Source organism: Aotus nancymaae, unplaced genomic scaffold, assembly GCF_030222135.1.
Source record: "Aotus nancymaae isolate 86718 unplaced genomic scaffold, 86718_ANA_hifiasm-v0.15.2.pri h1tg000064l_1, whole genome shotgun sequence".
NCBI classification, from domain to species: Eukaryota; Metazoa; Chordata; class Mammalia; order Primates; family Aotidae; genus Aotus; species Aotus nancymaae.
This window is the reverse complement of record NW_026988479.1, coordinates 896,773-1,969,167: the sequence shown is the minus strand read 5'-3', so window position 1 is coordinate 1,969,167 and position 1,072,395 is coordinate 896,773. Positions and strand designations below refer to the sequence as shown.

At 37.6% G+C, this 1,072,395-nt stretch overlaps 1 protein-coding gene, 4 long non-coding RNA genes and 2 other non-coding genes across 12 annotated transcripts; 5 read left to right on the top strand and 2 right to left on the bottom strand.

Annotated features, from left to right (window-relative positions):
- Window positions 1–27,717: 27,717 nt before the first annotated feature.
- LOC135270699 (U6 spliceosomal RNA) lies at window positions 27,718–27,824 on the top strand. The gene has a single exon (XR_010338828.1). It is a non-coding gene; the product is annotated as a U6 spliceosomal RNA (small nuclear RNA).
- Window positions 27,825–28,909: 1,085 nt separating this feature from the next.
- On the top strand, window positions 28,910–44,063 carry LOC105716245 (uncharacterized). Its single transcript, XR_010338754.1, has 4 exons — window positions 28,910–35,648; window positions 37,496–37,656; window positions 38,103–38,211; window positions 41,041–44,063. It is a non-coding gene; the product is annotated as an uncharacterized LOC105716245 (long non-coding RNA).
- Window positions 44,064–55,745: 11,682 nt separating this feature from the next.
- Window positions 55,746–173,096, bottom strand: GRAMD2B (GRAM domain containing 2B). Of its 6 annotated transcripts, none has more exons than XM_064366275.1 (15): window positions 172,851–173,096; window positions 82,341–82,460; window positions 81,596–81,638; window positions 78,151–78,262; window positions 75,325–75,391; window positions 74,260–74,363; window positions 70,242–70,337; window positions 67,489–67,560; window positions 67,309–67,389; window positions 64,801–64,912; window positions 64,117–64,239; window positions 62,861–62,948; window positions 61,696–61,800; window positions 60,682–60,775; window positions 55,746–56,985 (listed from the first exon to the last, which is right to left on the bottom strand). In XM_064366275.1, exons 1-15 carry the CDS (start codon window positions 172,900–172,902, stop codon window positions 56,944–56,946), a joined length of 1,311 nt encoding a protein of 436 aa, XP_064222345.1. In that variant the 5' UTR covers window positions 172,903–173,096; the 3' UTR covers window positions 55,746–56,943. The 6 variants fall into 6 exon arrangements, with proteins under 6 accessions (XP_064222345.1, XP_021533177.2, XP_021533175.2 ...); XM_021677502.2 differs by lacking the exon at window positions 172,851–173,096 and adding an exon at window positions 124,324–124,605; XM_021677500.2 differs by lacking the exon at window positions 81,596–81,638.
- Window positions 173,097–261,768: 88,672 nt separating this feature from the next.
- LOC105716249 (uncharacterized) lies at window positions 261,769–274,072 on the top strand. The gene is made up of 3 exons (XR_001107239.3): window positions 261,769–261,954; window positions 266,784–266,948; window positions 273,762–274,072. It is a non-coding gene; the product is annotated as an uncharacterized LOC105716249 (long non-coding RNA).
- Window positions 274,073–319,543: 45,471 nt separating this feature from the next.
- Window positions 319,544–716,564, top strand: LOC105714274 (uncharacterized). The gene is made up of 3 exons (XR_001106781.2): window positions 319,544–319,692; window positions 711,991–712,066; window positions 716,416–716,564. It is a non-coding gene; the product is annotated as an uncharacterized LOC105714274 (long non-coding RNA).
- Window positions 706,359–993,861, bottom strand: LOC105714267 (uncharacterized). Its single transcript, XR_002477502.2, has 4 exons — window positions 993,810–993,861; window positions 773,653–773,720; window positions 709,017–709,159; window positions 706,359–706,696 (listed from the first exon to the last, which is right to left on the bottom strand). It is a non-coding gene; the product is annotated as an uncharacterized LOC105714267 (long non-coding RNA).
- LOC135270703 (U6 spliceosomal RNA) lies at window positions 895,006–895,112 on the top strand. Its single transcript, XR_010338832.1, has one exon. It is a non-coding gene; the product is annotated as a U6 spliceosomal RNA (small nuclear RNA).
- Window positions 993,862–1,072,395: the final 78,534 nt, after the last annotated feature.

Genomic DNA, 1,072,395 nt, shown 5'->3' with positions numbered 1-1,072,395 from the left:
TTTCGGATTGCACCACTGCCTTCTAGCCTGGGCGATATCGAGATCCTGTCTAAAAAAAAAAAACAAAAAAAAAAACAGTGCATCTGGATTTTTTTTTTATACAACCCTAGACCATTTTCTTTAGCTACTAGGCTTCTGCAGTTGCCCTTGGATCCATTCTCAATCCACAGTCCTCAGTGTGTGTGGAAGCATGTGGTCATAGAGAGCTGGGCAAGTTCACTTTCTCCTTGCTGACAGTCTCACTTCTTCACATTGGGAAGCTGCACAGGAGCCTTTGGGCTGGTTCAGTCCAGAGGCCCCTTTTCTCCTGTCTTCCTGGCACTCTCTGCTCCCCCTCTGCATGGCATCCTTCTACCCCTGCCAGGTTGGACTGGAGCAGAGGCCTTTGAAGAAGACATTTGTAGACAACCTGATCCATCAGGATGTGGAGAGTTTTGGACAAATGGCAAATAATTTGGGGTTGAATTATGGCCCAGAGAAGTAACCAAATGAAAAACTAAACAATTATAAATGTATCAGGGAAGCAAAGGCATCCATAATATGTCCCACGGCCAGCTGTGAGCAGCGTTTAACTAGACATGCTGTTGTCAATCTTGAACATGAATCAAGCCAAATACTAATGATATAGCTATTGAGAGAAGGTTGGCAATAAGAAATCATGAGGGAGGGTAGGTGGGAGTGCTAATCTTAGCTAGAGATTTCAGGTAAAACTGATTCTGAAAGCTTTCTTTGAAACAAATTTATAATTTTTCTCCTAAATGTTGCCCAAGGACTCGATATTTTTGGTTCATTAAAACATACACCTTCAATTTGTTCCTCTTTGTTGATATAAATATCTTGTTAGTATTTTTAACCATACGAGTTAAAATGTACATTTGTAACTGTTATCGCTGGTCTTATATGAGGGTAGGAGGGGTCTTGTGTTGCTCATTACTGGTTATATTGAGCATTTCATAACTGCTGCCTCCTCCTAAATCCTGTGTTCCAGCCACTACTGCTGACAATGCCCAGCCTCCATTGTGGACATGGGGAATTGTGGTTAGAATGCTTGCTTGTGCCATGGCACTAAAGCTTAACTTGCTTCAGATCTTGCTGTGCTTGGAGAGAGCATCCAGTCTGTTGAGCCTAGCAGCCAGGCTCTTGGGACTCCCTGGGAAGTGGGTAAAGACCTGGCTCCTGGCTGCAGCAGTGTGGAGGCAGGCCCTCCAGAGGAAGACTTCTTACAATGCAGGGGAGGCAGTTTTCTCAAAGGAAATTGAGTGCTATTACGTACTCCGCTTTCTGCTTTCTCTTTCAGGGTGGGAATGTGTTAAGCCCCCTCTCTCTCCTGCTCTGCACCACAGAACACTTTTTTTTTTTTTTGGTGTCTCAGTTTTGCCCACACGGGAGTGCAGTGGTGCAATAGTGGCTCACTGCAGCCTGCAACTCCTGGGCTCAATCTGTTCTCACACTTCATGCCCCCCAGTAGCTGGGACTACAGGTACATGCCACTGTGCCCAGCTAATTATTTGTTTTTTGTAGAGATTGGGTCTTACTACATTGCTCGTGCTGATCTTGAACTCTTGGCCTCAAGCAATCCTCCTGTCTCAGCCTCTTGAATTGTTGGGATTACAGGAGTGCACCACCATGCCCAGCTCTGGAAAATTCTCTGTGGCATTTTGTCTCCGGAACATAATAAAGGGACCAAGAGGCCTCAGTGTCCTTCCTCTTCCTCTCTTCCTTGGGACTTTCAGACAATTTTCCTGTTGTCTTCATTCTAACAAAGGTTGCAAATTGGAAATCTGGTTTGAAATGTTTTTTAAGTGTTTTCAGTTTCAGAATTTTAATGAAATTCCTATGGTCTCCAACACATTTTTTTTTTATACTCGGCATGATTCACTTGCTTACCCTGATTCCCTTATTTAGATATCTGGAGACATATGCAGTAGTGACCATTTTCGAAGTATCTACCCTCTACACACTTACCTCCCCTTCTACGTAACCACTCATATTTAATTTTATTTGTGCTATTTGTTGGTCTTAAAGTCTTAAAAGAGGAGATGTGAAGAGATTAGATTCAGGTGGGTGCCATTAATCTTCAGTCCCATAAATGGTACATTTTGATGTACCAGAGTTTTAGGTTTTTCATGTAATAAAATATATTGATCTTTTATAATTTTCATTTTGAAAGTTAGGTTAAAAATATATCTCTTTTTGCTTTTTCTTTATTGTGACATGTATTTTTAAACATCAAAGTAATACTTGCATACAGTTAAAAATTCAAACGGGGCCAAATACAGTGGCTTCACACCTGTAATCCCAGCACTTTGAGAGGCTGAAGTGGGTGGATTGCTTGAGCCCAGGAGTCTGAGACCAGCTTGGGCAACATGGCAAAACCCCGTCTACAAAAAATACAAAAATTAGCTGAGCGCAGTGGTGATCACCCATAGTCTCAGCTATTGGAGAGGCTGAGGTGGGAAGATTGCTCGAGCCCAGGAGGTCAAGGCTGCAGTGACCCATGATCATGCCATTATACTCCAGCCTGGGCAAGAGAATAAGACCCTGTCTCGGGGCGGGGTGGTGGGGGGAATCAAATTCAGCTAGAACGCTTATAATAAAAACTAGCAGCTCACATTCTCACTCTACCCAACTCTTGATTCTGTTACCAGAACAACCACTTTTTCTACTGTTGACTTTTTAAATATTCTCTTATTTACCTCCATATTTCTAGTGTGCAACTATCACCACTGTCTAGTTCCAAAACATTGTCATCCCCCAAAAAATCTTGTACCTGTTAAGCAGTCATTTCCCACTCCCACCCCCGTCCAGGCCCCAGGCCACCATTGATCTGCTTTCTGTCTTTACGGATTTCCCTCTTCTGGTTATTTTATATAAATAGAGTCTCTAGTACTAATTTCCAAACAGTTGGATTATCTGTGTCACATGCCTATCATTAATATTTTCCAGTTACTTGGTGTCAGTTTCATTTTTTGTTTTGCTTGCTGTTTTTCCTGGCATTGACACTCCAAGGGCCTTTTGTCCCCCTGCTCCCATGTGGCTGCTCTCTAGGGCAGCTGCACAGGTGTCTTCCTTGGACTTCCCATTGCTGCTCTTCTATGTTTTATAGCCTTTTGTTCTCTAGATACTGTTTTTCCTCTTTATTGCTTTATGCTCTTCTTTTGCTGGAGCCTGTCCTGCAGAAGCTTCCTGCCAATGATTGTTTTGGAGGAAATGAAAAGAAAACAAAGCCAAACCTCCCCTATCCAAGGGCAAGAACTTTATCCCCATATTGATTGAATTTAGGATTCTAGATTTAAAATGTTGGAGGCAGTTAGAGTTTCCTTTTTTCCTATTGGAAAGATCCACATATGTTTTATTGACATTTTTGTCTTTAATCCATTTGGATTTGGGGTATGATTTGTCTACATTAATTTCCCTTTTAAAAATCGAAATAATTCTTCAACCCCAGTTAGACAACCGAGTTGTCCTTTCCACACAGATGCCTCTTTTATAATACCTGCATTCTTATGTATAACAGGATCTGTTTTTAGCTGTATATCCTGATTCAGTAATTGGCATATGTACATGTGTATATAGATCAATAGAATGCCATTTCCACATGCAGACTGAGGGCAAGCTTATTACTTTTTCTATGACTACATCTGTCAGGTGTCCCCTCTTCTGTGGCTCTATGGGATTCTGTTAGATAGTGGTCACTGCACAACTCTATAAATTAACTAAATGCTACTGGATTGCACATTTTAAAATGGTTAAAATTGTGAGTTTTATGTTGTATTTTGCAATAAGAGAAAAAACATAAAGCAAATTAAGCAATAAAAAGGACAATTACTAACTCTAGGGAAAACAACATTTAATTCTTGTGATCTTTTAAATATCTTCTATTTAAATTGTTTTAAAGTCCAACATTTAGTATCTATGTGACCTGCAGGAAGTAACCTAATCTCTTTGAACTTCATTTTTTGTCTGTAATGTGGATTATATCAGTTTGGTTTCTTTGTTGCAAGCTGTGGAAACCAATTATGTCTTTAGCAGACATAGGATGTTTTGGAAATCCCAGATCCAATTTGCCCCTCCAGATCCACTCTCCCACATTCGCCTGCAGGGTGTCCTTAGGGGCTGATCTCTATAGTCTGTGTCATCTGGGCTTGCTTTATCCTCTGGCTTCTGATTGCGTTTGGCCAGTGGTGGAAAATCAGAGCAGAGAAAAAAAAAGTCAGAGTATTAATTTTTCCACTCCTTCCCTGCCAGCCCATGGTAGTTACTGTCTTTTTTTTTTTTTTTTGAAAATGTATCCAAAATGTGTTTATTGGAATGGTTTCCTATTCGTCCTGATTCAGGGTACTTTTAGTGCGGCTTCCTCTAAGGAATATTCTTCTGTAAGCTTTGCTTGTCCTGTAGGCTGGGCTGACAGGGAACAGTAGAGCAGCCAACACACACAACTTTAGGCATGGCGAAAGAGCATGGTGACTTTATAGCATCCTGGTCATTACACATCCATGAAGAGGAAATTGGCTTGTCACCAGGAGCTTCTCATGTTTTCTCTTCTGGAGAGGCATGAAGGAGACCCTTTGCTAGAGGCATCTTGCCGGAAAGTTTATTCTTTTTTCTGTGTCTACATCTCCTGTTAGATGGCGCCTCTGCTGTGGCTCTGTGGATTCTGCTAACATCACTTCCTTTTTTTATCCTTTAGTCTGCAAGTGGAGATGGAATTCTGCTGACATTTCCTGGGTTTATCTCCTTACCTTCAGGGACCTAGCTAGATAGCATGTAAAAATCAACGTCTTGTAGAAATGCCGCTGCTAGAATGAGTGAACTTCAATAGTTTTTAGGCTTTTTGTTTCTCAAAATTAAAACTACAGGAAAGGACCAGGCAATTTGCTTAGCATGGATCATTTACTTTTAAGGTAATTTACTTGCCCCTTGGCAAGGGGAGAGCAAAACACCTGTATTAATAGTCCTAATGCTGAAATCAAGGACAGATAATTCCCCTAAAAGAAATTAGAGTTGTTATCGTAGGTAAGAAACATAGATGCTGCTAAGCTTAAACAGTATATTTCCACTGTATGAGGATGCTAATAACATCTGTCTCACACAATTATTAGGATTAAAGAGCAAAATTTTAAAAGTTAACAGTGCCTGGTAGGTACATGGTAAGGGCTCAATAAACGTTGACTACTATTATTAAGATGTTTTCCACATTTGTTTTCAGCTTTTAATATTTTAATTATTTTCCTAAATAAAATTTAGAAACATTTTCCAAGTTTTTTTTTTTTTTTTTTTTTTTTTTTTGAGACAGTTTCACTCTTGTTACCCAGGCTGGAGTGCAATGGCGCGATCTCGGCTCACCGCAACCTCCGCCTCCTGGGTTCAGGCAATTCTCCTGCCTCAGCCTCTTGAGTAGCTAGGACTACAGGCACGCGCCACCCTGCCCAGCTAATTTTTTGTATTTTTAGTAGAGACGGGGTTTCACCATGTTGACCAGGATGGTCTCGATCTCTTGACCTCGTGATCCACCTGCCTTGACCTCCCAAAGTGCTGGGATTACAGGCGTGAGCCACGGCGCCTGGCTCCAGGTTTTTAAAAAGGAAATTTCTTTGGAATTTTTTTACTGGACTCAAATTTATAAGTTAGGAAGAACTAATATATAATACTCAGGTCTTAAAAGCATCAATGATATGTATTTTGATCAAATTTTTATGGTTCCTAGCAAAATTCTGTAGCGTATTTCAAGCAATGTCTTAACAAATTTTCTGTGTGTGTGTGTGTATTTTAAGAGTCTCTGTCACCCAGGCTGGAGTGCAGTGGTGCTGTCTTGGCTCACTGCAACCTCTGCCTCCTGGGTTCAAGTGATTCTCGTGCCTCAGCTTCCCAAGTAGCTGGGATTACAGGTGCACACCACCATGCCTGGCTAATTATTGTATTTTTAGTAAAGACAAGGTTTTGCCATGTTGGCCAGGCTGGTTTTGAACTCAGCCTCAAGTGATCTACCTGCCTTGGCTTCCCAAAGCTCTGGGATTACAGGTGTGAGCCACCATGCCCGGCCCAATTGTTACGGTGAATGGGGTTCCCCACCTTATGCATAAATTATTGCAGAGACCATTTACTCCCCAAGGTAGATTAGTTTTGAAAATAGAAACATAGAGCTGGATGCGGTGGCTCACACCTGTAATCCCAGCACTTTGGGAGGCCGAGGTGGGTGGATCACGAGGTCAAGAGATCAATGCCATCCTGGCCAACATGGTGAAACCCCATATCTACTAAAAATACAAAAATTAGTGGGGCATGCTGGTGGGCATCTGTAGTCCCAGCTACTTGGGAGGCTGAGGTAGGAGAATCCCTTGAATCAGGGGGGTGGAGGTTGCAGTGAACCTAGATCATGCCACTGCACTCCAGCCTGGGGACAGAGTGAGGCTCTGTCTCAAAAAAAGAGAAAAGAAAAGAAATATAGATCCAACAACTATTCAATGTTTGCTGTTTGCTTGTTGAGAATCCTTACAGCCTGGCAATTCCAGGGTTCTGGAAATCTGGCCCACAATCAGATATAATCAAATTGTCTTTACAGTGTTGGCCTGTAGGTGTCACTGTTGGTCAAAGCAAACGTCTCAGTTTAGTAGGGAAGTGAGTTGTGTTGCCTTTACCCAGGAGGTCACCATGGAAAAGTTTTTGCAGTCAACAGACCATGTCCCACATTTATGAGCTGTTTTACTTTTCCAGCACCTTTGGTAACTTGCCTTTCCTGCTGCCTATAATTGCAGGTTTGTATCTTTCAAGTTAAAAATGTGGCCAGGGGTGATGACTCATCTCTGTAATCCCAACATCTGGGGAGGCTGAGGGAGGGTTGCTTGAGCCTAGAAATTTAAGACCAGCCTAGGCAACATAGTGAGACCCTGTCCTAAAGAAAATTTTTTTTTTTTTTTAGTTTCCATCCATTCTTCTTTCCCTGCAGTGAGCATATGTGTGAGGTTATTCCATTTTGAACAACTCCATGGGTAATTCGTTTTATTTACACTAAACTGATGCTTATTCTGTTCCAGGCACTTTTCAAAGCACTTGGCAAATATAAACCCACAGAATTCTCATAACCCTAGAAAATAAATTTATGATCTTCAGTTTATTGATTTGGAAACTGAGGCACAGAGAGGTTAAGTAACTTCCCCAAATCACACAGCTGATAAATGATGGGACTGAGATTTGAATCCAAGTAGCCTGGCCTCAGAGTTAGTATTCTTATGAATGTGAATAGTGTCCCTGAAATAGCAGTACTCTTATTTGCCTGCCTTCCCTGCCTGACTCTTAATTGTTGACTTTTCTTTTCTTTTCTTACAGTGTCTTTTATTGTGACATAATCACTAACTTGAAGAAAAGTTGCAAGTATATAGACCTTTTTCTTCAAATTATTTGAGAATGTTGATCTGATGCCCTGTTATTCCCAAATGCTTTAGTGTATATTTCCCACAGACAAGGACATTTTCCTGCATAACTACAACACGACCATAAAAATCAGGAAATTAGGACTGATGTGTGTATTAGTCTGTTCTCACACTGCTGTAAAGAACTACCTGTGACTGGGTAATTTATGAGGTTTAATTGACTCACAATGTCACAGGCCATACAGGAGGCCTGGCTAGGGAGACCTCAGGAAACTTACAATCATGGTGGAAGGTGAAGAGAAGCAGGCATGGTCTTCTTATGGCTGGAGCAGGAGGAAGAGAGTCGGGGGGAAAAGCTATACACTTTTAAACAACCAGATCTTGAAGAGAATCTCTGTATGTGTGAAGATAGAGAGCCAAATTATATCAATGTGTTACTAACATCTGATCCTCTGATCTCGTTCAGCTTTTGCCCCTTGTCCCAGTACTGTCCTGTATATGGCAAAAGGATCCATGTTGTCCTATCGCTTTAGTCTCTTTTAGTCTTCTCTTGACTTTCATGACCTTCATGCTTTTGAAATTACAGGCCACTTATTTCATAGGTCGTCCCTCAACTCGACGTTTCCTCATAATTTGATTCAGATTGTGCATCTTAAGCAGTACAATCACAGAAGCAACAACACACGGTGTTCTCACCTGCATCCTATCAGGTGGTGCGTGATGTGATTTCCATTTGTCCACATCAGTGATGTTAGCTTTCATTTCTTGATTAAGGTGGTGTCTGCCAGTGTTCTCCACTCTGAAGTATCTCTTTTATCCTTTGTAAAGTAATAGGTCTTTGCGAAGGGAAATACTTTGAAACTATGTACATGTCCTACTCTCCATCAAACTTTCCATTTGTTTACTTATTTATATTTGTATATACTTAAATTTTGCTGTTTTATCCAATGAGTTATAATCCATTTGTTACATTACTTACTTTGATGCTCAAAATAAATTTTTATATCCCTGATTTGGCCAGCAGGACTCTCTTCAAGCTGGCTTCACTGTCCTTTTGACATGTTCCTGTCCTTCTCTGAGCACTTTCTTCCTTTTTGGCACAATATATTCCAGGCTGTTTGTGCCTTTCCTGCCCCAGCCCTGGAATCAGCCATTTCTTCAAGGAGGCCAGGTCGTTTTTGGTAAAGCGTTGTGTTTAAAAGCCAGAATCTGGTGTAGGTATGCCTGTTGATCTGGGAATGTCACCTCTTCCAGGCCCTTGCAGCAGGCAGACATGTACATCTCCATTTGTTTCTAAATCTGTTTATATGGGCAACCATGAATTCACATAAAAAATTCTGAATCCTTTACAACACCACAGCATTCCTTTATAGTTTTTTCCCTTTCAGTATCTGCAACTCTTGTCTCTGATGAGAAACCTGCCTCACTACCCTTGATGCATTTGTTTGTAGATCACTCCCTATGTTTCACTTATCCCCCATCCCCTGAGGATGCCCTCTTCATCTCTTTCCAGCGCGTGCTGGACTTGACCTCACGTGAGTGCCCTCACCACCTAGTTCAGGCTCTGACACCCATGCACAGCTCCTCCAGGTGGGGGCACCCTTCTTACCCATCTAATGGCTTCAGGGCTGAATTGTTTGGGAAGAGAAGAGGTAGAGAAAGAAGAACTGATCTTTCCTTAACTGCAGAAATCTGAGTCAGAATCAAAATAGTACTTGACTGCCCCATGTGTGCTTGTTCAGGGGCAGGAAGGAGAGATACCTGGACTTAAGTTGGAAGAGTGGAATAGGTGGGGTGGGCACAGGTCCCAGAGGTGGAGCACCTGCATACCAGGCACAGCTCTGTTTCTAAGGGGCCAAATCATCTTAGAGAAGGAATTTGATCTCTTTGTGCCCCAGCTCTTCCAATAATGAATTGGACCAAATCGAAATCAAAGACTGATGCCGCATGGCCAAAATTGGCCTAAGTGCTTATTTTGTTTGGGAGTCAACTTCCTTTCTTTTTTTTTTTGAGACAGGGTTTCCCACTGTTGCCCAGGCTGGAGTGCAGTGGTGTGATCATAGCTCACTGCAGCCTGACCTGGGCTCAAGCAGTCCTCCCACTTCAACCTCCCAAGTAGCTGATACCACAGGTACATGCCACCATGCCTGGCCAATTTTTATATATTTTTTTTGTAAAGATAGGGTTTTGTCATGTTCCCTCAAAATCCTGAGCTCAAGCAATCCCCCCACCTCAGCCTCCCAAGTGCTGGGAGAGATACAGACAGGAGACAGGGCAGTACTTCATAGAAGAGGGCAGTTTCCTGGCAAAGGCCCCACCCTCAAGCTTGAAAGCCCACAGCCCTAAATGGGAACAAGTGTTCCTGTTTTTGTGCCCAAATGTTGCCTCTTGGCCCACCATGCCCCCTATCCTATACTCATATAAACCACAAACCTCAGGTTCTATGAGCAGAAGAGCAGAGGAGCGTAAGAACAGTGCAGCAGAGAAGGAGAGAAGGGAAGGAGCACCTTAACTTTGAGAGGAGTTTGGTTGGGGATGGTCGCAGGAGATCGGCTGTGGGACTGCCTAACTCCAGGGGAAGATCATCTTCCCACTCCATCCCCTCACCAGCTCCCCATCTACCCTGCTGAGAGCTACCTCCATCTGGCAATAAAATCCCCCTCATTGATCATCCTTCAGTTTTTCCATGTGACCTGATTCTTCCTGGATGCGGGACAAGGACCCAGATACCAAGAGGGCACTGAACTAGTTAACACTTAAGCCACCTGCAACGGCAGAGCTAAAAGAGCACTGCAATATGCCCAATGGGGCTTCAGGAGTTGCAGGCACCCACCCCTAGATGCTACTGTGGGGGTCGGAGCCCAAAAGCGCTTGCCCCAGCTCCTGCATGCTCGCCCTGTAAGGGATTTGAGTGCACAGTGGCTGAACTGACGAGCCACACTCTGTCACACATCCACAAGGGGTTCAGGGAACTCTCCCGTTTCAGGATTACAAGCGTTAGTCACTGCACCAGGCCAGGAGACAACTTTCAAAAAAATCAAATTTAAATTTCTTTAGTTGGAGGCTGTGCACTCCAATTAGCCCCAAGTGGGCGACAGCTCAGACCATCTTTCCCAACTTTATACATTTCTCTCTCCAGGCTAAGTTACATTTCAAGCCTCTCCCAGCTCAAGCATTCAATGGCTTTATCCTTTAGGCACTGATGAATTAGGCACACTTCCAACTGTCCCTTCTTGGTTAAGGACAGTCTGTCTACCTAGAAGAACAAAACAGTCTCAGACTTGCAGGCAGGGCCCTGGTATTGTTTAGGACACTATTTTAGCTGCCCTAACAGAGACCCCCAACAAATAAAAAATAAACAAGATAGTTTATCACTGAGCCCAGGTAACAAACGTGAGTCCAGCGTAACTCCATGGTGTCTAGGCGTTCAGCTCCTTCTATGTTACTGTTCTGAGTCAAAGATAGCTCATTGCCCTGTCCATGTGTCAGCTGGTCATTAGGGGTGGGACACCCCTTCCATTTCAGGGTGTGACCCAGAGGTGCGTCACTTCCACTCACTTCACATTGACAACACTTATCCACACAGCAAATACAGTCAAAAGAGAAGTTGAGAAGCAAGCATTTATTCTTGGGAGACACATACTCAGTCAAGAATTGGGTGTTCTATGATGTTGAGCGAGGACAGAATGGATACTGGGAGAAACTAGCAGCCTCTGCCACAGTATTTGTGAAAACGTTCCTTTCCACCCACTGTCTGGAATATCCTCTGCTGCATTCATTTTCATCTTCTTATGCTATCAATCAGAGAGTTGCCAGTTAAGAATTCATTTAGGGGGCTGGGCGCGGTGGCTCACACCTGTAATCCCAACACTTTGGGAGGCCGAGGTGGGCGGATCATGAGGTCAAGAGATCGAGACCATCCTGGTCAACATGGTGAAACCCCATCTCTACTAAAAATACAAAAATTAGCTGGGTGTGATGGCGTGCGCCTATAGTCCCAGCAATTCGGGAGGCTGAGGCAGGAGAATTGCTTGAGCCGGGAGGCGGAGGTTGCAGTGAGCCGAGATCGCGCCGCTGTATTCCAGCCTGACGCCTGGTGACAGAGTAAGACTCTGCCTCAAAAAAAAAAAAAAGCATTTAGGTTCCACCACCATTCCTGGGAGCTCATACCTATCCATCCCTGATCCCTTAGTAAAAAATAGAAGTCATCAGTGCCCAAAGGCAACCAGTCAGGGAAAATTTCAAAATCGTTAGGAAAAGAGTAGGAGGTGGAAGAGGTAAATTTGGACAAACGAGATAGTTAGAGATAGGATTGGTAAAGATAGGAAACACTGTGGGGAGCCAACAGGCAGGATGGAAAGAGTGGATGGAAAATATAGTGCTGAGAAAGGAGAAGTGGAACGGGTAGGGGAGGCTGGTGCCGAGGACATGAGCTTCCTTCAGCATGGCCTCTTCTCCATTTGCTATGCTCTGGCTCAGCGGATTCTCAGTCTATGGCACCAGGGCTGTCAGGAGACCTGTATTTGATTCCCAACTCTCAGCCGGGAAACACTGGGAAAGCCACATCTCTTCTTTTTCTTGTTTTTGAGACGGAGTCTCACTCTGTTGCCCACGCTGGAGTGCAGTGGTGTGGTCTTGCCTCACTGCAGCCTCTGCCTCCTGGGTTCGAGTGATTCTCCTGCCTCAACCTTCTGAGTAGCTGGGATTACAGGCACGTGCCACCATGTCCAGCTAATTTTTGTATTTTTAGTAGAGACGGGGTTTCACCATGTTGGCCAGGCTGGTCTCAAACTCCTGACCTCAAGTGACCAAGCCTGCCTTGGCCTCCCAAAGTGCTGGGATTACAGGCATGAGCCACTGCACCTGGTCAGCCACATCTGTTCTAAGGCCTAGCATCCTCCTCTGTAAAATGGCCATACTCTTACCTACCACATTTCTCTCCCTAAACAATTATGAAGTAAGTACAAATGCAATATCAAACGTGGAAACTTTCTGTGTATAATATAATAGATGGTGTTGCTAGAAGCTCTTAGAGCTCCCTGCTTTCTCTGTGGAGCTGGTCTAGGCCTGGACCATCCTTGGGGCACTCTAATTAAGAGAGGCTCAGCGATCTGGACTGATGGGTCACCCTGATTCAAAGATTACTTCTTCAGTAAACAGGATCTAGAGGAAACCACATAGTCTGGGTGTTAGGCCCCCATTTGGCAGGCCAGGGATTGAGCAAGCAGACACTTGGCCTGGATTAGCAGAGAAAGGAGATGGGGCTGTAACTTGAGTCTATAGGCTGAGCCACTGGAGCTATTGTAGGATCTCTAGAGCTGCCTCTAATGACGGCAGAGCTCCTCAAGAAAGTCCTATTCCAGAACTTTTGAAAGGGACCAAATTATTTTTTCTGACTACCTTTCTAGTTCTCTGGCTGGGCCCCTATGCACTGGACTGACATAGACAGATTAATGAAAGAAAAACAAACAGAATTGTATTAGCATGTGCTCTGCAGTTACATGGGGGAACATTCAGAGATGAATAAACTCAAAGGTTTGGTTGGAACATGGGCTTATCGCATTTTAGCAAAGGACCAATACATTTTTTTTTTTTTTTGAGACAGTTTCACTCTTGTTGCCCAGGCTGGAGTTCAATGGCGTGATCTTCGCTCACTGCAACCTCCATCTCCCAGGTTTAAGCAATTCTCCTGCCTCAGCCTCCTGAGTAGCTGGCATTACAGGTGCATGCCATCATGCTCAGCTAATTTTTGTATTTTTAGTAGGCACGAGGTTTCATCATGTTGGCCAGGCTGGTCTCTAACTCCTGACCTCAGGTGGTCCGCTTGCCTCGGCCTCCCAGAGTGCTGGGACTACAGGCCTGAGCCACCGTACCCGGCCCCAATACATATTTTAGAGAAGTGACAATACAAAGGAAAAGGACCTGAGTCTCTAGAGGCAACAAACTGTGGGAAGACAAATATGTGGGAACTCAATGGCAGATAAAGGGCTGTTAGTAGTTTGCTTCATAGGTTCCTCTGGTGCCGTCTCCAGGCAGGTAAGGGTCTAAAGTTGTCTCCAGTAATTGACTTTTTTCTTCCTGATAGAGAGGGGAGGAAGGAAATATTTGTAAATTTATGTCTATGATGGGGAGGGCAGAGAGCTTTTCTTGTATCTGTTTATTTCAATTGCCTCAGTTCAAAATAATCCTTAAGTCAATGTGTCCTATTTTGAGGTGGCATATTTTGCCAGCCTACAAACCCAAGAACCTTCGCTAGAACGGATTGGTCTTGGATTGCAGTGAGTTCGACCACTGTACAAGGACACCTCTTCTAGTTGAGTTTGAACTTCTGTTTTGAACTGGTGAACTCAAATTGTTCACTGAATATTTAAATTCCTTGACTTTTCACCTGTGAAAATCTCCTGAATGAAATGAGCTATTTGATCCTATTTAGTGGGTCATTGAGCGTGCTTCTAACATGAAAACATTCAGCTGTGAGCTAGGAAGGCGAGCTGTGCTCACAATCTCAAAGAGGGCTGGAGAGAGAAGATTTACATGGTCTGTGCCCTGTGCCCTTTTTTGGGGCCTAGAGGACACATTGCCTTAACTTTTCTGAGGACAGTATAAAGGAACATCAACTTGCTCCTATTTTGTACTGGAGAAGCTTAGAGAATCAGATGTTAGTTTTATACTACATCCTTCAGTATCACAGCGTTAATTAAAAAAAAGAAAAAATAACAGCTGGCACGGTGGCTCATACCTATAATCCCAACGCTTTGGGAGGATCGCTTGAGGTCAGGAGTTGGAGACTAGCTTGGGCAACATAGCAAGACCCTGTATCTACAAAAAGTAAACAAATTAGCCAGATGTGGTGGTGCGTGCCTATAGTGTCAGCTACGTGGGAGACTGAGGAGAGAGGATCACTTGAGCTCAGGAATTCAAGGTTGCAGTGAGCTATGCCCAGGCTGGAGTCTAGTGGCACGATCTTGGCTCACTGCAACCTTCGCCTCCTGGGTTCAAGCGATTCTCCTGCCTCAGCCTCCCAAGTAGCTGGGATTACAGGTGCATGCCACTATGCCTGGCTAATTTTTGTATTTTTAGTAGAGACAGGTTTCATCATGTTGGCTAGGCTGTTCTCGAATTCCTGACCTCAGGTGATCCAGATGTGGTGCACTCCAGCCTGGGTAACAGAGTGAGATGCTATCTCTGAAAATAAGTGAATAAATAAATAAAAAGAAAAAAGAAAAATGTTTATATTTGGCCACGTGTCAAAAAAGAAAAAAAGAGAAAAAAATTAACAAGATTCATTGAAGATTTTTTTCCTTCCTTGAAGAAACAATTTGTTTCAACCTAAAACATTATGTGAAATCATTGTAGTTTCCCTGGTATTTTAAATCCAGATTTCAGATGTCTCAAAGAGAGTGATCAAGTGATTTTAACATCCTGAAATGAAAAAAAAAAAATAGAGAGAGAGAGGGAGAGGCTGGGTGCAGTCTATAATCCCAGCACTTTGGGAGGCTGAGGCAGGTGGATCAACTGAGATCAGGAGTTCGAGACCAGCCTGGCCAACATGGTGAAACTCTGTCTCTACTAAAAATGCAAAATGAAAATGAGCTGGTTGTGCTGGTACGCACCTGGAGGGCTGAGGTCCGAGAATCACTTGAACCCGGAACACGGCAGTGAGCTGAGATCACACCACTGCACTCCAGCCTAGGTGACAGAGTAAGACTCCATCTCAAAGAAAAAATAAAGACTTTGAAATAAAAAGCATCAGACAATTTTCTATAGCTTCTAGACCATAGAATCTGCAGCAACAACTCAGTGAGTTTTTATTCTCATGTTTGCCCTGTGTAAGGAGCAGACCAAGAGAAGGGGTTTGCTTGCCCTTGACTTCCTCTGCCATCCACCCCAGCTGCCAAGTAAATCACAAATCATGTAGTATTTTCTGTGAATGCAGGTAAGCTTAGCGCCCCTGGCCTTATTCCCTTCCATTTATTGTTTGACCTCTACATTTAACTATGACTTTTCTGATGAATACATTGCCTCCTTTTTTCCTCAAGGGATTTCATTTTATTCTTGCTAACCAGAAGCACAGAACCAACCCAGATGTGGCTAGTTTAGCCTTCCCAGGGTTCTCTCCACTGTGGCCTCCCAGAACTTCTAATCCACACAAGAAGCCTGCCCTGCTGATGACATTTCATAACCTATGTGCCTCTGTGACTAAATGGCTGGAGTTATCACATCCGCTCAGTCCTGCATCTTTATAAATAACCTGGTTAAGGTGCCATTCTCCCTGTCCACCAGCAAGATTTTTCTCTGTAAAATGCTTTCTTTAAAGTCTGTGCACGAAAGCATAATTGTTCCCTCAGAGTTGCAAAAATGACTTGAAGGGCTTGGGTTTTTAGTAGCTTTCAGAGACAAAAGGAGCTTTCTAACTGGACAAGCTATTCCCTCCAGCAAAAGATCCTTGGCTGAACTTTGCTTACCACATTAAGCAGCATAGTGCGAGCTGCATTGTGGCTTATGGTTAGTCACTACAGAAAATTCACTTCAGTGTTATTACAGCAGTGACAAAATCTATTTCTGGTTTGTTATTACATGAATTTGTTTCTTCTTGTGTGTATCGCTTAATAACAATAAGGAAGGTTACAGAAAGCTTTTTATAACCGTCCCCACCTCAAAGTCAAATTAACTTCTCCCTCTTTTTGTCCCCAACAGATGTGATGTACCCTGATTTTTTCACATCTGTTTCACTCAGTGGATGCTCTGTGAGGGCAGGACCTTGTCTAGTTTGTTCAAGCTCTCTTGCTTTCCTGTGTTCATTGAGCAAGATGCCTGCATATGGTGTGAAATTAGTTAACATTTGTGAATAAGCAAATAAATGGAAGATTTGTGGAGGTATTGGCTTCTTTTAATGTGTTTGGTAGAATTTGGTTACGGTAGAGACATCTATTTCCTACCCGACATCCACCCCCTCTGTTCTAGGGTGGGCACATAGCTGCCTGGAATAAAGTCAGCCTCTTCTGCCTCCTGACTGGAGGTATGGCCATGAGAAAAAGTAGACAGGGTTCCTGAGGACTTCTAGGCACTGCCAGACCAGCTCCGAATTGCCTGCTATAGGCTCTTAAGCTTCTATTTTGTTCGTGTGTGTGTGTGTGTGTGTGTATGTGTGTTTTAAATCACTTGCAGTCCAATCTACTCATAACAGGTGTTGATTTAATATTTGTGTCTGTGAAGACCAGGGAGAGGAGATTGGGATGAAAAATCTAAACCCAAGGCTAGGTACAATGGCCCATGCCTGTAATCATAGCATTTTGGGAGGCTGAGGTGGGAGGATGGCTTGAGCCCAGGAGTTCAAGCCCAGCCTGGGTAACAGTGAGATCCTGTTTCTATGAAAAATTAAAAAAAAAAAAAATTAGCTGGGCATGGCGGTGTGTGTCTGTAGTCCCAGCTACTTGGGAGGCTGAGGCAGGAGGATCGCTTGAACCCAGGTTGCCTAGGCTGCAGTGAGCCATAGTCTTGTCACTGTGCTCCACCCTGGGTGACAGATAGAGACCCTGTCTCAATCAATCAATCAATCAATCAATCAACATAAATAAAAATAAATAAAATGAAAATAAAAATCTAGATCTAGCTAGGATGACCATAGAAAACCATGCTGCTTTAGTGGTGTTTAGAATTAACTAAGGTTATTTTCTTTGTTAATTTATTTCATATGTATTCACTTACAAATGTGGAGCGTTTCCCCTTTTTTATCTTCTTACTCCTTGGTTTAGGAATAGTAATAATATTATTACTACATTAAAATGTTGATATATTCTAATGTGTCATGCTACGCTCAAAGTATCTATATAAGTGCAACTGGCAAAGCAGGAAGTTTGATACGCCCACCTTGGTATTTTTTTTCACTCTCAGACATAGGGGGAAGGCAGCCAATTATGATTTTTTAAAAAGTTTTTCTTCTATTATTTTTATGTCACAGAGGTCAGTTTCTGTTTTCTCTTAAATAATTTAGTTTCTTCCTGTCTTTCTTTCTTTTTTTTTTTTTTTAAAAAAACAAATGTCTTGTTCTGTCATCTAGGCTGCAGTGCAGTGGCACAATCTGGGCCCACTACAACCTCCGCCTCCTGGATTCAAGCAATTCTCCTGCCTCAGTCTCCCCAGTAGCTGGGATTACAGGTGCTAGCCACCATGCCCAGTGAAATTTTGTATTTTTAGTAGAGACAGGGTTTCGCCATGTTGGCTAGGCTGGTCTTGAACTCCTGACCTCAAGTGATCCACCTGCCTTGGCCTCCCGAAGTGCTGGGATTATAGGTGTGAGCCATTGCACTTCGCCAAATTTTTATTATTACCTCGCTTAACTTAGCTCATATAAATATGAGCTTCCTTATTTGGAAGATATAACATTGGAATGTTCCTTTATTTCTTTAACTGGTGCTTTCCCATATACACTCATTGTCTAGACTATGCTTTACTTACCTTCTTAGTCATAAAGGAACAAGGAAATTCTATCTTTTTAAAAGGGGTGATAACTGTGGGTGGCTGGGGTGATGTGAGCAGAGAGTGGGGAGTTGGTGATCTATGAGCTAAGATAAACAAATTTGTGTGCCATGGCTTTATGGAAAATTCTTTTTATTTAATATTAAGTGAGTCATATATATATATATTTTTTCCTTATAGGAATTCTAATGAAGTACAGACAATCACAAAGTTGGGAACTTATCAATCTAGTTGGAGTCATGGGACATTAAAATAATGTTTTCTCCTCAATGCCCCTGGACCTTGAACTAGTAGGAAGCAAAAAGCAGAGGTTGCTATTGGGTTAGGCTACTTGGGGAACCTCCATTGACTTGGATAATGGAGGTTCAGCTGTCCATCAGCTATTTGCAGAGTTCAAATTTTTATTCTTCCCACTGAACCCTCAAGTCAAAAGAACCATAAATTATGTTGTACCATATCAAATTGTCATTTTTAAAAAGTTTAAAAATGGTCAAATATTGGCAGTTTTTTATTTGGTTCAAGCTATATATGAGTTTTCAATTTTCATGATATTTTGAAGAGTTAACATCTTAAAATAGCAAGCATGAATATTACCAGTAACAAAATGTTAAGTATAGAGCAATAGTTGAAAATTGATGTTTTAAAAATAATTTATATATAAGAACAGGAAGGCTTGGAGAGTTTAGACTGTTTCCCCACATACACACAGCTGGGAGCTAGAGGGTCATAATGAGAACCTGGATCTGGCTGAACCTGAAACCTAGGCTGGAATGCAGTTGTATGATCATGGCTCACTGCAGCCTCGACCTTTTGGGCTCAAGTGATTCTCCTGCCTCAACCTCCAGAGTAGCTGAGATGACTACAGCCTTCTGCCAACACATCCAGATAATGTGTTTTTATTTTTTGTAGAGATGAGGTCTCATTATGTTGCCTAGGCTGATCTTAAACTCCTGGGCTCAAGTGATCCTCCTGCCTTGGCCACTCAAAGTGTTAGGATTATATATGTGAGCCACTGTGCCCAGCCTCAGAATGCTGTTAACATTAACAATCATCTTTTAAAAACATACAAATATTTGTTTTCTTATTATGAAACAGGGCATTTAAAAAAAACCTAGAAATATAGGTAGGCAAAAGAAAAGAAATTTGGAGAATAAACAGGTGTCGTTTTTGTCCTCAGTCTAGAGAAGGAAAAAGTCAATAAACAAGTAAATTAGCAAATATATTGACCACAAATTGAGATATTTGAAACAAAATGTCATTAAAAAGAGAGAAGGATTTTGGAATATAGAATAATGGAGTGAGGGGGGTGTGGGGGAATATCCTAACTTAGGGAGGTCAGCAAAGTCCTTGTTGAGGAGGTGACCTTTCTGCTGAAATGAGAATGGAAGTAGTGATACAAGGAGCTGAGTGTCCAGGCAAGGGTCAGTCAGGGCAGTGTAAAGGATTAGAATGTGTCGTCTCAAAATATGCTGCTTTGGCATATTGATTATTTTGAGATGAAGACAGTTGAGAAACAGCTTATGATCTCTGCCCTTCCCCTTTCTACCTAAAAGGAGAGCATACAGTTCCCATAAGAAAAGTACCTTCCCTGTACTAGGAAGAAGAGTAAAACATTCTTATCACTGGAGATGGAGAGTTGACACTGAGATGAATCTATACAAACAAATCTTACTAAAATAACTTATCTTCCATTAATTTCCTTATATAGTCACTGTCCCACAATTCACTGCCTCTAGCCCAAGCCTCTTTTTCCTTTGTCTTGCCACATCTCTACAATTTATTGTCCTTTGTTAAAACGGTATATAAGCCCTACGTAACAGTCCTTTGGATTTTCACTTTTTTCTATGAAGCCTCCCATGTTATATAAAATTATTAATTAATGTCAAATAAAATGTGTATGCTTTTCCTCCTGATAGTCTTGATTTTTGTCAGTTTGAGCTATAGGTTCCATACTCAGAATCTAAGTGAGGAGGGGAAAAGTCTTTCCTCTTCTATACCAGGAAGGAAGTCGGCATATTTGATATTCTTTCCAGGAGGAGGAAAAAGAGAAGGAAGCCAAAGGGGCAACTTGGAGTAAAACGGGGGATGTGGGTGTGTGCAGGACCCCTGCTGTTGTAGGACTTTCTCCTTAGTTCAGCTAAAAATGGGGTTCTTGTCACATGACCATGAGAGATTAGGCTCACAGACATTTTGAAGGGTGAGAAAAATGGAATTTACTGGGCAAAAAGGAAAAAAAAAGGGAAACAGGGACTCTCAGCAAAGCAAAAGTCCTGCTAGCTGGCTCTCTGTCTCACAGACTGAATCCAGGTTCCACCCTGGAACAGGAGAGGCCAGGCTTCTCCCACCTGTAAATAGTGTGAAATTCCTGAGGTTCCACCCCATCCTCTCAGTGTGCAGGCTGGTTCAGGGTTCTGCCAGGGGACCCTTTTTACTTGACTGTCTCACTGCCACCCACTTTTGTAGGATTTGGAAGAGAATTGAAACTCTGTCTTATGGGAACATTAATTACTAATGTAATTTAAAAAATGGAGGCCAGGCATGATGGCTCATGCCTGTAATCCTAGCACTTTGGGATGCTGAGGTGGGAGGATTGCTTGAGCTTACGAGTTTAAGAACAGCCTGGAAAACATAGTGAAACCTTGTCTCTATTGTTATTTTAAAGAAAAAATTTTTTTAATGTAATAATTCTAGGTAAATGGTGATTTGTAACTTTTCTTAATTGCCGATATATGCATATTGGGTACTTAGTCTTTTTGATAGGTCAAGTGTCCTTACCAGCTAATCCTATTATAAATAAGACTGTTAAATAAACAATAACTTTTTTTTTTTTTTTTCCGAGAGAGTCTCTCTCTGTCACCCAGGCTGGACTGCAGTGGTGTGATCTTGGCTCACTGCAACCTTTGCCTACTCATTTCAAATGATTCTCCTGCCTCAACCTCCAGAGTGGCTGGGGTTACAGGTGTGCACCACCACGCCTGGCTGATTTTTTTTTTTTTTTTTTTGTATTTTTAGTAGAGGCAGGGTTTCACCATGTTGGTCAAGCTGGTCTTGAACTCCTGACCTCAGGTGATCTGCTGGGCTTGGCTTCCCAAAGTGCTGGGATTACAGGCATGAGCCACTGCACTGGTCCAACAATAACTGTTTATTGCTAACTAGTGTCTTACTGCCTTTGCAAGACAGAACTAGACTTTCTATTTCTACTAACATGATGTAAATTAGAAAACAGAAAAACTGCTACTTCCCTCTATGTGCATCTTTGAAAGTAGTCCCCCTGGGACTGAGTAAAAAAATGCCAGAAATGGGCATTTCTGTGTCAGGAAAAGATTCTTTCTTGTTACTGGCTTGTCTGCTGTTCTTTCTGAAGCCCTGGCAGAGGATAAAATCTAATTTGTACACAATGTTAATGTTATTAATTTAACTGTGACACCTTAAAAATCACATTATGTACTTACTCTTATTTTCTTCAGAATCTGACGTAACATAGCTCAGTGTTTAGCCAGAATGGTACTCTGGTTTCTTCAAGCACTGATGTTAATGTGCCTCTCTGCCCTGCAGCTGGTGGATCGGGGGATTTGGGGAGATACTTTGTTCTCTGCCTCACTGTATGTTCTTTTTGGTCACTGTCACTGGTTTTAGTTGACAGTTTCTGAATGACTACAGGGAGTGTAGCTTGTTCCAGTGCTGAGACATGAGTTGCTTTTAGAGTTTTAACGTTGAGAATCACAATATCCAGTCCTGCCAAGTCAAACTTCATAGGCTCAAGTGAAAAAATAATGGTTTGAGAATCAAGTACAGCAAGAATGCTTTGGCATATTTTCAGTGGTGCTTGATGATGGCCTTATCCAAGACAGAGCAAACAAACAGAACAAGCCAGGGACCACTTTAGACATGATGGGTAATTTTTCATGGTTTATAGAGGTCTCAGAAAAATTCTTTTCAGATTTGTGTTTTGAAAAGCTTTGCTTGATTAAGCGTAAGCAAAGACAACTCCAGATTCTCACACACCCAATCTGAGAGAAATACCACCTCAATGCCCACCCAGCTTGAATTCCCTGCTTGATGCACTTACAGTAAAACCTAAGATCTGGGATGTGACAACTGGCTCTAGCTGCAGTCCCATGAGCCAAGAACATTCTATGATTGTGGGGTGGGTGTGTGTGTGTGTGTGTGTGTGTGTGTGTGTTTTCATTGGTGGTGGTGGCCTTGCTATCCACTGCAAAATTACGCCAGTCTGAGATTTAGAAGATTTAAGACTGTTACACTGGGCAGTGGATTTTCTGAAATATAAAACAAGGAATCAAAGGAATGCAAATAGGCCAGGTGCAGCGGCTCATGCCTGTAATCCCAGCACTTTGGGAGGCCGAGGCAGGTGGATCACTTGAGGTCAGAAGTTCGAGACCAGTCTGGCCAACATGGTGAAACCCCATCTGTACAAAAAATACAAAAATTAGCCAGGTGTGGTGGCACATGCCTGTAACCCCAGCTACTCGGGAGGCTGAGGCGGGAGAATTGCTTGAACCCAGGAGGCAGAGGTTGCAGTGAGCCAGGTTCACTCCACTGCCCTCTAGCCCTCCAGCCTGGGTGGCAGTGAGAGATTCCATCTAAAAAAAAAAAAAAAGAAAAAAGAAAGGAATACAAATAGATACTGCTTATAATAGATTTTCTTAAAAAAACATGGTTGTCTGTCTCATGTAGAGGGAGAAAGACACATGAAATGTATTTTACTTAAGCAAGTCTGATGCACAGAGAGAGGATGGAAAAACTGCCATATGTGATTCAGGATCTATGAAGACTGAAAGTAAAAATAGGTGTTCTTGGGTGCAGCATTCGAATAAATGGATGAAAGTCAGGGCTTACATTTTCTCCACAGAATGGCTTCTAAAAGGATGGGAGACTTTATTAATTACACTAACTTAGAAACAATGCTCACTAGCACAAGAGTAAAGTTGTCACTTAAAAAAAATCCTTTTTTTGTCATTAAAAAAGAATTGTTTTTAAAAAAATGACAATTGTTTTTAATTGTCATTAAAAAAAAATACAAGAATTCCTTTTTCTTCATATCTTTAACAACAGTTTTGATCTTTTGACTTTTTGATAAAAGTAATTCTCACCAGTGTGAGGTGGCTTTTCATTGTGGTTTTCACTAGCATTTGATTTATGATGTTGACCACCTTTTCATATATATGTTAGCCTTTTGTATGTCTTAAAACTTTTCTATTCAGGTTCTTTGTCCATTATTTTTTTACTCTGGTTATCTACTTTCTTTTTTTTTTTTTTTGGGGGGGACGGAGTTTCACTCTCGTTACCCAGGATGGAGTGCAATGGTGCAATCTCGGCTCACTGCAACCTCCGCCTCCTGGGTTCAGGCAATTCTGCTGCCTCAGCCTCCCAAGTAGCTGGGACTACAGGCGTGCGCCACCATGCTCAGCTAATTTTTGTATTTTTTAGTAGAGACAGCATTTCACCATGTTGACCAGGATGGTCTCGATCTCTTGACCTCGTGATCCACCCGCCTCGGCCTCCCAAAGTGCTGGGATTATAGGCGTGAGCCACCGTGCCCGGCCCTTCTACTTTCTTAATATTGAGTTGTTTTAGCTCCTTATATATTTAGGATATTAATCCATTAACAGGTGTATAGTTTGCAAATATTTTATCACATTTTATAGGTTTTCTGTTTTTGCTTTTTGTTTTCTGTTGGTTGTTTCCCTTACTGTAAAAGTTTATTAGTTTAATACAATCCCGTTTGTCTGTGGAAAAAAAAAAAAAAACAATCCTTGGGGCTGGACATGATGGTACACGCCTGTAATCCCAGCACTTTGGGAGGCCGAGGCAGGCAGATCACCTGAGGTCAGGAGTTTGATACCAGCCTGACCAACAAGGAGAAACCCCGTCTCTACTAAAAATACAAAATTAGCCGGGCATGGTGGCACATGCCTGTAATCCCAGCTACTTGGGAGACTGAGGCAGGAGAATCGCTTGAACCCAGGAGGTGGAGGTTGCAGTGAGCCGAGATCTTGCCATTGCACTTCAGCCTGGGCAACAAGAGCAAAACTCTGTCTAAAAAAAAAAAATAATACTTGAGGTTTTTACTGGCCTTTGGAATATTAAACACCTTAACACATTTACTCTCAGGAGATTAAGCAATTGAAAGTTTGGGCTCAAATGGTAACTGATTTGTAATGGTCCCTGATATCTTTGGTTTCAGGGCAGTGGGTGCTAGCTGGGCAGGTCCTGGCTTGAGAGAGAATTAGATGAAGGTCACTGTGCTACTGGGGCCAACAGTGCCTGTGCTGCCCTCAAGAGCTGGGGCCAGAGGCAAGTGGTAGAAGGACTTGGTCCAGGCTCTGAGGCCTACTGAAAGGTCTTGGGCAGCCTGTGCAGAGCTTTTGTTCCTAGGAATTTCAATTTTCTGGTCCCTTCTCTGAAAAGGAAACTTCTTCCGTGAATGTTTATCTTTTGGAAGCAAATTCATGGTGTTGGGACATGTTTCCCAGCCTAGTAAGAAGTGCTCCCCACCCCGGCCCAGTATTATTATATTATTTACCTGGTTTCTCATTTCAATTTTGGCCTCCCTTGGTTCCAGATGGCGAAAATGCATTTCAGGTATTGTAAGATTTGAGGGGCCTGACGAAATAGTAGAGTTTACTGATGTTGTGCTATTAAAAAGAAATAATAATAATCTCAATTATCCCACGTTCTGAGCTCAGAAGTCAGTCTAGGCTGGGTGTGGCTCATGGCTGTAATCCCAGCACTTTAGGAGGCTGCAGTGGGAGGATCACCTGAGGCCAAGAGTTCAAGACCAGCTTGGGCAACATAGAGAAACTCCCATCTCTAAAAAAAATTGAAAAAAATAATTAGCCGGGCCTGGTGGCATGCACTTGTAGTCCCCGATACTTGAGAGGCTGAGGTGGGAGGATTTTGCTTGAGCTGAGAAGTTTGAGGCTGCAGTGAGCTATGATTGCGCCACTGCATTCCTGCCTGGGTGACAGAGAAAGACCCCGTCTCTAAGTAAATAAATAAATAACTATAAGTCAGCCGGGTTATGTAATTTTTTCAGAGTGCATTGTAGTTACTAGATTTGTAAATTGATGTAATTTTGGTCATGTGTAAACATATTCACTGTTTTGATGGACACCTATCCAAACTATTATAGACTCTTTTCTTACACCCTGTATACCAAGTGTAGCACTTTCTGAAGGATGCTTCTGTGAACTTCAGTTTCTGAAGGTGTAGAAGATGTGGGTTTATACAGGACACAGCCTAGCAGTGGTCAGAAGCAAGGCTTCTGGAACCAAAGCGCCAAATTCTAGTTCTGCTATTGACTTTCCTTGACTTTTGATATGTTACTTTATTTCTCTGTGACTCAGTTTTACCACCTACAAAATGGGAATGTGTGGTGGTGATTAGGATTTGCTTTGCAAACCTTCAACTACAGGGAGTGTAACTGACTAAGGGCCCCAGCTGGTGTGCTCTAAATCTATCGCTGTGTGGACAGGCCTGCCTGGCTGCTTCTGGCAACTGAGTGCCTCAGGGATACCAAGGCACACCAACTCCTGGGCCACACAGAGCTCCTCTGATTGCCACTTTGGCTTGTGGACTCTCTGGTGGCTTTCCTAATGAAACCTTTATCTTGTTTCCACCCCATCTTCTCCCCTTGTCTCCTCACTGGGATCAGACTTGCATCATGGCTGTGGTGCTGTCTCGGCCTAACCAGCTCTTTCTCTGTTTTCTCTCACTCAGGGGTTTCTCCGCAGACAGAGTCGTCAGTTTAGAAACAAGCATCAGGATGGCCAGTTACATTTGAATTTCAGATAAACAACAAAGAGTTTTTTTATTACAAATATATTTATACTTTTGGTTTACTTATTTTCCATCTGGAAAAAAAATCAGACCTCTTTATTTCCATTAGGGTGCTTGCTTCTTGGAGGACCTCATCTAAAAGTAGGTGCTAATAATTGAACCTACCCCATAGGTAGAATTAAATGAGTAAAAGACATAAAGTAACTAGAGCTGGACTTGGCACTTAGTAAGTGCTCAACAAATTTTAGTTATTATCAAAGGCAGAGGATGTGATCAGTACTGAACAGGCTCTCCTTGGGTTGCTGTGCCTTTGCCCCAGAGGGGAAGGAAAAAAATCTCTTTCTTCTACTCTCCTAGATTTAGTGTCTGGGCTCTTGCAAATTGAACCAACAAAAGAGAGATTAACAGGAGAAAAAGATTTATTTAATATGCATATGGGGGCCTCACAGAAATTAAATGAAAACCCCAAAGAGGTGATTGAAGACTTATATAGCATTTTAACAAAGGATGATACATTTGTGGAGAAGTGGAAAAGGGCTTAGAGCTTCTAGGCACAGCACCTTGTGGAAAGGTAAAGATATGGGGTAAGTAATGAGAGATAAGGGTTATTTCAGTCAGGTTTGTTTATGCAGATTTAAGCCAGTGCGTATTTAGTGATAAGAATTGTTTCTTTTTCCTGGTATGGGAGAGGAAAGTGCCTTCAGAGAGAGAAATTTTTGCCCTGCTTTTAGGAAGATAGGGGAGGGTAAACAGCTTTTTCAGCAGTCTGCTATTTCTCAATTGCCTTCAGCTCAACGTAATCCTTTGCCAAAGTGGCATACTTTGGGGTGGTATATTCTGATCCTGATCATTCCCAAAGGTGTCAGTGGGATTCATTGGCCTCCAGGCCTTGTGCCAGCTGCAGGGAATCCCCCACACTGAGTGGTCTTGTGTTGGTGCTTGCGGGGTGGGTAGAAGTGTGAGTGACCTCTCAGGTAAGCAGCTCTGTTCTCTTTTGCTGTCTGAATGAACACTGTTGGGCTCCCTGCCTGTTACTGTTTTTCCTCTGCATGGCAGCAGCTGTTTCTTATCTCTTTTTCTCTTATGATCTTGTTTCTCCTTTGCTTTAGTAGCCTTCATACAAAGAATCAGGCTTAGTCATCAGAAAACCAGAATGCTTTTTTTTTTTGGCAAACCTCCAAAAGCTGCGTTTGTAGTTAGTCTTTCTGGCACTTCTCTTTGTAGTTGTTTGATTTCCTTTTGCCTTACAAGTTTCTTTATCACCAATGATGTTTTCTTCTTTTTCCTTTGACTATCAGGTTCTGCAGGAGTCTGGTTGCTTGAGAATTCTCGAGGGTTGAAATCTCTATATTTGAGGTGATGTGAATAAATTGTATAGAAGTGTAACCCGTATCGTAGGATGTAGGGGAGGCTTGGCTGCCTCCCTTGATGGGATGTGCCCGAGGTTCTTGGGCTCTCAGTCATCCAAGAATGGGGAGAGGGCCCTGGCGCAGTGAGCTTACCCTTGATTAAATATCACGGACCCAAAGAGTTTAGGTAATAGAGAGCGATTTATTTGGCAGAGAGAGAGAATGGAGAGAGAGTGAGAGCTCCCATGCTGCCGTGGAACGGGAATCTGGAGGGGATATCCCTACAGGGAGAGAGGGAGAGACAGCTGCCACATTGCTGTGGGAGGGGATCCAGAGGTGGAGTTGTATAGGTAAGGGAGTAGGGGGATTTTAACCCGGCAGTTACTCCCGCCCCATTCAAGTTCTCCTCCAGTGAAAGGAGCTTTTCCAAACTTCCTCTGGAGTGATTGATCTTCGACTCTGATATTGGATTGGTTGCCTGGCCCGAAATCAAAGCCTTCTCCCTTGCAGCTTTCGGCAGGCTTTCTAAACAAAGGAAGCTCACCTGGGCTTTCTCCCCAGCCCACGAGTGAGCGGGAAAGTTAGACAAAGAACTCTTAAGTTCCCAGATGGGACGTGGATGGAGGCATGGCACTGGGAAGTTCTTGCCTTTGAAACCACACCCCTTGTAGACCCGGGAAGAGAAGTTAACATAGTCCCTCAGAAATGGGTGGACACTAGTGCTCGCTTCGGCAGCACATATACTAAAATTGGAACGATACAGGGAAGATTAGCATGGCCCCTGTGCAAGGATGACACGCAAATTCGTGAAGCGTTCCATATTTTTATGCAGAAAGCAGAAACTCAACCCCTTCCTGACACCTTACACTAAAATTGACTCCAGATAGATTAAAGACTTAAACATAAGGCCTAACACCATAAAAACCCTAGAAGGAAACCTAGGCAAAACCATTCAGGACATAGGCGTAGGCAAGGACTTTATGACTAAAACACCAAAAGCATTGGCAACAACAGCCAAAAGAGACAAATAGGACCTAATCAAACTCCACAGCTTCTGCACGGTGAAAGAAATAGTCAATAGAGTGAATTGGCAACCAACAGAATGGGAAAAAATTTTTGCAGCCTACCCATCTGACAAAGGGCTGATATCCAGAATTTACAACGAACTAAAACAGATTTACAAGAAAAAAACAAACAAGCCCATTCAAAAATGGGCGAAGGATATGAACAGATACTTTACAAAAGAAGACATACATGAGGCCAACAAGCATATGAAAAAATGCTCATCATCACTGGTCATTAGAGAAATGCAAATCAAAACTACATTGAGATACCATCTCACGCCAGTTAGAATAGCGATCATTAAAAAATCTGGAGACAACAGATGCTGGAGAGGTTGTGGAGAAATAGGAACACTTTTACACTGTTGGTGGGATTGTAAATTAGTTCAACCATTGTGGAAGACAGTGTGGTGATTCCTCAAGGACCTATAAATAGAAATTCCATTTGACCCAGCAATCCCATTACTGGGTATATATCCAAAGGATTATAAATCGTTCTACTATAAGGACACATGCACACGAATGTTCATTGCAGCACAGTTTACAATAGCAAAGACCTGGAACCAACCCAAATGCCCATCGATGATAGACTGGACAGGAAAAATGTGGCACATATACACCATGGAATATTATGCAGCCATCAAAAACGAGGAGTTCACGTCCTTTGTAGGGACATGGATGAACCTGGAAACCATCATTCTCAGCAAACTGACACAAGAACACAAAATCAAACATCGCATGTTCTCACTTATAGACGGGTATTGAACAATGGGAACACATGGACACAGGGAGGGGAGCACTATACACTGGGGTCTGTTGGGGGGGAGTGGGGGGGACAGCGTGGGGGGAGTTGGGGAGAGATAGCATGGGGAGAAATGCCAGATATAGGTGAAGGGGAGGAAGGCAGCAAATCACACTGCCACGTATGCACCTATGCAACAACCTTGCATGTTTTTCACATGTACCCCAAAACCTAAAATGCAATAAAAAAAAATAGAAAACATGCAGAAAATAATCTTATTTTATAAGTGAAATTTTAAAAATTATATGAGGCATAATTATATGAATTATATAAATGAAAAAATTATATGAAGTCACTGTTGAAAAATATGCAACCATCCTGCAAGATCTGCACATGTACCCCAGAACTTTACATACAATTTAAAAATATAACATAAATAAAAGTTAAAATATAAAAAATAAAAATGAAAAAATAAAAAAATAAGAAATGGGTGGACACTAATGGAACAAAGGAGGACTTTCATGGTTACTTGGGAGAATTAAAAATTTAAAGCTCAAAACAAAATGCCTTGGGTGTTTGAAATAGATTCTGGAAGTTTGACTCTTATGTGTTAGGACCAGAGGCATATGAAAAATTCAATAGCAGTGATGCATTATTGATTTACATTTTCCTAAAATCCAGAAAAGGGTTATTTCAAAATACCGTGTGGACATCAATTTTTGTCAGTTAACTTTGCAATGAATTTGTTCCCCCTTAATAGCAGCCTTACCTGTCAACAAAGAGGTAAACACTGCAAAGTATTTGAAGAGATTTATTCTGTGCCAAATATGAGTGACCAACGGTCTGTGACACAGTCCCAGGAGACCCTGAGAACATATGCCCAAGGTGGCTGGGCTACATCTTGTTTTTCTTTGTTTGTTTTTTGAGATGGAGTCTCACTCTGCTGCCCAGGCTAGAGTGCAGTGGCACAATCTCGCCTCACTGCAACCTCCACCTCCTGGGTTCAAATTCTCCTGCCTCAGCCACCCGAGCAGCTGGGACTACAGGCAGATACCACAATGCCTGGCTAATTTTTGTATTTTTAGTAGGGATGGGCTTTCGTCATGTTGGTCAGCCTGGTCTTGAACTCCTGAGCTCAGGTGATCAGCCCGCCTTGGCTTCCCAAAGTGTTGGGATTACAGGCGTGAGCCACTGTCCCTGGCCTACAGCTTGGTTTTTTACATTTTAGGGAGACATAAGACATCAATCAATACATGTAGGCTGTACATTGGTTCAGTCTGGAAAGGTGGGGCAACTTGTTGTGGGGGCTTCTAGGTCATAGGTGGATTTAAAGATTTTCTGATTTAAGACCTGGAATCAATAGAAGGGAGTGTCTGGGTTAAGATAAGGAGCTGCGAAGACCAAGGTTCTTATGTAGATGAATCTTCCAGGTAGCAACAGGCTTCAGAGAGAATAGATTGTAGCTGTTTCTTTTCAGGCTTAAAAAGGTACCAGACTCTTAGTTAATTTTCACCTTGATCAGGAAAAAGATCTGGAAAGGGAAAAGGATTCTCTTCAGAAAGTAGATTTTCCCCACAAAAGACAGCTTTACAGGACCATTTCAAAATATGTCAAAGAAATATATTTTGGGGTAAAATACTTTGATTTCTTTCAGAGCCTGCTATCTGTCATGTTGATATTTTAATGCTACAAAGACTCTGTTTTGTCAGTGTTAAGGTCTATTTTAATGTTAATATTGGTCAGCTGTGCCTGAATTCCAATGGGAGGCGGGCATAATGAAGCATGTCTGACAACTTGCTCCCATCATGGCCTGAACTGTGTTTTCGGTTTACTTTTTACTTTTATTTTTGAGATGAGTTTTGCTCTTGTTGCCCAGGGTGGAGTGCAGTGGTGCAATCTTGGCTCACTTCAATCTCCACCTCCCAGTTTCAAGTGATTTTCCTGCCTCAGCCTTCCAAATAGCTGGGATTACAGGTGTTCACCATCACACCTAGCTAATTTTTGTATTTTTAGTAGAGACAGGGTTTCATCACGTTGACCAGGCTAGTCTTGAACTCCTGACCTGGTGATCCATTCTCCTCGGCCTCCCAAAGTGCTGGTATTACAGGCGGGAGCCACCCCGCCCAGCCTGGGTTTACTTTATAATGCCCTTGGCTGAGAGGAGGGGTCTATTCAGTTGGTTAGGGGTCTCAGAATTTTATTTTTGGTTTACAACATGGTGATTAAACTTCTTCAAACTGATGCAAGTTATTAGTGGCAAAATTGTAATCATAAAGGCTGGTCTTACAACTAATTTAAATATTAGGTGTCATTAAAAGTCATAGGATCATAGAACGAAAACTGATTTTGAAAGGCTATTGAGCCCAAAGCTTTGTCCTTAAGCAAAGGCAAGTCATTCCAAACAAGATAAAAATCAATCTTATTTCAAAGTTCCCAGAGAGAGGTTTGCATAACCTAAGGCAAAATTTAAATTTTTGAGCTATGATATATTTAACAACAAAGAAAGCAAACTGAGTTATTTAAAGAGTTGTGTCAATCATGTCTACATATAGCTTGTTTGTGATGTTTGCTGGTTAATGGAATATGATATAGCATGTCATCTACAATTATTTTAATTTTGGGAGTCTTTGGAATTAATATCTTCTACTAATTATAAGGTTCCTCAAAGGATTACACTGTATTTAGGACATTCATGAGGTATGTAATAGGAAGGTGCTGAAATTTTGAATCAGAACATCTGGTTTCAAGTGTGTTCCCCTACAATTTAGTCCTTTGGGAAAGTCATTTGGCTTTTCGGAGTTTAGCTTCTTCATCTGTAAAATGTTAATACAAATTTGTTCTTGAACTTTTTTTTTTTGACCAGATTTTTCTGTGCCTTGAAGGTGGGATTGTATAAAAAAGGCTTTGTAACAAGTTCTTGTTACCATTTGTATGAATAACATAATGTTCAGATAATTTGTCAATCATTAGAAGAAACTGCAGGTTTGTTGTTAATTCCATTCAATTATGAGATGCTTGTCTCTAACACAAGTGATCCTTAACCAAGTAAGAAATCCCCCTAAAGAGGGAATGTGTATGTGTATAATATTCCTTGTAAGTGAGGTTCAGGCTCTCTTCCAGTGATGCTAGCAGCAGCAGCTGCCCTGGGCGCGTAACAACACTGTTACTGCATCTCTGTGCTCATTATCTCAGTCAGTTCTCCCAACAAACCTGCAGAATTGTGAGTTATTATTCTCATTGCAGGTGATGTGACTAATGCTTAAAAACTTAGGAAACTTTGTAAAACCTCACCATTAGTAAGTCACAGAAAAAAAAAAAATTGAATCCAGAGACTTGGGCTCCAGAATCCATGCTCTCAAACTTGAAAAATTTGCCTTCCGGCTCACAAGATAGAATTTGGGAGCATTGTCTTCATTGGCGTATTTCCTCTTTAAGGACTCCTGGAAATATCAAGAATATCAAGGTCCTCTGACTTGGCCAGATCTGACCTAAAAATGCAACAATCTTTTTTATTTCTTATTTTTTTGGAAATTTTAATAAAATGTATGAGTCAAAAAAATGCAAAATCCTTCTTGTTCTAAAAGGTGAATGGCACAAATGGTTCACATTTCCACGAACTTTACTTAGTATTGTAAAATGGAAGAAACTGTTTCTCTGTTCTCTCAAATTTAGTGGCTGGGGCCTGTGAGTGAAACTGACAAAAGACAGATTAGCAGGAGAAAATGTGCATTGATTTTGTTCATGTTAATTTTACGTGCATAGAGGGTTTTATAGAAAAAAGGTAATAAAAACTCAAATAAGTGGTTAGATGTGGGGGCTTATATATACCTATCTTAGTAGAGAAAAGGGAAAGGGAGAAAGGGCACTTGGGGAAAAACAAATGACTTTTTAGAAAGATAAGTGGGCCCCTGGGAGAATAGATGGGAGATACAATAGTTTTGTGAGAATGTCCCAACCCTCTAATCATGCCTTTGTCTGGACTTCTTATCTCAGAAAATATTAAAGTTGCTCCCGGAGGAGGAGATTTGAGATTGAGTTCCTTTGAGATGCTTTTAGGGAGATCAGGGATTTCAGCAGCTCAAATGCTTTTAGCTCAAAATAGTTTTTATGCCAAAGTAGGATATTTTGGGATGGTATATCATGATCCCTGAGATATGAAATAGATGGATAGGTTTTGTCCATGGTACCTGGCTCCCAGCACCCATAATCCTTGTAATTTCTTTCTTTCTTTTTTTTTTCTAGAACTATCTGGACAGCAAATCCTTGTAATTTCTTAAATGATTAGAGAAATAGGAGTATCTTTAATTAAAATATTTGGCCTTTTGTTCTTGGTTCTTGAAGCAGCTCCAGAACACCTCCAGAGTGGCAAAGGTCAAAGATGCTGTAGTGAATGCTTGTAATTCTATGTTGCCTCTGCATCCATTTTGAATGCAGTCTAGCTTTCTTGTGCCCAGGGCAGGGCTCAGTTACCTGTGACGCAGTTTCCAGTTGTATATCATGTCCAAATGGCTCAAGCTGGTGGCCAGAGATAAGAACTTAGAGGCATCTCTCCTGCCTGGCAGACTGGGCTCCCCATTATCCCTCCTCTTCCTTTAAAGGGACCATTCAGACATTTGTCTGTCAAGTTAAAGTGACCCAGACCCTGTGCCTTTATATACGTTGCTGGGTGCCACCACTTTGTTTTCTCTTGTCTCTTCCTGTCTGTGCTCCCTAAGGCTTTCTTCCGTGTGGCCTTCAGGAGTGCCACCCTAGAAACCCTGATTTATAGCTGGTCAGTCAGAAGCACAGGTCACAACCTGGGATTTGTCTTTGGTATCTGAAGTGGGGGCAGTCTTGTGGAACCCTCAACTTGTGGGTTCTAATGTTATCTCCAGGTAGACAAGAGTTGGAATTGAATTGAATCGAATTGAATAAGAGGACATCAAGCTGGTGTCCGCTGGAGACTGGTGTCAGAAGTTCTGTGTTGAGTGACTGTGTGAGAATAGTACAATACAGCTTGGTTTTTACACTTTACTTTTTTCTTTTTTTTAATATATATATATATTTATCGCATTTTAGGTTTTGGGGTACATGTGATACTTTTTTCTTATATATCTCTACCAATCCCCTTCAGCATGTTTGCGAACTACCTACAAGTTACCTAGTAAGTGTAATATTTAGTTACTATCATTTAATACGATCTATGAAGACGATCTTACTCCCTTTGCAGCTGGTAAGCAAATTCCTTGAGGGGAGGGCCTCTTTCAGGGAGGCTATGCATGGACAAGCCCCATCAGGGATGAAGGTAGCCTTCAAGCTACATGGCACTGACTGCCTGGAAGGGCTGCTACCTGTGGTGCATGCTCAGGAAAGCTCACATGGTATGGGTAAGGACCTTGGCAAAGGGCAGACTCTGAGAGATCAGGGTGAGGAGGAGGAAGAGCAGTGTAATAGGTATGATAGCCCAAGGCTAGATGGAGCATGGTGAGTGCTCTCCCCAGGACCCCTCATATCACTAGTCAATGTATACATTCAGGAACCTGCACTGCATCTTTTGAAAACTGATGAAGATGGTGGTCTTCAGGTTACCAGCACCTACAGACACAGAAGTGGCCACATGGGCACCAGGAGGATGTAAAAAGTGGGGGCAATGAATCCTTTTTTTCTCTTTTTGAGACAGGGTCTCACTCTGTCACCCAGCCTGGAGTGCAGTGGTACGATCTCAGCTCACTGCAATCTCTGCCTCCCTGGTTCAAGCAATTCTCCTGCATCAGCCTTCCAAGTAGCTGAGATTACAGACATGCACCACCACACCCAGCTAAGTTTTGTATTTTTAGCAGAGACAGGGTTTCACAACGTTGGCCAGGCTGGTCGTGAACTCCGGGCCTTAAGTGATCTGCTTGCCTTGGCCTCCCAAAGTGCTGATGTTCACAGTGTGAACCACTGTGTCCAGCTGATACTTTCTTTTTGAGCAAAAACTAAATTCTAATATATATATGTGTGTGTGTGTGTGTGTGTGTGTGTGTATATACACACTAGGCCACATGGAATTCCTCAATAAATTCCAAAAGGAGCAATATCATTATATCATCTATACTAGGTTTTCTGATCATAATTTTCAACAAAATTAGAAATCAATAACAGAAAACAGTCATTACCTATGGAATATGAAAAAAATTAAAAATAAAATTACCATATTACCTATGAATCTCACTTCTGGGTATATATTCAAAATAAATAAAAGTATGTTAAAGAGACATATGTGCCCTCATGTTTATTGCAGCACAATGGTCAAGATATGGGATCAACCTGTGTCCATCAATGGATGAATGGATGAAGAAAATGTGGTATATATACATAATGGAGTATTATTCAGCCTTCAAAAATCCTGTCATTTGGAACAACATGAATGAACTTAGAGGATTTATAAGTGAAATAAGCCAGACACAGAAAGACAAATATCACATTATTTCACTTATATATGGAGCCTAAAAAATGTCAGACTCATAGAAATAGAATAGAATGGTGGTGACCAGAGGCTGGGGATATCGGGGATTGGGGAGATGATATGATTTGGTTCTTCATCCCCACACAAATCTCATGCTGAATGCTCATCCCCAGTGTTGGAAGAGGGGCCTGGCGGGAGGTGATTAAATCATGGGGGTGGAGCTTCCCCCTTGCTGTTCTCATGACAGTGAATGAGTTCTCCTGAGATCTGGTTGTTTAAAAGTGTGTAGCATGTCACCTTTCTCTCTTTCTCTCTGGCTCCACCATGTGAAGGTGTGCCTGCTTCCCCTTTGCTGTTCTGAAATGACTGTAAATTTCCTGAGACTTTCCCAGCCATGCTTTCTGTACAGCCTGTGGAATGGTGAGTCAATTAAATCTCCTTTCTCCAAAAATTATGCCAGTCTCAGGTAGTTCTTTATAGCAATGTGAGAGTGAACTAATACAGGAGATATTGGCCAAAGGGCACAAAATTTTAATTATACAAAAGGAGTAAATTTAAGTGATCTATTGTACATCATGGTGACTATAGTTAATAACAATATATTGTATATTTGAAAATCTCTAAGATAGTAGATTTGAAGTGTTCTCACAAAGAAATAAGTCAGTGAGGTGATGCATATGTTAATTTTGCTTGATTTAGCTGTTCCACAATGTATACGTATTTCAAAACATATTGTTATATATCCTAAATACATATAATTTGTAGTTGTCAATTAAAAAATAAAGAATGAAGGAAATCTATAACAGAAGAATAGCTTAAACATCTTATATGCTGGAAATCAAATAATGTTACTAAAGAAATCTTGGGCAGAGTGAAATGGTTCACGCCCGTAATCCCAGCACTTTGAGAGACTGAGATGGGTGGATTTCACGCCTGTAATCCCAGCACTTTGGGAGACTGAGGTGGGTGGATTGCTTGAAACCAGGAGTTTGAGACCAGCCTGGGTTACATGAAGAAACCTCATCTCTACAAAAAACAAAAAACAAAATAACCCCAAAACACAAAAATTAGCCAGGTGTGGTGGTGCATTCCTGTAGTCTCAGCTACTTGAGAGGCTGAGGTGGAGGATCCATTGAGTTTGGGAGGTTGAGGCTGCTGTGAGCCATATTGCGCCACTACACTCCAGCCTGGGCAACAGAATGAGACTCTGTCTCAAAACAACAAGAGAAATCTTGGAGTTAAAAAGAACTCATAAAAGAAATTTTAAAATATTTTGAACTGAATTAGAGGTGAGGCAGTCCCAGAGGTGGATCCTAATGGACTGAAGTCAGCTTGACCTAAATCTCTGAGATACAGAAAGGCTACAGCTGTCAGGAGTGTCTGTGTACTAGAATTAGCGGGCTGCTAGATAATCCAGAGGCTACGCTCTCAGAATTTTACTGCCAATAATGTTGCAAAGTTCTTATTGAGCAAGTGCGTATCTCGATGCTTGGAATTCACACGCTTTTCTTGAAAGTTGTGTTGCTTGTGAATTATCACTTGGCTGACCATATGTACTAGATTGCCCGGGACAGTTCCAGTTCACGTCGGCTGTCCTGACAAAATTATTACAGGCACCACCTTTTACTCTCAGAAGTGTCCTGGTATGAGTGATACATTATGCCATCACCCTAGTTACCAGTTTTTTTGTTTGTTTGTTTGTTTTTGTTTTCTTACAATTGAAGTTTATTTTTTCTTGTAATCAAAATTTTAATTGACACATAATAAATTGTACATATTTATGAGGTACAATGTCATGTTTCAGTACATTTATACATTGTATCATGATCAATTCATAGTAATTAGCATACCCATTGCCTTAAACATTTACCATTTCTTTGCTCTAAGAACATTCAAAATCCTCTCTCCTAGGTAGAATATGAGTGTATTTTAAATGTACAACTGTTTGTTTTCTTTTTCTCACCATCTTATAAAATGATAGCTTGAGTAAATGAAGTTTCCCCCCAAGTCCTATCAACTTTGCCTATTTTAGTGAAATTTAGTTTTGTCTAGAAAACACTGAGCCCTCTAGTTATTCTCTCTAACCCACAAAGGAAGCCGAACACTTGATGTAAACTTCTTCATCAGAGTAAATAAGAATCCCCTTCTTTACATACAAAAGAAAAAATAACTGGAGAGACAGTCTCTGCTCTGAGGTTATTATTTTGGGGTCTTTGGTTTTGGCACATTCTCCCCCACCTCATGCCTTCTCCCTCATCTTTATTCAGTATCTGCATGTGTGGCAGAACGTCTGTTTTTAAGTCTGCAGTCTTGGACCAAGCTTATTCTATTCCCCACTCTTCGAGAATCCCAAGAGCACCAGGATTCTGTTTGGGGTTGCCATGGACACAGAGTTCTTACCCCAGTACTCACTTGTTCTCAATATGAGGTAAGGTAAAGACCTAGAGGTGAGGGTCTCTGAGCAAGGGAGTCCCATCCCATCCTCTGCCCTCTCTGTTGGCTAATGTTGTCCTCTCATCATCAGGAGGATTAAAATCATGTAAAGTTTTGGTGGGGGAACTAGATGGAGGTCTCTGGGGCCCATAGACAGGAAAGTTCGCTTATACCAGAGCTGTGGAGATCACTAATTGACATTCCTTTCCCCTCCCAGGGACCTCACAGAGTCTCCTTATCCTCATGGTGCAGGAGGACCATGGGTGTAGGGCCAAATAGCAGTAACCTTGTTACTTGCTAGAAATGGTGTAAAGATTTGATTTAACAAGCTTGGTTTTGGGAAATTAAAAAGAAAAAAGAAAAAAAGGAAAAGCCATAATACTGAAAGGCAGCAGGAGATGAAACTGCTAACAGGATCTTGAATAAATTTCTCCCTCTTAGAGAAAACTGTATGGAAGACTCGAGACCTGAGACTTATGTCATTTTCACGGCTGAACTGACCCCAGGCTCTTCTGAATGGCAGTGGCCCCTGAAGCAGTCTGGCCTACAGGTAAGCAGGTCCAGGGCTTATAGGGAAAAACTCCCAGAAATCCACCTCTGTCTTGGATTGCCCTAGTTCATGTCCAAAGATGTGCTAGGGTCACATCCCTGGAGCACAAGGTGGTAGACTGAGAGCTTTGATTTTTATACTCCTACTGCAGGTAAGTTGGTGTAACCCAGAAGGTATGGAATTTGCTGCTGTCTGTGACCCAGCATATAGAAACAGAAAAATAATTAGATAGGAAAATAATAGAAATAGAAAAAAAAATTAAAAAAAGCCTCACTCAATGCCTGTTAATGTTTTTAAAAATAGGACATTTGCCGGGCACGGTGGCTCACGCCTGTAATCCCAGCACTTTGGGAGGCTGAGGCGGGTGGATCACAAGGTCAAGAGATCGAGACCATCCTGGTCAACATGGTGACACCCCATCTCTACTAAAAATACAAAAAATCAGCTGGGCATGGTGGTGCGTGCCAGTAATCCCAGCTACTCAGGAGGCTGAGGCAGGAGAATTGCCTGAAACCAGGAGGCGGAGGTTGCGGTGAGCCAAGATCAAACCATTGCACTACAGCCTGGGTAACAAGAGTGAAACTCCTTCTAAAAAAAAAAAAAAAAAAAAAAAAAAGGATATTTTAGCAGCGTGATAATATGCATCTACTGGTTGCTTTAATCTTTCCCACAGGGGAGTCTGGTTGCCCTAATGGTGGATGCTGTGTTCAAAGACGGTGAGCTAGTGTTCAGCTCAGGAAGCCACTCCACAGAGATGGCCACCAAAAGGGCTTCAGTGGTTCCATCTCAATTAACACCTGAAACATTATTAATTATTACAGTGAAGGTCACCAATGGGTTTTTATTAGAGAGATTGGTGGCTTACAAAGCAGCGTGATGGATGTTACAATTATATGACATTTTAAGATCTGTGAATAGCTCAAGTATTTTGGAGACAGCCCACCCTTGCATAAACAGGATAAATGAATATGAGTGTGGCCTGTAGTGTATCCTTAAAGATGACACCCAAGGCTTGATCCTCATATGGTCCTATCTCCAGGAAGGTTTAGGAAGATTTTGGCCTCTGGAATATTAGGAATCTGTTGAGAATGAACCTTTCATGCTTGGAGCACCTAAAGTTCAGAAAGCTTACGGAAGCTTACACACTGTGCCTGCTTGCTACTGAATGTTTTGTTAAATGAATATCTGTATGTGTGGCAGATATGGAGACCTACTTTTCATTATAACCTGGTAGCATGATTATAAAGGTGTAGCTAACCTTCACCTAACTCAAACTTCTGTTGTTGCTACTATCTACCAAAAAGCATTTAAGAATTCTGCATGACCACATTAGTTTAGGAGAGTTTGCAATTCTCACCTTCCTTAGAAGGCAATTTAGCTATCTACTTATTCATATCCCATGGGGGAAGTCATTCTGTGCCCCCAAGCAGCTTATCAAAGTATTATTTCAGACTTCATGCAATACTCTCCCTGAAAGGAGTTCAGGTAACTCTATGAATGTCTTGTGCCCTTTTTGGAGATTAGTGTTCCGAGGAGCTTGCTCAGTGGTCCTGGCTTGTCATCTGGATCTGAAGAGTAATTTGAGTGTCTTCCAGTTCTCTTCCTCAGTCAGTAGAAGATATCTGTAATCTGAGCACTTTTGAGAGACTGAGAGGGGCAGATACCCTGAGGTCAGGAGTTTGAGACCAGCCTGGCATACATGATGAAATCTTGTCTCTACTAAAAATACAACAATCCTAGCTACTCAAGAGGCTGAGGCAGGAGAATTCCTTGAACCTGTGAGGTGAAACTTAAAGTTAGCCAAGACAGCGCCACTGTACTCCAGCCTGGGCAGAAAGAGCAAAACACCATCTGCAGCCCCCGCCATGAGGTCAATAGCAGCCTGGATAGCAGGACTGGACTTCGTGTTTACTCACTCTTCTGTTGGTCTCCGTGGAAGGCAGCTCTCTGGACCTTATGACAGGCACCACATATTCCGCTGCGCCGGTGTGGCCGCGTTCTGCTCAGGCTCTGCCTGCCGAGGCAGGCGTCTGGCACGATGTTCCTCACCCCCACCCTCCCGTGCAGGCGCCCAGGCGGCGCAAGTTACCAGTTTTAACTTAAGTTGGCCATGATCTTAAAGGATTGATATTTTTGCATCAAATAATGTATTTGTAAATTATCATCACAGTATTCTTTGGTCATTGTTTTGTTCTTGTATAATTACTGCATTACTGCCATTTTGATTGATTTGTTCCTCCCCTCTAATTCTTTGTTAGCAAGCTTTTTTGTCCCATGGGAAAGTTAGTATGGATGAGATGGGCAAGCTGTGGGGGACTTGTGTCTCTAAGTGGAGCACATTCAGAGTTTGTGAGTCACATTTCTTTGAAGTCTACTTCCTGTTGTGAAGCTGACTTCCTATTTCAGTACATTCTCATTTCTTTTTTTTTTTTTGAGACAGAGTCTCTCTCCGTTGACAGGCTCCAGGCTGGAGTGCAGTGGCGTTATCTCGGCTCACTGCAACCTCTACCTCCTGGGTAGCTGGGAGTACAGCTCAGCCTCCCGAGTAGCTGGGACTACAGGCGCCCGCCACCACGTCCAGCTAATTTTTGTTTTTTTAGTAGAGACGGGGTTTCACCATGTTGGCCAGGATGGTCTCGATCTCTTGACCTCGTGATCTGCCTGCCTCGGCCTCCCAAAGTGCTGGGATTACAGGCATGAGCCACCACGCCCGGCACATTCTCATTTCTGATCCAGAAGAAAACACATTTCAGGACACTTAACATTTAAATTCTATCAAGAAATTTATTTTCTTTGATGTGGATATAGCTAATTTAAATTTCATCACAGGTGTAGAAGAACCACAAGCAATACAAAGAGGAGCAAATCGATCATCATCTAGTGCCCATGAGCTGGATTTGGGTCACCTGGGTGCCTCCCCGTTTCAGGAGCTAACAATATGGTGGTTTCAAGGACCTCTGCCTTTGCTTTGGGACCACAAATATTTCCTAATCTCCAGAGATGCTCTCAGTTTATGATCTGCTTTAGACACACACTACTAAGTTTATACCAAAGGACACTCTGGTTCGAAATGTGCTCTGGTATCCATCAATGAACATTTTTCTTCATGCTCGGTAGCAATGATGGTTTAAAACTCTTCTTGCCATTAACAAACCCAGAATAGGGATCAGGTGTGGTGGCTCACGCTTGTAATCCCAGCAATTTGGGAGGCCGAGATGGGCGGATTCCTTAAGGCAAGGCGTTCCAGACCAGTCTGGCCAACATGGCGAAACCCTGTCTCTGCTAAAAATACAAAAATTAGCCAAGTGTGTTGGCTGGTGCCTGTAATCCCAGCTGCTCAGGAGACTAAGGAAGGAGAATTGTTTGAACCCAGGAGGCGGAGGTGGCAGTGAGCCAAGAACACACAATTGCACTCCAGCCTGGGCGACAGAGCAAGACTCCATCTCAAAAAATAAATAAGTAAGTACATAAATAAATGAATCTTGAATAGGCATAACCAGCATATTGTGCAACCATAAAGACAGTCCTAGGCCATGTCCTCAGGGCTAAAAAGACATCTGGGGTGGCGTAAAGGTATTCAAAACGAGCAGAAAATAATGTGAGTTGCTTCTTTCTATTTCCTTTTCTGCTTGGGTCTCACAAAATTCGCTGCATGTCTGCTGTATGGCTCTTTGTTATTTAACGTTGCTGCAGGGGAAAGGACAATCTATGGGCAAGATGCATGGGGGCCGGGCGTGGTGGCTCATGCCTGTAATCCCAACACTTTGGGAGGCTGAGGCAGGCAAATCACATGAGACTAGGAGTTCTAGATCAGCCTGGCCAACATGACAAAACCTCATTTCTACTAAAAATACAAAAATTAGCCCGGCATGGTGGTGCATGTCTGTCATCCCAGCTCCTTGGGAGGCTGAGGCAGGAGAATTGCTTGAACCTGGGAGGTGGAGGTTGCAGTGAGCCGAGATTGTGTCATTGTACTCCAGCCTGGGAGACAGAATGAGACTCCCATCTCAAAATATAAATAAAAAAAAGACGTATGGACTATGTATGATGTTTTAGGGTATGTATGTAGATACACTACTTTGCTAGAGGGTAGAATTACGGCAGTCTGGAATATTTAGAAACATGGTTAGAAACTGAAGGTTATCAGAAAAGATCTTTGAACTCTGGAAATTAGTGCTATGAAGCCCAGTACTCAAAAGCCACCAACTCTTCTCGTAAAAAAGACCCTTCGGTCATTTTCTCGTAACACTTCGATATGGTTTGGATGTGTGTCCCCTCCAAATCTCATGTTGAAGTGTGATCCCAGGTGCTGGATGTGGGGCCTCATGGGAGGTGTTTGGTTATGGGGGCGGATCCTCATGAATGGCTTGGTGCTATCCTGTTGGTATTGAGTGAGTTCTGGCTCTGAGTTCATGTGAGATATGGTTGTTTAAAAGTGTGTGGTACTTCCCTCACCTCCTCTTGCTCCGTCTCTCCCCATGTACTTCTTCTCTCTTCACCTTCAGCCATGATTCTAAGCTCCCTGAGGCCCTCACAAGAAGCAGATGCTGGCATCGCACTTCCTGTACAGCCTGCAGAACCGTGAATCCACTAAACCCCTTTTCTTTATAAATTACCTAGAATCAGGTATTAATTTATACCAACACAAAAAATGGACTAATACACACCTAGACTTGGATTTTGCTCATAATAATGTTCCGTTACTCTTAAAAGGCCTGATAGTTTACAACCAGGGGCTACTGAACCAGTTTGAATTCAACCATTTTACTTTCTTCTGTTGTACACGCTCCTACGTGAGTGGCACTACAATCCCAAACCCACCACTAGAGATTTTAATTCAGGAAATTTGATGGGGTGAGGGGGTCTAAGGATCAGTTTCAACAAACATCCACCTCCCTTGGATTCTGTGGTGTGCGTTCCTTGGGCCACACCATTGTGGCGGGAAGGCCATGTCCTGTAAGACGGCTGGGGAAGCATGGGGTAGTTACTGGAAGAGCCCAAGCTGCAATCCTCCTCAGGCTGAGTCCACTCTGAATCTTCGTGAGGTTCAGAGTGAGGGGCAGATCTGTTGAAGCAGGCCTGTGTTTTCTCCACGGCCAGAGCAAGTCAGGAGAGCAGTGCACCTGTGATAGCTAGAAAGGCAGGTGAAACTTGCATACCTAGGAAAATGAGCACTTACACCTTCACGTGTTTCAACCTTGGAAAGGGTTATATGGTGGCTGATTAAATTAGGATCTCTTTGGATTATTACAATGTCCAGTTATTGTTTGGTGCTGTATTCATTATGGGTGCCAAATACCAAAAAATAAATAATATTCTCAAACATGAAATACAAATGTTTATGTGATTCTAAATATTTAATAAAAAACAAATTCATGGGAGGAAAAAACTAAGTTCCATGCTTTTTAATTTCCTCAAACCGGAGTCTAAACAGTATGGGAGGATAAACATCTATGTGACACACTTCCAGGCTGAAAGGAAGCAGAATGGCCTAATGTCGGTCCCCATTGCTCCATCCTGGCTGTTTGGTCTCCAGAAAATTACTGAATCTTGCTGTCTCAGGTATATTTGTGAAGTTGGAAGCAGGGGATGGGAGTGACATATTTTGTCCTTTATAAATGTCACTAGCTGATTTATTAAAATTTACCCAAATGTCAGGATGTCTTTCAAATGTAAAAAGCGTGAAGATATTGGAACAAAGGCTATAAAAATATTGATTTAGAAATGGTCGAACTTCCTACGTTTCCAGGAAGACCATGTGCCGGTTCTACACATTCACTTGAGTAGCAGGTGTGGTCGTGTGGAAATATTTACCTGGAGGAGAACCAAGTAGAAAACTGGCACCTTTCACACAGATCTACCTAAGCCATTGTGCTTACTTGTGTTGGAGAAAATGCAGCTCCAGCTTTCTTGGTGCCATCATCAGAATATAATTTTATGCTCTAAGTGGTTTATGGTTGTCCTAATTTCATATTAATCACTACTTCCCCAGACAAAATTTAGCAAACTTCAATCTTTATTAAGGTTTCATTTAAAAATGGAGGCCAGGTACAGTGGCTCGTGCCTATAATCCCAACACTTTGGGAGGCTGAGGCAGGAGGACTGCTTGAGCCCGGGAGTTCAAGAACGGCCTGGACAAAATTGTGAGGCCTTGTCTCTACCAAAAAAAAAAAAAAAACCACAAAAGCCGGGCACGGTGGCTCACGCCTGTAATCCCAGAACTTTGGGAGGCCGAGGTGGGTGGATCACGAGGTTAAGAGATCGAGACCATCCTGGTCAACATGGTGAAACCCCGTTTCTACTAAAAATACAAAAAATTAGCTGGGCATGGTGGCGCACGCCTGTAGTCCCAGCTATTCGGGAGGCTGAGAGGGGAGGATCTCTTGAGCCTGGGAGGGAGAGGCTGAAGTGAGCTAAGGTTGAGCCACTGCACTCCAGCCTGGGTGACAGAGTGAGACTCTGTCTCAAATAAATACATTAAAAAAAAAAAAAAAAAATGTGGCCAGGTGTTGTGGCTCACGCCTGTAATCCCAGGACTTTGGGAGGCTATGGAGGGCGGATTACCTGAGGTTGGGAGCTCAATATCATCCTGGCCAACATGATGAAATCCCATCTCTACTAAAAATACAAAATTAGCCAGGCATAGTGGTGCATGCCTGTAGCCCTAGCTACTTGGGTGGCTGAGGCAGGGGAATTGCTTGAACCAGGGAGGTGGAGGTTGCAGTGAGCTGAGATCGCGCCACTGCACTCCAGCCTGGGCGACAAGAGCAAAACTCCATCTTAAAAAAAAAAAAATAAAAGATTCTAGTTCTGATTGGACCCAGCCATTTTCTTTCCTTCCCTGGCTACATCATGGGAGGACACATTTTCCAAGATCCTTCTTCTTGAGACCACAAATTGATGTAGAGTTTGAATTCTCATCTAATTTAATACTTTGCCCCTCAAAAGGAGAAATGACCCAATTATTCAAGGCTTTATAATTGCTCCAAATGATCACCAAATTCATCTCATTTTGGAGACCCGCTTTCATGTCATTTGTTCTTTGAAATGAAGATTATTCCAGACATTGAAAATACAATGAAAAGGATAAGTAACCTTAGGGAGCTTAAGTCCCTCCAAAAGTCCATACATAGTCATTTTCTTATAATTCTTAATTCTAAAATCTCTTTGGGCAGTAGGATCAATGCAGTCACAAGCTTGGAAGATGGACCTGCCTTGGGCTTAATTTGTTGCAGTGTTAGAGAACATAGTGTTAGGGGAAAGCATCAATATCCTGTACTACATACTGATTATACTAAAGGGTGTAAAACACAATTGATAACATCTTTTAAGGTTTCCCAGGAGTTAAAAAACAATGACAGCAAAAGGATATGTATGCTGACGCAGAGCTTATTCACCTCTCTTACCAAGACTGCCAATAGGATTCTACTCCTGAAGAGTCATTAGAGCCGGGGTGGAGACCGATTTATTGGGCTTAGCATGCTAGGTCACTGGTGGACCAGGAGAGGCAGGTAGGAAGGTAGGAATCACCTTGTGTTTCATTGCTGAGTGAATCCCTTTTCCTCCCTGTTATTTCTTTTTTTCTCTAGGGTGACTTTAGGATTTATATAACATTTTATTCGGTTCAGCAGCCACTTGGCTTTGATTGTGCAATCAGTACTCTGCCTTCAATTTTCTTCTGTCAGTAAACGACTTCTCTGGAACAACTGCCTGGCAAACAAATTGGGTCACAATATGCTTGTCTGTAAAGCTGACAGCACCTCACATCCTCCACGCAACGTCACCCAGATCAGCTGTGTCAGAGCCCCAGCAGTTTCAGGTGACTGTTGTTTTCTCAGTTTAGCAAGAAATGACTTAATTTTTTATAGATGAGCTTAACCCTTGACTGGGAGTTTGCCACAGTCTTAAAAATGAAAGAATGTGCAGTGGAGGAAATGCATATTTCTCATTCACCACCATCCTCTCCTGAAGCAGTCAGCATAACCATTTAACACCAAGCAGTCCAGGAAATATTTTCACACCCTCCTGACTGCTGACTGGCTCTGATGACTGAACAAGTCCAATGTTGACAGAGAGACAGACTGAATATCTCCACTTTTTTTGGAAATGTGGGTATAAGTGATAGAGTCTTTGCTTTGTCTTCAATCTAAAATAACTCATTCAAATGTTAATCTTTCTGTTTTTTTTTTTTTTTTTTTTTTTGAGATGGAGTCTCATTCTGTCACCCAGGCTGGAGTGCAGAGGCAATCTCAGCTCACTGCAACCTCCACTTCCAGGTTCAAGTGATCCTCCCATCTCAGCCTCCCTAGTAGCTAGACGACAGGTATGCACCACCACATACGATAATTTTTGTATTTTTAGTAGAGACGGGGTTTCACCATGTTGACCAGGCTAGCCTCAAACCCCTGACATTAGGTGATCTGCCCACCTTGGCTTCCTAAAGTGCTGGGATTATAGGCATGAGCCACTGCACCCGGATTTTTTTTTTTTTTTTTTTTTTTTAGTGACAGGGTCTCACTCTGTCGCCCAGGCTGGAGTGTAGTGGTATGATCATGGCTCACTGCAGCCTCAATATCATTGGCTCAAGCAATCTTCCTACCTCAGCCTCCTGAGTAGCTGGGACTACAGGCATGTGTCACCATGCCTGGCTAATATTTGTGTTTTTTGTAGCAATGGGTTTTTTCCATTTTGTCCAGGCTGACCTCTAACTCCTAGGCTCAAGTGATCCTCATGTCTCAGCCTCCCAAAGTGCTGGGATTACAGGTGTGAGTCACTGAACTCCGCCCAAATGTTAATCTTTAAATAGAGAATAAATATGATTATTACCAAGTTTTGTTCTGGATTCGCCCACGCAGATTACCCCTAAGGAAGGCTGACTTGACTGAGTGCCTAATGTGGCGACAGCAGGCACTGTCACTGAGCCCAGATATGGTGCCACTTGCCTGCAAATCAACAAGCCCTGTGGTGGCAGGATGATTACATTGGACCTTTCCCCACTGGGGAAATAAGTGTGTCTTTTTTGGGATAGACCTGTGTTCTTGGTATTGATCTGGCTTCCTTGTCTGTAATGTTTCTGCTTTACTCGCTATCAGTAGTGACTTCATATGCCACATCATATTGGTCCTAATCAAGAAAGTCATTTCACAGCAAAAGAAGTGGAGCAGTGGGCTTGTGCCTACTTGAATCCAGCGTTTTTACCACATTCTCCATTACCCCTAAGTACCGGCTTAGGGCAGTGGCATGACTTCCTGAAGACTCTGTTAGGCCATCAGTTAGGAGACACACCCCAGAGGCATGGATGCCCTATCTTAGAGGAAGCAGTAGGTGCTATGAAGCAGAAACCCATATTTGTGTGCCTCTTATTTAGCCAGAATATATGGATCCAGGAGTCAAGATTAGAGGCACGAATGGCTTCTCTCACTATTGATAGGGACAGGAGGCAGAGAAATTCGGGGCAGAAAAGTGTGGGGTACCTAGCGAGGGTAGGTACCTACCCTTCATGCCTGGAACTGCGATCCAAAGTGAGAACTTTACATCCTTGTTTTCCTGCTAAAATATTGCCTTTTCCAAAACCACCCCTGCCCTGCCCCCCATTCTGTACCCATGAAAACCCCAGGCTCCACTGGCAGAGAACAGAGAAGGGGAGAAGAGAAGAAACCTCTGAACATCAGAGAAAAGCAGCCTGACTTCAGAGGGATGGCTTGGTGGCGGGGCAGGACTTTGGAGAAGAGTGGTCTGGAGATGGCTGGACTTCAGGGGAGGAATTCCTTCCTGCTCCATCCTCTTTCCTAGCTGAGAGCCACTGCCATCAGCAATCAAATCCTCTGCATTCACCTCCCTTCAATTTGTTTGTGTGACCTGATTTTTCCTGGACACCAAACAAGAGCTAGGGTGCCACAGGTGCTGATGCTAAAGGCTGTCACACTGACTTTCTGTCCTCGCTGGTGGAAAGCAACCACCTCATGTGAAAAGGCAGAGGGCCCACTGAGCTGTTTAATGCTGAGGCCTCCCATGGATGGCAAAGCTAAAAGAGTGCACTATAATGCATGGCCTCTGGGGCTTTGGGGGTCATGAGTAGTCCCCCACTAGTCATTGCCCTGGGCCTTGCATGGAGTTTTTCTCCTGTTGACACTCAGAAGCACTCCCCCTGGCTTTTGCACCCATTCACCTGCGTGCTCCCCATCCCACGAGGGATTGAGAGTTGTGGGCTGAGTAAGCGAGGCACACCTGTCATGAGGCCTGCAAAGGGGTCAGGGAAGATTCCCTGTTTCACTATTACAACTAAAAACCCATTTGCAGAATTCGTGCTTCCCATCTGTACGATTTTGAGCTTTGCTGGTTTGGAGGTTTTTGTTTCAAGGGAAGAATGCTTCTATGCGGGGACTGAATTGGAAGCTGAGACTTCCAAATATCCTTTCGGTTTATTCATGCTATTGAACTAACAGACAACCGAATACTAGAAGAAGAAAAGAAAAGAAGAAAAAGAAGAAAAGTAAGAAAGAAGGAGAGAAAGAAAAGACAGGAGGGAAGGAAAGTAAAAGACAGCACCACTAAGAATCCATACTTTTCAGGAGTAAAGATTTGGGTCATCCTTTATCAGGTAAAGAATCGTGACAAGCTGAGCTTCTGTCTGAGGGCAAAGAAGAGATGAAATGAGTAATGGAAGAATAAAGATGGAAGAAGAAACTTACATTTTGTGATGAGTTACAGAAATGAGAATTATAGTGGCTATGCATATTTTCTTCTCTGTGTGTGTGTGTGTTTGCGCACATGTGTGCACAGTCATGTGTATGTATGGTATCTAGATTCTCAATAAATGTATGTTAGCTATTTTCTTCTTTTCTCTTTTCCTTCCCTTTAGTATTTTATACAAGTTTTGTTGATGGCTAATTTTACAATTTAGTCATTAGACTACAGCATATTCAGATGGCATTATATCAAATTTGAAGAACAACTAATATAGCTGAGAGATGAATGGCGTGACTTCCTTCCAGAGATGTATACAATGAATGTTGGGACTTTGTGTCTCTTCTTGAGAAAAAGGTGAGAATGTCTTTCTTTGTATGAAGGATAATAACATCTTGTTAGACAGAAATACAGAATTGTTTTTCTTTCTTTTCTCTTCTTCATTCATTCATTCATTCTTTCTTTTTCTCTCTCTCTTTCTCCCTCCTTCCCTTCCTCCCTCCGTTCCTCCCTCCTTTCTTTTCCTTTTTTCTTCCTTTCCTTTTCTTTTCTTTTTTTCCTCGCTCTGTTGCCCAGGCTGGAGTGCACTGGCGTGATCTCAGCTCACTGCAAACTCTGTCTTCTGGGTTCAAGCGATTCTCCTGCATCAGCCTCTTGAGTAGCTGGGATTACAGGCACCGACCACCACACCAAGCTAATTTTTTTGTATTTTTGTAGAGACAGGGTTTCACCATGTTGGCCAGGCTGCTCTCAAACTCCTGACTTCAGGTGACTTGCCCATCTCAGCCTCCCAAAGTGTTGGGATTACAGGCATGAACCACTTCATCCAGCCATCAGTTGTGTTTCTTGTTGCATGACAGCTCAAATATTTGCAGAAGGGTGTGTATGGATACTGAATAGCCAAAAGGGTGGGTAATAGCCAGTTAACTAAGCTGTTATTATCTCTGCTTGAAGCCTGCCCTTCTACATTCTGTTTTGTGATGCTAATGCTGAATCTTCAAACTATATTCATTTTGAATGGTAGCTCTGTTAGATTCTGCCAAAAAGAGACATGAGAGAGAGAGAGAGAGAGAGAGAGAGAGAGAGAGAGAGAGAAAGAGAGAGAAGCGTGCACGAGAGAGCAAACACCCCTGTGAGGCTGGAGGGGAAGAACGGGTTGCTTTTTCTTGTTCTCTCCCTAAGAACTTTTCGACTTCTTCCTGTTCTGGTGGGTTTGTCACCCTGACAATGGCAACTTATTTCTGAAAGCTGAATTTGCGACCCAGCCTTTTTATGCCTCCTCTGCGACTTTAGCACCACCTGGCTGTGCCCCTTGAGATGTCTGAGCTTCAGCTCCAGGAAGCCCCTCCACTGAGCTTCTAAACTTGTCATTTCAACCACTTCTCTCTTGTTCCCCCAAACCCAGATTTGCCACTTCCATGCTTTCTTAGTGTTCTATCCCCCTTTTCTGTTAGCAAGTTAACACTTTTTTCTACTTGATTCACAATACTGGATGTTGAGTTTTCTGTGATGTGGGACTTCCATCTCCACTCAAGATGAAGTAACAGGTGCTGAATTTGACTTCTTATCTGAAACAACCAAAAAATCCAGACAAAATGTATGAAACGAATGGTGTTCAGGACACTGGAAATCAGCTAGTGAAGGGCAGTGATGCCTGAGAGAAGGGAAATAGTGGAGATGATTGCCCAGCTTACCGTCTTGAGGGTGTTCAGGCTGCAGTGTAGGGAGGGGAACCCACACACAGCCCAGGGATCTCCTTGAGCTCCAGAAATGGAGCGGGGAGTTGGCCACGTGGTGGAGTTTGCGCAATAGAACATCAGAAAGAACTTCTCTTTGAAAGACATAAAGAGAATAAAAATACAAGCCAAGGTCTGGAAGAAAATATTTGCAAATTGAATATCTGATAAAGGACTTTAGTTCAAAATATATAAAGAACTTTCAAAGCTCAATAATTAGGGTACAGTACAGTAAAAAATGGGCAAAAGATTTGAACAGACCCTTTACCAAAGAAGATATACAGGTAGCAAATAAGCCCATGAGGAGATGTTCAACATCAACAGTCTTTAGAAAAATGCAAATTAAAACTACAATGAGATACCAGAACACATATCATTATGTCTACAATTTAAAAGACTGATCATAGCACGTGTTGGTGAGGATGTAGAGGAACTGGTGTTCTCACCCTGCTTGTGGAAATGTTAAATGGTATACTTTGGAAAAAACAGTTTGGCAGTTTTTTCTGAAGTTAAACATATACTTTTTTTTTTTTTTTTTTTGAGACAGAGAGTCTCCCTCTGTGCCTAGGCTGGAGTGCAGTGGCACGATTTCTTTGCATACTGCAACCTCCGGCATCTGGGTTCAAGTGATTCTCGTGCCTCAGCTTCTCAAGTGGCTGGGACTACAGGTGCGTGCCACCATGTCCTGCTAATTTTTGTATTTTTAGTAGAACTGGGGTTTTGCTGTGCTGGCCAGTCTGGTCTCAAACTCCTGGCTTCAAGCAATCTGCTCACCTCCGGCCTCCCAAAGTGCTGGGATTACAAGTGTGAACTACTGTGCCCAGCCTTGAAGTTAAACATATACTTATCATATGACCCAGCAACTCCACTCCCAGGAGAAATGAAAGTGCATATCCTTACAAAGACTTATGCCAAAAGTTCACAGCAGCTTTATTGGTAACAACAACAACAATAAAACTAGAAACAACTCAAATATCCATCTACAGGCAAATGGATAAACGGTCTGTGGTACATGCATACGGTGGAATACTGTTGAGAATAAAAAGGAATAAACTATTGAAACATGCAAAACATGGATAAATCTCAGAATAATTATGCTAACTGAAAGAATCCAGACCAAAAAAGAGTACATATTATATGGCTCCATTTATTATACAATTCTAGGAAATGCAAACTAATCTACAGAGACAGAAAGCAGATCAGCAGTTGCTTAGAATGGAGAGTGTAGGTGGGGCACCAGAGGAATTGCAATGTGATTTCTTTAAAGGATATTTATTATCTTGATTGTGGTGATGGTTTCTCGAGTACGCATGTACATCAAAACTTATAAAGTTGTATACATTAAATGTATGGTTTACTGTATGTAAATTAAACATCAACAAAGGTGTTAAAAATGGAAAATAAATCAGAATGCTGTTAGGATGGTGCTGCTAGACAAAATTGTACAGATATTCCTCTCAGAAGCCAAGAAATCTACTTCTCTCCTGCATCTATGGCCTTGAACTGCACTTTCACTAGAGTGCTTTCAGCTTGGGGCAAAAAATTTGTAGCTGAGTGTGGGGAAAGATTTTTGTTACTTCCTCCTGTGGCCTATATATGTGCAGAGAGGAAGAAATAGAGTTCACAGTCATAGTCCTCAAATGAAGAAGGAGCAAAGGAGTAATAGGGTCACAGCCGGGACAGGTCCCAAGAATAAACAGGCAAGAGCTTACATAGGCAGACAGGCATCCTTCTGTCTATAACATGCTTAGAATAGGTGCAGTGGTGGCAGGGCAGAGGGGTGTGTGCGTCTCTGTATAACATGCTCTTTCACTTCTGTGTATCAGAAGACTTTTTACAATCAAGGTCTTTTTCAGAGAGAACAAAATGAAACTTTCTGGTAGCATTCATAAAGACATAAAAGGAATGGGTTGCATGGCTCATCAAGATCCATTGAGGCTGGGCGTGGTGGCTAATGCCTGTAATCTCAGCACTTTGGGAGGTCGAGGTGGGCAGATCACTTGAGGTCAGGAGTTTGAGACCAGCCTGGCCAACATGGTGAAACCCTGTCTCTACTGAAAAAACAAAAATTAGCAGGGCGTGGTGGCAGGTGCCTGTAATCCCAGCTACTCGGGAGGCTGAGGCAGGAGAATCACTTGCACCTGGGTGGTTGGAGGTTGCAGTGAGTCAAGATGGCGCCACTGCACTCCAGCCTGTAAAACAGAGCGAGACTCCGTCTAAAACAAAACCAAAACCAAAACAACAACAACAACAACAGATGATCCATTGAGATAGTGGGTTTGTCTGTGAGAAGCAAGGGCCATCTTCCCTTCCACTTTTCATTACCACATACTGTGATTGTTGGTATGGTGGATGCTCAGTGTGTGTAGACAGAAAAAAAGAGAGAGGCACTACACAGAGTGGTTAGAAACAGATAAGAGAAACTACAAGAGATAAACAGAATCAGGTCTCCAGTTTTTGTTTTTGTTTTTTTTCTAGTTAGAAAAGGGCATAGCATCTGGACACAACGAAGTATTGGAAATTCAGTGGTCAAAGATGCTTTATGTAATGACTCTGATTTTTTTTTTTTTTCAGGCAAGAATCTGGTAACATAATAATTAGCAGGGAGAGGTGTAAAATAAACATATGAAAATAATATTATATCACTGGGCTCTTTCGTCAGTGGGTCAGGTTATTACCTCAAATGGCAGTATAACTATTACTGATGTGTAGAATTTTGCCTTTAAAAAATGCTTGAGAGCAAAATCACCTGAGCTATTCATAACACATTAGCGTCCATGTCCTTTAGATCACCGGAAACACACAAAAAATAAGAAAGCATCACCTGAATTTTGTTACTGTTAGGATACACAAATCAAAATAGCATATAAGACAATTCATATTTAAGTCAAAAATTTTTTTTGGCCTGACTCTATTAATTTATGAAATTGTGTAAAGGCAAGGAAAAGGCATTTTAAAAATGTCTCTGGGCTGGGTGAGGTGGCTCGCACTTGTAGGTGGATTGCTTGAGCCCAGGAGTTTCAGACCAGCCTGGGCAACATGGGTAAAAACTGTCTCTATTAAAAATACAAAAATATTTAGCTGGGTGTGGTGGTGTGCACCTGTAGTCCCAGCTACTTGGGAGGCTGAGGTGACAGGATGGCTTGGGAGGTAGATGTTGCAGTGAGCTGAGATTGCGCCACTGTACTCCAGCCTGGGTGACGATAAAGTGAGACCCTGTCTGGAAAAAAAACACATGTCTCTGAGTTGGTTTCAAGGAATTGCATAAATGAATACCTGGGAAATGCTTTGGAGTATTGTGGAGTATATATAGGAAGGTATCTTAAATGTTTACAAAGTTTGAGAGGTCAACAATAATAATAGCATTTTCAGGTCATGGAAGATTGGTAATTTCTATTCACCAAAATAGTATGTATTTAAGTATATTATAGATTAAAATATCAGAGTGCATGGAAATAGTATTAAAACTGGTAATCTTTTTAAGATTACACAAGTTTTGAAGGGCAAAATATATGGTGGATTACTTTGGCCATTCAGCATTTGAAACCCCTACTTTAGGAGAATTCCCTACATTTATAACCTAGGTGACAGAGGCATAAAAATCCCAGATGCCTGCTTTCCCTTGCTTGGTAGTTAGTATGCAGGCATATAACCTGATTTCATCATTCAGATCTAGCTGCACCAGATTTTCACCTGGAAGCTAGTAGAGAAAAACAAAACAAATGACAGTATCTGCAAAGCAAAAACAATAACTAAATCTAGGAATGATGGCGCTCTCTCTCACTTTGGATGAGCCAACTGTAGTGGTTGTTGGGAAATAAAGTTCCAGGTAAAGAACTTGTAGCCATGCTGTCGGGATGGCAGTTGTGAGTTCTGATTCCCTGTGGAGAGCCACTCAATCTTTTAAATTAACTTATCTAATTAAAAAAAAGCTAATGACTATTCACTATACAAAATCTGTAGAATCTGTATGTATGTGTGTATATACACACACATAGGTTTTCTTTTTAAAATTGGGATCATACCCTAGTTTTATGTCTTTTAATCCAGTTTTTGATATTTTCTATGCTTTTCTTTGACCATGAATTCTAAATAACTACATCATTTAACTGTTCTATTGAATATTTAGACTCTTGAATATTTTGCTGTCAGAAGTTTCAAAGAATACTCTTATCAATAAACTTTACTATACCTCTAATTGTTTCTTTAGGATAAATTCTTAGATGGGAGATTACTAAAACTCAGTGACATCTGAGTCTTTTTAAGTCTCTTCATATGGTTATAAAATTTTTCTCCAGAGATAGCTGACCCACTCTTGAACCACTAATGGGTTTTGAATATAAAGCATTGGCACTGAACTTTAATAAAACTGCAATGTCAGACATGAAAATATTTTTAAAACTAATGACTATAGTAGCTGTTATGAGAGCATACTACTTGCCTGACATGGCTATGTGCTTTAAAGATGTCATCACATTGACTGATTGAGTGAGTCAAGGTCTCGCTCTGTCACCAGGCTAGAGTGTAATGGTGTGATCATGGCAGCCTCAATCTCCCAGGCTTAAGCAAGTCTCCTGAATAGATGGGACTATAGGCATGCATCACCACACCTGGCTAATTTATTTTTATTTTTAGTGGAAATGGGATCTGGCTACATCGTCCAGGCTGATCTCAAACTCCTGAGCTCAAGCAATCCTCCCGCCTTGGCCTCCCAGAGTGCTGGGATTACAAGTATGAGCCACTGCACCTGGCCGACATTACCACACTGAATCCTCACACTGATACTTTTTACTGGTACTTTCAACCTCATCAATAAAATGGGGTGATATGGCCAAATATTTTGCTGAAGGTCACGTAACTCATGAAATGTGGACCGAGGAATCAAGCATTGTCTTTTTTTTTTTTTTTTTGACTTCAAGGTTCATTTTCTTTCCTCTAAACCGTTGTAACCTAAGAACTTAAATCCTTTTATCGGTTTTGAAGTGAGTACTTGGGAGGAAGGAAGTATAAGTGAGTTGGAAGTAGTAGAGGGCAGATGGAGAAAGAGTTAAAAAGCATAGTAAGTCTTGGTTAAAAGAATTTACGAACGGACAAAACACAGTGTTAGCAGGGTGTTTCAACCAATGAGTATTTATTCAAAGCCAGAGGTGCACCGGGCACAGCTGTCCACTAGGCTAACAGATACAAACGATGTAACCAATTCACTTATTAGCTTATCTGATAAAATACATTTCATAGAAATGATTATCAAATGCAATGCAGATAGAAACAGAATATTCTTTATACTTATGGATCTTATAATACCCTAAACAATTATTAATAAAAACCAGCCAACCCATACAGTAAATAGTTATCAAACCACCAGTTATTTTATTTTAGTCAGCAAAGGAGAAAAACATACAAATTACATGCTGAAATGGATTTTAGCATTACTGAATGCTGAATACAGACATCCTGTTTCAAAACTACTAACATAGTCCATTTGCGATCTTAAAAATTCAGTGTTTTTCATCCTGCATTAAATCACTATGATACCTTTTGGCTTAAAAATTAGGTTTGGTTTCAAAAATAAGTTTAATTTAGTACTTCAGTCACATGCCTCACAGATTATTGAACAGGACTGGGTAAGAATCAGTCCAATTAACTATTAGTTACAGCAAGAAAGCAAAACAGAAACGGAATGTTTAATCCACCTTGCTTGATATTCTTGCCAAAATTGAATTGAGAAATTAAGATACACAGGTGATTTAAACCAGAACATAACAACAGAACTGAAAAAAAAAAAAAGACAAAATGTAGATGTTACTTGTTTGAAGCAAAGCTGTGCATTTAGGGCCATTTATTGCCTTTTTGAGACTCATGACTAATTCCTGAAAAGACCACATTGAGTTCGTGGGTATATGATGTATCCTTTAGTTTGAAGGTCGTTAAGAGGGGTGTAAGGGTGAGGCAGGAGGGTGGGAAGGACTAAAAAGGCACAGGGTGGAGTGTTTGCTGATGCCATCACAGTAATTATCCAAGAGAGTGTCCGCTGGGGGCCCTTCCTGAGACCTCCAGAGATGGGTCTGTTTTCTTCAGGCAGCAGCAGCAGCAAAAACTTCCTCAGAGAGGCAAGGTCAACTTTTATTGCACAAGAACCAAAATTATTTCCCTCCCGTGTTTTCTGAGCTGGAGACCTCCACGTGCAACGTCTGGATTCTCATCCATATGCGCCTCTGACCGGCAGAGCGCGCTCAAACAAAACGCCTCGGGATGCACCTTCTTCAAAGGGAAACATGAGGTATTCCGATGGCTCTAGCAATCTGGTCAATCAGTCACCATTCTCAAGCAGCTTCTGTAAGTTATTCTGTATCTTGAAATAAAAGAAAAGAAGCTCCTATTATTAAATAGAATGGAGTATATTAAGGGCATATTTGCTATAGTCTGTATAGTGTTCTAGATTATTTCACCTACACAAGGGTTAAATTTAGATGAGGCAAATAGATGCTTTTTCATAAACTAGAACTCTGTTTGACAATCCACTTTTTCTTTGAGACAGGGTCTCCCTCTGTCACCCAGGCTGGAGTGCAGTGACATGATCATGGCTCACTTCAGCCCTGACTTCCTGAGCTCAAATAATCCTCCTACCTCAGCCTCCCACGTAGCTGGGACTTCAGGTGTACACCATCATGCCTAGTTAATTTTTGTACTTTTTGCACAGACAAAGTTTCATCATGTTTCTCTGGCTGATCTAGAACTCCTGGGCTTAAGTGATTCTCCTGCCTCAGCCTCCCCAAAGTGCTGGGATTACAGGTGTGAGCCACCATATATGGCTGACAATCCAATTTAAAATGAGAAAACAGAGGGCTTAAAAGAATGGTGGAAAGATGAAAACGTCTGTAGAGACTGAGATAAATGAGACAGAAGAAAAAGAACAGGGAACTGGCAACACCAGTGTGACCCAAATGCATTCGAAGACAATGGGAAATTGGTCTTTACAGAGCCCATTTGATGGTTTTAATCAGACAAATGCACATAATCATGTTGAACACTCCTGTTATTCCAAATACATATTATTCTTTAACACTTCCAAAAGGTTGTGGATTTCACAGGGACAGAGACCAATCATGTCAGATGTTTGGATCTTAAGATGGGTCCAATGCTAGACGTCAAAAATGTTCTCAGTAAATGACTATTGAATAAAGGCACTTTTAAGAATTCAGAACAAGGAATTCTCAGCAACCAGCTCTGTGATGGGATCAAAAGAAAGAACATATTGTTTTGTAGGGGAACAGTCTGTGATGTCCTATGGGTGTTCTCAGGTGAGTGAGGAGGAAGGGGATCTGATATGTAAGTGCCAGGAACAGCATGCCTGCTCCTGAGCCACACAACACCACACAGAGACAGACTTTGCACCCGAAACTGAGGGTCAGAGAGCCGAAGTAGCAGATGAATTATGTGGGTAGTAAGCGGTAGAACACGGATAAGAACAATGGTCTGACTCCAAAATTTACGCTCTCTCTGCTCTACTGTTCCACCATTAATTCCACTTCCAGAACTAAGAAAAATAAGTGTTTATTTCAGTTCCCATAAAAGGCATTGCCTTCTTCCCCCACTTTCCTGCTTTGCTTCTTCCGCACCTATCCCTCAAGACCAAGGATAAATGGACAAACAGGAGTGGGAGGTAGAAAAAGGAATAAAAAAGAACCGACATCCAAAATGACACACATACAGAAAACCCAAAAGTCAAACAAAGGAGGGAAATCAGCAATGTATAGAGGAAAACCCAAATGGCCAATAAATACATGAGATGTTCCGCCTCAGTCATAATTAGGAAAATACAAGTAAAAACCATAATGAGATCCAACTTTACACTATCTGACTGGTAGTGGGAGGCCTGAGTGGATTAGGATGGTGCCCGTGGGAAGAAACTTTGAGGAGACATTTGAGGAACAGTTCACTGCATTTGCCAACTAGTCAGTCAGTGGCAGGTGAAAAGAAGGAGTTAAAAGTTCTTCTTAGATTTCCAGCGAGGATGACTGAAAGAGCAGTGATGCCATGAACAGAAATAGGGAAGTTATAAGCAGAGAAAGATCATGAGGCTTAGACATCACCAGCCCCTGAAGACGAGAAGCAATTGCTGGTATGGAATATAAAGGGCTGAGCCATGTCTCAGACCTCCACAGCCTGGAGCTGCTATTTCACGGGCAGGCTGTGCTGTGCTAGTGCCCAACTGCCTCGGAGGAACAGTGCAGGCAAATCACGAAGAGCACGGGTGTGGCCTGGTACCTCTTTTTTAATACTTAGATTCTTTTGAGCAATGTGTGCAACTTATAACTTTTTAGAACATCAACATGGGCATTTTGATCCCAAATCCACTTTTTACCGAATCAGTTTCTCCTTTGAGACAAAGGTGGTTTTCGCTGGTGCTCCCGTAAGCCTCCCTGGCCTCCCTGCTATGTTGTCTGAACCCTGCACAAGACCTGCAGCTGTTGGCCTGCTGTGAACAAGCCCTTCTGTTTTCAGTTTCCTGATTACAGAATGTGGTGTCCTGGCCAGGCCTGGCGGGAGAGTGGGAAGAAACACAAAAGAAGGCGGCAGGATCCCGTGTGTTTCTGATCCAAAGAATATCATTGGTATGTCAGAGTGAACAAAATTGAAAATACCATTCCATTCTCTGGGTTGCATGAAAGTCAAACATTTGTAAGCATTTCATTACAAAAAAAATTGTTTATCTTCAATTCTCAGAACCTAATGTTTTAGAAAGGAAAAAAAGCTAACCCAGAGCTTCTCTAGGTTGATTTTAGATGTAAAGAACTTTCCACGTAGAATGATTCAATATGAATTCTCTGACCTGACTTGGCTCAAAACATGTTTGGAAACTCCTTTGCTCTCAATACTTTAGCTGTTAAATACTAGATAACATTTAATGTAGAAAAACAAAGATAATTTTATTCATTTTATTTAATAGGAAATTTTACTAATTTGTATTTAATATGAAGAAATATGTCTTCCCAAGTAAGCATAACTACTATTATGTAAAGCTACCAAGTACTGGGGGTGAGAGCAGTTCTAACTGAACACTGGATTCTTCATTCTAAACCTTTCCTGAAGGATTAGGGTAAGAACAAAGTAGTTAATCAGATAAAGGAGACGAAAATAAGACATGTAAATCAGGCTGAACTTCTGGGAGACTTCTGGCATGACTATTTTCTTCTCCAGCTCACTCTCCTGCTCCCTTGTAAGATCGCCACAAGCTAAGGACAGATTTGCCCTAGTTGTTTGGACTGTAGATGCTTTGAGGACAAGGTACATCTGTGGCCTTATCAACAAGGCCTAAGGCTGAATTCTGAGGAACAGTAAAGCAGAGAGCTTCTAAGCACAATTTTGCAGCCAGACAGCCCTGGTTTAGGTTCTAGATCTGCTGACTTTATTTATAATTATATATTTTTATAAATATATTTAAAAAGTTATATAATTTATTTATATTTATATATTTTTCTTTTAATGCTCTCTCAGCAGAATCATATCTGCTGCTTTTCTAGGTGTGTTGCCTTGAGCAAGCCAATTTGAAACTTTGATTCTTCCCCTATTAGATAGAGAACAATGCCGCCTATCTTCCATGGTTCTGATAGGGCTTACATGCAATATTTTATGTATGCGAACGATCAGCCTGGGTGGAGTTGGGGGCTGCACTTTCTGGCCAAGTCAGTGGTTGGTCTCCAGTTCGCTCCCTACAGTGTCCCTGCACTGAGCCCCGATGTCAGTGGTCACTTACCATTGGGCCCTGTGCTATAAAGTTAATAGCTATAAAGCTAATCAAGGAGGAAAACCAAAAAACCCACAGGATGATGTACTTCAAGGAAAATGAGATTAAAACCTATTTATTTGTGGAAATAAAAAATATTCTTCCACATTTACTATGAAAACCCCTTGGCCAGGTTTGATCCTGTAGGTTTACTGCGGCACACTAACGGCATTTGAGTGTGTAATCCTTGACCTGACAAGGTCAAGGCAGTCAATGGGCACTATCGTGACTGCCCCCATACACAGGAAAGAAATAGGTCACCTTTTCTAATTTCACTATGTTAGCTGTAAGCTCTTGACAGAGAACCTCCACATTGAATTGTACTTGTGACCTCAGGCCAGATGGTGCTGTCTGTCTGTAAGAAAAAAGAGAACAATTATTATGGGCAGGGATGACAAGGAAAGAAGTGGAATGAACACATTTAAAATTTATTTGAACAGAAAATTGGCTTATAATAGAAGAGAGTGAACATTTCATTTGTTAATATTAGACAAAGCCCTGCAGTAATCTGCAACTCCAGGCTAGATGTTTAGGGAACTAATTCTTAAAAGCTCATTTAGAAATCTCTTAAGCTATTTTTGTTTAAGTGGATATGGTGTGTTTCGGCTTCCAAACAAAAATCAGGCAATTATTTTCAAACACGTGGTTTCTTAGAACCCTTTTATTAACCCCTGTTATCCTCTCTATCTCCACCAGAGCATAAACTTACAAGAATCATTGTACTTTTCAGCTATTTATACTAGAACTTTACAAGTTTAGGAATGTCTTTAGTTAATCAAATGTCCATTGAAATGTGAGACTTCTGTAGTTCCTTCTTTGAGACTTATCATACAACTATAATTGCCCTTGTCTTATAATCTGACAGATGTAATCAATGTTTACTATCTGAATATTTATGGCATAGGCTCTTACTCTGGGGTCCACTGAAATCCTAAACCAGCTAACACTGGAAAATCTGGAGCTGTACATACATTTTCTGGAAAGATGGTCTAAAGCTATTTTTTAGATTTTTGTGTTAAGGTTAAGAACCATGGTCTGTATTGTTTCTATATTTCTTGGTTGTGATTTGGTTATATATATACACGTGTGTATATTTTTACATATACATATGTAAAGTTACAGTATCATTCTGTTGCCTAGGCTGGAGGAGTGCAATGGCACAATCATGGTTCACTGCAGCCTCACACTCCTGGGCAAAAGGGATACTCCCACCTCAGCCTCCCAAGTAGCTAGGGCTACACAGGTATGCGTCACTATGGCTGGCAATCATCTTACTCAGTATTATGGGTGTCCACAATGGAGGTTAGCAGCCCCAACCGCTCCTCCAGAGTATTAATTCTATATCTCATGTAGAAGGTCGAGATGATGAGTGCACAGACACTGGAAAGGGATGAAAGAGAAAAATTTTCATTAGGTTAATGGCCAGGATCTGATGTTCATAAAACAACTCAGGGCCAATGTGGTACACTCGAGGCAAGGCATTTTCCAAAATAACTTGGTATAGAGACTTTAAAAACGTCCTTTTAAAACCGGCTGATGCTTGTCATAAAACTTACAGCTACAAGAGACTTAAAATCCTCTAGCCCAAGTCCCTCAATTTGCAAATAATGGCCATTCTAATAGCATTGGTCAGAGCCAGATCTAAGTTGGAGTACCAAGCCAGTGTACCGCTGACCTCTGCTAGAAGAGCCTGGGCAGACAGTCCCCAGCTGTGTTCTCTGGTGACTCCCTGCTTTATCTGGAAACTAGACTGGGCATGTCTTCCTTGGTTGTGAGGAACAGCCTAGAACTGGGTCAGGGCTATTTGCAGAAGAACAATTGGTTACAAACGAGAAGTTAAAAAAGTCAATGCCTACATTTTTGGTAACGAGGATGAGGATAACGTTTTCAAGTTGTGTTGGCCCCTATTTAGGGGACATGGGACAGATGGCAAAACAAAATTATAGCTACATAGAAGGAATAGGTTCTAGTGTTGAATACCACTGTGGAATGACTAAGTTAACAATGATAGAGTTTCAAATAGCTAGAAGGATACTGAATGTTCTCAACATGAAGAAATAATAAGGGTGATGGATATGCTAATTACCTGGATCTGATCGGTATACATTATGTGTATCAAAACATCACTATGTACTCCATAAATACGTACAATGATTATATGTCAACTAAAAAAATAAAAAAATCACAAGGGTAAAGATGCTTCATAATTCACAGAGAAATTTCCCAACTCAGAACTTAGTCCTCTGCTGGGTTTGGCACAACCATGAAAATGTGACCTAAGGCTAAGGAAAAAAAGCTGAAGTAGGAGACAGAAATTGTCAAAAGATGTGGGTTACATTTCAGACAACTGAGATTTACAGTGGCTCTATGCAATGTGAAGAGATTATTCCTTTAAAGAATGGAATCATTTTCTTAAGTCACAGTAAATTCATGTACTTACACAATTGCGTAGAATATAAGAATATGGTGAAGCATCAGACATTTCTGAGATTTGACTTTATGTAAGATTCCAACAGTTTCTGACTGACCTGTTGGGTGGAAAACAAAAAGCAACTGTTTAAAACCATAACACTTCTCTTATCCAGCAATATCCCTATGGGGTACTTGAGAGAGGTAATTATTCCCAGGTAACAGAAATCAGAGAAAGTATCAACTGAAGCCTCCCAGCTGTGATTTTAACCAGTAGTTACAACTCCTTCCAACACATTTCACTGAATACATACCTATCCATAGCCTTCTTTGTGTCAAGCATTGTGTTGGAGTCAATGGTAAACAATATAACAATATCCTTGCTCTCTTACCAGTAGAGCTGGTTACTAGAATAAGTAGTAAGTAAGAAATTTGAGTTTTACCGGAAAATTTTTTGTTTTTTTGAGACAATCACTTTGTTTCCCAGGTGATAGGGGCATGATCACAGTTCACTGCAGCCTTGAACTCCTGGACTCAAGCAATCCTCCTGCATCCTCCCAAGTAGCTGGAACTACAAGTGTGTACTACACCCAGCTGATTTTTAAATTTTTTGTAGAGATGGAGTCTTACTATGTTGCCCAGGTTGGTCTTGAACTCCTTGGACTCAAGCAATTCTCCCACCTCGGCCTCCCAAAGTGTTGGGATTACAGTTCCAGAAATTTTTGAAACATAATCTCATGTATTCAGAATCATGAAGTGACCTCCATGAAAGCTGTTCACTTTTGTATACCTTACTGTAAGCATGGAATTGGGTACTGTTTGCTAAATGAATAAGTGAATTAATATGCAAAGACCTATAATACAAATGGAGGAAAGGGAATAGGAAAAGCAGTCATAAGGTGAAACACAGGGGCCCTTTAAAAGTTACAGATAGGCCAGGCGTGGTGGCTTATGCCTGTAATCCCTGCACTTTGGGAGGCCAGGCGGGTGGTTCACTAGAGGTCAAGAGTTAGAGACCAGCCTGACCAACATGGTGAAACCCTGTCTCTACTAAAAATACAAAAATTAGCCAGGTGTGGTGGCATGCACCTGTAATTCCAGCTACTGAGGAGACTGAGGCATGAGAATAGCTTGAACCCAAGAGGCAGAAGTTGCAGTGAGCCAAGATCGGGTCGTTGTACTACAGCCTGGGTGACAGAGCAAGACTCTGTCTATTAAAAAAAAAAAGTTACAAATAGACATCTCCAACCCTTCTCAAAAAAACCCCCTAAAAGCTCCATTCCTTACCGTGTGCAGGGAGACTCTTGGCTTTTCCTTCAGGTACTCTGTTCGCATGGGCATCTGCCCGAGTTGGCTTTGCTTCTCCCTTGGAGACATTCAGAACTGTTTGGGATTCTGTCACATGGAAATCTAAGCCAAAATGGAGCTGGGTAAGTTTTCTCTCCAATGTATTTAAAAACAGGATTAACTACCAAGTAAATCAATCCCTTAATATGCATAATGGTCAAGAATATGAATGGATCTTCTCACAAGTTAGTTGTGGTGGCTGGGGGTTGAAATTGAATGCTTAAGCAAATAAGTAATAAAGTGGTTTAAGGATAGTCTTTCATTTTCCAACCAACTCACATGGATGATTCAGCTGTAACAATTGAAAATATTATTGAAGAGGGAAGAAAATATTATGTTTCTCTCTCACCACCCCAATATTAAGTCTATTTAAGAAACCTCTGTTAAATGTGCATAAAAATGTGCATTTTTCCTCCATTTGTATTATAGGTCTTTGCATATTAAAGAAATGAATTTTTAACACACAGGCAATTCTTTTCCCTTGAACGCTCAAGGCACCCTTTCTACAGACACCATTTCTGATCTTTAACTAGGGAAGACTTTTTTTTTTTTTTTTTAAGGGGTCAGGGTGAGGATGTTTTGTGGGGAATTAAATTTTAGTCAAAATAAAACAATTTCCCAAACCTCGAGAGTTCTCAGATTCAGGAGTTTGAGAACCAGAACTGCTGTATCCTTCCATGTCTTGCCTTCTTTGTTGAACCACTCCATCCAGATCTGAGAATTCATCATTGAAATCCTGAAAGGAAATAGTGAAATGAAGACAGGCCGATTTTCCCTTAGTAAACAGGCCTTTGTAACTCCCAGCCCTTTCACCTAGGCCTGACCTATAAAACACAGAATAGATGGAGGGATTACCCCGTCCGACTGGGATTTTCCCAACAGATCACTGAGTCTCTGGTTACTGAAACAGATTTTTTTGGTGGTTAAAATTCTGTCAACAAATAGTGGCCAAGTTGTTTGAAACAACAAATCTCTAGAAAAAAAGCCAGGATGCAGATGATTGAGAAGCTTCCAGTGTGAAGCTAAAGAGGTTTCGTTAGCACTTTGTAATGGGAAAAACTGATTACTATAGACATATACAAGAGAAAAAAGTAGAGAGAAAGCTCTAAATCCAAGTTCAAATATGTAGATAGAAAGATATTTCTAAATTATAATTTTTTAAAAAGTATTGGAAACAAAAAAGGAAAAATGGCTTTAGCAAATTAGACCCTAAAAGTAAAATTTAAGCTCTTTTTCTTCCCTCAAATCAAAATAGGGTGAGTAATAGTACATTTAAATTTTAGGCTGATGATGGAGGAGTAAGGGAAAAAGCACAGACGTTCTACTTTGTATTCTATTGGTTCCCCAAAGTGCTTAAGAACTGAAGAGACAAATGGTGTCATTAAAATATCCTGGCGAAGGTACAATTAGGCTGAGCTTTTAACAATTTAGTCAGCTGCCAAATGAAGAAGAGACTCATCTTGTAAGCAAATTACCAACCTTTCACCTTGAACTAGCTGTTTTTTTTCATCTCAACACTCATTTCAATTTCATACAAGGATTTATAGGAGAAGGAAAATTGAAAATTCTTCAATTTAATGATTTCTTGAATGCCTATCTTGTATCAGGCAGTATGCAAAGCTCCTTACATACATGATTGCATTTAATCTTCACAGCTACATCATGAAGCTGGCATTTTAATGGATGAAGAAACTTAGTCAAAGCAGTTAAAGAGCTTGCCTGATGATATAACAGGGCTGGGTGGAGCCCAGATTTTACATCAGGTTTGTTGGATTCCAAATCATATATGTTACATTATATTTTGTACTGCTTCCCACTACTGTTTTTCAGGGTAGATTTTTAAGAAATTGAGATAAAATTCACATAACACAAAATCCACCATTTAAAATTATACAATTCAGTGGTGTTTAGAATATTCACAATGTTGTGCAACCATGACCACAATCTTATACTGGAATATTTCCATCACCCCCAAAGAAAGCTCATACCCATTAGCAGTCACTCTCAATTTCTCCCCCTCACCCCATTCCCTGGCAACCAATAGTTTACTTTCTGTCCCTATGGTTTGCCTGTTCTGGACATTTCATATAAAGGGAATCATACAGTATGTGGCCTTTTGAGTCTGGCTTCTTTCACTTAGCATACTGCTTTCAAGGTCCATCTATATTGTAGCATGTATCAGTACTTCATTTCCTTTTTATGGCTGAATAATATCCCATTGTATGGGTATACCACATTAAAAAAAATCCATTAATCAGTTGATGGACATTAGGGTTTTCCCCACCTTTTGGCTATTATGAGTAACAATATTAACATTCTTGTACAAGTATTTGTGTGAACACGCTTTCAATCCCATTACTTATAAACTGCTCTCAAAAAAAGATTTGTTGGAGATGTTCAAACCATGAGTTCATATTATTTCATTAAAGTTGAATATTTATAATCATTTGACATGGTTGGAACTCTCTTGGGAAAACCTTATAACCATTATGGGTACAAATCTTATACAAACAGAGGGAGCTACTTCCCACTGGAGATTTACTCTACAGTTTACAAAGTCTAAAGGAATCAATCAAACAATCTCTACCTGTCATTTGGGCGTTACAGCTTTCTTTTCTTTTCTTTCTTTCTTTCTTTCTTTCTTTCTTTTTTTTTTTTTACAGTTAATTCTGAGCCTGTCTCGTCTTCTCTTCTAAGTTGTGAAGTCTCTGAAGGCAAGAAATGGTTTTAATTTTTCCTGGTATCCTATAGCGCGCTAGCATGGTGCCGTGAACACAGAAAACATTTAAGGATTTGTAGGATGACTCAGTCCTACCTCAAACAGAATTCTGAATCCCTCTAAGCCAATATTGACAAGCAAACAGAGCAAGACTTTGTGCATGCCTTCACTCACCAAGATAGCCTAGTATGCGTTTCTTTCCTTTTGTAGGACAACTCTTCAATTACTTGCAAAAAGTTTATGGCTACTATGGTTTCCTCTTCTTCAAGACAGGTATATACTGTTTCTTCAATTGTGCCTCAAATATTTTGTTCCTAAGCTCTTCCCTCATCTCAGTCATGGTGTAAGCATAAGTGTAATTGTGGGATATATTCTCTTTCTTTTACATTTAGATAGTTTTGTAGGCAGCTTACCAGAGGCAGAGATGAAGGGCGGTCTGCTCGGAAACTGTTTTCAGCAGAAGATGGATTGGGACTGTTACCAACACTTGTATTCTGAAATCATTGGAACAAAATGAAAAACCAGATCAACTATGAAACCATAAGAAATACAGAAGAGAGACAGTAATTGAGGCTCAGGGACATCATACTTACTTCTAAGTGTCCACACACAGATCTTAGTAGTTTGTAAGTTGAATCTCTGGAGAGTAAAGAGACAAATATGTACTGAAAAACAAAACAGAATAATTATGAAGAGATATTCCTGATGAGAAGTGAGAGTTCAGAGTTCCGAAAATTATCTGTATACAGCTTTTCATTTTCAAACAACGTGGACCTCTCTTTGGTCTATATTCTCATTTCTTTCACCCAAACATTCCATTTTTATTCCATTCCAGGAATAAAGTAAACGTATTCTCCCACAGAAGCAACAAAACCCTCAAACCCAGTTTAAGAGTAATAAATAAATGCAGGGCAAAATGAAGTCTCCAAAACCCTGACATTGGTGCCTCAAACAAGCCCAGAGAAGAAAAGGCCTGGACGTTAAGAAAAGGCTGGTGACATTCACCAGATCCCCTTTAAAATCTCTCTCCCTCTGTTTTTGTTTTTAAGGGTATTTAACAATTCCCAAGGGTCTGCTTTCTCTGCTCTGACCTAGATTTCCACTGAAAACTTCCCAGCGTCTCTAACAGGCTAGCTCTCTTTCATGCTACTTCCAGATTCTTCCTTGTACAAATGTGGAAATTTTCTAGTGGAGACTTATAAGTGAGCTATGGGAAAGGAGTAAAATCAAAGCTAGACAAATCACGAGAAGACAACATCAGGAAAAATGATTTTACCATAAACAATATGTTCAGAAAATATAAAAACCTACTTTTTTCTCCATCTATTTATGCCATAGAGTGTTTTCAGACCTCCTTTCCATGAGTTTGTGATTATCCTTCTCATTCACCAATGAGGGAACTTGAATTATTTCCAAGCAAGAACTGTATTCCAAAGTAATTAATATTGTGGGTTCTGGCGTCAGTCAGATCCAGTTGCAAATGCTGGCTCTGACACGTACTAAGTGGGTGACACTGGGAAAATTGCTTAACCCTTCTAACTTTCAGTTTTCTTAACAAGTCATCCATTACAGGGTGTTAGCATTGAACAAATGAGAAAATAAAAGAAAAGCATTAGTGTATGCCTGACAAGGAGGAAATACTGATGCCTGTTGACTATTAGTATTAAAAAAAATCACCAAATAGATATTAACGTATTTTCTAGCTTATCAGAATGGTCTCTTTTATCTTTCCTTTTTTCTTCTTCTCTCTATAGTTTTCTAGTATGGTTAGAAAGGAAATCTATCGCCAGTCATGGTGGTTCATGCCTGTAATCCCAGCACTTTGAGAGGCTGGGGAGGGAGGATCACTTGAGCCCAGGAGTTTGAGACCAGCCCTGGCAACATAGCAAGATCCCATCTCTATTAAAAAAAGAAAAAAAGAAAAAAACAGAAATGAAATCTATAGAATGTAGATTTTATGTTTCACAGAAATAATAGGTAAAAGATTTTTTAAAATTTCATGTGAAAAGTAACCAGACCACTCTCTCTTTCTTGCCAAGCTGAAATACACACCACTTTAATGCAAATTTTTCTGATTGTATATGTCTTAGGTAGCCCAATAGTCAATTCAGCTCTAGAATTTCTGTATAGGAGGTAGTTCAGGCAACCTGGTAGTAAAGAAGGTCTAAAAATGGATCCCACACCTGCAGTTGCAGAGCAGGTACAAGTTGTATTTATCTGGAAGGGCTCTGGGGAGGTATTGATTGAGGTTATGGAAAGGCTGGCTACCGCCACACCAGGGACTCCTCACTATCAACCTGCCTGCCTGCCCCTGTCAGTAAAATGGTGGTTGTTGTTGCTCTTGTTCTTTATATATATTTATTCCTTTTTTGAGACAGGGTCTTACTCTGTCACCCAGGCTGGGGTGCAGTGGTGCTCGATCTCAGCTCACTGCAACCTCTGCCTCCCAGGCTCAAGCAACCCTCCCACCTCAGCCTCCTGAGTAGCTGAGACCACAGGTGTGTGCCACCACACCTAGTTAATTTTTGTATTTTTTGAAGAGACAGTTTTTGCCATGTTGCCCAGGCTGATACTAAACTCCTGAACTCAAGCCATCTGCCTGCCTGGGCCTCCCAAAGTGCTGGGATTACAGGTGTGAGCTACCATGTCTGGATTTGTTTTTTTTTTTTCTTTTTCTTTGAGGCAGGGTCTTGCTCTGTTGCCCAGGCTGGAGTGCGGTGGCACAATCATGGCTCACTGCAGCCTTTACCTCCTGGGCCCAAGTGGTTCTCCTACCTCAGCCTCCCAAGAAGCTGGGATCACAGGCATACCCCACCATGTCCAGCTAATTTTTGTATTTTTTGTAGCAACGGGGTTTCACCATGTTGCCCAGGATAGTCCCCAACTCCTGGGGTCAAGCAATCCGCCCACCTCAGCCCTCAGCCTCCCAAAGTGCTTGGGATTATAGGCATGAGCCACCATGCCTGGCCTCCTTTTTTTTTTTTTAAGGCTATTAAAGACCTGAGTATGTCAGTTTAGCCTGACCTAGCAGATGTTAGGGAAAAAGAAGTTGAGAAAGAATTTTATTTTTTTGACCTTGGTGAGGCAAGTATAATTAAGTCAGCAGGAAATTCAAAATTGGCAACACTTCTGTGAGAATAAATCACCTTGTGAAGGCAAACAGCACTCCATGAATGCCTACAGGCTATGGTTTTAAAAATTAGTCTCATAGAATTTTCCTGATTCACCACAGGAGATGAAGATATTTATGGTTTGGAGTCTTGGTCCTTGGCAAGAGGCCCCTCAGGCAGCAAAGCCCAGAGCGGGAGGACAAAGCGAAGGTGCCCTCACTCTGCTGCGTACTCACCCTGTCTGTGACCGTTGCTATGATCAGGGCATTTGGCACTAAAAGAGCAGTTTTGGTTTTCTTTATTAGGGTTACCGAGAAAGCTGGAATAGAGATCTGAAACAGAATCACCAAGTTAATGCCGGTTCAGACTTAACAGAACAGCACTTCAAATCTTCACGTTAAAGGAAAAAAAAAAAAGGTAATCAGAAATCAAAATCAGCAGCAAGCTTTCACAGCCTCCATGAAGAAAAGTCAGTCTTAGAGTGGCAGGGACGTGTCACTGAAGCTCTCCGAGTGGTGCTTACTAAGCCAGAGGATACATCTGAATCATCGATTCAGCTGAAGATCTTGGTGGGAAACCTTTATCTTCAGACATGGAAATGGAATGCAAAATGTATATTCACTTTAAAGATAAGCCCAAGGCTCTAACGAAATTTCAAGCTTGTGGTCATCTACTTTGGGCTAACTTCCACATGCCCCACTCTCCTCTGTCTTTAGGTCATGTTGGGGAGAAAAGGTTAAAAAGCAGTAATAATAATAGGAACATCACTGGACAGAAAATCTGGGACCTGAATTCTTGGCTCAGTTATGTTACTACAGGTTGAGCATCCTTAATCTGAAAATCAGCTATCCAAACGATTCCAGATTTGCATGCTGATATTGGCGGTCAAAGGCAGTGCTCAATGGAGCATTTCAGATTTTGGATTTTTGGATTAGGGATGCTTAGCCAGTTGTATGTCGGCAGACATTGCAAAATCTGAAATCCAGAACACTTCTGGTCCCCAGTATTTTGGATAGGGGATACTCAACCTGTATCTAAATGACCTACTCCAGCTTGTAAGCTATCTGTTCTAGGCCTCAGTTTCTTGATTTATAAATTGAAGATAGCCTCATCTGCTTCTCAGGATTTTCTGTGGATTAAGTGAGATAAAATATGGAAAATACCCAGTGGTGAATAAAAATTTCATTTACCTCCTTACTTGTTTCATGAAATCAGGGTGTGTGAAATAAAAGATTTAAATATTTTTTCTGGTTCAACAAAGAATAACGATGATAACTATTAAAGCTATCATTATTGATACCTATTTACCAGATGAGAATTTAATTTAATTATAAAAATCCTAGTCAATATTATAAGAAATAAATGCATTTATTTAGAGAGGTGCATGTCATACATATAAGAAGTTACAAAGGTGGAATTCAAACCAATCTGTTTCAAATGTAGGTTATTTTCAATACAATGTGCTATAAGAATGTATCAAATGGCAAAAAGCACAGAAGTTCATGATAATTTTATGTTGTATCTCTCCAACCAAGTTTGATCTCTAAGGAAAATGGATCGCATCACTTTAGTCCCTGAAAATAGAGTCACACATAGCCATGATAAAAATGATCTAGGCCAGGCATGGTGGTTCATGCCTGTAATCCCAGCACTTTGGGAGGCGAAGGTGGGTGGATCACCTGAGGCCAGGAGTTTGAGACCAACCTGGCCAACGTGGTGAAACCCCATCTCTACAAAAAAAAGAAAAATAAAAGAAATAAAAACGATCCGACTCCCTCCTTCCCTAGGAACTCACACTCACTTGAACATCTACTTGAAAATGCCTCACATATTCTCAAAGAGTGGAGAAGAGATGAGCTTTATATAAGTACTGCCAGCTTGAAGGAAGCAAAATGAGCTTTTAATTTTGAATATTTGCATTCACATCTGGGTTTATGAGATGGGATTATTTACTGCCCTCAACGATCTAGGCAGGAAGACTATGGAAGAATAAGGGCTAACCCAATTGAGACATTTTCTAAAAACTGTTTGTCAAAGAACTCCACTCACATTTTTCAAAGGCAGGAGGCAATTCAGAACTTACAATGTGGGATAAATTTGGAAAAAAAGAATTTGAGGTCTACTTAGATGATGTTAATAAAAAATGGGTCTAATTTTGTTTCTGAGCAGCATGCAGTAACAAAGGGCTATAAATTTAGATTTTTCATCATCTAAGGCATGGAACACCCTTAAGGAGTTTTCAATCAATTGCTTCATGAGTATAAAAGTACAACTAGGTAACATTTGTAAAATAAAGCTTAAATCACTTTTCAGTTTGAGCCTAGACAGAATGTGGTACATGCATGTTAATTTTGCTAACATCTGAAAATACCAACAGGCTGACTAAAAAGATCCTGATTAAATTAAGGCTACACTTTATTAATATTTTTCCAGAGTGAATGATAATATTTTTCCAGGGCAATGGTAACATTTTTCCAGGGCAAATTGCTTTAGAAGGGGAACTTGATTAGAAAGTTCCCATTGTAGAGCAATTGTTTGGGTGTCTTGAGCTCATATTGGACCACATTGGACTGAAGTCCACTGGCAGTGAGGAAATTCTGCAACATCTCTGAAGCCCAAGTCTCCTTTGACACCATTCTTAGAAGGGATGGAAGATACAAGTCACTATCATGGTTCTTATTCCCACGCTCTGCTAATTTTCAATCTCCTGCCTCTGTAGGTCACATGTTGTAAAAGCAATCTCAGTGGATCCATGTCTTCAAAAAACCAGGGTCACTCCTTCTAACTTCTTTTTATCAATTCTCTCTTAGGTAGAAGTAGAACTTTAAAACCATTGCGAGAATCGTATTAGCTTGAAACTGCACTGACTGCCTTTGTGAATTCCCCAGTCCCTTAACAAAGACTAACACTTTGTTCGTCAGTGTCTTCAGTCCCTGCTGCTCTGCTCAGAGATGTTGGCTCTCTGTGAATTTCTGAGAAGTGTATCACATTGATTAGTACTACCCAATCCCCTTCCCCATTCCATGAAAAAGCCCTTTAATTCAGAAATATAGAAATATGTAGAATACTGCTTCATATTGCTTTGTATTATACTGATTCAGATAATACTGTGAATCAAATAATGCTTATCTAAATATAACTTTATATGATAAAAAATCAATATAAAAAGATGTTTTACCTAAAGAATAGTATGCTAGTCTCTAGCTCCAACACCAACAAAATGGTCTTTATGCAATTGCCAGTGGTTTTAGAGGGAATATTTAAATAAAGCACATCTACCACTCAAAACAAAAAGAAGTTTTAGTCAGTTTCTTCATGAGTATGAAAGTTGCTTCTTCATAACCATGAATCAGAATGATTGACAACTCATTGAGGTCATGCAAACCCAAGAGGGCGTTTCTCTGACTCCTTATTCTGGAGGCCTGAATGAACTGTCATGTGACATCATAGCTCAAAGGTAAAAAACAAAGTCAGTGGGATAGAATTACCTTTCCTTCATAGGCCACAGTCCCACGGTCCCCAGTTTAGAGGGCAGTACCATTCCTTTAGGCTGTTCTCCTTAATGACTCAGGGTGTCATGTGTCTGTTCTCCCAAACTGTGTTTAATAATAATGAAAAGCTGTGATATCAGAGTCCACTTGGAACTGAGGGTATCTGACTTCCCAGGCTAGGCCTTAACTACTCTACTTCCTGCTCATTTTGTGCTGGGGAGGGTACAGTGGGAATGCTAATAAGTAGCTTATTTATAGGCCTTCTGTCCTAGACATCGCTGGTGGTAACTGGTATAAATGTGGTACAAAAATGGATGTTTCTTAAAAGAAATCATTTTAGTTTAAATGTATGCCTTTGAAAATCATGGCACACCCTCCATATAAACAACTTTGAGTGTTCCCTGGTGACATCTTAGTAAAAAGGATTTAGGGTATCATTATGGGTGAGATATGAACTTTCTCCCTCCTTTATTTATACACATATGCCTCATATATGGGTATATATGTATATATGAGGTATATGTGTATAAAGAAAGGAGGGAGAAAGTTTAGGGAAAAATGGAAAATTAGTGTCATCTGGAAGCATTTAGAACCTATAGTATTTGGAACTAAAACAAAGGAAACTTGGCATAAAAAAAGAATAACCATGATATAAATATCTATAAACATAGCTAAATTTAAGACAATCAATATTTACTATATCTAATAAAATATAGGGTTAATATTCTTCTTCTTTTTTTTTTTTTTTTCAAATTATACCAACCTTTGTGTCTTTTCCAAAGACCTTGGAATGAAAACAAATCCAGTTTTCTGATACAAAGAGCTTTCCTTGGTATAGTATTTCTTTCTGTAGTGCACAGGTAAAGCCTAGGAGAATATACACAGATACAGCATCATTTAGAATTTCCATTTAAAATAAAAACCGTGTATATATTTTAGTGACTCAAGGATGGGCAGAGATAATATATTCATACTCAAAAGTTCTATTGCCTCTTCTTCAGTCTTCTTTATGGGAAGAAAGCTGTGGTGAGCAGTTTGTTTTTAAATTCAAAGTCTTACCAACTTCAGTATAAATATCAGAATGAAAAGGCAAATCTACCATTGTACCTGATAGACCAAGAATGGGGTTTTACAAGTCTCCTCTATTTAGGCTGGTGTGTCACCCATGCGCTGATATTAGTATGCCTGTTTCTCTTTTCCCCAGTATTCTCACTAATGACTGTTTTTGAAATAGATTGCTTCACTAGGAGAAGAGCACGTGACCCACACCTTCTGTTTGAAGGTCATGGCAGGAACCCAGCATCTTGCCTTAACTTTTGCACATCAAAAGAGACTAGAATGGAACGTTGGGCTCCTTGATGAACCACTGCAGAGCCCAGTAGGTGTGTTTAACTTGCATACTGGGCAGGATATTTAGGTGACCATCACACCCTTCACAGTGGCATCAGCACACGTCTGTCCATGTCTAAGGATGTGAGTTTTCTTTTAGCCTTCTTCTAGTGGCCTCTCTTGCCCCAGGCTTGTTATTCTAAATCTTAAAGCAATCTAACCACGTGTATTTCAGCAATAAAGAAGGGAAGTACCGGTATTGTGGAACCATCTTGGGTGACTCCATATCCCATGGAGAACTGTTTCTCTTTCTCCTCTCTGATCTTTTCACGCTGCCCGGTGAAAGCTGACTGAAGCTGGTGTTATTGTTATGTCATGACTTTTAGAAACCTGGTCCCCTTGGTGACTCAGTCCATAGATGATGCTCTCTTTCTTCCCCCAAACTAATTATCAACTTTTCAAATGCGTAGCTAAAAGAGTCAAACAGGTCAGAACTTACTTTGCCTCAGTGGTTCCTCCGTTGGAACATTAAGAAACAACTTGTGAAAGTGCATATTGGCCTTGTACTACAATGAGAACAAAATACAAGCATCACTACTCCCATTTTCTTGTGAAACATCACAAATTTTAGCTTCAATAACAAATTTCCCCTCCCTTAATAGTAACTTTAGGAATTCCTTCTCACTGATCTTACAGTCTCTGACACAAGCCTTCAGGAAAACGCAGTGAAAATTAGGGCATACAAGTTTCATTTTCTAACAAGTTTAACGCTTTGCTGGTTGGATATAATGATGCAGCTGCTGGTCAGCCTACTGCCAAGGTAACAGGGCTGGACAAGGATGTCCCTGATGAGAAATGGGATGAAATTCTAAGAAGTCTCATTAGGGAAGGTACTGAATCCCAGGTCCTAAAGGTACCAGTAGGTACTCTCAGAAGAGTACAGTGGTTAAAAGCTTTGCAATCAGGTAAAGCTGAGTTGAAGTCTTGGCTGTAGTGGCTCTACTTCTTGGTGTGTGACCATGGCTTAGTCACTTCACCTCCCTGGGTCTTGGTTTCCTCTTCTGTACCAGACAGCAGAGGCAGTACCTGCCTCAAGGGATGCCTTAGGCTTAAATGGGATAATATGCCTAAAGGACCTATAGTCTAAGGCAACATATGGCCACTCTTTCTACTGTATTATTTTGTAAAGGCATTTCCTTAGCCAGTGACAGGAGTAGGATGCAGTAGGCTACTGTCAAGACAAGTAGGATTTCATACAAAGACTTCACTCTCCAGGACAGCAGGAGGCCCAAGACTGTGAAATGTTGCAAATCACTTCATCTTCAAGGGATCTGTTTTCACAACTGTGACAATAACAATGGACAGCCAGCAATTCGCAGCTTGTAAAACACTTTCACCTGCACCATACAGCTATTAAGAGGTAGAACTGTTAGCTGAACATGATGGCTTGTGCCTACAGTCCTAGCTACTCAGGAGGCTGAGGCAGGATCTCTTGAGCCCCAGAGTTCAAGGCTACAGTGAGCTATGGGGGGTAGAACTGGGTATTCCCTCCACAGACTCAATCTGTCTCATAGGATGCTTCTGAAGGAAAATTCTTTTTTTTTTTTTTGAGAGAGAGTTTTGCTCTTGTAGTCCAGGCTGGAATGCAATGGTGCGATCTCACTGCAACCTCTGCCTCCCAAGTACAAGCAATTCTCTTGCCTCAGCCTCCTGAGCAGCTGGAATTACAGCTGGTATGCGCCACCACACCTGGCTAATTTTGTATTTTTAGTAGAGACAGGGTTTCTCCATGTTGGTCAGGCTGGTCTCAAACTCCCGACCTCAGGTGATTTGCCTGTCTTGGCCTCCCAAAGTGCAGGGATTATAGGCATGAGCCACTGCGCCAGGCCTCAAGAAAAAAAAAATTCTTATAAGGAGAATGGGTAGGAGGTCCTGGATGGCTTATTATTCAAACCAAGAGTGGTCTCAATGGCAAAACTGGCACTGTTTTGCCATAAAGAACTATAGACCAGGTCATCAAGATGATAGACGGTCCCTGCAAGTCAGCTATTTTATAGATAAACACCTTATAGAAAGATACCTTGATTAAAGCTAGGTGTTCTGTGGGCTTCACTGAGCTTTTGTTTTTAATGGCTACAGTGAGCAATGGCTGCACACTTGATTTAAAATATGCTAGCCCATAAACTCTTCAAAAATGTCAATGTAATAAAGGGCCAAAAAGGTAGTAGGGCTGATCTGAATTAAAAGGGACATAGCAGGGCTGAGTGTGGTGGCTCATGCTTGTAATCCCAGCACTTTGGGACACCGAGGTGAGCAGATTGCCTGAGGTCAGGGGTTTGAGACAGGCCTGGCCAACATGGCGACACCCTATCTGTACTAAAAATACAAAAATTAGTTGGGTGTGCTGGTTCACCTCTATAATCCCAGCTACTCGGGTGGGTGAGGCATATGAGAATCACTTGAACATGGGAGGTGGAGGTTGCAGTGAGCCGAGATTGTGGGCAACAGAGCAAGACTGTCTGAAAAAAAAAAAAAGAAAAAAGAAAAAGAAAAGACATAACAAATACATGCAGTATGTGACTCTTGATTGGATCCTGGAGAGGAAAAAAAAAGCCTTTATAAAGGACATTTATTACTGGGACTATGGAAATTCAAAAGTAGATTTTATATTAATAATATTTTAATACATTTCATATTTAAATTTCTTGGGTGTGCTGATGGTTTTTGGTTTAGCTCTTAGGAGACACATGTTCAAGTATTTAGAGAAGTGAATAATAATAAAAAAACAACAACCCAAACTCCTGGCCCCAGTACATGTATCACACTCTCTGATGACATACAACTGGGCTTTGTTTCCTATCTGGGTATATTTTAGAGCAGAACCAAAATTAGTTCTGGAGGAGAATCCTTACCCTGTTCAAAGCTCTGACTCCTCCATGTGCAGTTGGCTGGCCTACTATTCAGGCAGGTGCCTTATCATATTCTTCAATTTCAGTACAAGGATGTCACAACTCCCCTTGTCCTGCTAATTACTGGATAAGCACATGACTCTGTGTTGGTCCCTGATCTCTGGGTATCTGTCAGAGTTCGGGGTCACAGCATGGAACTCACTATCATGCAGTGTGCTGAAAGATGAGTTGTGGAATATAACACTGATGAAAAATGGACTGGAGGAACTGCTGCCTGTTTGTTCTACTAAATTCTCTAAACTCTATGACTATATTAGTCTTGACCAGCAGGAAGGTGCATACTTGGATTCCTTCTTGTCACTGGCTTCAATAGTCCTGTTACCTCTAAGACAATACAAATTCCACTCTCAAATTACCTGGCTGGAAGAGGAAGACTTTTTCCTTTCAGTCTTAGGGTCATTTTTGCTTTCTGTTTTACAGTCGTTCTTATCACCTGCTAAAGAGGCACCATCAAAACTGGATTTTGACCTAAAGAAAGAAAGTCCAGGGTATCTGTAAGATAATTTGTTCTTTTTTTCCCAAGACAGAGTCTTGCTGTGTTGCCCAGGCTGAAGTGCAGCAGCACAATCACGGCTCACTGCAACCTCCCCATCCTGGACTCAAGTGATCCTCCCACCTCAGCCTCCCAAGTAGCTGGGACTACAGGTGCATGCCACCATGCCCAGCTAATTTTTTGTAAAGATGGGGTTTCACCATGTTGCCCAGGCTGGTCTTGAACTCCTGAACTTAAGCAATCCATCTGGCTTCATTTCCCAAAGTGCTGGGATTACAGGTTTGAGTCACTGCACCCGGCCTATGAGATACATTTTTTATGCTACTCATTAATTTATTGTCATAAATCTTGATTATAATACTATCTTCCAAGAAAACCTGACATTTGTTTTTCTTTTCTGGATATCAAACATCATTCATGATACTGTGAGGGCATTTACACAGCACATACTTTAGGACACTGGAATGATCTCAGCAGGCTGTAATCAAAAACTGTAGAAACAGTAACTTATAGAGGGTGAAATAACAAGTTGTGAAAACAATTATGTCATTTTAAAAGTATTTTAATCAGTATTTAAAAAGGAGTACTTGAGGCAAATTACTAAACAGTATTGCAACTATAGTTCAATCAAAGAATATTTTTGTTTCAGAATTCCATTAATATTTAACAAGTATCAATTGAGTGGGGCATTGTGTTAAATGTCTTAGGGCCTATAACACAGTCTTTATCCTTTTTTTCCTTTTTGAGACGGAGTTTTGTTTCCCCCGCTGGAGTGCAGTGGTGTGATCTCAGCTCACTGCCACCTCCACCTCCCGGGTTCAAGCAATTCTCTTGGCTTAGCCTCCCAAGTAGTTGGGATTACAGGCACCCGCAATGCCTGGCTAATTTCTGTATTTTTAGTAGAGATGGGGTTTCTCCATGTTGGTCAGGCTGGTCTCGAACTCCTAACCTCAGGTGATCCGCCTGCCTCATCCTCCCAAAGTGCTAGGATTACAGGCGTGGGCCACTGAGCCCAGCCTCACAGTCTTTATCCTTAAGGCGCCTGTGTACACATGCATCAAACACTTTTTAAAATAGGTAGTACGTAATTTAGTACCAAAACAATACATATTATAGGAGTTAAAAGAAGATATGGAGCCAGTAAGTCTAACAGGAGGTAAGAGAAGAGGAAAACAATAGAATAATGAGTACTTAAAATGCTGGGCCCAACAGGTTAAGCAAGAATTGGGTATGAGGAAAAAAAAGACAAAACATCTCAGATTGGGAATACAATAAAAGTGAAATCAGAAATAAAAACAAAACCAAAAAACATGTTTGAAGTCAAGTCTTTCTTCTTCCTCTCAAGGACAGAGGTCAGAGCTCCCGAGTTTCTTTGCAAGGCGATTCTAGTCCTGGTTGTCCGTTTTAGTAGATGTGTACATTTGTACATGTCTTCAACCCTATGGCTAAAAGCAGTCATTTCAAAGTGAAATGCATGGATGATTTTTAGTTATATATGAGAATAAGTTTTATGATTATGAAGTTGCTTTATTGTTTACTGGGAAAAAACGGCACATAAAATCCATGATTTCACATGTTATCCCTTAAAATGAGGTTCAGTTAAAAAAAATTGGTTCAAAGTGGATTTAAGAACAATCTGAAGTAATTCAGGTGGTATATGGGTGTCACACAGAAACAGAAATGACTGAAGTTAGAGAATTAGGCTCTGGTTTTCTCAGCTGTGAAAAGATGGACAATATGATGTCCTAAGCCACTTCTAGCCACAACAGTGTATGATTCCACAATGCTCAAATCACAGGTCAAATACCCCTCAGCAGCTCAAGGTAAATGAATTTAATTTCAGCTACAGGCCATTGAAACTATACATTCACAGATGTGAATTCCCTGGGAATTCTAGGGATTACTTTTTTTTTGGAAGCTATGAAGAAACATTTGTTCTCTATTTGAAAATGAAATTATTTGTACAAATGTCAATTTACCTTTTATTTATACTATTCACAGGTCTGAATATATCACCTCTACTGATTCAAATTAACAAATGTTAATGGAATTGCCAAGGAAATGATCAGACTAAAGATCCATGGACTGCAAGCAAATGTGAAAAGCAGGGTGGCTCTACCCTTGAAAATTTCAAAAGACACCAACAGTAAGTAGGCTCATCTGTATGACACTGACCCCTGTGGACAGGGTACACATGTATAGAATATTGATTTCTTTGGATCTTTTCAACCGTATTAGTCTCACTTTCTACAGGTGACAAGAAGCCCAGTGTAAAATGAAAATGTGGGGTCCCTTATATAAAAATTGTTATTATTAATTAATTAATTTTTTGAGGCACAGTCTTGCTCTGTTGCCAAGGTTGGAGTGCAGTGGCACCATCTTGGCTCACTGAATCCTCCATTTCCTGGGTTCAAATGATTCTCCCGCCTCAGCCTCCCAAGTAGCTGGTATTACAGGCACACACCACCACGCCCAGCTAATTTTTGTATTTTTAGTAGAGGCAGGGTTTCACCATGTTGAACAGGTTGGTCTCTAACTCCTGACCTCAAGTTATCTGCCCACCTAGGCCTCCCAAAGTGCTGGGATTACAGATGTGAGCCACCACACCTGGCCCCCTTACATAAAAGTTATTAAGTATTTCTAGATAGCAAGAGGGAACTATTAAACCAAGTGTGGGTCCCTTCCAAATGCACAGACCACATGCCCATGAAGTTTAGCAAGCATGCCCTGTGAGAGTGTATTATTTTTACTGAGACCTGGGGAAGTTGGAATAAAACCAAGAGTGTTTTCAAGATGCCTGCTATAGTCAGCCAACAGTGGTAAAAGACACAAGAAATAACATGCCTTGTGCCTTTGTGAAGAGAAGTATTAGGTGAGGCTTTGAGGGGAAACAACTAGCGGAAAAAAAATGGTTAAAGTTAGATGCCAGCCAGGTGCGGTGGCTCACGCCTGTAATCCCAGCACTTTGGGAGGCCCAGGCAGGCAGATCACCTAAGGTCAGGAGTTCAAGACCAGCCTGGCCAACATGGTAAAACCCTGTCTCTACTAAAAATACAAAAATTAGCTGGGTGTGGTGGTGCACGCCTGTAGTCCCAGCTACTGGGGAGGCTGAGGCAGGAGAATCGCTTGAACCTGGGAGGTGGAGATTGCAGTGAGCCGAGAATGTGTTACTACACTCCAGTCTGGATGACAGAGTAAGACTGTCTCAAAAAAAAAAAAATGCCACAAAACAGGCATGCAGAAAAGATAGAGAGATAATTGGGAATTAGAGTTGGAAGAGGACAATTTGGGGAGGAGTTAAGACTTACTCTTGGTCCTGAATGAAGCATATATTTGGAGAGAAGATATGGGCTGGGAAGCCAGGAAGGAAGCAAAAAGCGGAGTTAATAATCTTTTAGCAGAGACCAAAAGAAGTAGAAGGTAGCAGTTCTAAAAGTTCTAATAATGGGGAAGGACAGCAATGATTTCTCTACTCAGGTAAGATAACTGCACTTTCCCATCATACACTATTGGTTTAACCACTGTCTTTTAAGGACCCCAAAGCAACTTTAGTCTCTGATTAGTAGTTGGTGCCTCCGAGAATGATGGGGCTACAGCTACATATCTCAAAACTACCTCTCCCCTCCAGCCCCACGACCAAACCAGCCCTCCCTCTTAGCCTATCACAGGAAACTGGTGGCCTGGTGAGTCCCAGAGATGGTGGTTCTTTTCCTCAGCTTTTTTCACGGCTCCCAAGAAAGTGAGACACCAGGTGTGTACATCCGAGGCTAGGCAGACACTCCAACCTGGCCTGTTTTCCCAGCTGCTTTATAAACCTATGTCTGAGAGTGGGTCACCCTGGCTTCAGCACTCAGCAAAATTAGGGCTTTCAGAAAGGTGCAGATGCTCTACTAAAGGCCAGAAGCTCAAGGAAAAATGCTCATTCTTTCTCATGGGTATGTACTATTTGTCTATAGTATTAATACGTCCTCACTCTTAACAAAAAACACCTGCTCCTCCCATAAAGCTCTCCCAAAAAGACAAAAGAGAACAAAGAGTCAATGAAGAACTTACCGTAGGCTAATGATTTTCTTCTGGTCTGGGGAGTCGGCCTCCACAGATGGGGTAGGGGATTGGGCTGTCGGCGACTTGCAGGCTTTCTTTTTGTCTTCCACACCATTCTCAGCCTCTGAGCTGGAGAAGAAAGGAAAACGCTTCATCTTAGACTTTCAGAGAGAGGTAGCTGGAAGGAAAACAAGTAACCTGGCTTTCTAGAGAGTGGAATGATTTTCATTCCCCACTGATAGGCTAGTTAACTTTGACAGCTAGGCCCTTTCCCAATCTCCATTCTAACCCCTTGCCTGGTGCCCCATGGGCAGTAGCTGCAGGTCACACCTGTTTCAACTGTAAATGCCAGACAGTGTGGACTTGCTAGCTCCCAGGTCTGTGTTGCCTAGCTCTGCTCTGCATAGGCTGTGCTGGGGCAGCAGATCACCTGGAGGCTGGGAGGGCCCTGCACACACACGCACACGCACACGTGCACATGCACATGCACACGCTCATGTGTGGCCTCCTGCAGGTGTGAGCCTTCCTGCTGGGAACCCCCACCCCTTTTGTTTGCACTTCTCTTATGTCACTTACATGTTGTTTAACCAAGCAGTTCCCTAAGCAACGTACAGTCTCTAATCTTTACAACCATCCAGACTAGGTAGCAGTTACTACCCTCATTTAATAGATGAGGAATCTGAGGCTCTTGCTATCTTGCCCAAGTTCACAGAGCTAGCATCTTTTTTTGTTGTTGTTTCAAAATCTCTTTTATTTAGTGTGTTTATCGCAGTCCTGCATCCAAATGTTACAGGAATTTTTTTTTAAATATACATTTTATTGCGTTTTAGGTTTTGGGGTACATGTGAAGAACATGCAAAATTGTTGCATAGGTACACACATGGCAGTGTGGTTTGCTGCTTCCATCCCCATCACCTATATCTGGCATTTCTCCCTGTGTTATCCCTCCTCAACTCCCCACACCCCATTGTCCCTCCCCTATTTCCCGCCAACAGACCCCAGTGTATAGTGCTCCCCTCCCTGTGTCCATGTGTTCTAATTGTTCAACACCCACCTATGAGTGAGAACACGTGGTGTTTGATTTTCTGTCCTAGTGTCAGTTTGCTGAGTATGATGGTTTCCAGGTTCATCCATGTCCCTACAAAGGACACGAACTCGTTTTTGATGGCTGCATAATATTCCATGGTGTATATGTGCCACATTTTCCCTGTCCAGTCTGTCATCGATGAGCATTTGGGTTGGTGCCAAGTCTTGCTAGCATCTATCTTACTTGAGATTCAAACTCAGTATGTCTGTCTGCAAAGCCTTTGTGTTCTCTCTCTCCATCCATTCCCCCAATCACCTACCCATCCATTTATCCCCATAATTAACTCTTCAGTGTGAGAGCTCCGGGATGGGGTGGGAATCTTATTCATCTTTGTCCTAACCACAGGGTCTAGGATAGTGTTGACCTACAGTCATGATCAATAAGCTTTGGAAAAACTGGGTCTGACCTTGGTAAAAGAGAGGGTGGAAGGGAGGAGAGGGGAGGTGAGTCAAGAGGTTTTGCGCATAGAACCAACAAATGGGCTCCCTCAGTCGGCTGGTGAAGCTCTCCTGGGAAGCAGGGGAAACCATTTCCAATGGGAAAGTGGGAAAGGAAGGGATGTTGAAGGAAGAATACAAAATGTTATTTACGGAGAACTTCTTTGGTGTGCCAGCTCAGTGAAATACAAACCATACTTATTAGGATGTGAAGACTCCATGGAGACTGAACATAAAGACTGACATATTAAGATGGCATTGCAAAGAGAGATTAGCTAATTTTTATTCTCATTTACCACCTATTTGGTATTCTCACCTGCATATGACTGTGCAGGCAGGAAACGGCACTGGTTAATTTAAGCTGTGTGGCTGCTTTGCTGACCACTTTTCATAGCGTATGAATGTTGCAGAATATGCAAGGAGTCCTATTGTAGTGTCAGAATTAAGGTCAGTATATCTGATAAGGATCTCTAACTAATAACCCCTACAAATGGTTCATACTCTTTTTTCTTGAGATGGAGTTTCGCTCTTGTTGCCCAGGCTGGAGTGCAGTGGCACCATCTCAGCTCACTACAACCACTGCCTCCTGGGTTCAAGCGATTCTCCTCCCTCAGCCTCCCAAGTAGCTGGGATTACTGGTGCCCACTACCACATTTGGCTAATTTTTGTATTTTTAGTAGAGACGGGGTTTTACCATGTTGACCAGGCTGGTCTCAAGCTCCTGACCTCAGGTAGATCTGCCCACCTCAGCCTCCCAAAGTGCTGGGATTACAGACGTGAGTCACCATGCCTGGCCAAATGGTTGATGCTCTTAATTTTGTGGTAAGCATTTCTCTTTTCCTAGTAGACACATATCTAAGGACAGAGGTCCAACCTTCTATTTCTTCAGTTCTTCTCAAAGCACTTAACACAGCTGCATACATTAAAAGGGCTCAGTCCATAACAGAATTGCATTACATGACAAAGGTACATGGAAGGCCAAGGCCTTGAAATATTATTAGGGAAACTCTGTTTTGGTTTAAAATAACAATTGGACTTTATTAAACTTAGCACCAAGTTTAGTTTGTGGACTCAAAGAATTTTAGAACAGTAAAAGGGGCCTTAGAGCATATCTCTACCTTTTTTCTCTACCCCCAAGACACATACACACATTATCTCTTCTCTTCAAAAGATTCAGGCAGAAATGTACTTGAGAAGCCCTCTTTAATTAGAGATTGCATATAGAACTTCGATAATCCATCTCAACATTCATTCAGATGTTTACTGAATTTTATGCAAGATCGGATTAAGACTTGGAGGGAGAGCCAGAGCTGTCCTGTGCAGTATCTTTGTGTGCATAGAGCCACTCCAGAAAAGGTGCTACTGGCAGAGATAAGGTGTTCCTTGCTCTGGGCAGAAATGGCCCAGCACTAAGGTCAGAAGGCAGCAAAACTGAGGCTAGATTTCAGCCTTTTTTTGACCCTGACCCATGTTGGTCAGGCATTTTTGTGCAGTGCAGGTGACCAACTGCTGAACCACATGAGGTGGTCCCGTTTCAGGACCCCTAGCTGAGCTCTGGAAAGATTACAGTGTATGCCTCTATATTGCCTACTCAAACAATGTCTTTCAAGGACTGAACATACAGTTGTACTCAAAGTAGCCTCTTTCTAGATAGTCTCCATTTCACTTCTTAAACTTGTGTCTTGTCTTCAGCACCGGTTCTCTCCTTGAAGGCCCTAGCCAGGGGGCACATCCTCCACATCACTTCAAAGTCTCCATGCTGGCTGCTGATTTTAAACTCACTAGGCATCTAATCAATTATTGCCTTGTACTGGTACCTTTTCTCCCAAAAATCGGAGTTATCCAGCACTAGACTAAGTTCCTTAAAGGCAGGGAACGTCTGTTTTTTTCCACAGCGTTCAGCTTAGCATTTGCTCATAGTGGTGATTTATACATTGAATGATGTGGATTAACTATGTAGTAGCTCAAAGAGGAAGTGAAATTCATCTATGGGTCAATTCGATTTTAGGTTTTACTTAAAGATGCTACAGGCTCAAGCAAGTTAACTCCTCACACAGGCGAGATTATTCCTGCAAGCGTTCCTTACCTTGGAGGTCTTGTCAGCAGGAAACTGAAACTATGTAGAATTCAAGCATCAGAGACTAGCCTGTGTTTGAGTGAGCAGTGTGGGAGGGGAAATGGAATGCTTCCTCAAGGCCTTTTGGAAACTCTGACCTTACTGTCAATGAAGCTGAACCAGGCCTCTCAGTAACTTTAAAGTTACGGTCAACGAAGCTGAACAGGTTTCATTTAAATCATGAAAATAAGGATATCAACTTTATTTATTTTTTAACCAGAAGACAAAGCCCTGTTAGGGACTTTGACTAAAAGAGTCAACTGAAACAAACAAACAAACCAAAAAACCAATCCTCCTTTTCAACAAATATTTACTGGATTGGTCCCTGCTGTCAGAGTGCTCAGAGCTTTGTAGGTGAGACAGGTAAGTAAGCTGGCAGTTGCAAATATCCACAGAAGCAGCAGAGAATGCTGGAGACACAGGACCAACCTTCACTTGGCCTTGGCAGGTTTTATCTCCTCCCATCTCCAACCCAATTTAAGCATCAGTTATGGTCCCCGCCTGAAAGCTTTTTAGTAGAAATTTCAGAGCAGTGAGACAGTCATGCTTATACCAACTAAACCTGACTTCACCTATTAGGGGACAGCATTTTATTTTTATTAATTTATCTTTTTTGAGACAGAGTTTCACTCTTGTTTTCCCAGGCTGGAGTGCAATGGCGTGATCTCCACTCACTGCAACCTCTGCCTCCCGGGTTCAAGTGATTCTCCTGCCTCAGCCTTCTGAGTAGCTGGGATTACAGGCGCCTACCACCATGCCTGGCTAATTTTTTGTATTTTTAGTAGAGACAGGGTTTTGCCATCTTGGCCAGGCTGGTCTTGAACTCCTGGCCTCAAGTGATCCACTTGCCTCAGCCTCCCAAAGTGCTGGGATGACAAGCATGAGCCACCGTGCCTGGCCAGGGTACAGCATTTTTATTACCAGCTAGGAAAAACTTGTTACAATAAAATACGGCCACACACTGTTACACAATTTATAAATAAAAAAACAAGTTGCACAATCCCTATCAACTATCTAATATTTGTCACTGCCCAGACCTCATTCGTTTGATGATGACTTAAGTTCGGCTTTCACAATTTTTCAGAATTAGAACACTGATGTAGAGTCAACTATCATTCCTCCTGGAGATAGTCTCTGTGAGTTTCAGGTAAACTCAATGCACCTTTCTCTTGTCACATCACTGGCCCTTTGCCCCTCCTGCTGATAATGTATCATATTCAGGCACCATCACGTGCAAGTTCAAGTAAATAGGTAGCTGAGGGCAGAAGCTATGATTAAGCTGTGTCTCAGGTGAAGAAAAACAAGTGTTTCACTGTGGTTCAGTCCAAGAAGGTGTGTTCCCTTCTAATTATAGTGACGAGTCCCTGTGTTTGTGTCTACCTACATGTTAATCTAAGCTAAAGGCATAAAAACATGTCACTAAGCTTCCTTATGGTAGTAGAAGTAGAGGTAGTTTTACATCCACTATTATTCAGGAAAAAAAAATCTTGGATCATTTTAAAGCCACAGTCTAGACCAACAAAGGTTTAGAAGTGTCTTGAAGATAGGATATGTTTCGTCAGAGGGTCTTCATAGGATAAATTCTGGGACATGGGATTGTGTGGTCATAGGTGGAGCTGTGAAAGTAGAGTGTTGCTGAAACCTTGTTCTGAAAACCAGGTTGGCACCTGGATTCACCAAGACCTGGGGCCTCATAGACCCTTGTTTTCAGAGTGCTGCCTGCTCAGTGGCTCCGTGGCTGGCAGATACATGCCACAATACTTGGGAAGCAAAGAGGTGGGCTATAGAGATGAGAGAGGGCTGGACAGCAACCACAGTACAAATAAAAAGAGGCCTCACAGTGACCAAAAGAAGGAAGTAGAATGGAATGTGGAAGTGCAAGAGTGGGCAATGGAGACAGGATGGCTGGGAAACACTTTAGCTTCTCCAATTTCATAAACTCAGAATCTCCCCAATTAGATTTCTAAGTCACGAAGAATGACCTTTCATTTACAATTCTGATACATATATTTTTGTTTGGATAACTATAAATCTCATTTATCTGTCTACATGTTTATTTCTGAATAGGCACTATAAGCGTAAGTATAAAATTTAAAAGTTACAAATGGAGAAACAAATTTTCCTTCTACTGCTGTTTCATGGTGACCCAATTTCTCCCCACAAAGGCACCTCCTCTCCCCAGCAACTTGTGTGTCCTTCCTGGGAGAGTCTGTGCACATATGAGCATGTGCATTTTTGAAGCATGAATGACAGATAGCATGCTATTCTATACCTTGCTTTTTTTTTTTTTTAAACTTATGGTATCATGGCGCTCTTTCCCTATCAGTACCCGTAGATCTTCCTTATACGTTTTAATGACTGCATAAAGTTCCGCTGTAAGGATGAACTGTTATTTAACCAGTTCCTTATTGCTGGGGTATGTAGGTGGATTTCAGCCTTTCTCAAATACTAACAACACTGCAACAAATTTCCTTATATGTTTATTACATGTGTGGATAATTTTCTGGAAATGAAACTGCTGTGTCAAAAGGTACATGATTGAAAAAACGTTATAGCTATTGCCAGATTGCCCTTAGTAGACATTTTGTGATCCACACCCAAATATACAACAGTGTTTATATATTCTCACTAACAAAGTGTTAGCCTTAAAAATATATATATATTTTGAAGTACCTAGCATAATACCTGGCACACAGAATAGCAATAATCATTTTAATCATGACTAGTGTTAAACTTTTTGATCTTTGCAAATGTAAAAGGTTGAAAAATATTCCGCTACAGTTTTAATTTGCATATTCTTCTTAGGAATAAAGCTGAGTGTATTTCCATATATTATAAATAAAAATTATTAAAATTTTTCTTGTTTTGTGAATTAGCTGTTCGCATGTACACTGTGCCAACTTATCTAATTGGTTGTTGATTGAAACATTTAGTAAAAATAATTCTTATGATAATTGCCTCACAGATTCTTAGTAACATCCTACAGTTGACTTTTAAAATAAACAATCTTAAACATTTAGAGAAGGTAAGTGGAAGCCAGGTATAGTGGAGTGTGCCTATTGTTCTAGCTACTCTGGAGGCTAATGTGGGAGGATGGACTGAGGCCAGGAGTTTCAGACCAGCTTGGGCAACATAGAGAGACCCCATCTCAAAACAAAGTTAAGTAGATATTAGGGGTCAGCATGACATTAAAATAAAACATTAATGACAAACTAGTTTTGTTGTTGATAGATTTACTAGCAGATAGATAAAAGGAGTGACAAAAATAAATGTGACAAGCTTTCAGTTTAGGGTGGAGAATGGGAGCACAGGTGTTTGCTTCTCCCTTCTCTCTAAGGCCTTTAAAATGAATATCTACAAAAGAAGTGATAATCCTGCTATAATAATGGAGGGAAACCGTCAACAGAAGAGTGATTTCCGAAACTTTCTGAAATATGGACAAACAGAAAGCAGAAAGTAAAGTACAATATTCACTCATGCAGCAAAGCAAGGGAAGCCATAGTCTTGAATATGGCCATCAACGGGAGATAAGAAAACAGAAGTCCAGCGAGGTGCTACAGGAGGAGTGAATGAGAAGTTGCTGAAAACACTCAATTTCATTAAAAGCGTGGCTGCGAGAAATCTTTGACGCTTCCTCCTCACCCTCCCTGGCTCAGACCCAAATTGCAGGCATTTAAGAGGGAAAAGCAGCAGAGAGCAGAGAGCAGCAGAGCAGTTGAGTTGTATCGCTAAAACAACTCAACAACTTAGGTGCAGAAAACCGTGGCAGCTCGTTATAGGGGATGGAGCCCCAGAGGAAATCGTCATCCTTCCGGTTTGAATATGGTAGTCCCAGGAAAAGTGCCAACTCCCTATCCATGAATGTACAAAGATGCAGGGCAGCTACTCTAGTCCCTTATTTTTTCTCTAGTCCCTCATTCTTTTTTTTCTTTCTTTTTTTTTTTTTTGAGATGGAGCCTTACTCTGTCGCTTAGGCTGGAGTGCAGTAGCCCGATCTCGGCTCACTGCAACCTCCGCCTCTCAGATTCAAGTGATTCTCCTGTCTAAGCCTCCTGAGTAGCTGGGATGACAGGTGTACAACACCATGCCTGGCTAATTTTTATATTTTTCTTAGAGATGGGGCTTTATCATATTGGCCAGGCTGGTCTTGAACTCCTGCCTCTACCTCCCAAAAGTGCTGAGATTACAGGCACAAGCCATTGTGCTCAGCCCAGTCCCTCATTCTCAAATATGAAATGACAACCAAGGATTGCCATTTCTTTGAAGACAACTTGAAGTCCGAAAGAAAAGACCAAGATGAACCAAGAAGAAAGTAAAATCCCAGGGAAACTGGCTTTGGTGAACAGATGAAAACAAAAGACAAATACACAAACAAGAAAAACAAAACCTATATCCTACTAATTAATATTTTCAGAGTAAGAAGGTAGCACCATGAAAGAGAATCACAGTGTTATGGAGAAGGAAACTCTATTTATCCCCCAATTTTTCCAGAGTCCAAATCCTTGCAATAGCCTATCAGGCACTTCAGGACCTGACCCGCACACCTCTCCGGATCCTCTCTTCTCCTTCCCTCACCCCAGTCCAACCCCACTCCACGCCCCCATGAGAAACCTGTGCACTGGTGTTCCCTCTGCCTGGGATGCTGTACCCCAGAGAGCCAAGTGACTCTCTCCCTTCAAGCTTTAACTCAAATGTCACCTTCTCAATGAAATATATATATTTTTCCCCCTCAGAGGGAGTCTTGCTCTGTTGCCCAAGCTGGAGTGCAGTGGTGCAATCTCAGCTCACGCAACTTCCGCCTCCCAGCTTCAAGCAATTCTCCCTCAGTCTCCCGAGTAGTTGGGATTACAGGCACACACCACCACACCTGGCTAATTTTTGTATTTTTAGCAGAGATGGGGTTTTGCTATGTTGGCCAGGCTGGTCTCGAACTCCTGACGTCAGGTGATCTGCCCACCTAGGCTTCCTAAAGTGCTGGGATTACAGGTGTGAGCCACAGTGCCTGGCCAAGACCTATTTAATCAAAGGAGATAAAGCATTAAGGGAGCAAAGGAAGATAGCAACAAGATACCAAAATTCAAAAACAGAATAGGCGTGAGAGGGAAAAACAAGACGTGTCAGCCAGGTACCTCTGTATCAAATGGGTAGGCATTCTAAACTGAGAGAGAAGACATTATTAAAGAAAAAACAAAGGGGGAGGTAAAATGGCAGAGGTTACTAATTTTTTATCCTAAAAAGTGGGGAGTCCAAGCGACAATCAGTAATTTAGATTGCTGTATTATTTAAAAGAGGCAATAAACAAATGCATGAAAATAGAAACTAGAAAGATATGCCTGTTTAAACCTAGGAAGAGAGGGAGGCAGGGAGTTAGTATAAGGGAGTTGATTCTTTTCCATCAAAACAGAAAGTTGAGAGAGAAGGTTTAATACTGATAAACAAAAAGAAAGATATACACATTTTTATAGATAATGAAGTCACCCCTACAACTAAAACTGGTACAGTTAGAAGTGGTAGGCTAGGTGTGGTGGCTCACACCTATATTCCCAGCACGTTGGGAGGCTGAGGTGGGTGGATCACCTGAGGTCAGGAGTTCGAGACGACCCTGACCAATATGGTGAAACCCCATCTCTACTAAAAATACAAAACTTAGCCGGGCATGGTGGTATGCACCTGTTGTCCCAGACTTGGGAGGCTGAGGTAGGAGAACTACTTGAACCCCGGAGGTGGAGGTTGCAGTGAGCTGAGATTGCACAACTGCACTCCAGCCTGGGTGACAGAGTGACACTCCGTCTCAAAAATAAAAAAAAAAAAAAAAGAACAATATATGTTGTAAAAGGTATTGTGTCATAAAGAAGGTGTCTATGGAATTCAGAAACCTCATCTAATTGTAAAGAGGAGACTCAGAGAAGTTGTGTGGGAGAAAAAAGCATGATGCCCTTGTATGGGGAGGGTACTATTTCTTTCCTGATTAAGTAGAAAAATAATATAATTGTCAGAAATACATTTCAGTATAAGAAACCAGAAATGTAAATTATATTTCTATTTGTTATATATAACAGCAAAAATAAAATAGGCCCTTGGATTGGAGAAATCAAAACTTTCATTACTGCATCACAGCTGTTGTGCCACCTCTCTGCCCAAAGAAATGCTGTAGTTACACAATGATTATTGTGGAAGGACTGAGATTTGAGCTGGATACTTACAATTTGGACTCGAAGAGATGCCATAAGGGCATGAGAAACACAAGGAAAGGCAGACACAAAATATGCAGACAAGGAAAAGTCACTCTCATAAGGAAATCCAGCAGGGTTTTCTTTTTTTCTTTTTTTTTCTGAAGTACAGGCAGCAGGAAGAAGCAGAAATTAAGTTGTGAAGTTTGACGCCTAATGAGGGAAGGCTACTTTTAGACTTCATTTGACTGGTGGTAGGGACTAATTGAAGATTTTTAAATGGAAGGAATGAAACGACAAAATATTAAATGCCCCCCTTTTATACATGATGGAGTTGACGAGCTATGGGCTCCTAGAGGACTATATTCCTATCTATACAAGAACAAGGGAGGGCGGAAGCTGAGATGAGAGATAACAGAAAGGCATGTAGGGAGGTGACTCTGAAGGCAAGAAGTGGATGCTGCATTGGACGGCTAATCCAGAGATAACATTAGAATGATAGGGAAAGCACTCAATGGAGAGGAACGTCCAAGATATCACCAAGGTTATCTGGGGGATGGAGAGGATGGCACTGCCACTAAAAGTTACAGGGAACACAAGAGAAATTGTAGTTCGGTTGAGAAGGATTTTGTAAATTTAATTTTAGACATAATAGATGTATATTGATAGCAGGTAGAAAACTGTATCTAAAAAAACCAAAAGAGCCCCCAAATAAGTCAACAATTGAAAGAGTATCAGACTTTGCAGAAGAGGGGTTCTGGCAGTTTGGAAACTAATTCCATCGAGTCTCAAGCACACTGCTGTAGTGAATACAAATATATAAACACCAGCAGCAATAGCAGGGCTAGAGAAATGGTTTAGCAGAGGCCACCATCTGGCCCCAATAACCTCCTTAATATAGTCTCAATGAAGACCCCTCTGTTCTCATGAAAGTGGACAAGACATTGTCCCATGAACAATCATGTGATTCATTCCCACCTTTATCTACTCCTGATTCTGTTTTCCTAAAATAGTATGTCTTTCAAAGCCTAAGACAACTCATATAACTCCAAAAAGCAATTAATTGTTAATATTCTGATTCTGAAGAGACAGAAACCCAACTTAAACTAGCTTATGTTTTTTTAAAAAAGCAAGTAAACAGCCCCGGAGGGCTTTTGTCACTGGTTTAAGATGACGTCAACAGTAGACAGTGGCTGCAGCTGCAGCGATTTCCCTTTCACCCTTGGAACACAGAGCAATGATCTCTGGGATCTTCCTCTCCAAGTCTTCTGGGACATCAACGTGCAATTCATCCTCCTGAGACGCCGCCTCCTTTACGTCATGCCACTCCTCCAGAGCCAACAATAGCTTTCTGTTGAGTACCAGATCGAGGCATCTGGACATGAGCCAAGACTGTCCAATTTTGTAATCTCTCTTTGCTTTTCAAAAGAAATTCTCTGTTCTGGCCATGTTGGTCTTCTTACCTTGGCCGCTCTTATATCATGTTCCATTCTTCCTTTACGCATTGATTCTCATTTCTCTGCTCTCTCCTTTCTACATGCAGCAATCCATCATACCAGACCCCTAACAAATCCAATTACATCTCTGCTTTGATACTGGCCTCCGTCTCTTTATTTTCAACAATATAAGACATTATGAAATGAATACTTATTGTTTGGATATCTATTTGCAATACAGGAAAACAATTAGCATTTTAAAAAGGGCTTGGGCTTAAATTTTATCTCAAAACCTACCTCGTGCACTCCTTCCCAAGTGTGCTTGATAAGTTTTTGAAAAGGGGGTGGGGCAAGAGATAAAGGCTAGTCTTTTCATTTTCCCCACTGCTGAACTGGCATTGTGTGTAAACTTATTTTTCAAACTGATTATTGGTTAGATGAGCAATAATTTGAAACCATATGAAAGCTTGAGAAGACTGTCTTCATCAAACTAACTTCACAGCAGTGGCATTTTGAGGCCAAGCACAGTTGGAAAATAACAAAGTAAATTAGAAAATGCAGCAAGGAGGCAGCAATGGACTTTTCTAGATTCCAGCCAAAGAAGACTGATGCTGCTGATGGTGAATTCTCTTTTGTTATTTACATCCTCAGTACATGAATACTATTTTGCATTTTATATAATACTAACAGAGTTCCTAAAAACATATACTGAATATATGTCCTCCAAACTATACTATAACCTTTTTAGGAGCAGGGATTTTAAACATTTTTTTTTGAAGTTTTATCTTCGTTCCTTCTTTTTTGTTTTTTTAGATGGAGTCTCGCTCTGTTGCCCAGGGTAGAGTGCAGTGGTGTGATCTTGGCTTACTGCAACCTCCACCTCCTGGGTTCAAGTAATTCTCCTGCCTCAGCCTCCTGAGTAGCTGGGATTATAGGCGCATGCCACCATGACCAGTTAATTTTTTCTATTTTTAATACAGAAAGAATTTCACCATGTTGGCCAGGCTGGTCTCGAACTCCTGACCTCAGGTGATCTGCCCACCTCGGCCTCATATCTTTATTCCTTTTTGAAGCTCTTTTCCACCAGCAGTTGGATGTCACAATGAGCCACTTTTCATATACCTAAGATATATTAGAGGACATCTATTTGATTAAGGTTTTTGTCCTGAAGACTGTTTAGGGAAGAACTAGTTTTTAAATAGAATAAAAAGCTTACTCAATCTCTAGAGAAGAAAGACATTGTCGCTTTCAAAACAAAAATATAGAAATGCAAAAGAATAGGGCATAAAGTCCAGAAAAACGTATTTAGAGATAATGGAATTTTTCATTATTAGCTGAGGTCTATCATAAAAGAGACCAATATGAAACCTCATCTTAAAGGAACAGAAGATCAAAGAGAGAACAAAATTGTGAGGATGAGAACTTCAGGCAAAATCATAAAAGGTTATATTACTAGTATACAAAGGAGAAGAAAGGAAAGAACTGACTTATATATCAGGAATGCCAAAGAGAGGTGGTGTCTGTAGTACAGGACCTGACAGGAGAACAGAAAGACAAGGAATACAGTGGCTGAGGGGCTGGACTTACTGATGGAGGGTAAGCGTTGCTTCTGAATTTAAGGGGGAATAACAAGCCCTTCCATGGTTTCCTGAGATGTGGCAGTTTATGAAACTGATACTCATGAGAAAATTATTGTCTATCTTCTGATAGATGGGTATTGCAAGAGAGTAATGTCAGGGAAACCAGGTGCTATGGTCTGAATGTTTGTGCTCACCAACTATTTATATGTTGAAATTCTTACCCTTAAGGTAAAGGCATTAGGATGTGAGGCCTTTGGGAGGTGATTAGATTACAAGGGTTGAGCCCACATGAATGGGATTAATGCCCTAGTAAGGAGCTTATTAGTCCCTTCCACCACATGAGGATCCAGCAAAATTCAGCTGTCCATGAAACAGCAAATGTGCCCTTACCAGATACTGAATTTGTTGATGACTTGATCTTGAACTTCCAGCCTCCAAAACCATGAGAAATAAACTTCTGTGTTTACAAGAATGTCAGTCCATTTGCATTGCTATAGAGGAATATGTAAGACTGGGAATTTATAAAGAAAAGAGGCTTAATTGGTTCACAGTTCGACAGGCTGTCCAGGAAGCATAGCGCCGGCATCTGCTTCTGGTCAGGGCCTCAGAGAGCCTGCAATTGTGGTGGAAGGCGAAGGGGGAGCAGGCGCATCACATGGTGAGAATGGAAGCGAGAGAGAGAAGGGGAAGTCCCAGACTCTTTCAAAAAAACAGATCACATATGAACTAACTGAGCGGGCACTCACTCATCATCAAGGGGATGGTGCCAACCCATTTGTGAGGGATCCCCTCCCATGATCCAATCATCTTCCACCAGGCCCCGCCTCTGACATTGGGAATCACATTGGAACATGAGATTTGGAGGGGACAAACATCCAAACCATATCATTCTACCGCTGGTCCCCCAAATCTTGTCCTCACACTGCAAAATACAATCATACTTTCCCTAAAGTCCCCAAAAGTCTTAACTTGTTCCAGCATCAAGTGTAAAGTCCTAAGTCTCTTATGAGACTCATCTCCTAACACCTTGAGCCTGTAAAATAAAAAAAGTTATTTACTTCCAAGAAACCATGGTGGTACAAGCACTGGAAAAACATTCCTATTCCAGAAAGGAGAAGTTGGACAAAAGAAAGGGGAAGTAGGCCCTACACAGGTCTGAAACACTGCAAGGCAGTCATTTAGTCTTAAAGCTCCAAAACAATCTTTTTTGAGATTGTTTACACTATGCTTCCTGGACAGCCTGCAGAACTGTGAACCAAGTAAACCTCTTTTCTTTATACCCAGTTTCAGGTATTCTTTTATAGCAATGCAAACGGAGTAACATACTTGTAAACAACAGAAATTTATTTCTCACCGTTTTGGAGGCTGGAAGTTAAAGATCAAGTCATCGGGCTCACTGGTGCAAGCAGTGAGCTTCCAAGGTCTTGGACAGTTCTGCCTCTGTGGCTTTGCAGGGTGCAGCCTCACTGACTCTCATAGGTTGGAGTTGAGCAACTGTGGGTTTTCCAGATGTAAGGTGCAAGCCCCCAAAGGCTCTACCATTCTGGAGTCAGGAGGACAGTGGCCCTCTTCTTACAGTTCCACTAGGCAGTGCCCCGGTGGGCACTCTGTGTGTGGCACAACCTCACATTTCCCTCAGCACTGCCCTAGTACAGTTTTTGTGGTGGCTATGCCACTGCGACAGGCTTCTGCCTGGGCACCTGGGCTTTCTGACATATCCTCTGAAACCTAGGTGGAAGTCGTCAAGTCTTCTTCACTCTTGCATTCTGTGTGTCTGCAGGATTAACACCACATGGAAGCCGCCAAGGCTTACAGGATTAACACCACAACCTAGCAGTGGCAGCCTGAGCTATACCTGGGCCCCTTTGAGCTGAGGCTAGAGCCAGACTGGCTGGGATTCAGGGAGCAATGTTGTTTTTTTTTTTTGTTGTTTTTTTTTTACAGCAGTCTGAATGGACTGACACCGGTTTTAGAGGTTCTCTTCCAGGACAGAGAAGGAATGAGGACCAGGTGATAGGTAAGAAAGGAAATGGGAGGAGTCAGAAATGATAACCCAGAGTGAGGCATTGCTAGTAAACTTCACTGCAGAATGTTTCATTATGTTAATACAAATTCCCCTTGAATTATACTTCAAATCTCTTGTCTGACCTTAGAAAAATTGTATTTATGCTAATATGCTAATAAATTTTATCCAGGGAGAGAGAGAGAATATATTATGCTAGAAACACATGTATTTGGTCAGAAGAGAATGTTTTTTACCTATTAATAGTGCAATAACCTTTTAGATTAAAACAGACAAACACCAACCAGGGCCATTAGAAGCCGACTTAGAAGACAGAAATGTTTGCTTTTGTTTTGACGCACCCCTCCACTCCCCTGGAGACAAGCTGTGCTACTCTGGCCCTCAGCTAAGCCCCTGAAAGATGAGCTGCCTCTTGCCGCCCGGGCATCTGTGATGACTATCGCTCCTTCTTCCCTCTTATCCCCTTCATTTCCTGTAACTCTGTCTTCTGTTTCATGTAGGAGGAAAAAAAAAAGATCAAAAGCCAGAGAGAGCTTAAAAGACCAAGTACATGGGCATTGTAGCAGAGTTAAAAGTTACAATGGGAGTCCAAAATAGAGCCAGAAACCTGTCTCTTTGTTTCTCCCTCACTCAAACTCCGCATTGCTGCTTCCTCAGTCTCCTGTGTTCTGATCTTACAGTGCAGAGCCGCACACGTGTGAGGACAGAGTAGGGTGTTCACAGGACATGCCATACAGCACTTTCACAGAGGCCAGGCTCAGGTCTCATGCCATATCCCATCAAGGGGTCAACACGGGCATCAGCAGCACACGTGAAAATTCTCTTTGCTTAAATGCCAAGTACTATTAAAGCTCAGGTTTCTTTTTCTAATAGAAAATTAATGGAACTCAATCTCTAGAGAAGAAAGTTATTGTCACTTTCAAAAAGTGGAATATATCCATATATTAGTGAAAGCAGGTTTCCGTAAAAGGCTTTAGTTTAACCAAAACACCCTCAAACTAGACACATGTAAGGAAAAAGAAGTTCATGTTATCCCATGGCAAAAAATAAAAGAGTATAGTTTTAGTTATTTCAAATTGTGAGGTTTCAAAGGTATTAATCTACCTGAGAATGCAAGTGTCTCTTACCTGTATTTGGCTTTTCCTAGAATTTATCCCTGTTGTTTTTGTCATGTTTAGTGTTGGCAATATAGAATTTTTCCATACTGTTATCATTTAAAAATATACTATACCTGATTTTAATTATTATAAGTATCAAGATATCAAATAATTGTGAAACTAGTGATAACTCCTCACTGCTGTTAAAATGTTTACCCCAATATTTTAAATATAACTAACTTTTATGGGATAGAAGAATTAGATAGAATATAATTTGTATATGACAGTTATAAAAGATTTTAATTTTATATTTGACATCTTTATGTACTGTCCTTAATTTCTCTCAACACAAATATGCATTTTCTCTATCTGCACTTTAAATGAGTTGCTTTGAAAAACACATCTCTGCTTCTTCCCTCTTCCTTGTCACTCCTTTCTACTGGATTTCCTGGATGACTTTATATTTGCATGGTGCTTTGCTGTTCAAAGAGCATTCATACCCATGACACCACGACACCACACTAACCCTCACGCGGGCCTGTAAGACAGGTGTTATCCACATTTCACAAATAAGAAACAAAGATATGTATGTCGAAGGCCCATACATCTCCAATCTTGGTGACCGAAGCCTCTACTACTCTCATACTTTGAATAGCCTTCTCTTTCCAAGCCCGGTCAGACACCAAGAACTATAGACTTTAACTCCTTAATATTTTCCAGCTAAGTTCCCTCCTTTTCTTTCCCTCATCTGGTTGGCTTAGCTAGTGTCCTCAATGCCTCCTGCCTGGACCACTATACCTCCCTACCTTATTTGAGTCATATGTGACACCTCCTCCTTCCATCTATGTGGAAGATCACTTCACTCTGTGATCTTTGAAAAGCCTAAATATGATCATATCATTCCTTGTCCTCCTTTAAAACCCCTTTGGTTCTCCATTGCCTATAGGATAAAGCTGAAGATCAGTACAGCAAACAGGTCCTCTGCAATTTGAAGCCTCCCTTTCTGGCTTTGAATCTCTTGTCATGATTCTCCCAAGCTTGGGATCAACCACTACCCGGTGACTTCCCTAACTCCCCTCTGGGTCTTAAGGACTGACCTCTTCTGTTTTGTGCTCCTTTTCAGTACCTATGACTGTCGTAGCAACTGTATCAGTTTAGTATGTGGTCTGTTTAAAAATTATAAATGGGGTTGGGTGCTGTAGCTCACATCTGTAATCCCAGCACTTTGGGAGGCTGAGACGGGTGGGCTACTTGAGGTCAGGAGTTTGAGACCAGCGTGGTCAACATGGTGAAACCCTTTCTCTCTACTAAAAATACAAAAATTAGCTGGGTGTGGTGGTGCATGACTGTAATTCCACCTACTCAGGAGGCTGAGACAGAAGAATTGCTTGAACCTGGGAGGGAGAGGTTGCAGTAAGCCGAGATCATGCCATACTCCAGCCTGTGCAACAGAGTGAGACTCTGTCTCAAAAAAAAAAAAAAAAAAAATTATAAATGAGCTACTGTTTACTTGTCTTTGCCCTGCTTTGACCATATGCCCCTGGAGGGCAGGATCCTGGCCTTTTCACATCTCTGTATCCCCACAAAGGGGTTCAATTCATTTACCTTAAGGACTTCATGTTCCTCAAACCAGCTCTAAAGTCCAGGCTTTCTGATTTCTAGCCCAGAGCTCATTTTGGCTATATCAGACAGTATACATAGCAATAGGAATAGATGTATTTCAGTTGGAATTCCTGGGCTTGAGAAAACTGGCATGGGAAAGGCCAGGAGTTTTCTGCTGGGGTTTGGATCTTGTTCTGGATCAATACCGTGTAGTTTGGTAGACTGAACTACTGAGAGTCCTTTTGGTGAGGCAATGGTCTGCCCTTTCAATTCCTTCAGACAAAGATCAGACGGATCCTGTGAAGGTTACGGGTAAAGACGGAACATTTCCTTTGAGGGAGCTTTACCATTTCTTCCCACGAAACTAGGTGAAAGGTAGTGGAGTCTGCCCAGTTACTGAGGCCAGATGATCTCATAATTACTGCTGGGAGGGGCTACCATGCCTTAGTTTGCTTTACTTTGCTATAGTTTAAAGGGCAATGCTTAGATATTAGATTCCAAGAAATAGTTAGATTCCAAGAAACGGAAAGAAAACAGGATTGCTTTCCTTCATTTTATGCCTTCTTGGGAATGGAGACGGTTCTAGGAGAAGACTCTGTATTCCATAGTCTGTGGCTTCTTAAGAGTAGCTAAAGGCCCAGTTTCTGGGAGTGGCATCTTCATAAGGATGTTTATCATATTTCAGTGTCTTAGTAAGGGCTCCGGCTCTCCTCGCCTCCACACCAGATCCTCCCTCCCACAGCCTGTGTGACAGAGCTGCTCTTCACCAGACCTTACTCACATTGAGAACACACAGATTTTTTTTTTTTTTTTCATTTTTAAAAGCTTGGGGAATGTAGACATTTTCTACATGACCAATGAAGCTAGGCACTGTTGACAAGAGAAGCAGTGAATGTTTTAAAATCGGTCATGGTTACTGCTGGATTTATTGGAAACACTCAGACTGGTCTAGTTTTGGGGGGTTAATATGAAATTTACAGCACAGCTGAGTAAATAAGGGTACCCACTTATTTTCATAAATGATTTTTAAAGTTTTAAACCACTTCCTATGAATATTTTATAACATATAAAACATGTACAAAAGTAGACAGAATAGTAAACAAGGCAATCTTCTTTCATCTCTGTACCTGCAGCCCACCACTGCTACCTCCTATTTATATTTGCAGTAGTTACTGCAGTGTATAGCTCTAGAAGATAGAGTCTTAAAAAAATAAACACAATACCAATATCAAACCTTAAGACTAAAAATTATAATTGATTTTTTAAAAATGAGTGAAATATGGCTGTTTTTCAGGGACACTATTAGCACAATATAGTAGTATTTAGGATTGGAGTGGACTAAAGCATCTCTAGGCATACTTTGGGTGTCTGGTTGCCCAGTATAGGACTTGGGAGAGTTCATGTTCTCACACTAGTCCACGGGCTTTTGTTAGCATAGAAGTAGGAGCTATCTACTTTGACATTACCGGGTATCAGGGCCCCTTTTCTCTTGGGGAACTTCCTGCTCTGGCTCTACTGGAGAAAGGAAGAATCAGAAATGCCATTCCCCAATCTCAACAACTGAGTCAGATTCGGCTTTCTTGAAGCTGAAGAAGACAGTTTCCCAATGACATGAATCAGCATAAAAGGAATTATAGTTGTGAACAGAATGTATCAAAGTGGGTGTAGGTCCACAACTCTAGGTGGGATGATGGAGCCACCCTGCATCCTGTCTGTGTCTCAGGCTGCAGCTGCTCCTCTTTAATCTGCTCTCCTGTGCCCTCCTAACCCCCTCAGCCCCCACTACATACCCCAACCTGAGCAGCAGCAGATACAGGTGGTGATGTGATAACCAGGCTGCCCCCTTCCTCTGGCCCATCAATAGTATGTGTCAGCAAGTCTTCAGACTGTGCTGGCCCTCAAGATTGTCTGGGTTTTCCATATGAAAAAAAGCTCAATATCACTGATCATTAGAGAATACAAATCAAAACCACAATGAGATACCATCTCACATCAGTCAGAATGGCAATTATTAAAAAGTGAAGAAAAAACAGATGCTAGCAAGGTTGCAGAGAAAAAGGAACACTTTTACACTGTTGGTGGGAGTGTAAATTAGTTCAACCATTGTGAAAGACAGTGTGGTGATTCCTCAAAGACCTAGAAGCAGAAATATCATTTGACCCAATAATCCCATTACTGGGTATATACCCAAAGGGATATAAATCATTCTATTATAAAGATACATGTATGAGCACGTTCATTGCAGTACTATTCACAATAGCAAAGGCATGGAATCAACACAAATGCCCATCAGTGATAGACTGGATAAAGAAAATGTACATATACACCATGGAATAATATGCAGCCATAAAAAGACCAAGATCATGTCTTGGCAGGGACAGGGATGGAGTTGGAAGCCATTATCCTCAGCAAACTAATGCAGGAACAGACAACCAAACACTGCATGTTTTCACTTATAAGTGGGAGCTGAACAATGAGAACACATGGACACAGGGAGGGGAACATCACACACTGGGGCCTGTTGGAGGAGGGAGACACTAGTAAGAATAGCTAATGGATGCAGGGCTTAATACCGAGGCGATGGGATGATCGGTGCAGCAAACCACCATGGCACCCGTTTACCTATGTAACAAATCTGTACATCCTGCACATGTACCCTGTAACTAAAAATAAAAGTTGCAGAGGGAAAAAAAAAAGATTGTCTGGTTTTCATATGAACATGCTCATTTATCTTGGAGAATTTACAAGGTTTGTAACAATTCTGTATAGATATAAATGAGCAGTATGTTTGAAACAAAATATGGAATTCTAGGTGTAAAAATCAGCTCTCAAAACTATTAGATTCTCTGAATTTATCAATCACAAACATATACTTCAAAGCGTACCTGTCCCCTTATCCTTGCAAAAGGTTCTTGCCAATTCTTAGAACAAAAATCTATGGAATTTGCTTCATAAAAAACAGCTTTTACGTAACAGTAATTCCTAACATCTCCTCAAATGGCTTCAGATACCAAATAGTCAGGTTACCTTAGAGAGGGCACTGAAGAAATGTCTTCTCTAAGCCAGAAGGCCAGCTTGTTCTAAAGGCAGACAGACATCTGTATAGTATGGTTTGCTCAGTAGTGGGGGATAATGGGAAGGGCTCCTGTCTGTAGTGTCCATAAATTCCCTTACCACTACCCTGGCCCCCTAACCCAATATGCTCCACCTATTTTTTTCTTGGAACAATCTTCACTGGAAAAGGTAGGCCAGGATTGGTGATGGTGGTGGTAGTAGTGTGTAGAGTGCTGGAAGTCCTCTCTATCTTTTTCTTTTTTTTTTCTTGAGACGGAATTTCGTTCTTGTTGTCCAGGCTAGAGTGCAATGGCGCATTCTTGGCTCACTACAACCTCCGCCTCCTAGCTTCAAGCGAGTCTCCTGCCTCAGCCTCCCTAGTAGCTGGGATTATAGGTGCCCGCCACCACACCCAGCTAATTTTTTTTATTTTTAGTAGAGACAGGGTTTCAGTATGTTGACCAGGCTGGTCTTGAACTCCTGACCTCAGGTGATCCACCCGCCTTGGCATCCCAAAGTGCTGGGATTACAGTGAGCCACAGCACCTGGCCGACCTTTCTATCTTTTATACTTACTGTTCTCTGTTATAGATATAACAACATGCATGCATGAAGTCACTGATGGAGTCTTTCCATCACAGCTGAGAGAAGGCCAGTTTTAGTGAGTAAAGACAGAAGACTATTGTGCAGGAAAGTTCAATGTCAACATCTACATGGGGAGAGCAGAAGGTGACTGGGCAAAGGATGTTTTTGAAGACACAAGGGAAGGGAGAAAATGAAAGAGGATGTGGGAGGACTCTGAAGCCTCAGGGTTTTGCCTGTAGCGGCCCTGTTTTCTTTCAACTAATTAATCAGACCCTGGCTCTGCAGAGAAATACACAGACTGAAACAACACTTCCTAAAACTAGGAATGAGAATATAAATAAAGCTGAAGAATTTTCTTGTCTTCTATTAAAAGTCATTTCAGGTGCACTTGAGCCATACAGTTTCTGAAAGATCAGTCTGTGAACTCTGTAAACTAGAAGTTCTCAAACTGTGGCCTAAGAACTTTCTGTGTCAGAACCATTTAAGTATGGGGCTTGTAAAAATGCACTTCTTAGCTCTACTTCAGACATTTTAAAGACTTAAAAAGTCTTATACCCACTAAAATCTTGGACTACTGAGCTGAGTGTCAACCAAGCCAAGATTACTGGGCCAAGTGGGAAGCGAGTCAATTACTTTTGTTACTTTCATTCAGCAAACTTCTAAGGAGGGCTGGGAGAGAAAATTGATCAGTACTACCGGAAAAACGGTCCTCATTAACGATCAATCTGTAATGCTACTTCAGGAAAGAAGTTTCCAATTACTTAGTAATTTTGGATAATTTTGGATTTTGGATGATTAGTTAGATACAATATCCAAAATCAAAGTATGGGACACATCTGAGTTTCCTTTGGGAGATACAATTACTGGTAGTTTTAATTTTATTTTTTGCTATGATCTGTGTTTGTCAAGGTTTCTATAATAAGCTTTGTAGAATCATAGATTTTAATTAAAAAAAATCTTTAAAGAAGAGAAATAATAGAGACCACATTTAATTTTGAGACACCAGTTGTACATGGTATTTTAAACTAGACCAGATTTCAAGGAAATATTTAGAGAGGGATTTTAAGCAGGAGGATCACAGAAAAATCTAGAAGTTTTATAATGCGTACATGTAAATATACATTAGAAAAAGCATTTTAGGCTGGGCTCGGTGGCTCAGGCCTGTAATCCCAGCACTTTGGGATGCTGAGGGGGGAACGATCATCTGAGGTCAGGAGTTTGAGACCAGCTTGGCCAACATGGTGAAACCCCATCTCTACTAAAAATGCAAAATTTAGCTGGGCGTGGTGGTGGGTACCTGTAACCCCAGCTACTCGGGAGGCTGAGGCAGGAGAATCGCTTGAACCCAAGAGGTGGAGATTGCAGAGAGCCGAGATCTCACAATTACACTCTAGCCTGGGTGACGGAGTAAGATTCCATTTCAAAGAAAAAAGAAAAAGCATTTTAGGGAGGGTTTTGAATAAGTTTGCTTCAAAATTATGACTGATATAAATATTCAGGTAAAGAAGGTAAAGATGAGATTAGGAGTTAGTGGGTTAATGTGCTGAATTCAAATCCTATCTGTTTTTGCTTTTGTCTGGTATTCAGCAGGATAGTTAGCCTTCTTGTTGAAGTCTCTTCATAGGCATATTAGGAATAATAATTCCTTCTTAGGATGTTGTGAGACTTTAGTAACATTTATAGATGTTTTACATAAAAAGATATGCACAAATACACTAAAACAAGGCTCAAAAATTTGTTTTAGCCAGAAAAAATTTTACTTGAAAATTTTTAATGTGAGGTAACAGAGATCTGAGCAGATATAATTGTGACCATCTAAGGTTGTCACAATTATTGGGTAGACTCTCTCTCCTGTTTAGCATTGAAATGCCTGCAATTCAGAAGCCTATTTTATTAAGAACCTCTAACAAGCTGGTTTCTATATTCCTAAGAAAACCCTCACTGGGGAAGCTCTGCTTATTAGAATTAAAACTATAGTATCTGTTTTAGCAAAACAATTTTATAACAGGACTATCTACAATGGTAATTGTGAGATGTTGCTGTGTGCCAGCATTATTATTTATAGTTCTCCCTTGTATGCCATGATCAAGTGGCCTAAATCAAGAGAAGGAGTATGGGAAGAAGAGGAGAAAGGCTGGGAGCCTACTGACTGTCCTTTGAGCACCTGCATACAGTTTTTAGGCTATAAAAGACTAGGAAGATAATCAGTGAAACAGTGTGAGAATGACAAAGTAGAGGAGTGGGGGCCCTGAGTCAATCCTGGAAGCGATTGCAAACAGCCTGCTTTCCTCTGCAGCCCCAATGAAGGCCCGGTCTGTAGTTTGGAGCAATCTGTAGCCCATAGCCTACATGCATTTGTGTACCTAATTTCACAGTATGATGTGAGACTTAATTTCAGGGACAATGATTACAACATTACAAAGTTGTCTTCATGCTGTTACATTTTAGATAAGCCCAGCTAACAGTATTTTAATGTCTAAAAGGCATCTATCTCCTCTACAAAGTAGGGGATCTAAGTTTAAGAAAAAATATACATATGTTTTAAATATTTTTTCCTCTGCCATGAAAATACATGCTCATTCTAGAAAATTCAGACATTACTAACACCATGAAAAAAACAAAATAAGAAAACATAATTTAGAGAATATCTTTTTTTTTTTTTTTAACATTTTGGTGAACATTTTTCCAGGATTATTTCAATAAATAGAAATGTCAATATAGAATTTTGTATAATAGGATCATGTTATACACGTTTTATGCAATTAAAACAAAGTCAAAGATATTCCTGAGACTATTCTACCCCAATGATTAGAGATAAATGTCACCTTTTGTGAATGCTACAAAATATACTGTTGTATTAATGTGTAGTTTATTAGTCCAGAATTGACGGTCCTTGGTAATTCCTTATTTTATTATCTCACACAATTTTTTCATTTTGGTCAAATTTATCAATCTTCCCTTTATAACTTCTGAATTTAATTCTATGCATTGTAAGACTTTTCCTATTTACATATTATATAGTAGTTCTTGTTTTCTTCTAGGACTTTCATGGTTTCTTTTTTTCTGTGTTTAAATTACTTGATCAGGAGCTTATTTTAATTATGGAATGGAGTAGATTTCCAGCTCTAGTTTTTCCCAAATGGTTAACCAGTTGTTCCATCTTTTCCCCATGGATTTGAAAATATCTCCACATATATTCGGATTTCCTTCTGAACCTTCATTAGTACAGCTTCATTGTGATAAGCTATGGGTCTATCTTTTTATTATTCAGATTTGACCTGGATATTTCTTAATGCTTCAATCTTTCAGAATAATTTTAGAATTATTCTGAAATGTTTTCTCAGAGTCACTGAATTTTGTTTGGAGTTGCAGTGAACTTACACATTTAAGAAATACTTTATAAGTTTTCCTTTTGAGGAAGGTAAACTCCATTTATTCAAGTTGTCTCCTGTAGTAGGTGTGTTGTTTTACTTGAAGTCCTATTAAATCTATTTCTGGGTATTTTATATTTTTGGTTGCTAGTCTGTAACTCTTTTTCCAATTTATTTTATTAACTTTTTATTGTTAGTTAAGAAAGGTAATTGACTGTTTTCGTCCATTTTCATACTGCTATGAAGATATACCCAAGACTGGGTAATTTATATTAAAAAAAAGAGTTTTAATGGAATCACAGTTCCACATGGCTGGGGAGGCCTCACAATCATGGTGGAAGGTGAAGGAGGAGCAAAGGCAGGTCTTACATGGTGGCAGTCAAGAGAGCATGTGCAGGAACTGCCCTTTATAAAACCATCAGTTCTCATGAGCCTTATTCACTATCATGAGAATGGCATGGGAAAAAACCTGCACCTGTGATTCAATTACCTGCCACTGGCTCCCTCCCATGACACATGGGAATTATGAGAGCTACAATCAAGATGAGATTTGGGTGGGGACTCAGTCAAACCATATCATTGACTTTTATAATTTTTCTGATAATCAGTCAACTTACTATTATTTCTAATTGTTTTCGTGTTTGTCCACTTGAGTTTTAAAAATTCAATCAATTTTGGCCAGGTGCGGTGTCTGTAATCCCAGCACTTTGGGAGGCCGTGGGAGAATCACTTTAGGCCAGGACTTCAAGATCAGCCCGGTGAACATGATAAAACCCTGTCTGTACAGCAATATAAAAATTAGCTGGACGTGGTGGCATGTGCCTGTAACCCCAGCTACTCGGGTGGCTGATACATGAGAATCACTCCAGTCCAGAAGGTGGAGGTTGTAATAAGCCGATATTGTGCCACTGTACTTCAGCCTAGGCAACAGAGTGAGACTCTGTTTCAAAAAAAAAAAAAAAAAAAAAGCTAAACCAAAAAACAAAGAAACAATTGTATCTATATTCAACATATAGACATATAAGAATCTCTATATTTGAACATACAGAAAGTCCAACCTCTTGCTGGTTACTCTTGTCATGCTGTCTTTAGTGTTCCTTATTGCATTCATCCTCTGACACACTTCTTTCTTGACGACTTTGGCACACGGAATCTTCAGTGTCCATGTGGATGGCATCCAGTAATAATGGCTTTGTCACCAGCAACCTTTACTGCCATTTCACATAATCCCTCACTGTCAATGCCGGGCTTGCATCATGGCTCAGATTGCCGTGTACAGGAATGTTATTTGTCAATGTGTCATCTCTAATATCCCTGTATCTGCCTGTAATCTCCTATCCTCCCAATTCTCATCCCTTGCCTTTCTCACCACCTGTGTGTTTCAGTCTCAGAGAAAAGCATCAGCTACTGATGTTTCCATATTCCCCTTGTCTATCAATCTCTGGATGAGGCAGCTCAGGCCATATATGTGATTGTTCACCGTCAATTTCCAATCATGCTAATCGTTCTGCCATGCCCACTCAGATAAAATCCCCAAAGCAGCCTTTTAAACGTCTAATACCAAGATTCTGAGCACACTGTAGGAAAAAAAATGCCAGTCTTTATTGTGGATCAGTCCCTTTGCTGGGCCCTCAATGGTGCCCGGATATCCTGTGCTCCTATTCCGTCAGCTTGTATTTCAAACACTCTCATGTTCCTCAAGCCCCTAATGAAACACAACTCATCCTTCTTGGTGAAAGGGGCCTTGTCTTCACTTCACTAAGAAAACTGAAATTTGAAGTCATTATACGAGAGCAGCCACATTTCTTCCTCAGACCTCTAATTACCTGTATCTGCATCGACTGCATCTATTAATTCCTCCACTTTCAGAAAGCAAGGCCTTTCTCTTACTCATGTTCAAGACCATTTTTGACACCTTTGGGCTTGTTCTATCACTTATCGGGTGTGCTATTCCATGGTTTCCCTCTCTGCAGGCTCTTTCTCCCAGGTTATATACAGGCTCACAAGGCTCTCTCACCTAAAAAACAAAACCTTTCATTGACTCACTCCTCTCGTTACCTTTCTCTCTTTTCTTCACTTCTCAGACAAGCTTCTGGAAGCCTACACAGCTTCCTGAGCCACCTAAAAAATTAGTCCAGAAGGGGTTGATGGACTAGGAGAACATGGAGACATCAAGAGCTAATGCTTCTCTCTGAGGCTGAAAAGCACAGGTGGTGAGAATGGCAAGGGATGAGAACTGGAAGGACAGAAGATTACAGGCAGACATGGGGACATTAGAGACACCATATTGTCAAAGAAGATTCCAGGATGCACCAGTCTGAGCCATGATGCAAGCCAGGCATTGACAGTGAGGGATTATGTGAAATGGCAGTAAAGTCTACACAGGCTATGTCTGCTTCCTCATTTCCCATTTGCCCAGTCCGTAGAGTCTGGCCCTCATGTCCATCGTGCCACTAAAATTTATTTGGAAATGTTCTCTGGTGATTTCTCTATTTCCAAATGCTAAGGGCAGTTTAGTAGCTGCTCTCGGTTGTACCTGCCATTAGTGACTATCTTTTGGGATTCTCCTTTCCTTGTTTGTTTCTTCGTGATTCTATTCATGTGTTTTGTTTGGTTTGGTTGTTTTTGTTTTGTTTTATTCTCTGCCTTGCTGTTTATTCCCCATCACCTTTGTGGCCTCTTCCTTTTTTGACCTTCATCCTAACACAGAATCATTCCCAGGTTCTCTTTGGTTTCCTACTCTTTTTCTTATTGGGAAGTTGGATTCACTCTCATGATTTTAACTCTCACCTACAGGCCAACAATTGCCAAATCTATCTTCCAGCTCTAAACTCTATCCCTCCACTTTTAAAAAAGGGAGCTCATTTTTTAATACCCCAAATCTCCTTCCATGGCATAATGCAATGGCATCAGAATCCACACAGTCTTTCTGAAGAGACAAACTATGTCATTTTGGCTTCCTTGCTTTATGAATCCATTTCATCACCTGGTCCTTCCAATTTTATTTCCTCAAAATTTCTCAAACTTATTCTCCCCTCTCCCCTACCAGAATAATCTCACCTGGATTGTTTTACAGCCAGCTCATTCCTGCTTCCTTCTTTGTTATCCAACAAATCTGTCTTCAACTGTCACCAGCATTATCTCTAAAAAACTGAAACCTGGTTATATCATATCCCTGGGTAAACCCTGTTAGTGGCCCCTGCGCTTTACAGATAAACCGAAGCTCCTTCTCATCATAGAAACACGGCCTCTAGGACCTTCCTCCATCCTCCTGCTCCTGCCTTATGTGCTGCCCTTCAAGTTTATACATTTTACCTTCTAGTAATATTAATTCTTGACAGTAACCTGGCTGTTTCACATCACTGTGTCTTGCTTTAGGCTAATTTTTCCAGTTAGAATGATTTCTGTCTTTTTATTTTTTGGTAGAGTAGAGAACTAACTCCTACTCTTCCTTCAGAACTTCTCTCAGATATCATCATTTCTTCTAAGAGGCCTTCATTCCATTCCCATGCTGGGCTAGTTTCTTCCCCACTGTTTTCTTAAAAATACTTTTACATAGCACAGTAGATTGAAATTCACAGTTAATGTCATAGTAAGACATTGCTCAAATTATAGTGAACCTGACCTAACAATTCTTTTTTTAAAATAAGAGAGAGGGTCCTCAGGCTGAAGTGAGGTGGCATGATCAGAGCTCACTGCAGCTTTGAACTCCTTTGAACTCCTGGGCTCAAGTGATCCTCACACCTCAGCCTTCCAGGTAGCTGGGACTATAGGCTTGTACCACTGCACCCATCTAATTTCTATGTTGTTTGTGGTAGAGGCAGGGTCTTGCTATGTTGCCCAGGCTGGCCTCAAATGATCCTCCCATCTTGGCCTCCCAAAGTGCTGAGATTACAGGTGTGAGTCACTGTACTGCACCTAATGTTTGAGGGGCACAGTCCATGCCTAATACATCCTAATATCCTATAACACAGTATAATGTGTAAAAATAGTAGGTCCTCAAAAAGTGTGCATTAAAATCATTTATTGTGTAAATATAAGTACTTAAATGAATATAAATTAAAATGCTAGTATAATTATTAAGTTGAAGTGGGAAACTAGTGTCTCTTAGATATTCCCCAGTTTCATTTCTGAGGAAAAGAGCTTTTTAACCTAAAATTGTATACTCTATTTAAGAACAAGCTGTGATTATTTTCAGACATTAAGTATATCAGAGAAGCTTGCACCTATACTGATAATAAATCTGGTCCCCATTTGTGTTATGGTTTAAATTATGTTACCCCATTAGGCATCTCTGCTATGACCAGTCCAGAAGGCACTGGGGCAAAGCGGGTTGTCTGATGTAATGTGAATGCTGATATGTATCTATAAACGTGCAAGAGGATAGTTTAGGTATGTTCCAGTGGCAATCTTGCCTTAAACAGGTATATGCTTACCTAGGAAAAGAAATAAAAGGAAATAAATAAAAAAATAAAGAGGGCAAACCACATAAGAAGCAAGGATTCTATTCATATTAAAAAGGCTTTCCTTGGCTTGTTCAGTCTGGTAGAATTCTTTATACAAAAACTACAGAAGTGTGCAGAGAAGTAGGGCAGTTTCTTCAAAGACACTTCAGGTTGGAAGGGATCTAACAAATCAGGTCATTCAGCCCTCTCTCTTTGCAGAGGAGGAAACTGAAGCCCAAAGAGGAGAGTGACTTCCCTAAAGTTACAAAGAGTCGGTAGTAGAGCCAAAACCGGGAAAGAAGGGAAGAGGGCAAAGCAAGAGGGGGCTCCAAGTCCTTCCCACTTCTGCTGTCCCTGCAAGTCCTCCCAGCCCAGCCTGTCACGCTACAGGAGATCCCTAAGTACCCATCAAAAACATGCATTTGAACTTTCAGGTATCCTATCCTTGTTCTTCCCTCTGCCTGAAGTCATTTTCTCCCTTCAGTTAAAGGCACATTCTTCCTTGTCCATCAACTTCACTTCAAACAGCACCTCTTATCTCACCCCATGAAACACAAATTGCCTAATCAAATGTCCCCACAGCATTTGATTACTATGGAATTCTTATTACATGATATTAATTATGTGGGTATGGATCCTGCTCCCCTCTCCCCAGACTGGGAGCTCATAAAGGGCATCACACACACCTCATTTAGCCTTGTATTCCCTGCACAGAGTAAGCATTAGGTAAGTGCCTGCTGAATTACTTTGGATTAGAGAAGAGTGAAGATATAGCACATAAAGTTACTGAACAATACAGTGTTAAAATCAGATCTTAGATACAATGGTTGTGTAACAGTGCTGTGCTAATGAGTCCATTCTGACCGAAAGGCAAGAACAGGAAAACATGCTTGTCCTTATTTCAGGTATGTTTAGGAACTTCTCAGGGAGCAGACCAATCAGCTATCAGAGGTTAACTATCAGGTGCCAGACAAAAATGGAAAGTTTAATGCTAATAATCGATAATTATCATGTGGGAAAGTCAAGAGCAGTGTCTTGTAGACAGTGAAAGAAAGGCCATTGGAATATGGGGAGAGGGTCTGAAAAGGTATGATTTCTATACAAATTACCATAATGTGCAATAGAGTAGAAGCTAGTATACGAAGATTGTGATAGCTGAACTTTTACTGCCTAAGCTTGTGGACATTTTAATAAAATTATGTTTTCTATATAACATAGGTTATACTTTCTCTATTTTTTGAGAAAGGGTCTCACTTTGTTGCCCAGGCTGGAGTGCAGAGGTGTGATCATGTCTCACTGCAGCCTCAACCTCCCAGGCTCAAGCAATTCTCCCACCTCAGCCTCCTGAGTAGCTGGGACTACAGGCGTATGCCACCATGCCTGGCTAATTTCTTGATCTTTTGTAGAGATAGGATCTTGCTATGTTGTCTAGGCTGCATAGGCTGTACTATTTATGAAGGAGACTTACTGTATGTTACATTTGTATCCTCAAAGTAATTTTTAATTCTTATGATATGCCAACATCTACCTGAGTATATTATAAACACTGAAAAATGAATTTAGGACAGAATAATAACAATAAAATTTTACTATTTCATAATAAGTTTACAAAGTAATAAATGTACGTTTGGAAGTATAGAAATTGATTTATCAAGTACTGCCAGAAACTCAGTCTTATTATTTTATAGTCACATCTTGTTTTTGATTAAAAAAATGATCTTATCCACAGAGTGATTTAAAGATATTTAAACTATTATTATTAACCAAATTTGGCTTCAAGTAACTTCAGGTTGTTTTTTAAAACCTGAATTCACTCTCAAAAGAAGAAGGTTTGCCAACCTTATGACTATTCAAAGAATTGGCTCCAAGCTTTGAAAGTAACACTGCAAGAAGAATTTGAAAAAGATTTTGTGCAATTGCAGCATTGTTGGAAAAGTTCTTGGGTTCCTTTGGAGACTACTTTTAAAGACACAACATTCACATGCTTTTAAAACACATCAGTCGCATCACTTTATAGAAACACTCTGTACTTGTGCAAAGAAGAACCCATCTATGGTTTTTAAAAACTGGAATCCATGAAGGACTGCTGTGCCAATTACGATGTAGAGCTTCAATAAAAAATAATAATAATAATAATAAAAAGAACTTCTCTACTGCTAGGTTGGAGCACAGCCTTTATTTTATGATTAGAAAACACACATACAAAAGTTAAGAGAACTCTGTGGGACGCACAGACTTTAATAGGAGGTACTTTGTCTTCTGCATCTTTACCCTTCCTAAATCTAGTGAGGTTGTATAATTAATGACTTTAGGAGGCTGGTTCAGTTTATACTGCCTGCCTTTCTATTTTGGCTTCAACATTTTAACAGCTGTTATGACTTGGGCAAGTCACTGTGTCTCTCCTATATATAAAATATGATGAAAATAGTACCTACCTTATTCTATGCATATCTGTAAAAGCATTTTGAATAGTGTCTAATACATAGCCATGATATTACTTCATCTTGCCTTAGCTTTGATATATTTTCTGGAGCTACCTAGTTTCTTCTTTGAAAGAACATGGAATCTCAAAACAAAATATTCCTTTCCTCTCTATTCCATTTTCCTTATGCAAAGGCTTTACGTGTTTCATCCTGGTGATATTCAAGACACTTAGCATGGTACCTATGGCATAAAAGGACTTAGTAAATGTCAGTTGAATATTCAATCAAATCTCTCTGGTCATCATTAACTGTCAAATATTGCTTCTTTCTTAGCTCATATGCCATTTATTCTGATATTTTGTGATTTTAGAATTTGAGAAAAGGTGCTGTGATTCTTTGTAAAATTTTCTGAAAAGATCCTGATCAAATCAAGAACACATGTAAGAAATCTACCAACTTCACATCAAAACAAGTCCACCTTTGTATACTATGGAACTTTGTTATTAAGGGAGGAAGGGAGAGTGAGAGGAAAAAAAATATATTCTTAACAATAAATGTAGGCTCTTCAAGGACCACACTGTATATTACACAGATCATCCTGCATAATATTTAAGGATTAAATAAATCAATTGAGGTGTTGTTTTCTAATGAATTATAGAAACAATGCAGTGATAATAAAAGTTGTCATGATGAATTTGTAGTTTTTCATCGCTATCAATATATAGCAATTCAACTCTCAATACACATTTTACAGCAATACACACTAAGGGTTTCAGAATCATTTGTAGGAACAAAAATAACTGTTTTCAGATAATCCTTAATTATGATAAAGGACACAAAAATGAAGCATACTGTATTTCCAAAGTTCTTCCTAGTTTTTAACTCACCGCACAAGCTAGGCATAATGTGAAAGACAACAACTATGGATATAAACATACACCTGAGGTATATGGACTTTAGGAAAACACCAACATGTATACACAGGTCAACATCTCCACTAGGACTGGGCATGGTGGCTTATGCCTGTAATTCCAGCACTTTGGGAGGCTGAGGTGGGCAAATCTCTTGAATCCAGGAGTTCAACACCAGTCTGGGTAACATGGTGATACCCTGTCTCTACAAAAAATAAGAAAAATAGGCCAGGCATGGTGGTGCATGGCTGTAGTCCCAGCTACTCCAGAGGCTGAGGTGGGAGGACCACCTGGAGAGATTTAGAAAATAAATCTCTTGATTTGAGCCCAGAGAGGTTGAGACTGCAGTGAGTTTGCGATCATGCCACTGCATTTCGGCCTGGGTGACAGAATGAGACCCTGTCTCGAAAGACAAAACAGAACAAAAATCTCCATTAGGGAAGAAGAGGCATGTTAACACCCCATCTCATTGCCCGAGACAAGACATGAATAGCAGAGAGAGAAGAGAAGGAATATCTTCCAGGGCAGAAGAGGAAGATTATGCAGGTTAATGGTAAATTAGCCAATTTTTTTCTTTTCAACATAACTATTATTTCCCCCTCCCTTTTTCTAACTCTTTTCTATTTTTCCTCATTTCTTTACTCATTTTCTCCAACTTCACACTTCCATTTCTCTCACCTTGGTCTCTTCCCTTTTAAAACAGGTCTCATTGTCATTGTACCCTGTATTTAATTGTTCAGAGGGTGGCCCAGATAGCACTACTTCATCTAATTAGGGGGTCTGTCTAGGATCATCTAGACTAGAAGAGAGGAACAGAAGAGATTAAGAAAATAAATTGATAGGATGGCTCAGTCACAATTCCTCTGTTTAACACTGGGGGTCTACCTTGCCAAGGTCATCACCGTAAGATTGTATTCTAATGGATTTGTTTACTACTGCTAAAACTATGAATTCATTTTATGAGTAGATAACTATTCTGCAAAGAAACTTGTAAAAAATAGTATTTGAGAGTAATGTCTGCCATTTATTGAGCTCTCCTATGGTGTGCAGATATTCTGTGATCACACTTAATCATAACAATCTCACGAGGTACTTCATGTCACCAAGTTCGACACATTTATAGGTATACTTGAACTTGGTAGTCTAAAGAAAAGAAAACGAATCAACAAAAAACCTGATTCTGGCCTTAAAATGACAATAGCATAAGAAAAAAGACCAAAACCTTGGGAAGTGTTATCTTTGAGACAAGGAACTATAAGGTGGGAGACAGGACAAAGGCCTCCAGTTTTCATTTTGTGTGTATCTATATTGTTTTAATTTTTGACATTATACATGTACTGTTTTAAAAATGTCATCACATATGGGAAGATTATGTTCCAACTGTCACTTAAAAAAACAATAAATATTATATGCAAAATTTTAAGAGATTGTAAGAAAAAACGGTACCCAAGTGTCACAGCCTGAGTTATCTTTGATGTTGTAGTTTGGGAAGTTTTCAAAATCTTAAGTATGAATGCTACTTAGTCAACATTCAGCAGATGTTTATTGTTACAAAGTATAAGGCACTGACCTATCTTTAAGATGCTTACAGTCTTGTTTCTCTTGCTGAAGTCTACCACATGGGCCCTCCTACATTGCTGGTAGGAATATAAAATGCTGTAGCTACTTTGGAAAACAGTTTGCCAGTCCCTCAAAAAGTTAAATATAGAATTATCATGTGATCCATCAATTTCACTTCTAGGTATATATTCAAGAGAAATGAAAGCGTATGTTCACACAAAGACTTGCATGCAAATATTCATAGCAATGTTATTCGAAATAGTCAAAAGCGGAGACAATCTAAATGTTCAGCAGAGAATAGACAACATGTGGTATATCCATGCAATAGAATATTATTCAGCAATGAAAAGGAATGAATTACTGGCACATGCTACTTCACGAATGAACCTCAAAACATGATGTGAAATAAAAGAAGGCAGATATAAGAGATTACATATCATATGATTCCATTTCTATGAAATGCCCAGAAAAGGCAGATTTATAGAGATAAGTAGTAGATAGTGAGTGCCTAGAGCTGGGGTTGGGAGCTGGAACAAGGATTAAGAATAAATGTACCTGAGGGATCCCACTGGAGGGATGAAAATGTTCTTAAACTGGATTATGGTGATGGTGCATCACTTGGTAATATTACTAAGAGTCATGGAATTATATCTGGAAATGGGTAAATTTTATGAGGTAAAATCTCAATAAAGTTGTTACAAATAATACGCATCTTGGGACACCATGTCCATTATAAATACAGAAATTTTTGACACACATGGAGTGACCAATGAGGGCTACATAGGTGTATCTTAGGGAATGTAAGTTAGTCTACTTTAGGAAATGTAGTTTAAGTTGGTTCTAATTCTCTTCTCCGGGTAACTAATCAAACTTGGGATAAAACACTTCTCTTTAAGCGTAAAGAAACAGTCATTAAAATGGCTGAGGAGGAATCTCTCTCAAGGATCTTTGCCTTATTACATTTGAAAATGTGCAAAGTACCTAAAGCTGAGCATTTAAAAAATTAGAAAGGTGCTAAAGGACAGTTCTGTTGAAGTTTAGCAAATGGAAAAAAACTCTGCAGTTTAAAGCTGAGGGTCCACGAGAGAAAAGCTCAGTGCCAGGAAGCAGAATGCGGAATCAATGGACCATGGATAGAAGTACTGGACAACAGATGCACAACACCAGATCAGTAAGCAATATTTAAATTAGCTGGGAGGTCACAAAATACTCATAGCATGAGATGCTGTTAGCGTTAAGTAAAAACCAGCACAGCTAGTTAGATTCAAGGAAATGCTCAGGTGCTGTCACAAGAGTCCTCAGGGTCACTTTATAGAACATTGTTGCAGGCTACTATAAGCATGTGACCCCTCTGAAGTTTAACTATTTAGTTTAATTACATTTTAGGTCATCCTCCCAACTCCACCCATAGCACGTCCCAGATGTTCAGCAGTGAGGACTGATACAGCTACAGTTTATGGAGAGCTGATAGTATGCAGGCACTAGGTGAAGTACATGTCTTTATTTTTTTCTTAAACATTGATTTTTAAGTTCAGGGATACATGTGCAGGTATGTCATATAGGTAAACTTGTGTCATGGGAGTTTGTTATACAGATTATTTTGTCACTCAGCTGTTAAACCTAGTACCCATTGATTATTTTTCCTGATCCTCTCCCTCCTCCCACCTTCCATCCTCTAATAGGTCCCAGTGTGTGGGGTTCCCTTCTGTGTCCATGAGTTCTCATCATTTAGCTCCCACTTAAGTGAGAACATGCAGTATTTGGTTTTCTGTTCCTGTGTTAGTTTGCTAAAGATAATGGCCTCCTGCTCCATTCATGTCCCTGCAAAGGACATGATCTTGTTTTTATGGTTGCATAGTATTCCATGGTGTATATGTACCACATTTTCATATATATATATATATATATTTGTTTTTTTGTTTTTGTTTTTGTTTTGTTTTGTTTTTTTTGAGACGGAGTTTCACTCTTGTTACCCAAGCTGGAGTGCAATGGCACGATCTCGGCTCACCGCAACCTCCGCCTCCGGGGTTCAGGCAATTCTCCTGCCTCAGCCTCCTGAGTAGCTGGGATTACAGGCACACGCCACCATGCCCAGATAATTTTTTGTATTTTTAGTAGAGACAGGGTTTCACCACGTTGACCAGGATGGTCTCGATCTCTTGACCTCGTGATCCACCTGCCTCAGCCTCCCAAAGTGCTGGGATTACAGATTTTGTTTTTTTTTTTAAGAGATGGAGTTTCACTCTGTGGCCCAGGCTGGAGTGCAGTGGCGCGATCTCAGCTCACTGCAACCTCCGTCTCCCAGGTTCAAGCAATTCCCCTGCCTCAGCCTCCTGAGTAGCTGAGACTACCGGTGCCTGCCACCACGCCTGGCTAACTTTGGTATTTTTAGTAGAGACAAGGTTTCACCATATTGGCCAGGCTGGTCTCAAATTCCTGACCTTGTGATCTGCCTGATTCCACCTCCCAAAGTGCTGGGATTATAGGCATGAACCACCGCGCCTGGCCATGTACCACATTTTCTTTATCCAGTCTACCATTGATGGGCATTTGGGTTGATTCCATGTCTTTGCTATTGTAAACAGTGCTGCAATGAACATACATGTGCATGTGTCTTTATAAAAGAAAAATTTATATTCTTCTGGGTATATACCCAGTAAGGGGATTGCTGGGTTGACTGGTATTTCTATCTTTAGGTCTTTGAGCAATTGCCACACTGTCTTCCACAATGGTTGAACTAATTTACATCCCCACCAACAGGGTATAAGCATTCCTTTTTCTCTGCAACCTTGCCAGCATCTGTTATTTTTTTGACTTTTTAGTAATTGCCATCTGATTGGTGTGAGATGGAATCTCATTGTAGTTTGATTTGCATTTCTCTAATGATTAGTGATGTTCAGCTATTTTTTCATGATTGTTGGCTCTATGTATATCTTCTTTTGAAAAGTGTCTGTTCTTATGTCTCCTATTTAAACTTCAAAGCAAGCCTGTATCAAACAGCAGACTTAAGTACTCCCCATTACAGATGATGAAACAGAGACTTAGAGGTGCTGAGTAACTTGCCAGTCACACCTGTAGGAGACGGGAAAGCCAGAATTCAAATACTGGTTTCCTAGAGCCTGCATTTTTAACCACTTCATTTGCTGCCTAGATAAATCAGCAATTTTCTAAGATATTAACCTTCAGTCATAGAGCTAATTTGGTTCACTATATATTTTTTCAAAACCTTTCAAACCAGAACACACTGTTTATTTTCTCCAATTTTTAAACTCCTCCATTGGGTGTTACACTTTAATATAATTTATAAATACAATGTTTTGTATAATATATTTTAAAATATGAGTCTTCATACACTGAAGGCCCATAGTTAGTGGATTAGCAGGTGAATTAATATATGTTAAAATATGTTATATGCCATTCTTTCCTACCCCAAAGTTTATAATGAAAAGTGAACTGGATCTTGCTATGTTGCCCAGGCTGGAGTGCAGTGACATGATCGATTATCTTGGCACACTGCAACAACCTCTGCCTCCCAGGTTCAAGCTATTCTCTCACCTCAGCCTCCCTGGTAGTTGGGATTACAGGTGTGAGCCACCACACCTGGCTCATTTTTGTATTTTTAGTAGAGATGGGGTTTCACTATGTTGGCCAGGCTGGTCTCAAACTTTGGCCTCAAGTAATCCACCTGCCTCAGCCTCCCAAAGTGCTGGGATTTATAGGTGTAACCTACCACGCCCAGCCTGTCAGATCTGATGACCTGAAAATTAAAAAAAAAATAAAAAAATTATATGCACATACGCAGAGACAGAGAGATAATCTTCTTTTGCTAAATGGAGACTTTCAAAGTTTGGAATTAAGTTAAGTGCTAAGAAACTGAGTTAGGTCCAACAATTCTTTGCCTTTATTTCTCTTGCTTCTAATTCAAGATCAGTTCCCAACTTGAACTTTTATTCTGTTTGTCAAATACTCCAACATGCCATGCACAAAGACAGAGAGTTTGGATGAGAGATGTTGTCACTGCAGGTCATTTATTTTTACTTGAATTCACTATTTTAAGTAAAAATATATACTAAAAATAACTAACATTTATTGATAATACCAGAGAGCTTCCTTTTAAGGTAAATGTTCTTGTTGCCCACATCTATCCTTTTTCTGCATACATATGGAGTTGAACAAATTTCTAAAATTCTTACATTCAAGTTATTAAAATGTTAAAAATTCAAATTGCAATTGGAATGACATTACATGTAATTTAATTCATTATTTGCAATAGGAATCAAGGTAACTTTTGCTTAGAATATATCAGCATTCATTTTGGATACTTGTTGAAATTCATTAAAAGTAACCTGGACATAACTAAATGAGATCCAGAAGAAACTTTAAGAAATAAAGGTGTGTTTTATGAAATGTGTGTCAAAAAAAGTAAGGTTATTCTACAACCGTCCAACTACTGGGAACATAAAATTCAGAATGAAAAAGATAATAAAAGTAGAGAAAATTAGGATCTCAAAAGGAAATATACAGCTAAAGTACTTATTCTTGGTCAGAAAGGGGTACATTGTGTTTTTAAATCAAATACGCACTTTGGTGATGAGTGTGTCATCAGCTTCACCTTCTAGCACAAAGATGAACAAATTAGCCACAGCTCTTGGGCAAGTAAATGCACCTAGAAATTCTAACTGCTACTGATAGGCAATTTGATTAAGAAAAAATTTAAAGGTAGAGTTTTCCCTGACATAGTCAAGCTGAATGTCAGCTACAAGCATATTACAGTATATATCTTAATAGGTAGGTCTTGAGTCTTAGCCTCCCCAGCCCACCAACAGATGGTTATTGAAAGTGACTGTTTGTTGGGCCCTCTGAGAAATTCAATAAGGAAAAATGTAATCTGAGTCTGCAACCTATTTAGAGGAAAGATAACTAATACAACTGGATTACTAAGTGAATTAATATATGTTAACAACTTAAGACAGTACTTTGTACAAACTAAACTGTCAATAAACATTAATTGTTAATTAATCAACACAATAACAGCAGCTGAATTCTATGAGGCAGAAGTCACATGGGTACAAGGTGAGCACTGGTAAAGAAGAGAAGAGTATGGTTAGTAATGAGGGAAGGCTTCACATGAAGGAAAACTTGAGTTGATTTCTAGAGGTATATGAACAGAGAGGAGAGAGGGGTAAGGAATAGCAGTAAGGAAAAGTAAGACACAGGGGATTCATTTGGTCCTATGTTTGGCATACCAGTTCCTTGTTCCTTCTGCATATCACTTTTTTTTGAGATTTATAAGAAAAATATTTTTAAATTATTTAAAAATTAATATTATTTTTAATTGACAAATCACAATTGTATACATTTATGGGGTACAAGGTAATGCTTTAGTATATGTATACCATGTGGCATGATTAAATTAAGCAACATACCTACCGTCTTGCTTACCTATCATTTTTTATGGTGAGACATTTGAAATTTACTCTCAGTTATTTTGAAATATACAGTACATTAGTATTCACTAATCACCTTGTTGTGCAATAGATCTCAAAACTTATTCCTCCTAATTGAAACTTTGTATCCTCTGATCAACTCCCTATTCCCTCTTCCTCCCCAACCCTTTCCACTCTCCAGTGCCTGGCAACCACCATTCTACTCTGTGTTTCTATGACTCCAATTTTTAAATTTACTTTTAAGTTAAATTCAATTATAGTTTTGAGACAGGGTCTCATTCTGTGTCCAGGCTGGAGTGCACTGGCACAAACATGGATCATTGCAGCCTCAATTGCCGGGGTTCAAGCAATTCTTCCACCTCAGCCTCCTGAGTAGCTGGGACTACAGGTGTGTGCCATCAGTCTTAACTTTATTTTCTGTACAGACAAGGTCTCACTTTGTTGCCCAGGCTGGTCTTGAACTCCTGGGCTCAAGTGATCCTCCAGCCTTGGCTTACCAAAGTGTCAGGATTACAGGCATAAGCCACGGTGCCTGGCCTGAGTCAACTTTTTTAGATGTCACACTTAAGTGAGATCATGCAGTCTTTGCTTTTCTATTCCTGGCTTATTTTGCTTAACATGTATCCTCTATGTTCGTCCATGTCACAAATGACAGAATCTTTCTTTTTAAAGGCTGAATAGTATCGTGTATATATACCACATTGTTTTTATCCATTGAGAGACACTTAGATTGATTTTGTATCTTGTGTATATATAGCACATTTTCTTATCCATTCATCTGTTGATGGACACTTAGGTTGATTTCATATCTTGGCTATTGTGAGTAACCTGCAATGAATATGGGACTGCTGCATATCACCCCTTTAAGTATAGAGCTGCTAGTATGATTGGCTATAAAAGATGTGCATGCTGACTGGTATTAGGAAGGTTGCAATGGTCTGTGTGGGTCCAGATCATAAAGGACCTTAAAGTCTTGGCAGAGGAGCTAATTTTTAAGAGTAGGCCATGGGAGGCCATCATACATTCTGGAACAGAGGACCTGGGGTACAGAATAGTGGTTATAAGTTGATGCTGTAAATTTAGGCGACCTGGGCGTGAATCCTGGCTGCTCTTTTATTAACTGTGTGACTGCCTAGCTGCTTAGCTTCTCAGAGCTTCAGTGCTTTTATCTGTAACATGAAAATAGTAGCTCCTACCTCATTCTTTGTGTGAATTCATTTAAAGTGTTGAGCACACTCCCTGGCACATAGTAAGCACTCTCGGTAAGTGCTAGCTGCTATGACTTAAGAGGCTAAGGCTGTAAGTGATGAGGCCTACGTGGGTGCAGTTACAGATGCAGGGAAATTGTGAGGAGCAAGTCATTCTAATCCTCTTAGAAGAAACGTCCATTGGGACACCCGGACTTCCACAAGTCTCTGAGCTTAGTGATAATTAATCTAAGTTATGAAGTTCAAAGCAGAAGTTAGGCCGAGTTTCTAAGCACAAAAATGTGGCAAGCTGAAATGATTTCAAAGTGAAATGATCACATCAGTATATCCTTATGATAATATATATCCCTCCTTTCTAAATTACTCGCACTAAAACAGGAGTTTTAGAGTTCAGAAGGGTTAGTGTCTAAAATCATAGACTGAATTAGAAGTGACTTCAGTAGGCTTAGAAAATACCACTTTGTAGGAAAAAAACAACCCCTACCTCCAAACAAATTTTACCAAAGGCTACAAAATAGATAACTATCTTAACAGTAGAGAACACTCAGTTATAGGCTAAACTCTTTATCTACCTTGTCTGGGTGTTTAATGTGGCAATGGTCACCAATGTCTCTTGAAGTACAGTAATATTCATTTGCGCCTCCCCAACCCCTGCTCTGCCCTTGAAGTTCCAGAAGGGCAGATGCAAAATAACATTTATCCTTGTACTGTCCATCGTTATTGAACAATTATTTGCTGAACTAGAATGAATTTGTGAAAATGATCATTCTAAATGAAGGGCTGTGTCACACACCCACACACCGGGCCTGTTGGGGGTAGGTGGGCTGGCGGAGGGATAGCCGGGGGTCGGGGGACTGGGGAGGGATACCATTAGGAGAAACACCTAATGTAGGTGGGCAAGGGGGATGGATGCAGCAAACCACGGTGGCATGTGTATACCTATGTAACAATTCTGCACGATCTGCACATGTACCCCAAACTTAAAGTATATTTAAAAAAAAACTTACACACATACTCTTGTATCTAAAACAAAAGAGTAATCTCATGTCCTGGGATGTCAAAAAAAAAAAAAAAAAAAAAGGGACTGTGAGCTTCAATGTGGTTAGGTAGGCTTATTTTCTACAAAATTACTTTCCCAACATCCAGTGAGTTTTGAATTAAGAGAATTTGTTTAAATCCTCAGTAGACTTTTCAATCAATTTAAACCGTCTCCTTAACTGAACATCTAGACGGCAGAGAGAGAGAGAGAGAGAAAGAGAGAGACAGAGACAGAAAGAGAGACAGAGAGTGAGATCGGGCGCCACAGACAGAGTTCGAGCCACAAGACTGTCCGTGTAGAAGTTCCAGAAATCCGCATCCACCCGAAACTCGTCCCGAGGCAGAGAAGTTTGGGCTGCGCGCCTCCCACCGCCTTGGATGGGTCCCAGCTGAGCATACTCACTGGGCTGAGCCAACTTTGCTCTCCCTCTTCCCGAGCACTTTCGCAGGCTTTGTGTCTTCCACATCTTGCTGTAGTTCGGTCATCGGGGCCGCGTCTGGAGGGCACCTTCAGACCTCCGCGCGCCCGGCTGTTACCCGGCTCGTCCCGGCTTCTAGGTCCCGGGGTGCAGGCCAAGCGAGCCGCGCCGTGCCCTCCTGCCCTGCAGCCTCCGCCCCGCGCATCCAGGCCGGGCCGCACAAGCTCCCGGGCCGCGGACCTGGACACGTCGGAGCGGGCGCGATTGGTCCGACCCAGTGTGGAAGAGCCGGGAGGGAGGGAAGGGGAGGGTCGAAGCGAAGTGACAGCCTCTTTCCCCAACCCAGGAGGCAGAGAAGAGAAAAAGGAAACCTGTTGAACGAGTCTTTCGGGAGAGGAAGCTAATTGGCCAAGCAGGTGGAACATTTGCCTAAGAAGGAACAATCTATTTAGCCTCCTGGTAAACTGGGCCTTTTCTTTTCTAGCCCGACTGCAACAAGGGGGTTTCTAAAAAGGGCAGCCGGCTCTAGATACCGGAAATGCAGACGTCTGAGTGGGACGTTCTCTCACACAAAAGCCCTGTGTGGGCTGGGCTATGCCCCATCCTGAATTATTCAAACAACATATTGCTTCGTTGAGGGACTGCCTCTTCTGCCTCAACAATAGGTCTGCTCAATTTTTTATGTGGGAATAACAAAGGTAATAGGTAGTTGCCTTTGGTGCTTTTTGGTTAACCCTTCATCTTCTCTGGGTGGTTAGACGGTAAGAAGAAGCAATCATTAAAAATCTTCCAATATTGGGTTATGACTGTCCTTATCAAAATCAAAATTGGTGTTTGATAATTCCCAAGCTGTCTCTTTGGTGTCCATAGTTGTACAAGTACCCTATTTACTGCGCACTCAACCAATACTGTGAATGCCTATTTCCACCTTTTGGTGAGATTTTGACTTGCCAGTTTTAAGGTTTTGCATTAGACGCATCCGTTTACTCATGCATTGAATGGACTTTTGAGAGCCACCATGTTCCAAGCATTGTTCTCAACCAAGGATGGCCAGTCTTTTGGCTTTCATGGACCACATTGGAAGAAGACAAATTGTCTTGAGCCACACATGAAATACACTAACACTGAGGATAGGTGATGAGCTTTAAAAAAGGTCCGTTAAGGGGCCACACATGAAATACACTAACACTGAGGATAGGTGATGAGCTTTAAAAAAGGTCCGTTAAGGGGCCCTGTGCAGTGGCTCATGCTTGTAATCCCAACACTTTGGGAGGCGAATCATTTAAAGTCAGGAGTTCAAGACTAACCTGTTCAACATAGTGAAACCCCGTCTCTACTAAAAATACATAAATTAGCCGACTGTGGTGGTGGGCGCCTGTAATCCCAGCTATTTGGCAGGCTGAGTCAGGAGAGTCACTTGAGCCTGGGAGGCGGAGGTTGTGGTGAGCCAAGATGCGCCACTGCACTCCAGTCTGGGTGATGAAGTGAGACCCGATCACAAAAACAAAACAAAACAAAAACAAAATCCGTGCATAAATGTCATAATATTTTAAGAAAGTTTACAAATTTGTATTGGGCTGTATTCAAAGCTGTCCTGGGCTGCAGGTTGGGCAACCTTGTTTAAACATTGACTTGTTATAGCAAATAACATTTGTGTTGGTGGTTTTCTAATTTGCTATGGAGTAGTTAACATTAAAAATAACTAATATAAAACGTTATTATTGGAAGCCTGACTTGACTTTAAAACAATTACAAGTGGCAACAGTAGAGCTTGACATGCCTGGGGAAGAACTACTATGTTCTGGGGCTGCAAGTCCTTCATTTTTCTTTTAAAATAAAATTTTGATTTAAGCGTATTACAAAGACTATGCAACCATAGTACATAAATGTATGTATGTATATTTGAAGGGTATATGTGTGTGTATAAAACACCTAACCTTCTAAATAACTTCAAACATTTTGGAGACGCAAATTCTTTCCAAAATTTTCTTTTCTCCTTTTACGTGTAAATCATTGGGCTGAGAGAACAAAGCCATCTTTTTGTAGCCTGCTTGCTCCAAAATTGATTTTCGTGACATTTGAAAAATAAGTAAAAGAAAAAAGCTGATATAAATTCCAGAAGAGTTAGCTTGGTCAGGCCTCTCTCTCTCTTTTCTTCCTGACCACTGATCTCTTTGCTATAGGAGCTGTGCTAGGTGGGACGGGGGAAAGCTCTGGGTGACCTGAAAGCTTGAAGGTTGTCTCCTTGGTGCCCATAGTTGCCTCTTCCTGGCAACATTCCTGATGCCTTCACCTCTAGGTCTTTGCTTGAGATCCCCATGCTCCTCAGGATAGGGATAGGTTTGGAATAGAGATGAGGTTGTCAATTTCCCAAATGCTGGATGGGGACTCTCTCAAATCTCAAGTGCCCTCCAAGTTCTGACTACAGAGCTGAGATCAGACTGACTTTTCCCCCCAAGTAAATTTTTTATTGTGGTAAAATATATATAACATTACCGTTTATCATTTTAATAAGTATATAATTCAGTGGCATTCAACACATTCACAATGTTTTTAACTATCACCACTATCTGTACACTAAAATTTTTTTTTTTATAATCCTCAGCATGCACTCCCACTAAACCCATTAAACAATAACTCTCTCTTCTCCACCTCCTCCCAGCCTCTGGTAACCTCTGTTTTACTTTCTGTCTCTATAAATTTATCTGTTTTGGGTACTTCATATATTGGAATTAGGTACATATATTAGGTACCTCATATATTGGAATCACACAATATTTTTCCTTTTGTGTCTGGCTTATTTCATTCAGTGTAATGTTTTCAAGATCAATCCATGTCATAGCATATATCAAAATTTCATTTTTTGGCTGAATGATATTCCATTGCATGTATATACCACATTTTGGTTGTCCATTTATCTGTTGATGGACACTTGGGTTGTTGCCAGCTTTTGTCTATTGTGAATGATGCTGCTATGAACATGGGTGTGCAAATGTTTGTCTAAGTCCCTGATTTCATTTCTTTTGAATATATACCTAGGAGTAGACTTGCTGGGTCATATGGCAGTCTGTGTTTAACCTTTTGAGAAATCATGGTCAGGCCTCTTTTAATGCATGAGTAAGGGCAAGTATTCAAAGTGGTCCTAGCATGGGCTTATGGCTCAATTAAAGAGCACTCAGATACCCTGAAATAGTTTGAAGTTCTTTAGCGCATGGTATAAGGACTTCCAGTGGTGTGGTTTTAAGTGAGAAGGAGCAGGTGAGGTTGAAGTGGAAGTTGGGGGAGTTAGGGACAATATCAGTCTTTTCCTAGAGTGGAAGAATTAGGAGCAAGTAAGCTACATTATTTTACATACTGATGTTTGCTTATGTTTAAAAAACATTGTTAAACAACCACCTAATTTGTTTATTCTTGGGGCTATTATATAGTAATATGGAATATAGTATTCAAAAGGCACAGCAGACAAACAATAAAGGAAATGTCATTGCCATGTGACAAAATAGAGATAAAGATTATGCCTATGATATGTGAGAGAAGAGACAAGAAAAAAAAGATTATGCCTAAACTGTTTTAGGATGCTGTTTGATATTGCACCAATAAGAGACATTTTTCTTCCACTAAGTCTCTGGGAATCTAAATTCTCCTTTTTTTTTTGAGACGGAGTTTCACTCTTGTTACCCAGGCTGGAGTGCAGTGGCGCGATCTCGGCTCACCGCCACCTCCACCTCCTGGGTTCAGGCAATTCTCCTGCCTCAGCCTCCTGAGTAGCTGGGATTACAGGCACGCACCACCATGCCCAGCTAATTTTTTGTATTTTTAGTAGAGACAGGGTTTCACCATGTTGACCAGGATGGTCTCGATCTCTTGACCTCGTGATCCACCTGTCTCTGCCTCCCAAAGTGCTGGGATTACAGGCGTGAGCCACCACACCCAGCCCCCTAAATTCTCCTTTTTAAAGAAAAGAAGATTTCTAGCTGATACTTTTTCTAGTTTTTGAAACCACTTTGGTAGAAGATGCCAGACATATCACCTTTAGGGAGTGTTGGAGCTTCTATTCAAACAACTTTGACGTTTGATATTGGTCAGATATTGGCCTTCCTTAACAATGAGCACGTACACTGTGTGTCTGTTCATTGTCTTGGGGGCAGAAGACAAACAATGTGTTTGGATACTTGAGTGGAGATTTGGTTGCAAGGTGATATGATTTGGCTCTGTGTCCCCACCCAAATCTCATGTTGACTTGGGATCCCTAGTGTTGAATTGGGGAAGTGATTTCATGGTGGTGGTTTCTAATGGTTTAGCATCACCCCCCTAGTGCTGTCTTGTGATAGAGTTCTCATGAGATCTGGTTGTTTGGAAGTCTGTAGCACCTCCTCCTTTGCTCTCTCTCTCTCTCTCTCTCTCTCTCTCTCTCTCACTCTACCATGTGAGGACAGTGCTTGCTTCCCCTTTGCCTTCTACTATGATTGTAAGTTTCCTGAGGCCTCCCCAGAAGCAGAAGCCTGCACTGCCCATAGAACTGTGGGCTGATTAAATCTCTTTTCTTTATAAATTACCCAATCTCAGGTAATTCCTTATAGCAATGTGAGAATGGACTAATACATACTGTATGTCAAATATTATAGTTACCTAATGTAAAACATGTGGTGGGGTGAGTATTTATTAACCAATAAATGTATAGGTAAGTATCTTCACATGCCTGTAATTTTATGCATATTGTCTGATGATAGGTTTTAGAAGATGTTGATGACCTTATCAAGCTGAAACCTGGAAGTTGTGTAATAACTTAACTATGCATGATATTTTATAAGTAAAAAAATTCCAGGAACAATTGTCAGACCATTCCTGTTTTTAATTAAGATCAGTATCCAAAGAAGAAAACGGGGGGAAAAATGGAAAGAGTTCAGAAGAGAAACACACAGTGACAATGAAGAACTAATTCTAAGACTTTCCAAAAAATTGTAAGAATGAAAGTTGAGAGGCATTATCTGAAGGGGTACCTTTATTGAATGATTTATGTCAATATGAAGAAAAGGTTCCCCATGAATATAACCATGAAATATTGGAATGGAAGTCTGTAGTCTAGACTATGGAATCTTCTATGTTGGAGGGCTTTGAAGGTAAGATTAAAAAAATTAATAGAGTAGTTTTAAGCTAGTATTTCCCAAGCCAAGTGATACTGCAGATTGGGACATTTGAAATCTATTTCTTCTTAGAGATGAAACAACTACTATGCTTAGCACTCATGTTGAGAGGAATAGGCAAGACGGCAAGGGCTTACGGGTCCAGGGGCCAGAGGGTAGTTGTGAAACACTAATATAAATCTGGTTCATTGAGAAAGCAGAAGCAGTAAAAAAAACTCTACCAGTTCATATTATTTTTTTTTAAGAATTAAAATAAATGATGCCACAGAACCAAGAAATTAAAATCTATCTCAAAGCTTTAAAATATATGCCTATTTTTTATATGGCAAATGCTACAGATTACAATGTAATCTGTAGGGTCCCTGTGATCATCCAGCACAGTTGTTTTCATGCTGGGTTCTGTGGGAGGCCAGGGCTCTTTGTTTTAGTGAGAGGAGGGCCCAGCACTTGAACTTAGGTATTCCGATTCCTGGGTCTATTTCCTGCTACTATTACAGTGCAGTCTCTCCTGCTTCAGTTAGCACTCATCTACTTGTATCTGTTTCATATATTTGTGTTCTCTCTTAATTTCTACTTGGCCTGCCACACACTAAACACAATTTAAAATAAAATTCCACCATCATTTTTCAGAGAAGAGCCCAAGCCTTCAGGGAGTTCAGTGAGTTGGCCAAAATTACAGTGGCCTCATGAGAACTAAGACCCAGTTTTCCTGACTTCCAGGGGGGTGCTTTTAGGGTTGTAGGACAGTGAGCAGTGCAAAACAAATTTTGTTAGTGGCAAAGACATACATCTTGTAGGAGAGTGTTTTGGAGAGAAAGTCCAAGGACCTTCAGGTGTGAATACAATGTTTGTGAGGAAAGAAATGTTTGAATCTGGAGCTGTCTTTGGTGGCACATTTTGTAATTATCTGTTGCTGTATAACTATTTTAAAACCTGGTAGCTTAAAACAAGAATTTATTACCTCTCATGGTTCTGTGAATTGGCTGGGCTCGGCTGAATGGTTGCCACTTGTGGTCACTCATGCATTTGCACTCAGATAAAGGCTGGGTTGAAAGTCATTTGAAGACTCAGCTAAGCTGGATGTGCAAGATGGAATTTTCATTCCCAGGTCTGGTGCTTCAGCTGGGATGGCAGGAAGAGCCGAGGGCTAGCTGAGCATTTCAGTGTCTGTGCAGCACTCCACGTGGCTAGCTTTGGCTGCCTTACAGCATGGCGGTCTCGGTACAGTTGGATTTTTTAACTTGCTCTCTGGCATCCTCCAGACCATGTGTTCTATAACACTAATGTAGAATACAAGGCTTCCTATGAGACAGTGCAGGAGGTCATGTAGCTTCACCTATACTGCATTCTCTTGGTCAAAGATGAGCCGTAGGGCTAGCCCAGATTCAAGGTGAGAGAGCTACACAAGATTTGAATACTAGCTCACTAGGGGCCATCTAGGGAGACAGATACCACAGTGTGGATAGTAGATTAGGCCCTCTGACTATAGATACATTGTCATTAGCCATGTGGGTAAGTGGACATTTCTAATAGCACTGTTGCAAATGCATGAGACATAGAAGTGAACAAAACAGGCAAAACCCATGCTGTTGTGGCTCTTACATTCTAGTGGGAAAGACTGAAAATTTAACAAGTCAGTACATAAATAACACAGTTTCAGTGGGATGATCAGGGAGGCTTCTTTGAGATGTAACACCTCGGCTGAGCCTTCAGTGGGGAGGAGGAAGCAATGTGAAGGTCTGGTTGCAGATCTTGCCAGCCAGAGGGAAGAGCGAAGGTAAAGACCCTGAGGCAGGACTGGGCGAGGCATATTTTAAGAATGGAAAGAAGGCCAGTGTACTCCACTGTGCCTGGAGTATAAGGAAGGAGGAGAAGGTTGGTGGGAGAAGGATAGCATCTCACAGAGAATACCTTTTCTGTCCATTGGTTTATTATCTGTCCTCTCCCGTAAGAATGTAATCTTCTCAAAGACAAGAACATTGTCGATCATGTTCACCCTGTGTTCACAGTGCGTAGTTCATGTTAGATGCTCAATAAGTACTCATTGAGGGAATGGATCCTTGACTGGTTGTTTCTAACCACTGAGTTTCAACCATACTCCTGTGAAACTTGTACTGACCTGAGATGTTCTAATGTTGTATAATACTCTTTTCTGTTTTTTAGTTTGCAGGAAGAAAAGAAGTGAGTGAAAAAGAAATATAACAATAATTTCCTCCCCATAACAAAAAGGAAAATCTTTGGTTCATGCTACTTATCATATGACTGCTAGTGGAGTGCAAGTGCCTCTACCAGATTAGAAAGGTCCCATGACTGCCAGATGGTTTAGACTAGGAGCAAGTCCAAGAATCACAATTTATAATCCACAGGCAACAATTTAGAATTGTGGAATCTCTCACATTTTCTCAGAGAAACATTCATACAGCTACTTCCTTTCCTTGTTTTGGGAACTAGTGATCACACCATCAATATTAGGCCTGGTCTTGCTCTTTCCTTCTGCCATGATTGGCATGTTCTTTTTCTCCATGTGAAATGTTTTGACAATGCAATCCATGCATTGCAACTGACAGATTGTTTTGAAGCAGTTAATATTTCATTGTGGTTAGTTTCTGCATATTACATATTTTCTTTCTATCACTTATATTGTATACTTTTTTGTTGCTTTTTGACTTTTCATCTTTTAAAATCTTTTTCTTTTCTGACAATTTCTATTATTATAGAATTTTATCTTTTCTCCAATCTTTTCTCTATATAGCACTATTTAAAAAAATCATTTGAAACAATAAATAGAAACAAGGAAGAAAAGGGGGAACGTGAGAGAAGGAAATGCAGAAGACTTTTACTCCTCAGGCAAATAAGAAAGTTTTTCGACTTTTCTCAAGGAGCCACAGATTTACTTTGCTTTCACTTTTTGGTTGAAACTCATAAATAGAACCTTCATTGGAGGCAAATTGTGTAACCCTCCCTCTTTTCCTCCCTCCTACTCTTCCTTCCTTCCTGGCTTCCTTCCTTCCAAAAAACATTTTTTTGCATGCCTTTTACGTGTCAGGTCATATCCTGGGTGATGAAGATATAAAAATAAATAAACACCATATTTGCTATAAGTGAGTTTGCAGTCCAGTCGGAGAAACATATCAGTAAACAGATTTTTACAAACCATATATACACACACAGAACCTTAGTCAGAAACTATCATGTTCTTATATCACAACAAGACGCTTAGTGCCAGGTAACATCATGGTGTCAAATGGAGAGAAGGGGAAAGGGCTGACCATTTGATGCTTTGTGTTCTTTTGTTTTGGGTTACACACAAACCACTCATTCCCATTCGCTCACCCCCTGCAGTCCCCCATGCAACTGAACGACTTTTAGAACAGGCTCTAGGCTGGAAGTCAGGAGAACTGGGCTCTAGTCCAAGCACTGCTTTGTACTGGAATGTGATTCTATTAATGGAATACAGCACTGAAGTAACAAAACTACTGGCCCTAAGGAAAGGGCCCTAGAGTGCATAGTTATAGCAGTATCTCTTCTTTCTCTCTTTATTTAGACAAACTACAGGAATGGGGTAGGGGAGACTTTTTACATAGAAATGTTGTCTAAACCAATTGCAAAACCTTAAAAAAATTTTAATGAGGAAAGGGTAGTTATTGAAGTCTATTCACCTGAGAAGACACGTGCATTTACCATCTTCCTATAGAGCTTTGTAATTTGCATTAGTTTCCACATTTAAAAGCATACCAGGTGGGGCATGGTGGCTCATGCCTGTAAAGCCAGCATTTTGGGAGGCTGAGGTGGGAAGATCGCTTGAGGCCAGGAGTTTGAGCTCAGCCTGGGCAGCATAGTGGGACACTGTCTCTACAGAAAAAGAAATTTTAAAAAATAGCCAGGCATGGTGGCATGTGCCTGTAGTCCCAGCTACTTGGGAGGCTGAGGCAGGAGGATCACTTGAGTCTAGGAGATCAAGGCTTCAGTGAGCCATGACTGAGCCATTGCACTGCAACCTGAGTAACAGAGTGAGACCCTGTCTCAACAACAACATAAAAGAATACCAGACGAAACCAGAACATTTTCCTGTGTGTTAAGATCCCAGACTAATTAAAATCAGAATTTAGTTTTTATTTTTAGTAGTAGTTAAGGAAAGCAAATTAAACATTTATCTTTATTCCATATCAACAAATATATGATAAGTTCTCTAATAAGATACCTATCAGAGGGTGATTCAGACATTGGAAATAGACATACATTGGTCTTATAGAATCTGAAGTCCTCAGAGTTTGAAAAAATATTGTATAAATTTGCAGTTGACACTACAAAGAAGCAGGTGATTAGAGCTGATGAGAATAGCCTTGGTTCCTGGCTTCTTAGTTGTATTCCCCGGGTGGTCCTACAGTGTTTACTTTTCTGTACTGGATGTCTAAGGGATTGTCCATGGTATTTTTTTTAGTAAACAGCTCTCCTTGTTTGAGTTAGTTGAGGGAGCTGTCCTAGAGATAAGAGAGTCCTCATAGTGGGTAGAATAAGGGAAAGGTTAAGAGTCAGATTAATCTGAGAATCCTAATATGTATCTTACTATTTTGGACAAGTGACTTGCCTTCTCTAAGCCATGATTTTTCTCATTTATGAGGAAAAACTGGAATAGCCCTAGCATCTATTTTATAGAATCATTAGGGATAAAAGATTCAATTCATGGAGAAGTTTTACCTATCCTAAATATATATCCACACAGCGCCGGAGCACCCAATTTATAAAACATGTACTTCTATGCCTACAAAAAGACTTAGTCACACAATAATCGTGGGGGACTTTAATACTTCACTGACAGCCTTAGACAGATCATCAAGGCAGAAAACTAAAAAAGACATTTCTGGACTTAAATTTGACACTTGACTAATTGGACCTAAGAGACATCTATGAAACACTCCACCCATCTACCACAGAATATATATTCTCATCTGCACATGGAACATACTCCAGGATGGACCACATGCTCAACCTCATACCCAGTCTCAATAAATTAAAAAAAAATTGAAATCATACCAGCCATACTCAGAATGCAGTGGAATAAAAATGAAAATTGATTCCCAAAGGATCTCTCAAAACTACACAATCACATGGAAATTAAAAAACTTGCTTCCGAATTACTTTTGGATAAACAACAAAATTAAGGCAGCAGTCAAAAAATTATTTGAAATAAATGAAAACAGTGAGACAACATACTAAAATCTGTGGGATGCAGCAAAAGCAATGTTAAGAGGAAAGTTTATAGTGCTAAATGCCCACCTCAAACAGTTAGAAAGATCTCAAATTCATGATCAAACATCACCCCCCAGGGAAACTAGAAAAACAAGAACATACCCCTAAATTAGCAGAAGAAAATAAATAACTAAAATCAGATCACAACTGAACAAAATAGAGACTCCGAATTCCATTCAAAAAATCAATGATACCAAAAGTTGGTTTTTGAAAGGATAAACAAGATCAACAAACTGCAAGCTACATTAACAAAGAAAAAGAGAAGATAGAAATAAGCACAATCAGAAATGACAAAGGTGACATTACAGTCGATCCCACAGAAATGTAAAAGATCCTCAGAGACTATTATAAACACCTCCTGCATATAAACTAAAAAATCTAGAGGATATGGATAAATTCCTGGAAGTACATAGTCTCCCAAGATTGAATCAAGAAGAAATTGAAACCCTGAATAGACCAATATCAAGTTCTGAAATTGAAATCAGTAATAAAAAAACCTACCAACCAGAAAAAGCTCTGGATCAGATGGATTTATAACCAAATTCTACCAGAAGTACAACAAAGAGCTGGTACCAATCCTACTGAAACTATTCCAAAAAATTGAGAAGGGATTCATCTCTAACTTGTTCTATGAAGCCATCATCACCCTGATACCAAAATCTGGCAAAGACACAAAATGGAAAACTATAGACCAATATCCCTGATGAACATAGAGGCAAAAATTTTTAAGACAATACTAGCAAACTTAATCCAGCAGCATATCCGTAAGTTAATTCTTCATAAAACAAGTAGGCTTCATTCCTGAGATGCAAGGTTGCTTCATTATATGCAAAACAATAAATGTGATTCATCACATAAACAGAATTTAAAACCAAAACCATACGATTATCTGAATAGATGCAGCAAAAACTTTTTGATAAAATCTAACATTCTTTTGTCATAAAAACTCTTACGAAACTAGGCATCAAAGGAACATAACTCAAAATAATAAGAGGCATCTATGACAAAGCCACAGCCAACATCAGATTGAACAGAAAAAACTGGAAGCATTTTCCTTGAGAACTGGACAAGATAAAGATTCTCAGTGTCACCAGTCCTATTCAACATAATACTGGAAGTCCTCAGCAGAGCAATCAGGCAAGAGAAAGAAATAAAAGGCACTGAAATGGGAAAAGATGAAGTCAAATTATCTCTCTTTACTAATAATATAATTCTATACTTAGAAAACCCTAAAGACTGTGCCTAAAGCCTTCTACAACTGATAAATGACTCAGTAAAATTTCAGGATACAAAATGAATGTACAAAAATTATAGCATTTTTATACACAAATAATGTTCAAGCTGAGAGCCAAATCAAGAATGCAATCCCATTTAAAACGCACACACACACACACCCTAAAAATACATCTAACCAATGAGGTGAATGATCTCTACAAGGAGAACTATAAAACACTGCAGAAAGAAATCATAAATGACACAAACAAATGGAAAAACATTCCATGTTCATGGGTTGGAAGAATCAATATTGTTAAAATGGCCATACTACACAAAGCAATCTACAGATTCAATGCTATTCCTATCAAGCTATCAACATCATTTTTAACAGAATAAGAAAAAATACTCTAAAATTCATACGGAACTAAAAAAGAGCCTAAATAGCCAAGGCAATCCTAAGCAAAGAGGACAAAGCTGGAGACATCAAGTCACCTAATTTCAAACTATACTGTAATGCTACAGTAACTGAAACAGCATGGCACTGGTACAGAAAAAGACATATAGACCACTAGAATAGAATAGAGAACCCACAAACCAAGACACATGCCTACAGTCATCTGATCTTTGACAAAGTTACCAAAAATAAGCAATGGGGAGAGAACTGTTTATTCAATAAATGGTGCTGGGATAGCTGGCTAGCCATATGTGGAAGAATGAAACTGGACCCCTACCTTTCACCATATACACAAATTAACTCAAGATGGATAAAACATTTTAATGTAAGACCTCAAACTGTAAGAATCCTAGAAGAAAACCTAGGAAACACCATTTTGGACATTGGGAAAGAATTTATGACTATCCTCAAAAGCAACTGCAACACAAACAAAAATTGACAAGTGGGACCTAATTAAAGAACTCTGCACAGCAAAAAAAGCTATTAACAGAGTACACAGACAATCTACAGAATGGGAGAAAATGTTCATAAACTATGCATCTGACAAATATTTGACATGCAGAATCTAGAATGACTTAAACAATTGAACAAGCAAAAAACAAATGACCCTATTTAAAAATGAGCAAAAGATAGTTCTCAAAGGAAGACGTACGAACAGTCAACAAACAAATGAAAAAACATTCCACATCACTAATGTTGCGGAATTCCATTTCACGTCAGAGAAATGCAAATCAAAACCACAAGGAGATACCATCACATGCCAGTAAGAATGGTTACTATGAAAAAGCCGAAAAACAACAGATGCTGATGACAGTGTGGAGAAATGGGAATGTTGTTGTGCATAACAGCAACAGTTGTTATACTGTTGGTAGGAATGTAAATTAGTTCAACCACTATGGAAAGAAGTTTGAAGACTTCTCAAAGAACTTAAAACAGAACTACCGTTTGACCCAGCAATCCCATTACTGAATCCAAAATAAAATTCTACCAAAAAGACACATGCACTTGTATGTTCCTCGCAGCACTATTCACAATAGCAAAGACATGGAAGCAAAGACATGGAATCAACCTAGGTGCCCATCAATGGTGGATTAGATAAAGAAAATGTGGCATATATATACCATGGAATACTATGTAGCCATAAAAATATGAAATCATGTCCTTTGCAGCAACATGAATGCAGCTTGAAGCCATTAACCTAAGTGAATTAACACAGGAACAGAAAACCAAATATCACGTTTTCACTTATACATGGGAGCTTAACATCAGTTACTTATGGACGTAAAGATGGCAACAGTGGACACTGGGGACTACTAGAGCAGGGAAGAAGGGGAGCAAGGGTTGAAAAACAAGCCACTGGGTACTATGCTCAAGACCTAGGTGATGAGATCAATCACACCCCAAACCTCTGCATCAGGAAATATGCAGGTAAAAAGCCTGCATATGAACCCCAAATCTAAAATAAAAGTTGAAATTATAAAAAATAAAAAGATACTGGTTAAAAAAATATAGAATCATTAAGGAATATAAAGAGATAATATATGCAAAGGACTTAGAACCGGGTACCAGGGATATAGCATTCAATTCATATGCACTGTTGATTATCACCACCATCACATTATTATTAACCAGAGTAGTAGTTTTACAAATTGAGAATATTGCCCTCCCTTTGTTCATCAGCTCTCTTAATGGCAACCCACAGTGTGTGGAATATTAGGCCACATGATAGGGGAAATTACTAAAGATATACAAGATGTGACCTCTGTCCCCATCTGAATCCTCAACCCTATTTATGCTGAATCCTTGTCAGAATTTAAGCCTGTATATTTAGATCAGAGTCATTTTTATGTTTAACTTGTTAGATCTCAGCCATAATCTCTCTTGTCTCTTTGTTTTTTCTTCCTCTCACAGATGCCTTTGCCACCCCAAAAGCTTTAGCTCAAGTAATAAAAGAGTCATTGGAATGAAGAGTTAATCAATATGAACTGTAATGGAATAGAGGCTTACGATAGCTAGGGTGACTGTATGTCCTGGTTTGCTTAGGACAGTCTTGATTTAGTCCTGCTGTTCTGGCATGTTTATAACAGATACTCTTTTCAATCTTAACATGCGTCCCTGGCTGTAACATTTATTGATAGTCAATCTATAGTAGGAACATAACTAAAATATCATACTAGCTCAGTTGTTTAGACTAGGCACCTAATGAACCAAAATCTTGGATCTGATTGATTTGCTGTCCAAGTAGACTACTTACCTCTGTCACTCATTGTACTCCCTACTTCTATTAAATGGCTTGGAGTTTATCAGAAAGGTGGGGTGAAAGCAAATGTAGCAAGAATGTCAAATTATCACAATTACTTGAAAAACAACTCAAGCTCATGCTCCACTGATGTCAAATCAGAAGCATTTCTTTATGCACAGAGCAGATAGTTTTATGACCCAATAAAGAATTTGTTACTGTTATTACTTATCTTGGCTTAACCACAAAACAGAATTTGTATTCGAATTTCATTGAAAATCATACTTCTGTTGACAGTGAGGTTGTAAACAATCTGGCTTACTTCTCCAGATGCTTTCTTTACCCATTTTTCTGTAGAAGAAAGAAATCGTCAGTAATCTGACTCTTCTACAGTAAAAACCTAAAGGCCACTTCTTGGAAGTTCCCAGCTATGATTTTTCAGTTTCTCACCCGGTGAGCTAATTCCTTAGAGCCTTGGGTATCCAATGATTACTAAACTTCCAATAAGTAAGTGCTGCAAATAGTACACAGCAGAAAACATAATAAAATCAGATATAGGATTTCTGTATTTTTTCATTTTCTATTTTTGTTATCTTTTCTATTTAAACATTTAGATAGTGATTACCTTGGGGCTGTGGACTGAGAAGAGGGTAGAGGACTTTCAGGGGCACTGGAAGTGTTCTACATATTGATCTAGGTGGTGGTTAGTTACATGGGTATATGCATATATAAAAATTGAGTGGATGCTTGAGATTTGTGCATTTTATATATATATAAGTTAAACCTCAATTTTAAAAAAGTAAAAAGAAAAGAAAAGCCTCAAATTTATCTAGCCAGAGCTGGTAAAAAATGTATTCTGAGTTAGTGAAAGAATAGAAAGGAGGAGAAAACAATAACATAAATATCTCTTTTTTCTTTTAGACACAAATATGATCTTTGTCTCTGTATTTACTTTTTTCTGTGGATAAATGCCTCCTTTTCTCTGCCTTTACTTAATCTTTGACAATAAAACTTCAAATTATAACAAATGAATTTTTAGATAGAACTTTTTCTGCCTACTTTTATTCAAATGTTTATTTCAGTATGTAACACTAGAACATTTTAAACTCTTTTTTTTTTTTTTTTTTTGACGGAGTTTCGCTCATGTTACCCAGGCTGGAGTGCAATGGCACGATCTCGGCTCAGCGCAACCTCTGCCTCCTGGGTTCAGGCAATTCTCCTGTCTCAGCCTCCTGAGTAGCTGGGATTACAAGCACGTGCCACCATGCCCAGCTAATTTTTTGTATTTTTAGTAGAGGCGGGGTTTCACCATGTTGACCAGGATGGTCTTGATCTCTTGACCTCGTGATCCACCCGCCTCAGCCTCCCAAAGTGCTGGGATTACAGGCGTGAGCCACCGCGCCTGGCCCACATTTTAAACTCTTAACTACACTTTTCTTTGGCTTTCTGTATTTTATGTAATATCTATTGAAAACTTCCTAGGCCATGTTGGTCATGGTTTATGAATATATGTATTCATAGCTTACGTGTACATGGTTCCTAGCTTATCGTGTGGCTGTTTACTAAGTTTGTTGAGTTGTATAATCAAAAGAGCCAAGAGAAGCAGACAGTATTTTAATATAAAATAGCTGGATGGCAACTTAGAACTTTCTAGATTAAAAAAAAAAGATATCCTCAAAGAGACTATCTTTTGCTATCTACTGCCAAAGGATATTCTAATAATGTGTAGCTAATCATATAATGATCTGGTTCACTAGACTTGGGTGAATTCAAGGCTGACATTATATGCAATTAAAGAAAAAGAAAGGGAGTGGGGAGAGTAAAGTTAATTGAGTGCTTTCTCTATGCCAGGCACTGTGCCTCCACAGATTATTTAATCTTCACAACTCCATGAAGATTGCCTCATTGTACCATTGAAGAGGCTTAGGTTCAGAAAAGGCAAATAACTCACCCAAATCACACAACTAATAATTTAGTTGTATTGGTTTTCAAAGGTTGCTCTTTTCCCACAATGTACTACCTCTGGTGATGTCACAGGCAAATTAAGAAGTAATTGAAAGAGCCAAAGGGATTTTAGAGATAATGTCATCAATCCCATTTGTTTGGAGATAAACAGCATCCAGGGAGGTTATATTGGGTCCAATGGGCAACATGGAACTCAGCTACCAGTTCTCCTCATAAGCTTCCTCTACTCCTCTTCCTACCTCCTCACCTTATTATGCATCCCCCATCATAGTCAGAATTAAAATCTTTAGCATGTTCCATTATGGGTGGTTAAGAGTGAGCAGCCTCTGGAACTTGGGTGTAAATCCATGATCTACTACTTATGATTTGTGTGACCTTGAGTAAGTAAGTTAACCTCTCCGAGCTTTGGTTTTCTCAGTGTAAAAAAGGAAGGAGTGCTTGTGATAATTAAAATATGGAGAGTCTTTAGAATGGGACATTACATGTAGAAAGTGTCCTATCTACTAGAAAGTAGTCTAGTGAACCAGATCGTTATATGATTAGCTACACATTATTAGAATACCTTTTGGCAGTAGTATTCGTGATTAATTTTTGTTATTCTGTTGTATGATACTTCTGTGATTTATGGTTACATGTGTACAGGGTTGTCTACTTGTTGACATGATGGTGTCTTATACACCTTTGCAATGACTCCTCTTCCTCTCCTCCTCTTAGTGCCAATGCTTAATCATTCTAGACATGGAATAAAGCCCTATTGGATGAATTTGGTTTTCCCAGTTAATGACTTTCCAAATTTTCCCAGTTAACTATTTTATGAAGCACAGAATTCAAGACTCCCCTGTCATAATCTGCTACTCTTGAGGATCCTGATTGTTGATTTCAAGACTGGCATTTTCTACCTATATTCTTTATTTCTTTTAGGAATCTGAAAATATAGGAGTAGTTGCATATGCCCATGATTCCACTTAGGAAGTTGGTTATTTCTTTGTTGTTCCTTTAGAGGGTTAACATCAAGCATGCACTAACTTTCCATTCTTGGCATCGCATACTTGATGCAAGCTGGTCTAAGGTAACAAGTAATCCTAATATGTGCTTTTTACCCACAGCTTCCCATTTCTGTTGACACTGGTACTTTTAACTCCCTCTACTAGCTACCACAAAGAAAAATAAGGGGCTTAATTTTTTTTGCTTTCCTTGACATTTTCCCTGTCTGCCAGATATTACAATTACAAAAAGGGCTTCATTTCCTTGGGTCATGTTGAGACTGTACAATCCTGGGATTTCCTGATTTCAGGGGAGGTAGCTATTGTCTTTTGATTTCCACCCAGAATTTAACATTAGCATTTCAATAGCACCACTATTGTTTTCAAAAGTATGGTATGTGGAACTTTGTGACAAACTTTCTAAAAATGTGGACTACTGCTATCAGACTTCAGCATTCCATCCTCTTTTTTTTTTTTTTTTTTTTTTTTTGAGACGGAGTTTCGCTCTTGTTACCCAGGCTGGAGCGCAATGGCGCGATCTCGGCTCACCGCAATCTCCGCCTCCTGGGTTCAGGCAATTCTCCTGCCTCAGCCTCCTGAGTAGCTGGGATTACAGGCACGCGCCACCGTGCCCAGCTCATTTTTTGTATTAGTAGAGACGGGGTTTCACCATGTTGACCAGGATGGTCTCGATCTCTTGACCTCGTGATCCACCCGCCTCGGCCTCCCAAAGTGCTGGGATTACAGGCTTGAGCCACCGCGCCCGGCCATTCCATCCTCTTTTGGCAAAGTGGTGAATTTTTTTTAAACAACAAATTTCATCTCTTATTTTAAGATTTAAATACTGTTCAACATCTAATGCTTGAAAAAATGATGCTGTTATTCCACTGTGAACTTTACAAATTGTTTTTGTTCCAAATAGCTTCTTTCTCATTAGCAGAACTTGGGGGATAATTATATGTATTTAGAAAATCTTTGTGAAAATTTACAGACTTTTGTGTTCCTCTGTGTAAGTCTTTTAGTATGTCAAACTCTATTTCTGGAGATATAAGTTGCCTTTAAGTAAGATAAAACTCAGTATAGGAAGATTTTTGAATAAAATTACAACAAAATATGTAACTTTATTAAATATTTAATTTTACATTAAGATGAGTTTATTTTATACTATTTAAAATTTTTTCCCTGCTATTTCTTCCCCTATAGCCTAAAGTTCATGAAGGATGGTTTATTTTCTCTTCTGTTGAGCGCTTTATTCCTAGTACCTATTGTAAGTACTTAATAAATATTTCTTGAGTAATAAGTAATGACTTAATCAGAAAAACACTCTACATAGTACAGGCAACAGCCAACTTAGAAGTGCATTGTGTTCCACGTGGCATTTTGTAATTCATTAGTAGGATGCCAAATATATTTTCCCACATAAAGAGTAATGTGAAAAGAACTCAGATTCCTAGGTTTGCTCATAAAATGAATTTGCATATTGCAAATTCTACTGTTTTAATTACTCCAGTAGCAAACTTTTCTGGGTTAGCTTGGGAATCAAATAATTTTTTCTAAACTTGTTTAAATGCAGAAAGTACTTCTTATCCCAAGGTGATCTCTACACTGATTTAAGAAATATATTTCTTTCTGTGTGAATATTAGTCAGATGGTATTCAGAGAGATGGAAAACTGGCTGCTAAGGGGGAAACAGTGTCTTCTTCATTGCTTTGGAAAGATTCGATCCTAACTCCTGGCTCTATAAAAATATTTGCCTCCCACTAAATTCTCAATTACATTATGAAAATTTCTAATTCCTTATGTGACCTTCTCCTTTTAGCCACACATCCTGCATAATTACCTCAGCCCCTGCAGAAAATAGAAGGAATACTCTAGAACAAATTCTGAATTTACTACAGATTCCTAGGCCTTTATCCAAAACTCATGGGTCCAGATGTGTTTTGGAGTTCAGAGATATTTTTGGATCTTAGAAAGGTAATATGACACATATACTGCATATTACATAATATCCTTGGCCTGTAATTCAACACAATAATATTTCTTTGGCTAAATGTAAGACTATTCTCACAAAGTGAGATAAATATATACTTCTCATAGCCTTACATTACATCAATTCAGGTTCTGCTTGTAAAATTATAAAAGTTGTTTTGTGTTCAGTACCCCTTCTATCTCAGAATTGAGGGTAAGGGATTGTGGACCTCCCAAAGAGATAATGTATCAAAGAAGAAAATTATAAATGTGGTTCCAGTCCCCAGACTGGGTTCTGAGCTGCAGGGACCCTGCTCAGAGACAGAACAGAATTACATTCTTTAAGGAGGCTGGTGCTGTACCTGGAATGAAGGCTAAGTATATAATTCAAGGTGGTATTTACCAGGGTGGTATTTGCCTCCTAGGTTAGGCAACCCTTGGGCTCATTAGACTTAAGTGTTATTGTTAGTGGACTTATTTCTTAGTAAGCCAGGCTTTCTGCATTGGTTAAAAGAATGGTCACACTTGGAGAGAAAACTTTTCCACTTTTCCTCTTTCCACTTAAGGTGGGGGTGACAGGAAAGCACAGTGATGGCCTGGAGTCCCAGCAGGGATGCTGGTAGAACCCCTGCAGATACATAAAAAGGAGGGATGCTATTGAAGGTACTGGATGGGAGTGCTGATACTAGAACAGGATGGAGGCTGAAAACCAATTCAGCTGGGCCTCCCCACCTAGGCTTTTGATTTTCCCTGTGGCGAATTCAGCAGTCACAAAATAGTGACTCTCAGCTAAATATGACCAGTAAGTTTGTTTTGTTAGAATTTGAAAGCCTACCAGTGAATCAGACACTTTCCAATTTGCTGTGTTACTTGCTGGGATTAGAATGACCCCTATATATGACCTGGGATGACAGGTTCCCTTAATATTTAATTGTCTGAGTCAATCAGCAGCAATATCTTGACTAAACTGAGTAGGTATGGTCTACTCAAGATGCAGAATTTATATCTACTCAAAACACCATATAATAACTTAAGCTATTATTTTTCTATGTGGTAGTAAACTTTTCAAACTGCAATGTAAAGCAGATCTATATTCAGATGTTTCCATAAAACACTCCTTGTTGGAACAAGGGAGATGGAGCAGGTGTATCCATAGAAAAGATTTAAGAGGCCCCCCAGATTTCTAGCTTGGATGACTGGTAAAGGTCTTTCTCTCTTAAAGCCAGTCAGTAAAGACCATAGGCACTACCTGCTTCTTCAAATGTGAGGATAGCAATGAAAGACTTCAAAGAACATGAAAAAAATCAAAGAAACATGATTCCACCAAAGGAACACAATAATTTTCCAGTAACTGAACCCAAAGAAATGGAGACCTGTGAACTTCCTAACAAAGAATTAAAAATAATTATTTTAAGACAGCTCAGTGAGTTATAAAACAGCACAGATAGACAACTTACTGACTCAGGAAAACAATACATGAACAAAATCAGAAATTTAACAACAAGATAGAAATAATAAAAGAGAACCAAACAAATTCTGGAGCTGAACACAATTACTGAACTGAAAAATTTAATAGTGAGCTTAAGCAACAAATTTGATCAAACAGGAGAAAGGATCTGTGAACTCAAAGACAGATCATATGTTATTACTCAATCCAAGGAGATTGAAAGAAGAAAGCAAAAAGAATTTTAAAAAAATGAAGAAAGCTTAAGAGATTTATAAAACCCCATCAACCAAACCTATATAGGCATTATGAGAGCCTCAGAAAGGAAAGAGAAATGGGAAAAAAGCTTATTTTTAAAAAATTGGCTGAAAACTTCCCAAATCTTGGGGAGGGATATGGACATGGGTTAATGAAGCTCAAAAGTTTCCAAACAGGCTCAACCCAAAGAAGATTATCTGGAGACAAATTATAATCAAAAGTCAGTGACAGAGTGTTTTCAAAACAGCAAGAGAAAAGTTACCTGTCACATTCAAGGGAATCTATATAAGACTATCAGAAGATTTATCACCAGAAACCAGTAGGCCAGGAGAGAGTAGGATAATATTTTCAAAGTGCTGAAAGAAGAAACTGCCAACCAGAATACCATACTTGACAAAGCTGTCCTTCAGAAATAAGGGAGACAAAGACTTTCCCAGATAAACGAAAGTGGGAGTTCATCACTATTAGATCTGCCTTATAAGAAAAGAAAAGGGCATTCTTCAAGTTGAAATGAGAAATACTAATTAATAACATGAAAACATATGAAAATATGTAACTCACTGGTAAAGATAAGCATATAGTAAAATTCAGAATACTCTAATCTTGTAAATGGTAGTGTGAAAACCACTTCTAATTCTAGTATAAAAAGATAATATACAAAAGTATTAAAAATAACTATAGCTATAATTTAATGATACATATTAAAAGATATAAATTGTGACATAAATAACATAAACTGTATGTATGTGAGAAAAGTGTAGGGTTTTTGTATGAAATTGAAGTTATTTTCAGCTTACAATAAGCTAACTATTATAATTTAAGATATTCCTTGTGATTACCATAAAGTTTATATTTATTTTTTCTTCTGTAGTCACTCCTGCTCTCTTTGGGTTACCATTTGCATGAAGTATCTTTTTTTTATCTTTTCACTTTTATGTGTGTCTTTAAATCTAAGAAAAACCTCTAGTAGACATACACAAGATAAAGAGAGAAGAATCAAAGCATATCACTATAAAAAAAATCAAATCACAAAGAAACAAAGGAACCATAAATCAGAAAATAATTAACAAAATGGCAATAATAAGTCCTGTATTATTCATAATTACCTGAATGTAAATGGATTAAACTCACCAATAAAAAGATATAGAGTGTCTAAATGGATTAAGAAAATGGGATCCAGCAATATTCTGTCTACAAGAGACTCATTTTAGATTTAAAGACACACATGAAAGTGAAAGGTTAAAAAAGATATTTCACGCAAATGGTAACCAAAAGGAAGCAGGAATGACTATAGAAGAAAAAATAGATTTTAAATATAAAACTGTCTCTAGAGTGAAAAGTCACTGTATACTGTTAAAATGGTCAATTCAACAGAAAGATATAGCAATATAAATATATTGTATTAGTCCATTTTCACACTGCTATAAAGAACTGCCCGAGACTAGGTAATTAATAAACAAAAGATGTTTAATTAACTCACAGTTCTCCATGACTGGGGAAGCCTTAGGAAACTTACAATCATGATGGAAGGTGAGGAGAAGGAAGGCATGTCTTACATGGCAGAGGGAGAGAGAGAAAGGGAGAAACTGCCAAGCACTTTTAAACCATCAGACCTTGTGAGAATTCACACACTATTACAAGAATAGCAGGGGGAAAACTGTCTCTATGATCCAATTACTTCCCACTAGATTCCTCCCTTGACATGTGGGGATTAAAATTTGAGATGAGATTTGGGTGGGGACATAGAGCCAAACCATATCATATATACACAACCAACATCAGATCACTTAAATATATTATATAAAGCAAATATTGACAGATCTGAAGATAGAAATTAACAGCAATACCATAATAATAGGATACTTCAGTACCCCATTTACACTAATGGATAGAACATCCAAACAGAAAATCAATAGTGAAACATCTGACTTGAAAAACACTGTAGACCAAATGCACCTAACAGACTTATATAGAACTTTCCTCTCAACAGCACCAGAATACTCATTTTTCACACATGAATGCACATGAAACATTCTCCAGGATAGATCATATATTAGGTCACAAAATAAGTCTTAACAAATTTAATAAAGTTGAAATCATTCCAAGAATCTTTTCCAACCATAATGGAATGAAATTAGAGATAACAGCAAGAAAACTGTAAAATTCACAAATATGTGGAAATTAAATTATGCACTCCTAAATAATCACTGGGTGTAAAAGAAGCTCAAAAGATAACTTAAGAAGTATCTCCAGACTAAGGAAAATAAAACACAAAATACTAAAACCTATGGGATGCAGAAAAAGCAGTTATAAAAGGAAAGTTTATAGTGACGAATGCCTACATTAAAGAAGAAGAAAGATATTTTGCATTAAAAACCTAACTTTATAACTTAAGAAACTAGAAAAAAACCCAATAAATTAAGCCCAAAGTTAGTAGAAGGAGGGAAATCATAAAGATTAGAGTATACATAAATCAAATAGAGAATAAAAAAAAAAACTCAATGAAGCTAAGAGTTGGTTTTTTAAAAAGTTAAATAAAATTAACACTTAAAGTAGAGTAACCAAGAAAAGATAGAAGACTCAAATAACTAAAATTAATTCTGGGAGAGAAGACATTACAACAAATGCCTAAGAAATAAGAAGGATCATAAAAGATTATTATGAACAATTATATGCCAAAAAAAAAACCAAACCAACAATTGGGTAAATTAGAAGAAATTCCTAGAAACATACAACCTACCAAAACTGAATTGTGAAGATACAGAAAACCTGAGCAGACAACTAGCAAATAAGGAGATTGAATCAGTATTAAGAAATCTTCCATTGAGATGGGAGGATTGCTTGAGCTCAGGAGTCCAGGACCAGCCTGGGCAACATAGTGAGACCTGTCTCTACAATAACAAAAAATGTTACTTGGGCATGGTGGTGCATTCCTGTGGTCCCTGATACTTGGAAGGCTGAGGTAAGAGGATCACTTGAGCCTGGCAGGTTGAAGCTGCAGTGAGCTGTGGTCACACCACCGAACTCCAACCTGGGTGACAGTGCAAGACCCCATTTCAAAAAGAAGAAGAAGGAGAAGGAGAAGAAGGAGAAGAAGGGGAAGAAATAATAATAATCTCACAACAACAACAACAAAAATCTGAGGACCAATAACCTCACAGGTAATTCTACTTAACATTCAAAGAAGAGTTAACAGCAGTCCATTTTAAATTCTTCCAAAAAAAAAGAAGAGAGAACACTTCCAAATGTTTTCTATGAGGCCATCATCATCTTGATACCAAATCCAGACAATGACACTATATGAAAATAATCCTACAGGTCAATATTCCTGATGAACACAGATAAAAAAATCTTCAACAAAATACTAGCAAACCAAATTTTATAGTATATTAAAAGGATTATGTATAATGATTAAGTGGGATTTATCCCTGGGATGCCAGGATAGTTCAACATATGCAAATCAATAAATGTGATACAACACATTAACAAAATGAAAGAAGAAAATCACATGATCATCTCAATAGGCATAGAAAAAGCATTTGATACATTTTAACGTCCTTTCATGATTAAAACTGTCAACAAAATACATATAGATGGAACTTTAATAAACGTCAATATCAGGTGTGGTGGCTCACACCTACAATCCCAGCACTTTGAGAGGCTTAGGCAAGTGGATTGCTTGTGCTCAGGAGTTGAAGACCAGCCTGGGCAACATGGAATAACTCCATTTCTACAAAAAATACAAAAGTTAGCCAGGCGTGGTGGTGCATGCATGTAGTCCTCACTACTCAAGAGGCTGAGATGGGAGCATGGCTTGAGCCTGAGAGGTGAAGGTTGCAGTGAGCCAAGATCACACCACTGCATTTCAGCCTGGATGACAGAGCCAGACTCTGTCTCAAAAATGAATGAATGAATGAGTTAATTAATTTAAAGACAATATGAAACTTGCATAGCTAACATCATAACCAATGGGGAAAAACTGAAAGCTTTCCCTTTAAGAAACTGTCAACAGAATAAACAGACAACCTACAGAATGGGAGAAAATTTTTTCAAACTATGCATCTGACAAAGGTCTAATATCCAGTACTTGTAAGGAGGTTAAATTTACAAGAAACAAGCAAACAACCTCATTGAAAAGTGGGCAAAGGACATGAACTGACACTTTTCAAAAGAAGGCATAGATTTGGCCAAGAATCATGTGAAGAAAAGGTCAACATCACTGATAATTAGAGAAATGCAAATCAGAACCACAATGAGATACCATCTCATGCCAGTAAGAATGGCTATAATAAAAAGTCAAAAAATAACAGATGCTGGTGAGGTTGCAGAGAAAAAGGAATGCTTATACACTGTTGGTGGTAGTGTAAATTAGTTTGACCATTGTGGAAGGCAGTGTGGTAATCCCTCAGAGACCTAAAGACAGAAATACCATTCGACCCAGCAATCCCATTACTGGGTATATATCCAAAGGATTATAAATTATTCTATTACAAAAATACATGGACATGTTTCTTCATTTCAGAGCTATTCACAATAGCAAATACATGGAATCAACATAAATGCCCATCAATGATAGACTGGATAAAGAAAATGGTACATATACTCCATAGAATACTATGCAACAATAAAAAGGGAAGATCATTTTCTTTGCAGGAACACTTTTGGAGCTGGGAGCCATTATCCTTAGCAAACTAAAGCAGGAACAGAAAACCAAGTACTGCATGTTCTCACTTATGAGTGGGAACTAAATAATGAGAACGCATGGACACATAGAGGGGAACAACACACATTAGGGCTTATTGGTGGGTAGAAGGTGGGAGGAGAGACAGAATCAGGAAAAATAACTAATTAGTGCTAGGCTCAATACCTGGGTGACAAAATAATCTGTACAACAAATCCCCATGACATAAGTTTACCTATTTAACAAGTCTGCACATGTACCCCTGAACTTAAAATAAAACTTAAATTAAAAACAAGAAAGAAAATTTGCTCAACATCATTAATCATCAAGGAAACGCAAATAAAACCATAATGAGGTATTACCTAACACCTATTAGGATGGCTTTTATAAAAATGACAAAATGTAAGTCTTGGTGAGGATGTGGAGAAAAGGGAATCCTTGTACACCGTTGGTATATTGTATATTTCAAATTTGCTAAGAGTGGATATAAGTGTTCTTATCACACACACAAATCAAAGGTAACTATGTGAGGTGATGGATAGGTTAGCTCAATTGTGGTAATCATTTAGCAATATATATGTATATCGAAACATCACATTGTACACCTTACATATATATACAATTTAAATTGTCAACTATACCTCATAATACTTAGTTCACTAATAGAATTTTTTGGATTAGTCTTAGCAGTTTTAAAAAACATAAAGAAAATAAAATGGGTGTTTGTGAATGCAAGTTAATTTCCCATGAAGACATGTTTGTGAATTCTGTGTTGCCTGGAGCCATGCTGGGAGGTTCAGTGAGACTCACCTCTGCAATTTCCCCATTGCTTCTCTCCCCAACCTTGTGTCAAACCAGGCAAACTAAGAGGACTTTCATCCACAAGAGGCCATAATTCCAAACCAGCCTGGGAGTTCAGCCTCAGACCATAGTTGTTTAATTCGGATTAAATTAAAGTGATCATATCTTGAAATATGCTGATTAAGAGAAGATTAAAAAATGAACTTCACTGATTATAACTAACAGGCAAGAATAAATTGTACTTAAGCAGTTTTGTGTATTAGATAATTTAATTCTGTGACTAAATGTTAACTATATTTTAAAAATCCCTTTTAGTATGTTTTTAACCAGTCAGATGTTTCTTTCCTAATTATAAAACATTATTCTATTTTTCTGAAGGAAAAGTAACTTCTAATCAAAAAACATGTGTAACTCTAAGTTATAAGAACTGCAACCAAATGCAAAAGGCTGGTACTAACTGGCTCATTTTAAGAAAATGGTTTTGAGTCTTTTTCATTAATATACTTTGGAGACCCACAGTTATAACTTTAATGCCTGAATTTCAATAGTATCCTAAATATTCTCTGAGCTAGCCTTAGGGTGTTTCATAGGTAAGCGTTATTAGTTTGGCTGCCTCACTCTTGGAAAGAAAAAAAAAAACATGCTTGTGGTACTCTAAATGTAGAAAAAACCCATGGCTTTTATTTCATAGATTTACAGTTTCTTGCGATTACAAAATATTTCGCAGGTCCTATCTGTATGTATATTTAAATTTCCTCTAAACATATGAAATCACATTGTCAGAATCTAAGTTAGATGAGAACAGGAACCATAACTATTTCACTCACATGTGTATAGCCAATGTCCAGCCTCCAGAGTAAAAATGGATGAAATGCAGACTATTGAATGAATCAATCAAAGACTTTAACACTTCAAGCTACAGACAGCTCATTATGGCTCAAAGCAGCCAGGCCCTCAGTGGGCATTTCTGGTTGCTCACAGTTCCTTTTTATAATGATTGGACTGTCATCTCTTTGTTTGTTCCAGTTTTAGCTCGTCAGGCCATGTAGACTTGCCCTACCACATAACAAACCTTTAAATACCTGAACTGATCCTCATGCTCTACTTTCTCCACCTGACCTCTGATATTTGCCTCTTCAGACTAACATCCCTAGTTTTTTAATCAACTGACATAAGTATGAGTGTCTTGTGATACTCTCAGATGTTTCCTTCTGAGCACATACCAGATTGTCTCCTTGATACGGTACTCAGGATGGTTCAGGGAAGTCCTGGCCTGCCTAGAATTATGATCTTAGGCTTTCTAGAGTCTGTTCATGCTCTTTGCTATCAAATTAATTTTTTCTTTTTTTTTGAGGAAATGTCGTTTTTCTAGCGCTTTAGGAAAAACCATTTTATTCTTAACAAGACCCTGCCTCAATGGAAGGCAAATGAAGTGGGAGATAATTACTATCTTGGAGCCTGATACAGTCTGCAAATGGTTCCGTATGTTGGGTCTTGCTTCCAAGTTGACCTATTTGGAGATTCAAGATGATTAACCACCAAGCCTGGTTCTGGGGAAGTTGGTTTTCCCCATGTGTAATAGGTAAGGTGGAACTTTGAAGATTTTGAAATGTAATATTTCAATGATGCTGCTAAATAAAATTTTACTATATATTTTTTCAAAGGACTGAAGTTGTATTTTGGCAGAAAAAATTTATTTTCATGAATGATATTTTCTGAAGATAATTTTTAAAACAAGCTATTAATTTGGAAGATGCAGGTACATGTATATGCAAACAGGTAAAAATTTTTATGAGAATTCATCTATTAGTGAGATAATATTTTACACTTGGATAACCTGTGAAATAAAATTGTAAAAGAAAACACTTTTTACAGTGATTCAGTTGTTTTGAAATTACAGTTAGTTTATAACTGGGGAGATGGTCATGATGGAAAAGGGAAAAAGGAAGAGGGTGAAAGCAGAAAAGGGAAACAGAGGAAGGGGAGAAAAAAGGAAAAAGGTAGTGCAGGTAGATTGTCTAAGAAATTCCAAGTAGCCACTCAGTCCTTAAACTATTTTCTTGCATGAACTTTGAGTCCTGTCCTGTAATTATGTATTTTGTAACAAACTGCTCAGAAGTTAAATAATTCCTATAAAACAGAAATTTGTTGTCCTTGGAAGAAAGATAACCTTCAACTTTCTTTGTCTTTTCTTTTCTTTTTTTAAAAATTTTACTTTAAGTTCTGGGGTACATGTACCGATCTTGCAGGATTGTTACATAGGTATACACATGCCATGGTGGTTTGCTGCCTCCATCCCCTCCGTCACCTACATTAGGTATTTCTCCTAATGTTATCTCTCTCCTGTCTCCCCACCCCCTGTTATCCCTCCCCTAGAACCCCAACCCCCAACAGACCCCAGTGTGTGATGTTCCCCACCCTATGTCCATGTGTTCTCATTGTTCAACACACACTTATGAGTGAGAACATGTGGTGTTTGGTTTTCTGTTCTTGTGTCAGTTTGCTGAGAATGATGGTTTCCAGATTTATCCATGTCCCTGCAAAGGACATGAACTCATCCTTTTTTATGGCTGCATAGTATTCTATGATGTATATGTGCCACATTTTCTTTATCCAGTCTATCATTGATGGGCATTTGGGTTGGTTCCAAGTCTTTGCTATTGTAAACAGTGCCACAATGAACATACGTGGGCATGTGTCTTTATAATCCTTTGGGTATATACCCAGTAATGGGATTGCTGGGTCAAATAGTATTTCTATTTCTAGGTCCTTGAGGAATCACCACACTATCTTCCATAACAGTTGAACTAATTTACCCTCTCTCCAACAGTGAAAAAGCGTTCCTATTTCTTCACATCCTCTCCAGTATCTGTTGTCACCAGATTTTTTAATGATCACCATTTTAACAGGTGTGAGATGATATCTCAATGTGGCTTTGATTTGCATTTCTCTAATGACCAGTAATGATGAGCATTTTTTCATATGTTTGTTGGCCACATAAATGTCTTCTTTTGAAAAGTGTCTGTTCATATCTTCTGCCCACTTTTTGATGGGGTTGTTTGTTTTTTTCTTGTATATTTGTTTTAGTTCTTTGTGGATTCTGGATATTAGTCCTTTGTCAGATGGGTAGATTGCAAAAAATTTTTCCCATTCTGTTGGTTGCTGGTTCACTCTAATGATTGTTTCTTTGGCTGTGCAGAAGTCTTAAGTTTAATGAGATCCCATTTGTCTATTTTGGCTTTTCTTGCCTTTGCTTTTGGTGTTTTAGTCATGAAGTCCTTGCCTATGCCTATGTGCTGAATGGTATTGCCTAGGTTTTCTTCTAGGGTTTTTATGGTGGTAGGTCTTATGTTTAAGTCTTTAATCCATCTGGAGTTAATTTTTGTATAAGGTGTCAGGAAGGGGTCCAGTTTCAGCTTTCTGCATATGGCTAGCCAGTTTTCCCATCACCATTTATTAAACAGGGAATCCTTTCACCATTGCTTGTTTTTGTCTGGTTTGTCAAAGATCAGATGGTTGTAGATGTGTGGTGTTACTTCCGAGCCCTGTGTTCTGTTCCATTCTATTGGTCTATATCTCTGTTTTGGTAGCAGTACCATGCTGTTTTGATTACTGTAGCCTTGTAGTATAGTTTGAAGTCAGGTATTTTTCAAATAGATTCTAATTCAGGGGTCCTCAACCTCCAGGTCACAGACTGGTATCTGTCTGTGGCCTGTTAGGAACCTGGCTACACAGCAGGAGGTGAGTGGCAGGTGAGTGCACATTACTGCCTGAGCTTGGCTTCCTGTCAGATCAGTGGTGGCCTTAGATTCTCATAGACGCACCAACCCTATTGTGAACTACACATGCGAGAGATCTAGGGTGAGTACTCCTTATGATAATCTGACTAATGCTTGATGATCTAAGTTGGAACAGTTTTATCCTGAAACCGTTTCTCATCCCATATCCCCCACCCCCACCTCACCCTCCCATGAAAGAAAAAGAAGTTTTCTTTTCTGGAAGAAAAATAGTCTTTCACGAAACCAATCCCTGGTGCTAAAAAGGTTGGGGACCACTTGCCTAGACTATGCAAATAATATGATTTATGCTGAACTCCTGCTTTCCTTCTGGGAGTTCAAATTTGAGGTATGTATTGGTTAGAGAGTGCCTATGTGACCAGCCTCCAATAAAAATCTTGGGTTCTGAGTCACTAGTGGGCATCTCTGGATGGAAATATTGTTCACATGTTGCCACGTTTTTGTTGCTGGTGCAAAATAAAGTGTGCTCTCTGTGCCCCATCATGGGAGAGAAAGAGCCAAAAGAAGCCTGTACATGGATTCCTGCAGCCTCCACCTTTTCCCCTGTGATCCACCTTACTATGTCACTGATAGAAATTTTAGCTGTGAGTCCAATGATGCTGAGTTCTATGAGTCCTTCTAGTGAATCTCTGACTGTGGGGTGGTCTTAGAGAACACAACCCCTTTTTGCTTTGCAATACTCATCCTGATACATCCCTTTTTGTAGCATTACACAATTTTAGTAAAAGAGAAAAGAGAAATGTTTTTGAAAAGTTAAATGTTGAATGAAATACTGATCCAGAAGATATAGTTTAGCAAAAGCATGTCAATCTTTTTGAAAATCGTCAAGCCAATTTAGTCTTGGAAAAATTATTTACTTACTTTGTACTTACAGAATATGAACTGCCAAGAAATAAATGGCTTTTAGGGATCTTTCTTACCTTTAAAAAAAAAATAGCTTTATTGACATATAATTCACTATACTAAAAAATTCACCCTTTTGAAAGGTAAAATTCAGGTGATTTAAGTACCACAAACAGAATTGTGCAACTTTCCCCACCAATTCTAGAACATTTTCATCACCCTCCTGCAAAAACCCTGTACCCATTAGTCATCAATCCCTATCATTCCTTCCCTGCAGCCCCTGGGAACTACTAATTGACCTGTCATCTCTATAGATTGGCCTATTCTTCATATAAATGGAATCATGTGTCCTTTTGTGACTAGCTTCTTTCATTCGTGTTGTGGCATATAATAGTTCTTCATTCCTTTTTATTGCCAAATAATATTCCATTGTATGGATATACCACATTTTATTTTATCTATTCATTAGTACATGACATTTGAGTTGTTTCCATTTTTCGGCTATTATGAATAATACTGCTATGAATATACATGTACAAGTGTTATTGTTATTTGGACAGGTTTTATTTATGATTTCTTGAGCTATAACTGACAAATAACCACATACAAGTTTTTTTTTTTTTTTTTTTTTTTTTTGGAGTCTCCGTCTCTTGTCCAGGCTGGAGTGCAGTGCTGCGATCCTCCTGGATTCAAGTGATTCTCCTGCCTCAGCCTCCCAATTTGCTGGGACTACAGGTGTGTGCCATTATGCCTGGATAATCTTTGTATTTTTAGTAGAAATGGGGTTTCACCATATTGGCCAGGCTGGTCTCAAGCTCCTGCTTCAACTGATTCATTTTTTTGTCATTCATGCTTTTGGTGCCACATCTAACTCCCATACCAGATTTTAATCATTCCATTAATGTTAGGAGGTCTACATCTATAAGCCCAATCTGTTATTATATCATGGAAGGAAATTAAAGGTGGGAGGAGTTGGAGTATAGTAAAGTGGATAGAGTGGGATTTAGAGTTTTCATGTAGAGTCCAACTCTTTTATTATGGAAACTAGGCACAATATTTTTAAGCCTCAGTTTCCTACATGGAAAATGGGGTAATTATAGTTCCTGTTTCATAAGGTTCTTGTGAAGTTCAAATTAGCCAATTTGTGAAGAGGATTTAGGAGGAGACATCTGACACACAGAAGACATCTAATAAATGTTAGGATTTTATCAAGAGATTATGAAACTGCAGCTGCACCTACTCAAGAATTGCCTAGCAGAATTAAAGTTATCACTCTTCTAACTGCATTTATGAAAGGCTGCTGGAATTATTTATGGTTATGGCTTTCTGGCACCATAAAGAAACCTGATAGATACACAGCAGAATGATTTTATTTCTTCTGGTTTCATCAATAAACAATGATATTCCTCTTTGGGGTCTAAAGAAGAGTCCTAGATAAAAAAAACTGTAGTGTCAGCCTAACTGAGCATTTCCTCACAATGTGTGCTTATTATTATTTATCATTAATTAATGGCCATTTATATAACTACGAAAAAAGTGAGAAACAAAACTTCTCTCCTGTCAGTTGGATGTAAGACCTTAGGAAAGGTGGCTTAATATTTCAGTTAAATATTTACCATGCTTTATAGCATGACCTCAGAACTTTCACATACGTGTCTCAATCATTTGGTGTTCATGGGTGCAGAAGCAGGTTAGGGTCACAATAAACACATTCTGTTTTATTATTATAAACCTAGATATCAGTGAAAGTTCAAAGTCAAGTCATCTCAGTTCAGCCTATTCCTGTGTGGCATGTAGACTAATAAATGAGGAGGCACCTTCCAGTACAGATAGGACTATTTATAAGTACTATAAAGACATCTTCAGTAATTTTTATTTAAACAACTCAACTTAGAATTTTATTACTTTATTCATCATCAAAAGTAAAACCCTTGGTTAGCAATTAGCATAGCTATATTTTCCACTGTGGATAATTTAACAATTTTGTGTGTGTGTGTGTGTGTGTGTGTGTGTGTGTGTGTGTGACGGAGTCTTACTCTGTTGCCTAGGCTGGAGTGCAATGGCACAATCTCATCTCACTGCAACCTCTGCCTGTAGGGTTTAAGCAATTTTCTTGCCTCAGCTTCCCGAGTAGCTGAGACTACAGGTATGCACCACCATGTCCAGCTAATTTTTGTATTTTTACTAGAAACGGTGTTTCGCTATGTTGGCCAGGCTGGTCTTGAACTCCTAACCTCAGGCGATCCACCTGCCTCGGCCTCCCAAAGTGCTGGGATTACAGGTGTGAGCCACTGAGCCTGGCACAATTTAACAAATATTAAAACATCTTTTGAAAAACACATAATAATCTTATGCTGTGAAACATTTATTTTAAGCGCATGATTTTCTATTTTAGTTATTCCTACATTAATTTGCAATTTAAAAAAATTTAGGGACTCTTACTTAGAAGAGAAGACTATAAAAACAATACCTTAGAAAACAAGGATGAGTAATATAATTTCTTCCAGTAAAAATGTGGGAATTTAGGAGGTGATCTAGAAGGAAAATGTCCTTGCTCATGGAAGAATGACAGTGGGACAGAAGATCTAAATCATTACCCAGGTTAATAAAGCAATATGTGAGATGCCTTCCCAAGTTAGAAACCAGCTGAAGGGATTTCAGGTAACACTTATATCGTGCTTGTATATGCTAGGTAGTTTTCTAAGCACTTCACAGATGAGGTGAGTAATTTAATCCTTGCAATAATTACCCTGTGAGGGGTAACCTTTCACCCCTACTAAAGTGCAACATGCTAAGGAACATAGAACACATTAGAATGCAGGCAGTCTGGCTAAGAAGTTGGGGCTCTTAACTACTATCCTACGCCACTTCTCCATGCAAAAAAGAATTACTGTTAGTAAAGTAACTTTGTTTTTTTTATTTTATTTTATTTTATTTTTTTAAATTTTTATCAATTTAGGAGGTACCAGTCAGGTTTCTTACATGGGTATGTTGTCCAGTGGGGGCGTCTGGGCTTCTGGTGTGCCCATCATCCTAATACTAAATATTGTACCTAATGGATAATTTTTCAATTCTTACTCCTACTCCATCCTGTATAGTAACTTTTGGATTTTTGGAAGCTTTAGTACTTCAAAACCCCCTGAAATGTGGGATATAATAATGTAGCTAAATGAAAGATTCAATAGGTTTTTTTTCTCTCTTAAGAAGGAAAATAAAGATAATACTACATTTATCCATAACGTACTCTAAAATAAAATTCTACATTACAAATACGTTGTATAATCTAGTGTGCTGAATTACATGGCTTATATAATGTGATCATCTTATGTTATATTAAGATGAGTATTCCCAAATAATTATGTCTGTGTAGGGAATAGATTTCATGTTCATATTTTCCAGGAATCATTCCAAAATGATTGATTCCAAAATGGAATAAAGTTTTCATAGCATAATGATAGCTTCTTGTATTGGTTTGTTAAACTACGTGTTAGTAAATAATATCTCACTTACTGGTAAAAAGTCTTCATTATAATATTTAGAAAACTTGTCTTGTTGAAAATAGTATCTTTAGTTAATTAATTAGTTTGTTTATTTTTGAGACAAGATCTCACTTGTTCACCCAGGCTGGAGTGCAATGGCATGAATATAGCTCACTGCAGCCTCAATCTTTTGGGCTCAAGAGATACTCCTGCCTCAACTGTCTAAGCAGCTGGGACCACAGGCACCAGCTACCACACCTGGCTAATTTTTGTGTTTTTTGTAGAGCTGGGGTTTTGTCATGTTGGTCAGGCTGGTCTCGAACTCCTGGGCTCAAGTGATTCACCTACCTTGGCCTCCTAAAATGCTGAGATTATAGGCGTGAGCCACTGCTCCTGGCCTGAAAATTGCATCTTCAAATTAACAGGAGCAACTGGGATTCAGTTTTGTAGGACCTAAAGCTGATATAGTATCAGGGTGTTTTTTTTTTTTAAGTAAAAAAGACACAAAATTATGTGCAAACAGTGAATATTGAATTAGAAGTTCATTCAAGTGACAAACGGAAGTTTCAGCTCCATTAGTTTCATGGTAAATGTACCACTTCAGATAGTAACTATATAATTTTTTAAAACACATCAAAAGAATGACATAGTACCTGAAGACAATTCTTCATTTTTTTCCCCAGAAGGAGCTTATAAATTTATGTGTATATATAATCCCAGTTGATTTTTTTTCTCTCTTTTTTCTGTTTCTTCATTGTGTGGCAAAATTCTGTTTACAATTTGCTCTCCATTTGTGAGGTGAGGAAAAAGAGAGACTTAGTGATTTGCTACAGGAAATAGAAGCCTGCCAGGGTCAGGTGTGGACCCTTTCTTCTTATACTCTCAGCATATGAATTTGGAGAAATTATATACACATATATATAAAATTATAAATATATATATTTTCTTGTTTTAGCAGCAATAAGAGAGAAATAATATTTTGAGCATACAGATGGAGTACTCTCATCTCTTAGTGTCTTTATTCTTATATTTCCAGGAAAGAAACTAAGCCCAGAGACATTTAAAACCAAGCCAAGGCTGGGAGCCATGGCTCACGCCTGTAATCCCAGCCCTTTGGGGGGCCAAGGCGGGTGGATCACAAGGTCAGGAAATCGAGACCATCTTGGCCAACATGGTGAAACCCCTTTTCTACTAAAAAATACAAATATTAGCTGGGCGTGGTGGTGCGTGCCTGTGGTCCCAGCTACTCGGGAGGCTGAGGCAGGAGAATTGCTTGAATCTGGGAGGCAGAGATTGCAGTGAGCCGAGATCACACCACTGCACTCCAGCCTGGCGCCTGACGACAGAGGGAGACTCTGTCTCCAAACAAAAACAAAAAACCAAGTCAAAGCATAGTTCTCAAATTTCCGAGTACAAAACATTAGTTTAGCCTGGTAAACCAGTAGCAATGTTGGAAAAAAAGTTTTATTTTGACTTGAGACAGAACTTGTAGTTTTTTTAAAAAAGAAATAATCCATTTTTTTTTCAGAAGAGTTAAAATTTTGAGAAACCCACATAGCTAAGTATTTATGGTTTTTCTTTCCCTTCCTATTTTCTTTATTATTATTTATTTTCATGTTTACTTAAGGTCAACAAAATATGAACTTCGGTCATATGGGAGACTGAAATAGCTTGACAGTTGTTTGATTTTTCAGGTTTGGCTCTTAAAGTTCTTATGGCTTTCACTTGTATTCAAATATATAAAAGTAAATGCTTTTTTAAAGCTTCATGTAGCTTTTCCTCCCTGTTTGGCTCTCACTAGGTTATAAAAGAATGTATGGTGATAATAAAACAAATAGGAAAAACAAAACTTAAAATTTGACATAGGGTTGTGTGGATAACTTACAACTGTGTTTCTGTAGTAACAACTCACCTATATTGTAGCTATAATGATAAAAATTCTTCAGTACCTCCAACTTGCCAGTCACCATAATAATCCATACCTAATCCTCATAATAGTCGAACAAGCTAGATGCTGTTAGCCTCATCTGACAAATGAGAAAACTGGAATTTAGGAAGATTAGTTAATGGGGCTAAGGTGGCACAGTAAGTGGCAGAGTTGTGATTCAAACACAGATTCAAGTAACGCTAAGGCTAATACGCTTTCACCAAATACTGCCTCTCAGATGAGAAACATTCAGAGTTTTTGTGGTGGCCAGCATCCAGGATGGTTCTCAGTGATCGCCCTTATTGGTGTTCTCAGCCTTTTTTTTTTTTTTTTCCAAAAGATGATATATTTCAAGAGTGACTACTAACTCAGCATCTACGTCAACTGAATACAATCTCTGACAGGAAAATAAGTAGGATGATATTAATCCTGGAGAGCTTTATTTTGTTTATAATTTGGGATAAGTAAGCTTGGAGTTTCATGTTTACTTTTTGAAGAAAGTGTGTCTGGGCTTTACACTTTGTTTCCTCCAACCCTATCTCTCCCTCTCTCTGCTCCAGAGACCCAGAGTTTTTTTAGCAACTTGAAATGCGTTTTCTCTTCCACAGAGAATAGCAAATGCTATTTCCTCAACATGGGATTCTACCTCTCCCTCTTCCTCTCTTCCAGTCTCATCTTCTGTTTCACTTCCTCAGGGACTGCTGGTTTATAACTTCATGGACCGGGTTATGACTTCATGGACTGGTTGCCTCTCCATTGCTCCCTCTGCCTTCTACTCTGTCCTCCCAGTATACAAGACACTCTGAATACTCTTTAATGCCTGTCTTCCTCTGACGACAAGCAACATAAGAACCCACCACACCGATTTTATTCACCAATGGATCTCTAGTGCCTTATTACATGACAAATATTTTTTGACTGAGTATCATTTGAGGAAAATGTTATTTCTGGCACAGAGAAAATAAGAGCAGAGGCATGAAGATATCAAAGTGTGTGGCATGTGTGAGGGACTATTGAATTAAAAATAGATTTTTTTTTTAAGTAAAGGCTTATCTCTTTCATATGTAACTTAATTTAACTTTATAGTAATTAATTTTTAAACTTAAATGACTTCAACATGAAATTAAGCTAAGATTAATTTACATTTACATTTATGGAGGTAAAAATTTCAGCCTATATTGCTTATGGTATCCTTTTTTGTTGTGATTGTGAAATTTTCCCCTCTCTTTTCCCAGTTGCAAGGATAAAATATTTGGGATTGCTGAGAGTCAAATCTCAATTCAGATCTATTAATAAATCTCTGTGGAGCAGTAGAAAAGTTCTGGACTATGAATCAGAAGGTCTGTGGTATCACTTGATTTGCCACTAGCTGTTCTCCCTACATTGAGCGTATTTGTGACTTGTCTGCCCTGAATGTTCTGCTGAGCTCCAGCCCTCCTGGGGTGAAGTCAGTAGCACTCCCAACAAGGGTCAGCCTTGCTTGTCAACTCAGGGGAGGTCTTCATTCATCCATAACCTGAAATTTATTTATCCCCCTAACATTTATTGTTGTCTACTTTGTGCCAAGAACTGTGCTCAGTGATCGGTTAGAAACAAAAGGCAGCACTGTGAGGAAGAAAGACAAATATAACAAGTATAACAATGTGCAATGAATACTATACTGAAGGTAAATAAAAGGCACAATGTGAGCACAGAGAAAGGGAGATAGGTGCCGGGGTAGGCTTTCTAAAGGCAGTGACACCTGGCCCAGTTTTGAAGAACAGCTCAGAATTTACCCTGCCAGAGTATTGTAGGCAAAGAAGAAGGGGCAAAGTTCCTGAACCAGAGTATGTGCATGGAGTGTGGACTTCTTAGGCACAGGGAAGGGCAACAGATATTACTGGGGAAGCTGATCAGGGTCACAGATCATTCTCCTTAAGAGGTCAAAGGACAACTCTGTGAGATCACTGAAGGCACCTGTTCTACTTCCCAATTCCTGCTTCCAGATTTCTTTTCCCTCCACATAGGCACGTGCTTGAAGTGATACTTGTTCATGGAATATTACCCTGCCCTCATGGGGCTATTTGAAGGAATAAACAGAAACTCCTTTTTTCCGGGATCATACTGGCGGCTGTTAGTTTTTTACATTAGGCAAAGTTTATTTTGTTGCACTAAGCATTAGAAATACGCAGTTTATTTCTAGATCTAAGTATTGCAATATGAGGATGAGTAAGAAACATGTTGTGGAAAATGATAGTTTGAAGAGTTAGGCTCAAAATTTAATTTTCGAAGTGCATGTACATTGTCTGCCTTCTATAGTATCCTGGATCTGTGTCAGTCTCCAACAGAGATTTCAGCCCCTGGAAGCAGGATCTGAGCCTCATTTACTCAAGAAGAATCTGTTCTTCTTGAAGAATAGATTTCAAGATCTATTGAAGAATAGACTCAAGATTCTGCTTGAGTAAAGTAGAATTTTTTCTGTGTGCTCATTGCCAGGGCTAGAGAGGAAAGAATGTATTGCTAGCCTCTAGGGGCTCTAGGTGATGAGTAAATGTACCATTATTTCTCTGTGGATCTCCCTCATTGTCCTGTAACAGTCACAACTAGCATTAGAACATTTAAGCCCACAGAATAATATGAGTCAGTGTAGAATTGGGAATCTCACGTAGTTCTCCCTAACCTTCTCTTTCAAACAGTATCGTGTCTATTTCTGAAATCTTTGTACACTTTGGGGCTCTAAAAATCACCCTGGGTGAGATAAACTGAATTAAATGACCCTTGAAAGTGGGTTTGATTTTTGAAAATAGCCCAAATAATTGGAAGCCAAGCCAAGTGAATAAATTAGTCTATGAACTTGGATAATGCCATTTTGGTCATGTATCTGGCTGTACACTTACTACCTGGACTAATTTTGTTGGCATAGTTTTACCATACAGCAACAACAGAAAGCTCTTTTTCTGTGTGTGTGTGTTACCTGCTTACTTCATCTAAGCAATTCAGAGAATAACTGTAATCCATCTACCACAGTGAAAGGCCAGCAAGGTTTATAAAGTAATGCCTATAAAAAGTTCCCATGAGTAAGCTGAGAGTCCACTGTGCAAACAGAAGAGATGATTATTGTTACTGCTGGTCTACATATATAAGCACTCACTCATCACTTATGTGCTTCTTGGCAGGGTTTCCCAATTTGCCCCATGTAGCTCCATGCTAGGTCTTCTACATAATTACACAAGGAGGCCACTCCTAGAAACTTCAATTCAATTACATTTGCCTGGATTGGTTTTTATGAAACGTGAAGCCTAAATAAATAATAAACATCTCTAGAGGTGAAAGCATATAAATGGACCTGATAGATTTTTTTTATCTGTTCAAAAATCAAAAGCTTTTAATGAAAGTAAGGACTTTAAGCTGAATTCAACATGAAGCCTAAATAAATAATAAACATATTTGGAGGTGAAAGCATATGAACGAACCTGATAGATTTTTTTATCTGTTCAAAAATCAAAAGCTTTTTAATGAAAGTAAGGACTTTATGCCGAATTAATCCAATATAAATTTCCATGAAATTTAAAACTTCATTTAAAAAGTAAGTCACAGAGTTTACTTCACTACCCTGCTACCTCCACTGGAGCAGGTACTGGTATCCATGCCTGAGACACCTGAAGACGGATTACAACACAGGACACTTTGCAGACACTCCTCAGTATCAGCCCAGAGTCTGATAGCTCTGCTGAGTGGCTACAGCCAGAAGAGAAATAATAATCACTGCAGTTTGGCTTTCAGGAAGCCCCAGCCCTAGGGGAATGAGGAGAGCACCACATCAAGAAATCACCCCATGGGACAAAAGAATCTGAACAGCAGCCCTTGAGCCCCATATCTTCCCTCTGACATTGTTTTCCCAAATGAGAAGGAACCAGAGAAGCAATTCTGGTAATATGACAAAATGAGTTTTTTTTAACACCCCGAAAAGATCACGTTAGTTCACGAGCAATGGATTCAAATCAGGAAGAAATCTCTGAATTGCCAGAAAAAGAATTCAGAAGGTCGATTATTAAGTTAATCAAGGAGCCTCCAGAGAAAGGTAAATACTAACTTAAAGAAGGTTTTAAAATGTTACAGGATACGGCCTGAAAAATCTCCAGAGAAACAGATAGCATAAATAAAAAACAATCACAACTTCTGGAAATGAAGGACACATTTAAGAAATGCAAAATATACTGCAAAGTTTCAACAATAGAATCAGACACGTAGAAGAAAGAATTTCAGAGCTTGAAGACAGGTTTTTTAATTAACCCAATCCAACAAAGACAAAGAATTTAAAAAATGAACAAAGCCTCCAAGAAGTTTGGGATTATGTTAAACAACCAAACCTAATAATAATTGGGTTCCTGAGACAGAAGAGAAATCTAAAAGTTTGGAAAACATATTTGAGGGAATGACTGAGGAAAACTTCCCTGGCCTTGCTAGAGGTCTAGACATCCAAATACAGGAAGCTCAAAGAACATGTGGGAAATTCATTACAAAAAGATCATTGACTAGGCACATAGTCATCAGGTTATCTAAAGTCAAGATGAAGGAAAGAATCTTAAGAGCTATGAGTCAAACGCGTCAGGTAACCGATAAAGGAAAACCTTTCAGATTAACAGCAGATTTCTCAGCATAAACCCTAAAGCTAGAGGGGAGTCTTATCTTTAGCCTCCTTAAGACAATTATTATTATGAGCCAAGAATTTTGTACCCAGTGGAATTAAGCTTCATAAATGAAGGAAAGATAAAGTCTTTTTCAGACAAACAAGTGCAGAATTTACCAGTACCAAGCCAACACTACAAGAACTGCTAAAGGACCTCTAAATCTTGAAACAAATCCTCAAAATACACCAAAATAGAACTTCCTTAAAGCATAAATCTCACAGGACCTATACAACAATAACACAATACACAATGAAAAAACCCCAAGGTATTCAGTCAACAAATATCACAATGAATAGAATAAATCCCAATACTAATGTTGAATGTAAATGGCCTAAATGCTCCAGTTAAAAGATACAGAATGGCAGAATGGATAAGATGTCACCAATCAAGTCTCTGCTGTCTTTAAGAGACTCACCTAACACATAAGGACTCACATAAACCCAAGGTAAAGGGGTGGAAAAAGATTCCGTGCAAATGAACACCAAAAGTGGGCAGGAGTAGCTATTTTTGTATCAGACAAAACAAACTTTAAAGCAACAGCAGTTAAAATAGACAAAAAGGGACATTATATAATGATACAAGGACTAGTCGAACAGAAAAATGTCACCCTAATACCAAAACTAGGAAAGGACATAACAAAAAAAAGAAAATTACAGACGAATTTCCCTGATGAACATAGATGCAAAAATCCTCAACGAAATACTAGCTGACTGAATCCAACAGTATATCAAAAAGGTAATTCACCATGATCAAATGGGTTTCATACAAGGGATGCAGGGGTGATTTAACATTCACAAGTCAATAAATGTGATTCACCACACAAACATAATTAAAAACAAAAATCCTATGATCATCTCAATAGATGCAGAAAAAGCATTTGACAAAATACAATATCCCTTTATGATTAAAACCCTCAGCCAAACTGGCACGCAAGGGACATAGTTTAAGGTAATAAAAGCCATCTATGACAAACCCACAGCCAACATTATACTGAACAGGGAAAAGCTGAAAGCATTCCCCCTGAGAACTGGAACAAGACAAGGATGCCCACTCTCACCACTTCTATTTAACATAGTACTGAAAGTCCTAGCCAGAGCAATCAGAAAATAGAAAGAAAGAAAGAGCATCCAAATTGGTAAAGAGGAAGTCAAACTGTCACTCTTTGCCTGTGATATGATTGTATACGTAGAAAACCCTAAAGACTCATCCAAAAGGCTCCTAACACAGATCAGTGAATTCAGCAAAGTTTCCAGATACAAAATTAATGTGCACAAATCAGTAGCTTTGCTATACACCAAAAGTGACCAAGCTGAGAATCAATAGCTGCAAAAACAAAACAAAACAAAACAAAAAAACCCCCACAAACACACACACACACACACACACACACACACACACACACCCCACTACCCAGGAGTGGGTAATACAGTGCTCTTACGAATTAACTGTCCGATATACTCTATGATATTTTCTTATAATTTTTAGCTTATACTCATTGATCTCTTCATGTGGCAACAGCTTCATAATATTTTCAGTAAAGAGAAAAGAAGGTGGTTTAGTTTTTTTCTCTTGAAAAAAACTTACCTTTTTATTGATAGGTTAAAGATTCTTGGCTGGGCATGGTGGCTTATGCCTTTAATCCCAGTACTTTGGGAGACTGAGGCAGTCAGATCACTTAAGGTCAGGAGTTTGAAACCATCCTGGATAACATGGCAAAACCCCATCTCTACTAAATACAAAAATCAGCTGGGCATGGTGGTGGGTGCCTGTAATCCCAGCTACTTGGGAGGCTGAGGCAGGAGAATCAGTTGAGCCCGGGAAGTAGTGGTTGCAGTGAGCTGAGATGGCACCACTGCACTCCAGCCTGGGTGACAGAATGAGACTCCTTCTCAAAAAAAAAAAAAAAAAAAAAAAAAAATTCTTTCAAATTCAAACTCAGTTTTGATAATGTCATGATAATCTACTATGTGACACATACACAAATGCAATGGCTGTTTTTAGTATTACTTTGGGGTTGTGCCTTATAAACACAAGAATTCTGATAAAGTCTACTATGCACAATTATCATCAAAAAAGAAAAAGAATAAGGCTGGTGTAATTATATCAGCTGCACTATCGAGTATATCGTCCTAATAGGAGAGAACTGTCTTGACTAGACAATAAAAAAATAGAATCTACCACTTTATATAGTGATATATCTGATGATTTCTATACCTGACGATTGGAAAAATTTGTCAGAATCTACTTTCTGGCTCTGCACATTTCAAATTCATGTTCTTTTCCACCACCCACACACTTCTGATGCATGGCGCCCTGTTCATATCATGATCCAATCTCTGGGTCTGCACCATGCCCCAGAGCAGTGTATATGGGCTTGGTGGGTGGCAGAGTATTCCTGGAAGCCATTCCTATACCATACAGCCAGTGATAACTTATGGGCACATAGAAATGAAGGCAAATCCCATTAATAGATTCTATGAATACCAAACTAAATGTATCTCTGAACAACTTCCCCTTAGTTGAGAATGCCAAAAATGCCTTTGGCTACATACCTGACTGGAGGAAAAGTGTGACAGAGGGAAAATTGGAGTGGAGAGAGACGGAAATTATAATTGCAGTTAAAACACTATCTGCAAATTTTTCAAGAATGTAGGACTATCTGAGGACCTTACTAGTGGCCCTCCCAGGGCTTTGGACTGTAGAAGCTGTTTTGCAAGTGAGGGTAGACGCTGCATTGGCTTTGTAATAAATACATCCTGATGGCAATACATAATGATAAGTGGTTCATATAGAATGTTGTACCTGCCAACAATTAAGAAAAGGCTGCTAGTTCTGAGGGACAGGGAGGGGCAGCGCACAGGGAAGTTTCCAGAGCTGAAACTAGACCTTCACCAGATACTTCAAGATACACAAAGGTGCATCTTGAAAGGGCTTAGCAATGTTTGAGGCTGTCAAAAGGAACTTCCAGCATATTCAATAGCCTGGCAACTAGTTAGAGCATGTGTATTGAGAAAATATTGAATGTTTTGTATAGGTATGTGGTGGGGAAGTATCTGGTGAAGTTTTGGAAAGAGACTAGAGGTCCTCTCACTCCTGGCAATGACAGCTGCTGGAGAAATTATGCTGGGAAAATTCTAACTCTCCTAAGAAAGCCTAGTCCTCTGACTTAGCCTCCTCATTTTAACTTCCATAGCCATGTCTCACTACATCCTGGTGCAATTTGTTCTTTCTGTGCCTTCTGTCTTAGCCTGCCCCTCGTTCTCCTCTGTGAAGCCCTGCAGAGTTGACAGATCCTGCTGCCCTGAACGTACCCATTTGCTGAAATACCTGGTCCACTCTCAGAAAACTAATGGCATTATATAGCCCCTTAAAACAGTGCTGCTTCCTTTGAATGCTTCCATCTCATCCCTGCTCTTGGAGAAGAAACCACATTTCCCAGACTTGGTCCCACTCCAGCCTCTATATACCACTCTTGTGAACAGGCGCTGAACCCATGGGCTTGATTAGTGTAAATGGGTCATGACACCGTGTCTGCTGTGTTCCTGTTCATCTGGTGCCTTAGAGTGCTACTGTCCTTTTTCTAACAGCAGAAGTGTGGTTGGCTAAGAAAAGACAAAGCTCTTGAGAGAAGAGGGCAGAAGGAAAGAAGGGTAAACGTTTTCTCTCCTACTTACTGGTGGCAGCTAGAAGAATAGAGGAGAAGACACAGATGCATTGGAGCCACTACATAATGAGTGTGACTGTGGGGTGCCTTGGACACCAAGGTTACCCTTGAGTGCAGCCTAGAGTGGTCCCCATCCCAGAACACAGAAGGACTTATGTTGAATTTTCTTGAATTGAGCAATAGGCTCAATGTAATTTCAGTTAAAAAAAGTTTTACTTGATAAGCTAATTCTGAAATTTAAGTAGAAGAACAAAGGGTCAATGTAGCAAAACACTTCTGAACTCGGTAAGGAGTCTCGCCTTAGCAGATTTTTTCTTTTCTTTTTTTTTTTTTTTTTTAAGACGGGGCTTCACCATGTTGGTCAGGCTGGTGTTGAACTCCCAACCTCAGGTGATCCACCCAGCTTGGCCTCCAAAGTGCTTGGATTACAGGAGTGAGCCACCATGCCCGGCCAGCAGATATTTTAAATTATAAAGTGATAGTAATTAAGACAGCAATGTACGACAGAGCTGGGATTACAGATTAGTGATGAAAGGACAGTCTATTCAATAAATAATGTGGGACAATTTATTATCTATACAAATGATTTAGAATGATGCCCTAATATACACCAGAAAGGGAAATATGTTCCAAACACAGAAAGAACTCTAGTTTGAAAGGAAAACATACTTTTAGTAGAAAATATATAAGAACATTCTTATGACTTCAGGGTATGGAAGGACTTCTTAAATAAGTCATAAACAAATCAAAAAGAAAATAATAAATTGACAAAATAAGAACTCAGACATAATAGAGAGTGTAAACAGATAAGTCACATGTTGGAATAAAATATTTGCAACACACGTACCTAACAAAAGATTAGTGTCTGAAGTATTTTAAAAAACTATCTCAAAAGAAGAAAAAGATAGTGACCTCTTTCACCCAAAAGGGTTATAAATTCATAAGCAGGCATTTTATAGAAGAGAAAATGAAAATGACCACTAAACATTTTGAGAAGACGCTCCTCCTCTTAGTTAAACATATATTAAAAGCACATGGAGTTACCATTTCACACCTTCCAGACTGAAAAAATTAAAAAGTCAGACAATTCCAGTGTTGTTGAGGCAGCAGAATAACTGCTGTGGTAGCATAAATGACACAGAGCCTTGGAACACAGAATGACATTATCATGGGAACTTAATCATGTTCATAATCTATGATGAGCAATTCCTCTCTTAGGTGTGTGCCTTAGAGACGCTGTTCCACCGTGTACCAGCAGAAACAGGCAAGATGTAGCGTTGCTTGAATGCTCAGACAACGAGAAATAACCCACAAGTGGGCCAGAGTGCTTTTTTAAAACGAATGTCACATTATGACACTCTCCTATTCTAAATCCTCAGTGGCTTCCTGTCACAATTAGAATAGAATGCTAACCCCCATCATCATCTGTTGATCTCTCTGACTTCATGGGTGCCACCACTCTCCCCAGGTTCCTCCAAGACTTCTTCCCTATCTTCCCTGCTGCAGGACAACCATATTTCTTCTCAGTCTTATGATGATTGGTTCTAAGTCAGTCTAAATACCACTTCCTTGGAGAGTCCTTTACTTACCACCCCATCTAAATGAGTTTTCTCTATCTTATTCTCTGTCTCAGCTTTGACTTGTTTCCTATAACACATATTAATTTTTCAATTATGTATTTATGTATGTACATACACATTCATTCATTGTTTTTTGCCTGTCTTCAACATTAAACTGATAATCTTTATGGGAGCAGGGACTAAGTCTATCTCACTCATGATTGTAACCTCTGTGTCTTCTACATAGCCTGGCATGTAATAGTTACTCAATACATTTTGTTGAATTGAGTGACTGAATAAAAACACTGTGTAAATTGTATCTGTGCCTATTTGAAGTGGTGTGTGGATTTGCAAGTACATTTTATTATCTCTAGTTCATGGAAAGGATAATGTGATACTAAAACAGCCACATAAATTCTCAATATTTATTTAGAAGGTAAAGGGAAGTGTTTACTTGGTCTTATTTTTGACTCAAAGATTTAACCAATGTGTGCCTGAATGCTTCCACAAATTATTTTCAATGATTTTCTACACAATACATTAAATAGATCTTTCAACTAGACTAAAAGTCATTCAATGCCTGAACTATTTAGAGATACCTCAAGTGTTTTTAGGATGGTTCCAACACACATTTTTAAAAACCACTTATAGATGCTAACATAGAAATTTGATACTGAATACTCAAATATGCAGGTGACATAGGCTGGGGCTTTTTTTGCAAGAGGCTTGAATTCAGGTTGATGCAGGTTTTATTTTACTTTTATTCTATTTGTCTATAATTATGAAAGTCATATTTATTTTATTTCAATTATACTTTATATATTTTGTATTTAATACTCATTTGTTTGTTGATATATTTTAATTTAATTTTTCCTGGTTAGAGCTTGAGCTCCAAAGAAGAATTTGCCTGACAGTCTACTTAAGAAATGAATTCCACAGACAAAGCAATTCGAGAGTCACTAGAAGCTCAGCAAAATAGAAAAATAATGCGTGAGTTTTACATTTTATTTTTTCTCTTTGTCTTTGTTTGCCTAAGTTTTACATTTTAAGTCACAGAATTATACTCTTGCTCAGCTACTAATGCAAGTAAGATAGACTCATTTTAATAATATATAGAAAAATTAAGTAACTTGAAAATAGATATATTAAGAAACAATTTGCACACATTCACTTTTTTCATTTCTAAAACTTCTTTTAAAAATATTTATTTTCATAACCTGACATTCTGATATGTGAATGCCATTAAATACAATGGAATTTCTTTTTTCTCTATTAAATTTTTAAAAGCTATAATTTAAAGTACTTCTTGTATAAATGATTTAAAACAATTAAAAAAATAATGATTATGTTTAACTTGAATTTTTGGATATGGTGCTGTAAAAAATTAAAGTTTGAGTGTGGGGGTTATTCTGAGAAGTTTACATGAATACTACATTAAAGCTTACATGAAAATTGGATGAAAAAACTTTCTTTTGAATATGTGATTTCCACTTATTCTTAATTTCTACATTCTAAAATTTTCTAGATAATTATAATGAGACAAAATGAATAAAGCATTGAAAAATAAATGTTCATTAAAAAATTAATTATTAGAGTGGTGTTGATATGGATATGAATGTGTTGATTTGGATATTGGTGTTTACAGCTAAAATGAATATGTTCTGAATTGGCCGAAACTGCTATAAATCACTATGCAGTAAATACTTGAACCAGAGCACAGTTGGTGCTATTTTAAATTTAACTTGGAAAGGCAAAAAGAAGGCAATTGTCTTAATATTTTAATAATAATTATTTAATAATAGTTCATGTAATTTTGATACCAAAGTAGATTTGGGGTTCAATGATTTGTTTTCACGTCCTATGAACCTGAGAGTAAGTCAAGAATTGAGGAATTGCATAGCGGCCAGTTATCCAGCATTAAGAAAGTACTAAAGAAGGCACTAAAAATTATTTTCCCTTAATAGTAGTAATAGTTCTATTTGCTCAGAAGATCACATCCCTTATTACATACCCCCTTCAGATCCACTGGTCGGGATGCCTAAGTTACACCTCCTCCCATGGCGGATCCCTCCCTCTGGGAATGAGAAAGGAGCTCTCCAAGGATCACCAGTTGGGTAGCTGAGGTCACCAGGGGGACAGATGGGGATGGCCAGGCCCAGGCTGTACCCACCTGAGGAACACCGAGCTGGGGCTGTCTGTGGAGCTGCGTGAGGCCTCCACATTGGCCTTCGATGGGCTGTCCGGAGTCTCAAACCGGAACACCGTGTCACTGGAAGGCAGCCTTTTCTTCACCATTGTGTGCTTATCAATCCCCAAGTCAAGGAATAACCTTAAAAGCTCATTTCTGAGTCTCCCAAATAATACAAAAATCTCTGCGTTTCAGTTTTGCACAGTCCTTGCATTGCAGGAAGCTCTTTCTTCACATGACTCCTAATCTAGCTGAGGCTATTTTTTTTTAAAGTCAGTTAATGAGTAACCCATCAGTGTGACACAGGGTGCTTTTCATCCTACCTATATTTGCTCTAAAGAAGAAATAAACATGTTTGGGAAATTCAACTTTGAGTTCAGTCAGATGAACACCACTAAATCTGAATTTAGTCAGAAAAGCATGGAAAAGTAAACACCTAAACAAAACAAAGCAATGAGGTGGAGAGGCTGGCAGCATCTAAACATTAAAAGCAGGATGCTCTTTCTAACCACCGGAGCCTGACCAGCAGGCTGAGAAATGTGGATGTGCTTTATGCCTGTACCCACACAGGAAATAACCAGCCCACTGTGCGTGTCGCAGTCAATGTTTTACAGGATGCACAGGAGTTGTAAGGACGCATTCCCTGGCCCTTGGGACACGAAGTGTTCTGGAGTTCTTATGGAAGTGATATGCACAAAGTGAAGGGAATCTCAACATTCAGGTTGCATATTTTGCTGGGTTACAGGAGGCTGTGACTTGTCCATAAACAACTATAACAAATACAAACAAACTAACAAATAGTAGAAGGTAAGAGTTTGAGTTTGTCTCTGTTGCTTGCTAGTTGGGCAACCAGAGGTGATCCCAACTCTGCTCTGTTTGATATCTGTTATGCTGATTTCACAGGATTAGGATGAAATACATAGGAGGATATGTAATAGAGATTTGCAAGTGTGTGTCATTATTGTTACCTAGATTTGCATTTTGCTAACAAATAAGTTCAGAAAATGAGCTTCTTCATGTGACAAATGTTCATGCACAAAGAAAACATCAGTGTCCCTCCACCCTCGTTACTGGCACCAGTGAAGGATTTGTTCCACAGGAGCTATGCTCCTTCTCCTTGTTCCCCTTGTCATTAGTCAGCAACATTGCAGAATGGCTGGCTTAAGAAAAGTACACAGTTTCTGATTGTGGAAGAGAGCAAAGTTTCCTGGGAAATCAAACCAAACCTTTAGCCTCGGGCTCATTAGCATTTTACTCCAACCAACTGATAACCTGGCAGGGGCAGGTCTGTGCTGCTCTGTGTGCTGTTACTAACCCTAAGAACACTTTTGAAATTAGACAAAGTGAGCCTTTCAGTGATATTATTTTATTTTGGACAATATTTTCCTGGTGCCTAATAGGGTGACCAACTTATCCTGGTTTGTGTGTTGTTGGTTTAGGCACTGCCTTAAATTCCTGGAAGTTTTTAGTGCTGGGCAAACTGAGGCAGGTGGTCACCCTAGTACTGCTGAGCACCCTCATGCTAAAGTTCTGATGGTGCGCTGCCCACAGCTTTCCTCCCTCTCCTTCCTTGACAGAGCATGATCTATATTTCTCTTTCCTCTCTTATCTCTGTGCTGAAATTGTGTTGAAATCCTGTTGGAGACATTAAATAAGCTGTTATACTAAAATGCTGAATTAAACCAGTCACCATACCTCATATAATAGCAACAACCTGCATGGGAGTTTCTCTTCCTTGTACACAACAAGCTGATGTCCCATTGAGAAAAGCAAATCATATCTTTCACTTATATAACTCCACTCAACATTAGTGAAAGTTATGACCAGCTCACAACTTTGTGCCCTAAGGTCTTTAAAATACACTGTTGTTTTGGTTTACAAAACAAATGTATACTCATTGCAAACATTTTGAAAATAAACAAAATATAAAGAAGAAAAAAAATCATCTGTAATCCTCAGCCCCCAGAAATAATCACAATGAATGCTTTATCATCATCAAAATAATGTTTTACTCTAAAGGATTATGAAAATCATTTGGTAATTCTGAAAGTAGATCCAATATTCACTAAATATGGTCATTATTTTCAAGAGGCCTTACCCTTCAAAGTGAGCAACAGATACCTCTTCTCTGTTCCCCTCCCACAGCTGGAGCACCAGGGGCCAGAGTAGTGGAAACAGAATCAAAGGCATGTTTGGAGAATTTTATGAAACAGATCTCAGAAAGATTTGTTTGGGAATAAACATACCACCGGTCAAGATGCTTTTGAGATTAGTCCAGAAACTGGGTGATAGAAGATAGAGAAGATGAGGTTTTAGAACCAATGGAACCCTTAGATTGCATGTACTTACAATACTTCCTGTTATAGATCTGTCACTAGAGGGGGTAGGTTACCTGAATAGTTACTGGCAGAGCTAGGGTTGCCTCCTGATTCACGTTTCACTCCTGACCTAATAATCTAGATCCTCTTTACACCATGCTGCTTTGTAGAATTCCTCCCTGTTGTGACTCCTGAGAGAATGAAAACATACCAGCAACAGCCCACCTGTGTTGAATATTGTCTTTGTACGGGACAAGAGAGGGAAGCGATCCTACAACCTACACTTTCATTTCCTACTGCTATTGTGTGAAGTAATTACATAAAGTTTACTCTGAGGCATTAGCTGTGTTAGGTTCCCTCATTAATTCAATTATAATATTTCAAAATTTCCACAATTCTCTGAATTTCAGGAATTTCTTCCCCATGGTTTGCAATTAGATCCAGACTCAGTACATACTTTATTTAAAAAATGCAGACTCTTTCTGTTTGTATTCTTACTGTGCTGCTTAATAGCTGGGAGATTTGAAAATCTCTCTGTTTTAGTTTTCTAATCTGTAAAATGGGAATAACAGTACCTACCAAATAGATTTGTTAAGAAAGTACATTAACTGATATTTGTAAAGACTTTAAATATTGCCCAGAACATAATGAGCATTTAGCAAATTTTATATTTATTTTCACCGAATTTATAATAAATCCATAAGGTCTTATTTAAAGTAACTATCTTTTTGGAGTTTTAAAAAAAGTTTTATTAAAATATAATTTACATAACACAAAGTTCACTTGTTCAGTGTATAATTCAGTGGTTTCAGTACATTTACAGAATTGTGCAACCATCACCACCATCTAACTTTAGAAGTTTCATCACTCAAAAGAAACCTTGTACCCGAGAGCAGTCCCTCCCCATCCTCCCTATTTTCTTTCCATTCTGCCCTAGGCAACCACCAACCTACTAATTTACTTTCTCTTTTTAGAGATGAGACACTTCTCATCTTATCTATATATATATAGAGAAAGCACCTATTCTGGACATTTCATATATAAATGGAATCATACTGCCTGTGATCTTTTGTGACTGTCTTCTTTCACCTACAATGTTTTCAAAGTTCATCTCATTTTGTGACCAAAAATATTCTGTTGTATGGATATACCACATTGTATTTATCCATTATTTATTTGATGGAGATTTGGATTTTTTCCACTTTTTGGCTATTAAAAATAATGCTGTTATAGACATTTGTATACAAGTTTTGGTGCAAACGCATGTTTTCAATTCTCTTGATTATATATGTAGGAGTGAAATTGCTATATTTAACTTTTTGAGAAACTGCCAAACTGTTTTCTAAAATGGTCATAACATTTTACATTTCTGACCAGCAATGGATGAGAGTTCCAGTTTCTCCACATACTTGCCAATTCTTCTTTTTGTTTTTGTTTTTGATATGGCCATTCGAGTGGTGTAAGTGGTGTTGTATTGTGGTGTTGACTTGCATTTTCCTAATGACTAATGATGCCGAGCATCTTTGGATGTCCTTATTGGCCATTTGTATATTCTCTTTGGAGAAAAATCCATTCAAATCCTTTGCCCCATTTTAAAATTGGGTTGTCTTTTTATTACTGACTTGTATGCTTTATGTATTGTGGCTACAAGTTCCTTAAAATATATGATTTGCAAATATAGTCTCTCATTTCATAGGATGTCACTTCACTTTCTTCATGGTGTTCTTTGAAGCACCAGAGAAAGTTTTTCATTTTGGTAGAGTCCAATTTATCAATCTTCTCTTTTATCACTTGTGATTTGGTGTTGTGCCTAAGAAATAATTGCTCAACCCAATGATTATTTACTCATATGTTTATTAAGATTTTTATAGTTTTAGCTGTTATGTAAGTATAAAATCTATGATCTAATTTGAATTAATATTTGTGTATGTTGTAAGGTAGGGGTCCAACTTCATTCTTTGAATATTGTCCTGGCACTATTGTTGAAAATACTATTCTTTTCCCATTGGATTATCTTGCACACTTTGTTGGAAATTAATTAACCATAAATGTTAGTGTTTATTTCTTGATAACTATTTTAAACAATATAAATAGAAACATATTCAGAATTAATTCATTTGATTATCTCTGTTCCTTTTGAAGATCTTGTGTTTTTATCCTTTTTTACGTATGTCTACGTAAGTCCAAGGCCAGGACTTTTGATACTTTTCCTTAATTCTTCTTGATAATCCTGAAATCATGATTTTCTAGGTAGTTGTTTACTTCACCTGTTTGTAATTATGGCAACAACAAAGAACACTAATGATGATGATTGTCAACAAAATCTTAAGGCATTTAGCAGGCAGGTACCTGAACTTAAAGAGAGGTACAGTGAAAGTCTCATATACTATTATATAATACTTTGTCTGTGTTGCTGTTGATTATACATATTTCTTCAATTTAGCATTCATTCTGCAAATTTTTAAAACAATGACGTGTAGCAAGGCCAGGCCAAATTCAGGATTTTCAGGAATGGAAGATGAGGAGCAGAGGGAATTTATTTGTTGTGCAATTTCTATATATCTGGCATTTTACATATAGAAACTTATTCAATCCTCCTATTAATACTAGGAAATAGATTTGTTTTTTACCATTTTGGAAATAAGAAAACTGAAACTCAAGAGAAACCGTTTCTTTTCCTAGTTGACACATTCAGTTAAATGGTAGCAGAGCTGGGATTCCAATACAGGTTTGCAGAATCCAAAGCCCAGGCTCTTTCCCTGAAAGGAAAAGAGATCCTAATCTCACCCATTTATAGTTTATGTTGTTTTCAGTTCCCATCATGCCTCATACACAATGTTTGTCTTCACAGTGTTTATGTGTACCCTCCACATGTCTTTCTGAAGACATTCTATTTATTGCCCCAGCTCTGGGCTAAGCCTAGTAACCCTCCAATACAATTATTTATTCTTTGAAGATAGGATTACTTGAGGAATTTTAAAGCACGTATAGTCAGAATGATAGAGGAATTTTTAAACAAATTAAATAGCTCTACATATACTTGTTACTCTGCTAGCAGTTGTACAAAATTTAAAGTAAAAAAGCAAACCTCAAAATACCAAAAACCTAACCCGTAGTGCCTGCTTACAAGGAACTCATAAAACCTAACCCAAACCCAAACCTACCTTTCTAGATTAAAAGGAACTTAAAACCGAGATGTAGAGAGTTGACACGGCAAGTGTGACTTGATCTAAGTATCTTACAATCCTACTTTTCCTGAGTTGAAAGGGGAAATACTGAGTTCTCCTGAACACATTGAGTCTTAGATTACAACTGTACCTTTCAAGCCACTCCTAGCATTGCTCATTGTCCTCTCAATTTCCCTTTTCAGCTTGAGTGACATGACAAACCTCAAACTTCCAGTTTTATGCAATACATCTATAAGCAAAATGTACTTGTTTCTGAGGTTTCTGAGGACATTGCAGTACGTGGGATTATTCTTGCTTTTGCTCAACCCCTTGCTTTGGCTCAAATAAGAAAAATGCCCCCAGCGGGCAACCAAAGACATTCTCCATGTGGATTCACTCTGTTCTTAAGATACCAAAAGGTCTTTTCCACCACAGAAGCCAGGCTCTACTCCCAAGTGGTCTTTCCAGGTCTGAGACCTGTCACTTACAATTCCAGGTCTGGATCCACGGGCTTCACTTCTCTCCCCTGGAAAATACTCTTCCAGGGCATGAGCTGTGCTTGGAATGTTTGCTGAATGCTCCTCTTTGCTTTTAGGGCTTGCTTTCTTCTTGTCATCTTCCAGAGGCCAGCTGATCTTCAAGAAACTGGGGAGTACCAGGAAGGAAGTTTGTATTTACACCAGATCTGCCCAACAGCAGCTCTTTGAGCCAATTGGCCCGCTCTTCCCTCTCAAGTGCTATCTCGAAAGCTTTCTCTTTCAAATTTTGCTTGGAGAGACGGGACCAGCCACATTTGAAACCCACAGGTGTGAGACAGCAAATAACCACAGAAACATTCCATGTGACTTTTAAGATAACGTTACATCTAATGTAAAAGCTTCATCTTATCTTGATGTTGACTTGGAGTCACATCACTGACCCTTTGCTCATGATGACTTATGTCTTTTCCCAATCCTGATGTCTTTCTTCACTTTAGAAGACAGTGATTGTGTGTTACCTCAAAGGCTCCACCATAATTCACCCTAAATGGTCCTCAGTTGTCCTACAAGCTCATGACTATTCATTACATAAATTAAACAAACCCAACATAACTTTGGTATTCACTATTGAATGGTATGATCAGTGTCCTATCACCCGTGTCTCATATGTGCTTTCTGTAATCAGAATATGTATTTCTCTTTAGAATATGTTTTGTGTCATACTCATCATGATTCTTTTCTCACTGTGTGGACTCAATGAATATTTAATGATGATAAACCTGTCATGCTGGAAAGCACATTCACAGAGAAGTTGATCTTTTTCAAACTTCCTTCTTTTTAGCTGTTCTACCTCATCACTAATGCAGACAGTAACGTTGCTCATTAATTAGAAGAATAATGAAATGACATTAAAGTTTTTCTTTCTTTTTTTAACTCTGTATCAAACAAAAATCTGATTGGCTGAACTCAAAGAATTAGTTTTAGGTACTTAATTCACTTTAAGACTACTGTAAAACAAAATGTACATTCAGAGATGATTTACTTGCATAGGAAATACTAAGGTAAAGATTTACAAATGAGAAGGAAGAGTACAATTTGCTTGAGTTCAAGACTAGGTAATAGAACAAGAGATACTCATACAAAAGACTTTTAGAATGCAAACAACTTATAGTCTCTATTTTTCCTTTCCTATCTTCCTTCCTATCCCTTCCTTCCTTCCTTCCTTTCTCTTTTTCTTTTTCTTTTTTCTTTCCTTCCTTCCTTTCTTCCTTCCTTTCTTTCTTTCTTCTTTCTTTTTCTTTCCCTCCCCCTCTCTCCCTCCCTCCCTTCCTTCCTTTCTTTTTCTTTCCTTCCTTCCTTCCTTCTTTCCTTCCTTCCTTCCTTTCTTTCTTTTTCTTTCCCTCCCCCTCTCTCCCTCTCTCCCTCCCTCCCTCCCTCCCTTCCTTCCCTTCCTTCCTTTCTTCCTTGCTTACTTGCTTGTTTTTTGAGACAGAGTCTTGCTTTGTTGCCCAGCTGGAGTGCAGTGGCACAATCTTGGCTCACTGTAACCTCCACCTCCCAGGTTCAAGCAATTCTCCTGCCTCAGTCTCCTGAGTAGTTAGGATTACAGGCATGCACCACCACGCCTGGCTAATTTTTGTATTTTTAGTAGAGACGGGGTTTTGTCATGTTGGCCAGGCTGGTCTCGAACTCCTGACCTCAAGTGGTCTGCCCACCTAAGCCTCCCAAAATGTTGAGATTACAGGTGTGAACCACTGCACCTGGCCCCTTTCCTATCCCTTCAACCAAAATTTGCCCTCAGGTTGTGATAGATTGAATGCATTGATAATCCCAGCTAATTAATGGCCTCTATATATCCATAGCCTTTGCTTTATAGTTTTGTAGTTTTGCCCACTCTAAGTTGGGTTGGTCTTGTTACTTGCTTTGGCAAACAAAATGTGGCAGAAGTGATACTGTGACAGTTCTGAGTCTAGACCTCAAGAAGCCTCGTGGGTTTCTACTCCTCTGGCTTCTCTGTGGTCACCATGACTACATGACTGAATTAGAGGCAACCTCCACATGAGTCCACATGGCACAGAGCTGAGTCATTCCGGCTGCCAAGACCACCTAGCTCCCCAGTGACCTGGCAAGTCACCACAGACACAGGAGTGAGCTCAGCCAAAATCTAACTGATCTAGATCAGCAGAACTACCTGACAACCTGTAGACTTGTGAAAAATAATAAATAGTTGTTTCAAACTGAGGTTTTGAGATGGATTTCTACACAGCAATAGCTAACTGCTTCAGATCCTATATCCAAGTCACTAATATAGTAAGATGATAATGGCTCCAGGGGCAATTACATTTTAACTGTTGCCAACTGCTTGAGCTAAATGAGGATAATTTTGAGAGGGTCTTCAGGTTCAGTCGGTCAGCGGGAGGAACTTAGGCAATCCAGTGGATCTTCCTGATCAAAGCTTGATAAGCTTTAGAGGCCGCTATCATGAGAAATAGGAAAGGCAGCTTTAGGGTAGGGTAGATGTAGATGATATCTATTAAAGATCTAAAGATTGTATTTGTTAATGCTACAAACTGCTGCCACCACAATCCCACTTCACCTCCCATTTCTCCTTCCACACTTCCACTTCCCTCTGTGGTCACCAGGCAAAGCTTGGAGAAGTATTCACCACCCAGCTCCTCTCAGGTCTACTGGAAGCCCTTCTTCTCACCCGTCTAATGACTGCACTCCAGGCTTTTTCATTGAAGGGGTAAAACACCTTTCGTGTGAGACACACCTGGCTTCCAATCTTGCCTTTTGCCTAACATGTTAAGGGCCCTTGGATGTGCTAAGGGATTAGCGCGTGTGTAGTCCAGTTGTCTTCTCTGCGAAATGGTGATGAGAAAAGGCACTTGGCAAAGCTCTTTTTTTCTCTTTCCTGCTTAACTCTTCAAAGATACTTTCTGCTGATTTAGAAACTTTGCATTACAGGTCAAAGGTTTAACAAGTATTAACTTGCATTTTACTGCCTTTCTTAATAACAGCCAGATAAATGAAAGTTCAGAAATTTTACATCAGGTGGATGTATCCAAGGTCACACATATTATTGGAGATGAGGCCATAAATACAGTAACGGTTTGATTATTCAATTTGTGCCTTCTTTTTTTTTTTTAAAGAAAAAAATCTACCTCCTACTCCATATTATGAATATGTAACAAAGTCATTCTTATAGGCAACTCTTTATAAACCACAGGGGTTCTATATCAGACAGAGGCACTTGACTGCTTTCTCTAGGCATCTTATCTACCTGAAAGCCCTGTATAGATGCCTAATAAACTCAGCTTTTAGGAAAAGAGCAGAAGTAGGCTACTCAGAAGGAAAGGCTGATGGGAAAGTTGGGGTAATGTTAGTAATAATAACATAATAGTGATGGAACAGTCTAGAAAAAAGAGATCCATAGTTGGTGTCAGAACACTTTACTAGTTGTGGAACTTTACATTTATCTCCTTTGGCCTCAGTTTTCTTATATGTAAAGTGGGGGCTTGGGGTAAATGAATGCTTTCCTAAATTGTGGTCTGTGGACAATTTCTCTAGCCTGTGTGGAAGTTGGGAAATATTGCACAAATTTCTGTCCATTAGAGGTCTCTGTGAAGGTCTGCATTCAAGAAATCGATTCAACTTTATCAACCTAATAGAGATCTTGGAAAACTGTTAACCTCCTATAGGAAGAATCTCCTTTTGGAAATGCAGAGGCAGATAATTCTTAAAACTTTCTCTGGATAGAAAGACATCTGAGCCAATAGAGACATTTTAGTTTTATTGCAATTTACTACAGAGTCCACTTTTACCAAGGAAGGAAATAGGGGAAGAAAAGGTAATATTTTATTGATTGCCTACTCTGCCAGGCAATGTCTTAGATATTTTATACGTATCTCTTATTTACTCCTTGCAATAACTGTATGAAGTATTATTATTCTCACCTTACCAATATTGATTTTAACCACATCACTTAAACAAAAATAACCATTGACCCAGCTACTTGGGAGGCTGAGGTGGAAGGATCACTTGAGTCCAGGAGTTCAAGGCTGCCAGAGCTATGATCACACCGTTGCACTCCAGGCTGGGCAACAGAGTGAGCCCTTTCTTAAATAAATAAATAAGAAAAATCATTGAAGCCTTACTGAGAGAGTAACAATGCAACATCAATGTAGAGTAAGTGGGATCAGTTCTAGATACTCCTCTATCTCCATATTCTCTCAGTGATATATTCATCCTATAGCTTTAAATGTTTTTTATATGCTAATGATGCCGAAGTCTTATAATTCCCCATTTACTTCTCCCTAGTAAATAAACATCTCAAACTTATGTGACCAAAGTAGAATGTTATTCACAGCTCTCCTCCAGAATTGTTCTTGTCCCATTTTACCCTTCTGATATGGTTTGGCTGTGTCTCCATCCAATTCTCCCATTGAATTGTAATAATCCCCACGTGTCAAAAGCAGGGCCAGGTGGAGATAATTGAATCCTAAAGGCAGATTCCCTCATGCTGTTCTCGTGGTAGCGAATAAGTCTCAGGAGAGCTGATGGTTTTATAAATGGGAGTTCCCATGCACACGCTGTCTTGCCTGCCACCATGTAAGACTTTACTTTGTTCCTCATTTGCCTTCCACCATGATTGTGAGCCTCCCCAGCCATGTGGAACCGTGAGTCAATTAAAACTCTTTCCTTTATAAATTGCCCACTCTCGGGTATGTCTTTATTAGCAGTGTAAGAACAGACTAGTATACCTTCTCAGTAAAGGACTTCCTCATCCACCTGGTTGATCAAACAACAATTTAGGTGTTGTTGATTTCTCTCATGCTTTGTTCCCCACATGCAGTTCATCAAGAAATCTTATCAGCTATGCCTTCAGAACACATCCAGAATTTTACTGCTTCTCAGCACTGGTATTCATATTACTAGTCCAAGCTGCCATCTGTTACCTAGACCATTGCAGCACTATTCCAATTGCTCTCTCTTTCCACTTGTGTCACCTCTACACTCAGGAGCCAGGATGATCTTAAAAAAATTAAAAAAGCAAAAATAAGAAAAAGAAAAAAAACTATGTTACTCTTCCCTTTAAAACCTAATTTTCTATTTCACTAAATTGCAACCTCTGGCCCTGCTCAGGTCTTTGCCTACATCGCCAACCTCATTTAGCTCCTTACATTGGCTTTCTTCCTACTATGCAACATACCAGGCTTGTTTCTACCCCTGGATCTTTGCACCTGCTCTGCCCTCTGACTATATAGCTTGAGTTCTGGCTTTTCTTGTCATCATTCAATTTCAACTCAAATGTCACCTTCTCAGGGAGCCTCCGCTGACTACAATGTCAAAAATAATCCCAGCTTGTGCAGAAACTATTACATCTCTCTGCCTTCTTAAGTAAGAGTTATCACTTTATCATTTTTTTCCTGTACATTTCTCACAGCTAGAATGCAAATTCATGAGAGTTCATTTTTTTTTTTGCTTTGTTCAACCCAGTATCCCTACACCAGTGTGTGTCACAGTGCCTGGTACATATAGTTTCTCAATAGATATTTGTAGCATCAGTATGGTTTGAATGTTTTTCCTTTAAAATTCAGGAGTTGCCAGTGTGATAATAACAGGTGAAGCCTTTAAGAGTTGATGAGGCCATGAGGGCTTCTCCCTCATTAGTGTGATTAAGGTCCTTATAAAAGAGGCTTCATGAGCCATTTAGTTAGCTTGCCTCTCTTCCTTCTTCCGTGTGAGGATTTGGCCAAAAAGCCCACACCAGATGCCAGCACCCTGATCTTTCCCAGCCTCCGGAATGGTGAGAAAATTAATTTTTGTTTTTTCATGAATTGCCCAGTCTCAGGTACTTTGTTATAGCAGCACAAAGAGGCTAAGACAAGGATTAATCAAATGTCATTTGTCTTGTTTGGCTTTTTAGCCATTTCTATTCAATACACATTTAAAAATAAACATACGTGAGGATAAACACAATGCCTTGGAGCAGATTTCAAACACAAACTCTTCATAAAAACTTTGACATGAGATTATCATCTGCACAGGATTTTTTAATATGCAAAAATCTTAACAGAGGATGAAGAAAGGATAAAACAGTTAAAGACATTGTCAAATACCATGAGGCAGTGTAGTTTAAGAGTAAACTGATACTATCTAATAATGTGATTTATTAATTTACTGATACAACATACCAACTAGTTTTGGTACATTCTTGAAGTCATGGTTTCTGGGAAAGGACAGGAATCAAAACCTCAAATGGCTAAATACGGCTTTTTGGAACTGGTCACCCCATTCTTTCTTATCCAATCACTCATTGCCAATGAGTCCACCACTTACTGGATTTTTCTCTTCTAAATATCTGCATGGAGAAAGTAAAAGGCTGAGGGAGAGTACTGACACAACCTCCTAATATCCCTTCAGAACAAGCCTGTCTGCTATAACCAAAATTCGAGGAGAAGCTGCTAAACTGACACCAAAAAAATATCTATTTTGCTATGATGTAACCCTTTCCTAGAAGCTGGGGAGAGGTGGAAGGGAAAGTGAGTAAGAAGGAAAATGAACACTCTGTATACTCAAAGGAAAATAGATATTGTACCAGAATGTTCCATCTTTACATTGCTGGCACCATCTAGTGGATAATGAATCCGAATTTAGAGATCAGTCACTTTCTTAAATGGTGGTTCTCAAACATTCTTAGTATGCTTCAGAATTGCACAGAACTTGTAAAAATACCCCACACCTATACATTCTGATTCTATAGGCTTGATGTGAGACTTGGGCATCAGAGTGGTTTTTTTTCTTTAAAGCTTCCCAGGTGATTCTGTTTTAGCTGATTTTGAAACTCAAAACTCTTTGTAAGTTAGCCTTTTATTGTTTGTATGATATTCCCTCTTTTTTCCCCCTGGTAAAAATATTTATACAGTATATTTATATTGTAAAATCAAAGTGAACTGTGAGTAACACTTTAGAAGTTTCTCTAAGAATTAAGTGACTTATTCAAGTCAAAATGATGTGCGTGGGTGTGAACTGGGGGGTGGAGTGGTATAGCCCCAAACTCATGATGCAAATCAATGCTCAAATCAGCCAATATCCAACTAAACATGACGAACGTCATTTGTAATCTGCCTCATTTCAGGTGTCGTCTTCCAATTGCTCATTATCTTCTATCAATTGACTTTAACAACTTAAACTTTTTAACTTCTCATTTTGAACTCATATAGGAGTTACTTCATGATTTAAAAGTTGCAAACAAAGAATTCTTGTTTGTCATTCATCCAGATCCAACTATAGTATAATTATCAAAATTAGAAAACTAACATGATACAATGCTACGACTTCATCCATATACCTTGTTCAACATTTTCAGCTGTCTCTTTCTAGGCTGCAATTCAACCCAGGGGCCATGTTGTATTTTATACTGTGATTGTAACATTTCCTTAGTCTCTCCAATCAAACAGTTCCTTGGTCTTTTTTTTTTTTTTCCTGTCAGTAAATTTGAGGAGTACTGGACATTTAGTTTTTTAGAATATTCCTCAATTTGGGTTTTCTAATGTTTCTTCCTGATTAAATTCAGGTTTTGTGTATTTGGTAAGATCACCACAATGATAATGCTTGTGTTCTTCTCGGTGCATCAAATTAAGAAGCACATGTCAATTTCTTATTGATTTAAATTTTGATCACTTGGGGTTATAGAGGCTCCTTGGGTTGTTCTCTTACAAAACAATCCTATATCACATGGTTTTAGAGGAGATGTTTGATTGTCTTGTGTTAAGTTTGTCCTGGGAAGACACAGTCCACAGATAAATTTAACCGAGATAACATTGTCTGAAAAGATGATTTATGGAGATCCAGGGTTTGCATAAACACCCTAGGAGCTCCAGGATACCTGGGCACTTCCTAGAAGACCTTTTATATCAGACTTTCTGTGGCTTCCTAAGGAAATGGATCTTGATGTATGACCTTAGACAGGGAGCAGCAGGTACAGCTGGCACATGGATTCGCAAATGCTTGACTGGCCCTCTGATTTCAGCTGTGATTATACTGGACAATTTTCTGCAGGCTTCCACTTATTTCTAGCTGACACTGTCTCACTTCCAGTGCTTCATCTAATATCTCAGGTGTTTCTTTGGTGCTGTAAGGGACTTTCTAGGCCATGGCACATGCCCAGAGGTATGAATGCCTGGGAACAACCGTTGATCAGTGGGGGACGGGGGCCAACGGTTAAATACTCCTCCTAAGTCAGGCAGAGCCTAATTATGTAGGTTATGAATACTAGGCTCAGGGTTTTATCCCGTGGACAGAAGTGTGCTTGAGCGGAAGAGTGGTGGCAGGAAGAATGTTAATTGGGATCCGAGCCGCTTGAGTAACATGGAAGTTAGGTTGATTTGCGAAGCAAATAGGGGCAGAAACAGATAACCAGGAGTCAACTACAGTTGTTTTGATTAGAAATAAATTGGGCCCAAACCTGGTAGAAAGGAGCTATAGAAATTTAAAGATGGAGACCTGATAGTATAACCAGGTGACAGGAGCAGGGCTATGGGGGTGTCTCAAAGATGCTTACTGTTCCCCGATTGCATGTGTTTTCCCAGGTCCTTGGACCTCATTCACCCAAGAATGGGGAGGAGGCCTTGGTGGTGAGGTGAGCTCATTCAAATAAATATCGGACCCAAAGAGCTTTGCAGGAAAGTGATTTATTAGGCAAAGAGAGAGAAAGAAATAGAGCAAGAGCTCCCGTGCTGTCATGGGAGGGAATCCAGAGATGAAGTCGGCACAGGTAAAGAGAGAGAGAGAGAGAAGGCTCCCACCCTGCTGTGGGAGGGGATCCCAGAGAGGGAAATCCCTATAGGTAAGGGAGTTGGGGGAATTTAACCCTGGAGTTACTCCTGCCCCATTCAAGTTCTTGTCCAGTGAGAGGAGCTTTTCCAATCTTCCTCTGGAGTGATTAATCTTCAACGCAGATAGAGGATTGGTTGCTTGGCCAGCAATCAAAGTCTCCTCCCTTGGAGCTTTTGGAGGGCCTTCTAAACAAAGGACTCTCACCTGGGCTGTCTACCTAGCCCGCGTGGGAAAGTTAGACGAAGAACTCTTAAGTTCCGGATGGGGAGGTAGATGGAGGCATGGCACTGGGAAGTTCTTGCCTTTGAAACCACTCCCCTTGTGGACCCGGGAAGAGAAGTTAACATAGTCCCTCAATAGTAAAACCCCCAGCTATACTAGTACAATTCCCTTACTGAGTTAGTGTGTTTGGTAGCCAATGAAATGGACCCTGCCTCAGTTATTTCTTGCTGTATAACAAACCTCTCCCAAATTTAGTGGCTTAAATTGACAATTTGTTCACAAAGTTGGGCAGGGCTCAGTCAGGCAATGATGTTGCTGCTCTTAATGGTATATTCAAATAATAACTGTTACTGGAAGGTTGTACTATGGTCTGAATATGTCCCCCAAAATTCATGTGCTAGAAACTTCATCCCCAGTGCAACAGTGCTGGGAAGGGGGGCCTTTTGGGATGTGTTTGGCAGACCCCTGATGACTTAATGCTGTTATAGGAAGAGCTTGTGGGAGTAGATTTGTTCTTTGTCCTCCTGCTAAGGGAGGACACAGCATTTCTCCCCTCTGGGGATGCATTCAAAGCACCATCTTGGAAGCAGTGAGCAGCCCTCATCAGATGCTGGCCCCTTGATCTTGGTCTTCCCAGCCTCCAGAATTGAGACACTTCTGTTCTTGATACTCTGTCTGTAATGTGTGATAGCAGCACAAATGGACTAAGACAGGTTGGTTGGGGCCTTCAGAGTGTGTTCCACCTGGTCTCTTCCTGCCATGGCCTCAGGTCCAGAGGGCAGGAGCAAAGTTGCAAGCTTCTTGAAGCCCCAGCTCAGAAGTCACACGACATCACTTCTGACTTATTCTATAGGTCCAAACAATCATGAGGCCAGCTCATATTCATATGGTGGGGAAATACTCTATCTCTTGATGGGAGGAGCTAATACAATTTATGACCACTTTAAATTTACTACGGTGTATCTTGGTAGCTGATGAAATGAACTTTTGTAATCCTCTTATCTGGGTTTGGATTTATAGCTAGAATTCAAAAAGCTAGGTGCTGACAAACCACTCCTTCCTCTTACTAATACCCTGGTAAATATTCCAACAACCCTACTCTTGTTGCTGTTAAATATTTAAAGCCAGGACATTTGAACTCCATCATAGGCTTTAATCTCCAGTAAGTAGAAGAATGTAGGAGGAATGCTTGGATTCTTAGAATGTTTTACAGAGCCACTGAAACTAAAATCTTTAAAAAAAAAAAAAACAACAAACTACTGAATGTACTTCAAATGAGTTGTTTTATAAAACTAAAGTTTTTTTTTTTTTGTGAATCTGGGCTTTATTTTTTTTCCAGGAATTAAAAAAGAATAAAGGCGATTATATTTTAAGAATATGGCATCAATGTTCATGGGACAGTTTTGATAATTGCTTTAATAAACATCTTCATAACAGAATAAAAACTTAAGTGCTAGTATTATGAAATATTGGTAAAAATGTTAGTGCCTTAAATATCAGCTAGTAACAATAGTTTAGTAACTTAGAAAGTTCCATAAAGTGGCAGCTCTCTGAAGTATCAAACTTACAAAGCATCAAACTTAAAATGATACTATCCTTAAGATATTCCCTGCATATTTGGGATGTTACCCTCAATCTGGAGGGCTTTTGATAGTATTAATACAAGAAATCATGTTTTAAAGAGGTAGCAACAGAATGTTAATGTCCTTTCCTATGAGGAATGGTTTGGTCGTGTATATACAATGTGTGGAAAGCTGTGGCAAAACCTGATACCTAAGCAGGGCACTGCCTTCAGAACACTTAGGGCTCTAAAGTCTGAATTACAGAGGCAAAAAAAAAAAAAGTTTTACTGAAGAGATGAGAACAAAGACTGCCTAAATCAAAACCTTTTTGGAAGGCTGTCTTAGTTCCCTTTGAGCCAAGATCCCTGATCAGTTCTGGTTATTTCTAAGACAGCCTTTCTGATTTATCCCAGAGTTCTTTTTAATTTTATTTGTGATAATTATACATATTTATGGGGGACAATGTGATGTTTCGATATGCTTATGCATTGTAGAATGATCAAATCAGGCAAATTAACATATCCATAGAGCTTTTTACCATTCTACTTCTCTCCTGAAACAGCTGCTTCTTAGCAGTCGACTTCAGGCTGTGTCCAGAGGTGGTCTTATTTACTTTTCGCTCTTTTGATTAAAGCTTTTATATTCTAACACTGAGATCCATGTATCTCAAAGCATTTTCCTCAGAACCCTTGTTTGCTTAGATGCTCTTGAAACAAACATTCTATGTAGCCGTGACAATGCACAAATCATCGACACATGCAAAAACAAAGGCGGATCTCACACATATGATGTATGGAAAAGAAATCAGATACAAAAGAGTACACAGTTTATGTGAAGCTCAAAGCGGGCAAAACTAATCTATAGTTAAAGCAGGATAGAGGTTGTTTTGGGTGAGGGGTAAGCTGGGGAGCGAGCACAAATGCGGCTTTTGTGTGCTGTGTACGGTCTGAGTACTGGTTGCTTTGGTAGGCTTGCTTTGTGAAAGTTTATTGAGCTGTACACGGATTTGTGCACTTCTCTACTTCTTTGTTACAGCTCATTAAGGAGTAGGACAATACAGAACAAATGGTTCTTCTTATTGACTTTCAAGTGAAATCTGAGATTGGGTATCTCTAGAGGTTTGTTAAGGAAAAAACTGTTAGGCTGGCAACATTTGGTTTTTTTCCACATTCACTTTATTGCAGCGTTGATTTGGGTTTCAGTCTCCATATAAACCAATAAGGGGTCAAACATCCAACAGATGAGTGGCAATCAGCAACAGAACAAAAACAGCAAAGCAAAACAAAACACCATCGACATTGCAGTGCTGTAGGATTGCATTTGCTTGAAAAAAGAATCATGCTCCACTAAGCCAGAACAAGCTGCCAGTATAAGGCGTTGTTCTCAAGACTTATGAGGAAAGTGAAAGCTAAACATTAGTATCACTGAAGCCAATGTTATCTAGACATGTTCTTTATTTTCCCTGGAAATACCATCTAGGATTATGTCGCAAGGTATCTCTTGAAGAAAAGTTTTCAGCAGAAAAGTTGAATATTTCTTAGAAGAGGGTGGGAAAATGGAAGTCGTATAGTATGGAAGTAAAAAAATATTTCATATTTGCCAAAATGCACATTTGAATGTTATATGTTCTTGGCCTTGAAATTGCCAGTAGATTTGTCTTTGCCCAGGAGACTGCATTGGGTAGACTTTATGACCTTCCATACAGCACTGACTGCTCTCACAGTTGGTCTCTGCCAAGAGGTTTGTAGCCTGTAATAGAAGGTAGGACATGATTCCTGAAATCCTCATTCCCTTCTATCGGTAGAAACGGTTGAAATGGTGTCAGTGATGCTATCCTTAAGATATTCCCTGCATATTTGATGTTACCCTCAATCTGGAAGTTAGAGGAGGAAAGATTAGTATTTTCAATTTCTGCTGACTTATCAGAGACACAGTTGTGACGGGTGAAAATAGAGCTCTTCTTTGGGACACAAAATTTAAGCTGACCTAAATACCTTATCTTGTTAATTTGGTCCATGGGCTGACAGAGTGAACTCACGTCAGCATTTATTGAGTGCCAGTCACCATGTAAAACACTAGGGATGAAAAGCTGGGGGTCTCACACAATTGTGGGAGGGACAAATAGGCATTCAAAATTATAATAAATGGTGTATTGCATAGAAATTTAGAAAGGGCTTTACACACAGAGAAAGCAACTCGACTGGCAGGGAAGCCTACAGAGAAGAAAATCTTAAAAGCTGAGTGAGAATGTGACAGACAATGCAGGGACGGACATTACAGGACATATGAAAAGCGAGAGGAGAGGCATGAAGCTGAGATTTCCATGGAGGGGACAGAAAGTGGTGAGGAGTCTGGGATGTTAGAGTCAGAGAAGATGGGGAGGCTGGGCCGGAGCACTGGTGGTTCACTCCTGTAATCCCAGCACTTTGGGAGGCTGAGGCTGGCAGATGGCTTGAGGCCAGGAGTTGGAGATCAGTCTGGATAACATGGAAAACCCCATCTCTACCAAAAACACAAAAATTAGTTGGGCATGGTGACCTGTGCCTGTAGTTCTAGCTACTTGGGAGGCTGAGGCAGGAAAATCGCTTGAGTCTGGGAGGTCGAGGCTGCAGTGAGCTGAGATTGTATTACTATAGTTCAGCCTAACTGACAGAATGATACCTCGTCATAATCCAGGCTAGAGCCAGATTTTGGAGGATGTTGAATGCCCTGGGAAGGATTTTGGATTTTAACCTAAAGAGCAGTGGAAGAATTGTGAAAGGGAGAAGGGTGATCCTCCCTGTGTTCTAGAAAGGTAGGATCAACTGTTTGGAGAATGGCTCATAGAGGGAAAAGCAAACAAGGAGACCGGTTAGGGAATCTCTGGAACAATCAAGAACACCCCGAATGAGACTAAAGATGAACAAGTTGAAAGGCAGAATCTATCTTGGATCTAAATGCTATTGCAGCCATATAATGGGTTAGTATAAAAGAATGAAAACAATGTTGACCTATTTTAATGATGCAAAAGATTTCCAAATGTTGTTGAATAAGTTTACAAAAACATGATCAATAATCTAAATCTGTATCTACACAGAAAAAACTAAGAATATAGTATACTAAAATGTTAAAAGTAATATTTATTTGCTAATAGATTTTTGGGTAATTTTTGGAGAAAAGCAACTCGCATGTCCAGTTAAGAATATAGGGCTGGGCGCAGTGGCTCATGCCTGTAATCCCAGCACTTTGGGAAGCTAAGGTGGGTGGATCGTTTGAGACCAGCCTGGCCAACGTGGCAAAAACCCCATCTTTACTAGGAATGCAAAAACTAGGTGCAGTGGCACATATCTATAGTCCAAGCTACTTGGGAGGCTGAGGCACAAGCATCGGTTGAGCCTGGGAGGCAGAGGTTGCAGTGAGCAGAGATCATGCCACTGCACTCCAGCCTGGTCACACAGTAGACTGTGTCTCAAAAAAAAAAAAAAAAAAAAAATGTAGTAAGGGCTTAGGAAAGAGTCTTTTATATTCAGCAAATAGTCTGGCACTTCAAGGTAAGTGGGATATGCAGAATCAAGAGGAGTACGAGAAGAATCAAAAGATCAATGGAAAATTAAAATAAAATGTAGAAATGGGATTATTAAACTGAGAAGAGATGGCTAGGGAAAAATTTTAAGGGTATTTTAAAACTTAAGGGTGTTTTAAAACTTATCTTTAGATGCCTTTCAAGTTGATCCCATTGTTGGAGTCTAAGAATGTGCTCCATGAAGGTGGCAGAGGCTTACATGATCTATTAAGGACCCACCCAGCTATACGGTTCCTTGTATGATCTAGTTTCATTGAATCAGCTTATGAAGGGAACCAAGTCTTATATTATCTCTTGTAGCATTTCAAGTATTTTTAAAAAATAGACACTTAAACATTTTCTTAATATATACTTAAGTATTTCGTTCCAATTTCATAAAACAACACTGGCCAGAGATGTAAGATCGAACCGATACTGCTGGGTAATGCAATTTACATGTAACTGTGTGGGACCAAACTGACCTTACCAATTCAGAATAAAGCACTATAGAAGGGTTGGGGGTTGAAGAGATAGCCAAGGAAAGGAAGAGTTTGGGATTGAAAGAGAAGAGAAAGAATGACTAAGGCTAATTGGTAGGAAGATAAATGTATTTACGATGAAAGATCAGTAGTTGTGCTGGTATCTATTTCATTATTATGAGAAAATGAGTTTCATTTCAAAGAGGGAATCAATATTAACAAAGTTCATCTTAGAGTGTTTGTAATATGTGCTTTTGAGGAACCACCTCTTGTAAGCACCCATCCTTCTGGGTCCTAGGTAAACAAGTATTGTCCTTTTCCTCCTTAGACCCTAGGCTCTGGCTGCCTGCTTTATATGTTGATTTCCGTCACTCATTCTGTCATCTGTACTTTTCTTTGGTTACTTCTCTTTGCTTCTGTTTCTTCATTTTTAAAGGGTTAGGATTAGCCTAGGTCATTTAAAAATGTCTATGTATTAAAGTCATGGTCCCCTTTAAGAAGATACATTTCTTCTGGGGAAGTTGGGATAGAAGGGGAGGGTTCCCTCAGGCTCTTCTCACTCCCTTGGCTTGAAAACGACTCAACTTGAACCTGTGCTTCCCAGAGTTAAGAGATTAGTGTGGCCTGCAGTATCCTGAGGACAATGAGGACCCTTGTGAAGACATTTTGCTTTCTCACATTGTTTCCTTAAAAAAAAATTGTGTTACTGTGGTCATCTAGTCCTGGCACCCAGGATCAATTCCTATGATGGAGAAAATGAAATATAGCTATTATAAGCAAGAAAACTTTTTTTCTTATCTGCCACCTGGTCTAATAAGAAGTGGTCTTCTGAAAATCTCTCAGGAGTGGCAAACCTCATTTCCTCCTCACTGTTCCGTAAAGATGCAGTGAAGACCTCTGACTGAGGTGTCCACGACTTTGAGGCTCCGGGAGGAAAGAGGGAACTAGTGTCTGTCCTCTAACATGGTGTCTTCCCTTGTACTTGACTTAGCAGACATTCAGGCTCTTCTGGATCTTGATATTTGAGTATCTCCTTGTCCAGCAGAATACTTTTAGCCATTGCCATCCAAGGGCTTGAGTAAATAAGAGTTATTACATCTTTTTTTGAAACTATTTCCTGCTGCCATTTTGGTCTTCCCATCTAAACACCTTGTACGAAAGAATTGTAGAACGATCTCATCTTTTAAGGGAAGAAAAATCATTTGACTGTTCTGTTGCTGTCCTAATGCAAGTCATTTCCAGTGGATAACCCCTCCTCGACCTGGCAAAGATGGCCATCACAGACTGCGGAGAGCTTGGAGGAACGCGCTGAAAATTGATTCAAGGCAGCAGGAACCTCTTATCTATGACCTTACTGACCTTTCTCGGGATTCACTCAAAAGCTGTATCTGGGACCTCTACTCTGTGGCTTTTGAACTGATATATCTTCATTAGGACTTAGAAGTAAACAGTTTTTTCAAAGCTCTAAGAAGAAAGCACTTTGTTTTGAGCACAGTGGATTTGATCTTTTTAGAGAGAGGTGAACAGATTAAATGTTTTTTTCAGCAAACGCTGAAGATGATGAATGAAATGCCCACGGCTGAGAAGGCCTCTTTACAACAGGGAGAGTTATCTCTGGAAGGATTTTAAATCATTCACACATAGTTACCAGGCTAGGATCACTTAGTTAGCTCTGATTGGTGACTTTTTCATAGGAGGTTTCACAAAAACCAAAACAACATTAAACCTGAGTCAATATCCAGAATATCAAGGGAGCATATCTTGCAAATTATAATTGTTTAGGGCCTTTGTCAAAAGGGTAAGCTCCCTGATGTGCCTAAGAGACCTTTTTTTTTTTTTTTTTTTTTTTGAGACAGAGTCTTGCTCTGTCACCCAGGCTGGAGTGCAGCAGGACGATCTCAGCTCACTACAACCTCCACCTCAAGGGTTCAAGCGATTCTCCTACTTCGGCCTCCTGAGTAGCTGGGACTACGGGCGCGTACCACCATGCTTGGATGCTTTTTGGGTATTTTTAGTGGAGATGGGGTTTCACCACGTTGGCCAGGCTGGTCTGGAACTCCTGACCTCAGGTGATCTGCCCACTTCAGCCTCCTAAAGTGCTGGGATTACAGGCACGAGTCACCATGCCTGACCCTGACAAACTCTTTATAAAATATGAGGCTTGCCCTCTGGAAATACGCTATCAAGTAAGACATGCACAATTACTTGATATTTTTCCCTCTACGTGAGTCTTTAGATTTAGACACTCTTGAGGGAAAGCATATATCGGCATTCCCATCTAATGAGGATGTATATTTGTGTTAAATCTTCTTAAATGAAGTCTTACTTACCTACAGAAATAGATTTGCCTGGGGTAGTTATATAGAATTTGAGGCATATTACTGTTTTGATTAATTACAAAGGTTTACATCTGCCTCACTTTTGTTTCTGTAGCATCTTGCTATTCTAGCCATGAGTGACCCCATCCTTACTAAAAATACCAAAATATTAGCCAGGCATGGTGGTGCACACCTGTATTCTTAGCTACTCATGAGGCTGAGGTAGGAGAATCGCTTGAACCTGCAAGGTGGAGGTTGTAGTGAGCATAGGTCATGCCTCTGCACTCCAGCCTGGGCGACAGGTCTCTGGTCAAACATAAAACACTCATGTGGTTATGAACAAAACTACATGAGCATATGATATTCTTATAGAGTAGGATGAGAAAACATGACTCGCTTTAGAATGGTCTGCTTTATGACTTGAGATGATGGATTCCTAACAAATGGGCTATATTCGTGTCACACGCTTCTCCATGTGCTTCATATACATTGACATTTATTCCTTTAAACAACCCTTGTATGATAGGCATTATTATGACTCCCTCCTACAGATGAGGAAACTAAGGCACAGAGAACGCAAATAATTTGTGGAAGATCACCCTGTTAGTAAGGAGCAGAGCTGGCATTCAAACCCAGCCCCCAGAGTGCAGAGCCCATGTTCCTGATGGCATGTTCTGCTGCCAGCATCACAAGGAAAAGATAGGGTGGCTGTTTTTATCGTTCATCTATTACATTGTGGTTGGAAGGAGAAAAGAGGTACAAAAGTGTCCTATATAGAGCACAGTGTTAGCCCTGGGATATAATGCATGTGGGAAAATGCCATACATACCAGTGCAACTCAAAGACAAACACGTGCTGAGTAAACATTAATTACACTCCAGGGTAATTTAGAATCATTGAAAATTAAAGATTTGAGAGTTGAATAAAAGTGAGCTAAAAGGTACAAAAAGATCTGGGAGAAAAGGGTAAGGGAAATAATAACTAGTTACAGACTGTATGAAATCATTTTTCCCTTCTTAGGCAGAGACTTTCACTTACTGAATTTATTAGACTTGGATAGAACACTCAGTGTTTGGTTTGGGGAAAGTGTTTGGATTGGCCTAAACTTGAAGTTACAACTTCCCAGATTTGACTCACTTTATTAGGGTTCTCTTGGTGTGCCTCAATACATGGAAGTGTAGAATACTCTTAGTCCTTGGGGCAGCTGTGTGCAGCCTGGGGGACACCTGTATGCTGACACAAGAACCAGGGGGACCCCCTCATAAGGTCTTGGCTTTATATAAACTTCCCAAACTGAGATACAACCAATGAAAAAGAAGAAAATGCAAATTTATGAAAAGTACCTTAGCAAAATGGGGGCTCAAAAAATAGGTCAGATTACTGTACCCTTATCTTTGACACTGAGTTTTTGGTCACAGCTATTGTTACAAGTGATAGACTTTAAGTCATGCAAATGGGGATTATTAATTGTTTTTAAAGCGTTTCATTGATGGGGTTTGTGGGTCATCCCTGCAGAGTTCTGCTTTGGGAGTCTTGGATCCCTTGAGCTTATTGTGGAAAGGCAGACAGCCTGGAAACACAGCTTATAGAAGAAAAATCAACTGAGGCTGCAAATCCAAGAAACCTATTCTGATTTTTAACTTGTGTCTGAGTTAAATGTGCTCAGACTTACAAAAGGAGTTCAAATATTCTTACATGAAACAAAGTCTCTTTGTAAAAAGCACAATTGACAGAAAAGCTGGCACCTGCTATTAATCTTTTCCAGGAAGGGGCCTAGTTTTCTCTTCCACACGTGGCAGTTTTTTTTTTCTAGACTATGCAGGGATATGCATTTGAAATAAAAATCTTTCCTATAGCCTATAGACTTCTGGAGCCACTATTCATGAAGCTACAGAGACTCGGATTTATTTCGTTATCTACTTTATATAAAGGTTTCATATATAAATCACTTCAGTAGGAGAAAATGGACTGCACAGGTGTCAGTATCAGTCACCACCTCATCTGTGTGTCTGTAGCTTTTCTAGTCCTGTCATGGCTTAGTTACTCCCCTGAAGGCTCTGATTTCTCCTTCCTGGAATTGGTCTTTTTCTTGAAACTCATTGCCAGAATAGGTGTTGTTTGATTTCTTGATTTTTTTTTTTTTTTTTTTTTTTGTTGTTGTTGATGATGCTCTATTTCAACCTCTCTGGCTTTCCAAATTTCCTGTGGCTTCTTGCCATCAACCTTAGTGAGCGAGGGTTCTCGGAATGCACCTAAGCCTCAAGCTGCCATTAATTTTTTTTATTACACAGAAATATATACTTAGAGAAAAATACATGAGAAAAAGAATCAAAGGAAGAATTGGAGCACATAGAAAATCAACCCTAATTCTATGACATAGAGGCATCACTCTTAGCCATTTGGTATATATCATTCCAGGATTTATAATCAACATAGATACTCTTCCAGGATATGTAATCAAGATAGTAGTCTGTGTACAGCACAGAGTATTGTAGAGTCTGATTTTTCCATGTAATGGAAACACAACTTCAGAACAATAACCTTTACCAAGCCGTTATAAAAGGCTGTATTGTGTTTAATGGCTGTACCACAGTTGATTTAGCATCGCCAGCATTGTTAGACTCCTTATTTCTAATTTGCCAGTATTTTCAACAATACTGTAGTGAATGTCCTTTGAGACATCCCTGGCACAGTCACAATGAGTTCCTTAGAATCCGTTTCTAGAGGAAGCTTGCCAGATTGGTCAAGGCATGTGCAGAACCTGAAGCCTCTAGGTAGATTACCAAGCTGCCAGCAGAATGTCTGCCCCCTTTTCGCCAACCACCACCACCCGTGAGCCTGGCACCTTGCTTTGGCTGTTCATGGTTTTTTGCTCATCTCTCATACTCTGGTCTGGGCAAAACAAAATGATAAAAAAAACTGACAAATGAACAAACAACCTACTGGGAAGTAGATCCTTAGGTTGGGGAGATTGTAGGTCACAGTCTGCTTGACTTCATGTGCTGTTACACTATGTGCACAGCACAGCTCTCGCAGGAAGCAGGTTGACGGGGTCAAAGGTTTTCCTCTCGGAAGCTAAGTGTGGGTCCCCAATTCCCAAGTCCTCTGAAAATGTATATTTTACAGTGCAGGTGACTTTTTCTTTTCTTTTTGGTGGAGAGAGTGTCTTTAACTTCTTTTAGAATTTCTAAGGGTCCGTGGGGCAGGTAGGTATCCCTAAGAAGCTGAATGAGCCACTATATCAGCTTCTTGTCTCATTAAATGAAAAGAGAATAAAAGAAATATATATATATTTACAATTATTTTGCTAAGCTTATATTAGATTCTCTGAGAACTGGCTTTATTTCTGAACTCGTGTTTGCTGGAATCGGATAAAAATGGCTATTCTGATGATATTGCCAGAAATTTGCTTCTGTGCCACCTCTAAGAATGGAGGTGGGGCAGATTTGCCCTTCATTTTGAAGGGGTTATTGTTAGGATGAGCCATAAGGGTCAGCTGAAGTCAAAATCCCCAGCTCCTGGGCTTCAGCTCTGCTTCTCTCGATGATGGATTCCCAAGTCCAAATGTGGACTTGTGCCAAATGTAATTATCTAAGCAGGGAGGGGCCAGAAAGAGTAAAAGGTGTGGAAGGTTTAGTTTTCTTAAATGAGGGCATTTTCTATGATCAGTGTGTCTCCTCAAGATTCATATGTTGAAATTTAATCACCAGTGTGATAGTATTAATATTAAAAGGTAATTAAGCAATGAGATTGGCCCCATGGTGAATGGGCCTAGCATCCTTATGTAAGAGGGATGAGGATGCTGTTTGCTCATCATTCATGTGACGACCCACTAAGAGGTGCCGTCTTGGAGAGTGGTACTCACCAGACCCCAGACCTGCTAGTGCCTTCATCCTCTAGAACTGTGAGACACAATTTTTTTTTTTTAAATTACCCAGCCTAAGGTATTTTGTTATAGCAATAGACTAAGAACAAATTTGTTTTAAGGCAGCAGGCTTGGACTAAGACAACATTTGAGACAATTGAAAATTAGAACCCTTTCTGAATATATGATGATACTAAGAAATTATTTCTTTTTAGGTAGAAAGTGATATTATGAATATGTGTGTGTATACATATATATTCAGTGGTAAAATACGTTTTGCTTTGTCTTAAATTGTGAGGAGATGGCAGTTAACCCATGGCTGACTAAAGACAAAGTTGACGTATGAGTGAATGAAAGTGAGGATGAGAGAAGGAACTGGTTCTTAGTTGGCTGGGGACCGGTTGTTAGGCATTCTTGTTGAGATCTGAATTTGGGTTTTATTTCCAGAGTACACAGTAGTGCACTTCCTGTATTCCAAAAGATTCTTTGCTTATTATCTAGGTTGCCTCCTGAGCTAGTATACAGTACTCCTGGGATTCCAGAACACAAATATTATCATCTAGGATTTCTCTTACAAAATGCAGCATCCATTATCCCCAGGAGCCTATAAGATAAGCAGGTTAATAATCAGCAAGGTATTGATAACTCTGAACATCTAAAAAATTTAAAGTTGATTTCAGGGTGAATGGCTTAAGCCACAGTAATTTAAAATAATATTAATAACTGAAAATGAGAAATCTAGAAGACATGTAGTTTGATTAGACTATGCCAAAACAATTTTTATAAATATACCTCAAGATCTGAGCTTCTTCAGTGATATAATGCTGCCACCTGGTGGTTATGTCCTTTTACTGCAGTAAGATTGTGTAGTTGACGAGTAATGCTTCAGTGAAGTTAGACTTTTCTGAGCAGTAACTATTTGGAATTTTATCTGAGACTAAGTTGAATGTAACTTGTTCAAAACACAAAATTCAATAAATCACTGAAGCCTTGAATTCCCTTTATGCTGGAATTTCCTTTGTAGCATCATGAATGATAAAAGGAGAGATGGGGCATCTGTTGATGTTGGTTACGTTCTGATAATTTTTGTCTCTTATTAGAAACAAAGCCACCTTCACAATCGTGGTGTGGGTTGATCTAACAGCCAACATTTTAATGTAAATCATGTTTGGAGCCCAGGAAGGAAACTTTAGAAATAATAATTTAAACTGAGGACAATATGAGAGTGTGGGAGAGGTCAGACAATTCTGAATGTGGTGGGTGGTGGTTGGGAGGGGGCCACCTGGAGGACAGAGTTGGAGGCTCCAGAGCTATAATCTATCTGAAGCAATCCGTGTCATACCTGGGGTGAGTTTTGCGTAGCTCACAAATTTTCTTAAATTGCTTCCAATGCCAACAATAAAAATGCCTGGTCAGGCGCAGTGGCTCACGCCTGTAATCTCAGCACTTTGGGAGGCAGAGGTGGGCAGATCATGAGGTCAGAAGATTGAGACCATCCTGGCCAATATGGTGAAATTTTGTCTCTACTAAAAATACAAAAATTAGCTGGGCATGGTGAGGTGTGCCTGTAATTCCAGCTACTGGTGGGGGAAGGCCAGGGGCTGAGACAGGATAATCATTTGAACCCGGGAGGCAGAGGTTGCAATGGGCTGAGATTGTGCCACTGCACTCCAGCCTGGCAACAGAGCAAGACTGTCTCAAAAAAAAGAAGGAAATTTCTGAGGTCTCACTGAAAATCAGAATATTGAAATGAACTGATATTCCCAGCTGTATGATTGCCTAGGACATGTGTTTTCCAGCTTGCTCCAGTCCTCACCTGGCAAGTTTTACTCATTTGCCAGACTGGTCTCTGTAGCCATTTATATCTGCAACCCCTGTCTCACAGCTTTTAGATTTTGATGGGAGAAAAATGAAAATTGTGGCTGTTAGAGTTGGAAGAGAATACCATGGCGTGCAGTCTAGCCCCCTTTTCAGGAAGTAGAAAACTGGATTTGCCCAAGGTCACACACGTGTGGAGAGCAGAGCTAAAGCTCAGGACTTCCTGGAGCTTTGTTTGCTTGGGCATGGCTTAGATTTTGGGTAACCTGATGCAAGTCAACTAGCTACAAGGTTTCTCATTAGCCACATTTGTACAATTGGTACAGTGTGCTAATAATCTCAGAAAAATATTTGTTAGTTTAGCTTTTAACACTCCATGTTGATGGAATACATGAGTGTAGTAGTATATAAAAGCCATACAGATTCCCCCAAAAGAATCTAGGATATTATATCTCTTCTGCGCTGCCCAAGATGGTAGCTACTGCCAACATTTGGCTATTCAAAATTGTACTCTGATTAGTTGAAGTTAAATAAATCCAGTTGCACTAGCCAAATGTAGCTAGTGGCTACCATATTAGACAGCACAGACATAGAACATTTCTACTATTGCAGGAAATTCTACTGTGCAGCCCTTACATGATTTGAAAATGCCTTTTTATTTGGAGATACTTTTTATAGCTATATCTTGGTCTTTATGATAAACAAAATCAGAATTATTGAATGGGCAAGACTGGAGATTTGTCTTAGTTTATTTGGGCTATAAAGTACTATAAACGGGAGCTTCAACAATAGAAACCTATTTGTCAGTTCTGGACACTGGGAAGTCTAACATTAGGGTCGCTGCATGGTTGGGTTCTGGTGAGGCCCCCTTGGGGGATGCAGACTGCTGACTTGTCACTGTGTCCTCACATGGTGGAAGGGTTCCCTGGGGCCTCTTTTATAAGGGCACTAGTCTCATTCATGAAGGTTCTGCCCTGATGATCTCATCACTTCCCAAAGGCCCTACCTCTGAATACCATGACATTGGGGATTTGTTTAACATACGAAGTTTGGAGGGACACAGATGTTCAGACCATGGCAGGAATTAAAACCTGGTGACAGTTCACTGTGAAAGCTGAAACTGAAATGAGAAATTTCTGTGTTAAAGGAAAGAATGAAATGTATCAAATGCAGTGGTAGAAAAGGATGTACTTAGCCATAAAGTGAAGAGCAGTAGGATAAACTTGTATTTCAGGAGCTGTGCCTGACACGTAGTTTCTGAGCTTCATCCCGTTGCTTCATGGACATGTTGGGTGTGGTTGTGGCGGATGGTCACTGGCAGTGCCTGCCCACCCAGCCTACCTTTTGCCACCAGCACCGGTGACCTTCCCCTCACCGACTCCACACAGCCTTCATGGGAATCTGAATCTGAGGACCCAGCCCTCGTCTGCCCAAGGGTAGGCACATAATCCTACCTAGAAATTTGAATCCTGAGCAGAATGACATCAACAAGACTCCAAATGGTTGAATTTGACTCATCCTTTTGGTGAATTCTGAAGAGACTGTCCATGAGTTCTCTAGTGTTACCCTGGTTTTCATCTTCCTTATACCTGGCTACTGATCTTGACTTTCCGGTTGATATAGTTCCCCATTACCTGCCTTTTTTTTTTTCTGAAGTTAGTCAGAACTCATTTATGTTGCGTTCAACCAAATAATCGAAACCAATATGATGTTACTTGAATGCCATGAGGGATAGAAATGAGAACATAAGGTGAAGGAGAGAGGAGGGATTCTTCCAGGAGCAAAGCAAAAAGAATGAAAAGCTATAATAACACAGTGACTTTGAGTAGGTCATACACAATTGATTTGCGCTCAGTGAGCTGTTGGGAGTAATGAAAAGGCATCATCGCAAAATCCACGAAGTTTGTTTTTTTCCAAGGAACCTGAAGCAAATGACTGCCCCGCACTTAGAACTGTTTTTGTTTTCAACACAGTCTCCCACCCCTGGAAACATTCTTTCAATTTTTATGGACCTTTATTTGGCTTGGGACCTTTTCCCCTTGTGCCTGTGGAGGTCCTGCAGTGAATGTCTGATTGCCTGCCTTTCAGTCTGGCCCTTCTCTAAATTTGTCTATTCACATCGCCAGCTTAACTTAGAATTGTAAACCACACCCTCTCTCATGCACCCTGGGAAACTATTTACAAGGCTACTTTGGATTGTGAGGTGAACCAGGTAGTATAAAAGTGGATTACTCCTCTTTTTTTTTTTTTTTTTTTTTTTGGAGACGGAGTTCCGCTCTTGTTACCCAGGCTGGAGTGCAATGGCGCGATCTCGGCTCACCGCAACCTCCGCCTCCTGGGTTCAGGCAATTCTCCTGCCTCAGCCTCCTGAGTAGCTGGGATTACAGGCACACGCCACCGTGCCCAGCTAATTTTTTGTATTTTTAGTAGACGGGGTTTCACCATGTTGACCGGGATGGTGTCGGTCTCTTGACCTCGTGATCCACCCGCCTCGGCCTCCCAAAGTGCTGGGATTACAGGCGTGAGCCACCGCGCCTGGCCGGATTACTCCTCTTGAGGTTGAGGTAGTTAGGTGATGAGGGTAGAGTCTGAACCTGTAAGGTTGGGGGAAACAAGCGGTGATAGAAAACTGAATCCTCTTAATGAAAGCTCTGCAGCCACTAATGGCCAGTCCTACAATGTGGCTGAGAGGGTTTCATTTATTCTCCCAAAGCCCTGCACTGTCTTTTCCTGCTGCTGAAGCTCTCCAAGTCTCATTGTGTTTCTGTTGACTGCCAGCATATTTTCTAAAGGGGGCGGAGAGGATCTGCTGCAGGACTGGCTAGACATTTTCAATAAGCTGTTAGTGGCTGCAGCAGATGTTTCTGCATCTGCACAATAGTGCAATAGCGTTGCTTATTGGGAGTCAGCACACAGAGGGGAGACTTTCAAATTCATAGCACATCAGGGCTAGAGAAGGACATTTCTGGAGTTTCTTTGAAAGGCCACTCAATCAACTGCAGGGAGCTTTATAGGGCATTGACAAGTACGAATGCATTCACGTGGGATTTTCATGGGCTAAAACTATTAGGTTGTATACTAGAATCTCATGGTTTGTGACTTTCCGGTTTTATAATTAGTCACCCTTCTCCATTATAACTCCCACTGATCACTAGCAAAAACAACCACAAACAAGAGCAAACCCCAAACAGATCTGATAAAGAGCCTTACCTATTTGAGCATTAGTTTCTAAGCCCAAACCACACCGTTAGACTTCTGCTGCTATATTCCTACTAAATTGTTACTCCTTTGCTTTACTAATTTGAGGAAAAAAACCAGGCAAACGTGTTTTAACTTGTGCCATATGAATGAACAGTCAAATCGAGGTCAAGAACACCAGTAAATATACAAGTCAATAAAAACTGAAGGATTACTTGTAAAGGGTCGCTTTATGAAGAGGTACTCATTTGATATTTCAAAAATGAGAGTGTACCCAGATACATATAAAATACCCTCAGATAACATGTACATGGTAATATATCACTTTGAAGTCTCAGTATTAATATATATGATTCAGCTCTAATCACTATTGAATTCACTCGGAAAAAAAAGAAAATGAGAAACAGTGTTGGGTAGAAAACTTGATTCTATTACAGAGAACCATCCCTTAGGACAGAATTGTTCGTGTCATCAGGCTATGGCCTTCTAAAACCCAGTCCTCACCTCTAGTGGGTTGTATTTCTTAGATGTCAAATCTGTGACTAGAAGACAGCTGATCATAGGCTGTAGTTATATTAGTTCTTAGTGCTGAGAATGTCTAATGGCATTGGACAAGGACAGCTGCAATATAATGTAATGTTCCTGCCCTCCATTTCATGCTGTACCTGATTTTTTTTTCTCCCCGCTCCCTGAAACATTGATTGATTTGGTAACGTGGAATGTTTGCTTTCCAGCTGGCAGATCTAATTGTAAATAAACAGCTGCTAGCTGCATTTAGACAGTGGACGATGTTGGCAGGTACAAGAGCAGGGTGTGTAGGGATGATTTAAGGCCTGTGCAGTGGAGTGTGTGGGCGGCTGGGGAGAGACGCGGGCAGAGGATGTTGAGGTACAAAGTCCATTATGATTTGGTATAATCTCGGGGCTGAATTTTAAACATTTTAATGTAAAATAAAGACCCGTACATGGATTGTAAAGGCCTATGATGGCCAAGGCTATGGACTGAATATGAGAGTAATACAAGTTCTCTATTATGCGGGAGTCTCTTTTGGTTTTTGAAAAATAGAATCAGATATTGGACTAATTCTTGAGGATTGTTTCCCTAAACAAGGTAGATTCGAGAATTCTGAACGAGAGCTAGAAGATGAATGTGTGGAGGGGAATTCTTCCGAGTCTAGAGATGATGTAAGGGCAGTGACAGCAGTAGCAGCAATGCCAGGACCTCGGTACATGTCACTGCCCTAGTTATGTAAGGAAGGGGTGATTCAATCCTGACATCCTCAGCTATGGGACACTTAATACAGAACAGAATATTTCTGGAGTTGCTTGTGTTTTAGAATCTGGACGACCACGTTGGTAAGCCGAGGAAAGAACACTGCAAGTATCAGCCATTGTCATTGGTGTCAGCTAAAGTTGTGGCATCACACGTGACCTGAGCCGAAGATCTACAGAGATTGTTCTTCCCTTTGCTCTCGGGCAAGGCCCTCATGTGGACAGCAGCCTGTCCACCAGTACTGACATCAATCTGTGCACCCAGCTGATCTTCCTGGAGTGGAGATGCCCCTTTCCATGGCTCAGAATAATCACAAGCACCCCTCATTCTATCTCCCTTTATACCTGGGTGGGAAATAGGATCCTGGACAGCTCAAAGATAGATGTTGGCATGGCAGAAAATCTCCATGGCTAGCTAAGGTGGGGGATGAAAGAGGGACTGGATTGAGCCAGGTCAAAATGTGTCTCTGACCAGGCACGGTGGTGAGACCATTCCTCATCCCTTACCTTCCCCATTACAGACTAAGGATGAGAATTTTGCTTTAAAGCAAGAAAAATCTCAGCCATGTGACTGGACCAGCAGTGTAAATGAGTGACGAGACAGGCGCAAGGCATCTGGTGGGATCAGAAATGTTTACAGCATCTCCCAGTACCTTCGTGGGCTCCCCGCCCTCCTGGTGTGAAGCCAGGCTCTAGGCTGAACAGCACCAAAGCCATGGATAAAAGTGGAGACAGGCCCTGGAGGCTAGAAGGTGACCTGGGAGCACTTCCGTTTTCTCTGAGTTCTCGTTTTCTGTCATAGACTCTCCTAGAAGCTGTGGCTCGTTCTTGCTTTATATCAACATGTCCTGGATGCTTTGTATTCTTTCTCTTCCATCTTTTCTCCATGGCCTTTTCTATTTTCTCTTAAAACAACATTTTTTACAACCTTTTCTCTTTATTTCATTCTTACCTGTCTCAGCAGAAGGTCCCTTCCTCCTTTGTCTGTTTCCTGCTCACGTGCCCTCTCAGCCATTCACAAAGCACACTGGCATGTTGAAAGCCAAGCAACACTTTTCCCTGGAAATAAGCATTGTCTTTCTTAAAACATTTTATATTAGGAAAGGGAAAGGCAAGGGAGGTGACCAGTTATCTTCCTCAATCATCACAATGCCTCAATGGAGCATGGATTGATTTCCATCTGCAGGGCTCCAAAGGCCACATTCACTCCACACTACCAGGGGGAAGAGATTCAGACGCTTTCTAGAGGCAGGTTATCTTGCTGCATCTGGTCTTCTTAGAGTAGCTGTATTCATAAATATGGAAAAGGAAGACTATTTAAACTGCAAACTGTATGTCATATTCTAGCATATGAGAGGCTGTTGTCCTGGGCCGAATTCATATCCCTTAAGCAGCCCGATCTGTAATGACAGGGACTTGAATCTATAATCTAAGTTTACTTAACAAGATAATAAAATATTTAAAGTCAGTTCATTTAGAGGCTAGCAGGAATTATAGACAGCACACTCACAGTATTTCTGACCCTATATTAGTATGCACAGCAGCACATTCTTAATTTTGGTTATAGCTGTTTTTCAGTTCTCCTATCTCTGCATTTGCTGTGGCAATTAGGACTGGAGGGAGCTTGTGGTGTCCTTGGAACTGAGGGAGAAGAGAAATTATGACACTAAATAATACAAAATGGGCCTAGTCCTCATTGCAGTAGAAACCACTCAGAAAAGTTAATTAAACTCAGGAAATAGGCTGCAAGATAATTAAGTTTAGGCCTAATTTTACACTGCAGGCTTTCTATATTGTTTTTGAAAGGGTCCAAAGGAACACGAGATAGAAAATCTCCAGGTTGTGGGCCTGATCCATAAAGGATCATTACCTGTAGTTAAATGGCAGATAAAATGGTAATGTGTGGGTGACAAATTATATATTGTAAAGTAAGTGATTATTATGCTATACATATAAGACAATCATTTCTTTTAATTATCAGTAGGGCTGAAAGTTATCAGTATATCTGGTATAGGAAATAATAAATGTACATACTTCAAGATATAAGACATTTTCTAAATTAATAGTTGATAATTTCTTATTGAGCTTGACTGTATGTTTTACTCTGGTCTCTCAAATTATCTTTAATTGACAAATCATAATTATATACAATTAAGGGGTACAGTGTGATGTTATATACACAATACAGAATGATTAAGGCTGGTGCGGTGGCTCATGCCTGTAATCCCAGCACTTCGGGAGGCTGAGGTGGGCAGATCATTTGAGGTCAGTTTTAAGAGTAGTCTGACTAACATGGTGAAACGCTCTCTCTACTAAAAATGCAGAAATTAGCCTGGTGTGGTGGGCACCTGTAAACTCAACTACTTGGGAGGCTGAAGCAGGAGAATTGCTTGAACCTGGGAGGCGGTGGTTGCAGTGAGCTGAGATTGCGCCACTGCACTCCAGCCAGGGTGACGGTGTGAGACTTGGTCTCAAAAAAAAAAAAAAAAAAAAAAATATATATATATATATATATATATATATATATAAAAATATAAAATAATTAAATCAAGCTAGTTAACATATGTATCACCTTGCTAATCTATCATTTTTATGGTAAGACATTTGAAACTCTTATCTGGAAGTAAACATTTTATTTCTCACTTTTATAGACTTAGGGGCATATAGCACAGTTGTTACATGGACATATTGCATAGTGGTGAAGTCTGGGCTTTGAGTGTACCCATCACCTGAACAGAGTACAGTGAACCCTACCCAACAGATAGTATTTCATCCCTAACCACTCCCCAACCTACTGGAGTTGCCAATGTCTACTATCTATTCTGTTGAAATACACATTTTAAATGTTTCCCATGCATGAAGACATTTAATCCTCACAACTCTATGCAATAGGATTATTAACCCATATATATATATTTTTTAGAGGCTTAGAGAGTTTTAAGTAACTTGTGCAAGGATATTGACCCGGCAAGAAAGAAACCGTTCCAAAAAACCCAATGTCTAGCTTGAAAGTTCATGTGTGCAAGCAAGTTCTTTACTACGACTTGACAATAGTCATCCTGCAGTGGAACAAATCTCAGAACTACTGCTCCTGTCTAAAACTTTGTACCCTTTGACCAACATCCCATTCCTTCCCTTAATTTCCCCCCACCCTGTCACCTCTTGGGCTTGGGTATATTTAAAAATCCTAAGGGAGGAGGCAGACTTGATCACCATCTTATTACCTTGTGTGTGGTAGAATAAAAAGAGTATCCCAAGTCAAAAGCAAATCCCCTATCTTTCCTCCCTCTCTCTCAATTAGAGGAGGGGCGGTGCCTGCATTCTGACTGGATTTGCTTTTCACAAAACTCGTACGGCTGCTGCTCAGTGCCATGTTGCTTTCAAGGGCGGGGACAATCACACTTTCAATTTTCTAGTGTTTACTCCGGTTTTCTTGTGCCTGTTGTGAACTTGGCACTGCTTTTGGACAAAACAATTTTTTAAAAATTGACCTAGGATTAGACCTATTCTTTTCACCTATTTTTTTTTTTTTTTTGCTTAAAAAATATTCTGTAGCATAGGAAAAAAAAGTAAACCAAAGTCTTTTTGCTACCAAAATGAATTAAGTTGATTTTGTTTCTCTTTCCGGAAAGTTCTGAGTCAAGAGAACTTGCCTTTGGTTAAGTTTGATCAATGGCCATTCTTAAGACTCCGTGCTATATGATTTCCCTTGCTGTCCGACACCAAAGTGGACTCTTCAAGATTCTCTGTGTATAGTTTTACTGACCTTTTGCCAGTGACTTGAAGTTTTCAAATGCATTCCCAGGCAAGGAAGTTGCCAGGCCAAAACAGGCATGAATGTAAGCAGGGATGTTAAATGGACATTTCCCGTTGTCTTACAATTTTGGTCTAAAACCACAAAGTGGAGGACACTTGGCACTGAGTGCCCCATGTTCTACAGAGAATGACAAGAAATAACCAGATTCCAGCCTCTCCAGTACCTATTAATAAGGGGCTTTGACCCTGTTGCACAGCCAGGCTTCAGAAGTGAACACTGAAGTTCACTGAAGGAGGGAATCTACTTGCATCATGAGCTGACTTAATGAAGAGTGCATGGCATTTTTTATCCCATCCATCCAAGCTGCTTACCTAGATAATGAGGGCAAAGAGAGCAGCAACCGCACTTAGAAAAGTGGTAAATCTCCTCATTCTTAGAAAACCATCTAGGATGGAATTAGAGAAGTTACTAAGGAGGAAATCCATGTTGTATTCTATCTGACCTGTTGGGTTGGATACTTTCACTCCCCTGCTGTATACCTGCTGCCTCTTTCGGTGAGATCCCCAAGCTAGGGACCATGCCATCTTATCCAAGAGACCTCTTGGCACTTGTCCCTTAGAATGTCAATGTGAGCCAGGAAATGACTCCTGTGGTGTAGCCCTGGTCATCTAAGGAACCAGGAGTAATGTAATGATAGCTAATTACACTTAACACATCTATTGAGTAGTTGCTTTATGTGAGGCACTGTCCTAAGTACTTAAATGTATGAGCTCATTTCGTGTTCAAAAACTTAGGAGTTAGGTATTCTCCTTTAACTGAGAAAACAGTGAGCCTCAAGACTGCACGGCTGGCAGGCAACTGACTGAAGCAGTCTGTTGCTGTAGTGTCTAAACCTGACACTGTTCTACCTTTTGTTCTTCCAAAAGCATCCTTATTGCCTCTGTTACATACTCTGCGGCCAGAGAGGCCAGCCCCTGCCTGCTCAATCACGGCATCCTGACCCTCAACTTACAGCTTACTGGCTGTCTCCTATTGCTGATGAAGCAATGGCTTTATCTTAACCCCACACTTGATTCCAAGTGACCTTGTCCTTGCCCGTCTTTGCTAGGACATTGAACTTTGTACCCATGTTTGGATTAAAACCATCTGAAAGCCATCAGGGAAAGCCCCATGGATTCTGAGAACTATCACTGAGAACTTTTATTTGGTGGGTGGGTGCGGTGGTGAGCCCAGGAGGATAGGTACTTTGAATCCCTGAAGTAGGAAAAACAGAGCCGGCAGTTTTCTGCACATAACTATCTTTTCATCTGTTCGAGTCATGGAGAATGCCAGCTTCCAAAGAATAGTGGGTACAAATGCTAACAGGGCAGTACTAGAATTTAGGTACTTGCCATTAGAGTTATCCGGAGAGGTAACACAGAAGAGTACAGAGTATTGGAGGTAATCCCAGGGACTGCTAATATCAGAAAAGATCATGTAGGCAACTATTTTGGCCTTTAACTTCCCCTGTGGTCTTTTAAAATGATTTTGAGAGAGAAACTATGGATTGTCCCGATACAATGAAATTGTCCCTACCATTGTTAACACGGGAATTGAGACAGTTTTAATTCTGGAAAAGATGCCCACAATGACCTGTTAACATTTAGGCACTGATTTGGCCAATTTCAGATTTATTTCTAAATCGGTTCTTAAAGAAAAATCACCAGCAGCGATTTGCAGCTATGTACACAGGTCAGCACTGTAACGTATTTTCACTGTCTTGTTCCTGGGATGTATAAATTTTCTTGTTCCTTGTCACATTGTTGATAAAAGAATTTTAAATCATAGGGAAACTTGAAGGCTTTGCTTTCAGCTATTACAAAGATGTTTCAATTAGGAAAAACAGAAGCCGTTTTCTTCTTTATTGAGCTTACGACTTTTAGCATTGATGATTGAATAAAAGAAGGCTCATGAACCCTCCCAGACAGTCAACTTCTTGAACATTCAACTCTTTAGAGCGTATAGAGAAATACCCACTGGGACTGAACCAAAACTAATACGGCTTAAACCTCTCCCATAACTACAAATTTCTATACCTTTTACTAAGGGACTTTGATCGTTAGCAGTGGATTTAGAAAAGGGGGAACAAGCAGAGTTTTGCCTCCTGTTAGAGGGATTGTCCCCACCCCACAGTGTGGAAAAGCAAGATTCAAATACTGTACAGAAAATAAGGCCTATCCTCACTGACTTTGAAGTCCTGGATGTCTTGCTTTATACATTTTTGACAGTACCTGAAATGGTCTGTTACGGTGAGTGAGACCCTTTATAATTTGAGGTGGATACGCAAACAATTTGACTTGGTTTTAAAGAAAAGGGTGACCCCCAAATGCTGAAGGACTTGTGATAATCCAGGCAACTTAAGTTACATGATAGGTTTGGATTTTAAAAGAAAATATAGAGCTGGTTAGAATCTATATCTCCTGATTACTGCTCTAATGCATTCCTGGTGGTTGCATTTGAATGCCATCTGTAAAGTCTTATAAGATAATGTGGCTGGAAAAATTATTTTTGTTATTGATAATTATTTTGACTGTCAATGAAGAGTGAATAATCACAACCGTGTTTCCTAACATATGTGGCATTATTAATGTTTGTTGCCAGGTGGCAATGCACCTGGCCTGGACCACCTGGGGTAATATTTCAGTTCCACCCTGACTTCTGGGAGGACTTCAGCTGGTTCTTAGCCTTCCTGGGCCTCAGTGTCCTCATCTGTAAAATGTATGAATTAAATAAAACAATATATAAAGCAGTAGAGTGTCTCGCACAGGGCAAGTTGCTCTTAAGTGTTAGCCAGTATCATTATTTTATACTATCTAATTTAAGTAATTCATTAACACAGGTCGAGCATGGAAAGTTATGGAAGTATATATAGTGAAACATCCCCCATCCAGTCTGTCCCAGGCATCTGGTTTTGTCTTCCACTGGCAGTTACAGTTTTCTCTTTCCTTTTAGTAACTTGACGTATATACAAGCCAATATGAATATATCCTCCTCCTTTTTAATCCAGTGGTAGCCTACTATACAGTGTTCTGCTTGCTTTTCAAAGTTTAATAATATGTCTTTGAACTTATAAACATGCATGTAAAGAGGCTCTTATTTACTTTAATAGCTGCAACATACTAAATGGACTGGATTTACCATAATTTATTTTACTTGACCCTTATTAAAGGACATTTAGGTTGACATCAATTTCTGCTATTTACTATACTGCAATAAATAACCCTGACCATATGTTATTTGCATATATCTGCAGGATAAATTTCTAGAAGTAGAATTGCTGGGTCAAAGAGTATATACATTTTTAATTTGGTAGATATTACCAAATGGCCTTCCGTAAAGGTTATATCCACTTACAATCTTAGCAGCAGCAAATGAAAGTGACATTTCCTCCCGCTGAGACAGAGTGCTATCAAACTAGGGTATTTGCCAATTTGATAAGTTAAAAATGGTATCACTGTCTAGTTTTAATTTATGTCACTCTTGTAAGTGAGGTTGAATGTTTTACAAAATGTTTACGAAGCATTTTTACTCACTTATTCTGAGAACTGTCTTTCCATATTCTTTGTTCATTTTTTATTGGTTTTTATTTTTATATTGTTGCATTTATTTTCTTTGGACAAAATAAAATATGTGATTATAAAAATGAAAACACGTGCTTATGAAATTCAAAAGTTATAAAAGGGAATAAAAAGATAGATAAAATTTTGCTTTTCTCATCACCAGCTTGACCCTTTCCCTAAGATAACTATTCCTAAGAGTTTCTTTTATAGTAGAGTATAAATTTTATGGGTGTGTAGAAGCATATATGTGTGTTTTCTTTACAAAGATGAGATATGCTTACACATTGTTCCGCATTTTGCTTTTTTTGTGACTGTATATTTCAGTAATCTCTTAACTGAGTACACTCCTCTCAGAGGTGGTTAGATGATTCACAAGGGTGTGAGAAGAAAGTACAGATCTTTCACTTATCTTTATTTTTTATCTTATTTAAGACTTTAAAAATTTGTATGTTTTATAACATTAGTCAAGTGCATGGGCATATAATTAAAAATATTTATATTTTCATATTAGGTTTCTGTTTAATTTTTTTTAGCTATTAAAAATGCTTGGAGACAATTGCTAAACTTTAACCAGTCCTTTATTAATGAATACTTAAGCTTTTCCTATAGTGACTCAAAAATATGTCCGCAAATTTTTTGACATTTCTTTTCAAAAGATGGAGACTAATTTATTTTCCTTTGAATATGGGCTAGACTTAGTGATTTGTCTCTGGTAGAATTGTCAGTGTGTGACTTCTGAAAATAAGATAGTATATTATGGCATCTACCTTGGTACTTCTGTTTTTTGAGAACATCTCAAGTGTGTGATCTATTTGGAATTATCTTAAAGTAAATAGTGAGATAGCTGTCTAGCTTAAAAATTGTTTTCCCTTTCAAATAACAAGTTATCTTAACACTACTTGTGATATAGCATTTTCTAAAGAAAACATATCTTTTATGAGATAATAAATGAACAGTCATACCAGGGTCTTTTTAAAATTCAGTTTCATGGCTCCATCTTTCTCTTTTTGTGCAATGTCATATTTTATTTACAGTAGTTTTGTATATTTAAGTTTGACAAGGCTAATTTGTTGTCATAATGCATAGTCTTTTTCCTGGTCATTTTTAAACCTTTAGTCTTTCAAGTAAACTTTAGGAAGATCTTCTTATGAAGTTGAAAAATGAAATAAAAAGTAGAAAGGCAGGTAGAAAACAATTTCTTCAGTTTTGGTTCTATTACATGGAATCTTAAATTAATTTCAGATTTCCTAATCCCTTAATTCCTCCTAAAAATAGGTCTTTCTAAGTAAGACTTCTTTCAAGTGCCCTCACTCCCAGTTAAACGTTTTTTAAAAAAATATAGTTCTTACCCATTTAATTTATACCTGTTTTTTCTTTCTGAAAGTCCTTTTCCATTATGTCATATTTTTTCTATATAGGAAACATGCTTTTTGTGCAATTGATTTTGTAATCAGTTTAGTTTCATATTTTAATATGTAGTTTTGAAAAGAATATCTGCATTTTCTCATATACAATCATACCTTCTGCAAACAAATATTGCCTTTTTTTTCCTGATAAGAGACTTACTTGGTCATGGCATAATCTTTTAATAAAACTCCTTGGGTCTATAGGCTAATATTTTATTTAGCCTCTGTGCATATAAAGTTATAAAATGATTATAGTTTATGTTGTATTAAGTTTTATATCATTCTTATGTTCATTTGAGAAATTTTTTTTGACCTGGAAATATATAAATAGATTAAAATATTAAAGGTTTGAAAAAAATTTAACATGAAACAAACTACTGTTGGCTATCTCTTTAATAACTTTTTCCAGTTTTCCAGTGTTTAAATTTCTGTCTATTTGTGTAATAAAATATATGCTTTAATAAAGTTTATGCCATTCCAAACTTATGTGATGAAACATCTTATTTTTAATTTGATTATATAATAGAATTAAATTGCCAGTAACTGCTGTATATCAAATCTTGCAGTTTATTGAGGGAACCAGAAAAAATAAGGAGTTTGGGGATGGTGGTAGCAAGAGAGCTTTCTGACAGGTGCTATTTCTATTGATTGAAAATTAGAAACGGTTAATAAATGGAAATGTTTTCTGTGCTTCTGAGAATGTAGAACAATGTTTATATTGAATAAAATAAAAAGGAATTGGCCTTTCTTGATTTATAACTCTAAGGTAAAATAGGTTTTGGAATGAGATATTCCAAGGGGAAATTACATTATTTTAAAAAAATAACTGAAGAATTTTATTTAAATTATAAATATGATTATGTTCTTAATGTATGATGAAAGCATGTTATTTTATTGCAAGTGTTAACATTTTATAATGCAAACTCTACAAATTCTTTGAAGTCCTTGCTTGAATATTCAACTGGTTTCTAATGTTTTTACTTCTAATGTGAATACAATACTAAAACATGGTGCCTTTACTGTATTATTTGGGGGAAACTTTATTTCTATACTTAATGGACACAACAGTCTCAAATGGGCTGGTACTCTGACACATGGCCAGATACCAATGAAAAATGCGGCTTGATCTTTGTAAGTGGTTTATGTTATACCTGGTGTCCCCTCTCCCTGCCCAAATCATATATAAGTGTATACTCACGAACCAAGATTTTCCTCCTTTAATTTTCTTAAGAATATCATTTCTGTGGAAAACAGCCTAATTTCTAAGTTGTTAAATGGATTTCATACCGTCAGACAACTAGAAAAACTAGAATCCTATTACAAAGCACAGAAGCAAAATGGAAAACACCTTTCGTACTTTGTTCTGTTGTTTTGTTCGTTGTGTTTTGGATAGCTGTATTAACCCTAGGAAACCTTCATGATCTTTTTGCAATCTGTGATATATAATAAACCATTTATATCTTCCTCTGTTTCAGAACCCTAAAGCCAATACTTTGAAATTTTGAGTAGGCAATTTCTGCAACAGGAATGTACTTTTTCTTTTTCTGGACTAGTTATATTGAAAACTGGCTTTTCTCTGTCCTCAGAAGTATTGCTACTAAACTTTATGAATTAAATTTAATACTACAAGCCAAAATATGTTTTTCCACTTTCTGAAACCACAAAAACACTACTGGTGGAGTTAGTTTGTGAATCAAGCCTTAGGCTCTGGATGTCACTGTGTTTCTTCACGTTGGAGAATTTTCATTTTCAATTAGACTGAAGCACAGACGCAATACAGGCAGAAGAGCATATTCAGAAGTAAAAATGTAATTGCAACCTTTCTCTTCATGATATGGAAAATTGTTTTTGCTGGGCTCTTCTACTGATGTTGTTTTACATAAGAAATTGGAAAGCCTCTTCATTTTTTTTCTTTTTCGGATTTTTTTTTTGTTTAGCTTAAAATACATCCTTTATATTCCATAGGACATGGAAATCTCTGTACTAATATTGTGTCCAACTTATCCAGACAGTTGTGCAAAAGTCTTGAGCTTTTTTTTCTATTTGCTCCACTCACTGCCACCTCATTGCACAATTATAGGAAGTTCATTTTATTCTCTCTGTATCCAAATCTGTTTTATAGAAAAGAAAAATTCATCCCAGGAAAAATTTTTCACAAAGAATAATATTCATGACTTAAAACAGTTTTGAATTCTTACATATGACGGTTCGTATGTGGAAATAATAGTTATACATTAATGCTGTTCATCTTTAGGTACTCTGGCCTTGAAATTAAGAACTTTAGTAATTAGGAGGGATAGGATGTGAGAATAGTAGTTTTACATTTTAAGAGTAGGACAATAATAATCTTGACAGAATGCTGGCATTGCTAATTGAAGTTTGAACTTTATCAGGTAAGATTTTCTTTGTTTTCTGTGGCTGCAATCTAACATACAAATTTATGTATTTTATAAAATATAACTAGTCCAAAAATTAGTCTTGACTCATGATATTAAATAAGAAAACAATTTCAATGGACAATTTAAAGAGACTTGTGTTTTTCTCTGCATCTTAGCAGAGATAATAAGTGGATGAAAGCAATCAAGAGGAATAAAATTGTCAGCCGGGGATATACTTGGTGCCTAGGGTACCCTAGTATTCTTTATTATGAATATCAACAAATTACAATTTATTAAACGTTGTATAATTTTTTCCATATATTCAAACAGCAGATTTGGTATGTGGGCTAAACATAATATTTTAACTTATTTTAGAGCTGCCTTCCAATCATGACTGAAATTACACATAACTGGGTAGCATAGTATTATATCTATTTGCTTCCCACAGGGAAAATGTATGGGAAGGATTGAGAGGCTTCAATCCTTTAAAGTTTGATCAAAGATCTTCTGAAATAATTTACTTCTTAATATGTTATTTTGCTCAGCAAATGGGAGAGATTTGAGGCAAAAAATACTTACTAAGGTAAAATAGAGATAGTAGTTGGTATGGACTGTAAATAACTTTAAAATAAGTATGTTCAAGGTCCTCAAATGTTCAAAAGCTACTAGCATCCCTATACACCAACAATAGCCATGCTGAGCACCAAATCAGGAAGGCAATCCCATTCACAATTGCCACAAATAATAAAATACCTAGGAATACAGCTAACCAGGCAGGTGAAAGATCTCTACAATGAGAATTACAAAACACTGCTCAAAGAAATCAGATGACATAAACAAATGGCAAAACACCCCATGCTTATGGATAGGAAGAATCAATATCATTAAAATGGCCATACTTCCAAAAATAATTTACAAATTCAATGCTATTCCTATCAAACCACCAACATTCCTCACAGAACTAGAAAAAAACTATTTTAAAATTCATACTGAACCAAAAAAGAGCCTAAATAGCCAAGGCAATCCTAAGCAAAAAGAACAAAGCTGGAGGCATCATGTTACCCAACTCCAAACTATACAACAGGGCTGTAGCAACCAAAACAGTATGGCACTTGGACAAAAGTAGGCACATAGACCATTGGAATAGAATAGAGGCCCAGAAACAGGCCACACATCTATGACCGACTGATCTTCGACAAAGCTGACAAAAACAAGCAGTGGGGAAGAAACTCCTATTCCATAAGTTGTGCTGGAATAACTGGCTAGCCATGTGCAGAAGATTGAAGCTGTTCCTCTTCCTTATACCATATCCAAAAATCAACTCAAGATGATTAAAAACCTTAAATGTAAAACCCAAAATTACAAAAACCCTTGAAGATAACCTAGGCAATATCATCTTGGACATAGGAGTGGGCAAAAATTTCATGACAAAGACACCAAAAGCAAGCAAAACAAAAGCAAAAATTGACAAATGGGATCTAATTAAACTTAAAAGCTTCTGTACATCAAAAGAAACTATCGACAGGTTAAAGAGATAACCTACAGAGTGGGAGAAAATATTTGCAAACTGTGCATGTGACAAAGGTCTAATATCCACCATCTATAAGGAATATAAATTTATAAGAGAAAACTCCATTAAAAAGTGGGCAAAGGACACGAACAGACACTTCTCCAAAGAAGACATACATGCATCCAACAAGCATATGAAAACTCGGTATCATTGATCATTAGAGAAATGCAAATCAAAACCATAAGAAACCATGTCACGCCTGTCAAAATGACTATTATCAAAAAGTCAAAAAATAACAGATGCTGGCAAGGTTACAGAGAAAAAGGAACAGTTATACATTGTTGAGAGTGCAAATTAGTTCAACCATTGTGGAAAGCAGTGTGGTGATTCCTCAAAGAGCTAATAGCAGAGCTGTCATTCAATCCAGCAATCCCATTACTGGTTATATATTAGGAGGAATAGAAATCATTCTACCATAAAGACACATGAATATGAATCTTCATTGCAGCACTATTCATAATAGCAAAGACATGGAATCAACCTAAATGCCCATCAGTGACAGACTGGATAAAGAAAATGTGGTACATACACACCATGGAATACTATGCAGCCATAAAGAATGAGATCATGTCTTTTGTGGGAACATGGATGGAGCTGGAGACCATTATCCTCAGCAAACTAACACAGGAACAGAAAACAAAACACCACATGTTCATATAAGTGGGGGCTAAATGATGAACTCATGAACACAAGGAATGAAACAACAGACACTGGGGTCTATTTGATGGTGGAAGAGGGAGAGGAGCAGAAAAAATAATTATTGGGTACTTGGCTTATTACTTGTGATGAAATAATCTGTACAACAGACCCTTGTGACTAGAGTTTACTTATATAACAAACCTTCACATGTACTCCCAAACTTAAAAAGAGAATAAAGGACAACCAAATTATTTTTACATGAATCTTTTGGTTTTCTCATGTTCTGAAACTTTTGTCTCATTCTTTAACTTTTTTCAGTTGTATTGTTTGTTTAAAAAAAATCAACGAGTTCTAGTTCAATGAACAGAACCACCTTGGATGGAAGTAACTAAACCCCTTTCATCCCAGTCACATGGGATGGCTCTTCCGTTGGTTGCTTATTGTGGGATCTTGCTTTGTGCTGCTGATGTGAACATGGGCTCTGTACTTTACATGGGATAGACCTGAATTCTGTGTCCTGTGGGAGATTCTGTTTCTTTTTCAGCTATAACTGCAGACAGTTAGGCAGAATTATTTTTGGACAAGCAGCTCGTGTCTGGCTTCTAGCTTTAATTGCAGAACCTGGTTTTGAGTCATGTGACTTGTATCAGGTAGGTTTGATAGCAATCCTATCAGACCATTAAGGCCCTGGCCTCAACATCCCATAGCTAGACCCTAATTCCTTTGAGCTATGAGACTTAAGTATTCATATTACTGAGTTCCTTTCTATTTCTAATCCGTGGAGATTTTTTTCCTTGTCTTCAACTACACCCGTATGTTTATACATTTAAACCTATGCATACATTCTACAGCTATACCTATATCCATTGTATTTAATGTGTCATTTTAAGTGCCAGCTGCTGGAAGAGGGAGATTTTCACATGTTCTCAATATGCCCTCTTGATCTGGATACTCTCTTAATGCTGGCAAAATGTATTCTTTTTCCCTTAGTGCAGTTTACTTGTTAACGGTTTTAAAAAGGCTTCCTCCTTGTGCCCTGTATAATCAACTTCTTAGGAGGCATAGAATTTAAAATTTAGATAATAAAATAAATCCATTTTTCTCTGTAGACAGATGTGTACCATATGCTCTTTTAGTGTTGAAATTTTACTTGGCCATAACTGCTAACCTCAGGTGACAATCAGCTGGCTGTTTTCAGGTTTGGTGCAAGAAATTGTAATGGCCCCAAGCTCCCTGACTGTGCATATGTATATCACAAAATATTCAATGGAAAGAGGTGAGCACTAGGACAAAGTATTTATATTTTTCATTAGAACCGTCTAATTCACTGGGAGTGGAACCGATTTACATTTTACCCATTATGTAAAGAGTTTCATGTGGAAACATGAATTAATTGGCACCATATTTCTGATGTCTTCCAGCCGTGTTTAAGGGCCCTTTATAGATTATATCTCTAGCAGCTGCCCTGTGACCCATCTTTTAAATCTGGCTCTACTTTCTTCTTCTGGTTTTAAGTCATTTTGCTATGAAGTCTACAGTTTAATGAAAGGAAAATATCATCAGTAACTTTTGCCAAAATGGATGTGAAGAGTCTTTGAACTGTTGGACTGTCCTTGTAGTTTTTTTTTCTGGGTATCAGTTGGTGTAATGCAGTCTTTTCATTCTATTAATAATACGTTATGCATGGTCACGTCCCTGGTTAATTAGACTTACAGTTTTCAATTAACAGCATTTTTTGATGATACATTATTATCCTTATTAGTGAGGTCGTAGACTATATTATAACAAAGACTGAAGGTTCTATTGTCAGCATAATCTTGAAAGAACCATTTAACTTTATGAAATGTATCTGGTGAAGAAACTTCATACTTTGATGTATAATTTGACCCCCATAAAGAACCAAAATGATTCTCTTTTCCCTCCCCTTCTTAGAATAAAATGTCCAGGACTTTAGATAGTGTGACTATCTCTCATTTAAAATGAATAACATTGTCAGAATCTGAAATCTGAATTTTAAAAAGTTGAGTAGATGAGAAGTTAGATATTCAACAGTTTATCATGTCTTTGGATTTGAAATTTACAGTTTTATGTAAAACAGATTAACTCCATTAGATTTTAATTATTGTTCCAAAATCAATACTCTGATGTGCATCAGGTAATTTCATTCACTTTTCTGAATATGAAGGTGGAGTTGGGGTGGACACATTCTTTTAGTTGACAATGTTTTAGTTTATTTTTTCTCCTCCTGTTTAAACACAAAAATTATAGCAATTGGAAGATTTCTGATAGGTTTTTGTCTGAATTGTCCAAAGCTATTGGACAGTTGATTTTATCTGCTTTTTTCTTCCTAACTTGGGAGGCTGTGGAGTGGTCTGATGCTCTGAGACATTTGCCAATGGCCTACATGGTGTGATGGGGAGGTAGGGTCATGTGTGGGTACTTCTCTATAGTTCCACTTGCTGCTTCCCTATGCTGAATGCTGTGGTCAACTTTACAGTGAATAATCCGGTGAGCCATTGGTTTTTCTAGTTGTTACATCCCCCAAATTGTAACCACCATTCTGACTTCTATGACCTCTATCTTTTTAAGTCCCGTGAAGTAGGTTGTATTATCTCTAGTTACAGTTGAGAAAACTCAGACTGAGATAGGTTAAGGGTTTTGCTCCAAGTCATATTGTCTGCAGGTGACAGATTATAGGTGCTACAATCTCTGCTTTCTACAGCATGCTTTCTATTCTTATTCTAATAATTCCCAGATAATAGGCTAGATAACAAAGCTACAAATATAATGAAAACAGCCCTTACTCTCAAGGTGTTCCAAGTTTGGTATATTGTATCCCATTGTTTTCTAGAAAATTTTAGTTTTCAAAAACACCAAATCCAAAATATTCTCAAAGTTTAGCAAAATCTGTAAAATTAATAATATAAAAAAATATGAACAGAATAGGAAGAAATATTCATCAAACTTAAAGTCTGGGGAAGGTAGATCCAGGGTTTGTTCTAATTATATTTTTATTGAATGATGATTCCTAGATTGGCTTTGGAAGAAATGGGACCAATAATACATATTTTACATGAGAATTATTTTCTGTACAATGTTTTGCAATTTAGAGAAACCTGTTATTCTAACATTTTTCGGCTTTTTAAAGACTAACACGTCTTTTCCTGTTAATTTATTGCCTTGGGAAATAATTGTTTTTAACTGAGAATTAGTCTCATTGCCTTTATTAGGTGAGATGCATCTCAGAAAAGCATAAACTAGGCTAGAAGAGACCCAGCCTTTGGCCACACAGACCTGCTCATGTGCATTGCTACCGAGTGACATAGGGCTTGTCTGCATCTGCCAGGGGACATAGTTTCCCTAGGTGTTTTTGGAAATATGGAAGCATGCTTTCAGTTGTCACAATGATCCAGAAGGGGATTATTATTGGCATTTAGTTCCTCAGGACCTGGAAGTGGGGTCCTTGAGTGCCATATTAAAGAGTTTTGTATTTCGCTCTGCCGTCAGTGCTGAGTAGTGGGAGGCTGAAATTATTTTAGGGAGATGCTTAATCTGGTGGTGACAGAGGGCAACTTTCAGAGGCAAAGGCCAGGGACTAGGCACCAGGTTAAAGGTGTATATAACTGACACAAGCAGAAACAAGGTGTGTTTAGAATTTGGGAATGAGGAAGGACAGTGGCTACATCTGCCTCAAACCCATCCCAAGTATTGCTGAGAGGAAAAAAAGGGATATGTTTCACATTTTGGGGCATCAAAGTAGAGTGAGGTGCTGAGGCAAAGGAGAAGCTTACCTAACACCAGGCATAGAACAGAGTGAAGTCTTTCTCCAGTCCCACCCAGCCTAAACTCATTAAGCTCTTGTTCTGACAGTCATGGAAACATTCTGTTCTTTAATCAGTGCCTAAAAGTGATCTGAACATTATTCAAATGCTTCCCTTCCTCAGGCCAAAGGAGATCAAATGTTGGTCCCCAATACAAGAGTGAAATGTATTAATGACTTCTCTTCAGGCAGAAGTGTTAACAGAGCTACAGAGAAGAGACAAAAAGATGCTTCAAATGTCTTGGGAACTAATTTGGAGTTTAGCTATTTCAGGATGAAATATAAGAACACTACATTTTTTTTTTTAAACAGAACTTCCCTATGAATTTTGGCAATGTAGTGAACAACACATGTGATAGAAAAATCTGAAAATATTCCAAATTATTTATTCTCTCAGGGATTTAGATGGATTAGTGAATAATTCAGCTGAGTTTAAGTCCAGTGATATTTTCTATATGAGATGTCTTCTAGATAGTAACTTCCCTCAGAATAGGGGAGAAGTCTTAATCATTTTGCATTTCTTAGTGTCTATCCTTGTACCTTGCTAATAGTAGGTGCTCAATAAATATTTATTGATTGAATTGGTGAAGCTTGATAAATATATCCAGAAGCAATAGTTTTAACTGTGGAATACATTATTTATGAACTGACATGTTTCTTATTCAGCCACACAAATCTCTTAATTACATAATGATCTCTTGTTTTAATCTGTATTTTTTTGTTATTTTAACAGGTGTACTTCAGCAGGGCACAGAATTTAGCAATTTAAATTACTACCATATTCAGTATTTGTGGCAAAGGAAGTCTCATCATTCTGACAAGGGCTGAAGCTGACAATGTTTTGAGTTTAAAATCCTTCATAGAGAAGGATAGTGTACACAAATGCCTTGCTTATATTCCAAAAGAGTTTGGGTAGAACTAGGACCATAGCCATGTGCAACAGAGGCCCTGTATGTGCACAGTGGTTGATTTCTAATTGTGAAGTTCTTTATTAGCTTAGTGATAATACACACAAGTGTATCTGCATGTATGGTAAGATGTGTTTAGCACTACCTGTATAATTGCACAGGTGGTCAATATGACTTAATAATTTGGGGGCATCTTTAGTTTCATCATTACTAGATTACAGTATTGCCATCAATTCCTAACCATAATTTCAGTGTTCACAACAGAAATTTGGAACACAAAATGAGCTTAACAACCAGCATGTAGTTGTTGGGGGAGGCACTCAGGTAGTATTTTGAGCTTAGTGTCATGAGAGCTCATTGCATTTTGATGACACCTCTGAATGATTTTTGTCCCAGTGAGGTGGACTTGCTTCTGAGGTTTCCATGTGACAGAGGGACATGTGACTGATCACCCTTTTCAGCTGAGAACTGGAGGGAACAAAGCATGTGACAGAGGGTTCTGATTATACCTTGTTCGGATCTGCATAATTTTAGAATATTGATTATTCAGATTCTGAGAAATGAATGTCTAAGAGTATGCACTTCAAAGTTTCACTCTAGTTCCCACCAACGAGGAGCCTATGATACTGGGAAAGTTAAATAACTTCATTAAGGCTTGGCTTCCTCACTTAGAAAAAGGAGAGTAATTAATAATGGTAGCTGCCTCATCAGGCTGCCTGAAGGTTAAAGGATAGATTAAATTCTTGAGCAGCATTTAGTTTAGGATCTGACAGTTCATAATTGCTCAATAAATGTTAGCTATTATTATTTACTTCTAGTAAGTCTACTGGTTCTTATGCCATTTATCTCCAATGGCAGAGATGTCAGATACTTTCATAGATAACATTTTCAAGAGATAAGCTATGTAGGATTGGCTCAACCTTATAAATTCTGCATAAGACTTGACTGATGACCCTTTTCAGCTGAGAACTGGAGGGAACAAAGCATGTGACAGAGGGACAGGCTGGGTGTGTGCAGTACTGTATTTCTCAATTAGAAGTTGAGCCCATTTTAATGTGAGCAGAAAAGATAACCTGTGTGTTGATGAAGTGACATTGATTTAGCATAGATATGTGAACAGCTACTAACTGTAATCAGATCTTATGCAAATCAAATCCCTGGAGCAGCATTTTAATGACAAATCTCCTACAAGTAACATTTCAGGATCCAACTTATGTTCCTTAAATGAGCCCAAGTTTTTTTGCTGAAACTTAAAAAGAGAAAACTGTTAATAGGAACTCTAAGCCATGTTTCATACATCTATACCTCTCTCTCTGATTTATATTTGAATAGCAAATACATAAATATCTTGTAAACCAAAAATAAAATTCTAAGGCTCTCAAATCATCTGAATGAACCCCCTCCTCTCAGTCAAGGGCATTCCAAAGTTAACCTGAAAAAGTAGTTCAGGCCATGATGGGAAGGCAGGGGTTAAACACACTTCATTATACACTCCTCCTTTTTGGAATTCAGGAATGCTGACCAGCATTAACATCAACACAAACAATCAGTCTGATAGGAAACATTTATAATCTATTCCCTCTGAAGCATGCTACCTGGAGGCTTCATCTGCAGGATAAAATCTTGGTCTCCACAACCTTTTCTTATAACCCAGACATTCCTTTCTGTTGTGAATAACTTTCAACCAATTGCCAGTCAGAAAATTTTAAAATCTACCTATAATCTGGAAGCCCCCGCTTCCTACCCACCCTTCCACATGGAACCAATGTAAATCTCACATTCATTTACTGATGTATTACATCTTCCTAAAATGTATACAAGCAAGCTATACCCTGACCACCCTGGGCATATGCCATCAGGACCTCCTGAGGCTTTGTCACATGCACATCCTTAACCTTGACAAACTTTCTAAATTGACTGAAACCTGTCTCAGATGCTTCTGGGTTCGCAATATACATACTCACATATGTGTTAAAGAACCAGAGAGATACTGAGTTTTAAATGAGTGCTCCTCCAGTTACGTTGAAATCACAGTTCAAACTTATTTGTGAAGAGCAGTTTAGATGAGGTCAAGAAGTTAGTGCTAATTTCTGTACTAGACCCAGAATTTGGTGACATTTTGTAGTAGAGGAAAAATACTGTGATAGAGTTTAAACCAAAAGGATTTTGATTTTGCTTTGGACATGTAGTAATATTTTTCTTAGGTTTTTAGTGACCTTTAAATATTTAAGTTTGAATCTTCCCGTTTTATTTAGTTACCAGAAACTAGTGTATACATGGATATGTCTACATTTGAAGCAGGAAGTTTAGTTATTCACACTATGTCTCTTTTGTCCTCAACTCAGGCAAATTACTATTTACTAAAGGGAATTTGTTTGAGTTGGACTTTACATAAAGAGAAATCGGGTATTGTCTGCCTAGAATGCCTCTTTGTGCAAATACACTTTTCCTGAGTTTGGAAAATCTGTGTCCTCTTCAGCCACTTGAAATAAAACTGGTTATTTTGATCCAGATTTCTGCAATCTAAAGGTTGATTCTTTGAGCTCCTTTTAAATAAACTTGCAAACTACCTTGAAAAATGTGAATTTTTCAGTAGGAATAGGTGAGTACTCTGATTCAGAAACCATTATTCCTGCTGCAGAAATAATACATTTTAATATGGGGAAAAATGAGTGACACTTCCTATTTCTCATGTGAGCTTAATCAAGAGTCAGTGTGAAAAATGGCATCTGAGGAGTAGTTTCATGGGAAGCAGAACAACTTAGTTTCTGAATATTCAAGGTGATATGCTGCAAAGGAAAGAAAATTCTACCCTTTCAGAAGGAATGTGTGTGAGGTCACTCTCTTAACCTTGGTGAACTCTAGCATATCACGGGCAATGTAATAATTAAAAACTCATTTCACAGCAGCTGATTAAGCTTTGATTCATAATTATACTGTCTTTCAAAAGTCTCCTCTATCTGAGCATTTTGAAAATATGATGGCTTCATTATTTGTTATATTTCCAAAGTTAGAGCTTCAAAGGAGCTGCAAAAACTTTCTCAATCATGTAGAAAATCATGAATAAAACATGCATATCCAGAATTTTAAATTAAAGTAATTAGACCACATTAGAATCTTAAAAAAAAAAAGATTTAACATCCATGTCAATGTGGAGAAAGATGTCTTTCATTAAATTACATCTCCTTCCTGTCCAACATTTTAAACTGTCACTTTTAATGTAACATTAGAAAAATAATTACTGTGATCAAGATAATTTTAAAAAGTAAATGTTAGAAAACTCAGACCACAACATTTTCAGAGCATTTCATTTCAATTTTTTTTTCCTATATATTATTTGGAATCAGCTAAGCAATATCCTGAAATTTATAGCAGCTTTCTGGGTCCAAGTTATGTAAGCAGAAGGCTGATGCATAACCGAAGACCCAGATGGTTCTGGGATGGCCAGCAGATATGTACAATCTGCAGATTCTCACTTGTCTGCGAGATAAAAACATCTAAAGATTGGGTGTTGACATGCAGTACAGCTCAGAGGCAGCTCTCCATATGAAAGTGCAAAGCTAAATTAGAGACCTCATTCAAAAGACTCCCAAATTTAGAGAAAGTGCTAGCAAACCAAGGAAGATCGAGGTGTGTCCAATGCAGAACCATGACGATGGGTAGAGCGGTGGTCCTCTGGCACAAGTACCACACAGTCATATGTTTATTTTAACTAAGCATGTTATATAAACATACCATGTTAAATTTTTCTTTTCCAAAGCCCACTTCTTCTGGGAGGCTGGTAAACTCTCCAATGTCCTGGTGAGTTTCCTTGATGTTTTCTTATAGTAGTTTCATAAGTCAAGATCAGAGATTTAAGTCTTTAATCCATTTTGATTTGACTTTTGTAAATGACAAGAGATAATGGTCTAGTTTCATTCTTCTTCCAGTTTTCCCAGCACCACTTATCATAGAAAATGTCTATGTCATTTTCTCATGGACAGACACTTCTGTTACTGTGGAAGTCAAGGGAAACACAGTTAATTTTATCCACTAACATAATTTTGTCTGGTAGCATGAAACAAACTGCCAGTGATGCTGCTCCAGGAACAGTACCTTGAGGCTCCCTATGTCAGAGTAATGTTTTTTAATCCTGGTTGCACATTAGATTCACCTGGGCCTTACTTTGGACACTCTGATATAATTGCTGTGGGGCAGGGTCAGGTCATCTGCAGATTTAAAATTTTCACTGATAATTCAGTGATCAGAGAGTGTTAAGAACTGAGCCTCAGTAATTGCATCATAATCCCATAAACCCAATGCTGAAATTGAGGAAACATACTCATTAGACTAGGGGCTCCAGGTCAACTTGCTTCTGCATGAGTTGAGTATCCAGGATGTTTTCGGGGGAATTATCTGTTTCTCCAGAATACCAAATGACTGATGTTTGAACTTGTCTGGGTGTATAGAATTTCTGGCATCGGGTTTATCAGTTTGTCTGGAGTAGTCAGGGTTTCTGGAGAAGTCGGACTTCCCCTTGATGTGTCTGAAGGGATTGGGTGACCTGGCCAATCAGGGGATTGGGTAAAATGTTGTATCTCTCCAGCTTCTCACAACCCTGCAAAGACCTAGATAATGTTCTGCTTTGCCTTTTGGGAGTGAGAATAGAGATATCTAGCTGGTACTCACTTTCCCATTAAAGTTCTCAAAACTTGGCTATTAGGCTTCTGAGGGATGATAACCTAAGTTCAGGGAGAAGATGCCTCCAGTTAGAGGTTGAGAATAGGGTTAGATGCAGGAGAGACTTCATCCAGCTCATACCCCAGTCTGGACTTCCTACCCTTCTTCTCAGCAGCTCACTCTCACATGGCTCTCCCAGGACTGGGTCATGTTAGGCTGTGTGGGTAGAGAAAAAACACCTGACTGCTGGACCATTGCTCCCACCTCTGAACTTTTGGTTATGAGGAATGGACTCAGAATGTTCACGAGGAAGGATGGGGTCTTTGAATAGAGTGACAGAGAAATTCCTGATTTGCTCAGACTCTCCCAGTTTTAGCATTGAAAGTCCTGCATCCAGGAGACCCCTCATCCTGGGCAAATCAGGTCTGTGAGTCACCTCATGTGAGCCTAACTCTAGGTCCCTGCCCTAAACTTAGCACTTCTTTTTCTGTAAAGTGGGGATAGTAACATGGGTTACTATAATGACTAAATGACAATATGCAAAGACTTAACAGTTCCTGACACAGTCATCCCTTAATAAATGGCATTTCTTTTCAATTTTTGTGGGCACATAGAAGGTGTATATGTTTATGGGATATATGTGATACTTTGACATAGGCATGCAATGAATAATAATCACATCATGGAAAATGGGGTATCCAATCCCTCAAACATTTATCCTTTGTGTTACAAACAATCCAATTATGCTCTTTTAGTCATTTTAAAATGTGTAATTAAATCACTGACTACAGTCACCCTGTTGTGCTATCAAATACTAGGTCTTATTCTTTCTGCCTATTTTTTGGTACCTATTAACCATCCCTATCTCTCCCTGCAATGCTCCTATTACCCTTCCCAGCCTCCAATAACCATTCCTCTGCTCTTTAGTTCCATGAGTTCAATTGTTTTGATTTGTAGCTCCCACGAATAAGTGAAAACATGCAAAGTTTGTCTTTCTGTGTCTGACTTTTTCACTTAACATGATGACCTCCAGTTCCATCCATGTTGTTGCAAATCACTGGAACGCATTCTTTCTTATGGCTGAATAGTACTCCATTGTGGATATGTACCACATTTTCTTTATCCGTTTACCTGCTGATGGACTCTAAGGTTGCTTACAAATTTTGGATATTGTGAACAGTGCTGCAACAAACATGGGAGTGCAGATATTTTTTGATATACTGAGTTCCTTTCTTTTGGGTATATTCCCAGCAGTGGGATTGTTGGATCATATGGTAGCTATATTTTTAGTTTTTCTGAGGAACCTCTAAACTGTTCTTTATAATGGTTTTACTAATTTACATTCCCACCAACAGTGTATAAATGTTCCCTTTTCTCCACATCCTTGCCAGCATTTGCTATTGCCTGTCTTTTGCATAAAAGCCAATTAGCTGGGGGTGAGATGATATCTCATTGCAGTTTTGAATTTGCATTTCTGTGATAATCAGTGATTTTAAGCACATTTTTATATGCCTGTTTGCCATTTGTATGCCTTCTTTTGAGAAATGTCTTTTCAAATCTTTTCCGGTTTTTAAATTGGATTATTAGATATTTTTTCCCCAAAGAATTATTTGAGCTCCTAATGTATTCTGTTTAATCAGATGGGTAGTTGCAAATATTTTCTCTCATTCTGTGGGTTGTCTCTTCACTTTGTTGATTATTGCCTTTGCTGTTCAGAAGCTTTTTAACTTGATGTGATCTCATTTGTCCATTTCAGCTTTGGTCGTCTGTGCTTGTAGGGCGTTATTCAAGAAATTTTTTGCCCAGACCAATGTCCTGGAGAGCTTCCTTGATGTTTTCCTATAGACGTTTCATAGGTTGAGATCATAGATTTAAGTATTTAATCCATTTTGATTTGACTTTTGTATATGACAAGACATAATGTCTAGTTTCATTATTTTTTTGAGATGGAGTCTTGCACTGTCACCTGGGCTGGTGTGCAATGGAGCAATTTCAGCTCACTGCAACCTCCACCCCCCAGGTTCACGTGATTCTTCTGCCTTAGCCTCCAGAGTAGCTGGGATTACAGGCACATGCCACCACACCTGGCTAATTTTTTTTGTAATTTTAGTCGAGACAGGGTTTCACTATGTTGGCCAGACTGGTCTCAAACTCCTGACCTTGTGATCTGCCTGCCTTGGCCCTGGCCTCCCAAAGCGCTGGGATTATAGGTGAGAGCCACCGCACCTGGCTAGTGGTCTAGTATCATTCTTCTTCCAGTTTTCCCAGCACCATTTATTATACTAATCTTTTTCCCAGTTGATGTTCTTGACACGGTTGTCAAAAGTGAGTTTACTCTAAGTGTATGGATTTGTTTTTGGGTTCTCTGTCCTGTTCCATTGGTCTTTGTGTCTGTTTTTATGTCAGTATCATGCTGCTTTTGTTCCCATAGCTCTATAGTATAATTTGAAGTCAAGTAATGTGATTCTTTCAGTTTTGTTCTTTTTGCTCAGGAAAATTTAGGCTCTTTTGGGTCTTTGCGGTTCCATATAAATTTTAAGATTGGTTTTTCTGTGACTGCAAAGAATGTCATTGTTATTTTGATAGAGATTGCATGAATCTGTAGATTGCTTTGGGTAATATGGACATTTTACAATATTGGTTCCTTCCATCCATGAACATGGAATATTTTTTCATTTTTTGTGCATTAATTACATCAGTGTTTTATAGCTTTTATTGTAGATATATTCTCCTTTGGTTAAGTTAATTTCTAGGTATTTGATTTTATTTGTGGCTATTGTAAATGGGATTACTTTTTAATTTTTTTCACATGTTCACTGTTGACATACAGAAATGCTACTGATTTTTGCATGTTGATTTTTTGTCCCACAATCTTACTGAATTTATCAGTTCTGTTTTTTTTTGGTGGAATCTTTGAGTTTTTCTAAATGTAAGATCATATCATCTGCAAACTCTTACTTTCTAATTTGGATGCCCTTTACTTCTTTCTCTTGTCTGATTCTTCTAGCTAGGAATTCCAGTATTATATTGAATAACACTGGTGAAAGTGGGTACCTTGTGTTGTTCTAGATCTTAAAGGCTTTCAGTTTTTCCCTATTCAATATGATACCAGCTGTGGGTCTGTTGTATATGGCTTTTATTATGTTATGGTATGTTCCTTGTATACCTAGTTTTTTGAAGGTTATAATGAAGGGATGTTAAATTTTATCAAATGCTTTTGGCGTCAATTAAAATGATCATATGGTTTTTGTCCTTCATTCTGTTGATACGATGTGTTACATTGATTGATTTTTCATATGTTGAACAATTCTTGCATCCCTGAGGTAAATGCCACTTAGTCATGATGAATGACTTTTCAATGTATCATTGAATTTGGTTTGCTCTATTATGTTGAAGATTTTCATATCAATATTCATCAGAGATATTCACCCATAATTTTCTTTTTTGGATGTGTCTTTGTCTCTTTTTGGTGTCCCAGTAAAACTAGCCTCATAGAATGACTTTGGGACTGGCGTGGTGGCTCATGCCTGTAATCTTAGCACTTTGAAAGGCTGAGGTGGGCAGATCACCTGAGGTCAGGAGTTCGAGACCAGCCTGACCAACATGGAGAAATCTCATCTCTACTAGACTTACAAAGTTAGTGGGATGTGGTGGTGCATGTCTGTAATCCCAGCTACTTGCGAGGCTTGAGGCAGTAGAATCACTTGAACCTGGGAGGCTGAAATTGTGGTGAGTTGAGATTGCATCATTGCACTCCAGCCTGGGCAACAAGAGCAAAACTCCATCTCAAAAAAAAAAAAAAACAACAACAACAAAAAAACAAAACAAAACAAAAAACTTTAGAATTATTCCCTCCTCTTCCCCTTCTATCTTTCAAAAAATAGTTTGAGTGGGATTGACATTAGTTCTTCTTTAAATGTTTGGTAGAATTTAGCAGTGAAGTCATTGGGTCCCAGGCTTTTCTTTACTGAAGTACTTCTTATTTACAGCTTTGATCTTGTTTTTATGGATTGGTTCAGGTTTTGGATTTCTTCATGGTTCAATCTTGGTAGATTTTATGTGTCTAGGAATTTGTTGATTTCTTCTATACATTTCAATGTATTGGCATATAGTTTCTCATAGTAGCCACTAATGATCCTTTAAATTTCTATGGTATCAATTGTAATGTCATTGTTTTCACCAATGATTTTGAGTTTTCTTTTTATTCTTTGGCTAAAAGTTTAATTGTGTTTTCAAAAAACATTTTTGTTGATCTTTTCTGCTGTTTTCTTTTCACTTGAATTTATTTCTGCTCTGGTCTTCATTTCCTTCTAATTTTGGGTTTGGTTTGCTCTTGCTTCTCTAGTTCTTTAAGATGCACCATTAGGTTATATATTTGAGGCTTTTCTTTTTGATATAGGCACCTATAGCTATAAATTTCCTTCTTAGTACTGCTTTCACTGTATCCCACAGGTTTTGATATGTTGTGTTTCCATTATTTAAGAAAATTTTCAATTTCTTTCTTAATTTCTTCATTGACCCACTGATCATTTAGAAATATTTTACTTAATTTTCTTATGCTTGTATAATTTCCAAAATTCCTCTTGTTTTGATTTATGGTTTTGGTGTGTGCTTTTCCATATAGTAGGCAGCTGAAACTACTTCAAGAATAACTCAACATTTCCTATAGTAAACCAAATAAGAACCCTAGGAAGCCTTGCTAAACATCAGAAGTTTAAGGTGGAAGAGCTCATATGAAGAATTTGGGAGTGTCCTCAAAGAATGAGTAGAATCATGACAAGCAAAGAATGTAGGGAGATGTTCCAGGTATAGAAAACAGCAAGACAGAATAAAGGTAAGGAAACATTAATTGTGTGTAAGGATTACAGAACGCAGGTGATCTGACTGGAGCAAATAATTGTAGCAGCAGATAAAGTAAAAAGGGTAAATTGGGAGACTTTAAAGTAAACGTGAAAGGCTGATTAATTTAGCACACAGTTTAGAAATGTCGAAGTATGAGTGTTCTAAAAAAATTATTTTTAGCAATAAGAGAATACAATAAGCAGAAAAAACAGAACATGAAATAAGTTTGAAATAAGTTAAAAACACTCCTTCAAGTAAATACTGATTCTAAGAACAGGTTCCAAGTGACTTTTCAAATGCTTTCCAAGTAATTTTCTTTTGTTTTTTTAAGTTCTGGGGTACATGTACAGGATGTGCAGGTTAGTTAGATGGGTAAACAGGTGCCACGGTGGTTTGCTGCACCTATCTACCCATCACCTAGGTGTTAACCCCAGCATGCATTAGCTATTTATCCTGATGCTCTCTCTTCCCAACCCCCCAACAGGCCCAAGTATATGTTATTTCCCTCCCTGTGTCCATATGTTCTTATTATTCACCTCCCACTTATGAGTGAGAACATGCGGTGTTTGGTTTTCTGTTCTTGTGTTAGTTAGCTGAGGATAACGGCTTCCAGATCCATCCATGTCCCTGCAAAGGGCATGATCTTGTTCCTTTTTATGGCTGCATAGTATTCCATGGTGTACATGTACTACATTTTCTCTAGTTGATGAGCATTTGGGTTGATTCCATGTCTTTGCTATTGTGAATAGTGCTGCAGTGAACATATATGTGCATGTATCTTTGTGATAGAATGATTTATATTTTCTTGGGTATGTACCCAGTAATGAGATTGCTGGGTTGAATGATATTTCTAGTTATCAACTTTTGAGGAATTGCCACACTTGTCTTCCACAATGGTTGAACTAATTTATATTCCTACCAGCTGTGTAAAAGCATTCCTATTTCTCCACAGCCTCATCAGCATCTATTGGTTTTTGACTTTTTAGTAATAGCCATTCTGAGTGGCATGAGATGGTGTCTCATCGTGGTTTTGATCTATCTTTCTCTAATCAGTGATGTTGAGCTTTTTTCATGTTTGTTGGCCAAACGTATGTTGTCTTTGGCGAAGTGTCTGTTCATGTCCTTTGCCAATTAAAAATTTTTTTTTTCTTGTAGATTTATGTTCCTTGTTGACTCTGGATGTTAGACCTTTGCCAGATGGCTAGATTGCAAAAACGTTTTCTCATTCTGTAAGTTGTCTGTTCACTCTGATAGTTTCTTTTGCTGTGCAGAAGTTCTTAGCTTAATTAGATTCCATTTGTCAGTTTTTGCCTTTGTTGCAATCACTTTTGATGTTTTCATTATGAAATCTTTGCCCATACCTATGTCTGGAATGGTATTGCCTAGATTTTCTTCCATAATTCTTATAGTTTTGGGTTTTACATTCAGTGTTTAATCCATCTCGAGTTAATTTTTGTATAAGGTATAAGGAAGGGGTCAAGTTGCAAATTTCTGCATATGGCTAGCCAGTTCTCCCAGCACCATTTATTAAATAGAAAATCCTTTCCCCATTGCTTGTTTTTGTCAAGATTGTCAAAGATCAGATGGTTACAGGTGTGTGGGTTTGTTTATGAGTTCTCTATTCTTTTACATTGGTCTATGTACCTGTTTCTGTACCAGTGCCATGCTATTTTGATTATTGTAGCCTTGCAGTATAGTTTGAAGTCGAGTAGCATGATGCCTTTGGCTTTGTTGTTTTTGCTTAGGGTTGTCTTGGCTCTATACGGCCTTTTTTGGTTCCATATGAATTTTAAAATTATGTTTTCTAATTCTGTGAAGAATATCAGTGGTAATTTAATGGGAATAACATTGAATCTATAAATTACTTTGGTCAGTATGGCCATTTTCACAATATTGATTTTTCCTATCCATGAGCATGGAATGTTTCTCCATTTGTTTGTATTCTCTCTTATTTCCTTGAGCAGTGGTTTGTAGTTCTCCTTGAAGAGACCCTTCACTTTGCTTGTTAGCTGTATTCCTAGGTATTTTATTTGTAGCAATTGTGAATGGGAGTTCACTTATGATTTGGCTCTCTGTCTGTTGTTGGTGTATAGGAATGCTTGTGATTTTTGCACGTTGATTTTTTTTTTTTTTTTTTTGTATCCTGAGGCTTTGTTGAAGTTGCTTATCAGCTTAAGAAACTTTTGGGCTGAGATGATGGGGTTTTCTAGATACAGGATCATATTATCCACAAACAAAGACAATTTGACTTTCTCTCTTCTTATTTGAATACCCTTTCTTTCTTTCTCTGGCCTGATTTCCCTGACCAGAACTTACAATATACTATGTTGAATAGGAGTGGTGAGAGAGGGCAATCCTTGTCTTTGTGCTGGTTTTCAAGGGGAATGCTTCCAGCTTTTGCCCATTCTGTGTGATATTGGGTGTGGGTTTGACATAAATGGCTTTTATTTTGAAATATATTCCTTCAATATCCAGTTTATTGAGAGGTTTTAACATGAAGGGATGTTGAATATTATTGAAGGCCTTTTCTGCATTTATTGAAGTAACATGTGGTTTTTGTCTTTAGTTCCGTTTATGTGATGAGTTACATTTATTGATTTGCATACGTTAAACCAGACTTGCATCCGAGGGATGAAGCTGACTTGATCGTGGTGGTTCCAGGTGATGTTCAAAGTGGAAAGAAATGCTCTTGAAAGGCTGTCTTATTAAATGTGGGCTTATAAATACTGGGAATCAAGGACACTCTACCATTATCTCTTTAATAACCCCTGGAAGGGCTCACTCTTGTAAAATAGCTATCAACTTATGAGGTATCCCTCAGTCATTCTAATTGTAGTCACTGTATTCCAACAATGAGCTCGGGAGCACGTCATGCACTGAAGATAGAAAATAATGCCTGAAAGGTCTATTTCCTGCCCTTAAGCAGCCCAGTTTAGTTGAAAAGGAAAAACTGCTCACATGGAAATTATCAAGTGGATCCCAGTAGAACAATATGTGGCCAAGCAAACGATTCTTTTTAGATCCTACAAAACCACGTAAATTCTAGTCCTAAGACCTACTATTACTGTTTTCTTTATTGCTCTACCTTAGTTGTAAACCTAACATTTGAATAGCACATAAAATGGAATGCAAATTGCTCCCACAGCAAATGCATCAGGCTGTCTTTATTTTGATCACAAATACATAAATCACAAGATGCCTCTTATAGTTCATCTTAGGGAACAATATAACTCAGTGTATGAGCAATTTAGAGTGATTTACAATCATCTTCTCATTTGAAAGCAGCCCTACTCTAAAGGAAGTAAAAAAAAAAAAATTTTTTTTTTTTTTTTTTTTTTTTGGAGATTGAAGTAAGTTACTTGCTTTTTTTTTTTTTCTTTAAATAACTAACTCAGTAGTTAATTTGCAGTTTTGAAAGCTGGCTCCTTGCCAATCAACTTAAACAGGGATATGAAATTCAGTTTATTTAAAACTAACCTAAGAAAGGAGGAAAATCTGCTTTTTGACGTAATTGTTACAATAACTTGGAATCAAAGTTTTTAGAGCTTTTAAAAACACTTAATTTTTAAAAAAGCTTTGTTTTAACTGTTTCTGATAGAAAAGTAAAAGTATTTATAAAATGCTTTCAATTGAGTATTTGATACATTCCATAAGGTCTATGAATATCATATACCAAAGTATATGATCCCGTCTCTGCCCTCTAGGACTTTCCAGTAAAGTTGTGAAGATTTATATGAATGAAAATTATATATCAGGCAGCCTATAGAAAATGCTCACTAAATTGAATAGAAAGTAAATATATTAATGTGAGTCGGGCACTGTAGCTTATGCCTAAAATTCCAGCACTTTTGGAGGCCAAAGTGGGAAGATTGCTTGAGTCCTGAAGTTTGATACCAGCCTGGGCAACATAGTGAGACCCCATCTCTACAAAAAAATAAAAAAATAAAAAGTAGATTGGTGTGGTGGTGCATGCCTCTAGTTATATCTACTCTGGAGTCTGAGATGGGAAGATGGCTTGAACCTAGGAGGTCAAGGCTGCAGTGAATTATGATCTCACCACTGCACTCAGCCTCGGCAACAGACAGAGACCCTGTCTTAAAAAAAAAATGCTTGTTAGTATGTGTTTTCACTTATTGAATTCAAATGAACACTTTAGATCTAATATATACCAGATATAAGTTATCAAAGTTCCAATTGAGGCAGCGTTGATGGCAACTAGCAGAGATAAGTCTTATAGATATAATGAAAGTTTTTTTTTTTTAATTTTTATTTTCTTGTAGAGATGGGATCTTGCTACATTGCCTGGGCTGGTCTTGAACTCCTGGCTTTAAACAATCTTCCTGTCTTGACCGCCTAAAGTGCTGGGATTACAGGTGTGAGTCACCCTCCCGTCCACTAAAATGTATTTTTATTGAAACAACTTAGATACATTTCAATTAGAAAAGTATTTTACTGCAACAGAAGTAAACTCTACTTGAGTCACATAAACAGAAGGGGCTTGTTTCTGTTTCTGTTTTTGTTTGTATTTAATCAGAGGTCCAGAGAGAAGCAGGCCAAGATTACTGCAGCTGCTTCGTGATGTCAACTGTGCATCAGAGATTCAGGCATCTCTATTGCCACGCTTCCTCATATTTCATAGTTGGAAGTCAGCTACTGTGCCTCTAGTTGTCATATTTGAATACAAAAAAGAAGGGGGAAAAATGAATGGCCCAGGGCCAAAGCGACGTGCCAGTCTGCCTCTTTCTCGATTCTTCCACAGTCTTGTCCAGTAGTGTGTGAGACCTATGGGCAGTGGGTTGGCAATGTATTGGCAATGTAACAAATATTTGCCTTTCAAGACCAGCATGCAGGGTGCTGAATGATAAAAATGAAGTGTCCTTGTTACTAGCAACTAGGGACAGCGAACTCTTTTCAGTTTTAGGTAATGATGGGAGAAATATTTGGTGGTGGTATTCCTTTAGGACACTCATGCATGGCCAGTGCTTCAGCCTGAAACACAGAAAGTCACTAGTGTGTCTATCAGTGGAAAATTGTGAGTCAGATGTATGTGAAACAGGTACTAGAAATAGAAGTACATGCAGAGAATAGGCTGAATGCGCTTGATAATGATTTTTGTTCATCGTATAGTGTAAATCCAAAAACGTTAAGTTGATAATGTTTTAAGAAATTTGGTTGCAAACCTTTTAGTTATCAGTGAGCTCAAAGGAATGGAAATACAGGCATAATAAACTTTAAATACTAAAAATTTTCTTGAGAAACTTGATAATGAGGCTGGGCGCGGTGGCTCACACCTGTAATCCCAGCACTCTGGGAGGCCGAGACAGGTGGATCACGGGGTCAGGAGTTTTCGAGACCAGCCTGGCCAAGATGGTGAAACGCTGCCTCTACAAAAAACACAAAAATTACAGGCGTGGTGGCGGGCACCTGTAATCCCAGCTACTTGGAAGGCTGAGGCAGGAGACCTGCTTGAACCCAGGGGGCAGAGGTTGCAGTGAGATGAGATCGTGCCACTGCACTCTAGCCTGGGTGACAGAGCAAGACTCCGTCTCAAAAACAAACAAACCAAAACACTTGATAATGAATGGGTAACATTTGCTACCCACTGCAGGGCCCATAGTGGTACCACTGACCATATGGAAACCGGTAGACACTTATTTGCTGAAGCATCATCAATAGCTACTTCAAAAGTTAGTAGTTTTAAAAAACTGTGCCCAAAGGCAGTGATTTAATATGTGTAGCTGCAGAAGGTACATTTACTCTATGAAGTACGATTTTTGTTTAGATCAAATGAGTCTTCTAAATTAATTGTGCTTATTTTCAATTCGAAGTTTTCTGGTGCACATGCTAAAGTAAAGTAATAGCTATTACACTGCTGGCTCCATTAGTAGAAGAACTTTGTGAACAGTTACGGCAGTATTCTGGAAGTGTCTTTAGATGCTGCAAATAGAAATCAGTTAATTCCAGTAGTGGTTCGACTTTTTTCTTTCAATCCACGAAATCAAAGTGAGGTTTCTGAGACTTCATTTTGTTGAAATTGAAATAAGCCGACCTTGTTCAGGATGATACGATAAGATTCAGTAACAAAGTTCAACATTGAAGAAAAAATTGGTTTTTGTTCTGATAAGCGGAATGTAAATGTTAGTGGTACACAGATTTGAAGTAAAATAATCTTACCAAATTAGAAAACCTATGAAGCTGGAGTATACTTGGAATTGGTTGAGATATGCATATTCATAATGGTATCCAATGCAACTAGGCACTTACATATACACAACAGAAATGTGTAGTTATGTACAACATCAGGCTTGTGCATTCTTGTTCAGAGCAGCAAAGATTGCAATAGATGAAGAGTGGAAACTACCCAAATACTCATCAATGGTAGAATAAACAAATTTGAGGTATATTCATCCAATGGAATCACATACAGCAATGTGAATGAGCAAACGACGACATGCAGCAGTGTGAGGAATCTTACAGACAAGCTGACACAGAGTCAGTTTGATTCCACTTATACAAAGTTTAAAAACAGACAAAGCTGGTCTAAGATGTTGAAACAAACTGGTCCAACCCATGGGCCATGGGTCACATGCGGACCAGGATGGCTTTGAATGCAGCCCAACACAAATTCATAAACTTTCTTAAACTTAAGATTTTTTTTGCGTTTTTTAAAGCTCATCAGCTATCATTAGTGTTAGCATATTTTATGTGTGGTCGAAGATACATTCTTCTTCCAATGTGCCAAAGGGAAGCCAAAAGATTGGACACCCCTGTAAAAGTTAGGACAGTGGTTACTCTGGTTGCAGAGGGGAGGGGAGAAAAGAATGTAATTACTGTAAAAAGGATAAGGGATAGTTTCCAGGGTGCTGGTAGTATTCTGTTTCTAGATCTGGTGCTGGCTACAAGTGTGTTTAGTTTGTGACAATTAATCAAACTGTATGTTTATGGTATGTGCACTTTGCACATTTCTGTATTTCAACAGTGGTTTACTTTTTTAAAAAACATAGTGATTTGAAAACAGTCTGCAAGCAAAGACCAATAAGGAAAGATCTTAATGAGCAGATGCACGAAGAGGGCAACCTCCAGTTTGTAAAGTTTGTGAAATATCACCTTCCAGATTAGGGCAACGCTCTGGTGGAGTAGTATGCTTTATATTTGTGTGGCAATATTATCTTTTTTTAATTGCAGGAAAACCCAATGTTGAATTTCCTGAATAATTTCCTAAACAAAATAATGAACTTAAGAAAATCTGTAGTTATCACACAGAGTAAGAAGAACAATTTTTATGTGTGTGAGAAGGTTGAGCTACACAAAACAAAACAAAATAAAATATTAGACTATTAATAAGCACTTTCTTTACTGCCCATGATCAACCAGCTTGTGAAAATGTTTGAGATTTTGAACATCTGCTTTTAAATCAATGTGTCTTAAAATGGCATTAAACATTTAAAAAACAAATACTCCAAGTCTTGTTGCATGTTCCTAATTAAGAATATTTAAGCGCAAAATTCAAGAAAACCCACTACAACTTCAGCTTTTTAGCAAATTTCAGTAACTGAAAACAACATGTACCAACAGAAACACATTGAAAGTTCTCCCTAAAAAGCAAGAGAATAAACAACTTAGTCAAAGCTAAATGGTTTCAAATTTTAATTAAAAACATTTATAACAGTGATTGGCAATATCTCAATTTCTTGAGTCTTTTGATGGAGTTCCATTTTCAATAACATAAACTTAAATATTGAGTGGAATGAAACTGAGAAGCCCCAAGGTTTTACAACATTAAAATTTAGTGTAACATTTAAAATATCAGAGACAGAGATATTTGACAAGTTGTGCTTGTACCCGGTAGGGAGGTAAAAAGATAGTGCCAGTGAATATATTTGGGCTAAAATGTTTATGCAATGAATTTCGATAAAAAATTTGGAGTTTATACTCTATCTAGCAGTTTGCATTCAGTTTACCTTAACCTCTTTAGAAACAGTATAGTCTCAATTAAAAACATGGTGTGTATATGAGTTATTTGAAGATGTCAGTGAGTTCCAATTTATTAGCTATAAATGCAAATTTACAAAGATTATAGATAATTTAATGAAAATCCGAAATAACTCAATTACAAGAAATACATTTTCTGGAAAAAAAGTAACACAGTATTATAGACAGATGTGGCCAATAAATTGAATAACTTTATTTTTAAAAAAGTTTTAATAATATTCTGTAGGACCATTAACATAATAAAACCAATTTGTTTTAGTCATGAAGTCCTTGCCTATGGCTATGTCCTGAATGGTATTGCCTAGGTTTTCTTCTGGGGTTTTTATGGTGTTAGGTCTTATGTTCAAATCTTTGATCCATCTGAAGTTAATTTTTGTGTAAGGTGTCAGGAAGGGGTCCAGTTTCTGCTTTCTGCACATTGCTAACCAGTTTTCCCTATATAATTAAACAGGGAATCCTTTCCCCTTTGCTTGTTCTTGTGAGGTTTGTCAAAGATAAAATGGTTGCAGATGTGTGGTGTTGCTTCCGAGGCCTCTGTTATGTTCCATTGGTCTATGTCTCTCTTTTAGTATCAGTACCATGCTGTTTTGATTACTGTAGTCTTGTAGTATAGTTTGAAGTCAGGCAGTGTGATACCTCCAGCTTTGTTCTTTTTGCTTTGAATTGTCTTGACTATGCCAAGACATATGGTTCCATGTGAAGTTTAAAGTGGTTTTATCCAGTTCTCTGAAGAAGGTCATTGGTAGCTTGATGGGGATAGCATTGAATCTATAAATTACTTTGGGTAGGCTGGCCATTTTCATGATACTGATTCTTCCTAACCATAAACATGGAATGTTTTTTTCATCTGTTTGTGTCCTCTTTTATTTCCTTGAGCAGTGGTTTGCAGTTCTCCTTGAAGAGGTCCTTTACATCTTTTGTTAGTTGTATTCCTAGGTATTTTATTCTCTTTGTAGCAATTGTGAATGGGAGTTCACTTTTGATTTGGCTCTCTGTTGGTCTGTTATTGGTGTAAAGGCATGCTTGTGATTTCTGCACATTGATTTTTGTATCCTGAGACTTTGCTGAAGTTGCTTATCAGCTTAAGGAGGTTTTGGGCTGAGACAATGGGGTCTTGTAAATAGACAATCATGTAGTCTGCAAATAGAGACAATTTGACTTCCTCCTTTCCTAATTGAATACCCTTTATTTATTTTTCTTGCCTGATTGCTCCAGCTAGAAATTCCAATACTATATTGTTTAGGAGTGATGAGAGAGGGCATCCTTGTCTAGTGCCTGGTTACAAAGGGAATGCTTCCAGTTTTTGCCTATTCAGTATGATATTGGCTGTGGGTTTGTCATAAACAGCTTTTATTATTTTGTGAAACATTCCATCAATACCTAGTTTATTGAGGGTTTTTAGCATAAAGGGATGTTGAATTTTGTTGAAGGCCTTCTCCGCATCTATTGAGATAATCACATGGTTTTTGTCTTTGGTTCTGTTTATGTGATGGATTACATTTATAGACTTGTGGATGTTGAACAAGCCTTGCATCCCTGGGATGAGGCTACTTGATCGTGATAAATATGCTTTTTGATGTGCTGTTGCAATCGGTTTGCCAGTATTTTATTGAAAAATTTTGCATTGATGTTCATCATGGATATTGGTCTGAAGTCTTCTTTTTTAGTTGAGTCTTTGTCAGGTTTTGGTATCAGGATGATGTTGGTCTCTAAAATGAGTTGGAGAGGATTCCCTCTTTTTGCATTGTTTAGAATAGTTTCAGAAGGAATGGTACCAGCTCCTCTTTGTATGTCTGGTAGAATTTGGCTGTAAACCCATCTAGACCTGGACTTTTTTTGATTGGTAGGCTATTAATTGCTGCCTCAACTTCAGCCCTTGTTATTGGTCTATTCAGGGTTTCAATTTCTTCATGGTTTAGGCTTGGGAGGGTGCAAGTGTCCAGGAATTTATCAATTTCTTCCAGATTTACTGGTTTGTGTGCATAGAGTTGTTTATAGTAATTTCTGATGGTAGTTTGTCTGTGGAATCGGTGGTGATATATCCTTTATCTTTTTTTATTGCAACTATTTGATCTTTTCTTTCTTATTAGTCTGGCTAGCAGTCTGTCTATTTTGTTGATCTTTTAAAAAAACCAGCTCCTGGATTTATTGATTTTTTTTTTTGAAGGGTTTTTTGTGTGTCTGTCTCCTTCAGTTCTGCTCTGATCTTAGTTATTTCTTGTCTTCTGCTAGCTTTTGAGTTTTTTTGATCTCGCTTCTCTAGCTCTTTCACTTTTGATGATAGGGTATCAATTTTAGATCTTTCCTTGCTTCTCATGTGGGCATTTATTGCTATAAATTTTCCTCTCAACACTGCTTTAAATGTGTCCCAGAGATTTTAGTACATTGTGTTTTTGTTCTCGTTGGTTTCAAAGAACATCTTTGTGTCTGCCTTCATTTCATTGTTTATCTAGTCAACATTCAGGAGCCAGTTGTTCATTTTCCATGAAGTTGTGTGGTTTCGAATTAGTTTCTTAATCCTGAGCTCTAATTTGATTGCACTGTGGTCTTAGAGATTGTTATGGTTTCTGTTCTTTGGCATTTGCTGAGGAGTGATTCACTTCCAAGTATGTGGTCAATTTTAGAGTAGGTGCGATGTGGTGCTGAGAAGAATGTATGTTTTATGGATTTGGGATGGAGAGTTCTGTAGATGTCTATTAGGTTTGCTTGGTCTAGATCTGCATTCAAGTCCTGGATATCCTTGTTGATTTTCTGTCTTACTCATCAAATATTGACAATGGAGTGTTAAAGTCTCTCACTATTATTGTGTGGGAGTCTAAGTCTATTTGTAGGTTGTTAACAACTTACGTTATGTATCTGGGTGCTCCTGTATTGGGTGCATATATATTGAGGATAGTTAGCTCTTCTTGTTGTATTGATCCTTTTGCCATTATGTAATGCCATTCTTTGTCTCTTTTGATCTTTGTTAGTTTAAAGTCCATTTTATCAGAGACTAGGATTGTAACCCCTGCTTTTATTTTTGCTCTCAGTTTTCTTGGTAAATCATCCTCCACCCCTTTGAGTCTATGTGTGCCTTTGCACTTGAGGGTCTCCTGAATACAGCACACCAATGGGTCTTGACTTTTTATCCAATTTGCCAGTCTGTGTCTTTTGATTGGGGCATTTATCCCATTTACATTTAACATTAATATTGTTATGTGTGTATTTGATCCTGCCATTTTTTTACTGGTTAGATATTTTGCCCTTTGGTTGGTGCAGTTTCTTCATTGCATTGTTGGTCTTTACCATTGATTCTTTTTTGCAATGGCTGGTACTGGTTGTTCCTTTCCATGTTTAGTGCTTACTTCAGGAGCTCTTGTTAAGGCAGGTGTGGTGGTGACAAAATTCCTCAGCAATTGCTTGTCCATAAACGATTTTCTTTCTCCTTCACTAATGAAGCTTAGTTTGGCTGGATATGAAATTCTGGGTTGAAAGTTCTTTTTTTTTTTTAAGAATGTTGAATATTGGCCCCCACTCTTTTCTGGCTTGTAGGGTTTCTGCTGAGAGATCTTCTGTGAGTCTGATGGGCTTCCCTTTGTGGGTGACCTGACCTTTCTCTCTGGCTGCCGTTAGCATTTTTTTTCTTCATTTCAACCCTGGTGAATCTGATGATTATGTGTCTTGGGGTTGCTCTTCTTGAGGAGTGTCTTTGTGATGTTCTCTGTATTTCTGGATTTGACTGTTGGCTTTTCTTGCTAGGTTGGGGAAGTTCTCCTGGCTAATATCTTGAAGAGTGTTTTCCAGCTTGGATTCATTCTCCCTGTCATCTTCTGGTACACCTATCAAATGACATAGATAAGGTCTTTTCACATAATCCTATATATCTTAGAGGCTTTGTTCATTTCTTTTCACTCTTTTTTCTCTTTTCTTGCCTTCTCGTTTTATTTCATTGAGTTGATCTTCGGTCTCTGATATTCTTTCTTCTGCTTAATTGATTCAGCTATTGAAAGATGTGTATGCTTCATGAAGTTCTTGTGGTGTGTTTTTCATCTCCATTAAGTTGTTTGTATTATTCTGCAAGCCTGTTATTCTAGTTAGCATTTCATCTAACCTTTTGTCAAGGTTTTTAGTTTCTTTGCATTGGGTTGGAACATATTCCTTTAGCTCAGAGAAGTTCGTTATTACCCACCTTCTGAAGCCTGCTTCTGTCAATTCATCAAAATCGTTCTCCATCCTGCTTTGTTCCGTTGCTGGTGAGGATTTATGTTCCCTTGGTAGGGGCGAGGCATTCTGGTCTTTGATGGTTTCATCCTTTTTGTGCTGGTTTCTTCCCATCTTCTTGGCTTTATCTAACTCTGATTTCAGGTAGCTGCTTGGGGAGGTGGACTTTTCTTTTCTCTTTTTTTCCTGCCTGCAGAGGCACTGCTGGGCTGCCACAGATTCAGTGGAGATGCTGTGTAGATTTGCTGTGTAGATTTCCTGTGTCTTTTGTTTACTCAGGAAGATTAGGCTTACCTCTGCAGTGGCAGCTGCCCTTCCCCACAACGGAGCTCAATCGTTCCTGGTCCTGCTCTAATTGATGGGTTGGTTGCTATACTCTCAAGGGAAAGGGCTTCAGTCTGCTGGGCTTCGTGGGTGAGGGATCCTCCCAGCGGTATTGCCTGATTCCCTGCTTTCAGTTCCCTTTCTTTCTGGGGGTCAGGTAGCTCCTTCCCATAGGCTTTCTCGGTATCAGCCAGTGCTTCTGCCTAGATGTGTGCAGATAACCCTTGCACTGCCGGAGTTGCTGCTCAGCCCTGTTGAGGCAGTTCTTGGGGGCTTTTCAGTCTGGTGAAAATCTCATGTTCTATGGGTTGTGGGGGGGCTTGGGTGAAGTGAAGTATCTGAACCAAAGTCTCAGAGTGGGAGAACCCCTGATCCTCTGGTCAACTGCATGCACCTTCAGGGTGGGGCAGTACCCTGCCCTGCTTCAACTGGCCCTTTTTGTTTTAATACCCATTGTCCAACCAGACCCACAAAATGAACCTTGTACCTCATTTGGAACTGTGGAGACCACTGGACTTCTGTGTTTCTCTCACTGGGAACTGCATTCCAGATCTGCTTGTATTCGGCCGTCATCAGCAGGAATAACTTCTGATCCATGAACATGAGATATCTCTTCATTTTTTTAGGTGTTTAATTTTTTCAATGTTTTTGTTGTTTTCAATGTACAAGACCTGTGACTTTTGTTAAATTTATTCCAAAGTATTCTTTTTGATGCTTTTATAAATGGAGTTGTTTTCTTAATTCTGTTTTTGAATTGCTTTACAGTGCTTAGAAATATAATTTTGCACATTAATCTTATATCCTTCAATTTTTTGAACTTGTTTATTAGTTCTAATACTTTTTTTGAATGTGTATCTTAGAATTTTCTATATACAGTATCACATCAGTTGTGAATGATAACTACTTCTTCCTTTCCAGTATATATGTGGGGATGTCTTTTATATCTTTCCTGTCAAATTTCTTGAGCACTTTTATTATGAAAGGGTTTTGGATTGTATTAAATAATTTTTTACCTTTATTGAGATAATTATGTAATCTTCTTTTGAAAATATTATTTTGTGAGGAGAGAGATCCAAGATGGCCAATTACTAACAGCTCAGGATTGTAGCTCCCAGTGAAAGTGCAGAGAACGAGAGGAAGCCACACTTTCAGATGAATTTTTGTTGCACACAGACCAGGATATTCCCAGTGGAGGGGCCCCACGGGTCGCCAGTGTGACTCTTGTGGCTGGCGCGGTGGTTTTGCTGGCGCCTCGGTGCAGTGGTTCTTGGTGCAGAGTAAATGGGACTGGCTCCCCTTCTGGTCAACATTTGGAGCTCTGGGAAGGCAGAGTCCCCCATTCAGCTGATTGAAAAAGACACTCAAGAGGGAAGCCAGACCCGAGATTCCTGGGCAGAAAAGCACATGAATCTTAATGCCACTGTTTTAGCTGGTGCAGTGGGTTGCTTAGATTCTGGCACTGGGAATCAACAAGTTTGATGTCCACTCAGAGACCTAATTTGAAAGTCGGTAATTACAAAGATGACAGGTGGATAAATTTACAATGATGGGAAGAAACCAGCATAAAAAGGCTGAGGATACCCAAAATCAGAATGCCTCTCCCTGTACAGGGGATCACAGTTCCTCATCAACAGGGGAACAAGGCCTGATCGAGAATGAGTGCATTCCATTAACAGAATTAGCTTCAGAAAGTGGATAATAAGAAACTTCTGTGAGTTAAAAGAACATGTTCTAGCCCAATGTAAAGAAACTAAGAACCTTGAGAAAAGGTTTGATGAAATCCTAACGAGAATAGAGAATTTAGAGAGGAATATAAATGAATTAATGGAACTGAAGAATATAATACGAGAACTTCATGAAGTATGCACAGGTTTTAACAGTCGAATTGATCAAGCAGAAGAAAGGATATCAGAGGTCGAAGATCAACTTAATGAAATGAAATGAGAAGATAAGATTAGAGAAGAAAGAGTAAAAAGGAATGAGCAAAGTCTTCAAGAAATAAGGGACTATGTGAAAAGACCTAATTTATGTTTGACAGGTATACCTGAATGTCATGAAGAGAATGAATCCAAGTTGGAAAATATTCTTCAGGATATTATTCAGGAAAACTTTTCTAACCTGGTAAGGCAGGACAATACTCAACTCCAGGTAATACAGAGAACACCACAAAGATATTCCTCAAGTAGAGCAACCCCAAGACACATAATCATTAGATTTACCAGGGTTGAAATAAAGGAGAAAATTCTAAGGGCAGCTAGAGAGAAAGGTCAGGTTACCCATAAAGGGAAGCCTATCAGACTCACAGCAGATCTCTCAGCAGAAACCCTACAAACTAGAAGAGGTGGGGGTCAATATCCAATATCCTCAAAGAAAAGAATTTTCAACCCAGAATCTCATATCTAGCCAAACTAAGCTTCATAAATGAAGGAAAAATAAAATTTTTCATGAACAAGCAAGCACTCAGAGATTTCATCACCACCAGGCCTGCTTTACAAGAGCTTCTGAAAGAAGCATTACACACAGAAAGAAACAACCAGTATCAGTCATCCCAAAAACTTACCAAAAGGTAAAGAGTATCTCCATAATGAAGAATCTATATCAACTAATGGGTAAAATAGCCAGATAGCATTAAATGACAGTACTAAACTCACGATATCAATATTAATCCTAAGTTTAAATGGATTAAATGCCCCAATCAAAGACACAGGCAGGCAAATTGAATAAAAAGGTCAAAACCCATTGGTACACTGTGTCCAGATCCATCTCATAAGCAAGGACACACAAAGACTCAAAGGATTGGAGGAAGACTCACCAATCAAATGAAGAACAAAAAAAAAAAAAAAAAGGAGTTGTAACTTTCGTCTCTGACAAAATAGACTTTAACAGTAACAAAGACTAAAATAAAGAAGGACATTACATAATGGTAAAAGGATCAATGCAACAACAGGAGTCAATGATCATAAATATATATGGACCCAATATAGGAGCACCTAGATACATAAGACAAGTTCTTAATGACTTATAAAGAGACTTGGACTCCCGCACAATAATAGCGGGAGACTTTGACACCACATTGTTAATATTCGATGGATCAATGAGATAGAAAATTAACAGGGACATCTATGATTAGAACAGACCTGGAATAAGTAAACTCAGTGAATAGTTATAGAATTCTTCACCCCAGGTCCACAGAACATACATTTTTCTCAGTGTTACATTACACCTATTTTGAAAGTGACCACATAATTGGAAGTAAATCACTCTTGAGCATTTGCATAGCATTTCACAGACTTAAATGAAATATTGGTTGGCTGTTTGTTTGTTATTTTCTTCCCTTATTCCTTCCTGTCTCTGCAGTTAAGCACAATTATTGGCATAAAAGAGGTTTTAATACCTATTTTTAGATTGCATTCCAGCCTCAGCAATAGAGTAAGACTCCTGTTCTCTCTCCCCCTTTCTCTTTCTCTTTCTTTCTTTCTTTAAAAAAAAAAAAGGCATTGACTATGCCCCCCACAACCCCCATCCAAAGAGCAGGTTTCCCAGAGATAGGTCCCTCCTAGGTCTATAGAGAAGCTTTAATTGGAAATTTTTGTCTGAAAGTGACCAAAGGGCTTTTATTATCTGGGAGACTGGAGAATCTATGAGCCTAGGGCTGGGATGGAGAGCACACAGTTAGTTGTGCAGGAGTAGTCATGCTTTTTGTTTATTTAATTCTGGCTCCATGCAGTGGGAATAGGACAAAACTAAAAATCATTTTAAAGAGTTTATATGTGTTTACATTTTATAACAGGTGTTTACACTGCTTCCTAAGAAATTAATTACACACTAATTCTAATGTCAAAGACTGTAGACACTTATAATACGTACACAATAAACAACCAATTAATATGCATTCAATCAATGAACACTTATTAAGCACAACAGCTGAGTATTGGGGCCTATGAGGATAGCAAAAAAAGAAAAAAAAAATATTATTTTGTATTTATTGATTTTCATATGTTATGCCTACCTTGAATTCTTGGGAAAAATCCCAATTAGTCATGTTGTATAATCCTCCCTATATGTTGCTGGATTCTGTATGTTAATATTTTGTTAAAGATTTTTGTGTCTATATGAACAATATCATTTTATAGTATCCTTGTGATATCTTTGTCTGGTTTTGGTATAAGAGAAATACTGGCTTCATAGAACAAGTTGGGAAGTATTCCTTCCTTTACTAATTTTTGGAAGAGTTTATGAAGAGTTGGTGTTTCTGCCTTTATTTTTCTCTACTTCGTTTCTTTCTGCTCTGATCTTTCCTTCTATTTGCTTGTTCTGGTTTTAGTTGGCTCTCCTTTTTTCTAGTACTTTTTTTCACTTTTTATAATTTTGAAGTTATATTTTCCATAATTAAGGATAAGGTGTGTACAGATTTTTTTTAAACAATTCTCTTTGAAATTCTATGTAGCTTAAAAGCACATATAGTATTTATAAGTCTTTTGTAGTCAGTGACTAGTCTAATTCCTATCTAGCTTTCAAGCGGCTGCCAAATTTAGGGGAAAGGTTATATCCCAAAAGTCTCTCATCAAGGAATCTTGCTCTTGATAGCATTGGATGGGACTGACCAGTGATCCTGAAGATGCTTTCAATTTAAAGAATCATGTCGTGTAGTGTTATGCCACGAAAAGAATAGCTTAGTCTTCCAGAGAAAGAATATTCAAAATAGTTAAAAAATGCTCTCCTTGTGACTAAATCCAGGGTTATTAATTTGGTTTTTAATCCAAAATTTTATGGTTTAAAAATTGTAGTTTTTTTGTTTGTTTGTACTCATTTCTATTTCCAAAATATGGATAAAATACCTTTAAAATGAAAAAATTTATTATTAGCCATTTCAGACTCATAAGTAATCAATTCTGAGACTTACAAATGGATGACATGGAAATCTCAGCCTACTTCAAAGAGAACCTGAGAAGGGGTATTTTGACAATTTATAATAGAAACTGATGGAATCATGTATTTTGTTCCCCTTTCTGTGTCCATGTGTTCTTATTGTTCAACTCCCAGTTATGAGTGAGAACATGTGGTGTTTGGTTTTCTGTTCTTGTGTCAGTTTGCTGAAAATGATGGTTTTCTGCTTCATTCATTTCCCTGCAAAGGACATGAACTCATGCTTTTTTTATGACTGCATAGTATTCCATGGTGTTTATGTGCCACATTTTTCTTTATGCAGTCTATTGCTGATTGACATTTAGGTTGGGTCCAAGTCTTTGCTATTGTGAACAGTGCTGCAGTAAACATGTACATGCATGTGTCTTTATAGTAGAATGATTTATAATCCTTTGGGTATATACCCAGTAATGGGATTGCTGAGTCAAATGGTATTTCTGGTTCTAGATCCTCAAGGAATCACCCACACTGTCCTCCACATAGGTTAAACTAATTTACACTCCCAGTGTAAAAGCTTTCCTATTCTCCACATCCTCTCTAGCATCTGTTGTTTCCTGACTTTTTAATGATCACCATTCTAACTGGCATGAGATGGTATCTTATTATAGTTTTGATTTTCATTTCTCTAATGACCAGTGATGAACTTTTTTTCATGTCTGTTGGTTATATAAATGTCTCCTTTTAGAAGTATCTCTTCATATCCTTCACCCACTTTTTGATGGGGTTGTTTGTTTTTTTCTTGTAAATTTATGTTCTTGTTAGATTCTGGCCATTAGTGCTTTGTCAGATGGATGAATTGCAAAAGTTTTCTCTCATTCTGTAGGTTGCCTGTTAACCCTGATGATAGTTTCTTTTGCTGTGCAGAAGCTCTTCAGTTTAGTTAGATCCCATTTGTCAATTTTGACTTCTGTTGCCATTGCTGTTGGTGTTTTAGTCATGAAGTCTTTGCCCATGGCTATGTCCTGAATGGTATTGCCTAGGTTTTCTTCTACTATTTTTATGGTGTTAGGTCTGACATTTAAATCTTTAATCCATCTTGAGTTAATTTTTACATAAGGTGTAAGGGACCCAGTTTCAGTTTTCTGCATATGGCTAGCCAGTTTTCCAATCAACTTGCATTAAACAGGAAATCCTTTCCCCATTGCTTGTTTTTGTCAAGTTTGTCAAAGATCAGGTGGTTGTAGATGCATGGTGTTATTTCTGAGGTCTCTGTTCTGTTCCATTGTTCTATATATTTGTTTTGGTTACCAGTACCATGCTGTTTTTGTTACTGTAGCCTTGTAATATAGTTTCAAGTCAGGTAGCATGATGCCTCCAGCTTTGTTGTTACTTTCTTAGGATTGTCTTGGCTATATGGGTTATTTTTTGGTTCCATATGAAATTTACAGTAGTTTTTCTAATTCTGTGAAGAAAGTTAATCTAGCTTGATTGGGATAGCAGTAAATCTATAGATTACTTTGGGAAGTATGGCCATTTTCATGATATTCTTCCCATCCATGAGCATAGAATGTTTTTTCATTTGTTTCTTTACTCTTATTTCCTTGATTAGTGGTTTGTAGTTCTCCTCGAAGAGGTCCTTCACATCCCTTGTAAATTGTATTCCTAGATATTTTATTCTCTTTGTAGCAATTGTGAATGGGTGTTCACTCATGATTTGGCTCTCTATTATTGGTGTATGGAAATGTTTGATTTTTGCACATTGATTTTGTATCCTGAGACTTTGCTGAAGTTGCTTATTGGCTTAAGGAGATTTTGGGCTGAGATGATGGGGTTTTCTAAATGTATAATCATGTGATCTGCAAACAGACAATTTGATTCCTCTCTTTCTGTTTGAACACCCTTTATTTTTTTCTTTTGCCTGATTGCTTTGGCCAGAACTTCCAATACTATGTTGAATAGGAGTGGTGAGAGAGGGCATCCTTGTATTGTGCCTGTTTTCAAAGGGAATGCTTTCAGCTTTTGCCCATTCAGTATGATACTGGCTGTGGGTTTGGGTTTGTCATAAATAGATCTTATTGTTTTGATATACGTTCCACCAATACCTAGTTTATTGAGTTTTTTCTTTTTGCATAAAGAGGTATTGTGTTTTATTGAAGACCTTTTCACCATCTATTGAGATAATCATGTGGTTTTTGTCATTGGTTCTGTTTATATGATGGATTACATTTATTGATTTACGTATGTTGAACCAGCCTTGCATCTCAGGAATGGAGCCAACTTGGTCTTGGTGGATAAACATTTTGATGTGTTGCTGGATTTTTTTTGACAGTATTTTATTGAGGATTTTTGCATAGATGTTCATCAGGGATATTGGCCTGAAATTTTCTTTTTTAGTTGTGTCTCTGCCAGGTTTTGGTATCAGGATGATGCTGGCCTTATAAAATGAGTTAGGGAGGAGTCCTTCTTTTTCTTTTGTTTGAAATAGTTTCAGAAAGAATGGTACCAGATGCTCTTTATACCTCTGGTATAATTCGGCTTTGAAACTGTCTTCTTTTTTTTGGTTGGTAGGCTATTACTGCCTCAATTTGAGAACTTGCTGTTGGTCTATTCAGGGATTTGACTTCTTTCTGGTTTAGTCTTGGGAAGACATATGTGTTCAGGAATTTTTCCATTTTTTCTAGATTTTCTAGTTTATTTGTGTAGAGGTATTTATTTTGTAGTATTCTCTGATGGTAGTTTGTTTTCCGTGGGATTGGTGGTGATATCCCTTTTATTATTTTTTATTGTGTCTATTTGATTCTTCTCTTTTTTGTCTTTATTAGTCTGGCACTAGTCTAGACTATCTATTTTGTTGATCTTTTCAAAAAACCAGCTCCTGGATTCACTGATTTTTTTTTTTTTTTTTTTTTGAAGAGTTTTTCGTGTCTCTATCTCCTTCAGTTCTGCTCTAATCTTAGTTGTTTTTTGTATTCTGCTGGGTTTTGACTTTTTAAACTCTTGCTTCTCTAGTTCTTTTAGTTGTGGTGTTAGGGTGTTGATTTTAGCTCTTTCCTGCTTTCTCCTGTGAGCATTTAGTGCTGTAAATTTCCCTCTAAACACTGCTTTAGCTGTTTCCCAGAGATTCTGGTTTGTGTATCTATGTTCTCATTGGTTTCAAAGAACTTATTTATTGCTGCCTTAATTTCATTATTTACCCAGTAGTCACTCAGGAGCAGGTTGTTCAGTTTCCATGTAGTTGTGCAGTTTTGAGTGAGTTTCATAATCCTGAGTTCTAATTTGATTGCACTGTGGTCTGAGAGACTGTTACGATTTTCATTCTTTTGCATTTGCTGAGGAGTGTTTTACTTCCAATCATATGATCAATTTTAGAACAAGTGTGATGTGGTGCTGAGAAGAATGTATAGTGAATTGATTTGGGATGGAGAGTTCTGTAGATGTCTATTAGGTTTGCTTGGTCCTGAACTGAGTTCCAGTCCTCGATATCTTTGTTAATTTTCTGTCTTGTTAATCTAATATTGACATTGGAGTGTTAAAGTCTCCCACTACTATTGTGTGGGAGTCTAAGTCTTTTTGTAGGTCTCTAAGAATTTGTTTTATGAATCTGGGTGCTCCTGTATTGGGTGCATGTACATTTAGGATAGTTAGCTCTTCTTGTTGCATTGATCCATTTTCCATTATGTAATGCCCTTCTTTGTCTTTTTTTTTTTTTTTTTTTAAGACAGAGTCTCACTCTGTGGTTGAAGTGCAGTGGCACAGTCTTGGCTCACTACCACCTCTGCCTCCTGGGTTCAAGTGATTCTTCTGCTTCAGCCTCCCGAGTAGCTAGGACTACAGGCACATGCCACCATGCCCGGCTAATTTTTGTATTTTTAGTAGAAATGGGGTTTTATCATGTTAGCCAGGATTTTCTTGACCTCCTGACCTTGTGATCTGCCCACCTCAGCCTCCCAAAGTGCTGGCATTACAGGCATAAGCTACTGTGCCTGGCCATCTTTTTTGATCTTTGCTGTTTTAAAGTCTGTTATAAGAGACTAGGATTGCAATCTCTGCTCTTTCTTGCTTTCCATTTGCTTGATAAATATTTCTCCATCATTTTATTTTTAACCTATGTGTGGCTTTGCACATGAGATGGGTCTCCTGAATACAGCATACTGATAGGTCTTGACTCTATCCAATTTCCTGTCTGTGTCTTTTAATTGGGGGCATTTAGTCCATTTACATTTAAGGTTAATATTGTTATGTGTGTATTTGATCCTGTCAGTATGATGCTAGCTGGTTATTTTGCCCATTAGTTGATTGTTTTTTCATAGTGTTGATGGTCTTTACAATTTGGTATGCTTTTGCAGTGGCTGGTACTGTTTTTTCCATGTTTAGTGCTTTTCCATGTTTAGTGCTTCCTTCAGGAGCTCCTCGAAGGCAGGCCTGGTGGTGACAAAATCTTTCCGCGTTTGCTTGTCTGTAAGGATTTTATTTCTCCTTCACTTATGAAGCTTAGTTTGGCTGGATATGAAATTCTGGGTTGAAAATACTTTAATAAATTTGAATATTGGCCTCCACTCTCTTCTGGCTTGTAGGATGTTTTGCAGAGAGATCCACTGTTAGTCTGATGGGCTTCTCTTTGTAACCCAACCTTTCTCTTTGGCTGCCCTTAACATTTTTTCCTTTATTTCAACCTTGGTGAATCTGACAATTATGTGTCTTGGGGTTGCTTTTCTTAAGGAGTATCTTTGTGGTGTTCTCTTTATATGATATTCCTGAATTTGAATGTTGGCTTGTCTTGCTAAGTTGGGGAAGTTCTCCTGGATAATATCCTGAAAAGTGTGTTCCAATATGGTTCCATTCTCCTCGTCACTTTTGGGTACACCAATCAAACATAGATTTAGTCTTTTCACATAGTCCTATATTTATTGGAGGCTTTATTTGTTCCTTTTCATTCTTTTTTTTCTTTAATCTTGTCTTCACGCTTTATTTCATTCAGTTGATCTTTAATCTCTGATATTTTTTCTTCCACTTTATCACTTCAGCTATCAATACTTGTGTATGCTTCATGAAGTTCTTGTGCTGTGTTTTTCAGCTCTATCAGGTCATTTATGTTCTTTTCTAAACTGGTTATTTTAGTTAGCAATTCCTCTAACCTTTTTTCAAGGTTCATAGCATCCTTGCATTGGGTTAGAACATACTCTTTTAAGCTTGGAAGAGTTTGTTACTATTCACCTTCTGAAGCTTACTTTTGCCAACTCATCAAACTCATTCTCCATCCAGTTTTGTTCCCTTGCTGGTGAAGAGTTGTGATCCTTTGGAGGAGAAGAGGCATTCTGGTTTTTGGAATTTTCAGCCTTTTGCACTGGTTTTTCCTCATCTTTGTAGATTTATCTACCTCTGGTCTTTGATGCTGGTGACCTTTGGATGAGGTTTGGACATCATTTTTGTTGCTGTGGATGCTATTCCTTTTTGTTTGTTAGTTTTCCTTCTAACAGTCAGGCCCCTCTGCTGCAGGTTGGCTACAGTTTGCTGGAAGTCCACTCCAGACCCTGTTTACTTAGTTACCACCAGCAGAGACTGCAGAACAGCAAAGATTTCTGTCTGTTTTTTCCTCTTGAAGCTTCATCCAGAGGGGCACCTGTCAGGTGCTATCTGGAGCTTTTCTGTATGAGATGTCTGTCGACCCCTGGTGGGAGGTGTCTCCCAGTCAGGAGGCACAGGGTCAGGGACCTACTTGAGGAGGCATCTGTCCCTTAGCAGAGCTGGAAACACTGTGCTGGGAGTGCTGTTGCTGTCTTCATAGCTGGCAGGGAAAAGCATTTAAGTCTGCTTAAGCTGCACACACAGATGCCTCTTCCCCCAGGTGCTCTGTCTCAGGGAGGTGGGAGTTTTATCTGTAAGTCCCTGACTGGGGCTGCTGCCTTTCTTTCAGAGATGCCCTGCTTAGAGAGACGGAATCTACAGAGGCAGCCTGGCTACAGTGACTTTGAAGAGATGCGGTGGGCCCTGCCCAGTTCAAACTTCCAGCGGCTTTGTTTACACTGTGAGTAGAAAACCGCCTACTCAAACTGCAGTAATGGTGGACACCCCTTTCCCCACCAAGCTCAAAAGTCCCAGATCAACTTCAGACTGCTATGCTGGAAGCAAGAATTTCAAGCCAGTGGATCTTGGCTTACTGGGCTCTGTGGGATTGGGATCCACTGAGCCTAGACCACTTGACTCCCTAGCTTCAGCCCCCATTCGAGAGGAGTGACTGGTTCTGTCTCGCTGGCATTCAAGGCACCATTGGGGTATGAAAAAAAACTCCTGCAGCTAGCTCAGTGTCTGCCCAAATGGCTGCCAAGTTTTATACTTGAAACCCAGAGCCCTTGTGGTGAAGGCACCTGAGGGAATCTCCTGGTCTGTGGATTGCGAAGATCATGGGAAAAACATAGTACCTGGGGCCAGAGTGTACTGTCCCTCACAGCACAGTCCCTCATGGCTTCCCTTGGCTAGGGGAAGGAGTTCACCAACCCCTTATGCTTCCTGGATGGGTGACACCCCACCCTGATTCTGCTCACCTTCCATGGGCTGCACCCACTGTCTAACCAGTTCCAGTGAGATGAACTGGGTACTTCAGTTGGAAATGCAGAAATCACCCACCATCTGCGTTGATCTCATTGGGAGCTGCAGACTGGAGATCCTAATCAGCCATCTTGCCAGCCCCTCCTTTCTTCTAGTTTCTTAAGGTGGGTAACAAAGTTAATTGATTTGCAAATGTTTTTTCTTATTTAATATAGGCATTTACAGTTATAAACTTGTCTTTAATATTGTTTTAGCTGTATGCTATACATTTTGATGTTATGCTTTTGTTTTAATTCCTTTCAAAGTATTAACTTCTCTTGTGGTCTTAACTTACTGGTTATGAGTGTGTTAATTTCCACTTATTTGTGAGTTTCCCAAATTTCTCTGTTACTGAATTCAAACTTTATTTCACTGTGGTTGGAGAGTACATTTTGTATGATTTCAATCCTTTTAAATTTACTGAGGTTTGTTTTCTGATTTAAATATGGTTTATCCTAGAGAATGTTCCATGTGCACTAGAGAAGAATGTGTATTCAGCTGTTGTTTGGTGGAATGTTTTACAGATGTCTGTTAGGTTTAGTTGTTTTATGGTTTTGTTCAAGACTTCTATCCTTGAACTTCTGTCTAGTTCCCTATCCGTTGTTGAAAGGAGGTCTTGAAGTCTCCAACTATTGTTAAATTACTGATTTCTCCTTTCAATTCTGTCAGCTTTTGCTTTATGTATTTTGAACCTCTATTGTTAGGTGTGCATATGTTTACAATTGTTATATCTTTTTGGTGCATTGACCTCTTTATTATCATAAAAATGTTTACTTACCTCTTAAATTTTTTCTTAAAGTATATTTTGCTTAATATTAGTATATCAACTCCAGCCCTATTTTGGTTAATGTTTGCATGGTGTATTTTTTTCCTATTATTCTACTTTCAAGTTATTCCAGTTTTTGAATCTAGAGTATATTTCCTGTAGGTAGCAAAAAATGGATCTTTTATATCATTCCATTCTTCCAATTTCTAGCCTTTTAATTCACATGTTTGATACATTTGTATTTAGTGTAATTACTAAAAAGGAATAATTTATAGCTACCATTTTTCTGTTTGTTGTCTGCATGTCCTTTGCCTTTTTCCTCTACTACTTGTTCTCTACTAATAACGTTTGTCTTAAAGAGATATTTTCTAATGTGCCATTTACATTCCCTTGCTGTTTCTTTTGCTATAGTTTTAAAGTTATTTTCTTACTGGTTTTTCTGGGGATTGAAATTATCTTAAAAAATCTAGTTTGGATTAACAACTTCATAGTACACAAACTTTTTTTCCCCAATATAGCATTTTCTATTTAAAGCTTAAAAACAAGCAATATATTGTTTAGACATACTATATATGTGGTAAGGCAGTTAAAAGCAATGGATGATAAACACAAAAGCTCATTGTAAAGTTTCACCTCCATGGGTGGCAGCAGAGTTGGATAAGACCAAAGATATTCATAGTATTTTATTTCTTGAAAAAGATGATAAGCATATAGGTGTTTTAGTATTTTATTTCTTAAACAAGATGATAAGCATGTATTATATATAACTTCTAAAATTTATTAAATTTTATTTAATAAATTTAAATTAAAACATCTAAAAATTTACTTGTAGTAAAATTAAGGTTTTCTTTTTGTCATACAGTTCAGACAAATGCCTAGAGTTGGGTAACAGCCGTTGCAGTCAGGATGCACAACTGTTCTTTCCCCGAAATTTCTTTGTACTGCCCCCTTTTACCCAAACCGTCATCCTATTCTCAACCCTTTCCTAGAATTCTGCATTTTCCAGAATGTACAAATAAAATTATAGAGTATGTATTTTTTTGAGCCAGGCTTCTTTCTATTACTTAGCACAGTGGTTCTTAAACAGTAGTTATTTTTCTCCCTAGGAAACATTTGGCCATATCTAGAGACATTCTTTGTTGATTAAATTGGTCTAGTGAGGGAGATGGCAACTGGCGTCCAGTGGGGAGAGGCCAGTGATGCCTGCAAAAATACCTTATAATGTACAAGACAGCTCTCCACAATACAAATTTATCTGGCCTGCAGTGTAGGAGTGCCGAGGTTTAGAATCCCTGTTAGCACAATGCATCTAAGATTTGTCTATGTGGCTGAATGTTGTTCCTTAGGATGTACCACAGTTTGTGTATTCATTCTTGTGTTGAAAGACTTCAGCTTATTTCCAGTTTTTCTATAAAGAGTTATATAAGTTTTTTGTGTCAACATAGGGTTTCATTTCTCTGGGTGCCTATCTAGGAGTGAGAATCCTAGATCATATGCGTTCACTTTATAAGAAACTACCAAACTATTTTCCGGTACTCCTGCACCATTTGACATTCCCACCAGCAATGCATGAGTTTTCAGTTGTCTGGACAACCTTGCTAACATTTGTTGTCACCTTTTTCAAATGTTGATTCAGTCTTGCATCCCTACAGTAAACTTCAGTTGCTCATGATGTATTATTCCTTTTATGTATAGTTGGATTAGATTTACTAATATTTTGTTGAGGACTTTAAAAATCTATATTCATGAGGTATATGTGTCTGTGGTTTTATTGTAATATCTTTGGGTTAAATATCAAGGTAATGCTGGCTCCACAATGAGTTGGAAAATGGTCCCTTTTCTTTTATTTTCTTGTAGAAGTTGTGTAGCGTTGTTATTCCTTCCTTGCACATGTGGTAGATTTTGCTAGTGAAACCGTTTGGATCTAAAGTTTTCTTTATCTGAAGGTTTTAAATAAAGAATGCAATTTGTTTATAGATACAAGATAATTGATATAATTTCTTCTTTAGTGAGCTTTTGTGGTTTGTATCTTTCAAAGAATTGGACCATTTCACCTAAGCTGTCAAATTTATGAGCTTAGAGTTATTCAGTGTTTCCTTAAAGCACTATCCATGTCTGTGGAGTCTCTGATGATATCCCCTAACACCCTTTATATTGGTGGTCTGCATTTCTGCTGCTGCTTTTTTTTTTTTTGATCAGTGTGGCTAGAGGTTTGTTTAGAAGCATGTACATCTGTGATAAAACTTGGAAGATGGGCCGGGCGTGGTGGCTCACGCCTGTAATCCCAGCACTTTGGGAGGCCGAGGCGGGTGGATCACGAGGTCAAGAGATTGAGACCATCTTGGTCAACAAGGTGAAACCCCGTCTCTACTGAAAAAAAAATACAAAAATTAGCTGGGCATGGTGGCATGTGCCTGTAATCCCAGCTACTCGGGAGGCTGAGGCAGGAGAATTGCCTGAACCCAGGAGGCGGAGGCTGCGCTGAGCCGAGATCGCGCCATTGCACTCCAGCCTGGGTAACAAGAGCAAAACTCCGTCTCGGGAAAAAAAAAAAAAACAAAAAACAAACAAACTTGGAAGATAAGCAACAATAAACACTAGAGTTCAGAGTGAAGGTCACCTCAATAGGTGGCAGGAGAGTGGAATAAAACCAGGAGATTCTAGGGCTTCAAAGATATTTATAATCTAGTTCTTAGAGTATGACAAACACATGGGTAAACAATTATTAATCTTTCATTCACTATAATATACATATTTATATGTATGGCATATGATGTATTCATCCTAAAAATAACATAATCTAATTTCTCAAGAAACTTGCAAATAACCTGGACTGTATAGTTTTGTGGGAATATTGGATTTAGATTGACGAGTAAAGAATCATGGCCCTAGGAGACATGATCATTAAGATGAAAGACCAATTTTCTACTTCCTTTATCTAACTCCAGGATGAGTATAAAATAAACATTCTTTTTGGTTTCTTGAAACCCATGCTGGACGTGAGAATTCATTCTCACACTTTAAACATTATCTCTCATTTATTAAGAATAATAGTCTACAATTATTCTTAAATTCAGAGAATATTTTGACCATGTGAAGAGACTGAAAAGTAGGATGTGCCTAGAAGTTTGTATATGGAGTGCCCCAGGCAGAGGGACTTCCCACGAGCTAAGCTGTTGCTTGCCTATCCTTGAGCCACATGCAACTTCTGTTTGAGTTCCAGCATTAGCTGGAGAGCCTAACATATTGCCAGCCCTTTCCCTGCCCAGAAATCTTGTGGCTGGCCCTGAGGCAGATCAGGTGTTTGTTCTATATCCTTGATGACAAAGAAACTCTGATCTTGTTCTGGGGAATGTCCCTTTTCCCCTTCAAGTGTATGATCATATTTTCAAACAATCGCTTTTACATTCAGCCTGGAAACTTTCTGCCCAATTCTCAAGTTCTACTGCCAGCAGCAGGGATACTGCAGAATGCTGATTTAGCTCATAGGATGCATTGAGCCACATTGCCATGGTAACCAGCAGACAGACCTGAGAGAAGCAAGGCTGCAGAGAGACTGTAGCCATCACCAAACAACAAATCAAAAGGAAGTGTCTCGGGAGAGATTTCTAATTATCACACATTTGTCCTTGCAGCCAAACCAGGATGCAACGGAAATCGTGCCTTTGGCACTAGCATCTTAGGTCACAAAATCAGGTAAACTCTCCTGGGCTCCTTTGGGAATTCCATAGAGTCTCCTGCTGCCTTAGGTGTATTGAAATAGATTCTTAGATTGACCTTTTCCTTGGAGTTATCACCAAGTCCTTGGTAGTGATAACTAAAATGCTGTACAGCTTAAAGTGTTTTATGAACAGCAAGACAATTTAAAAAGTCTCATGTCTGTGAGCTGGATATAATAGCTAATAGCATCTGAGATAATTCTGACATCTTAAAGAGATTGCCTCTGTTTATTCCTTATTTATTTTATTCTTTTTTTTGCATTCCCTTTAATATAAGCAAACTTATTTCAATAATCTTTAATATAAGTGGAGTACTAACTGGTATGTTTATATGCAAATATATGCAAATCATATTTTAGTAAGATAGGGCTCCTAGAATAACAACTGGTAACATCCATGTTTACTCATGAAGAAAGTGCTCAAGGTTACAAAGCTATCACTAAAGATTTACTAATAATTTGCTGGGGAAATAGTTGTAGAAATCTTTTTTTTCTGCTTTTAAATGTGCTGAGATCAAGGCTGTCTGATTCTTGAGACAGGGAGAATATGATAAATGAAGACACAACATCACATGAATAAAATTTGAATTGCCTGTGCTACGAGTGTGGCTTTGAACTTCTCCTTGCAGTCAGACCAAGCTGCAAAGTCATCTACATTAGTAGAGGTCTTTAACGTATCTGTTCTTCATTAATTCATATTTCTGAATGGCATATGCTGGAGGCTGGCCTGAATCACCTTTGTTTTATTAAAGGTGCATTTAAGGTCAACTACCACTGACTGCATTGTTAAATATTGATTTAGCCATTTGAATTAATGTAATTTTCAGTCCTTTTTCTACTTAATATACACCAGCACTCCCATGACTCAGTCAGACAGAAGATCAATACATGGGCACTCAGCTTGTATGGAAGCTGGGGTTGACTGCTTGCTTGTTTTCTTGTGAAAGCCAAAATGTTCAAGATAATGGGCTATTGGCTTATTTACTTACCTTCTGCAAAACTTCTGAATGCTTTCATCTTTTGCAGGATGTTTTTGATGTATTTAGTGATCAGTGTTTCTCAGAGTTCTGAGTGATAGGTTTCTCTTGTTGAGGAACAAATGCTATCAAGAAAGCAAAAACCCGAACCTTCAACATTAGAACAGCCAAGTCAGCGCTACATGGATTCACATTTCCGGACTTGAAACAAGTCTTAGGTTACTTCACTCAGCACAGTGGTTTTCAAACTGCTAGAGTAAGAACTAGAATCCTGGACTTCCAAAAATTCTCTTTTCATTGTCCTTATTGACCTGTAGTATATATTATTTATTTTTCTGCAAACTGAGGCAAGCAAAAGAATTTTGTGACCATATTCATTAAAAATATCATTGTATCAGGCCAAAGAGGAAGTTAGTATTAAAATGAAAGTTTATTTTGATAGACACTAAATGGAGACTCCATCCCTGTGAGCTGCCATGAGAATATTGCCTTCTTCCTAAACTTTCATCTTAGCTCTCTAATCTCTAGATAATACCAACTGGCTTCACTTACTCTGGTTTATTGAGATTAATTAATCTGTAGCTGGTGTATGTTCTTTTCCTGCCTACCCTCCAGTTAAGCCTAGAGGTCCCAGAGGGGCTGTGTTTACCACTATACAAAAAACCTGCCTAAGAATGCAGCAGTCATTTGAGGAAACAGTCAAGGATCAGATAGAGATCAAGCCCTGGCAATGTGAAGTGTCTGGATTTAGGCAGGCCTAAAGCTAGTGATAGCCCTGAAAATTTAGATTATATAAATGAGTAAATCCCCTTATTTGCTTAAACTTTTATTTTTAAACTATAACCAAACCAAGAGTCTCAACTTCCTGGTGAATATATAAGCTGAGTTGGGTATTTAAGAAATACTTAGATCTTGATGGTATAGTATCAAGTTTCAAAGTCATAGGGTAGTTTCACAAAAATTTCTTAAAGCATTGCTAAATGTGTTACAACAGGCTAGGTAATAGGTCTCCGGTGAACATCTATGTCCAAGATTCCTCCTTTCAGTTTGTATCTAGACAAACACAGATCAGCAGTACGACCACTGTAAATTGTCACTTTATGTTCAAAGCTATTACATAATGTCGATGCTTCCAGTGTTTAATAATATCTTCATGATGGTAGGGTATCTTCTTCATGTAAAAGCCAAAGTTAACACAATTGTTTTTTTTGGTCAAAACTTTCACTTTAGAAAAAGCTTTCTGTTCCAAAACCGAAATTGATTATTAAGAAAGGAAAGCACAGAGATTGAAATTATAGACTTTTAGCACTGGAAGAGTAACCTTAGGAATGGTCCAAGACTCTCAATTTACAGGTAACACTGAGGCCCTGAGGGTTTAGGTGACTTGGCTTCAGCGGTTCAGCTCCTTTAGCTGTGGAGCTGGTGCTAATACCCCCATCTCCAACTGGGGCACTTCCCTCTGCTCTGACATTCACAGCCTGATGGACTTGCTTGTCTCCTTTCTCTTATTTGGTAGCATGCTGGGAGTTACTTTCTATCACTGCGCTGCCTGGGGTCAAAAACTTCTAATGTTTAGATGATATAGGACAGTAGCACAATTTACTGACAGCTGTGGAAGTAATTTAGTTTATGTCCACATTTTCTAAGTGCAAGCCAGGGTGTTGTAGCTCTAGTCCCTGTAGAGCTTACCAATGTAATTAGAAAATAGAAGTTTAAACCAGGCAAAAAGAATTAAATTAACTGGAACAAACACAATACACAGAATCAAATCTTTTGTCTCAGCACCTGGTTACAAAATGAGGCCCAGGGATCAATGACGAGAACCACACAGCTTTTCAGTAACATCTCTACCTGCAAAAGATGGTAGTGGGTGCAGATTTTATAATTTCATTTCTTTGGGCGGTTTTTATTTACATCACATAAACCTCCTCACAAACACTCTGCAGTTATGTGCAATTAAATGAACTTGTTGACGTAAAGGAGACTTGATATATAAACATATTAAATATTAGTGATTTTTGTCTCTTTATGTATTGGATGTAGTGTTCATGGGGCAAAAGTCTATAAGAACTATAACATCAAAATTATAAAATGTCTGGATGTGAAGTTCATAAAGCTGAAACTGTGTTTTTCTTAAATAAAGGCAGATGCTTTGTGTAGATGGATATCTCTTTTTCTGTGTTCTAGGCATTTGCTTTCATTTTTGAAACCCTTTTAAGTGCTACATGAGGCACCTGGCCCTGGAGTGAAAAGAGATTAAAAACACCTTGGGAAAACTTAATTCGCTCTAAATCACTTTTTTCTCCCTTAAAAAAAAAGGAGTTGTTCTTGAATGAAATATGGAACCTTATCTACCTTGCGAATAATCTGCTCTCTTCTCTTGCCCCAGAGTTCCAGGGCTTGCTGACAGATAGGTGGCAATTAAAAATTCTCATCGTGCCCGTGTGCCTTGTGCCCTCTCCTTTGTCATTCTGCAGTTGGGTATCAAAGCTGTAGCATCTATGCTCTTTGAAGACTAAGCAGGTTGGACATGCAATTTAGATGAAAAACAATTACTCTGTGTTAGCTTGCTTTTGGCAAGAGTGTATTAAGGCTCATCTCACTGATGGGAAACAAAAGCTGCACTTCATCTTCATGAATTTCAAATGAGGGAGAGAGAGAGAAGGAAACAGTGAGTTTTCTGGCAGGAGCTTTTCTGCATAACCTTTCTCTGATGGGGGGTTCCTTTCTTGATAGAATACCCTCAGTATTGGCTTAGATAATAATGTGTTTCTCTCCCATGCACAGATGGTGCAAATGATCATGTGGTTCTACTGGTGGGGAGCCTTTGAAACACAAAAAGAGAACTAAGCAGCTGAAGTACATGCTGTGGCATTTTTTTTGAACTTATGAAGGGAAGAGAATTAATAGCCATATTGTACTGGTATCTTTTGTTATAAATGTGTTTGGTTTTGAGAAAACAAGCAAACAAAAGGCCTATTTGCATATTTGTGAATCATCTATGCTTTAAGTGAAATTGAACCTTAAGAAACAGCACTTTATCTCCATGAGGTCAGTCTGAAAAATCTGTTGAGATAGTCACATTAGATCACCAACTTGTGAATAACATGTCACACATTTTTTTGCGATGTCAGAATGAGTTCTTGGCCTTGACTGTTGAAGACAGAGCATCCTGAGTCAGGTGGGACAGTTGCTGAGGGAGGACACCAAACCACTTCTTAGGAGGCACGTACTGCCAACAATATTTCCAGCTAAAATACACAAACGAAACATCAAAGGCAGTACTGAAAGGGAATAAAGGTCACCCCAGGCTAGCAGGTATTGCATGTGTCTGCAGGAATTGCATATGGTAAGGGAAATAAGGACAAATGATGGATATGAGACCTGTGCGGTCACTTGGGGCCCTGTCCTTAGAAGGCCTCATGCTTGGTTTAAGATATGGTTGGCCTCTGTGTTCCCACCCAAATTTCATCTTGAATTGTAATCCCCATAATCCCCCCATGTTGAGGAAGGGGGCATGGTGAGAGGTGACTGGACCATGGGGGCAGTTGCCTCATGCTGTTCTCATGATAGTGAGAGAGTTCACACTAGATCTGATGGTTTTATAAGTGTTAGATGGTTCCTCCTCCACATGCTCTCTCTCTCACCTGCCACCATGTAAGATGTGCCTGCTTCCCTTTCCCACGTTATTGTAAATTTCCTGAGGCCTCCTCAGCCATGCGGAACTGAGTCAGTTAAACCTCTTTTCTTTATAAAGTACCCAGTCTTGGGTATTTCTTTATAGCAGTGTGAAAATGAACTAATATACTTGACTTGATGCTCTATTCTAGCTGTCTTGAAATTCTTACTAACTTTTGAACATGGAACCCTACATCTTCATTTTGTATTGGTCCCCACATATTTTATAGTTGATCTGAAAGAGGAGAGAGAGATGATGATGGGGGATGAAGGGTATGGGATGCATGCTATGGCTGCCTGATGTCAAAGTTCTCCAGGTATGACATTAGAGTACAACTTCCTGTTATAACCAGTGGAGCCAATTGCTCCTTGAAGGCAGGCAGAGTGAATGGTCATCTTCTGGAGACAGTTTTGAATGAAAGGTAGCTTCTCTGCTGTGAGCTATGTATTCACCTCAGCATGTCATATTCTTAGAGCCAAAACCTGTACCATACCTGAGGTTAATACTACGTGACTCACTTCAAATATGAGATATGTTTTATTGACTCATGGCTAACATGTAGAAAATTTATAATCTTTTTTTCCTAGAAAGCAAGGCCTAGATTTCAGTTTAGGCTATGAACAGATTTATATTTCTGTATGATATTTGTGGTTTTAAGTTAAATTGCAATTTTTCCTTATAGACTATGATAAAATTCGAATCCCCAAGCTAGTTAATGTTGGAGGTCTGGAAAAATTCTACTGAATTCTTCAACTTTATGTATATCCTATAATTAAAAAGTAGCTCTAGACTTGATGAGATATATCTTAAGACATTTATGAGAAACAATAGAGCATAGAGAAAAGGTTTTTATTGAGAGAAAATTGGGTCCAAGTTCTGGCTCTGCCACTTAAGAGCTCCATGCTGTTAGAGAAGTCATTTCATTGCATTAAGATAGTTTCCTCAACAGTAAAATCAGGATAAGAATATTACTTTTCATGGGTTATGTCAGTACTAAAATAAATAGAAAATATAAAGTGATTAGAATAGTTCATGGCATGTGGCGCAGGTGTTTTTAGAACTATATGAATTTAAACTGGGCATGGTGGTGTGCACATATAAATCCAGCTCCTTGGGAGGCTGAGGAGGGAGGATCACCTGAGCCCAGTCATTCAAGGATGCGGTGAGCTATGATTGTGCCATTCTCCTTAGGTCCAGCCTGGGTGACAGAGTGAGACCCTGTCTCTAAAATACAACAAATGGCTGGACACAGTGGGTCACACCTGTAATCCTAGCCCTTTGGGAGGCCGAGGCCAAGTCTGGCCAAGATGGTGAAACCCCGTCTCTACTAAAAATACAAAAATTCACCAGATGAAGTGGCAGGTGCCTGTAAATCCCAGCTACTCGGTAGGCTGAGGCAGGAGAACTGCTTGAACCCAGGTGGCAGAGCTTGCAGTGAGCTGAGATCGTGCTACTGCACTCCAGCATGGGTGATAGAGATTCTGTCTCACAAAAATATATATGTATTTAGTTATTTGTAGTTACCTGGCTATTATTCACTCTTCTTAATCTTAACCCTGTTGTATGGACTAACCTCACTATTCAAAGCCCATGTTCAAATGAGATTTCATCCTAAATGCATTTAGAAAAGAAAGGAAAACAATCAGGAAAGTACAAACTTAGTTTTTAAGGATATTTATTTATATAATGTTTATAAGTTTCTATATAAACTATGACTTTTTATGCAATGGGCTTAGAATTAGATCTATATAGGGTGTACATAAAATTTTTCCTACTCTGAATCTGAATGTTTCCTTTTGTCTTTTATAGCCTCCCAAATGTCTACATAGATAGTATTAACCCTCAATACAAAGTACAAGAATGTTATTTTATAGTTGATACGAAGGAGGAGAGAGATATTATGATGGGGGTGAAGGGTGTGGGAGTGCATGCTATGGCTGTCTGATGTCAAAGTTCTCCAAGTACGACATTAGAGTACAACTTTCCTACTATAACCAGTGGAGCCAATTAACCCTCAATACAAATTTACAGGAATGTTATTTTAGAAGGTAACAAAGAGTGACCAAGCTGATCTAAACCCCACATCAGCAGAATAATTTCGATTTATCTAGCATTTAGTTCATTCCTAAATGGTAAGCATATCAGTTGTAAGTGCATTGCCATGTGACCTTGGAGAAGGCCCTACATGGTTAACATCATTGCTGTGAAATTGATACCTCTGATTTCCATCCTGTGAGAGAGGCCCTCTGTGTTGGGGGTCAGAATGGGGTTATAAACATACAGGATATTTATAAATTCCTGATGAAACTTTAAAACATAAATACAATATATGAAAGAAACTGTAAACATCTCTTGCAAACCTATTTTGTAGAGTTTTTAACACTATGCAATTCAAAAATCTAGACCAGCACAACTACCATCTTTGGTGATGCATTGTTCATTCTGATTTTCCAAGCCATTGAGAACATTCTGCACTTGGTGCTGAGTGATTTCATGAACTGCCATCTGTGAACACAATCCTAAATTTATTCAGTGTGTGGTTTTGATGAGGAGGCAGGTTTATATAGGTCCTGGTTTTTTTTGTTTTTGTTTTTTTTAAAGTCTGAGTGGGTTTTCAGAATGCAGCCAAGTAATTCATCCCGGCCTACTCATGTTTTCTTGAAAAGACATCATGGATGAACCATTAACCCTTTGAAATAAAATCACCCAGGAAGAAAGCATGGTTAAAAAAAAAAGAAATTATTATAATTTAGGGGAAAATTTAATAACATCTCAAAGTAATAGCACATAAACCATGTATATATTTTACAAAAAGGATCAGTTACCTTCCTGAGAGGAGACACTGAGTAAAGTCAACATTAACATTAAAAACTTTCTATTAAAATTTAACATTGTGTACTTCTATAAAATCACCTTATATATACATCCATATACCCTCATCTCTAAACTTACACATTTCACACTACTGCATAGATGTATTTAAATGTATTTTCTGCCTTCCAAGGGACACACATTTTTAAATGAATAAATCACTTAAGTGAGTCAAAGGATTGGTGTGCTGTGTTAACAGAGGGAAACTTCTATCACTTTTAGAAAAATATCTAAGTTCTCTTTCATAGAGTCCTCCTTTTCCTGGAAATTTCTGGTTAAACTAAGAACAGAATCTAAAGTCAATGAAATTTTTACTAGAATGGTTCTAATTTTAATATGGTATTTGGTTGTAGTGGTAAAAGGGAGCAGTTTAGGAAAATACTGTTTTCTTTTCCATATTCTTTGAAGTTACGTATTTCTTTAACTTTTTTACACCAGGAATTTTTGATTAGCTGTAGTATACTTTCATCACACCATTTTATGGCTTTTAAAAATGAAGTTATAATAAGCAATACTGAATGATTTGCATTAGGGGGCCACTGCGGATGGACCCTTGTGGGGGAATATGATTCAGAAAAACAAAAACAGGTGAGCATCACACTCAAAAAAATGTAGGTTTGGTGTCTGCTGACTTTCTTCAGCATCATGTAGCTCTAGGGCAAGTTTATAAAATTCTTTGTCAGACTTCATGACTAAAACACCAAAAACAATGGCAACAAAAGCCAAAATTGACAAATGGAATCTAATTAAATTAAAGAGCTTCTCCACAGCAAAATAAACTATCATCAAAGAGAATGGGCAACCTACAGAATGGGAGAAAATTTTTACAATCTGTCCATCTGACAAAGAATGAAATCCAGAATCTACAAAGAACTTAAGTTTAGAAGAAACAAACAACCTGATTGAAAAGTGGGCAAAGGATATGAACAGACATTTCTCAAAAAAAACATTTATGTGGCCAACAAACATATGAAAAGCTCATCATCACTGGTCATTAGAGAAATGCAAATCAAAACTACAATAAGATCTCACACCAGTCAGAATGGGGACCATTAAAAAGTCAGGAAATAACAGATGCTGGAGAGGATGTGGAGAAATAGAAACACTTTTACACTGTTGGTGGGAGTATAAATTAGGTTGACCATTGTGGAAAATGATATGGCAATTCCTCAAGGACCTAGAACCAGAAATACCATTTAATTTGGCAATCTCATTACTGGATATATACCCTAAAAGATTATAAGTCATTCTGCTATAAAGACACATGCACACATATGTTTATTGCAGCACTATCAACAACAGCAAAGACTTGGAACCAACCCAAACACCCATCAATGATAGACTGGTTAAAGAAAATGTGGTACATATACACCATGGAATATTATGCGGCCATAAAAAATGAGTTCATGTCCTTTACAGGGATGTGGATGAAGCTGGAAACCATCATTCTCAGCAAAGTCACACAGGAACAGAAAACCAAACACCACATGTTCTCACACATAAGTGGGAGTTGAACAATGAGAACACATGGACACAGGGAGGGGAACATTGCATAATGGGGCCTGTTGGGGGCTGGGGGGTAGGGGAGGGACAGCATTGGGAGAAATACCTAATGTAGAATGATGGCTTCATGGGTGCAGCAAACCACCATGGCACATGCATACCTATGTAACCTGCACATTCTGTACATGGATCCCAAAACTTAAGGTATAATTAAAAAAATAAAAATTCTTTGTCTTAGTTTCTTAATCTGAAAAGGTGGTGGTTTAGATTGGAAGTAATGTGCAAAGCACCCAGTACACTGGATAGAGTAACTTAGTTGATGGCTAACAACACTAATTGCAAGTGTGTGCTGAACCGTCCAGACTTCCTCTTCTGCACAGTTTGCATAAAGCCTGAGTCCCAAAAAACTTATGAAATGCCCTTCAACTTCTTTCTGCAGAGTGGGCTTTGAAAATCTAGAGTAACATAAATCCTTATGCCACAGAAGAGAGTTGTGCTTAACAATAACCTTTTGACCTTTCTTTGATTTTGCTTATAACAGAAAATAATAAAACATTTTTTCTTTAGGTGTTGGAATATAGCATCATGCTAAAATGAAGTAGTTATCTTTACCAATAAACATGAATATTGTCTTTTTTTAGAAGACTGTTTTCTACTTATATTCCTTACATTATAAATACGTAAAATCTAGTCATTTATTGCTTGAAATCAATAGCTTAAATGATTGAGTAGAACTTCCATTGCTGCAGTTCTCAAATGCTGTGTTTTCTTTTTGATAGTGAATTCAGAGAATTTCCCTGTACTTAAAAATTAAAACACGTGTCATTTTTCTTTCTTAAAAGCAGTTCAGAGGTCTATTTTTATTTTAGAGTATTCTGAATTTCTACTTAAAAACTATGAATTTTAATAATCAGCGATCAGATCTTTCTATGCATCAGGCTGTTGGCTGTAATTAAACAAAATGCCTGGAGTTTTCCAGTTGGATGGATATGACAATGAATCAATGATCAAAAATTGTTGTCGAATGAAACAATACCAATAGGGGACATCTGCGTTTGCTCAGAACTCATATGGTTCTGGCATGTATCTACTTTTCTATAAATCTTGAGCTTCAAAGAGGCTGAAAATTCTTTTTGTAATGATTTTTCCTGGTTAATTTTGTTTAATAAAACTAATGTACAGTTTTTGAGAATGAACACAGAAAAGGGCATTGGGAACATGTGGCTTTTGTCTAATTTCCAGGACAAAAGGCTAAATACCTTTGAAAACAAAATCAATTCAGAAAATGATATGCAATATATGCTAGACTGATTTGGAGTCTGCATTCATCTTGAGCATGAAATCTTAGAACCTTTCAGAGTATTCACTGGAAATCCAGAAATCCTTTCTGGTTCTGACACATTTCTTCTTCTTTCAATAAAAGCCAGACCTGGGCTGGTGCCAGCATTAAGCCCCGGGGCAGCTGGAATGAAGCTGACACCCGGTGAAATTCCACGATCTCATACCAGCTACACAGGGAGCTTAAATACTTCACCCCCAACATTTTGACACAATGCAATTATTTTATTTTTGACAGACGGCATTTGTTTGTTTGAAAAGGTTATTGCTAAAAGTACCATCTTCAAATAAATTACTTAGATTTGTGTTTTAGATGTATTTCACAGCCATACTTTTATAAATAGGTCAAAAAATAGCTAGATACTGATTTATGTTTGACAGCTCATTTTAGTGGTATTCAGAATTTCTGTAAGGATACTTTGGCTTGTTCCCTTGAGACTTCACAGCTCATGAAAACTCCAAACAGCATTAAAGGCAAAAAAAATAAAAACTTAATATGATATGTTCAAACCTCAATGGATTATCTTGCTCCAGATTTTCCAAGCTAGCTTCAGTTTGGAACCATTTCCTTCAATTCTTTGTTTGAACAAGTATTGCAGTTGGCCAAATATATTCTAATGAATAATGAAAGGCTTGCTCAGTGTTAATTTAGACAAGAAAATGGGCCAGGTGTAGTGGCTCATGCCTGTAATCTTAGCACTGTGGGAGGCCAAAGTGGGAGGACCCCTTGAACCCAGGGGTTTGAGACCAATCTGGGCAATATAGGAAAACTCTGTCTCTAAAATAATAATAAGCCAGGTATGGTGACATGCCTGTAATCTCAGCTACTTGGGAAGCTGAGATGAGAGGATTGCTTGAGCCAGGGAGGTCAAGGCTGTAGTGAGCTGTGCTTGTACCATTGCACTCCAGCCTGAGTGATCGAGCAAGACTGTCTCAAAAAAAAAAAGCTTCTGAAACCTGACTACTTGTCTTCCAAATGGGTTCTGCAAGGAGTGTTACATATGTCCAAACTTTTCTTTTTTCAGTTTCCTCATCTGTACAATTTGGACACTATTAGTACCTACCTCATGGTGAGCTATGAGGATTAAACAAGTTAGTACACATAAAGAATTTAGAAATGCTTGGCTTATAGAAGATCTGCAATTATGTAGGTAAATATATATGTATATGTATATGTGTATATATGCCTATATGTATTATACAAACAGTATGTAGTATAAATAGTAACTGATAATATTCTTTTTTATCTTATTCCTCTTTTCATTATTGATTATATGAAAGTTGTACTACCAAACATGTGTTGAGTAGGTTATGAAATACTGAACTAGACTCTATCAAAGATATAAAGAAAATATATGTAGCTGTTCTGAAAAAAATTATCCTAATTTTTCTCATTTGATCTTCAAATATTTTCAAGGTCCAGAGAGGATTTAAGTTGCTGGAATAATCCACCCAGTCTTCCAGATATAATTACATAATTGATGGTATATGGATATCAGTGTGATCACAAAACACAAAAAGGACCTAAGGCAACAGCTTTTTTCTTTCTGCATATGGAGAAAGTGTTTTTGTTCTACTTGGTAGCAGGCCTCTCCAGTGTTTCTTGGGGACATCAATAAATGATTATTTTCCAGCATTCCATCACATGCCAAGTGTTTTACTCCCATTTCCCTGAGGTTCTCGTCTGTCAGCACTTGTCTTGAAGCTCAATACAGACATGGTATAGGTGAAGTACACGGTGAAGATTGGTACAGGCAAGTCTGGAGCCCTTTCCTCCTGAAGATGAAAAATCTGGACTTCCCCCCACCCCCTGCAAATCTTAAAATGGACTCTTGTTTGAGAATGTGTGTTTTGCTTTACTTTCCTCTGTAAGTGCTCAGCACAGAGCAGTATCTACTTTTCCTGTTTTCCATTTTCCATTTTGAAGATCCATTGCATCAAGTCCTTTTCTTGAATACTGCAGTGGGCCTGCTCACCTAATAATTATCTCATCTCTAATTTCCATCATTATCTTGACTTGAAATTGCATCACACATACACACACCTAAATGTGTGAGAAGGACAGAGACAATTCCCCCTGTAGGAAGAAATGACTCATATCGTTTGAGAGCCAAGTCTCAAGGGCATCATCAATGTTATCTCCTCATGTTCAGTGGCATTTTCTGGCATGTCTGTTAGATTTAGTTATGGTATCCCCAACTGTAGCAGTGCCATTGCTCTGCTCTTCAGAAATGCTGAAACAGGCACAGCCTGGAGGTGCTAGGAAAGTCCACTGCTCAGTGAGTCGAAAGGTCCAATAATACAGAAACTTTTCCCTCTAGTTGCATTCCTTTTTCATTCTCTGTGGCTGCCAGAGTCAGCTGGTGGTTGGTTATATGTTTGTTTTTATTTACTATTGTCAAATGTCTGATAAATTTACAATTTCCTCTTCTTGGAGTTTCAGCAATGAGAAGGTGTTTCCTTTTTCTTGAAGAGGTTTGAAAGGGTAACTCTTTGAACTCCATTTCTAGAAAATATAATGCTATGAAATAAAGATAATATGAAAATAATGACAGCTACCGTTGTTGAGGGTCTGCTCTGCACCGGACACCATTACAAGTGTTTAATGTATCGTACATACATTGTTTTTTTTTTTTTTAGCTACACAAGAGCACAGTAGTCCTGGAATGTGGGTACTTCCACTTTACCATAGGTAAGCTAAGCTTAGAGAAAAGAAAGTTCTTGCTTAAGATTACATAGTACGAAAGAGAGGAAAGCTTCCTTGTGACGCATTCTCTTTTCTCTGCAGAAGAGCTTAGCTTCTGTGATGCTCCAACTTCCAATACTATGTTGTCTAGGAGTGTATCTTGAGAGTCTGGTGCATTTTGTTTTCTGGAGGAATTGCCTACTGGTGGGGATTCAAAACAAAGTGTCGACACAGTGAGAAATAATGTGAGACCTTCTGCTTCTCGGCTGCTTTGGGTCTTCTGTAGTGTTGCTGTCCTTAGGGGAGGATGTGTGGCGGATTGCCAGGCAAACAGGGCTTTTTGCCTTCTCCACAGTCTACTCATCACAGGGCCTGGCTGACATTCATTCATTCATTTACTTATTTTACCTTTGGGTATATGTGTATATATGTATATTATGTATATATACATATGTAATATACATATATATAATATTTATAATTTTAGTCATTTGTGTAAGGTTTAAATGAAGCAAGCGAGGTTCAGATGAGGCAACTGAAGCCAGTTATTGGAATGAAGAAATTTAACCGGCTCCTGGGTGAGGTTCTGTGGACCGACAGGAGGGGCCGGAGAAGTCACACTCAACTCTTCTTGGGTGTGGGGTTTTATATGGAGTGGAGGCGTTCTGATTGGTTGTGGGGAAGCAGGACGTGGGTGGGGGCAAGCTGCCATTGGCAGGTAGGTGGGATTTCCGGTGAGTGGGCCGCCCAGGGGGAGTGGAACCTGGACAGGGCAAAATGCTATTGGGCAGGTTTTGGCGGGGCTTCTTTTAAATTTTGGTGGGGTTCTTCAACGGTCGGCTAGGTGCTGAGTTCAGAGGCTAGTGTCCAGTGCAGATTTGCGTGCTGAGTGCAGAAGTGGACGTGGAGTGGCGATGTGGTTTCTAGGTGGGGAGGGGGGTGGGCGTGTCCGAGCTCCCGGCACAGCGACCGACTGTGATTCCTCCAGAAAACAAAATGCACCAGACTCTCAAGATAGTAAATATTTGTAAATATACTTTCAGTGGCAATAAATGCATTTACAATGTTGCATAACCATGACTACTGTCAATACCCAAAACTTTTTCAATATTCCCAACCAAACCTACATGCTTGTTAAACAGCTTTTCCTTTCCCCTACTCTCCAGCCCCTGGTAACCTCTAGTTTATTTTCTTCCTCTAAACTTGCCTCTTTCTGGTATCTTGTAGAAATGGAATAACACGATATTTGCCCTTTGGTATCTGGCTTATTCACTAAGCATAATTTAAAAAAAAAATTTATGTGCAGAACGTGCAAGTTTGTAACACAGGTATACACGTGCTGTGATGGTTTGCTGTACCCATCAACCCATCATCTACGTTAGATATTTCTCCTAATGCTATCCCTTCCATAGCCCCCCACTCTTCCACAGGCCCGGCTGTGTGATGTTCCCCTCCCTGTGTCCATGTCTTCTCATTGTTCAACTCCCACTTGTGAGTGACAACATGCTGTGTTTGGTTTTCTGTTCTTGTGTTAGTTTGCTGAGAATGATTGTTTCCAGCTTCATCCATGTCTCTGCAAAGGACATGAACTCATCCTTTTTTATGGCTGCCTAGTATTCCATGGTGTATATGTGCCACATTTTCTTTATCCAGTCTATCATCGATGGGCATTTGGGTTGGTTTCAAGACTTTGCTATTGTGAACAGTGCCACAATAAACATATGTGTGCATGTGTCTTTATAATAGAATGATTTATACCCCTTTGGGTACATATTCAGTAATGGGATTGCTGGGTCAATTGGTATTTTTAGTTCTAGATACTTGAGGAATAGTCACACTGTTTTCCACAATGGTTGAACTAATTTACACCCCCACCAACAGTGTAAAAGTGTTCCTATTTCTCCACATCCTCTCCAGCATCTGTTGTCTCCGGACTTTTTAATGATCGCCATTCTAACTTGTGTAAGATGGGATCTCATTGTGGTTTTGATTTGCATTTCTCTAATGACCAGTGGTAATGAGCTTTTTTTCATGTTTGACTGCATAAATGTCTCCTTTTGAGAAGGGTCTGTTCTATCCTTTGCCCCCTTTTTGAAGGTTTTTTTTTTTCTTGTAAATTTAAGTTCCTTGTTGAGTCTGGATATTAGCCCTTTGTCAGGTGGGTAGATTGCAAAATTTTTCTCCCATTCTGTAGGTTGCCTGTTAATGCTGATGAAAGTTTCTTTTGCTGTGCAGAAGCTCTTTAGTTTAATTAGATTCCACCTGTCTATTTTGACTTTTTTTTTGTCATTGCTTTTGGTGTTTTAGTCATGAAGACTTTGCCCATACCTGTGTTCGGAATGCTATTGCCTTCATTTTCTTCTAGGGTTTTTACAGTGTTAGGTCTTATGTTTAAATCTTTAATCCATCTTGAGTTAATTTTTGTATAAGGTGTAAGGAAGGGATCAGTTTCAGCTTTCTGCATATGGCTAGTCAATTTTCCCAACACCATTTATTAAATAGAAAATCCTTTCCCCATTGCTTGTTTTGTCAAAGTTTGTCAAAGATCAGATGATTGTAGGTGTGTGACATTATTTCCAAGGCTTCTGTTCTGTTCCATTGGTCTGTATATCTGTTTTGTACCATGCTCTTGATTACTGTAGCCTTGTAGTATAGTTTTAAGTCGGGTAGTGTGATGCCTCCAGGTTTGTTCTTTTTGCTTAGGATTGTCTTGGCTATGTGGGCTCTTTTTTGGTTCCATCTGATATTTAAAATATTTTTTTTCCAATTCTGTGAAGAAAGTCAATGGTAGCTTGATGGGGATAGCATTGAATCTATAGATTACTTTGGGCAGTATGGCCATTTTCATGATATTGATTCTTCCTATCCATGAGCATGGAATGTTTTTCCACTTGTTTGTGTCCTCTTTTATTTCCTTGAGCATTTGTAGTTCTTTTTGAAGAGGTTCTTCACATCCCTTGTAAGTTGTATTCCAAGGGATTTAATTTAATTCTCTTTGTAGCAATTGTGAATAGTTCACTCATGATTTGGCTCTCTGTTTGTTGGTTATTGGTGTATAGGAATGTTTGTGATTTTTGTACATTGATTTTGTATCCTGAGACTTTGCTGAAGTTGCTTACCAGCTTAAGGATATTTTGGGCTGAGATGATGAGGTCTCCTAAATATACAATCATGTCATCTGCAAATAGAGATAATTTGACTTCTTTTCCTAATTGAATACCATTTATTTCTTTTTCTTGCCTGATTGATCTGACCAGAACTTCCAATACTATGTTGACTAGGAGTGGTGAGAGAGGACATCCTTGTCTTGTGCTGATTTTCAGAGGGAATGCTTGTAGTTTTGGCCCATTTAGTATAATATTGGCTGTGGGTTTGTCATAAATAGCTCTTATTATTTTGAGATATGTTCCATCAATACCTAGTTTATTGAGAGTTTGTAGCATGAAAGGCTGTTGAATTTTGTTGAAGGCCTTCTCTGCATCTATTGAGATAATCATGTGATTTTTGCCTCTGGTTATGTGATGGATTATGTTTATAGATTTGTGTATGTTGAACCAACCTTGCATCCCAGGGGTGAAGCCAACTTTATCATGGTGAAAAAGCTTTTTGATGAGCTGGTGGATTCAGTTTGCCAGTATTTTATTGAGGATTTTGGCATCTATGTTCATCATGGATATTGTCCTGAAATTTCCTTTTTTTGTTGTGTCTCTACCATGTTTTGGTATCAGGATGATGTTGGTCTCATATAATGAGTTAAGGAGGATTCCCTCTTTTTCTGTTGTTTGCAATAGTTTCAGAAGAAATGGTACCAGCTCCTCTTTGTACCTCTGGTAGAATTCAGCTTTGAAACTGTCTGGTCCTGGACTTTTTTTTAGTTGTTAGGCTATTAATGGCTGCATCAACTTCAGACCTTGTTATTTGTCTATTCATAAATTCAACTTCTTCCTAGTTTAGTCTTGGGAGGGTGTATGTGTCCAGGAATTTATCCATTTCTTCTAGATTTTCTTTTTTTTTTTTTTTTTTTTTTTTTTTTTGGTGTAGAGGTATTTCTAGTATTCTCTGATGATAGTTTGTATTTCTGTGGCAATCATTGGTGATATCCCCTTTATCATTTTTTATTGCATCTATTTGATTATTCTCTATTCTTTATTAGTCTGGCTAGTGGTCTATCTAATTTGTTAATCTTTTCAAAAAACCAACTCCTGGATTCATTGATTTTTTTTTTTTTTTTGAAGGAATTTTCGTGTTTCTCTCTCCTTCAGTTCTGCTCTGATCTTAGTTATTTCTTGCCTTCTGCTGGCTTTTGAATTTGTTTGCTTTTGCTTCTCTAGTTCTTTTAATTGTGATGTTAGGGTGTCAATCTTAGATCTCTCCTGCTTTCTCCTGTGGGCATTTAGTGCTACAAATTTCCCTCTATACACTGCTTTAAATGGGTCCCAGAGATTCTGGTACATTGTGTCTTCATTCTCATTGGTTTCAAAGAACATCTTTATTTCTGCCTTCATTTCATTATTTCTCCAGTAGTCATTCAGGAGCACATTGCTAAGTTTCTATGTAGTTGTGTGGTTTTGAGTGAGTTTCTTAATCATGAGTTCTAATTTGATTGCACTGTGGTCTGAGAGACTGTTTTGATTTCCATTCTTTTGCATTTGCTGAGGAGTGACTTACTTCCAATTATGTGGTCAATTTTAGAATAAGTGTGATGTGCTGAGAAGAATGTATATTCTGTGACTTTGTGGTAGAGAGTTGTGTAGATGTCTATTAGGTTTGCTTGATGCAGAGCTGAGTTAAAGTCCTGGATATCCTTGTTAATTGTCTATCTCATTGATCTGTCTAATATTGACAGTGGGGTGTTGTTATTGTGTAGGAGTCTAAGTCTCTTTGTAGGTCTCTAAGAACTTACTTTATGAATCTGTGTTCTCCTGTATTGGGTGCACATATATTTAGGATAGTCAGCTCTTCTTGTTGCATTGATCGCTTTACCATTATGTAATGCCCTTCTTTGTCTCTTTTGATTTTTGTTATTTTAAAGTCTCGTTTATCAGAGACTAGCATCGCAACCCCTGCTTTTTTTTTTGCTTTCCATTTGCTTGGTAAATCTTCCTCCATCCCTTTATTTTGAGCCAATTTGTGTCTTTGCACATGAGATGAGTCTCCTGAATACAGCACACCGATAGGTCTTGACTTTATCTCTAATTTGCCAGTCTGTGTCTTTTAATTGGGGCATTTAGCCCATGTACAAGAAATTGATCCTGCCATTATGATGCTAGCTGGCTATTTTGCCCGTTAGTTGATGCAGTTTCTTCATAGTGCCAATGGTCTTTACAACTTGGTATGTTTTTGCAGTGGCTGGTACTGGTTCTTTTACATAGTTAGTGCTTTTTAGGGGCTCTTGTAATGCAGGCATGGTCATGACAAAATCTCTCAGCATTTGCTTATCCATAAAGAATTTTATTTCTCCTTCACTTGTGAAGCTTAGTTTGGCTGGATATGAAATTCTGGGCTGAAAATTATTTTCTTTAAGAATGTTGAATATTGGCCCCCACTCTCTTCTGGCTTGGCAGAGTTTCAGCTGAGAGATCCACTGTTAGTCTGATTGGTTTCCCTTTGTGGGTAAACCAACCCTTCTATCTGACTGCCCTTGGCATTTTTTCCTTCATTTCAACCTTGGTGAATCTGACAATTAAATATCTTGGGGTTGCTTCCTTGAGGAGTATCTTTGTGGTGTTCTCTTTATGATGTTCCTGAATCTGAATGTTGGCCTTCCTTGCTAGGTTGGGAAGTTCTCCTGGATAATAACCTAAAGAGTGTTTTCCAACTTGGTTTCATTCTCCTCATCACTTTTGGGTACACCAATCAAACGTAGGTTTAGTCTTTTCACATAGTCTTATATTTCTTGGAGGCTTTATTTTTATTTTTTCTTTAATCTTGTCTTCATGCTTTATTTCATTCAGTTGATCTTCAATCTGATATTTTTTCTTCAACTTGATCAATTCATCTATCAATACTTGGGTATGCTTCATGAAGTTTTCGTGCTGTGTTTTTCAGTTCCATCAGGTTATTTATATTCTTCTCTAAACTGGTTATTCTAGTTAGTAATTCCTCTAACCAGTTTTCAATGTTCTTAGTCCTTGCATTGGGTTAGAACATACTCCTTTAGCTTGGAGGAGTTTGTTGCTACCCACCTTCTGAAGCCTGCTTCTGTCAATTTGTCAAACTCATTCTCTATCCAGTTTTGTTCCCTTGCTGGTGAGGAGTTGTCATCCCTTGGAGGAGAAGAGGCATTCTAGTTTTTGGAAATTTTAGTCTTCTTTCACTGGCTTCTCCCCATCTTTGTGGATTTATCTACGTTTGGTCTCTGAAGTTGGTGACCTTTGGATGGGGTCTCTGACTAGAAGTCTTTTATGTTGATGCTGAAACTATTCTTTTTTATTTGTTAGTTTTCCTTACAGTCAGTCTCCTTTGCTGCAGGTCTGCTGGAGTTTGCTGTAGGTCTATTCCAGACCCTGCTTTCCTGGGTATCACCAGTGGAGGCTGCAGAACAGCAAATATTGCTGTCTATTCCTTTCTCTGATAGCTTTGTCCTGGAGGTGTACCTGCCAGATGCCAGCCAGAGCTCTTCTCCATGAGGTGTCTGTCAGCCCCTACTGGGAAGTGTCTCCCAGTCTGGATACACAGGGGTCAGGGATCCACTTGAGGAGGCAGTCTGTCCCTTATCAGAGTTCAAATGCTGTGCTGGGAGATGCACTGTCATGCAGGAACTTTTAAGTCTGCTGAACTTGTACCTACAACCTCCCCTTTTCTTAGGTGCTCTCTCAGGAAAGTAGGGGCTTTATTTCTAAGTCCCTGATGGGCTGCTCTTTCTTTCCAGAGATGCCTTGCCCAGTGAGGAGGGAATATAGTGAGACAATCTGCCTGCAGCAGCCTTGCTGAGCTGTGGTGGGCTCTGCCCAGTTCGAACTTCCCTGCGACTTTGTTTACACTGTGATGTCGAAACTGCCTACTGGAGCCACAGCAATGGCGGATGCCCTTCAACCAAGCTCAGGTGCCCCAGGTCAAGCTCAGACTGCTGTGTTGGCTGTGAGAATTTCAAGCCAGTGGATCTTAGCTTGCTGGTCTCCGTGGGGGTGAGACCTGAGCCAGATCACTTGGCTCCCTGGCTTCAGCCCCCTTTCAGGGGAGTGAATTTTCTGTCTCGCTGCCATTCCAGGCACGACTGTGGCATGAAAAAGAAGACTGCTGCAGCTAGCTCGATGTCTGCCCAAATGTATGCCCAGTTTTGTGCTGGAAACCCAGGGCCCTGCTGGTGGTGTAGGTACCAGAGGGAATCTCCTGGTCTGTGGGTTGCGAAGACTGTGGGAAAAGTGCAGTATCTGGGCCAGAGTGCAGGGTATAGACCCTAATGGCTTCCTTTGGCTAGGAGAGGGAGGTCCCCGACCCCTCGCAGTTCTTGAGTGAGGTGACGCCCCACCCTCCTTTGGCTCACCCTCCTTGGGCTGCACCCACTGTACAACCAGTCTCAATGTGGTAAACCAGGTACCTCAGGTGGAAATGCAGAAATCACCTGTGAATTCTGTGTCAATCTCTCTGGGAGCTGCGCATTGGAGCTGTTCCTATTCAGCCATCTTGCCAGCAAATCTGTTTTGTTTCTTTCATTCCTCCTCCTCCTCCTTCTTCTTTTTTTTGAGACAGAATCTCACTCTGTTGCCTAGGCTGGAGTGCAGTGGCATGATCTCAGCTCACTGCAACCTCTGCCTCCAGGGTTCAAGTGATTCTTGTGCCTCAGTCACCCACATAGTTGAGACTACAGGCATGAACAACTGGGTTCAGCTAATTTTTGTATTTTTGGTAGAGATGGGTTTTCACCATGTTGGCCAGACTGTTCTTGAACTCCTGGTCTTGAGTGATTTGCCTGCCTTGGCCTCCCAAAGTACTGGAATTACAGGCGTGAGCCACTGCGCCAGCCTACTAAGGCTAATGTTTTCAAGGTTCATTCATACTGTAGCATGTAGTATCAACTTAATTCTTTTTTATAACTGAAAACAATATAATTGCATGTATATGTCATATTACGTTTATTCATTCATCTGTTGGTGGGTTAGTTTTTGAGAGAAAGTCATTGGATGACTTGATTCCTCAGGGGACCTCATGCCACACAGGACACACCCAAAGGTTTGTTTTGGGGCATAGGTGGTGATTTGTGGGAGTTCTAATGCCTTCTGGATGAAGCACACAGAGTAAAGATTGACAGCTTACAATTTGTTTCTACTATTCATTGAGCTGCAGGTTGACATCTGCTGCTGTATTTGACAATAGATATCCATAAGCAGTTAAGGAGTTGTCTGCCCTTACAGAAGCTCAACACAGGCCCATGTGCATGCACACACTTGCACTCCTTCACACCCCCAAACACTGTCCCACTCCACACATCTTCCCTTCCTCAGACCCCTCCCCAAACAGTTAAGTTACCATGGAGGTGTGCATCTAAATGAGTTATAGAAAAGATGGGAAGTCTCAAGGGGGAAAAATGGCTATTATTTTGAATGGTCAGGTTTGCCTTTGAAAGAAAGAATTTGAACCATTGTAGAGGATGGAGATGATTTGTGTCATAATGAAGGTGGAAGTGGGGGAGAGGGTATATCTAGAAGAAACTACTTGATCTAAGTCTGAGCCCAGAGATGGGGAGGTATAACAAGGTGGGAGGAACAGATGGTAGAAGGCTTTTTATTCTAGGCAGAGGAAGTTGAGATTTTATCCTGCAAGCAACAGAGAACTTTGGTACAGACAAATGACAAAATTGCAAAAAAATTGTAAAATTTGTGTTAAAAATTCTGTAAATCTGTGTGCTTCATCTGGAAGGTATTAGAACTCCCACAAATCTACATTTATTGAGAGGCTCCTACGAGCAAGGAACAGTATAGGGTTGGGAACTGGGAAAGATAACAGTAACACCAAAGATGGAACTTGATAAACCCTGAAGTTTGAGTAGTAGGAGAAGGGAAATCAGAAAAGAAGGCAGAAAGTAAAAATTTAAGAGGAGAGAGGAGTCAAGAGTAGTGTAACCTCAGAGTTAGCAGGAGGGAGTTTACAGGAAAGCATGGTTATGTGTTAAAAGCTGCACTAAGATCCCAAAAAGGAAGAATGAAATCTCTGCTATTGGTTTTGACAAGTAGAAGGAGACAGATGGTCGCAATAGGCAGAGCCTCTGGAGATCAGGGTAGTGGTGTTAGAGGCATTGGAACCAGAGCAAGTCTATCTTGAACAGGGGCTGGGTAAAATGAGGCTGTGACCTGCTGGGTTGCATTCCCAGATGGTTAGGCATTCTAAGACCAGGATGAGATAGGAAGTTGGCACAAAATACAGATCATAAGGACCTTGCTGATAAAACAGTTTGCAGCAAAGAAGCCAGCCAAAACCCACCAAAACCAAGGTGGTGATGAGAGTGACCTCTGGTTGTCCTCACTGCTACACTCCCACCAGTGCCATGGAAGTTTACAAATGCCATGGTTCAACATCAGGAAGGTAATATATATAGTCTAAAAAGGAGAGGCATGAATAATCCACCTCTTTGTTGAGCATATAATCAAGAAATAACCGTAAAAATGGGCAACCAGCAGCCTTTGAGGCTGCTCTGCTTAGGGAGTAGCCATTCTGTAATCCGCTTTCTTTCTTTCTTTCTTTAAAATATTTTTTTTTATTGTACTTTAGGTTCTGGGGTACATGTGCAGATCATGCAGGATTGTTGCATAGGTACACACATGGCAATATGGTTTGCTGTCTCCATACCCCCATCACCTACATCTGGCATTTCTCCCCATGTTATCCCTCCCCAACCTCCATAACCCCCCCTGTCCCCCTCCTAGTCTCCCCACAACAGACTCCAGTGTGTGATGCTCCCCTCCCTGTGTCCATGTGTTATCATTGTTCAACACCCGCCTATGAGTGAGAACACGTGGTGTTTGATTTTCTCTTCTTGTGTCAGTTTGCTGAAAATGATGTTTTCCAGATTCATCCATGTCCCCCACAAAGGACACAAACGCATCATTTTTTGTGGCTGCGTAGTATTCCGTGGTGTGTATGTGCCACGTTTTCCTTGTCCAGTCTATCATCGATGGGCATTTGGGTTGGTTCCAGGTCTCTGCTATTGTAAACAATGCTGCAGTGAACATATGTATGCATGTGTCTTTATATCTTTATAATAGAACAATTTATAATCATTTGGATATATGCCCTTTAATGGGATTGCTGGGTTAAATGGAATTTCTATTTCTAGGTCCTTGAGGAATTGACACACTGTTTTCCACAATGGTTGAACTAATTTACACTCCCACCAACAGTGTAAAAGTTTTTCTATTTCTTCACATCCTCTCCAGCATCTGTTGTCTTCAGATTTTTTAATGATCACCATTTGAACTGGCATGAGATGGTATCTCAATGTGGTTTTGATTTGCATTTCTCTAATGACCAGTGATAATTAGCATTTTTTCATATGTTTGTTGGTCTCATATATGTCTTCCTTTGAAAAGTATCTATTCATATCCTTCACCCACTTTTGAATGGGTTTGTTGTTTTTTTCTTGTAAATCTGTTCTAGTTCTTTGTGGGTTCTGGATATTAGCCAATTGTCAGATGGGTAAATTGCAAAATTTTTTTCCCATTTTGTTGGTTGCTAGCTCACTCTAATGATTGTTTCTTTTGCTGTGCAGAAGCTCTGGAGTTCAATTAGGTCCAGTTTGTCTATTTTGGCTTTTGTTGCCAATGCTTTTGGTGTTTTAGTCATGAAGTCTTAGCCTATGCCTATGTCCTGAATGGTTTTGCCTAGGTTGTTTCTAGGGCTTTTATGGTGTTAGGTCTTATGTTTAAGTCTTTAATTCATCTGAAGTTAATTTTAATTTAAGGTGTCAGGAAGTGGTCCAGTTTCTGCTTTCTAAACAAGGCTAGCCAGTTTTCCCAACACCATTTATTAAACAGGGAATCCCTTCTCCGTTGCTTGTTTTTGTGAGATTTGTCAAAGATTAGGTGGTTGTAGATGTGTGGCATTGCCTCCTAGGCCTCTGTTCTGTTCCATTGTTCTATATCTCTGTTTTGGTAGCAATACCATGCTGTTTTGATTACTGTAGTATAGTAGTATAGTTTGAAGTCAGCTAGCATGATGCCTCCAGCTTTGTTCTTTTTGCTTAGGACTGTCTTGGCTATGCAGGCTCTATTTTGGTTCCATATGAAGTTTAAGGTGGTTTTTTCCAGTTCCGTGAAGAGGGTCATAGGTAGCTTGAAGGGGATAGCATTGAATCTATAGATTACTTTGGGCAATATGGCCATTTTCACAGTATTGATTCTTTCTAACCATGAGCATGGAATGTTTTTCCATCTGTTTGTGTCCTCTCTTATTTCCTTGAGCAGTAGTTTGTAGTTTTACTTGAAGAGGTCCTTTATATCCTTTGTTAGTTGTATTCCTAGGTATTTTATTCCCTTCATAGCATTTGGGAGTGGGAGTTCGCTGTTGATTGTCTGTTATTGGTGTATAGGAATGCTTGTGATTTATGCACATTGATTTTGTATCCTGTGACCTTGCTGAAGTTGCTTATCTGTTTAAGGAGATTTTGGGCTGATGATGGGGTCTTCTAAATATACGATCGTGTCATCTGCAAATAGAGACAATTTGACTTCCTCCTTTCCTAACTGAATACCCTTTATTTCTTTTTCTTGCCTAATAGCTCTGGCTATAACTTTCAATACTATATTGAATAGGAGTGGTGAGAGAGGGCATCCTTGTCTGATGCCAGATTTGAAAGGGAATGCTTACTGTTTTTGCCCATTCAATATGATATTGGCTGTGGGTTTGTCATAAATGGCTTTTATTATTTTGAGATACATTCCATTGATACCTAGTTTATTGAGAGTTTTTAGCATAAAGCGCTGTTGAATTTTGTCTAAGGCCTTCTCTGCATCTATTAAGATGATCATGTGTTTTTTTTCCTTTGGTTCTGTTTATGTGGTGGATTATGTTTATAGACTTGTGTATGTTGAACCAGCCTTGCATCCCCGGGATGAAGCCTACTTGATCACGTTGGATAAGCTTTTTGATGTGCTGTTGCAATCAGTTTGCCAGTATTTTATTGAAGATTTTTGCATCTATGTTCATCATGGATATTGGCCTGAAATTTTCTTTTTTCGTTGAGTCTCTGCCAGGTTTTGGTATCAGGATGATGTTGGTCTCATAAAATGATTTGAGAAGGATTCCCTCTTTTTGGATTGTTTAGAATAGTTTCAGAAGGAGTGGTACCAGCTCCTCTTTGTATGTCTGGTAGAATTCGGTTGTGAACCCATGTGGGCCTGGGATTTTTATGGTTGGTAGGCTCTTAATTGCTGCCTCAACTTCAGCCCTTGTTATTGGTCTATTCAGGGTTTCAACTTCTTCCTGGTTTAGTCTTGGGAGGATGCAAGTGTCCAGGAATTTATCCATTTCTTCCAAGTTTACTGGTTTATGTGCATAGAATTGTTTGTAGTAATCTTGGATGGTAGTTTGTATTTCTGTGGAATCTGTGGTGATATCCCCTTTATCATTTTTTATTGCATCTATTTGAATATTCTCCTTTCTTATTAGTCTGGCTAGTGGTCTATTTTGTTGATCTTTTCACAAAACCACCTCCTGGATTTATTGATTTTTTTTTTGAAGGATTTTTTTTTTTGTGTTTCTATCTACTTCAGTTTTGCTCTGATCTTAGCTATTTCTTGTCTTCTGCTAGCTTTTGATTTTTTTTCATCTTGCTTCTCTAGCTTTTTGAATTTTGATGATAGGGTGTCAATTTTAGATCTTTCCTTGCTCCTCATGTGGACATTTATTGCTGTAAATTTCCCTCTAGACACTGCTTTAAACGTTTCCCAGAGATTTGGGTATGTTGTGTCTTCGTTCTTGTTGCTTTCAAAGAGCATCTTTATTTCTGCCTTCATTTCTTTGTTTATCTAGTCAACATTCAAGAGCCAGTTGTTCAGTTTCCATGGAGTTGTGGGGTTCTGAGTTAGTTTCTGAATTCTGAGTTCCAATTTGATTGCACTGTGGTCTGAGAGACTGTTTGTTATGATTTATGTTCTTTTGCATTTGCTGAGGAGTGATTTACTTCCAATTATGTGGTCAGTATTAGAGTAAGTGTGACGTGGCACTGAGAAGGATGTATATTCTGTGGATTTAGGGTGGAGAGTTCTGTAAATGTCTATTATGTTTGCTTGGTCCAGATGAGTTCAAGTCTTGGATATCCTTGTTGATTTTCTGTCTTGTTGATATGTTTAATAATGACAGTGGAGTGTTATAGTCTCCCACTATTATTTGTGGGACTCTAAGTCTCTTTTTAGGTCATTAACAATGTGCTTTATGTATCTGGGTGCTCCTGTATTGGGTGCTTATATATTTAGGATCATTAGCTCTTCTTGTTGCATTGATCTTTTTACCATTAGGTAATGCCCTTCTTTGGCTGTTTTGATCTTTGCTGGTTTAAAGTCAATTTTATCAGAGACTAGGATTGCAACTCTTGCTTCTTTTTACTGTCCACTTGCATCGTAAATCTTCTTTCATCCCTTTATTTTGAGCCTATATGTGTCCTTGCACGTGTAATTGGTTTCCTGAATACAGCACACTGATAGGTTTTGACTTTTTATCCAATATGCCAGTCTGTGTCTTTTGATTGGGGCATTTAGCCATTTACATTTAAGGTTAATATTGTCATGTGTGAATTTGATCCTGCCATTTTGATGCTAGTTGGTTGTTTTCCCTGTTAATTGATGCAGTTTCTTCATTGTATCAATGGTCTTTACCATTTGGTACATTTTCGAGTGGCTGGTACTGGTTGTTCCTTTCTATGTTTAGTGCTTCTTTCAGGAGCTCTTGTGAGGCAGGCCTGGTGGTGATGAAATCTCTCAGCAATTGTTTGTTCATAAAGGATTTTATTTCTCCTTTGTTTATGTAACTTAGTTTGACTGGATATGAAATTCTAGGTTGAAAGTTCTTTTCTTTAAGGATGTCGAATATTGGCCCCCATTCTCTTCTGGCTTGTAGGTTTTCTGCCAAGAGATCTGCTGTGAGTCTGATGGTCTTCCCTTTGTTGGTAACCCGGCTTTTCTCTCTAGCTGCACTTAGCTTTTTTTCCCTTCATTTCAACCCTGGTAAATCTGATGATTATGTGCCTTGGGCTTGCTCTTCTTGAGGAATATCTTTGTGGTGTTCTTTGTATTTCCTGGACTTGAAATTTGGCCTTCCTTACTAGGTTGGGGAAACTCTCCTGGATAATATCCTGAATAGTGTTTTCCAGCTTGGATTCATTCTCTCCATCACATTCAGGTACATCTATCAAACATAGATTAGGCTTTTTACATAATCCCATATTTCTTGGAGGCTTTATTCATTTCTTTTCTCTCTTTTTTCTCTAATCTTGCCTTCCCATTTTATCTCATTGAGTTGATCCTCAATCTCTGATATTTTTTCTGCTTGGTCAATTTGGCTTTTGAAACTTGTATATGTTTTGCAACATTCTCGTGTTGTGTTTTGAGCTCCATCAAGTCATTTGTATGATTCTCGAAGCTGTTTATTCTTGTTAACATTTTGCCTAACCTTTTTTCAAGGTGCTTAGTTTCTTTGCATTGGGTTAGAACATGTTCTTTTAGTTCAGAGAAGTTGGTTATTACCCAGCTTCTGAAGCCTCTTTCTGTCACTTCATCAGACTCATTCTCCATCCAGCTTTTTTATCTTGCTGGTAAGGAGTTGTGATCTCTTGCAGGAAGAGAGGTGTTCTGTTTTTGTGTCTTTTCAGCCTTTTTGCACTGGTTTCCTCCCATCTTTGTGGATTTATCTACCTGTGATCACTGTAGTTGGTGACTTTCAGATGGGGTCTCTTAGCGGATGACCTTTTTGTTGATGTTGAAGTTTTTTTTTTTTTTTTTTTTTTTTTTTTTTTTTTTTAGTTTTCCTTCTAATAGTCAGGCCTCTTTGCTGCAGGACTGCTGGAGATTCACTCCAGACTCTGGGGATCACCTGTGGTGGCTTCAGAACAGTAAGGGTTGCTGCCAATTTCTTCTGTTATCTTCGTTCCAGAAGGATACCCACCAGATGTCAGCCTGAGGTCTCCTTTATTAGGTGTCTTTTTGGATATACAGAGGTCGGGGAGCTGTTTCAGGAGACAGTCTGTCCCTTATAGGAGCTCAGGTGCTGAACTGGGAGCTCTGTTGTTCCATCAGAGCTTCTGGGCAGGTACGATTAAGTCTGCTGCAGTGGAACTTATAAAAGCCTTTTTTTCCAGGTGCTCTGTGCTGGGAAGGTGGGGCTTTATTTATAAATTCCTGACATACTGCTGCCTTTTTTCAGAGATGCCCTGCCCAGCGAGGAGGTAGCCTAGTTACAGTCTGCCAGCAGAGGTGTTGCTGAGCTGCTGTGGACTCTGTTCAGCTGCTGTGGACTCTGTTCAGCTGCTGCATGAACTTCCTTGCAGTTTTGTTTACAGAGGTACAGTTAGAACTGCCTCAGTAGTGGTGGACTGCCCTGGTGGTGGTGGACTGCCCTGGTAGTGTTGGACTGTCTTCGTGATGGCTGATGCCCTTTGCCCCACTGAGCTGGACCGTCCCAGGTTCAGCTGTGCTTGCTGTGAAACTCTCAGTCCAGAGCATTTTAGATTGCTGGTCTTTGTCGGGGGTGGGACCCACTAAGCCAGATCACCTGGCTCCCTGTTTCAGCCCCCTTTTCTTCAGTTGAATGGGCAGCTCTGTATCCCAGGCCTTCCAGGCACCTGTTGAAATGGCTGCCCGGATTTGTGTGAGCTTTTATGTGGAGACCCGCTGTGCCAGCTGAAACAGCCATGCTGGAAACTCGTGGTGATTTTCTGCCTGGGAATCTCCTGGTCCATGGGCAGTAAAAACTCATTTGGAAATGCAGTGATCAGTTACCCTCTGCATTGTTCTCACTGGGAACTGCACTTCAGAGCTGTTGCTATTTGGCAATCTTGGATCTCATATCCCTTTACTTTCATAATAAACTTGCTTTCACTTTGCACTGTGGACTTGCCTGGAATTCTTTCTTGTGCAAGATTCAAGAACCCTCTCTTGGGGTCTGGATGGGTTCTTCTTTCTGGTAATAGTGGGGCTAGGGAAGAGGAAAGTATAGAAGTAGCTGGAGGAGCCAATATGCTCAAGAGAACAGATCATTACTATGCTAAATTACAAAGAGAAATCAAAGCATATTTTTGTATTAGTGTGAATGAATTAATGGAGAGGCACAGTTTGATTAAACAGTGAGAAGAGTAATCAATGGAACAAGTTTTTTAAATGAATGGTGGTTTAGAAAGATGGATCTGGCAATGGTATGCAGGCTGGACTGAAGTTTGGAGATTACCAGAGATCAGAAGTCTATTTGTAATGTTGTGGCAAACGGCAGTGCAGATGTCACTGAACTGCATCCTGGACAGAAATAGTATAAAGGGGTAGAAACAGTTATCAGTGAAGCTTCAGGAAAAGAAAGAATAGGGTTTGGTGTTGGAATAAAGACTGAGAATTAAATAGATCAAAGAAACCTCAAATTTGACTTGGGTATCTGAGGCATTTAATATGTGGGGGTCATTTCTGCTTCATTCTCTAAAACACTCCAGGTTCACTATGACACTGCTTGTCCGGGGCCTCTGACAGTGACCCTGAAGAAACTCCAGACTCTGTTTTTCTTTGAACTGTGTCCTTTTGTATTAGGATTTGTATTATATGGTCTTCCAAAACTAATTTCTCTGATTACTGTGTATGTCCTATGTTATCTTTAATCCCATGAGGGAGCAGCCATTGAAAATAGGGTGAGTCATTAGGGGAAGAAAGAGGCTGAAAGGCCATATCCTCAGGGACTAAATGACCAATGTGGCAGGGTAAGAGCTGTGAGCAACTGCAAAATGTACCTACCTGTTCACATAATCATTTTGTTGTCAAAGCTGCTTTTTTGCTTCCTTCCCTTTAGCTCCTGCTTCAGACTTATTTTTGGAGCATTTTCGTGACCTTCAACATGAAATGAAATGGTGATGCCACTTCTCAAGGGAGCTGTGTTTAAGATGTGCTGGTTCATGAAAGAGAATCATCAGTCAGAGTTCCCCAAGGGTTTAACCTTCATCCACTTTTCAAAGAGAACCACTGCCTCCTTCCACTCACACAGAAACCTCTCCCCAGGTTCCTTTCCCTCTCCTCTTCCCACCACTTTCCAGCACAACAGTCAATTTTTTAAATCTTTTGAGTCTTATGGTGTGGATGTACCATCTGTAGTTCAATAACGTGGTAACTTTCTTTTTCACTTTTCTCTCTATTCTTCCCTACCACTTTGCCAGTTTCCATGATTGTGTTTCTGTAATGAAGAACAAAATGTTGAAATTGTGTGCATGAAATGCTAACAAGTTGGGTGCATGTTTGGGAAATCTTAGTTTCTACAGCAAAATGTGGATGAATATTGGATGTAGTTTGATGGCAATAGAAAATTTTTAATTTTCTGTAGGATTTCTCCTGTAAGGAAGAGTCAAAGAAGTGGTTTACACCATAAATGTATACAATTATAATTCATCCCTTAAAAATGTTAATTTTAAAAAGACAAACTCAAAGAGGGGATTATGTGTTTTCAAGACAGCCATGTAAATTTCCCTGTTCCTTCAACCTCCAACCATCCATGGATGGGAAACCACTTTTTCGTTGCTTATGATTTGAATATGTTATGGATAAGCAAAGCTCTTCTTGAAGTCTTTTAGGCTACCATGAAAGAAGATAAGGAAACAGGACTTTGGTGGGACTGGATAAAGAGAATGTAGATGAGAAGCTTGCGATGCTGCAGAAGGAGGAGGAGGCTGAATGCCTGAGGCCCAGAGCTGAAATTAGCAAAATGGTTCCAAGAGGGTTGAAGAAGAAACCACAGGGAAGGATGGGCTTGGCTTCAGTGCCTAGAAGCTGACCAGGGTCTAAGACCAGTTTGGTTAGCAGTCGGTCTTCATATCGCTGGGAACTTTGTTCCACTTGCTCTAGGTACTCTCAGTTGCAAAGTGTCCATGAGTAACTTAGAGGCCTGACTTGAGATTCTAAGTTTAGGTTACTCATTTTCTGAATACCCAATAAAAGTGCTTCCAAGAGCAATTGTTGGACCCCAGGTGAACCCTGGATCCCTTGTATTGGGGGAAGAGATGACGCAGGATTCTTTCAGTGCTGCTTCACCAGCCAGAAATCTCCATGGCCAGCAGTGCTTCTTCCTGGACTTCACTTGGGCCTGCTGGGCTCACCCAGCCCACTAGCCTGGCAGGCTGCAGTTGGCTTGTGCTACTGGCCTGGATCTCATGTGTGCCATGGCTCTTCACTCAGTCTATGGCTGCAACCAGCTTCTGCTTTGGGTGCCAGCATTTAGATGAAGGGAATGTGGCAGCACCAATTGCAGAGCCCAAGGGATGCTATGGCTTTTGCTCAGGGAGTCCTGCGGTCTGAGCCCCCAGGAAGTGTTACAGCTCTCATTTGTTCTTGCCACCTGCTGCTTTGGCAAACAGGGCATGTCATAGCTTGTTTGTTCTCACCACCAGAATTTCAGCAAATTGAGGGGTGTGGTGCCCAGCAGCTTTTTCTCCTCTCTTGCTTTCCTTGAGTGGGAGGGAGGGTACAGTGTTAAAGCTCTTTCCACATCTACTGTTTGGTGGCTTCCAGGTTCTTGTCCCCTGACCAAGAGGAATGAGGTACATGGACAACACAGTAAGCAAGACAGAGAAGAGTTTTATTGTGTTACAGAAAGCTCTCAACACAAGAGGGGACCCAAAGTGGGGAGGGGACCCAAAGTGGGTAGGGGACCCTTTTTGTGAGACGAGTTCAGAAAGCAGGTAGCTGTGAGGCTGAATCAGGGGTTTTTATGGGCCCAGAATGGAGGAGTGCATGCTAATTGGTCTATGGACAGGCCTGGAAAAGGTGCCATTTGATTGGCTAAAAGGACTTGAAGTTCTTATTCTGGTAGTAGACACCACCTGGAAATGGCAGCTCGGTTTTCAGGCTTCGGGCTGGCTTTGGCTTGAATGGCTTTCACTGGGGACCCATCCCTGTCTGCCTTGGAAGTTTTCTGTCTCTTGCTGCTATCAAAAGTGACTTTGGTGTTTGCAGTTGGAGGCCTGATGATCTCAGTGTATTTCTGTGGAAAGTGGATACCCACAGTTACATTCTGTATAAATAAATATAAAATACACAAAGCATGAGTCTTTACCACTTTGGACCTACTCCTACGATGTCTTTTTCTTTTGTTCTGGGGGGCGGTCTTTCTGGCAGAATTACTTTTCTTTCCTCTGTATGTTTACCTTTGCTTGTTCTTCCTTTAAATTTCCTTTTTGATAAATTTTAAAGAAAACAGTGGGCCACCTTCAAATAATCCAAGCTACTCATCTAACTTGAACACATTTATGATGAGTTTTCAGGCATAAATCTTTGAAGTGTGTGTGTGCGTGTGTGTGTATTTGTGTGTGTGTATATATATATGCGGATGTATATATTTAATTCAATTATTTTCTCACTATGAAGGTAGCCACATAGGAAAAGCTGAGACACATCAGATGAAGGCCCCTGACTTAGGTTTCATAGTTCAGCTATACTAATGTGAAAATGTACTAACTGTCAAAAATAATTGATTTCATGAAATTTATTCTTCCACATATTAAGACAAAGATACGAAATTGTTCTCTATTAATATCTAATACAAGTCTCTGATCTATGAGACTTAGGCATTTGAAGAACTGTTATAAGAACAAAAGAAATAGTTCTATAGAGAGGATGGAGTTCAAGCATTTAAAAATATTTGAAAGAAGTTTGAAAATACATAGTTTTTGATGTTGACTTTGAAACTTGATTTTTTTAAAAAAGTTTTTTGAGTGGAGGGAATTAGAAAAGAACAGAAGCATCTTTTAAAAACAGTTCTTCAGCAAATTCCTTCTTCCCTTCAAAATTCTAAGAAATTGCTTTCCAAAGCATTAAGAAATAGCTTCTTTTAGATTCTTTTCTAACAGCTAGCTCCAAATAATCTAGCAATAATTTCTTTTCAAGAATAAAATCATAGGTAGATTCCTTCATGAAAGAAGTTGAAACTGCTTATTCTCTCTCTCCCCACATATACATCTCAAGGATAACCATGATAAAAATAATACAAACTATCCAAAGAACACTAATGATAAGAACGCTGTTAATTTATTTTATGTAGCCAGTATGAGGGCAGTGGAGCAGCTATGACTGACAGTTATTGCATGGTATCAGTAAAATTCATTCTCTGTGAGATGTTTCCTATATTGCTAATAGATTTACTATGAGCTGATCCTGTATACAGTGTACAGGCAGGCATGTAGGGAGAAATGTAGCAGCGATTTAGAGAGGGAAATGGCCTGGGATGATAGCCCAGCTGGTAGTAAGGATGTTCCTGTGTTGAAAATCAGTGCAGTTAAAAGGATTTAGCAGCCAGATTATCAAGTTAATAGCTGGAGGCCTTAATCATTGGCCTCAAGATTGCTGCTGCTGCTCTGATATAAATGGGAGGGATGATGCAACAGTCATAGTCCCTTGAACTAGATAGGTTTGAGTTCTACAGCTTCACATTAACCAAAGTTCAAGACCCAATGTTGGGGGTTGTGTGGAGGGTAGTGGGGGGTGCTGTTAGGTGGTAAGAGACTTGAGGAGTCAGGGGCTATGAATACAGAGCAGATTATAGGGACTTTTTGCTTTGGTCATCTGCGGGCTTGATGTTTCAGGGTCTTTCTCTGGAGTGCTGAAGTCTTACTGCAGATTTCTAATCAACTTGAAATCTAGGATCTCAGTATTAAAGGTGGTATATCTGCTGGACAATTCTAAAAGTATATTGTTAGTCACACCTATATTATACATTAAAATTATTTCTGTAACCTGTAGGTGGCATGGAAGAAAAGAGTGAGATTTGGGCTTCTAGACAGATGATGTAATTTTCAGACCTAGACCTGCCACTTCAAACTCTCTGGACTAGAGCAATCATCTATCCCCTATATGCCTCAGTTATTTTGTCTATAAGATGGCAATACTGCTATGGCTCCTACCTTCTCCAGGGGAGGGGAGGCTGTGAGAATCAAACGAGATGCTCTGCTCAATAGAATTTTATAGTGAAACCGCCTTTGCAAAATTACGGTAAGCGAAATCTGACACGGCTGACTCCATCTTCTAGCTTTATAGGCTGCCTGTCTTCGCTCACTCCTCAGTGTGGGCCAACCTATTATAACTTTGGGAGAAATTTAGTCTATAGTTTAAGTAATAGTCCTTAAAAATTAAACTGCCCTTGTAAAACTACTGGAAGGCTACCAAATTAGGAGGATGAGAGGGGCCTGTATTTAATAATTACCAGCCATTATTCTGGAGGTCATAAGATTTACAACTTCTCCAATTAATCTTGTAGGTGATATCACTGTTGTAGAACCTAGGATTGGCCTTTTAAAATGTCTTTTTGGGTTTTTGCATTTCTGACTAAGAGATGGCCCCACCAACCAGCCCCGTGGGGTTGGGACTCCCAACCCAGAAACTGACTCATTACAAGAGGACAGATTTGATTCCCTACGATTTCATCTCCAACCCAAATAATCAGCAATCAGCATGCCTTCTACTGTAGCCCTCTGCTCACCAAACTATCTTTGAAAGACTCCTAACCTCTGAGCTTTCAGGGAGATTGAATTAAATAATAGCTTTGTCTCCCATGTGGCATGGCTGGCCTCATATCAATCAAACTGTTTTACTGTGATATCATGGTCACTAATAAGTTGATTTTGTTTGTGCAGTGGGCAGGAAGAACCCATTGGGCAGTTACAATAATGACAATAAAATTCCTTCTCCCATTTTCCTTTTCTATTTCATATCTTTTCATTTTTGTCTTATTTTTAATGATTCTGATGATTTATGATGGTTTGTGTTATTTGATAAAGATGTCATTGGTCTAACTCATTTAACATTATGGAAACATACATAATACTGTTTTCAAATGAACTAGTATTAGAAAATGTTTCTCTCATTGGTGACTTAATAACATTGTTAAATTTATATATATGATAATAACTTGTATTTTGCCTCTAAAGTGTAAAAGTACTTAGTTTAATTTATTTACACTCTATATGCTAATATAGAAAAAGGAAAAAAATGCCACGATATTTGCTCAGGAATGGGGAAGGCGTATATTTTACTATACTATTGCTTCTTTCCTTTTTTGAGACAGGGTCTCACCTTATTGCTCAGGCTAGAGTGCAGAGACATGATCATAGCTCACTGCAGCCTCAACCTCCCAGGCTCAGACAATCCTCTGGCCCCAGCCTCCTAAGTAGCTGGGACTACAGGCATAAAACAACACACCTGGCTAATTTTTAATTTTTTTTTTTTTGGTAGAAGTGGGGGTCTCACTATGTTGTCCAGGCTGGTCTCAAATTCCTGGGCTCAACTTTCTTTTTTTCTATACTTCTGTAGTGGTTGAAGTACTAGGAATTTGATCCAGAGTACATTAAGAAAAATTATCATTTCAAAGCTCTGGCTGGTTTTTCTTCAAGTAAAAATGGACATTTAAGTGAGATGGCTGAGTTATGTAGAAAAACATATCAATGGCTTTATTTAGGTTGTGAAAGTCAACTCTTCTGACCACTACCAACTTGACCCTCAATGGAAGAGTCTTGATAAAACAGGGCAAAAGAGCTCTGACAAAATTTAGCTTTCTTTTGGGGTGTATTATTTTTGGATTGAATTGTTCAGTTTACTAGTATTTTGTCAAGAATTTTTGTGTCTATGTTTATGAGGGATATTGGTCCATAGTTTTCATTTTTTTTTTTGTTGAGTTCTTGTCAGTTTTGGTCTCAGGGTAATACACAGAATGAGTTATGAAGAATTCCCTTCTCTTCAAATTTTTGAAACAATTTTGAGAAGAATTGGTGATCTTTTTAAGTTTGGTAGAATTCAGCCATGAAGCCATTTGGTCCTGGGCTTTTCTTTATTGGGAAACTTTATTACTGATTTAATGTCATCACTCATTATTGGTCTGTTCAGCTTTTCTATTCCTTCGTGGTTGAATCTAGGTAGGTTTTTTTCCCCCCTAAGCTGATAGTCCAGCAGGAAAAATCTAGGTAGGTTTTATGTGTACAGGTTTTGGTATCAGGGTTTTGTTATTGGTGTATAGAAATGCAAACTTTTATTTATCCATTTCCTCTAGGTTTTCTAGTTCGTTAGTGTATAGTTGTTTACAATAGTCTCTAATGGTCCTTTATATTTTTGTGGCATAAGTTGCAATTTCTCCCTTTTTGTTTCTGAGTTTGTGTCTTCTCTCTTTTATTCTTGGTTATTCTAGCTAATGGTTTATTGATTTTGTTTACCTTATCAAAAACTCAACTTTTCATTTTTGTTGATTCTTTGTAGTTTTTTCCAGTCTCTATTTTGTTTAGTGCTGCTTTCATCTCTGTTTTTTTCTTTCTACTAATTTTGGGTTTGGTTTGTTATTGCTTTTCTACATTGTTTATTTAAAATCTTATTTCATAATGTGGGCATTTATTCTATAGCCTTCCCTCTTAGCACTGGTTTTGCTGTATTCTGCAGGTTTTGGTATATTGTGTTTACATTTTTATGTGTTTCAAGCAATTTTTTGATATTTTTCTTCTGAATTTCTTCACTGATCCAATAGTTATTCTGGATCATGTTGTTTGATTTCCTTGTATTTATACAGTTTCCCAAGTTTATCTTGTGATTGATTTCTAGTTTTAGTTCATTGCGGTCTGAGAAGATACTTGAAATTATTTTAATTTTTGAAAATTTTCTGAGGACGATTATTTGAAATCTGTAAATATCTGTTAGGTCCATTTGGTCTAAAGTGTAGTTTAAATTTATTTATTTTTTTAGTTGATTTTCTGTCTAGATGATCTGTCCAATACTGAAAGTGGGGTACTGAAGTCTCCAACTGTTAAATGTATTGGAGTCTATTCTCCCCATGAATCTAATAATATTTGCTTTATACATCTGAGTACTCTGGTGTTGAGTGTATATATATATATAGAATTGTTATATCTTCTTGCCAGATTGGTCCCTTTATTATATAATTTTCTCTTAAATATTCACCTGGGGTGTGTTTTGTACTATTATAATGAGCAAAGGGTCAGTTTGAGGATGGGCAAAATAAAATGTGCATGTTCTCTAGAAGGGAACGTCTACTGAAGATAGCTTTGCTTGAATGAGCGCAATTATGGTGCGAATGCTGAGGCTTATTGTGGTGACTCTACGGTCACCATGGTAGATGCATCCTGAGAACATGGTCACTTCCTTGACTACCTATCCTGACTGATAACTGCAAGATTTTTAGATAGTATAACCTTTGTTAATTCACACTTATTTCACATCTTTAAAATTTTCATAAAGGCTTTCTATTTTTCTTTTCTTTTAAATTCATTAAAATATATCTATTCGATTTCCACATCTGATAATGTAAACTTTGGTTTGTTATTCTTATTACCAAAATAACTTTGTTCTTTCTATTATCAAAACTATATCAAAAACAATATAAATCCTTGTAGAAAAGGTAAAAATACTGACGAAAAAGAATTCATTTTCATCCATACACCATCCTTGAGAAATAAACACTATTAATTTTTCTGAGTAATTCATTTCAGATCTTTTTCTATGAATAATTGTGGATATATTTTATACACATTTAAAATTATCTTTCCATATTCATAATACATATTTAGAGCATATGTTAACCCTGGACTCTTGTGTCAGAGTGAGTCAAACCCCAGTTCTGGTTGTGTGACCTTGGGAAGTTTAACTTTACTAAGCCAAAGTTATTTTATCTATAAAATAGATTTAATATTAAGTACCTATTTTATAGATTTGTTGTGATGAAATAAAATAGTATATGTAACATACCCAACACATAAGAGAATTAAGTAAATATTAACTATTATAGTTTCTCTGTCATTAAATATGACTCTATCTGACTAGTTTTTCTGGTTGAATTTAAAGTTGAGTTGGGGTTGAGGGAAAGGGAATTGTGGAGATTTGTTTTTCTTTCATTGCCATTGGAGATAATCTTAAATGTGTTTGTTAATCTGCTGACATAACAGAATTTATTAGTAATTTCCTTCATGTCATTATCTTGGTTGGTGGTTTGTGACCCACTTAATTGCAGGGTTAAGGGTTATACTCTCTGTGTGATTGTTAATCCTGAGGGTGAGCTCCAATGTTCATTATTAGATTAGACTGTAGTGCTGGCATGCAGGAGACAACTGGACTTTTGTGGTTGGCAGCTGCGGAAATTAAATTTCGGCTGAATGTGGCCATTAATGATTAACAAAAGAACTCTATGCTTGAGTTCATCTTAACAGCTAAGCTCCTACTGGTTTCTGGGGATGCAGAAGTCATGACAAACTAAATCGCATCTAATTCAAAGCAATATTTATTGCAAACTGGTCATACATACAATTGATGCTAAATCCCACGCCGTTTCTCTATTTCAGCAAGGAGATGTTTAAGCATGGCAGATAGTGCATTTATGGAATTTAATCAGTTTTTGGTAGTGAAACCAGTCTAGTTCGTTGATCATGATGCCACAATGACTGAATAAACAGTCCTTTTAAAACCAAAATTATTTGATTTTATCAGCATAGAGAAATATGCTGATATTTTGTTTCCTCTTTTTCTCTTCATTTATGGTAAGCATGTAGTAATTTGAAAGTGAAATTTAACACACCAGGAATGATATTTTCTGTCTTAATCAAATCTGCCAACTCACTGTGTTTTGATTAAAGACAGGTACTTGCTTTTTAAAATATATAATTTTTGACCATGCTCTTGCATACCCCATTTACTTTTTTTAAAGACCTATTAAATTTTAAAAAATTATTTTAAAAACCTATTAAATTTTAAAAAATTATTTTAAAATAGTAAAAATATTCTGAACAACATAAAACACTAGAGATTGGAGACAAACACAAATCAAAAAGATAAAGTTCAGAGAACTAAATGACTGGTCAAGCTCACACATCTGTCAATGGTAGGCCTTTCAAGGTCTGTTCATGCCTGGGCTAATAATGCCCCTTCTATGGTACCACATAGTTTTCTTCCATGAATGTCCTATAAAATGAACTTATAGCCATGACTGTGTATGCACATTGCAGATAAAACACATTGTTCTTTTTGCCCTGTTTGAAATGAATATACTTGCTATATTCAACATTAATTAGAAATACTTATTCTTCATACAAATTAGAAATAAGCCTGATATCATTTGGGTGAGTGGTATCTCTTGAGGGGCCCAGTAGACTTGAACTAACCCTATCTTTCCTTCGTGATTTGCCCAGGGCAGATCTGCATGTTTGGAGGTTCAGGCTGGAGTTTTAGTTGTGAGGGAGTGAAGACCTGCAGTCCCCTGTGTTTCCCCCCTTCCCATCACCATTTACTTCCTTGCTCATGCCCCACCTTCCACCTTTACTTCCTACTCCACGCAGATTGACACCCTTTCCACTGTTCCACATAGCTTCTTTTATGAATTGGGGAGGATCAGCTTGGGTACATTTTGAAATGAGATAATATTATGCATAAACTGTAATAAAGTAAAATGATTTCTTATTAACATCCTTCAATTTTAGCATTTTTATGGACCCCATTGATGATTTCACTTTCACTTCTTCTGTACCTTGTGTAGAAAATGAGAAGCTCATGTCTTTGTGACTTCTAATGCGAGATGCTTTCAGAAAACAATCAAATTGCTTTTTTCAAGAGTGCGTATGTAAGAATTTTGCAATGCTTCTGGAGTTTTGAAAAGCTTAGTAACATTTTCTTTGTTGTGTTATAAGTAAAGTTGACTGCATTTAAGAGTCTTAAGTACTTTTCATTTTCATGTCTGTGGCATATTTCATGATATGTATGTTTGTATATATTTTTTTTTCCAGGGAAAAATTGTGGCTAGTGTCACCTTATATCTTTAGAATCAAATTTTCTCATATAAAATACTGTAATCACCAAAAAGCAGAAGACATAACTTGCAAAAATGCTATCTCATAGATTCTGAATAAAATATAAATAAGTATATTAGTTTTAGGACCTTTCAAGTCAAGTTTTAAGGTTAGCCTTTTTACTTCAGTGTTGCTCTGCTTCTGATTCTCTCTCATCCAGATGATAAATTAAGTGCTTAATTTGTTGATGTTTCAGTTGCCTAGAGATTATATTTTACCCTGAGATTTGTCCTGGTATGTTGCCTTAGTATTGTCAAAAACTACATGTGAATGTCACTGTGGTGTCACAGAAACTCATGTTCAAACTTGGCATGTTATTAGTTCTCATCACCAAACAAGTTACGTGATTTATTTAAGTCCCAATTTTCTTTGGTGACCATGGGGTTTGTGAGGATTAAAGCATCAGCACAGATGGAGGCATAGAGAAAAATCTCAATATGTGCTGATTGTCTGTTTCTTCTTTTTCTAAGCAAAACAAATGGAAGAATAGAGCCCATTAATGGAATGAATTGTGTCCCCTGCCACACTGCAAAATACAACCTAGCTTCTAGTAGCTCAGAATATGACTTTATTTGAAAGTCCAGTTGTTGCAGGTGCAATTAGTTAAGGTAAGGTTACACTGGAGTAGGGTGGGCCCTGTTAAAGAGTTAGGCGCATTACAATTTTAAAGAGTTTATTTGAGCAGACAGTGATTCATGAATTGTTCAGTGATAAACCACAGGTTTTTTTGGCTACACCAAAGGGAAGTGATGAGGTAACTTTTATAAGGTGCAGGTAAAAGAGACAAAAGATTTGATTGGTTAAATTGGAACAGTAGCCTTGAAGTCCCTAGTAGAGGTTAGCTGGCAGTTTCTGATTGGTTAGGCTTAAGTTTCATTTTACTGTTTATATTGAGTTATGTTTCTATTTGCTTAGATAGGAACCCAAGGTGCTGCGACCGTCTCTGCCTAATGGCCTCCCAATGAATTTTAACAGCCTCTAATCCAATATGATTGGTATCCTTAAAAGAAGAATAAAATTTGGACACAGAGACACAGGAAGGTGGCCATGTGAAGACCAAGGCAGAGATTGGTTTTTCTTTCACAAAACGAATGAATGCCAGAGGCTACCATAACTTGGAAGAGCCAAAAAGTATCCTTCCCAAAAATGTTTCAGAGGGAGCTTGGCTCTGCTGACACATTGATTTCAGACTTCTGGCCTCTATGACTATGACTCTGAGAACCAAATTTCTGTTTTAAGCCATCCAGTTTGAGATACTTTGTTACAGCAGCTTCGGGAAATAATGCAGAGACCAAGTAGACCTAGAGGTGCCAAGCTGCCTTGGGATCACCTCCTGGCTTGTCCCTCATCATCAAGTACTTTGGGATTCTAGGACTTTGATGCTGCATTGTATGTGCAGCTTGGGGAGAGAGTTCGTGTTTCCCAATACTCTGCATTTAGAATCTTAAATTTTCTGGGTTATGACTATTTGAAAATATTATAGATGCTTTTGATACCTTCCTAAAGAAAGGAAATACACACAGGCATACAACATTTTGCATCAAATTTTATAGCCTTCACCATCTCTCTATGGGATTCATATTACAAGGTTAAGAATTCCTGCCCTAGAATTTCACTCTTGGAGTGCTGCTTATAAAAACAAAGAATGAAACATAATGACATTGAACAAGTGATGTAATCAAATTCATATTTAACAAAATAATGGTTATTAGAAGTTGGTGAATAAAGAGATCACCTTGGAAATTTTATGTATAAACACACAAGTTTTGACTGTGTGCTTAATTTGCATATTTGTCTCATAGCATTGTGGGAAGTTAGTAGAAACTAATAATTAGAGCCAGCATTTCTTGTGTTCTGGGTGTTGTAATAGGTGCTTTATGCTCATTATCTCCACATGCAGGCCTATGTTAGGGGTGGGGTGACAGGAGGGGCATTTAGCCTTATTCTTACTCTCATACACGAAGGACCTCAGTTTTAGACTTTAGATGTTATCTTCAAATTAGGTTATACTCACAGGCACAGGAGCACACCAAGAGAATCCAGGAACTTATTTACCATGCAATTTTAGGTTTTTGGCCCCTTAATAGACTATATAGCCTGTAGCACATTTTCAATGAATATTTTAAAATCTGAACTTTCTATAAGAGTAGCACAATGATATAAATACATATTTTCAGATGTTCATCAAATATAAATTTTAAGATAGCTTATCAGTTTTGAAACATTTTTTACATTTTTCTCTTTTCTAGTGTTCTTAGAATCTCAGAAACTAGCTGTGGCCCTGAGCCTTTCTTGACCCTTGCAAGGTTCTCCACACCATAGCCCATCAAGATTTCCCAGTGCTTGTGATGCACACTGAAGTTTGAGAACCACCAGGCCAAGGAGAAGAAAGCCAGGGCTTAAACGCTCCATAGGGAAGGTTTTTGGATTTCCCAGGTTGTTAAACTTCTAGAGTTTACTGTGCCTCTGAGAGAGGGTGGTAAATATAATCATGAGTCCCTACAAGATTTCACATTTAGAGAATATCAGAGTAGTGAAAGGCAGTTGACCTCAGTGAGCATCTACAATACTAGACTTAATTTGTGGAGCAGAGAAGTAATGAGTATCTTTACAGTGGAAAATAGAACTCATGTCTGAATTCTGTAGCACAGTGACTAAACCACATGCTACTTGGCTCATGGCTCATTTAACGCCTATGAAGAGGGGAGACCACTGCAACCATTCTTTCATTGCTCTGAGATTTAAAAAAAAAATACAAATTATTAAAGTAATAGAAAAACTGAATTCAGTAACTGAATTCAAGCAGCAACAATGCCCCACATAATGGGGCAATTGAAACTAGAAGGAGAACCGAAGGTCTGTGTCAGGCCACCCAGGCCATCTTAGAAAGGCAGGTGGCTTTAAATACTGTGCTCGTGGCCTCTGCCATTATTCCAGTATTGTTATTCTTAAACAGCAGCTATGGAATCTTGACTACCCATCTAGAGAATGTGCAGATTGAAGAAGATTCTTAGGGCAATGTCCTTGTCCCTGCCTTAAAGTTTAATGTTAATTGTTGCGGTTTGGCTGTGTAAACACCCAAATCTTATCTTGAATTGTAGTTTCCATAGTCCCCAAATGTTGTGGAAGGGACCAGGTGGAGATAGAGAATCATGGGGGCAGTTTCCCCCATCCTATTCTTGTAATAGTGAGTTCTCTCAAGATCTGATGGTTTTTTAAGGGGCTTCCCCTTCACTGGGCACTCATTCTCTCTTCCGCTGCCCTGTGAAGAGGTGCCTTCTGCTATGATTGTAAGCTTCCTGAGGTCTCCCAGTCATGCTAAACTGAGTCAGTTAAACCTCTTTTCTTTATAAATTACTCAGTCTTGGGCAGTTCCTCATAGCAAGGTGAGAAGGGATTAATACATTAATAATTTAAAGGCAACAGTCAGTACTACAAGAAACTAAGGCACAACAAAAGCTAATGTTTATTAAGTCTGACAGCCTAAATTATAGAGTCTAATAATCAGCAATTAAAAACCTTAAATTATCTTTAAGAAATTTTTTTTTTGTTTTTTGTTTTTAATTTTTAGGAATGTTCTAGTTGCATTGGGCATCTTAGGTATACTACAGCCTCTTCTCATCAAGAGAAGACTTCACAAAGCAGTCATAATACAGAGAATGTGTTCTTTGAAAATGTTTAGTTGGGAACTGTACTAATTTATTAACTTGAACTGTTCTTTGTTCTTTCTAGAGGTAACACTTCTTAGTTTTCTCTTTTATTCTTTCATAACTATTTGACTCTTTGCATTTTGATTTCTCATTTGAAATACCTTACCGAAAATTCTGGTGTGTGGGAGTTAACAAAAAATTATTTACATAATAATAAGGCTAATTTTTTTTGAAATAAGATTCCCTTTTCTACTCCACAGAAAGTCTTGCAGCTGTATTTTAGTCTTTGTTTTACAAATGTCTATTTGTCTTTTTCTCATTTCTTATCTTCATTTAAAGAATACTGGTTTTATTTCCTTTTAATATAGACAACATTGAAAAACATGTTCACTACAAAAAAATATATTGACAATTTATATAAGCCAGAAGGAAGATAAAATATAGAATTTATGCCACCAGTGACAATTGGTTTTACATTTTTAGCACATTCTTACAGAATATTAATATTATGTATACCTCATATAAGATACATGATTGATTACACTAATCTTTTACTTCTATTTTTATACAATTTTCTTGGCTAAGAAATATACCTCAAGGCTGGGCATGGTGGCTTATGCCTGTAATCCCAGCACTTTGGGAGGTCAAGGCGGGTGGATCACAAGGTCAAGAGATCGAGACCATCCTGGCCAACATAGTGAAACCCCATCTCTACTAAAAATACAAATACTAGCTGGGCTGGGTGGCACATGCCTGTAGTCCCAGCTACTCCGGAGGCTGAGGCAGGAGAATCGCTTGAACCTGGGAGGCAGAGGTTGTAGTAAGCTGAGATTGTGCCACTGCACTCCAGCCTGGTGGCAGAGCAAGACTCTGTCTTAAAAAAAAAAAAATCCACACACAAAGGAACCAGAAGAAGTCTAGGCTTAGAGGGAGGTTGTCTTTTTTTTTTAATTCTAGGGTAGATTAAAAAGGCAGATTATGGGTGTTCATAGCAGGGAGGAGGCAGTGCTCAGAGAAGGAAAATTAAAGATTTCAGGAGCCATCTTGTTTTATGCCAGATTAATAAATACAAGCCACTGTTTATTAACACTAAATGCTGTTTTATTTTATTGAAGAGCTTGAAATATGCTTCCTGCACACTAATTTTTAGACCTGTAGTTTTTAGTAGGTGTGACTTGTTTTAGGCAGCAGATGTATTTCTGGAGAATTGTGGCTAATTCACATTTTTGTAAATGGACTCATTTTAGCACAGCAGGGAGTCTGCTTTTTAAAGGAAACCTATGGTGCATCCTTTTTAGAAAGTGTAGGATTCTTTGGAAAACAAATGTTTTGTAAATCTCCTTCAGTGGAAAGGAATGAGGGTGCAACTATGCTGAGAAACATGTATATTCATATATACAGAACTTAGGATTCAATAACTGACAAAAAAGGTCTTTTGAAAACAGGAGCAGCTTCCCTTCCAAGTCTTTGGGTAAATATTGTAGTAGAAAAGCCAAATCTGGGCTTCATATTTATTTTTAGAAAGCTGTTAAATGTAAACCATCTCTGATTTATTTTAATTGGAGATCACAATTTTTTGAGAATTGTAAGGCAGTTTCAGAAGAATGGTGCAGGTATCTATAATCATTTTTTTTTTCCTCTTTTTTGAGACGTAGTCTTGCTCTACTACCCAGGCTAGAGTGCAGTGGCACAATCTCCTCTCACTGCAACCTCTGCCTCCTGGGCTCAAGTGGTTCTGCCTCAGTCTTCTGAGTAGCAGGCATACACCACCGCACCCAGCTAATTTTTGTAATTTTAGTAGAGATGAGGTTTCACCATGTTACCCAAGCTGGTCTTGAAGTCCTGACCTCAGATGATCCACCCATCTCAGCCTCCCAGAGTTCTGGGATTACAGGCGTGAGCCACTGTGTCTGCCCAATCCTTTAAGATCTGTAATCTTAAAGATACACACTTCTCTTTCTTCACATTCTTATGTGAGTAGTTGCTCAGAAAAAATGATGTATTTGTGGAAAGAGGTAGCATCCATCTCCTTGATAACTTATGGAGCTGATGTAATATTGCTTCTGCAATGAAATTTTGATGTTGTAGAATTGTGTTGCTGGGGCTTCCAGGGTGACACTTTGCAGACATTTTCCTGAGGAATGATTGTGATGTGTTTTTCTTCTTTAGTGTTGACTTCTAGGACTACCGGATATGAAATTTATTTAGAGAAGAGGAACTTTTTCCAATTGCTCATCTTTTTCTAAGAATCAGAGATTTCTAAGAGTTCCTATGCCTAGTCTAGGGTTTGGCATGACAGATATTTATGTTTGATGCAGAATAAACCCCAAAGTACATGCAACCTTTATTCAGCCACATTATAAATGTATTCTATGTGCTTCCAGCTATGGTGAACTATATTAATAACCTGTTATTGTAAAAATGTCAAGAGATTTTCCTGTCTCTTGGAATGATTATCTGTTAAAAGTATAGGGTTCATTTTAACACTTGACAAGAAGAAGAAAATTTAGCTTTCAGTAAAATGTTTTCAGGGATTTTGTTTTTCAGATTAGTCAAAAAATAGCTATTGAGATGACACAGAAAATGTCTAAATAGTACATAGGATCCAAAAGAGCCCCTTTCTCCATGTATACTTAGGACATGTAACGCTTTATTATCTTTCTTTACTGTTGCACTCCCACATCAATTTCATTTTCTGTAAGCAGGTTTTTAATTTATAAACAACAAATCCACATGTGTGGAAGAAGGAAAAAAAACCCAAATTTTCCCTCTCCGTATCCATCTTAGAGTAGTTTGTTCTTGGGCACAACATAGTAACACACTAGATTAGAGACTCTGGGATATCTTAATTGATTCTTAGTCTATGTATGAATGCTACAAAAAATGAATGTGAAAAACTGCATTTATTTCTCAGTTTAGGTGAGATATCTTTATGAACCTGTACTCGATGATGCCAGTGCTGTGGGTAATACTGGTCAGTCATTCAGGCTTCTAGGCTTAAGTCATCAGAACAATCTTGGATTGGTTTTTATGGATAACTGAACATTGTACAGTTATCTATAATATTTTAAAAATCACACCTGCCATCAAGGTATCAAATCTGGCTGATTGCAGCAACTCTTTGAGTCCACCTTCTAGTTTGGGCTGTCCCCCTTTCAGCCTTCCCTGGGTATTGGTGCCAGATTCCTGTCATATTTTAGCATTTTGTTAGTTCTTAAGAGCTCACAATTGTGTTTTATTACCTGTGATGATGAAGTATACATTTCAGTCTAGCTTTCAGAGCTTCCATGACCACAGTTTGCCCTAGTAATCCAATATGATCTCCATGTATTCAAAAATAAATTCTTTTAACCAGTTGGGAAGTCTCACTTGTCTTCCTTCTGCCCGTATATCTTACACACATTTTTAATTTCTTATCTTTGCTCATTCTGTTCTTGTACTTTTCCCCTAATACTGATGCCTCCTCTGCCATCCAACCTTTTCCTGCCACTGAAGACACACCTCCCTCTGGGTGTGTGTGGAAGACTTCCCCAAGGATGAGGTCAAGGTTGTTGGCTTTGTATAATCTTATATTAAATAGCTATTGGATTGTATCAGAGCTACATTTATATTTAAAAACTAGGGCAATTGTCACTAAACCCAAGTAGAAAAAGGAATGAAAGGGAAATCAAGGATAAGAGCTTAAACAAGACTGGAGAAAGACAAATGGGAATTTTATGGAATAGTTGCTCAGGAAAAAGGGATATACCTCTTCATAAACATTTGGATAGATCAAGGTCTGTGGTTCCTTGTGACAAACCCTTGCTCACCTGAGGGTTGCAGCAGAGAGATATAAGACATCCATGAGTATTTATAATGGCCGTTAGTCACTCACCATCCCATGATTCTTCCTTCCATCTTTCAACATCAGGGGCCCAGTGCTATCTGCTGCAATTAGAGACAACTGAGATGTAAAGACCTGTCTAGAGCTGCTGGCTACATTATATAACAGAGGAAGCAGAGGGAAGTGGTATGTTGGTGGGTCATTAACTCTAAGCTCTGATTCTGGCTTTGTTGATCTAGAAACTTCATCCATCAGATGTCCAGAAGCAGATAGTCTTCTAGATATTAACCCACAGTTTCTAACCTCTCAAGAGGCAGGTGTGTAAATCCAAATGTCAGCTTATTAGTTGACAGTGGTATTTCTATCCAGAGACCAGAATGTATCCATGGACCACTTGGGTACCTGAGAAACCAGGGAATCTGAAGGAAGGACTGGGGGTGTCCTGGTGAGCATGCATTCAGGACAAAGAGCAGAAGGCCGTCTGAAGGAGTACTTCCCTCAGTCCAGGGAAAAGTCTAGTGAGTGATTCCTGTTCTACAGAAGAGAAATTAATAATGTTAATGTGAAGAGGTAAACTGAAGTGTGCTCCCTCCCAGACAAGAATTGGGGAGAAGCAATTTGGACTGTAGAATGTTTCACACTTAGGGAAGGGTTCAAGAGGGAAAATATAAGGCCATAAAGTATTTCTTTTCAAAGAACTCAATATAACTTATATTAATGGGAATAATATAAATTTCCAATAGAAACAGGTGGGTTTATGTTTAAAATTTTTTTTTGTGTGTGTGTAATTGAAATATTTTTGATTTTAGAACATTTGGGAGGAGCAACTGTAGCTTCTCTTCTCAGTGTATACTGAGCTAAATCTTTTTTTCTGCAGTTTCACTAACTCAACAAAGCACCAGAAGTCACTAATATTCAAAGCTTAACGTAGTAAAATTGCAAGACTGAAGAAGGGAGAGAACACTTACCCAAAGAGGAGGGGCTGATCCTGAGAAAAAGGACAGTGGGGTAGATTCTCTAGGTGATAGCATTGGGAGGTGGGAGTGTGAACGGTTGTGGGAAGTCAAGAAAGAGGAGAGGTAGAAAACAAGGAGTGAAAGTAGAGTGTCTTTGGAGGATCTGGAGAACATCCAAATGTTAGATGGTTAACCCTAGCCCTTGATGCCTTGCTCTGGTTGGTGGTGAGAAAAATAAACTAGCTGACCAGAGGAAAATACCGAGTTTCCCCCTTCCTTTACCTTAGCTATCCACCCACTGAACTCTCTATGACTTTGGAATAGTCACTGAAAGGCTTTCCTTTAAGAACCATTTAAGCTTTCACCCAAGTCCAGATTATGTTAGTTGTAGGGAAAATCTGATCAGACTGTAACTAAACAGAAGAAATCCTTCAGCCTTAAATGCCTTAAAAACTTCAATTCAAAGGGACTTAAACAAAAAGGGAATTTATTGATTTGTATAATAAAAATATCCACTGTCTTCAGGTGTGGCTTTGTGGGGTTCAGATCTCTTGCCAGGACCCAGATGTCTCCTGCCCTCCTTTGGCTTTCTGTGTTTTCTGAACAAGCAGCATCTCACAGTTCCGGGTTCACATTTGCCCTATTTCAAATCCAGTAGAAAAAACTTACCACTTCCTGGTAGTTGCACTGCAGGTTCTGGGTTCCTGTTTGTGTGGCCATGCCTGGTCCATTCTTACTGCTGTACATGGGATTCAGGGAGCTTTGGCTCTGGGATCAGACTTGCTTCATTGCTAATGAATGGGCTGGGCATGAAAAAGGGTGGTTTCCCAAAAGTCAGTTACTTGAAGAGTGAGGAGTGGATGCAGGGTAGGAACAAACATCAATAATCATTGCACTACTCTCCAGAGGTATGGAAGGCTAGCTTCACTTTTATTGTGGATTACCTGGCAGGAGACCTGTGTAACTGCAGAATAGATGGCAAATTGGAGCGTCAGTACAGTATAGCTCCCCAACTTGCCCCTCCTTACAGAATTGCTGGGAACAACCTCTGTGGGGCAGGAAAAAAGCCAAAAGCAAAGTGTACAATAATGATCTATGTCTTCATTGAGCAAGTACTTTGTGCCAGGTACTATACTATCATTTTATGTTATTCAAATAACATTATATTTTAGAGACTGTTAAAATATTTCTAGAGATAAGAAAACAGGATAAAAGACACTAAAGAGATACAAGGTAATACAGCTGGGAAATGACTTTATTATCTTTTATTTATTTTGGTTTTCTGCCTTATAATTTTTGTTTTTTATTGTGCTTTAGGTTCTGGGGTACATGTGCAGATCATGCAGGATTGTTGCATAGGTACATACATGGCAATGTGGTTTGCTACCTCCATCCTCCCATCACCTATATCTGGCATTTCTCCCCATGTTATCCCTCCCCATCCTCCCCACCTGCTACTGTCCCTCCCCTAGTACCCCCCAACAGACCCTAGTTTGTGATGCTCCCTTCCCTGTGTCCATGTGTTCTCATTGTTGAACACCCACCTATGAGTGAGAACATGTGGTGTTTGATTTTCTGTTCGTGCCACTTTGCTGAGAATGATGGTTTCCAGATTCATCCATGTCCCTACAAAGGACACGAACTCATCCTTTTAATGGCTGCATAGTATTCCATGGTGTATATGTACCACATTTTCCTTGTCCAGTCTATCATTGATGGGCATTTGGGTTGGTTGCAGGTCTTTGCTGTTGTAAACAGTGCTGTTATTAACGTATGTGTGCATGTGTCTTTATAATAGAACAATTTATAATCCTTTGGGTATATACCCTGTAATGGGATTGCTGGGTTAAATGGAATTTCTATTTCTAGATCTTTGAGGAATGGCCACACTGTCTTCCATAATGGTTGAACTAATTTACACTCCTACCAGCAGTGTAAAAGTGTTCCTATTTCTCCACATCCTCTCCAGCATCTGTTGTTTCCAGATTTGTTAATGATCATCATTCTAACTGGCATGAGATGGTATCTCAATGTGGTTTTGATTTGCATTTCTCTAATGACCAGTGATGATGAGCATTTTTTCATATATTTTTTGGCTGCATAAATGTCTTCCTTTGAAAACTATCTGTTCATATCCTGCTCCCACTTTGAATGGGTTTGTTTGTTTTTTTCTTGTAACTCTGTTTTAGTTCTTTGTAGATTCTGGATATTAGCCCTTTGTGAGATGGGTTAGATTGCAAAAATTTTTTCCCATTCTGTTGGTTGCCAGTTTCACTCTAATGATTGTTTCTTTTGGTGTGCATAAGCTCTGGAGTTTAGTTAGATCTCAGATCTCATTTGTCTATTTTGGCTTTTGTTGCCAATGCTTTTGGTGTTTTGGTCATGGTCTTTGCCTATGCCTATGTCCTGAATGGTTTTGCCTAGGTTGTCTTCTAGGGTTTTTATGATGTTAGGTCTTACGTTTAAGTCTTTAATCCATCTGGAGTTAATTTTAGTGTAAGGTGTCAGGAAGGGATCCAGTTGCTGCTTTCTGCACATGGGTAGCCAGTTTTCCCAATACCATTTATTAAACATGGAATCCTTTCCCCATTGCTTGTTTTTGTCAGGTTGGTCAAAGATCAGGTGGTTGTAAATGTGTGGTATTGCCTCTGAAGCCTCTGTTCTGTTCCATTGGTCTATATCTTGGTTTTGGTAGCAGTACCATGCTGTTTTGATTACTGTAGCCTTGTAGTATAGTTTGAAGTCAGGTAACTTGATGCCTCCAGATTTGTTCTTTTTGCTTAGGAATGTCTTGGCTATGCAGGCTCTCTTTTGATTCCATGTGAAGTTTAAGGTGGTTTCTTTTTCTAGTTTGGTGAACAAGGTCATTGGTAGCTTGATGGGTATAATACTGAATCTATAAATTACTTTGGGCAGTATGGCCATTTTCATGATATTGAATCTTCTGAACCATGAGCCTGGAATGTCTTTCCTTCTGTTTGTGTCCTCTCTTATTTCTTTGACCAGTGGTTTGTAGTTCTCCTTGAAGAGGTCCTTTACATCCTTTGTTAGTTGTATTCCTAGGTATTTTATTCTCTTTGTAGCAATTGTGAATGGGATTTCATTACTGATTTGGCTCTCTGTTTGTCTGTTAATGGTGTACAGGAATGCTTGTGATTTCTGCACATTGATTTTGTATCCTGAGACTTTGACGCTTATCATCTTAAGGATATTTTGGGCTGAGATGATGGGGTCTTCTAAATATACAATCATGTCATCTACAAATAGAGACAATTTGACTTCTCCTTTCCTATTTGAATACCCTTTATTTATCTTTCTTTCCTGATTGCTCTGGCTAGAACTTCCAATACTACATTGTATAGGAGTGGTGAAAGAGGGCATCCTTGTCTAGTGCCAGATTTCAAAGGGAATGCTTCCAGTTTTTGCCCATTCAATATGACACTGGCTGTGGGTTTGTTGTAAATAGCTTTTATTTTGAGATACATTCCATAGATATCTAGTTTATTGAGAATTTTTAGCATAAAGGGCTGTTGAATTCTGTCAAAGGCCTTCTCTGCATCTATTGAAATAATCATGTAGTTTTTGTTTTTGGTTCTGTTTTTGTGATGGATTACATTTATAGGCTTTAATACGTTGAGCCAGCCTTGCAACCCTGGGATGAAGCCTATTGCATCCCATCTGGACCTGGACTTTTTTTGGTTGGTAGGCTATTAATTGCTGCCTCAACTTCAGCCCTTGTTATTAGTCTATTCAGGGTTTCAGCTTCTACCTGGTTTAGTCTTGGGAGGGTGCAAGTGTCCAAAAATTTATCAATATCTTTCAGGTTTACTGGTTGAAGTGCATAGAGTTGTTTGTAGTAATCTCTGACGGTAGTTTGTATTTCTGTGGAATCAGTTGTCATAGCCTCCTTACCTTTTTTATTACATCTATTTTATTTTTCTCTGTTTTCTTTTTTCTTAATCTGGCTAGCAGTCTATTTTGTTGATCTTTTCAAAAAACCAGCTCCTGGTTTTATTGATTTTTTTTTTTGAAGGGTTTTTTGTGTGTCTGTCTCCTTCAGTTCTGCTCTGATCTTAGTTATTTCTTGTCTTCTGCTAGGTTTTGAGGTTTTTTTGATCTTATTCCTCTAGCTCTTTCAATTTTGATGATAGGATGTCAATTTTAGATCTTTCCTTCTCATAAGGGCATTTATTGCTATAAATTTTCCTCTAGACATTGCTTTAAATGTGTCCCAGAGATTCTGGTACATTTTGTCTTCATTCTTGTTGGTTTCGAAGAATATCTTTATTTCTGCTTTCATTTCATTTGTTTATCCAGTCAACATTCAAGAGCCAGTTGTTCAGTTTCCATGAAGTTGTGCAGTTTTGAGTTAGTTTCTTAATCCTGAGTTCTAATTTGATTGCACCATGGTCTGAGAGACTGTTATGATTTCTGTTCTTTTGCATTTGCCGAGTGATTTACTTCCAATTATGTGGTCAGTTTTAGAGTAGGTGCAATGTGGTGCTGAGAAGAATATATATTCTGTGGATTTGGGGTGGAGAGGTCTGTATATATCTATTTGGTTTGCTTGGTCCAGATCTGAGTTCAAGTCCTGGATAGCCTTGTTAATTTTCTGTCTTGATGAATGTCTAATATTGACAGTGGAGTGTTGAAGTCTCCCACTATTACTGTGTGGGAGTCTAAGTCTCTTTGTAGGTCATTAAGAACTTGCTTTATGTATCTGGGTGCTCCTGTTTTGGGTGCATATATATTTAGGATCATTAGCTCTTCTTGTTGCATTAATCCTTTTACCATTATGTAATGCCCTTCTTCGTCTCTTTTGATCTTTGTTGATTTATAGTCCATTTTATCAGAGACTAGGATTGCAACTCCTGCTTTTTTTTCCTCCCTATTTAAATGGTAAATCTTCCTCCATGCTTTTATTTTGAGCCTATGTATGTCATTGCAGGTGAGATGGGTTTCCTGGATACAGCACACCAATGGGTCTTGACTTTTATCCATTTGCCAGTCTGTGTCTTTTGATTGGGGCATTTAGCCCATTTGTATTTAAGGTTAATATTGTTATGTGTGAATTTGATCCTGCCATTTTGAAGCTAGCTGGTTGTTTTGCCCATTAGTTTATGCAGTTTCTTCATTGTGTCGGTGGTGTTTACCATTTGGTACATTTTTGGAGTGGTTAGTACTGGTTGTTCCTTTCTATGTTTAGTGCTTCTTTCAGGAGCTCTTGTAAGGCAGGTCTGGTGGTCATGAAATCTCTCAGCAATTACTTGTCTGTAGAGCAATTTATTTCTCCCTCACTTATGAAGCTTAGTTTGGCTGGATATGAAATTCTAGGTTGAAAGTGCTTTTCTTTAAGGATGTTGAATATTGGCCCCCACTCCCTTCTGGCTTGTAGTGTTTCTTTGGAGAGATCTGCTGTCTGATGGGCTTCCCTTTGTGGGTGACCTGACCTTTCTCTCTGGCTGCCCTTAGCACTTTTTCCTTCATTTCAACCCTGGTGAATTTGATGATTATGTGCCTTGGGATTGCTCTTCTTGAGGAATATCTTTATGGTGTTGTCTGTATTTCCTAGACCTGAATGTTGGCCTTCCTTGCTAAGTTGGGGAAGTTCTTCTGGATAATATCCTGAAGAGTGTTTTCCAGCTTGGATTCATTCTCTCTGTCATGTTCAGGTACACTTATCAAATGTAGATTAGGTCTTTTCACATAATCCCATATTTCTTGGAGGCTTTGTTCATTTCTTTTCACTCTTTTTTCTCTAATCTTGCCTTCTTGTTTTATTTCATTGAGTTGATCTTTAATCTCTGATATCCTTTTTCTGCTTGGTTGATTTGGCTATTGAAACTTGTGTATGCTTCGCAAAGTTCTTGTGATGTGTTTTTCAGCTCCATTAAATCATTTATGTTCTTCTCTAAGTTGATTATTCTGGTTACCATTTTGTCTAACCTTTTTCAAGTTTCCTAGTTTCTTTGCATTGAGTTAGAACACATTCTTTTAGCTGAGAGAAGTTTGTTATTACCCACCTTCTGAAGCCTGCTTCTTTCAATTCATCAGATTCATTCTCCATCCAGGTTTGTTCCCTTGCTGGTGAGGAGTTGTGATCCCTTGGAGGAGGGACAGGCATTATGGTTTTGGGTGTTTTTCATAGTTTTTGTGCTGGTTTCTTCCCATCTTTGTGGATTTATCTACCTGTAGCCTTTGTAGTTGGTGACTTTTGGATGGGGTCTCTGTGTGGATGTCCTTTTTGTTGACGTTGAAGGTATTTCTTGTGTTTTTTAGTTTTCCTTCTAACACTGAGGCCTCTTTGCTGCAGAACTGCTGGAGGTCCACCTTCAGACCCTGATTGCCTAGGACTCACCCATGGGGGCTGCAGAACATTAAGGGTTGCTGCCAGTTTCTTCTTCTGTTATCTTTGTTCCAGAAGGTTACCTGTCAGATGTCAGCTAGAGCTCTCCTTTATGAGGTGCCTCTTTGAATGTATGAGGGTCAGGGAGCCCCTTTAGTAGATAGTCTGTTCCTTATCAGAGTTCAGGTACTGTGCTGGGACCTCGTTGTTCTGTTCAGAGCTGCTTGGCAGGTACATTTAAGTTTGAAGAACTCATAACTGCCTCTTTTCCCAGGTGCTCTGTCCTGGGAGGTGGGGCTTTATAAGTTTTTGATGTGCAGCTGCCTTTTTTCAGAGATGCCCTGCCCAGCATGGAGGTAGTCTAATGACAGTCTGCCAGAAGAGGTGTTGCTGAGCTGCTGCAGGCTCTGCCGGGCTGCTATGTAAACTTCCTTGCAGTTTTGTTTACAGAGGTACAGTTAGAACTGCCTCAGTAGTGGCGGACTGCCTTGGTAGTGGCGGACGCCCTTTGCCACATGGGGCTGGACCATCCTGGGTCTGGTTGCGCTTCATGTGATACTCTGAATCCAGAGCATTTTAGATTTCTGGGTTTTGTGAGGGTGGGACCCGGCAACTCTGATCACCTGGCTCCCTGCTTTCAGTCCCCTCTTTTTCAGTTGAATGGGTGGCTCTGTCTCCCAGGCATTGCTAGTGCCAGTTGAATTGGCCACCCAGATTTGTGTGAGTTTTTGTGTCGAAACCTGCAATGTTGGCTGAAACAGCTGTGCTGGCAACTTGTGGAGGTTTTTGGCCTGGGAATCTTCTGGTCTGTGGGCAGTAAAAACTGTGGGAAGAGCAGCAGTATCTGAACTGTAGGGCTGGAGTGGATGGAAAAGTCCCTGATGGCCTGTTGGGTAGGGAGGGGGATCCTCTGAGAATTGTACTTCCTGGGTGAGGCAGCACCCTAGCCTGCCTTGGCTCATCCTTCTTGGGCTACACCCACTGTACAAACAGTCCCATTGAGATGTACCTGGTACCTCGTTTGTAAATGCAGTGATAACTCACCCTCTGGGTTGCTCTCGCTGGGAGCTGCACTCCAGAGCTCTTCCTGTTTGGCCATCTTGGATTGACTCCTGACTTTATTTTCTATAGAACACCATCACTACCTCTAATATTTATTTGTGCAGTGTCTGTGCCCTTCACTAGAATGTAAGCTCCTTGAAAGCTATTGGGAGGCAGATTTAAGTTCAATATAAAAATAACTTTCAAATAATTAAAATGTCATAAATGCAACAGGCTGCTCTTATCATCATTAGAGGCAATTGAGCATGTTATGAAAGAGATTCAACATCTGGTGAGAGATTGAACTAAATGGTCACATATTCAAAATCTATAGGTTTACAGCTCTTCACTGTGCCAGACCATTTCTGGATTGTTGACTTTGGAAAGGGCTGAAATGTGTTATATGATACATAAATGTGAGCTTAACTTTCATAGTAAAATCTAGAAGCTAGGGTTAAGAATAAGTGCACATGAAAGCATAAAAAAGCAAGAATAAGAGAGGGGGAAAAGGAAAGAGGGGATGGAGGGTGTTGAGAGAGAGAGAGAGAAGCAATCTCTAAGAAAGAACAATCAGCCTAATATTGAACTTTTGTTCTTCATTCATAAAGGATATACACTCTATTTTTCTTTTTCTTTCTTTCTTTTTTTTTTTGAGACAGAGTTTTGCTCTTGTTGCCCATGCTGGAGTGCCATGGTGCGATCTCAGCTTACTGCCTCCTCAGTTTAAGCGATTCTCCTGCCTCAACCTCCTGAGTAGCTGGGATTACAGGCACGTGCCACCACTCCTGGCTAAGTTTTTGTATTTTTTAGTAGAAATGGGGCTTCACCATATTAGCCAAGCTGGTCTTGAACTCCTGACCTCAGGTGATCCACCTGCCTTGGCCTCCCAAAGTGCTGGGATTACAGATGTGAACCGCTGCACCCGGCCAGGATGTATATTCTTTACAGCCACTTTGGCACTATCATCACAGCTATTGTAGGAAGATAGAATTCTCCCTAAAGATGGGAAACACAGTCTGAATTCTAGAGTTTTTCTCACAGAATCAAGAAATCCTGGAGAGTGACATGGTGCATGTGGTATGAGTAGCGTGAAACCCGTGTGTGCTGCATAGGCCGATTCTCACTTGTGTTGTACCTTATATTTAATAGTTTTGGAACACTCTGTAATCATTACCTGATCTTCATGGCATCCCTTACAGGTGAGTGGCACCATTCCCAATTTTAAGATGAAACAATGGAAGTGATTTAATACTCTGAGAGTGAGCTTCAGGGATACAAACAGAAGCTTACCTACTTTGGCTGTCAGTTTCATGCTTAAGTTCCTTGATGAGCACTTTTGTTTTTTTTTGAGCAAAAATTTCTGGGAAAAATCTGTCACCCAGCCTGGAATATGGTTGTCTGATCATAACTCACTGAATCTCTAACTCCTGGGCTCACCCAGTCCTCCTGTCTCAATCTCCCCAAGCCCATCTAATTTTTAAATTTTATTTATTTTTTTGGTAGAGACAGGGTCTCACTATGTTGCCAGGGCTGGTCTTGAACTCCTGGCCTCAGGTTATCCTCTCCCATTGACCTTCTAAAGTATTGGGATTACGAGTGTGAGCCAACATACTCAGCTGATGAGAACACTTTTTAACCAGAGGCTCTTGAACTGGTGCTTTCTGCCAGCCTGGGTCTGCCTGGCATTCTGTGGGAACTGCTGACGTTGTCTTGGCAGCTGCGGTCCTGCAGGATATCTCTGAAAGTCATGAGGCTGCCATATATCACTTGATCCAAATGTTGATTGCTCGTTCCGAATGTTAATCCCTGGTCTCTGATCCCTAATTCTTTTTCTTGGACTTCTAGTCTCTAAGCGTGAGTATGTTTGTGTCTGTTTGTTGGTGTGGATGTATGCGTTATCCTACTATCCTTGCTTGACGTCTGCTTGTGCTTCCTTGCTTACTATTTTCAAAGACTTTCTTTGTATCGTTCTGCTAGCAACCTCCTGAATACTAATACAAGAAAATTATTTTTTCTGGGAAAAATGTTGCTGTGCATCCAGACGTTTTTGGCAAGTCGTTTTCTACTCACAATGGGAAGTTGTGATAAAGTGAATTATCTTTTGTGCAGTGTTGTTTTCCTTTGTGTTTCTCTGTGCCTACCATTCTCTTTTTTCTGTTAAATTATTATTTTCTCCATATTACTTTACAAGTTGTAATTGCTTTGTTATCAGAAAGAGAAAGGTAGGTTCATTTTATCATTTTATCACCGGGCATCTTGGTGAATGAATTGTAGCACTCTTCATTACCATAGCTTTGTTCTGCTCAGTTTTTAATGATAATTGCCCTTGCCATTCCTTGTAATATAAGCTATAGAAATATTCTTTCAAAGAAGAGAGAGATTAACAAATCAGAATATAGTTTCAAAGTGAATTGATAAGGAAATTTCATGTTTCATTTCAAAGCATTAATTAAATGACAAGGAGCTCATGAAGTGAAATAAACAAAGAATGGACAAGTGACATTGACATAGCAAGTCCAAGAAAGAAGCACATGAGTTCGTGTTAATTGAAACAGAACATTGAAGGGACTTCTCGCTCCTGCTGCTGCCCCTAAATTTATAATCCTTTCAAATGTTTTAATTTTTTTTTTTTCATACGGATGCTGGTCTCTATCTTTTTCTTTTTGAAATGCCAACCTTACTTCTTCTTTTGTACCTCTTTTTTTATTGGAAGGCCAGCTAGTTTATTCAAATGGAATCTAAACCTTAGATCTCTGGCTTAAAAATAACAGGAGAAACCTTTATAGACACAGTAAATCTTGCATTAAATCAGAGGTGGTTTACATCAGTCTTGTAACTTCTAATGTTCTGGGCTGGCAACTACAGCATGACAAATGTTTAGTGCAGTTACAAAATCACATTTTACTTTCCTTGGCTACCAAACCTTAAACAAATCTGAAAAATGCACCGTTTCACAAAGGCTTTCACATATACCCACTGCTGCCAGTCTCAAGTAATTTTGTACCTCTTAATGGTACATTTATGTGTTTACGTTCAGAATTTTTACACTAAAAGGGACCCAAATGTGCACAAGCCGAAAGCTCCACACTGCTGTCTTCTGTTAATCAGAGGTATTGTCTGTCAAACCGATCTCAAATGAGGTGAAAACTGTGGCAGTGAGTACTTTGTAAAGTAGAAAACAATTACATTTCTGTGTGATGGAGTTATTCTGGGGAATGCACCCAGAGGTGGAAGAGCAGAGAGAGTGAATTTCTTGCCCAAGTTAATTACAAGGTGAGTTTCTTAAGGAAATTGTATTCTTTGGAAGCAGAGTCCCATTTTATCCCTTTCCGTTTTACATTTTCTGTCTATCTAAACTCTGCTACCTCCCCTTTTTTTTTCTGTAAGAAAGAACAGTTGGCTCAATCTTGAACTTTTTTCTTCATTCATGAGGATGTACATTCCTTTTTTTTTGAGACAGACTTTTGCTCTTGTTGCCCAGGCTGGAGTGCAGTGGCAGCGATCTCAGCTCACTGCAACCTCTGCCTCCCGGGTTCAAGCAATTCTCCTGCCTCAGCCTCCTGAGTAGCTGGGACTGCAGGCATGTGCCACCATGCCTGGCTAATAAACTCTACTACTCTTACAGATTCTGAACTAGTCCAATTCCAGAGCTCTACTTTGGAGAAGATGTAGGGACCCTCATCATCTATTGCTTTTGCTGTTTGAACAGAGAGAACAGTTTGTACTCCCAGTTTGGCCAAAATAAAGTTGTAGTTTTCAAAAAACATATTTTCCCCCAAAGCCAGGAGAAACATCCTAAAATTTCCAAGAGCATAGAATTGAGTACACTTGTATTTTTCAGATCCATACTTCACTCTCTCTAGTTGCAGATGAGATTTGGCAATCCTACTTTTGGCCTGAAGTAGATTTGTGTTTTAACTACATCTAGAGTCTAAATCCTATTAAGGGTTTTTGCCAGAGGCAGTGGAAGTTGTTTTCTACTCATAATGGGATCTTTTTGCGCAGAGTAGTTTTCCTTTGTATTTCTCTTTGCCCTTCATTTTCTGTTTTCTATTAAATTATTTTCTCCGTTAGTACTTTACAAGTTGTAATTGTGTTGTATGTTATTGCTTTCTACTGGTAAACTGCTTCGTGGTTTTCTCCCAATGTGTGGGTAAATAGATCATCTGCTTCTGAGTTAGAAAGACATTTTTATGTTGACTTATAAAGATTCTTCTCCTGAACCCTATGTGGTCCTCCTCACCTGAGAAGCAAAGCCCCCTTCCATTCAAAAGTGTTATTTATGCTGTTTGGAGTATTAGTAAATAACATTTGCTCTTTCATTTCTAACACCTAGCATGGAGTCCAACACATCTTAGGGTCCCAATAAATATTTATGAATAAATGCACTGAAGATATACTTTCTATTCTCAAGGTATTTGGAGTCAGATGGAAGAACTTGCAGTATAGAGTTGATCCCAGAAATTCCTGTCCTCACCTTGACCTTTTCCCTTAAACTTGCTGCAAGCTTATTCACTGGATGTTTCAGGATTATTTAACTTGTTGATGACGCTCAGCAATTCTGGCTAACATCTGGAGACAGTTCACAATAGGAGACATGTGGACCAAGTCAATGCCAATGTTTCTTGTAGCTCCACTCTAATAAATGACATCCTGGCAGTAACCAGAGGCAGTCTCACACCCTAGTCTGTGATTGGTTACATGTTTCTGTTTCTGGTCTGAGAGATCCCTTCAGTCCTCTGCTCATGTACAAAGTAAAGATGATTGGCATGTCCAGAGTCCAGTGGTTAAACAAGACTTTGCGTTACATTCTCTCAGCTCTTCTTTCTCACACATCCTCTTCACTTTTTACGTACCTTAGGGGAAGGATGATCCGAAGTCATATTTAAAGAGTTTTGCATCTCTAAAACCACCTCTTTTTTTTCACCAAGGGAAGAAAATAGATATGTTCTAATTTCAAACACAGGTAATGTTTGAAATTAGAATTCAGATGTTCAGATTCCTACACTAGTGCTATTTCTATGATATTATAATACTTCTGAATATTTAGTGACTTTAAGAAATATTTGATTGACTTGGTGATACTGACTATTGTACTTAATAATTATGACACTTGTGTTCTAAATCAGGTTTCTCTCTTTTCCATGATAGCCAAAGCCTTCTAAGAATCTATCATGGTGCCAATTCATCTTTGATAGTTTCTTTTGGACTTTTACAGCCTGGCTTTTGTATCTATTGCTTTTACTCAAATTGTAATTATCATTTAAACTGATATGCCCAATACTTTTATTCACTTGGCTTCCTGAATTTTTCTGCAGTATTGTCCCATAGATATTTACATATTTTTTTTAACTTGTGTTTTAGGCTCAAGGGTACATGTGGAGATATGTTATATAGGTAAATTGCATGTCATGGGAGTTTGATGTACAAATTATTTCAATAATTCAATAAGCACAGTATCTGATAATAGTTTTTCAATTCTCTCACTCCTCCCACCGCCGCCCTCAAGGAGGCCCTGGTATCTGCTGTTCTTTTCTTTGCATCCATGTGTACTCAGTGTTTAGCTCCCACTTATAAGCTAGCATGTGTGGTATTTGGTTTCTATTCCTGTATTAGTTTGCTCAGGATAATGGCCTCCAGCTCCATCCATGTTGCTGCAAAGGACATGATTTTATTCCTTTTTTATGGCTATGTAGTATTCCACAGTGTATATGGACTACATTTACTTTATCCAGTCTACCATTGATGGGCATTTAGGTTGATTCCACATCTTTGTTATTGTGACCAGTAAACATATGCACCTATGTGTCTTTATGGTAGAACACTGGATTCCATTGGATGTAGACCCAGTAATGGAATTGCTGGGTTGAATGGTACTTCTGTTTTAAGTTCTTTGAGAAATCACCAAACTGCTTTCCTTAGAAGCTAAACTAATGTACATTCCCATCAGCAGTGTATAAACATTTTCTTTTCTCTGTAACCTTGCCAGCAACTGTTGTTGTTTGACTTTCTAATAACAGTCATTCTGACTGGTGTGACATGGTATCTCATTGCTGTTCTGGTTTACATTTCTCTAGTGATGTTGAGCTTTTTTTCAAATGCTTGTTGGTTGTGTGTATGTCTTCTTTTGAACAATGTCTGTTCATGTCTTTTGCCCACTTCGTATTTTTATATATTTTTAACTTTTATTTTAGGTTTGGCAGTACATGGGAAGGTTTGTTACATAAGTAAACACGTGTCATGGGGGTTTGTTGTACATATTATTTTATCACCCAAGTATTGAGCCCAATACTCAATAGTTACCTTTTCTGTTTTTCTCCCTTCTACCCTCCCTTCTCAAGTATATCTAACTGTCTGTTATTTTCTTCTTTGTGTTATAAGTTCTTATTTAGCTCCCATATATAAATGAGAACATGAGTATCTGGTTTTCTGTTCCTGGATTAGTTTGCTAAGGATAGTAGCCTCCAACTCCATCCGTGTTCTTGCAAAGTACATGACTTGTTCTTTATGGCTGCATCGTATTCCACGGTGTATATATACCACATTTTCTTCAACCAGTCTGTCGTTGAAGGGTACTTAGGTTCACTCCATGTCTTTGCTCTTGTGAATAGTGCTGCAAAGAACATTGACTTGCATGTGTCTTTTTGGTAGAATGATTTATATTCATTTGGATATATATCCAGTAATGAGATTGCTGGGTCAAATGGTAGCTCTGATTTTGGCCCTTTGAGGAATTACCATATTGATTTCCACAATGGTTGAAGTAATTTACACTCCCACCAACAGTGTGCTCTAATGATCAGTGATACTGAGCTTTTTTTATATGCTCTTTGGCCACATGTATGTTGTCTTTTGAGCAGTGTGCATTCATGTTGTTTACCCACTTTTTAATGGGTTATTTTTCTTTTGTAAATTTAAGTTCCTTATAGATGTGGAATATTAGATCTTTGTCAGGTACATAGTTTGCAAATATTTTCTCCCATTCTGTAGGTTATTTACCATCTTGATAGTTTATTTTCCTGTGCAGAAGCTCTTAAGTTTAATTAGATCCCACTTGTCGATTTTTGCTTTTGTTGCAATTGCTTTTAGTGTCTGTCATAAAATCTGCCTGTTTCTATGTCCAGGAGGGTATTGCCTAGATTGTCTTTTAGAGTTTTTATAGTTTTGTGTTCTAAATGTAAGTCTTTAATCCATCTCCAGTTGATTTTTGTAGAAGGTATAAGGAAGGGGGTCTAGCTTCAGTCTTCTGCGTACAGTTATCCCAGCACTATTTATTAAATAGGGAGTCTTCCCCACTGCTTGTTTTTGTCCTCTTTGTCAAAGATTTGATGGTTGTATTATCAGACGTGAGGATTAGATGGTTGTTAAAGATCAGATGGTTATAGATCTGCAGTCTTATTTCTGGGTTCTCTTTCTGTTCTATTGGTCTATGTGCCTTAGCAGTACTATGCTGTTTTGATTATTGCAGTCTTGTAGTATAAATTGAAGTCAGGTAATGTGATGCCTCCAGCTTTGTTCTTTTTGCTTAGGGCTGTTTTGGCTATTCAAGCTCTTTTGTGGTTTCATAGAAATATTTTTTGTCTTTTTTTTTTTTTTTTGAGACAGTCTCTCGCTCTGTTGCCCAGGCTAGAATACAGTGGTGCACCCTGGGTTCATTGCAACCTCTGCCACCATCTGGGTTCAAGTGAGTCTCCTGCCTCAACCTCCCAAGTATCTGGGATTACAGAGTGCACAACCACACCTGGCTAATTTTTGTATTTTTAGTAGAAATGGGGTTTCACCATGTTGGCCAGGCTAGTCTCAAACTCCTGTCCTCAGGTGATCTGCCTGCCTCAGCCTCCCAAAGTGCTGGGATAATAAGCATGAGACACTGTGCCTGCCCATACTTTTTTTTTTTTTTTTTTTTGAAATGGAATCTGGCTCTGTCACCAGGCTGGAGTACAGTGGCACGATCTCGGCTCACTGCAACCTCCGCCTCCTGGGTTCAAGTGATTCTCCTGCTTCAGCCTCCTGAGTAGCTGGGACTACAGGTCCGTGCCACCATGCCCTGCTAATTGTGTGTGTGTGTGTGTGTGTGTGTGTGTATTCTCTTTTAGTAGAGATGAGGTTTCACCATGTTAGCCAGGATGGTCTCGATCTCCTGATCTCATGATCTATCTGCTTTGGCTTCCCAAAGTTCTGGGATTACAGGTGTGAGCCACTATGCCCAGCCACAAATTTTAAAATAGTTTTTTTTTTTTTTTAAGCTCTGTGAAAAATGTTGTAGATAGATTGATAGGAATAGCATCGAATCTGTAAATTGCCTTGGTCAGGATAGCCATTTTAGTGACATTGATTCTTCCTATCTATGAGCATGGAATGTTTCTCCATTTGTTTGTGTCTTCTCTGATTTTTTTGAGCAATGTTTTATCATTCTTATTGTAGAGATCATTCATCTCCCTGGTCAGCTGTATTCCTAGGTACTTTATTTATTTTTGTGTGTCTGTCAATTGTGAATGAAATTGCCTTTCTAATTTGGCTCTCAGTTTGGCTCTTGTTGGGATATAGATATGCTAGTGATTTTTGTACACTGCTTTTGTATCCTGAAACTTTGCTGAAGTTGTTATCAGCTGGAGGAGCTTTTGGGCTGAGACAGTGGGGTTTTCTAGATACAGGATCATGCTGTCTGCAAACAGAGATAGTTTGACTTCCTCTCTTCTTATTCGGTTGCTCTTTTATTTATTTCTGTTGCCTGATTGCTCTGGCTAGGACTTCTAATACTATGTTGAATAGAAGTGGTGAGAAAGACGAGTGGTGATCCTTGTCTTCTGCCAGTTTTCAAATGGAATGCTTCCAGCTTTTGCCAATTCGGTATAATGTTGGCTGTGAGTTTGTCATAGATGGCTTATTATTTTGAGGTATGTTCCCTTAGTACCTAGTTTATTCAGAGTTTTTAACATGAAGCGGTGCTGAATTTTAGTGAAAGCATTTCCTGCATCTGTTAATATAATCATGTAGTTTTTGTCTTTAGTTCTGTTTACGTGATGAATCACATTTATTGATTTGCATATGTTGAACAAACCATGCATCCTGGGGATGAAGCCTGCTTGATCATGCTGGATTAGCTTTTTGATGTACTGCTAGATTCAGTTTGCAAGTATTTTGTTGAGGATTTTTGCATTCATTTCATCAAGGATATTGGTCTGAAGTTTTGTGTTGTCATTGTGTCTGCCAGGTTTTGGTATCAAGATGATGCTGGCCTCATAGAGTGTGTTAGGGAGGAGTCCCTCTTCAGGTTTTTAGTGGCACCATGCCTGGTTAATGATTTTGGTATAAATTGCAAATATTTTTTCACAGACTCTTTTTACCTTTTCATCTGGCATTATTTTCTTCTTCTCCATCTCATCTGTAGTAGTGCTCCGTGTTTCTGCTCTTAACACCTCTTAACATTGCTCCTTACACCCGATTCCTCATGAGCTCTCCGTGTCAGGAACTCAACACACTGATAGCCAAACTGGGTGCTACGAGGATGGGACTCATATTAATTGTTGTATGGCTAGCACCTGATGCAGTGGCTAACTCAGGTGAGACATTCTAGAGATTGATTGTGTTTCTGTGCTGTGATACACAGATATTATACCTTTAACCCCTACTTGTGTATCTTTATGTCATTCTTACTACCTAGAATTTCCTTCCGCTCTTCTGGGTCTGAACTTACTGAAATCTGATCCATCTTTTAAGGCTCATCTCTTGTGCTCTTTCCTCTATGAAGGGTTTTCTGACTTCTCCAACTGCATGTGATCCTGTCTTTGAAATATTTTCCATATTGTATCCTCTTTTGATATTTACCATGGGACCTCTTCCTATATGTACATCTTGTGTAGAGATTAGCACACAGGCTGCAATGAAAACATATTTATTGGATTAAAACTAAATCTGAATGATGTTGTTCTTTATCCATTTTAGGTATTTAAGTCTTATCTTCCCATCTAGGTTCTCATAATAAGTTTCTTGAAGACACATCAAATTAGACTCAAAGACTGGAAATATTTAAAGAACTCAACCTTATTAAATCAAAATTAACTTGGTTTAAAAATAGACTGTAATAACTTCAGTATAAGTTGCAGAACTAATGGGTATTATTTTAGAGATGAGAATCTATATGATATTGCTGGAAAATAAATGCTGTCTAGCCCAAGCTAAGCCATGATTAGCAGATAAGTCACTTAACCTAAGAAACTTATCCCTGGGTAAGTTACTTTGACAGTCTGAAGACATATATGTGTGTGTGTGTGTGTATGTGTGTGTGTGTGTGTGTATATATATATATATATAAAATTTTAGTTTTTAGAGAAGGGATATCACTATGTTGCTCAGTCTGGTCTCGAACTCCTGGGTTTAAGTGATCCACTTGGCTAGGCCTCCCAAAGTGCTGGGATTACAGGCGTAAGCTACTGTGCCTGGCCTTTTTTTTTACTTTTTAAAGAGTGGCTACCAAATTCTTTTCAAAATATTGCATTACTCATACCACTCAGTTTAAAGAATATTATTTTTATTAGGCTATGGAAGTCTCCTTATTTTAATTACTTAATTACTTTTTATCTAGAACCCTACCTCCATTCCTGCCTATCCTGTCAACATTTACTTCAATGTGTTTGGTATATGTCTTCAGGTATTCCTGTATCCTTATAAAATAGAAAGTGTTTTGCATGACTTTGGGTTTTGTTGCATGACTGTTTTCACCAGTAGAATGAGGGAGAAGTTACAGAATACCAGATTTGAGTGCAGCTCTTAAAAGACCTTGCGTGTTTTTATTTACTATCTTGTGCTGTTGCTGTCATCAAGAAAAGTACATGCCAATGCTATCCTGCTGGTCCTAGGAAGACTATGACCACTGCGTGCACACTGTTGATTATAAAACTCTAATCTTATTTCTGAAGGTATTTTGCTTGTTTGCCATGATCTTAGATATCAATAAATATGACCTGTAAATAATATAATGGGATTCTGTGGAAATACCATCATTAAAATGGATTAGGGATTTATTAAAAGTGCAGATCCTTTGTCTCGTGAGTGATTCTGAGTCAGAAATTCTATCGTGGGGGCCAGGAGTAAGCATTTTCAAAGGTATAGCCCGTGACTCAGATGGAGATGGTCTTGGACAACACTGAGAAATAGTTTTGTTCTCTTCTCTATAATATAATATAGTAAATATACAGATATAGGAAATGTATTTCTCCTGTCTATCACCAAACTATCTTGCTCATTTTTCTCTAACATACTAACATTTAAACATTCAGTGAATATGTTTTAGGAACATATAAATGAATAAACTGACAATAAGAGATGTTTGCTTCAAGATGACAGTTCACCAATGATCTCTCAATTACTGTTTCTACAGATTGAGTTTATCTGTTTCAAATTCTTCTGTAACAAAGAAATCTGTTCTTCTGGCCTCTTCATTATCAGCTTTTAAGTCACTAAACAAAGTTTACTTTGATTAGCCCATTGAAATGAACATTGCTAGTCTATGTGTAGATAAGAGAAAACTGATTAGATAATGTAACTCTACAGTTATTTAAAGACTCTTTGCTCTGAATTATGTACTTGTCTCATCTACTTGGTCTTAGGACCCAAGAGTCCACAGCATTGACGTTTCCTGATAAAATGCTTTTGTTATTTGGGAAGGGGTAACACATTTTCTTTTAAGGGTCATTGATACCTTTGGTTAAAATGGTTTTTCAGATTTTTAGCCAGTTACCTAACAATGAATTAGAGAATGAAGAGTTTTGAACACCAGATAGGGTACAAGAAATATCAGGCGTATTGATCATTTTACAGGATGAGCCTAAAATTGTGTTTACCTATACAAACTAGACAAAGGCAGAGCATATAGGAAAGGGGCCTGGATTGTCCTCTGGACATACTTTTACTCTGCATTATTTTCCTCAGAAAAGGAAAAGAAGGCTTCATTTATACTGGTTGTCCTTCCTATTTTTTTTTAATAATGAATGTTTATGTCCAGTAGTGCTACATACACTTTTTAAAAGTTTAAGGCTTTAAGTCGAGAAATAGTCTTTAGGTGCTAATTGTTGGTTTAATGCTAAAATTAAGGACCTGATAATTGTAAGGTTTGTTCTTGCCGAGTTTAAAGTGAAGAAACTGAGGACAGCACAAGCAGATCCAATGTGAAGGATTTATTCAGGCTCCCAGGTCAGGTTCTGCGGTCTGACAGGAGGGGCCGGAGAAGTCGCACGGACTCCTCTCAGACATGGGGTTTTATAGGGAGTGGAGGTGTTTGATTGGTTGTGCCCAAGGTGAGTGGGGCCCGGATGGGACAAAATGGTAGGCGGGGAGTGGGGCCCGGATGGGACAAAATGGTAGGCGGGGAGTGGGGCCCGGATGGGACAAAATGGCAGGCGGAAAGTGGGGCCTGGATGGGACAAAATGGTATCAGGTAGGTCCTGGCGGGGCTTTTTTCCGGGCTCCTGGTGAGGGGGGTGTGTGTCCAAGCTCCCGGCGAGGGGGGGTGTGCATCCGTGCTCCCAGTGAGGCAACCAGCCTTACAATAATTTTGCAGGGAAGCATGCCTCATTTGCATGTTGATTAAAAAGTATCTGAAGATTGTGGCTAGAGTTTCTTGATCAAATAAGCTTTGCATATAGATCACATACATTTTTTTCTGATTAGAGTTAAGAAATACTCTTTGCCTGGGAAGGATTTAGAGTGGCTGGAGGGAGAATTGATAATTTATAAAGATCTCCTTAGTGAATTTCAAAGAGCCTTCTTAGCCATGTTGTATGCACACTAGCTTGTACCCAGGTGTATGTATAATGGATGGATGTTTACACTTATAGTTTTCTGTAAAGCTAAAAGCAAAACAAAAGTTTTTCCCAAACCTGCTTTTAAATGTTGGGAAACATTGATTTTTTTTTTTGTTAGAATTAAACTCTTCGTATGTGTCCAGGGGTTGTTATTGTCATTACCTTCAATCTTGAACATCTGTAAGGTTTGCTTATGTTTTTTTTTCTTTCTGTTTTTCCCTGTGCATCTGAGCTTTGGAATTATAATCATATGGTATCTGATAAGACCTGCCTAGGACAATCTGAAGGATTTCTTTGTGAGATTGGAGGATTACCTTTGTGGTCATTCTTTTTTCTTGGTCACATATCAAATGTTTTTCCTTGTCACTTGTTATTTTTTATCTTTTTTGATCATATGATTAATGCTCTCTAACATTTTAGGACCATATTTTGCTCACAGCTGTCAGAAATGTAATTAGAATTTTGAGGTAGAAGCTGATTTGGTTTTTTGAATCTTGCTTTCTCTCCACACTGCCTGTTCATTTAAAAAAAAAAACAAAAAACAGTGGAGTGTTCAGCTGGGCCCCAAGAGCACCAAGTTGCTTAATAAATATGATTTGATGGTGATTAAGGTGAAGTTTTCAGCAAGCAATCAACGTCATTGCCAAGTGCTAATCTTTATGCAATGTCACTTGTTTGAAGCACTAAACATCCTTTATGAGCCATTTCTTAAAGTTAGGTGTCAGTGTCAACTGCTTTTGAGAGATCGCTACAAGTTTGTCCCTTGACATTATTTTCAAAATGGTACAATAGAATATGTAGTTGAAGCTATATGGGGATCTCATTATTTTGATGGAAAAATAGGAGATCAGATATGTGAGCTATCTAAGAGGGTCCTTCCCCAGCGATAGCTGGCTTTATAATACTGTTTTTATTTCATTGTTGTTTGTGTGATGGGAGTGAAAGAAGAATGAACGGGGATGTTTTAGCTCTTATTTGACCAGATCTTATTCAAAAAGCATTTGGACATCAAGAACTACATATACTAATCATTGATAGTATATTGTTTTATATTATTAGCACAAGTGATTTAAGTTATAAAGTATGTGATATATTAAATAAAATTAAATATTTAATATAAATATATTAAAATATACATATTTAATAAAAATACATCACTTACTTTGTAACTTTAATATCTTAATTTCCTTGATCCTTTGGTCTAGGAGTAGGCAAACTACAGCCTATGGGCTAAATACTACTTACAGCCTGTTTTGTAAATGAGGTTTTTGTGGAGCACAGCCTTAACCTGTATTTGTGTAATGTCTATTACAGCTTCATACCACAATAGCAGAGTTGAGTATGATGAGCAAAACCTAAAATATTTACTCTCTGGCCGTTTGCAGAAAAAGTTGGCCTACCCTCACTTTGCTTGAATCAAGTATCCTAGTAGTGTAGTCTTGTTGGAGTATTTGCTCATTTTGATCATTATATTTGGAAAAATGGATTACAAATGTTTACCATTTATACCACACTTTGTGTCCTTGAACACAGACTTTATTTCTAGAGTGAATTAATTTTAGTCCTAGGATTTATTGAGTCTGTGAAGAGGAAGTCAAGACTCTATGTTGTATGTCAGTATCTGATAATCCTACATAGACAGCAGAAGGACAATCATGTGTAAATTCTGGGGTGTATGTGACAGAGGGAGAGGATAAGCATGTTTCTTTTGAGTTTCTGTAAATTTCCTTTTAGTGATTTATGTTGGCTGTTTTACCCTTCAGTTTCTTCCTAGATTAAAATCAGCTTTCCATGCCTGGTTGTAATGTTGACTTCAGTCAACATTTAGAAAATAGAGACAGTTGGCATTTTCTAAATACTAAAACTTGTTTGTTTTTACCCATGTAATACATGTCCAAGGTAACAAATCAGGACAGCAGAAGAGCTTATGATGAAAAAGGGAAAGTCTCCTACTGTAGCCACCCCCCAACTCCCAGGCTCATTTCCACTAGCACCTCTTTTAACCATTAAAACATTTTTTTCCAAATAAAATTTAGGTTTGTAGTTATCCAAATAAAATTTGTCAACCACTGTTTTTTGATTTAATGACCTTGGACAATTTCTACTTGCTTTGTATTGCAGAAGATAAGGATTTGATTTACTTACCCTCTATGTACATCTCCTGCTCCTAAACTTTAATAATCATTTTTAGCTCCATTATTGGTTCTTTTCATATCTTTAGGAAATATATCAATACTTCTATTTCTTTTTTGCCTTACTTTAGTTAATTAACTCAATTTTGCTCTAAGGTGGAAAATTAGTGTCCCTACCCTTTCCACTGCTGCTTGTTGTTTTTCTCTTCCCATTTTCCTTCAATTTAGTTTTCGCTTCTGTATTGTCAAGGTTGGTAACATTTACATTCTATTCTGCAATTACAACCATACTTTCTGTGCTTTCTGCCTATGTTTCTTGCCTTTGAGGCAAATAAAAATCAATCTTTATATTACTATGAGTATATAATTATTTTTTACTGCCAAGATATGTAGTGTGCTATGAGTCTATTTCTTTTTCTTTTGAATTTCCTTACATCCCCACCCCCCAGGCCATTCATCAGGGAAAAATGAAATCCTTTATTTTCTATCTGTTTTTCTTTTACAGTAGTTCTCTTAATCAGATGCTGGCCAACCTGGTTTGATTTTATAGGCCTCTTTTCTTTTTGCACATACTTTCAATTTCTTTGTTCTTTCTGTTCTATATTTTAAAAGGTTCTCCAGCTTTATTTTTGATTCATTTTATTGCATTTAAAACTTTTGGCAGTTGATCTTCCTGCCCCTTTTACTTGCTCTTTTTGGAGAATTCCATGATTAACAGCACTTTCACTTCAGTCCTCTGGTCCCATGATGGCTTGAGTGACAGCTCCCTCCACTTTCCTGTAGATTTTGTACTATCCTATTTTTCTACTCACCTATCCAGAAACCTTTAACAGTACCTGGCCCATTGATGACCCATATGTTCTCAGTGGTTCTATGAATTTACTTCCTTGTGTCCTTTTTAACTGCAGTGTTTTACAGGAGAAGAGGCAAGGGCATATGCTAAACCTACCATCTTGAACTTTATTACTTTGACTTCATATTTCACTGTGTTTGTTTCTTTCTTTGAGAAGCCCAGTTCACAGCACAGTTTAAAATAAATAGCAACATGTTTACCCCATACACTAAAATTAATTTTCCTTTATTCTTTCAAGAAAGCTAACCACTATTTCTGAAATATTTGGCCATAACTCAAGTTCTTATAAATCTAATAAACGCACATTTTAATTTTACTTTTTATTTTTTTCAAGACAGTTTTATTTTCAACTTTTTTATGGGCTTATGTATTATTTGAATTCAAAGTTTTAAAATTTGGGATCCTACATTATTTTTAACAACTACACTTAAATTATAACCATAAGTCTATAGATTTCACGTGCATTCAATTAATTATACAGTTTCTATGAAGACAGTAAGCTCAAGCTCACTTTTCTCCCCTCTTTTCCTCATTGTGATTTGCTTTTCTAATGAATTTCTCTTTTGACATGTTTTTTTATTTACATATAATTCAGCAGTTCTTTTTCTCAAGAAGCTTCAAGCATAAAATCATATACTTTTCCCCCTTATTTTCTTATTTTTAGGTGAGATGATATTTTGTGTGTGGGTAGAGATTGCCTATTTTTCTTATTAGATGTCTTCTGAAATTCTTTTTGAAATGATACTGCTGTGGACTGAACTGTGTGTTCCCCACCACCCTGTCTCCCTAATATATTAAAGCCTTAACCCTCATTGTTACTGTTTTGGAGATAGGACCTTTATGGAAGTAGTTAAGATTAAGTGAGGTCATAAGTGTTGGGCCATGAGATGATAGAATTAGTGGCTTTATGGGAAGAGAAACCAGGGTACATGCCCACTCCTCTCGCCCCCTCCTCTCACCCCCTCCTCTCGCCCCCTCCTCTCGCCTCCTCCTCTCGCCCCCTCCCGCTTGCTCTCCTTCCCTTCCCATGTGAGAACACAGAGAAAAAGCAGCCTTCTGGAAGTCTGGAAGAAAGCCTTCACCAGGAGCTGAATTTGCCACTACCTTGGTCTTGGACTTTCCCAGTCTTGAGAGCTGTGAGGAAATACGTTTATGTTGTTTAAGCCACTCAGTCTGTGGTATTTTGTTATGTTAGCCCAAGCTGGCTCAACAGGTACCTACCAAAGTAATGAGTTGTTTTCCACTTTTTCTCTATACCTTCCTATTGCATAGGTTCTGATGTAACTAGCATGACTGGTTTGTTAAATGAGCTGAACTGGCTCAATCAGGAATGACTCTTTTCTCTCATCATGCTGTCTTGGAGAAAGTTCCTTTGGATCTCTCCTTCTTCACTATCTGGGAAGAATCTACAGATTTCTAGTCTACTTCAGCTACAAAATAGTCTAGTTTTAAAGTGCCAGTCTAGTTCAATCTCAAACCTCAGTTTTCCATCCAGTTTGAAGAGTCCAACTACCTCTCCTGCTACAGGACTGAGAAAGAGAATAGAGTATGGTCTGTTTCTTTGCATTCTGTGCTCTCCAGTCCTTCCCTATGTGCTCTGTCTGTGGCTTTCACAGGGTCAGTGGTATGGGGAGGGCAGGTTTAGAGGAAAGTTGTCAAAGATTGATATTACTGATGCTGCTATCTGGCCCGTGATGCCTACTGTCATGACGAACAGTGGCTCCCTCTCCCCTGTTCCACCCTGTGCCTTCCCTCATACGAGTTAGTGCACATGTTCCAGCTAATCCCTTTTGACTTGTCCTCACATATACCTGCCCCTAGAAGTATACATAAAGGTTCTTCCTGCTGGGGAGTGCTTTTTCAGCAGGCAACTTTCCTAGATGGGGCCTTTCTATTTATTCACTTCTTTATTTTTTATTTCTATAGGCTTTTGGCGAACAAGAGGTATTTGGTTACATGAGTAAGTTCTTTAGTGGCGATTTGTGAGATTTTGGTGCCCATCACCCAAGCAGTATATGTTGAATCCAATTTTTAGTCTTTTACCCCTCACCCCTCCCACCATTTCCCCTGCATCCCCAAAGTCCATTGTATCATTTTTATGCTTTTGCATCCTCATAGCTTAGCTCCCACTTATGAGTGAGAACGTACGAAGTTTGATTTTCTATTCTTGAATAATAGTCTCCAGTCCCATCCAGGTTGTTGTGAATGCCATTAATTTCTTCCTTTTTATGGCTGAGTAGTGTTCCATTGTATGTATACACACCATAATTTCTTTATCCACTCGTTGATTGATGGGAATTTGAGCTGGTTCCATGTTTTTGCAATTGTGAATTGTGGTGCTATAAACCGTGTGTCCAAGCATCTTTTTCATTTAATGATTTATTTTCCTCTTGGTAGATACCCATTAGTGGGATTGCTGGATAAAATGATAGTTCTGCTTTTAGTTCTTTAAGATCTCGCCATACTGTTTTCCATAGTGGTTGTTCTAGTTTACATTCCCACCAGCACTGTAGAAGTGTTCCCTTTTCAGCACATCCACACAAACATCTATTGTTTTTAGATTTTTTGATTATGGCCTTTCTTGCAGGAGTAAGGTGGTATTGCATTGTGGTTTTGATTTGCATTTCCCTGTTCATTAGTGATGTTGAAAATTTTTTCATATGCTTGTTGACCATTTGTATATTTTGTTTTGAGAATTGTCTGTTCATGTCCTTAGCCCACTTGTTGATGGGATTGTTTGTTTCTCTTCTTGCTAATTGTTGGAGTTCCTTGTAGATTTTGGATATCAGTCCTTTGTCAGATGTGTTGTTGCCATGGTAATCCTGCTCAGTATGAGAGGAACCGCAGGTTCAGACATTTGGTGTATGTGCTTGGCTGAAGAGCCAATGGAGTGAAGCTACCATCTGTGGGATTATGACTGAACGCCTCTAAGTCAGAATCCCGCCCAGGCGGAATGATACAGCAGCGGTGCGGGGCGTCGGTTGGCCTCTGTTGGCCTTGGTTGGCCTCAGTTGGCCTCGGATAGCCGGTCCTCCACTGTCCCCGCTGGCGGGCTGCTCCGCCCTGCATGGGGCGTGTCCTGCCACGCGCCGGGACCCGTCCTGGGAAATGGGGTGCGGATTGTGAAGATTTTCTCCCACACTGTGGGTTGTCTGTTTACTTTGCTGACTGTTCCTTTTGCTGTGCAGAAGCTCGTTAGTTTAAGTGCTACCTATTTATCTTTGTTTCTGTTGCATTTGCTTTTGGGTTCTTGGTCATGAAGTCTTTGTCTAAGCAATGTCTAGAAGGGTTTTTCCAATGTTCTAGAATTCACATAGTTTCAGTTTTTAGATTTAAGTCTTCATCCATCTTGAGTTGATTTTGTGTAAGGTTAGAGATGAGGATCCAGTTTCATTCTTCCACATGTGGCTTGCCAATTATCTCAGTACCATTTATTGAATAGGGCTTCCTTTCCCCACTTTGTATTTTTGTTGCTTTGTTGAAGATCAGTTGGCTGTAAGTATGTGGGTTTATTTCTAGGTTTTCAATTGTGTTCCACTGCTCTATGTGCCTATTTTTTATACCAGTACCATGCTGTTTTGGTGACTATGGCCTTATAGTATAATTTGAAGTCAGGTAATATGATGCCTCCAGAATTGTACTTTTTGCCTAGTCTTGCTTTGGCTATGTGGTCTGGTTCCATATGAATTTTAGGATTTTTATTTTTTAGTTCTGTGAAGAAAGACGGTGGTATTTTGATGGGAATTGGATTGAATTTGTAGATTGCTTTTGGCAGTAAGGTCATTTTCGCAATATTGATTCTACCCATCCATGAGCATGGAATGTGTTTCCATTTGCTTATGTTGCCTACAGTTTCTTTTAGCAGTATTTTGTAGTTTTCTCTGTAGAGGTCCTTCACCTCCTTTGTTAGGAATATTCCTAAGTATTTTATTTTTACAGCTATTGTAAAAGAGGTTGAGTTCTTGATTTGATTCTCAGCTTGGTTGCTCTTAGAGTATAGCAGAGCTACTGATTTGTGTACATTAATTTTGTATCCTAAAACTTTGCTGAATTCGTTTATTAGTTCTAGGAGCTTGTTGGAATAGTCTTCAGTGTTTTCTCGGTATACAATTATATCATCAGCAAACAGACAGTTTGATTTCGTCTTTACCAATTTGGATGCCCTTTATTTCTTTCTCTTGTCTGATTGCTCTGGCTAGGACTTCCAGTACTATGTTGAAGTGGTGAGAATGGGCATCCTTGTCTTGTTCTAGTTCTCAGAGAAAATGCTTTCAACTTTTCTCAGTTCATTATTATGTTGGCTGTGAGTTTGACATAGATGGTTTTTATTACATTGAGGTATGTCCCTTGTATGCCAATTTTGCTGAGGGTTTTAATCATAAAAAGATACTGGATTTTGTCAAATGCTTTTTCTGCATTTATCGTGATGATCATGTGATTTTTGTTTTTAATTCTGTTTATATGATGTATCACATTTATTGACTTGCATATGTTAAACCATATCTGCATCCCTGATATGAAGTGCACTTGATCATCTGGATTATCATTTTGATACGCTGTTAAACTTGGTTAACTAGTATTTTGTTGAGGATTTTTGCATCTATGTTCATCAGGGATATTGGTCTGTAGTTTTCTTTTTTTGTTATGTCATTTCCTGGTTTTGGGATTAGGGTGATAATGGCTTCATAGAATGATTTAGGAAGGATTCTGTCTTTGTCTATCTTGTGGAATAGTGTCAATAGGATTGACACTGATTCTTTTTTGAATGTCTGATAGAATTCATCTGTGAATCCATCTGGTTCTGGCCTTTTTTTGTTGTTAATTTTTTTTTTTTTTTTTTTTTTACCATTTTGATCTCGCTGCTTGTTATTGGTCTGTTCGGGGTTTCTGATTCTTCCTGATTTAAGCTAGGAGAGTTGTATATTTCTAGGAATTTATCCATCTCCTGTAGTTTTTCTTGTGGGTGCATGTAAAGGTGTTCATAGTAGCTTTGAATAAATGGTCTTTTGTATTTCTGTGGTATAGCTTGTAATATCCCCTATTTTGTTCCTAATTGAGCTAATTCGGATCTTCTCTTTTCTTGGCTAGTCTTGCTGATGGTCTATCAATTTTATTTATCTTTTCAAAGAACCAGCTGTTTGTTTATCTTTTGTATTTTTTTTGTTTGTTTCTTTCAATTTCATTTAGTTCTGCTGTGATCTGTTACTTCTTTTCTCCTACTAGGGTTGAGTTTGGTTTATTCTTGTTTCTCTATTTCTGCTCTTTCAGACTTTTTTGATGTAGTCATTTAAGGCTATGAACTTTCCTCTTAGTACCATCTTTGCGGTATCTCAGAGGTTTTGATAGGTTGTGCCACTGTTGTTCAGTTCAAAGAAGTTTTAAATTTCCATCTTGATTTCATTGTTGACCCAATGATCATTCAGGACAAGTTATTTCATTTCCATGGTTTTAAAGATTCCTTTTGGAGTTGATTTCTGATTTTACTCCACTGTGGTCTGAGAGAGTACTTGACATAATTTCAATTTTCTTAAATTTACTGAGACTTGTTTTATGATGTATCATATGGTCTTTTTTGGAGAAAGTTTCATGTGCTGTTGAATAGAAATTATATTCTGCAGTTGTTGGGTAGAATGTTCTGTAAATATCTAAGTCCATTTTTTTTCTGGGTTATAGTTTAAATCTATTGTTTCTTGGTTGACTTTCTGTCTTGATGACCTGTGTAGGCTGTCAGTGGAATATTGAAGTCCCCCACTATTATTGTGTTGCTACCTATCTCATTTCTTAGGTCTAAACGTTTAGTAGTAAATGTTTTGTCAATTTGGGAGGTCCACTGTCAGGTGCATATATATTTAGGATTGTGATATTTTCCTGTTGGACAAAGCCTTTACCATCATATAATATCCCTCTTTGTCTTTGGCTGCTGTCGCCTTAAAGTTTGTTTTGTCCGATATAAGAATAGCTACCATTGCTTGCTTTTTGTGTCCATTTGCATGGAATGCCTTTTGCCACACCTTTACCTTAAGTTTTCATGAGTCCTTATGTGTTAGGTGAGTCTTCTAAAGGCAGCAGATAGCTGGTTGCTCAATTCTTATCCATTTTGCAATTCTGTGTCTTTTAAATGGAGCATTTAGGCCATTTACCTTTAATGTTAGTATTGAGATATGAGGTACTATTCCATTCATTGTGCTATTTGTTTCCTAAATACCTTGTTTTTTATAAATTGTATTTTTGTTTTATCGACCTTGTGAAATTTATGCTTTAAAGAGATTCTGCTTTGATGTGTTTCCAGGATTTGTTTCAAGATTTAGAGCTCCTTTTAGCAGTTCTTGTAGTGCTGGCTTCATAGTGGCATTGTCTAAAAAAGACTATCTTTGCTTCATTTATGAAGCTTAGTTTCACTGGATACAAAATTCTTGGTTGATAATTGTTTTGTTTAAGGAGGCTGAAGTTAGGGCTCCAGTTCTTCCTAGCTTGCAGAGTTTCTGCTGAGAAATCTGAGGTTAATCTGATAGATTTTCTTTTATACGTTACCTGATGCTTTTGCCTCATAGTTATTTTTTTTTTCTTTTTATATATATTTTATTGCACTTTAGGTTCTGGGGTACATGTAAAGAACATGCAGGATTGTTGTATAGGTACATACATGGCAATGTGGTTTGCTGCCTCCATCCCTGTCACCTACATCTGGCATTTATCCCGTGTTATCCCTCCCCTAACCCCCTACCCCCCTAACAGACCCCAGTGTGTGATGCTCCCCTCCTCGTGTCCATGTGTTCTCATTGTTCAACACCCACTTATGAGTAAGAACATGTGGTGTTTGTTTTTCTGTTCTTGTGTCAGTTTGCTGAGAATTATGGTTTCCAGATTCATCCATGTCCCTACAAAGGACATGAACTCATCGTTTTTTATGGCTGCATAGTATTCCATGGTGTATATGTGCCACATTTTCCTTGTCCAGTCTATCACCAATGAGCATTTGGGTTGGTTCCAGTCTTTGCTATTGTAAACAATGCCTCAGTGAACATACCTGTACATGTGTCCTTATAAGAGAAAGATTTATAATCCTTTGGATATATACCTAGAAATGGGATTGCTGGGTCAAATGGAATTTCTATTTCTAGGTCTTTGAGGAATTGCCACACTGTCTTCCACACTGGTTGAAATAATTTATACTCCCACCTGTAATCCCATCAACAGTGTAAAAGTGTTCCTGTTTCTCCACATCCTCTCCAGCATCTGTTGTCTCCAGATTTTTTAATGATTGCCATTCTAACTGACGTGAGATGGTATCTCAATGTAGTTTTGATTTGCATTTCTCTAATGACCAGTGATGATAAGCATTTTTTCATGTGTTTGTTGACCGCATAAATGTCTGCTTTTGAAAAGTGTCTGTTCATATCCTTTGCCTACTTTTGAATGGACTTGTTTGTTTTTTTCTTTTTTTTGTAAATCTGTTTTAGTTCTTTGTAGATTCTGGATATTAGCCCTTTGTCAGATGGGTAGATTGCAAAAATTTTTTTCCCATTCTGTTGGTTGCCAATTCACTCTAATGACTGTTTCTTTTGCTGTGCAGAAGCTCTGGAGTTTAATTAGATCCCATTTGTCTATTTTGGCTTTTGTTGCCAATGCTTTTGTTGTTTTGGTCATGAAGTCCTTGCCTATGCCTATGTCCTGAATGGTTTTGCCTTGGTTTTCTTCTAGGGTAGTTATGGTGTTAGGTCTTATGTTTAAGTCTTTAATTCATCTGGAGTTAATTTTAGTGTAAGGTATCAGGAAGGGGTCCAGTTTCTGCTTTCTGCACATGGCTATCCAGTTTTCCCAACATCATTTATTAAACAGGGAATCCTTTTCCTATTGCTTGTTTTTGTCAGGTTTGTCAAAGATCAGATGGTTGTAGATGTGTGGCATTGCCTCTGAGGCCTCTGTTCTGTTCCATTGGTCTATATCTCTGTTTGGTATGAGTACCATGCTGTTTTGATTACTGTAGCCTTGTAGTATAGTTTGAAGTCAGGTAGCATGATGCCTCCTGCTTTGTTCTTTTTGCTTAGAATTGACTTGGCTATGCAGGCTCTCTTTTGGTTCCATATGAAGTTTAAGGTGGTTTTTTCTAGTTCTGTGAAGAGGTTCATAGGTAGCTTGATGGGGGTAGCATTGAATCTATAAATTACTTTGGGCAATATGGCCATTTTCATGACATTGATTCCTCCTAACCATGAGCATGGAATGTTTTTCCATCTGTTTATATCCTCTCTTGTTTACTTGAGCAGTGGTTTGTAGTTTTCCTTGAAGAGGTCCTTTACATCCTTTGTAGTTTTATTCCTAGTCATTTTATTCTCTTTGTAGCAATGTGAATGGGAGTTCATTCTTGATTTGGCTGTCTGTTAGTCTATTATTGGTGTACAGGAATATTTGTGATTTCTGCACATTGATTTTGTATCCTGAGACTTTGCTGAAGTTGCTTATCAGATTCAGGAGATTTTGGGCTGAGACGATGGGGTCTTCTAGATGTATATCGTGTCATCTGCAAATAGAGACAATTTGACTTCCTCCTTTCCTATTTGAATACCCTTTATTTCTTTTTCTTGCCTGATTGCTCTGGCTAGAACTTCCAGTACTGTATTGAATAGGAGTGGTGAGAGAGGGCATCCTTGTCTAGTGCCAGATTTGAAAGGCAATGCTTCCAGTTTTAGCCCATTCAGTATGATATTGGCTGTGCGTTTGTTGTAAATTGCTTTTATTATTTTGAGATATGTTCCGTGGATACCTAGTTTATTGAGAGTTTTTAGCATAATGCCTCACAGTTCTTAAGATTCTTTCCTTTATCTTGACTTTAGATAGCCTGTTGTCTATGTTCCTAGGCAATGATCTTTTTATGATGAATTTACCAGGTGTTCTTTGAGCATTTTGTATTGGGGTATCTAGATCACTAGCAAGGCTGGGATGTTTTCCTCGGTTATTACCCCAAAGATGTTTTCCAAACTTAGATTTCTCTTCTTCCTGGGGTATGCTAATTATTCTTAGGTGTGGTCATTTAACATAATCCCAACCTTCTTGGAGGGTTTGTTCATTTTATACATTCTTTTTCTTTATCCTTGTTACATTGGGTTGTTTCAAAAACCTTGTCTTCGAGCTCTGAAGTTCGTTCTTCTGCTTGTTTGGTTATATTGCTGATACTTTCCAGTACATCTTGTATTTCTCTAAGTGTGTCCTTTATTTCCTGAAGTTGTTATTGTTTTTTACTTATGCTATCTATTTCATTGAAGATTTCTCCCCTTATTATCACTGGTTTGATTTCCTTAAGGTGGACTTCACCTTTCTCTGGTGCCTCCTTGATTAGCTTAATAATTGACTGTCTGAATTTTTTTTTCTGGCAATTCAGCTATTTCTTGTTGGTTTGGATCTGTTGCTGGTGGGGGTTAGGTGTGTCTGAGCTTACACTCTCTCTAGTGGGGCTTGCTATGGCTGCTGTGGGGGATGACAGTATAGTTCCCAGGTCAATGGAGTTATGCTCCCAGGAAGATTATTGCTGCCTCTGCTGTGCCATTCAGTTGTCAGGAAAGTGGGAGAAAGCCAGCAGTTACAGGCCTCACCCAGCTCCCACACAACCCAAAAGGCTGGTCTCACTCCCATTTTGCCTCCCCCAACAGCACTGAGTTTGCTTCTAGGCAGTAGGTGAGCAGGGCTGAGAACTTGCCCCTGGCTACCAACCTCCTGGCTGAGAAAGTAAGCAGGGCTTTCACACCTCCCTACCTGTTGAGTTGGTGTACTGGATTCACACCCTCCCCCAAGTTCTAGCCAAGAAACTTTGTGTTCAGTTGGAATTGTTAAATAGTTCAGCTCAAGGTTTTCTTCTCCCTGTAGTCTTTTTCCAGTTCCTCTGGTAGCCTTCCTCAAGGACCCCTGTGACACAAGTCAGAAATGGCTTCCCTGGGGACCCAGAGAGCCCACAGGGCTTTTCCTGCTGCTTCTTCCACCCCTGTATTTTGCTTGGCTTTCTAAACTGTCTCAGCTCCAGGTAAGGTAAAATCCTTCTCCCATGATCTGGACCTTCAGGTTCCCCAGTGAGGGTGTGTGTTCAGGGATAGATGATCCCCCTTTCCCCCTTTCGTAGTTTGGACACTCAAAGTATTTGGGCTGTCTCCTGGGTCCTGTGGGAGCAATGTTCTTCCTTCAAAGGGTCTGTGGATTTTCTTGGATTTTCTGGTATATCCCTGCAATAGTTCTTGGGGCAGAAATTCACAAGGCGAGTCTCTATACGCTGCGCTATCTGTCTAAGTAGGAGCTGCAATTTAGTCTTGCCTCCTATCTGCCATTTTGTTTCCAGATGAGGCCTTTAAAATCATTTCATGCCTTGCTACCCTCCGAGGTGTCCCTTTGTCACAGGAAACTTGAATAATATTTGTTCACTGGAGTTTGAAGAAGTCTCTCCTCCCTTTTTTGCTTGTAATTGTCATTGTTATCACTGTCATTTGCTTAAACAACATCCTGTTTGATGTTTCTATAGGTAAGAGGCTAACACTAGTCTTTTCTTGCTGAATTTCTCCCAAATTAGGGATTTATCTTAATTTCTCCAAAGAGTTTTCTTGTACTCCATTGTGGTAGTGACATAGGGCTGGCCTCTTCTAGACTCAACAAGGAATTGTCTGCTAGAGAGAAGCCATTTACTTTCCCACAGAAACTCCCAGTGTCTCTGTTCTCTTAGCTTGGATGTGGAGCATGTATGGAAGGCAGAAGGGGAGCACTGTGCCTCACCATCTCTACTCTGATATACAAAGGGCACCTCCCTTCAAATTAACTCCTTAATGAATCTCTAGCATTCTGTTAAGTGGGATGGAGGTGAGAAATGGACGCTGATAGGCTAATTTTGTAAACTTTTTGTTTTGTTTTTGTTTTTAAGACAGAGTCTTGCTCTGCCATCCAGGCTGGAGCGTAGTGGCATCATCTCGTCTAACTGCAATTTCCTCCTCTAGGGTTCAGGTGATTTTCCTGCCTCAGCCTCCTGAGTAGCTAGGATTACAGGTGCCTGCCATCATGCCCATCTAAGTTTTGTGGCTTTAGGAAAGATGGGGTTTCACTATGTTGGCCAAGTTGGTCTTGAACTCCTGACCTCAGGTGATCCGCCCTACTCAACCTCCCAAAGTGTTGGGATTACAGGCATGAGCCAGCTTTAATAAGTTATGAGAATAACATTCCTCCTTAGAAAGAGGATTTCTTATCTATCATCCTGAGTTTTGATACTTTAGCTGAAATTCCACAATTGCAGGAAAAATTCCATTTAACGTCCTGTTACACCACTTTGGTGCTAAAAATTTGTTTTCACAAATGCTAGCCTTTCTTTCTCAGTCAGGCAGAGGAGTATTGAAATGAATATAGGAGGAAAGGAGACCTTCCTTTCTAAAGGAATTCAAGGTGACTTTATCCATTTGTCTCCAGAGAAAATGAATACCTTTCTAGCTCCCTTGGTTTGCTCCTCTGACAAAACTTTCCGTTGAACAATCAGTTTATATTTTCTTCCCTGCCAAAAAGTCTTTAAGTTTTACCCACACCAATGCCCCTAGCACGTAGCAGAGTACATACATTATGACTGGTACTCTATAAATGTTGCCTGAATGATTGACTTTGAACTTACTGATTCATTATAAAATGGAGATTGATATGATATGGCCATTTGAAAAACAATTTCTAAAGATTTGAATTAATGATGAAGCTGTGGAAGGAACAAAGTTGTGCTGAATGTGGTACCTAAAGAGGAAGGTCATGTGAGCAGAGAGGAGTCAGAAAGGATCATCAGTCTCTTTCTACCTTTAGTTACTGTCTCCAAATACTCTAAATTTAGAATCATTCTAAAGTTATTTGTGCTTATCCTGACAGCAGTTTATAAACTGGTAGGGAGTAAAGGTCACAAAAACACATTTTACTTACTAATATACATTGGAGAATCTCTAACATTTCATTAAAGCACAAAAACATCTATATTCCATGCTTAAAAGATCAAAAACTCATGTTCTTTAAGGTAGAAAAACTTTGGTTCAGAGCTATGTGCATTCTGCTGATGCTAAATGACAAGATTGGCAGTCTCTTTTGATGAATGTGTGGCAGAATATTATTTTCCATGGTAACAGACTTTTGTAGCACCAATAATGGATTGACTCTGCAGTAGCTTCAAGCAGAAGTACATGTCGACTCTCAGGAAATAAGCTGTTATCTAAATTCAACTATTTGGAGCAGGTACAAACCCAACAGAGAAAATTGCATTCTATATAGAACGTTGGTGTATTCAGCTTGCTCTAGCTTAAAAAGTCTTGGCATGGAAGAACCAAGTTCAAACAATTTGATGGGAGAAGGATCAGAGAAAGGAAAAGTGATGGAGGGAGGAAGACTGCAAGGATCTTGGTAGTGGTGCTTGAGAGGAAGGGAATAGACAAAGCACCTTTGCTTAAGAATATCCAGGAAAACTGACACTGGCGATTTTACCCACTAACCCCACAGTATCAAAAGAACAGCAGAATAGCAATTTGCTGTTTATGTAAATAAAAAAGTGTCAGTTGAGGAAAGACTATACTCAGCATGCTCTTAAAACATCTGCTCTCATAAAACACTTGAAAATAATCACACACTAACAGGAGAAAAACAGCTGTGCATGAATCAATAGACTCCAGCATACGTGTGCCTGGGATATATGTACAATAAAATCTTCAGAAATAGGCCCCTGGGGTATTTGGATCAGTGGACAGACTATTGATTATGTGTAATTTTACTGTGAGCTGTTGTTATTTAGCTGTATGGAATATACTGTGCCTGGAGTCCAAGGGAAAGTGTCTACTCATGGACGTGTTACTTAAAGCCTGTTATACTAACTCTTTCAAGGCAATATATAAGCAGAAATTACCCTCAGGGGAAGTTTCTGAAGCATGAAGGGCTGATGTGTCTGCAACTAAGCATAGTCATGGAGGCAAGGTTGTAACCAAGTGCTTCCCTCCTCCCAGCTAGTACTAAATTGTATCCCAGGGTTAGATCCTGTTCTTTATCAGTTTTGTCAACTCTCTCCAATATGATCAGTTTATTTGTAAAGGAAGAGAAGTTCCCAAAGTTCCAAAGGCATGACCTGTAAGGATCTTAATACTCCTTTTTTCATCCACCCATTTCTTTCTCTAGGAGTAGAAAAATGTGATCTAAGGAAAGATAAGACTCTGTTTTTTCCTCACTGCACCTTTTAAAATTTTATTTCTGGAAATGCTCACTCTTAAAATCCATTTTTTTTCTTAATAACTTGTTTGCTTACATAATTATAGTTAACCCTCCAAAAAATGTGAGTCAGCTCTCATCTTTCAGATATCGGTGATTACTGGGAAAGTATGGGAAATCCTGTTAGCTTTCGCTCTTCATGTCCAAAGGTGAACTGTACTGATTTCTAGGGTTTTCTTGTAAGGTACAAGGCACTACAGAGAATTCCATCTAGATGCTATTTCTCTTGTGTTGAAAGAGCATTCCAAAATTTATCAGCCTTTACCGGATTCAATCAGGTAACCACTCAGAGCTGCTCAAGGGAGAGTTGTGCTTTTCACCACTGACATGTGGAAAAGCAATCAGACACTGAATTATATGGCTGGCTTTCTTTGTCTTCATCTGTGTAAAGAACTCACCGAGCCCCAGTGAAATAACAGTGCTGTGTGTAAAAGCCCTTGGAAAACCTCATTCATCATGAAGTTGGTAGGGAAACCTGAACAAATAGCTGAAGGGCTGCCTTCACAAAAGGCAAGAACAGACAATGTTTTGATGTTTGCAGGGATCATGCTGTGAACATGATTTTGCTTTCCCCTGCCCCCACTCCCATCATCCAGGCTTTAAACATTTGGGCCCTAAGACTTCAGTCAAAAGCAGACAGAAAGTGAACTGCTCGTGGAGGGTAAGTGTTGGCAGCTGTTAAAATAATAGCATTTCCAGGTCTTAAATATATTGTTAAAAACAGAATCTTAAATATATTTTGAAAAACAGCTTATGCACCTCTGTGTATTAAGGACTATGCCAACAGCAAGGCCAGCTAAGATCATCTAAGTTGAGGTAGAAGGGACTAGACACACAGGGCTATTTAGAGGTTGGAACGAATGGCTTGAGCTGATCACCCCCATGGGGATTAACTACTCGGTAGGTTATTGTTAGTGGCTTAAACTTTAAATTTGGCTTGTTTCTGGGGCTCAGTTGGATTCTGGCTTACATTCAAGTCTCTTCATTTCATGTCTGGGCTTAGGGGATCTAAAGAAATGTTAATATTTGCTGAAGTCAAATATAATTAATACTGCAATTTGGTCTCAGAAAGGTAATACATTATAAAATCAAGGGTGTATTATTTTTAGATTATTTACAGTTTGGATCACCCATGCAGTGCATCTTCTATAGTATAGATAATTTGAGGTAATTTTAAAGTATATTAGGAATGAACCATCAGTTCCATTTCATTTTAAGAGAGAAGTCATCACAATTGGATTTCTTAAGGAGATATGACTAAATCTCTTCTGACTAAGGAAAAGATAGAGTTCCAAGAGAACCTGGGGATAAGATATGTGGGAACCCAGTAAGCTCCTTGTTTTGGCCTTACAAGCCACTTGATACAGGATGTGAGCTGAGTTGTGCATGTGTGCACACCATGGGGGAGCTGTGGGGGGAGCACTTTCATGGAATCCACAGTGGTGAATTTAGTTCAGCTCGAAGGCTAAGAATATAGTAGACTTCTTGTCAAAAAACGATCACTATGACAGAATTTCCACTGCTGCACCATGTCATGAGATGAAGACTAGAAAATTTAAGATATGTATTAATTAGAGCACAAAGTGCTCAGGTTAGTGAAGTCATTCTAGAGAAGACAGGTGGTATATTAATGTCAAACGTTTTGCAGAGTGTATTGGAGAGAAGCAAATCTGAGGAGTCTTGTTGAAATACCAGAATTTTACAGATAGTTTCAGCAATTATTGGGTGTAGAGAGGAGTAGTTTATTTTCCAAAGGAAAAAAAAAGCTATGGCTCTGATATATTTGAATAACATGAAGCTAAGGTAGGGAAAAAAATGTATTCACATGTAGATCAGCATCAGCAGCACTTGGAAAATCCAAAATGAGAATTCAAACTGATGCAAAACACAGCCTGAATGATAGGCATGCAAAACATGAAAGAGTCCGGAGTTAAAACTTTGATGTTTGCTCTGTATCATTCTGTTTAATTGTGAAACATGTAGATCTTATTCCATACTGTAAGTTCCACTCTTTCAACAAATCCTTTCATTTTCTTCATAGAAATAAGTCCAGGGTTAAAACTACTAATATTCTAACTATTGTAGATACATATCTGTGAAGTGGGTTTTAATAGTTCTGGGGCCCAAAGCAGCAAAACCAGCTAAGCAGTACCACTTAAACGTATGCTCCTTTAATGAAGTGTACTTTCCTGAAGAGATTGGTGTAGCATCAACTGGTCATATCCTCACTCGCTAGGCTTTTGAACTTTCTCTTTGTTAACTCCACTTTTTCCTGAATTCCTTATCATAGAATCTATCTCAGTACTAATAAAGTATTGGGCTCCTAAATAATCAAATACAATCCTAGAATAATCTTTCTTATAAAACAAAACAAAAAATATAGTAATCTAGCAAAAATATCTCAAACAATCAAGGTACCATGGGCATGGTATGATAGGGTGGAAAACTGAGTCATTCTAGTCCCTTCTCTACTCTGTTAGACAGTCAACCCTTGGTGAGCCTCGGAGTCCTTGTGGGCATAGGTTTCCTTATCTACAAAAGAATGGAGTCAAATAAGATTACTACTCCCTTCTATCTGGTTTGTAATCTCATAGAAAATTGACAGAAGTTTGTTACATTAGAGTAGGGAATTTCATATGTGTGTGTGTGTGTGTGTGTGTGTGTGTGTATGTGTGTGTGTGTATATATATATATATATACACCACTCCATTCATCTGGCCAGTTTAGAAAGAAAAGAAATTTACTAAAAAAAAATACTGGGTGCCACAGAATCAATAGGAGGAATTGAAAGCTTGAAAATCAGGTTGGGTCCATACAGCCAGAAAAAAATGCTCAAGCTGATGCCACAGAACAAGCTCGGTGAGGAAACTGCTGAAGAAAACGGAGGCTGCTACCTCTGATTGGTCCTGCAGTTTATCCACTGCCATGTTGGCCCCTGAAATCTCTTCTCCTTTGCTCCACCCCTCCACCCATGGGAATTCACCCAGTTCCTACGTCTTAGTACACTGCCTTCCAGTGTGAAGGCTGGGGCTGAAATGCCTGGTAGCTGGGGCCCAAGGCATGAACCTGAATTTTGCCGACTGGAGGAACACCAGCAGTGAGTTTCTGCCATTTTCAGCAACTCTCTGGAATTTGATCCTGTCTCCCACCAGGACCATTAATGTGGGGAATTACCCAAATGTAAACAAGGTTTCTGGAAATGACAAATGCTAGCTACATCATCGCTATCCAGTATAGTTGACAAATATTGTATTCTGTGATGAAGAATTTCTCTATTGAAGGGCTTGAATTCAGCCTGTTTTGGGTTAAAGCTCTCAGAAATCTGTGTGTCTTCTCTTTAAGAATAGCTTTCCTATTTCCAAGTGACTAAAGCCATTTCTCCTCATTCTCTTCCAGTTTCTACCAAAATAATCTTTCTTTTCCTTCCCTCTGTCCTTCCCTGCCTGCCTGCCTCCTTTCTTTCTCCTCTCTTCCTCATTATTCTCTGGAATGAACAAGTCAGAAAGTTATTTCTCTTTTGCCAACTATCCATTGACATGTAGTATTTAGGCCTTAATTTAAAAAAATGTTATTTATAAGTTATTTGTATAAGAATGTACTCAGGCATCTGCCAGGATTTAGAAAAATTTTATTGCTTCTTATATTACAAGGAGAAGTTAGAGAAGATTTTGAGGGAAAATAGAGTTCTCTGGTTTTTTTTTTGAGACAGGTCTTACTCTGTCACCCCCAACTGGAGTGCAGTGGCATGATCTCTGCTCATTGCAACCTCCACCTTCCAGGCTCAAGTGATTCTCCTGCCTCAGACTCTGGAGCAGCGGGGATTACAGGCGCATGCCACTACCACCTGGCTAATTTTTCTATTTTTACTAGAGATGGGGTTTCACTATGTTGGCCAGGCTGGTCTCGAACTGATGACCTCAAATGATCCGCCCACCTTGACCTCCCAAAGTGCTGGGATTACAGGCCTGAGCCACCATTCCCGGCTGGAAATAGTTCTTAAACAGGGAATATTAATGTACACTAAGTGGGAACAGTATGAAGATCAGGAAGTATGTTAGGGTAGCCCCTTGAGGGGAAGCTCTTTGAAAAAGAGGATGAAGAATCACTCCTCTTCTGTAATACTGAGGATAGTGCTGTATTGTCCAGTGGTTGGTTGGGAAGATCACACTCTGGTGTGATGTTGAGTAACTTAATGTACCGAATCCATGAGAGGCTAGACTTACTTTGTGTGAAAAAGTACAAGGCTTATATAAAAAATGCAGCTCTCTAGCTCAAATTGGGAAAATGCTACAAAGAGGCAGTAAAACCAAACAAGCCACCCCACTCTAAGACTGGAGAACAGTAATAAGTGAAAATGACTGCTAATAGCATATTGTCAGTGATAGAATATTGCTGCCCTTTGGATGTCAGAACTGGACCTTTTCAGAATTTATTAGAATATTCACAGGGGGAAAATGCATGTTCATTACTAGTGCTTAGAGCATCTGCTAAAGTAACCTCTAATTCTGCCTAAATGGAAGTCGACAAAGCAGGTACATGTTATCCTGGCTCTTGTGAATTAGTCCTCAGGGATGGCTCTTATTATTCAGCGTGCTTGAATTGTGCACCATTCTCAGAACAAGACTTAAACATCCAATGACACTCAGTGGTTTAATCTGTGTAAATAAATCTCAGCCATATGAATCTGACACAAATTACCTCATTCAATGAATCGAGTGATTGCAAGGACTGCAATGGTCTGAACGCTGCTTTATATATTGACTTTGTAGATCTAAACCCCCTGCCTATCCAAGGAGATAAAAGTTAGTGGTCATCAGAGGTCCCGGTTACATTTGAATAGATAATACCATCTGGTTGGATACAGACCTTGGATTGAACGTGAAGGTCAAAGTAGGAAGGAATATCTTCCTTTAGGTCAATTATTATATAAGTATAAGGTCTTATATTAAGCATCCCAGGAAAGAAGGGTTATTTTTATAGGGAATATTTCAGATGTACAAGAAATAGACTCTGTTATGAACATTTTTTCTCCATCAGTCAAGATAGCAGGGAGTCAAGATAGTGTAAAAATACACTAGATTATTCTACTACTTTGCTTCATAGTTCATCTACAGTATTTTCTGTATGATATTGAAGGAGTAACCTTGAGGTGGTTCCAATATTGTTAAAACTTATTCAAATTACTGACAGCAATCCGGCTGTGTTCAGGAGCTGAATTTTAAAATCATTTAGATGGAGGTGAGTCCCAGAACAGGCTTCCCAACCTCTGCTTGGCCTCAGGTGCTTGTGAGACTCTCAATTTGTCATTGTAGAAGCTCTGGAGGAATATCCCAGTTGCCACTGACAAAAGTTGTCAGGTGGATTGGGAGGAGGTCAAGTGAAGAGAAGGAAGGAATGTGAATGGTTTTATGCAAATGACATGAAAATGAACAAAGGGACAAATGAGGAAAAGGCACGTGGCAGTGGCTAAGTGGAGTTACTGAGGGCTCAGATGCAATGTCACCAGCAATCTCACATACAAAAAGCACAGGGAAATGCTGCTGTTAGCATTTGTTTAGAAAATGAAGCTGAGGTGGAGTTGGAGCTGTTGATCAGAACATTTGTGATACTGGCTTTTTGTGTAGTTGAGAGCTCAGATGCTGGCTGGATCTACTTTTGCTGCTTCTGCTCCCACTATTGACACTACAACTAACTCTTCTTTGTGGTACATTGAGTCTTCGTAGGTATCATGCTAAGGCATTAGTGAATATTATCTCACTTAGGAATTCCAAAGAGTCTTCAAAATGTGTGAAATGTTAAAAGTCCCATACCTCCTACCTTAGTGTTGCAATCATCCAGTGCCAAGGGGAATGCATATAACTTTCCAACTGTACAACGGCAATAACAAGACTTAGTTTAGGGGGGTTGTTTTGAATCAATGAAATAACTCCAGTACAGTGACTAGCACTGTGTCAGGCATCTAGCACACACTAATAGCAACTTTCTTTCTCCCCCTTTCTAGATTAACTAGTTTCTTTATCTATAAACATTACATTTAATAAAATGTATAAACTAAAAGGAATTTTTAATCTAATGTTTAATGTAATCTTTGCCCTTATTCTGTATTATATAATTTTGGAATTCAGTATACAAGTTGTGTGTGATTTATTGTTATATCCTTGTTACTTATTATAGTGCCTACTGAAATACCTTGCACGTAGTGGGTATTCAAAATATTTATTGAATTATGTTGAGAATACCAAGACACAGTCTCATTGGAGATGAATCTTTTCAGATTGGAAACCTTTTAATAAAGCAAATATCATAGGCAAGCAAAACATTACAAATGGGATATTTTGAAGCCATAGTTGTCCAGGAATAATACTGAGTCAAGGAAATATAGCAAAAGACCACATTGCCTAGTGTATTCTCAAGTTTGATAAAAATGTTTCTTTTTTTGGAGCACAAAGGATTAATTTGTCTTTTTTGCTCAGAACATCAAGATGATCTCCAGTGAGGGTCTGTGCACAATACTTACTCAGAAAGAATTCAGCTTGTCCAGAGCGAATAAGTGTTCAACTTGTGTGTCATCTTTCTAAGGTGGACTGAAACACAGATGGTCTGAAGGGAGCAAGCTCTTTTTTAAATCCCTAAAGCAATACTTTCTCAGAAATAATGTTTTCTAATAATTCACAGCAGAATTTTTTATCTTCATCTTTTATATCTGGGTTCGGTAGGTGAGTAAATTTTTCCAAGGCTAGGATCAAATCTACTGAGTGGACAAAAACGTAATGGAGACAGAGTTTTCTGTTTTCTTGCCTTTAACACCATTTACAGTTTGGGGAGCAAGTCTTAATTCTGTCAATATTCCATTCCAGTATGTAGTGCTATAATTGCAAGTTAAATTGGAGGTACACAAAATTTAGAATATTATAGGCCACTAGATTAAACTAGTTAATTATTGTAAAAGTTGGCTGCAATCACCACATCTAGAGTATATTAATTCTAATGAGCGAGAAAAGAAAATTATGGAAGCAACAAAAAACATTGAACTCTGGAGCTGGACTCGTTTGCGTTTGGATTTGGTGTCTGTACTTACCACGTAGACAGTTTTGGGCAAGTTACTTCATCTCTCCATGTTTCTGTTTCCTAATCAATAAAATAGGAAAAATAATAGGAACTATCTCATTGGATTCTGTGAGGATTAAACGAATTCATATATGTAAAGTATCTGGCAGAGTGTCAGGATGATGGTTACTATATATGTTGTATTATTCCTGCATGTTGCTACTAAGTTTAGCTTTTAATTTTTTTTTTTCCTAAGATGGAGTCTTGCTCTGTCGCCCTGGCTGGAGTGCAGTGGCACATTCTTGGCTCACCACAACTTCCACCTCCCGGGTTCAAGTGATTCTCCCGCCTCAGTCTCCCGAGTAGCTGGGATTACAGGTGTGCGCCAACATGCCCAACTGATTTTTGTATTTTTAGTAGAGACGGGGTTTCACCATGTTGGCCAGGCTGGTCTCAAACTCCTGACCTCAGGTAATCCGCCAGCCTCGGCCTCCCAAAGTGCTGGGATTACAGGCATGAACCACCGTGCCTGGCCTAGCTTTTAAATTTCTAATCTTCTAGCTTTTTTCTTTCATCATAATATCAGGATACATACTCCAAAATTGGGGAATTTTTTGGTGTATGTGCATGTGTATGCAGGTATGATGTTTTTTCTTTTAGATAAGTGGGTTTTACTTCAGAAAGTTAGTCATTACCTTTGAAATATCCTCCAACTAATCCAACTTGAAGAAGAGCCAAACCATAGAGAATCCTGTCTTCATCACATGGGAAAATGCACAGGCATGTGTAATAAATGAACATATTATGGAGTGAGGATATAAAATTCAATGTGTGTAGGTGGATAAGAAAGTTCACCCAAAAAGATGACTTGGGAGTTCCAGAACTTTATAGAAGATGTTTTATATATTATTAGAGTGTTACAGCATTTTTTTTTTCTGCTGAGGTCTTCTTAGTGGTACATATACTCCTGTTCAGAATGTTAGCATTCCAAGTGTTGTTTTCACAGCCACGAGGAAACACTGGACAGAGGGGTGAGGAAAGCAACAAGCAGGCTTCTCAGCAGCAGTTTTGGCAACGTAGAAAAGGAGAATCTAGCTGATTGTGTTAAAGCAAACTGACTATGGCCTGAGAAAGACTCCATACTTCTATATTTGAGTCCTGTGGACAAGCTGTAACCTAGCTTAACCGGCAGACAAAATTGAAAACTTAACTTAGGAGTAATATATGGTAACAATAGCTTCAGTACCTGTAACAATGGCTGAGTTTGGGCAATCCCAGTGGCCATACTTCAACCCACTCATAGACTACTGAGCGTTCTGTGTTCAAATAAGGCAAATGCAAACCTGTAACCAATCCAGCTGTTTCTATACCTCACTTTCAACTTCTGTACATCATTCCCCTTTTTTTGTCTATAAGTTGTCTTCCACCATGTGGCTGCTTTGGAGTCTCTCTGAATCTGCTGTTACCCTGGGAGCTGCTTGATTTGCAAATCATTCATTGCTCAGTTATACTCCTTTAAATTTAATTTAGCTGAAGTTTTTAACAATTGGTAGAACTTAGAGGCAATTGGAGGACAAAAATATTCTTTAAAGAGGCATGGTTTTTAAAAGTTGATCTCACAAGGATAAATCAAGTGTATTTCCTATATTATAAGTGAAAATGTAGAGGATGCTTCCATTCAATATTCTGCAATTTATTTTTTTCTCACTTATAAAAGAGCATGTACTTTTCTTGCAAAGACCTGGCTGTGGTTCATAATTCTGTCACTTATGGGTAGTAAGGATATGAGCAGGTAGCTTGACCTTGCCAAACCCCAGCTTTGGCATCTGTCAGCGGTAAGAACAAAACACCAATTGCCTGCATTTGAGGAGGTATATTCAATGGGATCACTGCCTGCGGAGTAGAGGCATCTAACAAAGGCTGGTCATTGTTATTGTTGCTCTGACCATGCCTCCCCACAGGCTTTCGTTCTTCTCTTGTTCCTGCCTTTTTTTTCTAAAGCCTATAAAAATAAGGTCATCAAAAAATTAAAAGTTGAAGATTAAGCAAATGCAACTTAACTTCTGATTATCCATATCGCTTTAAGGGAGTGTGAGAGTGTAAAGGGAGAAGGAATACATTACCTCTTGAGATTTACATAATCTCTATCCCTTTATATATTTGTGAATGTTTCTGATAACAGTAATCACCCAAAGGATAAATAGAAAAGTGAGGTGAGGGAAGCACTTCTTGGTACATAGTAGATGAATGGTTAGCAGCGGATGTTTGTTTATCCTTACATAAATTCATATTTTACATCAGTTTTTTGAAAACTCCACGAATTTTTTAAAAAGGAACATTTTAATTTGGTACAGCTGTTTCATGAAAACCATTAGCGTGAAGAGAAAATGCTATTGGAAGCAATTGTACAAAGGTTTAATTTTTATTTCTAAGGGAAAATGTGTACGTGCAGTAAAAGTAATAAAGGAAAGCTCAGTTTCCCTTGAGGTATGTGAGGCTGAATGAAATCTGCTATATTGTCCTTCAATCAACCACTTAAAATTTTTAATTGTGAAGGCTCTTAATCACAAGCAAAGTAACCTTTGCATGAGCTTTCCTTTGTTGAGGGGAGTGGAGGAGGGCTACATTCTTTAATCAGCTCCTTACAAAGACTTCTTATTTCAGCATTTTTGGGCAGCTCTCATTCTCCTACAGGCTTCAAGTCCTGACTTCCAGGCTGGTTAAGCTGTATTGCACAGAAAAAAAGCAGACCAGTAATGAACGGGCCTTAAATAAGGAATACATTGTACTGTAAAATGTCTCTAAACTAAGCATGCTCCTAATCCTGCAGTGTGTACAGGCAGGGCCCAGAACACTTGTGATTCAAAAGCCCCTGACTCAGCTAACCTACAGCTGTGCAAGCCCCTCTCTGTGACTCATTCAGCATCACAGTGATGCAGCATGTGTCATTTTGGAAATACACTACAAACTGGTATGCAATGTAGATTTCTTGATTGTTTTTCTTTTCTTTTTTTTGCATTCAGTGGCAATCAAGGGAGCTATATAGTGTGGTGACGTTAGAAGATGATGATTTTATGAGTCTAAAATTTTAACTTTCCACATATCTTGTGAAGACACTTACACGTCATTGAGGCTCATGTGGTTTCTTGGGTTTGGGATGAATTTGGGAACCCAGAGGATGATGAGAATCAATGAAGCCAGACTCCTACAGTCCAAAGGAAGAAGAGAACAAAGCAGATTAACCAGACAGTTCCATCAAAGCATCTCTGAACAAATCAGGTTAACATCAGTACTCTTGCTCATGCCATCAGTTTCTTCCTCCACCTCTGCAGGGTGAAGTTGGTATGAAGTTGCTGTGCCTTCAGTGTTTCTGCCAGTATCTCTTGGTGAGTCTATAGGTACCAGCCACATTAGAACAGGAGTATGCCTTTTGAGTCCTCCAGAATCAAAGGGAAGCGGAATAGCGTAGCATGGAAAAACATTTAATGGCAGATTGCTTATGTTTTAAAAACAGGTTTATTGAAGTATAGTAGACATACTATACATTGCACATTTTAAGTGCACAATTTGGTGTTTCGATATATGATTATGTTGTAGAAAAAAAACGGGTTCTTGTCACAGGACCAGAAAAGATTAGGCTTACAGACACTTTGAAGGGTGAGGGGGAACAGAATTTATTGAGCAGAAAGGAAAAAGGAAAAACAGCAAAGTGAGACGGAGTCCTGCTAACCTTGCAGATTGAATTCTAGATCACCACCCAGGAACTGGAGAGGCCACGCTCCTCCATGCTGCAAACGGTGCAAACTTCCCAAGGCTACACCCCATCCTCCCAGTGCCCACACTGGTGGGGGATTCTCTGGGGACCACTTTTTACTTGGCCATCTCAATTATACTTGTGAAATCACCACTACAACCAAGATAATAAACAGATTCATTTTTCGAAATTTCATCATGCCCTTTGCAACCTTTCTTACATTCACAGGCAACCCCGGTCTGCTTTCTGTTACTATACGTTTCCTAGAATTGTATATAAATGAAATCATGCAGTTATGCACTTTTTTTTTTGGCTCCTTTTATGCAGCATATTTATTTTGAGATTTATACATGTGGTTCATAACATCAGTTGTTTATAAAGTTTTATCGCTGAGTAGTATTCCATTGTGTATGTATACCACAGTATGATAATCTTTGTCTGGTTGATGGACATTTGGATTACTGTTTTTCACAGTTGCAAATACAGCTGCTATAAACATTGGTATATATGTTTTTGTATGGACTTATGTTTTCGTCTCTGGGTAAATACCTAGTAGTGGAATGGTTGGACAATATGGGATATGTTTATTTTTTTTTTTATTGAGACATTCATATGCCATAAGTCTTCCTTTTAAAGTGTATAATTCAGGTTTCTTTTTTTAATATTCACAAGGTTGTACAACAATCACCACTAATTCTAGAATATTTTTATAACTCTCCTCCACAAAAAATTTCTGTACCCATTACAGTCACTTCCCAATTTCCCCTCCCTCCAGCCTCCAGGAGCCACTAATCTTTTTAGCCCTACAGAACTGCCTATTCAAGACAGTTTAGATAAATGGAATAATGTACTATTCAGTCTTCTGTGTCTTTTTCACTTAGCATAGTGTTTTCAAGGTTTATCCATGTTGTAGCATGTATCAGTATTTCCTTTTAAGGGTAAAAATACTCCATTATAAGGATACACCATATTTTTATCCATTCATTAGTTAGCGGACATTTATGTTTCTACTTTTTAGTTATTATGAATAATGCTGCTATGGAAACTCATGTCAAAGTTTTTATGTGATTGTTTTCAATTCTTAGATGTGGACAGCAGTAGAATTGTGAGGTCATATGGTGCCGTGGTTTGCGTATGATTTGTCTGTCTCCACCAGAACTCATGTTGAAATGTGCTCCCTCCTATGTGGTGTTGGGAAGTGGGGCCTAGTGGGAGGTGGTTTGATATCGTTACTAGTAGTGTGTGGGAGTTTCCTTTTGTCCACATTCTCACCAGGACTTGTTATTATCTGTGTCTCTTTATTACAGCCATTCTTGCCAATGTGAAATAGCAACATTGCAGTTTTGGTTTGCATTTCCCTAATGACTCATGATGTTGATTATCTTTTCATGTGATTATTGGCCATTTGTATATCTTCTTTGAAGAAATGGCTATTCAAATTCTTTGCCCATTTTTAAATTTTAAATTGGGCTATTTGTCTTTTTATTGTTGAATTTGAAGGTCTATTAAGTAAGGGTCTATTCTGTACACTGGACTCTTATCAGATATGTGGTTTTCAAAAATTTCCTCCCATTCTGTAAGTGATCTTTTCACTGTCTTGATTATATCCTTTGAAACATGAAGGTGGTTCATTTTGATGAAAATCTAATTTATTTTTCTTTGTACGTTAGGTGTTATATTTAATGTTTAACTTTTTAAGAAACTGCCATTTTCCAAAATGTTAGTACTATTTTACATTCCTATCAGTGTATGAGTGTTTCAGTTTCTCTACATCCTCGCCAACACTTGGCATGGTCAATCCTTAATCTTAGACATTCTAATAGATTTATAGTAGTATCTCAAAGTGCTTTTATTTGGCTTTTTCTTAGTTATCGATAAAGTTGAACATCTTTTCACATACTTTTTTTTGCCATCCATCTGTTACCTTTACTAAAGTGTCCATTCAAATATTTTGCCATTTAAAAAATGGACTGTTTGTTTACTTGCTGAGTTTTGAGTATTGTTTATATATTCTAAAATCAAGTCCTTCTTCAGGCATATTCTTTGCAAATTTTTTTCTCAGTTGTGGCTTGTTTTTAGTTCTCTTAACAGTGTCTTTTGAAGAGCAGAAATTTTTAATTTTGATAAAGTCAATTTATTTTATAAATTTTGGTGTTGTATCTAAGAATATATAGGAAAAGATGCTTTAATATGTGTGTATGTATATTTTTTCTTTGATCAGTTTGTAGTAGACTAAGCTTTAAGGACAAGGAGCATGTTGTACTTGTATCCCCAACCTAGCACATTGTAGATTATGAACAAACTTCTGCATAAAATAGAATGAGTCAAAATTAAGGAGTGATAATTGGGCAAAAGTGTGAAGTTGAAATTATGCTTCAAGCTTTCTATGAGGAAAAATAAAGCCAAAATAAGTGTTAGTGAATATATTTGCCCTCTTCCAGTATGACAAAAAGATCAAAGGCCATATTCTTCCTGATTTTGGTGAAGACATTTGTGCAGCTACAACGAAACTTTCTCTATCTCTTATTGGATGCAGAAGACAGGGACTTAATGCAGGCTGAAAGACAACATTTGATGTGGACTCTGGACTTGTGAGACTAACTGAAATTACATGTACCTAAAGCTTTTGCTAAGAAAATTTGAAAATAAAAATAATGGTCCAGATTTTTGTGTGTTCTCATCAATCCAGGACTTTCTGATGCAGCTGAATTAGGTTGATTTTAATGAGAGAAGGCACCTAAGTGCATTTGTGTTTGTAATTTTTACAACATTAGAGCAAATGTTAAAAAAGAATTATAATACTTGTATATGTGACAATTTTAATTGTCCATATTATGGAGAAATCACTGATTAAATCATATACTATGACTTCTTTTAGTTATCTGGAATGATCTGAACAGAGCTTCAGTGACATGATGTATAAGTTGCTGTGTCTTTCTTTGTTTCTAAACACTTGAAAGATATTAATAAACATGTCAAAGGCTCTTTTCTATACAAAGACCTGATGCAGTGTCAAAATCCTACTCAGCACAGCAGTATAAGCAGCCACTACCTTTCTCTTGGTGTTGGCTGATAAGATGAAATCTATTTGCCATTCTGCCCCAATTGTAGGGTTTGTACTCTTAATAAGTACACACCCTCTTTTATTTATGGGAGCTAATGGAATTGTGGACTTGTTCACTCAAAAATCATTTAGCAATTGCTTTCTATGTGTCAGGCTCATGTAAAGTATTGGGGATAGAAAACTGAGTAGAATACATTCCCAGCATCTGATAGTCTCATAGATATGCTGGGGCAATGCACAGTTTCTGTGGAGATTGGCTTGTCAATATATTCCTGAGTAACTTCTGATGAGCGTTGCAGTGATGATGAAATAATTGACCCTTATAAATGTTTATATGGAGTAACAAGAAGTGCTGGTTATGAGGCACAGCAAAGCATTTTCCATGATTTCTTAAAGGGAATGACTATTCTTTTCATTTATGGTCAATTTGAACCCCACACTGGTAAAATGCATTGAATAAAACATAAGTAATTAATTTGGTGTTTGCTATCCTGCTATACTTTTTTCCCTGCCCACCGCTTTGCTTTTCTGCCTCTTCCAAAACAATGGGTACACACTTCAGATATCTGTTTTCTCTTTGCCTATTTCCTGTTTTTGTAAAAGAGAGAAACTAATTGTACCTATTTAACAGTCCAGTGGGACTGAGGAAAATAATGCATAATAAAATGCTTAGAAAAGTACCTATTTCAGTAAATATTAGTCTTTAAAACATTGTTACTATTGTTGTTGTTTACTTGAAACATTTGTTTAGACTTCCCTTCACTACATTTGGCTTCTGCTCACTATGCCAAGTAGACTCTCAAGGCATGAAACACACTGAGGCTGAAATGCTTGACTCAAAGACCTCACCAGAGCTTGTGAACACAGTCACAGTGAAAATGAATATCATCTCAAATCCAGGCAAGAAATTATTGGCAAAATAACCCCCAGGGTCTAAATTTGGCAATTAATTTCATCAGCTATAAAAAATGCTACAATTATTTGGTACTTGGTATCAACAACAATGAAGGAATTGTTACTAAATGGAGAGAGAACATCAACCACTTTGCCAAGGGAGGCCCAGCTGTGTATGCACAGGCAGCCTTGGCAAGGAGCTCGGGTGGTGATTTGGGATGGCATGCCATTTGTCCTTCGTGTTTCCACAACTGGCAACCAGTCCTACGTAAGCTTGGCTGACAGTCAGTAATCTAATCTGGTATCCCATTTATTCCATTTTTCTCTTCTCAGTACAACTCCAGCTTCCTTTTGGTTCAGCATTTTGGCATTTGTGATCAGTACATTATATTCTATCTTGTTGACTTTTTTTGGCCTTGGTGTAATCAAGATTGTGAATCTTCACAGTTTGACTGTTGTATATTTGTCTGTCTGATCATTATCTCAGCCAACAAGCATTTAGCCCCCAGTGGTCTAAATAGACAATATTAGCCTCTTGTATAGATGTCAGGATAACTGACACTTCACTCAGTTGCCCAGGATGCATGATGGCATTCGCAAGCTCCAAGGGCTCATTTGGAAGGGATGGTATGTGCCAAACCCTCTAGTACTGTCTCAGCATTCAGACTTTGTCTAAGTCCAAAGAAAGAGAAAATAGTTCGAATAAATGTCTAGAGGGCTCTTTTTATTAAAAAAAGCTGCTGCTTCTGACATACCACTTATTTGTTTAATCTCTGTCTTTCTTCCTAGAGGGAAAATCTGTAAAAGCAGTAGTCTGGCTCTTTAATTCACTGCTGCATCCCTAGTGCCTGGAACAGTTCCTTCTAAGACCTTAATAAATACTTGTTGAATGAATGAACACATTCATTCAGTAAACTTTCTGCACTTTGATTAAGTGCTAGCATTGTGTTAGGACTCAGCCATATCAACTAACTTCAAAGACTAGTTTCTTGTCTTGGTGGAGTACATATTGTAGTTGGGAAGTGAGACAATGGTAAATGAAAAATAATTACAAATTTGGAGTGATAGATTATGAGTAACTGCTATGAAGGGCCATATAGTTAAATGATGAATGGGCAAAACCAGTCAGAAGAGATCTAAATAATAAGAATAATCCAGCCACATGAAAAAGCTAGAGTAGAAAAAAAAAAGCTGATGTGGCTGAAATGCAGTAAGCAAGAAGGAGAATGAAATGAGGTTGGAGAGAGAAAGAGAGGAACCACTTTATGCAACCCTGTAGCTCATGGTAAAATAAAATGCAATGGTAAGCCATTGAAAAATGTTGATCAGGAAAGTGTCGTCTGATTAATAGGAAATTACGTTGGAAGGGACTAAAAGAAGCAGTGGAATCTGTTGGAAGACATTTCAGGAGTCTATATGGAGAATGGTGAGTTCATCAAGGTAGTGGCATTGGAGTTGGAGAGAAATGAATTTAAAATATATTGGAAGGAAGCACTGGCTCAATGTGGTGATAAATTCAATGCACGGGAAGGGGTGAATAACAGTTGAATGAATTATTACTAGGTTTCTATAGGTACACTTGGGTAAATCGTAGGGCCATTCAATGGCTAAGCGGTGGTGGTATTTACTGAGTTGGGAATGACTTCAGGAAGGTATATTAGGGTTCTCTAGAAAAACAGGACCAATAGGTTCTCCAGAGAAATGGAAAACTATATATATATTTATTTACTGAGTATTATTTACTGAGTTGGGAATGACTTCAGGAAGGTATATTAGGGTTCTCTAGAAAAACAAGACCAATAGGTTCTCCAGAGAAATGGAAAACTATATATATATTTCAACTCAACAGTTTAGGTACATAAAATCAGAAACTGATTCACATAACTAGAAAGCTGAGAAGTTTAAGATACTCACATTTTAAGCTGGAGAGCTAGGAGAGCCAATGGTATATGTTCTAATCTGAGAGCAGGAGATGACTGAGATCCCAGTTCAACAGTTAGGCAGGAAAAATTCCCTCTTAATAAGCCCTTTTATTTTTTTTTAAATCTTCAGTTGGTGAACCCCACTCACATTATGAAGGGAAACTTGCTTTACTCAGTCTACAAATTCAAAAGTTACTCTTATCCAAAAACACTTTCACCAGACACATCCAGAATAATGTTGGACCAGATATCTGGGTATACTGTGGCCCAGTCAAATTTGCACAAAAATTTACTATTACAGAGGGGCAGATTGCATAGATTGCACTTGGAGATCAGTAGCTTTATTTTATGATATTTAGTTTGAGATGTTTATAATCCACAAGCATGGAGAGTTTAAATGATAAGTTTGATATATAAGTCAAGATCAAAGTGGAGATCTGAGCTGGAAACATAAATTTGGAGGTATGGCAGAGATGGCTAGTTTGCCTAGCTAGTTTCATTCTTTCCTTCTACCTTATGAATATTCTGATTGTTTCAGTAGTATAAATAGGTCCAGCTATAAAATCTGTATTTTCCCAGCACATTGGATGGTCACATGACACAGTTCTGTCAATAAAATGTATATAGCAATTTTGAGGTAATTCTGAGAAAACCAGAAAAGGAGAAGTCTCAATGATTTTTTTGTTCTTTCTTCTGAAATTACGGATGTATCTAACTTGTATTAATGTAAAAACACATGCTAAAGAAGGATGAACAAAATGACAGAGGAAGCCTGGAATATAGTCAATGTGTCATCTCTGGACTATGCACCTCCAAATGTCATCTTTCTGGAGAAAAGCCAAACCCCTAATGTGTTTAAGCAACTCTTAGTCCGATTTCTGTTTCTTGCAGCTGACTTGAATTTCCAACTGATATAGGGTGCTATTAGCATATGGATAGCCTATCAGTCAGGATGTTTTTGACTGCAAGTAAGAGAAAACCTGATTTTAAAAATAACATTTAAAAATTTGTGTTCAGCCTGAGCAACATAAGATCCTGTCTCTAAAAAGAATAAACATAGTAACATTTTAAATCTTACATAACTGATAGTCTAGAGGAAGCACGGACTCCCAAGATAGTTGTTCCAGGTACTCATCAAGGACTGACGTACTTTGTTAATTTCTGCTCAGCCATCTTCTGTGTTGGCTTCATCCCATTGACTTCCTGTTCATGTCTAGTGATAGAGAAAGCACACTGCATCAAATATCAAATATAAATGCTTATCTTCATTGTAATACAGATAATTTAGGGTGCACCCTTATCCCTGAATGAATCATTGGCTTGATCCTCAGTTTTGAACTAATTACCAGCTGGAGAGAAGAGACTATCCTTATTGAGTAGGGCAATTCAGGAACTCTTCTCCAAATGAAAGTCAATGTTCAAACTCTAGTGCTATTATATAACAGAGAAAGTTTGGGATCGGTGTTCAGGATTTAATGAAATATTAAATATAGTTTACCTCTTTAATGACTTCACATCCAAACTTAGTTTCTCCCCAAATAAATACACACCCTTAGAAGGCTCACACCAGCACGAAATACATTCAATTTTCTACAAATGAGATGGTTCAAAGTCTTCACTGTTATAATTCCAGATTTTTGGTTGAGTTGCTCTTCCTGTTCTGTAGTTTTAGCTTCTAATTGTATTGGGGATAAGACACTGTTATCTTCCTTCAACATACTTAATATAAAGTAGTGGAGAAATAACCGGATAAGCACAATGAATATTGTTGAAAAGGGCAGTGGCACACATGGTTCACTGGAACATAGCATAAACCATGTCCAGCTGGTTGGAAATAATGAGACCTTTCTGACCTGGCAGTGCAGTGACTGCTTATGTTATATTATAGCAGCATTCAGTTCTACTCTTTGGAATACATTCACTTATCAATCTTCTTCTATTATCCCATGTCCTGTCTCCTGGGAGATTCCTCATATCCATCAATTTTCATATGAGATGGACATGAGATAGGATGCCTTTTCTGGGGCTACATAGATTTAGTAGCTTACTCCCTGTAAACTGTGTGTCCAAGGGATTTAAGGTTTAAATTATAGCTATTTATGATCAAGCTTGGCATTTCTTTAATTTATTATTATTTTCTTCAAGTTTTAGTAGGCTGTTGGTCCATAGGTATTTGTAGTTTTTATTGCATAATAGCAACACCAGTGATTAGTTTGGTCATAGTCTTTGAGTTTGGGACTTTGGTCTCCTAAGCAACAAGTCACTGTTCTAGAATTTTAGTATAATGGCTTTTATCTACATTTGGTCTGCCCCTGGAAGAGATCTGAAGCAATAACCTTGGGTTGGAGAATATCAATATGTTGAATCCTTTCTCAGGTAAAGAATACTTAGTTGGAACTGTCTAAGTCTCATGTCTTTCTTGTGGCTGAATATTACATTGTTCCAAACTACCTACTTTCCAATCTGCACCAGAATTAGTATTTATTAAAGTAGATAATTCATTTCTATAACCTACAAAATTTCATAATTTTGGATTACAGAAAAGAATCCACTTAAGCTACTTTTTCTTCTTTAAGTGCTTATAGTAGGCCACATTCAACCTGTTTGTTTCTTATAAAATTTTATTGATAGCCTCAAGAAGTATTAAAAACACTCTAAACATGTTTCTTACCAGGTCTCTAATTGCTCTAGCCTTGGTAGGCATATTGACAGAGTTTCACCTTAAAGAAGGCCATAGTTTAACTGATACAGTCAATACAGTATAAAAAGATTACCAATTTACTAGAGAGAAATAATAGGGTCTTCTCTGTTCTATATTGTCATCTTTTAATTAAACCAGTCTGTTTTCTACACTGCTTTATTTCCTGGTACCAAAATCTGTGTTTGTTAAAATGCACTCAGCTGAAAATAACAGAAATTTTATGCTGGGGGTGAAAGCTACAATTCAGTTAGGGCTAAGAATGAGCCTCAGGCCTGGCTAATCAGAGTAGAGTCTATCTCCTTGGCCACAGTGATTCAGGGTTATATGTGGCAGCCAAGATAGTCCAGTTGGAGCTAATCATGAGAGATTATGATCCTGGAGCTGTCAGGGGCCATGATATGAAGCCAGAGAAAGAAGCCAACTCAGTGGAAAATAGAGCCAAGAGCTGGAGAGAAACCAATTTCTGATGACATCATTGGGCCTCTGAATCCAATCCAGTATGGAGCTAGCATTCTTTCTGGCCTTCTCAATTAAGTGAATCAATATATTTTTTTCCTAAGCTTGTTCGAACCAGGATTTTTCTCATATTCAACAGTTTAGGCTTCTGGGTTGGTTTGAGTAATTGGATTATAAAAAGTCACTCAAACTCATCGGAATAATTTGGGGGAAAAAAGGGATGTTTAAATTTTCTTCTAATTCCTTCGTTTCTATTAAGTGAGCTCACATAGCTATTTTTCTTCAGAGTCAAATTAGATACTCTTCCCTACTGATTTCCAGTAGCCTGTACTATTTGATTCTATTTAGAAATGTGTAAACACAATACTGGCCACTAAATGTTAGAAATGTTGAATCTCTTATAAGTGCCATATCAACAGTGATGCTGGTAAGATTTACTTGTGTTCAGCAATATATTTCACTTTGGCTACTTGCACTGGCCTCTTTTCACACCACATGTATACAAGAGAAAAGTATATGTTTGATAAGAGAGGGTTCTCTTTTCTGACTTTTTGTCTTGAAAAAATTTTAGACTTATAGAAGTGTTGCAAAGACAGTACAGAGAGTTCTTACATACCCCTTACCTAACTTGCCTTCGTGTTTTATTTTTATTTTACTCTAAGTTCCAGGATATATGTGTAAAATGCGCAGGTTTGTTACATAGGTATACATGTGCAATGGTGGTTTGCTGTACCTATCAACCTGTCATATAGGTTTTAAGCCCCACATGCATTAGGTATTTGTCCTGATGCTCTCTCTCTCCTTGTTCCCCAATCCCCTGGCAGGCCCCGGTGTGTGTTATTCCCCTTCCTGTGTCCATGTGTTTTCATTGTTCAACTCCCACTTATGAGTGAGAACATGCAGTGTTTGGTTTTCTGTCCCTGTTGTTTGCTGAGGATGATGGCTCCCAGCTTTATCCATGTCCCTGCAAAGGACATGATCTCATTCCTTTTTATGGCTGCATAGTATTCCTTGGTACCACATTTTCTTTATTGAGCCTATCATTGATGGGCATTTGGGTTGGTTATAAGTCTTTGCTATTGTAAATAGTGCTGCAATAAACATATGTGTGCATGTGTCTTTATATTAGACTGATTTATATTCCTTAGGGTATATATGCAGTAAAGGAATTGTTGGGGCAAATGGCATTTCTGGTTCTAGATCCTTGAGGAATTGCCACACTGTCTTTCACAATGGTTGAACTAATTTACATTCCCACCAACCACGTAAAAGTATTCCTATTTCTTCACAGTCTCACTAGCATCTATTGTTTCTTGACTTTTTAATAATCATCATTCTGACTGGCATGAGGTGGTATCTCATTGTGGTTTTGATTTGCATTTCTCTAATGATCAGTGATGAGTTTTATTCTCATATGCCACATAAATGTCTTGAGAAGTGTCTGTTTATATACTTTACCCACTTTTTGATGAGGTTGTTTGTTTTTTTCATGTAAATTTGCTTAAGTTCCTTGTAGATTCTGGATATTAGATCTTTGTCAGATGGGTAGATTGTAAAAATTTTCTTCCATTCTGTAGGTTGCCTGTTCATTCTGATGATAGTTTCTTTTGCTGTGCAGAAGCTCTTTAGTTTAAGTAGGTCTAATTTGTCAATTTTAGCTTTTGTCGAAATTGCTTTCAGTGTTTTCATCATTAAGTATTTGCTCCTGCCTATGTCCTGAATGGTACTGCTTAAGTTTTCTTCTAGGGTTTTTATGGTTTTGGGTTTTATATTTAAGTCTGTAATCTGTCTTGAGTTAATTTTTGTGTAAGGTGTAAGGAAGGGGTCCAGTTTTAGTTTTCTGAGTATGTTTTCCCAGCACCATTTATTAAACAGGGAATCCTTTCCCCATTGCTTGTTTTTGTCAGATTTGTTAAAGATCAGATGGTTGTAGATGTGTGGTGTAATTTCTGAGATCTCTGTTCTGTTCCATTGGTCTATATGTCTGTTTTGGACCAGCACTATGCTGTTTTGATTTCTGTAGCCTTGTAGTAGTTTGAAGTCAGGTAGCATGATGCCTCCAGCTTTGTTCTTTTTGCTTAGGTTTGTCTTGGCTATACAGGTTCTTTCTTCGTTCCATATGAAGTTTAAAGTAGTTTTTTTCTAACTCTGTGAGGAATGTTGATGGTAGTTTAATGGGAAATAGCATTGAATCTATAAATTACTTTGTGCATTATGGCCATTTTCATGATATTGATTCTTCCTATGCATGAAGATGGAATGTTTTTCCTTTTTGTGCTCTCTTATTTCCTTGAGTAGTTGTTTGTATGTTTCCTTGAAGAGGTTCCTCACATCTCTTGTTAGCTGTATTCCTAGGTATTTTATTTTCTTGTAGTAATTGTGAATGGAAGTTCACTTATGATTTGGCTCTTTGCTTGTCTATTGTTGGTGTATAGGAATGCTTGTGATTTTTGCCCATTGATTTTGTTTCCTGAGACTTTGCTGAATTGCTTATCAGCTTAAGGATTTTTTGAGCTGAGGTGATGGGGTTTTCTAAATACAGAATCATGTCATCTGCAAACAGAGACAACTAGACGTCCTCTCTTCTTATTTGGATACTCTTTATTTCTTTCTCTTGCCTGATTGCCCTGAGCAGAACTTTCAATACTATGTTGAATAGGAGTGGTGAGAGAGGGCATCCTTGTCTTGTGCCGGTTTTCAAAGGGAATGCTTCCACTTTTTGTCCGTTCAGTATGATATTGGCTGTGGGTTTGTCATAAATATTTCCTATTACTTTGAGATATGTTTCATCAATACCTAGTTTATTGAGAGTTTTTAACATGAAGGATGTTTAATTGTATTGAAAGCCTTTTCTGCATCTATTGAGATGATTATGTGGTTTTTTCATTGGTTCTGTTTATGTGATGGACTATGTTTATTGATTTGTGTATGTTAAACCAGCCTTGTATCCCATAGATAAAGCTGACTTGATCTTGGTGGATACGTTTTTTGATGTGCTGCTGGATTCAGGTTGCTGGTATTGTATTGAGGGTTTTCGCATTGATATTCATCAGAGACACTGACCTGAAATTTTCTTTTTTTGTTGTGTCTGCCAGGTTTTGGTATTGGTATGATGCTGGCCTCATAAAACAAGTTATGGAAGAGTCCCTTTTTTTCAGTTGTTTGGAAAAGTTTCAGAAGGAATGGTACCAGTCCTCTTTGTAACTTTGATTGAATTTGACTGTAAATCTATCTGGTCCTGGACTTTTTCAGTTGGTAGGCTATTAATTATTGCCTCAATTTCAGAACCCGTTACTGGTCTATTCAGGGATTTGTCTTCTTCCTCATTTAGTTTTGGCAGGGTTTGTGTCCAGGAATTTGTCCATTTTTTTTAGATTTTCTACTTATTGCGTAGAGGTGTTTATTGTATTCTCTGATGGTAGTTTGTGTTTCTGTGGAGTTAGTGGTGATATTTCCTTTATCATTTTTATTGTTTCTATTTGATTTTCCTTCCTTTTCTTCTTTATTAGTCTAGCTAATGATCTATCTAATTTGTTAATTTTTTTTTTAACCAACTCCTGGATTCACTGATAAGTGTTTTTCACGTTTCTATCTCCTTCAGTTCTGCTTTGATCTTTGTTATTTCTTCTAGCTTTTGGATTTGTTTGTTCTTGCTTCTCTCATTCTTTCAATTGTGATGTTAGGGTGTTGATTTGAGATCTTTCTAGCTTTCTGATGTGGGCATTTAGTGCTATAAATTTCCCTCTTAACACTGCTTTAGCTGTGTCCTAGAGATTCTGATACACAGTCTCTTTGTTCTCATTGGTTTCAAAGAACTTGATTTCTGCCTTAATTTTGTTACTTACCCCAGAATCATTCAGGAGCTGGTTGTTCAACCTCGATGTAGTTTTCTGGTTTTGAGTGAGTTTCTTAATCCTGAGTTCTAATTTGATTGCACTCTGGTATGAGATATTGTTAGTTATGATTTCAGTTCTTTTCCATTTACTGAGAAGTGTTTCACTTCCAATTGAGTGGTCAATTTTAGAATAAGATTTTGGAATTTGTCATGTGACACTTAGAAAAATGTATATTCTGTTGATTTGGAGTGGAGAGTTCTCAGATGTCTATTTGATCCACTTGATCCAGAGCTGAGTTTAAGTCCTGAATATCCTTGTTAATTTTCTGTCTCATTGATCTAATATTGACAGTGAAGTGTTAAAGTCTTCTACTATTATTGTTTGGAAGTCTAAGTCTCTTTGTAGGTCTCTAAGAACTTGTTTTATGAATTTGGGTGCTGCTCCTGTATTGGGTGTATATATATTTAGGATAGTTAGCTCTTCTTGTTGAATTGATCCCTTTACCATTATGTAATGCGTTTCTTTGTCTTTTTTGATCTTTGTTGGTTTAAAGTCTGTTTTGTCAGAAACTATGATTACAACTCCTGCTTTTTTGTTCTTTCCATTTGTTGATAAATTTTCCTCCATGCCTTCATTTTTAAGCCTATGTCTGTCTTTGCATTTGAGATGGGTCTGAATACAGCATACTGATGGGTCTTGACTCTTTATTCAATTTGCCAGTCTTTGTCTTTTAATTTGGGCATTTAGCCCATTTACATACAAGGTTAATATTGTTATGTGTGAATGTGATCCTGTCATCATGATGCTAGCTGGTTATTTTGCCTACTAGTTGATGCAGTTTCTTCATAGTGTCATTGGTCTTTATATTTTGGTGTGTTTGTTTTTGCAGTGGCTGGTAATGGTTTTTCCTTTCTGTATTTAGTGCTTCCTTAAGGAGCTCTTGCAAGGCAGGCTTAGTGGTGATGAAATCCCTCAGCATTTGCTTGTCTGGAAAGGATTTTATTTCTCCTTTGCTTATAAGTTCAGTTTGGCTGGATATGAAATTCTAGGCTGAAAATTCCTTTCTTTAAGAATGTTGACTATTGGTCCCCACTCTCTTCTGGCTTGTATAGGGTTTCTGCTGAGAGATGCACTATCAGTTTGATTGGCTTCCCTTTGTAGGTGACCTGGCCTTTCTCTCTGGCTGCCCTTAATATTTTTTCCTTCATTTCGATCTTGGAGAATCTGTTAATCACGTGTGTTGGGGTTGATCTTCTCATGGAGTATCTTAATGATGTTCTTTGTATTTCCTGAATTTGAGTGTTGGCCTCTCTTGCTAGGTTGGGAACGTTCTCCTGGAGTCAGTAACCTGAAGTGTGTTTTCCAACTTGGTTCCATTCTCTCTTTCTCTTTCAGGTACTCCAATCAATAGGAGGTTCAGTCTTTTTACATAGTCCCATATTTGTCAGAGGTTTTTTTGTTCCTTTTCATTTGTTTTTTCCTAATCTTGTCTGCTTGCCTTATATCAGCAAGATGGTATTCAAACTCTGATATTCTTTCTTCTGCTTGATCAAGTCAGCTATTGATAACTTGTGTATGCTTCACCAAGTTCTTGTGCTGTGTTTTTCAGCATTATCAGGTCATTTTGGTTCCTCTCTAAGCTGGTTATTCCAATTAGCAGCTCCTGTAACCTTTTATCTAGGTTCTTAACTTCTTTGCATTGGGTTAGAACATGCTTTTTAGCTCAGTGGAGTTTGTTATTACTCACCTCTTGAAGCCTACTTCTGTCAATTCATCTATCTCATCCTCTGTCCAGGGTTCTGTGCCCTTGCTGGAGAAGCATTACAATCATTTGGCAGAGAAGGTGCACTCTGGCCTTTTGAGTTTCCAGGATTTTTTTGTTGATTATTTATCATTTTCATGAGTTTGTCTGGTTTTGACCTTTGAGGCTACTGACCCTTGCATGAGTTTTTTGTGGGTACTTTTTCTGCTGATGCTGTTGTCGTTGCTTTCTATTTGTTTTTCAGTAGTCAGATGCCTCTTCTGCAGGGCTGCTGTTTGCTGGGGTTCACTTCAGGCCCTACTCATGGGGTCACTCACACACCTGGAGATGTAACCTGAGGAGGCTGGAGAACAGCAAAGATAGGTGTCTGCTCCTTTCTCTAGGATCTTTGATCTCAATGGTCACCAACCTGTTACTAGTAGGGATACTCCTTTATAGTGTTAGCAAAAGGAAAGATTAAGTCTGCTGGTCCACAGAGACTATGGCCAACCCTCCCCCTCGGGGCTCAGTTCCAGGGAGATCAGAGTTCTGTCCTTGAGCCCCTGGCTGGAGTTGTGATCCATCCCTCAGTGAGGAGGGATGGGTCATGGTCAGTCCTGAAGTGGCATCTGGCCACAGTCTGTTAGAGCTGGTGTGTTGGGCTGTGGGGAATACCTCTAGGGACCCAGCCGTCCAGCCTCCCTGGCTCTAGCAGGGGAAAAGCATAGCCTGGAGCTATAGAGATGACTGCAGCCCTTCTCCTGCCCTGGGAGCTTAGTGTGTTAGGCAGCTAGCAGTCCCAGTGTTGGCTGCCACCCCTCCCCTAAGGAACTCAGATGGCTTAGCAGGCAGCCACAGCTGTGGTGATAGTCATCCCTCTTCCCAGGAACTGGGCAGGCTTAAGAGAATTCTAGCTGAGTGGCTATGGAGAACTGCATGTCTCTGTCATTAGAACCCTTGGCCCCAATGGTATGGGCTCATGAGTGGGCTCTTCCAGTCTGAAGGTTGCACAGTTCCATAGAAAAAGCATGGTTTCCCAGGCTAGGTATCACACTCATTCACTGCATCCTTCTCTTTGTGGCTCTCAGGTGGGCCATAGGACCACACTGCTCTTCCTTCCTCTCCATGGGTCACACCAACCACCTAGTTAGTCTTGAGGACAGAACCTGGATACTTCAGCTGCTGGTACAGGATTTGCCTGCTATTTTGGCTCTTTTGGTTGGGAGCCTCCGATTACCATTGCATGTAGTTGGCCATCTTGACCCCACCCTACCTTAGTGTTAATATCTTTTATAATCATGGTATAGTGAGCAAAACTAAGAAAATTAACATTAGTGCAATATACTAAACTATAGAATTTATTCCGAATTTACCAGCTTGTTGTCTAATTTCCTTTTTCTGAGCTATTAAAAATGAAAATTACCTTTTGTTTATTTGGTTTTTCTATCAAGAATTTCAAATAAACATAGCTGATTTTACTTAATAGTTTAAAACTACATGTAACGGTTGGGCTATTGTTTATAACTCACTATGCTACTTGGAGTGTGACATTTAAACAGTAGTGGGGGTACATCTTGTTTTGTCATATAATAGAGAAGTTGCTGAAAATCTATAAGTAAACTTTGTATACATTACAAAGACATTTTGCTTTTTATTTATAGGTGCAAGATTTACTTGTAACTTCTGATTAAAAGATTTAATATATTATTATACTATAATTAAAAAGAAAAGAGTCACTTTTTTTTTTCAAAAGTGACCCCGCATGTGTTCCCTTGGCAATTTAGTGCTTCTCTTTCCAATCTGCTTAAATTAACACCACTTTATTTGAGAGTGATGGAAAGTAATTTTCTACAGTTATGAGATTCAGGAGGTGTAACGTCTCACCAGGAAAGGTGAATTATGTGAGTATTCAAATACTACATTTGCTTAGAAAATCCACATATTAGGGCAGAAAACTGTTAACAAATACTGTGAGACAGAGAATAATATTTTATAAGAAGAATCATCAACAGAATATATTCCTTAGACTAAACTGAAGTTCATTAAAATAAGTAAATTTGTAGTGATGATATCATCTGGCTATTTAGAGACAGGACCTTACTCTGTCACCCAGGCTAGAGTGCAGTGGTGCAATTATGGCTTACTGCAGCCCTGACTTTCCAGGGCCAAGTGATCTTCCTACCTCAGCCTCCCAAGTAGCTGGGACTACAGGTGTGTGCCACTGCACTTGGATAACTTTTTCTATTTTTGTAGAGACAGGTTCTCTCTATGCTGCCTAGGCTGGCCTTGAACTCTTTAGCTCAAGCGATTCTCCCTCCTTGGCCTCCCAAAGTGTTGGGATTATAGGCATGAGCCATCACTTCTGGATTATTGTATGTTTATTTTAAAGGGGGCAGGAACCAAGGTATTTCAGTATATTTTGTACATGTAGACACACTATACTTAATGAAAACTAGTTTTGATATCTAACTTGCCAGACATTTCACATCAACTTCTTAGACAGTAATATAAAAATCTTAACTTCTGTGGAAAGTTCACTCTATCACTGTAGCAAAGCCATGCTTTCAGAGGCCTAAAACATTGCTGGTAGTTTTAAAGAGCTTTTTTTTTTCTTTTCTGACTTTGTTCTTTTTATATAACTGACAAATTTAACTTTTTACTGAAGCTTTTATTGATGCCAAGAACTAACTAGAGTTCAGGAAATTTGAGGTAAGTTCATAGTCATGTTCTTTTTGTAGTTACATAGACTTTGCTCTCCAATTTCATAGTTACGTGATTGCGCAAAAGTTACTAAACCTCTTAAAAGCTCAGTTTTACTGTTTAAGTGGCAATAAAACTACTAATTTACAGTTTTTATGTGAATACTGAAAATGAATAGTGTAGGTAAACTGCCTCTCTTGCATATATTCTACTTCTTTAGTTTTATGTATTTAATGTGAGATCTTACAGGTTGTTTAGGAGTTTTTTCTCAAGTCAATTATATAAACTATGTTGAATCCTTATATTTAGAGTATGAGAGATGGATATTTTATGAAGGGACTTCAAACAGTTTATGGAAAAATAAAATTAAAAGATAAAAATAAAAAATTAAACTTTATTTTTCAACACAATCTCCATCAAGTTGAAGACACTTTTGTAAGTGATGATACTAGCCATTTTAGTTCATCCCTAAAGAACTGATGATCCTAGGAATTTAACCATGTCAATGCAGCCTTTTAAAAATATTATTAACTGAAGAAATACAAGTGCTCTTTAAATATTTTAAAATTAGAAAACAAAAAGAAGTCAGAAGAAGCCAAATTAGAACTGTAAGCTGAATGCCTAATGATTTTTCATTGAAATTGTTGCAAAATTGCCCTTGCTCTGTGAGAGGAATGAACAGGAATGTTGTCGTAATTGAGAAGGACTGTCTGGTAAAGATTTTCTGGGTGTCTTTCTGCTAAGCCTTTAGCTAACTTTTCTAAAACATTTTTATAAAAAGCAGATGTTAGTATTATTTGGCTCTCTACAAAGTCAACAAGCGAAATACCCTGAGCATCCCCAAAATCTGTTGCCGTGACCTTTGCTCTTGACTAACCCACTTTTGCTTTTAGTGGACCATTTCCACCTCTTGGTAGCCATTGCTTTGATTGTGCTTTGTCTTCAGGATAATACTGTGAAAAGCCATGTTCTATCTTCTGTTATGATTCTTTGAAGAAACACTTTATTGGTCCTCCTTGTTTAAAGTTTCCATTGAAAGCTCTGCTGTTGTCTGCAGGTGGTCTAGGGTATAAAGATTTTGCCGCATATTGAGTGGAAACTTTGTTCAACGTTAATTTTTTCATCAGAATTATGTAAGCTAGACAAATTGAGATATCTGTGGTGTTGGCTGTTGTTTTTACTGTTAATCATCAGTCCTCTTCAGTTAGGGATGAGTAGGATTAATTTTTTCAGCAAAGAAGGTTGAAAAACATCGCTGAATAGTGTCATTTTGTACTAATTTACTCCACTAAGAAGAACCAAAATGGTGAGTATTTAATCACACTTTGGATAGATTATCCAAGAGAGAGCACTGGAATTCAAAAGAAAAGTGACAGGAAATACCTAAAGCAAGGAAGAAGATGGAAGTGAGGCATCCTACTTGACTGGGATCAACTGGGAGCTGAGATAGACTCCCCAGTATGGGGAAAGGGTAAGTAAGAGACCCTTAGCCAGTCTACTTTCCCCACTGTGGACTCCTGCAATACTAGCCATGGGAGAAACCCTTTACTCTTGTGGGCCCTGAAACTAACACAGGGAGCTGCAGGAGATTGTGCAATGGCACTGATTCAAGGAGGGAGCTCACACTGGGTCATAAAGCAAGGTAACATTTTAGAGCCCCACCCCCGACAGACTGTGCAGTGTCCTGCATCTGGGCAGTGTTGGGGCTGAGGTGCAAGAGAAGTGTAGCTGCAATACAAGAGAAGCATGGTTGCTGCTCCAGGTCTTGTGAGGGAACAAGGGGATGAGGTATGACTGAGGTTTGGCTATCACTGCAGAGACTGGGGTGCAAGTGGCATGTTCCTTACCTGCCAGTCCAGATTGCCTGCAACTGAAGGCAACACTACCTTTCCCAGTGGCAGGAAAGCAGCATGGCTGCTATCTCAACCTGAGGATTCCATTGTGGCCTAGGGATTGCCTGATCCCTACCTACCATGGCTGGTGCCTGTACCTATTTACAGGGAGCCTGAGGACAAGCCCATCTGGCCTGGTTTCACCTCTACCCCTTGCAATGACACACAGTCAGAGGCCAGGGGATTGCCCAGCCTAATCCAATGCCATTGCCACATGAATACTTTTCCTAGGTACCTGAGGTTGGGCCTACCTACCTAGCTCCTACCATAGCACATGCTACCTGTAGGCCTGGAGACTGGTTTACCTAGCTCATTGCAACCCACTGCCAATACCAAAACAGACTGCTTGGGACCCAGAGGGTCATTCCACCACTGCTACTGTCATTACTCATGCTATGCTGGCTACCCAGGACCCTGAGAACCCAGTCAACCCACTGCTGAAACTACTAGCGTCTGAGTAAGCTACTTGGAGACCCAAAAATTAGCTACTGGCACCAGCATATGCTGCCCTGGGGCCCAAGGACAGACATGATTACCTCAGGGCTACCACCACTGGGGCCCAAAGACTGACCTGCCTGCTGTCCCAATCCCCAGCAAAACTTCACCACAGCCTCCACTAATAACTGCATCATAAGCCACTGAGGAAATCACAGATACCCCTGATATTGATTTACAGCTGAAGAAATCATACAAAGAATATATCACTATATGTACTCAGAATCAAAGCCAAAGTGTCTTATACAACAAGCAACATAGATACATGTTCAGGAAAAAAATAAACCTCTTCTATGAAAGTAAATTTAAAAATTGAAAGAAGCAACTTTTACATCAAGATACATAAAAATGAATGTAAGGACACAAGAAACATTAAAAAGCAAGAAAACATGACACTTTGAAAGGAGTGCAGAAATGCAATAATTATCCAGCAGCAGATCCCAATCAAAAAGAAATTCACAAAATATTAGAAAAATAATTCAGATTATTGATTTTAAAGAAGCTCAATGAGATAGAAGAGAATTTTCCAAAGCAATGCACATTAGAAAAACAATTCAGGATATGAATGAGACATTTAAAAGAAAGCTATATATAAAAAAGAACAAACTGAAATTCTGCACTGAAGAATCCATTGAATGAACTACAAAACACATTTGAAGGATTACAAAACAGACTAGCTCAGGCAGAAGAAAGAATCTCAGAACTTAAAGACAGGTCTTTTGAAGAAACCCATTCAGACAAAAATAATGTGCAAAAACTTCATGGCATATGGGGCACCCTAAAGCAATCAAATTTCAAATTATTGCAGTCACAAAGGTAAATAATGAAACTGTTAGAAAATCTAAGAAAATAGTAGATGAAAACTTTCCAAGTCTAGCAAGAGATTTAGATACCCAGATACAGGAGGCTCTGAGATCCCCAAATGGATACAATACAAAAAGGTCTTCTCCACAGCACATTATAGTCAAACTGTCTAACGACCAAAAAAAGAAAAAAAAAAAAATCTAAAAACAGCAAGGTGAAAGCATCTAGTTACCTATTAAGAAACCCTCATTAGACTAAAAGCTGATTTTTCAGCAGAAATGTTATAGGCCAAGAGAGAATGGGTTGATATAGTCAAAGTACTGAAATAAAAAACTTCTTGCCAAGAATATTATAGTCAGAAAAATTATTATTCATAAATAAGGAAGTAGTCTTTCAGAGAAGTAAAAGCTGAGGGAGTTCATCACTAGACGGTCCTAGAAGAAATGCTCAAGGCAGTCCTAAACCTGGCAGTGAGGGACAACATCAATCATGAAAACACATGAAAATATAAAACTCATTGGTAAAGCAAACACATAAATGAGGAAGAGAAGGAATTCAAAAGGTATCACTACAGATAATTGTCAATCCACAATGAGAGAAAAAGGAAAGAATAGATAAAATAACAATATAACAGAAATAAAACCCTACTTATCCATAATAACTTTGAATGTAAATGGATTAAATTCTCCACTTAAAACATAAAGACTGGCTGGATTAAAAATATTGTAAATCATTTTCTTCTGTAGAACAACATTTAAAAAAATTTAAAATTTTAGTACATTAAAAGTTTTATACAAATCTCACGTCAGAAAGGCCTAAGTAACTGAAGGGTTATATATAAAATTTTTAATGTAAGATTATTTTGAAAATATTTTATAGCATAAAAAGTTCTCTAATAAAGATTCTGAATTAGAGCCTTTAGAGATTTAAAAGACAAATGCCCTTTATGATGTGATAAAACCCTCACATATTGAAGAAAACAGTAAATTTGTCAGGCAATCATGAAATTAGGATCATTCTTCTCATGTCATGTATTGATAGCAAACTTGAAAAGATCTATTTTTTTCTAGCATTTATTTTTATTTATTTATTTTTTTGAGATGAAGTCTCATTCTGTCACCCAGGCTAGAGTGCAGTGGCAAGATCTTGGCTCACTGCAACCTCCGCCTCCCAGGTTCAGGCAATTCTGCCTCAGCCTCCTGAGTAGCTGGGATTACAGGCATGTGCCACCACGCCCAGCTAATTTTTGTAATTTTAGTAGACACGAGGTTTCACCGTGTTGGTCAGGCTGGTCTTGAACTCCTGACCTCGTGATCCACCTGCCTCGGCCTCCCAAAGTGCTGGGATTACAGGTGTGAGCCACCGCACCCAGGCTTATTTCTATGTACATATCTATCCATCCATTTGTCTATTTATCTATGAATGACAGGGTCTTGCTCTGTTACCCAGGCTAGGGTGCAGTGATGTGATTATAGATCACTGTAGCCTTGAACTCCAGGGCCCAAGCAATCTCCCTGCCTCAGCCTTCCAAGTTCTGGCTTTAAATTAAATATACGATGTACAGGACAAATATTATAGACAGGATCTCTATACAGTCTTCATAGTGCTTGGCTGGGGAGAAAAGGGAATGATACCTCTGCTTATGTTAATGCAGGGTAGAGATGGTCTATTTGATGGGGAAGGTGGAGGAAGAAAGGGCTCAGCCTCTGCCGAAGTTATTGTAGAGTGGGACTGGTCAACAGGGTTCTACCCCATAGTATCCATAGTACCCAGAGGAGAGGCAGGATGAGGGATGCTACAGCCTCTGTGTGATGAGTGCATTTTTACATGGAGCAGTTCCACGGTCTTTGCAATGCCTAGTGAAAAGGGGAGAGGCACAGTTTCTTTTGTGGTGTTTGCCTAGAGTAGGGAAGATACAGTCAAAATATCTGTTCTGTTCTGTCCTGCCCTGCAGTTTCTGTGTCATAGGGCTGCCTTTTCCCTGTTCTGTGGCTATCAAGAACAATATTGGGAGTGGGAGAGGGTGCTTTTGTTTTTGGTGTGCATCTCTTTGTTTCTGGGTTCCAAGCTGCTTTTGTGCCAAAGCCAAGAGACAAAACCAAACCAAGGGAACTCACTACCACATTCTTCCTTTAGTCTAGAGGTCCCTAGCCAGTCTATAGATTTAGCTTTATATATTTTGTCCAGGGTATTTAATTGTAATTAGTGGGATAAGTAGGGTAGAATGTGCTTACTTCATTATGTATTAGAAGCTTTAGCTACTTTTTAGTGGTAATATTATATCAAACCTAAAGAGTAAGTAAGGATATGAGTTTCTAACCTAACCATCTTCATATTCATAATGGATTTTTAATTGCCATAAATGGGAATGACATATAATCACAAACTCTTAGTAGAATAAGTAAAATGTAAAAATGATGTTAAAACTTTTGTTAATTTAGGTTTGTAATTTAAATATACTTTATTCCACTAAGTTACGCTCTTCAAATTCTTAATATAGTTGGACACAGAAAGATATAGAAAATAGCTTTTTCTTCATTTGGAATTAGGATTCCATTTTTTTTTTGAGGAATTACCTCTTTTCTCTTTGAGGAACTATCTATCAAAGGGCCTTATGCCCACCCCTTGTATAGTGGAAGATAGGATCCAAGCTAGGCCAATTGTGTGTTCTCCCCCAGGATTTGAATCACGAGCAAAGTGACAAAAATGACTGAATAGATTTGGAATTCATCCATCCTGGCAGCTAGAGCCCTGTAGATAACATTTGTTTGTTTCCCCAAAAGAGTAGAGCTTGGCACATGGGCTTGTGGGCAGAAAGTTTGTTTTAGAAAGTTGTTCCAACCAAGAATAGTATAGGACCAGGAAGAATAAACAGGGAAGGAAGGAAAGTCCATCCAGAGTTGCATTATCAAGGGAATCCCTGCTCTGAGCAATTGGGTTTAATTTTGCTGGGAGCCATGTAAGTAACTGCGTGAAAGCCACTTAATATTATCCATCAAGGAAATGGAAGAGGGTAATATTTTTCTAGCAGCTTACGTCCCTTTGCTTGCCACATGCATCATGACCCGTTCTACATCTTCAGGTTTATATGCATGTGCTAGAATGACTGAGTGGGTGCCCACAGACATCCTATTGGCAGGGAAGCTCCTGTTCAGAAGATCCGGTCACATTACACCTGTGTAGTTTCTTTCTGATGCAATGGCTGGAATTAAAAGTTGATCTAAGAAGATGTGAGGTGAGGTCAAGCAGTCTCTAATACACACTTCTATCAGTTTACCTTTTCAAAGACCTAAAGATGCCTTGGTGTCCTTCCTCACCTTTATCCAATGAGAAATCCCCAAGTCAACTTACTATATATATATATATATATTTGGTCAACTTACTATATATGTGTGTGTGTATACACACACACACACACACACACACACACACACACATATAGCTTATGTTAAAGTGAGTTTCTGTAGATTGCAACCAAAGAACCCTAACTGACACTTATGTTATGCTTCAAGGACCATATAGCTATTGTTAAAATATAATCTCCTGGCCTCAGATGCTGAAGATTCCAAGTTAGCTTCTTATTCTTCACTGTTAGGCCTAACTTATTTACCTGGTATTTAATGATATTTAATGCTTCAGGTTTGAATAGATATAAACAGGCAGCAAATTGAAAATACAGGTTAAAGAGATACAGGTAGATGCTATCACATAAATAGTATTTGGTTTTCTGAAATTATAATTATGACACTCCTGAATGATCTCTGATCCCACTGTATTATAATGTGACAGATATATATTGCTGCAATTTCTCTAGTGATACTCACTGTTGCTTCCTTGTCATCTTTAATAACAAAGCAACCGGACAGATTAAATTGAAATGATTTATTCTCTCTGAATGCCATAGTCAAAGCATGCTATCATAGTAACAGGTTAAACCTTTTCTACTAGGAGCTTATTATGCACAATAGGATGTCACAGCTAGCAACCCTCTTACTTCCCATTGTGTCAATGACACAGTATGTATATTTATATCTAGGAATAGATAGAACATCCTTTTGTGTTACTCACATCAAAATTTAAAAATGCTAATTACACTGAAGTGCAATATATTTTAAAAGCACACACATCATAAGTGTAATTGAACTTTCACAAAGTAAACACACCGATACCACTAGCACCCAGATTAAGACAAAGGACATTATGAGTACTACCGAAGCTGCCTCATACATCTGTCAAGTCACAATCTCACGCCTTAGGTAACCACTATCCTGACTTTTACCACCATAAATTAGCTTTGCCTGACACATTTTTGTGTGTCTTCCATTTATTTTTAGTGAGGTATAATTTTCATTTAGGGAAATAAATCTTAAATGGTATAGTTTAATGGGTTTTGAGAAATGCACACACCCATAAACAAAACAGTCCCATCATCCCAGATTTTTCTATGGCTTTCTCCAGTTATCTCCCCTTTTCCTGAAAGCAACCATTTTGATATCTTGCACTACTGATTAGTTTTGCTTGTTTTTGAAATTCACTTAAATGGAATCAAAAGTATATAGTCTTGTATCTGGCTTCTCTGTTCAGCATAAAGTTTTTGGAACTTACCCATGCTGTTGTATGTATACTTAATTTGGTTTTTCTATTGATGAATACTATTTCATAATATACGCTACAATTTATGTATCAAATCTTCTGTTGAATGACATTGGTATAGTTTTCAGTTTTGCCTATAAGTAAATATGTATCTATGAACATTCTTGAATATTGCTTTTTTCTAGAAATAACTTTTTATTTATCTTGGGTGGAATTTTTGGGCCATGGGTAGGCGTATGTTTAATTGAACAGAAAATTCCAGAACTATTTTCTAATGTGGTTGTAGCATTTTGCACTGCCACCAGTATGCTATCAGAGTTTCTTTACTTTAAATTTTTGTCAATATTTGGTGGTGGTAATCTTTCAAACTTTTGCCATTTCTGTTGGTGTGTCATTTTAGCTCATGGTTTTAATTTATAATTATCTAATGATTTTTCATTGTTGATGAACTTCAGTTTATCAACATTTTCTTTTAAGGTTCATGATATGTATGTTCTAAGAAATCTCTGTCTAAGTTGGCTCACAAAGATATGTACTCTTATTTTTTTAATATGATTTGTATTTTGGTTTCTGTGATTAAGTCTTTAATTCATATTGGATTAATGTTTGTGTATGATTTAAAGAGAAGTATATAATATACAACTTCAAGTTGTTCCAACACTGTATTTTGAATAGACTCTCTTACCCACTGATCTATGTTTTCATTATTAAGCCAATAGTACTATTTCCTGATTACTGTAGTCCAGGTCTTGATGTTTTACCCAAGTATTCAACCCAATATCTTAGAAAGATATAATTATGATTCTGTACAGATTCTTTCAGAAAATAGCAGCAAAGGGAAGGCTTTATAATTCTTTACGTTGTTTTGTTTTGTTGAGGCCAGCATAGCCCTGATATTAAAATCTTTCAAAGATATAATAAAATAATAAAATTTCTGAATAGTATTTCTCATGAATGCACAGACAAAATTTCCTAGCAAATTTTAGTGAATGGTTTAGATTTGTGACCCACCCCACACAAATCTCATGTCATATTATACTCTCCAATGTTGGAGGTGGAGCCTGAAGGGAGGTGATTGGATCATGGGGGTGAATTTTCCCTGTGGTACCATGTTGCAATAGTGAGTGAGTTCTTGTGAGATGTGGTGGTTTAAGAGTGCATGGTACCTGCTCCCCCTTTCTCTTCCTCCTGCTCCAGCCATGTAAGATGTGCCTGCTTCTCTTTCACTTTGCACCATGGTTATAAATTTCCTGAGGCCTCCCTGGAAGCAGAAGCTGCTATGCTTCCTGCACGGCCTGTGGAGCTATGATCCAATTAAACCTGTTTTCATTATAAATTACCCAGTCAGCAGCATTTCTTTATAGGAATGCAAGAACAAACTAATACAGTGAATCAAGTCTAGTAATGTGTGTGAAAAGGATAATACAACATGACCAATGAGTTTATCCAGGAATGTGAGCTTGATTTGTCATTTGAATAGCAATCAATGTAATTCATTTTACTAACAGAATAAAATGGAAAATCAACCTAATTTCATTAGGTGTAAAAAAAAAAAAAAGTCAATTGGCAAAATTCAATACCCCTTCATGACAATACTGTGTTAGGCCATTCTTGTATTTTTATAGAGAAATATCTTAGTCTGAGTAGTTTATGATGAAAGGAGGTTTAATTGGTCCCTGGTTCTGCAGGCAGTACAAGAAGCATGGAGCCAGCATCTGCTTCTGGTGAGGGCCTCAGGCAGCTTACAGTCATGGCAGAAGACAAAGGCAGAGCAGGCATTTCACATGGCAAGAGTGGGAGAAAGAGAGAGTGAAGGGAGTTGCCATGTACTTTTAAACAACCAAATCTCACCAGAACTCACTACTGTGAGAACAGCACCCAGGGATGGTGGATCTAGCATTCTGGAGTCTGGAGGATGGTGGCCTCCTTCTCACAGCTCCACTAGGCGGTGCCCCAGTGGGGACTCTGTGTGCCGCCTTAAACACCACATTTATCCTTCACATTGCTCTAGCATAGATTCTCTGTGAGGGCTTTGCCTCTGCAGCAGGCTTCTGCCTTGCTACCCAGACTTTCCAGTACATCCTCAGAAATCTAGGTGGAGGATGCCAAACCTCCTTCACTCTTGCATCATGTGCACCTGTAGGCCTGATGCCATTTGGAAGTCCCCAAGGCTTGTGGCTTGTGCTCTCTGGGGAAGCAACCCAGGCTATAACTGGGGCCCTTTGAGCTGAGGCTGAAGGCAGAGTAGCCTGTATGTGGGATCAGTGTCTCGAGGATGCACACAACAGTGGGGACTTGAACCTGGCTATGAAACCATTCTTTCCTCCTAGGCCTCTGGGCCTATGATGGGAGGGGCTGCCACAAACATCTCTGAATTGCCTTTGAGACCTTTTCCCCATTGTTTTGGGTATTAGCACTTAGCTCCCTTTGAGTCATGCAAATCTGTCTATCTAGTGGTTGCTCCCCAGCTTGCTTGAATTCCTCTCCTGATAATGCTTTTTCTTTACCACATGGCTAGGCTGCAGATTTTCCAAATTTTTACATTCTGTTTTTCCTTTAAATATAACTTCCAATTTTAAGTCATTTCTTTGCTACTGTATTTGAACATAGACTGTTAGAAGCAGCCAGGCCACATTTTGAACACTTTGCTGCTTGAAAATTTCCTCCACCAAATATACCCTAAGTCATCATTCTAAAGTTAAAACTTCTACAGATACCTAGGGCATGAACACAAGCCTTTTTTTGTTTTGCTTTTTTTTTGTTGTTTTTTTGGCTAAGGCGTAACAACAGTGACCTTTGCTCTAGTTGCCAATAAGTTACTCATTTCCATCTGAGACCTTGTCAACCTGAACTTCACTGTCCATATCACTATCAGCATCTTGGTCACAACAATTTAACCAGTCTCTAAGAAGTTCCAAACTTGCCCTTATCTTACTGTCTCCTTCTGAACCCTCCAAACTCATCTAACCTCTGCCTGTTACCCATTTTCAATGCTGCTTCCACATTTTCAGTCATCTTTATAGCAATGCCCCACTCTTTGGTATCAATTTTCTGTATTAGACCATTCTTGCATTGCTATAAAGAAATACTGGAGTTTGCATAATTTATAATGGAAATAATTTTAATTGGCTCATGGTTCTGAAGACAGCATAAGAAACATGGCACCAGCATCTACTTCTGGTGAGGGCCTGAGGAAGCTTACAATTATGGCAGAAGGCAAAGGAGGAGCAGGCATTTCACATGACAAGAGTGGGAGCAAGAGTGAGGGAGGTGCCACCCACTTTAAAAAAAAGCAAATCTCATCAGAACTAACTCACTGTTACAAGGACAGCACCAAGGAGATGGTGCTAAACCATTCACGAGAAATCCATCCCTGTGATCCAATTACCACCCACCAGGCCTCACCTCCAACATTGGGGATTACGTTTCAACATGAGACTTAGGGGGACAAATACCCAAATTCTGTCAAACACCTCTCAACAAGTAAGAATAGAAGAAGTTTTCTTTAATCTGATAAAAGGCATCTATAAAAATCTATGGCTAATATCATGTTTAATATTGAAACATTAACCAATATTCTTTAAATTTTGAAAAAAGTGTTCTGCAGGTTTCTTTTCAACTTTTACTAGAACTCCATCCCAATAAGATAATTAAACATTAAAGGAATAAAGACTGGAAAAGAAGAAGTAAAACTTCTTAAATTATTCAGTAAAACTGCATAATTTGCAGATGAAATGATTGTGGTAATAAAAAAATTCTGTGATATTTACAAGAAAAATAATTAAAACTAAAAAAGTGCATTTAGCAAGGTTGGGGATACAGTATTATATAAATTCTATTTCTATATACTTTCAACAAAGAATTTGAAAATTAGGTTAAAAATTAATACTATTTATAATAGTATTTTAAAACAAATACTTAAGGAGTAGACCTAATGAAACATATTTAGGAACTCTATATGGAAAACTACAAAACTCAGTTGAGAGAAGTTACATAAATCCTGATAAATGTATACATACCATGTTAAAGGATTGGACATCATGTTATCAAGTTGTTCATTATACCCAAACCGATCTATAGATCAAATTAATTCCTATTAAATTCCAAATGTTATTTTGAAGAAACAAATAAGATGATTCAAAAATATATATAAAATACAAACAACAGAGAACAGCCCAAACCAAAACCAAATCAAAGTGAAACAAAAAAATCAAAGTTGGAGGACTTACAGTACTTGGTTTCAAGACTTACTATAAATCTATAAGAGAGAACAGTGTGGCATCAGTGTGTGTAAAGACTAATAGAAAATAAGAGTCCAGAAATCATGTATGTGTATACACATATTCCTATATGTTTGTATATATATGTACACACATATTCATATATATATAAGGATAGATTAATAGATCAATGAAACAGGAAAGAAAGTCTAGAAACAACTGTGTGTGTGTGTAGCCAATTGGTTTTTGACCAAGTGCAAGTTAATTTGAGAGTTCTTTCTTGAAAATATTACTGAACCATCCGGTTATCAATGGTGGAAAGAGACCTTGACCCTGTCTCAATCTTTATACAACAATTCATTTGTGATGACTAATTTACTCAAAACCAAAAACAGAATTATCAACCTTGTCAGAGATAATATCTTTGCCACTTTGGGGATGTCAAAGATTTCTTGGATGATGTGTAAAAAACACAGACTTTCCATGAAATAATTGAAAAAATAGATTTTGCCAAAAGATACCATTATGGAAATAAATATAAAATATAAAACAAACATACAAGCCACAAACTAGAAAAATAGTCATAACACATGAATTCATGAATTTTACAAAAGACTTGTATAAATACGCAAGGAGCACTTTAAACTCAATAATAACATGAAAAATCCCAAATTTTAAAAATAAGAAAAATTACTTGAATAATTGCTTTACAACTGGTAATATATGAATGGCCATCAAACACATAATAAAGTATTATTTTTCACCAAGAAAATGAAAATAATGAGATATAACTTTACATTTATTAGAATACAAGTATTTGGTCTATCTCTATCTCTATCTCAATACCAACGTTCATGAAGATACAAGCTCCTGAAATTCTCATACATTTTTTATGGAAGATTAATAAGACCACTTTGGAGAAATATTTGGCAGTGCTTTATAAAGTTAAAAATAGATCATCTGTGACCCAGCAATTCCATTATTAGGTATTTTTTCAAGAGACCTGAAAACATTTTCACAGAAAGACTTGTGAAAGACTGTTTATAGCAGACTTGTTTAAAATAGGCAAAAACTGGATACAACCCAAATGTGTATTAAAAGGAGAACAGGTAAACAAATTATGATATATTCATACATGGAAAACTATAAAGCAATAAAAAGGAATGACAGGTACAAAAACATTTAAATCTTAAAAACAGTATGTTATGCAAAAAAGAGTACATATTGTATGATTCTATTTACATGAAGTCCAATAAGATATAAAAATGATCTGTAGTAAAGAAATCAGAAAGTGGTTGCCTGAGTTTGGAGTAGTTATTTGATTGGAAAAGGATATTAAGATATTTTGAGGGTGACAGATATGGTCCATATTTCTGATCTGTGTGTGTGTGTGTGGCAGTCACATGGGTGGGTAATATCAAAGCTCATTCAACTGAATACCTAAATTTTGTGTACTTTATGATATGTTAATAATTTGAAACAATTGTACCTATGTTTTGGATTTGTTTATTTGTCTGTTTTGTTCCGTCTGTTTTCTCTTTTCATATTTCCAGTCTTGGTTGGTTGGTATATACCCATTTAGGGTTTCTCCTCCTCCAGATTATTCTATTTTCCTTTAAAGGGTGTTATATATTTTTTCTTTTTTTCTTTGGCAGGCAGTTATTACTAAATCCTCTTGGCCTTTTGAGGCTTGATTTTACGGCTTTTTTCGGTTTTGTCTTGTATCCTTGGTCATAGCTTTTGATGTAGGAGGTAGTCCTACATTGGAAGCTGTGTACTTTTGGATCTCTGCTGAGTGGCAAATGTTCACAGTGATGTTTCTTCACCCTCGCTGGTAGGAACGTTAACATCTGTTTGCACTGTCTCACACTGGGGCTCTCCATTCTTCCCTTTGATCCACAGCAGTTGTCTCTCTTAGGCATGGTAGAGCCTTGCTCTCCAAACACATGGCCCTGCTCTCAGCCAAAAACCTGATGTGAACCCAAACACAGACTTCTGGGCCATTGGAATTGTGCTTTCACTACACTGTTTTACAAGCAGTGTTTACAAGTCTGTTACCAAGCAATCAATGATCTTACTGGCTTATGCATGTAGAAGCCAATATCATGGCACAAGCTTTTGAGAAAAGAAAAGCTTTATTGTAAGTCAACTAGTAAGGTAACAGAAGTGTTCCAATCTGTCTCCCCAAGCTGGAGTTCAGGTCAGGTCTTATAAGCATAGGGTGATGAGGTGTGACCTGACTGAACCATGCAATGAGGTGATGCTGGGAGGTGATAATCCACCTGGATCTTGCCATGGGGTTGCACTAGAGCTCCGTCTGATCTGATCCTGGACCTTGCCATGCAGTGTCTGCTGCTTAATTCGGTCCCCACTCCTCAGTCTGAACACTTAGCTTCCTCCCTGTGGTCTCACACTTGGTTCAACTGGGCATGTTGAAGTTACTTGAACTTCAACCTAGGAGTCCATGGCAACTGAAACACAACTCACAACTTCTTTGCACAAAAGTTGATCCAGATTGATCTGGTATGGTTATACCTCTGCAGATACAAACTCCAATCTCCAAACTCCAGTTCTTCTAAAGCTCAGCTTGTCCACATCTGTGCCTGGATTCTACCTTTCTATGAAAGGTGAAGAGTGTGCTCTCAGGCATAAAGATAGGACAAAGGTGGAGCCAATTTTGTGTTTCCCTTCTCTCAACAGGCTGCCAGTTCAGTTCTTAAATGGTTGCTTAATATATTATTGGCAAGTTTTAGAGCTGTTTTCTCAGGAGAGTAAATTGGTATGAGTTTGTCGTGGTTGTTAGCAAGTCTCACTATCATTGAAATTTAACTTCTTTATTATTATTATTATTTATTTATTTATTTATTTTACATTAGGTGCATACTATGTCTGGCATTTCTCCCCATGTTATCCCTCCCAACCCCCTCCCTCCCCACCCCCCATTGTCTCTCCCCTACGCCCCTCAACTATCCCCTGTGTGTGATGCTCCTCTCCCTGAGTTCACGTGTTCTCGTTGTTCAACACCCACCTATGAGTGAGAACATACGGTGCTTGGCTTTCTGTTCTTGGATCAGTTTGCTGAGAGTGATGGTTTCCAGATTCATCCAAGTCCTTACAAAGGACATGAACTCATCGTTTTTTATGGCTGCGTAGTATTCTGTGGTGTATATGTGCTACATTTTCTTTGTCCAGTCTATCATTGATGGGCATTTGGGTTGGTTCCAGGTCTTTGCTATTGTACACAGGGCTGCAATGAACATACATGTGCATGTGTCTTTATAGTAGAACGATTTATAGTTCTTTGGGTATATACTCAATAGTGGGATTGCTGGGTCAAATGGAATTTCTATTTCTAGATCCTTGAGAAATCGCTACACTGTCTTCCACAATGGTTGAACTAATTTACACTGCCACCAACTGTGTAAGAGTGTTCCTATTTCTCCACATCCTCTCCAGCATCTGTTGTCTCCCGATTTTTCAATGATCGCCATTCTAACTAGCATGAGATGATATCTCAGTGTGGTTTTGATTTGCATTTCTCTAATGACCAGTGATGATGAGCATTTTTTCATATGTTTTTTTGGCCTCATATATGTACTCTTTTGAAAGGTGTCTGTTCATATTCTTCGCCCACTTTTGAATGGGGTTGTTTGTTTTTTTCTTGTATATCTGTTTTAGTTCTTTGTAGATGCTGGATATTAGCCCTTTGTCAGATGGGTAGATTGCGAAATTTTTTTCCCATTCTGTTAGTTGCTGATTCACTCTAATGATGGTTTCTTTTGCTGTACAGAAGCTCTGGAGTTTAATTAGATCCCATTTGTCTATCCTGGTTTTTATTGCCATTGCTTTTGGTGTTTTAATCATGAAGTCCTTGCCTATGCCTATATCCTGGATTGTTTTGTCTAAGTTTTCTTCTAGTGTTTTTATGGTGTTCGGTTTTATGTTGAAATCTTTGATCTAACTGGAGTTAATTTTAGTGTAAGGTGACAGGTGGGGTCTAGTTTCTGCTTTGCACATTGCTAGCCAGTATTCCCAACACCATTTATTAAACATGGAATCCTTTCCCCATTGCTTATTTTTGCTGGGTTTGTCAAAGATCAGATGGTTGTAGATGTGTGGTGTTTCTTCTGGGGTCTCTGTTCTGTTCCATTGGTTTCTGTCTCTGTTTTGGTACCAGTACCATGCTGTTTTGATTATTGTAGCCTTGTAGTATAGTTTGAAGTCTGGCAGTGTGATGCCTCTGGCTTTGTTCTTTTTTCTTAGGATTGTCTTGGCTATGTGTGATCTCTTGTGATTCCATATGAAGTTTAAAGTGTTTTTTTCCATTTCTGTGAAGAAGGTCCTTGGTAGCTTGATGGGGAATAGCATTGAATCTATAGATTACTTTGGGCAGTATGGCCATTTTCACGATATTGATTCTTCCTAACCATGAGCATGGAATGTTTCTCCATCTGTTTGTGTCCTCTCTTATTTCAATGAGCAGTGGTTTATAGTTCTCCTTGAAGAGGTCCTTTACATCCTTTGTTAGTTATATTTCTAGGTATTTTATTCTCTTTGTGGTAATTGTGAATGGGTGTTCACTCTTGATTTGGCTCTCTGTTTGTCTGTTATTGGTATGTAGGAATGCTTGTGATTTCTGCACATTGATTTTGTATCCTGACACTTTGCTGAAGTTGCTTATCAGTTTGAGAAGATTTTGGGCTGAGACGATGGAGTCTTCTAGATATACAATCATGTCATCTGCAAATAGAGACAGTTTGACTTCCTCTTTCCTAATCGAATACCCTTTATTTCTTTTTCTTGCCTGATTGCTCTGGCTAGCACTTCCAATACTATGTTGAATAGGAGTGGTGAGAGAGGGCATCCTTATCTAGTGCCTGATTTCAAAGGGAATTCTTCCAGCTTTTGCCATTTCAGTATGATATTGGCTGTAGGTTTGTCATACGTACCTTTTATCATTTTATGATACGTTCCATCAATACCTAGTTTATTGAGAGTTTTTAGCATGAAGGACTGTTGAATTATATTGAAGGCTTTCTCTGCATCTATTGAGATAATCATGTGGTTTTTGTCTTTGGTTCCATTTATGTAATGGATTACATTTATGGATTTGCATATGTTGAACCAGCCTTGCATCCCTGGGATGAAGCCTACTTGGTCATGATGGATAAGCTTCTTGATGCGCTGTTGCAATCTGTTTGGCAGTATTTTATTGAAGATTTTTGCATCAATGTTCATCATGGATATTGGCCTGAAGTTATCTTTTTTAGTTGAGTATCTGCCGGGTTTTGGTATCAGGATGATGTTGGCCTCATAAAATGAGTTAAGGAGGATTCCCTCCTTTTATATTGTTTGATACAGTTTCAGAAGGAATGGAAACAGCTCCTCTTCGTATGTCTGGTAGAATTCGGCTGTGAACCTGTCTGGACCTGGACTTTTTTTGGTTGTAGGCTATTGATTGCTGCCTCTACTTCAGCCCTTGTTATTGGTCTATTCAGGGTTTCAGCTTCCTTCTGGTTTAGCTTTGGTAGAGTACAAACGTCTAGGAATTTATCCATTTCTTCCTGGTTTACTGGTTTATGTGAATAGAGCTGTTTGTAGTAATCTCTGATGGTAGTTTGTATTTCTGTGGGATCAGTGGTGATATCCCCTTTATAGTTTTTTATTGCATCTATTTGATTCTTCTCCCTTTTCTTTTTTATTAATCTGGCTAGTGGTCTCCTATTTTGTTGATCTTTTCAGAAAACCAGCTCCTGGACTTAGTGAGTTTTTGAAAGGTTTTTTGTGTCTCTATCTCCTTCAGTTCTGCTCTGATCTTAGTTATCTCTTGTCTACTGCTAGCTTTTAAATTTTTTGTATCTTGATTCTCTAGTTCTTTCAATTTTGATGATAGGGTGTCAATTTTAGATCTTTCCTCTCTTCTTTGGTGAGCATTTATTGCTATGTTTCCCTCTCAATACTGCTTTAAATGTGTCCCAGAGATTCTGGTAAGTTGTGTCTTCATTCTCGTTGGTTTCAAAGAACATCTTTATTTCTGCCTTATTTCATTGTTTATCCAGTCAACATTCAGAAGCAAGTTGTTCAGTTTCCAAGTGGTTGTGCGGGTTTGAGTGTGTTTCTTTATCTTGAGTTCTAGTCTGATTGAGCTGTGGTCTGATAGACTGTTTGTTATGATTTATGTTCTTTTGCATTTGCTGAGTTGTAATTTGCTTCCAATGATGTGGTCAATTTTAGAGTAAGTGGTGCTGAGAAAAATATATATTCTGTGAATTTGGGGTGGAGCATTCTGTATATGTCTATTAGATCCGCTTGGTCCAGCTCTGCATTCAAGTCCTGGATATCCTTGTTAATTTTCTGTCTCATTGATCTGTCTGATATTGACAGTGGAGTATTGAAGTCTCCCACTATTATTATGTGGGAGTCTAAATCTCATTTTAGGTCATTAAGAACTTGCTTTATGTATCTGGGTGCTCCTGTGTTGGCAGTGTATATATTTAGGATAGTTAGCTCTTTTCGTTGGATTGATCCTTTTACCATTATGTAATGTCCTTCTTTGTCTCTTTTGATCTTTGTTGGTTTGAAGTCCGTTTTATCTGAGACTAGGATTGCAACCTCTGCTTTTTTTTGTTCTCCATTTGCTTGGTAAATCTTCTTCCATCCCTTTATTTTGAGTCTATGTGTGTCTCTTTATGTGAGATGGGTTTCTTGAATACAGCACACCGATGGGTTCTGACCTTTTATCCAGTTTGCCAGTCTGTGTCTTTTGATTGGGGCGTTTAAGCCATTTACATTCAATGTTAATATTGTTATGTGTGAATTTGACCCTGCCATTTTGTTACTGGCTGGTTTTCTTTCCCATTAGTTGACTCATTTTCTTCATTGCATTTTTGATCTTTGCCAAGTAGTTTGCTTTTGCAGTGACTGGTACTTGTTCCTTTCCATGCTTAGTGTTTCTTTCATGAGCTCTTGTAGGGCAGTGGTGACAAAATCTCTCAATAATTGCTTGTCCTTAAAGGATTTTATTTCTCCTTCACTTATGAAGCTTAGTTTGACTGGTTATGAGATTCTGGGTTGAAAGTTATTTTCTTTAAGGATGTTGAATATTGGCTCCCACTGTCTTCTGGCTTGTAGAGTTTCTGCTGAGAGATCTGCTGTAAGTCTGATGGACTTCCCTCTGTGGGTGACCTGACCTTTCTCTCTGGCTGCCCTTAGCATTTTTTCCTTCATTTCGACCCTGGTGAATCTGACAATTATGTGCCTTGGGGTTGCTCTTCTTGAGGAATATCTTTGTGGAATTCTCTGTATTTCTTGAATTTGAAATTTGGACTGCCTTGCTAGGCTTGGAAAGTTCTCCTGGATAATATCCTGGAGTGTGTTTTCCAGCGTGGATTCATTCTCCCCGTCATATTCAGGTACGCTAATTAAGCGTAGATTAGGTTTTTTCACATGATCCCATATTTCTTGGAGGCTTTGTTCATTTCTTTTCACTTTTTTTCTTTTGTATTGCTTCTCTTTTTATTTCACTGAGTTGATCTTCAATCTCTGATATCCTTTCTTCTGCTTGATTGATTCGGCTATTAAACTCATGTTTGCTTCGCATAGTTCTTGTGCTGTATTCTTCAACTCCATCAAGTTGTTTATGTTCTTCTCTAAGCTGGTTATTCTAGTTAGCAATTCGTCTAACCTTTTTTCAAAGCTTTTGTTTTCTTTGCATTGAGTTAGAACGTGTTCCTTTAGCTCTGAAAAGTTTGTTATTATCCACCTTCTGAATCCTGTTTCTGTCAATTCTTCGCACTCCTTCTCAGTCAAGGTGAGATCCTGTGTTGTTGAGGAGTTGTGATCTCTTGAAGGAGAAGAGGTGTTCTGGTCTTTGGTGGTTTCACCTTTTTTGCGCTGTTTTTTTCCCCATCTTTGTGGATTTACCTGGCTGTGGTGTCAGAGAGCTGCTTGATGAGGTCACTTGTCTGCCTGTGGAGGCGCTACTGGGTTTCTAGGGACTCCTTCAGGTTACTAGGGAAGCTTCCTGTGTCTTTTTTGTTTATGCTGGGAGATTAGGTCCGTCTCTTCCGCTGACCTGTAGGTGCTGCTGAGTTGTCAAGAACGCCATCCCGTTGCTACGTAGGCTTCCTGTGTTGTTTGTTAAAATGTGTAACCCAGTCCCACCCCTCTAGTGGTGGTTTGTGCCCTTCCTCCACTGGGCTGGATCATTCAGGGTTCATCTCAGACTGTGGCACTGGCTATGCAACCCACTAGAGTCAGAGCTTCAGCCTTCTGGGTTTTGTAGGGGAGGTTAGGGACCCGCCCAGTGGCACCCGGCAGTCTCCCCGTTTCAGCTTTCTCTCTCTCCGGTTATGGATAGGGGCCACCCAGCTGCTCCCGCTTGCAGCTCCCTCTCTCTCCGGGCAGGGGGAGGGGGCAATAGCTCAGTCTGCAGGCTCTTATTCAACTCTGCACTTGTAATTCCCGGAGCTTGACTGGCAAAGATCCCCTGTTCTGTGTATTGCTGAGGCTTCTGGGGAAGCACTGTATCTGGACCGGAGTGCCAGAGGTGGAGCCTCCGACTCACTGGTCAGATGCACTTTCTGGGTGAAGCAGCACCCTCCCCGCCTCAGTCTGCCCTGAGTGGGCTTTGCTCACCCTTGGACCAGACCTGTTGAAATGAACCTGGTACCTCGGTTGGAGCTAGGAGATCTCTGGGTTTCTGTGTCTCCCTCACTGGGTGTTGTGTGCTGAAGTTGTGTCTAATCTGCCATCTTGGGTCCTCCCTGAAATTTAACTTCTAAAATTCATTTACTCTAGAAAAATGTGTTATCAATCTTGGTGTTGTGGATACAGAAGATGTTTATGTACAAGTTGTTTCATTGAATAGGAAAATGATTTTTTTTAAGGAATTAAAAAGCTGGTGATTACTGTTAGCAGGTAAATTTACTTCTGATAGAGAGGAATAGCAATATGGTATAAAAGTAAATGAGTATACAGCCCTATCCATCTTTATAATGGAAGTAAAATTTGAAACCACGAGTGTCAAAGCCAAAAACAAAATGAAAAGCAAAAAATAACTGTAATTCTATAAGTGAGAAACAAATGTTAAGTTTTTAAAAAGATGCAGCAATTATTATTCAGAGGTCCAAAATGTCATTTCAATAAATTCTCATCTTATAAAACTCATTTGAAATTTTGACCCTATGATTTTCAATAAAAGGGATAAAATAATGTATGTCTTTAAAAAACATAATTGGCAATTTCAGTTCTTTTTATTCAGTTATGTTGTCCCTGGGATTAGAATTGACATGTGACCCAATGTATAAAGACATAAGAGCTCAAGAAGCAACATCCTTGACTCTTAGTTCAGGGCTAAACCTCACTTCAAAAAGTGACATAGAGATAAACAAAGATCTCGTTTCTTATATGTAACTCAGAGATTTCATTATTGTAAACTATCCAAGTGCCTTGAAGATACATACCTTGTAAATGAAAACCACTGTATTTAGATCTTTCTCCATTTTTTCCTTGAAGTTTTATAAAATTGAAGGAATTCCAAACAATGACCAAGAAAATCAGTTTTTCAATAATTTTAGGACCTTCCCTTGTGAAGTTTAGTTTACCTGTAAAGATATCATAAGTTAAGGCAGAGGTTTATTTGGTTAAGTTACCATATGAATGTACAACTATTTTCTACAGTTTTAGTAAATACTAGAATGGGTTAAATTTGAATGCTTGACTCATGATTTCCCCTTCATAGTGGAAGTAAATTGTAGAGAATAAAGAAGTTGGGCATTGAATTCTAGTGGTTTTCAGTGAAGATGGAGAGTAGGGGTGGAGGAATTGGTGTTTCAAGTTAGGTCAGGTGAGGGATAGGAGGATGAGGAGGGGGTTGTGTCCCCATGGGGATATTGCACAATATCTGGAGACATTTTTGTTTGTCACACTGAGAGGAGGGTGCAACTGATACTTAGTGGATAGAGGCACAGGACAGCTTTGCAAAACATATTTGGCCCCAAGTGTCATAGTGCTGAGGCTGAAAAATCTTGTATTCTTATGAACTTGGGTTCAAATACTAGATATCCCTCCTTGATATTTATATGATCTTGATAACATTATTCAAATGAGACTTACATTTATTTTCAGTGTTATGAGGATAAGCTACAAAGAATAGAAAGTTATAACAATGCTAGGAACATAATAGACCTTTAATAATTGTTAGCTCTTGTTACTGCTACTATTGCTTTGTATTGTATTAATTTTACATTTATATAAGAGATTCCTTAATGTTTATTTTGTAATTGTCTCACTTTGAGAGGGGAGAGGAAAATATATAAAAAAAGGTACTAGCTTGTGTTGGGGAGTTTCTTATGGTGTTTTCCCTGGGGGCATAAAAAGAGGCCCAAAGGTTATACTGACAATGTGCAGGGTTATATATCAAATATATTTTGGCTTAATATGGACCACAAATCAAAGACAACTTTATGCTGAATAGTGAGGTATCTAACCAGATACTTGTTTTGATTTCTAATATTACTAGTTCTGTCTCTGAGAGTAACAGAGAGCGGTTGAAGCAATAATTGGAGCCAATTTTCTCTGGTGAGAAATAGGGCATTTAAAATTGTGCAACTTGTAATGGTGTTTATTTTAGAGTTTATAAAATATTATCTATTTTGAAGTGTCCTGTTGGGGGATACAAATGCAGCTCTGCACATAGTGCCTATGCTCAGAAAGGGAGATGAAACTATTTCTAAAGATCTTCCTTGTATAAAGGACAACTGAAAATCCTGGGGATTATGTCAGTATAGTAGATAGTCAATAAATATTATCAAATACATTTGCTTTCTTATTGCAGAATTTTCTATTGTAGAAAATAGAGCATAGAGTCTGAAAGTAGAGCTTTGATGTCTACTGATTAATTGAGCTACCCCAACAGGAGGCATTTCTTCCTTCATCAGTATTTACTGAGTGCTTATGGGTGCCAGGTCCTGTCTTAGGAGTTGGGAGTATCGTTGTAAGCAAGACAGGCTAGCTGGGGAGGCAGGCATCAGTCAATCAGATAATCATATAAACACATCATTTCAAACTATAGGAAGTACTATGAAGAAAAATTAAGGGAACTCAGCAGAAGTTAAAAAAAAAAAAAAGAGCTCTGAACAACTTTATTAATTCCTAAAGACAATTTTGCATTATTTATTTGTTCATTTATTCTTTCATTTGTTCAATTGAGAAGCTATTAAATTACTGTACTAGCTGCCAGGGAAAAATGCAAACAAGATACGCCTTGTGTCTTCATGGAATTTGATTTAGCTGTTTGAGTAACCAAATATTTTTAAGAAACAGAGAAAACACTGCCACTTCCCTTGCAAAATCACAAATAAGGGAAAAAAGAAAACCAGATGAGTTACCTGCAGATCAAATTAAATCAACCAGATATCATTAGTGCTGCCAATTACACACTGACCTTTGTGACAACACATGAACATATCTGCCATTTACTGTCAGCATTTGCTAGGAGAAGGGGGAGACTTCATTGACATCATTAAATAATGATTTTGCTTGTTGAAAAAGCAGGATAAGATACAGAGAAAATTGTCAGCAGAATTTCCTGATTGCATTATAGTTTCTCAGCAGGCAGGAGACTGTCTCTGACTTTCAGAAGACTTATCGTTTGTTATCCACTTCTAAAATGAATTCTATTTGTTTTAATGTTCAGAAAACATACACTTCCTTTATCTCCAGTAAATAGAAATTATAGATTAATTTTAAAATAGCATGACTCAAATTTAATAATATATTTTATAAGTGATCATTTACAATTTCAATTATTAAGGCTTAATTACTATCTTTTTTATATGAGTCCATTTTGTACCTTGTAAACATTTCCAATAATCACATGAAATTCCAATGAATACAAAATAATTGTCTTACTAATTTTAAATTAAGTGTACTTGTCCACTTTGGAAAATAAATTTTAAGTGCTACTGTAAATAACTCAGGAAAATGAATTTATTTTTACATGAGCGAGACTGTTACTTTGGATGTTTATAACTATAAATACTTTTTCTTCTTGAAGAATAAAAATAACTGATGAAATTTAAATGTTTCTTTTGTGCCATGCCCATATAGTGACTATTAGATGTACTTTATATGGATTAATCTTTATGCAGTAGTAAGAAGCAGGCCTCATATTACGTTTAATTTAAAACTGTAGAAAAAAGGTCCAGAGAGGTTAAGTGATGAGCTCAAAATGATATGTCTTCTAAGACTTGATAGCCAGATTTCAATCTGAATGTCTGAAATCCCAGAGTTTTAACCACGATTTTAGCTTCATTCACTTTTTGTATTCCTCCTTCTACCTTTTCTTTTTCCTCTCCAACTTCTCTTCCTTTTTTCTTCATAAAACAATCTAACACAGTGAACTGTTTAAAAGGGGGCCAAAGCAAGACTCCTATTTTGTATGGTCAACTGTCTTAGGTTACCGGTATACCTGGCAGATATTGTGGATTTGGTTCTAGACAACCACAGTACAATTGATATCACAACAAAGTGAGTCACATGCATTTTTTGGTTTCCCAGTGCATATAAAAGTTATGTTTACACAATACTATAGTCTATTATGTGTGCAATAGCATGTCTGAAAAAACAATGTACATACCTTAATTAAAAAAGACTTTATTGCTAAAACATGCTAACAATCATTGGAGCCTTCAGCAAGTCACAATCTTCTTGCTAGTGGAGGGTCTTGCCTTGATATTGATGGCTGCTGACTGATTAGGGTAGTGGTTGCTGAAGGCTGACGTGGCTGTGGCGATATCTTAAAATAAGACAATTAAGTTTGCCACATAAATTGATTCTTTAACAAAAGATTTATCTGTAGCATGCAATTCTGTTTGGTAGTATTTTACCCACAGTAGTACTTCTTTCAAAATTGGGGTCAATCCTCACAAACCCTGCTGCTGCTTTAACAACTCAGTCTACGTAATATCTTAAATCCTTTGTTGTTAATTCAATAATACAGTATCTTCAGGAGTGGTTTTTAATCTCAAAGCACTTTCTATGCTCATTTATAAGAAAAAACTCATCCATTCAAGTTTTATCATGAGATTGCAACAATTCAAGTTTTATCATGAGATTGCAACAATTCAGTCACATCTTCAAGCCTGCTTCTAATTCTAGTTCTCTTGTTATTTGCATCACATCTATAGTTACTTCCTCCACTGAATTCTTGAACTCCTCAAAGTCATCCATGAGGGTGGGAATCAAATTTTTATAAACTCCTGTTAATGTTGATACTTTGAATGCCTCCCATGAATCATGGATGTTCTTAATGGCATCTAGAATGGTTAATTCTTTCCAGAAGTTTCTCAATTTACTTTCTCCAGATCCATCAGAGCAATTACTATCTATGTCAGGTATAGCCTTACAAAATGTATTTCTTTAATAATTAGACTTGAAAGTCAAAATTACTCTTTGATGCATGGGCTCCAGAATGTGAGCAGAATGTTGTGAGAGCTAGTATGAAAATGATATTAATCTCCTTGTACATCTCCATCAAAGCTCTTGGTAACCAAGTGCCTTATCAATGAGCAACAAAGTTTTGAAAGGAATTTCTTCTTCTGAGCAATAGGTCTCAACAGTTGGTTAAAAATATTCAGTAAACCATGCTGTAAACAAAATGTACTGTCATCTAAGCTTTGTTGGTGAATTTATAGAGCACAGGCAAAATAGATTTAGCATAATTTTTAAGTGTCATAGGATTGTCAGAATGGAAATGAGCACTGGCTTCAACTTAGGGTCAGCAGCTGCAATAGCTCCTGACAAGAGAGTCAGCCTGTCCTTTGAAGCTGTGAAGCCAGGCATGGACTTATTTCTAGCTTTGAGAGTCTTAGATGACATCTTCTTCCAGTTAAAGGCTGTTTCATTTACACTGAAAATTTGATGATTGATGTATTCATTTTCATCAATTCTTTTAGCTAGATCTTCTGGACAACTTGTTGCAGCTTCTATATCAGCACTTGTGGCCTCACCTTGCATTTTTATGTTCTGGATATGGCTTCCTTCTTTAAACCCCATGAACCAAGCTGTGCCAGCTTCCAACATTTCTTTCTTTCTTTTTTTTTTAATTGTACTTTAGGTTCTGAGGTACATGTGCAGATCATGCAAGATTGTTGCATAGGTACACACATGGCAATGTGGTTTGCTGCCTCCATTCCCCCATCACCTACATCTGACATTTCTCCCCATGTTATCCCTCCCCGACCTCCCCACCGCTGTCCCTCCCTTGGTTCCCCGCCTCCCCACAGACCCCAGTGTATGTTGCTCCCCTCCCTACGTCATGTGTTCTCATGGTTCATCAACAGCCTGTGAGTGAGAACATGTGGTGTTTGTTTTTCTGTTTTTGTGTCAGTTTGCTGAGAATGATGGTTTCCAGATTCATCCATGTCCCTACAAAGGACATGAACTCATCGTTTTTTATGGCTGCATAGTATTCCATGGTGTATATGTGCCACATTTTCCTTGTCCAGTCTATCATCAATGGGCATTTGGGTTGGTTCTAGGTCTTTGCTATTGTAAACAGTGTCACTATGAACATACATGTGCATGTGTCTTTATAATAGAATGATTAATAATCCTTTGGGTACCCAGTATTGGGATTGCTGGGTCAAATGGAATTACTATTTCTAGGTCCTTGAGGAAACACCACACTGTCTTCCACAATGGTTGAACTAATTTACACTCCCACCAACAGTGTAAAAATGTTCCTATTTCTCCACATCCTCTCCAGCATCTGTTGTCTCATTTCTTAATGATTGCCATTCTAACTGGTGTGAGATGGTATCTCAATGTGATTTTGATTTACATTCTCTAATAATCAGTGATGATGATCATTTTTTCATATGTTTGTTGGCCTCATATATGTCTTCTTTTGAAAAATGTCTGTTCATATCCTTCTCCCAGTTTTGGATGGGTTTTTTTTTTCTTGTAAATCTGTTTTAGTTCTTTGTAGTTTCTGGATATTAGACCTTTGTGAGATTAGTAGATCGCAAAATTTTTTTCCCATTCTGTTGATTGCCAGTTCACTCTAATGATTGTTTCTTTTGCTGTACAGAAGCTCTGGAGTTTAATTAGGTACCATTTGTCTATTTTGGCTTTTGTTGCCATTGCTTTTGGTGTTTTAGTCATGAAGTCCTTGCCTATGCCTATGTCCTGAATGGTTTTGCCTAGGTTTTCTTCTAGGGTTTTTATGGTGTTAGGTCTTATGTTTAAGTCTTTAATCCATCTGGAGTTAAGTTTAGTGTAAGGTGTCAGGAAGGGGTCCAGTTTCTGCTTTGTGCACACTGCTAGCCAGTTTTCCCAACAGAATTTATTAAACAGAGAATCCTTTCCTCATTGCTTGTTTTTGTGAGGTTTGTCAAATATCAGATAGTTGTAGATGTGTGGTGTTGTCTCCAAGGCATCTGTTCTGTTCCATTTGTCTGTATCTCTATTTTGGTACCAGTACCATGCTGTTTTGATTACTGTACCTTATAGTATAGTTTGAAATCAGGTAGCGTGATCCCTCCGGCTTTGTTCTTTTTCCTTAGGACTGTCTTGGCTATGCAGGCTCTTTTGGTTCCATATGAAGTTTAAGGTGGTTTTTTCCATTTCTATGAAGAAGGTCATTGGTAGCTTGATGGGGATAGCATTGAATCTATAAATTACTTTGGGCAGTATGGCCATTTTCATGATATTAATTCTTCCTAACCATGAACATGGACTGTTTCTCCATCTGTTTGTGTCCTCTCTTATTTCCTTGAACAGTGGTTTGTAGTTCTCTTGAAAGGTCCTTTACATCCTTTGTTACTTGTATTCCTAGGTATTTTACTGTTTGTAGCAATTGCGAATGGGAGTTTGCTCATGATTTGGCTCTTTGTTAGTCTGTTATTGGTGTATAAAAATGCTTGTGATTTCTGTGCATTGATTTTTGTATCCTGAGACTTTGCTGAAGTTACCTATCAATTTGAGGAGATTTTGGGCTGAGATGATAGGGTGTTCTAAATATACAATCATGTCATCTGCAAATAGACAATTTGACTTCCTCTTTTCCTAATCGAATACCCTTTTTTTTTCTTGCCTGATTGCTCTGGCTAGAACTTCCAATACTATGTTGAATAGGAGTAGTGAGAGAGGACGTCCTTGTCAAGTGACAGATTTCAAAGGGAATGCTTCCAGTTTTTGCCCATTCAGTGTGATACTGGCTGTAGGTTTGTCATAGTGTTTATTGTTTTGAGATATGTTCCTTCGATACCTAATTTATTGAGAGTTTTTAGCATAAAGGCTGTTGAATTTTGTCGAAGGCCTTCTCTGCATCTATTGAGATAATCATGTGTTTTTTTCCTTTGGTTCTATTTATGTGGTGGATTATGTTTATAGACTTGCATATGTTGAACCAGCCTTGCATCCCTGGAATGAAGCCTACTTGATCTTGATGGATAAGCTTTTTGATACGCTGTTGCAATCGGTTTGCCAGTATTTTATTGAAGATTTTTGCATCTATGTTAATCATGGATATTGGCCTGAAGTTTTCTTTTCTTGTTGAGTCTCTGCACTCCAACATGGGCAATAAGAGTGAGACTCCATCTCCAAAACAAAACAAAACAAAATGTACCAATGATTTTCACATTTAAAATCTTGTATTATGTGGTGGTTTTCTTTTTTCTTTTTTGAGATGGAATCTGTCCCTGTCACCCAGGATGATGTTGGTCTCATAAAATGATTTGGGAAGGACTCCTTCATTTTGGATTGTTTGGAATAGTTTCAGAAGGAGTGGTACCAGCTCCTCTTTGTATGTCTGGTAGAATTCAGCTGTGAACCTATCTGGACCTGGGCTTTTTTTGTTGGTAGGCTATTAATTGCTGCCTCAACTTCAGCCCTTGTTATTGGTCTATTCAGGTTTTCAACTTCTTCCTGGTTTAGGCTTGGGAGGGTACAAGTGTCCAGGAATTAATCCATTTCTTCCAAGTTTACTGTTTTATGTACATAGAGTTGTTTGTAGTAATCTCTGATTGTAGTTCGTATTTTTGTAGAATCAGTAGTGATATCCCCTTTATCATTTTTTTATTGCATCTGTTTGATTCTTCTCCCTTTTCTTTTTTGTTAATCTGGCTAGCGGTCTTTCCATTTGTTGATCTTTTCAAAAAACCAGCTCTTGGATTTATTGATTTTTTGAAGGGTTTCTGTGTCTCTATCTCCTTCAGTTCTGCTCTGATCTTAGTGATTTCTTGTCTTCTGTTAGCTTTTTTTTTTTTTTAGTCTTCCTTCTCTAGCTCTTTCAATTTTGATGGTAGAGTGTTGATTTTAGATCTTTGCTCTCTTCTCATGTGGGCCTTTATTGCTATAAATTTCCCTCTAAACACTGCTTTACATGTGTCCCAGAGATTCTGTTTGTTATGATTTCCATTTTTTTGCATTTGCTGAGGAGTGATTTACTTCCAATTATGTGGTCAGTTTTAGAGTAGGTGCAATGCGGTGCTGAGAAGAATGTATATTCTGTGGATTTGGGGTAGAGAGTTCTGTAGAGGTCTATTAGGTCCACTCAGTCCAGATCTGAGTTCCAGTCCTGAATATCTTTTTTAATTTTCTTTCTCAATCTATCTAATATTGACAGTGGAGTGTTAAAGTCTCCCACTATTATTGTGTGGGAGTCTAAGTCTCTTTGTAGGTTATTAACAACTTGCTTTATGTACCTGGGTGCTTCTGTATTGGGCGTGTATATACATAGGATCATTAGTTCTTCCTGATGCATTCATCCTTTTACCATTATGTAATGCCCTTCTTTGTCTCTTTTGATCTTTGTTGGTTTAAAGTCAATTTTATCAGAGACTAGGATTGCAACTCCTGCTTTTTTTTTGCTCTCCATTTGCTTGATAAATCTTTCTCCATCCCTTTATTTTGAGTCTATGTGTGTCCTTGCATATGAAATGGGTTTCCTGAAAACAGCACACAGATGGGTTTTGACTTTTTATCCAATTTGCCAGTCTGTGTCTTTTGATTGGGGCATTTAGCCCATTTACATTTAAGGTTAATATTGTTATATGTGAATTTGATCCGCCATTTTGATGCTAGCTGGATGTTTTGCATGTTGACGCATTTTCTTCATTGTATCGATGGTCTTTACCATTTGACATGTTTTTGGAGTGGCTGATACTGGTTGTTCCTTTCCTTGTTTAGTGCTTATTTCAGGAGCTCTTGTAAGGCAGGCCTGGTGGTGATGAAGTCTCTCAGCAATTTCTTGTCCAGAAAGGATTTTCTTTCTCCTTCAGTTAAGAAGCTTAGTCTGGCTGGATATGAAATTCTACATTGAATGTTCTTTTCTTTAAGGATGTTGAATATTGGCCCCCACTCTCTTCTGGCTTGTAGTGTTTCTGCTGAAAGATCTGCTATGAGTCTGATGGGCTTCCCTTTGTGGGTAACCTGACCTTTCTCTCTGGCTGCCCTTAGCATTTTTTCCTTCATTTTAACCTGGTGAATCTGACGATTCTATGCCTTGGGGTTGTTCTTCTTAAGGAATATCTCTGTGGGGTTATCTGTATTTCCTGGACTTGAATGGTGGCCTGGCTTGGTAGGTTGGGGACGTTCTCCTGGAAAATATCCTGAAGAGTGTTTTCCAGCTTCGATTTATTCTCCCTGTCATATTCAGGTACACCTATCAAACGTAGATTAAGTCTTTTCATATAATCCCATATTTCTTGGAGACTTTGTTCATTTCTTTTCACTCTTTTTTCTCTAATCTTTCCTTCTTGTTTTATTTCATTGAATTGATCTTCAATCTCTGATAATCTTTCTTCTGCTTGGTTGATTCGGCCATTGAAACTTGTGTATGTTTCATGAATTTCTGGTGCTGTGTTTTTCAGCTCCATCAAGTCATTTATATTCTCTAAGCTATTTATTCTAGTTAGTATCTCATCTAACCTTTTTTCTAGGTTCTTCTTTCTTTACATTGCATTAGCACATGTTCTTTTAGCTCTGAGAAGTTTGTTATTATCCACCTTCTGAAGCCTGTTTTTGTCAATTCATCAGATTCATTCTCCATCCATCTTTGATCCCTAGCTGGTTGAGGAGTTGTGATCCTTTGGAGGAGGAGAGGCATTCTGGTTTTTGATGTTTTCACCCTTTTTTGACTGGTTTCTTCCCATATTGGTGACTTTATCTGCCTGTGGTCTTTATAGTTGGTGACTTTCGGATGTGGTCTCTGAGTGGACGTCCTTGCTGATGATGAAGGTATTTCTTTCTGTTTCTTAGTTTTCCTTCTAACGGTCAGGCCCCTCTGCTGCAGGACTGCTGGAGGTCCACTCCAGACCCTGCTTGCCTGGGGATCACCTGCAGTGGCTGCAGAACAGTAAGGGTTGCTGCCAGTTTCTTCTTCTGTTATCTTCGTCCCAGAAGGGTACCTGCCAGATGTCGGTCTGAGCTCTCCTTTATCAAGTATCTGTTTGGGTATACAGGGGTTGGGGAACTGATTAAGGAGACAGTCTCTCCCTTACTGGAGCTCAAGTGTTGTACTTGGAGCTCCATTGTTCCCTGCAGAGCTGATGATCAGGTACTTTTAAGTCTGCTGCAGTGGAACTCATAACTGCCTCTTTTCCCAGGTGCTCTGTCCTAGGAAGGTCGACTTTATTTATAAGTACCTCTCATGCTGCTGCCTTTTTTCATAGATTCCCTGCCCTGCACAGAGTAGTCTAGTCACAGTCTGCCAGCAGAGGTGTTGCTGAGCTACCACAGGCTCTGCCCAGCTGCTGTGTGAACTGCCTCAGTAGTGGTGGTCACCCTTCTCCCAATGATCTGGAGTGTCCTGGGTCCAGTTGTGCTTGCTGCGAAACTCTCAATCCATAGCATTTCAGATTGCTTGTCTTGTGGGGGTAGTGCCCACCAAGCCAGATTGCCTGGATCCCTGTCTTGCCCCCTCCCTTTCAGTTGAATGGGTGGCTCTGTCTCCCAGGCGTTTTAGGCACCAGTTGAAATGGCTGCCCAGATTTGTGTGAGTTTCTGTTCACCAACCCAGCACTGGCTGAAACTGCCATGCTGAAAACTCGTGGCACTTTTTGGCCCAGGAATCTTCTGGTCTGTGGGCAATGAAAATTTGTTTGAAAATGTGAGTACTCACCCTCTGCATTGTTCTTGCTGGGAACTGCAATCTGGAGCTGTTCCTATTTGACCATCTTGGATCTTCCCCCCAGCTTCCAACTTTTTTTGGGCAGCTTCCCCATACTCTTCATGGAATGGAAAAGAGTTAGGGCCTTGCTCTGGGTTAGTCTTTGGCTTAAGGAAACGTGATGGCTGGTTTCATCTATCCACCACCACTAAAACTTTTCATATCAGCAATAAGCCTGTGTCAGTTTCTCGTCATGTGTTCACTGAAATAACACTTTGAATTTCCCCCAGGAACTTTTCTTTTGCATTTATAAGTTTGGCCTAAGAGGCCTCACTTTTCACTTTTGATATGTCTTCTTCTCTTTACTTAATCATTTCTAGCTTTTGATCTAATGTGAGAGATGTGTGACTCTTCTTTTCACTTGAACAGTTAGAGTCCATTGTAGGTTCATTAACTGGCCTCACTATGGTAATGTTGCATCTCAGGGAATAGAGAGGCCCTGAAAGGGTAGAGAGAAGTGGAAATGGCAGGTCACTGGAATAGTCAAAACACAGACAGTATTTTTTGATTAAGTTTGTTGTCTGATATGGTTTGGCTCTGTGTCCCTACCCAAATCTCATCTCAAATTGTAATCCCCATAATCCCTGCATATGGGAGCAGTTTCCCCCATGCTGTTCTTGTGAGAGTGAGTGAGTTCTCATGAGATCTGATGGTGCCATAATTATAAGTTTCACTGAGGCCTCCCAGCCATGTGTAACTGTGAGTCAATTAAATCTCTTTTCTATATAAATTACCCAATCTCACACAGTTCTTTATAGCAGTGTGAAAGCGAACTAACACACTGTTTTATATGGGTATGGTTTGTGGCACCCCCAAATAATTAAAATAGTAACATCGATTATTATAACAGATATAATAATGAAGTTTGAAATATTACAAGAATAATCAAAATGTTACACAAAGACATAAAGTGAGCACAAGATATTGGGAAATGTGCCTGTAGAGTTGTTTGATGCACATAAAGCTTCAATTTATAAACGCAGTATCTGCAAAGCACAGTAAGGTAAAGTGCAATAAAAGAGGTATGCCTGTACTGACTCACAGTGCCTCTAAGTGCAATATCTAGTTTTCAAATTAATGATTGGCACCATTTTGATAAATGTATTTAGAAAAAAGAATAGTTGATAGAGTTATAGTATATAGTTTCTATGGAAAAATGACTTTTTTTGTTTACATGCTCAAGTTGCTTTGGTTAAAATGTACAATGCTGAAGAGCAGACTTTATTTTATTAAACTACATTTTCTTAGTGTTCTGTTCTTTGCTTGATTAAAGACATATCTAGGAGATAAGATTTGGTAAGATTCTTTTCTTCAATCTGCCTCATGAAGAAACGAAGAGATATTGCAGTTGTGTTAATGTTGCTATTATGTAGAACACTGGCCAAAACTGACCAGCCAAAACACATTGCCAGAATGAGGACCATTTTATAAACAGACTGCTTTTCAATTGACAAATACATCTCTGAACTTTGGCCTAGGAAAGTTGAGTGTTATGACAGCTCATCTCTTAATAAAATGTAGTTTTGGGGGCCTAGAATCAAAGTCTGTGGGTCCTTGGTATTTAATTCTTAAGAGCAGATTGCTTTTTCCTTTACAAGCTATCATTTTTGTCTCTACAGCATCTTCAAACTTCATTCTTATTATTTTATGACTTGGGAGCCAAAAGAGAATCTTCCAGCATTAAGAGTTCCTTTAGTAATGCTGTTACATATATTCTGTACTAGGGATTGATGGTCAATTCTACTTAAAATAATTTTCATGGAGGAGATTTGTCTTCCCTCTTGAAAGTCTGCTTCACTGTTTGAAATTATTCTTGAAGTAAAATATTTCTTATGCCACCAAAACCCCCCTTATCTTTTTAAACAATATCTTATTTCCTATCATCTTTTTTTTTTCTATGAAGATATAAAACAGCTGGCCACTCGTTTACTTGTAATGGAATCTTCCATAGTTACACATAGTTGAGTTGCATATTATTTACTTCTAATACTTATATAAACCTAACTTTAGAAGAATAATTGTCCTAACTGCTTTACAGAATGGCTGTTTTTCTTGTGTTGCTGATGCTACCTCACACTGAGAATTATCAAAATGCCTTGCTATATCCTACTGTGTTTCATCTTAAGAGACATTAGAGAAGCTCCTTATAGTTGTCTTTTCTTTTACTCTAAGTTCTGGGGTACATGTGCAGGTTGTGCAGGATAGTTACATAGGTATACACATGCCATGGTGGTTTGCTGCATCCATCCCCCTGTCACCTATATTAGGTATTTCTCCCAATGTTGTCCCTTTGAAATCCCCCCACCCCCTGCTATCCCTTCCCTAACCCTCCCCCAACCCCCAACAGGCTCCAGTGTGGGATGTTCCCCTCCCTGTGCCCATGTGTTCTCATTGTTCAACACCCACTTATGAGTGAGAACATGTGGTGTTTGGTTTTCTGTTCTTGTGTCAGTTTGCTGAGAATGTTGGTTTCCAGCTTCATCCATGTCCCTGCAAAAGACATGAACTCATCCTTTTTTATGGCTGCATAGTATTCCATTGTGTATATGTGCCACATTTTCTTTATCTATTCTATCATTAATGGGCATTTGGGTTGGTTCCAAGTCTTTGCTATTGTAAACAGTGCCACAATGAACATATGTGTGCAGGTGTCTTTATAATAGGATGATTTATAATCCTTTGGATATATACTAATGATATTGCTGAGTCAAATGGTATTTCTATTTCTAGATCCTTGAAGAATTGTCACACTGTCTTCCACAATGGTTGAACTAATTTACACTCCTACCAACAGTGTAAAAGCATTCCTATTTCTCCACCTCCTCTCCAACACCTGCTGTCTCCATATTTTTTAATGATTGCCATTCTAACTGGCATGAGATTATATCTCAGTGTGGTTTTGATTTGCATTACTCTGATGACCAGTGATGATGAGCGTTTTTTCATATGTTTGTTGGCCATATAAATGTCTTTTTTTGAAAAGTGTCTGTTCATATCCTTTTGAAACAGAGTCTCACTCTGTCACTAGGCTGGAGTGCAGTGGCTCAATCTTGGCTCAGTGGAACCTCTGCCTCCCAGGCTCAAGTGATTCTCCTACCTTAGCTTCCCTAGTAGCTGGGACTACAGGCATGTGCCACCATGCCCAGCTAATTTTTGCATTTTTAGTAGAGATGGGGTTTCACCATATTGGCCAGGGTTGTCTTGATCTCTTGACCTTGTGATCCACCCACCTTGGCTTCTCAAAGTGCTGGGATTACAGGAGTGAACCGCCACACGCGGCCCTATAGTTGTCTTTTTTATTTGCATGGAAACGAAATCCTTATCCCAAAACACAGGTGGTGAGACTCAAGCTAGATGTGAAGCCTGTTGTCTTCTACTTGTTATTTTAATTAATCTCTCAGATTTCCTTGTAGTGTATATGCATTGAGTCTCAAAGTGTATTTTTTTACATTCAATATGCAGAATTCAAAAATTCAGCTGATTTCAACATACATTTGCTAAGCACTGAGTAAGCAGTGAATATTGACCAGGTGTTCTGTGTTAAAAATATAAATAAAGCCTCGAAATGCTTATGGCAGTAAAAGGGAAGACCCAGAATGACAAAGAGTAAGGAGCTGTCTTGGGAGAGGTATTGATTGTGGGGTGTTTTAGTTACAATATTGACCACCTCAGTGATTAGCAAGGTTTGTTTAGTTGACTTGGCTCGGTACGTAATTATATATTTTTTTCTTTCTTTTTCTGTCCATGTGTCTTAAGAACTTAACACATAGGACATACTTTCCAAGTTAGAAAGTGTTGTTTATTAACAAAAACTATGATGTAATTGTAAATCATTATTGGGGAAGTTACAGGGAGATGGTGTTATTTGAACAAATCCTTGAAGGACAGTACTACTTTGGCAGTGAAGGATATAGGTAGGTGTAAGAATGCCTTTTCATGCTCATGAAACAGCAAAGCTTGATGGTAAAATACAAAGAATATTGCTCAGGTAAACCCATTAAAGATGACAGGAGATAATTGTGGTAATGAGACTCAGAAGTGTAGGATCACCATTTTCTTAATAAGTGAACTCAGAATGTGTCATTTTGAAAGAATTTCAGAATAATGCAGAGTTGGGAATTCAACTTGAGAAATTATCAATCACAAAGAGCTTATGGGGAGCACAAGGAAGTGTGAAAATTTTAAGAAAAACAAAAGAACTTGGAAGAAGAAAATAAGAAAGATGTTGAAGACAAAAAGGTGCTCAGAAAAATAAGTAGGGAACATCTAGATGAAATATGTAGTGTAGGTTTTCACAATTGCCTGTGGTAATCCTATGTCAAAGCATTATCTTATTCAGTCCTTCAAGAACCTAGACTATACTACAAATCTTATGTTCTCTAATAGGCAGTGAATTTCAGAGTCTTCAACAGCACTTTTATTTTTGCAGAGTGGAGAACATCAGTTCCAAGGTAGAACTCATTCTGTCTGTTAGCACCTTTGACTGAGAGTCCACAAAGAAAAATAGTTTCATTTTTTATAGCTGTGTATAACACTAATTGAAAGTGATCAGAAGATGAGGTATTCAAGTGGACTCCGAAAACAGTTCCCTTTTAGATAAATGCTTGTGAAAATGAATGTGCATTTGGTATCTGAACAGTGCATGCTCTTAAATCTGTGTTTCTCAAGAAATGATTTCAATTAGGAAAAAAAAATCCATTTAAATCTGGATCTACTAATAACCACTGTATTAAAACATAGCTACATAATCTTATAATTCTCTTGGGCTTAAGCTTTACTTGTGGTTAGTCATGTGCAAAATAAAATGAGAACCTCTACTGTCAATTTAAGTTGATTCCCATCTGCCATGAATGGTAACCCATGATCTCTTCTCCATCGGGTATTTTTTCGTTGTGTTCTTGTTGCTGTTTTAGAGAGAATCTGCAATCACTCACTCTGTATGTCTCATCCAGTGCTTGAAAAGAGACAACACTTGAAAACATAATGGCCAGATGATCTCAGGATGCAAGAATCCTTCAGATGTTTGCCGAGAACTATTGAAAGATGCTTCAGTTTCACAAAAGCAGGAAATGTTAATTTCAGCTCTTTTATAAATAGAGGAATGATCTGTAAAGGGAAAATTGTTGTCACAGCAAATGTACACTTGAGTGATTCAAACCTAATTAGTGGTTATATGATTCATTTTGAATATATTTACTGTAACAACTCGTAAACCACTTTCAAATTCAGCTGTTGAATAGACTCTATTTTTTTTAAACTAAATAGCTCTGAAGATTTATTTATTTATTCTTTCTAAAATCAAACTTCTTTATACCTTTGTCCTTGATAATATGCTCTATATGTAACCAGCAACTTGTCCTTTCTGTTCTTCGTGTCCTCTGATACCCATGCAAAATTCCCAACATATTTACATCGGAAGCATATTAGCATTATTCAGTTGGTCTTAGCATCAGAAAGAAGATACATTATATGGTGTAAGTATATATTAACTAGAGAGTTACTTAATTATGCAAAATAAGGTCACATTTCTCAGAAAACTCTATTAAATCAAGATGTTCAAAGCAATTGAGGTATGGTAATTCTTTACCATGCATTCTTGCTTTGTTAACTACTTGACCAGATGTGACAAAGAAAAGAGAAATTCAAGTAGATTGATGATTTGGTGACTAACTGCAAGTAATTTGCAACATAGTTAATTAAAACAAATCCTTATATGGAGCAGACAGAATTTGTCTCTTGGGTACACCACAAGTTTATTTAGGATGAATCATTCTGAAAATGAAGTATTCTAAAATTCAGATAATGCATACTTTGAATCAGCAGAAATGGGAGAAAATTTCTTCCCCTCTACATGCTTTCAGAAAATCTGATTATAAAAATAGCAAGTTTGTGGTGCTATTTTGGAAATATAAGGGGAAAAAATCCTGTCATTCTGTTACTCATAATGTTTAAAAGTATTTTGTTTCCCAAATGTCCAGTGTCTGCATATGAAATTTTTTAAAATGGAGTTATATATACACAATTTTGTAGGCTGCTTTGGGAACATTTCTTTTCCAAGTGCTTGCTTGGGTTTCTACATGCCTTACTGGGTTCTTTGAAAATCTAATTCCTCATTCCAGAGACAGACATGGATCCACAAGGAATGCAGCTGTGTCATAGCTAAGCCAACATGCATTTTCCTAGAAATGCAGGATATTTCAAAATGTTAACTTTGCCTACTAATTTATGAAAGTTTAGATATTAGTTATTAACAACAGTTAAAAATAAACTTTAAGGCATATTTTAGTAGGGATAGCTGAGGAAGAAAACTCCTAGAAGGCCCATTAAATAGCAAGGACAGAGTTTTGAGAGATGGCTCAAAACCAGAATTATGAAATGTATCAGGGAGACAAAGTCGTTACTTAGCTGAATGATCATATGTAGGAATCACAAAAGTTAGTTGGCTGTCTCAGTTGGGTTTAAACTACAGTGTAAATAGGGTAAACTGTTGATTTTTGGCATCTATAAAGCCAGTTGTATTCAGACAGCAAGTAAAGCAAAGAAAATAAGCTCTACTCTGGCTGGGAATAATTCTGCCCTGATGAGGTCAGTAATATCACTTTGTATTCTTTTTGAACTGTAGCTAAAGAACTAAAGAAAAATGATCACACTGACAGCAAAGAGAAAATTATTTGCATAGTGGGTGGATAATGTGTTATGAGGTCAGATTCTTAAATACTGTGCTTGGAATCTTTTTCAAAAAATTTTTTATAAGGCTGGGTGATTTTATTACTACTAATAACCCTTGTGGCTCTGAAAGCTTAAATAACCTGGGCAATCAGAATTTATGCTTTAGGATGGAAGATGATTATCTGCAGATGAGAGGAAGGAAATTCCTTTTTTCCCAATCCTCTGTGCTAACTACACTGTGGGCGAATAATCGCACGGAACATTTGGCTAAGGATTCTGTGGTGGAGGCGGACAGTCCCTCTTTTGAAAGATCACATTTTGGTGGCTTTAGGCAATGAACTGGGAAAGTGACTGAGTAATCTAAAACTCTACTCAGAGAACAAGAACCCCAAGGAGATACTGCAGAAGAGAGGAAGAAATAGCGTGAGATGTTTGTCCTCCTCTTCGAGGAGTTCATTCCTCAGACAGTTGAGGCTTATTTTTTCCTTAAGGTTATTATAAACTAAAACAGCTGTTTATTTTTATTTATTTATTTTTATTGCATTTTAGTTTTGGGGGTACATGTGGAGAACATGCAAGATTGTTGCATAGGTACACACATGGCAGTGTGATTTGCTGCCTTCCTCCCCATCACATATATCTGGCATTTCTCCCCATGCTATCTCTCCCCAACTCCCCACCCCACTGGCTGTCCCTCCCCTATTTCCCCCTGACCGACCCCGGTGTGTGATGCTCCCCTCCCTGTGTCCATGTGTTCTCATAATTTTTTTTTGACTTTGTCTTTTTTTTTTTTAAATATATATATTTTATTGCATTTTAGGTTCTGGGGTACATGTGAAGAACATGCAGGATTGTTGCATAGGTACATACGTGGCACTGTGGTTTGCTGCCTCCATCCCCATCACCTATATCTGGCATTTCTCCCCATGTTATCTCTCCCCAACTCCCTACCCCCCACTGTCCCTCCCCTAGTCCACCTCCACAGAACTCAGTGTGTGATGTTCCCCTCCCTGTGTCCATGTGTTCTCAATGTTCAACACCCGCCTATGAGTGAGCACATGTGGTGTTTGATTTTTTGTTCTTGTGTCAGTTTGCTAAGAATGATGGTTTCCAGGTTCATCCATGTCCCTATAAAGGACACCAACTCATTGTTTTTTATGGATGCATAGTATTCCTTGTGCCACATTTTCCCTGTCCAGTCTATCATTGATGGGCATTTGGGTTGGTTCCAAGTCTTTGCCATTGTGAACAGTGCTGCAATGAACATTTGTGTGCATGTGTCCTTATAATAGAACAATTTATAATCCTTTGGATATATACCCAGTAATGGGATTGCTAGGTCAAATGGAATTTCTATTTCTAGGTCCTTGAGGAAGTGCCACACTGCCTTCCACAATGGTTGAACTAATTGGCATTCCCACCAACAGTGTAAAAGTGTTCCTGTTTCTCCACATCTTCTTCGGCATCTGTTGTCTCCAGATTTTTTAATGATCGCCATTCTAACTGGCGTGAAGTGGTATCTCAATGTAGTTTTGATTTGAATTTCTCTAATGACCAGTGATGATGAGCATTTTTTCATGTTTGTCGGCCTCATATATGTCTTCTTTTGCAAAGTGTCTGTTCATGTCCTTTGTCCACTTTTGAATGCGTTTGTTAGTTTTTCTTCTTGTAAATCTGTTTTAGTTCTTTGTAGATTTTGGATATAAGTCCTTTGTCAGATGCGTAGATTGCAAAAAATTTTTCTCATTCTATTGGTTGCTAGTTCAATCTAATGATTGTTTCTTTGGCTGTGCAGAAACTTTGAAGCTTAATGAGATCCCATTTGTCTATTTTGGCTTTCTTTGATAATGCTTTTGATGTTTTAGTCATGAAGTTCTTGCCTATGCCTGTGTCCTGAATGTTTTTGCTTAGGTTTTCTTTTAGGGTTTTTATGGGGTTATGTCTTATGTTTAAGTCTTTAATCCATCTGGAGTTAATTTTAGTGTAAGGTATCAGGAAGGGGCCCAGTTTCTGCTTTCTGCACATGGCTAGCCAGTTTTCCCAACACCATTTATAAAACAGGGAATCCTTTCCCCATTGCTTGTATTTGTCAGGTTTGTCAAAGATCAGATGGTTGTAGATGTGTGCCTCTGAGGCCTCTGTTCTGTTCCATTGGTCTATATCTCTGTTTTGGTACCAGTACCATGCTGTTTTGATTACTATAGCCTTGTAGTTTGAAGTCAGGTAATGTGATACCTCCAGTTTTGTTCTTTTTGCATAGAATTGACATGACTATGCAGGCTCTCTTTTGCATCCATATGAAGTTTACGGTGGTGTTTTCCAGTTCTGTGAAGAAGGTCATTGGTAGCTTGATGGGGATAGCATTGAACCTGTAAATTACTTTGGGCAGTCTGGCCATTTTCACAATATTGATTCTTCCTAACCATGAGCATGGAATGTTTCTCCATCTGTTTGTGTCCTCTCTTATTTCCTTGAGCAGTGGTTTGTAGTTCTCCTTGAAGAGGTCCTTTACATCCTTTGTTAGTTGTATTCCTAGATATTTTATTCTCTTTGTAGTAATTGTGAATGGCAGTTTGTTCTTAATTTGGCTCTCTTTAAGTCTGTTATTGGTGTATAGGAATGCTTGTGATTTCTGCACATTGATTTTGTATCCTGACACTTTGCTGAAGTTGCTTATCAGTTTGAGGAGATTTTGGGCTGAGACGATGGGGTCTTCTAAATATACAATCATGTTGTCTGCAAACAGAGACAATTTGAATTCCTCCTTTCCTAATTGAATGCCTTTATTTCTTTTTCTTGCCTGATTGCTCTGGCTAGAACTTCCAATACTATATTTATAGGAGTGGCGAGAGAGGGCATCCTTGTCTAGTGCCAGATTTCAAAGGGAATGCTTCCAGTTTTTGTCCATTCAGTATGATATTGGCTGTGGGTTTGTTGTAAATAGCTTTTATTACTTTGAGATACATTCCATCAATACCTAGTTTATTCAGATTTTTTAGCATAAAGGGCTGTTGAATTTTGTCAAAGGCCTTCTCTGCATCAATTGAGATAATCGTGGTTTTTGTCTTTGGTTATGTTTATGCGGTGAATTACTATTATAGACTTGCATATGTTGAAACAGCCTTGCATCTCTGGGATGAAGCCTATTTGATCATGATGGATAAGCTTTTTGATGTGTTGTTGCAATCGGTTTGCCAGTATTTGATTGAAGATTTTTGCATGTATGGTCATTATGGATTTTGGCCAGAAGTTTTCTTTTCTTGTTGAGTCTCTGCCAGGTTTTGGTATCAGGATGATGTTGGTCTCATAAAATGATTTGGGGAGGATTCCCTCTTTTTGGATTGATAGTTTCAGAAGGAGTAGTACCAGCTCCTCTTTGTATGTCTGGTAGAATTAGGCTGTAAACCCATCTGGACCTGGGCTTTTTTTGTTGGTAGGCTATTAATTGCTGCCTCCACTTCAATCCTTGTTATTGGTCTATTCAGCGTTTCAACTTCTTCCTGGTTTAGGCTTTGGAGGGTGCAAGTGTCCAGGAATTTATCCATTTCTTTCAGGTTTACCAGTTTATGTGCATAGAGTTCTTTGTAGTAATCTCTGATGGTGGTTTGTATTTCTGTGGAATCTGTGGTGATGTCCCTTTTATCATTTTTTATTTCATCTATTTGATTCTTCTGTCTTTTCTTTTTTATTAATCTGGTTAGTGGTCCATTTTGTTGATATTTTCAAAAAACCAGCTCCTGGATTTATTGATTTTTTTGAAGGATTTTTTTGTATCTCTATCTCCTTCAGTTCTGCTCTGATCTTAGTCATTTCTTGTTTTCTGCTAGCTTTTGAGGTTTTTTTGATCTTGCTCCTCTAGCTCTTTCAATTTTGATGATAGGGTGTTGATTTTAGATCCTGCCTCTCTTCTCATGTGGGCATTTATTGCTCTAAATTTCCCTCTAGACACTACTTTAAATGTGTCCCAGAGATTCTGATACGTTGTGTCTTTGTTCGCATTGGTTTCAAAGAACATCTTTATTTCTGCCTTCATTTAATTGTTAATTCAGTCAACATTCAAGAGCCAGTTGTTCAGTTTCCATGAAGTTGTGTGGTTCTGAATGAGTTTCTTAATCCTGAGTTCTAATTTGATTGTACTGTGGTCTGAGTGACTGTTTGTTATGATTTCCATTCTGTTGCATTTGCTGAGGAGTAATTTACTTCCGGTTATGTGGTCAGTATTAGAGTAAGTGTGATGTGGTGCTGAGAAGAATGCATATTTTGTGGATTTGGGGTGGAGAGCTCTGTAGATGTCTATTAAGTCCTCTTGGTCCAGATCTGAGTTCAAAGTCCTTGATAGCCTTGTTAATTTTCTGTCTCTTTGATCTATCTATTATTGACAGTGGAGTGTTAACCCACTATTATTTTGTGGGAGTCTAAATCTCTTTGTAGGTCATTAACTTGCTTTATGTATCTGGGTGCTCCTGTATTTGGCGCATATATATTTAGGAAAGTTACCTCTTCTTGTTGCATTGATCCTTTTACCATTATGTAATGCCCTTCTTTGTCTCTTTCAATTTTGTTGGTTTAAAGTCTATTTTATCAGAGACTAGGATTGCAACTCCTGCTTTTTTTTTGCTCTCCATGTGCTTGGTAGATTTTCCTCCATCTCTTTATTTTGAGCCTGTGTGTATCCTTGCATGTGAGATGGGTTTCCTGGATAGAGCACACTGATGGGTCTTGACTTTTTATCCAATTTGCCAGTCTGTGTCTCTTGATTTGGGCATTTAGCCCATTTACTTTTAAGGTTAATATTGTTATGTGTGAATTTGATCATGCCATTTTGATGCTAGTTGGTTGTTTTGCCTGTTAGTTGGTGCAGTTTCTTCATTGTGTTGATGCTTTTTACCATTTGGTATGTTTTTTGAGTGGCTGGTACTGGTTGTTCCTTTCTATGTTTACTGCTTCATTCAGGAGCTCTTGTAAAGCAGGTCTGGTGGTGATGAAATCCCTGAGCAATAGCTTGTTCATAAAGCATTTTATTTCTCCTTCGCTTAGGAAGCTTAGTTTGGCTGGATATGAAATTTTGGGTTGAAAGTTCTTTTCTTTAAGAATGTTGAATATTTGCCCACACTCTCTTCTGGCCTGTAGGGTTTCTGCCGAGAGATCCACTGTGAGTCTGATGGGCTTCCCTTTGTGGGTAACCCGAACTTTCTCTCTGGCTGCTCTTAGCATTTTTTCCTTCATTTCAACCCTGGTGACTCTGATGATTCTATGCCTTGGGGTTGCTCTTCTTGAGGAATATCTTTGTGGTGTTCTCTGTATTTCCTGGACTTGAATGTTGGCCTGCCTTGCTAGGTTGGGGAAGTTCTCCAGGGTAATATCCTGAAGAGTGTTTTCCAGCTTGGATTCATTCTCTCCATCACATTCCGGTACACCTATCAAACGTCGATTACGTCTTTTCACATAATCCCATATTTCTTGGAGGCTTTGTTAATTTCTTTTTACTCTTTTTTTCTCTAATCTTGCCTTATCATTTTATTTTATTGAGTTGATCTTCAGTCTCTGATGCCCTTTCTTCTGCTTGGTTTATTTGACTATTGAAACTTGTGTATGCCTTGCAAAGTTCTCGTGTTGTGTTTTTCGGCTCCATCAATTCATTTATATTTTTCTCCAAGCTATTTATTCTCATTAGCATTTCGTCAAACCGGTTTTCAAGGTTCTTAGTTTCTTTGCATTGGGTTAAAACATTATCTTTTATCTCTGAGAAGTTTGTTATTACCCACCTTCTGTAGCTTGTTTCTGTCAATTCATCAGACTCATTCTCCATCCAGCATTGTTCCCTTGCTGGTGTGGAGTTGTGATCCCTTGGTGGATGAGAGGCATTCTGGTGTTGAGTATTTTCATCCTTTTTGTGCTGGTTTCTTCCCATTTTGTGGATTTATCTACCTGTGGTCTTTGTGGTTGGTGACTTTCCAATTAAGTCTCTGAGTGGACGTCCTTTTTGTTGCTGATGAAGTTATTTCTTTCTGTTTCTTAGTTTTCCTTCCATCAGGCTCCCTTGCTATAGGACTGCTGGAGGTCCACTTCATACTCTGCTTGCCTGGGGATCACCTGCAGCAGCTGCAGTAAGGGTTGCTGCCAGTTTCTTCTTCTGTTATCTTTGTCTCAGAAGGATACCCACCAGATGTTAGCCTGATCTCTCCTTTACGAGGTGTCTCTTTGGTTATACAGGGGTCGGGGAGCTGCTTGAGGAGACAGTCTGTCCCTTATAGGAGCTCAAGTGCTGAGCTGTGAGCTCTGTTGTTCTATTCAGAGCTTCTGGGCAGGTACATTTAAGTCTGCTGCAGTGGAACTCATAACCGCCTTTTTTTCCCAGGTGCTCTGTCTTGGGAAGGTGTGGCTTTATTTATAAGTTCCTGTCATTCTGCTGCCTTTTTTCAGAGATGACCTCCTCAGAGAGGAGGTAGCCCTCATCAGTCTGCCAGCAGAGGCATTGCTGAGCTACCATGGGCCCTGCCCCATTGCTATGTGAGCTTCCTTGCAGTTTTGTTTATAGGGGTATAGTTAGAACTGCCTCAGTAATGGCAGTCTGCCTCAGCAATGGCGGACTGTCTCTGTAATTGCAGACTGCCTTGGTAATTGTGGATTGCCTTGGTAGTGGTGGACTGCCTCAGTAATGACAGACTGCCTTGGTAATGGCAGATGCCCTTCCCCCCACAGAGTTGGACAGTCCCGGGTCCAGCCGTGCTTTCTATGAAACTCTCAATTCAGAGCATTTCAGATTGCTGGTCTTTGTGGGGGTGGAACCCTCCAAGCCATATCACCAGGTTCCCTGTTTCAGCCCCCCGTTTTTCAGTTGAATGGGTGATTCTGTCTTCCAGGTGTTCCAGTCACCAGTTGAAACAGTGCCTGGACTTGTGTGAGTTTTTGTGCGGAGACCCACTGTGCCTCCTGAAACAGCCATGCTAGAGACTCATTGTGCTTTTCCACCTGGGAATCTCCTGGTCTGTGGGCAGTAAAAATTCATTTGGAAATGTGGTGGTCACTCACCCTCTGCATTTTTCTTGGGAACTGCAATCCTGATCTGTTCCTATTTGGCCATCTTGGAACCCTCCCCCTAGTTTGGGCATTTTAAATGAGTAGTTGGGAAGAAGAGGATTACAGATTTGCCAGGCCTAATCTGGATTCATGGCACATAGGACTTTTTGTCATCATACAAATGTACATGATTCTATTTGTGGATTTCTTTTGAAATAGTTAAAGGAAAACTACACAGAGAAGAGCTAACCAATTAAAGAATGTGAATTTCCCCTACAATTTTTGGCAAAAGAAACATGTTACTTTAAATTTTTCTAAATCTGATTAAATATGACCAAAAGCCTCACACAGGAGCATGGTAAGAAATCTAAGCTTACTTATAATGCATCCTTCCAAAAGTGAACTTGTGTCCCCATTGTCTTACACAGTTTAAAAATGTAACCTCTAAAAAATCTGAGCATGTAGTGTTCTACTAATATGTTTGTTATGAAACAAAGAAAAAAACCACAAAGAAATATATATAATCTTTTTATAAGAATTTTAACTTTCATATTAATGGGATAAAACTTTATCATTATTTATAAAGGTATTAGCAAACAAATCTTGATTGAGGATGCTTTATTAGTTTCAAAAATATTGATTGTATCATATCAGTGACTTAAATGTTGAGTCCTAAGTCCAGTTTGTTTAGACATTTGGTTTTAATGGAATCAAAGCTGAGAAGAGATATCTAGTAAAGATAAGTAGATTCAGATGGATGATGTGCACATGACTCTATTTGTGAAATGATAAGATTTTTTTGTATCCAGTAATAGAAATGTTTTGTTAAAATTCATCTGTACATTCCCTGTTCCATGATGTCAGTGAGTTTGTGGTTCTTACACGTCAACACTAAGGTATTCCTTTGTTACATTTTTAACTAAAGGGTTCAAAACCCATTGAAATTCTGTGTAGATGATTTTGCAAAAGGCTAGAAAATTGCATTCTAAGATTTTTAAATGCATAGATATAAATTTTTAATAGATAATGTGCTCACTTAATTTTGGCAGCAAAGTCACATTTCCATCTCCAAACATTTGTTTTCAAAATGCTCTCTTCATAGTTCAAAATTCTTTCAGGATGTAGCTTTTTTAAAAAAATTAAAAAATATCTTTACCTTTACCTTGATGGAGAAAATTAAGGTGTTTATTATTTTCTAGGGAACATAAACAAATTTGAAACATGTCTTTTTGTAAAATCATACATGTAACTTGTCTTATTCTGTCTGGGCTGCTTTAACAAAATGCTGTAGACTCAGTGGCTTATAAGCAATAGAAATTTTACTACTCAGAGGTCCAGAAGCTGGGAAGTCCCAGATAAAGGAAACAACAGATTAAGTGTCTAGTGAGGGCCCAGTTTCTCACAGCCAGTCATCTTCTCACACTGACCTCACATGGCAGCAGACATTTTTTATAAGGGCAATAATCCCATACCTATTACCTAATCACCTCCCCAAAGCCTCAGATCCAAATACTGTCACGTTGGACATGAAGATTTCAACATATGAATTTAGCCAAGGAATGTATACATTCACACAATAGCATAACATATCTTTAAATTTGATGGCTCTTTTAAGTACTTTGCCATTAGATAACATAGAATAAAAAATGTCATACCCCGTCTCATTCCACAGTACTCAAAGAGTCTCTATTTGAGATTATATAAATCTACAAACAAATGCATGAAAGCTGAAATACATAGCAATAAATGTAAAGTCAGTGAAAGAATCAGCAAACTTTGTTGCCTCTCTTCATTACAGAGCTAACATTTTCCCCTGGTCAGCTGAATACTGTGGCCACAGCAGGAAAGTCTGACAAATGAACTATAGTGTTAATAACTAAAGTGTGATTTTTCTTTGGATAAAATTTTACCTAAACACTTATCTAAACTTTAGAGATATTTAATAATTATATTGCATATGTTTCTACCTGGCAAATGACTGCAGTACATCCTTCAGGGTGTGCCATCCAGCCCTTGACCCACACTGATATCAAGGCACCATGTTCAAGACCTCATGGTTCTGTTGCTTCTGTGCCTGTCTTCAGCCTGGGAATGTTTGTTGAGCCTCGGGCTTGGCCACCTAGCATCAAGCCTCATTACAGAGAGCTGCTCTGTTTGAGATCCAGCCACCTCTCTGTGGTCATACCAGAAAATGGATTAACCATTCTCTGGATCCATCAAATATCGTATTAGGGAATTGTCTGTGTGTGCCCCTCACATTGATATGAACAGGAGGCAGGGAAATACTGGGTAGAAAAGGGTGGTTCCCTGGCAAAGTCCCCACTCTCAAGCCTGGAAACTAATGGCCATAAATGGGAAGAGGAATTTCTATTTTTGCCCCCCCAAGGTTGCCTTTTCCAAGATCACTCTGGCCTGCCACACCTCTATCCTAAACCAAACCACAGGCTCCACTAGCAGAAGAGTGGCAGAGCAGCAGGACAGTATGGCAGAGAAGAGAGGAGTTCAGCTTGGGATGGTTGGAGATGAGATCAGCTGCAGGATGGCTGAACTCTAGGGAAAGATCATCTTCCCACTTGATACCCTCTCCAGTTCCCTGTCCATCCCACTGAGAAACACCTCCAGCACTCAGTAAAATTCCCACATTTACCATCCTTCAGGTCCATGTGACCTGATTGTTCCTGGATGCTGGATAAGGACCTAGGTACCAAGGGGGTAGGATGTAAAGGCTGTCGCCCTGACTCTCTGCTGAGCCAGTTGAACACTTAGCTGTCTGTGGATGGCAACTACTAAAAGAGCATTAATCATGACACACTTTGAGATGCTACTGTGGGTCTGGAGCCCAAAAGCACTTGCCCTGCCTCCTGCACCTGCCCATCTGTGTGCTCCCCCTTCCATAAGGGATTTGAGCATGCTGCAAATGAGCCACACCCCTGTTGCAAGTCCTGAGAGGGGGTCAGAGAACTCTCCTATCTCAACAGGAAGTTTCATATGCAACTTTTGACAATTTATCATGAGGTTCTAGATTCCTGACTTCCCCCTGACTATGACTTTCTAATATCTTGAGAATGTTGAAGTCTGGATTTGGTGTGTTGGCCTGGGGTGGCAGAAAGCTAGAGGAACAAGCCCATGTGGTAGATTTAAAGAGTTCAAGGAAGGCTCACGTACCTTACACTCATCTCCAACAGAAAGCCTTGGTTTAAAAGTCAGATTTGTCAGTTAGAATACTAGCTTCAGTGCTTACTGGATGGGTGACCTTAACAAACTAAATAACTTGCCTGAAACTCAGATTCTTCTTACGCAAAGTAGGCATAAAAGTCTTACCTTTCAGAGCTGGCACGAGAATCAAGGGTAATGTATTTAAAGTGCATAGCACACTAACCCAGGGATTCAATAAATAGTGGCTTTTAACTGATTTTCTCCTCCCACGTTTTTTTTTTTTTTTTTTTTTTTTTCCTGGTGGGCCTGACCCTTCTGGGCAGAAAGCATTGATCAAATGGCCAGCTGTGTCACTGGCTCAGGTCCCAGGGCAACTCACACAGGCTACCAGATGGAAGACATCTGCAATTTTAAGACTTTTTTACAGTAGGTAGAAGACATGCTCTAACAGCAGGTAGAAGACATATGACACAACATGGATGAATTGTCTGCATTTGTTTTGACCAAAGTCAGGGAAACAAAGAACAGGTGTGCACCACAACCACAAGGTCTCAATCATGCATGCTTGGATTAGTTCTTTTATACACATTTAAACTACTTTTCAGCAGGTTATTATCCTTTGCTTATGAAAAAAAAAAAAGAAAAAAGAAAACAATTCTAATATCCTTCACAGAACTTCTGAGATTTCTATGACAAGGTAGGTCACTTCTGGTTTTGTCTGTAATTGCTATTTTTTTTTGGCATGCACCTTGTTTTTCTCAGGATGTACTAGCATTTGGAGATGATGCTATGACCTGGGCAATTGGAAATGCCATATACACATTGTGTAAACTTTACAACTGTTCTTGATTCATTTACTACATTCATGGCTTACCTCAATTTGAAGTCAAATGGTTGAGTCTGACCTGCAGACTCTGGCTGAGTAACAGATGAAAGGAGTTCTCAGACACAGGCATTTTGCATATGAGAGCACGGCTAGGGGACTCCAGGGTTTACAGACCCTGGAAAGGGAGTCTGGCCCTGCAGCCCCTATGTGCCTGAGATGCTCATATTTGTTTTAGAACAGAATTAATGACAGAAGTCACAAGCAAACACCATTTGTGGATAATTAACATTGCTGACCTTGAAGTAGAGAGCATTCATGTTAACAGATGATCAAAGGTTACTTTCTGGGGAAATAGGTAAACAAGTTCCTCTACATTCCCTTGTTATCTGCTCTTTGCTATTAGCTCAAGGTAAGAGGATTAGGCTGCCTTCAGCCATAACCTTTTCCCAAAGCTTTTGGAAGATCTTCTGGCCTTCCAAGGTTTGTGTCTTTCCTATAATTTTTCCCACCACACTGATCAATCTTCTAGAGTCAAAAGAGTGTTTAACACCTCCACAGTTCTTTTTTTGAGACGGACTCTCACCCTGTCACCCAAACTGGAGTACAGTGGCGTGATCTTGGCTCACTGCAACCTCCACCTCTTAGGTTCAAATGTTTCTCCTGTCATAACCTCCTGAGTAGCTGGGATTGCAGGTGACCACCACCATGCCCAGGTATTTTTTGTGTTTTTAGTAGAGACAGGGTTTCACCATGTTGGCCAGACTGGTCTCGAACTCCAGACATTGTGATCTGCCCACATTGGCCTCCCAAAGTGCTGGGATTACAGGCATGAGCCACTGCGCACAGCCTACACCTCCACAGTTCTAAGACCTTCCCCATGGTCCTAGTGCCTCGTACATTGGTGCTTTAATTCACTGACTTCACACATCGAATCCTACTATCCAAGCCTGAAGCAAATTTCCCTTCTGCATCCAATTTGGATTGCAAATTCTTTTGGCGAAAATGCTCACTCAACTCTTACTATTATTTATTGTTGGTGATATCTTGTCATTCTAGTTTGCTTCCTAAAGCTCTGACTATGAGTTAGCAGATCAGAGCATGGGAATTTATTTGGGGAGACAGGAGAAATAATTTGAGAATTTGTGCCATTTCCTAGAGAAAACTGGCCTAAATGAAATGTGCATTAGTGGTATAGGAGCTGTGGGGGAGGTTTTGGGTAGACAAAGGGACTTGAAGTCACTTTATTCCATTTGGGGGAACTTGAGAAGCCAGGGGCTTACAAAGAGAATCTTAGAGGGAGGCAAAATCAGTCTCAATCTAGTTTAATTTTTTTGCTTAGGTCTTGTTCCAGGTAAGTTTCTTCAATCCTGGGAATAATTTCATTTCTAATACTTTAACACCAAGGCTCACAGTCTTGTCATTTCACTGGGGACAAAATGCACCTCTCCTTCACTTTATTCTTAATAAGGGAGTCTGGTAGATCTTATCAAGAGACTTTCTGCAGGGGTCTTGTGTAATTCTAGTTAGATCTTTGTTGGTTTTTATTTTTATCAATTATACACTTCTCAAGAGTCTCTCCTACCCTTTCCTGCTGAGCCATTTGCTCTCACATGGACAGAGGCAATCACTGCCAACCATTGATAGAGAACTAAGTGACATGCATATACTTCAAAATTTAGATTGTCTATCAAATCCTTAACATGGAAGCTGAGGATGTCACTTGCTTTCAGCCTATTTGTATGCATTAACCCATAATTCTGGCCCCTGAATCTCTTCACTGTGTTTTTTACTATAATTTCATTTCTGCCAATATTAAGTTTGATATTATTACAATACTGTAAATGCTATTTACCACTGATCCATAGAGGACACTATGGTTATTCTTACTTTTTTACACAATTTTTTTCCTAGAATCAATAATTGTCCTTTATGGATATTGTTAACCTAGATTTCTGCAAACATCACTGAATAAACCTCAAATTATCCCTTTTGTATAAGTTTCCTTTTTGTATGTCCAAATATATTAGTGTATTTATAAGTGTCTGCATGTCACACCCATGATCCATGAGATTAGCCAGTGAACAAAGAAAGTTATCTTGAATGTTAGGATAAAAGCACTCTGGATATTTCCTAGAATTTTCTTCTTAAAATCAAGTAGCAATATTAAGACAACATACCAGGAAATTTAAATTAAGTGGATGTTTTCATCCAAACTAGGAGACTGATATGTGCTATACAATTGAAGGAGTATCTATTATACATTGATCATTAAATCAAAATGACAGTAGTGGTATGAACTCTCATCATGGAATGATGTCAGTTCCTACAACTTATTACCAAAGTGTTGAAAACTGTCAGAAACCAATAATCCAGGAGGGATTATGTAGTATGAGTGAGTGCCTAAAATTTTTTTTAGATTTATGTAAATATTTATCTTGAATAATTTATGTTAAAAGATAGGAGACAGTATTTTGGTCATTAGTCTGTTGATTGAGGGAAGAAAAGGTAGAAAGAGAGGGTGAAGATAAAATGCCAGAATTTTACTGAGAAGACAGAGCCATAGGGTGCAGTTATGCATGTAAAAATTCATCTGCTTCCCTTTTTAGAGCTACCATTTTTATTAAATTTTTGGGCACAGTTATTTACAGAAAAGAAAATGTAACTTCTACCAACAAACTTGACTTCTTAGGAATCTACAAACAATTCATTAGACTTGAATTCATTACAGTCAAACTTACAATGTGTGGCAGCTATGAAGATAATTTTCTGTTCAGAATGAAATAAATAGAAGAGGTCAAACAACTTGTCTCAGAAAACAATGATTATGGGTTCTCCAGTGAATTTGTTTCTACCTTTATCTGCTGGTGAAGAGCTTGGTGAATAATAATACAGGTCTCGTTGAAGACCCATGCAGGTGATGATTGACATCTTTTTGTCAGCAATTGGAGGTGTTCTTCTCACTTTTTCTGACCTGCATTGTCAGTTTTCAGGTTGTGCTTCCTTTGTATTTTCACTTTACACAGCTGGTTGCTTTAATAGGAAGTGTGCGTATGTGTGTGTGTATACCAGATTTAGGGAAGATTCAGTCTAGAAGGGCCATCCTGGGTCACAGTAGATTCCAACCAGTTTTCTAAAGTGTAGTGAGTAAATTCTTAAGTAACTTCCCTTCTTCCTGTAAAAGAAACTTAGTGAAGGTCAGATGTATGCCCAAGGAGAGCCATTTTAGCACTCTTAGGGCAGAATTCTCTGATCCTTCCCGTATCTTGCCAACCATACAGACATGACACAAACTCATCCCCTGAAAGGAGACCCAAGGATGTGCCTTTCAGTTCCTTTAGGTGATGGCCCTGAGCTCTGAGCAGGCAAGCTGTAATTCTTACAGCTGTAATTCTCTCTTGAATCTCCTTTCCCTTAGTCCTCTGCACTTAGAATTCTTGCTTTACTTATAGCTCATTATTCTTCATTTTGTGAGGAAAGAAAAGCTTATGAATGGATTATCCACATAATGCCTCAGAGAAAAATTGGGCAAGATATCCTTAAGATACTCTTCTTTTCCTTTTTTCATCCTAATCACAATTTAATCTTAAATCTGAGATGTAATCTTTTCAGTCTCTGTGACAGAGACCACTTACTGTCCCCTAAATTCCATTCTTCCCTCTTTCTGTAGAAACACAACCCATATTTTTAGTTATACACATGCCTGCCCAGGGAAAGATGACATTATGAGCCACATTTGTACCTAGATATGGTGACATAACTAAGTTTGGGCCAAAAATTGCCAATAGAAAAAGTGTGTGTAACGTTTGGGTGACAGCCTGAAGGAGATTAAGTGACTTACTTTTGGTTTCTTTCGTCTTTCCAACTAACTGGAGAATGGCAAGTGGATCAACCATGGAAGCCACTTGTGGAGATGGCAAGGCACCACTCTAACCAAGGACTGCTCACATGTAGATAGAAAGGAGACAGCAGTTATCATATTTCAATCACTGTATTTTGGGGGTCCTTTATTCAGCAGCTTAAGCTGTACCTTAAATAATAAAGGCTTTATCTTTATTATTAGTCTTTTAGTTTTCAGAAGCACTCTATTAAAACACAGAGGCTGTTGGGCAAACATAAAAAAAAATGTTCAACATCACTAATGATCAGGGAAATGCAAATTAAAACCACAAAGCAATAATACCTTATTCCTGCAAGAATGGCTGTAATCAAAAAATTAAAAATATAGATATTGGCATGGATGTGGTGAAAAGGTAACACTTTTACACTGTTGGTAGGAATGTAAACTAGTACAACCACTATGGAAAACAATGTGGAGGTTGCTTTTTTTTTTTTTTTTTTGAGACGGAGTTTTGCTCTTGTTACCCAGGCTGGAGTGCAATGGCGTGATCTCGGCTCACCGCCAACCTCCGCCTCCTGGGTTCAGGCAATTCTCCTGCCTCAGCCTCCTGAGTAGCTGGGATTACAGGCACGCACCACCATGCCCAGCTAATTTTTTGTATTTTTAGTAGAGACGGGGTTTCACCATGTTGACCGGGATGGTCTCGATCTCTTGACCTCGTGATCCACCCGCCTCGAACTAAAAGTAGACCTACCATTTGATCCAGCAACCCCACTACTGAGTATCTACCTAGAGGAAAAAGTCATACAAAAAAGATACTTGCACACACGTTTATAGTGGCACAATTCACAATTCGAAAGACATGAAACCAGTCCAAATGCCCATCAATCGAGTGGATAAAGAAAATGTGATGGGGATCCAAGATGGCTGAATAGGAACAGCTCTAGAGTGCAGTTCCCAGTGAGAACAATGCAGAGGGTGAGTGAACACTGCGTTTCCAAATGAGTTATTACCGCCCACAGACCAGAAGATTCCTGGGCTGAAAAGCACCATGAGCTTCCAGCATGGCTGTTTCAGCCGGTTCAGTGGGTCTCTGCACAAAAACTCACACAAATCTGGTTGGCTGTTTCAACTGGTGCCTGGAACACCTGGGAGACAGAGCCACCCATTCAACTGAATAAAAGGGGGGGCTGAAATAGGGAGCCAGGTGATCTGACTTGGCAGATCCCACCTCCACAAAGACCAGCTATCTGAAATGCCCTGGATTGAGAGTTTCACAGCAAGCACAGGAAAACCCGGGACAGTCCAGCTCTATTGGGGAAAGGGCGTCTGCCATTACTGAGACAGTCCGCCACTACCGAGGCAGTCCGCCACTACTGAGGCAGTCCGCCATTACCGAGGCAATCAACCATTACTGAGGCAGTTGGCCATCACTGAGGCAGTCCACCATTACAGAGGCAGACTGCCATTATGGAGGCAGTTCTAACTGTATCTCTATAAACAAAACTGCAAGGAAGTTCACACAGCAGCTGGGCAGAGCCCACAGCAACTCAGAAACACCTCTGCTGACAGACTGTAACTAGGCTAACTCCTTGCTGGGCACAGCATCTCTGAAAAAGGCAGCAGCACATCAGGAACTTATAAATAAAGCCCCAACTTCCCAGGACAGAGCACCTGGGAAAAAGGCGGTTATGAGTTCCACTGCAGCAGACTTAAATGTACCTGCCCAGCAGCTCTGAACAGAACAACAGAGCTCACAGCTCAGCACTTGAGCTCCTATAAGGGTCAGACTGTCTCCTCAAGCAGGTCCCTGACCCCCATATACCCAAATAGACACCTTATAAAGGAGAGCTCAGGCTGGCATATGGTGGGTATCCTTCTGGGACAAAGAGAACAGAAGAAGAAATTGGCAGCAACTCTTACTGTTCTGCAGCCGCCGCAGGTGATCCCCAGGCAAGCAGGGTCTGGAATGAACTTCCAGCAGTCCTACAGCAGAAGGTCCTGACTGTTAGAAGGAAAACTAAAAATCAGAAATAACTTCATCATCAACAAAAAGGACATCCACTCAGAGACTCTATCTGAAAGTCATCAACTACAAAGACCAAAGGTAGATAAATCCACAAAGATGTGAATAAACCAGTATAAAATGGATGAAAACACCCAAAGCCAGAACATCTCTCCTCCTCCAAGGGATCACAACTCATCACAAGCAAAGGAACAAGGCTGGATAGAGAATGAGTCTGATGTATTGACAGAAACAGGCTTTAGAAGGTGGATAATAACAAACTTCTCAGAGCTAAAAGCACATGTGCTAACCTAATGCAAAGAAACTAGGAACTTTGAAAAAAGGTTTGATGACATGCTAATGAGAATAAACAGCTTAGAGAAGAATATAAATCACTTAATGGAGATGAAAAACACAACATGAGAACTTCATGAAGCATACATAAATTTCAGTAGCCTAATCTACCAAGCAGAAGAAAGGATATCAGAGATTGAACATTGACTCAATGAAGTAAAATGATAAGGCAAGATTAGAGAAAAAAGAATGAAATGAACAAAGCCTCCAAGAAATATGGAATTATGTGAAAAGATCTAATCTGCGTTTGATAGGTGTACCTGAATGTGATGGAGAGAATGAATCCCAGCTGTAAAACACTCTTCAGGTTATTATCCAGGAGAACTTCCCCAACCTAGCAAGACAGGCCAATATTCAAGACTTGGAGATACAGAGAACACCACAAAGATATTCCTCAAGAAGAGCAACCCCAAGGCACATATCGTCAGATTCACCAGGGTTGAAATGAAGGAAAAAATGCTAAGGGCAGCCAGAGAGAAAGGTCAGGTTACCCACAAAGTGAGGCCCATCAGATTCTCAGCACATCTCTTGGCACAAACTCTACAAGCCAGAAGAGAGTGGGGACCAACATTCAGCATCCCTAAAGAAAAGAACTTTCAACCTAGAATTTCATATCCAGCCAAACTAAGCTTCATAAGCAAGGGAGAAATAAAATCAGGACAAGGAATTGCTGAGAGATTTCATCAACAGCAGGCCTGCCTTACATGACCTCCTGAAAGAAGCACTAAACATAGAAAGGAACGAATAGTACCAGCCACTCCAAAAGTGTACCAAATGGTAAAAAGCATTGACAAAATGAAGAAACTCCATCAACTAATGGCCAAAACAACCAGCTAGCATCAAAGTGGCAGGGTCAAATTCACACATAACAATATTAACCTTAAATGTAAATGGACAAAATGCCCCAAACAAAAGACACAGACTGGCAAATTGGATAAAAACTCAAAAGTCATCGATGTGCTGTATCCACGAAACCCATCTCACATGCAAGGACACACATAGGCTCAAAATAAAGGGATTGAGGAAGATTTACCAAGCAAATGGAGAGCAAAAATAAAAATAACAAACCAGGAGTTGCAATCCTAGTCTCTGATAAAATAGACTTTAAACCAACAAAGATCAAAGAGACAAAGAAGGGCATTACTTAATGGCAAAAGGATCAATGCAACAAGAAGAGCTGACTATCCTAAATATATATGCACCCAATACAGGAGCACCCAGATACATAAGCAATTTCTTAACAACCTACAAAGAGACTTAGACTCCCACACAATAATAGTGGGAAACTTTAACTCACCAGTGTCAATATTAGATTGAGACAGAAAATTAACAAGGATATCCAGGACTTAAACTCAGATCTGGACCAAACAAGCCTAATAGACATCTACAGAACTCTCCATCCCAAATTCACAGAATATACATTCTTGTCAGCACCACATCACACCTACTCTAAAATTGACCACATAATTGGAAGTAAATCACTCCTCAGCAAATGCAAAAGAATGGAAATCATAACGGTCTCTCAGACCACAGTGCAATCAAATTAGAACTCAGGATTAAGAAACTTATTCAGAACCGCACAACTTCATGTAAACTGAACAACTGTCTCTTGAATGTTGAATGGATAAACAAATGAAGGCAGAAATAAAGATGTTCTTCAAAACAATTGAGAACAAAGACATAGTGTACTAAAATCTCTGGGATACATTTAAAGCAGTGTCTAGAGGAAAATTTATAGCAATAAATGCCCACATGAGAAGCAAGGAAAGATCTAAAATTGACACCCTATCATCAAGATAGAAAGAGATAGAGGAGCAAGATCAAAAAACCTCAAAAGCTAACAGAAGACAAGAAATACCTAAGATCAGAGCAGAACTGAAGGAGATAGAGACACAGAAAAACCCTTCAAAATTCAATAAATCCAGGAGCTGGTTTTTTGGAAAGATCAACAAAATAGACCACTAGCCAGATTAATAGAAAAGAGAAAAGAATCAAATAGATGCAATAATAAAATGATAAAGGGGATATCATCACCGATTCCACAGAAAAACAAACTACCATCAGAAATTACTATAAACAACTCTATGCACACTAAACCAGTAAACCTGGAAAAATGGATAAATTCCTAGACACTTGCATCCTCCCAAGCCTAAACCAGGAAGAAGTTGAATCCCTGAATAGACCAATAACAAGGATTGAAGTTGAGGCAGCAATTAATAACTTACTAACCAAAAAACGCCCAGGTCCAGATGGGTTCACAGCCGAATTCTACCAGACATTCAGAAGGAGTAGTACCAACTCCTCTTTGTAACTATTCCAAATAATCCAAAAAGAGGGAATCCTTCCCAAATCATTTTATGAGACCAACATCATCCTGATACCAAAACCTGGCAGAGACTCAACAAAAAAAAGAAAATGTGAGGCCAATATCCATGATGAACATAGATGCAAAAATCTTCAATAAAATACTGGCAAACTGATTGCAACAGCATATCAAAAAGCTTATCCATCATGACCAAGTAGGCTTCATCCCATGGATGCAAGGCTGGTTCAACATATGTAAATCTATAAACATAATCTACCACATAAACAGAACCAAAGACAAAAACCACTTGATTATGTCAATAGATGCAGAGAAGGCCTTCAACAAATTCAGTAGCCCCTTATGCTAAAATCTCTCAATAAACTAGGTATTGATGGAATGTATCTCAAAATAATAAAAGCTATTTACAACAAACCCACAACCAATATCATACTGAATGGGCAAAAACTGGAAGTATTCCCTTTGAAATCTGGCACTAGACAAGGATATCCTCTCTCACCACTCCTATTCAACATAGTATTGGAAGTTCTAGCCAGAGCAATCAGGCAAGAAAAAGAAATAAAGGCATTCAATTAGGAAAGGAGGAAGTCAACTTGTCTCTATTTGTGGACGACATGATTGTATATTTAGAAGACCCCATCGTCTCAGCCCAAAATCTCCTCAAACTGATAAGCAACTTCAGCAAAGTGTCAGGATACAAAATCAGTGTGCAGAAATCACAAGCATTCCTATACACCAATAACAGACTTAAAGAGAGCCAAATCAAGAACAAACTGCCATTCACAATTGCCACAAAGAGAATAAAATATCTAGGAATACAACTAAAAAAGGATGTAAAAGATCTCTTCAAGGAGAACTACAAACCACTGCTCAAGGAAATAAGAGAGGACACAAACAGATGGAGAAACATTCCATGCTCATGGTTAGGCAGAATCAATATCATGAAAATGGCCATACTGCCCAAAGTAATTTATAGATTCAATGGTATCCCCATCAAGCTACCTATGACCTTCTTCACAGAACTGGAAAAAACCACCTTAAACTTCATATGGTACCAAAAGAGAGCCCACGTAGCCAAGATAATTGTAAGCAAAAAGAACAAAACTGGAGGCATCACGTTACCTGACTTCAAACTATACTACAAGGCTACAGTAATCAAAACAGCACGGTACTGGTACCAAAACAGAGCTATAGACCAATGGAACAGAACAGAGGCTTCAGAGGCAACACCACACATGTACAACCATCCCATCTTTGACAAACCTCACAAAAACAAGCAGTGGGGAATGGATTCCCTGTTTAATAAACGGTGTTGGGAAAACTGGTTAGCCATGTGCAGAAAGCAGAAACTGGACCCCTTTCTGACACCATACACTAAAATTAACTCCAGATGGATTAAAGACTTAAACATAAGGCCTAAAACCATAAAAACTCTAAAAGAAAACCTAGGTAAAACCATTCAGGACATAGGCATAGGCAAGGACTAAAACACCAAAAGTATTGGCAACAAAAGCCAAAATAGGCAAATTAGATCTAATTAAACTTCAGAGCTTCTGTACAACAAAAGAAACAATGATTAGAGTGAACCAGCAACCAAAAGAGTGGTAAAAAAAAATTTGTAATCTACCCATCTGACAACGGGCTAACATCTAGATCGACAAAGAACTAAAACAGATTTACAAGAAAAAAACAAACCCATTCAAAAGTGGGTGAAGGACATGAACAAACACTTTTAAAAGAAGACATTGATGAGGCAACAAACATATGAAAAAATTCTCATCGTCAGTGATCATTAGAGAAATGGAAATCAAAACCACATTGAGATACCATCTCATGCCAGTTAGAATGACGATCATTAAAAAATCTGGAGACAACAGATGCTGAAGAGGATGTGGAGAAATAGGAACACTTTTACACTGTTGGTGGGAGCATAAATTAGTTCTACCATTGTGAAAGACAGTGTGGTGCTTTCTCAAGGACCTAGAAATAGAAATTCCATTTGACCCAGCAATCCCAATACTGGGTATATATCCAAAGGATTATACATCATTCTATTATAAAGACACATGTATATTTATGTTCATAGCTGCACTGTTTACAATGGCAAAGACCTGGAAACTACACAAATGCCCACTGATATTAGACTGGAAAGGGAAATGTGGCACATATACACCATGGAATACTATGCAGCCATAAAAAATGATGAGTTCATGTCCTTTGTAGGGACATGGGTAAATCTGGAAACCATCATTCTCAGCAAACTGACAGAATAACAGAAAATCAAACACCACATGTTCTCACTCATAGGCGGGTGTTGAACAATGAGAACACATGGACACAGGGAGGGGAGCATCACACACTGGGGTCTGTTGGGGGGTATTACGGGAGGACAATGGGGGTAGGGAGGTTGGGGAGGTATAACATGGGCAGAAATACCAGATATAGGTGACAGGGGGATGGAGGCAGCAAACCACATGGCTATGTATGTACCCATGCAACAATCCTGCATGTTTTGCACATGGAACCTAGAACCTAAAGTGCAATAATATATATAGATATATAAATTAGAAAAAGAAAATGCAGTGTGTGTGTGTATGTATATATATGTATATGTGTGTGTGTGTGTGTGTGTGTATATATATATCTCATACAAACACCCTCCCCCCATAGAGTACTACTCAGCCATAAAAAGGAACAAAATAATGGCATTCACAGCAACTTGGATGAGATTGGAGATCATTATTCTAAGTGAAGTAACTCAGGAATGGAAAAGCAAACATTCTGTGTTCTCATAAGTGGGAGCTAAGCTATGGGGGTGCAAAGGCATAAGAATGACACAGTTAACTTTGGGGACTCGTGGGGAATGAGTGGGAGGGGACGAGGGATAAAGGACTACACACTGGGCAGTGTACCATGCTTGGGTGATGGGTGCCTCAGACTCTCAGAAATCACCATTAAAGAACTTATTCATGTAACCAGACACCACCTGTTCCCCCAAAGCTTACTGAAATAATAAATAAATAATACATATGCTGTTGGAAAGGGATACTACAAACTTTGTCAATAAGATTAGTGTTGGTGGGAAGTTGAGAGTCTCTAAAATGGGACACAGGCTTGGCCCTGGAATTAGGGTAGAAGACACTAGAAATTAAACACCAAAGAAGAGAAGTAGCAAAAGGCCACTGGTGATGAAATTTGCTAGCAGAATTTTTTTTTTCCTTGAATTTGGAATGGCAAATAAAAATATTCCTAGAGGACTCCCATATAGACCCATAGGCCTAATTCAAACTTTGTAATTTCAGATGAAGAATTTCCATAGAAAAGTACTTTTCCTGTCAGAATTCAAGTAAACCTCTTCCTAATTGAAGAAATCAGTTTTGTTTTGTTATAATTACCATTATACGACATAATGACCATAGAAACATTTTGTTTTAAACTGACCAAGAAATCAACAATTACTTGAGCACTCATATTGGACTCAGCTAATGTATTAATATCAAGCCCTTTACCAACTCTGTGGAGAATCAGGAGCATAAATGAGGGATTCTGCTTTTAAGGCACTCACACAGGCTAGAGAGAAACCACATTGTGTCATATGATACAGTTACTGACAGAGTCAAGGCAGGGTTTATTAATGCCAACTGATACAAGTTGTGGGAATTCAGAGGATAGAGGCTCATGAGGACAAGAGTAGTTAAGGCTTCCTGGGAAATGCAGGTCCTTTCTGTGACTTGCGAAGATAATGTTTCTAAACAATATAAAAAGTTGCCTATTTTTTTTCTACAGTGTAACAATAATGAACAAAATATAATTACTTCAAATAAGTGGGGCTTGGGACTCAGAATATCTTGTTTTCAATTCCCACCCTGATGCTTATGGGACATGTGTAATCATGGACAAATTATTTAACCTCTTGGAGTATTTCTTCTGTAAAGTGGGTTTAAGTAATACTTTATAGAGTATTTATGAAAGTTTGATGAGGTAATTTACCTAAAGTAAGTTATTAACAACAAGAGTAATAATTTCAGAGCCTGATGTTATATTGCCCAAGTGATTTGCCTGATGTGGAAAAGACACTGTTTTTGCTCTCACAGACTTTATGACCTGAAAGATCCACTTGCTAGCTTGAGGAGTGATGCTGAAAGAGTGAGTGCCGTGCTGGGCCTGCATTGTCTGTATTTACTGGCAAAGTCCTTGTGTGTTTCGAAGTTCTTTATCACTGTTTCCTGTGACAGACGTCCTTCTATACCTTATTTGCATTCAGCATATTTTTTTTTCATATAAAATCTTTGTGTGTTGCTTTCTTTTTCATTTGAAAATCTTAAGTTTGCTATAAAATAACATATCAGATAACTTAGAACTAAATTTCTTTTTTCGGGATTATATACCCTACTCATTTCATTAAATAGAAATGAGAAACTCAAATTCAAATGAGACGAAAACTATTTCAGAGTTTGCATGAATAAAGTTATTTTCAATCCTTATTTTCAAAGGTTATCAAATAAAAAATGAGAAGCAGAAGGAAAAAAATACACTGGCTTTTTTCTTACCAAAAATTCTAGATCTTGGTTACCAAATAATTAGCTCTATTATGGACAAGATGTTATAATAGTTTCTGCTAATGATGTCAAAATAATGCAGTGTTGATTTATAATTCACATATTTTAATATACTCTTCCTACATCCATTTTCTTAAAATGTGAACGTTTATTCAGCTTATTCTATTTGAGAATATTTTAATCCTTTATGACTATATACAGAACCCCAGGAGAAGACTCTGAATCCAACAGTGTCAACTCAGATTTCAGATCCATGAAAGAGTTATGCTAGTGATTACGAGGCATGCTCTTTTTGAGTTCATAGATCTTCATTACACACATACAAATGCATAATTTGAAATAATCTTTTTTCCTTTTTCTTTTTAAAAAGAATAAAAGGTCTAAAATTTTATTGAGAATGACAAAGAAAAGAGACTTGATTAGTCTACATAGTATTATAGCTGTTGTTTCTGCTTTGATTAGCCTATATATTCTCCTAAAAAATCCATGTAAAAGAAGCTTTAAAATTATATTTTTCTCTCAGTGTAAAGGAGAAGGAATGATTATAGTCATAGTGACAGAAAATGTTTTTTAAAATTCTGAGAAAATTCCTAAACCCTAGGAATGCATTCATTGAAAGGAAGACATTGTGCTAATACCCAAGGGATTTTACATGAATGGAAAATACATCGTTCCTGTTCTCAAGGCTTTTGTGACCCAAAGGTAAATTAAGAAAAGATGTGACTATCACTGAAACTCTGAGCTGCATTTCCCTGCAGCCTGTCCCCTTTGCACTTTTCCGCACTGAGAAGTATTAAATGTGAGTAATAATTATTTTTAAAAGCTCCCCTTTAAGGGAACATCAGCATTTAGAAAAATACCAAAATACTGCAGTGAAGAAGGGGAGAATGAAGAGTTTTGACTATACCTATTTTTTGGCAGTGGGGAAAGAGCAGGTTACTTAAAACATGTGGGAGGGTAAGTTCATCATATGAGTCATGGGGAGTTAATGTTTGTTTTAATGTCAAGTTCCTATGCCCACATCCTCTGAGTTGGAAACATTATCCTCACCCCAGGATTGAGTCTTGATTATCCATTGTCAATATTCCTCCCTAAGGGAGTATTTCCTCTCCATCTACATAGATGTTATTTAATTGCTTAGTAGCTCCTTTCAGAGAGCAAACTAAATATTTAAGGGCTAATAAATTTTCTGTGTGTTTATTAGTAAGGTATTTAGATATTGCTTTTTTAATAGATAAACAAAACTGCAACCAACTGCTAAGGAGTAAAATTCTATCTGTCATACTGATCTTTTCTTTATCATATTTTGATAGGATACATGCATTAATTTAAAAAAGTTGAATTAAATGGATTAAAATAGAAATTGAAGGCATGTTCAGAAGAGTTTAAAAGTTGAATGACAGAAGAAAAGCGTAGAAAACAAGAAATAAACTTGCCTCTCTCTTGCAATAATGATTCTACAACACTTCACCTTTATATAAAGCTCTCCAGTAAGTATTGTAGAATTTCCCTTTTCCTATGTGACTACATTTTATTATCAGTGTAAATACATTTGCACAAATACATCAGGATAAATACATTTATCTGTAAAATGCTTTCTTTTCCAAGGTGTATAATTTCATGTTTTGACTAAGATCTTTGATCTTATGATGTGAAAATAAATTTGAATAAGCTGGTTTGTTATAAAGAGGCAGTGTTTCGAAAATCCTAAAATCACTGAACGCTAGGATTTATTGTTCTTCTGCCTTCTATTTAACATTGATTTCCAGAAGAGATGGCACAGGGCTTTTTCATCAGATGAATTCTTCCCAGTCTTGGATAGATTGTCTGCCAGGAATTTGTCTCATCTTCTGCCCTTGGCAGGACAACTGAATGAAAATTTTAGGCCTCCTTGGCTTCTGCTTAGGGGAGTCTGAAACTTAGAACACCTTTTATACAGCCAGTTCTTTTACTCCTTTTGGACTGTTCACTCTTAGTCCTCCACTAACAAAGGTACCACCATTCAGGGGGGAGAGAGAGAGAGAGAGAGAGAGAGAGAGAGAGAGAGAGAGAGAGAGAGAGAGAGAGAGAGAGAGTGTGTGTGTGTGTGTGTGTGTGTGTGTGTGTGGTGTGTCTGTGAAGTAGTGGTATTGATATGGACATGAGGCAGGGAAATACTGGGTAAAAGAGGGCAGTTCCCTGGCAAAGGCCCCACCCTCAAGCCTGGAAATCCATGGCCCTAAATGAGAACAAGCATTTATCTTTTCACGCCCAAATGTTACTTTTTGGTCCACCACGCCCCCTATCTTGTATCCATATAACCTCCAAACCCCAGGCTCCATGAGCAAATAGACAAGCAGAAGAGCACCACAGCAGCACGGCAGAGAAGGAGAGAAGAGAAGGAGCATCTAAACATGGAGAGGGGTTGCCTCGGGGTGGTTGGAGAGGAAACTGGATGTGGGATGGCTGAACTCCAGGGGAAGATCGTCTTCCCATTCCATCCATCTTCTTTCCAACTCCCCATGCATCCCGCTGAGAGCCACCTCCACCACTCAGTAAAATCCCACATTCACCATTCATCAAGTCCGTTTGACCTGATTCTTCCTGGACGCTGGGCAAGGACCCAGATACAAAGAGGGCAGGGTGTAAAACGCTGTCACTGTGACTCTACACTGAGCTGGTTTAACACTTAGCCGTTTGTGGATGACAACTGCTAAAAGAGCATTAATTGTAACACATCCCTAGATGCTACTATGGGGCCAGAGCCCAAAAGTGCTCATCCTGGTTCCTGCAGCTGCCTGTCTGCGTGCTCCTCCTCCTGTAAGGAGTTTGAATGCACCCAGCTCAAACTGAGCGAGCCACATCCTGTTGCAAGTCCCTCCAGTAGGTCAGGGAACTCTCCCATTTCAGTATTTGGGAGAGAGTGGATGACATGCCAGTGAAGAGACAGAGTGTCAATAAGAAAAATGCAGGAAAATATGTAAATTTTTAGAGTCCAAAGGCCAGCTGGTCTGCATCCCTGCCATCACTATGCTTTACCATGTGGCTTTTCATGGTCTGAAAGACTGCTCAGGTTTTTCAGATGGAATGTCCCAAAACAAGGTGAAAATGATGCCTGAATTGAGACTACTTCTTGGCGGTTACTATTACTAGGCTCTTGTAGTTTTAATATTATGATGTGCAGTATTATCATCTTCTATTTACCCGTCTTTTTATTTCCATTCTATATAATGATGCCAGGATAATAATAATTACTATGAACCTCACAGGGGATATTTAAATAATTAAAGTGATAACGTCCTAAGAAGCAACATAGATAGAAAGCAAAGTGAGTAAAGTAAGATGTATTTAATGAATAATTTAATGCAGCAGTTCCCATTGTCCTTGCAAAACAAATTAATAAGATGCGGCGTACTTCAATTTATCCTTTTTAAGTGCTTCCTCTTGAAAGTCACTGGAGCATTATCGTCAAGAAAACATATAAAAATTAGGTAGCATTTTCTGTCCTCAGAGCCACAATGTTCTCTTTTGCTTTGAAAGTCACAAAAATTATATTTTTATGTAGAATTCAAAAGATACTTTGTTATTATATTTTTAAATTTGACTAATGGGAAATTTGCAATGCCATTTTGTGGGTAGAATTTCTTTCCGAAACCATTCTCCCACTGAAAATAGGTTCAAGGCCTGTAGAATAAATGAGGCCTCTGACTGTGTTTTAAGAACCCCTAACATTCCCCTTCTCCTCTCCTTCTCAGCTCTCCATCCTTGTCTTCCAACCTGCACAGTTGTCTTTTTCATATTCTAGGTAGGGCGTTTACCCATGCTAGAAAAGCAGCTTCAAACCCAGCTGTTACAGGGGCCAAACCAATAATCTAAGTAAGTAAAGCAGGCCAGGTGCAAGGGAAAGGGTTTGTGGGGGCTGCGGCAGATTACAGGTGCATGCTTCCTCTATGGGAAACAGCCCATTCAACACTGGGAATAGTGACCATTCCAGTACACAGGTCACGTGGTCACATTTCTAACTTTCACAGGGGAGCTGAAAGTTTTGTTTCTTAGGTCAACTTTCTTGACCTTTGCGTGTTAGGAAGTGATTCATAGTTTTTCAAAAGAATATGGCAGCCAGCAATGTATTCTTCCTGGCTGTCTTTGAGCAATTATTTTACAAAGTTGGCCTTAGAATAGCCAGGCATTATTCTTGGACACTCAGCTTAAAAACTGTCCAATTTGGACATTCTCCCGATAGAAGCTTTCTGTCTCTCAGTGACTATAACCATACACTTCCATGGATATAATGCCTTGGTTTTGCAGTATATTCGGTAGTCTTAAAAGCTTTTACACATAATGGCTTATGAAGCTTTAAGACTAACAAGTGAGATTTGGCAGTGCTAACGTTATTATAGATGAGGAAACTGAGGCTTGGAAGGTTTGCATTCCTTGCCTTAATATTAAAACAAAAATAAGAGGCACAGGTGGATCAAGGATTTATATCTTCTGACTCCTTGCCCAGGGTATTTCCTATTCACTTCAGTCTTTTGAGATCTGTAAATAGTTTAAATGTATAATACATTGTAAAATCTCAGCACTCAAGCCCTTAAGAAGTACTTGAAAATCATTAAAAACTCATTTCAGTTCCCTGAGAGGTAAACATTATTGTGCTATTTTATAAAAAGAAAAGGGATTCTGGCTCAATCATTGTGAGAATGTTGTCAGTTTCAAATGGTATTTCTTGTCTTTGTATTTCCCAGTTTGATACTCCACTGACTAGAATTTTATATGTTCATCATTATTCCCTGCTGTGATTCTAAACCTAGCATCTCCTTGACATGAGAAATCATTTTAAGCATACCATGAGTGCCTAGTGCATAGTAACAATTGTCAATGAACCGCAGAAGAGAAATTGACTTGTCTTTGCACATATAATTGTGAGAGGAATACATGATCTATAATAATGCAAATATTTATAAGAATTTTACAATAAATTTAATGCAGGCACATGGAAAAAGCAAAAAGGATGCAGAAGAGATGTCCTAGTTTAGGTTTCTCTTGTGAGGAGATTCTGAGATAAGAGCCTGTGAGCAGGTAGTTTATTTGTGAAGTGTTCAAAGAGAGAAGGGAAGGACTAAGAAAAATGTAAAAATAAAGAAGAAAGTTATTATCAAGGGGCATTATTAAGTTCATCCCACTGTGGATAGCTGCAGCTCATCACACAAATATCATATGAGGACTATATAGAATGCCTTAGAATGACCTGTCCAAAGGTCAATGTGGAGAAGCATTGGATCATTGATTTCCATACACCCAGGGTTGCCCATAGACACATGGGAGCCCCTCTGACTCCTTTCGAGCACTGCAGCAGGATCAGAGAGGCCTTGGGGTATAGCAGGAAAGCATGAAGGTGGTGTGCACTTGAGGTGAGGAGCCATCTATGTGAAATAAGTTGAAGCCTGCCCAAAATGGTTGCACTCAGCATGGCTGGAAACACAGATGAGGCCAAGGAGCTGTTAGGCTGTGCACAAGAGGTGTCTGATGCAACAACTTGTCAACAAGAAGAACAGATTTCCATTTGGCTGTTTTTGTCTTTAGTCTTATGCTGGGACATCATAAAACTAAATAGTACTCAATAGTAAACTAGTGTTTATTTATTTATAAACTTTATGTACTCCTTTCACTCCTTCCCCTAACGCGTTATAATTTTCAGTTATTTTATTGGTAATGGTGTAGTTTTAGACAATATACTCAAAACCACTATTTCTTACTTTAACAAATTTTAGTAGTTTCTTTTGATTTTTTAGTAAGTTGAGATTTTTGCTCCTACCTTTGTCTTCATTTATCTCCTTTCACATCTGCCTCCAGCAGTTGACAGCTATTTTTTCTTTTCTTTTTTTTTGTCAAGGTTGATAGCTTTACATTTTAAGTTATATTTTGTATCCTTAATTAAATTATCTGTGCTTTTTCTATAGTTTGAGCTACAAGTTAACAACAAACAGCATTTAGCTACTTTGCTTACATAGAAGAATGATAAACCAGAATTATATCTTTTCCAATGGATTGCAAATCATCACCCTTGTACAACTTGAAAACACAATTTCTATTATAAGGGTTGAAATGAGTTATCTTTCAAGCTATCACAATCTGAAAATTATGTCATATAGACTTTACCCTGTATGCGTATACATCTGTATATTTCCTTGGAGTTTCTAATTTCCTCTCATTTCTTCTTGTTGAAAGAAAATGAATGCCTTATTTCTCATATCACTTCTACCCTTTAATCATGGTATCTCTGAAATGGCATTTATTCTACTTGTTTCTTTTTGAAGACCATTTTGGTGCTAACTGACTTCTTGATATAATTTTGACCGATGGCCTTTTGTACTTACTCCACTTTGATGATTATAGTGAGATAGTATTCATTTCACTTCTCTATTCGTTCTAGCATTTCTTGGATCTCACATTTTTTCCCTTCCTTGATTTGGACTCGTTTTGTTTATTTCAATATGTTCTCAAGTAATTAAACTGTCTTGGCAAGAAGTCATGAGTCTTTACATGTCTGAAATGCCTTTATTTGCACTCATAGTTGATTGATAGAATAGCTTGTATAGAAATCTAGTTCAAAATAGTTTTTCTCTGTTCTTTAAAAGTATTGCACATTGTCTTTTGTATAAATGAAGTCTAATGCCATCAAATTCTTACTCTTTTTGTATGCATCCTATTTCCCCAAAACTTACCCTGGAAAAACTTTTAGGATCTTTTGTTTCTTGACTTTGAATTGCTGACATTTAAAACAAAACATCTTCTAACTCATTGTCTAAGAGCTACTTTTCATAACAGGATACGTGTTCATGAAACTCATTTTAGATTATTGCTTGTAAACTTCTTTGTATACCATACAGAATCCACCATGGCCTGCATCCCATCTGCTCTTAAACACCACCTTAAAAATGAGAGTTTTGGACTTGGCACTGTGAACTCATCACAGACCTTCTTTCAGAATATTTGATACTTACTGTTGGAATGGCTGTGTTTTGAAGACTGGATAAATTTTACCCTTGGGTTAGTTCTTTTTTCGGTACATGTGAATTTTACAGGGCAACACTGGAGACCAGTCAATGGCAAGCACAGCAATATGGTATCAACCTACAAAATGACCTGCAACTTAACCTCAGCTTCAAGAGCCCAAACCAGCCTGTTAACCATTTTTATATGTACGGCCAAATCTCCATTGTATCTTAATTTCATTTATTCTTCTCAAACCTGAAGTAAATTTTAATTTTAAGCTAAAAATATAATGTTTAAGTCTGTCTTCACTGAATCTGCTTGGCACTGAGTAGCCTCCTTTAGTCTGAAGATTTATGATTTTCTATGGTTCTGGACATTGTCATCATCTTTTTTTTTTTCTCCGTAAAAATGTGGTGCAGCGTCCACACATCAACAACCTCAGCTTATTCCCTAGGAGGTTTACTAAACCTGTTTAGAAAAGAGTTCTCTGATATATTTACTTGAACTGCAAATTAACACCATGAGTTGCGAGTTGCTGTTTGCTCTGCATATATTAGGGGAAAGAAAATGGTGCAGATTTTATTCCATTAGCCTCCCTGTTTTAATCTATCCTTCTCACTCCTGCTTCTGAGCCTGGAGTCCCTAGAGATAAACCAAGAAGCCTGAATCCTACCTTATTGCAGCTCACAGCTGAGCATATTTTTAACTTTCTTTGTTCTCTTTCAACAGTCAACATTCTTTTCCTCAATTTCTATCTTTCAGAAATTTGTTGAACTCTCTAGCATGTTTATGGTCTCCCGCCAAACTAATTCTCTGCACTTGCTTGGTTTAATTCCCTCTTCCATTCCTTCAAGATTATTTTTAATGGCATCTCTTGAGGAAGCTTAAGTAATATCCAATTATATTTTTGTTTAAATTTCTTAATACAAGTCTAAACCCTTTCTTCCTCTGTACTTAATTTTGTCTTGAGAAGCTCTGATTTCATGTGAGTTTTCACTACAGGCTTGATAACAGAGATATTGGTCTTTACTCCTAAGAGAGAAATACATGTGATACTTGTAAAAATAACTAGTACCTCTTCTAATTGTTTCCTTTTCATGTGAATAGGCATAAAATACTTCTCATACCTCATTCACAAGATTTGATATCCCTTTAGTAGACGGGAAAAGTTTTAATTTATGAGCTCACTGCAAAAAGAGAAAAATATAAAATTAAATGGTAATGTTTTACAAAAGTTATCGTTATGTGGTGAGCCTGCCTTTCTGTCAGCTGGGAGTCTTGTGTAGATAATAAATCCCCACCAGTGATTTAGCATGTATAAAACACATCAATCCTTTTTATTGTATTTTGTGGGCCTTGACATTTATGATAATTTCCTCATATCTACTTAAAACTCGTTCTCTTATGATTGCATTATTAAAGTGGATTTTTTGCCCTTGTTGACTTATCTCATTAGCATGTGTTTATCATATATTTTCAGGGTAATTACCATTTTGGAATAATGTACACAACATTAAATGGATTCCCTAGTTTTAAAAGGTGTCAAGATAAAGGCAGCAGCTTTCACCCCTCCCATCTCTAATGTAGTCGAAAGACTACAAAAGACATTTTGATTTCTTGTCACTTGGGTCAATTGGATAATGGCAAGGATAATACGAACCCCTACTGTGTGTCCACAGCTGGTCCTGAATTGGAAAAGAAATGGTGAGAACACATTTCTATAGTATCCTCATTTTCATTGCTTTGGTTTGTTGTCCACCAATCAGTGTTCTAACTTTGGAACTTAAGAAAGGACAGTATCTTAACTGATAATTTGTATGAAGGGGAAAATCTCATTTCCTTATCTCTTAGAGAAAGAGTTTGATATGAAGTACAATTCAGAGAAGTGGTCACTGTTTATTTTCTAATTATTAAGTAAAATAAGATCTATCTGATCAGTCTTCAAACAATTAAAATGGCTTTTCTCCATTAATATATATGTATGTATATAAAGCATGAGTGAATGCTCTCTGTAATATTAAAGATGAATGTGAGACATGAAGATGTTGCTATGTATTCTAAATTGTCAAAAAAACACTGACACTCTATGTAATTTCACCATTGTGTGTGTACTGCATAGCACTAAATTACTTGAAGTTGGCAATCAATTTTTAATGTTCTTGGCATTTGTTGGTATGTAATGAAACAAAATTAAGTTTGTAAAGCATTTTCTTTGCAGTGTTTTTTGCTTTTTTTTTTTTTGCTGTTGTTCCATTATAAATCTTGTGTTAATTTATTGAATAAATCAAATTATAGATAATAAAGTCAGTATGCACCATAAGTTTGAATTATAATTCTGTTAGAGGCACAGTATTTTAAGGATGGAATTAGAAAATAATGCTTCCAATTTAAAATAAAATATTTAATAATTATATTCATTATATTTTTCATTCCTGTAAAACCTCAAGAATATATAAAACTTTCTAATTTAGTGGTCTCAAAAGCAAGATCAAAAAGTAAAAGTGACAGATAAAGTATTCATTCAACAAATTTCTATCGAAAGCCTACCCTATGCTAGCCCTACTCCATTAGGTACTGGAGATATAATGGCAAATAGCCCATCTCCAAAAATCTGTAGTCCAGTAGAGCAGACAGATGAAATAGAGTAGAAACATAAATATAAATAATAACAAAATTGTGAACAAGATGAAGAAAACAAACAAGGGTTAATATTTACTAAAGTGGCAGTGGTGCAAACTGACTTTAAGTATGGTGATCTGGGAAAGGAAAATATCATAAAGAAATGACATTTAAGCTGAGGTATAAAGCCTGAAAAGGGGTTAGCCATGTCAGAAGCATATGCAAATGCTGAGAGGCAGGACTGAGCTCAGAATTTTAGTGGATTTAGTAGCATCTATGATTACAGAGGTGAGTCCTTAGCAGAGGGCAGAAAGTTCATGAGACAGGCTGCTGAGAGATTCAATATACAAATAGAGAGTGGCTGGCCATATATGAGGATGAACTTTGGTCCATAACCTGCAGCAACCAGCCCAGAAAACCAACCTCTTATCTACAATAAACAACCCAGGAAGCCAGCCTCCTATAAATCAGACTTGCAGGAAGCCAGATTGTTATCTCTAATGACAATCCAGGAGACTAAACAATAACTTTTGTAACAATTGGCTCAAAATGGCCAGAACTTTATTAATAAACTGACAGCTTTCATGTCAGCTTTGTGTGTTTATGTCCCTACTTCTAACTTAGGACCAAGCAGAGAGAGCCAAATATGCATCCCTAACCAATCACATGGAATGCCTGCTTCTAGTTAGCTGCCTGCCGCTTCCCCATGCCAACAACCAATCAGGGCACATCTGAAGCCTTCCCTTTTTCTTACTGTAAAGTTTTCTTGCCTTAGCTTTCTTTGAGGCTTGCCAAAATGCAAATAACAGAGCTGACTTCCTTGCTATAACAAACTCCATATAGACTTTTCTCATTTCATTGGTCTTTGTTTATTTCCACACTTTAGAAGTGACAATAAGGAATTTGAAGTTTATTCTAAGCAGAATGGGAAGTCTTGGAAGGACTTCAAGCAGGGGAGTGACATGATCTGAATAATATCTTTAGACCACTTGTATAAATATGTTCAGAATGAATTTGATTGGGGCAATAGAAGAAATAGACCAGCTCGGAGGTTATTGTAGTAGTTTGGGTGAGAGAGGATGTGCTGAAGACTGATGGCAGCAGTAGAAATAGAGAAAATTGGATAGATTTGAAATACATATATTTAAGAAAATCATTATATGTTTATAGAAATAGAAAGTAAATAATGTGATGAACCACCTCTTTTGAGGTTTTATTGGTCCAAGAGTGTCTGCTTAAGCTAGTTACAATTAGGAGGTAGAGGAGGGCCAGCATCTGAAATAGTCCTTCATCAACACACAAGTGGAATATTCAGAATGTCAGACTTTCGGGTCTTATCAGGTATTTACTTACTGTTTTTGCTCATTGTTCTAGTTCTATACCTGACCCTACCATTATTTCTGATCCATTCTCTTGTCTTTTTTCTCCTAAGCCTATGTAAGAAGAGCCTTTTGCCTCCCACCATGATTCTGAGGCCTCCCCTGCCATGTAAAACCATAAGTCCAATTAAATCTTTTTTTCTTCCTAGTATTGGGTATGTCTTTATCAGCAGCATGAAAACAGGCTAATACAGTAAATTGGTACCAGGAGAGTGGGGTGTTCCTGAATTTATACCAGAAAATGTGGAAGCAACTTTGAAACTGGGTAACAGGCAGAGGTTGGAACAGTTTGGAGGGCTCAGAAGAAGACAGGAAAATGTGGGAAAGTTTGGAACTTCCTAGAGACTTATTGAATGGCTTTGCCCAAAATGCTGACAGTGACGTGGACGATAAGGTTCAGACAAAAGTGGAAACCTCTGATAAACCTATCAGAACTTGTGAGACGTATTCACTATCATGAGAATAGCACAAGAAACACTGAGCTCCAAGATTCAATTACCTCCCCCTGGGTCCCTCCCATAACACGTGGGAATTCTGGGAGATAAATTCAAGTTGAGATTTGGCCAAACCATATAATTCCACTTCTGGTCCCTCCAAATCTCATGACCTGACATTTCAAAACCAATCATATCTTCTCAATAGTTCCCCAAAGTCTTAACTCATTTTCACAGGAACCCAGAAGTCCACAGTTCAAAGTCTCATCTGAGACAAGGCATGTCCCTTCCATCTATGAGCCTATAAAATCAAAAGCAAGCTGGTTACTTTCTAGCTACAGTGGGGTACAGATATTGGATAAATACAGTCATTCCATATGGGTGAAACTGGCCAAAACATAGGGGTTACAGGGCCCATGCAAGTCTGAAATCCAGCAGGGCAGTCAAATCTTAAAGCTCCAAAATGATCTCCTTTGACTCCAGGTCTCATGGCCAGGTCATGCTGATGCAACAGATGGGTTCCCATAGTTTTGGGCAGCTCCACCCCTGTGGCTTTGCATGGTATACCCTCTCTCCTGTCTGCTTTCACAGACTGGCATTGAGTGTCCACGTGCATGGTCTAGCAGTGGATCTACCATTCTGGGGTCTGTAGGACAGTGGCCCTCTTCTCACAGCTCCACTAGGCAGTGCCCCTGTAGGGACTCTGTATGGGGGCTCCAGCTTCACATTTCCCTTCTGCACTGCTCTAGCAGAGGTTCTCCATGAGAGCTCCACCTTTGCAGCAAACTTTTGCCTGAGCATCCAAGAGTTTCCATACATCTTCTGAAATCTAGGTAGAGGTTCCTAAACCTCAGTTCTTGACTTCTGTGCATCTTCAGGCTCAGCACTACATGGAAGCTGCCAAAGGTTAGTGCTTCCACTCTCTGAAGCCACAGCCCAAGCTGTGCATTGGTCCCTTTCAGCCACACCCTTGGCATGGCTGGGACACAGGGCACCAAGACCCTAGGCTGCACACAGCATGGGGACCCTGGGTCTGGCACATGAAACCAGTTTTGCCTCTGGGCCTGTGATAAGAGGTGCTGCCATGGAGGTCTCTGACCTACCTTAGAGATGTTTTTCCCATGGTCTTGGGGATTCACATTCAGCTCCTTGCTACTTATGCAAATTTCTACAGCTGCTTGAATTTCTCTCCAGAAAATAGGTTTTTCTTTTCTATGACATAGGGTAAAAATTTTCCAAACTTTTATGCTTTTTCCCTTATAAAACTTAATGCCTTTAACAGCACCCAAGTAACATTTTGAATGCTTTGCTCCTTAGAAATTTCTTCCTCCAGATACCCTAAATCATATCTGTCAAGTTCAAAGTTCTACAAATCTCTAGGGTAGGGGCAAAATGCCACCAGTCTCTTTGCTAAAACATAAAAAGAATCACCTTTACTCGAGTTCCCAACAAGTTTCTCATCTTTATCTGAGAGCACCTCAGCCTGGACCTTATTGTCCATATTGCTATCAGCATTTTAGGTAAAGCCATTCAACAATTCTCTAGGAAGTTCCAAACTTTCCCACATTTTCCTCTCTTCTTCTGAGCCTTCCAAACTGTTCCAACTTCTGCCTGTTACCCAGTTCCAAAGTCACTTCCACATTTTCAGGTGTCATTTTAGCAACACCCCACTCTCCTGGTACCAATTTACTGTATTAGTTCATTTTCACACTGCTGATAAAGACATACCTGAGATGGGAGAAAAAGAAGCTAAACTGGACTTACAGTTCCACATGACTGGGGAGTTCTCAGAATTATGGTGGGAGGTGAAAGGCACTTCTTACATGGCAGTAGCAAGAGAAAAATGAGGAAGAAGCAAAAGCAGAACCCCTTGATAAACCCATCAGATCTCGTGAGACTTAATTCACCATCACAAGAATAGCACGGGAAAGACCAGCTCCCATGATTCAACTACATCTCCCTGGGTCCCTCCCACAACACATAGGAATTCTGGGAGATACAATTCAAGTTGAGATTTGGGTGGGGACACAGCCAAACCATATTGAGTATTCTATGGTAAGAAAAATCAGAAAGTTGATATCTGTGAGTCAGTAGTGGTAGTGATTAACTGATAAGGTGCTTGAGGGAAATTTCTGTGGATGATAGTTATGTTTTATATGCTGATTTAATTTTTTTGGCATATAGGTGTGCAAAATAGCAAAAGCCATTGAATGTGCATTTTTACTATATATGAAATATTCTATTATAAAAATAGGACACTATAAAGCTAAAAATTGATTTGGAAAAGAAAATGTGATTATATATGGGGAAATGCTAATATACTATCAATAAATAAGACAGCTACAAATTGTGTTTATATTATGCTCTAATACTAAACCAGGTAAAATGAATGGAAGGAAAAGACCTAGAGCAGATATGCTGCAATGTAGCAATCAGGATTAACATTGATGCTAGTAGGATTATGCCTATCATTAAGCAATTATGACAGGCAGTTGATCAGTTAATTTAAACTCTGTCCAAGCAGAGAATCAAAAGTAAAGTACATACATACCCTAAATATTTTATTTAAAATTTCATAGTAATTGTTAATTTGTTTTCTTTAAGAACACAGGCTTTTTCTTTTTGAGTACTAGTCTGCTAATTGGAGTTCACAATATTTTTTTCTTTTATAAACTACCCCTTTTTGGCTTCTTTAGCAAGGATTTAAAGAGGTTTGGGAATGATCTGAGTACAGATTCTAATTTTTAAAAAATTTATTATGTCCACACCTAATTCAACAGCAAATTTTAATTACTTTTTTTTATCAAGTCTTTCCAAATAACTCAAATTATTTTTATAGACTCAATAGCTTTCTTTCTTTCCATACGCATATTTTCTTGGTTTATATGACATTTAATTACACTTCATAAACGTATTAATAGGTACAACTGGCATAAATGAATTTGTGAATAAATAACCTTATTCTGGTAACCATTCTGGCATACAAATCAACCCATGGGAGGAGATACTGCAAATATGCCAGAGAGAGGCTTGCCAACCATAAGCAAATTCAATATTCCCTGGGCATTAGTATGTTTTACAGAAAAAAATAGAGAGTGTTGATTAATCTAGCCAGTCAGTTGAATGGATATCGTTATGAGAACTTTTACAAATTTCCCACATTGATCATATATTTTTCTAGTCATAGAAAGCAAGCATTTATATTAATGTTATGAGCAACAAGAAAGTTAATAATACAAGTAAAACCATCTTAAAAATGATTATTTAAAGGAACTCTAAATTTTTGAAACTGAGATTACCTCATATGTCTAGCACTCTTTTGACAAATTTTTACTTCTGAGTTTTGAGAAGGGGAGACCTATGAAGAATAATATTTTCAAATTCTCCAGAACCTAAGTTCAGACTCCTCAAGGAGTAGATGTTGCATTCTGCCCCCAAGAGAGCTTGGAATAACCTTTGGAAATACGAAAACATATTCTTGGGCCAGAGGCAATTTGTCAACTTTTCTCTGCCTCAAGCCATAGCATAAGGATACACAAGGAAATTGGAAACAATGCATAGTAGAACGTAGATGGACTTTGGCAGCCAACAGTGGATCAAAGGGCCAAATTGATTTAGTTCCTCTATACTTACTAATACCACCTACCTCCGTTCACTATTTCAGGTGTTCACTTCATCCCAATGTGACTCAAGAATATATTCTGATTAGCCTAAACCAATCATGTTCTTCATTTCAAACCCCATATCTTTTCATTCTAACCTCTTGAGTAAAAATGTTCCAAGGAGTTTCCCGTTGACTATGTTTCTCAGGTTAAATGGATTGGATTTTTTTTTCCCTGCGGTTGATTTAACAGAATTCGAATTTTTTAGGAACTCAGTGTTGCTATTTGTGCTATTTACAAGGTGAATTTCTTTATATAGTTTACTGGGATTTTTAATACAAACTGGGCCTCTAAATCTGTCCTGTCTACATTTCAAATTAATGGTTGTTATGTAATTAAATTTAATAATTATTTGCATAGCTAAACTCAGCATTGTTATTGATCTGCTCTCAATAAAAAAAGTTTCTAATGGTGGGGGGGATGTTTTTGAATCTTTGTAGAGTTACAGTATGGTGAGGATAAATTCATATACATGCTACTTTGGTAGTATGGAGCCTAACTTGTCCCAAATCATACCTTATTTGGTTAAAAGAAAAACTGGTTTGAAAACAAACACAAGTATATAAAAAACTATGAATATATGCAAGGGTTTCTACCCTAGAATGAAGAGCATAGCAACTAGCTCTGTGATATTTAAATGCAATTCAAGTTACAAAAGGTTTTGTAAACTTGAATTACGTGACCAAAGACTGAACCAGTGTCAGAAAGATACCTAAATGATTAAAATGACCACCTATGTTATGAAAAAAATGGCAAGATTTGTTTTCTATTTTAATTGTTTTTGACATGGAAATCAAATTGTCTGCATCTCAGATTAACTACTGAAAATTACAGTCTCAGAAAAATAAGAATTTTAAAAAACTTTTTTCTGAGAAATTAAAATGAAATTTTCAAGTTGTTAATTTGCTTTTCATATACAAAATTGATACTGATTTGAATAATATGGTTAACCAATATTAAGAAAGAAAAATATCCCAATTAAGAATACCACGTTTCATTTTCCATGTTAAAGAGATCAAGCTTAGCAATAAAACAAAACAAAACAAAAAAAAGCTCAGTTATCTTTAAGCATCAGACTAACACTTCAGTATATTTTTGTCGTTGTCATATAGATAACCTGTTCTGAGCCCACACATACTAGTACACTAATTATATGGCAAATCTCACTTACATTACAAGCTCAGTTATTTAAAAGGGATAGTATTTGTTGTTATTATGCATTCTCTGGTGACTTTGTCATTGTAACTAGACCTAGGCCAGTTCAGTTAAAGTCTAGTGTTTCAAACTGCTAAAGGGATAACAGTGGTAAACTTACACATGGGAAGATTTAATACACGTAATAACAAAGGAAATATAAAGTGAGATAACAACGTAGCTTTTCTTCCACCAAATTATAAAAATGAAAAATAAATATAATATTCATGAGCGAGTGAGTACATGAACACCGTTATACATGCCAGGTGGAATTTTTGTAGAATTTTGCTCCTTAGTTCAGCTAAAACTGGGCTCTTGTCAAATGACCAGGAAAATTTAGGCACATGGACACATTAAAGGGTGAGTAGAGCAGGATTTTACTGGGCGAAAAGGGAAAAAAATAAAAAACATAGCAAAGTGAGATGGAGTCCTGCTAACAGGACCCCCCACCTCAGAGACTGAATCCTGGACCACCACACAAGAATTGAAGAGGACAGGCTTCTCCCCTCCCTGCCTGTGGTTCCACCCCATTCTTCCAGGGTACATGCTCAGACGAGGCCCTGGGCAGGTTCCCTCATCTGCATAAAAGCATCTGATGTAAACACTGGTGGGTGGGTTGGAGATTCTCCATGGACCTCTTTTTAACTGCCTAGGCATGTCTCAGAATTATACAGTATTACAATATTTTTGAAGACAGGCCCAAAATTTTAATATTCAAATTCTTTAACTCAGAAACCCAACTTACATTCTAGAATTTTACCTAAGGAAGCAATCAAATATATACAAAATCATCATGCGATGGCCCAAGAATGTTACTTTGTGATGGTATATAATCCTTTGAATGTGTAGTTGCATTTAATTTGTTAGTATTTTGTTGAAGATTTTTTGCATCTATGTTTATCAGGAATATTGGCCTGCAATTGTCTTTTTTTTTTTTTTTGTAGAGTTCTAAACTCTACTAATCTAAACAGCATAGTACTGGCATACAAAATGGAGAGATAGACCAATGGAAGAGAATAGATTGCACTGACATAAGTCCACGCACTTAGCACCAACTGATCTTCAGAGAGCTCCGTCCAACAGCTTGAGTACTAAGCTTTTATAAACTCAAACCAAAACAAAGTAGATAAATCACCTGACTGTCTACTTATTTAGGCATGGTGTGATGAGGCATTTGCTTTATTTGGGCATTATCTGATCAGTTATCTTCCTGACATTGGTTGAAGCTTGGCTACTTGTGTTTGACTGAAACTTAGCTATTTATCAGAAAATATATTTCTAAATGAAGTTTGTTTGTATATTAAGTTAGGTTATGGTAGGAACTCTATGAAGAAATTGATATGGTTAGGAGACAGGGAAATACTGGGTAGAAGAGGGTGGTACCCCACAAAGGCCCCATCCTCAAGCCTGGAAACCTGTGGCCCTAAATGAGACCAGGCATTCTTATTTTTATGTCCCAACGCTGCATTTTGGCCCACCATACCCTCCTATTCTGTACTCATATAAACCCCAAACCCCTGGGTCCACAAAGAGATGAACAGAAGAGCAGAAGAATGGCAGAAAGGCATGGCAGAGAGAAGAGAAAGAGCATCCGAACACTAAGCGGAGTGTGGCTGCGGTTGATTGGAGAGATTGGCCACTAGGTGGCCAAAGTCCGAGGGAAGATCATCTTCCCACTCCATCCACTTTCTAGTTCCCATCTATCCCACTGAGAGCCACTTCCACCACTCAGTGAAACCCCTGCATCCATCCTTCAAGTCCATGTGTAACCTGATTTTCCCTGCATGCCAGACAAGAGCTTGGGATGCAGAAAGCTGTCACACTGGCCATCTGCCCTTGTGAAAAGACAGAAGGTCCACTGAGCTCTTTAACACTTAAGCTGTCTGTGGACGACAAGGCTAATACAGCACACTGTAACACATGCCCACTTGGGCTTTGGGAGTCACTGTCTCCCACCCTTGGACACTGCCGTAGGGCTGGAGTCCAGGGGCACTTGCCCCAGCTCCTGCACCTGTCCATCTGCATGCTCCCCATCCTGTAAGGTGTTTAATTGCACAGTGGCCAGACAAGTCACACTCCTGTTGTAGGTCCTGTGAGGGGGTTCAGGGAACTCTCCCATTTTGAACTCATCAGGCCAATGGCTTTTTGTTAATTAATTTAACAGACCTTTTGGGTGAAAAGGGGAGAATGAATATTGGAAGATGACCATCAGTCTCTTCCACAATTATTATGACCCTAGATGATAAAAGAAGTCTCAACAGACAAATGAAACTTGAGCTGAACTTTGATAAATGAGTAGAGTCAGGTCTAAATCTGGTGAACAACTTGAAAATGTGTAAGAAGTGGGGAGGTGCTGAGAAGTTAATGTAATATATTGGGAACAATAAATGGGCCTGGTAATAAATGAGTGTGTCTGTAGGAAAGCTATAGCAGAAGACTAAAACACGAAAATGGAAAAGCAAATTGGGTTTGTGTCATGAAGGGCCCAGAAAGCAGACTAGATTTCTAATTCCTGGTAACACTGTAATGTTTTAAACAGAGTATGAGACAAAAAAAAAAAATGTATTTCAGTAAGATTCATTAGACTGTGGTGTATTGTCTGGCCTGGTGCACGTAGGATGGGGTGTTCTCTTGCAAGAATGCCGCAGTAAGGGATCAGGCATGAACAAAGAAGGGTCTGAGTTTCAAAAATAGACTGGATACAAGAAGAGAGATACTCCAAATAAAGAATTGCCAGACCTTATACACTGCCCCTCTTTTGGGGGCAAAGTAGGTATTGGAGTTTTGCTTGCCTCCAGGGCTCTGAGCTCAGCTGGCTGTGGGAGAGAGATGACTAGAGGGCAGCCAGTTTTAGGAAGAATATCATGAGCTCAGCATTAGTGTGAAGTGAGGGTGCATTACTTAAGGAGAAACATCAAGAAGGAAATGAAGAAGATGGATAGAATGCTTAAAAACAATAACTCCATCATTAGATAAAATGCAAATAGTTTTTCTGAGCAGAAGCCTTGACTAGCAGGAGTGTGGACAGCTCTCTTAATTCTCTTCATAAGTTTCTGTGCCCAGGGACAGGAACTTAAAAAATGACAATGCCTGTGCACAGTCCGGGTGAAGAAAATTACATCGAGGAGTAGAAGAAGCAGGATCCTGGAGGCAATTAGTGTGGAAGCAGAAGGCAGCAAGATGCTGCCATCCCTCATTTCTTTTCAATGAGCTTCACTCAAGCACACTTGAGTGATGGTGGTATCTTAACTTAGGGGCAGTGCTGCTCTCTGCCTGAGACATTGATCATAGAAGATCAGGAGAAAAGCTGTCTTCAGAGCCTCGTTCACTCTGGCTTTGGGAGTGCTTGGCTAGGAGACACTGAATGAGGCGTTACGGTACTTACTTGCACATCATCCATTCACATCACTTCCTCCAATAGATACTTTTGACATACTATGTTCTTGTGCTAGAGAAAAATGCTACAAAAGCTATTTTTGATCATTTCAGTATAAAAGTGATGAGCAAACATTTACATAACAGTGACAATCCCTTATTCTTGATTCTTAAATAAAAAAGGCCTGAAATGCTTTTTTCCCCCTGTATGATTATGACAAATTTATTTGGTGGAGAAATCTGTTCTAAACCCTTATAAGGCTATTTGCAATCTTTTTCATTTTTAAAGCATTTTTTGATGAAATACATATGTTTTGCTCTAAAAATTATTCTATTTGATAATGAACAGCCAGCCCAGACCCGACTGGTGGTGTTATCTATATCTGACATCTGTAGTGTATTATGTTTGGAGAATCCCAAACAATTCTGAATACTGAAATACTTCTGTCTTTGAGGATTTTGAGCGAGGGATTGTGGACACGTATTTTGTAGGTTTCTCCTGTATCACCCACAATTTATTGGTGTTATTGGGTAGAAATAAACATTTTCTGTTGAGCTTTAGCTTTAGATTCAGTCTTGCTGAAAGAAAAAACAATCCAGTAAACCTCTTCCTGAAGTCAGTTCTTTTAGCCTCATGTAAAACCTGCCAGGATCTCTAGGGATGCTGTGACACACGGCATTCCAACCAGACAACTAAGATACTGAGTCTGTAAAAGGGAATTTGGGATCATAGAGGAAACTGCATTCAGAATCCATGAGATGCACAATCCTTTAAATTTACTTCTACCAATATGATATAAGTACATCATATTTAAACTCTTCCTCTCTTCCCCTAAGGCAGTGTACCCAACATGGAGTGTTATAGATAGACTTTCTGTGTTCTACTTTTTCACCTACGCTCGAGGATAAATTTTTATTAACTTGTTTATCTTGAGTTGACAATGCTTAATTGTTATGTGTTCTGAAATTTATATATTAGCAGAGAATAAACATGAAAAAAAGCCATTAACTGTTAGTTGTGCATTTCAGGAATCAGCTGGCTGGAGGAATTTTTGGAAGGGGTAAGGTGAATGCTTTCTCCTATGTTCCTGAAACCACAACATTGTTAGGACTCATCTGTTCATAAGACCAGACCAATAGAAAATAAGCACTTAGTGAATGAAAAATACAGATGGAAACTTAGTGGTGAGTTAGACACAGTTCAGAGTTCTGATTATAAAGCAGTTTTCTTCATGAAATGGTTATTATAAATATTCTAGAAGAGTAGTTATACTGTTTTTATAGCTGTGTGCACACACACACGTGTCTTTTTTGTTTTGTCTTTTCTGTTTTCTGAAAAGCATCTCTACAAAGATGTATGATGTCTGGTACTTGCCAATATCATATGCAGCCAGGGTGTATAAAGGAGAAAGTGTATCTTCTGAATTCCCATAGTCTATGACACTCAAGAGCCTGAAACTGCACGAATAATAGTGTGCCAGAGATGAGGCAATCCATGCATCTCTCCTTCTGGCAGTTTATCAGTATATTCTTGTGTTGCTATAAAGAAATACTTGAGGCTGCATAATTTATAAAGAAAAATAGGTTTAATTGGCTCACAGTTCTGTAGTCTATACAGGAAGCATGGACTCGGCATCTACTAGGCTTCTAGTGAGGCTTCAGGAAGCTTTCAATCAATCATGGTGGAAAGCGAAGGGGGAGCCCAGCGTTTGAGCCAAACCCAGAATCTAGGACCTCCTCCTTTTTTTTCTTGCTCCTTCTCTGGCCATGTGACATGAGAAGAGGGTGGTCCTAGACTCTTTTAAAGAACCATATCTTGCATAAACTGAGTGAGAACTCACTTAGAACCAAGGGGATGGTGCTAAACCATTCATGAGAGAACTGGCCCTGTGACCAAATCACCTCCCACCATACCCCACCTCCAACAGTGGGAATCACATTTCAGTGTGAGATTTGGTGGGGCAAACATCCAAACTATGGCAGACAACATGGGAAGAGAACCTTGAAAACCTTGGCATTACAGTGGAGTAGCCAACATGCAGACTCTTCTCCCTCCTGCAGCAGGGGAAGTTTGGAGTAATGAATTAAAATGTTTGAGAAAGTAATGCCCAGAATTGAGCAAAAAGTTTTAATTTTACTACACAGGTACACAGGAATGAGAAACCCTGTACCCTAGGTCAATAACAGTTCAGCCAACCCATGAGCAGTGTTACACCATGCTTCCTAGACCACCCCAGCAGGTACAATGTCGTAGACCATATTTTCTCAAACTAATTTAATGAATGTGTTAGTCACATGCCTTTATACCACTGTAGTAAGGAGTATTGTATGCTGCCTAGCATAGTGCTATGCATTGCATCATCTGTCACTATTCTCCTGGATATTATAGTGCATTTCATAAGCACAGTAGCACTTACATTTTAGACCTGCATGATTACATTTTATAGCCCCTATTATGTAAAGTCTAAATTCACGTCTCTGTAGCTGTATGAAATACACTGTTTACTTCATCTCTGTCACCTGCCACCTTTAACATTCAAGGCAATATATTATCACCAATCACTGTGAGTCCTAAATTATGACATCTTGACAGGAAAGGCTTTTTTATCTGCTTGTTTTGTTGAGCTAGGAGAGTCTGTAGAAAGGTTGGGGGAGGGAAGAAGAGAAAAGTTCTGATTAAACAATAGGTGTTTGTGGGTCAAAAATGTTTTCCTTTTTATTTTCTAGTTTCTTTTTATTACTTGATTATACAAATAATCACTGTGTAATGACGAGTAGATAAAACTCTCATGGTTTTAAAAATTTGATCATGATATGAAAAAGTAGAAAATGTCAGACTTAAAATGATACTGTATTTGAAATATTAATATGGATCTCATTTAAAGAAACTTCTTATTTTCTACCTTCTCTTTTTTGCTATACATATGGACTAATATGGGACAGAAACACATTTTGAATGAAAGTTAATGTTTAATGTAGTTTCAGGTACTTCAACTAGCCTCTGCATATCATTAAAATTTATTGCAAAGAGCATCCGAAAAATTTTTTTACAACAAATGTCAGTACCTTTTGGATGTGAGAACTAGGTGCTACTGTAAATCCTTTAAAAATGTTGGTGAATGACTACAGCTTTATGACTGACATGTTTCTCAGTTTACTTTCGAGGCAGTTTGTTTAATATTTTTATGTGAAAAAACAGTAAAAGATCATATCACTTGGATTTAATAGTTTCTTGAGGAATTATTATTATTGTTATTATTACCATTTTTGAAATGGAGTCTTGCTCTGTAGCCCAGGCTGGAGTACAGTGGCAAGATCTTGGCTCACTGAAACCTGTGTCTTCCGCCTCACCTATTGAAGTGATTCTCTTGCCTTAGCCTCCAGAGTAGCTAGGATTACAGGTGTCTGCCACCATGCCTGGCTAATTTTTGTGTTTTTAGTAGAGATAGGGTTTCATCATGGCAGCCACACTGGTCTCAAACTCCTGATCTCAAGGGATCTGCCCACCTTGGCCTTCCAAAGTGCTGGGATTACAGGCATGAGCCACTGCACCCAGTCTTGAGGAATTATTTATACCTAAATATTATCCATTTATAGGGTAGTGAGAAGCACCACAAATCGAGGAAAAAGCATCAGCTACCTACAATTTGGTCCTTCTTTATAGCATCTTACCATTTTGTAATGATTCATTTAATGATGTATTTCTTCAGCTACTTTCTACTAATGGACATAAGATTTTGCATTTGCCCTGTTCTATGTTGGTCCTACAAGATACCAAACAACCAATTTAATTAAGAAAACTGACAGATGTAATTTAATTGGCTTACAAATTAACTGATTTAACTGGCAAAGCAGGGATCTTTTGGAGGTGAAGGGTAACTGGACACTGGGACTAGGGGTGGGCATTTTTCCAGGACTTGAATTATAATCTTTATAAGGTATTCAACAGAAGATATGCATCAAAACATGAGATGACTCACTAGAGACTGTCCTTCTTTGGCAAGTAGCATGACTGGCTGAATTTGAGCCAACTACCTGTCCCTTAAAGATTCCTAAGAAAAACAAACATGCCCATAAGTCAAAGTGAGGAAGTCAGGGTTTATTGCAATGGTGGAGGCTAGATGGAAGTTGGTGTCTAATTTATTCTTTCTTAAATTTATGTTGGATATTGGGCCTCTCTTCCAATAAAAGAGAAGACATATTTTTTTGAGTTTTTGTGGTTTTGAGTCTGTGGTTTCCTTTGAACATTCTGTGGTATTCAAAGGAAAATTTGAACACCAATTTAATGACTTGAATCCAGAAAAATGGAGTAGTGGAGTCATATCTTTGTAGGAAGCATTGAATTCTCAGACCAGTAGAATGACATTTAGTTTACTAAGATAGACTCCTTTTTACTCTCTCTCTGGTGGGATAACATCTTGTAATTAAATGATTTAAATGAGGCTAGAACACTGAAGCATAAAATTTCTATCATAGACGCTATAGGTCCCATGATCCAGTGTAGGCATTTTTGGCCTGTTTTTCTCTTAACCATTGGCTTTTGTTTTATTCCACTGGATTGTTTACTTTGGGTGATTTTAATTTTGCTTTTGTACCATGTCGTCTGAATTATCTCTTAACTATTATTTAGAATGAGTCTCTTTCCTAACTTCTAAACATCTTTCTCTGTGCTACATCTTCTTCGATGGTGTTGTCATTAGCATATTTAACTACATGTTTCTCTTGAACACATTGACTTGCTTTGATGTTGAAGACACCAGCTCCAGAAAACTTGGATTCTAGACCTGACTCTGCAGCTCACTGACTTTGTGTCTTTCAGAAAATTGCCTAACCTTTACAGAAGTTGCTCCACCACTGAAAAGAATGGGGATACCCAAACTCAATTACCCAGTACTCACAGCAGTTGTGAGACTGGGAATTGAACAAATGTATGTAAAAATGATGTTTAGGCAAGGATAAGCTTGTGTTTTCAGCCTCATCATTGAGGAGTTGTGGGCTCAGAGAGTTTAAGAGACTTGCCCCAAGTGTAGTGAGTTGGCGAATGAGTGAATGGTTAACTTTTCTGTGTCTAATTCAGTATTTTTTATTTAAAATTTTATTTTCAATTAATTCATTTATTTTGGAATTATAAACGTGTTGGTGAACATTTTGTTAAAGTATATAGAAAAATGCATATATAATAATTATACAACTGGATGGAATTTCACAAAGTGAAACAGATCTCAAAAATAGAATATTACCAACACCACAGAAGCCACCCCAACTACCCTGCCTACTTCCAGGTATAATCCTCTCCACCCTCAACTTAACGGTAACTATACTTGACTCCTAACGCCATAGACTAGCTTTGACATTTTGTGCAATAGAGGGAGAAGAGGGGCTGTGATGCAGACTTTTCAGCCTCAGCTCATCCCGTGCAGAGATCTAAAACTAATGTGTGGTGAGAGTTATCTTATGGTGGGCCCAAATGGCCAGGCATATTCCCTTTTCTCCATCAATCATTGGCTGTGAGTGAGGCAGCTTTCTGCCACTGAAGTGCTTTCCGAAAATTGGACAGCTGAAGTAGTCTGCTCACAGCTTTCTCCGCAGTGAAAACAGCATATCCTTCCTTAAGAGTATCTGAGTGATGCGTCTCTGAGTCTATCCTAGTATAAAAATATAAACACACAGTATTTACTCTGTTGTTTGGTCTTTTTGCTCAACATCATGCTTATGAGATTTATCCATATTGCTGGGTGTAGCTGTCGTTCATTCTTACTGTTACATAGTATTCTACTGTTTGAATATTCTACCAATTCTGTATCCATTATATTGATGAATAATGGGCTATTTTCTGGTTTGTGACTACTACAAATGGTGCTTCTATGGCAGTTATACAGTACATATTTTTGATGGTGAACATTTGCATGTGTTTCTTTTGGTGACTGAATGCTGGTGGTTGGTAGTTAGGCATGTATACACAGGCATAGAATTAATGACTAATATGTATACTCACATTCAATTTCAGAGGATAATGCCAAGCAGTTCTTCAAAGTACATGGGAGTTGTTTCACATTCTTCCTTGCCAACAATTGGCATTGTCTCATCTTTTCCATTTCTAACTTTCTGATGCATATATACATATATATACAAAGAGATTGCATTAAGGTTTTGGTTTGCATTTCCTAAATAGTTAATAAAGCTGAATCTTTTTAAGAAAATTTTTTTTTTTTTTTAAAGAGAAAGAGAGAGAGAGAATAGGAAGGAGGAAAAAGGAAGAGAAAGAGAGAGAGAGAATGGGGAGGAGGGAGAAGGAAAAGAGAGAGGGAGAGAGAATGAGAGTATTGCTTTCTTGCCCAGGCTAGAATGCAATTTAGTAATGGGTATTGAAAACCTCTTTTATACTGATAATTATACTTAATGATGTAGTCAGGAAGGAATAAGGGAAGAAGATAACAAACAAACAGCCAACCAATATTTAATTTAAACCTATGAAATGCTATGCGATTACTGAGGAGTGATTTACTTCCAATTATATAGTCACCTTTGGAATAGGTGTGAGGTGGTAATGTATGTTTTGTGTATTTGAAGTGGAGAGTTCTATAAATATTTATTAAGTTTACTTGTTCGGGGTCTGAGTTCAAGTTCTGAATATCCTTGTTAATTTTCTATCTCGTTGATCTATAGAATCGTTAGCTCTTCTTGTTGCATTGATCCTTTTGCCATTATGTAATGTCATTCCTCGCCTCTTTTGATCTTTGTTGCTTTAAAGTCTACTTTATCAGAGGTGAGAATTGCATCTCCTGCTTTTTGTTTATCAGTTTATTTTTACTCTCTGTTCAATTGGTAAATCTTCCTCCTTCTCTCTGAGTCTTTGTGTATTGTTGGATGTAAGATGGGCCCGGATGCAGCATACCAATGGGTTTTGGCTTTTTATCCAATTAAAATATATATTAGTTTAATACCGGCATTTGATGCTAGCTGGCTGTTTTGCCCATTAGTTGATGTGAATTTTTTATTGTGTTAAAGTTCTTTGCTTTTTGATATATTTTTGGAAAGGCTGATATTGGTTGTTCCTTTATATGTATAGTGCTTCTTTCAGAAGCTCTTGTAAAGCAGGCCTGGTGGTGGTGAACTCTCTAAGTACTTGTTTGTTCGCAAAAGATTTAATTTTTCCTTCGCACATAAAGCTTAGTTTGGCTGGATAGGAAATTCTGGGTTGAAAGTTCTTTTCTTTAAGGATGTTAAATATTGGTCCCCACTCTTTTCTGGCTTGTAGGGTTTCTGCTGAGAGATCTGCTGTGAGTCTGATAGGTTTCCCTTTATGGGTAACCTGACCTTTCTCTCTAGCTGCCCTTAGTATTTTCTCCTTCATTTCAACCCTAATAAATCTGGCGATTATGTGCCTTGGGGTTGGTCTTCTTGAAGAATATCTTTGTGGTGTTCTCTGTATTACCTGGAGTTGAATATTACCCTGCCTTGCCAGGTTGGGAAAATTTTCCTGAATGATATCCTGAAGAGTATTTTCCAACTTGGATTCATTCTCTTCATCACATTCAGGTACACTTATCAAACGTAAATTAGGTCTTTTCACATAGTCCCATATTTCCTGGAGACTTTGCTCATTCCTTTTCATCCTTTTTTCTGCATTCTTGTCTTCTCGTTTCATTTCTCTAAGCTGGTCCTCGACTTCTGATATCCTTCCTTCTGCTTGATCAATTCGACTGTTTAAACTTGTGCATGCTTCGTGAAGTTCTCGTGTTGTGTTTTTCAGCTCCATCAATTCACTTATATTCTTCTCTAAATTGTCCATTCTCGTTAACAGTTCGTCAAACCTTTTTTCAAGGTTCTTAGTTTCTTTGCATTGGGTTAGAACAAGTTCTTTTAATTCACAGAAGTTTCTTATCACCCACGTTTTGAAACCTGCTTCTGTTATTGGAACACAGGTGTAATCTATTAAGCCTTGTTCGGTTACTGATGAGGAATTGCAATCCCCTGTAGAGGGAGAGGCATTCTGATTTTGAGTATTCTCTACCTTTTTACGCTGGTTTCTTCCCTTCATTATATATTTGTCCGTCTGTCGTCTTTATAATTACCGGCTTTCTAACTGGGTCTCTGACGTCCAACTTGTTGATTCCCTGCACCAAAATCTGAGCAATCCACTGAGCCGGCCACAACAGCGGTGTTAAGATTGATGGTGCTTTTCTGCCCTGGAATCTCCGGACTCTGCACCAAGAACTGGCGTGCTAAGGCACCAGCAAAACCGCCACGCCGGCCACAAGAGTCGCCCTGGTGACCCGTGGGGCTCCTCCACTGGGAATCTCCTGGTCCGTGAGCAACTAATATTCGTCTGAAAGTGTGGCGTCCTCTCGTTCTTTGTGCTTTCACTGGGAGGTACGTGCCCGAGCTGCTAATCATCAGCCATCTTGGATCTCTCCTAGAGAAAAATTTTTTATTAAGCATTGAGATATTTTCTTTTGTATAATATCTTTCCAAGTTGGCTCAAACTATGGAAGGAAAATGCGCTTGAAAGTAATTTATCAGGTAGTATTTCCGTGAAAGGTGTTTCTGTTCTAGGAGGATAGGAGGGAAGTGGAAAGGAAAAGAAGCTAAACAGTAATGGGATATCAAGCAATTTCCACAGAGGATGACTTTGGTTCAGAACTCCTACAGAGAGCGTACTTTCACAAACCTAGAAGGTATAGCCTACTATCCACCTGGACTATAGTTTATCATCTCATTTCCTCCTTGCCTCCCTATAACCACTATTGTTCTCTTTCTCTGTATGTTTAAGTTTTTTGTAAGATTCTACATATAAGTGAGACTGTACAATATGTTTCTGTATCTGATTTATTTTTCTCAGTATAATGTCCTCCAGTCTTATCCACATTGTGTCTCATGGCAAGATCTTACTGGTTTTTTAGGACTGAATAATATTCCATTACACACCACAAACACACACACACATACATACACCACAGTCTCTATCCATTTATCCATCCACAACCACTAAGATTATCTTGGTTATTGTGAATAATGCCACAATGAACATGAGAGTACAGATACATTTACAAGGTTACAAGGTGACGATTTTATTTCCTTTGGATATATGCCCAGATGAGGAAATGCTTGGTCATGTGATAGTGCTAGTTTTCGTTTTTTTTTAAAAAAATTCATACTGTTTTCTGTAATGGTGGTAACGATCTACATTTCTACCAATGCTTTACAAGAGTTCTCTTTCTCCATGCCTTAACCAACATTTGATATCTTTTGATTTTTTGATAATAGTCCCCCTAACAAGCGTAAGGTGATAGCTCACAGTGGTTTTGGTTTGCACTTCCCTGATTAAGGATATTGAACACCTTTTCACATACCTATTGGCCGTTTTTGTGTCTTCTTTGGAGAAATGTCTATTCAGGTCTTTTGCCCATTTTTAAATTGCTTTTCTATTACTGAATTGTATGTTTTTAAATAAATTGTGGATATTAATCTTTCATCAGTTATAGGATTTGCAAATACTTTTTCCTAATCTGTATACTGTTTCATTTTGTTGTTTCCTTTCTTGTGCAGATGCTTTTTAGTTTGATGTGGTCCCTTATTTTTATTTTCATTTTTGTTTCCTGAGTTTTTGGTGTGGTATCAAAAGTATCATTGCCAAGGCCAAAGTCCAGAAGATTTTCCCCTGTGTTATCTTGTAGGAGTTTTATCATTTCTGATCTTATATTTAAATCCGCATTCCATTTTGAGTTGATTTTTGTGTATGGTATAAGATAAGGGTCCAATTTGTTCTTTTGCTTTTGGAAATCAGTTTTCCCAGATCATTTATTGAAAAGACAATCCTCCATGTGTCCTCTTGGTGTTCTGGTAAAAAAAAAAAAAAAAAAAGAGCTGACCATATATGCTTGGATTTATTTCTGGGTCTCTGTCCTATTCTAGTTGTCTGTCTGTTTTTATGTCAGTATGATACTGTTTCAATTACCATAGCATTGTACTATAATTTTAAATCAGTGCGATGCCTACAACTTTGTTTTTCTTTCTCAAAATTGTTTTGACCATTTGGGGACTTTTATGCTTCCATGTAAATTTTAGGATTGCTTTTCTAGTTCTATGGAGAACATCACTGAGATTTTGATAGGAATTGCTTTGAATCTGTATATTGCTTTGGGTAGTATGAATATTATAACAATATTCTTCCAATCCATGATAACAAGATACATTTCCTGTACATTTATTTATGTCATCTTTAATTTCTTTTATCAGTGCTTTATAGTTTTCAGTATACAGGTCTTTCACCCCTTAGTTAAATGCATTTCTAAAATATTTTTTGGTTGCTATTATAAATGGGATTGTTTTGTCAATTTCTTTTTCAGCTAGGTCATTATTTGTGTATTAAACTGCTATGGATTTTTGTATTAATTTTGTATGCTGCCACTTCACTTAATTCGCTTATTAGTTCTAGCAGTTTTTTTTGTGTGAAATCCTTGCAATTTTATACATATAGGATCATGCCATCTACAAATAGAGAGAATTTTAATTTGTTTTTTCTGATTTGGATGCCCTTTTTATTTTATTTTTCTACCGTGATTGCTCTTGCTAGGACTTCCAGTACTACGTTGAATAGAAGTGGCAAGAGTAGGCATCCTTTCTTTATACCAGGTCTTCGTAGAAAAGCTTTTAGTTTCTTCCCACTGATTATAATGTTAGTTGTAGAGTTTTCATAAATGGCCTTTATTATGTTGAAGAAATGTCTTTGTTTACCTAAACAGTTAAGAATTTTTATCAAGAAAGGATTTTGGACTTTGTCAAATGCTTTTTCTGCATCTATTGAGATAATTATGTGTTTTTCATATTTTGTTCTGTAAGTGTGATGTATCACATTGATTTGCATTTGTTAAACCAGCCTCACATGTCAGGGGTAAATCCCACTTTGTCATGATGTATGTATTTTTTTAATTTTAATTTTCATTTCAATGGTTTTGGGGGTAAAGGTGGTGTTTGGTAGCATGGAAAATTTCTTTAGTGGTGATTTATAAGATTTTGGTGCAACCATCACTCAAGCAACATACACTATATCCAGTGTATAGTCTTTCATCCCTCACCCCTCTCCCATCCTTCCCCACCCCGAGTTCCTTTGTGTCCTCATAGCTTAGCTCTCACTTATAAGTCAAAACATACATTTGATTTTCCATTTCTCAGTTACTTCATTTAGAATAATGGTCTCCAATTACATCTAGGTTGCTGCAAATGCCATTATTTCATTTCTCTTTAATGTCTGAGTAGTATTCCATGGTGTGTGCATGCTCATATATATATTCATTCTGTCTTACACTGCTCTAAATATACTACCAGAGACTGGTAGTTTATAAACAAAAGAGGTTTAATTGACTCACACTTCCACATGGCTGGGGAGGCTTCAGGAAACTTAAATCATGGTGGAAGGTAAAGGGGAAGAAAGGCATATCTTAAATGGCAACAGGAGAGAGAAATACACACACACACCCCCCCCACATTTTCTTTATCCACTTGTTAGTTGATGGACATTTAGGCTGGTTCTGTATTTTTGTCATTGCAAACTGTGCTGCTGTAAACATGCATGTGTGAGTCTCTTTTATAATGACTTCTTTTTCTCTAGGTAAATATTCAGTAGTGGGATTGCTGGAGCCAATGGTAGATCTACTTTTAATTCTTTAAGGAATCTCCATACTGTTTTCCATAATGATTGTACTAGTTTAAATTCCCACCAACAATGTAAAAGGGTTCCCTTTTCACCACATCCATGCCAACATCTGTTATTCTGTCATTTTTAAATTATAGCTATTCTTACAGGAGTAAGGTGGTATCTTATTGTGTGGTATTGAAGTCCTCCACTATAATTGTGTTGCAGTCTATCTCAGTTCTTAGACCTAGTAGTAATAGTTTTATCAATTTGGGAGCTCCAGTGTTATATGCATGTATATATATGCACATATATATGATTATATGCATATACACACACACACACACACACACATATATATATAATTGTGGTATTTTCACGTTGGACTAATCCTTTTATCATTATATAATGTCCCTCTTTGTCTTTTTCAACTGTTGTGGCTTTAAAGTCTGTTTTGTCTGATATAAGAATAGCTGCTCTTGCTTGCCTTTGGTGTCCATTTGCATCAATCTTTTTTAACCCTTTTACCTTAAGTTTATGTGAGTCCTTATGTGTTAGGTGAGTCTCTTGAAGACAGCAGATACTTATCCATTCTGCCATTCTGTATCTTTTAAGTGGAGCATTTAGGCCATTTACATTCAACATCTGCATTGAGATATAATGTACTGTTCTATTCATTAAGCTAGCTGTTGCCTGAATGCCTTGTTTATTTTTCATTTTGCTATTGTTTTATAGGTCCTGTGATATTTATGCTTTAAGGAGGCTCCATTTTGGCACATTTCAAGGTTTTGTTTCAAGATTTAGGACTCCTTTTAGCATTTCTTGTAGTGCTGGCTTGGTAGTGGTGAATTCTCTGCTTCATTTATGAAGCTTAGTTTCACTGTATGCAAAATTCTTGGCTAATAAATATTTTGCTTAAGGAGGCTAAAGATAGAACCCCAATCTATTCTGGCTTTTGGAGTTTCTGGTGAGAAATCTGATAAGCTGAGAGGTTTTCCTTTATAGATTACTGATATGGTTTGGCTCTGTATCCTCACCCAAATCTCATATTGAGTTGTTATCCCCACATGTCAAGGGCGGCACCTGGTGGGAGGCAATTGGATCATGGGAGTGGTTTCCCCATGCTGTTCTCATGATATCCATGGTTTAATGGTGGCTATTTTTCCTGTGCGCTTTCTCTCTCCTGTTGCCACGTAAGATGTGCCTTGCTTCTCCTTCACCTTCCACCTTGATTGTAAGTTTTCTGAAGCCTTCCCAGCCATGGGGAAGTGTGAGTCAATTAAACCCCTTTTGTTTATAAATTACCCAGTCTCTGCTAGTATCTTTAAAGCAGTGTGAGAATGGACTAATACAGTTACTTGATGCTTTTGCCTCACAGTTCTTAAGATTCTTTCCTTCATCTTGACTTTAGGTAACCTGATGACTCTGTACCTAGGTGATGATCTTTTTGTGATTGATTTCTCAGGTGTTCTTTGAGCTTCTTGTATTTGGATGTCTAGATCTCAAGCAAGACCAGGAAATCTTTCCTTGATTATTCCTCAAATAAATTTTCCAAACTTTTAGATTTCTCTCTTCCTGAGGAACACCAATTATTGTTATGTTTGGTCATTTAAAATAATCCACTTCTTGGAGGCTTTTTTTCATTTTTTGAGTTCTTTTTCCTTTGCCTTTGTTGGATTTGGTTAATTCAAAAGCCTTGTCTTTGACTTCTGAATATTTTTCTTCTACTTGTTCAATTCTATTGTTGAAACTTTCCAGTATATTTTTCATTTCTCTAAGTGTGTCTTTCATTTTCAGAAGTCATGATTGTATTTATTTATTTTGTAATTTTAGTAGAGATGGGGTTTCACTGTATTGGCCAGGCTGTTCTCTAATTCCTGACCTATGGTGATCTGCCCAAAGTGCTGAGATTACAAGCATGAGCTGCCATGCCCAGTCTGTCTTTTGTTTATGGTATTTATTTCCTCAGAGATTTATTCATCCATACTCTGTATTGTTTTTTAAATGTCTTCAAGTAGTTTTTCACCTATCTCTGGTGCCTCATTGAGTAGCTTAATAATCGACCTTCTGAATTCTTTTTCTGGCAATTCAGAGATGTCTTCTTGGTTTGGATCCATTGCTGGAGAGCTAGTATGATCTTTTCGGGGTGTTGTGGAACGTTGCTTTGTTATATTACCAGAATTACTTTTTTTTTTCCTTCTCATTTGTGTAGACTGTTCCAGAGGAAAGATCTGGAACCCAAGGGCTGCTGTTCAGATTATTTTGTCCCACTAAGTGATCTCTTCATGTGATGCTCTTGTCTTTCCTCTAGGGATAGAACTTTCTGAGACCTAGACTGCAGTGATTATGATTTCCCTTCTGGGTCTAGCCAGTCAGTGGGGTGATCAGCCTCCAGGGTGGTGCTGGGGAATGTCTTCAAAGAATCCTGTGATGTGATCCATCTTCAGGTTTCCTAGCCATGCATACCAACACCTGCTCCAGTCAAGGTGGCAGGGGACTGAAGTGGGCTCTGCGGGAGTCCTTGGTTGTAGTTTTGTTTAGTGAACTGTTTTTCTCAAATGCTGGTTATGCTAGCAGTGAAGCTGTCACATGGACAAACTCAGGACCTCTGGTTAGCCAGGGTGTTGCAAACAGTCGAATTAGCTGTTGTTTTCTCCTTCTTTGGAGCTGGGTTGTTTTGTTATGAGTGTTTTGCTGTAATGGCCTAAGTTGGCTGGAGGTGGTGCTTTCAAGAGAGTGCCTACTGCAGTAGTAAAAAGTTGATACTATTTTGTTCTATGGTAGCCAGGAAGAATACTCAGGTTTCTCAGGCAATGGGCAGGGCCATAGAGTTCCCAAGAGATTATTTATTTTGTCTTCAGCTACCAGGAAAGGTAGAGAAAAACCATCAAGTTGGGTCATGGTTAGGCTGGTCTGAGATCAGACTCTCCTTGGGAGGGGCTTGCTGCAGCCACTGTGGGGATGGGGTGGGTTCTCAGGCCAATGGAGTTATGTTCCCAAGGGATTATGGCTGTGTCTGCTGCATCATACTGGTTGCCAGTGAAGTGGGGAAAAGCCAGCAGTAATAGGTGTCACCCAGCAACCACATAACTAGTGAGACCAGTCTCATTCCCACTGTGCCTCCCCAATTACATTGACTTTATATCCAGGCAGCCTGCAAGCAGGGCTGATATCTTATCCAGGCTACAAGCCTCCCCACTGAGAAAGCAAACAGGGCTCTCGGGCCTCACCTCCCTGCCTGCCAGCACCTTTGGCTGCAGTTTCTGTGCCCTATCTGCACTTCTCATTTGCCATGCCCCCCGTCCCCAGTAATTCTGCTCAGGAAAGTTCGTGCTCAAACTTATTACAAAGTTCAGCTATGACCTTCCTTCACTCTATGGCCCCTCCCTAATTCTGCTGGCTACCTTCCTTTCCCCAAGGACCTCTGTGAGAAAAAGCCAGGAATGGCTTCCCTATGCTCAAGCTGAGGACCAGGAGTGCCTACAGGGCTCTTCCTGTTGCTTCTTCTACTTTTATATTTAGCTTGGCTCTGTAAATCTGTTTCAGCTGTAGGTAAGGTTAAACCCTTCTTCCATGATCTGAATTTTCAGGTTTCCCAGTGGAGGTTTGTGTTCAGAGGCCTACTCTTCCCCATCACACTTTGGGAACTCAGTTTTCTTGGCTGTCTTGGGGTGTTTCCAGTGGCAAGCCACTTCTTTCAAAGGATCTGTGGATTCTTTTAGTTTTCCTGGTATGTTCCTGTGGTGGTTTTTAGAGCAAAAGTTCACAATGTGAGTCTCTAGATGCTGTCCTGTCTGTCTTAGCAGGAGGTGCACCTTATTTCTGTCACCTCTCTGCCATTTTTTCCTTTTTTCTTAGACTAACTGAAGATTTGCCCATTTAATTTTTTAAAAACTATCTCAGTTTTATCATTTCTGTGGTTTTTCTGTTCTCTATATTTGTTCTGGTTTTTATTATTTCCTTCCTTCCGCTAAGTTTAGGTTTAGTTTATTGTTGTTTTTTCTATTTCTTTGAGACATAATGTTAGACTATTCCTTTAATATGTTTCTTTTTTTCAACACAAGCACTTATTGCTATAAACTTCCTTCTTAGAAATTCTTTTGTGTTTCCATTGCTGTTGGTCTGAAAATATGTTAAAATTTCCCTTTTAATTTCTTCTTTGATCCATTGGTTGTTCAGGTGCATACTATTCAATTTCCACATATTTAAGAATTTTCTAACATTCCTTGTATTGTTGATTTCTAGTTTTCTACCAATGTGGCCTGAAATGATGCTATATGTAATTTCAATCTTCTTAAATGTGTTAAGACTTGGTTTAACAAATTTAACATATGATCTAGCCTAAAAGATATTTTATGTGTGCTAGGAAAAAAATATGTATTCTACTGTTGTTGAATGGGAAGTCTTGTGTATATGTTAGGTCCATTCAGTCAAAAGTACACTTGAAGTCCAGTATTTGTTTATGGACCTTCTGTCTGGTTGATCTATCCATTGTTGAATGGAATATTCAAGTTTTCTACCATTGCATTGCAATTTATTTCTTCCTTCATATCCATTAATATTGCTTTGTGTATTTAGGTGCTCTGATGTTGTGTCCTAGATATTTATGATGTTTATGTTCTCTTGAATTCTCTTGTTTATTTAAATAATGACCTTCTTTGTCTCTTGTAACACTTCATGACTTGAAGTCTGTTTTATTTTTATAAGGATAGTCACCCTGCTCTCTTTTGGTTACTGGTTGCATTGAATATCTTCTTTCATCCCTTCACTTTCAGCCTATGTGTGTTCTTAAAGCTTAAGTGGATCTCTTTTAGTCAACATGTAGTTGGCTCTTATTTTTAAAAAACATTAAGTCAGCCACTCTGTCTTTTGATTAGAGAATTTAATCCATTTACATTCAAGGTCATTACTGATAGGTAAGGGCTCCCTATTGCCATTTGGTTATTCGTTTCCCTGTTGTTTTGTAGCTCCTCTATTCTCTTCATTCTTGTTGTCTACCTTTGTGATATGATAATATTCTATGTTGTTAAGATTTGATTACTTTCTCATTATTGTTTATATATCTTCTATAGTTTTTTTATGTGATTACCATGGGGCTTACATAAAATATTATCAACTATCTAAAGCTGATAACAACTTGATTTCTTCACATACAAAAACTCTAGACTTTCACTCTCTCACACACAATTTATGTTTTTGATATCACAATTTGCATATTTTTATGTGTATTCCTGAACAACTTGTTATAACTTTTGTTATTTTTTTAATTTATTTTTTTTGAGATGGAGTCTCACTCTGTCACCAGGCTGGAGTGCAGTGGCATGATCTCAGCTCACTGCCACCTCTGCCTCCTGTATTCAAGCAATTCTTCTGCCTCAGCCTCCCGAGTGCTGAGACTACAGGTGTGCACCACCATGCCCAGCTAATTTTTGTAGTTTTAGTACAAAAACCTCAACAGGGTTTCACCATGTTGGCTAGGCTGGTCTCAAACTCCTAACCACATGATCCGCCCACCTCAGCTTCCCAAAGTGCTGGGATTATAGGCATGAGTCACTGTACCTGACCAACTTTTGTTATTTTTAACTGTTTTGATTTTTAGCCTTCATACTGGAGATATGTATGATTTATACACCACCATTCCGGTATGGAAGTATTCTGGATTTGACTATGTATTTATTTCTGAGTTAAATAAATAAAAGCTCTCTGTATGTACCAGTGACTTTTATACTTTCAAATGTATTCATGATAGTAATTATCATCCTTTAGTTTCCCTTGAAGAGCTCCTTGAAGCATTACTTATAAGACAGGTCCAATGGTAACAAATTTCTTTAGTTTGCTTATTTGGGAAAGAATTTATTCTCTTCCATTTCTGAAGGACAGCCCTGCTGGGTATAGTATTCTTGGCTGACAATTATTTTCTTTCATAACTTTGAATATATTATTCCATTTTTTTTCTGGCCTATAAGATTTCCACTGAGAAATTGAATAATAATATTATAATGATTCCCTTACATGTGACTTGATGATTTTCTTCTTCCTTTTAAATTATCTCTTTGTCTTTGACTTTTGACAGTTTGATTATAATATGCCTCAGAGAAGACCTCTTTAGTTGTATCTGTTTTTGGACTTCTGAGCCTCATGGATCTGGTTGCCTATATTTCTTTCAAGACTTGAGAAGTTTTCAGAAATTATTTAGTTAAAGAAGCTTTCTGCCTCTTTCTGTGTCTTTTCTCTTTCTGAAACTGCCATAATATCAAAATTTGTTAATGATGCCCCATAAGTCCCACAGGTTATCTTCATTCTTTTTTTATCACTTTTTCCTCGATTGAATCACTTTTAAAGAGCTATCTTCTAGTTCACAGATTCTTTCTTCTGTTTCATCTAGATGCAGAAAAATTATTATGAAGCTCTCTATTGTATTTTTTATTTCATTGACTGAATTCTTGAGCTCCAAAATTTGTTTGGTTTTTATGATATCTATCTGTTTTTGAATTTATTATTCAAATAAATTTTAATTGATCATGAATTGATTTACTAATTTTATTGAATTATCTATTTGCTTTCTCTTGTATCTTGCTGAGTTTCCTTAAGGTAATTACTTTGAATTTTGTTTCAGGCAATTTGTAAATTGTCACTTTTTGGGGGGTCAGTTCTGGAGAATTACTGTGTTTAACTGAGGGAATTTCTGTATTGTGTTTAGCTGACAGAATCATGTTTGACACAACAGCCAAACAGCATGATAAGCCAGGGCACAGGTGCCTAGAGATGCTGTGGAGCTAGATTCCTGGGCTCAGGATCTTGCAAAACTACTATAGCACTTGGGACTTGAGGTGCAGGTTCATTTTCCAAAAACACAGGATGCAGTGCTTTCACTAATCCAGTGTTTGTTGCTCTGAAACATGCCCTAGAATATTGTGCCTTGGAGGAGGAATGTTGCTACGGTTCTGACCCTGGAGGGCAAGGTGCAGCCTTGGAAAGGCTCTAGGGAAGAAAAGGTGCTTTGGAGACTTGGCTCTTGAGGAGCAGAGCACAGATGCAATTGTGGATCACAACTAATGGAGCACAGCAGCAGTTTGGGATCTGGCTGATGAGTAACCACACAATGGTGACTCTGGACCTTGAGACAGTGGGACATGGCACTAGACTAGGCTTTGTGAGACCAGGTACAATAGCAACAAGGACTCAGAAATTGCAAGATGCTGCTGGGGCTTGGGCCATGGGGAGTGGAGAGTAGATAGCAATGACTCCACTTTCTGGAGATGCAAGTTGCCCCAGCAGCTCAAACTGCAGGGAGCTTGTTCACTTCCAGGTATGTGGGGCATTGTGGCAGTTCAGCCAAGGCTCTGATTCCTGGGATATGATGTGCTGTGTCTGCTTAGCTCCAGAAAGTTGGCGGGGGGAATGGGGGGCTACATGGGTCAGTGAAACCTCCACATCCTTAGGGGACAAGGCGTTGAATCAGCTATGGTGGTGGGAGATGTAACTGCTCTGGTGTGCCAGAGGCCTAGGGTCCCTGGGGATTCAGTGCTTCCTCACTTGTGATACTGAGTAGGGAGATCAGCTGTTCCACTCTGCTGGAAGCCTGAAGTCTCTTGGGGGTGAGCTATCACTTCAGTTTGGCTTTAAGGGAAAAGTGTACCAGCAACTGGAGGAGGATAAAATCACTCTACAGTAGCTTATTCTGAGCTGATAGGTCATAGCAGCAGCTTGACTCAGGGCTGCACACTATTGAGTGGGCATGTTGTTGTGGCAGCAAAGCCTCAGAGATGGAGGGATGCAATGGCTATTGCCCTGGGAGCAGGATGCTGACATACCGTGGCTCTGGTTCCAAGATGGTACAGTGTAATAGCAGCATGGGGCATGAAAGTGGGGTACAGTATAGGCTCTTTCTCTGGAGGTAGTTCAGGGTGTGGACTATGGAAAGCTCTATCAGCTGCACTCAGAGCCTATGATACTTCAGCTGTCTCCAGTAGTAAAGACTAAGGGGCTGCAGTGGTGATGGCAGCCGCTGAGGTCCTCTTGCTTACCATTTCCCTGCATGAAAGTGTCTCTCCCGGTTCGGAGTTGATTCTGAATAGCCATGGGGTGGCTGAAGCAAGGTGTTTCTTTCACTTTTCTTTGAGGCCATCCTGAATTTCTTTGCTTGACATGATTTTCACTGCTTCTTTGCTATTTTCTGTAACTCTCCTTTAGTTATTTTGGTTGAACTATAGTTGTTAGTCAATTAATTAATTTATTTTGGGAGAATGCTAGGAGCTTCTATGTGCCATCTTGTTGATGTCATTACTCGTTTTATTCTTATATGATTTATAAGCAGTGTTTTAAAACATTATTTGTCCATTTAATCTAAATGGTCAAATTTATTAAAGATTTTCAATATCTTCATCATATTAATGTCTTTAATAGTTTATGTTTATATTTTTTAGTGCTCTCCTTTTTATCTTTTTTGTTCTATTTTCTTGTTCAGTCTTGCTAGGGGTTTCCCAACGTTGCTGATCTTTTCAAACAGTCAACTTTTGGCTTTGTTTGTAGTTTTTAAATTATTTGTTTTTTACTTCACTGATTTGTTTTTGTCTTTATTATTTACTTACACATTTTTGGTTTTGATTTATTGTTTATTTCAAGCTTCTTGAGACAAAAGCTGAATTAATTTATTTAGTTAATTATAATTAATTTATTTAGAGAAATAATTTAGGCTAATTTCTCTTTTAGTGTATACACTAAGGCTACAAACTTTCTTTTAAGCACTAATTTTGCTGCATCCTGCCAGTTTTGTATTGCTACATCTCACTAGTTATCATTTTGTTCACATTATTTTTATATCTCTGTTGTGGTTTTTTCTTTGGCCCATGGGTGGGTTAGAAGTTTACTATTTCATTTATAAGAAGCTTATTATTTTATTTATAATTTATTTATATTTATATTTTTATTCCAGTAGGTATTTTCCAGTTTTTTTTAAAGGTTGTGTTGAGTTATTACTGAAGTCTAAATTAATTTTACTCTGCTCACAAAATAAGAAAATATTTATTTTTAAAAAATTTGATAAAACTTGTTTTATAACCCAGAGTGTGGTATCAAATTTGGCCAAAGTTTCATCACAATTCTGAAAATAATGTAAATTCTGTTACAGTTGAGAGCTGTTCTACATATATGACAAATAGATCAATTTTATTAATTGTAGTTAATGCTAATTCACATGTCCTTACGAAATGTTTTCTGTTTGCCTATTCTATCAACTATTACAAGAACTGTGCTCAAGGCTTCATTCTGTGAATGTGTCTATTTTTCTTTCTAATGTTCTATCCATTTTTACTTTGAATATTTTCGAAGATACTTTATTACAAATTATAGATTTAGAATTATTATAGCTTCTTGTGTTTATCACTTTATTAGGATGAGATATTCTGTTTCCCTAGTTATTCAAGTCTACCTTGTGTGATATTAGCATAGGAATCCAGTTTTCTTTGGTGAGGATGTGCATGGTATGTTTTTCCGTTTTAGGTTTACTATTTCATTGTTCTCATACTTAAAGCATATCTCTTATAGGCAACATACAGTTTGTTTTTTGATTTTTATCCACTCTGATAAACTTAGCTTTTTACTTGGAATATCTATTCTAATTTTTATTTACTTTAACTCTATTGAGATCACCCTTTCTGCTGGCTTTTTGTTTTTGATTCTTAGAATTCTATTCTGTGTTCAGAAAGGGGAAAGTCCTCCAGGGAAAATGCAACTGCAGGTAATCTGTTCACTGTTCTCACCAGTGTTTTCAATGGTGTGTCCCTGAGCTTTGTCACCTCACTACAACATTTGGCAAATAGCTTAAAGGGAAAACCAATCGTGTGTTGAGGTTCTTCAGAGTTTCCAGTTACATCACTTCATTCCCATAGTAATGCTAAAAGCTCTCCTGGTTTTGTTGTCCCCAAGCAGAAAGCCTGTCCCTGGGACAATCCCAGATTTTCAGCCTCTAGCATAAGTCAAATGTCAACAAATGTCCCCACGGAGCAGATAGTTGCAGACCGTTAGCTCAACATCTAGAGTTTTCCACTTGTAAAAATTTAGTCCTTAAATTCTCTCTCATTGTTTCTGCAGCTATCAATAGGGCATTTAAAAGATGTGCACATATAGATACACAGACATATCAAACTTTATTGGTTGTTTTTGTAGAGTGCTTTTCTATGGGAAACTAATCCACCATTTCTCAAGTTTTTCACTTAGACCAAAATAGTTTTTTAGTTTTTTATTTATTTATATACTAAAGAATTACATAATTATTGTAGAAAAATTAGAAAATGCCAATATGAAAAGAAGAAAGGTAAAGTCCTCTTTAAATACACTGTTTTGGTAATCTATATCTAATACGGTTTGGATGTTTTATTCCCTCCAAATGTCATGTAGAAATGTGACCTCTAGTGGTGGAGATGCACTTAGTGGGAGGTGTTTGAGTCATGAGAAAATATCCTTCATGAATGGCTTGGTGCCTTCCCTGTGGCCATGAGTTACTACAAGATCTGATTGTTAAAAAAGAGTCTAGGACCCTCCTGCCCAACTCTCTTGTTCTCTCTCTTACTATGTGACATGCCTGCTTCCCCTTCACCTCCTGCCATGATTGTAAGCTTCCTGAGGTTCTCATCAGAAGCAGAGTAGATGCTGGTGTCATGCTTGCACAGTCCATGGAGCTGTGAACCGAACAAACCTCTTTTCTTTATAAATTAGCTACCCTCAGGTATTCCTTTATAGGATGTAAAACAGATTGTTTTGTGTATTTTTGATACACAATGACTGTATATCTAACTTAAATCTCAGAGGCTTAAAAATCATATTATTGTTACCCACTTTGTGGGGCTGGTAATGTTTGGTTGGAGAGATGGTATGATTAACCAGTGTCATTTCCAAAAGAACTCATTTTCAAGATGTCATCCTCATTCACATATTTTTTTATTATACCTTAAGTTCTGGGTTACATGTGCAGATCTTGCAGGATTGTTGCTTAGGTATATGTATGCCATGGTGGTTTGCTGCCTCCATCCACCCATTACCTACATCAGGCATTTCTCCCAATGTTATCCCACCCCAACCACCCCACCCCCAACTATCCCTCCCCTAGACTCCCACCCTTCAACAGACCCCAGTGTGTGATGTTCCCCTCCCTGTGCCCATGTGTTCTAATTATTCAACACCTGCCTATGAGTGAGAACATGTGGTGTTTGGTTTTCTGTTCTTGTGTCAGTTTGCTGAGAATGATGGTTTCTAGCTTCATCCATGTCCCAGAAAGGACATGAACTCATCGTTTTTTTGGCTGCATAGTATTCCATGGTGTATATGTGCCACATTTTCTTTGTCCAGTCTATCATTGATGGGCATTCGGGTTGGTTCCAAGTCTTTGCCACAATGAACATACATGTGCATGTGTCTTTATAGTAGAACAATTTAAAATCATTTGGATATATACCCAGTCATGGGATTGCTGGGTCAAATGGAATTTCTATTTGTAGATCCTTGAGGAATCGCCACACTGTCTTCCACAATGGATGGACTAATTTACACTCCCACCAACAGTGTAAAAATGTTCCTATTCTCCACAACCTCTTCAGCATCTGCTGTCTCCAGATTTTTTAATGATCACCATTCTAACTGGTGTGAGATGGTATCTTAATGTGGTTTTGATTTGCATTTTCTCTAATGACCAGTGATAATGAGCATTTTTTTTCATAGGTTTGTTGGCTTCATAATGTCTTCTGTTGAAAAGTGTCTGTTCATATCCTTCACACATTTTTGAATGAGTTTGTTTGTTTTTTTTCTTGTAAGTCTGCTTTAGTTCTTGGTAGATTCTGGATATTAGCCCTTTGTCAGATGAGTAGATTGCAAACATTTTTGCCCATTCTGTTGGTTGCCAGTTCACTCTAATGATTGTTTCTTATGTTGTGCAGAAGCTCTGGAGTTTAATTACATCCCATTTGTCTATGTTGGCTTTTATTGCCATTGCTTTTGGTGTTTTAGTCATGGAATCTTTGCCTATGCCTATGTCCTGAATGATATTGCCTAGGTTCTATTCTGGGGTTTGTATGGTGTTGTCTTATGTTTAAATTTTTAATCACTCTGGTGTTAATTTTTCTATAAGGTATAAGGAAGGGGTCCAGTGTCAGCTTTCTGCACATGGCTAGCCAGTTATCCCAACACCATTTATTAAACAGGAAATCCTTTCCCCATTGCTTGTGTTTGTCAGGTTTGTCAAAGATCAGGTGGTTGTAGATGTGTGGTATTGCTTCCAAGGCTTCTGTTCTGTTCCATTGGTCTATATCTCTGTTTTGGTACCAGTACCATGCAATTTTGATTACTGTAGCCTTGTAGTATAGTTGAAGTCAGGTAGCGTGATGCCTCCAGCTTTGTTCTTTCTGCTTAGGATTGTCTTGGCTATGCAGGCTCTCTTTTAGTTCCATATGAAGTTTAAAGTGTTTTTTTTTCCAGTTTTGAGAAGAAGGTCAATGGTAGCTTGATGGGAATAGTGTTGAATCTATAAATTACTTTGGGCAGTATGGCCATTTTCATGATATTGATTCTTCCTAATCATGAGCATGGAATGTTTTTCGGTCTGTTTGTGTCCTCTCTTATTTCCTTGAGCAGTGGTTTGTAGTTCTCCTTGAAGAGGTCCTTCACATCCTTTGTTAGTTGTATTCCTAGGTATTTTATTTTCTTTGCAGCAATTGTGAATGGGAGTTCACTCATGATTTGTCTCTCTGTTTGTCTCTTATTGGTGAATAGGAATGCTTGTGATTTCTGCACATTGATTTTGTATCCTGAGACTTTGCTGAAGTTGCTTATCAGCTTAAGGAGGTTTTGAGCTGAGATGATGGGGTTTTCTAAAGATACAATCATGTTGTCTGCAAATAGAGAAAATGTGACTTCCTCTTTTCCTAATTGAATACACTGTCTTTTTCTTGCCTGATTGCTCTGGCTAGAACTTCCAATACTATATTTAATAGGAATGGTGAGAGAGGGCATCCTTGTCTAGTGCCAGTTTTCAAAGAGAGTGCTTCCAGTTTTTGCCTGTTTAGTATGATATTGGCTGTGGGTTTATTGTAAATAGCTTTTATTATTTTGAGATACATTCTGTCAATACCTAGTTTATTGAGAGTTTTTAGCATAAAGAACTGTTGAAATTTGTCTAAGGCCTTCTCTGCATCTATTGAGATGAATATGTGGTTTTTGTCTTTGGTTCTGTTTATGTGGTGGATTACGTTTATAGATTGGAGTATGTAGAACCAGCCTTGCATCCCTGGGATGAAGCCTACTTGATTGTGATGGATAAGCTTTTAATGTGCTGTTGCAATTGGTCTGCCAGTATTTTATTAAGAATTTTTGCATCAATTTTCATCATGGATATTGGCCTGAAGTTTTCTTTTTTGGTTGTATCTCTGCTGAGTTTTGGTATCAGGATGATGTTGGTCTCATAAAATGAGTTAGGGAGGATTCCCTCTTTTTGTATTGTTTGGAATAATTTCAGAAGGAGTGCTTCCAGCTCCTCTTTGTATGTCTGGCAGAATTCGGCTGTTAATGCGCCTGGACCTGGACATTTTTTGGTTGATAGGCTATTAATTGCTGCCTCAACTTCCAACGTTGTTGTTGGTCTCTTCAGGGATTCACCTTCTTCCTGGTTTAGTCTTGGGAGGGTGTAAGTGTCCAGGAATTTATCCATTTCTTCCAGATTTACTGGTTTATGTGCAGAGAGTTGTTACTAGTAATCTCAGATGGTAGTTTGTATTTCTGTGGAATCAGTGGTGATATCCCCTTTATCATTTTTTATTGCATCTATTCGATTCTTCTCTCTTTTCTTTTTTGTTAGTCTGGCTTCTAATTTGTTGATATTTTCAAAAAACCAGTTCCTGGACTCATTGATTTTTTGAAGGGTTTTTTGTGTCTCTATCTCCTTCAGCTCTACTCCGATCTTAGTGATTTCTTGTCTTCTGCTAGCTTTTGAATTTTTTTGATCTTGCTCCTCTAGCTCTTTCCATTTTGATGATAGGGTGTCAATTTTAGATCATTCCTTGCTTCTCATGTGGGCATTTATTGCTCTAAATTTCCCTCTGGACACTGCTTTAAATGTGTCCCAGAGATTCTGGTATGTTTTGTCTTCATTCACATTGGTTTCAAAGAACATCTTTATTTCTGTCTTCATTTCATTGTTTATCCAGTTGTCATTCAAGAGCAAGTTATTCAGTTTCCATGTAGTTGTGCGGTTTTGAGTGAATTTCTTAATCTTGAGTTCTAATTTGATTGCACTGTGGTCTGAGAGACTGTTTGTTATGATTTCCATTCTTTTGCATTTGCTAAGGAGTGATTTACTTCCAATTATGTGGTCAATTTTAGAGTAAGTGCAATGTGGTGCTGAGAAGAATATATATTATGTGGATTTGGGGTGGAGAGTTCTGTAGATGTCTGTTAGGTCTGCTTGGTCCAGATCTGCATTCAAGTCCTGGATATCCTTGTTGATTTTCTGTCTCATTTATCTGTCTAATATTGACAGTGGAGTGTTAAGGTCTCCCACTATTATAGTGTGCATGTCTAAGTTTCATTTAAAACTTACTTACTGTATCTGGGTGCTCCTGTATTGGGTGCATATATATTTAGGATGGTTAACTCTTCTTGTTGCATTGATCTCTTGACCCATTATGTAATGCCCTTTTTTTTGGTTTCTTTTGATCTTTGTTTATTTAAAGTCTGTTTTATCAGAGAGTAGGATTGCTATACCTGCTTTTTTTTTTCTCTCCATTTGCTTGGTAAATCTTCTTCCATCCCTTTATTTTGAGTCTATTTGTGTCTTTGAATGTGAGATGAGTCTCCTGAATACAGCACACCGATGCATCTTAACTTTTTATCCAGTTTGCCAGTCTGTGTCTTTTGATTGGGGCATTTAGGCAGTTTCCATTTAACATTAATATTGTTATGTGTTAATTTGATCCTGGCATTTTGTTACTGGATGGTTGTTTTGCCTCTTTGTTGACGGAGTTTCTTCATTGAGTCATTAGTCTTTACCATTGTTATGTTTTTGGAGTGGCTGGTACTGGTTGTTCCTTTCTATGTTTAGTGGTTCCTTCAGGAGCTCTTGTAAAGCAGGTCTGGTGGTGACAAAATCTCTCAGCAATTGTTTGTTCATAAAGGATTTTATTTCTCCTTCATTTTTGAAGCTTAGTGTGGCTGGATATGAAATTCTGGGCTGAAAGTTCTTTTCTTTAAGGATGTTGAATATTGGCTCCCGCTCTCTTCTGGCTTTTAGGGTTTTTGCCAGGAGATCCTCTGTGAATCTGATGGGCTTCCCTTTGTGGGTAACCCAACCTTTCTTTCTGGCTACCCTTGGAATTTTTTCCTCCATTTCAACCCTGGTGAATCTGACGATTATGTGCCTTAGGATTTCTCTTCTTGAGGAATATCTTTGTGGTGGTCTCTGTATTTCCTGGAATTGAATGTTGGCCTGCCTTGCTAGGCTGGGGAAATTCTCCTGGATAATATCCTGAAGAGTGTTTTTAAGCTTGGATTCATTCTCCTTGTCACATTCAGGTACACTGATCAAGTGTAGATTAGGTCTTTTCCTATAGTTCCATATTTCTTGGAGGCTTTGTTTGTTTCTTTTCTCTCTTTTTTCTCTAATCTTTCTTTCTCATTTTATTTCATTGAATTGATCTTCAATCTCTGATATCCTTTCTTCTGCTTGATTAATTTGGCTATTAAAACTTGTGTATGCTTTGTGAAGTTCTGGTGCTGTGTTTTTCAGCTCTATCAAGTTGCTTATGTTCTTCTCTAAGCTGGTTATTCTAGTTAGCATTTCATCTAACCTTTTTTCAAGGTATTTAGTTTCTTTGCATTGGGTTAAAACATGTTCACTTAGCTCAGAGAAGTTTGTTCTTACCCACCTTCTGAAGCCTACTTCTGTCAGTTCGTGAAACTAATTCTCCATCTGGTTTTGTTTCCTTGCTGGTGAGGAGTTGTGATCCCTTGGAGGAGGAAAGGCATTCTGGTCTTTGATGATTTCATCCTTTTTGTGCTGTTTTCTTCCCATTTTCGTGTATTTATCTACCTTTGATCTTTGAACTGGATTTCAGATTGGGTCTCTGAGTGGACGTCCTTTCTGTTGATGTTGAAGCTTTTTCTTTTTGTTCTTTAGTTTTCCTTCTAACAGTCAGGCCTCTCTGCTGTAGGACTGCTGGAGGTGCACTCCAGACCTTGTTTGCTTGACAATCACCCACAGGGGCTGCAGAACAGTAAGGGTTGCTGCCTGATCTCTCCTCTGGTAGCTTCATGCCAGAAGCATACCTGCCAGGTGTCAGCCACAGCTCTCCTGTATGAGGCTTCCTTTTGGTTATACAGGGGTCAGGGAGCCACTTGAGGAGGTAGTCTGTCTGTTGTCTGCCTGCAGAGGCTCTGCTGGGCTGCCACGGGCTCAGTCCAGCTGCTGTGTAAGCTTCCTCTGGGTTTTGTTTACACAGGTTAGATTAGAACTGCCTCAGCAAGGGCGGACGCCCTTCCCCCTACTAACCTCTATCCTCCTGGGTTGAGCTTGAACTGATGTGCTGACTGCAAAACTCTCAAGTGAGAGGGCTTCAGTTTATTGGTCTGTGGGGGTGGGACCTGCTGAGCCGTATCTCCCTGCTTGCAGCTCTCCCTCTTTCTGGAGAGCAGGGTACTCCGTCTGACAGACCTCCTGGTGCTAGTCAAAGCATCCACCCAGATCTGTGCCAACAACCTGTAGTGCCGGCTAGAGCTGTTGCTCAGATGTGTGCTGGTAACTTGCAGCAATTTTCATCCCAGCAGGGATCTCCTGGTCTGTGGGTTGCAAAGGCCATGGGAGAAGCACAGTGTCTGAACTGGAGTGCCAGAGGGGAAAAGCCCCCAATCGTCTGGCTAGTTGCACTTCCTGGGTGAGGCAGTGCCCCTCCCTGCCTCAGTTTGCCCTCCTTGGGCTATACCCACTGTCCAGCTGGTCCCTTTGAAATGAACCTGGTACCTCAGTTGGAAATGTGGAGATCACTCGCCTTCTGCATCCCTCATTGGGAACTGCGATCTGGAGCTGTTTCTATTTGTCCATCTTGGCCCAGACTCCTTATTCACATATTTGTCATTTTGGTGAGACCTGTTCAGGTGGCCTCAACTTCTCACATCATGGCAGCCTAAGGGTAGCTGACCTTCTTATATAGTGACTCAGGGCTCCATGAGAGTAAGAAAAAGGCTGGTAGTTGTTTTAAAGCCTGGCCTCAGAACCAGAATGGCATGACTTCCATCATAATTTATTGGTCAAACCAGTCATAGGCCAGCCCAGATACAACAAGAAGGAAGTAGAGTCCATCTCTCGATAGGAAGATTGTCAATTTGCAACCATCTTTAGTCTGTCTTGTTCCATTCAGAAAATTATTCTCAGTATCTTGGCAAAATCGAATAATAATAATGGCTAACTTGCATTGAGTACTCCCACATTGTGTATTATTTCATTTAATCATTATATACCATGGGGGAGTATCCATGAATATATCAAATATTTAATATCTTATTTACTTTCATATAGCAATCTATTTAATTATACATGTAAAAGATGAACACATGCTTGTTAGAGAAAAAGCTGAAATGATACAGAAGTGTGAAGAGTAAAAATGATTTTTTTCTAAAACCTTTCCCTCAGTTTATCTTTTCTGAGATAACTCTAGTTAACAATCTAATGTGTATCTTTCCAGAATTTTCATGTGAATTTTCATACCTGTATATTTGTTACCAATCACACTTGGCCCTGACATTTTTGGTGCTAGATATGGACATGATGCATTCATGCAGAAAATATGGCTCAAGGCTATGGTCCCACACAAATGAAAATACGAAAGCCTAACCTGCTCCCAATTATTCCAGGTTCTTTTCTTTCCTCTTGTCAGTGAAATATTGTTAGCTATTTTCCATTACTTTAATGACTTTTCAATGCTTCAAGCAAAGTCATAGTTTTCATTTCCTAGAGACTATTTTCTTTCATTACCAATCAGAGGTCTATAATGCATGTCAAAAATGTAGGGGACCAGTGCATTTCAAACAAGCTTAATGTCAGCTAGCTTTGCTTCACACATAAGTACAGCTTATTATCACTTAATTATTATACAAGTCTTATCATTAAATATCTCCTTTTGGAAAAAACAGATACCTAGTTTTGTTTTTTGTTTTTGAGATGGAGTCTCGCTCTGTTGCCAGGCTGGAATGCAGTGGCGTGATCTCAGCTCACTGTAATCTCCGCCTCCTTGTTTCAAGCCATTCTCCTGCCTCAACTTCCTGAGTAGTTGGTATTACAGGTGCGCCCCACCACACCCAGCTATTTTTTTCTGTATTTTTACTAGATGGCGTTTCACCATATTGGCCAGGATCGTCTCGGTCTCTTGCCCTTTGATCCACCTGCCTCAGCTTTCCAAAGTGCTGGGATTACAGGTGTGAGCCACTGTGCCCAGCCAGATTCCTAGTTTTATGACTTTAATAAATAATCTATTTATCTTTTAATGTGGCTTCCATATAATATCAGCTTTAAAATTCTTATGTATGTAAATATAATTTGAAAAGAATTTTTAAAAATTCTTATCCATGTAAATATTTAAACATTTCAGACTAAAGAAAATGCAGAAGAAAGCAAAGTTATTCATAGCATCATTTACTTTTAGGGTCATAAGGCAGCACAAATTGAACAATCCTATTATCATGGCCAGCCAAGAATTACCTTCATTAGGCCCCTGAATAAGAATTATATCTTTAGGTGAAACGTAATTGTGATGGCTAGTTTTAGTTTTGATTCCTTAAAATAACACGTTTTTAAAAAAACTATACAAGCCTGATTTAAGGAATCAATTGTTATCAATAGCAGCCATTTACACTATAATGCTTTCAGAATTCAAATATTTGTGTCTCTGATTTGGTCACATCTAGTTCATGTGAACTAGAAACGTACTTTGTGTCTATAATGCTTAACTTTCTCTCTGAACACTTGATCCCATCTCCTTTGCCCTTTTAGGGGCAGCTTCTCTGTCATTTATGATCTCCGGCTTTGAATATGCAAATTTTCTCTCTTTCAAGTTTCATCTTTTCCCTTCACCTCTGCTTAATCTATTAATGTGGCCTTTTCTTTCTGTTAAATTTCTTGAAAGAGTTCACTGGATGTTTCTATTTTCTTTTGTTCCTCTACTCCTAGGTCAGTGTTCATTTTCAGCACCAGGCTGCTGGGCCACCTCTTTCCAGCAGTTGTTGCTGTTAGTCACCATGGTTTTTTAAATGAAAATCTATTTTCCTTTGACTCTCATGCCATGAGTCACACTTGCCTGGCTCTCTAATACAATTTCTTCCTCTGTGACATTTTTGTGGGCTTTGTGCTTTGGCTGTCTTAGGTTCTGTGGCCAGATCTCTTCAGTAAATGCCATTCTCCTGGATTAGACTAATCCACTTCTAGGACTACCACTTCTATCCAAATGAGACATTAAGAAAACCTTTTATATTGAAATAATTGTTGACACTCACAGTGTTGCAAAAATAGAGAGGCCCCATGTACCCATCAGGCAACTTCCCCAATGGTGACATCTTATGTAATTATAGTGAATTTTCAGAAACAGAAAATTGATTGGCACAATACAATTAACTGCGGATGACCTTTCACTACTTTTTGTATCACTCTTTTTTTTTTTTTGCACACCTTTATTGTAATCCTGTGATATTTTATTGTACATAAAGATGCATAAAACCACCATTAAATCCATGGTACAGAACTATTCATTCACCACAGTGGAACATCATAGTGCTAACTCCTTATAGTTATACTCTCCATTCTCCTCCATAACTTTTGGCAACTACCTATCTACCCTCCATTGCTATAATTTTGTCATTTTATAATTCTATATAAATGAATCCTACAATACGCAACTATTTCAGATTATCTTTTTTCCCCTCAGCATAATATCCTTAAGATTCATTCAAGTTGTTTCATGTATTAATAGTATTTTCTCATATTACATTGCTGAGTAATATTCCATTTTATGGATATGTCATAGTTTAATCACTTACCTGTTGAAAGACATATATGTTGTTTCTAGTTTTTAGCTATTACAAATAAAGCTGCTATGAACATTCATGTACAGGTTTTTATATGTACTCAAGTTTTCATTTCTCTAGGGTAAGTGTCCAGAAATGCCATTAGTAGGTCCTATCAGCAATGTGTGAGTTATTCACTTTCTCCCCATCTTCACTTGCATTTATTAATATTATAGTATTATCAGTGCTATCAGTATTCTTATTACCATTTTAACAGGTGTGCAGTGTTATCTTGAGTTTTTGACTTGTGTTTTCCTAATGGCTAGCAAAGTTGAACAGTGTTTGATGTATTTATTTGCCATCCATATATCTTCTTTAGAGAAGTGTCAGTTCAAGTCATTTACATGTTTTCTACTTGAATTGCTTGCTTTACTACTGTCATTGTTAGACAGTTTTTTTCTTATAAATTCTGGGCACGAGTCTTTTATCAGACATATTTTTCAGATAATATTTGTAGTTTTAAAATATTTTCTCTAGTTGATGGCTTATTTTTTTGAGCCTCTTCACATGGTCTTAATCCTGCCATTTTAGCATTGTTTTACAGGTTGTTTTGTAGCCCTCTCTTCCTTCTTTCTTTTCTTCCTGTCTTCCTTTTAGTGATTGTGGTTTTCTGTGTTGGCATGACTTAATTTCTTACTTTTTATTCTTGGGGTATATGTGACATGTTTTTTTATTTGTTGTTACCATAAATCTTTCAAATACTATCTTATAACTTATTATTTTAAACTGATAACAACACTAATTTCATAAACAGACATACAAAAAGAAAACTAATAAAAATCGTACATTTTAACTTTGTACCTCCTGCTTTTTAATTTTTTTATCTCTTTATGTTTTATTGTACTGTCTATGTCTTAAAAAGTTGCTGTAGTTACTTTTGATTGGTTCATCATTTACTCTCTCTGCTTAAGAGTAGTTTATACATCACAATTCTAGTGTTAAAGTATTCTGTTTTACTATTATCAGTGAGTTTTCTGCTTTCTGAGTATTTCTTCTTATATTTATATAATCAGAAATATATAAGAAGAAATGTATTTATATCCTTTTCTTAAAGGTTGAAGAACTCCCGTTAGCATTTCTTGTAGGACACATTTGGTGTTGATGAAATTTCTTAGCTTTTGTTTGTCTGAGAAGGTCTTTATTTCTTCTTCGTGCTTGAAGGATATTTTTGCCTGTTATAGTACTCTAAGGTAGAGATATTTTGTTTTTCGTTTTCAGTACTTTCAATATGTCATGCCACTCTCTCGGCTTGAAAAGTCTGCTGCCAGGTATATTTAAGCTTCATTGTATATGTTTTGTTTTTTTCTCTTGCTGCTTTTAGGATTCTTTCTTTATCTTTAAACTTTGGGAATGATTATTAAACGCCTTGAGGTAGTCTTCTTTGGGTTAAATCTGCCTGGTGTTCTGTGACCTTCTTGTACTTGGATAGTGATATTTTTCTCTAGGTTTGGGAAGTTCTCTGATTTTATCCCGTTACATAAACTTTCTTCCCCTATCTCTTTCTCTACCTCCTGTTTAAGGCCAGAAACTCTTAGATTTGTCCTTTTGAGGCTGTTTTCTAAATCTCATAGATGTGCTTCATTGCTTTTTATTCTTTTTTCTTTTGTCTCCTTCAACTGTGTATTTTCAAATAGCCTTTCTTCAAGCTCACCAATTCTTTCTTCTATTTGATCAGTTCTGCTTTTAAGAGACTGATGCATTCTTCAGTATGTCAGTTGCATTTTCAAACTCTAGAATTTCTGCTTCATTTTTTAAAAATATTTCAATCTTTTTGTTAAGTTTACCTGATAGAATTCCAAATTCCTTCTCTGTGTTATCTTCACATTGTTTGAGTTTCCTCAAAACACCTATTTTGAATTCTCTGTCTGAAAGATCACATATCTCTGCTTTTCCAGGATTTGTCCCTAGTAGTTTATTTATTTCCTTTGTTGAGGTCATATTTTCCTGTGTGGTCTCGATGCTTGCAGATGTTTGTTGGTGTTTAGACATTGTGTAGTTAGGTATTTATTGTAGTTTTTGTTTTCTGGGCTTCTGTCCATCCTTTCTGGGAAGGCTTTTCATTTATTTGAAGGCACTTGGACCCCAAGTCCAATAATGCTGTGGATTTTGCGACTTCATAGAGGGACCATCTTGGTGGTTTTGGATAAGATCTAGAAGAATTCTCTGGATTATCAGGCAAAGACTCTTGCTCTTTTCCCTTACTTTCTCCCAAACAAATGGAGTGCCTCTCTGTGCTGAGCTGCCTGGAACTGGGGTGTGGTGGTGTGGCTACCACCACTGGTACTATGCTGGGTCAGATCAAAAGCCAGCACAGAACTGGGTCTCACTCAAGGCCCACTGTAACCACTATTAGGCTACTCCTATGTTCACTCAAGGCCCTAGGGCTCTACAGTCGGCAGGTAGTAAATCCAGATTTGTGTCCTTCTCTTTAGAGTTCTCCCAGACCCTGGGTATGCCCAGAGATGCTGGTGAAGAGCCAGGGATTGGAGTCAAAAACCTTAGAAGTGTGCCTGATGTTCTATTCTAATGCAGCCAAATTGGCACTCAAACCTCAATACAAAGTTCTTTCTGCTCTTCCTTCCTCTTTCCACAGGCAGAGAAGCCTTTCCCTGTAGCCACCACCAGCTCACAGAGGGTTCTGCCAGGCTGATGTTCACATAAAGCCCAAGGCCTCTTCAGTTAGCTTGTGGTGAATGCTTCCAGGTCTGAAATTCACCCACCAGGACAATGGGCTTCTCTTTGGCCCAGGGCAGGTGCAGAAATGCTGTCCAAGAGCCTAGTTGTGGACTCAGGGACTCCAAGAGCCTCTTGTTTCTCCACCCCACTGTGGCCAAGCTAGTACCTAAGGTGCAAGATGATGTCCCCTTTATTTTTCCCAAACTGAGGTAGTCTTTTACTGTAGCTTTCACAGCTAGGAATGTGCTGGGTCACGTTTGAAGTCAGAATATCTCAGAGTCCAAGGCCCATGGTGAACTGCTTGGGTATTGCTGCTGATTATTCAGGGCCTAAGGATGCTAATAGTTAGCAAGTAGTAAATCCTGCCAGGACTAGGTTCTTCCCTTGAAGTCAATGAATTCCTTTTGGCCTAGAGTATGTCTGGAAACATCATCCAGGGGCTAGGGCCTGGAATGTGATCTTCACAACTCTGCCCAGTGCTCTCTCCTACTGTGGCTGAGCTGGTATCCAAGATGCAAGACACAGTCCTCTTTACTCTTTGCTCTCCTCTCATTAAGCAGAAAGAGAGAGTCACTTTTGTTGCTGAGAGATGTGCTGTCTGGGGTTAGGGGAGGAATGACATCAGTATTCCTTTAGCTGGCACAATTGGTGTCTCTCTAGGTCACATGACCCTGAAGCCCACTGGCTCTAAGCCCAACCCAGAACTAGGAGTTGCCTAAGAGTTGCAGTCCTTGTGCCCTAGTCTGCTTTTGATGTTTACCTAGTACTCCAGAACACTATTGGCCCATGGTGGCAAGGTTTGCTGAGAAACTCAAGTTCCAATCACTGGGATGGGCAATATTCCTCTGGCTAGATCTGGTCCAAATGCTCCTTCTGTGTGCTGGTGCTGTCTGAGTCCAGCTCGACTTTATGCTGTGACAGTGTACCACTAAGTTCAATGTAAAGTCTCCCAGTCACTGTGCTCTCTCTCCCGCAAGTGCACAGACTTCTCTCCACACTGCATAGCTGCTTTGTGGGGATAGGGGATGGATGGCATCAGCGATTCAAGACTGTCTCTTCTGTCCTCCTCTATACCTCTCTCCATGATATGGAGTTAAAACCAGATACTCTGATTGCTCACCTGATTTTTGGTTCTTGTGATGGTGCTTTTCTGCAGGATAATAGTTGTTAAAATTTGGTGTTCCCTTTGGGGGAACGAATGGTGTAGGATTCTATTCTACCGTCTTGCTCCACCTCTGACTAACACATTTTTAATCCTACTTTTGCTTTTGAGTAGAGTGGCTAGATTTAACAAATATAGATGCTCAATTAAGCTTGAATTTCAGATAAATGGGGCATAATTATTTAGTTTCATATGTTCTAAGTATTAAATGGGGCATTCTTATCCTAAATAATTATTTGTTGTTTATCTGAACTTCAGTTTTAGCTGGGCATCTTCTATTTTATCTGGCAATCCTACTTCTACATCTCAGGAGAAAGAAAATCTTTTTACGTGGATATCACACAGATTTCTAAAACTACTGCAATGAGCTTATTCTACTTTCACACTTATATCTATTTCTGAATTCTCGGTCTCAGCTATGTCCTTACCACCACCTCAGAACCTAAGTTCAGAACAAGATTGTCCTCAAATGCGTCCTCTTTTTCATATCCCTTCTCATTAGCAAGTTATTTGTGCTATAGAAGCATCTCTGAGCCACAGCCTCTCATGTCCATATTCATTGTTATTCACTTCCTGATTCTCATCATCTCTCTTAGAAATGTGGTCCATCTTCTAAAGTCTTCCTCTTCAAGTCTGTCTCTGTACTGCCACTGGAGTTAGATCATGGGGTTTCTTACTCCAGGGACTTTAGATGCATTTCTCACTGTCTTTAATTATCTTTCCTCAGTTTTACTTGCTAAACTTATACCCCCTTCAACAGTTACTCTCTTTGCTAGTGCCATGGGGGCATGCATTGTCTGGGTTTATGTTTCCGGATTAATGCCAGTGTCTATATTATTAAGAAAGGAAGGGTGGTTCTGTCCTGATATTTAGCTGGGGCAGGGAGTTCCCTCAGTTTATCTGCCTTGACATGGTAAAAAAAAAAAAAAAAAAAAGAATGAACATGTTAGTGTGAATAGCTATACTGTGGTGAGTCTATAAGCAAGGAGCTCCACTGCAGAGATCAATGTCAACACGAATGTTGTCACAGTATAGACCAGTATGCTTTTTAATTGATGGAGATCATCTTTAAGAGGAATACTATGTGGTAGCAGCAAAGACAAACTCGGCTGAGAAATGAGGCTCATGGTACAATGCATTATATTGTACTTGCTCTCTTTTCCTGTGCACATTTTTTTTGTGTGTGTGTAACATGCTCTGTTTGCTTTAGCGAACCACTTTATTAACAAATGCACATTTCCTGTTTCTTTAAAGAACCCCTTTCACCCTGACCACATTGCTAGATTGTCACTATCTTCCCTAATCGATTTCTGTAAACATATAACCATGGGGTCTATACGTTCAAGTATCACATATTGCATGCCAATCCTACTGCATGCTCCTGGCTGCTTTGGCTGTTGAACCACTTGAGCAGTCTCACCATGTTCATAGGGGTTTGCATTAATAGTTACATTTTTTCTGTGCAAGTACCTCTCATGATCTTCTGTCAGTGTTTTGCCTGTCTATTTGTTTGAAGAAAATATTTGTCTTTATACCTGTTTGGGGCAGATATTATTTCTGGGCACAGTGCCACTAAAAAGATTTGCTCTTAAAACAAAAACAAAAACAAAACAAAACAAGAACATCATCTGCTCTATTCTTTCTCATTTTTCCCCTTTGAAACTGTCATATCTGGTTGACAAGGACTAAGGCTAATCTCTGCACACAAAATCCCAGTGCAAACAGAGAAAAATCTCACAGTACTTTTGGAGAATATTCCTGTTTCCTTAGACTTCTTCTCACTTATTTGCTCCAAGCTTCTTAACTGAAAACTCAACTTTCTATTTTTATCTGGGGGTTCAGGCATATCTGGCTTTGTTTCATTGTTGTGACAATCCAAGATTTTCTTTCTGCCTGGGAAAGATAATATACTTTGCTTAATGCTGGAGTTCAGAACTATCTGGGCAAACCTGGTGAGCTACTGGGTAGCCTCATTTTGTAAAAGTCTGTTTGAAGGTTAGAGCTAAAGAGACTTCCAGGTGAGAAAATGTCCTAAGGGAAAAATCTGGCTACAGTAAGTTGACCCAGTAACTTATCCCTTCTTTACGGAAGACAAGATGGACCACGAGCACAGCACTGTTGCTTTGACATTAATCTTTCTTCTGACCAACTCCATGGAAGTATGTTCAGGTCCTTGGGAGAGAAAAAGGCTAAGAATAAAATGTAGAGTGTCTTACTGAACTCTGAAATATATATTAAGGGCCCAGCTCTGCTCTGAGTACCTACTAATATGGTGAAATGTCAAAACTATCATCTCAAACTTTCCCCTAGCTCTGGAATTTGGACGGCTCAGACTAATCATTAGATAGGAACACTGTGGCCAGAAACAGCTGTAGGAAAAATGGCAATTGCTGAGACAGGAGCAGAGAGGCTATTCTGACCCCACTGTAGCAATAGAGAACAAAGTCACAGACCCAGGAAATAACAATGGAACTAGAAACCTGCCTTCTACACCCAGTGATCTAGCTGTGGCTACTGGCAAGCCCCCTGCTATGCCTATCAGAGTAGCATGGCTAGCTTGGGGAGAAGGTGTTCCTGAGCATGTACAAAATAACTTTATGTGTGGAACTCCCAGGAATAATTGTAAAAAGGGGGTCCTAAGCCAGGTTAGTCCCTAAAATTTAATTAAATTTAATCAGTCTGGTCATTAGGGACATTTGCAGATATTATGTTATGTTTTCTGTGCTGACCATAGAAAGGTAATGCTTGGCAGGAGTTTTATTAGTTCTAAACCTTGAGGCAATATGTGGTAAGTGTTTTAATATAATACAAAGCAGAAGGTTTTGTCTATGTTAAATCAAATGTGGCCACTTAGGCAGTTATTTCAATATCTATATTCTTGTGTCAATCTTCAAATGCTTTCATTCCATTTACATTAAAAAAGGATCAGAAGGTAAGTTCCCAAATTCCAGATTTCAGCAAATTATATTCTGTGCATGCACACTGTATGAAGAAAGGAGTGATTGGTTCAAGTGTCTGCTTTCAGAGCCAGGAAATAAGACTTCACTCAGTGCCCAGATCAGCTGTGTATATCAAGAGCAGGTTTGATTTTCATCTATTTCTGCCTCCAACAATGCCTTCCATCTGCCATCAACTTGCAAATCCCTCCATCCTGAAAAACAGTTGAATCCTTTAAGTGACCTTGAAAAATCAGCACATTCACATGAAGGCATAGGGAAATAGGTTTCTATTCTTTGCCAAGTGTTTTCTCACATCTTTTCTTCCCACATGCATTCTTTAGGTTGGTTTAAGAGGTAAAGAGTAGAAAGTGAGGCTGGCACAGAGGCTCATGCCTGTAATCCCAGCTCTTTGGGAGGCCAAGGCAGGCAGATCATTTGAGGTCAGGAGTTTGAGACCAGCCTGGCCAAAATGGTGAAACCCCATCTCTACTAAAAATACAAAAATTAGCTGGGCCTAGTGGTGCACACCTGTAATCCCAGCTACTTGGGAGGCTGAAGCAGGAGAATTGATTGAACCCAGGAGGTAGGGTTGCAGAGCTGAAATTGTACTACTGTACTCCAGCCTGGGCAACAGAATGAGACTGTCAAAAAAAAAAAAAAAGTAGAAAGAAAGAGCATTCCATCAGAGTGAAAATCCATGGATTTAATATGCTGGTAGCCCAGTTTTCAGTTAGAAGTCCCAATGGAAATGTAATCTATTAACCTAGGGGAGAAAGGCTGTTTACAGTCACATTCACTGCTCACACACACTTATTAGCCTAACTTTCCTACTTGGATTATCTAGAGACAAAAATGTACTCAAGGAATGTGTTTGCTTCGTACTGGATATTATAACTATGCTACAATGATTTGAACATTGTATTGCTGATCTAAGTATAGACAAAGAGGTCTATCAAAAAGGATAGCAAACCCAGCAAGTGACCCAAGTAATACAATAATTAGAATTTCAAAACAATGGAGAAAGATTTGTGTGATGTTACCATAACTGGGTAGCCATCTGAAAAAAAAAAATGAAATTGAACTCTTAAACCAAGATAAATTCCAGATGGATCAATGTTTAATAAGAAAAACTATCATGCTGAGGGAAGCCGAGGTGGGTGGATCACTTGAGGTCAAGAGTTCAAGACCAGCCTGACCAACATGGTGAAACCCTGTGTCTACTAAAAATACAAAATTGGCCAGACATGGTGGCGCATGCCTATAATCCCAACTGCTTGGGAGCCTGAGGCAGAAGAATTGCTTGAACCCAGAAGGCAGAGGTTGCAGTGTGCTGATATTGTGCCCATTGCTCTCCAGCCTGGGCAACAAGAACAAAACTCCATCTCCAAAAAAAAAAAAAAAGAAAGAAAAAATCACAAAGATAATAACATATACACAATTTTAAAATAAAATTTTAAATTTGATATAAAATCCTGAAGCCAGAAAAAAAGATTGATGTAATTTCAACTTCAAAAACTTTTGCAGGACCATCTTCCATTAAAAGCAAACAAACAAAACCATTGTCAAAAGGAAAAAAGGGATTTACAACTTGTATTACAGACAAAGGAGGAATTTTGTTAATGTTGACAGGTCTCTTAAAATCCAAAAGAAAATGAATATATAGACTAATAGAAAAGTGGGCAAAGATTATGATCAGGAAGAGTATTATAAATGTCTCTAAAATTTATGTAAATATATACAACTTTTATATAAGAGAAATGTCAATTAAAACTACAGATTTTCTACACAACAGATTTGCAAAGAGCTAATCAACACACAGTATTGATGTGTGGTTAAGTTTGGAAGAAATTTTATCATTATTTTTTTCTTTATAGTTTATTGCTATACCTCTGGAAAAGGATATAGCATAATAGATAATAGCATCTTATATTTCTAAACCATTATGTGGCTTTCTAAGTGATTTTATATATACTGACTCATTTGAAATAATTTTAGGAAGTACATGGAACATAGGAGTTGATCAGTAAACATTAATTATCCAGGCTAGCTTGTTTAAATCATCAAGGAAAACACCAGAAATTTCTCTACTTTAATGAAAATATACTGTCAATTGCAATTTAATATTTGTTTTTTTGTCATTGGTGTTTTCAGTTTTGTGATAATACAGGAGTTATTAAGAAATTATTTTTAGGCAGCTAGAAAGGATGAAAGTTTTGAGTGGAATTTTCCTTTAATAAAAAGCAGCCCCAAACCATTTTTTCTCTAACAAAAAGCAACCCGATAGATATGCAAACTGGGAGCTTTCATATGTAAATGAGACAGCTGTACCTGTAATCCAGGTACATTCAATATGACATCTCTCACCCTCTTTTCCTTGTCAAGACAGCCTCCAGGTAAAACCAGAGTACAGGCATTCATGGCGACTGCCAGGTGGAGGCTGTATTTGCATAATAAAACACCAGGGTGGGAGGGCCAGTCTTTTCTCGGGTTATATAAATGGAACTTGGTCAAACCAATCCCCTGCACCCTATGTAAATCAATCATCACCTCCTCAAGCCTCTGTACAAAATCGACTGAGTTCAGCTGCAAACCGGAGACCTTCTTTTGGGTAACTCATTTTCTCAGCATGTAGAAGCTTTTTCTCTCTTTTATTCTTTCTTTTCTTTGAGATGGAGTCTTGCTCTGTCGCCCAGGCTGGAGTGCAGTGGCGCGATCTCAACTCACTGCTACCTCTGCCTCCCGAGTTTGAGTGATTCTCCTGCCTCAGCCTTCCTAGTAGCTGGGACTACAGGCCTGTGCCACTATGCCCAGCTAATTTTTGTATTTTTAGTAGAGACAGGGTTTGACCATGTTGGCCAGGCTCGTCTCAAACTCCTGACCTCAGGTGATCCGCTGCCTTGGCCTCACAAAATGCGAAGATTACAGGCGTGAGCCGTCTCTCCCTGCTTCTCTTTTTCTATTAAACTTTGTGCTCCTAACCCCACTCCTCGTGAATTCTTCCTTGACCATGACAGAGAACCAGTGTATACCACAGACAGTGGAGCTGTATCAGTGATATGGTCATCACAAATTTATCGCACGTTTCAACACTTTTCTTTTAATGTCATTGAGAATGCTCACTGTCAACTGCCAACGTGTATTTCCTCCTTTTCACCCCACCCCAAAGAAAAAAACCTGAAGAGAGAAAGGCACTGTCCTATATATTGAGTTTAAATTGATAAATGGCCAGTTATAAGAGGAAACAGGAAGCTATTTGGTCATCTGCACCATAGGATTTGTAGTCTTCAAAACAAGTTAATTCTGATTTCGTTTGTTGTGATAAAAGTCCAAGAATACAGATTCATACCGTCTGTCTTAGTTTTAATAGTCTTTGTTGTGTTTGCCTTTTAGTCTCTTAAAAAAGACAATTGAAATGACAATGTATAAACAACATGAAATAGACCCGACGCTGAGTTTTCAAGAAGGAATATTGTCACCAATTGTTATGAGCCAAATGAAATGAGTGTCTTGTTTCCCTTTGGTTCGTACAGGATAAATTGTGTGCTTTTTCTTCACTGCCATAATTCCAGGCAATTAAATACAGACACTGAAATATGCATAAGTGCAGTAACAACAGGAAACAGCACAGTAAATAGAGATAGTCTTGGATGTTCTTAGATTTGGGATGATGGGTGTACTCGGAACATTATTTTCCACTGACTATTTTTATTTTTTGTAGATTTTTTTTTATATAAATGATGAATTTTTAATAAAACTGTAGATAGGTAAGAATAATTGACTAGAGAAATTAAAAATATATTTTGGTTCAAACGTAGGCCTCAGAATCTTTTTTTTTTTTTGAAATCTAATAAACAACCTGATACATATTAGCCATTCATTATGACATCTAGAGATTTCTAAAGCTTGAACTCGAACTCATAGTAATCTAGAGAAAATGTTTCAACCCCAAATGAAACTTGTTTCAAAGCTCTAATATACATACTTTTCAAAATAAATATCAACAAGTGCCAGTCTTTAGAGATGTATTTTATATGAAAATTGCTGTTTGAAATAGAACATTGGTTTTCGATTTCAAATTAGAGCAATAATGTACCACCAAAGGTGCTGGTTTGTTTCATCTGCTGTTTTAACCAAGAAGACTTCTTTGGTACCATGTGCATTTTCAGATGTGCGGTTAATTCTCATAACTGTTAGATAAACAGTATCGTATATCATTTAAAAAATCCCCAAACCATCCTGAAATGCCTTCTGAAGTAATTGGCAGTGCAGTGTCTGTGTAAGCAAATAGACCTGCCCGTATGTTCTTAGCAATACCCAGAGGCAGCCTCACCCATTAAAGTTTTATTGAAGGGAGATGTGTTGGCTAGGACATCAGTCTGTTTCTAACTCTTTTGAAAAGGCATTACAGAATCTTTATCATCCTCCTTGACCATCTAGAGAGCAGAGTCTTGATTTTCCAAATACCATCTGCAAAAACTGGACTTGCTGAATTTCCGTGAGATTAGATGTCTTTTTTCATCAGTTTCCAGCCTTTTCTCAGCTCCCTTAATGAAGGAGAGTCTCCTTGCATTGAATATGCTCATTACAAACAAATTAGCTTTAAAACAGTGGCTTCCCAACCTCAGAAATGTAAGTGCTAATGAACAGAAAAAGGGTCGCCAATGAAAAATAACTCAGGCAAGCTACATCTCCATACCACTGTTTTCTGCACTTGGGAAAAGGTTCTAATATTAATGCCTCTTGTCAGAAAACCCTTACAACCTCTATTAAATCATCTTCTCTATCCACGGTGCTGTAGTTATAAATAGGCACACAATGAATTCTGAATTCTCTACATGTAAATCATGCCACATACCATTATCTGATATCCTTGAATTAGGTATGCGTGGCCTTGGGGGCAGTAAAGGATAGGTCGATGCAGCCAGCTGTCTCCTTTAGTAATAACTGCTGTACGTTAAAGACTAACAGCCACACTATAAATAACATTTTCAAATCTGCATCTAGACTTTGAGTAGGAGAGAAATGAATAATGATTTCCTTGTGTTAGATTAGACTTAAGCAAAAGGTCAAACCTTTCAGCAAAAGGAACAACAGCTGTACAATCCAGTTAATCACAGACAGAAGAGTGTGTGTGTGTGTGTGTGTGTGTGTGTGTAAACCTGTAAGCAAGATAATTAACGGGTCTACTCACTATCAGTATACACCATTGTGCCATTTTATTCTTACAAACCCAATGTTCTTTCACATGTATTGCTCATTCCTACTCTCTTTAAAAGGTGAGAGGTTAATAGATTAAATCCAGTTTAGAACAAGAAGCTGGAAGTAATTGATATTATATTTGAGCATTGTATTTAAATCAAGTGCATCTTTTTAATGAAGCCTAGGTCTTTGTGTATAGATTATATTGGGGTAGAATTACATATTTTTATAAGTACAGCAAAATATCTGGATCTATTTGCATATCTTCTACAAGAACGTAAAAATTCTGATATTGACTGAGTTTAGTAGAAAAGTGATATATGCAAAAAGAATCGATGGTCTTAAACAAATGACAACAAAAAACAATAGGGATAAATTGGTTCTGTGAAGAACCTGCTGTAAGATTTAAATTTTCTTCCTCTATATAGCTCTAGAAAGATCACCTACATCAAAAGATTGAAGTCATAGTAATGTTTCTTTTATGAGAGGAAAAAACTGATGAATTGTAGTTTCTTTGGAAATAATTTTTATTTTAATTATTTGTGTGATTGTGTGTGTGTCCAGATTGTGCTTTAATTTAGCTGTGGTACAGGATCTCAGCTACTAAAATGCATTCTGTTTAACTGCACTAAACTGCAACCGATAGCTGTAGACTTTTAACTGTTTACTTCCCCAACGTCCCCTAACTCTATGTTTCTGTGCGAACAATGCAAGTAAACCTCCACCCACACCCTCCTTTTGGGATGGAGATTTTTAGTAGTGATACAAATATTGTTGTTTTTGCTGGCAAGTAATTCACCAGTGGCTCATTTTCATCAGCTTTTATTTCACAGCAATTGTAAAATAAACCACTCGTAGCACATGCTGTTAATGTCTGATCCCTAGAGTGTAACTGATGTTCCATGGTATGGGTCATGTGCTAGCAAAAGTGTGCATTAAAAAGGGGGAAATTAATAGTGCTACCACTGATTCAAACTAAAGGGTATTCAGTGGGCATTACCATTGCTTTAATAGTATCATAGCATATTATTTTGTTGGTTTCTTTTCGAGTCTGATTTTAAAGCAAATTTAAGGGGAAAAAAACATACGTAATGAATACTCAACACAGAACTGGTCAGATGCTGATGTTTCATTTTCACATTTTCTTTTCATTTCATACTTGACCTTCATTTTACATTTGGCAAGACAGTAAAACTAGCAACATAATTACTAGATTCTGTGCTCCTGCAGAACTTAATATAAATTATGTTACTATTGTGCTTGACTATTTATATATCTCAATTATCTATTTTGAGAATAAAAAGATACACCTTTTTATTTCTTAATTATATACTTAGGAAAAGAAATCACATAATTGGTTTCAAAGATGACATTCATATAACATGTTATATACTAACTTCAATTGAACATTATTTTTATTGTGTTCTATTTCACAATAATTAATCACAATATAATCCTTTTTACTAATGTTCTTAATACTTTTTAAGACTTAGTCACTTTTATACTGACAACATTTCCTCAAGATTGATAGAAGGCACAATGTTCATCTTCCAGGTAAAGATGTTATCAACCGAAGAGGTTATTTGAGCACACACAAACATGTTTTAACTGCTTGTCAGTACCCAGTTCTGGGCTAGGTGCTTTCATGTTCATTCAGAATTGATGTTATTCAACATTATAGCATGACTAACGAGTAATCTTAAGTACGTTTTTCTCTTTTATATCCTTGCTTCCGTTCAAAGATGTGTAAAGTTCCTTGCATAAGACCTTTGCGTTGCAGCATGCTTTATTAAATGCAGTGGAGTCATATTATTCAAGGTAATGATATTCTATAAAGTTAATGCAAACAATGAATTAGCAAATAATGAATTATGGCTTCTAAGGGAAATATAGGCTTAGGCTCCTGCAAACCTCTGGTCACATTTTTGCCAACTGATCAATACAAAACCTCATTTTGTGTGTGTTTCTGTTTAGAGATAGCTTGTTGAATATATATATTTAATTCATTAACATTGAACTCACAGCCAATAGCATCTGTAACTCATGGCTAAACGAATCTTAGGTAACACACGTATTTTCTCCATAAGGCACATCACAGCTTTCTGGTCCTTAGCAACCCTAGATAGAACTTTAACACTACGTTTGGGGGCCGTTTAACACTGCAGAATCACCACAAAAAGCACAAAAAGGTAATAACGTAGCAGTAAATAGAACACAAAAAGGATACTTATTTACGGGATAGGAGCTAAAACCAGAAGGCAGACAGGAACCTTGTGCAACCTCAGTTGGGAGTGTGCACTTCAGGCAACTCAATTTTTTTACTGTTCTCTGTGCATGTCTACAAATGACTGTGAAAATACCTCTAGTATTGATTTTGGTGTTGCAAATATATTTCAGCAAGTACATGACTTACAAATACAGAATCCATGAATAATGAAGATCAGCTGTATTCAGAGATGTGGAAAATAGAACAATCAAAGCAATAAAAACCACTTATAATTAGATTTCTGCTTTCCCATTTTAAAAGTCTGTTACCTACTGCACTCCTTGATGAATTATTTTTTTTCCTCTTTCCAACTTTCCTTCCTAGAGTTTGCCTCTCTCCTCCATGCCAACTCCATATTCTCTTTGCCCTTTTTTCATCTTTTTTTAACTTTAAGTTCTGGGGTACATGTGCAGCTCTTGCAGGATTGTTATATAGGTATACACATGCCATGGTGGTTTGCTGCCTCCATCCCCCCATTACCACATTAGGTATTTCTCCTAATGTTATCCCGCCCCTACTCCCTGCTATCCCTCCACAAGCCCCCATCCCCCAACAGACCCCAGTGTGTGATGTTCCCCTCCCTGTGTTCTCATTGTTCAATACCCATTTATGAGTGAGAACATGCGGTGTTTGATTTTCTATTCTTGTGTTAGTTTGGTGAGAATGATGGTTTCCAGCTTCATCCATGTCCCTGTAAAGGATATGAACTCATCCTATTTTATGGCTTCATAGTATTCCATGGTGTATATGTGCCACATTTTCTTTATCCAGTCTATCTTTGATTGGCATTTTGGTTGGTTCCAAGTCTTTGCTATTGTAAAAAGTGCCACGATGAACATACGCGTGCATGTCTTTATAATCAATTTAAAATTGTTTGGGTATATACCCAGTAATGGGATTGCTGGGTCAAATGGTATTTCTATTTCTACATCCTTGAGGAATTGCCACACTGTCTTCCACAATGATTGAACTAATTTATACTCCCACCAACAGTGTAAAAGCATTCATATTTCTCCACATCCTCTCCAGCATCTGTTGTCTCCACATTTTTTAATGATTACCATTCTAACTGGCTTGAGATGGTATCTCAATGTGGTTTTGATTTGCATTTCTCTAATGATCAGTGATGATGAGCATTTTTTCATATGTTTGTTGACCACATAGATATCTTCTTTTGAAAAGTATTTGTTTGTGTCTTCTTCCCACTTTTTGATGGGGTTGTTTTTTTCTCATAAATCTGTTTTAGTTATTTGTAGATTCTGGATATTAGCCCTTTGTCAGATGAATAGATTGCAAATTTCCCATTCTGTTGGTTGCCGATTCACTCTAATGATTGTTTCTTTTGCTGTGCAGAAACTCTTTTAGTTTAATGAGATCCCATTTGTCTATTTTGGCTTTTGTTGCCAATGCTTTTGGTGTTTTAGTCATGAAGTTCTTGCCTATGCCTATGTCCTGAATGATATTGCCTAGGTTTTCTTCTAGGGTTTTTATGGTGTTAGATCTCATGTTTAAATCTTTAATCCATCTGGAGTTAATTTTTGTATAAGGTGTAAGCAAGGGATCCAGTTTCAGCTTTCTGCACATGGCTAGCCAGTTATCCCAACACCATTTATTAAACAAGGAATCCTTTCCCCATTGCTTGTTTTTGTTAGGTTTGTCACAGATCAGATGATTGTAGCTGTGTGGCATTGCTTCCAAGGCTTCTGTTCTGTTCCATTGGTCTATATCTCTGTTTTGGTACCAGTACCATGCAGTTTTGTTTACTGTAGCCTTGTAGTATAGTTTGAAGTCAGGTAGTATGATGCCTCCAGCTTTGCTGTTTTTGCTCAAGATTGTCTTGGCTATATGGGCTCTTTTTTGGTTGCATATGAAGTTTAAGGTGAAGAAGGTCAGTGGTAGCCTGATGGGGATAACATTGAATCTATAAATTACTTTCGGCAGTATGGCCATTTTCATGATATTTATTTTTCCTAACTATGAGCATGGAATGTTTTTCCATCTGTTTGTATCCTCTCTTATTTCCTTGAGCAGTGGTTTGTAGTTCTCCTTGAAGAGGTCCTTCAGGTCCTTTGTTAGTTTTATTCCTAGGGATTTTATTCTCTTTGTAGCAATTGTGAATGTGAGTTTGCTCATGATTTGGCTCTCTGTTAGTCTGTTATTGGTATATAGGAATGCTTGTGATTTTTGCACATTGATTTTGTATCCTGAGACTTTGCAGAAGTTGCTTATCATCTTAAGAAGATTTTGGGCTGAGACAATGGGGTCTTCTAAATATACAATCATGTCATCTACAAATAGAGACAATTTGACTTCCTCTTTTCTTAATAGAATACACTTGATTTTTTTTCTTGCCTGATTGCTCTGGCTAGAACTTCCAATACCATGTTGAATAGGAATGGTGAGAGAAGGCGTCCTTGTCTAGTGCCAGATTTCAAAGGGAATGCTTCCAGTTTTTGCCCATTCAGTTTGACACTGACTGTGGGTTTGTCATAAATAGCGTTTATTATTTTGAGATATGTTCCATTGATACCTCATTTATTAAGAGTTTTTATCATAATGCAGTGTTGAATTTTGTCAAAGGCCTTCTCTGCATCTATTGAGATGATCATATGGTTTTTGTCTTTAGTTCTGTTTATGTGATGGATTATGTTTATAGATTTGCATATGTTGAATCAGCCTTGCATCCCAGGATGAGGCCTACTTGATTGCAATGGATAAGCTTTGATGTGCTATTGCATTCAGTTTGCCAGTATTTTATTGAAGACTTTTGCATCGATATTCATCATGGATATTGGCCTGAAATTTTCTTTTTTAGTTGTATCTCTGCCAGGTTTTGGTATCAGGAGAATGTTGGTCTCATAAAATGAGTTAGGGGGGATTCCCTCTTTTTGTATTGTTTGGAATAATTTCAAAAGGAATGGTACCAATTTCTCTTTGTATGTCTCGTAGAATCTAGCTGTTAACCCATCTGGTCCTGGACTTTTTTTGGTTGGTGGGCTATTAATTGTTGTCTCTACCTCAGACCTTGTTATTGGTCTACTCAGGGATTCCACTTCTTCCTGGTTTAGACTTGTGAGGGTGTAAGTGTCCAGGAATTTATCCATTTCTTCCAGATTTACTGGTTTGGTGCATAGAGTTGTTTGTAATAATCTCGGATGGTAGTTTCTATTTCTGTGGACTTGGTGGTGATATCCCCTTTATCATTTTTTATTGCATCTATTTGATTCTTCTCTCTTTTCTTCTTATTAGTCTGGCTAGCAGTCTTTGTATTTTGTTGATTTTTTTCAAAAAACCAGCTCCTGGATTTATTGAGTTTTTTGAAGGGTTTTTTTTTTTGGTCTCTATCTCCTTAAGTTCTGTCCTGATCTTAGTTATTTCTTGTCTTCTGCTAGCTTTTGAATTTGTTTGATCTTGCTCCTCTAGCTCTTTTAAGTTTGATGATGGAGTGTCGATTTTAGATCTTTCTTGCTTCTCATATGGGCATTTAGTGCTATAAATTTCCCTCTAGACACTGCTTTAAATGTGTCCCAGAGATTCTGGTATGTTGTGTCTTCATTCTCATTGGTTTTGAAGAGCATCTTTATTTCTGCCTTCATTTCATTATTTATCCAGTAGTCATTCAGGAGTAGGTTGTTTAGTTTACAAGTAGCTGTGTGGTTTTGAGTGAGTTTCTTAATCTTGAGTTCTAATTTGATTGCACTGTGGTCTGAGAGACTGTTTGTTATGATTTCCCTTCTTTTGCATCTGCTGAGGAGTGATTTACTTCCAATTATGTGGTCAATTTTAGAGTAAGTGTGATGTGATGCTGAAAAGAATGTATATTCTGTGGATTTGGGGTGGAGAGTTCTACAGATGTCTATTAGGTCCTCTTGGTCTAGATCTGAGTTCAAAGTCCTTGATAGCCTTGTTAATTTTCTGTCTCGTTGATCTGTGTAATATTGACAGTGTAGTGTTAAAGTCTCCCACTATTATTGTGTCAGAGTCTAAGTCTCTTGGTAGGTTGCTTAGAACTGACTTTATGTATCTGGGTGCTCCTGTTTTGGTTGTATATATATTTAGGATAGTTAGCTCTTTTTATTGCATTGATCCTTTTAGCATTATGTAATGCCCTTCTTTGTCTCTTTTGATCTTTGTTGGTTTAAAGTCCATTTTATCAGAGACTAGGATTGCAACTCCTGCTTTTTTTGCTCTCCATTTGCTTGGTAAGTCTTCCTCCATCCCTTTATTTTGAGTCTATGTGTGTCTACCTGTGAGATGGGTCTCTTAAATACAGCACATTGATGGGTCTTGACTTTTTATCCAATTTACCAGTCTGTGTCTTTTGATTGAGGCATTTAGCCCATTTACATTTAAGAGTAATATGTGTGAATTTGATCTTGCCATTTTGATACTAGCTGGTTGTTTACCCATTAGTTGATACAATTTCTTCATTGTGTCAATGGTCTTTACCATTTGGTACATTTTTGCAGTGGCTGGTACTGGTATTCCTTTCCATGTTTAGTGGTTCCTTCGGGAGCTCTTGCAAGGCAGGTCTGGTGATTTCAAAATCTCTCAGCAATTGCTTGTCCATAAAGGATTTTATTTCTCCTTCACTTATGAAGCTTAGTTTGGCTGGATATGAAATTCTAGATTGAAATTTCTTTTCTTTAAGGATGTTGAATATTGGCCGCTACTCTCTTCTGGCTTTTAGGGTTTCTGCCAAGAGATCTGCTGTGAGTCTGATGGGCCTCCCTTTGTGGGTAACCTGACGTTTCTCTCTGGCTGCCCTTAGCATTTTTTCCTTCATTTCAACCTGGTGACTCTGATGATTATGTGCCTTGGAGTTGTCCTTGTTGAGGAATATCTTGGTGGTGGTCTCTGTATTTCCTGGATTTGAATGTTGGCCTGTCTTGCTAGGTTGGGGAAGTTCTCCTGGATAATATCCTGAAGAATGTTTTCCAGCTTGGATTCATTCTCCTCATCACATTCCAGTATACCAATCAAGCGTAGATTAGGTATTTTCCCACAATCCCATATTTCTTGGAGGCTTTGTTCATTTCTTTTCACTCTTTTTTTGTAATCTTGCCTTCTCACTTTATTTCATTGAGTTGGTCTTCAATCTCTGATATCCTTTCTTCTGCCTGATTCAGCTATTGAAAGTTGTGTATGCTTTGTGAAGTTCTCATGCTGTGTTTTTCAGCTCCATCAAATCATTTATATTCTCTAAGCTCGTTATTCTAGTTAGCATTTTATCTAATCTATTTTCAGTGTTCTTAGTTTCTTTGCATTGGTTTAGAACATGTTCCTTTGGCTCAGAGAAGTCTGTTATTACCTACCTTCTGAAGCCTGATTCTATCAATTTGTCAAACTCATTCTCCATTCAGTTTTGTTCCCTTGCTGGTGAAGGGTTGTGATCTCTTGGAGAACAAGAGGCATTCTGGTTTTTGGTGATTTCATCCTTTTTTGCTGGTTTCTTCCCATCTTTGTGGACTTATCTACCTTTAGTCTTTGAAATTGGTGACTTTTGGATGGGGTCTCTGAGTGGACATCCTTTCTATTGATGTTGAAGCTATTTCTTTCTGTTTTTTAATTTTCCTTCTAACAGTCAGGACTCTGCTGCAGGACTGCTGGAGGTTTACTCCATACCCTGCTTGCCTGGGAATCACCCTTGGGGGCTGCAGAAGAGTGAGGGTTGCTGCTGTTTCTTTGTCTGGTATGTTTGTCCCAGAATGGTACCTGTCAGATGTCAGCCAGAGCTCTCCTTTATGAGGTGCCTCTTTGGATATATGGGGGTCAGGGAGCTGCTTGAGGAGGCAGTCTGTCTTTTATCAGTGCTTAAGTGATGTGCTGGGAGCTCTGTTGTTCCATTCAGAGCTGCTGGGCAGGGATGTTTAAGTCTGCTGCAGCAGGACTCACAACCACCTCTTTTCCCAGGTTCTCTGTCCCAGGAAGGTGGGGCTTTATTTATAAGTCTGTGATGTGCTGCTGCCTTTTTTCAGAAATGCCCTGCCCTGCAAGGAGGGATTCTAGTCACAGTCTGCAGAGGAGTTGCTGAGCTGCTGTAGGCTCTGTCCAGCTGCTTTGTAAACATCCTTGCAGTTTTGTTTACACAGGTAAGGTTAGAACTGCCTTAGTAATGGCAGACTGCCTTAGTAATGATGGAGTGCCTAGGTAATGGCCGACTGCCTCGGTAATGGGGGACTGCCTCAGTAATGGCAGATGCCCTTCCCTCCATGGAGCTTGACTGCCCCGTGTTGAGCTCAAACTGCTGTACTGGCTGCGAAACTCTCAAGCCAGAGCATTTCAGAATACTGGTCTTTGTGGGGATGGGACCTGCCAAGCCAGATCACCTGGCTCCCTGTCTTCAGGCCCCTCGTTTTCAGGGGAATGTGCAGCTCTGTCTTGCAGGCATTCCAGGTGCCAATTAAAATGGCCACCCGGATTTGTGCTGGTTTTTATGCTGGAAACCCGCAGCACTTGTCAGCCAGTGGGAATATCCTGGTTTGTGGGTTGTAAAGACCATGGGAGAAGTACAGTATCTGAACTGGAGTGCCAGAGTGGCCAGAAAAGCCCCCAGTGGCCTCCATTGGGTAGGAGGGGTTCCTCCAGTCTGCTGCACTTCCCTGGTGAGGCAGTGCCCTACCTGCCTCGGCTCACCCTCTTTGGGCTACACCCACTGTCCAACCAGTCCCATTGAGATGCACCTGGTACCTCGGTTGGAAATGTGGCAATTACTCACCCTCTGTGTCGCTCTCACTGTGAACTGTGCTCTGGAGCTGTTCCTATAAAGCCATCTTGGCAGACTCCCCACTTTTTTCATCTTTTATTGGGCAAACTGAAATTCTTCTGATTTTTTTTTTCTAGTTTCTCCTAGCTATTGCCTCTATTGGATTCCTGCCCTCTAGTTTGGATGCTAATATGCAAAGCTATAGTTATTACTCCCATTCTTCATGGCTGAAACATTACTGTTGTAGAATGCTAGAAGTTTTTTCCAGTGTCCTCCAGTGTCTTTCAATCTTCTACCTTTGTGCTTTCTTGAAACAGGAGGTTCTTTTTTTTTTTTTTTTTTTTTTTGAGATGGAATCTTGCTCTGTTGCCCAGGCTGGAGTGCAGTGGCACTGTCTTGCTGCAACCTCTGTCTCCTGAGTTCAAGCAATTCTCCTGCCTCAGTCTCCTGAGTAGCTGGGATTATAGGCACATGGCACCACATCCAGCTAATTTATGTATTTTTAGTAGAGACAGGGTTTCGTCATGTAGGCCAGTTTGGTCTGGAACTCCTGACCTCAGGTGATCCACCCGCCTCTGCCTTCCAAAGTACTGGGATTACAGGCATGAGATACCTCACCTGGCCATTTTGTTGTGTTTTATTTTGAGACAGAATCTTGCTCTGTCACCCAGGCTAGAGTACAGTGGCATGATCCTGGCTCACTGCAGCCTCTGTCTCCCAGGTTTCAGTGATTCTCCTGCCTCAGCTTCTCAAGTAGTTGGGATTACAGGCATGCACCGCCACGCCCAGCTAATTTTTGAATGTTTTTATTGTTGTTATTGTTGTTTTAGTAGAGACGGGATTTCACCATGTTGGCCAGGCTGATCTCAAACTCCTAACCTTAGGTGATCTTCCCGCCTCAGCCTCCCAAAGTACTGGGATTACAGGCATGAGCTACCATTCCCAGCTGCTTGAAACATGAGGTTCTAGCTATCAGTCCAGGCAGCTAGAACATCTACCCATATCTATGGTATTTTAGAACCTATTCTTGGTATTTTAGAACAAGCTACCCATACTGTGGTATTTTAGAATCTATCCATATCTGTGGTATTTATAAGCTATATTTATATCTATGGTATTTATAAGATATATCCATATCTATGGTATATATAAGTTACCCATATCTATGGTATTTTAGAATCTATCCTTGGTATTTTAGAACAAGCTACTCATACTGTCCTTGGTATTTTAGAAGTGCAGAGAAAAATTAAGCCTCAACTTTCAATTACAAAACAGACTTTTGATGCCAGTGGTAAGAACAAAAGCTTAGAGAAGGCTTTTTTGTTTGTTTCTTTGTTTTCTTTTAAACATACAAGAGACTAGTTTTTGGGAGGCTTCTATATTTTGAAGTCAATAATAGCATTATTCATATAAATTCTCAAACTGGTAACAACTCAAATGCTCTTTAGTAGAATGGGTAAGTATCGTGTTTTGTTTACTAGACTATGATACAGCAAGGAAAAGGAACAAATTACATTCAAGAATATGGATAAAACTCATAATCATCTTTTGAGTGGAAGAAGGCAGACCTAGTAGCATACATACTGGTGATTTTTAAATATAAATATTTTAAAAGGCCTAACTTACGGTGTTGGAAATCAGTATACTAAAAATTTAGCAAAGGAGGGTGGGGACCACGGGGGAGCATGAAGCTTTTGGAGTGCTGCTTGTTTTCCATTCTTTAAAATCTGGGTAGAAGTTAAATTAGATGTGTTGACTGTGAGACAATACATTAAGCTGAGTACATTCATGATGTAAGCCTATTCTGAATATGTATTCAATAAAACTGTTTTAAATTTATCATGAATGGTAGAAAGCCTATTTATATAAAATGCACTGTATTGTGCATGAATAAATTTAAAAATAGAAATCTACATCTGTTGGTTTGTAAGGCTATCCAAATTATACTGGATAATTAATAAATGGGGCTGGGTGTGGTGGCACATGCCTGTAATTCCAGCACTTTGGCAGGCTGAGGTGGGCAGATCACCTGAGGTCAGGAGTTCAAGACCAGCCTGGCCAACATGGTGAAACCCCATCTCTACTAAAAATACAAAAAATTATATGGGCACGGTGGCAGGCACCTGCAATCTCAGCTACTCAGGAGGCTGAGGTAGGAGAATTGCTTGAACCAAGGAGGCAAATGTTGTGGTGACCCAAGATACTGCCACTGCACTCCAGCCTGGGTGACAGAGCAACGTTCCATCTCAAAAAAAAAATTGTATTGTCAAGTTGCAAGAGATGTATGTATTATTCTTTTCTGGTAGAACAAATTATCTACATGTATGTATATATTTATATATATATGAGCAAGGGGAAAGAGTGAATAATAGACATCAGATGTTAATGTTGGTTACCCCAGTGGGGACTAGAGGCTTGACACTTGTACAAAGGGGAGATGACTAGTGTTGCAGGACTTTTCTTAGTTCATCTAAAGACAGGATCCTTATCATACGGCCATGAAAAGTTAGGTTTGCAGACAAGTTGAAGGGTGAGAATAATGGGACTTATGGGGGGAGAAGGGGGAAACAGGGACTCAGCAGAGAGAGAGTTGTTCTAGTATATGCTTCTTGCCTCACAGATTGAATTCTGGGTTCCACACAGGAAGAGGAGGAGCCAGGCTCCACCCAGCTGCAAAGGACTTGAAGTTCCTCAGGCTCCACCCCAGCGTGCAGGCTGGTTGGGGTTCCTGTGGGAAACTTTCCCACTGGACTGTCTCACTATCATTGTTTTTATATCTTTTATATTATTTAACATCTTTTTATATTATTTGACTTGTTACAATAAGCTATATTAATTTCTAAAACATCAAAAAAAAAGTCTTATAAAGAAAAAAGTGAGTTGATACCTGAAAAAAAATGCATATAAGAGTGTGTAGATCCACCAGAGTGAAACTGCCAAAAATAAATGAAGATCTCAAGAGCTGTGAAAAGGAAATAAGAGTCAGAGAGAAGGCAACAGAGCCCGATTCTAGGGGATGAAGTAGCATGACGACAGATAGCAGTCACTCTGATTGGGGATATCACAGTGTACTCAAATGTCCCCAGTTCTTACCAGCCTTGGTATAACTCTGAAGCCACATCAATAAAGAAAGCTCTTATTCTTGTCACTTAGTATTAATGCACCCTTCATGTCACTTGAAATACCCTCAACTGTTTCTGGGACATCACAGTTGCCTCAAAGGGACTCAAAAACCTGTTGGTTGGCCTTGTAGCACTCCCCCAGTCTATGTCCTCTCCATGGTTTTTCCATCAGGTCTTGTGCATCAGTAATAGAACAGAATAAATACAGACTATTTTTAAGTGCCCATATATGGTGGCACATGTAAATAAATGTGCCCAAGGAATCACCAATCCCAGATGATGGAGTTCAGCTGAATTCTGCCTACAAGTCTGGGTGCAGGCGGGACATCCCTCTACAGAGATATGGATGGGGTGCTGTCTGTGGGAATTCAAAAGTTGCTGAATGCAATTGCTTACTCTCATTTTTAATACTTAGCCTGTGCCTGATTAGAACGATTCATAGACATTTTTAAATGTTTAAAATCTTTTTCTAGTAATCATTCTTTTCAGCTATAGTAGGAGGCTGCCTTACAGTTTTCCTACCTATAATATCATTGTGTCATGAAGTGTGTGTATCTTCCTGGCCTTTCTTTTTAGATCTTTTAGAGACTGTGTCCTTGGCCTCGTCACTAGGCAACACTGCTTCTTAATTTTTTTCATTTTCAGGCAGTAACATTTTATTTGTTGGTTGTTTATTATTTCTTAGGTAGAGCTGTTTAAATGTTTCCTGAGTTCTTATAATCCTGTTTCTCTTTTGAGCTAGCGTCATTAAAACATAGAGCCAAATGAAAGGCTTATATTTGACTCACCTTGGTCATTGCATCCTCTTATAATTAGCCCATTGAGAGTTTAGGAAATAAAAGATGTCCTGAATGCCCCTTGTTGCATGTACCTTCATTACACTGTATGCAAATATTAGAAGTGGAGGAGCACAGTGTTTTACATTAGCCCAGCCATGCCCTCCTTTGGATGTGCAAGTTCAGTAAAAGTGGAGTTTGGGTTCTATCAATTCTGAATATCCAGACCTCAGAGCAATATTTTAAAAAGGGGCACAAGAGATATAGGATTAATGCATTAAATACCAATGTGTCATAAACATTCTGTAGTATTTTGGGAAATAAAGATGAATAAAACAATAAGTAACCTAAAAATGTCCATAGTCTCTTAAGGAAACAAGACAAGTCAACAGCTTTAATTACATGGGAAAGTGCTTTAATAGAGACATACTAAATGGCCAGAGGAGCAAATACTAGTGAATCATTAATTTTGCCTAAGGGGGCCAGGGACACCTTTAAATTCCTGTAATCTTAAATACCCAATATTTAACATAGAATCTTGGCCTTTTGTCTACATGCTAAACCCTCTGCAAAGCTCTCAATCCCTCTTTGAAAGAGGGTAGTATTTTATCATAAATCTTTAGAACCCCTTACTAATTGGCATAAATCTCCCTGTTAAATAAATCAGTCTGTGTGTGCCTTATATGCAGTATCTAGTTTGGCCTATAGACCTTGAATTATTCACTTGGTTCATGCTTCAACTTGATTCATTTCATTCTGCATTTGATTTTTTAGAGAAAGACAAATGAAATTGGGCTCTGTGTGCACTTAAGAATGGTCCTATGTCCACATCTGACCTCCTTCAGGCTCACTCTTTCTGCCCTTTGTTTTTATTTAAATTATTTGCAAGAACATCTCTTGACTATGTTGCCATCTCAACATTTTATGTGAAAACAAGGGCCAGGAAACAGAGCTTGAACTTCACAAAATACTCTATTAGTAAATTGCAAAGCTTTGTTATCTCTTAAAAGAATGGAGCTATCCTCTAAATGTGAGATATATATATATATATATATATATATATATATATATATATATATATATATATATATATATATATACATACACACACACACATATATACACACACACACATATATATATAAGATCCAATCGGAGGGATGGTAAATGTTTATCCTCCTTTTACTTTCTAAGATAGAAAGGATATCTCTTTGATTCCCAACCATTTCAGGTCCTAAAATGTAAAGAAAGTAAACATATATTGGAAGTTTAAGAATTAAATATTAAGGCAGATTGATGCTGCATCCCACTATTTTATAAAAAACCCATATATGTCATAATTGAGTTGCATTTTATTATGTGCACATATTTGGCTTTGAGGAGAATTATATGAGTTGAATTAAATTTTTATACAACCTTCCAGCAGCTCTGTGTGGAACCATATGGGAGACATTTGGTTCTCATCAACTCCCTTTTACCCTTACTTCCACCCCATTGCTTTAAAAGAACTTTCATTCTCTAACTATCTGCAGGTTTTATTCTGTTCAGAGAGAAGAGCCACTGAAATATTATGACCTCTAAGTGATGGGCTGTAAGGGTCTCTCTCAAAAGCCAGCCCACAGCTGTGCATTGATCCCACCTGTTGGTGGCCTGTTGCAGACTGTGTGCTGGACTGGTTGTAGTCTGGTCTCTTTAATCTCATTGGGAGGATACTTAGAGCATGGTTTCCTTCTCTCTTGTGGTTTATAAGGAGAAGTGGACGGATTGCGTTTTCAGCCCTGTTATTATGGTGATTTTTCTAAGCGTGAAATTCACTTTTCAAAGAGGGTAGATGTTTTATATGGGAAATAGTTGTTAGGAGATTTTCTGAGGTTTAACTTCAACGATAATCCTTTAAGGTATATCAAGATTTCCCTGTGAAGATTTCAGACACATCAGCATAATTATTTGCTAACCACTCTGCAGGGGAGGTAATTAGCAAATATCAATGAATTTTCATAATGAAGGAGCCCAAGACTGAGAAAGTGGAAAGATGCCAGTTCGCATTTAGACTTAGGTTTTCTTACAAATCAAACTCTTTCTCCCTTCATTGTCTGGCCCATCTGTTTTCCTTCATTTCTCTGGACAAAGGAAACACTGAAGGAAGCAATACAAAAGTTATCTCTCTGTTTGCATGAGTGCCTGTAAATATGTGCATGACGATAGAAACCTGAGCATCAGTTATAACCATAAGGTTAATTATCAGTTGCCACAAGAATTTGGGAGAACCTGGCATTGACTGGAGGCATTTTACACTACATAGATAGTGTGTGTCAAGTGAATGGAATTTTAATTCCAATCAACATTAGGTTGTTTGAAAGAATGGCATTATGAGTAAATGCATAGTTAAAAGAAAGCTGCCACTTAAAGTGCCTTATGTAATGTAGGTGAATTCCATCAAATGACAGCTTCCCTCATAATGAAGTAAAAGTACTTTCAGAGGTTAACTGTCAGTATTTTTATTTCATATCCTCATTCAGCATAGTAAAAGGCAGATACTTTCACATAATACATTTATTCCCTTGATGGAATTTGAGGGCAGGCTAGCAAGTTCTTTTTAATTTTTTGATAAGTCCATATCTTGCTCAGGTTTAACATTTATTCATGATGGCACCTCATCCCTTGCCTTCCTATTTAAATGCCAGAGGTTAAAATTACTTATGGAAATTCTACTTAACAAAAAGCTTTATTTTGCATAATTACAATCTGGCTCAGCCTCAATTCATCCAACTTTTTAAAAATAACATTTAAAGGTCTTAGAAATACCTCTAAGATGTTTTTCATCTTTTTTTAACAAATGGAAAAATGTTCTTAAGTGCTATGTTCACATATTCTCTGTTTTTCTCTCTCTCTTTCCTGGCCATAGGGGCACAGGGCAGCTCTCCTCTGATTAACTAGGTTTCGTTCATCATTTCAGTTCAGCCCTGACCTGACCTAAGGCTCTTTCAAACTTACTGCTATCAGTCCATTGCTTTGCTCAGTACCCTAGTGCTGAAGCCTGCATGTATTTCACAATCTGCAGTGTAGCAATTTATTATTATTAATTCTACATCTTCTCCCTGTCCATTAAATAGCATGTCTAGTGACATAGTTCAGCTAAATGAAAATTTGAACATTTATAGTTTAAAGCAAAGATAACTAATATATTTTGAATTACAGTTCTAGACAATTGTGTGTTTTTGTAGGGTAATTGCTAACTGACTAGAGTAATATTGGCACAGGAAATATGAGAATGTCAATTAAAACTGGGAATATCAAACTACCAGTCTTTTTTTTTTTAAGACAGGGCTCATTCTGTCTTGCACGCTTGAGTGTACTAGCATGAACCTGGCTCATGTGATCTTCCCACCTCAGCCCCCCAAGTAGATGGGACCACAGGTGCATGCCACTATGCCCAGCTATCGTTTTATATTTTTGGTAGGGATGGAGTTTCACCATGTTGCCCAGGCGGGTCTCGAACTCCTGAGCTCAAGCAATCTAGCTTCCTTGGCCTCCCAAAATGCTAGTATTACAGGTATTCTTTTTTCTTTATTTTCATATCTAGATATCCAGGATACATAATTTGATTAAATATAAATAAAGTTGTTTGAACTTAAGAATTGTCTTGAAAGTTGCTGCATCACTAAGTTATGTCTCACACAGATAAGTGTTGTTAGTCTTGTGACTTTCATTAAAACACCTTCTTCTCATTTCAACTTGTCTAAGAAAAAAACTACTGCTCTCACAATTTTTTTTAACAATAATCATTGCTATCCTATCAATAACACAATTGGTGCCTAAGAACATCAAATGGTAAACCCAAGCATATTAATTACATCATTAAAGTAGCATTTGGTGTACTGCTGAGATACATTACAATAACAATAACCTTTCTGTTAAATAGAATGCACTACCAGCATGTAATGCAGAAGTTGCATACAATGAAGATATCTCATTCCATCACCTCACAGCATAAATCAATATACTCAGAGCAACAAAGAATGACTATTTCCATAAAAATGACATTAAACTATTTGTGTGCTTGTGTGTGCGCGCGTGTGTGTCTATATGGAATGCCACAATTTGAAAGCCAGATAAACTGCTCCAGAGAAAGCAGAGTTGCTTGGTTACATCTGCTGAAAACAATCTGTGCTGTGTATGAGAGCTCATGTCAGCCCAGTAATTACCACAACTGAGATAAAGCCTGTGCTAAATGTCACCTGCCGCTGACAAGCACAGGAAGCCAAACACTGCTAAATGAGTCAGTTACTCTGAGAGTGCTTAGCTCTACTTGCAGGCTAAAAGCATTTGTCTTGTGTATAAAAGGAAAAAATACATGTGATAAAAAAAAAAAACAGAAACACATTCATAATATAAACCTGACTGAAATTCTCTACTGCCCACTCAGAAGTACTTTAGGTAGAAGACTAACAAATGCAATCAGGTTGAAGGAGAAATATTAATGGACATTTTTGTGTGTCTGGCAGAGTCTTTTGCCTTCTACCACAAATTGCTCATTAGTACAATACAGTTTCCCACAGTCTAGAATGATCCCTCAAAGACAGCTGAGGTTTCTATTGACAACAACTAACCAATAACATGCTGGAACAGTTTGCCCAAGTCTACATAGAATGCCCATGGACACAAAGTGCACTTTTTAAAAGTCTTAGATAGGAGGGATTTACTGGTGTTTTAAGGAGTATTTCCGACAACAGCAGGATTAATAATGTTGATGTGAAGAAAATGACCCTCTTCCTACTTATTTTCTTCTCTTTACCAATCCATTAAAAAAATCATTCTCTCTAGTTATAATTCTATTTTAACCACTTTGTAAAGTGATTTGACTACTACGACACTGTCCTAACCCAATCACCTAACCCTTTCCAGACACTTAAGTGAGAATCTCTAGCCTCCAGCAGAGAATCTGAAGTATACTAAGCACCAAAACCCAGAGTGAAGTTGTTGAACTAGAATGGCTTTCCTAGCACCCAGGTAACAATGCCAATTTCAAGGTAATGGTGTAGAGGTTGCTGCAGGTGCTCTCTGAGAAAGCCTTCCTGAGCATCTCTCATTACCTTGGTGAATGGACTGAGTTTCAGGGTCTGACCCTCAGCCTTTGGCTTCAAAAACTGTTTTTTAAACACCACGAGTGGATTCAGCTTTGGGGATGCACTTTCGTGAACTCACAATAAGTTGCAAAAATGAATATTACAATAGTACATTAATAATACAGAGCCTGAGATTATCTGAAAATAGACTACTTGAGCAGCCAATCATTGTTAGAGTGTTTCCTGACAAGAACAGAACAGGAATCTGGGGAGTTAGGTGAACTGAATGTCTAATTGCATCCTTTCTCACCATTGGGATAGTCTGACTGATGGGTTGGGGAAATTGGAAATTTGTTGGCTGTGGCCTCTAGCATCTGTTTTTCATATCAAAGATATGCTTGCCAATGGAACCCGGGACTTGCAAGCTAATTATAATCTATTACTTATCAAACTCTTATTATATACCAGGCATCTGTCCTAAAAGTTTTTCATGCTTTATCTTAGTTATTATTCATCACATAGATATCTGGAAGAAAATACAGTAATTATCCCAATTTTACAAATAAACTTCCTCAAGGCCGCACAATCCAAGCAGCATTTGTTTTCATTTTTCACCAAGCACTTGTGAATTGGCTCACACAAGGACCACTAATTTTAGACCAATTAAAATTCATTACAGTGTCATAAATGGAATTAAATTGTATTTTAAACATTAGCAGTTTTTTTTAATTCTCCAATCCCTGATTTAGAAGGATAATATCTTCCAAACTTTTTATCAGAGTATGACTATTGGGTCATAATGACGGCGGACTTAAGCTTCAGGTCACATTCTACATTTAGCTTAGTTTATTTTTTAATTTCTACTAAATCAGGAAACCTTAATTTATAGGCCATTGAGATGATAGCAAATGTGTGATGGTTATGGCAGATGGTTATGAATGTTTGGATCAAACATGGGCTCAAGAGTGATGGGAATGTGTTCTTTCCGAAACTACCTCTGGAGCTCTCTCAGATTGTCTTATAGGATCATAGGCAAGAGTTGGAAAGTTGAGTGTCTCTCTGAGTGAGCACCTACTCTCAGCTTTGGTTGCATTTAACTTCACAATGTATTTCATTATACTCTGTGTCATTATTTAAATTTGGGTTTAAAATATGGCCCCAAATTCATCATGAATTCATCTCTCCAGTGAGTGAAAAAAATAATCAAATGAGAAAAGTCAAGCTCTTGGAGTTAAAGCCATTTGCAGACATCTTTTGTCTTGATTAAGAAAAGAAAAAGTCTTGGCATCTTATCCTATTAAACCTTATGCCTTTATTAGCCCTTAAATGTAGGTTCAGTCAATGGAATATACTTATAGATTATTGAGATGTGCTACTTGTCTAAGCTTCTTGACATAATGGAAATGGTCTTTACTGTCATTATCAGTTACATGATAAATGTTATCACATCCTTTATTTAAAACATTCATGTGAGAACCTTTCCCTCAGTTGTCAAGGAAAAGTTCACTCAACTTCATTGGGAAAAACAGTCCTACATACATGGCGTATTTCTTTTTTTTTTGAGACGGAGTTTCACTCTTGTTACCCAGGCTGGAGTGCAATGGCGCAATCTCGGCTCACTGCAACCTCCGCCTCCTGGGTTCAGGCAATTCTCCTGCCTCAGCCTCCTGAGTAGCTGGAATTACAGGCACGTGCCACCATGCCCAGCTAATTTTTTGTATTTTCAGTAGAGACGGGGTTTCACCATGTTGACTGGGATGGTCTCGATCCCTTGACCTCGTGATCCACCCGCCTCGGCCTCCCAAAGTGCTGGGCATGGCCTATTTCTTTATATGTCTAAAATAATGTGTTTTTGATGGCTGTAGTGTGATTATAGTAATAGATTTTGCTATATCTTTCAACATTAAATCAAAAGGTATATTTTTAAATTTTAAATAATTAAAAATATGTAGATAATAAATATATTATTTCAAAAATAACATTAAAGATAAATTAAAAACACCTATTAACTACCATATACAATTCGATTATTCTCTCTAGTAGCAGTCATTTTATCAGCTTTATATAGTTTTCTCAAGTATTTACATGAATACCTAGAAATGTTTTGTGTTGTATATTTATAACAGAAATGTTGTAATACTATATGTGTAATTTTGTAGTTTGCTTCTTCTACTGCAACAGTACATCTATTGTTTAATGCTACCAAATATATGTTCAATAATGTATTTAGTAATTTTTCTATTTAAAAAGTCATTGAGATTGCTTTCAGTTTTTTGCTATTCCAAACATTTCTGTAATTAATATTCTCGTTTCTATCCCCTTGTGCATATGGATCAGTGTTTCACTAGGGCTGATACCAAGAAGCAGATTTGCAGGAAGTGCACTTATTTTCAATTTTAATAGACATTATTGATATGGCCTTCAAAATGCAGAACTTATTTATTTTATATTATAGGAAGAATAACGTGAGAGGCCCATGCCCACATCTTTGACATTTTAATTTTTGCAAAGTAGTAAATGAAAATAATATCTTGGTGCTATTTTATTTTGTTTTTAAGAAGGTTAAGAATCTTTTATAATATACTTTATTAATCATTTGAATTTTTTCTTTTCTCTGAAATGCCTGCTCATGTATCTTTATTTTTATATTGGGATAATTGTTTCTTACATATTTTATATATTTTCAACATTTTTGATGAAGAATATTTTCACCAACTGGTTACTCCCCTTAACTTGAGTGGTGGTGTCTTATATCAAATTGAAGCTTTAATTTTTTTTTTCTTGAAACACAATCTTGCTATGTTGCCCAGGTTGGAGTGCAGTGGGACCAACTTAGCTCACTGCAACCTCCGACTTCCAGGTTCAAGCGATTCTCATGCCTCAGCCTCCCGAGTAGCTGGGATTACAGGTGGGTGCCACCATGCCTGGCTAATTTTCGTATTTTTAGTAGAGATGAGGTTTCACCATGTTGGCCAGGTTGACCTCAAACTCTTGACCTCAAATGATCTGCCTGCCTTGGCATCCCAAAGTGCTAGGATTATAGGTGTGAGACACCACACCCAGGCTGAAATTTTAATTTGTTATCAAATGTAGCAGTATTTTTACATTAGTTTTTTTCTACATGCTCTTTATTTAAGAAGACATGTAAAATGTATTTTCTTCTATATAATTTTTAAAATGTATCATCTAGGTAGAATTTATTTTTGTAAGTGATGTGAAATAGGGATCTAACATTTTTCCAAATTGTTAAATGACTGCCCCTGTATCATGTGTCTAATATTTATTCTGTTTTACTGACTTGAGGTGATACTTTTATTAAATTATAATATTTCCATACCTAAGTATTTTAGAATCTGTATTCTGTTCCATTTATTTGCTTTATATTGGCCTGATATTTTTGGTTAATACCATACCACTTTAATTTCCATAGCTTTATAATTATTTTTAGTATTTGGTAGTGGTGAGTACCTTGCCACTATTTTATTTTCCAAGATCATTCTAGCTATTCTTGCACACTTCCTTGTACAACTGTAGCATCAGCTTACTATTAATGGAAAGAACTTTGAACACTTTATTGTGATTTATTTGAATTTAAAGATAAAATTTAATGAGTTTAATTATTTTCAATACCATTTTTTTCTCTTCCAAGAACATGGTATGTCTCACCACTTATTCAGATTTTATTTTATGTCATTCAGTAAAATGTTGTGTTTTTTCTAAAAATAAAATACACATTTTTATTTCAAAACTTTTTATTTACATAATAAAATGTTTTTTATATTTTATTTCTACTTATTGCTAACATAAGTCCAAATGTGGCTTTTCATGACACGTCAATTTTCAAATATACCTTTGCATTTAAAGGATAATCACTCTGAGTTTTAGCGAGAGTCCTGGATCTGAGCTTGTCTAACTGGATGCTCCCATCCAGGACTTTGACTCTTAAGGGATTCAAATACTCAAGGGAAATTGAGGAGTCATTAAAGGAAGCACAAAGTTCCAGCAACCGTGATGGTGTGTCAAGTATGTTATGTTGTTTGTATTCTACCATCTTGCCTTCCATAGACACTGTCTGCCATCTAAGCCTGTGTTTTCCAGACATCTCATTGATCTCACAACCTACCTGTAGTCTTTATAACAAGTTCCTTTTCTATTTAAATTTTCTGTAGTTTATTCTCCTTGTGCAATGAAAAAACACTAGCTGAAGAGATTTTGGCATAAAGGAATGGGCTTCAGGTGAATGTCCTTCAGGAAAATGAGGATATGGAGAATCTTGAATTGCTCATCTGCTCCTTATGTGGTAAAGGTCATGAAAATCCCATTAACGTTCAAAGATGATGCTCTGAAAGCTTACTCCCAGTAAGTGGCCAAAAAACTTAAAAATTATTATCAGCAACCATCTTGAGTGAAGTGCTTACTGCAGTCAAAGGTTAAAGGGTCTATGTTGCTGTTGGCATATAACACTATAAAAGGTGAGTACAATTCAAGGAATGCAGAATAGCTCTTAATAATGCTGCACAACTTAAAGAGGAAATAATTAAACTCAAACCCATAAATACTGTCACCAAGGGGTACACTAAAAACAGGAGATTTCTAGAACTCTGTCCACAGGATCTTTATATCTTGTATTTATGCAGCTAAGGTTTCTAACTAAATCAAACTAAAATATGATGCAGCATACTGCTGAAGTACATTGTTCTTTGAATCCACAGCCTCATCATGTCTCTTCTGTCAATGTCAAGGTATTGATTAGGTGAGAATAGTCCTCAACAATTAGGTGGAGATCAATTAGAGTAATTGAAGGACTCTTATCCCCCACTGAGTCTTTATTGATCACTTAAGCACACCTCTCCCCTTGTTTGCTGAGGGGTGTTCTCTCTTGCTTGAAGGTATTATACCTCCCTAGTCTATGGGAGTTAGCTTGCAAAATGAGTCCAATTCCCCTTATTTTCTATTTCCTTCCAAACAACAGGATGCATAGGTAGAGTCAGATCTCAACAGGACCCACAAGGCCAACTGTAAAATAAACTGGGGAGAAGTGAAAGACTACCAAAGCAAAATAATTGCACAACTTTGGTAATGTACATAAACAAAAATCTAAGGAATATGTAAGAATGAATTCTGAAATCCAAAAAGAGAGAAACATTTTAGATCAGACTGAATTTAGCAGTGGATAGACACGTACCAGAATTCTGATTCAAAGGCTACTTCAAGAGGCCATTTGCTTTGCTGGACAGACACTGGGTTTAATGGTGTCCCACATGGAAGGAAGTTACGAGAAATCAATTTTTGTAAAATATTAAAAGTCTCAGATAATTGTATTCAGCCATGGCTAAAATTCTAGTTGAAAGCTTTGACCATACACTTCAAGAGTACTTAATAAAAAATAGTAAAGTTACTTGCACAAGTGCTTTTGAGAATGTAAAGCCATTTTTCTAGGTAAGAGGGGCATTGAGAGATTATTTACAAACCACTCATTATGAAAGCTAAATTCAAACTGCAGTTATTATTTAACTAGTCATGATGAAGCAAAATGTCTATACTTCTTTGCTATGAATAACAAAATTACTTTTTTTATAATTATAAACTTGTTTAATAGTTATTTTCTAAAGACCTCTGACAATAATTTATAAATAATTTATGTTTATAGAAAAACTCATTGGCTTAAAATGTCTGTTGTAAAGTATTGTTTCTCTCCAACTTTGTAAAAATTAACTCACTAAATATGACCTCCTTGACTTGTTATAATTAACTGAACTATCTGTACTGACTTCATTCTTCTATTTTTGAAAATTAATATATGACTTTAATAGTTTAGTTTTATTACATCATCTAGAATTTTGTTCTTCTACTTTGGTATATTGCAGAAGAAAGAATTGCTGATGTGAATTAATCATGTACCACCTGCCTAATACTGACTGACCTTGAAACATTTTCTCCATTAAAGCCTTGATAAGTAGCTATATATAGATGAGGAGATCACTGGCATCTTTGCAAAGCATGGTGGTGGCTGTTCTCACTACGATGGGAATGCTGGTAGGAAGTACTGTGATTTAAATAGCCTCCATAATTTTGATGGAAAGAGAATACTCAGGGGATGGCAAAGGCCAAGAAGCAGTTTAGTTAACAGTTAATTTAATAGTGCCAACTATTAAAAGCTAAGGTGGTCAGTTACCATAATGACAGCAAAATCAATCTGGTAAACTGAATAATCCAAACCACATGACTCTTTAGTAGTACTTAATTGATCATGGGAACCCTAGATGCAAACAAACAATAAAATGGCCACTGCAGTCTACTATTCAGACTGTCAGATTATATGAGACATGTTTTTGACATGAGTGTACCTCCTGTAGGTCCAGTTAGACACCAAACTCATAGGTATTTCTTGTAGTATTTATCTAGTGTCTGAATATTGACTTAGAATCACTTCTGCAGTGGATGCTTTAGGTACCTTGTATCACATTCTCTAGATCTACCTCCTATTTCTTAAAACACTATTTTTTCCTCCATCTGTCTTCTCCCTTCATCTGTCTTCTCCCTTCCTAAGAGAATGGATGTGACCTAATGTTACTTGGCAATGGATATATCTTGTGGATACATTTAAAAGTTGATGTTTTGCAAGAGCATTTACAGTTAAAACAGAAGGTAGTGTTCAAATGCATGGATCAGATAGACTGATGGAGGGGTCTGCGGAAGCTCACTTTTGATCGTTTCTTTTCTCTTGGTATAATAGGAAGCAAGTTCATCAGCTGAAAGATAGGACAAGGGAGGAGATTTTCAAAATTGAGTATAGGGGAGAATACATGGAATCATCTAGGTGAATGGAAAAGTGAATGGTCTGGGTATGTATAATAAAGTTGTCACACAGCATTATGGGCCTATTTGATATAAACACAAGTTTAAAGTAGGTATGTACATTCAGCATGGTTATAATAGTGTGTGGTGTGTGTGTATGTGTATGTGTTTTCTATTTCCAATCTAATTCAGTGTTGGGTGCAAGTATGAAGTAGATTGAAATAAACTTATTTACTAAGGTTTTGGTTTCGCCAAGTGATATGGTTAGGCTTTGTGTCCCCACCCAAATCTCATTTTAAATTCCAATCCCATAATCTCCACATGTCAAGGGAGAGACCAGGTGGAGGTAGTTGAATCGTGGGGGTGATTTCCCCCATGATGTTCTTGTGATAGGGAGGGAGTTCTCATGAGATCTGATGGTTTTATAAAGGGCTCTTCTCACTTCACCTGGCACTTCTCCTTCCTGCCACCTTGTGAAGAAGGTGCTTTGCTTCCCCTTCCACCATGAATGTAAGTTTCCTGCGGCCTCCCCAGTCATGCTGAACTGTGAGTCAATTAAACCTCTCCTTTGTACATTGCCCAGTTTGGGGTATTTCCTTACAGCAATGTGAGAATAACACACCAGGAAAATAAGGTGAAGGGCAAGAGGAACTAGGCAAAAGAGGGATTTTAATGACTGATAGGGAAATTTAAGCAATATGTATGGTGAAATGGAGACATGAAGGAATGAGGGAAAAGGAAAGAGTGGTAGAAGCAATGAATTATAGGTAACAAGGGAGAAAGGCTATGGTACATCTAGGGTAACAATAGGTGTGACTTGAAAAGATAGGAATGGTCAGAGAGTGGGAAGATTGAAATTAAGATTGGTGGGGGTGGGGGTCTATTGTTTGGTAATCTAGGGGGTGTTCCCAGCATGCCTTGGGAATGAATAACCAAGGTAGGCTCAGGGCAATATCACTGGATGAGAAGAAATGAGAGATTAGAGTGTGAGAGATGGGAAGGATCATCTGTTTGTCTATTTCAAAGATGAGTCATTATGACCAAGGCGAATACATAACTTAATTGGAACTGGAATACTTTTGAGAGTGAAATATAGACCTAGTCAAAATTACCACAGGACATCAAGTAAAATTGGGAACATTGTTATGTAAGAAGTAGTAATGAAGAGAGTGCTAGTGAGCAGTAGATAGACTCTTAAGGTAATAAGAGAAATGACTTTGAGGTTATCAGATGAATGAAAGACAGTGGCTAATCTGATAGGATGGGTTTTAATCTGGTGGTTTTTAGGTATGAGAGGAGGAGACTGGTTCAAGATCAAAAACAGCAGTAAAAAGGATACCTACTATACTTTCAAGCTCAGTTACATAAATTTTGAAGGAGAGAAAACAGCCACCATTTGAAAGGGTGAAGGGTAGGGAGTGTTCTTAGAGGAGAGTTAGGATTTGTAAGAAGTTATAGTGAACGTTTAGGGAAAAAGAATAAGGTACAGTGATGATTACTTATGTCAGTTCTTTCTAGAAGGTTCAGTGGAAGGTTTCATGTGGTATAGAGAGATGGAACAAGGAAAGAGAAGCTCTACTGGGGTTTGGGTACTGGAGAAGGAGGAATGACCTGAGCATTTGTTTGTTTCTTTGGTGACTGATGGGAATAGCAATAAAGCATTTGATGAACATAATGGCGAAGAAGGTTTGATGCTGAGGTGTGAAAGAAGTTTGGTAGGAACCTGCTGAAATCTGAGGCTCCTAGTTGCCTTTTGATCATGCAAGTGTGGAATCTAGGAAGACGCACTGTACATACACTCTGTCTCCTCTTGCCCTGCTAAGGGTAGCCTGTGTCCTATAACCATTAACATCTTTTCCTAGATTAGGTGCTTCAAAGTCTCACTGGAAATATATATCAAACATATGGAGAAAGAAGCAGGAAGAAGAATGATCTAACATGTAGACCTTCTGGAAAACAAATGAGAATAATCTTTTTTGGGTCAAGGATTTGCTCTACAGTTTTAACCTGCTATGGTTTAAGATTTTTTATTTCTGCCCAGTTCAGATATATTTTTAAAAAGATTAAAAATTACTCATTTAATTGCCTATGTGAATGTTTGGGGAGGAATTAGTGAAAATATTAGAAAATTGAATGAAAATTTGATTTGTCAATAGTTCATCTTCAGGACTCAAATGTAGATATGAAAACAAAGTCAAAATGGGCAAAAAATAATAGACAAGAGACATATCTCACCAAGTAAGTTTTGTAAGTTTTTGTAATAATCAGCTTTCAGGAATGGAAGATGATGTCTAACTGGCTTCCTTTGTCTCTTCTGTTGTAAGCTATGCCAAAGTACTGGGGTGGGTAAAACTTCCATTTGCGTTGTGGGAAATGCCTTGCGGCCTTGAAAATGGTGTAACTGATGTTATTGTTTGACTCAGAAGGAGACCTTGTTCTTTTGAGGGAAAAAAAAAGAACTTAGTGCTGATAATGTACTAGAAATCTTGAAGCAAAACCTTTTTCAATATGTAAATAAGTAAAAATCATTTGGTCTTTGTCACTCTCTGTTTCTCCCTATCTTGCATATCACCCCATGAGTTTCCAGACATATCCACTAAGGTAGCTTGAGCTACAGTAAATATAATTGAAAAAAACCTCCATATCTGTGAAAAGTAGCCTCAAATAGAATACAAATGTGTTTGTCTAAATTTAAAATCCATTTCAGGTTTTAAAAGGCCTCAAGTTTAGTTATTTTTTGCTCTATGACAGTGTCTTTATGTATTGTAGGAGTCAAATGAAGGAATTGTCCTCTTTGGCCCTTTTATTTTGATAGTAAAGCAGGTAAAGAAGTGAGGTTTGAGGAAGAAAGTGTAAGCTTTTTTTTTCTTGAAGCATATTTAACTAGTTAGTAGGTGGCATAATGAGCACACATTAAAGGTCATTTTAAAACACCACTTCTCCCTCCTTTGCCTAGCTAACCCTTAATTATCCTCCAAACCTCAGGTAGTTGTCATTTATTCTAGCAGTCCTTTCCAAAGTCCCACGAATAGATGCTTTTCCTGTCATAGTCCTTAATGTTTTCCTCTTTCAGAGCACTCATCATTATGTTATATTGAAATTAGGTCCTAATTCATTTTTATATACTCAATGCCATCTATTTAATGTGGTCTATAAGGAATGCTCAGTAAGTGTTGGTTTAATTAAAATGTACGGAAAGATCTTTTTACTATTTCTCTTCTTGACATATGTCAGGAGGACATATGTCCTCTTGATCTCATAGAATGAATTATATTTTGCAAAGACATTTTTGAATCTGAAAATCCTGATAAGTTTTCCAGAAGTGCTTTGCTTACAATTAGAAGGTAACTTAAGTGTTAAAACAGTAAACGCCCACAATATGCATGTGCTAATATCCACATTTATCCCAGATGAAACAATGAGGCAAAAAGTTTTCAAAGCGCTCTTTTTTGCAGCAATAGAACACTTTCCAATGTTGCTATCTTCTTTTTACTAAGGGCCTATTATATCCATATTTTTCCCCCAGGATGACCTTCTATTTCTCCTCCATCAACTTGACTTTATTAAAATAATTGTTGGAAAGAATTTAAAAAAAAGTCTGTCTAAAGTGTCAATGATAACAGGTGTAAGATGTGGCCCACATGTTGTTTATACTGATGCTTTCAAGAAAACCCCAACCTTAGATGAAGCAAACAAGCCTCTTTTTCTGTGTTCATACTTGAACAAGAAGGTGCAACTTAGGATTCACTGCAATGAAGTAGATAGTCTTCCACTCTAAATTTGTCATCTGCAGCCTCAAATGGTTCTTTGAATTGCCTGGTGGCTTTCTAGAGCACAAAGACAAGGATTACTATGTTGCTCTTAACAGAGACAAATAAGTCCAAAAGGTGAGGATGTAGAAAATGAGAGGTGAGGCAGGAACAAACATGAAAGGATGTAATGTAATGAGTTATCTTGCTGTCTACCTGCTTCATTATGGACTGTCAACTGACAAGTAGGTCACTCAGCAAGCATGTTCATGGTGGGACACTACAGACCTATATCTGAGTGTAGTTTGTGGAAAGAACAGAAGAAGTTAACACCAAGTTCCTTGTTGTTTCTTATTTCCCATGGATTTTTGGGGGTGCAGTTTTTGCCATTTTAGAAATGGATGTTTAGGAAGCTCTAGGGTGTGGCATTTCACTCAAAGCCAGAAAAGGACAAGTGGCTTAGCATGGATAGGCTCGTGTGTGGGATGGGGAGCCATGAAGGGATGGCACTGCAACTCAGACTGCACGCTGGGAAGCTTGCCAAAGGTAACACTGGTGGCTATGGAATGGTCTGAAAGGGAGTCATCCCTTTCTAAAAGTAGTGGTCAAGGGTAATATGGTATTGTACTAGGCTGAACTACATTTCCCAGAATTCTTCTTTCCATAGGTTTCCTTTTAAGTAGGCCATGAAGGAAGTGAAGTCTTTTTTTTTTTTTAAGTGAATATTTTATATTTTATTTTATTTTATTTTATTTTATTTTATTTTTAGCTATTCCCAGTAGGACTTTCTTCACCATAAGTTATTGGGGTACGGGTGGTATTTGGTTACATGAGTAAGTTATTCAATGGTGATTTGCGAAATTTGGTGTGCCCATCACCCGAGCAGTTTATAGTGTACCATATTTGTGGTCTTTTATCCCTTTCCCCCTTCTCTTCTTCCCCCCAAGTCCCCAAAGTCCATTGTATCATTCTTATGCCTTTGTGTCCTCACAGCTTAGCTCCCACATATCAGTGAGAACATACGATTTTTATTTTCCCATTCCTGAGTAACTTCATTTAGAATAATAATCTCCATTCTCATCCAGGTCACTGCAAATGCTATTAATTTATTCCTTTTTATGGCTTCATAGTATTCCGTCATATATATGTCATATATATATAACACCACAGTTTCTTTATCCACTTGTTGATTGATGGGCATTTGAATTGGTTCTACAATTTTGGAATTGTGAATTGTGCTGCTATAAACGTGTGTGTGCAAGTATCTTTCTTAAAAATATGACTTATTTTCCTTTGGGTGGATACCCAGTAGTGGTTGGTTTTGTTTTTTAATTTACTTCTGTTTCAAATTCAGGGGTACATGTGTAAGTTTGTTCTATAGGTAAACTTGTATCATGGAGGTTTGTTGTATATACTATTTCATTGCCCACATATTAAGCCTAGTACCCATTAGTTATTTTTTCTAATCCTTTCCCTCCTCCACCCTCTGAAAGGTCCCAGTGTGTGTTATTCTCTTCTATATGTCCATGTGTTCTCATCATTTAGCTACCACTTATAAGTGAGAATATATGGTATTTGGTATGTGTTCCTGTGTTAGTTTACTTAGGATAATGGCCTCTAGCTCCATCCATGTTCCTGCAAAGGTCATTATCTCATTCTTTTTTATGGCTATATAGTATTCCATGCTGTATATATATCATATTTTCTTTATCCAGTCTATCATCGATGGGTATTTGAGTCCATGTCTTTGCTATTATAAATAGTGCTTGAATATATGTGTGCATGTGTCCTTATAATAGAATAATTTGTATTCTCTTGGGTATATACCCAGTAATGGGATTACTGTGTCAAATAGTATTTTTGTTTTTAGGTTTTTGAGGAATCACCATACTGTCACAATAATTGGACTAATTTACACTCCTACCAATAGTGTATAAGTGTTCCTTTTTCTTTGCAACCTCACCAGTATCTGCTATTTTTTCTTTTTAACAATAGCCATTCTGACTGGTGTGAGATGGTATCTCATTGTGGTTTTGATTTTCATTTCTCTAATGATCAGTGGTGTTGAGCTTTTTTTCATATGATTAATGGCCACATGTATGTTTTCTTTTGAAAAGTGTGTGTTCATGCCCTTTGCCCACTTTTTAATGGGGTTGCTTGACTTTGTTCTTGTAAATTTGTTTAAGTTCTTTATGGATGTTGGGTATTAGACCTTTTTTAGATACACAGTTTGCAAAGGATTTCTCTCATTCTAAAGCTTGTCTGTGCATTCTGTTGACAGTTTCCTTTGCAGCAGCTCTTAAGTTAATTAGATCCCATTTGTCAATTTTTGCTTTCATTGCAATTGGATTTGGTGTGTCTGTCATGAAATATTTGCTGATTCCTATGTCAAGAATGGTATTGTGTAGGTTGTCTTCCAGGGGTTTTATGGTTTTGGGTTTTACATTTAAGTCTTTAATCCATCTTAAGTTAATTTTTGTATATGGTGTAAGGAAAGGCTCCACTTTCAATCTTGTGCATGTTTTATATATGGCTAGCCAGTTATTCCAGCACCACTTATTGAATAGGGAGTCTTTCCCCTATTGCTTGTTTTTTGTCAGAATTGCCAAATATCAGATAGTTGTAGGTGTGTGATCTTATTTCTGGGTTCTCTATTCTGTTACATTGGTGTATGTTTCTCTTTTTGTACCAGTACCATGCTGTTTTGGTTACTGTAGCCCTGTAGTAGAGTTGCGTAGCATGATGCCTCCAGCATTGTTCTTTTTGCTTAGGATTGCCTTGGCTATTCAGGCTCTATTTTGGTTTCATCTGAACTTTAAAATAGTATTTTTTAGTTCTGTGAAAAATGTACATGGTAGTTTAATAGGAATGGCATTGAATTTATAAATCGCTCGGGGAAGTATGTTCATTTTAGTGACATTGATTCTTCCTATCTATGAGCATGGAATGTTTTTCCATTTGTTTGTGTCATCCCTGATTTCTTTATAGTTTTGTAGTTCTGCTTGTAAAGATCTATCACCTCCCTGGTTAGCTGTATTTCTAGCTCTGTGTGTGTGTGTGTATGTGTGTGTATGTGTATGAGACAGAGAATTGTGAATGGGACTGCATTCCTGATTTGGCTCTTGGCTTGACTGTTGTTGGTGTATAGGAATATTAGTCATTTTTGCACATTGATTTTGTATCCTAAGACTTTGCTGAAGTTGTTTATAAGCTGAAGGAGCTTTTAGTCTGCTATGGGGTTTCTAGATATAGGATCATGCTTTCTGCAAACAGGGTAGTTTAACTTTCTCTCTTCCTATTTGGATGCCCTTTATTTCTTTTTCTGGCCTTACTCCCCTGGCCAGGACTTTCTATACTATATTGAATAGGAGTAGTGAGAGAGAGTATCTTTGTCTTGGGCTGGTTTTCAAGGCGAATGCTTCCAGCTTTTGCCTGTTCTGTATGATGTTGACTGTGGGTTTGTCATAGAGGGCTCTTATTATTTTGAGATATGTTTTTTCTATACCTAGTTTATTGAGAGTTTTTAACTTGAAAACTTTTATTTTATTGAAAACATTTTATGCATCTATTGATATATTCATGTGGTTTTTGTCTTTAGTTCTGTTTATGTGATGAATCACATTTATTGGTTTGTATATTTTGAACCAATCTCACATCCCAGGGATAAAGCCTACTTAATCATGGTAGATAAACTTTTCGATGTGCTTCTGGACTTAGTTTGCAAGTATTTTGTGGAGGATTTTTGCATGTATGTTCATCAAGGATATTGGACTAAAGTTTTCTCTCTTTTGTTGTATCTCTGCCAAGTTTTCATATCAGGATGGTGCTGTCCTCATTGACCAGTTACAGAGGAGTCCTTCTTCAACTTTTTGGAATAGTTTCAACAGGAATGTTGTACTTTTTCTTTGTACATCTGATAAAATTCAGCTGTAAATCCATCTGGTTCTGGGATCTTTTTGGTTCATAGATTGTTTATTACTGCCTCAATTTCAGAGATCATTATTGGTCTGTTCAGGGAATTAATTTCTTCTGGTTCAGTGTTACAGGGTGTAGGTGTCCAGAAATTTATCCATTTCAACTAAATTTTCTGGTTTATGTGCCTAGAGGTGTTCATAATATTATCTGATGATTGTTTGTATTTCTGTGGGATCAATGGTAATATCCCCATTGTTGTTCTGATTGTGTTTATTTGAATCTTCTCTCTTTGTTATCAGTCTAGTAATTAGTCTATTTTATTAATTTTTTTTCAGAAAACAAACTCCTGGATTTGTTGATCTTTTGAGTTTTGTTGTTGTTGCTGTTTCTCAATATCCTTCAGTTCAGCTCTGATTTTGGTTATTTATTGTCTTCTGCTCGCATTGTGATTGGTTTGCTCTTACTTCTCTAATTCTTTTAGTTGTGATGTTAGGTTGTTAACTTGAGTTCTTTTTAACTTTTTGATGCGGGCATTTAGTGCTATAAACTTCTCTATTAACACTGCCTTAGCTGTGTCCCAGAGATTCTGGTATGTTGTATCTTTGTTCTCATTAGTTTCAAAGAACTTCTTGATTCCTGCCTTAATTTCATTATGTACCAAAAAATTATTCAGAAACAGGTTATTCAATTTCCACATAATTGTATCATTTTGAGTGAATTTCTTAGCCTTGATTTCTAATTTGATCTGTGGTCAGAGAGATTGCTATGATTTCAGTTATTTTACATTTGCTGAAGAGCGTTTTACATTTCAATTACTTGATTGATTTTAAAATATATGCCTTTTGGCAGTGAGAATGATGTATACTCTGTTGCTTTTGGGGTGGAAAGTTCTGTAGAATCTATCAGGTCCATTTTAGCCAGTGGTGAGTTCAGGTCTTGAATATGTTTTTTTAAATTTTCTGTCTCAGTAATCTAATAATATCAGTGGAATGTTAAAGTCTCCCACTATTATTGTGTGAAAGTGTAAGTCTCTTTGAAGATCTCTAAGAACTTGCTTTATGAATCTGGGTGCTCCTATATTGGGTATGTATATACTTAATATAGTTAGATCATCTTGTTGAATTGAACTCTTTACCATTATTTAATGCTCTTCTTTGTCTTTTTATAATCTTTGTTGGTTTAAAGTCTGTTTTGTCTGACAGTAGAAATGCAACCCCTGCTTTTTTAAAATATTCCATTTGCTACCAAGATTTTTCTCCATCCCTGTATTTTGAGTCTATGTGTGTTATTGCATGTGAGATGGGTCTTTTAAAGACAGCATACCAATGGATCTTGGTTCTTTACCCAGCTTGCCACTCTGTGCCTTTTTATTGGGGCATTCAGCTATTTATATTCAAGGTTAATATTGATATGTGTGTATTTGATCCTGTCATCATGGTGTTACCTGATTATTTTGCAGACTTATTTCTGTGATTGCTTTATAGTGTCACTGGTCTGTGTACTTCAGTATGTTTTTGTAGTGGCTGGTAATGGTGTTTCCTTTCCATAATTGGTGCTATCTGCAGGGGCTCTTGTAGGGTAGGTCTGGTGGTAACGAGTTCTCTCAGCATTTGCTTGTCTGAAAAGAATCTTATTTCTCCTTTGCTTATGAAGCTTAATTTGGCCAGATATGAAATTCTGGGTTGGAATTTCTTTTCTTTAAGAATGTTGAATATTAGCCCCCAGTCTCTTCTGGCTGGTGGGGTTTCTGCTGTGAGAGGTCCATTTTTAGTCTGATGGGATTCCCTTTGTAAGTAACCTGATCTTTCTCTCTAGCTGCCTTTAACATTTTTTCTTTCATTTCAATCTTGGAAAATCTGATGATTATGTGTCTTGGGGATAATCTTGTGAAGTATCTTACTGGGGTTCTCTCCATTTCCCAACTTTGAATGTTGGTGAAGTTTTTAAACATGAAAATCCTGAAATATGTTTTCCAAGTTGGCTCCATTCTTTCCATCTCTTTCAGGGACACCAATGAGTTGTAGGTTTGGTCTCTTTACATAATCCCATATTTCTCAGAGGTTTTGTTAGTTATTTTTTCTTTATTCTTGTCCTACTGTCCTATTTCAGAAAGCCAGTCTTCAAGCTCTGAGATTCTTTCCTACACTTGGTCTATTCTGCTTTTAATTCTTGTGATTGCCTTATGAAATTCTTGTAGTGTTTTTCAGCTCTATCAGGTCAGTTACATTCCTTTCTGTACTGACTATTTTGTCTGTCAGCTCCTGCATTGTTTTATCATGATCTTTTAGTTTCCTTGAATTGGATTTCAACATGTTCCTGTAGCTCAATGATTTTATCATGACTTTGAGGGTTTGATTGTGGAATAAGGTAGATTCAACCAACTGGCTTCATTTTTTTTTTAAAGATTTTTGGGTGGCCATTGCTCAGTTTCCAACTTCTGAACTGTGTGCTCTAACTCAGGGGGACTTGTACTGGGCCCCAACTTCATTCTCTTGCTCCTTGAGGTTAGCAATCTACTGCACCAGAGGGGTTGAAGTCCCCTTGACCACTTCAATGGGTAGTATCAGCCCAAAGCATTTCATAGTTTACTATGAAGGGGTTCACTACACTTCAATGGGTAGTATTAACCAAAGCATTTCATACTTCAGTGATAGCAGGATCTGTCCTTGTAGTGGCAGCTGTGGCAGTGCTAGCAGGTGCTGGGGTGCCTGCCTCCCTGTGGGTGTTCACCATAGTGGCATAGGCAGTGAGTTCCTGATAGCAGGGGCCCCTCCTAGTGACTGTGTGTTGTTGTGCTGGAGGTGGTATTGGCTCAGGGGTAGGGCGCTGGCAGCCACAGGTCTGGATGCCTTCTTTGTGTCCCACAAGCAGGAGTGGTTGCTCAGGGCGGCGGATGATATGTTGTTCTTTGTTAGTGTTAGTGCAAGGGTGGTGCTGGTGGAGGTGGAGCTGGCTGGCTCTTTGTCTGCCAAAGCTCCATCTGCGATGGTGATTAACTGGGACAGAGAGGGGCAGTCTGCACTCTTGTTCACTAATGGGGGAAGGAATGCAAAACCCACCTGTGCAGACATGCATTAGCAACATGATGTTGGAGGTTGCCATGGGCCTGAGGGAAGCTGCAGTATAGTATAGGGAGTGAGTGTGTGGTCTGGTGTGCGGTCATAGGGGCTGCCCTACTGGTGCTCTCCACTGATCAGGCAGTCTGCCAGTACAGAAGCTATGGTGCAGGCCCCCAGGGCACCTGACACTGCCCTGCAAGCATGTGTGGCCAGGCTGAGGCCCCGGGAGAGGCCGGCAGACCAAGGGGTGCTCAGGTCAGACCAGCCCCATCTGATAGGCAAGACCACCCTACAGAGTTCAGGTCCAACAGTTCCCCTAGGGTACTAAAGTCTTCTATGGGAGCAAATTGAGCCTAGGGCAAATTGAGCTGTCCCTGGCCATGTTCTGCTATAGACTCTTCCGCACCAAGCCCTCTGGGCTCCACATCAGCTGGCTTGCTGCCCCTACCACTTTTCTAAGCAGCTCTCTCTGCCACCACAAGTGTTTGTGGTGGTTGAGAGGTCTCTTTCTGCCAGGATTCTAGAGGACTGTGTTGAGAGTGGTTTGCTTCTTGCCAGTTTAACTCACTCATTCCCCTGGAGCCATCTGGGGCCTAGAATGAGTCGATATGCAGCAGCCCTGTGCAGGGTTGTTGGCTTTCTCCCCCTTCAGCACAGTTTTCATGTCTTCCTCCATCTACTCTCAGTCCCTTCCCTCTGAAAACGCGCCAGTCATCTTAGTTCCTTGATGGGAGCTGTTCCATCTGGCTACATTTAGTAGTCATCTTGTCTCCCCGCCTCCACCAGTACCACATTTTGTTTTTGACACTCAGAAGGTTGGGGCAGGAACTTTTATAACTAACATAGATTCTCATTTGTCTGCTAGTTCAACTTGTTGCATACAAGCATTCCACTTTCCCATGGACTTTCCTTCATCACTCCTGGGTCAAGTGTGTGTTTTGTTCCATGATAAAAAGTGTCAGCTTCTTTTTGGGAACACCCATGTCATCAAATCGGGTTTTAATTTGTCCTAATGAGTTTCAGTTTTCCCGCCTTCCCCGTTTTGCATACATCTTCTTTTCCTATTGACTGCTCTCAAATTCCAACATCAAATATGAAGACAATAGCTTTACAGAGACTATTTAACCAGGTTCACAATCACATAAGGTCAAATACTACCTAGTAGTTATTTCTACTGATGAGACCCTGACTGATGCAGAGGCTTTTGTACACTATGACCTGAAATTTGTACTTCTAAGAGCCTTCTAAATGGCTTCTAAGAGCCATTTTCCCTATTATACCTATATCCTTTCCACCATTTTCCCTATTATACCTATATCCTTTCCACCTTTCCATGTCCAGTAAAAATGGACATGCCGTTGCTTCTCCTCTGAAGAGTCCAGTCAGTCAGAGACAATTGCATGGCACTGTTTGCCCTTGATCTTCTAGAAGACTAAGCAAAGAGATTTAGTGAAACAAGTTATATTGCCTGCAGTTGGCAAACAGTGATGGCTCCATGCCTTGAATGAAATGTTATCATCATACAAGACACCTGTTTTAGGTGGGTTTATTATTCAGTTTTCCATGAGGGAGCTTATTTTTCTAGCAAGGATGCTTCAGTATCATTTGGGCTTTTAAGATTATTCGGTTCATTCACCAGAATATTCTCATTCCCTGTCTCAGTGTCCCATTTTCTTTCTCTCTGTCCTGACTATAAGAGACTTGAAAACTACGTATTTTGTTTTTTTTTTTTTTTTTTGCAGTTCTGTCACTCAGATAACCAGATCCTAGGCTTGATTTTCAGCATAGTCTACTGAAGATAAAGAATATTAGGGATTCCTTTAAAGTTCCCACTCCAGTAATTTTAAACCATGCCCTTTTTCGGGGAGAGGGAGGCAATGATTGCACTGCAACTGTAGTCTTCTTGCAATGTGTCTAGGGCTGTTTTAAGAAGCCATTCTAGTGCACATTTTTATATTAACCTATTTTCCATATTGATTAAGTGAAACAGTCCCTGATTTCCCAGTGCCTTGTTTCTACATGCACTTCATTCATATTAATCACAGGCGAATGCTAAAGTACCACCCCAATTACTACCAATAGTGTCACTGTTGGCTTCAAACAAATGAGCAATTCAACCCCCAGGTTCCCATCCTGAATATCACTTTCTTGAACAACCTGCCCCAATTGTTTTAGTTCTGGTTTTGTAAAAAGCTGAGTCTAAGGAAAGATAAAAGTGCAGATTTTTTGTGTGTGTTGTTCAAGCCCCTGTGAAAAGAGTGATAAAAAAGAGAAGCAAAGCAAGGGAAATACATAGAGAGCAATATAATTTGATGTACCATTGCATTGGCTATGACTTTGTGATCAGCTTTGAAAGGGACACATCCGTCTCTCAGCAAGGCTCCCTGCTGGACATGTGCTACAAATACAAAACTACATCTTGAGTTGAATACAAAGGTCTCCTTTAAGGTAGTAAATGGAAGGGAGAATGAAGGGGGTTCATCTGCTTAGCTTCATATCATCTTTTATTTCCCATTGGCAAAAAAAAACAAAAAGAAAACACTTAAAAAAAAAAAAAATCTTCACTCCACAGGTGAGAACTGTTCCAAACCTTTTGGCTCTCTCTCCTGGCTCCTTGGCTGATGCCTTGGAAGCCAGATCCTATTACTGCAGCATATAATTTCATCCAAATCCACAAGATAAGATGGAAACAGCATCAACTGTTGTATGTGTAGAGTTGAACAAAGTTTTCACCTTGGACTATAGTTAGTTCAAAGAGCATTGGTAATAGTGACAGTGGAATCGTGGTTTGGAGGCAAGTAGCAAGTTCTGATGGAAGAAAGCAGTTGATGAAATCTCAAAAGGGTCATTTATATCTAATACTGGCAACACTAAGATGTTTCTCTGGTCAGCTCATTTTTTCATCCTTTGCAACCATTTGGTCAGCTCATTTTTTCATCCTCTGCAAGCATTATTTCAAACTTTATCTAATCAAATCAACCTAAAAACCATTTTACTTCCCATACTTATCAAAAAACCTTGGCTCCTCTTTTACAGAGGAGATAAGAGTAATGAAAAAGATGCTTTGTTATGTTCTAGGTATTAAAGATGCAAGCTCACATTTATCTGTATCTTTTATATGCTTGTTTCTACTTATTTACAATAGAAAAGCTATCTTTTATTAAGACCAGTTCTTCAGTTTGTATATTGTATCCCATTCCTCTTATCGTCTCAGGAACCTGAAACCACCAACTGACTTTTCCTTTCCTTTCTCTTACATCAAACCTGTACATTCCCTCTCAGCTAGTCACACAGTAGGCTCTATTTATAGATGTATGTGCATGTATAGGGTAAAGGTGATTGTATATAGAAATATTCCTAACTTTTATGTAATTTTATTTATACAAGTGGTTTATATCCATCATTACAAGACAAATATTGTATATAGAAAAGTTCACAGTCTTTATCTTCCTACTTCTTTATTAGCTCACCTCAAGAATAATATCTAATAATTTGATATGTTCATACTAAGCTATACAAATATATCCTGGGGGAGAGAGTGGTTTTGTTTTTTTTTCTTACTAAATATTCTCTGAATTTCCCAGCCCCCTTCCCTTGTGGATAGATTGAGTTCACATGATGAGTGCTGGCCAGTGAAATATGAGTGGACGATGTGTGTTAATTTGGGATTGACATCAGCTTTAACCTTAGAGATTGTGGCAACCTTAGAGGTTCCAGGCTCAAGGTAGCATAACCACAAAATAGAAGAGGCCCTCTGACGGGCATGGGCTTTGTGAAAGAAACATGTAAACCTTTACTGTGTGAATCTTCTAAACTTTTAGGATTTTTCTATTGAAGTTACTTATGTTATACTTGTATATTTCAATTAAAAGATGGGAACACACTAGACATAGTCTGCAAAGTTTTTCTTCTCCTTAGTATTACTAGGATTTATCCATCCTTTTTGAAATATGAATCATATTCTACAGCGTGACTATATCATAACTTATTTCACCATTTTCCTGTGGTTAGATTTTCAGATTGCTCACAACTTTTGCTTTGGTATGATTTTTGCCTCTACAAACTGTATTGCCATAAATACCTTCACACAGATAACTTTACATACGGACGCTTTCATTTTTGCTGTACAATTTTTCCAAATTGAGATATGTGGGTCAAAGGATCTATCTGTGTTTATTTATGTAGAAATTTTCAGACTACTTTACAGAAATATTTTAAGCCCTTCGTATGTACATTAGAAATATGAGTGCCTGTTTTTCTTTCATTAGACAGTGGATGACATAGGTAGCTCATGTGATTAATTTCTCATGTTCAGTCATGCATCACTTGAGGAAGATACGTTCTGAGAAATGCATCGTTAGGTGATTTCTTTGTTGTGCAAACATCAAACAGTGTATTTACACAAACCTAGACTGTGTAGCCTATACACACCTAGTGTAGGCCTGTTACTCTTTAGGCTACAAAACTGTATGGCATGTTACTGTGCTAAATACTGTAGGCAATTGTAACAAAATAGTATTTGTGTATCCAAACATACCTAAACATAGAAATGGTACAGTAAAGATACGGAATTACAATTTTATGAGGACCACTGTCATCTATGTGGTCTATTATTATGGAAATATTACAATGCCTGACTGTATGAGATTTTGCATAATCATGCCAAAATCTTGTGTGTATCTTACACACATACAAGCAGTGTGTGTGTGTGTATGGGTGTGTATTCTTTACTATCCTACGATTTTATGTACTTTTGTGTTTTTCACTTAATGGAGTGTCTTGGAGATTGTATCAGAAAATAAAGTAGCTTTTTATTTCTTCTTACAGTTATATAGTGTTCTACTGTATGACTGTATTATAATTTGCCATATTTAATTAGTATTCCTATGGATGAACATTTAGGTTGTTTTTCATCTTTTGCTTGATAAAAAGGGTTACAAGTAATAATCTTATTTGTGTCATTTTACATATATGCAAGAGTATAAAATAAATTTTTTTAAAGTGACTTTCTGGCTTAAAGGGTCTGTGTATTTGTCATTTTAATAGATATTACCAGGCTGTCTTCTGCAGAGGTTACTGTTATTCTTACCATCAGTATATGAGAGTATCTGTTTCCTCAAACACTCTCCCCAAAGTTTGCTATCAAACGTTTTGATCTTCCAAAGTTTGTTATTCAAACTTGACTGATGAAAGTGACAATACATATCTTTTATTATACATGAAATTGCTTGCTCTACAAAGTCATTTTTATTTTATTTTCTATTAATTGTATCTACCTTTTTGGTTTGATTTTTGCCTTTTAGCATTGGATTTTCTTTTTTCAATCAGTGCTGACAGACTGAATTTGCAAATGAAAAATGGCCAGATTATCTGCAATACTAAGATTTTTACCCACAACCTGTAGCAACCAGCCCAAGAAGCCTGCACCCTATCTATAGTAACTAGTACAGGAAATCAAATTATTCTTTGTGGCAACTAGTAGAGAAAAACAAATAATAATCCCTATAATAATTACCCCAAATATCCAAAGATTTGATTAATAATTATCAGTGTTGTCCTTAGTTCCAACCTGGGATAATCTGGAGAAAGCCAGAAATACACCTCTACCCAATCACATTGGTGCCCCGCTTTCAGTTAACTGTCTGCTGCTTCCCCATGCTAACAGCCTCCAATGGGGCACATCTGAAACTTTCCTTTTTATTTCTATAAAGCTTTCACCTCTGCCTGAGGTCTGCCAAATGCAAATGATGGTGGGTACTCCTTTGCTATGTCAAGCTCTGAATAAATAGCCTCATTTTTGCTTGTTCTTATTTGTGTGGTCTTATAATATTTTGCAGTTTTTTGTTTGTTTGTTTTTTGAGACAGGATCTCACTCTGTTGCCCAGGCTGAAGTGCTATGGCATATGCATAGCTCACTGCTTGAACTCCTGGGATCAAGTAATCTTCCCGCCTAAGCTTCCCAAATAGCTGGAACTATAGGCATGCACTATCACATGTGGCTAATTAAACAAAATTTGTTTTGTAGTGATAGGGTTTCTCTATGTTGCCCAGGCTGGTCTCAAACTTCTGGACTCAATGATCTTCCTACTTCAATTTCCCAAAGTTCTGGGATTACAGATTTGAGCCACTATACCCTATCTGCAGTTCTTTTTTTTTTTGAGACGGAATCTTGCCCTGTCGCCAGGCTGGAGTACAGTGGCGCGATCTCAGCTCACTGCAACCTCCACCTCCTGGCTTGAAGTGATTCTCCTGCTTCAGCTTCCTGAGTAGCTGGGACTCCAGATGCATGCCACCATGCCCTGCTAATTTTTTGTGTTTTTAGTAGAGACAGGGCTTCACCATGTTGGCCAGGATGGTCTCAATCTCTTGACCTCATGATCTGCCTGACTCAGCCTCCCAAAGTGCTGGGATTACAGGTGTGAGCCACTGTGCCTGGCCCTACAACTCTTTTTATGTTAGTCCTTATCTATGAAGTATAAACATATTTTTTTGACCTTGTTAGATAGTTTTGAAATACAAATTTTAGTTAGTGTTAAAAACACATACAGCAAAGTGCACAAATCCTGATTGTACCTCTCAGTGACTTTTCACAATGTAAACACTCACATGTAACCCGATCAAGAAACAAGAGTATTACCAAAACACCAGAAGCCCCTTTGTGGCCCCTTCCAGTTACTATCTTTCCCCATAGATGTCACCTCCCTTCCTTTAAGTTTAACTACCTATCTTCACCTCTAAAATTTTTACTATAATTTTGCTCTTGAGCTTTACAGCAACAGAATCACATGGTATATACTCTTTTGTTTCCAGCTTTCTTTGTCCAGATTTGTTTGGATGAGATTCATTCATGTTGTATGCAAGTGAAGTTAATTTATTCCCATTGCAATATTATCCCATATGAATACCCCAACATGTTTTGAGCATAGTTGCTTGATGTATCTTAACTGAATTGTCTATATTAGCAGTGCTGAGTGGTCACAAGGATGATTAAGACATCATTCAGTGAATCCCTTTCTCATACTTAAACATGTCCCAAAACATCATAATGATATTGATCACTTTATTGTTTATCTTGATTCATATGGATTCTGAAACCTATGTGAACTGTAAAGCAAACTTTCCTGAACCGGGAGGACATAGAGAGAGAGGATGATATGGGTGGTTTGAATTTCTGGAGTGAGGGATTGCCGGTGTATTAGTCTGTTCTGTCTTGCTGTAAAGGAATATCTGAGGGTGGGTCATTTATAAAGAAAAGAGGTTTATTTAGCTCATGCTGTTGCTGCTTTAGGCTATATAAGGAACATGATGCCAGCATCTGCTCCATTTCTGGTAAGGGCTTCAGAGTGCTTCCAAATCATGGCAGAAAGTGAAGTGGGGAGCCAGCATGTGCAGAGATCATATAGTAAGAGAAGAAGCAAGAGAGAGGGAGAGGTGGAGAAGAGCTAAGACCTTTTTAAAAAACCAGTTCTCATGGACTAATAGAGCAAAAACTCACTCCCCCACTTTAGGGATAGCATTAATCTATTTATGAAGGGGCTATCCCCAAGACCCAAGCACCTCCCACTGGGCCCTATCTGTAACATTGGGGATCAAATTTCAACATGTTTGGAGAGGTTAAACATCCAAACTATAGCAGCTTGAGGGAGTCTTTTTCCAAAGACTGACTGGGAATCAGCATGTGGTAATACCTTGAAAACCAACCCTGAGGCCACTTTACATATAATGTACAACAAAGATTGTCAAACCTGGGTGTTGTGTGATCTTTGAGTATAGTGCTATTGTTATTAGTGACAAATAAGTGGAATAATAACTCCTTTTTTTTTCTTTTGAGACAGGATCTTGCTCTGTCACCTAAGCTAGAGTGCTATGATGGCTCACTCACTGCATTCTCCACCTTGGGGGCTAAGGTGATCCTCTGGTCTCAGCCTCCTGAGTAGCTAGAACTGCATACATGTGCCACCATTCCTGGCTATTTGTTTTTGATTTTGTGAAGAGAAGAGGTCTCTCTATGTTGCCCAGGCTGGTCTTGAATTCCTGAGTTCAAAGTGTAACCTGGGGACGGGATGCAGGGGCTCAGCTCCCACCCGGTAGATCGCCAAAGATGTAACTGGGTGACAGGAGCAGAGCTGTGGGGGTGTCCCAAAGATGCTCTCGGTTTCCTTGATTGTACGTGCCCAGGTTCTTGGCCTCTCTTTGCCCCAAAAACAGGGAAGCAGCCCTGGAGGCGCAGTGAGCTTACCGTTGAAATAAATGTCATGGACCCAAAGAGTTTAGCAGAGAGCGATTTATTAGGCAGAGAGAAAGACAGAAGGAGAGAGAGAGCTTCCACTCTGCCGCAGGAGGCGAATACCAGGGTATATCAGCACAGGGAGGAAGCAGTGGAGTTTTAACCGTGAAGTTATTCCCTCCTCATTCATGCTTCTGTCCAATGAGAGGAGTTCTTTCAAACGTCCCCTGGAGTGCTTGATCTTCGACTGTGATCCCGGATTGGTTGCTTGGGCCCACAGTGGAGTCCCTCCTCCCAGGGCTTTTGGCGGGCTTTCTGAACAAAGGAGCACACCTGGAATTTTACCTAGCCAGCCCACGGGAAAGTCAGACAAAGAACTTTACGTTCAGATGGGGGGCATAGATGGAGGCATGGCACTGGGAAGTTCTTGCCTTTGAAACCACACCCCTTGTGGGTTTGGTTTTTCTAACACAGTCCCTCAAAAGAATCCTCTTGTCTTGAACTCCCAAAATGCTGAGATTACACCAGGTGATAATAACTTCTTAAAATTGCTGGGCTCAGAACATGCTACCCCAAAGTATGGCACCTTGACATGCTGAGTATTTGTAGAACAGGAGGAAGGAAGCAGAGAGGGCCTCAAAAGCAAGAAGGTCTCTCTGACCTTCTACAGTCCTCTTATATCTGACCCTCTTTCTTCTTAGAAGTGGATCATGGAAACTAGAATTTCTCTCTCCTGAAATGAGTTGTCACTCTCTGACCTTCTTCCTTCTCCATTAAAAAATCCTCAGTCACAGATGTCCTGCTCCATACCTGCAGGGAAGTTATGTCATACACAGAGACAGAAAACAATCTGAACAAACGTTGCTCAGCTCACCTAGTTTAAAACCACTGTATCATACCTCTTTCTGTCCAATCATGTTACTCCACTTCTGTCCACTTCTTTCATCAGACTCACCATGAAAATACAGTTTTCGCTGGATCTTTGGGTCTTCATTTCTAAAGGCTCCTGTGTCCCATAAGACTTTGGCAAAATAAATTTGCTGTGCTTTCGTCTTGTTAGTCTGTCATTTGGTACAGGCATGTCTGCATGACCTTTGTGAGAGGTGAGGAAAAGATTACTTTTTCTCCCCTATACAACCCCTAACCCCTAGACAAAATGGTTAGGACACAAAATACTGTATTTTGCTTCCCCCGTTCAACATTTTTGAATACTTATTTAAGATGAGGTATAGAGCAGTAATTTACAAACTTTAGCATGCATCCAAATCACTTGGAGGGCTTGTTAAAAAACAAATCACTGGGCCCCACAAGGATTTGCATTTCTAACTAGTCCCAGTGTAATGCTGACAGCTATTCCCAGGACTCACTTAGAGAACTGGCCTCGACAAGAAAAAGAATAATGTGAGTGAAGCTAAGCAATGATAATAGGTTTAGGTAACTTAATTCTGAATTTGTCTCCATGTGTAGGGGTTCATGAGTTTTCTTTTTCCCCAGGTGCCATTTTCTGGAAAGTAATACTTTTATGCATTCTTTAAGGAAACTTAAGAAGCTCTTGTAAATTATTTACAAGAAAAATAGCTTGCGAATATTAGGGTTTGAAGACTGTATTTTTTTTAAAAAAAGACTATTTTATTTATTTTGAGACAGAGTCTTGCTCTCTTGCCCAGGCTGGAGTGCAATGGCACGACCTTGGCTTGCTGCAACCTTTGCCTCCTGGGTTCAAGCAATTCTCCTGCCTCAGCCTCCTGAGTAGCTGGGATTACAGGTGACCGATACCATGCCCAGCTAATATTTTTGTATTTTTAGTAGAGACAGGGTTTCACCATGTTTGCTAGACTGGTTTTGAATTCCTGACCTCAAGTGATCCACCTGCCTCAGCCTCCCAAAGTGCTAGGATTATAGGCATGAGTCACCATGCCCAGCAAAAAGAAATAACTTTTAAATAAATATTTTGAAATATAAAATTGATAAAATATAAAAGGCTATTTTATTGGACATGGATGGAATGCAGAGACATTTGAGAGAATTTAAGATGTGTTGCTGTTAGCAGACAAGCATTTTCAATTAACTTTCAATCATATTGTATGGACTGTATCAATATTTTATTAGGTCTGATTATTGATTCATTTCCCCTTTAAAACAATTAAAATGATGTTATGTTTCCTTTTGGGAAACAGTTTTTACCTGTTTCCTTGGTACAAAACATTTAATACATACATTAACATCAGTGACATATTCATGATTCTTTCCAAGATTCTCATAAGAAAGGTTTTGGGAATAAAATCAAATAAAGTGATATTATTAAAGGATTAATATTGCTTTTGCTTTAATACATTTTTTAAAAGCAAATGAATTTCAAGTTGATAAAATTTATGGTATTATTATTATTAAACTAATTTATAATACTGTTATATAATAACTATATTATTATTTAACTATAATTATTACTTTCATTCTAATACTATTGCTAAAGGACTTGTATAATTTTCATATCATTACAGTATACCAATGTTTGTACCCTAAAGGTGAGAATTATTACTTTGGGAGATGTTTTATGTTAGAACGGTGAATAGGTCAACCTATAGGCATGCCCAGGACTAAGTCTATTTTCATCCACACAAAAAGGTGTCAAGAAGTTCATCCAGGCTTATAAGGGGCCTAGGAGATTAGTCTGGCAGTTGGACATCAAGAACTTCAAGGCGTGATCCAATTAGGGCTTAGGATTTCATATAGTCAAAGACAATTAGGACTGGAAAGACCATAGTCCCCTCCCCTCATTACAAAAGGAGAAAGAGGCCAGAGAGGTTAATGGAACTGCTCACAATCAGAGCTGTTCAGGGACCGAGGCAATAGTATAATAAAATAGATAAAGTATATCAAATGCTTTCTTTGTGCCAGGTAAAGTTCCTTAGGTGCATTATTTCATTTATCTCTTACATTTTGATAATTTAATGACATTCCCTACTCTAAAAATAAAAAAAACTTAGAAGCAGAGAAGGTGAGAACGTTTCCTTATTTCACACAGATAGTTGGGATTGGTAATTAGTCTTCGCCCAGGGCTGAGCTCTCCCTCCCTTGTCTTCTCTCCTTATTTCCAGCCTATCACCATCTTGTCTCCAAACTATCTCCCATGAACCACTTGAAGGCTACATTACAATGTTAGAAATGATACTCTATGGTGTATAAAATGCTAAATATTTTATTAGATTAAAAAAATCAATCTTACGACATCCAAAAAATATCCTTAAGAAAATAGTAGAATTGAAAAAAAAGGCGTACTGATAATAATCTCATACGCACCCCTACAAAATACACAGACATCATTTAAAATGGATGGTAGGTGTTTGACATTCTTTTTCTTTTTCTTTTCTTTTTTTTTTTTTTTGAGACAGAGTTTCGCTCTTGTTACCCAGGCTGGAGTGCAATGGCGTGATCTCGGCTCACCGCAACCTCCGCCTCCTGGGTTCAGGCAATTCTCCTGCCTCAGCCTCCTGAGTAGCTGGGATTACAGGCACACGCCACCGTGCCCAGCTAATTTTTTTGTATTTTTAGTAGAGACGGGGTTTCACCATGTTGACCAGGATGGTCTCGATCTCTTGACCTCGTGATCCACCCGCCTCGGCTTCCCGACATTCTTTTTCTTATATTTCTCTCCCTCTTTCCTGTGTGTTAGATTCAAGTTTATTTTTAACTTATTAACCCATCTGAAATTTAATATGTTTGTTCAATGGAAACAAATCAATATCTTCTCCTACTAGGCCTTAACACAGTGCTCAGATTGTAGTTTATACACTGTACATTTTACCTCCCCTCACCATCTTTACAGGCAGATTAATTTACGGCCTAATTGTTCTTTAGTAGGCCATAAGCATTATATACACTTGATAAATCCTTTATAACAAAGCAAAAGGAGCATGTCAGTTCTAAAAGTCTCCAAACTGGGCCTTTAATTTAAAATTTTAATAAAAGCTCCAAACCATTAAAAAAGAGTTAAATTTTGTTGCTGTCATTGAGAAATGTTGTTTTGTTATTTTTGGCTAATATCACATGCAAATGTAATGAGTTTCTTCAATAATCACTTTGTGAAAACAAGACATTCTGGAAATTTTGACCAATGGGACTTTGCACATTTTTTGGGGAAAATTCTTGCATAGATTTCTCTTTGCTTTACTCTGGCTGACTACTGACTTTGTTGTAAGAAAAATCATCCTTATGGGACATTTTATAATAAGGTTGATTTGACCTATAGTTACCATACCACCTTCTTTTTTACTTTCAAAGGACCTCTGAATTCATTTCTTCATTTTCCTTAGTAAAATACAAACTAGATGTAGAGAATGGCAAGGTGGAATTTCTCATAGTTCATTTAGAACCTCCATCAATTAATTCCCCATTGTGTGGTAGTGTTAACAGCAGGTGTTTTAGAGCTTGAATAGGTAAAATGAAAGATACCTTCCCCACCAACTTCTAGCATCTTATTGTTTGCTACAGAGTTTTGAAATCATGCCTTTAGAAATTTGCTTGGGGTGTGTGTGTGTGTGTGTGTGTGTGTGTGTGTGTGTACTTAAAAAGCCCCTAAATTTTTAGACTTCTTGGAGGTGGAGGTAGAAAAGAGGTTGGCAATTTAAGTATCTTTGTGAAATTAATGCCATTTTTTTTCTTTTCTCTGAAAGCAAATGTTGTAGAAATGAGTATATTGAATTGCAAAAAAAAAAAAATTTTGGAAAAACTGCTTCCACATTAATCTTACTTTACTAGAATCTGCAAAGGATTTGTATAGGACTAATAGCAAGTCCCACAAACCTGAATCTCTCCTAGAGGAATCAGATCACAAGTGTAGCCTGCAGGGTGATTCCATGTTGCAGTACGTGCTGCTTTCCTAGGCAGCCGGCAGTCTGCTCTATTGCTGTCTGCTGGGGCTTGTGCCAGCTGGAACATGAAAACATGGATCTGCTTGCTCTTCTGGCCAATAGACCCAAAGCACTCCCTTATTCCTTTTTAAAATATTGTTACATAAAATGAAATAATACTTACTCAATCCTCTCTCTCTCTCTTTGTAAATAGCAATGATATTTCAGAATGATGCTACTTCATTGATGCTCTGAAAAAATACATTCATGAATTAGAACTAAATTGACATTTTAAATTTGTCCCTTCCTGTTGTTAGTTAGCGGCAAGGACCTTGCATAGCACGCATATGGAACATGCATATGTGCCTCTTGATTCTGTATGCCATCTTCATATTTTGAGATTTGTCCATACAAGTCATCTTGAATTTGATAATATCCTGTCAATTAAACTAAACCTTGTTTTCAAAGCCAAATAGCAAGAGTGCCTCGGGCACCTGGAAAAAACCCAGCACACAGGCTCAAGTGGATAGTTAGGTGTGCAATTACTTGATTTATACACATGTGTGTTTCTGAAATTACAGCTGCAGGGTTTTGTGGTCTCTGTGGGGGTGTGAACAGTTTTGCTGGCAAGCCTGCTATGCCTTACTTACTTTGGAAATTTGGCTCCCAACATAAATTCCCCTCCCATCACTGATGGAGAACAAAGTCTATTTGTCACTTTTCCATTTGCCTGCCACAATGATTCAGAAAGAAAACAGTCTTATTTTGCTGCTCTAATTGGGAATTGCTGATTCATCTCACAAGTCCGATCGTCTTCACTTTTCACTATACAAATATGAGTTGTGAATGTGGTATAAGCTGGCAGGAAAGGGCAGGCTTCCCACCCTTGTTACTGACCCAACTACTTGTAAATTTGCTTGAGGGAACACACGTCTTTCCACAAAACTCTCCTTCAATGGAAGGTTTTGAAACCAAGGCATTCATTCAAAAGAAGGTTCTGTTGTTCTTTTGGCTTCGCAGCTGTTTAAAAACAATGCTTGCCTTGAAGTTCTATGTATACTTTTAACCTTTTGGCTTAGCTGTAGAAAAGCTTATTACTGCAAGCAGACTCAATCACTCATGATAGTACAACACTCTGGAGACCTTATCATCGCACCGTCTAGTTGAGTAATTAAATGCAGGGTAGATTTACAGTTCAGTGGATTTGCTCATGGTGGGGTGGCAGCCATCTCCTCTCTCACTTTTGAATCTTTCAACTTCACACTGCTGCTTTGCATCAGGGGGACTGGAAAATGTGAAATCAAATATTAAAGAGCAAATATAGACTATAAAGGGGGTGGCACATTGGGAAAAGAAAGACAAGGGCACTGAAGGATTTTGCTATCCAAGCAAAGGAAAATTATTCTAACTTTGTGTAACTTTTGCAGCTTTGTTAATATTAGAAGATGTAACTATTATTAGATTGCCTTTTTTTTATGAGGAAATTAAACAAGGTCATTTCAGTAACACTGAGAACTCACACTTTCTGTGAAACCACTATTTCCTCAAGGGGCTAATAGGGGCTCAACATGGATAGAAAAACCATTCCTTTCATATATTCTCAGAATAGTTACCTAGAATCATAATGGCTGGAAATTGAAAAGGCCTATTCAGCTCTTGGCTGCAGCCTCCAGGGATCAGGGCAGCATTTTTCTTTATTCTGTAGTACATTTTCCCCCATTTTGTATGGTTTTATTTTAATGGCCTCAAGGCTTTCTCTCCTTCCATGGAAAACTTATTCCAGACTCTAGCCAATCTCATCATGAAAATTACTTCCTTACCAGAAATTAAAAGATGTCTCTATTTTATCTTTTTGTGTGTAAAAAGAGAATGCAGGCTCATCTGACATCTTCACTCTTGAAATAAAACATCTTCTTGCTTTCTCTGACCTCAAATATACCCTAACCTTGACAATGCCTACTGGTATTTTTAAAACTTATCTATTTATCTGTCTACACAAATTTCTGGTCCGTTGTTACTTAAATAAATGCTTTTTAACCTGTTTCCCCTCCTCAGTTTTTGAAGGGCTACTCTTACATTTTATGAAAGAAATTCGCATTTATTTCCTTCATAAGTGACAGCATATTTTGCACTCAGTGTATAAATAGCAGTACTATATACATATCAGCTGCCTCAAATCATTTTTTGGAACAGGTAAGGTATAAATACTACAAATGAATAAATTCATGTATGGAATATTCATATCTTAGCTTGTTAGCATGTTTGATTTGTCATTGCTAATTAAATGACTATTTTTATCTTCTGGGAAATTTGCTAAATTTAAACATTGATTTCACTTATTTATTTGCTCATTCAGACAAAACTTATTGAATACCTACGATATTTGAATACTTGTAGGTGCTGAGAATTTAGTGGTGAATAAAACGAAGTCCCTGTCTTTGTGAAACTTACATTCCAATTGTGGGAGACAGAATATAAACAAGTAAATAGTATGTCAAATGGTGATTCGTGCTATAAGACAAAGTCAAGTGGGATGAGAAGATAGGATCTCCCTTATGAGTGTGTAGATGCACACTTGTGTAGATTCACGTGGCAGTGTTTGTGTGTGTGAGTGTGTCTGTTGGAGGGAGGTGGTTGTTTCCTACAGGTGATCAGTATGACACGGAGACCTTAAGAGAACTTAAAGCAGGACCGAGCCTAAACTTTCCAGGTTGTCAAAATTACTAACTATAAAAGTCAAAAACACCGCCGATGTGGTTAAGTAATGTGAGAACTGACTACTGGATTTAGCAAAACAGAGATCATAGGTGAACTGGATAAGAACTTTAAGTTGAAATAGTAGTAGGGGACAGAAGTCTAAGGATTCTAAGGAAAGTGGAAAAAGAGAAATTGGAGACATTATACTAAATACCATTCCTAGGAGTTTTATTCCAGGAGAAGGAATGAAATAGAGTAATAGCTGGAGCTGTTGTGCAATTATGAGGTTTTTTTCTTCTTCTTCTTCTTCTAGCAGTAGAAGAAATAATAGGATGTTTCTAAACTGATGGGAAAAATTGGTGTGCATGAGGTGTGAGTGAGTGTGTGTGTGAGAGAGAGAGAGGGAGACAGAGGGAGAAGGGTAAATTTCTAGAACAATGTCCTAATGTGGGGGAGTGGAGAAATGAGATAGAGTCTGTAGGATAATGTGCAGTTGAGAAATTTTAGAATGACTGTATGCTGATAGTAATGATCTAATCGAGTGTGAAAAAGTCATGACAAAGGAGAAGAGAAAGGTTAATAAAGAAGCAACTTGGGATGTTTTGGAGTGTAAGAGAGATTGGGATCCAGTGCACAAATGGAGAAACTGACTTTAATTTGTAAAGTGTTCATCTACGGTAACGAGGGGAGGCAGCAGGTATGGGTAGAGATAGGTGTAGATGGGAGGTGGGATTTTTAGAGTCAGTAAAAGTTATTTTCTGATATTTTCCACTTCTTCAGTCACATTAAGGAAGCCAAGGATGTGGAGAGGGGAAGTATTGAAATTTGGAAAAGAGGATAAACCAAGATACATTAGTCTAGAAGAATGGGAAAGAAAAATAGTCTAGGGAAATGGAGTAGGAATGAATAAATGCTATGAAATAGTTATATTGTATCTTAAAATTCGTATTTTTTAAAATTTTTGTTTCAAAATGCTCTGATCTGCAGTTGGTTGAATCTGTGCAGCGGATGACAAACTCGCCAGCTCAGAGCCTGTGGGTGATGGGGGCTGACTGTGTTTGAGGATCAGTGTGCTGGTGCTTCTGCCCCTGTCCTAAACTCCTAATCATCTGAATGAGTGGTTGAGCAGAGGTGTTTTTCTAGCCTGATGCCCTTATTTTTCTTTTTATCACAGTTTTCCTTATAATTTGTAGTATATTGTACAAAAAAACCATTCAGGATAAAGTCTGGCCTCCTTTGTTTTAGACACTGCACTTGCACTAAAAAAAGTGTAAGATCTCATTTGTTGTTGTGTGTTAGCCATACTGGTCCACATTTTTTGAGGGGGTGGGGAAGGGAGAAACAGGGTCTCACTCAGGCTAGAGTGCAGTGGCATGATCTGGGCTCACTGAAACTACCTCCTAGGCTTAAGTGAGCCTCCCACTTCAGGCTTCCAAGTAGCTGGGACCACAGGTGAACACCATGAGACCCAGAAAATTGTATTTTTTGTAGAGATGGCATTTCCCCATATTTCCTAGTCTGGTCTTGAACGCCTGGCTTTAAGTGATCCACCTGCCTCAGCCTCCCAAAGTGCTGGGATTACGGGCATGAACCACTGCAACCAGCCCTGACATAGATTTTAACTGGTGTCATGTGAGTGATTAAATTGTGAAATATAGTACTCCTACTATTTTTCTGCTCTAAGACTATAGAGCACAAAAGTGGAAATAGCTGTTGGAAAGGCCACCAACAGTATCTACTACAATTAGGTTGAAAAGAGGGTCCCAGAAATATCAAGAAGAGATAAAGTGATTAAAAGAATGAAAGACATATTATAAAAATATTGAGACCAGAAATGTCAATGTAAGTTAATATATTAATTTCTTAGGAAAAGAATAAATAAATAGACTATAATTTTTCTTTTAAATTTTCTTTGTTAAATCCAAGGGTTATTGAGAAATATTTCTTTATAGATATTGTTTAGCTATCTCTTTATTATTGATATATACTTTTATTGCTTTATAAATAAAGTCTGTATAATATTGGTTCTTATGACTCTTTTGAGCTCTCCTTTGTGGCCTTGTACAAGGTTAATTTTTCCAAATTTTCTAATCTTGCTTTAAGTGAGTGTCTAGTGTCTGTTGATGTAATGTTTATTAGAGCTCATTATATTTTAATGTATAGAAAATAACGCTTGTTTGGGTCTGCTTGATTAGTAGTTATTCATAGTTAATAATCTCCAACTATAATTGTGGTTTTATGAATTTTCTTTGTAGTTTTGTCAGTAGTTGTAATATAACATTTTTCAGTTGTGTTGTTATATGGATATAGATTTATGATAATTGCACATAACCATAATATCTCAAGTTTTTTCTTGTGATCATTTTTAGTTGAAATTATTTTGTTTGTTTTCAGCTGTTTTAGGTTTATATTTGTATGCAGTCATTTTTTTCTATCCCTCTATTTTTGAACTTCACATGTTTTGCTGCTTAATATTTCTAGATCTCTCAAAAATCCGTGAGATCATTAATCACAATCATTTCCATTTATTTAAATTACTATTAGATTGGGATTTACTTCTGTTTTTAGTTATTTTTACATTTGGATTACATTCTGGTTTGTTTTTCAATTTATGAAGAGTATTTCTTTAATTTTTCTTTTTGTATACTTCTGATATTCACTGAATATAGTAAATTTTCTTCTGATTTAAAATGTGGTTATTCTTTATTAAAATTAACACTAAAGACTAGTTTTTTAGTTAGTTTTCATAAGCTTATAAATATCTATAAATCTATTTCAGTACATTAAACTCTTCATGTGATCTAGAGTTCTAATTCTTAAATTTTATGGACATTTATTTTTTTATGATTGTTTTCCTATGGTTTTTGCTCTTTTAGATGACAAATATTTCCCTAAGAGATGTATGCATCCTTAATTCCTGTTTGTTTGCAGCATTCTCCTGGATGCATTTCTTTACTTGCCGGAGAACATGTCAAAGAGGTTTTTATGCAATAAAGTTTTTGAAGACTTGTGTGCCTGATAATAGTTTTATTTTACACTCAGAGTTAAATAAAACATTTAGTTGGATATAGAATTCTAGTTTAATGAGCTTTTCTTTCAACTCTTTGAAAGTGTAACGCCATTGTTTCTTGAATGTAACATAGTCCTTGAGAATTTCAACGTCAATCTGGTTATAACTCCTTTATATGTAATTGGATTTTCCTTTCTGGAAACTTAAAAAACTTTTTATTCTTACTTGATGTTCTTAATTTTTACTATAACTTGTCTCAGTGTAGGTTTGTTCTAATTTATTCAGTTTGCCATTATATATTATTTTAATTTGAGTTCTTACATTTTTCTTTAATTTTGAGAATTTTAAGTCATTATTTCTTCTAAAGTGTCTTTCCCCCTATTTATTCTTTCCCTATGAAATGAATACATTAACTTATATTGACATTTCTAGTCTCAATGTTTTCATAATGTCTCTTTCATTCTTCCCATCACTTCATCTCTTCTTGCTATTTTTGGGAACTTCTTTTCAACCTGATTGTAGTAGATACTATGGGTGGCCTTCCCAACAGCTATTTCCACTTCTTCTTTGTTGACTTTGTATGACAGTGTGCCCAGATCCAGGGAATGTATCAATATTGATATAAGGCAATCAAGAAGGTCCAATTAACACTGAACATCTAGGAATGATCATATGACCTTAGGAGTGTGCACATGCATTAAGGCTGAGGGGGCACTTGGCCATTTTCCTGAGACCAGAGAAAGCAAGGGAGAGAGGAGCCAATGTGACTGATAGTGCCCTTTCACCAACACTGGAAAATGGAGTCTGAGAGTCCAGATGAGATTTGTTTTAAGAATATTAAGAAATAATAGTATTTTTAATCTTGTGTGTCATTGTGCATTTGATGCTTATAAGCAACATATTTGAGTACATTATTAGTTCTGGATATTAGGTTGGTGCAAATATAATTGCAGTTTTGCACTAACCTAATAGCATATGAAGGAAAGTATTTTGAGGACTTTGGGGATGTTTTTCTTTATTACTATGGCTGCTATTGATAATAATATGGTAATGATCACTCCTATGAACTAGTGTTGCAGGACTTTTCCTTAGTTCAGCTAAAAGCAGCGTTCTTTGTCCTACAGCCATGAAAATTCAGGCTTGCTGACAATTTAAATGGTGAGTAAGACAGGGTTTTATTGGGTAAAAAGGAAGAAAAAGGGGAAACAGGGATTCTTGCAAGGCCAGAGTCCCTGCTAGAGGGCTTCCCTCCCAGCAGTTCCAGTCTCAGTTTCCACACAGGAAGAGGAGGGGCCAGGCTCCTCCCTGCTACAAATGTCATGAACTTCCTGAGGCTCCATCTCAGTGGGCAGGCTGGTTGGAGCTCCTCCAGAACCCCCTCCCACCTGGCTGTCTCACTAGTACTACCATACTGATGATATTATTGTAAAGAAAGGTAAAGGAAAAATCTCTTTAGGCCCTATGGCTGATCTCTTTCCTCGATTCTCCCCTGCTCTGGTCTGTGGTTTACCTGACTGAAACACTCACTATTTTCACTACTTATCAGCCTCTACATATCACAGACTAGTATATAGATTCAACTCATGAGAATTTAAAAAATAGTCTGGTACACCAGACTGATGCAAAGTTTCACCACTGCCCAGTCATTCCTGCTGAGAGGACTCCTTCCACCGAATTGAATTACTTGGATGATTAGCCAGTATTCTTGGGCATTGGCTCATCTTGATCTGGGGCCACCTATAGTCTTGATTTTGGCTATTTTTTTCTTTTTTTTTTTGCCTTAACACCCATCCCCTTTTTACCATCATGATGTCATTTTAGGTGTTCTAAAGCTAAGACTGAATGCTACTGGGAACACAGTTATGAATTGAAAATACTACTGTCCCTCAAAGAGATTATAATCTTGGTAAGAGACAGATAAGTAAATACATAATTATAATATAACCTAAAATATGCTATGATAGAGATATTAAAGTGCTGTAGAAGTGAAGGAATGTATGAAGTTTCTTTGCTTTAGAGAAGTTGGAAATTAACATAGATATGGTGACATATGAACTTAGCCTTGAAAACTCAGTGTTTTTCATTTCAGGAGAGAAAATTCATATACAAATATGGAAATGGAATTGTGAAAAGTCATGGCATAGTTGAAGGACTTAGCAATTCATTTGCACCCCTTTGAGCTCTTGTGTTATAGGTGTAATAGGGTAAGACACAAAGAATTTAAGAGTTGGATGCACCAAATAAATGATGTTATTTATATTTTGCTGCTATAAAAGAATGGACTTTGTCCTTGGGAAAAGGAGATAGTGGTACTGCATTTCTTTGGACTGACTTTTAATTTGTTTTTTTAGCCTCAGAATAAACAAGTTCTTCATAGTTTAAGGATCTGGATTCTGACTCCCTGAGTCATTCAGTGATTCTGTATACATGACTCTCAACTGTTAAAGAAGAGATCTAGAAAGAAATACTGGATCTTTCACATTGCTAGGAAGAAAGAGTTGCTTGTGACGATGAAATAATGATTTTCAATGGAGAAGAAAGGATGACACAAACAAGTAGTGTTTTAGATTTTTGGGGGAGATTGAGAATGAAAACACTGGCCAGTAAATGCTTGGTTGGTCCCTGGAAGCCTAGAGAGAGATCAAAAGATGAGGGGCATGAACAGTGGTGACCCAGTTCTAAGGGGCAGTGCTTGATTGGCACTAGATTTGATTTCAGAAAATTAAGAAAAAAATATATATTTGCATCTGTGTGTCGCTGAGTACTTCATCCTATTAACTATTATCTGAGTTCATTATTAAATTTTATTTTTTACAAAGGTGTGGACACTTTAAGGATAGGCACTGAATTTTAATCACCTTGTCACTTTATGCTGCATACAGAGTAGGTTGTCAACAGACATGTGCTGATTGAACAAATTAAATAAGTGTTAGGAATTCAGAGAGGTTGATATCACTGTCTATTGTAGATTTTATCAGTGTAATTAGGGAAATGTGTAACTTTCAGAGTCACTTGAGCACAACTGAAGATCTGTGTGCTTCAGATTCATTATTATTTAGTTCTTCCTAAGGGATGAAATAATGCACACTTTCTTCAGCTTCTCTGATATTAAGGCTATTTTCAAAACAGAAAACGGCATGGCCTTATTGAGGGTGTAATCACCATAGACAAATACGCTAGCTAGGATTGTGTTTTCTCACTGAAGTTCCATCGCCATACATATAGGGATGGTTGTTAGATGCCCACATTATTTTCTGTGTAAGTTTCAAGCTTACGATTCCTGGACCACTAAAAATGTGTTTTTATACCTTCTGATTTAAACAGTTTTCATTGACTATTTCTAAATATGGCAGGGCTTTTTTAGTTCATATTTCTCACATGCATATTTTTCACCACACACACACACACAGAGATGTTCTTAAATCAACATATTTCTCATAATAAAGAAAATATGGGCAGATTTTTAAAAATATTAATAAGTAATAAGTACTTTTACATATGTTAATTCATTTAAACCTCAATAGCCCAGTAAGGGAAGTGCAGCTTTCATGTCCACAGATCATCAACATTTTATTTAATATTACTGAATGTCATACGAAAGGTGCGCATCATTCATAAATCATGTAACCCAAAATTGCCATCCATGGGTAGCAATTGCTTATTAATATGCTAAATCCTTTTCAAGATTTGAAGCAGTATCTTTGGTACGATGATATTACAAGTAGAAAACAAAACAAAACAACAACAAAAACTGGGCTACCTCTGGTGGTGTGTTCAGAGTCAATGGACCAGGATTCAAGAATGGCAGTACATTTTGCTTGCTGGCTAACTATGGGCAAGTTAGCAGTTTCTTTATTTTGGACATGGACATGAACGCTGCACTTCCCTTACAGGGATATTGAGGTTTAAATGAAATAACATATGTAAAAGTACTTCTTATTACTTATTAATATTTAAAAAAATGTGTTTGCCCATATTTTCTTTATTATGAGAAATATGTTGATTTAAGAACATCTGTGTGTGTGTGTGTGTGTGTGTGTGTGTGTGTGTGTGTGTGTGTGGTAAGTCAAGGTATATATTTTATAATTTTCAGAGATTGGTCTGGTGTAGCATAAAATGGCACTTTAACAGAAATTTTCTGTTTTTAAGATGTACAGCAACAATAGTACATTTATGTTTACATACTGCCTGAAGGACTTCATACCATTGCCCAGTGAATAAGCTGCTTTTACTTAGTATTCAATGTTTATATGTGATTATTTATGTATGAGTTGGGGGTTCATGCTCTTCCCAAATAGATATTAGAAATAAGCACCTTGATTTTCCATCAGATTTGGTGCTTTAAAATGCAAGCCTAATAAAAATACTCTATTGTATGACAGTATCGTAGATGATTTTCTTAGTTAATTTTCTATTACTCAGAATGTATGGATATTCCTAATGATTCCATGAGAGTTTAAATAACAGAATTCAGCACAAATGTATTTTACTGAGCAGAAGAAACATAATTTCTCTGGAACTGCAGCTGCCGTAGTTGAAGATGAGGCTCTTACTATCCCTTAGGGAGATTACTGTCTCTGCCAGCTGACTTAGTTTTTATACAACCAGCGATTTATTGGATTGCTTTGCTCTTAAGTGTGATAATAGGCCTTATGCTTAGCAAGGTTTAGAGACTTCCAGTGCATTAATATTTTATGGCAATGACAGGCAAGACATATTTTGTTTACCTAACAAGACAAGCCAACCCAGGGCTGATGTGTATTGGAGATTAGCACTTTTAACTTGGAGGAACTCTGCCAATTATATATTTACAGCTTTGCCGTGCCTCTTATAATTGTAATCCAATCAGTTCCTTATTTGATACATAGCCACTATATGCAAAGAAACCACCATAACCATATAGTCTAGCCTGAATGAGAGGTAATCTATTAACTCACTAACATTAACCATGTAACGTCCATGAATTTTCTAGTGACTTGTTTTCTTCCACTAAAGATCTTACTTCACTTGGAATTTACTGAGCCATAAGCCAAAGCTTACACAGATGTGTGTATATTACAATTCCATTCAGAAGGTCCACTCAGTTGATCTGAGTTACCTAGTAGGAAAGTTGTGTAATGGTGCTCTTCATTTTGGGGATTTCATGGCTGTTGTTGCTGCCTTGTTTTGTTTTGTTTTTTACAAGCTATTTAGAACAATGTGATTCCTGGGCCTTCTACGGATTAGAAGTACAAATAAAACATAATTATTGAAATAGATCAAGTGAGTTACTGCAGTACTATTTTTTTCTTTCTCTATTAAGCAAAGTTGACAATTGTGTCAGTCTTCTTACTGAACAAAAAGCATAAATCTCAATAGTAAATGTTGGAATATTGATATTAATTTCAAATTCTCAGAGTTTATCTAGCTCATACATTTTTGAACATAAAATTATATGTGCAACATTTTTTAACTGTTCTTAAGGACTATGAGTGTTCCAACCAAATTATTAGGTACTTATTATTTGTAATATTTTTAAGCTGCATTTTGTACATCAGTTAATAAACCTGTAGCATGGATTCTAAATATTATAATCATAATTTAAATATGCAATGGAATTTGAAATTTCTCAAGGTGTCTACCTGACCTCAGGATATAACATGAAGTATCATCTGCTCCAAAGATGACAGGGACCTCATTAAGAAAGGAACTTAAAGTTCTATCAAACTGATTATAGTACAGGTTTTAGGGGGAGGGAGGGTAGCAGACATAGGTTTAGAGTACAGGAATTGGACAATTAAAATGAAAAGAAGGTTCAAATATCTTGAGAAGTGAGTCAGTACATGTGCAAAAACAGAAAACACTGTGCACATGTAGTTAGAAGAATTGCTTATACCCGCAGTGTTCCAATGAGGCATAAACACAAACCATGGCGTGCCCTGCAGGGTCTCTCTGTGTGTTCATTACTTTTAATACCATTCTGTGCAAGCCTCAGAGGAACACAGCCAACTCCCACATCTTGGGGTTAGCATAATCTTGCTGCGGCTGGCACTCAGCCTGTGCTTGACTGAGTCTGCTGATGTTTCTGAGAGGAAAAATAATGGAAAGTATTTGGTTGGGTTTAAAGATTGCTTTCTTATTTTAAAGTGGGGGTGGGCTGGTTGAAGTAGGTGGGAATGTGTATTTTCAACAGAGCTAAAGTCTTGAAAATTACAAAATACAACAAAATAAAATTCTTTTTATCAATCAACAGGATTTATTGTCATTTTGGGGGTGTGAGAACTTGATGTGGAAACACCGACAGTGCAAAAGAATTACAATCAAGTTATGATATCTGTTCCATTTTTCCCAGAGCTTTTCTCCTTTCCCTATAATTGCTTGGATAGTGTTTATTTAAATGCTCATTAATTAAATTTTGGTAAGGACCAGTGCAACCAGATTTATCTTAGTCTTTTGATCTTCTGTTCCTAATTTATACTTTAAGGAACTCTGATTGCAGATCCCCTAGAAGAAAGATCAGAGGTCAGTGACAGGAAGGAACAGAGATTGTGCTAAGCTTCATCAACTAGGAAATAAAGTGAAAACGAATCTCCAAAGTGCTGGAAACGGGTAGAGACACACAGCCTTACCCCCTGTGCTTACGTATGATAGTTTCACTATAGTCCCTAGTTTGTTCGTGTCTTCAAGGTATGCTTTTTTCTCTCTCTCCACCCCCTACCCCCATTTCCAGAGCTCTAAGGCTCTCAGATCAAGAGAAGCTCAAAATACCACAGTGTTGGGAAAAAGCTGACTCGCTTTCTTCAGGGAATTTAGAGGCCCAGTGACTTGGAGCAAATCACATGGCTGGTGATTGGCTTTGTCTCTGTTTTTATAAGTGATTAAAAAGAAAACCACTTCAATAATCCTCAGACCTCTGCTCTCTACTGGGATCTCTTCCAACCAGGCCTACTCAGCAGAACCCCTGGGAGGAGGAAAGCACACTAGCTCTCAGCCAAAAAATTAGAAAAAGCAACAAAGACATTGGAACCGGAAACTTCAATGTGGGCCAGAATTCAAGGGCAATACTTTTCTCCCCCCAGGTTTGAGACTCAAATTCAGTATTCCCATTTCATCTTTAGTTTCTCCTCTCTCAGCTTTCAGGGACTTCACAAAACCTTGAAGCGTGATTTGATAAACATTTGCTTTAAACACAGAGACAGTGTGGCTCCGAGTTGCCACTAGACAATGGAGTGACAGTAATAGCCATGAGACGATTTAAATAGAGTATGATTCTAAAGACAAGTAATGTGTTAATAGGGACAGAGAACTTTATCTTGGGGGGATACTCTTAAGGAATTTCAGAACAGATTTCCCAAATGAATGAGTTTCTTAGTCCCTAAACAAACAATTAACAAAACCTACATTTATTTAGTATTCTTTAGACTGATCTGTATTAATTTTCATTCTAACATCCATGTGTAGGTTTTGAAATCTAAATCTCAGTGAGGAAGGCCCTGTGTTGTAGGTCCTGAAGTCTGAATGCCTGTGTTAGAATCTTAGCTCCACTCTGTTTGCTCAGTGATCTTAGGTGAACATATGACCTTTCTGACTCATTTCTCATTTATAAAATGGAGTAGTAATAAGGAACCTACCTTCTGGAGTTGTTTGAAGCAGTAAAGGAAATAATGTGTATAAGGTATTTTACACAGTACCTGCATCATAGGGCGTATTTAAAAAAAATTACTATTATGTTTCGAACAGGAAAGTTGCTTTCATGCTTTTCTGTATTCCTGTGTTACGTAGCTTTTTAAAAAGGGAAGAATGAATAAAGGATGGTAGTTGTGGAAGATAGTCATTTAGTCATTTTCTCTAACTCTTTTTTTCACCTTATAGGCAGACAATAAAATTACTGAGTCTTTTTCTTACTAAGTGGTATTGGCAGAATATTTCCTTTAGAATATTGTAGTACGTTTTCCCCTTTTAAAATTACTAAAATGCCAGGAAATTGTCCATTCTGGAGTCATAGTGAGTCTAGTGTGCTAGAGAACTTGGGCATGTTCTTGTGTTTATGGTCATATAAATGCAGATACACAGAAAACAAGGTTATATAAAGTAATATCAAGTAATATCTGTACCTAGAATCATATTCATTTAATAATAATGCATTACATTGCTTAAAAATACATTGTATTGCCATTTTTGTTTCACCCAGATATACCTTAATGAAAGAAAATCCAGAAGTAATTATGATTTCTGCACATAAGACTTGCTTTTTTATTTTATGCTATTAGCTATTTAATACTACAAGTATTTGTACAGTGGTCAAAACATTAGAAATAATTAGTCTGAATGTGTTTAAACCTCAACAGAAAACACTTGTGCTCTAACAGATCTAAATATTTAATGAGATTTTGAAAAGCACAATTACAGCTTTTTATAGAAAAGGAACTTTACCTCTGAGACCTGAAAAACAGATTATTATTATAAAGAAAGGGACTTTTTATATTTTTAATGTATAATTTAATAAGAAATCTACCATTACAATCTTAAAATCTACAGTTTGAGAAGAAAAACAGAAAAGTCATGTCAGAAAAATATTTTAGAAGGGTAGCACCTATTTATTTTTTAGGAAAATGTCCAAAGTATACAGGAGGCAGAAATCTAACTCAGACTGTTTTAGTTTATTGAATTTTCTGTTCCTTGAAAATCATAGCACAATTCTCTAGAGACACCTATAAGGATGTATTACATCATAAAGTACACCAAGGATACTAACCCATGTTATTAAACTGTCAACATACATTATACTACAATTTGTCCTCAATCCAATACAACTAAAAGCCACATTGTTGGCAGGAAGTTTAAAACATAAGACTATTCTCTAATCATCTAAAGCCTAAGGTACTTTGGGGAAAAATGCTGTAATAATTGCTCCACTACTCCATAGTGGCATGTGTGAATTTCATTGGTTTTGTATAGCAAATGTTCAGCTATTACAAGAAAGGATTCAGAAGGATTACCACTTAAAGGCTTTTACTAGTGATGCTGTAGATGTCTCATTTCACAGCATATTAATAGTGGTTTTGTATAATACCAGCAGGGAGAAATAAATCTTAGAAACTAGAACTTAAATAATGTTTAATTTTCAGACAAATATTTAGCAGAAGATCTGACATTGTGATATTGTTAATAACATAAAAACTCACAATTATAGAAAGTTTCTGCATCTTTTTAAAATCTAAAATTTAGGTAATTCCACGGAAATGTGGACAGGCTACGTGCTAACCAGTATTTCCTATAAAACTTTATCTCAGAAACAGATAAAATGTTCATCAAATGGAGGATTTGCTAATGGAGGTAAAAGTTCCTGTTCAAAGATTCTTAAAGGCTTGCTTTCACATGTGTGATATGTGTCATGTCATGACAAATTTCAGCTGCTTACTACCTGGGAAGCTTTCAAAGTTAAGAGGACAGAAGGCATAAGCTAGTAGCACAAAATAAATTCTATTAAAACTTTTTTTAAACATGAGTGAAAAGACAGGAGAGCAGTGGAACAGAAGACTTTTTTTTCTTTTTTTCTTTTGAACCACGCTGTCTGGCCTCTTATCTACTTCTAAAGGGAGTACCTGGCCAGTGACAAAGTATTTTTCAGAATCACTAAGCTGTTCTTTATTTTATTTTATTCTATTTTATTTTACTTTAAGTTCTGGGATACAAGTGCAGAGAGTGTAGGTTTGTTACATAGGTATACGTGTGCCATGGTGGTTTGCTGCACCTATCAATGAGTCATCTAAGATTTTAGCCCCACATTCATTAGCTATGTGTATTAATACTCTCCCTCTCCTTCCCTCCACCCCCAACTGGCCCCAGTGTGTGATATTCCCCTTGCTGTGTCCATGTGTTCTAATTGTTAAAATTCCCACTTATGAGTGATAACATGCCGTGTTTTGTTTTCTCTTCCTGTGTTAGTTTGCTGAGAATGATCGTTTCCAGCTTCATCCACGTCCTTGCAAAGGACATCATTCTTCTTTATGGCTGCATAGTATTTCATGGTGATATGTGCCACATTTTCTTTATCCAGTCTTTCATTGATGGGCATTTGGGTTAGTTCCAAGTCTTTGCTATTGCAAACAGTGCTGCAATAAGTATATGTGTGCATGTATCTTCATAACAAAATGATTTATATTCCTTTGGGTATATACACAGTAATGGGATTGCTGGGTCAAATGGTATTTCTGGTTCTAGATCCTTGAGGAACTGTCACACTTTCTTCCACAGTGGTTGAACTAGTTTACACTCCCACTCACAGTGTAAAAGCATTCATGTTTCTACACATCCTCTCCAGTATCTGTTGTTTCCTGACTTTTTAATAATTACCATTCTGTCATGATATAGTATCTCATTGTGGTTTTGATTTGCATTTCTCTAATCAGAGATGTTGAGCTTTTTTTTTTTTTTCATGTTTGTTGGCTACATAAATGTCGTCTTTTGAGCAGCGTCTGTTTATACCTTTGCCCACTTTTTGCTGGAGTTGTTTGTTTCTTCTTGTAAATATGTTTAAGTTCCTTGTAGATTCTGGATATTAGACTTTTATCAGATGGGTTGATTGTAAAAACTTTCTCCCATTCTGTAGGTTGCCTGTTCACTGAGATGATAGTTTCTTTTGCTGTGCAGAAGCTCTTAAGTTTAATTAGATCCCATTTGTCAATTTTGGCTTTTGTTGCAATTGCTTTTGGTGTTTTAGTCATGAAGTCTTTGCCCATGCCGTGTCCTGAATGGTATTGCCTAGGTTTTCTTCTAGGGTTTTTATGATTTTGAGTTTTACATTTTGAGTTAATTCATCTTTAGTTAATTTTTGTATAAGGAAGTGGTCCAGCTTCAGTTTTCTGCATACGACTAGCCAATTCTCCCAGCACCATTTATTACATAGGGAATCCTTTTCCCATTGCTTGTTTTTGGTACATTTGTCAAAGATCAGACAGTTGTAGATGTGTGGTGTTATTTCTGAGGTCTCTGCTCTGTTCCATTGGTCTGTATGTCTGTTTTGGTACGAGCACCATGTTGTTTTGGTTACTGTAGCCTTGTAGTATAGTTTGATGTCAGGTGGCGTGAGGCCTCCAACTTTATTCTTTTTTCTTAGGATTGTCTTGGCTATATGGGCTCTTTTTTGACCCCATATGAAATTTAAAGTATTTTTTTTTTTTGAGACAGAGTTTCGCTCTTGTTACCCAGGCTGGAGTGCAGTGGCGCAACCTCGGCTCACCGCAACCTCCACCTCCTGGGTTCAGGCAATTCTCCTGCCTCAGCCTCCTGAGTAGTTGGGACTACAGGCACGCGCCACCACGCCCAGCTAATTTTTTATATTTTTAGTAGAGACGGGGTTTCACCATGTTGACCAGGATGGTCTCGATCTCTTAACCTCATGATCCACCTGCCTCGGCCTCCCAAAGTTCTGGGATTACAGGTGTGAGTCACCACGCCCAGCCCCATTTGTCTTATATTTAATTTTACCATGTTTTCCTGGATTATGCCCTTGACTACTGTATTCATTCATTTTCACACTACTTTAAAGATACTACACAAGACTGCATAATTGGTAGAGGAAAAAAGTTTAATTGAGTCACAGTTCGTCATGTTTGGGGAAGCCTCAAGAAACTTACAATCCTGGCAAAAGGTGAAGAAGAAGCAAGTACCTTCTTCACAAGGCAGCAGGAAAGAGAAGAAAGAAGAAACTTCCAAGCACTTAAAAAAAAAAAAAAAAAAGATCTCTTGAGAACTCACTATCATGGGAACAGCATGGGGGAAATCACCCCATGATCTAATCACCTCCCTCCCTCCCTCCCTCAATATGTAGGGATTACAATTAGAGATTGGGTGGTGACACAGCCAAACCATAAAAAGTACAGAACTGTGACTTTCTAGACTCTTCTATAATTTATTGTGCGTGAAAGTTTTCACACTATGTTTTTCTAGTGATTCTGCTTCTTGAGTATCTCAGGACCTAGAAGGAATCCTCTGAAGTCAGGTGTGTGGGTACTCATGACATGAGTTTTCTCTGAAGAGTCAAGATTTAACAAAAACACAATTTCTGTAGAAGAGACAACTATGTGTCTGCCAGAGATTCATAGACTCCTTCTATGTCATAAATTAATTGAATCTCTAAATCACCTATGGTGGACAGACACCACTGAACAAGGAAAGTGTTTAGAATTTTCAGGAGCAAGAAATAGACCTTTGATAAGCCAGTGAGATTTGTGTTAAGCTACTGAGATTTCAGGGTTTATCTATTAGAAAGGCTTTTGTAACTTTACTAATATAATTCCTTGCAATAAAAATAATTGAGCTTAGATAGATTATAGAAATGTATAGAACAGAATGACTTCCTTAGCTGACAGGTCATGACCAGACAGTCCTTGACCATCCTGGGTAATGATTTCTTGAACAAAGAAAAACACTGACTGATTCTTTTTTTCTTCCTGACTCTGTTTTCAACCTCTTATGTTTTCAGGCTCAAAAGTCTTCTTATTTAACATACAGTTTATATGCTTTTCTGCCTATGAGAAATTTTACCAAAAATGGAGAAAGTTCATAATGAGCAAATATGTATTTTACTAATTCATCCAGGGCCTGGTAATATCCCATAATCTTTCTGTTAGTTTGTAATTAAAGATATAAGACAGAGGAATAAAAAAGATGATGACAATTCATGAGACAATCACATCCTAAAATATTCATCATGAATATAATTTCATGATCTACAAACAGCCAAAGTCTATAGCTCTTCATACAATGTTTTTTTCTCATCTAGTGGCTATAAATAGCAGACAGTCAAATATATGTAGGATTATGGATTCATGTTCTAAAAGAAATTAGTTTGCTCTCTAAATTTTATTTGGAATCATGGTTTTTCAATTCAAATAAATGTGTATGTGCTTGTATGTGTGTGTTTAACACACTTATTTCCTTCAGACACTTTTCAATTTAGATTAGAGAAGAATATTTATAGAATGAGATTTTAAAAGCCTGTCTTACACACTCATATGTAATCCACTGTTACATTATTAGATACATTATTAGATGTTTTATTTTTGTTTCTGCCTGTGCACCCTTATAATATATCAGTACATTTTGGATACTGCTTGGTTTCACAGAACTTCTTAGCACGCATGTTCTTTTAGACACTAAACATTTCATCTGTATACAGGAATATATGTTCATTAACCTTTTCATAACTATACACAGATTTATGCATTGCTATATAGAAACTGTCATTGAGTTGCTATATAGACAGCATGACCAACAGGTAACAGGGAGCTGCTTCTTTGTGTCGGGTGAAGCTGATTTGATTGAGTTAAGCTAGTCATAGCAGTTACTAGTAAGTTAGACTTTTTTATTTCTCTGAGTAAAAGGGTTATATTAGGTGTACATCTTGGTATTTTTAGTAAACTGGTATTAGTAATTCATTTACACTTATGTTGTCCTTGTCAAGGCTTGATTTTTTTTTTTAAGAAAATAAAGTTTTAGTGTGAGTTCATTTCCATACTTGCTCCTAGGTCATTGACTAAGAATTAGTGAAACATACAAATTTATTTTTTGGTCTACATGATGCCAAAATACTTTTTTTGGCAAATGCTTCCAGCACCTAGAGTGACTGGTTGAAGTGAATTTTGGGATAGCACAGACATAGCCACAGAGTGATTATGACTGGAAGACTGTCGTTGACTTACTTTATAACATTCAAAAATAATATTTTAAAAATTATTAAATACAGTCCACATATAAAAGTTCATAAAATGTAAATATGTGGCAAGATGAATAAAATGCAAACCCTTGTAATTACTACCCAGCCCGGAAATAGAATATTATTTATGGCCTTTGTATTGCAATACTTACATATTTTTTTCATAGATTCTTGTTTTGTCCAGCAAATACTGGGATCTAATATTGATGCAGGCCTTTCTGAAATAAATTATAAAGGTTTTACCAATTGTAAAATAATGTTATTAATATTATGCCACTTTCTCAAGTAATACATCAGAGAAATTTGTATTTAACTTTTGTCTTTAAAAATATAAATCATTATTTATTTATTTATTTTTGAGACAGTCTCGCTTTGTTGCCCAGGCTAGAGTGCAGCGGCACGATCTCAGCTTAATGCAACTTCCACCTCCTGGGTTCAAGCAATGCTCGTGCCTCAGCCTCCGAAATTACAGGTGCATGCCACCTCTCCAAGCTAATTGTTTGTATTTTAAGTTAGAGATGGGGTCTCACCATCTTGGTCAGGCTAGTCTTGAACTCCTGACCTCAAGTGATCTGCCCACCCTGGCCTCCCAAAGTACTGGGATTACAGGCGTGAGCCACCGTGCCCAGCCAGAAATATAAATCTTTGGATTTACACGTTTGTTGATGTTCTTATCCTTTTAAATTTGTGTCCTAATGTAAGCATCTCCCCTCTAATATTTCTGAAGTTAGAGAATCTTTAAGGCAGGAAAATAACATGATATTCTACTTCACTGTGGTTTGGGGCCTGAACCACTGTAGGAGACTGTGTCTGTTTTTCTTCTCTCTCTTTACAGTGTTCACAGTTGGCTCAGAATACTGCTGTCTATCTAATTGTTTTTGCTACTTGATGGGAACATTACGTTTTTTTCTGAGAACTATACTTGTTGCCTCTTAGCCTGAGGATTAGATTTAAGCTGCTCATTTTTATACTCAAAATGAATCAGTCATGTCATTATATACTATGTTAATCTCTTGCTGCCCTTCGAAGGGAATAGAAATGTTCTTATCTGTTAATTATGTCACACTTATCACAGCATTTCATAACCACTCTCTCCTTCTGGTGCTATTTGGACTTTGCAAATGTGGTATTCAGCTTTCTCTTGGTGGCTTCCTCTCAGTGGAGGGTGAAGTTGATTTGACTTAGTTACCTGTCACATCAGTCTTTAGAAAGTGGATTTCATTTTATTTTATTTTTTTCAAATATAAGCATTATATTGGATGTTCAGTTTGTGGTAAAGTGGTATTAGTATATTCATTTACAATTGTATTATCCTTGTCAAGGCTTGATTTTTAGGAGATAAGTAAAGTTTTACCATGAATTCATTTTCATATCTGCATCAGATCATTTACTATGATTTAGTGAAATATACAAATTATTTTATTTCTCCTTAAGTGTTATATATACTTCTATAGAAAATTTTTATAAACTACTTAAGGAGTATACTTAAAAAGTAAATCAAAACTCTGACCAAGTATACTCCATTGCAGTTCATTATAAAATGGATGTTGGCACAAGTTGAAAGGGAAATTTATGTGTGGAAGTATTCTTTATATTTTTAGAAATGCTTATTAATCTTTTACTAAAAGATTTTAGTAGATTTAGTATCCAAAATCAGATACATCAAATACAAAATGGATGTATCTGATTTTGGACATACTAGTTTGAGATGTATAGCACACAGGAAGAAACATTAGTCTGAAGCTCTGCATAAAAGCTGGGGCTGGAAATCCATGTTTGGGACTTATTTATATAATAAGAATGAATGCCATGATTTGCCTGTATGTTTTGTGTTTATAGGTGCTGGGCCTACCTTTGCCTCTAATCCCCCCAAAATTATTCTAGGTATTGTAAATAATGGAAGAAGTTCTAACAAAATAATATATTTAATAGACTATACCTATTATTATCGATCCTTGCCTTCATATGGCTAATTAAATGAGATTGAGTTGTTTGGAACTTACTGCCGTCAGATGAAGCATGCAGTTTCTCCTTATCACAGATCACTGGAATCACGTACATGTGACTTTAGTTTACAGTGTTCCACTCAGGTTTATATTATTTTGGTTACCTACAAAGATGTAGTAATAAATTTAGAATTCCAGAAAACAGAAAACATATCATGGTCTTTGAAATATATTTGCTCTTTCTATTCATCATCTTATAAATGTAATTTGAAAATCATTGGAGTCTTCTAATTTTATGCTCATAAATGCCCTGTGAGTAAAGTATAGTATATATTATTTATCATTTTTGATATTTGCAGAAATAGGCACTCAAAATATAAAATGACATGGCCAAGGTAACCCAGTTTATAAGTGGCAGAGCTAGTACTTGAATTCAGTGGTTCTGAACTCAGGACATATTCTACAAAGTTACTATTTTTTACAGCATATTGAGAGATGTAATAAGTTAGATTAATTGACAATTATAATTTTTTATTTATACATTTAAAAACACGTATTTCAAGACATTATTAATCTGTTTTACAGCTGAGGAAGTTAAAGCAGAAAAAATATCTGTCTAGCATGAGATCAATGTATTCAGTGAGATTAGTTATTGGTACCCTAAATTTTTTACTTTTAGGCCACAGAAAATAATGGTGATAATGTTTCACGTCTACAAATATGCTGTGCATTGCAGTTCATTATAAAATGGACATGGCACAGTTGAAAGGGAAATTTATGTGTGGAAGCATTCTTTTTATTTTTAGAAATGCTTATTAATCTTTTACTAAAATGTAACTAAAATTATAGCATCTAATTGTAGTTTATTATTTTAAATATTGCAAAGAGAAAAATATCAAGTGGTTAGGTCATCAAACATAACCTTTAAAAGATACAGTGTAATCTGAAGTCCCAAAGGAGCTTTAAATTTGGGTTTGTTGTAAAGCGTGCCATTTGGTTGTAGAGAAATTAAACAAAAAAATCAATTGTCATTATTAGTAGAGAGCTTACTCTAAATTAATGGTGTATGTTGTTAATGAACCATTCCTACAAAGCTAATAGAGCCAGAGAAGTAAATGCCGTTTCCTGCACTATACATATTTCTTTAACATAACCAAGTAAGCCAGTAACCAGCCATGAACGTTTTATTGATTTGGACAGTTTTTTAAACAGTAAGTTTAAAAAAAAAAGGTAGTGTCTTCCTGAAAGAAAAATTGATATGATTACCAAAAAGTCATTTTATTTTCAATTAAAAAAAAACATACCTCTGACTGCAGAAAGCATGAAAAATACGTCTTAAAATAATTGTATGGCTTGGGAAAGCAGCCAGGGAAAAACTTTGGTGCAGGTAGCAAAATAAACATCATAATTATTTGTTATGTAGAATACATTGATCAAAACATCATTGGATTTTAGAACTTCCAATTACTTGTATCTAATTTTCCTACATAGCACACATTTGCCATTGAAACTAAGTTTTTGATATTTCCTTATAAGTAAAGATCACTCATGTTTCAAAAGTATATTCCTTTTTGAACCTGTGGTGTACTGTGCAATAAATGATATTCAGAAGAATGTTCAGGTGGAAGTAGAAACCGCAGCTTCCCTCATTTAATCAATACTGTTTTGGACTATGCCTTTGTTAGGTAATGCAGAAATAATTCTGTGTGTACATGATGGTGGTACTAGCTGCAGGTTCCAGGCAGTAGTTAGTTTTTGACTGTAGAAGAATTTAAAGCTGTATAAATTATGTAACCAAATACACTTTTATGGCTCCTTTTGTAATCAATTCAAGATATCACACTTCTCCAAAGAATGTCAACAGAAAAGGAAATGGAGCAGGCTGGCCAGGCAGAACTTTCCACTGATTGTCCCTTCTGCAGCAACACCAAATTGAACAATTATCTGTTAAAAAAAAAAAAAAAGGCACCTTTGGCCATGCATGGTGACTCATGTAATCCCAGCACTTTGGGAGGCCAATGTGGGTGGATCACGTGAGGTCAGAAGTTTCAGATCAGCCTATTTCCCCATCTACTAAAAATACAAAAATTAGCTGGGCGTGGTGGCAGATGCCTGTAATCCCAGCTACTTGGGAGGCTGAGAGAGGAGAATGCTTGAACCTGGGAGGCAGAGGTTGCAGTGAGCTGAGATCGTGCCATTGCACTCCAGTCTGGGCAACAAGAGCAAAACACCGTCTCACACACACACACACACACACACACACACACACACACACACACACAAACACACATACGAAAAGAAAAAGAACCCAAAGTCAGGCAAGTGATCATAGTATCTGATTTTAATATCATATCAAGGAAAGTGGCACTAAGGAGGGTAGGAAAGACAGTCTGCAGTGCCCATACCGGTCCTTACCCATCCCCCAGAAGCACAAAGAGAGAATCTGTGTGTTTGGGGAGGGACAGCAAAGTGATTGTGGGACTTTGCATTAGAATTCAGTGTTTCCCTGTCACAGTGGAATACAAAAAAGGGCAGAATTGGGCGGGTGCCCATGGAGAGAGCATTTAAATCAGCCTCAATCAGAGGGGAATCCTACCAGCAATAGGAACCTGGGTTTTGGCTAGCTGCATCACCAGTGGACTAAAGGGCCTTGGGGTCTTGAACAAATTTGAAAGGCAGTTGCGCCACAAGAACAGCAGTACTTGCGCAAGTCTTGGCGCTATGCTGGACTCAGAGCCTGTGGACTTGGAGTGCACATGACTCAGTGAGACAGCAGCTGAGGCAGCCAAGAGAGTACCTGTGGCACCCCTCCTCCAACTCCAGGCAGTGAAGCTTACCGAGAGACTCCTTTCACATATGGAAAGCAGAAGGAAGAGTAAAGAGGACCTTCTTTTCCAACTTGGGTACTAGCTCAGCCACAGTAAAATAAAGCAGCAGGCAGGATTCTGAAGCTTCTGATTCCAGGCCCCGGCTCCCAGATGATAGTCCTAGACCCACCCTGGGGCAGAAAAGAACCTACTTCCCTGAAGGACAGGACCCAATCCTGGCAGAATTTGCCACCGATTGAATGAAGAACTCTTGGGCATTGCATAAAAATCAACAGTAGCCAGGTAGTAGTCACCATGGGCCTTGTGTGAGAACCAAGTACCATTCAGGCTTTGGGTGTGACCCAGGCTTGGCTGTAGTGGCCACAGAAGTGCTCGATTCACCTCTCCCTCACCCCTCCCTCAACCTGAGGCAGTGGAGCATGGAGAGAGATACTCCAATTATTTGAGAGAAAGTGAGGGAAGTGAATAAGAGACCTTGCTTAGTATTCCTGGGAATTCTGGCTCTTACTCAAGCCTACCAAGGTGATACCTCTACAAATCTGCAAAAGTTACAGCGTTACTGGGCTTGGAGCACCCTCCAGTGCTATATGACTGTAGTGGCCAAAGACCTAGAATTAAAATTCCCTTTGAATATCTTGAAAGCCTTCTCAAGAAGGATGAATACCGGTGACTTTTATCCTAGAATATTGTATCTAGTGAAAATATTCTTTAAATGTAAAGGAGAAAAAATACTTTCTCAGACAAGCAAAAGCTGATGGATTTTGTCAACATCAGATCTGTCTTACAAAAAATGCTAAAGAGAATTCTTTAATATGAAAGACGTTAATAAGCAGTGAGAAATATGAAGATACAAAACTCACTGGTAAGAGTAAATACATAGACACATACAGAATATACTAACACTGCAGTTGTGGTATGTAAGCCACTCATGTTCAGTAGGAAGACTCAAAGACAAACCTGTTAAAAATAACTACAATAACTTTTAAGAGGTAGACAGGGTAAGAAGATATAAATAGAAAAAACAAAAGGTTGAAAGCAGGATTTATGGACATAAGATAGAGTTTTTATTATCTCCTTGCTTGTTGATTCATTGTTTTTTTTTGTTTGTTTGTTTTTTCCCAATCAGAGTTGTCATCAGTTGAAAATACTGGCTTGTAAAATGTTATTTGCAAGCCTCATGGTAACTTCGAATTTAAAAACCTACAACAGATACACAAAAAATAATAAGAAATTAAAATATACTGTTAGAGGAAATAGTTTTACATAAAGGAAGACAGGAAAGAGAGAACAAAAGCCCACAAAACAAACCAGAAAATAAATAACAACATGGCGGTAGTAAGTCCCTACATATCCATAATAACCCTGAATGTAAATAGACTGAGCTTTCTGATAAAGAAATATAAAGTGACTGAATGGATTTAAAAAAGACCCAGTTAGATGGTGTCTATAAGAAACTAACTTCACCTATAAAATACACACAGACTAAAAATAAAGGAATGAATGAAACATGCAAATGGAAACCAAATGAAGAGAAGTAGTAGTTATATCAGAAAAAAATACATTTCAATTCAAAACTATCAAGAGACAAAGAAGGTTATCATATAATTATAAAAGAGTCAATTCAACAAGAGGATATAATAATTGTAAGTATATATACACCCAGCACTGTAGGGCATAGATATAAAGCAAATATTATTAGCGCTGAAGAGAGAGATATTCCCAGTACAATAGCTGATGTCCTCAACACTCCACTTTCAGCATTGAACAGATTATCCAGACAGAAAATCAACAGCAATACAATCAGACTTAATCTGCACTACAAACCAAATAGATATTTATAGAACATTTCATTCAAGACTTGGAATGTCTTCTCCTCAGCACCTGGATTATTCTTAGGAATAGACCATACAGTAGGCCATATAACAAGTCTTAAGAAAATTCAAAAAATTGAAATCATATCAAGTATCTTCACTGACCACAAATAAAACTAGAAATCAATAACAAGAGGAGCTTTAAAAACCATACAAACACATGGAAGTTAAATAATGCTCCTTAATGACCTGTGAGTCAATAAAGAAAGTAATAAAGAAATTAAAAATTTATTGGAAAAAAATGATAATGGAAACACAACATACTGAAACCTATGGGATGCAGCAAAAGCAGTACTAACAGGAAAGTTCATAGCAGTTAAGTGCCTACCTCAAAAAAAGAAAAACTCCAATAAATAGCCTAGTCTAATGATACATCTTAAAGAACTAGAAAAGCAAATGCAAACCAAACCCGAAATTGGTAGAAGGAAAGAAATAATAAATCAGAGCAGCAATGAAATTGAAATCAAAATATAATACAAAAGATCAATAAATCAAAATGTTTTTTGAAAAGATGAAATAAGAATAAACAAGACTAAGAAAAAAAGAAAATCAGAGATGAAAAAGGAAGCATTATAACTGATACCACAGAAATTCAAAGCATCGTTAGAGGTTACTATAAGCAACTATATGCTAATAAATTAAAATTATAGAAGTAGATAAATTCCTAGATACATGTCTAGGTTTCTAAACAACCTAACAAGATTAAACCATTAAGAAATCCAAAATCTTAATAGATTAATAACAAGTAATGAGATCAAAGTCAATAAAGTGTCCCCCATTAAAGAAAAGCTTGGGACCAGATAGCTGAATGCTGAATCTTATCAGATGTTTAAAGAAGTTCTAATATCAGCCCTACTCAAACTATTCCAAAAAATTGAGGAGGCAATATTTTCAAACTTATTCTACAAGGCCTCTGTTACTTTGATGCTAAAACCAGACAAAGCCACAAGGAAAGCAAACTACAGACCAATATCTCTGATGCATAATAATGCAAAACATCCTCAACAAAATACTAGCAAACCAAATTCAACAACACATTAAAAAGAACATTCATCATGACCAACTGGAATTTAACCCAGAATGCAAGGATGGTTAAACATACACAAATCAATCAATAGGATACATCATATCAGTAGAATGAAGGATGAAAAACGTGGTAATTTTAATTGCTGTTGAAAAAGCCCTTGATAAAATTCAACATCCCTTTATGATAACCCTAATAAAAACTAGAGGTAGAAGAAACATACCTCGATACAATAAAAGGTATATATGACAGACACACAGCTAGCATTATACTGAACAGGGAAAAACTGAAAGTCTTTCCTTTAAGAATGCTCACTTTCACCACTGTTCTCCAACATAGTACTGGAACTCCTAGCAAGAGTAGTTAGACAAGAGAAATAAATAAGGCGATCCAAATTGGAAAAGATGTCAAATTATCCTTGTTGGCAGATGATATGATCTTATATTTTTAAAAACCTAAAGACTCTATCAAAAGACTATTAGAATTGATAAATTCAGTAAAGCTACAGTAAACAAAATCAACATACAAAAATCAGTTGAATTTCTAAATGCCAAAAGTGAACAATTTGAAGAAGTCAGTAAAGTAATCCCATTTATAATTGCTACAAATAAAATAAAATAAAATACCTAGGAATAACCTTAACCAAAGAAATAAAAGTTCTCTTAAATGAAAGTATAAAACATTGATGAAGAAATTGAAGAGGACACAAAAAATGGAAAGATATTTTATGTTCGTGAATTGGAAGAATCAATATTAAAATATCTATATTACTGAAATTAATCTATAGATTGAATGCAATGTCTATCAAAATACCAATGGTATTCTTCACAGAAATAGAAAAAGTCATCATGAAACTTATATGGAACCACAAAAGACCCAAAAGAGTCAAATCTATCCTTAGCAAAAAGAATAAAACTGAAATAATCACATTACTTGACTTCAAATTATATTAGAGAGCTATGATAACAAAAACAGCATGGTACTGGCATAAAAACAGACATGTGGATCAGAATAGAGAACCCAGAAATCAATCCATACATCTACAGTGAAGTCTTTGGACAGCAGTACCCAAGGATATACCTTGGGTAAAGAACAGTTTCTTCAATAAATGGTACAGGGAAAACTGGCTATTCATATGCAGAAGAAAAACTAGATCCCTCTCTCTTACCATATAAAAAATAAAATAGAAATGGATTAAGGACTTACATTTAAGATCTCAAACTATGAAACTACTCAAAGAAAAGGTTGGAGATACTCTCCAGGACATTGATCCAGGTAAAGATGTCTTAAATAATACCTCAGTGATATAGGAAACCAAAGCAAAAATTAACAAATGGGATAATGTCAAGTTAAAAAGCTTCTGGATAGCAAAGGGAACAATCAACATATAGCCTGCAGAATGGGAGAAAATATTTTCATACTATTCATCCAAGAAGGGATTAATAACCAGAATATGTAAGGAGCTCAAATAACATAATAGCAAGTAAACAAATAATCCAGTTAAAAATGGGCAAAAGACCAGAACAGGTATTTCCCAAATAAGACACACTGATGGCAGGCATGTATATGAAAAGGTGTTCAACACCATTGATCATCAGAGATATGTAAATCAAAATCACATTGAGATATCATCTCACTCCAGCTAAAATGGCTTTTATACAAAAACAATAATGACTGCTGGCAAGGTGGATAAAGGGGAACCCTCATACATTGTTGGAAGGAAGTAAACTAGTACAGTCAGTATGAAGAATAGTATAGAGATTTCTCAAAACACTAAAAATAGAACTACGATATGATCCAGCAATCCCACTGCTGGGTATATATCCAAAAGAAAGGAAATCAGTATATTAAAGAGATATCTGCATTTCTATGTTTATTGCAGCACTATTCACAATATTCAAGATTTGGAAGCAACCTAAATGTCTATCAGCAGATTAATGGATAAATAAAATATGGTATATATAAACAATGGAATATTATGCAGCCATAAAAATAATAAAATCCTGTCATTTGCAACAACATGGATGGAACTGGAGGACATTTTGTGAAGTGAAAGAAGCTAGGCACAGAAAGACCAACTTCACATGTTCCCATTCATATGTGAAAGCTGACAATTAAAACAATTGAACTGATGAAGATAGAGAGTAGAATGGTAGTTACCAGAGGCTGAAAAGGAAAGTCAGGGATGAAGTGGGGAGGGGCAATGGTTATTGGGTACTAAAACATAGTTAGAATGAATAATATCTAGTATTCAGTAGCACAGCAAGGTGACTATAGTCAATAGTTCAATGAACATTTAAAAATAGCTAAAATGTATAATTGGAATGTTTCTAACACAAAACAATGAAAACTGTTTAAGGTGATGGGTACCCCAACTATACTGATGGATTATGATTGCACATTGTATGCCTGTATCAAAATTTTACATGTACCCCATAAATATGTACACCAATTATGTACCCATAAAAATTAGAAATAAAGCCCAGCATATCAAACCTTGTGGTCAGATACATTGTAAGCTTTTCTCACCCTGCCTTATTAACACAAAGGAATTAAAAATAGTTTTTCAGTAGAGATTGAAATTTGAAAAATGTCTATTAATGCTGACTCTAAACCTAATCTTTTGAGAAATAAAAATTTGGTTTCTGGGGGAAATTAAGTCAATATGTATATATTTAAGAATGTCTATTATTCTGTAATAAATAACAAAGTTAATATAACCTACTTACCTATACACTCAAACACACAATATTGAAAAATCATCATAACTATAATAAAGGAGGAATAATGGGAAGTGATTATAGTCAAATGTTTCAATATAGATGTAAATGCTTGTGTATCTCTATACTAGAAGCTCTATTGAAGTAGTTGGATTCTCATACCAATGTATAGAATTACCGTGAATATTACAGCCATGAATATGAACTGATATAGCAATATCAATACCACAACATGATTTTCTGACTCAATAGGCCATTCTTGCTAAACTTCAAGACAAAAAGTGCAATCTTCCTTCACTTTACAGGGTAGCTGCATTAAAAAAAGAATGCATATTAAAACTCTTAAAAAATACATTACATTTGTATGTTAAACACAGCTAATATCCAGCTGTAAATTAGCAAGACATTTCAAACTTGTTTGTGGACAGTGGACAAGGCTTTACTATGCAGAATTCTCTGTAATATCATAGGATGTTATGGTCCTATGCCTTAAAACAATATCCCGCCTTAAGAAAAAATCATCTTCTGTGATTGAGCAAATCCGTAGTGCCCTCACATATTTGCCCAGCTGGAGGGCACTGTTTTTGTTTAATTGTAGATTTCATATGCCTTGTGATTAGTTATTAAGATATTTTTATTTCTGAAGCCTTTATGGTATTTTGATCCACACTTTACATGTAAGAAAAATTAAGACTAGAGGAAGTAATTATGCCTTTTCAAAATCTTAAAATGAACGTTTAGCAAAATAGTATCAAAACATGAACCACATACTTACCAAAATAACTATTTGGCAGAGTGAAGAATTATAAGGGAGAAAATCAGCCAATAAGACACCTCAGCAATAATTTTTACTCTTCAATCATGTGTTTTGGCACACTGTATTGACCTAGTGATAAGCCCAAAGCAGCACTGGGCTGGATCCAGTCCCCGCTCTGTCATGGATTAGTTACGATACTTGGATAAGTCACTTACCCCCTCTTTCTGCACTTTTCTATTTACAAAGTGGAGTAATAGTCACTCTGTCTACCTCGTTATTAGACACGCTAGTACCACATGTGAGAATATATTTAGCATTCACAGTTACCAATGCATCTTGTTAGGTTTCCAATCTTTATTGCCATTCTGGCTCGTAGCTGTGTCCTGGAGCTTTCCTACAGTTGAAAGAAATGAACAATTCAGAAAGTTTGAACTTGCACTATGAAGTTAGCCACCTATGGGCTAGTAAGTATTAACCTGAGTAGTCTATATCTGTATGTAGTATGTCGATATATGTAAGGATATATAAATATATTAGACACATAATGTTTTTAACTCAGTGGTTCTCAAAGTGCCAGGTACTCCTCTGGCTCCCTGACACTTTTGCAGGATGCTTGCAAGGTCAAACTTTTCTAATAATAGTGTTAAAATCTTGTTTATCCTTTTCACTCTCTTTCTCTCTGATTATATATTGACGTTTACCAGAGGCCACAATACATGTGGCATTGCAGGCAATTGGATACAAAAGCAGATATGAGGATCCAGCTGTCTACCACTACTATATATGAGTTGTAAAATATAAAATAATGTTACTCTTCCCACTAAATTTGTGTGCATTCCTGCTCAATATCTTACTTTTAATCAAACAGAAAACATCAATCAATACAGCCTACACAAACAAAAGTGTTCTGGAGTCCTTAATTTTAAGAAGTGAAGAGTTCCTGAGATTAAAAGGTTTGAGAACCATTGATTTAGATCATATTCTAATTCTGTCATTAAAGAACTGACAGAATTGGGTTTCCTATAGGAAGTGTTTATTTTCTGATCCTATTTGGAGCTTCTTTACTGTAGTCTTCATTCTGCATTATCTTTAGGTTCTTTGTATATGATCTAGGTTGAAGTAGTTACTTCCTTATAACAGAATTGTTATCACAAATGCAAACATATTTCAGTTCCTTTATCTGTAAATGCTTTCCTGTCCAGCTACATTTCTAAGGTGGTAATCCGCATTCTGCTAGTCTGTGTAATCTTTACAATGCCCAGCATATGCCTCCTTTCCATCTGCACTGTGATGTAACTCACACAATTCATGCTGTCTCCTTAAGAATTGCACCAAGGTAATGGACAGGTTTTATGATCATTGACTTTTTGGAAGAAAGGAAATCACTTCTCAGGATATATGAACTGCAATAATGGCACTGCTCTGCAGAAATGATTGACTCTGTAGGTTTCTCATATGTAAGTTTATAACACGTTCCTGGCTGCTGCAATCCAGCAGCTTGGCATTTTACTCCGTGACCACATCTCATAGTTTGTAACATCTAGTATGAAATATGTAAAGCATCTAAGGAATACAAAGATATACTATTACAAACTGGGTTTATTTTGTTTTCTCTTTTCACTTACATATGTTCTCTTTTCTTTAAACAGTCTTGGTATTTAAAGGTTGATTGCTTTGGTATGTTTTAGTTAAGTCTATTGGTAGCTGCTATATATTTTGAATAATATTAGTATCTACTTACTCAACAGCAGGTAATATTCTCTGCAGTGGATCTCATCCTACTTTTGACCAACAGAACTGTATCAGCCAAACTATGTAAAAGTTATTTCCCTCACAAACACCTTATTTGTTTATTTTTTGGTGTAACCACATAAGGCTTTGCCCTAGGAGGTGCTAACATATTTTAATAAATTATATTTTGTTCAATAAAACAGAATCTAGTAAGACCCCAATTCATGAATGATTTATGTACACAAACAGATGGCAGAGACCTCAATTGGGAGGCAGTAGCCCAGGTCTCTGCGGAGGGAACTCCTCTTGGTTTTCCAACTGAGGATACTTAAATAGGGAGTAACCAGACTATTTCCTGTGTGCTTGTTTTAAGGGGGAACTAGGGTCCTGTAAAGCCCTAACCAGAAGCTCTGAAAGCTTACAAGTGAAGGGAACGACGCATACTACAGCCGCAACTAGGAGATTTCACAAGGAATATCTCACAATAAAAATCCTGAAGATCCCAGAGGACAGAAACCAGATTAACTTTGTTTAGTCTAGTATTTCTTCAATTTCATTAGCCACAGAAACATTTATGAAAGGATATATTTGAATACATCCTTCTATTATATCAGGGCATCGTTTGGGAAATACAGACTTTGAGAAAATCCGTCTCTTTAGGAGTTACAGCGAAATACCACATTTCTGATCCGCAAGTGTCCACCTTGTCGTCGTCTTCCCTTATCACTTGCTCCAGGCATCACCAAACGTGGTTTGATCTTGTATCCTTAGCTGGAGGATAGAGTAGATTTTCTGATGGGAAATACGTTATCCACATGGGTAAGACTGGCTGAATTTCTGTCATTAGTACTCTACTGCAATCGTGCAATGCATTCTGTGAACTGCTATGGGAGAAAATGTTCTGAGTTGCAAATCTAATTCATATTATATGTTAAAATATCAGCAAACTGGGAACTGGCAGTCTTTATATTTTACCTTATGGTTTGGAGATTCACTGTAGTTTTGAAGTGTATTGAAGAACAAAGGAAATATTTTAGCAAAAGGAAGGGGCAGTTTTGGATGAAAAATAAATGAAAGCCTGAGAACATTCTTAATTTAATATATGATTAAATTTGCATCACAAATGGCAAGTTCCTTATATATACCCTGCAGAGGAGTAATCCTCATCAATTGAAAATTACCTGGCTATATAACACTGCGTTCATTTGCTGAGTCAAGTCTGTATAATGGAATATATCCGCTTGAACACACACAGCCTTTAGGACCCAGGGAAATAAACATTCATTCTCTTTTTTCTCATTGCTAACTCTCTTTTCCAAATCTCCCATGAACAAAACTGGAACTTTAGAGCACGGAAATGCTAAGAGAATAGATGTGTGAAAATGCTGACTGTGTACAGGACTGATATCACATCTTAAATATAGCTGAGCTGCCAAGTGTCCCCAGGCATGCAGCAAGCAAAACATGTTAAAGAAAGAAATGAAACTACAAAGTCAACTTCAAAAGGTAGGCTTAAATTTTAAAAAATGAACACACCAACTTTTGAAGCCTTTTCTATCCAAGTGGCTCCAGAGAATTGACTTACCCAAATAGTTCAGCTGTCATAGTTGACTGTCTTCTTGGGTAGCCGTCTCAATTATCTGAATCTTGATTGTGTAGTTTCTTTTCAAAAAACCAACCTTGAAATTCTACAAAAGTTTGCGATTCTTAGGGGAAAGTTCTAAATTTCTAAGAACCTTGAGAGAAAAACTGATAAAGAAAATTTGTTACAGTAAATTGGGAATATGAATAAACATCTTCATATGAGGACAAGAATTAACCAGTTTGGAGAAGCTGAGCTTGGTTACTTTTCTTCCTAGATCAGCCTGGTACTTTCTTCAGATTCTTTGTCTCTGTGTGCTCATTTTTCAAAAGGACATTCTAATTTTAGCCAATTGGAAAAATAAGAAAAAATAAATCACTTAGAAAAATATATAAAGGGTAGTGTTTTATGGTTTCTACATCTTTTTTTCTTTCTTTTTCCATTGTTTCTTTCTTTTCCTTTGGGGCTAGGTTTGAAGATATTTATTTTAGGAATTCTAGTGGCATTAATTTTCAGCTCCATATAGCCAAGTGATTTATAATAAGTATTTGTTAATACTAACATTTTAAAGTACATTCTCTAGGGATGGTACTAGGGAACTACCTTCTGCATTCGTTTCCACAATGAGTCATTTATTTTTATTTCTTTGACCAATTGCAGTTCCCTGTAAATTGGATACACGCACTTGATGCCCATATAACTAGATTGCCTGGACCATATTCTTATAATCCAGTATTATCCAGGGAACTGCATAAAAATGCTACACCTGGACAAGGGTGTGCAGTCACAGCACCTCAGTGCCTCCATTCATAAAAGCTCTTCTACTCCGTCTTTTGATATAGGATAGATTTGCAATGAGCGTATCTTAATGCTCATTTTACCTATGATTTTCCTTTCAGAAACACTAGAAGGCTTGAAAGTCATTTATAATGACTTACTCTCCTCCTTTGCAGGGAAATATCTTCTTTTAGGTATACTCAAAGAACTCAAAATGGAGTTCATGCGTGAGTCCCAGAGTTCTTTAATAGCAGCTCATTAGATATTTGTTAGCAGAAATCACTGGAAGAAAACAAACATCTTTGTTTTATAGAAACATCTTGAACTACTTTACTAGGCTTTTGGGTCGTGAAGACTCCAAACATACTGTGTCAAACACTCTTTCTTCAACTTGGAAACCCATGTGGATAGCCAGGGAAAAGCAATCTGTATGTTTCTAATTAATTTACACTTAACTCATCAGAATGTTGTTTTCCAAGAGCTATTTGATGTATAAGACCCCTTATGAGACTTTCAAATATGGCTTCTAAGCATTTTTCCTTTGAACCAGAAAGTCACTGTTTTTTTTTTTCCTGAGGCAAATGGAATTCAATTCTCAAAAGGCTTAGTTTGGTTCAAAAAATTGTCAGACTCACACAATCTGACAAAACATGTTCTCTCACTTAAATGGCTTAACTCATGCAGCAGGAACTAGGAATTACAGGGCATTTCATATCATTAGGCTAAGATTTACTTAAAATGGCTACACTGTTAATGAAATTTTTGTTTATTTAGTAACCCATTTAGATAAAATGTCATGAAGTGCACTTGTGTGAGTGAGCATAGGTACTGCTGCAAGAAAATGCAAAGGAATTAAACACATTTTATCTGAAAAGTGCACATTGGTCTTTACAGTATATACGCAAAGGGTTTATTCTAGTATTATCTCCCTGGTTTCAGTACTAAAGTTAATGTTGTACACAGGAGACTCATAGATTGGTATCATCCAATACTATTTCTCTCACCATTTATACAGAGGAGAGAAAAAAGCAGTGATTACTATGGTGAAATATAATGATATACCCAGAACATAACAAATGTCACAGGCATGTCACGTTTCATTATGTTGTCATAGCGCAACTGTGTTTGAGTGTTATATTTGTATCTACATTCCTCCCTTGATATTGGTCTTATAAGTACATTTTTGCTTTCTAATAGCCACTTAGTTTGAAATATTCACATTGATTTTCAAATTAATTGCATCATAATTATCTAACTTACATTCTTCTATTCACTGTAGCAAAATTTTGTTAGAGGCTTCCTGTCAGCCCTCACACTACAGAAAAATATTCCTGGAGCTTTCTTTAGCTGTCTTCTCTATCTCTAATATACAAGTATCTGTAGAAACTTAGATAGGCCCATGTGATTTCTTCCATCATTTATAGCCAAACTTCTCCCTTAATTCAGGTCCACATTAATTTGTCATCCCCTCTATCTTCTGGTTAACCATTATCTATTTCAATTTGTTTTTAGTGTCTTAACAGGCAATTTTAGATGCCAGACATAAACTGTGTGTTACCACTGAATTTTTGAGGTATATGACACGATAGCAAAATGAACAATCCCACTTGGTGCATATAAAACCATCTAAATATTACACATTTCTATTGCCAAGACAGTTTTCATTTTCTTTTTTCCAGAACAATTTTTGTTGGAAATAGCATGAAAGCCAAGGCAAATTTGAGCATAATGTAAAGACAAACAAAGCCCATAGAACTCAAAATGCTTTCATGTAAAAGTAGATATTGTATATATATCTTCTGAAAGTTTCTGATATGCTGGTTAGAACAGAACTCAAATCTCCATTTCTTAGGTTTAGTTCAGAAACATTTTCATAGAGGCAGTATCCCTGATTTCAGTATGCACATGAATATTTTAAAGTGAAAAAGCCACTGAGCCCATTATTGCCTGTCACTGAAACACTGGATGCTTGCTGTATCCATGTATTCCTTTGTGGGGAAGTTTGGAGAGTTTGGGCAATATGTGCATTCCACCTTCAGTGAGTTTATAATCCAAACTCCAGAATCCCATTTTCTTCCTGCATAGGACTAGAGAGACGTATTTCCCAATTTTACTTTTAGGTGTCAGTGCCTAGCTTTTGAAACGAAGCTTAAAATGTTGTTGCAACAACCTTCAAAATAAGTGTACTTCTTTGATTTCTGATGTCCTTGTGTATCTCTTGATGAGAGAGCTTGCTCTGAGAGAGCACTTTAAAGACATTACTATTCTTCCCCACTCTCCCACCCAGGAGAATTTAATTTTCAGGCAGCATCAATAGTGAAAGATGAAGTGGCTCTGGCAGTTTCCTCTCAAGCCAGGACATTTAAATAGAGCAGTACACATGTAGTTTGTAGCTGTATTCCCCAATGAGAACCATAACAAACAGCTACAGCATATTTTTCCACTGGTGGCAAGTTGCTATTGGGAACCACTCCATTCACTTGTAAATTATAAACACATTACTTAGGATAAGTTCTCCTATAGGATAAAATTCAAAGTATTACCAAAGAACAAGGAAGTACTAAGTGATTACTTTCCAGCAGATCCAGTTTGACTGTAATTAGAATTCAGATGAATAGGACTTTTAGTGAAAGAAAGAGGAGGGAGAGAAAGAGGAAGAAGGAAAAGTAACTTCTTGACACTTGATAATAAAGAAAAAAATTTTTTATTAGCTTTCAAATGGTTTCAATCTATGGTTACCTATTTATTTGGGTTCTCATTCTGTTTCCATGGGGTGAGAAATCTACCAAAATAAGATTTTAAACCATTCATCCCTGATGCAAATATTAACTCAGTAACTATATTTAAGGATACCAGAAATGGAATTGTTCTATGAGGTGATTAGAATCCCTTTCCACAGGCTAATAATCTTGTTTATTAATAGGAACAATTAATCTAGACCAGAATTCTACCCTCTAATTTTGCTATAGAAAGTATAAGTAAAATTGTATAAGAACAAACCATTATGTAAACAGATTTGAATTATCTGAGAGCCACATTTACCAAATGTACATTCAATGAAGGAGGAACCATGATTTTATTATGTTGTGCTTTCCTTGAACTCAAAGGTAGGGTGTGCACATGTTGCTGGAACCGCATACTTTGATTCAGGTCACAGTGTTCTTCGGAAGGTGTTACAGGGTTTATATGATTTTTCTCAGGTAGCAAAAAAACTGCCCTATTTTGAAAGCTGCCACATGTTTAGGTGGGATACGGTGTTATACTTCTGTAAGACAATTAACCATTCGTCGAGGTTTAAAAACCCTCTTGAGATATTAGTTTGTTATTGTTTTAGGCATGAAAGTGTTATACCCCCAAACATGGTATAGTAAAGTTTGCTTTAAAATTGAAATATTTTCAAATACAACTAGGTTGTTGGAGTTTCATAGCATGATCATTTTCATTTTTTAAATGGAAAATACCAAATTTTAAAATATTTTTGTGTTTATTTTTACCAAGGGAAAACTAGTATTAAAGCGATAGGGCAGTCTGATGTCTAAAATTGAAAGGGTAAACTGCTGCTTCATCACATAAGTGTCTTTTGTAGGTTGGAAGTGAAAAATATTTTTAATTTAGAAGTAAATTTGGAGATCTGGGCATGCTCACTGTACATCACTTTAAAATTATTAAAGTAGTTTGATTTAATAGAGTGAATCATCTCAGGCTGAGAAGTACTTCACTTTGTACTGCATAAGCTCAGATGTTAGAACCTGATCACTTCCCAGCTGAAGAGCTTATAAAAAGTGTGAAGTACTCTAATAATTTTAAATTACTCTATATTGCACATTTTCAGGTCTCTGATCACCTCCAAATTCAAGTGCTTATAAAACTGCTCCCATAATTTTAAATTGCTATGTGCACAGTGATTTAAAATTGTGAGAGTGCTTCAAAGTTTTTTAATAAGTGCTTTAATTTAGAAGCAAGTTGAGCAATACTCCAGTATAACTTCAAGAAATTATCAAACTGATATAAAAATTTATCCTTTGGAAAGAAAATTACATTATGTATAGAAGGGTGTGGACTCCAAATGAATATGTATGGGGACGAAGGTACCCAGTGCTTGGGAACAATCAGTGAATGAAATGTAATAATACGGTCCTGGAAGTTTGTTTCACTAACTTTGCTCATTGCTTGCATGAGGCTGCAGTTCTTTAAACTCTAACAGGAATTTTCGTTCTTTTAAGGTGAAAAGATTGCATGTAGAGGACTTCACTCTCAATTCTCAACATTCTCAAGGATCTTGAAATTATGGGAAAATGGGGAAATGTTGTTGGTTAATGAGAGGACTATATCTTAGAAAAGGTGGAGGAAGGAGGGTAAGAGAAGGAGGAGAGACAGGGGAGGCAGGAAGGAGGGAGACTGGCAGGATAGGAAAGAGTTTATTGTTGAAGAGGTCTTTTCCACATTCAGGGTGAGTAAGAAAGCTTCTGGACATCCCTGACTCGGAAAAGATGGCATGTTTTAAAGTACAATGATGAATGAATGAAATTGGTTTCCTTAACAACAGAATTCCTATTGTAAACCAATGGTTCTGCTCACTCTACAGGAACACATAGATTTTGTTATCTGACTGTACACCACTGTTAGTCTAATGCACCAGTTGATTTGATTTTAAACATGCTACTTTCCGCCGGGCGCGGTGGCTCACGCCTGTAATCCCAGCACTTTGGGAGGCCAGGCAGGTGAATCACGAGGTCAAGAGATAGAGACCATCCTGGTCAACATGGTGAAACCCAGTCTCTACTAAAAATACAAAAAATTAGCTGGGCATGGTGGCGCGTGCCTGTAGTCCCAGCTACTCGGGAGGCTGAGGCAGGAGAATTGCCTGAACCCAGGAGGTGGAGGTTGCGGTGAGCCGAGATCGCACCATTGCACTCCAGCCTGGGTAACAAGAGCGAAACTCCGTCTCAAAAAAAAAAAAAAAAAAAAAAAAAAAAATGCTACTTTCCTACACAAATCTAGCATTATCCCACATATTTGAGGGATAAAATATCTTGTGACATGCCAGCTGATAACTCCCTGTCGGGCCTGTCTTCTCTAGCTTGTGTTTGATGCTGTTCTGATCCACGTGGCTGTACACTTCCACTGAGTCACTTGGTTTGTCTGACTGCATTACCTGATGTACCTGAAATATCAAACTGACAGGAACACAGGCCTCTGATAGATTTAATTAGAATTTTACAATGTCTGATTAATAACACTAAACTGAAATACATAAAGGATAAGGATGCTCTTTTGTCAAGTTGTTGAAGGCTTAGGATTATATATATTGTGATTCATTGTATATTTTCAAATTTTGCTAACCACTCATAGCCTTATTGCTAAAGAAAAAACATTTACATTTTACTGAGATGCAAATGAAATAAAAGGAAATTTACTGCTTGTTTCAGCAGTTCATGTTTCAATATAGGAAATGATAGACATCATTAGGTTCTAAGGAACAATAAATGGATGAATATAAGTTATTAAGCATATTGCTATAAATATTACTCATACAACAAAATATTTGAAATAGTTTTTATCGCTTATAAATATTCCTTGGAAACATTGCACGCTATATTCCAGCATTTTCTAAATGTAGAAGGTTAATCTTTGTCACTACAGAGATTACATAATTGCTTCTGCATACGTTGTCACTGCAATGTAACTTTTTATCTTTATATACAGATAAAAAGTAAGGAACAGGAAAGACGTGTGAAATCTTAAAAAGAAAAGGACTTTTCTTGGGACAATTTGTTGTTTATCCTATATCACCATTTTCTACAACTCTTCTATCATTTTTAACACAAATTGAATTCTGTGTCCCCAGTAGAACACCCACTAGTGGCCTGGAAATATAAGGTACTCTGACTATGAAGCCTCAAAGACAGACAGGAATTCCCCGGTTCCATTAAAGTTTGTAGGTTTGCTTTCACTGCCATACTCTGCCTATCATTTAAGGATAGAATTATCTCAATGTTTTTCTGCCTGGCATGGTTTGTTTCTATTTCTCCAGTCTCTACAGACACTTATTTTAAAAACTGTGCGCAATGGTTTTGTTCTTGCTGAGGAAATGGAGGTAGTAGAGGGGGAAGGGCAGAAAGCGTCTCTTGCATTTTCCAGAGTTAATTTGGTGCAGCGAATAAGATGTCTTTTTCTTACCATTGTCAATGAAAGACCATCTCTTTAACTGCCCAGCTTATTAATCATATGCATTGCCCTAAGATATTGCCCTAAAGATCAATACCCTGATTTCCTTTCCATCTGCTCAGACCAAGATAATTAGGCTCTTTACTTTGTTTTGTGTATAATGAAGGAGGCAACGAAGTGCTAGTAGAGAAAAAAGTCTATCTCCCTGCGGTAAATATATTGACATTTACAGACACCGACGGAGCACAACATGGAGAGAGTAATGAGAAATTTGACTGCTTTTCCCTCTTTCTCTGTTTCCTACTTTAGAGCTGCTGCATCCCACAGTGAATTACTAGCTACAAAGAGAAGGGACTGCTCTGGGACTGACAATTGAGAACATTTACAATTAGCTGAATTGATTAACCTTTACAAATGCTGTTATTTTATGAGGTGTTTTTCTCAGCCCTGGTTGAACAGTATGCTTATTGATTCAACATCCTCCTTTACGGAAGCCCTGATTTGTCTGTGACTCCACCAGTCATAACGCCTGCCTTGGTAATCACTTCTGCATGTTCCTGGGAAAACTTGACATGGGAGACTGATTGGCATTATGTAAATGGGGCCTACGCCTCCCTCTGAAGCCAGGGTGCAGGCCTGCCCCCTCTCCTGTGGCTGCACACACAAAGGATGCCAGCTTCTCTGCCAGCATCTCACTGACATTCAATTCACTGCCTTGCTATAAATCCTTAGTTTTTATCCAGGTTCCTTTAAATAATTTGGGGCACGTATGTGTGTAAGGGTGGAAGGTGGTGAAAAATTGTTGGAAAATAGAATTGTATTTAGTTAGTTTTTTTAAGATTATAGACTGACTTTGAGTGTCACTTTGACTAGTGATCCCAAAATGTATGACAAAAGGCATAGTCTTTGGAATCAATTTCATTCAAAGAAACTCAGTAATCAGAAATAATAAAAGTCACCTAGAAATGGCTGCCTTCCCTCCTTAGTTCTCCAACAAACTATATGAACACAAAGTAAATACCATGTGGTTTAGTCTCTTTTCTTGTTTACTTCTCTCCCCAGTTTTTTTCCTTCTAGCTTTCCTTTCTTCTTCATTTCAAAGGGTAAATTTTTTGATTCTAAAAATAAAATGACTGCCGGATGAAATACTACAGGGCAAATCCCTCAGCTGTCCCACCAATGTTTCTTAAACGCTTCCTGCCCCCTAGACTGTCTGCATGATTTGTGGGGTCCAGGGTCAAGTGGAAATGCAGAGCCCCTTATTCAATCATAAATTATTAACATTTTCTAAATGGTAATAGCAGAGCATTAGACTTAATTCAGAATGCTCCTAAGCATGAGGAATGTGTGACTTTGCTTGTCACATGTCCAGGAAGCCACCCTTTCCTTCACCGTAGCTTTCTGTGAAAAGATAGGGAGGCATAGGCCTGAGGTGGTAGTATTTGTCTTCTTTCCAGGCTTGAATTTAAACTTCCTTAATGCTGAACCTGGTTTATTTTGGATCGTGCTGAATTGCATATGCTTGTTTCTCACTTGAACTGCTGCTTAGTTGGGTCTGAACTAAGAACACCAAACTTGTTTGCATCTTCTGCAGGGTAAGGGAACCAAAATTAGACCTCAGTGACTTGAAACCCTTTTATCCATGCCAGTTATGAGGTTGGTGTGTTTGTCACTTTGTGTATCCAGTTACGGCTAAAGAAAGTTTGTTTTGCTTTGTGAGATCAAACTGATTATTTGGCTTGATGCATGTGCAAATATATGTACATTTTATCTACTATAATAAATATATTCAAATGCATCTGATATTTTACACATATGTGCATAAAAGACTTGAGTTTATGACATTCCAAGACACAGACGAACAATGATGGAAGAGAGCCATTTTTTAAAATGAAGTATTGATGCAATTTTAAAGAAAAAAAATCAGGGAGCTGCTCTAACAAAGTCTGCAGCATTCACAGCATGACAAACAAATTAGAAAACAGCAGATGCAGCACAAATTAAGATGTATTTAGCACAGCAGCCCATCAGATGTGTGAATGTCTTTTGTAACTCAGCTTTGCAAGGTTGATGTATTGCACTTTAGACAGCTGATAATGAACCCTCCAAGCAATTAGAAGTAGAAATACCAAGGAGTCAAAATTGTGCTGTTCCCAGTGGGTCAAAAAAGGAAAACAAAAAAACCATGGGAAACTTACTTCTTTATGTGCTTGCAAAACAAAGAAAATGTTTCGATTTATATACTGGTATATTTGAATTTCTCTTGCCTTTAAAAAATTCCTACTTCATTTTAATTACTATCTGACTCTAAAGTGTCATTAAATAAGTATGAATTCTGTTGCAGTTACACACGTTTTATGGCCAATACAATGTCTTTCTTTTATGGGATGCATTATTTAGTAATCTTACATTAAGACAATAACTTCAATCATTATGCCTTCAAATAGCAATAAGCATGGAAATGGCTTTGCTGAGCTGCTTCCTGACTCTATCATTTTGTTTTCTCTTTAATATTAGAGCATTATTTTTATTTTTATCCAAAGAGTGTGTTCCATCCCCTGCTCCTGATTTCTGTTTTCTGAGTGGAAGCACCCTTGCAGTAGGGAATAAAGCATCAAAATCCATCTAATTAGCAAAATTCTGTTCCAACCCAGTGCCAAGACTAATGATGCACTGATAATGTTAGCTTTTTTTTTTTTTTTAATCAATATTTGCTTTAAGCAAGTCTATCCTATCTTCCAGGAGAAAGAAGTGCCTGCTCACTCTGCAGAATTTGCAAGAGTCCAGCATTCTGTCAAGTATGGATTTTAACAAACTTAGCTTGAAAGAACTCATTGGAGAATAAGCCAAACAGCATAAAAGTAGAAAGACAACAAATGAGAAAAAGAAACCTAATTGGTATATTCTGCCTACTAAAGAGTTATCTGACAGGTGATTTAAAGTCTGCCCCTCCTACATGAAAAAGCTTACATCATTCTGATATTCACTGGTCTTAAAGAAGTCAGCATTGCAGTTACCATTTTCTTTTGAATCTGTTTTCTGCTATTCTGTTGTTGCAATCTTTATCCTTAATCCCAGGCTTCCAAAGAGCAACCTTCCAGCGTCAAATCCTGTGTGAAGTCAAGAGGATCATGAGAGTGAATTGAAACATAATGTTCAGAATGTCCAAAATGTGAGAATGTCCAAAATGTCAAAGTGTATGTACTGATTGGTCACATGAGCATAATTCATTTTATAAGGTGGCAGCCTTTCCTCACTGCTCAGAAAGGGGTTCATACAGTATTGTCCTGGGTTTCCACTGTAATGTAAAGGAAAACTTGAACAATGTCAGAAGGCCTTAACATCCTGCAGATGAAAGAGGAGACTGTCCTCAACTTCTTTGCAGCAAAGCCCAATTAGGTGGCATCAACCTAGGCTTCCAAATGTGACACCAGCCCAGTTGTTCTATAGAACTGATGTTTTTGACTTCTTTTAATAAAAATAGAAATTTATCCTTCTAGTTTTAAAACTTAAGAAAGTTGTATTTGTGTTTTTAATTTCTTTGAATGAAAATAAAAATCCTTCTAGTCTTAAAAATTAAGAAAGTTATATTTGTCTTATCTGATTTCCTTTCTCAGGAAACTGACCATCAGGCCTCCCACATAGTAGCAACAAATTGAAACTAACCAGATCATGATATCTCGACAATGAAGATGCCAGACCCCTCACCCATCATGGCTACCTAACTAATCACCTGCTTCCTGTTGACCAGCTCCTCTTCCTTACCCCCTCTCATTTCTGTTTTCCCATGCATGATTACATTTCTTCCCTGCTATATAAACTCCTAATTTTAGTCAGTCAGGGAAATAGATTTGAAACTGATCTCCCATCTTCTTAGCTGCAGCACTTGATTAAAGCCTTCACCCCAGCAATACTCGTTGTCTCAGTGATTGGCTTTCTATGTAGTGAGCAGTAGGACCTAGAACATCCCCTGATATTTCAGTTACAAATGGAACAGCATATCTACAAAAAGAAAGGTGATAGAATCTATATCATATGTCTGGAGAGGACCTGGGAGAATCTTCTGCTGATGATTCCTGTCATTACTGTCATTGAAACCCCAGCTGATGTCTGTGTCATATCTTCCAGGAATACTGGCCAGTAGGCTGTGCTGAAGTTTCCAGCTGCCACTGGCGCCACTCCTCTGAGGGGCTCTTCACTCCATTACCCTTAACTAACCATATCTAGGCAACCTTATTGGAGCTACATCTGGCTGAGGCTATTGATCCTAGGGCTATCAGCCTCTTGGAGAGGCATCTTATGTTAATCTGCCCATGAATGCTCTGTGTAACACAGATTCTCCTCTTCACTTGTCAATGTTGCCATCCCATGCAACCACAAGGGAACTCACTTAGTGGGTCTGATGGTGGATGCTGGCCTAGGAAGTTTTACACATATGTGGCACTATCTTCCATCAACATGCATGGGAGGTCAGGCCTGATCTCTGCTTCTGCAGAGATCCTGAAGGGATTGAAAAGAGCAGTTCACCTTCAGGGTGAATGGACTGCTCTAGTTTGTCAGTTGTCAGTTCACTGCTTCCCAGCTTAAGGTTGCAGATAAGCCCAAAGCCTTGTAGGTGCCCTCTCTGACTATTCAGCAGATCCATTCTGTTTGTTTGTTTGTTTGTTTTCTTTTTGAGACAGAGTTTTGCTCTTGTTACCCAGGCTGGAGTGTAATGGTGTGATCTTGGCTCACTGCAACCTCCGCCTCCTGGGTTCAAGCAATTCTCCTGCCTCAGCCTTCTGAGTAGCTGGGACTACAGGCATGTGCCACCATGCCCAGCTAATTTTTTTGTATTTTCAGTAGAGATGGGATTTCACCATGTTGACCAGGATGGTCTTGATCTCTTGACCTCGTGATCCACCCACCTCGGCCTCCCAAAGTGCTGGGATTATAAGCAGGTCCATTCTGAAGACTGGAGCAGTCAGCCTGCCACTGGTATGCTATCCTGCTCAGGCCACTGAATGGTAAGAACAACAACTGAGTGGGCTAAAGCTGTTATTCCAAAGACTTTTAAAGAGAAAATGAAGCAGAGAGGATTAGAAATCATGTGACCCAGCTGAGAGGTCAATAACTAGCAGGGTATAGACTGGAATAGGTCTGCAGGTGTTTTATTTAATTTTCAGTGTTCAAAAATTGATGCAACCTTTTTAAAATCAAGGATTTTCAGCAAAGATTTAGATTTCAGCTTTTTGATGTCAGCCAACAATGGGCCCATATTCCCACATGACCACAGTGGGGGACCTGCTGTCTTCAGGTAGTCTGGCACTCTCCAATTTCCAGAGTCCTACATCCCCTATTGCCCTCTCTCACTGATCTGGCCCATTAGTTACTCCTTATCATTCTGCTTGCACTGTTGGTTTTCTCAGACCTGAGAAGCTATTCCTACTTAACTGATTTCCTTATTTATGTTACCTGTTTAGCCCTTATGGGCATTTGTGTTTATGGCCCCAGCTGTTCTTAGTATCTTCATTTATGTAATCAAAGGGATAAATTAGTAGATCTTTTTCAAATCAAACATTCTGTGATTCTATTGTCCATTTATATAAGTAGGCATAAGGAAAAAAACGGATTAACTAGAATAAGGAGAGATTTGTGATGAGCATGAGAAAGAACTGCTAGAAGAAAATGTGAAACATTATATTCTATTTCCTGATGGGGATTTTGAACTCTCCTTATTCTTAATAAAAAGAATGGTAATTGTTTACATCTGTATAATGCCTTAGTACTTTTAAAAGTGGTGTCACATAAAAGAACTTACTTGAGCCCATTTTATGAAGCTCTTTTTTGTTTCGTTTTGTTTTTAGAAAAGGAAGTGGATGGCAGGCAATAGATAATCCCTTCTAGGATCAACATCAGCTAGGGGTGTGGGGAGTAAATTAAGGACCTCAATGTGGTTTCTTCTGGCTGTGTAATTCTAATTTTCGTCAGGGTAATGGCCTTTTAAAAAAGAGTCATAAATACACTGTCAAGGAACGAGGCTATTGGAATGACTCTGGTTCTCTCTTCTTGTACCGATTCATGAGGCAGGTGGTATCAGAAATTACCCAGCTTATTACAACTATTTTTATTTCAGTATTTTCAGTCTAAAGCATACCATGATGTTTAGAAATAGCTGGAGAGACTTGGATAATTTTTGTTAAGCCAGGTCTCTGAGAACCATCACCAAACCTGTAGAAGTAATTATCTGATGGATTTTGCTTTTCTCCATTGTTCAACTTAGTTTGGATTTGTAAGATGAATGATGTCAGGATGAGTATCCAACCTGCAAAGGTAGTGTGAGAAGAAGCCTGAGTCTTGAGCTTGCTGTTTATCCTTTGTGTGACTTTTGCTCATCTATAAAAGAGGATTACATCAGCAAAATCTAGCCTCTCTTGTGTGCACATGGGAGGGCACATGGGCCCAAATGGCTTTTATTCCTTTCCTCCCACAGTTGTAGTAACTGCTCATTCTCACAACAGTTGAAGAGAAGACATGTTTCTTTGTTTTTTTAAAAATTATACTTTAAGTTCTGGGGTACATGTGCAGAATTTACAAGATTGTTGCTTAGGTACACCCATGTCATGGATGGTGGTTTGCTGCCTTCATCCCCCATCACCTACATCAGCCATTTCTCCCCTAGGCCCCCACCCCTGCAACAAACCCAAGTGTGTGATGTTCCCATCTCTGTTTCCATGTGTTCTCATTGTTCAACACCCACCTATGTGTGACAACCTGTGGTGTTTGGTTTTCTGTTCTTGTGTCTGTTTGCTGAGAATGATGGTTTCCAGCTTCATCCATGTCCCTGCAAAGGACATGAACCCATCCTTTTTTATAGCTGTATAGTATTCCATGGTGTATACGTGCCACATTTTCTTTATCCAGTCTATCACTGATAGGCATTTGGGCTGGTTCTAAGTCTTTGCTATTGTAAACAGTCCCACAATAAACATATGTGTGCATGTGTCTTTATAATGGAATGATTTATAATCCTTTGGATATATACCCAGTAATGAGATTGCTGGGTCAAATGGAATTTCTATTTCTAGATCCTTGAAGAATTGCCACCCTGTCTTCCACAATGGCTGAACTAATTTATACTCCCACAAACAGTGTAAAAGTGTTCCTATTTCTCCACATCCTCTCCAGCATCTATTGTCTCCAGATTTTTTAATGATTGCCATTCTAACTGGCGTGAGATGGTGTCTTAATGTGGTGTCTTAATGTGATTTGCATTTCTCTAATGACCAATGATAACATTTTTTCATATGTTTGTTGGCCACATATGAAGTGTCTGTTTGTATCTGTTCATATCCTTTGCCTACTTTTTGATGGGGTTGTTTGCTTTTCTCTTGTAAATCTGCCTTAGTTTTTTGTAGATTCTGGATATTAGCCCCTTGTCAGATGGGTAGCTTGCAAAATTTTTTTCCATTCTGTTGGTTGCCCGTTCACTCTAATGATTGTTTCTTTTGCTGTGCAGAAGAGCTCCCATAAGGTAGAATTGTTTGGCCAAAGTTGCTAATATCACTTTCAGAGTCAACATTCAATGACTATTCAAGCTTCTAGGAAGTTGCTTGATCAGACAGAGGTGGTGGGTGCAACTAGATTCAAAGATAATGTGGTGTGCAGCTCTGAGCTAGGTGGTAGGTATCCCAGTTTCCTCTGTCTTTTTGTGTCTTCCCTGCAGTGGTGATTATATATCTAATCGGTCATTTGTACCCTTGGTCTCAGAACTTTGTCTCCTTGAAATAGTCTTTCCCTATAGGTCCTAGCTCATCTGCTTCTTCCACCAAAATTGAAATACCCCATTTCCCTAGGCTCTATTTCTTAATCTAATACAGTAGTTTATGAGTAGGTGTTAATTGTTAATGTTAAACAAAAACTTATAATGCCCCTCTATTCCATTTGCATTCTAATCAGGGGCATCCATACCCACAAGACACAAACACATTATCATTATCATTAATGATAGCATTACCAGTACCAAATGGTTGATGGGAAAAGTGTTTGGGGGCTGGGTCAACAGTCATTCCAACAGTCAGCATTAAGGCTGATGAAGACTATAAAACTATAGGATAATACAGAACACTACAGTATTAATAACATTCAAACTGCCCTCCTTAGCCCTAACAGGTGAAATCTCCTGGAGTAGGACCTATTAATAGGAGGACTCTCAGTGTCTTCTTTGTGCACATACAATGGCAGCGTTAGGTAGTTTTATCATTAGAAAAAGTCTTGACCTGTTTTAGGAATTCTTTGCTGGAGTTTTGGGAATGAAGGAGAAGCAAACATGGTAGGAGTTAGAGTCACTTTATAATGATGAACAGTCAGGTGCTAAGCCCACAGCATTGTAAGTTAAGAGAAAAGAAACTCGATGACTGGACAGTCATTCTATTGAACACTGGAAATGAAAGTGCAGCCTGTTGTGTGGTTTGGAAGCACATTTTTAGAGTAATTTTTCAAAAGAAATGCAAAATTTGCCCTGTTAAATGCTAGTTAATATTCTTTACCTTATTTAACATTCAGACTATAGCATTTGACCTTCATTTTCATGCTGTGTAATACTGGTAGTTATTAACAGTTATCATTTGATATGATAGTTTTAAAATTAGACAAGATTGCCAGGCAAAATGCTGTGATTGCCTTTAATCAAGAAGTGAGGAGTGTTCTCTCTGGGTAAATGAGGTACCTTTTTAGGACTTTAAAGAGGGAAAATGAATCAGACTGTTTTATTGTTTTCTTGTTTTGATCTAGTGAACACAGGCTTTTATTGTAGGATTATAAAAGTGTGATACTAAGTTGAATAGGCAAACTTATAACCGAACAATGGCATTTATAGAGTAGACTTCCTGCTAACAATGTTGGAGCCTACTTTCCTTCTTGGAAATTCTGGGTTAATTAAACATGGGGATTTCAAACTTTACTCTTTTTGCATTATGGTAATTTTTTAAACAAATAATTATCTTTTGTGTGTCTTAAATATAATGGATATTCTTTAATAATAAGTTCTAACATTAGGATAAGTTAAAGTTTACAACATCTTTGGATAACTTATTTCTTTCAATCATCACAGTCCTATAAATTTAATAATATTACCCCAGTTTATAGATAAAAAATATGAGGTTCAGAAATATTACGTCATTTAATTAACATCAAATATATAGTAACTGATACATTTCATACTTGATCAGGGATTTCTAATGTCAATCCTGGAATACTGGTGTACTCATTTCTAGTACTACAAGCCCTTCTGTGAATGCAATTTTTTTTTGTTTTGAAAACTTGGTTTTTAATTTTTTTCCTCTCTATTGCCTAAAAAGATCACTGAAACTTGGATATTCTTTTTTCACCATCTCCTTTTTCAAAATTACGCTTTCTCTGCTTTACAAAAGAGGGGCCTGATTCTTATCTATCCTGAATCTCACTCTGTAGCGCCCTAGGACACAAAGGCTACCTCCCATCCCTGACAAAGAAATAGTTCTTAAATGCATTCTTTTGGGAAAAAGAGTCAAAACAGCAGAACAGAGAGATTTCTAAAGGACTATTAAAGAAATCCTTTAGAAGGAGGGGCCTTATTTTATCCAGACAGTGAACTTGAGTTAAGGAATTATTGCTGAGTATTGTAGGAGACCAAAATATGCTTCCCCAAAAGAAAGTGTTGAGCCGAAGAGAAAAAGGAGATGCAGGAGAGATCTCTGTCCTTCCTCTATTCGCTTAAAAGCAGGACATAGATTTACCCAGACAAAAAGGTACTAGGCCCCCTACCCCTACCGGGGAGAATAAAGGTTAGCCAATGAAGACAGTTTTAGATCCTTTATCAGCCTTGTGATGATACCAGAGAAATTCATATTACCAAGCTTTACTAACTAACCATTGGTTTGCCTTCCCTTCAGTTTGCTCCCTGTAAAAACTCCAAGTCCTTTTCCTTTGTCTTCCCACTTCTCTAAAAATGCACTGTTCTTTGTTGAAGATGCTACATAAGCTGGAATTCAAATCACCTCTTAGAGAACTACTCATTCTTGACTATCTCTTGTGACTACATGAGATATACATGTTAATAAACTTCTGGTTTTTTTCTCTTGTTAATACATCTTTTTGTAACAGGGGTCCATTCCAATTACAAACCTATAAGGGTTATTTTTCCCCTACACTATCTGTCTTTCTCTCCATCTCTATACCTATGTTTATCTATCTTATCTAGCTATACCTACATTTATCTATCTGTATATCTTAGAATTATAATTGTCAGTTTTTTTTAACAGTACTTAATAATATTTAATAATGTGAATTAAGTCTTCTTGTTAGGTTGTATATGTTCAATATTTTCCAAAAATCAAATGAACTACATCAATAGTTCCAAGATTTTGTGAAACTATGTTTAAAGCATGTAATCAGATTATAATTGTGCCAGAAATTTTATCTTTTGCAAATAATTAAACTTATAGGTTTATAATTTATAGTAATAAAATATATATAACAGTCTATAAATTATAATTATGACAATCCCATGATTCAGGAGAAACGTATGAGAAAACATTTTGTTGTCAACAGTGTTCAAGTATATAGTCTTTCAAGGGTGTATGCAAGCAAGAGTGTAAAACCCTTTGTTCTTGGAAGGTCACTTCTGTGGCAACTGAAATCCTCTGGGGAATCAAGGACCACATAACAATAACTTTACCAAAATTTGGCAAGTTGAAGGATTTGTCTACTAACTGTCATCCCTCATAGGTTAAGGTTCGCTACTAAGGATGTTAAATCTCCAGCAATATTAGGTTGCCCTGTACTTGGACTAAAAATCTCCAGTGGCCCTAGAGAAAGGCTTCAGATAGAGCAAAGAATCAGAGGTGGAATCTACTAGCATGTTGGGAACTGTCCACTATAGCAATGGACAGTGAACTCAGAGATGTGAACTTAGAGATGGACTGAAGAGACACAGAGCATGGAGTCAACAGTAGCTTGCACCACTCATGGTCCACATTGAATCCTCTCTACTACTGACACTTGATGGTAGTCACTGACCATAGTTTCCAGAAATGACTTCAAACAGGAAGTTCAATGAAACAAGCAGTAGTTTCAGCTGCTGCAGCTGGTTCCCAGGCAATAATTGATATACATCATTTCCTTCCTGTGCCACCCAATCTACATCCTCTCACCTTCTGCTAGCACCCTTCTGCTCCTCTTGATTGGTTATCTAGCAACTAAGTAAACTTCGCTCCTGAGTATCAAGACCCATGTATCATACCCTTGTTAGGCTGTGGTTGGTGCAATTCCATATTTATTTTTATAAACAAGTCCTCCACATGAAGTTGAAGAACACATGGACAGTCTGATATACTATTCGAAGTTCTCTATTGGAAGAATTTCCCCTCACTTCTGTCCTTTAATGTCACCTCTGGAGCAATGCTATAATAAGACCACAGTTCATTCTTGGCTTACATGAAAAAATTGATTCAACCTATATGTGAAAAAGACCTACAGATTTTCTCCCACAAGGCCCTAAGTGTGAACTGAGGGAGATGCCTCAGTGCAAAAGAAGTAGATGACATAATATTCTGGTCTATTAGCATAAATTATTTGTCCCTCTGTATCTGCTTGGATACAATCCTAAATGTACCACTTCTATGGGGTTACTACGGGAACTTATTACGGTACTTGCCTGATCTTATAATACGGGATATGACAATACCCAGCTTACAGTGACACCTTCAGTATTATAACTACATAATATCCCATGGTTAGGGATCTCTTTCAGGACCTAGAAGTATGACAGGAGTTATTATTCAAATTGTATTTTTCTGCAGCAGAGGGCATAGCCTTGCTGTAGCACCCTGAAGGTCTGTGCCTTAACTCTGGGGTTTCTCAGTGACAGTACACAGCCCTAATCTACTAAGTTGTTTCTAGCATCACTGGATCTACTGGGACTGTAGGTTAATATTAAGTGTCGCCTTAATTGGATTGAAGAATGCAAAGCATTGTTTTTGTGTACATCGGGGTGTTTCTGGGTGTTGCCAGAAGAGATTAACATTTGATTCAGCGCACTGGGAAAGGAAGACCCAGCCTTAGGAAGACACCCCCCACTCCCAGTGTGAGTGGACACCATTCAATTGGCTGCCATCACAACTAGGAAAGCAGGCAGAAGGTGGAAGATGCTGACTTGCTGAGTCTTCTGGCTTTCGTCATTCTCCCATGCTGGATGCTTCTTGCCATCGAACATCAGACTCCAAGTTCTTTGGCCCTTGGACTCTTGGACTTACGCCAGTGGTTTGAGAGTGGCTCTTGGCCTTCAGCCACAAATTGAAAGCTACACTGTGGGCTTCCCTACTTTTGAGGTTTTGGGTTTTAGACTGAGACACTACTGGCTCCTTGCTCCTCAGCTTGCAGGCGGCCAATCATGGGACTTTGTGAGTCAATTCTCCTTAATAAACTCCTTTCCATATATACATATATTCTATTAATTCTGTCCCTCTAGAGAACACTGACTAATACAGGAACACATGGTCCAGGTGAACAGATAGGCTGTATCAGAGCCTGGATCAGCTACCAAGCACTCTCTTGTTCTGGGCCCCACATAAAACTAATAGACCAATCAAATGGACTGTTGAATGTTGAATCAAGTATGAACTGGATGAATATATTAGTTTTCTCTTGCTTCATAACAGACTACCAGGAATTTAGCAGCTTAAAAATACCTATTTACTATTATCTTACAGTTTCTGTGGGTCAGGAATCTAGGTACAGGTGAACTGAGTCCTCTGCTTAGGCTGCCAGTGTAGCTAGGAAAGCAGGCAGAAGAAGGTGACAGAAGCTGACTTGCTGAGTCTTCTGGCACAGGTGAACTGGGTCCTCTGCTTAGGATCTCACCACATAGAAATCCAGGCGTTGACTGGGGCTGACTCAGATCTGGGTTAATGAGGGATCATGATTTTACACTGTCATCATAGATGCAAGCCTTCTATTTATCAGTTCTTGACTTTTGTCAGATGTGTAAGTCAACAGTGCTTCCTATCTTCCCCCTGGCAACATGATCGTCTGTTACCCACTGCCACAGATCTCAGCCGAGATTCTCTGGTTGTCATTCTTACTGTTGCTCATAAAAATTACATGTGCCTGATGTTTAACTTTCAACACCCCACTTTTGCTGTTCCAGACTCCTGTCATCCACATGTTGCTAGCGATTTCAGTTTCTTGACAGCATCTTTTTTTCCATCTACCCTGGACTACAGGGGAGGGCTACCATTAAGTTGCTCTTGTGATACTGGTGCCATCTCACTTTCTTTATTGAAGGGGATAATCTCTGGCTTATTCCAAAATTTACAGTAGGCCATTTTCTGGCCTAATGTAGTAAATCTCAATGTGATATCCATTAAATAAATATATTGATTACAAAGAATTGGTTTACATGATTGTGAGAGCTGGCAAGACCATCAGAAATCTATAAGGCCATCTGGAACTCTGGGGCACAGGCTGGAGCTGCTGTTCACAGGTGGAATTTCTTCTACTTCAGAGAAGCCTCAACTCTACTCTTAAGTCCTTAAAACTGAATTAGGCCTACCTAGATGGCCTAAAAGAATCTTCCTTAGAGTCAACTAATTATGCACTTTCATTGAATACCTTTGCAGAAACACCTAGTTTAGTGGTTGATTGAATAATGGGGGACTATAGCTAGGTCCGCCCATAACTGATCATTGTGGAGAACCAGAGATGAAACAAAGAAACATGCTGGGGCTCACACAGATGAGGCACTTATTTTCTTTTCTGTTCTGAAAAGAAAGTGCTAGTTTAAGCCATATACTCACACTTGACTTTTATATGCATTTTAAGCCCATCCATTTGCAGGTTTAGTTCTATTGGTAACATAGAATTGACTTAGTTAGACTGATAATCACCTCCTTTATGGAAGAACTCATGTGGGAAAATTAGAATGGTTTTCCACTTGTCTGCTCTAGGTTTCCATATATGTCATTTCTTTTAGTCAATCAAATTTATTGTAAACAAAGGCCACATTTATTGTAAACTAGAGGTTTGGCTGATCTCTCAGCAAGGCTGTTTCAGAAGGCCCTTCCCTTCCATGTATGGGATTTCTTCTCAGTATATATAGCTCCCACATAATTGCATGTGATCAGTGAGGAGTTGGGGAGTTCTGGCTTACAAGAAATGCTTGTCTCTGCTGTCCAGTAAAATCTCTACAGTATATCATAGCAAGGTATCTGTTAGGTTAACTGTAAAGCTATATTATATTTTGGATGAAAATTCTCTTTCTGTTCCATTATGTTTTATTCCAGGCTATGTTGTCTAACAGCATACTTGAACAGGTCATACAATAAATGATTTACAATTTTAAATTCCTCACTCATTATCAGCAATTCCCCAAACCCCTCAAACTCAAACAAAATGAATACAGTGTGTTCTATTATTAACATTCAATAAAGATATTAAAGCCAAAAAATGGAATCACTTATCTCATGGAACTTAGATGTTTGTTAATGTTCAAGTCTGAAAATCTTTCCTATCCAAGTTTTCTTTTCTGTGTAGTCTTAAACAAGAACATTCACTCAAATGCCTAATTCATGACTAAATTCCTTCTTCAGTAGCTGGAGTCTGACCTGTCCTTCTTTCACTGGATATGGTGTAGATCCTTCATGACTTCCAAAATTGCACTCATCCATCACTGAGTCATCAATATGTACAGTGATTTAAAGTTTTCAAAGTTTAGGAGGATATACGGTATTTCATAGTAGCCTCACATTCATAAAATTTAGAACACAAAAATTTTCAACACTATAGCAGTTATGCCAAATAAAAAATAATATTCCTAAAATCCACTGTATTTTATAGACCATTATTGTAATTGTCAACCACAGGTCATACTTTGCTCTTAGGAATATTGTAAAGTATACAATATAGGGAACCCCTTATCAGGTGTTTGAAAAATTACGATTCTTTTTTCCCTGGAGAAAAAAAGCTAATTCACAAATACTATTATATCTTCTTTCGTCTTAGAAAGTGGTATTTAAACCATTTGTTTCTACCTGTAAAGTGGAGCTCCTGGGTCTTTCCTGATGTTCCTTCTGAGTTCTTGGAACTCCAATCAAGTGACAAAAGAAGCTAGGGAAAAATAACTCCGTACCTGGAAGCAGTGGAACAATAAGAAGTAAGCATAAATTATGCAGGAACTGACACACATAGCAATTATTAATAATAAAAAAGTCATGTATTTTGAAATTAAGATAAATGAATAAATCTATAGGTCAAATGACAAATTATAATGGAAATTAAAAATACATAAACCCAAATAGCAATTAAATACTACCTATAAAACTTACAGGATAATTAAAGTGGCATCGAAGAACAACTTATATTCTCAAATGTTTATAATGGAAAAAAAAGGCTGAAAACTACTGAGACTAGAACTTAAGAAGTCAAAAAAATAAAAAGGAAAAGATAAAATAGAAAAGATGAGCTAGTAAAGAAAAAAAAAATCCAACATCAAAAAGAAAATGTTATGTTAGAGTGGATTAGAAAGACTGTAAGTGTCTTCTTGAAAACCTCATTAAAGTGAGAAGTCTCTGACAATATGGACCAATTTAAGGGGAAAAAAATCCCAAGAAGTCACAAATAAATTAGAACTGCATAGTCAAGTGGATATTTAAAAAGTAAATAATTCTACAAGCAATTCCAAAAATTTTGAATTAAATAAATAATAACCCAGAGGTTTTGATAGAATGTGTCACTGTTATTGTTTAGCTCAAAGCATTTTAAAATTTTTTCTTGATTTCATTGTTGACCCAATGATCATTCAGGAATAGGTTATTTAATTTCCATGTATTTGCATGGTTTTGAGGGTTCCTTTTGGAGTTGATTTCCAATTTTATTCCACTGTTATCTGAGAGAGTACTTGATATAATTTAGATTTTCTTAAATTTACTGAGACTTGTTTTGTGGCCTATCATATGGTCTGTTTTGGAGAACATTTCATGTGCTGATGAATAGAATATATATTCTGCAGTTGCTGGATAGAATGTTCTATAAATATCTGTTAAGTCCATTTGCTCTAGAGTATAGTTTAAATCCATTGTTTCTCAGTTGACTTTCTGTCTCGATGACCTGTCTAGTGTTGTCAGTGGAGTTTTGAAGTCCTCCACTATTATGTGTTCTGTCTGTCTCATTTCATAGGTCTAGTAGTAATTGTTTTATCAACTTGGGAGTTCCAGTGTTAGGTGCATATATATTTAGAATCATGATCTCTTCCTGTTGGACAAGGTCTTTTATCATTATATAATATCCCTCTTTGTCTTTTTTAACTGCCATTGCTTTGAAATCTGTTTTGTCGATGTAAGAATAACTCCTGCTCACTTTTAGTGTCCATTTGAATGGAATATCTTTTTCTACCCCTTTATCTTGAATTTATGTGACTCTTTATGTTAGGTGCATCTCCTGAAGACAGTAGAAACTTTTCTGGTGAATTCTTATCCATTCTGCCATTCATTATCTTTTAAGTGGAGCATTTAGGACATTTATATTCAATGTTAGTATTGAGATGTAAAGTACTATTCTATTCATCGTGCTATTTGTTGCCTGAAGGCAGTGCTAAGAGGAAAGTTATTAACATTAAATGTCTATATCAAAAAGTCTGAAAGAGCACAAATAGACAAACTAAGGTCACACCTCACGGAACTGGAAAATCAAGAACAATCCAAACCCAAATGTAGGAGAAGAAAAGAAATAACAAAGACCAGAGCAGAATTAAATGAAATTGAAACAAAAACATACAAAAGATAAATGAAACCAGAAGCTGGTTCTCTGAAGGGATAAACAAAATCAATAGACCATTAGTGAGATTAACCAAGAAAAGAAGGTCCAAATAAGCTCAATTAGAAATGAAAAGGGAGATATTACAACTGATACCACAAATATGAAAGATCATTCGAGGATATTATGAATGACTTTACATGCATAAAATAGGAAACCTAGAGGAGATGGATATATTTCTGGAGATAATACAGTCCTCCTAGATTAAACCAGGAAGATATAGAAACTGAACAGACCATTAGCAACCAGCAAGATTGAAACAGTAATAGAAAAATTGCCAACAAAAAAAGTGCAGGACCAAATAGATTCACAGCTGGATTCTATCAGACATTCAAAGAAGAATTGATATTAATCTTATTGACATTCCAAAAGATAGAGAAAGAGAGAATCCTCCCTAAATCATTCAATGAAGCCAGTACCACCCCTAAACCAGAGAAGGACATAACAAAAAAGAAAACTACAGATCAATATCCCTGATGAACATAGGTGTAAAGATTCTCAACAAAATACTAGTAAACCCAATCTAGCAACATACCGAAAACATAATCCACCATGATCAAGTGGGTTTCACAGCAGGGATGCAGGGATAGTTTAATCTATGCAAGTCAATAAATTTGATACACCACATAAACAGAATTAAAAACAAAAATTACATGGTCATCTGAATAGATGTAGAAAAAGCATTCGACAAGATCCAGCATTCCTTAATGATTAAAACTCGCAGCAAAATCAGCATAAAAGGAACATATCTTAAAATAATCAAAGCCATCTATGACAAACCCACAGCCAACATTATACTGCTTCCTGAAAATAATTAAAAAAATATAAAGTACCAGTTTGATATAGTTCGGATATTTGTCCCCACCCAAATCTCATATTGAATTGTAACCCTCAATTCTGGAGGTGGGGCCTCATAAGAGGTATTCTGGTCATGGAGGTGGAGTCTTCATGGCTTGGTGCAGTCTTTGTGATAGTGAATGAGCTCTCATGAGATCTGGTTATTTAAAAGTGTGTGGCTCCTCCTGCTCTTCATTCTCTCTCTTGTTCCTGTTTTTACCATATGAAGTGCCTACTGCTGCTTCACCTTCTGCTACGAGTAAAAGCTTGCTGAGGCCTCCCCAGATTACATACTGGCTCCATGCTTCCTGTACAGCCTGCAGAACTGTATAAACTTCTTTTTTAATTTAAAAAAAATAAGACTTTACAAAAATACGCTATCAAGATTGACTCAGGATAAAAACAAACAAACCCTGAAGGTCAAAGCCTTATAACAAATACAAAAATTCTTTCTACCAAATATTCTGAGTTACATACTTGGAAGCATACTGAGTAGAAAGGGCTGCATACATTTGATGGCTGTGATGGTTAATTTTATGTGTCATCTTGACTGGGCTAAGACATGCCCAGATAGCTGGTAAACATTATTTCTGGTTAAGTCTGTGAAGATGTTTCCAGAAGAGATGAGCATTTGAATTAGCAGACTGAGTAAAGAAGATCACCCTCACTGATGAGGGTGAGCATCACCCTGTCTGCTGAAGTCCTGTGTAGAACAAAAAGGGAAGGAAGAAGGAATTTGTTCTGTGTGCTTGAGCTGGGTTATCCATCTTCTTCTGTCCTTGGACATTAGCATTCCTGATGCTTGGACTTTCGGATTCTGACTCGAACTTATACTTTTGGCTTCTCTTGTTCTCAGGCCTACTGGTTTGGACTGTAACTACACTAACAGCTTTCCTTTGTATCCAGTTTGCAGACAGCAGATCTCGAGACCTTTCAGCCTCCATAATCTTCTGAACCAATGCCTCATCATAAATCTCTTTCTGTTTTTATATACAATTGGTTCTATTTCTTCAGAGAACCCTGATTAATATAATTGCATTTTTATAAAGCAGAAAACAAACAGTACCAATTAATATATTGCTTAGGAATATAAATGTTTGTGATGAAACTATGTAAATATGTAAAGGATGAGTCTAAAATTCAGAAAAATAGTTTTTTGGGGGGGAAGGATGAAGGAAATGGTATAAGGAGACGGTATTGGGAATGTTCTAGTATTAAGCACTCTCTAGAAATTATTATTGCCAAGATCACTTAAAGGTCTCTATCTAATGGCCCTGGTTCTCAGTGCCATTTTGCATTACTTGTCAATGACAGTTCACATGGTTCTTCACTCTCTCCTGCTTGTTACACTACTAGTCATGTGGCTTCCAAGACAACACATTCTTGGGTTTTCTCCCATCTCATTGGCTTCTACTTCTCAGTCTTCTTTGCCAGATCCTCATCTTCCTGATCTTTTGACATTTCCATGTTCTAGGACTTAATTCTCATTCCACTTTTCGTTTTGGTTTTCCTTATCTTTGCTAGAAATAATTCCATCTCTGGGTTTTTGCACAGATGACTACAGCAAAATCTCTCCTCTCTATCAAGTCTTTGCTCAGATGCTGCCTTCTCAATAACGATCACCCCCAAGCCCTGAGAGTAAAATTGCAAACTGCTCTTCTAGCTCCTACCTCCAGCCTTTTCCACTATTCTCTATTCCCTTTTCTATTTTTCCTTGTAATATGTATTTAATACATTTCTATACACCCAGCATAATTTAATTTTTCATTATGCTTATTGTTTGTCACTTGATGCTAAAATATAAGCTTAAAAAGGTAGAATTTAATTTCTGTCATTTGTGCATCAGAATTTTTAGGAGATGGCTAGCACAGAGTAAATGCTCAATGAACAACTGAATGAATCAATCCCTTTTTGGTCATGAATCTAACCATAACCTACTGAATGTCCATTGGAAATAATTTTTGATTGATATTGTTGCTTCTATTTAAATCCCTGATGCTTTTCAAAGATTAAATACAGATTTAAATAAAACTTAAAAATTACAATGCATGTTGCATCTTGGGAGGGACTATGGAACAGAACTTGAAAATGTCATTTTTAATAAGAATTTTACATAGATATTTTCATATGTAAAATATAGCAAATTGAACTAAAATGAAAAGCATGAAAAAGCAGAAATTCAGATACAAAATTATGCAACTCATTTTTTTTTAAATGGAAAAGATAAATACAAGGTACAGACTTACAGACCTAAACAATGAGAAACACAGGATGTTATACAATCACAAAGACCCAAATAAAATAATTACAAATAGAGGAATTTGTTGGAACCTTATTGGCAAGAAAGTATAAAAACAAGTTTTTATATACTGAAAAGTACTGGTTGCAAACGTGAATTATGGAGTAACAGAGCAAGTAGGAGGAGTGTAACATAGACAGAGATTCTTTCTCTTTTGTGAGTCTTTACTCCTCTGAATGTACCAAAAGTCTTTGCTAATAGATTAGTGGAAGCCACATGTCTGCAGTGTCTCAGTGCACAGTTATCCAAGAATTCTATCCAGCCCCCTAGTTCACAGACTCTTGAAGTTCTTATTCATAATCTATTTTCGTTAAAATGTTTATTTAATTTTAAATATATAAGCACTACATGAATGTGTTTTCATTATAAAACATTCATATAAACAGATAGTTAAAATTACCCTAATCACTATTTTTATTTCCAGAATTCTCTGCAATAGTAGTTATTTTGTTATTTTTTTCCCTTTATTTACACAGCAACATACATGTTGCCCAAAATACACCATCAAGGTGTATTTTACAGAAATGCTATCTTGGTCTGTGTATTTCTTTCTGATGTGCTTTATTCGCCCAACAATTTATCTTAAAGATCTTTCCCTTTTAATTTATTCAATTAGTTTTAACTGTTACATAGTCATTCGTAGTACATAGTTGACATCAGTTGATTTTATCTATTTCACTATTTCTGGAAATGTAGATATTTCTAATGATCTATGGCAAACAATGCAGTTATGAATATTCTGACAACATGCCTCCCTGTATATATGTAAATTTTTTCTAGAGTAGATATCAAGTAAAATTGCAGGGTCATAGAGTTTGTGCATTTATAATTTTCCGTGGATGCTGGCAAATAATCCTTCAAAATGTTTTTCTGTCTCTTAATTGCACCAATATAGATCATTGTTTCCTTCTGAATGTAACCTTTAATGACATGCAGTAGTAGAGATGAGGTAACTACTTTCTAAATGCTTAGAAAGAATACACATTAAAATGTAGAATGAAAAGTCACTAGAACCTACTAAGTTGCCTCAAGGAAAATTGGATAAGAAACATCCACAAATAGACAAAACCATGTATATTTATATATGATGAGCACTATAACAAGGAAATAGTGAGGTTCTATAGGCAACAATGACACTAGAGAAATTTGTTTAGCTGCTATCTCTTAATACAAAATGAGATGTTAAAAAAATAAAGAAGTTCTTTTCAGGAGCTAAAAAATAAAGAATGAAGAAAAGCTGTACTTATTATTTTTTCTCCAATAGTGGATTTTCATTATTTTTTGACTTATTTCTACTTGTATTCATTCCTTCAATACAAATCAATATGTAAACACATATTCTTATTTTCACTGTCTTTATGAAAGAAAATATAGCATTCTGTATATATTCTTGTGCACCCTGCATAAAATAGCAGCCTATTGAGATCTTCCTCATTCCTTTTTTCTACTAGGGTGGGTTCCATTATGAGCAGGTGAACCATCTCAGGTAAGGCTTTTATGGTTGTGCGAGGAGATAACTTGTGCCTCCTGTGAGAAGTAAACTAAATCAGTCAAAAATTCTCCACATCATTTGGGCTGTACTTTTCCAGGAAGCTCTCAAAATATGAATTATTTATTAATATTTTATTTGTCTTTTGCATATTTACTCCACTAATCTGTGAACTCATTGTTGGTAAGGTATATAAATTATTCATGTTTATATGAGTAAATTCCTGCATCATGATAGATGCTCAATAAAGGTTTTGTGGAATTCATGAGTAACTGCTGAATCAAATTGGAGACCTCCAAATGTGACTATTCTTAAGATTTCTGGGCTATGTAAATCCCACATCCAGACTTGTACCATACAAGCCCAACAAGTTCATGTGGGATTTCCATTTTCATAGCTCCTGTAATGAACAAATATTGTCCCCTGTAGAGTAATAAATTTATTGTGAAGGTAATGTAATTAACAAATTTTGTACTGAAATGATAAAGATTACAGAAGCAAACACCTAATGAGAATACAGGCATTAAAACTAAAGGAAGAAATTAGACAAAAGTCAGGAAGAAATAAGTCATGAAACTCCTAGGATGAAACATTAGAATTTAGTATTTATAAACCATTCACCTGGGAAACAGTAACTAATGAGTGGTATACATGTTATTAAGTGATTAGCATGCCACTAACTGCCACTAGCAAGCACAGTAACTCATAAGTATTATGTGTGTTAGAAGGTGATTAGCATGTGGCTAGCTACACCGTTAGCAAGCTGCTTAGTATTCGGCCAATTACTTAACCTCTTTCGACCTTGGGTTCCACCTCTGAGTGTTAAATATATTTATTCTAAAACAGCTTAGGTCCAATCCTGTTATTATATGCCATGGTTACACATTTCTCTTCATCATACATTCTTTCTCCAAATGTTAGAAATTGCCATTCCACTCAATTCCAATGACTCAGCAATCCAGGAAAACTTCAGTTTTATATGATTAAATGTGACATCTACAAATTGTATCCCCAATAATTCAGGTCTAAGATTTATGGAGATGGGATGTCTTCAGGCAAAACGATGTATAATCATAACTCGGACAATTTCACGAGAAGGAAATTGAAACACAAATAATATGAATGCATTACTTGTGAAAGGAATCCATTGTTTCCTGCATGTGCATTCCAGCACATGAAGAAATGGGGCAGAGAGACACTCTGGAGTTCAAAGAATTTTAATTGTAGGGTTCATGAAAATTATCTGAAGCTATCTATAAATCAAAAGTGTTTACCCTCGGGCAGTGTGGTACACTAGACAGGTCAAAGGTCAGAATTAGATGGAAATGGAATTAAAGTGAATCTCTGCCATTAGCAACTAAATTTTAAGGAATTTAACTAATTTTTCTGCATCTTAATTTTCTCATCTATAAAATGAGCATTGTAATACCTGTATTATATGGTTGTATAAGGAATAAATAAAATACCTTAAGTAAATTGGTTGTTACATAATAGGTACCTAAAAAGAGCTTTTCATCTTTAGTTTACTTTTTTCATGATCTTCAAGTCTACTTTAAAATCCACAGCACTGACACGTAAAAAGAACTCAATTATTTAACAATTTGAGAGATACTTACTGAGGGTCCTCTTTGTATCTGATAATGTGTTAAATGGAAGAGATACAATGGCATCCCCAGAGAGCCACAACATTTACTTTCATGGAACTTCCACTCTAGTAGAGGAGAACAAAACTTAGAACACAACTGTATCAAAATATCACATATACCCCATCAATATGTGCATTTATTATATATCAATAAATAACAAAAGTACCATTATAGGCTGTGATGGTTGCTATGAAGGAGACATGTGGGAACTATGGGAAAAATAATTGTGAAATATTGGGTGGTTATTAATCAGAAGAGAAATCTATTGTATTGAAAAAGGAAAATGTATAAGTTTATGTTAACAGAAAAAGAATAACTTCTTACAGTAAATTCAGCAGAATGTTGCACAGGTCATCAAGATATTGCATAGAAACAATAACTCAAGCAAAGGAAGTAAACAGATATCAGAGGCTGAGCAACTGTAATCTATGTAGTGGCACTTTGGAAGAAGTCTGAGGCTGGATTTGAGAAAGAAAGCAAGGATGAAACAGCTATGGGTTGTACTTTGATTATAGGTGAAAAGGTCTGTAGCAAGTCTGACAAGAATTTCTTGGACACTGAAGTTCTTTTGTATCTGCTGTGACTTGGTTAAGGGAGTATGTGAGGTCTTTGTGGATCCATTTTTTTTACCACTGTGTGCCAAGAAAGTTAAGAGAGAGCAGGATAGTTAATTACACAATAAAACATGTAGTATGAAGAAGAATTTGCAGTGTAAAGAGTAAAGGAGCTTCTAGGTAATCATAGATAAGGTAATTTACTAACTCTGATTTTATTGAGAACAACTGAAAATACTAAAGGACACCTTAAGCCATTTCTGCTTCAAGGCAGCAGAGAGCTACAAGACTATGAAAAATGAAAGGAATGAGATCTTAGAAAAGAAAGAAACCAATAGAGATGAGCCCAGTATTTGACTTCTAAAACAAACAGAATTATAAAGGCAATATTTACATAGATGTCATTGAAGTGCTGCTTGTAATAGCAAAAGTGTTGAACATATCAGATGACAACAGTGATTGAATAGACAGATAAAATGCATGTAGTCATATGATATGAAGTTATGCAGAGCATACATCAAATTACACGTGTATATTTATCAGCCTGGGTAGATTTCAAAAACAACACTGAATGAAGGGAGCAAGTTAACCAATGAAATCTGTAAATTTAGATGTATTGCAAGTATGCACCAATAATTCTATACATTTCTATGCATCCATAAATATTTTTAAAAGGGATACAATAATTTGTATTTTTTTTTGCTAAAGAGTTATCTGGTAAAATCCAACAATAAATTATTGCTTTAATTTACAGGAACTAAGAATACACTAGATAAAGAAAACTGTTACAAGGTAGTAGCATACACAGTACTCCTCAAACTAATAAGTTTTCTACCCTTTTCTGAACTAAGATCTCATCTGGAAATAATAGCTTACATGATAATTTGTCTTTCATCTAGATACAATTTCTTTATTCGAATGTAATTTTATGTATTTTGATGAATCTGGAAGAGTATAACAATGGAAAGAACTGTTAGAAAAGTGTAAGGGGTACACTTTAAATACATGGCATTGAATTTCTTTGATGGGTGTAGTGATGGGACTGAGAATAACAGATTAAGGAAATGTACACCAAAAAACTTTGGGGTTATATCTCCTGTAACAATGACATTATGTCATCAATTGGAAGGTGTTTTGATTGAAATCTGTGTAATTGTACCTGTGAATACTCATTGAAAGAAGAATATACTTTTCAATTCAATATGCTCTTTAACTGAAAATGTTACAGAAATGAGCAGGAGAGTTTTCAGTGAAAAGGATTGTACTCTACTATATTTAATGGGTTATTCAAGGGAAATAAATGAATGAAGTGTGAATAGGCAAGAGAAGTCTCTGGAACCCTATGTAATCTTCAGTTCTGCATAAGTTTCTAACAAAATAATTTCAACAATGTATCACCTGTTGATAAGCAAAATATTTATTAAAATGTTTACATGATTAATTTATGACTAATCAGTATAATTTTTAAACTCTTAGAGAAACAGTTGATGGTACATTCTTTAAATAATGATTTATTCTTAATCTCAATTGACAGCAGTATCACATACTCTCATATTTAGTTAAGTTAGTTTGTGTAATAGACAAGCTATCTCAGATAGTGAGTAGATTGAAATTTTTATCATGAGAATACTTAGTGTGGTTGCTTATAAACAGTGGTTTGTCCAGTAGTGCATTTGTATTCTTCCACATGGACCATGGCTTGTATTTATTTCTTCTACTTTATCTTGCTCATTTATTTCCAAAGGCTTTCTTATTGTTCAATTCATTCTCATATATTATAGTTTTTTGATTATTCCTTTAAACCATATTAGTATTTTTCTTTTGTTTCTCAGAGTTCTTATATTTTATGCATTGAGTTAATTACAACATAGATAGGAAGATTTTAATTTTACAGATTATCAAAATTTCAAGCTTATTTTCATATGGATGAAGTAAATAAAACTCAGACACATTGTAATTCTGATAATGATATTGCATCATCATAATATCATCTGTAATTCATCTCTGCTTGTCGACATTTCTTCACTAGTATGTATGTTTTCATGTAATTTCAGGGTACTGACACATTCAGCATTTGATATTATCATGCAAAGATTACTTCCAAATGAATCTTGGAAAAAGATGAATGTTTGTTATTTTCTGAAATTGTGTGTAGAATTGTTGTTATTTCTTCTTAAACATTTTGAGGAATTTGCCAGTAAAACAATCTGGGCCTGCAGATTTCTTTTTGAAAAGTTTTAAACCATGAATTCAATTTTTAAATTGGACTATTTAGGATATGTAATTAATCATAGGTGGATTTTAAGAGCTTGTAGATTTTGAGGAATTGGACAGTTATCTAAGTTGTTGGATTTATGTGGCTAGAGTTAATTGTTCACAGTATTCTCTCATTATCTCTTTACTGCCTGAGAGGTCTACAGTGATAGTTTCCTTTTTCATTCCTGATTTTCCCTCTTTCATTCTGATTTTATTAGTCTTCTCTCTGTCAGTCTTTTTTCTTTGCCTATCTTGTCTGTCTTGCTAGAGGTTTATTAATTTTGTTGATATTTTATTATTTATCGTTGTTCTTTTCAGAGAGCCAGTATTTTTGCTTTATTAATTTTCACTATTGTTTTCTTTTAAAAAAATTCTTGGTTGCTGCTCTTACCTTTATTATTTCCTGTTTTCTGCTTGATTGGGGTTTATTTTGATCATCTTCTAATTTAGCAAGATAGCAACTTAGATTATGATTTGATACCTTTCTTTATATCTAGTATTAACATTTAATGCTACAAATTTTCCTAGAAGCACTGCTTTAACTTCGTCTAATAAATTTGTTATGTTGTATTTTTCTTTTCCTTTAATTCAGAAATATTTTCCAATATATCTTGCAACTTCCTCTGTATTCAGAGATTGTTGAAAAGTATGTTATTTAATTTCTACATATTTGGATATTTTCTTGTTATTTAAATTTTATTTTTAATTTATCATGATCATAGGACATACTTTGTATGATATAAGTTCCTTTAAATTGGTAAGGTTTATTTCATGCACCAGGACAACAAACTCATGGTTTATTTCATGATCTATCTTGATGAATGTTCAATGTGTACTTGAAAAAAATATATATTATTGGGCCGGACGTGGTGGCTCAAGCCTGTAATCCCAGCACTTTGGGAGGCCGAGACGGGTGGATCACGAGGCCAAGAGATCGAGACCATCCTGGTCAACATGGTGAAACCCCGTCTTTACTAATACAAAAAATTAGCTGGGCATGGTGGCGCGTGCCTGTAATCCCAGCTACTCAGGAGGCTGAGGCAGGAGAATTGCCTGAACCTAGGAGGCGGAGGTTGCGGTGAGCCGAGATCACGCCATTGCACTCCAGCCTGGGTAACGAGCGAAACTCCGTCTCAAAAAAAAAAAAAAAAAAAAAAAAATATATATATATATATATATATTCTTCTCTGGCTGGGTGTGTTGTTTAATAAACATCAACTAGATCCAGTTGGTAAATGATGTTTTTTTTCAGATCTTCTATATTCTTGTTAACTTACTGTTTACTGGTTGTATCGATTATAGAAAGAAGTGTGTTGATGCTTCCAACTGTAATAGTGGATTTAGGTATTTCTTCTTTCAGTTCTCTCAGATTTTGCTTAATGCATTTTGAAACTGTGCTGTTAGGTGAATGAGCAATCTTTATTCAGAAATAAAATTTACATTACATGAATAAGACTATAAAAAGGGGGGTAAGGGACATATATTTTATTGTAAGATAATATATATGAGATTTATTAGAGATGAAAAGTTTGTAGTTTTTAAGAACACAGTTATAGAAATAACCACATTTTAGTCTGTGAAAACAATCTAAATCTGAGAAAAGGTGATTTCTTTACCTCTTTTCAGTATGTGATAATGAGAAATTTGGATAACATCTTTCAAAGTTCAAAGAAACCGCCTTAACTAACTTTGCCACCTGAAGAAGGTAATTACAGTTTTAAAAAATGATTCTCTGTGAACTAGATTGTAAATAAGAATGTCATGAACTCAGTACCAAGTATCTTGCTTTGCAAGACTATTACAATTAAAGAAGAAAAATCCTTTTCTACTTTAAAAAGGAATATTTTTAGAGAATAAACTAGCTTTTCCTGCCAAATATTAAAACTATTAATTTGTGATATGCCATATTTCCACACAATCACTGGGATTTCTCATAATGCTAAAAGTACTTCCTTTCCTGAAGATAATTTTATTATGATTATTTTACCAGCATTATCAATCATATTTTTAGTGTGTATTTTTAAGAAAGGTATATACCAATTCATCTTTCTCCTGCATTCCAAATGGTATTTTATTTGGAATAAAACACCATTTTAATTATCTGGTCCTTTATGATGCCTTCTTCAATGTGTGAAAATCTGGAATGGTTCTGTTACTAAAGAATATTTTTAGTCTGTTTTTTTCAGTAGCCCAGTAGCGTACTCTAGAATGGGTGGTATATTATAATAGAGAGAAGGACGCAATAGCATGTGAACGTTCAATTTCATAAGAGGAACAGCTCTGGTATTCTAAGGAATTTCAATCATATTTTCCTTTCTTTTGAACTTTGATAAAATTTTACATTAGTAGACTATTAATTTTAGAATATAAAATATTTATTTACAAATAACTGAACACAATTTGAATAATAGTTCAGAAGAAAAAATGGCAAACCGCTACTTGCCCTTATTTTTTCAGAACAAAATATATTTAAGCATTTTCACATACTTGGAATTTTCATTCTTTAGAAATTAATTGTTTATAGACATTTGCCTGTATGCTTAAATTAATTTGCCTGAGCTTAGAAACACAAAAAGTAAAATAAAAGAAACTATGTTCAGTACTTTTATTTTCATTATAAGATACAAGAGATTTTTATGATGAGATGTAACAATAAATTGTATTGACAGTGTATAGATAGAGTCTCCATCTCCAGAATTAGTAAAGTTTTAGTTAAGTTAACCCTGGGCTAGGGTCAGAGTTCTCAGGGCAAAAGCTCCAGAATTGTCTTTTTTTTTTTTTTTTCCATGTACGAACACATTTTTATGATAAATATATTTTCCAAAACAAAACAAAGTTAGGAAGGGTGACACTGTTTTACAACTTGCTTATCTCTTTAAAGTATGTTTGAAGAGGGAAGAGCTGGATTTTTATGTCTGTTTCTGGAATTAAGCATTTGTGATACGTAGATTTTTGTTGACAAATATGAAGAAAATACATTTCCATGCAGATATGAAGTACAAAAATAAAAGGAGTATTTTATAGCATTTTCAGATAATTGTGTAGTTTCCTTTGATACTCAAAAATCACTTAGAATATTTTCTTAAAGGTTGTTTGCAATTTGGAATCTGTTCAGCAATGAAGTTTTCATATGCTGTAACATTAAGATTCATTGGTGTATTTTGCACTTCAACTTAATCTTTTACCTATGTATAATTTCACAACATCAGTCATTTGGAAAATACTGGTTCACTGTGCTATCTCAGACCTGCAAATTGTTAAATAGGAAGTAAATATTTTTCAATACTCTATATTTGAAAAATTTATTCTGCCTTAGGACTAATTTATGTTGTGGATTTTGGAGTTAGATAGCTTTCTTTTACCTATGATGTGTACATGGAGGTGAATAAAACTATGACTTATTTATTAATATTCTATTTGTAAAAAGACAAAAAAATTGTTATCAAAAATATTGCTTGCCATTTATCTTTAGAAATGTGACAATGAAGCCCACATGCTTTAATTAACCATGTGTAATTATTATAAATAAAAATTAGCATATCTAAACTATCACAGCCTTATACATTAATTTGTTGAGGTAAAATATACATATAAAATTTACCAGTTTTACTATTTTAAAGCACATACAGTTCAGTGATAATAAATATATTTATATATTTTTTCCTTCTTTATCCCTCCTTTCTGCCTTCCCTTCCTGGACTCTAGTAACCCCCAATCTACTGTCCATCTTCATGCCATTTAATTTTTAACTCCCACATGTGAGTGATAACATGCAATGTTTGTTTTTTCTGTACTTGGCTTATTTCACTTAATGGTCTCATTTATGTTGCGGCACATGACAGGAATTTAATATTTTTTATACGTGAATAATACTTTGCTATGTATAAATACCACATTTGCTTTATCTATTTATGCACTGTTGGGCACTTGGGTTAATTCCACATTTCAGCTATTGTGAATAGCACTGCAATACACAAGAAAGTGCAGGTACTCCTTGATATATTGATTTCAGTTCTTTCAGATGTATACCTAGAAGTGGAATTGCTGAACCATCTGGGAGCTCTATTCTTAGTTTTTTGAGGAACTTCCATACTGTTTTTCACAGAGGCTGTACTCATTTGCATTCCCACCACCAGTGTACAGAGGTTTCCCTTTCTCCACATCCTTGCCGCCATCCATTATCTTTCTTTTGGATAAAAGCCATTTTAACTGGGGTGAGATGACATCTCATTTTAATTTTGATTTCCCTTTCTTTTATAATTAGTGATGTGGAACATTTTTTCATATACCTGTTTTCCATGTGTATGTCTTCTTTCAAGAAATATCAATTTAGATCTTTTGACCATTTTTAAATTGAATTATTTGTCCTTTTGTTATTCAGTTGTTTGAGATCCTTGTATATTCTGGTTATTGATTCCTTGTCAGATGGTATATTAGTTCATTCTTACACTGCTATAAAGAAAGATCCGAGACTGGGTAATTTATAAAGAAAAGAGGTTTAATTGGCTCATGATTTTGTAGGCTATACAGGAAGCATGACTGGGGAGGCCTCAGGAAAGTTACAAACATGGTGGAAGGCAAAGGGGAAGCATGCACATTTTATGCGGCCAGAGCAGGGAAAAAAGGGGTGGGGGGAAGTGCTACACAATTTTAAACAACCAGATCTCATGAGAACTCTATCGTGAGAACAGCACTAGGAGGATGGTGCAAAACCATTAGAAATCACCCCCATGATCCAGTCACCTCCTACCAGGCCCCATCTCCAACACTGCACATGAGATCTGGGTGAGGACACAGATCCAAAGCATATCATTCTCTCTCTGGCCCCTCCAAAATTTCATGTCCTTCTCACATTGCAAAATCCAATCATGCTTTCCCAACAGTCCCCGAAAGTCTTAAATCTTCCAACATTAACTCAAAAGCTAATTTTGATTTTGTATCTTGCAACTTTACTGAATTACTTTATCAGTTCTAACAGCTCTTTAGTAGAGTCTTTAGGTTTTCTAGGTATAAGATTATGTCATCTGTGAACAAGGCTAATTTTACCGCTTCCTTTCCCATTTGAATGTTCTTTATTTTATTATCTTGCCTAATTGCTCTGGCCAGGATTTCCAGTATTATGCTGAATAATAGTAGTGAAACTGGGCATCCTAGGGTCATTCCAGTCCTTAGAGGAAAGTCTTCAATTTTTTCTCATTTCAGTATGAGGTTAGTTGTGGTTTTGTCATATAGGGCCTTTATTATTTTGAGATATGTTCCTTCATTACCCATGTTGATTACTGTTTTTTTAACAAAGGCATGTTCTGATAAACTTTTCTGAGGGTTTAGCTATAGGAATAGATTAATTCAAATTAAAGCATAAAATAAAATGTCTTGATCATATCCTCACAGGTATCTTGAGAGTTAAAATAATCTTGAAATTACCAACTGTATCATATAATATGGACAAATAGTCTTTGTTGTGGAGTTTGTCTTACTTAAGAGGTTGCATATCAGTTAATGAGACTGAAGATTTCTTGTCATATAATAATTTTATTAAGAGATTATGAATTTAATATTAATAGCTTTTTTGAAAGTTTTCATAGTGTATATTAACACCCTCTTCCACATGCAAAATTGAACAGCCTTTGACTTTTTGTGGATAACAAAGTTGAGTTTGTTGTTACTGTTTTTTGTTGTGCTTTCATCAGCATATCTGGTATATGCATCACCTCAAATTGTATCTATACATTTATCATGAAAAAAGTAAATTATTGAATTCTGTAACAGTATTCAAAAGTCAAATTGTAAGCTATTGGCTTATTCGGTGTAAGGTATGGTTTATGGTTTGGCGGCCTCCGAGCTACTTAATAAGTTATTTTTCTTGGTCTTTGGACATAGATTTTTAAAAAATAAAACAAATGATTAGACTTTATTCTTTAGAGGAGTTTTAGGTTGAAAGGAAGGTATAGTGATTTCCCATATACCCCCAATTCCTCCACACGTGCATAACATCCTCTATATCAACATCTCCCTTCAAAATGGTACATTTGTTACAACAATGGACCTACAGTGACACATCATTATCATCCAGAGTCCATAGTTTACATTAAGGTTCACTTTCTGAGCTGTACATTCTATGAGTTTGGACAGATTTATAACAACATGTATCCGCCATTATAATGTCATACAGAATAGTTTTACTGCCCTGAACATCCTCTGTGCTTGGCTTATTCATCCCTCCTTTTCCTCTAACCCTTGACAACCACCAATCATTTTACTGTCTTCATAGATTAATTTTTTCCAGAATGTCATATTGTTGGAATAATACAGTATATAGCCGTTCAGATTCCCTTCTTTGACTTGGTAATATGCATTTAAATATTCTCCATGTCTTTTTATGTCTTTATAGCTCATTTCTTTTTAGTGCTGAATAGTAGTCCATTATCTGGATGTACTAGTTTATCCATTCACTACTGAAGGACATCTTGGTAGCTTCCAATTTTTGGCCATTATGAATAAAGTTGCTATAAACATCCATGTTCAGGTTTTATACAGACATAAATTTTCAACTCTTAAATAAATACAAGTGGTGGAACTGATGAATCATATTTTAAGAGTATACTTAGTTTTGTAAGAAACCATCACACTGTTCTCCAAAGTAGATGTACCATATTGCATTCCCACCAGCAATAAATGAGACAGTTCCTGTTGCTCCACCTCTTTGCCAGCATTTGGTGGTGTCCGTGTTCTAGATTTCAACCTTTCCAGTAGGTGTGTGGTAGGATCTCATTTTTTAATTTACATTTCCTTTATGACATATGATGTAGAACATCTTTTCATGTGCTTGTTTGCCAACTTTATGTCTTCTTTGATACAGTGTCTTTTAAGGTTTTTTACCCATTTCTTAATCAAGTAAAACATATTTTTAAAACAAATTTATAAATATATTTTAGTTGTTTTCCATAATACATTTGCTGAAGTCAGATCACTAAACCTTAGAATTATGTGACAATTACAAAAATTATAGAAAACTTGTTTTTCAGTAGAACTAAAGGGTAGATGATTATTTTAAAACACTATAATCTGAATATCAGTGTGTAAATGGAGGATATGCTGTGTGTGCCACAAAGTAGATACAGTATAACTTTTATATGTTTACTGATGAAATATTTATTTTTGCACAAAGAAAATCAATGTACCCTCTGCCAACTAGTTTACAGAAAAATGTCATAGTATGATGGAAACAGATCTCTCTGAGAGATGGTGATATTTATCTTAAGTTTCATAAACTTACATAAACATTATTCTCACTCTTGGTTTGCTTCTTTATTTTTCAAAGAGTAGAGGTTATAGACACACAGTGTCCAAATAACTGGATAAAAAGTGGCAAATTCAGTCCACTATAAATTCACTCTGGCTACATGATGCAAAACATTTGACTATAGTAATAACTAAAATTTAACATTAAGAACATTTTCTTTGCTTATATGGTTGTGTTGATAAAGATGCACCCAAATAAGAATGACTTAGGAAATGTTCCAAAACAAAAAGGATGGGGAGCAAAGCCAGAAAAACAAAACCAAATATTAATGAACAGCAGTCCATGGCAATGAAATTGCAACAAATTAGCAAGAATCAGAATACTTTTTTAGTGTTGTGAAAGAGATTAGGATGTTAACTGTCATGCCTCATAACAGTGCTAAATAGTGAGTAACTGGTGATCAGCTTTTCCTGAATTGAAGGTTGGGTCAATATCATAGAAAATCTCTACATTTATATTTTTAATTAAGAAAATATGTTTTCTTTTTGGGAGGGAGGAGTCTCAACCCCATGGGTCACTGAGATGGCTAATACAATGTAGCTTTTGTTATTTTTGCTTTCTGGCAGGTAAGGGAGGAAGTATCCTTTAATTTATAGTCAATTTTCCTTTTAATTACAAGCTCTGACTTTCATCTTCACTAAAGTTCTGGGTCCCCAAGCACTAACATTGGCTTTCTTGGCCTTGAATTTTTAGTTTTTCTACTTTGTTTTCATAGGGTTTTAAACGTGCTATCACTGTAAGGGCCTCTGGGCAAGTATGACCTAAGATCTCTTTAACACACACATGTGCATGCAAAAATACACATACACATAGAAGAAGAAGGAGAGGAAGGAAGAGGGAAGAAGGAAAAAAAAGAAAGAAGGAGCCAGAATAAAAGTAGGACAGCTAGCGCTTTGAGGGACTGTTGGGTGCTTTGTAAACCACTGCCACACTGAAAGCAGTAGAAAGAATTCTGCAATGGCTGTGTCATTAAAAGCATGTAGTAAACCACTGTGGCACGTGTATACCTATGTAAGAAACCTGCACATTCTACACATGTACCTTAGAACTTAAAGTATAATAAAAAAGTTAAAAAGTGAACTTCCCACAACAAATAAAATAAAGATATACTTGAAATTAACAGTATTTAGTGGAATTCTCAAGTTTCTGACTCTCAGAAACTTTGGTGTTTTGTTGGCTATCTCATCCTTGCCAATCCATAAGCCTTAATCCCTTTTACCTAATAATTGTAGCAGTTTCCCTCAAGAAACTTTGCCTGGTAACATATCATTAAGCTGAGTCTTAGTCATTCTGTACACTCAATGGTGATAAGTATAATCTAATAATTTAGCCTGGTCGATTCTTTAGTCAGGCGTACTAGATTTCCTCATGTACCTACTATTTTAAATGTTACATAAAATCCCTCTAACTGACTATCTCTATTTAGATTTATTGTATTAGTCTACTAAGAATAACAAAATACAAATTCTATTGCATTTTGAACACTCAAGACATTAAAACTCAAGCCTATAAATATTAAGTCTTACCCCTGGCCAACGTATATAGTATAGGGTTGATGTATCTGTTATGAACAATCTTCCCATGTTTGTGATACACAATCAAGGTAAAAAGTAGAATTATACCAGGACAAATTAAAGACAAGCTAACCGAAAGACAACTTACTTCCAAACAGACTACTTGGTATTTTAGACAAACATTTTGTATAAAAGGAAAAATATTTCTACTTAGAAAATATTAAATGGCCTGATATTTTGAATGTTTAAATCATTTTAATCTAAGAAACTTAGAGTATTTAATCTTCACCAAAATTCTACACAGAAGAAAGAGATAATTAGAAGAATAGACGGGTCAAGTTTATTGTTGAAATCTCTGAGCTACCAGCAGGCTTGAAAGTTTTCTCCTCTAAATTCAGTGCTTTGTCCAGTACTTGTTTTGCACAAGGAAAACATTAGTTGGTATTGTTGCTGGTGTGTTTGCGTGTGTGTGTGTGGGGGGGGTATGTCGACTGCTATTATATTACGTAGAATGACTTAAAATCATTGAACTGCTAGGAAATTCTGAGATCTTTTTAAAACTGGTATTTTGTGCTTTAAAATGGCATCATTCAAGTGTGATTTTTTTCAGCTTTCCCCTTTGAATATATTGTATCATTAGATATGTAGGACATAAAGCAAATTTAACCATTTAGTCTAAATCCAGTCAGCAGCTGCCAGTTGCACAATTAACCATAGTCTTTGAGTTTATCTTCCTTAGACAATTTGGGTCACCTGAGCATACTACCAGAGTAGGTAATTACCTGATAAAATAACCATTATAGAAGCTGTCCCAGCCATTTCAGTACAGAAAGACACACAGACCAAAGTAAGCTGCTCAAATCTCATTGTTTATTTAGTCAATTTTCAAAATGTAGCAAGAAGCAAAAGGAAAGTATTGGTGTCAGTTTTTACACTCACAATTGTAAGATGCATCTAAAATGGACGGAGCTTTCTAGATGAACCCTGTGTTATGTGATGTTCACATGTCCGTCTCTCTGTCCCTCTGCCTCATCCACCTACTCTGCTGACAGTGTGGTCACAAGGACCAGACCTTAGGATTAGAAAAGGTGCTCAGTGTACGTAAGACCCTCTGACCGCTCACTTGCTTATTTGATTAGAGAGATGCAGGGGCAAGCATGTCTGGCCGATAGCTGTACATCACTGATGACCTACTGAGCAGCCATGGATGTTATCTGCATGTCTCTGGCCAAGGACGGTCATATGGAACCAAAATGGGATCATCAGTGGGAAATGATATTACAATAGCCATCTCATTACTGACAACTAGGAGTCTTTTGGAGGAGTCTTTAAGTTTGCTAGGTATATGATTATGTCATGGGCAAAAAAACAATAGTTGGACATCCTCTTTTCCAATTTGAATGCCCTTTATTTCTGTTCCCTCACTGCTCTGGCTAGGACTTGCAGTACTATTTTAAATAGAAGTGGTGAAAGTGGGCATCCTTGTCTTGTTCCAGTTTTCAGCAGGAATGTTTCAACTTTTTCCCATTCAGTATGATGTTGGCCGTGGTGGGTTTATCATATATGGCTTTTATTATTTTCATGTAAGTTCCTTTTATACCTAATTAGTTGAGTTTTTTTAATCATAAAGGGATGCTAGATTTTATCAAATGCTTTTCCTGTATTAATTGAAAGAATCATATGGTTTTTGTTTTAAATTATGTTTTGTGATATATCAAATTTATTGACTTGTGTATGTTAAACCATCCCTGTACTTCTGGGATAAAACCCACTTGATCATGGTGTATTATCTTTTTGATGTGCTGTTGGATTTGGTTAGCTAGTATTTTGTTGAAGAGTTTAGCATGTATGTTCATCGGGATGTTAGTCTCTAGTTTTCTTTTTTGTGTCCTTTCCTGATTTGTGTATCCGGATGACATTGACTGCCTGATTTTCATAGCTTTATACTGTCTTGAAATCAAATTTTGTAAACTCTCCAAATTTATTCTTCCTTTAAAGAATTAATTTGTGTAATCTGGGTTCTTTGTATTTAAACATAGAAGTAGAATTGGCTTACTAATTTCCATGAAAATTTTCCGGGATTTTGATTGGGTTTGCATGGAATTTATATGTAAATTTTGAGTAAATTGACATCTTAACAATGTTAAATTTTCCAGCCAAGAAATCTACTATCTCTGTCCATTGGGAAGAGGAAAAATTTTCTTTCATTTCTCTCATCAAAGTTGTATAGCTTCTTTTACCAAAACACCAGGATTCAATGTCTGTGTCTTGCTACATAGAAAGACAATCACTAAGATGAGTTTTCCAATGAAGAAGTTTTTATGTTCATAGGAGATCTTACTAAGGAGGCTGTAGAGGTTAGGCACCACAGGGTGGTGGGTCTGGACAATTTGATTTGTAGCCCTTAGATCTTGCACCAATCTATATAATGCATCAGGCTTTTTGACTGGGAGAATTGGAGTATTATATGGTGATGTGCAGGGTTCCAATAATCTATCTTTGATTAATCTCTTTATTATGGCTTGGAGACCTTTTTTCTCCCTTCGATGGGAATGGGTTATTGTTTTCTGCAAACTATTTCTCCTGGTTGCTTTAGTTTAATCTGTAAAGATATATTTTAACCCTCCCCTGTTGCCTTTCCTAACCCACACAAGGGGATTATTTTTTTTTTCCTCTTTCTCTGTTAGGAGGCCCATTGTTACTTTAAGTTGTCCCTCTTCTAAGAGGGAACATGCTAGATGTCTGCTGTTTAAAGGGGATAGGGAAGTTCTCAATATCTCTCTTACGCTGTTCTAGTTCTTTTCTTAAATTTGGATAAGGATTTAAAGGAGCAGTTGTTTAAACTCCCCTGTGTTCTCTAGGTTTTTCTTCTTCTAACCCTTATGCTGCCCCTTGATCTTCCTGTCCCCTATTTTTTTAGATGTATGGAGGAGACAAGAATAATAGGGGGTCCCAGGCTTTTCACTGGGCAAAGACTTTTTACTAGGCTGTTTTTCTTCCTCTTTGAGGGGCATCATGGGGGCTAATTCCTTGATCCAGCAGTGTACTTTATCTTCTCTTTCACACAGAGAATTAAAGCTTGGCACACCCCATCCTCACCTGAGACAAACTTAGGCCAAAAGACTGAAGGCTTACGAATGGGGTCTTAGGGCCAGATTGAACAGCAATACTTTGCCATCTTTTGCTTTTCCTTGTCCCTGATTCAGGGGTTGTCCCTCCAAACCTGCAACATTCTTCCCAAAAAACTATCAGGGGAATGTAAGAGGGATTCTCTTTGGATTCCTCTTTCCTTTGTTCCATAGGCCTAGAATTTCTGTTTCCCATTTTTGGTCAGTCTCTATGTCTGAGCTTTTCCCTGTGTTCTCAACTCACCCTACTGTCCAATTCTTGGACACCCCAAGAATTGCTTTGTCTGTCTCTGGCTGCTTCCCTCACAGAAGAATGGAACTGTGGATTGGTACTCTGCACTCACTTCGTGTCTAGGATAGGTCTCACACATACACTCAACCTCTGAAAATGCCTAACCACCAAGTCAGTACTTACAGTCCAATTTTCCTACCTTGGCTTATGCATGAGTCTGCCTGGTTGCTATGGTAACTGCTTTTCTCCCTCTGTTGCCTCCACTGCCTCCTGAATAACAATCTCAGCTTTGTCTATGGCCTCTGTGGGGAGCCAGGATGCCTGGACAGAGTGGGCCACCTAAAACAGGTGTGACCTGTATCCCCTCTCAGCTGGAATCTCACTCCACACAGGCACAGACATCCCAGATGAACCCCCAAGTTTGTGAGAAACACATTACCTGTCCAAACCCAAAGAGTGGACTTAGAGACAAGGCACAGTGGAAACAAGACTTTTAATGGCAGTCTTGCAAGATTGGGTGTCTGGTAGGCAGGCATATCCAGGGAAATCACAGCAGGTAATTTATCTTTTAGCATGCAAGTCCCTCCCCAGTTCCTCACTGGTCGAGTACTATGAGGTTACAATCTTCCTGGACAGTGCCTAAGTTTCATTAGTGTTTGCAAATGTGTTTCTCACAAACTTGGGGGCTTGTCTAGGATGTCTGTGCCTGTGTGGAGTGGGACTCCAGCTGAGAGAGGAGACATGTCCCACCTGATTTTACTTTCATTATCCCCTTATAACATCATACCCTGGTCACCTTCCTTGCTTCAGTTTTGATTTCCCAATAACGAAACTTTCTTCCCTTTTATGGGCTGACTCCTCCTCTACATCCTGTTCACTTACCATGATTTTCTTGGTGAATGAGTGGTGGAGGCTGTTACATCTGCAGGCTAGCTGTCAGTACTTAGATTTATCATGCCTTGAAAATGGACCATTTAGAATGTTTTCTCACACCATCACCAAGAAAAAAAAACTACTGAAAATTATCTTTGTTAATTATAGGTTGTAAGTATAAAGCTATAAATATATTCTTTCATTATTACTGAATGAAGGTAAGTGTGTTGAACCTTGAAGATATAAAACTGATGATACACTCAAATTAGGAAAAAGAATGTGATGGGTAGAGATATGTAAGGTCTTCATATTATAAAAACAAACACATACAAAGTGACAGTCTATCTAAGCAAGAAAGTAGGGAAAGGGTCACAGCAAGATGACCAAGTAGAACCACTTCTGGCAGTTGTACCCCCCTACCCCCCACAGGAACACCAAACTGAACAACTATCCACGTAGGAAAGCATCTTCGTGAAAATCAAAAATCAGGTGACTAATCATAGTTCCTGGTTTTGACATTATATTAAACAAAGAGGCATTGAAAAGGATAGAAAAGCGAGTCTTGAATCACCTACACTACCCTTTCTCCATCCCATAACAGTGGCCATGTGGCGTTAAAAAATAATTTGTGTGCTTGGGGCAGGAAGAGCTCAGTGACTGTGGGACTTTGCATTGGAACTTAGTGCTACCCTCTCACAGTGGAAAGCAACCCAGGACAACATTTGGCTAGCACTCACAGAAGGAACATTTAGACCTGCCCTAACCAGAGGGGATTTGTCTCTCCCAGTGGTTGGAAACTGAGTTCTGGTAAGCCCCACCACCACAGGTTAAAGGACTGTGGGGTCCTAAATATATTTGAAAGGCAATCTATATCACAAGAACTGTAATTCCTAGGCAAGTCCTGGTGCTATGCTAGGCTCAGAGTCAGAGGACTGAGGGTGCAGGTGGCCCAGGGAGACATCAGCTGTGGTGGCAAAGGGAGTACTTGCATCAACCCTTCCTCAGTCCCAGGAAGCACAGCTTTCAGATCTGGCAGAGACTGTTTCTGCTTGAGAAGATGAACAGGAAGAGTGATGAGGATATTGTCTTGCAACTTGGATGCTAGCTCAGCCACAGTAAAACAAAGCACCAAGCAGAGTCCTAAAGCTCTCATTCCAGGCTCTAGCTCCCAGATGACATTTTTAGACCTGCCCTGGGCCAGAAGGGAACCCACTTCCCTGAAGGGAGAGGCCCAGGCTTGGCAGGATTCACCCCCTGCTGACTAAAGAGCCCTCCGGCCTTGAATAAGTATCAGTGTTAGCCAGACAGTAGTCACCATGAGTGTGGAGCAGTGATATCAATCGGGATAGTCACCGTGTGCTTGAGTAAAAAATAGGGAAAAGTACAGAGGTCTTTGTCTTGCAAATTGGGTACCAGCTCAGCCACAGTAAAATAAAGCACCAAGCAGTGTCATAAAGCATCAAGCAGTCCTAAAGCTCCTGATTCCAGGTCTTAGCTCATGGACACCATTTCTAGACTCACCCTGGGTGAGCAGAGAACCTACTGCCCTGAAGGCAAAGACCCCAGGCCTGGCAGGATTTACTACCTGATGACTAAAGGGCTCTTATGCCTTAAATAAACATCAGCAGCCAGGCAATAATTGCCACAAACTTTGGGTGACACCCAGTACTGTACTGGTATCAAGAATTACCCAGAACAGTCACAGTGGTGGTGGTCAAAGGAGCGCTTGTGTTACTCTCCCTGTAAGTCCGAGCAGCTCAGAACAGAGAAAGAGAGAGAGAGACTCCATTTGTTTGAGGAAAAATAAGGGAAGAGAACTAGACACTCTGCATAGTAATCCACAAATTTCTCCCAGATCATACCCAAGTCCACTGAGACAGTACTTCTATGAGTCTGCAAGAGACAAAATGTTACTGGGCTTGGAAGCCCTGTGATGGAGACACAGCTGCAGTAACTGAAGACTTAGATCACAATAATTAATTTCCTTTGAATGCTTAGAAAGGCCTTCTCAAGATGGATGGGTACAAACGAGCTCAAACTGTAAAGATTAGAACAAATATATAATTCATCAAGGCCCAGATAATCAATAAACATCCACAAGCATAAAGACAATCCAGGAAAACATAACCTCACCAGATGAACTAAATAAGGGACCAGTGAGCAGCCTTGAACTAACAGTGATATATGACCTTTCAGATAGAAAACTCAAAAGAGCAGTTTTAAGGAATCTCAATATTAAAACAAACAAAGAGAAGGAATTCAGAATCTTATCAGGGAAATTTAACAAAAAGATTGAAATAATTAAAAAAAAAAGCAGAAATTTTGGAGTTGAAAAATTTGACAAACTGAAAAATACATCAGAGTCTCTCAACAGCAGAAATAACCAAAGAAAGAATTAGTGAGCTTGAAGACAAGGTATGTGAAAATACACAGTCAGATAAGAAAAAAGAAGAAAGAAGAAAGGACATCTATAGAAAATAGCCTCAAAAGGGCAATTGACCTTAAAGAGGAGGTAGAGATCAAAATATAAAGTTTATTTAAAGAAATAATGGAGAACTTTCCAAACCAGGAGAAATATATCAATATTCAAGTACAAAAAGGTTATAGAACACCAAGTACTTAACCCAAATAAGACTATCTCAAGACACTTAATAATCAAACTCCCAATGTTAACAGTAAAGAAATAATACTAAAAGCAACAAGTGAAAAGAAACAACATATAAAGGAGCTCTGATACTTCTGGCAGCAGACTTAGTGGAAACCTGACAGGCCAAGAGAGAGGGCATGACATATTTAAACTTAAAGGTGAAAAAAGCTGAAGATAAAAACAACAAAACAAAACCTTTTATCTTAGAATATTATATCCCGGGAAAATATACCTGAAACATGAAGGAGAAATAAACACTTTCCCAGAGAAACAAAAGCTGAAGGATTTTATCTGTCCTGCAAGAAAAGCTAAAGGGAGTTCTTCAATCTGAAAGAAAAGAACATTAACGAGTAATAAAATATCATCTGATGGACAAAACCCACTGGTAAGATTAAGAATACAGGTGAGAGGAGGATCCAAGATGGCGGAATAGGAACAGCTCTGGAGTGCAGTTACCAGCGAGAACAATGTATAGGGTGATTGATGACCACATTTCCAAACGAGTTACTACTGCCCCCAGACCAGGAGATTCCCAGGCTGAGAAGTGCCATGAGTTTCCAGCATGGCTGTTTCAGCCGGTGCAGCGGATCTCTGCACAAAAACCCACACAAATCTGGGCAGCCGTTTCAACTGGTGTCTGGAATGCCTGGGAGACAGAGCCACCCATTCAACTGAAAAAAGGGGGGCTGAAACAGGGAGACAGGTGATCTGATTCAGTGGGTCCCACCCCCACAAAGACCAGCAATCTGAAATGCTCTGGATTGAGAGTTTCACAGCAAGTGCAGCTGGACGCAGGATGGTCCAGCTCTGCGGGGGGAAGGGTGTCTGCCATTACCAAGGCAGTCCACCACCGCCAAGGCAGTCCGCCATTACCAAGGCAGGCCACCGTTACCAAGGCAGTCCACCATTACCAGGACAATCTGCCATTACTGAGGCATTCCGCCATAACAGAGGCGGTCTGCCATTACTAAGGCAGACTGTCATTACCGAGGCAGATCTAACTATACCTCTGTAAACAAAACCACAAGGAAGTTCACACAGCAGCTGGGCAGAGCCCACGGCAGCACAGTAACACCTCTGCTGGCAACTGTGACTAGGCTACCTCCTTGCTGGTCAGGGCATCTCTGAAAAAAGGCAGCAGCATGTCAGGAACTTATAAATACAGCCCACCTTCCTAGGACAGAGAGCCAAATCATGAGTGTACTCCCATTCACAAATGCCACAAAGTGAATAAAATACCTAGGAATATAACTAACAAAGGATGTGAAGGAACTCTTCAAGGAGAACTGCAAACCACTGCTTAAGAAAATAAGATAGAAACAGATGGAAAAACATTCCATGCTCATGGTTTGGAAGAGTCAATATTGTGAAAATGACCATACTGCCCAAAGTAATTTATGAATTCAATGCTATCCCCATCAAGCTACCATTGACCTTCTTCACAGAACTGGTAAAAAAAAAATCTTAAACTTCATACAATAACTTTTTAAGACAGAGAGAAATAGAAATGGCAAGAAGTTAAAAAGTAGGAGGGGTGAAGTTAAAGTTCAGATTTTCTTTTTTTAGTTTTCTCTTTGCTCCTTTGTTTTTACAGAGTTAAGTTGTCATCAGTTTAAAATAATGGCTTGTAAGGTGTTATTTGCAAGCTTTATGGTAATCTTATATAAAAACACCTACAACAGATACACAAAAAATGAAAGCAAGAAATTAAATCATACTACCAAGAAAATCAATTTCACATAAAGGAAGATAGGAAGGAAGGAAAAGAAGAACACAAAACAACCAGAGAACAAATAACAGAATTGCAATAGTAAGATCTTACTTATCAATAACATTAAATGTAAATAAACTGAACTCTCCAATCAAAACATATAGAGTAACTGAATGGATTAAAAAAAATAAGAATGAAGTATCTTCTGTCTATAGGAAACATATGCTACTTATAAAGAAACACACAGACTGAAAATAAGGGGATGGAAAAAGTTATTCCATGCAAGTTGAAACAAAAAAAAATCATCAATGGCTATACTTATACCAGACAAAATAGATTTCAAGGCAAAAATTATAAAAAGAGATAAAGAAGGTTATTATATAATGATAAAGGGGAAAATTCAGCAATTGGATATAATAATTGTAAATATTTATGCACCCAACACTTGAGCTCCTAGTTATATAAAGCAAGTGTTATTAGAGCTAAAAAGAGAGCTAGACCCCAATACAATAATAGCTCAAGATGTCAACACCTTACTTTCAGCATTGGTCATATGCTATTAGATGTCTGACTGAATAGTTGAGTCAGAAAAGCAATAAAGAAACACCAGGCTTAATCTGCACTCTAGACCAAATGGACCTCATAGATATTTACAGAACAGTTCATCTAAGACCTGCAAAAATAACACATTTTTCTCAGCACATGAATTTTTCTCAGGAATAGACCATATATTAGGGCAGAAAAGAAGTCTTAAAAATTTCTGAAAAACTTGAAATCACATCAAGTATATTTTCTGTACACAATGGAAAAAAGTTTATCAATAAAAAGAGAAACTTTGGAAATGATATAAATGCATGGATATTAAACAATATGTTCCTGAATGACCAGTGGATCAATGAAGAAATTAAGAAGGAAATTAAACACTTCTTGAAACAATTGAAAATGGAAATACAACATACCAAAACATATGAGACATAGCAAAAGCAGTCATAAGAGCAAAATTTATAGCAATAAGTGCGTACATTAAAAAAAGTAGAAAAACTTCAAATAAACAAGTTACTCATACATCTTAATTAGAAAAGCAAAAGCAGACAAAAACCTAAATTAGTAAGGAAGTAGAAATAGTAACAGAGGAAAAATAAAATTAAAAACAAAAATATAAAAAATTAATGAAACAAAATGTTGGGATTTTTTTTAAAAGAAAAACGGTCAAGAAACCTTTAGCCAGACTAAGAACATAAGAGAGAAGATCCAAATAAATAAAATCAGAGATGGAAAAGGAGACATTACAACTGATACCACAGAAAATCAAAGGATCATCAGAGACTATTATGAGAAACTATTGCCAATAAATTTGAGCACCTAGAAGAAATGAATAAATTTATGGACACATACAACCTACCAAGACTGAACCACAAAAAAATTCAAAACCCAAATGGACCATTAAAAATAATGAGATCCAAGTCATAATAAAAAGTCCCCTATCAAAGGAAAGCTATGGACCTGATGGCTTCACTGCTGAATTTCACCAAACATTTAAAGAAGAGCTAAACTATTCTGAAAAATAGAGGATGAGGCAATACTTCCAAACTCATTTGTCCAGGCCAGTATTACCCAGCTATCAAAACCAAACAAAGACACATTAAAATTAGAAAGTTACAGGCCAGTATCTCTAATGAACATTAATGCAAAATCCTCAACAAAATACTACCTGGCTGAATTCAACAATTCATTAAAAATATCATGCATCATGATCAAGTAGGATTTGTCTCAGAGACGGATGGTTCAAAATATGCAGATCAATTAATGTGATATATCCACAGAATGAAGGACAAAAATGATACTATTTCAATTGATGCTGAGAAAAGCATTGGATAACATTCAATATCACTTAATGATACAAATTTTAAAAATCCTGGTTGCAGAAGAAACATACCTCCCTGCAATAAAAGCTATATGTGACAGACCCACAGCTAGTATCATACTAAATGGAGGAAAATGAAAAGCCTTTCCTCTAAGACAAGCTTGTCCAATCCACAGCCTCTGGGCCTCATGTGGGCCAGGATGGCTTTGAATATGGCCCAATACAAATCTGTAAACTTTCTTAAAACATTATGATACTGTTTTGTGATTTTTTTTTAAGCTCATCAGCTATTGTGTTAGTGTATTTTATGTGTGCCCCAAGACAACTCTTTTTCTTTCAATGTGGCCCAGGGAAACCAAAAGATTGGACACTCCTGTGGTCTAAGATCTGGAACAAGACAAAGATCCTCTCTTTCATTACTGTTATTCAACGTAGTAATGGAAGTCCAGCAATCAGACTAGAGAAAGGAAAGGGCATTCACGTTAGAAAGGAAGAAGTAAAATTATCCTTCTTTGCAAATGATATGACCTTTTATTTGGAAAAACTTAAAGACTCCACACAAAAAAACCAACCCAGAACTGATTAATTCAGTAAATGTAGAAGATGTGAAATCAACACACAAAAATCAGTAGCATTTCTGTATGCCAACACTGAAGAATCTTAAAAGGAATTAAGAAAGTAGTCCAATTTACAATCACTACAAATAAAATAAAATACCTGGTAATAAACTTAAACCAGTGAAAGATATCTATAATGAAAACCATAAAATATTGATGCAAGAAGTTGAAGAGGGCACACACACAAAAGAACAATATTCTATGGATTGGAAAAATCAATATTATTAAAATGTCCATACTACCCAAAACCGTCTGTGGTTTCAATGCAAGCCTTATCAAAGTACCAATGATATTTTTCACAGATCCAGAAAATCTAATCCTAAACTTTATATGGAACCACAAAAGATGCAGAATAGCCAAAGCCATCTTAAGCAAAAGGAACAAAACTGGAGGAATCACTTTACCTCACTTCAAATTATGTTGCAGAAGTAAAGTAAACAAAACAGCATGGTACCAGCATAAATACTCTAGACACATAGACCAATGGGACAGAACAGAGTACCCAGAAATAAATCTATATTATTAATTCTCTAGCGAACTAATTTTTAACAAAGTTGCCCATGATGTACGTTGGTGAAAGGACAGTCTCTTCAATAAATCATGCTGGGGAAACTGGCTGTTCATATGCAGAAGAGTGAAACCAGGTCCCTCTCTCTTGCCATATACAAAAGCAAATGAAAATGGATTAAAGACTTACATCTATGACCTCAAGCTATGAAACTACTAAAAGAAAACTTTGGGGAACTTCTCTGGGACTTTAGTTTGGACAAAGATGTCTTGAGAACTGCCTCAAAATCACAGGTAACCAAAGCAAGAATGGACAAATGCGATCAGATCAAGTTAAAAAGTTTCTGCATAGCAAAGAAAACAATCAATGAAGTAAAGAGACAATGTACAGAGTGGGAGAAAACATTTGCAAACTATCCATTTGACAAGGGACTGATAATCAGAATGTGTAAGATTCTCAAACAACTCAAGAGGAAAAAATATAATTATCTGAATAATAAATGAGTGAAAGACCTGAATAGATAGTTCTCAAAAGAAGACATACAAACGGCAAACAGGTAGATGAAAACATGCTCAACACCACTGGTCATCAGAGAAATGCAAATGAATATTACAATGAGATACCCTCTCAATCCAATTAAAATTACTTTTATGTAAAAGATAGGCAAAAATGAAAGCTGGAAAGCATGTAGATAAAGGGGAACCCTTGTACACTGCTCGTAGGAATGTAAACTATTATAGTCATCGTGGAAAATAGTGTGGATAGTCCTCAAAGCACTACAAGTGGAACTAACATATGATCCAACAATCCCACTGTTAGTGTATACCCAAAAGAAAGGAAATTAGTATATCAAAGAGATATCTGCACTCTCATGTCTATCACAGCACTATTCACAACAGCCAAGATTTGTCTATCAACAGATGCATGGATAAAGAACATGTGGTACATATACACAATGGAATATTATTGAGCCATAAAAAAGAACAAAATCCTGTAATTCACAACAACATTGATGGAACTGGAGGACATTTAGTTAAGTGAAATAAGGTAGGCATAGAAAAACCAGTTTCACATGTTCTCACATGTGGGAGCTAAAATTTAAGCAATTGAACTCATGAAGATGAGTTGGGGTGGGGTTTGTGGAAAGTAGCAATGGTTAATGGGCACAAAAACGTAGATATAATGAACAAGATCTATTTTTTGGTAACACAACAGGGTGAATGTAGTCAACAATAATTTATTGTATATATACAAATAACTGAAAGTGGAATTAGAATGTTCCTGACATAAAAAATGATAAATGCTTGAGGTGATGGGTATTCTAATTACCCTGATGTCATTACTATACATTGTGTACTTGTATCAAAATATTTTGTGTACTCTATAAATACATACATCTACTATGCACCCATAAAAATAAAAAAATTCCCATAAAAAATAAACAAGAAGTCAGTTGGTTTCATATAGATTGCTTTCTATTTTAATGGAATGGATTTTATAAAATCAGGATGCTGATAAAGTAGAAAAAGGATTTTTTTTCTCTCAACAACAATAAAAATACAATAATCCAGGAAAAGAAATGCATATAATCATGCTATAATATAAAGCAACCCAAAATATGATTTTAGAGAAATTTATATAATGTAAGAAATGTTAAATACCTTTAATCTGTTCATTAGAAATGTTTTCATTTGGATAGAATTCTGGGTATTACATTTGACCTTAGACAAATTAATTTATAGCTTATTACCTATTTTTTGTGAATTATATTTATATAGCATAACTTTTAATAATGGTATTATTTATAACTACAAATATTCTTAGCTCTTTCAGTGTACTAATAGAAGTGCAGCTGAAAGAAGATACAAAAAGAAAAAAGTGGGTATCAAGATAGTTTGTAGTTTCATGCTTGTAGTTTCACATAATATTATAAAAATTAAGAGGTACTTTGAAAAGCTGATCTATTGATAAACTGAGGTTAACATTTATACATGCAAAATATTCATTAGAACAAAATAATAGCTAACTAAAATTGGGAAGAAGAAATACGGGATATTGGTAAACTAATATTTATCTTTCAAAGTAGAGATTTAGTGGAGAATTTCTCAAATTTGTATGTTGCTAATGGTGTCATATCAATATTTTTGCAGTAAGATGTATTCTGAAGAGAAACTCAAAATATGAAAATGTTAAGTGGTGATTTTTGGAAAACTGGTGTATAAAGGGTACTGCATGGCATTGGTACTACTTTTTATTATGAGCATTTAAGTTTTATTTTATTTTCAAACTGTATATGTTGAAAATTAAGTTTGATGTGGTTTAAAATTATGTAAGAAAATGATCATGAAACTGCTAATACAACTATTAATTTACAAGAATTGACCAGCATCTGTTACAGAGTTCCCCATGCAATTATCACATCTGATATTTTTTCCAGAAAATTCCCAGAACAAACTTGGTGTGGATATTGCTTTTGGGAGACACAGAGCTCAGGAAACAGACAAATAGAATTTAAGTCACATAAACTAAATTGGGTTTTTCTCTTTCCATTGTGTTTGATGTCCATTAATTATACTTTTATACCTAGTAAAAATTAGTAGAATTTTGAAATTAGACAAGCATATTTAAAAATATTATTTTGACCAATTGCTCATTGTATTTTTAAGCTAACTTTTCTGATTCTCAATATTCCTATTTATCTAAAAATGCCTCTATTGTCAACAAAATAATTTTATCAGTGGTGAGTAAGATAACATATTCAAAGGATTTGGCTTAAAGTAGATCCCTATATATTTCCTCCTTTCTCCTACACTTCTCTAATTCTTTTATTCTAAACATTTCTTCTAAAAAGCACAGAATATTTTCATTTAACACAATATACTGGCCACAGAAAACATTTTAATATTGCTAGAGTTTCTAGGCTTAGTTGAAATCAATCAACATTGCTGGCCTAAAATATATGATTCAAAGAAATGAATTATCCAAAGTAAATCATTATGCCAAGCTATATTTTAACGTCTTCTAGAATCAATTACTAGTTTGTGCTTTACTTAGTCTTTATGTTTCAGTAATCCTCATTAACCAGAGTTCAACTTTATAATAAAAATAACTTTTTATTTGGAAGCAAATGAAATTATAAAAGTTTTATGCTTATAAGTAGAAAAATCACACACAAAAAATGTTTTGATGTGCCACCATTGTATTTGATGGCCTGTGTCTTTTCTGGTTTACAAGGTTATAAGGGGTTTTTCTAAATATTATTTAGAATTATTTCAGTAACATCAGTGTTTAGATAACACAACTGTTTGGTGTTGGGGCTCAAAAAATAATAACCTGAAGTATAGCACTTTGGCATGCTGAATACTTTCAATCAAAAGAAATTGGAAGGCCTCAGAACCTTCCCCTGTCCTCTCTTTCATAGAAAGCCATAGAAACTGGAATTCCTCTTCCTTAAGGAGAGTCCTAGAAACTTGAACTCCTCTCCCCCAAAGCCAGAATAAAACCTAGAAATATAACCCTAACTTTTCCCTGCTTTTCTGTGTAAGGACTGACCATAAAGAAATTTGCTGATTTGTCTGACAGTTAGGTTATAAGACCCTCATTCCAGAGGATTTCTGCTCGGTAGCTGGGGAAAAGAATGCTGCACAGAGAGGGCAAGAAGAATCTGAACCAGCAGGCCTTGCTGGGTGTCCTCCCTCAGTCTATCACTGTCAGCTCTTTTGTAGAATCGCATTTCTACACAGCTGCCCATTTCATCAAACCTAAGCATGAAAGTAGACAGCTTGTCCTAGGTCTTTGAGTCTTCATTTCTGAAGGCTTCCATGTTATGTACAAAGTTGATTAAATAAATCTGTTATGCTTTTCCTCGTTAACCTGTCTTTTGTTGAAGGAGTATCAGCTATGACCCTTATGACGGGTGATGAAAGGCATCATATTTTTCCACTTCTACATTTGCTAAAAGTAAAGATTTTTAAAAATAGTTGATTCTCTTTATTTGGTTTCCTTTTTCCCATTTTCATTTCTTTTATAAATTACCTTAGAGTAAACATGACATCCATGTTAAGTGCTTTGATTAGGAAGACTGAAGAAGAATATTTTCCACTAAGCTCTCCCGTGAAGCTCTAAACTTCTTTCTCAATTAGGAGTCACACAAAGAATTAGGGGCATTTAAAGCCAATGCAAAAATGTATAATTTATCATTAACTATGTGTAATAAGATCATTAGTAGCCAAATATGTTAGCAATTAGAAGCATTGCCTAGTAGCTGAAGCTTTAGCTTGAATTATTTAGAAAGGAAAAATAAATAAAATGGATATATAAATATTCTATTAGTAACAGTGCTTCAGAAAGATAATAAAAAATATCAATGCACAATCACCATCATATTTGTTGTTTTTTCCTCTGTTAAAGCTTAACCGTTTGATTAAATGAATATTTGTCTAGTAAGGGTAGAATAAACCCTGGTGATGAAATTGATTATGATGAATCACAGGTAGATAGCAATCTGAAAACTTGAAATGACATTGAATCCTGCCTACCCTTTTTCTGTTTTACCATAAAATATGAAGTGGTTGGTTCTTTCAGCTATGAGCATTGGCATACACTTTTTATTTTTAGAACTAAGGAGCCATTTAAATCTTCTATTTCCAGATCAAGTCAAGGAACTGTTTCCCTTGTGGTATCACTAGTAGCTGTAATATAACACTTGAATAGCACTGGAGGCAATTTGGAAAAACTCGATTTTCGCTAGATTAACTTGAATTTTCAGTTATGCTGAAAATTATCATTGGAAAGAAAATATACAAATAGTCCAATTTGGACCTATTTTTGTGATACAATGTGCGTTTGTAGCCCAATGAAACCATTTTTACAAAGCTAATGATAGTCCTAAACATGCATACTTTAAATAAAGTATATTATATGTTCCAAATAGTAAGGAAGAGATTATGCTGGACAACAGCCAAGTAATCATAAATGATTTTAAATAATCTAACTTTGAATTGAATTCACTACTTTCCTATTCCTAGAGAAGTTCTCTATTAGCTGCTTGTTGCCTTAACATAAATAAGGAAATGAAGACTATTGGTGGGAAATTTGGAGCTTTACTTTCTGGAGAATTTGTAGAGATTTGGAGCTCAGGAATGCAGGAATTGTGGGCCAGGCACAGGAGTGAAAAGGGAGATTAACTGCAAATACTTATACATGGTAATCAGACCTCAGCCACCTCATCTCTGCCCCATGCATAAATAACACCGGCAACATCCTTATCTACTAAAAAAGATACTGGACATATTTCATCTAAAGAAAACAAAAAAATCAGAAAATATTTAAGGGTCTAGAAATAAAAACATCTAATGTCCTGCATTCATCTTAAAGTAAAGCCTACTATTCAGCAAACGAATTCCATGTACACAAAGTTTAATATGAACTTTATTTATTATTATTATTATACTTTAAGTTCTGGGGTACATGTGCAGAACTTGGAGGTTTGTTCCATAGTTATACATGTGCCATAGTGGTTTGTTGCATCCATTACCACATCATCTACATTAGGTATTTCTCGTAATGCTATCCCTCCCCAGCCCCCTTTCTCCTGCCATCCTATGTCTAGTCCCCACCCCCTGCTATCCTTCCCCTAGCCCCCCAGCCACTGACAGGCCCTGGTGTGTGATATTCCCCTCCCTGTGTCCATGTGTTCTAATTGTTCTCCACTTATGAGTGAGAAAATGCAGTGTTTGGGTTTCTGTTCTTGTGTCAGTTTGCTGAGAATGATAGTTTACAGCTTTATCCATGTCCCTGCAAAGGATGTGAACTCATCCTTTTTTATGGCTGCATAGTATTCCATGGTGTATATGGGCCACATTTTCTTTATCCAGTCTATCATTAATGGGCATTTGGGTTGGTTCCAGGTCTTTGTTATTGTGACCAGGGCTGCAGTAAAGATACGTGTGCACATGTCTTCATAATAGAATGATTTATAATCCTTTGGATGCATACCCAGTAATAGGATTGCTGGGTCAAATGGTATTTCTACTTCTAGATCCTTGAGGAATCACTACACTGTCTTCCACAATGGTTGAACTAATTTACACTAACACCAACAGTGTAAAAGTGTTCCTATTTCTCCACATCCTCTCCAGCATCTGTTGTGTTCTGATTTTTTAATGATTGCCATTCTAATTGGCATGAGATGGTATCTCAATGTGGTTTTGATTTGCATTTTTTAATGACCAGTGATGATGAGCTGTTTTTCATATGTTTGTTGGCCACATAAATGTCTTCTTTTGAAAAGTGTCTGTTCATATCCTTTGCCCACTTTTTGATGGGGTTGTTTTTTTCTTATCAATTTGTTTAAGTTCTTTGTAGATTCTGGACATTAGCCCTTTGTCAGATGGGTAGATTGTAAAATGTTTTCCCATTCTGTTGGTTGCCAGTTCACTCTAATGATAGTTTCCTTTGCTGTGCAGAAACTGTTTGGTTTAATTAGATCCCATGTATCAATTTTGGCTTTTGTTGCCATTGCTTTTGGTGTTTTAGTCATGAAGTTCTTGCCTATGCCTCTGTTCTGAATATATTGCCTAGGTTTTCTTCTAGAGTTTTTATGGTGTTAGGTCTTAGTTTAAATCTCTAATTCATCTGGAGTTAATTTTTGTATAAAGTGTAAGGAAGGGATCCAGTTTCAGCTTTCTGCATATGGCTAGCCAGTTTTCCGAACACCATTTATTAAACAGGAAATCCTTTTCCCATTCCTTTTGTCAGGTTTGTCAAAGATCAGATAGTTGTAGATGTGTGGTGTTACTTCCAAGGCCTCTATTCTGTTCCATTGGTTTGTATCTCTGTTTTGTTGCCAGTACCATGCTTTTTTGATTCCTGTAGTCTTATAGTATAGAGTAAAGTCAGGTATTGTGCATCTGGATTTTTTTTTTGCTTAGGATTGTCTTGGCCATGCAGGCTCTTTTTTGGTTTCATACGAAGTTTAAGGTGTTTTTTTTCCAGTTCTGTGAAGGAAGTCAGTGGTAGCTTGATGGGGATAGCATTGAATCTATAAATTACTTTGGGCAGTATGTCCAGTTTCCTGATATTGATTCTTCCAAACCATGAGCGTGGAATGTTTTTCTACCTGTTTGTGTCCTCTCTTATTTCTTTAAGCAGTGGTTTGTAGTTCTCCTTGAAGAGATCCTTCACATCCCTTGTTAGTTGTATTCCTAGGTATTTTATTCCCTTTGTGGCAATTGTGAATGAGAGTTCACTCATGATTTGGCTCTCTGTTTGTCTGTTATTGTTGTATAGGAATGCTTGTGATTTTTGCACATCGTATCCTGAGAATTTGTTGAAGTTGCTTATCAGCTTAAGGAGATTTTGGGCTGAGACAATGGGGTCTTGTAAATATACAATCGTCATCTGCACATGGAGACAATTTGACTTCCTCTTTTTCTAATTGAATACCTTTTATTTCTTTCTCTTGCTTCATTGCCCTGGCCAAAACTTCCAGTACTATGTTGAATAGGAGTGATGAGAGAGGGCATCCTTGTCTTGTGCTGGTTTTTAAAGGGAATGCTTCCAGTTTTTGCCCCTTCAGTATGATTGGCTGTGCGTTTGTCATAAATAGCTCTTATTATTTTGAGATACATTCTATCAATTCCTAGTTTATTGAGAGTTTTTAGCATAAAGCGATGTTGAATTTTGTTGAAGGCCTTCTCTGCATCTATTGAGATGATCATATGGTTTTTGTCTTTGGTTCTGTTTATGTGATGGATTATGTTTATAGATTTGCATATGCTAAACAAGCCTTGCATCCCTGGGATGAAGCCAACTTGATCGTGATGGATCCTGCCATTTTAATGCTAGCTGGTTGTTTTTTATGTGCTATTGGATTCAGTGGCCAGTATTTTATTGAGGATTTTCATATCGATGTTCATCATGGATATTGGCCTGAAATTTTCTTTTTTTGTTGTTGTTGTGTCTCTGCTGGGTTTTGGTATCAGGATGATGTTGGTCTCATAAAATAAGTTAGGGAGGATTCCCTCTTTTTCTATTGTTTGGAATTGGTTCAGAAGGAGTGGTACCAGCTCCTCTTTGTACCTCTCGTAGAATTTGGCTGTGAACCTGTCTAGTTCTGGACTTTCTTTTGGTTAGTAGGCTATTAATTGCTGCCTCAATTTCAGATCTTGTTATTTGTCTATTCAGGGATTCAATTTCTTCCTGGTTTAGTCTTGGGAGGGTCTAAGTGTCCAGGAATTTATCTATTTCCTCTAGACTTTCTAATTTGTTTCCATAGAGGTGTTTATAGTATTCCCTGATGATAGTTTGTATTTCTGTGGGATCAGTGGTGATGTCCTCTTTATCATTTTTTATTGCATCTATTTGATTCTTCTCTCTTTATTAGTCTGGCTAGAGATCTATCTATTTTGTTGATCTTTTTTTAAAAAAACAGCTTCTGGATTCATTGATTTTTTAAAGAGTTTTTCTTGTCTCTATCTTCTTCAGTTCTGCTTTGATCTTAGTTATTTCCTGTCTGCTGCCAGCTTTTGAATTTGTTTGATCTTGCTCCTCTAGTTCTTTTAATTGTTATGTTAGAGTGTTGATTTTGGATCATTCCTCACTTCTTTTGTGGGCACTTAGTGCTACAAATTTTCCTCTAGACACTAGTTTAAATGTGTCCCAGAGATTCTGGTACATTTTGTCTTCATTCTCATTGGTTTCAAAGAACATCTTTACTTCTGCCATCATTTTATTATTTACCCAGTAGTCATTTGGGAGCAGGTTGTTCAGTTTCCATACAGTTGTGTAGTTTTGAGTGAGTTTCTTAATCCTGAGTTCTAATTTGATTGCACTGTGGTCTAAGACACTGTTTGTTATGATTTCCATTCTTCTGCATTTGCTAAGGAGTGGTTTACTTTCAATTATGTGGTAAATTTTATAATAAGTGTGATACTGTGCTGAGAAGAATGTCTATTCTGTGGATTTGGGGTGGAGAGTTCTGTAGATGTCTATTAGGTTTGCTTGGTGCAGAGCTGAGTTCAAGTCCTGGATATCCTTGTTAATTTTCTGTCTCATTGATCTGTCTAATATTGACAGTGGGGTGTTAAGTCTCCCACTATTATTGTGTAGAAGTCTAAGTCTCTGTGTAGGTCTCTAAGAACTTGCTTTATGAATCTGGGTGCTTCTGTATTGGGTGCATATATATTTAGGATAGCTAGCTCTTCTTGTTGCATTGATCCCTTTATCATTATTATTATTTTTTTTTTGAGGTGGAGTTTCACTATTGTTATCCAGGCTGGAGTGCAATGGCGCGATCTCGGCTCACCGCAATCTCCGCCTCCTGGGTTCAGGCAATTCTCCTGCCTCAGTCTCCTGAGTAGCTGGGATTACAGGCACGTGCCACCATGCCCAGCTAATTTTTTGTATTTTTAGGAGAGACGGGGTTTCACCATGTTGACCAGGATGGTCTCGATCTCTTGACCTCATGATCCACCCGCCTTGGCCTCCCAAAGTGCTGGGATTACAGGCATGAGCCACTGCACCCAGCCCCCTTTATCATTATGTAATGCCCTTCTTTGTCTCTCTTGATCTTTGTTGGTTTAAAATCTATTTTATCAGAGACTAGTTTGCAGCCCCTGTTATTTATTTATTTATTCTTTCCATTTGTTTGGTAAATCTTCCTCCATCCCTTTATTTTGAGCCTATAAGTATGTTTGCACATATGTTGGGTCTCCTGAATACAGCACACTGATGGGTCTTGACTGTATCCAATTTGCCAGTCTGTGTCTTTTAATTGGAACATTTAGCCTATTTTTATTTAACTTTAATATTGTTATGTGTGAATTTGATCCTGCCATTTTGATGCTAGCTGGTTGTTTTGCCCATTAGTTGATGCAGTTTTCTTCATAGTGTTGATAGTCTTTACAATTTGGTATGCTTTTGCAGTGGCTGGTACTGGTTGTTCCTTTCCATGTTTAGTGCTTCCTTCAGGAGCTCTTGTAAGGCAGGTCTGGTGATGACAAAATCTCTCTGCAGTTGCTTGTCTATAAAGGATTTTATTTATCCTTTGCTTATGAAGCTTAGTTTGGCTGGATATGAAAGTCTTTTCTTTAAACATGTTGAATATTGGCCCCCTCTCTCTTCTGGCTTGTAGTGTTTCTGCCAAGAGATCTGCTGTGAGTCTGATGGGCTTCCCTTTATGGGTAATCCAACCTTTCTCTCTGGCTGCCCTTAGCATTTTTTTCCTCATTTCAACTCTGGTGACTCTGATGATTATGTGTGTTGGGGTTGCTCTTCTGAAGGACTATCTTTGTGGCATTCTCTGTATTTCCTGAAATTGAATACTGGCCTGCCTTGCTACATTGGGGAAGTTCTCCTGGATAATATCCTGCAGAGTGTTTTCTGACTTGTTTTCATTCTCCCCATCACTTTCAGGTACACCCGTCAAATGTAGATTTGGTTTTCACATAATTCCATATATTTTGGAGGCTTTGTTCATTTCTTTTCACTCTTTTTTCTTTCTTGCTTTCTCATTTATTTCATTGAGTTGATCTTCAATCTCTGATATCCTTTCTTCTGCTTGATCGATTCAGTTATTGAAATTTGGGTATGCTTGATGAAGTTCTCATGCTGTGTTTTTCAGCTCCATCTGGTCATTTATGTTATTCTTTACACTGGTTATTCTAGTTAGCATTTTGTCTAACCTTTTTTCAAGGTTCTTACCTTCCTTGCTTTGGGTTAAAACATGCTCCTTTAGCTAGAGAGGTTTGTTATTAACCACCTTCTGAAGCTTGTTTCTGTCAATTCGTCAAACTCATTTCCATCCAGTTTTGTTATCTTGCTGGTGAGGAGTTGTTATCCCTTGGAGGAGAAGAGGTGTTCTGGTTTTTGGAATTTTCAGATTTTTGTACTGCTTTCTTCCCATCTTCATGGATTTATCTACCTTTGGTCTTTGAAATTGGTGACCTGTAGATGGGGTCTCTGAGTAGACATCCTTTCTGTTGCTGTTGAAACTATTTCTTTCTGTTTAGTCATTTTCCTTCTAATAGTCAGACCTCTCTGCTGCAGGTCTGCTGGAGTGTGCTCTATATCTCCTAAACTTAAATATGAATGGACAGCCAAGGGTTATAAGGTACTTGAAATAATATTCATCATAAAAAAGAGTTATTAAAATAGGCAGATGAAATGACTTTGATAGAAAGAGATACTGCAGGAAAAAAATATTTAAAATTCTCTTATAATATATTCCTGGAGACAGATATAAACTTTGAATCCAATTCATTTTAAAAATTAGATGTGGCAACCACAAATAAAAGTAACAGTGTAAGAACAGAAATTTTGGAAATTATTATAAAATTACATTGTATCATTTACAACCTTTAAAGCTAGAGGCAGTGGAGAGGATCTACAGACAACAGAGACAAAAGAACTGAGATCCAAGAATTTTAGGTATAAACAACATCTTATAAACTCATCAGGATGAAAGGGGATTGTTGGTGGAGATGCAAGATTTCAAGACACATTACCGTCTCATCCCATCTGAAAAATAGCAATAAATAAAAGGATTTAACTAAACAAAAAATAAGAAGTGAGACCAAATGTTAAGAAGAGGAAAAAGAAGAAAACAGTTAAACAATTTAAATGGATAAGAAGCATGAGCTGCTCATAATTGAATGACATATAAGCTAAGGGTATAATCTTGAAAGAGAAAGAATGTTTTTATAGGACAACTTCTAATGATTTCTAAATTATCCAACATACCCTGGAGTGGAGGTTAGTGCAAATGAATGTGTTCCCAAAGTCACATATAGGAAGGTGGAGAAGGATGGAAATAGAGGGGATAAATGATGAAACTATTGGAATAGTGTGATATTATTTGAGTGGGAGAAGACCAAGAGAAGAAAGAAAGCATCCTGTGAAAAAATAATCAGTATTCTAGTTAGGGTGCTAATTGAGTTATATGAATCTGACTAGGGAGCAGGAAAATAAAAAGGTGTGTAATAAGTAGTTGTACTAGCTTGTTAAAAAGCACCCCTTACACAAGCAAAAAGTACCCCCACTTCTTAATTAAATAAACTAGTTTTTTTCTTTCTTTGTGACATAGAAATGCAGAGCAGTCCCGGGCCCTGGTGCAAACCACACATCATCAGGACGCATGCCTCCTTCATCAGTTTGTTCTGCCGTCCTTAGCATGTGAACGTTCATAAGATCACCTTCTGTTCTGCCATTCTTAGCATTTGAACATTTACAAGGTCACCTCAGGGTCCAGGACAGTTTCCAGAGCTCAGCTATCTCATCTGTATTTTAAGGAGGAGGAAGTGAAAATGAAGAAAGTCAGAGAACATTACTCCCAGCTGAACCATCTGTCTTTGAAAAGCACTCCCAAGAATCCCTCAAGAGTCTCTCCTTGCATCTCATTCCCTATCCCTAGCTATGAGGGAGGCTGGGAGTTTTGAAGTAAAATCAGATCTTTCAGTTAAGGAAGAAAAGTGAATCTGTATAGAGTAGGCAGGTAACTGTAGCTAGCAGTCTGCCATAGAAGATAGCAATTAAAGTAGTGAAAAAAATGTAGTTAAATCTATAAAATATATTTTATTAGGAGAGCAAGGAACGAGAAAGTACTAGTGAATTCGATGAAAAAACACACTGGAGTATCCAAATTAACAAGAGGAAAATATAATAAATAACATCATGACTATACCAGCAAAATTAGAAAAACAGAAAATAAAAAAATATAATAAAAATAAATATAAGATGGAAACAATGAAACAACGTATTGCAGTCCTTACAGTAAATGTAAGCACACTGCATTACTTCATTGAAAAGCAGTTAATGTTAGATTGAGTTAAGAATTAAAACCCAGTTTCATATGTTTACATGAAACACTTGAACCAGTTACTTACAAAGGCTAAAAATACAGGATTGTGTAAAGAGACACCAGAACTATGCATACAAAAGGAAGGGAGAATGACTAATATAATATTAATATTAGATAATGTGTACTCTAAAATTAAAAGCATTAAATAAGATAAATAACATAATATTCATAAATCTGTATGTAACACCAAACAAAGCAATTTAACATGTAATGTTTTAACTCCCCAGGAGTATTACCTCTAGCATTGTTTCTAGTGAACAAACTATTTTTGAGTTTTTTTTGAAAGCATTAATAAGATACAAGCAGAAATATTCAGGGGCAGTTTTAGTGAAAATTCTTTGAAATGGGCCCATTCAAATGGTATGTGCCTCTGAACCTACTTACTTAATCCTTCTTTGTAACTGAAATGTGGGTGTGATGGCCAGACTCCAGCAGCGATCTTATGAAAATGAGGTGACCCTCAAGTGACTCTGAGAATGACAAGGTGACTGTGACAATATGACTCTGAGGATGAAAGCCACATGCTAAGGTCGTGGAACAGAAAGGTAAAAGGTACCAGATTTCCTGATGGTATGTATAGAACTGCTGTACCTGTCTCAGACAGCAGGATTATGAAAAAAATAAATTTGTTTCTTGTTCAAGATGCTTATTTTAGCTATTATTAGAAATTCAATATAATTTTAACTGATACACAAGAAAAACTCTTTAAAAAGCACAATTATAATAGATTTTTAAAATATCTCCCAAATATGAACACATGTAGTTCAAACACACAAAATTAGTTAGTGATTCTGAATAAAACTAATTTGAGTTGATGTACATACATTTCACTCTGCAGCAATAAATGTGTATATATTTTCAATAAATAGAGCTTGGGCAGCAGGGCTTTTATTTATAGCTGTATTCAAATTATGAAATTTATTTGATATTGTATAATTTTAAAATATTTGTGTATACCATTTTGAAGCAGGAACAGTTGCAAACAAGCCTCTTGAACATCCAACTGGGAAGGAAATGGTGTTTTATTTGGTTGGGAGCTGCGGCAGCATAGACACCTAACAACCGAGCTCCCCAACAAACAAAATCTTGCCGTTTTAAAGGCTTACAAATCTAGAAATTACATGTGAAAGGGTCCTAGGCTTATAGCTCTAGAAATTACATGTGAAAGTGTCTTCATCCATGAAGTAGATGTGGGGTACCTGACTTAGGTGGGGGTTTGATCATGTTTAAGTAAAAACAATGCCTTTCGGAAAGATTCCCCCATACCATATCCATGATCTATAGATGGAGCTGTGGTTAGCAGTAGGGGTCCTATCCTTAACCTGGTTGGAGGTGCTAATTGGTCCCTCCTCTGGCTGACTTCTAACTTCTCCTTTTGAGGTGCAATGTAGAAGGCTGAAGAAGATTAAGGGTCTCCTTCCTCAATATGACCTAATCAGAGTTCTCCAAATGGGATGTTTATTTTACTTCAGATTTGCAGGATACTGGGTGTTGTACTTAAGAGTGTTGCTAAATCCTTGGTCTATATCTGGTACTGACTTTTTGGTTGTGGGTCATATCTTTCAAGTTGCATTATAATAACCGTTTCCAATAAAACACATACCCTGCAAATCAAATTTCAAACTCTTACAGTTTATGGTGATGCAAATTCTCTTGGGTTTCAATAATGGTGACAATGTCAGAGAAGCTTTTGTGTGACATATTTAAAGACCATTATATAGCGTTAAGGGACACATGCAAAAATGGTGGTACTTAAGTGAGTTTCAGCCATGAGGATTGATCTTAGGTGAACTGCAGAGAAGATCCATTTTCTCCTTGTCCTTTTGGTTATTCTTTCGAATCTCATTTTTATATAGATTTGTGTCCTGTTTTACTCTAAATATAATTCAAAAGATGTCTAGCAGTTGATAACCAGGCATACATTAAAAGATAGGAAGCATGAAGTAGTGTGAACGTACATATTCATAATAGCTGTCTAATGTTTTTTTCCCTTCAGTAGACTAAATCATGCTGTATATTTCCATCCAACTGAAATATTATAAATCACTTTTTAATATCTTTTTATCTGAACAAGAAAAAAATCATTTGTATTACAGACATGTAAATTTAACTTAAAACTACAAAACCTAGTTTGAGGCTTGATACTGTGGCCATAAATCATATACAATAACATTGTAAATGAGATAACTGTAACATTATATTCTCTGGGCAAGGTTAATAGATTCAGTTCAAGTCTAGCAAGAAATTGTAGCTGACGTTTTCCCATTTCTTTCTGAAAAGCCTTTATAAATCCTCAACTTCTAAATTGGACTGGATTAGGTCCCAGTGGAGAAAATCCTAGATTTAGTGTTTTTAATTTCCTAAGTTACTGAGTGAGAACCAACTTTATAACTATAGTCAAATATGGCTTGGGGATTTTAACAGTTAGGTTATTTTTGTTATTCCCATCCAATTCCAATAATAAAACTAATCATATTAACAAAGGAGAAGTGATGGTGAAAGTAATAGTAGCCTAAAGTTTTGAAAAGCCTGTCAATTTGGTTAACCTGGATGAACAGTATGAAGAAATATAAATAAGCCTTTCTTGGGTGACTAAACAAAACACAGCAGGTCTACTGCTTTCATTTCAACTCACAGCTCTTTATCATGGTAACAGAATATTTATTTTCTGCTGCACCCTGCTTCTTGCTGCTGTCAGACTCTCCTCTGAATTGGCACAATGAGTGACCTTAATTTTTTTCTGCTGTGGGAAAGAGTGTCTGTACCATGATGTTCCTGAGGCCAGTAAGCTCAGCTCCCTAATGTAACCTGTGGATGGAGAATTTTCTGAATGCCACGTAGTCATTGGGCCTTGGATTTAATATCTTCAAGACTCTGTTTTCTGTAGGTAGAAACTGAATGACCACCAAGATGGGAAGATTGTTGTGCGGTAGAATTCCCCACAACTTGCTGTTTCCTCTCTTTTCCATTTGCCAGAACACTACTTTCTTATCCCCAGATGCCAAGATTATTGAAATGACCTCATACTTCCCAAAAGTTTCTGTAGATTTCATTTTATCCCATGCATTCCTGTTGGATTACTCTTTTTAGAATTCAGTTTCATCATTTCATTCTGCCACCCAAGTTTTACCTGGCCTCTCCACCCTTCAAAGAGCGTATGCATGCTTTTCTGTCTTTTCTGGCCTTCTCACAGAGAACTAAAATTATGTGAATTTTTGTTGTCTTTTTGTTTTCTATTTGTAGGGAAATTCTTTTCCTGTCTTTACTCTGCTTTTCTTCTCTGCTTGGATGTCCACAAAATCCAAGTAAAGCCACACACTATGCCATGCAGAGGACATATGATTAACATATGTCTCAAAACCTGGATGAAAATTTACCTGATCCCTGAGACTTGCCTTTGCTAATTCACTGTACATTGACTTTCTCTTATTTTGAGTTTCCTATAGACTTACAGCAATACTGTATATCACATTTAATTTCCTTTAGATTGTATTCTGGTTATTTCTTATTATTTGTATTTTCTCAATAAGATTCCAAGTTCTTTAAGGACATGATACTTTTTTCTACTTTTATGTTCCCTGCAGATTCAGTGAAGTTCAAGATGTATAGTAACTGAGAGTTGAATTTCAACTAATTTTTAAAGCAGATTGTAAGCCCCCTTCTTAAAGACTTAGCTGTTCTGGACATATTTCAACTAGAATATCTTTTCCCATTTTTGCTTATAATTACGATGTGTGTTATTATAATAATTCTTTTATTTGCTATTTTGTTCTTTGATTAAATTACTGTTAAAACTGCATGAAACTCTGTTATATTATTCTTTTAGGGTGATTTGAGAATCAGAGTGTGTTATCTTCCGACATCTTTGCCTCTATAACAAGCAGTAATTATCTCTCAGAGATGCACCTCCAGTTCTGTGCTTAAGGAAGTGTGCATTTTCTCAGTCTTTTGTACTGATCATAGTGTTGTGTGTTCTCTATATTTGACAGCCCAAATACTGCCCAGTTTACATTCACAGCTCCTAAGGGTAGAGATTATTTAGTCATAACTTTTCTTAGTTTAGCAATGCAAACAACACATATAATAAATGTGGGTATTTAATGTTCAAATCTCTGATGAAGAGGTTCCTATATGGTTAATTAGATGTAACACATGCCCTGAGGCTCATGGTGCTCACTTTCCTAAAACGATTGGCCAGGAATGAAGGATAATATTAACATCTGCCTCGTGTATAAGGTGTTACCATTCATCTTTTAGATATCAGGTCATAAAGTAAAGAGAATAATGGTCTGATAACACAAATTACATCATACTGTTGAAAATTATAACTGCTCTTAGGCTTTATAATTTTCAAATCTTAATTATAGACACAATAACTTGTCAAAACGATAAACAGATCTTCCATAATTGGCAGAAACATCTACTAGGTTCTGTTTTACAATTTTATTATTTGTTAGAATGAATTAACAGAAAGGGTAGCTTTACATAAGTTCTTTGATGACAACGTCTATATGGCATCAACTGATCAGTAAGTTTAATAGCCTCAATTAAACTTAACCTCAATTAAAAGTAACTTGCACTGTGGTTTTACTTAAGTCATTAATAGATTATTGAATTATTCACTTTCAACAATTTTTTGTCATTAACATTAATTGTATCCCTCCTTCAATAGCTACTCATCTTTGAGTCTAGTTAGAAATCTGTGGAGGCTTTGTGGGCACAAAGAAATGAAATATACAATCCTGTTCACGTACTGAATCCAGATACATATACATACAGGTGAAAGGCTAAATAACAAGAGAGTCACATGTACTCCCATAGGACAATATGACTAAATTAGTAGTAGCATAAGTGAATGAGCAGTATAAGTAAATATTATGAAGTTATATTTACTGGAGATTATAACTGGGCTGGGTTTTCTGAAGAAATAAATTTCAGATAAGAGCTCTGCTATTTAGTACTTAGTACACACTTGAAATTCACGGTTTTAACATTTTCAGTTTTTATTCTTTTCAGAAGACTCCCTAAAGACCCATGTTAAGTGGATTTGTACTTTTGCTGGTGAAAGATTCTGTATTGTGTAGCACATAAAGTTATTGTAGGGAGTATGACAAGCTGTAATGCTCTTAGCATCCATTTTCATTTTAACTTAGCTTTCTGATTTCCTATGATGACATTGGTCAATTTGGGATTCAAGAAAACCTTGGATGTCTTGGTCTTCTTGTATATGAAGTCTTCTTTTTTCTGTGTCTCTGACTGCATTTTATACTTTTTTATAAGGGACAGAGTCTTGCACTGTTGCCCAGGCTGGAGTGTAGTGGCATGATCATAGATCACTGAAGCCTTGAATTTCTGGACTCAAGTGATCCTCCTGCCTCAGTTTCCAGAGTAGCCAGGACTCCAAATGTACACCATCACACCTGGCTAAATTATTCTATTTTATTTGTAGAAATGGGGCCTTGATATGTTGCCTAGTCTAGTCTTGAACTTCTCCTGCTTCTGTCTCCAAAGTGCTAGGATTACAGGTGTGAGCCACTGTTCCTGGGCTGTTTTACACAGTCTTATAACTTTTCAGTTGCAGTGAATAGTATATCACAGGTACTCAATATCAATTTGAATGTATGCATGGATGATGGGCAGATTCATATTTGTTCATGTAGGAGTGCAATGGAAGACAAAGTTGAAAAATCAGTGAAGTCACAATGGAGAGGACCTTAAAGTCTAGAAAAAACTTCTTCCTCCCTATACGGTAGGAATTTATTTAAAATGCAGTACTCATAATAACAATTATCATTTTATAACTGATTATATGTGGAAGTTTTTCTTAACAAAATTATTATATATAGTTGACTTTAAAAGGTATGATTCCTTTACATGAAAATATGGAAACCATGAAAGACAACTGTGGCAATGGTATAAAGTGGATATGTTGGGATATATATTGCTTACTTTGTTAGACAAAGTACATAAAGGTAATATTATATTTAGTCATTTTTGAACAATCAAATAACACAGAAAGGCTTACATTGATAAATGAATAGTGTCCATCCCTCCCACCCTCTTCCTTCACTCCCACTCCTCATAAGACACTTTTGTTTGCTGTTTCAGTTTTTAGTTCTTTTTGGATATATAAACATATATCTATGTTTATAGATATATTATTGATTGACCAATGATAGTGTTTATTGACTTCTTGTTATTTAAAATGAGTATTTTACTTTCCTGTTCTCTCTGTTCTCTCTTTCATTTATTTTTATATATAGTTATTTTTTCTATTGTTTGTATCTATCATAATAAATTTATGTCTAAAATCCTATTGCTTTACCTCCTTCTATTAGCATTCATTTTTTTCTCTCTCAATATTGTCTCTCCACTTTAATCCTTCCAATATTATCCAGGCTAAAAATAGATGTTGCTCTTTAATGTGTTGAGGTCAAATAAAATGTGTAGATACAAACCTCTACATTTAATGTTTATTTGGGAAGAAAGAATTGCTATTTTGGGCATATGCACAGACTGGATAGTCTTCAGTATGTTCAAAGAACAAAGAGAAGATTGGAGGTTTTATAAAAAGGAGAAATGTTATGTACATTTCAAATGCACTGCTTTTTGAGAAAGTTCATTGGCACAGGTAAAATTTTGAGATTTGGCAAGGTGTGAATGATAAGTGACAGCAGTGAGCCAAACTAGCCTAAGAGTTGGAACGAGTGGTTTCAGGAGCCTTAGATTAAACTGGTTTCATGTTATGCATGTGGTTTCAGCAGCCAAGCTGGTAGAGAATTACATTCTTGGAACAATGCTATGTGGTCTGAGTGATTTTCCCCCTGGCTTCTTGACTCTGTATTAGTTGGTTATGATAAGAATGACCCAATTCATATGAACAATTTTCACAGATTAAGTTTAAATCCCTCTCCTATTGATTACCACAAGCAACCTAAAGCTTGAAAACCAGTTTGTGGAACTTAAATTATTATCATGAAAATGTTCACCACTGATGAAATTAGAAATGTGCTAGTATTATATTATGTTGTCTACAATGCTAACATTTTGGCCACCCACTGGAAAAAGCAATTCTTTGTATCCAATTAATTGGGTTCTGCTTTCTTATACATAATTGCTCAAATTTGTGTTAGGTTTTAGTTTTTTAAATATAAATAGTCATTTTTTGAATGTGTTTTAGTTTCTACTCACTTTTTTCATTTACTCTTACTGAGAGAATGAACATGTTTTTCCCCTCAGATAACTAATGCTGTTGCTTCTAGCATATTTTTGGTTCTATATATGGCGTAGTTATCTCATTCTTTAAAACGTAAAGTGTTCTCAGAACTCCCTGATTGCTTCTTCTAATTTTGATGGATTGTTTTGCAGGCCTACATTAAAACTTCTGTCTTGCGCATTCTTAGCTGTATGGTTCTGTACAGTGATATGTAAAATTTTGAAATTTATCTAATTCTGGCTGATATCCACCATTGTTCATGTTATTCATTTGTATTATTTTACTTTTTGCCTGTTTGCATCTTTGTATTTAACGTGGCTTTTGTATAGGTAGCATAAGGATAGATATTGCTTTTTTATGAAATCTGATGACTTCTGCTTTTTAATGGAGGGTTTAGAGCATTTACATTTAGTGTGATTATTGATCTGTCTGGCTTTAAATCTACTATCTTATCGTTTGTTTTCTTTTTCATTCATCTGCTCTTTGCTCATTTCTTCACTCTTATTTTTGTCTCCTTTGAACAATTATTTTTTTTGGATTTCATCTTTCTCTTGGCTTATTAGCTATATACATTTGTATTATGTGATTGCTGTAGAGTTTATATATCTTTAATCACAGTGTCAACTCAAGGAATATTATACCAATTCATGAATAATGTAGAAACCTAACAATAGTATGTTTCCATTTCATTTCTCCTGTCCTGTGTGCAACTTTTGTCATACATTTTACTTCCACGTATGCTGTAAATTCAACAATATAATACGTTGCTATTATTTTTGCTTTAAATAGTCAACATTTTTAAAGAGGTTTACATAATAAGAAAACAAGCATTTTGTAATTACCCACATAGTTACATTTCTGGTGCTCTTCATACCTTTGTGCAGATTCAGATTTTGATCTGGTAGTATTTTTCTTCTGCCTGACAAACTTTCTTTAATATTCCTTATTTTATAGGTATGCTGCCAACAATTTTCTTTTTGTTTCAAATGCCTGAAACATTATTTCTTTTGCATGACTTTGAATAATATTTTCATTTGGTATAGTACCTCAGGTTGATTGTATTTTCCTGTTAAATAATTTAGGAAAATCCACTGTCTTCCTGCTTGCATTTTTCTATACAGAAGTGTGTTGTCATTTCTATCTTTGTTCTATATATATATATCATAGGTCTACCCTCTTTTTCCTTTCCTTCCCACAGATGCGTTACAAATTTACTCTTTACTCCTGCTTTTAAGCAATTTGATTGTAATGTACTTTGGTATACTTTTTTTTTTTCATCCTCTTGTGCTTGTTGTTTGTTTGGCTTTTTAGACACAGCAGCTTATTATTTTACCAAATTTGAAAATATTTCAGCCATCATCTTTCCAGTTGCACATATATCAGTCCCTTTGATATTATCTCAAAGTTTCTTATAATCTATTCATTTTTTTCCAGTTTCCTTTCTCTGTATTTTATTTTGAATAGCTTCCATTACTATATTTTTAAAATTGGTAATCTTTCCTTTTGTAATGATTAATCTACTATGAATCCTGTCCAGTATACATCTCACATATTAATGCGTCTTCCATGTTTCTTCTTGACATGCACATGCTTTTCTCCACCTTCTTAAAAAAAAGAATATACTTATAATAGTTATTTAAAATATTATGTTTCTAATTCTATATCTCTGTCATTTCTGGGTCTGTTTCTATTGATTGATTTTCTTATTATAGGTTGCATTTTCATGCTTCTTTGCATGCCTGGTAATTTTTTACTCTTGCTCAGATTACTAACAATATCTAAATCTCACCATTGTTGTATGAATTGAGATAATATTAGGAAATTGAAAACTTTTCTAATTCATGTTACTCTTTTCTACAAATTTATAGTTATTTGCCTACATTTTATTTTATTATTGGCAAAAGAATTTTTTTCCTATTGTTTAAAGCAAATTTCTCCACTTATACCTTATGTAATCTGAGACAGTTTAACACTGACTGTTCCTCACTTTTGAAATGGTTTTAAGTTCACCTTTCTAAAAGTCCTTTCTTATCAGCATATCAATATAATCAAATATTCCTCATTTATGTATCCATATTTCCCTACAGTTTATGCCCCTCTTTTTTTCTCTTCCCTGCCCAATTCCTGAAACAGATTAAGACATTACTTCAGGCTTACTCTTAAATTAGTTTTATTATGTATTATCTCCTGACTGTTTACTACAATGGTTCATGTTCTTCTGTGTTTTATAATTTTTAGAGGATACTCTTCTTTAGTGAGGAATTGTTTTCATTATGAGTCACTAAGTTATGGAAGTATCTTCAGAGGGTAGATTTGCCTTTGTCCTGGGAATTTATACACTTTTGAGAAGCAAAAATTATTTTCATAGTAATGTCTCATTTGGGTGTCAGGAATTATACGATAGTTTGTATGTGGAGCTCTCCTTTGCATACATTGCAGGTTTGGGATTATAATTATGAGTCACTTTTTAAAAACTTGCTGTCCAGTAAGTTTTTACTTGTTCTGTCTTTATTATTGGTTGTACTAGATTCATGCAGAAAGCTCTGTTCATAATAATAATCTCATTATGCATGAGCCTTATCTCACGTTCTCCAGCAGGCATTAAAGCACCAGCCTCTACTTAACATCTTGATTTCCAATATCCCTGTAGGCCGCTGGTATTTAGTATCCATTCTTCTGTCTAATTTTGAATTTCTGCTTCAATCTTGGCATATAAAGATTTAGAAAGTTTGGCTATATTTTACAATTTGTTATTCAATTATTTTTATTGTTATTTATTTCAAAAAAGGGGGAAATTTCTGCACTAGCTCTGTATGGCATACTGAATTCTCAGTTCCTTGCAAAATGTAGGTAGCTTGAACATTGCTGTGAATTCTGTTTTTATTACCATGACAAATACATCTACAGACAAAAAGCACATGCTTTCTTTTTCCAGATTGGTGACTAATTTCTTTTTGGCTTATGTACTCTTCCTCACTTTCTACACTTAGAACTATTTTTTTTCCATTCTGTATTATCATTGACTTCTTTTCTTAAGACTAACAATTAATTTCCCAAGACCTATTTTTGACTCTCTTTTCTGCCACCCGTGGATAATACTATGGCTTTAGGCTATAGTCCTATGATTTAAAAAGTTGCATTACCAAAGATCTCTCTCCTAAGAGTCAGAATAAATTTATCTAACTACCTGATATCTACTAGATATCTACACTTCATTTAAGATGTCAAAACCAAACTTATCACCTTATCGCCATGGATCTACCCTGACGGATCAGCCCACCACTTCCTCCCCACTGAATACACATGATTCTTCTTACCAACTTTTTTATCCCAGTAAGTGGCCCTCCATTTATATATTTACTGAAGTCACTTCCATGGGAATCATCTTCCTCATTTCCCTCTGCTGCCTTCACAGCCAACCAATAAATGTGTCAGGTCATTTCCCCTTCCTTACAGCTCTGTAGTCCCATCTGTTTCTCTCCATGTCTGTTCATGTTATTTAAGAACAAGTCATCTTACTTCTTACCTTAATTTATGGTAAGATTCTTATTACCTGTCTCAAGACTTCTAGTTTGCCACTTCACGATAAAGTAAACTAATACTTGTAGAAGATATATCCAGTCACAATCAATCGTCTGCTTAAAATTTTTTACACATTCAGTTACCTAAGCCTGGGTTGTCTTTTCTGTTGCCTTCTCTTCACCTGAAGAACTCTCATTTACCACTAAATAGCCATATTACAACTCATCCTGGAGGCCTTCGTAGACCCCCAATGCTACTGTTTCCCTTTGTGCATGTTCCCATCACTGTACTTATTACACCATAGTTTACCTGTAGCCCCAAATAAACAAAAAGCTCTTTGAATATACCAGTATATATCCAGTGGCATATACAGGGTCTTGCATATAGTAGACACTTAGTAAATATTTGTTATATTTTTTAAGAAGAATATTTTCTTGGTCTATGTCATGGTATCCAAAACCAATGTGATGTCTACTCCAAATATTATTAAAAACAATATAAGCAATATAAATTAAAATATAAATTATAGAATTTATATTGCAGTTCATTGCAGATATATCTTGAAAGTAGTAATTAAAAATTCATTAAATGCTTTATTCTAAATTTGCTACAAGTTTGATTATAGTTTCTCTTTAAGGACTTGATCAGTTGATCAACTACATAAAAACAAAATCTGCTGAGCGGTCTTTGTTCCATGCATTTAAAATTTTCACCAAAATAGTAATTGTGCTGAGATCATAGACTCTCCCAATAAATAACACTTAAAGTTATATGCTTTATTATGTAACTCTTCTACATAATTGAATATATTGTTATTAATTTAACTGTAAATGTTTTCAACTCATTTCTGACTACTTTTAATACTTTATATGATTTTATTTTTATGAACACTATAACTTATTTCAATGAGTAATGTTTTATTACAAGCAAATATTTAAAATAATCTTGAGATATTTTACATGAAAAGATTAATTATTTGCATATATTACCATGGCAACCATATATCAGAGTATGATAAGAATGGATAGTACAGTTCTCTTCTTTAGATTCCCAAATAAATGTAGTGATCAAGTGTTTAATGGCAGCTTCATATGAATAAAACCAGAAAAAAAAGAGAACAAAATATTTTGTATAAACTCTGTTAGAATATTTTCCTTAAAAACTCAGAGAGATCCAAGATGGCCGATGGAAAAAAAAAAAAAAAAAAACTTATTCTGTCTGACACTGTAAGGTAGATACCTGTCTTTATAGATTTGTCAAAACCCATAGAGTGGGCAGTACAAAGAATAAATACTAATTTAAGCTATGGAATAAGGTAAATAAATACGTGTCCATGTTGGGTCATCAACTTTAACAAATATGCCACTCTAATTCAAGGTGCTAATAATAGAGGAATCTAGGAGGGAGGGTGGAGAGGGGTTATGTGGGAACTCTGCATACTTTCTGCTTAAGTTTTCTGTGAACCTGGAACTACTAAAAAAATAAAGTCTATTGACTGGAAATGGCTCACTCCTGTAATCCCAGTACTTTGTGAGGCTGAGGTGAGAAGATTGCTTCAGCTCAGGTGTTTGAGACCAGCCTGGAAACATAGTGAGACCTATCTCTACCACCTCCCAACAAAAAAAATAGCATGGTGGCATGTGCCTGTAGTCCCAGCTACCTGGGTAGCTGAAGTGGAAGGATTGCTTGAGGCCAGGAGGTCAAGGCTACAGTGAGTGTGGTTGTATCACTGCACGGTAGCCTGGATAACAAAGCGAGACCCTGACTAAAAAAAAAAAAAAAAAAAAAAAAAAAAAAATTAATTTTTTAAATGCAAAAATTTGTATCAAACTTTCAATCACTGCTGTGAAAATACTATTATTCATAAGAAAGGATTATAAATCATTTACTATTATTTGCAAAATTACTGATAGTTTGAAAGGATAAGATTATAAACAACTATAAGATGTCATGCCTATATTTTCTCATAATACAAGAAATAATCTAATAATAAAGAGAAAAAGACCACAAATAATTTAAAAACTGTATTAAAAGGAGAAATCGATGTATTCTTTTTAAGGACATTTATATTGTACATGTGTCTGGTTTCAGTCAATGACATAGAAGAACATTACCACTTATGTCCCCCATAAATTTATATGTTGTGTCCTAACATAATTGTGTCCTCCACAAATTTATATGTTGAAGTCCTAACATCCAGTACCTCAGAATGCAACTGAATTTGGAGACGGGATCTTTAAAGAGGTAATTAAGGTTAAATAAGGTGACTAGGGTATGTACTAAGCCAATATTGGTGATGTTATAAGAAGAGAAAATTGGGACACAGACACACACACACAGAAGGAAAACCATGTGAAGACACACGGAGAAGACAACCATCTACAAGCCAAGGAGAGCACCCCTCAGAAGAAACCAACCCTGCTGACATCTTGTTCTTGAATTAGTAGCCTTCAGAACTGTGAGAAAATACATTTCTGTTGTTTAAATTACTTAGTCTGTGGTACTTTGCTTTGGCAGTCCTCAACGATTAATATGCCACTTTTGGATTCTGAAGTCAGTAACAGGATCTCTCCATTAGAGCATGGGCTTTTCAAGGAGAAAAGCCATAATTTATTAATCTTGGTATCTTAAAATCTGACACTTAAAAAGCTCATAATGAATATTTGTTGAATACATGAATTCCTATGTTTTGCTACCTTTTATTAATTTTTGATAGTGGTGTAGATTTCAAGAACCACTTCAAGCTAGCTTAAGCAAACAAATGAGAAAGAGAGACAAGGAGGGAACAGTGAATGAAGGGAGGGAGGAAGAAAGAAGAGAAAAAGAAATTTGCAAGAAGGACACTGGGAACATCTATTGACTAGAACTTAAACACATAACTAGAACTAGCAATTGTAAAGCTAGCAGTTATTCAGAGCATTTCACTCTGATATCCTCCTTTTCTCATCCCTCTCCTTTTCCCCTCTCCTCCTCATCTTCCTCCTCCTATTTTTATTTCTCTGTCTTCTCTTAATGGAAACCCTATCACACTTCTGATGCTTTGATGTGTTCATAACTTCCCCATAGCCCCTGAATCTTCATTTAAATGATCACTCTAACTAAGTCTCCTGCCTCAGTTCTGATTTAAAATATTTAGGAAATAAAACATGTTAAATTCAGATAGAGTCAAAATTCTCCTGGTAAAAATGACATTTCCGGGGTCACAGTAGGATGAGTTTTCTAAGAAAAATACTGTCTTAGTAAACCTAAATATCTCTTCAAAACATTTGGATGTCAAAATTAAAAGTATAATTTACAATCACTCAAAAATGAGATACTTAAAATAAATCTAACAAAACATGCACTGGATTTGTATGCTGGAAACTGTAAAACACTGATGAGAGAGATCAAAGCTCTAACTAAATGGAGAGAGATATGGTGTACATGGATTGGAAGACCAAACATTGTAAATATGTCTTTTCTTCCCAAATTGATATACATGTGTACCATAATTTCAGAAAGGTTTTTGGTAATTACAAACAAGGTTATTCTACGTTTTATATGGAAAAGCAAAGCAACCAGAATGGCTAAAACAATTTTGAAAAAAAAAAAAAGGAATAAACTGAAAAGAATCCGTAATTAAGACAATACTCAAGACTGTGTAGTATTGACAGAGTGATAGACACCAAGATCAATGGAACAGAATGGAGAAGCCAATAAAAATGTCCAACTGATTTCTGACAGGAAACATGGTATAAAGCTATAAAAACAGTTTAATAGAGGAGAGATAATCTTTCAACAAATGGTGCTGGAGCAAATGGACATCCACAGACCCAAAAGAAAACAGGCAACAAAACAAAACAAAGAACATCAGCCTAACGTCACATCTTACACAAAAATTCAATCTAAAACTATAACATTTTTGGAAAAAATAGGAGAATGTCTTTGGGAGCTAAAGATTGGTAAAATATTCTTACACTTAACACAAAGTATGATCCATAAGAAGAAAATTGGTAAGTTGTGCTTCATCAACATTAGAAGCTTTTGCCCTATGAATTATTTTATTAAGAGGATAAAAGAAACTATAGATTGGGAGAACGTATTTGCAGATTCAAAAATGCATATTATCTAGAATATATAAATAATATTCCAAACTCCGTAAGAAAAAGCCAAAAATGTGATCAGAAAATGAGCAAAATATATTAACAAATATGCCATCGAAGAGGATATATAAATGACTAATAAGCATATCAAAAAATGGCCAACACCTTTAGCCATGGTCAGAATGGTTAAATTAAAGAATAGTAGCAATATCAAATAATGTTGAGCATGTAGAGAAGCTGGATGACGCATACGTTGGTGGTGGCAATGTACAATAGTGCAGACATTTTGGAAAACAGTTGGTCATTACCTAAAAAACTAAACATGTGACTATTGTAATATTTATTGAGTAGTTACCATGTGCCAGTTGTTGTGCTTGTCCCTGAAGATCCTCACTCAGGAACAATTATGAAGAAGCCACAACCCCTGCACTAAAGAAATTTATAGTATGAAGGACAAAACATAAACAGATGATTTCAATATAATGTGAATTTCAATATATGATTATGGCACCAGTAGAAGCTGGGTTGATCCAAAGATAAATGCAATAGCTGAAAGTGGTGGAAAATAAAAAATAAAATGAACAAAAACAATTCATATTAGTTCATTTCTTTAGTGTTATGAAGTTGTAGCTGCCCTAGAAAATTAAGGCCACAACTTTTGGTAATCAAGTAAATGAAAAATGAATCAATTACAGATTCTTTTTCTGGAGTTGCATTTTAGTTGATGGATGCTAAGGAATGCCTATGTTAGCTGAAGCAATACTTCTAGCAAAATATGAGAAGTTTATAAATATTCACTGAAGTAACTTTTTGGATTTATCTACTGCCTTTTATGGACCCAAGAAATGGGAACTATTGAGTATTCGGCAGAGATTCTGAGTAGTAATTTACAAATAGTTCCAGTATAATACATAGTTAGTATTATTAATCTTATATACACTATAGCTAAGACCACACTATATAGAAATATAGATAGCATCTGCTACAGAAGAGCAGCTAAAGCTTTTATCATTGAGTAAAATCTTAGTTGAAAGACACAAGATAAAACTGAATAGTGATTTAACCCAAATTAGGGTATTAATTATTAATGTGCTTTTGGCAGAATATTAAAATAATAAAGCCCATTAAAATATAGTATCCTATGTATTTACCTTAAAGATTTATTTTTTACTTCCATTTGAAATAGTAAACTATACAAAATTAAAAGCAAAAGACACAAAACCCAAAAAAACTAAACATGCAAGTGTCAGACCTGGCAATTTTACTCCAGGACATTTATACAAGAGAAATGAAAACTTATATTCATACAAAAACCTGTATATAAATGTTTATAGAAGTTTCATTCATAATAGTCAAAAAGTGAAAACAACCTAAATGTCCTTCTTTTGGTGAATGTTTAAACTATGGTACATACTTGGAATACTACTCAGCCATTAAAAGGGACATACTGCTGATACATGCAACTACTTGGATGAATTTTCAGGGAATTATGCTAAATGAAAAAGCAATCTCAAAACTACACCATTACATTCTTTTTTTTGGTGGGGGGCTCTTTTGCATCTGTGCAGTCATGCTTTAAAAAAAATTTATTTGTTATACTTTAAGTTGTGAGGTACATGTGCAGAATGTGCAGGTTTGTTACATAGGTATATTAGTGCCATGGTGGTTTGCTACATCCATCACCCCATCACCTACATTAGGTTATTTCTCCTAATGCTATCCCTCCCCAATCCCCCCATCCTGTGATATCCCTCCCCCCACCCCCTCTCCTCGATAGGCCTCAGTGTGTGATGTTCCCCTCTTTGTGTCCATGTGTTCTAATTGTTCATCATGTATGAGTGAGAAAATGCAGTTTTTGGTTTTCTGTTCTCGTGTCAGTTTGCTGAGAATGATGGTTTCCAGCTTCATCCATGTCCCTGCAAAGGACATGAACTCATCTTTTTTATGGCAGCATAGTATTCCATGGTGTATATGGGCCACATATCCAGTCTATCATTGATGGGCATTTGGGTTGGTTCCAAGTCTTTGCTATTCTGAACAGTGCTGCAATAAACATACGTGTGCATGTGTCTTTATAATAGAATGATTTATAATCCTTTGGGTATATACCCAGTAATGGGATTGCTGGGTCAAATGTTATTTCTACTTCTAGATCCTTAAGGAATCACCACACTGTCTTCGACAATGGTTGAATTAATTTACACTCCCACCAACAGTGTAAAAGCATTCCTATTTCTCCACATCCTCTACAGCATCTGTTGTATCCAGATTTTTTAATGATCACCATTCTAACTGGCATGAGATGGTATCTCAATGTGGTTTTGATTTGCATTTTTCTAATGACCAGTGATGATGAGCTTTTTTTCATATGTTTGTTGCCTGCATAAATATCTTCTTTTGAAAAGTGTCTGTTCGCCTACTTTTTGATGGGGTTGTTTGTTTTTTTCTTGTCAATTTGTTTTAGTTCTTTGTAGATTCTGGATATTAGCCCTTTGTCAGATGAGTAGATTGCAAAAATTTTTTCCCATTCTCTTGGTTGCTGATTCTCTCTAATGATAGTTTCTTTTGCTGTGCAGAAGCTCTTAAGTTTAATTAGGTTCCATTTGTCAATTTTGGCTTTTGTTGCCAGTGCTTTTGGTGTTTTAGTCATGAAGTCCTTGCCCATGCCTATGTCCTGAATGGTATTGCTTAGGTTTTCTTCTAGGGTTTTTATGGTGTTAGGTCTTATATTTAAATCCTTAATCCATCTGGAGTTACTTTTTGTATAAAGTGTAAGGGAGGGCTCCAGTTTCAGCTTTCTGCATCTAGCTATCCAGTTTTCCCGACACCATTTATTAAATAGGAAATCCTTTCCCAATTGCTTGTTTTTGTCAAGTTTGTCGAAGATCAGATGGTTGTACATGTGTGGTGTCCTTTCTGAGGCCTCTGTTCTGTTCCATTGGTCTATGTCTCTGTTTTGGTACCAGTACTATGCTGTTTTGATTACTGTAGCCTTGTAGTACAGTTTGAAGTCAGGTAGTGTGATGCCTTCAGCTTTTTTTTTTTCCTTAGGATTGTTTGGCTATTATAGGTATGAGTCACCACTCCTGGCCTTTTTTTATTTTTATATTTTATTTTTTGAGATGGAGTCTCACTCTTTCACTCAGGCTAGTGGAATGATCTCAACTCACTGCAACCTCTGTCTCCTGGGTTCAAGCAATTTTACTGCCTCAGTCTCCCAAGGAGCTGAGATTACAGGTGCCTGCTGCCACATCCAGCTAATTTTTGTATTTTTAGTAGAGATGAGGTTTTGCCATGTTGACCAGGCTGGTCTCAAACTCCTGACCTCAGTTAATCCACCCATCTCAGCCTCCCGAAGTGCTGGGATTACAGGTATTAGCCACCATGCCTGGCCTTATTAATATTCTTGAGCTAGCAAAATTATAGTAATGGAGTACAGACTAGTGGGTTACCAGGGATAAAGGAGGAGGAAGTGGGAGGGAAGTGTGTGTGGCTATAAAAGTGTACCATGTGGCATCTTTTTGGTGATGGGAATGTGCTATATTTTGATGCATCCTTATCAATAGCTTGGTTGTGATATTGTAAAATACGTTCTCATTGTGGGTATCTCTGTATCATCCTGTATGTGAACCTATAATTACCTTTAATAAAAAAAGTTTAAATAATAAAGGTGAAATAAAGACTGAGAAAATTTGTTGCTAACAGGCCTACCCTACAAGAAATAAAAGAAAATGATACCAGATGGTAACTCAAATCTACCTAAAGAAATAAAGAGTACATGTGAAGGTCATTATGGAGGTAAATATAAAAGGCAGTATGCCTATATACTGTCTTTAAATATAAAAGACAGTATGTCTATATACTGTCTTTTCTCTTCTCTTAACTGACTTAAATGATGATTAAATAAAACAATTATTAAGTTCTATATCTTACTGGAATTAAGTTACTATTAGTTTGAAGTAGATTGTGGTAAGTTAAAATGTTTATTGTAATTCCTAGAGCAAATACTAAGAAAATAAATACATATCCAGAAGACCAACAAAGGAATTAAAATAGTACACTGAAAAAATATCTATTTAACAAGAAAGGAGGAACAAATAAATAAAAAGATGAGACATATAGAAAACAAACGGCAAAATGCCAAACACAAATCCAATCACATCAATAATCACTTTACATTTAAATAGATCGAAAGTAAAAGGATGAAAAAATACACCATGCAAACAGTAACAATAAAAGTGCTAGTTTGAGATTATAGTATTATAATATCAGACAAAATGGGTTTTGAGATGAGAAACATTATTTGAGAGAAAGTCATTTCATAATGACAAAAGGGTCAATTTATGAGGAAGATATAATAATTATAAATGATACACACCTAGCAGCAGAGCCCACAATACATAAAGCAAAAAGTGATGGAATAGAAAGAAGAAATAGACTATTCAACATTAATAGAGATTTCAATACCCATTCTCAGCAATGGAAAGAGCTACTAGACAGAAAATCAGCAAAGCTATAGAAGGCTTGAATAACACTATTACTAACTTGACCTATTTGACGTCCATACAGTGAACCATTCCAACAATAGCAGAATGTGTTGTCTCAAGTGCATGTAAAACATTCTCTAGACGATATGCTATGCCATAAAACAAGCCTCAATAAATTTTAAAAGATTGAAAAAAGACTCACCCAAGACCCAACAAAAAAAATCCAAAAAATAAAAACAAAACTTCCCTCTCAAAATGAATCTGTAAATCAAAATCCCAACATCCATTAAATCATGTAATGCTAAGAAAAAAGAAAGAAGATACAACTGGGGCATACATTCACTCCAGATAAAGCTATTGATAATAATTAGGCCAAGAGTTAACTAACATACTTTAACTTAGAGTAATTGAAGGTAAAATGAAATAGTAACACTATCAAAAATCAATAAAAACATCAAGCAAAATAGAAAATTCAGAAGAGGTAGAACTAAAAAAACAAGTGATTAAAAATTACAATCATCAAAATAAAAAAGATATGGTCACAGAGAATTGATTATTTGAAATGAATAATTCACCTAAAACATAATTGTGTTTTGCTATTTTCATTCTCCTATGTTGATTGACAATATCCAGAAATATCATATTTGTTCTGCTTCTTGTTCATTCATCCATTCTTCCGTTCAACAAATATTAATAAGTGCTGTGGTAGGCCGTTTTTTTAGATACTAGGGATAGAAAGGCAGACAAGACAGATAAGCTATTGTGGATTTTGCATTCTATTGGAAATGAAAGAATAATGTCATTGTGTAATAAGTGATGTAAAAAATACAGCACTCTCCTCTCTAAGTTTAATATGACTTCTGACTACAGAGAAAACATTCTTGGAAGCTTATCTAGATCAGCAAGTCAGGATTTGTCTAATATTACTCAGCAGGGAGGTTCCAAACAGCCCCTGATAGTGAGTGCGGCACAAGACCTGTGCTGGCTATGGGGCTTAAATCATCATGGTAGTTAAAATGTCATTGACCAATAAGTGTCTCTACTTTATAGAGTATTAACCAGAATTACAGTTATCAAAGCAAGTATAACAAATAAAAATATAGGGCCTAACAGTTGTTTAAAACCATATCAATAAAAGGTGTCCTTAATACCCAGTGAAGATGGAGAATTAATGGAGACAAGAAAATCTGAAGAGGAGGCATAGAAAGCGATCAGAGAGAATATTTACTTAGGCTGGATTCCTTTTCCTTTTATTTTCCTCATCTTATTTAAACTGGTAGTCTAAAATCATATATTTCAAGAGCGACTTACATTTCTAGGTTTATTGTATTGTACTGCATTTGGAGAATTATTTTCTTACTTTGGACTGTCTCTTGTTCATAAGCCACACAATTTAATGAGCACAGTTGTTATTGTTCTTTTAAGCCATAGAGTTTGTCTTGGGGGAAAATACCTTTTATTTTTAAATATTCTTCAGCTGCATTTACAACCAAACTGTACAAAATAATTTTAAAAGTTCGTTAAAAATGCTTGTATCCCAATTTAGCGGTCAAATGAACTTGTTTGAATTAAATTTAAAACTTCCCAAGATTCAAGTCCAAGTCTGACCCCAAATAAATATTGTCTAATTTGATCCTGGAGATAGTAATTTATACCACATTTACTTTAGGACATGTTGTTTACTTCAATAAACATTCTAATGATAGGCAAAAAAAATGATTCTGGGATAATGGATTTCCCAACTTAATATTTCCCATCTGCACTTAATGTTTTCCATGTGCATGAGTTTGTAAGTCTCTTTCCTGTTCCATCATTAGCAATCAGTACAGCTCTAAAAAGAAATTGTATATCAAGTAAGAAGTAAATTAGCCAATCTCAGGGAAAATAATGGCTATTAGTTCACATAAAGTTTGAGAGAGAACCACTCTAGTGTGAGAAATTCAGCACACAGAGACATCAGTGAGTTCCTGCCATGAAATGATCCTACTCAGTCCCTTTTGAATGGAGGAGTTGCATACCTCAAAGCCCTTAGCTACACCATCTCTAAATCCCATCCTGAGCTGCCTTCACCACTTCCAGCTTTGTGTGTTTGCCCAGGTGTGCATGTTCTGTTTTTTTACATAGAAAAGAATCATGAATCAGCTCTTGCCAACTTTCTATGTAAGATGTGGCGATGGAATCATTTTATTTTAATGAAATATCCACATTCTGTTGGGTCCAATATTTAGCAAAATGTCTTAATTTTGTCATTCAGTTTCCCCTAACCACCAATTCCCAATTCCCATCCTTCACTTATGAATTTCCAAAAGAATGATAAATTCAGGAAGACATACTTGATAAACGAGATCCCTTAGCCTTCTTCCAAAATGCCAAACAAATTTTTAGCACAGAAAACTCTTACCATAAAATACTCTCATGTGTAGTTTTTTTTTTTTTTTTTTTTGAGGCGGAGTTTCGCTCTTGTTACCCAGGCTGGAGTGCAATGGTGCGATCTCGGCTCACCGCAACCTCCGCCTCCTGGGTTCAGGCAATTCTCTTGCCTCAGCCTCCTGAGTAGCTGGGATTACAGGCACGCGCCACCGTGCCCAGCTAATTTTTTGTATTAGTAGAGACGGGGTTTCACCATGTTGACCAGGATGGTCTTGATCTCTTGACCTCGTGATCCACCCGCCTCGGCCTCCCAAAGTGCTGGGATTACAGGCTTGAGCCACCGCGCCCGGCCTGTTTTTGTTTTTAATTAGGTAACATTTCAAGAATAGGTTCGAAATTACACACACTTATTTCTAAGACTATCCTATAAAAAGCATCAGTGATATCCTCTGAGAATTGTTTACTTATTTTTAAAGAAACCACTTCCAACTCAGTGAGAAAAGATATAAAGTTCTATTGTAATCCACATGCAAAGAGAAACAGAATATATTTTATTAAGTCTTAATCATAAAATCTGTTATTTTTCTAATTTCCTAAAAGTTGCATTGATATGTGTTTATATCCCAGCTTTGAGATCAAGCCATCATCCTGCTCCAAACCCTTCTAAACTCCCGGTGGCTTGCAGAATAAAATCCAAACTGTCAGATATTCAAGGTGATCTGACCCAAGCTATTTCCCTGGACTCCTCTGCCTCCCACAGCTCACTGCACTGAGTTACTCCTCATGTCATTAAAACATTCTGACCTGAAAATATCCAAGTATAGATTTGTTCACATATTTGTCTCTAATATCCTTTCCATTCTTGCTGCTTATTAAAATTGTTCACCCCTTCAAAGCTCAGCTGGAGGTGATTTTCTTCATGAAACTTGTACCAGTTTCTCCATTTGAAAGTAATCTCACCTTCTTTTCTTCTTTCATGATGTTTCTGTGTACCTCTCCCATGGATAGCATTGCTTTGTGTTTAGATAATTCTATACCTGACAGCGTAATCCCGCAGGTTACATGATCCTTAAAGCAAAAGACCTTGATTTGTTCATCTCTGTTCCATTCACACCTTGGATATTTGGGTAGCACAAATTGCCAAAAGGAGACCTCTCCATAGATTCAGGGTGATTTCAAGACAGAAATTCTAAAGAGTGAGCATTCTGGAATTATCTGATGACAAAGAGAACATTTTTCTCTCTCTCATCCATCACAGTCCCACTTTCTGGTTAATTAATAGCAATGAAGGAAGAAAACCTGTGAAGCATGGAAAGCTAGAGAAGCATATGTGGCCAAAATTTTCATAAGTAACTTTTGACAATAGTTATTAGGAAGCTGTTTGCCCACAGATGTATCCTGAGAAAAGAAACAAGGATGAATAGCACCGGAGGTCACTGTCTCCCTCCTAGGGGGCATTTTTGTGGATCACGGTAGTTAGCTGAGTGTGGGAGTTTCAGCTTATGGTTTTCTTGCCTTTATTCTCCTTTTTCTAAACTCATACTTGAAATCGAGATCAGACCAAAAATTTAAGAGCACACAAAATGAACCAAGGTCAGAGCTGCTGTGCGGGGATATTTCCACCAAGATCACCTCTGTCACCATTGTATTATGGTTGGTATCCAGTGATCACTTCACAACGGGGTAGCTGCTTCTTGCTCTAATGTGCTGTGAGGAGATGCTTGGAGAAACAGTGAGAGGGCACCAGAAAAGAGAACAGATGGGGAGAGCTCCACAGGGGTTTCTCTCCACCATTTTTTTTCTCCTTTCTCTACCAGAGGAATAGAAGACTTAAGGGGGAGAATAGTTTCAAAGACATGAATAACATTTGCTTTGCATTTTGTTCTTGTGCACATGATGTTCTCCCTCTCAACCAGAATTATCATTCAGTATTGCAGTAAGGAGGCAGCTGCAACTATTGGGTTAGGATTCTTACAGGTGAAGGGCAGAAAGAGAGTAATTTGCTTCAGACATTCAAAGTAGAATTTACAGCAAGATAGTAATAGTCTAGTGAGCCAGACTTTTCAGAGAATTGCTTTTGTTCCATTTAGACTTTTATGTCTCCTCCATTAGTATGTAAGTAACCATGCCAGGCCAATCATAAGTTTTATTTGTATACATCCCTACCAGACTGGAAGAAGATGGCATAGATCTCATTTTTGATGCGGGGATACTTGGGAAATACTGGGAGACAAAGGCAGAGGACACAAGTGCATGAGAACCAGTCTCCGCCATCTGAGATATAAATGTTGGTGGAGGAATGCCTGGAAAATGAGGCTTTTGTCTAATTCATGTCTGGGAATATAGAGTGAACTGTCTCCCAAATTGTCTCACCTTTACCTATTAAGATAGTGACCCCATCAAATGTTGTCTGTGGCATCGAATGGTATGGCAGAAGGAGAGTCAAAGTTTAATGTTTTGAGTAGTCCTTGAATCCTCTGCATCACAGGGAGGACTCAGGAGTTCCTATTAAGCCTGTAAGGGGTTGTAACTAACATGGAAGTTAATGGCCTGACTTTGGAGACTGCTGGTGAGAAGAGAGCTGATTTGACAGCAAAGCTGGGAGTGGATTCGAAAACCACGAGCTTAGTGAAAGACATTGCACCTGGAAGAGCCAAGGTGATACCAAGACAAGACTAAGTGCAGTACTTGGCCTGAGAGACAGGGAGACAGGAGAAGGAGGAAGGGGAGGAGAAGGAAGGGAATGGAGAAAAGAGAAAGAAGGGAGGAGTTAGGGATTAGAGAAAGTGAGGGAAAGGAAAGGCCTTTAGGAATTACACCAGATTTAAATGCCTGCAGGACAAGCAGCAACTAGGTAGACAAGGATCATTCTCACAGAGATCATAGGAACTTCAAGACACTACAAGAATACTATGTACACAAGGATCTCCTCATTGCCAATGGCATGAAGGTGCAGTGAGACACACCCACGAAACCATGCAGTATTGAGAAAGGAAATGTGAGATGTGAGGGTGACGAAAATCACAAAAGATTATTTCTAATATATAAAATTATTTATGAGGAATACATTATATTAGGTAAGGGTTAACATTATAATGTTCAAATTATAAATTTAGATGAAAATGCTCTTCTTCTATCCAGAGGATGAGAGTTCATCAAGATGATCATATTAAGTGACTAAAGAATTTACATTTTTCTAATTCATGTAGGAAATTTACGTCAGTAAATATACGTTTATTTCTATAATGTAGAAGCAAAAGTTTGCTGCCTTTTCTTCTGGAGTCTTTATTTATAATATTGATATATTAACTCATGCAATAGCATCATTTCTAGCTAAGCTTTACTGATATATTAACTCATGCAAGAGCATTATTTTTAGCTAAGCTGAGCAAAATTGAAATCCCAGCACATGGAGAAATAGGGCTTTGGCTCTTATTACTCTATTGATTTGGGGTTGACTGGTCTGACTGCCTAGGTGAGTGCTTCTTGTTTCTGATACCTCCAATACCCTGAAGCTGGGCAATGGGTCAGTGAAGCCAGTGTACTTAGCCTACACAAAGATGCTCATCTCTACACAGAATGCTTTTCTGCTGGAACTTGGAGTGAATGTTTAAAAAACATTAGTGAGTGATTCTTGGATACTATTTCTGAATGAAAATAAATCCATGCCCTGTTTTATCTCCTTTCTTTAAATTCTCTTTTTTAACTATTTATTTTCTTTCTTCTGTCATTATTTTCTTTATCTCTCATTATTCTTCTTTCTCCTTTTCTTAGACAAATTTCATGCTATTACAGTTTTCATTTCAAAAGTCTGTATTCAGTGACAAGTGAAAGAGAGCAGTACTTGCTTTAATTTTATCACCAATGCTATATGTTTTTCCATGTTTTAACACGTAAAAGCAAGGCATATACAAAGTCAGAATTTGTATGGTGCAAATACAATTTAATTCAGTAATTTGCTTATACATTAGATAGTCATTTCACTGATAGATTAACTCACACAATAGCATCATTTTTAGCTAAGCTTCATAAATGCATCTGTTCTGTGTAGTTACTGGTTAAATAAAATTTTTTGAAATCTGAACTACCATAGTAAGGCTTTATTTATTTATTTTTTGTTTTGATATTTTTAAAAAACTCTATGGGAAAATGTTAACAGATGTCTGAAAACACTATGCAATATTCATTTTATCAGCCACAATCTATCATGTATAGCTATGATTTTACCTAACAGCCCTTTAAGATAGGCCCCCCTGGAAGCACATTATTTTCAACAGCAAGATCCGCATGTAAGAAAAATATTGAGATTTGATGTTCTGGGCTATCAACACAAAAGCCATAGCATCAGCTGAAGGTTGACTGAAACATTACAGAAGTAAAAGTTTGCTGCCTTCCTTTTCTTCTGGAGTCTTTTCAGGTGATATTTTCTTTGCTTAAAGTGGTCCATATACTTTTATTTCTTCAGTTTATTTTGTCAACATTTAAATATTTATCTATATATCTCATTTTGGGTAGTTTGGCTGCAAGTCAACTGCATTATGTTATGTAACATCTATTCTATATATATACACACACATACATACATACACAGAAACATATACATTTTAAAAATAGAATAAAATTAATATGAAACAATATTTGTATTCCCATAATATTGTTCTACAGAACTAGTAAGGCAACCAGAAATAAACAATTATATAATAAACATAACAGATATTCTAATAGTATAATATTTTAAGGATATAAAATAAAATTATCAAAAGCAATGGCCAACATAATCTAAAAATTGTTGAGGTAACACACAAAATAAATAAAACTAACATGGTCTTCATAAATTCCTTTGCTCAGGATGTGACATGTGATGAACTGTGGTCTTCAGTTCCCTAATTAGAAGTTCTGCATTCCTGTACTGACCAAATTTTTATAAATCTATGAATCCTTTATAATAATTTATAAATCTCTGAGATTATGAAAGTCAATTCAAGTCTTTATTGCCTAACTCTCAAACATGCCCATATATACACCCTCATATATCAGTCAGAATTATGCCACAGTTACAATCCATGGCTGGGGAAAATTCTGATAGAAGCAAACAAATAGAAATCAGCCCAACCTAAAGAAATCAGTATTGTTGCACAGAGTTCTTGTTTGAGTTGAGCTTTGGAAACAAATCTCTTGTAATTACTGAATTGTGGCTCTGGGGCTATTCTGGAAGAGATATCTTTTTCCTTCTTCTGGCAAATTTGGAGTCACTGTTTATATTTTTAAAGTGCAGGTACACATTTGACTAGTTTCATAAGAATGTGGAAGGAGTTTGCTACTTGTTTCATCCAAATGTTCTATCCTGCATTTCCAACTTCAAGTTCATTAATTTTCACTCAGATGTATATCTACTTGATATATGACCTTGCTTATCTCATTTACTGGTACAATCTTTTGTTAGAGTATGCCTGACTCAAAGAGATGTTTACAGGCAGAATCCTGCTCAGCTAAGAGCATTTAACCCAAAACACACTGAATAATTGAGACACAAATGCTCAGAGAATTCACTCCACAGGGGGGAAGCAGTTAAATCAATACACAAATTGATTATGTTTTTACCTTAAAAATTCCATGTAGTTTGAGCTGGTATGATACTTATCTAAACTTAATCTCATAGTATATTGAAGATTGCCCATCTGTGCTCATTAGCATAAAGGAGAAAAGTCATTAGGAGAAAAAGTGCCATTTTCTAGTAATCCCAAAAATTGTTTACAACCTTTTTCTTTACATAAGATACTTAATATTTATTAAAAAAAAAAACCTCTATTTGTTTGGCAAACATTCCCTAACAGTAGAATAAGTCCTGTTTCACATGCATGGAAAGAAACAGAATGGAGAGATGGTGATGTTTTATGAGTGGTGGAATTATAATTTACTCAGAGATTTTGACCATGTTCTATATTTTGACCCTGTTCTATTTTTTTAATGTCATGATAATTAAATTTGTCTACCATGATTCTATTTCTGCATAATTCAAATATACTTTCTCCTGATTTTTCTCCATTGGATCATTTGTGAAATAAATATTTGATTTACACCTAATATGTATATGGTGTGGATTCTTCCTACACCATAGACATATCACTGTGCATAGTGCTGAGTTTTTATCAATTGTCATTGTCTTTCCCTCTGTCCTGTGCCGCCATTAGAATGGAAAATGGTTACTGCCAAATCCCTTTGTTCTTTCTGCTAATGCTTCCAGATTCTAGTCTCCTCATATATTTTATTATATCTTCCTCTTCATAAGGATCTTTAGATGCATTCATACACAGTACACCAATGCTCCCTAAAACAAAGTCCACAGACTTCTAGTATCTTGGGAAATGCTAATAAATGTTTTATAAATTTTTCTAAAAGGAATTGTGTGACAAAATCATTTTACAAAGGTTAAAAAGTTCAGCAAAATTCTTGATTCAGGATTACTTGGAGCCTTTAATATAGTAACGTACTTTGTGGCTCTGCAGGAGGCAGATCAAATATGTAGTTGTCCCAAAATTATGTCACATGAGAATACTTTTTTTGAGGAATATATAAGGACCCGACAGCGCACATTTAGAGGAAAGCTTCTAATAGAGTCTAATTCACTCATTAATTTGACAATTCTCTCTTTTCCAGGAAACAACTATGTTTTATGGGAACAACCATGTTTTTACATCCTAAAAGCACCTTATGATTTTGGTGGACTTTACATTAGACTTAATCTTAGAGTCCTTTGTGGGTTCCTTTTTTCTTTAAGCATAAAAAAGGAATATGTTTACAAAGAAAATATTTCACATCAACTCAGAGAACATACCAGAATTTTATTGACATAATAATATTTATAAAATGGCTTAATGTTCCAAAGGAATGGATTATGGAGTCAGATAGTCCCAAATTTGACTGTCATAACTACCACTTAATAGATAAAGTGATTTTTCTGAATCTGTTTCTTCATCTGTAAAATAAAGATAATGATATCTCCATTGAATTTTTGTTAGGGTTAGAGAAAACTATATATATAGATACACACACACACACACACATATATATATGTATACACACACACACACACACACACATAAATTTTGTAGCCTACTGCCTGCCACAGAGTTAGCAAATGTAGTTAGGAAACTTTTATTTTTAAGAAAATCTTCATTTTTTTCTATATTTTTATATTGCACTCATGTAGTAAAATGTTTCTCCCATGGTCCAGCAACTTTATCATTTTCCGACATGCCTTCCAAGCTAGCACCTGGAATATCTAGTGTACTTTTGTAGTAGTTGCCGTTGGGGCTCTTTACTAGGCTGGGACACCCATATCTCAGCTGCTGTGAGTGTTGGCTGATGATGGCTCACATACATCTCTTCTACAAGTATTCTTGACTGACAGAGCCACCTGGAGATGACTGAGGGGTTATGCATGCCTCCTTCCCCAAGAGTAGGCCCTAGATAATGCTTGACTGTCATGGTAGATAAAAGCCCACCCCATTGCTTCTAGTGGAACAATCTCAGAGCTAAGATTTATGCACCAAAGCTCCCCATAGACATAAGCTGAAGTTAGACTTTCCTTGAAACCACAGCTTTGCCTTCCTTTCCCCCAGCCCTATTCTGCTTCTCCACTCCCACGTAGGTTTCTTCCAAGAGTATATCTCTGACCTCAGGCTCTTGTACAATTCAAACATCTCCTGAAATTGTATTATCTCTTCTCCAACTGATCATCTTTATCAGTTTTGTCAGAAACACGTAATTATCTAGCAGCTTACTATGCCCAAGACTTCATGCCAAGTTTTAGGATTTCTGAGAATCAGAAAACTTTCTACTTTGAGAAGCATAGAGTTTTATGATCGGAGAACCCCCTTCCCCATCTTTACTGTCAGTACAAATCCACCATCCTCGTTTCTTGCTCCTCAAAATCTCTTGTATATAACAATGAAAATGTTTGTTGCCGTATAACTTTAAAATTGAGTAATCTACACAGCAGCAGGTTATACACCATATAGCTTAGTTTTTTTGTGACTCTGTTGTGACTTCTTTGTAGGATTGACTCAGATAACCTTTAGCCATTAGGCTAGATGCCAAATTACTCAGTTCCTGTGGATCTGAGGAGAACCATAGCCTCAAAAAGTTAAAATAATAAGCCCTTTATTTGCTAATAAAATAAAGATAGAAGCAAAACTTCCTTATAAGGTATGTAGGATTTCTCAACATCTTCTGAAATAGTTTTCAAAGATATTCAAACATTAAAGAGAAATCTACTGAGTCTATTGCTTTCTAAATATACTTTGCCTCCAGTCTGCTGAGCAGTCAGGCAAAGTGAGGATGAGATAAAAAAAGACCCAAGACAAATTCATTCACTCATTCGGCAATATGATTATTAGACACATTATGTATTAAGTACGATTTTAGGTATTTCTATTAGAGCTCTTAATTCTAATTGGGAATAAATTAGATGTATTCCTATTTAGCTTACCCTTAGCCATACTCCAAGTACTTTCGGAGGTCACTGCAAAGGCTGCCCCGCACTAGAGAAAGTGTGGAGGAAAGGGGAGTGGGAAGATCAGATGCCTTAACTTCCTGGAGAGGCCCGGCCAGGTAAGAAGTCCTAAAGCCTAAGCCTCATTCATATCTTTTTCAATTTGCTCCTGTCTTACTCTTGTTATAGGGAGTAGTCTCTTGGGGAGCTGGAGTCAGTTTTATGATCCAGTAGTGACCGGGACAGAAGCAGGGAAATTCTGGGCAGAAGAGGGCAGGTCCCCAGTGAGAGCCACAATTTCAAGCCAAAAAGCCTAATACCCTGGCTTAAGGTGAGAACTGACATTGCTGTTTTCCCACTCAAGTGTTGCCCTTGTCAAAACTACCCATGGGTTGCCCCACCCCCCATCCTATGCCCATAAAATCCCAGGCTCAGCTGACAGAGAGAGGAGAAGCAGCTGGGCATCAGAGAGTATGGTTGGACATTGGAGAGAAGTGGCTTGACTTTAGAGGGACAGCTTAATAGTATAGCTTCAGAAAGGAGCCTGGCTGGTACAGCTGGACTAATGCTTTGTATAGCATACTTGCACTACTTTTGGTCTCATCTTCCTATATATGGACTCACATTCCTCCTGGACACTGGACAAGAACTCGGGTGCTATGAGTGTGGGTGCAAAAGGCTGTCACACTGACCATCCACTGAGCTGTTAACACTTAAGCCATCCACAGACTGCAGAGCTAAGAGTATTGTAACACTTCCTTTGGGGCTCCAGAGGTCATAATCACCTTCCCCTAGATGCTGCTGTAGGGCCGGTACAGAGTTCGCTCTTACTTGCTCTCAAAAGCGCACACCTCGGCTCCTGTACCTGCTCATCTGCACTCCCCCTCCTCTGAGGGGTGGAACACAGCAGGTTTGAGCAGGTTTGCTCCTGTTGTCATCAAAGCAGCTGGCTAGTTCCAGTTCCTATGCACTCCAGTTCCCGCCCACAAAGGGGTCAGGGAAATACCATGCTTCATTAGCACTCTTGGACAATTGCTGGGGTCTTGGTATTGCAGTAGCCACAAACTGGCTAAAAGACAACTTTCAGAGGCAGGCATCTGATTCCTGGACTGAGAATCACTTGTTTATATTGCTTCCCCTTGGTATATTTCCCGATATACTCCAACTTTCCCTATGGGGTGTATCCTCAAAGCCTACACATTGTTAATTTCATACTGCCCATTATACAGATTGGTTATGGCTCATCAGAAACAGCCTCTGGGTTTTTACATGTTTTTACACTTCCTTGAAGATAAAGACAGCCTAGTGAAAAATCTCCATCAAGGGAAGATAAATACATCATTCTTGTTGCTATGTTGCCCTCTCTCAGGACAGAATTTCAGGACAAAGCAGCCATAACTGAATGAATAAATTTAAGAAATCAGACAAGTCGTATTTCATCTCAGTGGATAACCTTACCAGCCATATCTTTGGTAAGATAGCTAGTAACAGAAAAAAATGATCTTTTATATGCATATGAGAAATTAGATTTCATCCCAATTCGACAATTTTGTTAAATATGTATGAAATAAAATTTTTCAACAATGATGCCCAGGTACATTAAGCAATTGTCTGAAGTCACGTATCTAGTAAGACAAGCAAGACTAACTCCAACCTATGTCTTTGGGCTCAAGGTCTAATACTTTACATAGCACACTTGCACTACTTGTGGTATCATCTTCCTGTATATGGACTCATATAATTATTTGTGCCTCTCTTATACCCATACTCTTTCAAATCTATGCATAGTTAATAGTATGATTATCTTCTCTTTCCTACAAAGTGTATGCTTCTTGGTTCATTGGAGCAATTGTTGCATTTTAATTTTTTAAAAAGTATTTCATCATGTACAAGGCAGGAGCTTAAGAAATGTTTGATAAAAAATTTGAATGAATAAATTTCAGGGAACCCAGACTGGGTTCATTGATCTAAAAACAAATCTTGCAGAAGGGTAAGCATGCAGTGGGGTGTGATCTGACTAGCTTGATTGTCAGATACGGAAATATTAAACTGGACTAACTTACTAGTCCAGTTTAATTTATTTTGACCTAATCTCTCTCCCCTTCCCCACATTTATTTCAATTAGTTGATAAACACAAATGTCAGGTTTGGAGCATAACTAGACTGTTTAGTGGAGACACTAGAAAATTGCATGGTAATCTCTTGCTAAATGTTTCTTCTTAATGGTGCTGATGATATAGTTTATCATTTACATGTAACTTCTTGCAAGATGAGATGTCTCATTGCAACAAAACTAGCAATGATATTAGGGAAGCAGAGTCTGTTCTTCCCATCTGGTACTAATCACTGTGATGACTAGACACAGGGCTATGACAGTGGCTTGCAGGCAGGAATTAGCATGAGAACAGTCCTTTGTGAACATGCAGAGAGGTCAATAAGTACATGATTATAAATTAGCTTGGTGGACTAGTGTGGTCATTAGCTGGGTCGAGTGTTCCTATTTCATATAATTGTTTGCTGCACCTGAATTAATTTGAGTGTTTAAATCCTGCATATTAATTCTGTGCTGCAGGATGTAAAGCTTTGGACTAATCCCTTTAATACTCTTTAGTATAAACACTTTAATCAAGCAACGGCTTTATAATTAGTTCTACTTACAGACTGGATATAATTTACTAGTTTTACAGCTCATAAGTTACTGCAACTTTTTAATCATAATAATTATGCTTTAGAATGTAAGTATAAATGGACTTTTCTAGCTTATTCGAAGAATAAAACCAAGACAGTCAAAATCAGGAGATAATAAAATCCAATATATAGATACATTTTGTATTTTTATGACAGCGCAGGATCACTCATCCTTGGAATTTAATCACCAGATTACGGTAGGCTATTGAGCTGAGAAGATGATTTTTTTTTTCTTTAAAAGGAAGTACAGTTCTATATATATTTCATGTTTCTTTTGTTGGGTGTGAAAAATGCTGATGTGATTTAATTTTATCGCAGAAGTGGGCAGTCTGACAATATCCCTCTCGTGTACTCAACCTAGTAAGTAAATAATGGTTTAGCTACTAAGGATGTGCTGATCCATTTTTCTTTTTATCTATTTTTTCCCTGAGGATTTCAAAGTACAAATCATCTTTGCCATGAAGAGCATTTGTATGGTCAGACTACACAGTTTAGAGAGCAGCATTTTCAATTAAGTCTTAAATAGGCCTTTATATTAAATGTGTTAGAAGGGTTATTTATACTAATTAAACTAAAATTACTTAGAAAACTTTACAGAGATTTTATTGAAATATTATAAAAGATAAGGATTTTTTGCATTGTTGCTAAATTTCAATGACTATACATTATTAGTGGATACATTTTAATTATATAATCCCTATCTTTATCTTGCTGAAATATTTCTGATTCTGGTACAAGTTTAATATGTAAATAATTTATTTTCCTGAGAAAATGTTATGAAAAATAGGCTAAACCTTTTGGATTTCAACCATAAAATATGTAATTATGTGAAATAATAAATATATATAAATAGAATTTTATGAAATAATATGTGTATATGTGTTATATATATGTATATATGTAAATGTAAATAGTCTGGTTTTATTATAATATAGTGAAACATAGATGATGAAATACTTTATTTTGGCCACTCTAACAAAAGGTATTAATTACTTTGTGTTTAGTTTCATCATCATAATGAACCATATTGATTATAAAGACGGTCAAGATAATTGACAATATTGTAGGTCAGGTTGGAGGTTGCATATAAAAACAGTTACTATGAGAATACATTTGTTTACAGCAATTACATACAAAATCTCTTGCTCAGCACAATGTTGTTCTTACTTTATAATTGGTTGGTATTATGGATATTTGTTTTGATGAACAATTATATTATGTAACTCAGAACTCTTTCAGTTGGATGCCAATATTTGAGAAAATTTTCAGAAATGAGGACAAATCTTTTAGGATAGGGAGTAGTATAGAATGTAACCAATTTCTGGGATAAATATCCTGGTCAGAGATAAAAATGGAGCTAACTGGAATCTTAGAGATTAGAGAAGGAAGAAGTGACCTGCAAGAACAGAGACACATCTAAGTCATCAACGAAACTTCAGGGGAACAGTAGCTGGATGTAAGAAGTGGTGTCCCTGAAGAATCCTTGAAATCACGTAGGAAAGCTTTAAACCTGTGACAGGCTCCAGAAGCACAAAACCAGCTTCCCAAACCCAGAGGCATCAGAAACATTTATTATTCAGTGGGATAGATAGTGAACTAGACAGAAGAAAACATAGCCTCTTGCCTTGCCATTTTCTCTGTGTCAGGCCATAGTTGGGGAAGTGGGAGAAATCTCACCTTTGAATGAAGATTGAAAAGGTGATTATGACAAAAATCATAAAATAAAATATATGTAGCACTTCTTAAAGTGAAGTGTGTAAATGATTAGGAGTCTCCAACACCCTTCCAAGGAATCTGAAAGATCAAAACTGTTTTCATAACAATACTAAGTGATTATTTGTCTTATTCACTCTATTGACATTTGTAGCATTGTTAAAAAAGCAATTGTGGGTATAACTGCTGACTCATTAGCCTGAATCAAGGGGGTGTTGCCAAATTTTGTTCTAGCAGTCATTTTATTCATCAACATTATCCACTGGCAGCTAATAATAATTAAAAAAATAGTGCTGAGTTATCTTTCCTTCCACTGCTGTTATGGCTGATACATTTCTTGTAGCCAGATTTAGCGTTTATTTTCTCTCGTCTTTAACTATTTCTGTTCTCTCTGCTCTACTACCCAAGCTTTCTCTCTATGCGAATATTCTATGCCATAGCTTCCTTGACTCTGACTTGCCTTTTACATCCAGCTTCCTGCTGTCTCTTCTGGAAATGTTTTGCGAAGTCTTGACCTCATTAGGCAAATGTCTGAGATTTTGGATCACACTCCTGCTCCTCTCAAAATAACCTAGCAGTGTCCAGTTGCTTTTGGATATTGTTTTCCAGTTTCTGAAATGACAGCTAAGTATTTTGATAAGTTTATCTTTAGAGTATTAGTGGTTACAAAATATATTTATTGGTCATCTCTCCACTGCCATCCTCTCCTCTTTCTTTGTTGAATAAAAGGCATTCCAATTCTTTAAAGAATTCTTAGGGCAGGATGTGGCTGAATTATATTTTCATGAATTTTTAGATATGATGGATAAAAACATGATATCCAAGATAACAGTGGCTGTGTGCTTAAAATAGTCTTCTTTTCATAGACAACATTCAGGGCTTCAAAATAATACACCACCTAAAATTACATTATCCAGGAAACAGAAGTGCTTAGCCCAGCAAAAAGAAGACACATGAGGTTCTATTAGCTGAATACAAAGAGTTAAAGAGTAGTCCTTGTGATAAGCAAATTTAATTTAATCCACTAACCTCTAGGATGGTCCCAGAACCACTGCGGTTCAGGAAATCAAGATTTTATTATTAATTGGAAAAGACTTTTACAAAATGAAGGCATTTTCTCAGAAGTGAAGAGGATCAGAATATGCTACCACCCAAAATTCTGCTTTAAACATAAGAATTATTTTGAGCCGAAGGCAATTGAGTATCAACAGATACAGTTCCTTATCTGATTAAAAGAAGAAGCTTCTAAAAATTGTGGACTACTGTAAATCTCCTCTCTAGTAGAATTTTATGGCCATAAATAAAACAGAAAGTTGGTGTCAAGATGAGTTTGCACAAGCAAACCTTACTAAAATAACCTGTAACTTCTATTAGTTTTTCATGTATTTACCTTTCCAAAATTTATTGTTCGTAGAAGCCCAACTGCCTTTTCTTTTGTCTAGTCATTTCTCCACACTTTTCAGACTTTGTTTAAATGGCACAGAAGCTTCTGAGTCTAACCACTTCTCTGGGTTTTCGCTTCTTTTCTGTGAAGCCCCTGCACATGTAAAAATATTAACATCACTGAAAGCTGTATGCCTTTACTTCTGTTGATCTGTCTTTTGTCAGTTTAATTCACAGGCTTCAGCCACTGAATGTACGAGTACAAGAAAAGGTTTTTTTTTTTTTTTCCTACATAAGAAAATAGAAACATAACTTCATAAATTAATCTCTCTATGGACCAGAACTGTGGTTTCAAACTGTGTCTTGAGGAGATAATCTAGAGCAGGGGTGTCTAATCTTTTGGCTTCCCTGGGCCACATTGGAAGAAGAAGAATTGCTTTTGGCCACACATAAAATACCCTAACACAAAGGATAGCTGATGAGCTAAAAAATAAAAAATGTAAAAAAACAAAAACCTCATAATGTTTTAAGAAAGCTTATGAATATGTGTTGAGCCACATTTAAAACCATCCTAGGCTGCATGTGGCCTGCAGGCTGCGGGTAGGACAAGTTTGATCTAGATCAACTGGAAGGAGAAGCACTGAGAATGTGGGGCTTGGTAGCCTCTCATTTTAAGAAGAATATCACTTTTAATATGCATGTAATTTGCTTATGCCTTTGAATTAAAAAATAACAATGAAAGATTAATAGGCCAGAAAAAATTCTGCAAGACCACCAGACTTGTTTACCCCCCAATTCTCTCAGTCCTTTGCCTGGGAGCATTGTGAAATGCCAACATTGGAGGTATCTTGACATAAGCAAGCTTTTCTGTATCCCTAGAATCCACTGTATAGCAGGAAGAGACTATTTTGTCTTCTAAACAGCCTAGTGTTAGGAGATTTTACCTTAACAAAGTCAGAGCTTGAAATTTCATTTTTGGTAATTCATATATGTGATCTGAAACTTTACAATTCATCAGACATCTATTATGTACATGATGTGTAAGGTCCTAAACTGAATGCTAATATGAGCATAAAATACAACATATTTCTTCTTGTTTGGGGGCATTTTTAACCTAGCAAAGGATTCTCATGCATCTTCTCCTTTGCCATAAGAGGAATTAAAAGGCCATCCAAAACTGTGATGTTCTTCATAATGATACCCAACCTTCTCCCACATGCCCAGCCTCTCTACTTCAATTTGCCAGGATGACTATTTGGACTGTCTACCCTGCTCCACATCCCCTTTAATGTTAATCTCAGTAAGAAGCCCACCTCTCGTTATGATGTCATTCCTCACTTGTAGTCCCATCATCTGTCTATCGCTTAATCAAACTCTTCTTTCATTCATTCCCAAATTCCTAATCCCTGTGTCTATGCCTTCTTAAACTCATGAGCTGCCATCCAAAAAAATCTTCCATAAGCACAAACATTGAGTGTTATAATCACCTTCTTCATTTGAGTGAAACTTTTTAAAACTTTGCTCTCCTCTGACAACACCCCTTCCTCTGCGGTTCTGTCAAGTTGTATTCTTTCTTTCAGGAACACCTAAAACTTCATATGCTTTCAGTTGGGCTAAGTGCTCTCTATGCTATTCGGAGTATTGTTCTCCCTTCTTTCTACAGCTCCCTAGTTTTGAAACACACACCATCAGATCACACTACCCTCTACCCTTCTTGGTCATCTATAAGTCTATGGGGTCAACTCCTCATTCCCTGATGTTTAAGAAACTAATCCTATCATTCTTTTCAATACTAATCCTATTATAATCATTGATAAATAGTTTATAGGGAATCTATTCAAAATTTCAGCATTTTAATTCCATAACCTTCTTTTCTTAAAATCTTGTCATCTGACCTGCCTCAGTCACCCATGGTCATATCCTAGACCTTTGCGTTACCATTAATTTTACCCCACCCATAATTTCAATTGCTTGACTTTCTGACCCCCAGAGCCTACTCTAAAGCTACTGTGCCTCTCTATCTTGATTCTGAACATTTTTTAATGTGTTGGGTCTAGAATTCATCAACTTTATCACCTTTTCATGGTCACATTTCCTTATATTAACCATTTCTCTGCTCACTCAACAAGTCCCACAGTACATTATGTTTATCACTCCTTCTACTTTATTGCCCCTATCTTCCTTCTTTGCCCGTCCAATATACTCAGCTTCAGGACCTTTGCATTTTCTCCAATTTGAATGCTTATCTCTTAAATATCCACATTATACTCTGTTACTGCCCTTAAGTATCTGCTCAAATGTTATCTTTTTATTGACTTCTTCCCTGGCCACTTTATATAGTATAGCACACATTTTTCACAATACCAATTGTCTTTATACTTATTTTCATTTTCTCCATAGCAAAGCTCTTATCACCAATGGGCATATTATGCATTTATTAGTTCTTAGATATCTTTTTCACTAGAATGTAAATTCTACTTAGATGTCTTTTCACTAGAATGTAAATTCTACAGGGCAGGGACAGGCTGATTCACTGGTGTATTCTCAGAACCTGGAATGATACCTGGCCCGTAGTGGGTGTTCAAATAATGCTTCAATAAATGGGTGAGCAAATAGCACCCATGCTCACAAATCTACACACTATTAGCAAACCCATCATGGGATGGGTGAAGGCTCTCTCTTACCACTGACTGCCCAGATCTGAGGTTCCCAACTGGTGTATTCAGTCTCATTTTAACATAAAATCCTAAATCTATAAATATTTTTGTACTTAGATTGAAAGAGAATGTTAAGACTACAGAAATATGACATGAATTTATTTAGGTTTTGTTGTAAGGCTGAAAGTAAAGTAGAAGTAGCTAGTTTAACCTAATATAATCCTTGCTTTTACTTAACGAACATTAATTTTTATACATTTAGTACATTTGTATCTTTGAATGTTGTATTTCTCTACTATTATCTTTTTTTTGTTTCCAACTATGTGTGAACTATGAATGGGAAATGATGTAAAAGGGGACAAGCTCCTAAAATTCCACTTTTATCTCTTTTGATTTTCTTATTGGCAAAGCATTATCTGGTCAAGAAAGACATCCTCAAGCAGCCTTTTGGGTGGTATTCTTTGTTACAGGAAATTTTTTATTTCATTCCAGCAAAGAAATGAACCAATTTGATATGATTCTTTCATCCCAGAGAAAGGGCACAACTTCTTTATTTTCAAGGTTGTGCATTTTTTTCAACTGTAAAACATACTCCACTATTGAAGCCATAACTATATGCACTTGTCAATCAATCTTAACCTACTACACTATGGTTATGGCATTTTATCTAAAAAGAGAAGGATTAAAGGCTTTGCGTAAAATGAAAGGAACACACAGTCAGGGAAGTATAATGCATGTCATTAGCTATCTGGGAAGAGAGAAATGGACAGAGACAGATTACCAATATTTGATTTCTTGCAGGCATTAAAGAGGTATTTAAGGCTACCTACAAAATAATGTTAGGGAATTTGACACTTTGATTCCTATTTTGTTCTCTTGGCAATTATTTAAAAGAGCTCCTTTATCCAGCAGTAACATAAATCAAATTTGAAAAGGATAATATTTTAAAGTGAGATTAAGAAAAGAAAAAAAATCCTGTTTTAACATAAGTGCTAGTCCACAACTTCAAGAGAGGATTTTAAATGTTGTTTTCTTCAAATACATTTTATTTCTTTGGATACAGTTTTTATGGTGGTTGGGATATCTGGAATTAGATTAAAATACATTTGCTGCCCTTTGGGTCTCTGATCAGTACTGTGGCAGTAGAGAAAGAAAAGCAACTTAGGAAAAGTCAGCATAAGAGAAGCTGAGACTAAAAAATTAATTTATATTCTAAGATTGGTACAATGTAAAGCACAAAGTATGTTCAGCATTTAAAATATCAGTAAGATAATAGTTGCAAGGACTCAAAAACTAAAATTGTATCTGATGACCTTAAAAACTGTATAATTAAAGTGAGCCTTGCTGATCTGCAGAGCAATGGAATTACATTGAGAAAATTGAAAATAATTACTGAAAATGTTCTGGGTAAAAACTCCCTGCGTAACTCTCATGAAATAAATTTTGTTATTGACAGAAAGTGTTTAATATTAAAAAAACCTGAAGACCATATTTGGAGTTTCTGTTGTCAAAATGACTGATGGTTACTTGCTTTGTCTTTTCTGTGTGGGTTTTTAATAAAAAAAACTTGAACAATCTGATGCAGATAACTAATTGAGCTTTGCGTCAAGAGGTCTGCCAAAAGCAGAAAAAGATGACAGAAACCATGGCCTGAGAGGGTAGACAAACGACTTTCATAAAGTGTTCAATAAGCTAATTTCAAACAGAATATAGGATAACATGGAAAAGAATTGTAATCTATTTACCCTCTCCATAATACATTGGTTAGAAAAGTAAACTGTGAAATGGTAAAGATTAAGTATAAACCCTCTTGTTTCATTAGAAGTAACCCTAGAGGGCCGGGCGCGGTGGCTCACGCCTGTAATCCCAGCACTTTGGGAGGCCGAGGCGGGTGGATCACAAGGTCAAGAGATCGAGACCATCCTGGTCAACATGGTGAAACCCCGTCTCTACTAAAAATACAAAAAATTAGCTGGGCATGGTGGCGCGTGCCTGTAATCCCAGCTACTCAGGAGGCTGAGGCAGGAGAATTGCCTGAACCCAGGAGGCGGAGGTTGCAGTGAGCCGAGATCGTGCCATTGCACTCCAGCCTGGGGAACAAGAGCGAAACTCCGTCTCAAAAAAAAAAAAAAAAAAAAAAAAAAAAGAACTATAGGCCGGGTGCGGTGGCTCACACCTATAATCCCAGCACTTTGGGAGGCCGAGGCGGGTGGATCACGAGGTCAAGAGATCGAGACCATCCTGGTCAACAAGGTGAAACCCCGTCTCTACTAAAAATACAAAAATTAGCTGGGCATGGTGGCGCGTGCCTGTAATCCCAGCTACTCGGGAGGCTGAGGCAGGAGAATTGCTTGAACCCAGGAGGCATAGGTTGCGGTAATCCAAGATTGCGCCATTGCACTCCAGTCTGGGTAAAACAGTGAAACTCCGCCTCAAAAAAAAAAAGAACTACAAACCACTGTTCTAGCTTAATTTTTCTCTCTCTCTTCCTACTGAAACGTTCAGTCTATTAGGGCAGGGATTATTTTGTTTTTTTCTGCAGCTTTATTACCAGTATCTATAACCTTGTACATAGTGGTGTTCAGGTGCTCGATAAGTATCTGTTGAATGAATAAATGAATGAATGAAATGATTTGGTGTGTGATAATATAGGCCTTTGTTTCTCTATTCTACGCATATTATTTGTCCTCATTGGCAACTGAGTTTTCTCCAGTTTTCTTGTGTTATGATAGTAGGAGAGGCCCTTTAATTTCCATGTGACATAAAGAGTCCATTTACATTATGAAGAGGTAATGCTTTTGAAACAGTAACTAGTAGCATTTCGTTTTGTATTTCCTGTAAACTTGACCTATTTTCCACTTGGTCTGGAGCCAGAACTTGCCATATTCATGTCTTAGGGAAAGATACTTATAACTGAAAAGAGGAGTAAGGCTTTTAGGTGTTAAAATCACAGGACACATAGGAACTTAAAGCTATAAAAACATGTTGCAACTCAGAGCAGGGTTTCCTTCCCCTCTATCTAAAATAGATTCCTTGGACTATGGGGAGTTAGAGAGTTAGGGGTGGAATATACAGTGAAGAAGTGAAAGATGTTCTTGAGAAGGGAGTCTTGCACTCAGGTGTTTACTTAGGCCCCATCTGAACATTGAGATTAATATAAATGCCAGACATACTTGGTGATTAGACTTCAGAGAGGACATGTGCTTTGTTTTCTGGGTAGTGATCAAGGAAGCAAAAAGGTTCTAGAGTAGAAATGGCCACATGGCAGAGACAGGAAGATAGAGCTGAAACATCCAGATCCCATCATGATGTGAGCTGTGATCTTGGCAAACTTTCTCCTTCACTCCCCATACACCCTCAGAGACTGCTTTCAGGTGGCCACCATTCTGCCTCAGCATGACTACTAAGGTTTTCTAGACTGCCGATTGCCCAGGGCTACCCAGAGACACTCCCTCTGTTTTATGGGTAGGGAAAATGACTCTCATGTCTTTATATGGATAAATTCCAATCATTGACATCAAGTCTTATTTCTAAAAGGCACTTTAATTTTATCTAAATCTCTCAACTAAACTCTATGTAGTCTTTACTTTTCACTTTTTTCCAATAGTTCCTTCTTGACAGGAAAACTAGAGAACAACTTTTAAACAAGGTTGGAATTTTTACTCTAATATATTTAACTAGCCCTGGGCTTTTTGCAAGGCTCCATGTTTTGACATCCAAGATTGTATGAATTCATAATCTTTACATCTATATTTTTCGTTCTATCTTCTGGAAATTTTTTACTTCCAACCAGAACTCTTTTGGGAGTGAAAACTTATATATTTGCATTATATATATATAATATATATGTAGGTTTGTCATTGTCATATATATGACATTGTCATATATATATGTATATAATGCAAATATATATTTTTATTACTAAACCTATACTTAACAGAGAATTATCTGGCAATTCATGTCCCAGCCCATCTCCAAAGCCTCACTGAGTTTATTGTCAGGTAAAATGGGTTGCAGATCTTAGCATGTGGAAGAAATGGATGACTTCCCTGTCTGCTATGTTAACTTGTTCCTTCTTCATTTTCTGGTTCATTGCCACTCTCCACTTTGTTGCCTTTCAACTGGGCTCAGGAGTATGGAGACAACTAGTTATTTCAGTGGTCTGCTGTGACTGCAAATGCTATGCTTCTCTCAGAATGCTGTACACTGTCTGTGTTCCTAGCCATTGCCTCTCTAGATTTCTGCTTGTTGGCAAATTGTGCTTACTGAGAAGACCCAAAATGTTTTATATCCAAACTTCCATATCTGAGTGGTAACATCAAAGCTTCTCAGATGCCAAATTAGCTGCAGCCAGTAGCCAGACTCAGAACATCAGTATCATAATTATGTAATTCCATGGTAATAATCCAGGCAGATGTGAACCAAACGATTTTCACAAAACAGTGGCAGTGTGAATTGAATATGGAGCAGGCCCACAGAAAGAATATTAGAAAGTAAAATCAAATAAATTTTGATTGGTTAGGAATGAGGTAAAAGATCGACTTTCAAAAAATGTGTATGTATTTACTATTTTAGCCCCAGTGACAGATGTAAATTAGTATTATTATCAAATAAGAGGAAAGCAAGAGGCAGAATAGCCATGTCTTTGGCCAGACAGATGCAATGTGCTTAGTTCTGAACCAAATCACGTATAAATAGCAATGGTAACCAAATTAGACTACTTCTATCTCCATATAGTATTGAAATAACTGATTAGAATTATAAATGAGAGCATAGATGTCTGGAAATTGTTTTAATGTAGCTGAAAACAGATTAACTGACTTAGTAGTGGTGAGGTCAGGAGTCACATATAAGCACATACATTATGACATTTTATTAGGTAGAGTAACTTAGATGTAGTAGAACAAGCCTCTATACATTCCTGCTGCTCTCTCAGCCTTTACACTATTGATATAATATGAATGAGATTAGCAGCCTTAAAAAATCTGATTTCTATGAATATATGAAGTCAATAGACCAGGAAAAGTGAATAGTTTCATCTTTGATTTGGGTCTTAAGTTCACATTTCCTCTTAGGTTCTATAGAGCTGCTTAGCTCAATACCTGCACAAAGAAAGACAATTTAGAACCATGAAAAGTCGAAAACATCTGCCTTTTTCAGCCAAATCTTAGATGGCCTTTCTGAGTAGTTACATTTGTTTGGTAACATTTGTTGATAATTCACTAGGATTCACAGAACTCACTAGAAGCTCTTATAGTCATGTATAGTTTATTAGAATGAAAAGATACAGATAAAATAAGTCAAGAAAATATGCACAAGGCAGAGTCCAGGAGCATTGTAAATGTGGAGTTTGCATTTGTCTTCTCCTGGTGGAGTCATGGGCAGAGATATCTCCTCCAGGCAGCAATGTATAATAACAAGCACTTAAGACTTAGTGTTCAGTTTTTACTGAGGCCCCATCCCATATACATGGTCAACTACCCACCTCAGTCTCCAGTTCCTATGGAGGTTGGACTTACGCTGTGCAATTCAAAGCTCCCACCATAAATCTCACTGTTAGACTTAGGGGATGTCCCAATCTCCCAGGTAAACAAAGACATTTTTATTAGGCAGAATACTCCAAAGGGTTTAGAGATAACCTTCCAGTGGCTGAAGGCAATGACCAGAGCTTTCTTTGGGCAAAGTAAAATTATTTACTACATGATAATATCTAAATAAATAGAGTATTATAAATGCTAGAGACTATATATATATATAACAAGGTAGACAGAATTGAGAATGTGTGTATGGAGGTAGGGGGAAAGGGCAGTTTGCCTCATTGAATATGGTGTTTAGGATAAGGCTCATTGAAAAGAAAATGGGAGAGTTCACTGGACCCCTTGCAGGACGTGTGACAGGAGTGTGGCTGGCCTGTTGGGTGCTGCCACTGCTCAAACCCCTGATAGGCTGGGGTGAGTGCTTTGGGCTCTGGCCTTGCAGTAGTGTCTAGGGGTGGGTGCCTGCAGTCCCAGTGTAACAATGCTCTTTTAGCCTTGATGTCCACAGATGGCTTAAGTGTTAACCAGCTCAATTGACCCTCTGCCTTTTCACAAGGGCAGTGGGTCAGTGTGACAGCTTTCTGTATCTTGAGCTCTGTCCCAACATCCTGGAAGAATTGGGTCACACACAGCTTTGATGAATGAATGTGGAGATTTTTTTCATTATTTAAAAAAATTATACTTTTAGTTCTGGAATACATGTGCAGAATGTGCAGGTTTGTTACATAGGTATACACATGCCATGGTTTGCTACAGCCATCAACCCTTCATCTACATGAGGTATTTCTCCTAATTCTATCCCTTCCTTTGCCCTCCACCCACCAACAGGCCCTGGTGTGTGATGTTCCTCTCCCTGTGCCCATATGTTCTCATTGTTCAACTCCCACTTATGAGTGCAAATATGTGGTGTTTCATTTTCTGTTCCTGTGTTAGTTTTCTGAGAATGATGGTTTCCAGATTCATCCATGTCCCTGCAATGGACATGAACTCATTTTTCTTTTTTATTGCTGCATAATATTCCATGGTGTATATGTGCCACATTTTCTTGATCTAGTCTATCATTGATGGGCATTTGGGTTGATTCCAAGTCTTTGCTATTCTGAATAGTGCCACAATAAACATGTGTGCATGTGTCTTTATAGTAGAATGATTTATAATCTTTTGGGTGTATATTCAGTAATAACATTGCTGGGTCAAATAGTATTTTTGGTTCTAGATCCTTGAGGAATCACCACACTGTCTTCCACAATGATTGAACTAATTTACACTCCCACCAACTGTCTAACAGCATTCCTATTTCTCCACATCCTCACCAACATCTGTTGTTTCCTGACTTTTTAATGATTACCATTCTAACTGGTGTAAGACGGTATCTCATTGTGGTTTTGATTGGCATTTCTCTAATGACCAGTGATAATGAGATTTTTTTCATGTGTTTGTTGGCTGCATAAATGTCTTCTTTTGAAAAGTATTCATATCCTTTGCCACTTTTCAATGAGGTTGTTTTTTTCTTGTAAATTTGTTTAAGTTCCTTGTAGATTCTGGATATTAGCCCCTTGTCAGATGGATAGATTGCAGACATTTTTTTTTTTTCATTTTGTAGGTTGCCTGTTTACTCTGATGATAGTTTCTTTTGCTCTGCTGAAGCTCTTTAGTTTAATTAGATCCCATTTGTCAATTTTGGCTTTTGTTGCTATTGCTTTTGGTGTTTTAGTCATGAAGTCTTTCTTTGCCCGTGCCTATGTCCTGAACGGTATTGTGTAGGTTTCCTTCAAGGATTTTTATGACTTTAGGTCTTATGTTTAAGTTTTTAATCCATCTCAAGTTAATTTTTGTATAAGGTGTAAGAAAGGGGTCCAGTTTCTGTTTTCTGCATATGGCTAGTCAGTTTTCCCAGCACCATTTATTAAATAGGGAATCCTTTCCCCATTGCTTTTGTCAGTTTTGTCAAAGATCAGATGATTGTAGAAGTGTGGTGTTATTTCTGAGGACTTTTTTCTGTTCCATTGGTCTTTATCTCTGTTTTGGTACCAGTACCATGCTGTTTTGGTTACTGTAGCCTTGTAGTATAGTTTGAAGTCAGGTAGCATGATGCCTCCAGCTTTGGTTGTTTTTTGTTTGTTTGTTTGTTGTTTTGTTTTTTTGCTTAAGATTGCTTTAGCTATATGGGTTCTTTTTTGATTTCTTATGAAATTTAAAGTAGTTTTCTATAATTCTGTGAAGAAACTCTGCTTGATAGGGATAGCATTGAATCTGTATATTACTTTGGGTGGTATGGCCATTTTTATAATATTGATTCTTCCTGTCAATGAGCATGGAATGCTTTTCCATTTGTTCATTTGTTTGTGTCCTCTCTTACTTCTTTGAGCAGTGATTTATAGTTCTCCTTAAAGAGGTCCTTCACATCCCTTGTAAGTTGTATTCCTAGGTATTTTATTCTCTTTGTAGCACTTGTAAATGGGAGTTCACTCAGGCTTTGGCTCTTTGTCTGTTATTGTTGTATAGGAATGCTTGTGATTTTTGCACATTGATTTTGTATCTTGAGACTTTGATGAAGTTGCTTACCAGCTTAAGGAGATTTTGGGTTGAGATAATGGGCTTTTCTAAGTACATAATCATGTCATCTGCAAACAGGGACAATTTGAATTCCTCTCTTCCTATTTGAATACTCTTTATTTCTTTCTCTTGCCTGATTGCCATGGCCAGAACTTCCAATACTATGTTGAATTGGAGTGGTGAGAGAGGGCATCCTTGTCTTGTGCTGGTTTTCAAAGGGAATGCTTCCAGATTTTGCCCATTGAATATGATACTGGCTGTGGGTTTGTCATAAATAGCTCTTATTACTTTGAGATATGTTCCATAAATACCTAGTTTATTGGTTTTTTTTAGCATGAAGCAGTGTTGAATTTTATCAAAGGCCTTTTCTGCATCTATAGAGATAATCATGTGGTTTTTGTCATTGGTTCTGTTTATGCGATGGATTATGTTGATTTGCATATATTGAACCAGCCTTGCATTCCCAAGATGAAGCCGACTTGATCCTGGTGGATAAGCTTTTTGATGTATTGCTGGATTTGGTTTGCCATTATTTTATTGAGGATTTTTGAATCAATGTTTTTCAGGAATATTGGCCTGACATTTTATTTCTTTGTTGTGTCTTTGCCAGGTTTTGGTATCAGGATGATGTCGGACTCATAAAATGAGTTAGGGAGAATCCCTCTTTTTCTATTGGATGGAATAGTTTCAGAAGGTGTGGTACCATCTCCTCTTTGTATGTCTGGTAGAATTTGGCTGTGAATCTGCCTGGTCCTGGGCTTTTTTTGTGCTGGTTGGTAGGCTATTACGGTCTCAATTTCAGAACTTGTAATTGGTCTATTCAGGGATTTGACTTCTTTCTTGTTTAGTCTTGGGAGGGTGTATGTGTCCAGAATTTATTCATTTTTTCTAGATTTTCTTGTTGATTTGTGTAGAGGTGTTTATAGCATTCTCTGATGGTAGATTGTATTTCTGTAGGATCCATGGTGATACCCCTTTACCTTTTTTGACTGTGTCTATTTGATTCTTCTTTTCTTCTTTAGTAGTCTGGCTACAGTCTACCTATTTTGTTAATCTTTTCAAAAAACCAGCTCCTGGATTCATTGATTTTTTTGAAGGGTTTTTTGTGTCTCTATCTCCTTCAGTTCTCTGATCTTAGTTATTTCTTGTCTTCTGCTAGCTTTTGAATTTGTTTGATCGTGCTCCTCTAGTTCTTTTAATTGTGATGTTAGGCTGTCTATTTTAGATCTTTCCTGCTTTCTCCTTTGGGCATTTAGTGCTATAAGTTTCCCTCTACATACTGCTATAAATGTGTCTCAAAAATTCTGGTACATTGTGCCTTTGTTCTCATTGATTTCAAAAAAGTTGTTTATTTCTGCCTTAATTTTGTTATTTACCCAGTAGTCATTCAGGAGCACGTTGTTCAGTTTCCATGTTGTTTTGTGGTTTTGAGTGTGTCTTTTAATTCTGAGTTCTAATTTGATTGCACTGTGGTCTTAGAGACTGTTTGTTATGATTTCCATTATTCTGCAGTAGCTGAGGAGTTTTTTACTTTCAATTATGTGGTCAATTTTAGAATAAGTGTGATGTGGTGCTGAGAGAAAGGTATATTCTGTTGATTTGGGGTGGAGAGTTCTGTAAATATCTATTAAGTCCGCTTGGTCCAGAGGTGAGTTCAAGTCTTGCATATCCTTGTTAATTTTCTGTCTCATTGATCTGTCTATTATTGACAGTGGGGTGTTAACGTCTCCCACTATTATTGTTTGGGATTCTAAGTCTTTTGTAGGTCTCTGAGAACTTGCTTTATGAATCTGGGTGTTCCTGTATTTGGTGCATATACATTTAGGATAGTTAGGTCTTTTTGTTGCATTGATTCCTTTTTCATTATGTAATGCCCTTATTTGTGTTTTTTGATCTTTATTGGTTTAAGGTCTGTTTTATCAGAGACTAGAATTGCAACCCCTGCTTTTTTTTTCTTTCTTTCTATTTGCTTGGTAAATCTTCCTCCATCCCTTTATTTTCAGCCTATGTGTGTCTTTGCACATGAGTTAGGTCTCCTGAATATAGCACACTGATGGGTCTTGACTCTGTATCCAATTTGCCAGTCTGTCTTTTAATTGGGGCATTTAACCCCTTTACATTTAAGGTTAATATTGTTATGTGTGAATTTGATCCTGTCATTATGATGCTAGCTGGTTATTTTACCCATTAGTTGATACAGTTTCTTCATAATTTTGATGGTCTTTACATTTTGGTATGTTTTTGCAGCAGCTGGTACTGTTATTTCCTTTCCATATTTAGTGCTTCCTCAGTAGCTCTTGTAAGGCAGGCCTGGTGATGACATATTCCCTCAGCATTTGCTTGTCTATAAAGGATTTTATTTTTCCTTTGCTTATGAAACTTAGTTTGGTTGAATATGAAATTCTGGGATGAAAGCTGTTTTCTTTAAGAATGTTGAATGTTGGCCTTCGCTCTCTTCTGGCCTGTAGGGTTTCTGCAGAGAGATCTGATGTTAGTCTGATAGGCTTCCCTTTGTGGGTAACCCAACCTTTCTCTCTGGCTGACCTTAACATTTTTTCCTTGGTGAATCTGATGATTATGGGCTTTGGGGCTGCTCTTCTCGAGAAGTATCTTTGTGGTGTTCTCTGTATTTCCTGAATTTGAATGTTGGCCTGTCTTGCTAGGCTGTGGAAGTTCTTCTGGATAATATCCTGAAGAGTGTTTTCCAACTTGGTTCCATTCTCCCCATCATGTTCAGGTTCAATCAAACATAGGTTTGGTCTTTTTATATAGCCCCATATTTCTTGAAGGCTTTGTTTTTTCCTTTTCATTCTTTTTTCTTGAATCTTGTCTTCACATTTTATTTTATTAAGTTGATCTTCATTCTCTGATATCCTTTCTTCTGCTTGATTGATTCAGCTATTGATGCTTGTGTATGCTTCACAAAGTTCACATGCTGTGTTTTTCAGCTCCATCAGGTCATTTATGTCCTTGTCTAGACTGGCTATTCTAGTTAGCAGGTCCTGTATCCTTTTATCAAGGTTCTTAGCTTCCTTGCATTTGGTTAGAACATGCTCCTTTAGCTCAGAGAAGTTTGTTATTACTCACCTTCTAAAGCCTGCTTCTGTCAATTTGTCAAACTTATTCTCCATCCAGCTTTGTTCCCTTGTTGGTGAGGAGTTGTGATCCTTTGGAGGAGAAGAGGCATTCTGGTTTTGGGAATTTTCAGCCTTTTTGCACTGGTGTTTCCTCATCTTCATGGATTTATCTACCTTTGGTCTTTGATGTTGGAGACCTTTGGATGGGGTTTTTGTGTGGGTGTTCTTTTTGTTACTGTTGATGCTATTGCTTTCTGTTTTTTCATTTTCCTTCTAACAGGCTTCTCTTCTGAAGGTCTGCTGGAGTTTGCTGGAGGTCCACTCCAGACCTTGTTTGCCAGGGTGTCACCAGTGGAGGCAGCAGAACAGTAAATGTTGCTGCCTGCTTCTTCCTTTGGAAGCTTCATCCCAGAGGGGCACCTGCCAGATGCCAGCTGGAGCCCTCCATTATGAGGAGTCTGTCAGCCCCTGCTGGGAGGTTTCTCCCAGTCAGGATACACGGGGGTCAGGGACCCACTTGAGGAGGCACTCTGTCCCTGCAGAGCTCCAGTGCTATGCTGTGAGATCTGCTGCTATCTTCAGAGCCAGTAGGCAGGAACATTTAAATCTGCTGAAGCTGCTCCCGTAGCTGCTCCTTCCCCCAGGTGCTCTGTCCCAGGGAGGTGGGAGTTTTATCTATAAGCCCCTGACTGGGGTTACAGATATGGGGTTTTATTGAATGGTGGGGCTGGCTCTCAAGTCTGCTTGTCTCTTCATCTCGTCTCCTCCTCTCCTCATCTGTTTGTCTGCCTCTGGAGCCTGGAGTTTGGGGTTTATATGGGTATAGGATAGGGGGTGAGGGTGCTAAAAGGCAATGTTTTGGGCACAAAAACAGAAATGTCTGTTTCCTCTTAGGGCTGCAAGTCTCCAGGCTTGAGGGAGATGCCAGGGAACTGCCATCCTGTACCCAGTATTTCCCTGTCCCCTGTCTGTATCACAAAGCTGGCATTCTGATAAGGAAACCAAGTCTTAGAAAAGAAAGTGACTTTTCCACGGTCAACTGAGATCTTCTTTCCATTACACAGAGGTGAACAAAGACAATGTCCAGCAGAGTCTGGCTTGTATTGTAATGGGACAATTTTTATCCATAATCAAAGAGGCATGGGTACAGGAAAATCACAGAGATGTCAGTAGTGAGATTTGACCAAGAGGAGTCAGAAGCAGGCCGAAGCGAAATTAAAGCTGTGAAATCTAGAGGAAAGCAAGGCAAGAAGTAGAAGGAGCAGACAGGCATCAAGTTCACCAGCATGGCACGGGCTAGTTCAAACAAACATCAGACAGTGTTGTGCCATCTGTGTTGGGATGTGTCCACATATCCACCCAGCCACCTATGGCCACCTATGTGAGGAAAATCCTATTTGTCACTAACATTTTTCCTAGAACGTCCTACCTTTTTGCTTTTTTGGAAAACCTGTCTTCTAATAAGACTCAGTTCACACCTCTTTTCTGATTATTTTCTTTCCCATTCTTAGCATCTTGAGCTCACTTCTGTAGCACCTGCAACATTGTATAATGATTTTTGGCAGGCTTTTCCAATGGTTAAACTGTATGCTTATAATTAGTAGGGACTGTATTTTATTCATATTTCTATCCCTAGCACTTATTTCCCAGAAAATGTTCAGTAAGTGTATACGTGAAGTGAGTAAATAAATGAAATCTTTGATCCATGAAGGGCCCCAAAGTGACTGTTATTTATATTCTTCAAATACACTCTCAGAAACAAAATTCAGTTACATGAACACTGCTTATTTAGTGATGATATGATATCAGAGATGACCTCAACCTGGAAATAATAATGTAGAGAAGGATAAACTCAATAAGCTAAAAATCACTGTGGTCACTGGTCTGTGGTTAATTTTTATTAACAATTCTGGAAACAATTTTGGATTGGATTGTTGTCTAATTTCTTCTTTTCAGTCTTCTAAGATTAAGCAACTAATTTTTTGATGCAATGGTTCATTTATTTATTCATATAACTCTTTTCTCCTATAATCAGGCATTCTGTTAAATGATAGAATTTTAAAAAGAACAAAACACAGCCTAGCCCTTTTGAAGAACGCAATTTAAGTTTTAGATTTTAAAGGGGCAATTGATATGACATCTGTCAGCACATACTATGTTATATACAAATTGAGACAGGAATAGGGTAGTAAGTAATTACATGTAATTTCACTCTGTTTCTCAATAATGCCTATTGAACAGTCACACCTAGTTACATGTAAAGACAGTCAGTGCCTCTGAGAGCATAAAGAAGATACATTATAACTATTGTAATCTAGCTCCTTTCATCCAATTAAATTCAACCAAACTGACTTGGGGTGTGATTATGGACAAGCATTCTGAGCCTAGTTTTCTCATTTATGAAATAAAGATAATAAAGTCTACTTCAAAAAAACTTTGGGAAGATTTATTTTGAAAACATTATATGTAGAGCTGCTAGGGCATGTCTAACAGACTTTGAATTAGGTGATGTTTTTCATACTTCAGATCACCTCTGATATCAAAGTTCTTAAAATTAAAAATTATTGACCAGGAGTGCTTGTAAGAAAAAAGTATTTCATTTTTATAATGCCCATATCCCTCAAATTTCTACTGCACTAGAAATGCAGACATGCCTTGAGGGACTAGGAAGATTGGTATCCTTATTAGAATTAAATGCAGTTATATAATTCTATTTTACCGGGATCCCTCTCTATTAGTATACACTATGGTTCTGGCTATATTAAAAAAAAAATTTGGGCTTTTCTGTCATCAGAATACATTGCTCAAGAATACGTTGTTGCTAGTAATGCTCTCTATATTTCAGAGTTTAGGTCTCTATATGAATGTGTCATATTTTATATCTTCTTTCAATTAAGGCACATATACCTTACTGTTAGACTGAGTTTATGTATTAAAAAAGTGGTTCCATTTTATTGGTGAATTAAAGGAAAACAGCAAGATAGTACATAGGAAAAGTCCATTTTCTAGGGGTCAAAGAAAAAGAAAAATGCCACAGTAATGATAGTACAGTGAAAAGATGTTTTTACCCCTCCACGTCATACATTTTATTGCTGATACAATTTAAGCAAGCTGAATTGTAAATCCTTATATTAAAACATTAGTGAGCCTGGTTTAATGAAAAGCTTTTGTCACTGGCTTTTAACCTAGTAAAATCCCAAGAATATTAGCTTCTCGAAGCCCAGGTTTACAATGTCTGAACGATAATTATATACCTATTCCCATTTATTTATTTTTGTAAATAGAATGATATAATTTATACATTGCCTTTAAGAGATATCATGTTCTCTTTATAAGAGTCAAAAATAAAACATTACATTTCAATTAAATAGAAACATTAAGCTTCAAGGAAAGATTAAATTTACTTGGAAGGCTTGGAAACCTTCCAAATAAATTTATTTTTTTTGTTAAAATGTTCCAGTTATATTTTTATGAGTGCTAAACATATTTTTTTGATGTTCACTGGGCTTAGCGGTGCATGGCATGAATAGTATCATTTTTCAATGTCTGTTGCATTACAAAAAGCTCTAGTTGATCCTTGCATGCAGTGTGGTTTCTCTCTTTTGAGTTCCTTGGCAACAATAACCTCTCATCATGATTACGGAGTCTTTTGCAGAAGGATGGGCCTAATCCCAGTGCTCCATCAACTCAGTAATCTATTCCAATCAGTATTTGATAGATTTGACAGGCCATCTCTAGCCAAGTGAGACAGATTCAGGCAGGCCAAGCATCTTAGCAGTCTGCTGCAAAATATTGGGGAAAACCTTTGTGCTACATCAAAAATTATGGACACTAAAATTGCTTCTGGTCTATTCTCTGATGATAGAGAAGGAATATAAAAATTTCCAGATCCATAGTTTAAAATATACCTGTTATTTTAGTTATTGAACAAGTTCCTTCAATATTAAAAAATTAAGGAAAAATAACCTGGTATTATATTTAGCCAACAGCAATAATTCAAGATTATTAAATAAGTCAGTTGTTTCAATGCATGGATTTCTTAATAGTTCTAGTTTTTCTTACATATGCATAAACCAGTATCTTATTTCTAAACACCATGAATCAAGTTTCACAATCCAATTTTAAAAGACATTAATAAATATTTTTAAAGACATAATATAACCTAAGATGGCAAGTGTCATCTCCCTTTATGTTTTTAAATATAATAACAATGAAGGGAGTCACTTGAAAAGGAAATCACTGTTTACCTCAAATCTAGCTCTTATACTCAGCATTCCCTGTTTCTGCAGCTTGGGGAACATGGAAAGAAGCTCTCTGTCATATGGTGCACTTGAGCATTTTTAACTAGCAAAGATTAGTCTCTCTTAGTTATTTTTTCCTTTCTACATTACTTCTTATAAGACAAGAATTTAGAAAGCTGTAACTTCTCAATATACATTTATTATTATAGGTGATAATAATCAGCAATAATTTATATACAGTGATATATAATAGTTAACTATTACTTATTTCAGAAGCATTTATCATTTTTTTTATTATACACCCTGGCAAACATTTCAGTATGTTTGATTTAACCACCATTTGAAAGATTTCAATGTGCTCCAAGTAGTAGAGCAAAAGCAACTTACTAAATATATTCCAACTACTTTTAATGTCTAATAAAAAGCAGGTTTAGGGAAACGTATGAAGAGATATGAATTTAAAGTGCTTACCTTTCTCACTCTACTATTTCCTGACTTTTTCCCCCCAAGAGCTCAGCTGGCTCCCTGTGATTTAACAGTAAGATTTAAATAAGAAAGAAATCCTAATCTTTCCATCCTTCTTTGCCTTAGGGCTAAACTGTACACAGTAGCTGTTAATCTAAAAGTTTTATCTAAGATTTCAAAAAGCAGCTTCACATGTGATGTGAAAATAGCATAACCTCAAAGCACTGAAAGTGATTCTCAATTTCTTTGTGAGAATGTAACTTAAAGAAGCAGAATTCTTCTACAAATATATCTGGAGTCTTCAGTGGCCACATGAATGTGTGTGCATCCTAATATGAGACTGTTCCTATTACACTCCCCAGCACTGAGGTGGTACACTTGCTTGAAGTAAATGGGGGCATAGGAGGATGTTTCGTCAAAAATACACCAGAAACACACTGTTTTATAGCAGAACTGAAATAGATCTTCTGTTGTCATATTTTCATAACCGTTTTATATGCTAAAGTTTTTTGAAACGAATTGGACTTCTCCCCAAGGCTTATTCTCAATGGGGAGCGTTTGGAGATGGCTCTTTGGATTGGATCAGATTTGACAATTTAAACACTACAGTGCATAATTAAATTCCCTGCTACTCTTAATAAAGGAAATAACTGACTTAAATGAAAGGATGCTTTATACAATATAGGTGAAACCTAGGTAAGACCTATAGTAATAGGACTGGTTTGGTAAACACATATAGGGTTTGACTATGATTCAGATAGTAATGAATAACATGTTCAGAAGCTAATATAGTAAGCTGAATCTGAGGTGAGCTGGAAAAATAGAAGAAAATGTAACAGTCAGGTCTGCTAAAAAGATTATGATACATCCTTGTTCTCCTCTTCTTCCAGAAAAGAGAGAGCATGGCTTTAAAAAAAAAAAAATGTGTGTGTCTGTGTGTGTGTGTATGTGTGTTTAAATTGACAAAGAACAAAAACAAATTCTTCCCTAGCCGTTCACCCATCATTCTTGTGTTCATTAATTTTTATCATTTCACAGAGGCAAATTGTAGAATTGTTATTGGAAGCATTTGTATTGGGTGTGCTAATGCTAGAGGTAGCCCTTCACTTAAAATTAATAACCTAACAGATTTCCTTCCAAAGACTGAAGAGACACAGCAAGAGGAAAACAGTAAAGCAAAGAAGCTGGCTAAGGTCTGAGCTGTGTAATTCCGCCCTTGACCACCCGTGTCATTGCAGCCCACAGAACCTTGAATGGTGCTTGCCAGAAATCTGCATTGAGGTGCTGAGCTGACTCCCATGGCGTTTTAAGAGTCTCTGAAGGGGAGCAAAATCGAGATTAATATGCGTTGAAAAATAAAATGCCCTTATCACATTTTTGTCTGACCTTTGCACAGTTAAATGAATATATATCTCCTCACTGGGAGTTTTTGGCTACATGTCAGGTTTGCAGAAGGAGGTTAAAAAAAAAAAAAGTCCTTGCAGCCTAAGGAGGAAGGGATGCTCCTAAGTGAACTTGATAGATATTATTAGTATAGAGGTGATTCAAGGCAGGCTCTCTTTCCTTCTCTCTGCACTTTGTGTTCTACCCTGGGGCAGAATAACTGATGGAAAATTACATCTATAGGAGAGTTGAATATTGCCTTAAAATGCCAATAAGACAAGCTTGGGAGCAGACAATAGAGGCTTTATTTTCTTTCATTTTATTTTGCTCAAGAATGCTTTACCTACCAAAGATCTGTGGCAGAGCTGTGTGAGCAGGGGGAAATCAGACTTGCAAAAAGTTAACCTTGAACAAAGAACACTCCCAGAGCTTCATGTTGCTTGCGATTCTGAAAGCTTTTTCCCAAAGTCGAATCAATTGCCAATGAAGTATGTGGAGAACAGAAACGTAAAGGCTTTCCTCACTTCCTCCCCTCCACAAAGGTTCTTCTTCATTTATTTATCTCTTCCATTTTTTTTTTCTTTTTTGGTCAAAGTGCCCGAGGCAAGCAACATCTGCAAGTAGCAAGAGACTTGCATTTCCTTTGTGTTGTGAACGCTGCACAGGCTTTAAGGGCTAAGCTGGATCTACCCAGTGTCCTGGCTGCTCCCTTTTCTTCCGTGCAATCTTCTACCCATGGACTTTGGGAAACACTACTGTCACTTTCTTCCGAGGGTGGGCTTAGAAAAGAATAGCAATGCGTGAAGGTCACTGTGTGTGGAAGCTAAGAGAACAGACGGTTGAGAATTAAAACAATAAAAGTCCTAGAAACAAATTGTGTTGATCTAAGAGAACGTAACCCTGAGGGGCGCTGGATAGGCTGGGCTGGGGCTGCACTGAGGAGCCCTACTGCGTGGCTGGAGTAGGAGTTTAGCCTCTGTCCAGCCTGCTGGTCTAACTGTGGACTTGTGTAGGTCGTTGTCTGAGCAGAGCAAGCTGGAAGGTGCCCCAGAGTCAGTATCCTGAAAAGAAATGGAAAAAAAATAAAGAGCAAAAATCTTGATCATTGTTAGGAACAAAAGCAATCTCATTTTGAACAGAAATGCTTTCAACTTGTTTGGATTCTTAGAAGAAAACCAAATAAGAAAAATGAAGTTCAGTTAATATTTCTCTTTCTTCCTTTTCTTCTCTCCTCCTTCCCCTCTCTCTCTCCCTTTCTTCCTTTTATTTTGAAAGAAATAGGTATTGTTTTCTTGCTAGAGAAGGAAGTTGAGTATATTTGACTTTCAGAAATCTGTTTCACTGTTCATTTCCAATGTAACTTATTCTTTCAAAGATGGAAGTTTTGGTTATCCAGATTAGTCGGTTATTTGATGTTTGTATTTCCGTGTCTGTGTCTGTTGCTATGGTTTGAGTGTTTCCCGTCTTAAATTTAGGTGTTACTACTTAATTCCCAATGTGATGGCATTAAGGGGCAAAGTCTTTAAGAGGTAATTAAGTCATGAGAGGTCCTCCCCTCATCAATGGGATTATGTGCTCTTATAAAAAGGCTTGACAGAGGAAAATTGTCCCTCTTGCCCTTCCTCCTTCTATTAGTGAGGACACAGTGTACTTCCCCTCCAGAGGATGCAGCCCTCACCAAACAACTGAACCTGCTGGCACTTTGATCTTGAACTTGGCAGCCTCCAGAACAGTGAGAAAATAAGTTGCTGTTCTTTACAAATTACTCAGTCTGTAGCATTTTATTATAGCAACCAAAACAGACTAAGACATCTACCCAGTCAGGGTCATCACAAGATGTTTCTGTTGAAAATTTCTTTTGTTGTAAAACATCCCTGGAACCGTTGGGCAAGAATTGAAAATAAAGGTAATACGATGAAATCAGCACTTTGGTGGCACTGACATATAAACAGTCAAATTAGCTTTCTTGTCGGGAAAAAATGGAAGCTGCGCCACAAAACATGATCCAGCAGCAGCCTGAAGTGTCCTTTGATCTATTAAGGTCATTAATAATGCGACGTCCAAGCATTGCTTTTGGGTTGTTGAATAATGTAAGGATTACTTGATTTGATAAAATCTATTTCCGGTGGATGGTTGTTTACTGAATTAAATGTGGTTTGTTTTATAGTATACCCTTTTATAATTAAAATAATTCACATTGCCAACACATATTTAAGGGATTAAATTTGACATACTTGGAGCGAATTAACAGAGAGGAATTGCTTCATAGATTGAAAATAGAGGTTCTGTTTTTTGTTTCTAAACTTTTGTGTCTTTATAAAAGGAACAATTCTGCTGGCTTGGTCAGCATGTTCTCCTGATTTTTTTCCTCCGTGAGGAAACATTAATCAGATTCTGATTACTGTCTTTAGCTTGTCAAGAGGTGAACAGAAGTTTTAAGAGGAGTCTAGCAGAATTTGTAGACTCGAGCTTCGGGAATTGAGTAAACACATTAAATCTGGAAAGTTAGCCACCAGGGTAATGGGTTAGAAAGGGCATTTAACTACATTCTGCTAAAAATAACACTTTTCTAGGAGCTCAAAGAAACATGGTAGTGCTTTAGCCAAACTATCTGCATTTTTTCCCTCTGAAAATTTGGGCTTTTAGCTAAAAAGAGCCTATTGATTTTACATAAAGTTCAGAGAAAAACAAAGGTTTGTTATAATTTAATAAAATAAAATATAATTGTAAAAGCAATCAGTTATTAAGAAGGATAAAATTCTCTGCAAATTTTCATTGATGTATCTATTTCTGCTTGGTGAGGTATAGTTGGAGTCACTCCCAAATCCAGATGTTATTTTTCTTATTTCTTTTAAGATAGGAAATTATAATTCATTTTTATATACCATTGAGAACGTTAGCAACTTTGTAAGGCAGTTCTGCATGTTTTTAGATCGAACATTAATCTGAAATTATGCAATAATTTCTCACAAAAGATACTAAGTCAACATTCATAGCACATTAAAAAAAATGAAAGCTCGAATGTTATTGACTTCTGAAATGGCAGCAAATGGATCTTCAATTTATTCCTTGGTTATAGACAACTTAGAGCCATACTTCTTCATGTGCTGAATGTAGTTTGTGTACATTGCCTCCAACTATTATCGGTTTCTTTCACTAATGAGTAGATTATATTACTAATATTGGCAGTCAAAACCTAGGTGATTAAAGCATTTCAATCATAGCTCAATAGTCTTAGGAAACCTCATTATATCACATATCAAATTAAAAGTTTTGCTATTTTCACCTTGAATTTATAACTTAAAAGTATTTAAGACATTAGTATATTGCTGAGGCACATCACTTGATTAAGCCAACTAAAACTATGGAAATGATACTTACCAGAATGACCATGACCTGAAAGAGCGTTTTCATTATTCACTACTCATTTCCAACACGTTTTGTGAGTACCATTCTGACTGGCTGCCTCCATACTTCAGGATGGATGAACAGTCTTTGTTGTTGGTTGTTGTTTTGCACAATTCCTGAAAGGTATATATTAAATGGTTTTGGTTTTATCCTCTTCTTTATCTCACCAATGTGTTCAGTACTAAACTGAGCATTAGAAGGCATACATTGTTGAGTAAAACAAATAAAACAGGATAAGGATGTGTAGTAGTCTGTTCTTGCATTGCTATAAAGAAATACCTGACACTGGGTAATTTATTTATTTATTTATTTATTTTATTTTATTTTATTTTATTTTATTTTTGAGATGGAGTCTTGCTCTGTCACCAGGCTGGAGTTCAGTCGTGCGATCTCGGCTCACGCAGCCTCCGCCTCCTGGGTTCAAGCGATTCTTCCACCTCAGCTTCCCGAGTAGCTGGGACCACAGGTGTGTGCCACCACGCCCGGCTAATTTTGGATTTTTAGTAGAGACGGGGTTTCAGCATGGCCAGGATGGTCTCGATCTCTTGACCTTGCGATTCACCCGCCTCAGCCTCCCAAAGTGCTGGGATTACAGGTGTGAGCCACCTCGCCCGGCCCTGGTAATTTATAAAGTAACGAATTTTAGTTGGCTCACGGTTCCACAGGCTGTATAGGAAGCATAGCTGGGAAGGCCTCCAGAAACTTGCTATCTTGGTATAAAGGCACATCTTACATAGCCAGAGCAAGAAGCTGAGAGAGGAGGGAGGTGCCACACATTTTAAACAACCAGATCTCACGATAACTCACTCACTGTCACCAGAACAGGCGCCAAGGGAACGATGCTAACCCTCTGTCACTATAACAAGAAAAGGGAGAAAAGGAGAAGTAGGATGCAAATGTTTTAAAAGTTTGAGGAAGTAAAGTTGCATCATGATCCAATCACCTCCCACCATGCCCCACCTTCAACACTGGGGATTACAATTCCACATGAGATTTGGTGGGAACACAGATCCAAACCATATCAGAATTGATGATCAGACACAATTCTTTATCATCCATTGAGTAACCCCTGACTTTGTTATCACAAACCTGCTTCATCAGCACTGATTTCAATGCACCTTTCATACTCTAATTTATAATACAGTTCTTAGCTAAAAATAGTCTTCTTCCATAGCATGTATTTTTGGAGGTAACTAACAGGAAATTTGCCAAGTACTTCTTCCCCGTATCCATGACATTTATACCAGGAGCTATTGTATAATATGAACATTAATGGTTCTATCCAAATGTAAAGTGAGATATCTAATAACATGATTTTCAACATTAAAAAACAGTGATATTATGTGACATCCTATAATCATTTAACACTGAAGTCTTGCCAGCATTCCAATCTGCTTTCTCTCAGAGGAGGATATTTTTCATGTAATTAGTGGATAGCTTTGCTTTTTTGAATTCTTATGAGCAGGACAACTTTGGATGATGCTCCCATAGTTTTGCTTTCTTTTCTCGACTGTTAGCGACAGTCATAAATTTCACATTAGAAAGCTATACTTAGAATTTGCTTTGTAAAAGCTCACTTGTTTACCAGAAAGATTACTGTGTTCTACTGGAAAATTTTGGAGAAAAGCCTGCATGATTTCATTTCTTCAAATGGATCTTAAGCACAAGCTAGATGCTAAGCACAAGTTGCTCATGAGAAGTATGTGATATAGATATGGTCCCTATTCTTAGAGAAGATAAGTATGAATCAGCAGTCACGGCACAGAGTGAAAGGTGTGCTGGAGGAAGCAGTAGTGATATCTTTCCTAGCCTGGGAAGGTCAAATAAGAATTTCCAGGGAAACCTCTCTTTCACTATAACAAGAAAGAGGAGAAAAGGAGAAGTAGATGCAAATGTTTTAAAAGTCTGAGGAAGAAAAGTTGCATCCTGCTGACTTCTGTCTTCTCTAGGAAGTAGGGATTCTTCTGAAGGGATTGGGGAAACAGAAGTTTGTTAAAGTGAGAAACATTTGAAATAGTTTTGTTAAGAATGAGAAATAATAACATAAAAGAGGCAGGGAGATTTATCTATTTTGTTCATTTATGCATTAAAAAAATAGAAAACATTTATATGAAAGTTTATATGAAACAAATGATTGAATGGATGATTACCATACAGTGATGGAGTTGACTATTAGTTGTAGACCTTAAAATTATGATGGTACCATATACTTGATTATGTAATTTTTTTCAGCAGGTCTTAGTCACATATCAGAAGGCAGGTCTGGGAGAATCAGAGAGTTGAGATTTTGTCAGACAGGAAAGATGAAAATAGAATGGCACAAGGGTGTGTTAGATATTATTTAGGTGCTGGACTGTGAGGTCTAACATGGCAGTGGAGGAATGCAGATGACTTGCTCATGGACAGGACCAGAGGTTCTAGAAAATTGGCATTTGGAGGGCATGTATTGAAAGGAGTAGAGGTTGAGATCAAAGGGTGAGACTCTAGACTTTAAAGTTCAGAGCCCCCCCTGATGATATAGTTTACAGTTGGCTGGAACTGAAATGATATTTTAAAATTGTATCTCCTGTCACTTTCCTCCAAATCCTTCACATTACAAGGGGTTTTCCATTCATGGTTCTTTCTATGCTAGCCCACCAAATATATATGAGCCTCTTTGTGCCTCAGTTTCTCCTTCTGAAAAAGGGGAAAACATTCATTTCAAAGAGTTGTAGTGTTTAAATGGGATAATAATATAAAATTATAAATTTGCCTAGAACACTGAGGGGTAAGATATACCATATTCTTTAATTTTTAAATTAAAATTCAATGGAATCCGCCTCTAAGTTCCGTTTAATATGATGCCCAGTTACTAAATATGAACCATTAATTGGGACTCTTTTCTCTGTTTGGCAATGTAAACACTATCAAATACTTAGAAATATCCTCTGGCCTTTCGTCCATCCAGGTTGCAAATGAGACGCTCACTGTATGAGGCAACATGATGTGTTCAAAGGCCGGTGGCTCCACTGCGTCTCTGCCAGGTAAGTCACTGCCATCCTTTGCTGCAGAGCTCAAGTCTGTGGTGCACAAATTTTCGCTTCCTCAACACACACATTGGCCCACTCATCAAAAGTCCTGTTACCCCCTAGGGTACTTCTACCCTGGGCTCTGACATTAGTGCACACATCAACACATATCTTTTCTCAAGATTGCAGAGACTGCTATCCTTGGGTGACTCCCCCTCTTTCAACACAGTAACACCCCTTCCACCCCACACTCCATCTCCTCCCTCTCAGGAACACACAGCTACATTCCCCTCTCACACAAAAATCCAGATAAACATGTATTAAAGATAATTAACAACTTTTGTCTTAAGCCATGCAAATATAATACCTATAACAAACTCTGTGACCAGAAGCCTAGAATTTCCTGGAGGAGAGGTAGGCAAAATGAACTTTCCATCCTCTGGGTGTCTCTTCTGGCAGGGAGTAGGTATAGAAATTAATAACTTCGATATCGTGTCCTGAAGGTAAATTACATAACACAGAGTGAACAAATAGGTCAGGAATTGTTTCAGAAATTACCCTTATGTCATCGTTAACCTAAACTCTCTCCCACACAGAAGCCTGGCCCAACCCTCTAAAAATGACATGATAATCACTGATCCCTTTGCAAGCGCTCTCAGTAGAAGGAAGGAACAGATCCTGAGACTCAGAGGGGGTGACAGGGAGCAAATTCCATGTCTCTTAACTGCCACTGGCCTCTCTAAATGAACCCAAACCTGCCCTTGAGATCCCAACCAGTTAAAAGGGTAACTTAGGCTGCAGCTTGCAGAGCTAATGAAATTTCTAGATGAGAGGTCTCAAAAGGCAGAGCCCTTCAACTAGCCAGGGCCCTGCACTAAACTTGAAGATTTGGATTCAATTCTCCATGCTGAATTCCTCCATGGGGCTGCCTCTAGGAATCCAAGTCCTTTAGATGGGAGCTGGCTCTTGAAATTTTTGGTACCAACAGCTGCCCTCTGGTGATATGGTACCCACTCTATACCAAGGTGCCAGCTTAGCCATGCACTCTGTTTACCCCAACATTTAGTGCAGGGTATAGGGCTTGGTGATGGATAATCACCAAGGACTACCAGGGAGTTACATCCCTGTTGCATTCTGTTATCTATGGCTCCTCCTCAAACACAACTCTAGACAATGTGAATAATGCCCCCTGGAGTTGATCCTTCTCCCCCCACACTTGGGCCTTGAGTGTGGCAAAAAAGCACTAGAAAATTTTCTCTTAGAATAGGTCCTCATCTGCCCATCATCGTTTAGCTAATAGGCTTTCCTGCTTTTGAGGGCCTTCTCTATTTCCTATGTGGGAAACAGCTAGGAAAGGGGAGGGAGAACCAGGACTAGAAGGCAAGCTAGAGTAAGAAATCCTTCCTGTAGTTTGCAGACATTTTGGGCAGGTCTTTTAGCAGCCACCCCCTCATGTGCACACACTCTGTTGCACTGCCTCACTTTGTGTGTGTCTTTGGAGATAAACACAAATCTGGGAGTGAGGGATAGCTTGTTAGGTGACGCTCAGTCAGTCTTTCAGAACTGCTAAGCCACTATCACTCTCTTGTTGAGTAGTCCTTGTTCTTGGGAACAAAAGCAACTGGCTTGGGACCCACCTCCTCTTAGGTTTTAGATTTTCCATCTAATAGGTTACTCAGCTTCTCTGAACTTCAAGCTGGGAAAATAAAATAAGACAAATATATGTTATTACATATGTAACAAAGAGCAGACATTAATCCTCCAGGCTTTGTCTGCTGTGTAAGTCTGAACCTCTGCAGGAGATACATGTGGCCTCTCTAGTCTCTGAATCTGGGAGCTGATGCAGGGTGGAGACTGGAATGGAGGTAGGATGAGCTACATTGCCCCTTACTTCTGTGTGTAAAGAATATATCAAGTGGTTCTACTGGTTCTTTTCTTTACTCTTTTAAATGGAGATTCCCCAGGCCACTAGTGCCTACTTTTTGGCAAATCACTACCTCGTGGCTCTTTTTCTTCAGGAGCTGTTTCCCTTGCACATCAATGGCATTGACTCAGAGGAGCTGGGAAAAGTTCTCCCACTCACTTCACCCAGTGGTTCTATAAAGTTCAAGATCATGAGGGGGCAGGGGGAAGCACTGAGTGGTGCATGTACCAACAATTGGTTTTTCTTGAATTTTCCAGTGTTTTAAAAGTCCCTGAATGTTTGTAGTGCATGTTGTTTTGTTTGTTTTGCATTTGTTTTTATTGTATAAGAACTCTTTAAAATTGGAGATCTTTAGAGATACAGACAAAGCACCCTGACACGAGTGGGTGTGAAATGCCACCATCCACCTTCATTCCTAACCGTGTCACCTTGGTGAGGATGAACTGGCTGTCAAGAAGAGCTGAAGCTAACCTCTTCATTTGTCCAAGCCAAACCCCTAGAATACTCTAAAAATTCTCCCCAAACATGGCAGAGACAAATGTTCTCACTCTCCTTTTAGAAGAAATGAATGTATTTGCGATAAACATAAATCCCTGGTTATGAGAAACAGAAAATTTCCTCTTCAGGAGAAGTGATAAAATGAGAACCAATTATTTTTTTCCTAATTGAATTATCACATTAATTTCACATACATTTTACTGTGAGTAGAGTAAGGAGGAGGACATTTAGCTGGCCAGAGGAAACACAGCTCAGGGACGGAGCCTGGGGGTGCGGTGATGTTGGAGGGTGGCTTTATGGACTTGGCATTCTTGCCCTGGGCTTGTGGGTCTAGCTGAGGACCTATGCTCCTTGGAGAGCATTGAAGATGGTTGCCTCAAACACAGTTACTAATCCTGGAGCCTTAGAATTTTCATGGCATTTCTGACCCTGTCCATAACTTGCACATTCAGATACTGAAAGCCTGCTTGGACAGGGTGTGGTGGCATCATCCCTTTCTTTCAGTTTAGGGAAAGCAGAATCCCTGTAATCACATGCATATTTGTATATTGGGAATCTTGGACTTCCAAGCAAATTGGTACTCCTTCATACTTCCTTGGGTATTTCTTTGGGTCCCTTGCAGTAACTCTCCACGTCTTCTTTAAGATACACTTAATGATTGTGTGGCTCTTCAGAGTTGCACTATCCTCATTCCCCAGAGAGACAGCTCTGATTTCTAGTGGACCTGGACCCAGCCAGAAAATGTCACTCTTTTGGCTTTGTGATGTGAATCTTCCTGTCCTTTCCCTATTTTTAATGGATAAAGCCACTGAAAAGCCTCATTCTATTTTTAATTTATCATTCAGTTGAGACTGTGGAAGGAACTGGGGCATCCTGTTCCAAGTAATCTCAGCTAGTCCCCTTTCCTGGGCAAGAGACTTCTCTTTGATCTGAGAGGTCCCCAATCCCGTATCTCCCCTCAGATCCTCTCCTGCTAAAGGTGTTCCAGGTCCTCTCCCTTTTGAGCTGGTGATAGATTCTTGTCCTAGTTGTTATTATTCCCATCTGAGGGGCCAATGCAAACTTATAAGTGCAATTTGAGAGAGACTGTAGTGGGCTAAATAGCGCCCCTCACTCAAATATGTCCAGGTTCTAACCACCAGACCCTATGAAGGTGATCTTGTTTAGAAAAAGTGTCTTGTTATATGTAGTTAAGGATCTCAAGATGAAATCATTCTGGATTTAGGGTAAGCCCCTAAATGTAGGGTGCCCACCCTAAATCCAATGACAATATTCTCATAAGCAGCAGTGACATGGAGATACATGGAGGAAGGCAATGTGAAGAGGGAGGCAGAGATGAGAGTGGTGCATCTCCAAGCCAAGCAACAGCAAGGATTGCCAGCACTCACCAGAAGCAGGGGGAGAAACATGGAGGGGATTCTCCCTCAGAACCCTCTCAAGGGACCAACCCTGCTGACACTATTATTTCTGGCCTTCAAAACTGTGCGAGAATAAGTTTCTGTTGTTTAAGTCACTGACTCTGTGATAGTTTGTTGTGGGAGGCCTGAGACACTAACATAGAGACCATCTTGTGGTCATTTAGCCTTCTTCACTCACAGATGAGGGTTCAGGGAGAGACCTCCATAGGCTAGATTCTAAACGAACCCTTTTGATCACCTCCGTGATGATTAATTTTATGTGTCAACTTGACTGGACCACAGAGTGTCCAGATACTTGGTTAAACAATACTCTGGGAGTTTCTTTGAGGGTTCTTTCTTTCTTTTAGTCTAACGTTTAAATTGATAGGCTAGGTAAATCAGATTGACCTCCCAATGTGAGAAGGTTTCATCCAACCAGTTAAAGTTCTGAATACAACAAAAAGGCTGACCCTCTTTCAAGTAAAGGGGAATTGTTCCTGCCTGACCACCTTCAAGCTGGGACATTGTTTTCCTTCTGCTTTCAGACTTCAACCAAAACATCAGATCTTTCTCGGTCTTGAGACAGCTGGTTTTCAGGCTGTAACTACACCATCATCTCTCATGGTTCTCAGACCTTCAAACTTGGACTGAAATTTACATCATCAGCTCTTCTGGTCTCCAGCTTTCTGACAGCAGATATTGGTACTGGATAGACTCCATAGTGGTAAGAATCAATTTCTTATTATAAGTCTTTTCATTTGTCTATGTATCTATGCATCTATCTGTGTATCTGTCTATCTACCTATGTCTCCGTATCTATGTCTATACATCCTCTTGGTTCTCTTTCTCTGTAAAACCCTGACTGATACAACCTCTTTTCCCTAGATTGCTTGAGGGTTTACCTAAAGAAGCATCACAGCCTCGGTTATTGTGTAAGCTCTTGAAATATGAATAACTAAGTCAGGAAAAGTGGGATGGGGAAGAGGCCTGGCTCACCTTAAACAGTGTTTTAGATTCAAGGACCTCACACAATGGACCCCACCTCTTGTGTATCCAATAGTACACTCTGTGAGCTTCTAGAAACTGTTGAGGACACAAATTAAGATAGGAAAGTTCCAGAGAAGCATTCCTGTGATATTCTTGATTGAATGAGGGTATTTATGGTGGCTGCATGGATGTGAGCCTTCCCAGATGGCACGATTTACAGCGGGCATCAGCACACAAAGGGTGCATGACCACAGGGACCCTAGCCTAATTGGTCTGCCCCATGTTCTTCCCCAAGTAAGTGTTTTGGGTTGGGTGCTTTCAGTAACCTCTTGTTTAGGTTCTTCCTTGGGAACCTTGAGAAGTCGTTTTGTGAGTGTCTCATGGAATTTAGTTATTATCTCCTTCTCAAAGTCAGCCCTAAGACCCTTCATTAGGCTCCTCTCGAAATCCTGCAGGAGGCCCTTGTCCAGGTCTTTTTCTGGCTTGAACCTTCCTATGTCGTTCACATGAAAGTATGGTTGTGAGGCGACAGTCCAGTGAAACTCTAGAAACTATTGGAGGGGGTGGGTAGGTGGGCAATGTCAATTTCGATGAAAGAGGTTGTAATCCTAAGAGAGTGTGGGATCAGGTGAGATGGTAAGACCCCCCAAAAAAGTAGGGTGTGACTGGGGAATATGGTCCAGTATCGGAGTGTGATTGGGGGGTGGAAAAGAAAAGGCAGTGATGTGGTAAAAGATGCTACGTGGACACTACGGGATTCAGTTTTGTACCAGACTCCGGTGGAAGAAAGACACCCAGTGGTGATGGTGAAACAGGGAAATGAGAAAATGGGAAGGCCCAGCAGGAGGGTAGAGGCCAGAGGAAGGAAGGCAGAGTGAATGATGTTAACTGATCCCAAAGGTGATGAGAAATCACAGCATCTTTCCCTGCCTCCTCATAGAAGAACAGAACATCTGCTTCTGTGGTTGGTCTATTACACCCTACAGAGCACAAATCTTGCTGTATCTGCTCCAAAAAACTACACCAAAACAAACAAGAAAAGAAAGGGAATAGATTGTAAAAAGCTTGCACCTGTAAGAGTCAGGAGGCACAAAGTGGATGGAGAAGGAGAATGGGGACAGGAGGGCCTGGTAGGCCTGGCAAGGGTTACATACCCTAACATCCTGGACTTCATGAAATTCCTGTGATCCTGCACCCCACAGCTGCTGTGCACATTCCCTTCCCTCTGGGTTCTCCTTCTCACATCAACCCCAGTCTGCACTGGGACCCTCTAATTCCATGGGATAGGCTAGAAAGAGAGATATCTGGGATAATAGAAGAGATTAACCATCTTTTGCAAAGCGAAAGGTGGTTTTGTGCTACCTTAGCCTTTTGCAAATAAGCTATTTTAAATAGAGAAAGTAGCTCATATTGCATCAGGTGAAGGTAGGAGCAAAGACACTCCATAGGAGGTTTGTAAAATGCTTCATTGTGAATAGATTTAAGTGTAGGCCCTGAGAACTCCAGGAATTTAAGGTCCAAGGGTCAATGACAATAATAGTTAGGCTCACATAGGTATAGTGTTGTGTCATTTAAAAAGGGCTTTCATATGCATTATCTTATGTGATCATCACAACTCAATGAGATTGGCAGGCAGGGTTCACTCTCAAAGGAGGAGTCTAAAACTTTGGGAAATTAACACTTTGTTCAAAGGGTTGACCTGGAAATTTTCTTTCCAAACTTAGCCAATATCCTTTCCAATATTTCTCACATAAACATTTAGTAGGAAAGACCCACTGACCAGTTCTATTGTCATTTAATTCTCATGGAGGGGCAGAGCATTAATTGAAGAAGTTTCCTAAATTTTGATATTCTTCCTTTGTGCCTTTCCTCTGAGGGCTCTATTTTTCTCTAGAAACTAACATCCTCAGCAATTGTGGACCTGGGACCTCATGAAATAAAGGAGATTGAGGTTAAACCTGGGAGGGCTGGCATTGAATAGCAGAACCTTATTTTTTAAGGCTACGACTTTGTTCTTCTTTCTGTCTCTGCATTCATGCTGAAAGCAAAAAATATCAGAGGGTGGAACCCGTTTCTCACTCTCCTCTTTCTAAGCAAGCAGCAGACATTCGTTATAAATGAATAATGTGACTTCCCATATTGATTTAAGATCTCTATTCTTTCCTTTTTTTTAAAGTGGATACAAATAATTTTTACCAATCCTTGTCTGAAAAACTCAAGTAATGATAGTTTTTCTGCATACGGCCTTCAATTGATATTTCAGTCAGTAGTCCTCTGCTGAATCACAAGGACATAGAATGTAGAGTCTTCAGGGTTATATATGCTCTTTTCCATAGGATTCTGCTCCCTGAGGACAGACTAAGCCGTATCTGATAGAAGGCTTTTAAAAGCTCAGTGTTTCCCTCTAGGTCTTGTTAAACATGCGCTCTGAATGAAGAGACCCCCAAACAGGCTTTGTGTGAGCAACAACGCTGTTTATTCATCCAGGTGTAGGCGGGCTGAGTCCAAAAAGAGTCAGCACAGGGCAGTGGGATAGGAGTTGGTTTTATAGGTTTTGGGTAGGCAGTGGAAAGTTGCAGAAGTTACAGTTTAGGGTGGTTTTTGCAAACTGCGAGGGGGTTGTAGGGCCTGGTGTCATGAGGTTGACCAAGGTCAGTTACAAAGACCAATGGCCTTATCAACGGAGGCGGGGCTAAGCAACAACAGAAGAATATCTCAGGTTAATTAGGAGCTGCAGGGGTTGGTCACTCTTCCCCTTTTCATGGTCTTCCAGTTGCTTCAGATTTTCTAATTCCGGGAGGCCATCCAGGTGGAGGTCATGAGGGTTGCCATGGCTCAACTTAGGGTACGGCCTGTGGTGCAGCCAACGAAGCTTGCATTCCTGTCTTTTTATATTAGTTATATAAAGGAAAAAGAAATGAAGAGTGGAGGGCAGTGGACTATTAGGAAGGCCAGCACAGAGGGGTCATGGGGCGATGTTTCTCAGGGCTTCTTCGAGCGGGATTGTGGGTGGTGCGGAAACCTAAAAAATAGGAAAAATTTAGACAGCTGGGAGATCTCGGGGCAAGGGGTGATAGTGTGGGGTTGTTAGAAGGAGCATTTGTCATATTGACTGATTGGTTATCGCTTGTATACAATTTTGTAGGAATTGAGATCTGAAAACACAGCCAAATAAGAGAAGCAGGAAGATAGGTATCAGAGGACTAAAGACCGGAAGAAACCATGACACCCACTTGCAGAATGTCCAGCCAGTCCAGCCAGGTCCAGAATAACCATTTGCCTGATTAGCGAGCTTTTGGGCTCTGTCTTTTAATTTATTGATGGCATCATATACACGAGGCTGGACTGGTTTACATAAAAACAACATTCTCCATTTAGGAGTAGGCAAAGACCCCTTTTTTCAGCAGTCAGTAAATCAAGACCTCTGCGGTTTTGGAGGACAGCTGCAGCTAGGGAATTCACTTGAGCTTGAAGAAGGGATAGTGATGGAGTTAATTCTGCAGTCTAGCAGAGAAATCATCAGAGAGGCTATGGAAGGTGACAGTTGAAGTGGTAAGATCTGCTATGCCGGTGCTGAGTGCAGTAGTAATTCCTAACCCTACAATTTAGGGGATCAATGGAATGATCCACTTGTGTCATGTCATCAAGGACCCCAAGGGGAACAGAGAGGCTTCTGTCTTCATTGGCAAACTGAATTTTGGGAGTAAGGAAAAGTAGGGTACAAGTTCTTGTCCAGTTGGTAGGAAGGCAGATGTGAGAAGAACCACAGAGGGAAAAAAGACCTTGGTTTAGACAGAACTGGAAGTGGAAACTGAAAAGGTGATGGAGTGTTCTGAGGGGCTGGGGCTTTGGACCCAAATGCCAAGGGAACCAGCAAGGGCTGTGGCTGTTAATGGTTGTAGCGGGGTTTGACAGGGTAACTGTATGGAGGGAGAGCTTTTGTTTTCATGGTGTATGAGCAAGCATGTGGTATCTGTAAGTAACCACTAACTTTCATTAACAAGATTGGGTCTGAGCAGACAGGAAGAGGGGTCCAGAGGAGAGCCTGAGGAGCCAGGAAAGGGTAGCCAAGGATAGAGTGAGAGACAGGGTAAATGCCTGCCTAGGCAAAACCTGCTAGTGACGTTTTTAAGGCTGCTAGCAATAAGGGAGGGCTTTTCTGTAACGCACAGTTCGTATGCTCCTATTGTTTGGTTAATGTGGGTAGCAGGGCTCTTGAGGTGAAGTGTAAAGGAACACAAAGAGGGCGGGAGATTTCCTAAGGGGATTCCAGTGGGTTATTGTCAGGAAATGCTTCAGGGAGCAGCGATAGGAATAGTTGTTTGTGTGGTTAGCGGTCCAAGAATGGGGGTGTTGAGTTGACATGGGGGAAAGATTACGTAAGTAGGTGTGTAGAAGAGCAGCTGCCTATTGGGATGAGATATCTGGGGTGTCTCTGTTGACTCTGTCTAGGAGGTAGAGGAGCTCTTCTGGGGGATATGGGAAGTGTTGAAGGAAGTCTGGAGGTGTAGAGAAACAGGAGAGTTTGTCCATGTGCGACCCTGCTTGTGGGACCCCGACCCACGGAGGCAGGCAGGCGCTCGACTGACACGAGGCAGGAAGCGTGGTGACCAGTACCGACTTTATTGGGATCTCCGGGCGACTCCGGCGGGCAGGGAGGAATCGCGCGCGCTTTCTTTGTTCAATCTGTTTTATAGGGGCAGAGGGCCTGGGGCGGCGGGAGAGCTGATCTGGCAGGTAGTGATAGGCTAGGGGGAGTTGACCTGGCGGGTAGTGATTGGCCAGGTTGGTTGCTAGGCAGGAAACCTGCCGGGCGGGAGTTTGTGGGAGGCGAGGTTACGGGAGAGCTGATGGGGTGGATGGTGATTGGTTCAGTGACCGGCCGGGCGGGAAGGTTGCTGGTCTTGGGCCGGGCCTGGATGGAATGAGATAAGGGCCCCTCCCTGCAGGGGAGGAAGGGCTACCTTTGTCAGGAATTAGGCCCTTTCCACATGGCTGGGGAATGGGGCCAAAAGTCCCCTACCAGACATTCCCAACTCCTTAAAGAGGGAAAAGGGGCGGCGGCTGTCCTTCTGGCTACTTCCTGCTGACTTTGGGGCGGCGAAAGGGTGGGGGGTAGGAGTTTAGGCTGTCTGGAGAGGAGTATGGTGATATTCCGGCCGATGGAGGTTAGGCATTGGCTGGAGCATCATCTGGTGAATGGTAACACGTGTAAGCTCCTGGAAGCGCTGCCGCAGGTACTGCAGGAAACAAGGAGCAATGAGTAAAATTAAACAGACGATTACCAGGGGCCCGATTAACGGGGATAAGAGGGTATACATAGAGGAAGACCACCACGCTGTGGCATCAGCTGAAAATTTCTGATTTTGTAGGTTGGTTTTGATTTTTTGTAGGTTTTCGATTCTGGTTTCTACCAGGCCAGATTCATTAATGTAGTAGCAGCACTCTTCTTGCAAGAAGATGCAGGTGCCTCCTTGTCCAGCGGTGAGTAGGTCTAGGGCCCTTCGATTCTGTAACGCAACCCAAGACTGGCGAAGTTCTAGCATGAGTTTCGTTAGCTGCTCTTTGATGAGGCCATTGGCCCGCTCTACCTTACCGGAGGACTGTGGGTGGTAGGCGGTGTGTAATTTCCACTGGATTCCTAGGGCGGTAGAGACAGCGTTAGTAACTTTGGAGACAAAGGCCGGACCGTTATCAGACTGGATGGTGGCTGGGAGTCTGAAGCGAGGTATGATGTCCTGGATTAGATGGGTGGTAACTGTTTCTGCAGACTCAGACGCGGTAGGGTAAGCCTCAATCCAGCCTGAAAAGGTATCCACAATGGTTAAAAGATATCGGTACTGCTTGTGTTCAGAAGGCCTGGGTAACCGTGCCCTGGGAAGAGAGCGGTCCCGTGGGGGTGTCGGATGCAGCCTGATACAGAGGTTTGGCTAGGGCCGCATAATTAGGTACCCAGTGGCGGAAAAACCCAACCAAGCCCAAAAAGGAGAGTATTTCCTGGGCTGGCTGCGGGGGCTGGAGAGTTTTAAGAGCCTGTAGCCGATCAACCGTGATGGACTTTTTCCCGGGCGTTAACTGTAACCCCAAGTAGGTGACGGAGGATGAGGCTATTTGGGCCTTACTAGGGGACACCCGGTACCCCTTGCCCCCTAGAAAGTTCAGGAGAGCAGTGGTGGCCCGTATACACTCGGGGCGGTTGGGGGAACAAACTAGCAGGTCGTCCACATATTGGAGAACTGACGAGGGTGTAAGGTCACAATTGAGTAGGTCATGGGCTAGTGCCTGTCCAAACCAGTGGGGGCTGTCCCGAAACCCCTGAGGGAGGACCATCCACGCGAGTTGCTGGGAGATTCCCGTAAGGGGATCTTCCCAGGTGAAGGCAAAGATGAAGTATGAGCTTGGGTCAAGAGGAATGGTGAAGAATGCATCTTTAAGGTCTAACACCGAGAAGTAGGCAGTGTCCGGGGGGATGTGTGAGAGTAATGTGTAGGGGTTGGGAACAACTGGGTGTATGGGAATAACTGCCACGTTGACAAGACGTAAGTCCTGGACTAACCTATACTGCCCTGAAGGTTTGCGGACAGGAAGGATAGGGGTGTTACAGGGGGAGTTTATAGGGATTAAGAGGCCATGGCTTTTAAGCCGCTCAATGATGGGTCTGAGGCCAATGCGGTGAGCCTTAGAGATGGGGAATTGAGGACGGCAAAGGAACCTAGGGGAGTGTTCTTGGAGGAGGATTTTAATGGGTTGGTGGTGTGTTGCCACCGTGGGACTGTCTATATTCCAGACCTGGGGATTAACCTCGGGGAGGAGGGCACGTAGACTGTCTACGGATTGTGGGTGTTCGGGAGCATAGGCCAGTAAGAGGAAATCACCCTGAACGGTTGGGGAGAAGGCAATGCTGGTGTTTAGTTTGGAGAGGATATCTCAGCCCAGTAAAGGCACCGGGCAAGATGGAATTACCAAGAAGGAGTGAGTAAACTGGGCAGGGCCATATGAGCATGTAAGTGGCAAGGTTTGGCCTGGGGTGCTAGGAGTTCCATCAATCCCCATAATAGAGACCTGGGAAGGAATGATTTGTCCAGAAAAAGTGGGGAGCACAGAATAGGTAGCCCCCGTGTCGAGCAAGAAGGAGACACTTTTACCCGCTACCTTGAGTATAACCCTGGGCTCGGCAAGGGTAACTGGAGTTGGGGAGCCAGGGCCCCACTATTCGTCCAACAGCCCCAGTAATTCCGGGAACGAATTCTGGGTGCCTGGGTCTTGGGTTGCGTGACCAGGTTCCAGGCTCCCAGTGGCTGCCCCCTGCTGTCCAGTGTGCCGACCTGGAGGGGCCGGGACCCTGGGCAAGTTGGGGCAGTCCGACTTCCAGTGTCCCATGAGCTGGCAAATAGGGCAAGGCTTAGTGGGCGGATGAGGCTGGGGGCAGGTCGAGGACCAGTGTCCCTCCTTGCCACACTTAAAGCATGCTCCAGGAGGAGGACAGGAGTTGCTTTTTAGCTTTGGGTTCCCTGGCTTTGGGTTTCCTGTCGGCCTCAGGGCGGCAGCAAGCAAGGTGACCTTCTGCTTCATTCGGGCTTGGCGGGCTGCCTCAGCTGTGTCCTCCCTGGCATTAAAAACTTTAAAGGCCATGTTTACCAGGTCTTGTATGGGGGTTTCCGGACCCTCCTCTACCTTTTTTAGTTTCTTCCTGATATCGGGGGCAGACTGGGAAATGAAATGGGAAGCTAGGACCGTGGCATTGGAATTAGGCAGAAAGAAAGAAGGATAGGATTAACGTATAAAGCAGCCACCATCTTAAGGGCGAGGCACAGGATAGAATTAAAAGTGTAAGGCGGCCACCGTCTTAAGGGCGAGGCACAGGATAGGATTAAAAGTGTAAGGCGGCCACCATCTTAAGGGCAAGGCACAGGATAGGATTAAAAGTGTAGGGCGGCCACCATCTTAAGGGCGTGGTACGGCCACCATTTTGGGATATACGGTCTAGTCGAGTATATTGGACTAGAGCTTCTTGTAGGCGGCCTAGGAAAAGAGCGGGATTTTCATCTGGGAATTGGGTGACCTCTCTTAATTTATCATAATTGTCTACCTTGTTCGATATGGCCTCCATTCCCCGAAGGAGGTACCGTATCATGCGGTCCCGCCTGGGTATATCAGAGCCCCATCCTGCCTGATAATCCCACCGCGGGTCCTCATTGGGGACAACTTCAGGGCCTAAAGGAATTTGATTGTCTATGGCATGATCTTTGTCCGCCTGGTGTTGGGCGGCGGCCAGAATACGCTCGTGTTCCTCGGCCGTTAGGGTAGAGGTGCAGATGACCCTAATGTCATGCCAGGTGAGGTCATAAGCTTGAGTGAGGTACTTAAACTCTTTTATGTATGTAGATGGATCAGCGGAAAAGGATTCTAAGCACTTTTCTATTTGTGCTAGATCTTGAAGGGAGAAAGGGACGTGTACCCTAACCAAACCTTCCGCCCCGGCCACCTCTCGAAGTGGAGCCAGGAGGGTGGGCTGATGTGAGCGAGTGTGGGCTGCTACCGGGGAGGTAAGGCAGGGTGCGGTCTCCAAAGGTGGAGGCACGGAGGGAGTGGGGGAAGGGCGAGGCGAGGCCTCTGAGGCAGGAAGTGGGGGAGAGGAGACAGATGTTCAGGCAGCTCTTCCTGTGTTGAGTAAGGTGGGGGAGAGGTAATGGAGATGGTGGAGGAGGTGTTGCGAGGGACCTGGGCTAAAAGAACCTGATGAGTAGAGCAAGTGGAACAAAGGTCCGGGTGGGTACGGAGATCCCAAAAAGCCTGCACATAAGGCACCTCGCGTTCTTTGCCGGTGCGGCGGCAGAAATTAACAAGATCACAAAGGATGTTGAAATCGAAAGTACCAGTCGGGGGCCAATGTGACTGGTTATCGAGCTGGTACTGAGGCCATGCCACTTGAGACAAGAAAATAAGTTTCTTTTGCCTCAAGGTTTGCGAGTATCCCAATTTGGAAAAATTTCGCAACAAACACCCAAGAGGAGTGTTAAGGGGTATTTTGGACTCTGCGTTCCCCATGGGTGGCGCGGCAGTGGTTCCCTGCCAACTACCGAGTAAATGTAGGAAGAGGCGTCCCCCAAACACTACAAATACCCGGAGAATTGGAGAGTAAACGTAGGACGAGGCGTCCCCCGAACACTACAAATACCCGGAGAATTGGAGAGAGGAAGAGTCAGAGAGGGCGTCCCCTGTCCGGCGCTTCCGAAAGGCTCCTGGAGCCTGGTTGGAGGATCGTACTCGGGCCGGCCAGCGCTTGGCGAGAGATCCATGGAGTTGGAGTTGGGAGGGACTGCTGTGCACCCCACGGGGAAGGAAAGGTAAGGCAGGGAAAGAGTAATAAAATTGGTCCTACCTTACTCAGAGTGTAGATCAGCCAGATCCAGAGGGGTCGCCGGGGGAGGGGGGCTGTGGGGAGCCCAGCAGCCCGAACCTCCCGGGTTTCGGCACCAGATGTGCGACCCTGGTTGTGGGACCCCGACCCACGGAGGCAGGCAGGCGCTCAACTGACACGAGGCAGGAAGCGTGGTGACCAGTACCGACTTTATTGGGATCTCCAGGCGACTCCGGCGGGCAGGGAGGAATCGCACGCTTTCTTTGTTCAATCTGTTTTATAGGGGCAGAGGGCCTGGGGCGGCGGGAGAGCTGATCTGGCAGGTAGTGATAGGCTAGGGGGAGTTGACCTGGCGGGTAGTGATTGGCCAGGTTGGTTGCTAGGCAGGAAACCTGCCGGGCGGGAGTTTGTGGGAGGCGAGGTTACGGGAGAGCTGATGGGGCGGATGGTGATTGGTTCAGTGACCGGCCGGGCGGGAAGGTTGCTGGTCTTGGGCCGGGCCTGGATGGAATGAGATAAGGGCCCCTCCCTGCAGGGGAGAAAGGGCTACCTTTGTCGGGAATTAGGCCCTTTCCACATGGCTGGGGAATGGGGCCGAAAGTCCCCTACCAGACAGTCCAGTCAGTCAGTAGGGCGGGAACGGCTATATAGTGGGATGAGGAGGAGAAATGCATAGCCAGCAATGTCTGGCTAAAGAAGGCTTCGAGTTGGCTAGGAAAGAGTGGGTTAGGTTTATAGTATGTTGGATGTAATCAGGGAGAGGTGGGGAGTAGCAGGAAAATAGGAGCGAGATTGAGAGTATAAAAGAAAAGAAGAGGACTTCATCGGGGTGGAAGAACAAGGGAGTTCCTTGCCACAGAAGATCATCTAACCACTCTAAAGGAAAGTCAAGGGTGGCAGCCTTGGGATAAAACCATGAAATGTCAGCTATAATCGCCTGAAGGAAAAGTGTAAACCAGCAGTGTAAACAAAAACAGGGCATTTAATTTTCTCCGGAAATTCGAGTGAGCTTTAGAGAGGTTGGGGAGAGTACTTGCGACTTCCAAGAGGAGGTGCAGGAGTCAGGCTGGCTGTCTGAAGGGAACAGCTTCACTTGGAGTGATGAACGCACTGTAAAGGGTCTTGCAGGTGGACAGTGGTTGGGGTGCTGTAGACAGCCAGAAAGAGTCCTGTCCACCAAGGTTGTAGCGACCGGGGGACTAGGCTTTTTATCAGGACTTACTGTCCAGCTAGGGTTTCTTCATATGGCTGTATATCTGGAGTAGGTGAGAGAAGGTTAGCAGCCTGGCATATTTCATGTCTGGCCTGCTGGAGGTAATCACCAAGAGGGCTGGTGTCTGGAATAAGGTTGGGCCCAAGCAGGAAGGCATAGACACTTAGGAGTTCAAAGAGGCTCTACCCTGTGGGTTCTTGAGAAGTGGCCCGAGTTCTGAGAAGAGCAAGGGGTAGAAGAACTGCCCAGTCTTTCTTAAGTTGGAGGCTGAATTTGGTGAGATGTGTTTTTAAAAGGTCGTTAGTTCTTTCTACTTTTCCTGAGGACTGAGGATGGTATTGGGCCTGGAGACTCCACTGGATGCCCAGGGCCTGGAAGGCTGCTTGGGTGATCTGGCTAATGAAGGCCGGTCCATGGTCTGACTGTATGGAAATAGGGAGACCAAAGCGGGGAATTACATCTGAAGGAAGGGAAGAAATCAGTGTGGTGGCCTTTTTGGACCCTGTGGAAAAGGCCTCCACCCATCCTATGAAAGTGTCAACCCAGACCAGGAGGTATTTGAACTTGCTGACATGGGGCATATGAGTAAAGCCTATTTGCCAGTCTTGTTCAGGGGTGAACCCTCGAGCCTGATGTGTAGGAAAAGGAGGGTGACTGAGGAAGCCTTGAGGAGCAGTAGAATGCCAGATGGAACATTCGAGAAGTGATTGCCTTGAGGATGGACTTCCACGATGGAAAGGAAATGAGGGGTTCTAAAAGACGAGCTGGTGGCTTGTACCCTACATGTAAGTGGTCGTGAAAGGTCGAGAGAATACAATGAGCTTGTGAGGCAGGAAGGAGGAATTTTCCATGATCTAAGAACCACTTGCCTTGAGTAGGAAGTGACTGATAGATTAAGATTTTGGTGGGAGAGTAGGTAGGAGTGACAGATGAGAAGCAGAAATACTGGCCATGAGGGGCAGGTATTGGACCATTAGCTACTTCTTTAGCTGTTTTATCAGCATAAGCATTTCCTTGAGTAAAGGGATCTGATGGTTTTTTTCATGTCCCTTGCAGTGAATGACTCCAGTCTTGGCTGGAAGTAAAAAGGCATTAAGAAGGGTTTTCATCAGGGAGACATTGATAATGGAGGACCCTTGTATAGTGAGAAATCCTCTTTCTGCCCATGTAACAGCATGGTGATGAAGGATGTTGAAGGCGCATTTAGAATCGGTATAGATATTAACATGCAGTCCTTTTGCAAGTGTGAGAGCATGGGTTAAAGCAATAAGCTTAGATTGTTGAGAAGTGGTAGAAGGGGGAGATGTAGCAGCTTCAGCAATAGATGTGAGAGACACTATTGCATAACCTGCTTTTGCTGGTGAAGATTGGTTAGGCTTTGAGGAGCTGCCATCGATAAACCAAGCGTGGTCAGGGCCCAGAATAGGAAAGAGAGAAATATGAAGAAATGGGGAGGACGCCATATGGATTAGGGAGATACAGTCATGGGGTTCAGGGTTTGTGTCAGGTATTAAGTGAGAGGCCGGTTGAAGTCTGGACCGGGGCAATGGTAACTGGGGGGGTTTCAATGAATAATGAGTAGAGTTGGAGGAGGTGGGGGACAGAAAGTACATGTACCAAGCATGAGGAAGAAATCAGATTTTGAAGGTTATGAGAACTGTAGAGGGTAAGCCGAGCATAGCCTGTAATTTTAAGGGATTCCAGGAGTAAAACAGCAGCAGCTGTCACAGCATGCAGACATGCTGGCCAGCCCAGGACTGTAAGATCAAGTTGTTTAGGCAAAAAGGCTATGGGTCACGGGCCTGGTTGTTTTGTGAGAACTCTGACTGTGCAGCCTTTCACTTCTGCTGTGTGTAAAGAGAACAGTTGGAAGGAGTTGGGAAGAGCCAGTGTGGGAGCCATTTCTAGAGTTTTTTTTCAGAGAATGAAAAGAAGAATGGGGGAAGGATTTAGGGTCTGTGGGGTCAGCTAAGTCCCCTTTTGAAAGTTTATAGAATGGTTTTGCCAGTAAGGCAAAGCCTAGTATCCAGAGGCTGAAGTATCCTAACATGCCAAGGAAGGAGAGAAGCTGCTGTTTAGTAAAAGGAGTTGGGGTCTGAGCGGTCAACCAGACATGGTCAGCAGGGAGAGCACATGTGTTCTGTTGGAGAATCATGCCAATATAGGTAATGGATGGGGAAGAAATTTGGGCTTTTGAAGGGGTTATGTGATACTCCTTTGAGTATAGATGCTGAAGAAGCAGGAGGGTATCTTACTGGGAAGATTCATAAGAGGAACTGCAAAGAAGGTCATCCATGTATTGAATAAGAGTAGAAACAGATGGACAGAAGGAAAGTAGATCATGAGAAAGGGCTTCACTAAAGTAGTGAGGGCTATTTCTGAAGCCTTGTGGCAGAATGGTCGAGGTGAGTTGCTAGACTGGTGGGTGTCAGGGTCAGTCCAGATGAAGGCGAAAAGAGGCTGAGAGGAGGGGTGTAAAGAGATGGTGAAAGAAAGCATCTTTGAGATCAAGAACAGAATGTGTTGTAGAAGAGGGTATTGAGAATAGGAGAGTATATACGGGTTGGATACAACAGGATAGATGGGAAGTACAATCTGACTGATGAGGCGAAGGTCTTGGACTAGCCTATAGGATTTGTCTGGTTTCTGGACAGGGATTTGTAAGGAGAATTTGTAAGAACAGGGATTTGTAAGGAGAATTTGTAGACTGTAAAAGGCCATGTTGTAATAGATGGGTGATAACAGGCTTTAGGCCTTTTAAAGCCTGTTGTGGGATGGGGTACTGGTGCTGGGTGGGACAGGGTGGTTAGGTTTTAATGGGATGGTAAGGGGCATATGATCCATTGCTAAGGAAGGAGTAGAGGTGTCCCATACATGTGGGTCAAGGTAGGGAGATGTGAGAGGAGGCTGCGAGGGAGGCTTTGAATTGGGCGAAAGTGCAGCTATGAGATGTGGCTGTAGTCTATGAATAGTCAGAAAGCCAAATAATTTAGTTAAAATGTCTCGGCCTAGTGGGGGAACTGGACAGGTAGGAATAACTAAGGAGGAGTGTGTAAAAGAATGCTGTCCAAGTTGGCACCAGAGTTGGGGAGTTTTAAGGGGTTTAGAGGCTTGGCTGTCCATACCCACAACACTTATGAGGGTAAGGGAAACAGGCCCTTGAAAAGAAGGCAACGTGGAGTGGGTAGCCCCCATATCAGTCAAGAAAGGGAGGGACTTACCCTCCTCTGTAAGAGCTAACTGAAGCTCAGCGTCCGTGATGGTCCAGGGGGCTTCTGGAGCAGTCTGGCAGTGTCACTCTTCAGTTTCTAAGCCAAGAAATTCTGGAAAGAAGTCAGCTGGAGAATATTGGGATTGAACTCCAGGAGCACTGGGAGTGGCTGTAATATGAGGCGGACAGTCTGTTCACATGTTACAGACAGGACATGGCTCAGGGGGGTCTTGGGCTGTGAGCATTTGTTAGCCCAATGTCCAAGCTTTTGACATGTGAAGCAGGTTGGAGCCCCAGGCTGTGGGCACTCCCTGGCCTGGGAGCTAGTCTTCTGGCATTTGAAGCAAGGCTTTGGGGGAGGAGGTCCTGAAGAGAAGCCTGGATGCAGTGGATTTGGCGGTCTGAAACTTCTGCGAGCGGAAGGAGTGGCTGGGCTCCGTCTTACAGTGGAGGCAAGCATTTGCAGCTCTGAAATGCGTTGTCACTTGGCTGCTTCCTCCCCACTGTTAAACACCTTGAAGGCCAGGTTAACTAAATCCTGTTGTGGAGTTTGAGGGCCTGAGTCTAGTTTTCAAAGTTTTTTCCTAAGGTCTGGGGCAGATTGGGTAATAAAATGCATATTGAGAATAAAGCAACCCTCTGACCTCTCTGGGTCTAGGGCTGTGAAGCGTCTAAGAGTTTCTGCTAGGCAGGCCATGAATTGGGCAGGATTTTCATGTTTGCTCTGGATTGTTTCTTTAAGCTTGTCTTAATAAATGGCTTTGTAAGCTGCCCACTTAGGTCCGTCAACTAAGCAAGAGACCATATAGTCACACTTGGCGATGTCAGATGAGCCCACCTGGTATTGTCATTGGGGTTCTTCTCTAAGTACTGCCCTGACGCCCTCTTGGAGGGCCGACTCATGATGTCTGGGGGTGTCAGCATAAGACTGATCTAGAGTGTAAACCCTCTGGAGAAAGAGTAGGGGTTAGAATGACATTTAAGTCATTCCAGGTTAAGCTGTAGGACTGAGTTAGGTATTGGGACACTTAGATATAGTTTTCGGAATCTGATGAGAAGGATCCTAAGCATTGACTAATTTGGAACAGATCGGATAGAGAAAAAGGAACCTGCACCCTGAGTGTGCCCTCGTCTCCAGCCACCTCTTGAAGCGGTGGGGAGGGAGAGCTAGTTTTAAGACTGAATTGTGTCCCAGAGCGGATGTGGCATAGGGAAGTGACAGAGGAGGTATAAGAGGAAGGGGATGGGGCATTGGGGAGATTAGGGTCAGGTTCGGCCTGATGAGGAGCCGCCTGAGGGGGAAGGGAAAGGTCAGAAGGGTCTCTTGAGAGTGAGGAATCTGCATTGGCAGTAGGGACAGGGGGCGTGGGTGGGAGAGAAAGAAGGAGAATTTGAGAGGAGCGGCATTGGGAACAGAGGCTGGGAAGGGAGCGAAGTGTGAAAAATGCCTGGATGTAGGGAACTTCAGACCATTTGCCCATTTTATGACAAAAGTTTTCTAGATCCTGCAGTAGAGAAAAATCAAAGGTATCATTTTCTGGCCATTTAGAGCCATTGTCCAATTTATATTATGGCCAAACGATATTGCAGAAAAAAAGTAAGATGCTTAGGTTCTAGGTCAGGTGATAGCTGGAGGGGTTTGAGATTTTTCAGAACACAGGCTAAGGGAGAGGAAGGAGGAATGGAGGGCGGGAGATGGCCCATGGTTTCAGAAGAGTGGTGGAGACAAGGACAGTGAGTGCACGACCAAGCAGCTTAGCAGGCATCCCAGGCTAAACCTTGCTCTGTACCTGGGGTGAACTGGTCAAAGGGGCATCCCCTGTGTTGACCTGTCACCTATGAGTGTGAGCGAGTGACCAGAGCAGATGTCTCTGCAATGATCAGTCACTGAGGCAAGACTGTCTTCCTGGTTCCATGGCCGATGTGGGATTTTTCCAGTCATGAACCTCGTGGAAAGTCCTGTTTTTCTGGTCTCTGCTGAAAGGGAGAGAAAATGAAACTGAAAGGAGAAGGTTGACAGGTAGTGAGAAGGGCTGAAGAAGAGAGTTGAGGCAAACCACTTACCTGATCTGAGGATGGTGAGTGGAAGCACGGGCTGGTCTGATGAGCCTAGGTCGTAGGTAGGTCTCTTCACAGAGGGAGCACAAGGAGTAGGGACAGGGGGTCTGGTCTCCTGTAGGAGTTCCCCGCTCCCGGGTTTTGGTACCAAATGTTAAACACAAGCTCTGAATGAAGAGACCCCCAAACAGGCTTTGTGTGAGCAACAAGGCTGTTTATCCACCCAGGTGCGAATGGGCTGAGTCCAAAAAGGGAGTCAGCGGAGAGCGGTGGGAAGGAGTTGGTTTTATAGGTTTGGGGTAGGCAGTGGAAAGTTACAGAAGTTACAGGTTAGGGTGGTTTTTGCAAGATGGGAGGAGGTCACAGGGTCTGGAGTCATGAGGTTGACCAAGGTCAGTTACAAAGTCCAATTGCCTTATCAATTGAGGTGGGAATAAAGCAACAGTAGAAGAATGTCTTAAGTTAATTAGGTGCTGCAGGGGTTGATCATTCTTCCCCTTTTCATGGCCTTCCAGTTACTTCAGATTTTCTAATTCTAGGAGGCCATCCAGAGGTGTACCTGTGGGTCACAAGGGTGGCCATGGCTTGACTTAGGTTGTGGCCTATGATGCAGCCAGTTCAAAGAACGTTGCAGGCCTCAGCCCTAAAACAAGGGATAGGCTTGACCCAAAGACACATGAGATGTAAAAGTGGCTATGAGTGTTTAGGGCCTCTTCTCTTGGAGTAAGCTGGCCAGTAGCCCCAGAGTCACAATGTTTGGGATTTTACCTTGGAGTTCTCTACCACACCCAGGTTGGGGGTGTGTCTATGAGCTTTGACAGAAGCCCCAGTTTCCTCTCTGCCCACTGTCCATAGTCAACCTGTTGCCCTAGACTGCTGCTGTTCTAATATTCCCTGAGACTTCCCATTTCTTATGTCTCTCTGCTGTAATAGAAGTGTGCAGAAAAGGAACTGGGAATGTAGACATGTTTAGAAACATGGGGAAAAAAAAAAAGAACCAACAAGGGTCAATCTCATTCTTTAGCAGGATCCAGGGTTTCCTTGCCTAATTAATGTCTCTGATTTTTTCAAATATTGGTAAATATGGATTCCAATGAATGTAATACCATGACACAAAGGAGATACTGACCTTATACAAAAAAATAAAATAAAACATGGAACTCACTAAAGCACAGAAGAAACCAGTCAATGGTCTTCATCACCTTATGCACACTGCTACCTCTGGCAGCTGAGCACAGAGACTATAAGCTCCAGTGTGGAGTTCCAGGCTGGCAACACAGAACTAGAGAAGTCATACAGAATTATTGAGCACAAGGGAAGAAACAAAGAGTGGACCATGCACCAACAGCCCCTCCACACCCACAGGGCCAAGGGGATCCCACTGCTGCACCTGGCCTCTAGATCCCTCTACTCTTAGTCAGGCCTTCCTATTTTCCACCTGTAAGTTTTCTATACATCCGTATTCAAATCCTAGCTTGGTGTGTACCCTGGATTGGTCACTTCATCTCTGAGAGCTTTGCTTTCTTCCTTTATATAGTGGTATTGATAGTAATATGCTTGCATGAAGTTGAAGGGTAGCTTAAATAAGGTGATAGATAATGTCCTTTATAGATGAAACCTAAAGGGCCATAAACACATTTTGGGGGATTCTCTTTTCTATACTCTCTTTTTGCTAAACTCTTTTATCCTTGATACTGATCTAGAGTAAATACTGATGAGTCTTCCTTCCTTGCAAGAGAGAAATGTAAGAAACACTGTATTTTCTTATAATGTTTTCTTAGTGCTTGCTGTTTTCAATGATCTTGCATGATTAGCCACAAGGGGTTACTATAACATTGTCAACATATAGAAAAAAGCCCTGAGGTTAAATCAGATCCCATTTGTCAATTTTGGCTTTGGTTGCCATTGCTTTTGGTGTTTTAGTCATGAAGTCCTTGCCCATGCCTATGTCTGAATGGTATTGCCTATGTTTTCTTCTAAGGCTTTTAAGGTGTTAGGTCTTATGTTTAAATCTTTCATCCATCTGGAGTTAATTTTTATATAAGGTGTAAGGAAGGGATCCAGTTTCAGCTTTCTGCATATGGCTTGCCAGTTTTCCCAACACCATTTATTAAATAGAGAATACTTTCCCCATTGCTTGTTTTTGTCAGGTTTGTCAAAGATCAGATGGTTGTAGATGTGTGGCATTATTTCTGAGGTCTCTGTTTTGTTCCATTGTTATATCTCTCTATTTCAGTACCAGTACCATGCTGTTTTGATTACTGTAGCCTTGTAATATAGTTTGTAGTCATGTAGCATGATGCCTCCAGCTTTGTTTTCTTTGCTTAGGATTTTCTTGGCTATGCATGTTCTTTTCTGGTTCTGTATGAAATTTAAGGTGTTTTTTTTTCCAATTCGGTGAAGAAAGTCAATGGTAGCTTGATGGGGATAGCACTGAATCTATAAATTACTTTGGGCAGTATGGCCATTTTCATGATATTAATTCTTCCTAACCCTGAGCATGGAATGTTTTTCCATCTTTTTGTGTCCTCTCTTATTTCCTTGAGTGGTGTTTTTTAGTTCTCCTTGAGAAAGAACTACAAGGACCTTGAAGAAGTCCTTCACATACCGTGTTAGAGTATTCCTGAGTATTTTATCCTCTTTATAGCAATTGTGAATGGGAGTTCACTCATGATTTGGCTCTCTGTTATTGGTGTATAGGAATGCTTGTGTTTTTGCACATTGATTTTGTATCCTGAGTCTTTGCTGAACTTGCTTATCAGTTTAAGGAGATTTTGAGCTGAGACGATGGGGTCTTCTAAATATACAATCATGTCATCTGCAAAGAGTGACAACTTAACTTCCTCTTTTCCTAACTAAATACCCTTTATTTCTTTTTCTTGCCTGATTGCCCTGGCCAGAACTTCCAATACTATGTTGAATAGGAGTGGTGAGAGAGGGCATCTTTGCCTTCTCCCAGTTTTCAAAGGGAATGCTTCCAGTTTTTGCCCATTCAGTATGATATTGGCTGTGGGTTTGCCATAAATAGCTCTTATTATTTTTGAGATATGTTTCATTGGTACCTAGTTTATTGAGAGTTTTTAGCATAAATAGCTATTGAATTTTACTGAAGGTCTTCTCTGCATCTATTGAGACGATCATGTGGTTTTGTCTTTGGTTCTGCTTGTGTGATGGACTACGTTTATAGATTTGCATATCTTGACCAAGCCTTGCATCCCAGGGATAAAGCCAAAGTGATCATGATGGATAAGCTTTTTGATGTGCTGTTGAATTCTGTTTGTCAGTATTTTATTGAGGATTTTTGCATCAATATTCATCATGGATATTGGCCTGAAATTTTCTTTTTTAGTTGTATCTCTGCCAGGTTTTGGTATCAGGATGATGTTGATCTCATAAAATGAGTTAGGGAGGATTCCCTTTATTTCTATTGATTGGAATAGTTTCAGGAAACATGTACCAGCTCCTCTTTGTATCTCTGGTAGAATTCGGCTGTGAACCCATCTGGTCCTGTACATTGTTTGGTTGATAGGCTATTAATTGCTTTCTCAACTTCAGATCTTGTTGTTGGTCTATTCAGGGATTCAACTTCTTCCTGGTTTAGTCTTGGGAGGGTGTAAGTGTCCAGGAATTTATCCATTTCTTCTAGATTTACAAGTTTATTTGCATAGAGGTGTTTGTAGTATTCTCTGATGGTAATTGGTGTTTCTGTGGTATCAGTGGGGTATCCTGTTTATCATTTTTTATTGCGTCTATTTGATTCTTCTCTCCTTAATAGTCTGGATAGCAGTCTATTTTGTTGAAATTTTCAAAAAAAAAAAAAAACAGCTCCTGGATTCATTGATTTTTTTTTTTTTTTTTTTTTTGGAGGCTTTTTTTGTGTCTCTATCTCCTTCAGTTCTCTGATCTTAGTTATTTCTTGCCTTCAGCTATCTTTTGAATTTGTTTGATTTTGCTCATGTAATTATTTTAATCATGATGTTATGGTGTCACTATTAGATCTTTCTTCATTTCTCTTTTGGGCATTTAGTTCTATACATTTCCTTCAAGACACTGCCTTAAATGTGTCCCAATAATTCTGGTACATTGTGTCTTTGTTTTCATTGATTTCAAAGAATATCTTTATTTCTACCTTGATTTTATTAATTATCCAGTAGTTATTCAGGAACAAATTGTTCAGTTTCCATGTGGTTGTGCAGTTTTGAGTGAATTTCTTAATCCTGAGTTCTAATTTGGTTGCACTGTGGTCTGAGAGATTGTTTGTTATGAAGTCCATTTTTTGTATTTGCTGAGGTACATTTTACTTCCAATTATATGGTCAATATAAAAATAAGTGTGATGTGGTGCTGAGAAGAATGTATATTCTGTGGATTTGGGTTGGAGGGTTCTGTAGATGTCTATTAGGCCCATTTGGTCCAGATCTGAGTTCAAGTCCTGGATATCCTTGTTAATTTTTTTGTCTTGTTGATCTGTCTAATATTGACAGTGGGTGTTAAAGTCTCCCACTATTATTTATGGGAGTCTAAGTCTCTTGTAGGTCATTAAGAACTTGCTTTATGTATGTGGGTGTTTCTATATCAGGTGCATATATATTTAGAATAGTTAGCTCTTCTTGTTGCATTGATCTCTTTACCATTATGTAATGCCCTTCTTTGTTTCTTTTGATCTTGATTGGTTTAAATCTGTTTTATCAGAGACTAGGATTGCCATCCCTGCTTTTTTTATCTGCTCTCCATTTGCTTGGTAAATCTTCCTCCATCCCTTTATTTTGAGCCTATGTGTGTCCTTGCACATGAGATGTATCTCCTTAATAGAGCACACTTATGGGTCTTGACTCTTTATCCATTTTGCCAGTCTGTGTCTTTTGATTGGGGCATTTAGCCCTTTACATTTAAGATTAGTATTGTTATGTGTGAATTTGATCCTGCCATTTTGATGCTAGCTGGTTGCTTTGCCTGTTAATAATTGATGCAGTTTCTTCATAGTGTTGATGATCTTTTACAGTTTGGTATGTTTTTGCAGTGGTTGGTACTGATTGTTCCTTTCCATGTTTAGTGCTGCTTTCAGGAGCTCCTGTAAGACAGGCCTGGTGGTGACAAAAATCTCTCAGCAGTTACTTGTTCATAAAGTATTTTATAACTTCTTTGCTTATGAAGCTTAGTTTGACCAGATATGAAATTCTGGGTTGAAAATTCTTTTCTTTAAGGATATTGAATATTGGCCCCCACTCTCTTCTCGCTAGTAGGGTTTCTGCCATGAGATCTGCTGTGAGTCTGGTGGTCTTCCCTTTGTGTGTAAACTGACCTTTCTCTCTAGCTGCCCTTAGGATTTCTTCCTTCATTTCAACCCTGGTCAATCTGACGATTAGGTGTGTTGGGGTTGCTCTTCTTGAGGAGATCTTTGTGGTGTTCTCTGTATTTATTGAATTTGAATCTTGGCCTGTCTTGCTAGGTTGGGGAAATACTGCTGAATAATACCATGAAGAGTGTTTTCCAACTTGGTTTCATTCTCCCCATCACCTCAGGTACACTGATCAAACATAGATTTGGTCTTTTCACATAATCCCATATTTCTTGAAGGATTTGTTATTTTTTTATTCTTTTTTCTCTAATCTTGCCTTCTTGCTTTATTTCATTGAGTTGGTCTTCAAACTCTGATATCCTTTCTTCCTCTTCTTCATCGATTTGGCTACTGAAACTTGTGTATGCTTCTCGTAGTTCTCAAGCTGTGTTTTTCAGCTCCATCAAGTTGTTTATGTTCTTCTCTGTGCTGGTTATTCCAGTCAGCATTTTGTCTAACCTTTTTTCAAGGTTCTTAGCTTCCTTGCATTGCATTAGAACATGTTCCTTTAGCTCAGAGAAGTTTGTTATTACCCACCTTTTGACGCCTGCTTCTGTCAATTCATCAAACTCATTCTCCATCTAGTTTTGTTCCCTTGCTGGTGAGGAGTTGTGATCCCTTGGAGAAGAGGCATTCTGGTTTTTGGAGAATTCAGCCTTTTTGTGCGGGTTTCTTTCCATCTTTGTGGATTTAACTACCTTTGGGCTTAGAAATTGTTGACCTTTGGATGGGGTCTCTAAGTGGATGTCCTTTCTGTTGATGTTGAAACTATTTTTTTTCTGTCTGTTACTTTTCCTTCTAACAGTCAGGCCCGTCTGCTACAGGTCTGCTGCAGTTTTGCTGGAGGTTCATTCCAACCCTGCTTCCTTGGGAATCATCAGCGGGGACTGCAGAACATGAAAGATTGCTGCCTGTTTCTTCCTCTTATAGCTTTGTCCCAGAAGGGTACTCGCCAGATGTCAGCCAGAGCTCTCCTGTATGAGATGTCTGTCAGCCCCTGCTGGGAAGTGTCTCCCTGTCAGGATACATGGGTGTCAGGGATCCACTTGAGGCAGCAGTCTGTCCCTTATCAGAGCTCAAGCACTCTGCTGGGAGATCTGTTGCTCTCTTCAGAGCTGCCAAGAAGGGACATTTAAGTCCACTAAAGCTGAACCCACAACCATCCCTTTTCCCAGGTGCTTTGTCCCAGGAAGGTGGGGGCTTGATTTATAAGTTTCTGATGGGCTGCTGCCTTTTATTCAGAAATGCCCTGCACAGTGAGAAGGGAGTATAGTGACAGTCTGCTTGCAGAGGTCTTGCTGAGCTGCCATGGGCTCTGCCCAGTTGCTGTGTAAATTTCCCTGTGACTTTGTTTACACAGGTGAGGTTAAAACTGCTTTCCTGAGTCTCAGCAATGGCAGACACCTGTCCCCCTACTTGAACGTCCCAGGTTGAGCTCAGACTGCTGTGCTGGCTGCAAGAATTTCAAGCCAGTGGGTCTTAGCTTGCTGGTCTTCATTTTGGGGGTGGGACCTGCCAAGCAGATCACTTGGCTCCCTGGTTTCAGCCCCTGTTTTCAGGGGAATGAGTGGTTCTGTCTTGCTGGTGTTCCACCTGCCAGTGGGGTATGAGAAGGAGGAAAAAAATACTGCTGCGGCTAAAATGGCTGCCCGGTTTTGTGCTGGAAACTCAGGGCACTGATGTTGTAGGCACCAGAGGGAATCTTTTGGTCTGTGGGTTGTGAAGACCATGGGAAAAGCACAGTATCTGAGCCAGAGTGCCAGACTGTCAGGAAAAGTCCCTTGGCTAGGAGAGGGAGTTATCCAGTCCCTTGTGAGGTGACACCCTGACACCCCACCCTTCTTCAGCTTGCACTCCTTGGGCTGCACCCACTGTCTAACCAGTCCCAATGAGATGAACCTGGCACCTCAGTTGGAAATGCAGAGGTCTCCCCTCTTCAGTGTCACTATTGCTGAGAACTGTGCACTAGAGCTGTTCCTATTCGGCCATCTTGGCAGAAATCCATATTTAGGTTCTTATCAATTTAAGTTCTGTATGGCAAACCCTCACCAACACTTTGATCTTTTATTTAAATTTTAATTTCTTTGGTTATTTTTTGAAGTTGGACATTTTTCTAATGCTAATAAGCTAGTTAGTTATATTTCTCTATTAATTGCTCATATATATTCTTTACCCATTTTTTAGTTTAGGGGTTATGATGGATGTTAAAAATAATTATTTGTGTTTCATAATGCTATGGCAAGCTCCTCCAGGAGAATGTAGATATTGGAGGTACAATGTGTATTAAATTTCTTATGGTTATATAAACCACTCAGCTTTTTAATGTGTCAAATTATGATCTTTTAATTTTGTGGAAATCACAAAAGGACTAAGTTATGTTTGATTAGGCTTATGTTAGAGAATCTTATTTCACTATATGACTGGCAAAAAATGCTTTAATTCACTGTTTGTTAAGAGTATAAAATACAGGTAATACAAAGTACAAGGTAAGGCTAAATGATAGAGATTACACCTCTAAAAGCAGTTTACAGCTTAGACAATATTAGAAAACTTAAGCTATTATTCTCATGTAGCATATTCCTGTTAATTATAAAAAGTCCAAATAATGTAGTGAAATTGGGCAATTTAGGGTACATAGAAGATAAAAACAAATGTCCAGATTTTGAAGGGAACAGTGGATATACAAGTAATATACATGATATTTAACATTTTGCCTTTCCCACAACTGTAGAGTCATTTTTACTGCAGTCCTCCATGTTACGTATAAATGTGCATATCTACACACACACAGCATACATTTATTCAGCAATATCAAGAATCACCTCTCTTTGTTTGGCATAACAAATAACCTTTTGGTTTAAAGGCCAGAACTTTAAACACAGACACATCATTTTTTAAAGCCACGGTAAATATGTAGAAGTGTATAGGCAGCTAGACTTTTATAATTCTGGAAATAATAACAATTTGCACTGATTAGCTGTAAATCTCAGTTATTAATGTGGCCTCACATAAAGAACAAAATGTGTAGTTTTTAGTATTGGCACTTGGCTTCTAGAACATATTCATCTAAGCAAAATGCATGCTATTTCAGTAATTCAAGGGAAAAGTTGTTATTAATTATAATCTCAGTTGAAGGAGCGATCTGAAATTCAATTTTATGCAGAAAAAGATAGAATTGTGAATATTGTTCAGCCCAACACATCATTGGTGTATCTCTACGTGGCTAAAATATATTGGGAAATCCTCCTAGTATATAAGGTCTGATCAATTTAAAGGCCCTGTAATTAAGTTTGACTCCAAAGAAATAAGAAAGATGGGTGACATTTTGAGATTGTAATTTAGACAAGGCTTTGAAATCAGTTGGTTTAAAAAGGTTATTCCTTTATCAATGCCTTAGAGCAATGTCCTTTTTTTCAAACAGAAAAACACAAAAATACTCCTATTGACAATTAGAGTTTCTATGATATCTCTTTCTTTGATGTTTACATTAAATTTATAACTATTAATTAAATTTATAACTATTAACTTTGTGATATATTTTCACTTTAAGTGCTCTTACTTGTGAATGTAAGGAATATTTTTAAATGGTCTGGCTACCAGTAAAGCACTCTTCTTTCTAAAGCATTACTGTTGATTCAGATATAACCTCTGGAAGGGAAAGAAATTGATATTATAAAATAATAAGAATGTTAAGCCTTAGTCATACTGAATGTTTTAAGAAAACTCAATGCTATCATTTCCCAATAAAATATATCAAAGCAATTTAACATGGGATAGGGTATTTAAATTAGTAACTTCTCAAGAGAGATGTGATGAACTTTGAGATGAATGAAATCTCCAGGTAGAACTTGTTTTGCTACTGAGGTACTAATGCTTTGAAGAGCCAAGAGCCTATAATTAGTGAACTTTGGGTTCACTGAAAAATATAAATGAAAATCAGAACTCACAGAAGGAAGAGTGAGAAATTTCTATAATGGGTGTATTGAGGTAAATAACCTGTTTAGAAAACCTGAAAAGTAAAGTGTAAAATGGGGACTAGGAAAAGCAAAGATGGAGAGAAAAGAACCTAGCATACACACATCAACAAGATGATTCAGTGAAGGAACTGAGGGAGGATGACGATAGAGATCACAAAACATGAACGGTGCTGGCTGTTTAGCTATTGTTTTAATGAACATTTATAGAGTGCCAGATGTATATCAGGGGAGGGGATTTGTGCAGTGGGTAAAGTGCACCTCATTTTCTCTTCTCAGAGAATCTCCTTGTCCAGTGAGTAAGATGAATCAGTGAATAGCTGAAATACAGAATGATAAGAGTTATGATGGCAATGCATACATATGAATAGAAGTACAGGAAAGAACATCTGTCTCAGGCAGGAGATGAAGTGAGTAGGTGAAAGCTGAGATAAATGTTGAAGAACCAGAAGGAGGTGATTAACTGAAGAAGAACAGGAATGATATTTTAGACAAGAAGTTGGAAAAGTATGGGCAGAGCCAAGATGTGAATGTGTACAGAATCTTAAAGGGTCCACAAATATTTCATCATGCTGATAGCACAAAATATACTCAGTCTCCATCTTACAATGGTTAGACATGATTTTTTAAAATTTTTACAGTGGTGCAAAATTAATGCACATTTCAATAGAAACCATATTTTAAATTTTGTTCTTTCTTTAACTGGGCTAGTAATGTGCAGTACTGAAGTATTTTGTGATGCTGGGGAGTGACAGTGAGCCACAGGTCCGCGTCAGGCACATCATCATGAGGTTAACAACCAGGAGATATACAATACTTTTATAAAACAGGCATTGTGCTAGATGATTTTGTCCAACTGTAAACTATTTTAATGTTCTAAGCATTTTTAAGGTAGGCTGAGCTAAGCTACAAAGTTCCATAGGTTAGGTAGGTACGTTAAATGCATTTTTGGAATTACAGTATTTTCAACATAACAAGGGTTTATTTATCAAGACATAACCCCACCTGTGTTAGTCCATTTGCTTTGCTATAACAAAATTATTGAGGTTGGGTGACTTATGAAGAAAAGAGGTTTATCTTGGCTCACAGTTATGCAGGCTATACAAGAAGCCTAGTGCTGGCAGCTGTTTCTGGTGAGGGCCTTAGGAAGCTTACAACCCTGGCCAAAGACGAGAGAAGTTGGTGTGTCACATGATGAGAGAGGGAGGAATAGATTGGAGGAAGTGTTGGACTCTTTTTGAGACGGAGTTTCACTGTTGTTAGCCAGGCTGGAGTGCAATAGTGCGCTCTCGGCTCACCGCAACCTCCGCCTCCTGGGTTCAAGCAATTCTCCTGCCTTGGCCTCCAAGTAGCTGGGACTACAGGCTGTACCACCATGCCCAGTTAATTTTTGTATTTTTAGTAGTGATGGGGGTTTCACCATGTTGACCAGGATGGTCTCTATCTCTCTCTTGACCTAGTGATCCACCTGCCTCGGCCTCCCAAAGTGCTGAGATTATAGGCGTGAGCCACTGTGCCCAGCCGTGTTGGACTCTTAAACAACCCGATCTCATGTAAACTTACAGAGTGAGAACGGATTACCATAAGGATGCTATCAATTTATACTTCAAAAAAATATATTTTTTTTTGGTGGCAGTATGGCTAATAGATTTGGGATAGAGGGAAGGAAGACTAGAAGAAGGGAAAATTAATAAGAAATCCAGGTAAAAAGAAGGAGGGTCTAATGTAAGGCAAGGGCAGGGATAGTAGAGAAGGAAAATAAATTGTTAAAAGTATTATGAAGGTAGAATTGACGTAATGTTGAAACGGAATAGCAGAAAGTGAGAAATAGAAAATGACCTTTAGACATATTGGAAAACTGGAAATATGTTATGACCTGAATGTTTGTGTATCTCCAAAATTTGTATGTTAAAATCCTGACCTGCAATATAATGGTATTAAGAAGCAGGGTTTCTGAGGAGAATGGAGCCCTCATGAATGGGATTACTGCCATTATAAAACAAACCCCAGAGAGCTAGCCCCGCTTCCACCTATGAGGGCACAACCACTGGAAGAGAACTCACTCAAACATGCTGCCAGCCTGAGTTCACACTTCCAGCCTCCAGAAGAGTGAGAAATAAATGTTTGTTGTTGATTAGCCATCTAGATTGGCATTCTGTTATAGCAGCCCAGAGTGGCTAAGTCAGGATACAATGGTGTAAGTCACCAGAGTAGAAGGTAAGGTTAGTGAGTTGTAGAGAGGTCATCTTATCTTGTTCTAAACAAGTTATGTTTGTTTGAAATGTTTTCTAAGTAGTGTTTACTAGGCAGCAGTTGCTGAGCTGGAGATGTAGATTGAAAATTATCATATTGTGTGTCAGACCAACCAATATGCTTTTCTTGATTAAATAAAAGAGAAGAAAACTAAAAATAAAATTACAGTACAGAAGCAGAAAAAGGAAAAAGAATCTCATGGACTTTAATAACAAATATCTGAAAAGTATTCACTGGGCTTTGCAAATCCGAGATCGCTGATGTCCATAGGAAGAATGTGTTTATTGAAGAGGTGGAATAAACAACAGTAGGATTTGAGCACTTAACGAACAAAGGAGAGAAAATATGAACAGTAGCTTGGGGAGGGGGAAACACAGAGGATGGTAGGAGGTTTAAGTAGCTCTCTTTTCAGCTGATTGATAATACGCAGTTTCAAACTGTAGCCAAAGAGAGGCACTGTTCTAGGTAGAAGAAGTTACTCTTTCTTGTAATGAGTTGATAAATGGAAGAGAAACTTCATCTGGTAGATAGACATAAAGAGAACTAATAGGAACAGTTTTCCCCAAGATTAGAACCTAGAGGCTGACCTGAAAATTCAAAATGGAAGTAACAAAGGATAGTGTCACATAACAGATGCAATTTACTAAGAGTTCCTTTGGGTCAGCCACTCTAATAAATGCTTTGCCAAAATGGGTTTTTGTTTTAATCTTTTAAAAAACTCCTCTAATTGCTATTGCTATCTATACTTCTTTGAGAAAATTGAAGCTCATAAAAGTAAATGACTAGCCCAAATTCATAAATCTGTACAAAGTATCACATTCAACATTTCAAAACAACCTCTGTGTCTCCAAAGCCTACACTCTTACACAATATTCTATTTTATCTGGAAAGGACTACCAAGTATATAAGCTTTGGACATGCTAATTCACTAATAAGATGGTATCTATTTTTACTTCAAATTCATTTAATTCTAATTTTTAAGGTATTGTCATGCTATAGTAAAGTTTACCTCTGTGAGTATGATAAACAGATTGAAGGAAGAGGACTCAGTGGAAATAAGAAGAATTTGAGAAAAAGCTGTAAACCTAAAAATATAAACTTTTTATAGCAAAATCTCCCCCTTGTAAAACCTGCCAGAAGTCAATTGAATAAATGCTGAGATCAGCGGGCTTTATGTTTGGATAGCGCCCTTGCAGACTGCTCTAGTTTACTGAAAGGCCTCTTTACTTGGAAATTTCACCATTTCAAGCTCTTTTCCCAGCAACATTCTGCTTATAATTCTGAAATAGTTACTTCATTTGGTTCAACATTTGGCTATTGTTTTTTTTAATTCTTATTTTCTTTTGCAAGTAAAAAGTAGTATCTTTGTTAGCTGTGAAGGGGAAATTCTGCAGTGACATATATATATAAACAAACACACACACACAAAATACATAAAGATAAAAAAAAACATAAGCACTCACATACCCATACACATGGATGTGCTACTGCATGGGAAGCTAGTAGTAGTTTTCAAGTACATTTTAATCTTTGTAAAATTAGATCATCAAATTACCCTAGAATTAGAATTACTGAACAATCTTCTTTGCAATCAGATTTAGTTAACATTTTCTCTTAACGGAGAAACTGATAAGTGGATAACTCTTAATAAACTTTTGAACAAAAAGGTTTTCAATATTAATTCAAGAAATTCAGTCTCAAGAAAGAATAAAACGTAATCCCAAATTATTTTTAAAGGTAAAACATATAGATTGTTGAATCAATATCAGAACTATTACAGAGCCCATAATTTTTTCTCTTTTCAATGACATGACAGCAAATAAGGTCAGGTCATGGCATCTCACCTTCCAATCTAGCAGGTCCATAGTCCAAAAGATTATTTTAACCGCAGTCTTAAGAACCAGCAATCAAAATGACAAATCCTCACATTATTTGACGATGTTTACAAGTGAATCAGACATTTCTTGTTAACACTGGGAGGCCACCATGTGTTCTAGGCACTATTTGTGAATCTGTCCACCTGATTAGTTTGTGTTCTCTGTAATAACCCTGATAGCACTGAACATATGTTGTGGGCAAGAGCTGTCAAGCAAAAAAACAGAGTTAATGCCATCTATCTCTGTCACCTTTAATATGAACATTTACTTTCTTACGGAATAAGGCAGTGAAAGATTTGGATTATTATACTTTAAATATTTTCACATGTAATAAAAATAGTCTGATGAATCTGAGATGACTAGAAAGAAATCATGAAAAATGACCACTCATTTTACTCCTCAATTTAAATTCATAGTCTAGAACACTATGGCTAATAATTAGCTGTAGTTAATGAAACAAGGCACATGTAATTGACAAGACTGTACCAGAGAGACACACTCCATCATTTTCATATACAGGACATTGCATATGCCAGAATTTTATAAAAAGAAGAAAGCCTGAGGTAGTCAGAATACACAAAAGAAAAAGGCATTTTAAAAAAACTTCCTTTTTAGAAACATATAGCAGGTTATATAGATTATGAGTTTTAAATGTGCATGACATTTTTATTAATGTGTTTAAACAAGTGTTTACCTAAGCAAAGTCATTCTCCAGTAGTTTTTGCTCAAAGTTCTCCATTCACCATGTATTTTATCTTTGGATTTTACAATCTGACAAAAAATTCCAGACTAGCATGTTGTGTGCACAGGTTTACTCAAGCAAACCGCTAGTCACCTGGGGCTGCTGAGTTTTCGGTACAGCTGGTTTGTGGTAAATCAATTACAGTCATTTCCTAAGGATTATGAATCGTACTTTAAGAATGTGCTTTTATGTGTCTTAATTTGACTTTGGTAAAATTTCGCTGGATTATAGAAACAGTGTAGGGTTTTATTATGAGCATGAGATAAGCCTTATTAAAGGACTGGGAAATTTATTATTAAAGTCATGTCTACACTTCATTAGAAGCTGTATTATGAATAACTTACATTCAACACTGATTTTATAACATCTGAAACCAAACATCAATACCAAGCACAAATGAGAGAAATACCTTTCTCCTATTCTTAGGTCATCCTGAAGAAACAGAATCATATGAAAAGTAGATGAATTATTTGAAAAATGATTTTGGATTATGCCATAACACTTAACCTCCCAAAACATGACTCTACATTAAATGTGTTGGTTTCTTTAAAGACGTATTTTAAAATGCCACATCTGTCTTGAATATGGTATACTAAAAAATTTAGATAATAAAATAGGGCTCTGAAAATCATAGCACAGATATCCAACCCGCAACCTATATTGCAGCACTTTATGTAAACAGGAAAAAATACAAACCCAAAATGGTACGTTGTAAAGAAATACTGGCACAGTATTCAGTATGTACAAAAGAGCATAGACACTTATGTTCAGAGCAACCCTGGCGAACCTTTTGATTTTACAACCTGGCAGGGGTATAAGAGGTAGAATGTTGAATAAAGAAATTACAGAGTACTCAGGGTCAGTAGTCATCTGCCTCACAGAGTTAAGCACCAATATTTACGAAGAACCTCTGTTCCCATTTTTCTCTTTAATCTATTGTCTTTATGTAGCAAGAAATGTCTGATAGGATGCCAGTTAAGGCAAATGAAATGTTCTTAGCTAGCATCCTTGACCTAAATTTCTTATCAAATCATCTTCATAAAGATGTTATTGCTGTTAGGTGGTCATTTTAATTGTACATCTCGTTCCAGGGCAAGATACATGCAAAATAATTCTCTTTTAGGCTTTATCAGTATGTCTTTTTAAAATAACTCCAGAAACTGATTACTTATTATAGACTTAAAGATTACAGTTAATGAATTCCATCACATGTCAAGAGAATTTCATAGATTAACATACCTAAGCAATCAATCTGACATTATTACATTTATAAACAGAAAAATAAAATGCTGTGCAATTAGATTTACATGTTAAGCATAAAAGTAACAAACTGAAATAAAATGTTGCAAATTTAAATGATTTCAAAATATTTTTAAAATTACAAGCTCCATAGATGCATTTATATTTTCCATTATCTGAGCTAAACTGTTCATATTCTGAATATATTTTAATCTCAACAATGAACAAGTGATAGTAACCTCACGAGCCTGTTCAATTTCCTTTGACCCAAGGATAAAGGGCTTGAGAAACTTGAATTCATGATTTTTCATGATCCATGGGAAGCCAAAGATAACAATAAAGCAGTTTCAAATCCTCTTTAAAAGCAAGATATACCCATGGAAGCTATTCTCTAAGAGTAATTTAGAGGCTTTTGCTAGGTCCATTTATTCTTTGGGTTATTAAGAAATCAATTGGTAAGTAGCCACTGGAGTACAATAAAATTTTCTTTTACAACATTTTGTTAAATGTCAACATTTATATTAGTCTTCATCATTATGATCTTTCTCTTTCAGTATAAAACTGTCAGAGAATTAATTATCAAAGAACTCAATTTCACTCTTGGATTACAAATTCAAAGAACTGATCGTACTAACTCTAGAGGCAGAAATACTTAAAAATAGGATATTTGCTACATCGTTCAGTAATGCTTGAATGTTTAAAGCCTGGCCCCACCTCAATTTCACTCTTGGATTACAAATTCAAAGAACTGATCGTACTAACTCTAGAGGCAGAAATACTTAAAAATAGGATATTTGCTACATCGTTCAGTAATGCTTGAATGTTTAAAGCCTGGCCCCACCTCTTTAGTGTTCTATACTCTTATAACATATATAGTACATATAAGATATACTATTATATAATATATATCATAAACATATTTTAAATAAAAAGGAATTATATGAAATATTAAGAAATTTTATTTTTACAATCAAGATTAAGACTGTACATGTGAAATTAAAACTATTAATGTATGTGGGATGTAGATTGGATAAGCAATATTAGATTGTGTTTAATGTTACCAATAATTCCTTAACTTGCATTAGTGCCCTTTATTAGAAATCTACCCAAACCTGTCCTTGGCATGAGGGCATAAATCTTTTCATAACTGCTGGCTCCTTGCCCCCAAATACACAACTGTTTACCCTTCATAATAGCATTAACTTCCATTGGTGAATTTTAGTCCTCATGTCTATGTTAATATTTACTGCTGCTTTTGGTTTATTCCTTCTTTAATTCTCTATGTTACTTTGTACGTTATGCTCATTTTTTGGCCCATCATTTAATCACTTTATATCAGTGTTTGTATTACATTTTCTGTCTAATTGAACCCCTCTTGGCTTTACTTTTATCTGTGAAGATAGCACTATTTAACTCTGCTAAACCTATTTTTTCTTTTTTTGCATGCTTGTTCTTAGCAATCTTTTTACATATATTTTTGTCTGCCTCTTGTTCTTTGTAAGTCTGAAAGTCTGAGCATCTTTTTTTTTTCCCAAGTATTACATTTGGGTGCTGGACTTCTGAAGCTTCCAGAAGTCTGAATTTCTGTTTTGCTCTTCAGTTTTCTTGTAGAATCAAATACATTTAAAAAAAAATCAGGAATAAGCCTCAGTAAACAACAGAAAGGAAGGATAGAAGGGCTGCAAAGTTCCTCTTCAAACAAAAGATGTGACTTAAAGGGCATGAAGTCAAGAAAATGTATCATAAAGTATTGTCAACCATGTCTCCCTGAATTACCATGTGACTTTAAAAATACAGAAATATGAACACAGGAAAAAGATAACTAAAATAAAGCCTACTGCAGAATATTCATGAGTGTCAGAAGTAATGTTACTGAATAATCAGCTGTGGGCAATGATGGAAAAAGTTGTTGGCTACCTACGTATATCTCCATGTGCTTTCATTTACCCTGCTATCCATATATGGCAAAATGGATGGCGTTCCAATAATCGGAGTCTGGTCATGCAAAGCAGAGCTGGAGTTTTTCTTTCTCCAAAATATGTACTTCATCATTTAAAAAAATTTTATAAATGTACATGATATTTTTCAAGGAAAGAAAACAAAATGAAAAACAGCAATCTTTCTATGTCTAACGTTGCCTCCCTTGAGGCAAAAACTAATACGTTTCTTTGTACATCTTCTCTCTTAGTTCTTTGTGCTTACCATTATTTGCTTTGTATAATGTGTGTGTACATATATACCTATATTATTTCTTGATTCATCTGCTCTAAAAAATATGCATTACTTGTCCTTTGGAAATAATTTGAAAAATTAACTTGCATGACTTCCTGTATTTCCTACATTCTTAAACTTCTGACTTGTTTATTTATATAACTTTTAATTTCTTCTATTGGCTTGCTTTACATTAAGCCATATGCTAATGCTTGATTTATTGACAGTATTTATGGACTTTCCTGCTATGAAATATGGGAGAATTAAAATACTATTCACTCTTGAATTTCTCCTCTGTATACTATGTGTACTTTTTGAAAATTTCATTATCACTTTTAAAATCATCCAGTCTTCTTATATTAAATTCTGCTTGTAAATAATAGGAAAATTTCAAACTTTTTAACATGTTTTCTTAAAAGTTGAAAACTAATACAGGCCAGGTGCAGTGGCTCACACCTGTAATTCTAGCACTTTAGGAGGCCAAGGCAGGTGGATCACCTGAGGTCAGGAGTTCGAGACCAGCCTGGCCAACATAGTGAAACCCCATCTCTACTAAAAATATAAAAATTAGCTGGGTGTGGTGGTGGGCTCCTGTAATCCCAGCTACTCAGGAAGCTGAGGCAGGAGAATCACTTGAACCCATGCAGGGGAGGTTGCAGTTAGTCGAGATCACTTCACTCCAGCCTGAGTGAAAGACTGAAACTAGACTCAACCAAAAAAAAAGAAAAGAAAAGGAAACTAATAATATGATACATTTATAATATTATATGTAACTATTCATTTTGCTTTAAGTTATGGAGAAGGTAGAATAATTCTGTGCTATTTCAATTTTACAAAGGGTATTCTTACCATGCATTCAAGTTCATTGGATATTCCTCTAGTGACTTCTAGCTTCCTTCACATTTGCTGATTCTCAATTGCTACCATAATTTGTATTCCATGTTTTCTTCAATTTTATATTATTTCCATTTGCAGAAATATATTAGGAATACAGTTAACAGCAAATGAGAAAAAAAGTTACTAATTGTATATTAACCATATAAGGATATATCCATCTTTTTCATTAAAAATTTAGAGCTTGGGATATATCTAGTAGTGGAATTACTGGATCATACGGCAGTGTTATGTTTAACTTTCTGAGAAAGTCAAACTGTTTTCCATAGTGGCTGTACCATTTTTACATTCCCACTAATACTGCCTGAGGGTTCCAGTTTCTCCACATCCTTGCTAATACTTGTTATTTTTTGTTTAAAATTATGGCCTAGTGAGTGTAAAATGACATTTTATCATGGTTTTGATTTTCATGTGCTTGTTGGCCATTAGTATCTTGTTTGGAGAAATATTTATCCAAGTCATTTCCACATTTTAAAATTTGGCAGATTGGTTTTTGTTGTGGTTTTGCTAGTTCTGTAGTTTTAAATCTTACTTTCAGGTTTATAATCCCCATTGAATTAATTTTTTTTGTATGATGTGAGGTAGGGGTAGAAAGTCATTCTTTTACATGTAGATATCTAATATCCCTTATTGAAAAGACTTTTTTTATCCTCTGAATTGTCTTGGCAGTCTAGTTGAAAACTCAATGATTGTAAATATTAAAGTTTATTTCTGAGATCTCAATTTTATTCTATTGATCTATATAGCTAACCATATGTCAGTACTACACTGTCTTGATAAGAGTAGCTTAGAAGTAAGTTTTGAAATCAAGACATGTGAACAAACAAATTCTGCTTTTCTTTCTTGATGGGACTGCTGGCAAGATGGCCAAATAGGAACAGCTTTGGTGCACAGCTCCCAGCGAGAGTGACACAGAAGGCTTGTGAGCTCTGCAATTCCAACTGAGGAACCTGGTTCATCTCATTGGGACCAGTTAGACAGTGGTTGCAGCCCAAGGAGGGCGAGCCAAAGCAGGGCGGGATGTCACCTCACTCAGGAGGTGCAAGGGGCCATGGAAGTCCCTCTCCTAGCCAAGGGAAGCCATTAGGGACTTTTCCCAGCACTCTGGCATTTCAGGGTCAGATACTGCACTTTTCCCGCAGTCTTTACAACTCATAGACCTGGAGATTCCCTCTGGTGCCTACAAAACAGTGCCCCAGGTTTCAAACACAAAACTGAGCGGCCGTTTCAGGAAGATACAAAGCTACTACAGCAGTTTTTTTTTTTAATACCCCATTGGTGCCTGGAACGCCAGCAAGACAGAACTGCTCACTCCCCTGAATAAGGGGGCTGAAGCCAGGGAGCCAAGTAACCTGGCTCGGCAGGTCCTACCCTCACAAAGACCAGCAACCTAAATCCACTGACTTGAAATTCTTACAGCCAACACAGCAGTCTGAGCTCAACCTGGGATGTTCAAGCTCAGTGGTGGGAGGGGTATCTGCCATTGCTGAGGCTCCATAAGTTTTAACCTCACCTATGTAAACAAAGTCACTGGGAAGTTTACATGGTGACTGGGCAGAGTCTGCGACAGCTCCTCAAGGCCTCTGCAGGCAGACTGTGTCAGCAGACTCCCTCCTCTCTGGGCAGAGAATCTCTGAAAAAAGGCAGCAGCCTGTCAGAGACTTATAAATAAAGCTGCCTTCTGGGGACTGAGCAACTGGGAAAAGAGGTGATTGTGATTTAGCTTTAGCAGACTTAAATGTCCCTGACTGGCAACTCTGAAGGGAGCAGTGGATCTCCCAGCACAGCATTTGATCTCTGATAAGGGAAAGACTGCCTCCTCAAGTGGCTCCCTGACCCCTGTGTATCCTGACTGGGAGACACCTCACAGCAGGGGCTGACAGACACTTCATACAGTAGAGCTCTGGCTGGCATCTGGCAGGTACCCTTTTGGGATGAAGCTACCAGAGGAAGGAACAGGTAGCAATTTTTGCTGTTATGCAGCCCCTGCTGGTGATGCCCAGGCAAGCAGGGTCTGGAGTGGACCTCCAACAAACTCCAGCACACCTGCAGAAGAGGAGCCTGACTGTTAGAAGGAAAACTAACAAACAGAAAAGAAATAATTTTAACATCACAGAAAGGACATTCACTCAGAGATCCCATCTTCAAATCAACTTCAAAGACAAAAAGTAGATAAATCCACAAAGATGGAAAGAAACCAGTGTAAAAAGGCTGAAAACTCCAAAACCAGAATGCCTCTTCTCCTCCAAGGGATCACAACTCCTCACCAACAAGGTAACAAAACTGGATGGAGAATGAGTTTGACAAATTGACAGAAACAGGCTTCAGAAGGCGAGTAATAACAAACTTCTCTAAGCTAAAGGAGCATGTTCTGACCCAATGCAAGGAAACTAAGAATCTTGAAAAATCATTAAATGAAATGCTAACTAGAATAATCAGTGTAGAGAAGAACATAAATGACTTCATGGAGCTGAAAAACACAGCATGAGAAGTTTGTGAAGCATACACAAGTTTCAATAGTTAAATTGATCAAGTTGAAGAAAGGATATCAGAGATTAAAGATCAAAGCAATGAAATAAAGCAAGAAGGCAAGATTAGAGACAAAAGAGTGAAAAGAAATGAACAAAGCCTCTAGGAAATATGGGATTATGTGAAAAGACCAAATCTACGTTTGTTGGATGTACCTAAAAGTGACAGGGAGAATGAAATCAAGTTGGAAAACACTCTGCAGGATATTATCCAGGAGAATATCCCCAACCTAGCAAGGCATTCAAATTCAGGAAATACAGAGAATGCCACAAAGATATTCCTCAAGAAGAGCAACCCCAACATACCTAATCGTCAGATTCACCTGGGTTGAAATGAAGGAAAAAATCCTAAGGGCAGCCAGAGAGAAAGGTCAAGTCACCCAGAAAGACCATCAGACTCACAGTGGATCTCTCAGCAGAAACCCTACAAGCCAGAAGGAAGTGGGGTCCAATAGTCAACATCCTTAAGAAAATAATTTTCAACCCATAATTTTGTATCCAGCCAAACTAACCTTCATTATTGAAGGAGAAATAAAATACATTATGAACCAGCAACTGAGCGATTTTGTCATCATCAGACCTGCCTTACGAGAGCTCCTGAAGGAAGCACTAAACATGGAAAGGAACAACCAGTACCAGCCCCTGCAAAAACATACCAAATTGTAAAGACCATCAACACTATGAAGAAACTGCATCAACTAATGGGCAAAACAACCAGCTAGCATCAAAATGGCAGAATCAAATTTACACATAACAATATTAACCTTAAATGTAAACTGGCTAAATGCCCCAATTAAAAGACACAAACTGGCAAATTTAATACCCATAAGTGTGCTGTATTAAGGAGACACATCTCACATGCAAAGACACACATAGGCTCAAAATAAAGGGATGAGGAAGACTTAGCAAGCAAATGGAAAGGAAAAAAAAAGCAGGGGTCACAATCCTAGTCTCTGATAAAACAAACTTTAAACCAACCAAGATCAAAAGAGACAAAGAGGGGCATTAATATAATGGTAAAGGGGTCAATGTAACAAGAAGAGCTAACTGTACTAAATGTATATGCACCCAATACAGGAGCACCCAGATACATAAAGCAAGCTCTTAAGACCTACAAAGACACTTGGACTCACACACAATAATAGTGGGAGACTTTAACACCACATCATCAATATTAGATCAACGAGACAGAAAATTAACAAGGATATCCAGGAGTTGCGCTTGGATCTGGACCAAGTAGATGCAATAGACATCTATAGAACTCTCCACCCCAAATCCACCGAATATACATTCTTCTCAGCACCACATCACACTGATTCTAAAATTGACCACATAATTGGATGTAAACACTTCTCAGCAAATGCAAAAAAAAAAAAAAAAAAAGAAAGAAATCAAAACAAAAAGTCTCTCAGACCACAATGCAATTAAATAAGAACTAAGGATTTACAAACTCACTCAAAACCACACAACTACATGGAAACTGAACAACCTGCTACTGAATGACTACTGGATAAATAATAAAATGAAGGCAGAAATCAAGATGTTCCTTGAAACCAATAAGAACAAAGACACAATGTACCGGAATCTCTGGGACACATTTAAAGCAGTGTGTAGAGGGAAATTTATAGCACTAAATATCCACAAGAGAAATGAGAAAAGATCTAAAATTGACACTCTAATGTCCCAATTTAAAGAACTAGAGGAGCAAGATCAAATAAATTCAAAAGCTAGCAGAAGACAAGAAATAACTAAAATCAGAGCAGAACTGAAGGAGATAGAGACACACACACACAAAAAAAATCTTCAAAAATACAATGAATCTAGGAGCTGTTTTTTTGAAAACATCAACTAATAAAGAAGAGAGAAGAATCAAATAGATGCAATAAAAAATGATAAACAGGATAGCACCACTGAACACACAGAAATACAAACAACCATCAGAGAATACTACAAACACTTCTATGCAAATAAACCAGAAAATCTAGAAGAAATGGCTAAATTCCAGGATACTTTCACCCTCCCAAGACTAAGCCAGGAAGAAGTTGAATCCCTGAATAGACCAATAACAAGGTCTGAAATTGTGGAAGCAATTAATAGCCTACCAACCAAAAAAAGTCCAGGACCAGATAAGTTCACAGCCAAATTCTACCAGAGGTACAAAGAGGAGCTGTTATCTATCCTTCTGAAACTATTCCAAACAATACAAAAAGAGGGAATCCTCCCTAACTCATTTTATGAGACCAACATTATCCTGATACCAAAATCTGGCAGAGAAACAACTAAAAAAGAAAACTTCGGGCCAATACGATGAACATTGATGCAAAAATCCTCAATAAAATATTGGCAAACAGAATTCAATAGCACATCAAAAGTTTATCCATCGCAATCAAGTCGGCTTCATCCCTGGGATGCAAGGCTGGTTCAACATACGCAAATCAGTAAATGTAATCCATTACATAAACAGAACCAAAGAAAAAAACCACACAATTATCTCAATAGATGCAGAGAAGGCCTTCAATAAAATTCAACAGCTCTTTATATTAAAAACTCTCAATAAACTAGGTATCAAAGGAATGTATCTCAAAGTAATAAGAGCTATTTATGACAAACCCACAGCCAATATCATACTAAATGGGTAAAAACTGGAAGCATTCCCTCTGAAAACTGGCACAAGACAAGGATGCCCTCTTTTACAACTCCTATTCAACATAGTATTGGAAGTTCCGGCCAGGGCAATCAGGCAATAAAAAGAAATAAAGTATATTCAATTAGGAAAAGAGGAAGTTAAATTGTCACTCTTTGCAGACAACATGATTGTATATTTAGAAGACCCTATCATCTCAGCCCAAAATCTCCTTAAGTGGATAAGCAACTTCAGCAAAGACTCGGGATACAAAATCAATGTGCAAAAACACAGGCATTCCTATACAGCAATAACAGACAGAGAGCCAAACGATGAGTGAACTCCTATTCACAATTGCTAAAAAGAGAATTAGATACCTAGCAATACAACTAACAAGGGATGTGAAGGACCTCTTCAAGGAAAACCACTGCTCAAGGAAATACGAGAGGAGAGAGGATACAAATAGATGGAAAATTATTCCATGCTCATGGTTAGGAAGAATCAATATCATGAAAGTGGCCATACTGCCCAAACTAGTTTACAGATCCAATGCTATCCCCATCAAGTTACCACTGACTTTCTTCACAGAACTGGAAAAAGCCACCTAAAGTCTAATATGGAACCAAAAAAGAGCCTGCATAGCCAAGACAATCCTAAGCAAAAAAAAAAAAAAAAAAAAAAAAAAAGCTGGAGGAGTCATGCTACCTGACTTCAAACTATACAAGGCTACAGTAATCAAAACAGCATGGTACTGGTACCAAAACAGATATATAGAGCAATGGAAGAGAACTGTGGCCTCAGAAATAATGCCACACATCTACAATCATCTGATCTTTGATAAACCTGTCAAAAACAAGCAATGGAGAAAGTGTTCTCTATTTAATAAATGGTATTGTAAAAACTGGATCCCTTCTTTACACCTTTTACAAAAATTAACCCCACATGGATTAAAGATTTAAATGTAAGACCTAACACCATAAAAACCCTAGAAGAAAACCTAGGCAATACCATTCAGGACATAGGCATAGGCAAGGACTTCATGACTGAAACATCAAAAGCAATGGCAACAAAAGCCAAAATAGACAAATGCGATCTAATTAAACTTAAGAGCTTCTGCAGAGCAGAAGAAACTATCATTAGAGTGAACCTGCAACCAACAGAATGGGGAAAAATTTTTGCAATCTATTCATCTGACAAATAATTAATATCCAGAATCTACAAAGAACTAAAACAAATTGACAAGAAAAAAACAACCCCATTCAAAAGTGAGCAAAGGATATGAACAGACACTATTCAAAAGAAGACATATATGAGGCCAACAAATATATGAAAAAATGCTCATCATCACTGGTCATTAGAGAAATGCAAATCAAAACCACATTGAGATACCATCTCATGCCAGTTAGAATGGTGATCATTAAAAAATCTGGAGACAACAGATGCTGGAGAGGATGTGGGGAAATAGGAATGCATTTACACTGTTGGTGGGAGTGTAAATTAGTTCAACCATTGTGGAAGACAGTGTGACGATTCCTCAAGGATCTAGAACTGGAAATACCATTGGACCCAGCAATCCAATTACTGGGTATATACCCAAAAGATTATAAATCATTCTATTGCAAAGAAACACACATGTATGTTTATTGTGGCACTATTCACAATTGCAAAGACTTGGAACCACCCAAATGCCCATCAATGATAGACTGGATAAAGAAAAGGTGGCACATATACACCATGGAATACTATGCAGTCATCAAAAAGGATGAGTTCATGTCCTTTCCAGGGGCATGAATAAAGCTGGAAACCATAATTCTCAGCAAACTGACACAAGAACAGAAAACTAAATACTGCATGTTCTCACTTATAAGTGAGTGTTGAACAATGAGAGCACATGGACACAGGGAGAAGAACATCACACATTGGGGCCTGTCAGGGGCTGCGGGGATAGGGAGGGGATAGCATGGTGGTCGAGGGTAGGAGAAGGATTGCAGGGGGGTGGGGACTAGGGGAGGGATAGCATTAGGAGAAATACCTAATGTAGATGATGGGGCGATTGATGCAGCAAACCACCATGGCACGTGTATACCTATGTAACAAACCTGGACATTCTGCACATGTACCCCAGAACTTAAAGTATATATATATATATATATGAAAAGATTTCTCTGTGTCCTTGTATTCCCAAATGAACTTTATTATAAGCCTGTCAATGTCTTCATTTTATTTGACCATAATTTTATTCCTGTTTTATTTATTTCATGTTGTTTACTTTGCTTTCTCTTCCTGGAATCTCTATTAGGTAGACTCTTTATTGCTAATTAATGTTGAATGTCTGCTGACATTTTACCCCTTGTATTCTCTACCCCTTTACTTTTTCTCCCCATGTTTTGGTAAAATCTCTTCTCTTAGTGTTTCAGGTTTCTCTTTACATTTCTACTTTTTCTTTTATGCTATTAAATACCATACAATTTTCAAAAATATTGCGGTGAAATTTTTAATTTATAAGATTTATGATTGGCTCTCTTGCTTTTAACATACAGGTTTATATGTTCTGTCAATTGTTCCCTCAGCCAGGAATTTCTTTGCTAGTTTAACTTGGCGTCTTTCTTTTGTAGTGGTTTTTTAGACTTTTTGTCCAAAAATTTGGTGATTCTCTTTTTGGAAGCTAGGAGTCTTATATTTTTAGAACTCCTATACTATTCTCTGTGGATGTAGCTTCTGAGGACAGGATCTAGCCTCTTAATTTTTCTGGAAGAGTATTTGGTTGCCATTGTTTTCTCCTTAGCTTTGGTCTTTTGTTATATCCTAGGAGGTTCAGTAGCTTCCTAGGGAAATGCTCAATGTCAGGATTTCCTCAGTGTCATATCTAGCCTGTGATAGCTAATATTGTGGTCCACTCCACAGCTTCACTAGCACAGAAAAAGGGAAGACCAATGCAACAGCTCTGACTATGGATTCTCTGTCAGTTGCCAAATATTTGTCTAATTGGCTATTTCTACTCATTTTATTCATTGCCTGTGATCCTAGATAGCTTCCACTGCTCTACCAGTCTTCTGAGCCCCTATGTCAATCAGATTGTGTCTGATTTCTAGCTTTTAAAGTTTCTTATTTCTGGCTTATCAGTGGCTATTTTTTTCCTATAGTCAACTCCATTATGTCTTATTATATTAAAAGACCTTTTTTAGGTTTTAGTTGAGGAGTTCTACAAATGGGAGAAAAGTCTTCTCAGTTCCCCATTTTGTTACAAATTTTTCACACAAACATTTAAAAACATATTAGAACCTGATAGTTTTCTAGTAGGATACTATTCTTTGTGTATCTGTGAATGTATTAAGTTTATATTTTCCATGTTTATAAATTCCTATATCTTTCTATAGGAATGAATATTATCTATGTGCCTAAGTGTGTATTTATGTGTGTGTGTGTGTATGTGTCTGAGAGAAGGAAAACATATTTACATCTTGGTCATCATGCTTAAACTATCATGCCTGGATATAACTATTATATTTAAGATATTTACACTTAAATATATTGTATGCAAAGTCTTTATATCAAGTTATACATATGATATTCAAACTAAAAAAAGAACAAAATTCAAGAAAAAAAACAAGAGCAAAAAAGAGTATTTTCAAGAGACACATCCACTTCAGAGTAAAAGAGAAAAGATATAGTTAAGGGAGAAAAATAGAAATACATCTTGGCTCCATGCATTCCAAACACTACTCAGGTTAAATATGGATGTCTTTTTGAATATGACAACATTTTCTTATTTTTATAAATGTTGATGTGTCCCCTGCTGTACCTAGGTGACTGTATGTCTATACATTTGTACTTTCTTTTATATGCTTTCATCTGAGTTGTAAATTTAAAAAATCTGTGGTCTCTTTCTCAGGATTATTTTCATCTTCAATTTTCTGGAGCTCTTTCCATGGGAAGATGACCATATCTAAGAAAGCTCAGTTCTTGTATAATAAATAACACATAACTACACTCAAGAAACTAATATTTAAGCTTGTTTAAAATATCTTTAAAATGTTTAAGGAGAAAAGAATTTATTTTTTAAAAAACTCTTTAACAGAAGGTCAAGTTATAAACAAAAACTGCTAGAAGGCTCATCCCTGGGAGGTTATTTCTATCTAAATAATACAGTGATTGAAGACAGAAATATCAGGTAGAGTAAAATTATATTAAGTTTAGTCGCCACAAAAATTATTTTTTATTGGATAGATATTATCATCAGACTTGATAAAAACTTCATTGATCACCCTCTGGCACATTTTCTTCTTTATTTCCCATGAAAGGAAGAGCAAATGAGAAAAACTAAAAGGGCATTTCAGAAGTGACTCACATAATTCATAGAAATCCACATATCAAGAAAGTCAGTATACTCTGTGGAGACAAATGCTTAGAAGCTTCAGCAACAATGGTGAGTTGCATTGATAGAGTTCTCTAGAGATAAACCTTTTCTTTATCAATAGAAGGCTAAGAGTTAAGCTTTTTGGTTCTGTTCTGCAGGCTCCAAGAGACCAGAACATACCACACATCTATAGATTTTAAAAAGTAGGAAAAGATCCAAGACTTGTGATATGTGGGCACCAAAGCTTAAGGGACAGAGATCTCAGTTCAGAGCAAAAGAGTTCAGTTTAGAGAAAAATATTTATAAATAGACCAAAAGAAGTAAGGTTTAATATAAACCTTGTTATTATAATTGTATAGATTTTTATACATTTTCCTTTTGCTGTTCTTTAGTGCCTGTGTTTTATATATAGTAATTGAAATTCATACTGTTCATGGAATTTCAAACTATGTGCCAGGCAGGTGCTATGATAAATGCAAAAAAGTAGACATGATTATTCTATCTGTGGAATTAACAGTCAGTTCTGACTGTTGAATTAGTCAACCAATTAAGAAATAGACTAATAAAATCTACAATAAGGAAAGCACAGGGTATGACAGGAACAGAAGTCAGGGGTACCTCCCTGAGTCTGGAAGTGGAGTGATGTTCAGTAAGAGTCTCTTAGGGGAAATCATTAGTAAATAAGTGAATGAGGAAAAGGAGTTTGCCAGATAGAGAAAAAGTTTGGAGAGGTAGAAAGAGAAGATACGTTGTTTCAAATAAGAAAAACAATATATGCAAAGTCTTTAAGAAGAGCATTACACATTGAAAAGCCTGTAAGAAACTAGTTACAGGGATAGCAGGGGGTGGTGGAATTGGGGAGGCATAACATTAGGATAAATACCTAGTGTAGATGATGGGAGGATGGATGCAGCAAATCACCATGGCATGTGTATACCTATGTAACAAACCTGCACATTCTGCACACGTACCCCAGAACTTAAAGTACATTAATTTTTTTAAAAAAGAAGTTAGTTATGGTTGGATAAGATGGTGTGAGGCAGGGAAGAACAGTAGCAAAAGTAGAAGCTACATAAGGCCAGGTAATAAAGGGGTTCATGGTCATCCTATGGTATTTAAACTTTGTTCTAAGGGTACCTAGAGTATTGTCACTACTATGTTTATGTTTCAGAAAGATCACTCTGACTGCTACATGGAAAACACTCTGGGAAGAAACAAGACTGCAGGAAATGAGAGCATTAAACAAGGTCTTGCTGTAATTCACGTCAGATACGATGATATGACAGTGTTTCAGACTGGGGTAGTAGCAACAGGGGTGAAACTATGTGGACACATTCAAGAAACAAGATAAGACTCCAGAGGATTTAATAATTCATTATATGTGGGAGAGCTGAACAAAGAAAAAGCAGGCAATCATGGCACCTAGGTTCCTGACCAGGGCAACTAGAAGAATGGTGAGGCAATTCACTAAATTTGGACCTGTTACATACAGTTAGATAAATTGCACAATTCAGTGTTGCCAGATATTGGCTTATTACCTCTGTTCTAGAAAGAAGGACATTCAGATTTAGAGAATTCAAAGGACTTGCATAACTTCCCTAATAACTAAATGGTATGTTGCATCCCAATCTTGGTTCTGTAATGTCCAGGTGTATTTAATAAAAGTATGATATTTTTACTTTCCATTATTTGGATCTGAAATTATCTTAACTATTTCACTTACTCATTTAAGTTCAGTAAGTATTCTTTGCATTTATAATGGGTAAACACTGAGAATTAAAGTCAGCAAGGTCCAATGCCTGTCTTTAAGGAGCTCCTGTCTCAATTCCTGATTTGCAAAGCAAGTAGTGCCTAGTAAGGAATAAATTGTCTGATTGATACATGCCTTATAACCACATAGTTATTTAGTTACTTCTAACTTCTCCAATTAGAAAATTCACAGGCAGTGGGAAAATGTTACATGATTTTGTCTCCCAATATACTCCGAGAAGCAAGTTATGTGTGAGGTGATAAACTTATATGTGAATGCTCTGAGGCAAAGGGGAGTAGTGATGTGCCACAAGGGCAGTAAATCCCAGGATACACATGACAAAAGAAAGCAAGATGCTCTTCACAAATCTCTCCCCATCAGCTGAAGATGGACCCCTCTTCGTCCAAGGCTACAAATTGGTCACCTAGCTCCAATAATTCAATTATGTGCTCTATGTACCTTGTCCTACCTGTCCCTTTATCAACTAATCTAAATTGGATGAATTTGTAAATTTGCCATATAAGTATTTTGGCTTGGTTTTGTCATCTCAGTTACTACTCTGTTCAGATGTAATCTCTATTTCTTCATAAGAAAGTTATATATAAGGAAAAGTTTTAATATTTATTTCAAACTGAACACTTATAATTCAGTGTTCATTTTAATCAAGTTAACTTAAACTTTCAAAAATACTATGAATTTATTTAAAAACAAAACTTCTGCCTTTATGGAATGACAGAAAAAACAAAAGCATAGTGGTTTTCCCAAATCATAGCGTATTTTAACACACCAAATTTGATAATAAAATATGGCAATGTATCTACACTTTTGGTGCTGCAAATATATTACAAATGATGTTTTCTACTTCGCTGTGTATTTTAGAGAGTGAGTACAAAAATTGATTTATGATTAATATCATAAGTTCCGTATCAATTACAATCACACATGTATGGCATAAGAATTAACTTTACACTGTTACTGAAAGGAAAATAAATTGTTGATAAAACAGGTAATCACTCAACACTCAGGATCTCCAACAGGTAATTGATCTGCAGCTTTATAGTCTTTGTTCTTATGAGAATAATTGTCCAGAAATGACAAATGTTGCTAACCATTTTTTTCTTGACAATATAATTGTGAAATAGCCAATTAGACTTGGAGTTTCAGATCAATATTTTGATAGCTTTTTGAGATGAAGCATTCTTTTGATGGTGGCCCAAATTAAGGAATACAGTAAGGAGAAGATTTTCAGTAAGTGATTTAGTGCTGCATCTAGCACACAGTGTAATTAATATGTCTATAACACTGCCAAAAAATTAAGCAGAATTTACTAACATATGCTGCTATGCTTTTACTTCTACTTTGATGATTTACTTTACATTAATATAAATGAGGCAAAATTAACACCAGCTCACAGTATAGCAGCCCAATTAATTTGGTGAAATATTTCTCAACTGCTTTCAAGTGATACATTTAGTTCAAGGGTAATAAAATCAGGCCATTTATCATTTTTCATTTTAAAACAAATTATGTATATGTTTACATTTCAAATTAGTTTCTACTATTCTCTCAGATGCAAGACAAAAAACATTTTAAATATTTTAAAATTTAGTTATTCATCAAAACTTTTGTCTTGTACAATAAAAGAAAAATAAAAAGAATTCCTGAGTAAAGTGCTATTTATTTTCTAGAAAAACTATCTGAAAATAAAAAGTTGATTTACCTATTTTTATTGTAACTAAGAGCATGTCACTATAATTATCGTTATGCATTTTTTACTTACTTTATATCAGAAAAAGTTTGTTCATGTTGTCTCTAATGTGCTGACAGAAGATTATATTTACTGTAAATGGAACCCATTACTCAACATCAGGAGTCACTCAAAAGAAAGAAAACATCTTTCTAAAAACCTTTACTTAAAGAGGGACAGAGCACAAAATATTCACCACACAAAAAAAGTGAAAGCAAAAATCACTGAGATAACTATTTTATTATTTATTTATTTTATTTTTGTAGAGACAGGTTCTCACTATATTGGCCAGGGTGATTTCAAACTCCCGACCTCAAGCAATCCCCCTGCCTTGGCCTCCCAGAGTGCTGGGATTATGGGTGTGAGCCACCGTGCCCAGCCATGATGCCAATTTAAAAGAAATGGTTTAGAAAGCAGAAAACATATGGTTGAATTTATGAGAAAAAAATATATTATTACTTAAAGGAGTGATAAGTATGACTAAAAGTAGTTAGGAATTCTGTGGTAGACGTGAGTTTTGTAATGAACACATGTTCTGATCCTGATCACAGCAGTAGGCAAAGTGGTATAGTAAATAAAGGGCTTAGGGCAAAACATTCCAAAGCACACTCCTGTGTTTTTAAAGTGCTTCTAAATTAAAAAAAAAGAATACAAAAAGAAATTCAAGGCATGCAATGCATTTCTCTGGGGGAGCTAGAATTAAGCAGCCTCGTACAGTTAGACATAGAAATGTATGGTGACATTATGTTTTGTCTGCACTTTCCTATTTGCATTTCTAGAACAGCTAACGTCTAAACGTTCAACAAAAATTAATGTGTATTGACTTTGATTCACAATTTTAAAAGGAGGAATGAAGGGAAAATTGTCAATACTAAGGCAGGCAATCTCTTTGGAGGCATTCATTTCCACTGCTCAGTTTTTCTAGCATAAGGTCCACATGAAGGTGTTTGGGTTGAAAGTATGTTTTATGCAACAAATGACTAAGAAGGCAGACGTTCTCAGGAAAGAAGAATGTGTGATACGGATGGCAGAAAGATTCCAAATGGATGGTTTACACTCTCTTCTCCTGATTATACATTTGTCTCTCAGAGGCATTTTGATCTCCTTCCTTGTGCTCTGTGGAAAGGCATGTGTGTATTGTGCCTGGCTTATATTTCCTTCTAACAGGAAAGCAAAGGCAATCTCAGAGGAGAGGAAAAGAAAATAACTGGGAGGGGATCTCTTTGTTATCCTTTGATTTAACTCTGGAACCTGTTACTTGTGGCTGCAGCGCTAAGACTGTGATTCTAGCCTGGCTGGCGCATCCTGGCTGCTGGCAGTGAGAAACATTGCTTTCCCAAGTTCCCAAATAACATGAAAGGCTCCAGTGTTCTCATCTGTGTGTGACATAGAAAGTGGGTTCAAAAATTTTTGACAGTTCCCTGTCGAATCTTGGAATTCATAGTTTGATTTTTGTTTTGCTTCCATTAAATGGAAGAAAGAATTAGACCACCTTTCATCTATAAAAATTTAGGCTTCATTTCAAGCTGAACCCTGAGGTAATTTTAAAATTCTATGCTATATTTTAAAGCCATGGTTGCAAAATAATAACAAAACTACTTTATATAAAAGTTGCCATAGAAAATAAAAAACCAAATATTTCCCATAAAAGGCTTAAACTGCTCTCTCCATTGCTCCCCATCCCTATCACCATTAGAAGGACATTATTACACACAAGAAAACTGAATTCCCTTCTGCCTGACAGGTAACTCCTGAGCCCGTACATACTGCCTAGACTCCAGGCCATTTGTTTTTTTTTTAACCCTGTCTAGAACACTGACTCTGGCTGATGCTCTAGTACTTTTACTTATTCTTATTTCATGCAGTGAAATTAATTGCAGGACTCTATTATAATGATGTTGGTATTAAGATGACAAATACACTGACTACAGTATTGCTGGCAGAAATGAAGGGAATATTTAAAAGGCTCTTCCATGAAAAGAGATTGACAAACTCTGAGAATCCTCAATGCAGGGAGAGGTGGACTTATACCTTTCAAGCATGGCTTCTTTAGGAAAAAAAAATAACTGGCAACAATAAGGAAGTCAAAGGAGGAGCCAAATGGGAGAGGAAAATGAAATTTTTAAGAATTTTTTACATGGTCAAAGTTGTGTTAGAATATCTGAGTCAGGATTTCCATGAGGTAGTTGGGTTTGTAATTTAAGATTGGAGCTGTAGAAAAAAATATGTAAGTGGTCGCATGGCACAATTGTGGATGTAATGAGAGTTCATTCATGAGAGGCAGGGAAAGAGAAAAGCAGGAGGCCAGAACCTGACCCTTGGGACTTTCAGGGCAAGGAAAAGAACTAGAAGAGGGAGAGAAAGCGTTATGTGAGGGATAGGCGAAGGCCAGGGTGATTTCTCCTTACCTCCTGAAAGATGGCAACAAGCTAAAAGTCGAAGTGGTATTTTTATTCTCCTGGTTTTTCTACCTTATCTAGAAAATAAGATATATTCCAATGGATGTTGTTTCTCTTCAGAATGTACCTTAGGATGAGAAAGTAATTGTGAGGAAGGAAATTTGCTTGATTGAGCATTTTTTTCTGAGTCATCATGTACTGCTGTGGACATATATTGTGGCAGCCATGGAAATGTCCCACTCAAATCTTCAAGACAAACTATTTTGAGGAGCAGATTGGCAGACCCAGCTGCTTCCTCTCTGGATCCACCAAGTTTTCCTTGGCTGTTCCTAGTCCATGACTAAGCCAGTGAGGGCACTTGCAAACCATTCTTGCTCAACACTACTTACCAGGCAGATTTTGCCTAGAGATTCCCACTGACCTGATCAAAATTATCTCAGAACTGCATTGCTATCTGGAGCTCTTCTGACCCTATCCCTCCAGCCCTGATTCCGCAAGCCTGCATTGAACCCACTCTTGATGTCTACTCCTATTGGCTTCCCCTTTGCAGGCATATTCTCCCAATATCTGCTTCTCAGAAGCCTCAAATTCTTACATACCAACTTAAATTTAATGTTGACCTGGGTAGCTTGAGAAATCTTGTCCCTCAGAAATAAAAGCCAAACCTCTAAAACATTTATTTGTGATTTGTTTTCTGAAGATTTTAAGACTTACATAGATTCTATTTGGAGTCAGATCTGTGGAAATTATACGTAAAGCCATTGTGAGAATTATATAAAATGATTGTTTATGTATCATTCCCTACAGTTTCACTTGAGGAAACTCAAAAAGGTTAATAACTTGTCCCAAATCACCCTGACATTAAGAGGCAGCATCAGAATTAAAACTCAGTGGACATCACTAGTGTAAAAGCTCCAAGATTTTCCATGGAAACAGAAAATCATATTCTGGCTTATGAAGCATTGGGTAAATCCCTAAATGTTTCAGTCATTCATCAGGTAGTGAGAGGCTCTGTCCATGGTGCTGAATCGCAAAAATTTCGGAAAGACTATTCTCATGGAGCTTATTGCCTGATGGGAAAAACAATAAATAAATGAAATGACTTCAGCTCCTTTATTTCAGTTAAAAAAAAATAATAACCTTAAGTAATATCTGTGGTTTCACTGACTCTTACTAACTTAATATAGAAAAAAATTCATTAACAAACTTCTGAAGAATTTTATCTGAAAGGGATAATCTCGAGGTCTATGGAAAACATCACAACTAAGTGTATAATATTGAAAATATTTCCATCGAGTATTAGAAAGAGAAAAACATAAAAGAAGACCGGGATAAATGAAAATTACACTTTAAAAAATCAGTCTGTTGCCTGGCAAGAGTGGCACCATCCTGAAACAAAACAATCAAGATAATCAGTGTTTGACTCCTATATACCAAGGTGTTCTGCAGCAAGGTCCTGAAAGAATGCTTGTAACATAGATAACCCCTCATAAAGATGCTTATCTAACCTCTCTGGTGGTCATGGGTTTCCACAAGAAAGTCTGAGATGTGACTAGCTGCACATGTTTTACCCTAAAAGCTTGCTATATAAAGGATATTTTCTGGAGGGCATGTAAAGGAATCCACCATCTTGAGGCCACCACAGATATCACTTCATTCATAAGTCCCTACCAAATATTTTCTGTCTGAAAAACTGGATTTGTCAGGCTCTTTCTTTGACCTCTCATCTCCCTTGATTTTTTGCAGTAGTTTTTCATATACCTGCTCACCCTGAAATATTTGCAAGCTAGCCAGGAACCGAGAAACCAAGAAATAAGTAAGTGGACTAAAGAATCTGTGGGGTAAATATCAGGATGGCTAGCTATGTCTCTATGGGGTGGTGTGGCATGTCTGTTAGACACTTGGGGACCTCCACATGAGTACCCTGAAAATGCTGGTTGGCCTAGAGCAGTTATTTCAAAGCCATACATCACACTGCAGTAAGGAAGGGTGGCAGGGTAGCCACTGCAATGAGTTAGTCACTTATGTGAGCCATCCATTTGGTAACAGAGGCCCACCTAGCAGCAGAAACAAAAATTAAATGACTAAATGAGGAATTGCCACTAGAAAGACATGTGCCTTTCCACTTCGTTTCTTGCTTCCAACTTAGTGAACAAAATTGAAGACCAGAGACAAAACTTGAAATGTTAGCATATAGATTTGCCCACCTAGAAGAAAATAAATGGAAATAACAAAAATTCAGAGCTATTCATAGGTGAGCCATATTAAAAGATGAAAACTTGGAATCCCTGAGAATCTTATGGAGAGGAAGACTGATGACATAGAAGGGGGGAAAGAATCATTGGCAAGCTCACTCTCTAATGGAAAGAAAAGCAAAAGCTCAACAACTGAAGCAAAAGGGGGTCAACTGATATAGTAGACTCTCTTGGAGATTGAAAAGGCCTTTAAATAACTACTCAGGAAACCCCTGACCACTTGGATGGTCTAATTGTGGGACACAGGAGGTGATGATGTTTCCTCAGCCAAGAATTAAGCAGAAAAAATAGTGAGTAAAATCATTACCTACCCAACTCTGTGGCAACACCTTTATAATACAAGGGAATTATAAATTATGGACTGGATCACTGTAGCTGTGAGAGAGACTTGCCTAATAAAGGAGGTTTACCAGGAGGGACAACCTCTTGGCAGTTAACCAAAAAGGCCCAGGGGCTTCTTGAAGAATTAAGAATGAGGCAAGCCATCTATGGTCAGGTTTTGCAGGATTTGATAAGGAACTGCCAATATTAGAAACAAATTGCTACTGGGTACACCAAGAGAATGGCATGTCCCTTTGCTGTCTTTGTTGAATCCTATAGCTGGGCAAGATGTAAATTATGTGGAAGGAGCTATCACAGATGTGAGAGAAACCACGAAAGTTAGAGACAGAGTATGCCTAGTAATCTGACAAAGGCTAACACATGGGGTGAAGAAAACTCCACAAAACCAAAACCAAAGAGAAAACTCCACAAAACAAAAACCAAGGGAACTTGGCATCAGTATAATGACAAAAAGAAGGAGAAAAAAGGGGAAAGGTGCCAATAAAAGTCTCATATAAGCAAATGTAGTATGATTTATTGGGAGCAGGAACAACACTCTGAGGAAAAACAGACAGTCTAATGCTGTGTTAGTAGCTTTACGGAGAGAACTACATCCTTACATAATCACATAAGGGAAAGAACAGTAGTTTTGTTCTTTCCCTTATGCCTGTCTGGTAGAAGGGAAAGACAACTCCACTCCTAGTTCTAATGCCCTGGCCTTTCATGGGTGACTCCCACCTGGTCCAGAGACTAATAGTGAGGCCAAGGTCAAACCCACATTCAAGCAATGGGGAGCAGTCAGAAGCCCCATATTAAGCTCACCATTTACTTGTGCCCCCACATACAGAGAAGACTATTGCCTTAGATACTGGGGCAGAATGTACTTTAATACATGGAAATCCAGAAGGACACCCTAGTCAATGGTCTGCTGTTGATGGTTATGAGGGTAGGAGAAATGATCTAAGTACAAAGGACTTTAATACATTTAGTTATTGAAAAGTCTTCCCTTGCCCCATATATGGTGTTTATTTTGTCTATTGCACGAAACACTATAGTCATGGATATTCTGTTATGAAAGACTTTGCAAACTTCTGTAGGATAATTCAGATTGAAGGCGCATGTAGTAAAGGCTAATCTCAGTGGAGAGGCAAAACGGTAACCTGTTCAATTCCCTGTCCCTAGGCAGGTTGTCAATGTCAAACAATACAAATTGACTGGGTGGTTGCACTTAGGCTGAAATAAGTGCAACTACTAAGGAACTGGTAAAGGCGCATATTACCTTTGCAGCTCAAACCCTGTTTAACAGCCTCGTCTGCCCTGTATGCCAACTAGGTGCAAACCAGAAAGTACCTGGTAGATGACTGTGGATTACTGGAACTGAACAAGGTAACGCTGACCATATGTGCTATAGTTCCTAATATTACTCAGGTAACCAAACAGACAGTGTCTTCACTGGAGACATTATGCTCTCTTAGATTTGGTTAATGCATTTTTCAGCATTTCTTCCTCTGAACAATCATAAGATTAATTTTCTTTTACCTGATACAGTCTGCAGTGTGTTCACTCTAATGATTGTTTCTTTTGCTGTACAGAAGCTCTGGAGTTTAATTAGGTCCCATTTGTCTATTTTGGCTTTTGTTGCCAATGCTTTTGGTGTTTTAGTCATGAAGTCCTTGCCTATGCCTACATCCTGAATGGTGTTGTCTAGGTTTTCTTCTACGGTTTTTATGCTGTTAGGTCTTATGTTTGAGAGCCAAATCATGAGTGAACTCCCATTCATAATTGCTACAAAGAGAATAAAATACCGAGGAATACAACTAACAAAGGATGTAAAGGACCTCTTCAAGGAGAACTACAAACCACTGCTCAAGGAAATAAGAGAGGACACAAACAAATGGAGAAACATTCCATGCTCATAGTTAGGAAGAATCAATATCATGAAAATGGCCATACCGCCCAAAGTAATTTAGAGATTCAACACTATCCCTATCAAGCTACCAATGACCTTCTTCACAGAACTGGAAAAAACCGCCTTAAACGTCATATGGAACCAAATGAGAGCCCGCATAGCCAAGACAATCCTAAGCAAAAGGAACAAAGCCGGAGGCATCACACTACCTGATTTCAAAGTATACTACAAAGCTAGAGTAATCAAAACAGCATGGTACTGGTACCAAAACAGGGATATAGACCAATGGAACAGAACAGAGGCCTCAGAGGCAATGCCACACATCTACAACCATCTGATCTTTGACAAACCTGACAAAAACAAGCAATGGGGAAAGGATTCCCTGTTTAATAAATGGTTTGGGGAAAACTGGCTCGCAGTGAGCAGAAAGCAGACACTTGACCCTTTCTTGACACCTTACACTAAAATTAACTCCAGATGGATTAAAGACTTAAACATGAAGCTGACATTCTAACAAAAGTTAAAATCACTGTGCTCACCCAGGCTGCTGGTAGTGACCTGGGTACATTAAAAAAAAAGTGGTCATAGAATTACAAAAGTAGGCTGAGAGAGACAGGCTGAGAGAGAGAGAGAGAGAGACAGATAGAGAGATAGAGAGACAGAGAAAGGGAGACTTTAACTATAAAAAACAAGAACAGGAATTGCATTGAGTGTCTCCCCAGCAAGCAGTCAAGTAAGAAAAGAATAGAGTGAAATATTTACATTTTTGAAAGGAAAAAAACATAGAATTTTGTATGTAGTAAATTTATCCTTCAAAAGTGAAGGACAAATACTTTCTCAAAAATCAAAAACTAAGGGAACTTGTCATTAGTATACCTGCCTTGCAGAAAATATTAGAAGTACTTCAGAGAGAAGAAAACAATATAGGTCAGAGACCCAGACCTACATAAGGAAAGAAAGAATATTAGAGAATGAATAAATAAAGGTCAAACACCATGATTTGTTTATTTATATTAATTGATGTAATGGGTAACTATTGAAAGTAATAACAAAACCAATATATTGGGTGGTTATAGTTTATGGATAAGTAAAATGAATAACAGCAATGCTACAAAAGATGCAAGAAGGAACTGACAATACTCTGTTAAGGTACCTGCATTACTTGTGAAACAGTACAGTGTTGTTTGAAAGTGGTCTTTCATTACTTGTAAGTGTATATTACAAACTCTAGAACAATTGGGAACAATTAATCATTATGTACAACTTTAAAGGAGGTATTATTGATATGTATAAAGAAGAGAGAAAACAGAATAATGTCAAATACTCAAAACCAGAGAAAGCAAAAAATATATATATAAAAAAGAAATAAAGAACAAGTGTATAAATAGGATATAGTTACAAAAATGGTAGATATTTATCCAACTATACCAATAATCACTTTAAATGTAAATTGTCCAATATCAACTAAAAGGCTGAGTGGAGAAAACAAAAACAAACCAAGACCAACCACATATTGTACACAGGAAACTCCTTCTAAATATGAAGACATACAGTAAATGCATACCATGCTAACACTAACCAAAAGAAGACTGGAATAGCTGAATTCATTTCAGACAAAGCGGACTTCAAAAGAAAGGAAATTATAAAGGATAAAATGGGTGATTACATAATAAAAAATAATCAATACTCCAAGAAGCCAGGATAGTTCTATTGTATAACAGGTTATCAAAACATGTGAGGTAAAAACTGATTAAACTGCAAGCTGAAAAAGGCAAATCCACTCTTATAATTGGAGATTTCAGCACATCTCTATCATTAATGAACAGATCCAACAGGCAGAAAACTAGTAAGAATATAGTTTCCCAGAAGAGTATCATTAATCAACTGAATCTAATTAACATTTATTAAATACTTCAACCAGCAACTTCAAAATACAAATTTTTCCTAAGCTCACATAGAATATATACCAAGGAACAAATTCTGAGTTATAAAATATACATCAACAAACTTAAAAAAATAAGACTCATATAAAGTATGTTCTCATATCACAATAAAATTAAACTAGAAATCAATAACAAAAAATGCTAGAAAACCTCAAAATATTTGGAGATTAAACAGCACACTTCTAAAATCACATGGATCTAAGAAAAAGTCTAAAGAGAAAGTAAAAATATTCTAAACTAAATGAAAATTAGATATACCTTAACAGAATTTGTGAAATGCGGTAAAAGCAGTTCTTAGAGGCAAAGTTATACCACTGAGTTTACATACAGATATACCTTGGAGATATTGCAGGTACAGTTACGGACCACTACAATAAAGTGAATATCCCAACAAAGCAAGTCATACAAAATTTTTGGTTTCCCAGTGCATAAAAAATTTTGTTTAAACTAAACTGTACTATATTAAGTGTCCAATATCATTATGTCTTAAAAATGTGCCTACCTTAATTTTAAAATACTTTATTGCTAAAACATGCCACCAATCATCTGAACCTTCAGCAAGTCATAACCTTTTTGCAAATGGGGGGTCTTACCTTGATGTGGATGGCTGCTGACTGATCAGGGTGATGATTCCAGAAGGTTATAGTGACCATGACAATTTCTGAAAAGAAGACAAAAATGAAGTTTGTCCCATTGATTGACTCTTCTTTTTATGAGAGATTCCTCTGTAGCATGTGTTATTTGATAGCATTTTGTCCACAGTAGAACATCTTTCAAAATTGGAATCAATCTGCTCTAACCCTGTCCATGTTTTATCAACTAGTTTTATATACTCTACTGAATTCTTTATTGTCATTTCAAAAGTGTTCATAGCATTTTCACCAGAAGTAGATTCCATCTCAAGAAATCACTTTTCTTGCTCATCTATAAAAAGGAAAAGGATAATCTTCCACAGATAGTTCTGGAACAACTGGACATTCACATGCAAAAAAAAAAAAAAAGAAAAAAGAAAAAGGATGTACATGCTGACTTTACTTCTTTCACAAAAATAAGTGGATCATAGACCTAAATGTAAAATACAAAACTATAAAACTTATAGAACATTCCATAGGAAAAAAATCTATGTGACCTTATGTTGATGATTGATGACTTCTTAGATACAATACCAAAAGCATAATCCATTAAATAAAACATTGTTAAGTTGGACTTCATTAAAATAAAAAGCTTTTGCTCTGTGAAAGACACTGCTAGGGGAATGAAAAGACAAAGGACAGAGTGGGAAAAAATATTTGTAAAATGCATATCCGATAAAGGGCTTGTATGCAAAATACACAAATAACTCTTTTAAAAATTTCAACCATATAAAAACAAACAACTTTATTAAAAATGAGCAAAACTCTGAACAAACACCTCACCCAAAAAGATATACAGAAAGCATATGAAAATATGCTCAACATCATATGTCATTAAGAAATTACAAATTAAAATAATGAGTTACTACTGCATACTTATTAGAATGGCTCAAATTTAAAACAAACAAAAAAAGCTGACAATACCAAGTGTTGATGAGGATGTAGAGCAACAGGAGCTCTCATTTATTGTTGCTGGAAACGCAAAATAGTACAGTCACTTTGGAAATCTTTGATGGTTTTTTACAAAACTAAATGGTCTTAACATTAATCACTTTTAGGTACTTAATCAAATAAGTTGAAAACCCATGTCTTCAAAAAAACCTATATACTAATATTTATAGCAGCTCTATTTATAATTGCCAAAATCTGGCAATATGCTTTTCAAAAGATTAATGGAAGAGATTTGCTAATGAATGCAAAATTATATAGTTAATAGAAATAAGTTATTCTCTTCTATATCACTGTAGGATGACTATAGCTAATAATAATATATAGTTTCAAATAGGTAAGAGGATTTTGAGTGTTCCCAAAACAAAGAAATGATTAATGTTTGAAATAATGGACATGCCGATTACCCTGATCTGATCACTATACATTATAGGTATTGAAACCTCATTATGTACTCCATAAATATGTAGAATTATTCTGTCAATTAACAATAAAACATGGAAAAGGTAAATGGAAAAAAATGGTATACTATGATTCAGCAATTCAAAGAATGAAGTATCAAGCCACAAGAAGACATGGAGGAAACCGAAAAGCACATTGGTAAGTGAAAGAAGCCAGGTTGAAAAGTCTACGTATTGTATGATCCTAACTTTATCACATTTTTTAAAAAGCAAAGTTTTGGAGAAAGTGAAAAAGCGATAGTTGCCAGGATTTTGTGGGCAAAGGGTGAGTGATGAAAAGGTGAATCACGGGGGATTTTTAGAGCATTATATATGACATGTAATGATAGATAGGTGACATTATGACTTGTCAAAACCTGTAATAATGTACAATACAGAGTGATCCCTACTGTAAACTATTAACTTCTGTTAATAATAATGTATTAATATTTCTTCATCAATGGTAATAAATATAGGACATTGATGCTAGTTGTTAACAGGAGAAACTGTCTTGAAAGAGAGGGGGTATATAGAAAAATTAAGTTAATAGTAACTTAATTTATTAACTTAATTTTCTGTATACCTAAAACTGCTCTAAAAAATAAAGTCTGTTAATTGACAAAACCCTCAACACAGAAACATATAAGCACATATACACTTCACAAAATATAAGGGAAATATCCTTGAAACCACCGCCCAGATTTAGAAGTGGAACTTTGCTAACCACCATAAAGCCTCTCCCAATATGTCCATCCCATTCCACAAAAGTAACCACTATCTTAAATTCTATAGTGATTACTTTTTAGTGTTTTTCATGGTTTTATCTGCAAGTATCCACCTATAAGTACCATAGTTTACTTTTGCCCTTTTAAATAATTTGATATATTCAATTTTATAAATAACAGCCAGTGATGATATTTTGAAACTATCATATGGGTTTTTTGTGGAATATAGACTATTTCAGTACAAAGATGGAGGCAGGAGGAACCACTAGGAGACGATCACAATGGCAGCTTGAACAAGTGTGACAGCAGGGAGAGGTAGATGGAATCTCTTCACATTGAGGAGGTTGAACCCCAAAGATCTGGTGATGGATGGTATGTGAAATAGGAGAGAAATAGAAGAACTAAAGATTACTGAAAGAAACAAATTGTCACTTGCAGAAAGGGAGAAAAGCTGGAACAGTTATAGTTACTTAAAAGTCGTAAGCAGATCCATACAGATTTTGAGGATGTATATATTAAACAATCAATTTATTATTACTTGAATATAATATAGTAAGTAAAACAAGAGTATGTCCCCTTTCTACATATTTCAAAAATATGTGCACATTTATTTTACACATTTATTTTACGTTTTTCATAATAAAAGAAATTACGGAAAATAATCTAAAAATTATACGTAATTGGCTATATGGGAAAGAGAATTTTGCAGTAATGTATGAGAGACTACTAATTTTATTTTAGAACCTTCAGTATTCTTTAGTTAATATGAACATATTTCTGTAACTCAATCAAAATTATACATACATATATGTGCATGCATATACACATATAACATTGAGCATACCAAGTTTTTTCCCTACAATTAGTACATAGCTTGTAAGTTTAGAACTACAACATAGGTTTGAATACCATGATTTTTAATTGCAGGCAGTTGAGAGTGAAAAACTGATTCAACAGGGGTCCAAGCACAGCCTCACAAAGCCCAAAGAACTAAAGAACATGTAGGAGAGAGTTCTGCATCCCCAAATCCCCCAGAAGGAATGTAAAAATACTGAGAGAAACAGTGGATTGCAAGTTGCTTGGAATAGGACAAAGAGGATGGATAGTGACACTAGCCACTGTAGCAGCAGACAGGACTGTGGAAACCTGCCATTATTTCTGAGTTATCACAGAGGCTCATGTGGGATTAAGCACATTGTAAGAGGGGAGGGAAACTAGGATAAACTGAATTTCTTCTCTTGAAATAATAATAACGGCAAGCTTTTAAAATCTTAGATCAACTCCAAGTAGAAGGGATAAAGGGGCAGGGAAAGCAGATAATATGGAATTGCCTCAGTTTAAATCCAAAATGAAACACATTTAAATCAGGAAGTGTTTGAGAAGTACAAGTGTGTGTGTGCACACTCGCATAGCTTCGAGGAGGGTCGAGGAGAAAGAGAGACAAACGGAGGCTCTGGATGATGGCAAAAAATAATTTTGCATGAGCATTTTGTTAAGTGACCACTTAACATTAGCAATTTGAGAGTTTGATATTTACAGTTTGCTATTAATTTTAATGGATGCTTTTTTGCAGTTTCTGCATGATTTTATTCAAAAGGATAGGTCCATTTTATCTGGGTAAATAAAAATTGTCTATGTTTTCAAAGGAATTAACTTTTTATGAAATTCCTGGTTACCTGAAAACTACTATTGATTTCTAAGTTCATTAAATTCTGGTATGTTTACATTGTAATGTAAAGTCAGTATGTTTATAACATGCATGAAGAAAATCTCACAAACCTGTTTTCTTTATATGTATAAAAACACCAGTGGTATTCATTAATGTTTTCTTGTTATCAGCTACTACATACACACAAACACTCATATAACAGAAAAAGAAGGCTGTTTGTTATATAACTTAGGGGGAATATTCAAAGAAGAAATAATAAAAATACATTGAAAAATATGCTCTAAGCTATGTTTGCTTTGCAAGCTATGCAGGTTGATATTTCAAATTGTGACTAGAGAAAATAGAGAATAATTACATTCAGTCTTTTACAACTATACATGCTGGTGTTCCAAAGAGTGACAGGTTGGGTGAGGCATTAATGTAGGTCCCTTTATTTGGATTCTTCTTTCCCTTTTAAATGGCATCAGTCAGCTGCAATTTCAGATCTGTTGTCTATAGACCAAGCCCAGGGCAAGATCTTACTGTGGCACAATAATCTTTTTTATTTCTTTTCTTATATTTCCACTAGTCTTTTTAATGTGTCTAATGCGACAAGTTTATGTCAGATAGCATTGTCTTAAACTAACATTACTTTGTCAGAATTTTTCAAACAGTTTAACAATTTGCCAGCACTTGCTTTTCATTAAAAAAAAAAAAAAAAAAGGAAGGTTATATGTATTATTCAGCTGATGGTGGTGCAGGAGAAAAGAGAATAGGAGGTGAGAGAAATCGTTACTTTTCAGTGCCCTAGCTTTTAAAACTTTGCCTGTGTTTTGAGGATGCTGATATAGGGTGAAATAACCAAAGTGTAACGGGAAAGCAAGAAAGTGGTACTTTGGAGGTATTTTTGAGGTTATTTAGTAATCATTTTCTTTTGGGGATACTTAATATTTTATAACTTAAAATCAATTTCTTTTATGCTAGAAGTGCATTCCTCCAGAGTTGACTTTTATAAACATACATGCAGGTATATTCACATGCAAACACACATTTTCCTCCCCACTGAAGCTTATCTTGTGCTTTTGTTCTCTGCTGACCTCATATGTTCATAGTCACCCAAGAACAGGAATAGAAGCAATTCAGTTATTATGGTGTTCAGTGGTAATTGATAGCTGTGCTGAATAATGAGAATAATCTATTAACTTGAAGAATGGCTCTATATTGGCTAATTCTGATGAGTCACACATTATATTACAACAGAATAAAGAATGGATCCAATAATGTGCCAAATTCTACAAGTTTGCTTATATGGATGTAGAATGTTGCTGTCCACAAAACTATTTAGGTACATGTTTTGGGACTTGGGGGAAGGCAGAAAAATGTGTTTTAAACAGACATACTTTTCATCAGTTTGAAGATTTTATGGCCCACACATAAAGATTGTACTCTCATTACTAGACAGATGCTAAATGCTCACATAAAGAGAGTAAATATCTCTTCTGAGAAGCAATGTGGCCTATGTATATTCATATCTGGAAAGCCAAGATGTAATATTCATAAAATACTAAGAATTCATGTCAAACAGGAATCAATGAGATGTAATGCAAAGATCAAAAGTTCTTAGAAGGCTAAAAGAGGAGCAAGGGGATTCTACATTTTTATCAAGTTATAAACATATTCTTGTTTAGAGATTTTAAAATCAAGTGAGTAGTACTTCCCACTGGTGTATGAAAAGAAATAGACTTTTATTATCGTTGAGTCAAGAAGAAAGAGATCAATATAAATCAATTTAGAAAGTTTTCAAAAGGAAACCTGATAGATCTTGGATATTCTAGAAGTTTACCTATGTATGGATCAGTGTAGGGTTTTTTTGTTTTAAATTTCTCAGTTTTTGCAATCTCTATTTCAACTATGTTGACCTAATAGTGGCCTCCATTGTTCCTTAGGGTTTACGTCAGCCCTAGTGGGAAAGGAATGAGAATATTGGCTGATTGATAAAGCAATACCTTCTCTTTCACAGCCTTGTTCCTGGTTTCTTGGCCTGAACTTCTGTCTCCTTTTCTTGCTCGTGCCTTAGGCTCCTTGCTATTTTAGGGTCCTAAGTACTGATGTAAATTCTTACACCAGGCTGCCTTTGTCTCCTTTGCATGCTCCTGGGGTTTGTTTGACTTCCTTACTCTTTCTCCCGGGCTCATCCTTGCCCACTCTTAGCACTCTTTTTGTTGAGTGACCTCAAGAGGTAACTGCTTAAAAGTAAAAATATTAGAATGAAAATTAATTGAGGGCAGGGATCATCTTGCTCTTAGCTCTTTATAAGCAACTGAAATAATACTTAGTGTGAGAGGCAGAACAATAACTGCTAAATATGCTCTTTATGTGTTACATGTAATCCATAAAACCTGTGAATATGTTACCTTATATGGCAAAAAGACTTTATATATGTGGTTAAGGATCCTGAGGTGGGGAGATTTTCCTGGATTATCTGAAATGGCCCTGTGATATTGCGATATAATAAGAAACAGAGAGAGAGTCTCTTTTCCAGTTACTGGCACATAGCTCCTAAAACTCCTGGGATTGCTGAAGTGATGAGTGTCTTTTGTTTGTTAAAGGGATGACTGGTGTCTGGCAGCCCCAGAATAGCTTCAGGATGTACAGGCTAGCCACCAGAAGACCAAAGCCTGATTAAAGGCTGAAATTTTCAGCTCTATCTCCTGACCCCTGGGGAAGGGAGAGGGGTCCAGTTGATCACCAATTGCCAATGATATAATTAACCATGCCTATGTAATTAAGCCTCCATAGTAACCCAGAAGGATGCCACTTGAGGAGCTTCAGGATACCTGAACACATGGAGGTTCCTTGAGCTTGACATGCCTAGAGAGGGCATAAAGGCTCCGTGCCCCTTCCCACACACCTTGTCTTATGCATCTCTTCCCTTATAATAAATGGGTAAACAGAAGTAAAGTGTTTCTTTGAGTTCTGTGAGCTGTGCTCGCAAATTAATCAAACTCTAAGAGGGGGAACATGGGAACCCCTGCTTATAGCTGATTGGTCAGAAGCACGGGTCACAACCTGGGGCTTGCAATTGGCATCTCAAGAGAAGAACAGCCTTTTGGGATTGAGCCCTTGATCTATAGAATCTGATACTATCTCCAGGTAGATAATACCAGGATTGAATTAAATTGTAGAACACCCAGTTGTTATCTACTGGAGAAGTGAATAATTGCTGCTGGGGGAAAATTCCCACACATTTTGGTGACCAGAGGTAAAATATTCTGTGTTGAATAGTGAGAATAGAAAAAGGAAACACTTTCATTTGTCCCATCTCTTCAGAAGCCCTAAATGTAATCACAAGTATTCTTATAAGATTGAGGCAGAAATGCTCTAGTAAAGGAGGAGGCAAGGTGACTACTAAGCACAGATGGCAGTGATAAAGCCAGGAGCGAAAGAATGCAAGTAGTCTCTGTAAGTGAAAAAGGCAAGGAACAGGTTCTCCTTTGAAGCCATCTAAAGAAATCAGCCTGCTGACTTCCTGAATTTTGCTTCGTAAGACCCATTTTAGACTTCTGATCTGCAGAACTGTAACAGAATACAGATGCCCTTTGACTTATAATGGGTTATATTTTATAGTCCCATTGTAAGTTAATTTTTGTATTAAGTCAAAAGTGCATTTAATACACTTAACCTACTCAGCATCACAAATTAGCCTAGCCTTTCTTCTTGAAGAAATTCAACAATTTTCTTCAAGCTCATTGATATAAACTGAATAATAAAGAAGCTGTCAAAAGAAAAAAAATAACATGCAAGGAATAGTTTTTCTTAGCTATAGTCCTAGGATCACCAGAGTAATAAACCACATTGGCCCCCTACCATTATGCTGGAGAAATTAGGCTATTTCCAACTTTTCTGCAATGACTTGTAGCTTTGTTTAAATCTTTTTATTTTGTGTACATAATTTAGAAATATTCACCCATACGCCTACATAGATATCTTTAAGAAGCAAGGAAGAAGTATTACTCATTAAAGGATGGTGATCCTTCTGTTATACCTGTCATTATAAACCTCTGTCATTGTAAACCTGTTATAAACCTTTTATCATGTTATTTTTGCTCTTAATTTTTCTCTTACACTCAGAATTGATGACTTTTAATTAAGGGAGTTTTAATGTGAATGTTTTATTAATAATGAAATGAAGAACAGCCACAATTCTGCCATGGTAACACTCTTCCAAATTTGATGACTACAATAGTCTTACACATTGAGGAACATACATATTGAAGCCTGCTCAATATTTTATATAAGCATTTTTGGTCATGGTACTTTTCTAAAGTTGCTGCATGACTGCAGTAACTTACTACAGATGAAAATGTAGGCAATAATTAAATTTTGAAAACCTTTTTAAAAAGTCATCTTACTTTGACTTCTTAGCTGAAGGCAGAAATTGTGAGATCATGGTGATATTAAATCAAAATTATTTTACTAACTTAGAGACAGGGAGTCCTGTTCTTCCATAAAATATAAAAACCATATGAGCATGATTTATAAAGGGAAAGAGACTTAAAGTAAATGTTTTGCAGATGGAACACTGTCTTAGCCTTTATTGAGGGGAATAAATTTTTGTCGAAGAGTCTCTGATAGCCTGCAAATGCCATCACACACAAATACACACACACACACACACACACACAGATCATATTTTTTAACTACTTTCAAACTTTTCCACAATTACCAGAGACCATTTATAGATAAGAACTATGTACTCATTAATTTAAAAATGTTCTGATGTCAGTTTCAGGGATGCTAAACCTTCCAAAGGAAGAGATTGGTCCCAGTGGACAATCATAACTGAAGCACACAGCTCAAAGGGTGTATGAGTGTGTACTTGATTTCTTTATACTGTCCATAGTTACTTCTATATTAGGCTTTTTTGATCCCTCAGTTTGGAAATAAATAATTTTTTCTTTTGGTGGCCTAAAATTCCTTAAGACGATATATATTTTATGTTGCATCTTTGTAAGTATATGAAACATTTACTTTAAAGGTTTGATAATAATTTTCATGTTCTTCTACATACAATTCTGTGAATTCTTGGAATTCTTGCTCTTATCTAAGCTATTATTACTCACTCTTATTCTTACCTCCCCAGATCACTTTTACAAAAGACTTTGCTAGGCTTTTTTGTAAACAGAAACTTTATTGGTTGGTCTGAGTCCTGTCATTTGAGGCTGTCACCCCAAGTTTTATTTGGTGGAGAATGAGCTGATTCTATTTAAGAGCTGTAGACTATAACTAACCTCAATTAGTATTCTACAAATCAGCAAACAGAGAATGTACAATGGTTCATAAAAATCACTACCAGTATTGGAAATGAAAACTACTATGTTTTGAGCATACATTATGGGTAAGGTTTCTAGGCACATTATGTACAGCATAGCATTTTTCTAATTAGGCATTACTCATATTTTATATATATGACTCAGAGAAGTTACTTTTCCAATGGCAAACATGTATTCAGTAGCCAAGCATCAACTCCTATGCTTTTTCTATTAAACCAAACTGTAAATATCTCAATGCTCATAGAGTAATCCTGTTGAGTCAGCAGCAGCATCCTCCTATGAGAATTATACAAGCTACAAATACATGTTTAAATGTTTGCTGAATAACTGACCTCAATATAAAAAGTGTAAATACAGCTTCAATACTTAATCTTTTATTCTTCAGAACTTATACCCCAAAAAGGGGCAAAACATTATTGAATAATTCATTCAACAAGTATTTATGATGTTTTTTATATGTGTATAGTGCCTATATTAACCAGAAGAGGTTATGGTCTTTTCCCTTTAAACAGGGCATAAGGACATGAAACAAATATATCTATAGTTTGTGTCAAATATATATAGCTATAGTTTGTGTCAAAATAAGTGATAAATACAAATGCACAGGAGAGCAGACAGAGTGAAAACATGGTGGAGAAGAACCATTAGAGGACTTATAGAGTCATTTGAGTTTAACTTCGAAAGGTGAGAGACTTTAGTTATAAAAGGATTAGAGGGAAACCATTCCAGGGAACCAGAATGTCATTTAAAAGTACTGAAATAACAATTGAGGATAGCCGTGACATATTTCTGAATCCTGGAAAGTTTAGTCCTCTTTCTTCTTCTTGTGGTAGGTGGGGTTATATTTTTCTGCCTCACTGATGGTAGGCTTGTCTGCATGACTTATTTTGGCTAATGGAAAATGACAAATGTAATATCTCCTGCCTGAGGAAAGAAGGTTTACATGTGATTTTGTAGTTAAGTTTGACCTCTTGCTTTTCTGTGAAAAGAACAGGTGCATCACATGCCTGACCTCTGGCCTGGAGCATAGTCACAGTCAAACTTCAGTTTATATGAAACTCAAGCAAGAAATAAACAAGTGTTGTGTTAAGCCAATAAGATTTTTGAGGTTCTTCCTTATGCAGAAAACCAAGTGAAAGCTGACAAACATAATGGCATTGGAGGATATCCTATACGAAGTCCTTATGAGAAGGTTTATATTGGATTCTACAGTTAAATAAAACAATGAAGACTTTAATTTTAAGACTTGGGTTTTATTCTATAGAACCTGAACTTGGTTGGTCAGTCTGTGATTAAAAAATGAAATGTTAGTTCCATTGTGATAACAGTGTTGACAAGAGCCTGTTTTCTCTAACAGTGATCAAATGTGAGTGCTCTCAAATATTTTTGATTATGGCCAGAATTAATGTAAATAAATAGATCCTATGACTTGACTTTAACTTTCCCATGCAACACTTATCTTCAGTAATCAACCACCTTTTATCTGGGATTTCACTGTGTATTGCATGGGACTAGGATTTTACCATAAAGATAGAATTGAACTGGCATATAATTGGGCTGGCATTTTCATGACTTTTGTTTGCTGTCTTATTAAATGACTGGTAGGGCTTGGAATACATATTTAATCCTTAAAAATTTCTCATTTTGATTTAGAAATTATTTCTTTGAAAATCTATTTAAAATCTTTAGGCAGTAAACTGAATAAATGTCAAAATCTATCTAGGCTTGTTAATCAGCTTAGCATTTCCCTGTATCAATGGGATGACTATATAGTTTACTGTCTAAATAAGGACACTTTTGAGAACAAAATAGAATACTACTAATAATTGTCCTGGGACAACAACATAAACTGAAAATGTTTAGGGCAAACCTAGATATATCGTGATCTAGTGTATGAAAGAATTAAACTATGATGTTCATCACTGCTTTCTCACTCTCTACTTCCTGGAGAAAATTTTAAAAAGGAAGATTTCACCAGTGGCATTGCCCCTTTTCTATCAATCATCTGTCATGTATATAGGTCCTACCTCTGTCTCCCTCACCTTCTACCCACTCAATCAGCTTTTGAGACAAGTGAGAAAAGGTTCAATTACTTCTGTAGTCTGAATTCAGTAGTTAAAAACCATATCACGACAGAACTTAAGTGAACATATAAAAACATGAAATTATGTTCAGCATAATCAGAATGAATATAAATATTACTGCTTTTTTCCAAAATAGCACAAGAAATATAGATTTTTTTATTTCAAAGAATTTGAGTTTTTCCACAACATTTTTTCTCCAATGTAATATGTAGCGAAAACTATGCTTTTAGCAATGCTAAGAAAACTCTCATTGTTAAGATGCTTTAATTGCCTTTGAGAAGGTCTTCAAAATGGAATATTTTGAGTGGAATTAAAATTATTTAAGGTATTCTACTTGATATGAACTCTTCGAAGTCAGTAACTGCAACTTTTCTAACATGTGATATATACCAATATAGATTAAGAAATCAAGACTACTTTGAGCCCTATCTAGAGTAGTAATTAAAAAGTTTAGAGATAAAGAGATATGACCTTGACATTGAAAATTTGGAACAATTTAAAATTGTACAGAAGATTGGAAAAGGCATGGAAATTAAGTGACTAAATTCAGAAAAGTCAAAAAGGGAAACATATGTTCACTGTATACTGAAGAAAAAGCTATTTAGAGCAGATAATTTGTTTTTCTGGAATGGCAATGATCCATGGATGGAAATATCTACATGTCATCAAAAGCACTTATATTTATGTTTGTATATTCCTGAGTTTATGTTATCATCAATGGTTTCTATTGTAAAAAAGAATTTTAGAATCGACTTGAATTATGTAATCCTTTTTCCCCACCAAAAAAAAGAATAATTTTTGATTAGGCTAGAGATACATATCAGAATTATTAGAGCAAGAGAATGATGTCAGAAAGATGGCTGACTAGAGACACCTGGCATTCATTCCCCTTACAAGAAAAGACCAAGGCAAAGAATAAACAATAAAAATTCAACTGGAGTGTTAGAGGGAGAGTGCTGGAATGCAGCAAGGGAGTGGCTAGGTCCCTGTGGTGCTCAGAAGCCCAAAGCAACAGAGAGAGGGAATTGAGGCACCCTGTTTCTGTTGCCCTATTTCCCCACCCAAGATCAGGTCAGTAGGCTCAAGTCTTTACCCCAAAAGACCCCCACCAGTTCTCATTGCCACTGCAGACACTGGCAGTTCTTATTACAGGGAAATTCTACAGTTCTTATAGGCCTTGAGCCCAGTCTTGGGAGCTGCCTAGAATTCATGTGGATGCATTGCTCTGGATTGAGAGTTACATACTCCTAACCCTGCCCATGATCCAATCTGCTGCAGTATGAAACCATCTTGAAACGAGAGCCGCTACTAAAGTGTGACCTACTCTGGGGGCCAGTAGTCACCACTTCTTCAGTCCTGGAGCTCTGCCATCATTCCACCAAGCCCACCCAGCCCACATGAGTTCATGTGGGCTTAGCTTCAATGGTAAGATCCTGGTTGCTCAGAACCTGGGACCAGGTATGACTGTACCTGTGGTCCTGCATAGTGGAGAAACCAACCCTGGACCAGCTGAACCACTGTGTGCCTATACCCCTAGTTGGAGAAATGGCCTGGCAGACCCACCCCAGGTAGACCACCTCTTGAGCTGGCTGGGAAGCAATGTCCCATACTTCTAACTGGAGTAACAGCCCAGCAGCTCTGATCCTCGCAAACCAGTCCCAAGCTAGTTGACCCACTATGGGCACGTACTAGCCCCTGTTCTGAGACAGAATCTGGCAAGCCCAAGTCTGGCAAAACTACACCACAACTACCACTAACTCCCACAGCGTAGGCCACTGAGGCACTTGGAAACATCACTAACATCGATTATAATGGAAAAAAATAAACAGAGAATCCACTACTGTGTCCACTCAGAATCAAAGCCAACACATCCTGTCTAACTGATACCATAGAATCTATTAATAGGAATGAGTCTTTTCCTATAAAACCTACTCCTGAAATTGGAGGAGACAACTGTTCCACCAGATGCACAGATATCAATATAGTGACACAATAAACATAAAAAAGCAAAAAATAAAAAATAAAAAACTTCCAAAGGAACACAATAAATCTTCAGTAACCAAAAACAAAACAAAAACACAGAAAAATATGAAATGCCAGAAAAAGAACTCAAAATAATAATCTTATGAAAGCTCAGCAAAACATAAGCGAATGCACCTAGAGAATACAATGAAATCAGGAGAGGTCTGTGATCTGAATGAGAAATTCAACAAAGAGATAGCTATCATTATAAAAAAAGAAAAACAGAAATCTTAGACCTAAGAATCTAATGAATTAAATGCAGAAAGTATCAGCAAGAGATATAATAACAGACTAGACCAAGCATAGGAAGAAATTTCTGAACTTGAAAACAGGTTTTTCTGAAATATCCAAGGCAGCAAAAAAACAAAAAAGATAAAAGAATGAAGAAAGCTTACAGAACTTATGTGACACAATTAATTGAACAGATAACCACTTTATGAAGGTAGCAGAAGAAAAATGAAAGAGAAAAAGTATGGAAAGCCTATTTAATAAAAAAGAACCGAAAACTTCCCAGGTCTTTGGAAAGAGATGAACATCCAGATCCAAGAATTTCAAAGATCCCCAAATAGATTACACCCAAACAGGTCCCCTTCAAGGCAAATTACAGTGAAATTGTCAAAAGTCAAAGGCAGAGAATTTTAAAAACAGCATGAAAAGAATGTCACATGTAAGGAAATCCATATTAGACTAACAGATTTTTTAATAGAAATCTTACAGGCCAGGAAAGAATGGATGATATGTTCAAAGTGCTGAAAGAAAAAAAAAAACTTCTACCAAAAATTCTATACCTGGCAAAGCTACCCTTCAGAAAAAAAGGTGAAATAAACTGTTTCCCAGACAAGCAAAAACTGAGGAAATTCATCACCATTAGAGCAGCACTACAAGAAATGCTTATGGGAGTTTTACATCTGGAAGCAAAAAACAAACAAAAAAAAAACTACTGTCCTGAAAACACACAAAATTATGATTCACTAATAGAGCAAAGCAGAAATAGAAAAGAATAAAATCTTATCACTACACAATTCATTACACTGCAAAGATAAAAAAAATAAGAAAAAAAAAGAACAAAGGGCATGTGAAACAACCAGAAAACAATTAATAAAATAACAACAGTAAGTTCTCACCTATCAGTAAGAACTTTGAATATGAACAGATTAAATTTCTCAATTAATAAATACAGACTGGACACATGGAATTTTTTTTTAAAAAAAAACTATATGCTGCCTACAGAAACTCAATTCACCTGTAAATACACATATGGACTGAAAGTGAAGAAAAGGAAAAAAAATTTTGTGCAAGCAAAAACCATAAGCAAGCAGGACTACTTATACTTAGATAAAATAGACTTTAAGTAAAAACTGTAAAAAGAGACAAAAAAGAAAACCATTATGTAATTTTATTAATTAATAATAAAGAGATCAACTAAGCAAGAGAATATAACAATTATAAATATTTATGCACCCAACAGTGAAGTACCCAGATACACAGAGCAAATATTATTAGATCCAAAGAAACAAACTCCAGTGAAATAATAGCTGGTGACTTTGACATCCCACTCTCAGCTTTGAACAGATTACCTAGACAGAAAATCAACAAACATCAAATTTAAACTGTACCATAGACCAAATGAACCTAACATTCATAGAACATTTCAACCAAAACCTATAGAATATACATTCTTTTCATTAACACATGTAGCATTCTCCAGGATTGACTATATTTTAAGTAAGAAAACAAGTCTCAAAAATTTTAACAAATTGAAATTATATCAAGTATCTTTCCTGACCCAAGTGAATAAAACTCGAATTTACTAATAAGAGGAACATTTGAAATTGCACAAATATATGGAAATTAAACAAAATTCTCCTGAGTAATCTATGGATCAGAAAAGAAATTTAGGAGGAAATGTTAAACATTCCTTGTAACAAATAAAAACAGATACACGACATACCAAAACCAATGGGGAACAGCAAAAGCAGTATTGAGACAAGTTTATAGCAATAATTACTGACATCATAAAAGCAGAAAGAATTCAAATAAACCAATCATGAACTTTAAGGAACTAGAAAAGAAAGAACAAACCAAACTTAATATTAGTAGAAATAAATAGCAAAGACCAGAGCAGAAATAAATACAACTGAAACTAAAAAAAATAAGGATCTACAAAACAGAACTTTAATTTGTTGAAAAGATAATATCAAAAAAGAAAATAATAGCTGGATTAAAGAAAGAAGAGAGAAGAATCAAACAAAATTAGAAACTTAAGACATCACAATAGAAACTATATAAATACAAAGGATTGTTAGAGACTATTATGAAGACTATTATACACCAAGAAATTGGAAACCTTAGAGAAAATGGATAAATTTTTAGATGCATACAAACTACCAAGATTATACTAAGATGATATAGAAAACTCAAATAGACCAGTAGTGAATAAGGAATCAGTAATAAAATGTCTCCTAACAAAGAAAGGTCCAGAGCGAGATGTCTTCACTGATGATTTCTACCAAACTTTTAAAGAAAAACTAATACTAATACTTCTAACTATTCAGAAAAAAAAACAAAAAAAGTGAAAGACTGGGTACTCTTTCTAACTCATTCTACATGGCCAGCATAATGCTGATATCAAACCCAGATAAGGACACAACCAAAAAACTACAGGGCAACATTTGTGACACACACAGATGCAAAACGCTCAATCAAATACTAGCAAATTGAATCCAACAGCACATCAAAAAGACTATAAACTATGATCTAGTGGGATATATCTTAAGCATGCAAGGATGGTGTAGCATACACAAATCAATAAATATGATACATCACAACAATTTTATGAAGGGCAAAAACCATATGATCATCTCAATAGGCACACAAAAAATATCTGATAAAATTTAATGTTCCTTTGTGATAGAAAACTCTCATCAAATTATAGAAGAGATGTACCTCAACACAATAAAGGTAACATATGACAAACCCACAGCTGCCATCATACTAAATGAGGAAAAGCAGAGAGTCTGAGTCTTTCCTCTAAGAACTGGTGAAAGTCAAGGAAAACCACTCCGACCATTCTTTATTCAACATATTACTGGAAGTCTTAACCAGAACAATTAGGTAAGAGAAAGAAATAAAGGACATTCAAATTGGAAAGGAGGAAGTCAGTTGATCCCTCTTTGCATATGACATGATCTTATATGTAGCGAAACCTAAAGATTCTACCAAAAAAAACCTCTTAGAACAGATAAATGAATTTAGTAAAATTTCAGGACACAAAATCAATATATAAAAATCAGTGGTATTTCTAAGCACTGACAACAAAGTAGCTGAAAAAGAAATTAAGAAAGCAATCTAATTTACAATAGTTACACATAATACCTAATAATAAATTCAGTGAAAGAACTGACATATCTGTACAAGGAAAGCTAGAAAACACTGATGAAACAAATTGAAGACACACATACAAAAAATGGAAAGATATCCCATGTTCACGGGCTGGAAGAAATAATGTTGATAAATGACCATACTGCCCAAAGCAAAATACAGATTCAATTCACTTCCTATCAAATTAGCAATGACATTCCTCACAGAAATAGAAAAAAAAATCTTAAAATTATTTTACAACCACAAAAGTTCCCAAATAGTCAAAGTAATCCTGAGCAAAAAGAACAAAGCTGGGGCATCACACTACCAGATTTCAAAATATACTATGAAGCTATGGTAACCAAAACATCATGGTGCTGGCATAACAACAGACATATAAACCAGTGGAACAGACTAGAAAATGCAAAATTAAATCCACCTATTTATAGCCAACTGATTTTTAACAAAGGTGCAAAGAACATTCATTGAGTAAAGAACAGTCTCTTTAATAAATCGTGCTTGGAAAACTAGAAGAATAAAACTAGTCTCCTATCTTTCACTTTATACAAATATCAACACAAAATAGAATAAATATTTTAAAGATCAGAAACTATGAAACTACTAGAAGAAAACAGAGGGGAAACGCTTAAGGACATTGGTCAAGAAAAACACCTTATAACTAACACCTCAAAAGCATAAGAATAAAAAAGCAAAAATAGGCCAATGGGAGTATGTCAAACTAAAACTTTTGTACAGCAAAGTAAACAACAAAGGGAAAAGACAACCTACAGAATTGGAGAAAACAGTTTCAAACTATTCATATGACAAAAGATTAATAGCCAGAACACATAAGGAACTCAACAGCAAAAACCAAATACCCAATTTTTAAAATTGCATTTTAGGTATTGGGTACATGTGAAGAATATGCAAGATTATTGCATAGGTACACACATGGCAGTGTGATTTGCTGCCTTCCTCCCCATCACCTATATCTGGCATTTCTCCCCATGCTATCTCTCCCCAACTCCCGACCCACCACTGTCCCTCCCCTATTCCCCCCAACAGACCCCAGTGTGTGATGCTCCCCTCCCTGTGTCCATGTGTTCTCATTGTTCAACACCCACCTATGAGTGAGAACATGCGGTGTTTGATTTTCTGTTCTTGTGTCAGTTTGCTGAGAATGATGGTTTCCAGGTTCATCCACATCCCTACAAAGGACACGAACTCATCATTTTTTATGGCTGCATAGTATTCCATGGCATATATGTGCCACATTTTCCCTGTCCAGTCTATCATCAATGGGCATTTGGGTTGGTTCCAGGTCTTTGCTATTGTAAACAGTGCTGCAATGAACATTCATGTGCATGTGTCCTTATAGTAGAACGATTTATAATCCTTTGGATATATACCCAGTAATGAGATTGCTGGGTCAAATGGAATTTCTATTTCTAGGTCCTTTAGGAACCGCCACTCTGTCTTCCACAGTGGTTGAACTAATTTACACTCCCACCAACAGTGTAAAAGTGTTCCTATTTCTCCACATCCTCTCCAGCATCTGTTGTCTCCAGATTTGTTAATGATTGCCATTCTAACTGGCGTGAGATGGTATCTCAATGTAACTTTGATTTGCATTTCTCTAATGACCAGTGATGATGAGCAGTTTTTCACATGTTTCTTGGCCTCACGTATGTCTTCTTTTGTAAAGTGTCTGTTCATATCCTTCGCCCCCACACGAGAACTTCGCAAAGCATACACAAGTTTCAACAGCCGAATTGACCAAGCAGAAGAAAGGATATCAGAGATTGAAGATCAACTCAATGAAATAAAATGAGAAGGCAAGATTAGAGAAAAAAGAGTGAAAAGAAATGAACAAAGCCTCGAAGCAATATGAGATTATGTGAAAAGACCCAATCTACGTTTGATAGGTGTACCTGAATGTGACAGAGAGAATAAATCCAAGCTGGAAAATACTCTTCAGGACATTATCCAGGAAAACTTCCCCAACCTAGCAAGGCAGGCCAACATTCAAGTCCAGGAAATACAGAGAACACCACAAAGATATTCCTCAAGAAGAGCAACCCCAAGGCACATAATCATCAGATTCACCAGGGTTGAAATGAAGGAGAAAATGCTAAGGGCAGCCAGAGAGAAAGATCGGGTGACTCACAAAGGGAATCCCATCAGACTCACAGCAGATCTCTCAGCAGAAACCCTTCAAGCCAGAAGAGAGTGGGGGCCAATATTCAACATCCTTAAAGAAAAGAACTTTCAACCCAGAATTTCATATCCAGCCAAACTAAGCTTCATAAGTGAAGGAGAAATAAAATCCTTTATGAACAAGCAAGTACTCAGAGATTTCATAACCACCAGACCTGCCTTACAAGAGCTTCCGAAAGATGCACTAAACATAGAAAGGAACAACTAGTACCAACCACCCCAAAAACATACCAAATGGTAAAAAGGATCGACACAATGAAGAAAATGCATCAACTAATGGGCAAAACAGCCAGCTAGCATCAAAATGACAGGATCAAATTCACACGTAACAATATTAACCCTAAATGTAAATGGGCTAAATAACCCAATTTTTTAAAATGGGCAAGTGATCTGACTAGACACTTCACAAAAGAAACATACAAATGGCCAACAAATATGTTTTAAGAATACTTAACATCAATAATAATCAGAAAAATGCACATCAAAACCACAATTAGATATCATCTCACCCTAGTTAGAATGAATATTATCTAAAAGACAATTAAATGCTGGTGAGGATGCAGAGAAAGGTGAACTCTTATGCACTGTTGGTGGGAATGTAAACTAGCACAGCCATATAGAGAACAATATAGAGGTTCCTCAAAAAACTACAAATAGAGCTACCACATATTCCAGCAATCCAACAACTGGGTATATACACAAAGGAGTGTGTATCGAAGAGAAGTCTGTACTCTCATGTTGATTACAGCACTATTCACAATAGCCAAGATATAGAATCAACTTAACTGTCTATTGACAGATGAATGGATTAAAATCATGCAATATATATACACAGTGGAATACTCTTCAGTCATAGAAGAGGAATGAAATAGTTATTCACAACAAATGAAAGAACCTGGAGGACATTATGTTAAGTGAAATAAGCCAGGAACAGCAAGATGAATTTCTTTATCTGCATGTTCTCACACACGTGCAGAAAGTAAAAACGTTTGTCTCATGGAAGGATAGAGTAGAATAATGGTTTCTAGAGTATGGAAAGGGTAGGGAGAGAAAAAGAGAAAGGGTAGGGAGGGAGAGACTAGTAAAAGGAGACAAAATTACAGCTAGATAGGAGAAATAAGCTCTAGGGTTTTATAGCACTGTAGAGTGATCATAGTTAATAATTTATTATATACTTTAAGACAGCTAGAAGACAGGATTTTGAGTGTTCCCTATACAAATGATAAATATTTAAAGTGATGGATATGCTAATTTCTCTGACTCAATCATTATACATTTTATATATCAAAAATTACTATTTGCCCCATATATATATATACATTGTATGTCAATAAAAATATAAAATAACAAATAATTATTAGAAAATATTGATTCTAAGTTTTTCCTTTAAAGAACAAACATACTAAAAAAACATATATAATGAAAGTTATATAGCAATAGACTGTTTTTGAATGCAATAAAGAGGGAGGTATATAAGACAATAATATGTTGACAGATCAAGCCTGCTTTTTATATCAATTCAGTATAAATGAGCTAAATGCCTCTATGAAAAGAAATGTTGGTTGAAAACTAATATATATGTGTGTGTGTATGTTCTATGTATATATGTGTATATCTGTATATATCTGTATATATGTGTGTGTATTATATATGTGTATATATATACACACACATATATACAGATATGTATACACACAAATACACAAACATAAGTTATTCATCTTAAAGTAACTCAGAAACACAAAAATAAAAATATATGCAAGGACATTCTAGAAACGTTTAATATAAAAAGGCAGGGATAGCATTCAAAACAGACAATAAATTTGAAGTCAGAGCAAATAACACTAAACTAGAAAAAGGAAATTTTATAATGATAAAAGTAAGACAAAGTAATTTTTTTTCAGATATAAATATCTGTATGCCTAATAACAATTCATGAAAATTTATAAATCAAAACCAAGCAGGAATAGAAATCCATAACAAGTAGCAGAATTTAATTTACCCCCTGCAATCCAATAAACTACATTGACAAAAGGACATGTAAATATAGAGAAACCTGAATAATATAATAAACATAGTGGATCTAATTGGTACTTTGGAACTTTGCATCTTAAAAGCATTCTTTTCAAAGGTTCATAGAACATTAAAAAAATGGCCATTTTGTTCTGTGAATTTACCAAGGCACAAAGAAAACAGTAAATATCCATAAGTAGAGAATGCAAGCAGCAACTATTAATCACAGTGAAATCAAACTACAAATTAATAATTGTATTAGATATCTCTTGCTGTATAACAATATTTCTACAAACTTACTTGCTTGAAGCACATAAATTTATTACCTCACAGTTTCAGCTGCCTCCTATGCAATGTTTCAGTGTCATTTGAGGCTTGACTAAGTGGGTAATCATTTCCATGCTCATGTGGTTGCTGGCAGATTCAATTTCTATGACATGTACTAAGAGCCTCAGTTTCTCCCTGGCTGTTGGCTACAATATGTTGCAGTTTTTTTGGCAGAATAAGGTACCTCCATTTGTTCTGGAGTAATTGTCAAAGTATATTGAGAAATAAAACAGGTAAGGCACAGAAGGTATACAGATTGCTACTGCTGGTGTTTATTTTTACTTTATTTTCAACTTTTATTTTAGATTCAGGGGGCACATGTGCAGATTTGTTACCTGGCTATATTACATGATGCTAAAGTTTGAGGTACAAATAATCTTGTCACCCAGGCGCTGAGCATAGTACTCAATAGTTTGTTTTTCAAACTTTTCCTCACTCCTTCTCTTCCTTGTCTCATAGTCCCCAGTGTCTTTGTTGCCATATTTACTAGGCAGGATAGTTACTACTAGATACAGTAGGGGTACAGACATTGGGTAAATATAGCCATTTCAAATGGGAGAAATTGGCCAAAACAAAGAGGCTACCTGCACCATGCAAATCTGAAATCCAGCAGGGCAGTCAAATCTCAAAGCTCCAAAATGATCTCCTTTGACTCCATGTCTCACATCCAGGTCACACTGATGCAAGAGGTAGATTTCCATAGTCTTGGGCAACTCTGCCCCTATGGTTTTGCAGGGTACAGCTTCCCTCCCCATGAAGCTGCCTTCATAGGCTGGCATAGAGTGCCTACAGCTTTACCAGGTGCACAGTGCAAGCTGTCAGTGGATCTACCATTCTGGGGTGTGGAGGATGGTGACCCTCTTCTCACAGCTCCACTAAGAGATACCCAGTAGGGATTCTGTGTGGGGTCTCTGACCCCACATTTCCTTTCTGTACTGCCCTGGCAGAGGTTCTCCAAGAGTGCTCTGTCCCTGCAGCAAACTTCTGCCTGGACATCCAGGCATTTCCCTACATCTTCTAAAATCTAGATGGAGGTTCGTGAACCCTAATTCTTAAATTTTCTGCACTGGTAGGCTCAATACCAAGTGAAAGCTGCCAAGGCTTGAGGCTTGCACCCTCTGAAGCAATGGCCCGAGCTCTACATTGGCCCCTTTCAGCCATGGCTGGAGCAGCTGGGACTCAGGGCACCAAGTCCCTAGACTGCAGACAGCACAGGGACCCTGGGCCTGGCCCATGAAACCACCTTTCCTCCTAGGCCTCTGGGCCTGTGATGCAAGGGGCTGCCATGAAGACCTCTGACAGACCCTGGAGACATTTTCCCCATTGTCTTAAGGATTAACATTCAGCTCCTCATTACTTATACAAATTTCTGTAGCCAGCTTGTATTTCTTCCAGGAAATGGGATTTTCTTTTCTATCACATTGTTAGGCTGCAAATTTTCTGAATTTTAATGCTCTGCTTCCCTTATAAAACTGAATGCTTTTAACAGCACCCTATTCACATTGTGAGTGCTTTGCTGCTTAGAAATTGCTTTTGCCAGATACTCTAAATCATCTCTCTCAAGTTCAAAGTTCCACAAATCTCGAGAGCAGAGGCAAAAGCCACAAGTTTCTGCTAAAATGTAACAAGAGTCACCTTTACTCCAGTTCCCAACAAGTTTCTCATCTCCATTTGAGACCACCTCAGCTTGGGCCTCATCATTCATATCACTATCAGCATTTTGTCAACGCCATTCAACAAGTCTCTGGGAAGTTCCAAACTTTCCCACATTTTCCTGTCTCCTTCTGAACCCTCCAAACTCTTCCAACCTCTGCCTGTTATCCAGTTCCAAAGTAGCTTCCACATTTTCAGGTATCTTTTCAGCAGTGCCCAATTCTACTGGTACCAATTTACTGTATTAAACCATTTTCATGCTGCCGATAAAGACATAACTGAGACTGGGCAATTTACAAAAGAAAGATATTTAATTAGACTTACAGTTCAATGTGGCTGGGGAAGCCTCACAATCATGGTGGAAGGCAAGGAGGAGCAAGCCACATCTTACATGTATGGCAGAAGGCAAAGAGGGAGAGAGAGACCTTTGCAGGAGAGCTCCTCTTTTTAAAACCATCAGATCTCATGAGACCTATTTACTATCATGAGCACAGTATGGGAAAGACTTCACCCCACGATTCAATTACCTCCTACCAGGTCCCTCCCACAACACGTGGGAATACAAGATGAGATTTGGGTGGGGACACAGCCAAACCATATCATGTCCAAAGCAATCTACAGATTTAATGCTATTCCTATCAAATTACCAATGGTATTTTTCCCAGATTTTGAAAAAACTATACTAATATTCATATGAAACCAAAAAAGAGCTCAAATAGCTAAGACAATTCTGAGCAAAAAAATAAAGCCATAGGCATTATGTTACCTGACTTCAAACTATACTATAAGGCTATAGTAATCAAAACAGTGTGGTACTGATACAAAAACAGACACATAGATCAATGGAATATAATAGAGAACCCCAAAATAAAGCAGCACACCTACAACAATTTAATCTTTAACAAAATAACCAACAGGAAAAGGATTCCCTATTCAATAAAGAGTGCTGGGATAGCTGGTTAACCATATGCAGAAGAATAAAACTCAATACCTACCTTTTATCAGATAATACAGACATTAATTCAGGATTGATTAAATATTTGAATATAAGACCTCAAACTATAAAAATGCTAGAAGAAAACCTTGGTAATCACTGGCCTTGGCAAAAAATTCTGGGCAATTGCAACAAAATCAAATATAGACAAGTGGGACCTAATGAAACTAAAGAACTTCTTTACAGCAAAAGGAACTATCAACAGAGAATGCAGACTACCTTCACAATGGGAGAAAATATTTACAAATTATGCATCTGACAAAGGTCTAATATCCAAAATCTGTAAGGAATTAAACAACAGAACAAATAAAAACAAAGAACCCCATAAAAAATGGGCAAGATACATGGACAGACACTTCTCAAAAGAAGATATATAAGTGACTGACAAACATATGAATAAATGCTCATCATCACTAATTATCAGGGAAATACAAGTCAAAACCACAATAAGTTGCCATCTCATATCAGTCAGAATAGCTATTATTAAAAAGTTAAAAAAAATGTTGGCGAGGCTGCAGAGAAAAGGTAATGCTTATAGACTGTTGGTTGGGGTGTAAATTAGTTCAGTCATTGTGGAAAGCAGTTTGGGGATTTTTCAAAGAACTCAGAATGATCATTCAACCCAGAAATCCCATTACTGGGTATATAGCCAAAATAATACTGTTGTCCTTAAATATAAGTGTGTGTGTGTGTGTGCGCGCGCGCGCGCGCACGCGCATGCGCATGTGCGTGCTCTTGCACACATGCAAGAGTGTGTGTGTGTGTGTGTGTGTGTGTGTAGTTTCTATGCATAGCTTACCTCTGGAAGCTCTGTGAGACATTGGAGATGGTAAGTTGTCTTCTAGTAGGAAACCAGAATGGCTGGGAAACTGAGTTGAACTAGTTCTCCTTTTTGGATTTTGTATCTTGTGCCTGCACTGTTTATTCAAAACTAAAATATTTTTAAACTCAGCCTTAAGGATTTATACAGGATATCTGTCTGAGCATGCTACCAGAGGGACTTCATTGTAATAATTGTACATTGACATGACTTTCTAATATTCCCAAATTATATTGGTAAAACTTTAGAAACTTATTCTTCACCACAAAACTTTCAACATTTTATGAAAAAAAAGGTCCTTTATTTCAAAAATAATCTTGGAAACCACTTGAAGTTAAAAGCACCTTTTGAATTAGAACTGAAACAGAAAAGGCTGCCAGTGCATTGAAATGATTAAAAGAAGTGTGATAATAGATTTCCTGGAGCTCACAGGTGTATGTGCTTGGTTTGATGATTTTAGCTGAGATGGAAGTAAAAAATACAAAAGAAAATTCTAGAAGCTAATGTTCATTCTCTGCTTGCTTTCACCAAGCCAAAAAACTATGGATTTACCCCAATATTCCCAAGCAGGGAATGGCAAAACAAACTTATAACTGGTAAATATTTTAGTTATACAATTTTTATTTCTTTTTAGACTGCAGCTTGATGTGTGAGATTTCATATTTCTCTAATTAGTACTGTTTTTATTTTTCTTCTCTTTAGGTTGTGTTTAGAGTCAAGACAGTCTAATTTTACAATAAAATAGATTTGGTATTGTAGATATTTTTCCATATGTTCATTTTCTGATAGGATGGTAAATATGTCAGTTTAATATTACATGTTGAAATAAATGATATGACAATCAAATTATCTCTGAAAACTATTTATATTAATTGTCTTTACTAATGTGATATATCAATGTTTCACTAAAAATTTTTTGAAATGCCAGTTAGCTTTTAAGGTTTTTATAATTCAAAATTTTTCATGATTAAATCACATTAATGCTTTCAAAATAAACAAACTATGCTATTCTTATAAGATTGATGTGCTCTATAAAGTTTTTTAAATCACAATTTAAAATAAATATCCAATTTTGAAATGGTAGTTTTCTTGAAAACTACCGAAAAATAACAAGGAGAAGAAAAAACAAAACCTGAATTCCATTTTCAGTAAAGTTATAAGATCCAAGTAACCTCAAACCATATGGTATGAGAAAAAGTTACTAAATACAGTGAAGGTCAAATACGGGTTAGTGGTCATGTTGAAGTAGGATACCCCTGGCTGTAAAATCTAGACAAAGCCACAAGGCTGAAGTTTTTAAAAGTAAGTGGCCCTAGGCCGGGCGCAGTGGCTCACGCCTGTAATCTCAGCACTTTAGGAGGCCGAGGCGGGTGGATCACAAGGTCAGGAAATCGAGACCATCCTGGCTAACATGGTGAAACCCCGTCTCTACTAAAAATACAAAAAAATGAGCTGAGTGTGGTAAAGCGTGCCTGTAGTCCCAGCTACTCCGGAGGCTGAGGCAGGAAAACTGCTTGAACCCAGGAGGCGGAGATTGCAGTGAGCCAAAACCGCACCACTGCACTCCAGCCTGAGTGACAGCGCGAGACTTCGTCTCAACAACAACAACAAAAATTAAGTGGCCCTTTATGGTAAAAAAAAAAAACAAAAAAAAAACAAAAAAAAACCTTCATTTATTTAAATCAATGGGAATGTTTTTGTAGGCTAATGGTGAAACTAGGCTCTGAAGGAAGAAGCACCCTTGAAGCTGTATCATTGGAAGCAAACTGTAAGCGAGGAAGTGCAGAGGAGACAGAAAATGAGGAATTTTTCTATATAAGCCAAATGATCAAAGCACAGAAACAGTAGCTCAAGGAGAAAATGGAAAGGCAATGAAAAAAATCCAAGTTCATTGAAATTAAATTTTTAACATGAAAAAAAAATTTCAGAAATGAAAAATAATTTGCAAAGAGCTCAAAAGAGATGAAATATGAGAACAGATACAGAGGCTTGGAGAATAGAAAGAAAAGTAAGAAAAATTAAATAATTAATAGTTTTTAAATAGTTACAGGATATATCATGTCTCTCATTCTGGATACGGGTAAGTAGTGTCTTTCCTCCTTTTTCCCATCCCCTGACCAAAGTGACAAGTAATTTATCAATTGTGTTGATTTTTTTCAACTAACCAGATTTTGGTTTTGACTTTATTGTTTTCTGTTTTCTATTTCATTGATTCCTAGCTTGATCTTTACAATTTTCTTTCTTCTGCTTATGTTGGGATTAATTTAGTCTTTTGTTTGCTTCTTAATATGAAAACTGAGGTTATTGATGTAAAAACTTCTTTGGTAACATGAACATTTAGGGCTGTAAATTTCCCTCTAACTGCTGCTTCAGGGTGAACTACACAGCCTAAATTTCTCCCTTAGAAAAAAAGTACCATCCTACAAATTTTCACATTTTGTGTTTTTATATGTATTCGTTTATATTTATTCAGTTCAAAATATTTTTTAATTTATCTCTTGATTTCTTCCTTTACCCTTGGATTATAACGAATGTGTTACAGTTGAGTATTTCCTATTCAAAATGCTTGGGACCAGAAGTGTTTCAGATTTCAGATTTAAAAAATTTTAAAATATAGTCATGACTTGCTCAATGATGAAGATACATTTTGAGGAATGAGTATTAGGTGTGATTTCATTGTTGTGCAAAAATCACAGGGTGTACTGACACAAACTGAGATGGCGTAGCCTTCTACATACCTAGGCTCTATGGTATAGCCTATTGCTCTTAGGCTACAAACCTATATGGCATGTTACTGTACTGAGTACTGCAGGCAAATGCAACACGATGGGATTTGTGTATCTGTAGATAAGATACAGTAGAAAACAAGATTGTAATTTCATCAGTCCACTGTTATACACACATGTGGTCCACCATTGACCAACATATCATTGGGCAACACATGACTGTATTTGCTTATACATAATGAGATATCTTAGGAATGGGACCCAAGTCTAAACTCAAAATTCATTTATGTTTCATGTATACCTTATACACACAGGCTGAGTGCAATTTTATACAGTATTGTCAATAACTTTGTGCATGAAATAAAGTGTTGGCTGTGACTAGTCACATGAGGACAGGTGTGAAATTTCTCACTTGTGGTGTCACATCAGCATTAAAAAAAGTTTCAGATTTTTGAGCATTTCAGATTTTGAATTTTCAAATTAGGGATGCTTAACCTATATTGTATTTCCAAATATTTGGAAATTTTCCAGAGATCTTTATGCTATTGGTTTCTAATTTAACTTCATTGAAGTTAAAGAACATAGACTGTATGACATTATTTCTTTTAAATTTATTAGGACTTGCTTTCAGCTCCACAATATTATCTATCCTGGTAAATGTTATGATGCATTTGAATAGAGTGTATATTGTGCTGTCATTGGAAAGAGTTTTGTAAATGTCCATGAGGTCAGGTTGGTTAATTGTGTGCCTTCTCATCTTTACTGATTTTCTGTTTACTTGTTCCCCAATTATTGAGAGGATTATTTACAATCCAGTATAATCATGAATTTGTTTATTGCAAACTTCATTCTTACTACTGGAAGGAAAAGATTGAAATGCAACATCATGTTGACATCAGAATGTATAAAAATATTTATAATTATTTTTTTCAAAATCCAATCTCATATATATGTATGCATTTATTATATGTATTTGTGCATATGTATATATTATATAATAAATTATATATGTGTTATATGTGTGTGTGTGTGTGTATATATATATATGTATTTACCTTTTATCTTTGTTGTTTTCCAGATGATATTTCAAAAGAATCAGTTTATATTTTTGCACTGAGGTAAAAATGCATCTAATTCAACTGGTTAAAAAATTGTCCCCAGAAGTCTAAGAATCCAAATCAATTACAGTTGGCAATCTGGATGCCATGCAAACTATTTGTTTTGTCTAATCTAGGGACAGTTTTAAAGCTGGTTGACATGATATTATTTCTGTTATGTACTGACATCTAAAAATGGAATTACAATGAATAAAGCTTTTTAAACTCATCTTTCTAATGATCTTTTCACTGAACAATCACAAATACATTTACATTTGCCTGTTTCTCATTCTGTCTAGTAATAACCATATAGAAGAAATCCATAGGACCTTTTTGTCTTGGATTAAGATATACCATTTATACTATTACCTCTCTTAACTATTGAGATGTTAACTATGATGCTGACAAAGAGAAGATCCCCTTTTTTCATTAAAAACACAAGTTTGGGCCAGGTGCAGTGGCTCATGCCTGTAATCCCAGCACTCTGGGAGGCAGAGGTGTGCAGATCACTTGAGGTCAGGAGTTCAAGACCAGCCTGGCCAACATGGTGAAATCCCATCTCTACTAAAAATATAGAAATTAGCCGGGCATTGTTGTGAGTGCCTGTAATCCCAGTTACCTGGAACGCTGAGGCAGAAGAATCACTTGAACACAGGAGGTAGAGGTTGCAGTGAGCTGAGATCACACCACTGCACTCCAGCCTTGGTGACAGAGCCAGACTCTGTCTCAAAACAAAAGCAAAAACAGAAAACCACCACAAGTTTTGTTAAATAGAAGCAGATCTGTAACTGAAGATGAGATATTAGGCTTTTAACCTGTAAGGCTGCTAAAGGCTTCCAAAGATTAACTGTAGATATTCAGGTCAAAAGAGCAAAGATTTACCAAAGCACTTTTGGCAGAAGTAATGATCTATGGAGTTAGACTTGAACTTTCTCAGTTGTAATGATCAGCAAGGGGATTACATTGTAACTGTGAAACATAGATTTTTCAATAAGTGCAGTTAAAACTAAAATAATTATTTCTTACCTATACATTTATGAGTTACAATCTTTATCATAGTTATATAAGGTAAGTTATGACATGAGAGATTATATATAATCTTCAGTTTAAAAAACTTTTATCTTTTTATTCTCATATAATTAAATACATGGGTTTGCAGAAATACAACTCTAAATAAATATCTAAAAATGCTAAATAAAAGAAAAATGCAGGAAAATAGCCATTTATGAAGCTAAATATACAATTTATTTTATAAGATTATGGAGATTTTTCTGGTTAAAGTTCAGCATATTTTAGTATGTATGAAACATTTTGGGTAAAGTCTTATTGTATAACCATAACTTTGGAAACGCAATAGAACTAACAATGACCACATGTTTCCATTTATTACACTGCAACATTGAACTGTAATAGCCACCTTATAGTGGAGTTCTTCGTGTGAAGGGTAGGGTGCTGGATATACCTGATCCAAATGGTGTATTGTATCCCTATATTGTTTCTACATTTCAAGTTTCCATCATCCTGTGGAATTCTTACTCAAACCAACGCTGGTTTCCTGAATTCAAGGTTATCATTTAAAAGTTCATTTCTCAATATTTCAGTCTGTATTTATAAAAAATCTCTGGAGATTTCAGGAAGTAAATCTGATGAAAGGAAACTGAAGGTATGAAATATGCTTAAGTGTTAAGATAAATAATTTCATGAAAAGGGTTATTTTAAAGACTAGTATACTACCCCAATATATTTTAAATATTGAATGAATCAAAAAGTCTATATTTCAAGTAAATTAGTGAGCAATGTGCTTATTACTTAAACAATACTTATAAAGTGAACCATGAAATAAAGTGAACGTGTATTTGTCGATCTCTCAGTACCACTATATACCTACAGAACTTTGAACAATTCAAAAAATGAATGAAGCAAACAAGTACCACATTGAGTCAAAATACTTCTATCATGGGGAGAGGCTCAAGTGAAGGAGGTGGCTTCACGTTAGCCACCTGGGATTAAGAGCACTGCCCATCAGAATTGATCAGCTGTACAAAATGGGTTAGACACCCCTGGCACCCCCAACTCCACACCCACAGCCCATTGCCAGAAAAAGCAAAAATTTACACCTGCTCTAACAAATTATTGTCAAGAGGAAGGAGGAAAGCTGAGCCCACCATGCCAGGTTTTTATCCCCCACTTCACCAATGAATAAATGAATGATGAGTCATTTCACCCTTAAAAATGGAGTGTACCGACAGGTCTCCCCTTGCGGAAACTAGGAGCAGACCCTCTAAATATATTACTTCTAAACTTTCTAAAAGGACATAAAAGCAAATGAGTAGTAGGTACAAAGAGCTATCTTAAAGGAGACTGATGAATTTCTTTTAGGAGACTGATTATTTCTTTTTCTCATTTAGTGGATAACTTTATATATTAAATTATCAAGATTCTTCCATAGCTAAATTGCAAGAAAAAAGCAATGAATTCAGAGTGAGACTATACATTAAAAGAAATTTCAAAGTTACATAAATAAGAAGAAATGGACAAAATTAAACTATAGTGTTTAGGAGTACATGCTTGGATGATGCAATAATTTTAAACAGCAAAAAAAAATTATTGTCAATAATTGGAATATAATTTTATTTAATAATTTTGTGGTAGAACAAGTGATTATGACTGGGTGGGTATTCTGAGGGGAGGAGGCTGCAAAGCTTTTTTCCTCACACCTTTCAAAGCTGGGTTCTTGTCAACAATTATATTTAGCCTCACTTTCTCAGAGAGGTCCACTCTGATCACCCTATCTAAAATATATATTTACAGTTCATTTATATCTCAGCCCTTTCTTTCCTTTGTAAGTCCCATTACAACTTATTTTTTTATGCATGTTTTATTTTTTTGTCACTCTTGTCCTTTAGAATGTATGCTACCTGAAAACAAAGATTGCTGCCATAGCACTACTGTCTAACACAGAGCCAGAGACATAATTGGAACCTGCTAATTATTAATTCAATGAGTAATTGAAACACAGAACCCTTCAGAACCCTGTGACACCAAAGTCCTTGTTCTTAACCACAATATTGTGCTGTTACCTTCAGCCTCTTCTATTGTCACTTCTTGTCCCACTCCCTGGACTCATAATTCTAACATATATGCCTATTTTTATTGTTCTTTTTGCCTATATCCTCACATTACCTTTTTCTTGTATTTGGCTAGCTCTAATAATTGTTCAACATTCAGCTTAGTCATCACTTCTTCCATAAAACCTTCTCTTGTATTTCCTCTTCCTCCAGAGCAGATGAGGTATGTCTTTCATGTTTCCAGAATATTTTGAGCATAATCTCTCTTACTGTGAGCCCTAATTGTCCATCTTTCTCACTCACTATGCACTGAGTAAATGTTAGTTAAAAGCACATACTTAAATAGAACTATTATTGCCAAAACAAAGCAGTTAAGAGAAATAATTATTTAAAATTATCTGAATATATGAAAACCTTTCAGAGATTAAAAATAGGCTTAATAGAAACAGTTAACTATAGGTAGAATCCATACATCAAAACTACTATCAGTCATTCATCTGAGCTACAATAGATTCAGTTATTTGTGATCAGGCTCATTAGCCATTTTAATCTTTATTGATAAGGCAGTTGCATATTGTGGTCTCTTCACATCAAAGAAGAATATGAAAATATGAAAAATAATCTTCAATTAATTTCTAATGATGATGGATAGCATCAGTAAGGATACTTTTTGGCTGCAACACTGAACTGCATTTCAAGCTGGCTTGAAATAAGCATATTTATCTTAAATAAAATGTATTCAAAGGTAAAGTGATCTCCAGGCTTATCTGAAGACAATTTCATGAAGGAATCAGATTTTTCATTTCTCAGCTCTGCATCTCAGCTTGGCTGACTTCCCTCCAGGCTGCAGAGATGACTGCAGCAGTTCCCTAAATCACCTAATGAAATAATATTATATTTTTCTGTATTTTATTTTTAAGAAAGAAAAGTCCTTCTCCAGAAGCCCCTTAAAGACTTTCCATTGAATATCATTGGTCAGCATTGGTGACTTGTTCATGCCTAAACCACTGCCAACATTGGGTCTTCTATAATTGTTAGAGATGAAAAGGATTAGAGAAATCGATCACAAATACTGTGGTCAGTATAAGACTAATATCACTGTAAGCAGTTATTGAGTCTAATGATTAAAAACCATGTTGCATCAAAAGAAATAAGAAATAGTAAGTTAATGAAATAAATTGAAATGCAGTTGCTGGCCATTTCACAATGTTATAAAATTCATAAAAGCTAAAGTTGAGAATTGTGACTATCACCTACATTATGTTAATTCTTAGAATTCAAGAATGTTAAACACATTTGCAGAGAAAAAGCAAAGATCAAAATAAGGAAACATATCCAGTTACCTGGTCTTGAGTCACTGCACATGCCAAAGATACGATTCATTCTCCTTATTGCCAATTAATTTTATTTTTTCTTCTAACACCCATTTTAGAATATTTCTACCACTGAGACTAAAAGATAAATAAAAAGTCTCTCTACGTGCAGAAGGTTTTTCATTTATGACTGTGGGCGAAAGATACATTACGAATAGTATTGATTTTCTTGACCTCAGTCAAGTGACATGAAAGCTTAACCTAGATTCATCTTCTCCTCACATTTGTCATAAATCTCCGACATGCCGATATTTTATATTTGAATGCTTTGTGCACATTAGCAATATTGTAAAATCATATTGTATTGTGACAAGGCACTAAATTTATTTGAGAAGGTCCGTTTTAGCACTATATGCACTATGCATAATAAAGCAGTTATTGATTCTAATGACAGATTATCACAACATTAATAATTTAGTCAAAGCAAGATCTCTCTTCATTTAAAATTGGAAAACAGTTGCTAAAGAAAAAATAGCCAGCACTTCTATTAGCTTTACTTGTAATGATGCTGTTCATAATAATTATGTGTTATTATATATATCCATCTATATAGGTCATATTAAGTTCAGAAACATAGCAATATAACCTGTAATATAGTCATGGCTTTTAAATCTTTAATTCTCAACAATGATAATAGGGCAAAGCTTGTATATTGTCTGTCTATACTCAGATAAAAATATTTATTTATTTTCACCTCTGGCAAGACCTATCACAAATGATAAAAATAGTATCACTATAAAAACAAAATCAGGTGACTTGTCTAAAGACTCAGATATATTTAAATGAAATGGAAATTTAGTTTAAGGCATTGCTTATCATTAATTGAATTTATTTGAAGCACTAAGTACCTGTAAAACTTTGACCACGAGATTCTATATATGAATAACCGAGTTGCTAATGATATTTGGAGGTATTTGGAGGTATTCAAATATAATACACAATATATCCCATATTTTCAATTGTGCTGAAATTCCTTGCATGAAGAAAAGTTTATTCTCCATGTTGCACTGTTTGCTATTTTGTTGCCAAATTAAACCAAGATTTGCCTTTAAACTCAAACATACCATGTCCCTTTGTGTGATCTACCATCTGTATACATATACATCTAAGTGAATAATATACCCACTGTCGGGGAAAAATAATCCTCAATTTTTACTCTCAGTATAGTTGTTTCTAGTTAGGAAAAGAATATTCAGGGCTTCCAGCCTAAGATAACTGGGTAAAGTTATTTGTAATTCAATCACCCTTTCCTATGAAACCAATCCCAATTATAAGATACTGAGAAACAAAATGTAATGATGTTAATCAATCTCTAAGGAAAGTAGGAATCACCTATAACCCGAAACAACAATATAGGAAGAAAATGCATTAGTAATTGAACTAGATATAGACAGCACTGAGTGAATAGCTCTCTATTTTCTACAGAAGGAATAGTTTTCCAAATTTAGAGGCACACCCTATGAAGAAAAACCTACAAATCTATGCTTGGAATAATAATGTTTAGATATAAGGACTAGAATTAGGAGGCTCCCTAAACCCTGGTGGACAAGACAGAATGATCAGTAAATTGGGGCTGAGAAGAGTAGCACACATGTGCCATAGAGCAAAGAACCACTACAGGTGGCTAGAAGAAACAGAAAGTGATGACAAGCAGCCCCAAAGCTACTGACCTTGATCCACTAGAAGGATAAGTAATGGCTAAAGCAAGATGCCCAAATATATATACATGGAAACTCAATGCACACTTTTGTATTAAAAGCAGCCTAGTTGTCAGTCCTATAGCTCTTTTTAGTTAAAGAAATGTATAATCTTGGGCACAATGTTGTGCTAAAATTTCTGAAGGCTACAAATTGAATCTGCCTGCTACTCATGTTAGCTTCTTGCACAGCTCAGTCACTCAACCTTTATTCAACACCCTGATGTTGAAAATAGTTATTCTAGAAAGAACTTTCCTCATTAAAAAAGCACTGGGCTTCCAGCAAAGATATTGCAGGAGGAGAGGCAAAAATATGGGATTCGAAAAGCAGAATACAACCAGAATTATGCCATTGCCTAGGTTAATACTGGAGACAAATGCTTCTCCATGAAATAAAAGAAAGTAAAGAAAACATGCCTTCTGGAAGCAAAAAGAAAAAGAAAACATGCCATCTGGAATAAATAAATGATAGGGAGATTAAAAGGAAATATGATGAGACATAAAATAAAGAAGAATATTGAACTAGTATAATTCAAACATAAAGTAATAAAAACACAAAGTAATTGAAAGCAACTAATCACATCATAAATAAGTAGGAAATATAAAAGATACATGTATAAGTAGGCATATGCAAGATACATGTAGGGATATATAAAGTACAAAAAACATGTTAGACGTTGGTTCCAATTGATATGTTGATAATATTGCCCCCTAAGAGATAATATAAAGTCATTCCAGTCCCTGTGTAACATTTTTTAAAAAGACAATGTATTAGGTCATAAATTTTTTTTAAAAAATCACATTTAAAAAACACATACACATTTGTTTTTAATTAAAAACTTTTCTTATCTGGGAAATAATGATTATTAAGTATTTATATATCTTTATATGGCATGTAGTTAATTCAGTGATCAGAGAAAAAATTATAAACTTAAATTCTTATATTATTAAATTTAAAAGAATGACAATTAATGAATTAGGCACTTAACATAAAAATAAGAAAAAAACTCTCAACTACTTAAAGGTAAGGAAAACTTATAGGAAGAAAATAATATTAATAAGGTCAGAAATAAATAAATTAGAAAATAGAACAAGGCTAGGCACGCTGGCTCATACCTGTAATCCCAGGGCTTTGAGGGGGCCAAGGCGGGTGGATCACTTGAGCCCAGGACTTCGAGACCAGCCTGGCCAACTTGGCAAAACCCCATCACTACCAAAAACATAAAAATTAGCCCAGCATGGTGATATAAGCCTGTAGTCCCAGCTACTCGGGAGGCTGAGGCAGGAGAATCGCTTGAATCCAGGAGGTAGTGGTTGCAGCAAGCAGAGATCATGCCACTGCACTCCAGCCTGGGTGACAGAGAGAGGCTGGGTCTCAAGAAAAGAAAAGAATATGGAACAAGAGTAAAACTAATGGATAGCGCCAAATTTAGTTCTTTGCAAGAATTACTAACTTAAAAACAAATTTTAAATGAGAGTAGAAAATAACTTATGATATTGGGGAAATTGGAAGTATGTAAGAGAGATCAATATTTGCTATGCTCAGTATATTTTATTTCCTTCTTTAGTAATAGAATCCAAAACTTTTAGCTAGATACATGGCTACCCACAAAGTCTTATTGTCCAGTGTTCCTTACATATGGCATCAGAAATGTCACGTTGCTGCTATCAGGAGCTATTCTTAAAAGCAGCTGGTGGGTGTCTGTTCCCCAACCATTCTTTTTTCATCCTGATGCCTGGTGTGCAGATCAGAAAGTAAAGTTTTAGTAACTATATTGGTCCATGAGGACAAGAGCCATACAAAACAATGGCAGAATTATGTGCTGGAATTAAGTCGGGTCCATCAAAAAATTGTAGAGTCACTACATGAACTTCAGACTACATTCCTTTGAACTTTATTTAACTAAGAAAATATTTTTTAAATCACCTTGTTTGCGTATGTTTATAATCTTTTAATCTGCAATGCTTTCTCTTGTATTCTTTTGCATCTGAAATAGAACTTAATTGTAACTGATTCAATAAATGAAAAAATATTTCACTCTATTTTGTGCAAACAAAACTGTTAGAGAATTAAACGGATTATTTTTGAAGGAACAGAAGACATGAAAATCTCAAACCTATCAATCACCACATTACATAAAAACTCTCGAAGAGTTAACCTCTCACATGGTGTTTATGGTAGTTTGAATTATTGTCACCAATTCTCTCCCTCCTTCTCCAACCCCATTGATATAAGGCTTGACAACGTGACTTGCGTGAGTCCATAAAATCAAAACAGAAGTGAAATACACAGGTTTTTTTGGTAGAAGCTTTAAGAGTCATACAGTAATATTGCTCTTCTTTTCCCATACTATGAAATTTGGCAGTTTGGATCCAAGGATGAGAAGATACATAGAAGAGTTCCAGGGATTATTAGCTGACACATAGCCAATATGAATTAAGATGAAGAAAGAAAACTCTGTTTTTGGTACTTTTGGGTTGTTACTGCAACAAATTCTAGGGCAATAGTTCTTAATATGTGGTTCTAAGACTAGTAGCATCAGCTTGTTAAAAACTGAAAATTCTTGGGTGCTACCCTCAACTTCCTGAAAAAGAAACTCTATTTACCAAGCCTTTCGAGTGATGCTAAGATATACCAAAGTGTGAGAATTGCTGATCTAGTAGTAGTTAATTCTTATGGTTTCCAGGTAAATTCTATGAAACTTTTAACACGCAGAAAACTCCAAAACTATTAGACAGTTTTAGATCATTGAGAGACAAATAAAGCTTCATTTATGAAATAAAGCTTTTTAATAAGATACATATTAGTATTAAATTTAAAAATAGATTAAAGAAAATTCCACACTAAACTCATCCTAGATTTGGGTTAAAATGTATAGTAAGCAAAATATAAACAGATAGAATTTAGCAGCACATTAATATTCCTCAGTAAAATAGGGTTGATGCCATGGCTGAATAGTCCATCTAGCGGAAGCTTCTACTAGTAGCTGATATTTATCAATCACTATGTTAATGGGAAGAAGAGACACATATATGATTCTCTCCACACACACACACAAAAACAATTGGTCAAAAGTAAAAGTTTCTTAATTTAAAAAGAATAACAGAAATACCTAGATAATTAAAAAATATGACAAAAAGAATATCTTTTAATAACCAGCATAATGTCTAATTTTTAGGAGTCATATTTCTCCTTCCAATCATTGAGAAAAAGGTGTTTTTTTAAATGTAGGTTCTTAAAACATTTTGGATGAAATAATGAAGTCAACTGAAGATCATTTCTTATCTTCAGTAAATTAAATTCCAGACTAGTAAAGATTTAAACATAAAAATTTTCCATAGAAGAACACATAGGGCATAATTTTTGAATCAGAGTGTAGAAGTCACAAAACTTAGAAATTATAAAAGAAAGTTAGCAAATTTGAATACCTAACAAATTGAAAACTTTTGTACTAAAAATTTTAATAAAATAATCAAGTGATAAACTGGAATAATAATTTTGTAATACATGTGACACTAAAAATGCTAGTTTCTTCAGCATAAGAATAAAAACCAGTAATTTATTTCAAAATTGACAGGGGACACAAAAAAGTAATTGACAGGAAAAAAAATACATTTATTTGACTGGGTGTACTGGCTCCCACCTGTAATCCTAGCACTTTGGGAGGCTGAGGTGGGCAAATTCCTTTAGCTCAGGAGATTGAGACCAGGCTGGACTCACTTTACGGCACACACTCATAATAACTAACCCACTTCCACTACTGTGACATGAATCCCTGTTGGTGAGTTCTCTCAAGACCCAATCACCTTGGCAGGCTTCACCTCCCAACACTGTTGCATTGAGGATTGAGTTACATTGAGGATTAACTGACTTAGGAACTTTTGAAAACTATATTCAAGCCATAGCATTCTGACCCTGACCCCTCAAATTTATGTCCTTCTCACAATACAAAATATATTTATTCCATCCCAATTGTTTAAAAAGTCCTAACTCATTTCAGTAGCAACTCAAAAGTCCAAAAAATAAAGTTTCATCTAAATCACATGTAGGTGAGACTCATGGCATGATTCACCTTGAGCCAAATTTCTTCTTGCTGTCAGCATGTGAAATTAAACAAGTTATCTATTTTCAAGACACACCAGGGGGGACTGGCACTGGACAGACATTCCCATTACAAATAGGAGACAGAGACAAGAAGAAAGGATTAACAAACCCCAAATAAGTTCAAAACTCAACAGAGAAAATAATATTGTCTTAAAGCTGGCGAATAATCTCCTTGGCTCTCTGTCCTAAGATCACTGTGCAGGGGCTCGACCACTAAAGCCTCTGGTAGCCCTGCCCCCATGGCTTTGCTAAGCTCAGACCATGCTTCAGATCCCTTAGGTAGAGCTACAGTGGTAGCTTTACCGTTCTGGGATCTTGGTGGCAGTACTGTTCCCCCAGATTCATTCAGCATTGCACTATTGGGGAATCTCTGAGGTGGCTCTCCCTGTGACCAGTCTCTGTCTGGACACCAGGCTGCCTTCAATGTCCTTTGACATTTAGGTGGGAAAAGGAATGCCCCCACAGCTTTTACATTCTGTCTGCCTGCAGACTTTAATACCACATGAATGGCCCTAAGATTTGCCTCTTGAACTTTTCAGAGTTGCAGGATGAGCCACAGTTGTGGTTGCTTGAGCCACAGCTAGTATGGCTGAAGAGCACTGGGCTGGGATGCAGGGAGTAGAGACCCACAAGGCACCTGGGCAGTAAGCCTGTGGAGAACCAACCCAAATGCCCATCAATGATAGACTGGATAAAGAAAATGTGGCATATATACACCATGAAATACTATGTAAACATAAAAAAGGAATAAGATCATGTCTTTTGCAGGGACGTGGGTGAAACTGGAAGCCATTATCCTCAGCAAACTAAAACAGGAACAGAAAACCAGAAAACTTCATGACCAAAAACCAAAAAGGAAACTCAACAAAGCAAAGATAAAGGATGGAACTTAATTAAACTAAAAATCATCCACACAGCAAAAGAACAGAAAATCAAATACCGCATTTTCTCGCTAATAAGTGGGAGCTGAACAGTGAGAACACATGGACACAGGGAAAGGAACAACATGACCAGGGCCTGACGGGGGAGAGAGAGAGCATCAGGACAAATAGCTATTGCACATGGGGCTTAACACCTAGGAGATGGATTGATAGGTGCAGAAAACCACCAGTGGTGAGGGAGGGCAACCTTGTCTTGTGCCTGTTTTCAAAGGGAGTGCTTTCAGCTTTTGCCAATTTGGTATAATATTGGCTATGGGTTTGTCATAAGTAGCATTTTTAATTTTGAGGTATGTTCCATCAGTACCTAGTTTATTGAGTTTTTAACATGAAGGAATGTTGAATTTTATCAAAAGCCTTTTTCTGTATCTATTGAAATAATCAAGTGGTTTTTGCCATTGGTTCTGTTTATGGGATGGATTATATTTGTTGATTTGCATTTGTTGAACCAGCCTTGTATCCCAGGGATGAACCCAACTTGATCCTGGTGGGTAAGTATTTTGATGTACTGCTGGGTTCAGCTTGCCAGTATTTTATTGAGGATTTTTGTATCAATGTTCATCAGGGATATTGGCCTGAAGATTCTTTTTTTTGTTGTGTCTCTGCCAGGTTTTGGTATAAGGATGATGCTGGTCTTATAGAATGAGTTAGGGAGGAGTTCCACTTTTTCAATTGTTTGAAATAGTTTTAGAAGGAATAGTATTAGCTCCTCTGGTAGAATTCTAGTAGAATTCCTTCTGGTCCTGGGCTTTTTTTGGTTGGTAGGCTATTTCTTACTGTCTCAATTTCAGAACTTGTTACTGGTCTATTAAAAGATTTGACTTCTTACTTTTTTAGTCTTAAGAGGGTAGATGTATCTAGTAATTTATCCATTTCCTCTAGATTTTCTAGTTTATTTGCATTGAGTTGTTTATTGTATTCTCTGATGGTAGTTTGTATTTCTGTGGGGTCAGTAGTGATATCCCCTTTATTATTTTTTATTGTGTCTATTTGATTCATTTTCCTTTATTAGTCTACCTAGAAGTCTATCTATATTGTTAGTTTTTTTTTCTTTCAAAAAAAGTAGCTCCTAAATTCATTGATTTTTCTGAAGGAATTTTCATGGCTCTGTCTTCTTCAGTTCTGCTCTACTCTTAATTATTTCTTGTAGTCTTCTAGCTTTTGGATTTATTTGCTTTTGCTTCTCTAGCTCTTTTAATTATGATGTTAGGGTATGAATCTGAGATCTTTGTCTTAACATTGCTTTAGCTGTGTCCTATAAATTCTGGTACCTTGTGTCTTTGTTCTCACTGGTTTCAAAAACCTGTTTGATTTCTGCCTTCATGTCATTGTTTACCCAGGAGTCATTCAGGAGAAGGTTGTTCAATTTCCATCTAGTTTTATGGTTTTGAGTGAGTTTCTTAATCCTGAGTTCTAATTTGATTGCACTGTGGTCTGAGACTCTTATAATTTCAGTTCTTTTGCATTTGCTGAGAAGTGCTTTACTTCCAATTATGTGATCAATTTAGAATGAGTGTCATGTGGCACTGAGCAGAATGTATATTCTCTTGTTTTGGGGTGGAGAGTTCTGTAGATATCTATCAGGTCCACTTGATCCAGAGCTGAGTTTAAGTCCTGAATATCCTTGTTAATTTTCTGTCTTGATGATCTAATATGGACAGTTGGGTGTTAAACTCTCCCACCATTACTTTGTGGTAGTCTAAGTCTCTTTGTAGGTCTCTAAGAACTTGCTACATGAATCTGGGTGCTCCCGGTATTGGGTGTATATACATTTAGGATGGTTAGCTCTTGTTGGAGTAATCCTTTTACCATTATGTAAATGCCCTTTTTTGTCTTTTTTGATCATTGTTTGTTTAAAGTCTGTTTTGTCAGAAACTGGGATTGCAACCCCTGCTTTTTTCTGCTTTTTATTTGCTTGGTAAATTTTCTTCCTCCCCTTTATTTTTAGCCTATGTGTGTCTTTGCATGTGAGATGGGTCCCTAAATACAGCACACCAAAGGATCTTGACTCTGTCCAATTTGCTAGTCTGTGTCTTTTAATTTGGGCATTTAGCCCATTTATATTTAACGTTAATATTGTTATGTGTGAATCTGATCCTGTCATCGTGATGTTGGCTGGTTATTGTACACACTACTGGACGCAGTTTCTATCACTGGTCTTTGCATTGTAGTATGTTTTTGCAGTGGCTGGTATCAGTTTTTCCTTTCTATATTTAGTGTTTCCTTCAGGAGCTCTTGCAAGGCTAGCCTGTTGGTGACAAAGTCCCACACATTGGCTTGTCTGAAAAGGATTTTATTTCTTCTTCACTTATGAAGCTTAGTTTGGCTGGATATGACATTCTGGGTTGAAATTCTTTTCCTTAAAAATGTTCAATATTGGTTCCCACTCTCTTCTGGCTTGTAGGATTTCTACTGAGAGATCTACTGTTAATCTGATGGGCTTCCCTTTGTAGGTGATCTAGCCTTTCTTTCTAGCTGATCTTAACATTTTTTCCTTGATTTCAACCTTGAAGAATCTCATTTCTTCAGGTTGATCATCTCATGGAGTATCTTAGTGGGGTTCTCTGTATTTCCTGAATTTGAATGTTGGCCTGTCTTGCCAGGTTGTGGAAGTTCTCCTGTATTATATCCTGAAGTATATTTTCCAAATTGTTTCATTCTCCCCATCTCTTTCGGGTACTCCAATCAGTCACAGGTTCAGTTTCTTTACATAGTCCCATAGTTCTCAGAGGTTTTGTACATTCCTTTTCTTTCTTTTCTTTTCTAATCTTGCCTGCCTGTCTTATTTCAGTGAGATAGTCTTCCAGTTCTGATATTCCTTCTTCTGCTTGATTGGTTCAACTATTAATACTTGTGTATGCATCACAAAGTTCTCGTGCTGTGTTTTTCAGCTCCATCAGGTCATTTATGTTCCTCTCTAAACTGGTTATTCTAGTTAACAGCTGCTGTAACCTTTTATCATGGTTCTTAGCTTCTTTGCTTTGGTTTAGAACATGTTCGTTTTACCTCAGTGAAGCTGTTATTACCCACCTTCTGAAGGCTACTTCTGTCAATTCGTCCATCTCATCCTCCATCCAGTTGCGTGCCCTTGCTAAAGAGGTGTCTCAGTCATTTGAAGAAGATGCACTCTGGCCTTTTCAGTTTTCAGCATTTTTTTATTCTTTCTCATCTTCATGAGTTTGTCTACTTCTGAAATTTGAGGCTGCTGACCCTTGGATGAGGTTTTTGTGGGGACTTTTATTGATGCTATTGTTGCTTTCTGTTTCTGTCTGTTTGTTTTTTCAATAGTCAGGTTCTTCTTCTGTAGGGCTGCTGCAGCTTGCTGAGGGTTCACTTCAGGCCCTATTCATTGGGGTCACTCCCACACCTGGAGATGTCACCTGAGGAGGCTGGAGAACAGCAAAGATGGGTGCCTGCTCCTTCCTCTGGGATCTCTGACCTCAGAGGGCACTGATCTCATGCCAGTAGAAACACTCCTGTATAGGGTGTATGACAACTCCTGTTGGCAGGTCTCACTGAGTTGGGGATCATGGTAACCAGGATCCATTTAACCAAGCATTTGGCTGTCCCTTGGTGGAAGGGGTGTGCTGAGCTGGGAGGGAACCACTTGTCTGGGCTGCCTGGATTCCTCAGGGCTAGCAGGGGAAAAACTAAGCCTATTAGTCCATGGAGACTACAGTCACTCCTCCCCCTAGGAGCTCAGGCCCAGAGAGATCAGTGTTCTGTCCCTAAGCCCCTGTGTGGAGTTGCTGACATTCTTGCAGGGAGGCCCTACCCAGTGAGGAGGGATGGGTCAGGATCCAACCTAAAGAAGCAGTCTGGCCACCACCTACCACAGCCAGTGTGCTGCACTATGGGGAATACCTCTTGGGACCAAGCTGTCCAGTCTCCCTGGTTCCAGCAGGGGAAAAGCATGGCCTTGAGCTATAGTGTTGGCTGCCGCCCTTCCCCATCAAGAGTTCAGTGTCTTATGTAGTTAGTGGCCACAATGCTAGCAGCCCTCCCCCAGGGAGCTCAGTTTTCTTAGGCAGCTCAAGTGATGATGCCACCCCTCACCCAGGGAATTCAGGCTGTTCAGACAGCAGGCAGCAGCAGCAAAGACAGCCACCTCTCTCCCCAGGAACTCTGTGGACTTAAGCAGATTTCATTCAAGTGGCTGTTGAGAATCTTCATGGCTTTGTGGTTTGCCCTGGTGGCCTGGGCTCACAAGTGGAATCTTCTAATCTGTGGGTTGCACAGGTCCATGGAAAAGGCATGGTTCCACAGGTTAGGTAGCAGCATGCTCACTTTGGCTGGGAGCTGGGGGACTCCCTGACCAGTATGGCTCTCAGATGGGCCAATGCACCACCCTACTTTTCCTTGCTCTCCGAGGGTCATACTAACCTAGTCAGCTCTGATGATGGAACCTGGATACCTCAGTTGCCAGTGCAGGATTTGCACACTGTTTTGGTTCTCAGTGGAAGCCTTTGACAGCTGCTGCTTCTAGTCAGCCATCTTGGCACTGCCTCTCAAGCTAATTTTTGTATAAGGTGAGAGACAAGGACTCAGTTTCATTCTTCCACAATATTGTACATACTGCCAAAACAATCTACAAATTCAATGCAATTTCCATCAGAATACCATCATCATTCTTCACAGAATTAGGAAAAAAAAATCCAAAAATTCATATGGAACCAAAGAAGAGCCTGCAAAGCCAAAGCAAGACTAAGCAAAAATAACAAATCTGGAGGCATCACATTACCCAAACTATACTATAAGGTCATAGTCTCCACAACAGCATGGTACTGGTATAAAAATAGTCACCTAGACCAATGGAACAGAATAGAGAACCCATAAATAAAGCCAAATTCTTAGAGCCAACTGACCTTTGACAAAGCAAACAAAATCATAAAGTGAGGAAAGGACACCCTATTCAACAAACAGTGCTGTTTATCACTTTTAAGTTCTGCCTTCTATAAAACCCAAGGGCATGAACACAATACAGCCAAGTTCTGTGCAACTGTACAACAAGGATGGCCTTTACCCCATTTCCAATACCCTGATCCTCACTTCCATCTAAGTCTTCATCAGTATTGCCTTTACTGTATTTCTACCAGTGTTCTGATCGTGACCACTTATGTAATCTAAGAAGTTCTGGACTTTTCCTACAGTTTTTCTCTTCTTCTAAGCCCCCACCATAATTACCTTTAATGCCCCACTCACAATACAGTCTTTTGCTAGCCTGCTTCTCCTCATTCTTCCAGCCTCTGCCCATTACCCAGTCTCAAGCTGCTTCCACATTGTTAGGTATTTGTTATAGCATCATCTCCATTTCTTGGTACCAACTTTATGTCTTAGTTTGTCTTCTATTGCTATAACAGAGTACCTGAGACTGGGGAATTTATAATGAAAAACTTATTTTTCACAGTGCTGGAGGCTGGGAAGTTCAAGAGCATGGTTCTGGCATCTGGTGAGGATCATTCCAAGGTGAGAGGTGTAAGGCTGAAATCAGTGCATGAGACAGAGAGAAAGTCACCAGGGGTTGGGCTTGCTTTATAACAACTCAACCTCATGATAACTAACCCACTTTTTCAATAATGACATTAATCCATTTGTGAGGGCTTTGCCTTCATGACCCAATCACCTATTACTATCCACCTTCCAACACTGTTGCACTGGGGATTAAGTTTCCAGCACATAAACTTTTGGGGGAACACATTCAAATCATAGCATTTAATGAGGGTCTTCTCTCACTCTAAGGAAGATTTAAACCCTTCAATGTTCTACAAAGGTCAATCTGATTGACTTTCTCTGTGTCTGGGAAACCCTCCCTTTCCACCCCCAAACCCTTGTATTCTCTGCTCTAGCCAGGCTGGTCTTCTTGCTCTTCCTTGGACACATCTACCAAAGAACCTGCAGAATTTTCTAACTTATTTTCTGTATACAAGATGGCCCATTCTCAGACCTTCATGTCTCCTTATTCTGTCTATGCTTTGGTGTCACCATCTCAGAAAGGCCTTGCTTACTATCCTCTCTGGGTTTACCCCCCTCCCACTTCACCACTCTCCATCCCTTCGCTCTGCTTCATTTTGATAACACTCTTTACTACCAAAAATTACCTCGAAATATTTTATCCATTTAATCATTGACCTTTTTAAATACATAATAGGAAGAATGTACACACTATGCTGTTAGGCACATTTTCTCTCTTGTTCCATTAATAGCTACAGCACCTAACCAGGGACCTGGCACAGAGCAAGCTCTCTATATTCCCTGAATAAATGCAAAATAGCTGCACAGGACTAGGGAGCCTGGGACAAACAGGCTGTCTCTTTCACTTTTGGAAGGGGTACAAACTAGGTAGCAAATTGTTAGTATTTACCAAATATTTTTCCATCAGAGAGGAAATTTTCCTTTTCAGTTTTTACAAAAATAAGTAATATCACTGGGCACGGTGGCTCACACCTGTAATCCCAGCACTTTGGGAGGCCAAGGTGGATGAATTGCTTGAGCCAAGGAGTTTGAGACCAGTCTTGGCAACATGGTAAAACCCTGTCTCTACAAAAACTACAAAAAATTAGCTGGGCATGGAGGTGTATGCTTGTAGTCCCAGCTACTCAAGAGGCTGAGGTGAGAGGAGTGCTTCAGCCCAGGAGGTCCAGGATGCAGTGAGCCATGATCACATCACTGCACTCTCACATAAGCAACAGAAGTGAGATCCTGTCTCAAATAAATAAATAAATATTAATAAACTCCTGAGTCTGCAATTCTACAGCTAAGATTTTATCATGAGAGCTTATTTCTACATGTAGATCTGACATAGTTATATGGATTTACTTCAGTGCTGTTTGTAAGGACGATACATTGAAAACAAATGCCTGTCAGAAGAAGACTAGCTAAACAGCAGTGCACCCACAGAGGAGATATTATGCAGCTATTACGAATGAGATATGTTTATTTATCTTTCTATACTCTGTCTTTATATATCCTATGAGTCTATGTGTATATGCATGCATACTGTGCTGCTCTCGAACAGTATTTTAGATATGTTCAGTAAAATAAACAATGTGTATACAGTTGTAGATTATTCTCCAACTAGAGAAAATACACATACATATTTGCATACATGTGCATAACATATATATTTGCATAAATAACAATAACTTGTGACACTAGCTGATTATAGTTAGATGGACTGAGTATGCAGGGGACAGGTGCGAGAAAGAGAATTACCTCTCACTGTAAGCTCTTTTGTGCTATAACATTGATTTTTACTAAATTGATATTATTTAGTAAATTTTAAGAATTAATAAAAGAAATAAATTTGCCTTTAATTTACATATGTTAAAGGATTATTCCTTTGTTTTTATTTTTTTGTATATACACATGCAATTTTAGCATCTTTAATTGTATTAAACTATAGCAGTGTTATTTCATCCACATGATTCATTAGAACTAAATATTTTAATGTTTAACATGAGTTATAAATTTTTCACAAAGAAGCAATGCTGAAAACATCTATCTTGACACAATATATTTCCCTTACTGTACTATAAAAGTATGTAAAAACAATGTAAAATAACTTCACCTTTATCAAACTGATGATAATGGGAATGCATGCATTTTATTCGATGAAACTGTCTTTGAAATGCTTTCAAATAGCCAATTAACTTACACTCCATTTTGGCTTAAGTGAGCTGATAAAACACAGAATCACTCCATCAATCCTCAGTCAATGAACCCTTGCTCTTCAAAGGTTAATGCTTCATCCTGCTTCATTGAATTGAAGAGTTTTGTCTCTTTATATATTAAAGCAAAATGTATATTTTAACTAGCATTTTATTTAGTTCTCATTTATATAAAAGGCAACGAGAAAAAGGATGTTATGAAAATAGAATGGTGTAATAAATAGTTTCATTATGGGATTATTCTGCCCTTTCTCTCTAAAATGATAAGACAGTATTCTGTGAAAGGAGTTTTAGATCTAAAATACAGCATTCTGTTTTCATTACTTTATTTCTAATGTTCAGCAAGATTTAATATGCAATATTTTAAAATCCTTAGCCCAAGCTTTGCAAGTCACAGAACACCACAGGGGCATGATGGCAAGAACATTAATTTCTTTCTCTCTTGGCTATTATAATGGCACCCTTATGTGGCTACAGAAACTACTCCTTATGTTTTAATCTTATTCCAATGAGGACTGGAATTCTGTTCTTAAGTTTCTTTCACAGAACTGAAGTAATAACTGAGTGGAAGTAACAGTCTTAGAGAGATTTTATGCGCATGAATTTCATTCTCCAAAGTTACTGTCCTCCTGCTCAGCCACTGCTGGAGATGGACACATGGAGATTGGACAAGTGCCCAAGGGCATCAGTGCAAGGCAAGAATGCTTCAATCATGACAGTTTGCACAACACAGCCACTGTCATCTCATTAGCAGGCATGAGCATTTTTGCCACATGCTGGTTAATAGTCACACCTGCTCTCACCATGTCATCCTAAAGACTGGAATTGGACTTATTTTGTATTCCTCCAAGCTTTGGCCACTTAATTCCATGACATCACAGGACAACAAAGTCTGTCCAAGAGGTCACCTGGTCAGTCTCCTGCTTTCAGGAACACCAATAGTTAACCACTGAAGGTGAATGGATTTCTGTTACATTTTTAAATGTCTGCTGGGATGGTGATTCCCCACAATTTGTAGCCGGCTTCAGTGTTTAATCAGCCTTATAACTGTAGTGGAGTGAGATGCTTGGTAAAGAAGAAATTATGTCTTACTTTTTTTTCTTAGTTAAAAGGCTGAAAAGCTGTTTTTCAAGAGTTGCCAGTCTTGTCAACTTCTACCCTTAGAGACAACTACAGACAGTTTTGGAGGATCTCCTGGCAACGGGAAGAATAATGTAAATAGTTCCTTTACTTGTCCTGGAGCCTTCACACCCATGCATAGGAAGCTGTGAAGTCACCAATCAAGAAAAGAACCACGTGCTGTCTCATATATATATTGTGGGGGGTAGTGACTAGAAGATTCCTGATTAATTCAAGTCTTCACAAGTGAGGTTATCTGGTAGCAATAAACAGTCCTTTAGATGTAAATAGTCTTTTTAGATATTATCAAATTAATCCTGATAGAGAGCAATTTATCTTGATCTATAAATTAAGGTAAGTTGTTACTTTCCAGTCCTTAACTTCAGTTTTGTTAACATTACCCCAAATCATTAAATGAAATACAGAACTTGCTTTTACTTTTACTCTGTAGTTGATTCAAAACACCAAGGCCTCTTCTGCCACATTTGCCCAGTAGTTCATTTTACTTTGTTTATAATTCTAATATTCACTACTTTACAGTTTGTTTTGTCTAATAGCTATAAAGTCCTAGATATTTGTGCTATAGTGCATTTTCTTATTGTACAATAATCGTTTTCTTAACAGGAACTATGAGGATTTTGCTAAGTGCTTGAGAAACAACTAAATAAGAATAGCAACTGTAAACACATATAATTAATTTGAACACTAAAATGGTAAAAAAAAAAAATCATCATCATCATCATCTTCTAGCAATCTGTTCATTATTTTCTATTCCATACATATGGGGCTGTTCTAGGAGAGGGATGTGGTCCTGATCCTCTCAGGATTATTTCCTCTTCTATTAAATGAAAAGCTTTAGTAAAAGGCCAGGTTTACCTCTACTAATCTAGGGAGGCAGTGTGGCAGAGTAAAATGGATTAAGACAGATGCATTTACAAATCCTGGCTCAGTAACATTCTAACAACACAACATCGAGTAAGTTCCTCTGCTTCCCTGAAACTCCATTTCTTCAATAGTAAAATGTTAATAATTCCCATCTGCGGGACTACCTGAGATGATATATGTCAAGTGCTTGCATGGTGTGTTCCCAGATTGGCAGTCATTATCTAAGAATTTTATCTTTGGAAAAAAGTTAGTGTGACATAATTTATATCATTAACAATTCTAAACTGAAAGTTAGCATCTGAACTCCTAAGCCAAAAATGCCATTTTATTGGCTTTCCTCTTGGCACCATTTGTAGGTCTTTTCTACCTAACCTTAAAAAAAAAAAAAAAAAAAAAAGGTACACATTTGCCATCAGATAATATGCAATAGTCGCTCAACATTTTCCTCCCTGGGAATTAGAGAACACAGAGAGATTTCTTTTTCAGACATAGGAATATCAGTAGTTTTCTCCAAAGAGGCCAATATACGTTGCAAAATATAATTTCAGTGAATAAAAAGGGCCTATTTTAAGGTAATTAGATTTAGCTCTATGTTATATACCTGAAACAATTAAAGATCCGTTTAGAGGATAAATAGAAAGTATAGAGTTTGCACTCTATATCTTCTCCCTCTTGTGAAAAGAGAAACTGAAATAAATCAAAATAAATCATTCATTCAATATGCATTGAACAACTAGAGTAGGCCAGGTGGTGTGAGTATTTGGAAAATTAAAAATAAAAATAGAAACGATTTAAACAGTGCCTTCAAAAATTTGACATGGTCAGTCTAAGTTATGTGACATAAGACCTATGTATCAATCAGGGTCCTTATTACAAGCAACAGGATTCAACTTTTACATAGAAAACACCTTTCCCTAAAGGCTATTATGAAGCTCACTGAAACTCTGGTGAGACCGAAGAATCAGCATGGAGGATGAATAGATGAAAATAATTACCTGAACACCACAGAACTGGTTTGGAGAGTTAGTCATCGTCCTGGGACAGGGCTAGATGTCTCGTTTATCACCTCACTGTACTTCTGACTCCCAAGAATCCCATCACCCTGACACTGCTGCAGCCACCACTACCAAAGAGGAGTTGCCCCTGTACGAGCTTCCAGATCCAAGTCCAAGTGTGTGTCTCTGATTTGTAGATGACGAATCACCTGCCAGTACTGTAAAAGATGCTGGGAAATTGAGTTTCTAACCTTTACAGGTTCTGTGATGGGTGTCAGCCACTGCTGAGTTTCATAAAAAGTGAAACTACTCAAACTTTGAACTGAGCAGATGAGTTTATAATCTCGGTTATCTAAAATAATAATAAATATTCACTATGTTGTGTAAAACTATCCCATTGCTATTAATTTTCCTCACATTCTATTAACTTCCTGATGGTAGGCAGATTACTCCTCTCCTATGTTCTAAGTTCAGTCATCGGTCCCTTACTGATGGGGATATTTTCTGAGAAATGCATCACTAGGTAATTTTGTTACTGTATGAACATCATAGGGCGTACTTACATAAACTTAGTACAGCCTACTACACACATAGGCTAGATGGTGTAGCCTATGCTCTTAGGCTACAAACCTGTATAGTAAGTTACCACGCTGAATACTGTAGGTAGTTGTAACAAAATGATATATGTGTTTGTAAACATAAACTTACAGAAAAAAATATGATATAAAAAATAAGAAATGATACCGCTGTATAGGCATTTAGCATGAATGAAGCTTGCCAGACTGGGAGTTGCTCTGAGTGAGTATCTCCAGTCTTTTTAGGGACCCAACTTGCTTAGAACTAGAAAACAAGAATTACAAAATAGACATTGATTATTTTTTTAAAAATCACCAGGAAAGTTTTTCATTTATACTGAAAAGTGTGTTCTCACGACCATTTGAATACATAATTTTTAACCAAAATTAGGGATGGGCACAGTACCTTTACATAGCTACTTTTTACATAATTGACTCAGCAATTTTTCAAATGCTATTAAATGCCTTCTTTTATATGTGTTTAACTGAATACAAAATAGTAAATATATACCCATATGTTGTATTCAGACAACAAATAATTTTGTTCATTTCCCCTTAAAGGAGACGATTAAAATTCAACCCTGAATGCAACTCTTTTTTTAACCTAAAGTTCCAATCACCTCTGAAATTAAGATAAATGGCCTTAAAGAGACCATCTTGCATGTCAAGAGTTTTGTTTACAAAGCACTATCTTAATGAGGTTAATAGAAATGAATTTGGAACACATGGATTGAATAGCCTCAGAATACACAACTGAGAATGTAATGAAAAAAGCATTTGGTACAAATATTTTAGATTTTACTGAATCCCAAATATTTAGATAATATTATAATGATGTATGTCAAATCCAAAACAGTTTCAAATACACTCTTTAATGGTAATCTGAAATTACTGATACGCTGTATGTAATAAAAGTACCTTTCTAAAGTAGGTTTTAACCTTATCTGTTATTCTATGACTAAGTCATATTTAAAGTAAAAAAAGATTCAAATAAATAAAATGTATCTTAATTGCCTCAGCATGCATAATGCAAACCTCATTGTTCCAGTGAGTACCCACACTATTTATAGTTAGCTTGATGTTTGGGTTTGACAGGCAGCCATCTGGGGCACTGCAAGAGGCCATTTTGAAAACACAAACCTTCAATAAGATAAAATTGTCTACAGACGTATTAAATTATACCCAGATAGAAAAGTATGTGTCCTCAGTCTTTCATGGGAAATTCAACATTGATACATGCACTATGTGTTTTCGGTTTCATGCGTACACATAAAATCCATACCACTGAAATGCTGAGAGATGGCTAAAAAAAAAAAAAAAGAATCTAAACTAGGATCACATGTCCTTTCCGGCCTCTAACTGTGGCATTCATGTGACATAATAGAGACTCAGAAACACAGTGCGCCTTCACTCTGCGGGGGTTACAAAGCTGTTCAGTGTAGGAAATCAGCACGTGAATATCTCTTCCCCTAGCTAGAAAATGAAAAACACCTGACACTTGAGAACTGTTAGTACATGATTTGAATGCCATTAGGGGCTGCTCCTACACATTTCGTATTACAGCTGTGGAGTGTGTAACCCATGAATAGCACTTGTGTTATGTTTGCTTTAAAAAACTGTGTTGATCCCTCCAGGCGCTCTATTTGCAAGTACTCCCACATGAGGCATAGAGCAGGGGGAAACTGGAGCAAACAGATCTGTCTTACAAAGAGACTGTTCTACAAGGAAATATTTTCAGAGGCTGGAGAAATGGGTAGTGTACCTCCCACTCTGGTTATAACTTTTAAGACCTTGGCCTAGGAGATCTTTTATTGACTTCACTAAAACTATTTGTACAATGTGCAGGGCTCAAGGTCTAGGCAACCATCTCCGTGTGGCTGAGAGTTTTAATAAAGTTTGACATGGCCTTTCTGGATTTAGTTTGCAGAAGGAAGGTTATAACACAAGTGTTTTTCTTTGGAAAAAGCTGCTCTTTAGGGCTTTTTGAACCACTTCTCAAATTGTGAAAATCAGATCGGAGATAATCTTTCAATGTATTATGAGGTTTATGTTTCTTTTGGATTCTTTTTTCAGGGTGACCTCATTTTAGAATTTCAGGATTGGAATAAAATGTCTTAATAGCTTTTGAAATAAAATTTCTTAATATTTTTCTCTATACACAGTCAAGTGTAGACAAAAGTGGTGTACTTTAGGAATATGGAAGCTGACAAGGATTTCTGCTGTAATTTTCTGTTCTGATCTCAAATTTTGATAAGCTCCTTTGCTTTTTTAACTTCTTCCTTTTTTTTTTTTGGACTTGTTTGTTTTTAGCTAGCTGTCAGGATTACACAGGCATATCTGGAAAGGAACTGGGCGGGGAGCATGGTTGCACCTGAAAAAGAAATCTGTCCAGTGCTGAACAATGGCTACATGATGAGTGATTCACATACACCACTCCATTTAACACACACACAACCTCGCAGATACTCCCCATAGTAGATATCATCAGATCCATTTTTATAGATGAGAATGCTTTCTCAAACTATAAAACCAGGAAGTGGCAGAGATAAAACTCAAAGTTGTCATAAAAGTTTGTGCTTTTAAACAACTTCTATTGCCTTCAACAAATAATTGTGAAACTTTCCCAGAATTCCTGTCTTCAAAAAAACTTTTCAAATCTTGACGTGACTCTTGATTACTGAATAGCTCTGTATTCTTCTTTGCCTTTTAAACAAATACCTACAGAACAGGGATAGGTAGAATCCCATTCCTGTATATAGTGGTTTGCAACCCTGAATGTCATTAAAATCATCTACAAAGCTTTTTAAAAAAATAACAGTGGCTTATCCTATGTCAGACCATTCACATCAGAATGGCTGGAGGTTGAGCCAGGAAATTGGATATTCTTAAACACCCTATTGGTGATTCAAATATGCAGCCAGGGCTCAAAACCTGGGCTATACATTGTCATAAAATGCATAAATTCTAGTTATCCACATATCTTTATCAGCTATGATAAAAATTATAAAAAAGTTATGCTTTTTTGTGAAAGAAACCAGTGGTATTCTTTATGTATTTTCACGTGGGCTTATCAGCACACCATTCTTCCTAATTTGAGGATGTGTTGGAGTCCACATCTATTTACTGTGTTAAGAACAGTGACTTACAAGTAGCAACACGGTAGGCAACTGAGGATACCAGAGGATAAGGCTGATATCACTTGGTCTTAAAACTGTCTCTTTTTTTTTTTTTTTGCCAGTAATTTAAAATACTTTTCCTGTTTAAAAGACTCCATCTACCTGCCCCACCACCTGTAACTGCTTTTTATTAGAGCTGTGAGGACAGGTACAAAAACCTCCTCAAGGACTTTTAATTTTATGTTTATCCATTTCTGGGGCAACATGCTGGCACGGAATCCCTTCCAATCACTATTATTTGCTGTCGAGTTAGTTTTATGTAACTCAGCTCCCAGCCTGGCTTATGTCTTTAAACCACTGGCCCAAATCAGCTTGCCATTAGTACAGATTCAGGTTCTCTGCCAGGTGTTAACAAACTTCTCTTTCTGTTATTGGAAAAAATGAGGAACAAATGGCACATATGCCTTTCTTCTGCAATTATATTTATTGGCAAACACCATTTACCTGTCACTGAAAATGGCAACATCATCAAGTGTCAAATGTTCCTAGAAAACTGAGATAAGTTCTTAAGAGGGAATGCTGTGAAATCAAGGTAGGTGTTACATTAGAAGTCTTATTCTTTAGAGAACTACTTTGGGTATCATGTGATATTAAATTCTCATACTCAGTGATCTACACTGAGTTTGTACAGCAGCAAAGGAAGGGAGTACCTCCACATTTTGGCAAATCGAAGGATAGCTAAAATTTATAAGCTGTACATATTTTCTGATTCCACCCCTGATTTACTCACCACCATTTTTCCTTCTCATTTTTTGCTTTAGAAGGATGAACTAGACAAATTGCATCCACAGGCTGCATTATACTCTGGCTACAAGTTGGCCAGTGGGACTATTGGTTGGTGTTGGCTGTAGGATGAGAATATAGGTAGGGTATTTATTCTTCCAGCTTCCGCCTTGCAGGGTCACTGGAAGTTGTTAGCATTCCTTTACCAAAGGCCATGCTGTTTATCGTGTAGGTCTGCCTATACAGCTCTTTATTGCTGGCTTGTTTAACTATTCCCTCTTCTTGCCCATTCATGCCTAAGGGAGCTAAATGACTCACCACTCTTGCTGGCCTCAGGAACCTGCACAATTCTTTTGTTTCTCCCAAACCTGCCCACATCTTTGTTACTAGTTCCTTTATTAAACAGTCTGCAACTGTCCAGCTTGAGTGTGTTATGTCTAAGAGATAACTTTGGAAGGACCATGGAGTTCTAATTTCCTTGGAAGAAATTATAATTGCCATTGTATCTTTAAACTTAAATGTCCCTGATAGTTTTCTTAGGAATTGTTCATCTTAAACTCTAGGCTAGAATGTTGGTTATTTCTTGGGAATACTTTCTTGGATTTCTTGTTCTTTCTTTTCTTCCTTCTCTCTCTCCTTCCTTCCCTCCCTCCCTTCTTTCCTTCCCTCCCTCCATTGCTCCTTTCCTCTCCTCTGCTTTCCCCTCCCTCACTGACTTCCTGCCTGCCTGCTTTTATTTACTGTTTTGCTAAGACAAATTTTGTACTCAGGTTTGGTCTAGAGATGTTGATTTAGGGAAGAGAGAACTATAGGGCATTTTTAGAGAAATGACATAATAATACACCACTTTTATTTAGAGAATGGTTATATTTACTATAATCATTAAAATAATAAAGTTTGATTATCTAACAATCATTAGTTTTAATTGCTGACGATTTTTATTTATCCACTTATGAAGCATATAATAAAATTGTATTTCTTGATTCCTATGTGGTTGAATGGGGTCATGTGACTCTTTCTGTTCAATAACTTATGAGTGAAAGTGCCAAGTGTCACTTTCCACTTGGGCTAGATCATTTGATGCCACTGTAGGACAGTCCAGAGGTGTTTTGTTCTTCTCACTTTAGAACAATGATCAGAAATGTTGTAGACAGTGCCTGCTCCCTCAACTCCAGTCCCCAGATAATATTGTAATAGAACTTTGAACAACATTAATTTCATATAGTGGGAGTGAGAAACTATTTGTTTACATCTATCCTAACTGATATATACTATGATATACTAGTTTGTACAAGTTAGACTGTCCCTAATAATGGAATTTCTTGTGTTTGTATTTTTATATACTTTACTGAGTAGGAGGGGAAAAAAGGACTAAGTTAAGGCTAGTAAGGTAAAAGAATTACATTTGGAAATATGTTGCACAAATAGATGCCAAATTGATGTCAGGAAAAAAAATTATTGAGAATGAATATTAGAAAATGAGGATACTTTGTACATAAGCACATACTAAGTTCTGGTATTGACAGTGGAGAGTTGAGTACCTAATTTATGTCAAATTATGGCAGGCATTTTAGTAATATTTAATAACCAAAGCAGTCCTACATATGGTCATTCTACAAATGTCTATTGAGTGCTTCTGTGTGTGACGCATTATAGTAGATGTTAGGGATGTAGCAATAAACAAAATAAACACAGTTCCTACTGTTAGAGGAATCACCTGGGAGCCTGCAGGACAGGCAACAGGCAGTTTACACTGAGGAATGGTGGGTGTTAAGAGGAAGGCGCACATACACTGGGAGTAGGTTGAAGAGTGTTTGATTATCTGGTAGATGCATCAGAGAAAGTTTCCTGGAAGAGAGAACGGGAATGTCTAGGCTGGGATATGGAGTATGAATAAGAGTAAGCCAAGCAAAGAGATGGAGTTTTCTAAACATAAGGAGAAATCTATGTGTTGGAGCTTGGCATTTCTTAGGAACTAGAGGAAAGTGTAACATGGCTATTTTAGCAAAAACAGGTCAAAAATATCTGACTTTTCCAGATGCTGCCCAAGGAATTAGGTAACCAACACAAAATGCAGGGCAGTTAACTCCCAGTGGGGCAATCTTTATCAAATGGAAGACAAGAAAGAGGAGAGAGAGAGACGTGACAGATAAATTTTCTCTTTAATCCTCCCTCTAAAATTATAATAATGACTTAACAAACATGCTAACATTTATTGAGAGCTTAGTATGTATCAGGCACCATTCAAAGCACTTGAAACTTATTACCATGTTTAATCCTCAAAGCACCTCAAAATCCTAATGTGTACGCAGAGGTTTTTGAGTAGCTTGCCCAGTGTGACACTTTTATTATGTGACACAGTCAGGCTTTGAACTGAGATCTGCTGAAAGCAGAGTGGCTCACACTGTTCAGTCAGGTAGAGGCTGAACTGACTGCTAAAAAGAGATAATCTGATTGCATTGGTAACTACCTGTTATAAATAGCACTTAAGAAAAGAAGATGGAAATTGACAAGCACCATTACGATTTGTAACTAGGTGATAGATTTGGTCTTGTGATTTTTCTTTTCCCCTATGTTCTTGAGTATAGGGTTGCAGTTTCAATGGTGCCTTAAAGTGTGTGCAGTAAAACACAGCCGGTAACTGACTTTAACTATAATTATTGGCCTCTTACCAGTATTTAAAGATGCATTGCATGGATCAGTGCTTTGAACTTTGCTTTTTGGTTTTTATCAAGAGTATACCATTGCTTTCCCAAAGACCTTTTCTTCACCTTTATTTAGATCTTGCAGTGATCTATAATTACATAAAACTAAAAATTCTCTATGGATTGATATCCATAAATTACAAATATGTCATGCGTCATGTTACCAGACAAAAGGGCAGCAAACCAATTTGTTACACCAGTAGCACATTTACTAGCGCTTGGACAATGATCCATTTGTTGAAAGCCTTCTGGTTTTCACGCTTTGGCCCAGATTTCAACTGAGATAGAAATTGTATGAAAAATGGAATTCGAATCACTTGTTATTCATAATAGTTAGAAAATAGGACAGTGTTGCATAGGTGGTTGTAAATTGGTATTTGCCTGTAATGCATCTGTTTTTAATTCTATGTTCTGTGACAGAGAATAAATACATAGCATTTTGCAACATCCTAAATGTATGAGTTCCAAATTAATGCTACTGTCAGTATACAAACTAATTCTACTACATTAAATTATAGGTTTAGTGAAAGGAATAGTAGTAGCTTAGATTTAAAAAATAAGGAAATATTACACATTATGGAACTTGAAAATTAAGTTGGATTCTCCCAGTGTCTTCAGTGGTCCTTAGTAATCAATTAAAAATGAATCCAATAAATGGATTTGAGTGGTAAGGATGAAGTTATTAAGTTTCACAGGGGAACCTATATCCCACCTGGCAGCAGCTTGGTTCTAACCATATTTGTCACATGATTCTGATATTACTCCATTCTGCAATTGTGAACTCAAAGGCTTTGATGATTTCCTTAAACCTTTCCTTCTCTGTTTTGAAAACTGCAGTAACATCTATGTGTACAAATAGCATGACATTTTTCAATCCTCCCAGGCTTGAAATGTTCTACTTATCATTGATTCTTCTCTCTTGCCCCACTGCCCAATGTGATATCAAGTCCCACTTTCTAGTAATAGTTTTTCCATCATCATTTTCCATTATATGCCAGTTACCTACATCAGAGTTCAATTTCCTCTCACTTTATTAACTGTTTTTTCTGCCTTCATCCATAGTACACATTGATATCAGATAATATTTATGGGACATAAGATCATTCATGTCACGCCCTTGCTCTAAAACATTCTATTGCACACAGGCCGGAGTTCCAAGAACTCTCGCATAAAATTCAGATTGTATTGCATTCCTGTGTGAACTTACTGTACCAAATTTCTCTTTCCACTATCGGCTCTCATGATCACTACATTTCTTAGATTACTCACCATCCTCAAATTACACTTGCCCTTTTATAATTGTACTTATTTCTGAAATTACAAGCTCCATTTTGGCCCATCAATATCTCTCCTATATTTCACAGTTCAGTTTAAATTTATATCCCTTTGTTCTTACAAAGCAATTATCACATTACTTATAATCTACTGTTATTTTTGTATATTTATTAGCTATAATTCTATATTCATTGTCTCAATGATGCACTCTCTAAGATATCTCCATGGCATGTATTTTATGTTCTCTACTTTTAACAGATGATAAACTGAGGCTTAGAGAAGTTAAGCAGCTTTGTAAGATCATCCAGCCAGCATTGTCAGAGCCAGGATCAAACCTAAGTCAGTTAACTCTTGAAGTCAGGGGACTCTGACAGTCTGTGGCTTTCCATAGCTCATTCTAAACAGACTTGAAAGAGATACAAATATCTGTTCCTCGTAGAGGCATACACAAACACACACGCGGTACTATCGCAGTAAGACAGATACTAAACAAAGGATAGAGATATACCTACTGCAGTTAAATTCAGAATACTTTGGTTTGTCTTAGATTTCTAAGAAACATTCTGACTCCTAGACAGCCAACTAATGACACATTTGACAACTAATACATTTTTCAAATTTCTTGAGTGTCTCCTTGATTAAAAGTATCTATTATGTCTCACACTGCATATGAAGGAGTGTCTCTGAAACTTGAGGGTGTTACTGCTAACCAAAGAGTGTTTATTTGTTTGAATACTTGGTGGATTCTGCCTTTTGTGGTTGGACTTGTGATACACAGTAGGTCACTGACAGTAGATTAAAGAGACTGATAGTGGCATTGAAATAGAGCTGCGCAGAGCTCAGGTACTTTAGGAGCCTCACTTTACTTTGAGTGACAACTACGAATAATGTTCCACAGCATCCTTGCCATCCCATGCTGATGTGGGGCTGAGGGACAGCAGCGTGCTAAGTCACTGGGAATCCAGGATGGAAGGGATCACAGGAGTGACAATCAAGCTGTTAGGCAGCTTTAGTTGCCCCTTTGTTTCTCCTCCAATTGAGAATCTTTTGTGTCTTTTTTTTTTTTTAGTCATTTTCCTCTCTGCATTCTACTTTGCTAATTAAAATTCTAATCACTCTGACAGCTAGAGGTAGGGGAAAAAAATCATTCTTCCATGCTGGAGAAGGTAATTTCAAGGTGTTTTAGCTGCCAAAGAAACAAACGAAAATTAGACAAAGAAGCTGGTTGTCATAGCAGGACAAATGAATTTTGCTTTCCCATTCTGCCTAAAAATATGAAACTTTAGCAAAGACAACACATTTCTATTTGGTATTATAGAAATTCTAAACACATGAAGTTTAAACAATATGTTTCACTTTCCTACAGGTTAAGGTTTTCTGATAAAAAACAGTCTTTTATACTTTTGTTCATGTCAAAAATAATTTACTATTCTTGGGGTGAAACAAAGTATAACATCAAAGGTTTGACTTGGTCTTTTTGGTATGTTGTTTCTGAAAGTGTTTCCTTTTAATCTTTGATTTTCAGATTTTCATTAAACATTTAGGAGACTAGAAATTCATATTTTAAACAAAGATAAATTTTTGGCTGTGATTTTTTAAATAAAATTGGGATGTTGAATTTTTAATGTCAGCTGGTCTACAAGTATTAAATACAATTTTATCCAAGATGTATTTGAAAATGAGTTTTCTAAAAAGGTAGGCTTCCTGAGAAGCATTTCAATGGGATTAATAATGACCTGAAGTTTGATTGTGTCTATCCAGAAACAGGGTGGGGTTGAAAGCTTATCTATACTAGATAAACAACTGTTTGAATTGACTGGCATTTTACCAACTGCTTAATTTTACTCAACTGACTGGACACTTGTTAAGATACACTAAATTAGCTGTCTGATCCACGTCATTTAAATCTAATCAAATATATGTTATAAAAAATATGGATCATGAGTTAATCAACAAAAATCATTGAGTGGTCCATGCTACATACCCAGGACACAAACACAGGTCTACAACACAACACAAAGCCTCTAGGATTTTGTAATGTAATAAGGTTACTTATTGTGTGATACTAATTTTTAGAAGGAAGGTACAGGAAACAATATATTTTTGAAATTGTTATGGCCTTTAACTTCCTGAAGATTTATTTAGATATGTATTTATTTCCTGACCAAAAATATAAGGATAAAATTATACCAGTTAAATAAAACCCACATTCAATAATGGCTACATCTATACAAGGTTATTTTTATTTTATATGCATGTATGTTTTAGAATTAAATATTACTATAATTCTCTGTAAAAGTAAGCCTTTAAAGTATTCTTTATTAATGAGCTAAAGTATGGTTCTGTTGCTTTGTTATTGTTGTTATGTGATTGGTTCACTAAGTAGCTTTCAGTAGAAGAAAATAGTAAACTATTCAGTCCACAAGGTTTTAACAGCACATGAATAGCAAAGAATCATAAGAATTCAGTAATGTAGAAGAACATTCAAAGATTGTTAGCCTAGAAATATCCAGAGAGAGTTTTGTAATATATTGGTGCAAAATTATTAAATCGACAAATATATTTGTTTTTAACTTGTAAAGTATCACAGGATCATGAGAATATATTATTATAGTACTAATTCTAAGATATTTTTGGAAGACCCTGTGCTTTAAAGAAGAGAATCTAGCATAAATTTCATACAAAGGGAGACTATGAATACTATAGTACTAGTAGATTGAGGAAATATGAAATTCATCAGATTTCTCCAAACAGATTTTAAAAAGTCATTTACATAAATATTCCAACATGTATTGGCAGCACATTAAAGTTTAACTTTGCAACACAATATTTGGAGCTCATATCTCAGATCTGTCAGTATATACCTGAGTTATCATAAGCAAAATTACATAAAATCTCTGACCCTCAGATTCCTCATATACAAAATAGAGTCAATGTTGCAATCTCCCAAACAGTATGAGACAACGTGTTATTGGATATGGACAACTTATTATCCTTCTATGACAGTTATGTATGGATAAAAAGGAATAGAGCAAGCACTAGCTATTTGATCTAAAAACCAGTATAGCTCTGAGGACTTTCTTTAGCCTGAATAGTTGAGTTTTGGTAACTGTTATTGAATACCTACAATATGCAAAGATTTGTGCTAAAAATGGAAAGATACAAAGGTGAACAAGCTAGAGTCACTGATCTCAAAAACCATTTAATACAGTAGTACAGCTATGCACAGAAATTTAATGATAGGTGAGGGAATGTATTCTCTTTCTGGGTCCACAAGGGGGCGTAGTTTCAAGGGCAAGAACTTCCCAATGCCCTCCTCCCCTCTTTCCAACTGGGAAACTAAACAGTCTTTGTTTAAATTTTCACAGGCGTGGGCTAATAAAGTCAATCACTCCAGTGGAAGTTTAAAGGAACTCTTTTCATTGGATGGGGGCTTGGAGAAGATGGGAATTCTTCCCAGGTTAAAAGTCCCTGTCCCCACATCTGGCTGGATTCCATAACTTGGGTCCTCTTCCACACTATTTGTGGATGCTTTCTCTCTCTCATCTTCTTCTCTTTCCCTTTTCTCTTTCTCTACCTAAATAAATCACTTTTCCGCAAAAACTCTTTGGGGTCCAATATTTTCTTATGAACACAGCCACCATGGTCTTCTCTCCCATTCTTGAGTGAGTGAGAGACCAAGAGCCTGGAAAAACATCCTCTCAGGGGAGCTGAGCACTCCCCTGTACCCCAAAATGCAGAAACAGAGCTACTAAACAGAAGCTAAGTGTGGAACATCCTAATTTCCATATTACAAATGCAAATAATTGTTTTATAGTTACTGTGTCACTGTTGCTGTTTTCACTACTATCCTAGTAGTCAGTTTTAATACTGTCTGAGAGTCCAGCATAGCCGTGCACTGTAAGTCGACCCTGGACTATTTACTCAACTTGTAACCCCAAGCAATTAGAATATTTGCAGATGTTCCTACATGGCTTCTGGTCATCAAGGGATACATTGACTGTGTAACTGCCCCCAAACCAGGTGCCACTAAAGTTCCTGTAAACCAGGAAACTTTTGAGAAAGAAAGGAGAACAGTCAATCATCATGCTGGGCAACTGGCAAATAACTTGGGAAAATTAGTACCTATAGTCGTGCTACTCAGAGCCCATACTATGGAGTAATAAAACTGACTTTCAATCTAGTTTCTGCCCATCTTCTGCCTCAAACCCAAATTGTATTTTTAGCATTGCTTCTGTCCTTTGTATTTGGACTTTGTATTTGGCCACCTGTTCTCTGCTTCAAGGATTTGCCTTTTCTAATCTTGGGGATGACACTGAACCCCATTCTGCTTTCTTGACCCTAATCCCAGTACAATGTAGTTGATCCCTAAGGCATCCCAAATCCCCACTGGTATCCAGTAAAGCATGATTTGGATATCAGAACTAGGGCTGGTGCAAAGGCTATAGAAGAGCTCTCTACATTAAAGGTTAGAAGCTAGCCTACTGAAGCATACAAAAATCTGATGATAATAACAATTTATGTATATTGGAACCAAACATTCAATTTCAGCTAATGTCAATAGGCAAATATTATTATTCATAGATATCTTCCAATCAATACATTTTATGTTAGGAAGTACTTATATTTTCTTTAAAAATTCTTTCAGTACCCAAAAAGCTTATAATTAGCTGTCTACTTATCTACCACATTATCTTGAATAAACATTGTTTAACTTGATACATACTTTAATATGACAATGACAAAGGCTTTCATCTTAATTTTATCATCTATTTCATGTGTGACCTTTGACAAGCTGTTTAACATCTTTTAACCTCAATTTTCAACTGAAACATAAAGATAGTGATAATTATCCACTAGTATCTTGTGGGTATAAATGCTTTAAAAATGTGAGTTTTAGCCCCATCCTCTTCCCTTTTCAATTTCTATTATTATCTGACTGGCTGTATTTCTATCTTATTTATCTGTCATATCTATCATCTATCATCTATCTATCTATCCATCCATCCATCTACCTATCTACCTACCTATCTATTCATCTATCCATCCATCCATCCATCTGTCTATTGAAGGGGATACATTCACTGGAAAGTTTCCACATGTAGCTGGCTAATGTTTAAGCTATGTGGTCTTTCCCCCACACCTTCTCCCCAACAGTCATGGATCAGTGAGAGTCAGGGATCAGTGACAGCTTTCTCTACACATTGTCTGCAGAATAAGAACTGACACAATTGAAAACAAACCAATTGTTCCTCTTGCTCAGCTTTGAATTCAGATTATTTTCTTAGTATAGCAGAGTAAAAAATAAAAATAAAAAAAAAATAAATAAAAATAAAAACAGGCTTGAATACACCCTTTTTAGTCCAAGAGCCAGGAACCTAAGAAAAACTTTCTGGATTCCAAAATAAAACATAAAAATCATCTTTGGGAGCAAGATCAAAAAAACTCAAAACGTAGCAGAAGATAAGAAATAACTAAGATCAAAGCAGAATTGAAGGAGATAGAGACATGAAAAACCCTTCAAAAAATCAATAAATCCAGGAGCTGGTTTTTTGAAAGGATCAACAAAATAGACAGACCAGTAGACAGATTAATAAAAAAGAAAAGAGAGAATAACCAAATAGATGCAATAAGAAATGATCAAGGGGATATCACCACAGAGTCCACAGAAATTCAAACCATCATCAGAGATTATTACAAACAACTCTATGCACATAAACTAGAAAACCTGGAAGAAATGGATAAATTCCTGGACAGTTGCCTCCTCCCAAGCCTAAGCCAGGAAGAAGTCGAAACCCTGAATAGACTAATAACAAGGTCTGAAGTCAAGGCAGCAATTAAGAGCCTACCACCCAAAAAACGCCCAGGTCCAGATGGATTCACAGCCGAATTCTACCAGACATACAAAGAGGAACTGGTACCATTCCTTCTGAAACTATTCCAAATAATCCAAAAAGAGGGAATCCTTCCCAAATCATTTTATGAGACCAACATCATCCTGATACCAAAACCCGGCAGAGACTCAACAAGAAAAGAAAACTACAGGTCAATATCCACGATGAACATAGATGCAAAAATCTTCAATAAAATACTGGCAAGCCGATTGCAACAGCACATCAAAAAGCTTATCCACCATGATCAAGTAGGACTCATCCCGGGGATGCAAGGCTGGTTCAATATACGCAAGTCTATAAATGTAATTCACCACATAAACAGAACCAAAAACAAAAACCACATGATTATCTCAATTGATGCAGAGAAGGCCTTCGACAAAATTCAACAGCCCTTTAGGCTAAAAACTCTCAATAAACTAGGTATCGACGGAACGTATCTCAAAATAATAAAAGCTATTTATGAGAAACCAACAGCCAACATCATACTGAATGGGCAAAAACTGGAAGCATTCCCTTTGAAATCTGGCACTAGACAAGGATGCCCTCTCTCACCACTCCTATTCAATATAGTACTGGAAGTTCTAGCCAGAGCAATCAGGCAAGAAAAAGAAATAAAGGGTATTCAATTAGAAAAGGAGGAAGTCAAATTGTCTCTATTTGCAGATGACATGATTGTATATCTAGAAGACCCCATCATCTCAGCCCAAAATCTCCTGACACTGATAAGCAACTTCAGTAAAGTCTCAGGATACAAAATCAATGTGCAAAAATCACAAGCATTCCTATACACCAATAACAGACTTAAAGAGAGCCAAATCAAGAATGAACTGCCATTCACAATTGCTACAAAGAGAATAAAATACCTAGGAATACAACTAACAAGGAACATAAAGGACCTCTTCAAGGAGAACTACAAACCACTGCTCAACGAAATAAGAGAGGACACAAACAGTTGGAGAAACATTCCATGTTCATGGTTAGGAAGAATCAATATCGTGAAAATGGCCATACTGCCCAAAGTAATTTACAGATTCAACGCTATCCCCATCAAGCTACCAATGACCTTCACAGAACTAGAAAAAACCACCTTAAACTTCATATGGAACCAAAAGAGAGCCTGCATAGCCAAGTCAATTCTAAGCAAAAAGAACAAAGCAGGAGGCATCACACTACCGGACATCAAACTATACTACAAGGCTACAGTAATCAAAACAGCATGGTACTGGTACCAAAACAGAGATATAGACCAATGGAACAGAACAGAGGCGTCGGAGGCAACACAACATATCTACAACCATCCGATCTTTGACAAACCTGATAAAAACAAGCAATGGGGAAAGGATTCCCTGTTCAATAAGTGGTGTTGGGAAAACTGGCTAACCATATGCAGAAAGCAGAAACTGGACCCCTTCCTGACACCTTACACTAAAATTAACTCCAGATGGATTAAAGACTTAAACATAAGACCTAACAGCATAAAAACCCTGGAAGAAAACCTAGGCAAAACCATTCAGGACATAGGCGTAGGCAAGAACTTCATGACCAAAACACCAAAAGCATTGGCAACAAAAGCCAAAATAGACAAATGGGACCTAATCAAACTCCACAGCTTCTGCAAAAGAAACAGTCATTAGAGTGAATCGGCAACAAACAGAATGGGAAAAAATTTTTGCAGCCTACCCATCTGACAAAGAGCTGATATCCAGAATTTACAAAGAACTAAAACAGATTTACAAGAAAAAAACAAACAAGCCCATTCAAAAGTGGGCAAAGGATATGAACAGACACTTTACGAAAGAAGACATACATGAGGCCAACAAGCATATGAAAAAATGCTCATCATCAATGGTCATTAGAGAAATGCAAATCAAAACTACATTGAGATACCATCTCACGCCAGTTAGAATGGCAATCATTAACAAATCTGAAGACAACAGATGCTGGAAAGGATGTGGAGAAATAGGAGCACTTTTACACTGTTGGTGGAAGTGTAAATTAGTTCAACCATTGTGGAAGACAGTGTGGCAATTCCTCAAGGACCTAGAAATAGAAATTCCATTTGACCCAGCAATCCCATTACTGGGTATATATCCAAAGGATTATAAATCGTTCTACTATAAGGACACATGCACACGAATGTTCATTGCAGCACAGTTTACAATAGCAAAGACCTGGAACCAACCCAAATACCCATCGATGATAGACTGGACAGGGAAAATGTGGCACATATACAACATGGAATATTATGCAGCCATCAGAAACGATGAGTTCGTGTCCTTTGTAGGGACATGGATGAACCTGGAAACCATCATTCTCAGCAAACTGACACAAGAACACAAAATCAAACATCACATGTTCTCACTCATAGACGGGTGTTGAACAATGGGAACACATGGACACAGGGAGGGGAGCACTATACACTGGGGCCTGTTGGGGGGGAGTGTGAGGGGACAGCGGGGGTTGGGGAGTTGGGGAAAGATAGCATGGGGAGAAATGCCACATATAGGTGAAGGAGAGGAAGGCAGCAAATCACACTGCCACGTATGCACCTATGCAACAATCTTGCATGTTTTTCACATGTACCCCAAAACCTAAAATGCAATTAAAAAAAAAAAGTAAAAGAAAAAAAAATTATCTTTGATCTCAAGAACCAAAGTCTGGTGAAGTAAGAGCATAGTTTATAAAAACTAAACATAAAGTAGTAAAGTAGAAAGACAGGAAGAATGAAAATACTTTTTTCCCTCACAGAATGAGGTACGAATTAGATGAGATGCTAAGAGGAACAGCTAAAGGGCGTCTGTCAGGATCAGGCAAGGCTGAGGGCCTTTGACAGAACCCAACTCTGCCTCTCTTTGCAGTGGAAATCCTGGCAGGCAGTGGGAAAGGTGGTGATTTCAGGAAAGAGGGTTAACTCCATGGTGTTTGAGTCTCTAAGGCAGAAAGGACTTAAGGTCTACTTTCTACCCATGATGGTGAGGACTCAGTAGTACTATGGAGGCTTCAGGAGAGGACAAATGTTCCTAGACCAAGAGGGCTTGAGATAACAAATCTTCCTTTGTTTCTTAAAGATTTCGAGTAAATAAAGAAAAACTAGCTATGGCTACCAGAATGGAGGGAGGAAGAAATCTCTAGTTGATTTCCAAGATCTGAAGTAAAGTTTTCCCAGAGCAGGAGCTATGAAGACATGGTGGACAGAAGCAAATCTCAGATGATCAGCAACGTAGGTGGGGGCTGATGTTGAGCCTGTCACAGTGCGTTTTCTGTGCTGAGGTAACCCAGAGAGAGAGGAGTTGAGGGCAGAGGGACAGCTGCCTCTCTGCAGGCCAGATAGGACACTTCAGCCTGAAATCAGACCTTTATCCCTAACAACTTGGTGTTACTTTCTGCTCCATGTGATTTGGTCACTACTAGTCCCTCCAACCCCATCTGCTACTACTCTAAGTATACTATAGACACACCACTTTTTTGTTCTTCCTCAAACATGAGAAGGTTATTTCTACTGGGCCTTTGCAGGTTGTTTCTGCTGCTGAAAATGCTCTTCCCTCAGATTTTTGCAACTACATACTCTCACTTCATTCAAATCTCTGCTTAAAAATTTTCTTCTTAGAGATTTTTTCCCAGAATATTTCTTCTAAAATAGTCTTCTCTACCATCAGTGCTGTGAGGGCAAAGCATTGTGGTTCTCCTTCACATGCATACCTTTAGTATCTGCATACCTTTAGTGTCTGACATATAACAACTTTCAATTCATACTAATGATTGACTGAATAAAGGAATGAATACATGAATTCCCCCCTGCACAGAAATACCTTCTCGAAGAAAAAAATAAGAATCAGTAGAAATCTTAAAAGGTGGAATAATTACCAAAATAGTTAAGTGACTAATCAGAAGTGAGCACATTGCTTTTAATGAGTAAGATTAATAGTCTACCCACACTCCCATACACAAACACACCCCTGCCTTCCCTCTACAGATCAGTAATTGAACCTTATATGCAAATTAAATTACAGCAAAGTTAAGTTGATTTTCTGCATATCTGAATTATGACTATAAATTTTTAATCATTCACATTTATATTGTCAGTACCAATAAATTATTAATTTGCACTAAGATATGTTTCTACTAGTATCTTAGATAATTATATTTAAATTTACAAATATTTTTGGAAATTTTTGCTAATGATGAAGAAAACATTTTTTTGATATGTTAGCTAGATCATAGTTATATACCCATATCACATAAAGTATTCTGCTTCAATAAAGTTTGTAAGGCATTTGGCCAGACACATCATGCTTGCAGCTATACATGAGACTGAATTCATTAAATTTTCTCTTTCAATTCACAGTAAGTTCCTAAACAGCAAGTTTGCCAGACTTGACCAGGATTTTAAACTTAGCCCATGTACTTACTTCCATTATTAGCCCCAAGACCCTTAAAATGACACATAATAAAGCAATAAATTATCTTTAGTACTGGAAATTATTTTCCAATGCAATTGGTCGACGAGGTTCATTAAACAAATGAGATCAGAATGTTAAAGAAAATATAGCTTAAAATATCCTCAGAAGTAAACTACAGGAGAGATTCAGGGAGTGATCAAGGTCAAAAGTAGTAAGTAAAGGTAGCAAAAGGTGCCTTTAGAACAAATGTCAGAATAATTAATTATTTAAATGTCTTTTCAGCATTGAGGAAAACCATGTGCAATCCACATATCCAATTCCGCACTGAGCATTTGAATCCAAGCTGAAATTTGAGAGCGACACTCTGCAGGAGATGACCTCCCTGGCTGGGGAGGGTCACTAGTATCAGTGTTATAGCCTGCGATAGAAGCAGAGCAGATTTTGAGGTAACTGAGAACCATCAATGCAGACATGAATGGGGGAGAAAAGACAGTTCTTCTGAAAACGAAAAAAAAACCTAGACTTCCCGAGTGCCAGAGGAAATGTATTCCTCTCTTGGCAGCTAGTGGGGAGAAAAACCGTCTGCTTGTTTTAGACCCCCAAACTTTAAGATATCAGTAGGTCACATCACTTTGAAAGCACTTTGAGACAGACATCCTGGTCACAACGGAGGTATACTGGGTAAATAACACAAACAACTACTGAGAACATCCGTATCAGCCATATATACAAATCAGCCTTAAACTTGTTTTTAAATGTATATCAATATACAACCAAGATACTTGAAGAAAATCAACAGAATGGAAGAGAAACATCAAGATATCCTAAATGCTTTCAGAAAAGTGGGGAAAGGAAATCATTTATTTTCAAAGGAAAAGGATTTGACATGGCATAAGATGATTCTTATGCAATACCATATGTAGAAAACAATGGGAAATACTATGAAATAAATTCAAGAAATATATTATTTTTGTTTTCCTGTTTTTTAATCTTTATTATTTCTTTCCTTCTATAAGCTTTGCATTTATTTCTTCATTTTAGATTTGGGTTTTGATTCTAATTTTCTAGTTTCTTAAGGTGTAAAGTTAGGTTGTTGATTGCTTTAGCTTTTTAAAAAACTTAAGTAAATTATAAATTTTCCATTTAGCACTGCTTTCACTGATTCCCATAATCCATGTTGTGATTTGATTTTCATTTGTCTCAAGATGTTTTATGATTTCCCTTATGATTTCATTTTTAACTCATTGGTTGTCTAAGAATGTGTTGTATAATTTCCACGTATTTGTGGATCTTCTAATTTGTATTTACCACTGATTTCTAGTTTTATTTCATTGTTACTGATTTCTAGTTTAATTTCATCGTGATCAGAAAAAAGCTCTTTGTATTATTTCAATCTTTTTACATTTATTAACACTTGTTTTGTAGCACAACATATAGTCTATTCTGGAGAATGTTCTAACACTCCACCCATCGACGGCAGAGTATGCATGCTTCTCAAATGCGTATTCTGCTGTCGATGGGTGGAGTGTTCAGTATATGTCAGTTAGGTCCAATTATTTTCTAGTGTTAAGTCCTCTGCTCCTTTCTTCCTCATCTGTCTGGTTGTACTATTCATTATTGAAAGTAGGGTATTAACGTCTTTTACTATTATTACAGATATTTCTATTTCTCCCATCAATTCTGTGAATGTCTGCTGCATATATTTAGAAGTTCTTATGTTTAGTGCATCTATGTTTATAAATACTACTTCTTGGAAAATTGACCCCTTTATCATTATATAATGTCCTTCTTTGTCTCCTGCAATAGTTTTTTAGCTAAAACCTATTTTGTCTGACATTAAGGTAGCCAGCCCATGCTCTATTTTGGTTACTATTTACATAGAATATCTTTTTCCATCCTTTCAATTTCAATCCATGTGTATCCTTAAATCTAAAATGGATCTCTTATGACAGCACATAGGGAAATTCTGTTTTGTAATTCATTCAGCCAACCTTTTTTGATTAAGGAGTTTACTCCATTCATATTTAACTTATTTACTGATGGAGACAAAGAGTATCACCATTTTGATAATTGTTTCTCTTATTTTATAGCTTTGTCCCTTATTTTCTCCCTTACAGCTTTCCTTTGTGTTTATTTTTAATAGTGACAAAATGTGACTCCATTCTCATTTTTCTACAGATGTTTTCTTTGTGTTTATCATGAGGATTACATAAAACAGCTTAAAGTTATAACTATTTTAAACTTAACTTTGATCTCATGCCAAAACTCTACTATTTCTTTATAGCTCTGCTTCCTTTATATTTTGATGTCACAAATTACATCTTTACATATTACGTACTCATTAACACTGTAGTCTTTTTTAAATGATTTTCTCTTTTAAATACTATAAAAGAATTACAAATAGAGTATGAACCCAAATTATAATAATCCACATTTCTATATTTTCCCAAATACATATCTTAGCCAGAAAAATTTATATTTTCATATAGGTTCCAGTTATTGTCTAGCATCATTTCAATTTGAAGAACTCCCTTCAACATTTCTTGCAGGGAAGGTCTAGTAGTAACAAACTCCTACAAATTTTATCTAGGAATGTCTTAAATTCTTCATTTTGAAGAACAAGTTTGTCAGATGTAGTATTCTTAGTTATCAACATTTTTTTCTTTTAGCATGTTAAATATGTAATTCTACTGCCTTCTGACCAGTAAGATTTCTGCTAAAAAGTCCACTGATAATCATATAAAGGTACTTCTATGTGATGAATTTATTTTTTCTTGTTTCTTCCAAAATTCTCTTTGTGCTTGACTTTTGAAAGTTTGATTATAATGTGTATTGTTGTAAATCTCTTTAGGTTTATCCTACTTGGGATTTGATGAGCTTTTTGTATTTGTATAATGATTATTTTTTTCAAATTTTGGAAGATTTCAGCCATTCTTTTATCAAATAAACTCTCTGCTTCTATCTCTCTCTCTGGAATTCTTGTAGTATATCTGTCGATCTGCTTGATAGTGCCCCATATGTCACTTAGGCTCTGTTTACATTCTTTATTAGTATTATTATGCTCGTTGGACTTGATAATTTCAAATAATTTGTCTTCAAGTTCACTGATGCTGCCTAATTAAATCCAAAGTTGAATCCCTCTAAGTAAAATTTTAAATTCAGTTATTGTATTTTTTAGGTTCAAAATGCCTGTTTGGATCCTTTTCACAATTTCTCACTTTGTTGATCTTCCTATTTCATTTATAAACTGTTTTTCTAATTTTGCTTAATTGTCTATGTTCTCTTTTAGTTCGATGAATATATTTAGGACAATCATTTTTAATAATTTGTCAAGTTAAGAGTCCTGTGTTTCATTAGGGTAGTATTTGTACATTTGTTTTGTTTCTTTTAATGGGACACATTTCCATATTTCTTGGTATACCTGTGATCTTTTGTTTAAAATTGGGCTTTGTGGAAGTTGAAGAGGACTCACCCAGTTTTTGCAGACTGGCTTTATGGGGAGTGGGGAAGATCTTAACTAATTAGTCTAACATGAAGATTTAAAGTCTTCTCAAGCCTTTTCTAGGCATACATATTTTCTGATCCTGTGTGTGCACTTGTTTTCAATTCTCCCTTATATAGGGCTGCCTTTACATATCTTAATTTTTCAAAAAGTCTCACCCTACTTCTTGAAGCCTTATATATTCTATCATATTCTTCTGGCTATAAACTCTTGCCTTCAGGCATCTGTTGGTCTGCAGTCTTCCTGCACTTTCCACATGCCATAGCACCTGCTATTCAATACAAACTATTCCTGCCATTTTGTCTAAGCTCTGAGTCAGATGCTACAGAAATCAGTCTCTCAGGCAATCCACAAAAGGCAAGAATGTTACAAACAAGTTCTGCCTGACCAGGCCACGCTGCTCCAGGAAAGGAGTTGAGGAAGCATGACTAGAACCATCCCCAAATTTTCTACAATGTTGACTGTAGCTTTTTTTTTGATTGTGTGTTCATTTAGCTTTTGTGGATCCTTGACTAGTTTCCTAAGCGCCCATAGAGCTACTTTAGTCAATCTATAGTTATTTACTTCATGTTTCAATGAGGGCAGTGAGAGCTTAGAGCTTCCAAGTCTGCCATCCTGCTGATGTCACTCCAAGAAAAGTATTTTAATCTATACTCTATCTCTAATATATATTTTAAAAACCACACAATTGTGAGACCAAAGTATCTTTTAAACATCTAACAACTCAGTAAACTTACCAGTCATAACCTTTCCATGAAAATACTATCAATAAAACTTCAACAAAATAATAATTTAGGAAAGATAAGTCAAAGAACAGTAGTGAATTTAAAAGCATAGAAAATATTTATAAGTAATAAAAATAACAATTTGGAATAAAAATCCAAGATAATTCTAAAATAGTGGTTGGTTACAAGGAATACTGGAGAAAGATCATGAAATGATGGCTTGCTATATCTTGTGTTATTGGGCAGAAGGTGAAGAATGAGATTTATTCCGGATGCTAATAGAAAAATATATGTTATAATTGCATTATGTAATGACTAAAAAAATTCAAAAACAGCAAATTAAAAAAATTAAAAATTATTAAAATAAATATAATACATTCATATATATTACACACAAATACATTGTGTATTTTTCTTATATGTATTTGAGTAATAAATATATTATCTCTTTAAAGTTACATAAATATGAATACAGGAAATTCATATGGGCTGATGTATAACAATTTTTCATATGTAGATAAAGCAGCAAGTTTGTAGAACAGTATGTATGGTATCACTTGTGCATCAAAAAATGTATGTGTATATGTATATATATGTGTTTATACATTTATATACATATACATATAATACATTTGTACACATACACATTTGAAAGCACAGGCTCCCTGGAAAAATTCAGAAGAAACTGCTGACAATGACTTTCACTGTTGAAGGGACTGGGGAACAGACAAGGGATTGTCTACACTGAAAAACTATTTGAATATTTACCATGTACATAAAACCATTGTTGAAACATGTTTTAAAGGTATTTGTGATATGCTGGTCACCATAGCAAATTTTTTGAGCAAAGATTTAGACAGAACTATTTATCTTTTGGGAATGATTTGTATAAATTTCAGCCCATTCATATTCTGGAATCCTCTTCTGTTATTAAAATATTTTCACTTTTTTAAACTTTAAAAAAAGTAATGAGACAATACCATATATCTGTGTGTGTGTGTGCTTATAAAAAAAAAACTAAAAGCTGGTAATGATGGCAAGAGGATTGGGAGAATCTTGATGAACTAGGAGACTTTTATTTTTTACTATATATGGTTATGTATTGTTTAAATGTATTACTGTATTTTTGGTGTAAAATAAAAGCATGTTTAATCAAATCATAAATTTGGAATAATGTGACTACCTAGCTATATAGGTAATTCACGTTTGTCACTGATACAGCTGAAAGGACCTAGCTACCATTTTTTAAATCTAAAAATTTCTTCTTACAGGCATTTTCCCAGACAAAAAGTAACCTGGTCTTTAAGGTCAATCTTGCTGTTAATTGGGGATTGGCAAATAGGTAGGAGTAAGTTTGTCTCTGTTATAGGAAGAGAAAGCGTGCAAAAATGTGAATGCTATCTTCAACAACCAAATAGAAGTATATATGTGTAATTAAAATTTCTTAAATTCAACAAATTCCAAATCAAGGCTAAACCAAAAAATACTATGACAACACTGTTTACCTACTTACTGATTTGCCTACATAGCTATCAGCTAATTTCACCATATGTTTGACTTTTGATATAGTATTATCTTTAATTGTTCTTAGATATTTCCTGTTAGTCCACTATTATAAGTGAGTCTATAAAAATATTTGATTATACACACAGTCTTCTGGGAGAACAGGAGCAGGATTTTGGCATCATGACATTCTCAGCTTTGTAATACTCCTTCCTTCATTTCTTCTTTTCTTAGCAGTCAGCAGAATAGGCTGACATGAGGGAAATGCCTGCCAAGGAACTTTAGTAGGAGGCAGTTTTTAATTAACAAGGGCCAGAGAAGGTGATAACCCCAAGGGATGGTGAAGAGAAATTAACATGGAAAAGCAGTTCCACGCTTCTGTGGGTCCCAAAAGGCCAGTCGTATTAGTGGTGTCTGTTCTGATTGAACTTTTGCTGTGTCTTTTTATTGATTCAGTTGTCAGGATCTGACAAAAGGACCCTTGCTCATCAGTTGTTTGCTCGTGGTAGAGGGTTATGGCTAGAAACTGCTTCCTTGTATGGCTGAGTGCAGAGTGAGAGCTGTCATTGTGGTTATCATTTTACAGGCATGATTAATGTTGTTGGGCTTTATGTAAGAATTAAGCATGTGTATACACATACAGACAGACAGGCTTACTTTGGATTTTTGAGCCTCTTTATTCTTAGTTCTTTACCTGGTTTTGTACAAAAAAATTTCTTTAATTGTTAAAATATTTTAAAATACAATTTCAGCGATAAAAATTACACTGACTGTTGTAGTCACTTTCTTTCTGCCATTTACCAAATCCTTGGCTTAAGAATCATTTTGAAAGAATAATATCCCATGATTAAATATTTCAAGTTTCTCTCTCAAGGATGAAAATGAATAGTAAATAAAGCATGTAAAGAGGCTGTGAAATCAGCTCACATAGCAAGGAGGAGAAGGTAGGGATTTTCTTTTTTTAACTGCCTAAGAGAGTGCCTTGAGCTGGTAAGCCCATGGGGTACCTCAGGAGAGCTTTTGTACTTTAGAAAAGTGAGAACAAAAACACATTTTCTTAAAATATTTTAAGAACATTTTGAACACCACGTGAGTCTTTTTTAACACCATAAGAACCAGACTAACTCCAGAATTCCGTGTATGTTTACCTGTTTAAGAATATACTTTTTCTAAAATAAATGGAAGACATTATACTTTTCTTAAATATGTAGTGATAATTACTTTTTCTAAATTCAAATAATATTTGTGTTATTTACTTACTTGAAACACTATATTTACTAAGGTCACTTAATAAGAAAATATCAAGACCCTGATACTAAAATATGTTCTCTAAAGATTTTTTGTCTTCTTTTTCCTTTTCTTCTACTTTTTGAGGTTTGTGTACCATTTATAAAGAAATGGCTCTCCTAGAGTTACATGTTCCTTATGTCTAAATTTAATAAGAATCTAGATTGCTCCTGTATAAGCCGAAGTCATTAACCACAGGTAGTAACTGATCACTTGACATGTGGCCAGTTTGAATTGGGATGTACTTTAAGCATAAAATATATACTAAATTGAGTAGGTCTAGTATGAAAAAGAAAATGCAACATATCTCATAAACAATTTTTACATTAATCACATGTTGATGTAATAATATCTTTTAAATATATTAGGTTAATATATTACCAAAATTATCTGAATTATTTTTTACATTTTAATATAGCTACTAGAAAATTTTACATTACATATGTAGGTTACATTATCTTTCTATCTCTCAGCAGAAACCCTACAAGCAAGACAAGAGTGGGGGCCAATATTCAACATCCTTAAAGAAAATAATTCTCAACCCAAAATTTCATATCCAGTCAAACTAAGCTTTATAAGTGAAGGAGAAATAAAATCCTTTATGGACAAGCAACTGCTGAGAGATTTTGTCACCTCCAGGCCTGCCTTACAGGAGCTCCTGGAGGAAGCACTAAACATGGAAAGGAACAACCAGTAGCAGCCACTACAAAAACATACCAAACTGTAAAGACCATCAACACTATGAAGAAACTGCATCAACTAATGGGCAAAACAACCAGCTAGCATCAAAATGGCAGGATCAAACTCACACATAACAATATTAACCTTAAATGTAAATGGGCTAAATGCCTCAATCAAAAGACACAGACTGGCAAATTGGATAAAGAGTCAAGACCCATTGGTGTGCTACCCATCTCATGTGCAAAGACACACATAGACCCAAAATAAAGGGATGGAGGAAGATTCACCAAGCAAATGAAGAGCAAAAAAAAAAAAAAAAAAAAAAAAGCAGGGGTGGCGATCCTAGTCTCTGATAAAACATACTTCAAAACAAAGATCAAAAAAGACAAAGAACATTACATAATGAAAAAGGGATCAATGCAACAAAAAGAGCTAACTATCCTAAATATATATGCACACAATACAGGAGCACCCAGACACATAAAGCAAGTTATTAATGACCTAAAAAGAGACATAGACTCCCCTCAATATTAGATCAGTGAGACAGAAAATTTACAAGGATATCCAGGAACTTGAACTTAGATCTGGATCAAGCAGACCTAATAGATATCTACAAAACTCTCCACCCCAAATCCACAGAATATACCTTCTTCTCAGCATCACATCATATTAATTCTAAAATTGACCACATAATTGGAAGTAAATCACTCCTCAGCAAATGCAAAAAAAAATGGAAATCATAACAAACAGTCTCTCAGACCACAGTGCAATCAAAGTAGAACTCAGTAAAAAGAAACTCACTCAAAACCACACAACTACATGGAAACTGAACAACCTGCTGCTGAATGATTACTGGATAAATAATGAAATGAAGGCAGAAGTAAAGATGTTCTTCAAAACCAGTGAGAATGAAGACACAATGTACCAGAATCTCTGGGACACATTTAAAGCAGTATGTGGAGGGTAAATTTATAGCACTAACTGCCCAGTAGAGAAACAAGGAAAGATCTAAAATCAACACCCTAACATCACAATTAAAAGAACTAGAGAAGCAAGATCAAACAAATTCAAAAGCTAGCAAAGGACAAGAAATAACTAAGATCAGAGCAGAACTGAAAGAGATAGAGACACAAAAAACCCTTCAAAAACTCAATAAATTCAGGAGCTGATATTTTGAAAAGATCAAAAAAATAGTCTGCTAGCCAGACTAATAAAGAAGAAAACATAGAAGAATGGAATAGATGCAATAAAAAATGATAAAGGGGACATCACCACTGATCCTATAGAAATACAAACTACCATCAGAGGATACTATAAACACTTCTATGAAAATAAACCAGTATATCTAGAACAAATGGATAAATTTCTGGACATTTACACTCTCCCAAGACTAAGCCAGGAAGAAGTCGAATCCCTGAATAGACCAATAACAAGGTCTGAAATTGAGGCAGCAATTAATAGCCTGCCAACCAAACAATGTACAGGACCAGACAGGTTCACCGCCAAATTCTACTAGAGGTACAAAGAGGAGCTTATACCATTCCTTCTGAAACTATTCCAAACAATAGAGAAAGAAGGAATCCTCTCCAACTCATTTTATGAGACCAACATAATCCTGATAACAAAACCTGGCAGACCCACAACTAAAAAAGAAAATTTCAGGCCAATATCCATGATGAACACTGATGCAAAAATCCTTAATAAAATAGTGGCAGACCAAATCCAACAGCACATCAAAAAGATTATACGTCACAATCAAGCCAGCTTCATCCCTGGGATGCAAGGCTGGTTGAACATATGCAAAACAATAAATGTAATTTATCACATAAACAGAACCAAAGATGAAAACCACATGACTATCTCAATAGAGGCAGAGAAGATCTTCCACAAAATTAAACAGCTCTTTATGCTAAAACTCTCAATAAACTAGGTATTAACGGAACATATCTCAAAATAATAAGAGCTATTTATGACAAACCCACAGCCAGTATCATGCTGAATGGGCAAAAACTGGAAGCATTCCATTTGAAAACCAGCACAAAACAAGGATGCCTTCTCTCACCACTCCTATTCAAAATAGTATTAGAAGTTTTGGCCAGGGTAATCAGGAAAGAAAAAGAAATAAAGGGTATTCAATTAGGAAAAGAGTAAGTCAATTGTCTATATTTGCAAACAACATAAGTGTATATTTATAGGACCCCACTGTCTCCGCCCAAACTCTCCTTAAGCTGATAAGAAACTTCAGCAAAGACTCAGGATACAAAATCAACGTTCAAAAATCACAAGCATTCCTATACACCAATAACAGACAGAGAGCCAAATCACAAGTAATCTCCCATTCACAATTGCTACAAAGATAATAAAATACCGAGGAATACAACTAACAAAGGATGTGAAGGACCTCTTCAAGGAGAACTACAAACCACTGCTCAAGGAAATAAGAGAGGATATAAACAGATGGAAAAACATTCCATGCTCATGGTTAGGAAGAATCAATATCATGAAATGGCTATAATGCCCAAAGTAATTTATAGATTCAATGCTATTCCCATCAAGCTACCATTGACTTTCTTTACAGAATTGGAAAAATACATCTTAAATTTCATATGGAACCAATAAAGAGCCTGCATAGCCATGACAATCCTAACCAAAACAACAACAACAACAAGAAGAAAAAACAAATCTGGAGGCATCACACTATCTGACTTCAAACTATATGACAAGGCCACAGTAATCAAAACAGCATGGTATTGGTACCAAAACAGAGATATAGAACAATGGAACAAAACAGAGGCCTCAGGAATAATGCCACACATCTACAACCATCTGATCTTTGACAAACCTGACAAAAACAAGCAATGGAGAAAGGATTCCCTATTTAACAAATGCTGTTGGGAAAACTGGCTAACCATATGTAGAAAGCTGAAACTGGACCCTTTCCTTACACATTATACAAAAATCAACTGCATATGGATTAAAGATTTAAATATAAGATCTAACACCATAAAAACCCTAGAAGAAAACCTAGGCAATATCATTCAGGGGAAGGGCAAGGACTTCATAACTATAACACTAAAAGCAATGGCAACAAAAGCCAAAATAGACAAATGGGATATAATTAAACATAAGAGCTTCTGCACAGCAAAAGAAACTATCATTAGAGAGAACCAGCAACCAAGAGAATGGGAAAAATATTTGTAATCTATTCATCTGACAAAAGGCTAATATTCAGAATCAACAAATTTACAAGAAAAAGACCACCCCATCAAAAAGTCGGTGAAGAATACGAACAGACATTTTTCAAAGAATATGAACAAATACTTTTCAAAAGAAGACATTTATGTGGCCAACAAACATATGAAAAAAAACTCATCCTCACTGGTCATTAGATAAATGTAAATCAAAACCACATTGAGATACCATCTCATGCCAGTTAGAATGGCGATCATTAAAAAATCAGAAGACAACAGATGTTGGAGAGGGTGTGGAGAAATAGGAACACTTTTGCACTGTTGGTGGGAGTGTAAATTAGTTCAACCATTGTGGAAGACAGTGTGATGATTCCTCAAGGATCTAGAAATAGAAATACCATTTGACCCAGTAATCTCATATTGGGTATCTACCCAAAGGATTACAAGACATTCTATTATAAAGACACATGTACACAATGTTTATTGTGGCACTGTTTACAATAACAAAGACTTGGAACCAACCCAAATGCCCATCAATGATAGACTGGATAAAGAAAATGTGGCACATATACACCATGGAATACTATGCAGTCATAAAAAGGATGAGTTCATGTCCTTTGCAGGGACATGGATAAAGCTGGAAACCATCATTCTCAGCAAACTGACACAAGAACAGAAAATCAACCACCACATGTTCTCATTCATAACTAGGTGTTGAACAATGAGAACACATGGACATAGGGAGAGGAACATCACACACTGGGGCCTGTCAGGGTGTAAGGGGCTAGGGGAGGGACAGCAGGGGGTGGGGAGATTGGAGAGGGGTAACATTAGGGGGAAACCTAATGTAGATGATGGGGGAAATGGATGCAGCAAACTACCAATTCATGTGTATACCTATGTAGCAAACCTGCACATTCTGCACATGTACCCCAAAACTTTAAGTATAATAAAAAAATTTTTTTTTAAAGGAAATGGAGTACTCTTCAGCCTTAAAAAATGAATGAAATTATGGCATTCACAGCAACCTGGATGGAGTTGGAAACCATTATGCTAAGTGAAGAAACTTAGGAATGGAAAATCAAACATCATATGTTCTCACTCATAAGCAGGAGCTCAGCTCTGGAGATGCAAAGATGTAAGAATGATACCATGGACTTAGGGAACTTGGAGAGAAAAGTGGGATGGGGTGGGAGATAAAACACTACATACTGGGTGCAGTGTACACTGCTTGGATGATGGGTGCACCAAAATCTCAGAAATCAGCACTAAAGAACGTTCCCATACAACCAAATAGTACCTGTTCTCCTAAAACTATTGAAATATTTAAAAAAAAGAGAGAGATTATGGTAATTGTAAGTATATATGCACCCCACATTGGAGTACCTAAATATATAAAGCATACATTAAAAGATCTGAAGAGAAATATGGATGAGAACACATTAATAGGAGAGGATTTCAATAGTCACTTTTCAACACTAGATAGATTATTCAGACAGAAAATCAATGAAGAAACAATGGACTTGAACTACAGTCTAGACCAAATGGACCTAACAGATATATAAGAACATTCCACCCAACAGCAACAGGATACACTTTCTTCTCAAGGCACGCAGAGTATGCCTGAGGATAGATCCCCTGTAAAGCCGCAAAACAAGTCTAAACAAATTTAGGATGACTGAAATCATAGCAAGTATCTTTTCTCAACACAATGGTATGAAACCAGAAATAAATAACAAGAAGAATCATGGAAAATTAATGAATATGTAGAAATTAAGCAATATGCTCCTGAACAACTGTTGAATCAAAAAGTTAAAGGAGGAATTAAAATATATACCTTGATACAGACAGAAGTAGAGACACAAAATACTAAAACGTATGGGATACAACAGAAGCAGTTCTAAGAGGAAAGTTCATAATAATAAACGTCTAATCAAAAAAGAAGAAAGATCTCTGAAAAACAACCTAATGTTACACCTAAAGGAACTAAAACAAACAAATCAACAGAATAAACTAAGCTCAAAATTAGCAAAAGGAAAAAATAACAAAGATCAGAGCAGAAAAAAATGAAATAGAGACTAGAAAAAATATACGATCAACAAAGATGAGTTTTTTTAAAAAAAGATAAACATAACTGGCAAATCCTTAGCTAGAACAATTGAGAAAAAAGGGAAGACTCAAGTAGACTAGACGTGAAAGTAGAGTCATTGCAATTGATAACACAGAAATGCAAAGAATCATAATACTTTTTTTTTTTTTTTTTTGAGACAGAGTCGCACTCTGTAGCCAGGTGCCAAGCTGGAGTGCAGTGGCACAATCTCGGCTCACTGCAACATCTGCCTCCCAGGTTCAAGCAATTCTCCTGCATCAGCCTCCCGAGTAGCTGGGACTACAGGCTCACGCCACCACGCCCAGCTAATTTTTGTATTTTTAGTAGAGACGGGGTTTCACCATGTTGGCCAAGATGGTCTCAATCTCTTGACCTCGTGATCCGCCCGCCTCGGCCTCCCAAAGTGCTGGGATTACAGGCTTGAGCCACTGCGCCCGGCCAGAATCATAATACTTCTATGAACAATTATACTCCAATGAATTGGACAACCTAGAAGAAAATGGATAACCTAGCAAAACTGAATCACAAAAAAACTGAAAAGCTGAACAGACCAATAATGAGTAAAAAGACTACATCAGCAATCTGAAGTTTTCCATCAAAGAGAAACCTGTGGCCAAATGGCTTTATGGCTGAGTTCTACCAAACATGTAAAGAATACCTACTACCAATCCTTCTTAAATTTCTTCAAAACAAATTGAGGGGAAGGGAATATTTCTAAAGTCATTTTATGAGGCTAAAATTATCCTGACACCAAAGCCAGACCAAGACAGTACAAAAACAGAAAACTACAGGTCAGTAGTATCACTGATAAACATAGATGCAAACATTTTCAACAAAATATTAGCAAATCATATTCAACAGTACATTAAAAGGACTATTTACTGTAATCAAATAGGATTTATCCTTGGGATGCAAGCTTGGCTTAAAATACATGCAAATCAATAAATTTGATTCACCATATTAATAAAGGACAAAAACCATATGATCAGCTCAATAGACACAGAAAAAAATTGACAAAATTAAACATCTTTTCATCATAAATACTCTCAGTAAATTAGGTACAGAAGGAATGTTCCTTAAAACAATAAGTTTGTAAATCACAAGCCCTTAGCTAACATCGTATTCAACAGGGGAAAACTGAAGGCTTTTCTTCCAAGATCAGGAACAAGGCAAGGATGCCCATTCTTACCATTTCTATTCAACATAGTATTAGAAGTCCTAGCCAGAGAAACTAGGCAAGAGAAAGTAACCAAATGTATCTAAATAAGAAAAAAAAAATGAAATTATCTTTGCTGACAATATGATCTCACATACAGAAAACTCTAAAGATTTCACCAATAAACTTTTATAGCTGATAAACAAATTCAGCAAACTTGCAGGATACAAAATCAACTTTAAAAAGTGAGTAGTCTTTCAGTACAGCAGCAAAGAATTAAGAAAACAATTCTACTTATAATATCATACAAAATATAAAATACTTGGGAATAAATTTAAGAAAGTGAAAGATATGTATACTGAAAACGTATAAAACATAAATTAAAGAAGACACAAATAAATGGAAATATATCTTGTGTTAATGGATTAGAAATACTAACATTTTTTAAATGTCCATACTGCCCAGAGTTAACTACAGATTTAATGCAATCCCTATCAAAATTTGAATGATAGTCTTCATAAAAATAGAAAAAGCATTACTAAAATTCATATGGAGCCCTAAAGAACCTAACTAGCCAAAGCAATCTTGAGCAAAAAGAACAAAGCTGAAAGCATCTGCTACCAGATTTCAAAATATACCATTTTGTATAGTATCAAAACAGCATGGTACTGTCATTAAAAAGAAATTTATCAACTAATGAAATAGGAGAGAGACCAGAAATAAACCCACACAGCTACAGTCCATTGATTTTCAATGAAAGTGCCAGGAACTCACAATGGGGAAAGGATAATTTATTCAACAAATGGGAGTTTAGAAAAGTGGATATCCACATGCAGAAGAGTGAAAATGGACACTTAACTTATCCTTTACACGAGTTTCAATTTAAAATGGATAAAAGATGTAAATGTAAAACCTGAAACTGTAAAACTAATAAAAGAAAACAGAAGAAAATCTGCATGAGTTCGATCTGCACAGCAATTTCTTGGATATGACTTTAATATCACAATGAAAACAAAAAATTGACAATGTGATGATATCAAACTACAAAGCTTCTGCATAGCAAAGGAAACAATATAAAGAGACAACCTACAGACTGAGAGTAAATACTCATAAATGATGCATTAGATAAGGGACTAATATCCAAAATATACAAGAAACTCAAACTATTCAATAATAAAGATCAAATACCCTATTTTAAAAATGGACAAAGAAATTGAATAGACATTTCTCAAAAAAAAAAAAGATATACAAATGGCTAACAGATACATTAAAAAATACTCAAATTCTGTAATCGAATAAATGCAAATAAAAGTCACAAGGAGATACCACATCACAACTGTTAGATTGGGTATTAACAAAAGGATGAAAGTTTACAAATGTTGGTGAGGAGGTGGAAAAAGGGAATCCTTGTACACTGCTGTGGTATTGTAACTTAGTTCGGCCATCTTGAAAAACATTATGGAGGTTCCTAAAAAACTAAAAATAGAATTACCAAATGATCCACCAATCCCACTTCTGTGTGTATACCTAAAGAAACTGAAATCAGTATGTAAAAGAGATGTCTGCCTTGTCATGTTTATTGTAGCATTATTCACAATAGCTAAGATAATGGAAATAACCAAGATGTTCATCAGTGGATGAATAGATTTTTAAAACTCTAGTGTATATACAAATGGAATACTATTCAGCCTTAAGAAAAAAAAAACCTGGAAATTCTGTCATTTGTGACAACATGGATGAAACTAGAGGATATTATGTTAAGAGAAATACGCCAGGTACACAAAGATAAATACGGAACAATCTTATTTATATGTGGAATCTAAAAAAGTAAAACTCAGAAGTAGCGAGTAGAATAGCACTTGCCAGAGCCTGGGAGTATGAGGTGAAAAGAGAAAGAGAAGATAACATTGGTCAATGGGTACAAAGTTTCAGTTAAGTAGAATAAATAAGTTCTACAATTCTATACCACAATGACTATAGTTAAAAATAATGTATTACATATTTCAAAATAGCTAAATGGATTTTAAGGTTCTCACCACAAGGAAATGATAGTTGAGATGATAGAATTATATTAATTATCCTGATTTGATCATTTCATAACATAAACAGGTATTAAAAAGCATCATTACCATAAATATATAATTATGGGCAATTAATGTTTTAAAATGTAAAAAAATTAAAGTTGCTATAAACATTCAAAAAATTAACTGACCATATTGTTGTCATTAATTTATTATGTAGTTGGGAATTCATTTTATACCCAGTCTGATTATCTCTGCCTTTTACAATGTTTACACTTATGTGATTTTGATGTACTTAAGTACTCAGATTCAAGTGATTTTAATGTAATGGATATGCTTCTGTTTGAATTAACCATTGTGCTATTTGTAAAGAATATTTTTCCTACTAGTTCCTTATTTTATTCCTTTTTTCCATTTTATTTTGGAAGGTCTATTTTTCATTGTATCTATACTATTGGTCTAAATGATATATCTCCATGCTTCATCTACTAAGTATTTGTTCCAGAGTTCATAATATGCATCATTAACTTAGCATAGTATACCTTCTAGTGATAGTATTCTAATTCCAGTGTCATCCAAGAATATTTTCTTTTTCTCTTTCTTTCCTTTGTACTATGCAGAACCATGCAATTGGCATATGCAGATATAAGGTAAGAACAATTTTGCTCACAGAGATTTAGAATCTCTCAAAATAGTCCTTGTATCCATCAGTATAAATATAGTCTTCATCTCAAAAAGAAAGGGAAGAAAAATATGATGAAAGGATACCTTATTTAAGATTACATAATGACCATCACATATCTCATTTATATTGAAAAATAATTCTTATTTACATTTCTGATCAATGACATTTTTTAGTTTATGTATATTAAATGTGACCAAAATACGATGGAAAATATAGCATAAATTAAATATAAACCCTGCCTCCAAACAATTTATATTATTTTATGAGCAGGAAAATATGACTTTCAGAAGACTCTTCTGCATTGTAATATTTATAATGTATTCAGAGAGAGGTGCAAATGCTGTAGTAATTCAAGTCAAAAAGGACAACTAGGAAGTAAGTTTAGAAGGAACCACTGAGTTGCTTTTGGGGGAACTAATAATTTTAATTACGTAAGTGGGATGACTAGAGTTTTGTTTAATACCTAACACTGATAAATGTGTTAGATGACTTGGAGAGATAAATTAGGGGACTTCAGTAGTCCACAGAAGAGTCAATGAAAAGTGGAACTGAGATGGCAAAGAAAACAGGAAAAGACACTTAAGTGATCAAACAACTGCTTTGGTGAGAAAAGAAAGAATAAAAATGGCTGTATGATGCTAGTACCTTAATATAAATTGAAATAATAAGAAAGAATAAAATTTTCCTACATGATAACAGTGGGAACTGTGAAATTGATGAGTTTAAAGTGTCACTGAGGCATTCAGATGAACATTGCTTAGCAGTCAGGTGAACATACAATACTGAATTTGGGGGAAAGTCAGAATTTTCTATATAATTTTACATAGAGATTTGTACCACCATGTCGGCTGAAGCTGTTGGATGGGTCAGATACATAAGAGAGAATGCAGCAAGAGAACAAAAGTGGGACAAGACAAAATTCAGAAATAATGACTTTAGGATACAAGAACAGAAAGAGCAGCTAACGAAGAAAACATGTAAGAATTAGTAAAGATATGAGATGATATCCCAGGTAGCGATTTTAAGAGAATCAAAGAAAAATGGAGGAGAAAGAATGAAAGGTCACCAGCAGTAACTGACATTGGAAGAAAGAATTAAGACAAATCCTTGATTTAGAGACTTTAGAGGTCATTTGTGCCATATAAGAGAGGAACCTTAGATTATTTGACAAAGTCAAATTTCACAATGTTAGAAAACGAGACATCTATAAACATAGAATGATCTTTTAAGTTTAGTAAGTAAAAAAACAAAAAGATAAGACTGTAAGCATAGTCTGAATATATAATTAGAACAAGAAAAAGAGATTGATAAGTGAAGAGAAGGAGAGGGTTAATTGAGAGCCAAGGTGTCCAAAGAAATGGAATAGAACCAGAAGAGGTAGTTTCAGAAAGGAAGCATATCATTTATTCTGAATAGGAGGGGAGAAAATAAGGATGAATAAAGACAAAAGACCATTAAGTGTGAAGAGAGTGAAAATTCAAGGGGTTCTTGTGTGTTGTTCCTGGTATGTTCTGTGAAGCAGAAATGTGAAGGGTGGGCATGAAATAAACGACTTAAGAGTGGAAAAGAGTATCTTTCACAGCTGTGAGGACAGGGACCAGCAAGTATCAAGCCGCAGTGAGAACACCTGAGGTTAGACAGCATTAAAAAATAAAAAAAAAAAAATCAAAGGAATTCCATTGGGAGTAAAAGATTGTTTAGATATTTTCTGCATATTTGTCTACCTGTTTGAAGTTTTTTCAAATATGATGCTAATTCATGCCATGAAAATAAAGATTCTTGAAAATTCGTTACCAGAGGACTCTGGATGCCAAAGTGCTCATTTTGCTAAAATAATTTCAAAATTTGCTCTCTTATTCAAAATGCTTAAATCTCTACCTCATTCAAAATATACATTTTCTTGTATTTTAAACATAATTTTCCTTTATGCAAATGAAATAATCTTGAATATAAAAATAAATCGCTACAATGAAAAGGTTGAATTTATATTGATAGGATTATTTTTTCTATTTGTAAGAAAATCTCAATTTCATGAATTATACGAAATCTCTGTTCTGTAAAAATCTTAAAATTTTTAAAGTAAAATGTATATTTTTTAAGAAATAAAAAATATGTATTAAGCCTCCTGAAGAAAATGCTTACCAGAAATAGTTAACCTACTGAACCTGTGAATAAACATTTCTTTGTTAGCACATAGTAGTATTCACACAATTGGATTCCAAAATATGTTTTTTAAATGTTATATAAAAACATTCAGTTTGTGTAATGAACAACAATAGTGCCAGTAATCAAAGGAATAAGGATTGTCAACAATGAGAAATAATGTCTCCTAGCAACCAAGTTTCAATTACTCTTTGTTTGCTAACAAGCTCTTAGATATTTCATGCTGGTAGCTTTATTCCAGAGAGTAATGCATTATCAAAGACCATGAGAGAGAGCTCCTGTTTTAACTGGCTTTGGTTTCCAATCAAACATCTTGCAATTAATTTTATTAGTGTTTTAGACCTAATTTACTTTGAATAAGCCATAACTATGATTTGTTATTGTCATGTTCTAAAAGGAATTGTAATGTGGAATAATTATTTGTTTAAATAATGGAATCATGGGCATACAGATGATACTGCAACAAAGTAAAAATTTATTATCATTAATAATAAGATTAAACAAAATCATATCCCAGAATAGATCCCAGGAGGACCCTTTAGCTATTTTAGTTGAACTAGAAATAATACTGCTAATTAAGATATAACACTGACTGTCATAGCAGTAGTCACAAAGACCATTTACTGGTGCCTAATAAAAACTCTCTATTGCCAATAAGGATACAATGTAAAAGTATACTCTTAGTTGAAATCTATCCAACTTATGAATATTATATATCAAACTTTGGAAACATTTTCATGTGAAGCATATGCACTAATTATACCAATTAAATTGGGTTAATGACTATTGAAACAACACTGTTTCAGCTAAACTTCTTCTGCATGTAGTGGGTGGAGTCTTTACCTCTTACTTCTTTTTTACATGAAAATAATTCAGAGGATTGAACTTACCAGGAGCTCAGTGTTTGAATAGAACCACCCTGGCAGTTGTTGATACAACAATTATTTTTTTCACTATTGGATTTTAGCGATCCATCTTATCTGGACCTACTAAAGAGAAGAGGTTCATGGAAAATAGCCACAAAAAGATACTCAATAATATTGCAGCATTATTTTTATGTAATCTTACACACACACACACACACACACACACACAATTAGAGGTCAACATGATAGATGACGGAAGTCCATACCAAAGTAGCCAAAGCTATAATTGTATAGCCACTCAAAACATGTTTTCGAACAGGTCATTTGGACATACATTTATGTTTTATATTTCATTTTTTACTTAATGATATTGGCATTATGTAGAAACTGGCATTCCATGTTCCAGATTAGATTCTGGTAGAATTAGAGGTACTCAAATTGACTTTTATAAATATTCTTGGCTAATCTATTATTTGTATTCTTCTTAGCTAAAGGTGAAAGATGGGTGATCTAATTTAAATTTACTTCAATTGAATAAAATTGTCAAACTAAATGGAATAATTTCTTTTAAGATGTTTCTTCATTTTCTTATAATTACCTAATTAACATATATAAAACCTTTAAGACTTTTTTCTTTGATGCCTTCTTTAGCTAAACTCTCAAAATCTCCATTTTTTATGTAGAATCGTGAATGTATTTATCCACATTTTAAAAATGTCTCTGGTTTTTGGCTCTTTCATATTACTTCCCAAACAGGAGCAATAAATCACAGATCTTATGACAGTATTTACGCTTACTTTTAGCATTAGCTGGATATTTTACCTTTCCAAAACACACTTACTGCTTATAAGTTATATAAGCACAAAAATAAGCTTAAATGTAGAAAATGATAAAATTGTCTAAGAACTAGTAAGCCCAGTATGTTTTTAAAAATTATTATGAAATACAGTACAACATAGAACATATGACTTAAAACAGTTTATAGAAAACAATTTTTTTTTATCTTCAAGAAAGAAGAATTGGAAACCAAAGATTTCAGTAAAGTACTAATTCAGAAGAAATAATTTTACCATGTTTGTTGAAATGCTGTTGTTACAGGATATACCAGAAGAAGATTAGCTACAATCTGCTTTAGAACAATGAGTTAGAGTGAAATTCTGAACATGACAGTCTGCTTTTGAACAATGAGTTAGAGTGAGATTCTGAGCATGCAAATGCATAGGCAATTCCATAGCCACCATTTTTACAGTTTTAATATGAAGCTCTACATGACAAATATAAAGTGATCTGCCTCCCTATCCTTGAGACAGTAAACAAATGTGAAAAGAATTAAAAAAAAAAAAATTTAACACAACACAGGGAAACACTAGTCAAAGAAAAAGACTCAATAGACTTATTTTCTAAACTCAGTAAAACTGGCTCTCAGCCAAATTATGTAAGTTCTTTGTGTCTTATTTTTCACATCAGTAAGGTGTGTATACAAAAAATTGTCTGGGCATGGTGGCGCGTGCCTGTAATCCCAGCTACTCAGGAGGCTGAGGCAGGAGAATTGCCTGAACCCAGGAGGCGGAGGTTGCGGTGAGCCGAGATCGCGCCATTGCACTCCAGCCTGGGTAACATGAGCGAAACTCCGTCTCAAAAAAAAAAAAAAAAAAAAAAAAAAAGATATTCTTTGAAAACTGATCTATTTCCTCAAAGACATGGAAATATTCTGTGAGCACAGGAAGGAGTGAGGGGCAACATTGTGACAGTGAATTTTGTGTATCCCATTGGCAGAACTAAGATTTTTATAAATGTTTCAAGGGGGAGACAGAAACGACTTCATTGTCAATCTCTTCTTTCTAGTGGAAATTCTGGTAAATCTGGATGTCAATGATACAGGTACTTTGTTGGCCTGAATTTTTTTTTAACTCTCATTTATCTATGAAAAAAATAAAGGCAAATTAACACATTCCAGACAAATGAAAACTGAGATAATTTGGTACTAACAGACATATTTTACAGGTAATGTCTGTAAGATTTTTAAGGATGAGATTAAGTGACCCTGACAGATCATTTGAATTCACATAAAAGTTTCTAGTTGCACATGCTTATATATACATGTGTGCAGAGGCCAGTGGATAAAATTCATTTCTGCTGGGGAATGACTCATATAGTAGAGGCTTGAACACACTATGCTTATTCCCAGAGTTCTACTGCTCCACTTTTGAACCATTACCATGCCTTTCAACAGCACTGTCAACAGAGCTCAGAGAAGGTCTTGAACTCCAGAGAATGAATGAGATATGCCAAATGAAGCATAATTACTTTATTGACGTCATTCAGCTTTCAACTCACATTTAATGGGAAAGCTTCTACTGCTTGAAACAGTGGGCCGTTTGTAGCACATTATGCAAATGATAAGACTAATCTTTTGCATTATACATAAGAGCTGCTTATTGTGCATTAACTAATTTATCTGACTAGGAAGGGGCTATGAATGCTGATTTTTATTAAGCTCTTCATTAAGTGAAAATGTAGGCATGAGCAAGTGCATATATTAGCATATGCCCGTCTTGCATGGATGAATAAATACATATACACATCTTGTTATCAAATGACATTCTTTTGGGGGTAGAAATCATCAACTATGATTTTTTTTAAGTCACATCAGTAAGATGAGAAAGTGAAAATTAAACAATCATCAGTGGAAAAGACTCCTGTATCATTAAAAATCACCGGACTTATTTTTTTATCATGGTCCTAAAATGTTTTTTAAAACTACAGAATGTGTAGCCTAAAGTCAATAGTTTAAACCTTATGTAAGTATCCTTCAGTATCCAGTGACTATTCTTATGATCATAAAAAGCAGATGATAATTGAACACAAAGTCAAATTGATCACCTCAATTTTTGCATATGCTTAATTTGAGTGGAATAAAAGAAAAAAGAGCAAAACAGTATTCTATTAAATACGCAATAATTAATTTGATCCAAATCTAGGCACAGGAATGTCCAGATGAACATGTGAATAATATAATGCTCACTTAATTAGCACATTTCATTAAGGCACACATTTGAAACCAACCCAGCCTCTACACAGACAGGCTTATCTCAGCAAGTTGTTTAAAATCTGACCAACTTTCACAAGAGAAGAAATACCAAAAATACCATATTTTATTTGCTTGATGAAATTAATATAAATCTATTTTAGCCAGTGTATATTGGGAACCCTCTATATGCACATTGTTATGAGTATTTTAAACTTATTACTTTAAAAATATTTTAACCATGCAGTTTACAGCTCCCAAAATGGAGATGAGTAAGCGATTACCGCTATACCTGGTTTTCGAGGTGAAAAGGCTAAAGGAAATGAAATTAGCCTCTTTCTTGGAAGATATGATATAGCAGGAATGACTAGGCAACAGATTGGGGAGGGGCAGAGATGCTAAATGCATCTTTTGACTTCAAATTTGGGTTCTCAGTTTTAGTTCATTGAAATTCATGACCAATCACTGCGTGTCATGCATGAGAAACAGCTCATTCCTTTATCAGTCAGGTAAACTAAAACACACACTACTTCACATGACGCAAAACCAGCCCTGGGATTTGGCCAAGAGCCCAACTTAACTGCAGAATGTTTATTAAATTATTAAAATTTATGGGTTGATAGCACTCTCAAGCAATTTATTATGGCTGTAAACCATTTTTAACTTTTGAAAACACAATAAAGTTGATTTAATAATCCCCCTAATCTTACACACAACTTCCTCCAGAATTTTCTTCAATTATGCCTCATAAATTACAATTTATTAGAGAAACACTAAAAAACAAATACTTCATGAGAATTTCATCACATTCATTTATTCTGAAACATTTGCCAGAGAGAGCATAACAAATTCACATGTGACCCCTATACTCTGAAGAGCTGAAGTTCAAACCAAAGTCACAGTGGAGAGTTCCTTTGCCAAGGATAATAACTAAAATCTTCCCTTGACTTGAGCCAGGACCTCAGCTTTAATGAATGCCGGGTCAAGAGATCACAAAGGGAGAGGGGGGCAGTTTGAGCGAAATTCTGTCTATTCAAAAAACAGCTTGAATTGCAAAGCACAGATAGTCACCATCACCTCTTTGTAGGACTTTGTTAGAGAACAAGCAACTGAAAAGAGGGATCACAAGGAGGCAGTAATTGTAAGCACACATTGTGTTTTCCTCAGAAGTAGCAGGTCATCAGTATAAGCACATGTACTTAAATTTAACAACTTTTAAGTGAACATTTCATACTTTTAAAAATAGAATTTACATTTAGGATCCAGAACCCTGCCTGAAGTATAATCCCTGATTGTGAATAATCTGCCTTGATTAAGGCAGAATTATATCCTGGACCCAGTGGGCCTCATGACTTACAGGACTTTATTTTCATAACTAAAAGAAGTTTTTGAAAGTATGAGGAATTCATCAAATGTAACAAAATGAAAATATATTTATAATAGATATGCTTCCCAGTTCAACGAGGACATAATTATTTCCTGAGGAAGGTCTATGTGCAGTCAGAGGAAATACTGTAATGACGTTCCTTAAATATTTCAGGTTTGTGCCTTCATGCTCACTTTAGGAGGCTGGAGGCTGAAAGCCCTAGTCAAGCAAATTTACCATTGACTTCAATATGCTAAAATTGCTACTGGTGATTTCCTGGGCTTGCAGAACCAGTCTTGTGAATGAAGCTGGCTCTGGGAGAACCTTTCAGCAGCGGAGAATTCATTCCAAAATGAGATCTGTTTTTACTTGGGATATCCACAGGATCTGTCTTCTTAACATGGACAAGATTCCCTCATGGGACTCAAAAGCGATCAGAAAACAGGAGATGACGCTATCAGGGACTTAGTCATACCAAAGAAGCTTTAACATTCCTAAGACCATAGTGGGCCTAGTGGTGTCAGTTTAAAGTCAGAACCCCATAGAAAAGTTACATGGGCTCTTGTTTCTTTCTTTTCTCCTTGTTTACTCTGCCCCTAGTGAAATTAGAGCCTGGTGCTCTAAATGCTTGACTATGGTACATGGTATTTGAAGAACAGGTCTATCTGCTTTCCTTTCCTTGTTCATGTTTTTGGGTGTCTATACCGGTACCAATGATTCTTCTCCCATCTTGGCCATCATACTATCAAGTAGACACCTCACCTAAGTTGGGCCTATCAAATTCCGCTCCCTGAAATACTGAGCTAATTAAATGTATAAAGCCGAGGTAAAAGATCCTGAAGACCAAGGATTGGGTGCACTATATCGTGGTGACCATGACGACTCTGAGCAGAAGAGACCAGTCTACAGGGGGAAAAGCATAGAAGGCAGTTATAGAGAGAATAGGCGTAAGTGAATATGAGACCATAAGAAGAGCTAGAAAAAATAGTTGTCCTTTCTTTTCCCTACAACTTATCAGTTCCTGTGAGGTCTATATGTATTTCTAACTCTTGGATCCTTTATATTCTCCTGTTCTATAAAGCCTATTTTAATTTGGCCCAGTATCCCTACACTTTAGTAAATAACCGATCTTATATACAAGAAATAAAAAGAAAATTAGAAAGTAATAAGAAATGAATTAAAATGAAAACAATATTTTTATTTTTGAATTTCTTTTTATAATTTCTACTTTTAGATACAGGGGGTACATGTGAGAGTATGTTACATGAGTTTATTGCATAATGCTGAGGTTTGGGCTACGGATCCCATTACCCAGGTAGTCAGCGTAGTTCCCAATAGTAGTTTTCAACCCATTCACCAGTTTTTTCCTCCCTGTTTTCATGGTCTGCAGTGTCTATTGTTTACATCTTCATGTCTATGTGTACTCAAAGTTTAGCTCCCGCTTATACATATGACCATGTGGTAATTGGTTTTCTATTTCTGCATTAATATGATTAGGATTATGGCCTCTAGTTTGATCCATGTTGCTGCAAAGGATATGACTTTATTTTTTATGGCTGCAGAGTATTCCATGGGCTACATGCACCAGAGTGTCTTTATCCAATCCACCATTGATAGGCACCTAGCTTGATTCTATGTCTTTACTTTTGTGAATAGCGCTGGAATAAACATGCAAGTGCATTTGTCTTTTTGGTAGAATAATATTTTTCCTTTTGGGAATATACCCAGTAATGGGATTGCTGGGTTGAGAACCCATGCAACATGGTAGTTTCATGTTAAGTTCTTTGAGAAATCTCCAACTGCTTTGCACAGTGGCTGAAGTAATTTAATTCCCACCAACAGTGTATAAGCATTCCTTTTTCTCTATAGCCTTGCCAACATCTGTTATTTTCTAAATTTTTAATAATACCTATTCTGACTCATGTGAGGTATGAGATTGTATCTCATTGTGGTTTTTATTTGCTTTTCTCTGATTATTAGTGACGCTGAATATTTTTTCATATGTTCATTGGTTGGTTGCCTTCTTTTGAGAACTATGTTTGTTCATGTCCTTTGCCCCGATTTTAATGAGTTTTTTGTTGTTGTTGTTGATTTAAGTTCCTCATAGATATTAAACCTTTGTTGGATGCATAGTGTGCAAATATTTTCTCCCATTCAGTAGACTGTCTGTCTACTCTGATGATAGTGTCTTTGCTGTGCAGAAGCACTTTAGTTTAATTAGGCCCTATTTGCTAATTTTTGTTGTTGTTGTTGCAGTTGCTTTTGGTATCTTTGTCATAAAATCTTTGCCAGGTCCTATGTCCAGAATGGCATTTCTTAAGTTATCTTTAAAAGTTTTTATAGTTATGTTTTATAACTAAGTCTTTAATCCATCTTGAGTTGATTTTTGTATATGGTATAAAGAAGGAGTCCAGTTTCAATTTTCTGCATATGGCTAGCCAGCAATCCCAGACCCATTTATTGAATAAGGAGTTCTTTGCCTATTGCTTTTGTCAGCTTTGTTGAAGATCGGATGGTTGTAGGTATGCAGCTTTATTGCTGGGTTCTCTATTCTGTTCCATTGGTCTATGTGGCTGCTTCTGCACCATTACCATGCCATTTGGTTACTGTAGTCTTAAAGTAGTCTTTGAAGTCAGGTAATGTGATGCCTCTAGCTTTGTTCTTTTTGCTTAGGATTGTTTTGACTATTTGGGCTCTTTTTATTCCATTTGAATTTAGAATCGTTTTTTCTAATTCTGTGTAAAATGACCTTGGTAATTTGATAGGAATTGCAGTTAAAAGTAATCACTGTATGATCATCTCAATAGAAATAGATGGAGAAAAAGTTTTCAATATAATTCAACATCCATTCATGATAAAAACAGACTAGGCATCAAGGAAACATATCTCAAAATAATAAGAGCCATCTATGACAAACCCAGAGCCCATATGATACTAAATGGGCAACACATGGAGTTATCAGTACTGGAACAAGACAAGAATGCCTACTCTCACCCTCCTATTCAACATAGTACTGAAAGTGCTAGCCAGAGCAATCAGGCAAAAGAAAGAAATAAAAGGCAATCAAACAGGAAAAAAATACACCCCTCTCTCCCCACTGGTGATAGGACTTTATACCTAGAAACCCCTAATGACTCTACCAAAAGGCTCCTAGAACTGATAAACATTTTTAGCAAAGTTTCAGAATACAAAATCATATACAGAAATTAGTAGCATTTTTATACACCAATAATGTTCAAGCTAAGAGTCAAATCAAGAACATGATTCCATTTGCAATAGCTACAAGAAATGGAAATACCTAGGAATACAGCTAATCAAGGAGGTGAAAGGTCTCTACTAAACAATTACAAAACACTGATAAAAGAAATCAGAGATGACACAAATAAATGAAAAAACATTCCAAGCTCATGGATTGGAAGAAACAATATCATCAAAATGGCCATACTACCCAAAGCATCACAGATTCAATACTATTCCTATGAAAACATATTTGAAAATTAATGAGATGCAGCTAAAATAGTAAATGTTGAGAGACTTTTATAGTTATAATGCCTGAACTAGAAAAAAAAGCACTCTCAACTGAATGACTTCAGCTTCCACTTTAAAAAAAAAAACTAGAAAGGAGCAAAGTAAGCAGAAGGAAAATAAAAGAGAAGAATATAATAAAATAAAAACAAATTGGAAAAAATAAATGACCCCCAAAACTGTTTTGTTGAGAAATGAGTAACATTAATAGAATTCTAGCTAGACTAATTAGGAAAGAGAGAGAGAATAGATTATATATATCACCAGTATTAGTAATCAGAGATATGATATCAATAAATATCCTACAGACATTAAAATAAATGTAATGAGATTTTAATGTCAATAAATTTAATAATTTATATAAATTGGATATATTGCTCAAAAAAATTAAAACTCAAGAAAAACTTGAAATCTTCATATATATTAAGGAAATTAAATGTGTAACTTGAAAACTTTCTCACAAAGAAATCAGAAGAGTTATGTGACAAATTCTATAAATATTTCATGAAGAAATACCAATTTCTCACAAATTCTTCCCGAAAATGAAATAGAAGGAAAGAAACATTTTTCAACTCATTCTATGAACCAGCATTATTCTGATACCCAGATCAAAAAAAAAAAAGATCAATATATTTCAAGAATTTTAGACAAAATTTTAGCATTCAAATTCAACAATATATAAATAACATGATTTATGTGATTTTTGTCAGAGAAATATGTTTAACATTTGAAAAAATAGTCAATGCAATGCATTATCTTAACAGCCTAAAATAAAAGCCATATGATTATGGCTATTTATTATATTTTATTTCAACAGATGCAGAATAAGGATTTGACAAAATCCTATGTCCCTTCACAATAAGGTATCTGAGGAAACAACAACAGGAAGAAACCACCCCAAGCTGACAAAGGGCATCTACAAAAAACCTATAACCAACTTCACACTTAATGTGAAAGATTAAATGTTTTCTCTCTAAAACCAGAAACTAGGCAAGAATGACCATTCCCATTATTTCTACTCACCATTGAACAGTTTTTATCCATGCAATGAGGCAAAAATAAGAGGGAAACTAAAGCATGTTAATTGAACACAGGGAAAAAAAAAAAAGAAAGAAAACCATCCTTACTAGCAAATGATATAATCCTATAAGTCTACCAAAATAAATACTTGAGTTAGAAAAATTATTTTAGCAAGGTCACAGGATACAAAGTCAATATAAAAAAACAGTTTCTAAAAACAGCAAGCAAATGGAAATTAAAATGTAAAAAAACAAAATAGCATCAGAAATATAAAATATTCATTTGACAAAGAGCATGTAAGATGTGTACACTGAAAACTACAAAACATTGCTGTGAGTAATTAAACATCAAAATACATAGATACTATGTTCATGGATCAATATCATAAAGATGTTAAATCTCCCCAAATTGATCTATACATTTGATACAATTGCAATTAAAATCACAGAATTTGTTTTTTAGAAATTGTCAAGTTTATTCCAAAATGTAAATGCAAAGGACATATAATACTGAAAACAACTTTTAAAAGAACAAAGAGGATTTTTACTATACAATTTTGTTAGAGGCATACGAACTACAGCAACTCCATCTTAAACAGGAGCTGGGTAAAATAAGGCTGAAACCTTCTGGGCTGCATTCCCAGACAGCTAAGGCATTCTAAGTCACAGGATGAGATAGGTCAGCACAAGATACTGGTTGTAAAGACCCTACTGATAAAACAGCGTACAGTAAGGAAGCTGGCTAAATCCTACCAAAGCCAAGATGGTCGTGAGAGTGACCTCTGGTCATCCTCACTACTACACTTCCATCAGCACCGTGACAGCTTACAAATGCCATGGCAAAGTCAGGAAATTACCCTATATAGTCTAAAAAGAGGAGGCAAGAATAATCCAACACTTGTTTTGCATATTATCAAGAAATAAGCATAAAAATGGGCAGCCAGCAGCCCTCAATGCTATTCTGTCTAAGGAGTAGCCATTCTTTTATTCCTTTACTTTCTTAATAAACTTGCTTTCACTTTGCACTGCAGACTTGCCCTGAATTCTTTCCTGCCTGAAACCCAAGAACCCTCTCTGGGGGTCTGGATTGGGACCCCTTTCCTGTAACAATTTCAAGAATTATTTAGAGTTACTTTAAATCAAGAGCCTCTGGAATAGGCAATAAACATAAGAATAGTGAGTTCAGAAATGAATTCACATGTAAATTGTCAACTGAAGTTTGATAAAATGACCATAATTTATTAGGGAAAGGATAATCTTTAAAAAAATCAAAAAAAGAAAGAAAACCATCTTGACTCTTAGAGCACACCATATTTTTATTTTTTTAGAAATAGTCTCATTCTGTCACCCAGGCTGGAGTGGCACGATCTCAGCTCACTGCAATGTCTGCCTCTGAGGTTCAAGCGATTCTCATGCCTCAGCCTCCCGAGTAGCTGGGAACAGGTGCCCACTGCCATGCCTGGCTAATTTTTATATATTTTTGTAGAGACAGGTTTTATCATGTTGCCCAGGCTGTTCTCAAACTCCTGAGCTCTGGTAATCTGCCTGTCTCAGCCTCTCAAAGTGCTGGGATCATAGACATGAGCCACTGTGACCAGCCTCAACACCATATATATATTTTAATCATTTTAAATGAAATAAATATAGATAAATGAAATGGCTAATCTTATAAAATTTGTAGATGAAAATAAGGAAAGTTTTAGTGCCCTTAATTAGGCAAAGGTTTCTTAAATAGACCACAAAAAATCAATAACTAAAACAAAACAAAAGTTACCCTGTTGACTTTATCAGAACTAAATATTTGCCCTTCAGAAGTAACTGTTAGGAAAATGAAAAGTCCAGCCACATACTAGGAGAAGATTCTTGCAAAATCAATACCCAGCTAATACAAAGTACTTGTGTCATATATTATCTCTCGATCTATCTCCATCTAGGACATTAGTCCTAGGCATATTTCTAGGAGAGGATCCAGGAATGGGATTACCCATGTTATGATTTTGTTCTCAAACCATGTATTTACACATGTGTATTTTACAATTCAATAAAAAGAACATATATTGTATAATTTCATTTATATGAATTACCTAGAATAGGCAAATCTAGAGAGATAGAAAGTAGATTTGTGTTTGTCAGGGGCTGGGAGAGTGGGAAATCGGCAGTGGGAAAAATGGGAGTGACTCTAATAGACACAGAATTTCTCTAGGGGTGATGAAAATATTCTCAAATTAGATGATTATTGCAAAACTCTGATGATAAAAACCACTGAATTGTACACTGAATTTAATGATATGTAAATCATCTCAATGAAACTTATATTTAAAAAATTATATAAACTTACAATTAAATACATTATAAGCAAAGATAAATACTTAAAACTCATCACTTCCTTATTACTTTACTACATGCTAACATTACATATGATCTCAAGACTGTCTGAATCTATTGTATCTGAATGGTAGAAGCACAATAGAATAGTGTGCTACTGCACATCTCCTCTCAGTTCTAGATTTAGTGACTACAAGAGTTGAAAGAAGAAAGAAACACAAAAAGTGGCTCAATAGTCAAAGACTCCAAATTTTATTTTGGAGAATAAACCCAAGAGGGGCTTCTGGCTGATATTTGATTAGGAGCATTCTCTCTTACAGACTAAGGGTATTTAAGGATTTAGGGAAGCAGAGCATATCTTAGGCTCAATGTTTCTGTGTGGAGGAGAGTTTTATTACAGGGCTGGAATGTCTCTGGTTGGAGGGGAGATTACCTTGGGGATGGCATGTCTGTGATCAGAGGAGGGTTTATCTCGGGGTTGTAATATTTCTGGTTGGACATGTTATCTATGGTTTTTATGGTAATGCTGACATTAGCCATTAGGCTAATAATTTTGGGCTAGATTTAGGTGGATTTTAATCAAGGGGAACTTAAAATGGTGGTTAAGATGATGATGCTCCTGCTCTGTCAAACTAGGCCCTATAGTTATAAAAGGATGAGGGGTGGTGTGTTCTTTCTGGCTACTTTCTGCTGGGGGGTGAGGGCAGAGATTCTTTGGTCTCAGATTGACTGAAAGAGTAATGCCATCTGTAGATGTTTTTGGGTAGTTGTCTGTGAGATGGCCATGATCCTGTCAGTTAAACATCTTTAAAAAAGGTTAATTAGGCAGGGTAAGAACATCAGTCCTAGGCATATTTCTAGGAGAGTACCCAGGAATGGGATTACCCATGTTATGATTTTTGTTCCCAAACTAAGAATCTATTTGGTTGTTTTGGTATTCCCTTAACTTTTTAGCTCTTTAACATTTTGAGCAGCGTCTCTTACTAGGCTTGATTGGTTGAGATAGAAGCAACATTCCTAGCCCAATAAGAGGCAGAGGCTGAGGCCCCCTTTTTCAGCTGTTGTAAGATTTAATCCTCATCTATTTTGGAGGTCTATTTCAGCCAAGGAGTCTAGTTGATCTTGGACTCTTAAAGACTTCAGGCTATATTTTCTAAAGAACTCTGTAGTTCTGTTGAGAGAGCTTTAAAGTATGTTAAGGAGGTAGCCAATCCACCTACTTCCAATCCAAGTCCAGAGGTTACACCTAAGGTGGCCTTCAAAGGAAAGATGTAGATGGTCCTCCTTCTTCTAACATATTGGATGGATGGAAATGGCAAAGGTTGATTAGGAGGAGCTAGTTCAATGGAGGGAGAAAGATAATCTATGATACAGGTTCCAGTCCAGTTAGTGGGGAGACAGATACGAGTAGGTGCCACACAAAAAGAACAAGACTTTGTCGTAAATACAGGCAGAGATATGGAAAGAAAACAAGTGAATTAAAGATGGGATGTCTTTTCTTTCCTGTGGTTCATTACTTCAAGTGGACAAGGAGGAGGCCGGGGAGACATTCACTATAGTAAAGATATAGGAAGGGTTATTTCTTACACATTGAATGTGATGGGATGTTGCCCCACTGATATTAAGCCATGAAAAAAGGAGGGCACTAGAGATATCACAAGTTAGGCTGGAGCCTTTGGTTGAGGGAGAGGCTATAAAATGGACCAGTGGCAGAAATGCTCCATTTGCTTCAGGTGATACCTGGCAGTCAACTCAGTTTGATAGTCAGGTGGGTGTTTAGCAATGACAGTCCGGTTGTATTGGTTAGGTGTTAAGGCTCCCACAGGAAAATTTCCCTCAGAGGCTGAAAAGCAAAGTGAGGCTTGTTGTAAAAGGGGATGTGTTTAGCTATGGGCCCTTCAATGGGAGGACCTTGGGGCTTGAGGTGTTGTAGGGAGTTGGAATAGGTTTAAAATTATTTGTTGGCCTGATTGGCCCTGGAAGCGAGATAATTGCCCCCAGGGTGTCAGCTCTTTCAAAAAAAAAAAAGCTCCTTTTTGGAGTTTGCAAATTAGGGTTATGTTTCCTGTTAGAAGGTAATGAAGAGTGTTGGAAGGGCTGTGTAAGCTGAAGAAGACAGCAGTAAGCACATCCAGCATTCTGGAGCAAAGGAAGTTAGCTTGCAGAAAGAGGGATCGTGTAAGGTTTATAGAGCATTCCAGTTTGAGAGCAGTGAGGAGTGATTGTATTGGTGAGGTTGATGTGATTAGGGAATTTATATTGAAAGAAACAAGCAAAAAGAGAAAAAAGTTATTTGAATAGGAGTGAGGTCCTGGAAAGTTCCTTGAAGCCATAGATTCCTTAGAACAGTAATGAGTTGGTCTGGCTGTATAATGGGAATTTCCTAAGGGTACCACTGAAAGTTTGACACAGGGTTGGTTAGGAAGGGATGACAGTTTGGGAGAGAAGGAGACATAAGCAGCTCATGTGGATTTCTCTTCCTTTTCCTCGGGATTCAGGTGAGGTGAAGGGAAGTGGGTCCTGTGGATACACAAGAGAAGGCTGAAGGGGTTTTATATTTGGTTGTTTGGGTACGTGGTGAAGGGAAGTTTGTTTTCTTGAGGACCAGTTGTGGAGTCCCTGGAGTTTTGCTGCTGTGGGTGTAGTAAGGATGATCTTGTAAGGTCCCTTCCATTTAGGTGTAAGGGGGAACTACGAGTAGGCCTGGGATCTATTACCAGAACCCAATCTCTGGCTGTAGAAAGGGATCAGAAGAGTCAGCAATGGGCTGTGGCAGGTATTTGTCAGCGTTATTTCCAAATGAAATGATGCATGGTATGTAGAAAAGGGAAACAAGAGGGGTTGGTAGAGGTGGGACTTGACCATGAGGCGGAACAAAAGGGGCGAGTGGTCTCCCATAAAGGGTTCAAAGAGGCTGAGAATTAGAGGTTTATGTGGGAGCACCGAATTTTTGGAAGGGCCAAAAGTAAAAGTGTAACCCAGTCTTTATGTGCATGGAGTGAGTACCTGGTGAAGGTGTTTTTCAGGATGCCATTCATTTTTTCAACCTTTCCCAAGATTGAGGTCAATAGGGGATGTGTAGCTTCCAGGTGGTTTCTAGGATTTGTGCAAGTGTTTGAATAATTTGTGAAATAAATTCAGGACCACTATTAGATTGAAAACAAAGAGGCATGCTGAACTTGGGGGTGATTTCTGTTATTAATTTGGAGGTGACAGTAGCACTTCATTTATTGGTTGTGGGAAAAGCCTCAATTACCACCCCCAAAAAGGTATCAACCAGAACCAAAAGAAATCAAACCCTTTTTACTGGGGATATATGGGGAAAATCAATTTGCCAATCCTGTCCAGGAAGGTGTCCCCTGGCTTGATGGGTTGGGAAAGAAGGAGGTTTCGTGTTGGAGTGGGGTGAAGCTTTCCAGCAAATAAAGCATTGATGGAAATGGCTTTCAACTGTTCCTTTATATCTGGGGTTATGTGTAAGTGGGAACTTAAGAAATGCTGCAGAGGGGAATGGCAAGTGTGGAAGAGGTTGTGGATATCCCATAAGTTGTTTTTTCAGGGTCAGGTAGATCAATTTGTTTTGTATGAACCAGTATGGGGGTTTGAATTGTGTCCTCACTGTGATTTGTGGTTGTATTTGGTGTTCTGGATAAAAGGAGGGGATGTGTTGTATGAGGGGAAATAGATATTGAGGAATTGCATGATTGGTTAAGGGGTGTTTTGCCTAGTAGTCAGCCTCATGGTTCCCTAAAGAAATGTGACTTTTATCTGACTGATGTCCTTTGCAATGGATAACTGCATCCTCTTCTAGAAGCACAGCTGCCTTTAGTAGATGATGGATTAGTTTTCCATTAATGATAGGAGTTCCCTTAGCCATGAGATAGCCCCACTCACTCTAAATTTGGGCATTGGAATGAATGATATTATAGTCATATTTAGAATCAGTGTATATATTAATTTATGTGTTTTTTTGCTAGAGCTAGTGGTCTCATCAGAATAACTAATTCTGCTTGTTGGGTGGATATGCCCAAAGGCAAAGCAAGGGGGCAGCCTCTACAACTCTTTTGGGTGGGAGAGAGTGGGTATCATCATGATATCCTTCAATGATGGCATATCCTGCTTAGAAGGGAGGGTATATTGATGCACTGCCATCTATAAACCAATCTGGGGCTCCCTTTATGTGAGTGGAAGTAAGATGGTAAAACATGCTGAGAAAACTTTCAATTAGATCAGCATGAGTGTTGGTCGGGGTCCAAAATTAGTGTTGAAGGTAAAAGAGTGATGGGATTATGAGGGGAATATGTATGAAGAGAGAGAGTGTTGAAGGAGAGTTGAATGTAGGGCTTGCATGCAAGAGGAAGGGATGGAGGTGAGCACCTTATGGCTGAGCATATCTTGTAGACTAAACATATCTTGTAGACTGTGAGAAGGATTAATGACTGAGCATATCTTGTAGACTAAGCATATCTTGTAGACTGTGAGAAGGATGAATGGCTGAGCATATCTTGTAGACTGTGCATATCTTGTGGACTGTAAGAAGGATTACAGTCTACAAGACTACAAGAGGCTGCCCCCTTGCCTTGCCTTTGGGCATATCCTCCCAACAAGTAGAATTAGTTATGCTGATAAGACCACTAGCCCTAGCAAAAAACACACAAATTAATATATACACTGATTCTAAATATGCCTATATCATATTTTATTATATAAGAGCATGTCTTGTAGACCGTGAGAAGAAAATACCTGTAGGGATTCATAGAACATGAGTTTTTGTGCCTCAGGGATAAGTAGAGAGGCTGTGGCCAAAATTTTTAAGCAAAGAGGCCAGGTTTTGTAAATGAGGTCTAGTTGTTTTGAAAAATATGCCACTGGTTTGAGGGAATCTCCCACAAGTTGGACTAATAGTCCAAGGGCCTGATTATGAGAACTGTGTAAACACACATAAAAACGTCTTAGGAAGTTTGGAGGGCCTAAAGTGGGGGCCTGCAATAAAGCATGTTTTAGGTGAAAGAAAACATGATAAACATCTGGGGTGTGAGTGACTGGTCAATATTTCCTTTTGTGTGTTTATAAAAGAGTTTATTAAAATAATGGAAAAATTTGCAATCCATAATCAGAAATATCCCACTAATCCAAGGAAAAAAAGTAAGTCCTTTTTGTTTTAGGAAATGGGATTTGTTGAATGCCTTGCTTTCATGGCAGTGGAATTTCTTGAGTATTTGGAGTTACGATTAATCCTAGGTATGAAACCTTTAGAGAGGTTAATTGGGCTTTTTTTTTGGATACCTGGCACTCACATTCAGCAAAAAAATTTAAAAGCCTGGTGGTGTGTTAAATACAATGTTTTAGAGAGAGGCTGCAAAGAAGTAAATCATTCACATACTGAAGCAAAATGCTAGGTTGTAGAGGTAGCTGGGAAAGGTCCAACTGAAATTCCTGAATGCAATAGTGAGAGCTGTCCCTAAACCCCTGGGGGAGGACAGTCCAGGTGATTTGTTGGGAATTGCCTGTGTCAGGGTTGGTCCAAGTGAAAACAAAAGGTTTTGAGAGGCGGGATGTAGAGAGATAGTAAAAAAGGTACCTTTGAGGCCTACTACAGAGAAATAGCTAGTGTTGGGGAGAAGTCATCATAGTAGGATGTAGGGGTTTGGGAAACAGGACAAACAGACTAATAGTGGAGTTGATTTGTTGCAAATTCTGAACCAGTCTATAGGAGCCATCTGATTTTTTAATTGGGAGGAGTATTGTGGGGAGAATGGGTGGGATTAAAATATTGGCAGCCAGAAGCTGGGAGGTGGACTTGAGTCCCCGTAATCCACGGGACCACCACACAGGCCTTTGCCTAGTATCCAGGGTTGCCACATCATGAACAGTCTCCCAGAGGTGGGAGAGTTTCCTTTTGGGTTATTGGGAGGCTTTTGTATAACTGACTTTTGAACAGCAGTGGCAAGCATCTGGTGTTTTAAACAGAAATATTTGCCTCTTTGAATTTTTTATTCATCATTGTTGTTAAAGACACAGAACATTACATTTAGGAGGTTCTGCCTAGATGTCTGGAGACCCTTCTCTAATTTTTATAATTTTTTCTGGATGCCTGGGACAGTTAGGAAATAAATTGGAGGTGAAGAAAAGTTGGACCTTCTCTAGATTCTAGGTCCAAATTGGTATATTTTAGCATAGCTTCACTGAGGCATGATTAAAAAAAAAAATGGGCCGGATTCTCCTGGGGCTCTTGTGCAATTTCTCTAAGTTTTTCGTAATTAACTGTCTGGTGGGAATTTTTGTCCATGCCTGCAAGGAGACAGGTAATTGTGTGGTCTCCTCACCTGATGCCATTGTCTCTCTGTTGGTAAGTCAAATCTGGGTCTCTATGGGAGGCTGCATCATTGGCCACTGGATTTTGTATAGGGGCTTGATTGTGGATTTCATCTGAGTGTGTTTCAGCTGAATCCCAGATACATTCTTTTTCATCAGGAGTGAGAATCAAGGTTAGAATTATATAAATGTCATGCCAATTAAAATTAAAGGATTGGGTTATGGGAAGGAATCCCCTGTGATACTGAGAGGGATTCTCAGAGAAAGATCCCAGATACTACTTGATCTGCAACAAATCAGACATAAAGAAAGGCACGTGAATGTGAGTAATGCCCCAGCTACTTCCAGGAGAGAGAGCTGATTTGACTGGCTGGAGTAGTTTCTAAATGGGTAATGAGTAGAGAAGGAGGACAGGTGGGGTTTGGGGTTAAAGGCTAGGGGGCAGGAGGGACCAATGGGGCAGAAGGTTTGGACAGGTGAGGAGCAGATACAGGGGGTTGAGAACATGGAGGGGGTTCATCTGCAGGGTCAGAAGGCGTTTCAGAGGAAAAGGTTTCAGAGGAAGGAGAGACCCCGGAAGGGTTTTCATTAAGAAGGATTTCATGAGGGGTGTAAGCTTGACATAAGGGATGGGACTTAAGGGGGAAGAAAGCCTGAATATAAGGAACCTCTTGCCATTTGCCATTCCTGGTTATAAAGTTGTCAAGTTCCCTCAGAATTTGAAAGTCAAAGGTGCCATTTTGGGGCCATCAGCTGACATTATCTAATTTGTATTAAGGCCAGGCTGTGTTGCAATAAAAATCTAAATGCTTTGGTTTTAGGTGCTCTCGTAAGCCAAGTTTGGTGAGGTTGTGAAGAAGACAGCCCAGTGGGGAAGATGTAGGAATGTGGGATTGTTTGGCTCCCATATGGTCTGGTAAGAGAAGGCCAAGGGTGTCTGTCTTTGTTCTAGGCATCCATAGTAAAAAGACCCAGAATTCTCTTCCTAAAGAGGACAGTTAAGCTGAGAAGAAACTGGGTGGCCCCAGGATTTCTTCTAGCTTAGTCCCGCTGGTCCTCTGAGGACTGGACGGCAGACCTGACTTTCCTGGGTACTGCAAGAAAGCCAAGGGAAGGCAAATCTTACCAGCATGCTGGATTAGGGTCTCGTGTTGGATGTTCTGGCCAGAATCGGCAAAGGGCCTCCAGAATTGGAGCCATACGAGGAAGAGAAAAAGAGAGAGAGAGGAGGGAGAAAGGGAGGAAGCAGGGACAAGAGGAAGACAGTAGAACATCTGTTACAGGTGGTCGGAGATGGATTCCTGAGACCTGAGGGTTTCAAGAGCCCACTGGGGAGTAGCCCCAGCTTGAGCCTCCCAGTCCCCTTCAGATTAGTTGTCCTCCTCATGCAAATTGCTCAAAAAGTGAAATGAGAGAAAACATGGTGTGGGTGGCCAGAGATTCAGGATCCAGGAGTTAGCCTGAGATGAGTTGCCACTGCCCACTGCTTCCTGGGTTGCAAGAGATCCTCTAGCCCCGACACCTGTCCCAGGTTTTGGCACCAAATGCAAGAGGTGAAGAAAGAAGAAACACAAAAAGTGGCTCAAGAGTCAAAGATAGGCTTATTTTGGAGAATAAACCTGAGAGGGGTTTCTGGTCAATTTCGATCAGGAGCATTCTCTCTTACAGACTAAGGTATTTAAGAGTTTAGAAAGGAGAACTTATCATAGGCTCAGAATATTTCTGTGTGGAGGAGCCTTTTATTGTAGGGTTGGAACATCTCTGGTTGGATGGGAGGTTATCTCGAGGGCTGGCATGATTTTGGTCAGAGGGGTGTTTATCTCACGATTGGAATGTTTCTGGTTGGAGGTGCTATTTGTGGTTTATGGTCATGCTGCCATTAGCCATTAGGCTGATGTTTTTTTGAATTGCATTTAGGCAGTTTTTAATCAAGGGGAACTTAAAATGATGGTGTTTGTTCAAGATGGCGATGCTCCTACTCTGTCAATATCAATAGCTTGAAATTGGCTATTGTTAGAGCATTGACACTACAAAAATTAGCAGATAAGCAGATTAGAGCTTACTTTCCTCTAAAAGAGCTGGTTTTAATTTTTTACAAGTACACTGCCCTCCTCCAGTGACACTTGAGCTAGAGAAGCTGGTCAGGAAAGGCAAAAATTGTGGGGGGAAAATGAGTGAGACAGTAACCTTGCATTTTACCCTGGTGCTTAGAGAATGACCCCCTGCAAAGAAAGGGAGAAGGCTTAGTAAACACCTGGTTTGTAAGTATAATGTAGAAAATTTGTTTTGAACTGAAAGCTGTAGTCCAAGTATATATTGTTGCAGATTACAGAGTTCATGCTTCATTTGCACAATCTCTTAATTGGTTTTACATCAACAAATGGGAGGCATATGACACTACAGATATTTTACTTACATAACTACAGCTATTTTACTTATATAAATACATCTTGATCTGTAGCAAGCACATTCAGAAATTGGATCCAGTTAGATTTTTTTTCTTCCCCATTTACTGCATGAGGTAAATGGCTCTTCAGTTTTGAGACTTTAATATAAATAGCAATATTTTTAAAAGGTTTTGAGTGTAATTCTTTATAAGCACACTGCCCTCCTCCAGTGACACTTGAGGTAGAAGATAAAATCTGCAGAAATTTTAAAAAGTACAATGATTCTATTATTGAAAAAGATTTTCATAATCACTTTGTATACATTAGAAAGGAGTCAAAATTTTAAAAACAGATGTTAAATATGTTACTCCATCAGTTACTTACAGTGATAAAAGTAGCGTACCTATTTATATTTTCTGATCCTTATTTTCCTATGAGGTTAATCACGGTACCTTCCTTTTATGATTGTTGTAGGGATTAAATGAAATGAGTTCTTATAAAAATTACAGTATAGTACCTGGCACTTAATAAATGTTTGCAATCTATATTTTGCTGTCAGGATATAAATAGGCAATCATAATATTTACTGTAGGAACTCTTGGCAGATTTCATTCCAGAAGTGTGTGCCATATTTATTCCATAACATTCATTATATTAGTTTTCCCTATGTAATTCCTTTGCATGTCTTATGCATGTAGGCAGTATATTCAGATACAAGACTCTTGCACAACTAGGGGGATATTTGCACTTTAAGACTTTCTAAAAGAAACCTGTCCCATGAGGTTCATCTCCTCAAACAGTGTAAAATTGCAAAGGAAGAAGCTCTTCCTCTCACAGTGCTCAAGTCTTGAAGCAGTAATGCCTTTTATCCTTAGCTGCTTCAAGTCCTCAGAACTCTTGGAGGATAATTGCAATGTAATGTTTTACAGCTGCTTGCTAGGTAATTTACTCAGCTGCCACCACCTGGGGAGATTAGCAGGGATTTCCCCTCCTGACTTTGGGCCCCTGGAATTTACAGTCTTTTCCCTTTGTCCTCTGTGGTGGTATCACTCCTGTCCCTCAGGGATCACTAGGAAGTCAGCCATTTTAAAGCACCATTTGCCTGCTCAAGGAAATACCGGGGAATAAATCCTAGACAGGCTAGGTAGGCTTCAGGGCATAGTCTGTCATGGGTTAACCAACCCAGCTAAGCCTGAAGTATTATCAGGCTCCTCTGTGACCATATAGCCTTAAAGCAAGGCTCTTACCTTTTCATGTGCCATGGGCCCATTTGGAAGTGTTATGGGCTGAACTGTGCTTCTAATAAAAGATAACTTGAAGTCCTAACACCACTACCCCCTTACATCAGAATGTGATCTTATGTGGAAATAAAGTCTTCACAGAGGTAAGCAAATTAAGACAAGGTCAGTAGGATATGCCCTAATCCGATATAACTAGGATTCTTATTTAAAAGGAGGAAATTTGAATGTCAAATGAACATGAAAGCAGGGATCTGAGTGACAGACCTGCAAGCCAAGGAATGCTAAAGATTGCCAGGAGAACACTGTAAACAGGGAAAGAGGCAGGGAACAGATTCTCCCTCAAAGCCCTCAGAAGAAACCAACCCTGTCAACACCTTAATCTCAAACTTCTAGCCTCCAGAACTGTGGGATAATAAATTTCCCTTCCTTAAGCCACCCAGTTTATAATACTTCATTGTGATAGCCCTAGGTAACTAACACAGGAAATCTGTGAAGCCTCTGGATCCCTTCTCAAAATATTTTTAATGCATAAAATTGTCTGGTGGAGGACTTTTGGGCACCCCCCCCCCCCCCGCCCCGGCCACATGGAAAGTGCCTAACTTCCGGATGAGGAAAGCCCCTCCTCCCTCGCAAGGAGGGTCCCTTATCTCACTCTGTCTGCCGCCTTGGCTCAGCCCGATTCCCGGCAAACATCCCCCCCGCCCAGTCCCTTATCTCACTCTGTCTACCGCCTTGGCTCGGCCCGATTCCAGCAGCCTTCCGGCCGGGCAACCAACTGAACCAATCACCATCTGCCCCATCAGCTCTCCAGTAACTTCCAGCCCGACAAGCTCCCCGCCCGGCAGACATCCCCCCCAACAGCCAACCTGACTCATTGCCACCTGCCAAATCAGCTCTCCCACTCCCCCAATCCTTCTACCCCTATAAAAACCGCCAAACAAAGAAAGCCGGTGCGAGACTGCTGACTCTTCCCCCGGCACGAGTCCAGTCCGCCCGGAGACTCTCCAATAAAGCCTGAACTCCTAAACTGCCTATTTGCCTGATATAATTCGGTCGCTCTCTGGGGTTCAAGCAACGAGGGTCCGGGCAGGTCAGACAAAAACAATGTACATAAGATAACAAGGGAAGTCAAATATATTAAAATATCATTTTTTTAAAACGATTTTTTGATTCAGTCACATATGTACTCCTATATTAGTGCATTAAATAACAAGATCTAGTTGTGGGTCAAAGAATGTATTAGTCTGTTCTCATGCTGCTAATAAAGAAATACATAAGACTAAGTAATTTATAAAGGAAAGAGGTTTAATAGACTCACAGTTCCATGTGGCTAGGGAGGCCTCACAAACACGGCAGAAGGTGAAGGAAGAGCAAAGTAACCTCTTACACCATGGTAGGCAAAAGAGCTTGTTCGGGGGAACTCCCATTTATAAAACCATCAGATCTCACGAGACTTAATCACTATCACAAGAATAGTGTGGGGGAAACCACCCCATGATTCAATTATCTCCACCTGGCCCTGCACGTGCCATGTGGGGATTATTACAATTCAAGGTGCGATCTGGGTGGGGAGACAGCCAAACCATATCAAATAAGTACTGTAATTTCAAAATATGGATGAGTATAAATGACATTTTGAGATCTGCAATAACTTTAGTGTCATATGGAATATCCATAACTTCTATTGGTCATAGGTACTGCTATTACTACTATTGCTGCTGCCAATATTCATAATTGAAGGAAATGTGAAGTTCCAGTTAGAGATTAGTGGAAACTAGGGTGTGACTTATTTCTCATGCAAATTCATTGACCACCTAACGTTCCTTCCACAGGCACCTTGGGAGTCCATAGGGTCTAGGCTAAGATACTTAACTTTCAAGTCTTCAGTTCATGGAATCTTCCCTATTAAAACCTCTGATCACTTTATTTATTCATACTTACTCATTTATAAATTGATCTACAGTCCCAGGCTGTATCTTTCAATTTTTTTTTCAGTGTCAAGAATATTTTCTCTTTGATTTCCAGCTTATTTCTCAACATCACCAAGAGGTTATTTTCCTGGGCCTGACATTGATCTGGAAATTGTTTTTGGAGATTCCTAGAATTTAATATTTCCTTTGTTGTGGATTTAGAGTTTCATTCTGAAATTTCCCAAACTAAGCCTCCACTTCCTTCCTTTGTTTCCAAATCTCCCCCTCTCACCTAGAATGTTTGAAATTCAGTCATTACTGGTACATATTAGGCTTAGAAATATTCATGTTCACTCATTACATCCCACTTGTAAAGATCTATTCTTTTCCCAGTTCTTCCCATTTGCACATCCTTTCATGTAGAATCAATCCACTGCTCTCACCAGTATGAAATCAGTCTCCTATGAGCAAACCCCTACTCCGGCAAGAACCATATATGAAGTCTCCAAGCTGAAGCTGATTTTGGTTTCACTATCAAGGTCTCTGGGAACACCTTGATTAGGTCCTTGACATTTGTCTACACAGTAATACAACTTCACTGCTTTCACTTCCTGGGTATGTTCCACTTTTATACCGAACTTTGTCCAAGTTTTTGATGTTCTCCTCTCAGCACCCTCCTACAGCCTGCATGCTGGCCTTGCTGGCTTAACACACTGACTTGCCTTAAATTTCACTGTTGAATCCTCTGATTCGTGACTGTGTCTCAAACATAACAGTCGTTACTATGTGATAATTTATTTAAGATAATGTCTTTGGCTGTAGCTCAGGATTTGCTGAATTACTCAGGATTTCCTGAATTTCAGGATACTTTTGTCTCTATATCCACTGTCTCAGATTCTATTCATTTCTTCTAGTTGTGCCTCAGGCTCTCTGAGTTCAGGTACTGCCTAAGTAATTCATGTACAACATCTACATAATAAAAACTCACCTTTGTATTCTATCCATACTTATGTTACTAATAGATTTAGTAAATTTTTGAAAATCTCTCATAAATAAAAATAATTTGAATATATCTGTTGATTCCTGCCGGGACCCTAACTAATACAGTCTGACTCCAAAACTCAGGCTCTCACCCACCAGGTTAAACTCCCCACTAAATTATTTGAGAGTCTCAGGTGTTCGTGCTCTAGGATAAACTGAAATGGACCCTAATAGTACCTTGTTATAGCCTTGAACACTGTGAGGTCCCCTGGAAACAGGGTCTGTTAAATCATTTCCTACACCTTCCGTTTATTATTTATTCCTTCCTAAATTATATTACATTTTATATTATGTTATGGAATTATCAGTTTAAATATTAATAAATACTTATAAAATTAAAAAAAGAAAAGCTTACCTATACATAGTCTTAGTCTGTTTTGTGGTACAATAGCAGAATATCTGAGACTCGGTCAGTTAGAAAAAACAGAAATGTGTTTCTCACAGTTCTGGACCTGGAAGTCCAAGACTAAGGCACTGGCATTTGGTCAGCTGAGGGCCTTCTTGTTGCATCCTCACGTGGAAGAAAAGCAAGACAGCATGCTAGCCAAACACTGCTTGAAGCCACTTTTAAAAGGGCCTTAATATTCCTAATGAGGGAGACTTGTAACCTCTTAAATGCCATCTTATTGACACCTGAGTTTTGAAGTGGGCCCATTCAATCTCTAGTGCATATATATGTGTGCACTAGAGATTGATGTGCACGCGTGCACACACACACACACACACATTTAAAGAGAAGCAATTTGATGTTAGCATTTGGAAACCTTGTGTGTGAGATTTACTCTTCATTTTGATTTATATTTTTTCCTGTGCTATCCAGAATCCTTAAGTATTTATTAGTCCATCAAGAGTATGTTTTTTTTCTGGTTTTGAATTTTTTATAATTGTTCCTGCCCATATCCCTTTCCTGAGAATCAAGAGAATATAATTTTACCTGTCATCTGTGTCACAGTAGGGGCTCTCTTACTTAAACATGCCCAACATACTAGATCCATGGCTGCACTGGAACCTTTTATTTTCTACTAGAAGTGTTCTTTTTATTTTCATTTTCAGATTATCTTAGATTACATAATCCATTCCTTCAACCCTTCTCTATATTTTGTCAACATCTTTGTCTGTGTCATTTTATTCACACACCCATAAAAGAGTCAACACAGAATATCTGTTTTCAAAGCCTGTACCAGCCTGATGCATTAACGTTGCTACAGTAAAACTATAACTGTGGTGACTACTCTCAATTTCTCCTGTAAAATTGTCCAGCAATTTGGTTTTGTTTCTATTACTTTGTCTGTTTTCTCTTCTTTGCAGCAACTTTAAAAAATAGTCCAATCTCCTAAAATCTTAGACATTCTAACTTCTCATGTCCTGAACATATTACATGAACACCTATTTCAAAAAGAAATCAGAAATATCAGCTGATAACTTGACATCAAAACTATATATTTATTTGCCTCTGCATCAAGACTATCCTACTTAACTTTTGTAAACAATGAAATAAATGAATATCCCATTCATTGTTCACAGTTAATCCACATGTCTGTGTTTTGGAAGACATTTCTCTCTTAACTCCTCAGAATTCTTGCTTCACTCCTACTTGCACGTGGAGCACGCACTGTCAGGGTCCTATGCATATTCTACTGCCATTACTATTCCCATGTAAGTCAATAAAATCTCACTGCAAGCACCTGGGATTCTCTGCCTGATGACTTTATCTGGTTGCAAGAACATGCTCAGCCTGCCTGTGAAACAGGTAGACAACAGACAATGTTGGGGAGTTGTTCTTAACCCAACAATAGCCCTTATCCAATGACTATATTAATTAGTGCATAAATACCCCATGTTTCTCACCTAGAGAGTAAGATAACTTTGAGGTTCTACACTGGACCCTACAAACTGCAGCATAATTGAGTCTCACTTGTCCACAGTGACAGCATGCTTGTATTAGTCCATTTTTATACAGCTATAAAAACTGCCTGAGACTGGGTAATTTGTAAAGGAAAGAGATTTAATTTATTCAGAGTTCAGCATGGCTTGGGAGGCCTCAGGAAATTTACAATAATGGCAGAAAAGAAACGGAAAGCAAGACACTTTCTTCACAAGGTGGCAGGAAGGCAAAGTGCTGAGCAAAAGAGGGAAGAGCCCCTTATAAAACCATCAGATCTCGTGAGAATTCACTCTCACAAGAAGAGCATGGGGAAACCAATCCTATTGCTCAACTACCTCCACCTGCTCTGTCCCTTGACACGTGGGGATTATGGGAATTATAATTCAAGATGCTATCTGGGCGGGGACACAAAGCCTAACTATATCAGTGGTTAATAACACTCTGACTGGCTCTCTTTCCTTCCTTGTCTCACTTTTCTATTCTCTCAGTGGTGGGTTCCCAGACAAACTACTGTCACTCAACTCCTTGTCTCAGGTTCTGTCTCTGGGGGAACCCAGCCTAAGAGAGTTGGTTATAGAAATTCATCCCTAGATACCCGTTCTGGAATTTGGATTAATTGCATGACAAATCATTACTAGTAATAAATTGTATGATTCTCATACTATTTATAAGAATAGTAAATAGGATAGAATATAAGCGGAGGGGGTACACTGATTTATGCAGTAGCTCTAGGGTCTGATCCCTGGCAATATGGAGTTAGTTGGTTATTACTAATGGAAGAAGACAACAGACACAGATCAACCAACTAAAAACTCAGGTAACAGTATAAAACCTTAAAGTGATCATGGCAGTGTTTAAAGAGTCCCTCATCCACTATAGCTGGAGGGAAGGTTCTTCTGAAAAAAAGGAACCAGATTTCATTGAGAGTTCCACAATTTAAAAAGATACTGACATCACAGCCCGGATAATTTCTGTGTCAAGGTAGAACTCTAATAAGAAAAGATTGAGACCCCCAAGACCCTAGTTGGAGACAGCTAAGTACAGAACATGGGAACTCCAGGTTTCCTCAAACCCTCTGTACTGGTAAGAGTGGTCCCCGTATCCCTTGATAAAAGAGAGCTGTTGTTCATTGCCTAGAGATTTTGCAAAGTTTTCACCTGAATCAAAATCACCTTCTTACGATCTATCCACATCTTTTACCTTTACCTTTAGAGCAGTAAGAACAGTCACGCCTTTATATTGTTCAAGCAATATCCCAAATACAGATTGGGCATCCCTTATCCAAAATGCTTGGGATTAGAAGTATTTTCTATTTCAGCTTTTTGCAGAATTTAGAATATGTACAGGTAACTATAGTTGAGCATCTCTCATCTCAAAATCTGAAATCCAGAATACTCCAAGGACCATTTCTTCTGAGTATCATGTAGGTGCTCAAATAGTTTTGGATTTTGAAGCATTTGGGATTTAGGATTTTTGTATTAAAAATGCTCAACTTATACTCAATGAAAGCAATTATTTGCCATGAGATAGCTATACTACCTGCATAAGATGTAAGGGCAGAACCAGCCAAAAGTGCCTGAGGAGAATCATGAGGGGTCTGCGGCAGGGAAGGTGGAATACAAGATTGGATGGGATAGCTTATTGATATAGTAACATTATTTTGATCTAAAACTATAGAAAGTGTTACTGGAGTTAGTCCTAATAAAATGCTGGAACACTCCTTGAAAGTTAAAATCCCGATAGCCTAACGTAGATGAGGCAGAATTGCTGGAACTTCTTGACATAGTATTAAGAAAGAGCCTAAAATGCTGAGAGAGCTGGGCATATAAGATTGGGTTTATTACATAAGTTCAGTGACCTGCCAGGTGACTACAGTCCACCGCCACGCTGAGAAGACACTTCCTCCCATAAAATGATAAAGAATTGACTGGTAAATAGGCACCAGAATGGTTGAGAAGCTCCATGGTAATTGGCTAGTTGATAGTAGGAGATGCTGTCATGAAAGGAGATTCCTTAATGTCAATATGAAAGGATGCTGAAATGGCAGAGGTCAACTGATGGTATTTAATCAGTAGAGGCAAGTTGTACACAATTACAACACAAATGGCAACTAGAAGGCTTTGACCTGCAAGAGATCCACAGCAGTGGGTAACAAACCATCATGTTTTTAGAGTGCAAAGAAGTGAGTATCAACAAGAGTGTGGCTTGACTTAGGTGCCCCAAAATCACCAAAAAAGGGTGAGAAGAAGGCTAACAGTGGCTATAATGGAAAAATCACATTAAGCCAGTTCTCAAATCCAGAACCCCATCAATTGGATGGGAAACCAGGTACTTTTAAGGAAGAAGCCTAGAATGCAATTGCAAGCATGTATAGTACCTGTACCACAATCCTTCTAAATAGGGATTCTGGGCATTTGCTAGAACAAATGTACAGTGGTAAAAGGGGACTATCAAGACCTTTTGAGAGCTATTAGATACAGAGTTTGAGCTAATACTGGTATTAAGACTCCAGATCTTCTCATGGTGTTCCTGTTAGAATAGAGTCCTAGCCCAGCTTCATCTAACATTGGGTCCAGTGGGTCTGCAGACCTACCCTGGGTGCATAACTTTTAAAGGTGTATCTAGAAGCTGGTAGAACCCTCACATTGATTTCTTAAGCTATAAATTGAGAGACATTTAAAAACTGCTCCCCACATCCACACAGCCAAGATGGAAAATCAGAGAAGTGATATTGCATTTGAGGAGATTAGTAGAAATTAATGCCACCTACAAACAAATTTTACAGGACTAGATGTCTCCAGGCTATCCCAGTTGGGTTCACTTGTATAATCCCTCCAAAAACCAGAAAGAAGATGGTAGATAACGGTGCATTATAATAAAATTATGAATTAGGTACTCTCACTTGTAACTGCTGTTCCAGATGTATTTTGTACTCTGGCACTTGTTTTGTGACATTATTTTCAATTCCCTTCCAAAAGAATCCCATATATATATATAGATAGATAGATAGGCTGGGAAAGACAATAATATATATTCAGGATAATAATACCAGCACTTCTAGAGGCTGAGGTCAGTGGATTGCTGGAACTCAGGAGTTGGAGACCAGCCTGGGTAACATGGGGAGACTCTGTCTCTACCAAAACTATAAAAAATTAGCCAGGGATAGTGGTGCACACCTGTGGTCCCAGCTACTCAGGAGGCTGAGGTGGGAGAATCACCCAAGCCTGGGAAGATGAGGCTGCAGTGAGCTGTGATCACACCACAGGACTCCAACTTTGGCAACAGAAGAGATCCTGTCTTAAATTTTATGTTCTGGCCCTAGAATCAGAGCTCTTGATCATCTTGACATTCCACAAAACAATATGCAGGCCCACTATTTTAATATCATTGAAACCAGATCTGATGATTAGAAGTATCAAGTACACAGTGTCCCTGAAGAAACTGAAGGAGAAAAGCCTTATAAGAATTTACAGTCCTGTTATGTGTGAAGTTTTGAGTGATCTGTTAGTGTGAGGCATGCTGTGATACCTCCTCCAGAGTAACAGGTAAGTCACTACAACTTGCACCTCCTACTAGTTTATGCTAAGTAAGAGGCATAGACCTTGCAAGGCTTTTTGGCTTTTGGAATTAGGGCCTATACTTGAAGCTACTACTCAGTTCTATTTATCAGGTGACTAAAAAGGCTTCCACTTTGAGTGAGGTCAAGACCAAGAGAGGGATTAGCAGCAGGTTCGGGCTGTACTATGTGTCCCCACTGTTTGGTCCATATAACCTAGCAGATACACTAATGCTAGAGATAACTGTGGTAGATAAGGATAGGGTGTGATGTTCCTGACAAGCTCTGATATGAGAACCCTGATGTAAAAATCATAGTGCAGACATCTAGGGTTTGAAAACAAGGCCATGTTGCCCACAACAGAGAAATCTTGACTCTCCCAAAACAGCTATTGGCATGGTCTCTCGGGCCTGGTAAAGACTATGGTCTCGGCCATGGCATTCTAGGGAAGGCAAAAATCTTTTTTCTCTACTCATCTCGAATTTTTCAGCTGATGCCCTATAAATTACTGTCAAAAGATAGATTAACTGGAGAAAAGCATACAAATTTTGTTTAGTTACGTGTGCATGGGAGACCTCACTAGACAAATGACAACATAATGAAGAAGTTAGGGCTAAAAGCTTACATAACTAGTTTGAATAATGTGTAGTAAATTAGGAACATATGACATTAGAAAGGGGTTTGTGATAGGAGAAAGTACAGAAAGATACATTTAAACTAACCCAGTTTAACAAACTTCATTTGTACAGATTTTTCCTGGCTTCAGCTACTCATATCTGGTGATAAGAATGTCTTCCTTCTGGTATATGGAGAATACCTTTCACATGGGAGTTTATCGTCTGCTTTTAGAAAAACAAAAAGAAGCTCAGATTACCCTTCTTTCATCTACTGCTTTTTAATTGTTTTTAACTTAAAATCTATTCCAACGTGGCATATTTTAGGGCGGCATAGTCTGTTACCCTATAGGATCAATGTCAGAAAAACACCAAGCCAAGAGGGTGAGTGGGTGCAACAGAAACCCAACATATATGACGAAAATTGGTACCAGGCAGGTCAGGAGGGGAATAGGTAAGGTTAGGCGCACAGGTCAAGAGGGTCACAGGCAAGGTAACATGAACAGTTAGCCCATACCTCCATGACATCTACCACTATTGTGACACTATCTCTACCGCAACTCATATGATGGCCCAATAAGAGATTAGGTCTGGTTTATGCATTGATCAGCTAGATTTGTTTATGTAGTCTGAAACTGTCCAGTTGCCACACACCGAGAGCAGTTCTTCATAAATAAGGAGGGGAAATCTTCACAATGGACAGAGCTTTGAGCAATATACCTGTTCATTAATTTGGTGTGGAGTGGAAAAGGTCTGAGGTAAATATATACCCAGATTCATAGGTGATGGCAAATGACTTGGTTAGGGGTCCCACAAGGAATAAGACTTGAAAATTAAAGACAAGGAGTATGGGAAAGAAGCATGCAGGAGGATAAAGAAGCATGCAGGAGGGTCCACGAGAGTGGGAGCTAAGTTTGTTGATATTTGCGTGTCATGTCAATTCCCACCAGAGATGCAAAAGAAGTCTCTGTACTACAGATGACTCATCCAGTAGACACCAGCTAGCCTCCGACTTTGGTCACTCCAGTATTTGCAAAAGGAAGCCTTGGCAGGGAAGGGGGTATGCCCATGCCCAGAATCATGAGTCCCTCTGATTGATGCTGATCTAGCTGCTGCCACTGCTGAATATTCTGCATATTAACAGTGACAAAGAGGCAAAGAATTAATATGTGCTATGTGTTCTAGGTATAGATTTTTCTTCTTAGCCCACAATGCCTCAGCCAGCAGCTCTCCTCAAGACCTTACAGAATGTATTAGTCAGTGTATTAATCAGTATACATTAGTCCTTATATATATATATGTGAACATTAGTATACATATATGTGTACCTATATATACATATATACCCTATTTTCTATATGTATAAATATAATATATATATCACATAAGTTAATACTTAAACTCCCCTATATATATATAAATAAAATGGGGTATTATGTAAGTTAATTCTTAATGAACTTATATATATACAAAGTAAACTTTTATATATGTTTCTTTATTCTATATATAGTCTATATATGAGTTTATATATAAAATTTAATAAACTCATACATATATAGTAAACTCATATATATATATATGGGGTAGCATGTAAGTTAATACTTAATAAACTCTAATAGATACAGATATAGATATATATCTCATGACATTCCACAGTAGGCAGCCTACAAGCATGAGGAGCAAGGAGAGCCAGCCTGAGACTCAAAACTGAAGAACTAGGGGTCTGATGTTTGAGGTCAGGAAGCACCCAGCATGGGAGAAAGAGGTAGGATAGGAGGCTAGGCCAGCATCTCCTTTTCATGTTTTGCTGCCTGCTTTATATTCACTGGCAGCTGATTAGATGGTGCCCACCCATTTAAGGGTGAGTCTGCCATTCCAGCCCACTGACTCAAATGTTAATCTCCTTTGGTAACACCCACACAGACACACCCAGGATCAATACTTTGTATCCTTCAATCCAATCAAGTTGACACTCAGTATTAACCATCCCACAGAATATCTGATTTAATAACATCGGATACCTTTAAAATTAACGTGGACCTCCCAGATTATAAATAGTAAGAAAGGGATCTCATCTATCATGGACATCATTGTCCCCCCATGCCTTTCAGAATTCCAGGCCCTATGTAGGTACTGAATTGATATTTGTTAAAAGAAAAAGGCAGTAATTTTAAAACAAATATATTAAGGGTATTTAAAATTGTATTTCATGTGCTTGCTTCAGCAACACATATACTAAAATTGGAACAATACAGAGAAGATTAGCATGGCCCCTGTGCAAGGATGACATGCAAATTCGTGAAGTATTCCATATTTTTAAAGGACACAAACAGATGGAAAACCATTCCATGCTCATGGTTAGGAAGAATCAATACTATGAAAATGGCCATACTGCCCAAAGTAGTTTATAGATTCAATGCTATCCCCATCAAGCTACCTATGACCCTCTTCACAGAACTGGAAAAAAACACCTTAAACTTCATATGAAATCAAAAGAGATCCTGCATGGCCAAGACAAATCTAAGCAAAAAGAACAAAGCTTGAGGCATCACACTACCTGACTTCAAACTATACTACAAGGCTACAGTAATCAAAACAGCATGGTACTGGTACCAAAACAGAGATATAGACCAATGGAACAGAAAAGAGGCCTCAGAGGCAACGCCACACATCTACAACCATCTGATCTTTGACAAACCCAACAAAAACAAGCAATGGGGAAAGTAGCCCCTGTTTAATAAATAGTGTTTGGAAAACTGGCTAGCCATGTGCAGAAACCAGAAACCGGACCCCTTCCTGACACCTTACACTAAAATTAACTCCAGACAGATTAAAGACTTAAACATAAGACCTAACAGCATAAAAACTCTAGAAGAAAATCTAGGCAAAACCATTCAGGACATAAGCATAGGCAAGGACTTCATTACTAAAACATCAAAAGCATTGGCAACAAAAGCCAAAATAGACAAATGGGATTTAATTAAACTCCAAAGCGTCTCCACGGCAAAAGAAACAATCATTAGCATGAACCAGCAACCAACAGAATGGGAAAAAAATTTTGAAATGGGAAAAAAATCTGACAAAGGGCTAATATCCAGAATCTACAAAGAACTAAAACAGATTTACAAGAAAACAACAAGCAAACCCATTCAAAAGTGGGCAAGGGATATGAACAGACACTTTTCAAAAGAAGACATATATGAGGCTAACAAACATATGAAAAATGCTCATCATCACTGATCATTAGAGAAATGCAAATCAAAACTACATTGAGATACCATCTCACTCCAGTTAGAATGGCGATCATTAAAAAATCTGGAGACAACAGATGCTGGAGAGGATGTGGAGAAATAGGAACACTTTTACACTATTGGTGAGAGTGTAAATTAGTTCAACCATTGTGGAAGACAGTGTGGCGATTCCTCAAGGACCTAGAAATAGAAATTCCATTTGACCCAGCAATCCCATTACTGGGTATATATCCAAAGGACTATAAATCATTCTATTATAAAGACATGTGCACACGTATGTTCATAGCGGCACTGTTTACAATAGCAAAGACCTGGAACCAACCCAAATGCCCATCAATGATAGACTGGACAAGGAAAATGTGGCACATATACACCGTGGAATATACATCCATTAAAAAATGATGAGTTTGTATCCTTTGTAGGGACATGGATGAATCTGGAAACCATCATTCTGAGCAAACTGACACAAGAACAGAAAATCAAACACCACATGTTTTCACTCACAGGCGGGTGTTGAACAATGAGAACACACGGACACAGGGAGGGGAGCATCACACACTGGGGTCTGTTGGTGGGGAATAGGGGAGGGACAGCGGGAGTAGGGTGGATGGGGATGGATAACACGGGGAGAAATGCCAGATATAGGTGACAGGGGGATAGAGGCAGCAAACCACATTTCCATGTATGTACCTATGCAACAATCCTGCATGTTCTGCACATGTACCCCAGAACCTAAAGTGCAATAAAATATGTATATATATAAACAAGCAATAAATATTCATTAAAATCATATAATATGTAAAAAAAAATTGTATTTCATGCCTTTCTCTATGAAAATTCCCTCTAGTGACAAACCCACCAATTCTATTAGATGCTATTTTACAAGAATAAAAAAGATGAGGATGGCCACAGTGGCTCATGCCTGTAATCCCAGCACTTTGGAAGGCCAAGGTGTATGGATCACGAGGTCAGGAGTCTGAGATCAGCCTGGCCAACATAGTGAAACCCTGTCTCTACTAAAAATACAAAATATTAGCTGGATGTGGTGGTGCATGCCTATAGTCCCAGCTACTTGGGAGGCTGAGGCAGGAGAATCACTTGAACCCAGAAGGTGGAGGTTGCAGTGAGCTGAGATCGCACCATGCTCTCCAGCCCAGGTGACAGTGCAAGACTCTGTCTTAAAAAAATAAATAAATAAATAAAATAATTGTAGTAAATTTACTAAAATAATAATATACAAGTTATAGTAATAAGGTTTTAATACAAATGGAAAAAGAAAAATACGGTTGTGAAATCATTTACTTCTTAAGAATGAATAACAAAAATGGGCTTTAACTTCACCTTCTTGATTTTATTGTTCTCAGCAAGATAATTCACAGAAGTATGATCTGATTCTAAGTTTGAGCAAGAAGTCAAGCTTAGGTATGTCATAATGGCTCATATTGTGAGATCTATTCATTTTTAATTTTTAAAAAAGTTGGCCGGGCACAGTGGCACATGTCTGTAATCCCAGCACTTTGGGAGGCCAAGGGGGGTGAATCACGAAGTCAGGAGTTCAAGACCAACCTGGCCAACATGGTGAAACCCCATCTCTACTAAAAATACACAAAATTAACTGGGCCTGGTGGTGGGCACCTGTAATCCCAGCTACTTGGGAGGCTGAGGCAGGAGAATTGCTTGAACCCAGGAGGCAGAGGTTGCAGTGAGCCGAGATCGTACCACTGCACTCCAACCCGGATGACAGTGCAAAACTCTGTCTCAAAAACAAACAAAAAAAGTCATCAAGGAAACTTTGGATAAAAATAGCTCACAGGAATTGTATTCCATTTAAGCAAAATGATGTAACCTGAAATCATTTTGCTACACATAGATACTCAAAAAGTTCACAAGACACTGAATATTATAACCTATCAGAAAGTATTATAAAATATTAGAAAAAAAGTTCAGTTATGGCAATTTTTAAAGACAGTGCTTACCTATGGTCCTCAAAGAAATTTATGAAAATCTGGTCATATAAATTTATTAGAGCAATATAATCTCCATTCTTTAAAATTCTATAATAAAACAAATTAGCTTTTGTGATATGGCTGTAACAAGCATGTTTCTTGTACATCTGATAACCTTTAATGGCCATATTTTGTGCCTACCTCCACAGAGCAGTATATTTGCATGTTGTGTTTCAATAGCTGGAAATGGAAACATACGCAGACAAAAGGGCAACAGAAATTCTGACTTGTCAATTGGTAAATTGATTAATTGCAGTTTGCTATGGATATCTCTAAAAGCACAGCTTTATAAAATAGACAAGTGTGTAAATTATAATACATAAAAAATACACGGAAGGCATTGCCAGTAATATGACTGCAGCTAGATATGGTTATAAAACTGCCAGCTGGTTAGTGCACTAATTTATCTAAATCTATAAGTTCCTGCCTATCAGTCTTCTCTTCCTTCTTATCTAGCTTGGACCTCACAGATCATCATTTCTTAGCTCCCTGTTCCTTGGCTGCACCCATCTAACCAAACAGCAACCTGGATAAATCCTTCTGGCTATATTCTCTGTTCCTACACCAAGGTTGCTGAATGTTGCTGGGAAAAAGATTGCATGATCAGGAAGATTGCTGATTAAAATTTCATGGCCTTTAACATGAAATAAGGCCTTAAGTCTACCTGATTTCCTCCACCGTTTCAGCATGCAGCTCCCTTCCTCTCCTCATCATTACTGTGTTAAATAATCTATATTTTCCTTAAGTATATATACCTACTCCTTCATCTTCACTCTGAGCAGGAAAATTTGTCTCCTACTTCACAGAGAAATTGGAAAACATGGTGAAAGTGGTGAGGGCAAGAAGGAAGGTGAGCAGGATAGTTGCTCAGCTTGCTTTGCCCACTCTGGAAAGTCAGATCTTCGTTTACAATCTCCTTTTATTTCTAGGGAGCTAATCAGTGGAAGAAATTCACTCAGCTAATTGCTAACAAAAGGAGTACGGATTACTGCTATCTAGCAATGTATTCTTTGGCCCAGCCATTATATTTTTGGAAATATTCCAAGAAATGTTTTAAGAAATAAAGATCAAAATGTAAGTATAGCTATTCTGTTGGAATTTTTAATAGAAAAAAATTGAAAGCTTTCTACATGTTCATAAATGTGGAATTGGCAATTAGATAGGCAGAGTAAGTTCTAGTGTTCTGTACTACTGTAGAATGGCTAGGATTAACAATGTATCACATAGTTTCAGAGAGCTAAAGGAGGATATGTAATGTTCCCAACAGAGAAATGATAAATGTTTGACATGATGGATATGCTAATTACCCTCATCTGATCACTATACACTATTTATCAAAACATCCCTATGTACCCCATAAATATGTACATTATATTTCAATTAAAAAATAAAATTTAAAATGGAATTCATTAAATATATTCCCTAATGGAATACTGTGAAGACATTAAGAGCTTGAAGTTGCTTTATATTATTAACTTAGAAATGTATCTGTTCATGATATATTGTTTAAAGATAAAAACTATGCTATATAACAATGTCTATATTATAACTTCATTTTATTAGTATATATATGTGTGTTTACAGTTTCATTTTTTAAAGTTTGAAAGACTGAACAATTTTCAAAAGCAGCTATCTTGGAGTATAACTGAAATTACAGGGGTATGCTCAGATTCTAATTTATATATTCTGGTATTTAAAATTTCTAAAGAAGGCAGAATTATATTTCTAATGAAAAAAATAAAAATGTTTTCAATTTTAAAAGTCTAAGGATCAAACTATTCCAAAGCTATCGTGGCCTCCCTCAGTGACATTAGCTTACCAATTATGCTCTTTCCTTGTGAATTCACTGTCAGTTATTTACTCTTTCCAGTTAGCATCTAGACAAACTCTAACTTCTCAGGTTATCCCTCCACCATGCACTCTATCTAACAAGTGCCCTTCACCTCACTCTGACTGCGCAGCCTGACATCTTGAATTACTTGTTTCTGTGTCCTGACTGCTCTTTCATTTAACAGCCCTCACTGAGCAGCTTTGGTCTCCAGCACTCTGCAGACTTCACTTTCAGCAAAGTCAGCAAAGACCCCTTTGTGAATGAATACAATAGACAAATTTCTGTTTTCTTATTTAACTTCTTGTTGCATTTGCCACTGTTAACTGTTCCCTCCTTGAATTTCTCTTTCCTATTAAATTCCACAACATCATATTCCTTCAGTTTTTCTCTGCTAATTTCACTGCTCCGTATCATCAACCTTCAGGAATTCTTTTCGTCTGCCTGCTGTTTAAATGAATTTCATTTTCAACCTACCTGCTTTTATTTTTGAGAAGAACAAAGCAGGAGGAGAATATAGAGTTGGGAAAAAACTAGGTGTGAATCTCAGCTTTATCACATGTGTATCATTGAATACATAGAAAGTAACCTAATCCCTCAGGCTCTTGTTTTCCCTTTACTAAGGTGGTAAAGAGTTTTTGTATAGTTAGTATTAAGTACTCAAAACTATGAATGTCACATAATAATTAATAACTAGTAGTTATTATTACTCTGATTTTATAATCTCTCTTGAGAAATTTCTACTCTTCAACTATAACATATAAACTAATGACCATTCTCTCTTTTATCTCCAGCCCCAATTCTTTCTTGAACTTCTAATCCAAAGAGACTATTCAACATTTCTACTAGATATCTTGTGGTTATCAAAATCGATGTCTACATTTAACCTCAGTGAGTTAGTTGTCTGCCACTCCTCTCAAAAATGTTTCTCCTTCAGAATGGATGGTGTCACTACACTCAGTTGTCCCAAAATCAAAACCTGGCAGTCACCTTTAGCATTCCTTTTTCATCTCTTTATATAGCTATTCACTAAATTGTATTTTTCCTCCAAACTATTTGTAGAACTTACCTACTTTTGCCTTTTCATACTGTCATTATCACCTAGTTTTTGACATAATTATCTTATATTTTGGTCATAGAAAATGGCTCTTAGTTAAGGCCGGGCACGGTGGCTCACGCCTGTAATCCTAGCACTTTGGGAGGCCGAGGTGGGTGGATCACCTGAGGTCAGGAGTTCAAGAAAATGGCTCTTAGTTCGTCTCCCTACTTCCACATTTGTGTTTTTCTTTCTCCTCCTTTTTTCTATCACCTATTTATATACTGCAACTAATAATCATTCTTACTTACTTAAAATCTTTCCACAACTCTCCTACATTTTGCCCTCATCTGTTACCATCACCATCATTACAGCCTCCCCACTACCACTCCCAACTTGTGCTTCATCCACAGGAAGCATCATTAAATTCCTCATATTTCAGGCCTGTACAGTACTATTCCCTCTCCTCAATCTACTTCCTGGACTTCTTTCACAGCCAAGTTGTACTTGCCCTTCAGATGTTACCTCCTGAGGTAATATTCTTCCCCATTCATGTCCATTTCTCCTCTAAAGAAATCTTCTCAAACAATTATGTAATGGAATCATCTAAGATGCTTGTTAATTATTCATATTCCTGGGTCTCACTTCTAGTTAAATGTTGTTAAAGGGATCACATGTGTTTATCTTTTCTTCTCCCACAAAACCCAATAAAAGGGTAATGTAATAATAAATGACATTATTACATTATTGCCCCACAAGGAAAGAAGGACGATAGAGAAGAAAAGGAAGATGAATTTATTTCAACCAACTTTTGAAAGATGTGAAGGAAATAGTGGAGGGGTAACTAGCTTAGCACAGTGGAAAAAACTTAAAATGTTAGTGCCAGAAGAAGGGGGAAACCAACAACCAATGAACCAATTTGTTTTGAAGAACTGCCTGAGAAGCTCAGCACTTTGAACATTAGGCTGAGCCGAAAGTAAAGAGTATTTGAAAAGGTATATACAAAGCAATGAATAACCCCGTCTTTTCACCACTCTATTTTCACACAGATAGATAATTAATCTTTCTCTTCACTGTCTATGCTTCTTTTGGATAAGATATTTCCATGGAAGGAATTGAAAATAAGAGGTTCAAGATTCAGGAACACAATGTACCTTTCCAAGAGGTTTTGGCATGTGGCTGAAAATAAGTATTAAATAAATGTAAACGTATTATTTTAGAGAGAGGATTCTGAGAAGATGATGGAGTAGGAAGCAGAAGGAATCTTTCCCCTTCCAATTTCACTGGAAGAATCTATCTGATGTAACTATTTTTGAAAATCTGGAGCCTATTGAAGCCTTACAACTTTCAAGGAAAGGCTCATATAGTAAATAACAGTTACTTTTGCTCAATTTTAGGTCAACAGTAGCTACCCATCTTCAACCCTCCAGACCTTTGGCAAGGTAATTGTGTATGCATTCTTGGAATATCTTATATACAGTTTTGGTAGTCAGAGTGGGTAATGAGGACCCTGTTCTTTACATATTATGAAGCTTTGTTTTGATGAATGAGGGTGATTCTGATCACAGAGGTGCTTACACAGAGGTGGGCAGCCATTGTTGCCCTTTCTCCGGAAGTTAGTGAAAATATGCTTCAGTAAAATATATATATATGAGGCAGACAGATGATCGATAGATAGATATATGAGGTATATAATATATATCATAAATATATATGCGTTTTTTTAGAGATGATGTTTCACTCTGTCACCCAGACTGGAGTGCAGCAGTATAATCACAGCTCACTGTATCCTCAAATCCTAGGCTCAAGAGACCCTCTGCCTCAGTCTCCCAAGTAGCTAGGACTACAGTCATGTGCTGTCACACCTGGCTAATTTTTGTATATTTTTGTAGAGATGGGATCTTGCTATGTTGCCCAGGCTAGTCTCAAGCCCCTAGCCTACAATCCTCCTGCCTCAGCCTCCCAAAATGCCAGGATCATAGGTGTGAGCCACTGCATTTTTCCTAGAGTATATATTTTGAGGGCAGGGATTATAATTTTTCTTCTCTGTTGATAGAGTTTGGCTGTGTACCCACCCAAATCTCATCTTGAATTGTAGTTCCCATAATCCCCATGTGTCTTGAGAGGGACCCAGTAAAAGGTAATTGAATCATGACAGCAGGTTTTTCCCATGCTGTTCTCATGATAATGAATAAGTCTCATGAGATCTGAAGGTTTTATAAAGGGCAGTTCTCCTGCACACACTTTCTTGCCTGCCACCATGTAAGACATGCCTTTGCTCCTCCTTCACCTCCTGCCATGATTGTGAGTCCTCCCCAGCCATGCAGAACTGTGAGTCAATTAAATCTCTTTCTTTTATAAAACACCCAGAGATGAGATTAGGCAGTGCCCCCACCCAAATCTCATCTAAATTTGTAATTCTCACAATTCTGATGTGTTGTGGGAGGGACCTGGTAGGAGGTGGTTGGATTGTGGGGGAGGGTCTTTCCCATGCTGTTCTCATGGTGGTGAGTGGGTCTCATGAGATCTGATGGTTTTTAAAATGGGAGTTTCCCTACACAAGCTCTTTTCTCTTTTCTGCTGCCATGTGAGACATGCTTTTCACCTTCTGCCATGATTGTGAGGCCTCCTTAGCCACATGGAACTGTAATGGAACATGTTTAATGGAACATGTAAATCCATTAAACCTCTTTCTTTGGTAAATGGTCCAGTCTCAGGTATGTCTTTATCAGCAGCATGAAAATAAACTAATACAATACATTTGTACAAGTAGAGTAGGGCACTGCTGAAAAGATACCTGAAAATGTGGAAATGGCTTTGGAATGGGGTATCAGGCAGGAGATAGAACAGTTTGGAGGGCTCAGAAGGAGACAGGAAAATGTGGGAAAGTTTGTAACTTCCTAGAGACTTGTTGAATGGCTTTGAACAAAATGCCGACAATGATATGGACAATAAAATCCAGGCTGAGGTAGTCTCAGGTAGAGATGAGAAACTTGTTGGGAACTAGAACAAAGGTGACTCTTGTTGTGTTTCAGCAAAAAGACTGGCAGCATTTTGCCCCTGCACTAGATATTTGTGGAACTTTGAACTTAAGAGAGATGATTTAGGGTACCTGGTGAAAGAAATTTCTAAGCAGCAAAGCATTCAAGATATGACTTCTGTGCTGTTAAAAGCATTCAATTTTAAAAGGGAAATGGAGCATAAAAGTTTGGAACATTTACAACCTGACAATGCAATAGAAAAGTAAATCCCATTTTCTGAGAAGAAATTCAAGCCTGCTGCAGAAATTTACATAAATAATGAGGAGCCAAAGGTTAATCACCAAGACAATGGGGAAAATGTCTCCAGGGCACATCAGAGACCTTTGCAGCAGCCCCTACCATGAAAGGCCTCTTTTCCTAGGAGGAAAAAGAGGTTTCATGGGCAGGACCCAGTGTCCCTGTGCTGTGTGCAGCCTAGGGACTTGGTGTCCTGTGTTTTAGCTGCTCTAGCCATGGCTGAAAGGGACCAACATAAAGCTCAGGCCATGGCTTCAGATGGTGCAAGCTTCAAGTATTGGCAGCTTCCACATGATGTTGAGCCTGCCAGTGCACAGAGGTCAAGAATTGGGGTTTGGAAACCTCCACCTAGATTTCAGAGGATGTAAGGAAATGCCTGGATATTAAGGCAGAAGTTTGCTGCAGGAGTGGAGCCCTCAGGGAGAACCTCTGCTAGGGCAGTGCAGAAGGGAAATGTGGGGCCAGAGCCCCCACATAGAGTCCCCACTGGGGCACTGCCTAATGGAGATGTGGGAAGTGGGCCACCATTCTCCAGACCCCAGAATGATAGATCTATCAACAGCTTGCACTGTGCACCTGAAAGTGCCACAGACACTCAACATCAGCCATGAAAGCAGCTAGGAGGGAGGCTATACCCGCAAAGTCACAGGGGTAGAGCTGCCCTAAACCATGGGAAGCCACTTCTTGCATCAGTGTGACCTGGATGTGAGATATGGAGTCAAAGGAGGTCATTTTGGAGCTTAAAGATTTGACTGCTCTGCTGGATCTCAGACTTGCATGGGGACTATAGCCCCCTTTTTGGCCCATTTCTCGCTTTGGAATGGCTGTTTCTACCAGATGGCTGCACTCTCATTGTACTTAGGAAGTAACTAACTTGCTTTTGATTCTATAGGCTCATAGGTGGAAGGGACTTGCCTTGTCTCAGAAGAGACTTTGGACTGTGGACTTTTGAGTTAATGATGAAGTAAGTCTTTGGCAGACTGTTGGGAAGGCATGATTGGTTTTGAAATGTGAGGACATGGGATTTGGGAGGGGCAAGGGGTAGAATGATGTGGTTTGGCTGCGTTCCCACTCAAATCTCATCTTGAATTGTAACTCTCACAATTCCGACGTGTTGTTGGAGGGACCTGGTGGGAGGTGGTTGAATCATGAGGCAGGCCTTTCCTGTGTTGTTCACATGGTGGTGAGTAGGTCTCATGAGATCTGATGGTTTTAAAAATGGGAGTTTCTCTGCACTCTTCTCTTGTCTGCAGCCATATGAGATGTGCCTTTCACCTTCCACCATCATTGGGAGGCCTCCCCAGCCATGTGGAACTGTAAGTCCATTAAACCTCTTTCTTTTGTATATTGCCCAGTCTCCAGTATATCTTCATCAGCAGTGTGAAAACGGACTAATACACCCAGTCTCAGGTATGTCCTTAAAGCAGCATGAGAACAGACTAATATCTATATTCTTCAGAGCAGTGTCTAATTGTCTTGGCTCAGGCTGCTGTAATAAAATGCCATAGGCCAGGTAGATTAAAGAACAGAAAATTATTTTCTCATAGTTTTGGAGGCTGCAAATCTAAAATCAGGATGCTAGCATGGTTGGGTCCTGGTGACGGCTCTGTTCATGGCTTGCCAATTGCTGCCTTCTCACTGACTTCTCACATGATAGAGAGAGCACACACAAGAGAGTGCCCTCTAGTGTCTCATTTTATAAGGGCACTAATGCCATTATTAGGGCCCCACCCTCACAAGTTCACCTAACCCTAATACCTCCTCAATGTTCCATTTCCAAATAACATTACATTGGGGGGTTAGGGCTTTAACCTATGAATGAGGGGCACAAATATTCAGTCCATAACACTAAAGAAAATAGGAGTTCTATAAATGGATCTTTATGCTGAAGTTCCTTCACTCAAGCATTGGCCTCCCAACTAGATGTTAGGTAATTCCTGTTGCCCTGGATCCTGTCCTAATTTTGTGTCTGAATCTCCAGGTTTTCTAATAATTTTTTGAGCTAATTGATATTCAGCTCAAAATTTTCTTATAGCTCCAATAGTCAGTTTCTATTACAACCCAGTACTCTGATATATCTTATAAAGTACAAGTCAAATCAGAAAATGCCAATATATCTTGCTGCTATTCAGTAGTCATTACATCTCAGGAGATTTACTGAAGTTCAAATAACCAAATGGATATGATAGTTACTTACTTTCCCACCTCTTTCTTCAGCCCATGCCATCCCTCCACTTGGCTTCCAAAGCTCCATGTGTCCATAATCTCTCCTCCTTCACAGATAAATTAAAAATGCTCATTTCTCCACAAAGCTATTTCTGAATGCTTCTCTTTCTCTTTGAACTTTCATAACTCTTAACTAACATTTATACAGAACATTTCCCATGCTACTTTGTGGGGCAATTATTCATGCACATAATTCCCGAGGATAAGAATTATAAAGTTAATACATGAATTTTTAAAATATAGCTATGTGACACTTCATAAATGTGAAAATAAACTGCTTGTGTTTTTTTTAATTAACCTGCAAATGAAAATCATTAGATTTACTGTAAATCACAAAAGCCATCCCTAAAAACATTGCAAAATTCCAATACACAGATTGTATCATCAGTTCTTCAGTACACAGGTTGTATCACCAGTTTTTTCAGGCCAGGTGATAGAGTAGAAAGGGAATAAAGGGCTTAGAAGTGAACATGCAGGTTCAAATTTTAATTTATCACCTACTCAAGACTACCACTGAGTATTAGCTTTTATTTCTGAAAATTAGATCATAGGGAGTGTTATCATCATTTTGTTGGAAAGTATAAAAAAAGAAGTGTAAATTGCCTAAAATATAGTAGAGAAAGAATAAATGTTAGCTAATTCCCTTCAATATTTTTGAAAGTATAATAATATTTACAGAAACACCAATTTGATCACATAAAAAGCACCAAGTTATAGCATTATAGTGGGACTTAGATATTATTTAGCCCAATGCTGTAATAGTCAGGACTCCTTGCTTTGTTCCAACAGACAGATAAAGAAAACATGCAAAAAGAAAAAAAAAAGCAGAATCCATTCACTCATTTGACAAATATTCACAAAGCACGTCTCTAGGACAGGCATTGTATGAGACTTCAGAATACCACAGTAGTAAGACAAACATGTTCTGTGTGTTAAGGTAAGTCATAGCCCAAGTCTCAAAAGAAATCAGGGTCAGGGTACAGGCAGGCATCAGCCAAGGCTTAGAATTAAATTTGAAAGACATTTTGATCCTTGATGGCCTGTCTTATTTTTCATCTTTTCTTGTGCATTTCTTCATTCTTAAGTCTGCAGATCAAATTTTCCATTTTCCAAAACACACCATAGTATTTATAATTCTGAAGTTTATAAACTACAATCTACAGATTCCCTCTCTCAATCTCCCCTTGTAGCAGAATCTGGTTGGCTAAGCTTGAGTCAGGAATGTTTTACTCCAATCTCCCATGAAAATAGGAAGCAGAATTATGGTACATACTTTAGAACAGACTCAGTCCTGTGGATGTTGGATTGAGGGTATGAGAAAGAAAGGAGTTCTCTGTAGTGGGAGCGGGCACAACCACATCATTTTTAGGCAAAGTATTTGACCTTCAAAATAGTAATTAATTTTCTGAAGGTCATGCAATTTGACAACGGTGAAGCCCAGGAAGAAACTCAGATTGTTTAATTCCTAATTTGGTCCTCTTTCAACTTTGTTAGCATGGGAACAAGAAATCCCATCTCTGTTGGGCATACTCAGCTACCAATTAACACTATCCTAACTTGATAGTAGGTGCTGAATGAGATTCTAAAGAACTGTAAAACATAGTACACATTCATGTAACTAATGTTTGTCAGACACTGTGGTTTGATTCCTTCACATATGTTTTATCTAGGAGTTTCCAATATCTTTGGTGGTATTCAGGGCCATACTGCATAAATGCAAGAGATGTAATTAAAAGTGAATATTTATAGTGCTCACTTTACTCCTGGAAGAAAACCATAAAAGGAAAAATCACCAGGAACCAGAATAATTGCAATAATCTTTAAGGAAAAGGTAAAATTTGACCTGGGTTTTGAAGAGTGGCTAAGTTTAGTGTAGTGATAGACGAGAATGAGAGCACTGTAGGCAGGGAATATTCCTGAGCAATGGTGCAGAGGTGAGAGTGGGTGTATTTGGGAAGCTACAGTGAAGGGAAATTTGAAAGATTATAATAGAACAAAGCGGAAAGATTGTGCTGAAAATTTTTGACTTAAGTGTTCCAGAATTTAAAATTATAAAATAGGTAACACACACGCATGCACACACACTCACTTGTTTTATAATTCTTGGTATTCAGCTAGGTTGAATGCAATGTGCTCTTGCCAGCTCCTCGTGGTTTTCCAAAGTTTTGTATGCGTTAAAAACTCCAAGTTTCTAAAAGCTCCAAGATATTATTGGATACATGCGACAACATAAATGGCTGGAACTGCAAGTGCGCAGCCTTTTCAACCTATGTATGGGTTAAAAATAGAGTAAACTGATTTTCAGACAAAGCACTACTACTTACCATGAAAATAAGGAGGAGTAAGCGTATCCTTATATATCAGCTGTGTAAATTACAGCTAAGACAGAACTTCAGTCTTGGACAAGAGGGGAAAAAAATCAATATTAATCCACTCATACTTGTAATGGAAGGATGTGGTCATATAAAGTATTACTGGCTAGCATAGGATCACAGTCTGAATTTGAAGACAGATGCTATATGTTTGCTATGGAAACGACAGACCATAACATTGTATTTGATATGGAAAAATCAATGAGAGCATTAGCAGCTAGAAACTGCTCCACTTTGAGGCAAGAATACAAAGTACTTCAAGCAGTTGTTAAACAGAAGAGGTTTCATGATTATTTAATAACTGGAGAGACTAAACCAATTAAAATAGCATCTGTCAATACTTTTTCTAGGATTTGTTTTTAGGAATAATAAATATTATCTCAAACCTATTATTTTGACCTAAATGATGACAATAGGGAAGTAAAAACCATCAGGACCAAATTTACATTTTCTAGCAGGAAGTGGTTTCAGATTTTATTTGGAGCTGGAAATGGCCAAAGTTCCTTCTGGAATCTATCAGATAAAACTCCAGGTTTACAAAGGTTTGGCAGTGTGGATCTGAATCATCAAATAATAACCAGAGCGTACAAAGCCTGCAGGCTTCAGGAATCTGGTATGAATTCATCTCTGGCTGTGACCACACACATGTGGTGAAATGGTACTCCACTGGAAAGATTCAGACATTTAATTCCCAATAGCTCATGCAGAATCCATTGAGTATATTCAGTGCAACTGGAAAATTGGCAGCCTAAGCCAGGAAATGTGAGAGCTTAAGCTGGAAAGAGAGGTTGAGGCACTGAATACCTTCCTGAGGAGTCTAAACTTAAAATTAAAAATTTTTAAATCCTGAGATTTTAAAACAAAGAAATTGTACAAGTGAAAGTATATTTTAGGAAAATAGTGATGGTGGCAATATGGATGTCAGATATTGGGAGAAGATTCTGGAAGTAGGAACTGTGTAGGAGTCTATAGCAATTTGCAAAGTGTTTGATTTTAAATAAGGATAGTTATATTTTGAAGAGGAGAAGGCAAAGTTGGAGGTAGAAGAGAGTAGACTAGAAAGGATTGATGTTGGTTAAAGAGGAGGAATTGAAAATATTATAACATGGAAGTTTTTCTTTGTGAGCCTCATTAGCTATTAAGATCTCCAAAGGATTTGGGAAGACATAATAATAAGAACCACTGCAAACAAATCTTATGTTTTAGAGATTCAACATTAACTCCAATAATGTATATTGATGAGCATTAGGTTTATTTGATTTTTGCTTTAAATTCATGCTTGCCTTTTTACCGGCCTTTAAGTCTGGAAATATTGCTTGACATAACTGAGCTTCATTCCCTTATCAATTTTAGAAATGGGAAAATAATATCTGACATTGTGACTGTGAAAACAAAGTGATATAATTAGTCACATGACCACCTTGTTTTAAAGTAGGTGCTAAGTAAATAGAACTACTATTAGTAGATGAATGAAACTTTTAAAAAAAACTTGTGATTTAAAAATTCTCTAAATATCAATAATTTATCTTAAAGAAACTTATTTTGACACATAAAAGGATTTTTTCTGTGTATGCCACATAAATATGCAAAAAGTATATGAAGTAAACACATACACAGCAGTTATTTTCAGAGTACAGTTTGAAAGTAGAACTATCTTCTTATGTATGAAATTATTCACAATATGTAATAGGAGGTCCAGTTGTTTAATCCTCCATAAATGACTTCTATTGTCCAGATGCTAATGAAGTCTATGGCAACAACTAGGCCATCAAACTCAGGAATATTCAGAAATCTCAGAATACTTTCTCATGTTATCTTCCTTGTTTCATGTTTATGGTGTGTTTGCAGAAAATCAAACAATAAAAGACAGGTATTTTTTCTATTCATATACCTCCCTTACTTTTATGTCTATGACCAAGAAACTTTTTGGTCATTAGTAAGCAATCTTTCTAATACTATTTATTGTTAAAAGAAGAGCTGTCGGTTCCCAAAGACAGCATAAGAAAACATAGTTATCAACTATTCTTCATGTATTCTTTCTCTTCTCCTTTTTCTAGTTCTGATTTTTCTCCTCGCTTGACTCAGCTGAGAAGAAGTACACTATACTCCATAAAATATTTTCAGCTCTGAAGACGATGAGAGAGGTATACAGGTTTATAACTACTTCCTTATTCCCCACTGTAGCAAATATGTATAGACCTTAAACCTTACCCTTGAAATCAGAGCTCATTCTAAAATAAATACTACTTGTCAAATAAACTCTCACATCTACTATGTGACAGATGTCTATGTGACATCTGTCACATAGTAAGTGCTTAATAAATATTAACTTTTTTTAAATTTGCAGAACAGTTTATTTTTTTCTTGTAATATCTCTACTTCAACGTTTTTACAAATAAAAATCAATTTAAACTATTTCTTACCCTAGAACATAATAGGAAATTTCTGTGAGCACTTTAATGCTTTTTCTGATAAATCTAATATGTCTAATTGTACAGCATATGCAAAAATTAGTTTGGCAACCTTCAGTCTTCCCAAATTCATCTGGAATTGTGCTAGCATATATTACAGAGTAATACATTATAGTCTTATGCATAGTATCATGTAGATACTTCAAAAATATTTTAATTTTTAAGAGTGAAATATAATGTAGTTATATAATCTTAAGCAAATTACTTACTACTCTTGCCTAAATTTTCTTGTCTATAAAACAGGGGTAATAATAACACCTATCTTAATGGTAATTCTGAGATTAAATGAGATAATTCATATAAAGTGCTTAGGGAATAGCATCTGTCACATAGTAAGTGCTTAATAAATATTAACTTTTTTTTAATTTGCAGAACAGTTTATTGGATTATTAAGCTAAAAATGATATAGGGATATATACATACTTTACTCGTAGAGTCATGCATATAGTTTTATTTGCCTTTTACCATAACCATGGGAGAAAAGCAGGACAGGCATTATAATTTCCATTTCTCAGCTGCAAAACCTGAGACCCAAAAAATTTGATGATTTGCAGAAGGTCTCACACCAGGGTACAACTCTGCATCTACTGATTACTTGACCAGATTCCTTTCAGTCACGCCTTTTTAGCCCTTACATTTGACCTAAGTGTCCCAAATCAACAAAATATCTTAAGGCTTTCTAGTTTTTTCTTCCCTGTAGTAAAATAACTGTATTTCAACTTTGCTAATCTTGGCTTTTTTTTTTTTATACTTTAAGTTCTAGGGTACATGTGCAAGATGTGCAGATTTGTTACATAGGTATACATGTATACACGTGCCATGGTGGTTTGCTGCATCCATCACCCTGTCATCTACATTAAGTATTTCTCCTAATGCTATCCCTCCCCTAGCCCCCAACCCCCTGTAGGCCTCTGTGTGTGATGTTCCCCTCCCTGTGTCCATGTGTTCTCATTGCTCAACACCCACTTATGACTGAGAACATGTGGTATTTGATTTTCTGTTCTTGTGTCAGTTTGCTGTGAATGATGGTTTCCAGCTTTATCCACGTCCCTGCAAAGGACATGAATTCATCCTGTTCTATGGCTGCATAGTATTCCATGGTGTATATGTGTCACATTTTCTTTATCCAGTCTATCAATCATTGATGGACATTTGGGTTGCTTCCAAGTCTTTGCTATTGTGAACAGTGCCGCAATAAACATACTTGTGTATGTGTCTTTATAACAGAATAATTTATAATCCTTTGGGTATATACCCAGAAATGGGATTAGCCCAGCTAAGTCCCTTGAGTGTGAGCTATGAAAATTGTAGCACTCAGTGTATGACCAAAACTCTTTCCAGCAAGAATGAATAGACCTTCTCATTGTAATCCCAGGACTTTGGGAGGCCGAGGTGGACATATCACAAGGTCAGGAGATCGAGAACATCTTGGCCAATAAATATGACCTCTCTACTAAAAATACAAAAATTAGCTGGGTGTGGTGGTGTGTGCCTGTAATCCCAGCTACTCTGGAGGCTGAGGCAGGAGAATTGCTTGAACCTGGAAGGTAGAGGCTGCGGTGAGCTGAGATCACACTTCTGCACTCCAGCCTGGGCAACCGAGCAAGACTCCATCCCAGAAAAAAAAAAAGAAAGAAAGAAACTTAAGAACCAATCCATAGGGAACCTTAGAATTAGGGCTGTATATGGGAGGTCCAAACCCTCCTCTCCATAGAGAGAAGCTGGGCGTTAGGGATTCTTTTCCCTATTATATGATTTAATGCCTAGAGCAGGGTCTGTGCCCAAATATGCCTCAGCTTTTCCTACCTGTTTGATGTGGCTGTTTTCTCAGTTGCCCAGTGGTTAGTCTCTTAACTGATCTATGACTTTCTCTCAGAGGGAACTAATCTATAACTCGATGTTTATTTGGTGCATCCATATGTTGAGGGAGCATCAGGAGCTTCCTATTCCACCATGTGGTTGATGTCACCACCTAGTCAATTAATTTTTAATACAGTTGCCAAAGTAATTAAATAAAAAAGGATGGTCTTTTCAACAAATCATGCTGAGCAACTTGATTCCTACATGAAAAAAAGGAAACTCAAAATGGATAATAGACCTAATCTCAAAAGCCAATACTATACAAATTCTAGAGAATATCTAGAATAAAATCTTTGTGGCATTGGAGAAGGCAAAGATCTATTAGAAATAATGCAAGATGCACAAATCATAAAAGAAAAAGTAGATAAGTAGGACTTCAACAAAATTCAAAATGTTTTTCATAATATCCTATTAAAGAAATACATAGACAAGCCATAGAATGGGAGAATATGATCTCAAAATATGTATCTAACAAAGTACTAGAATTTAAAATAGATTTTTAAAAACTATTACAATATATCATAAGAAGATAAACAATCAAATCTTAAAATGGGCAACAGATTTGAGCAGATAATTCAAAAAAGTAGATGTAACGATGGCTAAGAAACATACAAATAGATGTTCAATTTTATTGATAATTATATGGAAATTAAAACCAAAAGGAAACAGTGCTATAAATTAACTAGAATGCTTAAATTTTTTTTAAAAAACTGACAAGGCTAAATGTTGAAGACTTTATGTAGTAACAAGAGCTGACATACACTGCTGGAGGTAAAAATAGCTTTGGAAAAAGGCCAGTTTCTTAATAAATAACACACACATATACACATACACACACATAAAAGCCAACATTTTCACTCCTAGGAATTTACTGAAGAGAAAGGTTCATATCAGCTTAATTCATAATAGCAAAAACAGGAAACAACTTAAATATCCATCAGCAAGTGGCTGGATAAATATAATGTATATTTGTTCAACAGCATATTACTCTGCATTAAGAAGAAACACACAATAAACTAATGGTATAAGGAACAACATAGATTAATCTCCAAAAACAGGCTGAGGAAAAGAGCCAGACACAAAATAATATATATTGTATGTTTCCATTTCAATAAAATTCTAGGAAAGAGAAAATGACACTATAGTGACAGAAAGAAGATTAGTGGTTGCCTGAAACCAGGTGCTAAGAGTTGGGAAATTAAGTGGAATTAGCTGGGCTGAGAGAAAAAAAAAACTTTCCAGGGTGAGGGAATGTTCAATTTTTAGGTTTTGGTAGATTTTACTTTAGTGTCATATCTCGTCAAATTGCACAATGCAAATGGATGCATTTTGTTTTATACAGATTGTATCTCAATAAAGTTGAATTTTAAAAAGATAAAAATAAAAATTTGTGAATAAATCTAACCTCATTTTTTCATTTTCTTCATACTTAACTTTTCATGAAGTTTGTAATCAGTCACTCACTGTTAAAAGAGAGGAGGATAATTCTGGGAAGCACCCTGCATATAGAATCCATTGATCCTGTTCAAGGCTATGATTATTCTAGTGAGGATTCATGAATGACCCTTTAATATGAGAACAACCCAAATTTAGAACCAAAGACATATCATCTGGGATCACTCTAATAGTTCTAGTGAAGGTTTTGTTGAAGATTATGCTTTTGAAATATTTTGGTAGGAATGAAATGGTAGCAAGTATTATCAAGAAAATAATGTAGACTTAATTATTGTAATTTTTGATTATTCTTACCCTATTGTCTAGTGTCTCTAAAGCTACTTGAGATAAAATAGTGTGATGGGTGAAAGTAAAAACATTTAGCTTATGAAAATTACAATCATATTCTGGTGAGGTTGCGGACAAAAGGGAACACTTATACACCATCGGAAGGAGGGTAAATTAGTTGAACTATTGTGGCAAGCTGTATGGTGATTCCTCAAAGAGCTAAAAGCAGAACCACCATTCAACCCAGCAATCCCATTACCGGGTATATACCCAGAGGAATAAACATTGTTCTACCATAAATTCACATGCATGTGAATGTTCACTGCAGCAGCACTATTCACAATAGCAAAGACGTGAAATCAACCTAAATGCCCACCAATGACAGATTGGATAAATAAAATGTAGTACATATACACCATGGAATACTATGCAGCCATTAGAAAGAATGAGCTAATGTCTTTTGCAAGAACATGGATAGAGGCAGATGCCATTATCCTAAGCAAACCAACACATGAACAGAAAACTAAATGCCTCATGTTCTAGTAGGTGGAAGCTGAATGATGAGAACTCATGAATACATAGAAGAGAACAACAGTTATTGGGGTATATTTGAAGGGGAAGGGTGTGAAAAGGGAGAGGAGAGGAAAAAATAACCATTGGATACTAGATTTAATACCTGGGTAATGAAAAAATAAATACAGCAAACCCCAGTAACACAAATTTACCTATGTAACAAACTTTCACATGTACCTCTGAACCCAAACTAAAGTTTAAAAAAAGTTATCATCATAGTTATTTGGAAAGTAAAGGAGATCTGAATCAATAAACCATAAATTTTTAAATGGACTTTATTTTTAGAACAGTTTTAGGTTCACAGCAAAATTAAAAGGAAGTTATAGCAATTTCCCATATGCCTCCTACCTTATGCGTATGCATAGCCTCCTCCATTATTAACAAATCCCACCAGAGCGGTGTATTTGTTACAATGGATGAATCTACATTGACACATTATTACCACCCAAAGTCTATGGTTTACATTGGCATTCATCTTTGGTGGTGTATAGGTTTGGACAAACATATAGCACATGTATTCAGCATTATAGTATCATACAGATGGTTTCACTGTTCTCAGATCTTCTGTGGTCTTCCTATTCATTTCTCCCTTCTTCAAACTCCTGGCAATAACAGATATTTTTACTGTCTCCATAACTGTGCCTTTTTTAGAATGTCATATAGTCATATAATTGGAATCATACAATATATAATCTTTTCAGATTGACTTCTTTCACTTAGTAACATAGATTGAATTTCTTTGATCCTTTCATGTCTTATCATGGCTTAGTAGCTTATTTCTTCTTGGTGCTGAATAATATTCCATTGTCTGGATGTACCAGTTTATCATCCATTCACCCACTGAAAGATATCTTGGTTACTTTCACGTTTTGGCAATTACGACTAAAGCTACTATAAATATCCATGTACAGGTTTCCATGTGGACATAAGTTTTCATCTCATTTGGGTAAGAGTATGTTCAGTTTTGTAGTAACAAACTGTCTTCCAAAGTGGTCGTACTATTTTACATTCCTACCGGCAATAAATGAGAGTTTCTGGTGCTCCATGTCCTCATTAGCACTTGGTGGTGTCGGTGTTCTGGATTTTGGCTCTTCTAATAGGTCTGTAGGAGTTGCTCATTGTCATTTTAATTTGTATTTTCCTGATGAGATACAATGTGCCACATCTTTTCAAATGTTTATTTGCCATTTGTATATCTTCTTTGGTGAGGTATTTGTTAAGATCTTTTGCCCATTATTCTATCGGATTGTTTATGTTGAATTTTAAGAGTTCTTTGTACATTTTGTATAACAGTCCTTTATCACCTATATTTTCTGCCAGCGTTTTCTCACTATCTATGGCTTGTTTTGTCATATTCTTGAGAGTGTCTTTCACAGAGAAGACATTTTAAATTTTAATTTTAAAATTCAAGTTATCAATTCTTTCATTCATGGATTATGCCTTTTGTGTTACATCTAAAAAGTCATTGTCAAACCCAAGGTCATCTAGATTTTCTCCTACATTATCTTCTACGAGTTTAATGGTTTTGTGTTTTACATTCGGTTTATGAACCATTTTAAGTTAATTTTCTGAAGGGTGTAAGATTTGTCATTAGATTTATTTATTTATTTATTTTGCATATGACAGTCCAGTTGTTCCAGAACTATTTGTTGAAAGGCTATCTTTGTTCTATTGTATTGCTTTAAATTATTTTCAAAAAGTAAATGATATTACATTTTTATTGCACTCTGCCAATCACTATTGCAAAAATTTTATTAGATAGTGCTTTTACCCCTCAGTGAAAAAATACTTCATGTCTGAGGTCAAGGATGACTAGTTCCCCAGCTGTCAATATTCAGGCAGACAATTGATCTTCTCATTTTATTTAATCTTAGTAGTCATTTCCTGTTCCCTAGCCCCAACACTACTTAGAAAAACTAAATGTGTCCACTGTCATCAGTGCTTAGTGTAAGTGTAATATGACATGAATCAAAGACCCTTCAGGCCAAAGTAGAGACTGGTAATTTGTTATTGAAGAACAGAGGCTTTTCTGAAATTTCCTTTAGTTCAGGCAGATCACTATGAATTAACTAAGTAAGAGGGCAGCAGGTGCTCTCATTAAATTTACAGTCACTGGCAGCAGATAGAAAAGCAGTTTTAAAAGAGTATGCAGCTGTGTGGACACCTGTAATGGCAGCCACACACTCCCAGACATGATGCAGTGGGGGAAGGTGGGCCAGTGCACTCTTACTACACTCCAAGCAGCTCTGGTTGCAAGTGACCAGGCGAGTGATTTCTGAGCAGACTGTGGGGAGTGTGTTCCCTGAAATGATAGATGATATTCCACAATGCAGGTTGTAGGAAACCTTCCTGAATTGTTAGGGAGATTGTGCTCTCGGAACCATTTCCTAAGAAAAAGAAGAGTCTCCACCAGTCTATTTTTAATATCTTCTTCTTTGTTCCCTTTCTAACGGCTGAAATTAAATTTTGAAGTCATCACTTTTGAAGTCAGTTTTGGTAATTCATGTCAATCTGTGATCACCTTTACAGAGTAATGATGTTTTGTTAAAGTGCAATTTATTTATTATGCATATTTTCTTGAAAAGAACACAATTTTCACCTGCAAGAGCAGGAGTTAAAAAAGTACCTTTTCATAGTTCTAACAACTGTCCGTGGAATCTATCTTCCCTGGGATTTATCCATCTCGTCCCCCACCTTTACCTTTCTGCCATTAATAGGAAATTGTAATTTTCTCTCAACACTAGGGCAATTTGCACTAAGAATCGGTGATGTGTCCTTTCTTCTCTTTCCTTTCCTCTCCTTTTTCTTTCTTTTTTCTTCCCTCCCTCCCTCCCTTCATTTCTTCCTTCTTCCTTCCTTCCTTTTTCCCTTCTTTTTCTTTTAAAAATTTTTATATCGGTTCACACATGATCTGTAGTAGCTTTGAATTAGACTAGACTCCGTTATAAAAAGATTAATTATAATTTTAAAATATAGAACTAAGAAAAATAAATAAAATTCAACAGTCAAAACTAGAGGAAATAAAGAAGAATAAATAAGCATAGATACTGCTCTACTTGAAACTTATATTTACCCAAATCATATTGGATATAAAGAGTCTTCATGGACTTATTGTAAGGCCGGTTGCCTCACCGGGAGCTCAGACACGCCCACCCCCCCTCAGCGCCTAGAAACCACGTCATCATCCCACGCCAACTTCTGCACTCGGCACTAGGCTCTGCACTCGGCACCTAGCCAGGCGTTGAAGAATCCCACCAAAATTCAAAAGAAGCCCCACCAGAACCTGCCCAGTAGCATTTGTCCCGTCCAGGTCCCACTTCCCCTGGGTGGCCTGCTCACCGGAAATCCCGCCTACCTGCCAATAGCAGCTTGCCACGTCCATGTCCTGCTCTCCCACAACCAATCAAACGCCTCCACTCCCTATAAAATCCCATGTCTGAGAGGAGTCTGTGCGACTTCTCCGGCCCTTCCTGTTGGACCCCAGAGCCTTGCCTGGGAGCTGAATAAATTCACATAGGATCTTCTTGTGCTGGCCTCAGTTTCCTCATTTTAAACTCAGCAATAACCCTTACACTTGTGACAGAACAAACCATCTGTCAATAAGCTTTGCACTTTTTCTCTTTTGGACACAGTAAGTTATTTTAATCGGGAAAGCCACTGAGAACTTGTATTAATGTTCTGTGTTTGGGAATATGATACTAGTGAGTCAGTGGCTGCAGTTCCCGTCTAGGCTACAAATTTTTCTCTATTCAGTAAGGAAAGATTATGCCTCTAACTCTAGCCAACTGCCTCATAAATCTAAGATGGAAGGGTAGGATGTGAGAGCTGGAAAGAACCTTAGGGTTCAACTCATCTGAAAATGCTTTGCCATTGGTCATAGGAAAGAAAGCTGAGACTGGATAAATGTGGGACTGTCTTTCAGCACTAGTGAGGAAGAAGGAAAAGAAAAAACATGACAAAGTCTGTAACAACCGATGATCTGGCAGCACCAGCATTTTCATATGTACATGAGAGCAGGCTTTCATTATTTGTTAATTAAATTTCTAAAGTGCAGTAATTACCAGTTTCCCTCCTGCCCCCAGTACATGAAACAGTTTTCTTTTAAAATGGAAACATTCATCGAAATAATATTATCTTTAATAGGAATTAACTTGTAACAAAGAAGAGCATATTAACTCCCAAACTTTATGAAAAATTTCTGAAAGATTTTAAAAATGTGGCACTACATGAAAGTATATCTTTATATGGCCTATTTGCAAAAAGGCTTAACTTCAATGCAAACATCTGTTTACATAAGCATATTAAACTATCCCATAAAATATGTGACGCGAGTGTATACAGCATTCTATGCAATGAATATAAAATGTATGAGAATTGTATGTCAAAGGCCACTTAGTGAATAACTGTATAATCAGCATAAATAACATTTAGTAAAGCATTATTGCTTTATTACTGGACTAACATAGCCTGTGGGAAGAGTAGAGTGTCAAAAAAGAAATATGAGTTTGGAAATTTTTGTGCTTGTCTTCAGAATAGCCATATGTTAGTAATGAGCATTCAAGGGAAATTCAGTTTACAATATATATTGAAAAATAATATCTTGAGAGAATTTCAAATAACCAGTAGACAAACAGAAGACTGATGCCTTCTTCTTGATAATGAAGTACTTATATATAAAAACAGCCTAAACGTCTGACAATTTATTTTATAAAATATATGCTGGAAGAGAGATGTAGCAGAATTGGCTATAATTCATTCTAGATCATGCCCAAAGTAAGAGCCCTTATTTACTGAGATCCTAGCAGATGCCTCTGTTGCCCCGTGTCATGTGACATTCCTTGTTGAGCCTCCAATTTCAGATAAAAGGTATGGTGGATTTTTAAGTGCCCCAACAAAGTCTTACCGACCTTTTACCATAAAACCTTCTGAATTCTGACCCAGAGACTTTTATAGAGTTGGAGGAGTATGTAAGCCCCGGCTGGAAGCTTGAGAAAGTTAGTGCCCTTGTGACAGTCCTCAACCACTGGTGAGGTCAGCTGGTACAAATGCTCCAGCCTCCTCTTCCCTAGGCTGACAATCCCAGAAAGTTCACTTCCTGGGAAGAACTGAAACGGAGCCCTCTTTCCCTACCAGGCAATCTCAATGTCACACATATTGGTGGCTTTTCCATTTTTCTGCACACTTCTCCTTCCCTTACTCCTGCTTTAGGGCTCACCCACAAATACATTACTTTCCTCAGGTTCTGCTTTTTAGGAAACCCAAACCAAAGCAATCACCAATAAGAGAGTTTCTTTCCTTAACATGTGCAGCAAGAATTCGTGAGATTTAAGTGTGTTTGTACGTAGCATGAGGACAATTTAGGGGGTTAGGAGACTGGTGCTGTAGTCCTCAGTGACTATCAGCATTGCATTATCTGGGCTATAGTTTCTTTAGCTGTAACATGAGAGAGAGGGAGAAATAGATTCACAGCTCTCAAGGAATAATGACACAAGTGTAACCCATGAAACTCAGTTTAATCTACCCATATCAGCTGCGGAATGTTTGATTTATTCTCCTATTGAGTTGTGAGACATACCTTACCCAGGAGGTAAGCTTCAGAACCATTGGTGGAGTATATAGTTGTTGGTTTTATTTGTTATTTAATTTAAGTAATACAGGCTGCACATGATAAAAACAAAATTAAACAATGGGGCTATGAATGAAAGATAACAATGCTTGTCCTGCTCCTTCCCATCTCTAGTCTATTGCCCATAAATGACCTATCTTAACAGCTTCTGTTTTGTGTGTGTGTGTGTCTCAGGTTACCTCAATAATTTTAAATAAAATACAAACATGGATTTCTTAGTTTAAAAAATAACTCTCCAGTGTAAAATGGGAATTTTACTCCTTTAAAGCACTCTGAGGCTCCAGCCACCCTATTGCAACAGATGCTACATTTTCTGTTTAGTTTTTTAATGATCCCATGTGTACTTTTATGTAATGTACTCTATTTCTTGTTCAGTAAATTCTGATATTTTTTCATTCCCCACACTGTAAAATGAGTATATTAGTCTTCTACCTCTCATCCCATGTATAATCTCCCATCTTCTACATTATCAAAGTGATAAATATTTGCATTTTAATCCCATGTATAATCTCCCATCTTCTACATTATCAAAGTGATATTTGCATTTTAATCCCATGTATAATCTCCCATCCTCTACATTATCAAAGTGATAAATATTTGCATTTTAATCTGTGACTGTAATTATGTCTTATGTGCCTTGGCTATATATTGTAAAAGGTAAAAAAAATGAACAGTAGTTACATTGCTACATCAATGTAAATTCTGCTCATGGCATAGCCAAATAGTGTGTTAGGATTATATTCTTTTCTCTCTGAGTGCAGAATCATAACCCTGCTCTTTACTGTGACATCACTAATTCACCAACTATTAAGTCAGTCCAAGCATCTCTTTCAAACTAGTCAGTTTTGATAGCAAATACTGGTTACTACTGGGGAAAATGAGTGCCTAGATGAAAATACTTTATGGTCAACTAGGCACTTCTAGCAAATAGATGGCAAAAAACAGTAGCAAGAACTTTGTGGTTTTCAAAGAAAAGCTTGCATTTTTCTACTAGGATCTAAGTCCAAATTAATTTTCTAGGCTTACGTAATAGTAGTCTTCTATATTCTTCTTTCCTCTACCTTTGAGTTTAATTTGCTATTCTTTTCTTGGATTGTTACGGTCAAGTTTAGATTATTGGTTTGAGATATTTTTATTTTCAAATATAAACATTCAATGCTATAAATTGTCCTCTAATCAATGTTTTAGCTATAGTCCAAAAATTTTGATAGGTTGTATTTTCACTCGGTTTAAAATTTTTATAATTTCTCTTGAGATTGCCTATTGGATCCATGGGTTATTAAGTGTGTTGATCAATTTTTGAATATTAGGGATTTTCCAAATATCTTTGTTATTTATTTCTAATTTAATTCCACTGTGGTCTGAAAATATACTTTATATAATTTCTACTTTTAAAAATTCTATAGAACTTAAAGAATATATTTTGTATTTCAACCCTTTTAAATTGATTGAGACTATATTATGTGCACATAAAAAGAATGTGTATTCTGCTATTACTCCTTGTAGTGTTCTGTAAATGTCAATTAAGTGAAATTGATTAAGTCTTCTGTTTTCTTGCTGATTTTCTTCAGTTCTCTCAATTATCGAGATGGAATGCTGAATTCTTCAATTATTATTTTGAATTATATTTCTCTCTTGAATTCATTCAGTTTGTGAGTGTGTTTGTGTGTGTGTGTGTATTCTGTTCACAACTTTAAGTACTTATAACTGTTATAACTTCCTCATTAATATTTTTATTATTCTAAAGTGACCCTCCTTGTCTCTAGTAACATTTTTGCCTTACAGTTTATTTTTTTCTGATATTTATGTAGCCATTTCATTTATCTATGTTTACTGTTTGCATAGTATAAATTTTTTATCATTTTATGTTCAACTTATTTGTGTATTTGAACCCAAAGTGTGTCTTAGTAATTTGCCTAGGAATTATAATATGTACCTTTATTTCTTACAATGTCTTGCAATGAAAACTAACTTAATCAAGTAAAACATAGAAAGTTTGGTTTAATATGGCTCTATTTCTTCTCCTTCCATTGTGATATTATTGTCACACATTACATTTTTAACATAGTATAAGCCTCAAAATATAGATTTATAATTTTTAATGCTATTGACTTTTAAATAACTAAGAGAAGAAAAGAGAAAAAGTTATATCTATGCAGCATTTTGCATTCACCTTCCTATATAATTACATATTCAATTGCTCTCTATTTCCTTATGTGGGTTAAAGTAACCATCTGATCTCATTTTCTTTCAGTCCGGAGTAATTTTTGAGTACTTTCTGAAAGATAGGTTGGAAAGCAACATATTACCTCATTCTTTGTTTCTTTGGGAATTTCTCTGTTTCATCTTCATTTTTGAAGTGTAGTTTTGCCAATAGAGATATCTTGGTTGACAGGTTTTGCTTTTTGTTCTTTTTGTTCTTATTCCCACCTTATGTATTTCATTCTACTGCCTTCCAGCCTCCATTGTTTCTAATGATAAGTCAGTTTTTAATCCATTTTGGTTTCCTTGTATGCTGACTTATTATTTTCTTTTTGCTTTCAAGATTTTATCTTTATCTCTGACTTTTAACAGTTTGACTATGTATTTTCCAGGTGTCATCTTTTTATGTTTATCTCTGCTGGAGTTCATTAAGCTTTGGATATATAGACTAATGTTTTAAACCAAATATAAAAATATTTTTTGAATATTTTATGTCTCTTTCTCTTTCTTCTCTTTGAGGTTACCATCACACATATACTGGTATGCTTAGTGGTATTCACAGGTCTCTGGGATTCTGTCCATTTCACTCTTTTTACTTTTTCTTCTTCAGAGTGGGCAATTTCTGTTTATCTATCTTAAAAGTTTTGGATTCTTATTTTTTTGCCAGCTTAAATCTCCTGCTAAGCCAGCCCCTCCAGTAAATTTTTAATTTGAATTATTATACATTCAATGGTAGAACTGACATTTGGTTTTTATTATTTCTATCTCTTTTTTGATATTTTCTATTTGAGAAATCATTGTCTTTGTTCTATCTTTTTAAAAAATCTTTAAATGTGATTCCTTTAGTTTTGGCTTTTACTTTATTCCAGACTTTTTTGTGTCTTTACTGTGCACTAGGCCTCACATTCAGCCAGGGATGAGTAGATAGTTAGATTTGTCAGGTACTGCTTTGACTTCTTTGAATGCAACTATAAGATAGTGTCAATCAGTTGGATGTGGAGTTTATTTGGCTTTTTAAAACAAACATTGAAGAAACAGTGCTGAAACAATCAGATATCTGCACGTAAAAGATGAATTTGGACCACTGACTCACACCAAACAAACAAACAAAATCTAACTCAAATTGAATCACAGACAAAATGTAAAAGTTAAAACTGTCAACACTTAGAAGAAAATTTAGGGGTAATTCTTCATAAACATGGGCTAAGGAATGATTTCTTAAATATAATACCAAAAGCAAATGAAATGAATGGTAAAACTGATAAATTGGACATCATAAAAATAAAAATCTTTACACTTCCAGAGATTATCAAGAATATAAAAAGACCATGCCACAGATTGGGAGAAACTGTTTGTAAATAATATATCTGAAAATGACTTGTATCCAGAACAGATTCAAAAACTCCTATAACTTAATAAGAAAACAACCTCATATAAAAGTAAGAAAGAGATTTAAATAGGCATTTCACCAAAGAAAATATACAAAAGGCCAATAAGCACATAAAGAGATACTCAACATAATTATTCAGTAGGGAAATGCAAATCAAACCGATAAAGATATTCTTTTTTTGCACACTAGAATGACTTTAATTAGAAAGACAAAAAATAACAAGTGCTGGCAAGGATGTGGTAAAACTGCAACCATTATACATTGCTGGTAGGTAGGTAATGCAGAGCAACCAGTAAAGAAAACATTCAGTACAATGTGAATGTTGCCTCTTAGCCACAGAAACAGTCCTGTCCTTTTTGTATGTACTCCTGTCTCTTTCAATCCATAATCAGTAATCTTTTATTATACAAAAGCACTTCTGATGATAGTGTCCTCCTTCAAGTTAAAGCTTTTCAGTCTTTTCCATTGCTCAGAAGATAATAAACAAAATTCTTATGTGTTTTACAAGAATTTGTAAGATCTGGCCTCTATCCGTTTTTTATCTTGCATAAGTTGTCTTCTAGTTCTTTCTACTGTAGCTTCCTATCCTTCCAGTTCTCAAACATGCTTCTTCTCAACTCATTCATTTATATGTGATGTGTTCTCTGAATTAAATAAATTTTCTACCCTGGTGAAGTACCTCTTTTACTATTTTCTTATTTCTGCTTAATATTCAGTTCCTCTTGAGAACCCTAATGATGTCATGCATGTTAATTTCACTATGGCCTTCACCTTCTTCTTATCAGTTTTGACTTTAGATTTATATGTGTAATTTATTTTATGTATGTCAACCATTAGGCTAAGGATAGGGGCTGTGTCTGGTTTTGCTCACCATTTAACTCCCAATACTGAGATGAGTGCTTCCCACATAGGTATTCAATCAGTATTTGTTACATAAATGAGTCCCTTCAGAGAAGTCCTATATCTCACTCAACATGGCTTAAGCAGAACTAATATTATCTATCCTTATCATCCCAAATAGTAAGTGCCTATTAGATGATTTTGGTAATTCAGAATGTGCCAATAAAGAAAAGCTTAAGTTTTGGCATACAGCTGATTTAAACATTTTAGCCATGAAAATTTTAGCCAGTTTGGGAATTTATTTGGCATCAGTACAATTAAGACATATTTTTAGTTCAGTGACAGCTCTTGATTCTCTGAGGTCTGTAAATGTGAAATTTCTTGTATGAGTCAGAATACGCTAAGTTATGCTGCAATAACAAATTCACCCCAGAATGTCAATCATCTAACACTAAAAAATTTATTTCTCATCCATGCTATGTATTTAATGCAGCTTGGTGGAAGGGACTCCGTTCCATATGGTTCCACTGAGAAACCCAGATTGATCGAAGAGATTCTGCCATCTGGAACTTTACCAGGGCCTATGGCAGAGGGAGAGAATATGTTGGAAACTAACACCTGCTCTTCTATGCTTTGACTTAGGAGTGACACTCATCCTTTCTGCTCACAGCTTATTGGCTAAATCTGGTCAAGAGTTCATGAAATTGCTAGAGGACTAGGAAATCTTACAAAGCACGTGGTTATTTGGTGAACAGTAAATGTCTCTTCCATGGTATTGATTCTGAAAGTAATTATTCACTGATCCTTAAATTGAGATGTTTCAAGTAAATATTTAAGCAAAGTATAACTGAATAAATACATACATTTCTGTGTACATCTGTTCTATGTACCTGCTTGTGTAATGGCTCAGACTGATTCTCTAGCTCATTCTTTCCTCCCAGGGCAAGAGTCTTAGGTGTTAATAAAACTACAGTCCAAATTTAAGTCTTCAGTGCTTTGCCTGACTTTTTTGAAGATACATATTACAGTAATCATAATGTTATCAATCGTTTGATACCTTGCATTATATTTTCCTGATTTTTCTTATTGAAATTTGTAAAAATTCTCAAATGCTCTTTGGATTATTCTTAATTTGTTATTTGTACTTCTATACTCTTGAATATTTTATTGTTTCTAGACTGTACTGCTATTTTAGCCTTTCACTTTGTATGAATTTTTATTTTCTAAGTATTATGCCAAGAGTTGGAGAGCTGTTGAGCAAAGCAAAAGTTCCAAGTAACTACACAGTATTCTGTTTTGTCCTATGTGATGTCTTCATAATACAGCTCTTTTATTTTAGCTTCCTTATTTTAACTTATTTTAAAAGTTTAAAAATTAAACCTTTTTAATTTCTCTGAAAACTTTCTAACTTCTAAGCTTCAGCTTCCTTTTCTGTAAAACGTGTCTTATGATAATTTTCCCAAGGTTTTTGTTTTTTAAATAGATATCAATAACCTATGTAAAATATGTAACACAATGCTTGGCACATAATAGACACTAAACAAATATAAATTTCCTATTATCATATGGCTAACTCAGAGTGTGTGGTCATCCTGAAGAACTAGGCTGGAATCCATGCACCATCACTTAGTGGATAAAAAAGGCAAGTCATTTGATGTTTACAAATGTCACATATTTCACCAAAACAGGAGACATAAAAACTACTATATCACATTGTCATGCAAAAGTCAGTAGAGCACAAGAATGAGAAGTATCATTCTGGAGTCAGATTACAGAATCTCACATCCAGGTGTGCCATTCAATTTCTTGATGACCTTAGATTTTAGGTACTGGTCAAAGACAGGAATGATCCATTTGTGAGCAAAGTTGAATTTTATTTTATTTTTTTATTGCATTTTAAGTTTTGGGGTACATGTGAAGAACATGCAAGATTGTTGCATAGGTACACACATGGCAGTGTGATTTGCTGCCTTCCTCCCCATCACCTATATCTGGAATTTTCTTTTTTTTAAAGAAGCAACAAGCAAGACTTCAGGATATCAAGACTTTGTTTGCCATTCAAAACAATATTATGTAACATTCAGGTATTTCTACTCTAGTTTTAGCCCTCTACTTATGAGAAGTCACCTAATTTTATATGTGACACCAATTCTTCAGGTGTTGGGGACATTTAAGAGTTTTGCCTGAAACAAGTCACATGCTTTTAAGGAGAGTCTACTGGCCCTTTTGTAACCTTTCCTAGGTCAGAATTAAATGTCAACAATGACTATAGGTCACTCATTTTCCTCATTTAAAACAGGTTTAGTGAACAAATGTCTCTAGAATTTTTAGTAATAATCTTAAACTACAAAATTTGGCTTTTTCTGAACAGGTATTTTTTTCTCCCACAGAAAATTTGCAAGTTTAAACATCCCATTTGCAAGAAAGAAAGTGAAAATGTATCCCCCAATAAAAGTGTAGATCTTAGTGTAGCTTTTCTTAGAACAAAAGATCAGTTACAATTTATTAATTTAATTTATTTCCCACGAGAGATGAAGCAGCATTAGTTGTAGGGTGAGGACTAAGGCCTTTATGGTTGTCAAAGAGGAGACCCGTGGTCAAGTTCCTAAAGTTCTTTAAGCCTCAGTTTTTGATTTGTAAAATGAACATAGTGATAGTGACATTGTGTGGAGTCAATATGATAATGAGAGAAAAACTATTCTCTGGAGCCTGGCACACAGTAGATAATCACCAAATGTTGGTTAACTTGTTTTAGAATTGTAGGAAAAAAAAATGTGTATATATATGTGTCTGTGTGTATATGTGTAGATATGTGCATACGCACACACACATATAGTGACTACTAACATCACCTTTTGGTTTACAATAAATTTCTAGGGTAGGTCATAAATTTTTAAGTAGCTCAAAAAAATAATATGACATTTACAGTTTTAAGATTATGAGACATATTGCATTAAACAATTATGTACTTATTTTCTGATCTCACATTAGTTGAATTATGAAGAGTTAACTGTATATGTTTTGATGATATATGTTTGTCAATGTGAAAACTCATACAGGTATGTCATACAAGTATGACAAGTAATAATACTTAAAGATTATTGCATAATGTGTGATTTTGTTAAATGATGAAATTATGTTTGGAATTCATATATTAACATAAATTATATACTTAGTAAAAGAAAAATGATGTTTCAACTGCTTCAAAATTGGATCCAGAGCCTATTTGTAAGCCACCTAAGTGTTCTCTTAATTTTTACAGATATATCTCATTCTTTAAGCAAAAACATTTAAGTTTGGCTTTTAGATTTTTCAGAATATTTTAAATAAAGTATTGAATATTCTGAGGAAGTCTCAAGATGTTTCAAAAGTGGTTTTCAGAGCAGTAAAATTATTGAATAGCCTTAAGCTGGATTTTTTAAAACAAAAATTGCTACATTTCAGTGTATTAATTTTGGTCTGTATAAATGTCCACATATATAACAAGTTTTATAGTTAATGTACTAAGATGATATTTTATACCTTATATACAGTTAATGATTTTGATAAAAGAGGGAAGCTTTCCTTTCAGACTTCTATTAGCAGGATTTAAAATATTAATTTTTACTCTTAGCCTGGGTTTGATAAAAAGAATAAATGATCTTAAAAAACTATTTCTATCTCACATGAATTACTTTCTGAATTTCCTGAATCTTTTAGCACTCGTTTGTATGTTACAAATTTATATCCAAGTTCTTATTCCTGTTGATGAGATATGAATGTTATATATTCCTCAGTGATACAGAAGTAAGCTATTAAACAATCCATAACACCAATAAAACATTTACTCTTCTTTCTAAATAAAGATTAAATAACCAATACTGATAATCCCAATATTGGAGACATGGTTTTAAATAAATTTTATTCATCCTGCTTTTTACTAGAGGACAAAAAGTCGATGTTGTCACATGGATTTCATTAGATTTCAGTAAGGTTTATTTATTTGTAAGTTACTTAGATGAGGTATTCTCCAGTCATAGCAGTTGCTATTGCAGAAATTGTTTTTGAAAGTAGATACTGAAAAAGATCTATGGATTTATTTTTAACTAAGATTAAAATGAACCAAATATATATATAAATGAGCTAGATATATATAAACATCAACAGCTAATTATTTAAAACTAAGCATATCTAACTTAGGCATCTTTTTTAAAAAATAAGAAACCATCCCAATTTGACATCGAATAGTATTGAAATGTCTGTCCTTTAAAAGAAATATTCAAGATGGGGGAGGAAGGGGAGGGAGCAGATTTGATTTTACATCATTTTTTCCATGTGAACACTCTCATTTTGGATTACAAATCACTGAAGACAGATACAGTCATCTGTACACTGTTTCAGGAAGATATTTCCTCTCTTCTGTTTCCTATTTACAATTCCACTGGGTTCATAAAATGGTCAGATGCTACAGAGCCATGAACAAACTACAGAGCTTTTAATAGAGCCATTCATCTGCTCCTTTTGAAGGTTAGTGCTCTCTCTCAAGGGAGGGTTCTCAGATAATAAGAGGAAAATGAATGCCAGTTGAGCACCTGTAATCAAATTACTCTTAATTCCCTCATCTCTTGTCAGATATTGAGCTCCTCATATTGTTTCATAGGTGGGCATTTTATAGACCCCTGTGGTGTAATACAGTTAGCTTCCTTTCCCGCTTCCCATTCTCTTTCCTGTTCTCTAGCCACCATCCATCATGACTGGGTAAATCCTGTCAGACAGAAAGTCCCAGTCATTCAAACAGTCAGATACTGCGCCAGCCTGGTCTACGCTTGCACCTGTCGCTTCCCGGCATTCAGCTTGTGAGGAAGGGAGCCAAAAGAACGTTTATGGAATGGATGCGGGCAACATGCCCAGCATGACAACAGGCATGTGGCCTCATCCATGGGCCTGGTAGGATGCTACTGGTCCTGAAAAGATTCACAGTCTGCCCCACCTCCGTTCCCCAAAGAAGGACTGATCTATGTAAAATGCTTGCTGCTTCAAATCTAGAGCAAACCATAATTTAGTCCGAACTCTCAAAGACCCAACCTGTCACATGTAACAAAACAAGAGCAGTACAAAGCGCTGAGCTTGAGTCAGCTGGTCCATAACTCATCTTGCTGTAAAGGCTGCAGAGGGAATTTGCAGAATGGGGTGAAGTGTTCCATTTCATTTGTATTTTATCACTTGGGATCTGAGATGAATTCAGGATGCAGCCACAGACATGCTTGGAATTTCATTGATTTTTATTATGTTAGTTGGAACTTAGATAGGCTTTATGGTTTTTGTAATCTCAGCTTTTATTAAATATTCTCCAGGCATAACACATGGAAACTAATGGTGTTCTACAATTGCTGAGGCAACTGTAACACTAAAGGTATTGCCTTTTTGTTTCTTTGTCAAAATAACTTTTACCCTGAAAAGTTCAGTCAGGGAGATATGCAAAAATACAAATCTAAGAAAAATCTAAGAATTATGGCATTGTAATGAAAATATGCTTAAACTTTATTCTAAAACTATGTGCAATGCGAAAACTCTTGAAAATGTCTACCTTACTGGTTTGTTACATGGACAAGTTAAAACATTCCCCATCAGAAATATGCTTCCTGATTTCCTGTTTTTGTCCACACTGGGCAAGAGAATCTCTCAATCTCTCTCTCTCTCTCTCTCTCTCTCTCTCTCTCTCTCTCTCACACACACACACACACACACACACACACACACTCTTACTAAAAGCCAGGTACTGTATTAAGCTCTAGATTAAGACAGTGAATGAAAAAGGTTCCATATCTGTGCTTCTTGCACTTACGGTCAGGTGTTTTCTTAAGTATATTTACCAATGATGGAAAAAGATACACACAAACACACACATATATATGTACACATATCAGTGTATATATATATACACACACATGAATATATATATACACTCACTGTTCTCCATACTATTCTCTGCCATGAGAAAGCATACATTTTACTATAATTTCTTCCATATATATTCTCACACACACATTCTAATATCAATATGCAGTTTATTCTCCTTGTGGACCTGGTATTATTTGGTAGAACACATACGACAATAATATCTTTGCTGTATAGATCTTTTGTGTGTTACATACTCTTTATTTCATCACGTTTTCCTGGCATGCTCACTTCTTGTTTCAAGGCCTTTGATCTGTGTTTTGTTTTCTGCAATTGTTTAAAGAACTAAGGCTTTGTCATTTAATTGCAAAGAAAGACATCAATTCTTTCAAAACATTAAAAAATGCCAGATAACTACTGATAGGTTCTTACTGCTGCTTTGTGTCTCTAATCCAATGTTTTAGAATCTTGTATTACTCATGAACCATATGATAAGCATATAAATATTTTTTACACTCTGTGAAAGACACAAGCGGACATCTATCCAGTAGACATTTCCTCCATGTTACCTGCAGACAGATACCTACTTTTGTTCACCATTCTGAGTGTTCATGTAAGTCTAGGGAAATAGCTACAGAGGACAATCTTTACTGGTCCTAGCTGATCAGTGGCTGTCTTTGCCATAACGATTGGTCAAGGCATGATCATGTGAAATAATTCTGGCCAATGAAAAAGTCTGGAGAGATTTTCCTCATTTCTAAAAGAAATAAATGAGGGGGATATTTCTTTTTCTTCTTCTTGACATTGTTACCTGCACATGATACCTGGAACTGAAATAGCTACGTGAGGACCTTGACGCAAACGAGCCTACGAGAAGTCAGAACTCTGGGGAACTAAAGAAGATACCGAGAGAATCGATGTCTTTGAAAATGTGTTTGTTTTTCCAGCCTTAGAATTACTCCACAACCATTTATTTAGTTATGTAAGGTAATACGTGTACTTACTGTTTGCTTTCTATATTTTCTGTTATGTGTGGCCAAAATATGTCTTACTGTACACACGTGTTTTTAAATATTTCAAAATATAATGAATGTCATGACTAACATCAAATAAACCAAATTTTGAACTTGAAAGATATATATGTTTACTTTGATCACACAGTTCTATCAGTGTAAGAACTGAGACTCCGTGCTTGCCGTGAGCATTTTCTTCCTATGTTGTGTGGAAGGTAAATGAGATAGATCACTTTCAATAACACATCTGTGTTCTTTTTTGTTTCCAACTACATGTGCACTACTTTCTATACTCTTCTAGCTCCTGTCTTCTTGGAGAATTATAGCTCTAATATCAGGGATCCAGATCTGTTGTTTCTCGCCCTATGGTGATGAGAGAAATGCTTTCAACTCCCTTTGATAGGAAATCACATTCCCCTAGGAATCAAGCTGAAAACAGGACTTTCATGTTCATCTCCCAAACACTCAACACACATACCTCTTAACTGAACCTGTGTAAGCTGAGAGCCTGTAGTGATCACCTTTCCCACCATACAGAAGGACCAAGGAATGAAGCTAAATCAAAGAAGCTGGTATCAGGATGGAGAGTCATAGAGTTCTGTGGATATTTTTGAGCTCATAAAGTCAGCTGTTTCTAAAGCTCAGCCTACTCGTTAGACTTTTTCAATTACATAGGCTGAATCCCAGTTATTGTGACAGGCAGAACAATGACTCCTCAAGTATGTTCACATCTTAGTTCCCAGAAATGTGAACATGTTGCATTTTATGGCAAAAGGGACATTGCAAATGTAAGTAAGTACCTTAAAATAGAGAGATTATCCCGGGTTTTATTTATGGAACTAATATAATCACATGATTGATCCCTTAAAAGCAAAGAACCTTCTCTGACTAGAGTCAGAAAATTCACATGGCAGAAGGGGCAAGTTAGATTACAAGCATGTGAGAAAGACTTAGGACACTATTTCTGAGATGCAGTGACATGCACACAAGTCCCTTAGGAGTAAAATGTAGCAAAAAACCAGAGCCTAAAATCTAGCAAAAAACAAGAACCTCAATTTTACAACTGCAAGGAATATTCTACCAACAACGACCTGACTCAGTCCCGATATGACTCTTCTCCAGACTCTCCTAACCAAAGCCCAGTTGGCTGACCACTTGATTTTCGCCTCGTAAAATCTACAACAGAGAAACCAGTTGAGACACTTACCTTTTTCTGACCTACAGAAATGTGAGGTAGGAAATCTGTGTTGCAACCAAGTATAGCAACTCATGCCTGCAATCCCAGTACTTTGGGAGGCTAAGGCAGGAGGGTCAATTGAGGCTAGGAGTTTTAGACTGGCCTGGCCGATATGGCAAAACCCTCTCTACTGAAAATGTGGCATGCGCCCATAGGCCCAGCTACTTGGGAGTTTGAGCCATGAGAATCACTTGAACCCAGGAGGCATAGGTTGAAATGAGCCGAGATTACCCCACTGCACTCCAGCCTGAGTCACAGAGCAAGACTCTGTCTCAAAAAAAAAAAAAAAAAAAAAAATATCCGACAGGTGGTGCCCCCGTAGTCCCACCTACTTGGGAGGCTAAGGCAGAAGGATCACTTGAGCCCAGGAGTTCGAAGCTATAATGAACTAGGATTGTGCCACTGTACTCCAGCCTGTGCTACAGAGCAAGTCCAGTCTCTAAAATAAATAAATAAAATAAAATTTTTAAGAAAGTACATCTGTATTGCTTTAAACTGCTAAATTTGTGGTAATCTGTCACAGCAGGAGTACAAAACTAATATAGCTACTGAGAAGAATTTTGGACTCTTTCAAACAAAAGTGTTTCAATGAAAATAATGCTGTGTTTTGGCCCAAATATTATTACAATACTGGAAGAAGACATATTGAATATTCTTTTCAGTATAAAGTAACCATGGTCTTGGAGAAAAATAAATTTTCTTCTTAAATTTGGGTTTCTAGAATGTTGTGGTTAGTTTTTGTTTGCCTCTTGATGGCAGAAAAGCAAATATCTTGAGAACAAGAACAGTGCCCTGGGTTGAAAATAAGTGAACTCTATTGAGGGTAGAAATAGAGAGAAAATAATAATACATTTGGAGCACTGGTTTTACAATGGAACTTGCTGCAGGAATGACTGAGCACATTAACGGGTCAGAGGCGAGTTAATCAGAAAAGACTTACAGGCTCACACACAATGGCTGAGCAGGTGAAAGGCCTGAGGAAAAGAAGGTTGATGAAAAGGGATTGGGCAGAAGCAAAGGAAGACAAGACCTCTCAGCCTGATTAGGTGGCTTTGGAGGGAAGATTTTAAACATAGAAGTAAAAGATAAAAATGAAACTCTAGGAAACTAGATTTGTAACCCCAAAGCTGAAAGAAATAAGAGATCCTAGCAGAAAACTCCAGCTATGTCAAGTTAGCTTTAAATGTAGCAAAACAAAGTGCTGCCAACCAGGGAAGTACACCTGAGCTTTGAGGCCAAGGTTTTCATTGGGGTAAGTCAAATAGATACGCAGTGCCTGTGCGACTGACCTCAGCTACTCAGACTGCAGCCCTTTAGAGCAAAAATAGGTATTCACCATAACTCACACAAACCATCTAATCAAACTGATACTTCTTGTTCCAAAGCCTCAAGCACACAAAAGCACTGTTATAAGGCAGAATATTCCAACGGCTCAGAGAGCATCTCCCAGGAGCTGGCCAGGCCTTTCTTGGGAATGCTGAGCATTTGAGCGACCCAAGCCTGCCGAGTTAGCTCTTTACTGCACAGGGCCTTTGAGTTGTGTATCAGGGCCCTTGGGTTGTAAGGGCCTATGAAGTTAAGAGAGATGGGACACGTTTTATAAGCAAGTTCATCAACATGCTGTGACAGCATCAGGAGATACTGCAGCAAGATCTCTAACAGAGCCACATGCTAACAGAATAAGATCCTTTCGGTGCAGAGAAAAAGCATGCTCCATGGGGCCACAGCCTCTGCCAGGCTGGAGTCCATAATCCTGACTCTTACCACCAGCCCAGAGCTCAGTTTCTGAAATGCCTTTGATGCCTATGCAAACCCATGCAGCAGCTTTAAAGGTTGTGGGAACTACGTCATCTCTCAGCACTTCCTCTCCTTTTTCATGCTGTGACTCACATAGAATTTGATGATATTTCAAACACACTGAACAGAAAAGGTCATCTCATTCCAACAAGACCAATTTAAGGTCCTTCAGATGCCTCATCCCAGCCTAGCAAGCCAGGGGCTGAAAGAATTCTTAAGTTGTGCATCTGCTAAATATTAGCAGGTTCAAAAGCTATAGCATGTTCTAAGGCTTGCCTTTTATTACTTGATATGCTAACTCCTACCCCATGAAGAAAAATCACTTATTCCTTCTTTCAACTATGTCCCTCTTTAGCCAAATCATCTTATCTTGCTCACACAAAGAAGAAAATTCAATTTCCCCCCATTAGAAAACAAAATTTTCCTGTCACTATGTTGATTAAAGTAGTAGTAGATTCCCTCTTCGGAATATCCAGTCCCCTGGAAAAATTACACAGGCAGAGGTGGGGGACAGAAACAGGCTAAATTGGGATCAGGACATTACCCCCTCAGCACTCCGGTTCAGATACTGTGCTTCTCCCACGGCCATTGCAACCCACAGTACAGGAGAATGCCACCAGATTGAAAAGCATCGCGAATTACCAACAAAGATCTGAGCAATAGCTGCAACCAGACCGATGCCATGAGTTGTCAGCACAGATCTGGGTGGAAGTTTTGACTAGCACTGAGAGCCCTGTTGGACAGATCTTCCCACCGCCCAGGAAGAGGAAGAGCTGAAAGTAGGGAGACAGGTGATACAGGCTGACAGGTCCCACCTCCACAAAGACCAACAAACTAAAGTCCTCTCACTTGAGAGTTTCATAGCCAGCATATCAGTCTGAGTTCAACCAGGGATGATTGAGCTCAGTGAGGGAAGGGCATCTGCCATTATGAAGGTGGGTCTAATCTCACCTGTGTAAACACAAGCCAGAGAAAGCCTGCACAGCAGCCAGGCTGAGTCCAAGGAAGCCCAGCAGTGCCTCTGCAGGCAGTAAAGCGACAGATTGCCTCCCCAGGTGGCTCCATGACCCCTGAATAACCAAAAAATGCCTCATACAGGAGAGTTCAGGCTAACACCTGGTGGGTACCTCTCTCAGATGAAGCTACCAGAGGAAAGACCAGGCAGCAATCCTGGCTGCGCTGCACCCCCGACAGGTGATTCCCAGGCAAACAAGGTTGGAATGGACCTCCAGTAGTTCTACAGCAGAGGGGCTTGATTGTTAGAAGGAAAACTAAAAACCAAAAAGAAATAGCTTCAACATCAACAGAAAGAATGTCCACTCAGAGACCCCATCTGAAATCACCAACTTAGAAGATCAAAGGTAGATAAACCAATGAAGATGGGAAGAAACTAGTGCAAAAAGGATGAAATCATAAAAGACCAGAATGCTTCTCCTCCTCCAAGGGATCACAACTCCTCACGAGCAAGGGAACAAAACAGGATGGAGAATAAGTTTGATGAATTGACAGAAGCAGGCTTCAGAAGCTGGGTAATAACAAACTTCTCTGAGCTAAAGGAACATGTTCTAATCCAATGCAAAGAACCTAAAAACCTTGAAAAAAGGTTACACAAAATGCTAATAGAATAACCAGCATAGAGAAGAATAACTTGATGGAGCTGAAAAACACAGCACGAGAACTTCAAAAAGCATATACAAGTTTCAATAACCAAATCAATCAAGCAGAAGAAAGGATATCAGAGATTGAAGATCAACTCAATATGAAATAAAATGAGAAGGCAAGATTAGAGAAAAAAGAGTGAAAAGAAATGAACAAAGCCTCCAAGAAATATGGGATTATGTGAAAAGACCTACTATATGCTTGATCGGTGTTCCTGAATGTGATGAGGAGAATGAATCCAATCTGGAAAACACTCTTCAGGATATTATCGAGGAGAACTTCCCGAACCTAGCAAAGCAGGCCAATATTCAAATCCAGGAAATACACAGAATACCACAAAGATACTCCTCAAGAAGAGCAACCCCAAGGCACATACTTGTCAGATTCACCAGGGTTGAAATGAAGGAAAAAAATGCTGAGGGCAGTCAGAGAGAAAGGCCAGTCACCCATACAGGGAAGCCCATCAGACTCACAGTGGATCTCTCTGCAGAAACCCTACAAGCCAGAAGAGAGTGGGGGCCAATATTCAACATTATTAAAGAAAAGAACTTTCAACCTAGAATTTCATATCAAGCCAAACTAAGCTTCATAAGCAGTGGAGAAATAAAACCCTTTATAGACAAGCAAATGCTGAGAGATTTCATCACTATCAGACCTGCCTTACAAGAGCTCCTGAAGGAAGCACTAAATGTGGAAAGGAACAATCAGTACCAGCCACTGGAAAAAAGTACCAAATGGTAAAGACCAATGATGCAGTGAAAAAACTGCATCAACTAACAGGCAAAACAACTAGCCAGTAACAAAATGGCAGGATCAAATTCACGCATAACAACATTAACATTGAATGCAAATGGCCTAAATGCCAAAATCAAAAGGCTCAGACTGGCAAACTGGATAAAAAGCCAAGACCCATTGGTGTACTGTATTCAGGAGATACATGTCACATGCAAAAACACACATGGACTCAAAATAAAGGGATGGAAGAAGATTTATCAATAAATGGAGAGTAAAAAAAAAGCAGTGGTTGCAATCCTAATCTCTGATAAAATGGACATTAAACCAACAAAGATCAAAAGAGACAAAGAAGGCCATTACATAATGATAAAAGGATCAATGCAACAAGAAGAGCTAACTATCCTAAATATATATGTACCCAATACGGGAGCACCCAGATATATAAAGCAAGTTCTTAATGACTGAAAAAGAGACTTGGACTCCCTAACAATAATAGTGGGAGACTTCAACACTCCACTGTCAACATTAGATAGATCAACGAGACAGAAAATCAACAAGGAGATCCAGAATTTGAACATATAACTGGACCAAATGAACCTAATAGACAGTTACCGAACTCTCTACCTCAAATCCACAGAATATGCATTCTTTTCAAAACCACATCACACTTACTCTAAAATTGACCACATAATTGGAAGTAAATCACTCCTTAGCAGATGCAAAAGAATGGAAATCATAACAGTCTCTCAGACCACAGTGCAATCAAAATGGAACTCAGAATTAAGAAATTCAATCAAAACTGCACAACTATATGGAAACTGAACAACTTACTCCTGAATGATAATTGGATAAATAATGAAATGAAGGCAGAAATAAAGATGTTCTTCAAAACCAATGAGAATGAAGATACAACATATCACAATCTCTGGGACACATTTAAAGCAGTGTCTACAGGGAAATCTATAGCAATAAATGGGCACATGAGAAGTGAGGAAAGATCTAAAATCGACACCCTATTGTCAAAATTGAAAGAGCTAGAGAAGTAAGATAAAAATCCTCAAAAGCTGGCAGAAGACAAGAAATAACTAAGATCAAAGCAGAACTGAAAGAGATAGAAAAACAAAAAAACCCTTCAAAAAATCAATAAATCCAGGAGCCAGTTTTTTGAAAAGATAAACAAAATACACAGACTGCTAGCCAGACTAATAAAAAAGAAAATAGAGAATAATTGAATAGATGCAATAAAAATCGATAAAGGGGATATCACCACCAATTCCCCTTTCTATCACCACAGAAATACAAACTACCATCAGAGATTACTACAAACAACTCTATGCACATAAACCAGTAAATCTGAAAGAAATGGATAAATTCCTGGACACCTGCACCCTCCTAAGTCTAAACCAGGAAGAAGTGGAAACCCTGAATAGACCAATAACTAGGGCTAATGTTGAAGCAGCAATTAATAGTCTATCGACCAAAAAAAGTCCAGGTCCAGACAGGTTCACAGCCAAATTCTACCGGAAGTACAAAGAGGAGCTGGCACCATTCCTTCTGAAACTATTCCAAACAATATAAAGAGGGAATCCTCCCTAACTCATTTTATGAGCCCAATATCATCCTGATACTAAAACCTGGCAGAGACACAACTAAGAGAAAAACTTCAGGCCAATATCCATGATGAACATAAATGCAAAAATCTTCAATAAAATACTGGCAAATCAATTGCAACATCACATCAAAAAGCTTCTCCATCACGAACAAATAGGCTTCATCCCAGGGATGCAAGGCTGGTTCAACATATGCAAATCTATAAATGTAATCCATCATATAAACAGGACCAAAGACAAAAACCACATGATTATCTCAATAGATGCAGAAAAGGGCTTTGACAAAATTTAACAGGCCTTTATGCTAATAACCCTCAATAAACTAGGTATTGATGGAACGTATCTCAAAATAATAAAAGCTATTTACAACAAACCCACAGTCAATATCATACTGAATGGAAACTGGAAGCATTCTCTTTTAAATCTGGCATTAGACAAGGATGTCCTCTTTCACCACTCCTATTCAATATAGTATTGGAAGTTCTAGCCAGAACAATCAGGCAAGAAAAAGAAATAAAGGGTATTCAATTAGGAAAGGAGGAAGTCAAATTGTCTCTATTTGCAGATGACATGACTGCATATTTAGAAGAGCTCATCATCTCAGCCCAAACTCTCCTTAAGCTGATAAGCAACTTCAGCAAAGTTTCAGGATACAAAATTAATGTGCAGAAATCACAAGCATTCCTATACACCGATAACAGACAAACAGAGAGCCAAATCAAGAGTGAACTCACATTCCCAACTGCTACAAAGAGAATAAAATACCTAGGAATACAACTAACAAAGGATGTAAAGGACCTCTTCAAGGAGAACTACAAACCACTGCTCAAGGAAATAAGAGAGGACACAAACAGATGGAAAAACATTTCATGCTCATGGTTAGGAAGAATCAATATCGTGAAAAGGGCCATACTGCCAAAAGAAATTTATAGATTCAATGCTATCCCCATCATGCTACCATTGATCTTCACAGAACTGGAAAAAAAAACACTTTAAACTTCATATGGAATGAAAAAAGAACCTATATAGTCAAGACAATCCTAAGCAAAAAGAACAATGCTGGAGGCATCACATTACCTGATTTCAAACTATACTACAAGGCCACAGTAATCAAAACAGCATGGTACTGGTACCAAAACAAGCACATAGACCAGTGGAACAGAACAGAGGCCTCAGAAGCATTGCCACACATCTACAACCATCTTATCTCTGACAAGCCTGACAAAAACAAGCAATGGGGAAAGGATTCCCTGTTTACTAAATGGTGGTGGGAAAACTGGCTAGCCATGTGCAGAAAGCTGAAACTGGACTGCTTCCTTACACCTTACACTAAAATTAACTCCACATGGATTAAAGATTTAACACAAGACCTAACACCGTAAAAACCATAGAAGAAAACCTAGGCAATACCATTCAGGACAGAGGCATAGGTAAGGACTTCATGACTAAAACACCAAAAGCAATGGCAACAAAAGCCAAAATAGACAAAGGGGATCTAATTAAACTTAAGAGTTTCTACACAGGAAAAGAAACAATCATTAGCATGAACCAGCAACCAACAGAATGGGAAAAACTGCTTACAATCTACCCATCTGACAACAGCTAATATCCAGAATCTACAAAGAACTAAAGCAGCATATTTACAAGAAAAAACACACAATCTCATTCAAAGTGGGCAAAGGACATGAAGAGACACTTTTCAAAAGAAGACATTTATGCAGCCAACAAACATATGAAAAAAACGCTCATCATCACTGGTCATTAGAGAAATGCAAATCAAAACTACACTGAGATACCATCTCACGCCAGTTAGAATGGCAATCGTTAAAAAATCTGGAGAAAACAGATGCTGGAGAGTATGTGGAGAAATAGGAACACTTTTACACTGTTGGTGGGAGGGTAAATTAGTTCAACCATGTGGAAGACAGTGTGGTGCTTCCTCAAGGACCTAGAAATAGAAATTCCATTTGACCCAGCAATGCCATTACTTGGTATATACCCAAAGGATTATAAATTGTTCTATTATAAAGACACATGCACACATATGTTCATTCTGGCACTGTTTACAATAGCAAAGACCTGGAACCAGTCCAATGCCCATCAATGATTGACTGGGCAAAGAAAATGTGGCACATATACACTATGGAATATTATGCAGCCATAAAAAACAATCAATTCATGTCCTTTGTAAGGACATGGATGAATCTGGAAACCATCATTCTCAGCAAATTGACACAAGAACAGAAAACCAAACACTTCATGTTCACTCACAGGCGGGTGTTGAACAATAAGAACACATGGACGCAGGGAGGGGAGCATCACACACTGGGGTATGTCGGGGAGTGAGGGGCTAGGGGAGGGACAGCAAGAGGTGGGGAGATTGGGGAGGAATAACACTGGGAGAAATGCCTGATGTAGGTGATGGGGGAATGGAGACAGCAAACCACCATGGCACGTGTGTACCTATGCAACAATCCTGCATGATCTGCACATGTACCCCAGAACTTAAAGTACAATTAAAAAAAAAAAGAAATAGGCTAAATTGACTTTACTTGGGGGATTCATGAAGGGTCACGTGTTTATTTTTGTTTTGGCTTAATACTGGGACTACAGCTATAAAAGAACCTGTTTCTACATCTTCAAGGAGTTTATGTTCCATTGGGGGTGATCAGGGATAGGAGAAGATAAACAGTTAAAATAAGATATAGTGAGTGTTCCTCAGTGGTCGCCAAAGGCCAAATAACCCAGAGTGTGACATTCAAGGGCAGGAGGAGAAGGTGTGCTGTTTTAGAAGGGAGAGAGTGGAAGAAAGAAAGCCAAGCAAGATACATGTCCCTTTTCTTTGTCTGCTTTGTTCCAGCCAAGCCCCCAGCTGAATGGATGGTACCTGCCCACATTGAGAGCAGGTCTTCCTCTCCCAGTCTACTGACTCACATTCATGTAGGGCAGGCAAGCCCCAAACTGGGGCTTAGTGTGAGAGGGTTCTTTGCTCCACCTAGGAAATAATTCAAGGGTGAGTCAGTGGTAGAAGAAAACAGCTTTACTGAAGTGGCAGTATTACAGCTGCAGTAGTAGTATAGCTCAGGCAGTGTTACAGCACCAGGACTGCTCCTGCAGAGCACGGCTGTCCCATAGGCAGTGTGCTGACAGCAGCAGCTCAGGGCAGTTCTGCAGTCATATTTATACCTACTTTTAATTATATGCAGATTAAGGGGCAGTTTACACAGAATTTTCTAGAAACAGGTAACAACTTCAGGGTCATCAGGTCATTGCCAAGGAAAAAGGTGGTAACTCTCAGGGGTTGCCTTGGCAACAGTAAACTGCCATGGCACACTGGTGGGCCTGTCTTATGCAAAGCTCCTTCCACCCCATTCCTGTCTTAGCTAGTCCTCACTTTGGTCTGGCGTCTGAGCTCTGGGTATGGAATCAAGTTCTGCCTCCTACCTCGGCATATCAGACTCTCCTGGCAACACCCTCACAGACACACTCAGAAATAATGCTTTACCAGACATCTAAGTATCCCTCATTCCTATCAAGCTAACATCTAATATTAGCCATCACAGATAGTAAGCACAAAACTATTGGATGGGAGGAAAGACATCTTGCCATTTTCCTTGTCTAAAACATCAAATTACATCGCACACAGCTAACAAGTTACTTTAGATTCCCTTTCTAGTCCTAGGTTTTGGAGTCTTGACCGCTTGAAAAAGATAAGGCTGGGCATCTTTGAAGGTATTTACTGCCTGTATGCAGTGAAGAGCCACTTACAGTACAGCAACCCTGGCCCCTGCCCAGCTGAAGAGAATGCAGCTGTGACCATGATTAATAAGCCTCAGCCTCTGCTTCCCCACAGCAGCATTCTAAGTTCTGATCTCACATTCAGCCTCCTTCAAGTCCAAAGTGTGTTGGAGCTATTTGCATAGTATGACAAGAGTGGGAAAAGTCAGAAGAAAATGCTGGAATATTATCTCTGGGCTGGCATGAATTTCTAAGTCACAGAGATTTACGTGCAAAAATATGCCTTTTAAAATTTCTCTAACTTAATTTAGCTCTTGAGGCCATTTTAGCTGATGATAGAAAACATAATTTTGTCAATTCAGGGTAAGCTTAAGTTTATTCAAACTTATTCATACATTTAAATTCAGTCAATTCTTCATTTTTAGAATATTTTGCAGAGCTTGTATTAGCAACTTTATAATTTTTCCCCTTCCTTTTCCTTCTGTCTGTGGTGGGCTCTAAGTCCAAAAAGGAGAGTGGAAGGGGCTTGTATATACTTAGCCTTAGGGGAGGGGCTGCTAATCACCCTTGGAATCCCTGGACATCTGTTAAGATGTGGCTCACTTCTTTTGTTTCATATTTTCCTGATTTAATCCCCACTACTCAATCCTGAGGTCCACAGATTCTGCATTTTACTGTCTGATAGCTCAAAATAATATTCTCTTAAAAGCAGTATAGATCAAATAAAGTAATTTCCCATTGTGACTTGAGGCTTCGTTTATGGGAGAAGCCTTTCTTCTCACTCCGTTGTCAACTCTAGGCCATTTAGAAATGTATCCCCATGAGCACTGAACCACGCATTCGTGACTGTAGGGATGATATTTCAGTGCCCTCTCTTTTCCATACCCAGCAGCTGTAGATCTATAGACTGGAAATACATTGGTCCTACTTTCAACCAGGGACATGGTGGAAAGCATTCCGAGTGAAGACTGTTGTTAGGATGTGCTGGGAGCACAGTCTAGTGTATACAGAGTAGCTCCCGCACTCTGAGTGAAAGCACTCTAATCTTGCCTCACTGTGTGTTCTTATATTAGAAACTTCTCTTGTCTCCAAGGCAGCCAGATTCTCACTGTATTGAAGCTCAGCAATTTGCAGCAAATCACGGACATTGTTAATTTTGGTTAACAATGGACCACATATACTGTGGTGGTCCCATAAGACCGTAATGAAGCTTAAAAATTCCTATCACCTAGTGACGTCATAGCTGTCAGATGTCATAGTGCAACACATTACTCACATGTTAGTGGGGATGCTGCTGTAAACAAACTTACTGCACTGCCAGTTGTATAAAAGTATAGACATACAATTATGTACAGCACATAATACGTGATAATGACAATAAATGATTGTGTTAGTGGTCTGTATATTTACTTTTTATCTTTATTTTAGAACAAATTCATTCTACTTACAAAAAAGAAGGTTAGCTGTAAAAAAAAAAAAAAGCCTCAGGTAGGTCCTTCAGGAGGTATTTGCAGAAGGCACTGTCATCATAGGCAAGGACAGCTCATGTGTGTTATTGCCCCTGAAGACCTTTCAGTAGGACAAGCTATGGAGGTGGAAGATAGCGATATTGATGATTGTATAGGCAGAGGCTCATGTGTAGGCGAGTGTCTTCATTTTTTAATAAAAATGTTTAAAAAGTGAAAAAAATAAGAATAGAAAAAAGCTTATAGAATCAGATTCTAAAGAAATAACATCTTTTTATACAGTCGTACAATGTTTTAAGCTAACTGTTAGTACATGAGTCAAAAAAGTTTTAAAAAATTAAAAAGTTTATAAAGAAAGTTACAGTAAGCTAAGGTTACTTTATTTTTGAAGAAATAATTTTAAAGGTAAATTTAGTGTGACCTGGTTTTACTGCGCAGGATTTATAAAATATATAGGAGTGCAGTGAAGTCCCAGACATTCACATTCACTCACCACTCACTCAGTGACTCACTGAGAGCAACTTCCAGTCCTGCATGCTTCACTCTTGTGAAGTGCCTAATGAGGTGTACCATTTTTTATCTTTTTTTTTTTTTTTTTGGCCCAGGTTAGAGTGTAATGGTGCGATCTCGGCTCACCACAACCTCTGTCTCCCAGGTTCAAGCGATTCTCCTGCCTCAGCCTCCCAAGTAGCTGGGATTACAGGCATGCACCACCACATCTGGCTAATTTTGTATTTTTAGCAGAAACGGGGTTTCTCCATGTTGGTCAGGCTGGTCTGGAATTCCTAACCTCAAGTGACCTCCCTTTCTCAGCCTCCCAAAGTGCTGGGATTATAGGCGTGAGCCACCACACCCAGCCCACTTTTTATCTTTTATACTATATTTTTACTGTACCTCTTCTATGTTTAGATATACAGATACCATTGTGTTACAATTGCCTACAGTATTCAGTTCAGGAACATGCTGTGTAGCAGTGGTCCCCAGCCTTTCTGGCACGAGGGACAAGTTTTATGGAAGATAAGCATTTCCAGGGGATGGATGGGGATGGTTTCGGGATAAAACTGTTCCACCTCAGATCATCGGGTATTAGATTCTCATAAAAAGTGTGCCACCAGTGCCACCAAGATCCCTTGCATGCACAGTTCACGATAGGGTTTGCCCTCCTATGAGAATCTAATGCTACCACTGATCTGACAGAGGCAGAGCTCAGGCAGTGATGATCGCTTGTCCGCCACTCACCTCCTTCTGTGCAGCCTCATTCCTAACAGGCCAAGGACAAGAAATTTTCTGTGGCCTGGAGGTTGGAGACCGTGATGCATAGGTTTGTAGCCTAGGAGCAATAGGCTATACCATACAGTCTATGTGTGTAGTAGGCTGTACCATCTAGGTTTGAGTACGTATTCTCTATTGTTTTTACACAATAATGAAATGACCTAACAAATTTTCAGAACGTAGTCCCATCATTAAGCAACACTTGACTGTACTTACAGCATAAGAGTAACACAGTTACCATTAGGAAGTTAATAGAATGTGTGGAAAATTAATAGCATGGTAACAGTTTTGCTATTGTGCACTAATAGTAATGCAAGTTATAATTATACATCCAATGTGTGTGTGTATGCATCTCTGTGTGTGTGTATGTGTGTGTGTGCGTGAGAGAGAGAGAGAGAGACAACCAAACCAAAAGGAATGGGGCATGCATTTAAAGGAATTATTCTAAGCAGAAACTTTCATAAATTTAAGCGAAATTACAAGCTACATGTGCCTGGGCCTTTGAGTGACTCCTCTGGCTATTACATTGCTTTGCTATATTGGGTACAGGACAGAGAGATAGGATCTGTTTCTAAATATGCTTGTCTTCACGTACATCAGGGGTTTTCAAATTTGTTTTATAAAAGGCCAAACAATAAGTAGTTTTAGGCTTTATGAGCCATAATGCCTCTCTCACAATTCCTCAATCTGGCTTTGTAGCACGAAAGCAGTCATAGACAATACGCAAATAAATGAGCATGACTATGCTCCTATATAACTTTATTTACAAGAACAGAGAGCTGGATTTGGTCCTATAATCACTGTTTGCAGACCCCTGTCCTAGATTTGCAAACGATATTTTCTCAGTTTTTATCCTGCCAGAGCAAAATTATTAAGAAAAGTGTGTCTGGGGAAAATGCACCCAGAAACAGCACCGCTCACTTCTTTATTTTTATTTTTATTTTTTATTTTACTTTAAGTTCTGGGATGCTTGTGGAGAATGTGCAGGTTAGTACCATAGGTATACATGTACCATGAACATCTCTTACTTCTTAAGGCCAGGTTGCATTGCTCTTATTCCACTCTGTAACCCACACATATAATGTTCAGTACAGAGAAGGCATTTTCATTGAAAAATGATGAGCTTTCTTTTCCTACTCTGTACAAATGAGGACACATTTCTTGCCTCTTCTTGGCAAGTGTCTGTGGTCAAGGGCAAATCTGAGACATATGGACTCCTTCTCAGTGAAGAGGTAACAGACAGTGGTATTGACAGCAAGAACGTTCTCTATGAAACAGACCAGATTTTAAACAGGACACATATTCAAATGCTGCATCTGAGTTTTTTCTGAAGTTGACATTTTTCAAATATGTGTTCTTTATAGATAAAATATTTCACACCTAAGAATTGTTCTGAATAGTATTATTTCATACTAATTATGTGTCACCATTTGGTTGCTTCTTTTGAGAGAGAACACATGATGTCAACTATTGTTTCATTAACCCTAAAGGACTGACCCATAGCCTCCTCCAAATTTTATTTCCCCAGCCTTTGTTCCCTCTAATTACCATTGTTACTAATAACACCTTCCAGGGCACACAATAATGTATTTCTGGTACATGCATTCATCCAAAAATATATCTGTTTGTAAATTTAGTTTCAAACAATTGAGTTTGTTGTCATAGTCAATTATCCATGGGACTAAAGGTGCTGAAAGATTGCAAGACATTTAAATGCCAAAATTTTATTCATGGGAGACACTGATACTTTCCACATGGGGCAAGATAAAAAGTTCTTATTTTCTTCATTGTGATCCAAATTAAAGCAACATTTAATTAAAGTTTCATTAAAGAAAGATCTTTTGTAGTCCTGGGAAGCATCTTTATCTTTGAGCCAAATATGTTTTAGAATGGCATGCTTTCATCTCAAGTTTTTAATGTTTTGCTGAAGGAAGAAAGGGAATAGATACACCATTAATAAGGTGTGATGTGACTGAGCCAAGAGTATAAAGCACCAGGTGTTCTATCAGTTCTCATCTAGGCTGAATATACTGTGGTGCAACATCTATAAGCTTTCCTGACTGACAGTCTCTTAACATGTGCCACCTGAGTGACCTCTAATAGGGTGCTACTCCTCTAATCAGGCTTCCTATTGCATTCTCGTCACTTTAACTATTGTTACGTTCACATAAAACCTTTTTGATGCCAATTCTCTTCCCATATTCCTTTCTTTAGTTTCTTAAGTATCCCCCTACAACTCCCTCCTCCATCTTCTGCAAACAAACACACTCTCCTAGTGTTATTCTCCTTGGATACATTACATAACTCTTCTCACTTTCAGTATTCCACACATGCATTGATTTATTTTTTTATTTGGTCTCTGACATTATGGTATTGCTACTTGCAGATGAATTTCAGCATTTTTCCTGCCATTTAGGTGGGGTTTATATCAAAGGGTACACAGTGGGAAATGATAAGAAATAAAGTTTACACATCTTCGTAGCTCAGGTTCCTTGGGAAACAGACCCTAAGACAGAAATGTGCATGCAGAAAGGTTACAGAAGAGTTCCCTGGGATGCAGCATTGATGAGAACATACGGCAACCAGGATTGGGCAGAGGGAGAAGCTGAATTGCAAGACAACTGAAGCTGAGACTTAAGATCCACAGAGAACTCAGGCACAGAGCTGACCGTTTAGAGACATATCCCTTACTTTTCATTGAATGCAGGAGGAGGCCATTTCCTTGGGCAAGGGGGTTCCCTTTGAAGAAGAGTAATTCCTAGCACTTTCCCTGTTACTAAAGGATAATACCAACATCAAGATCTGTCGCACCTCAACCCACTGGCCAATAGGGCTTATAACTTGGTTAAAGTCACTGTATAATCCAGCTAGGATCATGTGAGCCAAGGAAGAAAAAAGAGATAATATTCTAAAGGAGCTGCAGTGTGTATTGGAAAGAACTCAATTCTGAAGGTCCTTGATTAAGGAGGTCAGATTATAGAACTGAATAAGGGAGAGTCTGTACAGTGGCACTCTCCTGATATACACAGGATGCAATATCCATGGAAAGACCCAGGAGATAGTTTAGTAACAAGCATGTCTCCTAAAAGCATGGGAAATTGATGACTTATATTGCATCACTGAAATGCCAGAATGGTCTTGGCAGACAGTGGAGTAAGGAATTCAAAGACTCAAGAAAGTGATCATGCTAGGATAGACTCCTGAACAACATGGATTTGAACTATGCATGTCCACTTTTATAAGCAATTTTTTTTTCTCTGCCTCTGCCACTCTGGGAGAGCAAGACCAACCCCTCTTCTTCCTCCTCTTCCTTAGTCTACTCAGTGTGAAGACCATGAGGATATAGAACTTTATGATGATCCACTTTCACTTAATGAATAGTAAATATATTTTTTTCATTTCTTACGATTTTCTTAATATTTTCTTTTTTCTAGCTTACTTTCTTGTAAGAATACAGTACATAATACATATATAAAATATGTGTTAATTGACTGTTTATGTTATTGGTAAAGCTTCCAGTCCACAGCAGGCTCTTAGTGGTTAAATTATGAGTAGTCAAAAGTTATACAGGAATTTTTACCGTACAGGGGTTGGTGCCTCTAACCCCTGTGTTGTTCAAGGATCAACTGTATTATCTAAAGCCGAAAGTCTCATCAAGTGATTATGTTTCATGGAGAGGCTGTAAGAAATGCACTGGTCAAGGGAGCATGACATTAGTAAACACTCAGTGATGGCTCTCTCCTCCTGTAAGCCAGGGATGACAGTAGGAAAGGCCATTACAGAACATATAGGATTCAAACAATAAAGGCCAAATGGCAATGCTTGTATGCATGAAGCCATGTGGATACAAATACAAATGAGTTGCAGGTTTGGAATGACAATCAAGGGGACCTGACTTCTGGAGAACCATGGAGATGCAATTAAGTAGATGCATTCCTAAATGCAAAATATATGGGTAACCAACCTGAGTACTACTCATTTTGAGCTATCCAGAGACAACAAGAGTGGATGACCCAGAGGTTGGGAACTCTTGTTCTCATAATGAATCCATTGGCGAGTGTCTGAATCAAGCTGATTTTCAGACACAGCATCTGAGAAAGGACCCCCACCCCGATAATACAGCAAATGTACACTGTAGTGATCCCCTCAGTCTTTTCTTAGAGAGAATCCTGCATTCATTTACTCAGGTAACTGTATACTGAGAAAAGAGACATACCCCAAAGTTTCTACAAGTGTTGGGCATAGAGTCCAAGCTGACACTGAAACCTTTTGAAGTAAAGTGTCATCATGGTTCCCCAGTAGAATGGAGACATCTGGGAGCCAAGTAATAAAAACAATGTCTTGACCAACATCTGGCTTATGTGGGTCCACTGGGTTGGGTAAACCATCCATTGGTCATATTCCTAGTTTCTGAATATTCAGTTGAGACTGACATACTTCATAACTGGTTCATCCCCCATACCGGATGCTTGGCCTTCAGTGCATGAACGTTCATACTGGGAAAGTGCAAATAGAGGCCTCTAAGACTGCAATATCTTTCGCCAGTCAAAATAATAAATTAAAAACAATATCACGGGGCTGAGCACAGTGGCTCATGCCTAAAATCCCAACACTTTGGGAGGTCAAGGCAAAAGGATGACTTCAGGCCAGGAGATTGAGGCTGCAGAGAACTATGATTGCTTCAGTGTACTCCAGCCTGGGTGACAGAGCAAGATCCCAACTCTTAAAAAACAAGATCCCAACTTTTAAAACAAAAAATAAACAATATGCATTCCAGAGTAGGGGAATGGCTCACAACAGTGCTATCATTAGGGATCTAAAGTCCAATAGAACATTAGAAAATGATGCATGTAGTTATTGAACACTAAAAATATGGCTAGTATGAATCATTTTTAAATTTAATTTATGTAAATGTAAATCAAAATAGCTACTGGGCGTACTGAGTAGTTATCTTATTGGATAGCATAGAGCTAAAGAATACAGAGTTGTGGCCCCATTTTGTTTCCATTTAACTGGCTGGTTTGGCCACTAAAACATGTTGGATACTGAAGGATGCCAGAGGCCAATACAAACTCAGTAAAGTAGCAGCCCTAACCGCAATTGCTGTTTCAGATGTGTTATTTTTCTAGAGTCACTTAACATGACCTCAGGTCTATGGTTTAAAACATTACTTTGGTGAATACTTTTATCTATTTTAATCAGAAAGTGAGATTATAATGTGTATTCACATAAAAGAGGCAACAATATACAATTATGCATTTATTCCAGGACTATGGTAACTGTCCTGCCTTCTGTCATAATATAATTCAAAGTGATCAGGACCCCCATCTGGAAATTCTGCAAAATACATTGGTTCACTACGTCAATGATATTAGGATAACCTGGCCAGGTAAATTGGAATTGGCTAACATACTGAAGGACTTAGCAAGTCGTTTTAGCTTGAGAGCTGACAGAATGTGAATGAAATCTTATAAAGACCCATGGGCCTACCACATCAGTAAAAATTTGGGCGTTCCAATGGTCAGGAGCATGCTGAGATGTCCTCTCCAAAGTAAGAGACAAATTATTACATTATTCATCTCCTACCACAAAGAAGGAAGCACAATATTTGGTGGACCTCTTTGCATTCTAGGGGCAGAATATTCCTGGAAGTAATGTGGTCATCCTTATAACAGCTAACACAAAATGCTACCAGCTGTAAGTGAAATCCAGGCTGTGGTGAATTTAGTCCTTTTTTCCCTGCCTGCCATGACTCATAGATAAACATTTCTAAAACTAAGCACTGAGAATGTTGATGTTTTTGTTCTCTGATTCTTCCATAAACAAATTGAAAATTTCTAGCTTATCTTTACTTTTTTTTTTAAAAAAAAGTTAGACTTCCCACAAATGTGACTTCTAAATATTTTTATAAAACAGGCAAAGCAAGCATAGTACATATACAAAGAATGAATAAAAAAGGAAAAAAAGGAAGGAAAGAAAGAAACGACAAAGAAAGGAAGGGCAGGATGAAAAGGAAAGAACCACCAGAAATTTAAAAATTAAAAAAAACTTTTCATTTCCTCATTTAAATTTGGGGGTTATTGAGAGGGGGTGAGAAGCTAAGGCTTAGAGAGATTAACAAATGCGTTTAATATTCACACACGCCTAGGATGCAGCACAGCTTGGACTTGAAACCAGATCTATCTCAAATAAAAGCCTGTGCTCTTAAAGAAGATGCCATGCTGAGTCCTTGAAGAAACATTAACACTGAGTATATCAGCTAATAGACGCTGCTTATAAAAATTTCAGATTGAGTTAAGAATAAGGAATTTAATATTAACTGCCAACTACTTAATAAAAAGACATTATTTTTAAGTAGTATTGGTCAAAGTTCTCTCATACATACAGAGAAAACTATACAACCAGTAATACCAATTTCACATAAAGAGAAATTAAGTATAAACATTAAATAGCCACAAAGATTGCCAAACAATGCTATTAAAATTTGCACCTCACCATGAAGATATAAGAAAACTATACAGAATATTTGTTAACTAAGCTATCAAATATATAATGCAAACCTGGAAAAACATGAAATAATTGTTAAAAATCCAATTATAAAATATCGGTGAGATGAGTGTAAACCAAAGAGTATCTGAGACAAGTCTCGATCAATTTAGAAAGTTTACTTTGCTAAGGTTAAGGGAGTGCTTGTGACAGAACCTCAGGAGGTCCTGAGGACATGTGCCACAGTGGTTGGGATACAGTATGCTTTTATACATTTTAGAGAGACATAATACATCAGTCAATACATGTAAGATTCACATTGGTTTGATCTGGAAGGGTGGGACTTGTTGCCCAGGCTGGTCTTGAACTACTGGTCTCAAGCAACTGACCAGCATTGGACTCCCACAGTGTTATGATTACAGGTGTGAGCCACCGCACCGGCCATGTGTTTTTATGTATACAAAATTTGGTCTGACTTTTGTTTTCCTTGTATGTCTGTACCTGACATCAAAGTAATTGGGGACAAGGCCTATAGCACTTACCTATCTCCTTCTATCAAGGATACACTATCTGCCATAAAAAACATGATAATAGAAAATGAATAAAGTGACTTTGGTCAGTTCCCAACAGACTATTTATATCCAGAGTGGTCTGGTGTGATATTGCAGGGAGAAATTATAGCTCTACTTCTGGAATATTTTTATAAAAACAAAGGCTAGTAATTTAGAATCAAGGCTCTCTTTCACTTGAATGAATGATTTACATTATCCAGTTCTTTCTTTAGAGTTATCCATTAGTCACCAGGACAGTTTTTAAATTTTTAACACAGGTATTCCATACTTTATGCTATTAGTACAAAGATTAGAATATATGTTTAATGTTTAGGGACACTATAATTGTATTTGCTCATGTGAATTAAACCTTCTCTTTCAACATATTTCCAAATCTTGTGTTAGTTGGTGAATTCCTTAGAAGTTTCCTTAGGTGGCAAATCTAATCCACCTTGTGAAATTTTGAGATCTCAACCATTCAAGTTTGTATGGATATCTGTATTTTGTATATTCCTAATCTATAATCCTTGGGTCAGCAGTGATTCCATTTGCTAGTCTATAATTATGTATTAAAAATAGTATTCAATTAAACTGCAAGGTAAGGTTATTTTTTTCATGCTTTGTCTGCATTTAGTCCATGTAAAACATCAGTTGTATCTCTTGTTTTTTTTATATTCAAAGTCCCTTGGAGTCTTGTATTTTTGCAACTGTTCATTTCTCTTTCTAAAATGACCTTGTGAAAGCCATTGTTATGTAGGCATTCTGTGACTAAGATTCCGTTACACGACTGAGCTGGCTGATGGCTGAAGTCTGAGCAGACACAGCTGGTTGTTGCAGCTGTGGGTCACAGCACGCTACATCAGACCAAATGTTCATTTTGTAGACACTGCCGAAATCTTGCACTGATGGAAGTCCCATTGACTTTGAACAAAATGTACCCAAGTGCCTCTTCAATGAGCATTCTACAGCAGTGAACAAAAACCCAGTACTCGACATTTCTATGCTGTAGAAAGCAGTTATAACTAAAGTTTAAATTGGAAGGTTAAAGCTTGTGCACCAATGTAATAGTTTTATCAGACAGGACTACAATCTCTTTTTTTTTTTTTTCCCAGAAACTAAAGGTTACTTAACGTCTATGTAGAAAAGAATGAGAATCAGCTAGGATAAAATTCTATTGCTGTTTATTTTCCAAAAGTAAAAAAAAGCTTGTCTGAAGTTCCCCTAAGCAAACACAGCTTCATCAAAGGATGTAGTAATTATTTTTTCCCAATACTCAAATTCCAATGTTTCCTTTTTATGACCACTTTAATTGGCATGTATTTGAAAAGAAATCTGTAAACAGAAATTGTATGTATCCAGCCCAATTTTACCAAAATTTTATAATAGCTGTGAAGTTAGAGAAACAGTATTCTAGGGTTGTGACATTAAAAGTGAAGGGGCAAGCACAGAAAAGTACAAGCCAAGGCAATGGTTGTCTTCTCCTTCTTTGATTCTCTGTGTCTTTTCCTTCTCTAGAATCTGACAGCATCCTCTTCATTACTCCTATTTTGCTACCTTCATCAAAGAAAGAAGAGATGCTAGAAAGAGTGTTGAGATGGGTAGAGGGTCATACACCTTCCCAGATGAAAATGTTAAAGGAAGCAAATATCTTTCAACATTTCTTCTCTTCTCTGTGGTGTTTTCTGGGCCAGTTTCCTCTCTGACACCATCAACTGCTTCTATTTCTCTTTGCTTCAGCCACATTTGGCTTCTTGCTTTTCCTTGAATAAGTCACATATATTCCTGCCTCAAGTCTTTTGCCCTTTTTCACCTACCTGGTCCTCCATATACCTATGTAGATTGTTCCTTCAACTCTTTGCTAAGCCTTTGCCAAGAAGTCAGCTTCTCAATGAGACTATCCTGGCCACCCTTTCTTTACTATCACAGCCTCTTTCCACCCGTGCCCCCTCATATTGGTACCCTTGGACCCTTGTTCTACTCACCCTTCCTCTGCATGCACACATTATTTTCAAATTGTACTTATTATGCCAGTTTTCCTTCTCTACCCATGCATCTGTGACTTTCATGATGGCAAAAAACTTTTGTCTGTTTAGATATTTAGCACCTGGATTGTTGCTAAGAACACGGCAGACACTCAATAAATAATTGCTAAATGAATTGATAAATGGGATCCAGAGCCTTTTTCCTAATTATCTATTGATGAAGCATACTTTTCTTGCCAGGTTCATGGTTCTAATCATAACTGCACAAACTTGATGCTTAATCATCTGAGAGAATAGCACTTTCACTCATTAAATTTAAAATATCTATAATGTAAAATACAGCATAAATGCTTTCTCATAAATGCTTTTGAAGATATCTGATATAGCATTTATTACTTTAAACTCTAATTACCTATATTAATTTTTAATTTTCATTTCTGAATTACTTAACCCCAAAATATTCAGCAAATTCTTATGTACTCCTCCTGAAAATTTAAGACATGTTATCACTGGACATTTTTGCATCATAAAATGGTAAAGTCTCAGGTATATTTCTACATTCCCATTTCAAGCCCTTCTCTACCCAGTAGTAACTACTGTCCTTGAGTTTTAAAAAAATATCTTAACAGGATTCTATACTTTCACTACATATGTAGCCATAAAATATATACAGTATTTATAGTTACCATTTTTTATATATACTGTCATCCAGTACATAATCTTTGATGAAATACTCATTCAGTATTATATTTTGGACTTATTCATATTGATACATTTTAATTACCTTAATATATTCCTCTTGATTAATCAGTGGTAGTTTATTCACTCTTCATTAATAAATAATTGTGTTCTTTCCAATTTTCCACTTAGAATATGTACTAAAATTATCCTCCTTACACATAATTCATTGTGTACTGTATTGGATTTTCTACATTGAATATATCTAAAGTGGAATTGCTGAGTACTGTGGTTTATACATCTTTATTTAATTCAACAGGAATTGTCAAATTTCTCTCTGCTGCAGCTGTACATTCCCATCAGCAGTCAGACTCTTTCAGCTTTGCCATTTGGGTAAATATGAAATGGTATTTCTGTATTTAAATTTGTAGTGAGAATCAGTGAGTGTGAGCAACTCTTCATATGGTTATTGACATATGAAGGTTTCTTCTTCTGTAAATTGCCTCTCCATACAATTTCCATTTTTCTATTGTATTCTTTATATTGATTTATAGAAATTGCTTATGTATTATGAGGACTAGTTTTATGTCAGCTGAATTGCAAATAACATTTTCCAGTCTGTGATTTGTCTTTAAACTTGGTTCACAGTGTTTTTCGTCATGAAGTTTTTTTAATTTTAATATCTAAATGTCAAATAATCTATTCTGTAGGTTTCTGACTTATATATCTTGTTTAAAAATATTTACTTTAGCAAAGTAAACTTTGTTAATACTTTGTTATTAAAGTAAATATGTAAAGTTCTGGTTTGAAATTGGGGAGAAAGCTGAATTATATATTATATATTCTATACCATATTTTCTAAAATGTAATTTTCCTATCTTCTTTTCGTGTGAAGAGTGGCATCTATATTTACAAGGCAATTATTATTTAAATTGTTTTAAGAGCTTTTTCTCACTATCAGTAATTCTGAAGTTAAGTTTAGAAAAATTCAGCAGGAAAGGAATGTGATAAAAACAAGAATGAATGGAGAGAATTTGTAAGTACAATGGAGAAAATCAGTTAACCATACACTTGTTTCCTTTAAAACGCACATGTGTATTTTGAACCTGCTTTTGTTGAGTGCCTACTTTTATGGCTCACTGATCAGACTAATATTCAAATAAAAAATATGTGAAACCAAATTTATCAGGTATATGTTTATATTTAAAAGCTTGAAATGGGATGCCTTAAACAACTATGGCCTAAAAGCAATACAAATTAATCTTCTTCGTTCTAACTTTATCTTACCTTTGGGACAAGAAAAAACAAAAACCAATAGTAGTTTATAAAAATATTTTTATGTTCATTTATGCAAACTAATAGTTGCTTGGTCAAGCAGTGTTTGACAATACCTTTATTTCTTCCATTCAGTAATTGCTGGACCAGGAAAGACCTTCATACAGGTCACGTTATTGCTTAATTAATTTAGCATTAAAGCATGAAAGGGTGTGTTTTAGTGTCTATTAATGAACGCCTTGGGTGTCTTCAGCTGCTCGAGGCATATATTAATAGCCCAGCAAAGCATGCCCTGGAGTCGCTTACTGTCATTTTAATATGGTTCTTTAATTTGAAATTTTATCTTTAAACCTAATTTTCCAATGAATCTACACTCTGTATTCTTCCACCATATAAAATAGTTCTTGTGGTTTGTGTTTTCATATTAAGTTATTATTCAAGAGGGGAATAGACAGCAGGACCATTTGGCCTCCATGTGGTGAATGTAATATATAATTATAAAGTTGCTGTGTAAATACAATAGAATAATAAAGAAAAGCTTTATCCACCACATACATGTTTTCAGAAAACTTGTCTAATGAGTATTTTCCACTCAGTAGAATTGAGTTTTCCATCACCGATAACATTTACTGTCCCTTTGTTACCCCTTTCATTAATAATAGAAATAAAAAATACGATAAATTGTCTTTTTATTCTTCTTTCTAAAATGCTACTTTGATTGATTAGTGGGAATATGGCATAACTGAAATAATGACATGAATGCACGTGAAGGGAGTATGGGATAACTCAAATTACTCTAAGCCCCAAACTGCACCGATGACCCCTTGTCAGGAGCAGCAGCTACACCATGCCTCCAACTCCTCCCAACCTTGCTCAGACTGTGTCTTCTATGCTTGAAGCTCCTGATTTGACTTTACCTGGGGTCATTATATATAAGGAGAAAGCCCCACCTCCACCAGTCCTTGTGGCCTCCAGACCTATGTCAAAAGGCAGATCACACAGAATGCTCTAGGAAGCCAATTACAAACTTGGGAGGAGACAGCTTGCACATCAAAATGCTTGTGAGATTTCAGCAAATTTAAAAAATATGTATGACAAATAATGCTTAGGAGGTCAGATGAGGAAAAAAAGGAACATGACTTTTATTAGTTTGAAGTTTTGGTAAAGTAGATAGATTGTGGCATCAGTGTCCTGCGTAGAGAGTCGGAAGTGATTTGCTTGAGAGATAAATGGGTGAAGATTTCCATCGCAAGCCCACTTAGCTCACCTGGTTGATCTATGCAGAAGACGTGTGGGTGTGGGACAATGACAGTGATTATCATGGGCTTCATTAGGTGATATCTTCATCAAAGCTGTTTTTACATGTGGGGGCAAATTAGCACAGGCCCTGGTAACTGTTGCACTGCTATAGAGCTGAGAAATGTTTTCCCCCCTTTATGTCAATAAACAAAGAGCACTAGAAGCTGTTTGCTTTTACCTGACAGACTGCTATTTACCTTCATCAACTGGCATCAAGGCTGCAACAGCTATACTGGTATGTTTACAGAACACAGAGCGTGGTGAGTATTCTAGAAGCCATAAAAGATAACATGAATGCCAGAGAGTAGAAAACAAAGTACATTAAAATACAAGGTTCTGGTACCTTGGTGATAACTTCTGGGCTCTATTGATCTGTGGTATGTCAAAAATAGATCCTTTAAAGTGAAAGCTATGTTGCTGTATCTTATACCCCCTACCTTTCAAGCAAACAAGCAAACAAACAAAAAATACTTGGTAGACCTCTTTGATGTTTGGGAACAACTTATATTTGTTAGATGAATGGAGTTTAAGAAAGGCCTCCTGCTGGCCCTGGCTGCAAGGCAAGCAAAATGAGAGCACTGTCATTTATGAACTAGTAGACTCAATTGCTGGGACTGTTTGTAGTGGATTAGGAAGCTGTCAAAACTGGTGGGAAGACACAGTCAGAGAATTACAAGGAAGACCCGAGGATTTTAGAGCAAAGCCATGAACCTTTACCTAAAGACTCTTTTCTTCAAAGGAAAAGAGTTGATATATCACCTATAAAGCATTATTTGTCATATACAATTTTAAAATTTCCTCATTTTATGTATGTATATTATAGGTGATTTCCACATTTTATATTATAATTTCCACATTTTATATATGTACATTATAGGTGATATAAGACATGGTTGGAAGCATGAATAAACAGTGTGAGCCTTCCACTGGGCACACCTCTGTCATGAAGCCATGCCTGCTCCAATCGACACCCATGGAGTCATTGGTAGTTTCCATGGCCTGAAGGGTATGCCATTTGATATAGTTTGGCTGTGTCCCCACGCAAATCTCACCTTGAATTATAGCTCCCATAATCCCCATGTGTCATGGGAGGGACCCAGTGGTAGGTAATTGAATCATTGGGGTGGGTTTTTCCCATGCTGTTCTTATGATGGTAAGTCTCCTGAGGTCTGATGGTTTTATAAAGGGCAGTTCTCCTGCACATGCTTTCTTGCCTGCCACCATGTAAGATGTGCCTTTGCTCCAATTTCACCTTCTGCCAAGATTATGAGGCCTCCCCAGCCATGTGGAACAGTGAGCCCATTAAGTCTCTTTTTTTGTTATAAATTACCCAGTCTCGAGTATTTCTTCATAGCAGTATGAAAATGGACTAATACACCGTTTGAACTTGGATTTTACAAAATGTTATGCTACATGCTGACATCAGCCAGAAGTGCACTGTTGTGACCTTTGTAGCTGTTGAGGGCTGAAACACTGGAAAGGTTAATCCTCCAGGTGATCATAATTCCAAATGGTGCAACTCACTGTTCACTTTTTGTTTTTGGCAAAAGAATGTCTGCTTCAGACCAGAAGCAGCAGCAGTTAATTGTGTAATTGTGGAAGGAATGAGATTTCCATCAGTGTGGGAGTTTGGGGTTTGTTTAGTAGCAAACAGGATTGAGTAAGAGTTATCTTATTGAACTTCTCAGAATTTAAAAATGTGTGTTTTCCATGTGTGAATGAACATGGTAAGGCTCCACTGTGAAGGAAATTTTCATTTCTCAGATAGACAACATGATCTACTATACGAATGTCAGTCTGCCTTCTTCTTTGGCAAGGAAGCTTCCTCAATGCTTTTTGAAAGGGATCACGAACAACGCAGCCACAGTATAAAGGAGTAAAATTGTTCATTGACTTGCCAATGTCCATTTACTGTGCCAAGGCTAATCTGATTACTGTAACTCATAGAGGACCAGTTTTACTGTGACCAATCCGGAGACCTGATATGGTCCCATACTTTACATGAGTCAGGAAACCATATGGTGATAGTTTTAGTATATTAATTATTCTTCTTCTGGAATAGACAAATAGCTGTATTTAGACTCTCTTTCCTTGTCTGTCATGTTTCCGCCAATAATCCCACCTCTGGGATTTTTAAAACTAATTTATTATTAAATGTTTCATTTATCACAATCTATACAGTATTTGGACTCAGGGAAAGGTAAAATGTCTACTGAGGCCTTAATTTCTGCAATTACTAAAAGACCTTACGAGACTGGCATCCACTTTACAAAATTTGTTCTAGAACAAGCCAATGGCTAATATTTTGTGACTTTTCTCCCATGACCAGAAAACATAAATCTGGGCAACAATGGGATAGAAGTGAAAGTGACTTTTTCATTCTTGCAGTTCATTATTTATTGCCCAAATTTTGCACCTATTTCCTTTTCCCTAGACTCTACCGGTTTACAGGTGTTGGGACCCAATGTCTGAATGTTTCTACCAGAGGACATAACAAAGTCCTGTTGAATTAGAAGCTAAGGTCATTATAGTTACTTCATGCCACTGAAGAAATCAGCAAAGAAGAGTTTCTCTCTGCTTAATAGGATTATTTCTCTTAGTTATCAAGAGAAATAGAATTGCTGCCATGTAAGGGTAGCAGAGAGGAATATCCCATTGGTGCAGGAATTGGCTACTCTATAGAAGCCTATAGAATATTCACAGAGACAGATTCCTTATTAATGAAGTGTTGAGCAACCTCACTAGGCAAAGAACCTTGTATCTGCTGAGATCCTTCTGAAGGAAAGCAAATTTAATATAGAAGGGATAGTATAAGAAGGAAGTTTATTACCAGATACGACCTCAGAGCAATTACAGAAACAAAAATTGTAGAATCAGTCAGTATTTTCTTTACTGCTGTGATGTTACTATGAATTCATTATTCCTAACTATTAAGTTATGTTTTCAACATTTAATATTTGATATATTACACTGTAAATATCTATCAGGCTAAGGGAAGTGAAAGAAATATCTATCATGCTGTCATGCTAAGGGAAGTGAAAGAAAGGGTTAGCTTTTATTCAAGCTTTAAAAGAAGAGCAAACTTCCAAGGGGTGAGAAAGGTGAGAGGCCCCAAGAGAAACACAAAACTCACAGGAAAGGAAGACTTGGTCACAGCAACGGGATACTTCTTGGATGCATAGATTCTTTTCACTGCTTACACATTGGAGATCCTGAACTATAAGGAATAAGACTGTTCTGTTATACTTTCTCTTAAAATCAAGACAAACTTCTATGTCACAGTTTTTTAACGTGAAACTTCTATTTCTTAAGTAAAAATATACTATTATTAATAGACCTAGACATCTCCAAACTGATCAAAGTCCTATAATGAGAATTATATTGAGGATTTTTTTCTTCCAAAGATATTTTGCTTTCTAGAGAATTTTAAAAGCCACACTTATTGTATTTGGAAAAGACCAAGGAGTGTGAATATGTAAGTGTTCGCTTTTGAATTATGCCCAGAAATAGTCTAGCATTTTAGAGTCCCGTGAAAACAATTTCACAGGCTCTTGAATGTGACATGAACATGAACGTAACAAATCCCTTTATTATTACTCTTTCTTCGCTTACTTGACCCAGTTATTCAAATTGTTTAGAAAAAATGTAAAACATTTCCAAATGCTTTAAGAATTCTGTGTTCTCCTTAAGGCTGATCTACTTTATTTAGTTTGAAGACTCTATTTTGGAATGGTTAATATTCAAGTATTATGTCAGGCTTTACATTAGAATATAGTCATTTTTCCAAAAAAAAAGTGATTTTAGCATATTTATTTAAAGTCTAAGATATAATCTAGCTATGATGCTATATAAAGTGAGCCAATTTTGGAGGTTACTAGATTCAAAATTGAAGGTGAGCAATTGTTTTTTCCCAAACAGAAAACTTTTTCAAAGTTAATTATAGAGAAAAATTACCAACAATACCAATAGACTAGCAGAGTAAAAATTTGAGTTGCTCTGCCTTTGAACACGAGGAGGGCAAAATACTGGGTGGTTTGAAAAGAGAAATGTAAATGAGAAGGTACAAAAATGAATTTTAAGTTAATCTCTTATTTTTACCTAGCATGTGGGGATTGCAAAAGGTACAATGTATGTTTTTATTCTCTTCAAATTAAAATCATTTTTCTCAAAGTTTTCTCACTTTCTCTCTCTCTGTCTCTCCCTCTATTTGTTCTTCTCCATTCCTGGCTCTTTCTCTCTCCTCTGGCAAAGCAAAGTTTGAAGTTAAGTTTGAGTGGAGCCAAAAAATTTCTGGCTTTGGACACATTTGGCTTAGAATGAAGATTCTCGTTCAACCCTTGGATCCAAAAATGACAACTTGACCAAAACTAACACCACTTCAGCCTAAACCACATGATCGCGCTTCTCTTTAGGGGCCTGACTTTCTAGTTCACAGTGGGCAGGACAAAGTGTTATTAATATGAGCATGCAGAGAAGGGATTAATACCCATCTTGTGGTAATTTATGGATTGATCCAGTAGGATAACTGCCAATAGTTTGGCCTAACTACCTCCTTTTGTTATAGATAGCACCCCTTGGTAAACACAAATTTTATTTTTACTTAGTCAGAGCCCATTACAAGCCATGTGGGAATCTTACCAATGCTACGTGCCAGTAATGTTGGTTTAAATGCCTGTAAAGTTTCCCTAGATGATCAGACTTCTATTATGTCATTACATCGATGTCCTTGGAAGAATGTTTAGAGAACCAAAGCAGAGGAAAGGGTAGGGAAGCTCTCAAGAGAGCTTCACTGTAAATATAATCCTCTCTGCTTTGTAACAGACTGAATATTGAGAATAACATAGGAACTGACACGCACACATTTTGTAATAAATTATTTTCATTTTGTCTCTTTGGCACAATTTTGGTAACTCCTTCTGTGTCTGCTCAAGCATCAGTTCCCCATATGTTGGAGGTGTCTCTGCTTTATTAGTCAGATTGGGTTGGCTGCGATTTGCAGTGTTTACCTTCACAATAGCCATGTGCACTATATATTTCTTGAACGGGAACTCACGCACTGCTTCCCATTTGCCTTCAATCACTAGCAGATGCAGAACAATCAGATCATTTCCTTTTAACTGGCCTAAGGGATTAGAGGAATTCAGAGGAATTCTATCTAAACCCAGTGGTGACTCTGTGTTGCCTGATTTCACTTCTTGAACCTTAAGCCTAAGAGGCTCGGGTAACATAATTTGACTCTTCTGAAGTGTTTGCTTCCTTTCTTTTGTTTATCTTTCAAGCTTCAAACTTCACCTACTCAATTATCCTTAAGCATTCATGTTATGAGTGAATTGGTGTTGGAAGACGTACAGCCTAAGAAATCAATCTCGGTATTTCTATTAATACTTCTGGCATTTTCAAAAAGACTGCAGCATTGCATAGCAGATAAGTGCTGGGAGTCAAGAGGCCTAGGATCAGGTTCGAGTTCTGCACCTAGCCCACAGAAGACTGCAGGCTGAGTGTGCCCTCTTATTCTCTGGTTCCTCATCAACAGACAATGGCTCTGGGACATTATGACTATGTCCTCCCTGTCTGTAGTTACCCTCTCCAACTTCTACCTTTTGAAGTTACCTTAATTTCAAATCTGTAGATAAACACATAAATGCATATACACATATGTTAGCTCCCAAAATAGGACTGAGAATCTAGAAACAGAAAGGAGAAAACAACACTTTAAGGAGGATATGATGAAGCAGAAACTAAAGAAAATGAAAACTCTCTGGTTATGTTGAACATGAACATTTGGGAAAACAGAAAAAGGAAAAAAAGCAAGGCAGAGCCTGGAAAGTACAGAAGCAAATTATAAGAAGAAAATAAATAAAATCTTCAACCTCACTTTTCTCCAACTTTTTCCTCTAACAAGGAAGTTCTAGTACAGACATTTTTATGGACTTATCTCTAAGTTGGACCCTGAGATCTAGCTCTGGCCAAGAAAATATTCCCTGCTGAAGACAGAGGCCACATTTTTTTGTAGCTGGGAGTGACTGGTTAAACACAGCATGTGTTGAGGCTTCTAAGACTTAGATCATTCACTCAATGTATTTTCCAAAAGAAACTCCAGAATGAGGTAAGTGTTGAATTAGGATTACTGTCAGAATCTCACAATTATTGCAAAATAGGTTTTTGTGAAAGAGGATTGGGCCAGCACCCAACCTTGTCATTTTGCCAAACAAATTGGCCATTCACTTTGAAAGCTCTCTATACCTGTAAAAGAACTACTAATGATATATTTCCTATTCATTTGGTTTTAATTCTTATGTGATTGTTCTTTAAATATTATTTGAGGTCCAGAGCTATTTCAGATTATTTCATAATTCTTATTTTAATAGAAAGAAAATTGTGTCTGGCAGTTTGGGACAATAGTTATAGGATCAGTGTGGATTGTAAGTCCAAATGTATAGTTTTGAAAAAAACTTTCAAATGTTCAAAGCTCTACTATGCAGTATTTCTAAGCAAAATTGTTATGGTAATCTAGAAAACTCTTAAAAAAACAAACACTTACTGATGCAATGAAATTTTATCTCTAGTATGTTTCTTATTTTCATTTTGCAAAAACAAAAAACTCAGTGAAAAATGCATGCAGTTTTGAGTGGCAGTCATGTAGTTTAGTGAATGAAGCGTCTTTTATTTCTCATAACTTGATAGAAAGGGTCAACATTGTATACCACAGCTAACATCTAATGTTCAAAGGCGCCACAGTCTGGTTGCTTAAACACGCCATTTTCATTTTTGTTTAATTTATAACTCATTACGTATTACAATGCCTAGACTGACCAAGTGTGAACACTAGAACTCTGGGTCGATCCATCGTCTATGTATTCATTTGGTTCGTTACTGTAAACTGCTGGCTGACATTGTCACAGTTTCTCTTTCTCTCACAAGCATGGTTATCTTGCTTTCACCACAGTACAACTGGATTCAATAGAAACAAAATAGCCCAATAAAACAGATGAATTCTGCTTCTTGTTTCCTTGCTCTGCCCTTCTGCAAACAGCCAAAATTTTTTCTGTGCCATTATTATTTTGGATTAAAACTTTTTTTTTAATGACATAAAATTCATTGGAATGACAATCTGTACAAATAAATATTTTATTGAAATACTTTACCTATTACCATGAATTTATACATGGAAGGCACTCAGAACAGTTTCTGGCACACAGTATGCTCTCAAATAACACTAGCTGTTCTTGTTGTATTTTGCCACTATATTAACATGATTCTTTCTATCTCCCTAGACCCTATTCCTTCCAATGAGGAAAGGTAGCTGGAAATTAGTCTGCCATATCCATAAATGAGAGGCGAGAAGGAGAATATAGATAGCAGATAGTAAAAATAGGTTCATGGGACATTCTCAATTGCAGATAACGTTTTTTGAGCACTTACTACATGCTTTTTATATATCTTATCATAGACTTCTCTCAAAAACCCAGAGAAGTAGTTATTATTATTCTTGTTTTAAAGATGAGGAAAATGAGGTCTATGGTTGCAATCTAGAAATTTGAAGAGCTGGAGTTCAGGTCAAAAGTTTTCAAAACCCATGCTCATAACCGCTCTTCTAGATTTCCTCCCTGTTCTGTGCCTTCAAGATGCACTCCATACTCTCAGCTCTGTAACTGAACTAGCCTGGGACATCATCAGTCCTCAATGAATTCATGTTGAATTGGTTTGGTTACTATGATGCAACGATCCTCAATCTTTTTGGCACCAGGGACCAGTTTTATAAAGTCAATATTTCCACAGATGGGGTGGAAGGATGGTTTTGGGATGATTCAAGCACATTACATTTATTGTGTACTTTATTTATTTTATTATTACATTGTCATAAATAATCACACAACTCACCATAATGAAGAAGCAGTGGAACCCTGAGCTTGTTTTCCTGCAACTAGAATGTCCCATTTGGGAGCAATGGGAGATAGTGACAGATCATCAGGCATTAGATTTCTATAAGGAGCCTGCGACCTAGATCCTCGCATGCACAGTTCACAGTAGTGTTCGAGCTCCTATGAGAATCTAATGCCACTGCTACCTGACAGAAGGTGGAGCTCAGGTGGTAATGCGAGTGATGGGAAGTGGCTGTAAATACAGGTGAAGCTTCACTTGCTTGCCCACCACTCACCTCCTGCTGTGTATCCTGGTTCCTGAGGGTTGGAGACCCCTGCTATGATGTATGTGGTTCTGTATTTATTGTTTTGTGAAACACAGGGAGCTGTAATAATAGCTATGATTTATATGATGGTTGCCATATGCCAGTTTCTGAGTCTTTCCCTTTACAAACATTTTCTCATTTATTTCCTATAACACATTTATAGAAGAGGCACTGTTGGCTAGACATAATGGCTCACGCCTGTGATCTCAGCAATTTGCGAGGCTGAGGTAGGCGGATCACTTGAGGTCAGGAGTTCACAATGAGCATCTTGGCAAAATCCTGTCTCTGTAAAAAATACACAAAGAGCCAGGTATGGTGGTGTGTACCTGTAGTGCCAGCTACTCAGGAGCTGAGGTGGTACGCTGGCTTGAGCACGAGAGGAGGAGGTTGCAGTGAGCTGAGATTGCGACACTGTACTACAGCCTGGGTGACAAAGCCAGACCCTGTCTCCATAAATAAATAAAACATCTACCAGTATTGTACATGAAGAATCTGAGATTCCAAATACTTATACAATGTATGCAAGGTCACATAATAAATAACAGAGCCAGGATGGAACCTGGGGCTCTCTGATGGCCATGCTCTTCCTGTTCTATGACATCATGCTGCCCAACAGAGCTGGCTTCCGTTGTTAAGGATCTTGGAATGTCAAAGACCTCACTGTCTTTATATCTTCAGCAAATAGGATGGTGCTTGATACCTGTAGAATTTTAATAAATATTTGCCCATTCATTCACTTCAACAAACAGACTGTTTTCTCATATGCTCATGTCTCTGCTTTCATCTGTAGCATTCTCTACTCTTTACTGATCTCACTGCCTCCAGCCTGGCATGCCTTTCCCACAATTCTTATTTACCTAGGTCTTTCTATTCTCCTACTTTACACTCACAATTTACAGTTACACAAAAGCTTTCCAGGCCACCTCAATCCAAAACAAAGCGTCCCTCCTCTGAAGTTTGAGAGCCCTTATTCTCTATTTTACTTACTTGGCACTTATTACTAACTTTGGCTGGCTATTTTCCAAGTTTTGTAAGCTTTTTTCCCTCCACACTAGTTACAAGCTCCTCCAGGGCCGGAACTATTTTATATAAATGTGTGTTTAACATAGTCACCAAATTAGTGCTTTATACATAGTGAGTTTTCAGTTTACTACAAAGACAGCTTTATTACCTGTTACATTTCTGTGAGAAGGAAAATCATTTGGTTCATATTGCTGTTCAGTTAACTCAGGTGCAAAATGAAATTTCCATTCTACAGAATAACACATTCAAAGTCAGGCTGTGTGTGTGTGTGTGTGTGTGTGTGTGTGTGTGTGTATAAATATTCCAAGCATATATATTTAGATTAGAAAAATATAAACCAAAATTATAGAATTTATAGAAAAAGCTTGTGATAAATGTCAGATTATCAGGAGTTAGTGATATGGGGAGAGGGGTGTGATAATAGCCCCAGTGATATGAAACTTGGGTCTGTATGACAGCAAATGCCAGCAATTGCAATAGATAATTCACTACTAAATATAGTGAGAATGTGCTAAAAGTGGCTTGTTAATCTACAGGGCAAATTTCCAATTGGGAGTGGGCAAAGCCTTGGGTCATACCATGTAATATATCGCTGAATAGTTTCTTTTTAGCGTAGCCTCAAACTACTATTAGTACGAATGACATTAAATTCAGAAGAAAAAAAATAAATGTGTCATCTTGATTATTGTCCATCCTCTACACCATTATTCTTTGTATATTATTTTCTAGGGTTGGTGCCATTTACTTTGATTTATCTAGTCATTTTCTTTAGGAATGTTGCTCAAAACTAAGAGAAACAGCATGCTTCTGAGATGGTTAATTCATCCATTCTTCTAGCCGCCTTCCATCAGAGTCTACTCCTGACATCTTTCTTAGACCATTTCTATTTTTTTATCCTGTAGCTTTGCTCCTTCTTTTCCTTCTGCTCTTATCACACAGTCCTCCTGCTAGAAGGCAGTAATTGTGCTAATCAACACCTTTAGAAGGAGTTGAAGATTGTTTGTTTTGGTTTTGTTTAATTGGATACTTTAGAGTGTATCCAACTCTAGTATATAAAAAAGTGGATTAAATGAGCAATGGTTTCCCATCACTGTTATCCTCTTACCTGCTCAACCCCCACCAACACCAAAAAGTAGGAGGTATGATTATTTTGTATGATGGTTTATGCTCAGAATATTCCCTAAAGGTGGTACATATGACCTGTCTGCCTTCTCCCTCTCTTGCGTTTTTCCTAGCCATTGTATTTCATGTTGCTTTGGGTCTGGAAAGCTGCTCTATTTCCAGGTTAATATGTAAGTAGACTAGGGTACACCCTTTTGGGCTTTCCAAAGTATTTGTATTGTTTCTTAGATAATTTCTTGTAGTAGAAGTAGCTTCTAGGATCTTTACGCTTCAACAGCCTTAGAACTAGTAAGTATATTTGCATTTCAATTCTTCAATAGTAAAATCACTGTGTGTTTTGCATGTAGAAACACCAAAAATACATGAGTCTTTCTGATCTATTTTCCTTCTTAATAAATCTAATACCATTTGAAGAGCAATGAAGAGAAAGACTGGAGAGATTTCAAAATATTTTTTGCACAAAGTATGGAAGGATTAATAGAGAAATACAGTAGGCTCTATTTAGTGTTCTCATTTTTCTTTTTGGTAAATTTTCCCCAAATTACAGTTATAATGACACATCACAATGCTACTGTGTTAGAAAGAAGCTATTATTTCCATCCTTGCTGTAAAACCTCAAGGAAATTTACATCTCTTAAACAAAAGAACCTTTCTGATATTTTTTAAGCTATAAAAGAATAAATAATAAGAGTCACAGAAAAGCTATTTGAAGTCTTTGTCAGACTGGTAAATCATTTCTCAGTAGAAAATATAATTGTGGCCATGAACTTGACCAAAGAAAGAAAAATATTAAAGCCTTTCTGCTATGACTGAATTAAGGAAGGACCAGCACTTGCAAGAGTTAACTGTTGCTCACACCCTTCCTTCAGATTCATCCACTGATCTGAAGCTCAGCCTCTTTCAACACAGTTCCTTGCTTTTGCTTTGCCAGTCTCTACCAAGATATAGCAGCTTTGGACAAAAATCAAGATTACACAAAGCTAAAGGGGATGTGAGAGATAAGAATCCTAAAGTGACGAGGTCTTCCTTGGAGATGTTAATAGTCAACACATTCAGAAATATCTCAGAAAAGGAGTCGATCCTTTGCCAGTGTGTAGCTCTACCTTTTACATTGTGTCGGTCTTAATGCTAAACATATAGACAGGCTTTAAAATCTTTTCTTCTCCTTTTGTTAAGTTGGGATTTTTTTTTCAATGTACTGGCAAAAAAGCTGTCTAATTTTAGCAGTATAAAGGAAAACTCCTTTGTGGCTACTTTATGCTGAATTCTACTCCCCGAACTTGTGTGGGTTCCTGTGCATGAAAAGGGAAATATTTTACATACCCCCCGAAAAGAAGAAAATGGGAGAGGAAGAGATGCCAGGGGAACAGATTTTAGAGGCAGAACTAAAATGACTTTGTCCTTTTTTTTTTTTTAAACAAAAAATCAAAGCAAATAAGCCTACTGCTGGATTATTTTTAAAAAGAGAAGAAATTCAACTGAATCACATTAAAATAAAGTATCTCAATAGCCCAGCTAAAAATCTAAAGGTGTGGAGTGCATCAAGCTCTTGGGAAGCTTTGTCTCACAGCTCCAAGAGCTGTGGTGCTGAGGGGCAAGGTTTACACTGGGATCTCATATCCTACACTGCAGCATCACAGCTGCCCCAGGCTTTGTCTCATCTTTTTGCTCTGTTCTCCTTAACTCAGAAATAAAAGGAAGCGATGAGGAAGCCTGTCCCCATAAGGCTGGTGTGAGACGAGAGCGGGGAGGTGGAGGTGCAGGGGAGGAAGGACTTTATGCTGCTGCCAGTCAGTTGCAGAAAATGCCATTTATGTGGATCCAGTGCTCACTGAGGAAGCAGAAATAAAGGCTTCTGATGTGATGTGGCACCGCCCCTCCCCTGCTGCACTCTCGCTCATTACAGCTCTTTCTCTAAACTGCTGGGTAGACAGCTGGCAGCCAGTGCCTCAGAGGAGGCAGGAGTAAGGGAGCATATAAATTACTGTTGCATTTTACAGCTAAGATAAACTCAAACTGCAGGGTTATAGCCTGAAATGACATCAAGGGGAAGCTCCAGCAGGCCTCTCAAAAGAACAAGGAATGGAAAATGGATAGAAAGAGTTATTCAGGGAATATGGGATCATGGAGAAGGAAGAAAAAAATCTAAACAAGTTGTGTAAAATCTGCTGCTTTAGTGGGTCTTAAAGAGCTTATGTCAGCTTAATTCTGTGTGGTAGCATAATGTAAATCCATGGGAAATGGGGCTGTAGGCATATCTACTCTATTCCATTTCTGCAGATTGCCAAACATGGCAATAAATGTCAAGTGATTATTTATTTGATCATTAGAAACTTCATTAGATTTTGATTTGATGCTCCAACCTCCCCCCTCCCCACCACCACTAAAAAGAGAGCTCAATTTTAAAATTCAATCCAGCTAGTTTGATTGGGGAAAAAAATGTTATGAAATAAAATCTAGCAAATACCAACATGTAGATGACAACATTCTGCATAAATATAGAAAATCCTCTCCAACAAGTTTACAGTAATTTGCTCAAGTGATGAAAGATAGATTCTGGCAACAGTGCTAAAATTTTTGGAAGTCTTTTTAGTATTTTATTAGATGAAAGGCTGTTTTCAAGGTGAGCTCAAACTCCTTGGCTACAGACAGAGTCTGACTGTATGTTCTTGTTTAACAGCCTTAGCATATAAATTTGAACTTTCACTCAGCTTTCTTGAACTTGATTTATTTGCCATCATATCACCTGGGAAAAAAGTCTGTGGGCCCTCAGTTGACCTAGGTAATTTGGGACTCAGCTGGTTGATGTCTGTGTGTTTGTTTCACCCTAGCTCAAAGCATAGAACCTGAGCCATATTATCTTCATAAAACGGGGTCTTTTTACTGAAGTGAGCAACGTCAGATATACTGTTTATGGCTGACTTTTTCTTTGTGATTTCAGTTTCTCTTGTGCATTTCATGCTACAGTTTTCCTAAGAATTATGTATAACATGGAAAACAAAGAGAGGATGAAAGAGAAAGTGTTGAAGTTGGCTTTCTTCCTCAGGGAACAGTACTTGCATGTCAAAAGATTCACCAAATAGGCATTGGACTGACTTTCATAAAACCAGGGATGTAGGCACAGTGTGGGGTATGTATGATTGCCACAGAGCACATGCTAGAAAGCAGCATAAAGAGACAAGCTTTATCTCTTTGCCTGAAACTCTCTTGCAACCTTCTGGGAGTGCACATTCTAAATCAAGAATCAAAACGTTTTCCCAGCACAACTGCAAATTGAACATAGGCACTTGAACACAGGCAGAGATGTAGAAGAAGAACGACTTTGAAATGCCTACAACGCACCCCGAGCCACCCTGGGTCTTTCTGTAGACATGAGGAGCATTCATCTACAGTGAAGGGTATGTAGCACTCGGTAGAAACAAATGACGGCTGACAAAAAGATCCATTAGATGCCTGAACCTGCCCCTTGCCAGCACAGAGTATTTTTCTTTTCCTATTTTTCCTGAATAAAGAAAGGACAGACATTTTTACTTCAAGAAGTGCCCCACAGCCATAGATTTTTGTTTCTGTTTTCCTCTAGCACTTTCTAGTATATCTGTAATTGAAGCAACAGCCTAAAAACTAAATTTCTTTTCTCAATCTTGGTGTAAAACATTGAGGAAAACAAACTTAGGAATATATTATTGTGCTGCAATCGTTATCAGTAACAACCACAACCACACTTTGCAACTAAGGAAGTCATTCCTCTTTTGGGGGAAGATCTACCATAAAAAACAAAACAAACATTCATTGCTGCATATCAGTCAATGGCATTTCCTGAGCATATTCCTGATGAGTAACTCTGTACTAGGCGCAGTTAGCAAGCTGAAAAAGCAACAACCTTCGAAGGTCTGGAGTCCAGTTAGAAAAACAGTCAACCCAGGGAGGGAAGGTGAATGTACCAACAGAGTCATTACTGAAAAGAGAAATAAAAGTTAAAGGGCGAGGGCGAGGCCTGAGGCCCTTGTGAGTAAAGAATCAGCAGAGAGTGGTTTCTCCTTCGTGCAAGAGCATTTGAAAGGATCTGAAGAGTATGTTGGTAGAGAAAAGGAGAGAGAGAATAAAATGTGTATGGCCCAGAGAAAGAGGCATGTTCTGGATGAGGAACTGGGAATGGGCTTAGATTTTGTTGCTTATAGATTCTCTGTGAGAGGAATAAGCAATACCAGTGAGTTCAGCTATGAGAAAAGAGAGTCAGTTTGGCAGAAGATCTGGATAATCAAGTTGAGGAATATGAATTCGATAGGCAAGGCAATAGGAAGCAATTATGCATTTGTGTGCAAGAGTGGCATTTCTAGAGATTATTCTCTTGCTGTAGAAGTGTGGGGCAGGGATTGTGAATCATTGAATGGGCTTTTTAGGACACAGATGGGCTGCTACATTTATGCATTTTATTGTAGGCAATTTGTCGATGAATAGGTCGTGACCCTTACATTCAATCTTGTGGGGGTGAGAGCTATGGACTTAACTAACACAGAAGATAAGTGACAGAGGGGCAGGGCGAGAGCAGAGCAAGGTTGAGGGCTAGGAGAAACAGATTTGATAGTTACTCAGGGAGCCTGGGGGACTCGGTGCAGCAAAGTAGTTCCTCACTTCTAGGGTCCTGCTGCTTGGGTAGAGAGATGAGGAGAGCAGCATGATCAGAATGGTTAGGGGTTTTCACTGTAAGATGCACCCACTGATATAAACAGCTACACAGCCTATATGGCCAGTCAAACAAGAATGGAAGCATGACTGGGTGTCAAACAGAGCAGTGCCTGCCAGAGATAAAATTTTTATATGTGTGTCTTTCTATGTGCACTTTCCTTCTTTAGCCAGCCAGGTTGCTGCCTGATTCTAGGTGATGTCAAAGATAGAAAATCACCTCAAGAAAAACATTCTGTTTCCTGTGAAAGGTCATCAGGGTACTTATTTATATAAATACAGATCAAGAAGCCTTCATCGTCCTGGGCAAATAGCCTAGCAAGAAATAATATTTGAGGTCACATGGGTAACATTTATCAGGCTACGATTCACATGCCAGATTGCCTGCCTCCAAAACCCAGGGCTTCTATTTGTTTTAATCCTTATTCAGTAAATCCAAGTACCCGCTAGTTCCCCCCACTATGTTGCATATAGAACTAGAACTGTGTGGAACTAGAATTCTATAGAACTGTGTGGAACTAGAATTCTATAGAACTGTATGGAACTAGAATTCTATAGAACTGTGTGGAACTAGAATTCTATACCCAACATAATGCCTGGGGACCCAGCAGGTGCTTCTATAGAAACAGAAGATGAAGTTTCTGGCCTGAAAGAGCTGCAGCACTCATATGTCCACTAAACATCCCAGATTATATACCATGGCTCTTTCAAATTTTGATCCAAACGATCATATTGGAAATTGTACCTTGCTGTTTTGCATGGTTTTTCATAACTTATAGTAATCCACATGAATAAAATTTCTTCTATAGATGCTTTATTTAACACATAGCATTTAAAAATTAATTATTCAATAAACAGTAATTCTTAAGAACTTTTAACTGGCCGATCACCAAGCTAGACACCATGCCATGGTGGGATCCAAAGCAGATTAAAACACACTCTGACCCTCAAGCTGTTCTCTGTCTTGGGAGGAAGACAGCAGTGACAGAGTTGCAATAGCTTAAAGTAGATACACAGCAAGAGCTGATTGTAATTAAGAAAGACACAGGCCGGGCACGGTGGCTCACGCCTGTAATCCCAGCACTTTGGGAGGCCGAGGCGGGTGGATCACGAGGTCAAGAGATCGAGACCATCCTGGTCAACATGGTGAAACCCCGTCTCTACTAAAAATACAAAAAACTAGCTGGGCATGGTCGCGCGTGCCTGTAATCCCAGCTACTTGGGAGGCTGAGGCAGGAAAATTGCCTGAACCCAGGAGGCGGAGGTTGCGGTGAGCCGAGATCACGCCATTGCACTCCAGCCTGGGTAACAAGAGCGAAACTCCGTCTCAAAAAAAAAAAAAAAAAAGAAGAAAGAAAGACACAATCCCAACATTGAAATCCTGAAAGATAAAAATTCCCCAAAATGTAATTCTGAAAAAAGTAATTTAAAATACTATTTTTTAAAAAAACTTATTTACATTTTTAAAAGGGAATTTATTTGAGAAACATAGAAACATGATAGACTACTTCATAGGCTACCTTACAAAATAAAATAGGTAATAGTAACATACACATTTTTACAAGTATAAACAGGCAGGTATACTAACAATTCACATGAGTATAGCAGTTATAAGCAGACAAACTATATTCACAAAGAAATAGGTTAGGCCAGGCGCAGTGCTTCATGCCTATAATCCCAGCACTTTGGGAGGCCGAAGAGAGTGGATCACTTGAGGTCAGGAGCTCAAGACCAGCCTGGCCAACATGGTGAAACCCTGTCTCTAATAAAAATACAAAAATTAGCTGGGCATGGGGGTGGTGGGTGCCTGTAATCCCAGCTACTCGGGAGGCTGAGGCAGGAGAATCACTTGAACCTGGGAGGTGGAGGTTGCAGTGAGCCGACATCATGCCACTGCACTCCAGCCTGGGCAACAGAGGGAGACTCTGTCTCAAAAAAAAAAAAAAAAAAAAAGAAAGAAAGAAAGAAAAAAAGAAATTGGTCAAACAGTGAAAGGTATAAACATATACCAGTATGGTTGGTAACTATGTACACCCAGCTTTGTAAGTGCAGTCATCCGAAATGCTTTGATGGACAACCTAAGTCTTTTGATGAAATTGATAAAAAAAAAAAAATCAAGATGGGTCACCACCACATCACCACCTCACAACTTATCCAAAGAACTGAGATCTTGAGAAATTTTATCTTTCACAAATGTGATCTATAAAAGGATATCTCTTCATTTATTGAAGAAACTTCAGTGGTTTTACATACACACACAGTGCTTGCACACAAAATCAACATTGTGATGATGTACTTTTGTGGAGTCACATTTGCAAAAAGTGCCTAAAATGAATTAGAACTCTCTGCAAATCTTTATATAATTTATACCCCCATATTGGAAATAATTCTAAGATCACATACAGAGAAGAGAAAAGTGCAAAAAACAAAACAAAACAAAAGTGACAATTTTCAAAAAGAACAAACAAAAAATCAAAAGAGAAACTAAAAAGAAACTGATACATGAACAAATATATTACAGAAGTAGATTACGGGCAATTGCATGGATATAGTCCATAAAAGCTGGTGGACTTTCATGATCATTAATTATAATTTGAAGTCTTACATCATGATGAATAGCTACTTTTTTTTTTCTTTTAGGACATGGCTCTCCTCAGAGAACAGTTTACATTCATTTCCTACATGTTGCCGCTCTTTTTGATAGTCTTCTGTGATTAGATATAAAAGAACATGACCATTCCCTATTAAGTTTTTTCATCTCTTGTGCCTTGTTTCTATGTTGTTTTGGGTACACAGGAATCCATTCCACATGAACTCAAATGCAGAGCACAGATTTCACAGAAACAATACAAGTGGTTAAACAGCAACACTGTTGGGTAAGTGTCATTCTACATTATTTCTGAACCAATCAGTAACTTCTCTAGCCTCTTCAGGCAAATGCAACTTTAGTTCATTAAAAGCTCCTGGAATGTCATCAGCTGGAAAGTATGTTAATGCAAGCAAATGGCCTATTTTTAAATTGAAGCTTTTTTCATTGTTGTACTGCATGGCCAATCTACTCATCTAAATTTTTATCAAAAAAAAAAAAAAAAAAACAGACTTTATTGGTAACACCTTGAAATTAACTTTTAGAAGCCTTGATCACAACTAATTTCAAATCTGTTATGATTTGGAATGAAATTGAAATCCATTTTCTTTGCATACAAAAAAATAACAAGGTAATATTTCTGCCTAACGTGATACAGCTATTCTGTGATTATGTTCTAGATTTTAGACATTAGGATTTTGATCTTTTAGAATTTCAGCATTCAGGATTATGATACTTAGGATTGCATGTTTGGGGATTATGATTTAAACACCCTAACAAGATAGTATATTTTGAGTGACTTTTTAAAAACTGCTTTATTGTTATAATTGAAGTTATGGGTAATGAGTACATGGATGTGTATTACACCATATCCTTATCTGATATGTAGGTTTGGAAATTTACATTAAATTTATATCTGTATCTTTATCTCTATATTTAGACACATAAAGGAATGTTTGAACGTTGTAATGGGCCTTGGAGCAGGCCCTAATCTGGTGCGCCCCTTGGTTGAAAGCCATGTGTTGAAATGACAGAGCGGTAACACTGGCACATGATCCTCAAGCACAACAGAGATATTTCATTTTCTCAAAACAACATTGGAGCAGGGCTCCTGTCAGACACACCCTGAGCCACAGCATCATGTTAGATGAAGGGAGCACTGTGGATTCAGCTCTCCCAGGCTATTTTTCAGCTGGAGCAGCATGACCTCTCCCTGTGACATGCATCCTCCCATGGACAGACTCAGCTCCCGCCCAGCTCCTGGTCACCTAGCATTTGAGCCTACTTGGAAAGTTTATATATAGAAGCTCAGCTCTTCCTTCCCCCATACCTTGGTATGACTCACATCAAAGCTATCTCATTCCTATCATCAAATAAGTCAGACTAGTCTACAAAAATGTGACTGGAAAAAGAATTAAATGAGCCTTATCTGGAAGGTTGCAAAGGCTGCATCCAGGAGCCTGTGGAACCGTTCAGAGCAGAGGACATAGCTCTGCCTTAATGCTCTGCACCAATCTTCATAGATAGCTCCATTGGTTCATATTGCCTGTCCATTTCCAAACTGAGTGTTATTTAAGTTACCTAAGTAAAGGGCGTCATATTCCACTGAGGGGATTTATGGCCAAGAAAGATTCTAAGAAAGCTACATGAATGAAGGGAAGGAAAAAGGTTGCACACCTTAGTTTAAAGATCAAGTTAAAAATTTATCTTTCCTAGAAGTCTTTATCACCCAAGCTAGAAACGATTTTTTCTTTGTCTTCCCCTTTCCTTTTCTAGCACAAATATTCCATCCATTGGAACTACAACTCCTAAAATTATAGATTTTATTGAGACTTATTAGCCATCCCACCTCCTCTATGTTGGCTGTAAGTTCCTGATTGCAGCGGTGTAGGTTAGACTACTTTGTAAATGCCATGGTCCATAAATAATATGTGCTCAGTTCTTATTACGAACCAGGCACTGTGCTAAGCACTTTTACAGGCATGAACTCATCTAATTCTCACAAACTCCTAAGAAACATATTTGATATCATTATTTCCATTGTACAGACAAGAGGATTGATGCACTGAGCATATAATAAACTGTCCGAAGTCACAGGATTTGATCTCATGTATTCAACCTTGTGAGTATGCACACCTAAAGACTATGCTCTCTGCTCTGCTCACAACATGCGCACACAGCGTGGCTTCAATACATATTGATAACAAACTGAATGAAAGCAGGATTCCTCATGGGTCTGAACAAGGCTCTAAGGTGGGGCTGTGGTGGCATGGATAATGAGTACCCTTATTGAGTTTCAGTGTCAGAGCCAAAGTTCTTTCGTCTCCTCCTTCTTCGGATTCCTATTGGTATTTTACTGATTTGTGGTGGTAATATTTTAATATAAAGGCCCTATTTACCATTGCATATAATTCTGGTATCAATTTCAATTAGGCATTTCTGAAGCTGTTAATTTGGTCCAAAATTATTCTAGCACTTCTTTTTCTCCCTGATATCTACAACTCTCAAATTCATGAAGCTGCTATGCAGTGATCCAAGTAAGAACAGGATAAAAACACTTTTAATTCTATAATCCTGCAAAATTAGGCTTCTCATTCAACCACAATTGTAGGTTAGGTCCCTTCTTTTTATCAAGGCTTTTCCTTCTTATAGAAAGAAGTCATATTTCTAAGTGACTTCTGGATTCAGTTCTTTTTCATGTAAGTATAAAAGCAAAATGACCATATTTTTAAAATATTTGCAAAACTGCTAAATCAACAACTTATACAGGATATTAATCATAGCTGTTGCCCGGTCTTAGTAGTTGTTGTTGCTCTGTTCTGTCTTAGCACCTGAAGCATTGGCTTCTTTTTAGAAAGCTCTTCCCCTTTGTTCTGTTTTTAAAGAGCCCAGGTTTGCACTTCTGTATAACAAGGGAAGAGACCAACAGCCCCTGGGGGTGAAGGTGGGTAAGGCAGGCCTCTATCCTTAAATGGCTGTTCTGTTAGTCTGAGACATGTAATAGACAGACCTAAAAATGTTATTGTTCTCTGTTTATTTCTTTCATTCTCAGGGCAGAGGAACGAACAATTTTGGGTAGTTCCTCTTAAGTCCTAGATTCCAAACCCTACTGCATCCTCTGTGTTCCTGAACCATCAATTATAACCTGACTCTTTAGTATCTTTGTGTCTTTATTCCCATTGATGATTTCATCTCAGACTACAAACATTCTCAAATCTTTCTCATCCTAAAATTTCTTCCCCTGAATGTATCCTTCCCTTTCCCATGGCCATCAACTTCTATCTTCACATCAATCTGTTTCAATTACTTCTCACCCCTGTATAATTTGGCTTTCGCTGGGTTAACAAATGCCAGCAAGAGGCTTGGACGGAGGAAAAGCCCTGGTAGGGACTCCACGTGGGAAAATCTGTTCTAAAGAAACAGAAGGAAGTCAGTACCACTGGGATATTAGAAACATGTACCAGGATAAGCACAGGTGCAAATCATTATATCCATACCATGAGAGGCACGTTACTGATGATAATGTCTGAGAAAAAGGGAAAGTCATGTTAGAATTGTTGGAAAGTTAACTGCACCTCTAGATCCAGCATGATGTAGCTTAACCTGCCTTAAGCAACTCATGTGGACCAGGTATATTTAATCAACATCAATTTTTCACAGGTATAATATGAATATTAGAGAATAATGTACTGGGTACACTCAGGCATTAACAAAAATTTCATGGGCCGAACACATTTCTGAAGTCAGAGGTGGGAGACAGAAACGAGGATCAGCTAGCTACCCAAATGCCTCTGGGAGTTAGGATAACAACCCCTTAGACTGTCTACAAGGTTTATTCTGCAATGTATTCCAATTTGCAATTTATTCATTCTTCTTGCTACATTTTCCACTCTTGAATACATGCCTGCTGAAGCTCTCATTTCTTGGCTTTTTCAACTATTTCTCTTTAGTCTGTTTAACTGGTAAAATTCTTAAATATTAGTGAAACTAGAAGAATAAAGCACTTTCTGATATTTGTAACTTAGGAGATATGAAAGTAGCAACAATGTTTCACTGGACACTCAAAAAATGAAAGAGACATATGTACACACCAAACTCACAAAGAGAACTGAAGAAGAGTAGACTTGGACTGCTTATTTTCACCTTGGATTATTTTATCTAAGTCCCACAGGGTATGTTATTTTAGACTAAATAACTCAGATCTGCAGAAATGTTTTACTGGAAGAAGAGGAAGCATTCCTAAGAGAAGACCAAACCTTTTGGGAAGTGGGTGCTATATTTTAAAAGATGGCTATTATGCATGTAGCATATTGAGGGGAGACTCTCTTGGAAAGAATGTTGAGCAAAGTTAAGAACCGGGGTGTCATCTTGGGAATACACTCCATGACAGGTTTAGCTTCTAGACTGATTTTCCCTTGAGCAATGATGGATTCAAAATCTTTTCTTCATACATTGTGAACTTGTTGTATCCTTGAACGCCTCAGTAAAGTCTGATGTGCTCACGTGTCTTGTGTAAAGAATAAGTGTAGAAGACACATGAAGGAACCCAAGAGAGCTGGAGGGGTCAGCATTGTCGACGAGTCAAATCCATGCCCTTCCTCTTTTCAGAGTTAGTGGAGGAGCACAGCAAAATTAACACATTTCTCATCAGCATGGACTTGCTTTTTGTATTCTACTACCTTCTCTGCCAATATGTGCTCCTAGGTAATCTGTTTTGCTATGAATGGTTACCACTGTGTTGCTGACTCCCAAATCCTCAGTCATTCCAGAACTTACTCCCAAACTCAAGCTGATCCCATCTCCACTTGGACATTCTCTCTCAATGTGCGTCAGACCAATCTATTTACCATCTCTCTGCCACTCCACTACCTTCCTCCCTAAAAGAAGTGATGTTTACAGAGTAACTTGAGAAAAATTCAAACTCTTTTGTTTGTCTGTTATCTACATGACTCAATACTTTTCCATTTGACTTCTAACATATTTCCAACTTCATTTCTTACCCTGCCTCTCATTCTCACTGGCCTCATTCATTCTGAAGAACTCAGTCAATTCTTCTCACTTCTCTGTCATCTCCTTCCTCATCTCTCTCCATTGGCATTGTATTTCCAACCCACAATTCAACTTAAGTATAATAAAAAATAAAATAAGTACATAAAAGTTTAAAAATTTCGTGTCTTATCAAGTTTCACCAACCAATTCTTTTAGTTTCATCTGTTCTTGCTCCTCCATTTCAGTAATGAGTCGTATATTCCAGCCATCTGATGCACTAGCTATCTGTCTAATATAACACATTCTTTCTATTTTGCTCCATGATTTTGTACACACAATTTCCTCTAACCAAAATCCCTCTTCTTCCTTTCCCCTTTTGTCCAAATGTCAAGTTCTTAGTTGTTCCACACAACCAAATTCGAATGATAGTCCTCAGAAGCAGCCTCTCTCACCGTCAGACCTCCTTGGAAATGCCCTCTTTTGTTTCCCAACCTCTCTGCACACTATGTTTACTATAACATTTTGGGTGGGGGGGAAGTATATACTTTTAAACCAATGGATTTTGTGCTTATACTGTTTTTAGAATTTGTACCTCTACAACCTAGCTCATAATACTTTGCACATCACAGATGCCTAATAATTGTTGAGTACATTTAGGGCCATGTCATTAGGTGTGGTTACTAAGAGTGGAATTCAAACCATGGGTAATGACATTTGTTGCTTAATAAAGGAAAATTGTCACCTCATCCAGCGACAAGGATAACATACATGTGCATAAGTGTTCTCTCCTCAGATAGCCCATTAGAACAGAGACATAGAAAATCTCTCCAACAGAAATCTCTAATTTTTGTTTAGAATTTTGTGCTTTTTAAATTCACACACAAGAACCAAATTTTTCATCAAGGTTGCTCCTGTAGTCTTCGATGATGTGTTCCTGACACTTGCCTTCAGCAAGTAATGATTCATCTCCCTGGATCTCACTCTGAGTCTGTAGTAGATCTGGAGAATACTCTGAAGTTTCTTTTATGTCCAGCAAGACTGGCTGAGACTGGACATGAAAGCTATCTAAATACTCTAATCTATTCCCAACTCACAGAAATGCAGGCTTCACACTCTCTCTGTTCACTGTCATGAATCATGTTGCTGACAAGTAAGTCTGATTCATAACATTAAACACAAGCTGATAGGAGTAACTTCTGCCTGAATCCACTGGGAAAGGGCATGGGTGTTCTGCAGATGTAAGCTTCTGCTGCCAATGTAAATGTAAAGTTGGAAGAGACTGAAAGATAGCCAATGTTTTTTTCATTTTTCCTGGGATATACAAGATTCATTTCTTGCCATGAGAGGTCCCTATCCTATTTTCTTTAAAGCTGCTTTCTGTCTTCTGGAAATTCCATTGTGCCATTGCTATAAAGTCTATTAATGTTCTATTATTGAGTTGTTATTACCATGGCCTTTATTATAATGAATAATAATGTGCTGTAGTTACATGGCACCTTTCTTCTTGGATCATCCTGCTTAACCTCATAAAACAAATTAATCAAGTTACACCTTTAAGGAAAGCATTAAGCTACTTCATTGTAAAATCAAATTGTCTTTGTTTGCTCTGATTGCAGTTGTGTACAGTTTTCTGAATGGGAATGTTAAAATACTATATCAGGGAAATTTCAAATAGGCCATTATTTAAACTGATTGACTGGTTTCCCCCACAAAAGTTTTTAAAGTGTTTTGAAAATACTATGTGAAGAAACAGATATATTCTTCTAGAGCACAACAAAGAGACTAGTGCATATGTGTGTGTGTGCGCGTGCGCACGCACGTGTGTGTGTGTAAAAATATGTGAAGACACTCTTTATGGAGTACACATTTTAAACATCTGTCAAGAACCGTACTGGTACTATTGAAATGGCCTTGCTCCCCCTGTTCAGAATACCTGCAGGAGTCTGTAGAGAATCCACAGGCAGAAGATATTCCCAACAAGACCTCATAATATGACTCTCCCATTTCCTGCTTTCTCTTCCAAAGTACATAACTGTTAACAATTCCATTCTCCACAGAGAGAAATAAGAAAAATAATTATTGTATTTCATTTGCATACGAGGAGATTTCTAATAGCATCTCATTGCTGAGCTTAGATTTAAATTTAGTGAGTTTTGTCCCCAAGGGGGGGAGTTGGTGTACTACCACACCTCTCAAATTGATCTTTCAAATGTTCTACGTCTGACATAAGAAAATGATAAGGAGACAAAGAGGGAATTTCTCTGTATCTAGAGCTATCTTTAGTCCCATCCATCTGCCATCTCTAATCTTGAGATGTGTGCAGGTGGAGCACCAGAATTCACATCAATGAAGTCAGATCTGGCAATAGATTATTGTTACATTGGAAACTCCACGTACAGCCAGGCCTTTTGGCTGTGTAGTTTTTGGCGTAGGGTCTGTGTGCGTCTAGAAGCAGACAGGAATAGTCTTCTTAAAATAACAGCCATAACCATGAAGTGCATGACATGCTATCTAAGAATACCTCACAATGTTTCCTTATAGAAAAAAGAGACAGTGTTGAGTGAGTTTTAAGAAGTAAATCATAATTCAGAGACAGTGAGACTGAAAGTCACAGTACTCACTTCTAATTGCCATATACAATTTGGGTACTCTTCTTTCAAATTAATCGCAACTCACTGTGGTAGGGTGAATAATGGCCTCCAAACTATGTCTCTGTCCTAATTCCCTCAAACCTGTGAATATGTTACCTTACATGGTACAAGGGATTTTACAGGTGGGACTAAGCTAAAGGTTTTTAGATGAGAAGATGATCTTGGATTATCTGAGTGGGCCCAATGTGGTTATAAGGGACCTTCCTCTTATAAAAGAGGAAGGTCAGAATTTAAAAAGAGAAGGCAATGTGACTATGGAAGCAGACAGAAATTGACTTTTTTTTTTTTTTTTTTTTTTTTTTTGAGACTGAATCTCATTCCATTGCCCAGGCTGGAGTGCAGTGGTGCCATCTTGTCTCACTGCAACCTCTATCTTCCAGGTTCAAGTGATTCTCCTGCCTCAGCCTCTCGAGTAGCTGGGATTACAGGCACATGCCACCACACCCAGCTAATTTTTGTATATTTAATAGAGACAGGGTCTCACTATGTTGGCCAGGCTGGTCATGGACTCCTGACCTCAAGTAATCTACCTATCTTAGCCTCCCAAATTGCTGGGATTACAGGTGTGAGCCACTTTGCCTGGCCAGAAATGGACTTTTAAAAGTATTACCCTGCTGTCTTTGAAGATGGAGTAAGGAGCCACATACCTAAGAATGTGGTTGAATTTCAGATGCTGGAAAAAAGGAAAGGAAACAGAGTTTGCCTTAGAGTCTGCAGAAGGCATGCAGCCTTGACAACACCTTGATTTTAGCCAGTGAAAGCCATTTTGGACTTGTTATCTCTAGAGCTCTAAAATGATACATTTGTGTTGTTTAAGCTACCTAATCTGTTATATTTGCAATAGGAAACTAATAAATTTACTAATTATGATTAAGAGAAGTATAGATATTAAGATCACATACTCTAGAGTGGGCCTGGCTAGATTTGTGTCTTGGCTCAGCTATTTCTTGATTGTATGACTAGGAGCAAGTTCTTTATGTTCCTGTGACTCAGTTTTCTTTTCTTTAAAATGGGCACACCTATATCACATTGAGTGCTGTAAAGATTCATTAATAAGTTCATAAAAACAGTGCCTGTTACAAAGCTAATGTTCAATAAATGTTAGCCATGTCAGAAAAAAAAAAATAGCAAGAGTTATCCAGTGCATAGTTTAGGGGAATTTTGTCTCAGATAATAATTAGTGACAGGAATTTAAAGCTAATTTTTCTTGATCTCCATCTATTCATATGAATGATGTAGGTGCTATATTAATGCATCTCTCAATTTCCTATTCACTCTGATTCTCTGTTCATGTTGTGCTGAGACTATTACCTACTTCCACTCAGTTCTTCAGTATATTATGTAGGAGTGGTTTGGATTCTGAGTTCTAACATATAAACTGAAATAAGATGTCCATCCAGAGATTCTATAAAGTTTATTAATACCCATATATACTGGGTTTGAATTCACTTTCCCAAAATCTTTTGTCTTTTATAAAATATCACTTAAAAAAAAACCCCTTGATCTTTATGCCATTTATTGATTTAATAAGGAAAAGAAAAAAAAAGTATTAGAGGCAATAAAAGCAAAAAGAGTGCAGTTACCTACGAGTGCCTTTTGGGGGGTATTGTTAGAAAATGCATAGTTTCTGAAAATGTTAAATGTCCTATATCATGGACTTCAGAAAACTGGATGGTTTAGAAAAAACAAAAAAACAAACTAAAACCTAAAGTATATCCTAGGCATGTTTTAAAGAAAATGTTCAGAATTCTGAGTTGAAGATGAAAGAATGAATGACAACCAATCATCTGAACAAAACCACTTTATAAATACTTATCTAAAAAATGGATACATGAAACAAAAAATAATCAAATGAGCATAAAGCGATCTTTTGATTGGAGAACAGTATATCATCTTGATTGGTGAGAGAAGAAAAAGAAGAAAGAGAGGCATCATTCTTTTTCTCCTAAAAATTTCAAAGATTTTTTTTTATATTTATTTTTAATTTTTAAATTATTATTTCAATAGCTTTTGGGGAACAGGTGGTGTTTAATGACATACGTAAGTGATGATTTCTGAGATTCGGGTGAAGCCATCACCCAAGCAATGTACACTGTATCCAATGTGTGTCTTTTATCCCGAACCTGCCTCCCAGTCCTCCCCTCCGAGTCCCAAGAGTCCATTTAGTTTTGCATTCCTGAGTTACTTCACTTAGAATAATGGTCTCAAACTCTAGCCAGGTTGCTGCAAATGCTATTTAACTGCTAACAAATTACCTATGTATTCCATAGTAGTAAATATCTCCTCACTACCACCACTTCTAAATAAAACAGTCAAGGACTGGAATTAGGCTATGAAAAGCTCTTGGAAGAATGATGGCAATTAAACCAGACAGAGAAGCAACGTTCTGAGGAACTGAAAACCCGAATAAGTACAGACTTTTTCAACCAAGAGCCAGTGAATCCCAAGTCATCCTAGAAAACATGGAATAATTTCTCTGAATGTTACAGAAAACATCTAGACAGGAGGGGATTCATTTAATTTTCTATAATGTGTTTGGTTCATGATTTCTCTGGAAGAATCTTTGTATCAGAAAGATCACCAAAATAAGTAATTTTACATCATAAGAAGTCAGTATTTACATACAACCATGCTATGATATTGAAGTAACCTAATTATTTACTCTGGTTTATTCCTAAAAGTCATACTCAATTTGTTCTATTGTCATGAGAAATTTCAAAGAGAGAGAAAAAATATAATAAAATGTTTATTCATTAACTGATAACCTATTTGCACAGTATATAGTGTCAGGCACCGTGCTGGGCACTGGAATGTTTTAGAATAATCCCTTTTAATAACAAATGGAAAATTTGGCAAATATCACAATAGTTCAATTTGTTTACTATTTGAGATTGTAGCAAGGGGCCTGTATGGAAAGGCTAAGATAAAATAACAGAGAGTTTCCAAGCTGAGGACAAAAAAAGGTAGTGAAACAATTAGAAAGGTTTTGGAGACAGGTAGCCAGTAGAGCTTAAGGGTCCTGAATAGGTCTTTTCAGGCTTGAAATTAAGAAGTCCCACAAAATTATATGGATACCATAGGTCACTAAATTTCTTGGGTTTCCCCTATTATGTTATATTTTATTTTTAATGTATGTTCTTCTCATTGAATGATTACCTTTAGGATTCAAAAATATTGACAGCGTTGTCATATTTGTATTAATATTCCTCTAGGAGAAATAGTCATTTAGAAAATATTCTAACTGTTTCAAAGTAGATTTGAGAAAAAGAAATACCCACTGAGATCCCCAAACCTCGTGTCAAATAAGAAAGAACCATCGATGTGTTTACTGCTCTGCTTGCGCTTCTCATCAGTCTGCTTCTCCTGCAGGATGGTCAGAGTACTTAATTAAGAGTCAGGGGAACTCGACTCTACAGAACAGGGAGCAGTTTACAGTGAATGCAGGGTGAGGTAGCTTATGGCCAATGCTAACACATTAATCCCAAATCAGTTAACTAGTAGAGTTTAAAGAACAACAACATCTATATTGGGCTTTGAATAATTGATGACAGCAGCTGAACTATTAAAGAAAAACGTCTCCTTTTTTCTAGGAAGTCTGTATACCTCTAATGGCTGAGCTTATTTTCTCTCTGATTAGATACAGGTTCTCCCAAGAATATTTTCTTTCCCCTGAGACATGAAGAGGAACTCCAGTGACATATTTTTGATGGAGGTGATAGAAAAATAATATGCTTTAAAGAGATTGCCAAATTAACTGAATCGACTTTTTAAAAACTGTGCTCCAAATTTTGCTGTGCATGGAGATATAAAACAGGAGAGAAATATAAACTGATAATAAATTTTTTTTGCTAAGGGTTATTGGGAGTGAGGATGAGATTACAAGAGTGTTTGCAGTGACAGAGACTGTGGGATAAAAAGAAAATGCTTTTTAAATCAAATCAAAAGACAAATGGGTTTTTGCAAAATAGTGATTACAAATAATTTTACAAAAGAATTGAGTGATATTTATATACAAACTTGTGAATCATTTCCTCTAATGAAAGAATGATCTTTCTAACCTTCTAGCTCTGTCTCTCCTTCTGACGAGTGGTAGTCACAGAATTAGTTCTAACCGAGCTGTGAAACAGTGCATAATGCAAGTGACACTTATTAATCAATTTTTTCCTATTCCCTCTTTTTTGTGTGCATTACAGAAGTACATCTCTAACAGTTTCCATAGAAACAGTTAGACTTTTGAAAATGTAATGGTAGGGGGCAGAAGACCAAGTGGGCAGGAGAGTAAGGAGCAAGAGAACGGCTAACAAATGTGTTAAAATAAAGGATGTAACATTTAAGTGCTGAATGGGAAACACAAACATTTCATAGATGCAACATTGTGATAGGTTTTACAGATTTGATGAGTAAATGAGCCACTACAACGGTGGTGGCTCATCCAGCCTGTTCTTTGATGGGGCCGATGGCCAGGGCAGTGGCACCCCAGGCCCTTTTGGAGGCAGTGGGGCTGGCACCTGCAACAGCAGCAGCTTTGACATGGCCCAGGTATTTGGAGGTGGTGTCAACAGCCTCTTCCTGGAGAAGACACCCTTCGTGGAAGGCCTCAGCTACAACCTGAACACCATGCAGTATCCCAGCCAGCCATTCCAACCTGTGGTGCTGGCCAACCGACCATCTACCTGCCCCTAGGGCCAGGAGCACCCAAGACCACAGAAAAGAGAAAGGAAAGGAAAGGAAAGGAAACTTCGTACATGACAAAGTTGCAAGTCAGAAGTCTGAGCACTCAACTCTAACCCTAAAAATATATCCACATATTTACATACATTTACACAATGTCTTATGATTCCATAGTGGTCATTTAGTGATCATATGCTTTACTTATTCATGTACACAGGTACACTAAAAGCGATGCATCTGTTCATTTAATAAACATGTATAATATACCTGTTGTATACTAGGCTCTCATCAGGGTGTTTCGAATACATTAGTAAATAAAGCAGAAAAGATCCCTTTGTAGAGCTTACATTGGGGTGGGTGATTGCAGACAGTAAATGATATAAGAATATTATAAATCAATATTTTCTGTGGGGGAAAAGGAAGAGTTGAGCAGGGTAAAAGATCTGGGGATTTAGGTTTTAATTTTGAGGAGGGTGGTGAAAGGACACCTTATTGACAGTATGAGTAAAGACTTGAAGGTGGTGAGGAAGTACACCATTCATATATTTGAGGGCTATCCCTCCAGACAGAAGGAACAGCAGCTGGTAGAGAGCCTGCTTACTCTTGAGGCAGCAAGAAGGCCAGTGTGGCTTCAAAAGAGTAAGCAGGTTAGAGGTTTTACATCAGATATGTAGCTGTCAGCCAGATCATTAGTTTTTAGGCTATTAAAGGATCTGGGGTTTTCCTCTGAGTGAAGCAGGAAGCCACCAGGGCATTGGGTCATGAAGTGTGGTCTCCGGCCCAGCATCATTAGTATCATCTAAGAAATTATTAGAATATGAAATTTGCAGACCCCGTCGTAGACCAACATTTCTGAAAGTAGGACCCAGTCATCTGTGTTTTAATAAGTACTCCAAGTGATTCTCATGCATGTTCAATTTGGAGAAGTACTGACCTAGATGATTCTAAGCAAAAGAATGTCATGATCTAACTTGATCACTTGTCACAATAAGCTGCACTGAAAATTCTATATGATTATTTTTAAAACATGGTAAAGACAATTCTGACCTTATTCAGGCCCTATAACTGAACAATATAATCATTAGCTCTTTCCATTGGATTGCCAGCTAGAAGTACTTGAAACTGTGAAAGACTTCTATATATTGATCATAAGTAGAGTGGCCATGTGATTCACATGCCAAATTTGGGCATTCTGGAGCGTAAAAATGGAAGCTAAAAATATTTAACAGTTATAATTTATCTACAGCACGGAATAAATTGGAATTTTCCTGGGCAAACTAACATATATGAGACCACAAGTCACTCATTCAGTGTATAAAATATCACAGGCTATTTTCAAGAACCTTCTTCTAAAAAGAGATCTATTCCCAAGAGAGACTTTTATAAACTGAAAAGAAGATAAAGAGGAAAATGACACTAAGTATAGCTTCCCAGTCCAGAAACATTTGTGTCTCACAAGCAATACCCAGCTTGAAGTTGACAGGAAGGATATCTCACTTGAAAGTATAGTCAACTTACTATACATAATCTGAAATGATTTAAAATGAAGCTGGAGCTAGAATAGGATTTTTATGGAAGCCTGACCTTTGGTCCTGCTCATTTCGTTACCAAGTATTTTACTGCTGACATTTAGTCTGGGCCAAAGTTTGTCTCTAGGCATTCCAAAGTCATGCCATTTCATCAAATGGCATTTTGCTTTTGATTAAGGTGCTACAGCATTAGTTGCCTTATAAATTTAATAGTATTTAAATATTTTATATGAACATGCTATTTTTCAAAAATATGACTATGTAAAGGTAATATCTAATTTTATAATATTTAAATGATGAACCTCTCAAGAGTGAAATGTTACTATTTTCAAGGGTGGGCTGAGATGCATTCTAAACAGGCCCCACCGCAGACATAAAGCGGGAGGAGATGAACCACAGGGCCTATGATTAGCGTTGCTCTGGACCTCTCGCATGCCGTGTCCTCCTTATGACACTGTGCAATGTTTCAGGCCTCAGTAGAGCTAGCTTCAACATGGTTTGAAGCACAATTACAAAGCGAAAGATGACAATCATCACTATTAAAAATCTTTTCAAAGGAAAATGTAAACTAGAAAAAAATAGAAATACATCATTTAAGCTTGAAAAGAGATTAGGATTTGAATCTAGTGCTTCTCAAATGCAGTTCACAGACCACCTGAATAATGGTCACCTGGGGATCACATGAAATATACAGAATCACCGGCTGCTTGCCAGACCTGCTGAATCAGAATCTCTGGGTGGAGGCTTAGAAATCTGCATTTTTAATAAGCACCCCAGGTGATTTTGATGCACACTAAAGTCAGAAGACTATTATGATATGAACAGTGTCCAAAAATAAAATAATTATTCAGAGATAAAAAAGGTGAAGATAAGAACAATTCAGCAAAGATAATTTTCTAGGTTTAACATATTTTTTGTTTGAATTACTGTAAATTAAGGAGAAAGAGAGAATAAGGGGATATAAGAAAGCCCAGAGGAATCACTGCAGCAAGTCAGAGGAAATGTTTAAATGCTTGAGAAGTAGTCAAATAATTACTGGGGGTGGGAGGTGGGGGGAACCTGCTTGGAGACCCCTTGGGACCAGCTTCACATTGCTAATTTACAATCACATGCTGCATCTGTCACTTTTACAAATCAATAGGAATGTCCACTTTTTAACGGCATGGAGTTACTTGCAATGGTTGCTGGTGTTGGTCATCCAGATGGGACCTTTCAGGATGCAAGAAAGAATCTTGGTGACACACATTAACACACACACACACACAAGTCCTTTATGTCATTTCCAATTTACTTTATCTTAATTTGTCAGCAAGGAGAACTTATGCCTATAGTAATAATTAGAGGTTTGCATTTAAGCCAAAAATAATAAACCCTGCTGATAGCTCTGCAGATAGCTGGGTTGCAGTAAGTAGAACCAAAAGAAAATGCATGGCTCTTTGTATTTGCAGAAATTTTATAATATTTAGGGAATGGAACTGGTGGAAGAATAGTTTTCATATCTTTGTTTAGAAAAGGCATTTAGAGAAAATGATGAAGATTGCCGTTAAACACGATTTTTACTACAAACAGCAGAAAAAAATGAAAAATTATTAGGATAAAAATCATGATAGGTTTTAGCCATGTGGAAATCTCATTGGGCTGAAGAAAGAGGATCTAAGACTTTTTTTTTTTCTTTTTAAAAAACAAATGAAGACATTAAGATGCTGCTTCTGGAAACCTAATTCTAATTAAAAAGAAAAATTATTCATAATGAGAAATGGGTAAGTACTGTGGAGATTGTCATTTTGAAGAAAATAAGTGCTTGCTTAAGCCAGACATGGAACTGAGATATTTTTTAAAAGTAGATTTCAAAAGTACTTAAAGAAAAAATAAAGCAGGTTTGTCCTTTGTATGAGCCTTAAAAGGGAACGCTGCTCAAGGATGTGGTAGAAAAATGAACTTCAGTTTATACAATCTCTGTTCAAATAGAAAAGAAAGGACTTCTAAAGGAACTGATTTAACTGAGCAGGAAGCTTTCTCAAAAGCTTGGAATATAAAAAGACATGTAGAAGAGGTAGAAGGAGGGGCACAGAGCCAGGAATGAAAACAGAAGCACAGCCTGGACTTAGAAGAACAGTGCCAGAAAGGTGAGAGGACAGAGGGCTGAGCATTGCAGAAACTGCTTAAGAAAGGAAAAGGCTTTGCAAGCCGTGTTCAGAGACAGACTATGAACAAAGGAGGGCCAAGATCACTGCCCAGGGAAAATGGCGCAATGAACAGATGACAGGAAAGTTTGCCAGATTATCAACTGATTAATCTTGATATTCCCTAGGGCTAGCACCACGCCTATCCCCTATCAAGTGTGTCACACAAGTTGAGTGAATAGATAGATGAAAAGTTCAGGTAGTAAGAATGATTTTGAAAATAGAAGAGTGGCAGAATAAACATGGTTTTTAAAGAGGAAATTTCAATACCAAGATAGAAAGTGCAATTAATAAAGGGACTTGGTTATTTTAACATTACATCTCACTTCAGTCTAAGAAGGATGACATGTCAAAAGGAAGCAGGAATCTGTAGATCTGATGTTAGAACTGTCATTAATACTGTTCAGGATCAAAGTGTACAAGTTTCAAAGGTGCAATCATAGCACTGATCCAAAATTTCAAAAGGGGAAAAAAGGCGGATATGGGAAATTTCAAAACAGTGATCTGATTATTTTTGTCATAATTCTACAATGACTTATGAAACAGAGAACTTGGAATGATTTAGATAAAAATGATGTTTACAGCCTACTGAAAAAGAAAAGTACAATGAAAAACTAATAGAATTTATTTTTCACGGGATTAACTAGTCTATTTATCAAGAAAATGTCATACTCCTGATTTCAGCAGGGCATCCTGCAAAATTTCTCTTTTATTATATTTTTATTTTATTTTAGAGAAAATATCGAGAAAGATTCACTTGGTGATGGTAAAAACAAATGGGTTCATAAATTCCCAGATATACTCCAAGAGGACTGAAATAGAGTGAAATGTTCCCAAACTGATCTATAAGACTCTGTAATTGGCCTTATCTTGTTCAATATTTTGACCAATGACTTTAATTTAAAAAAAACATTAAGGAAGTAGTTATAAAGTTTGAATATATAACAAGACTAGAGACAAAAATAACATCATGCTGCCAGTCAAAGCAAAATGGTATTTAAGTTATACAAAGCAACACAATATTCATCTCTTCCTGCTGCTCCTCACCTCTAAGTGCAACTATAATCCTTGGAGACAACACAAGAGACAACCAGAGGAGAATTCTGAAAAGAGATATGACAGGCTAAATAATGTGCCCCTAAAGATGTCCACATCCTAATCCCTGGAATGTGTTACCTTACATGCCAAAAGAAACTTTGATGTGATTATGTTAAGAATCTTGAGATGCAGAGATTTTGCTGAATTATTTGGGAGGGCCCAATGTAATCACAAGGGTCCTTATAAGAGGAAGGTAGGAGGATCAGAGTTAAAAACAGAGGCTATGTCATGATGGAAGCAAAGAGAATTTGAAGATGGTATGCTGCTTCTGGCTTTGAATATGGAGAAAGGGGCTACAAGCCGAAGAATATAGTAATCACAAATTCCTCAGAAAGAAATGAAAAAATAGAAAATCTCTGGAAAAATAGGAGTTATATAAAAGAGCCAAATGGATATTATTGAACTAAAAAAAAAAAATAGAAATAAAAACAGTAAAGTAGAAATGATAAAAGATATCAGTAAAATTGAGGAAAAATCAATAAGAAAACAGAGGGAAAAATACACACACATATATAAATACATGTATTTATATAAATATATGTCTATATAAATGCATATACATGTGTATATATGTATACACTCTATATATAGTATATATATGGTACATGTAGTACAAATGTATATGTATATCTACATATATAGAGAGTTAAATAGAGCACTCAGAAACCAGCAGGAAGGACAATGATAGATCTGACATTTGTAATGTCTGCATCCAGAATAAGATGAAAAAGAGAGCGGCACTAAAAGAATATTTCAAGAAATAATTGCTAAAAATTATCCAAAGTTGGAAGAGATAAACCCACAGATCTAAGAAGAAAAGTGATCCCTAAATAAGATAAAATCAAATAAAACAATGCCAAGACCTAATATAATTAAACTTTGGAGAACTGCAAATAAAAGTTATTAAAAGTAACTATAGAGAAAAGACACATTACCTGTGGTGGAACACCATCTTCAATGCTGGTGGATTTCTCATCTGAAACCATGGAGACCAAAAGGAAGTGGCATATTTTTCAAGGGCTAAAAAATAAATAAATAAATAACAACTGTCAATTATGAATTCTACATCCAATAGAACTATATTTTATGAAAGAAGGCCAAATAAAGGCACTCTCAGATGAAAGAAAACCAAAAATGTTTTTTAACAGAAAGACTTAAAAAATGTCTTATCCATCTTGGAGCATCAGTAAGAAAGAAAGGACAATTTATAAGAGTAGAAATGTAGGTAAATAGAGGAATCTGTCTTTTTCAGGAGTTTTCTAAGTCATATGTGAAGATTAAAACTGAAATTATATCACCACATGATATCTAGCATAGTAATATTTAAAAGTAAGGATTGTAGAGGGAACTAAAAGGAAGTAAGTGTTCCACAATTCACTCAGTGTAAAAGGTGGTTGTAGAAGACTAATATAATACACAGAGAAACCATGAAGAAAGTTATACAAAGCAACATACTCAATAATACTACAAACAAACTTGGCAGGGCACAGTGGCTCACACCTGTAATCCCAGAACTTTTGGGAGTCTGAGATGAACAGATCATCTGAGGTTGGGAGTTTGAGACCAGCCTCATCAACATGGAGAAACCTCATCTTTATTAAAAATACAAAAAATCAGCTGGGTGTGGTGGCACATGACTGTTATCCCAACTACTTGGGAGGCTGAGGCAGGAAAGTCACTTGAACCTGGGAGGCAGAGGTTGCAGTGACCCAAGATTGTGCCATTGCACTCCAGCCTGGGCAACCATCCCCCAAAAATAAAAATAAAAATAAAATAAACTTAATATCCTAAAACAATTCATGTAATCCACATAAAGACAAGAAAATTGAAAATAAGAACATGAAATAGGAAACAAACAAAAAACAAAAGGTAAAATCTCAGAATTAAGCCCTAACATGCCAATAATAATCTTACATGTAAATGGTCTAAGTTAACCAATTAAAAGGCAGAGATTTGCAAAATCTATTTTAAAAAAAAAAACACAACACAACTACATACCATTTATAACATGTTTTCTTTTCAATAATATAAGGAGATGGAAAGTAAAAGAATGGAAGATGTACCATGGAAACATTAATTTTTAGAAAAGAGTGACTATATTAGATAAAGTAACCAAACATTTGGCAATTAAACAACATACTTAATAACACAATTTATTTTATGAGGCCACTATTACCCTGATACTCAAACCAGGGAAAGACAGTACAGTAAAAGAAGAGTAGAATCTCATAAACTTAGACACAAATATTCTTGGCAAATGCAGATGGTTCCTAACTTATGAAGGTTTAACTTGTGATATTTCAGCTTTAGGATGGTGCAAGTGATATGCATTTATATACTTCTCCACTTACAATGGATTTATGTCTTGATAAAGCCATCATAACTTGTTTTTTTTTAATATTGTAAGTTGACTTAAAATTCTTTTAACTTACAAAGGGTTTATCAGGACACAACTTCATCATATGTGTAGGAATATCTGAAATAGTAAATTGAATCTAATGAGGTTTAGGACATACTACCCCAAATTATGGCACCACAGCATTCGAGAAAACAGCAGAAGCAGGAAGCCTCCTCTCACCTTACCATTGCCTTTCTTTCCTGATGGAGGCCATAAAACCTAGGAAGGTCACTAAGACCTTTTCTCTTCTGAAGACCCTCAAGTGACAGGTTTCCTGGCTTGTATCCAGTGAAAAGCAATGTCACAAAGGAATGTCAAGAAAATCTGAACAGGCCTTGCTAAGTTCCCACAGTTTATTAATATTAATTAGATCATACCCTTTTATCCTTCAATCACACTTCTACACAACTATATATAAAAGTACACAGATTTCCTCATTTTGGGAGTCTTTATTTCTCAAGACTCCTGTGTCAGATAAAATGTATTAAATAAATCTGTATGGTTTTTCTCTTGTTAATCTGTCTTTTATTATAGGTGCCTCAGCCATGAACCATAACATAACCTTGTTATGAGAGAGGAAAAATATTACTTCTCTCCTACAAATTCAAAAATGTATAATATTAAAAAAAAAAAAAAGTTTACAACCTGGCCAAGTGGAATTTATTCCAGGTATATAAGGTGGGTCCAAAATTCAAAAATCAGTGTAATCTACCACATCAACAAGCTGAAAAAAGAAAAATCATGTGATAATATCAACTGACACAGATAAAACATTTAGAAAAACCAATAGTTGTCCGTGACAAAAACTACAAGTTAGTAATACAGTGAAACTACCTCAACTTGATAAAAACAATTCTACAAAGAGCCTAGCTAACATTATGCCTAATGGTGAAAACCTAAATCTTTTTCCTAAAACATAGGCAAGGCAAGAAAAATAAAGAAAAGGCATACAGATTAGAATGGCAGAAATGAAACTATTCCTACTTGAAGATGACAGAATTATCTATGAAGAAAACCCCAAGGAATCTACAAAAAAATACCCCAAACCTCTTAGAACTAGTAAGTGAGTCCAGCAAAGTCACAAGTCACAATACATAATATCAATACATAAAAACTAATTACATTTTTATATGTTAATGACGAACACAAGGAAACAAATTTAAAACAATACCACTTAAAGTATCTCCCCCCAAATAATTATACATCTAATTAAAAGGGCACATGATCAATATCTGAATTATAAAATGCAAGATTACAAAATGATAAATTAAAGAAGACCTAAATAAATGGAGAGACTACCAATGTTCATGGATTGGAAGACTCAGTAAAGATGTCAGTTCTTCCTAAAATAATCTACAGTTTTTATGCAATTCCTGTGAAATCCCAGGAAGGCTCTTTATAGATATTGACATGCTAATTTTAAAATCTCTATGAATAGACATGGGCCATAAAATAGCTAAACATCTTGAAAAAAGAGAACAAAATGAGAGCAGTCCTCCAAATTGAGATATATACATAGCTACAATACTCAACACAGGGTGGTATTGGCAGAAGCATGGACAAATAAATCAACTTAGCAGAGTAGAGAACCCAAAAATAGACTTTAACAAATATGCTCCACTATGGTTTACAGAAAAGAACATGGCAACTCAGTAGAAGAGAAACAGACTTCTTTTCAGGGCGCCAGAACAATTGGAATATAGAGACCTAAAAATAAACCTCACACCTAATACATTCATTAGCTCAAAATGGGCCACATACTTAAAGGTAAAATTAAAACTAAGACTTTGAGGGGGAAAAAGGAACAGCAGGAGAAAGTCTTCAAGACCTAGGATGAACCAAATAATTCTTAGACTTTACACAAAAGGATTACCCATATAGTTAATATTTATAAGTTGAATGTTATCAAAGTTAAAACATTTTTCTTGAATAAAATTTCATCAAGACGAAAAGACAAGCTACATAATGGGAGAAAACATTTGCAAACCATGTAACTGACCAAGGAATCATATCTAGAATATATAATGAATCTCAAAACTCAAAAATAAAAATATCAAACATCCATTTAGAAAGTAGGTAAAAGACAGAAGAGACAGTTCATCATACAGGATATACAGATTACAAATAAACACATGGAAAGGTATTTGGGAAATGCAAATTAAAGCCACAATGAGGTAACTTTTTACACCTATGAAAATGGCTAAAATAAAATATAGTGATGACACAGAATGTTGGTGAAATGTATAGAAACTGGCCCAATCTTACATTGTTAATGAGGATGTAAAATGGTACATCCACTCTGGAAAACAGTTTGAAGTTTTCTGTCATACCGTATGTGCAACTGTCACACAGCATGACAAAGCAACTGATCTCTGGGACATTTATCACAGGGAAATAAAATCATTCTCACATGAAAACCTGTATAAAAATGTTCATAACACCTTTATTCAAAATAGTCCCAAACTTGAAGCAATCCAGATGTCTTGGAACAAGTGAATGAATGGGTAAATTAATTGTGGTACATCTGTAGTATGGAATATTCCTCAGTAATAAAAAAAATAATATTAATACATCCAACAAAAATGAATTTTGAGAGAATTATGCTCTGTGTAAAAAGCCAATTGTGAATGGCATATTGATTCCATTTATATAACAAATTTGCAATGGCAAATTATAGAAATGGGCAATAGATTAATTATTATCAAGGGTTAGGAATGGTGGAAGGAGGTGGGTATTGTTATTGAAAGGAATTATGAGAGATCCTTTTGGTGATGAAACTACTTTTTATCTTGACTGTACCAATGTCAATATCATGGCTGTAATATTATAGTATAATTTTACATGATGTTATGTTTGAGGAAAATATGCTATGAAGTACACAGAATGTCTCTATATTTCTCACAACTACATGTGAATTTATTTCTAAATACAGAGTTTATTTTTTTAAAAAAAAGACATTGTGAGTTAAAAAAAAAAAAACTTTCATAGGTAGAGTCAATATTCAGCATTCTCCTCTAACGAATTCTTTCAGCTTTTATCTTTTAGAATTTTTTTTCTTCTCCTTTGTTTTTGAAAGATATTTTCACCGAAAATAGAATGCTGGGTCGACTTTTTGTTTTGTCCTCCACTTTACAGATGTCACTGTATTGTCTTCTAATATTTGATGAGAAACATTGTTTCTTTGTATGAAAAGTTTTTGTTTTTTTTTTCCTCTCCAAATGCCTTAATAACTGTCTCTCTTTGATGTGGAGTTTTAGCTGTTTAACTATAATACATCAAGGTGTGGTTCTTTTTATTTTTTTCTGAACCGCTTGAGCAATTTATAAAACCTGAGATAAAATCAGGGTTTTGGGAATAAGTCCTTCACTTAACTGTAAAAGTCAGTTATAGAGAAGCACCTCCAAATGGCGGAATAAAAATCTCTTAAAACATTTTTCTCCATAAAAACACCAAGACTGGGGGAAATAGTCAAAATAAACATTTTCTGAACTCTTTAATCAGTCTTACAATTTAAGAGCATTTATATAAGAAAAATGGCTGAATCTTGGTATGAATAGTAAGATAATTATAGATTAAGTTGCCTGATATCCATCCTTGTCTTTCCATCTTAGTGGAAGCCTTAAAAATTATCAGCTTTATAATCATGATAGCTATGAAAACCCAGTAGCAGCCACTGCCAGGACAAAACTTGTTTGAAGGTCCCCGAAAATACTTATCACTAAAAAATTGCATGATAGCTGTCTGTAAAAATCCAATTTGCAGGGCTTGTATTTCTCTGACCTGATCAGAATTCACCCAGTGGGAAAAGCCCTATCCACAGGGTGTTTGTTAAGAATAATAAACAGCATTTGTTTAACTTTGAAGTTTTCAACATCTCAGTGGCCTGAGGGGCCATTAACAATTTTACAAACAAGGGACTGGTAAAATAATGGAAAAGGAAAATCTGTCCACTGGGACTTTGTGAAGCTCATGCATATTTGAGGGGAATCTAAAAAGCTGCATGCCTATGCAGGAATTTGCAAATTGTAGGGTAAGATCTGAATTTAAGATGCAATATCACATGCTGTCTTGACAGGCCTAGCTGTGAGTTACCTTCCTCTCACCAGGTATGCTCCCCACCAAACAGCAGGAAAGATTCCCCACCCAGCGACTTGCCCTGTCATCTGGACCAACTACACCTCATTCAGTTCTCAACCTAACCAGTTTCACTTCCTTACTAGCCTGCTAAATCATTCAAACAAGCCAATGACAGCCTCCTGTGAGAACCTCTTTGAGGTCACCCCACCCTCTTGTTATTGAAAAGTTTAGCTCCCAAAGTCCCTGCCTGTTCACTCTGTATCCAAGTGCAAGCCTGTGTGGCCCTGCATGGTGAGAGGTGTCCTCTCCTGCACATGGCATACATGGCACTAATAAACTGCTGTCAATCTCATCTGTCCAGTGTCAGCTGTCATGTTTTCAGCCATCTTGTGCTATTTAGGGTGAGTGAGCCCTTCTGGACGAAATGGATTAATAGAAGGTGATCGAGAACACACGTGCTCAAAGAAAGACATGAGAATGCAGAAGTTTCTTACTTCTGGCTCACCTTGAGCCTCTATATAAGCACAAAGCCTCTATATAAGCACAATTTACAGCACCGTAAATTGACAATGCCTCTCAGCAAAAGGGAGGCACTGATTCAAGGAATTTAATGAAATATCTGCCCAATCATTAGCTGACCCTTAAGCTAACTAAGCAGACAATTTGGTGACCTCACACAAACTTGAAAATTAGACTTCACAAAATTAGTCCAGAAAAGTCACTAGACAAACAAACAGCAAGAATAAAACACAGAAACCACCACAACAAACTTTGTAAAGGTGGAGATAATTTGATTTCCAGAGTTGTCATATTATTTAAAATGTCCAGTTTTGGACAACATAAACAAGAGACTATATCCCATATAAAAAAAAAATTGTCCTGAGGAAGCCTAGAGGTTGGGCATAGAAACAAATAACAAAATGGATTAAATTGATCCTATCAAAAAAATCTCATTAAATATAAGTTTGGACTTAACATTCCTAATAACTGTCAGAGACTTTCAGATGGAATAAAACATGATAACTTAAATATATGTTGTCTAAAAGAGATACACATTAAGTACAAAGATAAAAGGAGGTTGAAAATTAAAAATAGTTAACCCAAAAGCATAAAGAAAAAACAAAGATATAGTGAAATACATAGATGTTACTAACAAGGTAGATTTTAGTCCACTGATATCAATAATTACATAAAATCTAGGCAGTCTAAACACCAATTAAAAGACAGCAACTCTCTGATTTGCAAAGTAAGATAAAATTATATGCTATCCACAAAAAAATATCGACTTTAACAATAAAGTCTTAGATAGGAGAAAATAAGCATATGTATGGCACAACCACTAATAAAAGCTAGAGTGGCTATATTAATATCAGATAAAGTAGACTTTAAAACAACAATTATTATCAGGGATAAAGAGAGATATTACATAACGATTAAGAGGTTAAATCCTAAACATGCATGCACAAAGCCACAAAGCTACAAATACATGAAACAAAACTGATAGAACCAAAAGAAAAAACAAATAAATTGACACATTTCATTGGCGTTAACACTCCTCTCTTAGTAATCATTAGAACAAGTCCACAGACAAGCAGTAAGGATTTAAAAAAGACCTGAACAATATATCATCCAACTTGATTTAATTGATATTTATGAAATATCTCACCTAACAGCAGAATATACATTCCTTTCAAATGCACATAGAATGTCCACCAAGATTGACCATATTCTGGGCCATAGACAGGTTATCAAATATTTTAAAAATTGAAATTATACAAAGTATGCCCTCTGGCCACAATAAAATTAAATTGACAATCAGAGAAAAACATTTTAGAAATTCTCAAATATTTGGAGATAACACACATACTTCTAAATAATCATAGACAAAATGTAACAATGAAAATTAGAAAAAAATGAGTAAGACAAAAACAATAACAATTTGTTAAAGACAGTTAATATATGGCTTATATTACAGGGAAGTTTATAGCATTATAAAATATAGAATGATCTCAAATCAATGACCTACGTCTTCACATTAAGAAACTAAAAAAAGAATGGCAAACTCAAAGTAAGAAAAACAAATGTAATAATAAATATTATAGAGGAAACAAAATTCAAAGCAGAAAACAAAATGAAAAATCATATAAATGTGATATGGTTTGAATGTTTGTTCACTTAGGGGATCCTCCTGCCTCGGCCTCCCAAGCAGCTGAGGCCACATGGTATGCCACCATGCCTGGCTAATTCTGTTAATTATTTGTAGAGATGGGAGTCTCACCATGTTGACCAGGCTGGTCTCAAACTTCTGGGCTCAAGCAGTCCTCCTGCTTCAGCCTCCCAAAATGTTGGGATTATAGGTTTGAACCACTGCACCTGGCCAAAAATTCCTTGAGAACATAAAATAGAAGAAATCACTTTAGGATTTTTTTAACCCAAATTATCTTGACAATAAATCTGGACATTCCAAAAAGAAAACTATAGACAAACATTATTTATGAAAATAGACACAAATCTTCAATATAATATTAGTAAATTTAATACAGTAATATATAAAAAGGCCTTTTACTGTATTGAGGAAATTTCATTCTATACTTATTTTGTTGAGAGTTTGTATTATGGAAAAAAGTTAAACTTCATCAAATGTTTTTTCTGCATCTATTGAGATGATCATGTGGTTTTTATCTTTAATTCTGTTCATGTGGTTATTGCATTGATTGATTTGCATATGTTAAACCAACCTTGCATCCCGGAATAAATCTCATTTGATCATGGGATATTGTTGAATTTGGTTTGCTAGAATTCTATTAAGGATTTTTGCATGTATGCTCATCAGAGATATTGGCCTATAGTTTTATTTCCTTGTGGCATCTTTGTCTGGCTTTGATGTCAGGATGATGCAAGCTTCATAAAATGAGTTTGGAAGTATTCCCTCCACTTCTATTTTTCAGGAAGAGAAGATTGGAAAGCTTGGTATTGATTCTTTTTTGAATGTTTGGTAGAATTCAGTCATGAAGTCATCTGATCTGGTTCTGAGTTTTCTTTTTTGGGAGGTTTTGGATGATTACTTCAGTCTCCATTTGTTATTTATCTGCTCAGGCTTCCCGTTTCTTCTGGACTCAGTCTTGGTAGATGTGTTATTGTGAAGTATATTTTTGGTCCTCAATCTCATTTCCTGGCATACAACATGCACTTTTCTTAAAATCCTTAGAATCTCCAAAGAGGTATGTTTTTGTACACTTACGATTAATTAATGGCTGGCAGCCCCTAGGTAGCTTCAGGATGGAGCTGGTCACCAGACAGACCAAGGCATGATTAGAGGATTTAGACTTTAAACTGTACCCCTCAACCTCTAGCGAGGGCAGATGGTCTGTAAGTTAAGTTGATCACCAGTGCCCAGTGACTTAGTCAATCATACTTATATAATTAAGCCTCCATAAAAACAAAAACAAACAAACAGAAAAAACAGAGTTAGGGCAGGAGGGCTTCTGAATAGCTAAACACACAGAGGCTTTCGGGAACGTGAACAAAAACTCATCCATGTGCCAGGAAGGTGGTGCACCACAACTCCACAGGGACAGAAGTTCCTGTGCTCAGGACCCTTCCAGACCTCATCTTATATAGCTAACATCTGGCTGTTTATTTGCAATATCCTTTATAACAAACTGGTAAATACGAGTAAGTGTTCTAAGTTCTGTGAGCTGCTCTAGCAAATTAATTGAATTGAAAGAAGAGATTGTGGGAACCCCAACTTGAAATCAGTCATCAGAAGTCCCAGAGGCCCAGATTTGCAACTGGTTGGAAGGTGCAGAGTTGGGAGGGTGGTAGTTTTTAGAGACCAAGACCTCTTCCTGTGGGATTTGATACTCTCTCCAGATAGAAAGTGTCAGAATTGAACTGGAGGACACTGAGCTGATGCCACTGCAAACCGCCTTGCTTGCTTGGTATTTGGGAAGAAATCCATACACATTTGGTCACAGAAAGCTTCCATGATGATTGTTGTTGTAAGAGGAGAGGAAAAAAATGGTTTGAGTTAATTTTTCTACTCACCCTGTAGGTTTTTATGTTTTAAGAAATCATTTATTCCATGTTACATGCCATTTGCTGGCATGTAATTGCTTATAATAGTCTTTTATGATTCTATTTATTTCTGAGGCATCCATTGCAATATAACCTTTTTAATTTCTGACTACTTATTAAAGTCTTCTTCTTTTTTTCTTAGTCAAGTGTTTGTCGATTTTGTTTATTCAAAAAATTAACTCAGTTTTGTTGATTTTTAAATAGTTTTTAAATTCTCTATTTGATTTGCTTTTGCTCTGGTTTTTATTATTTCTTTCCCCCTTCTGCTAACTTTGAATTTAGTTTTTATGTATTATGTTGCTTAATTAAGATCTTTCTTCTCTTTAGTGCAGATTTTTTTTTATCATAAACTTTCCTCTTAGTACTATTGTTGCTGCACCCAGTAAATATTGGTAAGTTGTGTTTTTGTTTTTATCCTGAGGTTTTTAAAATTCTCTTTTGATTTTCTTTTTGACTCAGTGGTTTTTCAGGAACGTGTCATTTAGTTTCCACATATTTGTGAGTTTTCCCATTCTCCTACTGTTGCTTTCTGGTTTAATTCCATTGTGACTGGAAAAGATACTTGGTATGATTTCAAACGTATTAAATGTTAAGATTTGTTTTGTGATCTAACATATGATCTATCCTAAAGAATGTTCTGTGTGCACATAGGAAGAATATGTGTTACTTGCTGTTGGGTGAAAAGTTTTGTATATGTCTATTAAATCTATTTTATCTACAATATTGCTCATGTCAACTGTTTATTGATTTTCTGTTTGACTGTTCTATCATTACTGAGAGTAGGGCATCGAAGTCTCCTACTACTATTGTATTTGTGTCAATTTCTCCTTCCAGATCAGTCCATATTTGCTTTATATACTTAGGCAGTCTGCCAGGGTGCACATATACTTACAGTTGTTATATATTTTTGTGGAATTGACCCTTTAGTCATTATGTAAAGACCTTTTAGAGAGATACAAAAATATTATATTATCTCACTTGTATGTGGTATCTAAAATAAGTCAAATACATTGAAACAGAAAGTAGAACAGTGGTTACCAGTGTGGGGGCAGAGGAGGAAATGAAGAGATATATATAGGTCAAAGAGTATAAACATGCAGTTATGTAAGGTGAAAACGTCTGGAGATCTAATGTAGAGCATGAGGACTATAGTTAGCATTATATAGTACACAGAAAATCGGCAAAGAAAAAATAGACTTTAGATGTTCTTGGCATGAAAAAAGCAACTATGTGAGGTTATTAATATATTAATTTGCCTGACTGTAGTAATTTATCTGAGTATAACAAAACATTATGTTGACATCTTAAATTTGTACTAAATGAATAAATAATGAATGAACCAAGGGGGTCTATTTGAAAAGTGAAGTTTTGTTCAACATTTGAAAATTAATGTAAGTCACCATGTCAGCATACTAAAGAAGTAAAACCAAATAATCTTCAAAATAAATGCAGAAGCATCTGAAAAAATTTAATATCAACTTATAATTTAAAAGGAAAACCTTGACTGGGAGCAGTAGCTCTGCCTGTAATCCCAGCACTTTGGGAGGCTGAGGCAGGTGGATAACAAGGTCAAGAGACTGAAACCATCCTGGCCAACATGGTGAAACCACGTCTCTAATAAAAATACAAAAATTAGCAGGGAGTGGTGGCCTGCGCCTGTAGTCCCAGCTACTTGGGAGGCTGAGGCAGGAGAATCACTTGAACCCGGGAGGTGAAGGTTGCAGTGAGCCGAGATCACACTACTGCACTCCAGCCTGGTGACATAGTGAGACTCTGTCAAAGAAAGAGAAAGAAAGGGAGAGAGAGAGGGAAAGAGGGAGGGAGGGAGGGAGGGAGGAAAGAAAAAGAAGAAAGAAAATGTCACAGCAAACTTGAATTAAATGTAGCATCCTCACTCTAATATAGAACATCTACAAATAACGTATTTCTAACTTGACACTTTCTGCTGGATGACTGAATGCTTTCTGCTGAAATTTTGGAACAAGGCAAGAAAGTCCATTTTCATGACTGTTATTTAGCATGACACTGGAGAGTTCAGCAAGTGTAATAGGCAAAAAACAAAACAAAACAAAAAAATGAAAGGTCAATGGGAAAAGCAAAAAGAAAAAGATCTCTTTTTGCCAACAACATAATCGTACAGATAAGTAATCCAACAAATCTACGAAGAGTCTCCTAGAACCAATAAATGAGGTTAGCAAGCCCAAAGATACAAGTTTAATACTCAAAAATAAATTAGATACACTAACAGCAACAATTGAAAATTGACATTTTAAAACCATCATTTAAAATATCATAAATACAGGACGTGCATGTTGGATCATGCCTGTAATCCCAACACTCTGGGAGGCCAAGGTGGGTAGATCACGAGGTCAGGAGTTCGAGACCAGCCTGGCCAATATGGTGAAACCCTATCTCTATGAAAAATACAAAAATTAGCCCGGCATGGTGGCAGGCACCTGTAATCACAGCTACTTGGGAGGCTGAGGCAGGAAAATCACTTGAACCTGGGAGGCAGAGGCCGCAGTGAGCCAAGATCATGCCTTTGCACTCCAGCCTGGGTGACAGAGGAAGACACTGTCTCAAAAAAATAAATAAGAATACTTAATATATATTCAAAAATATGTGCAAAATGCATATGCTGAAAACTTCAAAACAGCGATGACAGAAATCAAATAAAACCTAAACAACTGGAGAAATGAAGTGTTCAGGGATTGAAATACTTCATTTTTAAGAAAAATTTTTCTATTTTATTTTTAATTTTACTTTAAGTTCTAGAATACATGTACAGAATGTGCAGGTTTGTTACATAGGTATATATGTGCCATGGTGGTTTGCTGCACCTATCAACCTGTCATCTAGGTTTTAAGTCCTGCGTGCATTAGCTATTTGTCCTAATGCTCTCCCTCCCTTTGCCCCTCAACTCCTGACAGATGCTGGTATGTGGTGTACCCCTCTCTATATCAGTGTGTTCTCATTGTTCAACTCCAACTTATGAGTAAGAACCTGTAGTGTTTGATTTTCTGTTCTTCTGTTAGTTTGCTGAGAATGATGGCTTCTAGTTTCATCCATGTCCCTGGAAAGGACATGAACTCATTCTTTTATTTGACTTCATTCTATTCCATGGTATATATGTGCCCCATTTTCTTTATCCAGTCTATCATTGATGGGCATTTGGATTGGTTCCAAGTCTTTGCTATTGTAAATCGTGCTTCAATAAACATACACATGCACATGTATTTATAACAGAATGATTTATAATCCTTTGGGTATATACCCAGAAATGGGATTGCTTGGTCAAATGGTATTTCTTGTTCTAGAACCTTCAGGAATCAACTCACTGTCTTCCACAATGGTTGAATTAATTTACACTCCCACCAACAGTGTAAAAGCATTCCTATTTTCTCCACATCCTCACCAGCATCTGTTGTTTCCTGACTTAATAATCGCCATTCTAACTGACGTGAGATGGTATCTCATTGTGATTTTGATTTGCATTTCTCTAATGACCAGTGATGATGAGCTTTTTTATATATATATTTGTCGGCCATATAAATGTCTTCTTTAGAGAAATTTCTGTTCATATACTTCACCCACTTTTTGATGGTTTTTAATTTTTTTAATAAATCTGTTTAAGTTCCTTATAGATTCTGGATATTAGCCAGATGGATAGACTGCAAAAATTTTCTCCCATTCTGTAGGTTGTCGGTTCACTCTGATGATAGTTTCTTTTGCTATGCAAAGGCTTTTTAGTTTAATTAGATTCCATTAATCAACTTGGGCTTTTGTTGCAATTGCTTTTGGTGTTTCAGTCATGAAGTCTTTGCCCATGTCTATGTCCTGAATGGTATTGCCTAGGTTTTCTTCTAGGGTTTTTATGGTTTTAGGTTTTATATTTAAGTCTTTAATTCATCTTAATTTTTGTATAAGGTGAAAGGAAGGGGTCCAGATTCTGTTTTTATCATATGGCTAGCCAGTTTTCCCAGCACCATTTATTAAATAAGAAATCCTTTACCATTGCTTGTTTTTGTCAGTTTTGTCAAAGATCAGATGGTTGTAGATGTGTGATGTTATTTCTGAGGCCTCTGATATATTCCATTGGTCTATATATCTATTTTGGTACCAATACCATGCTGTTTTGGTTACTGTAGCCTCGTAGTAGAGTTTGAAGTCAGGTAGTGTGATATTTCCAGGTTTGTTCTTTTTTATTAGGATTGTCTTGGGTATACAGGCTTTTATTTGCTTCCATATGAAATTTAAAGTAGTTTTACTAGTTTTGAGAAGAAAGCCAATGGTAGTTTGATGGAAATAGCATTGAATCTGAAATGACTTTTGGCCATATGGCCATTTTCATGATATTGATTCTTCCTATCTGTGAGCATGGACTATTTTTCCATTTGTTTGTGTCCTCTTTTATTTACTTGAGCAGTGATTTATAGTTCTTCTTGAAGAGCTCTTTCATGTACTTTGTAAATTGTATTGCTAAGTATTTTATTCTCCTTGTAGCAATTGCGAATGAGAGTTCACTCATGATTTGGCTGTTTGCTTGTCTATTATTGGTGTATAGGAATGCTTGTGGTTTTTGCACATTGATTTTATATCCTGAGACTTTGCTGAAGTTGCTTATCAACTTGAGGAGTTTTTGGGCTGAGACAATGTGGTTTTCTAAATAGATAACAATGTCATCTGCAAACAGAGACAATTTGACTTCCTCTCTTCCTATCTGAATAACCTTCATTTCTTTCTCTTGCCTGATTGCCCTGGCCAGAACTTCCAATACTATGTTGAACAGGAGTGGTGAGAGATGGCATCCTTGTCTTGTGTTGGTTTTCAAAAGGAATGCTTCCAGTTTTTGCCCATTCAGTATGATTATGGCTGTGGGTTTATCATAGATAGTTCTTATTATCTTGAGCTATGTTCCATCAGTGCCTAGTTTATTGAGAGTTTTTAGCATGAAGAGGTGTTGAATTTTATCGAAGGCTTTTTCTGCATCTATTGACATAAATCGTGTGGTTTTTGTCATTGGTTCTGCTTATGTGATGAGTTACGTTTATCGATTTGCATATGTTGAACCAGCCTTGCATTCCAGGGATGAAGCTGACTTGTTTGTGGTGGATAAGCTTTTTGACATGCTGCTCAATTCTGTTTGCCAGTATTTGATGAAATATTTAATATTTTTAAGATGTCACTTATTTCCAAATTGACATAAGATGTGACATAATTCTAAACAAAACTCTTAAGGATGTTTTGGTAGAAATTGATAAGCTAATTCTAAAATGTACTATATATGAAAATGCCAAGGAAATAGCATAGCCAAATCAATGCTGAAAAAAATTAAAACAAAGAGGATTCACATTCTCTAATCTCAAAACTTACTAAAGAGCTACAATAACCAAGACAAGTGTTATCAGCGGAAGAACAGACACACATAGATAAATGAAACAGAATGGTGTGGAAGTAAATGCTCACATATATGGTCAATTGATTTTTTACAAATGTACAGAGGCAATTCATGGAGAAAGGCTATGTTTTCAACATATGGAGTGACTGAACATAACCACATGCAACAAATAGAACATTGGGCTGTGCCTCATGCCTCATGGCATAGAAAACTGAAAATGGATAAAAACGTAAACCTAAAACTCAATACCATAAAATTCTTAGGAAAAAAAGTAACATAGAAAATCCCAATGCTCTTTACTTAAGTGAAAATTTCTCAGATGTCATAAGAACAAAACAAAGAAATAAACAAAAACCACAATCTGTAAAAGGAAATATTGATAGTTGGACTTTAACTGATAATCAGACTTTAACAGAATTTAAAATGTCTGCTTTAGGAAAAACAGTATTAAGATACTGAAAATTTAAATGGGATTAAAATGTTTTAAGGATTTGTATCTAGAATATACAAAGAAAACAAAATGCAACAAAAATTGGGCAACCAATTTAAACAGATATTTCACCAAAGAGGACATGCAGATAGCAATTAAAGCAAGAAAAGATGTTCAACATTAGTCAATTAGAGAAATGATATTAAAATATAATGAGATAACTCTATATACTTATTGAAATAACTAAAATTTTTTTTAAATAATTAACTGTGCCACGTGGTGATATAGTTGCAGAGCAACTGGAATCCTTAAACATTGTTGGTCGGAATGCAAAATGGTTTAGTCACCTTGGAAAACAGTTTGGCAGTTTCTCATATAGTTAAACATATGCTTACCACAAAACCTATAATCAAGTCCTAGGCATTTATCCAAGAGAAATAAAAACTTATGTTCACATAAAGTCCTGTATGCACATGTTTATAGTGGCTTTATTCATAATTGGCAAAAACTGAACACAACATGAATGTCCTTCAACAGGTGAATGGATATAACTGCTCAGCAAAAATAAAGGACAAATTACTGATATATGTGCTGATATGGGTGAATTGCAACTGCATTTTTCTAAATGAAAGAAGTCAGACTTGAAAGGCTATATACGATGTGATTCCATTTACATAACATTGTGGAATAGACAAAACCATGGCACCAAAGACTTCTCAGTAGTCTCCAGAGTCTAAGGAAAGGTTTACTACAGAGGAGCTTAAGACACTTCATTAAGGGATTGAGATGTCTCATATCTTGATTATGGTAGTGGTTACATAATTCTTTGCATCTGTCAAACTCACAGAATAAAGTTTATTGTATGTAAATTATATTCAACAGACAAGACCCAACTGACAACATCAAATGTTGGAGATACAGAACTCTCATGTATTGCTGTTAGGAACATAAAACGTTACAACCCGTTGAAGAAAAGTTTTGACAGTTTATCTTCAAGTTGAACATACATTTATCCTTCAACCAATCACTTATACTCTTGGCTATATATTCAAGGGAGATGCCAAAAATATAAAAACTCAAATATCCATAATAGAAAAATGTGATAAATTAACACAATGCACTACTCCTCAACAATAAACAGAATGAACTACTAATACACACAACATGGATGAATGTCACAGACATTATGATGGGTGAAAGACGGCTGATACAACAGAATACATATTCTGTAATTCTTTTTATATGAAATTCTAGAAGAGGCAAAATAAATCCATTGTTTAAAAGAATCAGAAAAGTGGTTGTCTAGGGAGGTGAGGATTGACCATAGAACATTTAGGGTCTTTGTACTGAGACACAGTGTTCTATCTGATGATAGAGGAGTGAGGTTACTAAGGTCTACCTATTTTTTATTATTGTGCAGCTAACTTTTGTGTATTTCAAAGTAAATAAATTTCACTTCAAAGAGTATTATAAAATAACGGAGTGTTAGGTTTTGAAGTATATAAAACCAAAAATGATATAAGAATGGCAGTATGATGATTATTGCAGAAACTGGGTGATGGGTACATGGGTATTAAATTATAATTCATTATATTATTCTACTTATTTTGCATATGTTTGAACTTTGCCATAATAAAAAATTTAGAGAACTTGATTAAACTGGACACCTTGAAGAAGAAAAATAGAAACACGGAGAGAAAGAAAAGAAGGACATGGAGGGAGGTAGAGGAGAAAGTTCATCTTGCTTGCTGTAATAAGTGTAGAATTTGCAGTTATAAGGGTGGAAAGAAAGTAGAGTTATATTAAGTGATAAGAAAACTGAGAATGTATCATTGGATTTAGTCAAGTGGAAATTGTCACGTATCTTAGCAAGAGCAGATTCAAAGTAGGGAAAGCAAAATCCTGATTGCAGAGTTAAGAGAGGATGGAAAAAGAATTACAGACAAATTGAGACCAATCTTATAATTTTTGGTCACCACAGTGTCTTACTTCATTTTGTAGGTATGGAATAAAAAACTCTAAGATATTGACTAGAAAACAAAGACTAGTTAGTGGGAAAGAGGGAACTGCCACATTTACTCACCATTTAAAAATCCTTCATTCATACAAGATTGCCCCTTCGGGGAAAAAATAGTAAATTACTTTTATTTATTATTAGTTAAAAACCAGAAATTCTGACTATTTGAAATAAAATAGTTTCCTCTTGTTTAAGAAGACAGACATTATATAGTATTATCTTAGCATTTCCCACTTCCCTTTTCCATTAACACTCTATTTTTCAGAGAAATGGCAGATGATTTGCCCGTCAGCTACCATTATACAAATACTATCTTCAGCTCTTCTTTGAACTATTCATGTTAGCAGCAAAAGTACAAATTCATTTTTGTATATTAGTCACTCTGTTTTTCATGGACCTAAACTCACAAAACAATATCTCTGCTTCTTAAATCTTTTGCTCAGAGTAAATTGTATTTTGTTTTGAAATAATACAAATTGAATTTTTAACTCAAATTCAAAGTGTTCCAAAGGTATCCTCCTCCTTGCCTCTTTCTCAGTTTTAATGTTCTCCAGAGAATATAGGCAAGGAAATGATAGCAAATTTTTATCTATCACCCCAACTCAGCATGATCTCATAGAAAAAATGGAAAGAGTAATCCACAGTGGTCAAGGAGCTGAAGACTGAACATGATCCCTAATTAAACAACACACTCACATGGCTGAGCAAAGAGCTTGCAGCTATCGCTCATCTCAGATGTACTTGTACAAGGCTTTTCTCCTTTGAAAACTTTTTATAAAAAAATCATTTCTTCGGTAAGTAGTCTAAATTATTCACTGCTTCCAATATTAATTTTTGTTATACATTCCTGCGGTATATTATATACAATGGGATGGAATCATTTTATGCAGATTTTTAATTAAGGCTAGTCAAAGCCACCATGCTAATAATAATAAATAGACACATACCACACACATACACTGTGTGGTTCTGGCTCATTAGCTAGAATAGTAGCAAATAGCAATCAAAGCATCATTTCTTCGAACATTTACGTTAATTATGATACTATATACGACATATAATATTTATTCCAGGGGTGTGTAAAGGATTTCGAGATGAAAAGTATAATTATAGTAATTATGATTTGGGAGCTTTTCTTTTTTGAATATTTTCTTTGGAGGTTTGTGTGCCATAAAAAAAATATTAAGTAAAAAAAGAGTCTGGGCTTCATTTTTAATAATCCTCATCGTATTCAATGCTGCTGCCATATTAGCATATTGTCATTTCTGCTTTTTACTTTTAAAGAAAGATCAATTTGCATAATTATGTAGAGTGCAATCTCTCTTTCAGGTTGTTCTTGGGTATGGAGTACTTAGCATTGCATATTACTATGGGAGATAAGCCTCTGTAGATATTCATGACTTTTTGGAGCTGAAAAGAAAATAAATGTGTGTTTTTCTTTCTTTTTTCTAGCTTCTTCATGAAGAGAAAAACTTTGACATATTAGAATAATGAATGTAAAACTGTCTTATTTTCTTTCTGAAATGTCATATGTGTCACATAAAAATACATGTGTATGTACAGGTTTAAATTTTTGTTGTGATGAAAAATAAGCATATGAAATTATGACCTCTACGTTTCTCAAATTCCACTCAGGTAAATGAATAAGATATGAATACATAATCAAGAATAGAAAAAACTAGTCTAATGATGGACTAGTTTCCAATGATCCTTAACTAACACATACACACACAAACACACTCACAGAAACATGAACACACATGTGTGTACATGCATGTGATGAATTGCTCACACAGGGGAAGCTATTTCTTAAATGTGCAATAATTATTTTGAATGAAACTGTTCATTCACATTAAATATAAGTATTTTATAATACATTTAATTTTTATTTTGAATGAAACATGTTTATATGTATTATAAAACATATAATACATTTAATAATTATTTTGAATGAAACTGTTCATTCACATAAAATGTATAAGTATTTTATGCCTTTTATAAAAAATATCCACTCATATGTTTAAAAAAACAGAAAAAGAAAAAGTAAAGTGGAAAGTTAAACATAAGATGACAAAATTTTACTATAAATCTCACCAACCATCACTCAACAAACAGCCTAAAAGATAAGTTAGAGAATGAAATAGTATCATGTAAAGTATTGTGAACTTAAGTTTAATTTTACCTCACTTTGAAGAAAAGGAAACTGAGCTGAGACCTAAGAATTACTGAAACATGTGTGTGTATGTGTGTGTATGTGTGTGTGTGTGTGCGTGTGTGTGCATGTGTATGAAAGTTGCATACCTATATATGTATGCAAGACATAGCTTTTAAAGCCAGCTTTTTAATTAAGAATAATGACAATTGGGTTGTTTTTATTTTAACAAGCTTTTCAGTATACTAAAAGATAATACAGAATAATTGGGAGAGTGAGGGGACCAGGCTTATGGCTAGCAGCCAATGAAAAATACACAGAACCATATCAAGTTCCAATGTGATTAAGAAGTGAGTACCACACTGCTGTCATTCACATCTGAGATGTCAAAAACACTACTTGATAACATTATAACAAAAGCTGGACTTATCTCTGGCCATCATTCTATGACAAAACAAACTGACTCAACAACAGTGACAATAACAACACAGCTAAACACAGCCGGGTGTGTTACATTTCTTACTTTGGAACTGAAGACTCACAGGAAAGCTTTTGTTTAGTAGGTCTTGTGCCATGTGGCTGCACTCTAGCTGCCAGGTGGCTAGAAAGGCAAGCCTTCTGCATTCCACCTCCAGGAAGATAGGATTCAGAATATGGGGACTTATGTTATCACTGGAATATGAAGGATTGGGCTGTCATCTTTGACAGTTATCCATCCCATGTCTCTTATTTCCTGATCTGATAATCCCCTTTTTCATGTTTTACTTCTTCCTTTTTGTGGAGCATATCCAATAATAGTTACTAAGAAAATGTACATGAGAGGTAAAATTTTGAGCACTTGTATGACTAAAAAGAGGTATTTTTAACTATATATTTCAAATTTGAAAAATATTTGACTCCCTGCTGGAAATATGAGGAAAATATCACTCATACTTCCTCCCACATTGCTCTTTTAATCTCCACTTTTAATTATATTGTCATCTTAATATTTCCAAAAGTGTAACATGCACATTAGATTATATAACTGTGAATACTTTAGTTTTCTAATCTTCAGTGTTAGCATAAGTGGATTCAACTCTCCCTGAGCCTTGTTTTCAATGGTTTCTATTTTTCTACATTTAAAAAATTTGCTGTAATTTCCTGTTTGGCATTTTTTTTTTATTATGTAAGAATGATAAGTTATACCTTTTACCTTAAATATGAAGGACAACTTCACTGGATATAAATTTGTGGTAATAGTTAACTTTTTAAAGAAATGTGTAGACATCGCTACACTATTTCTAAAACTGAATATTTCTTTTGGGACCTCTAAAGACCACTTGAGAGCCTTCTTTGTATATGACTTGCTTTTCATTCATTAATGAATGTCCATACGATTCTTCCTTTATCCTTAAAGACTGGGGAATTTACCAAAATGCATGCACTTACATCAGTCCTTTTGTATCCATTTTTCCTGCAACATCATGAGACTCAGTCTGTAGAGTTAAGTCTGCCATATTTCAAAGAAGTTTACCCTAACTACATACTTAAATTCTGTAATGCTTTTTCTGTTCTTAGAAGCACAAGTTATATGTAGTTCGATATACTTTGCTGTATCCATAATTTTCTCCCTAGTCATGTTCATGTTTTGCTTTTTACTTTTTTATTTAGGTGATTTGCTACACCCCATCTACTACACTTTTGATTTTGTTTTCAGTGATGTTTATTTTTACAGGTTATTTTTAAAGTAGCTTTTAGGATCATCATATTTTTTATTCACTTGCATTTCTTTCCTAAGATTTATAAGCTCATTTTTCAACCATATCTATTATATTCCTTTCTTTAAACATGTGCAACTCTTTTCCCACTGTTTAAAGTATTATCTATAATTTATTTCTATTTTTCTGACTTTACCTGTGTTCCTTTAAATAATTCTTTTTGTGATACTGCTCCTTCATTTTCCTATTTAAATGCTTCTTAATTTTCCTTTTTAAATGCTTATTATCCTCTATAACAAACATGTTTTAATGAGTGGTTTTTATCTAGAGCTTTTGTGATTATTACCTAATGAGAGACATATCTGGATGACTATAGAGGCTTGTTTCCTTCTATCTTTTGGTGTCCTCGCTAAGAGCTAGTTCAGTAGACTGAACTGACCTTCAGAGAGCCAAGACCTTTGGCTCATGTCAGCATTCCTGGCATGTAAGACCATTTCCAGGGCTCTTGGTTTGAATGACTTGGACTTTACTATGCATATTCTCTAGTGAAGCCTCAGGACCTAGAGATAATTTGATATATTTCTTATTGTTTAGTAAAGGGATATGAAACACTACAACCCATGAACCACACCCAGCCTGCTGCCTGTTTTCACATGGTACCTGAGTTAAGAATGGTTTTTATATTTTTATACGGTTTTAAAAAATGCAAAGAATGATTCATGAAACACGAAAGATATGAAATTCAAATTTTAGTATCCATAAGTAAAGTTTCTTTGAAACACAGCTAGGCCCATTTATTTATGTACCATCTATGACTGCTTTTGTACTACTACAGCAGAGTTGAGTAGTTGCTACAGAACAGAAACCATATGGCCAGTAAAGTCTATCTTCATATAAAATATATGCTATCTGACCCTTTACCTAAAAATGTGTCCTCCCTGACTTCAAGAAACAAGGTGTTCTGTAGTCTCCATCTTAGGCACATTCATAAATACATACCATGGTATTAGGTAGTCACTCAGCCTCAGAGTGCTCAGTTGCATGTCCAGTGTGCTGACTCGGTCACAGCCTCTCTCCTAGAACCTTGACTTTAATGCATACAGAATATTTATGCCCATCCTATGGTAGAGAAAAATGGGACTATGAGGGCTGCAATCACCCTGCTGTTTCTCCAGTTGTAATATTTGCTTTAATAAATTCTATGTTATATTAGGACTGTGTGGCACTTGGTGTGTGCCTATGAGCTTCTTGCATGACACTGCTTATCTTTGAATGTTAATAGCTGCTAATGGAAAGACTTGTGGGGTCAAACTGGGCATGAAGTGGCTTAGGGATCAGGAAGAATTTGAAAATCTGAAGAAGTCTGCAGCCTCTATTTTGATGTTAGGATTTTTTTTGTACGCTTTCTTTTTTGGAGGGTCCTTTATTTCTAGCTTCCTCACTATTCTGAGATATCAAATTGGATCTCTACTGGAAACATTTTTCATTTTTATAGACAACCCTGGATCTCATTTAATAATTAATCTAGTTAATCCTGATCATTTTTTGTGTCATCTTAACTTTAGGGAAGTCTATACGCCATCTGTGATCCCTCATTTTGATTATCATTTAACAATATTTAGCAAGTGATCTCAAATTTTTTTTCTTAAAAATTTGCTTTTTCTTTCCTTTGTGATGGAATATTTTCTTCTTTATTTAGTTGTTTTTTGTTGTGGTGAGAGTTGAAGAAGCAGGGGGAGGAAAAATGTTCTTCTGCCTTTTTAAACTAGAAATTCCAGTTTGTTTTTATACCCTTAAGTATTTTTAGAATCATGTATAATTGATCTTGCTCTCTGCTCCTGAATTTAATTTCTGTTCTGACATTAAACTACTAATGTTTTCAGCTGTGCAGAAAAAGAATCACTAAAATTTATTTAAACTTAGTGATTTGACATTCCTAGGAGTATCCTTTCAATTTGGATATACAAGACTTATGCTAATAAAAGTGAACAGCTAATCCTTTGTAAATACAACATCCATTATTTCTTCCACTAAAACAAAAGTTGACTTCCAAATAAACCTGAATCATAACTATAAAATACTTCTCTCTGCTCCTCAAATCAGGTACCAAGAAGCTGCTTTCATTTATTCTTTAATGCCAAGTTAACTTATTCTATTTTTGCAGGTTGCAATACTTTCTGGAAAGATTGGATATGCCCTCCCAAATACCTCCAAATTTCTGAATAAAATTTATTATGAATTCTCAGTTAGAAAAGGGTATCAGGATTTTCTCTTTTTTGTCTTCTTCTTTTTTGAAAAAAAAAATTTTGATGAAATGTTTTAGGGGTAGTCAAGCAAGATAAAAGAAATAAAATGATTGGGAATGTCAATTATATGTAGGATAACAATTTGAAAACCATAAAAAAAGAGTGGTCCTTTAGGAAAACTGCTTCAACAGCAATCAATCACATATATGGACCTGTACAGCCCCAAGATATAGTAACAGCGTACTTGAAAGTTAGGAAAATGCCACCCTTAGAGATTTATGTACTCTTGAGTACAAGGAATAATCAAAATATTTACAAAAGGAGGTGAGTTATGCTTTGAAATTAAAAAAAATATATTTTAACATTGTTTAGGAGCCTTTAATGTCTAATAAATATCATTTTCTAAGAAAAGAAAATGTTCACATTTTAAATATGAAACAATCTAAACTTTTGGTCAGCTATAAAATTATTCTAATTTTCAGTTTAATAGAATTTGTGGATATAAAGGAGAAATTATTCGTAGATGATATAAGACAAGTTGAAAAAACCCTCTGACTATTTTTAAAAGGCAGATGTTTATTGGATTATTTTATTCCCAACATTTTAATGAGTAAGAATGTTGAGATAAGTTAGTTTTCCTACCCTTGTAGTGGTAAATCATTAAAATGAAATAAAAAATAATGCCCACCAAAAAGACGTTCAAAAATTCTGCATTCTTATGGATGAAATTTTAAAGTTATTCTTAATATACTCTTACAATGCCACTTCTTTTCATGTAGTTTGTCTTCTGATATAGATAGTATTATAACTTATACTCCATTATTAGCTACCACAATAAACAAGTTCTTATTATACCTAGGAACTCTTTCCACAATTTAAAGCTAGGATTTTAAATATTTCTACGATATCCACAACATTATGACAAGTTAGGAGCATGCCCTATGAAGACATTGAGACTTGAAGTACTGAGTGACTTCACACACATACACACAAATATACATGCATATGCACACACAAATGTAAGTAATGCATAGGGTTCTCAGTGTCAAAAAATAGCATATCAAGTTTTAAAGGAGTAATACCATCATCCTATTCCCTTTTCAGGTTGTTGAGAGGATTTTCTGGATATTAATAATTTGAGAGAAAATCTTGTAATAATCCCCACTACATGCTAATTCTTACCATTAAATCTTAGCCTTCACCATAGCCCAAATTCAGCATAACTCAAATGTTAACTTTGATGTAAATATTATGCTTTTCTATAAAGCTTTATGATACTTCTAATTAACCATATGTGCAGCTTAGTGGCTACAGACCTACTTTATGGACTTGATCATAATGAAAACTCAGATGTTGTTGTTTGTTTATTAAGTTGATATTTGCAGAAACATTCCTTGAGGTACTCAAAAGACTAACTTCAAAGGTTTATAGATTTGATTTACACCCACCTACACCTCCAAAGGGATGTGATACAGCTACAAACTTCAGTACATTATAAATTTGGAAAATCTTCCAACTAGCATTTGTCAGAATATGTTCTGTGTAATATTAGCTCAACAGGAGGATAAAAAGTACAATAAAGGAGAGAAAAGAAATTGTGTGGTTAAATATATTGAAAACTAGTTCATAGGTTTAATTGGCTATGATTTCTTTAGAATAGGTCTTCATAATGAAATGTACATTGTGACTCTACAATGGGTACAGGACATGATATGTTTCTCATGTATACTTGGCCACTGAAAGAAATTTTTTTATTTTTTTTTTTAACTTTTAGTTTAGGCTCGGGGGGACATATGAAGCTTCGTTACACAGATAAACTGATGTCACGTGGGTTCATTGTACAGATTATTTCATCACCCAGGTATTTAGTTCAGTGCCCAATAGTTATCATTTCTGTTCCTCTCCCTCTTCCCACCCTCTACCCTCAAGTAGACTCAAGTGTCTGTTGTTCCCTTCACTGGGTTCATGGGTTCTCATTACGTAGCTCCCACCTTTATGTGAGAACTTATGGTATTTGAATTTCTGTTCCTGCATTAGTTTGCTAAAGACAATAGCCTCCAACTCCATCCATGTTCCCACAAAAGATATTATCTCGTTCTTTCTTATTGTTGTATAGTAATCCACGGTGTATATGTACCACATTACTTTATCTAGTCTTTCGTTGATGGGCATTTAGGTTGATTCCATGTCTTTGCTATTGTGAATAGTGGTGCAATGAACATTTGTATGCATGTGACTTTATGGTAGAATTATTTATATTCCTTCAGGTGTATACCCAGTAATGGGATTGCTGGGATGAATGGTAGTTCTGCTTTTAGCTCTTGGAGGAATCACCATATGGATTTCCACAATGACTGAACTAATCTACACACCCACCAACAGTGTATAAGTGTTCCCTTTTCTCTGCAACCTTACCAACATTTGTTATTTTTTGACTTTTTAATAATAGTCATTCTGACTGGTGAGAGATGGTGTCTCATTGTGGTTTTGATTTGTATTTCTCTAATGATCAGTGATACTGAGGTTTTTCCAATGCATGTGTTGGCCGCATGTATGTCTTCTTTTGAAAAGTGTCTATTCATGTCCTTTACCACTCTTTAATTAGATTGTTTGCTTCTCTCTTGTAAATGTGTTTATGTTCCTTATAGATGCTGGGTATTAGTCCCTTGTTAGATGCATAGTTTGCAAATATTTTCTCCCATTCTGTAGGTTGTCTGTTCACTCTGTTGATAGTTTCTTTTGTTGTGCAGAAGTGCTTCATTTTAATTAGATCCCACTTATCAATTTTTGCTTTTGTTGCCATTGCTTTTGGTGCCTTCGTCACGAACTCTTTGCCCATTCCTATGTTCAAACTTGAAGTCAGGTAATGTGAATGCTCCAGGTTTGTTCTTTTTGCTCAGGATTGCCTTGGCTAGTTGAGCTCTTTCTTGTTCCCTTATGAATATTAAAATGATTTTTTCTAGTTCTGTGAATAATGACACTGGTAGTTTGATAGGAATAGCACTCAATATGTAAATTGTTTTGGGCAGTATGGCCATTCTAACAATATTAATTCTGCCTACTCATGAGCATGAAATGTTTTTCCATTTGTTTGTATCTTTTCTAATTTATTTGAGCAGTGATTTGTAATTCTCATTGTAGATACCTTTCACCTCCCTGGTTAGCTGTATTCTTAGGTATTTTATTTTTTTAGTGGCAATTATGAATGGGATTGCCTTCCTGATTTGGATCTCAGCTTGACTGTTGTTGATGAATACGAATGCTAGACATTTTTGTACATGGATTTTGTAGCCTGAAACTTTGCTGAAGTTGTTTATGAACTGAAGGAACTTTTGGGCTGAGACTATGGGGTTTTCTAGATATAGGATCATGTCATCTGCATACAGAGATAGTTTGAGTTCATCTATCCCTATTTGAATGCTCCTTATTTTTTCTCTTGTCTGATTGCTATGGCTAGGACTTCCAATACTACGTTGAAGAGGAGTGGTGAGAGAGGGCATCCTTGTTTCATGACAGTTTTCAAGAGGAAGGCTTCCAGCTCTTGCCCATTTAGTAGGATGTTTGCTGTGGGTTTGTTATAGATAGCTCTTACTATTTTGAGGTATATTCCTTCTGTACTCAGTTCATTGAGTTTTTAAAAGGGGTATTGAATTTTATTAAAAGCCTTTTCTGGATCTATTGAGATCATCCTGTGGTTTTTGTCTTTAGTTGTGTATATGTAATGAATCACATTTATTGATTTGCATGTGTCGAACCAATCTTGCATCCCAGGGATGAAGCTTACTTGATTGTGGTAGATTAGCTTTTTGATGTGCTGCCCGATTTGGTTTGCAAATATTTTTTTAAGGCTTTTTACATCAATGTTCACAAATGATACTGGCCTGAAGTTTTCTTTTTGGTTGTGTCTCTGCTACATTTGGTATCAGGATGATGCTGGTATCATCAAATGAATTGAGAAGGAGTCTCTCCCCAATTTTTTTAAAAAATATTTTCAGCAGAAATGGTACCAGCTGTGTGTGTGTCCAATAATTTATCCATCTCTTCTAGGTTTTCTAGTTTATGTAAATAGAAGTGTTTGTAGTAGTTTTTATTTCTGTGGGATCAGTGATAACATTTTCTCTGTCATTTCTAATTGTGTATATTTAGATCTTGCCTGTCTTCTTCTTTATTATTCTTGCTAGTGGTCTATCCATCTTAAGATTTTCAAAAAATCAACTCCTGGATTTTTTTATTTGAATTTTTTTTGTGTGTCTTGATTTTCTTCATTTCAGCTCTGATTTTGGTTATTTCTTGTTTTCTGCTAGCTTTGAGGCCAAGTTGTTCTTGCTTCTCTAATTCTTTTGGTTATGACATTAAGTTGTTAATTTCAGATATTTCTGAACTTTGATGTAGGCATTTAGTGCTATAAACTTCCCTTTGAACACTGCCTTAGCTGTGTCCCGCAGATTCTGGTATGTTGTATCTTTGTATTCATTAGTTTCAAAGACCTTCTTGATTTTTGCCTTCATTTCATTATTTATCCAAACGTCATTCTTGAGCATGTTGTTTAATTTCCATGTAACTGAATGGTTTTGAGCGATTTTCTTAGTCCTGATTTCTACTTCTGTTGCACTGTAGTTTGCGTCTCCACCCTTGATATTACAGACAATATCATGGGGTGTGGGGGCAGGGGTTGTACATTCCCTGCAAAGTTGGGAGTAATGTCATCTTTTCCCCTTCTGGATATTATCCACAATATCACCAAAGGGAATAGACTTCTTGTGATATCGGGAGTAATATTTTCTCCCCTTTTGCTTTTGCTGAGGAGTGTTTTACTTACAATTATGTGAACTGTTTTAGAGTACATGCCATGTGGCAATGAGAAAAGTATATATTCTGTTGTTTTGGGGTGGAGAGATCTGTAGAGGTCTATCAGATCCCTTTGGTCCAATGTTGAGTTCAAGTCCTGAACAAATTATCTGTTAATTTTCTGCCCCAGTGACCAGTCTAATACCATCAGTGGAGAACTGAAGTCACCCACTATTATTGTGTAGAAGTCTATTTCTCTTTGTAGGTCTCTAAGAACTTGCTTTATTAGTCTGGGTGCTCCTGTGTTTGGTGCATATATATCTAGAATAGTTAGGTTATCTTGTTGAATTGAGCCCTTTACTATTATGTAATGCCCTTCTTTGTCTTTTATTATCTTTGTTGGTTTGAAGTCTGTTTTGTCTGAAATTAGGATTTTAAGCCCTGCTTTTTTGCTGTTGTTCATTTACTTGGTAGATTTTCCTCTATCCCTCTGAGTCTAGGGGTGTCATTACATGTGAGATGGGTCTTTTGAAGACAGCATACCATTGGGTCTTGCTTTTTTATCCAGCTTTCTACTATGCCTTTTAGGTGGGGCATTTAGCCCATTTACATTCAAGGTTAGTATTGATATGTGTGGATCTGATCCTGTCATTGTATCCTTAGCTAGTTATTACATTGGCTTGTTTGTGTGGTAGGAAAGCAACTTTTTAAATGGTGTTTCACTTAGCAATAGCATTCTGCTTTGCACATTTTGTGAAATGTTACTTTAAATTACATTATGAATATCGATCATTAAGGATTTTTACACTCTTGAAGAATGTTCAGTGTGCTACTTTTTTATTGATAAATAATATAGATTTTTTTTTAGATGGAGTTTCCCTCTTGTCACCCACGCTGGAGTGCAATGACACCATCTTGGCTCAATGCAACCTCCGCCTTGGGGGTTCAAGTGATTATCCTGCCTCAGCCTCCCAAGTAGTTGGGATTACAGGAACGTGCCACCATGACTGGCTAACTGTGTATTTTTAGTAGAGATGGGGTTTCACCATGTGGGCCAGACTGATCTTGAACTCCTGACTTCAGGTGATCCACTTGCCTTAGCCTCCCAAAGTGCTAGGATTACAGGTGTGAGCCACTGTACTTGGCCAATAATTATACATATTTTTGAGGTACACGTGATATTTTGATACATGCATACAATGTGTAATGATCAAATCAAGGTATTTAGAATATCCATCACCTCAAAAGGTTATCATATGTTTGTATTGGGAATGGTTCAAATTTTCTATTCTAGCTATTTTAAACTATATAATAAATTATTGTTAACTACAGTCACCTTATTATGCTATCAAACACTAGAACTTACTTCCTCTGTCTAACTGTATATCTCTGTACCCATTAGCCAGCCTCTCTTTATTCTCTCCCCACAAATTCCCAGTGGTGGTAACATTTCGGTCTCAAGTAACTATCATTCTACTCTATACTCTCATGAGATCAACTTTCTTAGCTCCCACGTATGAGTGAGAACGTGCAATGTTTGTCTTCCTCTGCCTGGCTTACTTACTAAACAAAGACCTCTGGTTCCATCCATGTTGCTGCAAATAAACTACCTTTTAATTTTAAATGCAGCTACTCTTAGATCTCTTCTGAGGTCTGGTCAGCACTGCAACTAACAGGCAAAACTAGAGCTGGACTACCAGAACTATTCTCACAAGACCTACCGTTGTGTGGTATGGCAGAGGAGAAAAGAAATGTAACTTTTGAAACCTTCTGACTTCGTTGTACCAAGGCATTCTTCTCCAGACCTGCCACTATCACAAAATAACTCTTCAGTCAAGATCTACGTGCCCAGGACACAAAGCTGCACCTTCTCTCATCAGTCTTAAGTTGGCTTTCATTTTAATCCTCAGCTTTACTGTCTTCTCTTTTTCTCAAGGCCTTGTGGCTGTATGATTTAGTGAGTGTCATTGGACAAACATATGTGGAAGAGGCCACAGTATGTAAATGGTATCAAAAGTACTAGCAGAGAGCATTAAAGCAATTATTTGAGATATGAAATTACAAGTGTTAAGCCAGTTTGAGGTCAGTGGAAATCTCCATCATATTTCAAAGGCTTTGGGGTTTACTATTGCTCAGTGGGAGTATTGTGATAATAAAGGCATAATACAAGCCTAAGGACCTTTAAATGTTATTAATTAGATTCACCATAAAAGGATTGTGAAATTAGAATTATTGTGCCCTCAATTATAATTTAATTACATTAAGATGACAAAATTTTGTTTTACAGTGAAGGTTCCAGACAGTCAGTAGAAAGCAATGCTCTTCCACATACAAAAATTTGTTGTATAAAAATCTGTTAGGAAAGTATGACATGATGTATGAAGGAATGAATCTGATCACATGCGCTACACACAATCACATGCAGAGGCAGAAATATTTATGACATGTGAAGGGATATATGAAATTAGATTGTTAACCTTTTCCTCAGAAAGCTTTTTATGTAGTTAAATGTAAAAAAGGGAATAATATAATTTTGAATGTGATTAATTACAACTTACAAAAAAATTCATTATAAAAGCAAAAGGTAAAATTTGTAACTCCTCAGTGATTACCTTCTAAAACCGTTAATAAACATTTCCAATGGTGGTTTCTGTTTGGAAAATCTTTTGATTGCTTAAAAATTGTCACAGCTTAAAAAAACTCTATGGATGATGCTTTGATAATCTTTAATGTGCACTCATCAGCTTCAGTTAGAAATAAAAGAGGAAACTAAGGTACTGTATAAATGTAACAACATAAAGGCAATGCTAGAGCAATAAAAACATCCTAAATATCAAAAGAGGTACTCAGTTGTGGAAGGGAAAGGAAGGGAAGGGAAGGGGAATGTAGGGGGGGGAGGGGAGGGGAGGGGAGGGGAGGGGAGGGGAGGGGAGGGGAAGGGAGGGGAGGGGAAGGGAGGGAAGAAAGAAAGAAAAGAAAAAAAGAAAGAGGAAAGAAAAAAGGAAAGAAGGAGGGAGGAAGGGAAGGAAGGAAAAAAGGAAGGAGGAAGGAAGGGAGGGAGGGGGGGAAGAGGAGAGAAAGGCAAGAAAGAAGGGGAAAGAGAGACAGAAGGAAGGAAGGACTTATTTATGAAAATTTCACATATGACAAAAGGTTTTCTCTCCAGTCAGCAGGAAGAAGATAGACTTTCAAATGAGTGATAGTGGAACACTGCATAGCTGTTTGGAAAGAGGTGAAACTGCCTGTGTGCCTCATGTCTTATAACATCTTAAATTAGGAATGGACCAAGATATAAAAAATAAAAATTAAACCATAAAAACTACAGAAACATATGATTGCATATATTTATAATCTGGAGTGAATATTTTCTCACTACAATATATAACATTTAGAGGGAAAAAGAAATATTAATACATTTTGCTACATTCATTTAAAAAAATTGTTTTTGTATGGCAAAAGGAAACCAAAGTAAAAAGCAAATACCATGCAGATAAAAATATTTGCAACAGAAGTCACAAAGAACTTATGTCTCTAATACCTAAGGAGTTCCTAGAGGAAAGCCAAGAAACCAGTAAAAAATTGTGCAAACATGATGAACAGGCAATTCATAGAAGAAAAACTAAAAATGGCTATTAAACATATGACAATGTTCTCAATCTAATGCATAATAAGCAAAAATAAATTCAAACTTTACCCGAATACCATTTCTCACATATTAGATTAGCAAGTGTCCAAGAATTTGACAATATACTTGTCTGGGAGACAAGTGACACACATTCTCATGAATTTCTGGTCAAAATGCAAAATATCACCACCACTCTGTAAATCTGGCAAAATCTATCAGAAGTGCATATGGGTTTATTCTTTAATACAAAACCTGCTTATATGGCTAAATCTCAAAAATACACCAGAAAAACTACTAAGGAACCAGGTAGTCAATTGCAGTATTATTTGCAAAATCTAAATACAGGAAATAACCTCAGCATCTTTTAAGAGGATACTGTCTAAGTAAATCATGACATGTCCTTACAGTGGGATACTATGTAATCATGCAAGGTTAAATATGGAAGGTCTCTACGTAATTGCTCTCTGAAATAAACCATTAACTGGTAAGAACAAGAGGCAGAAAGTGGGGAGAATGCAAATATGCAAATAGTCTGTAGGTTGTATTGTCAGTATGTTCTATGAATATAACCAGATGTATTGTCCTCCTAATACTATGTTATAAAGAACACAGTACTGCCAAGGAAATATGATATTCTTGTCCAACATAAACCTGAATTCAATCAAACCTTTAGCACTAATATCCACAGCGTATTGAATGCCTAGAATAGAAAGTTTCAAAATCATTGACCTGATTTATTCAAAACCTAATATAAAAACAATGAGAAAATCCTGTTATAGATTATAGACATTCAAGAGTCATAAGAATCTTGTTTGAATCTCAATTACAACAAACCAGTTTAAGACATTTTAAGACAATAAGTAAAATTTTAATATGAAACATTTCTTAATTTGTCTTGAAAGATGTAACATAAACTGCAGTTACACGAGAAAATGTCCCTAAATTTAGAGATGCATGCTAAAGAACAAAGGGTAGAAATGACATGATGAATGAGATTTGCTTTAAAATACTTCAGTCAAAAATACAGACTAATTAAAACAAGTAGAGCAAAAACAAACAAACAAAACCATTATTCAGTATTTAGGATCCAAATATAGAGATACAGAATCTTGCAACGTTTTCCTAATCCTTGATCGCACAGATTTCACAGGAAAAATTTTTGAACTCCATCTGTTGAGAAACATTTTTCCTCCTTACTGGAAGCTTTTAGGAAATGCAGAGCTAGAAAATTCTTACTTGTAACACTTCGCTTGCTTTGTTGGGATCTCCTAAACAGAAATGTTCTATTTGCCTGTATGAACCTGTGCTCTCAAAGTGACTGCAAACTCAAGAGTGCTGGCCTCTGGAGCCACTGAAACTCAGTTTCATTTCTCGCCTGCTTACCACTTCTCTAACTAAGATGATTCCATTTGAAAGAAGTGTTTCATGTGAAAAGAAGCTATAAAAGGTAAAATTAAGGAAGTGACGATAACAAAAGAAATTTATCAAATAATAAACACCAGAAGCCTAATTAACTCCACAAGATTTTGGCCTTGCTTACTCTGTTCCTTTTACTGTGAAAATGAAATAATGAGCTCCATGTGTGGAACATTACCAAATTCTGTTAATTGCTATAAATTGCCATATTATTTCAGTAGCTAAGCAAGAGGGTCTCTTAGCAGTTTGAGTTAGGTTAAGAGAAGAGAACGACAACCTAACAAACATTGAACTAGGGACATGCGCCCTCCTAATAAGGCCACATTCCATATTCTCACACAGAAAACTCCACTCTTATTGTTATTTAGGTGTCCTCTGCACTGCATTCCTCCAAAACATCCCTATACACGTATATGCCCTATGGGAGCAGGGTCTCTGTCCTGGAGGCTTTTGCATGATAATACACACAATTTTGAAAATTAGACTTCACAGAATTGCACCAGAAAAGTCACTCTACATATCCAAATGGATTATATATTTATAAATGTGAGAGTTAAAAATATAAAACCTCTGGAAAACCGCATAGACAAAAAACCTTTGTGGTCTGGTTTTAGCAAATACTAATATTTCTTAGGTAGGACTCAAAATTCAGAAATGATAAAACTTCATTAAAATTAAAATCATATGCTCTTCAAAAGATAATGTTAAGGTAGATCAATATGCAGGCCACAAACTGGATGAAGATATTTGTAAAACCTACACCCAGTTAATAACTTTCTGTTTTTAGTGACAGGGTCTCTGTTGCCCAGGCTGGTCTCCTAACATGTTGGGATTACCGGCATGCACCATCAGGCCTGGCCTCTAATTAAGGACTTCTATCCAGGATGTGTAAGGATTTTATACAACTCAACTATAAGAAGAAAAACACCCATTATGAGTTGAGTTGTGTCCCCCCTCTGCCACCCCACGAAAGATATGCTGAAATCTTAAACCTCAGTAAATAAAATTATGACCTTACTTAGATATAGGGTTGTCACAGATGTGATAGTTCAGATAAAATCATAATGGAGTAGGGTCAGCTTTTAATTCAATATGTCTCGTGTTCTTATAAGAAGAGGAAGAGAGACTTAGACACACAAGGGGACAATGCCACGTGATCACTGAAGTGCTAGAGCTGCAAACTAAAGAATGAGGATTGCTCACAACCACTAGAAGCTAGGAATAGGTAGGGAGAGACTTTCCCTACAGATTTAAGAGGGAATGCAGCCCTGCCAACACCTTGATTTAGGACTTCTAGACCCCTAAAAGAAATTTGATTATCTTAAGCCATCCTGTTTGTGATACTTTTAGGGTAGGCAACCCAACAACAAAATGGCCACATCTAAAGAATTATACAAATGGCAGATAAGCGCACAGAAAGAGGCTCAAAACAAACAGTCGTTATAGAAATGTAAATTAAAACCATAGTGAGAAACTACCATATTCTCACCAGAATAATGAAAATTTAAGTGTGTTATTAAGATGTGGTGCTAACAGAATTCCCATACATTGCTGGTTAGAATGCCAGATTTTACAGCCTCTTGGAAAAACAATGTGACAATGTCCTATAAAGTTAAATAGACCTGTAACATATATCCCAGAAATACCATTTCTTTGTATTTACCTAAAAGAATTATTTATATATATACATATATGTATTATTTATCTCCATTCAAAATCCTCTCAAATGCAGCTTTACTCACAAAAATCCAAAACTGAAAACAACTGCAATGACTGAAAAACCTGCAAACTTTCCATAACGCTGTATGAATGTATGGACGTGCGAGATATCCACACAACAGAACAATACTCAGCAGTGAAAGGAAATGAACTAGGAATCCGTGCAACAACATGGATAATTATTAAATGCATTCTGCTAAGTAGAATACACACACGCAAAGCCAGCATGCTATAAGATTTGCTGTTTGTGGATATCCATAAAAGGCAAAACTATAGTGGCAGAAAACAGAACGGGGTAGACAGTGGATAGAGCTGACAGCAAAGGGGCAGCAGGAAGCTATTTTAGGGTGACAAAAGTGATCAACATCAAGACTGTGGTAGGTCTGTGACCCTAAATATTTGTCAAAGCATATAAAAACATATAAAGTTGATAAATTTTATGGTATATAAATTATACTTTAGTAAGAATTATAAAAAATAGCATAATCCCATTTTTATATAATCATGTGCATATTCCTATCTATCTACCTACCTAACATTTCAGGTTTATGTGCTAGGAGAGATGTCTGAATAAAGTACACAAAGGGCTAATAGTCATTTCTGGACAGCATAGTTTGAGGATTTATTTTTTTAATTGTATATATTTTGGTTCATTATTTTGATTCTTCCTAATACATCTTTTCATAAAAATATACTATTTTAGAATAAATGCAAAAAATTGCTAATTTTATATATATATACACACACACACACACACACACACACACATATAGTGCTAAAATATGCCTTTAAAAATTTTGTACTTAACCCTCAAATGCCAGAAAATCAGACAAAGGAGCATATAATACATGATATTCAATCCAGGCATTAGTGAATTAGGATGCATTTACTTTCTAATCTTTTTGGTAAGATCTGGTCTCTGTTACATGAATTATTTTATTTCAGCATATATTGGTAACATTATCTGATGTTATCAAAATAGAAATGCCTTCGAGCATTACTCACAGAATAAATTTATCTCTGATACCATTATTTTACTTTCAACTTTAATCCAAAAGTAGATCATATCTCATCATCTCCTTTAGTATTTCAGCAATGTATTGTGTTTTTAAAGCGATTCTATGGCAAAATGCATTTGGGTAGCTCTATTTTAGAAAATGGAACCCATGTCCTAAAATAGACACTAGCACTAGTGTAAAACCTTTCAGTGTTACTCAATTTTCCAAATAGTAGCCTATAAAAATTGGAAGTAATCACACTTGAAATCTACCCTCTTAGATCCTGCAATATAACAGATATTAAAAGTTCTACAAAAGGGTATCACATGTTTATTAAGGTATTCTCTCTGTCTCTCTCTCTCTCTCACTCCCTCTTTCTTTCCCTTTTTCTCTCTCTCACACACACACATTTCCATTATCTCACTCATATTCCACTTGCAGACAAATGATTTATTCAGTATCTTTAGTGAGAAATAATATTATCCATTGTACAGGTCTAAGTTTCTTTAATGGCTTTTCAAAATTATATTTTGTTTCCCTTCAATTGCTCTATTCGGTCAAACTTTGTTATTAACCATAGCATTTTATTCATTTATTTCTTTCATCTTCCACCAATTCCTCCATTTAAGATCTTGTCATAAAAGGTTTTAATAGAGACTATCTTCTAAGATAGTTTGTGATATGGTTTGGCTGTGTCCCACCCAAATCTCATTTTGAGCTCCCACATCTTGTGGGAGGGACCCAGTGGGAAGTAATTGAATCAGGGAGGCAGGTTTTTCCCATGCTGTTTTTGTGAGAGTGAATACGTCTCATAGGAGATCTGATGGTTTTAAAAAGGGGAGTTTCCCTTTTTAAAGAGAGCACAAGCTCTCTTCTCTTGTCTGCTGCCATATGATATGTGGCTTTCACCTTCCCCCATGATTGTGAGGCCTCCCCAGCCACATGGAACTGTAAGTCCATTAAACCTCTTTAGTTTGTAAATTGCCCAGTCTCAGGCATGCCCTTATTAGCAGCATGAAAATAGACTAATACAGCTTATCTTTTTTTTAACATGTGAAACATTTTTTTAAAAAACTTGAATGTGAATACTTTGTTTTTAAATTATTTTACAATGATTTTTTCATCTTGAAAAATGAGAATGATAATGCTGATATCTATAAGAAGTTATAAGTGTCAACTAACAAACACTCTCTTGAAAATGAGATCGCACAATCAATAGTGTGTGTTATCCACCATACTATGCAGCCATAAAAAAGGATGAGTTCATGTCCTTTGCAGGGACATGGATGAAGCTGGAAACCACCATCCTCAGCAAACTAACACAGTAACAGAAAACCAAACACCGCATGTTCTCACTTATAAGTGGGAGTTGAACAATGAAAACACATGGACAGAGAGAGAGGAACATCACACACCAGGGCCTGTCAGCGGGTAGGAGGAAAGGGGAGAGAGAGCATTAGGACAAACACCTAATGCATAAAACCTGGATGACAGGCTGACAGATGCAGCAAACCACCATGGCACATGTATACCTATGTAACAAACCTGCACGTTCAGCACATGTATCCTAGAACTTGAAGTAAAATTTTAAAAAATGAAAAAAAAAATCAATAGTGTGTGTTGAGCAGGAGTGTACATAAAATGCCTGTTCATGCACATACATACATATATGACCTCATCATATATGTACACTAAATACTAAAGAGACTTAAAATACAATTACATTAATATGGGATATAGGGTTATCTAAGTTATAATGAAATCTATGCTTTAGTGAGAACATTTCACATATTTGTGCTTTGTATGTAAGTATATCCTCATGAGGCTATATGTTACTGAGATAGAAATATTGATTTGAGTAGCATATTTACACACTAATAAATTGCCTATATTTCCCTTGTCTGTCTTTATACAAAAGTCCCTCCCTTATCTGCAGGTCATACATTCCAAGACTCCCAGGAGATTCCTGAAACTGCAGATGGTACCAAACCCTATATATATTATATTTTTAAAATCTGATAACTGTGACTAATGGATGAGGATCATCTAAATGTGGATACACTAGTCAAGGGAAGATTCATGTTCTGGACAGGATGGGGCAAGGTATGGCGTGAAATTTTAGCTTTACCCAGAATGGTGCACAATTTAAAACTTATGAAATATTTCTGAAATTTTCCATTTAAGATTTTTGGACTATGGCTGACTGCAGAAATTGAAAGCACAGAAAGTGAAACCAGGCGTAAGTGGATGGGGGCTTCTGTACACAGGAATACATTATCCATTTCTTAATCTGGTCCTAAGTGTACCCCTCTGCTTAACGTTTTAATTGGGAAGAATTCTACATTTGCTTTTGGGACTCAGGGATTTTCACCTATTAATTCTCCTTTAGCCTTTTGCCTTATTTCAGTGCCCCGACGGATGAAGTGGACAGTCATCTAGCTTGGGGCTTCCTTGCTTTGGGGAAACAACTTCCGAAAGTGGAGGTGACATAATTTTGTGTTCCAGAGTATTTACATTTTGAAGAGAAAGCAGGTCATTAATGCTAAACCCACAAACCGAGATGTTACGTGGCACTGGAGATCCTATAAAACCTATACAGAGACTGTTTGTGTGCATGTCTAAGGGAAACCTTTTAGTCAGCCATCCAAATACTGTACTGGTGTCTTCAACCTCTACTGACTAAAAAACCTGCCCATGTTAAAACTTTGCAATTATAAAAAGTAGAAATGTGGTAATTCACTGCTTAATTAAAAGTAGTCATCTCTCGCTATACACTCATACCTGGCAAAACAACAGATGCCACCTTCTACCACCGGATACCACGTAAAACATATTCATGAATCTAAATATCCATACAAACTATGGATACTTTTTAATAAAAGCAACAACGTTAGCATAAAGCAATCTGTGCATCAAGCATGAAAGCTTTTCACTGAATATGCAAAAAGACGATAGAACCAGAAAGTGAGATATGCAGGTTAAACTAGTACGTCTTTGGAGCTGGCTGCACATGTAAAGCTTTCAACAGAATAATATTACACTTTACTGACAATGAAATGTCCATTACATAGAAGAATAATCATTATCATTAAGTGAATTTCCTGCTGAGTACATTTTTCACTGTGAGCAGGCTCATCTCTTGGGACATTTGCAAGGTAGCCTCTGTAAAACTGTTTAGATTAAAGAAAGTCAGAGCACTGGTTGTTTGATGTAGTCATCAAATAAGAAAATAACTTGAAAAGAAATTTTAAAGCAAGCTGAGGTGAATTTTTTTCTGGTTCTTTAAGACAAAATTATGTACTTATTTTTCGCATTTTTATTTAAGTAATGTAAAGGATAAATGCATATATGTTGAAATTTTATTTGAAATAATCAAATCCTATTACAGGTAAATCATTCCCATTATCCTTATATTCAGAGATACGTACATATCAAGGTAACTGCTCAAAACGTCACATTGGTCAAAGGAAAATTAGAAAAATCTGTTGTAAAGTACACATTTAATAACATTTAAATTATGAATAAAAGCCAATTTTAAAAATTCAGTCATGGAAAGTTTTGTTTTTCCTAAGTTGTGGGTATTCGATGTTTATTTCACACTTTTTGTTTGTTTCCGGCTTTCCTGAGACTTTCATAAATACTTCACATAAAGACCTCTCAAAATACTTTTATTTCATGCTCCAGTTTTAAAATGTTTCTTTGAATTAGCAACGCTAAAGAATTACAGGAACAAAAATCGTTCAGAACTTGCTTATTCCTCAGCTTCACTTATCCTTGATAAAAATCTAATTTGAAGAGTAAGGAATGTTTATATTTGGCCAAAGAGAACATTCATGAATACTATGGATTCATAACATCATATTCCAAACAAACATACATTTTCTGAAGAAAAAGCATTATAATAATAATAAACATAACAAGTTAACATTTTACGAGTATTTTGTCCAAGGCTAATTTTAATTTAGTCCTCACAATCACGATGTAAGTTACTATTTTATCTAAATTTTTTTTTATATTTTTTTGTTTTCAGTTCTTTTTAATGGCTAAATATAAAGCATCCCTTGACAAGAGTTTAATTTGTCGTATTGAGAAATGAAGTCTGCCTTTCAACTCACCATGAAACCTACCTTGAGCAAGGTATTACAGTGGATGGGGTTGAGGACGAAAGCAGCAGGGATTTCTGAAGAACAGGACAGGACTTTGAGGCTGACATGCTTTTCTTTACCCTCTTCGGGAAGAAGTGGGGTCTGAATTTGCGTGGCAGAACTGAACCTGCGCAGCCCTACCCTGGGCCCAGGGTTCCGGGAAGGGCCTGGTCCCAGTGCAGGCTGCAGACCTAGTTGGTTTTCTCGCTTCTCTGTTCCAGCACCTGGATGTCTTCAGTCATCTGTTTTCGGCAGAGAACAAGCTTTAGGTGTGAGATGCGAAGCAGCTGGTTGTCTGGGGATAGACTGACTTACAGTTCCTGATCCAGCTGCACCACTTTCTAGCCAATGATATTGAGCAGGTTAATTACCCTCCCGGTGCCTCCACCATCTCGTCTATTAAATATGCCTACTAACAGTATCTCTTTCACTGGGTAATTTGTGCATTAAGTGAACAACATACAATTTGTGCATTAAGTGAACAAATACTTGTAAAACAAGTGACTAGCAAGAGTAAACAGTAACTTTACTTATCATCGCTATTAACCAACACCAAGGGGCCAGGCCCGAGGCTCAGGAAATGGCGCCACCACATTTACATTTTCAATTGCCCCCAGGTGACCCCAATGCTGGCCTGAGGAAGATGTGTGATGGGAATGTGAGCCCAGGATGTGGGGGGACCTTGCAGCTCATTAGGGGCTTGGGTTGTATTCTGAACAAACCAGGTAGCACGTAAAGATTCTAGTTTTGCCGTGGACAGCCCTTGAGTGTTTTCTTGAATGTGGTGGTCTGGCTGGCAACTGAGGCTGACCTCTCAGAAGTGCAAAAGGAGGACGTGGAACGTGTTGTGAGGCCTGAGGAAGGCGTTCCAAGAAACAATGGCCGAACAGAAACAGAGGGGCAAAGGCGTCTGGAGAAGGCCTGACTGTTGGAGCCAGACAGACCCAGGAGAGGCTAGGCTGTAAAACTCACAAGCTCTGTCTTCTTCAGCAAGTTCCTTAACATTCTTTTTTTTTTTTTTTTCTTATACTTTAAGTTCTGGGGTCCATGTGCAGAACGTGCAGGTTTGATACATAGGCATACATGTGCCATGGTGGTTTGCTGCATCCATCACCCCATCATCAACATTAGGTATTTCTCCTAATGCTATCCCTCCCCTCTCCCGCTACCTCCTGCTATCACTCCCCTAGCGCCCCAACCCCTGACAGGCCCCTAGTGTGTGATGTTCCCCTCCCTGTCTCCATGTGTTCTCAATGTTCAACACCCACTTATGAGTGAGAACATGCAGTATTTGGTTTTTTGTTCTTGTGTCAGTTTGCTGAGAATGATGGTTTCCAGCTTCATCCATGTCCCTGCAAAGAACATGAACTCATCCTTTTTAATGGCTGCATAGTATTCCATGGTATATATGTGCCCCATTTTTGTTATCCAGTCTATCAATGATGGGCATTTGCGTTGGTTCCAAGTCTTTGCTATTGTGAACAGTGCTGCAATAAACATACATGTGCATGTGTCTTCATAACAGAATGATTTATAATCCTTTGAGTATACACACAGTAATGGGATTGCTGGGTCACATGGTATTTCCTGTTCTAGGTCCTTGGGGAATTGCCACACTGTCTTCCACAATTTACACTCCCACTAATTTACTAATTGAACTAATTTACACTCCCACCAACAGTGTAAAAGCATTCCTATTTCTCTACATCCTCTCCAGCATCTGTTGTTTCCTTTTTTTTTTTTTTCATGTTTCAGGTATATGTTTTATGACTTAGTTTTTCAGCACTTAGTCCCAGTGGTATTAGACTGCCATTTGGTTTCATACAAAAAGGATTAAATTTAAATTCATTCATATTTAGACTTGGAGTTATTACATTTTTAAAACTATCATCTTGCCTTTAATGTTTGAGGTCCTTACACAAACTATTAGTACATTTCAGTATCTTCTTATCCCTTTGTTTTTAAGTTTTTGATTGCTAAAGAAAGATATTTTTTCTTGAAGAATTTAAGTCAATCAAGTGTTATCTATGTTGTAAAAATGAATAATAGTAGATTTTAAGTGTTTCCTGATTTTTTTTTAATGATCGCCATTCTAACTGGTGTGAGATGGTATCTCATTGTGCATTTTGATTTGCATTTCTCTAATGACCAGTGATGATGAGCTTTTTTTCATGTTTATTGGCCACATAAATGTCTTATTTTGAAAAGTGTTCATATGCATTGCCCACTTTTTGATGGGGTTTTTTATTTTTTGCTTGTAAATTTGTTTAAGTTCTTTGTAGATTCTTGATATTAGCCTTTTGTCACATGGGTAGATTTCAAAAATTTTCCCCATTCTGTTGGTTGCCAGTTCACTCTAATGATAGTTTCTTTTGCTGTGCAGAAGCTCTTTCGTTTAGTTAGAGCCCATCTGTCTATTTTGGCTTTCATTGCCATTGCTTTTGGTATTTTAGTCATGAAGTCCTTGCCCATGCCTATGCCTAGGTCCTGAATGGTATTGCCTTAGGTTTTCTTCTAGGGTTTTTATCATATTAGGTCTTACATTTAAATCTTTAATCCATCTGGAGTTAATTTTTGTATAAGGTGTAAGGAATGGATCCAGTTTCAGCTTTCTGCATATGGCTAGCCAGTTTTCCCAACACCATTTATTAAATATGGAATCCTTTCCCCATTGCTTGTTTTTGTCAAGTTTGTCAAAGATCAGGTGGTTGTTGATGTGTGGCATTATTTCTGAGGGCTCCATTCTGTTCCACTGGTCTATATCTCTCTTTTGGTACCAGTACCATGCGGTTTTGATTACTATAGCCTTGTAGTATAGTTTCAAGTCAGGTAGTATGATGCCTCCAGCTTTGTTTTTTTTTGTTTTTTGTTTTTTGTTTTGTACTTAGGATTTTCTTGGGCTCTTTTTTGGTCCCATATGAAGTTTAAGGTGGTTTTTTCCAATTCTGTGAAGAAAGTCAATGGTAGCTTGATGGGGATAGCATTGAATCTATAAATTACTTTGGGCAGTATGGCCAGTTTCACAATATTGATTCTTCCTAACCCTGAGCATGGAATGTTTTTCCATCTGTTTGTGTCCTCTCTTATTTCCTTGAGCAGTGTTTTGTAGTTCTCCTTGAAGAGGTCCTTCACATCCCTTGTTTGTTGTATTCCTAGGTATTTTATTCTCTTTGTAGCAATTGGGAATGAGAATTCACTCATGATTTTACTCTCTGTTTGTCTGTTACTAGTGTATAGGAATGCTTGTGATTTCTGCACATTGATTTTGTATCTTGAGACTTTGCTGAAGTTGCTTATCAGCTTAAGGAGATTTTGGGCTGAGATGATGGTGTCTTCTAAATATACAATCACGTTGTCTGCAAATAGAAACAATTTGACTTCCTCTTTTCCTAATTGAATACTTTTATTTCTTTTTCTTGCCTGATTGCCCTGGCCAGAATTTCCAATACTATGTTGAATAGGAGTGGTGAGAGAGGACATCCTTGTCTTCTGCCAGTTTTCAGAGGTAATGTTTCCAGTTTTTGCTCATTCAGTATGATATTGGCTGTGGGTTTGTTATCAGTAGCTCTTATTATTTTGAGATACGTTCCATCAATACCTAGTTTATTGAGAGTTATTAGCATAAAGGGCTGTGAATTTTGTTGAAGGCCTTCTCTGCATCTATTGAGATAATCATGTGGTTTTTGTGTTTGTTTCTGTTTATGTGATGGATTATGAGCCCAGAAGAATTAGGTAATTTTCTGCTAAACAGAGAAGCCAGGGTTGAAATTTAGACAGTCTGATTCCAGAGCCCATGTTTATACATTACCTTCTACTGTCTCACTGTGAATGAGCAGCCAAACCATCACATAAACAGAGAGAGGAAATGTTTGCTGAGTATATACTTGCACTGATTGGATGTGTTAGCAGGATTCTTTGATCTTGGCCTATGTTGGTTTTTCTTACTTGTATTGTATAAAGGAGTTGGAAGGAAGGTAGATGTGAACTAGCCAAACAGGGTTCCTAGAGCAGGTGGCTCTTAAAATCCAATTTTCTGTATTTAACCGAACTGCTTTGTTTTGTCACATAACTTTCTCTTCTGTAAGGAAAATATTAATAGCAATAGCTAATAATGATTGCTCTTAACTGTAATAGGTGCTAAATCAGTGCTGTACCATCATATTCATGTTTCTTGTCCAGGGCTCTAAAGCCCACCTATATTTCCAAATATTATCCCATAGTTTCTTTCAAGATGAAGAATGTTTTCTAAGAACCAAGATTTAATCTAGAAGACCAACTAGATCTATTGTGTGTATGTGATGGAAGTATAACGTTGGAGTGTAAAACAATTGGTAATGAATGTGTAACCCAATTAATTTGGCTAAAAGATAATCAGTATGACCAGCTCAGGAAACAGTTCATTTTATTATTTCAATCAGCAATTGAATTAGATCCATTCTGCAATTACATAATCAATTTCTCAGCAGTAGACTGCATAATAGCTAAAAAACTATCAACCACTTAGTTAGAGCTTTATTGATAGGTACTATTTTAATTACACATCACTAGCTCATCTCCCAGGATGCTAACTGTGCTTTTTTTGTATGTGTTATAAAATATATATGTTCTAGTATCCAAAAAATGAATCTATGATTTAATAATTTCCAAGTCTTATTTGCAAAATAAAAGTTAGTGTATTTCCGAATTATTCATTCTAATCAACTGTTGATTTTAGTACACCAGGCTGTGTTCATGATTATGCTTTAAATATGGTCAACTATTTTTCCATATCTTCTCTCATAGGGATGGCTGTGCTTCAGTTTTCCTACCACGTTTTATTATACTTTGCATTTCTAGTATATTCATTGCCTTAGAATTAGATTTTCATGAATATCACTGAATTTTATATTTAGATTTTCAAACGGTGGAAGAATTCACTGCATTTAAAAACTCATTCCTAAAATTAAAACACAGTAAGCAGAATATAACACTTCACTGTGGCTAAAGTTAAAAATCTTTAATTTTAGTAGATCATTTGTTGCAGTGCTATTTCTATATCGATTCCCACTCTTTATACATACAAGGTTTTTAATAGATAAATATTCAGAGAACATTTAATCTGCTATATCAGAGACATTTCACATCCTCAAGAAGAACCACATCATAAAGACAGCTATTCATATGCCAAAGAGACAGGAAAGGTTCTCAGGGAGTTACTTAATCCATAGCTTTATAATTTAAACCTGAGTGGAAAAACACTCGTGGTCTAACTTTTCCTTCTCCTGTTCTTTTAAATCACTAAGAACAGCATTATTTGGTAACATGCAGAGTAACTATCCCCTTTATCTTGGGAATACTCTTCACAATTTTCATAAATCTCTGTATTTAAATTTAATATTTAAATTTATCTCCATAGAGACCTAAAATCTCATCTTCCACCAAATTCTCACTGCCTAGCAAATATTCCAGAGAAAAGTATTGCCTCTCCACAATCTGCTGTCAAGCTGCTTTTCCAGGCTTCTCTCACATCTACTGTTACTCTAAATGAGCCCTGAACCATATTTTCCCTACCTACTATATGTTCATACAGTCGCTAGGCCTGAAGACATTTTCTCGTAGCTCAGTCTGCTAAAATCAAGACTGTTTCTATTTTACCTCCTTTGTAAAGACTTCCTTTATCACACCATATCCAGAAGTAGCATACCATTTCTACTTTTTTCTGGTATTGTGCATCTCCTGCATATTACTGATCATGTACAATGCCATTTGAGTACAATTTGATCGAATATGTAAATTGTAAAACATGTAGAAGGTAAATGACAGATATTTGTTGAAAGCCTAATTGGGGGCTGGGACCAACCAGCATAAGGGAGGCCACCATTTCTTGAAGGTACATTCTTGGCATCAGGAATGGACAATTCCCTTTGTAACATGGATTATAATTCTGAGAAGAATAAGAATGGCTCTCATACTGCCCAGTGAAGACCAGTATGGTTACATGGTCAGAGCCTACCTCAGCATTGACTTTTACTACGAGTACTTCAGTTTAGTTATCAGAATGGTATGACTTAAATTGTGGTCCATGGACATCTTTCATCAGAATCCACCTGAATACTTACTGGAAATGAAGCTTTTTGACCTTGTGAAGGCAGGCCCCAGGAATTTAAAATTCTAATAAGTACCCCACATGTACCCAGCTGATTCTTATGTTCATTCAAAGTTTGAGACTCATGATTCCAGTCCAACATTTAGCTTGGTAGATGTTAATAAGGAGTGATTTTTTTTAAAGCTCTATGGTGAGATATATTTAAGAAACTCTGCATTAGCAGTAGTTAAAAGGGTTTACAGTAGAGCTTCTTAGAACTTTTACTAAGCTATGTGTTGTGAATATTCACCATGAGAGCATAGTTTATCGTGATTTTCTATGGTAGGAAGCATCCTCTCCAACCAGTTTCTGGGAAAATAAACCTCAGGAAATTGGCTCCAGCAGATGTTTTTCAATCCAGAGTTAGCTGTATGTGATTTGTTGGACAAATGAAATTGATCCATCAAAGGTGATGCAATGGACCCCTAACGATCTCTTAATGTTAGTATGGAGACAGGATGAGAGAGATAGGCTTTGGAGAAAGAGAGGCACTCTCTTCTTTTAGTTAGTCTCTTTCTGCTCATTTCTTAATAATGCTATTTGCTTTTCTTTTTTTGTCTTACTTTTGAGGCATTCTATCTAACTTTAATTTCAGCAATACTGACTGTAAGTGGTGTGTGTTTGTGTGTGTATGTATATGTATAAAGAGGGGAGAGAAAGATCAAAAAACTATATACTCCTCATAATCCTAATAGTATTAGAATATGACTTTTTACATAGAAAACTGGACTTACGTTCTTGCTTTGGTACTATGCATATGAGTCGAAATTGCACAGTTCTTCACCTCTAAAAAACTAGTAAGACCTCATTACGTAGGCAGAAAAGTGGAATAAATGTAGTTCCTAAAAATGTCAGAATAAAAATTTATAATCTGATGATTTACAGTTCATTCCTTGGTTTTAGTGTGTAAAGGATAAAGATATCTAGTGGAAACAGATGAATTGGGTCAAGTAAGATTGGAACCCATTAAAATTCTAGCCTGAACCTCAGAGGACCGGAGAGCTTGGTCACCCAAGGGATATATTACATAGGCCATTATTTGCCTCTGTGTTTCCTATTTTTTTCATCTAACTGAGAAAATGGAAGGCTCGAAAATCCTCCCCTAAAACCCTTCATTTTGGAATCCATGTTGGAACACTTAAGAAGGGATTGAAAATCACTGAGTAATATTTGCCTATTTGAGGTTTGAAACAAATCCTTAAGGCAAAGAATTTTGAATAAATCAGATTCTTAAATTTATCCCATAACTGACTTCGTCAGAAGATGCCTAACCTCTACAGGTATGTTTCCATTCAAGATCATTACTTCAACATTAAAACAAAGGCATCAAAATGAGCCTGCATTAACTAAGTATTCAAAGAGGGAAATCTGCCTGCTTTTCACTTGTTTGGAACAACTCATTTCAAAAGATCCGGTATATTTATATGCACAAAACAGTATCCCCTTAATTATAATTTATTTTTGCCTATTCAAGAAAAACACAACAGATGTATTTCTACCAACTCTTGGACGGTGACATGGCAAAAGAACAATTGCATGAATTCTTCAAATAAATGTTCAAGTATTTTGACATAAATACTTTTTCAGCATATTCTTGTTGCTATATTATAGCATTTAACCCTAATGCTATCTTTGTTGGGAATGCAGATGATGAGCAAGATGGTTTACAGTCTACTCAGATCTCTTCCCTCTGTGATCAGTAAGTATCAGAAACAGAATCATCTACAGATAGCAGAGCAATTGCATTTTAAATGTCACATAGCTCCTTTATTATTCCAGCTGGCGTGTGGAAAGAAAGGTCCCTCTGTTAATGAGACTAACACTGCCAGTCCCATTATAATAGATTTAAGCAAATAAATAACATGTTTGCCATTTCTGCTCTTGTTTTTCAAGCACTATTTTTGTCACTGATCTCATTGCTACAGACATTTCAGTGGAATAACTATAATTGTTGCAGGGCTTAGGAAATGAAAATTACATGTGGAGTCCCTATTTATTTTAGATAATTCAGCATATTAATCCAAATTGTCCTCAAAGCCTGTCCTCCCCAGGGTTCTTGCTCACACTTTCCATTAATGCTAACATGACAGAAAGATACAATAGGTTAGGTTCAGTGGTTCACTAATGTGTGGCAATACCTATTGCACACTTGACAAGAGAGAAATAATAGCCATGTTACTTCAAAAGGCACAAAGTCTCCTGAAAGCCAGAAAAGGGATAGTACAAGATCCATCTAAATTATTGCCAAAATTGATTCAAAATTAGGACCACTGATCTCTGGTGTTATGTAATTCAGGGAAATTAAAAGTCCACTAGGAAAAAGTTCCCCTCTGTATTGAGAGGCTATAAATATCATTTTATGGAAAAGTCATGCTTTTCTAATTGCTTCAATAAGTCAGCATGTTTAGATACTGACTCTGTGGCTAAATGGGCAAGCCACACTATATGATCCATTCAATCTTACTCCTTTCCAATTTAGCCACTCTCATCTAGGCACTGCATGAGTCATATTATAGTTCTTTGACATATTGAGCTTTCTTTTCACTATCTACAGGTTTTCTCTAGGTGACCTAATGAGTAGCACATCTTTTTGTGTTTGTTTATTTGAGAAGGAGTCTCACTCTGTCTCCAGGCTGGAGACAATATCGGCTCACTGGAGCCTCTGCCTCACAGGTTCTAGTGATCCTCCTGTCTCAGCCACCCAGGTAGCTGGGATTACAGGCACACATCACCATGCCTGGCTAATTTTTGTATTTTCAGTAGGGACAGGGTTTCACCATGTTGGCCAGGATGGTCCTGATCTCCTGACCTCATGATCCGCCCGCCTTGGCCTCCCAAAGTGTTAGGATTACAGGTGTGAGCCACTGTGCCAGGCCGAGTAGCACATCTTCTAAATATTATCTTGTACTGATGACTCCCAAATCTAGAGTTCTAGCCCTACCTGTTCCTACAACTCCAAATCCAAATATCCAACTGCTTATTTGACTTTGCTGCATGAATGCTTAAAAGACATCTCGAGTAAGTGTCCAGTGAGTCAAAACACAACTCTTCATTTACATGTTACCAAAACTGATCTTTACTCACCATTCCAGAATCAGTAAATAACTTTATCATCCACCCACTTGTTCAAAGCAAGTCTCAGAAAAATCCTAGGCTTCTCTGTTTTCTTTCATGACTTCCCAACACACATAGAAACAGCAACACATAGACCTGTTGGTTCTTCCTCCATCCTATCCCTCAGTCTACTCACTTTTCTTACCTTCACTACTAACAGTGTGGTACCAATTACAGTTTTCTTTCACCTGGACTCTTTCAATAGCTCTTGTCCAGTTCCTCTCTTCCTCTCTCTGCTCTCCCCTTCCTTCTCCTCTCTTCTCTTCTCTTCTTTGTTTCAAAAACAGAGAACTTCTGTACCTCATTTTATAACCAACAAAGCCAGTCTCCTAAACTCCTCTTGAACACAAAAAATAACAGTGGAAATAGCATTTAATATTTTTATCTTACAGAGAGCAATTAAAGCTCAGAATAAAAAATGTCTTGTACACACAGTGATTTAAATGCAGAGTTAGATCATGCATCAAAAGATTTCCTGAGGCACAGTCAGTGAACCTGTAAACTCTTCTGTATAACAATAACAAGCATAAACTTTGTTAATTTTAAGTATTTTTAAGTCTGTTGTATTATAATTATCAGATAGCTAATTATAGTATTTATATGGCTAAGTCGTGTGTCGTTTTATTTTCGTTTAGTGAGGATATAAGAACTACATAATTCTAAATATTTAAGGGCTTTTAGAGTTATTCGTCTATCTTAAGACAGAGTAATACATACTTTCAGTTATCTTTATTGCTCAGTAATTTAAGAACTAATGCAACTTAGAATTACTTCATTTATAAAGGAAACAAATTCTTTCATCTACCTAGGATCAGGCAAATATCAAATTAGTTTACAATGCATAGGTAAATAGCTTCGAGGAGATAATTTTGTACTGTAAATACAAAGTTTTCTTCTAAATGTATTATCTATTTTACTTTGTTGTGGTTGTTATGTTGTTTTGAGGTATTTGTTCTGGGGCTTTTTTTTTTGGTGGGGAGAGGCAGGAGATGCAGAAACGGTGACATATCTGCTCATTCCAAAGCTGGAAAGTAAAATCAATATTACTCAAGAAGCAACTCTGAGCATGTTTATCTCAGTGTATTTTCTTCTAAGCTGCAGTAATGAGCCTCTAAAATTGTTAGAGTATACACAGATAATAATCAGTGAGTTTTTTCACATAGCTTCTGGAAAAACTGCTTTGTGTTCCAGTTTTAATTAGTGTATTATTATCCATTGCTAATTTGAGGGGTTTAGTCTAGAATTAGTGCACAGCTGCAGAGATTGCAAGCACATGAATTGCTGGATTAGCTGGAGTTCAAACAAAGGGGAAGGAGTAAATGAGGGGAGATGCAACAAACCATATCCTCCAAATAACTTCCAAAATTTCCCAGCTATTACCTATAATTTAAAAGTAAATTCCTCGATGGGGAGGAAGCTGTGTTTCTAAATCTGGATTGTTTTATAATAACAAAATATAGAATTACCTCTTTTTAGTTTTTTTTTTTTTTAATATTAAGACATTCAGAAAACTAAAGAGAATAACTTAACATAGACTTACTTAACTACTTTCAAGATTTGACAAATGTTAAAATGTTTCATTATTTTCTTTACATTTTTCTAAAAGCAATAAAATTCTGCAGAAGCAGTTAGGCCCCTTTGGAGTCCTCCTAAGCCCACTCTTCACCCCATTCTCTTCTCTCTCATCCCAGAGGTAACCAGAAATCTAGAGCTGGTGCAAGTACTCCCCATCTAGGTGTTTATATTTTGCCAGATGTATGTAGATTTACAACACGTACAGTTTTTCTTCATGTTTACACCTTACATAAATGATAACATGCTGTATACATTGTACTACTGCATCTTATTTTTTAATCCAACCTTATGTTGGGATGATTTCTCCATTATGAAACATATACCATTGAGTGTTCATTTTCACACTGTAACAAAAATCATGTCTTTTTAGTGTACATGTGCTGTGATAGGAATCATTTATAGCAGAGTTTCTCAAGCACAGCAGTGCCACCCCAGGAGCATTTGGAAAAGCAAAAAACATTCTTTATATGACAAAGTATTAGTTTTCTAGGGCTGCCATAACAAAGTGCCACAATTGGGGTAGCTTGAAGAATAGAAATTTATTTTCTCCCAATTCTGGAGGCTAGACATCCGAGATCAAGGTGTCAACAATATTAGTTTATTCAAGGCCTCCCTCCGTGGCTGTAGAAGCTGTCTTCACGTGGTCTTCCCTGTGTAATAAGTCTCTTCCTGTCTCCTCCTCTTATAAGGACACCAGTCATGTTGGATCAGACCTTACCCTAATGACCTCAGTTTAATTTAATTACCTCTTTAAGACCCTATCTCCAAATACAGTCATATTCTGAGGTATGGTGGGTTACAACTTCAACATATGAATTAGGGGATGGGGACACAATTGACCCCCACAACACAGGTTGCTACTGGATAGAGAAGGCAGGGTCCAGCCAAGAAACCTGAATATCTTGCACTGAACAAAGGCATGGTCCTGCACCCTGGGTTGTCAATAGGACACTCCTTTAGGATGTAAACCAGCAAGTAGAATTCTTGGGTTGGAAGCATTCATCTGTTGTTCAACTTTTTTACATACTATCAAAATACTCTTCAAATAATTATACCATTTAAATTCCCAAAAGCAGCATCTAGAAACTCAAATTTCTTCCATCCTTGCAAACAATTGATGTGTTCTCACACACCTGACAACATGGGTATGAACTACTGTTCATTGCTTTACTTTTCACTTCTTTGATTCCAAATGAGGTTAGATATATCTTGCATATGAATAGTTATAGGCATCATTCCAGTTGTCTGCTCTCTGAACTACTTTTGTATAACATTAACCCATTTTTAATTTTGTATTTATTCTTTATATTCTAGATACTGTTCTTTTGTTGCTTCTACCTTTTTCAGATACCTTCTCCCACCATGTGACTTACCTTTAACTTTGCTTCAGGTGTCATAGTGAAGAATAGCTCAATGTAGTAACATTTATTAGTAATTTTCTTTATATAAGTCGTGTTTGAACTATATGTAAGAAAGCACTCTCCCAGAATCATAAAGATATTCTCTTCTATTTCTTTCTAAAAATTCAAAATTTTGCCTTTCAAATTAAGGTCTTTACCTAGATTTTATTTTTGTTACTATGCAAAGTAGGAATTTATTTAATTTTTCAATAAGAATAGACAATAAGCCCATCATCAATTAGTGAATATAATTTTCCTATCTCTCTCAAATAATAATTTCCCAATTAAGTATGATTCTATTTCTGAGTCCTCTACTTTGACCCATTTGTCTACATGTCTATGCTACCATCTGGAATGTCATAACTGCTAACTTTTTGATATGTCTTAATGTCTCCTAGGGAAATTCTATCTCTTTATTGTTCTTCAAAATTGCCTTGGCCCTTACTCTTCCATCTGATTTTTGAATTAGCTTGTCATGTTAATAATAAGGAGAAATACATGGGAATTTCCTTGAAATTAAATTTGTAGATTAAATTTATAGATTAATTTGGGGGATAAAGTCATCCTTAAATATTGTCTTGCCATCATAATTTAGTCTTTTTAAAAGTTATGGTTTTTAAATAAAATATTATAATTTATTCACATATTATACATCTTTAATTAGATTTATGTATATTTATCTTAAAATGTCTGTTGCTATTATCAATGGTATGTTTTCTTTGATAAATTATTATGTTGGTATTAATGGGTTACTAAGGAGGTACTTTTGATTTTTGAATATTGGTCTTAGATTCCAGCACAGTTACTAAATTATCATTTTAGTTGTCACAGCTCATCCCTAGATCTTTTCTTTCTTTCTTTTTCTTTCTTCTTTCCTTCTTTCTGTTTCCTTCTATTTCTTTCTTTGCTCCTTCCTTCCTTCCTTCCTTCTTTTTTCTTTCTTTCATTTAAGTAGCCTTAGGGGTTCAGTGGTTTTGGTTACATAGATGAATGGTATAGTGGGGAAATCTGGACTTTTAGTGTAAATAGTGTACATTGTACCCAATAAGTAATTTCTCATCCATCACCCCTTCCCCTTCCGAGTCTCTAATGTCTGTTATGCCCCTCTGCATGCCTTTGCATACCCACAGCTTAGTCCTCATTTACAAATGAGATCATGCAGTGTTTGGTTTTTTATTTCTGAGTTTCTTCACTTAGGATTCTTATATTTCATATGTAGATAGTCGTATCAACCACAAATGATCAAATATTTTCTTTTTTAAATTCTTATTTCTTGTTTTCATATTTGAACATTTGCTAGAGCCTTTGTAAAAATATTGAATTGTGTCAATTGGTATATTTAATTTCATCTGTCTTTCAATGAGAATGCTTTCAAGTTTAACCATTAAGTATAATGTTTGTTATAGGTTTTTAGTAGATACGCTTTAACACTTTGCTAATCACAGTTTGCAAATAAGTTTTAAAGATTAAGTGCTTTTATTTTAACCCCAAAATTATGTATGTATTAAAATTATCGAATGGTTCATATCATTTAATCACTTAATGAGGTGAATTTTATTATTGGTACTTGAATTCCTAGGATAAACCTTAACTAGTAAAGCCATATTATTTATTGTTATTTATTTTGAGACAGATTTGTTTTTCTCACATTTATTTGCATGCATTTTCATTAGCATAATGTATCTACAATTTTCTTTTCTTCTATGTTCTATTTAATTTTGTATCAAAGTTTTACTAGTTTCAGAAAATAATTTGATTAGTACTGCAGAGACATGTACTTACTTCACAACATCTCTCTCAATCTCTGCTTTCTCTCTATTTCTTGATAGGAAATCTCTGATGATACTCCGGCATATTTTCTGCTCACTCTTACCTAGGTGTGACCATGCTGCAAGCTCTGGAAGGGCTGTCATGCTCTCATGTGAAATGCTTCTCATGACATTATGCATGCACAATACTGAAGCCTGATACAATGGCTTTGGGTCTAGTCAGAGATATAAACATAAGTGCTGCATGAGATCTCCAGGAAGGTCTCTTAAGAAAGAAGGTGTGGACTTTAAGTCTTCTCCTTTCCTTCTGTGCAGCACATTGGATGTGATTGTTAGAACTCTACCAGCCATATTGAACCATAGCATGATCTTGAAAATGGAAGCCCACATACTAAAGATGGTGGTGGGGAAGATTAGAACCTGGCTGTCTGAAGATACTGTAAAGTTGGCCTGGCATGCCAGTCATAAAATGTGTATGTGTATGTGTGTGTAAAGAAGTTCTATCTTGTTTAAATTGCTGTGCCTTTAAGGTTTTTAGGTGTATACAGCTGAATATAATGCTTATTCATACTGATAGTATTTGTATTTCTTTTATTTTAGTCACTGAAAGAATGATCTATTATTTAGTTTGTTAACAATTTTCTGTAAATCTTTTGGTTTTCAGTATGTAGTTTCCCTCCTTCTCGGGAAAAGGGGCTCAAGGTAAACACAGAGTTGCTGCTCTTCAAACTCTCATGAAGAAGTAGATCTGCATGGCCCAAGGAGTGGACCATGGTGCTCAAGTTTGTAAGCTACTCAGATAGAAATAATCTACTTAGAAAACAATCAGTAATAAAGCCATAGAGTTTCAAAGTATGAAGTATAAAGAGACCAGAGAAATTCAGAGCCACAGCAGTAGAACTAGACTATCTTTTTCTGCAGTTGGGCTCCAGTGCACCAGCCACTTCATACTCATCCTATCTGCCCAGCATGATGTTATCAATGAAATGGCTTCATGTGACATTCTGCAGGGCATCCATTAGAGGAGTTTCATACTGGGCAGAAATAGTCTTGCCCTAATACCTTCACCATGCTCAGGCATTAGTTGGGAGCAGTTTGGAATGAGTGGCCTTGGCATGAATATTCCATGAGGGATATGAAGATGCAACAGCTACAGGCTGGCAGTCAATTATCTCATCTCCTCCCCTGGCAGCAAGTTCTTTTGAAGGAAAATCTGGAAGGCACATCTCCCTGACTGTCACAGAGCCTAAACTCCCTTTTGTCTGATGGTAGTAAGTAGTATAGTAAACATGCTATATGACAAATTCTATATCTGATATTATACTTGATATTAAAACTGCTGTTAACACCACAACTAATTATCTGGTTATTATTGATTAGATTATTTAGTGAATTGTTACTTGATCATTATGCATGCTATTTTTCTTTCTGTTTCTCTTTCAATTCTATTTTATCTGTTTTTAGTGTACTGTATTACATACAATCTCAGTTTTCAAGAATTTTATAAACACAGCACACTTCTTCATCTGTAAATGTTAGATGTTTTTTCCCACTTTCAAGGATGTAAAAATAAAAATTGAACAAACATTCAAGTAGCAGAGTTCTTACAATCAGGCCTATTCAACCTGAATTTCACAAAATAAAAAAAAAAAATTCTCAGCAAACAATTTGCAAGTACAAAAGAAAATAATAAAGAGAAAACAGGAGGAATCATTGTGATAATAAAACATCCATTATCTCCCATTGTCTTCTAGTGAAAGCACAAAAAGTATTCCTGTCCATATGTGGAGAAAATATGGGAACTACAAAAATGTATACTTCTCATCTTGTTTTGCCTCCGCCAAGACCAATTCTGAAGGGAAATAAAACAGAAACTGAAAGGTACTCCAACCCTTAAAATCTTAAGAGTCTTCTAGGGACACTAACACCTATGATTATGTGTATAGTGGCGGGATGTTAAGCAGGGATAGAAGTCAGGAGATAGGAGGGAATTTGTCAGAAAAGCAAAGTTTTAAGTTATCCTGTTGTCACCTTCCCACATTGCCTTGGAATAGTCTTTCTTTGCTTGCCTCATCTCCACATATATCAGGCTCACCTCACCTGTGTTATAGGAGTGTTAGCAGGCTAGCACAAACAACCTATCGGGTAAAGACCTAAGAGAAATGATACAGATGCATAACACTTCAGCTCTCTGACAAAATTTCAAAGCCTGTCTTTCATTTACTTTGAAGATATTATGTATAGATTTTTAAATTGTGTCTCTGTTAATGCTTTAATTAAGAGTCCTTTTGAGTGCATTTCCACTGTATGTAATTTTTCTTAGTTTTCATTCAAGTTGAATTACTTCTTTATGAGTATAGTTATTGTTATTAAATACCAGACATTGTATATGAATAATTATTTTTTAATTGATTTCTCAACCAAAAAACTGGCAAATAAAACCTGGAAACATAGGAAAAACAATATATCAGGACCAAGTGGAATTTTATAAAAGCTGATTATAAAACTTGAATGGAAAAACAAAGAAAGAATAGCATTCCTGACCAAAAAATGGAAAAAAATCAAAGTTGGTAAACTCATAGTGCCTGAACTACTGAAAATCTACAGCAATTAAGACAGTGAGACAAAGTGAAAAGACAAGAAGATCAATGGAACAGACTAAATAAACAGTCCAGTGGCATGTATCCCATACATGGCCAAGTGGGTTTGGTGTTTTAAAATAATCAATATATTTTACTGTGTCAACAGGCTAAAAAAGAAAAATCATATAATCTCAATAGATGCATAAAAAAGATTTGACAAAATTGAATATCTGTTAATGATGTTTAAAAATAGTTTCTCAGTAAAATATGAATTAAAGAAAACTTCTTCAACTAAATAAAAAATCCTTGATTTTAAAAACATGCAGCTAACATTATACTTAAGGGTGAAATATTGAATACTTCCCCCTAAGATTAGTACCATGGCAAAAATTTTACGGTTTTCACTTCTGTTCAATGCAGGTACTAGCTACTGCAATAAGTAAGAAAAAGAAATAAAAGATATCTGGATTGGGAAAGAAGAAATATAACAGCCTCCATTCACAAATAACATGACAGTCTGCATTAAAAATCCTAAGAAATCTATAAAACAGCTGCTAGAACTGATGGGTAAGTTTCAAAAGATCACTGGAGACAAAGTCAATATGTAAAAATCAATTATTTCAACATACTAGCAATAAAAAATTAGAAACAAATTAAGTAAAACAATGCCTTTTACAATAACATTAAAATATGAACTACTTTGTGAGAAATCTAACAAAATATATATAAGATTTGGCTGTTAAGAACTATAGAACAATTTTCATAGATTGGAAAAATCAATATTGTTAAGTAGCTAATTCTCTCCAAAAATGTTCTATAGATTTGAAGTAATCCCAATTAAAATACCAGCACACTTTTTCATGGAAAATCAATCAAAAAGCTGATTATAAAGCCTGAATGGTAAAACCAAAGAAAGAATAGCACTCCCCACCAAAAAATAGAAAAATGCCAAAATTGGTGAGCCCGATTTTGACAGTGAGACAAAGGGAAAAGACAAACAAAAAGATCAATGGAACAGACTAAATGAACAGTCCAGAAAGAGACCCACACATATATGGTAAATAGACTTGCAACAAAGGTTCCAGGCAATTCAATAAAAAAGTAATATTTTCAGTAAGTGTTATTAGAATAATTGGACAGCTGTACGCAAATAAAACCTCAACCCATATATCATATCATGAATGAAAAAGGATCACAGACTTAAAACTGTAACATTTTGGGGGAAAAATTTATAAGAAAAAATCTCAGTGGCCTTGGTTAGGTGAAGATTTCTTAAAGTAATAAGCAGAAACCATAGAAAAGTGATAAATAGGACTTCATCAAGATCCAATTTCTCTACTCTTTGAAAGACTTTGAAAAGGTAATGAAAAGACAAGCCATAGGCTAAGACAAAATATTTTCAGAGCAGCTATCTGATAAAAAGGAAAAAAAAAGCTTGCATTCAGAATATATAAAAAACTTTCACAACCAAATAGGCAAACAAACAATCAAAACAAGATTTGAACGCCTAAGAAGATAAACGGACAGAAAATAAGCTCATGGAGAGAAACTCAGCATCATTAGTCATGAGAGAACTGAAAATTAAAACTGCAGATATTAAAGTTAAATAAAATTAAAATTAAAACTGAGATACCACTACATATTTAGAATAGCTGTTTTTCTGTTTTTGTAAAGAAAAAAAATCTGACAACACCAACTGCTAGCCAGTATACAAAGCGATCAGAACTCTCATATATTATTGGTAGGAAGGCAAAATGATATGCTACCACTTTGCAAAACCAATAAACAGTTTAAACATATAATACGCTCCAATAATCCCACTCCAAGGAATTTACCCCAGAGAAATAAAAATATGTGTTCACACAAAAATCTGTACAAAAACAAATTTATCAGCTTTGTTTAAAACTACCAAAAACTGAAAAGTACTTAAATGTCCACAAGCTAATGACTAATAAACTGTTGTACATCCCTGCAATGGAATACTACTCAGTGGCAAAGTAGAACAAATGATTGCTTTATGCAAATACAGACATGAATTTCAAATGTACAATGTTAAGTGAAAATATACAGACTCAAAAGTCCACAACTGCAGGATGCCATTAATATGACATCCTAAAAAAGAACAAAACCATAGTGACAAAAATCAAATCAGTAATTGCCATGGACAAGGTGTGGAGGAAGCAGACTGATCACAAAGGGACATGAGGGAACTTTGGGAGATGACAGAAGTGTTTTGTATCTTTATCATAGTGGCAGTTAAATTAGTGTGTGCATTTGTCAAAATTTATAGAACTGTGCACTAAAAAGGGAGAATTTCACTGCATGTAAATTGTACCTCAATAAGCTTCATTTGAAAAAAAAAATCAATCATTTAAGGACAAATATAATTTTTTACATTTGGTTTTAGCACACAACTAGTGGCACTAGCAATCTAGAATTACTGCAGTCACTAAAATTGGATCGAAGTGACTGGAGGCTGGTGTTAGTCCCTGCAACAGCTGGGCTGCAACTACATCAGCCTTTCCACTCTAGGGGATGGAGAAGGGACTTCAGAGTCCTAGCACAAAATGTGTGGGTATCCTAATCCTTCATGATCCCTGGACTCCAATTTTCGTCCCTATCATTTTGCAAGTCAGTCACAGTCCTGCTCAGCTTCTTAGCTTCTCACTTGCCTTTTAGAATTAGGAGCTGCTGTTGGGAGAAACTGTCTCCAAGATCTGGGCTCATTTATCTGAGTTTCTTGTCTTTTCATTGATCTTATTTCTAAAATTCTTCACTGTTTTGTTAGCTATGAGGTATCTTCAAGCAAATATAATAGTCATTTTGAAATGTCCAAATTGTACATTCATTCTCTTTTATTTTAATTTTGTTCTGCTTTTTTCTACCCTCATCTTTACTCCAATAGTCAGTCTCCTTGTGAGAGCTAATTTACCTATTCCATCATCCTGCAGGAGAGCTCTGCCTTTCCAGTGTTGATTTTCCAAGGGTGCATTAGTTACCACTATTTCCTTTTTTTCTTTTTTTTCTTTTTTTTAGTTATCACTGTTTCTAATCAATGGAAAAGTGGATGTCCAGGGCAAGAGTTTTGGGGAGTTTTGTTTGTTTGTTTTGATTTTTAATCCAGTAACAGCCATTCATTTGCCTTCCACCGAAAAAAACTTAGTGTTGATCATATATCCATAAGGGAGTCTATAAATGTAGTTACAGATGCACAGCCAAGGAAGAATGAGACACCAACTGCCTTTGCCACATGAAGTTCCCAAACAATATGCTAAATTAATATTTTGGTTCTTGTAGTTCATGGACTCAAAGATCTGCTCTTCATCTGAATCCTTAAGATGACAAATATTTTTTCTCATTTTACAGTATTTTTTCAAATAGTTCACGGTGAACTTTAAGAATTTGTCTTATAAGAAGAAAATATCTATCTGGGCTTATCCTTTGGACAATTTCATGGCTTCTGTCCTATTTCTCCTCCTACAGAGAAGATCATGCTTAACTCCTAATCTAATTCCCAGGGTTTATCAAATTTTGTCCACTGCTGTCCTGCTGGCCTGAGGTGAATTCTTTGCTTGGTCCTGACCTTGCATTTGTTTTGCATTTTAATTCTTGAATGTTCAACACCACCTCCCAAAGCAACCCACTGACTCTCTGCTTAGATCTCTGCAAGTTCCAGTAGACAATCTCTTTCTGTTCATAGTCAGAAATCACAGATGGTGTGAAAGGAAGGAGGAGACAGTATTGTGCTGCTTCAGAATGAAACTCCCTCAGTCCTGAGAACAGCTGCCTGACTGGTTTTAGTAAAGACAATTTTCTGAACCAGGGGAAAGCAGTAGGGAAGAAGTAAAGGTTTTTAAACCGTTCTACAGTGGACTGGTCTCCACTGTTTCTAATTATATGGAACCTGGAAGTCATTTTAGTTTTTGTTGTTTTAATCCTAAGATGATTGAAAGTTCCTTCATTGTAGTATTAGTTAGCTTCAAGTCTAGCTTTGGTGGCAACATGAGAATTCAACCTTTCTGAGTTTTTAAAAAATATTTTAGTGGGAAAATTGGGATAAGCTGGGATAATAACTATTTTCTTCACTCTATTTTAAATCAGAATATTATTACGTTTGGCTATATTTTACATGATTTTTTCATCACTTAATCTTGAATTATCTTTTGAGATTTTATTCCAAGCCTTCAACCTTCTTTATCCAGTTTAAGGTCACTAAATATAAGACTCCCTAATGTCTATAGTACTTGGATAAACAAAAATAAAATCAAGGGCACAGCATTGAAATGTGAATTACATTATGCATTGAGAATGATTCGGTATCTGACAAGCCAGATGAATAATAGAGCAGCATCAGAAATACTTTCCACTGGTATCTTCACAAATTCAGAAGACCACATCACGTGTACCAAAGGCACATTTTATGCCAGTCTGTTAAACTCTAGATGCAAGCTTTTAACATAAAAATGAAGCAGAGCTACATAACTATGTAAGCATGTGATTTCTTCCTTTGTGTAGCTGTTTTTGTTTTGTTTTGTTTTGCTTTTAAACCCAGTAAGTTATTAATAGTTTAATATCTTCTTTTGGGATAAAAGAAAAACAAAAGGAGAAAGGACAGGTTAGCCTCTTACCACAGTCCCCAAAAAAGGACAAAAATGGAGCATCTTTCATCTTTCATGGTTATTATTTGTGGGACTATAATTAAATCCTCCAGAATACTCACTGTAATTCATATACTACATATAAGTTACTCTCACTCTTTTATGACATAAAACATAATGGTCCTTTCTATATCTACGTAAATAAACCTCCTCCACCCAGTATCTTTAAGAATCAATATGACATAGCTCCAAAACTAGACACTCCTTTAAATTGATGAGTAAATAAATTACAAAAATCAGCGATCCTTTCTAATTTATATGCTACTTAAAGGTGTTATAATGCAAAACTCGCTTATAACATTTCCAAGCATTCCACTCATCTAAATTAAATACAATTCACGTTTGATGGATAGATTTGCTATTTATATTTATATATCAATGACTGCTTCCTTTACAAATGGCTAAACCACCCTTAAATAAAGCAAACACAGAAAATGCACGATTATTCTACATTTTCAGCAAACCTACGGATGCATTTTATTTTATACACATTGGCAGAATGCAGCCCTTATGTCTTGGAACAGGAAATTCACAAGCCGCCAAAGAGGAAGAGATAGTTCTCATTTTTTGTCTTTAAATATAGTCTATGTCTTTTCTTTGTGATTCATCCAGGCTTTTGTTTCTTATTTGTACTTTGTTTTGTTTGTTCCTCTGTGAGTTGGACGTTTTGTTTTTGTTTTTCATACTAAAGGGATGTCCATAAAAGGTTATATTACCATTGAAAACACTTAAGCTCTGTTTTTCCCCTTTCAGAACAATATATCACTTCATTTTCCTAAATGCACTCAGCTTTTGCGGGTTTTCACATGTGTTACTTGAGAATCTTGGCAGGTCTGGAATTTTATGAGGATAACTGCACTAGAGGTTGCTTTTTTCAAATCTTATGGAGAAGTTTCTCTCCACAGCTCTACAGGCTCAGGTCACAAGCTTTCTTTGCAGCATGTCAGGAGGCAATTAGAACATTTGTTCAGGCTGGAATGCTCTCTTCTCTCAGAGGCTGCTCTTACTGAATTTGTTGGGCTTTTAATGTAATGTTGAAATCTGTTCCTGCTTGACTCCTACAGCTGGTTTTGATCAGGCTCCTCTAAAGAGGAAGTTTCAATTAGCACAGCTCCAAATGTGCTCGGGAGGTATATTTTATGACTACTCAACTAATAGCACTCTTTGTTCCTAGTGGTGTGTGACTCCTTAACAAACACAGCCATTCGTGTGAGTCACGGAGTGACTTTATAGCAAGGCTAGGCTTTGCCAAAACCAGAAGAATGAGACAGCCAAATTGAATTAGTGGCTGAAACACATTAATTTATGCTAGATAAATGTTATTGTGGTCCCGTGGGCAAGTACTCAGGTCATAGGCTTTATGAACTATTTGCAGCAAGAGGACTTGGTGGCAGTAAATCAGCTCTAGAGCAGGACTTTGCAAAGGACTTACAGCCACTTACTCTCCTGTTTCCTTAAATTGCTTCTGCCTTTTCCCCCTCCTTCCATTGAGATAGCTCACCATTTCGTATACATTTTGTGATTTTTAACATATAAGCAGTTGGATTAATGATTTGTGTAGGCTTTGCCTGACTCTGGTTGAGATGTGGCCATCTATTATGCCTGTGGCCCTCGCCACAGGCAGCTGTGTGTTTATCATTCCAGACTACAGATCTCAGTGGGTACAGAGCTCTGGCTTAGCACCAGCTTTCGGAGTCCGTGCAGCTGTGCCATAAATGGAAACCTTGATGTCTCAAACACAGCACACACAACCAAGTCCTGACAAGGCTGTTTCTCTTCTGGGAAGGAATTAGATCCACTTAAGACTGGATTATTTCTAGAGTAAGAAAAGTAGAAATAAGTGTTTTCTGGCTGCAAATTGTGGCAAGTGAGAGATGACGCCAAGAGAGAATTATGCATAAATGATAGTGTTTAAACTTGTTTTTATGTGTTTAAATGTGTCTCTGCCAAAAATCTGACAAGGCCTCTCTGTTGGCATTTTTTCAGAGAGACCACTCACACACTAAACATTTTCTTAATAAAGAAATAATTGTAAATCACTGGCATCTAGGCAGGTGATAACCAGTTTACCTTAAACATGATCTCTTGCAAAATCCGGGAAAAACAACAGGCTGGGTAAAGAGTGATGAATCACTGCCTCCTTCCCTCCAAACCACCGAAAATGTCAGTGAATCAATCAAGGCCCTGGAAATTTAGTGCCATGCATAAGGGACTAGGCTTCAGACTTACTTCTAGGTTTTAATACTGATGGTACCCTTACTGGCTTGGCAATCTTGAGCAAATTGCTACTCTCTCTCTGTGTCCTCACATATGAAATAGAGATAATGGTAATATCTACTTCTCAGGGCTCTTTAAAGAAGTTCATGAATGTAAACTATTAACAAAGGGAATGAAGAACAAGGTTAGCCCTCAACAAACAATAGCTTGCATTAATTATTGGTGTTGCTCTTATTACTGCTGTGCATCCAAAAGAAGGCCATCTTTATCTTTTATCTTAATTCCCCATTGGCTAATGGAAGGAGCTGCTGATACTGTAGAGGTTGCCTTTTCCTGGCATAATCTCTCCTTGTAGATGGAAGAATACATCTACAGCCCGTTGACCTTGACCTGCGTAACCCATTAGCCTTACTCTGCTCTGATATTTGCTTTTTATATTTGAAGACAGCTGCCATGACATTCATCATAAATATTTGGCATAGAGTAGAAAGGCTTGACGCATGTCAGAGTCTCGTCACATTTCTCCTGAATTCAATTTCATGTTAATGAATAGCTATGCATGTGCTTAAAGCTCTATGTCTAGACTCCAGGGTAAAATTTCCCCCAAGTTCAGCACAATTTCCTAAGATTAGATAAATGATACCTTTTGCAGATTTTGAAACCAAAACAGTTGTGTACCCTTTAATTCTAGAAAAACAAAAGGGAAAATAAATACAATCTAGCCCCGGGGACTTTAAGTTTTCTGAATTAGTTCAATCCTGCGTATGTTGCTCCAGCTGAGTTCCCAACTAAAACCCATTTAACAGTTTGGATTTAATATATCTGTTGCTTTGCAATCATTACCTAGTTACTTGGTTGATTTAAATTTAAAAAACACACACACACAAATTTAGTCAAAAACCCGTCTATGCGTATGAGCGCATTAAAATATGTTTTAGTTCCCCTTCCCATTTTAAATTAGAGTTCCTTAAGACCAGGTTGTGTCTTCTCAAACTCCAAAAAGTGTCTATAGCACCTTCTAAAACACGAACCTACTGAATGTTACATACAAGTCATATATGTGGCTTAATTTCCCATGGTCAATTTAACCTTCTAAGTCATCAAACAGAATTTCTTATCCTATGGATTTTTTTAATGAGTTACTAAGAAAAATTAAGTATAATCTAATGTGGAAATGGATGTTGGGCCTCAATACCTGAGCTTTTAAAGAATGTGTCATCTGCAATATTAAAAGCTCCACGAGAGCAAGGACTCTGTGCCCTTAGTTCTTTCTCCCTAGTTCATCCCGGTGCCTAAAATAGTCTTCTGGCACACACGCCCTGAGGTATTTAAAATTATTTTATTTTATTTTATTTTTTGAGACAGAGTTTCACTCTTGCCGCCCAGGCTGGAATGCAGTGGTGCAATCTTGACTCACCACAGCCTCCACCTCCTGGGTTCAAGCGATTCTCCTGCCTCAGCCTCCTGAGTAGGTGGAATTATAGCCATGTGCCACCATGCCTGGCTTACTTTGTATTTTCAGTAGAGACAGAGTTTCTCCATATCTGTCAGGCTGGTCTCAAACTCCCAACCTCAGGTAATCCGCCCACCTCTGTCTCCTAAAGTGCTAGGATTACATGAGATTACAGGCATCAACGACTAACCCCCCTTTTTTTTTTTGAGATGGAGTCTTGCTCTGTTTCCCAAGCTGGACTGCAGTGGTACGATCTCAGCTCACTGCAGCCTCCGCCTCCCAGGTTCAAGTGAGCCTCCTGCCTCAGCCTCCCAAGCAGCTGGGACTCCAGGCATGCGCCATCACGCCCAGCTAATTTTTGTATTTTTAGTAGAGATGGGGTTTCACCATGTTGGCCAGGCTGATCTTGAACTCCTGACCTCGTGATCCACCCACCTTGGTCTCCCAAAGTGCTAAGATTAAAGGCGTGAGCCACATCAGGATGAAATAATTATTGAGTTAACAAAATAGCGGTTGAACAATAACTCTTATTTCTTCCCCATGTTTTTTACTTCAAGTGACATTTTCTTCTTATTTTTTCCTCTACTTCTTAACCGTGTATTTTTTTATCATTAAAATTACCATCTCAAGGATCAATTTTCATGGAAAAAAGAGACTGATAGTATTAAAAGTTTTATAGTAAGCAAATGGTGAATTCTGCATAAGAAGTTGTCTCATGCCAAGGCTACTGGTTTTTAAACCACAACCAATAAATGTGTTTTTCTCAGGCACTTTATGAGTAGCTCAAAGTGCTAAGACAAGTCCTTGGTATATGAACAGACTAGAGTCAAGTGTGTGACATGATGAAGAGCATCTGTCTCGGGCCAGGAGTCATGGAGGTTCATAAGCTTCCCATGAAGATGGCTAATCAATAAAAGTTCTATGCTTAGTATTTTGTACATTTTGTTAATTAGGGCAAAGCAATCGGCCTTTGTGGCAATTACTCAGACGGTGATGTAAAAAGATAGCATGACAAACAAACCTCCATAATCCACTTACATCTCACAGAAGCCAAGGGGTTGGAAAAGCCTATTAGCAAGCTTTCTGCCTGTCTGTTTGGAGATGTTGTTAAATCGAGAGTCTGCTCAGCACCTGAGGCCGTCTGTTAATAAAGATCGTTTGTAGCAGATTTCTGTTCTATTAAGAATGGACATAAAACAGCATAATTTAAAACATGTCAATAACTCAAGGCAAAAATGCCAAACATAGTCTGTTCTGTCTTTATAAAATGGAGCCAAGCATACGCAAGGAAACTGCCAGGAAGGCTTCTGCTGACTGCATTTAGAGATTGTTCATGATGAATAACGTGATCCCTCAAGTGAAAACAACCTCATGAGCTGGTATCTCTTTGTTTTTTCTGCAGTAAACTCAAGTGATCTTTTCTATTTAGGAGCCAATGAGATTTCTAACCTCCAGTCCTAGAAGAGGCCTTCAAGCCTGTGCCCTTTGTCAGTCTCGTGAATTCATAATAGTTTGCCAGTGTTTCATTGTTGTTGTTTTCTCTTATTCTTTCTGTCCTTCTCCTGAATGGTATTTTTGGGCTCTTTGGGAATTGATCTTTATAGACATGGACCTAGAGTTAGGATGTCTTAGGAAGAGTCACTAAAAAATGTAAAACCACTAAGCACAGTGCCACCCTTTGTTTTATGCATTTGACTGAATATGCTAGTCTGTTTTCAATGACTTGCTGTATTTTTAACACAAAAAGAAGGACCAGAAAGTCAATATTCCTAGTGTTTTCTGGCACTTACCATATTATAATGGCAAAGGCTGATGGATAGCATTCTAAATGAGTACTTCAGGAGGATAAGAGGAGGGCTTGGAGGGATGACAGTGCATCACTGCAGGTGTGTACTAAACCCTGCCATATTTAATAGGCCTGTAGATTAAAATTTAACATGCTGTGTCTCCCACATCAGGTTCGGTGAATGGTTGAGCCTGAATGATATTATCTGTTCTATTAGAAGGCCTCTCATGAACCAAGTGGTGGTTTTAATTAAATCAAGTAGGTTGAGAGAAGTGGTTTGGCAGTTTCAATTGATTTATTGTGTTTGTGATATCTGGGCCTGATTTATTGTATTATTGACTCACAGAATTGTTTTTGGACACTCACCCTACATATTTTCATTCTGGTTTAGGGGACTCACAGCCTATAAGTTTGCAGCATTTTCATTCCACCATGATTTTAGTTTTTTGTCTCTTTTTGTTTTTCTTATATTGGTAGGATGGTGAAATGTTGAACTGATTTTGTAGAGTCTCTGTGGGATTGTGTGCATGAACAGGACTGCCTGAACAGTAGTACTGGCTTGGAGTGTATTATTATTATCTGACCTAAGTTCATGGAGAGACAGAGAGAGAGAGATTGACAGTTTTTTTAACGCAGTTTATGAATTGCCAAACTATTTGCTCTATGTTACAGTTTTCTAAATTTTTTTAACTTTGGGCCTTGGATATAAATATGAACACCATGTCATAGAAAGTTTGTTTCCAATTATCTGAAAGTGGTGAGCATATTCAGCCGGACATTATAAACAAGTGTTTCCCAGTCCAAATTATATAGCGGTCAAGTCAATTTTAGAAAGTATCCAGTTTGTTGGCTGGGCGCAGTGGCTCATGCCTGTAATCTCAGCACTTTGAGAGGCCTAGGCGGGCGGATCACCTGAGTTGAGTTCAGGAATTTGAGACCAGCCTGTCCAACATGGTGAAACCCAGTCTCTAATAAAAATACAAAAATTCACTCGGTGTGGTGGCGGGTGCCTGTAATCCCAGCTACTCGGGAGACCTAGGCAGGAGAATCACTTGAACCTGGGAGATGGAGGTTGCAGTGAGTGGAGATTGTGCCAGTGCACTCCAGCCTGGAAGACAGAACAAGACTCCCTCAGAAAGAAGAAAGAAAAGAAAAGAAAAAAGAAAAGCAAAGGAAGGAAGGAAGGAAGAAAATATCCACCTAAAACTCCACGAAGCATGTGTAAGAAGAGAGAAAAGTCAAGAATTAAGCTACAATTTCTGCCATGCAGGAAGAGCTAGAAGTAAGCAGGTCCCACTCAGCCTAAATGTCTCGTTAATCTTTGATTGAGTGGTTGCTCATCCAAGTTATAGATGCTGTGGTAACTCATCAGGCTCCCAGTTTCATAGCTTTCTGTTTCCTACAGCTGGGGACGCTTAGCCCCTACCTGAATCCCTAGCCAGGGTTCTGGAACAAATCAGGAAGAATTAAGAATGGCTAGGTAAATATCTTAGGCAAATCAACTTCAGATCAGCCTGTGGTTTAGCTCACTTTGACCTTCTGCCTTGGTATTAGAATTTAGATTTTGCCACCATTGTTTTCAGTAGTCAGCCTCCACGTGGTGTTTAATCCACTTAGAATGACCTCCTGTTTTTCATTCTTGTATCCATGTCTCTATCTCAGTAAACTATCTTGTTAGTCTTAGATTTCTTTCCTAAATACCAACAATACTGCTTTGAACTCAAGTTTGGGACATACCTGATACAACTACTTGTCTATCTGGGTATCTGTCTATTACCCGTGGCCAGACTCCACTGATGACCACCTCCTGTGCAGATGTGTGTCTATGCATTACAGGTTGGTCTACCATTCAATGTAGTCTGCCCCATTAAACTAGGCTCACTCTGGTATGTGTTTATACATCTGAGTACACAGAAATATCAAAATTATTTTCTTTGAAACACTGATTTTGTCCTCATTTCCTTTTATGGAATTATCAAATTAAATAGGGAATGACTTCTCATCACCATGCTACATAACTATTTAGGGTTAATTTTAAAACTTTACTTTTTCTCCATGGTGCTCAAGCTGCCTTGGAAAGCTATAAACTTACTTGATTTGGAAGGGGGCTGGGAGAGGTGAGGGGGGTCTGTTAAATGGAATCCTCCAAATTGGGTGAGATGGGATATGCGAAAGGAAGCTCAATCATAAAAGGCACTTACTGAACACCTACCTGTATTTAACATAGACATGAAATTTAGCTGAGTATAAAATCTGCTTGGAAAATTTCATTCATATTGAACTTAAGTAGGAAATCATACCAAATTACTTTTTTAAAAACAGCTTTACTAAGGTATAACTTACATATCATTAAATCCACTTATTTTAAGTATACAACTCAATGGTTTTTTAGTATATTTTTACAAAATTGTGCAAACCTCACCAGAATCCAAGTTCAAAACATTTCCTCACCCCCCAAATAACCTGGTCTCAAAGCGATCATTAGCTATGGTTTTAGATGGTGAATTACCTTCAGTTAGGGTAATTATATAATATATTCTGTATGTAATTTAGAGGAAAAGTTTAAATAACGTTTTATGTTTGAAAACTGCATATTGAAGTGCTCATATGGGTGGCTAATTTAGATGACCTGATTGACCTGATCCCCCTGGGGATCCCAGGGGGGTCAGACTCTGCAATGCAACGTAACTTTCATACAGAAAAAAATTCTGAAACCACTTTGAAAATAACTCATTCTAAAGTAGAATAAATCTGCGTGTGAGTAAAGGTATGTCATCTATTATACTAAACAGAACTGTGGCTTCTGTGCCAAGTTCAGATGATGAACACTTCCTCATGATAGAACATCATCAATCTGGTTTAACTGTGCTATAGGCTGCCAAATCCTATACCTGCAAGGTAAACACCAAGATTTCTGGAGCTGCATTTGTCCAACCCTGTGAGCTCTGTGCAAGTGAGCATTACCACCTAAACTCTGTCTCGTGTCAGATCAGTGGTGGCATTAGATTCTCACAGGAGCATGAACCCTATTGTGAACTGCACATGAGAAGGATCTAGGTCGTGCACTCTTTATGAGAATCTAGTGCCTGGTGATCTGAGATGCAGCAGTTTTTCTGGAAACCATCCCCCACTCGAGTCCATGGAAAAAAAATGTCTTTCACGAAATTGGTCACTGGTGCCAAAAAGGTTGGGGATTGCTGTCCTAATAAACTGCAAAGGGCTGGCCTTCAAAGTATAGCATAAAGAGAAGCTAGAAAGAGCATTGTCAGTGTGGGAAGTGTGCACTTTGATGGTGGTTTTTAGTTGTGATGATCACACTCAGTAGGCTAGAGAACGTGCTATCAAGACACCAAGCATTTACAGATTTGGTCCATGAACTAGGTGTGGATTTAATGACGCATTCCTTCTGAGAAACTAAAAAATTCATCTGAATTATTTAAAATAAAAGTCTGATGGTTTGCTTTCACTTTCCTTAAAAGATAACATGACAGCAAAAAGATAGCGTGATCGAGAGAAGGAGTTTGGTTTGGCAGACTCTGTAATCTAGTTTACAAGGGCTTTTCAAGCATTTTTCTTTGTATGAACAAGACTGTATTGGACCATAGGGAGAAATGTGTAATTAGATGTTTAATGTTGAAGGGTTTACAATCTAGCTGAAGAAGAAAAGTGTGCTTCCTTGAACAAGTTATGAGAGTCAATTCTTACTTCAGGCAGTTCTTTCCTTTAAAAAACCTGTGGTAGTAATTGTATATAAACAATATTTAATAAGATGGACATTTGGTGATGGCTGATAAATGTGGTAGGAAAAAAGCTACCCAAATCAACTACCTTTTTCCTTTCTTCATCACCTCCCACTGAAATCCTCCTTTGCCTGGAGGGAGATGGAAGGTTTTTCATTATTGAGTTGATCAGATAAGTACCAATACCCTTATTTTTACTGGGTTAATTATGGCTTTTCAGAAGAATGGAAAAGAAGAAACAAAGGAGCTCAATGAGGGTGACAGCTGAATGCCCCTGAAACAATTCTCAATTTTTCCTAACAAATACTCATCTTTTTACTCAGATATATATAGATATGCATTTTCTAAGGAAAAGACCATGTTTTTGCAGTCTTGATAAAATTCCATCACCTTATGATTTAAATGCATGCTTATTTCTACAGCTAGTCAAGACAAATTAGCAGCACATTCCCCCCCCACTCTCTTCATATTAGTCATTGGTTGGTTATGTTCTGACATCCTAGTACATTACCATTACAGAAATTGGGTTCCCTCTTATCTTATCCAAACACTAAAACATTTGTTTTAAAAATGACAAATGATATATAGAGAGCTGCAGATGTAAGGGTCATATACTATAGGGGGCATGATTTATCTACAGCTTTTGGTCTCGTAGACCATGATATTTTATTTGCAAAATCTGACTGATGAGGCCTGTACAATCTCAAATTTTATCTTCATGGGAGTAAAAGTATAGTTCTCTTAGGTGGTGTTCCTGCCTGCATTCTTATTAGTGATGTAAGGCAACAAGAGCCTGTCTTATCTTGAGTTTTATTTCCACATGTCATCTCAGGTTCAGCCAGCAAATATTTTGAGGAGTGTATGCTCTTAATGAAAGTCCTTGATGGACTTTTTCTTTTGATGTAGTGTTCCTTTGGCCACCTCCTGCCCACACTTTATTGTTTCCGTTTTCTGTCATCAGCTGAAATCCAAAATACTTTTGAATGGTGCATCAATTATAGAAGAAATAATTGATACAAATTTATTTTATCCAATTTTGAGCACATTCCAATGTAATGATCTTGTTTTAAATTAAAGGGGAAAAATAAGTGTCAGGGCAAATGAGAAGGAATTTAAACTTAGACATGGTTCAAGTATATTTACGATTTAATTATTATACAACTGTCACTTTATTTCAGGTTGTTTTTTTTCCTTAAGAGTTCCATTTAACTTGCACAGGATAATAAATCCTAATTTAAAAACTTGTCAAGAAATACGTCAAAATTTTGGGGGGAATGGAGATATCTTTTCAATCCATTGACACAATTCATGATAATATAATGATATTGCTGCTCCTAAAGGCTTTTTTACCTAAACAGAATTTAACTGACTTATTCATAACTAGAGTGCTTCCAGTTTGGTTTTAGATACATTTATTATGTAAGTTCTTGGACAACACTTGATCAGGCATGTTAGAGAAGAACTAACTGCTTGAGAGTAGAAATAACAAGATGCCAGAAAGAGAAAAGTCCTTTCAGAGAGGTAATTTTCCATCCTTGAGCTATTTGGTTTTTTAGCTCTTCCAACCACATTCTTTCAGGTCATTATTGTCTTTCTAGTTTTATTGTTTTCCCTTCAAATTGTTATTGTATTCAACTGACATTGTAATTAAAATTCACCATTTTACTTACTTTCTGCTTTTTTTTTCTAGTCTATTGAAGAAAGTTATTCATCATAAGAAGACTAGGTGTTCCTTAATTGGCCTTATGAGTATCGCTACTGGTGGTTGAAATCTTTTACTCTTTCAGCCTGACATGTCCCTTTCTTGCTTTATGTTTGAATCACCCCTACAGCAATCTGCCAAGTAGGTTTCCCTGGTATGTGGCAAGAATCAGAACCCAATAAATTCTGAGATCCCTTTCTATTTATAGACAGGTAGGATTGCTAGGAAGTTCTTTCTTGTGATGCACTATATTCCGTGCCCTGTATCTTCTGTCATCAGATTCTACTGCTGTGCTCTGAGGATCATATAGAATATAAGCGTTCAAACTCAGTCATCAGCCTAATGATTATTGAGAAAATTTGTGCTTATGCTAGAGCCAGATTTCCTTTCCAGCTCAAAATCCCTCTCCTCACCTTGTCTAGTTTCCTAAAATCTAGAGATGATCTCATCTTGATCTAACCCTTCTCCTTCATCCTTGATGATCTCATCCTTGATCTAACCCTCCTCCTTTGTCCTTGATCTCATCTTTATCCCAATTAGTTAAGGAACTTGACCCAACTATTACTTGCTTTCTCACTTGAATCCCTAATTGCCTTCTTTCTACTTACCATACCTCTTTCTTTATCAATTTGTTCAGGTCTACCTTGCACCACATAAAATAAAATAAAATAAAATAAAATAAAATAAAATAAAATAAAATAAAATAAAATAAAATAAAGTCTCCCCTTAGCCTTGCTACCTCCAAATAACCACACAATTTTGTGTCATCCTTTTTGTGTCAAACTACTAGATTTGTATGATTGATCTATGTTTTACATTAATTTTATAGGATGCAAATATGCTATTTAGTACACTGTGTTAGAATTTGAAATAAAACTTACCGTTGACAGTTTTCCAAAAATAAGCAATGGTTAAGTTTGATAGGAACTAGTTCATCAGATTAAAACCAAAAAACATTAATACTGGATGAATACATATAGCTAATCTAATTTTTGCATTTAAGAATAATCTTCTGGAAAGATTTTTGTCTTTATGTGACATTTAAATAATGTATAATAATAATGTCACACATAAATAACACATTCTCAAATTCAACTATGCAAAATGGGTTGGTGAATGAATATATTTTTGTAATGAGTAGAATATATTAATGTACTATAATTTTTTTAAAAAAATCTCAAATACTACAGACATTGTGAGCATATCTTAATAGACATATGGAAAAGTAAAGTTTTCTTCATGCACTTATTTTGTTCTACTTCTCACCTTTGATGGAATGTTCTTCAGTACATCCCAGTAAAGAGACAGAGACTCTGTTACCATCAAAGCATCAAGATTTTCCACTAAAATATTAGTCATCAATATTGGTTAAAAAAAAAAAGGGTTTTTTACATGTATATGTTATTCTGAATAATCTTAAAAATCTAAATCACTCCAAGGAATATTGTAAAAAGCAACTTCCCCCTTCCTGATAAAGCAGTAAATGAAGAAGAGAGCAGAGGAGTTAGAAAAGACTTGGATAAATTCAAGCAGGAACCCTACTCTCCAAATACAAGTCCCACAGAACACAAATTTGTGAAGCAATGAATAAAGTAAATTATTTATGATATAAAATAATTATTATACAGAATTTCTAGTAGAGTTCTCTTGAATAAAGAAGTTCCCTGATGCATTCAAAATTAATTCTCTGATTATTTAATTCTTGCTAGTTCCAATTCCTAAGATGAGCTACACCTGTCAACATAGGAAAGCATTATATAATGTATACAAATAAAATTCATTTGTATATGCACATGTTAAATTTTTATAAAAGGCTCCAAATTCTAACATTCTCATATTTTAATAGATTTCTGCAACTCACAGCAATATTTTAGCGTTCCTTAAATTCTGAGCACCATATAAAATCAAATTGGATTAAATCAGTTTTCCTTGGTAGAAGAGAACATTACTTAAACCTTTCTGATTTGAGACCTATGACTGTACTCTGTTAAATGTGATTCAAAGGTCAAGTCTAACTTAAAGCCATGAAACACAGCACAAATTCATTACTCCATTTTAATTCATGTAGCGACACAGCTAAGATCTCATGAATGCCTGTACCTCTGACCCAGAACTGTGAAGGAAATCCATCTCTCTGATGATGCCAGATTATGCAGGCCTCCATCTATGAGATTGTGTAGCCCTCAAGGAAATACAAGCTCATAATATTCATCAAGACATCTATGAAAACACAATATTGCTGTCCTATAATGCAAATGCAGAGCACATGAAAAGTACCATGTATTTCTCATAATGAAGCCATTAATATATGTCTTTAACTCCAAAAACTACATAGCTTCCAATATCAAATTGGAAAAGTAGCCATCAAACAGGATTCATTACATCATTATATAAGTGTATAAAGTTTCTCAGCTCAAGAGATTTTGGAGTTATTTCAGTATAGCCCCTTATATTGCAATTAAAGTGACTGAAAACCAGAAAATTGAAATTACTTGAGATTACGCAGATTGTTAGAACCAAAGTCAGAACAAGAGCTCAGGACTCCTGACTTCAGTCAGTCCACTATACCAATAGTCAGTTGCTAAAATAATTTTATACTATTAAAATGTTTTTAGGTATGAAAGGTCAATTACAGCATGGAAAGTCAACATGAGCCATATCAGCCCCAACGGGGTGAATGTTGGTTTCTGGGGCCAAAATGATCTTAAATATTAGATAGTACAATGGCTTGGGCTTCTAAAGGACCACAGTGTATAATCAGTTATCTGGTTTATCTGTGGCATCAAAGTTTCCGAGGCAGGGCCAGGGAGGTAGAGTGACAGGAGAAGGCAGGATTAGGAAGAGAATGTCTAGAAAAGTTCCCTAGGGTGATAATGAAAAAATCAGTAGAGAAACACTGCTTTGGACCAAGGTCCATAGTCAGAACCCTAGGGAGGTTGATAAAACAATGTCTGAATACTAATGCTGGAGACTCAACCTCAATTTGTTTTTAGAATTAAGCCAGAAAGGTGCGATCCAGAAGCATGTTTTATTCATCCAATTTTGGTGACCTGTGTTGAAGCATACTAACCCTTTTATAATATCAAAATCAGAATTTATATAATACATCTTTGTATAAAAAGAGGACAAATAAGAAAGAGGCTACACATTGTGCTTAGTACTGTGAGCAAGGTACAGGTAGGGTGCTTTGGGTATCCAAGGGAAAAAAATGTGTAGTATAAAGGAAAATGCTCAAAGTTCTCTGGTTCTGAATCCTACTATGTCACTCATTAATATTTATTTGAAAGTTATTCTACTCAGGTTTGTCAAATCTCAATTTCCTCACCTCTAAATATGGAATTACCCACCCTATATAGGGGAGACATTTTTTAACATAGTGAGAGTAATAAATCTGAAATATAATACACATTAAATAATATATATATTATTATTACTACTGTTTGTAATACCTTCAGAAGCAATGAGAACTAGATGGGTTATAGATTAATTTATTAAGTAGGCAATTTGTTCTTGGAAACTTTCCTATCTCCTCTTTTGAAAAACTCTCCTTTTCTTCTCACTTTCATTCTTTTTCCATTCTTGACAATCCCTGCCTCTGTCTTTGGCCCCCTTGTTGTGACCTGTTTGCTGGATGGCACGCCACCCAGTTCTGCCTGACTGAACTTTTATGACTAGCATAAGTATTTTTTTAATACCCTTACCTCGTATTTCTGCCCTCCCATCTTTAAGATGCTAGAGTAAGGTATTTGTATCTCATTGCTGTGAGTCTCCTCCATAAGACCTTTAACTCTTTGAGGACAGAAATTCATTCAGGTAAAAAATAAAATTTTAGTCTAAATATGTCGCATATAACTGAGTGTTCTGTATTTTTATCTGGTAACCCTAACCCTAAAAGATACAAGTTAAATGGACCCTGCATCAAAACTGAATTCTCAGCATGGCCTGTCTGCTATGAGCTCTAACCCCACAGTCTGGTAGAGATGGCTCATGGGTCATGGGTAAAAATATTCAAACTTCTATGTACATTTATTTGTATTTCATTGTTCTATATTTATATTGCTGCATACATTTTATATGTATATAAAATATAGCTATTATAGCATATATATGTGTATAGTTTATATATAATTTATAAGAAAACATTTATTAGAACTGAATAGTTCAATGTTACTGATAAAGGAGAGAAATCAAGAAAGTTGGAGACTCCAATAGATAAGTAGCTTTGAGACAAAGCTTTAACAAGTTTTATTCCTTTAACAACAACAACATCAAGAAGACACTCAAATCAAGAAAATCTTTATTTGCTTGGTAAAAATGTCACTAAGCTATTTAGTTTGGGGAATTTGTGAAATTGACCAGATGTGCTAAAATATACCTTCTCATTACAAAATAGCTGATAATTCACTAGAATAAATCACTGTGAGGTAGTCACATTCAAAAACTCATTGATGCACTATGCATCTTAATTAAGGGGAAAAATGGTTGTTCTGGGCTTGATCCTTACACTTCACATGGTCATTCATACTTTGTCGTTTTGTTCTGACAATTGCTGTCCATCTTCAAATTTGAAAAGCAAAAGCAGAAAGAAAACAAGAAGCCACAAACCTCCCCCACTGTGCAGAGTGACGGCATTATAATCCCATGGAATCTAGAGACAGATGGTGGCTTATAGCAGACATCAATCTTCAATGAGAGTAAATTTAGGATAATGCCCCTCTTTGGTAATGGACATGTCTTTGCAAAGTTATTGCTGACAGCATCCTCTAACATGCTGATTTGCAAAGACAAGGTTTTTATTGCATCTAATCTTGTCGTAAGGCATGAAAAAAATGGTTGGGTACATGTTTTTCATGTATAGTTTTTACAAGAATTGCCTGCATTAGAGACTGGCTAAATTGTTTTCCATATTTTATGGCACATTTCTAATGTTCCACCGCACACAACATTGATCACTATGTCCATTAGCTTATTATGATATCCTGAAAGGAGACACTTCCTTTGGGAAAAGCCATTATTTGAAATGAGATGAAGGCTCTGACTGCATAGGACAAAGTGGGATGGCATCTATTGAACAACTGCTTAATTTCATCAAGGGAAATAGTCAACCAAAAAAAAAAAAAAAAAATCATGGCCAGGTGCAGTGGCTCACACCTGTAATCCCAACACTTTGGAAGGCCGAGGCAGGCAGATCACAAATTCAGGAGATCGAGACCAACCTGGCTAACACCGTGAAACACTGCCTCTACTAAAAACACAAAAAATTAGCCAGGCATGGTGGCATGTGCCTGTGGTCCCAGCTACTCGGGAGGCTGAGGCAGGAGCATCACTTGGACCCGGGAGGCAGAGGTCACGGTGAGCCGAGATTATGCCACTGCACTCCAACCTGGGCAACAGAGTGAGATGTCCTCTCAAAAAAAAAAAAAAAAAAGCATGTAAATGTGAAGTATATATTTTTTTCAAAATGTCTGACCCATCCAAATCTGCTTTGTCTGCTGAGTGACTTAGACATGTCCCTACAGCTCAATTTATCCGCAGTAAGGATAACAATAGTTTTATGTTACAAAACCTTCTGCATTGTTATATATGTTGGGCAATACTCACAGTATTATCAGAGTGCTAATATTATCACAGGAAAAACTGTGATAATATTAGAGGGATTTTAACTTAGGAGAAGAGTTAAAGAGACACACAGATTGAGAAGAGCTGAAGAGACACACAGACATGTGGCATGTCCCAGAGATGGGCAGCAGCCAAAACTACCCCCCACCCAACCAAATGGTATTTCCAGAGCCACAGGCTTTCAGCAGGAGCTAGTAGACCCCTTCTGAGGCTGTATTTTGGGAGCCAAGACCATGAAGGGAAGAGTTTTCCAATGGTCTTCGAACCACTGTGGAGATATTGACTCTGAAGGAGACACCACTGAAAGTGAAGTAAGAACATACTGGATTCTTTTCCCTTTGTACCTTCTATTTTTTGACAGTTCCTTCCTTTGGCGAAAAGCCTTGTAAATGCAGTTCCCAGCAATGCAGTTCTGAGCAAAGGAGTGAATGCTGCTGGGAGCCAACAGATAAACAGATACTCTAAACAAGAATAAACTAGCTCTCTTTCTCCATGGCTTCTTTTAAGATGCAGAGCATTGTAAACTCCATCCTACACATGAAAACACAACTTTTCCCAAACTAAGTAAACTTCGAAATCTTTGCCAGTGAGGGTAAGTA

Bases quoted from the DNA above. Each gene is read 5' to 3' on its own strand.
- GRAMD2B (XM_021677500.2), bottom strand. From the start codon at position 172,975: ATGGTGAAGAAAAGGCTGCCTTCCAGTGACACGGTGTTCCGGTTTGAG. The intron at 75,392-78,150 runs GTAATTTGAGAG...TTCTCATTGTAG, and splicing joins AGTCTTCCTCTTCCAGCCAG to TACAAGGCCAATATGCACTT. The intron at 67,561-70,241 runs GTGAGTACGCAG...TTTGTTTTTCAG, and splicing joins TAGCAACGGTCACAGACAGG to TACATATTTGTCTCTTTACT.